Here is a 1,153,433-nt window from a genome sequence, read left to right as displayed (position 1 = left end):
CCCTTTTTACACCTCTATTCAACGCAGCTCTGTGGCGCTTACTGGAGGTACCTAGTGGGCTAGTTTGACCCTAGGAACCCTTAGGATTCAAGGGGACTTAATCTCTCAACTTAGAATGGCCATAGGGCGCATTTACATAGTGGTGAAGGGAGGGGACGGGGCCTGAGGTGACGTGTGCAAACACGCCCTGTGGCACGTTTTAAGTTGGGGAAATAATTCCCTTTCAATCCTGAGGGACCCTGGGGGCCAACTAGCCCACCAGGTGCTTCCAGTAAGCGCCACTGCTCTGCGTTGCAGAGAGGTGGTGCAGGCCGTGCCCCTTTTTACACCTCTCTGCAATGGCGCTTACTGGACGTACCTAGTGGGCTATTTTGCCCCTAGGGAGCCTCAGGATTCAAGGGGACTTAATCTCCCAACTTAAAAAACGGCCACAGGGCGTGTTTACGCAGTGGGGAAGGGAGGGGACGGGGCCTGATGTGACGTGTGCAAACACGCCCTATGGCGCGTTTTAAGTTGGGGAAATAATTCCCCTTCAATCCTGAGGGCCCCTGGGGGCTAACTAGCTCGCCAGGTGCTTCGAGTAAGCGCCACTGAGCTGCGTTGAAGAGAGGTGGTCCAGGCCGTGCCACTTTTTACACCTCTCTGCAACGCAGCTCTGTGGCGCTTACTGGAGGTACCTAGTTGGACCCTCAGGACCCTCAGGATTCAAATTAACTTAATCTCCCAACTAAAAACGGCCACAGGGCGTGTTTACACAGTGGTGAAGAGAGGGGACGGGGCCTGAGTTAACGTGTGCAAACAAGCCCTGTGGCGCGTTTTAAGTTGGGGAAATAATTCCCCTTCAATCCTCAGGGACCCTGGGGCCCAACTAGCCCACCAGGAGCTTCCAGTAAGCGCCACTGCGCTGCGTTGCAGAGAGGTGGTCTAGGCCGTGCCCCTTTTTACATCTCTCTGCAACGCAGCTCTGTGGCGCTTACTGGAGGTACCTAGTGGTCTTGTTGGACCCTAGGGACCCTCAGGATTCAAGGGGACTTAATCTGCCAACTTAAAACAGCCACAGGGCGTGTTTACACAGTGGGGAAGTGAGGGGATGGGGCCTGAGGTGACGTGTGCAAACACGCCTTGTGGCGAGTTTTAAGAGGTAGTTTTAATCCCCTGCCCTATTATATACTAGGGGCTTACAGAGGAGGTCATGCTGATCACAGGGGGACCCCAACGCATAGTATTCCCTAGTGTATGTAGGTGTTTTCACTGTATTCTGAGTGTCTTTTAATATAGCACTGACACTAGGACTGGTTAGTCAGACTCAGTTACCACCAGTATCCGTCTGAAAAAGTTGAGGGTACAGGATGATTTTGCAACAAGGCTTCTTTCTGCTCTTCTGTTTGTTCTTTCTGCATGTTATCCTTCTTCCTGCACTTTTCTTCGTCTTTGAGGACTTCTGTTGCTTCTTTCTGCGTTTCTTTTTTTTCTTTCTGTGCGTTTTTTCTTCTTTCTTCACGTCCTATCTCTGTAGGCATAGTTAGAAATTAGCATTTAAAAAACCTTTGAAATTCACTGAAAAAACCATAGGTTTCAGGCACGTTATAGTTAGGAATTAGCATTTAAAAAACCTTAGAAATTCACTGAAAAAACCATAGGTTTCAGGGGCATTATAGTTAGCTGGACTTTTCACTTGTACAAAACCATTGAAATTCCCTCGTTATAGTTAGTTCAGCTAACTATAACTCGCGCACCAGCAATGCACTGCTGATGACGTCACATATTACATCACTCATGACATCACTGATGACATCTCAAATGACATCACTGATGACATCATCCTTGTGATAGAGTGGCAGACCTCCTCTCCCCCTAATATAACCTTTGATACACACATTCAAAAATAGAAACTAAAATTTTCAAAACAATGGACATACCAATATCAGTTACAACAACCTATTCAATAATTCTAAGATCCACATACACATCCACTCATTCACCAACAGTCCTATATAGTCACTCATACATGTACTCACTCATCATATGTACTCATACATCTATACATCCTGTTACACAACGCCACTCATCCATAGAGTTACTCACACACATAGTCACTCATGCTAATAAAGAATCAAACATCCATTTACTTGCATATACAGTTATACACACACCACCACACTTACTTCTACAAAAACTTACACATACTTTGTCTTTTAAACAATCACTTATAGAAACACATACTTATCCATACAGGAACTCTTTTAATCTCTCACTCTCACATATACTCACTTATATACACCAATAGTCACATACTAGTTTAAAACATATGTAGTTACTCATAAAGACACTATTAAGACAGTCATTCACTCACTAAAACACCCATGCACACACTCATCCACTCATACAGTCCTGCACACATGCTGTCTTCAACACATACAAACAGTGAGTCACTCATTCATGCACCTATGCACTACGTAATACCCCCCACCGAACCATACAGACACTCAGACACTCATACTGATACTCAAAAAACCAACTAATAACCTATATAGACACTCATGTAGCTAGTCACCAACCCATGCAGCCACTTATACACAAAGTGAGAGACTGATACAGATATTTACATATTTAAACATTACTCACTAAGCCATGTATTCACTAAGATACACTTAATCAGTCAGTTATACAATCAATTTTTCAAAAACAAATCATCCGTTTAGAAGCTTATATACCCATTTATTCTTCCATCGACCTTGAGATATACATATATAAAACATATGTAATTTTCAGAAAAACACACATTCACTGGATGATGTCATCAGTGATGTCATCAGTGATGTCATTTGAGATGTCATCAGTGATGTCATCAGTGATGTCACTGACCATGTCATGAGTGATGTAATATGTGACGTCATCAGCAGTGCATTGCGGGCGCGCGAGTTATAGTTAGCTGAACTAACTATAACGGGGGAATTTCAATGGTTTTGTACGAGTGAAAAGTCCAGCTAACTATAATGCCCCTGAAACCTATCGTTTTTTCAGTGAATTTCTAAGGTTTTTTAAATGCTAATTCCTAACTATAACGTGCCTGAAACCTATGGTTTTTTCAGTGAATATATATATATATACCAACATTCCCCCTTTACCTTCGAAAGAAGCGCAATGACTCTGGTAATGTTGAGGCAAAGAGGCCCACTGTTCCCTACATTTCTGATCACTAGAGCCTTAATCACTGGAGGCAGTTTCTCTGACATTTGAATTGCCCACGTGGTGTTCCTTTTAAACACGCAGGCCGTATTCTATTTCAGAAAGCGCAGAGGAAAACTTTCACGACTTTCCATGCATGCAGAATACTGTTTTTAAACAAAGTCCTTGATTGAATATTCTGCATGCTTTTTACCTAATTGTTCTTTTCCTTTGCACAAAATAAATAAAGTGTCCCTCTAAGCACAGTCCATTTTTAACATATCCACTTTCTTTTTTAAAAGCAACAAAAACCAGCAGTCTTGGAAAATGTTCCTTCTGCTCCCTTACTTTCCACACTCCGAGAGTCATTTCTCAGGGGGGAAGCAGGTCAGGCTTCAACAATAAACATCACCAACTCCATTACCACGAAGGGAGCCCAAACCCTAGCAGGTCGGTCAGTGCTTCTGGTGCGAGGCTTCCAGATAACATACCAGCATTCCTCCTTTACCTTCGAAAGAAGCGCACTGACTCTGGTAATTTTGCTTTCAAATTCATTTAATTCATGGAATGATAGGGAGGCAAAGAGGCCCACTGTTCCCAACGTTTCTGCTCACCAGAACCTTGATCACGGGAGGCAGTCTCTCTGACATTTGAATTGCCCATGTGGTTTTCCTTTTAAACACACAGGCCGTATCTATTGCAGAAAGCGCAGATGAAAACTTTCACGACTTTCCATGCATTCAGAATACTTTTTTTAAACAAAGCCCTTGATTGAATATTCTGCACACATTTCACATAATTGGTCTTTTCCTTTGCACAAAATAAATAAAGTGTCCCTCTAAGCACAGTCCGTTTTTAACATATCCACTTTCTTTTTTAAAAGCAACAAAAACCTGCAGTCTTGGAAAATGTTCCTTCTTCTGGTGTGTTATCTGGAAGCCTCGCACCAGAAGCACTGACCATATATATATATATATATATATATATATATATATATATATATATATATATATATATATATATATATATATATATATATATATATATATATATATATATATATATCTTGCCTACTGGCGATTGCCAGTAGGTAGTTACAGTTAGGACCTATTTTCCATAGGAAAAGCGTTTTTTATTTTCCCAATAACTTTGGTGCCAGTTGATGAATCTTCGCGAAATTTTCAAAACCAGTGGCCCGCTCCGGTCAGCTCCTGTCTTGAAAGTTTTGGGGTGATTCGCCAAGTGGAGGCCGAGAAAAAAGGGGGCGCCAAAATGTGTTTTCTCCATGTTAATTACCATAGGAAACTTTAGACACGGCTACAGCCCGAACTGCTGAATGGAATTACACCAAATTTGGCAAAAAGGTAGCCCTTGGTTCAGAAATAGCCCTTTTTGCTAATTGGTGAAAATCTGTTCAGTAGTTCCTGAGAAATTCAAAAAATAGAGGTCAGAAAATCAATTTCCCATAGGAAACTTTAGCCAAGGCTACAGCCCGAACTGCTGAACGGAATTACACCAAATTTGACAAAAAGGTAGTGCTTGTTTCAGAAAGCGTCCTTTTTTTTAAATGGTGTAAATCCGTTCAGTAGTTGCTGAGAAATTCAAAAATAAAAGTTTCGATATATAGGGACGCGGTGGATTCACGACCCCTCCCGAGCACGAGCTTCACTGTGATTGGCTGCCAACACTCCAAACGAGGAAGTGTTGGCAGCCATGTTGTGACCCAGTAGGACAGAGTCACAAGAAAACAGTACAACAAAGGTGTAAAAAAAAGAAAAGAGGGCAGGGTAGAAACACCCTGACCCCCTAGGCCTGCTCAGGGGGCCCACAAGGACCCCAAGGGCCCAAAAAAAGCATTTTTTTTAAAAAACAAAATCGGCGAAATTCGTGCTGGGGTCGCTTCATTTTAATGAGGCCCCCGGGTGGGCCAGGTCCCAGGGGCATTGCCCAAAAATATTAGTGGGGGCCTGCAGGCCCCCCACCCAGCCCCGGGGACCGACACCCCCGGGCTTTTTAAAAAATATATATTAAACCTGTGTGGGGGGACTCGAGCCCTCCCACACGCCCCAGGGACTGCCACCTTCCTGGGGCACTAAAAATGTAAAATGGGTGGTCCATTATGGACCCCTGAGCTCCGGGGACCACCACGTCCCCGGGGCTTCAATGACATTGGGAGGGGGATGCGCGGCACCCCTCCAGGAGCCCTCGATGGCCCTGGGGACCTCCAACCCCCAGGGCCTGCTCCTGCAGTGTACCGGGGTGCCCACACCCGGGACACTGCTGTTTGCTATGACAGGGCGGGAGCCGTGTGGCTCCCGCCCTGTCATAGCAAAGATGCTTTGGATTTGGGAAGCGAGAGCAGGGAAACCTGCTCTCTCTTCCAAAATCCAAAGCAGATTGCTTTTCCACACGGGGAGCGGCATGTCAGCAGCTCCCCGTGTGTAAAAGCAATGCTGGCTCCCTCAGGATGCGGGGAGCCAGTGGGACCGTGGGGACATATGGGCTTTCCCCACCGTCCCCAACAGGTAGGGCCGGCCCCCGAGGATGGGGTCCCCAGGGCATGTAGTGGCCTGGGAGGGGGGCCACGCGGCCCCCCTCCCCAAAAAATAAACAAAAAAAATAAAGGCCGACCCCGGAGGATGGGATCCCCGGGGCCAATAGAGGCCTCAGGAGGGGGGCCACGCAGCCATCAGTGATGTCATCAGTGATGTCACTGACCATGCCATGAATTATGTAGTATGTGACGTCATCAGCAGTGCATTGCGGGGGCGCGTGTTATAGTTAGCTGAACTAACTATAACGGGGGAATTTCCCTGGTTTTGTACGAGTGATATGTCCAACTAACTATAACGTCCCTGAAACCTATGATTTTTTCAGTGAATTCCAAAGGTTTTTAAAATGCTAATTTCTAACTATAATGTGCCTGAAACCTATGGTTTTTTCAGTGAATTTCAATGTTTTTTAAAGGCTAATTTAGAATTATAATGTTCATTAAAGCTACGGTTTCTTCAGTAATTTTGAAAAAAAAGTTAGTGATATTTTGTAACTTTAATTTCCAAAAAATAGTTTTTCTATTTTTGTTTGTTTGTTATTAAAATAATATTTCTTCTGTTTCTTAAATATTAATATATTTAAAAAAAAAAAAAAATTTTAAGTGGAGTCGAGGACCCATTGTGTACCTATCTCGCTGGGTGTGCGGATTCAAACCACCATATTGGTAAAGTCGTGAAGGATGCGTGTTTCAGCCAGCCCACTCCGCTTATGCTTACAGCGAGGGAACTACAATGCTACATGTCCCAGGTCTTCCCTGTAGTGATCTGCTGATCACAGGTCTAGCTGTCAGCATGCCACAGCCACTCCCTCACGGCTGCTTTACTCCCACACCACACCCATGCAGCACAGGCATCACAGGACATGTGACCGTGCCAATAAAAAGGGGCGGTCGCACGTGCTCGACGCCATTTCCACTCTCTATCTGGGTGTATCCGTGTGCTTATTATGTTGGTGGCAGCTGAGGCACTTTGACCGACACGGGTCTACCGCAACGTCGCAATGAGTTGAGGTGCACGGAGATGGTGGCAGCCAAACCACTTTGCCGGACACTGGCCTCCTGCCACGTGATGATGACTTGAGGTGCACAGAGTTGGTGGCAGCCGAGGCATTTTGGCTGACACGGGCCTCCCGCCACATGGCAATGACTTGAGCTGCACTGAGTTAGTGCCACCAGAGCTGAGCGGGTGTGCTGCCTGCGATGATGCGTGGCCTCGATACGCTATCCTGGCAATCAAGACCCGATTTGAATTGTGAGTTCGGCTGGACCGAGTGTATGCCAAAGGCAGCTGGCTGTACAGACATGACTCCTTGGCGCGGTGCAGCAGGATGCGCTGGGGGCCTGTGCTGCAGAATCCAGTGACGGCTTAGGAGGTTGCTCCAGCACGTGGTGGGTGCTCTTGGAGACACGCCGGTGGGGGCAGGGGAGCATTGAGGTCTGGGTGTGTATGGTCGGGCAGTCTTAGCTGGGTGGCGGACTGGTCTGGGGACCAGTGCTGGGATGCTTGCGTAAGATGTAAGAATCATGCACACTTCCTGACAAGTTTGCGATGACATTAGTGTACAGGCCCCGGTGGTCCAGTTTTGCCTGCACATTGTTGGAATGCGAGTGGTTTCTGTTGCGGTGATTGGGTGCAGTGTCGGCAGGGGGCACAAAGAGTACATGTGTGCAGTCAGTTGCCCCCAACACATGCAGGAAGGCTGCTATGGCGTGGTTCCCTTGCTTGGTCTCCAGTTGTTTCTGTGCAGTTTAGGTGAAGTGAACATGCATGTGTATCAAGCTGAAATGAACCTTGATGCTTACAGGTGTGATAAATCCTGCATAATGAGACCGTAACAAAAGTTCGTGTGGTTGTAACGTTCCTTTTCTTTCCTACGAACGTTACGACCACACAAGCCTCTGTTATGGTCATTTTGTGCAGGATTGATCATACCTGTAAGCATTCCGGTTTGTCCAAGTGCAATACATTGTACCATATAACGTTTGTGACCATACTAACGCTTGACCATTATCTTCATTTATCCAACAGGTTTCTGAATACGGACTTTTGGGATTTGCAGGACGATCTACAGTTATTTCGATCCACAAGTTGATGTTCCCCGTTGGCAATGTCACTCGTTGTTTGATGTTTTTGTGTTGTTAATTTATGTTTTTCTAATAAAGTACTGTTTTTCCACTACTGTTGACTACTAGACTTCATGACCTGGCGCACCCCCATTTCAGTGACTACAATCTTGGATCTGGAGCACAGAGGCGTCAAGCAATGGCTGGGGTTGGGGTTGGTTGTGCAGGAATACTACGAATTGGGACGAGCGGGTGGTGCAGATGCAGGGGCCCTAAGTTGCTTTTGTAGACATGCATCCAAGACATGTGAGGAAGTTTAATAGGGCTGGCTGTGAGACTCCTCCGACTCTTGCAGTTGTTAGTTGGAAGATACCAGAGGCCAACAGGTGCAGCACAGCCAACAGCTTTGTCTGCGTAATGATGTTGATTGTCCGCTGTGTTGGTACCGTCAACCTGTGGGCAATGTGGCAGTGTGCACCAACTTGAGAATGGTGCGATAATTCCTTTGCCACTATTGCTGCGCTAAACTGCCAATAACGCGGTGATAAGTCCCAACTGTTGGGTTATAGGGTGACTCGAAAACAAGCCCTTGTATTTATTAGGACTTTGTTGTAGCTACATGCGAATCACAAGAAAAAAGATGAAAAAACAAGAAAATTGGCCAGCGTACAAACATCCTGACCCTCTAGGCCTGCTCAGGGGATCCCACAAAAAGCCCCAGGGCCAAAAAATTATTACTATTTTTTTTTTAAAAAGCGGCTGGGTGCACGAATCCGGACGAAAAAATTAAAAAAAAACGATGGGGTGTATTCTCAAGAACTTATCGCTGAGTTATCGGCACTTTACCGCAGCAAAAGAATTATCATCCCATTCTCAACCTGGTGAAAGCTGCCGATATTGCCAGTTTTCGAGCGATAGCTTCCTCATAAAAACATCGCCACCAATGTGAGCGACAACTAACGCTAATGATATGCACAATAGGCGTTCCCGTGCAAAAATAAAAACATGAAAACACCACTTCCCGATATTTTAAACAACCAGCGAAATCTGCAAAGCGATCCAAAAACAGACAATAAGCCACGTTAGCAGTAGGTATTAAACATTTACCTTTTACTGGTGTAAAGCAGGACAACTACCTACAGTATGAAAGGGAGCCCAGCCCAGAACCACATCTGAAGACCAACACATGTCATAGAACTACAGACCATGCAGCTCCGACACCCAAGAAGGCCACAACACCCACTGCCACCACCCTGAGGACCTCCCCCTCGGACAACCTCCCCTCTCCCTCCTACTACCACAAAGGCAGCGCAGAACAGAACAGCGGACCTTCCCAAAACAGCATGGCCCCTCAGCCACACAATAGCTGAATGTTGGGAGATGTGGGAACCAAGTATGTGTGAAGGAGGCAAGTCACCCATCAATAACAATGCACACAATGCCAAGTGTAGCGGTAATGTGCTGGACAGACCTCACTATGCAGAGCACAGACCTCTCCATGTGTACATATACTGCTGGTGCTTGTACTGTTGTGGACAGTGGACGCAACCATGTTACCTCAGGCAGTGGGGAAGATCTCGGTCATGTAGCTGTGTCGTCTCCCCCTGTAAGCGGAACCGGAAGTGGAGTGGGCTGGTCCAACGTACGCCACTCCAGCATAGAAGTGTGAATAAATAGGCTGGGGCTCTGGGCGTGGTTCACTTCTGGGAAGGACAATACACCTGCCAGAGCGGCGGCCCTCACCATGCCACGAGGCTGCCGCCATGACCGCCGGCCTCCTCGACACAGGCTCCCTGCGAACTCAGCGGCACAGCATCGCAGAGTTATGTCTGTACAGACTAAAGCCTTCGATGTACACTACGGACAGCAGGGCTCACAATTCAGATTGAGTCGCGATTGCAGATGACGCAGTCCAGTAGGCAAGAGACATTACTCCCAGTGTGGCCCGCCCGGACCACACATCATCTCAGGCTGCACACACGCTGAGTGCTTCAGGTGCCACTAACTCAGTGCACCACAAGTCATCACAACGTAGACTTAATAAGGCAGAATTAATTAGATAAAAGACATTGGTACCAGTGCGGCCCGCCCGGACTACACATCATCGCAGGCTGCGCACACGCTGAATGCTTCAGGTGCCACTAACTCAGTGTGCCACAAGTCATCACCAAGTAGCCTAATTAAGGCAGAATTCATTAGGCAAAATACATTGCTACGAGTGTGGCCCACCCGGACCACGCATCATCGCTGGCTGCGCACACGCTGAGTGCTTCAGGTATCACTAACTGTGCAGCTCAAGAGAACGCCAAGTGGCTGTTGGCCCTTGCTGACCGCTGCCTCCGGCCTACACTTCGGTTAGCAGGGCTGACAATTCAGATAGAGTTGCGATTGCAGATGACGCAGTCCAGTAAGCACCAGACATTGCATCCAGTGCGGCCCGCCCGGACCACGCATCATCCCCGGCTGCGCACACGCTGAGTGCTTCAGGTTCCACTATCTCAGTGCACCACAACTCAGCACCAAGTAGCTTTATTAAGGCAGAATTAATTAGGCAAAAGACATTGCTCCCAGTGTGGCCCGCCCAAACCACGTATCATCGCAGGATGCGCACACGCTGAGTGCTTCAGGTGCCACTAACTCAGTGCACTGCAAGTCACCGCCATGTGGTCTTATTGATGCAGAATTCATTAGGCAAAAGACATTGCTCCCAGTGCAGCCCGCCGGGACCACGCATCATCGCTGCTGCGCACAAACTGAGTGCTTCAGGTGCCACTATCTCAGACACCACAAGTCATTGCCACGTAGCCTTATTAAGGCAGAATTCAGTAGGCAAATGACATTGCTCCCTGTGTGGCCCGCCTGGACCACGCATCATCGCAGGCTGCAAACACGCTGAGTTCTTCAGGTGTCACTAACTCAGTGCTCTGCAAGTCTCCACCACGTGGCCTTATTGACACAGAATTCATTAGGCAAAAGACATTGCTCCCAGTGCAGCCCGCCCAGACCACGCATCATCGCTGGCTGCGCACACGCTGAGTGCTTCAGGTGCTACTAACTCAGTGCACCACAAGTCATCGCCACGTAGCCTTATTAAGGCAGAATTCATTAGACAAAGGACATTGCTACCAGTGCTGCCCGCCCGGACTATGCATCATCACAGCCTGCGCACACGCTGAATGCTTCAATTGCCACTAACTCAGTGCACCACAAGTCATCGCCAAGTAGCCTTATTAAGGCAGAATTCATTAGGCAAAAGACATTGCTACCAGTGCGGCCCACCCAGACCATGCATCATTGCTGGCTGCGCACACGCTGATTGCTTCAGGTACCACTAACTCTGTGCAGCTCAAATAAACGCCACGTGGCTGTTGGCCCTTCCTGACCGCTGCCGCCGGCCTACACTTCGGTTAGCAGGGCTGACAATTCAGATAGAGTCGCGATTGCAGATGACACAGTCCAGTAGGCAACAGACATTGCATCCAGTGTAGCCCGCCCGGACCACGCATCATCCCTGCTGCGCACACGTCGAGTGCTTCAGGTGCCACTATCTCAGTACACCACAAGTCATTGCCAAGTAGCCTTATTAAGACAGAATTAATTAGGCAAAAGACATTGCTCCCAGTGTTGCCCGCCCGGACCACGCATCATCCCAGACTGCGCACACGCTGAGTACTTCAGGTGCCACTATCTCATTGCACTGCAAGTCACTGCCACATGGCCTTATTGATGCAGAATTCATTAGGCAAAATACATTGCTCCCAGTGCAGCCCGCCCGGACCACGCATCATCATAGGCTGAGCACACGCTGAGTGCTTCAGGTACCGCTAACTCTGTGCAGCTCAAGTGAACGCCATGTGGCTGTTGCCCCTTCCTGTCTGCTGCCACCGGCCTATACTGCGGTTAGCAGAGCTGACAATTCAGATAGAGTTGCGATTGCAGATGACGCAGTCCAGTAGGCAACAGATATTGCATCCAGTGCGGCCCGCCCGGACCACGCATCATCGCTGCTGCGCACATGCCGAGTGCTTCAGGTGCCACTATCTCAGTGCACTACAAGTCATCGCCACGTAGCCTTATTAAGGCAGAATTCAATAGACAAAAGACATTGCTCCCAGTGTGGCCCGCCCGGAACACGCATCATCGCAGGCTGCGCACACGCTGAGTGCTTCAGGTGTCACTAACTCAGTGCACTGCAAGTCACCGCCACGTGGCCTTATTGATGCAGAATTCATGAGGCAAAAGACATTGCTCCCAGTGCAGCCCGCCAGGACCACGCTGAGTGCTTCAGGTACCACTAACTCTGTGCAGTTCAAGTGAACGCCACGCGGCTGTTGGCCCTTCCTGTCTGCTGCCTACGGCCTACACTGCGGTTAGCAGTGCTGAAAATTCAGATAGAGTCGCGATTGCAGATGGCGCAGTCCAGTAGGCAACAGACATTGCTTCACGTGCGGCCCGCCCGTACCACGCATCATCGCTGCTGCGCACAAGCCCAGTGCTTCAGGTGCCACTATCTCACTGCACCACAAGTCATCGCGACATAGCCTTATTAAGGCAGAATTCATTAGACAAAAGACATTGCTACCAGTGCGGCCCGCCCGGACTACGCATCATCGCAAGCTGCGCACACGCTGAATGCTTCAGGTGCCACTAACTCAGTGCTCCACAAGTCATCGCCAAGTAGCCTTATTAAGGCAGAATTCATTAGGCAAAAGACATTGCTACCAGTGTGGCCCGCCCAGACCACGCATCATCGCTGGCTGCGTACACGCTGAGTGCTTCAGGTACCACCAACTCTGTGCAGCTCAAGTGAATGTCACATGGCTGTTGGCCCTTGCTGACTGCTGCCTCCGGCCTACACTGTGGTTAGCAGAGCTGACAATTCAGATAGAGTCGCGATTGCAGATGACGCAGCCAAGTAGGCAACAGACATTGCATCCAGTGCGGCCCGCCCGGACCTCGCATCATCGCTGGCTGCGCACACGCTGAGTGCTTCAGGTGCCACTATCTCAGTGCACCACAAGTCATCGCCAAGTAGCCTTATTAAGAGAGAATTCATTAGGCAAACGACTTTGCTCCCAGTGTGGCCCGCCTGGACCACGCATCATCACAGGCTGCGCACACGCTGAGTGCTTCAGGTCCCACTAACTCAGTGCACTGCAAGTCACCGCCATGTGGCCTTATTGACGCAGAATTAATTAGGCAAAAGACATTGCTCCCAGTGCAGCCCGCCCGGACCACGCATCATCGCTGGCTGAGCACACGCTAAGTGCTTCAGGTGCCACTAACTCTGTGCAGCTCAAGTGAACGCCACATGGCTGTTGGCCCTTCCTGTCCGCTGCCTCCGGCCTACACTGCAGTTAGCAGAGCTAACAATTCAGATGCCACTATCTCAGTGCTCCACAAGTCATCACCGCGTAGCCTTATTAAGGCAGAATTCAATAGGCAAAAGACATTGCTCCTGGTGTGGGCCACCCGGACCACGCATCATCGCAGGCTGCGCACACGCTTAGTGCTTCAGGTGCCACTAACTCAGTGCACTGCAAGTCACCACCACGTGGCCTTATTGAAGCAGAATTCATAAGGCAAAAGACATTGCTCCCAGCTGGATCATTGACATACGGCGGATAGAATCTACAGAATTCTGTAAGTGTAAACGCCAAAGTTACACGCCAAGTGTAAACGCCAAAGTTATTAGCAAATCAAAAAATGCTTGGTTCTAACTATAACTACCTACTGGTGACCGCCTGTAGGTAATATATATATATATATATATATATATATTACCTACTGGCATTCGCCAGTAGGTAGTTATAGTTAGGACCTATTTTCCATAGGAAATCCGCAACATCTATTTGGAATAACGTTGGCGCCGATTGATGAATCTTCGCGAAATTTTCCAAACTTTTGGCCAGCTCCGGTCCGCTCCTATCCTGACAATTTCACGGTGAATCGTCAAGCGGGGGCCGAGAAAATAGGGGGTCCTAAAACGCATTTTCCCATAGGACCTGTTGACGCAGCTACAGCCCGAACTGCTGAACGGAATTACACCAAATTTGGCAAAGAGGTAGTCCTCAGTTCAGACTCGTGCCTTTTGCTTAAATGGTGTAAATCCGTTCAGTAGTTCCTGAGAAAATCAAAATCAAATTCACATATATATCTGGGCGGAGCCTAACCACACATCTCATCGTGAGATCTGATTGGCTGTCAGTACTTCATCCAAGAAGTGTTGGCAGCCATCGTGGGACCAATATATATGATAACACCTCATTAAAAAGCATTGCAGGTAATAGAAGGTTTTAAGACTTTAGTTACATTATAAATCATTTGTTGATGGTACCAAACTCATTTTAGGAATTCTGGTGTGTTCTAAGGTGATTTTACCTTATGAAAAAGCCTCCTGCTGTGATATCATGAATCATGTTTGAGAGAAAACTATTTTCTCATGCTTTTCCCACAGAGGTTTGGAAGGTGATCTATAAGCTAAACTGAGAGCATATTTTCTGTAAATTCACATTATCTTTCTCAGTCATGTGAGAATGAAGTCTGACATTCTCAGTAAAACATGTACATCCAACAAGGGCAGAGACTGTCAGTTGATTCCTTTATGTTCTACTGCAGCTTCCCAGAGTGTCCCAAAGAACAACTAGAGCGCTAACAGTCCTACTTATGACAAACATATGGCACACCTGAAGCCATCTTGATTGGAATAAAGTGGTAACTCTTAAAACATTTAATTTAAAAAGGAACAACATGAGGGGGTTCATTTTGCCATAGAAAGTATGGTTAGTGCTGCAGAAAGAAAAATTAGGGCACATTTTGAGTGGCTTCTCAAATCCTCTTCTCTTTCATTAAAAAATTCTGACATGCAGACTGAAACATGCACTTACAATACCAGCAGCAGACTTCCCTGGTGAGCAGTAGCTTTACTACAGTGATCTAATAAGCAACTGGAGTGCTAACATTCTGAATTTATGGCAAATGTGTGACACATCTGAATGCCTTCTTGATGGAATCAAAGTAAAAAACTGAAAGTATTTCCTACTGAGGAGACTGTAGTAAATGAGTAAATTAGGAAACTTCATAACAAATAAGTCTCCCAAAATGGCCACCAGAGACAAAAGAGCCCAAATGTAGCCCAAATATCACCCAGATGTAGCCCAAGTATAGCCCAATGACAGAATGTCCTAGAGTGTTCTAACGAACAACTAGAGCGCTAACAGTCTTACTTATGACAAAAGTATGGCACACCTGAAGCCATCTTGATTGGAATAAAGTGGTAACACTTAAAACATTTAATTTACAAAGGCAAAAAATGAGGGGGTTCATTTTGCCGTAGAAATTTTGATTAGTGCTGCAGAAAGAAAAATTAGGGCACAATTTGACTTCTCAAATCCTCTTCTATTTCATAAAAAATTCTGACATGCAGACTGAAACATGCACTTTGAATACCAGCAGCAGACTTCCCTGGTGAGCAGTAGCTTTACTACAGTGATCTAATGAGCAACTAGAGTGCTAACATTCAGAATTTATGGCAACTGTGTGACACATCTGAATGCCTTCTTGATGGAACCAAAGTAAAAAACTGAAAGTATTTCCTACTGAGAAGACTGCAGTAAATGAGGAAATTGGGAAACTTCATAACAAATAAATCTCCCAAGATGGCCACCAGAGAAAAAAGAGCCCAAATATAGCCCAAATATCACCCAGATGTAGCCTAAGTATAGCCCAATGACAGAATGTCCCAGAGTGTTCTTAAGAACAACTAGAGTGCTTACTGTCTTACTTATGACAAAAGTATGGCACACCTGAAGCCATCTTGATTGGAATAAACTGGTAACATTTAATTTAAAAAGGAACACAATGAGGGGGTTCATTTTGTCATAGAAATTATGATTAGTGCTGAAGAAAGAAAAATTAGGGCACATTTTGAGTGACTTCTCAAATCCTCTTCTATTTCATTAAAAAATTCTGATATGCAGACCGAAACATACACTTTTAATACCAGCAGCAGACTTCCGTGGTGAGCAGTAGCTTTACTACAGTGATCTAATGAGCAACTAGAATGCCAACATTCAGAATTTATGGCAAGTGTGTGACATATCTGAATACCTTCTTGATGGAATCAAAGTAAAAAATTTAAAGCATTTCCTACTGAGGAGACTGCAGTAAATGAGGAAATTAGGAAATTTCATAACAAATACATCTCCCAAGATGGCCACCAGAGACAAAAAAGCCCAAATGCAGCACAAATGTCACCCAGATGTAGCCCACATGTAGCCCAATGACAGAAGTGTGCAAAACACTTATTTTTTGTGGATTTGCAGTTTTATATAGTGCAGACTTGTCAGGTATTGGAGTGCTTTTCATGAGCATTGGTTACATCACACAAGATCAAATTCGTTTTGGTTGTAGACATGGGGAGATTAACCCCTTCGGTGCTCATGACGGAACGGTTCCGTCATGAGCCACGGTTGAGCTGTGCTCATGACGGAACCGTTCCGTCATGACCACGCCCGCGCAAGATTCCGTCAGCACAGCGGCGGAATCTGCGCAGCATGGAAGGGGTTAAGGGATTTGTTCCGAATCACAGAATGTTGAGCTGAAGCAGAAACTCCAACCTGGTTTCCCAGTTGCAAAGTCTGCAGCTCTGGAAGTAACACCACATCCTCTCCACTAAGTGCAACATTTAATCAAGTGGTCAACTGGATAAAAAACATAAAGATCACAAATAATTTAAAAGTTCTTTGTCACTATTTGAAACTCAGAAAATATGTCCTCATTTTAGTTTTCTAGAGCACTAACCATAATTTTGATGCAAATAAGACCCTCTCATATATGTAATTTCTAAAGGAAATGCTCTCGGTATTACAGTTTTGATTACATCAAGATGACGTCAGGCGTTCCACACTTTTGTAATAAATATAGAATGTTAGCAATCTAGTTGTTCATTGGGATAAGGTTGAGAGGCAGAGGCCAGGGGCGCGGACTCTGAAAATTGAAGGCAGGTAGGAGAGTGCAGAGGCAACAATTTGACCACACTGGGCAGGCAGGAAGGGCAGTGGCAGCACAACAGACTATGGAGGGCAGTGGAAAGGGGGGCAGGGGCAACAAACCAACAATACAGGACTGGCAAGAGAGGCTGTGGCAATATAATAGACCATTGTGGGCAGAAGGAAGAGGCAGTGGTAGTACAACCATATATGCCAACAGACCCGTTTCAGCCAGGAAACGTCCAATGTTTTTAAGCTCAAATGGGCTTTATTTGATCTGTCTCCTGTCTACAATCTCCTCTTTTTCAATGTAACTCAAAGGGGAAAATCAATACCCCATTTCTTTTTTTAAATCTCCCTCTTACCAAGTACAACATGTTCGCAAGTATGGTACATTGGATCATGGTAGGCAGGAGGAATTGGGGTAGGGACATGGACTCGGATAACAGAGGACAGGAGGGACATGGAGAGGTGCACCAAACTGACCCTACAGGGAAGGCGTCAGGGTTTGCAGCAGCACAATACACCACACAGGGCATGCGGGATGGGAGTGCAGCACAACAATCCATAGAAAGCAATAGGGAGGGGACAGGACCATGCACATGGACAACAGAGAATAGAGGGGAAAGAGGCAATGGTAGCTAGCTGACCATAATGGACAGACAGGAGAGAAAGCTGCAGCATAACAGACCATTAAGGGCAGGAAGGACGGATCAGGGGCATTACAATGGAACAGACAAGCCAGGAGGGAGGGAATAGGGGTCTGCACATGGAAACAGAGGGCTGGGGGCAAGGAGGCAGGGCAGGAGCAGCAAGATGACCATGGAGGTCAGGCAGGATGGGCACTAGAAACAAAACACACCATGGAGAGCAACAGTGAGACTATGATGGCATACACACATACCATGGAGGGAAGGTGGGAGGGGATCAGGGGCAGCTAGCTGACCACACAGGGAAGGTGGGAGGGACCTTGGCAGCACAGAAGACCATGCATGGCAAGCGGGAGGGTTAGTGGCAGCACAATGGCTATGATGGGCAAGAAGGAGGGTGCAGGGGCATGCACAAAGGACCATGGAGGATAGAAGGGAGGGTCAGGACCTGGGCACAGGCAAGAGAGTTCAGGGGAAGGGGCCTCACAACAGACCGCGTGGGGCAGGCAGGAGGAGCAGTTGCAGCACAACAGACCAGGGAGGGCAGATGGGTGTGGCAGTAAAATGTACCATGGAGGACAGGAGGAAGGGGATAGGGGCATGGCATGTGGACAGGCAGGGTAGAGGTGGCAGGGACAGGTTACAGTCATCTGACAATGCTAGGCAGGTGGGAGGGGAGTGACAGCTCAACAGAACACTCAGAGTAGATAGGAGTGGCAGGTCCATGGAAAATGGAGGGCCAAAAAGGATGGAGCAGGGGCATGCACAAAGACATCGGAGGGCAGGGGGAAGGAGAATATGGGCAGCAAGCTAAGCACAGAGGCTAAGCAGGAGGTCAATGATGGGCCATAGAATTGGGCAATGGAGTGCAGGAGGAGTGAACTGGTACATCATGCTAAATGGAGGGCAGTGGCAGCACATCAGACCATGCATGGCAGGAGGGAGGAGGCTAGTCCATGGATTCAGACAACAGAGGATAGGGTGGAGGTGGATGGGGCAGCAAGCTAACTGTTCAGAGAAGGTGGGTATTAGGAACTTTATTGTTTTTAAAATGTGTGTCTGTGTGAACTACTTAAAATATGAACAAGTATGCAGCATAATCTCACTTTCATTCAGGAAGAAGAGGACGTTTGTGACTGTGACTCCGGGCTCACATGGCAGAAACACCCCCTGACCCTCCACCCCCCATCGCAAAATGTAATGCCCCTGAAAAGGGTAGGTGGACGCAGTGTTATATAGAATATAGTCCTGAGAGCACGATTGAAAATGAAAACTAGATATAGTATATGGTATAAACTATGCACTAAAAAGTGTGATATGAGATGAACCGGGGCGTGAAATATAATATGCAATACATTGTGCGCAATGACAGATTCATTGGAGAGCGCGAGATAGCACAGGCACTAGCGCGTGCTATGCGATATGCGCCATGGAGTGTAATATGCACAGGGCAGTGTTGTGTAACCTAACTAGTCTCTAAAGTTGTAATATAAAATATGTGCTGGGGAGTGTAACGTTGCATATGGATCCCAGATTGTAATATGTATGGCATAGCGCAGTGCTTTATAACATAGGCATCGAGGAAGGCACGTTAGATGGGGCAATATAACCCGTGCGAAGGCAAGTGTGGCATGACATATTCCCGGGGTGGTGTTACAGTGCACATGGGCTAGAGAGTGTCATAGCATACGCACTAGCTGGTGGAATACAACACAGAGGTGTGAGGTGTGAGGCACTCGGCGGGCACTGGTGGGTGTAACACAGCATTGGGCTCAGCCAGGAGCACGCTGTGACTCTCAAGTGAGGTTCGTCTCCTTTCCAGAGAGTAAAATAAAAAGTATTACACATCCGGCGGTGGATCTGTGTTTTATTAACCGTGAGGGGGGTTTCTTGCATAGTTTGGTCGAATTTTTGTCGAATCCCCTTTGAATGGCTTGGTGTGCGTGTATATTAAATGTGCCCGTCAATAGCTAACCATGTTTGTATAAATAAACGACAAGGGTGTCTACTTGGAGAGTACCCACCGGCGGAGGCGCAGGGATTAGGCACGGTAGGGCGTCAGACACGTCAAAGCTTCAATAGCAGTGTAAATACATTCCATGTGGATTCATTCTATGCATAGTCGCCTTTTAATGAATATCACGCAAATCGTCATGGTGATAGGTACATACGGTTTGTCCAGCATGTCCTAAGTTTTTCTATAAATATATATTTTTTTAAAATAATAAAAAACAAAGGCCGGCCCCGGGGGATGGGGTCCCCGGGGCCATAAGTGGCCTGAGGAGGGGGGCAACACAGCCCCCTCCTAAAGATTTTTTTTTTAAAAAGGCCATGACCCGGGGTTTGGGGTCCCCGGGGCCGATTAAGGCCTTGGGAGTGCCAAATTTATTTTTTTCAACAAAAAATAATTAGGGTGCAGGCCCTGGGGGATGGGATCCCCAGGGCCAGTAAATTAGAAAAAGAAGGGGGGCACTCAGCCCTCCTTCTTAAAAAAATAAAATAAATAAAAGACCGGTATCGTGCCGGAGGCCACGCCTCCTCCTTGCAGCACTCTGGAAACGCGCTCCCTGGCCAGTTGTAAGTTGGGGAATTAATTCCCCTTCAATACTGAGGGTCCCTGAGGACCAAATAGCCCAACAGGTATCTCCAGTATGCGCCAGGGAGCTGCGTGGCAGACAGGTGTTCTGAGGCCATGCCCCTTTTTACACCTCTATGCAACGCAGCTCTGTGGCGCTTACTGGAGGTACCTAGTGGGCTAGTTTGACCCTAGGGACCCTTAGGATTCAAGGGGGCTTAATCTATCAACTTAGAACGGCCACAGGGCGCGTTTACACAGTGTGAAGGGAGGGGACGGGGCGTGAGGGGACGTGTGCAAACACGCCCTGTGGCGCGTTTTAAGTTGGGGAAATAATTCCCTTTCAATCCTGAGGCCCCCTGGGGGCCAACTAGCCCACCAGGTGCTTCCAGTAAGCGCCACTGCTCTGCTTTGCAGAGAGGTGGTGCAGGCCGTGCCCCTTCTTACACCTCTCTGCAATGGCGCTTACTGGACGTACCTAGTGGGCTATTTTGCCCCTAGGGATCCTCAGGATTCAAGGGGACTTAATCTCCCAACTTAAAAAACTGCCACAGGGCGTGTTTACACAGTGGGGAAGGGAGGGAACGGGGCCTGAGGTGACGTGTGCAAACATGCCCTATGGCACGTTTTAAGTTGGGGAAATAATTCCCCTTCAATCCTGAGGCCCCCTGTGGGCTAACTAGCCCACCAAGTGCTTCCAGTAAGCGTCACTGAGCTGCGTTGCAGAGAGGTGGTCCAGGCCGTGCCACTTTTTACACCTCTCTGCAACGCAGCTCTGTGGCGCTTACTGGGGGTACCTAGTGGGCTAGTTGGACCCTAGGGACCCTCAGGATTCAAATGAACTTAATCTCCCAACTAAAAACAGCCACAGGGCGTGTTTACACAGTGGTGAAGGGAGTGGACGGGGCCTGAGTTAACGTGTGCAAACAAGCCCTGTGGCGCGTTTTAAGTTGGGGAAATAATTCCCCTTCAGTCCTGAGGGACCCTGGGGGCCAACTAGCCCACCAGGTGCTTCCAGTAAGTGCCACTGCGCTGCGTTGCAGAGAGGTGGTCTAGGCCGTGCCCCTTTTTACATCTCTCTGCAACGCAGCTCTGTGGCGCTTACTGGAGGTACCTAGTGGTCTAGTTGGACCCTAGGGACCCTCAGGATTCAAGAGGACTTAATCTCCCAACTTAAAACGGCCCCTATTTTATACTAGGGGCTTACAGAGGAGGTCATGCTGATCACGCATAGTGTTCCCTAGTGTATGTAGGTGATTTCACTGTATTCTGAGTGTCTTTTAACATAGCACGGGCTCTAGGACTGGTTAGTCAGACGCAGTTACCACCAGTAAACGTCTGAAAAAGTTGGGGGTACAGGATGATTTTGCAACAAGGCTTCTTTCTGCTTTTCTGTTTGTTCTTTCTGCACGTTATCCTTCTTCCTGCACATTTCTTCTTCTTTGAGGACTGCTGTTGCTTCTTTCTGCATTTCTTTTTTTTCTTTCTGTGCGTTTTTTCTTCTTTCTTCACATGTCCTATCTCTGTAGGCATAGTTAGAAATTAGCATTTAAAAAACCTTTGAAATTCACTTAAAAAACCATAGGTTTCAGGCACGTTATTGTTAGGAATTAGCATTTAAAAAACCTTAGAAATTCACTGAAAAAAACATAGGTTTCAGGGGCGTTATAGTTAGCTGGACTTTTCACTCGTACAAAACCATTGAAATTCCCCCGTTATAGTTAGTTCAGCTAACTATAACTCGTGCGTGCACAATGCACTGCTGATGACGTCACATATTACATCACTCATGACATGGTCAGTGACATCACTCATGACATCACTGATGACATCTCAAATGACATCACTGATGACATCATCCTTGTGATAGAGTGGCAGACCTCCTCTCCCCCTAATATAACCTTTGATACACACACTCAAAAATAGAAACTAAAATTTTCAAAACAATGGACATACCAATATCAGTTACAACAACCTATTCAGTAATTCTAAGATCCACATACACATCCACTCATTCACCAACAGTCCTATACAGTCACTCATACATGTACTCACTCATCATATGTACTCATACACCTATACATCCTGTTACACAACACCACTCATCCATAGAGTTACTCACACACATAGTCACTCATGCTAATAAAGAATCAAACATCCATTTACTTGCATATACAGTTATACCCACACCACCACACTTACTTCTACAAAAACTTACACATACTTAGTCTTTTAAACAATCACTTATAGAAACACATACTTATTCATACAGGAACTCTTTCAATCTCTCACTCTCACATATGCTCACTTATATACACTGATAGTCACATATACTAGTTTAAAACATATGTAGTTACTCATAAAGACACTATTGAGACAGTCATTCACTCCCTAACACACCCATGCACACACTCATCCACCCATACAGTCCTGCACACATGCTGTCTTCAACACATACACACAGTGAGTCACTCATTCATGCACCTATGCACTACGTAATACCCCCCACCGAACCATACAGACACTCAGACACTCATACTGATACTCAAAAAACCAACTAATAACCTATATAGACACTCATTTAGCTACTCACCAACCCATGCAGCCACTTATACACAAAGTGAGAGACTGATACAGATATATACATATTTAAAAATTACTCACTAAGCCATGTATTCACTAAGATACACTTAATCAGTCAGTTATACAATCAATTTTTCAAAAACAAATCATCCATTTAGACACTTATATACCCATGTATTCTTCCATCGACCTTGAGATATACATATATAAAACATATGTAATTTTCAGAAAAACACACATTCACTGGATGATGTCATCAGTGATGTCATCAGTGATGTCATTTGAGATGCCATCAGTGATGTCATGAGTGATGTCACTGACCATGTCATGAGTGATGTAATATGTGACGTCATGAGCAGTGCATTGCGGGCGCGTGAGTTATAGTTAGCTGAACTAACTATAACGGGGGAATTTCGATGGTTTTGTACGAGTGAAAAGTCCAGCTAACTATAACGCCCCTGAAACCTATGGTTTTTTCAGTGAATATATATATATGTATATATATATATATATATATTTATATAGTGAGTGATTAAACAGGTCTTAGTGAATGCATGGGTGAATGACTAATCTGTGTGAATGTCTGTATCAGTCTGTCAGTTGGCATGTAAGTGGCTGCATGGGTTGTAGTGTAGGTACATGAGTGTCTATATGAGTTACTGATTAGTTGTCTGAGTGCCTGTATGAGTGCATGAGTGTCTGTGTGGGTGGGTGAGGGGATGTGTGACTCCCAGCATGGACAAATGAGTGGGTGGGTGAATCCTTGGGTATATGGGTTCATGAGTGCATCTGCGAGGGGCTGTATGGGGGAGTGAGCGTGCATATGTTTGTGTTGGTGAGTGAATGGATGTCTCAGTTGTATATGTGTGAGTAGCTAAATATGTGAAAGACAGTATATGTGAGTGTTGGAGTATATAAGTGACTATATGTGAGAGTGAGTTATTGTGAGCGAGGCTGTATGGATTTGTGTGTGCTTGTTTCAGTGATTGTAGAAGAGAGTAAGTATGTGTTAGTATCTATATGAATAAGTGGGGTGGCGTGTGCATAACTGTATAGGTGAGTAAATGGCATGATTCATTCTTTGGGTGACTGACTAGGTGTGTGAATAACTCTATGGGTGAGTGGTGGTGTGTGAGTGTCTGTATGGATGTAGGAGTGCATATATCAGTGGCTGTATTGATGAGTGACTGTGTGTACGAGTGACTGTAAGGGTTAGTGAGTGGATGTGTGTGTAGATCTATGAACCAGTGAGTGGGTATGTACTAACTGGTATTGGTGTGTCTATGGTTTCGGGAATGGTAGTCTGTATTTTTGAGTGGGTGAATGAAATTATATATTAGGGTGTGAGGAGGTACATCAGATATTAAGTGGATGATTTCATCAGTGATGTAATCAGTGATGCCATCAGTGATGTCACTGACTATGTCATGAGTGATGTAATATGTGATGTCATCAGCAGTGCATTCCTGGGGCGCGAGTTATAGTTAGCTCAGCTAACTATAACGGCTACATTTCTCTGGTTTTGTACAATTCTAACTATGGCATCCCTGAAACCTGTGTTTTTTCAGTGAATATCTAAAGTTTTTAAATGCTAATTCCTAACTATAGCGTCCCTGAAGCCTGTGGTTTTTCAGTGAATTTCTAAGGTTTTTTAAATGCTAATACTAATTATAACGTCCCTGAAACCTGTGGTTTTTTCAGTGAATTTCTAAGGTTTTTAAAATACTAATTTCTAACTATGCCTACCTAGGTAGGACATGTACAGAAAGAGGAAAAAAGGCGCAGAAAGAGGCAAGAGAAGTGCAGAAAGATGCAAGAGAGGCACAGACAGAGGAAAAATGGTGCTGAAAGAAGCAAGAAAAATGCAGAAAGAGGCAACAGAAGTCCAGAAAGAAGAAGAAAGCAGCAGAAAGAAGCAAGAGAAGTGCAGAAAAAAGAAACAGAGATGCAGAAAGAGGCCTACTTTGACTGTACCTTTCCACAGACTCATACAAAGTAGCCTAATCACTAATCCTTCTCCCGAGATGTCTTAAACCTCACTTTTCCTTGAAGGTTCACTATTCAGCGACTGCTCAGAATGTTAGGCCTACCAAATGTAAAACAGCAATCCTAACCATATCACTGTTGTAAGTCTGACCAAGTTTGTGAAGGTATGCATGCGTGTGTCTCTTCTTTTACCTGGTGACATGTTACATAAAAATAAACATACAAATTATTGAATACCTGTGTTTCAAACAGCATACTCTGTATATTTGTGTACAAAAAGGTGTATGTATTTCTTTCTGATCATAATACAGGGCACAAGGGTATTCAGTAGTATATTTGAGGGTCTCTATAACACCTCTATACATAAGACATGTCTGCCTGTGCAACCGAATGACAGAGTAGAACTGAGAAGATTTAACCACCTATAGGAGAAGCTACCCACTTTTTAACCTACCATCTTCAGATGCATAACACATGTGAGAATATATATACAAGTAGACAAATACCTCAGTCACGACAGCACGCAGATCTTTAAACTTGACAGCTTGCACTTCCCATTTGAGTACAGAAAGAGGCGAGAAAAGTATAGAAAGAAGAAAGAGAAGTGCAGAAAGAAACAGGAGAGGTGCAGAAAGAGAAACAAATGTGAAGAGGGGTGAAGAAAGAGGCAAGAGAAGTGCAGAAAGAAGCAAAAGAGGTGCAGAAAGAGGCAAGAGAACTGCAGAAAGAGGCAAGAGGGGTACAGAAAGCGGCAAGAGAGGTGCAAAAAAAGGGAAGACGGGTGCAGAAAGAGGCAAGAGGGGTGAAGAAAGAAGCAAGAGAAGTACAGAAAGAAGCAACAGAGGTGCAGAAAGAGGCAAGAGAGGTGCAGAAAGAGTCAAGAGACGTGCAGAAACAGGGAAGACTAGTGCAAAAAGAGGCAACAGGGGTTCAGAAAGAAGAGAGGTGCAGAAAGAAGCAAGAGAAGTGCAGAAAGAAGCAACAGAGGTGCAGAAAGAAGCAAGAGAAGTGCAGAAAGAAGCAACAGAGGTGCAAAAAGAGGCAAGAGAAGTGCAGAAAGAGGCAAGAGAGGTACAGAAAGAGGGAAGAGGGGTGCAGAAAGGGGCAAGAGGGGTACAGAAAGAAGCAAGAGAGGTGAAGAAAGAAGCAAGAGAAGTACAGAAAGAAGAAACAGAGGTGCAGAAAGAGGCCAGAGGGGTGCAGAAAGAGGCAAGAGACAATACAGGACTGGCAAGAGAGGCTGTGGCAATATAATAGACCATTGTGGGCAGAAGGAAGAGGCAGTGGTAGTACAACCATATATGCCAACAGACCCGTTTCAGCCAGGAAACGTCCAATGTTTTTAAGCTCAAATGGGCTTTATTTGATCTGTCTCCTGTCTACAATCTCCTCTTTTTCAATGTAACTCAAAGGGGAAAATCAATACCCCATTTCTTTTTTTAAATCTCCCTCTTACCAAGTACAACATGTTCGCAAGTATGGTACATTGGATCATGGTAGGCAGGAGGAATTGGGGTAGGGACATGGACTCGGATAACAGAGGACAGGAGGGACATGGAGAGGTGCACCAAACTGACCCTACAGGGAAGGCGTCAGGGTTTGCAGCAGCACAATACACCACACAGGGCATGCGGGATGGGAGTGCAGCACAACAATCCATAGAAAGCAATAGGGAGGGGACAGGACCATGCACATGGACAACAGAGAATAGAGGGGAAAGAGGCAATGGTAGCTAGCTGACCATAATGGACAGACAGGAGAGAAAGCTGCAGCATAACAGACCATTAAGGGCAGGAAGGACGGATCAGGGGCATTACAATGGAACAGACAAGCCAGGAGGGAGGGAATAGGGGTCTGCACATGGAAACAGAGGGCTGGGGGCAAGGAGGCAGGGCAGGAGCAGCAAGATGACCATGGAGGTCAGGCAGGATGGGCACTAGAAACAAAACACACCATGGAGAGCAACAGTGAGACTATGATGGCATACACACATACCATGGAGGGAAGGTGGGAGGGGATCAGGGGCAGCTAGCTGACCACACAGGGAAGGTGGGAGGGACCTTGGCAGCACAGAAGACCATGCATGGCAAGCGGGAGGGTTAGTGGCAGCACAATGGCTATGATGGGCAAGAAGGAGGGTGCAGGGGCATGCACAAAGGACCATGGAGGATAGAAGGGAGGGTCAGGACCTGGGCACAGGCAAGAGAGTTCAGGGGAAGGGGCCTCACAACAGACCGCGTGGGGCAGGCAGGAGGAGCAGTTGCAGCACAACAGACCAGGGAGGGCAGATGGGTGTGGCAGTAAAATGTACCATGGAGGACAGGAGGAAGGGGATAGGGGCATGGCATGTGGACAGGCAGGGTAGAGGTGGCAGGGACAGGTTACAGTCATCTGACAATGCTAGGCAGGTGGGAGGGGAGTGACAGCTCAACAGAACACTCAGAGTAGATAGGAGTGGCAGGTCCATGGAAAATGGAGGGCCAAAAAGGATGGAGCAGGGGCATGCACAAAGACATCGGAGGGCAGGGGGAAGGAGAATATGGGCAGCAAGCTAAGCACAGAGGCTAAGCAGGAGGTCAATGATGGGCCATAGAATTGGGCAATGGAGTGCAGGAGGAGTGAACTGGTACATCATGCTAAATGGAGGGCAGTGGCAGCACATCAGACCATGCATGGCAGGAGGGAGGAGGCTAGTCCATGGATTCAGACAACAGAGGATAGGGTGGAGGTGGATGGGGCAGCAAGCTAACTGTTCAGAGAAGGTGGGTATTAGGAACTTTATTGTTTTTAAAATGTGTGTCTGTGTGAACTACTTAAAATATGAACAAGTATGCAGCATAATCTCACTTTCATTCAGGAAGAAGAGGACGTTTGTGACTGTGACTCCGGGCTCACATGGCAGAAACACCCCCTGACCCTCCACCCCCCATCGCAAAATGTAATGCCCCTGAAAAGGGTAGGTGGACGCAGTGTTATATAGAATATAGTCCTGAGAGCACGATTGAAAATGAAAACTAGATATAGTATATGGTATAAACTATGCACTAAAAAGTGTGATATGAGATGAACCGGGGCGTGAAATATAATATGCAATACATTGTGCGCAATGACAGATTCATTGGAGAGCGCGAGATAGCACAGGCACTAGCGCGTGCTATGCGATATGCGCCATGGAGTGTAATATGCACAGGGCAGTGTTGTGTAACCTAACTAGTCTCTAAAGTTGTAATATAAAATATGTGCTGGGGAGTGTAACGTTGCATATGGATCCCAGATTGTAATATGTATGGCATAGCGCAGTGCTTTATAACATAGGCATCGAGGAAGGCACGTTAGATGGGGCAATATAACCCGTGCGAAGGCAAGTGTGGCATGACATATTCCCGGGGTGGTGTTACAGTGCACATGGGCTAGAGAGTGTCATAGCATACGCACTAGCTGGTGGAATACAACACAGAGGTGTGAGGTGTGAGGCACTCGGCGGGCACTGGTGGGTGTAACACAGCATTGGGCTCAGCCAGGAGCACGCTGTGACTCTCAAGTGAGGTTCGTCTCCTTTCCAGAGAGTAAAATAAAAAGTATTACACATCCGGCGGTGGATCTGTGTTTTATTAACCGTGAGGGGGGTTTCTTGCATAGTTTGGTCGAATTTTTGTCGAATCCCCTTTGAATGGCTTGGTGTGCGTGTATATTAAATGTGCCCGTCAATAGCTAACCATGTTTGTATAAATAAACGACAAGGGTGTCTACTTGGAGAGTACCCACCGGCGGAGGCGCAGGGATTAGGCACGGTAGGGCGTCAGACACGTCAAAGCTTCAATAGCAGTGTAAATACATTCCATGTGGATTCATTCTATGCATAGTCGCCTTTTAATGAATATCACGCAAATCGTCATGGTGATAGGTACATACGGTTTGTCCAGCATGTCCTAAGTTTTTCTATAAATATATATTTTTTTAAAATAATAAAAAACAAAGGCCGGCCCCGGGGGATGGGGTCCCCGGGGCCATAAGTGGCCTGAGGAGGGGGGCAACGCAGCCCCCTCCTAAAGATTTTTTTTTTAAAAAGGCCATGACCCGGGGTTTGGGGTCCCCGGGGCCGATTAAGGCCTTGGGAGTGCCAAATTTATTTTTTTCAACAAAAAATAATTAGGGTGCAGGCCCTGGGGGATGGGGTCCCCAGGGCCAGTAAATTAGAAAAAGAAGGGGGGCACTCAGCCCTCCTTCTTAAAAAAATAAAATAAATAAAAGACCGGTATCGTGCCGGAGGCCACGCCTCCTCCTTGCAGCACTCTGGAAACGCGCTCCCTGGCCAGTTGTAAGTTGGGGAATTAATTCCCCTTCAATACTGAGGGTCCCTGAGGACCAAATAGCCCAACAGGTATCTCCAGTATGCGCCAGGGAGCTGCGTGGCAGACAGGTGTTCTGAGGCCATGCCCCTTTTTACACCTCTATGCAACGCAGCTCTGTGGCGCTTACTGGAGGTACCTAGTGGGCTAGTTTGACCCTAGGGACCCTTAGGATTCAAGGGGGCTTAATCTATCAACTTAGAACGGCCACAGGGCGCGTTTACACAGTGTGAAGGGAGGGGACGGGGCGTGAGGGGACGTGTGCAAACACGCCCTGTGGCACGTTTTAAGTTGGGGAAATAATTCCCTTTCAATCCTGAGGCCCCCTGGGGGCCAACTAGCCCACCAGGTGCTTCCAGTAAGCGCCACTGCTCTGCTTTGCAGAGAGGTGGTGCAGGCCGTGCCCCTTCTTACACCTCTCTGCAATGGCGCTTACTGGACGTACCTAGTGGGCTATTTTGCCCCTAGGGATCCTCAGGATTCAAGGGGACTTAATCTCCCAACTTAAAAAACTGCCACAGGGCGTGTTTACACAGTGGGGAAGGGAGGGAACGGGGCCTGAGGTGACGTGTGCAAACATGCCCTATGGCACGTTTTAAGTTGGGGAAATAATTCCCCTTCAATCCTGAGGCCCCCTGTGGGCTAACTAGCCCACCAAGTGCTTCCAGTAAGCGTCACTGAGCTGCGTTGCAGAGAGGTGGTCCAGGCCGTGCCACTTTTTACACCTCTCTGCAACGCAGCTCTGTGGCGCTTACTGGGGGTACCTAGTGGGCTAGTTGGACCCTAGGGACCCTCAGGATTCAAATGAACTTAATCTCCCAACTAAAAACAGCCACAGGGCGTGTTTACACAGTGGTGAAGGGAGTGGACAGGGCCTGAGTTAACGTGTGCAAACAAGCCCTGTGGCGCGTTTTAAGTTGGGGAAATAATTCCCCTTCAGTCCTGAGGGACCCTGGGGGCCAACTAGCCCACCAGGTGCTTCCAGTAAGTGCCACTGCGCTGCGTTGCAGAGAGGTGGTCTAGGCCGTGCCCCTTTTTACATCTCTCTGCAACGCAGCTCTGTGGCGCTTACTGGAGGTACCTAGTGGTCTAGTTGGACCCTAGGGACCCTCAGGATTCAAGAGGACTTAATCTCCCAACTTAAAACGGCCCCTATTTTATACTAGGGGCTTACAGAGGAGGTCATGCTGATCACGCATAGTGTTCCCTAGTGTATGTAGGTGATTTCACTGTATTCTGAGTGTCTTTTAACATAGCACGGGCTCTAGGACTGGTTAGTCAGACGCAGTTACCACCAGTAAACGTCTGAAAAAGTTGGGGGTACAGGATGATTTTGCAACAAGGCTTCTTTCTGCTTTTCTGTTTGTTCTTTCTGCACGTTATCCTTCTTCCTGCACATTTCTTCTTCTTTGAGGACTGCTGTTGCTTCTTTCTGCATTTCTTTTTTTTCTTTCTGTGCGTTTTTTCTTCTTTCTTCACATGTCCTATCTCTGTAGGCATAGTTAGAAATTAGCATTTAAAAAACCTTTGAAATTCACTTAAAAAACCATAGGTTTCAGGCACGTTATTGTTAGGAATTAGCATTTAAAAAACCTTAGAAATTCACTGAAAAAAACATAGGTTTCAGGGGCGTTATAGTTAGCTGGACTTTTCACTCGTACAAAACCATTGAAATTCCCCCGTTATAGTTAGTTCAGCTAACTATAACTCGTGCGTGCACAATGCACTGCTGATGACGTCACATATTACATCACTCATGACATGGTCAGTGACATCACTCATGACATCACTGATGACATCTCAAATGACATCACTGATGACATCATCCTTGTGATAGAGTGGCAGACCTCCTCTCCCCCTAATATAACCTTTGATACACACACTCAAAAATAGAAACTAAAATTTTCAAAACAATGGACATACCAATATCAGTTACAACAACCTATTCAGTAATTCTAAGATCCACATACACATCCACTCATTCACCAACAGTCCTATACAGTCACTCATACATGTACTCACTCATCATATGTACTCATACACCTATACATCCTGTTACACAACACCACTCATCCATAGAGTTACTCACACACATAGTCACTCATGCTAATAAAGAATCAAACATCCATTTACTTGCATATACAGTTATACCCACACCACCACACTTACTTCTACAAAAACTTACACATACTTAGTCTTTTAAACAATCACTTATAGAAACACATACTTATTCATACAGGAACTCTTTCAATCTCTCACTCTCACATATGCTCACTTATATACACTGATAGTCACATATACTAGTTTAAAACATATGTAGTTACTCATAAAGACACTATTGAGACAGTCATTCACTCCCTAACACACCCATGCACACACTTATCCACCCATACAGTCCTGCACACATGCTGTCTTCAACACATACACACAGTGAGTCACTCATTCATGCACCTATGCACTACGTAATACCCCCCACCGAACCATACAGACACTCAGACACTCATACTGATACTCAAAAAACCAACTAATAACCTATATAGACACTCATTTAGCTACTCACCAACCCATGCAGCCACTTATACACAAAGTGAGAGACTGATACAGATATATACATATTTAAAAATTACTCACTAAGCCATGTATTCACTAAGATACACTTAATCAGTCAGTTATACAATCAATTTTTCAAAAACAAATCATCCATTTAGACACTTATATACCCATGTATTCTTCCATCGACCTTGAGATATACATATATAAAACATATGTAATTTTCAGAAAAACACACATTCACTGGATGATGTCATCAGTGATGTCATCAGTGATGTCATTTGAGATGCCATCAGTGATGTCATGAGTGATGTCACTGACCATGTCATGAGTGATGTAATATGTGACGTCATGAGCAGTGCATTGCGGGCGCGTGAGTTATAGTTAGCTGAACTAACTATAACGGGGGAATTTCGATGGTTTTGTACGAGTGAAAAGTCCAGCTAACTATAACGCCCCTGAAACCTATGGTTTTTTCAGTGAATATATATATATGTATATATATATATATATATATTTATATAGTGAGTGATTAAACAGGTCTTAGTGAATGCATGGGTGAATGACTAATCTGTGTGAATGTCTGTATCAGTCTGTCAGTTGGCATGTAAGTGGCTGCATGGGTTGTAGTGTAGGTACATGAGTGTCTATATGAGTTACTGATTAGTTGTCTGAGTGCCTGTATGAGTGCATGAGTGTCTGTGTGGGTGGGTGAGGGGATGTGTGACTCCCAGCATGGACAAATGAGTGGGTGGGTGAATCCTTGGGTATATGGGTTCATGAGTGCATCTGCGAGGGGCTGTATGGGGGAGTGAGCGTGCATATGTTTGTGTTGGTGAGTGAATGGATGTCTCAGTTGTATATGTGTGAGTAGCTAAATATGTGAAAGACAGTATATGTGAGTGTTGGAGTATATAAGTGACTATATGTGAGAGTGAGTTATTGTGAGCGAGGCTGTATGGATTTGTGTGTGCGTGTTTCAGTGATTGTAGAAGAGAGTAAGTATGTGTTAGTATCTATATGAATAAGTGGGGTGGCGTGTGCATAACTGTATAGGTGAGTAAATGGCATGATTCATTCTTTGGGTGACTGACTAGGTGTGTGAATAACTCTATGGGTGAGTGGTGGTGTGTGAGTGTCTGTATGGATGTAGGAGTGCATATATCAGTGGCTGTATTGATGAGTGACTGTGTGTACGAGTGACTGTAAGGGTTAGTGAGTGGATGTGTGTGTAGATCTATGAACCAGTGAGTGGGTATGTACTAACTGGTATTGGTGTGTCTATGGTTTCGGGAATGGTAGTCTGTATTTTTGAGTGGGTGAATGAAATTATATATTAGGGTGTGAGGAGGTACATCAGATATTAAGTGGATGATTTCATCAGTGATGTAATCAGTGATGCCATCAGTGATGTCACTGACTATGTCATGAGTGATGTAATATGTGATGTCATCAGCAGTGCATTCCTGGGGCGCGAGTTATAGTTAGCTCAGCTAACTATAACGGCTACATTTCTCTGGTTTTGTACAATTCTAACTATGGCATCCCTGAAACCTGTGTTTTTTCAGTGAATATCTAAAGTTTTTAAATGCTAATTCCTAACTATAGCGTCCCTGAAGCCTGTGGTTTTTCAGTGAATTTCTAAGGTTTTTTAAATGCTAATACTAATTATAACGTCCCTGAAACCTGTGGTTTTTTCAGTGAATTTCTAAGGTTTTTAAAATACTAATTTCTAACTATGCCTACCTAGGTAGGACATGTACAGAAAGAGGAAAAAAGGCGCAGAAAGAGGCAAGAGAAGTGCAGAAAGATGCAAGAGAGGCACAGACAGAGGAAAAATGGTGCTGAAAGAAGCAAGAAAAATGCAGAAAGAGGCAACAGAAGTCCAGAAAGAAGAAGAAAGCAGCAGAAAGAAGCAAGAGAAGTGCAGAAAAAAGAAACAGAGATGCAGAAAGAGGCCTACTTTGACTGTACCTTTCCACAGACTCATACAAAGTAGCCTAATCACTAATCCTTCTCCCGAGATGTCTTAAACCTCACTTTTCCTTGAAGGTTCACTATTCAGCGACTGCTCAGAATGTTAGGCCTACCAAATGTAAAACAGCAATCCTAACCATATCACTGTTGTAAGTCTGACCAAGTTTGTGAAGGTATGCATGCGTGTGTCTCTTCTTTTACCTGGTGACATGTTACATAAAAATAAACATACAAATTATTGAATACCTGTGTTTCAAACAGCATACTCTGTATATTTGTGTACAAAAAGGTGTATGTATTTCTTTCTGATCATAATACAGGGCACAAGGGTATTCAGTAGTATATTTGAGGGTCTCTATAACACCTCTATACATAAGACATGTCTGCCTGTGCAACCGAATGACAGAGTAGAACTGAGAAGATTTAACCACCTATAGGAGAAGCTACCCACTTTTTAACCTACCATCTTCAGATGCATAACACATGTGAGAATATATATACAAGTAGACAAATACCTCAGTCACGACAGCACGCAGATCTTTAAACTTGACAGCTTGCACTTCCCATTTGAGTACAGAAAGAGGCGAGAAAAGTATAGAAAGAAGAAAGAGAAGTGCAGAAAGAAACAGGAGAGGTGCAGAAAGAGAAACAAATGTGAAGAGGGGTGAAGAAAGAGGCAAGAGAAGTGCAGAAAGAAGCAAAAGAGGTGCAGAAAGAGGCAAGAGAACTGCAGAAAGAGGCAAGAGGGGTACAGAAAGCGGCAAGAGAGGTGCAAAAAAAGGGAAGACGGGTGCAGAAAGAGGCAAGAGGGGTGAAGAAAGAAGCAAGAGAAGTACAGAAAGAAGCAACAGAGGTGCAGAAAGAGGCAAGAGAGGTGCAGAAAGAGTCAAGAGACGTGCAGAAACAGGGAAGACTAGTGCAAAAAGAGGCAACAGGGGTTCAGAAAGAAGAGAGGTGCAGAAAGAAGCAAGAGAAGTGCAGAAAGAAGCAACAGAGGTGCAGAAAGAAGCAAGAGAAGTGCAGAAAGAAGCAACAGAGGTGCAGAAAGAGGCAAGAGAAGTGCAGAAAGAGGCAAGAGAGGTACAGAAAGAGGGAAGAGGGGTGCAGAAAGGGGCAAGAGGGGTACAGAAAGAAGCAAGAGAGGTGCAGAAAGAAGCAAGAGAAGTACAGAAAGAAGAAACAGAGGTGCAGAAAGAGGCCAGAGGGGTGCAGAAAGAGGCAAGAGACATGCAGAAACAGAGAAGACTAGTGCAAAAGGAGGCAACAGGGGTTCAGAAAGAAGAGAGGTGCAGAAAGAAGCAAGAGAAGTACAGAAAGAAGCAAGAGAAGTACAGAAAGAGGCAAGAGTAGTGCAGAAAGAGGCAAGAGAGGTGCAGAAAGAGAGAAGAGGGGTGCAGAAAGAGGCAAGAGAAGTGCTGAAAGAAGCAACAAGGGTGTGGAAAGAAGCAAGAGGAGTGATGAAAGAGACAAGAGGTTGCAGAAAGAAACAAGAGGGGTCAGAAAGAGGCAAGTAAGGTACGGAAAGAAGAAAGAGAAGTTCAGAAAGAGGTGAGAAGTGAAGAAAGAGGCAAGTGAGGTGCAGAAACAGGTGAGAGTGGTACAGAAAGAGACGAGAGAAGTACAGAAACGTGCAACAGAGGTACAGAAGAAGGCAAGAGTACTGCAGAAAGAGGCAAGAGAGTTGCAGAAACAGGCCAGAGAGGTGCAGAAAGAGGTGCAGAAAGAAGCAAGACAGATGTGGAAAAAAGCAAGAGAAGTGCAGAAAGAACCAACAAAGGTGTATAAAGAGGCAAGAGGGGTGCAGAAAGAAGCAAGAGAAGTGCAGAAAGAAGCAACAGAGGTGCAGAAAGAGGCAAGAGAACTACAGAAAGAGGCGAGAGGTACAGAAACAGGCAACAGAGGTGCAAAAACAGGGAAGAGGGTTACAGAAAGAGGGAAGAGGGCTGCAGAAAGAAGTGAGAGTGATGCAGAAAGAAGCAAGAGAAGTGCAAAAAGAGGCAAAAGGGGTGCTGAAAGAAGCAAGAAAGGTGCAAAAAGAGGCAAGGAATGTGCAGAAAGAAGCAAGTGAGGTGCAGAAAGCGGCAAGAGAAGTGCAGAAAGAGGCAAGAGAGGTGCAAAAAGAGGGTAGAAGGTACAGAAAGAGGTAAGAGAAGTGCAGAAAGAAGCAACAAAGATGCAGAAAGAAAGGAGGTGCAGAAGGTGGAAAAGATGTGCAGAAAGAGGCAGGAGAAGTGCAGAAAGAGGAAGAAAGGTGCACAAAGGAGCAAGAGAGCCGCAGAAAGAAGCAAGAGTGGTTGACACACCATTAATACCAATTTAACAACCACATTTAGCAATAAGTAACAGGTGACCATTTCAGCTTAGCAAAGAGCCTTCCACCACGCTGCAACTCTTGTCGCTGCATTTTTGGTAACGTTTGAGCCATTTGCGGTAGAAACAAGGTTTTTTTTTGTTCAAATCTGCAGATTATGCGGCAGATGATGAATTATGTGGCAAATGTATAATCATGCAAAAATCGCTGTGGCTGAACAGTCGCATGGTTCCAGTGGCCCTGCTCATACTTCTGATTAGATCCAGAAGTACTCCTCAGTGGTTCCTTCTTTTTTGTATCTCATTGAGTTTATAGTTTAGCTTCTATGGAAACGAGGAAGGCTAAACCTGAGGTTACCACTCCACAACACTCACTATCATACCACATAATTACTCACCATAACACATATTTCCTCTCTACATAATTACTATACACTAAATACCACACTTTCTATCCACATAATTTCACTGCACAACATACCACATAATTCCACTACACACAACGTACATCCACTCCACTCCCAATAACATTAGTAAAAATGTTTTGCATTCACAACGCCAATAACTCTAACTCTCACAAATGTGAAACCTATTGCATTGCAAAAGCTTCTTTAATTAGTAGTCACGTTTGCAGAGTGTTGGAGAAAGGGGGCTCGGCCTCCGATCAGTGCTCAGGAATTCTGCTGCATAGGACTTACATGAGCAGGAGGGCTTCTTGGCCCCCAAAGACCCCCAAAGTCCTTCAGGAGTAAAGTGGACTTTATCCCCAACCAGTAGTGTGCCAGGAGGAGCGTTTGCAGAGTGATGAACAAAGGGGGGCGAGGCCTCCAAAGACCTCTTAGCGATCCCACTGTGTAGGACTTACTGGAGGTAACAGATGGGGTTGTTGGCCAATCCGCCCTTAATTAATTGAAACCCCGTAGAGGTGTTGGTCCCCAGGGCAGCGTGAGGGGCAGGAGCCCCCCCACACATTTTTTTTTTTAAAAGCTCTGGGGAGGTGGCGGTCACCTGGGCAGCAGGGGCCCCTGTGGGCCCCACATCATAACTAAGCATTGCCCCCGGGACCTGGCTCACCCAGACCGCACTTCCTTTTTTCAAAAAAATTATTTGATGACTGGCGGACCCTACGCGACTCCCGCCGAAATCTTTTTTTGTGCCCTGAGGGTCCCTCTAGGACCCCTTGACCAGGCCTAGGGGGTCAGAATGTTTCTACCCTGCCCCTTTTCACATTTTTTCTTGTGACTAGGTTCAACCTAGTCACAAGATGGCTGCCAACACTTCCTGGTTGAAACTGTTGGCAGCCAATCAGATGGCAAGGCTCGAGATTGGGAGGGTCCGCGGATCCTTTGCGTCCATAGATACATATCTGTAAATATTTACATTTCTCAGGAACTACTAAAAGGATTTACACCATTTAACAAAAAGGACGTTTTCTGAACCAAGAGCTACCTTTTTGCCAAATTTGGTGTAATTCCGTTCAGCAGTTCGGGCTGAAGGCTTGTCTAAAGTTTCCTATGGAAATGAACATGGAGAAAACGCATTTTGGGACCCCTCTTTTTCTCTCGGCCCCTGCTTCATGAATCACCCCAAAACTTTCAAGACAGGAGCTGACCCTTTAGTTTTGAAAATTTAGCAAAATTCTTCAAACAGCGCCAAAGATATTGGCAAATCAAAAAACACTTTTCCTATGGTCACATGACCATAAAAGTATTTTTAGCACTTTAGTTTGACTCTCGGAAGTGTCTAGCTGTGCTATAGCTCTGGTCATTGTTGGTAATGGTCCTCCAGTGTTCTCAAAAATCTTTTCTGGACCCGAAAAGTGGTTGATCCAAGGTACCACTTATCACAAGGGCCTGTGATAACATAAACCACAAAGTCGGTTTTACACGTGATCAATTTAGGAATTTTGCAGTTTTTGTTAACTCTCTCAAGTTTGGTATCTGGCAAATTGTTGCTGTGTCTGCATGCTTTGCAGGCCCAATAGCGTTTAAAACCTTTTGTTTGTTCAAGCTTATTAGTGTTTTTAGGTCTCAAATGGCTTTGAACTAGCATGTCTTTGAGGGACACATTCCATTGGTATGTGATGCTGGGGGTTATCCCTATTTTACTCTTTAAAACTGTGTCCTGAGTTAGAATTCCCCATCTTTTCTTGAGAGTGACCCTTAGCTTGCCTACTTGGTTGGTGTATTGTGTAATAAAACACCCCCCTTCGCTTTTTTCTAGGTCTCTGTTGGGTGTGGGGCGAAATAAAGCCTGTGTTGTAGGGATACTATCTGCTCTCTTTCTGGAAAAATCCAGTTTATCTCGTGGGTAGTCCCTTGCATGAAATCGATCAATCCTCTTTGTTTCTCTCTTTTTAGTTCTCAAGTAGCTTAGGTCTGAGCTACAGTTTCTCTTAGCTCTGAGGAACTCACTGTACGGAATACTCCATCGAAACTAGGGGGATGGCAACTGGCAGAAAGCAGACAGAGTTTCCTGTGGTGGATTTCCTAAATAGCTCAGTTTCTAGGTTACCAACAATAAGGCTTACTCTTGTGCCTAGAAATTCAATTTTTTTCTGACTGTGATGCATAGTAAATTTCAAATTCACATCATTGATATTCAATTTCTGTACAAAAACAATCAAGTCTCTCTCGTTCCCTTCCCATACAAAAAAACACATCATCAATGTACCTCAGCCATATGCTGATCACTACCCCAGAGCACCTGCTCCTCCCACCAGCCCATCGCTATATTAGCGTAACTGGGTGTGAAGCATGTGCTTAGTGACCACCGTAGGAGTGGAGTTGTGGATTCTAGATTTACAGTTTATTTAGTTGTGTAGTGAAATGCTGTTTTATCTCCACCAAAATGTATGCTCTAAATCTGCTTACAGGTGGATGACCACCTGATATGTACCCATTAGTGTGCACACCCACATACCATAGTACTTAAATGAATATAGTAATTATCTTGATGTGAAATGTTTGTGGTATGGGCACGTCCTGTAAATGATATGGAGTGCAGCAGCATATTCAAAGACATAGTTCCCAGATTGCACTCCTGCAAAAGACAGACATTGCACGGGGGGAGGACATTCAACTATAAAAGTGCTAGCGAGGACAGTGTTATTGTGCTACATACTCAGGGTTTGCCCGGGGAGTCCTAGTCTGGGTCTTTCATGGAGGTCCCTTCCATAGTACAGCAGTAGAATTGGACCCAGAAGGTCGTTGTATACTAGTTGTGGGTCAATTAGATGGTAGACCGGTCCTGCTAGGGAGTATATATGCTTCGAATTTAGCTCAACCAGCCTTTTTCTCTAGCTTATCCACTACACTTACACGTTGAGCACACATGCCATAGATATTGGGTGAGGACTTTAATTGTATCATAGACATGCAGATGGACTGCTCCCACCCACCGTTACTAACCTCCCCAGTGGTGACAGCCACTGCCTACCTTTCCCAATGGCTTGCACATTGGTCTGTACTAGACTGCTGGTGCTCGCTGCACCCCAACAAGAAGGTGTAGTTTTATTTGCCCGCACATGATTTACATGTGAGACTGGACTACATACTCTGTGACCCGGACACTAGGCTGCAGTCACTGGGAGCGGAATATCTGGGAAAGACATTCTTTGAGCACAGCCCATTGCAGATACACTTGAACTAGGGTGCAAAAAACCATACGAGAGGGCCAGGTCTTCAGGGATCCCAATGGCGAGGCACTGCTTCAGTGTGTGACTGAGAACTGGAGCCCTTCTAAACTGATAGACTGAAAGGGCTCTAAAGTTGTATTCAGGGGGCATTGTACCCATGCAGTGGTGCAGGTCAGGGCAGACCTGCAGAAAGATTTGATACATATTGAAAACTTATTGTGTGTACTAGAAGCAGTGTCTCAGATTGACCGTGCGAAACAGGCACAATTAACAGTCGCAACATGCTCAACTGATAGAACAACTATGCTGCTTAGGCTAACCATGCGTTGGAAGATTGCGAGGGCACCAGCAGTGCTAGACTGGTACAATGAAGGGGTAAAGTGGGGCAAAGCTGAAAGTGCGGAATGTGATATTAGAAGACTTCATAGCAACAGAGTCTCAGACCTCGTAGACTTAACAGTGCACTCTTATTAATGTGAATGGCACAATGTAATGTTGGAGGATGCAGGGTGTTTTATTGCTAGAATGAATTGTAGGAATTATTTGTTAAAGTTGTGTATTCACTTTCAAATGTCATATACTGGACTGCTGACTGATACAAGTACATGCACGGGTACCTGAGTCTAAGGGCAGGGGGAGGGGGTTTAGGGTGTGTTGTGTTGTGAATTTTGATGGGAGGAATGGGTTGATTAGCTTATTATTGTAGTTACAGCTGGTTATGTGAGCAGAACCAATGCATATCGGAGACCACTGACATACATTACATTTAGGTGCCGATCACGATCCGGTTAAAACCGGGTACGAACCGTCGGACGGAGCATATTCTCCGTCCGACGCGTACCCGGTCAAAAAAATATACAAACATGGAAGTACGATTCGCACGGAAATCCCATTTCCGTACTAATCGTACAAAACCCCGACCGACGAAAATAAACATACAAATGTGATCCGGGAAAGCGCCGACGTGACGTCGGGACGCACGCAGCCTGCCATTCACAAACCAGGAATTACGATTCGCACCGACGTCATCCCGCACGGACAATATTTTCCGGCAGCCAAAAACTGCCGGGAAATCAGGACGACGCGAACAAGGAGTACCTGCACGCGACGGACAGACATGGACCCGAACCTACGTGTCATCCTGGCCCTCATAGCAGTCGACCTCCTCTACAGGTTACGACGCAGACGCCGCAGAAGAACAACAAAGGGAGGGGGGAAAGGGGGGGAGCGGGGGGGCAGGAGCAGGGGCAGGCCACAAAACCCCCACCAAAGTCACACAGCACACATGCCCTGGACGTACCTGACCCCCAGGCCCTGGTCACTACGAGGGGGTGGGGGCGTGTCCAGCAAAGCCAGCGTCCGCCACAACGGAAGTGCTTGACGACGCGAACCGGCAACACAACAATACAGGTACGTCCCGTACCCACGCCTTAAGAGCGTGGGTACAAGTCGTACCACGCCCACACCTACGTCACACCAACAATGGCGGGACGGCTGTACCCACGTGGCAAAGGCCTGGGTACGGCCCGCACAAGCATTCCACAGCGTGGGTACGGATATGTACGGACCGTACCCCCACCCCGTATGTATGGAGCGTACCCCCCACCCCAACAGTGTAAGTATGACCCGTACCCTCACCCGCGTACGTATGGAGCGTACCCCCATGCCAACAGTGTACGTACGGACCGTACCCCCACCCCGTATGCATGGAGCGTACCCCCCACCCCAACAGTGTAAGTACGACCCGTACCCTCACCCGCGTACGTATGGAGCGTACCCCCACCCCAACCGTGTATGTACGACCCGTACCCTCACCCGCGTACGTATGGAGCGTACCCCCCATGCCAACAGTGTACGTACGGACCGTACCCCCACCCCGTATGCATGGAGCGTACCCCCCACCCCAACAGTGTAAGTACGACCCGTACCCTCACCCACGTACGTATGGAGCGTACCCCCCACCCCAACAGTGTAAGTACGACCCGTACCCTCACCCGCGTATGCAAGGAGCGTACCCCCACCCCAACTGTGTATGTACGACCCGTACCCTCACACGCGTATATATGGAGCGTACCCCCCTCAACATTGTAAGTACGACCCGTACCCTCACCTGCGTACGTATGTAGCATACCCCCACCCCAACAGTGTACGTACGGACCGTACCCCCACCCCGTATGCATGGAGCGTACCCCCCACCCCAACAGAGTAAGTACGACCCGTAACCTCACCCGCGTACGTATGGAGCGTACCCCCACCCCAACCGTGTATGTACGACCCGTACCCTCACCCGCGTACGTATGGAGCGTTCCCCCCACCCCAACAGTGTACGTACGGACCGTACCCCCACCCCGTATGCATGGAGCGTACCCCCCAACCCAACAGTGTAAGTACGACCCGTACCCTCACCCGCATACGTATGGAGCGTACCCCCCACCCCAACCGTGTAAGTACGACCCGTACCCTCACCCGCGTACGTATGGAGCATACCCCCACCCCAACAGTGTAAGTACGACCCGTACCCTCACCCGCGTATGTATGGAGCGTACCCCCACCCCAACCGTGTATGTACGGACCGTACCCCCACCTCGTATGCATGGAGCGAACCCACACCTGTGTATGTTCTAAGCGTACATATCCTGAAATAGGAGGGGTGTGTGCAGAGTACTCCCAGCAGTGCCCCGAGACAGGAGGGGTGGGTGTAGAGTCCTCCCAGCAGTGCCCAGACACAGAAGGGGTGGGTGCAGAGTCCCCCCAGCAGTGCTCAGACACAGGAGGGGTGGGTGCAGAGTCCCCCCAGCAGTGCCCAGTCACAAGAGTGGTGTGTGCAGAGTCCTCCCAGCAGTGCCCAGACACAGGAGGGGTGGGTGCAGAGTCCTCCCAGCAGTGCCCAGAGACAGGAGGGGTGGGTGCAGAGTCCTCCCAGCAGTGCCCAGACACAGGAGGGGTGGGTGCAGAGTCCTCCCAGCAGTGCCCAGAGACAGGAGGGGTGTGTGCAGAGTACTCCCAGCAGTGCCCAGACACCGGAGGGGTGGGTGTAGAGTCCTCCCAGCAGTGCCCAGACACAGGAGGGGTGGGTGCCTATCACTCCCAGCAGTGCCCAGACACAGGAGGGGTGGGTGCAGAGTACTCCCAGCAGTGCCCAGAGACAGGAGGGGTGGGTGCAGAGTCCTCCCAGCAGTGCCCAGAGACAGGAGGGGTGTGTGCAGAGTCCTCCCAGCAGTGCCCAGAGACAGGAGGGGTGGGTGCAGAGTCCTCCCAGCAGTGCCCAGAGACAGGAGGGGTGTGTGCAGAGTCCTCCCAGCAGTGCCCAGAGACAGGAGGGGTGTGTGCAGAGTCCTCCCAGCAGTGCCCAGAGACAGGAGGGGTGGGTGCAGAGTCCTCCCAGCAGTGCCCAGAGACAGGAGGGGTGGGTGCAGAGTCCTCCCAGCAGTGCCCAGAGACAGGAGGGGTGTGTGCAGAGTCCTCCCAGCAGTGCCCTGAGACAGGAGGGGTGTGTGCAGAGTACTCCCAGCAGTGCCCAGAGACAGGAGGAGTGGGTGCAGAGTCCTCCCAGCAGTGCCCAGAGACAGGAGGGGTGTGTGCAGAGTCCTCCCAGCAGTGCCCAGAGACAGAAGGGGTGTGTGCAGAGTCCTCCCAGCAGTGCCCAGAGACAGGAGGGGTGGGTGTAGAGTCCTCCCAGCAGTGCCCAGAGACAGGAGGGGTGTGTTCAGAGTCCTCCCAGCAGTGCCCAGAGACAGGAGGGGTGGGTGCAGAGTCCTCCCAGCAGTGCCCAGACACAGGAGGGGTGGGTGCAGAGTCCTCCCAGCAGTGCCCAGACACAGGAGGGGTGGGTGCCTATCACTCCCAGCAGTGCCCCTGCAAAGAAAAGGGTGGAGTACCCACAGATCCAATGCCCACAAATGTCAGTCAGGTGCACAAAGATCCTGCAGTACATGTACCACATGTGTGCGAGGCTGGGAGTATACACATGCATAGCGCCAAAAAGAAAACATGTCCACATGAAGTCATGGCAACAGTCTACATACACAAGTACAGTGACCACCAAGGACGCCAGGAATGATACAGGTGGAGACATCGCTCAGCATGCATGGCCCAAGTCTAACGAGTCCGTCACACACCCAGCCAATGTAGACACAGCTCAGCACCACATATTGGAAAGACCCTGCAGGGAAGAAGTCAGGTTACACAGAGGAAGGAACACACCTTGGGACGATGTCACCATGCAGTAACTGCTTACATGAACAAAGTTATGTAGCCAACAGCTTGTGATGGCACACAGATACCAGGATCCACCCTATGACCAGCACAAGACGACAATTCCCACACAACCAACACATAATCACCACCCAAAATAATGGGGCAGGTCGACCAACAGCAATACCAGACAGACAGTAGTGTACTAAGGAAAAATAAATTGCTTTAATAAGCATCCAAAACATATGTTTGTCCCTTGAAAGTTCAAAATGTTCAATGCCCATAGGGCAATCCAAAGTTCAAATCCAGGTGGGGGACACAGTGGGACGCGTGTCCCCTAGCTTGCCTGCACAGTCAGACTCCTTCGTCTTCCAGAGCGGGGAGGGCATCATGTGGGGGGGAAGGACCAGGCACCGCAGGGACATGAGGGCGAAGGGTAGGCGTAGTGGGTGCAGGGATGGAGGACTCCACCACAGGGGGTGGGGCAGGGCCAAAGGCGGAGGCCAGAATGGCGCTGCACACCTTAGCAATGTCCTCCAGCGACTCCCCTGCACCCGAAGGAACCACAGGCCCCAAGGAGGGGGGGGGGGCGGAGGGATGGGTCGCAGCGCCACTGGGGGAGGGTGTGGACAGGGGGGGGGACTCAACCACCCTGACCGGGGACTCCCTTGACCGCTTGCGGGGTGGTGTCACTGTGGGGCTCAGGGACAGAGCAGCCATGAAGGAGTCTTTGCCGGATATGTGGCCAGGAGAGCTGAGGGGAGGGGATTTGGAGGGAGTGGATTTGGTGGAATGCGGACTCCCACTCTGGCTGCGTGTCTTACGTTTGCCCCCTGACCCAGTGGGTGTGCCTACTTCACCCTGTGTGTGCGTGCCAGGAGGTGTGCATTTGACCTTCCCTGCTGGTGTGGTGCCTGTGTCTGTTGTGGTGGGTGCATGCTGACGTCTGGGTGTACGGGGGACAGGCATGGGAGTGGGAAGTGTGGATGGGTCAGGGGTAGGGGGTTGGACGTAGCGCTGCAGGAGACCCACTGCTGCAGTCAGTGTCGAGTCAATGGACCTCAGCAAGTTGCGTTGGTCAGCCTGCGATGATAAAATGCCCTCCAAGTATGCCTCCATGTTGTTCAGCACTTGGCTGTGGCCATGGAGGACATTAAGCATCGCAGCCTGACCAACCTGCAACTGCCGCTGGATGTCCACAGACTCGGCATTGGCGGCAGCAGTGGAGACAGGGGCAGGGTGTGCGGTGCCTGGCAGGAAGGAGACATGTGGTGACCGGGCACGTTGGGAAGGGACACGAGCAAGTGGGAGGCGGCTGATGGCAATTGAGGGGGCGGGGAGAGATGTCGTGCCGCTGTCAGCTGCTGGTGCAGCCTCCGCCCACTCGGAGAGATCATCCTCGGACCCGTCAGCTTCATATTCTGTCGTGCCAGTGGACAGGTCCTCGGCCTCACTCTCCTCCGCCTCAGTTCCACTTGATGTGCCAGGCACGATGTCACCGCTGGCACTGGTGCTCGGTCCCTCCGCTCCGTCTGTGCTCATGTCTCCCTCCGTGTCCCCCGACGATGCTGTGGGCAAGGTGAAGAGACAGCAATTATTCAGACACCTGTATACATATGTCACATGAGTCCAATCTACATGGGTTAGAGTGCATAGCCTGAAAAGAAAGATCAGTAACATCTACAATACAAAGTACAGATGTAGGGCATGCAACACACAGTTGGTTGACCCCCCATGCCACAGAAAAACTATGGAGAGCATGACACAATAGCAAATGACATGAAATGGAGTCTGACAGAGGAGCCAGGCCCTGGGGACAATCCAGCACTGCATATGCACCACACAGCGTAGCAGAAAATAGGGATGAGCAGGGACCATATCCATGGACTTGAGGCACATGCTGCATAGGTAATACTGAAAACATGCCCACCATGACTGGCTCACTGCACCTTGAGTGTATGTGCAGACTAACATCACACACTGGCCAGACCTAGCAAGGAGATATCAGGTTTTGACATGTAGGCTTTGCCCGCACCAACCACCCCCTACATGAGACAATTTGTTGAGACACAGGAAGCACTTACATCTCTTAGTCTGGGTGAAATACACATGGGCTGGATAAATGCAAGATTGGACACAAAATACCCAAGGTGCGCCTGTCCAAATAATCATGTACAAATGGTCAACATCAGATGAATGTAACAAGACACACAGGCACTGGCCACCGTGAGTATGAACAAGGAAAATCAGGTCAGGCTGTACAGTGGACACTTGTACTACATTTTACGTCAATATACATGGTGCCAGGGGACAATGGCACAGAGCACAACCTATGCTGTAGACACTGAGAGTGTCCACGTTTTGTGATGACACACATGACACCTAGGAAAATATGCCCCAGGGGACAGTAGTGGCCACACAACTCCATGGTCCTGAATGGGAATGACTGCAACACACGCCACCATCCCTGCACTATGCGTATCACACACTCATGCACATCATGTCACAGGCCACAACATAGGACATGCGTGCTGTAAGGCATGATACTTGAGAGACTAACTCCCATGTCTGGACTCAGCATCAGTGCCAACTGACATGGAACCCACAAGTACTGAACTGGAGAGGGCACAGGCAAGGTCCCAAAACCTGTTACACACCACCCCCACACATGATGCTACAGGCATAGTTCACGTGGAGAAAGTCCCAGCCTACATAACCTTGTGAAGGAGTGACTACACACAGACCAGGGAACACATTGCAAGGAGGGGAAGGGAGGCAGGAGAGCACCGCTATACTGTGGGTAACTGGATCTGCACAGCACCTTTAAACCCTGGCAGTGTATCCATGCAACTGTGCACTTACAAATGCTGGTGACACACAACAAACACACATGTACCTACCCCCTTCCTGCTGCTGCTTCTCCTGTAAGCGCCTGTCCAAGTCTGGAAATACCACTGCCAGCACACGCTTGTGGATGTGGGTCAGACGGCGGCGCCCGCGGTTCTTATGGGTCTCAGGTGAGTCCCCCAGCAGGACCCGTGCGATCCTCCGCGTCCAGCACCGGATATCCTGCCAGCGTTTCTTCACCTGGGCCAGGCCCGCTTGCGACCCTCCGTCCTCCTCACAGCACTGACAGCGTTCATCCATATCTGCTTCTTGGCAGAGGCGCCTACCTGTGACACTACATCAATACACCTGGCACATGTCACAGAGACACATATTAGAACAAATTAGCTGTTTACAACAAGGCATAGTATGCAGCCAACGCATTGCACCTTTGTCATAGGGACATGATCCTCTGGGGAAGGGCAAAAGCAGTACGTGCCATTGAAAGTACACAGGTGGAATGAGGGCAACGACACAATCAATGATCCAGGCTCACACTGTGCATCACAAGCTACACCAGGATAATGTGCAGCACCTCTACGCAGTCACATGCCACAGGCCACTGACGCTACCGCAGCAGAGTACACAGACACACACAGGCACAGGACATTCACCTGCCATTGCCAAATGCAGCGACAAACCTCACTCTGCACATGTGCCACTAGAGGGGGGGGGGGCTCACAGGTGTGGGGCTGGCTCTGCACGTCAGACACACAGCACTGCTCCCTGCTCACATCACATGGTCCGAGTATGTCCATCCCTCATGCAACCCGTGTGCCACACTCCACATATGCACCCACCCACATGACAGGGGACTTACACACACACCGATGTCCAGGGTACGAACACATCATGTGGACACTCTCAGCACAGGTACACGGAACTAACAAACATCTGTGGGTACAGTCACCTGTCACACTGGGCTGACCACATAATCAAAGGAGGACTGTAGAGGCTACATTCCCAGGAGGACAAGACAGGCAGAATGTGGCATGCACCATGCAGTGATTGTCACAGTAAACACAATGCAAGTGAGGACGGCAGACATGCACCACAGCATGCACTGGCTGGGAGACATCAGGCATTCCCCCCCCTGGGACCCCCCCTACAGTACATAGCATGTGTGTCACACCTGGACACAATGCCAGAAGTCACAGTCACAAACAAGGGACACAGTCTGTGCTAGTAGACTCTGCACTCACCTGATACCCTGGTCGCCCATACAGCAGGGGGTACTGTGGGAGGATCACATCCAGCAAAGCCAGGTTATCCTCCAGGGTGAAAGGCTGTGCCCTCTCCACAGACTTTGGCATGGTTCCAGGGAATCAGTAGCAGCAGCTGGGTCCTAGAATCCAAAGATGTGCAGGCAAGTGCTCCCTCATGGGACCTGGCTGCCTTATATCTCCCTTGCTGGCCTGTTTCATGCACAGGAGTACAGAGTGATTGGTCAATCACATTTGCATCCTATGTTTCCTCCAATCCCTTCAAACCTAGCACAGTCAGTGGGTTCTTATTGTGTTTTTTTCTTGAGCATGATGCCAACTCCAGAACCACATTGCAACAAAGTAGATTCATTCAAACTGACTACTGCTGTGCACCTGCAGAAAAAACTTCAAACTTTAAACTTGGTCTCCATGACAACCAGCATGCATGTAGGCCTTTATACTTGTCCCTCATGTGTCCCCTATGTAATTTGGAGTTTCACACACAGGTACGGTGCGTACCGGGGCCCTAGGGCACCCCAAATGCATAGCAACGGCCCGTACAGGCGTGTGTACGGTCCGTATCACTATGGGTGTTGTCCCGTATGCGTACCCATAGTGATAGTGAGCGTACAGGCATGTGTACGGTCCATACCACTATGGGTACGCATACGCGAGAACACCCTTAGTGATAGTGAGCGTACGCACGCGTGTACGGTCCGTACACTATGGGTACGCATACGCGAGAACACCCATAGTGATAGTGAGCGTACGCACACATGTACGGTCCGTATCACTATGGGTACGCATACGCGAGAACACCCATAGTGATAGTGAGCGTACAGGCGTGTGTACGGTCCGTACCACTATGGGTGTTCTCGCGTATGCGTACCCATAGTGGTACGGACCGTACACATGCCTGTACGCTCACTATCACAATGGGTGTTCTCGCGTATGCGTACCCATAGTGGTAAGGACCGTACACACGCCTGTACGCTCACTATCACTATGGGTGTTCTCGCGTATGCGTACCCATAGTGGTACGGACCGTACACACGCCTGTACGCTCACTATCACTATGGGTACGCATACGCGACAACACCCATAGTGATACGGACCGTACACACGCGTGTACGCTCACTATCACTATGGGTACGCATACGCGAGAACACCCATAGTGATACGGACCGTACACACGCCTGTACGCTCACTATCACTATGGGTGTTCTCGCGTATGCGTACCCATAGTGGTACGGACCGTACACACGCCTGTACGCTCACTATCACTATGGGTGTTCTCGCGTATGCGTACCCATAGTGGTACGGACCGTACACACGCGTGTTAGCTCACTATCACTATGGGTACGCATACGCGAGAACACCCATAGTGACACGGACCGTACACACGCCTGTACGCTCACTATCACTATGGGTGTTCTCGCGTATGCGTACCCATAGTCGTACGGACCGTACACACGCCTGTACGCTCACTATCACTATGGGTGTTCTCGCGTATGCGTACCCATAGTGGTACAGACCGTACACACGCCTGTACGCTCACTATCACTATGGGTACGCATACGCGACAACACCCATAGTGATACGGACCGTACACACGCCTGTACGCTCACTATCACTATGGGTACGCATACGCGACAACACCCATAGTGATACGGACCGTACACACGCCTGTACGCTCACTATCACTATGGGTACGCATACGCGAGAACACCCATGGTGATACGGACCGTACACACGCCTGTACGCTCACTATCACTATGGGTGTTCTCGCGTATGCATACCCATAGTGATACGGACCGTACACGCGTGCGTACGCTCACTATCACTATGGGTACACATACGGCAGCACTCCCATAGTGATAGGGAACGTACACAGGCCCTCTGAGCGAATGTACGGTGCCTTTCACAGATCACAGTGGTGACAGGCAGCACACAGGAAGGAATAGGGCTGACATACTTGTCCATGGATGGACATCAAGGCATTGTCTGGGCAGTACTACATGTGTGGGGCACAGGTGTGAAAGGCTGTGATGTGGCACCACACTCCTGAGTCAAGAAGGCACCTGATGTATGATGAGATGTGTACAGATGTCATGTGTGACGGTGCAATGTGTGCCAGGCATGCCCTTAACTCCTTTGACATGTGTGCATGTCGTACTGCATACTTGGGATGAGCGTCACTGGCATGGCACAGTCAACAACACACGCAAGTGTCCCCTGATGCCCGCTACAGGGGTTACCACACCAGACATGTGACTACCCACGGTGCACGATGTGTCTATGTCATGTATGTGTGGGGTGTTCCCATTAGCTTGATGTTTGTGCTCCCTCAAAAGCATCAGCTGTTGCAGCAACCAACATGTGTCTGTGTATAGATGGACATGGCACACTGTTACGCACACCAGGCAACATGTGGTATCGGATGTGAGGTGCGTATGTATGCATGGGACACAGAGTAGCGTAACAAGGACATGTCTGCATCCTCTCAATGAATGTGTGGTGAGTCATTACATGTACACCTTATTGGCAAGGTGTGTGGGCTGTCCTAGTGTAATGTCATGTGACCTGTGGCTCTAGTGTTCCGCTACCAGTCTCTGAAATCGACACCCTACTTCTGCTGATGTGTTGATGTATGTCACACCTGTGTTGCGTCTGGCTGTTCACTCACACTGGGACACAGCTAATCCCATGCCGAAGCATGTGGAGGTTCACAATCTCCGTGTGTAGCTGGGTCTTGGTAGGAGTGTCACCTGGCAGCCATACGTGTCCAGGGCATATGGCACATACCTGACTCTGTATGTCGCATATGTGTATTGACAGATTAACATGTGCTCAGTACCAAAAAATTGTTGTTGTAGTGCACTCACTCTTCCTTGTCACTTCCAAATTACTGCAGAGCGCTGCCTCTTCCCCGAGCAATTCCGGACTTGGCTGACATGCGGGAGAATGACTGTATCCGGTGCTACCGCTTCCCCCAACCGTTGATTGTGGAGTTGACGGCGAGGCTGGCACCACACCTGCAACCACTTCACAGGTATCCTACGGCACTGACACCCAAGCTGAAGGTAATGGCAGCCCTACATTTTCTTGCCACGGGTACCTTTCAAAATACCATAGCTCATGTTGGTGGCATGTCCCAGAGCATGTTCAGCCGTGTGCTGCATGATTTCTTAGAGGCCATGTTGCTTCACCTGGATGAGTTCATCCATTTCCCAACCCCTGAAATGTTGACTGGGGTCAAGCGTGGATTCTATGCCCTGGGCGGGATGCCCCATGTCATTGGGTCCATAGATGGGACACATGTGGCTTTGGTACCACCACAGGCACAGGAGGTAGCGTACAGGAATCGCAAGCACTACCACTCCATCAATGCCCTTGTGGTGTGTCTGTCCAACATGGTGATTTCACATGTCTGTGCTCGTTTTCCAGGATCAGCACACGATGCCTACATCATGAGGCGTAGCAGGGTGCCTGAAATGAAGACGCAGCTGCGCAACGAACGAGCATGTGTTGTTGGTGGGTACACTCTGTCTGTCCTGTATTTTGCGTAGACTTCCAGCACGACCGCTTCTCCTGTCCTACTTATGTCCATGTGCTTTCCATGTAGGGGACGCTGGCTATCCCAACATGCCATGGCTGATCACACCTCTCCGCAACCCCATCAAGCCGGCCCAGCTCCGCTACAACACCGCCCATGGCCGGACAAGGCGAGTGATAGAGAGGACATTTGGCCTCCTGAAGAGCCGATTCAGATGCCTCCACAAGACCGGCGGCGCCCTCCCATATGCCCCGGCGAAGGTCTGCAAAATCTTCATGGTCTGCTGCATGCTGCACAACATGGCAGTTGAGAAAGCTGTGCCACTCATCCTGGATCAAGATGATCAGGACCATCCACCCGTGGAGGACCAAGGTCTTGGCAAGGGGGGTAGTGATGTGGAGGATGTGGTTCCGCAAGAGGACATCTGGAGTCGGCTCATACGCAACTTCTTTGCTTAGTGGTGAGTACCAGTGTCTGTGTGTGCACGCATTGGTCCCCGTGTGGCATGTGTTGCGATGTGTGTGTCCATCTGCATGTATGGCACGTGAGTCAGAGGTGTGTGTGGATGTGTCACTGGAGTGATGGTGCCAGTGATGAGTGTATTTCCCCAGTCACAATTGTGACCTAGCATGTTGTCATCCTTACATGTGTCGAGTACATGCACATGCAAGTGGCTGTGCTTTTTGTGGCTGACTTCTTGTGTGTCTCTCATCCCCAGGTACTTGCGCATGCCGTCTGCTGGTTGCATTGTTGTGGCACTGCTATTCCTCATGGACACGTCATTGTGTGCTGACTCAGCGTTACACGCACGGACAAGTTTGGAAGTCTCCTTAGGGCAAGGGATGCATCAGGGGTGTATTGGGTATGGCAGTTGTTTACGATGTGTGCACACTGCCCCTGTCGATGTTTGGTTCCTCTGCAGACATGTCGCATCACCATGGGACACATGACATGCAGCTGGGTACACCTGAATAGATGGTCAGACTTGTAGACAGTCATCTGTGATGGGATTGTGGATTGTGATGATGGCATCAATGTGTGTTACACTGCCCTCGGACACATACGGTTTGCATTGGCTTGACATGGTGTGGGACTTCCACATCAGAGGATCAATGGTGTATGGCAGCCTCTCTGTGAGCAGCAGGGGGTGTTTAGCTGTTAGCCGACACTTGTGTGCCAGTTCCATGGCTATCACGCATTTGTGCTGCAGAAGGGGGGTTCCAGTGTTGGACCCACGTTACTCCACATGACCCGTTCATGTGTACTCCGAGTTGCCTCTGCATTCCCAAATACATGAATAATAAAGGTGTCCCTATGCCTCCAAGGTGCCTCTTCTCAGTCAATGCTGGTGTGTTGCCACGGTGCATCCGGCATGTCTGGCATGGTTTTCCGTGATAGTGGCTATGTGTCTATGTGTAGAGTAGCAAGATGCAAGCTGTTTGTGTGGGATTAGACTGTGTATTGTGCATGATGTCCATGACTGTGTGGGTATTGTGACATGTGCCATCCCCATGCATCCAACGTTGGTCAGGCCACCATTCTCTGCATCCACCTGACTCAAGCTTGCAGGACATGGTTCTGCCACCTGTCCACACATACCTGGGTGCCCCCCAGGACACTCCACATGATCCCTGACCTCTGCGCATGGCTGTCGCTGTACTCAATATGTCTGTCGGCACGGTTGTGCGGCCACCCCCTCAGCTGGTTGAGCCCATCACGGGTGTGTATGGTGCTCCATGTCTGTCTTGCCTAATACAATGTGACCCATGTGTATCCTGTGCCAGACTCAGGCCCCAGGGTGTGGATGGTTGAAGTCAAATGAGAACTCAGGCATGGTTAGACTTTACAAGACACATGTAAGGTAATAATGCAAAATGTAGGCATCTTCTCTTTATGGTGTAACTTTTTATTTTGGTTGGGGTACGTGGGGGGGGGGTATGACATGAGGGGCTTTCCGGGTGTGTGGAATCCAAAGTTCACTAGGGGAGTTGGTGTCCTTGCCATTTGAAATCCTCAGAGTCCATGCCACAGTCTTTGTCAACATTGGTCAGACAGTGACCAGCAAGTCCATGTGGCAGAGAATGTCTTTTGCTGCTGTGCTGCTGTTGGTCCAGTGGGCCAGGTGCCAGGCCAGGTGTCCTGGGAGATGGTGCTGTTGCGCTGACCCTCACGGTCTTTTCCGTGGACGACCCGCCCTCCTGCGGGGACCCTCAGAAGCAGGCTGTGACGATGTTTGGGATGCTCCGTCGGATGTCTCCTCCTCCTCCTCATTCCTCCCTGTGGGTGGTGATGTTCTACGCCTGGTGGCACAGGGAGGGTTGCCCATGTTGTCGGCTATCCGACGGAGTGTACTGTGAATTCCCGTGAACACCGTCACGAGCTCAGCCTGTCTGTCCTCCATCCGCCCTTGGTGTCGCAGTAGACAGGCATGTTGCTCCGCATGTTGCTGGGCCTGCTGGGTCTTGATCTCCTCGAGGATGGACACAACCTGGGCCATGCCCGTGGTGTCCTGCCGGTATGTGTCCAGGATGTTTCTGACATGGGAATATACTGGTTCCGCAGCCAACCGGTCAGGCTCGTGCCTCCGCCGTCCTCCACTCCCACCACCCCTGCCCACTTGCACCTGGCCTGCCCTTGTGGGCACATCGGGTCTCCGGGACCCCTGAGGGGTGGCATTAGCGTTGTCGCCTGCCTCCTCCTGGGTGCCCGGTACACCGTGTCCCTCCTGGCCAGCCTGGCTGCATTGTGGTGGTGGGGCAGGGATCCTGGGTGTCTCCTGGGATGTGGCAGGAGTGGGGGTGGTGGTTGGCCCAGTTGTACCTGACGCAGGTGCTGCAGGTGGTTGGACACCAGAGGGGCCAGGTTGGTCGGGGTCGGGTTCGTCCACAGAGTGGTGAGAGTCGTCGCTGCCGGTGGGTCTGTCATCCCGCCGAGCCGGGTCCTGTGAGTCTTCCCCCCCAGTGTTGGGGGGTGATCCACGACGTTGACCTGTGTGTGAGAGAGACAATGTTAATTTTGTTCCATGCAACATCCATGTTTCATTTGTTTCTAAGTTGGCACATTTCCTCTGGGAATTTGGATATGTCTTGCATTCCACTCACAGTGCACTTGTGCATGGGTATGTCCCTTGGCCACAGCTTTTGCGACTTTACCTATGTGTGGCACAGTCTTATTTGCTGCGTCAATTGTGACACAAAAGGGGGTGGTGATGGACGGAGCATCAGAACCAATCAAACACTCACACTCAGTCAACAGATCTGGGTTTGATCCATCACCGTTCTTTAGCCCACTCTGCCACCCCAGTTCAGACATGGCCATATGCAAATCAGTCTGACCCTGTGCCTCATGGGAACAGTCCAGCCCGAACTGCCAAGCCATGCTTTCCCTGGACCGGAAACAAGCTTCCTAGGACCGGTTTCTGGCATTTCAGCCGTCTTCAGCCAGGCTTGCTTGAATCCAGTGGCAAAGTGAGCAAGGGACTCACGTCTGAGCATACCCTGCCAACTTATGGCGATCAAAGCGGTACAAAAGGGGGTGGTGATGGACGGAGCATCAGAACCAATCAAGCACTCACACCCCGTCAACAGATCTGGGTTTGATCCATCACCGTTCTTTAGCCCACTCTGCCACCCCAGTTCAGACATGGCCATATGCAAACCAGTCTGACCCTGTGCCTCATGGGAACAGTCCAGCCCGAACTGCCAAGCCATGCTTTCCCTGGACCGGAAACAAGCTTCCTACGACCGGTTTCTGGCATTTCAGCCGTCTTCAGCCAGGCTTGCTTGAATCCAGTGGCAAAGTGAGCAAGGAACTCATGTCTGAGCATACCCTGCCAACTTATGGCGATCAAAGCGGTACAAAAGGGGGTGGTGATGGACGGAGCATCAGAACCAATCAAACACTCACACCCAGTCAACAGATCTGGGTTTGATCCATCACCGTTCTTTAGCCCACTCTGCCACCCCAGTTCAGATATGGCCATATGCAAATCAGTCTGACCCTGTGCCTCATGGGAACAGTCCAGCCCGAACTGCCAAGCCATGCTTTCCCTGGACCGGAAACAAGCTTCCTAGGACCGGTTTCTGGCATTTCAGCCGTCTTCAGCCAGGCTTGCTTGAATCCAGTGGCAAAGTGAGCAAGGGACTCACGTCTGAGCATACCCTGCCAACTTATGGCGATCAAAGCGGTAAAAAAGGGGGTGGTGATGGACGGAGCATCAGAACCAATCAAACACTCACACCCAGTCAACAGATCTGACTGACGGCTGAAATGCCAGAAACCGGTCCTAGGAAGCTCGTTTCCGGTCCAGGGAAGGCATGGCTTGGCAGTTCGGGCTGGACTGTTCCCATGAGGCACAGGGTCAGACTGATTTGCATATGGCCATGTCTGAACTGGGGTGGCAGAGTGGGCTAAAGAACGATGATGGATCAAACCCAGATCTGTTGACTGGGTGTGAGTGTTTGATTGGTTCTGATGCTCCGTCCATCACCACCCCCTTTTGTACCACTTTGTTCGCCATAAGTTGGCAGGGTATGCTCAGACGTGAGTCCCTTGCTCACTTTGCCACTGGATTCAAGCAAGCCTGGCTGAAGACGGCTGAAATGCCAGAAACCGGTCCTAGGAAGCTCGTTTCCGGTCCAGGGAAGGCATGGCTTGGAAGTTCGGGCTGGACTGTTCCCATGAGGCACAGGGTCAGACTGATTTGCATATGGCCATGTCTGAACTGGGGTGGCAGAGTGGGCTAAAGAACGATGATGGATCAAACCCAGATCTGTTGACTGGGTGTGAGTGTTTGATTGGTTCTGATGCTCCGTCCATCACCACCCCCTTTTGTACCGCTTTGTTCGCCATAAGTTGGCAGGGTATGCTCAGACGTGAGTCCCTTGCTCACTTTGCCACTTGATTCAAGCAAGCCTGGCTGAAGACGGCTGAAATGCCAGAAACCGGTCCTAGGAAGCTCGTTTCCGGTCCAGGGAAGGCATGGCTTGGCAGTTCGGGCTGGACTGTTCCCATGAGGCACAGGGTCAGACTGATTTGCATATGGCCATGTCTGAACTGGGTTGGCAGAGTGGGCTAAAGAACGATGATGGATCAAACCCAGATCTGTTGACTGGGTGTGAGTGTTTGATTGGTTCTGATGCTCCGTCCATCACCACCCCCTTTTGTACCGCTTTGTTCGCCATAAGTTGGCAGGGTATGCTCAGACGTGAGTCCCTTGCTCACTTTGCCACTGGATTCAAGCAAGCCTGGCTGAAGACAGCTGAAATGCCAGAAACCGGTCCTAGGAAGCTCGTTTCCGGTCCAGGGAAGGCATGGCTTGGCAGTTCGGGCTGGACTGTTCCCATGAGGCACAGGGTCAGACTGATTTGCATATGGCCATGTCTGAACTGGGGTGGCAGAGTGGGCTAAAGAACGATGATGGATCAAACCCAGATCTGTTGACTGGGTGTGAGTGTTTGATTGGTTCTGATGCTCCGTCCATCACCACCCCCTTTTGTACCGCTTTGTTCGCCATAAGTTGGCAGGGTATGCTCAGACGTGAGTCCCTTGCTCACTTTGCCACTGGATTCAAGCAAGCCTGGCTGAAGACGGCTGAAATGCCAGAAACCGGTCCTAGGAAGCTCGTTTCCGGTCCAGGGAAGGCATGGCTTGGCAGTTCGGGCTGGACTGTTCCCATGAGGCACAGGGTCAGACTGATTTGCATATGGCCATGTCTGAACTGGGGTGGCAGAGTGGGCTAAAGAACGATGATGGATCAAACCCAGATCTGTTGACTGGGTGTGAGTGTTTGATTGGTTCTGATGCTCCGTCCATCACCACCCCCTTTTGTACCGCTTTGTTCGCCATAAGTTGGCAGGGTATGCTCAGACGTGAGTCCCTTGCTCACTTTGCCACTGGATTCAAGCAAGCCTGGCTGAAGACAGCTGAAATGCCAGAAACCGGTCCTAGGAAGCTCGTTTCCGGTCCAGGGAAGGCATGGCTTGGCAGTTCGGGCTGGACTGTTCCCATGAGGCACAGGGTCAGACTGATTTGCATATGGCCATGTCTGAACTGGGGTGGCAGAGTGGGCTAAAGAACGATGATGGATCAAACCCAGATCTGTTGACTGGGTGTGAGTGTTTGATTGGTTCTGATGCTCCGTCCATCACCACCCCCTTTTGTACCGCTTTGTTCGCCATAAGTTGGCAGGGTATGCTCAGACGTGAGTCCCTTGCTCACTTTGCCACTGGATTCAAGCAAGCCTGGCTGAAGACGGCTGAAATGCCGGAAACCGGTCCTAGGAAGCTTGTTTCCGCTCCAGGGAAGGCATGGCTTGGCAGTTCGGGCTGGACTGTTCCCATGAGGCACAGGGTCAGACTGATTTGCATATGGCCATGTCTGAACCGGGGTGGCAGAGTGGGCTAAAGAACGATGATGGATCAAACCCAGATCTGTTGACTGGGTGTGAGTGTTTGATTGGTTCTGATGCTCCGTCCATCACCACCCCCTTTTGTATCGCTTTGTTCGCCATAAGTTGGCAGGGTATGCTCAGACGTGAGTCCCTTGCTCACTTTGCCACTGGATTCAAGCAAGCCTGGCTGAAGACGGCTGAAATGCCAGAAACCGGTCCTAGGAAGCTTGTTTCCGGTCCAGGGAAGGCATGGCTTGGCAGTTCGGGCTGGACTGTTCCCATGAGGCATAGGGTCAGACTGATTTGCATATGGCCATGTCTGAACTGGGTTGGCAGAGTGGGCTAAAGAACGATGATGGATCAAACCCAGATCTGTTGACTGGGTGTGAGTGTTTGATTGGTTCTGATGCTCCGTCCATCACCACCCCCTTTTGTACCGCGTCAATTGTGACTGCAGTCAGCAGTGGAGTGAGCAGGTGTGGCGAGCCATGCAGTGGCGCCTTCCGTGTTGCACTGTACATTTGCACATGGAGTTGTTCCACACACTTAGATAATGCAGGTAGCTGGCGTTGTGCTCGTGCACAGGTTGAGACATGGCCCAGTGTTTTGCCATGGAGAAGAGGGGGGGTTCAGGCACTGGCCACCCTTGTCTACATGCACGCTGTCCACCTGCTGACAAGCAGACATTCCCACACCACCCAAGGCTGAATTGGTCTCCCTGTGTGTCCCTTTCTCACTCCCTCTCTGTCCCCCTCTCCCTCCCTCTGTGTGTCAGCCTCCTCCCTCTGTCCGTCTCCCTGTGTCTCCCTTCCTCTCTCTCCCCCTCTCCCTCCCTCTGTGTGTCACCCTCTGTCACCTCAGCCCAGCTTCCTAGGCACACACTTTTTGCAGATCTTTGAATGGCCCTTGGCTTGTTGATGTGAGTTTGTTTCTGATCTCCAGGAACCCATTGGGTGTAGTGTCTGTGTCTGCGCTGCTGCTGTGGTGGTGTGTGCTGCCACTCTTTCACAGTGTTGGCTGTTCATTAGCTGCTGTCATGTGCAAAAACGTGCCGTCACCCCCCTGTGTTAATGCAAGGCGTCCGCCATTTGCTGGCAAGTCTTTCCTGTGTGGGGACACACTGTTTGTCTGGCTGTGACCTAGGCCATATGGGCAGGGGGCATTGTTGTCTGCTTCTGAGTTGCACTATGTGATTTTTGGGGCCCACACTCCCGCCATCCGGCTTACCGTGTCTTGTGTTGGTGTTATCTGTGGCCTGTGACTTTGCATTGTCCAGCTGGGTGCATGGGGCATGGTGGCGCCAGTGGCATGTGCGTGTTCATGGAGTGTGGTTGAGTCATGCGATAGCTTGGGGTGGTTGCGTGCCTGTTTGTGAGTTTGGTTGTGGATGACTTTCCCCCCATGTGAGGTGAGTTGTTTGTGTACTCACCCGGGTCTCGGAGTCCTTCTAATCCGTCCACTGACACCACCGGCAGTATAGCCATCACCCTCTCCTCCCAGGGATGGTAGTGTACGGGTCTGCGGGGCGGCCCTCCTCCAGTGACGTTGGCCTGGTTGTGGTCGTCGGTCATTTTGGCTCGGACCCTCCTCCGCAGATCGTAACACCTGGCTTGGCATTCATGCCTGGTCCTTCTGGTGGCCGCAACAGCATTCACAGCATCGACAATCCTCTACCACATGGCTGTTTTTTTGGACATGCAGGTCTGTCTGACCAATGTTCCAAAGAGGTGTGGCTCGACTCTGAGGATTCCGTCGACAAGGACCTCCAACTCTCGGCTAGTGAACTTTGGATTCTTGTTAGTGGGCATGGTGAGGGGTGTGGGTGTGGATGGTGGGGGGGGTGTGGATGGTTGTGGGTGTGCGGGTGTGGTTGTGCAGGTGTGTGTGTGAATGTGATGAGGGGGTGTTTGTGAAGGTGTGTGTGTGTGTGAAGGTGTGCAAGTGTAAGGTGTAGTAATGGTTCAAGTATGGTGCTGTAGGTTGTCTGTGGGGTCTGGCAGCAGTGAGTCTGTTGCAAAGGCTCATGGTTTGTGTGTGTGGGCCCTTTTTATTGGTCCATTGGTGGGTGTGGCTGTGTTTGAAGTTTGGGTGGGTGTGTTATAAGGAGTGGTTGTGTTTTGGGCCTCTGTTTGGGATTTTGGCAGTTGCAGGTCAGTGAATGTGTTGTTTTTGTGCTTGTTGGACATGTTTTGTGGCTTTGTGCCATTCGAATGGTGTATTCTTGTGTTGTTTTGCTTTGTCCTGGTTATGTACGTGCGTTTTTAGCGTGTGTACGGTGTGTACTTCGGGAATTTTGTTGTACAGTGCTGTCCTTGTGTCTGGCTTGGTACGACTCGTACATGCGCGATGTTGTGTGAAGGTGCTGGTGTTGGGGCCTGGGGTGGGCTCCGTACTTAGAATGTTGGGGTGGGGGTACGCTCCATACGTACGCGGGTGAGGGTACGGGTCGTACATACACGGTTGGGGTGGGGGTACGGTCCGTACATACACGGTTGGGGTGGGGGTACACTCCATACGTACGCGGGTGAGGGTACGGGTCGTACATACACGGTTGGGGTGGGGGTACGCTCCATACGTACGCGGGTGAGGGTACGGGTCGTACATACATGGTTGGGGTGGGGGTGCGCTCCATACGTACGCGGGTGAGGGTACGGGTCATACATACACGGTTGGGGTGAGGGTACGGTCCGTAAATACATGGTTGGGGTGGGGGTGCGCTCCATACGTACGCGGGTGAGGGTACGTGTCGTACATACACGGTTGGGGTGGGGGTACGGTCCGTACATACACTGTTGGGTGGGGGTACGCTCCATACATACCCGGGTGAGGGTACGGGTCGTACATACACGGTTGGGGTGGGGGTACGGTCCGTAAATACACGGTTGGGGTGGGGGTGCGCTCCATACGTACGCGGGTGAGGGTACGTGTCGTACATACACAGTTGGGGTGGGGGTACGGTCCGTACATACACTGTTGGGTGGGGGTACGCTCCATACATACGCGGGTGAGGGTACGGGTCGTACATACACGGTTGGGGTGGGGGTGCGCTCCATACGTACGCGGGTGAGGGTACGGGTCGTACATACACGGTTGGGGTGGGGGTGCGCTCCATACGTACGCGGGTGAGGGTACGGGTCGTACATACACGGTTGGGGTGGGGGTACGGTCCGTACATCCACTGTTGGGGTGGGGGTACGCTCCATACGTACGCGGGTGAGGGTACGGGTCGTACATACACGGTTGAGGTGGGGGTACGGTTTGTACATACACGGTTGGGGTGGGGGTGCACTCCATACGTGCGTGGGTGAGGGTACGGGTCGTACATACATGGTTGGGGTGGGGGTACGGTCCGTACATACACGGTTGGGGTGGGGGTACGGTCCGTAAATACACGGTTGGGGTGGGGGTGCGCTCCATACGTACGCGGGTGAGGGTACGTGTCGTACATACACGGTTGGGGTGGGGGTACGCTCCATGCATACGCGGGTGATGGTACGGGTCGTACATGCACTGTTGGGGTGGGGGTACGCTCCATACGTACGCGGGTGAGGGTACGGGTCGTACATACACGGTTGGGGTGGGGGTACGCTCCATACATTCACGGGTGGGGGTACGTCTCGTGCATACACGGGTGTACATACATGGGTGGGGATTCGACTCATACATAGGAGGGCTGGGGGGAGTGTTGGGCGCGTATGCAGGCACATGTCTCCATGGTTGCTATGGAAGTTCGGTGCGGACGGTGTTTTTTCCATACGGTTGTAACATCGGACGCACGGGAAGGATCGTACTTGCGCGGTCGGACTTCACTTTTCACATTTGTACGGTAAATCGTCCGGAGACGTGTCGGGCACATTTTCCGACCCGAGGACGTGTGGGGAATTATTCCCAATGCGATTCGTACGGAGTTTTTCTCAGCAAAGGAGGATGCATTAACAACAAAATAATTATATATCACCCCCCCTGCTATAATGATAATAAACGATCAAATGCATGAAGATTGTAAAACATACAAATGACAGTAAAGGAGGATGCATAAAACAACTAAATTACAATACACATCACCCCCTTATAATGATCATAAAGAGCAAAGAATGCAAGTTAAAGAAATACATTCTTAAAAACGTAAATACAGTGGATACTATCACCATAACTCACACCCCAAACTGCAGCTACAATACCGTCACACCACACGGAGTACCCATTGCGCCACAAACTAGAGTACAAAACTGCGGCAGAGTAGGGATCTACAACCTTCTACCCATACTAAAGCAGGGTAATTATAACACAAAACACTCTTGGAACACTCTTGAAACTTAATATGGGTATATTTAAACCCAACGTGCACAGCCAAAATGCACAATCCAAACACCACCCATGAAGCAACAACCACTCACAGGGTACATCCAATACAAATAAATCAGAGAAGCTACACAAGAGGTAGACCTCTCATGTGCGCACCCGTAACGCACAGTCTAACACCTCACACGAGATAACAACCAAACAGAGGGCATAACCAAAACAGGTAAGTCAGAGAAGCTTCAAAAGAAGGAGTCTTCTCATGTGCGCACCCGTAACGCACAGTCCAACACCTCACACGAGGTAACAACCAATCAGAGGGGCGGACACTAACATAACCAGGGACACTACACTCTCTCTTGCCCTCTATTCATACAAATGTAAGACAAAGACACTACATAACTCCCCCTGCTGCACACACTTGCAGGACTAGGAAGACAACATACTTCCTCTACTGCATACACTTGCACAACTAAATACACATACACTCATTCGACAGTGTAATAAAATTGAACACGTTCACACAACAAAGCACAGCTTCATAGGCATGGGAAACAATCAAAGCAATTAAATAAATAGCGGCGTGCATTAGTACGGTATTAACAGACAAAATGACCGGTGAGCGAGTTCTCACGCGAGGGCAACAACAGTCCCACAGTGTCTTAGAAAAAACAGAGATGCTTGCTACAGTTAAGAGTCCATTCCATGACAAGCGAAGACGAAAAAGAAACTTCCATGTGTCACTGTTTGCTCACAGGTAACTGTGGTTAAAATCACCACCACTCTGACAGAGCCCTGAAACCAGTTCCTCCAATATCACCGCTGCTGAAGAATGCCACCGACAATTCCCAACAAGTTGTGCTTGAAGGAAACTGTATTCTAGCGAATACATCCAGGAAGCAGAAGACCTTGTCATACCCATGAGCTGTATCGAAAACTTTCTCCAGCGCCACCAAACCCACATCGGTGCAGGCACGTGGAGCGTGATTGGCAAAAGGAATTGAGAAGAAACACAGCCAACATCAAAATGGCGGCACGCTGTGACACGCCGTGCTGGGTGACTCACGGCTGCAGCGTGCTCCAAAGCGCCAGAAAGCATCACTGTGGATGAGAGGAGGAGTACGTCACACTGAAGATTCCGTGAGTGACGAGAAGACTGCACGCGATATAAACCTACTCACAGGTAAGCATGTGCATTGCTTGTAACGGACCTCTTTTGAATTGAAAAACAAAGGTGTCGGTTAGGTAACACTGCAGACACGAGGTTTCAGTGCAGTCCCTCAATAAAAGATCAAATAATGTCCCACCTGACGTGAGCTGTGCTCGTCTGTTTGCCTGCCAAAATTCACAAAAACGCTTGCATCTCTGTTTCTCCGCCAGAGACACACTCGCTGCCAGATAAAATCAATTTGACAGTGCTGATCTTCCACAGTAACACAAGTAAATTTCAGCTTCAGGAGGCATATTGTGGGTATAAGCAAGCTCCCTTCAGTTGCACTGCCAAATGATTAAATTACTAAACAATTGACAGCACACAAACACAGGTATAGCGCAAAAGTCTGAAGGCAGCAGTTTCCAATAAAAGTAGAGATCCCACACTCAGTTCAAATCAATAGTCTGTTCGCTAAACACCGGTTGGGAGCAGATGATGCTCTCCCAATGCAGGTTATATTAAGTTAATCAGGCCAATACAAGGACAATGTAGCAGGAACTGGCACCATGAGTTGTGGGTGACCGATGACAGGGTCACTGGTGGGGCTTGTGTGGGGGTGCCAGTTTGCTTGAGATACATAGCTTTCACTCATAAAAGAAATTATTTTACCTTAGAGTCCTTTAAGTCTTTAGTTCCTTTGGTCTTGATCACTCCACGCCTAAGGTTCATCCCATCCTCATCGCCCAGTGTTGTAAGGAAATGAATGGTACGTAGGCCAAGTGATGTAGAACAGGATCACAGCTTTATTCATAAGATCACTTCTTGGTTACAGCTTACAAGATGTTAGACAGGTCCTTTAAAGTGCCCCACCAAGAGCAGCCTCCTCCCTGCTCAGCCCTTCCACACCAACTGATTCTCTCTTCCAATACAAACACACTCAACATTCTATATGACCTCATCATAGGCTGAGCAGCAAGGCAGAGAACTTCTGTAGGGAGAGTTCATTGAGTAATTAGTACATTACAACACAAACCTAATGGACTAAGTCACTGGTTCATCACAATTATTGGCATGGATGTTTATTATATCTCTGTCACTGTACTGCTTGGATGATTGCTGAAGACTCACTGTATTGTATAATAATATATGTGTAAGTTGTATTGTAAAGAAAATTAATCAAAATATTTTAAAATACTACGCTGCTTAGGCTTTCGGACATACCAAGCCAAAATGCATGCAGAAGGTGACAAGTCAGGCCATTTATTAGCATGGCTCCTGCGGAGTGCTACGCCACCAACACCTATCTCTATGATCAGACACCCTGACACTAATGGCTACCAACCTAGTGAACATATATATTGCATTTACCACTCACCATCAAGCCTTATATGATCCTCCTTTTATTGACCGTCTGGCTGACATACGATTTCTTACCTTGGCTACATTAACCTCTATCGACCCCATGGATAGGGAGGAACTTACTGCAGCCATTACACTACAAGAAGTGAAATGGGCAATACAGAGTGCAGTCACTTTTTTTTTTTAGTTGCAATATTTCAAGCGAGACCAGGGAAAATAATTTCTCAAAAATCTATGCTACCCCGCAACCAGAGCTTGACCAATACGATTATGACCCCTTTACTACCATTGAGTTAACTATTTTTGAAGTAGAAGAGGCTATCCAACAGAGCATTGGGAACAAAGCACCTGGCCCAGATGGGTTACCAATTGATCTAATAAAATGGAAACCAGATTTCTGGGCCCCACTACTCTTAAATGTCTTTAATAGTTTAACTCACACTATGTTACCAGATACATGGGCCAAGAGTATTATAGTCCCAATTTCTAAAAAAGGAGATCGGTCACAGCCTAGTAACTATAGGCCGATCTCATTAATTGACAATTCCATAAAAATATTGGGAAGAGTCCTGTACAATAAAATCTTAACCTGGACAGAGGAAAATAGTATCTTAGAGCACTGTCAGCTAGGCTTCCATAGCAAGGTGGGTACCAACGAGCAATGTCTCAATCTCAATTTGGTTATTGGGAAATACACCATTGCACGGAAGTCCCCGGTCTATATGGCATTTATGGACTTGTCCTCAGCGTTCGACCTTGTTAATATGTCGAAGCTCTGGGCAATTCTTTTGGCATATGGTTTGGACGAACCTCTGGTACATTTCCTAGCGTACCTCCATTAAGACCTTCAGGCGCAGGTGCGGCTCGGAACAGGTGGCGAGGTCTCGGGGGCCATCATGGTAGGTAGTGGGGTCAGACAGGGTTGTATCTTGGCCCCCCTCCTTTTTATTATTCACATTATTGGGCTGAACAATCTGCTTAAAACCTCAACCCATGACGTCCCCATGATTAATGTTAAACTCTCCCCGTTCTATTATACGCAGATGATGCGGTCCTTATAGGCCACACGCCAAACTCTCTGCGTAATTTAATTCGGACTTTTGTTGAGTACATGGATAGCCTGGACCTATGTGTCAATTTTACTAAGTCATTTTTAATGTCCTGTGGTCCTGGGAAGCAACAGTTAAGTTCTATTGTAGTGGGTAGCCAGAAATTGACAAGTACACGTACATTTCCCTATCTTGGTTTGGTCTTTGCTGCGAACGGCTCCTGGACTGAGCATCTTGCTCACTCCAGGAGCAAGTTCTCAAAGGCCACCAGCTCAATCCTTAGTCTTCCCCGTCCAAAGACAACTGGTGCTATACCGGCCATTTTAAACATTTTTAAATTACAGTGCTGCCCTGTGGCCACCTACGGGGCTGAGATTTGGGGCATTGCAAATTGTTCCTGCATCCAGCAGGAAGAAAATAGATTCTGCAGGAAACTTTTGGGCATCCCAATCTCTACCCCACAATACATTTGCCACAGAGAACTCAATCTTAATTTTATATCGGATTTTATACGCGCCTGTCCTGCCCTTTTTTGGGTATTGGTATGGAAGAACCAGGCTGCCTCCCTCACTAGAGAGATTATTAATGACTGCCTTATGTGTGAGAAAGGGATGGAAATTCCTTGGCTGAGGGGAGTACATCAAAGCCTGTGTAGTGTTAATAAAGAAAGTATCTTCCAAAATCCAAATATAGCTGACACCGTGCCAAAAAAGGAGCTTAGAGATGCCCTTTACTTTTTATATAACACAGAAAAGATTGGCCTGGAATCCAAGAAGTCTTCCGTTCTTAGTTACATGTCAATAGAACAGCATTATTATTCTCTACCTATATATCTCACCCTACACATGAGCTACTGGGAAAGGAGTCTATTATTCGGCCTTAGAGCAGGAACTGTCAGATTTGCATTGTGTTTTCCTCTCGGCTATTACCATAATCTTGATCATGTACCATGCCCTTGTGACGGGGTAAGTGGCCAATCAATTTTACATTTTTTATTTTTTTGTAAGTATTACAGAAAATATACTAAGTGGTTTTTAAATCCATTTTTCAAAAAGAGAAGACCTATTAATTTGGATAATGCTTACACATGCTTAGTTTCCCTGGCTGATGAAGAGCTGATCCTTCGCATAAGCACCTTTTTGAGAATTGCCACCAGAGCACTTAAGACTATGGCTGATCCCTGAGTTTTTACCCGATTGACTATCTCTGTGCAATTGCTAGCTGATATAATGTTTTATTAACAGCAAATTATTTATTTATTACCAATGAAGTTCTTTTTTAATTTGTCATCAAACTTATCAAATGTTATAGTTATATTATTATAAAAGTTTGATGATTGTGTACTGCCAATCCTCCATTTTGCTATTTATTTTTTGTTATGATGGCACTGGTGTAGCTAGGGGGGGGCGAGGGGGGCGGTCCGCCCCAGGCGGCACAATTTTGTGGGTGGCCGCGCGGCACTGGTCACCTGTTGCGGCCGTGGCGGCCTTTATAATTTATTTGGGTACACTGTGTCCCCAAATAAATTATAACGGCTGCCGCGGCCGCAACCGGTCACCAGTGCCGCGCGCGCGCGGGCGCGGCCCAGTTTGAAAGTGTGCGCTGACTGAGCGCACTTCGCACTGACCAGCCTCCAGGGCCCAGGGCCGTCAATCACTCTTGTAGCGCGAGCGCTACCAATGACGGCCCTGGGCAACATTAAAAAAAAACATGAATTTATTTTGGCCAGCCCTGCCCTCGCGATGAGAACGACGTAGCAGTGATGCGTCACGCGCTTCACGCTACGCGCTCTCGCGCTCATTCTGGCCTGGGGGCAGTCAGTGCTGATATCTGGGTGATTTGATGGCTCTGGAGACAGGTCTGGCGGCTAAAGAAGTTCGAACCAACCTCGCCCCTGCCTGCCATAGAGACCCTGGAACGAGTCACAAGTGAGGTAAGAGAAGAGTTTTCCAACAGGGCTTTAAGTGGGATGAAAAAACTAGGAAGGGGGGGGGGTCTCTCAAAGGGGGGTGGCCGATTTAATTAAGGACGTGGCTTTAAAACACTTACCCGTAAAATATCTGTTTAGCATAGTGTGCCGCCTGACTTGTATTTTGCTGTTTCTGTCATTGCATCCAGCTATGTGATACAAGAAGTAACATCATACCTACGACCATATTGCCAGCACTCCCTTATTTGATAACCGTTGCTGGCATATTTTTCAGTTTTTTCCCCATGCATAGAGCGAAAGAAAAAAAACAGACTGGTAGTTTGCAAACTACTGGGGGTCTCTCTTGCCATCTCAATAGAGGACGCACTCTTACTACGTCATCACAAGGCCTTTCCCCCTCTACCTTTGCTTCTGCCTCCCTTAGGTGGGTGCTGCTTCTCTCTGCATAGTGGGCTGTTATCAGGACTTCCACAAAGCATGTGAACAGTGTGATCACCAATACAAAAGTCTTCACTGGCTATTTGCACAACAGCTGTTTTCTAAGTTTTGGTCGTAAACCTGGAGGACAACTAGATTTTTAAATATATATATATATATATATGTATATATATATATATATATTTATTTATTTATTTATTTATTTATTTATTTATTTATTTTCTTTTATTCCCAGTGATGCTTTGGATAAAGTAGCCCCAAGAGAAATCTTGTCATCTTCAGAACGAGCCATTTTGTGTTTTCAGACAGATACCGAGTTGTGAGAAATCTGGCATGGGAGGTGAGGTACAGGCAGCCACAGTCTCTTGTACCCAGAGGGAGCTTGTGCTGTGGATGCCTACATGTTGCCGCCCTTCAGATATTTACATGCTCCCCAGAGATCTGAAGCAGAGCACACTTCTTTCACTTATTCCAGAAATAGGGATGCTCTAGGTTGTATCATTGCTGCTTTCGGATCATCGCTGCAATTACTGCCCAAGCGATGAATAATGTAAATAAAACTGATTCATTTTTATTTTTTTGATACCTACGACCAGGCCCGGTTCTAGAGGGTGGGCCAGGCCCACCCAAGGATTGCCCTGGCCCACCCTAGGCCATTGTGAACTGGAAAATGAGCGTTTTTCATGATAATCCGATGATCCGAATGTCTCACAGTGTCTTGAAGCCCCATTGTGCCCTGCTGCTCTCTTTTTGAATTGCAAGCGCAGCAACATTGTGGTATTATCACCAGGACTTTAAGTGGAAGCTTTTTCAATATTCTATGTAACAGGCCATAGTTGCAGCTTAGTTATCTTATGCAACTAATAACCATTGACAAAGCCAATAGTCCTAACTTGTTGTAGGCTAGAATAGTAGTATAGAAGGTTAATATGCCTGCAAAGCACATCATGTAATATGCAGATGACAGATTTTTTTTTATGTAGTTGGGTAAGGTTACTGCTTTGAACACCGATCCTTTTGTTACTTGCAGTTCATACATAGTAAACCTTTTAATATAGCACAGTGAGCTATTTAGGATATGTGACTGCTACAACTTTTAACCCTCACTGACTCATGCAACACATCTTGTACACTGATTTACACGCTTGCATGATTTTTTTTCAATCTGTATGTTATGTAAATTGCTCTGACACTGCATAGGGATGTGTAGCATTATAAAAGAAAGTAAAATAGTGCTATTTAAATTGTGTGTAAATACTGGGACCGACCAACAAATCTGAGATACTTACAGTTCATGCACTTACATAAAGGGGCCTAACAAAGTCAAAAGCATGCCTCTCTTAAGTACCTGTGAAAAGATAACCAGCTGTGTGCTTTTGTTTCCCTCCGTTGTATTTACATTTAAATGTGAAGTTCCAGGCCACTGGATCAAAAGGAGGCCTAAAGGCCCCTTAACTTGCCCTTTATCGTTGTTCCAGCTGGAGATAAATATGAAAAAAAAACCTTGCTGCCTGCACGTTGCTGCTGGGAATGAAAAGCAGACAATGTGCAGGTGCTGCTGAACGTGTCCAGGAGTCTGAAAATGACACCTGGACAAGTTCAGCATATTTCTGTGGGGCCAACTTCTTGGCAGGGTAGACAGCGTTCACCCTGTGAAAATAATGGGTGGACGCTGTGCACCCCGGAATTGTGCCCTGGTTGGTGTCTTTCAGTGGCTGCATGGTTGTTTCAGTCCGAGTCCTGGCGATTCACAAATAGAAACTTACCTAGACTTTTACTTGCTCATCTACTAATGCAACAGACAGGCTAAAACCCTGAGTAGGAACCAAATGGCTATCTATACATCATCCTGAGCAGTAGTTAATGCAAAATTAATTCACACAACCTTTTGGATTTTGGAGTGTATTTTTATCCAAGGCGAGGGGTTAGTCGACCAGTGGCTCTGACAATTTCTTTTGGTCATAGAAGTCAAGGTGTTTGAAAGAATGACAAGCTGGGACGTGTGCAAGCCTTGCAGTTCCTTACTTGACACATTATTATCATTTTACTGTTCTTGTAGACTTTTAACACTGTTGGTTACCATGAAAGTAATGTGAAAACAAAATCGCAGAAAAATGTAATGTTTCTGGTTTCTTCTGAATATTCAAGGAGTGCCGCAGCGCTGGAGCAGTTTGTCCCGGGCCTTGGATAGAGTTGAACATGCTCCCATGGCTCCTACAGCTGTGTTTGAGGATTGTGATGATAATGCGTCGCCCCTCCCTGTTTTTTAGCTTTGGGCCCCCGGGCAGGCTGTGCACCATGTGTGTTCTGAGGCTGCTATGAAGGAGAGATGCACTATTAAAAGCTGTTTTTGGGTCCCAGGAGCACATGTTTTTTCATTCCCAGGAGTTGGTTGCTAGTGCTTTGAAGTAATGACAGGGCGCGACACCTGGTTGTTGCCTTTGGGCCACCAGAGTGGGCTTTGTATCTGGTCTGTGTTGGCAAGGTGGAGCTGACTGACCCCTTTGTGCTGCGTTTAGTTCTAAGGGCACACAGTGAGTCATTCCCTGTGAATAATTAATTTGCTGTTTTTGAAAGACAAAGAATCACAGGCTTTGACACTATTACATTGGTTTTGGGTCCCCAGACCACATCACGTTTGTGCAGGTCCCCACTGCTTTAATGGAGGGACCATGATGTATGGTCATTTAATGTAAATGTGATGTATTTGTATAGCGCGCAGCTACCCGGAGGCATCCTGGCGCTTGTACTCATACCGCTGTGGAACCCTTCCTGGTTTTTCCTATGAGATGTCCACTCCTGGGCACCCCAAGATGAAAGCCAGGCATCATTTGCGCTGTGGGGGCCGTTGTGGAGATTAAGCAAGCTATTGCCCAGAGTTGCAGAGTGGGACCCATGATTAGAATAGGCACCGAGGCGAGAATTAACAGGTCTGGGGAATTTAAGTCCAAGAGCCGCCGAGGCGGGAATTGAACCCTGGTCCAGGCCAGACCTCTGCATCAGGGTCTGCCGCTCTAACCATTGAGCCACACTTCTCCACTGTCAGCTGTAGATGATGGATCCCTGAACAGTGTCATGTATGTGCATGTTTGCATTGTGCTGAGGGGATTACCAGGTAATTGTTTACGCAGCTCTCTGAAGGATGGCACATGCGGTTTTTCTGAGTCCCCAGATGGATCATGCAGTCTGTGTATTCTCTTTTGTACTGCCAGTCACTGGTCTATTCAACTGTGTAGCCTTGGACCGCGTCATGTATGTGCATGTGATTTGCTTGATTGAGGTAACTATTAGCGGCAATACTATGTGTCTCTCGGACCTCTTTCAAGTGCTCGCCATCCTTTTTCCCCAGCACCCCTGAGGGATAGCCCCGGGCGCCACAAGCTCTAGCTACGCCTCTGTATGATGGTGTGCTTTTATGGGTATTAAGTTACCCGAATAAAGTTTATGAACTGAACTGAACTGAGTGCAGTCACTAATAAAACCCCCGGGCTAGTTGGGTTCTCCATCAAATTTTATAAGGCATACAAGCACCAAATGGCTCCCAAGTTGTTAGAACTATACCAAACCGCCCAATCAGTAGGCCATCTCCCACCATCACTCTGGGATTCACTTCCGGTGTCAATCCCGAAGCCAGGGAAGGTTCTCTTGGAGCTCTCATAATATTGAATGCTGTCCTTGCTTGGGTCAGACTACAAGATCTTGAGCAAGATTATAGCAAGCGAACTATAAAAACAGATGCCACGCTTGGGCCACTCAGACCAGGATGGTTTTGTGCCCATCAAGTCTACCACTCTTAACATCCATCACTTACACAGGGTAATGGAGCTCTCTTTCTCTACAGTGGCCTATGAAGCATGCATGGTACTGGATCTGGAGAAAGCATCCAACACATTGGACTGGAATTACTTATTCCCTACCCTAACCACTATAGGCATCTCGGGTAGGCTTACATAAACACATGTGCCTCCTGTACGTGAAGCCCATGGCAAGGTTGAGGATTGGTCACTGCTCTAACCTTCATTCCGGGTAAGCAGAGGAGCATGGCAGCACTGCCCTTTGGCTACTCTGCTTTTCACTCTGGCGTTGGAGCCTATCACACAGCGATTTCGGCAAAAAAGGCAGGATTGGGGCATTCCACTGAAATGCTGAGCTCCACGTAGTCTTGCTGTATGCGGACAACATCCTAATTTATATCCGTGACATCTGAGAGGGCATACCAGGCATATTGAGCATCCTGCAGGACTTTCAAGCTGCCCCTGGTTTGGGTGTGAATTGGGATAAATCGTGTCTCCACCCGTTTCACTCTAATTGTCCTCGACAACACATAGTTGTAGATACTCACCCCTTGCGGTGGGAGACTCGCACATTCCAGTACCTTGGCATTAATATCTATCATGAGACATAAGCTCTCATAGATAGCAATCTCCACTAAAGCTGTTGCCTCTCTACGACGACAAGTGGAGTTCTGGAGCACATTACCACTCACGGTGCAGGGTAGAGTATCGCTATTCAAGATGGTCATGATCCCCCACCTATTGTAATACTTTCACAATCTTCTAGTGCATTTAACACGTTACACTCAGCCCTAGGGAGCTTCATTTGGAACAGAGGTAGGTGGAGAGTTGCACTTCGCAAGTTACAAATCCCAGTGGACAAGGGGGGCCTAGGAGCCCCTAATTTTGAACACTTTTATCTGGCAGCACAGCTTCATTGGCCTGCACGCTGCCTGGCAGGACTTTTTTCGGAGGAACTAGAACACCCCACCGCTCACCCGGCACAGCGGTAGGTTCAGCAGGTGATGCTTACAAAAGCCAGAACACCACCAGATTCGAATGATCTACTAAAGGTAGCATGTGGTAGCTTTCACCGTGGTCTATGCCTTATGCCTTCCATCCCACAATATTCACCAAAAATCCCCTCGAGCTCCATCGCATTGTTCACTGACATGGTAGGACTGGAAGGCTTAGAGTTGTGGAAGTTGGCAAGAGTGGGCACACCGGGCGTCTTATTTCATGAAAAAGTGCTCCTGCCCTTCGATAGGCTGCAGGAGGAAGACGAGCTGCCAGTGGGTCACTTCCTGGCTTATGCTCACCTGTTAACTGAGATGGCCCGACTGTGGCACATCATGGATGTAGAGCCAGACCAGCATCTACTGGTTCACACACTCGACATTATAGGTGGGGGGCATTGACTAATCATGTGGTTTGTTTGAACATTAGCCCACACCGAGCACTAACCATTGCCCACAACCCGCAGGCATTGGGAGAGGGATGAGGGCAGGAAACTGATGAAAAGGGAGTGGGAGAGGGCACTACTGTGCTCAAGAAAAGTATCTCGAAACTCTATGGTTCAATATATACAGCATTACATCCTGCCTCAAGCCTACCTCACGCCAGCAGCACTACACCAAATGTTTGGGTTCGTCTTGAACTGTCCTAGATGTCAAAAACCAGGGGCGGATATGGCTCACATGTTTCGGAACTGCCCAGTGGTCGTCGATGGGGTGATGTTTCCAACGCATTGGGGGAAGTGACCAGTTTCACCAATATATGTACGATGGAGGGTGCCATACTGGGACTGTATAAGCGCTCAAAAACAGCAAAGGCCATAAAGTATTGCCATGCATCAGAAGGCTCACGCGAAGATGCTTGCGTAGGGGAAGGCTGAGTCTGTGGCAATACAAAATTACTACGCGAAGAAGCACGTGGTCTTCACAGCTTCCCATAGCAGCAGACTGGGAAGTATTACTGCAAGATTTACAGACCTACAAAGATGGGATGCTTTAATAAATTCCTGAAAATGATAGCTGCGTGGACCTCTACGTGTTAAAAGTGGAATGTGCAGGTTTCGTCCCTCCCTACTCTGCTTACCCCCTCCAGGCCCTTGCGGACACTGGCGCTTATGCCTCTGACGATGTGGTTTTGAAGTTGTGTGTGTTATTACCGAGAAGTATGCCTCCTGTTTAATGGTCACTGCCAGGACTTAGCGCACACTAGTCAAGCCTCAAAAGCTTGAGAAACACCTTAATTATTTAGAATAGATGCAGTCAAGATGTCACTACATTACCAATTGTTGATTATTACCTTATTGTTAGCTTGCAGAAACAAGAAAAAGGGAGCCAATACCTCCTGTCAGTCATATTGTATTTTAACATCACTACGGATCAAAGGATGGATATGTAGATCATGTAAATGTCACATTGATTCTAATGAGATACTTATGAAACTGTGATGTGATATTGTTAAAACTCAATAAAATTGGTTTAAAAAAGAGCTGTTCCAAAATACAAAATTAATCAACTGCCATTTCTCCAAAGCAATTCAGTAAAATGTATAAAAACAAGCATTGGCAAAGCCAAATATGTCTCACCTTTGCAAGAGCTATTGGCTGTGGAAATGTGTTATAGACATTATGTAAACCACTGTGGCTACTGCTCAGCATGGCTAAAAGTTAGTAGCATGGAGTGGGGTTTGGTGGGGTGGGGTAGACTGGAGTGGGGTAGATTGGGGTAGAACGAAATGGAGTAGATTGGGGTAAAGTGGAGTGGGGTAGATTGGCGTAGAGTGGGGTGAGGTTATAGTGGCGTAGAATGAAGTGGGGTGCATTAGGGTAGATTGGAGTGGAGTGGGGTCGATAGAGGTAGATTGGAGTGGGGCAGATTGAAGTGGAGTAGACTGGGGTAGATTTGAGTAGGGTAGGTAGGAGTAGGATAGATCAGGGTAGATAGGGATAGTGTAGTGGTTCACACTGCAGTGGAGTCAGGTATTTTGGAGTGGAGTGGGGTAGATTGGGTGAATTATAGTAGGGTAGAATGGGATGGAGTGGGAGTAAATTGGGTTAGTTTGGGGTGGGGTAGAGTGGAGTAGAGCAGAATGGAGTGAAGTGGAGCAGATTGGAGTCGAGTAGATTAGGATAGATTGGAGGGGGGAGTGGGGTAGATTGAATTGGGGTAGATTAGGGTGAAGTGGAGTAGATTGGGGTGGAGTAGATTGGGAGTGGAGTTACGCAGATTGGAGTGGGATACATTCGAGAGGAGTGGTAGACTGGAGTGGGGCAGATTGAAGCGGGTGGAGTGGAGTGGGATATATTGGGTATGATTGGAGTGGAGTGGGGTAGATTGGGGAAGGGTGGAGTGCAGTGTATTGGGGTAGATTGTAGTGGAGTGTGGTAGACTGGAGTGGAGTGGGGTAGACTAGAGTGGAGTAGGGTAGATATGAGTGGAGAGGAGTACATTGAGTGGGGTAGATTGTAGTGGAGTGGGGTAGATTGGGGTGGAGTAGATTGAAGTGGTGTTGGATAGAGTGGTGGTGGGTACATTGAGATGGGCTGTAGTAGAATTGAGTGCGGTAGATTGGGTTAGGTTCAGGTAGATTGGAGTGGAGTAGATTGGAGTAGTGTAGTTTGGGGTGCAGTGGGGTAGGGTAGATTGGAGTGGGATAGATTGGGGTGGACTGGGGTAGAGTGGGTTAGGTTCGACTGGAGTAGGGTAGATTTGGGTGGCATGTGGTAGATTGGAGCGAAGTGGAGTGGGGTAGATTGGTTAGAGTGGAATGCAGTGCGGGAGACTGGGGTAGAGTGGAGTGGGGTGGGTTGGGTGGATTTGAGTGGGTAGTTTGGAGTGGGGTAGATTTGGGTAGTGTGAGGTGGAGTGGGGTTAGATAGACTGGAGTGAAGTCAAGATTGGAGTGGAGTGAGATAGATTGGGGAGGAGTGGAGTGGAGTGAGGGTAGGTTGGTATGGAGTGGGGTAGATTGGAGTGGGGTAGATTGAAGAGAGAAGATTGGAGTGGGGTCCATTGGAATGGAGTGGGGGTAGAATAAAGAGGGATGATTGGAGTCTGGTAGTTTGGAGTGGGGTAGATAGGAGTGGGTTGGAGTGGAGTAGGATAGAGTGGGGTGTGATAGAGTGGGGTAGAATGGGGTAGAGAGGGGTAGATTGGAGTGGAATGGAGTGGAGTAGACTGGGGTGGGGTAGTTTGGGGTGGAGTAGATTGGAGTAGGGTTGAGTGGGGGGAGTGGATTGCAGTGAGGTGGAATGGGTTAGATTGGGTGGATTGGAGCATGGTAGATTGGAGTGGAGTGGGGTAGATAGGTGTGGGGTAGATTGTGCTGAAGAGAGGTAGATTAGAATGGAGAGGAGTTTGATAGATTGCAGTGGAGTTTGGAGTGGAGTGGGTTAAATTAGAATGGAGTGGGGTAGATTGGACGGGGCAGACTAGACTGGATTGAGTGGGTTTGATTGGGGTAGATTGGAATTGAGTGTGTTAGGGAAGACTGGATTGGAGTGGAGTGGGGTAGAATGGGCTAAACTGGAGCAGAGTGGGGTAAATTTGAGTGGAGCGCAGTAGATTGGGGTGGAGTGACAGACTGGAGTGGGGTGGGGTTGCTTGGATTAGATTGAGTGGAGTGGAGTGGGGTAGATTGGGGTGGAGTGGCGTAGACTGGAGTGGGGTGGGGTTGCTTGGTTAGATTGACTGGAGTGGAGTGAAGTATTGTGGAGTAGATTGGAGTGGTGTAGATTGGAGTGGGGTATATTGTAGTGGAGTGGAGTAGATTTGATCGTAGTGGAAAGGATTGGTGTATATTGGAGAGGAGTGGGGTAGATTGGGGTTGAGTGGCGTAGATTTAAGTGGAGTAGATTGGTGAGGTGAGTATATTGGGGTGGGGTAGATTGGAGTGGGGTGGGTAGATGGGTGGAGTGGAGTGGGGTCCATTGGAGTGAAGTAGATTGGGGTAGATTGTGGCATAGTGAGGTGGGGTAGATTGGGGTATATTGGAATGGAATGGGATAAATTGGAGTGGAGTGAGGTAGATTGGAGTGGGGTAGAGTGTAGTGGGCTAAGTGGTGTGGCGTGGAGGAGCGTAGAGTGGAGTGAGTGTCATAGATTGGAGTGGCATGAAGCAGAATGGCTTGGCCCAGAGTGGCTTGGCATGTCATAGAGTGTCTTAGAGTGGGGGGCGTAGAGTGGAATATCATGGAGTGGGGTGGCGTGGCATAAAGTGGAAGGGCGTGGAGTGGAGTTGAGTGGTGTAGGGTTAAGTATGCATGGTGTGGTAATGCACTGCTATTACAGACAACACATTTTCAATTGAAATGACCATGACATTTGCACTGAAATATGGTTTTACTGCACACAAACGATAATGTGTGCAAATGTAATTACCTATTTTATTGATGTATTTTGATCATATTCAAAAATGTATTCCCACCACACTTCAGAATTACAAAAAACATGTGCTTCATTCGTGCAAATTTTGATATATTCTGAAACATCAGCACAATTCATTTTTTTGTGCCAGAAAAAATACATCCTACACCCTCTCCTCTTGCATGGATACTCAGAATTGTCACATAAATTGTCTCACTTTGACACCAAGCTTCCTCAGAAGAGAGAGCTTGACATAATACCTCTGTCTATGAATGCACAGCAAATATGAAAATATAAGAACACTTTTTAAAAACCTGTTTACAGAAAGTGGGTTTGTGGAAGAATACAGTAAACAAAGTTTGGGCAACAGGAGAAATTAACTCAAGCTGGACAGCCTAAATCAAATAAAGCCAGAAAGTGTAAATTAATAGTAAGCAACGTGCAGAATGCGTTCCTAGGTCAGCTTTCTGAATGTCCCCAAGTTGTCTTCAGCTAACCAGACAGCAGTGCTATCTGGTAGGCCTTGACTTAAAACTCAATACATAAGAACTGCCATCAGTACAAACAATTGCAAATGGCTAACTGAAATAACAGCACAGATAAATAAACAGAGTCAGAAATATATGCCAGTCAGTCTTTTCCATCATGGTCTGCACATCATGTTAAGTTCGTAAATCTTCTGTGATGCTCAAAACTGAGCATCCACTGGCACTGCCATACAGCTCTGTATTTAAATTAACAAATCCCATTGTTTGCTGGAAGGGAATGCAATTTGGTAAGAAGTATAAATTGGCATCCTAATACCAGATTGCTCTATCTTCAACATCCCAGCTAGTGTACCCTGTGGCCGTGTTAAACAGCATCTCAAGATATCCTGTGAAACTAATTATTTGAACACTTCATAGGTCTGCCCCTAACCGCTCACCTAAATTGTACACTGGTGAAGAAAGACAATGACTCACCTAAATTTGGTAAAACAAGATTGGTCTGGGTGAGGTCCTGAATAACTATGTTCTTCCAAGTAACTGAAGAAAAGTTAATTGGACGTCTTGTTTTCCTGGGTGAGGAAGTTCACATTTCAGTGTGAAAACCCATGTCTGGAACTACGGGTCTTGCATTTGAGCACAGCCAGTCAGTTCATGGAGAAAGACTGTGAAAAGATTCTGTGAGCAGATGATACGTAATTTTGTTTGGCCACTGGATTGGATTGTCCTTGAAACACTCCCTTTCCACCCTTTGCCAAAATGTAGCATTACAAATATGGTCACACAAAGAGAGTTTATTCTTAATATTCTTTTCACAGTGTAGAGGAATTGAGGCTGTCTGATATTACACTTGCATCTAGAGGTTGACAAGCAAGAAAATTAATATGGAGAGTTGAGCCAGAGCTGAGCTATATGTCTGCTTGGCTCAACGAGCCAAAGCAAGAGCCGAGCCATCAACATCATGTGAGATATGTTAAAGATTCATTCATATTAATGTTAAAATGGGCTATTTATTGGACATGTATTTCAGTGTAGTACATCGTCACTTCTCTGCAGGGATTTTGTATGCAGGGCTGTCCTGCATCGAGAGTTTATTTGTCTTTTAGAGTACATTAGGGAGGTGAAAAGGCAGTGTATGAATGCTTGGCTTGGTTCTATTTTTGCTTTTCCATTCCCCACAGGACAAGACATTAATTTAGGCTCAAACCTTGCAGTGGGTGCTAACTTTTACTTTTATAAAGTTTTGTTCATTGCATGGCATTATTCCACGGACCACTGCCTTCTCCTATTTAAGTTTTTCAAAATAGAATGCATTTTTTTTAAAGCAGCCCCATTTCTTTGAAAAAAGATGGGTTGCTGTAAAAACCCTTGATAGCAAAGTTACAGAACTGACCGGCTTAATGTAAAGAAGATTTATAAAGCATTTAGAAGTACCAATGAAGACTAAAAAAATCAAAAACGTAACACTATAAAATCCCACTCCAATTTATAAAAATAGAGTAGCATCTAATCAAATGACACCAAAATGACAAAAATCCAATAAAGGGAACCAGAGATATGCATTTAAAAGATGTAAGATTAAAAGCGCCAAGAAAAGTAAAGTGCCAGTAGAAGGTACTGTTAGCGTTTAACCTGGCCCTAGAAACAATTTAAGGCTGACCACAATGGTGAGTGGGTCAGGTAAGCAGGTTCATCCTAGTGAAAGAATTTGCCTTCTGACTTTGTCTCTGAAATGCAAGTTGAAATCCTCTAGCAGGGCAAGGCTGCAGGCGATATCAGAGGAAGCCCACTTGAAGCTGTATAGCCATTGGATGAAGTCCCGCTGAAGTTGTTGGTTTAGGTGGAAATGCTCTAAATTAGACAATACAAGTTTCACACCCAGAGAAGTTCTCTGATCAGTCAGACTCTTTTTGCACCTTCTCCTGGTCAAAATCTCATTGTTTGGACTTGGGTTATTTGAAGGTCAGAATCCTCATATGGAGATAGCTGCAGGCTGTACCTAGGAAAGTTGCCGCAAGGTTCTGCTAAACATTTTTTTGAGCAGCAAAAAGCTCCAAGTAGAACCAACTTGATTTTCTTGCCTAGCCAGTTTGTGCCTTCGAAGGTTTGACTTGGGTGGTTGGCGAGAGTCCTTCATAGGTCAGGAGGTCCAAAACGTGTCTAACTTCCACATTTTCAGAGGTTGTTCAAGTCTAGTTGGACACAGGCAGTGGTCCTGGGACCTAAGGAACAGTACTTACAGGAATCAGAACTTAATCCACATAGCTCACAACAGGGTCCAGTCCCGGTCCAGTTGCAACTGGGCAGGTGGGCACTTCAGGAAAAAGCATCTTGCCATTTGTTGTGTAGCCACACAGGAGGTCAGCCAAATAACCCTGCGGGTTCACGTCTTTGTCCAGGGTAAAAGTTGGAGCAGGTTTGGGTATCCACAGATCTGAAACAACAGGTGCAGTCTTTCTTCTGTTCTTCCATAGACCACAAAAGTGTTCTGAGGGGCTGGTGTTGAGGCGCAGTTTTGTACAGTTTAGTAGCCAATTGATGGGAGTGACTGCTGGATGCTCCGTAACAATGGGGAAAATGTTCCTGGGAGCAACTCTACCCATTTTTCTAGTGCATCCTGTGTGTTTTACTGAAAATTGACCCCTATTCTCAGGGAATCCAAGTTGGCACATACCTTCGGCCTTTTGGAGGAGCTTATGTTCCAGGTAAGAGTGTGTTTAGGAAAATGAGGAGTCCCGTCCTCCTAAGCTACACAAAACTGGTTCTGGGACCAGCTCCACCTCCTACTGGGGTGGTGCCAAACCAGCTACCTTGGACCAAAAGAACAAAGAATTTTCCTTCCTGATACCTCCACTTACACTAAACTATGAATGGCAAGGCCTCACCTCTGTGCCTTTCAAAGTAATGAAGTCCATGGAACCTCCCCAGCAGTTTTTCCTGTGCTGATATGTATCACACTCTCCAGCCCCAGTCCATCCTGTCACCAAGCCTGAACCATTGTTTCTGCTCAAGGGGTAGTTTTCACACCTCAGTAAGGTCCCTGGCAAAGCAACTACTGTCATACTAATGAAAATCATACTCCAGGAGCTACTGGTAGGGAAACGATAACTTTCTAAAAGTTACTTTTCCTGAATGTCTATTAAAAATCTAACTTTAATTAGATTGGAATGTAATCCATTTTAAACAATAGCGCTTGAAGTTTTTTTTCTAGCTGATCCCAAATCAGAGGTATCAGAAATAATATTTTAATCTGTCCTCTAGGTTTATCATAGGACAGCCAGAGCCTTACACAGTGAGAATAGCTTTCAGGGGGGTTGTCACTGCAGGGACATGGTAACATTAAAATTCTATATGTCCCACTTTTAAATAATGTGGAGCGTACCTTGTGGGCTAAAACTCCGATATAGGGGTGACTTATTAATATTTAAAAGGAAGAGTTTTCCTCTGGAAAAAAGGCTATTTTTAGAGGTTGGGATGCAAATTTAAATTGTAGGAGTCAGGCTACTTTGGTAGGCTAGAAACCATTTTTTCTTTATCACACTTGTAGATGGCACAATAAGTGCTGCAGTGCACAGGTGAAATTTAGGTTTTAATGCCACGGCTGTAGCTTCTACACCATACTACAGTCTTACAGGAAAATTAAATATGCCAATCAGAGATTCATTTTTTACATGTTTTAGGGGTTAGAGCATATATACTGGGCACTGTATGTCAGCACCCCAGTGTGCAGAGTCTAAAAACAGCAATAAAGGTCAGCAGAAATTGGGGATTACAACACTAAAAGAGGCATTTTCTCACAGATTGCAAATAAGGAGCTATATTTACTAACCACCCAAAGGAAGAACAACTTAGGGGCGCATTATGATGGCGGGAGGATTGCCACCGCCGGGCCGGCGGTGGCGATCCTCCCGCCATCACAATGAGATTTACCCACCGCCAAATTAGGATGCGGTGGGTATCGCAGCGGGCGCAAAGTCCGTCTGCCACTTTTCCGCCGGTGGCAATCGTTACAATTGCCTGCTGGGCGCAGCAGGGCCACTAATATGGTTGCGGAGGCTAGCAGGCACCATCCGCCATATTAGGATCAGGGTATTGGACAGGCCTTTTCATGGCGGCGATGCCGCCATAGAAAGGCTGGTGAGGATTGGCTTTGGGGGCCCGTTGCGGGCCCCCTCTGTGTGGGGTGTGGGGGGGTGCACTGGGGGGGTACCCATGGTACCCCCCTGCAGTTCCATGCACCAAGTGGCAGCCACCGTGGTGTGCCTGCCACGTGGTGCAGTGAAATGCTGTGCATTCTCCTTTGCCATTTACCATGGCGGGCGCATCCTAATTGCACTGATGGGACCGCCACACGTCTGGCGGGCGGTCCCATCACCGTTATGATGGCGGGCGGACTGATGTCCGCCTGCCATCATAATGAGCCCCCTAGAAACTTCGTACCAGACAAAGAAGGATTTTATTCCATTTCGAGGTATATATATAATATTTGAGCATACTTCAGAAAAAAAAGTTCTACTTTAAACATGGCTGCTGACTAGCAAATTTGCTCTACAGTGCGAGTCTCCCCAGACTTCGATGTGTGACTTTCTGCTGAGTCAGAAGCCACAATGGAACACAGGGGACATATCTTCAGATTAGAAAAAACTAATAACGACAGTAGATTAGCTTGTCTGATGTGAAGCTTTATGAGCCTACCAAGAACTCTACATCTTCAAACACACTGCAGGATGTACCAGAGGCAGAAACTGTCCAACCGCCTGGCTGCTGAACCACACAGCAGTGACATTTACTTTCAACAAGAATATAAATGGCTGCATCTCATGGCAGGTCATGTTGGATGTTCTTCATGTAAACAGAATAAATTATCCTTGCTCAGTAGCTCCCAGGGTGGGCGCCTAAGCCTACAATGGGTAGATGGAAAGGTTTGTCCTCTTGCTGATGGGAGGTTTCAGACAAAAGCAGCTCAGAAAGGCGATTTTAGAGCACAATGAAAGTGCTGCCAGCATGGGTGTAGAAGTCATTCTCAAAAGAAACAAAACATTACATAAAAGCAGTACATCAAAGCAGCAGCAAACATCTGGAGACCCCATATAGGCTGTTTAAAACTGCCTACTACTTGAAAAAAAACAACAATAACCCTTCATTTAATTTAAAAGAATTACCCAGCAGTGAAATGGGCAAGCGCGGTACTCAAGCGCGTCACAGCAGCTGACGTAATCAGATGTGTTGCAAAAGAAAGCCTGTTTAATCACGGGAAAAGAACGAACATTGTTGTGCTCATTGATAAGAGCACAACTATCCGTAATTGTTCCACATGATTATTTGCATGGTATTTTATTGATTAAAATGAGCCAGTTTTGGTTTTCTTTAGCTGCAAGAAACAAATTCTCTTAACATGAAGACAGATCTCCCAAGCTATTGTGACTAGGTTGGTATCTCCAGGGGTAGTCATCCTGATATCTGAATCGAAGTCTGTTTGCGTGGAGCAGCGCAGTAAACATTTTGGAAGAATGGTGGAGTTGCCGCATTTCTGAAATACGACTTTCATAATCTTGAGCTGTTTTGGCACTGTTTGGCTGACAGGCATTGATTCCTGGAATGCTACACATATAAGGTTGCCGAAAAGTTAATAGGAGCTTGACCTGACTGCCATCAAATTGAGTGTGCAGCTGAAAAACATTGGAAACAAGCATTGGCAATGCAATAGGTCTTGCATTTGCAAGAGTTTAAGCTATTGACATCGTAAATGACAATGCCTTTTATTTATCTGTTTTGATAATTAACACATAAATAAAAGGCATTGTTATTTACAATGCCAATAGCTCAAACTCGTAATTTGCTAGACAAATTTAATTTCAAAGAAGCAGCAGCCATTGTCCTGGGCTGCTTTGAAAGTGAAAGCACACACGCATGGCGCGCTGAATGTTGCAGGAAAGCATGTTGTGCCTGCAGTAGGAGAAACTCACTAAAGAAAATAGTGCTTACAGACTAAATAGGACATACTGTGTAACAACAGAAGTAAAAGGGCCAGTCCTCATGGGAGGTTACAAATTAAGAGAAGGCGGCACTAAGAAGAGATTAACAAGCCTATTAACTAATCAGAAGCCACCATTTGCAAAGGACAATGACACAAGCCAATGAAAAATATGGGCGAAGAGTGGGCAGAGCTTCACGTCCTTACTCGAATAGAGCATGCCAGCAGAGCAGCGCATGTGCTGCAGAGGCTCGGCCTAAAAATGCTTGATACCAAATGGGGGTAATTAAGTTACAAATCTGTTAGATTTGTTTGGAGCTGCTTTCCTGGAGTCAAGCTATCCTGGCTGATGAGGGGTGAAACCCCGAAACCAGTCCTAGAATGCTTGGTTCCAGTCCAGGGAGGACCTGGCCTGGCAGTTCGGGCTGGACTGTTCCCATTGGGTGCAGGGTCAAGACTGGTTTGCATATGGCTGGGTTCAAACTGAAATAGCATGGGGAGCAAAAAACGATGGATTTAGGCCCAAATCTCTGTACTGGGGTGAATGTATGACATTGTTCTGCATTCTGTCCATCAACTGTTCTTTTTGTCCCTGCTTTTTGCAAGCATTTTGAAAATGCGTCTAGGGACAATCCAGGGGTTGTGAGAGACCATAATAAATACAAAGGTTTTTTTGAAGAAACTTGTATCCTGTCCTTTTGTTAAAGATTTGGGCTAATGTGGGATGCCTCCAGGATCGCAAAGACTTATCAAAGCCTCTAGATATGCTGGACATCACAATTGTATGTGCTCAGAGACTTTTTGTAAGACCAGCACATATAATCACAGCAATTAACAATTTGCCTGGTCTGTTTTCTTTGGCAGCACAGAGACCAGAGGATAGAGCAAGAGTCAAGAATGCCCCCCCAGTCCCGCTACCAGGGAAAGGGCACCTCTACTAAAAAGTAATTTTATCAAAGTATATCGATAAATATGGCCAAAAGAGTCACTCCAGATTCAGATAAAGGCCCCATAGCCGCCTTCAGTGTACTGGATGTTGAAATATGTCTTATGGTGATGAATGTGCTCTTCATAGAGAAACTGAAGTCCCTACAGGGTTATCAAACATTCAGAGTCCGGCAAGAGTGACTATCCAAGCTTTCAGACTGTATAAAGATTTTGATGGCAGGAAAATACCTGATTTTTTTTTTTTATCTGTTCTTTGCGCAGAAAAACTGCCAGCAAGCAATGTGGACTGTGAAAGGTGGTTCATCACAATGAACCTTATTGCTACCCCAGCAAGGGCCTCTCTTCATGTGGACAACATTGTATCATGCTTATTGCTTAAACTGAATGGTGTTCCCCTTCAGTGTTTGAACCAAAGACTTCTACAAATAGTTGGCTAGCAAAAGGAAGAGGCTCTGTAAAGTAAGGATGTATTTTCCGTGCCTAGAATGAATGTTAGTAATTTGCCCTTTGTTACTTACTTTTAAATGTATATTGTCAAGTGCTTTATTGCTTACGACCAACAAAAAGTTTGCTAAGTTGATCAGAGCACTTTTAATATTAGTGAATAATTGAGGAGCTTGCCCCCTGTGGTGATTAGGGACCTTCTGACACAGTCCATGGTTATTACAATCACTTGGTTTAGTATTCAGAGATCTGTTGAGGAAATCAGGGATGGAGGTGTATTGGTCAAGTCCTAAGGAGTTGCTTTCAATTCCGAAGACCAGGGTCAAAACCCTCTTTTGGGAGTCCACCCTGGTGAAAGATGTGACAAATCCGGCATGCCAGGGGAAAGTGGATAATCCCCTTGTGGAGGCTTATCGTTCCTGGCCACTACCTCGAAGGGCTGAAAATTCTTTCTACAAATACCTGTAGAGTAATAGTCTTTGGCTTAGATACATTTTTGTTAGCTCTATGGATCAAACATTCAAAATGTATCGTATGATACTTTTTATTGCATTTTTAACAGCATATATGGAATAGATGTTTTTTTTAATGGCTCTTATGTTGTTATGCATCTTTAACTTGTTTCTTTTTCAATGTACTTTTTAAGATCCTTGTGATCGAAATAAAGATATGATGATGATCAATGTATATATTTGTCAAAATATTTAAACATTTCAAACATTAAAAATTACTTTACTCATGAGGTTATTCTAGCTCCTGTAATCTTTCAAATGATGTTCCTAGCAATTGATTTATTATTTATAAAGCCCAAACTGGTGAACTGGTTTACAGCAAATTTGGCAGAAAGCTAGATCTTGGTCCAGAAAGAGTGTTTTTTTGGTAATTTGGAGTAAATCCATTCAGTAGTTTGTGAGAGATTAATGCTCAAAAACTTTATCCATCTAGAGTCGCAGAGAGTGAGCGGATCCAACAGATGTCTTGCTGAGATCTGATTGGCCGCCACCACATCAACAACATATGTAAAATGTAAATTGATACTTGTATAGCGCACTACTTACCCGCAAGGGTCTCAAGGCGCTTGTACGAATACCCCTGTGGAACCCATCCTGGTTTTCCCTGTGAAGCGTCCACTCCTGGGCACCCCCAAGGTGAAGGCCAGGCATCCTTAGCGTTGTGGGGGCCGTTGTGGAGATTAAGCAAGCTATTGCTCAGAGTTGCACTCCATGATTGGAATAGGCACCGAGGCAAGAATTATCAGGTCCGTGCAATTTTGAGCCCAAGAACCGCCAAGGCAGGGAATTGAACCCTGGTCCCGGGCTAGACCTCTGCATCAGAGTCTGACGCTCTAATCATTGAGCCACACTTCTCCACCTTTGTTGTGGATTTCTATCTGGCTGAATGAAGATGCTCCATTAACTAGGGCCATAATTAGCGATTGCCTGAAATGCGACAAAGGCATGTCAATCCCATGGTTGGCCTATGTGAAAGGTTCCCTCGATGAGATTGGTTTACCACATGCTTTTTCCGACCCACTTCATGCGCATACTTTACTAAAAAGGAAGTGTCAATAATGCTGTTAGCACAATTAAATAACAAGAGGGTCGTGGAGGAGTCGTTGAAAGTAATGAATGAGAAATATCTCTCCTGGAACTCAGAGGGTATACCAGTTAGTTACATACAGAAACCCATGAGGATCTGGGAGCGTTCCCTATTATTTAGGTTTAGGGCATACACAGTAAAATACCTACTCTATTTCCCAACAGGATATCAGCCCAATCTAGAAGCAATAGCATGCTATCTAGCTACGGTGCCACCCTGTCCATGATGCACTTCCTTTTCATTTGTAAATTTTACACGTTATATACTAAAGGTTTTTGGGCCCCACTAATTAGAGCAATAAACATAAGACGTAGTGCCCAAGCCATTCTCGTATTACAAGGTCTCTCAGATGATGAAATATGCGCTGCTTTAATTTGCTTTCTCTGCACTGCTGTCCGATCCCGCAGAACCATGAATTTTGTTTACAAGATGTGAGATCATGACTACTGGTAGGGACTACCATTAAAAAAGGTAATTTTATAATACTTATAAAGGATGAATTGTTCTTAATGGTTTTTTTTTAACCTTCATGGCTGTACCATCAAATTACTAGGTATGAAACACCCGGAATAACCAAATAAAGATATTTATATTTTGATTGATTGAGCAATTAATGCACAAAAACCTTGTCCATCTAGGACGCAGAGCCTCTGCAGATCCTACAGTACTCCTGCTGAGATCTGATTGGCTGCCACCACATTAACAAGGAAGGGGTGACAGCCATCTTAGAACTCAGGACTCGTGCAAGTCCTAAACAAAATGGAAAAAAAACATAAACGGGCAGGGTAGTGATACCCTGACACCCTAGGCCTGGTGGTGGGGCCAAATTATTATTATTATTTTTTAAATGTTGCTACAAATTCGCGGAAGATCCATAAATCCACCACAAAATGTCACAAAAAAAGACGTGGGCTCCCGCGTTTCTTTTTCAAAACCCCGAGGGTGGGTGGTGGGCTAGGGCCTGAGGAGTTGTCGCAGCTACATTTTTATTCAGGAGGTGGCGTATGGCCCCCTCTCCCCAGGCCATTTTTGGGGCCCACTGTATTTCTATGGGGGGGGGTGGCGTGCAGTCCCCATCCCCAGACTGCTTTCTGAGACCCCATCCCCACAGGGCCTACTGTAATTTGTAAGGCAGGGGGTCACGCGGCTTCCCTTCCCATCCCCTTAAAAGGTCCTAAGTACCCCTTCCCCCAGTACCTCGACTATTAAAATAGGGGAGGGGGGCCAAGCAGCCCATCCCCTGAGCCTTCTATTGCCCAAGGGACCCCATGCCCTGTGCCTGGCTCACTAGCTGTGTCTAAGGGACCCCACACTAGACACAACAGTTTCTCTGCCCACACCAGCCCGGGCAGGGAAACTAGGCATTGTTTGCTCCTGTCTGATGGGAGCATTTTTTAAACTCCTGCCAAATGGGAGCAAACACAAAGTCTGCTCCCAGTGGGCGGGAGCTTTATAAATGTTCCTGCGAGCTGGAAACAGATTTTAGATCTGTTTCCCATATTGCTCCCATCTGCAGGAAGCAGCATAAATAGCTGCTCCATGCAGGCAGGAGCAATGCTGGCTCCCACAGGATGTGAGGAACTGACTGGGACCATGGGGGCCCTAGGGCTCTCTCTGTGGCCCCCAACATGCATTTGGTGGGTGCCCTGTGTGCGGTCCCTGAGGCTGAATATGGCTTGGTTTGCAGTGTCACATTGCCCCCTCTCCTATTAATGTAATTGTATGGGCCTGGGGTCCCCAAGGCTATAATAGGCTCAGGGAGGGGGACCCTCTTAATAATGAAAAAAGTGCCCTTGGGTCTGGGGTCCCTGGGACCTAAAGAGGCTCGGGGAGAGGAACCACCCGGCCCCCTCCCCTTCAACAAAAAAATGCCCTGGGGAAGGGGTGAATTTGTTTGATTTTTAGAGCTAAAACATTGAGTTGTTACTCAACATTTCACCTAACTATAATGTAATTTTACCATTTTTTTATTGAATATGTATATGTAATCAGAAATTACTTCACACATACATACATAGAGCAGCAGTACAGCATTAAGGTTTGTAGATAAATACATTTGTAATAAGCAGCAGTTAGAGAAAGAGGAAAGGAGGATGTTGTGCTTAGTATACAAAGGAAATATAAAGTCCCTTGAACCTATATGTGGCAATAAGAATATGATATTGGGGGCCCTACTCACAAAGGTATATTTAGACACAAATGTAAGTATACCATCACTTTTACCTGTTTTGCACCTGCTAGGTACTCACTAAGTGATTCCTGCCAGGCATAAACCCATTTACTTCTCCATCTCCATCGTGCGTGCAGTGCACCCTTAAATTTGACCCAATGGGTGGGAAAATGGGCCTTCCAAGGCATTGTTAGCCTTGGACATTTGTAAATGCGAACAAACAAGTATGTGAATTAACTGATCTTATGTCTCTTACCACTTTGGATGATTTTTACTCCAGCCACAGTCTGGAGTAAATCCTTTATCAGGGGGTAAAAAAAAGTAATCACTGCGGGATTTGGGCGTGTGAGGTATTGAGGGGTGTCTCCATGGGGAAAAGTATATTCCCTGTGAGGAAAGAAGTGTCAGTTTACACAGGGCTTCCTATTTTTCCCTGTGTAGAGCAAGTACACTGTTAAAGTGTCCGGCACCCTCTGCCTGCCATTACATATCCCTTCTCTTTGGCGGCAGTTCACTACAACAGGTTGTAGACTCTTAATACACTGCTTATGTTTCTATTCAAGACAGTGTAGTAGTGTTCTTTCTATTTTAATAATCACTCTTGGCCGCTTCCATTCTTATATGTCTTCATTTATTCTTAGCAAGGGAGTTATTTCTATGTCCAACTAAGCTGGAGAACAGCCAACACGTGTTTCGCCCCTTAGGGCTGTCAAGCCTGGGGCTTTCTCAAGGCTTAATTATGCAGATCAATATCATCAAGTTCTATGTTAAATCAACATCACAATGCTGTGTGCATCTGTAACAGCAATGTACGCTTTCATTTCTTTACATGTCTTTTCTTTAATTTTCAAATGGTCAAATGGAACTGCAAGTGCACGGTTATCTACAAATATTATATAATAACTTGTTTTTATATAATCTTTCATTTATAATCAGCAACTTGTGAAGCACCCATTCACTGATTATAAATAAACAATGTCAGAACTCAACTGTAAAAAGTTATTATAGTTGGGTTCTAACATCACAATGCCTGTTACTTAAGCCAGTGGCCAAGGTGAATGGGACGGTAGGTCACATAGCAGCTGTTTAAAGCAAAAACACTGAAAGGTTGTGTTTCTTCTTTCTGCTCTGTTTTTCTAGCTTGCAGTGACTAGCAGAAAGAACATGCTTGTTTTTGGCATTTCTCAGATAATTATAGAAAAGTTAGAATCTTTCTGAATGTTTCTATCCACTCCGAAGTACTGCAGCTTTTTTTTTTAACTGACATGTATTGAAATGTTTCTAATATTTTCTTCAACAAATATCTAACTGGTTTTTAATGTGTTTAATTTTGCACTAGAGGTTCTATTTTTAATTTTCTTGGTTGCAAACATGCTACGCACCAAGGTTTTAAGTGGTTTGTGGGAATGATGATGGTGTGCCTATGTATTATATGGGATCAAGTACTCCATACCGTACAAGATAAGGATATTGCAAGTCACCTTCGAGTTCCATAACCTTATACATTTTTACCTTCAGTCTTTTTCCTTTATATGGTTATGGAACTCCTCTGTGACTTACAATATTCTTATAATGTATGGCAGGGGCATTTTATCCCTTATATTACAAATGTTATAGTTATCAAATTAATAACCTTTGGGTAGATGAAATACTTAGTAGGCCTTGTCTGGATTCAAACAGTTGATCTGATGAATACTGCTTTGTTTGAAATGGAAACTCTCAGCTCACTGAGCTATCCCTCCAGCAAATGGGTCTCTCTCACTATCAAAAATGTTGTTTCACAACCTATTTTAAACTAGCGTTCCTAAAACCCTCATCTTGTCTGATCCATTTTTAGAACAATGGGTCTTTTCCATATTTACCCTAAGTCTCCAGGGCACTTCCATCCCCTTCGTTGTTTAAAGTGGATTTATGATGGCATAAGTAATTTATAAATAAACAGTGACAACATGTGGGGTACTATGGCAAGCACACTAACATGGGGAACTCATACAGACACTGGAGTACCAATAATGATACAGAGGCCACCAACACTCACTGTCATACTGTCATTAGATTGCCAACACTGCCGTGGGGACATTGATGTGTGTAAAGTGACAAAGAGGCACTTACACTAGGACACTATAGCAGAGTGACACTGACACAGCAGCAATGGCAAATTGCCATTGACGCGAGGATACTGACGCAGGCAAGCCAATAGTAACATTAGAACACTGACATAGGGGACCCTAAAACAGGAGCACTAATACTGACACGGAGACAGTAACACTGGCATGGGGGACATACACGAATGCTGGCACACTGGCAGCGAAAACCTGGTGTGACAACATAATTTTCTATGCCCGCTATATAGATGACATCATCATGATTTGGAATGGTCAGATTGAGAGTCTGATTGCCTATCATACATATCTAAATGCAAATGCTTTTAACGTGAAATTGACTATTAAATATTCTACCAGTGAGATCGAATTTTTGGATCTAAGACTGTATGAGTATGAAGAGTATGAAGGATCATACATAGTGAAATTTACAAGAAAATCACTGCGTGCAATAGTGTTTTGCACGTGACTAGCTCACATCCTGGCCCCACCATTAAAGCAATTCCCTATGGAAAAATGGTGAGAGCCAGGAGGAACTGTAGTCGTGATACTGATTTTTTTAAGAACATTAATCAAATCAAAGCAACTTTGCAAAAAGGGGCTATGACAAAGACTGTCTTGACAAAGCTGAAGACAGGGCACTTGCCCTGGACAGAAAACAGATTATAAGACCTACTTTGAGACATAGAAAAAATACTGCACATGGCACTACAGAAGTGATATTCATTACTGAATATAACTCCTATAGCAGCCATATTTACAATGTGCTTAGAAAAAACTGGCACCTGTTGGGTTCTGACTTCATTCCAAAGGGTACTGTTTCAAAAAAACCTAAGGTGGTCTATAGAAGAGGACCAACTCTTAGAGATACGCTATGTCCCAGTTATGTCAAATCCAATTTATTGACGAAGACATGGTTGCCTGACAAACCCAAGGTTTTTTTTACATGTGGCTGCTGCATATGCAAATTTAGGAAGAATAGAACCACCAGATTCTCGTACATTTTCATCAACTGTAATACTACATTTGTCATATACGTAATCATATGTTTTTGTGGCAATACATATATTGGCTGTAGCATATGAAGTTTGAAAATACGTATTAAAGAACATGTTAGAGCTATAAAGAATGATGACCTTAAATATCCTGTTGTGAATCATATTCATGATGAACATCCGAATAATAAGATCATTGAATTCCATGCCATTGATCACGTGAAAGTGAAGGAAAGAGGTGGAAATAGACAGCTGTATTTAAGACAGTTTGAGGCAAAGTGGATCTGTCGCCTTCGCAGTGTGAAACTCGGGCTTAACCAAAATAATGAATTTCATTACTTTCTGTAACTTTCAAAGTCTCAATCATGTCACTATTGCTTTGCAAACAACAGTGCCCATGACTTTCTTTGCTACATATGAGATGTAACAACTACTGTTTAAGATTTTTGTAGTCTGGTAGCTTTTTAGGGAGTAAAATCTCGATGTTTATATGTGATGTTTTTTATCACAGTTACCAGTACATAGATTATAATGAGACATGTGCAATTATGCAATGCAAGTATTTTTGTGCAAATGTATATTAGAGGCGAGGAATTGAAATGTGCTTTTGTCTATTTGGGACAATGTGATACTCTGATAATATCCCGAGCAACAAATTTCATTGTGAGTAACCCACAAATAGCATGTCTAAACACCAATATTGCCATACATATTTTTATATAATTTTCTTTATCCGTGTCAAGCGTAACTGAATGAATAAGCTGTACCCATTTTGGATCTAACCAATGACAATATGGTCGCTGTTATTATTGTCGGTTTTCTAATATATTTGGAATTGTATTGACATATATGTCACATGGATTACTTGTAATTTTCTAAGCAAAAACACATTCGTAGACTGTTTGTAGCTACCTTTTCATCGTATCTCTTTCATACCCAATCTGGCCGCCGCAATTTTCTCTACTTTTGCTAACCCTTTGATAACAGAACATACAATTACTAAATATAGGGTCAATAATTAATTATGCCCTACCATATTATAACGGGCAATATGCCAAACAATATAATAATGTTTGGAATTCAATTACAATATATTTTGACTAAAAAAAATATTTTTATTTTTTTGGTTTGATATGATTATTTTTATCTTAGCATTGTTTATCATTTCAAAAAAATCTTTTTGATGATTATTGGTTTTGCGTCGACATACGATCATGAGTTCTTTGAATCAAATGTAAAAAGTAAACAACGTTTTGATATACTCAACCTTTAACAATATGGCCGACAGTGGTATTGTCAGTTGTTTGGAGTACTTGTATTTCACCAAAATGGCCGCCATTGCTATCGCGGTCAACCTGAAGTAGAGATATGGCCACAGACATTTATAGTTAGTTTCTTTATGGGTTTCCCATACCAATATGGCCGCCATAACTTTATTTAACAGACAATCATTGAATTGATTGTCCGTCTTTGGTTTTGAATAACATAGGTGAAGAAAATCAAACATGCCGAACCATATCAAAACGGGAGGGATCTTATTAGCCGGCTTACAACTTTCGAGCACAGACGTCTTTGATTGCTGCTGGCCACCCTGCCTATTCTTGGTATGTTGTAAATGAATTGAAATGTTATTTGGCCTTTTTCTCTTTTTTAGGAGGATTTATTATTTTTCCTCTAACTTACAATATTTGCTCTCTTTTTCTCTTTTTACCTATTTCTTCTAGGCACATGTAATTCAGGTATTTCTTGCTCTAAGGTCTACACTTAAAAAGTTACGAAAATATGGTATCAAGGCTACATTAATTGGATTTGATCATGTAACTAAGTAAAAAATGTTTGGCCGTAAATAGATAGGTCGATATAAGTGATAATCGCTTTAAAAATAGATTTTAGCGAAAAACAATGAGTAAAAGGTTACCTTTATGAGATATCTCAAATTCTGTGTGGGCTCCTAAATATCTCAGGTTCTGACATAATACCATGCAATAATATTACGTAAAAGTATACCTTTTTGAGATAATCACGAGTGTGCACGGGTTTCTTCACATCCTAAGTTTCCGACTGAATGCAAATTGTCAATAGCCTATGTGACATTCGATTTGCTCAGCCTTATGTTCTTGCTCACACTCCTGGATTCACCCTCCCTCTCTTGAACGCTCAGCTGTCCCGCAATTGATTCCTACGCTGACTTACCTTCTGGACCCCTTGCCTTTTCTGCACCTCTGAACGCCTAAATTGTTTGTCTCTTATGCGGCTTCCAGAACTATACTTGTAAATTACGTGACCATTTGTCCTGATGATGACCTGAAATCAATCAGGTTGAAACGCCTTCAACCCAGCACAGAACCTTGGCGCTGTAGTAGTCAATTTACTTTGCCCAATTTACGAACAAATTTGTACATACTTGTCTCTTTATTGACCACTATCTGTTATAATTTCCCACCGTTCACGCTGTTTTAGCACTTTGTGTCACTGCACCGTCGCTTGTCACTAGCACGCCCAGTGCCCACTTGTGTGTTATGGTCACCATACACTTCAATTGTACAGTAGTGCTGTTATAACTACCTGCAATTACTAAAAACCTTAATTTCATTCCTTCCTTGTTGTCTCCCTTTGTACTCTTTCCCTGGTTTCTATGATGTATGCTTTTTTTTTTCTAACTGTCCATGCTAAATGATCCCCAGTTGAGACATTGTTACATTGTTATACTAATTACCTGGTCTCACCTGGGTTAACGGGTTCCACTCCTGTTATCATTGCCCTCTCTACATTCCATTATAAACAAGTCCCCACATATCTTACCCCTTACATGGAATAATAATAATGAAAACATAAATAATACATACATTCCTACGAATTTGAACGTGCAGAAGAAACAAATCATGTAAAGTAATTAAGGAGCCTGGCATTTAGAAACATTTCCCGTACTCCAAGCAGATCCATCTGCCAAAATAAGGACATTTTTCTTAACACCCTTCACTTGTATAGGTTGTGTAAATTTACTCTCTCCTTTGATTACAATTCCTCCTCTTCTCACAGCGACCCAATCTCCTTCCTTTATGTCGAAATCCTTGACTCCTTTTGTTCTATTATAATAATTCACAGCAACCTTTTGCTGTTTCACCACACCATCCTCCACTGCTGCCCGATCAATTCCTTGTTTTTAAGCCATCCAGGAACTTCTTTCACTCCAGGCTCACGTCCCTTAAGAGAAACAAACGGAGAAACTCCAGTTATTGAATGTGGCGTTTCTCTATATGACCACACTAATTTAAATAGTCCCTCAGACCACGACAAACCATTAGTTAATGAAAGCTGAATATTTTCCATCAACAGGCGGTTAATTCTTTCGACTAAACCAGTAGCCTGGGGCCTGAACATAGCAACCCTCTCATGAACAACCCCCAATTTACTGAGGAAATCTCTCATTCTCTTGGAGACCAACTGGACTCCGTTATCTGACACAAGAGTTTTAGGTATTCCTTCATTTAAGAATGCTCTTTCCATGAATCTGATTACTTTTTCAGTTTCAATGCAATCAGTAGATTGCCTATTCTTGGTATGTTGTAAATGAATTGAAATGTTATTTGGCCTTTTTCTCTTTTTTAGGAGGATTTATTATTTTTCCTCTATCTTACAATATTTGCTCTCTTTTTCTCTTTTTAGCTATTTCTTCTAGGCACATGTAATTCAGGTATTTCTTGCTCTAAGGTCTACAATTAAAAAGTTACGAAAATATGGTATCAAGGTTACATTAATTGGATTTGATCATGTAACTAAGTAAAAAATGTTTGGCCGTCAATAGATGGGTCGATATAAGTGATAATCGCTTTAAAAATAGATTTTAGCGAAAAACAATTAGTAAAAGGTTACCTTTATGAGATATCTCAAATTCTGTGTGGGCTCCTAAATATCTCAGGTTCTGACATAATACCATGAAAAAATATTACGTAAAAGTATACCTTTTTGAGATAATCACGAGTGTGCGCGGGTTTCTTCACATCCTAAGTTTCAGACTGAATGCAAATTGTCAATAGCCTATGTGACATTCGATTTGCTCAGCCTTATGTTCTTGCTCACACTCCTGGATTCACCCTCCCTCTCTTGAACGCTCAGCTGTCCCGCAATTGATTCCTACGCTGACTTACCTTCTGGACCCTTTGCCTTTTCTGGACCTCTGAACGCCTAAATTGTTTGTCTCTTATGCGGCTTCCAGCACTATACTTGTAAATTACGTGACCATTTGTCCTGAGGATGACCTGAAATCAATCAGGTTGAAACGCCTTCGACTACCCAGCACAGAACCTTGGCGCTGTAGTAGTCAATTTACTTTACCCAATTTACAAACAAATTTGTACATACTTGTCTCTTTATTGACCACTATCTGTTATAATTTCCCACCGTTCACGCTGTTTTAGCACTTTGTGTCACTGCGCCGTCGCTTGTCACTAGCACGCCCAGTGCCCACTTGTGTATTATGGTCACCATACACTTCAATTGTACAGTAGTGCTGTTATAACTACCTGCAATTACTAAAAACCTTAATTTCATTCCTTCCTTGTGGTCTCCCTTTGTTCTCTTTCCCTGGTTTCTATGATGTATGCTTTTTTTTTCTAACTGGCCACGCTAAAGGATCCCCAGTTGAGACATTGATACATTGTTATACTAATTACCTGGTCTCACCTGGGTTAACGGGTTCCACTCCTGTTATCATTGCCCTCCCTACATTCCATTATAAACAAGTCCCCACATATCTTACCCCTTACATGGAATAATAATAATGAAAACATAAATAATACATACATTCCTACGAATTTGAACGTGCAGAAGAAACAAATCATGTAAAGTAATTTAAGAAGCTTGGCATTTAGAAACATTTCCCGTACTCCAAGCAGATCCATCTGCCAAAATAAGGACATTTTTCTTAACACCCTTCACTTATATAGGTTGTGTAAATTTACTCTCTCCTTTGATTACAATTCCTCCTCTTCTCACAGCGACCCAATCGCCTTCCTTTATGTCGAAATCCTTGACTCCTTTTGTTCTATTATAATAATTCACAGCAACCTTTTGCTGTTTCACCACACCATCCTCCACTGCTGCCCGATCAATTCCTTGTTTTTAAGCCATCCAGGAACTTCTTTCACTCCAGGCTCACGTCCCTTAAGAGAAACAAACAGAGAAACTCCAGTTATTGAGTGTGGCGTTACTCTATATGACCACACTAATTTAAATAGTCCCTCAGACCACGACAAACCATTAGTTAATGAAAGCTGAATATTTTCCATCAACAGGCGGTTAATTCTTTTGACTAAACCATTAGCCTGGGGCCTGAACATAGCAACCCTCTCATGAACAACCCCCAATTTACTGAGGAAATCTCTCATTCTCTTGGAGACCAACTGGACTCCGTTATCTGACACAAGAGTTTTAGGTATTCCTTCATTTAAGAATGCTCTTTCCATGAATCTGATTACTTTTTCAGTTTCAATGCAATCAGTAGATTCCACAATAAACCATTTAGAATGGTAATCCACAAGAACCATTAAAAACCTACTACGTAAACCAAGCTTGGAAATAGGACCAAGGAAATCAATTGCTACCCTCTCCCATGGACGCTTAGGAAATTCCATACAAGCAAGTGGAGGCTGTCTTACAACTTTTGTCTTATCGCTCCTTGCACATGCATACCACTCTTTAACAATTTCTTCTATATCATTATCCATCCCAGGCCACCAGAAGGACTTCCGAACACGCCTTTTAGTCATGTTTCTGCCTAAGTGTCCTTTATGAGCTATGCTCATTATCTTACTTCTAAGACTGGCCGGGGGCACTAATTTGTTCCTTCTCCACAATTTTCCTTCACTTACACTCAATTCAGCCTCAACATGGTAATAACTTCTAAAATGAACATCTTGGCTGATACTCTCTGTCCATCCTCCTGATACACAATTCATGATCTGCTGTAACATCTCATCATTCAAGATGGCAGTGTCCCACTCCTCTTTATCAAAAGCTTGTTGTTCATTACATCTAATCACATCCACTCCATCATCAAAATCCTCCTCACTAACATTCACCGGCATTCTGGATAAATAATCAGCTACCACATTCTTCAGACCTTTCATGTATTCCATCTCAAAGTTGTACTCAAGTACAGATAATATCCATCTAGAAATTCTTGGGGTTACATTGCCTTCCAGACCTTTACCTCCTTTAAACAATTGCACCAGAGGCTTGTGGTCAGTACGTACTTTAAAAGGTAAGCCCCATACAAAATTCCGAAAGTGCTTGATCCCCCAACAGCATGCCAGAGCCTCCTTCTTAATCACAGAATATGACGTCTCCGCTCCCTGAAGTCTTCTTGATGCAAATCCAATAATTCTCTCTACTCCATCATACATTTGAGATAAAACCGCTCCAATACCTACAGCACTAGCATCAGTAGTGATAAGAGTCTTGGCATTAACATTAAAATGTCCAAGAGTGGGTGCATGAATGATAGAACTTTTCACACATTTAAATGCTTTGTCACACCTGTCACTCCACTCAAACGCAACGCCATTCTTCATTAACAATCTCAATGGCTCCACTATTTCTGTAAATCCACTTACGAATTTAGAGCAGTACTCTGCTAACCCTAAGAAAGATTTCAGCTGATCCTTATTGAGAGGAGTACGAGCATCACTAATGGCCAAAACAATACTCTTCTTCGGTCTTATTCCTGCTTCAGATATCTCGTGGCCTAAATAAGTCATGCAAATTCTTTTTAGTTGACATTTTTCACCCCTAATAGTCAATCCATGATCTTCCATACGTTTTAAAACTTCGTTCAATACTTCGTCATGGTGTTCACTATCTTTTCCTACCACCAACACATCATCCTGAAAGCATAAACCACTTTTCATATTGACAAAAATCCGCTGCATAACACTCTGAAACACCGCTGAGGCAGACGCCAAACCAAATGGCATCCTGCGATAGCGAAATGCACCTAGTGGTGTTACAAATGTGGTAAGGTGCCTTGATTCTTCGCTAAGATCAATTTGGTGATAGGCCACAGACATATCGATCACACTGAAAACCATTCCTCCGCCCCTAGTAGTTAGCATCTCAGAAATATTAGGCAGGGGTTGCCTGTCGACCCAAATATTTCTATTTAAATCGCGCAAGTCAACACATAAACTAATCTTGGCTTCACCATCCTTGGGTGCGACCACGATGGGCGCCAACCATTCTGAGGCCTCAATAGGTTCAATAATGCCTTGCTGAAATAGTTTGTTAAGCTCTTCTTGAAGAGGACCTCTCATCAAATAAGGGACATTCCTCACCTTGTGGACAACTGGCACTGCATTCATTTTAAGAATAATCTTATGAGAAATATTTGCACGTTTTCCCAATTTCCCAGAAAACATTGGGAAATTTCTCCATCACATTTGTTTGAAAATTATTGACATTATGAACAGTTAAGGATTTAACTGGTTCAGAGGCATTGGAATTTAACATTATTCCCAAATCTTTTTGATGCCGCCAGCCTAATAGATTGGAACCTTGTTTTGTAAGATACACTCACCCATAGACTTTCTTTCCTGCAAAACTTATTACCATCCATTTTAGCCCTAAGATGTCAATTGTTTTGCCACCATAGCCTACAGCTTTAATGTCAGGCATATCCCAAGATTCCAGATCACACATACCACCCCAAATCTTAAGATACATATCTTTAGACAACAGTGTGTATAAACTTCCTGAATCAACTAGCATCCTAACATTATTTGTATCAAAAGTTATGATACAATGTGACTTTTCTAGCTTATCCGTACTTTTGGTAGAGATATCTACATCACAGACAGTCCTAGAACATGCCCCATCAGAAACAGAAGAACCTTCGATACATAACATGAGTTCTTGAATGTTTTCACAGGTATCGTCAATCTCATGCACATATTGAGTTTTGAAATTGCAAACTTTAGCAAGATGACCTTTCTTTCCATATGCTCTGGCCATACACTTAGTGCTAGAGGCAATATGTCCAAGATCACCACATCGGTACCATTTGAAAACATGTGTAGTAGTTCTTGGAGTTATATTGCCAGAACGGGGAACTTCCCTTGACCTGTTGAAAGACTTAGGTTTTAAATTCCCTATAGGGTTTACAACTTTGGTTTCATCGACACATGCATGGATTTCTGACCCTTTAGAATCTGAGTCTTTTGACTCTGCATTCTTTTGTACAATTGAATTAGTACATTTATCCATCTCCTTTATCCATAAATCGGTATGTTCAAGACCCTTAGATATTTGTAGTGCCTCTTCCAATGTGGATTCTTTAATAAGTAATTTTTCATGCACCCTTTTGTTGTTTGTACATCTAACTATCTGATCACGTATGAGTGAATCCCCCAAACCCTCAAAGCGACAAGTTAGAGACAGTCCTCTTAATGCAGCTACATAAGTTGCGATGTCTTCATCTACTTTTTGCACATGCCAGAAAAATGTATGTCTTTCTAGTACAGTATTTACTTTGGTAACAAACCTCTTTTCTAACATCTGCATGCTCATATCATATACATTGATTGGCTGTCCATCACCCACCCCAGAGAAATTTCCGGGAGATCTTCATATAAACGACGTCCCTCAACACACAAATGGTGGAGCAGGATAGCTTGTTTACGCACAGGGCCATATTTATCTGCTCCAGTTGCTAGAATGTAGGTTAGAAATAGCTTCGTCCATTCCAAGGTATAGAAGGGTCACCAGGGGTGGGGAGAAAAGAGGGGGGGGAGCCGCTAAACCTTGATCCCCCATAGAAGGTGATATGAGGAGCAAACAAACTGTGTAATGACAACAATGCTTAACAATTTGAATTAGAATTCGCCTGTAAACATTTTTTTTAGCGAAAATAAGAAACTAGTGTTAAATGTATTGAAAGTCTGATGGTCTTGACGTTGGAAACGTTGAAACGATGTCCTTGCTACTTCAAATGACTCATCCCTCGAAGCAACGACGTGAAGAAATGTCAGAAATCAACTCGATCTTAAGAACAACACTTTCCCAATTCGTTAAATTGGCCGCCGTGAGTGCTTTGCGTATTTTTCTAGAGGAAGTTGGGCACAATTATTAGAATCCATCCCAACTTCTTAAAATGGCCGCCACGTTTCCAGGATACTTGGGTAAGCGCACTAATCAGAGCCAAGTGCGTGCTAAGAAGACGTCAGCCGCTTGAAGAATGCAGTCTGAAAACTGGTACGTGCGTCACCTTCCCAACGGTAATTAAACTTTGTTTCCAACACTATTGTAATTTCACAATTTTCCTCGCAGAATTTACAACAGTTAATTAGTTGTAAATAGGAATGCAATGTCGATAGTGTCAATAGCAAAGTATTTATAGCTCCAATAGCGCAATGCTGGCAATCCTAGAAATACATTTCAGAGATCACAACAGCAGCGCAGAAGTTGTAATCAGTAGCGCAACGCGTAGAAAGCATGGAAAGTCATTAACGCAACATGAATAGCCTTAGTAATGTAACATGCAGAGAAAGTGCACTAGTAATATAGCGCTAGCTCAGTGGAGAGGAAATCTTAGATAGAAGCGCTAGTAACGTAGAAATCTTGGATTCTCATGAGACACAAACTACATACCAGTCAGTAAGTATCTTGATTCATCCATTGAAACGCTGGGTTCTTGTAAAGTTTGAAGTACATACCAGGAACTAGGTATGTTGATTTTTTTTTCCAGGGGTGGAGGTACTTGATATCCGCCCCCTGCGCAGACTGGTTCGCTCGTCGCCAATGTAAAGATCTCTCCAAACACAGAAGTAGGATTGGTAGTCTTTATTTGCAGTACATAGGCATGAGTACCTCCAGCTTCCTCTCCCAGCTCCCAGCATCAACTCTCTCCTTCAAAGCATAACATTCCATCCTAGCAACAAGCCTACATTCCATTATAAACAAGTCCCCCACATAAGGCCCTGACCGTTTTTCTATTGCTTAACTTTTTCTATTCACTCACTCACATGACATAGAAATGATGGTACTGGGACAAATACACAGACATTGATGTTGGGATGGTGGATCTGGGACCCCAACACAGGGGCACTAAAAATGTCAAAGGGACTCAGGTGGACATGGAAACACAGACACTGATAGGGCATTGTTAACATTTGTAGACCCCTATGGGGACGCTGGCAGATGGACATTGTTTCCAGCACTGAGATTTGGAAACTGACACAGCGACACTGACACTGAGACCCCGGGATACAGGGACACAGACTCACTAACATGGGCATTAAAACATACAGTAGGTTAAATGCACAGGGACACTAATGGTTGAAAATAAAGACTAGGTCAGGTCGCATACCGAAAAACCCCCAACACGCAGAACATGGGCATAAATGAGAACAGTCAAAACTGAACTTTTTTTTTAAAACCCTCATCAGCTAGAGGACCTAACATTGGAGACGCAGCTCATCAGCAATACTTCCTAACCTTTATTTTCGAGATAATGTGTTAAGTTATTTACTTCCACTCCCAATATCGCCTCTGCTCTCCCCAACATATCCACAACCCCTGCCTCAGCCAGTGTGGGCTCCCAGAATCCACCCTTTTAGTTTCCAGCTCTGGGAGAAGGCCACATGCTTTCTGCTGTCCCAGTTCAGAAAAGTTGGCTCCAATCAGGCCAGTCCTTCTGCATGGCAAGAGGGCTCTTCTTTAATTAATTGGCTGAGCTTTCTTCACCATGTTCTTAGAACTGCAGAATTTACTACATATTTTTCCAAAGTTGCCTCGCGTGAGAAAGCAAAACCTGTTGTAAAGCCGCATTCATGTTGTTTTCCCTTATCATCAATTTTACTGACCTACCATGCTCATAAAAGACCGTTTGACATATATTTCCTGAAGAATTCCCCATGCACCTGGCTCAATGTGCTGTGAAAGTCACAATATCCTGAAAATTATCACAAATAGTTGTAAAGTTAGAATAATACTAATACTTTAAACAATTCTGCAATATGTGTTGCATTCTTTAAAATGTCACAGTATTAGGTCTCGCCTACGCAGCGCACATGTGCTGCGTAGGAAAAGACCTTTAGAAATCGCTTCAGCTTTGCTGCCTAAAACGTGCACGCGTTGCATTGCTTTGAATGCACCGCGTGCACGTGTGGCGATTCCCTTGCGGGAGCGAGCTTTGAAACCATGTGTTTGTAAACAACATATGGTTCCTGCTCGCTCCCGCAAGGGAAACAGGCGCAGGCCCCCTCCTCGCTCCCCTCCTCATGCTGCCTCCTCCTCTCCCATCTCATTTTTTTTTAAACTTTCAGCGCGAAGCGTGCGCTCTTGTCTTTCTTGTCTCTATGCCTTTTGAGACACCACAGTAATTTTTGGCTGGCATGGCCTCTCATTTTCATTGCACAGAATAGAATTTTAAAAATACGACGTTCGAGCTGAGTAACAAAATTGGCAATTTTGTACCCCTAAAACAGCAGAACAGTTAGCCCGGTCGGAAGTACTTAATGCAGAATGTATATCTCTGCCATTGAGAGTTTTTTATCATGCACAGAACATGTCCGTGCCAGTGATTTAACAAAAAGAAAACACACAGAAGGCATTAGTTTTCGGCAGAAAACACAGGAGCGTTCATAACAACAAGTTCAGCAATACCACAGTTTGAATATTCAAAATGTAAAAACCTGCTGCGTACATTCTGCTAGTGTTCGGTTAAAAGGAGTGCGTAGAATTGTTTAAAACAGTTCTAGGATTTTGAGAAACGTTGGCTAGCATCCCCAAATTAGTAAGTGGTAAATCTACACCCCACGTTTTTAATGAAGCGCTGATAGCGGCTTGCAGTCTGTTGGGTGCTTTCGAATTTGAAGGTTAGAGAAATGACAAGAAGACGGGGTGATTAGTACAAGCTGTTGTCAGGGAGGTGTAGCCGTGCTAAGTGTGAGGTGTCTGCTCGCAGACTTCATGGTAAGCAGGTGGGAGGTTTTTTTGAGTGGCGGTGGCTTTCAATATTAACCCTCACTATCAAAACCTTGTAGTTATAAGAATGAAAAATAGAATCTCTTACGTGGCCTCAGACCGTTCCCTGCAGGGACTTCCACCACCCAGAGATGGTGTCCCAGATGGCGCATGCAAACATCTCGAGAACCATGCCATCTGCTAGTCAGATCCCTGCGTTCTTCTCCTGAGACACCATTAGATTGTGTTGGACTAGGTTCAGGAAGCAGCTCTTGCCCCCCTTCCCCTTGCAGTGCTCTGATGCTGTGTTACGCAAACCCTTCCTCTTCTTCCATATATTTGCATGGAGATGGGCTTGGCAAACGAGAAGAGCGGCCAGGAAATTTCTTACTCCACCACCTACCAGCCCGCCCCTGGAAGCAAGATGGTTACGTACCTGGGCAAATTTGCTTTTGACTCGCCTTCCAACTGGTGTCAGGACAACATCATCAGCTTGATGAGTGCTGGCATCCTGGGGGTGCTGCCTGCTTCAAGTACCATCACCACACAGACCAGCAAGACCAACATGGTGCAGGCCCAGGGTGACCTCGACCAAATGTATCATGGACTACCTCCTTACTCCAACTGCAGTGACCACTACCAGGAGCCAGATTCCTTCCACAACCCTCAGACCACCACTTCCCTTCCATACTCCCCTCAGGACTACCAGACAAGCAAACAAGCCATCGACTCGAACGTCTTCCCAATGATTCCAGACTATAACCTCTACCACCACAGCAGCGAGATCGGCTCCATCACTGAGCATAAGCCCTTCCCAAGCCTGGACCCCATCCAGGTGAACCCTCCGCCAATCACCCCTCTGGAGACCATCAAGGCCTTCAAGGACAAGCAGATTCACCCTAGCTTTGGGAGCCTCCAGCACCAGCCCTTGACCCTCAAGCCTATCCGACCTCGTAAGTACCCCAACCGGCCCAGCAAGACACCAGTGCATGAGAGGCCACATGCATGCCCTGACGAAGGTTGTGATCGCCGCTTCTCCAGATCAGACGAGCTGACCCGAACCCTACGCATTCACACTGGCCACAATCCCTTCCAGTGCCGCATCTGCATGCGTAGCTTCAGCCGCAGTGACCACCTCACCACCCACATCCGCACCCACACTGACGAGAAACCCTTTTCCTGTGAGTTCTGTGGGTGCAAGTTTGCATGCAGTGATGAGCACAAGAGGCACGCCAAGATACACCTGAAGCAGAAGGACAAGAAAGGTGAAGAGGGTTGTAGCTCGCCTACTGTGCCTCTGCCCACCGTGGTCACCACATGTGCCTGAGATGCTGGAAGCACAGCCCCAGTGGGATGGGAAGGAACCTACCATGACCTAAACAAGGGGAAGTGCCTCGTCGTCTGAGACCTTGTGTCCATGTTGATGCCGCTGTGGTTACAGGGAGGTAGACATGTAGGGCTCTGTTCTCCAGCCCTCTCCCTGGGCCATTGGCTGTCTCTGTGACCAGCACATGTGGAGACTGCTAGCTCAACTCCTGGGGTCTGCATTTGATGGTGCCTGACTCAAGGGGAGTGGATGACCCTTGCCACAGAGATCCTCGCTGCCATTCTTGAAGGTGGCCTTCCACATGTTGTAATGTTTCTTAAAGAAATGCAAATGCTTAGAACCTTATTGCTGGTTGTATGTGAAGCCCCATCTCAACAAACGCCTTCCCTGCTCTCGCTGTCCTCCTACTCCCCTCCCCTCCACTCCATCTCTCTGCGGTACTCCCTTCTGTCTCTTCACTCCCTCTCCCACCCAACTACCAGTGCCTATTAAAGGCAAGGCGCGTCCTCCCTGCCAACAAGTCCCCACACACCTTTCTGTTTTAATTAACGTTGAACCTCTGTTCGTCAGGGAGAGAAAAAGAAAACACTGGAATCATTCCCTGTGATGATTAAAAACAAAACCCTCCTTTCTGGTACAAACTGCAGATTTTGAGGACATTTCTGGCTGTGCAGCTGTACGTGTTTGTTTGTAAGAGAACGGGTGTCATGAGTTGCTGTATGTGGGGGCAACGCACCTGTCACGACAGAGCTTGTTTACAGAGTGGGGTCAGCTCAGCCTACACCTCTGTCTTCCTAACGATTCCAGGGGTTACCTGATGCACCAATGGGGATCCACAAGCAGACGTGCACATCACCCCACTATTGATGTCAAGGAGAGGCCTCCAGCGATATTTCTGCCCTAAATCAGACATTGTCACATGTCCATAGCAGATGTTTTCAGGTCGAATCGAGCAGGCAAATGTGAGCGCCACAGGCAAGTCCCATCTTTTCCACTGTTTCTGAGCGATGTGGGGAACATTGTGCACAAGTAAGTGTGCACCGTGGTCTCATTCTTTCAGCAGCTGCTAGTGAAATGGCAGTAAATCAGAAGGGCCAAGACAAAAATGGTTTGTAATTGTCACCAGAATCCTAGATGGCATTCTAAGACCATCGCACAAGTTACCCCATAATTAAATTACATTTAAAAAACGCTAATTGTTTAGGCTTCCCATTTGTTGAAAAAAGTATTTCTAAAATATGATGTTTCACATAATTGTGGGTTTTGAAACCACTGAGGATTTTTGCAATAACATAATTGTGATAACCAAATGCAAAAAAATAGCAGCAGAAATGCTCACTTTTTTTATATCAGGTCCAAAATAATAATCGCAATATTAGAGCCCCGTTTTACAAGGTGGTGTGTTATGAATCTCTTCACTTTCTTTTTCCCCACTGCCTGCTTAGATATATATATAAACACACACAAACTTATGGCTTGCAACTGAGGGTTGACTTAAAAGGCCTGCCATCTTACACATAACACCTTTTGATCAACATGCATCGGCAAAATATAAAAGTTATATGCAAAACCATTAATACATATACACGGTAGCTATCCTCAAAAGAGCATGCTTGTTGTTTAAAAAGGAAAGCTTTTAGCTGAGCTGAAACATGTAGTGTTTCTGACTATGGCCTCCTCCATACGAGCAGTAGTGTAATGTTAATAAGAGTCATTCACTAGCATGCTAATGAATAAATAGCGTTTACAGTCAAAGCCCCCAGCTTGGTGCTGCGATGCAAATGCTTCTGTTCGGAGGTACGCCTTTTATCAATCTCAGAAGGCTCGAGGGCTCAGTTGGCCCTGCAGGACATTAATCTGACATCGGCATGCTAAAAAGAGAGTTTGGCACAGCGGCTATGAACTCACTGCACTTGCCAGTCTGTTAAGGAATGGATCCCCCGGTTGTTCTTTCAGCAAGTGCTATGACATGTAAAATGGACTAAACCTGTGTATGTGTCATTATGTTTGCAGTTATCACACCTCACTTTGTTATTGAATATATAGCATGCCACTAAAATTGAAGCTGGACTAGTAAAACATACTAGTTCCAGCAAGTACACAAATAATAACACATTTACACATTTAAAAATGCAGCACACAGGTCAAATCCCCCCCAATACCTCAGTACCGCTTAACCTGATAAATCCCTTCCTTGTTGCCTCACACACTCCATCTTACCATCTCTTTCCAGGGTCAAATTATGCGGTTCATACTCCTGAGGACTGGTTAATGAGACTGTATCGCACAGCACTGATTTCACCCATTGCGCAACGGTTAGGGTGAAATACGTTTGTTTATCATTCTACTCATGAAAAAAACTGCAGGAGATGTAGATTCGACTAGTGTAATAACCTATTTATTACCCTTATTGTGGGAGAGGAATCTTGACCTCCATTCAGGTACTCCCCCCTTTCAAGAGTCATAGCCCATCCCTATACTCAACAATAATAATAATATATTGCATATGACACTCTACATATATGCACTGTAATTTACCTACAGATATAAGTGCAGCATGTATATGCTATTTATTATCATTGTTAAGTGTGGGAAGGGGACATTGCTCACCTCAAGTGCAATTTATTACCTGTCAGTTGAGGTAATAAATAGCACCTTGCCTTCTACACATCTGCATGCATGGTTTATGCCATGACGTTCTTTCCTGTACATTAGTTATAAACACAGCATCGAAGTACAACCAGAACCCCGGCCCAGTGCTAATGTTCTGAATTTGTATCTAATAATACATGTTCTCCACATGCTGTGTTTCTTTAGGCCACGTTTCTTTTCACTTGCATGCCATACCAATGTTTATGCAATGCAAGGGAAAATCATTATATAGCCCAATAACCCGTCACTTAGGCAACGGTACTAATAAATGCACATTTACACATTTATTATTATAACGCAAAGGTCAAATTATGTATTATTGCCATAATACAGCAACAAAACATGAACAATGTTTACTGCCTCAGACTGTAACTTGCAATGATTTTACACAGGGAAATAACTCTACTAATAGTCACGAGGCCTCTTCCACATGATTTTTCCTAAATGCACCAATGTAATCCCTAGCATTCTAGATTTGTTAAATAAATTTTCAATACAAATAGAACAAGCATTGGCATAGCCAATAGGTCTCACCTTTGGGACCTTGTAAGTGTTTAGTTATCCAGCACAATATCCTTGGTGCATCAACATCAACTGTTGCATGGCTAAACACTTATAAGGTCCCGAAGACGAGACCTATTGGCTATGCCAATGCTTGTTAAAAGATATTGTGGGGAGAACCACGGCCATAGGCCCTAACCCGGACCCTTTTGTTCTGCTGTATTTGTTGCTTGGGGACATCCCGCACATAACATCTACCTCTGCCAATGGCAGGCGGAGGCAAATATCTCCTCTCGTAATACCCTGCAACAGAGAGGTTTAAAAACGTGAGGTCTGCAGCAGTGCAATGGTTGTTTAACAGTGGCATCATCAATTTAGGATTATTTGAATGAGCAAACTGATCTGTGACAGGGCATGCCTAATAAAGGGATCCTGTAGTTTGGCTTTGAAGACTTGCATTGAGGACACATGATGCACTTTGACATTAATTTGCTATATTTTTCCATCCTGTCTTGCAACATATAGGTTACTTCTAGTCTACAGTGAACGTGATGATGTGCCATACAAGTTTGGCAGCCGAACCATTTCTTTTGCAAGGTTCAGGGTTCATGCTTATCTCTGATGCCTGGGATATGCTCCGGCCCCAATGCCTCGTTCACCCTAGAGAACCCTCAAATGTCAATCAATGTCAGATTGCAGGTGCAAGCTAAGCAGGGATGCTGACTGTCTCTGGTCTTCAGTCAATGCCATTATTGCCCCGTCCAAAGACGCTGGACAGAGTAACATGAATTAGGCCACATTTGCATGACATGTGCAGGATGTGGCAAAAGCTGGACACCACCTTGATCTTGTAAGAGACATCCTTCCTTATTCTTACTCATAAGGTTCCTATGTAGCCACCACACTGTAACAACACTTCATCACCGTAGACGGTCATCTCCAAATCTGAATGTCCAATTGTGCCAGTTTCCGTTACTACCATACCGTTGTGATGCATGTATGCAATCATGAAAGAAGTTGCTGTGCAATCATTTGCACCATGACATTGGAGATCATATTGGTGGCTGTAGTGATGGTTCTGGTGTTAGTGGTAATGGTGGTGGTATAGGTATTGGTAATCATAATGTTTACTGAGATGATGAAAATTATGGTAGTGTTGGTGATGATGGTAGAAGTGGTAGTGATAACAATGGTGGTGTATGTGGTGACTGGTGTTGGTGTTAACTGTAGTGGTACAAGTGTGATGGCAATAGTGGTTGTGATAATGGTGGTATGTTAATTGTAGTGGTGTGGTGATAATGGTGCTAGTGGTGGTTGTAGTAAGGGTGTTGGCGGTAGCGATATTGTTAGATTTGGTGTGGAGTCGTAATGATAGTGCTAATAGAAATGATGGTGATGGTGGTAATCATGGTAATGGTGGTGGTGGTGTTAGTAATATTGGTGGTAAAGAAGATGGAGGTAATAATGGTGGAGGTAATGTTGCTGGTTATGTTTTTGGAATGGTGCTAATGATGGAGGTAGCTGTGGTGGTTGTAACAGTGGGGGTGGGAATTGTGGTAGTGAACGTTGTGTTGTTGGTCCTGAAGCAATGGTCCTGCTAATACGGTAGTGGTGGTAGGGGTGGTAATGGAACTGGTGGTGGTTGTATTGATGAGGTAACAGTGGTAGTAACAGTGGTGTTAAAGGTTGTGGTATTAGTAATGGTGGTGGATGTAACAGTCTTAGTAGTGGTACTTGTGGAACCACTGATGGGGTGTGTGGTCCTGCATGGCACATGCATACAATCACCTGTCAAAGCAGCACTGGTTAGGAGTTATCCAAGAATGAGAGAAAGCAGGGGCTGTGGAGGCTGGCGTGAAATCCCTCCAATAAGAAACACATATAAAAAGAGGTGCCTGATTGGGGTGGCGGAGCAGAAGCTACGGTTCAAGTGAAGACGTGTGCCCGGAAGTTACGCTTTAGGGTTATTTATATACTTCTCTGTGTGTGCATGGATTACAATGTTGCAGCAAAGGGAGTGCTGCCAATTTCAATGAGGACCTTGTCAGGTTTTTATATATTTCTCTGTCCTTTACATATGCCATAAGCAGAAACAAGATTATTAGAAAAACCCTGACTCTGTAAAGCAGGGGTCTCCAATCTTTCCAGTAATATGAGCTACTTATGATCAGTGAAAATCACTCCAAGCTACTACTATTATTATTGGTGTACACGTCAGACAAGATTACATTAGTTGCCACCGTATACAAGATTATCACCTGTGATCACCTCAGTGTGGGGTTGTCAGCTCTAATCTATAAAAGGCTTTATCAATTTGGAATACCTTCACACGGGTAATACATTACAGCCACAGCTGCAGTGACCTTGGCACCAAGGTTATATTAGTACAAGGCTCCCAATGCTGCATGATTTATCATTCAAATACCTGCGTTAGATATATATTTGAAATTATAGAATCTTGAAATACACACATTTTCGTTTTGCCTACACACTTTACAATTTTGTATACATATATCAATTCATCCAAGCAAAATCTTCTAATTTGGTGGGCAGGGTTGCACACAGGAGTGTTACTCACAGGTAGCTGGAGAGCTACTGCGTAGAGAAGCCTTCTGTAACGAGTAATGTTATGTTAGCTGGTGCACGGCATTTAGCTCAAAAGCGTTTGATGGACCTAAGCACTGTTAGTTTGTTACCTTTCCTCAGCCGTAAGAACAGCTGGAATTCAAGAGAAGACTCATGCCAGGAGATTTCGCTTAGTGTTTATTTGTATTGTTCACTGTGCCCATTACTATGTAGCAATTATAAAGCTCTTTGCATCTATGCCCAGAAGACACTAAGCACTTTCTTAATCTTGCATCTCGAAATTGATTTTAATATTAGGCAATTGCCCAGCAGGATACATGAAATGAAATCAAATTTAAAAGTGGTTTACCTGTCTTTCAAATTCTTCAAAGAGTGACATCAGCTTCCATTAACAAATTTGGCTCAAGAGGAGTAGAGTGAGCTGCCCATGAGCAGAGTTTCCTGCTGGAGAGTGGGTGTGGCAATATGACATGAAGGGGTAGGCGCTGCATGAAAGCGGCATGGACAACATCAATGGGGAGGCTGTGTGAACACTGCTGGCTTTCCCCTCACATCAATAAAAAGCGAAGATGGACTGAAATGAGTGTCAGGCACTGTTGCTTTGCAAATTAGCACGCTGACAATAGTGAGGTAGCTTAGAGTCATACACCACCAGAATCGTGCAAAATGTGATACTAATAAGGCACTTGGCACAGTGTTAGGTAGTCGTATGAACACTGATGTTTGATATAGACCCCAAAAAACTGACCCCGTGCCGCCCCATTTTAGGCATGTGATTTCATAATATTAACTGGTAGTCGCAAGGGCCAGTAATTTATCATAAATGTAATACTAATCTTCCAGCACAAATTGTAATGATTTTTTAGCCAGAGTTTCAACGGAATTTCAATTTATTTGACTCATAGTGCACTATGATCAGTACATAGATATCCTGTAGATATACAGGGTGTTCCACATAACTTGCTCACCCCCCTTAACTTTTGTATGGTTAAAGATAGAAATTTCAAACAAAATCATGGTTCATCAAAACATGTCTAGTTTAAGTTGTTACTATTTTAGGAGCACTTGGACCCCATATACAGGGTGTACCAAAAGTCTATTGCAAAATTTTAAATGACACCCTGCATGTTTTTGCTATATTTTTTGTTATAATATAAAACACGGATTTTGTCACATTTAAACATTAAAACTTTTTTATGAAAAAAGAATGAAAATACAAATGATACTGCTATTCATGTTTATTGTTATTTTAGTCAAAACATTTTTAAAGGTTACAATTTGGTCAGTCATCTAAAACATGTCCTCCTGATTGTATTGTCCATCACAAACACAAAGACTAGTATATGGAAGAGACAATTGTTTACATTTATAAGCATGGGTATACTATGTTTTACATCTACACTTAACAGGCTCCTTGCAGTATTTTTAAGCATCAGGCAAAAGTGACCACAGAGGATCATAACCACAGTCTTCCCTCTGCCGTCCCCACTGGGCTGGATTAGGTATATCAGGATACACTTATCACAACTAAGACCACACATAACTCCCTTGGAAAATATCTCTCTTGCTATGCTTTAAAAGAGTAACCTCACTTGGTGGCACATTTTCTAGAGAGCAATTAAGTTTGGTCACCATCATTCTTCCACACTCATTAACAGAATCTGTCTCAATGTTCATATTGTATAATCTAATACCAAATCGCTGAAGCTGACTGAAACTGTTATTTGAAATATCTGGTGGGCAATGAGAGAGCTCAATAAATATTTCTGTGACAGCCTGAAAATGTTGCCACGTTTCCCAACCTGTTTACTTGCCACGACCTGCAAATGCAGATACAGTGTCACAACCTGTAACTGCATGGAAAATAAAATACCATCACAAACACTTTTGCCAAGTTTATTAGCATACTCATTGTTAGGCAGTAACCTTTGATGTTTCCCAACACTAAAATCAATCAACAAAATTGAAAGATTTAAGCTGCTAAATGCATAAAGAGCCATAACTGCTACATCAGAATCAACAGTATGTATTGTTATAGACTTCTGGCCACTTTCACTAGCATGATTTGCATTTGTTAGTATTCTGGAATCAGCTTCTTCTTGATAACATGGTCTAAACGCAGATACATTCAGATTTTTGGGAATATTCACCACATTATCATCCTTTGTCAGTACAACAATTTTAACCTCTGGTACTGAAGACTCAAAAAGTTAGAAGGCAAGAATTGGAACAAATTCATTTTTGTTATCTTCATTTTTTAGAAAAGTCATCCAGTTTTTTGGGTATATTTGTTGAACCTTTTACACAATAGCATTGACCAAAACTTCACCTATTTCTTTCTTCCTTTATCAGAGACCTCTCTATGTAACTGCTAAATACTATGTCTACTGGTTTTGCTTTGTTAAGCATGTCCATTACATAAGGCTGGAGTATATAGGTGCTGTAGTCTTGAAAATTGCATACGTTGTCAGTTTTTAAGAAATTGATTATTGTTGATCCATATAGAATAACACAACTTGCAGTGCCTGAAATGTTATTCATGTTATCTACAGCAACATTAATCTTTTCCTAACAAGAGATGATGGCAGACTTTGCCCCTTTTCTCAGCAATCCTCCCTCACAAAGTGATGGGGGATAATCAAGATACTCATGGGCAAAGAAATCCTTTAAATCGCCTTCTCTATCTTGACAAGCAATATACAGTCTAGTGAAAAGTGAGCAGTCACTTTTCAAGATGGATACTTTGTGGTTCATAGATTTTGGGACTACCTTATGAAATAAACATAGCTTGTTTCTAGGAATTGGTTCAAAAATAGATTTTTCGCAGCGTACCAAGCATTCTTGAACAAATGCTCCATATTGGGTTCTTCCCACGTCATCAGCAATGTACAAAGATTTATTTGCATTATTACTCATGATTAAATTGGATGCAATATTCATAAGATTTTCACCAATACCACAGGATTAAGAATTTCTGTTATAATGCAAAAACACTTGTGTAAGTTCCTTAACATCATTTACAAACTGAGTGTTGCAAGAGGTGTCTTCATGGTGAACTCAGTTATTTTTGTTTTCACTGAATCCCATTTCTTAATTGAATTGTCCCAGTAAGTTGGCAATTAGAGGTCCAGACTCCATGCATTTCATCAATGCACTAGGATTATCAAGAATACCAACTGCCCGTCATCTGATTTTATATCTTTGCTACACTGCTCATGCATCTGTTCATGAGATAAACAGGAATAAGGTCTACCACTTTTACCAGCAGCAAAAAATCAGGAATATGGTCTACCACTTTTACCAGCAGCAAAATATCCATTTGAAAATTCTTCATAAACATCTGGAATTCTTGTTTTCAGCTCAACAAGCATTTTAATCAACACTGGCATCCACCTGGCATAGTGGCTGTGGTCCATAGCAAACATCCATGGACAGATCATTTAAAGGGTCACAATAAACTTCTCAAAATTTGCTGATCAAATGGTATCAATAAATTGGAATAGCAGTAATTCGAGTTGAAATGTAATATACCAATATTTGAAATGAACAGACTCTGCAACTCTTCGTGTAATCTATTCTTTCATGGATATTTGCCCATCAGTAGATACATCATAAGCCTTCTTCAAAAGTATATACAGTGATGAAACACTAACTTCTTGTATGTAGCGGGATCATTTTAGATGAGACCCTTTTCGACATTGTCCAACTTTACCCTCACTGGTAACATTGGTTTCACCTAAAATATCAGTCCAGCCACTACCATCAAGCCAATCTCCTAAAACTGCAAGGAATGACATTTCAATGTGTAATGCTCTTCTCATGACTACCATTTTGTCTTCCCCTTACAATTCTGGAAGTAACCACTGTAATTGTTTAGCTGTTGCATAGACTGGCTGATCACATGTCACCACAGAAGACTGATTAGGGTTAATTGTGGCCACTGTATGCTTTAGTATAGCAAAGCAGTAGCGTATCATTGGAGAATTTAATGACTCATTTAATAAAGGTAGCAATGCACTATGGCTTTTTGTGATAGGGCCACTTCTGTTGGAATAGAAAGCAGCCCAACTGGTGTGGTTTATATTGGTTAGATAATGAAGATCAAGAGTTTGAATCACGTGCAGCCATTCGTCTGACATAGGTTCATTATAAATAGGAGGAGGCTGGAAGGCATTGATATGACTTACAGGTACGTTTGGCTGTTTTTTTGTCATTGTACATGGTAACTGCAAATACCACTCTGCTAGGGATGAGGTATATTTCCCTGTGCATCTGAGTTTTTCTGTATCAGAGATATGGCTGTTCCATGGAATGACTGAGTGGCTGAAGATGACGAGGGATTGTGATCAATATTGTCTATTGCAGCACAAGTGAAAGTGGAGAGTTGAAGGCCTGCTGGACATACAACCCTGTCACTGTAGAATTGCTTACGTTGTTTGTTAGTTATTGTTGTAGACACTTCTCTGACATGCGCATGTGACACGCATGCGCCCAATTTGTTGAGTTTGTCAACTAATTCCTGTTTTCAAGTTTTAGCATGCACCAATAATCCAATATAAAGAGGTAGTGGAGTTTCATTATCTTTTTTGTGGCGGATGTTTCCTTTAGGATTTGCCTTCTTACACTTACTGGTATGATACCAAACAAGCTGTGAGACTGACCAAGCTGCACTACTCTTATCATTTACTGCGCTGTCATTTGAAATGTTACTACCTTCCGTAATCATTTGGATTATATTTAACATAGCAGTCCCTACCGACTTTTCTTGGCAATTTTGCTCAAACTGTCATCTAAATCCATCTACTTCAAGTTGAAACATTTATTTTTGAATAATGGCAACTGCATTGGCCAGGCAGAGACCATCCTGAAGAGCATTTTGTTTACAGTTACTGAATATATTTTCTAATTTTTGCATATTATAAGAACATCTCTACCTTTTGGTTCAGCTGTAAATTCTGGTATGAACGCAATAATCTTTTTTTTTAATTGTGTGCTCTGTACATATTTGTCTGCATTTTCTACACCAAATTCTGTCATATGATGAACTATGAGTGATTTTATGTTTATTACCGATACTTCTGAATTTTGGAGTGTATCTCCGAGTTAGTTTAAAATTTCGCCTAATACCATGCAATAGATTTATGTCCATTTTTTGTCTTCCCTTTTTTCTTTGTTCTGTATTTGCAAAAGCTGGTTATAAAAACTAACAAGACACTTTTTGTGGTACTTCGCTTTGGTCACAACCATATAACCACCACTTAACATGTGGAGTACTTTTGAGTCCCATAATGCAACTGCAGCATCACAAACTCGATTACTCAATTAAAGAGTATGCACATTTATAAGCTCTTCCCCTGACTCCTCATCACAGAAGAAACACTTATCTTTCAATTCACCAACTATAAGTAAAGCATGTATACACCTTGAAGTACTCTCTTGAACACGATCTTTAACTAGATTAGGTTCTATTGAGAACCTTCCAAGTTTGTATTTGTCACATATTTTTTTACACGTTTTATGGCATTTTCCACTTTTACATCATGATTTTTTAACAATTTTGTCTTGATGATTGATTGAAGTCCTTTTAATTAATCAAAAGCTAGCAGATCATCAAGCAAACATTTGTATCCAATTCCTTTATCAGAAAGTTTACCATTAGCTGGACACACTAAAACTTCTGGTAAATCTTATTGACACAATACTCACAGATCCCAATCAATCTCAGTTCCAACATTGTGTGTACTAGATATAAACTTTTCATTAATAGTTACAAACTAACATCTTCTTTTGGTTACATTTTTACTCACTGAAAGTGGATAATCTTTTTTTACAATTTCAGAAACCTGTTACTAAAATAATAATTTTGTTACTTTACAAGGGCATTACAACATGCCTTTTTATTGACATCATAAGGTATTTACTTACTGGATCCATTAAAAATTTCTCATACTTCGTCAGGGGTCAATTAAAATGCAGAATTTGTACCACTTTTGGCATTCACAACCAGAAAAATGTGTGAAATGATGTAATGGATGCCTAACATTAGATTCATAATCGCTATAGAAATAGTAGCGGTGGCCATCTCCTTTTATGACATTATACGGATAAAGTAGCCATACGATTTTTGGGGTCTATATCATCACTCATTTTTCACCTTATTATTAAGACCTGTGCAATGTTTCATGCTGGTATCACATTTTGCACCATTCTAACGCTTAGCTGCCTCACTACAAGCAAGTCAGATGAACTGCTGGACACGAAAACATTCCAGCAGGAGGGGTGGGTTTTACTTAGATTAGGCCCTCAAGAAAAAAAAACATTGACAAAGCCAAAGAAATGTGAAAAGTACACATTAAATCACACATTGGTCCACTTTTCCTGACACTGAGGCGCAATACTTTTCAGGCATCTAAGGACACGTGAGAAGGCCTAATGCGTCACTCACAGTGAAAGACAGCCATAATCTCAAGCTTGCTGACCCTTTGCCCCATGCTTTATGCTGCAGTGGGCGGTAGTAAAATGTGAATGACACTTCAGCAGTCCAATGGATGAAGAGGGATGACCGAAAGCCCTATTTGTATGCATATTTATTTTTTATAATTTTTATTGAAAAACATGAGGGCGCCAAGACATCTAAAGTGTCTCTAATCCAGACCTGAAGACAGTTCACTTTCACTAGAAGGGACAGGCAACACTGCATGTACTGCTACTGGTGGCATTAAAATTGTTGCCACCAATCCAAAACAGAACACCCTTCTAAATCATGACACTACCGAGACTCATGGCTACTTACGCGGGCCCTATTCCGGAGCTCAATTTTCCACACCATTTCTAAAACATTTCCCCCAATCCCTCTATAACGTCATATTTAAGACACATCAGTTTTCACCAGTAACATCGGCCAATTGTGCTTTAGATTGTAGCATTATCCCAATATGCAAAAAGAAAAATTGTGGACAAGAGCCTAAAAGAAGGGCTTTAAGTGGGATGAAAAAATGGGGGCAGGGAGGATCTCTAAAAGCGGCGATGCCTGTGTAACGAGGGGCATGGCTTAAACACGAAAAACTACACTGAGTGAAACACACACAACATCCTGTAAATAGCTAACACTCTTAGGGAATGTAAGAGTAAATAAAAATGAAATATAAAGAGCAACTAAACTGCTAATGTGGATTACTGAAGCATTTTTACATTAATTTTTCAGAAATAAATCAGAGTTTTGATACTAAAGTTAATGACATGGATACAGTGCCCTATAGGGACGCGTTTCAGTGTCCTTTTTTTAAATACTACTGGGTCTGAGACCCAAAGGGACCCAGCCCACTTAAAACCTGCCAAAAGCTCCCCTGGAAGGCACTCTTGACACTATAAACAATTATGATCAATGTAACTGTATTTGTAAGCTTTATATTGCATCATGGGGTTCAAAATCATCACCATGCAGACGAACTCCAATGGCACCTCATCCCTCCGAAGCTCTTCGCGTCACCATCATTTAAAAGTTGACATGTGTGCTAGGCAGTTCCTTTAAAAGCACTATCATGACTGCTACAGCATTTCGGGAGGCCGGACATCAGCGTGCTCTGGATGGGCCGCCCTTGTCCCTCGGTAGTTACAGCCTGGTGCAGGGAGAACCCCCTCGCTTATCCGGTGCACTGCTTTGCACCAGAGGCTGGAGCCGGAGCTACACACATAATTCTCCATGTTTTTGTCCTCCGAGGAGGGCGAGATTGAGTGGTTTTGGAGGCTGAGGCCATTGCACTAAATTGAGGTTAAATAATGATGAGGCTAAGGTAGGTTTCCAGGGTAGGTTATCCAATTGAATCGCATGCGAGTCATTTTCTAGATTAGGGGCTTTAGACGAGTCCGAAGAGGATGGTGTAATGTTGTGGGTGCTAGGCCCACATGCTTGCAAACAAAGCACACGGACACAGTTGTAGGGTACTGTTAACTGGCCATGAGCACGTGCACCTGGGCCCTTCTATTGGCGGGGCTCACGTCACTCGTGACCAGAGGCGCAACTAGAGTCAAGGGGTGAAAGAAAAACAAAGCCTCGTTGTGAGAAGTTGGCCTGATGTATGATGTCACTAGTTCTAGTGTACACCTTATATCAGTCCAAATACCCTTATGGTGATTGGTTGTAAAGTCAACCTTATAGACCAGCTATCCTAGTGGTAGCATGGACAAGAGCAGTCTTAGGCTAAACTCTGAATGGCATGTGAAGCCAGCTGTGATACCATATGTAAGCCCTTGAATACCAAATGAAAGGACACCACAACAGATATATATATAAAATAAAGTGTATTTATTCTAGTCAAACCCTCAGCACTCTTTATGAGATTAGAGGTAAGTACAACACAGTCTTATTTAAGCATACATTAAGTCACACAGGTAAGTAATACAGTTAGGCCCTAGGGGCCACGCAAACCATATACTAAGTAAGTGGTATAAGAACCACTGTCACGGAAACAGAATAGGCCTAGGCCTAGGGAATCGCTGGGGCTACACTACACTAGCGTTAGTTAGGAAGTGGGAGGCCCACGGGATTCGTGTGCAGAGTGGAAACACTCACGCGTAATGCGTAAAAGTCAATAGCAATAGTACAGTTTAGAAAACGGTAGATTTAGGACACTTCCGGAGTAGCTAGGAAGTTGAGACTTGAAAACTAGACACTAGGATAGTCACTATCCTGATGAGCACCGGAGTACCCAAGTTACCTAGCCCACAGGCTGCGGGTGCATAGGGGTGAAGATGCGTCGTTTTCGTCGTCGACTCCTATGGATGCCTGAAGAAAGATGCTGACAGGCAGTCAGTGAAGAGTGCCCGGTGGATCCCAAGGCTGGGATCAAGAAGAGAGGAAACCTGCAAGCAGAAGGGACAGAGTCAAGGTCACTAGCCAGTGACCACGTGGAACCAGGAAGGAACCAGGCGATGTCGTGAAGATTGCAGGTGAAGGTGAAGCTTGTCGCTGCAGCCAGGAGGACCAGGAAGCGTCGAGGACGACCAGGACCAGGAGGCGAGCTGTCCCACGAAGGCTCTTGCTGTCGGCGGCATCGAAGTTGGACTAGGACTCACCAAGCCTTGGCAAGCGGGACCCACGAAGAATGAAGGACTTGCTTCTGGTGCAGACCAGGAAGGTCTGGGGTGCTTCTTCTTTGCAGAGAAGCGGGAGCCAGTCTGGAGGAGCCAAACCAGCGCAGAAGATTTCAGGGTGCGTCGTCACAAAGGCCACTAGCCAGCGGGCAAGCAACCGGACAGACGCGGCAAGCAGGAAAATGCTGAAGGGCCCCACGCAGGACTCGTGGAGTGTGGGGGGCTGATCTTCGGTGCAGATGGTGCTTGGGGTTGGGGCTTCTCAATCCCTGGTGCACAACTTCGAGGGTACCTCAGAAGCTGCGCTTTAAGTTACTAGCCACTTTTTCCAGGTAGCCGGTCCCACGTCGCTCGTCGCCTCCACGGATCTCAGCTCTGCTGTAGATGTGGATCAGGGTCGGAGAAGTCTGGAAGTCAAGGCTCTGGTCGGGCTCTGCAGTCGGTTCCTCGTAGAACGTGGGCAAAGCAAAGGGTAGTCTCTTGATGGTGCCTGTTTGCACAGGGTAGCCACTCCTTGGCTACAAGGGAGATTCTTCAGTCTTCTTCTTTCGTCGAATGTCGAAGGTCCAGAGTTTCTGTTCAGTTTTGCAGGTTCAGGATAATCCAAAGTCTTGAGGCCCAACTCCCACTCTTATACTAATCTGGGGGGCTGGGATACCTGCTAGGTCACGCCTTATGGGTGGGACCTGGGAGGGGGTGGTTACACCCACTTCCCTTTGTCCAGTTTCGCGCCAGAGCTGGGGCTGGAGTGCCCCAGCGCCGGTTTGAACTGGACTATGCAAGGAACACCTTGTGTGCCCCAGGCATGTCTCATTCCTTTCAGCCCACCCTGCCCCAATACACTAAAGGCTGTCTGGGGAGGTGCTAGCACCTCCCCAAGCAGGAAACCTATTGTCCAAGCCTCCCTTGCCAGGATCACTCCCAGCAGCAGGGGGTCAGACTCGTGTCTGTGGCAGCAGCATCCATTTTGTGATGCTGAGGCTTTGGTTAGAGTTAAACAGCAAAGTAGGATTTTAACATGTCTCTCCCTCTAGAAGGGAGGAATAATATCCTCATCACCAGAAATGGTATGGGGGTATTATTCCAAAGTGTTAGACACCTTACACGACATGTTTTGATAAAGCCAAACCATAGTTACCATAACCGTTTAAGATTATAAGGCACTTTAAGAGTATATGGTAGGCTATATCATAGAACAGCTATAAGGACATGGTTCCAAAAGCTGCAGACAGGCTCAGCTCATGCTAGAGCACCATCTCACATGTTACCAAGCACTCTGCCTCCAGGATTGTTAAGGCCTGCCATAGGAGTGACTGATAGGTACACATGTGTCTATATATAAGGGTAGATATAGGCATACTATATCTAAGCAAGGGGTGATTACACGACCTTGCCCCAGCTGAGTGATCAGCCAGTTGTGTCTGATTGGAAGGCCAGACCAGGGGTGGCATAATACATGCTGCAGCCCCTGGGAGGCCTAGGGTACACCTATGCCCTGGGTACCTAGGGTACACTGTACAGGGTCCAATAAGGTGATCCTTACCAATTGGTTATGTACCTAGGGTACATGGAGTCCATTTTAAAGAGAGAGCAGACAGCCTGAGACCCTGAATGGCAGGATCTCAGGCCAACTAAGTCGAAAAACCAGCTAGACACTAGGCAAAAAGTTGGGGGTAACCATAGTCAGATATCCACCTTCCTACACTCGTTAACATGTAAATGGTCTTTTAAAGACCTGTGAAATACTCTGATGTGGCTGCAGTAAGACGGACGCCAGACCACAACAGCTCAAAAACTGTCTGTGTGTGCCCAGGAAGCTGTCCCGCCCGGGCTGACACACATGAGGGGGGGGGGGGGGGGGGGGGGGGTGGAGGCTGCAGTCCTTTGAGCCCAATGGGCATTACGTGACGCCTGTGATGGATGGGTGTGGGGTGCATGTGCTTCCACTCCCACGAGTGGCTGACTAACTAAGTGTCTGCTGAGACACTAGAATGTGCCCAGCACGACACTACAGATGGCACCCTCCAAATAAAGGCGCGTAGAGACCTGCTTCGAACCAACGAAGACTGGAGGCACCAGTTCCTTGGGCCACCAGCCAGACCTTTTAGCCAAAGAGCAGGCAGAACAAGGTACCTCCCTAACATACGGGTATGCTAGAGGGCAGTGCATCACGTAATCCAGCTGCTGTCGACCGACTAGGTGAGTAAGAAGTACAGGAAACGGATCTGGCAGCGGGACACTGCACTTATCCAGGCTGCAATTTCCACCCAACAGTACGCGCTTCTTATTCGTTGACCCCCTTACAATATCATCGTTTTGGGCCGACTTCCGACTGTCTTTGGAAACTATTTAGAAAAGGTGCTAATAACACCGTTGCCACTAGATGGTAGTGTTGCATCAGTTTTACTTATGGTGAAGCGCAAGGGTTTTAAAGAAGTCAGAAAGTACTGAGCAAGTGTTCTGCGCTTTCTATATGCAGCTTTCAGTTGCTCATGTTTCAAGAATACAGAACTTTATACACTTGCCCTGAAATGTTTGGGTATGCATTAGCACGAGCAGATGTAAACCTGCATGAATGCTGTCCATCGTATGGGCATGCATTAGCACTCAAGGAAGCTAAGCTCTCAGCTGAATGTACAGTGTAAGTGCAGAGGCACACGCAGCGTCATTTTAATGTCTTATAGATCTTCAGGCAACTGACCAGTGAAATTCTGGTTTTCCTCCAGGGGCCTGACCTACTGCTGATGACCTTGTCTTATGTACTAGCCCTGAACAGCCCAAGTCACCCAGAGACGTTAAAGACGTCCTAAACCATGGCTAACCTTGAGCAAGAGACGCGTGCAGGCTGCTGACGATTTGGCTTCAATGGCAACTGGTGTTTCAGGAGGTCCACTGAGCTCCTCTGACCAGTAACTAGAGACATGGGGAGGATGCCTGGAAGACTCCCTGTTACATGTGTCGAAGTAGTTAAGACCAAATTCACAAAAGGGTCAAACAAATAGTTATTGGGTACTACAGAATGTCAAAAACAGTGTATAGGAGGCTGTTTTAGTATATGGTACTCACTTATGTAAGCGTAGCAACCTACACTAATCCAGACAACCCTTATGGTGATTTTAGTGGTCTTAGACAACCTTAGGGGCATATTAGCAAGGGCCAAATCGCCGCTTTAGTGGCACTTTTTGCCGCTCAAGCGGCGATATTTCTATCGCCTTATCAGCAAGCTGCCGCTAACAGGAGTTAGCGACAGCTTTTAGGCGATAGCGACCGGTTTGGGGCCCGTTTGCATGTCAGCGATATTTATAGCTAATGGCATGCAAAGTGGGTGTACCCAAACTGTTAGCGACTGAAAGCAGCCGCTAACACAGCTATCGCCCATTAGCAAGGCAGGCGAAGCGATGAAAAAAATTGCGATTATCGCTATAACCTAACACCTGCTAAAAACATGACTTACCTGTTTAGCCAATGGGTGGTGGATCTAAGCGAAGCAGAGTTTTTCAGAACTCCGCTAGCTCCGCATAACGCAGAGTGCAGAAAACTCCGCAAACTCCGCGAGCGGAGCAGAGTTCATCGCCCAGACTTACTCGTAAGGGTACACCAGTAGCCAATCTGGGGTGTACTTAAGTACTTACCATAGGCAATTTAGGGTAGAAAGCTTAGAGACTGGGGTCCTGATAAGCAGGATCCCTGTCAGACTAGTCAGAAGCAGCATAACACCAGGCAAAAAGTGGGGGATAACCATAAAAGCAGATCCTACTTTCCTACACAAGGCCCCCCGCCCCAGAACAAAGAAGATGAGACTAACCTTGCCCAGTTGGATCTTCATTTAAAAGTGACATTATCTGGAGAGACCAACTGCATTGGCATGGTTACTCCCAGGTCCATGATCCACTGTAAAGTCCATCCCCTGTAGGGAAATGGCCCACCTTAAACATTAGGGGTTTTCACCCTTCATCTGTTTAAGCCATAAGAGGGGCTTGTGGTCTGTCTGAACAATGAAGTGTGTGCCAAACAGGTATGGCATCAGCTTCTTTAAGGCCCAGACCATTTCAAAGGCCTCCTTCTCAATGGCTGACCAGTGTTTCTCCATGGGGGTCAACCTTCTGCTGATAAAAGCTACTGGTTGATCCTGGCCCTCTGCATTGAGTTGTGACAACACAGCCCCTACCCTTATCTCAGATGCATCTGTTTGAACAATGAAAGTTTTAGAGTAGCCAGAACTTTGCAGAATGGGAGCTGTGCACATGGCCTGCACATGGCCTGCTTCAGGTCAGCAAATGCCATTTGACAGCTAACTGTCCAATGAACTTTCTTTGCCATTTTCTTGGATGTGAGATCATTCAGGCAAATCACAATGGACCCATATCCCTTGACAAATCTTCAGTAGTACCCAGTCAGGCCTATAAAAGCACTGACCTGAGTCGGGGTAGTGGGAGCAATCCAGTCAATAATGGTCTGGATTTTGCTCTCCAATGGTTGAACCTGGCCCCTACCTACCAGGTGGCCCAAGTACACAACCTTGCTCTGCCCTATCTGACACTTGGTGGCCTTGATAGTGAGGGCTGCCTTTTTGCAGGGCCTCCAGATCATTCCTGAGGTGGACCAGGTGATCCTTCCAGGTGAGCTAAAGACAGCCATATCATCTAGATATGCTGCACTATAGTCTTCCAGGCCTGTGAGAACTTTGTTCACCTACCTCTGAAATGTGGCAGGTGCATTTTTCAGACCAAATGACAATTAACAATGAATTGATAATGGCCAGTAGGGGTTGAAATGCTGTTTTTGGCTTGGCATCCTAAACTAGTCTGATTTGCCAGTAGCCAGCAGTCAGGTCAAATGTACTCAGAAATGTGGCTGAGGTCAAAGTATCCATGAGTTCTTCTGCCCTGGGAACAGGATGGGCATCATGACTAGTGACTGCATTGAGGCCTCTGCAGTCCAAACAAAACCTCATCTCTCTATTTTTCTACCCTTGGTGTGAGGTTTTGGCAAAAAACTACCTGAATAGCCCAAGGGCTATCTGAAGGCTCAATGATCCCCAATTCCAGAATCCTTTGGACCTCTGTCCTGATGCAATCCCTGACATGGTCAGGCTGTCTGTAGATTTTACTCTTTACAGGCAGGCTGTCACCTGTGTCTACTTCATGGGTACACCAGGTGGTCTGACTAGGTGTCAGGGAGAACATATGTCTGTACTGATTGAGGACTTGCCTGCAATTAGCTTCCTGCTGGGCAGTGAGGCTGCCTGCCAAGGCTACTCCATCTTCTGACCTATCATCAAGGTTCTGAGAGAGGAGATCAGGGAGAGGGTCACTCTCTTCCTCCTGTCCCTCATTTGTGGCCATGAGCAAGCCCAGGTCAGCCCTGTCCACAAAAGGTTTCAGGCGGTTTACATAAACTACCCTGTGGGGACTTCTTGGAGTGCCTAGGTCCACCAAGTAGGTGACCTCACCTTTTTGTTCAAGGATAGTGTTGGGGCCACTCCACTTGTCCTGGGGAGCAGCTGGGGCCACAGGTTCCAACACCCACACTTTCTGCCCCGGGTGGTAAACAGTTAGGACAGCCTTTTGGTCATGCCAAGCTTTTTGGAGTTCTTGGCTGGCCTCAAGGTTTTTGATGGCCGTCTTCATGTACTCAGCCATACGTGAACGCGGGCCAAGGACATAGTCCACAATGTCCTGCTTAGGAGGTTTGAGAGGTTGGTCCCAGCCTTCCTTAACCAGACACGATGGACCTCTAACTGGATGTTCAAACATAAGTTCAAATGGACGGTAACCAACACCCTTCTGAGGAACCTCGCTGTAGGCAAAGAGAAGGCAGGGTAATAATACATCCCATTTTTGCCTAAGCTTTTCTGGGAGTCCCATAATCATACCATTTAGGGTCAGCCCATTGCACTATGGATGGTATGGTGTGGTAAACTTGTAGTTTAATCCACACTCTTTTCACATGGCAGTGATGTAACTATACTTGAAGTTTGCACTTCTGTCTGTTAAGACCTCCTTAGGGAAGCCCACCCTGAAAAAGATTCCCAGGAGAGCCCTGACCACTGCAGGAGCTTTAGTGGTTCTAAGGGGAATGGCCTCTGGTATGTAACTGTGTACAGATGCAGTTGGAGGGTTCAAGGAACCAACAATGTCAATCCCTACCCTTTCAAAGGGGACTCCAACCAGTGGAAGTGGAATTAAGGTGGCCTTTGTAGTGCCATCTGACTTACCACTGGCTTAGCAAGTGACGCAAAACTCCTTGGTGTCTTCAGACATGTGGGGTCAGTGAAAATGAGGGACAAGTCTGTCCAAGTCTTGCTTTGCCCTAAGTGTCCTGCCAGAGGAATATCATGTGCTAGGGAGAGGAGAAAACCTCCGAACGTCTGGGGTATTACCAAACACCAGGTGGCACCAGTTTTGGGGTCTCTACCTTCAGAATACAGAAGCCCATCTTACCAATAGATCCCATGGGACCCACTGATATTCCCTGCTTCCTCACCAGCAGCTTGCTGTCTGAGGGGTTCAAGAGAGGGGCAGGTCTGCTGCTCCAAAGTTAAGTCTGCCCTGGAAGGGCCCCTTTCCCCCAAGAGCATCGCCTGGTCAGGCCCAAGTTCCTCTGGGACAGTTCCTTTACAGGGACTCCCTCAGGAGGCTGATCTTCACTGGGAGTTTGAGAGGAGGATAAGGCCTTACCCTTCCCGCTCCTTCTCTTAGGAGTCACCTGGTCCATTTTTCCAGGATCCAGTGCTTCTTCAGTGTTGAGCTGTTTGGCCTGGGCCCAGGTGACAGCAAAGACACTGGCAGAGATGGCCATCATCTCTGCATTAGTCCTGAACTCTACTTCAGACCAAGCTGAAGTTTCTAGGTCATTGCCCAACAGACTATCTACAGGTAGGTCTGGAGATGCCACAACCCTCTTAGGTCCAGTTAACCCTCCCCAGCTGAGATTCACGACTGCCAAGGAATTGTCAGTCCTGACATTGCTAGCATTGGTGACTTGCCCAAGTATGACCTGTTCAGGTGACAAATGTTTCTCTGTCGCCATGGTGACACTGGCCCCTGTGTCCCTGTAAGCCATTGCTTCTTTACCATTGATCAAAGGCTGTTGTCTGTACTTGCACAAGGTAGTGGGACTTACTAGTAGGGTGGCAAGGTCCATGCCACCATCATAGACTAGAACAGCCTGAGCTGGAGTTCTGACTATGTCACAGCCCATCTCAGAACCTAAGGTTAACCCCACGAATCCCTTGGATGCTGTACTACCACTTGTACTTGTGCTAGGGGAGCAGGTGCCTTATGGACAGTGGTAGTAGAAGTTTCCTTGGCCTTTGGACAATCAGCATCCCTTGTCCAATGGGTCTTTACTTTACATGAAAAACACCAAGGTTTCTTTTTGCATTTCTTGGAATTTTGGGACTCATCCCCAGATGCAGTTTTTTGGGGTCCTTGTGAAAACTCTTTTTTATCTTTATACTTGTCCCCACCTTTATCCTAGGATTTAGAAGAATCTTGCTTCTTCTGGTCACCTCCATTACATGTTTTTTCTGCTTAACCCTGGTGCTGCCCATTTGTCAGCCTTCTTTCCCAATTCTTTGGGAGGGGTCAGATCAGGGTCCACCAGGTGCTGGTGCAAAAGTTAGTTCTGACAGTTATTAAGTATGTGCCCTCCTTGTTATCAAATTGTACAATCCTTCATAGTCCTGTACCTTGCTTCCATGAAGCCACCCTTCCAGAGCCTTAATACCACTTTCCACAAAGTCTGCCCCGTCCTGGGTGTGTGCCTTCTGGGTGTCTCTGAACTTAATCCTATACTGTTCAGTGTTTAAGCCAAACCCATCTATGAGGGCACTCTTCAGAACTGAGTAATTGTCAGTATCCACTTCTCTAACAGCTAGGAGCTTATCTCTACCTTTGTTAGCAAAGGAGAGCCACAGGATAGCTGTCCACTGATCTTGAGGGACCCTCTGAACTTTGCAGGCCCTCTCAAAAGCAATGATCCATTTATGGATGTCACCCCCCTCCTGGTAAGGAGGGACTAGCCTGCTCAGGTTCCTATTGTCAAAAGAAGTTTCTCTGATTCTAGGGACACTGTTGCTGCCACCATGGGACTCTAGTCCCAATTTCTTCCTAGTCTTCTGTACTTCCAGGGTCTCTTTGTCAAGGGTCAACTGATCTCGCCTGATCCTAAGTCTTGCTTTCTTAAGTTTGATCATTTGGTATTCCCTTTTTCAAGGAGTTGTCCCTCTTATTAGATATGGAGGTCCCCATGGAAGTGCCTGAAGCATTGGATTCTATAGAGGATGACCTAGACTTCTTTGGTCTGCTCTGGACCCTCCCAGGGCGAACAAAGGGAATGTCCTCTGTGCCATCTGCAATATTCCCTGAGGGATCAGATTCATTTGATTCCTCCTGCCCATACTCTGAATAAAGGTCACTGGGGGGGGGTGGTCCCTAGTGCTCCCTCTTCAAAAGTATCCGCACCCATATTGTCCTGTTCTTCTGCCACCCCAAGATTCTTGTCATCCTGGTGAAGCAAGCTTAATGGGGGGTTGCCACCTGTCTTTATCTTCTTAATGCTACACAGGGTCCTTAGTTCCTGGAAATTTAGACCACTGTACTTAGTAGACTGGGGTACACATGTATCCCCAACTAAAGACATGGCTCTAGGTGTAGTGAGGTGTTGCACCTACCTACCCTAGTGGAAACTAAACTCTCTAATGTTGGAGAAAGGGTTATGTTAGACCCTCAACTACCCAACCCTAAAGTCAGTAGAACTTACTTATTCTAAGCTGTATTATATGTGCCTAATGATAGTGATGGGATTTCAATTAATCCATACCAAGATTAGCTGGTAAAACAATGCAGGCTTGAATCCCAACTACTGCACACCGATATAGGAGGATGGCTTAGTATATGATACTCACTTATGTGAGTGTAGCACCCTGCACTAATCCAGACAACCGTTATGGTGATTTCAGTGTTCTTAGAGAACCATAGAAAGCTCTCTAAGAGGTAGCTGTGGAGAGCAGCCTTCAGGGTTAGTCCACAAGGAGTATAAAGCATCTTGATTTACCAAATCTTAATCTTATTGCTATAGGTTAAGTGAAAAAGAACCACACAGTGTATTTATAAAAATAGGTATTTATTATAAGACACTCACTAACTGTGAGAAAGTGCATTCTTTCTGCATGGTTGCCCCCACTTATTGCTGAACTGCTGATGTACTCTGACTGAGTGTGCCCTGGGCTCCTGCTAACCAGGTACCCAGGGCCTATGTTCTTTCCCTAAAACTGCAATAAAACCAAACCCAATTGGCACTCTCTGGCCACAGGTCGGTCCCTGGTAAATGGTACCACAGGTACCCAGGGCACTGTGAACAGGAAAGGCATCTAAGGGCTGCAGCACTTATTGTGCCACCCTTAGAGGTCCTGTACCTTTATACACACACACTGCCTTTGCAGGCTGTGTGTTTCGGTGCAGAACAAAGTGAAGAGTCGACATGGCACATATCCCTGTGTGCCATGCCTACAACCTACTGCCCTGGCATAGCTCAGCCACCCCTCTAGCTGGGTGCATTATACCAATGGTGAGTGTACAGGTGCATGAGCCCTGTACTCCTACAACATCTATGCCAATTCTTAGACATTGTAAGTGCAGTAATGCCATTAAGAGTATATGGTGCTGGGTGTTTGTCAATACGAACTCCCCAGTACCATAATGGCTTTACTGAAAACTGAGAAATTTGGTATCAAACTTCTCAGCACATTAAAACCACACTGATGCCAGTGTGGCATTTAATGAAAAATGCGCACAGAGGGCATCTTAGAGATGCCCCCTGAAAAACGATCTACCACTAGTTTCCAGGATGAGTGGTTGCTTTCAGCTGCCACCACCAGACATGTTTCTGTGCCCCTGGGTCGAGAGCCTGCTGCTGTTGGGGGCCTGAAACAATGCACATCCTGGGATGAGGTGCCACGCCTCCTCCCCCAGGATGGGAAGGGACCATGAAGGGGAAGCTTCAAAGGCTTGCCGCCTTTGTGAGCTTCCCCAGGCCTTTTGCTGCCTTCAGCAACTCGTCTCCACTGGTTCTGACCCCTACTTTGGGCGGCCACTCCACCACTCAGTTGGGGGAGGTGAGGTGAAGCACAACTCTCAGTCCCCACCATCTTGTAGATGGGGGAACCCAGCCAACAAGGGTGAGGCATATGCCCCCTCCCACTGGATGGTGGCAGAATAGGGGTTGTACCCACCCAAAGGGAAGGGACACATTTGTCCCAACCTTTTTACCTACCCGTAACACCCCTAATTCTAGTATTTAGGGGCACCCCTGAACCTTGCTTCCTTGGACAAAAAACCACAAGAAGAAAAAAAAAAGAAGGACCGAACAGCCATACCGAAGCTAAGAAGAGGAGGACGCCCACAGACTTGGCCCCTTCCCTACCAGCCTGTCCCCACCTCGAACCTGCAGAAGTGAAACTCTGGTGTGTCCTGCAGCCAGCAACCTCAAGAACCCCGAGGACCTGCCCTGCCTTCAAAAGAAAAGACTTGGGGGCAGATTTATGAGCCCCTTGCGCCACTTTTGCGTCACTTTTCCCATGTTAAAAGTGACGCAAAAGTGGCGCAAGGGGCTCATAAATCTGCCCCTTTGTCTCCCGTGAATACCAGATTTGTTCACCCACAGACTCCAACTCCGGCAAAGTCCACGAGTCTGCACCACTCTGCACCCGACGTCCACGGCCCGAGTTCAAGTGGCCCAACACCATGAGGAGGTCTCCCCGGCGATCCTGATCTGAGATCCAATGACCCCTGACCTTCTTCAAGCCTCCAGCCGACACCTGCAGCCTCAAACCGGAAGGTTCCCCCAACCGCGACCAGGAGCTGGTAAGAAGATCCGACCCTAAAAGGCACCCCTGCACCCGACGTCCCACGGCCGTGGGTGGCCCAACCGATGGTGCCTAACCAACCCCCAGCATTCCAACTTACCTCTTTACGTGGTAGTCACACCCAGAAGACCTTCGTCCCCGAGCCTGCAGTATGTTTGCAAACCGGAGACTCCCCATTGAAAGCTACAGGGCGAATGACGCCAAAACAACACTCTGCACCCAGCCACCCCAGTGCCGCTGAGGGTGCTTAAGTCCATGAGCTTTGCTCCCACAACCCATTGGCTTGCTCATAAGCAGTCACCAACCGAAGGCCCCCATCCCCCATTGGATAACATTGGGCCTTAGCACTCTGCACCTGGCCGCCCTACTGCCACCGAGGGTGTAACAAGAGTGCATCTGGGGACCCCTGAGTCTACCCCCAGAATACCAACTCCCACAACCGAGTACTTACCTTTGAACCGATAACCCTATTTTCCTCCACAGGATAAAATGTACTGTTTTTCTGTGAAAAGTTTCTAAGTGTGGAGTTGGAAAACTTATGAAAAACTTTAAAACTGAAACCAAATAACTAAAACGGTTTTACTTACCTGTTTACAGGAAATGTCCCAAGGTAGTATCCAGGTATCCTACACTGTGTAAGAAAAGTAATCTGAAAAGTAATTTGCATGACCTGCTAGTGAAAAGTCAATACAAAGTATATGTACAGTATTTCACAGTATTGTATTACCAGTAATTCAAACAGTAACCAAACCAAAGTATATATACAACTGCAATTCAAAACTGTATTATTACTGCTAAGTATTTATCACTTACCTGTGCCAGGCTTGCCTGGGAACTAGGAAAATAAAATAACAAAAAGAATGTTTTTATACAAACATCATTGGTCTGAGTTCAGTCTTTGAGTGTGTGACAGTCATTTGCTGATTGGCTGTGTACAACAAATGCTTAACATTACCCTCTGATAAAGCCTTTCTGCTCGCCCACACTACCACAAATAGAGAGTAAGGTGCTATCTATTTTTACCTCTGCCTACCTTTGCGGTTTCACTAGACTCTGTGCACACAATACCTCACATTGGTATAGTATATACAGAGCCAGCTTCCTACATTAACACATAACAATATCTCCTATCTGGAGATATAACACAATGCACACAATACACTAAAAACGGGTAAGTAGCACAAATACACAGTGGTCACCAGGGGGAGACCAAACCATATACTAAAACAGTGGAATGCGAACCACTACCTAAGTCGAGACTATACCCAGAAGACGTAGAAGGGCTAGGGAGCCAAGGAACCACCCGAGGTAAGTACCCAGGAACCCCATGGAGGCCGTGTGCAGAGTGGGAACACTACCGCGTGCTCAATTCAAGTCAGTGGGTACGTCGCTTTTGCACTTTTAAAAAGAAAGACCCTTCCCAGTGGACCTGGAAGAAACCCGTGGAAGACAGATGGTTGGAGAGCCACCCCACCCGTGGATACCCTAGGAACCAGGATACCTATCCCTGGGAAGCCGGGTGCTTATGTGCGAAGTGGCTTCGAAAACCACTGTCGAACTCAAAGGACCTCAGGAATATGCCGCTGGCGAAAGTGTCCAGTGGAACCCAAAGGTGGATTCCAGATGTGAAGTGGCTGCAAGCAGAGGGGACAGAGTCTATGCCACTCAGGAGTGACCAGGAGGCATGGAAAACGAATGCCCACCGATGTACGGTGATGCAGGAGAGTTGACGATGACCTTGGAGCTGCAACTGTGTGGACCAGGCAATGCTGAGGAAGACCAGGAGCCGTTCACAAGCTGTCCCACATCGGATATCGAGAGTTGAGGTGTCAGTGTCTGTCAGGAGCACCAACAAGCTTTGGCAACTGTAAATAACATGGCAATCGGTGCACAGGTAGGACCAGCAAGGTCCAAGTGACTCACCACAAGCAGGGGAGTTGGAGGAGTAGGCCCCTAGCAAACAGAGGAGCGCACTGGAGTCAAAGAAGACCCTTGAGAGGACCCACAGGCCAGAGGCACAGCAGTTGCAAGAGGACCTTGAGCAGCTCACCAAAGATGCAGGCCCACGGTGAAAGTGATACAGTGAGGACAAAGATCTTCGTATGAGATGCTTGAGGCTGGAGCTTCTTGGAGCTTGACGATCTCTGGTGAAGAGAGTCAACAAGCCTTGGCAACGGCAAGTCAACACAGTGCATAGGGCTTTGGTTCCGGCAGTTCTGACGAGGGATACTGGCCTCAAACCTGGTGAGAAGACAGTGCAGGCCTTGTGGGAGTTGCAGAACCATCCCCTGTGTTGAGCCTTTTTGGAGTCCGTGGGGGCCCAAGAGCAGCAGACCGGTCAGCTTTGTTGCGGTGCCTGCAGATGCAGGGAAGTGACTCCTTCACTTCAAGGGAGATTCCATCTGTTGTCTTGGATGTCCACAGGCCTTGGAAGGATCCTGTATGGAGCACAGGCACAGAAGTTGCAGCAGACAAGCAGAATGATGAGACCAGAAGCAGCAGGGGTCTTCCCAGTGGCGGTCTCAGTGCCCAGAGCAAAGTCCAGCGAAGTCCATAGTACCCAGACGGTCGAAGATGAAGTGGTGTCTTGATCTGAATCTTGTCCCATAACAAATCTAGGGACCCACCCACAGGGAAGCCCTTAAGTACCCAAAGGAAAGGGTTGGCATGCTTCAAGGGTCCCTCCCAGGGGAGGGATCGGGCAGTGGGGAGGATTCTCCCATGTCCTTTTTCCAGTTCCGTGCCAGAGTGGGAGCCAACGGCTCCCTGAGCTGGCTTGAACTGGAGTATGCAAGGAGGGCACCAAATGTGCTCTTCAAGCAGACTGAGTGGAGCTGGCAAACACCCCACCCTGTCCTAATACACAAAGTCCGGTCTGGGAGGTGGACACACCTCCCTGTGACAGGATACCTATTGTCCAGCCTTCCTCTGCTCGAGCTTAGCTCATCAGCAGGAGGGCAGAATCATGTCTCTGGTCGGCAGCAGCCATAGTTTGCAGTCCGGGTCTAGAAGAGTGGGACCGAGACACAATAGGGTTTGTTCCAGCGCAATTTAGAGATGGTTATTGTGTAATGACGCAAAAGAATGGACTCCAAAGGTTGTAGGAGTGTCCCAGTCATGCAAGGACACTCTCATACTTAGAACGAGCACCCTGCCTTCAGAATTGAAAGGCCTGCCTTAGGGGTGACTGTTAGGTTTTAAGTGTTTTAAGTGTAGTGACCTTAGATATAAGAAAACATATCTGTCGTAAGTGGGGCTAGCACCAGCTAACACAGGCTGCAATGGCAGGCCTGTAGGCACAGTTTGAGTGGTCTCCCTTGGGCGGCATAACACATGCTCCAGGCCATGGGAGATCCCTGGTGTACTTATGCCTTGGGTACCTGGGTACCATATACTAGGGACTTATAAGGGGAACACCAGTAGCCAATCTGGGATGTATTAAGTACTTACCATAGCCAATTTAGGGAAGAAAGCACAGAGACTGGAGTTCTGATTAGCAAGATCCCAGTCAGACTAGTCAGAAACAGCACAACACCAGACAAAAAGTGGGGGTAACAGTAAAAGCAGATCCTACTTTCCTACATTGTGCAAAATGAAAAAAGGCACGTTCTCATCCAGAGCTGTATTCAGTGGTCAAATATCATCAAAGGAGATATCATGCTTCATTCAAATATTGGGAAAAAGATAAAATGAAGAGGGATATATACTTGTGAGACAGCTTACTGCATACATGTAATCGAGTAGGAAGGCCTTCGTAGGGAATACGACACGGAAAGTAAAACTCAGATGAACGGAGAACACATGTAACATTTACAAACAGAACAAATGTTCACCAGTAGCTCTGCACATCATAAAAGAGGCCACATTCTAAATCAAATAAGACTTCAGATAATTCAAGATGTGACCACCAGACCAGATGTGAGGATAGGGAGATGTTATTGACAAAAAGAGAGAAGTAGTGGATTAAATTCCTACACACATTATAACCATCGCAATTAAAGGTGGTAAAATGGATTGTGAATTAATTTGGTAGATAAAAACTGTGTTGAAAACCAACAACTGACTGCAGCGATGAAAAGAAATGTGAAATGAAAAAATAGAGGATGGTCTGCAGATAGAAAGAGAAGAAAATGAAATCAGCATGCAGTATTGGTAAAGGATGCCGTCAGGGACAGCTCGCAGCAACAAAGCAACAGATCGCACAGCAGCAACAGGTCTCATTTCTCATCTTTTGAGGTGAGAAATGGGGCATATTAATTATGAACATTCTGAAATGTACTTTAAAAGGAAATAGTAAAGTTGATATTTCGACATTCTATCCAGCTTTATATTATTTTTGGACTAATGAAAAGCTGTGGTTACGTCTGAATTCCAATGAGTATCATAACATATATTACAAGGAGAAGCATTAATTATATAACGATATATGAATTCAAATAACTATTTGAAAAAGTCCAGAAATTTAGTCCAACTACTAACCGATCTTGTTGCTTCCTTTGGTAGGAAAAACTCTAAAAAGCTACATAAATAGACAACTTGCAGCTTTCCTGGAAGAACACAAGATCCTGGACCCCTCACAATTGGGTTTCAGAGCGATACATAGCACGGAGCCCGCACTAGTGGCAGTCACTTATACCATCAGACTGTCACTAGATGCAGGCATACCAGCTAGGCTGGTATTACTGGACCGGTCTGCGGCCTTTGACATGGTCTCTCACTCAATCTTGATCCACAGACTGCATGATGTAGCAATATATGGCAAAGCACTATACTGGCTCATCGACATCCTTGACAATCAAACTCAAACAATCTCTCTAGACTCCTTCAAGTCTCAAACTCTGTCAGTCAATAAAAGAGTTCCACAGGGTTCTTCCCTGAGCCCAATATTATTTATGTCCATGTAGCCTCCCTGGCACAAATTGTAAGGTCATGTGGATTTGAGAATGTGTCATATGCTGACGACACCCAACTACTTATCTCCTTAAGGCAAGATCCAGAAATAGTTACATCTCGGTTTGCAAGCTGTATGAGTAGATTTGCTGATTGGATGACTAAAAACTGCCTCCAATTGAATGGCGAGAAAACGGATATAGTGCTATTCAGTAAGGCTCAGGAGCTCTGGTCAGTAAACTGGTGGCCTGCTGAATTTGGTCTAGCCCCATACCCTCAACTGATGGTGAAAAAGATCGGCATCAAACTGGATCAAACCTTATCCACGAAAGACCAGGTCAGCATGACCTGTGGCACCTGTTTTATCACAATGCACCTCCTAAGAAAAGTCTTTCCCTGGCTCCCTTCCACTTCAAGAAAGACCCTACTCCAGGCACTAATTACACGTCACCTGGACTACGGGACTGGCAGCTAAATACACTCTGCTGTCTAAACTGCAAGTAGTGCAGATCACTGCAGCTTGGCTTATCTGGAACCTTCCCTCACGCTCCCTTTCCACACCCATTTTGAAAGCCTTGCACTGGCTACCCATTAGGAAACGTGCCACATTCAAACTATGCTGCTTGACCCCTATAGCACTCACTAAATCATTACCGACGTACCTGTACTCCACACTCCATCACTACCAACCTACCAGACAGCTTAGGTCCACAAATAAAGCTTTAATAATGATCCTTTGCATACACACCTCTAGATTCGGAGGCCGAGCCTTCTCCTACCTTGCTCCACTTCATTGGAACAAACTCCCTTTGTGTATTTGTACTCCTCCCGACCTCCCCAAATTCATAAAACTCTTAAAGACATGGATGTTTTAATTGTTCTGTATCGTCATTGAGTAACAAGCGCTGCGCGATAACAGGTAACAGTACCATACCATGCCAAGAACCGCAATCAAATAACAGTCTTAGCTATCATTTAAAGGGAAAAGGCATAAATGCCTCAAATATAACACGACCCTAACCGAAGAAGAATCCCCTATAATTATGCAGGCACTTTCATCTTCCTTTCGAACAAAAACATATATCCTGCTCTTTCAGATACCAAACCCTCTGCACACTCTGATGATCTTCACCAACTTCTACCGGGAAGGACCACTTTCAACCTGTGCTCCTGCACTACATCCGACTATTTTGACAAAATGGTGCCTTAAAAGCTGGCATTTAAAAAAAGCTATTTGTTGATCCAATTCTTGCAGAAAACTATCACTCCACTTCTGACCTTCCTTTTCTGACCATGGGTCATGGACAAATGTGTGGCTTCACAATAAAAAAAATATAAGAACACACCTGACTTGCTATACACTAAATCCGCTTTAGATTTGGACACAGCACAGAATCTGCAATAGTTATTGTGGGGGCAATATTTTGACACTTTCTCTGATTATTTTAGTAGAGCTTACTGCAGCATTTGACATTTTATACCATGACATAATCCTTAATATCCTGCAAAGGATGATGAGCATCGAGGGAACTATTTTGAAACAGTTCGACATCTACCCCAAAATGCACATAACATAAGAATTGGAAAGCCTTTTCCCAATCTATTACCCTTGTTATTTGGTGCCTAACATGGCTTCATACTGGCACCCATGCTCTTCCATGTTTCAAAACTATTCATTAAATTAGGTGTCTCATTCCATCAATAATCTAATGACACCCAGATCTATCTTAAAATTTACTATTTTAACCCTACTGGCGGTATAAAGACATGTGTGGGCCATATAGAGTTATGCGTAGGCAAGAAATACCCAAAGTCCTTGAAGAATAATTTCCTCCTTTTCATCCTAAAACACAGGAATGATTCAAAACAACCCTGGGCTAATGCCTTAAAGGTGGTTCATCATCCCCAAAACAGCTAGCTCAACTTGGGTTTCCTCTTAGATGTAAACCTTAACCTTAAACACTACACTGAAGCTACACACATTCTGTCTTCCTTGGCAAGATGTTGAAATGCTTGTCCAGCTTCCTGTAAGCAAGGATTCTGCTAGCCTCGCTGGTCTTCTTAAAAACTACTGAGGTTATATATGAACTGGTACATTTGTTGCAGCCTGATTTCTATCCCAAAATCAAGCAAATTGATCACTAATTCCCTCACTTCCATCCCTTAAACAGCTGCCCATTGATGCTTGAGGCACACTAGAAACATATTGGACCTGATTCACACTCGTGGCGGAGGCCCCACAGTCATGGGGGAGTCTCCACACTTGCGGCGGAATCTCCAAAATGAGAAATCTCAATGCAGAGATCTCGCCCCAAGTGCGAAGAATCCCCCACGACTGCGGGGCCTCCGCCATGAGTGCGGAGGCCCTTTGTGAATCAGGCCCATTGCCTAACTGGCAGAGCCCTAAACCTCACCTTCCTCAAATACCTTACTCAAAAACTGTAGGTATTCTGAGGCTCATATAATCTGAGACTCAATGGCAGATCTAGCTAGTTATTCCCTCATTCAAAATTCACTGGATTCTTTCCTGCCTTCATCCTAAGAATATGGAATGCTCCTTCCATCCACAAAGTGTAAAAGCTCTTGAACCTTTCAGTCTGATCTGATGTCTCCATCCTGGAGTAGATCTTCATGATTGTTCTCTTACCGCCGAATCCTTTTCGAGTTAACTACTAAACGCTGTGTGACGTTCTTAAGCACGGTGTGGTCCGCAGTTCTTGTGACTGCCAACGTCAGCTTCAGGATCTGGGTGCCAGGACCTTAACTCCCAGCAGCCAGCCAGGACACGCCTCCCATGCCATCTTAAGTGCGGTGTGGTCCCACGGTGTAGAACGTGCCCGGGCAAAGCCCGGGCCAAGGGCAGGACTGTCCACGCCCATCAGAACCCGAAGGAGGCTGGGCTTGGCTCTCCCTCTAATGTCTACTAATTGGGCATTAAAAGCAATATGGGGAAGAAGAAGGTGAGTCATTTGGCATCCGAAGAGGTAACATAAACATCCCTTGACTTTTACCTGGCAAATAGCGACCACAGCCATATCTAAGGAGATTTCCATTACGTAAAAGAGACTCTCTCTGGGTCCTGCGGGAAGCTAAAAAGGGGCACTATTTTCTTCTGGGTCCGATTATGCATAACATCAACTGGAGAGGTTGCCTGCAAAGATTCCGCCCCTGAGGTGCCTGCTCCCTCTCAGCCTACCTCAGGTCCCACTATTGACTCTTCTGGCAAAAGGAAAAGAGGTCCCTTAAAAGATCTTCCACCTAATACCATTAAACGGCCAAGAAAGGGCAAGACAAGCCCGCCCACACCAAGCACACAAGTATACTCGCAGGGTACCACGACGATGAATTAAATTGGGCTGAAGTACATGAAAAATTAACGCTGCTTTTCCAACCCCTTTTATCACGTTTAGATGCCATTGACTCTGCAAGTAAAGGTCTAATAGCTAACAACTCACTATCGGGAAGAGTAAGGGGACCTGACACCGACACAACTCACAATCTGCAATTAATGTAACCCACGCTGATAATGCTGGTGCACAAAATAATGGATCCCAAAGTAGTTCTAATCTACCCCCTCCTACACAAAGGCTACAAAATGGGTATCCATCACTCGCTTTAGTCTTGGACCCCCAGACAACAGTGCAAGTCTTAGAATGCGGGAGGAGGGGATCACAGAAAATAATCCCCCTGTGAGCGCTTCAACTAAGTATATACCGTCCCCAAACATTTATTCCCGAGAAGGAAAAAAGTCATGTCATTTGAACCTACCGCCGGCAGCTTGCCCGTTTCTTCTGGTAAATGTTCCAGTTTTAAGTATAAACCAACAAGAATTTAAGTGCCAATTGATGGACAAAGCCCGGCACTGGTTAATGACACATGCCAGAGCAGGTGGCTTTATACAAAACCATTTGAACGTGGTTAGACGAGTTCCTTGGGTTGGTCCAGCCCCTAACACAATTGATAATTATTGTATTGTTCTGAATTTTGATAATTCAAGATTAGTTGGGGACTTGCTATCACAATTTCAATTACCTCCCAAATATACGCTGTCCCATTGGGTTTCTTCTATAAACCTTCCTTTTTGAGTATAATTAATAATCAAGGGACTCTACACAGGAAAAAAAAGAAATATAAATTGTGCATCCAGGAGGGAAAATCTAGGTATACTCACCTTGAATAAGTTCTCTTTATTGGAGAATATGGATAGCTGTGATTGACTCTCTTCCCCTAGCAAGACATTGTACCCTTTAACAATATGGATGGCAGTTGTTATAATTTGGGAAATAACCTATCAGGGACAAATGTAGAAGAACCCACAACCCGGACTGCTGAATTGGCTGTCATTCAAACAAGGGGAAAGCTTACCGATGATAAGCGTCGATGAGCACACACCTATTTCATGGAATATAGCAGGCTATAAGGATAAAAAGAATAGTGCTGAATGGCATAGGGAGTTGTCAAACTATGAAATGATATGCATGCAAGAAACCTCGGCGGTGGGCCCCATTCACCTAAATGGCTACCGTTCCTTCTTTACCCCAGCACTTCATTTTAGAATGGGCAGAGCATGAGGAGAGATTTTAACATTATTAGCTAGTACTATTGTATTTGAGAAGGTATATTTTTTTAAATAATTCAGCCTACTTTCATATTTTAGTGGGAAAGGGACGTAACAGGGAAGATTTATTGATAGTAAATTATTATAGCAATAATTTCCTATAATCCAGTCTCGGTGGTAGAAGACCTAGGTAAAACCATAGAAGACTTGATACATCTCCATCCCAAACCTCTACATATTCTTTGGGTAGGTGATTTTAATACACATAGATGCGCAAGAACTGACACACGTGTATGTGGAGTAATGGATTGCAATGGTGACCAAATTGCTCATTTTAATCACTTATCTAATGGTAACGCTCTAAACACCTAATAGATGACTTGGGGTTTAGAAATTATTAATACAGTAAGGGCCATATGTAGGAAGCCCAATACCGGTCGGTAACGGACGATTTTCGGTAAAAATCCCGTTACCGACCGGTATTCAGGCTTTTGGTATGTAGGGGGCACATTTCAGGATTCGGTAATTTACCGAATCAGTAATACCGAATCCTGAAATGAGATGTAGGGGGAGTGTGTGGGTGTTGTGTGGATTCGTTATTCACCACCAACTAAAAGTTGGTGGTAAATGACGAATGGCTTTGAAAAAGCATTTTTTTGCACTTAGAAGTGTGCAATGTGGCATGTGCACACATGCAGGAATCAGGGGTGCAACAGGGTGTCACTGTGACACCCTGCCACCCTTGATTGTGCTCCCCCCATTACCGAATCGGTATTTACCGATTCGGTAATGGTAACTGGCTTCCCATTGATTCCTATGGGCCTCCTGGCCCATAGGAATCAATGGGAAGCCAGTTACCATTACCGAATCGGTAAATACCGATTCTAAAATACGGACCCATTCCGAATCGGTATATATTACCGATAGATTACCTACATAGCATTTACCACTTCATAAATACCGAATCCGAATCGGTAAAAATCGGTATTTATGAAGTGGTAAATGTTAGGCCACCTACATATGGCCCTAAATCCCTTAACTGGCCAACTGGAAGACACTTTTTACCGGCCAGGAACTTCCTTGACAATAGACTATATAACATCTGATAACATTACTAGCAGTCATAAGAGGATTAAGGTTAAGTTAACGGAGTTCAACGATCATGCCATAATTTTATATACATTCAAATGGAGTGCGCTTAAGAAAATTTGTGATAACTTTGCCCCCAAACCGATTTTAGCAAGGTAAAATGGTTATGCTTTAAAATGGGAGAAAGGCTACTCAAATACATTACTTACAAACATTGTCTTCCAATTATTCAGAGTTTTGCCTATGCTTAGATATACAAAATGATGATAATAAGGTAAGCAAGGCATTTGGGAAAATCTTATCTGATACAAGATCCCAACTAACTAGCCCACTATCAAAACCTAATCCCCATCCAGCTCGTTGGTTCAAGAGAAACTGTACCCAAGCCTCAGCGAACCTCCGCAAAGCATTATAAATGCAACCTAGAGACTTAGACCTCATTAGAAACCTTAGGGCTCGATACAAGTCAACCAGGGAACTTAGGAAAAGGCAGCTTTGAGCAGAGGCCTGGGGGAAACTCCGACAAGCCTCAATCAGTTGATAGTAAGGCCTTCTGGAAAGTGGTAAATTCTCCTTCCCTTCAGAATGAGGATGGTCCATCGTTGGAGCTTCATATAGATAAAGAGACATGGCTAACACATTTTCAGAACATATTTGTAATCCAGGGAAATACTACTTTAGTGGCTCTGGCAGCGATGCCTAACGACATCCCTGCATTGGTGTTTAATATTTATGAAATTGAGTGTGCTCTATCACAGTCTTCTATTCTGAAAGCAGCCGGCTCAGATGGTGTCCCACTAGACATTTTCCTTGCAAATAAGCCATTGTGGGTGCCTCTTCTGACTATAGTCTTTAATGTAATAGCTAAAGTAGGCCCTCTGTCACCTTGGAAGAAATCTTTAATAATTGCCATTTATAAAAAGGACGACGATTAAAATCATGCAAACTACAATCCAATTGCCCTAATAAACAGCACAGCCAAACTAATGGGTAGATTTTTACTTTATAGGATGGAGGAATGGGCGGTGGAACATAATATTCTTGCTGAGGCACAATATGGCTTCAGAAAGGGAAGGGGCACACTGGATCAATGTCCTAATTTAGCCCTAATAACATCCAAATATGCCATCGCCAAGAAAGGCCAATTTTACATGGCCTTTATGGACCTCTCAGCAGCCTTCGATTGTGTCTCCCACAGAAAACTGTGGTCCATCATGGAGACAATGGGCGTGGAGCCTGCCATATTTATATTTTATAAGACCGCTTTACTAAGAGGCAGGGGCGGTAATTTGGTATGGCAAACAAGGGGAATACTCCAAATCATTTTAAATTGAAACAGGCGTAAGACAGGGTTGTGTCCTTGCCCCTTTCTTATTTTAGCTATATAGCAACTAGTTCAATGAGGTTTTAACTGGGAAATGTACAGATGTACCATCTGCCGCCTCGTTACCTTTGCTTATTATGCTTTATGCAGATGACGTGGTCTAATTAGCCAGAACCCCTTTGGCCCCTCGGTCTTCTATAGGGACTTACTCATCCTATATGTCGGATTTAGCCCTTTATGTCAATAAGTCAAAGTCCTTTGTTATGGCTGTGGGTAGCGAGAAGAAAAAATCACTGAGATCCCTAATGGATAGAAGAAAGCTGGAAAGAGTAGATCATTTTATGTACCTAGGCATACTTTTTGACACTGAGTTAAATTGGAATGAGATGGTAAGAAACAGAGTAAATCATATGTCTAAAAGTATAGCTGCTATTTTTAAGTTGGCTAAAAACCTGGGAAATAAACCAATCCAAGAAATGCTCAAAATCTACCTAGCAAAAGCAAACCTTGTGGTTATTTATGGGGGAGCAATTTGGGCTTAGCACAAGTCGGGTCTCTGCAAATAATAGAAGATGCATTTGCTAAAAGATTACTATCTATTCCTGGATCATGCTCCAATTTTATTATTCATAAAGAACTGCCTTTGCCCTACATTACAGATACCATCAAAATGACACCTTTATTGTTATGGATATCTACAAGGAAAATAAATTCGGTCCCACTGAATCAGATTATTATAAAAGGTATTATGTCCGTTGACCGTGCCTCATCCATTCCCTGGCTAACTTATGTAAGACAGTCTTTTTGTGCTCTGGGCTTGGCGGATCTTTACGAAATGCCTACACAGTGTGCAACTTTTTCTAAATCTAAACTAAAAGATCTTTTTATAACTAAAGCTAGCCAAGAAAGATGGAAGAAAAATGAAGTAAAAGGCTCAGTAATAATGTATCAGGCGATCCCCCTCTCTCTGTCCTGGCACTCTTCTTATCTTTCCTTTGTAGATAATACTCACCACCGCTTTCTACTAATAAGCTTCTGTTTAAATGATATCCCCTTGATGTTGGGATACCCATCTAACGTTTATTCAATAAATCAGCTTTCTTATTGTCCATGTGACAATAATTAAAATCAATCTATTTCTCATATTTTGTATACAACAGAGAGGAAAAGGTTTATTATCCCAATTATGCAAAAATTGGCCTTATGCTCTCATAGATTAGCATTGTCAGTGCGACAACTATTGGAAACGCAGTTCATATGTTTTATGATAGCATCCTTTCTAAATGCTGCTTTAAAATCTAGAAGGACTGCTACTGACTCGCTAATTTAGTCAGGTAGTCTGGGGACGTCTGTATAGGTAATTTTGAACGCAATAGGGTCTTATCATGATGAAATTAGAGTGCTGCTAACGCTCTCGTAGCTACACCTTCTAGATAGCTTAACATTTTAGGATTTTAGAAGATTGTTATTGAATAATTGTAAATAATATTTATTTATATGTAACAGAATGTACATACTTTCATGCATTTTTAATGTGAAATAAACTTGATGATGATGACTGTCCAGTTATATTTCTCTTAACATCTATTCTCAAGCTAATAGGAAAATGTCTTATCTCGGATTTTCTACTTATATAATTTTTATGGGAAAAAACACTCATAATCCTGGTGAGGCCCAAACATATCTGATTTGATGGGGGTCAAGTCGTGGGAAAGGAAGGTATCTTGGTATCATATGATTAGCCAATAACATTAAGGGAAAGGCTAAAAACACTAATCTCAGTTCTGTTAATTTATTCAAATATCTAAATAATCATTATAGAAAGCAAAACAGTTAGTTAATCAATCAAGGGAATTAGTATAATCAAATTATAAGCATACTCTAGCCCTCTCTAACTGCTAGGAAGACTGACATAAGGTCTATCTCATTCAAAGTCCAAGGCAAAGGTCTTCTAAGCTCAAAACCTCGCTGCTCTAAAGATGAAAGCAAAATGCATAAAATCTTGTCTTTTCCCAAAATAGCAGGTCTTTCATAATCTTTTAGACAAAGAAAGCACGCAATTTTCATAGCATTCCATTACGGAAATGTGCAGCACTGAAATGTTATTTTTACAGCACCAATCTTATTATTATTTTTAAATAACACCTACTTGCGTTGGCTAACAGTTACATTTAATTTGTAATAACTGCAAAACATGAAAGAGAAACAATGAACTACTTTTATACACAAATGACATCGACTTGTTAACAGTGGCTTAGCTGAGTGGTCCTTCAATGTTGCAACATCAGAACATCTTTTCCCGGGGAAGCTAGTGAAAGATTATTTTGTTACATGCTCGTAGAGACCACGCTTTGCAGCTTTTTTTCTAGAAATACCTATATAATTCTGTATAAAATTGTTACAAATGCACTTTCTCTGGGCAAAAAGTCTGCGCAGTGCCCTAAAGCCATGCCTTTGACAAATGTGTGCTCTAAAAAACAAAACCAATAATGAGTAAACATAATAATGCCATCTTGTTTGCCATGATGTTATTCAAGACTTGACACAGGTTCCTAAAAGCCATACGTTATTATTCTGTTTCCAGCACTATCATATTTCTCAAAAACCAGCCCACTTTATACTAAAGCATGTGAGATTGTCCAGACAGCAAAAAAAATCTACTTCCAGTTTCTAAAAGTCCGGAATATTTCTCTGTAAAGGATAATTAACCTGTAGAACTACATGCGAAAAACACAACTGTTTACATTAGAGACCCACACTAATATCCTTGCAAATATGGAGGCCATAGTTCTACGCTATCCCTCTATGATATAATGGTCACATTATCTGCTCCTCGATCCCTATCAAGTAACGTTCTCAATCATTTGACCTTTCTATCTCTGTATAAGGGGTCATGTTCACACATATGCCTCATAATTAGGCCTGGGCGAAGCACAACGCTATGCTCGCGTAGTTTGCGAAGTTCGCGCTACTTCGCACTACGCGAACTGCACATAGCACAGTGCGAACACGCGTAGCGTAGTGTTGCGTAGTGCTGCGGTCATTTTTTGCTTGCTCGCGGTCCTCAACGTCAAGTTGGCGACCGCGAGCAAGCAAAATGACATCCCGGCGAGACTTTTTCCTTGTTCGCGATCAGCAACATCAAGTTGGCGATCGCGAGCATGGAAAATAAACCTCCCGGCGAGATTCCCAACGCGAGGAGGTCAGGTTTCTCATTGCGAGGGGTCGCGTATGCTCGCAACCGCTCGCGATGAGAAACTACCAGTTCGCGTTGAGAAAGCTTCCGCTCGAGTAAAAATCTACTCGAGCAGCAGAAAACTACAGCTCGCACTGTGCAAGATGCCATTTTCAATGATTGCACAGTGCCGGTTGCTTGTCCGCACTGTGCAATCATTGAAAACAACATCTTGCACAGTGCGAACATGTTACTACGCAGTTCGCGAAGTGCTACGCGTAGCTCGCGTAGTGCGAACTTCACTTTGCGTAGCTTCGCGAAGTGCTACTTCGCGAACTACGCCCACCCTTACTCATAATACTCATTGCCAGTTCCAGCTGCGATTGCACTGCTTATCATCTGTAACCTGTGAAACCATCCTCTCTGCCTGGCCCTTTCCTGATCTTATAACGAAAAGCATGGCTTAATTGACGTTTTTCCCTGGGCTATATTAATATTTCTCTCAGTTCTGTATTGATTGTGGGCAGGGGACTTTCAGTAGCTTTGTCTCATTGGGGCTAAGAGACAAAAGGTTTTCTCCTGCAAATCACAGGGTGCAAATGTCAAGAGCAGATACTATGGGTTCGACTGACCTTTTCTCTGCTTTCCTGGTTGCGTCATGTTATCTATGCATTTCTGGCTGTGTCTCTCCTTATCTGCGTTGCTGGGTGTGTTATGTTGCTAACAGGTCTTCACTGTGTTCCAAACTCATGTGAACATTACACTGATGTCCCTTTTACAAGATTTTGCTGTATGGCAGCACCGCAGGCCTTCCTGCAGTGCTGCTCTATGGCAAAAGAAAAAGGCAGCGCATTCCTGTCCATGCCCCAATGCAGGCACCTTTGCACCTTGGTGCAAGGATGCCTGCTTTGCAGGGGTGATTGTTTTTGTGCAGGAAGGGAAACTTTCCTGCACAAAAACAATAAAAATAGGATTTTTACTCTTTCTATTCTGCAGCACACATTAAAAGGACAAGCATTTACAATGCAATGGTCTCGGCATTGTTAAAGTTAGAGCTATTGGCATTGCTCATGACATTATTTTTGTTTATGTTTTTGCTTTTAAAACATTTAACCCCTTCGGTGCTCATGACGGAATGGTTCCGTCATGACCCACGGTTGAGCTGTGCTCATGACGGAACCATTCCGTCATGACCACGCCCGCGCAAGATTCCGTCAGCACAGCGGCGGAATCTGCGCAGCATCGAAGGGGTTAAAGAAACGGCATTGTTATTTACAATGTCAATAGCTTAATCACTGTCAAATGCGAGACCTATTGCATTTGCACCCATACACAGAGCCACACACACAAAGCCACCCACACACGCAGAGCCACTGTAGTAATCTAAATAGTAATCCCAAGGGCCACATTTACCAGTGGCCCGCAATATCAAGTCAAATAATAAGCAGTTGGCAACGTAGAAGGTTCAAGCGTTTATTGGCCACAACAGATCTCTACATAGAGGAGCCTCATCGATCTTCACCCATCAGGTGCGCCGAGGAAGACTGTTGGCCCCTTGACAAGATCACACTTATATACATAACAGACTCAGCATACAAAGCATTGTAAATGGAAAAACACCAGTTAGCCCTAGAGCTCCTAAATGAGCTCATACCATCTGCACACATAAGGTTACTATCTTCTTCAGAGAAGGTCGGCCGGGTGACTCCCTTTCGTCTCGGGCACAGAGGAATTTCGCTTAATACTCCCTACTGCAGATGTGACCTTGGGCCTCAGCCGTAAATACAATTCACCCTGTCTCTAGGCTGGTACGAGCTAAATCATACAGACGGTGTACAGAGAGAACCACGTGATCTGAGACACGACTGGTCATGATTCAAGATGGCCGCAGTATGGCTTTTCGGCCCTTTCTATCATACAAGACACAGAGACCAAATGGGTTGTCTTATAAAGTAGCTCTCGATGCATATGGCTCAAGATACTTTATGCTAACTTCACATACTGACTTGAATCCCACACCACCCACACACACAGAGCCACTCACATAGAGCAACCCACACACAAATAGAGCCCCCCACAGAGCCACCTACACACACACAGAGTGTGGTGTGCATACACAGGGAGGTGCGCCTATACACCTAGGGGGTCGATAGTGTGGCACCCTAATTAGTAATATATTTAAACATTGACATTATGGGAGAGCGCTGCGCTTGGCCCGTATCGTGAGTACTGTAAGGGATAGCGCAGAGTACTCACTGCCAGAGGCTGCCCGGGGCCTTGCGGAGCTCACCACTAAAAACATGTGGTATCAGTAGCTGGGCGAAGTGCGGGGGTGGAGGTAAATACAGCAAGCATCGGGGTTCAGTGCTGCGCTCTCTTGGCCGAGTCATGTAGCGCTAGGTGCTCATGGGGTGGCACATTGAAGATACACACAAAGGAAATATCGGGTTCAGCACCGTACTCACAGTGCTAAGTGCACACACGGTGCATGAAGTAAAGACTGGGGTACAGTACAGTACAGTACTCCCCGCCAGAGGTTACAATGGGTTCAATGAACTTGGCGCTGTGCACGTGAAGTGAGTGCTAGGCGTGCACATGGTGGTGCATACCAGGTGCACAGGTGGATACCAAGGATGATGATGTAAGTGCCAACATTAACACGACAACGGTCCAGCAGGAGGGGGGCGGGCACCGGCAATGTGCCCCGATGCCCCCTCTCACAACTAGGGACCAAGAGCCTTGCTCACCGGCTCTTCTCTTATGGGCACCCGGCCTCCCCACGATTTGGTCTCCAGCCCCACTCACCGGCTGGACCGCGGGGCTCTGACGCCTCCTCTCCGGTCTCTCCGCGACTCGGGCAGGACTGTTGGACTTCAGCGAGGAGCCTTCAAGGCTCCGTACATCCTGGGCTGCTCGCAGGACCCCACCCAACCACACGGGAGGGGCGCATGGGCTGACAGCGGCCGCCGGCTCTTCCTCTGCACTGGAGCGTGGGGTAGGCTCCCGTCCGCTCCCTCTCTCAGTACCGCAGGGCTCCCTCACGCTCACGGGAGCCATGCTTGAACCTCCGGGTTGCTGTCTCGCGCCCCGTCCCTAAGTGAGGCTTGCGCAGTTCGACTTCCAGGTCGCCACGGGCAGGGCGGCGGCTCTCAGGGTTTTCCGCGGCTCCTTCTCCTGGCAGCAGTACGGGGTAGGCTCCCGTTAATGGTCACAATTACGCGGGGTGGGCACCTGCGGTATTCACATTTCCAACAAGCGGCACAGATACGGGGTGGGCTCCCGTAGAAACACACGAGCAGTGGGGTGGGCACCCACTGCAAATTTCTGCATAAGTGCAGTGTGGGCACCCTCTCAGATACCAAGGAGGATGATGTAAGTGCCAACATTAACACGACGACGGTTCAGCATATTATGTGCAAAAAGGCATTGTATAGTTTGAAGCTATTTGTGTCAACCAACGGTATTTGCTTTTTGCTACATGCGTAACCATTTTATTCCTGCCAAGATGCTCTGTTTCCTGGGTGGGTGACCTCTTTAATTTCGTAGCTTCCCTCGTTCATTTGTTCTCGACGCCGATGACCAGGACGGTCCTGTTCGTCTACATTTCTTCTCAGGTGCCTCCCTGTGAGTGTGTCGGGCTGGGTGGGGATGGAGTCGGTCTCCTAGTCGTTCCCTGGACAGTTGCTCTCGCCTTTGTGTCCTGTTCGTCGAGTGCTTGTTTGTTTGCGGGAGGCGCTGATGGTAGCCACCAGTTGACCTCGTTCCCTGGGAAGACAGTGTGGAGAGGCGGGAAGTCCAAGGAAGGTGGGAGACTAAAGGAATCCTTGTCGATAAAGGAAGGCAAGGCAGTCCTCAGGCAGCGCAGACACCGACAGCGGCATGGCTGACACCGACCCCAGGACCCCACAGGAGCTCGCCGACTTTGTAACCATCTTTCTCCAAGGTCAAGCAGAAATGCCTCGGAGATACGCAGCCTCATTTTCGGATTCGGGGGCGTGTTTTTCTTTCTCTCCTCTTCCCATTGGCTGGAATGTTTACATTCCAGAGGAGAGAAAGAAACTAAAAAACACGCCTCCGAATACGAAAAAGATGGGGATTAAATGGACAGACGCCCCTCTCCTCCAATGGCTGGCCTCAGTTTAGGAAGCCAGCCAATGGAGAAGAGGTCGTGTTCAAGCCCCACTACTAAAAAACCTTAAATCTCGCCAAGCGAGACAGCGCAAGCGCAGCCCTCGCTAGCCGAGACCTAAAAAACGAGGAGAAATACATTTGTTTCTCCTCATAGCGCCTGAGGCGTACGTTTTTGGCACTTCCTCAGAGTCCTTGTGAATCTGGGTAGTGTCAAAAAGCCAGGGGAGTGGCTGGGAATGGCCACAGCAACACCCATTGCACGCCTCTTTAACTGCAGCCCTTCTTTGTTTTATGAGCATAAGGGAGCCTGGAGCCTTTTACTTCGCATGGCTCAGCTAGGCTACTTTTCTACGAGATTTCGTCAGCCCTAGCAATTCACGAGACTGCTCCAGACAAATCTGCTCATGACACAAGGCCCTGCAATTACCTCATTTTTCCACTGGGTGGAAACGTTACCCTGTAAACCTAATAATGGCACGTGTACGGCAAATCGCAAGTGAAAGCGTTTATGTCTGAGCCTGAATAAGAGTTGCTAATTTGTCTTTGCAGCTTGGAGTTGCAGGTACCCCGAGCCACCTCCTAATTCGAACATCAAATGATCAACCTTTCGGATAGACCAGGGTCGCTGGGAGTATGGGTGAAGGGGCTGCTGCAGCACCCCCAAGATAACCCCGCAGAAGGCCAGAAGGGAGAATGATCATTAAAGAGCCCTTTCACTTTAGTTTTTATTTTGTGGAGTTTGCTGTGAGTTCAAAGCCATGGATCTGGTATCACACAACATCTTCTGACAAACTGCTTCTTATTTTACATGAAGATTGGTGTTTAATGTTCCTTTCATTGAGTGATGTTTATGTTGACCGAGTGCCAATCTTGCTTGGGTACATGAAGGAGGATAGCAAAGGTTGCAGGATGTTAAAGGTTTTCACACACACAACAATATTTAAATACTTGCAAATTAACTTGACAATAATTCAAATGTTATCAGGAGCAAGAAACCCTTCAAACGAGGGACATTTTTTGTAAATCTGAGGTGTGATGGGAAGAAAGATTTTTCTAAGATGCAAACAAACCAAGACAGTTTATGTGTACAATGTGCAAATGATAAATATGCACAGAAATCCAATTTCTGCATGTTATTGATTGCACACTACATAGGTTTAACATTAAAGCTGCATGCACATTTCGCGGCCATGCCAATGGAAAGTGTGCTCTATGTAAAAAGAAGTACCCTAACACGTCATGCTTTATTCATTTATTTAGGGCAGTGTGCTCCAACATGCAGCACTGGACAAACACTGTTCGCTCACCATTCTTCTGCTGAATGGGCGTGGCTCATTTACTACACTTTGTGTTGCACTTGGATCGGTCACAAACAGGGCACAAGTCGTAAAAAAAGAAGTGGAGGGACTAACCTAGTTAATCAGTATGCAAGTGGCATCACAGCGCGTGGCATCGCAGCGCGTGACATCGCGGCCGTGTCATCACAGGAACTGGCATCACAAGAAGTGGCATCAGATCTTAAGCCCTCACATATATGTTTAGCAGGTCTATCATAAGTACATTTGAGCACATTGCGACCATACTTGCAAACCCTCCTGATTTAGGCAGAAGATTCACACTTTTGTATGCTACACATAAAACAATGTTACCTTTTGTCAGCATAAACTTCCTCTACCCATAGTGCTTTCAAAGAAATAGTGATATTTAAATTATTACAACGCATCGTCAGGGGTAGTAAGCGCTATATAAATGTTATTTATTTTGTGCAAATACTGGTAAACATCAACACATCTGCCATTCATACAGTGCATGCATATTTCCTAAACAGAGCCTGAACAAAGGGAAAAGCTGCCTCTCTTAAGTACATGTCAAGTGCTAACAAGATGTGAGCCTTTCTTTCCCCTGGGCTGCATTTGCTTCTAGGTGTGAGGCTCCTTACTGCTCTCAGCCAGGAGACTCCAACAAAAGGAGGCCTGATGACCCCTCAGATTCGGCCATTGTTATTGGCCCAGCAGGAGTCAGAAATAAGAGAGCCCCATCTCATCCCCTCCTGCACGTTGTTGCAGATCGAAAGCAGCTAACAATGTGCAGGCGCCGCTGAAAGTGCCCCGGTCTTTGGAAATTACACCAGGACGAATTCAGCCTCTTTTTCAGTGGGGCTCAACTTCTTGGCAAGGTGGACGGCGACCACCCTGTGAAAAAAGTGGGGGGACGCCGTCCACCCGCGTGTACTCCCCCAACTCGTGCACTGGTCACAACCCCTATGAGTTAATTGACATAACATTGATGGCAGCCCCACCCATACAACTATTCCAGCATCACTGCAATAGATTCTATCACACATTTGCCTCTCACTTGTCACTTTCTACATTTTCTCATTCAAACTGAATTTATTATAAATCTATGCTTTAAAGAAAAATCTTTTGGGTAGCATTTTTGTTTTACACGAAGGTACCGAGGGTAGAGTTTAGTATATATCTAAACTTCACTCTGACAGAAGCAAAGAACACATTAATATTCATGATAAAAAGGGAAGGAACGTGTGAACTGCTTCTTGCAATACACCAGGCCCTCTCCAGCCCTCACCTAACCTGGGGGGACGCCTATAGAAAGTCCCCGTTATGTCGGCCCTTCCCTTAGCTGCTACGGAAGTCCAGTAAGTTGGTTTCATTTTTGCAGTGTGTGTGCAGCATGCTGTAGGTTCATAAATGCTTGTTCTTCAGTGCTTGTCACTGTTGATTGGGGCTGATGGGCCTGTGTTAGAATCCCACGTCTGTTCGCTTGAGACTCTCGTATTTCAGGTCAGGGGGAGGGTCACTGGACGTGCATTGGACCCGGCACTGCTGACTAGTTTTCTGTCCTGAGCTGCCTCCTCAGGGCATCAAATTCTGCCATTCAAAAATGACTACTGTTCATCCCTTCCTAAAAATATTTGGGGACTTTATAACTTTCCTTAAAATATTCCAGAACTGGAGATAGAATAGCAAATTCGACCTTCCAGTGCCCACCACGCCCACTGCTGCCCTGAGGCTGCAGTTCAAGGCAAGAAACAGGAACGAGCTGCCCCACGGTGGGAAGAGCTGCCATCTTGTAAGGGCAGCGCACCAAACCTTCCCGCTGAGGCGGCTCGAAGGGGCTGGGTGTGCAGCGGGTGAGAGTGAGTGGTTCAATCCTTCGCATTATTGATATATTTCTTCTTTCCTGTTGAGCAACACTCCTGAATGAGCAGTGGCCCGGTTTCCTCAGGAGAGTCATATCTACAATAGATGAACATGCTCAGGGGACCTTAAGGCTTTTCTGGATGCCGGAAACTCCTAAACAATATTCTTTCTTTTTGATGGCAGTCAAACGTCTGACTGGCACCAGGACACTGTCGATAACCAATATTTATGTTAAACACCAAAATGTGAATATCGAAAAATGATGGCAGATGTCACGAAGAAAAAGGCACTTCAAAGGAAATGCACTCTTAAAAACATAAGGAAGTTATTCGAACTAAAGAAATGACCTACAAACAAATTACAAATATTTATTTGAAAAGGAATTTGGTGGGACAAGAGCTACTGTTAATGTGACTATTCCTGCCTGTAAGAGGCAAAGAAGGGATGCTATATCTTCTGTCTCCTCTGTCACCAGGGGTGATTTTCTTACTGACGTAAGTGGAGTATATGCAAAGTAGCGATACGCACTCCATCTACTTGCAAAATAATTGTCCTAAGCTTTGGTCATGTGTGCTTCTTTGAGCAGTGCTTTAATGATTTTGTGTCTGTTTAAGGAGTGTATGACGTGTCTTGCTTTACAAGGATCATTTAGCCCTCTAGCATGCCAGCAAAGGAGGTGTATGTCACATGCAGACCTGTTTCTGTTATATGTGATCATGTTATTGTAGTTGGCTCATGTATGTATTGATGAGTAAGACTATGGCATATGCCTTGACCGCATTAATATTCTCGGTATGGTCTACACAACAAGGGACTTTCGGCATGGGAGGCTCAGAGGCCAGGGCAGTGACACTCCTCTCACAGTTGGGGAGTAAATTAAGTTTACAGTGACTCCCAACTACGCCCATATAGTCTGGCGTGAGTCTATAAGGTGTAGTGGGGTAGGCACGGGTCTTGTTGGGATTGTTGTCAAATAATTATTTTGTCCCATATAGCTCTGGTGCCACTCTGGGACCAGAAGCATATATCTAGCCCCCAAGTGTGTCATCCTGTAGAAGGGTATCCTTCGGGCGAGGCACAATGCAGAGGACAGTCAGTTGTTAGAGACAGTTCAGGCATAGTGAGTGTTGATGCTAGCAATGTCAATTACACACCGAGCTGTACCATATATGCCTGTGCAGGCAGTGGCGTAACAAAACTTGAGGGGGTCCCCTCTGCAAGGTACATGGAGCCCCCCACCCCCTCTGGACGCAATCAGGAGCTCTCACACCAGGTTCTTGTGCTGAGGGGCCCCCCTGCAGCTCAGTATTACTGACGTATCTGTCAGCGCAAAAGTGGCGCATTGCTGGGGTGTGTCTGAAATAAGACGCAACTCCAACAATGTGTCCTTTCGCATGTGAAAGCTCCTGTGTCCCCCTTATGCCTGCCATGAGCCATTGGCGTCCTAGAAGTGGCGCAGTGAAATCTGATAGTAAGGCAGCGTCGTGATTGGCCAGGGGATTCTGGGAGGCTGTGTGCTTCCAGCTGCAGAGAGGACGGGGGAGAGGCAGCAGCAGGCGGTATTCAGGTAAGTGCCTTTTTAATTTTTTCATTTCGTCCCTTCTGCCTCCCCTTCTGTTCCCCGCCCGACCCCATCACCCCCGTTCTGTAGCAGCCACTACTGGAAACATAGTTCTGATGAAACTAGTGGGGAAAAGGATGAAGATGTACTTCAATCTACCCCTGATAATTTGGGAATTCATTTTAAAGAATCTACTAATATTGTTTTAGAGAGACATAAATTCTTTAATAGAGCACAAGGGAAGAATGAAAAAGATGTGACTTATGTTGCTGTGTTAAAAGCCCTTTCAGCTACTTGTGAATTTGATGCCCTGACAGACTCCCCAACCTCCCAAGGCATTTTTTTCTCAATGTAATGACGATCGTGCGCATGGCGCGCTGACTTTATTACATTGAAAATGAAAGCGAAATAGGCCGATCGGCTTGTTTCACTTTCACTGCCTACATGCTCGCGGGCTCTCAGCCCCCGAGCACGTAGGCAGATGAGAGAGGTATCATTGGAAAAGGGAGAATCTCCCCTTTTCAATAGTACCCTTGCCTAGTGGATCCTTGCTTGGGTATTCCCATTGGAGGGGGATCCCCAAGCAGGGATCTACACACTAGACACCAGGGAGGGGGAGCGGCCCCTTGAGCAAGGGCTTTTGCTACCCCCATATATTTTTGTAATGTTCTGTCTTTCTCCCCCCCCCTGGGGCAGTAGCCCCCTCTCTGCTCCCCAGTGTGGCAGAAAGCACACTAGACACCAGGGATTCTTTTCATTTGAATACTTAGCAGTGGGGCTGCCCTAAATGGGCATTATAATGCCCCCACCCTTCCCAAAAATTGCCACAGTTTCTGCCCCCCCTGGGGTGCAGATGGGGACAATAGCCCCCGATCTTCCCCAGGGAGAGGCAGGAAGCCCACTAGGCACCAGGGATTATAGTTTTTTTTTTTATAAAAGAGGGGTGGGGGCTGCACAGAATAGGCATGCCAATGCCCCCAATCCCCCAAAAAACCTAAAAGGACAGTCTTTCTACCCTCTCTGGGTTGGATGTTTCCCCCCGATCTGCCCCCGGGGGAGCAGAAAGGTCACTAGGCACCAGGGATTCTTTTTTTTTAATAGAGGGGTGGGGCGCCCACAATGGGCGTGCCAATGCCCCATACCCTAATATTTAACAGTAGTTCTCCCTTCCCTGGGAGGGAGAGGGGGTTATTACCCCTGATCAAGGCCCACTAGGAACCATGGATTTTTTTTAACGTGTAGTGGTGGGCCTGCCCAAAATGGGCATGCCAATACTCCCACCCAGCCAAACACAAAAGGGACAGTCTTTATACCCACTGGGGTATAGATGGGGTTATTATCCCCGGTCTACCCCCCCCCCCCCCCCCCCCGGGGAGGCAGAAAGCCCTCTGGACACCATGGATTTTTAAATATTTTTTTTATAAAAGAAGGGTGGAGGCTGCCCAGAATGGGCATGCCAATGCCCCCACCGCTCCATAAACAAACGGGCAGTCTTTCTGCCCCCCAGGGGCATATCATGGTAATAGTCCCAATATGCCTCCCCAGGGGGGCAGAAAGCCCACTAGGCACCAGGGACTTATTTTTCCCTGTGTAGAGGTGGGGCTGCTCTTAAGGGGCATGCCGATGCCCCCACCTGCCCAAAAAGAATGTGCACAGCCATTCAAATGGTGGTTATTACACCGGATCTGTTCCCCCCTGTGGGTGAGGACAGAAACGCCACTAGGTACCCGGGATATGTTTTTGGGAATGCAATGTAGCGGCCCCATAGTCAAGGTTTGCACCCCTTTTCTCAGGCCCACATTTTAGCCATTTCAGCGATACGTTTCGTCTCATCTGCCCTAAATGGGGGGCAGAAAACCACTAGATACCAGGGAACGTTTCTGTGTGTGTGTGATCTGGAGTTCGGCTGACGGTCTGCTTGTTCTTGCATTTGGCTGGCTGTGTGTGTACTGGTATTTTGCTGGCAGTTTGTGTAGATTCGCTCTTGGCTGGTGGTGTGTGTAGGCTATTGCTTGGTAGAGGTGTTTGGACTGGCACTTGGCCGGCGGTGTGCGTTGGATGATGCTTGGCTGGCAATGTACATGGCTGGCAGTGTGGGTGGACTATCGCTTGGTTGGCACTGTGGCTTCCGTGGATTCCCCAGCGTTTTCTTACCCAGAATCCACTGCAATCCTCAAATTTAGCTAAAAAGTCAAATTTTCCTCACATGGTGTAAAGATGACACTACAGGGTTTAAGTGGAAATAGTGGATTTATTCTGAAAGATGCATCTCTTCATGAAGGGGCACTGGAGCAACTGACAACAGAAAGAATGTACAGAGAGAATGCCATGCCCCAGTGACCTCATAACATTCTAAGCCTAGAGCTTAGACTTTGCACATTACCACACATCTCCCTTTTTTTAAAAAAACAAGAAATAGTACAGAGTAAATAACAATAGTACAATTTAAATGAAGACAAAAAGAAGTTTGAAAAAGATTTCAGTTCATCCCACACAAAATAACAACTAATACAACACCTTAACACCCCCCTTTAAAAAAAAAAAAAGTCATTAGCGAGAAACAAAATCATTGAATTTATTTGGTCTTATGGAAGTGCCACCACTTCTTCTAGTATTAGATAACAACAAATCACTTTTTGAACATTTCCTAATTTCTCAAGGGACAGAAAAATTGTAAGGAATCAAAGCCACACGAGTAATGTCACACCAATTTCCATCAGAAAGTTTCACAGAATTCTTTCTTATTTCACAAACCTGAACAGGATCTTTGAATTTTGACAAACCTTTTCCAAGAAGAACTGGGTTCTTAACACGTACCCAGTTGCCTACTTTTAATCTTCAGCTTTTCGTCGAACCAGAATTGCTTTTAACAAATTTCTTTAGACTGGTCAAGTTGGAATTGGATTCAGCAGATTTCGACCAACTGTCAACATTCCCAACCTTTGGTAACACTTTTGAAACCCAAAAAGGACAAAGTTCAGTGATAGCTTCTCTACCCCTCATCAATTCAAATGGAGATTTCCCAGTAACAGAATGCGGAGTGGTACGGTGGGATCAAACTAATTCTTGAATAGATTTGGCAACATTCATATTGCTTTTGATAGAAGCTTGAAGACATTCTACTAAAACTTTGTTAAAGCGTTCAACATTTCCATTGCTTTGAGGGTGGTAAAGAGGTGTTCTCAAATGTTTAATGGCACAATTTTTTAAAAATAAAGACCTTTCTGATGAATCAAACTGAACCCCATTGGCTGTGAGTAACTCCTCGGGGAGTCCTTCTCTACAAAAACTCTCTGAAAGCACTCAAGAACTTTCTTGGTGTTGGGTTCAGAAACAGGTTCAACCTCAACCCATCTGGAAAGATGATCCACCATAACAATGAAATACCTCATACTTTTAGGTAGAATTTGATAGGGACCCAAAAAGTGAACACCAACACGCTGCCAATCTTTCTTTGGATAAAGGCTAACTGACTCTACATGATGTTCTGTTGTTAAAACTTTGTCACTTTAATTTACATTTGACACAATTGGACACAAAATCTTCAATCCCAGAATCCATGCGTGGCCACCAGAATTTTTCTCTAATCGTTCTTTTTGTCAAGGTAGAACCTAAATACCCTGCAAGTCACCCGTGCTCTTCCTTTTTTCGGCAATTAAAGGGATAGCGCTCACGAGCCTCTAAAAGTCCTTAAAGTTTAAGGGGCATAGCTGGGCCCAGGGAGGCCAGCACAAAGGGCCCTCCAGCAGGGAGGCAAGCCCTCGTGGCGGTTCCTCCTGGGCCCCCAGCAACAGCAAGCCCCCAGCAAGTCCAGGAACAGCACAACTTAATGGGGTCACAGCCTTTATATTTATATGCCACATTCCTTTGTCTGCAGTACAGGGCTTGGGGGAACCAGCAAAAACTGGTTCAGGGGGGAATTGGAGCACTCTGTTTACAAGGCTCCTCTTCCCCTTTGTCAGATGGGGGCTCGGTGATCAGACACACCACAGGGGGCGGAGCCAGCATTGTACAGGGCAGGCACAATCCTATTCAGAAAAAAAGACAAGAGTGGTAGTAATGTATAGCGGATCGTACCTCAGAAAACATCGGACACGTACTGCAGAGCCTACGCCATTGGATTCCTGCGTGGAGTAAGGGGGGCCTACTATAGCCTGTCAGGATTTCAAATATGGCAGTTTCATTAAATATTCTTAAAGGCAATGTATACCTTTCTAAATTGAATTGTGGAATGAAGAGATTACAATAAGGTGCAGACACATTATGGATTCTGCTCTTTGGGCTCTGCTACAGTACGCAATATATTAAGAAACAGATACACAAACAGAGATCAATGTTAAATGCTTTTGGAAGTACCTGTGTGGATAGATTTCTGATATCTTAACTTGTGTAACAGGCGGACTTCGCTATTAGACTAGGAAAATATTGGTCGCTTTTGGACCATTTTGGGTTAATCACCTTGGAATAATAAGAACGTTCTAGCTACAGGAGAATATAAATACTTGTTGAAGGCCTTGAGGAAGTCACTTGGTGTGACGAAACATGTGTCGGCTGTTATGCATTCGGATCAAGACTGTAAAGCTGCAAATACCCTCTCCTTAATGTCATGCTTGTCTAGGGACATGGGTCTTTATGGTCTTTTTGGAAAGCAGTGATGTTTTACACAATGTCATCTTAAATAAAAAAGAAACATCTGTCGCATTGCACCACATCACGAGAAGCGTCTCGCAACGAAGAAGAAGCGTTCTCTGAAGGCAGAGAGGTCTTTGCCTAGTCCAAACCAGTTATGGTCAGTCCTGGAGCACTTTGTTTACATGACTCCTTCTTTCCTTTCAGAGAGCAGGGCAGAGAAATCAGACGCACCACAGGAGGTGGAGCCAGCATTGTGGAGGGAAGGCACAGCTCTATTCAGGTCCCAGGTGCAACTCCTCCCTCCCATCTAGATGCAGATCTCTCTATTCACCACTGGGATAACTCACCCTGTCTCCTGGAATCCCCCAGCCCCTGTCACTCAAACTCCAGACAAGGAATACACAGCCTAGCAGAGGCAGGTTTGGATGGTTAGACAAGAAAATACCTACTTTCTAAAAGTGGTATTTTCAAGCACAGAATATTAAAACCAACTTCACTAAAAGATGCATTTTATCATTCTGAGTTCAGGCATGCTAAATTTGAATTTCTACCATGTTCCCTGAGTCAGTTAGGATTATAGGATGTAATAATCAAACTGCCCATTCTGGCCTATGGAGAACAGGTAGCCTTGCAATAGTGGCTGTAATTCACTATTGGAACATGCCACACACACCAGGGCGTGTCCTACCTTATACTTACAATGCACCCTGCCCTTGGGCCTACCATAGGGGTGTCTGATATGAAGAAAAGGGAGGGTTTAGGGACTGGCAAGTGGGTGCACTTGCCCAGTCAGCATGACAGTAGCAGACTGCACGCAGGCTCTGCAATGGCAAGCCTTAGACACACTTTTACAGGCTGCTTCTGTGGGTGGCACAACCAGTGCTGCAAGCCCACTAGCAGCATTTGGATTACCAGCCCTGGACACTCCCGGTGCCCTGTACTAGGGTCTGACAAGTAAACCAAATCAGTCAATGATGGAATCACTAATCCATACATCAATTTACAATAGGGGGCACGTGCACTGTGGCACTGGACAGCAGTGGCACAGTGCCCAAAGCATCTAAAACCAGCAAAAACACATGAGGCATGTTGGACAGGCCACATGAAGGGCTCGCTCCCTCCCCGCATGACACGGCCCAAGCCCTGGACTCCTAGATGTTACCCACAAGAGCAACCCGCACCCGTCTCCCGACGGAACTCCTGCCCCCGGACATCCATGTATCATGGGGCCGAACCACTACCGGCTCCCCCGGCCGGATCAGCCGCCATCTTGGACACTGCGCCACGAGGCCGCGTGGCCTCAGCTCGACCCTAACCCTGGGCCTGGCCCGGCCCCGACAGCCCGGCACCACCATCCACCCAGGAGGTGAACGGACCACTTGGCAGGTCAATGGGAGAAAGAAGTGTCGATGGCTCTCCCCCGCCAGGGGCCGATCGCCCTCCAGCTCCCCCGGGCGCTGGCTCCACCCCCCTGCTGGGTGTCTGGACTCCCTCATCCCGGACCCCCCGACCTCCAAGTGCGAGGGTCCGGACATCAAAGGGCGCCAGACCTATAACTAGGGCAGCTCCAGAGCAGGAAGGCAATTGTATCCTGGAGTCGAGAGACACCGAGAAGAACTCAGCCTTGACGGACTACTGGCGCTGCCGTAGCCCTGCCTTGTGAATTATCGTCCTGCCTGCTGGCGCTGCCGCGGCCTTCTGCATCATCCATCCTCGTCGGGACCTGCTGGCGCTGCCGCGGACCGTTGTAACGACCACCTTCATCGGGACCTGCTGGCGCTGCCGCGGACCGTGTAACGACCACCTTCATCGGGACCTGCTGGCGCTGCCGCGGACCGTGTAACGACCACCTTCACCGGGTCCTGCTGGCGCTGCCGCGGCCCGTCCAAGCTAGAACACCGAGCTCGAGGATTGTGAGCTACCCACCATACCATCTCAGCTACCAGATTGGTAACCAGACTGTCCCGCTACCCCCTTTTCCCAAACCAAGAGACTAGAATCGAGGGGACCCCTGAGTCCAGACCTCCTTGTACCATTTCATCGTACCTCAAGAAATCGCCTATAAAGAACGTTAAATCCTATCCTTGTGTGGTGTGTATCTGTGGGGGGGAAGTGGGGAAGTGGGGGGGAAGTTACTCATCTGTACGATCGCTGGAGACGGCTCCCCCCGGAGACCTCTCCCCTTGTCCTCGTCCGACCCTCCCGGTCCGTCTAACATTGGTGGCCAGCGGCGCGATCCGAATCAACGCGTAATCGTACAGAGAGTAGCTCACCCCACGACAAAACCACGATGTCAACCAAAGAGAGCGGATCCACCGAGAAATTCCAGATGGATAAATTGGAAGAGTATAGCCATCGTGAACTGAAACAATTCTGCATGGAACTAGGCATTGCTACCACCGGCCTGAGTACCAAAGACGATTTTAAGCACGCCATTGAGTCGTGGGCAGAAACCGGGGTCGCCGGATCCCCAGACCAAAACGGTGCAGCATCGGAGAGGAACGCCACGGCTCCCGAGGAGCGAGGAACGGGCCTCTCGCAGGAAGAGATCCAAGAAAGAGAAAAAAACAGATTACATGAGTTGGAAATGGCACGACTCAAAATGGACGGTGAACTAAAATTAGCCGAGCAAAAACTGAACCTAGAACATCTGCGGCTCCGAGAAGAACGGGAAGAGAAACAGAGGCAGAGAGAGCTCGAAGAAAAAAGACTAACATTCGAACACGAGCGCAAACTGGCAGAAATAGAACTACGGAAGCAGAACAAAGAACCGGAGGTGCCCGAGCGACCGCGCACCCCGGGAGCGACAGAAAAGAAAGTCCACATCCCCAAGGATGTTGTCCGAGAGTATGTCCGAGAGGACGACATACAACAGTGGTTCAAGGCCTACGAGATCGCCATGACCTCCCACCGGATCGATCGGAGTGACTGGGGAGCCGGCCTATGGGGGAGGTTCGTCAACGAAGGCCGCGATGCCCTACTGCAGCTCCCAGACCATCAGATGTCATCCTATGACCACATGAAGGCTGCCCTCCTCACCCGATATGGGCTCACACCCGAAATGTACCGCCAGAGGTTTCGGGACTGCACCCGGATCCCGGGTACAACGTGGGTGGAATATGTCAACTATTTCAGTCGAGCCTTCGAGGGTTGGATCAAGGGAAGCCACGTAACGACCTACGAGCAACTTTTTAATCTCATGGTGTGGGAGCACCTGTCTAACAACTGCTTCGTCGAGCTCAGGCAGCACCTCCTCGACAGTAAATTGACTGACCCACGGCAACTCGCCGCCGAAGCTGACCGGTGGGAAAGCACCCGAGTGGGCCGGAGAGGGCCACACGAGCAAAACCGGAACAACCAAGGTCAGCACCGTCCCCGAGGAGGAGGAGGAGGCCAGGGGCGAGGGAGAGACACCATCCCGGCCACTCCCGCTGCCAGCACCCCGCCCCCGGCCGGCCGGGGCAACCCCCCGATGCGCCCGGGGTTCCGAGCCAACGTCACGTGTCACCGATGCCAGCGAGTCGGCCACTACGCCAATGACCCGAACTGCCCGCAGACCCAAACGCCAAAACACCGCCAGGTAGCTGCCGCCGCCCTGGGGGGAGAACAAATCTCCGAGGAACAAGAAGAATATGAGCAGGCACAACAAGAGTGGGAACCGGCCGCCATGGTTCTAGCGTGCCTAGGGGGAAAAGACATGGTCCCGCGGGCTCCCCTACCCGCCAACACCAGAAAATATAGCCAGTGGGTGAACATTAATGGGCACCGGGCCGAAGCCCTACGTGACACAGGGGCCAGTGTGACGGCCGTCCGCTGTCACCTGGTAAAACCAGAGCAGATCCTGCCGAACATTCTCTGCCCCGTCCGCTCAGCCGACAATTCCGAGAGTCTATGTCGGATGGCCTGCGTCCCCTTCGAATGGGGAGGGGTCTCCGGCATGTTGAAGGTGACGGTCCGGGATGATGCCCGCCGTCGAAAGAAGAGAGCACCTGGGGATGCTGGGCCTCCCGGACTGGGCGTGCGTAACCACCCGGTCCATGGCCGCCCGTGCCATCCCCCGACCAGAAGAACCAGAATGGCCTGCACCTCCTCCCCCGATCGCTCCAGTAGCGGACACCGACTATACCGACCCCCCAGAGCCAAGCCCCGAAGGGGTCGCCCAGCCCCAGGACCTTCCCGGCCTGGCTCAGTGGCGTCAAGAAGGGGGGCCCACCCAGGAACAGTTCCGCCAGGAGCAGAAGACCTGTCCCTCCCTCGAGGGACTCCGCCAGCAAGCCATCGCCCAGAGCGCAGGGGACTCCACCGGAACCCATTGGGTCTATTGGGATAACGACCTGTTATACAGTGAACAGAGAATCGCGGAGTTAGGGGCCAGTCGAGTGCTGGTGGTGCCCCTCCGTTTCAGAGACTTCCTGCTAAATTTGGCCCACGATGTCCCCCTGGCTGGACACCTGGGCCAGGACAAAACCTACAGTCGCCTGGTGACCCACTTTTTCTGGCCGAGGATGCGAAACGACGTCCTCAACCACTGCCGGTCCTGCCCCACGTGCCAGGCCAGCGGGAAGAGCGGCCGCAAGCTCAAAGCACCTCTGCAACCCTTCCCAATTGTCACCACCCCGTTCGAGAGGGTAGGAATAGACATTGTGGGGCCCCTGGACCCCCGCACAGCACAAGGACATCGGTTCATCCTGGTACTGGTGGACCACGCCACCCGCTACCCCGAGGCTGTGCCCCTGCGAACTGTAACAGCTCCGGTGGTCGGCCGGGCCTTAATGGGGATCTTCTCCCGGGTGGGCTTCCCCCGAGAAGTCGTCAGCGACCGAGGCACAAACTTTATCTCGAAATATATGAAGTCCCTCTGGCAACAGTGCGGGGTCACCTACCGATTCACGACCCCCTATCATCCTCAAGGGAACGGACTAGTTGAGCGATTCAACCGCACACTCAAGGGAATGATTGGGGGATTGGAAGAGCCCCTCCGTCGCCAGTGGGATGTACTACTTCCGTGCCTCCTCTTCGCCTATCGAGAAGTTCCCCAGAAGTCCCTCGGTTTTAGCCCTTTCGAACTCCTGTACGGGCACCCTGTGCGAGGGCCCCTCAGCCTAGTCAAAGAAGGTTGGGAGATGGCCCCCCTAAAGACCCCTCCAGACGTCTTCAAGTACCTCCTGGCACTACGCAATCAGACCCGGCGATTCAGGGAAATGGCAAAAGCGAATCTTGAGGCCAGTCAGGAGGACATGAAAAAATGGTACGATCAAAATGCCTCCTCCGTCGAATTCGAACCTGGTCAACAAGTGTGGGTGATGTCCCCCACCGAACCATGTGCCTTGCAGGACAAGTGGACGGGGCCCTTCAAAGTGGTCGAACGCAAGAGCCCCGTCACCTATCTCATCGATATGGAGTCTCCCCGGAACCCCCTCCGGGTCCTCCACACCAACAGACTCAAACCCCACTTTGTGCGCTCGGAACTCAGCCTCCTGATGGCTACAGACAGTGGGGCGGAAGAAGACTCCGAGCCTCTCCCTGATCTCCTGAAGACTCAGGAGAAAGACGGTTCCGTGGACGGGGTCCGGCTCTCCGATGCCCTCACCCCAGAGCAACGCCAAGGCTGCCGGGACCTCCTGCTGCAGTTTGCTACTCTGTTTTCCCTCACCCCAGGGGTCACCCCCTGGTGCTTGCACGACGTGGACACTGGGGACAGTCCCCCTATCCGACACCGGGCCTACCGCGTACCAGATCGGGTGCGGGCCTGCATCCAAGAGGAAGTGTCCAAGATGCTCACGCTCGGGGTCATCGAGCCCTCGGACAGCCCCTGGGCCAGCCCGGTCGTGCTGGTCCCCAAAGCCGCTGCCCCCGGCACCACTCCTGAACTCCGATTCTGCGTCGACTATCGGGGCTTGAATGCTGTCACCAGGACCGACGCTCATCCCATCCCCCGAGCGGATGAATTGATCGACCGCATGGGGGCTGCCCACTACCTCAGCATCTTCGACCTGACAGCGGGCTACTGGCAGATCGGTCTCACACCCCGGGCCCAAGAACGGTCCGCCTTTTCTACCCCCGATGGCCACTACCACTTCAAGGTCATGCCCTTCGGCATGAAGAATGCCCCAGCTACTTTTCAGCGACTAGTGAACCAGGTCTTGGCGGGGCTCGAAGAGTTCAGCGCCGCCTACCTGGACGATATCGCTGTGTACAGCCACCACTGGTCCGACCACCTCCACCACCTCCGAGAGGTCCTGCAAGCCCTCCAGCGGACCGGCCTCACAATCAAGGCCGGCAAGTGCCAAATTGGTCAGGGGTCCGTGACCTACCTCGGACACCAGGTGGGAAGCGGTCTGGTGGCCCCTCTGCAACTCAAAATCGCTGCCATCCAGTCCTGGCAACGCCCAGTCACGCAGACCGAGGTCCGAGCCTTCTTGAGACTCACCGGCTACTACCGGCGGTTCGTGAGGGACTATGGCAGCATTGTGGGGCCCCTCACGGGTCTCACGTCCAAAAACCAACCGAAGAAGATTAACTGGACCCCCGACTGTCAAGCGGCCTTCGAGAAGCTGAAAGCCGCCCTGTGCACCGCCCCTGTGCTCCAGGCCCCCGATTACAGTCGGGAATTCATTGTGCAAACGGATGCCTCCGACCACGGCATCGGGCGGTTCTCTCTCAGCTGAACCCCGAGGGTCTTGACCAGCCGGTGGCCTTCATCAGCAGACGCCTCCTGGCCCGAGAACAGCGCTGGAGCACAATCGAGAGGGAGGCCTTCGCAGTGGTGTGGGCCCTCAAAAAGCTCCGGCCCTATCTCTTCGGTACCCACTTCCGGGTGCAAACCGATCATCGACCCCTGCAGTGGCTAATGCAGATGCGGGGGGAAAACCCAAAACTATTGCGCTGGTCCATCTCCCTGCAGGGGATGGACTTCACTGTGGAACATCGACCGGGCCAAGACCACGCCACTTGGCAGGTCAATGGGAGAAAGAAGTGTCGATGGCTCTCCCCCGCTAGGGGCCGATCGCCCTCCAGCTCCCCCGGGCGCTGGCTCCACCCCCCTGCTGGGTGTCTGGACTCCCTCATCCCGGACCCCCCGACCTCCAAGTGCGAGGGTCCGGACATCAAAGGGCGCCAGACCTATAACTAGGGCAGCTCCAGAGCAGGAAGGCAGTTGTATCCTGGAGTCGAGAGACACCGAGAAGAACTCAGCCTTGACGGACTACTGGCGCTGCCGTAGCCCTGCCTTGTGAATTATCGTCCTGCCTGCTGGCGCTGCCGCGGCCTTCTGCATCATCCATCCTCGTCGGGACCTGCTGGCGCTGCCGCGGACCGTTGTAACGACCACCTTCATCGGGACCTGCTGGCGCTGCCACGGACCGTGTAACGACCACCTTCATCGGGACCTGCTGGCGCTGCCGCGGACCGTGTAACGACCACCTTCACCGGGACCTGCTGGCGCTGCCGCGGCCCGTCCAAGCTAGAACACCGAGCTCGAGGATTGTGAGCTACCCACCATACCATCTCAGCTACCAGATTGGTAACCAGACTGTCCCGCTACCCCCTTTTCCCAAACCAAGAGACTAGAATCGAGGGGACCCCTGAGTCCAGACCTCCTTGTACCATTTCATCGTACCTCAAGAAATCGCCTATAAAGAACGTTAAATCCTATCCTTGTGTGGTGTGTATCTGTGGGGGGGAAGTTACTCATCTGTACGATCGCTGGAGACGGCTCTCCCCGGAGACCTCTCCCCTTGTCCTCGGCCGACCCTCCCGGTCCGTCTAACAAGGCAACAGCAAAAAATGGAAGGGAGACCCACGCCAAGGTGCCAGGTCTAACAGCTCCCTACCTGGTGTTCCCTTAAAAAAAAACATCCAGTACTAGAGACTGAGGTTGAGGCTCAGAATACGGGCCAGTCTCACTTCTTCTCCTGCGAGACAGGATGTGAGGCCTTGCAACCTCCTCACTATAAGGGGACCTAGCTGGGCTACTCTGAACCACTTCCACCACTCTGGGTTGGAAGATACCTGAACCACTGCCCTCAGCGTCACTCCCCAATGCCTCTTCAGAACCTTTGGCAACCACCCAGAGATCTGCTTCCCGTGCAAGCTCCCTGGGATCAGAGAACTCACACTCCAACAGGTGTTGGCGCGACCCCGGAAAATAATTACTGAACATGTGCTCTCTGACAAACAGATTGAACAGCCCTTCAAAATCATTTGCGGTGCTAACCATTACCCAATCGTCCAGTGCATCACAACATTCATCCACAAACACCCCCCAAGACTAGTGAGACAGTTTCTTACTGCCCCTGAATCTCAACCTGTACCCCTCTAACTGGGAACTAGGTACCATACTCTGGGAACTGGGAATGGGACTTCCTGCACTGGACTCCATATTGCTGCCACCACTGGACCCCACCCTTACTGGTGAATCCAGACAACTAAATCTGCACTCAGGGGATAATCTATCCTCCAGAGCTAGCGTCTCCTTGCCAATTAAGTTACCACTGTAGGCCAACCCTAGAAATAGCAAACAGCACAGGGGCAGTCAAAAACTCCTTCAGCTTGTGCTGCAGGCCAACCCTAGAAATAGCAAACAGCACAAGGGCAGTCAAAACCTCCTGCAGATTCTCTGGTTTCTGTCCTTGGCAAGATACACAACCCATAGTGCAACAAGAGAACACATTTCAAAGAAATGATATGTTTAAGGAGAAAACAAAATCAGGAACAATAATCCCCAAACTTGTAATTATCTAAATGCAGAGTTTGTAGTACAACCAGTTGTCGCTGTGGTACTGCGCAAACGCAAGTCCTATCCTCACCGCTGACAACCAATGTTAGAAATGGGATTTCTGGTTGGCCAGGGCTTGCGCCTATCCCAGGCAGAAAGCACAACTCTAGTCAGGGCAAGGGAGTTACATGCTGAAGATAACCGCTGCTCACCCCCTTGGTAGCTTGGCACGAGCATAGTTATAATAAATCTGCGCACACCATTACGCAGCATTTATTATCACCATTCCAAATATATTAAACTTGACCACACTGCTCCTCTCATATCAGGAATTACTACTGAAACACTTATCAGGGAATCCCCAATGCATTCCAATGGGAGGGCAGCCCCACAGTAGTGAGAAACCAAAATGGCTGTTTGTCACTACCAGGACATGTCACACATTTATGTCCTATCTTTTACCTACAATGCACCCTGCCCATAGGGCTAGCTAGGGCCTACCTTACGGGTGACTGACATGCAGTAAAAGGGGGGTCACAGACATGGCACACACTTTAGGTGCCATGTCACAGCAGCAGTAACACTGCGCGCACAGGCCCTGCAATGGCAAAGGCCTGAGAAAGGTTTACAAGCCTACTTTGGTGGGTGGCGCAATTAGAGCTGAAAGCCCACCAGTAGCATTTAATTTATCAGCCCTGGGTATATGAGATACCACTTTACAAGGGACTGACAGGTAAATTTAATAGGCCAAACAGGTGTAGACCAATCTTATCATAAGTACCACAGAGAGCACACACACTTTACACTGGACAGCAGTGCTAAAGTGCGCAGAGTCCTAAAACCACCAACACCATGTCAGAGAAAAGGCTAGGAGAAAGGAAAAACGTTTAGGGATGACCCTGCAAAAAGTGCCAAGTCCAACAGATCCTAACAATGAGGAACAATTGCTGCTAGTAGATAAATCAGTAGTGGGTTTTGACATATTTGATGAATTCCCAGAGGTGTTTTCAGAAAGACTGGGCCTATTGAAAAGAATTATGCAAAACATTAAACTGAAAACTGCTGAAATACCAGTAGTACGCAAAACAAGGCCTGATCCTTTACTCATGAGATCTCTGTTAAAGAAGGATTTGGACAAGCTGTTGGGACATGGAGTCATAGAAATGATCGAGTGTTCAACATGATTGCCCCCAATTGTTCTTGCACCTAAAGGTGGGGGAAAAGAAATATGTTTATATATTGATTTAGGAGAGTTGAATGCCAATATTTGGGTAGACCATTATCCCCTTCACATAATTAATAAAATGTTAAGTCTCATACATGATGCTAAATACTTCAGTGTGCTTGACCTTTCCTCCGCATATCACCAGGTAGCACTACAACCTGAGTCACAGCTGTGAACATCGTTCACCCCTTCATTTGGCACATATATGTTTTTGAGGATACCATTTGGTTTGGCTTCAAAGGATAATGCGGTACAAAAGGGGGTGGTGATGGACGGAGCATCAGAACCAATCAAACACTCACACCCAGTCAACAGATCTGGGTTTGATCCATCACCGTTCTTTAGCCCACTCTGCCACCCCAGTTCAGACATGGCCATATGCAAATCAGTCTGACCCTGTGCCTCATGGGAACAGTCCAGCTCTAACTGCCAAGCCATGCCTTCCCTGGACCGGAAACAAGCTTCCTAGGACCGGTTTCTAGCATTTCAGCCGTCTTCAGCAAGGCTTGCTTGAATCCAGTGGCAAAGTGAGCAAGGAACTCACGTCTGAGCATACCCTGCCAACTTATGGCAAACAAAGCGGTACAAAATGGGGTGGTGATGGACGGCGCATCAGAACCAATCAAACACTCACACCCAGTCAACAGATCTGGGTTTGATCCATCACCGCTCTTTAGCCCACTCTGCCACCCCAGTTCAGACATGGCGATATGCAAATCAGTCTGACCCTGTGCCTCATGGGAACAGTCCAGCCCGAACTGCCAAGCCATGCCTTCCCTGGACCGGAAACAAGCTTCCTAGGACCGGTTTCTGGCATTTCAGCCGTCTTCAGCCAGGTTTGCTTGAATCCAGTGGCAAAGTGAGCAAGGGACTCACGTCTGAGCATACCCTGCCAACTTATGGCAAACAAAGCGGAACAAAAGGGGGTGGTGATGGACGGAGCATCAGAACCAATCAAACACTCACACCCAGTCAACAGATCTGGGTTTGATCCATCACCGTTCTTTAGCCCACTCTGCCACCCCAGTTCAGACATGGCCATATGCAAATCAGTCTGACCCTGTGCCTCATGGGAACAGTCCAGCCCGAACTGCCAAGCCATGCCTTCCCTGGACCGGAAACAAGCTTCCTAGGACCGGTTTCTGGCATTTCAGCCGTCTTCAGCCCGGTTTGCTTGAATCCAGTGGCAAAGTGAGCAAGGGACTCACGTCTGAGCATACCCTGCCAACTTATGGCGAACAAAGCGGAACAAAAGGGGGTGGTGATGGACGGAGCATCAGAACCAATCAAACACTCACACCCAGTCAACAGATCTGGGTTTGATCCATCACCGTTCTTTAGCCCACTCTGCCACCCCAGTTCAGACATGGCCATATGCAAATCAGTCTGACCCTGTGCCTCATGGGAACAGTCCAGCCCGAACTGCCAAGCCATGCCTTCCCTGGATCGGAAACAAGCTTCCTAGGACCGGTTTCTGGCATTTCAGCCGTCTTCAGCCAGGTTTGCTTGAATCCAGTGGCAAAGTGAGCAAGGGACTCATGTCTGAGCATACCCTGCCAACTTATGGCGAACAAAGCGGTACAAAAGGGGATGGTGATGGACTGAGCATCAGAACCAATCAAACACTCACACCCAGTCAACAGATCTGGGTTTGATCCATCACCGTTCTTTAGCCCACTCTGCCACCCCAGTTCAGACATGGCCATATGCAAATCAGTCTGACCCTGTGCCTCATGGGAACAGTCCAGCACGAACTGCCAAGCCATGCCTTCCCTGGACCAGAAATAAGCTTCCTAGGACCGGTTTCTAGCATTTCAGCCGTCTTCAGCCAGGCTTGCTTGAATCCAGTGGCAAAGTGAGCAAGGGACTCACGTCTGAGCATACCCTGCCAACTTATGGCGAACAAAGCGGTACAAAAGGGGATGGTGATGGACTGAGCATCAGAACCAATCAAACACTCACACCCAGTCAACAGATCTGGGTTTGATCCATCACCGTTCTTTAGCCCACTCTGCCACCCCAGTTCAGACATGGCCATATGCAAATCAGTCTGACCCTGTGCCTCATGGGAACAGTCCAGCCCGAACTGCCAAGCCATGCCTTCCCTGGACTGGAAACAAGCTTCCTAGGACCGGTTTCTGGCATTTCAGCCGTCTTCAGCCAGGCTTGCTTGAATCCAGTGGCAAAGTGAGCAAGGGACTCACGTCTGAGCATACCTTGCCATCTTATGGCGAACAAAGCTTCCCTGTTTCCGGTCCAGGGAAGGCATGGCTTGGCAGTTCGGGCTGGACTGTTCCAATGGGTGTGTGGAAAGTGCTGGATCGTCCCCTTCATACGCTTGATAGGAGTACGCCAGTATAGGGTTGCCATGAGAATTTGCAGGGTCAGAACCTCGTCCACCATTGTGTTCACGATTGCTAAGTCTTTAGAGAGAGTTTGGCTGATTCAGCACAAAGTTATCTCACTCTTACTCCTTACTGGCTAATATTAACTCTCTGTTGCTCAATCTTGTAGATTTGGGTATTGAATTAGTAGGTGCCATGTAAATCATTATGCATGTAATTGCTCATACAGACAGACGAATCTTGTGTTCTTACAGTCCATGCACATCTCATACTTAGGGGGTTTAAACAAAGTCAAAAACCTGTCTCCAAGTTATAGTTTCTCTAAATTAATTGTGAAGTGATAAGACATGTGCTTTTGTTTCCTTCCCTTACAGTGGAATCTAGGTGTAAGGGTCTAGATAGCTCCAAATCAGGATAATACTTCACGAAAAGAAGTCCTGGTCGTCTTTTAAATCAGACCTTTGTCTGTGCCTGGCTGGAAGTGAAAATAAGAAAGCTCCCTCACTTCCTGCAGGTTGCTGCACCAAACACAATGTAAACAATGTGCAAGCGCTGCTGAGTTGTGTCCCAGTGTCGTAATATGACACCAGGACAAATTGAGCATATTTCCTTGAAATAGCTTCCGGAACCTAAATCTATTGCAATTCCCCTGCTTTCCAGCACTGAATACTAGTAGTATATTGGTAGGTGCAAACAGTTGCGTTTATGTCTGTAAATAATTGGTATTCCCTAGCTTTAGAAACTACTAATCTGTACATAGGGCTCCTTCAAGCCATAGCCTCAGTAACCCAGGAGCCTATTTCAGTGACCTATGGCTATTGTAGCCTCTGTCCCTATTCCGCAAAGATTCTCATGCTTCTTTTAGACTCATCTCTGGTGTTAGACCTTTCAGCCTTTAGGGTGCTCCTCCCCTCAACTTTTTTGCTTATTCCTTCATTTTTTGACCTCGTTCTGCTGGTATTAGAACTCTGAGCACGTCACCACTACTTACCAGTGCTAAAGTGCATGTGCTCTCTCCTCTAAACATTAATATAGTGACTTATCCCCAATTGGCATATATAATTTGCATATAAGTCCCTAGTAAAGTGCTCTGCATGTGCCCGGGGCATGTAAATTAAATGCTACTGGTGGGCCTGCAGCACTGATTGTGCCACCCACCTAAGTAGCCCTTTAAACATGGTTCAGGCCTGCCATTGCAGAGCCTGTGTGCCGTTTTCAACTGCTATTCATCCTGACATAATAAATCTTTTGCCAGGCCCAAACCTTCCTTTTTAATACATATACATCACCCCTAGGGTAGTCCTTGGGCAGCCCAGAGGGCAGGGTGCAATGTATTAAAAAAGCAGGACATGTATTTTTAAGTTTTACATGCCCTGGTATTGAAACGCTCTTAAATTTGTTTTTCACTAAAAGCCTATATCTCCCATAGGATAACATTGGGATCGCCTTGTTACCTTTTATAAGTGTAATTTCCAAATCGTAAGAAATAACTGGTTCAAGTTTTGTGTCTCTGGACTCCTAATTTAAAATCTTAACTTATGGTAGAGTTGGATTTTAAATTACAATTCTAAAAATGCCCCGTTTAGAAAGTGTCATTTTCTTGCCTTAGTCATTTGGTGCCTGCAGCCTCTTTCTTCACCTGAATGGGTGTAGTTGGCAGTTGGGCTTTGTTTATTCCTCCTAGACAGCCACATACAATGGGGGCTTAGGTGTGTCTCAATGGGCCATCACTGGCAGGATGGAAGGGAGGACCTGGGCACAGTCTTACTTGCACCTAATAAGCTGTGTCCTGTCCCCACACAAAGAGCTGCATACCTCTTGTAGTTATTCTGGAGCCAGGGCAAAAGAGAGAGTACATCTGTCCACTTCAAAGGCATGTCTTTGAAAGTCTCACCCACTTCAAAGGCACCACTGGGTATAAATACTGAACCTCAGGCACCACCACTTCAGTGCACTTCTGGAACTGTGGATGCTCCGCGAGGAAGAAGAACTGCTGTGCTGCTGAAGGACTGCCACTCTGCTGGACTGCACTCTGCTGGACACCTGCTTTGCTGTGCTGATCTGCTGCCTACTACCCTTTTTCATGGGTGAGAAGGACCGGACCTAATCTTTTAAACCCAGTACCCAGAGTGACTCTAAGGGCTAGCTGCCTGGCCTACAGATCTGAAGCCTTAGGGGACATAACAGTCTTCCAACCCCTGAACCTGGACTCTGTCATCTGTGAGTCTACCCTGCAAAGTAGTGCCACCCCAGCCCTGGACCCTTGTAATTGGGCCTAAGGTGCTTGCCAGTGGAACTGACACATTTTCTCTGCTGAGCTATGCATCCCGAACACCACCGATGCATCTTCTCAGCTGAGCGGCGCATTCCTGAGTAGAACCAATGCATCGCGGCTGATGCGTGGATTTGAACTGCTGCAAAAGACTCACATCGCCCCTGCAACCCACATCTTGGGAACGATGCATTGCCTTCAGAACCACCACTGTGCGAAACATTCCCTGGTGAAAGTCCTCGCATCTCTCATCAACGGCAGCCGGGACGGCGATGACAAAATGCCCCATTCTAGCTTCACTGCTCATCGGAATCAACTCATTGCATCAGCTGCGCATCGCATCACCAACACTGGACTTTGCATTGCAAGCCCTGTCAATGGGGTCCTCTGTGTCAATGCAACACGACCTCGCACTGCAACCTCGTCAAATCTCAGAAGCAACGCATCGCCTTGGCTGGGTGATGCATTATTGACTTGCATCCTCACAATGCTCCGCAACCAGGATTTAAGGTACTCTGTTCTGGGGGCACAACTGTGCCCCTTTAGCCGGCCCATGTTCCATCGCAGGCAGCCTGAACTTGGGACTTTGTTCTGGTCCGGCGTGACCGGATATCCCCTAATAACTCCAGTTCTACTCTTTGCATTTTCGTCTTATTGGCCCTGTTTTATTTATTAAACAAAGTTCTATTTTTCTAACTAGGTGTGGGATCCTTTTGTGTGGTGTTTTCACTGTTTATTGTTTGAAGTGTTGCACAAATACACATTGCCCCTACGTTAAGTCTGACTGCCATGTGCCAAGCTACCAGACGGTGAGCACAGGTTAATTTAGGGTTTGCCTGTAACTTACCCTGACTAGGATTGTGGTTGCTGCTTGGCCAGGGTTCATACCCTAGTCAGCCAGTAACCCAATTTCTAACACCAGAGATTTTTGATTGTGAATTGTTTAACCCTTTGACAAACATGTCAGAAGTAGTGACGGGAGGAAAGAGGAGGGAATACAAGGAGGCGGAGTATTAACTGTGGAGATGTGATGCTATCATATGGATTCCTGAAAGCCTTTCAATGAAGTAGTGACTGTCAAAAAAGCCATGCCTCAAGTGTCCTGTCTGTATAACATCTGTACGTTAAGGATCAGCAAAATTATTATCTACTATACTATTGTGAGCAGAATAAGGTGTAACAGAAATATAGTGAAGGGAAGTATATATAGCGAAGTCTGGTTTTACTAAAATTATCTCCACATACATGTACCTTGATGATTTATGTCTTCAAGGGGGACAGACGCTCAATAATGAACAGTGAATCTATACAAACCATCGTAATATTTGGGCTCTTGATATTTAAACCACAGTAGTTTTCCCCCTCAATAGCCTGAGAAATAACTAGTAATATATGTCCCCAAGGCCACTGTTAAGTAATGTGACAAATATCACACCAGTGTTATAGTCATTGTAGTTTGTTAACCAGATATGCTATTTTTGGAATGCATGTATTTTTAACTCCTAGACTTTGAGGGTGCAAGAAGCTGAACCCTCTCTATTTTCATTTTTTAATAAAGATGGTTTCTACATCCTGTTAGGAGGAGGTATGTTAAAGACTTTGGGCCTGATTGTGAGTGCCACTTGTTGGGCGTGACAATCACCTTAACTGATAAAATCTGATACAGCACCATTCATAATTGTGATCTCAGCTTTTTGGCACCCTCCAGACTCGTGGTATTTGTAGCAGATGGAATATGAGACAATTCCAGTCGCGGCTCCTCGTGGGAGTGCTGCGGGGCGGGGGAGGGGCAGTGGGGGGGTAGTAAACTCCGGCATAAGGCCTAACGGAGTTCAGTTGATAAATAAATAAATAAAACAAATTTTATTGCCCGCGCTGCATTGCATCGTTGCATTGCAGCACGCGCAATGAAATTTGTTTTATTTATTTATTTATTAAATGAACTCCGCCGCCCCACAGCACTCCCACGAGGAGCCGCGCCTGGATTCTTCACATAAGATCTTGAGATGTGAGAGACACAGCAGTTCAACAGCACAAGATATCAACATAACAAAATTCCAAAAGCAGATACTAAAAGGAACAAGCTAGATTAGAATACCACTTCTGATGATAGGATGATGGAATCAGTCAGTGGCACAGCTGTGCAGCAGCAATAGCTGGTTCTGAAATATGTCAGTTGTGACATTCTGGAGCAGTGATCAGTTCCGATGGCAGAAGTGAGTAGGGTGCCGCCCATGGCAAAAGTCCTGAAAAAGACATGTGGAGAATAACCAAGTTAGGCAGTATGCAAGTGAATCATGGCATGTAACATCAGAGCACATGACATCCAGCATGTGACATCGCACATGGCGTCACAGCTTGAGAAATCACAGGAAGCGGCATCACAACCTGTGGCCTTACAGGAAGTGACATGACAAGAAGTAACATGAGATCTTAAGACCACACACATATGTTTAGCAGATCTCTTTATTAGTACATTTGAGCGCATTACAAGATTTAACGTCCGAGATTTTGCGTCGGAGTTGTGCCAAAAAAGTGATGCGACCCTGATGGAAAATCTGGGCCTCAACTTATTCATTTTTTTTTTTTAACTGCCACAAAGAAATTAGCAACAATGAGAAACGTGGTGGTAAACCTGTTCTGCTTATCTGATTGCAAAGTCTGATTTTAAAATATCTCATGGGCGTTAAGGTACCTGCTGCAAAGAGCGTTGTGTGGACAGTAAACTTCAGGGAGTAATAATAATGGTGAGATAACTCTGGAGGTTAATGCATTTGCTCAAGAGATCTGTATTTTGACTTGTTCCAGGTTTCAATCAAAGTAACATTGAGGGTTAATGTTTCTACAGCAAAAAAAAAATCATGTACCATTCAGATGACAGATTGTTTATTTTATGTAGTAAGCTAACTGGATTGCTGCTTTTAACAGAGATCCGATTCCTTTTGTTACTTGCAGTTCAGAAATTATAATCCATCTAATATAGCACAGTGAGCTATGATGGACATGTGACACCCTCACTGTTTTATGTAACACATCCTGTAGATTGATTTACACACTTTTATGATCTATGGTCAATGTATAATGTGTCGGTGTACCAGGATACTCAACAAAAGGAGGCCTGATGGCCCCTTAAATTCAGCCTTTGTTTTGGGCCAGCTGGATTTTAAAAAAAACAAAGCCCCCTCCAGCCTGCACATTGCTTTTGGGAACGAAAGCAGACAAAGTGCGGGCGCTGCTGACTGTGTCCCTGTGTCTGAAAACACACCGGGACGAGTTTAGCATATTCCAATGGGGCCCAACTTCCTGGCAGAGTGGAAGGCGAAGAGTGAGTGGATTCCGTCTAACCGTGTGTATCCCCGACTTCTGCCCTGGCCTGGTGCCGCCCCCGTAAAAGCTAGTTTTCGTGGTACATGTTGTAAGTGCTGGCACTGGCGTAACGAAACTCGAGGGGGCCTCCCTGCAAGGGACGTTGAGGGGCCCCCTCTGGTCTCAATCAGGAGCTCTGCAGCCGAGTGCTGTGCTGAGGGTGCCCCTTGAAGCTTGCGTCCCCTCCCCCCCCCCCCCCCCGCCCCTGTTACGCCCCTGAGTGTTGGATTTGTTGGTTGGTTCTTGTTTCTGTTGGTTCCTGTCAGAGTTCGTGGTACATGTTGTTGTTGTTGGTTGTTGGTTGGTTGGTTGGTTGGTTGGTTAGTTAGTTGTTGATTGGTTCCTGTCAGGTTCCTGTTGGTTCCTGTCATGTTTCCTGGTACTTGTTGTAAGTATTGGATTTGTTGCTGGTTGATCAACAACCACTGTACTGCTAGATAGAGTTCACATGCTTTTCATTTCAATTTATAAATATTATGACAGGCTTTTGCCATAACCCTTTTTGCTGAAATACTGTATTAAGAAAACGACTCACGGAGGGTCTTTTTTCAGTAGGTAATTTTCCCTCTGTTCTCTGATTTAATCATTTCCTCTGCAGAAGAACCTGTGACGAACTGAGATAAGAGTCATTTAATGGTCTTAGTGTTAAGAAGAGCTGGAGACGAAGAAACGACAGCGTGCAGTACTCAGCAGAGAGTAACTTTTATATCCACTTGCAGCACTTCAGATGAGGAAACAGGCAGATCTGACTGCTGATTACTTGGAAGTCTATCTCTTTCTTTGATCACTGACGCATATGTTTCCAGCTAAATGTTTTTGCTTCAGGGTTTTGCATGAGGGTATTACCCCTGCCACCGCCTCTGCTGAGAACTGAAGGCCTACAGAGGTATGGAGGTCTGGCTTCTCAGCAGTTGGGGAGAAAATGAAAGTATCTTACATACCACCCAATGTGAAATAAACAATAGACACAAAGATAGGCAGGCGTGGACCTGGACTGCTGACACCTGATGGTGGCCCGTTGGGAAGATGAGGTGGAAGAGTTGGAAAAGTATGCAACAAGAGCTTCTACGCCCTTGAGGCGCCATCACCACTGCACGGTAATTTGGCACCAGGAATTACTAATACCGCGAGTATTGAGAACTCTGCGATGCAAAATTACCATGAAATTATAATGGAATTTGCATGAAATGGCAAAGAGAAGCGGAAATTGATTTTTCCACACAGATTTCTTCATGTCATTCCCAAATTCCACGGCATAGGAAACTTGTCGCTGGGAATCACCCGCAGTAGTTCTCCCGCGGTATTAACATATGAATCATCACTGCCTTACATGTAATACTGATGTGCACAGAAACTCCTGTTTCCAGCCAAGTCGGCATTAGGAGACTACTCAGAATGCGGGCCCTATGGTGTGTATTCTAACAGTAGAAAAGTGAGTAAAGTGGCTTTCCAAACCATGTTTCACATCTAATAACAGTAGTTAACTTTTATGTATAAACTCTCCTATGCGGAAATAAGAGACTTTATTGGGGACTGTGCAAACGTGTACATAATAGATATATACAGATAGAAATATACATATAGAATATACAGTGCCAACCAAGTTGAACAGGATGTGTTTGCTCTTCCATTATCTAAGAGAGAGCCAAATCTTACTTAAAGTTTTTAGCTGAATACATTTTAATGAAATCGTAATTACATTATTTTGTCTATTTTCGGGGGGAAATCTTGATAGTTCTCTCACAGTGGAGGGGCACTGATGCGTTTTGTGATTCTGGGCATTTTTTGAAGTTGAGCTAGGATTCCTGGAATAATCGTGTGGCTTGAGTCTGGCCACTGGCTCTCTCAGAACTAGTTGGCAGACAGGGAGATATTTTCAACAGCAAAAAGTCAGCAATTGCATTCAAACTGAGGAAGTTGTCTGCAAAGTCCTCGTGACTGGTGAGTCTTGGAAGAGCCTGGGAGCTGCAGGACTCCCAAAGCGAAAGGGTTGGAGGGGCTTGCGCATTCACTCCTTAGCAGAGCGGGCATGAGATCTGGGGCCTTTGCTCATCTCTTTCCTCTCTCTTGAACCCAGAAAGCCTACTTGGCATCTTCATCCAGCACCTCCACTCTCTTGTGGTCCCACCCTGTGTCATCCTTTTTGCTATAATTTGGTGGTCTGCTAGCTGTACATTCACCCATACACCCAGACAATTTATTTCTTTATTTCATATTTTTATATAGCTCAACTGGACTGTGTGCTGTGAGCTTCACATTAAAAAGCAATCGAAATAAAGATAGGCAGACATGAGACTGAACTGCTGCTGCAGGGCTCTGGGCCTGTTCTCTTACCATTTATCTTCTTATGGGTCTTTTATTTTCCGACTTAGCGGTGATGGGAGTTAACATAAGATTTGCCAAATACTAATTAACAGAGTAACCCATTTAGCCACACAATAAGGACCAGGAGTCAGTGACAATATTTAAGAAGATGTATTACAAGTTAGCAGTCAAGTTAAGGTCCACGAATCTCAGCACCATGCTATAAAGATGCAGTATAACAACTAGGAAAGCCAACTTCTTAGAGAAGTTAAGGTGTACCAGTATTAAACAAACAAGAAGTTCAGTGACAGCAACACAAAACGTTAGCAGTAGTATATGGTGCTGGTGCTTACTCTCTCCTATACATGAGTACAAACTAGAATCATCTAGCCTAGAGGATGGTTTTGAAACCTAAAGGAATCTCAAAAACCAAGGAACTACAGAAAATTTGGGAATGGGGAAAAAGTTAACGAAGTAGAGGGAAGGTGTCATAATTACAGAAGCTTAGTCAAGAGTCTTCTTGGGTCAAGAAAGGAAGTGTTAGCCTAGCCTAACTCTCAAAGTCCAAAGAAAAGTGTGGTTAAAGGGTCTGGGAAGGTTCTGAAGACGTTCTGAGTGAATACTAGGTTATAACACAAGAGCCACAAGAGTCTCTTGAGCAACACTCATCTGTGCGCACCATCAGGGGTGCCATTGTCCTTTTCCACTCTCATGTTGTAATCTGCAACATTTGCAAAAGATCCCACCCTGGACATGAGAATGACATCGTCCTGGCTCCCCCAGGCTATTTTGCGTAAATGCTGAATAGACCTTTCAGTTAACGCTCTGGCTCTCCATGTTTTCTCATCGAGGTCTTCTTCTCAGGCTCTCTCATTCTATCAATAGTACAGTAATGCATCTATTCTTCAACTAACAGCATGAGAATTACACCTGCAAGGGAAAGTCATGTAAGCAGAAAATTGAAAACAGTATTTTATGCAGCATGGAAAACAAGCCTAGTTATGTAAATTTAAAATGTTAACTCAATAGCGCACATTTGCAATGAGTTCGCACATTTAAACACAAATAAATGTAAATTGTCAGTACATCTCATATGTGGCATACAATTACATCTTAAATGTATCCGTGTTAGTATTGGTGCCGGCTACATTTGAATGCGTTATATGAAACACTACTACACACATTACATAAATCGATTTTGATTCTATATTGAGTACACGTCTACTGAGTAAGAATGGTTTATTCATCAAGACTTCAAAGAATATATCATTTAATACGATTAAGGCACACAGTAAATTCTCTAATCCTACAGTGAATGCACTTTAAAAATAATATCAAGTGCAACACTTTCCATTAGTCGTTAAACCACACAATAAACTTGTGCTAAGTGCACATTTCCAGTATGTACTTGTGACATGTAAGGGGTGGGTCGTATTTATGCTGCACCACTACTAAAACATGATGGTACAGGATGCCTCATAAGGAAGAAGAGGGGGACAATTTGGGGAATCAGTCAACATACATAAGAACAAGTTCAACACACTTAAGACCTCATTGCGACTGCATTAGTAATTCCAAGCGGTAATTATAAAATCACTCACTACTAACTACCTTTTGGAATATGCTTTCCACTGATTTCCACAAAGTGTCACATGGACTGGAATATTCAATTCTGCTCAGCTCCACAGTTCTGGCTGTAACGGGGGGGGGGGGTTAGCCAATCCCCTCATAGCATCCTGGGTCTACACTTTCGATTGCTACAATACTAATCCAATAATTGCATTAGCAAGTATAATATAATTTCCATGAAAAATAGGATAGATCCTATTTTTACTCTGATTAACAAATATTACAAGCTCCTTTTACAGAAACATCTGCCTTATTATGAAAGAAACTCTGTGCATTTAACCTGTATGGGCTTGATTACAAGACGTCCATGATACTGGGATTCCTGCGCACCTGTTCATTCCAGGATCCCAATTACATGTGATGCTATATTTATTGCGATAAAGAAAACCTCCTGGAATTTAATGAGGGGAAAATACCTGGTTTATTTTGAATGTTTTCATGGAAAATTTAGGTAATGGTCCACAAACCTAAAATTATGCCAAAATGTAATGTCCTTATCATCCATAGTGTCAACTTCTCATGTGTCCTTCTTTTTGTTTTCAGTTATAGTTTTTAGGTTTTGCCTGAGACAGCGCTTGTGCTGTCACTTGCAGGACATTTGGTCTACTAAAAAGGGTTTAGAGCCCGCCCATTGCTTACCAGTTGTTAGCTTAATTGTCACTCATATTTGCTGGTTCCTGATTGGTTAGTGTATGCCGGTTTTGTTAATTTATCCTTTCTGTTGAGCATGCCCAAGCACTGGCTGCTTCTTTTTGATTAGAGTCCTTCCTCTGCTAGCGCTGGGATTGAGGTGCTCTTCCAGCACTCTGCTAGCGCTGTGATTGAGGTTTTCTTTTTTCCTCCCCTGCTTGTTCCACTGTCCCCTCTCTCATATCTGTATGTGTACCATCACCATCCTACCACCACTCTACCACCACTCCCTACCACCACCAACCTACAATCTCAACCCTACTAGTACAACACCACATTGCACTACCACCCTTCCACCACCACCCTACTTTTACGGATAAGAATCACACACGTGGACAATTCGTAAGATTTCATGATAATATCTGAAAAGGCCCCTGGGAGCTCACCAACGCAGTTGCCAGCTGTGCCCTGGACTCTTCTCTGTCTGAGTAGTTACATTCCAGAACAGAGTCTCGAGCTCTACTATATCATAGCACAGCAACAGTGACCAGGAGACCAGTGGTGAACAGATTATACATCGCATGTAATGAACACATTATACATAGCAAGTAAGGATATAACATATCTCCTTTTTTTACACAAGGAAATCTTGAATTAACACAGAAAGATAAATTCAAACAATAGAACAACACAAAGAAACAATATCAAGAAAATAGAACAAGTTCCAAAATAATCTTAGTGGTAATTCAAGTACAAACAAAGTATTTAAGCCACACAGGTTTTTGTTTCAACCTTACACTAGACCCTCTTACCTCTGGAGCCATAGTTCCATCACCCACTCTGACATCTATTCTTCTCTTCCACTCCCGCATTTCCACACCAGAGCATTCCACAAGCCTTCTAGTATTCCACCAATTGCCATCTGAGAGTAAAACACGATCACCATGAACCTCCAAAGCTTTTTTTGGCTCTGACCACTTATAAGCACCTTTCAACACAATGTTATCAGTACACACTCTCACCCACATACCAGCCGTGAAAACTTTCCTTGGCTTAATTAATTTGTTGTTATGTTTCTGGGTGTACAATGTTGAGTGTTGTATATAAGTTGCTATTGCTCTTATGTTATTAGGTATTTGCTTGTATCAATAATGTTATATATAATTCAATGGTGAGGTAATAAGAATGTATTAGTTCATTGTATTCTCTGTCCTGGAACTATGGTTGTGGATGATTCATTCTTTGCTTTTCTTTTAACTGGAGATGTCGTGGGTCTCTGCAATGGAAATAAACGTACCTGAACTTTTGATGCTTTCCTGCAGTCTCATTTTACTGATTCCTTGAGACACTCTCTACATTTATTGGCGACGATTTCGACTTGAACAGAGGACCCACCAACCATCTATTTCATTATTCTCTATTTGTTTCATTGGAATATTACTGTGTGTGTCATGAGCACCGTTCTACCGTCTACAAATTCTTCTACTTTATTTATGAATCATTTACAAGAGAAATTACACTGATACCATCAATCCCACTTCTAGCGATCGCACGACAAAGCTGATTTCATGCCGCAATACAAAGGTACTTTTATTTAAAAGGGTTGCGTGTGTGATGTGGATAATTGTTCTTTGGCACCCTAAAGAGATATTATTTTGTTTCAAAAACAAACATTTGCTGTTTCTACCTTCAACTGCCGTATCCTTCTGTTGCTGCCCTGTTTTGCATTGAACGCATCTTGCATTCCATGACGTCCAACTCCAGCTCTTCGGAGTTCTCTTGTGTGGATCTTCGTGTCAGCTGTGTTCTGTTGTTGCTAGTGTCGACTGTGTTTTTCGGGGGACATTCCACACTCTGCTTTCCCACATCAGCTGTGATCTTTAGACGACGTTCTTCACGCTGCTTTCGCACGCCAACTGTATTCGTCTGAGGACGTTCCACACTCTTTTTTATCATCACGTTCAGACGCACAGCACGCCTCTTACTCATCGTGTCAGTCATGTACTTGGCAGCCATTTTAACTCTATAATTTCTTCCGTGACTGGCACACATTACAACAAGTATTTTCCTGTGCTTGTTTTCCATAATAAGCACACAAAGGTTATCTGATGCTGTTTATTCCTCACTCTGCTGCCTCTCATCATTTATCCTGGTGACATTTACTTAATTTCAGGTTATTTATTTTTGTTTTACTAGTTCAGGATTAATTTTATTTGTTATTGTCATTGATTAGTACTATCATTATATGGTAAGATGTCTTCTTCCAATAATGTTATGCAACCACCTCCCTTTTTTCAAAATCCTGGTAAACCTCTTACTCCTTGGCACAAGTGGTATAGGATTTTTGATAATTACACGGAAGCTATTGATGCTACCAAATATTCTGCTTCCAGGAAAAGAGCGCTTTTGTTTAATCATTTAGGTAGCACCGGTCAAGACGTATTTGACAATTTGCCTGTTGTTCCAGCCCCATCTCGTTGTGAAATATGGAATGTATTTTCTGAAGTGTTGGCACAATTAGGTAAACATTATGTCAATGAACCATCTGTAATGGTTGAACGACATATGTTCTTTAAACGCAAACAAATGCAAGAAGAATCTATTGAGGTTTATTTAGCAGTTGTGCGTGTTTTAGCGTCTAAGTGTCAATTTGGTACTAATTTAGATATTTCCTTACATGGCCAACTAGTTTTTAATTGATATATCAAAAAGATACAAGAGCGTATGTTAACATGTAAGAATTCTTCTCTTGATGAAGTGATGGATATTGCATGCAGCATTGAATGTTCTGTGGTATCTTCAAATATTTTAACTCAAGATGCTGATAGTAAATCTACAGAGAGTCCTAAAGTTATGCATGTTAATTTAAACGTTGTTTCTACCAAACCTAAAGCACATATAAATGTTGAGAGAATAGGTACTTGCTACAGATTTGGATCTAAGTATCATATGGGCAACAATGTGAATTGTCCTGCACAAGGTAAGAAATGTAACACTTGTAAAAAAATCGGACATTTTTACACTGTGTGTAGATCAGCTAAACAAAAGGGCAAGGTTAATTTTCTAAATGTTGATGAGGATGCTCTTTGTGAGGCTATGAGCAATACGTTGTCCACTATTGAAATTAATACATTACGCAATGATACCAAAAGGTGTAAAGGGCCTATGCGTAATGTATCTATAGGACCAATTACCATCGATGTTATGGCTGACTCTGGCTCTCCTATCACGATATTAAATGAAAAGACCTTTAAAAAAGTTTGGTCAAAGGTTGTTCTCAAACCTACGGATGTCAATCCCAAAGCGTTTGGGGAGTATGATATTATCATGTCTGGTTATTTTTTGGATTCCATCAGGTAGAGAGATTTATACCAAAATTTATGTAGCCCTCGATGGTCGTGATATTCTGGGGTGGCAAGACCAAGCGAATTTAGGAATCATTTTGAGACCTGGTAATACTGAAACCTGTGGTGTTAGGAGACTTACTCATTTTATCTGTTGAACAAGAACTGGCAAGTAGTCTCCAACCTTGCACTGATTCTAATTTGGGTAATTTATTCACCAAATATTCTGGTGTATTTAACGACAAAGTAGGCTTAGTCAAAGGCTTCCAACATACCATTAGACTCAAAAAGAATGCCAATCCAGTGGTTCAGAAATGTAGACCTGTTCCTTTGTCTGCCAGGGATGATTTAGAAAAGATGTTAGATGACATGTGCTTACAGGACATTATAACACCTGTAGAATCTGCTGAATGGGTTTCTGCTGCTGTTGTCACATGTAAGAGTTCAGGTGATATTCGTCTGTGTGCGGATTTGAGAGTGCTTAATCGTAATATAGTGGTAGACTGCCTCCCCTACCCTGGATTCAAGAAATGCTTGCCAACCTTGGAGGTAGCAAGTATTTTACCACTATTGATCTACGATCAGCATATCATCAGATTCTCCTCTCCAAAGATTCTCAGCCTCTCACCACGTTTGTTACTCCCTTTGGAGTCTACATGTATAAGCGGATGTATTTTTGTTTAGCATCCGCTGCAAGTGTTTTTCAAAGGTTAATGGACCAATTGTTTACACATGTCAATGGGATCCAAGCATTCCAGAACGACATTTTAATACACATAGCTACATTAGAATCACATTATATACTCCTTGAAAAAGTTTTGCAGAAACTGGAAGCTGTTGGCATGACTGTGAATAAGAATAAGTGCAAGTTCATCACTCAATATGATGACTATTTAGGCCACAACATTTCTGTCAAAGGTATAAAACCTAAGTTGTCTTTACTTAATGCTATCAAGGATGCACCTAAACCGCAAGACAAAGATTTGTTAAGGGCATTCTTAGGTCTTAGCGAATATTATGCTTGCTTTGTACAAAGTTATGCCATTATAGTGCAACCACTCAGAGATTTATTTTTTAAAAAAATGCAAAGTACATTTGGACTCATGAAATACAACAGTCATTTGATTTTGTTAAAAAATTAATTCTGGAAGCACCAGCTATTAGAGCTTTTACGCATGGATAGATAAGCATTGTAACTGTGGACGCAAGTTCCAAAGGTTTAGGTGCTGTGGTAAGTCAAATGATTGATGGTCAGGAGTATACCGTGGCTTTCGCTTCTAGAACATTAATTAGTGCTGAAGTTAACTACAGCACTATCGAGAAGGAGGCTTTAGCGTGTTCATGGGCGGTTGAGAAATTTAAGATGTATATTTGGGGCTCTAGATTCCAACATTTTACTGACCACAAACCGCTAATGTACATGCTTGGTGACAGTTGTTCAAACAAAGCTTGATCTAGACTTATCAGACTTTTGGCGAGGTTACAGGAATTTAACTTTGATATCAAAAATATCTCTGGTGGTAAGAATGTCAGGGCTGACTGTTTGTCACGTATGCCTCTGGAGTGTAGTGGAGTGGATGATTCTTGTAAGAATAATGATTGTGATGTAGTCTTCACTGTGAGTGACGTTATGCGAGATGTTAAATTGTCTCAAAATGAATGGTTTAAAAGTTGTGGAAAAGATCTTTGTCTTGAAAGGGTGAAAAGATTTTTAGTCCATGAATGGCCACGTGACAGAAGCATGTCTATCAAGATAGATGTTTTTCACAAGTTGCTTCAGAATTATCCATTGTTAATGATATTTTGGTTCGGAGGACAAATTTGTTCCACCTGAGGGTTTGAGACGTAAAACTATTTCTCTTGCTCATGAGGGACATTTAAGAATTTCTAGCACTGTTTGCAAGATTAAAGAAACATACTGGTGGCCTGGTATTTATGGTCAAGTTAAATCCTTTGTGGACAAATGTCCGGAGTGATTATGTTCTGATAAACATTGGCATACATCCACTACTCCATTATGCCCAGTTGAATGGCCTCAAGGTCCCTGGCAGAAGTTAGATTGGATTTTTCAGGTCCTTTTAACCTGCTTGGCAGTGATATTAGATTTCTGATTGTAATTATTGACTAAGTTTCTAAGTTGCTCTACTTTTCTTTTGTTAGGAGTTCAGATTCTACATCGGTCATTTCATTTTTACAGCGTGTGTTTTTAATTGAAGGTCTGCCTAAAGAGATTGTTACTGACAACGGCACACATTTTACTTCTAATGAATTTGAACATTTTCTGGGAGAAGTCTCTGTTAGACACATTTTGGTACCTTTATATAGTCCGGCTTCCAATGGCCTTGTTGAAAGAGCAAACAAGTGGTTGAAAGAAGGGGTACAAACAGCCATGGCTAATAAATTGGATGTGTTCAAGTATGTGAGTCAAAAAATCTGGAGTTATAATACCACACCTCATTCCACCACCGATGTTTCCCCTTATGTATTATTGAGAGGTGGGAAACCCATTTCTCTACTTAATCCCTCTTGGTTGAGGGATAAAGTTGATTATGCACAATCTATTGATTTGCATAAAGTAAGAGAACATGTGAAACAAAAACAAGCAGTGTAGAAGGAGAACTATGATAAAAGAAAACATGTTAAAGTAACTTCTTTGTCTCCAGGTGACTGGGTTCTGATTAAAAAAACTATTAAGGTTGGCAAGGGACAATCTAGGTTTACTGAACCAGTTAAGATCATTAAAGTTTCTAAAATGGCTGTTTTATTACAAGATCTTGGATGGTGGAATCGGAATGCTTTAATAAAACTATCTAATGAACAAGCCAGGATAAGCTATAATCGAGTTAAAATTCAATCTGATACTGATTGGTTTGATCTCGGTGATCTCACTCTTGTGTGCAACTTAGGTGAGAACACAGTTTGTTCTTCTCGTTTGTTAGGGGACAGAGGTGATGGCGGTGTTGCTTCTTGTCCCAGTAACATGGATGAAAATGCTCATCTTAAAACCAATTGTGGATCTGGTGATAGCAGACAATTGAGGAGTAGTTCTCGTATCAGACTAGCTCCTTTTCGTTCTAATGATTTTGTGTATTATTAATTGTTGTTTTTGCTTTTGTGTTTTTTGTGTGTTTTCTTTTGGTTTTCATTATTATAGATGGGGGTGTAGAGTGTTGTATATAAGTTGCTATTGCTCTTATGTTATTAGGTATTTGCTTGTATCAATAAAGTTGCATGTAATTCAATGGTGAGGTCATAAGAATGTATTAGTTCATTGCATTCTCTGTTCTGGAACTATGGTTGTAGATGATTTATTCTTTGCTTTTCTTTTAACCGGAGATGTCGTGGGTCTCTGCAACGGAAATAAACTTACCTGAACTTTTCATGCTTTCCTGCAGGCTCATTTTACTTATTCATTGAGACACTATCTACATACAGCTGTTGGTATTTTCTCATTTTGTCATTCAACACATCCTGCTGAATTTTCTACTTATCATACCTCATCATCCATGCCGGAACAGCCACTGTACAGTGCACACTACCTTTTAACAAATTAAAAGGAGTTTCTCCTGTGGCCGAATAGGAAGTTGTTCTATAATTCCATAACATGTCTTTGGATTGTTTTTTCCAGCAAATCTAATTGGAAATGGCTAATTGCACACTATCACCTAACCGACAGTTGAAGCGCTCGATAAGACTGTTCCCGCTTGGAGGATATACAGGGGTTCTAGTATGCTTAATACCCCAATTATTGAGAAAGTTTTGGAATTCAAGTGAAATAAATTGGGAACCATTATCTGTCACCATTTCAGCAAGACACCCTTCTCTGCGGGAAATATCTTCACAAAAGGACATCAGGTTTGTGGTTTTTACCTCATGCATAAATGCCACTTCAGGCATTTTAAGTGATAATCCATCATCACCACAGCAAACTTGTCATTAATTGCCAAACATCCAAAAGGTCCACATTTGTCTATAGCCCCCTTCTCCCACGTCTTCTGAGGCCATTCCACAGGACTAATCGAAGTCTCCTGTGCAGCGTGTGATTTATGACTACAGTTACATAAAATACAGTCTCACACACTGGCTTCTATCTGTTTGTCCATACCCGGCCACCAAAAATTAATACTGATTTTCCTTTTCATAGCAGAAATGCAACAGTGTCCCTTAGGCATTATGTTTATAAGCCTACTGTGCAACCCCTCAGGCACAACCTATTTGTCACATCTGCTTGTGATCCCATTCATTTCTGATAACTCCTCCCATACATTCTTATAAAAACTTAAATCCTCATCCAATTTCCAACCGTAAATTACAGGTAGACAGCTTATCACTTTCATCAAAACAGAATCAGATTTGATAGCATCCATCCATTCATTTTGCTCAATTGCTCGGCAAACTTCTGAAATTTCTTCTACCATTCAACCATCATCATCGTCAACAACATCACTGTCCAAGGGTAATCTAAACATGCAATCCGCATTGACATTTTCAACACTGGGAACATACTTTAAATCAAAATCATATTCTTGTAAGCGATGTAACCACTTAGCGATACAAGGTGTGGCTTTTGCTGCACCAGCAGTTGAAAATAAATCTATAAGCGGTTTGTGATCTGTACGTAACTTGAATCTTGTGCCCCAGATAAAGATGCGGAAATACTGCACCCCCCCCCCCCACAAACACACCAGTGCCTCCTTTTCAATGAAAGAGTATAACTTTGCTGTACCTTTTAAGGTCCTTGAGGCAAATGCAACTACTCTGTTTTTTCCAAGGTGCATTTGCATTAGTATAGTTCCCAAACCATAACTGCTACCGTCAGTCACAATGGTAGTTTGGTCATTAGGATTACACGGTTTTAATACCACAGCCATGGCAATTTCCTTTTTAATAGACTCAAAAGTCTTTGACATTTTTCAGTCCAAACAAATTTCACACCCTTCTTCATGAGCTCACGTAGCACATATATTTTGTCTGCAAAATGATGCACATATTTGGCTAATATTCAGCCAACCCCAAAAATGATCTAAGTTGTTCTTTGTCTTAAGGGGCAGGAGCTTTCTCCATAGCTTCTACTAATTTAAGTTTAAGTTTGACAACCTTGAAAGATAAAGTATGCCCTAAATATTCAACTTCAGTTTGGCCGAATTTACATTTTTCCAACCCAATACTTACACCTGCCTTCTCAAGTTTAGTACATTTCTGAGGATATCATCATGCTGTGTCATGTCTTTTCCGCACACAAAAATGTTGTCTTGGAATACGAATACATTTGTCATATTTCCAACAATGCTCTGCAGCACCCTCTAAAATACCGCAGAAGCAGATGACAAACCAAATGGAGGAGGATAAAACGAAAAGCACCTTCAGGAGTGATGAATGATGTTAAATACTTAGATTCCTCATGCAATTTGACCTGATGGTAGGCATTGGATATGTCTAAAGTTGTAAAATATTTTCCCCTAGAAACACCAGACAACATTTCATTAATTCGAGGCAGGGGGTGACGATACAACCATATGCATTTGTTCAAGTCTTTTAGGTTCACATACATGCGGATTTTGTTATTGGTTTTCAATGCGATTACAATGGCACTAAGCCACTCTGAGGCTTCAATCGGCTCAATGACCTCATTGTCACATAATCTTCGTAATTCCATTTTTAGAGGATCATTCATGGACAGTGGTACATTTCATAGTTTATGTACAACTGGTGTTGCATCGTGTTTGAGTATGATTTTGTGTTCGAACTTTATAAGACATCCCAATTTACCACTAAATAATTTGGGAAATTCAGTTACCCACTTGCAGTTATACTGAATCAACAAGACTTGACTCGGATGATTGGGATCCAAGATCATACTTGAAGCACGTTGTTCTCTCCATCCTGATAAGGATTTTCCCTTCTCAACTACATAAACTTTGCCGCAGGCTTGTCTATCTTCAGCGCCAGGACACTCCTCGGAGTAGCCGTACGCTCTATAAATCCCCCATAACATTAACACTAGCATTAACATCTTTAAATTTTAAGTCAGCCATGAAATAACCTAAAACAGGTAATTTGTTACCACAGTCACTCTCTGGTTCTACATCCTTGGAAACCAAATCCAAGTTATTTAACTTTTCCCATAATATTCTGTCAATGATGGTGAAAGATGAACAATAGTCAGCCCAAACTTGTATAGGATATCGTTCACCCTGACTTCACACTTCGGAGGATGATAATTCTCCCCAGATGCTACTTACATGGTACAAGAATTGTTATCAATACCCTCTTCAACCATCGATTTCATCATCATCTGAATTGACAACATTTTCAGTATAAACCTCTGCATGCCTAGTGTTAACTAAATTAACTGATTTTCTCTATTTACCATATTCTTTCATCTAACACACTCTAGCAAAATGTCCCACTTTGTTAAACTTAAAACATTTGTTAGCTGTAGCAGGACAAATTTTAGCATCAGCGGTGTGCCTATCCCTTCCACACCTGAAGCAGTACCTCTTCTTGGATACATGTTGTTTTGTAATGATATCTACTGGACGTTTTTGTTTATACATTTGATTGTTGTTGGCAGATATTTCACAAACATTTTCAGTCAGTGCTTTTTGTTTGACAGAACCCCCCAATTATTTTACGTAAGAAGACGTATTTTCCATACGTTTAGCCACTTCAATGGTTTTGTCCAAAGTAGGATCCTTCAGATCAAGTAATTTTTCTTGAATTTTAAGATTGGAAAGTCTGTTGATCATTTGAGCTCTTATGATATCATCTCTGAGATCTTTGAACTTACAAGTCACGGCTAACCTTCTTAGTATGGCAACATACTGGGCAACTGATTCTCCTGGTTGTTATGCACATGAAAAAAATGTGTGTCTTTCCACTACTACGCTTAGCTTTTTGCCATAATTCTCTTCAAGAGCTGATAAGGCTTCCTCATACACATCAATATCATCACCAGATGCACCAGTATCACCATTCACAGGTTTAGGTAATGTCTTTAATACTTTCCTGCCTTCGACAACCAAACAATTCTTTAAAATGGCCAGCTTTCTTTTAGCAATATATACATCGCCTCCAATGGCATCCAAGACTGTTATGAAAGACTCTTTCCAATCATCCCAATCCATGAGGGGTGTTCCAGGTTCTTGTAGAAAACATGGAGGTGGAACAATATTCTGTAGTGCCATTTTTTGTTTATAACTTGGATAATAATGTCAAATGCCAATTAAAAATATATCCTTTATGTGCTAAAATAGTGAAAATCACAGCAATATTTAAGGAAATATAACGATGTCAGTTTAATCATGCTCCCATTGGTTAATGCAAAAGGCCCATCATTTGCATTTAATGAACTGAATATCAACTTAGAAATTGTTGCAAAATATAAAATATAGCCAAACTCCTCACTTACTTTATATGGCAAGATTAAGAAAACAGCACAAGTACAGTCACGATGCACAGTTATGTGGAGTATTACTCCGATGCTGAGGTGAGACCGCAAATCTTGAAAGTGACGATAGAGTCACTATTCATTAGGTACTAGACTGCAAAGGAGAGCCGAAATGTCCACTCAAGATGGCGGCAGGTTGCGTCAAACGGAATGACGTCACGTTCCCAAAATGCACCTTGACTGCCTCACATTCCCAAGATGTTTCTTCAACCACGTCAGCAGAGGTCAAACAGGAGCGTCATATGAAATGCAACACTCAATCAGCACGAGCGCAACAGCATAACCAAGTTGCCATGGTTGCCCTCACTGGCGCTCGCGGCCAGACAGAAGCTCTGGGACACCGTTAAGGTATTTGAAAATATTATTGATAAAAATAAAGTACCTTGACAAATCTGATGTAAGTTTCACGCACCCACCTCACAGATGCCGTACAAAGTCAAAAATGCTTTACAGTAATTAAATACTGTACTCAAGAGGCCACGCTTTTCACCTTTGTCACGGGGTGGAGAAAAAAATTTGTAGCCAGCTCATATCCATCGGTTGACATCCCAACTCGTCACTATTTTTACGAATAAGATTCACACATGTGGACAATTTGTAGGCTTTAATGATAGTATCTGAAAAGGCCACTGGGAGCTCACCAACATAGCTGCCAGCTGTGCCCTGGACTCTTTTCTCTGTCTGAGTAGTTACATTCCAGAACAGAGTCTAGAGCTCTACTATATCATAGCACAGGAACAGTGACCAGGAGACCAATGGTGAACACATTATACATAGCATGTAATGAACACAATATACATAGCAAGTAAGGATATAACACCCACCACCTCCATCACCATACCCCCACCACCCTATCACCAATACCTTACCACCATGTTAAGTACAACCATCACCCTAACCACCACCACCCCACCAAACCACCATCAATCCCACCACCCTACCACCATCCCCACCACCACCCTACCACCACCACCCTAACCATCACCACCCTAACCCCCAACCACCACAACCCTACACTAACCACCACCAACCTATCTGCCACAACCCTCACCACCACACTACCCTAATCACCACCACTCTACCCTAACTACCACAACCACCTTACCATAACCCCCACCACCCTATCCCCCACTGCATCCTAAGCACCACCAGCTACCTAAACACCAACACCTTAACCACCATGCTAACCACCACTATCCCTCCACCACCCTACCACCCCCATTTCACCACCACCACACCACCAATACCACCACCACCACCCTAAGAGCCACCACCACCATACTAAGCACCACCACCTTACTAACGACCAGCCCCACCCTACCCTAACCACCACCACCCTACAACCATACCACCCCACCACCCCTTCCACTACTCTAACCACTTCACTACCATAACCACCACATCCTACCCTCACCCTCACCACCTGACCCCAATAACCTCCACCCTAACCACAACCACCAACCTAATCACCACCAACTTGACCACCCTCTCCCCGACCATCACGATCCTAAGAATCACCACCACCCAAACCAAGAGCCTAACAACTACCATCCTAACCATGACTCTAACCACCACCTGAACCATTACCACTACCCTAACCACTTGCATAGATTCCTGAACCAGACTCCATTTTCAAATACACATAGCATTAGTTTGACTGAGTTATTTTCCATTGTGAACCTCAAACAGGCTGCACATTTCTCGACACAAAGGTGTATTCAGTTTGTACAACAACATCTTCTTATTGATTATCATCAGAGTAGGAGAGGTGAGTCTGGCCAAGATGCACTGAATATCTGCTTCTCAGGCTTGCCTGGTAAATGCACCAAGATATAGAGATGATATGTGTGCAACGGGTGCCGCATGTTATGAACCCTGGTTTCGGCTGGATTTTTCCACCACGTTTCTGCCTTGCTTTTCACTCACAATCAGCTAGAGTCAGATTCCAGACTACTGGTTGTTGTCCCCGTCAGGCTGTAATTGGACATCCAGACAGAAGTCAAGTTGGTGGGACTTAAGTATGTCAGTGACAGAGACTGCTCAGTCTCCGGTATGTTGGTGGTTTGGAGGTTTGGCCGTTCGACTGCCCGCCTGATTTAGAGGGGGTGGTTGAATGATCAGTTTTGACTCTCCCTTAAACAGCAACAACTTTTAAGTGATCCCCACTCCATGGTACCTATACTGAGAGTAAGCCTCCTCTGTGTCAACTAGTTAGTGCTAAAACTGATCGATTACTTGACCTTCTTCCCTGACCTCAAAGTTAGTTGTATCATTTTAGGATTGTGCAATGAACACACAACAAGAGGATACATTGTAAAAAGTGGAGTTACCATACCCACGGAGACAATTGTTCATGTCGGACTACATTCCTGACTACTTTGTGTCATGCTTTTTTAAATTTGCCTAAAATGTAGAGTGTCATTATATGTTTTTGCACCCAGAGCTGAAGTTGAATAGAATATGATCAATAAAGGCTGCCTTTGATGTCTTGTTTTAACCCAAATTCCTTCTACTTAGCTCCCATCTTTTTAAGTAAGCATTAGATTTGAAAGGCGAAATAAAGCAAATTTAAGTTTTTTCAGCTGGGCTTACGGCATAATAGGCATTTCCTCACCCAGCAGTGTTATGGAGGTGAAAACACCGCACGGAAATAATCACAAAGACCATTTCTGCAAATTATTCCTAAGTACACTGTGTGCAATTTGGAGCTGGTTTCAAAATTGACCTCATGTTCTTCAACAATCGTATTTCCTCATGGGGTTTTGTGCACTACAAATATGGCCAAATAATGTATGTCCTTATAATCAATGCTGCTGTAGTCTCTGTTTTCGGGCTCTGTTGAGAGCTTTGGGGCCATATCATGAACGTATGCAAGCGCAGATCACACCACTGTTCCAGTTTTTATGTAACTGCATTGTCTAAAGTGTACACATTTACCTTGGAAATTCTCCCAGTTAGTATATTAGCTGCCAACAGGACAGTTCCGGAAATTCGGAGTTAAATGTATGCACTTTTTTACACTGTGCACTTGCATAAAAACAGGCTGACAGCTGTGCACCCATTCATGGTATCACCTCTGACGCCAGAAACCCAAACCACTTCTCTATGTGTAGAATAGATTTATAAATACGTACATGCCACCTTTCCATCGGTTTCCACTGGTTTCTGTCTTGGTGTTTTTACCATCTGAATACAAAGAGAAGTAAATAACCACAGTTTATCATCAACAAGTGTTCTGTGATGCAGCATCCCTTGTCAGATGGCAAAGTGGTTGAGTTTTAATTCAACTTCCTCTTACGCTGCCACACTTTTAGTTTTGCTCTGTTTGATCTACACATTCAACCACGGACCTTGTTTTCGTACAACCTAGTTGTAATTAATGAAAAAAGAAAAGCAGGTTTTGACAAAACCCACAATAGCCACAGAGTACGCTACAGAAAGCACTGAAAAAGAATAAAGCCAAGCAATACCGAAATGCAACATGAAGTGTGCAGCATGCACACGAGGCCACAGACACAGCCACGAGTTCCATTATGTGGTTACTCAGCCTGCTGCATTGAACCTGAGGGCGGAAATTCTAATTCAAGTGGGTGAAACTAAAAATATGCTACCATGGAAGCCAGACACGTTAGAAATCCACCTAAAACAGCCCTCTGAAACAAGTCATAAAACTCCTGTGAATGGTAGAAAAAAAGCACGATGACAACATTGATGCAGCCATATTGAGGCGTTGGGTTTATTTTCATTACTTTGCTGTAGCGTTAGCGTGCTGAACCCATTTGTGTATCAAGAATTTGACTATCATATTCTTTATCTCATTTTACCCTTTGCTACCTGCCGAACATGCTTGGTCTTCCGACGAATCTTGTTCTGTGCTGAAAGGGACTGGAATACTCGGAGGATAGGCAATTATCGAATGAGGACCAGGAATAAGATAATTGCTACATATCATTTTATACTCATATTACTCAGGAAACCCACATTTATAATCGAGAAATGAACATTAGTCAAATGAATTTACCCACAAGTAAATAATGAGTCAGACTCCGGAGAGTTTAGTTTAAATCTTGAAGTTTTAGTATTTCATAAGAAACTTTAAATGAATGGCATACAATCTTAAATGAAGTTGATTCAGGTTTTTTTTTAAAACATCTTTTTTATTTTATTAAATCCACTCAGTACATCATTCACATATCAGAATTACAATAAATTCAACACATTTTGGGGAAGAAAGAAAAATAAATGGAAAAAGAACGTAAACATACCGTTATGTTCGTATATGCACACTCAATATCTTATGATGCTGTTACCCACTTACCGAATAACCTTCTTCCCTTTATTTATACATTCAACACCCAGGGTACTTCCTCCATACAATTTTCTCTTCAGTTATAGTCCTCTGTACAAATTCCATCGTCCCCATATCTTTACCCACTTCCGCGGGCAACCTCTGGCCTTGTATGTTACCTTTTCTGCCCCTGAGCACCAGTCTAAGGTACGGCGGTCTGGCTGCCCCCCACCCCCTGGCTATATTCCTTTTTGCAACTATTGCTGCGATTTTAAGCCATATCGCTATATATTTGGGCCACCTTATTTCACCTGTCACACACAGTATTAGCCACCGTGGTTCCAGTGGGATCTCTTCTTCAGAGACCTCCGCCATAATTTCTGTTACTTCCTTCCAGTAATTATAAATGTACCTGCACTCCCACAGAATGTGAAAGAAGGAGTCCATTTCCCCACACCCTCTTGCACAGTATGGAGATACCCCACCTGTGTATAATCTCCTGGCAGCATAGGACCTGTGGAGGAATCGCAGCTGAATAAAACGGAACCTGGCTCTCACCGCCACTTCACGTGGACTCTGAACTACCTCCTCCCAGTCGTCATCCTCCAACAGTCCCAAATCTAGTTCCCACACTTGTCTCAGCGATGATTCAATCGGATTGGGTGAGTTATATACAAGTTTCATATACATTAACGAGGTGGCTTTGGTTACCAAATGGTCGACTAACAATTTGTGTTCCAGTGAGGCCTATTCTGCTAATATCTCCCCTTCTTTTATATGCTTACACAATACGTGACTCAACTGCAAGTATCTATACAGTACTGTGTCAGCCAGTTCGTATTCAGTTTGCAGATTCTCAAATGTCTTGAGGGCCTGCCCCCTTCAGATATGACCCAGGCTCTCAATCCCCAGTAATTTCCATTTTTGGAATCCTGCTAGTCCTCCCACCTCCCACACCTGGTCACTGTCCCACAATGGAGTCTTCTCTGTCAACTTCCCCTCCCATCCTAAGTGTTTGACGGCCTCTCGCAAAGCCCGCACCACTGTCTGCGTATGCGGTGGGAGTACTCTTTCCTTGCTTCTACAGTATAGTGACGCAGGATAATCTCTCTCCTCCATCGCCCAGGGGTCTCCCCGGAATGCCGGGTCGTTACAATCTGCGAATGCCCAGTCATTTACCACTATTAATTGTGAGGCCCAATAATATTTCCGGATATCTGGGGCAGCCAGCCCCCCTTCATACACCCCCCTTTTAGCTTACATAACGCTATCCTGGCACAGCCTCCATACCACAGGAGTTTACGTAGTTTGCTGTAATTATTCTGGAACACCTTTTGGGGTATTTTATATGGGGTATTTTGCATGATGCAGCCATCTCCAACATTCTACATCACTCCTCAGGGTCTGTATTTGAGGTTATAGATTATGAGCCAGGAAATCCTCTTGTGTCGTGGATATATTAATACCCAGGTAGGTAAACTTTTGTTTTACCACCAGTGGCACAGTGTACCTCAGCCTCTGTGGGATATCTCCTTCAAGGGGAAAATCAGGGATTTCTCCCAATTTATCATATATCCTGAGTAAATGCCGAACAACTGAAAAATGTGCAGAACCCGATGGACTGATCTATATGGGTTCATCAAATATAGGAGCACATCGTCAGCATACAGGGAGATTCTGTCCTCCCAATCCCTTCACTTTCAATGCTGCTATTATCATATCATTGTGGACCCAAACCACCAGTGGCTCCAATGCCAATGCAAATATCATGGGGGAGAGAGGACAGCCCTGCCTCGTGCCCTTCCTCAAAGGGAAGGAGCGAGACACCACTCCATTCACTTTTACTCAAGCCTGTGGATCCTGGTAAAGGAGTTTTACCCATGCACAGAACTTTGGACCAAAGTCCAGCCTATTTAATGTTGCAAACATATTGCCACTCAATACTGTCGAATGCCATTTGTGCATCAAGGGAAAGAAACACTGCATTTTCCCTACAAGCTAATTCAAGTTTGATGAAGAATTGCCAAACTCTGCAAGATTTCAAGGCTGTAGAGATTGATCTTCCTCAGCCGAGGGATATTAATTCTTTAAACAAAATTAGATGAACAGGAAATCAGTTGTGCCTCATACAAACCCTTAGGAGAGTTCAATGAGCTCCAAATGACCAGTTCCAGTTCATTTAAGACAGGAAATCTGTCTCTGTCCATTGCTGTAACATTAATGTCACAGTAGTATGATTCAAACCCTTTCAGCCGAAAAGGTTCCACTACGCTAACATACCAGCCGGCAGCAGATCGCAGTATTAAGTCACATTTCATGTTGTTCTTGGAAGTCCAAACTAACAGTCTCTGTGCTGCCAAATGGGGAGTAAGTCTCTCCAAATCAGTTCCAAAATCTGTGCTATTATACTTTATTAGTTACAGGGGGACACCCCTTGACATCACTGAATTTGGCAGACCAATCTGTCCCATTAGTCATCTTCAATAAGATGACATGATGTTGTAAGTAAAAAGTATACAACTCTGAAGAATTAAATGATTCAGGTTACGTAGCTTCCTTAAACTATGACAAGTTTATTCATATAAACAATGTGACACTCAGTAAATAGATACGTTTTTGCTCTCATATTTTGTCTTCTAGTTCTCAAGCATTTGTTCTAGCATGTATCTGTTTTTGTTTCCAGTTCTGTCAAACTGTGCTACAAATGTCAATGGAACAATTGATAGTTAGAACACAAGTGGCAACTTTACGAAAAGTTTCCATAAGCTTCAGACTACTCAGTTCATAAGTTCATATTAAAAGAGAAGCTAAATTTGAGGCCTCCATGAAATACAGCTTGTGCACTATGAACTTATGCTAAAATATGAATCTCACATTGCATAGCATGAACTATTAATCTTACACATCGTTTCAATCATATCATAATTAATTCATGTTAGTATAGGGTACACTTACATTTTGGAGAATGTCACTGTTACACACATATAGATCATATGAGTTTTTTGTTGCACATATGTTATAAAGGCACACATGTTTAAAGGCACATCAAAATAAAGATTTATGAGATAAAATGTTAGCTAAACTCGTGCAGCACTTACTTTTCTTTTGCCATTTTCAGTGCACTCGTTACACATTTTAATGTACTATTTATCTCCAATGTGTGAAACATAAAATTTTTACATATGAATTTCTTGGTTACCACTATCAAATTCTCTAATCACAATATCACATCATTAAAGTTTTAAACTTCACATCTATTCAGTAAATGCAACATAAACTCGTTCTAACATTCTGCATAATTTTACAATGCAGTATATAAATCAAAACTACCTTTTGTCATTTGTAGAAACCTGGAGCTTAACACATGTTGTCTTTTCCATGTAATGTAGTGTCACAAATATTTTTTCTTTGTAAATTGTCATAAATTAGTGTGAGGAAAACCTCTGTTCTATCACCTTAATTCATTGTGTCTGTTGGTGATCATACACAGTGATAGGCACACATTAACAAGCAGGGAAAGTTCACTGTGTCTAAATCCATGCCTTTTTGATTTTGCCTGTCTTGGAATGATCGCAACGATAGGCACACCACAGAAGAAATGTAGCACGCTCAGTAGGACAAGTGACTGGAAACTAACACAGTGATAGGCACACCATATATAGCTGTACCTGGTGGAGTTTTGCATAGGAAGTTTTACCTGTGGCAACGTCAGACTGTGTTAGGAGTCTAAATTGTGCCTTTTGGAGAAGAAATTAGTAGCTCAAGCTTTTGGAGGACTTGCTATTTACTGGTATTGGTTGTATTGGTTAAATTGGCTTAAGTTTTTGTTTGTTTGCATTGTTATAAAAATGCAGAATGTTATAGAACCCCCATTTTTCTTGCTGTCACCTGTTGAACCCAATATAAAATTGACTAAATGGAGGAAAGTATTTGAGAGACATACTAGGGTATGTGGGTCATCTTTAAGTTTTGAACACAAAACAGCTTTGTTATTACATTGTTTGAGTCCCGAAGGGCAAGAAGTGTTGGATCATCTCTCTTTTTCTGACAGCGATGAGTATGAATTATATGTTAGAAAATTGGACAACCATTACTTGCTGAAAGTTATTACTGTACTAGAAAGGAACTACTTTGCTAGAATGGTACAAAGAAGTGGGGAATCTGTGGAGGACTTATTACAGACCCGAGGAAACCTGCATCATCATGTAAATTTATGGAAATGGTGGAAGAAGGAATAAGGGACCAATTCATGCTGGGTTGTAACATAGACAAGGTCAGGGATGAGTTGTGGCAAAAGGATAATCCTACACTGGATGAGGTATGAGTCACTGCCAAGAAAACCGAACACTCTATGAAATCTGTAGATGTCATTAAGAAGGACTTTGTACTAGATGTTAGTGTGGTGAAACAGAAATACAATCCACACAAAAGGAAACCTACTGATCAGAGGAGGTGTTTTAGATGTGGAAGCAAAAACCACTTATTTTTTCACAAAGAGTGTCCAGCGATAAAAGCTGTATGTAGATATTGTGGATAGAAAGTTCATTTCCAAAGTGAGTGTAAAAGCAAAAGAAGCAAAACAAATATCAAAGAGGTGGATGTAAGGCATGACGAAAGTGAGTGTGAGATTTAATGTGGACAAATTGTTCTACAGATTGAGAATGGTGATAGAAAGAGACCGGTTGATAAAATCTAGTTAGAAGGGGAGAACACAAGAATGTTGTTTGATTCTGAGGCGAAAATAACTTTTGTGTCCAACACATTCTATAATCAAACACTTGAGGAAAAGTTGCAGTTGCAGAAACCTGACATCAGGCCATATGCTTCTGTTGGGGAGCCAATAAAATTAGAAGGTTACTTTGTAGGTGTGACTGAATACAAAGGAGTGTGCATGTCGGGAATAATATGTTTCATCAAGAGGGATAGCATCCTTAGTTGGTTTCACCAGAAGGATATAGGTCTCATGCTGGACCCTAATATTGATCCCCCAATAATTGTGAAAGAATAGTGACAGTCAGTGAGGCCCATGGAGGATGAAGTGTTAGATGAGAAATTTGCACTGAAATTGACTCAAAAGTTTCCTTCAGTGTTCTGGAAATTAAATTAAATTAAATTTTAATTTATAACGCGCACGAATACCCAGAGGTGTCTAGGCGCAGCTTCTCGATTGGGAGAAGGAAAGAAGACAGAAGTGCGGACTTTAAAGAAACCATTACCTATTATACAACCATGTTTTTAAAAGTTTATGGAAGGAGAGGAGGTCAGATTCTTTCTTAAGAGCCAGAGGCAAAGAGTTCCACAGCCTGGCTATGCCAGCTACAAAACTTCAACCCCACCGCAAGGCTGATTAAAAGCCAATGAAGAGCAGAGCTGCCTGTTCGGGACATGCCAAAGGAATCTTTGCTTAAAATAGTCCGGACCGAGCCCATGCAGTTCTTTAAAGGCAATGCAGAGGAACTTAAATGTTATCCGTCTGCTAACAGGAAGCCAATGCAATAATGGCAAGGCGTGAGATACCAATTGATATTTTGGAACTGAAAGCAAAAGGCGTGCCGCGGCATTTTGGGGAACCTGCAGTTTGTTTAAAAATCTTGATTGCATGTGTGCACTACAGTAGTCAATCTTTGTCAATATGAGTGCCGAAATTGCTGATTTCTGCCGGTCAGAAGGGATAAAGGGTAAAACTCTCCTAAAAGAAAGCAAGAGGAAGTTATGGCGTGTACATGATCTTCAAAGGAGAGTTTGTCATCAAAATAAACTCCTAATTTTTTTACCTTTGTGACTGGGGTAGGAAGATCTCCCATTTCCTGCGGCCACCAATTGGATGTCCAGAAAAAGGAGTCCCATCCAAATAGTAAAACCTCAGTCTTTCCTGATTTCAACTCAAGACAATTACTGGACATCCACTTTCCAATTTCATGCACACAAACATTGAATCTGGATGCTGTGTCATCAGGATTACCGGCTAGTGATGCCACGATTTGCGTGTCATCGGCATATGACACCACTGTAAAGCCAAATTACTTTATTAGGGTGGCAAGAGGGGTGACATAAAGATTGAAAAGTGTTGAGCTTAACGATGAGCCCTGGGGTACCCCACATGGAAGAAAAAAGAGGGTAGACTTAAACTCATCTAGCTCCAGGAGTTAGATTGTTTGAAAGGGTATTTGCACAAGATCAAGTTAAGGGTAGGCGTGCAACCGGTGTGTGGAAAGGTGGATAATGTGCCATTTTCAGTGAGAGCAGATATGCAAGCTGAGCTGGACAAGTTGGAAAAGGAAGGTGTGATAGAGGAAGTAGAGGGTACAGAATGGTTGGCCCCAGTGGTTGTAGCAAGAAAGAGTAATGGTTAATAAAGGCTGTGTATAGACCTGGGAAAAGCTGAATAAAGGTGTCATTGTTGAAAAATATCCAATTCCCAGGATAGTTGGCATGCTGACGTGGTTTGCGAGGTGCCAAAATATTTTCCTCTGTAGACCTACAGTCAGCATATCACCAGATAGAGCTAGATAAAGAATCCAAAGATGCAATTGCTTTTGTTATACCTTTTGCCACTTTTAGATATAGAAGGATGCCAATTGGACTGCTGTCTGTGGCTTCAGTCTTTTAGCGGGCAATAAAAAGAGTTTTGAAAGGGTTGAGGGGAGTCAAAGTATACCAAGTTGATGTGCTGATTTTTGGTTCTAATGTAGAAGAACATGATGAACAAGTAAGAGATGTCCTCAGGAGGTTGGAGTAGGTGAATTTGACAATCAAAGGTGAAAAATGTAAATTCAGGCAATCTCACATTGATTATCTAGGGCATGAGATTTCAGCTGATGGCGTAAAACCAAACACCAGCTTGACTGGAGCCATCAATGGACTGTCCTCGCTTCACAGTAAGGAGGAACTTCTTAAGTTCTTAGGTATGGCTGAGTATTAGAGCAAATTTGTGCTGAATTTTGCCATGAAAAGTGTGAGGATGAGGGGACTTCTGAAGAAGAGTTTTGAGTTTTTGTGGGACCAGGAGGGTGAGCAAGAGTTTAAGTTGATAAAATTAGGGCTAGCTGTGGCTGTGGTTCTCTATCTGAAGAGTTTTGATCAGAGCATAAAGTCCACCTTGATACCTGATGCTAATGTGAAATGGTTGGGGGCAGTGTTGGTACATGGAGATGGAATAAATGTGGAAACTTATCAAGCATATGTTTTAAAACTTCCTATGTCCTAAAAACACGCTTCATCTTAAAATTACAATAAAATGTTTTGTGACAGTAAAAAAGACCTATGTTCAGTTATCCCATCATAGCTTTTCTTGCCCGGGTAGACTATTTCAGAAAGGCACAAACACAATAACAAATTTCAGGCAACCTTAAAAACTGTAGGGAAAGCAAATCTACTAAACACCATCGGAATCAAAATTTACATAACAAGGGTTTCAAAAAGTGCTTACGTGACAGACTGTCTAAATTACACAAAAATATAAGGTGCAATAGTGTTTGCTCAGATTGATTGTAACAAGGGCACGATTACACTATATTGCCCTCGAAATCTGGAACACTTTTAACTCATAATGACCAATAAACTGTGCCCGCCCTGAAACAGAAACGAAGTGAACGCAACCATTGTGTAAGATTAAGAGACAGATACATAGTGGGCTCTCCAGTAACTAAATGTCTATAGTAGTTCAGGGCTGAGTATATGACAAGTTCGTTTTTCATTCTTCGATCTTCAGAATATTCCAAGTATGTTGCTTTCACCTTTATCCTGTCTGCTTTAGAAATGCTTCTAGGCTTGGTGAACAGAGAAGACAATCCCAGGGTAACTAAAGTGTCCCGGATATAACTCAGCCATGGAATAGAAAACACCTTTTCAAGACAGAAGTGGTAGAGAATAATATCCCAGTATAATGAAGCTGCCGGGTTTGACCAAATACTGACAACCAATGTCCTTTTTCCAAGGTATTGGTAGTAGGCGGGAATGGAATCATAATGAAAGATCCATTGTAAATGAATCACAATTCAATTAAATCTTAGCCAAGGAATTACCTGTAACATAGGTAAACTATTGAATGGAATTATCCAAATAATCCATTGAACTAAGAGGAGACTCTAGACAAGACTCTTCATCTGAATCCTCTGAACCATATGCTTCCAGGATGCTTGTTTGCGGTCCAGGGAGGCCCTGGCTTGGCAATTCGGTCTGGAGTGTTCCCATGAGGCACAGGGTCAAGACTGATTTGCATATGGCTGGGTCTAAACTGGGGTGGATGGTGAGCAAAAGAACAATAAATTTAACTCAGATCTCTTGACTGGGGGTGAATGTATGATTTATTCAGCATTCCATCCATCATTTTTTTGCATATCAACTTTCTAAAAGTGGCAATTTCAAAACTGTGACTTAAATTCTGACTTTACCATTAGACGTAGTTTAAATTACAACTTCTTGGACACCATACATTAATTTCCTACCTGCTCGTAATCAAAGGTTGGCACATATTAAATGTAATAAAGCAGCCCAATGTTATTGTATGGGTGAGGTACGTCTACCAGTAGTGAAAAAGTAATTTAGAGGTTTTTCACTATGAGGACATGTAAAATGTAAACGTAATGCACCTTGCCCTCTGGGGTGCCTTTGGCCTGCTTTAGGGGTTACCTATATGTAATGAAAGGGAAGTTTAAGGATTGGCAAAGGGGGTTATTTTACCAAGTCAAAATGGCAGTTTAAAACTGCTTTCAGACTGCAATGGCACACCTGAGACATGTTTTAAGAGGCAACTTAAGTAAGTGGCACAATAAGTGCTGCAGGCGCTCAATCGTGTTTCAGGCCCTGAACTGTGGCCTCATGGCAGCAGAGCTTGTGGCGGACACTGCAATGTCAAAATCACTATCCTAACCTCAGTCCTAAAATATCAGGGGAAAGAGCAACTTTTCCCTAAATATTCCAGGGGGCGTATTTACTACTCCACTCCTGGATTATTTCTGGGAAAGTTGTACAAACCCCAAGTATTTTAGGAATAGTTGAAAAGTAGTATTTTTTAACAGCAGAAAGAGCTGCCCTAAGGGTGCAGCTCAGGGCAAAAAACTAGGAATACTGATGCAGGCCTACTAGTAGCATTTAATTTACAAGCCCTGGGTATATGGTATACCACTTTACTAGGGACGTATAAGTAAACTAAAGATGCCAATCTGGTGTAAGCCAATTTTGCCATGTCTTAGGTAACCCCGGGCGTAGTACTACGCTTCACCCACGTAGTGTACGTAGCACTGCCTGCTTCGCAGTTTTCAAAGTAGGCGTAGCAGGCAGCGCTACGCACACGCCAGGGCGAAGCGGAGCTGCCTGCTGCCTGCTGCCCGCCACCCGCCCGCCCTCCTTTTAAAATAATGTCATGTATGATAAAAAAATTAAATATAAAGACTTACCTGCAGCGCGGCGTCTCCGGGGCTCCCTCTTCCTCGTTCACAACTTCTTGTCACAAATGCGCATGATGTGACGGGACGATGCCTCTTAACTGTGACAATACAGACAAAGACATTGTCTAATGTCTTCAAGGTTGCTAAAATATCCTTAAAATATTAGATGCTATATTTTGCACCATTGGCAGCAGTGCTGAATTCGATCAACAATGAACTCTGGACGCTGACCCAGGAAACAACATGTTGATTTTCAAAAAATAGTGAAGACCCTTAAATATATTTAACTATTGTCCCATGCAGCCGAATTTATTCTTTCTGGTTATGTAAAAATGGCGATTTGCATTACCGGTAAAGATGGTAAAAGGACTAAGAATCAAAGAGAAGCTCAGATTTTGGCAAATGGTCTAGAGATACTTTATTGTGCAAATTATCAGGTAACTTAAGAAATTCTAAACATTTCCGTTAACAACAAATCCAATTGCTCAAAATTCCAGTTATTGTTAAATTCTCTTCCAGTTGAGAAAGCTGCTACTGTTGTCAGCATGTGAAAAATTAGCAAGATCTTTACTTGTTAGCTCATGAGATAAAGTAGGACTGTGCGCATAACCCACATTCAATCTGGAGTAAGTGCACTGTTGCCCCATGTAAAGGCAAACCTATCTTGACTTTAGTCATCAATAGCTATAGAAAATAGAGCATTTGCCAATCAGTAACTTCATGCCACTCTACCACTTCTCTAGTCAGTGCTTTTACCATAGTTATAACGTTAGACACTATAGTTTTCAGCTCCATTTAGCACATGCAGATCTCGAGCACTGCTCTACCAAGTCACCCTTATAATGTGTCTTGCTTTTGTTATATTCGGCATTGTGTCCTTTCCTCTCACATAACCCTCATAATATCTACCCACATAATATCCTGATTGGCAGACTCTCAAAAAATGAGATTGTTAGCATGATTTTCTACATGTAACACCAGTGGCGGCAAGTGACTATTGAAAGTAGTAAGGCGTAAAAGTTATATTCGACTTTTACTGAGTGACCAGAGCGAGTGACACATGCTGACTCAAGGGGTTTCTTATGCTTCCACATTCACCAGGCAGGCAGATGTATGCCACGGGCCATGGCATAACCCACAACATAATTCTGAAGAAGACAACTTAATTGAGTAAATGTTGGAGCCCATTTAGCCTTTTGTCCTAATTCGCTCAGTTACTAAATGAATAGGGTACTGTCTATCCTTTCACTTGCACATTCATTGCATACCAGTTTGGCTGCAGAAATCCTGCTGTACTCTGGTACAGACGTTGCAAAAGGCATTTTTTTACGAGCAGAAACCTAGTTCATGGCTTCTAGGCAGCAGTGGTTCAGACAACTTAAAATAGAAAAGGACATTGCATTGGCATTCACCGGGTAGGCAAATGTATCCATACAGCCTTTGTGTGGCAATAGCAAGATCACATTTTAATGTTTTGTATTTTTATACATGATGTTGGAATTTAGTTTTGTACCCATATTAAGGTGGCTAGTGCCAGGGGCTACCAAATGAAATGATGTATGGGCTGCTATGACACAATTATGCCAGGAACCTTGTGGGATCAGTTTGTCCACACTGAATACACCAAGTCACCTTTTAAATCATAAGCAAAAGGAGCAAGGCCTTCTGTAATCAGAAAAATTCACCCTGATTGAACTGTGAAAAGCCTGTACTTACCTACGTTAGTTATGCTTCATCTCGCCTCTGCTGTAGTGTTTCACAATAAACTTGTGTCCCTCATGGCGTATGTTTTTCTGGCCCTTGGCATGAGGTAAAGAAACCAATCCTGAATTTAGCCATCATTTGTAAAGGAGTTGGTGAAAACATGTGAACACGTTGATGTGAAAGGCATTTCTCAAAGTGTCTGTTTCACACACTGTTTTGTAATTAGGGCAGTCAGACTCAGCTCCTGCTTTGCAATGAATTTCCACCTCCACCCCAGGGTAACTTTCTCTGCCTCAGAAATCCACACCAGATGAGCACTGGCGGCTGCAGGTGCGCTACCCAGCTATGCACTGTCGCAGCTGTCAGCACTGACCTGAGCCTGCGTCTTCGCGCACATAACTGAAGAGCGCCCCAGGAGAGGATCATCAAAAACATAGCCAATCGCTGTGCCCTTTAAAGTAAAGGCGCGCAGTAATTGGTGGTGTGTGCATCTCTCACTCCCGCCCTGCATGGCTCCTCTGTGAGTGAGCTAGTGAGTGAAAAATTGTCTAGCAATCGCGACAAAGAATTTTCAATTCTATTAAGGACACGGAGGCGAGGACCATGCTTCCCAATCTTTACTGACAAAATACAGCAGCCAATAAAAACTTTAAACTTACATGACCCCCGGAAGGTCAACCCCCTCCAGTGTCTGCACCAATCACCATCTAGTCCTTCACATAAGTGCCTGTGTAAACGCCGTGACGTTCTCTTTCTTTGCGATCAATTTCAACAGTCCAACCATAACTGGAAACACAACGTGACGTAGAATCTTGTCACAACTGAAGCTGTCCGCAACATCCAGTGAACTCCGCACTACAGGTATATTACTCTCTCAGGTTCAGGTCTGCTTGCTCTGGTCACCTGAAATGGAAACCAACACCGTAAATTCCATCCCAAACCGATGGACATACCGTAATCATGGATTAGCTCTAGGGTGGGTATACTGCATTATAATATACACAATATTGTCACTGCACTGTAGCCTGGATAATAAAATGCAAAGTAATCAACATAATATAGTCACTGACATTGTGGCCTGGGTGGGATAATCCTCGCCTCCGTATCCTTAATAGAATTGAAAATTCTTTGTCGCGATTGCTAGACAATTTTTCATTCTATGTCAGTCCACGGAGGCTCAGATTATGCTAGTTTAAAGTTGTTCCACCACCACCGAAGCCACATCCACAATAGGTTTATGATAAAAAGTCTTAAACGTAGAATCAGTAGACCAATCCGCCACAGTCATGATATCCTGCAGCCGAGAACCGGCACCAAATGACTTGGAGGCCATAGCCCCTCTAACTGAATGAGCTACAAATTTAGAGGTATCCACACCTGCTAGACCCAGTAACCAAATGACCCACCTGGCCAGAGTCGCAGACGTGACCGGGCGAAAAGGTCTCTGAAAAGCAATCAACAATTGCCCCAACACATCATTTCTAAATTCTCTAGTACAATCCTCATAAACCTTTAAGCATTTGACCACACATAATTTGCTGTGATGAGGAAAAGCAGGGTAAGAAATACAATGCAAATGTGTCTGTGTACGCTTTGAAATCGTGAATGAAACTCCCAAGAGAGTAAATACTCTACCTGCCAAATCCAAGGCCCGTATGTCAGACACTCGTCTGCATGAGATCAGGCACAACAAAATCGTCAATTTAGCCGATAGCTGCTTCCTTGACAGACCTTCGTTACTTGGCCAGTTCATCAGAAAACGTAGGACCACAGTAACATCCCAAAGAGTCGTATACTTAGGCTGGGGAGGATTCACCAACCGAATACCTCGCACCACCTTGCAAACAAGTGGATGTTCCCCCACCGCTTTGCCCTCGACATGCGGATGTCCCGCTGAAATCGCTGACCTGAAATTGTTCACAGTCCTATACGCTAGCCCCGATCTGACGAGCTCCGACAAGAAATTTACAATCATATGTATGTCGAATCCCATAGGATCGCTCTGTCGTTCATTACACCAACTAACCCATCGTCTCCAAGCAGATTCGTACCGCTTGTGTGTGGAGGGTGCCCAGGCCTGGGATAGAAAGAAGAGAGTGTCCTGTGAAACTCCCGGCACTTGCCAACGACGCCTGAAAGTCTCCAGGCCATGAGGACGCCAGCTGTAAAACAGGGGAACCTGACGATTGAGTCTGGACGCGAACAGGTCCATCGTACAAGGACCCCACTTGAGGTTCAAGGCCCTGAAAATTCTGGGATGGAGTCTCCAATCACTGGCGTCCCTCAAATATCGAGAATTCCAGTCGGCTACCACATTGGTCGACCCGGGAATATACTCCGCTGTCACCACAATGTGATGGTCGAGGCAATAATGCCAGAAGTCCTTTGCTATTTCCGCCAAAAGACGAGATCTGGTGCCTCCCGGGCGATTTATATAACGGACCGCGGACACATTGTCCATGCGGAGAAGAATGCAGCAAGAGACCCTTTGAGGAGCCAGCGTGCGAATCGCAAATGAGCCTGCTAAAAGCTCCAAGCAATTGATATGCAGATTCAACTCCTCCCGGGACCATCGACCCGCTGTCTCTAGAGTCCCACAACGTGCTCCCCAGCCCCAATGACTGGCGTCCGACTCTATCACCACGTCCGGACTGGTTGAGAAAATGGCCCTGCCATTCCAGGCGTCCTTATGTTCTAACCACCAAGTCATCTCCGTACGTGCCTCTGATGACAGTACAATCTGTTGCGCGTACGAAAAACCCTTGCGCAGATGTAATATCTTCAGTCTCTGTAGGGCCCTGTAATGTAATGGACTAGGAAATATTGCTTAAATGGAAGATGCCAATAGTCCAACCAGTCGAGCCAAAGTCCTCAATGATATTGTCGGAGAGACAAGCGCTCTCCTCAACTCCTTCCTGATCGCTACTCTCTTCTTGAGAGGTAGAAGTACCTGCGTCGTAAAGTTGATCTGGAAACCCAGAAAATCCATTACCTGTGCTGGTACCAGAATGGACTTGTCCAGATCCAGATTCAGAATGAATCCTAATTCCTGCAGGAGTTGTATCGTCCATGACAGGTGGACTAACAGAAGGTCTCTCGACTGCGCCATGATCAAAATGTCGTTGAGGTAAATGATCAGACGTACTCCCCTTTCTCTTAACCACTGAACTACAGGTTTCATCAACTTGGTGAAACACCAAGGGGCGGACGAAAGGCCGAACGGCATGGCGGAAAACTCGAACCATTTGGTCTCGCCAAAGAAACTGAAGGAAACGCCTGTGCGGAGGGATTATAGGAACTGCAAGATAGGCATCTTTTAGGTCCATCGAACCAGCCAATCGCCCTCTAGGAGGATGTCCCGCAGGAGGTGTATGCCTTCCATTTTGAAGTGTCGATACACGACCCATGCGTTGAACTCCTTGAGATTTAGCACCAGGCGAAATCCCTGATCCTTTTTGGGGACCACGAAGATGGTACTTACAAAACCCCGCGTGTGAGGTACGGTCTCCACTATTGCCCCTTTCTGGAGCAACGCCTCCACCTCTCTGTCGATGAAACTCTGCTCTAGTAGGGAAAAATGTGGAGGGCTGGGCACGTGTGTCTGCTCTGGAGAGGCATAAAATTCTATGTGAAATCCCTGCACAGTCTGTAAAATCCAGGGGTCAGTTGTGATACTCTGCCATCTGTGGAAAAATAAAGTTATCCGACCACCCACCATGCACTCCTTGGGACCTAGGACTCGTACCTGAATAGGAGGCATCTCCTGCCGTGTTCTGGTGTCCTCGATAGACTCCTCTTTGGCCTCTGCCTCTTCCTCCCCTATTACGGGAGGGGTAGAATTGTGGTCTCTGATTACCTCTGCCTCGTTGCTCCGCTCCTCGTGAGGGCTGACTAAAACCTCGGCCGAACCCTCGACCTCGTGAGCGGCCGGCCCTGTCAAAAACACCCGTGTGAAACACTTTTTTAATGTTCACTTGGGCCTTGTCCAACGCTGAAAAAGTGGCCACATACTTCCCCATCTCCTTAATGAACTTGTCTCCAAAAAGCATGCCATTGGCGAGGGAACCCGGTTCTGTAGTGGCCATCTCCGCCAATTGGGAGTCAATACGCATTAAAAAGGATCGTCGCCTCTCCGTAGAGAGAGCCACATTGGCATTTCCCAGAAAGCACAAAGCCCTTTGGGCCCATTCCATGACATCCGATGTATTCATGGGGACGTTCTGATCCTTCGCATTAACTGCAGCCTCGAGGATTTTCGTGAGGGGTCCAGAGACATCCAATAATTTGTCCTGGCACCCCCGCCAAGCCCTATCTAAACCCTTCTTAGGGTCTTTCGCAAACTTCCTCATGAACGTCGCCATATTTGGATCTAGTTCCGGCGTACCCGCCACCTTCCCTATCAAGGAAGGCCTCGAGCATTCCGAACGTAAGTTGGCCCGTACTTCTTTTTCAAAACCTTTGCGCAAATTATTAGCCACATAATGTGCCACTTCGGGACAGGGAACCCACTCGGTGGACCTAGGATGAATCAAACTTTGAGGGTCAAATAAGAGGTTTTTGGGCGCCTGGCTGTCATCTGCTTTGTAAGCTGTATGTTTAGTTTTTATTGATTTCTTTTAAGGCAACACCGATTCAACCTCTGAATCTGAGGTAGTCGGAGAAGACTGGGAAGACTCCTCAGTAGTATAATTAGCCATGAAGCCATGGTCCTTCATAACATTCTTGGCCATGCGCGCTAAAACCTGGGCCGGTGACTGTGAGGGCCCCGCGCTGGTATGAGAAGATTTCATCTTCCTTTTGCCATAACTATGAAGGGTTTTAGTAAAAGGCTTTAAAGCCTTGATCAGGGCTTTATTTACCGAACCCTGGACGTGGGTGTCCAAAGCTTCTACCAGATTTTCCTCCAACACATCTTCGTCAGGCTCCTGATATTCTTCAAACTGGTTGCACTCAACCCACTGGTCTTCCTCTTCAGCGTAGTACGCCATTGCCACAAAGCAGAGAGGATTGGAGGAACTTTCACAAAAAGGGAGGGGAGCAACCCTGGGGTGCCTCAGACCTTTCACCAGTTACACACTCTGAAAAAATAGCAATGTACTGCCACACAAAGAGGGTCTTATGAGGCGAAATATATATATATAGGTGGAAGGAGACCCCTACACTCCCCTAGAGCAAAGCTCTTTATCCGGATACTGCTCCGGTTAGCGTTCAATAAGGCCAGGGATTTATACAGTCCTGTCAGCGCTTACACGCGAAGAGACGATCTCCCTCGAATCGAGAAAAAACGGCTCCTCGCGTTCGCGCGCAGTGTTTGGGGCACCAATTTGACTGCTCCCTGAGCGCGAGATCCTCGCGTCTGCCTCCTCCTTCTCCACCGGCAACACGCGCACGCCGCTGGACCCGATACCCAACGAAACACCCGACTCTCGTCAACAATCCTGAGCGAGTCGGCGCTAATATACAATCACTCTTCACAGAATAAATAACGTTTAGCCAACCTCCCCCAACATATATCTCATGAAAGAGAATGAAAGGAAAGGCACTTATCTGCTGCTGCAGCAGCAAAGAAAGAGGACGTCACGGCGTTTACACAGGCACTTATATGAAGGACTAGATGGTGATTGGTGCAGACACTGGAGGGGGTTGACCTTCCGGGGGTCATGCAAGTTTAAAGTTTTTATTGGCTGCTATATTTTGTCAGTAAAGATTGAGAAGCATAATCTGAGCCTCCGTGGACTGACATAGAATTAATGTGTGTCAAATAGCCAATCCCAAAGCAAATCTTTTGAAGTTTGCTGTATTAAATAACATGAGAGCAGCATTTGGATTGGCTGGGCAAGGGAGCACAGCACCCCAGTTAAGATGTGGAGGGCTGTGTTTGCTACCCCCAGCACCTGCCCTTAAAACAGAGTGGATTCCTACTCTGGGGCCTTAAGTATATATGTCTGGCTGATCAAATTGAGAGACCGATCAGTCGCACATATGCACTTTAATTACACAGCGCAGCAGCCCTCCAGGGCTATAGCCGTGCTTCTTCCCTATGTAATGGCCGGTGACAGTGCAAGTAATTCCAGCGCACCCCTGCTGCGGTAATGAGCCAGACAAATGTAAATTGAAATATGCACTAAAAAATAATTTACAAAATTAAAACTGCTTTATTTTCAAGGGGGGGTGACTGAAAGTAACGGGGCAACGCTCTAATGCCCCTATGGATGAGCCGTCCCTATGTATCACAACCGTTCCCACCACAAGATCCATAAAACTGTCTCATCATTTCTTTCACACTTCCAGATCTAACATTAATCCGATTACCACTGCCTTTCAAAAAGCTTTATGTGCACTACCTCGTGCACTTCTACACTCTTTCCTTTCAAACCCAGTACCCACCCTAAACTCATGCACCCAGATTGCAGTGGGTCCACCTGTCACAATACCCAACAACCCATGAACGTATTCATCTCTCCAGAGCCAAAACCACAGTTCAAGGGACATCTTTACCCGCAGTTAGAATCACTACTGCATTCCATTACCTCCTCGTCAGCCCTCCCCGTCCCAGTCCTAACTACATGAGCATAGCTCCTCCCACCAGAAACTCCCAAGCAACTAAAAACCCATCCCTTACCTCCAGGCCACACCCACACCGTAAGGCATATAACCATGTGACCCGCCCATCCACATCCTGTTTGTTTTTGCTGCGGACTGACTTCCTGACAACTTTGTCGTGGGGTGTGCCGGTCCTGGCCTCCTTTCGGGTAAGTGCGCTTTAGCGGGACCATGGGGTTGGGGGGTCCGGACTGCCAGGTGTGGGGTGGTGACTCCCTGCTGCGGCCTCCCCGCTTCCGGGTACTTTCCCTGCCCCAGTGGGAACGCCCGGGGAGGGAGGAGAGGTGTGTTGGGCGCGGCTGGCTTCTCTGCGCGCCAGTGGCGTGGCTGTTTGGCTCCTCCTTGGAGGTGTATTTGGCAGCTCGGGGCTCATCTCGGGCCCGGGTTTCCCTTTTTTGTTTTATTTCCTGATTTCAGATCTTGGTTTCTGAGTTCGAATTTTGAAGGTGATGGTCTGCTCCTTGTTACACTTGCCCGGGGCCGGTGCTTTGGAAGGACGGGTCTCTGTATGCCGTGGCTGCGTAGCCTTGGTTTCCCCCTGGCCTCTTTCACCTGCCACGGGTCGCTCCCTGCCCCTTTTACAGGGGATTGCTTTTGTTTATGGCAGTGAGCCGTTGTGGTAGCACAAGATACGGTGCATGTATGCTAACAATAGAAAGACCGGGAGTTTGTGTCTCTTCATGTACTGGTGGACACTTCTCTCTCTTTAAATCGTGTTGAGGGCTGCCTGTACTTTCGAAGGTGCGTTCCGTTTGTCATTATGTGTGGGGCGCCCTGGTGGTTTTTTTTTCCCCGGTCATTTGATTCTGTTTCTCTGACGTATCCCTCCTGGACATTGAGTCTCTACAGCCTTGTGGTTATGATCCCTGACTCTTCCTCCACGGTTTATGGGTTCGGATTCCGGTGCAACGCTGTTTGTGAGTTTCTGTCACTAGTGTATGCACTCTTTTTTTAAACCCTGGTGTTTATTTTTGGTGGTTTCTGAGCTTCATTGGTATATATGTTGTATGGCCGTGCTCTGCGTGGGCAGGTTCCTGTGACTGGGGCTTCTGGGCTCCTTCGGGTTCCTTCCGGTTGGGGCTTTTTTGTTTCTTTTGTGTTTGGGTCCCGGGTGGGCTGGCCTACTGTCCTGTTGGGTTTGGCATTCCATGATTGGCCCTTATGGATCTTGCATTGCATGGTCTGGGGAAAGTTGTTGGGCACTGATTTCTCTGTTCTGTTCACATCATGAAGATGTGTGGTTTGGGCGTGAGTGGGCTCTGCTGTAAAGGGGAGGTGGTGGTCGCTGGGTCTTCCGCTGCTCCTTCCCTAGTGCAGGGCCAGGACCTCTGCCGCATGGATCCAGACTTGGTTTTGGTTGAGACTGGGGGCAGACCTTCACGGTGTTCTGCTCCGATGTTCGGGACAATTTTGGGTTCCATAGGCCCTTGGTGGGTGGACGGTCAGTAGACTTTTTCGCCAATCACCAGTTGATGGGGCTTGTAGGCCTCCCTTTTTCTAACACTCTGTGAGTGCTGTGCTGGTGGGGGTGTGGAGGGATGTTGTCAGACATGCCTTTCCCCGGTTTCTGGCGGTGGGATTTCCTTTACAGTGGTTCGCTGGGGGTATCCTGGCTGTGGTGCTGGTGGATCCCTGCTGGCTGGTGTGGCATCTTGGAGCCGTGGTTGCAGTTCCTTCTTCTCCTGTGGTTGTACGGGATAGGGGGCCTTGAAGCGGGCTTTTACTGCCTCTGGTCTTGCAGTTCGGGCTGCGACTTGCCCCGGCTTTCGGGTTCAGTTGCTTCATGTGACTGTCCGGTTATTTATGTGCAGTCTTGCTGGATTTGGATCCCTCCGACTCTTTTTTTGTGTTGGGACTGCAGTTGCGTTTTCTTGTGGATTTGTCCTTCGATTCCCTTAGCACGGCGGCGTCGGCAGCTGGAGCCTCTGTGGCTGCTCGGTGGCAGTTGTGGCTTTTGCCTTGGAAGGCGGTGCTGCTCCGAAGGCTACCGTGTTGGAGCTTCACTTCGCGGGCTCTATACTGTTTGGGGGATCCGTTGGATTGTATGCGGGCTTTTGGGCGGCATTTCATTCTAGTTTGGCGGCCCAGCCCTTTCGTGGTGTAGATCAGGGCCTGGGTTTCCCTTCCTTCCTGTTGTCCTGGGGCCGACAGGGTGCTTCCTCTTCTTCTTGTCCCTCCTTGTCAGGCTAGGCTACTGGCTGTGTTCTGTGCTGCCCCTTTCCAGGTTCTCAGACTCTGTATCGGGTTCTATTGCACTGAGTTTGGGGTTTTTTTCCGATGGGGCTATGTTGTGGGTACCTGTGAGTTGGCACGGTCCGGGGGGTTTACTCGTTCCTGTTTCTGTTCCGGGGACCGTATGGGGAATCCCGTCCTGCCCTGGTTATGACGGCTGTACACTTGTGTCTACGTCATCGGTTCTTCATGATGGTGTCTCTTCGGTGGTTTCTTCCCTTCCTGTGTGGGGGGGGGGGGTCCTGGCTTCTCTGGTTCTCCGGGACGTCTACTTTCATGTGCCGGTACACGCGGCTACGCGGTGGTTCCTGCGTTTCGGTGTGGGTTGTGTTCAATTGTTTTCAGTATTGCCTTTTGGGCGGTCTGCATCTACTGGGGTGTTTGCTGACGTTTTGGCGCCTTTGGTGGTTTGGTTGCCTGCTCAGTGGATCCAGGTGTTCCATTTCTTGAACGGTTGGTGGATTCTTCCTCTTCTTTCCTTCCGGCTCAGGCCCTTTCACTGCATGTTTGCTGGCTCCTGCGTCGGTTTGGTCGGTTCTGCACTTGGAGTATTCCAATCTTTGCACCACTCAGGAACTACTGTTCATTGGGGGGGTTGGGCGCCTCAGTGGGTAATGTATTCCTGTCGGTGCCCCGCAGACTGGCTCTGTTGCATGCACTGCGGTGGTTGTTGGGGACTCGGTCTTCCCCTACTCCCCGGCGGCTCCTTGTTTAGCGGCTGTTGTCTGCTGCTGTGGTGTTTGTTCCTTGGGCCCATTGGCGCTTGTTCCCTCTGGTGTGTCTTGCTCTGGGGCTTTGGGTTCTGGCATCTCTGGGTTGTCTGTTGTTTCCGGGGGGTGTGGCCATTGGCCGCAGGTTGTCCTGATGGCTGGTGGTTCAAGCCTCATGCTGGGCTGTCCTTTTGTGTCCATGGAGCGGTTGGTTCTGAGGCTGTCTTGGGACTGATGTGAGTTGATTGTCCTGGGAGCTATCTCTCGGTGGTGTGTCGTGGGCCTCTGCCGGCACAGTCTCACGCGGGACAAGGGTTTGTCTCCTGCCTCTGCTTTCATTGTATCCCATGGTGGTATAGGTTCCTGCGGTGCTTTGCTTTAGTCCACGGAGCTATTGCTCGATGGTTAGTCTTGTGCCTCTGGTGGTGCAGTCTCGCACTGGTCATGGGTTTGGATCCCGCCTATGCTCTCTACGTGTCCCGTGGTCGGTTCGGTTGGCCTGGCCTCTTTTCTGCCTTGGGTCCTCCTGCGGTTCGTGATGGTCCGGTCGGACTGTGCGGTGGTGGTGTGTTATGTCATCTACCATTGGCGTGCGGGGTTGGCTTCCCTTGGCGGCTCTGCTGTTATGCCGGGGGGGGGGTGGAATCTTCCTTGTGGTCCCTTTGGGCTTTACGTCTGCCGGGGGTTTTGTTCTCCGTGGCGGCTCGCCTGCACAGGGTGTACCCTCCCTATCCGTGTTGCGCCTGTCACTGACCTGGTTCGGGGTCCCACTTTTGCATCTCCTGGGTTTGCCTTGGGGTGAGGTTGTTCTCTGGTTCGGTCGGGCGCTGTCTGTAGGGTGGTTGCCGTGTCCTTCTGTTGTACAGGGGCCTGGTGGGTGCTTTTCCCCCCAATTGCGCTTGATCCGCGGGTCCTGCTGCAAGTCGGACTGGGTCGGGTCTCGTTTGTCCTGGGGCTGTGGTGTCTGGCCCTCATGGCCTTGGGGTGTTCTCCTTCTGTGGTTGAGTTTTTTCCTTGGACCGGGCGCCCTTTGACTCTCCTGTCATATGCCAGTCGAGGGGTTTCTTTACTGGTTTGCTGTGCGACGCAGGGTGGTTTTGCGTTGGATTTCGGTGCGTGTCTTGGATTCTTGGAGGTTGGCTATGACTTGGGTCTGGCTGCGTCCTCTCTGTGAGCTCTATGGGTGGCTGTGTGGGCCTTTCGGGGTTCGGGCTTTGTGCCGGTGGGCTCTTTGGGGTCCAGGTGGTTGTGGAGTTGTTTTCTCCTGAGTCCGGTCTTTCGTTCCTTTGCTCCTTGTTGGAGTTTCTGGTTTTGACTGTTTTCTGTCCTGATCCTCTTTCTGGGGTTTCGGTGCGGCTGCTCTGGCCATTGTGCAGGCTCTGGAGGTGTGCTTCCTTCCTGCTGTGCCTTTTCATAGGGTGGTTTCCCTTTTTGTTTCCTTTGGGCTGGCTGTTCTTGGTCCAGGGTCATCTGTGGCGGCTCTCAGTCAGTGGCTGTGTTGGCTGTGGGGCCGGCGTTTGGGCTTGTGGTGTGTTGGCTCCTGGGTCGATTCGAGGTAGCTCGACTCGGGGGTGGCTGCACACTGGGCTTGCTTCCGGGGGGCTTCCCTGGCCGTGTTCTGCATGGAAGCTGCTTGGTGTTCTCCTCGCTCTTTTATGTCCCATGATCGTTAGGAGGTGAGTGGGACTGTGTCTCCTCGGTTTGAGGACGTGGTGCTGTGTCCTGCTCAGGTTGTGTGACTTTCGGCTTGTGCTGTTTAAGTCTGTTTTTGCTACTGGGTGAAGTTGATTATTGCTTTGGTATCTGCTCATGTAGTTAGGACGGGGAGGGCTGACGAAGGGGTAATGACCGGTTACTCACCGGTAATATTTATTACTCCGAGTCGTAGCTCTCCCCGTCCCAGTCCAGGTTCCCATCCCTCCCTCCCTGTTCGGCTTCTTGTGCCTGGTGGTACAGGATGTGGATGGGGGGGTCACATGGTTATATGCCATAGGGTGTGGGTGTGGCCTGGAGGTAAGGGATGGGTTTTTAGTTGCTTGGGAGTTTCTGGTGGGAAGAGCTATGCTCATGTAGTTAGGACTGGGATGGGGAGGGCTACGACTCGGAGTAATGAATATTACCGGTGAGTAACCGGTCATTAACTGAGCTATCGTTCTTTCATCCACCTGCATTAAAATTGTAACTGTATTCAGCCAACCTGCGGTGGCATCTGATATGACTAGGTATGTATTAGGTCTTATTTGAAGGATAGGAGCCCACTGGAGGTCCACGTGATGGCAGTACGCCTGACAGTGTCACAGTGAGCTCCATGTTAAAGACTGACCCGTTGACAGAGCCTCTTATGCTCATATGTGCTGTGCTGTACATGTTGTTGTTGGGGGTGAGAGTCTGTCTTTGGTGCATGTGTCTGAGGAACACATTAATAGTGTTGATGCACATTGCCTTGCATTGCAGTCTGTTCCTTCTTTCCTTTGATGCATGGGGGAGAACAATTGCACTTAATATAGCCTTAGAACAAAGATGGACAAGGTGCTAGAGGCCTAGTTCACGTCCACCAGTTCCTGTATTCATAGACCTCTGTACCTGAATTGTGTTCTTGCTTGGTTTGATATGACCATTATATAGCCTATCATATAGAGTAAATATGCGTTTAAGAGAAGCAGGTTGGGAAAAGGTTTCCTATCCTGTTTCCAATTGAACTCTGTTGCGTACATGTTTTTGCACACCGTGCAATAAATGCAGTCAAGCGCGTTCTAGATCAAGGCACATAAGCCCCCTATTGCTCTACCCCACCCTTCCCTTTTGTAGAATTTATATGATAGCTGTGATAACCTGGGAGAGCAGGCTAATTGCAACACAAGAATTTTTGAATGCGGAAATCATTCTTTGCTTAAATAAAAAAAAAGGAGCAGGAATCAGCGTCTGTGAGTAGTTTTGAGAGGCCTGTGTCATTCCAGGAGAGCAAAGCGAGCACTTGATTCTTAACATCACGGGGACTAGTGATCAACATGGACCATCCCAAATGGGCTCCCTGTTCACAAAGTACTTCATTGCTACATTGAGTGGCCTTGATTAAGGGATGTTGTGTGCCAGCTCCAATCCTCTCACTTATATTGGGATCCGCTTGTGTTTTGGTGAGAATGCACAAGTCTCCCTGTGCTCAGAGAGCATTTCATGGTAGATCATGTCTTGGAGGACATGCAGGGGCAGCGCCTTGGCAGCCTTTAAGGATCCAAGGAGAAGTGGGCTTGGCATTCGAGGACTCATAGCACTGTATTTGAAATGTTCGGGCAGCTGGCTCGAATTGGCTTGGACATAATGATCCCCCATGAGCGGAATATTTTCTTGTTTTTTCAAAACAAGATTGAAAACTTTTCTACTTCTCCAAGTGACTCTGTCCGGAAGAACGACTCTGTCTATGAACTCAGTTCTCTCAATGTCCTCAGTATGTAACCAATTTAACTCAGGGAGGTGTTTGAGAATGCTCCCTCTATTTAACATATCCTATTGCCCTCTTGTCTTGTGCTCTGGTGTCGGAAGCAGTGCACCCCTAGCTACAGGAGCAGAACCTGTTTCCTCTTTACAATTACCTGGAGAGCCCGGTGATTCAGGTTCCTTAGAAAGGGTTTTGGAGAGACGAAGGGCTGGGAGGGTGAGCCTCTAACAGTGGGGGAGCTCTCGGGAAAGGCAGGTGAAGCATGGTGCCGCCAGATTGACTGAGTAAAGTGGATGCGGCATGTTGTGTATGGTCAGATTTCTCAGTGCCCACGATATATTTGATTGGAAGAACATCCACCCTTCTAGAGTTCACCTTTCACGGGCCTTGCATTAAAGTAGAGTCAGCCGGCTCAAATTAACTTGGTTGTTCACCAGGAACTCCAAGGCTAGCTGTCGGTTGGCTGGAGAGAATGGCAATTGAATACTATGTTGTAACAGTGGCCTCTTGTTTTACCTGAGCCAGAATTGAAAGAGTGAGACTCTTTGTCTTGTGAGGTTGAATGGGGTTCCGGTAAATCCGGTGAGGCTAAAGTTAGAGAATTAAGGCTATTTTTATTTTCAATTGAAACTGAGATGTTTGGGGCTTCCTGCTGAGGTTTAGGCTAGAAGGAGAGGCCAATAAACTCTTTAGTGCAGGTATAAGAGATGGTACCCAATCTGCAGCTAGTGAAAATTGGGTATATTTTAAGACTTGTCAAAGGGTTTGTAAGAACGCTTGGAAGGGCTTTCGAGCGCATAATGTTTGTGTTCTTACTGAGCTTTTTTTTGCTTAGTGATTTAAACGTCTAAGTGATTTCTGATGAGAGCGTGGTGGTGTAAAGCATACCGCTAGCTACCGTAGTTGGCCTCAGTAATAGGATGGCCAATTGAGAAATTGGTGGAGGGTCACAACTTAACTTAGATTGTTCCTTTGAAATGACAGCCAGTTGGTTGTCAGGCTGCTCCACTACTTTTGAAAGCATTCGGTGAGCGAAGATTGAGAGGGGCTGATGTTTCTCACATGCTTTATCAAGGAGCTAAATAGAGAGGGCAAGCCCAACTTATCAATGATGGGACAGCAGTTGCACAACTGATGCGTGGACCTTGATTCTGCAAAAATTGAAGAAAAAAGTCAACTCATATTGGAAATTCTGCTGTATTTAAAAGCAAAACTGTTAGCTGTTATACCTGTCAGCCTTAGAGTGGTCGTACCCCAAAGTTTTTGCTTACCCCACTCATGTTTGCTGAAATTCGTTTTTGTTGGCTTTATGGCTGTGTGTACTTTACCACTGCTGATAGTGCTAAAGTAATTCTGCTTACTCCTTAAAACAGGACCTGTAAATTAAATGCTACTAGTGGGTCTGCAGAACTTATTGTGCCACCCAGTTAAGAAGCCTTGTAAAGCACGTCTCGAGCCTTTCATTGCAGCCTGTGTGCAGTTTTAAACTGCCAATTTAACCTGGAAAAATACACATAAGTCACCTCTAAGGTATTCCCTACCCAGTCCAGAGGACAGGGTGCATTGTATTTAGAAAGTTGGACATGTACTTTTCAGTTTTATGTCTCCTGGTAGTGAAAATCTCTTAAATTCGCTTTTCACTCCTGTGAGACCTACCTCTCCATAGGATAACATTGGGTTACCTTGTTACAGTAAATAAGAGATCATTTTTATTTTGCAACAGGCAGAAATGTTATGTTTAGCTTTCAAAGAATTGTAATTACTCTTTATTGGTAATGTCTGATTTTATGTCAAAATTCTGAAAATGCCACTTTTAGAAAGTTGGCATTTACTTGTCCTAACCATTTGATGCCTGCAGCCTGTGCACCTAGGTCCCATAACTGTGATTAGCATGGCAGTTGGCCTTTGTGTATTCCTCCCACACAATGACGCAAAGGGGGACTAAATAGTGTCAGGATAGGCCATCCTACCAGGATGTATAGGGCGGAGCTGTTCTCTGCCCCACCTATATGTCAAAGGTGCTGCCTCAGCACACTTACAAATATTTTCACACTAGCCAATAGTTACCCCGTACCTCTTGGAGTCTGGGCAGGGAGGAAGGCAATTCCAGAATCATCTGTGTGGGGGGACTCGAGACATTTCATCCACTTCAAAGCTGGCACCCGGTATAAGAACAGGACCCTCAGACCCACTCTTCAGCTCAATCCTAGAGGACAGTCAGAAGACCTGCCATGCAATGCATTTCAGAGCACTGCCCTTCAGCGTGAGACCTGCTTTGTACTTCACAGGACTGTCCTAATGCTGGAAGCCTGCATTGAACCCTCAGAGGACTGCCCTGCTGCTGAAGGACTGCCTTGCTGCTTAAACCCAGGCTACCAGAGGGACTCCAATGGCTAGTTCTCTGGCCTCCTGTTCTGTTCTATGCTGCATTGACACAAAAAGCTGTAACAACTTTAACCCTGCACCTGGACCCTGCCTGAAGTGAGTCCTGCCCTTGAAGTGGAGCCCACCCACTCCTGGATTCTTGGAAGACGTGCTAAATGTGCCCAAACAACCTAAAACTAAAACTTGAGATTTAAAACATGTTTAGCCAAAACGTGCCCTGAGAACAGAGAGGAGACCGAGACGTACCTGCTCACAAATCTGCCGAAGGGGCATTGCTGGTCAGTCTGACTTCGCACTAGCTCCCAATACCTTCTGCACCCACCGCAGCAAATCTTGTTCAGCAGCTCCTCACAGAAAGGGTATCCAGCCTTGTAGAGCTCTCGTCGGCTACAGCCTGCAGCTTCGTCGCGCTGGAGATTTTCTACTTTCAAAAAAGAGACTAAATCTGAATGTAGAAATCTTACCGCAACTTTTTCTTTGACTTTACCCAATCTTTTAGGCCCATTTGTTGTGCTCTTTCTCCTCTTTTTTTGCCCGTAATTATGCTCCCTGCTTTTCCCCTCACTTCTGGGTCTCCACCCTCATCCCCTCTCCCACGCTCTTCCCACCTTTCTCCTCTCCCTTTCCTTACCTTCTTCTCCTGCCTGCCTTCTCCTGCTGCTTTACTGCCCCTCCCTAGCCCCGCCTCCCCTGCACTCCTCCTCTCCCAGGACCTACTTAATGGCAGCTGCTGCACAACCCTATTGGCACCAGCCCCCTCTTACCTTGGGCTTGTCCTCCAACCAGTCTAAAGCCATTCCTTGAGGCCCTACCTCACTGTGCATCTCCACTCCGTCTGCTTTCACTCCCTCACACTTTCACTTCAATCCTGTGTTCTGCCTCTTGTGCATGAATTTTGTGCCTGTTTGAGTCTGTGCTTTGGCTTTTGTGCCCTTTGTCTTGTGTGCCTGTTCAGTTCATTTGTACTTTTTTTGCCCATTTTTGTTTTGCTTTGCCCAATCTTTCTGCCTTGACTTTTGTGCCTGTTTGCACCTGCATGTTCGCTTTTGTGCCTGTTGTCTTGTGTACCCACTCTGTCTTATGTACTTTTTCGCCCGTTTTTGTTTAGCTCTGCCCAGTCTTTCTTTCTTGACTTTTATGCCTGTTTGTCTTTTGTGTCCATTTTGTCTTTTTTGCTTTTGTGCCTGTTCTTTCTTTTGGCCAGTCTTTCATACCAGCTTTTTGTCCACTTTCTCCTCTTATTGTGAACATAATTGTGCTCGCCGCTTCTTCCCTAACTCCTGGGTCTTCCCCTCCTTCCCCCTCCTTTGCTCTTCCTGCCTCCCGCCTCCCCCTCTCCTCACTATCTTCTCCTGAGTGCCTTCTCCTACTGCTTTCCCGTGCTTCCCTAGCCCCCCTTACCTCTTCCCCTCCTAAGACGTACTTAATTGTGGATGCTAGCATGCCAAAGGCAAGGCTGACTGCGCTCGTCCGTGCATGGACCACACCCAGCGCCACGGATCCTGGTCCGTCCGATCGCCACCGCTACACTTCAGCCTACCAGCTAGCTCTGAACACCGGCTGCCAAAACTGCTGCTGCCCCTGCCCCACACCACATCGCACGGTAGGACCCTTCACATGCACTCACTGCCGCTTCTCTTGCAGTGTCCCTCCCACTCCACTCACCATACACACCACACCCCACAGTCCACATCAACTGCATGCTCCTCAACACAATAACTATTTCCAAACACGCCATCAAGGTCTTGGACCTCATCGTCACAATCTTCTCGGACATCCTCTTTCTCACTGGAACTTGGTCCAACCCGTCATCCTCCCCTGGCAGCACTGTAGCCAGCCCCTCATGGGCAACAAGATCATCCACCGTGACAGTCTCCACAAACCTGGAGTAGGCCTCGTAATCATCTACAAAGACACCATCACCTGCTCTATTTTAAAGGATGAACCAACTACGCTCATGGAACACTTGTATTTCCAACTGCATCTCAACCACTCCATGACCGTCCCAGGCACCCTCACCTACTGCCTGCCCGGACCCTGCACCACTTTCAGCAGCCTCCTCACTTCATCACTCCTATTGCATTCAGATTCAATGACTTCCTCCTGCTCTGCGACCTCACCATCCATTCTAATGACTCTACGGACCGCAACACCACTGACCTCCTAGAAAGCCCTAACATCTAACTCATGCAGCTCGTACAAGGTCCAACTCACATCGCCGGACTCCACACTCAACCCAGTCTTCACAGCCAGCAACAAGATCACCTTCAGCCACTTCATCCCGCTCATATGGACCGACCACTCCATCATAAACTTCTACATCAATGCGCCCCACCCCAGAAAACCAAAACCAACCACTATGCTTACCCACTACTGGAACAACATAACAGAAGGAGAATGGACACACACCCTCAGAGCCAATCAGCCTATCCTCACAGGTGAGTTACAGAACAACCTATCCGCATTCAACAGCTGGATCTCAAACTGCGCCAACACACTGGGCCCCCTTGAAGAATATCTGGCATACCAGAACTCGCACTCAAGCCTGCTGGTACACAGAAGACGTAAGAGACCCCAAGCGCTATTGCAAACAACTAGCAAGAAGATGGAGAACCAGTCATGACAGCACCTCAAGAGACTCCTACAAATCCGCACTCAGAAGGTATCATGCTCAGCTCAAAGAAGCCAGAAAAGTGGCCATTATGCTCAGACTCGAATCCTACTCCAGCTCCGACAAAGAACTCTTCAACATCATCAACAAGGTCATCAACCCAACAGCAGCACCCATCACCATCATCACCTCACAGATCCTCTGCGATTACCTTTCTGACTTATTCCACAACAAAATACTCAAGATCTATACCAACTTCGTATCCCAACTTAGCATAGAGAACATCATCACACAACCTCCCACCACCTCCAGGAGCTCCCACCTTCAAACAAACTGGAACCCCCTCACCAGAGAGGACAATGCCAGAACCATGCAGACCATCCACTTAGGTTACCCAACAGATCTCTGCCCACATCACATGTACAACCTGAGAAGCACACTGACCAGCACCAGCCTCACCACCATCATCAACTCATCCATCCTCAGTGGAAACTTCTGGGACAGCTGGAAATAGGCGGAGGTCACAGCTCTCCTGAAGAAATCCTCAGTCAACCCGAATGACCTCAACAAGTTCAAGCCCATCTCGCTCCTCCCCTTCCCGCCAAAGTCCTGGAGAAAAAGATCAACAAGCAACTCTCCATCCAACTCAAACAGCATAACCTCATGTACTCCACCCAGTCAGGGTTCCGCAGCAACCACAGCGTGGCAACTGCCCTCCTAGCCGCAACAGTTGACATTCGATCCATCATGGACAGAAGTAAAACTGCCGCTCTCATTCTGCTCGAGCTCTTGGTGGTGTTTAACACTGTCTCCTGTGGCATCCTCATAGCCAGACTCCAGGACATAGGTATCCAAGGGCTTACACTGAGCTGGATCATCTCCTTCCGCTCCAACAGAACATAAAGAGTCAGACTCTCAACCTTTACCTCCAAACACAAGAAGCTAGTCTGTGAGGTTTCCTCAGGGCTCTCCCTTAACCCAACCCTGCTCAACAAATACATGACACCCCTCGCATACATCATAAGAACCCATGGCATCAACACTATCACCTACACCATTGACACTCAGCTCACCCTGTCCCTCACTTACATGAACAACACCACCAGGACCAACTTCATCACCTGCATATCCAACGTGACCATCTGGATGTGAGAGAACTGCCTCAAACTCAACACGGAAAAAACAAGCTCCTGATGTTCGGAAATAGTAACTCGCCCTGGAACTCCTTCTGGTGGCCACCTGACCTGGGTCCCACCCCCACAGGCCATGCCAGAAACTTTGGCATCGTCCTGGATGACAAACTGACGATGAACAAACAAGTCAATGCCATGACCTGTTGCCACAATCTTAGAATACACAGCAAGATCTTCAAATGGCTACCCGCGCACACAAGACACAGTGACCCAAGCGCTCATGACCAGCAGACTTGACTACAGCTACATACTCTACGTCGGCATCTCCAACCATCTGACACAAGGACTCCAGGCTATCGAAAACACCACCACCAGACTCAACCTAGATATTCCCAGAAACACCCACATCACTCCCTACCTCACGGAACTCCACTAGTTACCCGTCCACAAACGCTGCAAGTTTAAGCTGCTCATCCACGCCTACAAGCCCCTCCACAATACCGGCCCAGCTTACCACAATGACTGACTCCAACTCTACCATCCCACCAGACAACTACACTCCACTTCTCTCTCCCTCGCATGAATCCTGTACATCCACAGAAACAAGACAGCAGGGCGCACTTTCTCCTTCATTGCCGCCAAAAGCTGGAATTAACTTCCTCTACACATCACCACTCCTCAAATTTCATAAGAAGCTGAAGCCCTGGCTGTTCAACTAGGAGCACTGCCAGGCCCATGCTCCTGCCCCTGCCAGTGGCTCCCTGCTGATGACACTTCCTCCACAGACACCGCCAGCTCCCTTACCCTGCTGAGCTTTACCTTCTCAGACATTCTTCTTCTAAAATTCTTCTAAGTCCGACTCATAGTAACAATGGTCATCTCTACAGGCAATTTGCATGAATCTTGAAAAGAGATTTCAGGAGAGCACAATAGATTAATCCCTTAACAAGTCCCAAAGACCGTGGGTGAAGAGTCTGGAAGTTCTGACATAGATGGAGTCTCTTGGGGTATAGCTGTTAGGATATTTAAGTTAAATCTATGAAGTTCATAGAGTGATCTCTGTACATTTACCATGGGAATAAGATTGTGTAGCTGATCCATGCATGTTTAAATGAGTAAATGACATTTGAAGGGGATATGTACCATTGCCTGAACCGCAACACAGTTGTATTAGCTGGAGGAGCCCTTGCATCTAGCCCTTTATTCTGTTCTTTATCATCTCATTCCTTTGATACAGAAGCCTCCGGTGTGTGATCCAGAGCAGTTGACTGCAAAGAAGCAGCCTTTGGTCCAGCACCTGAGGACTGAGGGAGAAGTATTCATTGAGGCAGTATTTGAGAAAAATTATGTAATGAGGGCATTTTTACTTCGAGAAAAGCCAAGAATCATTGGTGAAATTTAAAGTCTTGCTTCTGGTTGTAATCTTTTTGCAATGTGCAGGCTTCAATGATCTTGTATTTTTGGCATGGGTCATGATGATATGTAGAATCAGGTACACAAACCGTTCAGAAGGTTTTTGACGTACCGATTGACTATAGGGGTATGTCAGCAGTAAAAAAAACTCCATAAGTACTACAAGCAGAGATTGTGGGAATCAAGAGAACCTACATAGAAATTCAGTGGTTACAAATCATACAAATAGGCAACTCGGGTTCTTCAAAAACGTTTTTGCAGTTTATAAATAAATTGGATGCACAACACATATTCAACTAGGGTAACGCCATTTCAAATTCAACTTGGTTTACCCAGATTGAGACATTATATACTGACCAGTCCAAAGGCTGGGTCTGCCCATTCCACCCACCTACATCGCTGCTATCGTGGAGTATGGTTAGGTGCAGACCGAAATTACACTCTCAAAGCCCAGAGGGGCACCCAAACCAAATATTCTCCCAAACACTTTATTTAAACACAACTCTTACAACTGGGGTTCGGCTCTCACTAGCCTATCCACTTATCCGTTTGAAATGCAGATTGTTCCTGTATCATGGCAGGGGTATATCCTTCATCCAATCGTTAAGAAAGGTAACCCTTCCATACTGTTGAATTACAGGCTGATTGCACTACTTGACATAGAAGCCAACTATTAAGTCAAAATCCTCTTGAGCCTAATCCAACAACTGAATGTTGCCCACACACAAACAGGCTTCAGGGGAGTTAGTAATTCTACACATACCAAACCTTAGTCTCTCATTGTTAAAATATGCATCACCACTAAAGGTAAAAAGGTGTTGCCTGTTTGCCTACTTTATAGTTCTCCAACCATTTTGGCAATAAGAGCTACTTATGTTCAATGAAAATCATCCAGAGCTACTAGTATTTAGTCTGGTGACCACATTGAACCACATTACATTAGTGGCTACCCTATGCAATGTTTACCAGCAGTTATAATAAATGTTCATGCATCAAGCAGAGTTGCCAGCAATAATGTAAAAAAGGCTTTTCCAATTTGGAATGCCTTGTCATGTGTAATACATCGCAGCCACGGCTGCAGTACCCATGACTCCAAGATTATAATGTTAGTAATAAGTCTCCCCAAATCAATGAGAGATTTCATTTCATAAAAACACTCTTTTCAGTTTTGGCAGACCTATTTGGTCCAGGCAAAAGCTTCTTATTTATTGGACTTGACTGCACACGGGAGAGCTACTTACAGGTAGCTGGAGAGCTACCAGTAGCTCACGAGCTACTGATTGGAGAAGCCTGTTATTGTTATTGTTATTGTTTGAAGGAGTGGACTCAATTCTTTGGTCCAGACTTCCAAGATGGGAAATTTACTCCACCCCACTCCTCCACCCCCGCCCCACTGTTGAGAGCCATTCAGTCTCTACACTGGAACAAATGGGTCCAAATTACACTCGTACACAATGGGCATATTTCCGACAAAATAAAAATCAATAGAGGTATCAAACAGGGCTGTGTTCTGGGACCCCTGCTTTTTAATTTATACACTGTGGATTTGCCTGATGCTATTAAGGCCCAAAGGTCCCATACCCCCAATCGTGCTTCTTTGTCCCTTCAGTGTCTGCTATATCTTAGATGATATGACTGCAGAACTCCAGAAACCTCTTAATGCTTTGAATATTTATAATTCCATCAGTAAATTAAGAATTCATTCCAAACAATCTGCTGTGTTCGTTTTCAGTAACAAGCACTGTATGTTGAGTAGGTGGTGAATTGGGGAAACTACAGAAGAGAGACAAAGAAAGTATTGTTATCTGGTTTGACGATAAAGGTTCCCCTAGAGAACATTAGGCACACTTAAAGTCTAAAGCTGCCTCGGGCATCTACACCATGAAATAACGTTATAATAATCTAGAATCTCGTTTGCTAGCACCTTCTGCCTTACATTGAGTATGGTCTGGAGGCGTTTCTAGGGAAGTTGGCATTGTGGCTTAATAGATCTTACTCTACATTATGTAGGCATATTTTTCATCTTACTACAGCAGCCATCGTTAAAGCTGATGCTTCAGTTATTAGTAAATTGCCACAGGCTGAGGAACGTCAGGGACATCTCTTCAAGCTGCGATCTGGTCTGCCCCATCAATAATCTCAACTAATTTTGACCCCTGGATGGATTATTTTTCCATCGCAAAAAATATGCTGCAGCTGGAAAACCTTTGGATCTCACCTCTGTCAGATGAGCACCTCAAGAAGACGGCTAAAAAGCAACTGAAAATTGGGTCCTTCACAATGGATTGGGAACGTTTTAATTCCAATAAATACTCATATACAGCCGCTACAATCTCTGAAAATGTTCCACCAAGCTACCTTTTTGCCTCAATGTCTGAGGCCGTCAGACATCTTTTATTCGCCTATGTTTATCATCAGTTCCATTCTTGGATTTTAGACATGCATGGACAGTGTATAAAAATCTGACAAGAAGCTACCTGTTATGTGGTTTTATGTCTGAATCACTTACTCACATCATGTGCACATGCCCCTATTTATTAATAGAAAGAAGAAAATGATTGAGACCACTCTTTCTGAATAGTAGGTGCCATCATACGAAGTCGGCTGTGAGTTATGCATTAAAGGGCGAAAATGTGCAAATATCAAACTGCTTGGGTAAGTATAGGAATGTGACGATACACCTGCCACATACTAAGGTGGAAGGGCTCACTAAGACGATCTCTCCACGTGAACTTCTCTTTTATATGGTGAGATAGTGTTTAATGCCATATCAGCAAATTCTTTACTTTGAGAACATTTTCAAACCGAAATTGATTTGAACTGGAAATAATACATTCTCACTAAATAACTATTGTATATATGAATTCAATGGACACATTGCTGTTTTAATCAATATACTGATGTTTTGATGTTCAAATATTTTATTGATTTTTGATCATAAATACCATACAAAAAAAGCATCGGAAAAAGGTACTAATAAATTACAGTTTAATAACCAGTGAAATATCTAACAATTATAGGACGGCTTAATACAAGATAAGCAATCTTAAGTACCAATAAATATAAAAATACATGTAGTAAAAGAAAAGATAGAAAAGAAAAGGTAGAAAATCCTTTTAAAAGAAAGAAATAGTACAGATTGTCAGGACCAAAATAAAACTTGAGTAGAGCTACCTATCTATAACTAAAATAGTTATATAATTACGAAATCATCAATAGACTAGGAGTAGTCATGACTGTAAAGCTATATCATCAATTGGTTTCCAAAATAAATGTGCTATGGACCTCCAAGAGATAAATTGGCTCCTCTTCTGGAAAAAAATATCCATGCCCACCATGTATGTACTAACAGTAATGAAGCATTTTTCCAATTAGCAATAATGGATTTCAACGCAGTTGTTATTAAAAAATCTAAATGTTTGCCCTCAAGATCTGTCAATTTTGTTATAATAAACACTGATTTACAAATAATACAGCATAAGACAATTTATCTGTGATAGTCAATATTTTCGTTTCAATATTCCAAACATCCCTCCAAAACTTACCAATGTTAGGACGGTCAAAGAGCATATGTCTCAACAGTCCTTCTTGTTGAGAGCACTTCCATCATAATCATTAATTCAATAATTGTGCCTTATGTAACCTAAAAGTAGTCCACAAGCAATTGAACAAAATTAATGGATTAGTTTGATAAAGTGAAACGGTTACCATCCTGAGATGTTAGTCAGCCGGATTTTCCACCAAATATCAAGGGGAAATGAGATATCTAACTCTTTATTCCAAAAAGAAGTGAGAAAGCTAATATTATCACCTGCCCTTCCATTCAAATTTATAAAAAAACAAGAGATACATCATGAGGTGAGAAGGCCATAGTTTGGATAAACACAGCCAAGTCAGCGATCATGTTCTGAGGAAAAATATTAGGGTAAGAGTCTAGTATTGAATTACACAATAGTTCATATTTATGCCTATCTGCAGATTTTAACTTGAACAATTGTTGCAAGTCATCAAAAGATAAAAAAGTATTGTTAAGGTATATCTTTCAAATGAGCAATACCAGCTTGAATCCAGAAATTCAAAATGTTGGGGTTCTATTTAATTTAAGTCTAGAATTGTACCATAATGATGAGTGTAATGCAAGTGCCATAGGGCATTGAAAAATTGAATCAAGATCATCTAATATTAATTTTGTAGATTTCGCAATTGCTGATTTCTGAAGCAAATTCATTGAGTTAAACATAGTGACTAATGCAGGCAATGAAAAAGGGCAACCAAATTTGTTCAATACTAAGCCAAGTAGGAGTATTGTTAGGTGTCGTAGATTGAAACCATAACGTACTTTGCTTTATAATGAACGCTTTATTATACTTTAAAAAATCAGGTAAACCAAAACCACAATTTGTCTTAATGGATTTCAATTTCTTATAGCTTATACAAGGAGGTTTGTTATTCCAAATAAATCTGGAAATTATGTTATCCACATATATAGAATTTAAGAGGAATCTGTGTAGGCATCATAGAGAGAAAGTAAAAGATTTTTCGGAGCAATAACAATTTTAATAGAATCTATCTTCCCCCACCATGTTAAATGAAGTGCAGACCATTTTTAAAAATTGTCTTTGATATAGTCTAAAATGCATTCACAATTTAATGAAATTGATTGTTTTATGTTATGTGAAAATAATATACCCAGGTATTTGATTTTATTCTTGACCCAAATGATATCTTTGTTTGGGACAACAACAGGCAAACAGTAAAAATTTAAAGGAAAAAATTAAAAAATGTTAGTACTTAGCGAATATCATGAAAATTGAGAATAAGTGTTAATTAAAATTAGTAATGAAGGAATAGACGAAGACGGATTACCAATATAGGGAAGTACGTCATCAGCATATGCAGAGGTTTTAATAGTAATGTTATTAAAAGTAAGACCTTCAATTTCCATAGAATTTCTGATCGCAAGTAACAAAGGTTCTATTGCAAGTAAAAAAAGTAAAGGTAATAATGGGCACCCTTGCCTAATACCTCTGTAAAGTAAAAATGTATTAGATATCTGACCATTAATAAAAAGTTGAGCAGACGGACCCCAATATGAAGCTAAAATCATACGAATAAATGTGTTATATTCCATATAGGTACCCTGATATAGGCCCAGGTAATTCCATAACCCTTCACCTATATTCTTCCCTACATTACACTTATAACGGTTTACAGGGACTGACCTTTTACCTAGATACGACACTGCATTCAGAATGCGGGTTTTCCCTAGTTTGAAATCTCATACAATATGCATGAGGATTCTTGGAAGCACAGCAGGACTACCATCTCCTGTATAATATCTATGTATAAAGTTCATGCCCGGCGTCATCCTTAGTCTGACACAGTAATACCGCGAGGTAGGACCCCAGGGGAGACCTATGGGTATATATACAGCACATCTTGCTAAGATAGACAGAGGAGACCAGGCCTTCCCGGCCGATATACTGACCAGAGACGCTGAGGTTCCTGCATTCAGCCACTCCAGCTCGCAGTGGTTTAAAAACATCCCACGAGGGGTGTCCAACTCAAGACCAGGACGGGGTCCAACAGTCTCCCACTTCAGGTAATGGGATTCTTGGCTTAACGCCTACACACATGCTAGGCACACTTAGGTACATCTAGTTAGGGAGGCATCGTAGGAATAGGCATCTTTTTATTGTCATGTATTTTATATACTCATATGTATTCATTATTATCGCAATATGGTAGAACTCTATCATCCTTTTACTTTCATGGTGCTTCTAATCATTTATATCCGTTACTGTCTAACGGTTGTTGCAGCTCATCTATTTTACACCAGAATAACAATTGTTCAATAAATACTTATTGAAAACACCCAGACTGTTTATTCTGTGTATCTCTCAGAGACAGACTAAGTAAGCACAAGTGACTGAGGAAAAGGTAGTTTCCACGGTCCTGAAGGATCAGGGTTGTCATGTTGTTTGGTTGCCAAGAACTATTCTCTCCTTGGTAAGAGGAGATTCTAGTGGCACTGTGAGCCAGCTGCTACAAAAGGCCAACATACCCGTTGGGGGTGTACAGAATGAGTGTGACTCCAATCCTACAGAGTATGCTGTCTGAACACGCAGATTCTGTATAGTTTTACAGGAACTACATGCCAAATGAGAAACCCAGATTAAATGCAGTCAAGGTATGAAAGAGAAATTGCCAATGTACTTTTTCAAAATCATTTTCTGCATCTAAAGCTAGGAAGCCAGCAGGTTGAGTTAAAGATGCACCACTTTCAATTGCATGAAATAATAATTTCACATTGTTTACTGACTGTTTTTCAGGAAATCAGATAGATCAATATGCACAATGGAATGAAGTACAGAAGCCAATCTAGTTGCAAGAATCTTTGCGTAAAGTTTACAATCCTGGTTAATCAAGGCGATAGGACGATAATTTGAAGCCATAGAGGGGGTCTTTATCTGTTTTTTTTAAGACTATAATCAAAGCTTCCGTAAAAGGCCCTGACATTGTTCCTGTTAGACTAAAATGAGTAAATAATTTGAATAAATGTGGTGACAGAAAAGTAGCAAATTCTTTATAAAATTCTGCTAGAATACCATCCGGACATGGAGATTTATGCAACTTAAGTGATTTAATACCTGAATGTACTTCATCAATAGAAAATAGCATATCTAATTTATCTTTAGCTGATTGGGAAATTTGAGGCAAACCACACTTCTCTAAAAAATTATCAATAGGTGATAAATCATTAGAAGGAGGTTTATTATATAACTTTTAATAATAATTCATAAATTCATTCACTATTGCTGTATGCGATATAGCTGTTTGCCCATCAGATTTGCAGATAGCACTAATTTGAGTTATATCTTTATTAATACGAAGATAATTGGCTAAAACTGTCCAGATCTATTAGAATTAAAACAAAATTTAGCTTTAGAATTAGAGATTTGTATGCCTGCTCTACTGCTTAAAATAGAGTTCAATTCATAACAAAGTTTTCACAGGTGTATTTTGTGTTTAATGTGATTAGATGTAATGAAAGGACGTTCGTAATAGGTAATTTGTTTGTCTAATTCTTGAATTAGTGCATTAAATGTCTTATTTTTATTTGCCATAATTGAAATTGTGACCCCCCTGATCTATGCCTTAAAGGTATCCCATCTGTTTACAATTGATGCAGAATCCTCTGGATTAAAAGTAAAATATTCATGAATTAATGGTAACATTTTTGGTTTGTTGTCGTTATTAAGACCATTATTTGTGTTCACGCGCCTTCTTCCTCGAGACTGTTGAGAGACTGTAGGATGTAAAATGCATGAGACCACAGCATGATCCGAAATATCTATATTTTGGATAATAGGTTCAGAAATAGAGGGAATGAATTGACAACAGGATATTAATAAAAAATCTAATCGAGAATATGAATTGTGAGGATTAGAAAAAAAAGTACATTGTTTATATGTTGGGGATGTAAACGTCAGATATCCACTAAAATCTCCTATCTTCCGGCACTCTTAGATTTCGCTTTACAGGCATCTTTCCGCTATGCCAATTTCACCCTTTTGGGTGATTTTAATCTGCACGCTGACAACATCAATGAACCCAATGCCTCCAACTTTTTGTCAACCTTATCTGATGGTGGCCTAAAGCAAATTGTCTTTGGCCCCACACATAAGGGCGGACACACTCTGGACTTGATCTGTACCAATCTTACTGATACTACTTTACGTAAGCCCACCCCTGTCGTCTGGTCGGACCATTTTTTAATCCCTTTCTCCATTTCCTCCCGCATGGTGGATCGCTCTAGACCTCAGCCCAACACCAAGGGGCGGAATTGGAGGAGAATCTCTCTTGAGAGTCTAGGCCCTCTTCTCTCCATGACCTCCCCAGGGGAGGCCTACGATCTGGACTCTCGCGTGGCCAGTTTCAATCATTGGGTCACTTCGGCTCTGGATCTTTTAGCACCTATGAGACCCATTAAATCCCTTCGTACCTCTCCCTCGGCACACTGGTATTCTGAGGAATTGCGGCTACACAAATCAATCTGCAAGAGGCTGGAGAGAAATTGGAGGCGATCTTATTCACCTGATAGTAGATCCAAATACAAAACCTCCCTTAAGGAGTACAGAAGGAAAATCATTGATCATAAAAGATCACACCTTGAGGAGAAAATCACCCGGGCTAAGGGTTCATCTAGAGTCATTTTTGACACGGTCAGAGCCTTTACCGACCCCATGGCCCTTAAGCGCCAACCACTGGTCTCCCAGGCCCTCTGCGACAATCTTTCGAGCTATTTTGAAGACAAGATCGCTCTCATTCAGAACTCCTTTCCCAGTAACATCACCCCTCCTCAACTGACAGCAGATTTAACCAGCTCCAATCCGGACAAGGTTTTTTCCAAATTTGAGGCGATCTCTTTAGAGCAGTCTCTGGCAGAATTACTCAAGTGCAAATCTGGCTCCCCCCTCGACCCGTGGCCAGCGAAGCAGTATAAATCCCTTGCTCCTCTGCTCAATCCTTTACTGAACGAAATCTGGAATGATTCTCTTCTGTCAGGTATCTTTCCAGACTCTTGGAAACATGCTAGACTGGTTCCAATCATCAAAAAGGCAACCGCAGACCCCTCTGAACCAGCGAATTATCGCCCCATCTCCTTGCTTCCTGCCCCGGCCAAAGTGCTGGAGAAACTTGTATATGGCCAATTGGCTGGTTTCTTTGAGAGGAGCTGCGCCTTCCACATCTCCCAGCATGGTTTCAGGTCGGGTCACAGCACCGAATCTGCCCTCCTGGAGATGGCGGACGCTATCAGGTGGAAAGTTGACGAGGGCTCTAGAGCGGTGTTGGTGCTGCTAGACTTGTCTGCAGCATTCGACACCGTCTCTCACCCTATCCTCCTCGACCGACTTCAGGCAAAAGGTGTTCAGGGCAAGGCCTTGGAATGGCTTGCCTCCTTTTTGTCCAATCGGACTCAGGCTGTATTCACTCCCCCCTTCACTTCATGCAGTCGTCCCCTTAAGTGGGGCGTCCCTCAGGGCTCTTCATTAAGCCCTCTTTTGTTTAACGTATATTTTTCCCCGCTGGCCGAGATCATCTCCCAATCTGGTATACAGGCCACATCTTATGCGGATGATATACAGCTTCTTTTCCCGTATGATTCCCCGTCTGAGTCTACCTTTGACCCACTAAAAAATTGCCTTCGGAACATTGCCACCTGGATGGATAACAACTGCCTCCGGCTTAATGCTGGCAAAACCGAAGTAATATTTTTTCACCAGCCCTCTCCACTGGATTCTACTCTGTGGTGGCCTCTAGACTTGAGTGCCCCTCCTTTGCCTAAGGACTCCGTTAAAAACTTAGGAGTCATTTGGGATAGTGATCTCTCTTTCAAGAAGCAGATTCAATCTGTATCTGCGGCCTGCTTTTCTAAAATGAGGATGATGAAAAAATTCATCAACTTCATCCCTAACCAAACCAGAAAAACAATTGTGCAGGCGCTAATCACCTCCCATCTCGACTATGCCAATGGCCTCTATCTGGGACTATCCAAAGGTCTCCAGAGGCGTTTGCAAACAGTTCAAAATGCTGCAGTCCGTCTGGTTTGTGGTCTCCCCCTTAGAGAACACATTACCCCCGACCGCCTCAGGCTGCATTGGCTCCCAGTACATAAAAGGTCGGAATTTAAGGCCCTCACCCTTGCCCACCGTGCTATCAACGGGAAGGGTTCTGCTCATCTGTCCTCATGTCTCCGCCCTTACAGTAACGCTCGCTCACTCCGATCGAGCTCTCAACATCTTCTTTTTACCCCGAGGGCTAAAAAGGCTCGATCTGGGGGGAAAACGTTCCAAGTTTGCACTGCCTCCCACTGGAACAACTTACCCTTGTACATTAGGAGCATTCGAGACGAACCTCCCTTTCGGAGAGCCCTGAAAACTTTTCTATTCTGCTAAATCTTCACTTCACAGCTAGCATTGTTCATGTTCTCACACAAGCGCCGGGACACCCCGTTGGGGTATCTGTGCGCTATACAAGCTAAATAAATAAATAAATAAATAAATAAATTTAGTTGATCTAAAAAGGGTTTAAGAGCAAAATATGCTTTTAGAGGGCGATGTTTGGTTTGAGAGCATCTATCCAATAAAGGATCACTTATAAGATTAAAATCACCTCCAATAATAAGTGGAACATTACCTAATTTTAAAACTTCTGATGTAAAAAGAAACCAAAACTCCGGTTCATCCTTCGTGGGACCATATATATTAATCAAGTGTAGGACCATGTCATTAACTTTAATTTTAGTTATAAGAAAACGACCATTAGAATCGGAATACTTATGTAATATTTGAAGATTTAGTTTTTTTGCAATTAAAATAGCAACTCAATTTTTCTTATTAAGAGCAGGTGAAGAGATAATATTACCCACCGATTTTTTGTTAATGTGCGCTAGAATAGCACCATCAAAATGAGTCTCCTGTTATAAACAAATATCACCCTTATACATAGCCAAATAATCCAAAACTTTAGTGCGTTTAACAGGATGCCGTAAGCCTTTAACATTAAAAGAATCAAGTTTAATACCATTAATATTAGACATCATTGAAAGAAACTGGGAAGAGAGAAAAGTGAGGAATTAAAACAAGTAACAAAACATACGTAGCTATGTTGGAAAAAGGAAAGAAAAGAAGAAAAATAGACCAACATATGACAGGGACAACATATAGACAGAAATAGAATTCTTGAATCGCACACAAGCATTACAAGAATAACCGATCCAAACGTGCTGATTAAAGAATGACATCAATTTAGGCTTACTATAAGAGAGTAACAAGCTTATATCTCAAGTGACATTTTCATTAGTTTACATGGAAAACTGTGAGTGCTGATGTAAGTATAGACAAAGGTTATCTGGATGTTGGAAGGACTTCGAGAAGCCATCTTTCCATATTCGCATGTTAGACGGGTCGAACAGGCCATATTTGAAGCCACAACTTCTCAGTTTTGGACGAAGATCAGCAAATTCTTTGCGAGTTTTTACAGTCTCCTTGGCAAAGTCTTGATGAATAAAAATGTTATCACCGTTGACCATTAAAGATAACATTTCCCTTGACGCTTTCCGTATTAACACAAGACGGTGAAAACACAACACCTTGAACATCATTTGAAGAGGTTTAGATTGATCTGGGCTTCTGTGGGAAGGAATTCTATGAGCCTTGTCAATCTCAAATTTTTTAGGACATTTTAGACGTACAAGGCCAGGCAATAGGTTTTCTAAATACACCCTGCAGGCACTACCTTCCACATCTTCTGGCAAATTAAAAAAAATTAAATTGTGCATGCAGATTACGATTTTCCAACCCCAGCAATAATTTGTTCATTAGTTCTATTTTCACTGCAACAGGAATAAGAGCATCTAATTTGGTTTTGTTGTCTTGAATTTTAATTGTATTGTCAGAAACTTTCATTGAAATACTTGCCATGTCTTTGCGCAATTTTTTTATTTCTGATGCAATAGTGTCTGTGTTAAAACGAATAGGCTGCATTTCATCAAACAAACAAGCTAAGGAAGGTTCACGAGAGTCTACAATTTAAGACTTGACTAGTGGAGGTGAAGTAGTATTTTTTTGCGTTTGCTGAATATCAAAGGACTATTTTTACATTCCATAATAAAGAGTTAAATATTTAAGGAATTAATCTATTCCGATTATAATTTTTTATCACTTAGATATGGAACAGTATAATTTAATCCTGTGCAGCAGCTAAAACCAGCTGTGGGAGTAAGCAGGCCACAGCCGCGCCCTTTCCTGCTTGTGTCTCCACCCTCCTGACTGAGAAAATCGGCAGTACCTGAATGGAAGCACTGCTGAGAAGTGCCTTTCCACAAACCTCACTCAACCTCGCCAAAAAGCCAGAAACAACGCCTCACAACGGAAGTTGCCGCTAGCAGAAGTCACCAGGAGCCATGGGCGTCCGCAGGGAGGGGCAAGGAGGGGCGCTTGCCCCCCCCTGGAGCACCCCTCCTTGCCCCCCCCCATGTGTGTCAGCCCAGGCTGAGACAGCTTCCCGCAGCCGCACCCGAGTACTTCACAGGTCTTTAAAAGACCAATTACGTGTTAACGAGGCTTTTTGTGAGGCTTTGTTGTTTTTCACCCCTCCATCTCCACTCTGCCTACTGCTGGAAGAATTAGCCCCCCCCCCCTACACCCCCCTCAAAATTTGGGCTCTAGTTACGCCTCTGGTCTGAGAATAAATATATTTTCACCACCTCTTCTGCTGTGTTTCGAATCCGATCCGAAACTGATGCTAATTTTGATGGTTCTTCCAGGCCAGAGAGTGGCGTGCGTTGCACACCACGGATCACTGGAATTTTTATGTGAGGCTAACCGGCAATGAGTATGACTGTGATTACAAGTGCAAGTAACATAACTTGAGAGGCCGAGTGGATGTACTCAGACATTTCACGATGATCTGAGACTAACTAACTATCTTGTGTACTGCTTACTATTGCCAATGATTTCATACCGAAGCTTTCTGATGGAGTGGGTGTTCTCTTTTTGTTGAATCCACTGCTCTGAGTGCTGACATAAGGGCCAAAAAACTACAGCTGCTGTCTGATTGTGAGGAAGGGGTGTCTACTTTCCAGATTATTCGGGGGTACTTTTCTCAGTCCTTGCACTGGATCTGGCTTAATTACTGTACAGTATGCACAAACTACATAAAACCAGGATGAATATGTTTCTATTCGACCCCCCCACTCTTCATTTCTCTTTTGGTCTTAGTACCGTTTCCAGTACTATTTCCAGAACTTAATTTGTAAAAAAGTAAATAAATAGGTTTAGCGACCCAATTTTTTTTTTTGAAGCTGCCAGCAGCATTGCTGAACACCAGGGTGGCCATATACCAAGGCTGCTTACTCTTGATTCCAGCTCACGCCTCTTCTGTTCACCACCTTATACTTCTCTCTTTTTCTCTGAGTCTTTCCCATTCTTTTTCATCCCTGCTTCATGAACCCAGTTCATAAGTGGAGCCTCTTATTTTGGTATCCGGGCCTTTTCTACTCCAGCCTGACACTGACTGAGTCTCCCAACACTTCTCCCTCTCCTTAGAACTCAGAGAGGGATCTCCCCTCAACTCTTACACTTCCAATAAGTTTTGGGTTGTGTCTCTCCCTTGTCAGTCGAAAAATTAGATCTGTTCTCTGTTACTACAGATGATTCGAGTCCTGCAGTTATGGTAAGTTGACACTCACTTGGGCCATGTGCCACAAAGTCCACTGTAGAACTACATGCTGTATGCCACTAGTCACGCTAGTTGCAGAGGCAGCAGTAGATGGGCTTGCTAAACAGATTTTTGTAGCATCAGCAAGTCAAAATCTATATATAGATGTAAAATCACGCAAACAACCACTATATGGTGGCAGATACTGGAGGTGCCTGCATTCTCTTTCCTCAAGGACAATTTATTAACTTACAAACAGGTGCTTCTGAGTCACCTCTGTCGCTCATGGTCCAGGTGATGCTGTCTTCCTGAGAATGTTTCTAAAAGGCAGAGCAACACCCTGATCATCAGACAAAAAGGAACCATTAACTGAAAACAAGTTGAACAAAATAGGGTGCTATGGGATCTTACATACAGCATATTTGCGCTGTGGAAATGTTGATGACCTAGGGGCATATTTACAAGGAGGCGATAATGAATCATCACCGCTTTAGCGGCTGTTTTCGGCCGAAAAGCGGCGATAATTTTATCGCTATATCAGCAAGGTCACGCTAACGCGTGAAACCTTGCTTTAGCATGGGGATTCCTAACGCCCAGCTTTGCATCTCTAATGAGATGCAAAGTGGGCGTTCCTGACCTGACATGACAGGAGAAATGTCGCTAAGCGACATTTCTCCTATCATCAAGCCCCACGCTATGAAGCATAGCGGCAGGAAAAGTAGCGATAACCCCTGTTATCGCTACTTTCCTTACGCCTTCTTCAGGACTGACTTAGCCATGATATCCTATGGAAGGTGGATATCATGGCTAAGTTTGTGTGTCCCTATCAACAAGCTAATGTGAGATTATCGCTGGGTTTCCAACGATAATCTCACGTTAGGCAGTTAGCGTTAGGATTTTTTTCACTTTTGATATAAGCGTTGCTAATAGCACACTATCTCAACGATAAATATCCACGCTAGCCGGCGATAATTATTCTAGCGCTAAGTGCGCTTAGGGATAATTATCGCCGGTTGTTGTTGATATGCCCCCTAGTGTCCTTGCACTTTGCTATCAAGAGGCCCCAGTTGAGAGTCTCATCTCTGGGAGTCCTGGTGTTTTAGCCAACCGCAGTTTGGATTCTGCAAATCTGCTGTGATGCAGACAATTTCAGAGTCTTAGGCAACATTACAAGGCAAATTTAGACCACTTGTTGTAGTTTTTCAAGGCAAATTTACACCACTTGTTGTAGTTTTTCACTTCCTCCTGTTCATTTGTGATAGTGCTGTCAAGTAACTGCCTGCAACAAGGTAAGAGGGGTGGGGGTGGTGGGGGATTTCGATGGACAATGCAGAGTGAAAATTAATTATTTATTTAATTTTCTCTCGTCATCGTCGGTCGAAATACACCCGTCCCACCCGGCCCCACCGCTTTTATCTGCACGGACTGCGGCTACATCCGGCCCATTAAACCCTGATAATCCCAGTTTTAGCCCAGAAGGCCATTTTTATTGCTTGCACCAGAGCCCAAAGCATCTATACTGCTTTAGTGGCCGAGGACCAGAACCAAATAGGTAGCAGGCAGGGTGACCGATCTTAATTAAGACCGCCCATTCTGACTTTTTGGTCCTGTGAGATACAGTCAACCTCCCCGAATTGGATGGAGCCTGGCAGTTGACACACACCCACTTTTACGAAATATCACGTGGAGCAGCTACTCTGCCCCCACCATACTGACAGGATAGGGACATCCCATGCCAGTAATTTCACTCACATAGGGGAGTTACATCCTTGCCCTGAAGAAAGTCCTGGACCATTTTTTGGCCCTTTTATGGACTGAAACATGTCTGCACTAGGGTCCTAGGACCATAACACTCCTACAAAGACCCAATTTTATTTATTTATTTTAATTACCCAGACAGACCCAAAAATAAAGGGAAACTGGGGATCTGCCTGAGGTATTTTATCTAGTTAACCCCCTCTGTCTTTAACATATTAAAAGCACTCCCGACACTGTGGTCGAGCCCACCCGGACTTTTAGGGGTCTGGGTGACCCGATGATGAAGCATGACACCACTAGGGTGTGTGAGGGTAACTTAAAGAAATACTTTTCTCCCCCACGATCATGGTTGGGTTAGGTACAACCTTATTTCAGAATCTTCCACTTTCCTCTTTCCCTCAGTTTATTGGATCCTTTTTTAGGTCCATTAGAGTATTTTTTGTGAATATAGTTACTTGTAGGGAGGATATACTCTACACATTATCACCTCTCATACCCTTTAGGTCACTGGAACTTCCCAGCGCCTTGTTGTGTTATAGTCTTCAGAGCAAAGACCTTGCCCAGAGAATGATGTGGTTGCCAAGTCTGCCAACATTCTGATTATTTGCTGGATCGGGCTGCACAGTACTAGATGGGGTCCTGAAAGTTGGGGTTGCATCCACTGACCTTGTGGCAGTTTTTACTCAAAAGAAAGTTTCCCGTCAAATGGTGTTGCATGAGTTCTGTGATTTTTGGCCAGATTTACCACTCACAAATTTTACATTTACAAAACACTGATAATGTTGTTGTGAAATTGTGAAAAATAGTTGTCAGATAACACTTCGGGGTAAAAATGGTTGACAACGATGCTAAATCCCAACTTCCAGAAATGTAAGTGATTGGGGGGGCCTCCACTCCTAAAAAATATTGTCAGGGGGGACTTTGCCTAAAAAAGTTTGAAGACCTCTGATCTACACAGTGAGACCTTCGGGAGGGGCTGGATGCCAGGAAGACAGTGCTGTTGATCAGCCCGACTCCTCTGAATAGTATCAGAAGAGCAGGCAGCAGTTTTTAAGTAAGTTCCAGTAACTTTAATGCATTCTACAGCATCAGCATTACCTACTGGCTGCACATCTAGGTTTCTCTAAGTGAACGGTGTTCTAGACTTACATGCATGGAAATATCAAGGAGGACAGTCCCCTCCGAATATGCAAATGTAGTGTAAGCTTGTAGTGTTCAGCTTTTGGGGTACCAGGGGGTAACTTTAGGTTTCAGGTTGGGTGTGGGTTTTAGGGTGCCAGGGAGTAAATTTATGGTTCAGGGTGGGTTAGTGATTGGGGTGCCAGGGGGTAATTTTAGGGTTCCGGGTGGGTATGGGTTTTGGGGTACCAGCTGCCAGGGGGTAATTTTAGGGTTCCAGGTGGGTATGGGTGTTGGGATGCCAGGGGGATAATTGTAGGGTTAGGATAGGATAGGATATATGCTTTTATAACGCTCGAATGCCATGGTGTCTTGGGCACTGGTGTATGTGAAAATGGTACAGTCTGTATTACCAGGGAGCTAGATCGAACTGAACAGCCACGTTTTCAAGTCCTTCCTGAAGGACTGTCGATTTGGTTGGAATCTCATGGCTATTGGCATTTTGTTCCATAACTTTGCCGCACAGTTTGAAAAAGTTCTGCCGCCCCATCTTACCCGCCTAGTCCTATCAATCTGGAGGAGGCCTAAATTACTGGACCTAAGAGCATGAGCGGGGGTATAGGGTAAAAACATTTTTTGGATGTCCCTGGCCCCTCCCCCATAAAGTGCTTTATGAACCAGGCCTAAGGCCTTGAATTCCGCGCGCTGCTGTACAGGGAGCCAATGCAATGCTTTGATTCCTGCCGAGGTTGATTGACCTCCAGGTATATTAGAAGCCGCCTTGCTGCGGCATTCTGTAGGGACTGCAGTTTTCTCATCTTGGTTTTATCAATGCCCAAAAACAGGGCATTGCAGTAATCAAGTTTGGATAACAAGAGAGCCACCACCACAGTCTTTTGTAGTTCCAGTGATATGAAAGGAAATAGCTTTCTCAAGGTTTTTATTAGAAAGAAGCAGGAAGAGGTGAGGCTGTTTACCTACACAGAAACACTTAATTGGTCATCGAAGATGACTCCGAGGTTTCTAACCTTAGGCAAGGGGCAGGGCCATTCCCCCGCTCCCACCAGCCACCAGGAGTCATTCCACAGGGATCGGCCCTGACCAAACTCTATGACCTCGATCTTATCTGTGTTAATTTTCAGGAAGCTGTGGTTCATCCAGGTCATAATCTCGGTAAGGCATGCATGAAACTTAATAGCTGTATCTTCAGTAGGATACCAGGGCGAATCCATGCTTCCTGATGAGTCTGGCCAGGGGAATGACATAGATGTTAAACATCGTCTGGGATAAGGCCGATCCCTGTGGAACCCCACAGGGAAGATGGAAACTGTCTGATTGCAGACCCTCCCAGTACAGGCTCTGCTCCCTCCCCTCCAACAACGATGTGAGGTGGGTCAGGGCAGTACCCTCGATCCCCACTTCCTTCAGCCGCTGCACTAACACTGTGTGGTTCACGGTGCCAAAGCTGCTGACAGGTCTAAAAGTACAAGGACTGCTCTACCCCCTCCGTCGACTATTCTACGGACCTCCTCCGTTACTACTATCAAGGCTGATTCGGTAGAGTGGTGCGACCAAAAACCATGCTGAGTAGAATCCAGCAGGTTATTGATGTCTAGATAATCAGTCAGCACCTTGTTCACTGATTTCTCCAGGATTTTAGCTGCTATTGGTTTGCCAGCAATTGGACGATAGTGCTTGGGTTCCGAGGGGTCTAGGGTGGACTTTTTCAGAATCAGCCTGATCATTGCTTTTTTCCAACATACTGGGTAACTACCTGATTCCAAGACTTGATTGACTAGAGGGGTGAGTTTGTCACAAATTCTCCTAGCAGCCAAATGCATAATCGCGGGAGGACAGGGGTCTTTGGGTGAACCAGATTTTATGGAAACGAGAAGTTTGTGTACCTCATCGTTTGTAACTGTCTGAAAACATGTTAATCTGCAATGTATTGATACAGCCTCATCAGATGATTGACATGACTTATCCGGAACCATTTGAGTGTTCAAAAGGTCATTATAAATCACTTGAACCTTGTTCTGGAAATATAGGGCCAGTTTATTGCACATAGCTTGGTCTGGTTGAAAAGCATTAGCCTGCTGCCGTTTAGACAGCAGTGTGTCAGTTTTAAAAAGTTCCTTAGTGGAATTTCCGGCTTCCTCTATCTTAGTTGTGTAAAATAGTCTTTTTGCGGTAATGATTGCGTCCTTGTATTGTTGGAGAGCAAGATTAAAGCTAGTTTTCTTATCTTTACTATAGTCTTGTCTCCAAAGACGTTCCGCTCTCCTGCAGTTTACTTTTAAACATTTCAGCTCAGAGCTGTACCAAGGTGACGAGGTCTTTAATCTCTTGACCGTCACTAATTTTTCAGGGTGGGTATGGATTTTGGGGTACCAGGGGGGTAATTTTAGGGTTCAGGGCGGGTATGGGTTCTAAGGGGCCAGGGAGGTAATTTTAGGGTTCAGGGTGGGTATGAGTTTTGGGGGGCTGGGGTAATTTTAGGGTTCAGGGTGGGTATGGGTTTTGGGGTGCCAGGGGGACAATGTTAGGGGTCAGGGCGGGTATGGGTTATGGGGTTTGGGGTGCCAGGGGGCTAATTTTAGGGATCAGGGAATGTATGAGTTTTAAGGGGCCAGGGGGGTAATTTTAGGGTTCATGTGTGCTCTAATTGTTGTCCAGTTTCAAATGCAGAATTCACCACTTTTTTTTCTCAGCTTGGCCTGAGCATTACCCGATCCTGATTGTCTGCCATTTTAGCCCCGCCCGTATTGATTAACATTAGCCACGCCCCTTCATTTGCCAGGTTCGCCCCTCCCTGGAAAAATGTCTGCGGACGCCCATGCCAGGAGCCATTTTCAAGTAAAATATAGCCTTATTAGAGCAGTAAATCGGGAAAAACGGGCCGACATCGTGGAGCTCACTCTGAGGATGCCATCTTGATTTGCGTACTCGCGCAACTCCAATATACTTGTGTTTTAAGGATACCGTGTTTTATTGATATGCGCTAGGAGAGGGCTTTAAGCTGTGTAATGGCCTCAGTTCATTAGGTACTGTTGGAACATCTGCACTTAATTCTGTTTTTTCTTTTACCCACTGCACTGATGAACTTGTCTTTTATGGTTTTATTTAACCGAAATAATTGCTAATAATAATCATAATCAGTATATAACCAAAGGGGGTGCATGTAGTTCGTTGTAATTCAAAAGCATTTTCTTTTTAATGGACACCATAAGGTAGGGTGAAAGTTCAACCCCATAGAGTAGGGACTGTGACATGAAATTAGGATTTAGTGTTAAAAACGTAGTAAACATTCTCTCACTGGTAACCTAGCCATTAGAATAACATTGCTAAACACTTAATAATATTTGCCATAAAAGTACAGAGTTACTGGCCCGGACGTTTCTAATTCTCTCATCTTGGAAGATTTTGGTGCAGGATGAAGCTGAAAGTTATATGTATTTACTTAAAAAGATTGCATAGTTTAGGATCCCATCATATTTAGAACAGGTGGGAATATATTCTGGACCTTTGGACAGTAGATGCGTTTAGTTCCACGTTTTTCACAGGGTTTTAGAAAGGTCTATCTAGGATGAGATCAATCCCATATCATAGAAAGTTAGCACTACAAGTGCTAAATATGGTGAGTTACTAGTTGTGAAGGATGGGGGTCATTCACAAGTAATAAGTCCACAACCTTCCATCTACTGTCAAACAAGTACCCCATTGTAGCGCTTGATTATTTCAGGTTATCGAGGCACAGCAGTCCAAGGCCTACTCAGGGGAGGTGGTGTGGCCTAGTATTCTAGTCGGCAAGCATGCAACAAACAATACCCAATAAAGCATTGTCCAGCCAGTCGGTGCTTTTACTTACAAAAAGGAAAAGTACTTTAGTACACACACTACTTAATTCTAAGCATTAATTTACAAATATGTACAAAGGGCAGGTGACACTCTCCTAACAGTGCTCCCCCTAGCAAGCCCTGAACTCTAAACCCACAGTTTCCCTACATTTACGAAACATAATCTAAAAGTGCGTAGTTATGAAAGCAGCCCTACTGGCCGTGTCAGGGTGTCACTACATTAGTAAGAGCTGAAATATGCCATAATAACTAAAAGAAATACCAATATAATCACTTTGGATGGTGCCATCTTACAGTGAAATTCATGATAGCACTTAATTATTCACTGTTAACTCTGTGATAAGCATTTGAAACACTTTAATGACCTTCATTAAATCATGTAATGATTGACTGTTGATGGAGCAAGGACTCATAGAAAAGAGACTTGTTCTGAAGCAATCCTCTCATATAACTCAGAACCTTGTATTAATCATGTATTGTGAAAATTAATATGAACCACACACAATATAAGAAAGAAGAAGCTTGCCTATGTGTCTTACAAATAAGTAACCAGAGTGAAAGCTAAAATGGCTGCTAACACGGGAATCTGTATTGCGCATGCGTCAACTGCATCTATGCAGTATGACGAGCTATCGCTTGCAGGGAATTTCCTGCACCTGCGCAGATGCTCTTTAAATGGTCGCTTGGAAGCTCACATGCTAAGCATCTGCTTTGCTGAAACTAAAACAAGTTATTTACTAAATACTAATGCTGGTAGAGCATTTATAAGTAGATGGGATTAGAGTAGAGATAGGTGTTATACAGTGAAACCGTTTTATTCTGAAATTAATATGTGTTCTTTTTGATTTTCTTAGTACGAATTTGGGCCTCATATGGGATGCTGGAGTCTATAACCCATGTGACCGCTACACATGCACAGTATAAGGGAGCTGAAGGAAGTGGTGTGACACTTGAACACCGTCCAAGGACAAAACCGATACATACCCTGGGAACCAGCCCAATGTCCTGAGAAATGGATGTGAACCTGCGAAGCCTATAATATTGTTTCTAAATTGATGTGAATGCGGGTGGGAATAAAGAAATATGAATACAAATTAAAGGGAGGAATCATTGAACAAAGAAGTCAAAGAATAATTGAGAAAGTAAGCATGGTGTGAGGATCATTCCCCCTTGCTTGTCCAATCGGAGTTAGAACATGATATTGAAACATTAATGGGTGGTACATGAGCATAGAAGGGTATAATTGAGGTAGCTTTAGTTAGTTAGTTAGTTAGACGGAGAATTGCTGATTGCTGCAGAGCTCGGGATGCTGTCGGAGTGACGAGCGAATGCTGATGAAGAATATTGCAGAAAATCATCTTAGACTAAATTAAAATAGAAGAAGTTTGCGGAAGAATCTCAAGGAGGAAGAGAGTGTCAGAGAGGGGTGCGACCCCAGTGTCTGTACTAGAGAGGTCATCTATCCTGTCCTGAATCCTGTCCTGAAGCCTTTGTCGCCTCATCTTTCCCGGTAATTATAATTTCATGAAAGTGCAGATGTACTTTTCTCTCTATCTTCTCCTTTCAAGCACCGTCATTACAAATTATGATATTGTCTGAATAATTGACCAATCGAATCTTCCTTCCTTTGAGTAATGGAGACTGCACTGTACTTTGAACTGTTTCACATGAATTTAATTTAGATAAAGCCTTAAAAACTTCCCCGAGTCTGTGGTTATTTTCATTACAAAGAAAATTGATTTGTGTCATTTTACCATCAACTAGTTCAACTAATGGTCCATTGACCAGAGGAAAGAACTTTTTGATCAGTGAAAGATTGGTTAGGTATGACAGGTAACTAATCTTGCAATAGGAAACAACATAAACTTTGACCTCAGCGGTTTAACTAGTCAGTGTGTATGTGTGTTTATGGGCCCAGGTGAGTACATGGTGTTGGATTATCTGTGGCTGGTTCACCGCTGGATCAGTTTTCTGGCAGCAGAGCTATGGGTATTATTGACTAGTTTAGTGATAAGTATTGATCATTGAATTATTGATTTATGTTTTAACAAATCTGTTTGTATTTTGTTTTGTGTTGTCTGGAATTTCCCGGGTAATGAATAGCGGGTGGTAAATGGGAACCACACTGCAGTAAGGTTACTCGTCTGTTAGAATAAGCGCTGAGAAGCTATGCAGGGCTAGCAGTGCAAATTTAGGGACTTTTTCCGTATAAGAGTGAGAGTGATTGACAGCAAAGGAGTTCGCAGTTGAAACTTTGGTCTTATATCACCTAGTAAGGGTCTTCCGAACTTGAATGAAGGGTAAGCGGAAGGTTTTACTCGCAGTATATGAAGATTAAGCAGAAGGTTTTACTCGCAACAAAAGAAATAATCTATCCTTTGGTTTTAGTGGAACAGACAGAGAAGCAAATGTTTTTATGTTGTTATTAATGAAAATGGTAAGAAAATAAGTTTTCGTGTTACCTTGTGAAGGGAGGGTCAGTCGCCGGAGTTGCACTGACGTCACAGAAAGCCGCACTGGGATAGGTTGAAACAGCGGGTGTGTGACTGACGCGAATATGTAAAAGAGGGGTCAATAGTAAGGAGTGATACTGACATCACAAAAAGACTGCGCTAGTATTGGTTAAACGAACAGCGTGAGCCCAAATTTAATTGGTCGAAAGAATAGAAGCCGGGCTAGGATTGGTTGCCGAAAATTTGTATGACTGATTCTCATTTGCCTTTCAGTGTGAGTCGCCCTGATAGAAAAGCTTGAGGATTTGCAGATTATTGTTTTATATATTCACAGTATAGAATGTATGATGAAAAGAGAAAAATGTCACTAGTAAAGAAAATCTAAAATTTCCTTAAGAAAGATAAACCTGTATTGACTAGGGAGGGAATTCCTATACCTCCACCAAAAACACCTGCTTCATTTATGATGATGGAGAGAGAATATCATACGTGTGTATAGATGGAGAATTGGATAGAGTACACGAAGGATGATGGTGTTTTGGCTTTTCCAGAACATGGTACGTTTAATGGAAGAATTTTGCAGAATTTGAAAATGCAGATGAATGATTTAGATCCAAGACCCAGGATGACACAATATGAGGCATTAGAAGAATGGGAGACTGCATCATATGAACGAGAGAAGAACAGGCGTGGGAGATAAATGGGTCATTTCCCTAGATATTTGAGAGAATCACACGACGGTCAGATGAAACAATGGAGAAAAGCGATGGTGTCAGAGGGACTATATCCAATATTGATGGCTGAGGAACAATCAGGGGGCAAGTGTAAAGAGAAAAGTAAACATCTGACAATGACAGGTTTTGGTGAATCGGAAGATGAATTCATGGAGGACATTTTAACTAAAAAACCCTCCACCATATCAGGAAGGACCAAATAGAATTATTCCGAGTGCCCCTGTCATGGGAACGCCTTTGATTCCACAGGTTATACATGATTCAAAAGTTACTACAGGATAAGGAAAGAGAAGCAATAAATAAAAATAGAGAAGAACTAATTCAGAAAATAACTCAACTGAATACACTCCCCGAAGCATTGACAATTCCCGTAACCATAGGTCCAGTTGTTCCATTATATGGAGACATGGTAAATTGTCCAAAGTCACAAGCTATGACAACTCCTATAAGTGACCCTAGAAAAGAAATTGTAATAACTGATGATCAAGTCAGTGAGTGCGATTCAGTAATTTCATTAATGGATCTGCCAATAAGGGAACAGGTAAATGAAACCCCGAGAAAAGTTACACCAAGCTGTTCAAAAGAAGGAAGGTCAGTGACATCCTCAGGAGTCAGAAGTGCAACAGTGGTAACTCCAGAAGATCTAGAAAGATGAGCATAGGGGATAGAGAAACCAAACTCACCTCCAAAGATTTTAGATATTTAACAAATTGAAAGTGGAATTGGAAGATATGATAGCTGGAAATGTGGGATTAGATAGATGAAATACTTACAGTGAAGAAGAGTTTTTGTTCATTTGCAGGAGCATAACTAGAAATGCAAAGATATTTCATGAGAAATTGACAGATCTTGCATCTGAAATGGGGATAGAAATAGGGAGATCAAAGGTATTAGAGAAACCATATAGAGCAGAATTTACTGATAAAGACCTGGAAAATATGAATGTGTCTGGAAGAAAAGTACAGATTAGAGAGCTGATGACTATTTTGCAAAAGTGGGTAGACTTAGACCGGTGGAAAACTAGGTGGGTGAGGAAAAAAGAGGAAGCACAAGCAAGTCGGACAACATCTGAATTTTTATTAAAGGAATCAGGAAAGGCAGAGAGATTGTGTCCAATGAGAGAAGTTCCAGGAGGAGGATATGTTCATGTTCCATTGAGTCGACAAGATATTTTGTCATTTACAAATGATTTCCCTAAATTGAGAGAGAAACCAGTTGAATGGTACAAACAGGTCGAGGGGTTTGTGAAGGTTTCGAAGATTTTGTTGAAAGAGTTGGATGATCTGTTTGACATAGTGGTACCTGCTGATTTATGGACAGAATGTAAGATCACAGTTGATTGGCCTAGTGATGAGTATCCAAGAGACCCAAAGACAGGTGCACCGTCAGATGATGTGATGAAGAAATATCACCAAGTAATTACTTTCTTAAAAGGGAAAATTCCTCCTAAAGAAACAGATTGGGTAAAAATAGATAGAACAACCCAAGAGCTGAATGAGTCTGTTCATGCATATTATGAACGATTGTTCCAAGTGTTTAAACAGTATAGTGATTTTGAAAACATTGGAGACAGGGACATGGGTCATTTTTAATATCGATTTGTGTATGGTTTAAAACCAGAGATTAGTCAGATGATACAGCAACATATGTTGTGTTGGCAGGGAAAGCCCATAGATGATAAAATGTTGTGGGGATGATATTGAGGCAAAGCATAAAAAGTTAAAGGAGAAGATGATGTGGGCACAAGTAAAATTGGCAGAACAGCAGGAACTTAAATTGAACAATCAGACTGATGGTCAAATAATAGAACAGGGCCAGAATGATAATGCCATGAGTGGTGGTAAAATGAGAGGACGAATGAGCAGAGGAAGCAAAGAAAAAGTTTCCTTGTCATGGGTGCGGAAAGTTAGGACATTGGAAAAACAAGCGTAAGAATATTCAGAATAATAATGGCCCAAATCAAAATTTAAATCCACAGACGCAGAATGAGGTGCTTATGAATCAACCGCAGCAGGTTGTTAATCAGCAAAGTCAGGTACCACCTGCCCCTATGCCAAATTTTGTGGGCAAGACAAAGTACAGTGCGGACGCCGGATTTCAAGGAGGAAGTGGTAAGAAAAATTCTGTGATTTCACAATATTTTTTGCAAAATGACAACAACACTGAGTTCAAACAATGACGGTGCCTGAGGGGGGAGGAAGAAGAATGCGTACTTGGCGCATCCTTACTGGTAGATCAGTCAGGTCCATTTATTGATGGGAAAGTAGAAAGTAACGATATCACTTCTCTGTTGGACACTGGTGCTACCCGTTCTACTGTGAGAACAGCAGACATCCCAAACCTACCCCTCTCGGGAGAAGCTATCCAAGTTATAGGTGTATCTAATAAGCAGATTAGAACCCCAATTACAGAGCCCATGGAGGTGTAAATTGACAACTTTAAAGATATGCACAAATTTGTGGTGTGCGACTCCAGTCCAGTGAATTTACTCGGAAGAGATTTATTGTGCAAAATGAACTGCACAATTTATTGCACACCTGGATGGTGTTGCAATTCAGACCCCTGATGAGTACATTGTCTACAAGATAATGCTTGCAAAGCAAGGCACAGAGGCAGATGAAATGTATTCATTAATCTCAAGAGATGACTTACCAGAAGAATTGAAACAACTGCGAATCGAGAAGTATGGGATTTCACAGGAAAAGAGAGAGGGCTAATGGCAAATGTAGACCCAGTGAAAGTGACTGTGAAAGAAGGTGCAGTATACCCTAACACCTGACAATATAAAATGAGTCCTGAAGTCAAAGCAGGAGTAACTTCTGAAATTGATCGAATGATTAAACAAGGCAAGGAAATAATGAGCAGCAGCCCTTGTAATTCACCTGTAATTGGTCTTAAAAAGCCTAATAGAAAATACCGGATAGTGCAGGATTTAAGAAAGATTAATAAGATTGTTGTGCCTTGTTGTCCTGCAGTGCCAAATCCAGCAGTGATTTTGTATCAGATAAACTGGAATGCAGGATGGTTTACTGTAATTGATTTATGTCAGGCATTCTTCTCCGTTACTTTACACCCAGACAGCCAATATCTTTTTTCTTTTAAATTTGAAGATCGTATTTTGGCATGGAACCGAGTTCCTCAAGGGTATACAGAAAGTCCTTCAATTTTCAATCAAATTTTGAAAAAGTGTCTTGTGAAATTGGTTATGCCCAGAAATTCAGTTCAGGTGCAATATATTGATGACCTACTCGTAGCATCGAAATCTCGAGATGACTGTGTATCTGATTCAATTGCATTATTAAATCATTTGGCTGATGGAGGACACAAAGAATCCCCAGACAAATTACAATTTTGTCGAACTGGAGTCAAATATTTGGGTCATCAAATAGAAAGGGGAGTGAGGAAGGTGACCCCAGAAATAATTAAGATAATAAAACAGATGCAGTTACCCCAAACTCAGAGAGAGATGAGAATGTTTCTTGGAGTAGTCGGATACTGTAGGCAGTGGATTGTAGGTTTTTCCTTATTAGCAAAACCACTAATTCAGATGACACCAAAAGAGTGAAAGATCCAATCGTTTGGGATGATGAAAGTGTTGAAGCATTTGTAAAATTATGAACTTGTTTGTGTTAGGCCCCTGCCTTAGGTATGCCTGACTATACAAAATAATTTGCATTATTCTGTTGTGAGAGAGAAGGTTGTGCACTTTCAGTCTTAAGACAGAGACATGAATTAAGCCGACGTCCAGTAGCATATTTCTCTGCTACTTTGGATCCTGTGGCTTCAGCATTACCTGGTTGCTTGAAAGCAGTAGCTGTTACCTGTATGAGTTTGAAGCAAAGTGAGTCAATTGTGATGGGATATCCAGTAAAGGTGTATGTTCCACATTCAGTCGAGATTCTTTTAACAAGAACTCGAACACAGCACCTTACATCTAGTCGGATGACTAAGTACGAGAGAATAATTTTGGGAACAGAAAATGTGACAGTGATCAGGTGCACAATGGTAGATCCAGCAACTTTATTGCCAGACTCACGTTGTGAAGAAGTTAAAGATGAAATAGACCATGACTGCTTCGATGTGACAGTTATGCACTAAGCCCCGCCCTGATATACAAGAGAACCACTAAAGGAATCTGACTGTGAGCTTTGTGTTGATTGCTCCTATATGAGGCTTGAGGAAGGAGGATTGAGAGCAGTCTATGCTGTATGTAGAATTTCAGAAGTCATTGAAGCATCCTGTTTACCGGGAGTCAAGTCTGTACAAGTAGCCGAATTGATAGCTTTAATTAAAGCATGCAAAATTGGGAAAAATTGGAGAGTGACCATATTTACTGACAGTCAATATGGCTACGGGGTTCAGCATGACTTTGGACAGCTTTTGATGCTAAGAGGATTCATGACTTCTTCAGGATCCCCTATAAGAAACGTGAAATTTGTTGAAGAACTGTTGGAAGCAATAAAATTGCCAAAAGAACTAGCAGTGGTCTAGTGTACTGTGAACCAGTCAGGAAATGACTATGTGACAGCTGGTAATCGATACGCTGACCAGATTGCTCAATATTGTGCAAGAAATAATATGGCAATAAACAAGAAAATTGAAACAAGTGGACTCAGCTGCCAACTTATGCTATTCTTAGCTTTTGAAACATGGGATGTGGTGAGACAGTTGCTGGACGAGGTGGAAGTGAGTGAAAAGGAAGGTTGGATAAAATTAGGTTGTGTAAGGAGGGCAGAAGATGATGTATGGGTTTATCCTGATGGACGACCAGTCATGACAGACTGTTTGCTTTCACAAATGGCCAGAATGTACCATGGAGACACTCATGTAGGCAGGGATGCTATGATCAGACTTTTCAAACAAAATTGGTACAATCCAAGATTTAGGGCAGTCGCAGAGAGTCTTTGCCAGCGGTGTCTAATTTGTCAACAAATAAACCCAGGAAGGAAGACAGTGGTCAGTTGTGGAAAAATCGGAAAGGCAGAAGGACCATTTGTAAGGTTACAGTTAGACTTCATACAATTGCCACCATGCAGAGGAATGAAGTACGTCCTTGTTATGGTATGTTTGTTTTCACGATGGGTGGAGGCATATCCTACTAGGAGAAATGACGGTATAACAGTTGCGAAATTAATGTTGAGAGAACTGATTCCGCGGTTTGGTTTCCCAGTAACTTTGGAGTCAGATAGAGAATCTAATTTTATTAATTAAATAATTCGGTTAATCTGTGAAGCATTCAAAATGGAACAGACACTGCACTGTGCATAACACCCAGAGGCTTCTGGAGTGGTTGAGCAAATGAATGGCACAATCAAGTCAAGATTGGAAAAAGTGTAAGCATTCCTGACAGAAACACAGGACTGAGTCCCCATGAAATTCTCATGGGAAGAGCAATGAGACAAGCATTTATACCAGGACATAAATTGTTGAATATAACTGGTGATCTGGTATTAGACTATTGTAAAGGATTGGCTGACCTAGTGCATTCCGTCTCTCACCAGGTTGGAGAAGACGCAGTTGCCAGGCAGCCGGATCAAGCACATGATCTGAATCGTGGAGATTGGGTAGTGGTGACGAATCACACCAGAGAGTTGTGTTTAACACCCAGGTGGGATGAACCAAAACAGGTTATACTGGTTACTACAACATCAGTAAAGTGTGCAGGATTACCTAATTGGATTCATGCCAGTCACACACAAAGGGATCCAGCCCCTGATGAAGAGAGACCACAACTGACTCAAGCAGTTGAGGCCGCCGAAGGTTGTGCAGGCGAAGAATCTGAAGTAGTAGATTGTGAAGAGGCTGAAAAGGAACAACCATACACAGCTCAGGAGGACTGGATCACAGTGGTTGACATACCTGTAGTGATTATCAAGACAAAAAACAGAGCCAAATTAGAAAGACAAGAAGCTAGAGAGGACAAGATAGGTGTAGAAGAACACGCTCAGGAAAGGGTAAATGAAGATGTTGGAGACACTGAGCAGGACCAGATAAGGAGAGAAGAACATACTCAGGCAGAGGTTAAGCAACACAGTCACAGACCTGAAGAGGGATAGACAGGCCTAGAAGAACACGTTCAGGCTGCAGAAGAACAGATTGCAGTAAGACCTGACCAGGACCAGTTAGGAGAAGAAGAACAAGTTCAGGTGGAAGAGGAACAGTACAAGATAATACCTGAACAGGAACAGATAGAGGAAGAAGAACATGTTCAGTCTGAGAAAGATGCAATAAAGGGAACTGAACAAGAACAGACAGAGAGGGAATCTGATGACGAGGAAAATCAAGTTGTGCCACAACATAACGAAAATAAACGAGTTCTCTAAAGAGACAAAGAAAGTGCAGTACAAGCTAAACAGGTCAGAAAAGGTTTTAATTGGCCAGGTGATGTCAAAAGATTAAAATATCACATAAGGAAAACAAGTGAAAACACTGAACAAGTAAATGAAGTATCTAGCCAGTCAGGACTGTTGACTGTGAAAGCTAGGCGAAGAAGCCAAAGATTGAGAATTTTGAACAATAAGTTCAAGGGTCCTGAGTGGACTTATGTGATTCTTGAAGAACTCGAGAATCTAGAGTTAAATGAAGAAAGTGATGAGGAAGTAAATACAGAACAGATTGACGAAGGAGAAGTGACACCTCCTTGAAAAATAAAAGAAACATAAATTCAGAAAGCAAAGTAAATAAAAGAAGAGAAATCTTCTTCGACTAAAATGGCTGAAGACAGGGTTGTTGTGAAATCAAAACAAAATTGTGCAAAGAAGTGCTGTAGGATTTGTATATGTAGCATTTTATTAGTGGTCAAGGTTTAGCTATTTCTAACAGTAGCAATTCCTTACCTTATGTTAGCAGATAAAAGGAATGACACAGATACTAATGGAAATATAGCTAATTTGAAAGGAGACAGAATAGAATTAGAAGCATCAGATGAGTTCAGTTTGCATCACACTGTGATAGATAATGACACTACATTAAATGTATTCACAAAGTTGTTGTTTCAATATGTAGATACTATGGAGATTGGTGATTGGTATGTTTGTATGAAATTACCTGCCTCAGTAGCAGAGGGGGTCACTTACCATCATTTACCATTAACATATGGAATTTCATGGAGTATACTGACAAGTCTATTTTATAGAACTGGAAAGCTTCAATATTATTATTCAAACTTAGATATTGTATTTTCAGAAATACCTATTTGAAAGAATATGAATTCAGTGCTTAGTAGTTTAGATTCACAGTTTATGGGAAAATTCTTCTTAACTATGAAAACAATAGATATAGCAAAGGCACATAAAAATAATTCAACATGCTTATTACGTTAAGAAGAGAAGGTGTTTTTGAATTTAGTTGAAGAAAGGAGACAGGACTTCCAGAAAAAGGCTTCCGAACAGAAAACCCATATTCCACCATGGGCTGAGAAGGAGGGAATTTATGAAGCTGGAAAGACACATGCTGTGATGTCCCTAGATTTTGAAAAGACAGGGAAGACCTGCCTCCATAGATTGAAAACAGACTATAACAATGTATTTATTGGTTCCAGTGAATGTGAACATAATTTCTTAATTCTTGGAGGTTGAGGACTAAAAGGGGGAACAGATCTAGTATTTCCTGGTGTTTACTACGTGTGTGGAAATAATGTCTATAATAAGCTGCCAGCACGGTGGTACGAGGGTTGTTACTTCGGAATAGTATTTCCGAAAGTCTACCATGTAAAAAGAATCACTGGAAGCAATGAAAACACTAAAGAACTAACACGTAGAAAGAGAGCTAGTTTTTCAGAAATATTAGGTGACATATTTGGTGCATTAATACCTTCAGTGGGAGCCATTCTGAATTCACGTAGGATCTGTCAATTGTCTACAGTAGTTGACCGTCTATCTACTGATACTGCTTGTGGTTTCTTGATGATACATAAATACAGAAATGGTTGCAATTAGGTTTATGGTTTTACAAAATCGACTTGCACTGGATATATTGTTACCAAAAGAAGGCGGAGTCTGTAAAATGTTAAAAGTGCAACATTGTTGCACGTATATACCAGATAAAAGCACAGAAATTAGGAGATATATTAAAAATATTACGAAACTTGAAGAAGAATTGAAACAACTGGAGGTTAACAGTGTATGGGAAAGACTAACAAAGAGTATTTCTTCAATAGGGACCTGGTTTACTAATATAGGGAAAGGCAGTTTAGGTCAAATAGTAATTCCGTTGGTTGGTGTAACCATGATCGTCTTAATAATAACGATATGGTGCAAATGTTATAGAAAGAGATGGAGGTACGAAGTAAATGGAAAGGGAAAGAAAAGAAAGTATGAAGGGATACAGTTGGAAGAAATGAAAGGAGAATTATATAAGAGAATGAAGAACTTGAAAGCTGAAGATGGAAATAAAAGTGAAAAGACAGAAAAGGGAATTTAGATGTGCTAAAAATTGGCATCTGGGTTTGATGGGTATTTTGTGATGGCTTAAAATGCCATCAGAGAGGGGATTGATGGAGCAAGGACTTGTAGAAAAGAGACTTGTTCGGAAGCAATCCTCTCATAAAACTCATAACCTTGTATTAATCATGTATTGTGAAAATTAATATGCATCACACACAATATAATAGAAAGAAGAAGCTTGCCTATGTGTCTTACTAAAGAGTAACCCGAGTGAAAGCTAAAATGGCTGCTAACGCAGGAATCTGTATTGCGCATGCATCAACTGCATCTACGCAGTATGACGAGCTATCGCTTGGAGGGAATTTCCTGCACCTGCGCAAATGCTCCTAAAATGGCCGCTTGGAAGCTCACATGCTAAGCATCTGCTTTGCTGAAACTAAAACAAGTTATTTACTAAATACTAATGCGGGAAGAGCATTTATAAGTAAATGAGATTAGAGTAGATATAGGTGGTATACATTGAAACCATTTTGATTTTTAAATTAATATGTGTTCTTTTTGATTTTCTTATTAGTACGAATTTGGGCCTCTTATGGGATGCTGGAGACTATAACCCATGTGACCGCTACACATACGCAGTATAAGGGAGCAGAAGGAAGTGGTGCGACACTTGAACACCGTTCAAGGACAAAACCGATAAATACCCTGGGAACCAGCCCAATGTCCTGAGAAACGGATGTGAACCTGCGAAGCCTATAATATTGGTTCTAAATTGATGTGAATGCGGGTGGGAATAACGAAATATGAATAAAAATTAAAGGGTGGGATCATTGAACAAAGAAGTCAAAGAATAATTGAGAAAGAAAGCATGGTGTGAGGATCATTCCCCCTTGCCTGTCCAATCAGAGTTAGAAGTTTCATTATATTGAAACATTAATGGGTGGTACATGAGCATAGAAGGGTATAATTGAGGTAGCTTTAGTTAGTTAGTTAGATGGAGAATTGCTTATTGCTGCAGAGCTCGGGATGCTGTCGGAGTGACAAGCGAATGCTGATGAAGAATATTGCAGAACATCATCTTAGACTAAATTAAAATAGACGAAGATCGCAGAAGAATCTTGAGGAGGAAGAGAGTGTCAGAGAGGGGTGCGAGCCAGCGTCGGTGCTAGAGAGGTCATCTATCCTGTCCTGAATCCTGTCCTGAAGCTTTTGTCGCCTGATCTTTCCCGGGGGACCCTTCCCAGCTCCTTGGCCAGGGATTGGTTTTCACACCATCCTAGGTAATTATAATTTCATGAAAGTGCAGATGTACTTTTCTCTCTATCTTCTCCTTTCAAGCACCGTCATTACAAATATCTTTCTTCCTTTGAGTAACGGAGACTGTACTGTACTTTCAATTGTTTCACATGAATTTAATTTAGATAAAACCTTAAAACTTTCCCGAGTCTGTGGTTATTTTCATTACAAAGAAAATTGATTTGTGTCATTTCACCATCAACTACTTCAACTAATGGTCCATTGACCAGAGGAAAGAACTTTTTGATCAGTGAAAGATTGGTTATGTATGACAGGTAACTAATCTTAAAATAAGAAACAACATAAACTTTGACCCCAGTGGTTTAACCCCTTCAGTGCCCATGACGAGATAGTCTCGTCATGGAGCACGGTTGCGCTGTGCCCATGACGAGACTATCTCGTCATGAACTCCGTCCGCTAATTCAACGCCCGGCACAGGTCGGGGAAAGGGCGGGGCACACAAGGGGTTAACTAGTCATTGTGTATATGTGTTTATGGGCCCAGGTGAGAATATGGTGTTGGATTATCTGTGGCTGGTTCACCGCTGGATCACTGTTAACTTTGCAATTCTCATTAAAGTATTTCAAAGCATTTAAGAGACCTTTATTATAGCATGTAATAATATATTGTTAACTTTGTCAGTACTTAAATAATGTTGAAACCTCTCTTGGGGTCACCATTTATAACTCAACCCGAAGATACTTAGGGTGAGTGTTGCAAAACTAATAAGGGTGCTCCCTTGGAGCTGCAACGCTTTTGGTAGGCCTCAGAAATGCTTAACATCAAGTTTGTGGTCTCTGGGGCACCACTGAAAGAAAATAAGCAAATTGTTCAGTGGCGATCCGTCCATTGGGGGCGTTTGGGTGTTGCCCCCCCCCTGCCCGCGCCCGCAGCTTCCTCGGCATGACGTCTCTGAACTTAAGTTCAGAGACGCTGAGGCCGGGAGAACTGTCAGTCAGTATGACGTTTGACCGCCCACCCCCTTCAGAGTCTGAAGGGGGTGGGCGGTCTGGCGTCATGTTGACTGACAGGCAGCCAGCAGCACACAAGTGCGCATGAGTGGGGACGGAGGGCGATTTTTGAACCGTGCCCAGTCATGCGCACTAGTGTTTCCAAGGCTGGCGCATGCCCATTAGGAGAGCGAGGGTTGAGCCAAGGCTCACACCTCGGTCTCCTAATGGGTAGGCGGGCGGTGCATAAGCCTGCTCTAAGCCAATCCTGGTGCTGCTCCAGCACCAGGATTGGCTGAGAAGGTCGCCAGCACTGATGGGCTGTTGAGTGAGTGTGTAGGCGGTGGCGCCAGAAGTAACGGACACGAGGCGGCGCGGACCCGGACCTGCTCTCAGGACAGGTAAGATCCAGGCTCAAAGTTTATGATGTCACTTGACACTTCCTGTGATGCTAAGGGGGCAAAGTGTATGATGTCACTTCTGCTGCTCCTGACATTTATTGGTGAATTAACGTCCATGCGGGCAATGCTGTATCTATTCTGTGTTTCCGACAACCATGGGTTGCTATTTGCTCATGCCAAGGACTCCTCTCTCTACGTGTGACACTGACAGAAGTAGCTGTCCGTACTGTATCTGATGTTTGTGTGGTAAGTCTACAGACTAGTATTACTGTTACTCTTGTGAGTGAATCTTTCACTGCAGCCATTTGTGTCATACGTGACACGTGTGCTGAAAGACTGCACCTGTTCTGTGCATGTGAAGGATGCTTGCTGTTGGACATATTGCAACCGTTTTCTGGGTGTAAGTGAAGCATGATACACGCTTGTGATGTTATCTACGCTGTATCTGTTCACGGTTGTTTTTGGGAGGCCAACTGGCTATTGCAATTCTGTATATGGCCGCATTTTAGGGAAGCCTATGTGTTAGTGAAGCTTCGGATAGTGTTTTTTTCACTATACATAAACCCCGAACTACCTGTATTTTTAATGACTTTATATGTAGTTATGTTGTGTTCGAAATGTAATCTAAATGTGACATAATTCAGGTTCTGCACTCTGCAGGCTCGTAGCATGAAAACGTCATTTCCAGTTCCGCTTTAGTGCTTGTGAGACACGTCTCCCGTGTGTATTTCTCGTTGTCATACACTGTGGACCGATTATGATCAGCGCTCCCGTCAGAGACACAGAAGTTTATGAATCTGTTAAATCAAATGTAGGAGTGATTTAAGGGATCCGACGTGCTCCTTTTCATTCACGTCAGCGCGTGAGCTTTGGACATTGGGTGTCAGACTGATAAGTGCAGAAGCGCGCCTAGAAGTTTGAAGACAAATAGCACATTAACGCTAAAGTCTGTGAAAAAGCTGTTGAATCTGAAGGCAGAGGACAGAGAGGACTTTTAGGAATCAGAGTACTTTAGTAATGAGGTGCCAACGGAAAACTGAGAACAAGGGGACAGTTGTACTTTATTGGTAAGAAAAGAGCACCGGTTAAGAAAAACACACACATCAGTTCATGTTGATTTCTAAGTTTAACAGTGCAATAAGTAGCTTAATGAATCTTTCCAGGATGTGATTGTATTAATTACTCAAAGTTACTTTAAGATAACTTCACATGTGCGATTAAACTTTGCTCTAATTATGCTGACAGTCCTGAAATAGAAAGATTGCAGCATCAATCGTTTGTAAGGTTGAACCACAGAATTAGTTTCTACTGCGTCTCTCTTGCTCAAACTCATACCCCTATACCCGTGGTTGAATGTCTCCTTTATCCCTGCTCATACCTGGAATAGGAGCAGACCCATCAGCCCACCCCCCCTTCCCGGGTTTCCCAGTGCTTAGCATTTCTACTTATATGAAATTTAGAAAGTCAATGTTTCAAAGAGCCCAAAAGAGAAGCTGAAAGGTTGCTCATGAAGCAAAACTTTTCCATCTGCATGCCTTATCAACACACCATTCATTTTGATGAGCCTTGATGTTTACTTTTGTTAATGTTAAAATAGAGGCGTTTTTATTAAAAAAACTACCAGAAGCGCCATAATATGCAAAGTAATATCAGTCTGTGTCACGCGTTACAGGCTTAAATTCTCTTGTGCCCTAATGATAGCCTAACTATAATTACTTTATTAACTTTCTTGCTTTATCAAACTTGCTTGAAAATGCACCATTGCCCACTCTTTAAAAAATATAACTGCCGGGGTGGGGGCAACTCCCCCTTATGACAATCAGGCACATTTGCTACACTCGCACGCCGCAGGGGACTCATCCTAAACATTTACGCTCACCACTTTCAAATGTCACCAGCCGCCACTGAAATTGTTGGGTGTCATAGAGGTATCTAGGCAGTTTTTTTTCCAGCAGACGTGGCCATGGAGGCTTTTAAGACAATCCACTTCCCACGGCCATGCTCTTTTCATTTCCTTTGTGTTTTTTCAACATACGGTCTTGTGCTGGGCTTCTTTTCCAAAAGCCAGTTGCTAGCTCCCAATTTGGCACCCATTGCTACTTTTGGCAGGGACTGCAGGGGAGACTCCACAGCCCCCATGGTCCCAGCCTGCTCCTCATGAGCTCGACAAACTTCCTGGGAGTCGCCCAGAAGTTGCTGTCTGATCTTCTTCACCACCTGATTTTGTCCACTACGGTGGTAGCAGAGAAGGGCTCTCAATCCTGCTGCAGCAGCGTGAGTGACATTGTTCGTGCTAGGTGTCCCTTGGTCCCACAAACACAAGGAGCAGGGAACAGCACCCAGCGATGCATGGAAGCTTGGCTGCACTTGCAGGTCCGTTCTCTTTTTTGGTTCCCAGGACACTAGGGGAACTCAGGGACCAGGTTAATATTGAGCGCAACTACGTTTATTGTCAATTTGAGCCTTTCACTTTTGTCGGTCTCTGTACAGAGGGGGCTCCCTGAGGACAAAATGAAGGACTATGCACCCCCTGGCTATTTTTCTCCCAGGGTCCTTGACCCTCCCCGGGGAATTCAGGAGCTCGCAGGCTTCCTATTTTGTTTTCTCTGGCCCCGTGGGACAATTAGATGGGGCAGGTCTTGTTTTGCTCCTGGTGGCAAGCTCAAGCCATGAGGAGGGGTTTCTTCAGTCTCCTGGCATTCAAACGAGTGTATTCCGCAGAGAGCAGCATTTCTCTTTGTTATTGTTCTCTCCCATAGGACCTCTCCTCTGTCTAGTTGCCTGTCACCACTCCTTGGCCCAGGGTCTTCCTCAGCAACATCCCCAAGCCCTAAGGCAGAATGACCTCATTTGGCTACTTGTAGAGCCCCTGGGAGGAGTCAGGGTCACTCTCCTTCTGGAGGTCACACTCCTGCAGGACCAGTCCACAGAAGATCCCAGTGGTGCCCTCCAGGTCCCCTCCGGGAGGTTCATCTGTACACTGCCCCTCAGAGGGTGCAGGAGGAGCCAGCACCACTGGCCCTGTGGAAACAAATCAAGTCCTTAGGTGACGACTGAAATTTGCTTTCTCTAACCCAGCTGTCTCAGGCAGCTGGGTTAGAGAAAGCAAAAGCCTTCAGTGGTCTTGTGAGCGCTGATAGTGGCTGCACCCTCCAATCTTGTCACTGCTCTCATGCTGGTTAACAGCACGACAGCAGCACCAGGATTGCTTAAGGGAGTTGGCTCGGGCCCTGGACCTCATGAGAGAAGAAAAAGACCGAAGTGAGGAGGAAGCAGCAAGCACGGTAAGTAGTGTTTTATTTTATTAGGTCTCGCCTGACCCAGCGCATGCGCTGGTCTGGCGAGATTTATTGAGAGGGCTCCAAAAAGTGCTACCAGGCCAGCCTAGAGCTACAGTGCATGTGCGCGGGCGTGCGCGCCGCGCTTTACCGCGATTACTTTCACTTTCGATGTTTGATCGTGATCGCGATCACTTTCGCTTTCGCGGCCGCACAGCCGCTTTGCATAGCCAATAGGTCTCGCTTTTGGGATCTTATAAGTATTTGGTTATGTAACTGTTGCATGGCTAAACACTTATAAGGTCCCAAAGGTGAGACCTATTGGCTATGCCAATGCTTTTTAGGTCTCGCTGAGCCCCAGCGCTTGCGCTTGCGCTGGCTCGGAGAGACATTTTATAGTTGGGATTTTCAAAGTGCTGCCGTGGCCTAAAGCTTCAGTGCACGTGAACGTGCACGCGCGCAGCGCCATGTGTCTTTCCTCGGCAGCACGCGATCGCAATCGCGATCACTTTCACTTTCGCGGCGATCGCAATCGCGATCACTTTCACTTTCGCGGCCGCGGCCGCGTGGCGAAAGCTTGTTATTTTCATCTTGGCGTCCACTTCACGGGACGCCAGGCACATAAGTGAAACATAAACAGGCGACGCCCTTTATATTTTAGTACGGCCCCTGCTTTCATCGTTATTCTTTTTATAACCATGGCACCTGAGCCCCCGTGCCGCCCGGCAGGTCCCGTGGTGGGACATGGATCAGGGGCCAATTGTAGCCCGTAGCTTCTGCTTGTTGTTGATCTGCTCCATTCTGTGCTGGTGGTGTGGCCCCAAAAGCAGCAACGGAAGCAGGAGGCTCGGGCAGAGTGGCTCTTCATGGCCCCCGCCATTGGTGGGCAGAGCAGGCACCCAAAAGCAGCAAACGGAAGCAGAAGGCTCACCCCTGCTTTCATTACATTTTTTTATATAATTACAGGCTCGTAGTTTCTGCTAGCCGTTGATCTGCTCGTTTTTGCGTTGGTGCTGTGGCCCCAAAAGCAGCAACGGAAGCAGGAGGCTCAGGCGGAGTTGCTCTCCGCTGCCCCCGCCATCAATGGGCTGAGACGTCACCCGACAGCAACAACGGAAGCAGAGGCTTGGGCTGAGCTGCTCTCTGCGGCCCCCGCCATTGACGGGCAAAGCAGTCACCCGAGGCGCCGCGTCCTGAGCAGGTGTGGGACCCATGGGCTTGGGGAGCGAACAAGTGTTTGCCCCCGTATTGGACTTATATTTGTATTAAATATCTGTACCTACCCTTGGCCTCTTGCCGCTAAACACAATATGTATGATCACAGGAGACTTAACTTTTAGAGGTACACTCACTGCTATAAATGGAAATCAGTTACAAGGCAAAAGGGGGCACTCTATTCTAGTATTCTAGAGTGTTTCAAACAACCGAGATGTTTATAAGAAAGCAATAATGCTTGAAGTTACCAACAATTATTAGCGCACATCACCACTTCATGAAAAACGTCTTTTTTATTTAGATAGTCAAAATCGAAACGTTATTGTTAAAAACACCCCCCAAAAATGTAACGGGTGGTCAAGGGCAGCTTCCCTGTTGTTAATATCCCAAGAAAATAATAAAATTGGTTTATCCAAAGGCGGCACCTTGAAATCCTGTGCTCTGCATGAAACAGTCAACTCTAGTTGCATAAGCAGTCTTTAAACAGCTTGCCTGCTCTCGTGAGCTGTTATTGTCACTCAGTTGCTGCACGTTGATGACAGTCCCACTAATCATGTTCACTGTTGCATTGTCAAGGTGCGACAAGCAAAACAAAGTTCCTTAAAATAATAAGACTTTGAAGAAGTAAAACTGTTGGTCAATAGACTAATTCACAAGTGCGATAAAAAACTACAGAATGTAAACTAAAACCAAATTGAAATAAACCATTAAAAGAACCCAATTAGCCAGAAAAAAAATAAATGCTATCTGTTGCTCTCTATTCATTAATGTCTTATACTTATGTACATTAATGTCTCATGCTTGTTATTGAAATGCCTTATCTCCAAGCATTTCATAGTGCTTACTTTAAGGAACCTACAACCCATATTAACTTTATAAATAATATTTGGTGCTAGAGGGCACTATATAGGTTTACCAAAAGGGAGAGAGTAAAAATCCCAATCAGTATACCATCCCAAATATGGAACATGAGCTGGTTTTAAATGGATTTTTTAGCTTGTGTTAACAGAACTTAAAGTAAAGGGCAAAACTAAATGTGCCATGCAAGGAGGCCTTATGACGTTCTAGCCATAGTTGATAAGTGGTATACCTCTGCATGGTGATTTTATCGTAGCGGCCCCTTTAAAATCTTACTTGTTATCAGATCAAACATATTGTACATAAAAATAAAATGCTGTTTCTTTATTTTCGCATATTCTTTCTGTCACTTGTATCTAATAACATTCGTTTTTACAGGAAAGTTTTAATATATATAAGGTATGTCTTTCATCAGGCAACTCAATAGGTCTTGCATTTGTGAGAGTTTGAGCTATTGGCATTGTAAATAACAATGCCTTTATTTGTGTTTTACAAACCTGCAAGTGGTGCACATAAATAAAAGGCATTGTCATTTACAATGCCAATAGCTCAAACTTGCGTAAATGCGAGACCTATTGCATTGCAAATGCTTGTTTACTTTATTTTGATAATATATTTATTTTATGTACCCACCCATTTGCCCTCACCTCCACTTGGCATAGTTGAAAGCCGCCACTGGTTAACCCTCAGCCCCCGGTCGTCCTCCGCACACGCCCATTATGACGTCGGACTGCTAGGGGCCGGCCGAAACACACAAGGGGTTATTGGCCCTATTGTGTGGGGAGACTTTTGATCCTTCAGCTAGCCAGCATAGTAATTTACTTGGCATAGCAGGACAAAGTCCTTACTAGGAGTCAGAAAAATAGGATAAATTCTTAAGCGCCAGAAGTGCAGATATTGCAAAAGTGACATTGGCTCTCTGCTTGAGGAGTTAATGTTTACGATATGATCACCCACTCACGCCATAAAGCTTACACCAGTTCAGCACCAATCCTTGAGGGTCCCTTCTCCATCAGGCTACCTGTGCACAGATAATGGGCTGAGCTAGATGGTAGACTCACGTGATTAACCAGCACAAGTGTGCACACGCATGTACATACATGTTCATGTGCAACCAGCCCGAGCTACGCAGCAGACCTTATCTTAAAAGGCGGACACCAGTGGTGAACACTTCCAAACCATTTCAATGAAGCTTACAGTGAGTGAGACTCCCTCGCATCATAAATCCATAAATCAAGTGATCTAAAAAGCGAAATATCCAGGGGTATTAAATGGGCGGAACCCTTTCTCGCGCATGTCCACAGATTCTTGTCACACGTAACCACTGACACGACCTGCTTTCATTATGAAGTGGTAAAAGATGCCTGCACCAAGCAATGCCTTACTAACCACAAAGCACACGCACGCGTGTCAATCAAAAATGTTTGTTGATCAGGCACCCTGATGTGTTCTTGGCTTGCGCCTTTGCAGCCACTGAACACACTCTCCTCATAGTCGCTACACGTGACTTCCTGACAATCTGAGAAGATGCTGGAAAATAGATAGCAGTTTCTTTGACGAAGCTCGTGCGAGCTGGGGTGTCCTCTAGGGGTAGGAGGATGGGGCATCAGACAGCCATCAATGGGACGAACTCACTTGAAGGAGTTTAGGTATCGTTCGGTTGAAGGGGAGGGGTCACTCGTTGTAGGGGAGCGCTCAATATATGCAGCCGCAACCCCGCACTGCGTGGGCTCTCAGTGCATTGCCCAGAAACCTCCTCGCCGCCTGCGGGAGAGCCCCTGAGAAGGAGCTTCCGCTACGCACAGGGGTCCCTTATCACTGCGGGGGGGGTGCACATTGAGCTGTGCGGGGAGGCTACTGTAATAAAGAGCATTATCCCGGATGCACGAGTCGCTGCTGCCCAGCACCGCGAGAGCAACAGGACCACAGTGAGTACACTCGAGGACGAGCGGGGAAGGGACGCCTGGGGCACGCAATGAGCTTAACACAGGGGGGCAGATATACAAGCCCCTTGCGCCACTTTTGCGTCACTTTTCCCATGTTAATAGTGGCGCAAGGGCCTTGTAAATCTGCCCCTGGGTATCTATCGCTGAACGAACAACCATGAACGCCAACGAAATCTCTGTGGAAAATGCACGTATTTATGTATGTTATGTACGTTGATGTATTTAAGTAGCATGCAGGCAACCTTACCATGCATTGGAAAGGATTTATTAGCATTTTATTTTCCTATAGACAACATCCTTGCGCCTGTAAACAATCCAATCCTGAAGGTAAAATAATACAAATATTTCGGACATTTTCATAAAGTACATAGTGTTCAAGTTAGAAAATGGGGCTGAGGAAGAAGGCGTTTCAGGTTGGATGTGAAATAATGAAATACTGAGCGGTTAATACTGGTAGATGTTTGAGTGGAGGAACAAGGGCTCACATAGAACACTGAATACAGTAATTACATGAGATTCATTTACATATTTACAATTCTCTGTATGATGCCAACTAAAATACGTGCTGGTCTATCCTACAAGGCTTGTGACATGTCTGCAATGTAGTCCATCGTCTCATCATAGATAGCAAGAGTCTCACGCAAGGTGGACGCTCGGGCAGTCCTGTGTGTTTTTAGTTATCCAGCTACCCTCTCGTCTGAGGCATATAAACTCGTTTTTGGAATGCGGAAGAATAAACTACACGTCACAGGATGCAAAATGATGGCCATGAACAGCGCGGGTGAAAGGTGTTACGTATGATGGATGAACCCAATAGTCTGCGAACGGCATGTGGCACATTAAATAGAGTCATGCGTGTCAGCCAAGGTCACTTTCCATTCTGGCACTTCCCGGTTTGTTATCCTCATTTTTAGTGCGAGCTTACAAGGCCCTCCTTGCTGAGCCTGATTGGATAAAGACAGGTCAAGGTGACAGTATCATTGCTTAGGCCATTCCGTGATTGGTTGGCATCCATAACCGTAAACGTAATATCTGACGCTCTTTTGCATTTGAAGAGCTCAACATAACTGATTCCATGACCCGTTTCAGAATGTGAAAGCGTAAGACTTTTATGCAAGTGATTTGGGGTTACCAGAGAGGCAAAGATAACGCATCGTGCATTGCCCATCCTCCTTGGGTTTTCTTTGTAATGTCGGAAAGACCACATCACACGTCGCCTTCGCGCCCGCACTGCGCGTGCAACGACACCAGGAAACTTAACAGAACACGCGGCTGGCTCGCGCTTTTGCAAAGGGATGCCAGGGTTAAAACCCAAGGGGCCGGACTGTCGCACTCACAGCAAGCACTGTGAGGGAAACTTTACCATTCTCACACAGATGACTTTGTGTCAGCGCCATCGGGTGGCTCTTCGGATCCTCTCTTGTGCTAAGCGCCCAAAGAAACGCAGGCCCTGGTTGTGTGTCGTAAGGGGAGATGCCGGCACTTTTCAGAGTCGGATTGTGATCACAATTAGACCCAGGAACACCCCCAAAATGTGGCCCACATTCCCGGACCGTGCCCTTTCATGAAACTCCATTCAGCAAGTCTCCTTGGACTCATTTTTAGAGAAATGTTTGCTAATGTAGACATTTAAAGCCTACGTTCACATTGGTGAACACAGGAAGCTCTGCTTGTTGGCCAGGCCGGTGAGGTCACATAGGAGGCCCAAGGGCCACCACCCCTGACCTGGCTAGCGCCGCCACCTGGCCATTGTTTCACTGGGAAGACCAGTCTTTTAATGTCCTGGCGGGTACGAAAAGGACGAAAATCACCCAAAGCCAGTATTTTTTCCTCTGAAGAGTATGCACTTTGAGCAGTAACCGTAAGCCAAAAACACTTTAAAATGTGATCTAACGCTGCTTTATAGTTTGACTGACATTTAAACTAAACAAAGGCAGAAAAGCCGTGTTAAAGGAGAACATGAACGTTTTTAAATAAATAGTCCTCTTTAGTTACCATGCTCCGGCTTTTGAGGAATCTTAAACACGAACAAATGGAGAGTTATTTGTTTAAATTTTTTTTTTTGTAGATTTATATTTGGTGAACTCCCCCTAGGGTATTGGGGCTATTTACATGAACACCAGTTACACTGCACAAAAACACATTAATTTTTATTTCAGGCCTTGGGAGATCAGACCAGAATCACAGGATGTTGAGCCGATGCCGGGACAAAAACGTAGTTCCCCAATTCAAAGGCGGCAGCTCTGGCCTTAACTCTACATCCTTTCTATTTTTGTTTCCTCTGTGCAAGGTGGCCTCTTGGTGAGGCCTATGCAAATACATACACACCCTCCAGCATGGCCTGAAAAATATTGGGGCCGAGGTGACAACATCTGGCTCCCGTGAGGCTGAGACATCTTCTCTTACTCAGTCACTCTCCAGCCAACCATAGGGAGGGGGGGGAGGGGGAGGGTAGCCTGGCCGGGGAGAGGCCAAGAAAATGACACAGCAGCTGCTGCTCCAGCAAAGTGGGGGCTGAGGTGAAGGGGACCCCAGCAACCACAAAATCGCCTGGCCCTCCAGCGAAGTTGCTGCAAACGCCCACCCTCCCTCTCCCACTATGGCCCGAAGGTGATAGCCTGGGAAGGGGTCAAGGGAAAGACAATGCTTCTGGGCCAGGTCAGGCCCAGCGGGGCCAGAGATGAGAATGGCCCAACGGCTAGAGCAACACCTGGCCTGCAGTGAGACTGATTCTCAGACTCAGCCTTCCCCCGCCCAGCACAGCCTGAAGTCGATGGCCTGTCAGGGGAGGAATGAAGCAAAGACAGAACACAGCTGCTGGACCAGCCATGGGAGGGAGGATGGGTCTGAGGAGAAGATGGCCCAAGGGCCTCAACACCTGCCTTCCCACCAAGGGTACTGTACTCTCCCCGTCCCCCTCCTCGGTTTGACAGCAAGGCAGGGGTGGGGACACTGCTTCTGGGTGTCTGCGCTGACCCCTCCGGTCAGGGGCGTAGCTTGAGGGGGGTTTAGGGTGTTTCACCCACTCCAATAAATGTATTCTCTAGTAAATAGTTGGGTACAGGTGCTTTCAGTTGGGTATGGTGAGGTGGCTGTCGAATTCCACCTAGGATTTTTACATGAACACACACACACACAAACACACACACACACACACACACACACACACACACTCCCATCTGTTTTGAAGTTCTTAAAACTGCTGGTTATTTTACAACATATTGTCTTTTAAGCAACCCTGACACTCTGCACTGCTCTCCCGTCCCACTGCCCCTTGAGCTCCCTCTTGCTCTGCTTCTCAAATAATGTATTTTACCATTAAATACCAGTGTGATTGTTGGGAAATTTGAAGATCACCCCCCCAATCTTACTGACCAGGCCACGCCCCTGCCACTGGGGCCATGCTGAAGACTGCCGCGACCAGCACCGCCCAGGCCTAGCAACGCCACTGCAAGTCCCTCCCCTCTGAGATCCTGCCTGCCCATGATGCTGGCCCCAAGTTACAGTGGCCTGGACGACACAGTAAGGCTCTGTGGGCTGGTTGACAGAGTCCTTAAAAAACAGCATACCCTTAGACAACGGCCCGTTGCCCAGTACCAGACTTCCTGCCTTCCCAATCCAGCCCTGCTATTTATTACACCAGATACATTTCAACCACCCAGGAGTCAGATTTTATCTGGTACGATAAATAGCACGTATTCTGAGTTTTGGAGAACACATGCTTAGAGTGGTACCAACTCTGCATGTTACATTAAACGTTGTACTGTTTTCCCTTGTTAAATTCTGTCAGGCTTGACCTGCCAAAATGTAATAAAGGATGCAGTACTTAATACACCCGGTAATTACTGGGCACAGTAAATACCACACACGTCTGAATCCAGAACTCTTTACAAAAACAGGTTTATGCAGGAGTCAGAAAACACCCAGCAAAGCATAATCGAGGCATTTGTTGATTGGAAATGTATCTACTGAGTAAAAATTTTAAGGCTGCCCTAAGGCGCAAGGTCTGCCTATAAACACATCTCAGAGAAAATATATAGGGGCAGATTTATGACGTCTGGCGCATCTCTGCTAATCAGCAGAGATGCGCCAGAAGAGTTGCGACGCATCTGCCCACCCGTGCGCCACCATTGATGCGCCGCATTTACAATGCGGCGCACCGTGGCACTCGGATGGGCAGATGCGTGACGCATCTCCTGTCGGAAAGGCGGCGCATTGCTGGAGTTGCGTTGCAAGCGCGACGCAGCTCCAGCAAGGCTCGGGGGTGCCCTATCATTACAATGCTGCATCAATCCTTATGCCTGCTTCAAGCAGGCGCAGGGTTTTGACGCAGCATGGGCACAAAAGTGACTGAGTGAAATCTTGTAGATGTCACTCAGCCACTTTTAGGAGGCGTTCCTGCGACGGAACGCCCCCCCCCTGCACAGGTACGCCTACTGCTGCCGCAGGGCTTTACAACGTGACGCATCTCCCAGATGCGTCATGTTGTAAATACCCCACAGCATGGCGCAGGAATTGGGCCGCCGTTGCTTCACAAAAGTGACGCAACGGCGGCGTAAATGAGGCACAAGGGGCTCATAAATCTGCCCCATAGTATTTGATATTACTACCCGCACACTGGCTTCAACAGGAAGGTTAATCTCGATTGTCTTTCATGTGATAGAGGCTTAAAAACTCCCTTGTTTCATTACAACAAGAGAGAAAGTTCTAATTTGTGGAGGCCGTAACTTTTCTCTAATCCCTCTGCCATGTTTAGTCCTGACCTAGTCTGGGTCAAGAAGTCTTTTAAAGCCTGGAATTACCTTCATAGCGAGGAAACCGAGATCTCAAAGACTGCTGTAGGGGATTATGTGAAGCTTCAGACTCCCCGTATAATGGAGCCGTACCTAGCATGGGTTGACAGTACTTGGGACAGAGTACTTTTATCTAGATTCAGACACAGCTTCACGGGGTAGCATTTGGGTTTCCCTGTTGGCCAATTTGACCCATGCAAATCGGTAATTTCCCCGTGTGACGAGTCTTCTCCGACGGGGGTGTTTTCCTGGAGTCCTGCTATGTACTTACCTGTCGACCCGTTGCCAGTTGGTCCGTTCACCTTGCCGCTCCTGGGCTCCTCACGCTGTTGGTCTCCCCTGACACCGCCTGACTACATTGCGGCCGCGACAGAGGGAGACTACAGCTCCCAGGCTGCTTAGCGGCTACTTCCTGCAGTCTTCGCGCCCGGAGGCGCTCATAAGGTCGAGGCTCCCTGGGTGGAGCGGGGTTTTTTTCCTGGAGTCCTGCTGCGTACTTACCTGCCGACCTGTTGCCAGTTGGTCCGTTCACCTTGCCGCTCCTGGGCTCTTCACGCTGTTGGTCTCCCCTGACGCCGCCTGACTCCATCGCGGCCGCGACAGGGGGAGACTACAGCTCCCTGGCTGCTTAGCGGCTACTTCCTGCAGTCTTCGCGCCTGGAGGCGCTCATAAGGTCGAGGCTTCCTCCGCATCGCGAGACGCGCGCGGGCGGCGCCGGGCTAAGCCCGGGCAAAGGGCGGGCCGTCCGGGGCCGGAGGAGGCCGGGCAGGGCCCTATCCTTTGGTTCTGGCACCTTATTTCTCTTAATGAAACATTTCACTTGGACTTTGCCCATTGTATTTATCACTTGTGTATTTCCGGTGCTATAATTGTATACTGTATATGGTCACTATTAAGGTAGATATTGCTGTATTTGACCGATATTAGATATGGGGAAGCATAAGGTTGTTCAGGGCCATAACGACCCGAGGCCAAACAATACTTCATTACCAACTCTGACAGCCATTGATCGTATGCTCCAAAAAACAATTGGGGTGGTTGTATCTGCCATTGAAAGTACTGAAAGGCGCCTTTCACTCCCAGCAGGCTTGCCCCCCCCTTTGCCTGTTAATAACGCATCGATCTTTACTACAAATTCTCAGGATTCTCTAATAGTACCATCTTTTATTGGTCTCCCAGAGGTTAGAACACTACAAGAAATAGGGAATACTGTAACTCGCCAGCAGCAGTCAGTTGGAGACTCTTTGCCTATACATTCTAGGCTCTCTTTGTCCCCGGCCATTTTTTCCACTAATGATCTGCTTGAGTTCCCACTTCTGCATGAGAACCCCATAGTACAGGTGGGATTGGATTCACCTTTAAGTCCAATCTCAATCACTGGTTCAGTGCAAAGTATCAATAGTGACACACTGCAAATGACAACTAGAGGCCAGAAGGCGAGATGTTAGCAAAAACATAGTAACAAGGAAGGGCCGCAACTATTAAATGTTAAAAGAAAGAGATCCCATAAACCTTGTAAAACTGCTAGTAAATCTAATGTGGAACAAGGGAAAAAGGATAATAACAAATCTTTAGCTGCCCCTCCTAACATCTGTACGAGTGACTTGTTATTAGGGGAGAGCTTTTGGGGGAAAATGGAGGACATGCTAACTGTTCTTATCACACCTATTATGACAAAATTAACAAATATTGAATTTAGGGTCAACAACATGGAAAAACAAGTGGTGGGAAATTCACAAGGTTCACAGGATAATGTACCCCTTACTCTACCCCCTGCTGTACCTCGAATAATTTTGCCTGACACACATAGCAATCCAACAAAAGTATCAGAGGTGTCTGGCTGTTGTGCGCAGCAGGAGCCAACTGGCTCAAGTGGTACTAATCCTGTTGGAATACATGTTTTAGGACCTTCTAATCCAACTCACAATATAGATTTAACTACCACAAGAACTGTTGCAGACACCAGGGAGGTAATTACTACATTTAGTTTACCTACGTTGAATTTACCCCCGAGGCTCTACCTTATACTGTGGTGCTAGCAAATGTCCCACCTCTTCCTCCAAATGCTTTTGAACATTGGTCAACTTTGAGGAATAAGGCCCTTCATTTTTTGTCTACCAAATTTGGATTGAATACTGCTCTCTTCTAAAATTTTAAGATGGTTAGAAGAGTTCGCTGGCTTGGTTCGTCAGCTAAATCACTGAGAGGGGACTGTGTGATTGTATCTTTCCGGTCTCCCTTATTGGTTAACCATATACTTGAAAAATGCTATACCGGCCACTTAGCTACTGACTATGTCAACATTGTTCCCCTTGATTTCTTTTATCCCCCCTTACGACGGGAAAGGTTGTGGGGTCATCGTTCCCAATTGTATAACCAGGGGCATTTCGAAGGCGAAAGATACAGTATACCAACATTTAATCATTTTGACATTTTAAGTGGCTTAGATAACAATGATTGACAGCAAATTCATCCTCCCCTAAATACTTTAACCATTGTTGCAGAGCCTATGAGTGATCCTATGGATAATAACAAGGGAGGAACGGGGGCAGCCCGTTGTTTACCAGAGTTTGAGGGCAATGTAGGGGGGCTGGCAGCACTGGAAGTGGGACCAGTGGAGAAGAATGAGACCAGACCAATGTCTTTGTCGGTAGATTCCACTTTAGTTCCTCCTGTTTGTCCCCCACTCGGTTCTCTACCTTGTAGCGTATGTTCATGGAACATTGCTGGTATTAAATCCAAAATTGGCAATCCACTCTGGCAAGACTTTATTCAAATGCAAGATCTTATTTGTTTACAAGAAACATGGAGTAAGGACCCGGTCCATCTAAATGGGTTCAAAACGTTCCATACTCCAGCCGTGGATACCTTCCATGGAAGGGCCAAAGGGGGTTTGACGACTTATATATCTAATAAATTACATCTCATAAAGATAATGGAGCCAGTTAAAGAGTCCTATTTTCAAATTTTGATAATAGTTTTGGATTTATCCACCCCGATTGCCTTACTCAATTTATATAATAACATCCCCCCTGGGGAAGTTTCTACTGTTTTTAAGAAGTTGGCCAAAGTAGTGCTCTCACAGGAAAAAATCTTTGGATTTAACATGCTAACACTCCTCCTGGGAGATTTCAATTGCACTCTATGCAATATGATGGCAGATAATAGATGTAGTATAGGAAGAGAAGATGGTCTGAGTCAGTCTCACTTTAATCATTCTACTTTGGGAGAACAATTGAATGAATTAATTGGCCAATTTGACTTGGGCTTTATAAATGAGGTTTGCCCAACACCACTTCCTCTCCCTCCAACTTTTAATGGGCGAGGTTGTACTTCTACTATTGATTTTGCACTAATTACAAATAGGCATGCTCGAAGTATTGTCACTTTTAACGTATCTGACATTGCTCTAAGCGATCATTTTCCACTCTGCTTTGCCATGTTTATCCCAAAGAGGTCTGCCCCAAAAATAGTACAGATAGAGACAGACTGTGGGAAAATCTTGCCATTGGTAGTATCAATGGCTATACGCTTAAATCGGACAAGGTGGATCAAATTAACATGCTTAATAGGGTATTTACCAACTGTGCTCTTGATTTCTCAACGTGCCTAACGGTGGATGCTACTTCAGAAAATATACTTGCATCCTTTCTGTCAATTTGTAATGAGATTAAAACTTCTTTAACGAGACAACGTAGACACAACAAAGCACAGAGGGGTAGCTGGTTTAATTCCAGATGCACCAAAGCGTATTCTCTTTTAAAGAAAGCACTGCATAATCAACCTAGGTGTGTAGAAGAAGTACGTAAATCTAGGAAAGAGTACAAACTCGCTGTTAATGATAGAAAAGCTGAGTTAAGGAAAGAATCTTGGGAAGCGTTGCATCAGGCGTCGGTATGCAACGATTGTGCAAGTTTTTGGAAGATCATCAGAAATCCTCTATTTAGAGAAGAGTCCTGTCCCACCCTAGAAATAGCTATTTCTGAGGCCGAGTGGATTGACCACTTTTCAAAAGTGTACGAGGGAGATAGAACGCCTTCCCCCTCTTGCAAACCCTCTGACTATCCATCTCTGAGAGATATGCAGTTTTCTTTGCCAGAGGTTGAAAAGGCGATACATGCAAGTAAGGGTGGGAAGGCCCCTGGCCCAGACGGTGTACCCATAGATGTATTTAAGGCAATTATGCCTCTGTGGGACCCCCTTCTGGTCCAGGTGCTAAATGCCTGTTGTGCGTCGAAATTCTTGCCCACTTGGGTGGAGTCCATAATCGTCCCAATATACAAAAAAGTGGATAGACATGACCCGGGCTGTTATAGGCCCATTTCCCTTTTAGATTCGTTCACAAAAGTAGCTGGACGAATAATCCTGGACCGACTACTCTTATGGGCTGAGGATAATTCTATTTTATCCGACTTACAATATGGCTTCCGCACTGGCCTAGGAACAGTGGAACAAGGCCTAAACTTTCTGATGCTGACTGGGAAATACACTAGGGCTAAGAGGGAGAATTTGTTTGTGGCTTTTGTTGACCTCTCAGCCGCTTTTGATTGTGTGATTCATTCCAAACTATGGATGTTATTGGAACAAATTGGGGTTGAAGAAAACATTATTTATTTTCTTAAATGTTTTTATAGTGAAGCATTTGCGTCCGTACGCTATGGTCATAAAGGGGAATGCACTGGTAAAATCCCAATTAGGAGTGGGGATAGGCAAGGCTGTGTCCTGGCCCCATTCCTTATTAATTTGTATATAAATGGTCTGGAGAAAGCCTTGTGCAATAACAGTTTTGATCCCCCACACGTAGCTGGCCGCCCAATTCCGTTATTAATGTACGCGGACGATGCAGTATTGATGTCCCGTACTCAAATGGGACTACAGCGCGTGGTCGCTAGTTTTGCCCTCTATATGAAAGAATTGGGCTTAAAAGTTAACATTGCAAAAACTTTCAACATGCACTGTGGCAGAAATGTAAAAACAAAGAAGCCCATTTTTATTGAAGGCCAGCGGTTGGTTCTAACGAAACAATTCTCCTACCTAGGCATTCTGTTTACTCAGAAGGACGTATGGGGTGAGGCATTGGTAGCAAAAAAACAGGCGATGATTCGCTCGACCGCTGCCCTTAGGTCCTTCTCAGGGAAATTAGGCACCAGACCACCCGCAGAGTTAATTAAAATTTATAAAGCTAAATGCGTATCCGGTGCTATGTATGTTAGCGGGATATGGGGGTTTGTGGATCCTATTCCGCTCCAGGTAGTTGAGAACTCTTTCCTGAAGTTTATCCTCACGGTCCCTAAGAGTTCCTCTAACTATAATTGTCATACAGAATTGGGACTCCCTTTTATATCGGACCTTATTAAGCTTGAACCTGTGCTATTATGGCACAGGGTGTGGTCAAAAGAAGAACCTAAGCTTAATAGAGATATATTGTCAGATGTCTTAAAGTTAGATGGACATATGAGGATACCATGGCTGAGTTATGTACGAAAGTTTTTAACCGACATGGGCAAGTTGGATTATTTTCTAAATCCTCTTACTATCTCAGCAATTTCACGGAAAGATCTTAAAAAAGAGGGCTTGGCATTTTTAGAATCAACAAGATGTGCTGTGGAGGTCTTAAAACCCACTGTTTTACAACATCAATTAATTTTAACATCTTTTAATATTCAACCTTACTTGATCCACGTCCCGGGTAATTATGATAGATTTTTATTATCCCGTTTCAGATTCGGACTTTTCCATAGATTGGTCAGTTTCCCAACAATCAATGATTGGTCTCATGAATTGTCTCCCTGCCCTTGTGATGAAATCTCTCCCTAAAGTACTATGCATGTTGTATTGTTTTGTACATTTTATTATCAAGTTAGGCGAACCATTTTATTGTCGTTTTTAAGGGTGATTGGGCATCGGCAATGTCGCCGTGCAATGTATGATATACAACGCCTGGATAACCATCTTTGTGTTGCAACACTTACCCTGTATTTGAAAAAAGTGATATTCATCAGGAAAAGTATGATTTTATAATGTATTTTTCTGCAAATCCTTGGGTACTATGTAATTTTTAATTGAAGTTTTATGATTTAATGTATTCATGTTTTTCTATGTATACTTTTATGATTGTTTCTTACAATCGAATAAAGTTTTTCTGAATCTGAGTCTTCCCCCCCAGAGTCTTCTTTATCTGAGGTTTTTCTGTCAGTTTTTTGTTGTTTATTCTAAGAGGTTTTTAATTCCTATAATAAGAAAGAGTGGAATTACAAGATGTGGCGATGCTCTGGCTTATTTGCACCAGCTAAGTGCTCCCACTCTTTGTGTTAGCATTTGTTCTTTTTTAAATGTGCCACTATCAAAAGAAAATTGATGTTGTTTTAGTTACAAGCATTCTTAAATGTGCCCGGTATTTTATGAGATGCCCGCCCTGGACCAGATCTTCAGAAGAGTTTGTCTAAACTTTTGAATTTCATCCTTATAGGTTGTTAACTTTGGTCCTTCTACAAATTAGGTTCTCTTATTCATTTAATATTTATTGTGTGGATGTTATTTTTCTGTCTAAGATTTTCGTATTTATTTTTGCTCCATGTAAGCATTTTATGTTGTGATAATATTTGAGATACTAATGTGGTGTGCCGTTTTGACGGCTTTTGTAGCCGAAATAATTTTTTTTGATACGATGATACAATATTACTACCTTTAATGCCCTCTCATGTGTGACACCTTCAGGCACCCTTAGTGTTTTAGCCAAAAACAAATACATCCTGGGACTAAGTTTCCCACTTGAAGTATAATAACTTACATCTCAGAATGTAAAGTGTAGTAGGCTAGCGTGAGTCCATTTCCTGCAGTTCAGTTCATACTTTATTAATGTTTAGACACCGTCTTTAAAACATACATTCCTTAAAAACAATACAATTTTATATATAATGACACCGTATAAATACAAATTCATCATACTTCAGCTAAAATCCCCAAACCCCTACTTTCTAACACTATAAGACACCAATCCAAATTTAAACAAAAATTTAGCCAGTGCACAAGCCTCATCAAAGAATTCCATCCTTAACAAAAGTGCTAGTGCGTCATTTCGACAATATGTATTATATTGTTTAAAAAGAGGTTTTAAAATCAAACAACGGAACCTATAAAAATGACGACAATCAATTAAAACATGAACATTGAAATTATGAGACGGCAGTCCGCATGTGCAATTATTCTCTTGATCTAGAAGGGCTTCAAATTTCTCAGCTCTTACATAACGCACATTAAGTTCAACCTGGAACTTTAGTAGTAATAATCGTAACTGGGCATCTGAGAATGCAGATACGTAAGGAAATACATTCATATTTTTCCATGAATCTACTATGTATTTTGCGTAGGGTTTATTCCTTACATATTTCAAGTCTGCCAACCTAGATTCTTTTTTACAGGCTGTTTTTAATTCTGCCTTAGAGAGTGAGGCTTCAGCTATTTTTAATTCTAATTTTAATGTTCCTGCAATGTCTTCCAATCTTTTCTTTCTATTTCAGTGGCACAACAGGCTGATATCTTCTGAGTATTCTGGTCTAAACGTTTATCCCAGAAACCCACAGTTGATTTAGAGGCTAGGAAGTTCCAGGTTTGCAATTTTACTTCTAATCATATTGCCTGGGAGATTGCACCTTTGGGGAGGGCCAACAATTTTTTCAGACACTTGCTTTCACACCTTTCCCCACTTCCCTCCGTACTAATGGCTAACAACTCGTCCCCATAGAGGCATTGCGTGGGGACCATTGCGTTATAAGCAACTAAAAGGGGAGACCAAGAGGGGCCACCATAAGTCTTTTAAAGTCTTTAAAGCGAACAAGTCCCCCTATCGTGGTTAATGCCCTCGACTCCACCAATTCGTTATGCAAGGTCAAACTCAGTTGACTTGTAAATATCATGCCTAGATACTTGTAGGAGGGCACACCCTCTACCCTGCTATTGCCTAACTTCCAGTCATACAGTTTACTTTTTTTCCCAAACATGATTATCTTTGTTTTTCCCATGTTTATCTTCAATTTATTAGCCTCACAATAATGATTAAACTTTGTTAACTTCCTCTGCAGGTTTACTTGGGTCACATCCAGAATTGCCAAGTCATCTGCAAATAGTAGACACAACACATGTCTTCCTCCCATTTTCGGAGAAAACAAATGAGTCGCTACCAGCTCTCCCGCAAGGTCAGCTAAAAATAGAGAGAACAATGTGGGAGCCAGGACACAGCCCTGCCGCAATCCATTTCCCGAGGGAATTCTCCTGGAGAGGGTCCCTTCTAAGTCAAATTCTACTTGGGCCCAATTCCTGGTAAGCAATTCCTGCAGAATTGCTATTAACCTATTAGGAATACCCTGACATATTAGTTTCGCCCAAAGTATACTACAATCGACCAAATTGAATGCTGAGCTGAAATCAACAAAGCAACAGAATACGTTCCCTGTTGTTTCTTTTGCCTTCTTCCCCAAAGTCCATAAATTGAAACAATGGTCTATTGTAGAGTGCCCAGCTTTAAAGCCTCCCTGATCCATTGGAATAATTATGTTTCCTTCTCTCCAGTTCTTTAACACCCTTAATATTACTTTGGAGTACAGCTCTGCACCTACATCCAACAGACTTACCAACCGGTAATTCCCTGGGATGTCCTTAGCACCTTTTTTATGTTCGGGTTTAATTATTGCACCCTTCCAACTCGGAGGGATTATCCCGGTCTTAGTTATGTGAATAAAAACTTTGGAGAAGAATCCTGCCCACCACAAGTGATTAGATTTAATTCCAATTGATGGCAGGTTATCTGGTCCCTCTGCCTTCGTTAAATTTAAGGAAGTTATCAGCTTGTCTATGGATTGAATAGAGAATGACTCCAAAGCCTCCGCACCGACAATTGGCCAGCACTTCTTCACCACTGTCTCACTTGACTTATAAATATTAGTTAAGAAGGGTACCCAATTTAATTCTGACACCATGCATCTTGCTGGAGGGACAACCATACCACATCCCTTCTGGACCAATTTCCAGGATTTTCTCATATCATTTTCCTGAAGTGTCCTAATCATCACATCCAAATCAACCCAGATAAAACCGTCTCCTTTCTCATCACCAGAGCTACATATTCCCTTTTCTTACAGCGGTAGATATCATCTAGCTTTGCCTGACCTTCTGATCACCTTGCCCTTCCTATTTTCCTTAGCTCCCTCCTAGCAACTGCACACTCCTTATTGAACCATTGTTGGTTTGAACTTTGGCGTAGCTGGTCCCTCTCTGTTGTTTCCCATATAAAAACGTTTGGTCTGCTGGGTGGTCCTCTTTGAAACGGCCATTTAGGAATACAAATCCTAATTCTGCCAAAAACGTCACCATAATCCTATCAGACTTCGACTGGACACATTTTGGAAAATTTGCAATAGGAATACTGTAACACTCTAGCATATCTGACATTACAGAGTCAGCCTTCCTTGGATCTAATTGAAGATTAAAGTCCCCTAGTAACAAAATAGGATATTCCCCCGGGAGCTCTATTAGTTTTACCAGGTCTCTCTGGAACATTTCCCATGCTTCTACCTTAGAGTTCTTCTGATTATTATCTAAACATTCACAACTAACAGCTTATTTTGTTGCAGTCCGCCCTCAATGAGATCCAGTAGGCAAGCTAAGACCCAATCACTACTTGTTTAAATTTTTTTTGCCCCCTTACTGGATTTAGGAGATATCAACATCATTAGTCCTCCTTTCACCTGACCCGTATCCGATTTGGTTCCATCTTTCCTAAAATGCATGAAACCATTTTGATGAAAATCCTCACCTGCCAACCATGTCTCCTGGAAGCAAATTATCTTGTTCCCCTCCCATATCGCTACAAGCTCTGTTCTTATTAAATTCTTTAATCCAGGTACATTCCAGGAGACAACCCTCAAGCCGGCGGGTGTGTCGGTTCCCTAATCTATCTCTTCCTCCCATGAGAAAGTTGACTCCCCATCAACGCTTAGATACACAAACCTATTGCGTACTGGGATCAGACCTGACAAACACTCTCTTTCCTGGGATGAGATAGTAGTTCTGGGACAGTCAGTGAATGAGCAGTATGCTGAATGGGTGCTGGTGCTTATGACTGTTATTGAATAGCCACGTTATTCCCTCTGGTCACTTGTCTTACTAGGGGTGGCAAAGTCAGTTAGTAACTCTAGGAGGTGGTAGGGGCTGGAAACAGGGATGCAGCATCAGACAACAAATAAGCCTAAAAAAGCTCAATATTTAGCCAGTGCTGCAACATCTATCTAAGGACTAAAGTGCTGCACAAGCTGCATGTGCAGCTGGTGTCCCCACACTGTTCCATTATTCCCAGAACGTTTCCTATTCTTTTGCATTTTATGTATTGACAACAGTTTGCAATGGTTCTAATCTCTCGGGATTTGTAAATTGTAAGTTGGTACTATCAAGGTCCCACTGAGCCTCCTTGGAGGTAGGTGTGTTTGTCTCCATTAAAGTTGGCTACTAGTCTCCACTTCTAATTGAAGTCTAGGGACTCTGGAAAATGGACGCCTTTTGTGTACATATATGTTTGTGTGTGTGTGTGTATATATATATATATAAAATTAATTTTGTGAGACTCACATATTATCTTCACAAACATTTGTGTGTGTGGGTAATGTATGTTGATGCAAAGAGTGTAATGTGTTATTTATTACAAATGGTAGAGGAGAGATGCCATAATTTATGAGAGGTAAAGCCTCAAGTCAGTCATAAATTACATGTTACACTCAGTAAATGTGCATGTATGTATAGCTAATTCAAACTGTTTTTTTTACACGCAGCACTAATGAAATACATATATTGACCCATTTCCAGGAAACAAAGGGTTACATCTGGTAAAGTAAGATTGAATCACCATAACTAGACCTTGTGACTGAGACCCCATTTGTTTTTTTGTAAAGTGATTCTAGAATGTGATTTGTGAAGCTTTATGCATAGAACTCTGAAATCAGTTAAATTACAGTTTGTTAATAACATAGAATTAAGCCGTTAGACTGTACTAATAATTAGGTGAATAAGCATTTATAATATATAGAACTCTGCAATCCAAATATAAAAACCAGTCTTAAATTTCCTTAATACAGTTAAGCTCTTATGTCTCTAGTCACTAGTATTAAGTAAATTACATATGGGCTGATCTCGGTCAACACGCCTCATTTAGACACAAGAGGACTGTAAGCTTTTCATCAGCAGAGCCACCATAAGCCCTGTTGACCAAAAGCTTTCTGCAGGGCCTTTGGAGTACAGCTCTCATTCCACCTGCTCTATTTAGAGCAGACAGAGTGATATATTTTTTTAGGTCGATCCTGGGCAGCGCATGAGCTGCTGTGAGGCATGCTATTTTGAGGTATGGCATACAAGCTCCTCCCATTTCCCCACCCATCTTTTTATTTGGCTCCTGTTACTGTCCTTCCTAAATTATAGCTTTTCATTTGTGAATAAGCTTGTTAGTATCTCCATGGTACCGCCTTGTCTGCAATTGTAACTTCCCATAACGACAATACCTTTTATTTGTCATGTTACACAGTCCGCTTTTTAAGTCGGTGAGCACTATTTTGTTTAATGAATAATTGGGACAATGGCTGGCTGCTTCTTGTATTTGCAGTGTGCCCACAGCACTCGCGAAAAATGGCGGCTGCTTCTTGTTGGAGCGCTATGTGCTCTTTCACTTCAAAAGTGACCGCCCCCACCCTACCCCCTACACAGACCTCACGGGACAAAGACAGCCGCTTATTGTGTTTAAATCTTTGAAGCTGAGCGTGGCGCCTGCTTCAGGGACACCGCGCTTTTTTTTCCAGTTTTTTAAAAATGTTTTACTTTATTGCTGAACGCGGTGCCCCACTTCAGGGACACTGTGCTCTGTTTGAGCTTTTTTTTTACTTTTAACATTAATGCTGAGTGCGGACCTAAAGTTTAAAGTAAAAATAAAAACACTGAAACAGAGCGCAGTGTCCCTGAAGTGGGACACCGTGCTCTCAGCAATGCAATAGGTTTCGCATTTTCCAAACTTTGACCTATTAGTATTGTAAAAGACAATGCCTTTTATTATTCCAGGTTTTTTAAACCCATAAATAACAAGCATTGTCATTTACAATGCCAATAGATCAAACTCTCGCAATTGCGAGACCTATTGCATTGCAAATGCTTGTTTCTGTCTGTCACAACCATGAAAAGCCTGGTGCTGAGAAACAGAGAAAAGCAATAATGTCCCCTCCCCCCACACACAATTGGGTGTCGTGGTCATTCGTTTTTTGTTCCTCAGAAACAAACTCTCCATTTGACAGTTTGTTTCTGGAAAAAAACAGGTTAAAAGTTTGGTGAACTTGAACTGTTCTACCCACCATACCTTTTATACCTTGAAAGGAGCCACTGTGAAGGCAGTGCCTTTCAAGGTACTGAGATGATCACTGGAGTGGCAGTCCTCTCTAAATTTGATGGGCAGAGTACAAATGTGATGGTGAACTTAATATCCTCTGTCATCTCAACAGATGCTACTCCATCCATTAAATAAAAAAATCAGGCCTATAGCGCTTCAGCTTGTAATAACTTTTTGCGGCTAAGTTGTAACCTGATAATGCCTGCTCCAAAGCAAACAGTCAGGTTGAAAGGCACAATTGCAGCTGCACTTTAAACACTTCTCATTCTTATGATCTTCTTTTCTAAACTTAGTAGGATGGTGAGATTTATGGCACTAGGTGTTTATTTTTCCATACAGAAAAGAATCGATCTCTTTGCACATTACTACTCATTCTGAACCGCTGCCTTTTTGATCTAATTTGCATTAAACTACTTCAAATGTGTTTTTATAACAAATTGCTAACTTTGTGTTTAATTTTTCATTACAGATCCTGTTTTTATTAATCATGTCTGCAACCATACTATCTCTTTCATGATATGAGAAAGAGACAAGGAATTTAAATGGTTTATGGGATAGGTGACGTTGTGATCATGTATTATACGGAATAAAATACCCTCAGCTGTAGGCGAAAATAATATTACATGCCACCACGAACTTCCATGCCCTCATAAAAGAACTCAGCCTACAAAGACAGAGAAGAAGAGCGAGAGAGACTGGAAAAAATCTTAAATACGAGTAAGGTATGGTTTTTTCTGCTTATAACACTTTTCCAAATGTTTAAAAAGCCTCAGAAATATCCTTCAAAAATTACATATAATGTAATGCAAACCATACCAGGTGTGCCTGATGCTGTGTAAGGGGCCATGCTTAGGTGCATTTTAGTAGGAGGCCCGACACATCAAGGACGGCTGGGACCATGGCCTGACCCCATCCCTCCAGAGATGGTTGAATTGTGTGTTCACGATCCCCTCTCCAGAATCCCTGTGATATATCCTTTGTACACCAAGGGGCATATTCTCAAGAAGCTATCGCCGAGTTAACGACACTTTATCGCAGTCAAAGTCGCGATAAATGTATCACCCCATTCATAACCTGGTGCTAACAGCCCATAGCACCAGTTTACCTGCGATAGCAGCTGCAAAAAACATCGCCACAGATAACCCCCGCAACTATCGCTAATGAGATGCAGAGTAGGCGTTCCCATGCAAAAAGCCACAAAAACACCACTACGCAACATTCTCAACGACCAGCCAGATCGGCGATAAGATCACAAAACAGGCGATAAGGCGTGTTAGCTGCAGGAAATGAACACCTGCTCTGACCTGGTGCAAAGTCGGTCCACAGCCTGCACCACAAAATGGAGCCCAGCCCAGAGCCACACCAGAAGGGCAACATATGCCATGGAGCCACTGATCATGCAGCAACAGGGCCACAACACCCACCACTACCACCCCCAGGACCCCCCCTCCCCGGGTCGCCCTCCCCCAGCCAAAGACATGCCACATCAACTACACGGAATCATGTACCAAATAATCCGCCTGATGTCGCAAAATCACATTTGGTGACATGCATGTGTCGTCACAAAAATGAGCATCACACATTCACCTTCGATGTAACAAATGAAAATGTATTCAAAGAAACACAGAACAGAAATGAAGACACATGGCGGCTCCCCTCGGGACAATCCGTAGGTCGCAGCTTGCAAGACAAAAATCATGATGAGAAGGTGTGTCTTGCACACATCAAAGGACAGAGATAGAGCGATGGAGAGAGAGAGAGAGAGAGAGAAAGACGGACAGAGAGGGGGAGCGAGAGAAAGACGGATAGAGAGTGGGAGCGAGAGAAAGACAGACAGAGACGGGGAGCGAGAGAAAGACGCACAGAGTAGGGGAGAGAGACACAGATAACAGAAGAGATGGACAGGAAGAGAGAGTGCCGACAATGCTCACCTAGGCCACACTGCTCACCTGCTGCCACCGGTGTGTCTCCAAGCACGTGCAGGTATGTAGCGCAGTTCACCAGGTCACACATCTGAGACAGATCCTTCATCTGAAACAGAGTCCAGATACATGAATGGCAAAGTACATACAATTGCACAAGACATCATCGCCTGTTCGCCACTGCGCACCTAGGCAGATGCACCCCAGCCCCTCCCGCCACCCAGCGTTGCATGCCCGCCCCTGCGCACCCAGGCAGATGCACCCCAGCCCCTCCCGCCACCCAGTGGCGCATGCCCGCCTCTGTGCACCCAGGCCTCACTGCTCACCTTCCGCCCTTGGCGTGTAGCAATGAGGGCCCACCACTTGCCACTGCAAGCCACATGCCCGGGGCCCGCGGACATGGCAACCTCCACATCATGCAGCCCCGCTCTGCAGGCCACCAGATTCTGGGTCTTGATTTCGCCATGGCAGAGGACAAACCAGTGCACCCGGCATCATCGCAGGCTGCACACCCGCTCAGCACTTCAGGTCCCCCTACCTAAGTGCACCGAAAATCACCGTCCCATGGCGGTGTGCCTGTGCCGGCCGCAGTGTATCCGGTGCCACCAAGTCTGTGCCCCACAAGTCATGGACCCTCTAAGATTGGATAACGTGGTGTGGATGCCATCCTGTCATGCCGGGGCCGGTGGAATGTGATGTTGCAGGCTCCTGGGACCCCATGTCTACATGTAAACCACACGGATACAACCAGAGAGAGGCTGGAAATGGCGTCGAGCATGTGAACCCAGCCCGTTTATTGGCAGGGTCACATGTCCTGTGACGCATGTGCTAGATGGGTGTGGTGTGGGTGTCTGCCAGCCATGAGGGAGTGGCTGTGGCATGCTGACAACTAGACCTGTGATCAGCAGATTACTACAGGGCAGAACTGGGACATGTTGCGTTTCCGGTCCCCCTCGTAAGCGTAAGTGGAGTGGGCTGGCCTGGCATATGCTATTCCAGCATGAGGGTTTGAACAATGACCCCAGGGCTCTCTGCGTGGTTCCGTACAGGGCTGGACAAGGAAGTAACAAATGCGTGTGTCCCTGTTGTTGCATCGGCGCCACCCGGGCAAAATTCATCAATGTGTCACCCTGTGACCCAAGTCCAACGACATTAGCCAAATGGACGTAAGAGGAATTCACTGACCCTACATTCATCCATACCCCCACACTTGAAAGACCATAGACACAACGCACCTGTGTGATTATGAATGTTTAATGCAAATTCAGTGGAGTGTTGCATCTGGAGCAGTACAGGGCCGTGCAAACCCCACATGACGATGTTGGCCCGTGGAGGGCCAGCCAGAGTCCTTCAGGGAATGACAAGTCCAAAGGAAGAGGAAGTGTTCAGTCCACAGTCTGATTGCTGTGTCATTGGCAATCAAACAGTATATGGCAGTCCATGTCGAGGTCCAAGGTGAGTGTCGCAGAGTGTATCGGGGGACAGTGGAAGGTGATGATGCAGAGGGCAGAGCCAAGCAGAAACAGGCCCTATGGCGGAGGTGAATGCTACTGCGTCCTTCTTACCACGAAGCCAGAGTCATCCGCATCTTCATCCTCTGCTGTTTCATATGCCTCACATGTGGGTGGTGGTGCCCTTTCTCCAGCACAATGTGTGAGTGACACATCAGGGGCCGGAGGTGGAATGTCTGCCGCACTGTGTGGCACTGACACTTCAGGGGGCGGAGATGTGGATGTAGTGGTAGCAGCAGCATGCATCAGCGCCAGGCCTTGTGGCAGCAATGCCATAAAAATGGTCTTGAGGTCATTGAGGAACCGAGCTACCATTCTCTGGTGTGCAGCCATGGCAGCCGCTCTTTCCGCATTCACCCGCTCCATGCTCTCCATTAACCTCCGCATGTTTCCCAACTCCCGTGTGACATCGCTAGAGCCACTCTGACTGGACAGTTGTTCTATTCTCTGAGTCAGGGCTCCAGCGATGTCAGCCATGGTTCGTTGGAGAGCATGGAGCGGACTGTGGGTGTCCGTCAGGGACCATGAGTGGTCCCTGATGGGACTTTGACACCCACGTATGGCATCTAGTTTGTCTGCCATGCGGTCGAAGCCCACCCGCACCTTTTCAGCCAGCTGCTCCAGGCACCCCAACACACGGCGTTGGAAGGCCAAGTGTTCTTCGTGGGGGCCCTGGGAGGCAGCCGTGGTGGTGGGTGCTGCATGCTGTGTGGTCTGTGCAGGGGGTCGGGTCTCCTCGTAGCAGCTGGGCTCCCCAGCTCCTGGAAGTGGGCTGCGGAGGCTCTCCAAGAGCAGTTGGAGGGTGTCCGAGTCGAAGCTGTGGTGGTCCTCTTCGTCATCAGAGAAGAGTGGTTTGGGCTGCTCTGCAGGAGGTGTTGGTTCTCCCTCTGTGATGCAGTTTAACAATGTGTTCACATGTATGTTGTCGCATTGTACATGTTTACATACAGACTGCATGACTGTGTACATCGTGGCTGTTTGGGAGGAGCTGCCTATTTGATGGGAGACAGTGGACATTTCGACAACAGACGTGTGTGTGTGTTTGTACTTGTACGTTAGCAACTCACAATTCCCTGCAATGCCAATTGTGATTGGCCAGGGTCTACACCCAGTCGGCACCAGTTGTGTTCTGTGTTCTGTTGTGGACGTGTTGCGGTTTGTGCCACATCCTTGTCAATGTTGATGTGCTCTGCATGTTCTGTGTGTGTGCTGCATTTTGGGAGAGTCGCCCCTGCAGCTCTGATTTTTCTGCCCCTTATCCCTTTGATGCAGTGTGCCTTTGACTTCTGTGCTCATACAGTGCTGAGATGTTGCATACTTGTGTGTATTGGTCTCTTGGTGGGAGTTGGGGGCTGGGGCATGGTTTGTCCGCAGATGTGCTCAGCTCAATTGTGCATGTGTGCCATTGTGCCCATCTCCCCCGTCTCCCTAGTCTCTGGTTGTTACTCACCCTGTTGCTGTTGTGTCCGGTCATGTTGAGCAGTATCCGGGCCCCCAACTTCTGCCACCGTTTCCCCACTGATGACTGTGGACACCATTTCCTTCATCTCGTCCAGCTTCTCCTGTAGCGCAGGACTCCCACCTCCAGTCTGCATTGCTGCCTTCCGGTTGTTGGTGAGTTTCAGCTTGGTTTTGCACTTGACATCATTCCAGTACCTCTTGACCTCTTCCATTGTCCTCTTCAGCACTCCGACTGCATTCACCTTGTCCACGATGGACTGCCATAGTCCATTTTTGGTTGCCAATGACACAGTGGAGGTGGCGAACAGTTGTTGATGGTGTTCTACCACCTCCGTTATCAGGATCCTGTTATCCTGTGGACTCAACCGCTTCTTCCTACACTTCTGCTCCTTGGCCTTCCCTGACCCCAAGGTCCCAGGCAGGTTCTCCGGGGGGCTTGTGGTTCTGCTTCTCCTCTGTTCTTGCTCCGGCGACATCCATTGTGCTTCGCTGCTGTTTGGCATTTGTTTGTCTGTTTCTTTCCTGCTTTTATGGTGATTTTCCAGCCTGACGCGTGTGAATTGCAGGCTTGTCGCTGTTTTTTGCTGATTTTTGCATCGCGATTGGCCTCATCGCAGATTTTTTAGCGTTCGTGTTTCGCATTTTTGCGGCGTGGCGTTGATTTTAACGTGGCCATTTCACGCATTATCTGGTGACTATCGCATGGTACTGCCATGTTGTGAATACTTAGTTAACACAGCATATTTTTCCTGTGATAGACTGCGATGTTGAGAGTTGCGTTAAGTTACGTTTGCAATGGTTATCATGAGAATATGTCCCCAAGTCTCCCGCTATCTAAAACCCAAGCCGAGGCAGCTGAGGGGACATAAGGCATCAGCTCATGTTCCAGGTACATCGATTAATACTTATCGAGCTATTACATTGACTGTCATCACTTTTTTACAACTGTGTTAATGTTGCCAGGTATGTTAGTTGTTAGTTGGAAGTGCCCACTGTTTCTTCTACCTTTGATCTACAGCATATTTTCTCTTGTAGAAGATGCTATTAAACTTTATCAAAATCCCCCACATTTTTAAAAGTAACAATCCACTCTGTCCCTTGAAGATTCCGTGGACTCCATTGTGGGATAGTGGCACATTCTTGGGGCCACACGAACACTTGATTTTCTCCCACTTGGAAATGTAACTGTTGGCGTGGATATATTTGGCAACATTGTTATTGGCATGCGAGCATTCCTCTTTTAGTCTTGGAAGTGTATGTTTTCATTAATGGCATAGTACTATTCTGGAAGAATTACAGGCATACATGTATGCTATAACCACATGCTTGTCTTGCACGGAAGAACAACCTATTTAAGGGTGTCTTTTTCTAAATGAGCATAGGGTGAGTAGTGGGGGACAATCAATTACATTTAAAGTTGTCTGTCAATGCAACATTAATATCGTTTTGACTTCATTGCATTCGTGAACAAAACTTCATATTTGTATCCATAATTTGTATATGTCTGCTTAAACATTTTGATTTGAAAAAGTGTGTGTGCGTGCGAGTGTGTGTGGGTGTGTGTGTGTGTGTGTGTGTGTGTTATAGTCTTTTAAACTCTAATTGGACGTCTGATTTTTGTCCAATGTTAGCATTCATGGTAAAATGTTACCTTTAGGATTCATTATTAAAATACTCAGTGCTGAAAAGCCATTGCCTTAGTACGAAATTGCATTTGACAAACAATGCATATGCAGTTTTTAAGTGCAATGAAATCAATTGCATGGGCTCATTACTAACGTGTAATCGTAGTTTCTCCGAGTCTAGGGTTCCTCATCACACTTATCACGCTATGAGGGTGAGTCGATACATTAGACGGAGGCTATTCATTTGCCACCTGCCAGGACCCTCTCTTTTATTTTTGTAACTCTGGCTCCCATTATTTTTTCTGTTTTTCTTTTTTTCAGTATATTTATTCTGCCCCCAGACCTCATCTTGTTAATACCAAGCTCTGCTATTCTCTGCGAGAGGCAACCATGCGCAGGTGGGAGGCACCAAAGTGCTGCAACTCTACTAATGCTGTAAAAAGTGTCTAATTCCAGTCATGCAGTGGCTGTTTTCAGAAGTCCAGATCCAAAAGCACTAATCAGCCCACTTAAGTGCTGTTATTTGAATGATGAAGTGTGGTATCGCAGGGATTGGGGCAAATACTGGGGATTTGGACAAAGCTCCTGTTCACTGTGACATGTAGGCAATGACTCTATAAAGAATTTTGTGAACAGTTTCCCCACAGCACTGTGCCTAACTCCCCCAAGCTCATGACAGAGGTATTGGGTACAAGGAACATCGCCTTTGCTAACAAATGGCATGGCAGTTGAGCTGAACTATTCCCATTGGAGCAGAGCCAGTGCTTAATTCTCAACATTGGCACTTATTACAGTCCACCCACGGGATTGCAGTTTGTCTGTTCTTGAGGTTAGCACCTCAGCAGAGAGTTTACCAATCCAATATACATTCAAAATGAATAACACCAGCATGTCAGTGCCACTCTGACAGATGTGGGTGGCCTGGAATAGTCCAGATTGTTAGACTTGTAGGAGTGTGCTGGTTAGTAGTTCTGTTGGTTCTGACATTTGGCAGTGCTGGCGGGGCAGAGGATGGTGCAAGCTGCAGTGGTGTCCTGAAAAATATGGTGGGCCTTGTTACTTGCTTTTTGCAAGTTAAGCACTGAGCAGAACCTATACCGCTCTGTAAATGATTGCCCCACTGCCAAAAACACAATGGACCCAGTGCGGTCCTAGTGCTTAATAGTGGCTGAAACCTTTACATGCATTCGACCCATCACCTTATGTTGTTGTAAAACAACTGTAGGAATGTTTGCAGAATTTAATTGTTATCGCTTCATGAGCTCACACGAGCGGTGTAGGGCGCCTTCAAATAGACAATGCTGGACCTTCTCGTGGCTCGTCAGAACCTGAACCTGTACAGGTTCCAACGAGCCACGAGAAGGTACTTCCTTTGGTGATCGCGCTCCTTCCAGCATTGTCTATTTGAAGGCGCCCTACACCGCTCGTGTGAGCTCATGGAGCGATAATGATTAAATTCTAAAGTTCTTAAGATATACAAGTGGTATATTTTTTTACTCCCGTAACAGGGAACAAAGGACATTGTTTGTGACTATCAGGCATATGTACATTTATTCTATCACCCATTGAGGTGTAACAGGGATCGTTTTTTGTGGTCCTGAGGAAGAAAGCCAAGGGGATGGTTTCTGAAACATGTCGACCTTGTAGGAGGTGACTCATTATAGTACACCATCTACACCTCCCCACTTTTACTATTCTCAGCCAGGGAACACAATAAAGTATTTTCGTTCCACTAGCCAGAGAATTTTTAACCATCTCACATTTTCTTTTCACGATCCCACGCACTACACATACTCACCAATCACTGAATAAAGTGCTCATGCGTCTATGTAAGTCGTAGCACACCCCGTCCCGTAGATGGGCGGGAAGACCCCAATGATGAAGCATGACACTGAATCAGGTTTCAGTGTGTGAGGGGTATTTTAGAATTTTTTGAAACATTGCCCTTCCCACAAATTGAGAGAAGAAGCTCTGATCCTTTTGCACAATTTTTCACGTATGACTAAACACTTCAAAAAAAAATAGCAGCACACACATGGGTGCATATATATTCACATAATACATGGTAGAATCCCTATGTTGGATAACAGTATCAAGAGGAGGACGATTCTATCCTTTTCCTCTTCACTCCCTCCTTTGAATTTTTGATGATGAAAGTGCAGTAGCCTTCCTGTCCCATTGATATCCCCTGGTCAAGCATGGGAGGCCACCTATGAAGCCTCAGCTTTACTGGTCCATTGTGTCACAATAAAAGGGCATGCCAATAAAAAGTCCAACAGGTGCATTGAGGCATAGCTGTCCTTTAATATAAAATTACTTTTATCCCTGCAGATTCCGACTAACACCCCCTCAAAACCAAGTGTAGAAGCCCACAAATTATCAAAACATGTCTCTGCACATACTGCTGTTGCTGCAACAATGTGAAATGGAAATAGCTATCAATACAAAGGCGAGTGAGTGTGCACTCATCTCTAGATTCAGGCACCTACTTGAAGAAATGTATTCATATCTTTCCACCACAGTGGAAATAAGTCCAACCACCATTAGGTACCACAGTCTAGACTGGTATAACAAAGATTGCTTGAACAAGAAAAGGGAGCTAAGTAAATCTCTAAAAAGGAGATATACTAGCCCTTAGGGAAGGAACTCCTGAAAGATGTAAGTACGAATATGTAAGCCTGCTAAACGCCAGGAAAAGGGAAGCAGCACTGACATCATTGAGAAGAGCGGCACATGATAAAGACACTGAAAGGTTCTGGCAACGGGTAACCAGGGGTTTAAAAGGAAGCACAAATATAGTTGGTCCCAAGGAACTGAACAGCTGCTATGGCAATTTCTATGCAGCCAGTGAAGAAGGAATTTCTATTGCCTCTCCCCAAGCAATGGCACCTTGATGTGAATAGCCCCAGAAATGACCACTGCAGAAGTATTAACTGCAATTGACAGCCAAAAGCACAGCACAGCACCAGGACCAAACATGGCCCCGATAGACCTCTACTTCGTGGATTGACAAGCCTGAGAATCTATCTTGTGCAATGTTGTCAATGTGGTAATAAAAAAAACACAATATTCCAAGATCCTGACGGTCAGCCATAATTGTTCCATTTTCAAAAGGTAAACCATAGAGTCTCCGCAAACTATCCCCCAATTTCACTTTTGGATGACGTAGGGAAGATATACAGCAACGTTTTACTGGACCGCATTCAAGTCTTAGTCGGCCACATCAGTGTATTAAGTAACATCCAAGCAAACCTCAGAAAGTGCTAGGACATAATCAATCAATGAGGAATGTAATCTGTCCCACATACATCTAACTAAAGAAGGTATCACTTTATATGACATGTATTGATTTGAAAACAGCACTCAACTCAAGTGGACAGGAAGCTATTTATTATTGGAGGCCCTGCAGACATGAGGATGAGAATGCATGGTTGGGGCCTTCAGATCACGCCATTCGAGCACGTGCATGAACCATCCAGTTTCCAGTCAGTACTGGCGTTCGCCGGGGATTCGTGGTAGCGCCCCTCTTGTCAAAACTATTTGCAAATGAAGTGGGAACATACCTAGAAGCTTTGCACCTAGATACACGGAAAATAGAAGAGGTAAACCACATTATATCTTAATTTTTGCAAACTTGAGCCTATGACTCTATTCCTCAGAACAGATGCACCAACTATACATTGTGCAGTGGCTTCATACATTTGGGCAGCGCTAAGGGTCATGGAGGAAACAACCTAGGAGCCTAAGCATGTTTTAAGTATTCTCTACATATGTGTTTATTATTATTTGGTATTGTAACGGATAGTGACAATCTTTTACCCTGTTTACACAATGTGTATTGTATTTCTTTTTGTATGACTTTTAGTCGAATCATAGAGCACTATATAAAATATACTGGTTGGCACACACATACACACTTGGATACTTTATTGATTGAAAAATAGCACAATACTTCAGCTAAAAATGTGGAAATAATACATCTGTCAAGAAAAAGCTTTGCATCTATAAGCATAGTGCCTCAGTGTTTCTATTTTTTCATGATTTATGCTTATTTTAGATTTGTCTGGCGATTTATTCAGTCCAGGGTGAATGCTGACTAAAATTAATCAGGGTGAACATTTACTAATTATCAAAGTAATTTCAGTCTGAACAAATGTCACAATAAATAACCTTATGCTCTATTTTTAAGGGGGAAGATGAAGCTGATCCAGTCTCTCCTGTTAATGACCTGGCTAAAAGGAGGTACTGTGAATACTGGAATACACTTTAGTTTTTCTTCATTTTTACCATATCATTATCAATTGAAGTCAAATTATTGATCCGTTAAGTTTTACTTCTATTTATGTGGTTATAATGTTTCTTTCAAAAATGATAATTCATCACATCTGAGGTCATAATTTCAGAGGGCCATGAAATACATATGCACGTAAGATTCTATAGGCCTTTTCCTGAAAAGTAAAAGGTGAGCTTTACAAAATGTTCATTTTCTGGCCTGTCTTTGACATTGATGTTTCTATTCCCTTCTCGGCAGGCAGTGTATCTGGTGTCTCTAGCTGCAGTGATACAGGTGATGGTTAAAGGCTAGTCCCTGTAGATTGGCAGTACCCTACACTCCATGGCAAGCTTCAATGACCAGCAGATACAAGCTGGGACTGTCAGCCATACCTGATTCCCAGTACAAGCAATTTCGTTAGTGCTTAATGTGTAAAAAAAGGAAAGTGCCAGGGCCCAGCAAGAGGCCACCCCTGCCTGCACCAATGACAGCGCTGGCAGGGGCTGTGGGTGGTGCAGGCTGGGGTACCTGCTCCACTCTGCCTCAGAGCAAGACTACACTAACAGTAGGAATGGACTATAAAATGACAAGTGGTATTAAGAAATATTTGGCTACCTGGGCTCAAGGTAAATTGTTTTTCTTCATTTTGGAATGGAAAAACAAAGGGGTCCATTCACAAACTGCATTTTGCAATACATGAATCATTTCTATGGTAGCACTACTGATGTACTACTAAATGCTACTCACTAATGTATGGGTGGGGATCTCTGCCTCCTCCTTGACTGTCTGTTCTATGGGGAGATCTCCGCCAATGTGGCAGAGATTTCCACACATGCATTTGTAGTAAATGTGAGATAGACAAGAGGGAGTGTTTGGAAAATGGTGAATACCTACTACAAATAGGAAGGGTTTAAGGGGAAGTCAGAAGGGGTTTAAGGAGTCTGGTAGGGAGGGACATGTGAATTCAAACAGCCACCCAAAAAAGAGCATGCCCATAGCTATTCACAAACTACACATCTTAAGTTACAACGGCCCAGAAGACCACAAAACGGATGTATGACGTTACAACGCACACTTTTACAACGCATGCACTTACAACGCATTTTTTACAACGCATAATCCATTACAACGCATGACATTACAACGCAGGACACTACAACGCATTTTTAAAAAATACCTTTACAACGCATTACCATTACAACGCATACTACCTTTACAACGCATACCTTTACAACGCATAATATTAAATTACATTTAAGGTAAGTATTAGATAGTATAGGGGTAAAAATTACTATTCTAACTCCAGGGGGTGCAACAGTAGGGTAAGTGTTGGATAGTGTAGGGGTAAAAATTACTATTCTAACTCCAGGGGGTGCAACAGTAGGGTAAGTGTTGGATAGTGTAGGGGTAAAAATTACTATTCTAACTCCAGGGGGTGCATCAGTAGGGTAAGTGTTGGATAGTATAGGGGTGAAAATTACTATTCTAACTCCAGGGGGTGCATCAGTAGGGTAAGTGTTGGATAGTATAGGGGTAAAAATTACTATTCTCACTCCAGGGGGTGCATCAGTAGGGTAAGTGTGGGATAGTATAGGGGTAAAAATTACTATTCTAACTCCAGGGGGTGCATCAGTAGGGTAAGTGTTGGATAGTATAGGGGTAAAAATTACTATTCTAACTCCAGGGGGTGCATCAGTAGGGTAAGTGTTGGATAGTATAGGGGTAAAAATTACTATTCTAACTCCAGGGGGTGCATCAGTAGGGTAAGTGTTGGATAGTATAGGGGTAAAAATTACTATTCTAACTCCAGGGGGTGCATCAGTAGGGTAAGTGTTGGATAGTATAGGGGTAAAAATTACTATTCTAACTCCAGGGGGTGCAACAGTAGGGTAAGTGTTGGATAGTGTAGGGGTAAAAATTACTATTCTAACTCCAGGGGGTGCAACAGTAGGGTAAGTGTTGGATAGTGTAGGGGTAAAAATTACTATTCTAACTCCAGGGGGTGCAACAGTAGGGTAAGTGTTGGATAGTGTAGGGGTAAAAATTACTATTCTAACTCCAGGGGGTGCAACAGTAGGGTAAGTGTTGGATAGTATAGTGTAATATTATGCGTTGTAATGGTATGCGTTGTAATGGTAGTATGCGTTGTAATGGAATGCGTTGTAAAGGTAGTTTTTAAAAATGCGTTGTAGTGTCATGCGTTGTAATGTCATGCGTTGTAATGGATTATGCGTTGTAAAAAATGCGTTGTAATGGTAGTGCGTTGTAAAAGTTGCGTTGTAAAGGTTGTTCCCCCCACAAAACAGCTGCAAATGTACTTCCTCAAGTATAATGGGGTTACCCAGTGACTTTCAGAACCTGTGTATCTGAAATCTAAGGTAAGGTAGGTTCTGTCGGGAATGGAATAATTACTTTAACTGTATCTTAAACATTTATACATGAAAAGAAAAAAGGGAAACACACCTAGATTGATGTAATCAAGAGGAATTTTATTAGCAAATTAATTAATTTTTCTTTTTACAATTTGCTCTGGTTGTGACGTAGTCAAGCTGTCACAGAAAACAAAACCTTATTAAAAACCACGCAACATAAACTAATCTGTGATAAGGTGATCTATAAGTGACAAAGTACTTTGGGTGAATAAGATATATACAGTGCTGTACAAAACATATATAAAATGTTCATTCGATAGACATCAATCCCTATACACCTGAATCTCCAATCCATATACACAGTTCTGCAATTACGTGGAGTGGAGAGAGTAGGAAAAAGATTGTGTAGGCATGTCAACGCTTCGACCCAGAGGGTGCGTGATTCAAGTGAAGTCACAGCGGGTCTTCTTCCGGACAAGGCGGGACAGCCTATGAGAGAAATGAACCATGAGTCTGGTGTGTTACATAATGTGAAACAATTGACCGGTGGTTGAGGAAACCTACCAGTTCAGGTAACAATCAAAGGCCTGATGAGTGTTTCAATTGATCGATGCACTAGGGATTGGATTCTGGAGAAATAACGATAGGTCAAGAATGAGATTAGGCTCCAAGGAATGGAAAGAAAATGACCAGACCGAAGAACTGAGTGATTACCTAGTCAAGGATGTCTAAATGTTTAAGACATGGTTAAAGTAATTATTTCATTCCAGACAGAACCTACCATACCTTAGTAAATGTACTGCAGCCCTGCCTTGGAGTAACTCTAGCACCACACATGGCGACTCATAGAACATAATGGAGGTAAGGCCTTAAAATAAAACCAATGGAAAATTCAATTCAATTAATTCAATGATTTTGACTTTAATGTTAAATATCTATATGGTTTTTGTTTTTTAGTATTAAAAGGATAAATTATTTAAAAAATTAAATAACTTACTATTTTGAAAAATATTAAATAGCCCTTTTAAATCATAACATAAAAATGCAAACTTTTGTTTAAAAATATTTTACATTAATTAGGCAAATAACATTTAATTATATTTAGTAAATAGTAATTATTAATATGCTAGTGCAGTGAAATTTTTAACATTTCATTCAAACCACTATATTGAAATAATATATTTTAATTATTTGAATATTCAATACAAATTTAATTTGAGTAGCAAATGTGCAGTTACGTGTTATTGTAAGTTGTTTATGTCTTTAAATAAACCAAACAACACACACTAAAATCATCTTTTAAAACAATATTGCTCACAGTAATGCCGCCTTTTAAGTTCATTTGAGAACTCCTGTCATATAAATCAAAACATTTCTCCTCGAGCGACAACCAGCCCTCATAATATAAATGAAAGTTCTGCTTCCAAAGTTTGAATTTTACTCACAAAGGCAGCAGGAAAAAATGTATGAACTTCAAGTCCAGTGGCGGTATGGCCCACTCCCATACTCAGTGCTGGAATCCCATGACCCCAACAGTCGGCCAATGCCATCCGCAGTACCCAGCTCCAAAACAAGGGTGGTATTCCTAGGGTGAGGTAAAGTCAATCGTGGAAGAAATCCAGTCACCGCCAAGGGAGCCCAGGGTCGAACCTTCACCTCCGCTAATGCCATTTCCTCTCCTAGAGACTGCTTCTCCAAACATATCTGCTCTGGGGAGCAGACTCTGCTGAATAGGAGCCATAAGGACAAAACATTCAAGAACCATGAAAGAACCATCCATGGACAAACATGACACGTGCTGCACTTTCATCTTCTGGTAGCATGTGCATGTGTGCTGTGGAGTATGGAGAGACCACTCCCACAGACCCACCTCTGTTGCAAACTCCATGCCCGACTGGAAGTACCCAAACCCCTTGGAACATGCAGCAGGCAGCGGCAGTTTCTTTATAGGGGCGTGGGGGCATCGCCCCCCTGTTTGTTTTGTTGCCCCAGGGCGGTCAAGTGGGCTCCAAAAATCCTATTTACTGCATTACTTTCTTTAAATGGCAATTTCATTTTAGCTTCAGTGCGTGGCATGGTCTGGGAAAAGTTCAAAGTGACTGAGGCGGTGGGGTCGGGGGTGGAGCCTGCTTGAATATCTGCCAGGCGTACTTTTGGTAAAGTGGGCATGTCAGGTTGGACGGGAGCCTTGCTCCGACAAGCCTGCCATGCGCACTTGAACGCTTGCCTATCTCCACAATGTAGGAGCCCGGGGAATTGCTACCACAGCCCCCAAGGCTCCTATGGAGCGCTGTCAGCGCCTGCCCTGGCCAATCTTTGTGCTGCGCTCTTGTTGTTTTCTAACAGAAAGAGCAAAGAAGCAGTGTCTAGATTGGCGCGGGAGGAACGGGGCGGGGCAGGGCCTGAGGGAGGTTACTGGTTCCGTGCTCGCGGCACGCCTGGAGGCAAAGTCACGAGTGTTCAGAGTCAGACGGTGAGTGTTTTAACTTTTAGTCACACAGGGTGAAGTAGGGCCTTTAAATCAATTTCAGGCCTTCTGACAGCAGAGCACAGTAACTAGTTGGGATTATAGAAGAGTGTCTGTTGTGACTGACTCTGCCACAGGCCTACTGGCAGTTTGGAACTGGAACACGATCCACCTTTCAAAAGCACCACTCAGATACATGCTGCAGAAATTCTTAGCTCCCACTGGTCTTACAAGGGCAGAGATGTCCGCAATGGGGCTGCCTGTTACACCGCCACAGCAGCATTTGTTAAATGGTGCATGCCTGCATGTATCTGGCCTCTTCCCAGCCCAGCCCATCTTTCAGATGTAAAGGCCTGCGTCACGTGATTCCACTCCTGCTGTAACCTGTCTTGAAGTACGTGACTGTGTCTCAGCCCTCCCGCTAAGAGGCACCCTCATAGGGTGTGGCTGATTTTCTCCAGCCCTACCGCCCTGCTAGGTGAGATGCAAGCCGTGCCTGCCTGCCCGCTGGGGCTTCAGTTGTCACCGCTGTCTATTCGAGCCCAAGTTCTGCACATCACACAGCAAAGCCTTTCATCAGGAACTGTACCCACTGGGCTATCCCTCGGCTGCTGTGTGTTCAATGGCACGGCCTCTCCTCGGCCCCCAAGCTGGCTCCCTTCTGAGGTAGATGACAGGACTACTGTCCGGTCTGTCCGTACTCGTAACATGGCGTCTTCTTGTTTGAAATCGGCACAGGCACCAGTTGTAAATCTGGTGTGAAGTCGGACTCGAGGGGTGCACATTTTACTGCGCCAGTGTTTTTTTTTTGGCAGTGTTATTGATCGACATTGAACATTTGAAGAATGAAAGGCTAAACTAGCTCTTCCTTCATTCGATCCCGTGGCCCAAACATTAGCGCATGTCTCAGTCGCAAATGCTTAACCTTCTGAGCTATCTTGCTTGTTTGCCAAAAATATTTTATGTGAGAGCCCTCGTCTTCTGTTTTCTTTCCCCTCTTCCACCTATAGCTCCCATATCATGGCACAGCCGACTGCCATGGTTCGGACATGCTCATGGATGGTGGTCCTCGTCCGCCTGCGGCCTGGCACCCAGCGGACGGGGGTACCCCTATTGTTTAAAGTTCCAGACTGCTGATGGGCAAGATGTGTTGGGGTGCTAGGGCACGCCCTGGGCGTGGGTCTTGAGGCGCATTTAGTGGGGGAGCCACTAGAGATTTATGGAGCACAGCTGAAATGGACAGTGACCTGGCACCTTAAACCTGGCACCTCACACCCACGCTTCACCCTAGCACTGCCTTCCTACCTACCTATTCATGTTACCAGAGTCCAGAGAGGTCGCCTTACCTCACTGACACGAGTCCTTCATTCCCACACCCTAGGTTAATTAGTAAATCTGTTTATTGGCATTTCTTAGTGATAAACAAAATACACAATACATTTGAAGATTTAGATGATTTACAATTGCAATAGCCGCAATAGCGTGTCTCTGGTCGTGTATGCATCACTTAATGGGAGCGGGCTCATCATTTGATCTTTAATAAAGAATAACGTTGCAGGCCTCACTACTAAAATACTAACACAGCGCCCCCTTGGAAATCATGCCACTGAGGGGCAACATCAAGGTAAGCCTCTAATATTTCACCTGCTCACCTTCTACGTGTTCGCACACCCTAGGTTAATAGCAGCCCTTCTTCCACCCCGTCTGGTCACTCTCCTCCTGGTCCTTATTGCTCAAATTCTCAAATCATTTACACATCAGGCGTCCACATAGCTTTCCCAGTCCTATTTTATTACATTCTTTGCATTGTGAAATACGTACATTTGCTTTTCAAAGTACATGCATGACTAGACATGTGAATAAAAAGTAAACGAGCAGTGATGACAACTGGAGGCCTCTGGCTCCGAGTTTCTGACAAATACCCCAGACCTTCTGGTTCATCATAAGTGAAACTTGCATGCGAATGACTCTTTCAGAGCTTTCAAGATATCTAGTTTTGTGGGTGAGAAGCTCTGTTTTTTTATCACTGCCTGGGATTTTTAGTTCTGTTTAATCAATTATAGAACCAGAAGTTTGGGTCCCAGAATGCCTGACTGTGTGAGCGACTCACGCTTGGAACTGGTAAACGAGAGAGCTCTGCATTTTCAAAGCCCTGCTGTTCTTTCAGATGCGACAGACACCTACTGTCCTCCTGGGTTTACAGAAAAACGTGCCAGTTATGTGACTGACTCTACACCAAGCCCAACTTGAAGGAATTCACATTATTGACTAATCAAACTGACTCCACTCAGAGCCGTCTGGCATTTCAACTGCACAAGCCTGTGACTTACTTTTTCAAGTCGCTGCCAGCCTTTCAAAGTCCAGCCTCTACCACCTTACAGTAAGAGGAACTGACCTAGCTGACTATATCCAGCCCTGCCACCCTTTCTGAAGTACCAACCTGCTGCACAATCGTCTTTTCCCTATGAGCAGATGGCGTCCTGCCCTGGAGGGTTTTGGGCGCGAGGCTGGTAGCACCTGTCTGCACAGAAAGCCTTAGAAGGAAGCAGGACTTAAATGTACCTGATCTAATGATCCTATCTATAGCTCACGGGGTTAAGTCTCTTGCTGCAGTGAGCTGTGTAGAAAACAAGCTCTAAATCGGTAGAGCTGTCCCAGTCTTTCATCTTCCCAAGGCAGATAAAATGTATACAGCACTGTGCACATTTTATCCATATTTTATATTGTGCATCACCAGGTTATAGAAAGTGGTTCTGAGCTGTGTCCTTCAGCATAGAAATCAACTTATTCAAGCACATAATAAACCAATTTCTGCTGTTCACTGTGTTGCTTTCCACTGTCCTTGAACTGCATTTTTCATTTTTATTCCACTGAGTAATATAGTTCAGCATTTAGCGTGTCCCTTTAAAGTTGAAGCATTTAAGTTGTGAGTCCGCCTTTCATCTTTATGAAGTCAACAGACTAACAGTGAGTTAGGAAATATTAACTCCATCTGTTGAAATGTGTTAAAATGATGCTATATTATGTTATCTAGGATTCCTATAGAACATAGCTGTCACCAGTGGGGCATCATGGGACTTGAACTCTCTGGGGGTGTGGGGAGGTCATTACAGGCGGACATGTATGTGCGGTTGGAGAGGCCTGGTGTTTTAATAATTTGTATGTGGGCAGATTTTGGTGTCACGAGTATGGTCGTAAACACTGGCCTAGCTTGTTGTGGCAGACTTGTGGCTGCCTGCATCTGTGTCCATTTTTTATAGAAATGTATTGGAAAAGCTTCGATCTGGGACATAAACAAATAGCCAACCATTTCACATGCACCGTAGCTTTTGTTATTTTTGCATGTGTGCAGTGTGTTTGATATTTGGTTTTTTGTCACACAGAATATTGCAAACTATACTCGAGCCCAGGCAAGCATGCCACAAACTGATTTAACTCAAGGTTTGCTGTGTTTACATAATAAGGAACAGAGGAAATATTTTTGCCACTATTAAAAAGGAAAAGAATTAGACTGTGTTTGAGGCAATTTTTTATTTTTCTTGAATGAGCAGTTGAAAATAGTACAAAATATGTTTGGTAAAAAGAGTAATTGTGAGTTAGGGTTTATTTGCTAACATCTGTTACTCATGCAACTTATTACTAGCCACGGATGTGGTAATTGTGTTTCAGAATCGGTTTCCTCGATGGTTTTGCTTGTGTAGTGTTTTTCTGTGTTGTAAACCGGAGCCAACTTTGTTCATATTCTGTTTGGACCAGCATCAAAATGTGTGCAAATGTATTTGACCTGTGTGTTTTTTTCTTTTTGCAACTTCCTAGAGTTTCTGTAATACTGCCTTATGGTGTTAGTTGATTTATTGGAGATTATGTTGCACCCACAGTCACTCTGTCTATCACAACCATTTAAAACGTCCTCTAGAACTGAAATGTCATTAACTGCCCATGTTCTGTCTCAACGGGCACTGCCAGCTATGGAAGTGCAGTGTAATCCAGCTCCCACGTCCCCTCTCAAACCCACTAGAACGGGAATGTATTTTACTGCTTGCAATACTTGGCCTGTGTCTATGTCTAATCTACCTGGACTGAGATGCAACTAAACTGTAGTGACCTGCCAGAACGGCCCATGTCCTCTGGTCACAGACTCATTCCCAGATTACAATAGCAAAGAGTAGGTATATGATGACCCATGCGTGACATATTGCACTTTCACAATTGCTTTATTAACCTTCTTGCTTTCTCAAAAATGCTTGAAAATGCACCATTAGCGCACTCTTTCTAAAAAAAAATCGCCCCCCCCTCCCCCTTATGATGGTCGGGCTTGCTCGCTACACTCGCTCCTCACCACCCACTCATCACAAACATTTTACGGCGCACCGCTTTCAAATGGCACCAGCCGCCACTGGCAGCAGGAGAAGCTGACACAATTCCGATAAAATACATGATGGGCCAAAGTATTTTTAAATGCAGATAATTAAGTCACCAGAATAACAAATCTCTATATGATTAATGATTTGATATTAAAAACAGAACTTAGAAAGCACTTAGCTAGCTGACCAGGAAATAAAGAGGGCTTGCTTGCTATTGCCTGGAACTTTATGAACTGGGTTGCACAGGGAATGATTGCTAACGAATACATTGTAGTCTATTTCCAGGGTTTCTTGGTATTGTAATTTATTCTTACTTTCAAAGTTTAAAACTCCACAGTTGCTGGATGTGGGGGTATGCATCCGAAGAGTTACAACTCTATTGAGATTAATCAGTAAAACATTGTTATTTTATATTTATTTCGAGTTACTGCCTGTTTGTGTTCTTTGTTGCTTGCAGTTGGTGGGCTTTGGATAACACTGCAATATTACAATTCCTCAGATTTTGAAAGCTTGTGACTTTGTAGGCAACCACTGAAAATCTTCTCATAACTGTTACACTGTCTATTATTTTGATACCCTGTCTCAATATGTTACGATTTGTCACATCGAACATCCACGTTTTTGAGCACCTCAGTTCAATTTAAGGGGACAAAGAAAATCATTAGCCTTGGGAATTTCAAATCCTTTTACAAAATCATAGTTTGTTGAATTTCACTCTTACAGATGTCATGTGACCATGCAGACATTCCACGAGAATGGTGAATTTTGTACATACTCAGGAGTCGGGGTGGGCTTGGGACTTTCCTGTGTGGGAGAACCTGCAAAAGTAGGTGAACCCACAAAGAAGTGTAGGCTTGTGCATTAACATGCCTACCCCTTGCATGTAGTTGCATGCCATCTCTGCCCATATCTTCTGATCAAGGACAGTATTTTTCCAGATTGGGAGTGGGAAGAGAAACCCACATATTTAGGCCCAAATTTACTATGGCTTTGTTTAAGTTTGTGTTATGTTTGTAACACAGGCCGTGCATAGTGTTGTCATGGTTTTTTACTTTGTAACGCAAATCAGGATTTGTGCAGGAAAGCTTGTCAAAGTCATGCAAAGTTTATGCTACTTTGCACCAAAAGAGCTTTCCCGGGGTGGTACATGGACATTCTCATGCAGCCGCCCATGGGTTTGGTGCAAATCCCTACCTACTAAAAGGTGTGCCAAAACCTAATGTCACCTCAAAGCAGGCGTAATGAAGGAGAAATGTTTGAATTTCTATAAACTTTTCAAACGTTGTTTGTGTGATGCATTGTACAGTACACAAAGTAGCAAAAGTATTAAGTCTTATTTATTGCTTCACAGATGCACACTCCCTTGCGCTATAGTGCACGTTTATGTGTGCTAGTGCTAGGCAGCAGCGACGGCCCGTATAGGGCGTGTTACCGGGGCGGTGACGTGGTGCAGAGGAGGGCCAGGGTGGAGGGTTGCAAAATGCGGCATACGGCCGATTGCAGTTAAGTTACGAAACAAATAAAGAGAACGAATTTTGTTGCGCGCGCTGCATCGTATTTGGCAATGCTGCGCGCGCAACGAAAATCGTTTTATTAATTTTTTTCGTAACTTACCTGCAATCGGCCGTATGCCGCATTTTGCAACCCCCCACCCTGCCCCTCCTCTGCACCACGTCACCGCCCCGGTAACACGCCCTATACGGGCCGTCACTGCTAGGCAGACTAAAGAGCCCCAGCACTGGGGGAGAGAAACAGCGCCATACATTAATAGATGTTGTTTTGCACTCTCCCTTTGGCGCAACACTGCAGAGCAACTTTGGTTGCTATGGGGGATTGCGCCACATTTTAGTATATTTCCTCCTTAGTGTCACTATAGGAAATAGGAAAGTAAAATGTACTAAAGACTAGTTGCATCATATGCCCATAGGCGCTGGAAGTAGGGTGCGGGAGTGCTGCAGCACCCCCAAAATAACTATGCTAGAATGCTGAGGGTGAAATAGTAATAAAGATCCCTGTACATTTTGGTTTTATCTTCTCACATTTGCTGTGCTTCAAAAGCAGGTCAAATCACTGCTTAATTTGAGCTGGTGGTTTCTGCTGCTCAGTACCGGCACTTAATTGTCAACACCAGTGCATGTGACAGTCTGCCACAAGTTGGCGCTGTCTCGCTAATTTAGAAATGACCATAACAACAGTTAATTATGAATTCAATATACATAAAAATGACTCTTACCTGCCACCCAAGCCATTCTTATAGCTTTGGGGGCCTGGAATAGTCCAAATTGTCCTACTTATAGAAATGCCATGGTTAGTAGTTTTGTTGTAACTATCAGTGGCAGTGCTGGTAGGGGCAATGTGTGATGCAAGCCGCAGTGGCCTCCTGACAAGAGCCCTGTTACTTATGTTATTTTACTAATCAAGCACTGGGTCAAATAGGCTATGTCTTCTGATAAATTGCTGCTTATTCTTTTAAAGATGAAATTTGTGTCTCCTTTCACTCTCTGAGTGCAAAGTGAGAGGGTTTTGTAGAATGAACTATGTGACAGTCTTGCTGGTATAAAAGAAAAGGGTACAGGTTGTCATTTTTTCAAACAAACAATACAATTCAAATACCTACAAATGATCTGTAGGATTATTTCAAAATATCTGAGCAGTTAGGAAGGCACAAATTAAGCAATTTTTTTATAATTCGGAAATGTGTTGAAACAAAGATTTCAGTAGGATCAAAACAAATCAAGATACTTTAATCTGTGATGCGCAAATGACAAACACTTGCTTGAACCCCAATATTTACACATTATCCTATGTGTGCTACATAGTAATATTAGTAAAACTGTATGCATTTGCAAATTAAGTGGCCTTTTCAATGGAGAATGTGCTGACTGTAAATGACAGTGCACTACCAATCCATGCTTTGGTAATATGTTTATGAATGTGTGCTCTAAAATGCACCAGGGCTCCAAATACTCCCTTACGACTCTATTGTCAAATGGGCAAGGCTCATTTGCTAGACTTGTTCTTTGTGTGACGCTTGGATTTTTCACAGTCCGTATGAGTTCAATGGTGAAACCTTGACGGCAGCACCCGCTCTCTAAAATTGTTCCAGCCAGTGCACAATTTGAAAAAAAAGAAGTGCCAGGGCCCTCGCTAAGAGGCCACTGCAGCTTGCACCACCCATTGCCACTGCCAGCGCAGCCAATGACAGTACCTATGCAACTACCAGCCATCACGCTTCTACAAGTGTTACAATACAGACTGTTTGAGGCCCACAAAGCTATAAGAATGGCCTGGACGGCAGGCATTGATTGTTTCTAATGTATATTGAATTACTAAACAACCAATGTTTTGCTCATCTTTAAGTTACACAAACAGCGCCACCATGTGCCAGCTGTCATAAGTGCTGGTGTTGACAATTAAGTGCCGATGACGAGCACCGGCTCAAATTAAGCACTGGTTCCAGCAGTACTGCGTATGCCTGATTGGAGAGTTGCCTGTATGTGTAAATTCAGCATCTGCAGGTTTTATGCATGCTTCATTCCTGAAAATCTATGAATGGCAAAAATTATCAGGTGTATGTCTGAGATTTTTGATGAAGACCATGAAAGTACGAGATGTTATACAAACTTAGCTGTAGTCTGGTAAGAGACCACTTTCTAACTTTCAGAACTGGGCTTTTGTGCATTGGGCCAGCAGCGGGGTGGGAGCAGGGGGTCGACAGACGACAGAATAGGGACAATTAAATAAATAAATCCTATTCTGTCATCAATCGATGTCCCCACCGCCTGACCTGCTCCATCACACTTACCTTCACCGGCCGGTGCTGCTTTCGGCAGAAAGTATGTAACATTAATGCAATGGGAACTTTTTTCTGAAGTACAACCAGTCAGTGAATGCCAATTTTACATGAATAAAACCTTAATGTACGCCTTCTTTTCTTGACCACAGGTTCTTTGGCTTGCTCAGAGTGTGATCTTCAAGCATGCAAGCAAGACCCAGGTAAATTGCGCTTTTTTCTTCATTTCACATTGCCATGGCTGCTATTTGACCTCTCACGTTGGATCTAAACATAGTATGTCCTATTAAAGGAAATAAGTTATACCATCTTTTCATACCTTTTATATCAGTGACACCAATAATACAAAAATGGTAATTGTTTAGTATTATCTACATTGATTTCTCTATCTAACCGTATTTCATTGGCTACCAAATTCTTTTTTAGGACTCGCCTTGGCAGCGCATGCGCTGCATGCGCTGTCTCAGTGAGCCCTAAAGTAATCTCTATATGTTGGCAAGCAGCCGGTAGTTTCTCCTGCCGCTTGCCATTTACTAAATGTTGTTATCACTTTTCTTACCATTGTTTTCAGTGGCTGTTGATGTCCAACTGACTTCCGTGTAGTCCAGAAGCAGCGGCCACAAACTACAGTTTTGGTCCGCACTGTTCGGACTTTTTGTTTGTCTTGCGCATCTCTGCCTGACCTAAACATGGCAGCGGTGCATGCGCACGTCACAGGATACAAGAGCAGATGGGTATGCTCGGAGCTGTTCCATCAAATTACTGTTATGGAATAATTTAGCCCTTTTGATTCTCACAGATTACTGCCCCACTGATCATGCTGTCAGAAATCCAAGTGAGCACTTCATTCTGCTTTTATTCATGCCAGATCTGTTTTGCTTTCATAATGAGGCGATATTACCACTGCACAAAGCGGATAAAGACATTCACGGTGATAGATAGGCGCGAGATTAAATGGGATCTTTATGACTTCTGCAGCCATCAGTTTTGACTGCGCGATAAAACGAGCGGAGTTGGGTGCTGATTTGTTCTTTATAGGAACCTGTATTATCACGAGCTTACCAGCGTGCGCTCCGATAAAATCCATTTAAGGTGGAATCTCAATTAAGATGCCGCACGCTGAAGGGGTGCTGCTTGAGGGGTGCCCGATGAACAATATGCAAAGGCACAGTGCATGCATAACGCTGCGACAGTAATTACATTTGAAGCTACGTTATATCTTTTTGTGCTACATCGGCTGCTGTAACAACAACAAATACCGTCTATTTTCAAGATGCACACAGCCATGGATCAATACTTCTTGCTTTGGGAACATAAGATCGTTTTTACATTAGCTACAAATTCTTAGCTGGCGCCACATTTTTTATTTCCCTCTACACATGTGGAAGCATCTGACCGTACAATAGAGTTACATAAATGAACTGCATGCTTAGAATATTAATGTTAATTCAGCTACAGCGGTATACGGGTCTGTTAATGACAGTGAAGATTTAATGGTAACATATGTGTTGTAGAAGTTTTAAGTGACCGATTTGACTGTAAAAAGAACGTCCAGTATCCAAGATGGCTGACAGAGTTGTGCTCACGGAGACAAATAAGGACTGGCACAGCATGAACATGCAGGCTTGTCCTGCGTTTAGATTTATTGTTTTGGATACTGTTCCCAGCTAGGGCATCTGAGCGGCATCAGCAGCAGGCTCTTCCTTGCAGCAGGTGTTGCAGTAAGTAGTACAGCTATCAGCGCGTGTGCCAGTGTAAGGTAAGATATGTGCATTCACAGAGCAGCACAAACGCGTTTCTGCATTCTTCATCCAATGCAAGTTACTTCCCTGAAGTTTGCATTCAGTCTGGTCTGTGCTGCAACCATGTATAGTTGGACAGTGACGCACAAAGTCACTGTGCACTTATATCACTAAAATGTACCTGCTTTAAGTGCACCTGTCTATTACTTATCATGAACACACAATTTTGCTCTGACGGCAGTTTCCTATCAAGCTCCGCAGTAAAGATCGTGTCGTGGATCACCCCGGTGTGTCTCAGTATCACTGACTGGTTTTTTTTAGCCGATAGAGACACTGGCGATGGACGCAGCTCCGGGGCATCTAGCTTGGATATAAAGTTTTTGGTGGAATGTGTGAGGTGTACTTGTGTGCTACGTTCTTAAAAATGTAGCAGCAGATATTATTGTAGCCGTGACAAAATGTCATAGTGCACAGAGAGGGAGTAATTACAGTGACGAGCTTTACTGTAAGATTCAGGCTCTGAGCTCCAGGACTTCTCGATCTCCCATGGTTGCTTTGTCCATTATTTAGGAACATCAGTAATAGGATAGTGTTTCTAAGTTGTCTGTGATGGGTTATTTGAGTTCTGAACTGTATGCACAAAAGTGATAAAATGTAATTTCTGAATTTGTTTAAATAAGTCACGGAAAAGTAGATGTACAGTCTCATGATCTGTGTAATGTTCATGTTTTTTTCATTTTTTGCATGTAATATGTTTTCTGGTGTTTAATTTTTATGCTGCAACGTTTTCGTGATAATATATTTTGATGATACATGTAATTATATGTTTTGATGAAACAGGGTGGTTGTGTGCATGAATTTTGTGACATACTTTGGGAGGAAAGAATCTTTTGTATATGACTACAAAATAGGAAAAGACAAAATTCAATGCAAAAATAAGTTTAATCACTAATATTAAATACAGTGCTCATTAGTAATATGTGTGTTGAGTGATAATCGGTTTCAGCATTCTTTAGGGCAATAATTTATGGTGGCCCAGCCATACTGATTTAAGGGGCCCATCCCCTCTGGTGTGTTCAGTATTCAGGATATGGGCATAAAGCTGTGCAAAAAATGTGCATTTATTTTCTATTTCTCTACTTTTTAAGCAATCACAGCACCCACGCTTTACCTTAAGCTGTTGAAAGCTAAAGCACAGGTGCCGCCATTGTAACAAAAGTAAATACATGGAAAGACAGCATGCAGCCGCCATTTTTTGTATTTCTTCACTTTTGACGCAATTGCGGCACCTGGGCTTTATCTTAAGATGTTTGAAGCTAAAGCGTGAGTGCCACGATTGATTCAATAGCTCTTGCATTACTAAAAGTTTGAGCTATTGTGCTGCATTATTATTAGCAACGCCGATAGCTCAAACTTTCACTAATGCGAGACCTATTGCATTGCCAATGCTTGTTTACTAAGGCTTCTATTCTAGGTGAAGCATATTTTTGTCCTTTTGACTATTACAGAACTGGATACTACACAGGGTTAACATCTCGCCACCTTTCTGGATGAGAAAGAAGGTGGTTTTCCCTTATATTTCATCCTACTTTCTTACATATATATCTTCAACTCCAATGCTCTCTCGCAAAGAACCTGGGTGGCAGAGTGCTTTACAAAGGAGCGCAATCACACAAAAAGAGGAAAATAAAATAGTATATCCTGCAATACAGTAGCGATCCGTGGAGGGAGTTCTGTGGGGCGGTGAGGTGGGGCGGGGGAGGGGCAGGGTGGGGGAATGTAAACACCGGAATATGGATGAACGGAGGTAAGTACACATTTAAATAAATAAAACGAATTCCTTTGCGCGGGCTGCATTGCAAAATGCGATGCAGCGCGCGCAACGAAATTCGTTTTATTTATTTAAATGTGTACTTACCTCCGTTCATCCATATTCCGGTGTTACCATTACCCCACCCTGCCCCTTCCCCGCCCCGCCTCACCGCCCCACGGAACGCCCTCCACGGGCCGCTACTGCTGCAATACTTAATATAATACAGTACAGTGGTTAACAAAATGCAGTTATATTGGGCGGGAGTAGCAAACAGTACGACAGGATATTCTTATGTAAATTACAGCAAGAACAAGAAAATTGTCTTTCAACGTTGGAAGCGAAATTGCCTTCAGTTCTTTAAAGGCAAACGTTTAACTATCAACTATCACAACCTTCCTCCCCATTAAAAAAACAACACACACATGCACGCGCACACGCACACACACACACACACACACACACACACTTACTTCCTTGTTTTGCAGAGAACCAGGGAATGGCGCCTGTATAGTTATGGCTAGGTCTGACTTTCCATTGAAAAGGCGTTTTTTGTTTTTTTAATAACTTTGATGCCATTAAATCTGCACAAAACCTTCCCCAAAAAATGTTTTTTTCTAATTTGTGTTCGGCATGGCAGGTTTCTTGCAGATCCATCAAGTTGGGGGCCAATTACCAGGATGGGCCCAAAAAAAACAAAAGGGCGAGGCAAAAAAAAAGCATTTGCCATATCAATTGCTTTAGGATTCTTCGCTCTCCTAAACTGGAAAAATGGCTGCATCGAATCACACCCAACCTGACATGAGCTTCACTCGCGGAAGTTCATTTGCCAGGGTTGGTGTAATTGCATTCAGTAGTTTGGGAAAATTCGCGTTTAAATGTTTTTGGGTGGACTTGAAAGCGTTACAAGGTAGTGAAGTGAACCTGGTCAGTTCATGTGAGGATCCTAAATAGATTTGCGTATCCTACAGCGGCGGCTGGCACAGGTAAATGCGGTGAGGCGGGCGGGGTAGGAGCAGGGGAAGTCGACAGGCGAAGGAATAGGTATAATTAATTGAATAAATAAATAATATCTATTCTGTCAGATTCCCCCCCTGCCGCGCATTGCCCCGCCACACCACGTTTACTTGTGCCTGCCGCCGCTGGTATCCAAATAGGATTTGCAATCCAGTTAAAAGAATAAAGGCACGCCAGTCGACAAGGGAACTTTTTCTCTTGCTGTCATTTTGGGATTCACAAATCTGACTGCAGGTTTGCTTATCTGCTGTGCTCTGATTGGCTGACAGTCACAGAAGGATTTCTATTGTGGCCGCCAGTATCTTACACAGTGCACCGAACACAGTAATGAGAAAAATGAGTATGAGCCACCCCTGACCCCACACGCCCCTGGTATTAAAATAAATGTTACAAAATTGACTTATTTTTATTGCAAAATGCAGACTTCCTGTGCCAGATTTGCAAATCCCAGATCCTGTTAACTTCCGACAGACCCTATTGGGGTCAAGAAAAAAACTTAGAAAATAATTCATTTAGTAGACTACAGTTTCGCTTCAGCAGTTGCCCTATGTGAGGGTTGGCCATAAGATCAAGTTAGGCACAAGGCCTTTCCTGCAGCTGAGTGCAGTGATGGTAAGCCTCCACCAGCTAGTTGGCCCTTAGGTGGAGCCCTGTGACTGTGCGCAGTGGGATTAGCCACCTGCAGCAGTTTGGGGAAGGGTTTTGTTCTGTACTTTTATATATCTAGGTGGGGAGGGTCGATTGACTAGAGGTTGGTGTGTGCGGGTGTCAGTAAACACCAGGTTCTTATTCTAATGTGGGTGTGGAAGGGTGGTAATTGCAGAGGGTGGTAAGGGTGGGGGACAGGACATTAGGCACTTTTTATATATTGGATGAAATGCTGAGGGTGGTGTGTGAGTGGGCATGATGCCAAGTAGCCTTCTTGGGGAAGAGGGGCATGATGGTCAAAGAGTTCCGCTGGTGTGTGGCAGGACAGCAGGCATAACATGGGGAAGGGGGCTGAAGACTTTGGTGAGTCCCTCGTGAGTCCTGAAGACTTTGGTGGGCCATAACTAATATATAATTATATGTGGGTAACAGTGAATAGTGGTTATGCTTTCCCTTGGGGTTCTGAGTGACATCATAGACAACGGGAGCTTGCTCTCATAGTGTATTTGCCTCTTCTGTAAAGGGAAATAATGGATTTCTCTGATCCATCTGATCTAACGTCACCCTGTAAGTTAGTAAATTTGATGTGATATATGACTTGAAGTTGCTGGGAAAAGATGTGGAATGACCTGCCAAAGGCCGGCATGAAATTCCTTATCGTTATCTTTTTTAACACTAGGTTGAGGGCTTATCTGCATTCAAAATAGAATTAATTCAATGATTTTGAGTTTGGTGGATGCCTGTTGAAAGGTAGCGGATATCCCATCTGCCCTACTACAATTGCCATAGGCTACAATGCACTTCTAATACAGTGGACGGGACTTGCTTTGTATTTGTGATTGTGTATCCTATCGGCTAAACATTAAATAAGGCCCTGAGATTTCTGTTGTGGACAGTTTGCTAGTTAGTTAGCTCTAATCTACCTTGTATTTTTAAATTATTTTATTCTATTGATGTTTTAGATTTGTTTTTGTTTTTTGTATAGTTGTATTTATCGTATTATTTTTTATGTATGTATGTTATTGTTGTAGTTTTGTTATTTAAAACACCTTGTATTTTGCGGGCTTTGGCTGAACAACATAGTGGAGCAGACGTGTGTTTCTAGAGATCTCGCTACTGCTCTGTAATCCTGCAGAATCCTGGTGAGGGAGGCCCAATCTGGCACTGTTGAATGCCACTGGGGGTGTTTCATAATGGATATGACTCCTGCGGAACTGTCCTATGCGCAGAGCATGGTACGCCGCGGGTTATGACATTGGGCCAGTTGCAGAGCCTGCATTCTCGAGGGAAGCCGGCAACTGAAGTGACAGCTTGCCAAGTCAGTGGAGGTGCAGAGGAGGTGGATGTGTGGTGACTCAGAGGCATTGCAAGGAGCTGTGCTGGTACTGACGTAAGATCTGCTGGGGAGACTGTAGACTGGAGGGCAGCGGAACATTGTGCTACCCCCAACACATTTCTGGAGGTGGTGGGCAGTAGCAGCTGCTACCAGACAAGGGTGGTGAGGCAGGGGAGGGGTAAATCGAATGGAGATTTTTTTTTAACTTGCCTGAAATGGACGACAGCCGCCTCTCCTCCATCCTCTTCATCTTCCGGTCCCAGTACCGCCCAGCAGCTGCAGAAGGAAGCACCCGGGTAGCAGGATTTCCTGAGCCAATCACAACGTTGCAATGCAGAATTGTGATTGGCTCCCTGTAGCAAATCGCAATGCTGCAATATAGCTTTGTGATTGGTATGAGCACCGTGGTTCGGCGCTCAGCTGGGTACAGGGAGGCTTTACATGTTCCTCACCAGGCTGTGCAATGTAGCCTGGTGGGGAACATGCAAAGTGCTCAGGACTGCTTGGCCAGTCCAAGAGGGCCGGCCAAGCAGTCATGCTCACTTAGGGAGTGCAAACCACTCCTCCCCCTGTGCTGTCCAGACTCCCCACGAACCACTGACTTACATAGGAAAAATACAATTATTACGATATGTTATTATCATTGTATATTTTCTTTGGAGCAGTGGAATGACGCTCCTCCACCTTAGCGGAGGAGCCACCACTGCTGGTGGGGGCTGATGATGGTGCTCCTGCTGCTGCCCCAAGATTGAATACTGTGTAGCCATAGAGATACTAGAGGCAGAGGAGCAAATGAATGGTAAGAAAGGGTGGACGTCAATGGACCTCCCTCCAATGCATGAAGAGGACCCACAGCAAAGCTATGCGGGAAATGGTGAGCTGCTATTTGTGGCCGATGGTGTCACCTGGGTTCCACCTGCTGGAACGGACATCTCAATACTCCTGAAAGTGGCTTCCTGGAGAGTGTTTAGAGACACCCTTGAACAGTGCAGAAAATAGGATGGTTAAATGGGGTACGGTGGCCCCGCATAGTGAAGGTGAGCAATACACTGTATCTGTGGAGAAAATACTAGTAGAGGGCTGACCTACTGTCCCCATTGAACTTGGCAATTCACTACTGTTGCGAGTGGCTAACTGGGGAGTATGTGACTTTAAGTAGCACACTGGCACGGTCCCTCTCTGACACTTGCAGTTGCGCAAAGTGGCACTACCAATGGGGGGCAGTGTCATTTGAGGGACATTAGGACTGCCATCAACCTGAGCTTGCTGTTTTTGGCCCTTGCCCTTCACTCCCTCAGAAGGAGTGACAATGGGTAAGCCTAGGCGGGTACCCATGTCTACCACCTAGGGACGATTCAGACCACCCAAAACCTTGTAAGTCAACATAGAGCAGGTGGGACATGAACCTCCATCTGCACACAAATTGGATCCAATTGTGGCCATGATTAGGGAAAAAACAGAGACCCTGGAATTGAAAATCGACTTAGTGACCACTGATCTCGGTTTCCTGGGGATGGACTAATGCAAAATAGCTAAAAGAGTGGTGGACACAGAGTCATCACTGGCCACAATGCTACCCTCAATGCAAGAACTCTGTGAGCATGTCGTAACACGGCAGTATAGGGTGAAGTGTATTGAATATAAGGTAGAGGACAGGTCCAAAAGAAATAGCATGTGTATAGATGGGCTCCTCAAGAAGACAGACATAGAGTTTTACCTGGTGGTAGGAGTGGCTATCCACGGTCAATCAAGCAATCAATCAATCAAGGAATTGTAATCACGCTACTCACCCGTGAGGGTCTCAAGGCACTGAGGGGGGGGGGGTCCGCAGATCTGTTTAGACGAAGAGCCAGGTCTTGAGGGTCTTCCTGAAGGTGTTCAGGGATTGGGCACATCTGATGTCTGCCGGTAGCTCATTCCAGGTCTTGGCTGCAATGTGAGAGAAGGATCTTCCGCCTGCTGTGGCTCTGTGAATGCGCGGGGTTTCGGCCAGTGTGAGGTTGGAAGATCGGAGGTTTCTGTTGGGTATGTGGAAGTTGAGGTATTTGGGTCCCTTGTTGTGTAGGCATTTGTAGGCGTGAGTGAGGATTTTGAACGTGACTCTTTTCTCCACTGGGAGCCATGGAGACTTCGTAGGTGTTGGCTGATGTGTTTGTGTTGGGGGATGCTGAGGACGAGTCTGGTGGCGGTGTTCTGTATTGTCTGGAGTTTGCGGAGTAGGGACTTGTTGATGCCGGCATAGAGTGCATTTCCATAGTACAGTCTGCTGGTGATGAGTGCATGGGTGACTGTCTTCCTTGACTCAGGGGGGATCCACTTGAAGGTCTTGCTGAGGGTGTTGAGGCAGCGGAAGGTTACGGCGTTGACCTGTCGGTTCATGGTGAGTGATGAGTCGAGTACGATGCTGAGGTTCTTGGCGTGGTCTTAGGGGGTAGGTGGGCTTCCAAGGATGGTCGGCCAGCAGGTGCTGTCCCATGCAGAAGGGGTGGTACCGAGGACGAGGACGTCTGTCTTCTCAGCGTTGAGCTTCAGGCAGCTGTTGGTCATCAAGACTGCGGCATCTTGCATTCCTTTCGGGAAGTTGAATTTGGCAGTGGTGGGGTCTTTGGTGAGGGAGAGGATGAGCTGGGTGTCGTTGACGTAGGATACGATGTTGAGGCCGTGTTGCGGACGATGGCTGCAAGGGGGGCTTTGTAGATGTTGAAGAGGGTGGGGCTCAGTGATGAACACTGTGGGACTCCGCAGGTGATTTTCGTGGGGCCGAAGAGGAAGGGTGGGAGTCTGATCCTTTGGCTTCTTCAGGTGAGAAATGATCGGATCCAGTCCAGGGCTGTTCCTTGTATGCCTGCGTCGTGTCGCCAGAGACTAGTGTGCGGTGGGAGACGGTGTCAAAGGCCGCTGATAGGTCGAGTAGGATGAGGGCTGTGGAGTGGCCTTGGTCCAGGAGGGTGCAGATGTCATCTGTGGGTGCTTTGGAATCCGGATTGGGACGGGTCGAGGACATCGTTCTCTTCAATTAATCATGTCAGTTTCCTGTTGACTGTTTTCTCTGCAACTTTGGCTGCGAAGGGGAGGAGCGAGATTGGCCTATAGGTCTTTAGGTCGGTGGGGTCAGTTATGGGCTTCTTGAGAAGGGGTCTGACTTCTGCCCGCTTCCAGTCGTCTGAGAAGGTGCCTGTTTTGAAGGTGGTGTTGATGGTGCGTTATAGTTCGGGTGCAATGGCGGCCACGGCTCTGTGGTAGATGTGAGGGTGGCAGGGGTCGGTGGGGGCCCCTAAGTGGATTCTTTTCATGGTTGAGGTGGTGTCTTCGGCCGTGATCGGTGTCCAGCTGGAGATGGTGGTCTGGCTGGTGTTTCTGGGGGGTGGGGGGCCGTCTGTGGCGCCGGGTGGATGGTTGATGAAGTTGACGTAGAGGATTTTGATCTTGAGGTGGAAATAGGTTCCAAGCTTGTCGCAGAGGTCTTGGGATGGGGCGATGTCTGTGTCAGAGGGCATCTTAGTGATGCCCCTTAAAAACGACCAGCCTCTAGTTGGTTCCCTGACTGGTAAACACCAGCCTGCCACCACAAGACATGTTTCTGGACCCCTGTGGTGGGAGCCTTTGCTATTTGGGCCCAGAAACAAAGCCTTTCCTGGATGAAGGTGTTCACACCACCCCCAGGTCAGGTAGAGCCATCTGTGACAGAGGAGCTTCAAAAGCCCTGCTGACTTTGTAACACGACGCCAAGCCTCTCCTGCTATTAGGAGCAGGCCCCCTTCCTGTCTCACCCCCTTTTCGATGGGAAGACAGGCGGTAAAAATTAGAGCAGTCCAGAAGGTGAGGGAGGCGAGGTGAAGCACACTCTTCAGTTGCCACCACCTTGTAGATTACAGGCACTCTCCGATCAGGATTAGAGATTGTCCACATGGTGGAACCAGAAGGGTTGTGCAAATTCCTTCCTATATAGAGAGAGCCCCCACAGTTCCTGCAAAATGTCCACGTCTCCCTTTCTCCTGGTGGTGACAAGACTACAGGGATAAGAACAATCTAAAACAGCTTCCTGGCATGATTACCCAGATGTGGTGCGTGATATTAAGGAATTCCTTTTCCTGGATTTCACTACCAATGTGTAGCAACAGAGACCTACATCTGGGGAGGTCATGCAAGTCTTCTGTTCCCTTGAGCTGAAATACATGCTGCTGTTCCCTGCTGTTTTTCCCTGTGAAATGGAGAATGTTAGATAGAACAGCATAACATTCTTCATGCATCTGTCCATAGTGCACACATGAGTGGAAAAGTGGGCTATCAAACACAACAGAAACATTGAAAAGAACCTATCATGGAGTAGCATATGGAGAAACACATTACTGAGATAGAGATTTGGGTGCAATCCATGGGAGGAGCAGGTCATGGAGGAACAGGTGATGGTGGTGGAATTCTATCAGTGGATGTTGTCCTTTCAGGTGGCAGCAGAAGTGCTGACATACTAAGATGCCATGACACCAGGTACTACCACAGAGGTTGAAGACAATGATTTGGGCACTGAGCTACCTCTGTGAGTCACACCAGTATCATCAGAGAACATGTTATGTAGCTAGTTGTTGGTTTTCTGTGTTATTGGAGCAAATTTGTCCCACCCTATATTTTCTTTCAATTGCTATACACACAGTCTCATTGGCACTAGTCCCAATGGGGGTTAACGCACCTGTTGTTCTTATGACAGAGGCATTCCATAATACACTGACTGAGTGCCCAGTACTCAATGAAACCTTGACTTACCAGATCAGGTGGTAAGGTAAGATGCCTCTCAAATAAATGGGTAACTCCCACATGCATGTAGTGTTCCTCAGGGCACTGCAGAGGACTATAATGTTTTCTGGGCAGCGGTTTTCTTTTGGATTGTTGTTTTGATTGTTGTGCTAGCTTGGATTGTGGTGAAAGTATGTTGAGAGAGGGGCATTGGCAGAGGGTGAAGCATTCGCTCCTATAGGCTTCCAAAACCTGTAGGATAAATTCATAGTATTTTGTGGGACCAGTGGTCTTGAGCTGAATTGTTCCAAAACCAAATATATGTTTTTCTGCAAGAGATTATCTAGAACTAACTTTGTAAAAGCTGGAGCTGATCAATTGACAGGGTATTTAGCTTTGATAATTTTTGTGAGTTACTCTATCAGACAAATTTAAATGGAAGCCCCAAATACAAAGCCTCCCTTATAATCTCACATAGATCCAAAACCACGCTCCATTTTTACAAGAGGACATATTCTCGTTCAATCTCACCAGCCTTAGAGGCCTATAGTGCCAAGACTCAAAGTCCTGCATTCTTTGGAGCCGAAATGTGTTGGTTTAATGACACTCATAATTTGGTAGTCAGCTGAGAATAATTTCATACGGGTATTGGTTGCAGTGCTAACTAGTGCTAATTCCACTCTGTTATGACCTAGGTATAACACAAGTTTCCAATTTGGCCCAACTTAAGCCACTTTTATTTTGGGTACGTATTTGTTCGACTCCGGAGTTATCTGATTATAAAGACTTCTTACGAAGTTTAATAAGACTGGACACTACCACAAAGGTTTTTTGGTTGAGGTCCATTCATAGTTGGTGCAAGAAGTTATCTAATATTAGAGATGCCCCTGAACAAATCCATAAGGCGGATAAGCAGGTCTTAAAATCAGTATATCGGTGTCATGTATATGAACAACAAACGAGAAAGGGGAATTTGGGACAATTGACTGAATGGTGTCGGGAGGTTAGACCAGTCCCGGCTATAGAACACTTCCTAGATACAATTACCCCACCCCTTGCCAGAATCCTTTATCTAAGGTTCGGATTTGGCTGTTTACCCTTAAGAACATTTAGCAGCAATTGGAACAGGCTTCTGTCATCTGCCCTGCTTGTGGTTTGGATCCAGATAAAGTGGAATATATTATGTTTGCTTGCCCTGGGTACCGTGGTTCGCACCAAAAATGGCTACGGCCATTCTATCTGAATATGGGGCTTACCCATTGTCATGTAACACAGCGAATATTGCAAACTGATACATCTGGCCCCATTGTGTTCTCAGCCAGTCGTTCCTACTTAATGTTTGTTTTAAATGTGAGAAGTTTTTAAAGCAGATTTTAACTACAGGAGTATGACTTGAAGTATGCCGCTCTGTTAGCTACATTCCCTGTATTATGCATCTTGCTTCTTGAAATGAAATCAAAGCATTGAAGCAAATGCTCTTCCATTGGAATTAAACAGTATGCATTAGAGTTTATACGTTAAAATTTTATCTTTCGCAAACAAGACGTTTCCATTAATGTTGCCATAGTGAGTATTAAGCCTATACATTTTTGGAAATAAACGTGTCAAACTTTTTATCTGCTGTAAGACGCAGGATAATTTATATGCATTAGTTGAGTCGTTTTCAAACGCAAAAAGTCTGTGGCATCTACTGGACTATAGCAAAAATGTTAGCAGTTAATGACTCTGTTTTTTAAGTAGTATGGTGTAATATTATTTTTTCCGAATGTTTTATTTCTGTACTTTGATGGTGTAATATACCGAATAAAGTATTCTTGATGTTGAACCGTTCCACACTGAACCTTTGTTGTACATGTATTTTCATGTCCCTGGTTCCGGTGGTATTGGGCCGCTCCTATGCATTTCATTATTTGTTTTATTCGGCACAGTCTGTGCTTGATGCAGGCAGTATGACAATAAGAAGGGTACAATACACAAACCTATATTAGGACGGATCCCTAGTTAGGTTAGGGGGCCGAGAGGAACTCTATGAGGGAGTACACCCTCCCGTGGATAAACACTCAATCATTATAAGTACTCCCGTAATGGACCAATCAGCAATAGAAAACTCTGCTGCCAGCTCAGGTGTTGGTATGCCCTATTTGAAGTAAATAACACCACCTAGGCGTGGGGAAGGAGGCAAGTCCTTTTGTTGTTATTTTCCCTCACACACCCTAGTGGTGTCATGCTTCATCATTGGGACACCCCGGCGCCTAAAGGTCAGGGTGGGCTCGACCAGTATTTCAGGGAGTCCTAGGACCATAATAACCCTAGCAACCCTTTTCTTTATATTTTAACATCAGTGCCAAACCCAAGAATAAAGGGAAACTGGGGTTTGACGCCGATTTTTAATCTTTATACCCCCTGGCCAAAAATCATCTCATCAAGTGCTCCCTGAAATACTGGTCGAGCCCACCCTGACCTTTAGGCGCCGGGGTGTCCCAATGATGAAGCATGACACCACTAGGGTGTGTGAGGTAAAATAACAACAAAAGGACTTGCCTCCTTCCCCACGCCTAGGTGGTGTTATTTACTTCAAATAGGGCATACCAACACCTGAGCTGGCAGCAGAGTTTTCTATTGCTGATTGGTCCATTACGGGAGTACTTATAGTGATTGAATAAGAAGGGTACTACATTCCAACCTTATCACTCAAAGTCTGCCTAATCTTTCAAGAGATGTGGAACTAATCCTTATTCATGAAGCAGCTAAAGGCAGCTAACATGCCTCACTGCAATAAATTGAGGGCACCCTTCCATTACATGCCTCACTCAAAGCATTGTGGACAATCTTCCGTTACATGCCGCACTCAAAGCATTGAGGACACCCTTCCGTTACATGCCGCACTCCAAGCATTGAGGACACCCTTCTGATACATACCTAAGTACAAAGCATTGAGGGCACCCTTCCGTTACATGCATCACTGCAAATCATTGCGGGCACCCTTCCGTTACATGCCTCACTCCAAGCATTAAGGACACCCTTCTGATACATGCCTAAGTACAATGCATTGAGGGCACCCTTCCGTTACATGCCACACTGAAAGCATTAAGGGCACCCTTCCGTTACATGCCTCACTCCAAGCATTGAGGACACCCTTCTGATACATGCCTCACTCCAAGCATTGAGGGCACCCTTCCATTACATGCCTCACTCCAAGCATTGAGGACACCCTTCTGATACATGCCTCACTCCAAGCATTGAGGGCGCCCTTCCGTTACATGCCTCACTCCAAGCATTGAGGACACCCTTCTGATACATGCATCACTCCAAGCATTGAGGACACCCTTCTGATACATGCCTCACTCCAAGCATTGAGAGCACCCTTCCGTGACATGCCTCACTGCAAAGCATTGAGGGCACCCTTCCGTTTCATTGCTTCACTCCAAGCAGTGAGGGCACCCTTCCGTTACATGCCGCACTCAAAGCATTGAGGGCACCCTTCCGTTACATGCCTCACTTCAAGCATTGAGGGCACCCTTCTGATACATGCCTAAGTACAAAGCATTGAGGACACCCTTCTGATACATGCCTCACTCCAAGCAGTGAGGGCACCCTTCTGATACATGCCTAAGTACAAAGCATTGAGGACACCCTTCTGATACATGCCTAAGTACAAAGCATTGAGGGTACCATTCCATTGCATGCCTCACTCCAAGCATTGAGGTCACCCTTCTGTTACACGCCTCACTCCAAAGCATTGTGGACACCCTTCTGATACATGCCTAAGTACAATGCATTGAGGGCACACTTTCATTACATGCCTCACTCCAAGCATTGAGGTCACCCTTCTGTTACACGCCTCACTCCAAAGCATTGTGGACACCCTTCTGATACATGCCTAAGTACAAAGCATTGAGGACACCCTTCTGATACATGCCTAACTGCAAAGCATTGAGGGCACCCTTCCGTTTCACGCCTCACTCCAAAGCATTGAGGACACCCTTCTGATACATGCCGCACTCAAAGCATTGAGGACACCCTTCCGTTACATGCCTCACTCCAAGCATTGAGGGCACCCTTCCGTTACATGCCTCACTGCAAAGCATTGTGGGCATCCTTCCGTTACATGCCTCACTCCAAGCATTGAGGACACCCTTCTGATACATGCCTCACTCCAAGCATTGAGGACACCCTTCTGATACATGCCTCACTCCAAGCATTGAGGGCACCCTTCCGTTACATGCCTCACTGCAAAGCATTGTGGGCATCCTTCCGTTACATGCCTCACTGCAAAGCATTGAGGGGCACCCTTCCGTACATGCCTCACTCCAAGCAGTGAGGACACCCTTCTCATACATGCCTAAGTACAAAGCATTGAGGGCACCCTTCCATTACATGCTTCACTTCAAGCATTGAGGGCACCCTTCCGCTACATGCCTCACTCCAAGCATTGAGATCATCCTTCCGTTACATGCCGCACTCAAAGCATTGAGGGCACCCTTCCATTACATGCCTCACTCCAAGCATTGAGGGCACCCTTCCGTTACATGCCTCACTACAAATATTGAGGGCACCCTTCCGTTACATGCCTCACTGCAAAGCATTGAGGGCACCCTTCCGTTACATGCCTCACTGCAAAGTATTGAGAGCACCCTTCTGTTACATGCCTCACTCCAAGCATTGAAGACACCCTTCTGATACATGCCTAAGTACAAAGCATTGAGGGCACACTTCCATTACATGCCTCACTCCAAGCACTGAGGACACCCTTCTGATACATGCCTAAGTACAAAGCATTGAGGACACCCTTCCATTACATGCCTCACTCCAAGCACTGAGGACACCCTTCTGATACATGCCTAAGTACAAAGCATTGAGGGCACCCTTCCATGACATGCCTCACTCCAAGTATTAAGGACACCCTTCTGATACATACCTAAGTACAAAGCATTGAGGACACCCTTCCATTACATGCCTCACTCCAAGCATTAAGGACACCCTTCTGATACATACCTAAGTACAAAGCATTGAGGGCACCCTTCCGTTACATGCCTCACTGCAAAGCATTGAGAGCACCCTTCTGTTACATGCCTCACTCCAAGCATTGAGGACACCCTTCTGATACATGCCTAAGTACAAAGCATTGAGGGCACCCTTCCATTACATGCCTCACTCCAAGCACTGAGGACACCCTTCTGATACATGCCTAAGTACAAAGCATTGAGGGCACCCTTCCATTACATGCCTCACTCCAAGTATTAAGGACACCCTTCTGATACATACCTAAGTACAAAGCATTGAGGGCACCCTTCTGTTACATGCCTCACTCCAAGCATTGAGGACACCCTTCTGATACATGCCTAAGTACAAAGCATTGATGGCACCCTTCCATTACATGCCTCACTCCAAGCATTGAGGGCACTCTTCCATTAGATGTCTCACTCCAAGCATTGAGGGCACCCTTCCGTTACACGCCTCACTCCAAAGCATTGAGGGTACCATTCCATTACATGCCTCACTCCAAGCATTGGTGGCACCCTTTTGTTACATGCCTAAGTACAAAGCATTAAGGGCACCCTTCCGTTACACGCCTCACTCCAAAGCATTAAGGGCACCCTTCTGTTACATGTCTCAATAGAAAGCATTGAGAGCACCCTTCCGTTACATGTCTCACTGCAAAGCATTGAGGGCACCCTTTCATTACATGCCTCAATAGAAAGCATTGATAGCACCCTTCCGTTACATGTCTCACTGCAAAGCATTGAGGGCACCCTTCCGTTACATGCCTCACTACAAAGCATTGAGGGCACTCTTCCATTACATGCCTAAATATAAAGCATTGAGGGCACCCATCCATAACACGCCTCACTACAATGCATTGAGTGCACCCTTCCGTTACATGCCTCTCTCCAAACATTGGGGAACCCTTCCATCATATGCCTCACTACAAAGCATTGAGGGCACCCTTCTGTTACATACCTCACTGCAAAGCATTGAGGGCACCCTTCTGTTACATACCTCACTGCAGAGCATTGAGGGCACCCTTCCGTTACATGCCTTACTGCAGAGCATTGAGGGCACCCTTCTGTTACATGCCTAACTGCAAAGCATTGAGGGCACGCTTCCGTTACATGATTCAGTACAAAGCATTGAGGGCATCCTTCTATTACATGTCTCACTGCAAAGCATTGAGGGCACCCTTCCGTTACATGCCTCCCAACAAAGCATTGAGAGCACTCTTTCATTACACGCCTCACTCCAAAGCATTGAGGGCACCCTTCCATTACATGCCTCCCTACAAAGCATTAGGAGCACCCTTCCATTACATGTCTCACTCTAAGCATTGAGGGCACCCTTCCGTTACATGCCTAACTGTAAAGCATTGAGGGCACCCTTCCATTACATGCCTCACTCCAAGCATTGAGGGCACTCTTCCATTAGATGTCTCACTCCAAGCATTGAGGGCACCCTTCCGTTACACGCCTCACTCCAAAGCATTGAGGGTACCATTCCATTACATGCCTCACTCCAAGCATTGGGGGCACCCTTTTGTTACATGCCTAAGTACAAAGCATTAAGGGCACCCTTCCGTTACTTGCCTAACTGCAAAGCATTGAGGGCACCCTTCCGTTACACGCCTCACTCCAAAGCATTAAGGGCACCTTCTGTTACATGTCTCAATAGAAAGCATTGAGAGCACCCTTCCGTTACATGTCTCACTGCAAAGCATTGAGGGCACCCTTCCATTACATGCCTCAATAGAAAGCATTGAGAGCACCCTTCCGTTACATGTCTCGCTGCAAAGCATTGAGGGCACCCTTCCGTTACATGCCTCACTACAAAGCATTGAGGGCACTCTTCCATTACATGCCTAAATATAAAGCATTGAGGGCACCCTTCCATAACACGCCTCACTACAATGCATTGAGTGCACCCTTCCGTTACATGCCTCTCTCCAAACATTGGGGGCACCCTTCCATCATATGCATCACTACAAAGCATTGAGGGCACCCTTCTGTTACATACCTCACTGCAAAGCATTGAGGGCACCCTTCTGTTACATACCTCACTGCAGAGCATTGAGGGCACCCTTCCGTTACATGCCTTATTGCAGAGCATTGAGGGCACCCTTCTGTTACATGCCTAACTGCAAAGCATTGAGGGCACCCTTCCGTTACATGATTCACTACAAAGCATTGAGGGCATCCTTCTATTACATGTCTCACTGCAAAGCATTGAGGGCACCCTTCCGTTACATGCCTCCCAACAAAGCATTGAGAGCACTCTTTTATTACACGCCTCACTCCAAAGCATTGAGGGCACCCTTCCATTACATGCCTCCCTACAAAGCATTGAGAGCACCCTTCCATTACATGTCTCACTCTAAGCATTGAGGGCATCCTTCTGTTACATGCCTAACTGTAAAGCATTGAGGGCACCCTTCCATTACATGCCTCACTACAAAGCATTGAGGGCACCCTTCGGTTACATGTCTCACTACAAAGCATTGAGAGCACCCTCCGTTACATGCCTAACTACAAAGCATTGAGGGCACCCTTCCGTTACATGCCTAACTGCAAAGCATTGAGAGCACCCTTCCGTTACACGCCTCACTCCAAAGCATTGAAGGCACCCTTCCGTTACATGCCTCACTCTAAGCATTGAGGGCACACTTCCGTTACATGCCTCACTGCAATGCATTGAGGTCACCATTCCATGACATGCCTCACTCTAAGCATTGAGGGCACTCTTCCGTTACATGCCTCACTACAAATATTGAGAGCACCCTTCCGCTACATGCCTCACTGCAAAGCATTGAGGGCACCGTTCTGTTACATGCCTCACTGCAAAGCATTGAGGGCACCCTTCCATTATACGCCTAACTATAAAGCATTGATGGCACCCTTCCGTTACATGCCTCACTCTAAGCATTGAGGGCACACTTCCATTACATGACTCACTGCAATGCATTGAGAGCACCCTTCCGTTACATGCCTAGCTATAAAGCATTGAAGACACCCTTCGATGACACACATCACTCCAAAGCATTGAGGGCACCCTTCTGTTACATGCCTCACTCCAAAGCATTGAGGGCACCCTTCCGTTACATGCCTCACTGCAATGCATTGAGGTCACCATTCCATGACATGCCTCACTCTAAGCATTGAGGGCACTCTTCCGTTACATGCCTCACTACAAATATTGAGGGCACCCTTCCGCTACATGCCTCACTGCAAAGCATTGAGGGCACCGGTCTGTTACATGCCTCACTGCAAAGCATTGAGGGCACCCTTCCATTATACGCCTATCTATAAAGCATTGATGGCACCCTTCCGTTACATGCCTCACTCTAAGCATTGAGGGCACACTTCCATTACATGACTCACTGCAATGCATTGAGAGCACCCTTCTGTTACATGCCTAGCTATAAAGCATTGAAGACACCCTTCGATGACACACATCACTCCAAAGCATTGAGGGCACCCTTCTGTTACATGCCTCACTCCAAAGCATTGAGGGCACCCTTCCGTTACATGCCTCACTGCAATGCATTGAGGTCACCATTCCATGACATGCCTCACTCTAAGCATTGAGGGCACTCTTCCGTTACATGCCTCACTACAAATATTGAGGGCACCCTTCCGCTACATACCTCACTGCAAAGCATTGAGGGCACCGTTCTGTTACATGCCTCACTGCAAAGCATTGAGGGCACCCTTCCATTACATGCCTCACTCCAAGCATTGAGGACACCCTTCTGATACATGCCTAAGTACAAAGCATTGAGGGCACCCTTCCATTATATGCCTCTCTCCTAGCATTGAGGTCACCCTTCCATTACATGCCTCACTCCAAGCATTGAGGGCACCCTTCCGTTACACGCCTCACTCCAAAGCATTGAGGGCACCCTTCTGTTACACACCTCACTCCAAAGCATTAAGGGCACCATTCCATTACATGCCTCACTCCAAGCATTGAGGGCACCCTTCTATTACATGCCTAACTGCAAAGCATTGAGGGCACCCTTCCGTTACACGCCTCACTCCAAAGCATTGAGGGCACACTTCTGATACATACCTACGTGCAAAGCATTGAGGGCACCCTTCCGTTACATGCCTTATTGCAGAGCATTGAGGGCACCCTTCTGTTACATGCCTAACTGCAAAGCATTGAGGGCACCCTTCCGTTACATGATTCACTACAAAGCATTGAGGGCATCCTTCTATTACATGTCTCACTGCAAAGCATTGAGGGCACCCTTCCGTTACATGCCTCCCAACAAAGCATTGAGAGCACTCTTTCATTACACGCCTCACTCCAAAGCATTGAGGGCACCCTTCCATTACATGCCTCCCTACAAAGCATTGAGAGCACCCTTCCATTACATGTCTCACTCTAAGCATTGAGGGCATCCTTCTGTTACATGCCTAACTGTAAAGCATTGAGGGCACCCTTCCATTACATGCCTCACTACAAAGCATTGAGGGCACCCTTCGGTTACATGTCTCACTACAAAGCATTGAGAGCACCCTCCGTTACATGCCTAACTACAAAGCATTGAGGGCACCCTTCCGTTACATGCCTAACTGCAAAGCATTGAGAGCACCCTTCCGTTACACGCCTCACTCCAAAGCATTGAAGGCACCCTTCCGTTACATGCCTCACTCTAAGCATTGAGGGCACACTTCCGTTACATGCCTCACTGCAATGCATTGAGGTCACCATTCCATGATATGCCTCACTCTAAGCATTGAGGGCACTCTTCCGTTACATGCCTCACTACAAATATTGAGGGCACCCTTCCGCTACATGCCTCACTGCAAAGCATTGAGGGCACCGTTCTGTTACATGCCTCACTGCAAAGCATTGAGGGCACCCTTCCATTATACGCCTAACTATAAAGCATTGATGGCACCCTTCCGTTACATGCCTCACTCTAAGCATTGAGGGCACACTTCCATTACATGACTCACTGCAATGCATTGAGAGCACCCTTCTGTTACATGCCTAGCTATAAAGCATTGAAGACACCCGTCGATGACACACATCACTCCAAAGCATTGAGGGCACCCTTCTGTTACATGCCTCACTCCAAAGCATTGAGGGCACCCTTCCGTTACATGCCTCACTGCAATGCATTGAGGTCACCATTCCATGACATGCCTCACTCTAAGCATTGAGGGCACTCTTCCGTTACATGCCTCACTACAAATATTGAGGGCACCCTTCCGCTACATGCCTCACTGCAAAGCATTGAGGGCACCGGTCTGTTACATGCCTCACTGCAAAGCATTGAGGGCACCCTTCCATTATACGCCTATCTATAAAGCATTGATGGCACCCTTCCATTACATGCCTCACTCTAAGCATTGAGGGCACACTTCCATTACATGACTCACTGCAATGCATTGAGAGCACCCTTCTGTTACATGCCTAGCTATAAAGCATTGAAGACACCCTTCGATGACACACATCACTCCAAAGCATTGAGGGCACCCTTCTGTTACATGCCTCACTCCAAAGCATTGAGGGCACCCTTCCGTTACATGCCTCACTGCAATGCATTGAGGTCACCATTCCATGACATGCCTCACTCTAAGCATTGAGGGCACTCTTCCGTTACATGCCTCACTACAAATATTGAGGGCACCCTTCCGCTACATACCTCACTGCAAAGCATTGAGGGCACCGTTCTGTTACATGCCTCACTGCAAAGCATTGAGGGCACCCTTCCATTACATGCCTCACTCCAAGCATTGAGGACACCCTTCTGATACATGCCTAAGTACAAAGCATTGAGGGCACCCTTCCATTATATGCCTCTCTCCTAGCATTGAGGTCACCCTTCCATTACATGCCTCACTCCAAGCATTGAGGGCACCCTTCCGTTACACGCCTCACTCCAAAGCATTGAGGGCACCCTTCTGTTACACACCTCACTCCAAAGCATTAAGGGCACCATTCCATTACATGCCTCACTCCAAGCATTGAGGGCACCCTTCTATTACATGCCTAACTGCAAAGCATTGAGGGCACCCTTCCGTTACACGCCTCACTCCAAAGCATTGAGGGCACACTTCTGATACATACCTACGTGCAAAGCATTGAGGGCACCCTTCCGTTACACGCCTCACTCCAAAGCATTGAGGGCCCCATTCCATTACATGCCTCACTCCAAGCATTGAGGGCACCCTTCTGTTACATGTCTAAGTACAAAGCATTGAGGGCACCCATCTGTTAAATGCCTAACTACAAAGCATTGAGGGCACCCTTCCATTACATGCCTCACTGCAATGCATTCAGGGCACCCTTCCGTTACACGCCTCACTCCAAAGCATTGAGGGCACCCTTCTGTTGCATGCCTAAGTACAAAGCATTAAGGGCACCCTTCCGTTACATGTTTACCTGCAAAGCATTGAGGGCACCCTTCCGTTACACGCCTCACTCCAAAGCATTGTGGGCCCCATTCCATTACATGCCTCACTGCAAGCGTTGAGGGCACCCTTCTGTTACATGCCTAAGTACAAAGCATTGAGGGCACCCTTCTGTTAAATGCCTAACTACAAAGCATTGAGGGTACCCTATCGTTACATACCTCACTCCAAGCATTGAGGGCACCCTTCCATTACACGCCTCACTTCAAGCATTGAGGGCACCCATCTGCTACATGTCTCATAAGAAAGCATTGAGAGCACCCTTCAGTTACATGCCTCACTACAAAGCATTGAGAGCACCCTTCCGTTACATGCCTCACTACAATGCATTGAGGGCACCCTTCCGTGACATGCCTCACTCCAAACATTGGGGGCACCTTTCCATTATATGCCTCACTACAAAGCATTGGGGGCACCCTTCTGTTGCATACCTCACTGCAAAGCATTGAGGGCACCCTTCTGTTACACGCCTCACTTCAGAGCATTGGGGGCACCCTTCCGTTACAGGTCTCACTCCAGAGCATTGAGGTCACCCTTCTGTTACACGCCTCACTCCAGAGCATTGAGGGCACCCTTCCGTTACTTGCCTCACTACAAAGCATTGAGGGCACACTTCTGTTACATGCCTCACTCCAAAGCATTGAGGGCACACTTTCATTACATGCCTCACGCCAAAGCATTGAGGGCACCCTTTCGTTACATGCATCAATCCAAAGCATTGAGGACACCCTTCCGTTTCACGCCTCACTCCAAAGCATTGAGAGCACCCTTCCGTTATACGCCTCACTCCAAAGCATTGAGGGCACCCTTTCGTTACATGCGTCAATCCAAAGCATTGAGGGCACACTTCTGTTACATGCCTCACTCAAAAGCATGGAGAGCACCCTTCCGTTTCACGCCTCACTCCAAAGCATTGAGGGCACCCTTTCGTTACATGCCTCACTCATATCAATTGCTTTAGGATTCTTCGCTCTCCTAAACTGGAAAAATGGCTGCATCGAATCACACCCAACCTGACATGAGCTTCACTCGTGGAAGTTCATTTGCCTGGGTTGGTGTAATTGCATTCAGTAGTTTGGGAAAATTCGCGTTTAAATGTTTTTGGGTGGACTTGAAAGCGTTACAAGGTAGTGAAGTGAACCTGGTCAGTTCATGTGAGGATCCTTAATAGATTTGCGTATCCAACAGCGGCGGCTGGCACAGGTAAATGCGGTGAGGCGGGCGGGGTAGGAGCAGGGGAAGTCGACAGGCGAAGGAATAGGTATAATTAATTAAATAAATAAATAATATCTATTCTGTCAGCTTCCCCCCCTGCCGCGCATTGCCCCGCCACACCACGTTTACTTGTGCCTGCCGCCGCTGGTATCCAAATAGGATTTGCAATCCAGTTAAAAGAATAAAGGCACGCCAGTCGACAAGGGAACTTTTTCTCTTGCTGTCATTTTGGGATTCACAAATCTGACTGCAGGTTTGCTTATCTGCTGTGCTCTGATTGGCTGACAGTCACAGAAGGATTTCTATTGTGGCCGCATTATCTTACACAGTGCACCGAACACAGTAATGAGAAAAATGAGTGTGAGCCTCCCCTGACCCCACACGCCCCTGGTATTAAAATAAATGTTACAAAATTGACTTATTTTTATTGCAAAATGCAGACTTCCTGTGCCAGATTTGCAAATCCCAGATCCTGTTAACTTCCGACAGTCCCTGTTGGGGTCAATAAAAAAACGTAGAAAATAATTAATTTAGTAGACTACAGTTTCGCTTCAGCAGTTGCCTATGTGAGGGTTGGCCATAAGATCAAGTTAGGCACAAGGCCTTTCCTTCAGCTGAGTGCAGTGATGGTAAGCCTCCACCAGCTAGTTGGCCCTTAGGTGGAGCCCTGTGACTGTGCGCAGTGGGATTAGCCACCTGCAGCAGTTTGGGGAAGGGTTTTGTTCTGTACTTTTATATATCTAGGTGGGGAGGGTCGATTGACTAGAGGTCGGTGTGTGCGGGTGTCAGTAAACACCAGGTTCTTATTCTAATGTGGGTGTGGAAGGATGGTAATTGCAGAGGGTGGTAAGGGTGGGGGGCAGGACATTAGGCACTTTTTATATATTGGATGAAATGCTGAGGGTGGTGTGTGAGTGGGCATGATGCCAAGTAGCCTTCTTGGGGAAGAGGGGCATGATGGTCAAAGAGTTCCGCTTGTGTGTGTCACCTGGGTTCCACCTGCTGGAACGGACATCTCAATACTCCTGAAAGTGGCTTCCTGGAGAGTGTTTAGAGACACCCTTGAACAGTGCAGAAAATAGGATGGTTAAATGGGGTACGGTGGCCCCGCATAGTGAAGGTGAGCAATACACTGTATCTGTGGAGAAAATACTAGTAGAGGGCTGACCTACTGTCCCCATTGAACTTGGCAATTCACTACTGTTGCGAGTGGCTAACTGGGGAGTATGTGACTTTAAGTAGCACACTGGCACGGTCCCTCTCTGACACTTGCAGTTGCGCAAAGTGGCACTACCAATGGGGGGCAGTGTCATTTGAGGGACATTAGGACTGCCATCAACCTGAGCTTGCTGTTTTTGGCCCTTGCCCTTCACTCCCTCAGAAGGAGTGACAATGGGTAAGCCTAGGCGGGTACTCATGTCTACCACCTAGGGACGATTCATACCACCCAAAACCTTGTAAGTCAACATAGAGCAGGTGGGACATGAACCTCCATCTGCACACAAATTGGATCCAATTGTGGCCATGATTAGGGAAAAAACAGAGACCCTGGAATTGAAAATCGACTTAGTGACCACTGATCTCGGTTTCCTGGGGATGGACTAATGCAAAATAGCTAAAAGAGTGGTGGACACAGAGTCATCACTGGCCACAATGCTACCCTCAATGCAAGAACTCTGTGAGCATGTCGTAAAACGGCAGTATAGGGTGAAGTGTATTGAATATAAGGTAGAGGACAGGTCCAAAAGAAATAGCATGTGCATAGATGGGCTCCTCAAGAAGACAGACATAGAGTTTTACCTGGTGGTAGGAGTGGCTATCCACGGTCAATCAAGCAATCAATCAATCAAGGAATTGTAATCACGCTACTCACCCGTGAGGGTCTCAAGGCACTGAGGGGGGGGGGTCCGCAGATCTGTTTAGACGAAGAGCCAGGTCTTGAGGGTCTTCCTGAAGGTGTTCAGGGATTGGGCACATCTGATGTCTGCCGGTAGCTCATTCCAGGTCTTGGCTGCAATGTGAGAGAAGGATCTTCCGCCTGCTGTGGCTCTGTGAATGCGCGGGGTTTCGGCCAGTGTGAGGTTGGAAGATCGGAGGTTTCTGTTGGGTATGTGGAAGTTGAGGTATTTGGGTCCCTTGTTGTGTAGGCATTTGTAGGCGTGAGTGAGGATTTTGAACGTGACTCTTTTCTCCACTGGGAGCCATGGAGACTTCGTAGGTGTTGGCTGATGTGTTTGTGTTGGGGGATGCTGAGGACGAGTCTGGTGGCGGTGTTCTGTATTGTCTGGAGTTTGCGGAGTAGGGACTTGTTGATGCCGGCATAGAGTGCATTTCCATAGTACAGTCTGCTGGTGATGAGTGCATGGGTGACTGTCTTCCTTGACTCAGGGGGGATCCACTTGAAGGTCTTGCTGAGGGTGTTGAGGCAGCGGAAGGTTACGGCGTTGACCTGTCGGTTCATGGTGAGTGATGAGTCGAGTACGATGCTGAGGTTCTTGGCGTGGTCTTAGGGGGTAGGTGGGCTTCCAAGGATGGTCGGCCAGCAGGTGCTGTCCCATGCAGAAGGGGTGGTACCGAGGACGAGGACTTCTGTCTTCTCAGCGTTGAGCTTCAGGCAGCTGTTGGTCATCAAGACTGCGGCATCTTGCATTCCTTTCGGGAAGTTGAATTTGGCAGTGGTGGGGTCTTTGGTGAGGGAGAGGATGAGCTGGGTGTCGTTGACGTAGGATACGATGTTGAGGCCATGTTGCGGACGATGGCTGCAAGGGGGGCTTTGTAGATGTTGAAGAGGGTGGGGCTCAGTGATGAACACTGTGGGACTCCGCAGGTGATTTTCGTGGGGCCGAAGAGGAAGGGTGGGAGTCTGATCCTTTGGCTTCTTCAGGTGAGAAATGATCGGATCCAGTCCAGGGCTGTTCCTTGTATGCCTGCGTCGTGTCGCCAGAGACTAGTGTGCGGTGGGAGACGGTGTCAAAGGCCGCTGATAGGTCGAGTAGGATGAGGGCTGTGGAGTGGCCTTGGTCCAGGAGGGTGCGGATGTCATCTGTGGGTGCTTTGGAATCCGGATTGGGACGGGTCGAGGACATCGTTCTCTTCAATTAATCATGTCAGTTTCCTGTTGACTGTTTTCTCTGCAACTTTGGCTGCGAAGGGGAGGAGCGAGATTGGCCTATAGGTCTTTAGGTCGGTGGGGTCAGTTATGGGCTTCTTGAGAAGGGGTCTGACTTCTGCCCGCTTCCAGTCGTCTGAGAAGGTGCCTGTTTTGAAGGTGGTGTTGATGGTGCGTTATAGTTCGGGTGCAATGGCGGCCACGGCTCTGTGGTAGATGTGAGGGTGGCAGGGGTCGGTGGGGGCCCCTAAGTGGATTCTTTTCATGGTTGAGGTGGTGTCTTCGGCCGTGATCGGTGTCCAGCTGGAGATGGTGGTCTGGCTGGTGTTTCTGGGGGGTGGGGGGCCGTCTGTGGCGCCGGGTGGATGGTTGATGAAGTTGACGTAGAGGATTTTGATCTTGAGGTGGAAATAGGTTCCAAGCTTGTCGCAGAGGTCTTGGGATGGGGCGATGACTGTGTCAGAGGGCATCTTAGTGATGCCCCTTAAAAAACGACCAGCCTCTAGTTGGTTCCCTGACTGGTAAACACCAGCCTGCCACCACAAGACATGTTTCTGGACCCCTGTGGTGGGAGCCTTTGCTATTTGGGCCCAGAAACAAAGCCTTTCCTGGATGAAGGTGTTCACACCACCCCCAGGTCAGGTAGAGCCATCTGTGACAGAGGAGCTTCAAAAGCCCTGCTGACTTTGTAACACGACGCCAAGCCTCTCCTGCTATTAGGAGCAGGCCCCCTTCCTGTCTCACCCCCTTTTCGATGGGAAGACAGGCGGTAAAAATTAGAGCAGTCCAGAAGGTGAGGGAGGCGAGGTGAAGCACACTCTTCAGTTGCCACCACCTTGTAGATTACAGGCACTCTCCGATCAGGATTAGAGATTGTCCACATGGTGGAACCAGAAGGGTTGTGCAAATTCCTTCCTATATAGAGAGAGCCCCCACAGTTCCTGCAAAATGTCCACGTCTCCCTTTCTCCTGGTGGTGACAAGACTACAGGGATAAGAACAATCTAAAACAGCTTCCTGGCATGATTACCCAGATGTGGTGCGCGATATTAAGGAATTCCTTTTCCTGGATTTCACTACCAATGTGTAGCAACAGAGACCTACATCTGGGGAGGTCATGCAAGTCTTCTGTTCCCTTGAGCTGAAATACATGCTGCTGTTCCCTGCTGTTTTTCCCTGTGAAATGGAGAATGTTAGATAGAACAGCATAACATTCTTCATGCATCTGTCCATAGTGCACACATGAGTGGAAAAGTGGGCTATCAAACACAAGAGAAACATTGAAAAGAACCTATCATGGAGTAGCATATGGAGAAACACATTACTGAGATAGAGATTTGGGTGCAATCCATGGGAGGAGCAGGTCATGGAGGAACAGGTGATGGTGGTGGAATTCTATCAGTGGATGTTGTCCTTTCAGGTGGCAGCAGAAGTGCTGACATACTAAGATGCCATGACACCAGGTACTACCACAGAGGTTGAAGACAATGATTTGGGCACTGAGCTACCTCTGTGAGTCACACCAGTATCATCAGAGAACATGTTATGTAGCTAGTTGTTGGTTTTCTGTGTTATTGGAGCAAATTTGTCCCACCCTATATTTTCTTTCAATTGCTATACACACAGTCTCATTGGCACTAGTCCCAATGGGGGTTAACGCACCTGTTGTTCTTATGACAGAGGCATTCTATAATACACTGACTGAGTGCCCAGTACTCAATGAAACCTTGACTTACCAGATCAGGTGGTAAGGTAAGATGCCTCTCAAATAAATGGGTAACTCCCACATGCATGTAGTGTTCCTCAGGGCACTGCAGAGGACTATAATGTTTTCTGGGCAGCGGTTTTCTTTTGGATTGTTGTTTTGATTGTTGTGCTAGCTTGGATTGTGGTGAAAGTATGTTGAGAGAGGGGCATTGGCAGAGGGTGAAGCATTCGCTCCTATAGGCTTCCAAAACCTGTAGGATAAATTCATAGTATTTTGTGGGACCAGTGGTCTTGAGCTGAATTGTTCCAAAACCAAATATATGTTTTTCTGCAAGAGATTATCTAGAACTAACTTTGTAAAAGCTGGAGCTGATCAATTGACAGGGTATTTAGCTTTGATAATTTTTGTGAGTTACTCTATCAGACAAATTTAAATGGAAGCCCCAAATACAAAGCCTCCCTTATAATCTCACATAGATCCAAAACCACGCTCCATTTTTACAAGAGGACATATTCTCGTTCAATCTCACCAGCCTTAGAGGCCTATAGTGCCAAGACTCAAAGTCCTGCATTCTTTGGAGCCGAAATTTGTTGGTTTAATGACACTCATAATTTGGTAGTCAGCTGAGAATAATTTCATACGGGTATTGGTTGCAGTGCTAACTAGTGCTAATTCCACTCTGTTATGACCTAGGTATAACACAAGTTTCCAATTTGGCCCAACTTAAGCCACTTTTATTTTGGGTACGTATTTGTTCGACTCCGGAGTTATCTGATTATGGAGACTTCTTACGAAGTTTAATAAGACTGGACACTACCACAAAGGTTTTTTGGTTGAGGTCCATTCATAGTTGGTGCAAGAAGTTATCTAATATTAGAGATGCCCCTGAACAAATCCATAAGGCGGATAAGCAGGTCTTAAAATCAGTATATCGGTGTCATGTATATGAACAACAAACGAGAAAGGGGAATTTGGGACAATTGACTGAATGGTGTCGGGAGGTTAGACCAGTCCCGGCTATAGAACACTTCCTAGATACAATTACCCCACCCCTTGCCAGAATCCTTTATCTAAGGTTCGGATTTGGCTGTTTACCCTTAAGAACATTTAGCAGCAATTGGAACAGGCTTCTGTCATCTGCCCTGCTTGTGGTTTGGATCCAGATAAAGTGGAATATATTATGTTTGCTTGCCCTGGGTACCGTGGTTCGCACCAAAAATGGCTACGGCCATTCTATCTGAATATGGGGCTTACCCATTGTCATGTAACACAGCGAATATTGCAAACTGATACATCTGGCCCCATTGTGTTCTCAGCCAGTCGTTCCTACTTAATGTTTGTTTTAAATGTGAGAAGTTTTTAAAGCAGATTTTAACTACAGGAGTATGACTTGAAGTATGCCGCTCTGTTAGCTACATTCCCTGTATTATGCATCTTGCTTCTTGAAATGAAATCAAAGCATTGAAGCAAATGCTCTTCCATTGGAATTAAACAGTATGCATTAGAGTTTATACGTTAAAATTTTATCTTTCGCAAACAAGACGTTTCCATTAATGTTGCCATAGTGAGTATTAAGCCTATACATTTTTGGAAATAAACGTGTCAAACTTTTTATCTGCTGTAAGACGCAGGATAATTTATATGCATTAGTTGAGTCGTTTTCAAACGCAAAAAGTCTGTGGCATCTACTGGACTATAGCAAAAATGTTAGCAGTTAATGACTCTGTTTTTTAAGTAGTATGGTGTAATATTATTTTTTCCGAATGTTTTATTTCTGTACTTTGATGGTGTAATATACCGAATAAAGTATTCTTGATGTTGAACCGTTCCACACTGAACCTTTGTTGTACATGTATTTTCATGTCCCTGGTTCCGGTGGTATTGGGCCGCTCCTATGCATTTCATTATTTGTTTTATTCGGCACAGTCTGTGCTTGATGCAGGCAGTATGACAATAAGAAGGGTACAATACACAAACCTATATTAGGACGGATCCCTAGTTAGGTTAGGGGGCCGAGAGGAACTCTATGAGGGAGTACACCCTCCCGTGGATAAACACTCAATCATTATAAGTACTCCCGTAATGGACCAATCAGCAATAGAAAACTCTGCTGCCAGCTCAGGTGTTGGTATGCCCTATTTGAAGTAAATAACACCACCTAGGCGTGGGGAAGGAGGCAAGTCCTTTTGTTGTTATTTTCCCTCACACACCCTAGTGGTGTCATGCTTCATCATTGGGACACCCCGGCGCCTAAAGGTCAGGGTGGGCTCGACCAGTATTTCAGGGAGTCCTAGGACCATAATAACCCTAGCAACCCTTTTCTTTATATTTTAACATCAGTGCCAAACCCAAGAATAAAGGGAAACTGGGGTTTGACGCCGATTTTTAATCTTTATACCCCCTGGCCAAAAATCATCTCATCAAGTGCTCCCTGAAATACTGGTCGAGCCCACCCTGACCTTTAGGCGCCGGGGTGTCCCAATGATGAAGCATGACACCACTAGGGTGTGTGAGGTAAAATAACAACAAAAGGACTTGCCTCCTTCCCCACGCCTAGGTGGTGTTATTTACTTCAAATAGGGCATACCAACAACTGAGCTGGCAGCAGAGTTTTCTATTGCTGATTGGTCCATTACGGGAGTACTTATAGTGATTGAATAAGAAGGGTACTACATTCCAACCATATCACTCAAAGTCTGCCTAATCTTTCAAGAGATGTGGAACTAATCCTTATTCATGAAGGAGCTAAAGGCAGCTAACATGCCTCACTGCAATAAATTGAGGGCACCCTTCCATTACATGCCTCACTCAAAGCATTGTGGACAATCTTCCGTTACATGCCGCACTCAAAGCATTGAGGACACCCTTCCGTTACATGCCGCACTCCAAGCATTGAGGACACCCTTCTGATACATACCTAAGTACAAAGCATTGAGGGCACCCTTCCGTTACATGCATCACTGCAAATCATTGCGGGCACCCTTCCGTTACATGCCTCACTCCAAGCATTAAGGACACCCTTCTGATACATGCCTAAGTACAATGCATTGAGGGCACCCTTCCGTTACATGCCACACTGAAAGCATTAAGGGCACCCTTCCGTTACATGCCTCACTCCAAGCATTGAGGACACCCTTCTGATACATGCCTCACTCCAAGCATTGAGGGCACCCTTCCATTACATGCCTCACTCCAAGCATTGAGGACACCCTTCTGATACATGCCTCACTCCAAGCATTGAGGGCACCCTTCCGTTACATGCCTCACTCCAAGCATTGAGGACACCCTTCTGATACATGCCTCACTCCAAGCATTGAGGACACCCTTCTGATACATGCCTCACTCCAAGCATTGAGAGCACCCTTCCGTGACATGCCTCACTGCAAAGCATTGAGGGCACCCTTCCTTTTCATTGCTTCACTCCAAGCAGTGAGGGCACCCTTCCGTTACATGCCTCACTTCAAGCATTGAGGGCACCCTTCTGATACATGCCTAAGTACAAAGCATTGAGGACACCCTTCTGATACATGCCTCACTCCAAGCAGTAAGGGCACCCTTCTGATACATGCCTAAGTACAAAGCATTGAGGACACCCTTCTGATACATGCCTAAGTACAAAGCATTGAGGGTACCATTCCATTGCATGCCTCACTCCAAGCATTGAGGTCACCCTTCTGTTACACGCCTCACTCCAAAGCATTGTGGACACCCTTCTGATACATGCCTAAGTACAATGCATTGAGGGCACACTTTCATTACATGCCTCACTCCAAGCATTGAGGTCACCCTTCTGTTACACGCCTCACTCCAAAGCATTGTGGACACCCTTCTGATACATGCCTAAGTACAAAGCATTGAGGACACCCTTCTCATACATGCCTAACTGCAAAGCATTGAGGGCACCCTTCCGTTTCACGCCTCACTCCAAAGCATTGAGGACACCCTTCTGATACATGCCGCACTCAAAGCATTGAGGACACCCTTCCGTTACATGCCTCACTCCAAGCATTGAGGACACCCTTCTGATACATGCCTCACTCCAAGCATTGAGGACACCCTTCTGATACATCCCTCACTCCAAGCATTGAGGGCACCCTTCCGTTACATGCCTCACTGCAAAGCATTGTGGGCATCCTTCCGTTACATGCCTCACTGCAAAGCATTGAGGGGCACCCTTCCGTACATGCCTCACTCCAAGCAGTGAGGGCACCCTTCTCATACATGCCTAAGTACAAAGCATTGAGGGCACCCTTCCATTACATGCTTCACTTCAAGCATTGAGGGCACCCTTCCGCTACATGCCTCACTCCAAGCATTGAGATCATCCTTCCGTTACATGCCGCACTCAAAGCATTGAGGGCACCCTTCCATTACATGCCTCACTCCAAGCATTGAGGGCACCCTTCCGTTACATGCCTCACTACAAATATTGAGGGCACCCTTCCGTTACATGCCTCACTGCAAAGCATTGAGGGCACCCTTCCGTTACATGCCTCACTGCAAAGCATTGAGAGCACCCTTCTGTTACATGCCTCACTCCAAGCATTGAAGACACCCTTCTGATACATGCCTAAGTACAAAGCATTGAGGGCACACTTCCATTACATGCCTCACTCCAAGCACTGAGGACACCCTTCTGATACATGCCTAAGTACAAAGCATTGAGGACACCCTTCCAGTACATGCCTCACTCCAAGCACTGAGGACACCCTTCTGATACATGCCTAAGTACAAAGCATTGAGGGCACCCTTCCGTTACATGCCTCACTCCAAGTATTAAGGACACCCTTCTGATACATACCTAAGTACAAAGCATTGAGGACACCCTTCCATTACATGCCTCACTCCAAGCATTAAGGACACCCTTCTGATACATACCTAAGTACAAAGCATTGAGGGCACCCTTCCGTTACATGCCTCACTGCAAAGCATTGAGAGCACCCTTCTGTTACATGCCTCACTCCAAGCATTGAGGACACCCTTCTGATACATGCCTAAGTACAAAGCATTGAGGGCACCCTTCCATTACATGCCTCACTCCAAGCACTGAGGACACCCTTCTGATACATGCCTAAGTACAAAGCATTGAGGGCACCCTTCCATTACATGCCTCACTCCAAGTATTAAGGACACCCTTCTGATACATACCTAAGTACAAAGCATTGAGGGCACCCTTCTGTTACATGCCTCACTCCAAGCATTGAGGACACCCTTCTGATACATGCCTAAGTACAAAGCATTGATGGCACCCTTCCATTACATGCCTCACTCCAAGCATTGAGGGCACTCTTCCATTAGATGTCTCACTCCAAGCATTGAGGGCACCCTTCCGTTACACGCCTCACTCCAAAGCATTGAGGGTACCATTCCATTACATGCCTCACTCCAAGCATTGGTGGCACCCTTTTGTTACATGCCTAAGTACAAAGCATTAAGGGCACCCTTCCGTTACACGCCTCACTCCAAAGCATTAAGGGCACCCTTCTGTTACATGTCTCAATAGAAAGCATTGAGAGCACCATTCCGTTACATGTCTCACTGCAAAGCATTGAGGGCACCCTTTCATTACATGCCTCAATAGAAAGCATTGAGAGCACCCTTCCGTTACATGTCTCACTGCAAAGCATTGAGGGCACCCTTCCGTTACATGCCTCACTACAAAGCATTGAGGGCACTCTTCCATTACATGCCTAAATATAAAGCATTGAGGGCACCCTTCCATAACACGCCTCACTACAATGCATTGAGTACACCCTTCCGTTACATGCCTCTCTCCAAACATTGGGGAACCCTTCCATCATATGCCTCACTACAAAGCATTGAGGGCACCCTTCTGTTACATACCTCACTGCAAAGCATTGAGGGCACCCTTCTGTTACATACCTCACTGCAGAGCATTGAGGGCACCCTTCCGTTACATGCCTTACTGCAGAGCATTGAGGGCACCCTTCTGTTACATGCCTAACTGCAAAGCATTGAGGGCACCCTTCCGTTACATGATTCAGTACAAAGCATTGAGGGCATCCTTCTATTACATGTCTCACTGCAAAGCATTGAGGGCACCCTTCCGTTACATGCCTCCCAACAAAGCATTGAGAGCACTCTTTCATTACACGCCTCACTCCAAAGCATTGAGGGCACCCTTCCATTACATGCCTCCCTACAAAGCATTAGGAGCACCCTTCCATTACATGTCTCACTCTAAGCATTGAGGGCACCCTTCCGTTACATGCCTAACTGTAAAGCATTGAGGGCACCCTTCCATTACATGCCTCACTCCAAGCATTGAGGGCACTCTTCCATTAGATGTCTCACTCCAAGCATTGAGGGCACCCTTCCGTTACACGCCTCACTCCAAAGCATTGAGGGTACCATTCCATTACATGCCTCACTCCAAGCATTGGGGGCACCCTTTTGTTACATGCCTAAGTACAAAGCATTAAGGGCACCCTTCCGTTACTTGCCTAACTGCAAAGCATTGAGGGCACCCTTCCGTTACACGCCTCACTCCAAAGCATTAAGGGCACCCTTCTGTTACATGTCTCAATAGAAAGCATTGAGAGCACCCTTCCGTTACATGTCTCACTGCAAAGCATTGAGGGCACCCTTCCATTACATGCCTCAATAGAAAGCATTGAGAGCACCCTTCCGTTACATGTCTCGCTGCAAAGCATTGAGGGCACCCTTCCGTTACATGCCTCACTACAAAGCATTGAGGGCACTCTTCCATTACATGCCTAAATATAAAGCATTGAGGGCACCCTTCCATAACACGCCTCACTACAATGCATTGAGTGCACCCTTCCGTTACATGCCTCTCTCCAAACATTGGGGGCACCCTTCCATCATATGCATCACTACAAAGCATTGAGGGCACCCTTCTGTTACATACCTCACTGCAAAGCATTGAGGGCACCCTTCAGTTACATACCTCACTGCAGAGCATTGAGGGCACCCTTCCGTTACATGCCTTATTGCAGAGCATTGAGGGCACCCTTCTGTTACATGCCTAACTGCAAAGCATTGAGGGCACCCTTCCGTTACATGATTCACTACAAAGCATTGAGGGCATCCTTCTATTACATGTCTCACTGCAAAGCATTGAGGGCACCCTTCCGTTACATGCCTCCCAACAAAGCATTGAGAGCACTCTTTCATTACACGCCTCACTCCAAAGCATTGAGGGCACCCTTCCATTACATGCCTCCCTACAAAGCATTGAGAGCACCCTTCCATTACATGTCTAACTCTAAGCATTGAGGGCATCCTTCTGTTACATGCCTAACTGTAAAGCATTGACGGCACCCTTCCATTACATGCCTCACTACAAAGCATTGAGGGCACCCTTCGGTTACATGTCTCACTACAAAGCATTGAGAGCACCCTCCGTTACATGCCTAACTACAAAGCATTGAGGGCACCCTTCCGTTACATGCCTAACTGCAAAGCATTGAGAGCACCCTTCCGTTACACGCCTCACTCCAAAGCATTGAAGGCACCCTTCTGTTACATGCCTCACTCCAAGCATTGAGGACACCCTTCTGATACATGCCTAAGTACAAAGCATTGAGGGCACCCTTCCATTACATGCCTCACTCCAAGCACTGAGGACACCCTTCTGATACATGCCTAAGTACAAAGCATTGAGGGCACCCTTCCATTACATGCCTCACTCCAAGTATTAAGGACACCCTTCTGATACATACCTAAGTACAAAGCATTGAGGGCACCCTTCTGTTACATGCCTCACTCCAAGCATTGAGGACACCCTTCTGATACATGCCTAAGTACAAAGCATTGATGGCACCCTTCCATTACATGCCTCACTCCAAGCATTGAGGGCACTCTTCCATTAGATGTCTCACTCCAAGCATTGAGGGCACCCTTCCGTTACACGCCTCACTCCAAAGCATTGAGGGTACCATTCCATTACATGCCTCACTCCAAGCATTGGTGGCACCCTTTTGTTACATGCCTAAGTACAAAGCATTAAGGGCACCCTTCCGTTACACGCCTCACTCCAAAGCATTAAGGGCACCCTTCTGTTACATGTCTCAATAGAAAGCATTGAGAGCACCATTCCGTTACATGTCTCACTGCAAAGCATTGAGGGCACCCTTTCATTACATGCCTCAATAGAAAGCATTGAGAGCACCCTTCCGTTACATGTCTCACTGCAAAGCATTGAGGGCACCCTTCCGTTACATGCCTCACTACAAAGCATTGAGGGCACTCTTCCATTACATGCCTAAATATAAAGCATTGAGGGCACCCTTCCATAACACGCCTCACTACAATGCATTGAGTGCACCCTTCCGTTACATGCCTCTCTCCAAACATTGGGGAACCCTTCCATCATATGCCTCACTACAAAGCATTGAGGGCACCCTTCTGTTACATACCTCACTGCAAAGCATTGAGGGCACCCTTCTGTTACATACCTCACTGCAGAGCATTGAGGGCACCCTTCCGTTACATGCCTTACTGCAGAGCATTGAGGGCACCCTTCTGTTACATGCCTAACTGCAAAGCATTGAGGGCACCCTTCCGTTACATGATTCAGTACAAAGCATTGAGGGCATCCTTCTATTACATGTCTCACTGCAAAGCATTGAGGGCACCCTTCCGTTACATGCCTCCCAACAAAGCATTGAGAGCACTCTTTCATTACACGCCTCACTCCAAAGCATTGAGGGCACCCTTCCATTACATGCCTCCCTACAAAGCATTAGGAGCACCCTTCCATTACATGTCTCACTCTAAGCATTGAGGGCACCCTTCCGTTACATGCCTAACTGTAAAGCATTGAGGGCACCCTTCCATTACATGCCTCACTCCAAGCATTGAGGGCACTCTTCCATTAGATGTCTCACTCCAAGCATTGAGGGCACCCTTCCGTTACACGCCTCACTCCAAAGCATTGAGGGTACCATTCCATTACATGCCTCACTCCAAGCATTGGGGGCACCCTTTTGTTACATGCCTAAGTACAAAGCATTAAGGGCACCCTTCCGTTACTTGCCTAACTGCAAAGCATTGAGGGCACCCTTCCGTTACACGCCTCACTCCAAAGCATTAAGGGCACCCTTCTGTTACATGTCTCAATAGAAAGCATTGAGAGCACCCTTCCGTTACATGTCTCACTGCAAAGCATTGAGGGCACCCTTCCATTACATGCCTCAATAGAAAGCATTGAGAGCACCCTTCCGTTACATGTCTCGCTGCAAAGCATTGAGGGCACCCTTCCGTTACATGCCTCACTACAAAGCATTGAGGGCACTCTTCCATTACATGCCTAAATATAAAGCATTGAGGGCACCCTTCCATAACACGCCTCACTACAATGCATTGAGTGCACCCTTCCGTTACATGCCTCTCTCCAAACATTGGGGGCACCCTTCCATCATATGCATCACTACAAAGCATTGAGGGCACCCTTCTGTTACATACCTCACTGCAAAGCATTGAGGGCACCCTTCTGTTACATACCTCACTGCAGAGCATTGAGGGCACCCTTCCGTTACATGCCTTATTGCAGAGCATTGAGGGCACCCTTCTGTTACATGCCTAACTGCAAAGCATTGAGGGCACCCTTCCGTTACATGATTCACTACAAAGCATTGAGGGCATCCTTCTATTACATGTCTCACTGCAAAGCATTGAGGGCACCCTTCCGTTACATGCCTCCCAACAAAGCATTGAGAGCACTCTTTCATTACACGCCTCACTCCAAAGCATTGAGGGCACCCTTCCATTACATGCCTCCCTACAAAGCATTGAGAGCACCCTTCCATTACATGTCTAACTCTAAGCATTGAGGGCATCCTTCTGTTACATGCCTAACTGTAAAGCATTGACGGCACCCTTCCATTAAATGCCTCACTACAAAGCATTGAGGGCACCCTTCGGTTACATGTCTCACTACAAAGCATTGAGAGCACCCTCCGTTACATGCCTAACTACAAAGCATTGAGGGCACCCTTCCGTTACATGCCTAACTGCAAAGCATTGAGAGCACCCTTCCGTTACACGCCTCACTCCAAAGCATTGAAGGCACCCTTCCGTTACATGCCTCACTCTAAGCATTGAGGGCACACTTCCGTTACATGCCTCACTGCAATGCATTGAGGTCACCATTCCATGACATGCCTCACTCTAAGCATTGAGGGCACTCTTCCGTTACATGCCTCACTACAAATATTGAGGGCACCCTTCCGCTACATGCCTCACTGCAAAGCATTGAGGGCACCGTTCTGTTACATGCCTCACTGCAAAGCATTGAGGGCACCCTTCCATTATACGCCTAACTATAAAGCATTGATGGCACCCTTCCGTTACATGCCTCACTCTAAGCATTGAGGGCACACTTCCATTACATGACTCACTGCAATGCATTGAGAGCACCCTTCCGTTACATGCCTAGCTATAAAGCATTGAAGACACCCTTCGATGACACACATCACTCCAAAGCATTGAGGGCACCCTTCTGTTACATGCCTCACTCCAAAGCATTGAGGGCACCCTTCCGTTACATGCCTCACTGCAATGCATTGAGGTCACCATTCCATGACATGCCTCACTCTAAGCATTGAGGGCACCCTTCCGTTACATGCCTCACTACAAATATTGAGGGCACCCTTCCGCTACATGCCTCACTGCAAAGCATTGAGGGCACCGTTCTGTTACATGCCTCACTGCAAAGCATTGAGGGCACCCTTCCATTATACGCCTAACTATAAAGCATTGATGGCACCCTTCCGTTACATGCCTCACTCTAAGCATTGAGGGCACACTTCCATTACATGACTCACTGCAATGCATTGAGAGCACCCTTCCGTTACATGCCTAGCTATAAAGCATTGAAGACACCCTTCGATGACACACATCACTCCAAAGCATTGAGGGCACCCTTCTGTTACATGCCTCACTCCAAAGCATTGAGGGCACCCTTCCGTTACATGCCTCACTGCAATGCATTGAGGTCACCATTCCATGACATGCCTCACTCTAAGCATTGAGGGCACTCTTCCGTTACATGCCTCACTACAAATATTGAGGGCACCCTTCCGCTACATACCTCACTGCAAAGCATTGAGGGCACCGTTCTGTTACATGCCTCACTGCAAAGCATTGAGGGCACCCTTCCATTACATGCCTCACTCCAAGCATTGAGGACACCCTTCTGATACATGCCTAAGTACAAAGCATTGAGGGCACCCTTCCATTATATGCCTCTCTCCTAGCATTGAGGTCACCCTTCCATTACATGCCTCACTCCAAGCATTGAGGGCACCCTTCCGTTACACGCCTCACTCAAAAGCATTGAGGGCACCCTTCTGTTACACACCTCACTCCAAAGCATTAAGGGCACCATTCCATTACATGCCTCACTCCAAGCATTGAGGGCACCCTTCTATTACATGCCTAACTGCAAAGCATTGAGGGCACCCTTCCATTACACGCCTCACTCCAAAGCATTGAGGGCCCCATTCCATTACATGCCTCACTCCAAGCATTGAGGGCACCCTTCTGTTACATGTCTAAGTACAAAGCATTGAGGGCACCCATCTGTTAAATGCCTAACTACAAAGCATTGAGGGCACCCTTCCATTACATGCCTCACTGCAATGCATTCAGGGCACCCTTCCGTTACACGCCTCACTCCAAAGCATTGAGGGCACCCTTCTGTTGCATGCCTAAGTACAAAGCATTAAGGGCACCCTTCCGTTACATGTTTACCTGCAAAGCATTGAGGGCACCCTTCCGTTACACGCCTCACTCCAAAGCATTGTGGGCCCCATTCCATTACATGCCTCACTGCAAGCGTTGAGGGCACCCTTCTGTTACATGCCTAAGTACAAAGCATTGAGGGCACCCTTCTGTTAAATGCCTAACTACAAAGCATTGAGGGTACCCTATCGTTACATACCTCACTCCAAGCATTGAGGGCACCCTTCCATTACACGCCTCACTTCAAGCATTGAGGGCACCCATCTGCTACATGTCTCATAAGAAAGCATTGAGAGCACCCTTCAGTTACATGCCTCACTACAAAGCATTGAGAGCACCCTTCCGTTACATGCCTCACTACAATGCATTGAGGGCACCCTTCCGTTACATGCCTCACTCCAAACATTGGGGGAACCTTTCCATTATATGCCTCACTACAAAGCATTGAGGGCACCCTTCTGTTGCATACCTCACTGCAAAGCATTGAGGGCACCCTTCTGTTACACGCCTCACTTCAGAGCATTGGGGGCACCCTTCCGTTACAGGTCTCACTCCAGAGCATTGAGGTCACCCTTCTGTTACACGCCTCACTCCAGAGCATTGAGGGCACCCTTCCGTTACTTGCCTCACTACAAAGCATTGAGGGCACACTTCTGTTACATGCCTCACGCCAAAGCATTGAGGGCACCCTTTCGTTACATGCATCAATCCAAAGCATTGAGGACACCCTTCCGTTATACGCCTCACTCCAAAGCATTGAGGACACCCTTTCGTTACATGCGTCAATCCAAAGCATTGAGGGCACCCTTCCGTTTCACGCCTCACTCCAAAGCATTGAGGGCACCCTTTCGTTACATGCCTCACTCATATCAATTGCTTTAGGATTCTTCGCTCTCCTAAACTGGAAAAATGGCTGCATCGAATCACACCCAACCTGACATGAGCTTCACTCGTGGAAGTTCATTTGCCAGGGTTGGTGTAATTGCATTCAGTAGTTTGGGAAAATTCGCGTTTAAATGTTTTTGGGTGGACTTGAAAGCGTTACAAGGTAGTGAAGTGAACCTGGTCAGTTCATGTGAGGATCCTTAATAGATTTGCGTATCCAACAGCGGCGGCTGGCACAGGTAAATGCGGTGAGGCGGGCGGGGTAGGAGCAGGGGAAGTCGACAGGCGAAGGAATAGGTATAATTAATTAAATAAATAAATAATATCTATTCTGTCAGCTTCCCCCCCTGCCGCGCATTGCCCCGCCACACCACGTTTACTTGTGCCTGCCGCCGCTGGTATCCAAATAGGATTTGCAATCCAGTTAAAAGAATAAAGGCACGCCAGTCGACAAGGGAACATTTTCTCTTGCTATCATTTTGGGATTCACAAATCTGACTGCAGGTTTGCTTATCTGCTGTGCTCTGATTGGCTGACAGTCACAGAAGGATTTCTATTGTGGCCGCATTATCTTACACAGTGCACCGAACACAGTAATGAGAAAAATGAGTGTGAGCCTCCCCTGACCCCACACGCCCCTGGTATTAAAATAAATGTTACAAAATTGACTTATTTTTATTGCAAAATGCAGACTTCCTGTGCCAGATTTGCAAATCCCAGATCCTGTTAACTTCCGACAGTCCCTGTTGGGGTCAAGAAAAAAACGTAGAAAATAATTAATTTAGTAGACTACAGTTTCGCTTCAGCAGTTGCCCTATGTGAGGGTTGGCCATAAGATCAAGTTAGGCACAAGGCCTTTCCTTCAGCTGAGTGCAGTGATGGTAAGCCTCCACCAGCTAGTTGGCCCTTAGGTGGAGCCCTGTGACTGTGCGCAGTGGGATTAGCCACCTGCAGCAGTTTGGGGAAGGGTTTTGTTCTGTACTTTTATATATCTAGGTGGGGAGGGTCGATTGACTAGAGGTCGGTGTGTGCGGGTGTCAGTAAACACCAGGTTCTTATTCTAATGTGGGTGTGGAAGGATGGTAATTGCAGAGGGTGGTAAGGGTGGGGGGCAGGACATTAGGCACTTTTTATATATTGGATGAAAGGCTGAGGGTGGTGTGTGAGTGGGCATGATGCCAAGTAGCCTTCTTGGGGAAGAGGGGCATGATGGTCAAAGAGTTCAGCTTGTGTGTGTCACCTGGGTTCCACCTGCTGGAACGGACATCTCAATACTCCTGAAAGTGGCTTCCTGGAGAGTGTTTAGAGACACCCTTGAACAGTGCAGAAAATAGGATGGTTAAATGGGGTACGGTGGCCCCGCATAGTGAAGGTGAGCAATACACTGTATCTGTGGAGAAAATACTAGTAGAGGGCTGACCTACTGTCCCCATTGAACTTGGCAATTCACTACTGTTGCGAGTGGCTAACTGGGGAGTATGTGACTTTAAGTAGCACACTGGCACGGTCCCTCTCTGACACTTGCAGTTGCGCAAAGTGGCACTACCAATGGGGGGCAGTGTCATTTGAGGGACATTAGGACTGCCATCAACATGAGCTTGCTGTTTTTGGCCCTTGCCCTTCACTCCCTCAGAAGGAGTGACAATGGGTAAGCCTAGGCGGGTACCCATGTCTACCACCTAGGGACGATTCAGACCACCCAAAACCTTGTAAGTCAACATAGAGCAGGTGGGACATGAACCTCCATCTGCACACAAATTGGATCCAATTGTGGCCATGATTAGGGAAAAAACAGAGACCCTGGAATTGAAAATCGACTTAGTGACCACTGATCTCGGTTTCCTGGGGATGGACTAATGCAAAATAGCTAAAAGAGTGGTGGACACAGAGTCATCACTGGCCACAATGCTACCCTCAATGCAAGAACTCTGTGAGCATGTCGTAAAACGGCAGTATAGGGTGAAGTGTATTGAATATAAGGTAGAGGACAGGTCCAAAAGAAATAGCATGTGCATAGATGGGCTCCTCAAGAAGACAGACATAGAGTTTTACCTGGTGGTAGGAGTGGCTATCCACGGTCAATCAAGCAATCAATCAATCAAGGAATTGTAATCACGCTACTCACCCGTGAGGGTCTCAAGGCACTGAGGGGGGGGGGGGGGGTCCGCAGATCTGTTTAGACGAAGAGCCAGGTCTTGAGGGTCTTCCTGAAGGTGTTCAGGGATTGGGCACATCTGATGTCTGCCGGTAGCTCATTCCAGGTCTTGGCTGCAATGTGAGAGAAGGATCTTCCGCCTGCTGTGGCTCTGTGAATGCGCGGGGTTTCGGCCAGTGTGAGGTTGGAAGATCGGAGGTTTCTGTTGGGTATGTGGAAGTTGAGGTATTTGGGTCCCTTGTTGTGTAGGCATTTGTAGGCGTGAGTGAGGATTTTGAACGTGACTCTTTTCTCCACTGGGAGCCATGGAGACTTCGTAGGTGTTGGCTGATGTGTTTGTGTTGGGGGATGCTGAGGACGAGTCTGGTGGCGGTGTTCTGTATTGTCTGGAGTTTGCGGAGTAGGGACTTGTTGATGCCGGCATAGAGTGCATTTCCATAGTACAGTCTGCTGGTGATGAGTGCATGGGTGACTATCTTCCTTGACTCAGGGGGGATCCACTTGAAGGTCTTGCTGAGGGTGTTGAGGCAGCGGAAGGTTACGGCGTTGACCTGTCGGGTCATGGTGAGTGATGAGTCGAGTACGATGCTGAGGTTCTTGGCGTGGTCTTAGGGGGTAGGTGGGCTTCCAAGGATGGTCGGCCAGCAGGTGCTGTCCCATGCAGAAGGGGTGGTACCGAGGACGAGGACTTCTGTCTTCTCAGCGTTGAGCTTCAGGCAGCTGTTGGTCATCAAGACTGCGGCATCTTGCATTCCTTTCGGGAAGTTGAATTTGGCAGTGGTGGGGTCTTTGGTGAGGGAGAGGATGAGCTGGGTGTCGTTGATGTAGGATACGATGTTGAGGCCGTGTTGCGGATGATGGCTGCAAGGGGGGCTTTGTAGATGTTGAAGAGGGTGGGGCTCAGTGATGAACACTGTGGGACTCCGCAGGTGATTTTCGTGGGGCCGAAGAGGAAGGGTGGGAGTCTGATCCTTTGGCTTCTTCAGGTGAGAAATGATCGGATCCAGTCCAGGGCTGTTCCTTGTATGCCTGCGTCGTGTCGCCAGAGACTAGTGTGCGGTGGGAGACGGTGTCAAAGGCCGCTGATAGGTCGAGTAGGATGAGGGCTGTGAAGTGGCCTTGGTCCAGGAGGGTGCGGATGTCATCTGTGGGTGCTTTGGAATCCGGATTGGGACGGGTCGAGGACATCGTTCTCTTCAATTAATCATGTCAGTTTCCTGTTGACTGTTTTCTCTGCAACTTTGGCTGCGAAGGGGAGGAGCGAGATTGGCCTATAGGTCTTTAGGTCGGTGGGGTCAGTTATGGGCTTCTTGAGAAGGGGTCTGACTTCTGCCCGCTTCCAGTCGTCTGAGAAGGTGCCTGTTTTGAAGGTGGTGTTGATGGTGCGTTATAGTTCGGGTGCAATGGCGGCCACGGCTCTGTGGTAGATGTGAGGGTGGCAGGGGTCGGTGGGGGCCCCTAAGTGGATTCTTTTCATGGTTGAGGTGGTGTCTTCGGCCGTGATCGGTGTCCAGCTGGAGATGGTGGTCTGGCTGGTGTTTCTGGGGGGTGGGGGGCCGTCTGTGGCGCCGGGTGGATGGTTGATGAAGTTGACGTAGAGGATTTTGATCTTGAGGTGGAAATAGGTTCCAAGCTTGTCGCAGAGGTCTTGGGATGGGGCGATGTCTGTGTCAGAGGGCATCTTAGTGATGCCCCTTAAAAACGACCAGCCTCTAGTTGGTTCCCTGACTGGTAAACACCAGCCTGCCACCACAAGACATGTTTCTGGACCCCTGTGGTGGGAGCCTTTGCTATTTGGGCCCAGAAACAAAGCCTTTCCTGGATGAAGGTGTTCACACCACCCCCAGGTCAGGTAGAGCCATCTGTGACAGAGGAGCTTCAAAAGCCCTGCTGACTTTGTAACACGACGCCAAGCCTCTCCTGCTATTAGGAGCAGGCCCCCTTCCTGTCTCACCCCCTTTTCGATGGGAAGACAGGCGGTAAAAATTAGAGCAGTCCAGAAGGTGAGGGAGGCGAGGTGAAGCACACTCTTCAGTTGCCACCACCTTGTAGATTACAGGCACTCTCCGATCAGGATTAGAGATTGTCCACATGGTGGAACCAGAAGGGTTGTGCAAATTCCTTCCTATATAGAGAGAGCCCCCACAGTTCCTGCAAAATGTCCACGTCTCCCTTTCTCCTGGTGGTGACAAGACTACAGGGATAAGAACAATCTAAAACAGCTTCCTGGCATGATTACCCAGATGTGGTGCGTGATATTAAGGAATTCCTTTTCCTGGATTTCACTACCAATGTGTAGCAACAGAGACCTACATCTGGGGAGGTCATGCAAGTCTTCTGTTCCCTTGAGCTGAAATACATGCTGCTGTTCCCTGCTGTTTTTCCCTGTGAAATGGAGAATGTTAGATAGAACAGCATAACATTCTTCATGCATCTGTCCATAGTGCACACATGAGTGGAAAAGTGGGCTATCAAACACAACAGAAACATTGAAAAGAACCTATCATGGAGTAGCATATGGAGAAACACATTACTGAGATAGAGATTTGGGTGCAATCCATGGGAGGAGCAGGTCATGGAGGAACAGGTGATGGTGGTGGAATTCTATCAGTGGATGTTGTCCTTTCAGGTGGCAGCAGAAGTGCTGACATACTAAGATGCCATGACACCAGGTACTACCACAGAGGTTGAAGACAATGATTTGGGCACTGAGCTACCTCTGTGAGTCACACCAGTATCATCAGAGAACATGTTATGTAGCTAGTTGTTGGTTTTCTGTGTTATTGGAGCAAATTTGTCCCACCCTATATTTTCTTTCAATTTCTATACACACAGTCTCATTGGCACTAGTCCCAATGGGGGTTAACGCACCTGTTGTTCTTATGACAGAGGCATTCTATAATACACTGACTGAGTGCCCAGTACTCAATGAAACCTTGACTTACCAGATCAGGTGGTAAGGTAAGATGCCTCTCAAATAAATGGGTAACTCCCACATGCATGTAGTGTTCCTCAGGGCACTGCAGAGGACTATAATGTTTTCTGGGCAGCGGTTTTCTTTTGGATTGTTGTTTTGATTGTTGTGCTAGCTTGGATTGTGGTGAAAGTATGTTGAGAGAGGGGCATTGGCAGAGGGTGAAGCATTCGCTCCTATAGGCTTCCAAAACCTGTAGGATAAATTCATAGTATTTTGTGGGACCAGTGGTCTTGAGCTGAATTGTTCCAAAACCAAATATATGTTTTTCTGCAAGAGATTATCTAGAACTAACTTTGTAAAAGCTGGAGCTGATCAATTGACAGGGTATTTAGCTTTGATAATTTTTGTGAGTTACTCTATCAGACAAATTTAAATGGAAGCCCCAAATACAAAGCCTCCCTTATAATCTCACATAGATCCAAAAACACGCTCCATTTTTACAAGAGGACATATTCTCGTTCAATCTCACCAGCCTTAGAGGCCTATAGTGCCAAGACTCAAAGTCCTGCATTCTTTGGAGCCGAAATTTGTTGGTTTAATGACACTCATAATTTGGTAGTCAGCTGAGAATAATTTCATACGGGTATTGGTTGCAGTGCTAACTAGTGCTAATTCCACTCTGTTATGACCTAGGTATAACACAAGTTTCCAATTTGGCCCAACTTAAGTCACTTTTATTTTGGGTACGTATTTGTTCGACTCCGGAGTTATCTGATTATAGAGACTTCTTACGAAGTTTAATAAGACTGGACACTACCACAAAGGTTTTTTGGTTGAGGTCCATTCATAGTTGGTGCAAGAAGTTATCTAATATTAGAGATGCCCCTGAACAAATCCATAAGGCGGATAAGCAGGTCTTAAAATCAGTATATCGGTGTCATGTATATGAACAACAAACGAGAAAGGGGAATTTGGGACAATTGACTGAATGGTGTCGGGAGGTTAGACCAGTCCCGGCTATAGAACACTTCCTAGATACAATTACCCCACCCCTTGCCAGAATCCTTTATCTAAGGTTTGGATTTGGCTGTTTACCCTTAAGAACATTTAGCAGCAATTGGAACAGGCTTCTGTCATCTGCCCTGCTTGTGGTTTGGATCCAGATGAAGTGGAATATATTATGTTTGCTTGCCCTGGGTACCGTGGTTCGCACCAAAAATGGCTACGGCCATTCTATCTGAATATGGGGCTTACCCATTGTCATGTAACACAGCGAATATTGCAAACTGATACATCTGGCCCCATTGTGTTCTCAGCCAGTCGTTCCTACTTAATGTTTGTTTTAAATGTGAGAAGTTTTTAAAGCAGATTTTAACTACAGGAGTATGACTTGAAGTATGCCGCTCTGTTAGCTACATTCCCTGTATTATGCATCTTGCTTCTTGAAATGAAATCAAAGCATTGAAGCAAATGCTCTTCCATTGGAATTAAACAGTATGCATTAGAGTTTATACGTTAAAATTTTATCTTTCGCAAACAAGACGTTTCCATTAATGTTGCCATAGTGAGTATTAAGCCTATACATTTTTGGAAATAAACGTGTCAAACTTTTTATCTGCTGTAAGACGCAGGATAATTTATATGCATTAGTTGAGTCGTTTTCAAACGCAAAAAGTCTGTGGCATCTACTGGACTATAGCAAAAATGTTAGCAGTTAATGACTCTGTTTTTTAAGTAGTATGGTGTAATATTATTTTTTCCGAATGTTTTATTTCTGTACTTTGATGGTGTAATATACCGAATAAAGTATTCTTGATGTTGAACCGTTCCACACTGAACCTTTGTTGTACATGTATTTTCATGTCCCTGGTTCCGGTGGTATTGGGCCGCTCCTATGCATTTCATTATTTGTTTTATTCGGCACAGTCTGTGCTTGATGCAGGCAGTATGACAATAAGAAGGGTACAATACACAAACCTATATTAGGACGGATCCCTAGTTAGGTTAGGGGGCCGAGAGGAACTCTATGAGGGAGTACACCCTCCCGTGGATAAACACTCAATCATTATAAGTACTCCCGTAATGGACCAATCAGCAATAGAAAACTCTGCTGCCAGCTCAGGTGTTGGTATGCCCTATTTGAAGTAAATAACACCACCTAGGCGTGGGGAAGGAGGCAAGTCCTTTTGTTGTTATTTTCCCTCACACACCCTAGTGGTGTCATGCTTCATCATTGGGACACCCCGGCGCCTAAAGGTCAGGGTGGGCTCGACCAGTATTTCAGGGAGTCCTAGGACCATAATAACCCTAGCAACCCTTTTCTTTATATTTTAACATCAGTGCCAAACCCAAGAATAAAGGGAAACTGGGGTTTGACGCCGATTTTTAATCTTTATGCCCCCTGGCCAAAAATCATCTCATCAAGTGCTCCCTGAAATACTGGTCGAGCCCACCCTGACCTTTAGGCGCCGGGGTGTCCCAATGATGAAGCATGACACCACTAGGGTGTGTGAGGTAAAATAACAACAAAAGGACTTGCCTCCTTCCCCACGCCTAGGTGGTGTTATTTACTTTAAATAGGGCATACCAACACCTGAGCTGGCAGCAGAGTTTTCTATTGCTGATTGGTCCATTACGGGAGTACTTATAGTGATTGAATAAGAAGGGTACTACATTCCAACCTTATCACTCAAAGTCTGCCTAATCTTTCAAGAGATGTGGAACTAATCCTTATTCATGAAGCAGCTAAAGGCAGCTAACATGCCTCACTGCAATAAATTGAGGGCACCCTTCCATTACATGCCTCACTCAAAGCATTGTGGACAATCTTCCGTTACATGCCGCACTCAAAGCATTGAGGACACCCTTCCGTTACATGCCGCACTCCAAGCATTGAGGACACCCTTCTGATACATACCTAAGTACAAAGCATTGAGGGCACCCTTCCGTTACATGCATCACTGCAAATCATTGCGGGCACCCTTCCGTTACATGCCTCACTCCAAGCATTAAGGACAACCTTCTGATACATGCCTAAGTACAATGCATTGAGGGCACCCTTCCGTTACATGCCACACTGAAAGCATTAAGGGCACCCTTCCGTTACATGCCTCACTCCAAGCATTGAGGACACCCTTCTGATACATGCCTCACTCCAAGCATTGAGGGCACCCTTCCATTACATGCCTCACTCCAAGCATTGAGGACACCCTTCTGATACATGCCTCACTCCAAGCATTGAGGGCACCCTTCCGTTACATGCCTCACTCCAAGCATTGAGGACACCCTTCTGATACATGCCTCACTCCAAGCATTGAGAGCACCCTTCCATGACATGCCTCACTGCAAAGCATTGAGGGCACCCTTCCGTTTCATTGCTTCACTCCAAGCAGTGAGGGCACCCTTCCGTTACATGCCGCACTCAAAGCATTGAGGGCACCCTTCCGTTACATGCCTCACTTCAAGCATTGAGGGCACCCTTCTGATACATGCCTAAGTACAAAGCATTGAGGACACCCTTCTGATACATGCCTCACTCCAAGCAGTGAGGGCACCCTTCTGATACATGCCTAAGTACAAAGCATTGAGGACACCCTTCTGATACATGCCTAAGTACAAAGCATTGAGGGTACCATTCCATTGCATGCCTCACTCCAAGCATTGAGGTCACCCTTCTGTTACACGCCTCACTCCAAAGCATTGTGGACACCCTTCTGATACATGCCTAAGTACAATGCATTGAGGGCACACTTTCATTACATGCCTCACTCCAAGCATTGAGGTCACCCTTCTGTTACACGCCTCACTCCAAAGCATTGTGGACACCCTTCTGATACATGCCTAAGTACAAAGCATTGAGGACACCCTTCTGATACATGCCTAACTGCAAAGCATTGAGGGCACCCTTCCGTTTCATGCCTCACTCCAAAGCATTGAGGACACCCTTCTGATACATGCCGCACTCAAAGCATTGAGGACACCCTTCCGTTACATGCCTCACTCCAAGCATTGAGGACACCCTTCTGATACATGCCTCACTCCAAGCATTGAGGACACCCTTCTGATACATGCCTCACTCCAAGCATTGAGGACACCCTTCTGATACATGCCTCACTCCAAGCATTGAGGGCACCCTTCCGTTACATGCCTCACTGCAAAGCATTGTGGGCATCCTTCCGTTACATGCCTCACTGCAAAGCATTGAGGGGCACCCTTCCGTACATGCCTCACTCCAAGCAGTGAGGGCACCCTTCTCATACATGCCTAAGTACAAAGCATTGAGGGCACCCTTCCATTACATGCCTCACTTCAAGCATTGAGGGCACCCTTCCGCTACATGCCTCACTCCAAGCATTGAGATCATCCTTCCGTTACATGCCGCACTCAAAGCATTGAGGGCACCCTTCCATTACATGCCTCACTCCAAGCATTGAGGGCACCCTTCCGTTACATGCCTCACTACAAATATTGAGGGCACCCTTCCGTTACATGCCTCACTGCAAAGCATTGAGGGCACCCTTCCGTTACATGCCTCACTGCAAAGCATTGAGAGCACCCTTCTGTTACATGCCTCACTCCAAGCATTGAAGACACCCTTCTGATACATGCCTAAGTACAAAGCATTGAGGGCACACTTCCATTACATGCCTCACTCCAAGCACTGAGGACACCCTTCTGATACATGCCTAAGTACAAAGCATTGAGGACACCCTTCCATTACATGCCTCACTCCAAGCACTGAGGACACCCTTCTGATACATGCCTAAGTACAAAGCATTGAGGACACCCTTCCATTACATGCCTCACTCCAAGCATTAAGGACACCCTTCTGATACATACCTAAGTATAAAGCATTGAGGGCACCCTTCCGTTACATGCCTCACTGCAAAGCATTGTGGGCATCCTTCCGTTACATGCCTCACTGCAAAGCATTGAGGGGCACCCTTCCGTACATGCCTCACTCCAAGCAGTGAGGGCACCCTTCTCATACATGCCTAAGTACAAAGCATTGAGGGCACCCTTCCATTACATGCTTCACTTCAAGCATTGAGGGCACCCTTCCGCTACATGCCTCACTCCAAGCATTGAGATCATCCTTCCGTTACATGCCGCACTCAAAGCATTGAGGGCACCCTTCCATTACATGCCTCACTCCAAGCATTGAGGGCACCCTTCCGTTACATGCCTCACTACAAATATTGAGGGCACCCTTCCGTTACATGCCTCACTGCAAAGCATTGAGGGCACCCTTCCGTTACATGCCTCACTGCAAAGCATTGAGAGCACCCTTCTGTTACATGCCTCACTCCAAGCATTGAAGACACCCTTCTGATACATGCCTAAGTACAAAGCATTGAGGGCACACTTCCATTACATGCCTCACTCCAAGCACTGAGGACACCCTTCTGATACATGCCTAAGTACAAAGCATTGAGGACACCCTTCCATTACATGCCTCACTCCAAGCACTGAGGACACCCTTCTGATACATGCCTAAGTACAAAGCATTGAGGGCACCCTTACGTTACATGCCTCACTCCAAGTATTAAGGACACCCTTCTGATACATACCTAAGTACAAAGCATTGAGGACACCCTTCCATTACATGCCTCACTCCAAGCATTAAGGACACCCTTCTGATACATACCTAAGTACAAAGCATTGAGGGCACCCTTCCGTTACATGCCTCACTGCAAAGCATTGAGAGCACCCTTCTGTTACATGCCTCACTCCAAGCATTGAGGACACCCTTCTGATACATGCCTAAGTACAAAGCATTGAGGGCACCCTTCCATTACATGCCTCACTCCAAGCACTGAGGACACCCTTCTGATACATGCCTAAGTACAAAGCATTGAGGGCACCCTTCCATTACATGCCTCACTCCAAGTATTAAGGACACCCTTCTGATACATACCTAAGTACAAAGCATTGAGGGCACCCTTCTGTTACATGCCTCACTCCAAGCATTGAGGACACCCTTCTGATACATGCCTAAGTACAAAGCATTGATGGCACCCTTCCATTACATGCCTCACTCCAAGCATTGAGGGCACTCTTCCATTAGATGTCTCACTCCAAGCATTGAGGGCACCCTTCCGTTACACGCCTCACTCCAAAGCATTGAGGGTACCATTCCATTACATGCCTCACTCCAAGCATTGGTGGCACCCTTTTGTTACATGCCTAAGTACAAAGCATTAAGGGCACCCTTCCGTTACACGCCTCACTCCAAAGCATTAAGGGCACCCTTCTGTTACATGTCTCAATAGAAAGCATTGAGAGCACCCTTCCGTTACATGTCTCACTGCAAAGCATTGAGGGCACCCTTTCATTACATGCCTCAATAGAAAGCATTGAGAGCACCCTTCCGTTACATGTCTCACTGCAAAGCATTGAGGGCACCCTTCCGTTACATGCCTCACTACAAAGCATTGAGGGCACTCTTCCATTACATGCCTAAATATAAAGCATTGAGGGCACCCTTCCATAACACGCCTCACTACAATGCATTGAGTGCACCCTTCCGTTACATGCCTCTCTCCAAACATTGGGGAACCCTTCCATCATATGCCTCACTACAAAGCATTGAGGGCACCCTTCTGTTACATACCTCACTGCAAAGCATTGAGGGCACCCTTCTGTTACATACCTCACTGCAGAGCATTGAGGGCACCCTTCCGTTACATGCCTTACTGCAGAGCATTGAGGGCACCCTTCTGTTACATGCCTAACTGCAAAGCATTGAGGGCACCCTTCCGTTACATGATTCAGTACAAAGCATTGAGGGCATCCTTCTATTACATGTCTCACTGCAAAGCATTGAGGGCACCCTTCCGTTACATGCCTCCCAACAAAGCATTGAGAGCACTCTTTCATTACACGCCTCACTCCAAAGCATTGAGGGCACCCTTCCATTACATGCCTCCCTACAAAGCATTAGGAGCACCCTTCCATTACATGTCTCACTCTAAGCATTGAGGGCACCCTTCCGTTACATGCCTAACTGTAAAGCATTGAGGGCACCCTTCCATTACATGCCTCACTCCAAGCATTGAGGGCACTCTTCCATTAGATGTCTCACTCCAAGCATTGAGGGCACCCTTCCGTTACACGCCACACTCCAAAGCATTGAGGGTACCATTCCATTACATGCCTCACTCCAAGCATTGGGGGCACCCTTTTGTTACATGCCTAAGTACAAAGCATTAAGGGCACCCTTCCGTTACTTGCCTAACTGCAAAGCATTGAGGGCACCCTTCCGTTACACGCCTCACTCCAAAGCATTAAGGGCACCCTTCTGTTACATGTCTCAATAGAAAGCATTGAGAGCACCCTTCCGTTACATGTCTCACTGCAAAGCATTGAGGGCACCCTTCCATTACATGCCTCAATAGAAAGCATTGAGAGCACCCTTCCGTTACATGTCTCTCTGCAAAGCATTGAGGGCACCCTTCCGTTACATGCCTCACTACAAAGCATTGAGGGCACTCTTCCATTACATGCCTAAATATAAAGCATTGAGGGCACCCTTCCATAACACGCCTCACTACAATGCATTGAGTGCACCCTTCCGTTACATGCCTCTCTCCAAACATTGGGGGCACCCTTCCATCATATGCATCACTACAAAGCATTGAGGGCACCCTTCTGTTACATACCTCACTGCAAAGCATTGAGGGCACCCTTCTGTTACATACCTCACTGCAGAGCATTGAGGGCACCCTTCCGTTACATGCCTTATTGCAGAGCATTGAGGGCACCCTTCTGTTACATGCCTAACTGCAAAGCATTGAGGGCACCCTTCCGTTACATGATTCACTACAAAGCATTGAGGGCATCCTTCTATTACATGTCTCACTGCAAAGCATTGAGGGCACCCTTCCATTACATGCCTCCCAACAAAGCATTGAGAGCACTCTTTCATTACACGCCTCACTCCAAAGCATTGAGGGCACCCTTCCATTACATGCCTCCATACAAAGCATTGAGAGCACCCTTCCATTACATGTCTCACTCTAAGCATTGAGGGCATCCTTCTGTTACATGCCTAACTGTAAAGCATTGAGGGCACCCTTCCATTACATGCCTCACTACAAAGCATTGAGGGCACCCTTCGGTTACATGTCTCACTACAAAGCATTGAGAGCACCCTCCGTTACATGCCTAACTACAAAGCATTGAGGGCACCCTTCCGTTACATGCCTAACTGCAAAGCATTGAGAGCACCCTTCCGTTACACGCCTCACTCCAAAGCATTGAAGGCACCCTTCCGTTACATGCCTCACTCTAAGCATTGAGGGCACACTTCCGTTACATGCCTCACTGCAATGCATTGAGGTCACCATTCCATGACATGCCTCACTCTAAGCATTGAGGGCACTCTTCCATTACATGCCTCACTACAAATATTGAGGGCACCCTTCCGCTACATGCCTCACTGCAAAGCATTGAGGGCACCGTTCTGTTACATGCCTCACTGCAGAGCATTGAGGGCACCCTTCCATTATACGCCTAACTATAAAGCATTGATGGCACCCTTCCGTTACATGCCTTACTCTAAGCATTGAGGGCACACTTCCATTACATGACTCACTGCAATGCATTGAGAGCACCCTTCCGTTACATGCCTAGCTATAAAGCATTGAAGACACCCTTCGATGACACACATCACTCCAAAGCATTGAGGGCACCCTTCTGTTACATGCCTCACTCCAAAGCATTGAGGGCACCCTTCCGTTACATGCCTCACTGCAATGCATTGAGGTCACCATTCCATGACATGCCTCACTCTAAGCATTGAGGGCACTCTTCCGTTACATGCCTCACTACAAATATTGAGGGCACCCTTCCGCTACATGCCTCACTGCAAAGCATTGAGGGCACCGTTCTGTTACATGCCTCACTGCAAAGCATTGAGGGCACCCTTCCATTATACGCCTAACTATAAAGCATTGATGGCACCCTTCCGTTACATGCCTCACTCTAAGCATTGAGGGCACACTTCCATTACATGACTCACTGCAATGCATTGAGAGCCCCCTTCCGTTACATGCCTAGCTATAAAGCATTGAAGACACCCTTCGATGACACACATCACTCCAAAGCATTGAGGGCACCCTTCTGTTACATGCCTCACTCCAAAGCATTGAGGGCACCCTTCCGTTACATGCCTCACTGCAATGCATTGAGGTCACCATTCCATGACATGCCTCACTCTAAGCATTGAGGGCACTCTTCCGTTACATGCCTCACTACAAATATTGAGGGCACCCTTCCGCTACATACCTCACTGCAAAGCATTGAGGGCACCGTTCTGTTACATGCCTCACTGCAAAGCATTGAGGGCACCCTTCCATTACATGCCTCACTCCAAGCATTGAGGACACCCTTCTGATACATGCCTAAGTACAAAGCATTGAGGGCACCCTTCCATTATATGCCTCTCTCCTAGCATTGAGGTCACCCTTCCATTACATGCCTCACTCCAAGCATTGAGGGCACCCTTCCGTTACACGCCTCACTCCAAAGCATTGAGGGCACCCTTCTGTTACACACCTCACTCCAAAGCATTAAGGGCACCATTCCATTACATGCCTCACTCCAAGCATTGAGGGCACCCTTCTATTACATGCCTAACTGCAAAGCATTGAGGGCACCCTTCCGTTACACGCCTCACTCCAAAGCATTGAGGGCACACTTCTGATACATACCTACGTGCAAAGCATTGAGGGCACCCTTCCGTTACACGCCTCACTCCAAAGCATTGAGGGCCCCATTCCATTACATGCCTCACTCCAAGCATTGAGGGCACCCTTCTGTTACATGTCTAAGTACAAAGCATTGAGGGCACCCATCTGTTAAATGCCTAACTACGAAGCATTGAGGGCACCCTTCCATTACATGCCTCACTGCAATGCATTCAGGGCACCCTTCCGTTACACGCCTCACTCCAAAGCATTGAGGGCACCCTTCTGTTGCATGCCTAAGTACAAAGCATTAAGGGCACCCTTCCGTTACATGTTTACCTGCAAAGCATTGAGGGCACCCTTCCGTTACACGCCTCACTCCAAAGCATTGTGGGCCCCATTCCATTACATGCCTCACTGCAAGCGTTGAGGGCACCCTTCTGTTACATGCCTCACTGCAAAGCATTGAGGGCACCCTTCCATTATACGCCTAACTATAAAGCATTGATGGCACCCTTCCGTTACATGCCTCACTCTAAGCATTGAGGGCACACTTCCATTACATGACTCACTGCAATGCATTGAGAGCACCCTTCCGTTACATGCCTAGCTATAAAGCATTGAAGACACCCTTCGATGACACACATCACTCCAAAGCATTGAGGGCACCCTTCTGTTACATGCCTCACTCCAAAGCATTGAGGGCACCCTTCCGTTACATGCCTCACTGCAATGCATTGAGGTCACCATTCCATGACATGCCTCACTCTAAGCATTGAGGGCACTCTTCCGTTACATGCCTCACTACAAATATTGAGGACACCCTTCTGATACATGCCTAAGTACAAAGCATTGAGGGCACCCTTCCATTATATGCCTCTCTCCTAGCATTGAGGTCACCCTTCCATTACATGCCTCACTCCAAGCATTGAGGGCACCCTTCCGTTACACGCCTCACTCCAAAGCATTGAGGGCACCCTTCTGTTACACACCTCACTCCAAAGCATTAAGGGCACCATTCCATTACATGCCTCACTCCAAGCATTGAGGGCACCCTTCTATTACATGCCTAACTGCAAAGCATTGAGGGCACCCTTCCGTTACACGCCTCACTCCAAAGCATTGAGGGCACACTTCTGATACATACCTACGTGCAAAGCATTGAGGGCACCCTTCCGTTACACGCCTCACTCCAAAGCATTGAGGGCCCCATTCCATTACATGCCTCACTCCAAGCATTGAGGGCACCCTTCTGTTACATGTCTAAGTACAAAGCATTGAGGGCACCCATCTGTTAAATGCCTAACTACGAAGCATTGAGGGCACCCTTCCATTACATGCCTCACTGCAATGCATTCAGGGCACCCTTCCGTTACACGCCTCACTCCAAAGCATTGAGGGCACCCTTCTGTTGCATGCCTAAGTACAAAGCATTAAGGGCACCCTTCCGTTACATGTTTACCTGCAAAGCATTGAGGGCACCCTTCCGTTACACGCCTCACTCCAAAGCATTGTGGGCCCCATTCCATTACATGCCTCACTGCAAGCGTTGAGGGCACCCTTCTGTTACATGCCTCACTGCAAAGCATTGAGGGCACCCTTCCATTATACGCCTAACTATAAAGCATTGATGGCACCCTTCCGTTACATGCCTCACTCTAAGCATTGAGGGCACACTTCCATTACATGACTCACTGCAATGCATTGAGAGCACCCTTCCGTTACATGCCTAGCTATAAAGCATTGAAGACACCCTTCGATGACACACATCACTCCAAAGCATTGAGGGCACCCTTCTGTTACATGCCTCACTCCAAAGCATTGAGGGCACCCTTCCGTTACATGCCTCACTGCAATGCATTGAGGTCACCATTCCATGACATGCCTCACTCTAAGCATTGAGGGCACTCTTCCGTTACATGCCTCACTACAAATATTGAGGGCACCCTTCCGCTACATGCCTCACTGCAAAGCATTGAGGGCACCGTTCTGTTACATGCCTCACTGCAAAGCATTGAGGGCACCCTTCCATTATACGCCTAACTATAAAGCATTGATGGCACCCTTCCGTTACATGCCTCACTCTAAGCATTGAGGGCACACTTCCATTACATGACTCACTGCAATGCATTGAGAGCACCCTTCCGTTACATGCCTAGCTATAAAGCATTGAAGACACCCTTCGATGACACACATCACTCCAAAGCATTGAGGGCACCCTTCTGTTACATGCCTCACTCCAAAGCATTGAGGGCACCCTTCCGTTACATGCCTCACTGCAATGCATTGAGGTCACCATTCCATGACATGCCTCACTCTAAGCATTGAGGGCACTCTTCCGTTACATGCCTCACTACAAATATTGAGGGCACCCTTCCGCTACATACCTCACTACAAAGCATTGAGGGCACCCTTCCATTATATGCCTCTCTCCTAGCATTGAGGTCACCCTTCCATTACATGCCTCACTCCAAGCATTGAGGGCACCCTTCCGTTACACGCCTCACTCAAAAGCATTGAGGGCACCCTTCTGTTACACACCTCACTCCAAAGCATTAAGGGCACCATTCCATTACATGCCTCACTCCAAGCATTGAGGGCACCCTTCTATTACATGCCTAACTGCAAAGCATTGAGGGCACCCTTCCATTACACGCCTCACTCCAAAGCATTGAGGGCCCCATTCCATTACATGCCTCACTCCAAGCATTGAGGGCACCCTTCCGTTACATGCCTCACTCCAAAGCATTGAGGGCCCCATTCCATTACATGCCTCACTCCAAGCATTGAGGGCACCCTTCTGTTAAATGCCTAACTACAAAGCATTGAGGGCACCCTTCCATTACATGCCTCACTGCAATGCATTCAGGGCACCCTTCCGTTACACGCCTCACTCCAAAGCATTGAGGGCACCCTTCTGTTGCATGCCTAAGTACAAAGCATTAAGGGCACCCTTCCGTTACATGTTTACCTGCAAAGCATTGAGGGCACCCTTCCGTTACACGCCTCACTCCAAAGCATTGTGGGCCCCATTCCATTACATGCCTCACTGCAAGCGTTGAGGGCACCCTTCTGTTACATGCCTAAGTACAAAGCATTGAGGGCACCCTTCTGTTAAATGCCTAACTACAAAGCATTGAGGGTACCCTATCGTTACATACCTCACTCCAAGCATTGAGGGCACCCTTCCATTACACGCCTCACTTCAAGCATTGAGGGCACCCATCTGCTACATGTCTCATAAGAAAGCATTGAGAGCACCCTTCAGTTACATGCCTCACTACAAAGCATTGAGAGCACCCTTCCGTTACATGCCTCACTACAATGCATTGAGGGCACCCTTCCGTTACATGCCTCACTCCAAACATTGGGGGAACCTTTCCATTATATGCCTCACTACAAAGCATTGAGGGCACCCTTCTGTTGCATACCTCACTGCAAAGCATTGAGGGCACCCTTCTGTTACACGCCTCACTTCAGAGCATTGGGGGCACCCTTCCGTTACAGGTCTCACTCCAGAGCATTGAGGTCACCCTTCTGTTACACGCCTCACTCCAGAGCATTGAGGGCACCCTTCCGTTACTTGCCTCACTACAAAGCATTGAGGGCACACTTCTGTTACATGCCTCACTCCAAAGCATTGAGGGCACACTTTCATTACATGCCTCACGCCAAAGCATTGAGGGCACCCTTTCGTTACATGCATCAATCCAAAGCATTGAGGGCACACTTCCGTTACATGCCTCACTCAAAAGCATTAGGAGCACCCTTCCATTACATGTCTCACTCTAAGCATTGAGGGCACCCTTCCGTTACATGCCTAACTGTAAAGCATTGAGGGCACCCTTCCATTACATGCCTCACTCCAAGCACTGAGGACACCCTTCTGATACATGCCTAAGTACAAAGCATTGAGGGCACCCTTCCATTACATGCTTCACTTCAAGCATTGAGGGCACCCTTCCGCTACATGCCTCACTCCAAGCATTGAGATCATCCTTCCGTTACATGCCGCACTCAAAAGCATTGAGAGCGGAGGCCCCGTGAACGGGTCACATCCTATAGGCCGATTTCGCTTTTGAACGCGGAGCCCAAAATCCTTGCCAAGGTGTTGGCCAACAGGTTGGTTGGCGTGGTGGGCGATTTGGTCCACCAAGACCAATCTGGCTTTATACCGCACCGCAACACGGCGCTCAACCTGCGGCGCTTGCACGGGGTGCTCGCGCGTGTCCCATTTGTGCGGGAGCCGGCCATCTTGGCGTCCTTGGACGCCACCATGGCGTTTGATACGCTTGAATGGCCATACATCTGGGCGATGCTGGCAAAATTCGGGTTTGGCCCGGGTTTCATTAGCTGGGTCAAATTGCTATATTCGGGCCCATTGGCGCAGGTGGTAGTGAATGGGCGAGTCTCGGCCCCATTCGCGCTGGGGAGGGGTACGCGACAGGGCTGCCCCCTGTCGCCTCTCCTGTTTGCCCTGGCCCTGGAGCCCCTGGCGGAGTGGCTGCGGTGGCACCCTTCTATCCGTGGTCTCCGCTGGACCCCCGAGCATGAGGACCGTGTGTCCCTCTATGCTGACGATATCCTTCTGTATCTCGCCTCCCCGCGTAAATCACTGATCGTCCTGGTTGATGTTTTGCGTTCATTCGGTCGCAACTCAGGCCTGGTCATCAACTGGGCGAAATCCTGTGTATATGTGCTTTCCGGGGAGGCTCCGGCCCTACCACGGGACTGTCCGATCCAGATTGCCTCCCAAGGTTTTCGGTACCTGGGTATCTATATCACTCTTGACCCGGAGGCCCGCTACGAGCGGAATTTGTTACCCCCCCTTCGGCGTTTGAGGGAGGACGTGGTGCGCTGGCGGCGTCTGCCGCTCTCGCCGCTCGGCCGAGCGGCCTTGTTTAAAATGATGTCCCTGCCACGCTTCCTCTACGCCCTCCAGAATACTATGGACTTGGTCCCGGCACGCTATTTCCGTGAGGTGGAGGGCCTCCAGCGGCGCCTGTTCTGGGACGGGAGGCCGCGCATTGCTCTGGCTAAATTGACGCTCCCGTGGTACGATGGGGGGGTCGCCCTCCCTGACATTAAACGGTATTACTGGGCCTCCCAACTAGCTGCAATTAATCATGGCCTTTACGGGCCCGCCTTGAACCCGGCATTCGAGATGGATAAGATGCTCCTGCCCGGTGGCGATTACAATCGAGCGCTCTACGCTGGCGCGCCCGACTCCCGTTTGACGGGACCGACGCGTGTCATGGTGCGTGTCTGGCACGCGGCTAATGCAGCTATGGGGTGGAAGGACCGTTTGACCCGGGCGTCACCGCTGTATGCGTCTGAGAGGTTGGGCTCCCTGTGGACGTCGAAGGGCTTCGAGAAGTGGGACACGATCGGAATCAGCACGGTGGGAGATCTCTGGACGAGGGGGGGATTCAAAACTTTTGAGACGCTGCAGGCGGAGTTCCAGCTGCAGGGCAGTGAGTACTTTCGGTACCTACAGGTCCGCCATGCGCTGGGCTCCGTCTTCCCGGATGTCGCATCCATTCCGGAGTCTTCCCCCCTGGAGGACAGAGTCCTAGATGGCCATGTCCCGGACAGCACGATCTCCCTCATATACAAAAAACTGATCAACGATAGATCGTGCCTGCTGACTAGTCTCCGCGAGGCTTGGGTTGCCGACGGGCTGGAGCTGGACGATGAGGATTGGATTTCCGCGGTGGCCTCTCCGAAAGAGGTGGCCATCCCGGCTCGCCTTCGTTTCGTCCAGCTCAAGATCCTTCACCGGGTTTACGTGACGGGGCCAAGGCTTCTACGTATGGGCTTTGTTGGTGACGGATTGTGTAAGCGTGGCTGTGGTGCCTTAGCAACTTTCATGCATATTCTGTGGGAATGCCCACAGGTGGAGCGATTCTGGCGTGGTGTGCATGAGGTCCTGCGTGTGGTGACGCGTGTTGCGCTGCTGCCTGAAGCGAGGAGATGCTTGCTGAATGTATGGGAACCGAATGACTATTCGGTCCCGCAGACGCGGTGGGTGACTCTGGGATACATGATAGCCAAGCGCGACATTGCTCAATTGTGGGGATCCCAGAGGCCCCCTGCGGTGTTGGCTTGGAAAGAGCATATGGATTGGTGTATGTTTCGTGAAAAGGTGGTGTATGTGGCGAGAGGTAAGCCTGGGGCGTGGGTGAAAATCTGGGGCCCCTGGAACGCCTACCGCGGGGGTATTTGCGAGCCACCACTGCTACAGGCGGCCTCGCCTGCTCCGTCTCCCTAGACGGCCCCCCTCCCTCAGCCGCGGGCGCGCGGTCCCCCAGTCCCTGATCTATTCCCATTCCCCTCTCCAGAGTTCTGCTGCTGGTTTGGATCCCCCACTTATGGAGCACGTGCTGTTATTTTGGATCGCGGGTTGCCTTGCGGGTGTGGTTTTTTGGTGTTGTTTTGTTTCAAGAAAAGGGAACCGTACTGTGGGCTTGGAGCTGTGTGGCCTGCACCATTGATTACTCCTGTTTCACTGCTCTACACTGCCTAGAGACTTTTACTGAATGTGTGCAATATGTTTTTTGTCATTCTAGCGGCCGGCCGGATGGTTGTAGGCCCATACCTGTAACTTTTACGAACTGCAATAAACGGTTTCAAAAAAAAAAAAAAAAAAAAAAAAAAAGCATTGAGAGCACCCTTCCGTTATACGCCTCACTCCAAAGCATTGAGGGCACCCTTTCGTTACATGCGTCAATCCAAAGCATTGAGGGCACACTTCTGTTACATGCCTCACTCAAAAGCATGGAGAGCACCCTTCCGTTTCACGCCTCACTCCAAAGCATTGAGGGCACCCTTTCGTTACATGCCTCACTCCAAAGCATTAAGGGCACCCTTCCATTATACGACTCACTACAAAGCATTGAGGGCACCCTTCCGTTACATGCCTCACTCCAAGCATTGAGGACACCCTTCTGATACATGCCTCACTCCAAGCATTGAGGGCACCCTTCCGTTACATGCCTCACTCCAAGCATTGAGGACACCCTTCTGATACATGCCTCACTACAAAGCATTGAGGGCACCCTTCCATGACACGCCTCACTCCAAAGCATTGCGGGCCCCATTCCATTACACGACTCACTACAAAGCATTGAGGTCACCCTTCCGTTACACGCCTCACTACAAAGCTTTGAGGGCACCCTTCCGTTACATGCCTCACTCCAAGCATTGAGGACACCCTTCTGATACATGCCTCACTCCAAGCATTGAGGACACCCCTCCGTTACATGCCTCACTCCAAGCATTGAAGGCACCCTTCTGATACATGCCTCACTCCAAGCATTGAGGGTACCCTTCTGATACATGCCTCACTCCAAGCATTGAGGGCACCCTTCCGTTACACGACTCACTACAATGCATTAAGGGCACCCTTCTATCACATGCCTCACTCCAAAGCATTAAGGGCACCTGTAGGAGAGTAGGGTCTGCTATCCTATGGTCACCCCAAATTTTTGCTTTTTGCTTCACTGGTTTTTGACATATTGAGGCTGTGGGCCTGCCAATCAGACCCCCAGCCTGCTGTTCTCTCTACTAAATTTACACTATGCACCCTAGGTGCATAACCAATTGGAAGTGGATCACCCTGTGAGCCCCTGTACCAGTGTACACTAGGTACCCAGGGCATTGGTGTATCTAAGGCCTGCCAGGGGCTGAAGCATGTATTATGCCACCCCAGGCTTGGCCTAACAAATTTGACACAACTGGCTGATCACTCAGCTGGGGTAAGTTGGTGTAACCACCTCTTACTTAGGTGTAGTATACCTATACCTAACTTTAGATGGGACACATGTTAACCTATAAGTCACTCCTATGGCAGGCCTTAACAATCCTGAAGGCAGAGTGCTTGGTTCCATGTGAGATGGTGCTCTGGCATGAGCTGAGCCTGTCTGCAGTGGTCGGAACCACTTCCTTCTACTGTTTCCAGATATCGTCATACCATATACTCTTAAGTGCATTATGAACCTCGCGGTTAAATGCTATCTTCGGTTTGGCTTTATCAAAACATGTCGAGTAAGGTGTCATACGAATTGGAATACTAACCCCTCGCCAATTCTGGCGACGGGGTTAGCATTTCACCCTTCTAGAGGGACACGACATGTACAGTACCTGAAACCCAGGTAAAATCAGACATAGCCTCAGCTCCACAAAATGGATGCTGCCACCACAGACACAAGTCTGCCCTCCTGCTGCTGGGAGTCCTTCCAGCTTGGGAGGTGTGGACAAAGGGTTTCCTGCCAGGGGAGGTGCGTGCACCACCCCAGACAGGATTTTGTGTATTGGTCAGGTAGGGCTTGAAAGAAACCAGACATGCCTGAGGCTCACAAGGAGCCTCGGTGCATATGCAAGGTCAATCCGGTCCTGGGGCACACCAGTCCCGGGCCTGGGGCGAGCTGGACAAAGGATTAGGGGTGTAACCACCCCCCTTCCTGGTCCCACCCTTAGGGAGGGACCTAGCAGGTAGTCCGGCCCCTAGAATCCGCTTAAAGGTAGGAGCTGTGTCCTAAGACTTCAGACATCCTGGAATCAACTTAACTACAAGAAGAAGACGGGAACTTCGATGCTCTGCCGCACAGAGGACTGAAGCCAATCTCCCCTGTGGTCAGGGCGTGACCACCTTGCTAACGCAAGCACCATCCAGCGAATCAACTTCTGCTTTGCCGCCGCCTCCCGCCGGAGCCTGAGCCCAGAGACTGACAAGACCTGGACCTCCAGACCTCTCACTGCCCGATCCACAGTCCCTGAAAAGAAGGAACCCGTGGAGGCACCGAGACACGTGGAGCCAGCCATCTTGAAAAGACCACGACAAGCTGCAAGCGCAACAACCGAGGCTCCCTCCACGTTGTGCTTTGGGATCTGAGAAGCCCAACACCCGGCAGCATCTGCACCAAAGGTGAGCCCTCCAGCATCTCCACGATCTGCGTGGGGCCCTTCTGCATTTTGCCACTCGACGCGCATAACCGGTTGCTGGCCCGCTGGCTAGTGGCCATCTTGGCGACGAACTTCAAGAACTACACTGCTGCTCTGATTGCTCCAGACTGGCCTTTGCTCCCCTCCAAAGGAGCAGCCCCTCTGACCTTGCTGGTCAGAACCATCAGCTTATTTCGTTTTCCACAACAATTGCTTTTGCCAAGGCTTGTTTGCTTCGATCAAGTCGCCAACACCGCCGATAGCGAGAACCTGCGCGGGACAGCTCGTAAATCGACTCCTGGACGTCGTCGACCTTCAGGGACCACGTGGCTGCAGAGACAAGCTGCACCTTTCTTCCTGTTTGCACCCGACATCGCCTGGTACCCACCTGGTGCCACGCTGGTCACTGGCTAGTGACTGTGAACACTGTCCCCTCTGCTTACAGGTCTTCTACAACTCCGATCCACTCTTGGATCCACCGCATCTCTTCCGGACCGGTCGCCTGCAGCATCTTTGACTACAGGCTCCATTGAACAGATAGAAGAAACCCGACGCACTTCGAGACCTATGCACCCGCTTCCTGTGGGTGAGGTAAAGCTGGCACTCCAGTGCCCAAGTGTAGAGTATCATCTCTAGTGTCTGTGTTTCCAATCTTGAGTTCATAGTCCATCCGGAAGATCCTTTTTGCAGTAACTTTGTAACTTTTACGCACCCATTGAAAACCTATGGGAGCTCGCGTGTGACTATTTGCTCTGCACACGCAACCCGTGGACCTCCTGGTCACTAACTGAAGTTAGCTCCTTGTAGGCCCAGCGATTCTAGAGGCCCTAGGCCTTTTCCCTTTTCTGTTCGTGGTACTTATACCACTATTTTAGTATATGGTTTGAGCGGCCACCAGGGCCTATCCATATAAAGTGCAACTTCTGTGTATTCTAACGTATTCTTGTTTAACGATTTGTGCTCCTGTGCTCATAAAGAGTCTAGGGGATACTTTGAGAAATAAATACATATATATTTTCAATATATATCTGTGTGGTGTCCTTTCATTGGTATAAAAGGGGGTTGCATTTGGTAAAACAGCTTGCTTAACACGCTTCACGAGTTTAGCCTCAAAGACTGCTTAGCCTACGCTACCACTAGGGCAGCTAGTCCGAAAAGGTTGACTTACAACCACACCATAAGGGTTGCTTGGCATAGTACAAGGTGGTCACTTTAACTAGTGAACATCATATACCAGGCCAACTTCTCACATTGGTGAGCAGCGGTTGGATTTGAGCTTGCTGTGTTTTACCATTGTAATCTCTTGGTTACCAATTGAAAGATCACATAGGTACCTGTAGGTACATATAAAACAAGATTAGATATACTTAAGTTCTACTGAACTTAGTGTTGTAGAGCAAAGGGAGTAGCACACCCTGACTACAACTACTAGATAGGTTTAGTAGGTAAACCCAAGTGTAGGTAGATTGCAACACATCCACCCACACTTAAGAGCAATGGCTGGGGCAGAGGGGTCCAATGTACCCATCTCTGTTGAGAGTGACCCCCAGAGGGCACCATCCATCTTTGCTACCCTAAACCAAAATGAGCTCAGGCAGTTGGCAAATATCAGGGGCCTTAAACAGCCCAAGAATCCTACTTCTGCTGAACTCAGAGAGCTTTTACAGGCTGATGAAGATCAGAAAGCTCTCAGGAAAGCCTCCCAGTTAGGCCCCTTAGGGACAGGAACAGGAGGCCCCCCTTCTGAAGATGCTACTGAAGTACCCCTTTCCAATAGTCATTCCTTAGATGAGAATCATACTACAGAGGAGGAAAGTGATGGGGATACAGGAGGTAGTGAGGATGAAGGGAGAACTAGCCCAGTGCCAAGTGTTATACGTGGCCCAGCTAACTTAAGGCTATTGGGGACTGACAATGGGATCACCCCATTGGATCTCCCCAGTGGACTTAACCAGGGGTCTGGGAGGCAAAGGAATCACTCAGGTGAATCTACTGCTTCTCATACCTCTAGAGGCTCTCAAGGTCACTCCAGGAGAAGGATGACCACCCCTCAGAGGAGGGAGCATGAGGCCAGAATGCAAGAAGCCCAGCTGAGGATCAGGAAGCAGGAGCTAGAAGTAGCTCTGATGGAAGAGAAACTGAGCAAGGCTAGGCAGCATAAAGAGAGTGGGTCTATGCCCACTGGTGGCAGCATTGTCCCTAAGGACAAAGATAGGGTCTTTGATAATAGGAACCTGTCCAAGGTTGTGCCCCCCTACAAAAGTGGGGATGACATCCACAAATGGATGACTGCTCTTGAGAGAGCCTGCAAAGTGCAGCAGGTTCTTGAAGACCAGTGGGCAGCAATCTTATGGCTCTCCTTTGAGGGGAGAGGCAGAGATAGACTCCTCACCGTTAGAGAAGAGGATGTCAGAAAATACAGAGTCCTGAAGAGTGTCCTAGTTGATGGGTCAGGCTTAACCACTGAACAGTACAGGTTAATGTTCAGAGACACCCAGAAGACACACTCAGGACTGGTCTGAATACATAGAATGTGCCACTAAGGCTTTGGAGGGTTGGTTGCTGGGAAGTAAGGTATCTGATTATACAGGATTGTACAATTTGATGATGAGAGAACAGATTTTAAATAACTGTCAAAACCAGCAACTGCATCAACACTTGGTTGACTCTGATCTGACCTCTCCCCAAGAATTGGGAAAGAAGGCAGACAAATGGGTCAGAACCAGGGTTAAGCAAAAGAACCAGAACCAGGGCCAAGGGGGTGATCAGAAGAAAACAGACCAAAAGGGTGGAGATCAGAAATCTAAAGACCAGAAGTCTTCAACAGGGCCCCAAACTAGTACTAAAGAGGGTGGGTCCCAGCCTAAAGGGAAGAAGAAAGAAGGTCAAAAGAAACCCTGGTGCAACTCTTGCAGGAATACAACTCACTGGACTAGTGATTGTAGAAAGGGTGGAGCCCCCAACACTGTTGCCCCTAAGGCACCTGCTCCCAGTACTACTGTTAGCAGTGTTGGTCCCCAGACAAAGGGTGTAGTGGGAATCACTATGGGAACTGAAGGAGATTCTGACTTAGACAGAACCCTGGCACAGGCAGTCCTGATCTGTGATGGGGACATAGATTTGTCCCTGACTGTGAGCCCCAGTAACCTGGGCAAGTACAGACAGACTCCTTTAATTAATGAAAAAGTGGCTCAAGCCTACAGGGACACATGTGCCAGTGTCACTATGGTGACACCAGGCTTTGTGGATCCTGGACAGTACATACCAGGTGAGAATTACCTGGTGACCAATGCCAGCAATGCCACTACTTCACATAGTGTGGCAGTTGTTAACTTCTCATGGGGAGGGGTAACTGGCCTCAAAAGTGTTGTGGTTAGTGCAGCCCTCCCAGTAGAATGTTTGTTGGGCAATGACCTAGAGAGTTCTCTATGGTCTGAAGTGGAGTACAGGACACATGCAGAGATGTTAGGTATATCACCACATGTCCTTGCTGTGACCAGGTCACAGGCCAAAAAGTGCCTTACTGAACCACAGGTCTTGGATCCTGGAACAATGGACCAAGCACCTACCAAGAAGAAGAACAGGAGGGTCAAGGCTGTGCCTTCCCCCCTGCCTCAGAGTGATGATCAACCATCCCAGGAAGCTGATCTAGAGAACCCTGAAGGAACTGTCCCTGAAGAGCTTGAACCTGATCAGGTTGAGTTTCTGGGGACAGGGGGACCTTCAAGGGCTGACTTGAGGCAGGCTCAGTTATCCTGTCCCTCTCTTGAACCCCTCAGACAGCTGGCTGCTGCTGAGGCTGCTGGGACTGCTCAAGGTACCCATAAAGTGTATTGGGATGATGGGCTCCTTTATTCAGAGGCTAGAGACCCCAAGCCTGGTGCAACCAGGAGGTTGGTTATACCTCTGCAATTTAGGGGCTTCCTTCTTACCTTGGCCCATGATATTCCTTTAGCAGGACACTTAGGCCAGAACAAGACTTGGGACAGGCTTGTCCCTCACTTTCACTGGCCTCACATGAATGAAGATACGAAGGAGTTTTGTCGCTCCTGTGTGACCTGCCAAGCCAGTGGCAAATCAGGTGGCACAACAAAGGCCCCCCTAATACCACTACCGGTGGTGGGGGTCCCCTTTGAGAGAGTGGGAATAGATATAGTGGGTCCCATGGATCCTCCCACTGCATCTGGGCACAGATTTATACTGGTGGTAGTGGATCATGCCACCAGGTATCCAGAGGCAATTCCCCTTAGGACCACTACAGCACCTGTTGTGGCCAGGGCCCTGCTGGGAGTATTCTCCAGAGTGGGGTTTCCTAAGGAGGTAGTTTCTGACAGAGGTACCAACTTCATGTCAGGATACTTGACAGCTATGTGGAAGGAATGTGGTGTCAACTACAAGTTCACCACCCCTTATCACCCACAATGCAATGGGCTTGTTGAGAGATTCAACAAGACCCTAAAGGGTATGATCAAGGATTACCTGAAAAGCTCAGGCGAAGATGGGACATCCTTCTACCCTACCTTCTGTTTGCTTACAGAGAGGTCCCACAAAAAGGAGTTGGTTACAGCCCATTTGAATTGTTGTTTGGGCACCCTGTAAGAGGCCCACTGTGTTTAGTGAAGGAAGGATGGGAGTTACCTCTCAAAAAGCCTAAACAAGACATAGTGGACTATGTACTTGGTTTCCGCTCCAGGATGGCTGAGTATATGGAGAAGGCATCCAAAAACCTTGAGGCAAGCCAGGCCTTACAGAAAGCTTGGCATGACCAAAAGGCTGTCTTGGTTGAGTTTCAGCCAGGACAGAAGGTATGGGTGTTGGAGCCAGTGGCCCCAGCAGCACTCCAAGACAAATGGTCTGGACCCCATACAATCCTGGAAAAGAAGGGAGAGGTCACCTACTTGGTGGACCTAGGAACTCCCAGGAGTCCCCACAGGGTACTCCATGTTAACAGGTTAAAAGCATATGTTGACAGGGCAGACATGGGCTTGCTCATGGCTACAGATGAGGGACAGGAGGAAGAGAGTGACCCTCTCCCAGACCTGTTGTCTCAGAACCCTGAAGATGGCTCAGTTGAAGGAGTGACCCTTGGAGGCAACCTCACTGATCATCAGCAGCTGGAATGTAGACAGGTTCTACAATCATTTCAACACATGTTTTCCTTGATACCTAGCCAAACTGACTGGTGTACCCATGTGGTGGACACTGGTGACAGTCTGCCTGTAAAGAACAAGCTTTACAGACAACCTGACCACGTCAGGGACTGTATAAAGGCTGAGGTACATAAAATGCTGGAATTAGGTGTCATTGAACCCTCAGAGAGCCCCTGGGCTAGCCCAGTGGTTCTGGTCCCCAAACCTCACACCAAAGATGGCAAGAGAGAGATGAGGTTCTGTGTGGACTACAGGGGTCTCAATGCTGTCACCAGGACAGATGCACACCCTATTCCAAGGGCAGATGAGCTCATAGACAAACTAGCTTCTGCTAAGTTTTTGAGCACATTTGACTTGACAGCTGGCTATTGGCAAATCAGATTAGCTGAGGAGTCTAAGGCCAAAACAGCATTCTCAACCCCAGGTGGGCACTACCAATTTGTGGTGATGCCCTTTGGTCTGAAGAATGCACCTGCCACCTTCCAAAGGCTGGTGAACCAAGTCCTTACTGGGTTGGATGACTTTTGTGCAGCATATCTTGATGACATTGCTGTCTTAAGCTCCACCTGGGAGGATCACCTGATCCACCTGAAGAAGGCTCTTGAGGCTCTGAAAAGGGCAGGCCTCACTATCAAGGCTACTAAGTGCCAGATAGGGCAGAGTAAGGTTGTGTATTTGTGCCACCTTGTAGGTGGAGGCCAAGTTCAACCACTGGAGAGTAAGATACAATCCATCAAGGACTGGTCCCCTCCAACCACCCAGACTCAAGTTCGAGCTTTCTTGGGCTTGACTGGGTACTACAGGAAGTTTGTTAAGAACTATGGGTCCATTGTGACTCCTCTTAATGATCTGACATCCAAGAAGATGCCCAAAAAGGTTCAGTGGACAGTAAGCTGTCAAAAGGCATTTGATGACCTGAAGGAGGCCATGTGCTCTGCACCTATCCTGAAAAGTCCTGACTACTCCAAAGAGTTTATTGTCCAAACAGATGCTTCTGAGTTGGGTGTGGGAGCTGTGCTGTCACAACTTAATGTAGATGGTCCAGACCAACCCATTGCTTTTATTAGCAGAAGGTTGACCCTCCGAGAGAAGAATTGGTCAGCTATTGAGAGGGAGGCCTTTGCTGTGGTGTGGGCCCTGGAGAAGCTGAGGCCATACTTGTTTGGCACTCACTTCAAGATTCAGACCGACCATAAGCCCCTCTTGTGGCTAAATCAGATGAAGGGTGAAAACCCCAAACTGCTTAGGTGGTCCATTTCCCTACAGGGTATGGACTTTACAGTGGAGCACCGGCCAGGTACTGACCATGGGAATGCAGATGGTCTCTCCAGGTACTTCCACTTAGGACATGAAGACGAGACTGGTCAAGGCTAGTTTAATGTCCCTGCGTTTGGGGGGGGTTGTGTAGGAGAGTAGGGTCTGCTATCCTATGGTCACCCCAAATTTTTGCTTTTTGCTTCACTGGTTTTTGACATATTGAGGCTGTGGGCCTGCCAATCAGACCCCCAGCCTGCTGTTCTCTCTACTAAATTTACACTATGCACCCTAGGTGCATAACCAATTGGAAGTGGATCACCCTGTGAGCCCCTGTACCAGTGTACACTAGGTACCCAGGGCATTGGTGTATCTAAGGCCTGCCAGGGGCTGAAGCATGTATTATGCCACCCCAGGCTTGGCCTAACAAATTTGACACAACTGGCTGATCACTCAGCTGGGGTAAGTTGGTGTAACCACCTCTTACTTAGGTGTAGTATACCTATACCTAACTTTAAATGGGACACATGTTAACCTATAAGTCACTCCTATGGCAGGCCTTAACAATCCTGAAGGCAGAGTGCTTGGTTCCATGTGAGATGGTGCTCTGGCATGAGCTGAGCCTGTCTGCAGTGGTCGGAACCACTTCCTTCTACTGTTTCCAGATATCGTCATACCATATACTCTTAAGTGCATTATGAACCTCGCGGTTAAATGCTATCTTCGGTTTGGCTTTATCAAAACATGTCAAGTAAGGTGTCATACGAATTGGAATACTAACCCCTCGCCAATTCTGGCGACGGGTTTAGCATTCCACCCTTCTAGAGGGACACGACATGTACAGTACCTGAAACCCGGGTAAAATCAGACATAGCCTCAGCTCCACAAAATGGATGCTGCCACCACAGACACAAGTCTGCTCTCCTGCTGCTGGGAGTCCTTCCAGCTTGGGAGGTGTGGACAAAGGGTTTCCTGCCAGGGGAGGTGCGTGCACCACCCCAGACAGGATTTTGTGTATTGGTCAGGTAGGGCTTGAAAGAAACCAGACATGCCTGAGGCTCACAAGGAGCCTCGGTGCATATGCCAGTTCAATCCGGTCCTGGGGCACACCAGTCTGGGGCGAGCTGGACAAAGGATTGGGGGTGTAACCACCCCCCTTCCTGGTCCCACCCTTAGGGAGGGACCTAGCAGGTAGTCCGGCCCCTAGAATCCGCTTAAAGGTAGGAGCTGTGTCCTAAGACTTCAGACATCCTGGAATCAACTTAACTACAAGAAGAAGACGGGAACTTCGACGCTCTGTCGCACAGAGGACTGAAGCCAATCTCCCCTGTGGTCAGGGAGTGACCACCTTGCTAACGCAACCACCATCCAGCGAATCAACGTCTGCTTTGCCGCCGCCTCCCGCCGGAGCCCGAGCCCAGAGACTGACAAGACCTGGACCTCCAGACCTCTCACCGCCCGATCCACAGTCCCTGAAAAGAAGGAACCCGTGGAGGCACCGAGACACGTGGAGCCAGCCATCTTATAAAGACCACGACAAGCTGCAAGCGCAACAACCGAGGCTCCCTCCACGTTGTGCTTTGGGATCTGAGAAGCCCAACACCCGAGCAGCATCTGCACCAAAGGTGAGCCCTCCAGCATCTCCACGATCTGCGTGGGGCCCTTCTGCATTTTGCCACTCGACGCGCCTAACCGGTTGCTGGCCCGCTGGCTAGTGGCCATCTTGGTGATGAACTTCAAGAACTACACCGCTGGTCTGGTTGCTCCAGACTGGCCCTTGCTCCCCTCCAAAGGAGCAGCCCCTCTGACCTTGCTGGTCAGAACCATCAGCTTATTTCATTTTCCACAACAATTGCTTTTGCCAAGGCTTGTTTGATTCGATCAAGTCGCCGACACCGCCGACAGCGAGAGCCTGCGTGGGACAGCTCGTGAACCGACTCCTGGACGTCGTCGACCTTCAGGGACCACGTGGCTGCAGAGACAAGCTGCACCTTTCTTCCTGTTTGCACCCGACATCGCCTGGTACCCACCTGGTGCCACGCTGGTCACTGGCTAGTGACTGTGAACACTGTCTCCTCTGCTTACAGGTCTTCTACAACTCCAATCCACTCTTGGATCCACCGCATCTCTTCCGGACCGGTCGCCTGCAGCATCTTTGACTACAGGCTCCATTGAACAGATAGAAGAAACCCGACGCACTTCGAGACCTATGCACCCGCTTCCTGTGGGTGAGGTAAAGCTGGCCCTCCGGTGCCCAAGTGTAGAGTATCATCTCTAGTGTCTGTGTTTCCAATCTTGAGTTCATAGTCCATCCGGAAGATCCTTTTTGCAGTAACTTTGTAACTTTTACGCACCCATTGAAAACCTATGGGAGCTCGCGTGTGACTATTTGCTCTGCACACGCAACCCGTGGACCTCCTGGTCACTAACTGAAGTAGGCCCAGCGATTCTAGAGGCCCTAGGCCTTTTCCCTTTTCTGTTCGTGGTACTTATACCACTATTTTAGTATATGGTTTGAGCAGCCACCAGGGCCTATCCATATAAAGTGCAACTTCTGTGTATTCTAACGTATTCTTGTTTAACGATTTGTGCTCCTGTGCTCATAAAGAGTCTAGGGGATACTTTGAGAAATAAATACATATATATTTTCAATATATATCTGTGTGGTGTCCTTTCATTGGTATAAAAGGGGGTTGCATTTGGTAAAACAGCTTGCTTAACACGCTTCACGAGTTTAGCCTCAAAGACTGCTTAGCCTACGCTACCACTAGGGCAGCTAGTCCGAAAAGGTTGACTTACAACCACACCATAAGGGTTGCTTGGCATGGTACAAGGTGGTCACTTTAACTAGTGAACATCATATACCAGGCCAACTTCTCACAGCACCCTTCCGTTACACGACTCACTACAAAGCATTGAGGGCACCCTTCTGATACATGCCTCACTCCAAGCATTGAGGGCACCCTTCCATTAATCCATAGCGGCTCGCTGTGCAGTGGTGAATTGAAAAAGGTATGGTAAACGAGGGGTGCATTCAAAAGAAATGATAACAAACACATCAAGACACTGCTTGGGCAGTTCACTCCCATCTCCCAGACTAATGTTCGAAAAATAACAAATGGTGCCCTTTATTTGTGGCTGCACGTGCGTCTTCCTGTGCCCACTTTAAACGTCGTTATTGACACTTCTTGGATTGTGATTGTTTCACTGTGCGCATCAGTAAGTCGCGTTTCTTCTTCCCACTTTATGATGGGGACTTGTGCCCTCTCTGCAGTGGTGAACACATTCTTAACCCAGCAACCATAGGTGTGGTATCTAAAAACCAAGAAAAACGGAAACCCACAGCAGCCAGTGGTCACCGAAGACAGAAACAGAACCATTGTGGTGCGAGGAACTCCCGCCTGCTCTGTCTTCGAGAGCTGTTTTATGTCAAAGCAATAGGCAAACCGCCGCAACCGTCATGCTCCGCCCTGAGCCCAGATGTCGGGTCTCGGAAACTCGCCTTTGTAATCAGTGCACTTTTTCAGTAGTGTACTGTCTGTAACGTCGTGAAATTAGGTCAAAAAGCACTACATGTGTGCCTAAGAATTATGTGATTAAGTCACACGTGCGGGTGATCGTGTGCATCCAAAACAGATTGAATCCTTTGGCTGTGCCAATGAAGCCGATGTCCGTTCGTCTTGTTTTAGACCTGCCCTGTACAAGGAGGCATCTGTGTCTCTGTAGGAAAACAATCATGAAAGAAAAGAAACAAGTGGGTGAGGGAGGGCTCACAATACATTAGTGGAGGCAGAAGAGCACACAGTACATTAGTGGAGGCGGGAAGGCATAGTACACTAGTTGAGGCGGTAGGTGCACACAATACATTAGTGGTTGCGGGAGGGCACACACTACATTAGTGGAGGCGCGAAGGCATAGTATATTAGTTGAGGCGGTAGGTGCACACAGTACATTATTGGAGGCAGTAGGGGCACACAGTGCATTAGTGGAGGCAGTAGGGGCACAGAGTGCCTTAGTAGAAGCAGTAGGGGCATACAGTACATTAGTGGAGGCAGTAGATGCACACAGTACATTAGTGTAGGTGGTAGGGGCAGACAGTACATTAGTGGTTGCCGGAGGGCACTCAGTACATTAGTGGTTGAGGGAGGGCACACAGTACATTAGTGGAAGCAGGAGGGCACACAGTACATCAGTGGATGCGATAGGGGCACACAGTACCTTAGTGGAGGCGGGAGGGCACACAGGTCATTAGTGGAGGTGGTAGGGGCACACAGGTCATTAGTGGAGGTGGTAGGGGCACACAGTACATTAGTGGAGGCAGAAGGGCACAGTACATTAGTGGGTGCAGAAGGGTACAGTACATTAGTGGAGGCAGTAGGTGCACACAGTACATTAGTGGAGGCAGTAGGAGCACACAGAGCATCAGTGGAGGTGGTAGGTTCACACAGTACATTAGTAGAGGTGGTAGGGGAACACAGTACAGTAGTAGTTGCGGGAGGCCACACAGTACAATAGTGATTGCGGGAGGACACACAGTACATTAATTGAAACAGGAGGGCACACAGTACATTAGTGGAGGCGGTAGGGGCACACACTACATTAGTGGAGGTGTGAGGGCACACAGTACATTAGTGGAGGTGGTAGGGGCACACATTACATTAGTGGAGGCGGTAGGTACAGAGTAGATTAGTGGAGGCAGGAGGGCACAGTACATTAGTGGGTGCGGGGGCCACAGTACATTAGTGGAGGTGGTAGGGGCACACAGTACCTTAGTGGAGGTGGGAGGGCACACAGTACATTAGTGGAGGCGGTAGGGGCACACATTACATTAGTGGAGGTGGGAGGGCACACATTACATTAGTGGAGGTGGTAGGTACAGAGTAGATTAGTGGAGGCAGGAGGGCACAGTACATTAGTGGGTGCGGGGGGCACAGTACATTAGTGGAGGTGGTAGGGGCACACAGTACATTAATGGTTGTGGGGGCGCACAGTACATTATTGGTTGCGGGAGGGCACACAGTACAATAGTGGAGGCGAGAGAGCACACATTACTTTAGTAGAGGCAGGAGAGCACACAGTACATTAGTGAAGGCAGGAGGGCACACAGTACATTAGTGGAGGCAGTAGGGGCACACAATACATTAGTGGTTGCAGGAGGGCACACAGTACATTAGTGAAGGTAGGAGGGTACACAGTACATTAGCGGTGGCGGAAGGGCACAGTACATTAGTGGAGGTGGGAGGGCACACAGTACATTAGTGGAGGCAGGAGGTCACACAGTACCTTAGTGGTTGCGGGAGGGCACACAGTACATTAGTGGAGGTGGTAGGGGCGCACAGTGCATTAGTGGAGGCAGGAGGGCCCACAGTACATTAGTGGAGGAGGTAGGGGCACACAGTACATTAGTGGAGGCGGTAGGGGCACATAGTACATTTGTGGAGGTGGGAGGGCACACAGTACGTTAGTGGAGGCGGTAAGGGCGGTAGGGGCACACAGTACATTAGTGGTTGCGGAAGGGCACACAGTACATTAGTGGAAGCGATAGGGGCACACAGTACATTAGTGGAGGCAGCAGGGCACACAGTACATTAGTGGAAGCGATAGGGGCACACAGTACATTAGCATTTGTGGAAGGGCACACAGTACATTAGCGGAGACGGGAGGACACACAGTACATTAGTGGAGACGGGAGGACACACAGTACATTAGTGGAGGCCAGAGGGCACACAGTACCTTAGTGGAGGCGGGAGGGCACACAGTACATTAATGGTTGCAGGAGGGCACACAGTACATTAGTGGTTGCAGGAGGATACACTGTACATTAGTGGTTGCAGAAGGATACACAGTACATTAGTGGTTGCGGGTGGGCACACAGTACATTAGGGGAGGCGGGAGGGTACACAGTACATTTGTGGTGTTGGGAGAGCACAGTACATTAGTGGTTGCAGGAGGATACACAGTACATAAGTGGAGGCAGGAGGGCACACAGTACATTAGTGGTTGTGGGTGGGCACAAAGTACATTAGGGGAGGCAGGAGGGCACACAGTACATTAGTGGAGGCGGGAGGGCACACAATACATGAGTGGAGTCGGTAGGGGCACACAGCACATTAGTTAAGGTGGTAGGGGCACACAGTTCATTAGTGGTTGCAGGAGGGTACACAGTACATTCGTAGAGGTGGAAAGGTATACAGTACATTAGTGGAGGTGGTAAGGGCACACAGTACATTAATGAAGGTGGTAGGGGCACACAGTACATTAATGGTTGCGGGAGGGCACACATCACATTAGTGGAGGCATAAGGGTACATAGTACATTAGTGTAGGTGGGAGGGCACACAGTACATTAGTGGAGGTGAAAGAGGCACACAGTACATTAGCAGGTTGCGGAAGGGCACACAGTACATTAGCGGAGGCGGGAGGACGCATTGTACATTAGTGGAGATGGGAGGGCACACAGTACATCAGTGGAGGCGGAAGGGCACACAGTACCTTAGTAGTTGCGGGAGGGCACACAGTACCTTAGTGGTTGCGGGAGGGCACACAGTACATTAATGGTTGTGGGAGGGCACACAGTACATTAGTGGTTGTGGGAGAATGCACAGTACATTTTTCATTGCGGGAGGATACACAGTACATTAGTGGAGGCAGAAGGGCACACAGTACATTTGTGTTTGTGGGAGGGCACAGTACATTACTGGAGGTGGGAGGGGACACAGTATATTAGTGGAGGCGAGAGGGCACACAGTACATGAGTGGAGTAGGTAGGGGCACACAGTACATTAGTGGAGGCGGTAGGGGCACACAGTACATTAGTGGTTGCGGGAGGGTACACAGTACATTAGTGGTTGCGGGAGGGCACACAGTAAATTAGTGGAGGCGGGAGGGTACACAGTACATTAGTGGAGACGGGAGGGCACACAGTACATTAGTGGAGGCGGGAGGAGCACACAGTACATTAGTGGAGGCGGGAGGGTACACAGTACATTAGTGGAGGCAGGAAGGCACACAGTACGTTAGTCGAGGTGGTAGGGCCCACAGTACATTTCAGAATTGTGTCACTGATTGAGAAAACAAACAGCTAGAAATACATTCATAAGCAAGTCAAAGAAAGGCGTAAAGGAACAGCAGCAGGCGCACAACGCCTATAGGGCTAAAAGGGCTTCAGCTGTCTCCCAATGTGCCGTCTGTGACATCAAAATAATGAGCTAGCAACCCTAATCATAAGACTGGATATTTGTTGCATGATCAGCACATTATTTATTTTCTCCAACCTCGATCCCTGATTAATGCCATAATAGCAATAGTTTAACTTATATCTGAAACCCTACGCCACCGTCAATAACATGCTGAGTTACTTCGTGTCTGGGAATGCACCCTGAATTCAGACAACTCACTCCTCATTCCCGCCCTTCACTTTCACGCTGACCCTGCACTCACAGCGATCACAATGCACTCACACTGATCAGCATGCACTCACAGTGATCACTCTGCACTCATAATACACTTGCGCTGTTCACCCTGTACCTCACCCTGCAGTCACACGAGCACACTACTCACCCTGCACTCATGTGACACTTCACTCACCTGTCCCCCTCACTGCTCAATCTGCAATACCACTCAAACAATCCCATCACTAACCATGTATTAATTCGTCCCACTCTGCACTTACATCCGCACCCAAATTCATATGGTCACCTCACTCAACCTGCAGTCACTCCTCTTACCCTACTCTTACACTGTTGCATCGCTCACCGTGCACTCGCATGGGCACTCCTGTCACCCACACAGCGCAGAGGGTTAATGTGCCCACAGAGAACGTCGTGGACCATGCAGATCACAGAACTAAGTGTGAATAAACTGTGAGTAGCGCTATAAAAAAAATGAACTGTTTGTCAGAAAGGTCCTATTGAGAGATGAAGTGTATTGTTGGTGAGTGGTAGTGAGGCAATTCATGGAGAAGGAGGAAATGGGGGGGGGGTGCCAAAAAGACTGTTGCACCGTGTGCAACCAGTGCTAGAGCTAGCCCTGGCAGGGAGTGTTAGCCCCCCTCCCCCCAGAAGTTCGGGTCTAGTTGCGCCCCTGAACATCAGTAACCACCCTGTCCGTGGCATGGCTGGGTGGCATTAAATGATTAGTGGGCACTCACAATGTACCCCCCTGTTAGCATTACATGTCCATTTAACAGCGGACATCTGCCAGGCGGGGCAATCCGGCCACCCTCCTCCATGACGTCATAGTGGCACCTCCCATGGCGCTGTGCGCTCATCACCTGGTGCTACTTTCTGCAAGTTTACCGACCTCTGAAAGATGGACTGCTCGGGCGCACTCGCTAGGATTTTAACTCGTGACCTGCAGCTCAACGCACGTGTAGGGCAGGCAGCAAGTGCTTAACGTACAGTGCCAGTCTGCCTGCTATTGCTTGTTGCAGGGCAGCAGGGGTCGGATGGACATGTTCCTCGGCCGCAACCTTCCTCATCTCGCCTCTTTCTTATGAGACTATGACAAGGAGGAACATGGGAAGGCCGATCTGTCGGGAGCTGTTGTCACGCGCAGTGTACAATCTGAGTCTGCTTGCAGGAGCGAAGATATAGTGAGTGCAGGAGGTGCAGTGGCACAAATGCCCCTGTTTGTAAGGCACCCACTGTACTTGAATAGGGCCACGTTCTACTTCCCACCACAGGAAAGCAAAGGCACATCTTCCTTGCTTGTATTAGGGCCTACGTCACCCTTGGTATTCCATCAGCTTCCTGGTTATTTTTAAGGAATCTTAGAACTGCGAGAGAAGATGGTTGCCAGGGCCGGCTTTAGCGCTGGTGGCGCTCCCCAATTGCCACCGCCGCCACTGATTCCCTCACTACTACCACCCTTTAACATTGCGCCCCGAGTCTCCATAACCACTCTCTCTCTCTCAGATGCATTTAATACGTTTTATAGTGCCGCCGCCACTCAGACCAATGTAGGGTGCGTGTCAGAGCACTTTCCATCACACACACTACACAAAGACAATCAATCATAGGTGTCTAAATCAGTGTATAGGTAATGTTACATAAGACAGAGGAAAACAGGGTGTAGGAGTCACATGTCTTCCATACTGGTAGGCAGGGTAGTTTAGGAGTGCTTGGTCTGGAGAACAACACATTTAGGGGCATATTACCAAGCACGGCTTTAAAATTATCGCCGCTTTAGCGGCAGAAAACTGCCGCTAAAGCGGCGATAATGGGCTTGATAATATACCCTGGAGAATTCCAATAGAAGCCCAACTTCACACCAGAACCTGGGCTTCTATGGGAATTCTCTGCGGCATATTATCAAGCCAATTATCGCTGCTTTAGCGGCAGTTAATTTTAACGCCGTTTCTTGATAATATGCCCCTAAGAATTTAAAACATAACACCTTGGTTGGGGCTTGTCTTTAATAATCAAAATTGATTTCTATCCAAATAAACCCTTTTTCCAACATAGGATAACGAAAGACGGAAAATATCATAACGCTCTGATCTATTCCTTGCAGTTTGCATGCAGCTCTTCGATAACAGTTAATAGCTCACTCTTCTGTGTTAGGATTATAATTTATTAACTGCAAGTAACAAAGGATCTCTCCGACAAAAGCAGCAACCCACTGACCTATTTACATTTATATGCACTTTGTGTTCTGAATGATACACATTCTTTGCAGCAGGCATATTAACCCTCTGCGCTACCTTACCAGGAGTCAAAACTTCCACTAGACAAACCACCAATCTCTCTCTAGGAAGAACATTAATTACCAGAGTTATCTTGACATTTTTATTGTTGCCTGAAAATTGCTGGAGACCAGGAATGCGGCAGCAGGTGCTTTTAAAACCATAATATACTTCAAACAGGGTGCCCCTCCCTGAAGTCAGCGCCCGGTGCGGTCGAACTGGAAGCACCACCCTACAGCCGGCCCTGATGGTTGCACCTAGCATTTAATAAACATTATGTGGACTTGTTTTCCTGCTCAAGTGTAATCATCTTGCCCTGATTTCTGTTCTGCCTCAATTGGCAAACGTGTGATTTTAACTGGGAAAAAAGCATGAATTATCCTAGCAATGGTGAGACTGCAGCTTACACCTCCCCGAAGAGGCCAGATTGACACTGTGCCTTTTTGTAGGTTCTGTGTTTCCTTATGGCGATATTGTTTTATCTTTAACATGTAGTGTGATCCTAAAAGAAGTCATCAAGATTGAAAAGTGGTAGATCTGTGTCCACACCCTCTATGTGCACAATTGATCTGGGTGAGTGGGGGGAGGTGTGCCTGCTAACTACGCTCCGAGGTGTGTAAGAACTCTGGAAATGAAGGATCTTTGTACACAATATGTGCATCCTACATATCCATCCCTGCCTTCACTGTGATGGGGCAGAGTGCTCTCTCCACATGACACTCGGCCCCCTTGATTCTGCTAAGAACAAAGCCATTTCTGTGCACATTTTCCTCCAGGTGAAAGTGCGGAAAGGGGAACAGAATTGTGGACCCAATAATTTCGGGTCTCGCATGCTTTCCGCAATTCCTGGCCAGATAACTCATTATGGCCGGTACCTGGGATGGAAAAATGCCGTCCAGAATTGGTGACTCAAGGCTATACCACCTCCAGTTAATGGCCAACTCTCTGGAAAAATGCTTTGCTTGTGAGCAAGACTGGTGTGGCGTGGCCAAGGACCATGGGGGTTATTCCTGTAGCCCAGGGTGCCAGTTTCCCAGGCCGGAGGTGGGCAAGGACGGCCTCTTTCCCCTTCCTGGGGATTGAGGACCCAGAAAGGTGGACGAGGGGAGGGGGTGCAGACCGGTCTCGGGCCTTAATCTGTGCAGCTGGGATCCGGGATGTGGGATTAAGTGTCTAGAGGCTGAGACCCCATCAGTTAGGACCAGCCTGGGTCATTGTGGGAGGCGAGTCCCCTCCCCATGGTCGCCCCGGAGAACATTTTTGCTTGGGGTCCCCAAATATTCTTGTTGTCCCCAAGTTGGAGACAAGACTCTTTGAGCTTTTCTTCCTTCTGGGTGTGAGTGGCCACAATAGAGCAGAACTACCCTCCCCCCTTGATTCTGGAACCAGGCGAGGGGGCGTCCGAGCAACAACAGAAGGGAGTGATCACTGGTGGTGGCAGGGGAGAGCACAGAGCCCTCCCCTAAGTGGAGGAGCCCATCATTGAATCCACCAATGCAAGTGTGACCTACGCAGAGTTGCACCGACCTGTGGGCACCTACGTAGTCTTTCCTTTGTCTCTACTGGTGGGCACTGGAGGAGCCCCCTCAGGAAATCCTGGTGGGGGCTCGCTACATAAGACACTGAATCCCACTCTGATCTGCATGGGATGCCTGGTGGTTCATCCTCAAGGCCCCTTTGGCCTGGCTTACTAAAAAATCTCATGTGATAAAAGGAACAGGTGCTTGCCGGCGGCTCGTGCCAACCCCCTCCATTAAACTGTATGGTGCCTACGGGGGGCAATCGGGTGACTGTCAGGCCCAGACTATAAGTCACCTGTTCAACAGGGGCCCTCATTAGACACATCTCATTCATCTGGTAGATTGGCCACAGAGATGACATGCCCACTTTGACATCAACTATGAAGATCAAGCTGCGGTTGCGGGGACAGGCACACTCTGGGCTGGTGCATTCCCATGCAATCGCTGAATATGATCCTCAAAATGGGCAGAAGTTGGACCCTGTGGCGTCTTGTTGTGATACGCTTAAGAAGATCATGGCCTTGGAGGGTTCTTCTAGGGACACCACTCTATCCTACCAACCCACGTGCTCCTTTGGGTAGACCCCAGACAAACTGAATCTTATTCTTGCAGCAATAAGGGACATGTGATCCGCTCTGGAACTAAACAATAATACTGTGGCTCTTGGATAGAGAGTGCTGAGGGAGTACAAGTGTAAGCTATGGGAAAAGGTACAACATAATGATTCAGCATTGAAAAAACTCACCCCAATTGCCAAGAAACATATGACTCAACTAGCTGAATGGACCAACTGAGTCAGTTTCCTGGAGGAACGAGCCGAGAATGCGGAGGAAAGGGCTCAGACAAACAATCAAAGCATCATTTGCCTGCCTCAGAGCAAGGAAGAGGGTGACGCGACTACCTTCATTGAGGCTTGGCAAGGAGGGTTTATCAACAATGTTGGTAGTGGAACTTGCCCACCATTTCCGGTATTCTCATGACTAAAAGTAGCCAGACTCTTGACCTTCCATGATTATAATCTGCAAAAAGCAAGAGAGAGAAGCCTCCTCACTGGTGATGATATTACCGGATTTTACCCGTGTGGTCCAACGGCTCAGAGTGTCTTTATCAGCACGAAGAAAGCACTCCGAGATGTTGGTTTCAAATATGCCTTGCTCTTTCCTGAAAAACTGCAAGTAGTGGCAGATGAACAAACTCATTTCTTTGAGGATCCCACGGACACATGGATATGGCTTGATCAACACCATCATCTGACGAGGTCATCAATGTTGTGGGTCCCTTCTGGAGCTACTTGGCGTCGCGAATGCCTCGGCCGGCACTGCTGGGGCCTGCAGAGGTGAGTGGCAATTTGGGCCCCTACTTCTCATCAGGCGAGGTGGCTGCCCTGCAAGATCTGTCAGTCTCTCCCTCTGCAGGGCATCCTGGGCCATTACATCAGATTCTGATTTTGGATCCCCTCCCACCCCCTTACCCAGGAAGATCCACTGATGATACATCAAACGTCAGATAAATTCCTCTACCTTCTCTTTAGGGATCTCCCCTCTCACATTTTGTACTGCTACTTCCCGTCCTTCTGGTGTTAAACCCTGAGCGCATTTAATCGAGGATTGTGATTTGTCGTACTTGGGTTGCAATACCCTGGGGCACTCCTCATGCTGGCTCTGCTCACAATGTGCTGCCCTAAGTAGCAACGTTGGGCACTGCATTTTCCCTCATCTGATCCTTAATACCTTTGCTAACCTCCTATAAATGTGGTGTTTCCCCTACAGAGGCGGTCCTAAATCCTCTTGACAATTGCAGGGTTGGCCTGGTGCTGTGGCCACAGCCCCCTGAACTAGTTACAGCCTTCCCTCCTGGCAACTGATCCAGTGGTGAACCAGCCACAAATACTCCAATACCATATACTCACCTGGGCCCATAAACTCACAAATTTCACACACACACTGACCAGTTATAATACTGCAGTCTAAGTTTATGTTGTTTCTTATTGCAAGATTAGTTTCCTGCATTCCTAACTAATCTTTCACTGATCAAAAAGTTTTTTTCTCTGGTCAATGGACCATTCGTTGAACTAGTTGATAGTGAAATGACATACATTTAATTCTCTTTGTAATGAAATACCCACAGACTCGGGAAAGTTTTAAGGCTTTATCTAAATTAAATGCATGTGAAACATTTCAAAGTACAGTACAGTCTCCGTTACTCAAAAGAAGGAAGATTCGATTAGTCAATTAGACAATCAAATTTATCATTACTTTGCAATGACGTTGCATAGAGAGGAGAGGAGAGAGAGAGAAAAGTACATTTGCACATTCACGAAAACATAATTACCTATGATGGTGGGAGAACCAACCCCCTGGCCAAGGAGCTGGGAAAGGTCCCCCGGGAAAGATCAGGCGACAAAGGCTTTAGGACAGGATTCGGGACAGGATAGATGACTTCTCTAACACCGACGCTGGCATCGCACCCCTCTCTTCTAATTTAAGTTAGTCTAAGGTGATGTTCTGTAATATTCTTCATCAGCATTCGCTCGTTACTCTGACAGCATCGCGAGCTCTGCAGAATTCAGCATCTCTGGTGCTAACTAACTAACTACGGCTACCTCAATTATACCTTTCTATGCTCATGTACCACCCATTAATGTTTCAATATCATGTAATTTCTAACTCTGATTGGACAGGCAAGGGGGGATGATCATCACACCATGCTTATTTTCCAAATTTGTCTTTCACTTCATTGTTCAATGATCCCACCCCTTAATTTTTATTCATAATTCTTTATTCCCACCCGAATTCACATCATATTAGAAACAATAGTAGGGGGCGTGGCTTGGCCGGCTGCAAGATGGCCGCACTTTGAGTGGGCTCTGCCGGCCAAGACTGTTATCCGCCACGATCCTGCAGATTACTTCGGAGCTTTCACCTCGCTCTGTGTGATCCTGTTCCTGCGCATCTTGGGCCATCAACCGCTGTCTTTCTGGCCCTCGGAGCCCACCGCTACACCGCTCTCCCCCCGCTCGTGGCTTCCCAGGCCTATTGGGCCTAGCGGAAGATGTGCGGCCGGATCCCGTGCATCACTACTGTGGAGCTGCTGCCATCTCTCCTTGCACCGGCCGCCCCGCTGACACCGCATCGCCTCGCTGAGCCTACCTGTTGCCTGACCCCTGCTGGTCCCAGTGAGTGCCACTGCTGTGGGGGCTCCCACGGCGGGGTTGGGCGCGTGTACGCCGCACCGCAGGGCCTGGGCCTACCTTTTTCGCTGCTGGGGCTCCACTGCTACGCCTCTCCCAGTTGGACTCCCTGCACCGGCCCCGCATCGTGGGCTGCACGCCCCGCGCCTCCCCGCTGCCATTGCCCCGCAGCTCTGCCATCTTCCGCAGCGCTCACGGCGGGAGCCGACGACATTGCAACCGCTCCTTACCTGGCATTCTCCAGCTCTGCTGGCTCCTCACGCCACCTCTTTACTCTCCTCACTGGAGATTCGCCAATCTGCCGATAGCCCGCTTTACTCACCATGCCTGGACCCGTAACTCCTCTGCTACACCACCCACTCACTGCCTCTCCTCCTCACGGACTTGCTGGGTCCTGCCTGCCACCTGGTCCCTGCTGTATCCTAGTGAGTGGAGCCTCTATGGGGGCGCTCTCTCTTCGTTGGCCCCGCAATGAGGGCGGCGCACCCTCCATGTTTCCCTGCTGCCTCTGCCCCCACGGCCCCAACTCCCTCTTCTGCTTCTGCTGTGGGGCCAGTACTGGCGCGGCCATGATATTGCCCACACATCGCCGGCTCGGCTGCCTTACCAAGTCGCCATCCCCGCTTTTTCTCTCCCGGGCCCGTGGGCCAGACGGGTGCCTGATATGGCCTGCCATCACGAGGGGTGACACCAGTGGCTTTCTCCTCAACCTTTTCCTCCGGCCTGGCCGCCGCCTGCTTCGTGAGTGCCTGGACTCTTGCCATTGGGCCCAGATCGCCTGTTCCATTTTCTCCCACCGTGGCGCGCTCCACACATCCCAGGGCTCTGCGGACTTGACTTTCAGTTGCAGACCCTCTCCTGCTCTTCATCGGCCTTTCTCACCTGCTCCTGTCCGGCCATGGGGATGAACGACCCTAAACATCCCAAGATCGCCTTCGGTCAGCGCCAGCAAACTCGACAGGACTGTGCGGTCGCCGATGGAGGTAACCCAGCCGCCCAAACGGATGTGGCCCTAACACGGGAGAACGATCTGAAGACCATTATGCTAGACGTTAAATCCACAGTTACCAGCATTGCGGCCCAACTCGACCAGCTGTCGACCCGTCTTGACACTGTCAAGGCCCTGTTTGACTTGCACGACGCCCATCTGCTGCACGTTGAAAGGGGGGTCTCTGATGCTGAGGACGCCGCCACTCAGGATCGTCACAGGCTCCTTCAAATGGACAAGATTCTTGAGCTGATTCGGAGCAAGAATGAGGATTTGGAGGCGTGTTCCCGCAAGGAGCAACCTCCTCATCACGGGTGTGCCCGAATCCACTAATATCTAAAAAATGGAGGACTTTGTGGAGCAGCTCATTCGCAGACCTTTTGGTGATGTCCTATCCTCCGTTTTCATCGTCGAGCGGGCCCACCGCTCCCTCGGCCCTCGCCCTTTGCCTGGCCTGCCGGCTCACGCCATGATGACCAAACTCCTGAACTTTAGAGACAGCAATTCCATTCTTCAAGCGGCCAGGGAGAGGGGCGAGATTCGTCATCAGGGCAACTCCTTGTCATTCTACCCATTACACTATGGTGGTGCAGGCTGCTCACCGTGAGTTTCTCCCCTTCAAAAACATGAAGTCTCCTATTCCCTGGCATATCCTGCCAAACTACGAGTCAGGCAGGGCTCCAAGATGCTCGTCTTTCCAGATCCCAAAGACGCTTTGGCCTTCGCAAAGAAACTGGACCAGACACAACGTTCTTCTCCTGCTAACACTCAGGCCACCGCTGATGGCAAATTAAGTGATAATGTCTGAACCTTATTGGTCTCTTGACACTATCGCTGACTGCACTCCTTATTGCTCAGTTACCTGTTTGGATCTCGCCGATTTCAATTTTTTTTCTCCACAGGGCTCTCTATACTATGACCACGCTTCGGGCTCGTTGCCCCTAATTCCCTGGTGACAATCCTTTTTGTTGTCTGCTACGACCTGTGGTTTGGCAACCCTGTCTCTCTGGCAGGGGAGTATGCTGGGCGACGCCATGCCTCCATGGGATGATTCCCTTTTTGGACATAGACTTTTCCCTTCCCAGTTGTGGGTCCCCGGGGTGGGTATGAGTGGAATCTCAGCCTGATTTGGGGGTTGGTGTGGGTGTTGGGGTGGGGGTTCTTGGGGTTTGTTGCCTCCCTCTAAGGCCCTATTGTTTGTATTGATGTATGCCTTTTTTTTTTGTTCACTTCATGCTATGTAATCTTAACCGCACCGCTTTTTACATTGCACTCCTCTCTTCCACTGCATTGTGTCCCCGTAGTACATCTGCCTCCACTCGCTATTCTGCGGGTTTTGGGATATTGGGACTGTCGTCTCAAAATGTGGCTTTTGTTTTAATCTTGATTTTGGCGCTTTCCTGCACTTCAAATGTCATTGCACTGTGCTTCTTATGTTCCTTATTGCATTCCTCCTCCAGACTGCACAAGGTTCTCTCTGCACTTTTAACCTTCCTTGACATTCACTGCTCTGGCAAGGCACTATGACAGATACCACGCTCTGGACCTGGAACGTCCGCGGTCTCAATGACCACTGTAAGGCTCGCCTGGTCCATGCCCACCTCTCCCGGCATAAGGTAGACATTTGTTTAATACAGGAGATCCACCTGCTACCCGCTACCTCCTCCAGACTCCTCTCTAGGCACTGGGGCAAAATACATTCTTCCTTCTACTCTAACTACTCCCGTGGGGTGTCTATCCTGCTGCGCAGAGGGCTTCCATGGCAGACCTCCCAGGTAATCATTGACCCCAAACGGCGCTTTGTGGTACTGCATGGCACCCTCCAGGCCCAACCATTGACCCTGGCTGCGCTCTACCGTCCCAACATTGATGACCCGGATTTCTTTGCGCAGGTTTGGCACCACATCTCTTCCCTGGGCCCCGCTGCGCTCCTCTGGGGGGGTGACTTTAACGTTATGCTGTCTACCACGCTAGATCGCTCCGGTCCAAATGCTTCCCATCCGCACGCAGCTTCACTATTGAGCTCTATTCTCACTGATAACTCCTTATATGACGCGTGGTGCCACACTTGACCTGCGGCACGTGAGGGCATTTGTGTAACGGGCTCCCATGGCTGCTGGTCCCGTTTGGACCTCTGGATTACTACTCCGGATGCCTTTGCTTGGCTCACCTCTGTTGAGCATATGGCGCGCACCCTCTCAGATCACGCTCCTGTGCGCCTCTGTCTGTGCCTCCCTCACTCCCCACGTCGTGCGTTCTCTTGGCGGCCTCCCCCTAACGCACTACGGGACTCGGTCTTCTGCAATGAGATACAAACCGCAATTACGAGTTATTTTGAGCTTAACGAGGGCACTGTTGACTCCCCTTCCACACTTCGGAAGGATTTAAGGCAGTCATCCGTGGGGAAGGCATTTCCAAGCATTCCGGTGTCTTACCATCTATTCGCAGCACTCTTGATAAATTAGAGACGGAGATTAAGGCTCTGGACTCCTCCCACTCCCTCTCCCGGGACCCTGACACGCTTCTCAGATCCGGGGGAAGCTTACCGACTTTGCTGACGAGGCCAACAGAGAGATCGCCAGCTTCCATTTATAAGGCCTTCGTGCCCCTCCTGGTCCTGCACTTAGCTGCCATGTATAACAAATCTTTTGAGAACGATCAGTTCCCCCCTTCGCTCTGTGAGGCATTACTCAAACTAACTTACAAAACCGGACAAACCCCCAGAGCTCCGCGATTCATATCGTCCCCTCTCGTTAATTAATATGGATAACAAGATCTTTGCCAAATTCCTCGCCTCCCGCCTTCTTCCCCTAATGACGCTCATCGCTCGCCCGGACCAGTCTGGATTCATTCCTGTCCGTGCGACCTCCCATAAACTCTGGACTATATTCTCCAGCCTACATCAAATTAACCCCAAGCTCCCGGCAGTGGCTGCCCTGCTGGACACCACCAAAGCCTTTGACACCCTAGAGTGGCCCTTTCTCTTTTATCTCCTCCCGCACTTGGGCTTTAGCCCGGTCTTCATACGCAAAATACAACTTCTGTACACCCTTCCCACTGCCCGCCTCCGGATTAACGGTCAAATATCGGAGCCGATCTCTATTGCAAGGCGCACCGGGCAGGGGTGTCCGCTGTCACCCATGCTCTTCGCCATCGTCATGGAACCCCTCGCCTCTAGACTCCGACAGCACCACACCCAGAGAGGTCTTGGCTTTGTGGCTGGCGCTCTTGTCGTCTCCATGTATGCGGACAATGTTACACTCTGTCCGCAACCCTCAGGAGAATCTCAGTCCTCTGGTTCGCGAGGCGATACAGTTCGGGGGCTACTCTGGCATCCAGGTTAACTGGAATAAGTCTGTACTTCTTCCCCTCACTGATGCCATGGTCCCCTTTACTCTGGACTACTCCTTTGTGTGGGTGTCGGGTTCAACAAGATACTTAGGTATCTGGCTGAGTAGGGACGTAGACGAACTTTGGAGGGCTAACTTTGGCCATGCTGTGGTTTGGTTTGAGTCCAAGATTCCCCTCTGGCATAGGTTACCCTTGTCACTGGCGGGTCACATAGCCATTGCCAAGATGGTGGTGCTTCCGAAGTTTTTGTATTTATTTGTCAATATTCCCATCCCTCTCACTGCCCACTGTTTTAGCAAATTACGCTCATTGCTCATCACTCTGGGCTGGTCGACAGCCCAGAATTGCTTATAATATCCTCACCCTCCCACTGTTGCTTGGTGGTCTTGGTGCCCCCGGTTTTAAACTTTATGCCTTCAGCACTCAGGCCAATTTTCTCCATTTCTGGCTCCACCCAACTCCTTTTCAGCCGCATGTCGTGGTGGAGGTCGACCTTGCTGCCCCATGGCCGCTCACGACTGCCTTATTTGCCCTGGCGAAATTCCCACGCACCGAGATTGACATGGTGGAGACTCTGCGCTGGACCTGGGACGGGCTCCGTAAACTCTCCGGCTACAGCATGCTCTCCGCGAATGCCATGCCTATTGCTCATCACCCGGCTTTTCCCTCCCTTCAGTCAACTGGGATGATTAAGCATGCAACCCGCTTGGGGCTCTCCACAGTGTCGGACCTCTACCCCGGGGACATATTCTTCACCCTGGCTGCCGACTCTGGCCCCAAAGACACTCTGCTCTACTATCAACTAAGGGCTATTTGCAGGGAGCTTCACCCCTCGTTTCCCCAGCCTCCTTCCTCGACGGCCACTCTTAACCTCCTTTACACATTCCCCTCCCCAGTAAGCTGGTCACCAAGATTTACGCCCTTGCACTTGCAGCATCTCCCATTTCTACAGACCGGGTGCGGGTGGCGTGGTGTGAGGACCTGGGTTTCGAATTCTCTCAAGAGGACTGGCTTTATTGTTGCAGTCAGATTAAACTCCTCTCCCCAAATTACTGCATGCCCCTCATCCACTTTAAGTATTTACATAGGCTTTACCGAACTCCTGCTCAGCTGCACAAGATGGGTCTTATCCCCAGTGATCGATGTCTGCGATGTTCCGCTCCTGCGGAAGACTTTTCCCACCTAGCATGGCTGTGCCCTCAGATCTCCGCATACTGGTGCGATGTGTGTGCCGCTTTTTCTGAGATCACATCGTCGCCGGTCCAGCCTGACCCTCTGCTTTGCCTTTTAGGCTTTGTGAAATTTTGCCCAGATGCTACGCGCCGCCTGACTGCGATGCTTCTTGTTCCTGCGAGGAGTAGGGTCTCCATGTGCTGGGGTCGCAGTCTTGCACCTAAGGTTGACACTTGGCTTGAGGATGCTTCTCGGTGTCAGACACTCCTGTCCGAATGCTGGGACTTAATGCCGGCCAAATTCCGCCCAATTGACATATGGGGTCCACTTGTATCTTACCTCTCCAGTCGTAACTCTCAGCATCCTGCGACCTCCCCCGTGCTCCCTGCCGGCGCTCCGCCGGTGATGGTTAGAGAGTTGTTGCCTCCCCGCTCACTCTCCCCTCTGCCCCCCTAGCTTCCCTCCCTTAATCGTTGGGCCTCTCCCCATGGCTCACACTACTCCCCCAGTGCTGCCACCGAATTTTCTTCTCTGTATCAATATCATGTGTTACGTGTTTGAGGTAACCTCTGCTGCATAATACTGAACGGGGCCTCCCCTCCTGTTTAGGGTCCCTCTGCTCATGTATAATGTCTTGATGTAGAGCAATCTTGTAACCTTGCTGTGCATCTTTGTTTAATAAAGGTTTTGAAAATTGTAAAAAGAAACAATAGTATAAAGTATATAGGTTCCCCTCCATTTCTCCTGGTTCTCAGGGTATGTATCGTTTTCGTCCTTGGACTGTTTTCAAGAGTCACATCATCTCTTCCGGCTCACTCATACCATGCATGTGCAGAGGCCATGTGGGTTATAGACTCCAGAATCTCACAAAGGGCCCAAATGCATCCTAATAAGAAAGTCAAAAAGACATATTAATTTAAAAATAAAATGGTTTCACTGTATACCACCTATCTCTACTCTAATCTCATTTAATTATAAATGCTCTCCCCGCGTTAGCATTAGTAAATTAGCTGGTTTTAGTTTCAGCAAATCAGATGCTTTGCATGTGAGCTTTCAAGCAGCCATTTTAAGAGCATCTGCGCATGGTGCAAGAAATTCCCTCATTCTGCATAGATGCATTTGACGCATGCGCAATTACGTTTCCCGCGTTAGCAGCCATTTTAGATCTCACTCGAGTTACTGGTTAGTAAGACACAGAGGATACTCTTTTCCGAAGGCGTCACCGGCAGCCATCCTTAGCCTGGTCCTACTTGAAGCCTCCTTTTATCAGATAAGTCCTTTACTGTGTATGCTTATTGAGCTACATATTTGGAACACTATCACATATCCAGTGCTTGTTCCAGTTTCTTCGTTGAATTTCTTCTATTGCAAGAGGCTTTCCAGAATATCATTTCACTGATTTTAACATTAAGTAGGACCAGACCGCTTTTCCAATATACCTATACGAAGCTTGTTTGACAACCAGCCATTTATTAGAATTAAAGACATCCACCAACTATGGAGTTGCAAGTTTTAATCACTAGGAACTCATCACCTTGAAACAGGATCTATAATTGTGTGGCTTTCCTGAAGAAGGTGTTGTATACGCCGAAACACCCGTCGAGTTAATAAAGATATTGCCACTTTTTACTTTTTATTTATACATATTGATTAAATGTAATGTGTTAAATATTGTTTCATTTTTTAGATGTTTTGTATAAATATAATTTGTTTAAATAATATGAGAAGAAATTATTAAATTTAGTAACAAATTTGAACATATTTTTTCGTCTTCCTTGGTCTTCTTATTGTCATGGATATTGTGTAATTTGTTTACTTTATTGATATTGCCTAGGAGTTTTTGTCATTACTAGTAAGACACATAGGCACGCTTCTTCTCTCCATTATATCGAGTGTGGTGCGTATTATCAGTATACACAATACACAGTTAATACAAGGTTATAAGTTATAGGAGGGTTTTGCTTCAGAGCAAGTCTCTTTTCTACGAGTCCTTGCTCCATAAATCCCCTCTCTGATGGCATTTTGAGCCATCACAAAATTACCCATCCAATCCAGATGCCAACTTTAACACATCTCAATTCCTTTTTCAGTCTTTTCGTTATCTTCATCTTTAATTTTTAGATTTTTCATCTTTTTGTACAACTCTTTTTTCATTTCTCCTAACTGTATCTCCTCATACTTTCTTTTCTTTCCCTTTCCATTCACTTCATATTTCCTGCTCTTTTGACAGCATTTGCACCATATTATTATCATTGAGACTATTATTGTTATACCAACTAATGGTAGTATTATTTGACCTATAATTATTTTCCCTATATTAGTAAACCAAGTCCCCTATTGAAGAAATACTCTTTGCTAGTCTTTCCCATACACTGTCAATCTCCAGTGACTTCATTTCTTCTTCAAGTTTTGTAGTATTCTTAATATATCCTCTAATTTCTGTGCTTTTATCCGGTATATAAGTGCAGCAATGTTGTACCTTCAACATTTTACAGACTCCGCCCTCTTTTGCTAATACTATATCAAGCGCAAGTCAATTTTGTAAAACCATAGACCTAATTGCAACCATTTCTATTAATCATTAAGAAACCTCCAGCAGTATTAGTCGATAGACGATCAACTACTGTAGATAATTGACAGATTCTGTGTGAATTCAGAATGACTTTCCACTGAAGGTATCAATGCACCAAATATGTCACCTATTATTTCTGAAAAACTAGCTCTCCTTCTTCGTGTTAGTTCTTTAGTGTTTTCATTGCTTCCAGTGATTCTTTTTACGTGGTAAACTTTCGGAAAGACTATTCCAAAGTAACAACTCCCGTACCACCGTGCAAGCAGCTTGTAATAAGCATTATTCCCACACACGTAGTAAACACCAGGAAATACTGGATCTGTTCCCCCTTTTAACCTCCAAGAATTAAGAAATTATGTTCACACTCACTGGAACCAATAAATACATTGTTATAGTCCGTTTTTAATCTATGGAGGCATGTCTTTCCTGTCTTTACAAAATCTAGGGACATCGCAGCATGTGTCTTGCCAGCTGTATAAATTCCCTCTTTCTCAGCCCATGGTGGAATATGGGTTTTCTGTTCAGAAGCCTTTCTTTGGAAGTCCTGTCTCCTTTCTTCAACTAAATTCAAAAACACCTTTTCTTCTTCACGTAATAAGCACGTTAAATTATTTTTATGTGCTTTTGCTATATCTATTGTTTTCATAGCCAAGAAAAATTCTCCCATAAACTGTGCATCTGAACTACTAAGCACTGGATTCATATTCTTTCAAATAGGAATTTCCGAAAATACTACATCTAAATTGGAATAATAATATTGAAGTTTTCCTGTTCTGTAAAATAAACTTGTCAATATACTACATGAAATGCCATAAGTCAAAGGTAAGTGATGGTAGGTTACTCCGTCTGCTACTGAAGCTGGTAATTTCATACAAACATAACAATCACTAATCTCCATGGTATCTACATATTGAAATAATAACTTTGTGAATACGTTTAAAGTTTTGTCATTATCTGTCACAGTGTGATGTAAATCTAACTCATCTGATGTTTCTAATTTCACTCTATCTCCTTTCATGTTTGCTATCTTCCCATTACTGTCCGTATCATTCTTCTTATCGGATATCATAAGATAAGGAATTGCTACTGTTAGAAATAGCCAAACTATGACCAGTAATAAAATACTACATATACAAATTCTATAACATTTCTTTGCATAACTTCGTTTTGGTCTCACCGCAACCCTATCTTCAGCCATTTTAGTCTAAGAAGATTTCTCTACCTTTCCTTAATTTGCCTCATAATTTTATTTTATTTTGTTTTTCAAGGAGGTCTCACTTCTTCTTTGTCAATCTGCTCTGCATTTATTTCTTCATCACTTTCTTCATTTAAATCTAGATTCTCGAGTTCTTCAAGAATCTCATAGGTCCATTCAGGACCCTTTAACTTATTGTTCAATATTCTCGGTCTTTGGCTTCTTCGACTAGCTTTCACAGTCGACTGCCCGGACTGGCTAGTAACTTCATTCACTTGTTCAGGGTTTTCACTTGTTTTTCTTAAATGATATTTTAATCTTTTGACTCCACCTGGCCAATTATCTCCTTTTCTGACCCGTTTAGCTTGTACTGCACTTTCTTCGTCCCTTTCGAGAACTCATTTACTTTCGTTAAGTTGTGGCACAATCTGATTTTCTTCGTCTTCAGAGTCCCTCTCTATCTGTCCTTGTTCAGGTCTTTTTAGTGCATCTTCCTCTGATGATCCAGCTGCCTGGCAACTGCATCTTCTCTAACCTGGTGAGAGACCGAACGCACTAGGTCAGCCAATCCTTTGCAATAATCCAATACCAGATCATCAGATATATTCAGAAATGTATGTCCTGGTATAAAGGCTTGTCTCATTGCTCTTCCCATGAGAATCTAATGGGGACTTAGTCATGTGTTTCTGTCAGGAATACTTCTGAGTCCCATCAGAACAAGAGGTAATGCATCTGGCCAATTCAGTGATGTGGATGCACACACTTTTGCCAGTCTTAACTTTATTGTGCCATTCATTTGTTCCACCACTCCAGAAGCCTCTGGGCGGTATGCACAGTGCAGTTTCTGCTCAGTTTTAAATGCTTCACAGATTAACCGAATTATTTAATTATTAAAATGAGATCCTCTATCTGACTCCAAAGTTACTGGAAAAGCAAAACGCAGAATCAGTTCTCTCAACAATAATTTAGCAACTGTTATGCTGTCATTTCTCCTAGTAGGATATGCCTCCACCCACCGTGAAAACAAACATACTATTACAAGGACGTACTTCAATCCCTGCATGATGACAATTGTATGAAATCTAACTGCAACCTTACAAATGGTCCTTCTGCCTTTCCGATTTTTCCTCAACTGACCACTGTCTTTCTGCCTGGATTTATTTGTTGACAGGTTAAACATCGCTGGCAAAGACTTTCTGCGACTACCCTAAATCTTGGATTATACCAATTTTGTCTGAAATGTCTGATCATAACGTCACTGCCTACATGTGTGTCTCCAGGGTACATTCTGGCCATTTGTGGAAAAAAAGCAGTCTGACATGACTGGTCTGCCATCTGGACGTATCCATACGTCATCTTCTGCCCTTTTCTCACAACCTGATTTTATCCAATTTTGTTTTTCACGTACTTCTACCTCATCCTGTAACTGTCTCACCTCATCCAGGTTTCAAAGGCTGAGAATAGCATAAGTTGGCAGCTGATTCCACTTGTTTAAATTTTCTTATTTATTGCCATATATTTCTTGCACAGTATTGAGCAATCTGGTCAGCATATCGATTACCAGCTGTCACACAGTCATTTCCTGACTGGTGAGCAGCACACTTTACCACTGCTAATTATTTTGGCAATTGTATTGCTTCCAATAATTCTTTTACAAATTTGCCATTCCTTATAGGGGATCCTGAAGAAGTCATAAATCCCCTTTGCATCCAAAGCAGGCCAAAGTCATGCACAACCCCGTAACCATATGGGCTATCAGTAAATATGGTTACTTTCCAATTTTTCCCAATTTTGCATGCTTTTATTAAAGCTATCAATTCGGCTACTTGTGCAGACTTGACTCCCGGTAAACAGGACGCTTCAATGACTTCAGAAATTTTGCATACAGCATAGGCTGCTCTCAATCCCCCTTCCGTTAGCCTCAAACAGGAGCCATCAACAAAAAGTTCATGGTCGGGTTCTTTCAGTGGCTCTTCCTGTATATCAAGGCGGGGTTTAGTGCACAATTCTGTCACATCTAAGCAATCATGGTCTATTTCATCCTTGACTTCTTCACAATGTGCATCTGGTCATAGAGTTGCTGGATTTACCATTGTGCACCTGATCACTGTCACATTTTCTGCTCACAAAATTATTCTTTCGTACTTAGTCATCCGACTAGGTGTAAGATGCTGTGTTCGAGTTCTTGTTAAGAGAATCTCGACTGTCGGTCAGCTAAGGGATGGGATCTACCCCAAATGAACATTCAGGTGAGGACAAGACTCGTCGTTACAGAGGCGAGCCCGCACCCACATTAGGTGGGCCCGTTCCAGTGGTCGGGTCATCTTGCATTAATTTATGAGGCCTCCGATCCTACTCTTTTGAGGTGGAGTCACTCTACAAGAACACTGATTTAGGGTCTTTTGTTCATTTGGGGTAGATCCCATCCCTTAGCTGACGGATAGTGGTCACTACATATATAGATCTACCTCCTGAAGAAGTGCCGCTCTATCTCGGAGCAGTGAAGGCACGAAACATGTTGACCCCAGTCAACCATAGGCTACCCAGATACCTTGACTCATTGCAGTAGCCCCACTAGTTTTACTTAGTCCCAGCCCCGACACCCCAATTAAAGAATCAACAGGGCCAGGGCCTATTTTAATCACTTTTGTCTACACCAACTAGGAGCCATTGACTTGCTTCACTCACACACACCCTTCACATACGGCGTTATCAGATCAGAAGATCTCCGCTAAAGATGCCACCAGGCCCGTTGGACATTGCCGCGCCGGTCCGACAAGGAGCGCCCAATGATGAAGCATGACACCCTAACAGGTGTGTGAGGGCATTAAGATCTGAAATACAGATCTCCCCCAGAGACTACAAAATTGTAGGCAGTTAGTGATCCTCATCACCTCGGCCTTAAGAGAGGAACTGTTTCCTTTTTGGTATATCAAGTACACTCCAAGGAGCACAGGAATAGGACCTCTATAAATAACCAGCTCTTTCGGCCCCCCCTTGATTAAACGTACATTTCGTCTACTTCGGTGCCTTGCTTTGCAAGCATTATTTTGTAGACAATATCTTTATCAGGGGTCTGAATTGCAACACCATCCGGTGTGCAATAAATTGTGCAATTCATTTTTTACAATAAGTCTCTTCCTAGTAAATTTACTGGACTGGAGTCGCACACCATGAATTTGTGCATATCTTTAAAGTTGCCAATGCGAACCTCCATTGGCTCTGTAATTGGGGTTCTTATCTGCTTATTAGATATGTCTACTACTTGGATGGCTTCCCCCGTGAGGGGTAGATTTGGGATGCCTGCTGTTCTCATAGTAGAACGGGTAGCACCAGTGTCCAAAAGAAAAGTGATGTCATTACCTTCCGATCAATAAATGGACCTGATTGATCTACCGGCAAGGATGCGCCAAGTACACATTCCCCTTCCTCCCCCTCAGTCACCGTCATTACAAATGACTAATTTCATCAACATTATTCTGTAAAAGGTATTGTGAAATCACAGAATTTTCTTACCACTTCCTCCTTGAAATCCGGTGTCCGCACTGTACTTTGGCTTATTCACAAAATTTGGCTTAGGGGCAGGTGGCACCTGACACTGCTTATTTACAACCTGCTGCGGTTGATTTATAAGCACCCCATTCTGCGTCTGTGGATTTAAATTTTGGTTTGGGCCATTAATATTCTGAACATTCTTACACTCGTTCTTCCAATGTCCTAACTTTCCGCACCCATGAAAAGGAAATTTCTTCTTCGCTTCCTCTCTGCTCATTCGTCCTTTCGATTTGCCACCACTCACAGCAATATCACTCTGACCCTGTTCTTTCATTTGACCATCATTCTGACTGTTTAATTTAAGTTCCTGCTGTTCTGCCAATTTCACTTGTGCCCACATAATTTTTTCCTTTAACTTTTTATGCCTTGCCTTAATACCATCCCCACAGTATTTCACATATTTTAAAATGTCATCTATGGGCTTTCCCACCCAACACAACATGTGTTGTTGAATCATCTGACTAATTTCTGGTTTCAGACCATAGACAAATCGATATACAAAATGTCCCATATCTATATCTCCAATGTTTTCAAAACCACTATACTGTTTAAACACCTGCAACAGTCGTTCATCATATGCATGAATGGACTCATTCGGCTCCTGGGTTGTTCTATCTATTTTTACCCAATCTGTTTCTTTAGGAGGAATTTTCCATTTTAAGTAAGTAATTACTTGGTGATATTTCTTCATTACATCATCTGAGGGTGCACCTGTTTTCGGGTCCCTTTGATACTCATCACTAGGCCAATCCACTGTGATTTTCCATTCTGTCCATAAGTCAGCATGTACCACTATGTCAAACAGACCATCCAAATCTTTCAACAAAACCTTCGAAACCTTCACAAACCTCCGAACCTGTTTGTACCATTCAACTGGTTTCTCTCTCAATTTGTGAAAATCATTCGTAAATGACAAAATATCTTGTCGACTCCATGGAACATGAACAATCCACCACCAGTTACTTCTCTCATGGGACACAATCTTTCTACTTTCCCTGACTCTTTCAACATATATGCATTAGACGCCTCTTTTGCCTGTGCTTCTTCCTTTTTCTCCACTTATTAGTGTCTCCCCATTTTTGCAAAATACTCATCAACTCTTTTACTTGCAATTTCTTTGCAGACACATTCATATTTTCTAAATCTTTGTCAGTGAATTCCACCCGATAGGGTTTCTGTAATACTTTTGATCTCCCTATGTCTATTCTCATTTCTGAAGCAAGTTCTGTCAACTTTTCATGAAATAATCTTGCATTTCTAGTTATGCCCCTACATATAAACAACAACTCTTCTTCGCTGTAAGTATTTAATCTATTTATTCCCACATTTCCATCTATCATTTCTTCCAATTCCACTTTCAGTTTGTAAATGTCTAAAATCTTTGAAGGTGAGCTTTGAGTTTCTATTCCCTGTGCCCATCTCTCCAGATCTTCTGGAGTTACCACTGTTGCACTTCTGTCTCCTGAGGATGTCACTGACCTTCCTTCTTTTGAACAGCTCGGTGTAACTTTTCTCGGGGTTTCATTTACCTGTTCTCTTATTGGCAGATCCATTAATGAAATTACTGAATCGCACTCACCGGCTTGATCACCAATTATCACAATTTCTTTTCTAGGATTATTCAAAGGAGTTGGTGGTTTTGGACAATTTACCTTGTCTCCATATAATGAAACAACGGGACCTATAGTTACAGGTATTGTCAGTGCTTCAGGATTTATATTCATTTGGGTTATTTTCTGTATTAGTTCCTCTCTATTTTTATCCAACGCTTCTTTTTCTTTATCCTGAAGTACCCTATTCGCTGTTGGATCATGTATAATCTGTGGAATCAAAGGTGTTCCTAGAACTGGCGCACTTGGAGTGACTCTACTGGGTCCTTCCTGATACGGTGGAGGGTTTTTAGTTAAAACGTCCTCCATATATTCATCTTCTGATTCACCAAATCCTGTCATTGTCAGGTGTTTTGTTTTCTCTTTACACTTGCCCCCTGATTGTTCTACTGCCATCAATACTGGATTTAATCCTTCTGACACCGTCGCTTTTCTCCATTATTTTATCTGACCTTTGCGTGGTTCTCTCAAATATCTAGGGAAATGACCCATGTATCTCCTACTCCTGTTTTTCTCTCGTTCATATGATTCAGTATCCCATTCTTCTAATGCCTCATATTGTGTCATCCTGGGTCTTGGATCTAAATCATTCATCCGCATTCTCAAATTCTGCAAAATTCTTCCATTAAACGTACCACGTTCTGGAAAAGCCAAAACACCATCACCCTTCATGTATTCTATCCAATTCTCCATCCATGCATACGTATGATATCCTCTCTCCATCATCATAAATGAAGCAGGCGTTTTTGGTGGAGGTATAGGGATTCCCTCCCTAGTCAATACAGGTTTATCTTTCTTAAAGAAATTCTTGAATCTCTTTACTAGTGACCATTTTCTCTTTTCATCATACATTCTATGCTTTGAATACATAAAACAATAATTCGCAAACCCTCAAGCTTTTCTGTCAGGGCGACTTACACTAAATGGCAAATGAAAATCAAGCATACAATTCTCCTTCAACCAATCCTAACACAGCTTATATTCCTTCGACCAATCAAACTTAGGCTCACACTGTTCGTTTAACCAATGCTAGCGCAGCCTTTTTGTGACGTCAGTATCACTCCTTACTACTGACCCCTCCTTTACAAATTCGCGTCAGTCACACGCCCGCTGTTTCAACCTATCCCAGCGCGGCTCACTGTGACATTGGTGCAACTCCGGCAACTGACCCTCTCTTCACAAGGTGATACGCAAACTTATTTTCTTACAATTTTGCATTACATTTTCGTTAATAACAACATAAAAACATTCGCTACTCTGTCTGTTCCACTAAACCAAAGGATAGATTATTTCTTTTTGCTGCAAGTAAAACCTTCCACTTACTCTTCATACACTGTGAGTAAAACCTTCCGCTAACCCTTAATTCAAGCTCAGAAGAACCTGCTACTCCTTCGGTGTTACCCTTACTAGGTGATATAAAACCAAAGTTTCACCAGCAAACTTTTTTGTTGTCAATCACTCTCACTTTTATATACGAAAATAGTCCCTAATACAACACTGTCAGCCCTGCGTAGCTTCTCAGTGCTATTCCAACAGACGAGTAACCTCACTGCAGTGTGGCTTCCATTTACCACCCGCTATTAATTTCCCGGGAATTTCCAGACCACATAAAACAAGAGACAAACGGGTTTGTTAAAACATAAATCAACTCAATAATCAATACTCATCACCAAACTAGTCAATAATAACCATAGCTCTGCTACCAGAAAACTGATCCAGCCATGAACCAGCCACAAATACTCCAATACCATATACTCACCTGGGCCCATAAACTCACAAATTTCACACACAGACCTGTTAAACCGCTGGAGTCTAAGTTTATGTTGTTTCTCATTGCAAGATTAGTTTCCTGTCATTCCTAACTAATCTTTCACTGATCAAAAAGTTCTTTCCTCTGGTCAATGGACCATTAGTTGAACTAGTTGATGATGAAATGAAATAAATTTAATTCTCTTTGTAATGAAATAACCACAGACTCTGGAACGTTTTAAGGCTTTATCTAAATTAAATGCATGTGAAACATTTCAAAGTACAGTACAGTCTCCGTTACTCAAAAGAAGGAAGATTCGATTAGTCAATTAAACAATCAAATTTATCATTACTTTGCAATGACGTTGCATAGAGAGGAGAGAGAGAGAGAGAGAAAAGTACATTTGCACATTCACGAAAATATAATTACCTAGGATGGTGTTAGAACCAACCCCCTGGCCAAGGAGCTGGTAAAGGTCCCCTGGGAAAGATCAGGTGAAAAAAGGCTTCAGGACAGGATTCAGGACAGGATAGATGACCTCTCTAACACCGACGCTGGCGTCGCACCCCTCTCTGACACTCTCTTCCTCCTCGAGATTCTTCCGCGATCTTCTTCTAATTTAAGTTAGTCTAAGGTGATGTTCTGCAATATTCTTCATCAGCATTCGCTGGTTACTCCGACAGTTAGCGCGAGAGATGCAAAAAGTTGCAGAGCTCGGGATGCTAACTAACTAAGGCTACCTCATTTATACCTTTCTATGCTCATGTACCACCAAATAATGTTTCAATATCATGTAATTTCTAACTCTTATTGGACAGGCAAGGGGGGATGATCATCACACCATGCTTATTTTCCAAATTTGTCTTTCACTTTATTGTTCAATGATCCCACCCCTTAATTTGTATTCATAATTCTTTATTCCTACCCGTATTCACATCCTATTAGAAACAATAGTATAAAGATTATAGGTTCTCATCCATTTCTCCGGGCTTCAGGGCTGGTTCCCAGGGTATGTATCGTTTTCGTCATTGGACTGTTTTCAAGAGTCACATCCTCTCTTCCGGCTCGCTCATACCACGCATGTGCAGAACCACGTGGCTTATAGACTCCAGAATCTCACAAAAGGCCCAAATGCGTACTAATAAGAAAGTCAAAAAGACATTTATTAATTTCAAAATAAAATGGTTTCACTGTATACCACATATCTCTACTCTAATCCCATTTAATTATAAATGCTCTCCCCGCGTTAGCATTAGTAAATTAGCTGGTTTTAGTTTCAGTAAAGCAGATGCTTAGCATGTGAGCTTTCAAGCAGCCATTTTAAGAACATCTGCGCAGGTGCAAGACATTCCCTCCAAATGACAGCTCGTTATACTGCGTAGGTGCAGTTGACGCCTGCGCCATTTTAGATCTCACTCGAGTTACTGGTTAGTAAGACACATAGGGCCTCATGTAGGAAGCCCAATACCGGTCGGCAACGGCCGATTTTAGGTAAATTTACCGTTACCGACCGGTATTTAGGCTTTTGAGATGTAGGGGGATCATTTCATGATTCGGTATTTACCGAATCGGTAAAATTACCGAATCGGTAAAATTACCGAATCGGTAATTTTACCGATTCGGTAAATACCGAATCATGAAATGAGATGTAGGGGGAGTGTGGGGATTCGTTATTTACCACCAACTAAAGGTTGGTGGTAAATGACGAAAAGGTGAAAAAAAGCATTTTTGTGCACGTTTAAGTGTGCAATGCGGCAGACATACATGCCCTTAGGGCATGTATGTGGGCCACATGTGCACACATGGCCGAATCAGGGGTGCAACAGGGTGTCAATGTGACACCCTGCCACCCTTGCATGTGCTCCCCCATTACCGAATCGGTATTTACCGATTCGGTAATGAGGCATACCTTCCCATCAATGGGAAGGTATGCCTCATTACCGAATCGGTAAATACCGATTCGGTAATTACCGAATTTTTCCGAATCGGTAATATTTACCGACTCATTACCTACATTGCATTTACCACTTCATAAATACCGAATCGGTATGATTCGGTATTTATGAAGTGGTAAATGCCAGCCCACCTACATAAGGCCCATAGACAAGCTTCTTCTCTCTATTATATCGAGCGTGGTGCGTATTATTAGTATACACAATACACAGTTAATACAAGGTTATGAGTTATATGAGGGTTTTGCTTCCGAGCAAGTCTCTTTTCTACGAGTCCTTGCTCCATCCCAACTGCCACACACACACGTTCATCACCTTTGCTGCCAGCGGTTGTAATACTGCATGATACTGTGTTTGATTGCGGAAAAAAAAATGTCCTGCCTCTTCCCAATCTCCTTTACCATGCTCCACATACTACCTGGATCTAAAAAGGGCATGACTGAAGAACTGAGCTTATCTCCTCATCCTCTATGGATCACTTCTGCTCTACTTTACCCTGAAACTTCAACCTACTTTTATGACTAAAATATAAAGACATATTCCTCAATACATTGGAGATCAGTCAACTCATTTGCAACCTGCCCATTCCAAAGGCTTTGCTCTCTACCCCATCCTATCATCTTTACCCCTAATACACTGCTGGAAACCAATACCTGTGGACTAGGTGGACCACTTTGCAATTCCATTTTCCAATATGTTCTCCTCTGCCCAAGGTCAACCAAAAGGAAAAAAGCAAACTCTCCTCTCTATAAAAGATTCCCAGTGGACCCCTTCCAAGAAGACTTCATTAACAGGGCAAAAACAAGGCCAGACTACTGATGCGAATACACTTTTCGACATCTACAACACAACATTGAAAAACATAGAAATCAATACACCCATGAAAATATGAAACCAATAGCGTTAGCACTTTTGTTCACCCAAGAACTCTCATAAACCACACAATTAAAGATAGGATAAAAAGTAGATATTGATCAAGGTCTCTGACAACCTAACCCAGCTTAAACATTTTGCTCTGCATGCAGACTTCTTTTCACCTTAGCCGAAGCAACCTACTACAAGAATATTAATGAAGGAACCAAGTGAAGCTAAGCTCTCTTCGAGACCATCAACCATTGCTTCAATCCTCTCCTATATCCTCTAATGCCTAACCATTGTGGATAGTCTTAAACACAATGAAAGGGTTTGTTGTATTGTGCCCCTTAGCTAAACGGTGATCAGCTTTCTTCGTTTTCATGAAGAGTTTTTGGTTGGGTTGACACACTATACACCAGTAAAATATAATTTCCCTTGACTACTGACTTTCTAGCATCGCTAATCATTGGTTCTCCCAAAAGCCAACATTGGCCATCCTGCTCTAAGCACTCACCTGGTTTCTTACCTCTGTACTACATCTTTTAAATGAGTTTCATTCGACCTGCATTTGTTTTTCTGCAATCATAATCACTGGTGCTTGGTGAGACACTATTGTACTTTCTATCATTTAACTCATTACATCTTTATCTTAAGCAGCGTTTATCAGAATGTATTCTACCCAATTTGTTGACCAGTATAGTTAGTGAGAGAAAAATCACAAATTGCTGTGAGTGGGATAAGATTGTCCCAGAAGTCCACAAGAAGGCTCTTTAGAAGCCTATGCTTGTCACATGGCAATCACCATTTTGGATAAATGGTGAGTAGGTAGTAGGTATACTTTATTTAGATATAACAAAATATCTTTAAAAGATCACCTCAAAGTTACACAGCAAAACATTTTAAAAACAGAACCTTAGCATAAAAACGGTAGTTAATAGAAACTTCAAAATACAATAAAAAACTTCACCAATCTATCAATGGAAAAGGACTTAATGTGCAAAGTGCAATGTCCAGTTTAACATTTAAAGTGCATTTAGATACAAGTCTTTGACAAGGACCATGAGTACAGACAATGGACCGTAAAGTGACAGCCAATTGTGCAAAGCAACAGTTCAATAAAGAGGTATATGCAGCGATTGAGAAATCATAAAATAAAAAGAAATAGCTCTTAAAAAAGCATAAAAGCGAACCAGCCCGTAACTACTTAAGAGAGCGGTAAGCATTTCGTAAGAAAATTGTAAAAGCAATGTTTAGACCTGTGTTTTCTGGCATTAATGCTGCAATAATTGCTTGTCTGCACGTTCGGATTCCCAGCCTGTTCCACTCAGTTTTCAGTTCACGTCTACGTTGTGACATAAAAGATGGACAAAGACAGACTATATGCTCCATGGTTTCGGGAGACATGCCGCACCCCCTGCAGATTACGGCCTCTGACAAACGGCGCCAGACGGGAAGATCTTTTAAAAATTGCCATTCGCCCAGTCTGGCGGCCATAAAGCTGGTTTTTAGGTACAGGGAGTAAGTGCAGGATAAATAAGATGCGGGGGCTAACCGACCATATGAAGACATTGTTGCCCAAGCATGTCTGCGTTTGGCAAATTGGGCTTTATCAATGATCAGGGACCTCATTCGAATACAGTTCTTAATGCTAGTTTTAAATGCTGCTTTACTAGGGTTGAGGTCCCATAATGCACCAGCAGACATTTCTCGGATCGAATCCTTAAAAAGGCGGCTGTAAGGGCCGCTTGGATTTGTCTGGGAAATACCCAACCAGGTTAAGGACTCCAAAGATCCTGGCTTTGCCTGTCTCAGTTTGTGGCACAGGTTTAGATACAGACCAGTGGCTGAAATTTCATAGTTTAATAGACCGAATTCTAGTCTGATCTGAGCAGCAGAAGCTGATTTGGGCAAGTGGAGGATTTTTTTGTAAAGTTTCGTCACGTGTTGATTAAAAGAGGAATTTAATTTCCCCCTAAAAATCTCAGCACCATAAGTCAAAGTGGGCCCAATTTTTGCTCTCATAACTTCCAGTAATGGGGACAGGCTTGGGCCAGACAGATTTCTTGAGAGCTTACAGAAGCTTACCTGTAGGTTCATGGCTTTTACTGAGATAACCTTACGTTGTTGGTTAAAGTTACCCCTGGAGTCAAAAGTGACCCCAAGATATTTGTAGGTATTTCCTATTCTGAGGCTAGAGTTGTTAAACAGCCAACCGCCCCCACGGTATAGCTTTCTACCAAAAGTGACGACCTGGGTTTTCTTTAGATTGACCTCCAACCCATTCATGGATGTATAGACTTCCAGTCTGTTTAATAGCCTCTGCAGCCCTACCCGTGTCAAACTAAAAAGGACCAAGTCGTCGGCATATAAAAGATTGCTTATCGGGACACCTCCCATCTTGGGCGGATGACTGTTCGTTTCTTCAAGGGAGGATGGCAGATCTGCAATAAACAGATTGAAGAGGAGGGGGGCCAGCACACATCCCTGTTTGACTCCTCTAGTTGTCATAATTTTCCGAGAGAGATGTGTGCCGGTCCCCAACTTCACTTGTACCCACGTGCCCGAATGAAGTTGGATGATCGCGTCCAGGAGCTTATCTGGGATCCCCCATTTTTTTAGCTTCTCCCATAGAGCTGCCCTTGGTACCCGATCAAATGCAGCTTTAAAATCTATAAAACAACGAAAAACCATACTGGATGTGACTAATGCATTGTTGACAATGATAGACAGTGATAGTAAGTTGGTCATGGTGCCGGAGGAGGCAGTGAAGCCAGTTTGGTTCAATGGAATCAGATTATTCTGCTCTACCCAATGTCTCAGTTCCCCCAATAATGTTCCTGCAAAGAACTTGGCTTCGATGTCTAACAAAGCTATTAGTCTATAATTGTTTGGGGATGCATGAGAACCGGACTTGTATATCGGGTGGATTATTGCCCCTCGCCATGAGTCCGGGATGGTTGAACTTGTCAGTGCATAGTTGAAAAGATTGGATAAATATCTTGACCATAAAACAATGTTTGGTTTGAACAAGGACTGTGGTAGGCCGTTTGGACCGGGAGCGCCGTCAGATCTTGCTTTTACAAGAACTTTGGTGACCATTACTTGAGTGACTTGCAGATCTTCACTTCGTATATCAGAACGGACCATCGAGCTGCTCCTGATCGATTGTGGAAGGAGTGACAGTTGTTTAGGAACAGATAAGACTGTAGACACAGAGACCTCTGAGGCCCTAAAATGGTCAGTCAGATAGGCAGACCAAGTCGCTTCTGAGGTGTTTGCTGATCCTGATCTAGAGGAGCTACCGTTTTGTCGGTTGATTAGGGCCCAGAATCTTTTAGAGTTACAGCTTTTGCTCTCCCATAGAAGTTTGCACCAAAATTGGGCTAGATGGCGTCGTTTATCAGATTGTATTGCGACCCTGAGTAATTTTTCGATTGCTTTAAACCCATTCGAAAGCTCATTATTTCCTGGGGATGTCTTAAGAGATCGCAGAGCTTTGTCTCTAGATTTCTTCAGTGCCCTTGTATGACTGGAGATTTGGAACTGGCGGCTAACGAGAGCCTTGTGAGCGTGTTGGCTAGAAGGAAAGCAAGTTGTCAGTTGGGAGCAGAAAGATGACCACGCACCCGTGGAAAAGACCGCTGCGGCGGTGCTTCCTGTGATAAATACCAAACAAGCTTCCATAATGTTAGGGCTGATATCGTCAGTCCATTTTAGCCGTTTTAGGTTTTCTGTGTAAATTCCTGGGCATGTCGTTGATGGCAGGTTTATGAAAGTCTGGTTGAATATTAAGGATAACGACTTGGGGACGGTGATCACTTCCTGATCGAGGAAGAATACTGTAGTTGGTCAAATGATGGAACAGCGCTGAATTGCAGATGGTGTAATCTAAATAGGAGCATTTGCGGCCATTTGACCAGGACCAGTTGGGGGGAGTATCATTCGTGGATCTGCCATTCATTACCAAAAAACCAATACTTAAAAATTGCAGCACACAGAGCTCACCGAGGCCACAGTAGGCTTGGTGTAGGGGTTTGGACTGGGCCTTAAATTCCGGGGTTGTTAATGGAAAAAGCCCTTCGTAATCGGTGGAATTACCCTGGAAAAGGTTGGTGTTAAAATCTCCAGTAATTAGGTAGTCAAAGTTGGGATAATCCGCCACCAGGTCACACACAATTTTCATTAGACGCGTTAAGTGGGCCTTCTTTGAACGGGTGTTAGGGTTGATATAAACATTAAGAAGAAAAAGAGAACGCTGATTATTCCATGCACTGATTTTAACACCAAGTAACCAGTCTTCGTCAAAGGTCAGTGTCTCAATCGGGCCTTTTAGGTTATTTGAAACATATATCGACAGACCACCTTTAGGATGGCCGTAAAGACAGGTTCTAATTGCCGGTTTCCAGAATTCCATGAAACCTATAACCGGGCTAGATTGAGAAGCCCAGGTTTCTGGAAGTGCAATTAAGTCATGACCAAAGATGAAAGAATGGATCTCTGAGTTAGTAAGTTTCTGAGAAAGACCACTAATATTCCATGAACATAGGGAGAGCAAAGACTGTGGCTGGGGGAACGGAGTGATTGAGGAGGGATGTAGAGGGGATCCTGATTGAGCCTGGGCTACCGGATGCTCATCACGTGGTCAATCTAATGTATTGCGAGACAAAGTAGCTGGAAGCCAGCCCCAATCAGAAGTTTTATCAAAGTTCAGGGGATTAGACCGTCCATCTTCGGTCAATTGAAGTGATCCTAAGGCATTTTTAAGGATTGAATATGGCCTATTTTTCTCCCCACTTAACAAAGTAGGGGGTTGTTGAGTTAACACTGTGGGGTATCCAGGCGTGGAATAGGGGTAGATTTTGATGCCCCATTTCCGAAATAGGGGTTTTTGGTCTAAGAATAGTTGTACCCAAGTGATGGACTTAAGGGACACCACGGTTACCTCAGAAGGTTGAGAACCCCTTGGGGGGAGAAATTCGATTGACTCGATATCGTCCGAAGACAAGGCCTCAAAACCCGGAACGCTATTGACTAATTTAATTATATTTGATCTGTTGAGAATATCCTGCCGACCTTTTGATTTGTATTCGGGGGCAAGGAGAATTTTTAGAGAATGTGTATCTCTAAAATCAGTGTCGGAAGTCCGGGGTGAGTTAGACTGTAAGAGATTAACACTTGGAGTATCTGGGTGTGGTCTCTGATGGGGCCGGTGAAGGGCCCGTGTGCCTTGCCCGGATGACCGAGAATCTTTTAGTAAAGTTGATATATTATTGAAGATTGTTTTATGAATTATAGGACTACGTCGAGATGCAGTTGTCAACGCAGCCACTTGAGGTTGAAATGATGTAGTTAATGGCCTCATTGTGGTTATCTCAGAGGAACTGCCTCTTGGTTCGTTTGTGGCCGGCTGAGATTCTGAAGGCCCATTTTCCGGTGGAGCAGGACTTAGCTCAAGACTGCTCAGAGGAATCTGTTGGTTAGTGGTTATAATTATGTCAGCCTTGTACGGGCTTCGAGACGGACTTACTGGAGTTGCTAAAGGTAGTGAAGTGCTAGGAATGTTTTTATTGGTAGCGATTGAAAACAACGGAAATAATTTAGGAAGGTCAGCTTTGGTGTTAAGTCTTGATTTATTCCGTTGTTTTCGTTGACGCTTGCGCTCTCTCTTACTACAGGGTGGCATGGGGGGGTGAAGCGTTTCCGGGATGGAGGGAGCCACGACCGCTGAGATGAAACTTGACCCTGCCTTATTACTTACGGAGCCATTAGGAAGCCCATTTATTGTCTGAGGGCTTATAGCAACTTGTACCGATGGTACCGTCAGACATACAGAGCCTTGGGCTGGGTGAGTGTCGTCTTGATGATCCGACTGTGTTGTAGAGCTTTTTTGTTCCTCACTCGTCTGGACCCCAGAAGCCGTTGATGTTGGGGTAATCGCCTTATCTGATTCGTGGGTTGGGAGAGATCGAGAGGGTTGATCAAGCCGAGACAGAGCGGCACCGCCCTTCAGCAGTTTTACTTCATTTAGGACACTGGTTAAAAAGTCTGGGAGCGAGGAGAGGGAATCAATAATAGGTGAACAGCAACAGATTGACTGAACCAATTTTTCAGATGCTTGCGCACTCATTATTAGATTGTTAAGTTTGTCCAACTTGCTGTCGATCCCTGCTGTGAACAGAGCTAAAGTGTTCAGTAGGTCCACCTGAGTGTCCAATTTGTCCGAATGATAATTTAGGGCAGTGACTGTAGATTGAAAAGTCTGAAGTAATTGGGGCCAAACGGTCGGGGTTGTGACGGGATCATGGTGAGGCTCCTTTTCTGATCTTGAGTGGGGCGAGTTATTAGGTGGAGAAAAGGTGTTCATGAAAGAAAAGGACAGATCTACTAGCCGTTGATCTTTTAATTCTGAGTTTTGTAAAACCTTTGAAGAGGTTGAAGTAACTGCTTGGGGTGAGAGTAGACGCTGTTGCGGTTTAACTTGGTCAGGGCTCCCCTCCAGAAAGTTTAGGACCTGCGGTGAACCAGGGTTAAGTGTGTCAGAAATGGGAGTTAAGTCATTGTGACTATGAATTTGTGGAAAAATTAAATGAGAATGAGGCACAATGGGAGTCGTCTCAAGCGCCTGAGGATTATGTGGAGATATAACCAAAAGGTTCTCTGATTGCGAAATATACGGAGCTGGAAGACTTAGATTGTAGATTTGACTCACAAACGGTTGCTGATTGGAGCAATGCTCTTGAATAACAGGTGCAGGTACATGGGGGAGGGAGGGCTGACTTGGTAAGGGTTGATGATGGCTTGAGGCCGGTAAATGAGAATTAGTCAAAGCAGATTCTGAAACAGTATCAGGAGCTGACCCAAAGATGAAAACGTCCGGATCATGAGCCAGGGTGATGGATAATCTGGGGAGAAAATTTGGCTCAGAGGTTTGAATTGGGTTGCTAGGTTTGGTTGCGCCCGGGGCTTTTTTAAATTAGTCCAGTAGCGAATAGGATTTTATGGGGCACACGGGGGATATATGAAGTGGTTGCATGTCGCTTTTGTTAATATGTTGCCGTCCCTTTGGAATAGGAGACCTCGATGGATCCGTGGACTCTGGAGCAGTCTCCGAAATGACAAGAGCAGACTCCGCGGCTGCGGCCAACCGTTTTAATTTCTTCCGTTTTAAGGCTGGAGGGGCTTTTCTCGTATTCCCGGATCTCATCTCTTCCGTTGTTATGGAGGGCTTGTTAAACCTGTGAGTTGATAGACTGGGTTGTTCAGCCCTTAGTCAAAATACCCTTAATTGCCGGGAGGCCAACCAAACTGGAGTGTGTTTACTGGAACACAAGGGGGCGTAGGGAACCGGGTTGACTCCCGGACAGGCCAGGCTTACTAGGATTGTCCGAGCTCGGCCGCGACGGAAAGAATGGACTCAGCTGATTTTAACAGCTTGGACAAGGGCACCACCCCGCTTCTTAGACCCCACCCGACCACTTGCTAGTCCCTTGCCCTTGGTCACGGCCTCCCAACAGTTGCACCCAGCGGCTATGGGGGTAGACCCTTGTGACTAAGCACCTCGCCAAGCTCCCAGTACCCCACCCCCCCCAAACCTTCACGCCCGCGACCGGCCGGTTCAAAAAACCGGTAAAGTCGCAAGGCGGCTACAAGGGGGGGGGGGGGGGGAAAGGGGACTGGGCCAGCGGAAGGGGCCAAATTCCCCCTGGGCCGTGGGAGCAGTGCTGGGAGCTGGTAGCAACGGGCTGGGGCGGTTGAGGGGCGCGGGGGGAGCTGAACTGTGGCTGGAGAGCTCGGTCACTGGCGAGGTGACAGGCGACCAGAACGGCTGACTAACTGCCCGATGGGCTGACCGAGGCAGAGGAGGGGTAGAGGTGGAACTGAGCGACGCGGAGCGGTGAGCGGCGGACTAGGAGCCCAGAGCTGGGAAAGGCCAGACGATGAGAAAAGCCGGAGCCGGGGGCAGTCAGGAAAGGGAGCCCAAAGGCTTAAGATACCACAAGCAGAGGGGGGGTGGAGTGTGAGGGGGGGGGGCAATGCGACGTGTGAAGGAACTTGGTGCATAGGGCTTAGCGACCACACACCCCCAAGACCCCAGTCGACTTACTTGGTGCTAATTTTGAAGCTGCTCCGCCACCACGTCTTCCACGAGGCTAACTGGCCTCTACCCCCCCGCTCTCCGCCGCTGCTGCCGCCGCTACCGGTCACGCCCGCAGGACCGCAGATATCAACTGATATCACCGGGTCTCGGCGGGCTCTCACGGACCTCTCCGTACCGCTCGATCGCTCGATCGCAACGCGACGTTCAGCGCAACACGGCTCCGCCCACAAGCTTCGGCCGCGGTCACGATCAGCTGACGCTCGACGCTCATCACACTCGTCACGTTGACACTCCTCCTTCCAAAGAGCGCGGCCGCTTGTCACTACCATCCATGTATTTTCACACAGCATATGACCTATCCAGGGCCACTGGAATTATGCGATAAATGGTGAGGCTCTCTAAGGGGCATATGTATCAAAATCCGTTATTGCGATTCTCAAATAGCGATTTTTTGAGAATCGCAAAACGGGATGTATTTAAAAATTCGCAAATATTTGGCGATTTCTTGTTATTCCTTAATTGCGATTAGCAAATTGCAAAATCGCAATTAAGGAATACCTTAATTGCCCATAGGAATGAATGGGAAGTCATTCTCAATTTGCGATTCGCAATTAGAGAATCGCAAATTAAGAATAATTTCAAGGGTGTCATAAGGACACCCTGATGCACCCCTGAAATGAGCATGTGTGTGCACAATGGCACACATAAATGCCCTAAGGAAATGTATGTGCGCCACATGGCACTTTGAAAAATGCCAAAAAGTGCATTTTTCAAAGAAATCGCAAATTACCACCAACTTGTAGTTGGTGGTAATTTGCGATTTCTTAAGGAAAAATCGCACAACTTGGGTGCTTGTCACATAGCATTTAAGGAATCGCAATTTGCGATTCCTTAAATGCTTACGCAAAATTAGCGATTCCTTAATAATGCGATGCGAAAATGGCTCATACATCGCGTTTTGCGATTTTGTATTCGCAAACGCTGTTTTTTTGCGAATCACAGTGTTTGCGAATACAAAATCGTTTGATACATATGCCCCTAGTTACTGTCAAAATGAGATCTTGCACTATATGTTTTTTAAACAAGTGCTGTCTCCATCAAGAATTTTTATTAACAGCATAAACCATTCCTACTCTAACAGTGATCATATCTTGCATTATTTCATCAGTACACGGCTCGTTTTGTAGGGAAAATGTCCATTTAGATGTATTGCTTTCCCTAACTTTTTAGAATAAAAAAGGAGAAAGAAATCTACTGATCATAGCACTAACACCAGTTGTCCAGTTACACTCTAATAGCCATTTATTAAAGCAACGCATATAGCAACTTCTTCAAACACCTTTGGATTATCTTGTGTTTGATTTCTTTGCCTAAACCCCTTATTAAAGTCCTTCATTAATTAAAAATTGAGGGCAACAATTTACTAGCCACTTCCAGGACTTTGGTTATGGTGGAGAGACTCTTGGGATTCCATGAAATCCCTGCTGTGGAACATCTGAGCCTCATAATCATTCATTTTACAACTCAGGCAAACTCAATAGAAATACAGCACTGTGAATGAAGAGGGCCACAGCCCCAGGAAAGAACGCGAAATAAATTGTTAGCCTCACCTTGTTGTATGTCTTTAGAAACAGTCTAAGAACTACAACTCTATCTGCAGGATTCATATTATTAGACTTACTAAACATTGATAAGATTGTACAGTTCACGAACTTTCAAAGTCACAGGTACATTATGTTCAAATGGGTAATTTCACTGAGCAGCACGCTGCTTGACACATCCTGTTCTAAATTCTGGAAGGGTGATTCCAACAATGTTTGTTAAGTTGTATGTGTCTAATTGGGACAGATCCCCTCGAGAAACTGTTCTACTGAAACATGTCAGGCTCATAAGACCCAAAAATATGACTTGTGTATATCAGTCAGTCAGTCAGTCAGTCAGTTACTTTTATTCGATCAATTAAAGATCAAAAAAAGAGACAATACAAACAGATAGTCACATTACATAAGATACAGGGCAAGAATTCATCAATTACAAAAATAGGTAAAAATAACATTGTCAGAATTTAAAAAGTTTGAAGAGAACATATTTCATAGGTTCAATTCTATGTTAAAAAGAATAAATAAGATATAAGAAATAAAATTGTGATTTAAAAGATCTAACAGGAATAGAATACTCCATGACTAAAGACCACCATCCATCACACCACGTCAGTTATGTTAAGACTAGGCCGTACTCTGGCACGCTTCTTGCTGATGCGAACAGCTGCCACTAAGAAGTTTGCTTGTGTATATGTTTTTGAGCCAACACAGTGAAAATTGATTCCCAGCACTCTGGGTGGATCTGTTCTGCATTCTACCTGCCAACTCATCAAACAATTGCCTTTTTTCAGTGGCTGTCAAGGCTGGTGTTAGATCTGGCCCTTTTGACAGGTTCATCCCTAAACTTTTTGCCTTTTGCCTCCTATATTTCTGACCGTGTTTTCATTGATTTTTGGATTCTGGGCACTTTACCACTGCTGATCAGTGCTAAAGTGCATATGATCACTGTGTAAATTGTGAATATGATTGGTTATCCATGATTGGCATATTTGATGCACAGTGTGTGCCAGGGCATGCTGATCAATTACTACTGGTGGGCTTGCAGCACTGGTTGTCCACCCACATGAGAATCCCTGAAAATGTGTCGCAGGCTTACCACTGCAGTGTCTGCATGTGCAGTTGTTAACTGCCATGTTGACATGGCAAGTGCACCCACTTGCCAGGCCCTAACCTTCACACTCCTTACATGTAAGGCAGCCCTAAGGTAGGCCCAAGGTACCTCCATGGGCAGAGTGCAGTGTATGTGAAAGGTAGGACATGTTCTGGTGTGTGTGACATGTACTGATAGTGAAATATTGTGTATTTCGGTTTTCACTGTTGAAAGGCTATCATTGGGGCTGCACTGTAACATTTTACATCTGTAACTTTCAATGCAGACAAAATAGAAAAATTGAGTTTAGGCTCTCTGAACTCCGAAATTATTAACGCACCTTTTAGTAAAGATGGTTTTTAAATTGTGTGTTTGAAAATGCTACTTTTAGAAAGTGGCCATCTTCTTGCTTTACCATTCAGTGTGCCTCTGACTGTTTGTGTATTCAGCGTCTGGTTTTGAAATGACATGAGCTGGGGGGGGGGGGTGCATTCACTCTAGACAGTCACTGGGGGTGTTGAGGTGTGCTCTGCATTGCCTGGGTGACTCATAGCTAGGCTGAATAGACCGGGTATGCATTTAGAGTGGTGGCAGGAGTTTTGCTAGCACCTGAATAGGTTGTGTCTCTTGTGCACAATGTAGTCTCCACCCCCTGTGGTCATGCTGCACCAAGGAGGACAGGACTGGTTTGAGAGACCCTTGTCACAAAAAGAACAATGACAAAATGGGGTATAAGTATGAGACCTAAAACCCCAGGACTTTAGATTATGTCAAGAAACAAGAGGACCCTGCCAAGGAGAAGAGTGGAAGAGCTGGGTGAGGGGTGCTGCCTTTTCAGTGTGAGGGGTGGGTTGGCCTGCAGTTGCTGCTTCGGTCTGTTGTGGTGGAAAAGGACTGACTCTTTTTGATCTGCTGTGGTATCCTGCTTATAGAACCTCTCCAAGGGCTTGTGTCTGCTGGCCATGGCCAGAATGGCCGTAGTGGGAACCGGGAGTTTTCCTGGTGGGCCGGATGGGTGGGGGATGGTTTTGGGGGGGGGATGTTTGTTTGTTACTGAGGGCCAGTTTTGCAGCAGTCCTGCAATATCGGCCCCCTGTAATAAAAGAAGCAGCATTGTTTACCACCAGCAACCCAGCTCCTGCCCTCCCCCCACCCCGGGCCGGTCCAACTTAATTTCCAGGGCCAGTTTGCGTTTTCAGTCCAACATATGGTGCTGGCCTCCTGTTTTGGAAGACTCAGGGATATCAAAGTCTTCCTCCCCTGTGCTATACATTTACTGGAAGTTCCTGGTGATTATTGGAACTTCCCTGTGCTTTTACCTTACTAGAAGTTCCTGCTGCTTATTGGAACTTCCTGAGCTTCACATTCTCCCTGGGAACTTCCTAAGTGCTGTTCCCGTGTGCTGTGCTGGGCTAGGTGCTCTGTGTGTTTTCACCACTGGAGAGGCTCTCTTGCGCTACTTTGATTACACTGCTGTGTTGCATCATCCCGAGAGAAAGGAGAAACCAAGTGTGGCCGCTCGTCAGCTGAACGAGTGCCGCAGGAGTCCAGGCGTTGCCTGGTAACCGCCTAAGCCAAAGAAGAGGCCAGAAGGAGGACTGCACGTCGCAGCCCCGCTTCCTCTGCGAAGGCCGACTACGGCGGGATGCTCCCTGAAGGAAGGGGATCCGGAACCTTGCAGCCATGCCAGGCCTATGAGCTGCAGCCCTGCTTGCCCCAGGAGAGGCTGCTTGGGACCCGAGGAAGTCTCCACCATCAATGCCCTCAGGCGCTGGGAGCCAACAAGCACCTGGTGACAGGAGCTGCAATGGATGTTAGCGGGCAACCCCCTTTGGTGAGTCCTGCCTGCAAGGGACCCTGCGAGGTCTCCCCGCCAACTGCAGCAGGGCGTGTCTGCCTCCCCCGCATCCTAGCCTGTATCTTGGGATCAGGATTGGTTGGCAGCTGCATCTCATGGCGGCGGGCAGCTGCCGTGGAGTGATTCCACCAGTTGTGGACCCAACTAGGTCTCCCTACAAACAGAGGCATTATTTTGAATAAAGTACCACATTGTGATTGCTGGCCTTATGGGGCATGGCTGGCCCCATTGGCCTGAGCAGAGTGGCCGGGCCCCTGCAGCATTTGTCTCGGTGGCTGTGCCACGTGTCTGTGGGCAACTGCCTCTCACTGTTGGTGGCATTTATTCAGATGACCGCATTCGTGTTTTAGCTCTGCCTACAATCACTGCATATGTTTTAAATCCTGATGTCAGGATTATGTCAAGTTATGCCCAAATGTTAATAGAGTAAGCTGGAATTGGTGATCTGGGCACAATAATATGTGGTGATTTATGTGAACCTAATGGTCGTTGGATACCCAAATGGTATGAGTTATGCCAGTTGCACTTGGTAAGGATAGCATAACATGTCCCCTTCTCAGAAACTGCATGGTATATACAGTGATGGTCTGAGGTGTTATTTTCATAATGTTTTATGGAAAGTGCAACTTATAAGTATTTGCCTAGTGCACAAGTGATGTTTATAACAATTGCCTTATGGCAAAGTGATTTATGATCTATGTATTGTAATGACAATTGCCTAGTGGCAAAGCGGTTCTTGTGATTGTGGTCTAATATGTTTTATGTATAATACAAAGGATATTTTCATATAACTTTGTTTGGAGTCTCTTTTTGTGGTGTGCCTAGTTTGTCACTGGTGGGTGTGTGTGTATGTGTGTTGAGCAAACACTTTACACATTGCGTCTGGGATAAGCCTGACTGCTCTGTCAAGCTACCAGTGGGGTGAGTAGGGGTTATCTTAGGTGTGTAACTTCCTTACCCTGAGTAGAGTGTTGGGTTCTGCCTGGCATAGGTGCATACCCTAGCCATCCAGAAACACTATTTCTAACAACAGGTCACTGAAAAGGTCTGTTGAGCACCCTTCTAGATTGCGTGAGGAAATGTCGACTCCTCCCAATAGACAGGGTGCCCCCATGCACAGGTATTATATCTAAAGTGTCTCCTTTAGAGTGTCACTGTAAGACCTGGCATCATTGGCGTGGGTCCCCCTTCCCCTCTCCTCTTCCTATTTTTTATGTTGGCTGGATTTAAGATGCTCTGGGCGCCGTGCCACTGCTAATCAGTGCCACAGCGCGAATGCTCCCTGTATATAAATGACTGTATGGCTTAGGATAACCAGATCTGTGTAGCATCTCCGATAGTGAGTTACCTTCCATTTCACTGTCGCTACTGTGACACGATCCGTTCTCATAGGCCATACTGGGCCGGTTGAGGATTACTTTCTATCATCCTATCTGGCCCCAGGAACCTGATAGGAACTTAGAGTTTGATATGTTTGTGCTCAGGGCATTGAGAGACACCTTTTAGTAAGGACCGTTTTTTATATCTGGTTCTGACTGGAGTCTGTGATTTGCGACCTTAGAGAGCAAAGACTTTTTAGGTATAAAATGCTGCGCTGGAACTTTGTCCGGTGTGTTCCTTCTGGATGTCAAGACGAAACTCTGTCCGAGTGAACAGAGGAAAGGACTTTGAAATGTTCACCAAGCTTGCTGAAGAAACTACCCGAGGGCCTGAATCAAGAGCGCCTCCTGCAGATGTCTCAGGGACATTAGACTTCACCCCGTCAGGCCGTCGGAATTCCTGTGCGAGGAATTCTGCATGCAGGTGATCCATCGAGTAATCCGGAGCCTCTAGTTCTACTGTGAGGACCGCGGACTCTGCACCTTTGAAACTTTCGCTGAACCTGTGCAGGCCGCTGCAGCTAAGAGAGAGCTGCTGCCGCTGAGAGCCTGCCTGAATCTGGACCCTTGAACCTTTCGCTGGATCCGTGTGGGCCGCCGCAGCTATGAGAGCCTCCGCCGCTGAGAGCCCGCCTGAATCTGAACCCTTGAACCTTTCGCTGGATTCGTGTGGGCCGCTGCAGCAAAGAGAGAGCAGCCGCCGCTGAGAGCCTGCCTGAATCCGAACCCTTAAACCTTTCGCTGGATCCGTGTGGGCCGCTGCAGCTAAGAGAGAGCTGCCGTCGCTAAGAGCCCGCCTGAATCCGGACCCTTGAACCTACCGCTGGATCCGTGTGGGCCGCTGCAGCTAAGAGAAGGCTGCCGCCGCTTGCCAATGTTTGCATCATCGTGGTTTGTCCTGTGGGCCGCCGCAGCTAAAGAGAGAGCTGCTGACGATGAGTGCCCGCACCCTTTGCCACTGGGCATCATCGTGATTCATCCTGTGGGCCGACGCAGCTAAGAGAGAGCTGCGTGCTGTGTCCCCTTTCACCGACAGGTATCTGGTGTGCAACGGGTCGTGTATGCCCCGGCCTTGAACTCAGTCAGTGTCACGTTCTGGTGAATACGTATTGCCTTTTGGAGTCCCTACAGGTTGACGTGAATTGTAGTTGTTGAAACACTTTGAGAATTTCGAGTTAAACTGTTAGATAAAGATATTATTTTATTATACCTACCTGAGTTGTGTCCTTTTGTGGTGTTGTTACTGCCGTGTTGTATGTGGTCATAAATGCTTCACACACTGCTTTTGAGATAGGCCTAACTGCTCGTGCTACGTTACCACAGGGTTGAGCAGGGGTGGTCTAAGGGGATAGCCCACTTGCCCTGACTTGGGAAGAAGGCTCCCTATTTGGACATTGGTGGGTGCCATTGCCAACTAGAGACCCCCATTTCTAACAGTCACCATTAGGAGGAACCCCCCACAAAGGACAAAAACCTCCTGTGGCAATTTGGTAATTCTTAATTGAAGATGGAGGTAGAGGAAGAGAAATCAGCAATGGCCAAAACTATGCCTGTCATCAGGTATGGGGAGAGTGGAAAGAGCTGGGCTATGCCAAGAGAAGATTCCAGAAAGAAAACGATCATACTTGCTTAAAACAAAAATTAAGAACAAAAGTGGTAGCATGGGGCGAAGATTTTGACGAAAGATAATGAAAGGAAATGCATTGTGACGCATCTTCCTCTCATAAATACGTTTTAACACGTACTTTATGCAGAAACTGGCACCACAGGCAAAGACTCTGTCACATCTTAGTTTGGGAGACTCAGACACCCTCCAATAAACTGACCGCCATTTTAGGAAGGTATATTTTTAAGGTTTGTTTCCACCCTTTCCCAGGAGCTCATGGAATTCTTTCAACGCTGAAGAAGAAGCCCAGGTTTGACATCCTGCACATTGTGCAGATATCTAGAGTCTCACTGCCACCCTTCATACCTCTCTCTCTCTACGGTCACCCTCACCACTGACGTGCTGGACCATACCAGGAGCTGGCCAGCGCGATGTCTGACAGCACACCGATGGGGAGCGCTTTCAATTGATAAGATGCATTGCAAGCGCTCTCCATCATCTGAATGCCGGGATTCACTGGAGAGCTCTCTGGACTGCCGTCTGCATGGATCCGGGCAGGAGTCCAACAGGGACCACCATTACTCCTAATATGGGCATTTTGTCTCCCACAAGACATACTTTCAATGCCTCTCACCAAGGTTGGAGTCCATCCACATTGGAATAACCGGTCCTGCGGTGCATTGCAGAGTGATGAGCTCCCATGCAAAAGATGCCAAGAGGTTCTTGGAATTCACGCTGCCCAGCTCTTAAATACTCGGCATGTGAAACCCCCACAGCAGAGGGTGCCTGTCCCTCTGCCAGTATCTGTTGCTCGGAGGAGGGTCTGCCAAGGTTTGCCCAAAGATTAGACGAAGCCACCTGAACCACATAGCCTTCAAGCAGGCTACTGGACAGAACCTCTGTTTGCCTGGACATGTCCTAGTTTAAAAGTTGCCCTCAGTGTTTAGTCAATGTAGGACTTTAATGATGGGTCTAGGCAAATAAATCAAACACCAGATAATCCAGAGGTGTTTGAAGAGGTTGCTATATTCGTTGCTTTAATAAATGGCTATCAGAGTGCAACTGAACAAACCCTTGGAAGTGCTGCGGTCAGCAGACTTCTCCCTCTTTGCAATTCTAAAACTTGATGGGTAATTAATGGGTAAATAACTAAAGTGGTGTTTTATGAAAACTTATTACGACCTTTTAAAAACGAACTGATCCCTGAGGCTTTTTTTGGCCGGGTTCCGGGTAAACCAGTCTTTAATGTATGCAGCCGCTAGTTTTCCGCGGTTTGCCACTACACCATCATGGGCCTCAAATACTTCACGTGCCCTGTTAAAGTCTTTCGGCGCGCGGTATACGGTCTTTCGAAGTAATTTGCATGCCAAATCGTGGGGTTGCTCATCGGCAAAAATATTCTTTTTTTTCATATTTCACAGGAACCGCAGAGAGCTGGAGGGAGGAAACCGGTGTTTCCCCTCTCACCCCCTGCCACAGCCACCAGCCTTTCGCGGTGCCTCAGATATTCAAATAAGCCACCACAAGCAAACTTAGAATGCACCCTGATGAACCGGAAGCACTGTGATCTCTTGAAGTCAGAATGCTCCAGCGGTTAGACACGATCAGCTCTAACGTAACTGCCCTGCATCATAACACAAGGATGCATCATGGGGGCATTCTTAACCTTAGATGACAAAATAACAAAGTGAATAGAGGAAAACCCCTCAGCTTGTTTTTTATTTGACAAATCTCCCACACATATTTTGTTTTCAACATCTGATAAAATAAAAAAAATCAAGTTTTTTCCACTTTTCTATTCGAAAAGTACCAGAAGCACATGCTTTTATGTCACATAAGAAACACCACCCTTGCCTTTAGCTCTTTTGCACAGTGCGACAGTCTTTACCACTTCGTTCCCTATATTTCTCATCACGGTCCTTAACTGACCAGAGTGAGTCTGTCATGTCCTGGAAACAGAAAACTGCGTTTTCTCTTTAAATAGTGTAGCTCTTGTTACTGCTACAATCACATGAATATATGATATTTCACCCGAAATGCCTGTTTGTTTTCTTTTTTCTTTTAGTTTTTATATAGAGCGAACTCGACCCCAAGGTATCAAAGCGCTTTACATGAGCGCCAGTTGCGTTACAGACGGACACATTCATCTTATTAGGCACGGGGAGATTAAGTGATTTGCCCAGAATCACAGAGACCATATTATAGAGACCATAGGGGCATATCAACAACAATCGGCGATAATTATCGCTGAGCGCACTTAGCGCTCGGATAATTATCGCCGGCTAGCGCCGATTTTTATCGCTGTGATAGCGTGCTATTAGCAACGCTTATCTCAATAGCGATAAAAATCCTGGTGCTAAGTGGCTAACGTGAGATTATCGCTGGAAACCCAGTGATAATCTCACGTTAGCTTGTTGATAGGGACAGACAAACTTAGCCATGATCAGTGGCGTAACGAACGTTGAGGGGGCCCCCCTGCAAAGTACACAGAGGGGGCCCCCTCCCCGGGCCACCACCTACCATTTTTGCAGAAGAGGCCCCCTGGAGCTTGAGGGCCCACCCTGCACCGAGGGGGCTGCGGGGGCTTATCTTACGCCACTGTGAAGATGCCAGACATGCCTCTTATTTCAGTTATGGACCTATCTCAGTAGAAAAACAACAGACCTACAACTTCGGGCCATAAGACATCCACTTTAACACCAGGTACAAAACAGAACAAATTCATTTTGCACTGACATAGCAACAATAATTAGCCCATAGTAAGATTATTCTATTTTGGCCACAGCCCAAAAATAGAAAAACGTTCTCATATGCCCCGGCACTGAGGTCTGTGGGACTAGCAGGTTTCTGTGCCCGGGGAGGTCTGTGGGGACTGGCAGGTTTCTCTGCCCGGGAAGGTCTTTGGGACTGGCAGGTTTCTGTGCCCAGAGAGGTCTGTGAGACTGGCATGTTTCTGTGCCCGGGGAGGTTTGTGGGACTGGCAGGTATCTGTGCCCAGAGAGGTCTGTGGAACTGGCAGGTTTCTGTGCCCGGAGAGGTCTGTGGGACTGGCAGGTTTCTCTGCCTGGGGAGGTCTGTGGGTCTAGCAGGTTTCTCTGCCTGGGGAGGTCTATGGGGCTGGCAGGTTTCTCTGCCTGGGGAGGTCTGTGGGACTGGCAGGTTTCTGTGCTTGGGAGGTCTGTGGGGCTGGCAGGTTTCTGTGCCCCGGGAGGTCTGTGTGGCTGGCAGGTTTCTGTGCTTGGGGAGGTCTGTGGGACTGGCCGGATTCTGTGCCTGGGGAGGTCTGTGTGGCTGGCAGGTTTCTCTGCCTGTGGAGGTCTGTGGGACTGGCAGGTTTCTCTGCCTGGGGAGGTCTGTGGGGCTGGCAAGATTCTGTGCTTGTGGAGGTCTCTGGGGCTGGCAGGTTTCTGTGCCCGGGGAGGTCTGTGGGACTGGCAGGCTTCTGTACCCTGGGAGGTCTGTGGGGCTAACAGGTTTCTGTGCCTGGGGATGTCTGTGGGGCTGGCAGGATTCTGTGCTTGGGGAGGTCTGTGGGGCTGGCAGGTTTCTCTGCCTGGAGAGGTCTGTGGGGCTGGCAGGTTTCTGTGCTAGGTGAGGTCTGTGGGGCTGCAGGTTTCTGTGCCTGGGGAGGTCTGTGGGGCTGGCAGGTTTCTCTGCCTGGAGTGGTCTGTGGAGATGGCAGATTCTGTGCCTGTGGAGGTCTGTGGGACTGGCAGGTTTCTGTGCTCGGGGAGGTCTCTGGGGCTGGCAGATTCTGTGCCTGTGGAGGTCTGTGGGACTGGCAGGCGTCAGTGCTTGGGGATGTCTGTGGGGCTGGCAGGTTTTTCTGCTTGGTGTGGTCTGTGGGGCTGGTAGGTTTCTGTGCCCGGGGAGGTCTGTGGGACTGGCAGGTTTCTGTGCCCTGGGAGGCCTGTGGGGCTAACAGGTTTCTGTGCCTGGGGAGGTCAGTGGGACTGGCAGGTTTCTGTGCCCTGGGAGGTCTGTGGGGCTAACAGGTTTCTCTGCCTGGAGAGGTCAGTGGGACTGGCAGGATTCTGTGCTTGGGGAGGTCAGTGGGACTGGCTGGTTTCTGTGCCCGGGGAGGTCTGTGGGGACTGGCAGGTTTCTCTGCCTGGGGAGGTCTTTGGGACTGGCAGGTTTCTGTGCCCAAAGAGGTCTGTGAGACTGGCATGTTTCTGTGCCCGGGGAGGTTTGTGGGACTGGCAGGTATCTGTGCCCAGAGAGGTCTGTGGGACTGGCAGGCTTCTGTGCCCGGAGAGGTTTGTGGGACTGGCAGGTTCCTCTGCCTGGGGAGGTCTGTGGGTCTAGCAGGTTTCTCTGCCTGGGGAGGTCTGTGGGGCTGGCAGGTTTCTCTGCCTGGGGAGGTCTGTGGGACTGGCAGGTTTCTGTGCTTGGGGAGGTCTGTGGGGCTGGCAGGTTTCTGTGCCCGGGGAGGTCTGTGGGGCTGGCAGGTTTCTGTGCCCGGGGAGGTCAATGGAACGGGCAGGTTTCTGTGCTTAGAGAGGTCTGTGGGACTGGCAGGATTCTGTGCCTGGGGAGGTCTGTGTGGCTGGCAGGTTTCTCTGCCTGTGGAGGTCTGTGGGACTGGCAGGTTTCTCTGCCTGGGGAGGTCTGTGGGACGGGCAGGTTTCTGTGCTTTGGGGGGTCTGTGGGGCTGGCAGGTTTCTGTGCCCGGGGAGGTCTGTGGGGCTGGCAGGTTTCTGTGCCCGGGGAGGTCAATGGAACTGGCAGGTTTCTGTGCCTGTGGAGGTCTGTGGGACTGGCAGGTGTCTGTGCTTGGGGATGTCTGAGGGGCTGGCAGGTTTTTCTGCTTGGTGAGGTCTGTGGGGCTGGTAGGTTTCTGTGCCCGGGGAGGTCTGTGGGACTGGCAGGTTTCTGTGCCCTGGGAGGTCTGTGGGGCTAACAGGTTTCTGTGCCTGGGGAGGTCAGTGGGACTGGCAGGTTTCTGTGCCCTGGGAGGTCTGTGGGGCTAACAGGTTTCTCTGCCTGAAGAGGTCAGTGGGACTGGCTAGTTTCTGTGCCCGGGGAGGTCTGTTGGACTGGCAGGTTTCTGTGCCCAGAGAGGTCTGTGGGACTAGCAGGTTTCTCTGCCTGGGGAGGTCTGTGGGACTGGCAGGATTCTCTGCCTGGAGAGGTCTGTGGGGCTGGCAGGTTTCTCTATCTGGGGAGGTCTGTGGGGATGGCAGGTTTCTCTGCCTGTTTAGGTCTGTGAGACTGGCTGGTTTCTGTGCTTGGGGAGGTCTGTGGGGCTGGCAGGTTTCTATGCCCGGGGAGGTCTGTGAGACTGGCAGGTTTCTGTGCCCGGGGAGGTCTGTGGGTCTAGCAAGTTTCTGTGCCTGGGGAGATCTGTGGGACTGGCTGGATTCTGTCTCCGGGGAGGTCTGTGGTGCTGGCAGGTTTCTCTGCCTGGAGTGGTCTGTGGGGATGGCAGATTCTGTGCCTGGAGAGGTCAGTGGGGCTGGCAGGTTTCTCTGCCCGGGGAGGTTTTTTGGGTCTGGCAGGATTCTATGCCTGTAGAGGTATGTGGGACTGCCAGGATTCTCTGCCTGGGGAGGTCTGTGGGACTGGCAGGTCTCTGTGCCTGGGGAGGTCTGTGGGGCTGGCTGGTTGCTCTGCTTGGGGAGGTCTGTGAGTCTGGCAGGTTTCTGTGCCCGGAGAGGTCTGTGGGACTGGCAGGTCTCTGTGCCTGGGGAGGTCTGTGGGGCTGGCTGGTTGCTCTGCTTGGGGAGGTCTGTGAGTCTGGCAGGTTTCTGTGCCCGGAGAGGTCTGTGGGGCTGGCAGGTTTCTGTGCCCGGAGAGGTCTGTGGGGCTGGCAGGTTTCTGTGGCCGGAGAGGTCTGTGGGGCTGGCAGGTTTCTCTGCCTGGAGAGCTCTGTGGGGCTGGCAGGTGTTTGGGGCAGGATGCTGGGTGATCTTGTCACACCCACAGAGTCTGGGATTTGGAGCCATTTATGGACCAGAAACATTGATCCTTTTACTGCTACTGAGTGGAGTACGACGGCTTCAGGGCGGGAAAGTGCATGGAGCGCCCCACAGTTCAAAGGTCGCAAGGGAGGTAGGTTGTGCTGGTGTTAAAAAAAAAGTCCAGAAAGAGAAGAGAGTTACACACGCTGGTGCCTGTTTCCACGAAAGTCACGTGCAACCTCTGGTTGAACATGCTTCGTAACATAGAAAGGCTGTAAATGTTATTTTTTTCCTTTCATATCAATGAGGTAGGATTGGTGGCTGTTTGCGACAGCAGTAAACAGAGGGGAAGTACATGGTATGCAGTGCCATGAGAATTATGCTGCAGGTACTCAATTATGCAGCAGGAAAAGGCAAATTATGCGGTCTAATGCCGCACATTTTGTGATACTTATACTTAATTTTTTGTAATTTTTGCACCTTTTAAGACTGTTCTGGCAAATGTTTCACCTCAGTCTCAGTTTAACAACCAAACAACAAAGAGTAACTGAAAGATGGCCTGTCAATTTTAGCGAAGGGCATTCGACTGTGCAGCAATGCATGTTGCTGTATTTTAGTAACTTTTAACTGTTTCAGCTAGAAACCATTTTATCTGCAAGCTGCAATTTATGTAGCACCACTGCCACCACAGCCCCAATCCTCCCCCTCTCTGCCCCACTCACACCCTGATGTCCAGTTCAGCTGGACCTGCCCCTTCACAACCGACATCACTTGACAACTAGAAATCAGCGACAAGAAATCGGGTCAGTTTTGGGGGGAAATGGGTATCACTTTGCCTTGACAAAGTCGGGCGAAACGGGGAAACTTCTCCCAAAGTCACAGACTAAGGTGTAAATTCATAGGTGAAGGGTATATTTTCTTGCGCCCACAAACTTCAATGACGATTTTTGTGTTTTCTGTAAAATCCGCAAATCAATATAAATCGCAGGTGAAACTGATGACACGCACTTTTAATCTTTAATGTGTAATATAACCCCCCCCATATTTTTCAAACAACCTTCATGTACCAAACGTGCCTTTCTTTTACTAAATGCCTTCACACTAAACTGGAGACCTTACGCACACAAGTGGTCGTCGCAATTAATTTTGGGTGGGGTGCACTTGTCTGCGGGGGGGTGGCATAGACTGGGCGAACAGACAGACTCACCTGCGCGAGCCGCAGAAGACAGGGCAAACAAGGCTAGCCAGAGAAATAATTAAATTATGGCAGGTAGTCGCCTCTCAATTGTCTCCACTCTGGCCTCTGGGATGCCTCCTCGCTTCACCAGTCAGGAATGCGCATGACAATTGGTCACCAGCCCCACCCTAAGGGTGAAGAGTAAGACCGCGCAGACGCGGCAACGGATACATCTGCACGCTGCGCAGTGTGCACCATTACCATTTTTTAAATGTTACCATTTAATTTATAAAGAAAATTAGAACATTGGAATGTTGGGAGCTCCATTGAAGACAATGGAGCGCTCCGGGCTAATACTGGCCGGTATAAGCCCGGAGCACCAACATTCCAATGTGTCTTTGTTCACAGCTCTGGCTGTGAACAAAGACTTCAGGGAGCCTGAGGGGATTTCAATCCCCTCGCACTCCCTGAAGGGCTTTGTTTTGGTAGAACATTCTGCCCCCTAGTGGCAGAATGTTCTAATAGCCTTATAGCCCTTCGTAGCAGGGCTATACCGCTGTTAATGGCCCGCTGCTGTTGTTAAAGTCCCTTGCCTTCGGCTCGGGCCTTTAACGCTGCAGCGGGCCATTAACAGCCGGTATAGCCCACTACGGCGGGCTATAAGGCTATAGCCTAGAGCAAGCGTAAGTTACATAACCTACCTATATTAATTAATTACCTATCCCAGACAGTCACGGATTTGTGGTGCTTGCTGGCACCGCTGAGGGGACCTCTGGAGCGCTGGGGCCCCCCCCCGCAACACGGGAGCTGTGGGGGCCTGTGTTACACCCCTGGGGCCTGTGTTACGCCCCTGCTTATAAATCCACACTGCACAATTCAACTATAAATAATTTAACCCTACAACATTCCATACCACATAATTACAATCCAAAAAATACACATATTTCCACTTCACTCCATACCACATAATTCCACCTCACAGAATCACATTCCACACAACTTAATACCACTCCCAACCACATAATTACACTCCACACAACATATTTACACTCAACTCTAAAACACATAATTACCCTCCACAAAATACAAATCTGCAACATGTTGCATAATTCCACTGCGCATAATTATACACCACACCATGCCACATAATTCCACACGTCACACAATTCCACAATTCATCCCCACACAATTTATCACACAGCATAATAACACTCCACATAATACCACTCAGCTCCACATAATTAACCTCCACATAATTATGCTCTACTCCATACTGCATACATACACTCCACATAAATCCAGTCTATGCCACGTAGCAACACTCCACATAGCTACACTTCACACCATGCCTCATAATACCACTCAACATAATTTCACTCAACACCGCAACTTCCACGTCACACAATTCAACTCTACACATTCCCATTCCACACCACATAATTCACAACAAACTACATAATTCAGACTAACACCACAAATGCACAACACACCACATACATCCAATCTACATCACAAATTCCACATCATTCTATAATATTTAACAGCACACCACATAAGGAAACTCCACTACATACCACTCCACAACACAAAATACCATTCCAGATAATCCCACTCCAAGAAAACACAATCCCACTCCACTCAATACCACATAATTGCACTGCACACCATGCCACATTATTTCACTACACAGATCCAATCCACGCAACACAATTCCACAACCAACAATTCCAATCCAAACCATATATGTCCAATTGACACCACACACATTCCCTCCACTCCAAACAGAAAACGCATAGGTAAAATACATTGTCCATTACAACATCAATAGCTCTAACTCTCACCTTCTGATGTGTCCCAGCAGATCCTGTTTCTGGAGCTGCAAACTTGCTGGCTGAAGTCAGCTCTGTGCTGCCTCAGAGGAGCAGTGCCCTGTGGTGAATGCTGTCTCTGGGGCCCCCACCCCCATCCATTCCCCTGTCAGCTCTCCTCTGTGCAGCCTCCTGCCTGCTGTCTCTGGGGCCCCCACCCCCATCCTTGTCCTCTCCCTTCTCAGAGGCAGTGCCCTGTGGGGAATGCTGTGCTGCCTCCTGCTCTCTCTGGGGCCCCCACCCCCATCCTTGTTCCGGGTCTGGCTGGTGGCTCTGACTGAAGAGAAACAATGTAACTTCTTACATTGTTTCTCTTCAGTCCTGGGTCAGCGCAGGAGCTCTGTGCAGGCTGCTTTAGTTAGAGAGAGAGGCTTGATTTAGAGCAAGCCTCTCTCTCACCAGGAGCTCTCTACCGAAGAGCTGAGGGGGCCCCCTTCATTTACTGAAGAGTGGGGGCCCCCCCGCACCGCGGGGGCTGCGGGGGTGTTTGTTACGCCCCTGGCCATGATAACCTCCTTCCATAGGATATCATGGCTAAGTCAGAAAAATATCAGACGTAAAAAAGCAGTGTTAACCGCGGTTAGCGCTGCTTTTCTTGTCTCTAACAGGGTTAGCGATATTCTTGATAATAGGAGAAATGTCGCTTAGCGACATTTCTCCTACTATTTTACTCTGGAACGCCCCCTTTGCATCTCATTAGAGATGCAAGGGGAAGCGTAGAGTAAAAGGGTGCTAACATGCCAATTTGCATGTTAGCACCCTGTTGTTGATAGGGTGCAGGTTTTATCTATGCTTTTTTGGCTTTTAAAGCCGATAAAGCCCTTGTTGATATGCCCCATAGAGCGCACAGACGTCGAAGTCATTTGACGTTTGTTCGGGGATGTCAAAAAACTCCCCGGGCCGCCGTATGCGTGCGCTTTGGCATGTTTCTCTTTCGTGGGCAGATGCAAAGGCCTCTTTGGCAAAACAATCGTGTCCGGCCCCAAAAGTGACATAAATGTTTAACTGCAAATGTTTCCACAGACTGCATTAGAAGACAAGGAGTATTTGTGGCTAACCCAGAGCTTAATTTGTAAAGGATCCCACTGCCCGTGCTCAAAGTATTTCCTCAGAAGCCCGCGGCCGGCGCTCCCGAAGGTCGGGTGCCGAGTACCATAATTATGTTCTCTGATTCCACCTCATGCCTCCACAAGCAGGCACTCCTTTTTCGTGTCATCATTGCAGATTTTTTTCATCCCTGCTTTACCCCTTTTGTCACCTCTTCTCTCTTTTTCTTCCTCTTTATGTTTTATATCTTTCTCGACCAAAGTATGTTGAGGAAACGTGCCTGTGGGCCTGCTCAAATTAAGCACTGGGCTATACCTTGAGGTATCATAACAAATATGTTTTCCGGGGGTGCATGTAGCCCTCAAATAATTTAATGTAAAATGTGTCCAACGGTATATACAGCAACTGGCTGCAATTCAAGCTTCCCTCACACATATACGTACACACACGCATTGTCACAACTATTAGTGCAGCAGGTGAAATGGCACGGGGCCCACTTCCTCTTATTATCGCTCTCCTTTACGATACAAGTGGGGGTCATGAGCCCCTTATACAGATTCTAACACCAGTGGGGTAGCTCAGTGCATTCATGCAGTTGCTTCAGAGATCCTTGTGATTCAACTGGTCTCAAGTTTCAGTCTTGGGAAACAGTTCAGTAGATTATGCACATGAGGCAAACATCTGCATGTGACCAGCTTGGTACAGGTTCCAATCCTTATTGATTTAATTAAAAATCATAGACGTTGATAAGGTTAATATCAATGAGTAGGTTAGTAATAATATTAAATACCAAAAATAACAGTTTGTAGTATGTACTTTACAAACAATCACATTTGAATTATGGAAAGACGCTCATACTCTTCTTTGGGGTATGACACTTCTTTTAAAGCGCTATGACATTACCGCAGCTCACGTAGCGCTCACATTTATTCAAACCCTCCGGCTGATACAAACACATATATGACAAATAGTTGTTATCTTCCAGGAAAATTGCATCATTTTGGAAGTCATCGGTTATGATTCAGGCAGATCCTCTAACTGCCAGACATTTTGACACAATATATGCTGAGTTTAACTCAACCTCTCACCCTAGTTCTTTATCTAGGTTGGATTATAACCTCCCAGATTTACGGTACATATGAAACTGGTCCTGTTGTACTGGACATCCTTGGCATGGTTTTCCCCTTCTTTTTGCTTTCAGTCCTCCTGTTTTTGCTGACTTTGTTTTTTGTTGGCTTAAGGACTCTGCACACTTTGCCACTGCTAACCAGTTTTAAAGTGCTCGTGCCCTCTTTCTAAAACATGGTAACAATTGCCACATTTAATTTACTTTAAGTCCCCAGTAAAGTGGCACTACAGGACCATATTTAAATTAAATGCTACCTATTGGTCTGCAACCCTTATTCTGCCACTCACTTAGTTAGCCAGTTAAACATGTCTCAAGCCTGCAGTTGCAGCCTGTATGCACACTTCAACTGCCATTTCGACCTGGCAGAATAATTCAACTGCCATTTCTACTTGGCAGAATAAACCTTTTGCCAGGCCTAAACCTTCCTTTTTAATACATATAAGTTGCCCATGGGGTAGGCCCTAAACAGCCCATAGAGCAGGGTGTAGTGTATTTAAAAAGTTGGACATGTATTTTTAACTTTTACATGTCTTGGTTGCGAAAAACTCTTGCATTTGTTTTCACTACTGCAAGGCCTACATCTCCCCTAGATAATATTGTGTTAACTTTTTACATTTCATAAGTGTTAACTTTCAAATGGAAGTAGGTAGGAATATCGAGTTTGGTGTCTAAATAATTCTAATTTAAAACCCTCTTTAATGAAAAATTGGATTTAAGTCACAATTCTAAAACTGCCACCTTTAGAACATTGGTATTTATTTGTCCTAACCATTTGGTGCCTTCAGTCTATATCCTGGGTCACATGCCTAGGTGTCGCTGGCAGTTGGGCTTTGTGTATTTCTCCCTGACAGTGGGAAAAAGGGGGAATAGGTATTGTCATGATGGGCCACCTCTGACTTGATGGGGGGTGGAGCTGTCATCTAGCACGCTTGCACATAGGCCCACCTGACCACACTCACAAAGGGTTTTACAATAGTCTTTTGTGGCCCCAGACAAGCTAGGGGCAGGGAGGTAGGAAACATCAGAAACCTCTAGTGGTGGAACGCTCTAGAAACTGCAAATACTTATAAGCTGGCACCAAGGATAAATAGCGGACCCTCAGACCCAACTCCCCAGTTCACATCTAGACCTGTGGAATGCTCAAAAGAAGGACTGCTGTGCTGCATGAAGGACTGCTATTCTGTTGCCGTGTTGCCTGAGTGAGAAAGACTGGACCTGCATCTTGAATCCAGGAACACCAGAGTGACTCCAAGGGCTAGTTGGCTGGTGTTCTGATCAGAGCCCCCAGAACAGAAAATGCTTCAACCAACTCGAACCCTGCACCTGGACTCAGTCTTCTGTGAGTGTTGTGCCCGAATTGGTGCCACCCCAGTACTGGACCCTTGGCAGTAGGCCTAAAGGTGCTCTGCCAACCCAGTTGTAGTCTTTTGGGCAGAATTGTCTCAGTGCAGCACATCTCCTCACAGCTCTGCATCAGAAACGCCACTACGCAATGCATCCCCTGATGCAGGACCCCACAGCTCTTCAGAATCGCCACTGCGTGACCCCTTCTCGATGCTGGACCTCGCATCACAGGTCTGCAGCTCCTCGGAACTACTGCTGCATGACGCATCCTCGATGCAGGGCCATGCATCACTGCCCCCGCAGCTCCACAGACTCACCGTTGCACTGCGCATCCTTGATGCGGGGACTCGTATCACAGGCACAAAACGTTTCAGAACCACCACAGCACAATGCATCCTCGAAGCAGGACCTCGCATCACAGTCCTGCAGCTCCCCGAAATCGCCACTGCATGACGCATCCTTGTCACATTGCTTCGCATCATAGCATGCAGCTCATCGGAACAGAGGAATCTCACAACACTTCTCAAGCAGGATTTAAGGCACTTTGTTCAGCTGACTTGACTAGGTTGCTCTGTGTATCCACCCCACGCTCCATCGCAGTCAACCTGAACATGTTATTTCTTTCCAGTCCAGCGTGACCAGATGACCACAGTTGGTACTTTGTGCTTTTAAGTACTATTTTTAAGTAAATCTTTAAAATTGCATATCTCCGGTTTAACTAATTGGATTTTTGTCATTTGGTGACAAATAATTTATTACATTTTACTGTTGTTTTCTAGATTGATGTGGGATTTTTCTTATGTTGTGTCTGAGTAAATACTTTGCACATTGCCTCTCAGTTAAGCCTAACTGCTTTTGTGCAAAGCTGCCAGCATGTTAAACACAGGTTAATTTGGGGTTTGCTTGTGTTTCACCCTGTCAGGAATTTTGGTTGCTACTTGAGTAGGGAGGGTTTCACCCCCTCAACTAGTAACCCCATTTCCTCCGGTCCCTCTCTGTGCTTTCTGGCATGTCTGAGAGTTGTATATTCTCCCTGAGTAAAACTGCAAAATGTGGTTCCCCCACTTGATCCCTGCCACATCAAAATGTTCCATGGATTCCATTGCGCCTATACTGGCATCACTAATCAGTGCTTTCTTACATCATCAGTCGCTTCATCCAGCGTGAAGAAACTCCAATAATTCCTTTATTTAAAAAAGCGTCTCTGGATTCAACCATACAAAAGAACTGTAGATCTATGTCGATACTTCCATTTATGCAGAAAAAATGGTGAATGTGCGGTTAACAATATCTATTCAAGCTAATAACATCTTGGAAAATGAGCGAATTTAGAGCTCCTGATCTCTCAGCTGCATTTGACACAGTGTCGCACACCGTGATGTTTACCCGTGTAACCAAGGCAGATATCAAGGGAACAGCACATGGCAGGTTTATCCCTTATATACAAAATCGTAGTTGTAATTACTCTGCCGTCCACATCTCATTTTAAGGAGTTGCCTCACAGAGCTCCTCAACGTTCAGAGCTCCTCAGGGTTCATCACTCAGCCCTACCTTATTTAGTATCTACCTGGCTCCACTTATGAAGCAAATACATTCTTGTAGTATGGAACTCACGTCGGATGCTGATTGCATCCAAAGCATACTCCGGTTGGATGGAACATGCAATCTAAAAACAGGCAACATTAAAGCATGCATGACTGCTGATGCATGTTGTATGCCGGATTAATATTTAATACTTAACTCGGAGACAACAGGGGTCTTGATTATTGACGGGTCTGTGGTGCCCCTCCCTTTGCACCTCTAGAATTCCGCTTCAAAGTTATACGAGGTTCAGTTGGCTGCGTCTGCAATGCTCTGAACACCTTTATCTGACCATTTTAGAATGCTACACTGGCTGCCTATTGAGGAAACAGTCAAATTTAAATGTCTCTGTATTCGTCACAAGGCTATGTATGGATAAGCATTTGCAATGCAATAGGTCTCGCATTTAAGAGACTTTGAGCTATTGGCATTGTAAATAACAATGTCTTTTTTTATGTGTTGTTTTTAAAACAGATAAAGAAAAGGCATTGTCATTTACAATGTCAATAGCTTAAACTCTCGCAAATGCAAGACCTATTGCATTGCAAATGCGTTAGTGCTATAATTAAAAAAAAAAAGCGTTAGAAGAGAGCGTGTCCTGGGCAGGACAAAGCTATTTGAGAAAATAGTGCTCTGAGGATGTAATTAAAGCTTACGAGTAACAACACACGTAACAGTGGTGTCGCCATGGGAGGTTACAAAATGAGACAAGGCGGTACTAAGGAGGGACTACTAAGCCTATTGACCAATGAACAGCCACAGTTTACAGTGGACAATGGCACAAGCCAATGAAAAGTACGGGTGGACCTTCAAGTTCCTACCTGAATACAGCATGCCTCGCAGACCAGCGCACGTGCTGCCCAGGCTCGTTCTAAAAAAAGCACCCAGTTCATGTACAGGACATTTACGACATAAAATCCTTGATGCACTTTACGTTGGCTCCTATGGGACTTATGTCTTTTTCAAAATTGCTTTATCCAGAAGCAATAGCTGTGTGTTCTCATATGTGGCTGTCAGACTCTGGAATTCACTTTCTCAATCTGTTCACCTCCGTGAGATTTATTTCAGCTTCAGTTTTATAGTGGGTCTGTCTCTCTGTGTGAAATTGCAAGTGATACAGATGCAGGAGTGAAAAGATTCTAAGGGTGCTTCTTGAATAATGTCTCTGGTCCAGATTCCAAGTTGGTCAGAGGAGTGGGTTTTGTTTACTGCACTGAATACTATCCGACTGCCCGGGTTTCAGAATTTATACGATCCAATAAATGGCATCTATTTTGAGTTTTTGGGTAAAACATGCAGATTTTGCATAACACACCAAAATACGTATGTCATGATAATAATGATATTGTTTTCCCTGTTAAATTCTGGCAGGTTTGGCTTGCAGAATTTAACAAAGGGTGAGGTATTTAACATATCTGGTAATTACCAGTGTGGTACATATCGCCCAACTCAGAATTCCAATGCCTGCACAAATTGGTTTGCACCAGGGTCATAAAAATCTGACAAGTTCACAATCAAATCCACAGTGTTTTGTATGTGCCTCACGGTGATAGAGATGTCCTGTGAGGATATTTGCATGTGCTGGGAATTCTTTTTATTCAATGGTCTGTGCAAGTTCCTCGTTATATCTGGTGCCTTACAAGATAATTGATGTCCAACCACCCAATGCAGTCATATGGAATGAGGGTCATTCGAGCAGGTGCAGTGTGTCAGAAGAGAAGAAGCAGAGTCTGTACCGCTACTGCAGGAGCATGCAGTGTGCCCGGATGTCTTTTTTTTCTGTAAGTGCAGCAAATCCACTTCCCCAGGGGGCTCTTTTTAAGGGGCATATCATCAAGGACCGGCGATAAGTATCGCTAACCGCACTTAGCGCTAGGATAATTATCGCCGGGTAACGTGGAATTTTATCGCTGAGATAGCGTGCTATTAGCAACGCTTACCTCAAAAGCGATAAAATTCCAAGCGCTAACTGCCAAATGAGAAATTATCGCTGGAAATTCAGCGATAATCTCACAAAGTTTGGCGATAGTTTGCTGATGGGGCAAGGCATACCTAGCCAAGATATCCACCTTACATAGGATATCATGGCTAAGTCAGTCTTAAGTGCAAAAACAACAGTTGATGGGCAGAATGCAGAACAATGTCATACATTCACCCCAGTACAGAGATCTGGGCCTAAATCCATAGTTTTGTTGCTCACCATGCCGTTCCAGTTTGAACCCAGCCATATACAAATCAGTCCTGACCCTGTGTCTCATGGGAACAGTCCAGCCCGAACTGCCAAGCCAGGTCCTCCCGGGACTGGAAACAAGCATCCTAGGATCGGTTTCAGGGTTTCACCCCTCTTCAGCCACGATAGCCTGATTCCAGTGGCATGGAGAGCACGGGACCCACGTCTGGGCATACCCTTCCCACTTGGGGTAACAAATGCAAAAACAACAGTTGATGGACAGAATGCAGAACAATGTCATACATTCACCCCAGTACAGAGATTTGGGCCTACATCCATCGTTTTTTTGCTCACCATGCCATTCCAGTTTGGACCCAGCCATATGCAAATCAGTCTTGACCCTGTGCCTCATGGTAACAGTTCAGCCCAAACTGCCAGGCAGGCCCTCTCTGGACTGGAAACAAGCATCCTAGGACCGGTTTCAGGGTTTCACCCCTCATCAGCCAGGATAGCTTGACTCCAGTGGCATGGAGAGCACGGGACCAGCGTCTGGGCATACCCGTGCCACTCGTGGTGACAAATGCAAAAAGAAAAATTGATGGACAGAATGCAGAACAATGTCAGACATTCACCCCAGTACAGAGATCTGGGCCTAAATCCATCTTTTTGCTCACCATGCCGTTCCAGTTTGAACCCAGCCATATGCAAATCAGTCTTGACCCTGTGCCTCATGGTAACAGTCCAGCCCGAACTGCCAAGCCAGGTCCTCCCTGGACTGGAAACAAGCATCCTAGGACCGGTTTCGGGGTTTCACCCCTCTTCAGCCAGGATAGCTTGATTCTAGTGGCATGGAGAGCACAGGACCAGCGTCTGGGCATACCCGTGCCACTCGTGGTGACAAATGCAAAAAGAAAAATTGATGGACAGAATGCAGAACAATGTCATACATTCACCCCAGTACAGAGATCTGGGCCTAAAGCCATCGTTTTTATGCTCACCATGCCGTTCCAGTTTGAACCCAGCCATATGCAAATCAGTCTTGACCCTGTGCCTCATGGGAACAGTCCAGCCCGAACTGCCAAGCCAGGTCCTCCCTGGACCGGAAACAAGCATCCTAGGACCGGTTTCGGTCCAGGGAAGACATGGCTTGGCAGTTCGGGCTGGACTGTTCCCATGAGGCACAGGGTCAGACTGATTTGCATATGGCCATGTCTGAACTGGGGTGGTGGAGTGAGCTAAAGATTGATGATGGATTAAACCCAGATCAGTTGACTGGGGGGGAGTGTTTGATTTGCTCAAGCTCTCAGTCCATCATCCCCTTTGGTATCGCTTTGTTCGCCCTAAGTTGGCAGGGTATGCCCAGACGTGGGTCCCTTGCTCACTTTGCTACTGGATTCAAAATAGCCTGGCTAATGAGGGTTATGAACCCGAAACCGGTCCCAGGATGCCTGTTTCCGGTCCAGGGAAGACATGGCTTGGCCGTTCGGGCTGGACTGTTCCCATGAGGCACAGGGTCAGACAGATTTGCATATGGCCATGTCTGAACTGGGGTGGTGGAGTGAGCTAAAGAATGATGATGGATTAAACCCAGATCAGTTGACTGGAGGTGAGTGTTTGATTTGCTCAAGCGCTCCGTCCATCATCCCCTTTGGTATCGCTTAAGTCAGTCTTGAAGCAGGCGTAAGGAAAGTAGCGATAATAGAGGTTATCGCTACTTTGCTTGTCGCTATGCAGGTTAGCGTGCCCATTGATAATTGGAGAAATGTTGCTTAGCGACATTTCTCCAGTTATGTCAGTTATGTTATGCCCACTTTGCATCTCATTAGAGATGCAAAGATGGGCATTGGGGGATAGGGCGATAATGCAAGGATTCACGTGATAGCGTGACTTTGCTGATTAGGCGATAAAATTATCGACGCTTTTCGTCCGAAAAAGGCCAGAATAGTGGCGATAATTTTTTATCGCCGCCTTGATGATATGCCCCTAAGTTTGAAGACCATTGCATTATGGGAATGCTTTCCTCATACTTGAGATCAGAACAGATTGTTGTGAGCTTTTTGTTCTTTTCTCATGTTTCAGGTGTTTTAGGTAGTTTGCACTGAATCTGACTCGATTTGAATTTTCAAAAGTTTGCACTCTTTCCTCCATTTATGTTACTTCTTGAAGTCCAGCATGGTCCAATCGCTGGGAAGTTTGCTAATCTTTTGTATCATCAGTGTGGCTTGATACTATACAGTCCAATTTAAACATATCTCCTTGGTTTGCTGTTAAACGTCACTATTGTTGTCTAACCCTTTATTCCAAAAGGAAGTCAACTTATCACAGGCAGAGGAGCCAGGAGCACCAGCGGCAGCATGTGTCAAAAGAGCACCTTCATGATCATGGAGCCCGATGGATAGGCATTTGAAGTCATGGGGCAGATAAACATTTGCAGCCTAAGGAGGCAGAGGCACATGGAAAGGCTGCCATGAGCATTGATTCACCAAGATGCCAGGTGTAGCAGAAGGTATATCCGGCACACTTTAATATCGATAACTTTATAGGAAGTGAAGTCAAATGGCTGAGATGTCTTCCCAGGACTTCATGCCATGTTTTATCTGGCCCAGATGATATCAGAGATGTAAGAAGTTGGGTTACTGGTTGAGGGGGGTGGAAGCTATAACTACAATCCTTGTCAGGGTGAACCACAAAAGGCACTAAATTAATCTGTGCTTAACCCTCTGGTAGCTTGGCTACAAAACAGTCAAGCTTGAATTAGAGGCACTGTGTAAAGTATTTATGCATCAAACAGCCTGTAATAAAGTGAACACACAACACAAGAAAATTCCCAAACCAATTTAGAAGAATAGAGAAAAATTTAATAAATATAATGACACCAAAACAATTGACATCCAATCATTATTATAGGGGTTATGATTTTTAAGGTTTTTAGTGTAAAAATTGCACCCACTATAAAATACATATCCTCCTCCGGGGCATCTTGGACCATTTGTCAGTGCTCATGATCCTGGGTGACCCAGCTACCGCTCTCCGCCCAATGTGGAGAATGAAAGCCTGGTTTCTCCAGGATAGGGAATTTAAGGAAACACTTAAAGCTGAAGTCAAACAGTACTTCCTCACGAACCAAGACTCCGTCTCATCCCCAGGCACTCTGTGGGAGACAGGTAAACCCATGATTTGTGGACTCACCAAGAGCCACCTCAAAGTCCAACGAGCAGTGCAAGACAGAAGGTTCGTCCTTCTTGAATCCCAGGCATCCCAGCTTGAGAGAGATGCAGCCGGAACAACAGATAAAACCCAACTGTGCCACCTGACACTCGTGCAAGATGAATTGAGGCAGATGTCTCATGACTCTGCAAAAATCCTATGGCAGTCCTCAATTGAACGAGTGTACGGCTGGGGCGACAAGAACTGGAAAATGCTGCATAGATTGGTATCCTACCCCTTAACGAATTGGATAATCCCTGAGATCCTTGACCCAGAAGGTAACAATCACCACTCTCCTCAAGCGCTGGCCCAAACTTTCACAGACTACTATTCAAAACTATACTCTGCCCGGAAACCTGAGCTTTCACTGACAGCGATGATCGCTCTGGAAGACCTTCACCTTCCTAAGCTCACGGTAACTGAGTCGGATGGAATGGAAAGTCTGATCACATGCGAAGAGATACAGGGCGCCCTGTCGCTGCTGGTAAAACTCCTGGCCCAGATGGCTTCCCACAGGAATATTACTCTGCCTACCGCGACATACTTGTTCCTCATCTTAAGGCCCTTTATGAAGAGGCCATAGGGAAGGGCTCTTTTCTTCCAGAGACCGACACAGCCACAATAGTTATTATTCTCAAAACACAACCACCTTCGCCAGCTTGTACCGACTATCGACCCATTTCCCTGATCAACACTGAAGTAAAAATATACGCCACAGTTCTGGCTCAACGCCTTAGGCCACACCTTAGCATATTAGTCCATCCTGACTAGTGTGGCTTCATGCCTTCACGAAGTACCAGACATTGTCTGAGGCATCTGCACCTGGCCCTAGCCAGCCGTCAATCTCTGACCCCTTACTTGGCGCTCCTCCTGGTCTACATTGAGAAAGCATTTGAATCAGTAGACTGGGGTTACCTGGAGGATGTCTTGCTGACTATGGGTATGGGCCCTAAATTCTGCCGTATGGTTCACATCCTATACTCCAAGCCAACTGCAGGGGTGCTTGTCAACGTAACTCTCTCGAGAGCACCTTTCCAGTCAGAAGGGGAACGAGACAAGGTTGCATCTCTCGCCCCTCCTTTTTGCTTTAGTGATGGAGCCTCTGGCCAATCTCACCTGGTCAGATAACCGGGTCCAGGGCTGTAACTGCATAGGATCGCACGAGGACAAAATTGCCCTCTACGCAGATGACGTTCTGCTGTATGTAGCCCTATCCGGTCCGAGATGCCTACTTATATTGCAGTCCTTTGAACGGGTCTCAGGCCTACGCCTGAACTCGGCCAAGTCGACCTTAGTCTCCTTGCATCTCTCACAAGAATGTTTCGATTGGCAATCCACTATCTCTATCAGAAGGCAATCCTTTAAATATTTAGGTATATGGATTGCCCTACTCCCTGACCTTGCCTGGGCACTCAAAGTGACCCCGCTATTCGCTAAAACCAAACTGGACTTGCAGAAATGGCAAAAACTACTGCTTAATACGCTATGGAGGATAGCACTATTTAAAATGATGATCCTCCCTCGATTCCTTTACGTCATTCAGAACACTCTGATCCAGTTCCCTCGAAATTCAGGGGTTCAGGGGACTAGACAGCCTAATCACAAAGTTTCTCTGGAATGGCCTACGGCCACGTTAGGTGCTTCCGTACTGACAGATCCCACCCTTTGACGGAGGAATGGGTCTAACAAACCTGTACCTATATTATCTGCAACCTGCCTCCTGGTATTACACGATTGGTTCAATGGGGGTTGGTCTGACCCTGCTTACAGGACCGAACTTAAGGACTTAGGCTTCTTACACGTTCAGGCTATGATGTATGGATTTCCCCATTCCCCGGGATCTCCCCACAGTGACCAATGCAATCTTGTTAGCCTGGAACACCTCCCTACGACACACCCTCTGGAAGGACAAACTGACTCAGCAAACACCTCCATGGCAGGGCACTTGGTTGTGGGAGGGGTGAGGCCTAGAAGGATTTAAGAGCTGGGATCTCATTGATATCTCATAGCTTGGAGACGTGTGGATCAGCAACCATATCCGCTCCTTTGCGGATCTGCAAATCAGACATACGCTTCACCCATCCCAGTTTTATAGATACTTGCAACTCTGCCATGCCTTGGAAATACACATAAAAGCCGGCACACCACTGCCAGATTACAGCTCCCTTGCAGCTCAGATCACAATGGGTAACCTTGGGAGAGGAGGAGTTTCACGTAACAACGGACCTACTTTCCTTGACCCATTGAGAGCCAAATGGTAGACATGGTTGGGTCCCTGGAGAGGTAGACTGGAGAGACGCTCTGATGACCTCCAGGACTATCACTGTCTCAGCTAGGCTTCGCCTGGTTCAGCTTTACTATTTCCCACCTCCTACCTCACTCCAGCCCGCCTACACAGAGCAGGCCTCATCTCACGACCAACCTGCACAAGATGCGGGATTGAACCTGCAGATTTCTTACACATGGTGTGGTCCTGCCCACTTATAACCTCATACTGGACTACCCGGAAGCAGAACTCACAGGGGTGTTGAGGTGCAAGATCCCACACAACCCACTTCATATATTATTGGGTGTCCCAGATGTGTTAGACGGATCAAGAATAGAAAAAACATTTCTTGGGACCGACCCGTGTAGTGGCCAAACGCGACATAGCAATGACATGGAAGAATCCCTCCCCACCCACTATAACTAAATGGTGCAGAGGGGTAGACTGGTGTGACGTGCAAGAGCTCCCACTATACGAGGCCAGGGGTTGTCCGGACAAAATCGAAGGGTGTGTGGTAAATGGTTGAGTGTGTTGAACTAATTATCCTCCTTGTCTTTCCAAATCTCATGCTAGAGGCACACTGAGGATGGAGAATTAACAATGTATAATGTCACAAGATTGTTTGCTTATGGGATGTCACATGTTGTGGTGCTGATGACCATGCTGTACTGTTTGGACTTATGTTTTTACCATTGTCTCTTTCTAAAATCAATAGAATTGACTATAAATAAAATAGCACCCACCATGGGTTTCTGGTCGCTCAAGTCTGGAGCCAAGTCAAAGGTTAAGGCTGACCACGATGGAGCGAGGGTCCGATACAAGGGGTGTATCGGGCCTGGTCTCGGCTTACCTTTGGATTTAAAAAATGTCTTTAGGGAATGTCCAAGAGAAGATAGAGTTCAGTGGGGCAAGGCAGAAGGCTGTGTTCGAGGAGGAGTCCTAGTCACTGGGGAGCCACTGGATAAAGTCTTGGTGAAGCCATAGATGATGGTGGGAAAACGCTACAAAAGGGAAAAGCTCGATTTCCAAGCCAAGGAGGTCTTCGCTGATGGGGAGCTGTTTGCCATGAGCTCAGTGAATATTTTTACTTTTGTACTTAAACAAAGTTTTGGAATTCAGAAACCTCCAGGGGGGGGCGAAGCTGCAGGCTGTAGCAGAAGAGGGCTTCACGAGGCTGGATATCGTCGCCGAGAGTCCACGCTGAAAAGGATTTACTGTTGCAGAGAACGTAGCAGGAGCTACCATAAAGTCAAGCCGACAAGTGATGCACTTTGAGCGGATTGGCTAGCAGATTGGTCCCGTTCTTTCAACAGTCTCGTTCTTCTGTTGGTTCTCCTGGAAGATTGTGGTGAACATTTTTTTAAGACCCAAGTTTTAGGATTAGGCAGGAACAGCACCTCTAACACCACTTCCAAAGTCCAGGACATGATCTCCAGATCTTATGACCCTATAGTTCACACAGGTGCCCAGGCAACTAGCTCTTGGAGTCACTTCTGGTGGTTCTGGGTTCAAGGAGTTGATCCAGTTCTTCAAGCAGCACAGTAGTCCTTCAAGTAGCAGGGTAGTCCTCTGGTTGCAGAAGCCTGTCCTCTGGGGCTCAAAGCAGTCCTTCTGAAGTCTGCCACAGATCCAGGGGTCTACTGAAGATGTGGCCTGAGGGTCTAACATTTATATGTGGTGCCAGCCTTTGAAGTGAGGTGATTTCCTATACTTTCCTCCACATCTGATTATGGAAAGTTCTTCCCTTTCCCTACTAAGGCTCCAGGAAGTATGGGTTGACAAAAGGCTGTGTTAGGGTCTTTGTGTGTGCTGGAGGCAAGTCCTTTAAAGTGTAGGTGAGGCAGCGAATAACTCCAACCCCATCTATCCTGGCAGGATTGCCCATCCTGCCCACACCTAGTCCCTTATTGTCTCACTGTCTGAGAGGAATACATAAATCCCAACAGCAGAGCCATTCACAGTGATATGACCTAGGACACCGACAAAGGCACAAATGGTTAGGGCAAGAAAATGACAACTTTCTAAAAGTTTAAATTTTACAATTGTTATTTAAAATTTGAATTTACCATTAAAGATGATTTTGCCTGCCCCCAATCAAATGTTATTACTTATTAAGTGTAAGTCTATAGAAAAGGTAGGGGTTACAGTATTGAAAACGAATTTAGTCGATTTTTTCTACTTGGACATGTATTAAAAAAGCAGGACATGCAGGTTTGAGTTTTACAATGCAACCTGCCTTGTGGGCTTTTAGATCCTATGTGAGGGGGTGCTATATATATGTATTAAAAAGGAAGGTTTAGGCCTGTCAAAAAATTTATTTTTCCAGGTCGAAATGCCTACCATCTGCAATGGAAATCTGAGACCTATTCTAATGTGCTACTTTAGTGGGTGGCACAATGAGTGTTGCAGGCTCACTAGTAGCATTTAAGTTAGAGGCCCTGGGAACATGTACTATATACTTAGTGGCGTAACAAAACTTGAGGCCCCCCCCCGCAAAGTGCATGGAGGGGCTCCCTTCCGGACTTACTCGGGAGCTCTCAGGCCAGGGTACTTCCTTGAGGGGGCCCCATGGAGCTCGGGGGCCCCACCACACTGTTGGGGGCCTTTGTTACGCCACTGCATATATTAAGTACTCAGAGGTAAATTAATTGTGCCTATCAGGTGTAGACCAATTTAACCAGGTTTTAGGGAGAGAGAACAAGCACTTTCACACTGGTTAACAGTGCTAAAGTGCAGAGAGTCCTAATACCAACAACAATGTATTAAATCAGGAGGGGTGAAGACAAGACGTTTGGGGGAATATCACACCAAGGATGTTAAGTCTAATAACAAAAAGTACATATCAATATTTAAGAATCCTTCAATTAGTCCCAAATTAATAAAATACCACAACAGTTACTAAAGCAAATATGCTTCTAATGCCAAGAATATTGAAACAACTGTGGTGGCTTGATAAGTAAGGACTGCATCTGTCACCTGCAAACTTTCTTTTCCAGTTAGCCTCACCCTCATTCATGCACCTTTATCTCTAGTTGTCGCTCGTTCAGCTCCATCTCTCCACTTTCCCTCTCACCTTCACCTCTTATTCTCACATACATATTCCATATTCCTGTCACCCGCAGATCTTGAATTCTCTCGGCCCAGTCCTATTTCATATTAATCCCTATCTTTGACCACTAATTACCGCTCTCTCCTCCTTTTCCCTCTCACTTCCACTTTTAACCCCTTCATGCTATAACCTTTATTGTGAAAGTCTATTTCGCCTTTGTATTTATCCCTCTAATCATCTCACCTCTAGATCTCTCAGTTTCTCAGTAAACTCACCTCCATTTCATACATCTCTCACATCAATTTTCCAGATTCCATCCTCCCTATTACAATGCTAGTTTATTGTCTGCCCTCTTACCTCCACCTTTCCCATTGTTGTCTCAGCTCACTAAAGCCCTGCTCTTTCGGTCCCTACGTTCCCTTTCATTTGCACACTTCCCACCTGTCTCTATTACTCTGTCACTCCCTGTGCATCACTCCACTAACTGCTTACTACTTCTCTGTTCACCCCTCATATCTCCTTATCCACATTGCACCGGATAGCTCTCCCCTTTTCTCGGTAGGTCTACACTCTCTAGGCATCCCTTTCTTGGTCTCAATCTCTTCTGGGTTTGTGCCCCTCAGAATGAGGTAAAGGGAATTATTTGCATATTACCCGAGGCTCAAACCTCAGAATGGTATGGTAATTGCACAATCATACTAAATTGGTAAAAGGAAAACAACAAGCCCCTGAATTATCCAAATATATGTTTGTTTACAAGCTAGGGCTACCTGAAACTGTAACATATAACACAGGCCCATTAGACGACTTGCTATGTCCATGCAACATCTCTGAACAATATCAGACAGCAATCCTTAAAAGAGATAATTAAAGAATGACTCACTGCAGTTACGCTCAGAGTGGCATCAAATATTTCAATTCCGATTTTCAGATTTTTAAAATGCACTTTGAGGCCAGTAGGGGATCTTTGAAAGCTTGTACTATGAAAGGTCTCGAAATTAACTCCAGCAAAACTAAATACATGTCTATAAATCCTCATAGATCGTTTAAAAAGAATTTAGTGCTTAATAATCAAAAATTTGAATATGTGCAAAGCTTTAATTATTTAGGCATCTCATTGGATACTAAATTATCCTGGAAGCCGCAATTGGAAAAAAACAAGTTAATTCTGCTTCAAAACTCACTTCCTATTTTAAAGAAACATGGGGACAAAATTTCAAAGGCAGTATCCCCTGTCTTAGAAGTATTCAAATATAAAGCACAATCTGCCTCCCTTTATGAAGCTGAAATATGGGGACCCTACTGCAAAAAGAATTTTGAATTGGGAGAAAACAAGTTTTTAAGGAAATTATTAAGCCTCCCCATTAGAACTCCCCTAATTCCGATTCCTATTGATTGAAACATTAAACGCACTGACCAACATGCTTTATTAAGACCACTTTTATTTTGGGTGAGGATATGGTCAACCCCAGAGTTGTTACATTATAAGGAAGGCCTAGAAGAGATTATGGGAAACGATAAGAGTAGGGACATCCCATGGCTTAAACATGTTGCTTTGTGGATGTCGAAGTTGGGCTTATCTCACTACTGGGAAGAACCAGCCCAGTTGACACTAGCTTACGGGAAACTATTAAAGTCCACCTTTTGGGTCTACATCAATAATAGCGTGCTCCATAGCCCCTTATTGGGTCATTAACATCTAATTTTCTTTTGTTTAGAGATGTAGCACAGTTTGAACCCTTTCTGGAAGAGGTATGGCCACAATTAGCGTAATCTTTGTTCATGAAGTTTAGATATGGGGTGCTTCAAGCAAATAGAAAAACAATGAGAGAGAAAGGGTATTCTGCATGGGGGTACTCCTGGTCCCCTTAATCAAACTACATAAACATTAGAAGGAGTACACCCTCGGAGGTACCTCAGTGCCTCCGAACTGGGGAGAGGTGCACTGAAAGGACAAAATCGTCTTTTTTAGAAGACCCCTCACTCACCAACCTAGTTGGTGACATGCTTCATCATCGGGGTCCCACCCGGATAGCCGAATGCCATCCGAGTGTGCTGCGACACCTGATTACAGTGGAGCTGGTATTTTCTTTTTTTGTGGTGTGCTAGTGAAAAAAGTGATTTAAAACTTGGTCAGATTTAACTCTCTATAAAAAATCTTTTTAATTCTGGAGCAACTGAACAATATTAAAAAGATCAGGAGATACCATGTGAGGTTAAATTGACCTGAGGTATCATAAAAGTGAAGTGAAGTAAAAAAGTGAGAGTGGTCTACATGTTTCAACCTTGTGGAAAAGTATCCAGGATTTTGTCAGGACCGATGTTAATAACCAGGGCGGTCTACACACGCTAAGGTGTACCCTACCCTTGGTTAGAATAAAATCACCTCATGTACTCACAGTGGGGAAAATCCTTACTTGAATTCCTAGGAAGGAAAATTACCTGTGAAGATAAAAAAGGACAATATACACAAAACATAATCAGTTCTGTAAGCAACAATCGTATCAGGCTCCTCTCAGTCATCATCCAATGTTTGCTAGGGACTAAAAATTCAGTCATACTAATAATGCCACCTAAAGTGTATTGGTACAAGCGTGCTCCATTGTGAGTCAAAAACTTGTATAATCCACGGGGCTTTAATTCAGCCATGATCCCTAGATCCAACCCACTCAAACAGACGTGTGATTATGTGCACTCCCACAGAAAATACTGGGGTGCACACTTCAAGTGACGAGTGGTCAAGTGTCTAGCACGAGTCACATTCGCCCCACAGCAAATACACACTGACTGTTAATGATTTGTTCAAACGTGGGTGTCTGTGTTCTCACTCAACTTAGTGAGTCAAATATAATCAACATAAAAGAGCATGCTCTAAAACGATAATGTGGTACACAAGCGAAGAATAGAGGGATAAGAAGGTAAAGCCGTAAGGGCGAGCCTTACTAGCGGCGCTATATTAGCGTGCCTCAAGGGTGCCAAGGTCATGGAGCTTGTCCCTACCATGATCTACGGAAGAAAGTAATGAGGTAGCGGTTTCGTTAAAAGGTGTTGGACCAGGGGACAGACTTTGCGGTGCCCACCCGCATCGAGTCTGTAAACTTACTGCGTGTGAAACAGTCTCTGCTGTTAAGCTTATCCCATGACCCGCATCGGCGTCCCGTATGGTAATGAGGCAATGTCGGTGCGGAGGTAGTTCCTAAGTATATCCGGGTTGGTGACGTAGGGAGGAGGGGGGGGCTTGGCCTTGTGAATGGCATGGATCTCATGATAAAGAAACCAATCAGAAACGCTCGCCTGAGGAGGGGCGTGATGGGGGGTGTGTCCCAGAGTAAACCATTGTATCTAATGGAAAGGCGCCCGGGTGAAAGCAGCGCGCTAGGTATCTAAGGACGCTCCTGGCTCGATACCGCTGTAAATAGGGGTGGAAAATTAATAAAAAGTTACACATAAAGGAAGAAGAGGAAAGAAGGGAGATCAAACGATCTCAAGCTCAGAAAGACTGCAGGTTATAGAGAGGAGGGCATAATATCCCAGAAACCAAACAAAGCACGAAAGGACTGATAATGGAAGGGAAGCATCCAAATAGGATTATCGTTCATGGTGATGATCAGCCATAGAATTCTGCTAAGCAACAGATGTTAGTAGTTACTTCTGACAAAATGGAGGACAGTCTATTTGGAAAGGACAGAGTTCCATGGAATGTTATCATTCAATCCACTTTTGTGAGTGGATAATCTATAAACCAAGCGTTGTTCCTTTTCGAATAAACGTTGTTGCAACCTATCTCCGGTCTTTATTTGCTCAATGATGGTCCACCTCATATCGTTGGTTGTATGGCCCATCACGAGAAAGTGTTCAGTGAGTTTGGTCATTGATTTTTTGCGCCTAATAGTGCTGCGATGTTCACAGATTCTCTGTTTGATTTTTCTACTCGTAAACTACATTGGTACTATTACAGTTGGTGTGTGTTCTCAAGGTCCACACTTTTCCTGGTTCAAGTTCCAATGTTTTCGCGTTGTCTGTAAGATGGCAGACACTGCAATTGCCACATTTGTAGTGTCCAGTGATGTACGGGAGACCCCATGCATTCAGGACAGTGGTTTCTTTGTCTTGAACTGTTACCTTTGGGCGCGTGTTTACTAAAGAGTCATTTAGGCTTCTGGATTTTTTGAAGGAGAACAATGGTTTTTCCCATTTTAGGTTACCAGTGTTCAGAATAGTCCAAAGTTTATTGATCGATTTTGTGACCAAATTTGATGCCGTACTATATGTAGTTACGCAGGTCAACGGTAACTTGTCCTCTGTTATAACTCTGTTTTCTAGGAGTGCTGCTCTGGGTTGGTTTTGTGCTCTTTTCTGGCACTTGGTGAGAATACTTTCAGGATAGCCCCTTTCTGATACTTTTTTGTGAGATCAATCGCTTGTTTCTGGTAATCAGTGGTCTTGCTGCAATTACGGCGTAATCTCAAGTATTGGCCGTAGGGAAGGTTCTCTCTCAATGGCCTGGGATGAAAGCTTTCAAACCTTAGCAGGTTATTCTTCGCTGTTGGTTTGTAATGGGTTCTTGTTTCAAGACGATCGTTTTCCTTGGTGATCACAACATCCAAAAAGACCATAGTATTATGATCTTTAGTGTGGGTGAACCTCAGATTCTGATCGCAAGTGTTGATCCACTGGCAGAATTCAGAGAGGGTGTCTTCCGGTCCTTGCCAAACGGCAAGGACATCATCAATATATCGTTTCCAGAAGCTAATGTAGATGGAGAACGGGTTCTGCTCATGGAGTGTGAATTTTTTCTCGAAATCAAAAACATAGAGTCCAGCCACACTCGGCGCGAATGTGCTACCCATAGAAGTACCCCCCGTTTGGCGGTAGAGGGTACCCTCGAATTCGAAAAAGTTCTCCTTCAAAGCCAATCTGGCACATTCCAGAATGAAGTCCTTAGGTGTCCGATAGGTCCAATTTGTTGCATCAAGGGTACTCTTGAGAACTTCAAGGGTATCATCCTGGGGAATGCTTGTATATAGGCTTTCAATATCAAAGCTCACCAGTATTGTGGTGTCATTAACTTTAATATCTTCCAGGAGTTGTAGCAGGCTCTTAGTATCTTGTAAATATGTCGTAGTGTTTTGTACAATGGGCTTAAGGAAGACATCGCAAAAGCGCGACAATGGTTCCAATAAGGAGACAATACCCGATACTATGGGTCTACCAGGAGGAGGGAGTTTATTTTTATGCATTTTGGGTAAGGTATAAAAATAAGGGATTTTACCTTCACTGTTGCACAAAAAGTCAGCCTCCTGTTTAGAAATATACCCCTGGGTTTCAGCATGGTTAATCAGAGATCTTATCTCTTGTTGAAGGTCCGAGGTGGGATTAGTACTCAGTTTACGATAGTTCCTGTCGTCCGACAGTAGTCTTAGGCATTCGTCTCGATAGGCTTCTTTGTCTTGGATCACCACTCCACCCCCTTTGTCGGCTTGTTTGATGACAATGTTCTCACAATTTTTCAGACTTTCTATCGCAGCGTTTTCCTCCTTACTCATTTTCTGAAAAGGTCGCTTGAGTTCTAGATTTTCTATATCATGAAAAACCACCTGTTCAAAGGCTGATACTTCTACTGGGTTAGTATGAGGTGGTGGTACGAATGTGGACTATGGTTGTAGTCCCGTTTCATTCTGATCTTGATCATGTGATCTCTCTTCTTGTTTCTCAAAAAAAGCTTTGAGTTTAAGTTTTTCGAAAAAAAACGGAAAGTTCACAATGAAGTTGGGATTTGTCAAGCCTTGAGGTTGGGACGAAGCCTAATCCTTTGTTAAGTACTTTTTCTTCAATGGTTGTCAATGGTCTAGTTGCAAGATTGGTTACTAGATGCGGCTGTTGCTTGTCCCTGCTTGGGGTTCCCATGTCTTGCTCCGTGTATTGAGGCCCACTGGGTCCTCTTCTTCCCAATGTACCTGATTCGTGCCTTTTCTTCGGCATCTTCCCCTTCTACCCCTGCCTAAAAAAGGCGGCCTGTATAAATTCGGGGGAAACAGAGGTTGTGGAAAAGGTGGTTGCCATCCATACATCGGATAGTGCTGTGCCTGATTAAAGGGACCCTGGAAATTTGGCATCATTTGGGTGTTGAAAGTGGGCCAATTGCCCTTGGTCCTATTCCTTCCTCTTTGTTTTTGTCGGTAACTACTTGTGCTTGAATTACTACTGGCCGTAGAATCATTACTGGAGACGTCTGAATCCAGGTCTTATTTGTTTGAATGTGTGTATTCAGGATCCGAGTATGGATAAATCTTGACGTACCAAAAGCATTTTTAAATCTTTTTGAAATTTTTGTACTTTTTGTTGGGTGAGATTGTCCTTGTATTCGTTAATCTCTTTGTTAATTTCATCAAGTCTTTTCTTATATCCTGTAATTGTAGTTTTTATATGGCTCTCAGTAAGTTGGATCTCAATTAGCATTGTCTCTGAGAGTCGTAAGGCGGTCTTAATGATCAGCACAATCCAGTCACGTGTGCAGTGCCACGCAATTTGTGCCCAGTCCTTTCTAAAGGTGGGGTCATCTAGAAAAATGCGTGGTGCATTCGTGACTAGGAGACCTTTCGGTGCCATGTTGTTTCTTAGATATTCTTTGAGTATTGGTTCCATGCAGTATGGTTCTTATTCTGTTCCTTTTCATTTCAGTTAGTTTTTCCCAACCCGTGGTTTGTGAAATGGTTTCTGCTATGCTAGCATCTGCAAATAGGGAAGGATCTGCCAGAATGGCATCTACTTCCTCAGTGGAATATGAAAGTCCCTGATTCTCGCCCTTGGTCGTACAATATCCAAGAGTGCTCAGTATGGAAAAAGAAGACAAAATACTCTCACAGCTGTGCGCTGCCTAAACTAGAAAAACAATGAGAGAGAAAGGGTATTCTGCATGGGGGTACTACAGCCGAGACTGTTCCACACGCAGTAAGTTTACAGACTCGATGCGGGTGGGCATCGCGAAGTCTGTCCCCTGGTCCAACGCCTTTTAACGAAACCGCTACCTCATTACTTTCTTCCGTAGATCGTGGTAGGAACCAGCTCCATGACCTCGGCACCCTTGAGGCACGCTAATATAGCGCCGCTAGTAAGGCTCGCCCTTACGGCTTTACCTTCTTATCCCTCTATTCTTCGCTTGTGTACCACATTATCGTTTTAGACCATGCTCTTTTATGTTGATTATATTTGACTCACTAAGTTGAGTGAGAACACAGACACCCACGTTTGAACGAATCATTAACAGTCAGTGTGTATTTGTTGTGGGACGAATGTGACTCGTGCTAGACACTTGACCACTCGTCACTTGAAGTGTGCACCCCAGTATTTTCTGTGGGAGTGCACATAATCACACGTCTGTTTGAGTGGGTTGGATCTAGGGATCACGGGTGAATTAAAGCCCCGTGGATTATACAAGTTTTTGACTCACAATGGAGCACGCTTGTACCAATACACTTTAGGTGGCATTATTAGTATGACTGAATTTTTAGTCACTAGCAACCACTTAAAAACATTGGATGATGACTGAGAGGAGCCTGATACGATTGTTGCTTACAGAACTGATTATGTTTTGTGTATATTGTCCTTTTTTATCTTCACAGGTAATTTTCCTTCCTAGGAATTCAAGTAAGGATTTTCCCCACTGTGAGTACATGAGGGGATTTTACTCTAACCAAGGGTAGGGTACACCTTAGCGTGTGTAGACCGCCCTGGTTATTAACAACGGTCCTGACGAAAACCTGGATACTTTTCCACAAGGTTGAAACATGTAGACCACTCTCACTTTTTTACTTCACTTCACTTTTATGATACCTCGGGTCAATTTAACCTCACATGGTATCTCCTGATCTTTTTAATATTGTTCAGTTGCTCCAGAATTAAAAAGATTTATAGAGAGTTAAATCTGACCAATTTTTAAATCACTTTTTTCACTAGCACACCAAAAAAAAAGAAAATACCAGCTCCACTGTAATCAGGTGTCGCAGCACACACGGATGGCATTCGGCTATCCGGGTGGGACCCCGATGATGAAGCATGTCACCAACTAGGTTGGTGAGTGAGGGGTCTTCTAAAAAAGACGATTTTGTCCTTTCAGTTCACCTCTCCCCAGTTCGGAGGCACTGAGGTACCTCCGAGGGTGTACTCCTTCTAATGTTTATGTGCTTCAAACAAATGCTAATAAATCAAGATGGAGCAACATTCATGATGGCAAAAGTAGTGAACTATGCGTATTATGTTCAAATAACAATAAAGAAAATGATTTAAATATATTATTCTTTTGTCCCACATATGATAGACCTAGGAAAAGGTGGATAAAGCCAGTTTGCAAAAACCTGAAGTTATAACAGGTTAGGATTATGTACATTTTTGTAAATGCTTTACGATCTATGGGTGTTTATGGGAAATTATGATTCTGAAATGATCAAACCGATAAAGAAAAATTTGTAATTAGAAACCTTCACCCAAATAGAAATTGATGTATATACAGAAGAAAAAGTATGGTTTTTAAAACCATGTTGCCTTTGTTAATTTTGTCTAGCTTTTATTGTATTAATTGTAATATATAAGTTTTAATGGCGATAGATGAAATAGGTAATCCAACTGCCATTTTATTAAAATGCTCCTACTACTGCATCCTTTATGGTCGAAACTGACCTAAATAAAGATTTTTGAATTGAATTGAATTGAATTGAAAGCTTCAACAGATACGCTTCTCAACCAACTTCAGGGCTGAATTTCAAATATTTTTTTTAATTATTTTATTTATCTTTGCAGTAGGCATTGCTGAGAGTCTGGACTACAAACAAGGAATGTTCAGCCCAGACAGGATTATTCCACTATAGAAAATTAAACATTTACAGTGAGCAGAAAGCCCTGTGGTATAGAGAAACAGTTCAGCAATTTGGCCTCACTGTAGAAGAGACACAGAACACCAGACAGCAGGGGGAAACAGCATTTACAACGCGGCATGAACCACACGCTGTTACAACGCGGATGTTACAAGAAATACGTTTTTACCACTACACATTCCTTTACCATGATTTTCGTTACTTTAAAGCCCAACGCTTTCCCTACTGCTGCTCAGACTGGAGTTGGAAGAGTAAATTATACCGGTCCAAAGTCCAGCGCTTTCCCTAATGCATGGCGTTGTAACGATATGCATGGTAAAAGAATGCGTGTTAAAGATGCATTCGTTGTAAAGATTGTGGAGTAACGGCATGCGTGGTAAAGGCATGCGTTGTTCCGCCGTTCAGCCGGCAGCAGGACGTAGATTCACCATCACGTCATGCCAGACCCACTCCTATTTCCAGGCAAGTCACAGATCTAGAGATCAGTTGTCTGCAGGGCTTGCTTTTCTCCTCCTCTCCTGGGGGCCTTGCTTTGCAAGGGCAGGTGTGACCTACACCAGCAAAGAAAGTTAAATAAATTGAGCAGCTGTTTTTTATGCCCCTACAAGAAAACTACATTGTAATATATTTGATAGTTCATGCATTCGCTTCAGAATGTATTTGTCTTGCATCCTTGAGTGATGCACGCTCCGATTAATTACAATTCCCTAGTTCTAGTGGAGCAACAGAAAGTTACCCGGGCTTTTGAGACCCTGTTTTGATCATGTTCCGGTCACATCCTTTGTGATCTGAGGTCAGAGGTTGCAAGGGCAGTGGCAGGAGTTGCACGGGGCACACCAGGAGTCCCGACCCTTTTTCAACTCCCCAATGATGCCCTTAGGGGCTGTGGAGGCAGGTCTCCATTTTCCACAGATAGGAGCAAACTGGCACTCGACACTGTTATGCAGTAGAGCGGTACGTATCTAGAGGGAGCAGTGTGACAGTGAGCATCGGGTTAAAAAACAGTCTTTTAAATTCCCTGATGTATCAAGCACTTTTAGAATCACACTGTGTTCAGTAAGTAATTATAGTCAGAAATAGCAGTTGTTAAGCTGAGAATTACAGGCAGAGGCTCCACTTGTCAGAGAGTAAGGCTCGAATTATGAGTAGGTCTGGGTGGTACTTGCTGAATTTCACATAAGAACTCTGCAAGATTCTGCAGAGTTCTGCCAACTGGCATAAAACGCGGGTCACGTTACTCGTGCTGCAATTTTATTGCCAGTAGAGAGTTCTGCACTGAAAAATCAGTGCAAATGGCACCATGCGATTTTCAAGTTGATTTTGCTGCTGTTGAGTAGAAAATCTACTTGGGTAGCAGCCACGGCCGCTCACGTATGTAAAATCTCACTAGAAGTCCTCCTAGTGACTGAAAATCGCACTAGGAGATGCCAAATCTCACTCACCAGCTAGCATTCCGAAGCCTCGCGTTTTTGCCATTGTCATAAAGTTGCTTAAATGGGATGCAAATTCCGCCATACGGCGATTGATGGAATTTGGCGGGAACTCCGCATTACAAGAGTAACACATAGCTGGCAAAATTCTCCAATTACACTCACGGAATTAAAATTCCATCTGGGCCTAATTAGGAGTTGAGTCAGATTTTTTGTGTGGAATGTGGCCCGATTACAAGCCTTCCTGACCTTTCAATTCATAGTTACTGCGCTTAGCAAGTAGGAGGGCAAGGTCCGGGAAACAGGTTGTTACTATATTCTTCTTGGAGTGCTTGAGGAGACCCTGCTGTCCAAATCAGTTTGACCTGTGATCGCAGTTAGCTGGTTGATGATGTCAGTTCAGAAGCGCATTAGAGGTCTATAGTGCCAGAGGGTGCTGAGCGGCGAGGGCAGGAGGCATTAGTGCCAGGAAACATTCTGTCAGTTTTGTGGGGAATAAATAAGCTCTGTGTAATACATTACATTGAATGTATTTGAAACGTGCCTTGTAGGAGATGACTTGGGGGTGTCTTCTTCTACTCCTTATCACAAAGCAATCTCCCCAGTTTGGCTTCCCTCATGTCACATAGAGCCTGCAGAGATATTTGTGTATTAGCACGCAAAGTCCTGCATATTCACCTAATGTGCCTTCTACCCTTGACCTTTGTGGATAAGACTTGTGCCAGTGTGTGGCATAGCGAAGTTGATGAGCTGTCTGTTATGAAACAGAGCCCACACTGATGTGAGCACGGCCTCCAGTGTCTCAAGTTGCCCGCCAGGTGTAAGATGTCCCCGGAGTTTGGGAAGGGCAAGTAAGGGATAGTGAAAGTATAGGGTGTAATGTGTCTGGTAATCAATAAGCTTCTGAAGAAGGTGTTCAGGGGTCTGGGTAGTAGTCGGGATTGTCCTGGCTGGGGTAAGAAGAAGGGCTCGAAGGGGTCCAGTGCCGAGGAAGTGTCCCCTAGGGAGGGGCCCAAAAACCAACGACACATCCACTGCAGTTAAGCCTCTAGATAATAATGTTCAAAATTCAGGGTTTCCAGCACACCCTTCTCTGCCTGGAGGTATAGCTTAAATAATGCCAACCTGCCATTGCACCATGCTAGTTGGCCAAGCATTGGGTCCAAATCCCAGAAACTAGTTGCCCTAGCATTGGGTCCAAATCCCAGTAGAATTTCCTTGGGAGGAGCAATGGAAATTTGGCAAAGTAGTAGAGTAGATGGGGCAGCATTACGAATGCCATCTTTAAAGTACAGAGTTGTGAAGAGGGATACAAAGTGGTGGGAGTGGCATATGTATTAGGAAGTTGAATGAGTGCATTCATAACCGTTGTCTTAAGCAGGTTATATTTGTGAATGAACGAGGAAGGCAAACCATATGATTGGCTGAGTATGTCAAAAGTTGCGTCTGAATTAAGAAACAGCTGATGAATCCATATTAACCCCCTCTGTCTCCATGTCTTCCAATAACAAGGTTTACCCCAAATGGTTACATTTCTGTTATGCCAAATCGGTGAGCCAAGGAAAGAGTCCCTAGTGAGATGAGTAGGAGGGGATATAGAGTACAGAAGTTTGGAGGTTTGTTTTATTATAGGCGTAGATAGGGATTGTGGCTTGTGTGAAAAGGAAAGGTATTCATGAAAGAAAAAGGGGGATGTTCAATAGAGGCCCATAAAGGATATTTGTCTGTAGAATCATGCAACCAAAGTGAAGCTTGGCGCAGAAGAAAAGCTGTCTGATAGGCCTTGAAATCAGGATAATTAACTCCTCCTTCCATCTTAGGACGTGATAGTTTAAAAATAGACATTCTAGGTTTCTTATTACTCCATAAGAAGGAGGAGAGAATGGAGTTAACCTTCTTAATAAGTTTAGCGGCAACTGGAATTGGAATATTGGAAATTGTATACAATATGATAGGTGTTAGCATCATCTTTATAGTGTCTAACCGACCCCACCAAGATAAGTATAAGGGGTGCCATTTAGCGGTTAAATCCGAGAGTTTTTGAATACACTTATTCATGCACAGTGTTACTGTATCAGACAATGAGGAGGTGAAATATAGACCTAGATATTTAATATGATGGGAACGCCATGTGAATCTAGAAGCGCTAAATTGTGTTTTAAAAGTGTATTTGGTCAAGGGAAGAATTTTGCATTTCTCTTAATTCAATTTGTAGCCAGATATGAGAGAATAAGATTGCACTGTTGCTAAAAAAAGCAGGAATGGAGTTATCTCGTCTCGGCATGAAAAGTAAAATATCATCAGCGTATGCTGCAAGTTTAATACGGGCATTTGAAGTTTGAAATCCATATATGCTAGGGTTTTGACGCAATTTAGATTAAAAGGTTCCAATGCCAAATTAAACAAAAAAGGAGAAAGGGGGCAGCCTTGGCGTATACCTCCGCCCAATTTGAAAAAGGGGGAAGTCAAACCATTAGCACAAACAGAAGCACAAGGGCTAGAGTAAAGGAGAGACACTAAAGTAATAAAATTCGGGCCAAAACCAAACCATCTAAGAGTATAAAATAAATACTTCCATTCAACTCTATCAAAAGCATTTTCTGCATCCAGTGCTATAGCTGCTAGAGAATATTTTAAATGGGAGGATTTTGATAAGACGTTAAAGAACAAACGTGTATTGTCTGTTATAACCCGCCCCTTAACAAAACCAGACTGCTCCCCTCCCAACAAAGATGGTAAATGGGAGTCTAGGCGTATAGCTAGTGCTTTTGAAAAGATTTTGTAATCAATATTAACCAGGGAGATGGGTCTATAATTTTTACAGTGGTTAGGATCCTTTCCACCCTTGGGAATAAGACAAATGTATGCTTCTGAGAAGGAGCCTATGGACTCATTCGCTGACTGAAAATGGCGTAATAAGGTGTGTAATTTAGGTTAGAGAAGCTTAGAAAAATGAAGATAGAACTCAACAGTGAAGCCATCTGGGCCAGGTGCTTTGTCTTTTTTAAGGGTTTGGAGAGCATTTAGAAGTTCCTGTTGTGTTAATTCTGCTTCTAAAGAGGAAAAATCCGATGGGTCAAGATGAGGTTTGTGAATGTTTGAGAAAAACTGTGACAGTAAGTGGTCAGAAGTTTGTGTTTCAGAGGTATATAAGGACTGGTAAAAGAGAGAAAGTTCATTTAAAATTTCAGAGTCCTTAAATTTTAAAACAGACTGATTATCATAAACAGAGTCGATATTCAATTTGTTTTGTCTGACCTTTAAATAGTTAGCTAATATTTTCCCTGCTTTATTTTTGCCACCATAAACTTTTGCACTAGACTTTAAAAGATACAAAGAAGCATCATCAGTTGAACTTTTGTTAAATTGTAATGTAGCTTTTATAAGAGCTTCAAGACTTTCCTGCGAATGTGAAGTATAGTAGGAGTGCTCCAGTTTCTTAATGTCATTAAGGAGGTCATTAGTATGTTTACACGCAATTCTCCGTTTCCTTGCAACAAAGCTAATGATAAAGTCCCTAGCTGAGGCTTTGAAGGCATCCCATATAGTGGAGAGAGATAAAGACTCATTTTGGTTTATTGCAAAGTAATCATCAAAAAAGGCTGCAAAGGAGGAGGTAAATTTTGGTTCTAAGAGGAGAGCATTATTAAATTGCCCCCTCTTAGGAGTATTAGCCTTGGGTAATATATCCAGACCAATTGAAACGGAAGCATGATCAGATAAAAGAATAGGGCCAATGTCAGCATATGAGAGGGACTGTGAAATATTGTGTGAGACAAATATATAATCAATCCTTGATTGAGTTTGATGGACTGGAGAATAAAAAGTATATTCCCTGGTAATCGGGTTACAAAGACGCCAAGTATCTACAAGTTTATGTTGGGTTATAGCGAGAAAAAAGGATTTGTGGGATTTGTTTGGGACAAAAGACACTTTAGAGTTCCTGTCTATAAAAGGGTCAAACACTTGATTGCAATCGCCTGCAAGTATAAAATTATCCTCAATGCATTGAGACATCTGTTTAGCTAAAGTAGGCCATAAAGAAGCATTACCTCCAGTAGGGGCATAGACATTAAGCAAAGAAACTGGAGCACCCCTCAACAACAATTTAACATTTAACCATCTGCCATCCGCGTCTGAATTCTGCGAAATAAGCGTGACTGGAAGAGATTTACGGCATAATATCATAACACCATTCCGTTTGCTATCCCCCTGAGAAAAAGAGATCTCCCCTACCCACCCCTTTTTTAACTTCAAAGATTCAGCGTCTATAAAATGTGTTTCTTGAAGAAAAACAATATCAGCATTCAATTTAGTAAGGTGAGTCAAGACTGTCTCTTTATAGGAGAATTTAATCCCCTCACGCTCCAAGAGATTAATTTTAATGCCATGGAAATTCAACCACGAATTGATAGAGGCAGCCTAGACAGAAGACCGATTCAATGAGAGTAAGAATAAAAATGCATAAGTGGAGGAGGAGAGAATAGATGATTGGATAAATCCCAAACCAGATAGTAGTAGGAAATACCGATGATTGGAACCAAGAATGAGACAAAGGCATAGCAGTGCAAGGAAAGAAAAAGTCCGCAGGTAAATAGTAGAGAAAAATCAATGAAGGAGAGAAGAGAAAACAGACATTTAAAAGAGAGAAATAGGAACATAAAATGCAAAACAAAGGACCACGAACAAAACAAATAACGTACCTACATAAAGGGAATACGAATGTGGGGGTGGGAGGAACCACATGGATTAGACAACCGTCCGTGAAGAACTGGACAAAACAAGGGAAGCAGTACGTCAAACCGTAAACATATCTATAAGAGGAAAAAGGAATACCATATTAATAGTATAGTGAAAAAAAAAGAACGAGGAACAGATAAAAACAGAACTCGAGCAACAAAGGTCATAACGGCATAAACCGCCATAAACTTTAAAACTTGTTTAGATGCAAACTACCAAAACATAGACATTAATCAAGTGGCAGAGGAAAATCTACATTGTAAGGAAAAATGACATTTCAGAAGCATGTTTCAGAAAAGTCATGGAATACTTAAGGAAGAAGAGCCAGAAGAAACCATATGAACCGTCTTGTGTGCGTTAATGAAGCTTTGTAGGCGAATTGGATCCTCATAAGAAGTAGTTTTATTATTGTAAGTGACTTTGAATAAACATGGATGAAAAAGACCATATCTGGTGCCCATAGATCGAAGGTCAGGTCTCATATCCAAGAAGGCCTTTCGTCTGGCAGCTGTAACCTTGGAATAATCTTGTGCGAAGAATAATGTGGAACCAGACCATGAAATACGCTGAATGGACTTAGCAGCAGACAGTACCTTCAGTAAATCTGTGTACTCGAGAAAGTACAGGATGACTCCTCTTGGTCACTGAGAAGGAGAGTTATTAATGGAAAGACGACCCAGCCTATGAGCGCGTTGTATGTTTAGCACGACATCCTCTGGCATTTGAAGAATTTTGGGGATAAAGGATTTGAAAAAAGCAATGGGGTCTGACCCCTCTGCACCTTCCACCAGACCATATATACGTATGTTATTCCTCCTATTACGATTTTCAAGATCCTCGACCTGCTTTTGTAATGAGGATACTTGGGATTGCAACAAGGTCACAAATTTGGAAGTTTCAGTAAAGGAGGAGATATTTTGTTCCACCGTTGTGAGTCTAGTATCAGGCAAAGACCAATTATCAGAAAGAATTTGCAATTTGGAATTTGTTTCTTCAACAAAAGGTCGAAGGGCCCTTATCTCCTGCAACAATAATTCCATGGAGACTGAAGGCGGTGGTTTTGGTGGTGAGGGAGGATCTTTCTTTAGACGCTTTAAGTTCGATTTACCCGATGGAACTGGCAATGAATCCATTGTTAAAGTATTGTCCTCTATTTGAAGTACACCTGAATCTTCAAGTCTAGACAATTCTGTAAATAGCTTTGAGTTCTTAATGAAAGAACGCTTGGACTTAGAAATATTGCAGAGGTTACTTTTTATTCTTCCCATAAATACGTGCAATGGAGGAGGAGCATACGTAGGTTATCCAACCCAAAACACACAAGAAATGAGTAAGATATCATGCAACGAGGAATACAATGACACACAATCACTTCTCAGGATGTCGAAGGACGCAAAAAATTGAGAAATCCTCGTGGTTACTGTCTGCACACAATTCCACATAAAAGGTAATAATTTGTCGAGTAAAAGTTATATGACCACGCAAAAATGTAAAGTATTTGCAACTATAGCCATCTTTGATAAAGCGATGCGGCCCATGACAGAGAGTGAAATGGTCCTACAGATTGTTATCTGCACTTGCAGCGCAGACAGTGCTCTGCAAAAGTTCCTGTCAAGCATATCCCATTCAGCTTAATAAATCCTGATCTCCAGATATCAGATAGGTTTGCCCTCCCATTAAAGAGTACCACCCCCATATCTATCCATACTACAGTAGCTTTTGGATTAAGCGTGAACAATCATGAATTGGACCAGTTGACTTTGTGTCCGGATACCGTAACAAATTTCTAAGGTTGGGTGCTAGCATGATCTGCGTCAAGGTTTCTGACATAGATAAACATAATGTCAGTATATAATTATATCAAATGGGTTCTCTCTGCTAGAGGAATACCCCAAGTTTCCTCATCTATGCACAATCTGGTGTCTATTTGCACCATGCCCAGGGGATGAAGGGCATCCCTGTCAAGTCCCTCTTAGATTTTGGATGGGGACAGACATAAGGTTGATGACTCAGACTCTGTCCACCTGCTGGTTTAAAGCAATTTGGTCATTCAGATTATGCGCTCTAAGTCTCAATTTTATTACCACTTGAAACAAATAGTTCCATTCGAAGGTTTCAAATGTCTTCTTCTCAGGTCATGGACCTGAAAGGCTGAACAGGCCATACAGTGGGGGCCGCCTCCATAATTTTATGGATCCTCCTTATATTTAGGGAGGTGTTCATCCATGGAACAGAATCATTCTTTTCCGGTACATGATATTAGGTTTTTTCTGCAACATTCAGCCCACAATGAACTTGCTAAATATTTTATAGTCAGTATTAGCAATCACCAATGGCCTGTATAAAGAGGGGTCTGTAGAACTGTGTCCTGGTTTAGGCATAGATATTAAATAAGGAAAAGTTACCTAACTGACATAGGGAAGCTTCAGTGGATACCTGCATCTGTGGGAGAATTGTACTTGCTCACAAAGATACTCACTAAAAAGTCACTGCCGCAATAATAGGGTAAATGTGTGGGGCAGTGCGATCAGTTATTCCTTGTCTGAATTAACGACAACTTCAATACCAAAAGCAGGGAGCAAACAGCCAACTGCGCAGGCATTCCAATGAGTCTAGACAACATCTTAAGGGCTGGGTTATGTTGCTGGCCTCTTCCATTGCCCCTGCTAAGGAGCTCCAACACAGTTTCTGCAGTTAAAGCGGAGTTTGTCAGCCAGACTAGTCAGAGCCAGGGCATGAGGTGGGAAGCAAAGAAAGCAAGGCGTTCAAAACATGCGTGACTGCCGTAGGGCCACAGGAGTCAGACATCTTATGATAGAGGTATATTTTAGTTTGAAGGGCAGATGTTGATAGTAAAAATCTATAATGTGGCTCTTTCAGAGGCATTTAGTCCTGTAACAACTTTAGCCCTGGCCTCAGGTGGCAAGGGCAGCAATCCTTTTATAAGATTGTCATCAGTCTTTGTAAGAAATCGGGTTTCTGGTTGAGGGAGGTAAACAATCTGTTTCAAGGTGAAGTCGAAAGCAAACTCCAAGTTAACCTGTGATCAACCCTCCGTACGATTGGCACACAGATTGGCAAAGAGTAGTCAGGCTTAACTCAGAGGCAATGTGTAAAGTATTTGTGCAACCCTACAAACAGTAACACAGTGAAAACACACCACAAAAGGATCACACACCATGTGCAGAAAAATTGATTTAACTTTAATGAATAAAACAAGACCAAACTAAAAAAATCCAATCAGTAGAACAGAAGATATGCAATTTTAAAGATTACAGTGAAAATAGCACCAAGATCACAAAGCGCCAACTGTGGATATATGGTTGCACCATACAAGACAAAGTCACAAGTTCAGGCTAACTGCGATGGAATGTGGGCTGGTTACAGCGACCCAGTTAGGTCTGCTGAACAATCGTACTGTAAATCCTGGTTGCGGAGAGTTGCGATGTCCCTCGTTGAGGATGCATCGCGCAGCCGAGGCGATGCATCGGTTTCAAGGGACTGCAAAGCTGCGATCCGAGAACCTGCTTACTCAAGGATGCCATCGGTGAAAGATCTGCAATTCAAGAGCCTGTGTCGAGGAAGCTTCGCACATCTGCGGTTCCGAGACGGGTGACGAGAACGATGCACTGAGCGAAACCGGGCAGCAGAGGCGATGTTTCAGATCTGCTCAGGATTGCGCCGTGCAGCAGAGGCAATGCATTAGTTCTGCTGGGTCCACAGACGGGCTGGCAGAGCACCAGTCTGCCCACTTCTGAGGGTCCAGGACTAGGGTGGCACCACTTGGCAGGGTGGGACTCACGGATGTCAGAGTCCAGATACTGGGTTCAATGTTGTTGGACCCTTCTGTCCCTGAGGCTCTAATCAGGAGGTCAGCCAAATCGCCCTTGGAGTCACTCTGACATCCTGGATTCCACAGATGCAGGTCCAGTCCTTCTCACCCAGGCACGAGGGCAGCAGGGCAGCACAGCAAGGCAGCAGGTCAGCACAGCAGGGCAACAGTCATTCAGAGCAGCAGTCCAGCAAAGTAACAATCCTTTCAGCAGCACATCAGTCTTTCTTCCAGTGTATCCACAGGTCCACTGGGCCTTCCTTTGAAGTGGAAGAAGCTGCTACAGGCTTCCCATTGAAGTCCACAGGCTTCCTGCTTACCCTGCAAACTGCACACACAGGCTGCAGTGGTAGACTTGAGACCTGTTTGGGGCTACATAAGTGTGTGGCACAATAAGTGCTGCAGGCCAACTAGTAGGATTTAATTTAAAGGCCCAGGGTACATGTAGTGCTACTTTACAAGAGACTAGATTAAATATGCACATTAAGGATATGCTAATGTTAACAAATTTTAAGGAGCGAGCTCATACACTTTAGCACTGGTTGGCAGTGGTAAAGTTCACAGAGTTCTAAGGCCAGCAAAAACGGGATCAGCAAAAATAGGAGGGATGAATGCAAAAGGTTTGGGGGAAGACCACCCTAAGGCTGACAGGTCTAACACTGAGGAATGAATTTAGGAAGCGTTTCAGAGCCCCATGGAGATGTCGGCGATGAAGAGCTGGTGGTGTCAGATTGAGTAGTGAAAGAAGCCTGTTTAAGGTCAATTATAATCAAAGCCACCGCCATGAACCGCTAACTTAGGCTGTCTTGAGCCAGTTTTTCCGATGAAACCCTGAATTGAATTAGAAGCGACTCTGGCCTCTGTTTGACTTTTTTACATCTAAACTTGTTTGTCTGCTGCTTCCATTTTCATGCTGTGTCTGTCTGTGACTATGTCTCTTGTTGATCGACTCAGTGCTTGGCTGTTACTGGCTCACGAATGGAAAAGGTGTTTTGGTTTGTTGCAACCTTAAATATGGGAAGAGTAAGGAGTACGTTAATCCCATCTCCTTAAGTTTGTGCTTCGCTACCATGAAGGAGGCTGGTTGGTGCTAGACAGCTAAGGTGCAGTCGGTAAGACAAGGAGCTGATGGTTATATGTTTCAAATCAAGCCACTTGGCTGACCTTCTGGAAGATCTTGTCCCAGTCTTTGCAGTGCAGCAGATTTACAGTGATCAGTCTGAATAGAGCACTTGAATAGGGCACTCGGGGTTGCCACTGCCCTAGAACCTGGTGGGTTTTCTTGATAGAGAAGAAAGAGGAGAGCTTGTCGGGAGGCAAAAAGGTTTTTATCCAACTTTCTAGAAGGTCTATCATGTCTTGTCCGTCAGAGCCTTCATGCATGTCACCAATTCTAATATTTTTGTTGATGCGGCCTTCAGCATCCTCTACCATCCCCTATAAGAAATGCATGCAGTCAGTTAGGTCTTGATGCTGTTGTTGTATCTCAGACACCTGTGGCTCCTGCTTCAAACATTCCCAGTGGATCACTGTCTCAGCCACTTTCTTCTAGTATTTTCTCAAAAGACCAACATCAGTGGCTGCAGTGTCAAAGTTTGCCATGAGAGATGCACTGACCATTCCATTTGCCTCCAAGATTGCACAAAGTTAGTCAGGCTGCAGCTGCACTCCTTTGTTGGAGGACTGAGGGGTACAGTCATTTATTGATCGGGACATCCACGGTCTTCAGGTCCGACTTGCTGTTGAGGATACGGAGGATAGTTAGTCTGTTTTTAGTCTCCCCATTCCAGCTAGGTGCCTAAGTGTAGAGAACTCAAGACTTGTAGTGCTTAATAATAGGTATCAGTAGCATGCGAGATTGAAACCAGTCTCGAGATTTGTAGTTAGTTACTATCAAATTTGCTTACCATTACAAGCCAGCCCACCAGGAAGTGACTGGTGACCGCAGGATGAGCACCCTGATCGTACAAAAGTAGACTATCTTCGAGGTCAGTGAGTCATTGTTTATTGCAGAAGGGGACCCTCCCATCAGGTATTTCTCCCCCGCCCCTTTATTAAGGCTGGTGGGTTTTGGTACTTTAGCGCTATGAATTACCCTGCAACTTGGCATCTGCAGCAACAACCACCTACATCAGCCAGTGCCTCAAAGCTGTAACAAAGGAGTGGGTTGTGAGTGAGTCAGGGGGATCTACAATCCAAAGCAGCATCACTTCCAAAAGAAGGTAACTGCAATAAGGCCAAAAGTTAGTAACTATCCATCATCAGCTAGCGACCAGTGGATAATCAAGGGCCCCTTTATTCCTACTTCAGCTGGATGAATGTCAGGGGTCCACAAGGCTCTGCAGCTGTCAATGTCTGCTATTAACTTCAGCTTGCATAGATTGGTGCGGAGGAGGCGAGTATGGGGGCGACAGGACGGAGGCTTGATTAGCATGGAGAAAGTCCAGCTACATGCACTTGTACCATGCAGATGCCTTCCTCACTGACCCCTCTCTCTCTGGGCCCCACTTCTTTTCGCCCGGGGCATCTGCTGCAGTTGCACCTGCTGTGGAGGTTGTGGAGGGCCCTTTGGTCAGACCCAGATCGGGAATGCCACGAGGGGTGAATGGGTGACATTGCATTGGTCAAGCTGTCGCTCTCCATGACACAGGCCTTGCCGAGGCACCCTCCTCTGAAGGGCCTTGCAAGATGTCCTTTTTGCTGCATTTTCAGATTTTGAGCAGGCCAGCTACTATCCAAGTCTTTGTCCAGTGGTGGAATCTCACCTCACACCTCTGGCAGTCAGCAGACAGCTGTCCCTCCTGCCGGCTGATTCCTAGGTTGCCTCCTCTCACTGAGGTCCCAGATGCTGGCACCAAGGGATCTAGTTCATAGGGTTCCTGATGGGAAGCCCACTTCTGCCAGGTCTTGAGAGACGTGCTCGCCCCTGTCGCCTCAGGCCTCAACTGGAAACACGTTGCTTTACAGACTATTTCCTTGCCTGCGCCCAGCAACAGCCTTGATACTCAGAGGTAACTATTTTGTTGCAAAGGAACGTCCATTCATTGCCATACTACTCCGAAACACAAGCTATGTTATTGAATCAAAAACAATGCATGAGTGTGGACCTCCCTCCCTCTTCTGAGGACTAGGGCTTTGACGTGCACTGCTGCTCTGTATACAGCGCACACTACTGCCCTGTATACAGCGCACATTAAATAGAGTGCAGGCCTGGTAGGGGTGGCAGGATGTATACATTTACATGTTGTACTCTTTCTTTATCCTCCACAGCTTGAGGAAGTGTTAATAATGGCACCCAGTGGAAGAAGATTTTATGCAGTAAATCCTGCATTCATATTTTTTCAAACACTTCTAGGGACCTTACAGTGATAGGACAGCGTAAGATCCTGTTAGGACCCTACCAGAGCCTGAGTTCAGTATCCAGCACTCTGCAGTGGTTAGTATAAGATGGCTAAGACAAAAAGACCTGTGACTGTTGCCCAGCACAATATGTGTTGCTCTGAGAGCCAATGTGTGTGGTGTGACCACCACCCTGTATCGTGTCACTGCACCCCATGCATCATTTTGAGAAGCAGCTCTGCACGACCGTGATTTGCATGAAGGCCCTTGGGACTCTGCGTCCTTCATATCGCCCTGAGAAGTGTATATGTGCAACCACAACCCTGAGCGAAGGACTGTATGCCTCTATATTTGTCATCTTCATGACACTGCATGAGGGCTTGTGTGGCTCCGCATCAGTTGCATCTTTCCCTGAGGAAGTGTCCATGTACCTGTGAGGGTGAGTGTGGGCCCCCTGAGATCCTGCATGTCAGCCAATGGGGCCTCTCCTTCCTTGCTTTGTCCCTGGGACACCAATGAGCCGCTCTAACCGACATCCTAACATGAAGGCCAGCCCTGCCAAGTGTCATGCATTTTAATGCTAGTGTCCGCATCGCTGCATTAAAATGCATTATCATGCATAATAATGAAAAGTTCCTCTGAACAAGGTGCTGTAACGCTAGCCCAAGGGCGCCCACTGCCCCTCTGTGTGTTCTGCCCAGGACTGTCAGGGCAGGCCCCAGGTCTAGCAGAAGGTGAGTGGCTGCTGTGGATACCACCTCTCTGCCTGGGCCCAGCTTGTTTACTAAGTGTGGCACTCGGTTACTGTAACAAGATTACTGGCAGAGGAGAGGGGCTGCCTCTGGCCCTCTCCTCGTGTGTCAACCTGATCTGGCCCATTGTGCTCTTGCGCCTTGTAGTGCCCCAAATAGAGACATAAATGTCTCTTCCTGTCACCCCACTGGCCCCGGGATCATCCATGGAAACAGCAGGCATTCCTGAAACTGTTTGAGGGGCTAGGAAATCTCAAGGGCAAACAGTTTAGACTACATATCGACCTGACTGTGAGGCCAACAGCCCTGAGGCACAGGAGAGTGCCATTCCACCCACACCCACAAGTAGAGGCAAAGCTGAAGAAATTGGAAGATCTCTATGTCATCGAGAAAGTATCCGGACCCACCCCGTGGGTGTCGCCGCTAGTCATCCCACCGAAGACCAAACAACCCGGAGCTATCCGGCTGTGCGTAGATATGCGGCTCCCTAATAAAGCAGTCAAGCATTAACGACACCTGACGTCCACGATGGATGACATAGTGGCGGGCCTCAATGGAGCCACTTTGTTCTCGAAGCTCGATCTGAACGCTGTATACCATCAGCTAGAGCTGGAGCAGGTGAGCCATTACATCACCACGTTCTACACCCATGTGGGCCTCCAGAGATACAAGAGGTTGAGTTTTGGGGTGTCCTCGGCTGCTGAAGTTTTTCAAAACGCCATCAAGGAAACTGTCCAGATAGCAAGGCGTCATCAATCTCAGTGACAACATTCTGGTGTTCTCAAACACCCTGGAGGACCATCACACACACCTGTGAGCCACGCTCCAATGTTTGGAAGACTGCGGTCTAACCATCCACAGGGCCAAATGCTCCTTTTATCAGGAATCTATAAACTTCTTTGGGTGCATCTTTTCGAGAGAAGGGCTGAGAGTGGATCCCAAGAAGACAACAGCCATCGGGTCGGCCAGAACTCCCACTACGCCCACTGAAGTTTGGAGTTTTTTGGGTATGGCCCTCTATTGAGACAGATTCATTCCAAATCTAGCGTAACCGTCCAAGCCTCTACAAGCTCTCACGCACAGTGGGCGCACCTGGGAATGGTCCACTGCAGCTAACACTGCATTCTATGCCATCAAAACAGCACTAATGGACAAGACAGTAATGGCCTACTTTCACCCGGGGTGGCGTACCGAATTGGTAGTAGATGCCAGCCCTGTTGGCCTTGGGGCAGTCCCCCTCCAAGAAAGCAACCGTGACACTTGGGCACCAGTTGCATATGCAGGTTGGGCCCTGTTGGACACGTAAACGAGATATGCCCAGATCGAAAGAGAAGCCCTGGCCATTAAGTGGGCATGCCATCACTTTCACTTGTACCTCTATAGGCAAGAGTTCCAGGTGGTAATGGACCATAAGCTGAATCTTCTTATATTCGCAGGCACATCGAGACTGGCACCCCCCAGGATCGAAAGGTGGGCGGTACAGCTGCAAGCGTACAGATTCAAGGTAATCTTTTGCCCAGGAGCACACAATCCAGCATATTATCTGTCAAGGCACCCAGAAATAGTAGATGCATGGCACATGCCCCAGGATGAAGAACACACGAAGCATTCATCCGAATGATCACTCAGGAAGCTTGCCCCACGCTGTGACTCGAGAAGAGATTGGATTAGCCACAGCCACGAATAAAACGCTGACAAGAGTCAATGAAGCACTGCGGACCAACGGCTGGGCCCATTTCTTGGATGGTGTTCAGACACTCACTGCTGAGGGCAATCATGCGTGACAGTAACTGTGAAGAGTCCACAATGAACTGAGCGAAGGAGAACACTGAGTGGTGCTGAGAGGCCATGTCATTGTAGTCCCGAGAAAACTGTAAGATCGAATCGTGGGACTAGCACACGTCGGGCACCAGGGGATGGCAAAAAACCAAGGCACGCCTACAAGGCAAAGTGTGGTTTCCCAGCATGGACACAATGGTAGAAGAGAAGATAATACAATGCCACTCGTGTACCATAACAGGGGGTTATCCTACACCTGCACCCGTCATTACAGAGGAGCCGAGCAAAATGCCTTGGTCCAAAGTTAGCAACGACTTTGGCAGTTTTCCAGACGGCCGCAGTACCTTGGTACTAATGGACTCATATTCAAAGTTCCTGATAGTGGAGATGGTTGTGTTCACTGCATTCGCACAAGTACAGAAGGTTCTGGACAAAACTTTCGCATTCATGGGTCTCCCCAAGGAGATCAGGTCCGACAACAGACCTTCCTTTCAAGGCCGAGAGTTTGAAGAGTACTTAGAAAAGAAAGCCATTCGACATCTGAAAATTACCCCGCAGTGGCCGCAAGCCAATGGCGAGGTTGAGCGCTTCATGCCAAAGCTTAACCGGGTGTTGTGTATCGGAGTGGAGCAAGGAGAAGGCAGAGAGGGCCCTGCACCAATTTCTAGATGTCTATAGACAGACCCCTCACATCACCACTCAATGTGCACCCTCCAATCTACTCTTCAAGTGAGCCTCGCGAGACAGCATCCCGACTGATCCTACCTGGAGACCTCCAGGGAGGGATGAAATGGCAGTAACAGCATGGAGGGAAGTGACAAATCAAAAGGCAAGTCTCGCCAGGGGAGCCAAGACACCATCGGTGAAAGTGGGAGACCACGTTGTGGTCAAAGACAGACACCCCGGCTGGAAGTTTCGAACTCCGTATGAGCCGGAGGAATGGGAAGTCATTCGCGTCCAGGGGACGATGGTCTCCGCAAAGAGAGGTCGACAAGTAGTCACCAGAAATGTGGCATGGTTCAAGAAAATGCCTAAATGTCGCTCGGACGAAGAAGAGCTCGCCGAATCAGAAGAGGCTGAAGGCTACCTCTCCAAATGTCCACCGGGGTCTCTAGATCCCGATCAGGGCTCTGAAGGGGATGGGGTAATCGTGGCTGTGCCAGGCCTCGAGGTCTTCAACCAAAACATCCTGACCATGCAGACACAAGGCAGCCAGGCTGAAGCAGGGAACAATTCCAACTCCAGGAGTCAGAAGTATGATCTCCGGACAAACCCTTTGCCAATCCAACGGTTCAGAGACTTTGTATGTATATCACCTTAAATATGTAACCTGTGTTATATATATATAATATATATATATATATATATATATATATATATATATATATATATATATATATATATGTGCTAAAGAAAAGGAGGGATGTAGAGAGCTATCCGGGCTCTCTCATACAATGTTGCAAGTGCATGCTCGCCTTGGGCGGGCTCGTACCGATGTGTTAAATAAAGGAAAGGAGACCACACAGGGTCTTCCCGCCGCACCATACTTGCGGAGTGGTGTGCATATTATTGATACTGTGCTAGGCACCTGTTCATCCTAGCCACACAGTGCAACAAGTAGTTGTTTTGTTACTGTCATTGGCAGCATAGCAGAAGTAACAGGTGGTGCTAGCTGAAGTGGCCTCTAGATGAGAGCCCTGGCACTTATTTTTTTTTTTTACAAATTAAGCACTGCAGGTACTTGACAGTTTAGTGAGCTCACAGTAGTGCCTGGCTCCTGTCAGGAGCATTGTCTCATTGCCCATGAGTGCTTAAAGCCCTGGTCACGAGAAAAGTTTACATAAACAAGTTATACAACGTAACATGGAAGGAAGGGGTGTGCTTGGCGGGGGGCGGGGGTGGGGGACGGGACAGTGGTGTGAGCACTAGTGTCTCATAACAGACCCAAGTGTGGTCTCTTGTAAGTTCACGGCTCAACAGTTTTCCAGTAGCTGCAATGGGTGTATGTGTGATTTTGTGAATTCACAGCCCAGCGGGTTTCCACTATCTTGTAAACACACTACTGCCGATGTGAAAGCGTGCTCTTGTTTTTTGTGATCATCGGCACTTTCACTCCCATTTTAGGTGTTTGTCTTCAAGGAAACGTATAAATGTTCTAAAAAAAGGTGTACAAATTTGCATCAAAGATTACTTTCATAAGAGCACATGCCAAGAATAGCACCACTGAGTTTGTGAAGGGAAAGAGAAACTGACACTGTGCAGAAGGGATATTCTGCTGACAAAGTAGACATCAGTCCAGGCCTGCCTGAGGCAACACTAATGAGGGGACCCTCCCCAGTCTGATACTGAGTAGCAGTCATTTTTACTGCGCTGTCTTTTGCTTGAATGTACTTCTAAAATTAATTGTTCTGAAGTTGTATCCTTTTAACTTTTTTTGTAAACAAGGAAGGAACCCACCATGGTCCCACAAGGTCTATGGGGGTGTAGGACAGTTCTGCGGTGCCACGCCAGCGCAGTGGTCAGAGAGAGTTTAGTCTTGGGTCATCCAGCAGCCAGCACTCACCACCCTTAATCAGAGAGAGTGTCATCGATGTTGCCTGTGTCCCCCTGTAGGTCGGTCATAAGTGTCTCCCAAGCTCGTGTGGATTCCATATCCCTGCTGCCTGGCGCTCTTCCAGCATCAATGCACCTCCCTCCCAGTCCGCCCACTGCAGGAGGTCTGCCCTCCAATTTTACGCTTAGCCAAAACTAGGGTCAAATTTATGAACCATGTGTTTAGCCGGTCGGGGGTAGCGGTCTTGTAGGCAGAATTTAGGCAAGGGGGTCAGGGAGCGGTCTGTCACCTCAGCTAGCATGCGCACCACTTCTGTCCAGTAAGGGTTTAAACAAGGGATTAAACAAGTACAACTGCATAACATGTAAAACAGATCCCCAATACCAAAATGGCAACAAGGGCATTCAGGGGAAGCCGTCTGGAAATAGACGCTTAGCTTCTGGGGTGTGAGGTAAGTTTGTGCAATATATAATAGTGGATAAGCTTGAAACGGTCATTGCGGGATATTTTGGGTGCTGCCTCTCATATTTAAGCCCAATCTCTACCTGTTATGGGAGAGCTTATGTCCTCCTCCCAACGTTCTCGCAGTAGTGTGAGGGATGACTGCACATCTTAACGTATCACACTGTGTTAGCCCGAAACCTGCCTGCGGGTGTTAGTAGTATTGAAAAGAAATTGCCAACTATGGAGCGGCTGCGTTTCTTCCTCGTGCCTCCCCCATAATTCACACGCCATTGTTGCAGCGCGGAATGCAAAATCCCTCCCTTCGTCACAGATCATAGATCGCACAGACACACTCAATCACTACATTCGCTGGTGGGGCCCATAACACCAACATTCATCCTCTATTAACCTGTTTCCAAGGAGGTGATTGTTCCATTCGCTGTGATGAAAGGAAGTACCCACTTATCCCTAATGAACAATAGATTTCCCTACCTTTCTCTATTTATTAAGGCCTAAGCTTCACCTTTTAGTACTCCTCCCATGGATAGGCCATGAATCAGCTAGCCGCTGGTTGAAGTGATAACTAAATCTATAATTTATTTACATAAATACACTTTTCATAATAACGACCCAACACAGTTCTTGTATTAAATCTTAAATCTTTATCTAAATAATTGAAAATCGAATCATTTGTTTAATCAAGCAGTAGACCATCATATTTACCTATTCTGGCTAAAAGTCGTCCTCTAAGTCAAAATCTTGGTCATCAGTTCAAACTGTCAGAGTCTGTGGAAACAGCTGTCCTGCAGTGTCACCGCCCTCTCCGTCAGCATAACGTCAGGAAATTCAAATCAGGCTCTTGAGCTAGCAACCTCTCTATTCTGTCATAATTTATAGTAAAATTACATTCCAAAAGTAACGAATAATATTTTTCAATGCTCCGGATTGGTTGATGAAATCCGTTCCCCACAGTTCCCACATATTAAATGTTTCTTTAGATGTAGTCCATAATTTCCACGGTCAAATGTATCTTTTAATTGTTCTTTCAGGGAAGCTGGTTTGCTGCCTGGTATGTCCTTGGTAGGCACAGTCAGGTTAGGGTCACAGTAAGGCCACTGCTGCTGTTTGTGACGCATGCGCACTTCACCCAGAGACCTTCACAATAGAGTTGGTTCGTCAAATAGGGATGTCGGCCATTTTGTGGCCACTCCAAATGGTCAACTTAGGCAAAGAAACACAAAAACGTAATTAATACATGGAAATGACTAATAGAATGTTATCCCCTTACTAATACCCATATGTGTGTGTATTTATCTAGCAGAAGCAACACTTAATGCAGATTATATTCACATTAATAAAGCAAAAATCACAAATACACCATGAAAGCAACATATATTCATGCAAAATTCTAATTATCTATGATCAATATGCATATACAATTTAGTTTACGTATTAGTTAGGCCATGCAAATGCAATTCCCATGTGTATTCTTATTAGTAAAGTTGATTAAATTCCACAGCAATCCAATTAATACAATTACGATTAGTTAATTATTCTTATTAATAGGAACATGCAAAATGGAGAGGGTATACAATTTTTTTTAAATAAAACCCGCTCCAGCTCCATCACCGTAGTTTGGGTACCATACAAAAGGGACTGCCCTGCTGGGAAGCCAAACTCCTTGCGCAGATCATCAAATGGGAGCAGGATGCCATCTGCTAAAAGTGCACAAACTGTATACAGGCCTGCCTCGGCCCAGTCCATCAGTCGACCACTCTCAACTCCTTCGACTCATGCAAGGAGGATCGGAAGTGGGAGGTTCTGGGTTATGCATTTGTGCCCTTCGAAGTACCCTGAACTAGCAGGACCAAAGTGCCAGCAGGTCTTGCTTTCCCAGAGAGGGGGCCCGCTTGGTATTAAGTATGGGGGTCTGTAACCGAGTTTCATCGGGAGGATACGGCAGTTCTAGCTGCCCCGGGTTTCTCTGTTCACTAAGCCATCCCATGCCCCACTGAAGCTGCACAGCCAGGTAATAAGCCTCAAAATCTGGGGCATTCATCCCCCTGTACAAGGAAGGTCTTTGTAACTTAGCAAAAGCTACGCGCCGTCAGCCCTTGTTCCAAATGAAATGAAGCAGGATTGTCTCAAAACATACTCTGCGGTGCTATAATAGAGAAGACAGCAAAGAAATAGAGGAGGCGAGGCAGCGCTATCATCTTAGCTATTGCTTTCCTGCCCACAAACGATAAGGACAGCATCTTCTAGAAACTTAAACTTTCCCGGAAAGTCACCATTGCCGACCCCACATTGCCCTCCAAGTCCTTTCATGCCACACAAAGCCGGAGGCTCAGTGCTACCCTGTGAGCAAGGAATAGGTTGGTCTACAGCCAACTAACGCGGAGGCCGGAAACGTCCCCAAAGGATGTGAGAAGGCGTACGGTCCTATCAGGTTTTGTGCGCAGACCGCCCAGGTAAAGCACCATGTAATCAGCATAGAGAGATATATGTGGTGTGGGAGGCCGCCAGATGTTATTCCCATGTACGGGTTCCCGCCCAGGGGCCCTGCATGCCAGGGGCTTCACTGCAAGGACAAAGAATAGGGACGACAGCGTGCAACCCTGGCTGGTGCCCTTTTCTACTGCACATTGGACAGAGATCACTTGTCCTTTCCTGATCCGTGCTACTTGGTGCGCATATAGCAGGAAAGTCCACTCAATAAAGCAGTGCCCCAGTCCCATATGGAGCATAACAGCATAGAGAAAATCCCATGTGAGGCTGTCGAAGGCTTTCTCTATGTCGACAAACACGAGGCCGGCCCAGTCGGTAATAAGGAGCTATTTCCAAGAACTGCCAGTAAACCCCAAATGTTGATTGCCATGCTGCGACCTGGAATAAATCCAGATTGATCTGAGTAGACCAAATCCCACATGTGGGATAGTAGGCGCTGTGCTAGTGTTCCACTGAGGAGTTTATAATCAACATTTAACATTGACAGCAGGCGGTAAGCCATAACGTCAGTAGCAGGCCTCCCGAGTTTAGGCAGGGGGACATTAAGACCCTCCCTTAGTGTGGGGGCAGGGCATGATTCACTAATGCTTCACTATATAGTGCCACTAGTCATGGAGCCAACAGGTCAATGTAGGTGGCATAAGATTCTACCGGAAGGCCATCTGTCCCCTGAACCTTTCCATGGGCCATATGGCGCACCTCACCTCGGATTACTTCCTCCGTTATGTCTCCCCTGAGCTTCCACCACTTCCGACAGCAGTCAGTTAACATGGAGGTCTCTGAACCACTCATGGATGGCACGATCCTGTGCCACAGGCCCCCTAGTGTACAGTCTGACATAATAGTCGGCAAACGATCGATTAATTTCGGCCAGTGTATGGAGCCTGGTCCCCGTAGGGTCCACTAGCTTTAGGATTGGGGAGCCCCACTGAGCGGGGTTAGCCAACCATGCCAGCAGGGGTCCTGTCTTGTCCCGTTTGTTGTTTGCATGGATCATATACTTTTTGTAATCGAAGCAGTGGAGACACTCTACATGTTCCACCACCCTTTATGTCACTTCCAATATGGTCTGGTGAAGATCTAGTCTCTCGGTCCGTACCTGTTCTAGTTCCTGAAGGGTCCACACATGCAGAACACCTTCTCTCAAGAGAGTTTGACGCACCCCCACTGATTCTGATATGCACATCCCTCAGAGGACTACCTTGAATGCCTCCCATTCAGTTATGATTGTGGAGGCAGTGCCCTAGATTTTGACAAAGAAGTGCTGAATACCCAAATCAAGGTCCCTCTAGCAAAGGCAGAGTATGTGGTGTAGACCCCATGGCCTCTCCATCGTTCACACAATGTCTCTTCCTGAATCTTGAATAATGTCTCCTCCTTCTTGGCAGTTAAGTGGGTCTCTTGCAATGGCACTATGTGAACACCTCTGTGCCGGCCACAGATAAGCCTTCACTTTATAAGGCTTAACCACATTAGTCAGGTAGTTTCTCCCAGCAACAGTCCCTGCTTGGCACACAAAGGCAAACGACAGCCCCTCCACCATAGCCAGTCATGGACAGAGAGAGAACAGACTCAGTGCAACCCATACTCTAAGAACAAGAGAAACTCCCTCTTCCCAATGCCCTCTCCCCAGGACGGCAAGATAACGTCCCCCATCCAAACAAGAATACTCAAGCAAACAAGCCAGCAGGCTAGAAAGTCATCTACACTTCAGTACCTGGGGTGATAGGAACAAGTCGGAACCCTCAAAGAGAAATAAGCCCCAGTGGGGTGGACCTACAGCCGGTCCTGTAATCAAAGGAGAACCCACCCCTTCACCTCAGGGGCCGCCGTGGACAAACAAAAAGGGCAGATGACACAAGGAAGGAAATCAGGCTTCCCCCAAACAAGTTGTTGTGATAAAGTCAAAGCTATTTCAGTGAATGATATCAGCTGTCTGTGCCCACTCTGGGCAGTGGTAAGCGTTGAGTCGGTGTTGGGGCCGGAATCCCAACCATACGCCCTGTCCCCAACAGATGGCGAACACTGCTCCGAGACTGAATCTGTGAGCTCGTCCTTGCCTCCACCACTCTCCTCTGGGCCGCAGCATCTGGCCAGCTGTCGGGGCACCCCCCTGCCCACATCTCTGTCAATGTCTGGGTCGTGGGCGCCTGGCAGCCTTTCTTTCTTCTGGGCTCAGCGTAAGCCGGTCCCACACCTCCTGAGGCTCAGAGAAGAACACAGTACCATGACCAGTAATAACCCACAAGCGCGCGAGGTATAGCATGGCATTTTTAATGTTCAGCTCCCTGAGATTCCAATTGGTTGCCTGAAATGAGGCCCTTTACCTCTGTACTGCAAAGATGAGCTTGGGGAAGAACATCACCTTGCTATTGTCAACATTTATCTCCTTCAAGTCACTGCCGCATTTCAGGATGCGGTTGCATTCCTGAAATGCTAAAGGTGGGCTACAATAAGGCGAGGTGGCCGACCACGTGGTGGAGATAATGCTTGTACCCTGTGTGCCCGCTCCAGGGCAAAGAAAGAGGAGAGGCCATCCGGGGCCACAACACAGTGGAGTTAATCCAGAAGAAATGTGACCAAGTCTGTGCCCTCTGCTTTCTCAGGGATCCTCACCACTCGAATGTTGGTTCTGCAGGCCTGGCCTTCTGAGTCCTCAGTCTGCTCTTCCATTATCTGGACCCTACTTGTTACATCCTCCAATCTGGCTTGAAATTCTCTCGCCGTCTGTACTATTTCCTGCAGGGTTGATTCTGTAGTTGCAACGCAGTCAGCTAGTTTACAATGGTCGGCTCTGAGCAGGCCTTGGTCCTTCACCACTGTATCAACCTTGAGCTCCAAAGTCTCCTTTGAATCCCTGTTGACTGGAAGGATAGACCCCAGCTTGTCTTGCGTGACTTCTACAGCCCTCCTGGAAGGATAAGCTCATGTCCAACTGTGGCGGTATCCTTCGCAGTCGGAGTTTTCTTCTGGTGGAGTTGGCGCCACATATTTACAGAGAGGGTAGGACAGCAGGGCAGCACAGTGGTCTGGGCGCTAAGTATGGAGGCCAGAGAGGCTCCACCGGGGAAACCCCAAGTGCCTCAACCAGGAGAGATCGCCAGTAGTGTTGTACAGTGATGGGTGGAAATATAGGGGGAGCTGCACACAGTGCAGGAGGAGTCACACAGAGTGGTCCCAGGAAAGTAGGCAGGGCATGCAGGAAAAAAGGAAGGTCCAATATCAAGGGCAGCCAGCAGGATGTCACACCAGCGACAATGCTCCCAGTGTTCCCAAAAGTGCCCCCCAATTCAATGCAGGGGGAAGGATGGAGTAGGACTCTGACAAAGGGCCGAGAAGGAGCTTATACTGTTCAGGGAGGATAATCACCTACTGCTCCATTGGCACAAGTGGGATGGGGGAGAAGGCCCCCTTCAGGGATCGTACACTTGCATGTAGGCCTCCAGGGCCCGTTCAAACCCAAGAACAGCAGTTGCACCTGCAGGCTCTCCAGGTCCTAATCCCTCGTATGAAGACAGGAGAGTGGAGGGGCTCACCAAGCAGTCCACCCCCCTGATGCCCACCTCTGTAGTCTCACCTCTGGGATTAATGATGTAGTCCCAGTCCCAGCATTGTCTCACAGTCACACAAGCAATGGGTTAGTGTGCAGCCAACATACTCTTCGATGTCGACAGTCGTCTCTGGCAGTGGATGTGGCAATCAGAGAGGCAACCCAGCTCCCGGATCTCGCCATATGCTTCCCCCTGTTACAGACGCCCCTTTGCAGGGCTGCTCAGAGGCCCCTTTCCCAAACCTCATGCAACTCCTTTTTGAGGGCCCACAGTGGTGCAAGCATCGGGGGCTGACCCCAAGTGGAAGTCGCTGCCCAAGAGTTTTTTTTCTGGAGGGCAGTGCAGCAACCCTGCCAGACAGATTGTGTCTCTGGATGCATCTCGCACGGAGGGCCGAAACCCCCAGACCAGCACACAGACCCGGATCATTGCACCCAGGGCCCTCGCAGTGCCTGCAGGTAGCAGGACCCTCCTTGATCAAGCTGCCGGAGCATCCGCTTTGTAGCCCGTAGCAATCAACCCTTCACCGGGGAGGGGCAGGGCCCAGCCATCCACGGCACGTAGAGGGCTCACCGCAGGATGTGTTCATGTTCACCTTTCTCCATGGCCCGCAGTAGTATCCTATACCATGGTGTCCACTCACCTTAACGGTCGAGGCCCGAGAGCACTCACCACCTCAGCGTTCGTGTGTTGGCCTTTCCAGGGGCCACCATCTTAACATCGTCTCGTGTACTGGCCGAAGTTGGGTCACCTAGTGGGTTAAAGAGATGCCCCTGCTCACCTCTCAATCAAACAGGGAGTGCCCAAGGCGATGTTGTTCAGCGCAGGGGGTCCCACTGTGGGTAGGCACAGCAAACTACAGCAGGGTGGGGGATACCTGCCAGGATCTCCGGAGATCAGCTTCTCATCCCATCTGTGTCAAGTCGCACCACTTTTGTTTTTTACTTTTTAGTGTCATATTTTTACAAGTATGCTTTGGCAGTGGAAATATATTGTGTGAGAACGACCCCTCTTTTCACATCGAGGCCAAACACGACACCTTAATTGTTTTGCTTGAATTCACACAAGCGCAATAGTTTGAAAAGATAATCGTCATCCCTATCTGTGACATTTGATGTTCTAACACCTTGTGGCCTTTCTTAAACTGTAAGGTTTTTTCGATTGCCAGAAGTATAACCCTGGGCCTGCACATACACTTCAGGGGCTTTATTGATGTGGCAAATGTCTTGGTTCCGGTGGCACAAATGAGGAAGGGGTATCCCAAGGCATCCTTTTGGCTTCACTGCTGAGCTGTTCATTGGCTGCCTTTGGCTTTGGGTGGGAGATGAAGCTCAATCAGTGGTCTATAAATGGCATAACAGTTTGTCTGTATGTTGAGGGTCGGTGTGCTTGTTGTCAGCCGGCACTCTCTCTTGTGGAGGGTGCTAGAGGACAAAGAATTTGCCAAGAGCTCTCTGTAGACTCCTAAACTGCAGTGAATTCCACCCTCCACTGCCAAGGAATGACAGCAGTGAGGTGATGATCCAAGACTTATCATAGAAGGTCCTATGTACTAATCTGCATTAAACTGGATTGGACCTGCCTCAGAGAAGCAACTTGACCCTCTGGTCTTCTCTGTACTGCATCTATTCTGCCTGCCACCCCGGGGCATCCTGATTAAATCAGTGCTCTGGCCTGCAGCCTGATGTCTCTTAATAAGAGAGTAGAACCCAAGAGCCTATAAGATCATAAGATCACAGCATCACAGCAATCAATTACACCCAATATCATGTCCATCTGGCAAAACCAGTGGCGTCACTTGGTGGGTGCGGGGGTGCGGACCGCACCGGGTGACACCATCACATGGGGTGACACCATCGGGGGCTGGGGGCGTGCTTTCGAAATGGAGGCACTGACTTCCTTTAGGCCATCCACCTGACGCATATACAAAACCACTTTAAGTGGGGTTACCAAATGACTCCATGTGCCAGAACTCAACTTTCCCTGACGCATGCTTCCCGGTGTGTTGGTACTGTGCACTCAACATCACGAACCGATACCACTGCTCCCAAAGGCACTGAGTTGTATACTACGCATCACAGGGGCATGGAGCTATCAGGTAGATCCACCCTTAAGGTGTGGCCTCCTTTGTGGCAGGGGGCCCCGCTTTACACACACTCGGCCCCTTTCATGCCCAACACGCGTTTTAGAAAAGCGTAACTCCAGCCTGTCAAGGCCTAGGCACTCTGAGGTAGCGGGGGAGGGGTGGGGGGAGTGCTCAAGGCCAAGTGGCATCACTAGGGGGTTGCGGGGGGTGCGGACCGCATGGGTGACACCATGAGTTACTGCACTGGGTGACACCAACCCTAGTGACGCCACTGGGCAAAACACTTGCTGTGCCACATCTACGAATGACCAAATTATATTTTGCACTTAGCCAGTGGGAGAAGCTACATGCAGAGACACTCTACAATGCTGAGAGTCATTTAGGGGCAAGTATAATTTTGGTTTTTCTTGCATTCAGGAGCCTACCTCTTTCTTTACCTGCCTTGTGTCAGACAGGCTTACCTACATCAGAGGGTTTTCATTGACTGTATTTACACTTTGCCTTATCACAAATTCCACTTCATGTATTCTATGAAAATTCTGGCAGTCAGTCCTGTTTAAGATCATGACCAGCCAGCCTAAACCTTGATTCGTACCAAAAAAGAAGGCGTTCCTCAGTTGCAAATATCTCATGAAATGAGACCTCTGAAGTTAAAGGTCTTCTTGTAAATCTGAAAAAGTAAGCATCTGAGTTTGGAATACCACATCTTTTACCTGTGAAACACCAATAGAGTCCCACCCGGAAAAAACGTGGAGAGTTGTTATCTGAGGAAGACATGTTCCTACCCACAGTGGGGTCTCATCCGTTAGCTTGTGATCCCATTGATTGGCACAACAAGTTTGGGTGCCTGAGGCACGCACCCAAGAAGCTTCCCACCATATAAGTAATGCAGGGTAGTGGTCTCCCCCACTGCTGATTTCAAAGTTCTACAGGCTGGGTCTGACTGAGAGCCAAAGAGCTACTCCTTAAAGACAAGGAGGAGAGAGGCACTGCAATGCCTCCAGAGGTCCATCATACAGAGACAGCAATCATGTGGAGATTTACAAAATATGGCCATTGTGACTCATATGACCCTGCCCCTTCTCCCCACAGTAAACTTTTAAGAAGTGCTACAATCTTCAAGAATATACATGGTGTATGTAATGAGCGTAACTTTGCAAAACACATTGAAGTTTTTGAAAATAAACCATTTTACCTCTCCAGTGCAATCCATGATCAATAAGGGAAGGGATAGATTTCCTTTGCCACAAATATTTCCACTTATCTAAACCTGTAATGTCCGGCGCGCGATAAGGCGTTCTAGCCTACAGCGCTGCCGGAGTGCGCTAGCACTGACGCGTGATGTCAGATGCTAGCAGGTATAAAATAAAGAGGCGTGACCTCGGCGGGCAGTCGGAGCCGCGTGTATAAACTAGACTACCGGCTCCTGTGTTTCTTAAGCACGAGCGCGCTAATATGCAAACGAGCATTTATTGAAACGCTACACTGGCGACGAGGGAGTGTTTCTGGACCCTGCATTGGATGCCTGTGGCCTCACAGGGCTGAGTGTCTGCCCTCCATGTATTTTGCCAAGAGATCGGTGTTCTCTCCTGGGAGGCCCTGAGGAGGCGGCTGGTGCTGCATATGGGACACGCGGTGAGAGGCCCATCCCAGTGGCCCGGGAGCATTACCCCATGCATGTTGGGTGGCAGGGTAGGCACGACCATTAGCCAGCCGATGCCCGTCCTGTACCCTGGAGCAGGCCCGTGCCCTGTGGGAGCGTCCAGGCCCCGAGGACCCTGAAGCTGGATCCCTGAGTGATGTGACCCCACGTGATAGTGAGGAGGAACGGGGGCCACACCGGACGCGCAGTGGGCATTCCCCACTACTTGCGATCGCCGAGGGAAGAGAAGCTAACGGCCTCCGCAGCACGCTGAGCACGTGCCAAGATGGCGTTCATTCCCGCCCTAGAGCCTTTCGTCGTTGATGGGGCCCCGTCGTCCCTTGCCCCGGCCCTGGAGGGATTGGACAGACCGCCTACAAATATATTTTGAGGGGGCAGGCATAGCCAGGGAAAGACGCAGAGCCTTACTGCTCCACCTTGGCGGCAAAGACATCCACCGCATCTACAAGACCATCGTGGAGGCAACGCCAAAGACATACATCACGCTGCTGAACGCCCTAAATGCCCATTTCGAACCCATGGCAAACAGAGACTATGAACGGTTTATCTTTCGTCAAGCCAAGCAGGAGGCCGACGAGTCTCTAGATGCGTTCCATGGCAGACTGAAGGAGCTTGCCAGCACGTGTGGGTTCCGAGATGAGCAGGAGGAGATCCGAGGACAGATCATACAAGGGTGTTACTCATCCAAACTCCGAGTCACCATCCTCCAGGAAGGCGGCAAGCCCCTGGCGGACATCCTCACATTAGGCCAGTCAAAGGAGCTGTTGCAGGCGAGGGCCTCGCACATGGAAGCAGCTCTACATCGCCCCGTAAAGACAGAACAAGTCCAGGTGGCAGAAAAGGTGAATGTGGTACGGCCCAAGGTGAGACCAGCAGGAGGAAAGAGACAACCGGACACAAAAAGGAAAGACTGCGGGTATTGTGGAGGCCAGCCCCACCGCATACAAGAGTGCCCGGCAAGAGGGAAGAAATGCAGCGCATGCGGATGGATGAACCACTTCGCAGCGGTGTGCAGGTCCACCAGAGTCAAGAAAGAAGCTGCACACGCGGTGCGGGAAGAGGCGGATAGCGAAGACATGGATGATGACACCGAGGAGTACCCAGTCCACTACGTATTCACGATCAACCAGCCACAAAGGAAGAAGCGCAGACTTCCAAAATGTCGCATCTGGATCCACCAACAGGAAGTAAAAGCGACCATTGACACAGGGGCGTCCATTGAGTTGATGGCCGCCAACGTCTATCACCAACTACGCACCAAACCCCCGCTACGAGAAGCAAGGATCCGTGTATTTGCACACGGCCAAAAGACGCCCATCCCACTCATCGGGTGCTTCAAGACGGAATTGCAACACGGGGAGGTGAAGATAGGCACCACCATCTATGTCACAGAAGAGGGCAGTGGTATGCTGTTGAGCGGGCAATCGGCCGAAGAGCTGAGACTGATGAACAAGTTACTTACCTTCGGTAACGATGTATCTGTAAGAAACATTAGTTAGTTAGATTCCTCACCTTAGAATATCCCCAGGCGTCAGACTGGATCCGGAAGATTTTTCGTCAGCAATACCCCTTGCGCGTCGCTAGGCGTCGTCTGCGGCTCCGCGTCCGTCGTCGGCGTCGTGCGCCGGAATGACGCCGTCGGAGTACTTAGACGCCGCCCTCGCGCGCTGACGTCAGTTCTTGTACATAGCTTTCCGCGCCAGGAACGCAGAGCCATGCAAAGACCGACACTGGTGCAAAAAATAAAATCTAGGGGCCTGAAAAGGATAACCTTAACCCTAGATGTCAGTTCGCAGAACGGGGAGGATGGGTGGGTCGGTGAGGAATCTAACTAACTAATGTTTCTTAAAGATACATCGTTACCGAAGGTAAGTAACTTGTTCATCTGAAAGAAACACGTTAGTTAGATCCCTCACCTTAGAATAGATACCCAAGCAATACCATCCCCGGTGGTGGGTCTGCGAACCAAGATCACACCAGAAAGTCCTGGAGGACAGAACGGCCAAAGAAGCCATCCCTCCGGACTTGGCTGTCAAAGCAATAATGCCTGGCAAACGTGTGTACCGAAGCCCACGTCGCCGCCTGACAGATGTCCTGCAAAGGGACACCCCGTCCCAAAGCAGTAGTAGCTGTGGCCCGAGTAGAATGGGCTCGCAGCCCAACAGGAGGGTCCTTTTTTGCCAAGGAATAACAAATTTTGATGCACAAAACGACCCACGAGAGATGGTCCGTTTGTGCACAGCTTTCCCCTTCTTAGCACCCACGTATCCAACGAAAAGTTGGTCGTCCACCCGGAACTGCTGTGTGCGGTCCAGATAAAAGGAGAGCGCACGTTTTGGGTCCAGACGGTGGAGCCTCTCTTCCTCTTTGGAAGGATGCGGAGGCGGAAAGAAGGTGGGCAAGGTGACAGACTGCCCAAGATGAAATGGAGTCACCACTTTCGGAAGAAAGGAGGGACGAGGCCGAAGGACAACCTTGTCCGGATGAACAGAGAGAAAAGGAGGCTTTGATGATAAAGCCTGGAGCTCACTCACCCGTCTAGCCGAGGTGATGGCTACCAGAAAAGCAGTCTTAAGCGTCAGCAGACGAAGAGGACAATTATGAAGAGGCTCAAAGGGAGCACACATGAGAAATGTGAGAACAAGATTCAAGTCCCACTGAGGCATTACAAAAGTGACAGGAGGGAAACGTGTGAGTAATGCCTTAGAGAAAGTGTGTAACCACAGGGGACATGAAAAGAGAAGGCTGATCAGGAAGCCGCAAGAAGGCAGAGATGGCAGCAAGATAACCTTTCAAGGTGCCCAGGGCAGAGCCCTGTCGGGCCAAAGAAAGAAGAAAGAGGAGAACCTCAGAAAGAGGGGCGGAGAGGGGATCCACAGCCTTTGCTGTGCACCATGCCACAAATTTGTTCCACCGGCAGGCGTATACCATCTTTGTGGAGGGAGGCCTGGCTGCCAGAATGATATCACAGACTTCAGGAGGCAAGTCAAATGGCATCAACTGCCGCCGCTCAATCTCCACGCATGGAGGTGGAGGCTGGACAGGTTCGGGTGGAGGACCGTCCCCTGCTGCTGCGACAGAAGATCCTCCCGAAAGGGCAGACGTATCGGAGGATCGGTCAACATACTGAGTAGCTCGGGATACCAGTACCTTCGTGCCCAATCCGGAGCCACCAAGATGACTTGGGCCCGGTCGTGCCTGATCTTCTTCAGCACTCTGGGCAGAAGTGGTATAGGCGGAAAGGCGTACAACAGACCGCAACTCCACTCGTGACGAAAAGCGTCGCCGAGCGAGTGCCGCCTTGGAAATTCCAACGCGCAGAACTGCTGACATTGCGCGTTCTCTTCGGTGGCGAATAGATCTAACCAAGGCTCTCCCCACTGCTGAAAGAGACCTTGCGCCACTTCGGAGTTCAGACGCCATTCGTGATCCATCATGCACCGGCGGCTGAGATCGTCTGCTCTGGCGTTCAGAGAGCCCGTCAGATGTTGAACCACTAGGGTGATGCCCTGGTGTTCCAGCCACGTCCAGAGGCGCAGAGCCTCCTGACAAAGGGTCCACGACCCCACCCCGCCCTGTTTGTTGCAATACCACATGGCGGTGGTGTTGTCCGTGAACACCTGCACGACACTTCCCCTGACAGAGGGAAGGAAGGCTTTCAGTGCAAGTCGGATCGCTCTCAACTCCAACAGGTTGATGTGGAGACGAGACTCCGCCGGAGACCAGAGGCCTCTGATCTCTGCCTCTCCCATATGGCCACCCCATCCCAGGAGGGACGCATCCGTCACTACGACATGCTCCAGTTGGGGAAGGGAGAGGCTCTTGCCCTTGACCCAATCGCGGTCCGTGAGCCACCACTGCAACTGCTGTGCAGTGCCCTCCGAGATCAAGACATGGTCGGACAGGTTGCCGTGATGCTGGGCCCACTGAAACTTCAGGTCCCACTGCAGAGCCCGCATGCGCCGCCTGGCGTGATGCACTAGTAGGATGCAGGAGGCCATCAGCCCCAGAAGCCGCAACACTAGCCTGACCGAAACCCAGGATAGAGGCCGAAAGATGGGAATCAGGGCCTGAATATCCCGGACCCGCTGTTCCGGCGGATAGACCCGGAACTGCGCGGAATCGAGAACCGCTCCGATGAAGAGGAGCTTCTGAGAGGGACTCAAGTGTGACTTCGGCACGTTGATGGAAAATCCCAGCAAATGCAGGAGATCCGCCGTAGTCTGGAGGTGGGAGACGACTGTCTGGGGCGAGCCCGCCTTCAACAACCAGTCGTCGAGATAGGGGAAGACTGGAACCCCTGATCTGTGCAGATGAGCTGCGACCACCGCCATCACTTTCGTGAACACCCGAGGGGCACTGGTGAGGCCGAAGGGGAGCACGGTAAACTGAAAGTGCTCTTGGCCCACCGTGAACCGCAGGTAACGCCGGTGGGCGGGCAGGACGGGGATGTGGAAAAATGCGTCCTGCAAGTCCAATGCTACCATCCAGTCTCCAGGGTCTAGGGCAGCTAGAACCTGAGCCAAAGTTAACATCTTGAACCTTTCCTTCCGGAGGAAGGCATTGACGTTCCGGAGGTCCAAGATAGGGCGTAGGCCCCCTTTGCCCTTCTTGGGAACCAGAAAGTAGTGGGAATAACAACCATGACCTACTTCTGGGCTCGGAACGCGCTCGACGACCCCCTTGGCCAAGAGGGCCGAAACTTCCTCGTGGAGAAGATTCCCCCGAGATACGGTGGTGCTGCGGTGGCATGGCTGGAGGGGTCGTCTCGAAGGGGAGGGAGTAGCCCCTTCGGATGATTTGCAGCACCCACCTGTCCAATGTGATGGACCGCCAGTGGAGCAGGTGATGGCGAACTCTGCTGCCCACTGGCGTGGAATGGGCCTGAAAGCTCGGACTAGGAAGGCTTTGAGGCGGATGCTGCCGGGGTGGATGTGGGCTGACCGCGTCGTCCTCCAGAACCGCCTTGGCTGAAACCACGTCCGCGCGCAGGTTGGTTCTGCGGCTGCTGGCTAGGCGCACGTGAGGAGGCACCCCTTCCTTGGCCATGAAAGGGGCGAAAGGCGGACGTTTGCGACCGCGGGCCGAGAGGCCCAAGGACTTGGCCGTAGCCCGGGAGTCCTTAAAGCGATTCAGCGCACTGTCCGCTTTCTCGCCGAAAAGGCGAGTGCCATCAAAGGGCATGTCCATGAGGGTGCTCTGGACATCGCCCGAAAAGGACGTGGACCGCAGCCAGGCGTGACGTCTAAGCGCCACTGAGGTAGAAATCGCCCTACCCAGCGAGTCCGTAGTGTCAAGCCCACATCGGATAGCATGTCGCGCTGCATCCCTCCCATCGGCCAGAGCCTGGGTAAGTCGTGTCTGGACCTCCTCCGGACACAGGGGCAGCACGTCCTCCACCGTATCCCACAGAGAGTGGGAATAACGGTCCAAGAGAACTGTTCCAGCCTCTTGGAATCCCGGTCCGGCGGAGCGGTCGGGAAGGAGGATTGGGAGGTAGAGGCCTGGATAACCAGGCTCTCGGGGGTAGGGTGTTGGGACAGAAAACTGGGGTCGCCCGGAGCAGGGCGGTGGCGCCTGGCGACGTTCCTGTCCACAGGAGGAACTGTGGAGGGCTTGGACCAGGTGCCCTGCAGAACGTCAGTGAGGGCCTCATTGAATGGCAGCAGAGGCTCAGTGGAGCTTGCTGCAGACTGAAGCACCTCAGTGAGGACGTTAGTCCTCACAGCCACGGCAGGTAGCTCGAGCCCAAGTGCTGCGGCCGCCTTGCGCAGCACCACAGAGAAAGCAGCACCCTCCTCCGAAGCCACAGTCGGAGGAGAGATGAATCCAGTGTCCGGAGAGGTATCCAGACCACTGGCCTCCCCCAGTTCATCTGCCCAGTCCTGTGACAGTTGAGCCTGAGCAGCCATAGGATCCTCGGATCCCTCCCATTCGCCCCCATCATCCGATTCCTGGTATGCAGGAGGAAGTATTAGAGCCGGGCGATAGACAAATTGTGTCTCCAGCGGCGCCGAACGCGGCGTCCATTGACGCCGTATCGGCGCCGGGCCGGGAGCGGGGCTGAACTGGGGCTCGACGCCGAGCGGAGTCGGCGTCGGAGGTGGTACCGGTGTCGACGCCGGCGGAGGAGGCGTGACGAGCTCGACCGGCGTCAGCGGGGACTCGGGAACAGGTCCCTCGGGCGCTTGCGGCATCGAGGCCGGAGCCGTCGACGGCGCCGGGGCCGGAGCCGTCGGCAGGCAAGGTTGCCCAGTCGGGTCCGCGGGGCCCGAAGGCGCGCCAGCGGGCGTCGACGGCGGAGCCAGGTTCCTCATGGCCGAGAGGAAGGCACTGACTTCCGCCGGCGTCGCGTCAGTCCCAGGGACCGGTGGGTATGGGGACTTGCGCGGCGCCTGCGGCTCAGCCGGAGCCGCGGGGGTGGAACCACCCTGACCCTCGGCCGAGTCGCGCGACCGGCGAGGGGAGTCCGAAGAGCGGTGTCGCCTCTTGGACTTCTTGGAGTGCTTCGACTTACCCGAAGACTTGGATCCCGACGACCGATGATGACGTCGGCTGCGGCTCTGCGACCGATCCTTGGATCTCCTCCTGGACCGGGTTTGAGAGGGGCGCGGAGCCGAGTGGTGAAGCTCGAGAAGCTTACGGGACCGCTCCCGTTTAGCCTTCGAGGTCAGGGCCTTGCAGTCCGAACACGACGCCGCGTCGTGGTCGAGGCCCAAGCAGTAAAGGCACCGGCGGTGATGGTCCGTAACCGACATCAAGCGGCTACAGTCAGCACAGGTTTTAAAACCAGGCATCCTATCTAACTAACGTGTTTCTTTCAGATATCGTTTGCCATGGCGGTCCTGAAGGAGGAGTTGGATACCTTCATGGAGGAGTTCGGGGAAGTGTTCAAAGGAATCGGGTGCCTGAAGGGGAAAGAAGTGTCCTTACATATCGATCCATCTGTCCAACCGGTGGCACTGAGGCACAGGCGAATTGCGTTCCATCTGAGGCAAAAGGTCGAAGAGGAGTTGGAGGCTCTCGAAAAACAAGGCATCATAGAGAAGGTCAGTGGACCAACCCCATGGGTGTCCCCGATCGTCATTGCCAGGAAGCCAAAACAGCCCGGACAGGTCCGCATCTATGTGGATATCGCCTCCCCAACGCCGCCGTAAAACGGGAACGACACCTGACGCCCACCATTGATGACATCTTGGGGGAGTTGAATGGGGCCAGGTGGTTCTCAAAAATGGACCTCCGATCAGGCTATCACCAGCTGCCACTCCATCCAGACTCGAGGTACATAACTACCTTCTTTACACACGTGGGCCTCAGACGGTATCGGCGCCTGAACTCTGGTATCTCGAGTGCCGCCGAGGTATTCCAGAATACCATTAGAGAAGTCCTCAGCGGACTCCCTGGAGTGCTGAATGTGAGCGATGATCTGCTGATCTACGCGTCAACCGTTGAGGAACATCACCAGAGGTTGAGGGGAGTCCTCAAGAGAATCCAGGAGTCAGGCCTGACTCTGCACCGGGAGAAATGCCAATTTTTACAGAACAAAATTAGTTTCTTCAGGTACACATTCTCGGATCAAGGAGTGGCCCCAGACCCAGACAAGGTGAAAGACGCTCAAGAAGCCCCAGCCCCAACAAACATCTCAGAAGCAAGGAGTTTCTTGGGCATGGTAAACTTCTGCGGACGCTTCATCCCCGATCTCTCCAACCTCACCAAGCCTCTCAGGGGATGGTAAAAGTCCACGACCACGTGGCAATGGGGCCCCGATCAAGAGCAAGCCTTCCAAGCAACGAAAGCAGCTCTGTCGGCGGACACCACCTGTTGGACTTGGCCCTTCTGGCCGGTTCACCCCGAAACTTTTTGCTTAATATTGTGACTTGGTTTAGTGATTTTATTGACTTCGACGCACTTTACCGCTGTGTCCCAGGGTAAAGTGCGTGCGTGTGGTGAGGGTGGCCTGCCCTCCCATAGGAATGCATGGGGGAATGTATGTGTCCCGGCAGTTCCTGATGCGTGGGGTGTGCAGGCCCGTGTTTGGTATGTGCGGACTCGTGGGAGTGAATGCTGCGCGTTGATGTGTGCGGCGTGCATGTACCTGGTGTGGAAGTGCCACTTCTGGAAGTGGGCACTTCAGTGTGCAGTCTGAAATGTGTGGCTTGTCTGGTGATTGGCTGGTGAGGTCAGGTGACGGACTAGGGAATTCCCCAGAGTCAGGAGGAGTCACCCAGTGGTGAATGGGGAGTTAGCATGTTGATGGCTGGGGAGGAGTGTACCTGGGTCCTGAATAGGACAGGGATTCCCCCACACAATGCTGGCGCCGGCCCCTGTGGTGCGTCTAATGACCCTAGCCCTGCCAGTGAATAGGGAGAGGGGCTGAGCAAAACAAAGTGCTCAGGAACCTGCTGGAACTGGTTCGCCCCTTCCCTGCACCGTAGACAAAGCCTTGTAATGTATAAAAAGGGGCTGTGTCCCCACAGAAGTTGTTCTCTTGCAGGATCCACTTGAGGGGGGGCCTGCTGCTGCTGGGCGCCAGGAGAGACCGCCACTGGGGACTGCCTCCCTGCTGGAGGGCCCTGTGAGCTGGCTCTGGGCCCAGCCTTTGCCCCCTGCTCTCTGAAGGACCTTTTTGGTGGCTGGACATTGCTTGTAGCGCCTGGGAGCGCTTTCTGGACTTTATAGCGCTGGGCGCGCTGTCTTCCTGAACTTAGCCACCTTTATAGCGCTGGGAGCGCTGGTTTACTTTATAGCGCTAGGAGCGCTGTGATTCTGGTAGCGGGTGCCCACCCCGCGATTCTGCCGTGTTTGAGTCCGCTTGCGGGTGCCCACCCCGCTTATTTGCGTGTATTGCGAGGGAGCCTACCCCTCTTATCGCCGGGAAAATCACCGCTGCAGTCCGGGCTGAAACCGGAAGTCAGGCGGGTTGAGGGCGGGCCTCCGGGACACCCAGAACAGGAAGCAGGAGGGCGGGAGCCTACCCCGCCTCCTGCCAAGCACCGCGGTCGCAGCCCGGTCGAAGAAGTTAGGATCCAGGCGGGAGCCTACCCCGCGCTGGACTGAGAGGAGAAGTGCGGCCGGAGCTGATGCGGAGGGGGCGCGAGGCACATTGTCGGTGCCTGCCCCTCCGCGTTGCAGAGAAGCCTTGGAGCCTTCCCCGGAGAGCGGAGACGACGCGGGAGTCCCCCGAGCAGCCGGTGAGTGCCTAGAGGGCTGGGGGACTCCGCGCATCTGCTGGGGGGTGCAGGGGGGCTGTGCTCACGAGCCCCGTGAGGCTCCAACGACGGGGGCATTTCTTGTTTAGAGCCTGCGAGGCTCTTGGAGGCATTTCCGGCTGTCTTGGGCCCACGAGGCTCCCAACGAAGGGGAGCACGATTGTTTCTCGAGCCCAGTGAGGCTCCAACGTTGTGCTGAGCCACGAAGGCTCTAGGGGGCATATTTTACCTGGTCAGAGCCCAGAGAGGGCTCCAGAGGCACGCAGAGTGCCTGAAGTTCGTTTTCCAGCTGCCCAGCACTTAGTGGGCAGCTGCCACGTTTAGGTGGGGGACCATTCTTGTTCTAGTCTGCGCAGCTGGCGCAGCTTAACTTTGTTGAACACAGGGCGTCCTAGCCCCTTCCAGGCCAGTTGGCCCAGGGACTGCCACAGGTGGTGGCATAGGAGTTTTGCGCATGTGTGTTCCTTCCTTGCACCTCTGAATGTGTTTTGATGCATCATGTGCCATTACTTTTACACCTCTGAATGTTTTATGCATCATGTGTGTTCTTTACTTGCACCTCTGAATGTGTGTTGATGCATCATGTGCCATTGCTTTTACACCTCTGAATGTTTTTAGGCATCATGTGTTTTCCTTCCATACACCTCTGAATGTGATGCATCATGTGTAACGTTCTATTACCCCTACAGGTGTTGTGATACGTAGGTGGTTGTTGCTTTCTCCTAGTACAGGTGGTGCTAGTGAGGTTCTAGTTCCCTGCGTGACAGTCTCCTAAAGTAGTTAGGGTTACGTAGGTGGTACTTCCCCGATACCAGTAAGTACTGGTTGTGTGCTATACAGTTTATTTTTGTGCTACAGTGATTTTATATATTTATGTGCTAAATAGCTAAAAGTGCCAATTCCTGACAGTGGTCCAGGTGGCCCTGTCTTGTACATAATCCCTTGTAAATTCTGCCCGTGCCTGTTGGCACATTGTAAAGTGTGTGTTTTTATCTAATGTGTTGTGTATAATACAAAGGCTATTTTTATAGAATACCTTGTGTGGAGTTTCCTTTGTGGTGGGCCTTGGGTGTTGTTGCTGGGTGCGCGCGCAAACGCTTTACACATCGCCTCAGAGATAAGCCTGACTGCTCGTGCCAAGCTACCAAGGGGGTGAGCAGGGGTTATCTTTGGCGTGTAACTTCCTTGCCCTGACTAGACTGGTGGTTTCTGCCTGACTTTGGCGCAAGCTTTAGCCAACCGGAAATCGCCAGGTCTAACATTGGTGGCAGCGGTGGGATTTGGACTTGCGTTTGCGCTGTACCGCAGCAGCGACTGGCTACACCACAAAACTCTGCATTAGATAACCACATTTTAGGGATTATTGTTTTGAAGTTCCTTTATTTCCCCTGAAGGTATCATTGTGTTATTGTGTCCAGTACATTTGTCCCCCGCCCTGCGCCCAGAGTTTGGTACCTGTGTCACGTGGTGGTCAGGTTGAGGGATCAGGGGTGGTAGAAACTGCCTTACCAGTCCGAGGGGAGGGTTGTGTGTGGATGGTGTGTGGGGCACTAAACAGTGAGTGTGAGTTCTCCAGGATAGAGAGCTCACTGAAACCTTTTGTGAATTGTGTACTCCTGTGTAGCTCCAACCCCCAGGTTCCTTGTGTTGAACTCTTCTCAGGAACGTCCGCCAAAATGGAGCCTGCTTTTAACTTCTGTAGTCTGTTTAGGTACAGTAGGTTGGAGCTGGTAGGGTTCTGTGAGGAGAGGGACATAGAGGTGGGTGAATCAGATACCCAGTCCAAACTGAGGGACAACCTGATCCTTTGGCAAAAGGAGGAGTGGGAGCGAGAGCGCAGCGAGGAAGATAGGGCCCGGGCCGCACGCCGAGAGGGTGGTGGGTCTGAGGGGAGCCCTGAGGAATCTGAGGAGGAGGAAGGTTACCTGACAGGGACGTCAGTAGAGAGTGGAGACCCCATAGATAGGGAGTCCCTTGCTGGGTCCAGTGTCAGGAGCAGCACCCCATCCCTTTCCCTGTCCCCAGAGGAATGGGTAGATAGGAGGGAAGAGAGGGAGCATCAGCTGGCCATGGAGAAGCTCAGGTTAGAGCATGCCTGGGGGATGGCGCAGCTGACGATGGCAGAGAAAAAGCTGGAGACCGAGAGGGTCTTAGCGCAGGAGAGGATGGCGGAGGCTGAGAGGGCCTTCGCCAGGGAGAGATTAGCTCTAGAGGGTAAGTTGTCCCCAGAGCGCAGTGGTAGTTTTCTGGGCTCCCCAGGGAGGGTTGAGTCCAGTGGTGGCAGCGAAATAGAGTCCCGTGCGACAAGTCCCACGCCCAGTTCCCCGAGTCTGGTACCTGTTTCCCAAGAGGAGGAGTATAGGTTGAAGTTCAGGGGCAGTAGAAAACCGTCTCACCAGCCGTGGGGGTTGTTTGTGGATGACTGTCATGAGGCACTGTGGGACTGGCTGGAGGTCAACACGGAAGAGGATTTGGATATAGTGCTCAAAATGATTGTCAAAGAGCAGATGCTCAGGAGTTGTTCTCCAGGGTTGCGCCAGCACCTGGTGAGGTATGACTACTTTTGTCCTTGGGCGCTGGCAGAGGAAGCGGAGCGCTGGGAAAGCGCTAAAGGTTCTCTGGAGTCATTAGGGAGTGACTCAAGTTGTGGTTCAGGTACCTTCCAGCCCAGCGTGGTGGAAGAGGCTCCGTGTAGCCCAGCTAGGTCCCAGTATAGCGAGGAGGGTGTAGGGGCTTACGGCCTGGCTCGGTGGAGCGGGAGTAAGTGGGTGACTGAGGGTCCCCAGACGTACGAAACCCTGCCTCAGGACTTGGGTGGTTTCAGGAGGGAACACCAAGTTGGGGACCTAGGCTGTCCTGTTAGCCCATTTGAGGAGGATCACCTAGTGAGTCGAGGACCGGGAGCGCCTGTAAACAGGGCTCCTGTGGTTCTAGTGTCTGGCAGTACCGCTCCAGTAGGGAGGGTACAGAAGTCCAGCGGGAGGAGTGGCATGGGGCTGTGTTCCCCGGTGGAGGAGCCAGTGGGTCAGAGACCAGCCGGGAGGGCTGAGTCTCCTAGAAGTGACCATGGCGACTACACGTCTGGCCTGGGGGATCTTTGCGCACTGTCAGGTGGACAGGGGACGGGAGATCTGCGCCAGGCAGACGGTCATGCAACATATGAGGCATATGTTACTCTCGGGGGGATGGTGTGTAAATCCCCAGAAGTCCTGGAGTGCCAGGCAATTATTCCACCGAAGGTTTTAGACCGGAGGTTGGAAGGGCAGGTTCAGGAACAGCCTGACCTGAAGGGTCTGACTACTGTAACCAGTGTCCTGACCGGTTCTTCTTCCAGAGGGACCGCCCCAGTTGGTAGGGAGCAGGACTCTGGAAGGGGGTGCAGAGGGTGGGAGAGCCCACCTCTGACCCCGGTGCAACCTGAGGGGTTAAACCCTAGGTTGGTAGACCAGTTCTCAGGGAGGGGTCCTGAGCTGGTTGATGAGTTATGTGACGGGGTCGCCTCTCAGAGGAAGAGAGGGCGGAACCCCAGGAGAAGAGGTAGGGGGAGGAGAGCCTCACCCGGGACTTTTGGTCAGCCTGAGGGTACGGACCCTAGGCTGGAAGATCAGTGGCAGTTTAGAACTGCCCTGATGAAGGGTAGAGTGGAGAATGGCTGCTATGTGCCAGGGGTTACTACCCCCCACTCTGTGGTTAGGCAAGGACCAGTGGCACCTGGGTGGCCTAGGGCCTGGTCTTGGCCGCGGACAGCTTGGGAGTACCAGTGGGGTAGCCCAGTTGGTCCGGAGAATGGTTTGAGGAGAAACCACATGGGTTCACCGTGGCGTAGAACAGGCGGGTGTCCCGGCAGTGGCGGGCCCGCGTCCGTGTTCTATCGCCCCAAGCAGGGAAGTCCATCACGGTGGTGATTGGTCTACCCTGCGTTTTGGCTGGAAGGGGGTTGTGTTGGACTTGGCCCTTCTGGCCGGTTCACCCCGAAACTTTTTGCTTAATATTGTGACTTGGTTTAGTGATTTTATTGACTTCGACGCACTTTACCGCTGTGTCCCAGGGTAAAGTGCGTGCGTGTGGTGAGGGTGGCCTGCCCTCCCATAGGAATGCATGGGGGAATGTATGTGTCCCGGCAGTTCCTGATGCGTGGGGTGTGCAGGCCCGTGTTTGGTATGTGCGGACTCGTGGGAGTGAATGCTGCGCGTTGATGTGTGCGGCGTGCATGTACCTGGTGTGGAAGTGCCACTTCTGGAAGTGGGCACTTCAGTGTGCAGTCTGAAATGTGTGGCTTGTCTGGTGATTGGCTGGTGAGGTCAGGTGACGGACTAGGGAATTCCCCAGAGTCAGGAGGAGTCACCCAGTGGTGAATGGGGAGTTAGCATGTTGATGGCTGGGGAGGAGTGTACCTGGGTCCTGAATAGGACAGGGATTCCCCCACACAATGCTGGCGCCGGCCCCTGTGGTGCGTCTAATGACCCTAGCCCTGCCAGTGAATAGGGAGAGGGGCTGAGCAAAACAAAGTGCTCAGGAACCTGCTGGAACTGGTTCGCCCCTTCCCTGCACCGTAGACAAAGCCTTGTAATGTATAAAAAGGGGCTGTGTCCCCACAGAAGTTGTTCTCTTGCAGGATCCACTTGAGGGGGGGCCTGCTGCTGCTGGGCGCCAGGAGAGACCGCCACTGGGGACTGCCTCCCTGCTGGAGGGCCCTGTGAGCTGGCTCTGGGCCCAGCCTTTGCCCCCTGCTCTCTGAAGGACCTTTTTGGTGGCTGGACATTGCTTGTAGCGCCTGGGAGCGCTTTCTGGACTTTATAGCGCTGGGCGCGCTGTCTTCCTGAACTTAGCCACCTTTATAGCGCTGGGAGCGCTGGTTTACTTTATAGCGCTAGGAGCGCTGTGATTCTGGTAGCGGGTGCCCACCCCGCGATTCTGCCGTGTTTGAGTCCGCTTGCGGGTGCCCACCCCGCTTATTTGCGTGTATTGCGAGGGAGCCTACCCCTCTTATCGCCGGGAAAATCACCGCTGCAGTCCGGGCTGAAACCGGAAGTCAGGCGGGTTGAGGGCGGGCCTCCGGGACACCCAGAACAGGAAGCAGGAGGGCGGGAGCCTACCCCGCCTCCTGCCAAGCACCGCGGTCGCAGCCCGGTCGAAGAAGTTAGGATCCAGGCGGGAGCCTACCCCGCGCTGGACTGAGAGGAGAAGTGCGGCCGGAGCTGATGCGGAGGGGGCGCGAGGCACATTGTCGGTGCCTGCCCCTCCGCGTTGCAGAGAAGCCTTGGAGCCTTCCCCGGAGAGCGGAGACGACGCGGGAGTCCCCCGAGCAGCCGGTGAGTGCCTAGAGGGCTGGGGGACTCCGCGCATCTGCTGGGGGGTGCAGGGGGGCTGTGCTCACGAGCCCCGTGAGGCTCCAACGACGGGGGCATTTCTTGTTTAGAGCCTGCGAGGCTCTTGGAGGCATTTCCGGCTGTCTTGGGCCCACGAGGCTCCCAACGAAGGGGAGCACGATTGTTTCTCGAGCCCAGTGAGGCTCCAACGTTGTGCTGAGCCACGAAGGCTCTAGGGGGCATATTTTACCTGGTCAGAGCCCAGAGAGGGCTCCAGAGGCACGCAGAGTGCCTGAAGTTCGTTTTCCAGCTGCCCAGCACTTAGTGGGCAGCTGCCACGTTTAGGTGGGGGACCATTCTTGTTCTAGTCTGCGCAGCTGGCGCAGCTTAACTTTGTTGAACACAGGGCGTCCTAGCCCCTTCCAGGCCAGTTGGCCCAGGGACTGCCACAGGTGGTGGCATAGGAGTTTTGCGCATGTGTGTTCCTTCCTTGCACCTCTGAATGTGTTTTGATGCATCATGTGCCATTACTTTTACACCTCTGAATGTTTTATGCATCATGTGTGTTCTTTACTTGCACCTCTGAATGTGTGTTGATGCATCATGTGCCATTGCTTTTACACCTCTGAATGTTTTTAGGCATCATGTGTTTTCCTTCCATACACCTCTGAATGTGATGCATCATGTGTAACGTTCTATTACCCCTACAGGTGTTGTGATACGTAGGTGGTTGTTGCTTTCTCCTAGTACAGGTGGTGCTAGTGAGGTTCTAGTTCCCTGCGTGACAGTCTCCTAAAGTAGTTAGGGTTACGTAGGTGGTACTTCCCCGATACCAGTAAGTACTGGTTGTGTGCTATACAGTTTATTTTTGTGCTACAGTGATTTTATATATTTATGTGCTAAATAGCTAAAAGTGCCAATTCCTGACAGTGGTCCAGGTGGCCCTGTCTTGTACATAATCCCTTGTAAATTCTGCCCGTGCCTGTTGGCACATTGTAAAGTGTGTGTTTTTATCTAATGTGTTGTGTATAATACAAAGGCTATTTTTATAGAATACCTTGTGTGGAGTTTCCTTTGTGGTGGGCCTTGGGTGTTGTTGCTGGGTGCGCGCGCAAACGCTTTACACATCGCCTCAGAGATAAGCCTGACTGCTCGTGCCAAGCTACCAAGGGGGTGAGCAGGGGTTATCTTTGGCGTGTAACTTCCTTGCCCTGACTAGACTGGTGGTTTCTGCCTGACTTTGGCGCAAGCTTTAGCCAACCGGAAATCGCCAGGTCTAACACCACCTTATCGTACTTTGACCCTGCGAAGCTCACCAATGTGGCGGTGGACGCCAGCCCCTATGGTCTGGGAGCAGTGTTGGCGCAACTTCAGAGCAATGGAGAGTGGGCCCCCATCGCCTACGCCAGAAGGTCTTTGACCGAGATGGAACAACGATACTCGCAGATCGAGCGAGAGGCCATCGCCATCCATTGGGCCTGTAGACATTTTCACGTATACGTGTATGGCCATCACTTCACGGTGGCGACTGACCACAAGCCACTCATACCTCTCTTCCAAGGGTCAGCTTCAAAACCTCCACCCAGGATCGAGAAGTGGATACTCCAACTGCAAGGGTACGATTACCGGGTGGAGTACAAACCGGGAGCCACAAATCCGGCGGATTACCTGTCTAGGCACCCGCGTAAAGCCACCAAGGAAGAAAGGGACGAGGCGGAGGACACAGAAGAATATGTCCGGTTAGTGACTGAACGATCACGACCCCTTCCTATGAGTCTAGACGCAATAATTGACGCGTCAAGAAGAGACGAATGTATGCAAATAGTGGCGGCTGCAGTCAAGTCAGGGGACTGGAGGGCCATCCAAGAGTCGCTAAATAGGAGGACACCCCATGCCAAAATGACACTGGAGTCCATCCTGAGGATAAAGGGGGAACTGTCCATTGACAGCCAAGGATGTCTGCTACGAGGCCCCAGACTGCTCATGCCGGCCAGCCTCGCCCAGTAGGCGGTAGACCTAGCCCACAGAGGACACCAAGGAATGGTAAAGACCAAGGGCAGGCTCAGAGCCAAGGTATGGTTCCCTGGCATGAACGCAATGGTAGAGCAAACGGTGAGAACCTGCAATTGGTGCCAAGCAGCAGGACAGCAAGATCGCCCTCACCCAGTGGTGACAGAAGAAAACCCCCAGAGGCCGTGGGAACGTGTGAGTGCCGACTTCGGGCACCTCCCAGATGGACGTCATGCACTAGTCATCATCGACGATTTCACCAAGTTTCCAGAGGTCGAAATAGTGGGGAGCCAAACTGCCACAAAGGTGATTGCAAAGTTTGAGAAAACCATCGCCACTCATGGCATATTTGAGGTGGTCAAGACTGAAAATGGGCCCCCTTTTCAGGGGCAAGAATTTGCAGAGTACCTCAGGAGCTGGGGGATCCATCACCGCAAGGTGACACCACGCTGGCCCCAAGCCAACGGCGAGGTGGAACGCTTTATGCGCACCCTAAATAAGACAACACGCATAGCCATGGTGGATGGATCTCCTTTGGAAAGGGCGATTTATAGTTTTCTGAGGGAATACAGGATGACCCCCCACATCACAACCGAGGCAGCGCCAGGAACGGCCACCATGGGCCGAATACTGAGTGACACGCTTCCCCACCACCCGACTTAGGTTCCGGCACAGGCCAGCAACGAGAAGACTCTGGCCAATCGGACTCGCTCGAATGCTCAAGCCAGCCGGCGGAGAGGAGCTAAGGAGTCACCGATTCAGATACAAGATCGAGTGTATGTTAAGGACCGATACCCTGGAAGCAAATTTTGACTTCCTTTTGAACCACGACCATAGACTGTCACCTGCCGGACCGGCACGACGGTGACCGCCCAGAGAGGAGCCGAAACTGTCACCAGGGATGTGTCCTTTTTCAAGAAAGCCCATCCTGGAACACCTCCGTGTCCCGGGTTCGAGCCAGAGGGACGGAGCCCGAGCCAACTGTGCGGAGACCAGGAGGGGGAGGAAGCTCCGGAGGATGATTACGATCCCAGGGACCGTGACCCCCAGTCCCTGCCAGCCACGCCCGGGGGTAACCTGCCCAGCTGCTCCTCGCCCCAGGATGAGCACAACACCCCAAGGTGCAGGACCCCGGAGGTGACCCGGTATAGAGGAGGCCAATCCCACTATGGTTTGCTGAGGAATCAGCACCATCCTCCCAGCTGGCTGACTATCTGGTGTAACCCGCAAGGACTGGCGGACTGGTAACAGATCCATCGTTTATTTGCATATCGTGTTTATTGTTTGCTGTTTTGATAAAGTTGGGAAGGAGTGTAATGTCCGGCGCGCGATGAGGCGTTCTAGCCTACAGCGCTGCCGGAGTGCGCTAGCGCTGACGCGTGACGTCAGACACTAGCAGGTATAAAATAAAGAGGCGTGGCCTCGGCGGGCAGTCGGATCCGCATGTATAAACCAGACTACCGGCTTCTGTGTTTCTAAAGCACAAGCGTGCTAATATGCAAACAAGCATTTATTGAAACGCTGCAAAACCCTATTCTCCACTCACAGTTCAGTGACCCAGCTGATATCAGTGGGTGATCCCTGTATTAGACAGACAACACATTTACAACAGATAGCATGAAAACCACTGTATTGGACGAACATAACGTTTTCAACTAACAAAACCAGTGAAAGCAAGCAACAATAACTTGTGCCCTAAAGTTACTATAATTCACATTCAGCCGCACACAGTGTTGTTATCAATTTAGAATTTCAGATGTCATTAGGGATTTTATCAATGCAGTCATTTAACATGTCATGAGTGTTGTAATAAGCGAGGGTACAAGCAATACATGCGAAGGGCGTGAGCTATAGTTACTTTAGGACATGAGTTATTGCTGCTTGATATAACTAAACTGGTGAATTTCAGTGGTTTAATTAGATTAAAATGTTATGTATTGACAGGAATTTTCACTTAACTATAACACTACTTTAACGTATGATTGTTTCAGTGATTTTCTATGTTCTTTTCTTTTTTAACTTAAAGTAAGATGCCCATCGCCATACGCAGCATGGGGTTGGTGCCCAATCCTCTGTCCCCCACGGAATGTGGCCATGTGAAGAGGGGGATCGGGAACATGACCAGGCCCTGTTCTAACTCTCACGGGCAGCCAACCCGTGCTGTGCATTACTTGGTGTTAAGCATCAAACCCCCTCCACCCCCCGCAGCCAAGCCCCACAGGAGAATAACGTCCCCCCTTTTTAAAATCTTTTTTTGCTGCTGTTTGACAAATCTTCACAAAACTTTAAAGAAAAAAGTTTACTCAGCTCCTTCTTGGCAAGCTTCTGAGTGATCTCTCAAGTGGGGGCCAAGAAAACAAATGTCATTTTCTCTTAATGTGCATAGGAAATTTTAGGAAGGGATATAGGAAAAATGGCTGAACAGAATTAAACTAAATTTGGCAGGAAGTTAAGACAGCCACGGCCCGTGCACCTAAGAGCGGTGAGGCCGGGATGGGGGGGAGAATTCGACTGACGACCACAAGGGAAAATGTAATAAATAATTAATTTTCCCTCATTGTCGTCTTTTGAAATCCCTCCCCCCCCCCCCCCAACCTGGCCCCACCGTCCCGCTGCTGTTACCTGCACAGGCCGTAGCTGAGTTAGAATTATACACAGTAGGCATACTTTTTGTTATTTCATGTAAATATGTTAAGCTGCTTTTGAGAACTTGGTGTGTAAAGAGGTGCTTAGCTGGTCAGGAAAAGGTTAAGGTATATGTATATCTGGACAGTTGCCCCCCAGCGTGTGTGGCAGGTTGTTGGTCACCCGCGAGAGGTTGGACACAGGGACTATGGCCACCCCCACGCAGTGCATGACCAAAGGTTGTGTATAGCTGGGAAGTTGTCGGACTGAAGGCCATCCCTGGTGGGTGTTTGGATGCCTGCTGGGGATTGGTGCAGAGCCTGGCCGCAAAGCAAGCCCAGAACCCAACTTACTGGTGCTCACATTTAAATAGAGTCTGCCTCGAAAGAAAGTACAAATACCTCCAAGTATAAATCAAGTGACAGGCCAGAGTCTGCACAGTTAGTAAGGGAAATAAAGTCTGGCACATATCCTAAAACATGGTTTTAGGCAAATAAACGTACACACGTTTAGTTACTTCTAATGAGATGAGATAATAGGGCTGGATTAACAAGGATACATTCATTTAAACCAATCACTGTTCAAATACATAAGATACATCTAGTAAACACCTACCTTGCTGCATATTAAGATGTGAGCATAGAAAATGAAGGAGCTGACAGTAAGTGTATGAAACTTAACAAACAAAACAATAGCCCATTCAGTTTAGGAAAGGCTTTTTCGTTCAAACCTAGGAAAGGGGCTTTAAATGTTATGAAGACAAAAACATCATGGAAATGGCTCTCTAAGGTGAAGACACATTAATACAATTGCTTTTTATAAAATGAACATCACCAGGAACAAAGTTTCTGTTTTTCTGATGTTTCTTAAATGAAAAAGCACACAGAGAAACTCATGCATGTGGAGAATGACGTTTCCTTTCTTTCTACAACTGTGAAATTATTTCATTGTTCGCTGTTTGAGGCCTAGCCAGGCTAACTGAAAAACGTCTAGATTAAGTATTGTTATCAAATTGATTAAAAATGCTTTCAGAGCATTAACTTGCGCCCCATCATGCACTGCTTATGACCTCACATATTAACTAGAATTTGCAGTAATTTTAAGACTACGCTCTTTAAATCTAATGAGTCATATCATCAATCATGTCATATCATGAGTGATGTTAAGTGAGGTCATAAGCAGGTCCTAATGAGGGAGCAAATGATTGTTAATTGACTTAACTGATACCTGGCTTATTTCAGTGTTTTGGGGTTTGTAACGTTAGTTTATGTCTTATTTCAACATCGAAATATAACATCACTTTATTTTTAGGTTTTTTGTTGTTATCTTTTTGCATTTTTATTATCATATTGTAAGTTGCCCACTGAGCGCTGAACCAAAGAGCGCCAAACATGTGTAAGGCCATAAGCCGTACCCTGTGGGGGCTGGCTACAGGGTCTGTGCCAAACCCATGCTGCAAACAGCCGTGGCCATGTGCAGTGGTGGGTGCCACTGAGCCTATGCTCAATCCTCCACAGGCATCCAACCACCACTGCACACTAAGTGCATTAGGAGGGTAGCCCACAGACCCTATGGCCAACTCTGTACAGGCAGCCAACACCCACTGTACACACATTTTCTCTACAAACATTCTTATTATTTTACAATTAGGGAGCCGTTAAGGGACTGAAAACATTGTCTAAGCTGATTAAAAAAAGATTTGGAAAGGGAATGATGTACTCATGCAGATGTCTATTTGTATCCCCTTTAAATACATTATGTATTAAATTACTAAAAACCAATACCTCCCATCACATTTTAACCCTCTGATTCCACACCTGCAGTAATATCTCAATGCTCATGTACACCAGTCTGCTCCTCAGGAAAGACTTTAAACTCAGCAGCTCTTTTTACAACAAAATAGCATTCAAGAGTATCTCACATTTGTTGTGAGTAGAAAATGTTCACCGTCTAGTTGGTCTTTAGAACCTTGTGGTGAAGCTGCAGTTGATCACTACAAGTTGACTGACAGATTGCTTGTGGTGTTGGAAGTGCATGTTTCATTCTGTATGTCAGAATGTTGTACTGACATGGATGAGGAAGATAATTACTCTGATGGCGATGACACCGGAGTAGTTATAGTTCGGTCACACTTCCCATAGAAAAGCCATTGTTTGTGTTCTTAATAACTTTGGCGCAGCTCAACAAATCTGCACGAAACTTACAACACAAAGTTCATCCACTTCCTGGAAAGTTTTGTGTCCATTATGTTATATTATTTAGTTTCCTCTGAGATTTTCTGACCCCAGTCCAAGTAAGTGGAGCTGATTATTTCAACAGGTGGTAAGTCCATGTTCATCAATGGAAGACGTGTCTGAAAAATGTATCTAATATGAATAGAATGGAAGAGGTGTGGCGCAGCGGCCAGGGTGCTGGACTCTGGACCACAAGGTTCACGGTTTGATCCCTGGCGGCAGGTTAGCCCAGCACCATGTGACTCTGGGCAATAGCTTGCTTAATCTGCCCCACGGCCCCCAGCACCGGGACATCTGTCTGGAGGTAGCTGTGTGCTTTACAAATACTGGCATTTCCAATAGCGACTTATTTTTTGATAATTCATAGTGCCTTGTTTATTTTGAATGAGGGCTCACCACTTTGAGAGAAAGGATATTAGAAACCAGCAACAAGTAACAGTCTTTCATATAGCATTAACTTTTCATATTTCACTCAGCCACATAGATATTTCACTCCCAACACTAGTTGGGCACAGAGATTGATTGGCCAAAAATCTATATTGTGGAGGTGAACTAGAATAAGACTCAGAAGTACACATGAGGATCTGTACATAACCTTTAAGAGATTTATATACAGCATTTCTGTGTAGGGAATACTTTGTCACAATAGTTCTTAGTTTTAGGAGTAGTAAATGTTTAAAACTTTAGATGGCAAATATGACTTTGCTGAAACCTAATAATTTGCCCTAAAGATCCAGATGAGGAGGCAAGACGATAGTTCTAAAGGTTGAAACATTCATGTAGCCAAAGTAATCTTTGGCTACATTCAAAATATGGATGACTATTTTTGTAGATGAAGCAGATGGCAGTTATTTCAAAGTGCTAGGTTCTTTATTTGAAATGTCTGGCTGTCAACATTGATTTGAATGGTGTAAAAAATGTCTGTAGTAATCCTTACCAAGTATTACTTTTGGTGGGGGCGTGGCTTGGCTGCGAGGCGGAATGGCTGCCTGAAACCGCAGCTCCGCCGATCGAGCGAATTAATCCGGTGAATATCCGTCGAAATTGTGCCTAGTCTCGGTCCTCTCGCCCCCGCTTGAACCCCCTGGTGTGGGGGCCCGGCCGGAGAGGATCCCTGCCGCGGCGTGAGTGGCGGCGGCGACTATCGGCCTGCCGAGCGGAGCACCGGAGGCGGGGCCTACGACCTTCCTAGAAGCCGGGGACTGGCGTGGGACTGGTGCCCGGAGCGGCGCGGTGCTGCTCGCGGGCGTGAGGCTGCTCTTCCCAGGCCTGATCACTGACTTTGCCCTCTCGGGGGACGCTGGGACTCGAAGGCGGTTCGCTGGAGCTGGAGATCGGGGCACTCTGGGTCCCCGCGCTCGGAAGCCATTACGGAGGTCGTGGCGCGAGCGCCTGGCCTGTTGACCTGAGAGAGGCCCTGTGGGAGACCGCGAGCTGGGCGCGAACTGCTAATCCGCCTGGCAGGGTAACCCGTGCTGTGATCGTGGGTCGCTTCTGCTCCCCTTTGACTTTTGGGTCCGCACTGTGCCCTGGGATCAGGGACGAAGATCGATCGCCGCGCCTGGATCGGCGACGACGCGGGGGCCTGCGAGGGGGCACCCGGTGGCGTGGGTCTCCCTGCGGCTGTGAGACGGTGAGGAGTGCCTACTGCTGGGGCCCTAAGAACAAGAGATAGCGGGCCGGCACCCCCCGGAGTCCGGGGCCTGTGCCTGTGGTGGCGCATGGGCCTTGCCGACACTGACTGCGACGCCATTTTGCCGGGCTGGAGCGATGCTGACGCTGTGAGGTGCTGCTGCGAAGCCCTGACCTGGGAGCCCCGCAGTGAGGAGGTCGCGCTGGGGGCAGCCGGCGGATGGTGATCTGTGCCGCAACTGATCAGACGAAGCGTGCTACCCCGTGGAAGGACATACTCCGCGGCGCGGGCCTGCGGTTGGATTGCGATTTGGGGACAGTGTAGGCCCCGTTCTACAGTTGGCGCTGCGAGGTAACAATGGGCAAGCCTGATACCCGCCAACCGCGCCTGACATTTGACAAATCCAAGCAAAAAGCGCCGGATCCGAACACTCGAGACCCCGATGCGGTGCAGGATGCCCAGGGAGGCTCTCAAGACGTGGACATTAAATCAATGTTTCTGGACCTAAAAACAAGCCTGCAGGGAATAGATGGCAAGATGGACGCACTAGCGGCGCGCATGGATGGCATTACGACGCGAATGGACAAGCAGGAGGGCAGAGTGGAAGGGCTGGAGGCTCGTGTTGCGGAGACGGAGGAGAGCCAGACGGCGCTGGCCACGCAAATGAAGGGCATGGAAAAAGTCTTGGCACTCATACAGCAAAAGAATGAGGATTTGGAGGCTCGCTCAAGGCGTAACAACATCCGCATCACAGGGGTGGCGGAGTCGACCGACATCACCAGCATGGAGCAGTATGTCGAGCAGATGATGAAGGACTTGTTTGGGTCCGGCCTTTCGCAGATGTTCCTTGTTGAAAGGGCGCATAGGACACTGGGACCTAGACCTAGGCCGGGTGCACCATCCAGACCCATTATTGCACGCATCCTAAATTACAGGGATCGGGACACGATACTGCGAATGGCACGCGACATGAAGGACGTACAATACAAGGGAAACAACATCGCGCTGTACCCGGACTTCACGCTACAGGTACAGATGGCCCGCAGGGAATTCATGCCGGCGAAGAAAATTTTTCAACAAACGGGCACGAAATACTCTTTGATCTACCCTGCCAAGCTCCGGGTGCATGGCCCCGGGAAACCTTCATTCTTCGTGGATGCGAAGGCAGCCATGCAGTACGCGAAGCAGTTAGCCAGAGACCAAAAGAACCGCCCGCCTGCGGAGGGACCAGAACTTCCGGACAGGCTAAGTGATGTGGAATGAGTGTGACCGCAGGGGGGTTTTTTCTGGTGTTTCCCTATGACCTGCCTGTATGGGCTCGACCGGACACTGGTGTCTGCTGTGGGCATTGGGGAATTCCTCCAGATGGCTGGGCTGCTATTAATCTGACCTCTTGATTCTGGGGGTGGGGGTCCTCGAGCTGGCACAACCCACTGGCGCTCGATCGCCCTGTCAAAAGTACAGGGTTAGTAGGTGGCCAACCTGCGCGCCTCAGGGGATGATTCCCATTTACGGGCTGCTATCGATGGCCTTAGCGACTGTTTGTGGGGTGGGGTGGGTAATTGGGGGGGCAGTTGCACAACCTGATTGGGGGGTTGGAGCGGGTGGGGTTTCTGGTTTTGGGAGTTGGGAGGATGTTCAGGGTAGTTGGGGGGTTTGTGGCGACGACCGAGAAGAAGCACATCGCTGTGATTTATCTTTTACTGTACAGTACACACTGCAATGTTTTCCATCATGGTGCACGCTGTCCCGCGCTCCTTTTTGTGCCAGACTACTAGCCGTGCGACAGGTGTTTGACCCTAGTGTCTGTAGGTGGGGCGAGAGTGGCGAGCTGAGCGATCATGGCCTGCGGTTGGCTTCTAATCTTCTGAGGTACCTGGCGCAGTGCAGAGAGTGAGGTGCCTGACTTGGAATGTGCGCGGTATGAATGACGGCCGCAAGGCCCGGCTAGTGCAGGCCTACCTACTTAGGAAAGACATAGACATCTGCCTCCTGCAGGAAACCCATCTAACTGCTACCGCGACACAGCTCCTCAGGCGGCATCGTTGGGCAGAGCCAGTGCATGCGGCATACTCCAATTACTCCAGAGGGGTGGCGATCTTAATAAAGAGAGGGCTCCCATGGACCACCCATGAGACGATTAGAGATGCAGATGGCAGGTATATCATATTGGTGGGGGCGCTGCATGGTATGAGGGTGGTGCTGGTGAATGTATACGGCCCCAATGATGACAACCCTGACTTTTATGAAGAACTATGGCATAAGGTACAGACCCGGGGGCCGGCGGCAGTGTTGTGGGGGGGGGACTACAACGTTGTGCTCTCTGACACGATGGATAGGCAGGGCGCGGCCAGGGACCATCATCCTAGAGCGGCGGAAACGCTCGGTGATATTATACAAGATGCGGGGCTTGTGGATTCCTGGAGGGTGCTGCACCCCGGAGATCGGGCGGGTACGTGCATCACTGCGCATAGGGCTGCTTGGTCCCGGCTGGACTACTGGCTGTTATCCAGGGACCTGCACACCTCGGTATTGGAGGTGGAGCACCTACCGAGGTCACTCTCTGATCACGCCCCGGTGTTGTTGTCACTGGCTACCCCCTCCACATATGCTACGCCCTTTAGCTGGCGGTTCCCCTCCCGAGCGCTGCGCGACCAGGTATTCCAGCAAGGTCTCCGCGAGAGGCTCGAGGAGTACTTTGAGCTTAATGAGGGGTCCGTAGAGTCCCCGGGAATACTGTGGGAGGCCTGCAAGGTAGTCACCAGGGGGTACTGCATGTCACTAAAATCGGGAGTTTTGAGAACCATACGGCGCTCGCTTGAGTCCTTGGAGGCGGAACTTGCGCGGCTTGAGTCCACGTTACTCGCGGCGCCCTCTGATGGCGCGAGGGCTATGTTCCGATCGACACTGACTAAATATCAGGAGGAAGCTGACCGTGAGGTCGCGTACCTATCTAAAGACTGTCAAGCCAGACGGTATGGAGAGGGTGACCGCGCGGGCCGCACGCTGGCGAACCTGCTGCGGGCACCGCGTGGGGCGGATCATATCCTGGAATTACGGAGGGAGGATGGCGAGGTGGTGCGGGAGCCGCCGGATATACTTGCTACTATGACAGACTTTTACACAGAATTATATACCTCCAAGGTGGATCCGGACGACACTGCTCTCCGCGAGTACTTGGACACTATAGCGCTTGCGTGGTTCAATGATAGAGCCAGACAATACATGGATCTCCCATTTACGCCGGATGACATAAGGGCGGTGATCGCTGGCTTACCCCTCTGTAAGGCACCGGGCCCTGACGGGCTTACGGCGGCCTTCTATAAGGAATATGCTGCCATCCTGGTCCCGCGCTTACACAGAGTGTTTGAGGAGGCGGTAGAAACGGGGATCCTTCCCCAGTCAATGCGTGAGGCGCTGATCATCACGCTGCTGAAGCCAGGAAAGGACCCCGCTAGCCCGGATTCCTACCGCCCACTTTCCCTGATAAACCTTGACGCTAAAATATATGCGAAACTGCTCTCTGACCGCCTCAAATTCATGCTGCCACAGATAGCGCTGTCGGATCAGTCGGGCTTTGTCATGGGGAGGTCCACCTCTCAAAACTTGAGGGTGCTCTTTGGGCTCCTACACTACCTGGACCCCAGGGTGCAGGCGACGGCGGCGTTGCTGGACGCGACCAAAGCGTTTGACTCCCTGGAGTGGAAATTCTTGCGGACATTGTTTACTCGAATGGGCTTTAGCCTGCCCTTTGCTAGGCGTATCGGTGTTCTATATAATGGCCCGACGGCAAGGGTGCGGGTGAATGGTCAAACGTCTGCGCCCATACGCATAACCAGAGGGACTCGGCAGGGCTGCCCGCTTTCGCCGTTGCTTTTTGCCATCGCCACGGAGCCCCTGGCGGCTCGATTGAGGCAGCACCACACCCAGCGCAGCATAGGCTTCACGTCCCGTGGCCTATTAATCTCGCTGTACGCTGATGATCTTACTATATATATGATGAACCCGGCAGAGAATTTTGATCCGCTGATGAGAGAGGTGATACGCTATAGCGGCCTAACCGGCATAAATATTAACTGGTCGAAGTCAGTGATGCTGCCGCTGACGGACGGCACGGCTGTGTGTCACACGGAATTCCCGATTGAGTGGGCCACCGACGAGGTCAAGTATCTGGGCATTCAGATCAGCCGCTCAATTCAGGAAGTGTGGCTGTCTAACTTTGGGGTGGCCATGGAATGGCTGGAGACCAAGGTGAAGAGATGGAAGGCGCTGCCGCTGTCCATGCTGGGCCGCATCGCCATCGCGAAAATGGTCGTGGTGCCCAAGTTTCTCTACCTATTTGTAAACATCCCTTTACCGCTAACAAAGGCGTTCTTCCGTCGCCTCCGCTCAGCCGTGATCGAACTGGTCTGGGCGGGCAGGCAGCCTCGAGTGGCTTGGAACCTCCTCACACTTCCCTTCAGTCAGGGGGGCCTGGCAGCCCCGGACTTTGAGCTGTATGCGTACAGCGCGCAGGCACAATACTTACACTACTGGCACCACCCGATTCCTTACCAGCCACACGTTGCGATAGAACTGGACGTGGCGGCGCCCTGCCCGATACGGACGGCGGTGTACCAGAAATATAAACGACCCAGGGAAGATATCAACACCGTGGAAATGGTGCGTTGGGCCTGGGCGGGCATTGCCAGACGCGCGGGCGTCTCTGATCTCTACGCCCCGAGCATGCCCCTGGAGGGAAATCCCCTGTTGGGTCCGTTGACGGACGCGGCGGTGGCGCGCCGGGCCGGTGCGTGTGGGTTGACGGTGGCAGGTGACCTGTATCCGGACGATACTTTCATCACACTGCCTGACATGGCCGCGACCCCTGAACCGACGGCATCGGAGCTGCTGCTATACTATCAATTACGGTCGGCATGCAGGAAGAGATATCCTACGTTCCCGGAGGCCCCGCCATCACTGGCGGCCTTGGAGGACGTGCTGTCCAACTCCTCCTCGCGGAAATTAATAACACGCATATACAGGTCTACACAGCGTGCGACGCCGGTCGCGCATATGGACTCCAGGACATTGTGGGAGGAGGAGGCGGGCGTGCGCATCACGGAACAACAATGGGAATTCTGCTGTGCCCAGCTTGAGCAATTGTCGCCCAATTACCGGCTGCGGCTGGTACACTTCAACTACCTACACAGGACGTACCGTACACCTATGCAGCTCTTCAAGATGGGCCTGCAGGCCGATACGAGGTGCTGGAGATGTGGTGTGAGGGACGCTACGTTCTTCCATCTGGTGTGGACATGCGGTCCCATTGACGGCTTCTGGGATGCCATATTTAAAGCTGTCAGTGAAATTGTGGGCATGCGCATTGTTCCGGACCCTTTGGTGGCCCTCCTGGGCTTCGTCAAGAATATACCCCCGGCGTTGCGTCGCCTTGTGGCCCTTCTCCTACTACTCGCTAAGCGCCAACTGGCAGTACACTGGAAGAAGCAGGCTCCGCCGGCTGTTGCGGGATGGGTTAGGTCTGCGATATACTGCAAGGACCAACTCACTGCCTATTGGGATCAGATGCCGCAGCGTTCACGACCAGTGGATATATGGCAGCCGCTAGTAGAATGGCTGGCGAGTAGAGATGAGGCTGGCGGGGATTGAGGCCGTGGGCGAGTGGACTGGTGGTTTGATATGGGCGCACTTTGGGTCTGCATGTGGAGGCTGATTGGCGTTGGGGCTGCGCTGCCCAGGCCGCTGCTGCTCTGGTGGCTGGGCTGTGATATGACTGGATGGGACGCCTAGGGTTCCCGAGGCTGCGGCATTGCACAGGTGCGCGTTAGTAACTGCAGGAGTACTGATGACTGGAATGTGCTACTGTTCTTCGTCTGTCGCTTTTTGGTTGTTTGTTACTGTAAATTGTGTATATTCATATTTTGGATATATCGCTCAGATGTACAAGGTGGATAATCTTTGGCGGTGTGCCGCCACGTCACTTTGCTGCCTGCCTCCGGGTTGTTGGCTACATAGCGGTGTACAGTTTGAAATGATAATAAAGGTTTTTAAAACACAAAAAAAAAAAAAAAAAAAAAAAAGTATTACTTTTGGTTGTCACATTACAAACGTTTTCAAGTGTTAAATACCTTAGAGGCTTTTAGTAAATGGTCATAGAATTTGGTAAATCTTTAAGAAAGAAATGAAAGTAATCTGCATATAATCTAATCTTCATGGACTTCATGGCCGCGTAGACGTGCTCTGAAGGAGCTCTGGGTGGTGGCCGTGGCCTGAAGAAACTAAATATCCTGCGGTATCCTGGTCCATGACGGCGGATGAATCTGTCTCATGGGACCCGCGAGACCTCCTACCATTCTCCGATCGATAAAGACAGCGTGTGACCCCGTGAGTGTCGGAACGGGGCCCCAGTACTGCAGTGAGGCTGACGCCATATTGAACGAGGCGGTGCGGACGGGCTGGAAAGGTAAGCCCGTGACCTTGTTGGATCCTTAGTGAAAGGTGAGATTGGCCCACAGGCCCGGCGGGGTATGGATCCCGCCCACGAACAATTAATGAAGGAAAGCAGAGCGGGCACGCGCCACACACCACAGAGTCCGGTGGGTAGCGTTGCGGCCCGAACAGAGAGAATCGCAGTGGAGGACCTGTACGACCTTGGTCCTCCGCTGCTTGAAACTTTAGCAGTTGGTGCCAAAGGAGCCTAGGGAGCTTGGGAGTACAAATGGCAAGGTCCTCCCCCTTTTGACATCTGGGGAGGACCAGCAGTGTTGAAAATCGTCAGGGTTACTGAGGCACATAAGAAGAGGCTGGATTACAGAAAAGGCCTGCTTGGGGGCCGCCCAGACCGAGGCGCGATCCTGTCTGGCTGATGGTGCTGGCCGGCGAAGACAGTGTGCCATAGTTGAGCGGGGCATGCTTGGCCCCGGGTTAAATGCGGCGAGAGTGGGAGGACCTGGTTAGGGTACCCCCTGGTGATCTGTCCTGGGAGATCACGAACAGGATCACCAGATTCGAGGAGGAGGGGTGCCACTGCTGTGTGGACGGCTTGTACCCCGGAGGCCCTGAGAGATCCTTGAGCAGAGTGGACCGGACCACAGTTGAGCTCTCTCACACATGCGAAACCAGGGGAGGCCACCACTAACCGGGGTCGGAGCAAGGACCGAGCCAGGAACATTGGGGCACGGTGCCTGGGGGATGGCGACACGTTGAAGGGCTTTGTGGCGCTGATCCCCTTGCGGAACACCTGGTGGAGAGACCATAGCGTAGAAAGAGCAGCGTAATCCAAGTGTGATAGTCCAAACATTGGTGAGGTGAAGACTTTGCGTGTGGCGCCCTGGAGGCCCATTTGCTAAGAAAGGCTCTATAAGATACTGTACAACACCATTAACTAGTTGAGCTGGGGAAAGAAAGCGACGAAGGAGCAATTGAATAAAATATCTAATTATGCACTACCCATTTCGCACGGCCCAGATGCCAGAAAGGAGGATCCCAAACGGGGTGGAGGTGAATCGGGGGGAGCTGCCGAGGACCCACCAACGCTAATGATGTTGTCCGGGCTATCCAGACAACCAGGGTGACATGGTTTTGAAGATAGACGCTGTGGCCATAGACGTTAATTTACTGAGGTGTGATCTTCGGAAAGTTTCAGACAGGGTGACAGTCACTGAAAAAGACATGGATGCCCTTAAGGAGGAAGTAAAAATCCTCAGTGCCATGGTGGTGGAATTAAAGAGACAAGTGATAAAACTTGATGATAGGGGGAAGGACTCGTAAGGAAGGTCAAGGAGAGGGAGCCTGAGATTTGTTGGGTTTCCCGAACAATTGGAGGGCCCCTCGATGGTACTATTCCTGGAAGATTGGATTGCTCACAAAATGGCTCCCAAACAGTTGTTGAAGTTTTTAAGTATCGAACGTGCGCATAAAGCGTTGGTGGTCCCCCATAGACCCAGCGGGCCCCCCAAGCAATTATTGCAAAGTTATTTAATTACAGGGACAGGGATCTGATCCTCCAGCACTCTTGCAGTGGACGGCGGTTATTCTTTGAAGGCCACTCCATAACGGTGTACCCGGATTACACCCAAAGGGTCCAGGAACAAAGAAAGACGTTTGTAGCAGTCAAACGAAGACAGAGAGCTAAACTTAAGATACGGTCTTATGTTCGGGGCAAAACTACATGTGGAGAGTGAGGGACGCGCCCTGTTTTTCTTTTCAGCGGAGGAGGCGAGAGACAGGTTGGACACCAGGGCCCCGGAGGGGAGACGTCTGGTTCCCTCCACTGTGGCGGCTTTGCCGGGGTCTGCCCGGAGGCGCCACAGATTGTCCTTGCAAAAAAGGACATCGAGCCCGGGCCGCATCACAGTTCTCCTGGATAGCATGCTGAATGCCTCAGATTCAGAGATCGTGCCGGACTTGATGGAACCATCACCTGAGAATGAGGTTGGTGCCGGCGGCTCAGGCAGTGGTAAAAAATGAGCACGGCACACTGAATACCATAACTGGAACTGTACATATAAGTCCTTATGTATACCTGGTCGGTAGGGGACCTTGAGAGACTGAGCCACAAACTATTGTTGAGGTTCCTAGTAGACTTGCAATTTGAGGTCATATGGGTGGCCTCCTGGCCTCTCTCCATATTTTATCCTACTATATTTAGTTAGTCTGTACAGACCAAGGGCCAGGTTGATCGTTAGTCATGATATTGACATGGGCTGCCGCAGGAGTAGCGACGCCCTCCACCAGAGTTCAGGCCCGTCGGGGAAGTTTGAGAACAATTTCACACCCCGGCGTAGCTGGTTCTCTTGCACAGCACCGGTTTGACATTACAAGGGCCCGTGCCCTATGAACAGTCAAGCTGAAGTTGAAATGTGTACAAGGAAAGGGGGGGAGGTATGTAGCAGTGTGTGTGGGTTTTCCTATGGATCGTTAGATGTACATTGAAATTCATAACACTGCCCACGGGGAGGGAGGGGAATGCGATTGTTTATCTTTCAGAAGTTTGTTTGCTTGTTGGGAAACCTTGAGGGTCGCACAGGATTACACTTTGTCACACAGTCTACTGGGTCAACGAGACAAACTCTCCGGAACAGGGGGACATTCTTGGGACACTCATCACCGAAATATTATGGTAGTGCAAACATTGAAGGTTCCTAATTGGAATGTTCGGGGGATGGCAGGCCTTGATAAACGTCATAGAATACATGCCTTCCTAAAGAGGTACAAGATAGCTATAGCAGGCCACCAAGAAACATATCGGGGAACCAAATAGCGAGCTTACGGAAAAGATGGCAGGGTCAGATATATGAATATCAAAAAATGAGGGACCCCTGAAAACTCTAGGAGTTCCTAGGACAGGGCAACAACTTTAACTGAAATAACTTTCCTAGCAACTCAGGATCAACTGAAAATTAGGTCTTATACATGAGCAAATGATAACCACATAAGTTCAGTGTACCACACAAAATCAATAAGTTCAGTGTACCACACAAAATCAATTAAAAATATTTCATTTTATTCTTATTAAAGTTAAAATTATGACATGAATAAACATAATTGAAAATATACATAACATCCAGAAAATGTATTGACTGACTAGCCAAAACATCAAACAATATTTAATCACAAACCAAAGGGAAATAATCAGTTCTAGTGGAAAAGACCACAAATGGCTGAGATGTAATTTAGTTTATAAGTTCTTCTACACGCGTTTCGGCATTTAGAACGCCTTCTTCAGGAAGAGCCACAATAGATTCTCTACAAAAAAGCACATATATAAATAACTTATCAAACATAACAGTATACTGAAACTTATGCGGGGATAAGGGCTGTACAATAAATAACAAAAAAGGTGCTCATGAGAGAAAAAATAAGAATTGTAATTTGTGTGCAAAGAATATAACGTAGAAATCAGTTAGATTCAGAGTATAGAAAAAGTAGTAACCAGTAACCACCTATATACATCCCAAATTTGTGACATGCAGATAATACATTTGTGGTACAGAGATCCCTAATTAGAGGGTATTCATGCAGGATAGTGTGTTGAAACTTACCCGAATGGTAATAGAATAAGTATCAGGTATAAGAAATGGATGGATGCAGATGCGCATTACTGTAATAGAGAACAACCAATAAGAAGCATGAATGAAATATATTCTTTAAGTTCTATTTATGTTTAACCAGGAAGTAAAAGATAGTTACCTGTGTAACCATAATGTACTGTGATCTAGTGGATATACTTTATGAAGAATCGATTTAATTAAAATTTGCGGGTTAAGGATGAGGCCACCAGACGAATGGTTCAGGTAATCACGCCTGTATTGAGTAATGGGTGGTGGATTTCCGCTAACTAGACTGCGCAGTGCAGTTTAAAAGCACGATAATCTAGAAAAGATGTCAAAATGCAGTGACGTGAAAATCCATGCTTAATCCGATGTTTCTTAGGTGCGAGCAAGAGCATAGAGTTCTAATAGATAGAATGTATCTAAATGATAGAGCTCAAAGACTGGGTGGAAATTCTCGAAATCGACAAAGGACAAAAATGATAAAAATCTAGAGCGCTGCCTTTAACTAAGACTGAACAAAACCTAATGTAAAGTAAATACAAGAAACTACACACAATGAGCATATGGACACTGTCAAGAATGAAATGGAAGGTTAAAGGATATAAACCACCTTGATATTACCGTGCACAAAAGCACAGCGAGCATAAAAATTGTAGAAATTATTGAGTGAAAAACAGCATTGATATAAACGTACAAGAAGGCACAATGGGGCTAAAACTATTATAGTAATCACTAAATAGAACAAGCATTGGCATAGCCAATAGGTCTCGCCTTTGGGACCTTATAAGTGTTTATCCATGCATCAGTTGCATAACTAAACACTTATAAGATCCCAAAAGCGAGACCTATTGGCTATGCCAATGCTTGTTTTAACTGCTGCAATCTATTGAAGCCTCACGGAGAAAGTGATTGCGATCAAACATCAAAGCGGCCGTGAAAGTGAAAGTAATAGCGGTAAAGCGCGACGCTCGCGCCCGCGCACATGCACTGTAGTTCTAGGCTGGCCTGGTAGCACTTTTTGGAGCCCTCACAAAATGTCTCGCCAGACCAGCGCATTCGCTGGGTCAGGCGAGACCTAAAAAGGGAACCTAGAAAACAGAAAATCTCACAAGGAATTAAGTGCAATTATACCTAATTGCGTTTTCCCACGGAATCTCGTTGTCTAATCCTTGTGTGAGGAGAGAGTAAAAATCCAAAAAACTTTGCGTTTTTTGCGAATTTCATCGGTTTTAGTATCCCGAATATCGTCAAGATTCTCAATTATGTACCAGCGGATGTCAGATGGTTTGTGCGGATGGTCTTGTTTTACCAAAGGAGCATTTATTTTCAAGGTATTAATAATGTTCCGTAAACCTGGTGCAGAAGAGTCGAGAAGTTTCTCCTACATATCCCAAAAGGCATGGGCATATGAGGAGATAGATCACGTTTTTCGTCTTACAGTGAGAATTTTTTGGGGTTTGATGGTATAACTTTGATATGTAAAAGAAGGTCCTTCTATAGCAGTATCACATGCTTTACATTCGAAGCACTTGTATGTGCCTGTCACTGGAAGGGAGTTATCTTGTTTTACCCCTTCAGCTAATAATTTCTCCCGTTTTGACAACTGCTGCCTCTCAGCCGGTCTTTCCACCACAACGGTGGCCATTTCCTACTTACCCCGATATTTGTTCGATCATGCACCACTACTGTTGACCTTGACTAGCGGACCGGGTCGACTGGAATGGAAAAGGGTGCACGAGGAGGTCAAGCAAATTCGCTTGTATGACAGATTTAGGCTTACCCAATATAACATTGTCCATCAGACTTACATGACTCCGCGAGTCCTACATAACATTTTATCGGACCGCCCCGGTCACTGTCCCAGATGCGGCTACGGGGATGCCCATTTCATACATATGACATGGGACTGTCCGGAACTTGTGGTAGTGTGGAGGTCGGTGCTAGATAGCCTAAAAAAGATTACTGGGTGGACGCTGTTGTACTCCGTAAAGGAGATATTTCTAGGACTTCTAGGACTCCTCCCTAGACCTAAAGGGAAAAAACTTACAAGGAGGTTTGCCTAGTTGGGATTGGTATTAGCCTAACGGAGAAATGCAATCAAATGGATGAGCTCGGTGCCCCCCATGACGGAGAGTTGGGCTAAAGATCTGCGGGAATGGGCTACAGCGGAGCTAATCCACATGAGGCGAGTTAGGAGGAATGAAAAGTTGGAAGATGATGCGAGGTCCTGGTATAGCATGATCACAGAAATTCCTATGAGAAAAGTCCCCACCTCACAAGAGATAGCAGAGACTCAAGGTGACCTGGCTGACTGGGGAGCGGCTGCATTGTCTGGGGGCAACCGCAGTCTGAGAATGTAGTCGACATATATATTTAGTAAGACATACTCTGACCTGGGTTGTATGGTATGAGGGGGAGTTTTCTTTATGCGAATCTGGGGGGGAAGAGGGGGTTTGTAAAGATGTTAACTGTTAAGTTATATTTTCGTGGGATAATTATGTTTTTTCCAGACACGATGATCTGTTACAATAATGCTTGAAATTATTTATGTACAGGTCTTAACGTTGAATATTTTATGATAATCAGCGATGTGTAATTGTTGATACAACTATACTGTGATTCTGGATGACTAATACAATTAAAATAAAATTAAAACTTAAAAATAGTCCAATCTTCATGCCCCATAAATTAGAATTATTATATATTTACTCACCTGTATTGGCACTCATAAGAGCCAACCAGAATAATGAATGATAAAGATCATCCATGCTTTTATCATGCCTTGCCCTTAACCTGTAGTGGGAGGATATCATTGTATTTAGCAAACTCAAAATAAATTAGGAGCACTTTGTCATATTACTATACAGGCTAACCATTGTACAACTTATCTCAAGCTCACGAAAGATGAAATATGGCAGATATTATACAACAGTGAAATAACAGGTCCTCTTAAACACCTGTGAACAATATCTTGGTACAGTACATTTCAACAGACTTCTAAATGGCTTACAATACACATTATATGATATTCATACATACTGTTATATTATTTATTCCTTTTGCAGATTGGCAAGATCAGTTGAAGTGCTATTCTGAGCAAATACATACTTCTATTCGCTACATGAATTGTTCTTGGCAGCCTTATCTTTTCAACAAAGAAAACACTACATATAAACTACACATAAACTGGTAAGTATTAAAGACGTTAATATAAATCAAGTCAAGCACTATCACTGAAATCTGGTGTGGTCTGCAGGTCACAGGTTGCAATGCAGCTTAGGTTTGCACAGCTTTTCACCCTTTCAAGTGTTCTAAATAAGTACTTGTATTGAGTGATTAATAATAGCTGCAACTTCCACACTTTGTTATCTGCTAGTCTATCTCTCTTCCTGATGCTATGAAAAAACAGCTATAATGTATTAGTTTGTGCTGTCCCATCAATAGATGTAAGGTTCTGGCTTGGGACTGCAAGACAGCTTTGCACTAAATTAACTTCTACCTTGTCTTATTTGCAGATACATATGTTCATATTCTGAGAATATAAAGCACATTTGTCTGGTGTTTATTCACATTTTATTATTCTGTCTGTTGAGATCAATCATATTTTAGATATCCAAGGCATAATGGTGTAATATGCATTGTTTTCGTGTTATATGTTGTCAGTTTCAATGTTTACTTGGTTTAGTCTTCCACGAAACACCAATGATTCAATAGAAAATTACTGCTCATTACTGCAAAGAATGCAGCATCATGTAAATGTAGTCTGATGGGATCCCAGTGTTCCTTCAAAGAATGCCTGGAGGAGCACTGATCAAAGAACCAATCCCAGCGTCCTAGTACTTTGAACAGTTATCAATGGCAGCTTATCATTTTGTTTTTAATAAATGTTAGTTAATGTGCTTCCTGACCACTGATTCTCAGCTTGAACCTGAAAAACAGAAATAGAAATTCTACCGAAGTACAATTAGGTCATATCTTTAAGGCTATGCTGAGGTATTTCCTTTGTCAACCAGTAAATGAGATGTGGCCTACCAAAGAATGGTATACAGGGTGGGAAACGGCCACTTCAATGCGGCCGTTTCCATGCATATCATTAACCACGCATGCATTAGAACGCATGCGTGTTTACCACGAATAGCCTTTACCACGCATACCTTTATTACGAGATACGTAGTAAAGACATGTGTGGTAAAGGTAAGGGGGTTTGGGAGGGTCTTTAACCCCCCCCCCCAAAAAAACGGACAAAAAAAAAAGGGGGCCCCTCCCAAAAAAAACTCACCAGTTGAAGTCGCGATGTGGAGGCAATCGGCGTCGTTAGAGGGACCGGAAAGATACTTCCAGTTCCACTTTACGACATGACATCGGAAGAGCTTGGAGAGGTAAGGGGAATATTAGTATTTAAAAAAAAAAATAAGGGATAAGGGGGTGTGTAGAGAAGGGGTAAAATATTAGGGTTAAAGGGAGGCGTATTTAATAAAAAGGGTTAATGGGTGGGAATCGGAGCAGTATATGGAAATGGGGAAGGGATCGGAGATCAACAGCGAATAACGTTGTAAAAGCATGCGTGGTAAAGGCATTTTTGTGGTAAAGGTTACGCGTACTATTGGCATTCTCGTTGTAGCGCATGCGTGGTAATGGCATGCATTGCAACGGAATGCGTTGTAACATCATACAACCATACAGGGTGGGTAAGCATTTATTGGTAGAGTTTTTCAAATTGGTCCAGTAGTTCTGGGCACAATGTACAATAGATTTCAGAAGGTCTACAGGTAGTAACATCATTTGGATCTTTTACAATTGCACACCTCAAGTCAGATTGTCGAATGCTGCTTTCATTTGGAACATAAGAATTACATTTGATTATATGAATGGATACGTTTTCTTACTAGTCAAACCAAGAAAAGATCAAGCGTTATAGGAGGCTGAAGGTAGACATTTAGGATTTGGGAAAGTAGGCTATGTTACTGGGCACATTTATCTACTATTTCAGAAATATGTAATGGGCATATTGCAAGTAGTTTAGGAGGGATACCAATTTGATATTTTCTAAGTTGCTCATATCACCATAACTTATATAGGAATCATACAACTGCCCTTTCAACAATGCATTTGCAAGGCATTTATTGTGCAACAAAGTTAGAAAGTTCTACCATCCCCCAGATTACAATCTTCAGTAATGAAATAGCTACATCAATAAAAGCGGAACAGTTTTTATGAATATAGACATTTCATCAAAATAAATTGTATGTTAAAAAGCAACCAGCATTACTATTACAATGGTTGCGTTTAAAAACCCACAAAAGTTAAATCATATAAAGTGCAACAGTGCTAAAACAGTATGCTAAGATCATAAATATTATCTTATTAAATTTGCGTTGCATAGCTCAGGATAACATAATTACACTGACTCAGGGCCCAGAATCGCTACTGCAACGGCAACTTGGACCTGTATCTAATGGCCCCAGTTAAAAAACTTGCCACCCCGAAGCAAACTCTGGGTGAGGCTAGCATTTGGTGATAGAGCAAGGCTGACCTCACCTGTACAAATTGACAATCTCTGAGTAGGGGAGAATGTACTTCCTGTGCAGAGGATCGTAATAGGCGCAGAGTATATGGAGGGTCTCCTGCTCCGAGAAATTGTCACAAGGGCAGGGTTTTAACCCCTTCAGTGCCACGCCATTTTCCCCTCCTGTGCCGGGCGTTGTATTAGTGGGTGGGGTTCATGACGAGATAGTCTCGTCATGGGCACAGCGCAACCGTGCTCCATGACGAGACTATCTCGTCATGGGCACAGAAGAGGTTAATAAATCAGGTTTCGAATAATCTTTGGGGAATGTCAGTAACCAGGGAACCATATTCAATCGAAATCTCGTCAAAACAAAGCGATGGTATGGTTTTCTTACATAAGATAAGTATGGTTGCACCTGGAGACCCAAGCTCAGTGTAACGAGCCTTCTCAATGAGGGTTGGCTAGTTCAGTGTCCTCCCTAAGTCCTTGCCGCCTGTCTATGAACTGCTGCTTAAAAGCTCTAATGGCGGTCTTGCATAGGGGCATGGGAGACAGGAACAATTTGGGACATCCTAGACATTTTGTCTGTTCCTTTATGTATTTCATCCAGGGAATACGTAGAGCCCTCTCCAGCACAATACAATCCAAAATTATGAGTTGATTTAAATTTGGGTTCATGAGGGAGAGGTGGGTGCCACCAGGGTTCACAATCAACTTGACAAGACCCAAATATTTTAATTGGCACACCCTAATCGGGAGGCCACCAGAAAAAGACAAATGTTCATGAAGTGAAAGGGTTTTGTGCCTTTGGAATTCACTCTAATCTCAGGGTTGATGCAATCCCAGATTTACAGTTGGTAGTATATATAACGAGACCAAAAGTTATTAAGTTCATATATTTTATTCATCCTCTATAGTGTGGATGAGGACTACGAATAAAACACAGCCGACACGTGTTTCGCTACAAGGCCTGCTGGCCAAGGCGTTTTCAAGGCTGATTATAAACATGAAAGTAAGCGTAAAAACAGGCGGAAAAAAGAAAAGGGAAAGGCATGAAGGAAGGTGGGAGGCCCGTGAGAGGTAGGTGGTTCAGAGATTAAAGGATCAGGGTACCAAAAAGTGCAAGATAAACATTGTGTGAGTGGAGATCCATCGTACACAGTCTGTTTCTACGGCCGATGACTTTGAATTTCGCCTTTATTCCTTTTATATCTGCAAATAGCTCATGTCAACTTACACGACGCCTGTATGCGTGCCCTAGGATGTTTTTCTACTTATTACTCACTTCGGACATGGTTATGACCTATGCTATGTTGTTTCTTGATTCCTTTAGGTCTTTCAATACAATTGTGCTTTGTGTGTGACCAATGTTGATAATGCCCCATGTTGTGTTCAATTCTTAGGTCTGTTTAGGTTTTTCTACAGAGTTGTGCCCTGTATGTAACTTATGCTGATTGTCTATTTTTTTACCCCTTTTTGTTCCCTTGCATTCTTCTTTTATTTTCTTCCTGGTGTGTGAGAATTGTTGCCTGTCACTACACACGGTGCTGGTACATATTTGATCTCCACTCACACGATGTTTGTCTTGCACTTTTTGGTAACCTGATCCTTTAATCCCTGAACCACCTACCTCTCACGGGCCTCCCACCTTCCTATAAATCTGGGATTGCATCAACCCTGAGATTAGAGTGAATTCCAAAGGCACGAAATCCTTTCACCTCATGAACATTTGATTTAAATTTGGGGTCAGTTGAGACCAGATTCTCAACCAGCTTAGCAGCGGGGCGTTCCTCATGTAGATTAAAAGTCGGGGTAGCAACAGGGACCGCAAGGAGTTTATGCATAAAATTCTCAGTCCCTTGGATTCCCTTCACATCCTTGTATCCCCAGATGTCGCTACCATAAGTAGCCATGGGGATACATTTCGCATTATAAGTCTTCAAGAGTGCTGGAAGGGGCTTTGATCCAAATCTCTTTGCAAAGTTCAGGTTGGCCCTGCGGCTCTGGCTAAAACATTTTTTAGTGTGCGTTGTGCACACCAAGTGCCTTGGTCATCCAAAAAGTACCCCTAGGTATGGGAATGTGGAATGTGGACACTTTACTGAGCTCGACTCCCTTACAATAAAATTTGGCCTTGGCCGCCTTTCGTGAACCAATGTTCATGGCATGTGACTTGTTAAAATTTGTAATTAAAACTAAAGAATCCATAAAATCTATAAAACAATTTAAAAGTTGTTGCAACCCCCTTTCAGTTCTGGACAATAAAACTGCATCACCAGTGTACAGAAGTGTGGGAATCATCTTGGTGCCAGCCCTGGGTATATCTTTGCAGCAAGATATCAAAAAATCCCCAGTTTGTTGATATACAACGTAAACAGCAGGGGAGCCAAATGCATCCCTGCCGGACCTCCCTTCCCACAACCAAGGAGTCTGTCAGGCTCCTGTCTTCATTATAACGTACCGCAGCCGTTGTGTTTACATGGGCAGTGTGCAGGAAAGAGATCAGTTCAGCATCTAGCCCCATATCATGCAGGATCAACCACAGCTTGGATCTATTGACCAGATCAAAAGCTGAGGTAAGGTCCATGAAGGCCAGGTGTAAGACCCCCTCTCTTAGTAACGGTGTAATTTACGATCACCAAATGGAGGTTGAGGCATTGATCAAGTGTCCCTTTCCCCTGCCTGAATCTATATTGGGGATCAGAATTGATATTCGTGTGATCAAGCCAGGCTGTTAGGCGATCCAGGACTACTTTTCCCATGATTTTTGCTGCAGACTCCAGGAGCGAAATCTGTCTGCAACATGCTGGGTCTTCCCGGACACCCTTTTTAAAAATGGGGATGAAGACCGCCTTTGCCCATGATGAGATAAAACCATAGACACATGCTGCATTAAATGCTGCATTAAAGACATGTGTTAAAAGTTTGGCCCAGACTTTGGAATCTGCCTTGTAAAGGTCTGCTGGTACCCCATCAGGGCCAGGAGCCTTTCTACCTGAGGTTAAAGTAATGACTTTGTAAACCTCATCTGTATTAAAATGGAGGGAGGAACTTGCTAATCCGGGAACTGTTTGTCCCACGGCTTCGGCTAAGTTGGCGTCACTGTAGATGTTACCAAAATGCCGGACCCATTTCTCTGCAGGGACTATGCAGTCTCTGCTGGAGTTCGGCGTTTCAGAAAAGAGAGGACAATTGACCACAGACCAAAATTTAGAGCTATTAGTCAGCACGCTGGATTGGCTAAGCTCCTCCCAGGCTTGCTCCATTAACATTTTTTTCCTCATGAACTGCGAGTTTATAGGCCTTCCTGCTGCTCTCTTAGTATTGCGTTCCTAGGTTTTTGCTTAAGGGCCTGCATTAGCTCCTTGTGAGCAGCCGAACATGTGTTGTCAAACCACATTTTAAGTTTTGGACACTTCACTCAGGTTATGATGTATAAGTTAGAGGCAACCTGCTTAGTGGTTGTATCAAAGGCAGCTATAATGGCTCTATCATGAGTTGACTGGTCCATACAAACTTGAAACTCTGAGGCGCAGGTAGTATACAAGTTATCTAGGATGCTCTCTGGGGTAATCCTTTCCCACCTTTGTCTGCGTGCTTGGTCTCTAGTGCTGATGTTTGTATTAGTAACTAAGCTTGTGACCCCCCTTTTAAGAGCAGCTGGAAGGAGGAGAACCAATATTAAAGGGTTGTGGTCGCTAAGTCAGTTCCAGATGGCACTTAAGTTCTTTACGGCCATTGTTAATAGAGTGGATAGCAGAATGTGGTCAATTATACATGGACTACCATAGCCTGCATAAGTAGGAACCAGAGCTGACGTAACGGATTGCTGTAAACAATTCAGGTTATGGGCCGAAAGAAAGCCTTCTAAAAAGGTGCCTGATGGTGTATGTTAAAAATGGTTTTGCTCCTGCGAGCCATCTTCCTCCTCCAGCATTGAAAAGCAATTGAGGGAGCATTTGCAGGTAATAAAATCCCCTAGGACTAACGTGTCATAATAGGCTTATCTTCTTTCCCCATAACTTTCCAAAAGATCCTTAAGGGCCAGGAGATGTTCCGTCTCATGGATCCTGGAGAATAAGGTATATATATTTGTCACTAGCAGAATAGGGAGACTATTTCCTGACAATTCAACAGCTAACACGCGAAGTGAACGAGAGTCAATCAGATTGGCTTGATAGGAAAATTTAAGGCTAAACTTTGAGAAGGCCCGTCTGGCTCTACCCATGTTTGACGGGATTGCAAATTTGCTGAACGAAATAAAGCCATCCAAATAAAAGCAATCATTTGACTTCCACGTTTCTTGAAGGGAAATAATATGATGTGTAGCAAGGAAGTGTTTCCAATAGATATCGCCCTTTGACCTAAAGCCAGCTATGTTCCAAGACAATTCCTTCGTCATGACATCGTCAGTGATAGTTGAGGTAGGGGAGGAATTTAGTGAAATAACCAGCGGAGGTTGGGGTATGGGAGCAGATACAGTTGGCTCATTCGGGTCCGTGATTGGCACCTTCTTAGCCTCTGTTATCCCTGCTGTCATCACTAGTCAGTCAATCTCATCAAGGCCCTGGGGGTTAGTTAGCGGTAAACATCGATTTGTTAAAGGCAATATACTATTCACGTTTCTGACTTGGGGGTCTTGACCGGCTTAAATGGCAACTGCCAGTCATGGTTCCCTGGCGGGTGTTTAAAAGGATAAAAAGTTTGTAGGGAGGCTATTCCAATTTTTGTTTTGGTGCCATTTTTATATTGGCAACCTACTAAAGCTTTAGCTTGCGCGGAATGACTACAATTAATAATTATGCAGTCCCCCTCCACGTTTTTACTGGTCCCATGGCCAATCCAGCCCACTCTTCTGGCCATGATGATATCAGAAGAGATATTAGGGCCGTTGATCACATTATTTTTGCACCAATGAATGGTCTTATGGATTAGGTCCAGCGAAGTTTCCTTAACACCCAGTGTGAGTGGTGGAACCCCCAGTAGCACAGCTACTAGAGGCGCTGATTGGGGAGGGAGATCAAGTATGCATTTATTTCCATTCATGGGCATTTTATGGTGGGGTGTGTGTGTAGGGAGTGAACCCCACATAACAATATTCTTTATTTTATTTATTATTTATTTTGAAGGTTTTATATAGCGCTGGCTAGACCCAGAGGTATCAGAGCGCTTTACAAGATAAGGATAGTATAAGGCACATAGGGTATAAAAGCATATGAAAGGTAGTGCAACAGAAATTTGAAATATACAAAGTGCAAACAACATGAGCATTATACAAAACCAGATAAATAAACTGGGGCAGGAGCTATACATTTAAGTAATTAGGTAAATGGTGAACAGGAGAACAGGGTAGATAATTACTGAACAAATATAGTATGATAGATAAGAAATCATGAGTAGGACACAGGTTAGGAACCCCAATAATAATTGAGGAGGTGGGTTTTGAGGTCTTTTTTGAAACTAGAATAGGAGGGATTACAGCGCAGGTTTTTTGGGAGGGCATTCCAGATAATAGGGACATTGCCAGAGAAGGAGCGAGACTGTGTAGATTTCTTTTTATGCAGAGGTGGGATTAGGAGTAGGGTGTTGGTGCTTCTCAGAGGTCGAGTGGAGCCCGCAGTGTGGAGTTTTTTGAGAGGTAATGCGGAGTGTTTTGGTGGAGGACTTTATGAGTAATGCAGGCGGTTTTGTAGGCAGATCTTCCTTCGATAGGGAACCATTTAAGAGATTTGAGAGCCGGGGATATATAATCGAAGCGTTTGCAGTCCGTGATGAGCCTGGCAGCAAGGTTGAGCACAGCTTTGATTGGAGCTAGGTGTACCTTGGGGAGTCCATTAAGGATGGCATTACCATAATCAATACGTGACAGAATAAGCGACTGAACTACGAGTTTGAAATCATCGGTGGGTATGAATGGTTTGATTTTCTTGAGGTGACGGAGAGTGAAGAGGGCTCCTTTGGCAGAGTTTTTGATGTGAACATTAAGGGTTAGGGTGTTGTCGATAGTGATGCCAAGAGATTTGACGGAGTTGGACAGGGTGAGTGAGCAATTGAGTGCATTGAGGTCAGGGATCCATTATTGAATGGGTAGAGGGTTATTTTGGGGGGAGAAGAGAATGATTTCGTTTTTTTTAGGGTTGAGTTTGAGATGATTGGAATGGAACCAGGTTTGGATCTTGGTAAGGGTGTTGTTCAGGTGTAAGATGTCAGCATGAGTTTTAATCTTGTAATAGATTTGGGTGTCATCGGCGTAGAGGTGGTAATTTTTGCCTGCTTGGTTGAGAATGAGGGTGAGGGGTTCCATAAAGAGATTAAAGAGGGAGGGAGAGAGAATAGATCCTTGGGGGACTGCAAGGGAGACAGGAGTGGGGTTAGAGAGACAGTTTTGAATTTTGATTTGCTGAGTACAGTGTTGTAGATAAGAGATGAACCATTTGTAGGCGGTGCCATTAAGGCCGAAACGGGTCCTAAGCACATTAAGTGGGGCTGAATGGTTGACTGTATCGAATGCTGCGGAGAGATCAAGGAGTATAAGAAGGCAGGTCTCGCCATTGTCAAGTGATTGATGGATGTCATCTATGACATTGAGCATTGCCGTTTCGGTGCTGCAGCCTTTTCTGAAGCTAGATTGAAAGGGGTCGAGAAGGTTGAAATTTTCTATGTGTTTGTCTAGTTGTAGGCGGACACATTTTTCAAGTACCTTTGAGAGAAGGGGGAGGTTAGTGGTGGGGCGGAGATTATTTAGGTCATTGGGGTCAGCCTTGGGGTTTTTGAATATGGGCGAGATTTGACCAAGCTGAAGGGAGGAGGGGACACAGCCGGTGGAGAGAGAGGTGATGATTTTGGTCCAGAATGGGGTGATGATGTGCTTAAGGGCAGGGACAAGGTTGGAGGGTATTGGGCTTGTGTGGGAGGACGGTTTTATATTGCCAATTAAATTGAGGACTTGAAGCTCAGTGACGGGGAGAAAGTTGAGCAAGGAGGCATTGTTCTTAGGTTGAGATTTAGGGGAGTTGGTTACTGGAGATGTGGAAGGTGAGAGGTCTGTCGAGTGTTTGGGGGGAATGGAAATGGGTGGGTGAGGAGGCTCGCTGGGGAGTGGTAGGATAGAGGGCAGAGGAGAGAGAGTGTCGTCTGGAAGGGGGGGGGATGTGGAGTAGGCAATAGAGGTGAGGACAAGATTGGATTGGAAGTTGGAGGATAGTTGTGTGGGAAGGAAGGATTGGTCAATTCTGGCAATTTTTTCCGAGAAGTGGGCAATTTCTTCACATCTGTCTGATGAGGCTGTCATATTAGGCGGTGCGGGGGAAGTTTGGTTTCGGATGATTTTGAAGAGTTCCCTGGGTCTGTTTTTGGCACGGTCAAGTTGAGTGCGGAAGAAGGATGCCTTTTCCTTGAGGATGTGTTTTTTATAAGTGGATCTAGCATGTCTGAGAAGTGCAAGATAGGAGGGTGAGGGATGGTGTCTCCAGTTCTTTCCGACAGTCTGAGTGCCCGTCTCTCATTATATCTCAGTATTAAACCAAGAGTTTGAGGGGGTGTTTCTTTGGTTTTTGAGTTTAGGCGGGGCTAGTTGGTCAAGAATATCAGTAACAGTATTGTTAAATAGTTCAGTGGGCTCATTCGCATTTTGGGAGGGGGGGAATGAGAAGACGTTGAGCTTGGAGTTTCGATTGTAGAACAGTATAAGGTGATGGTCGGACCAGTCAGTGGGGATGATATTGGTAACGGAGGTCAGATCATCGTTGGACAGAATGACGTCAAGTATGGATCCTTCAGTGTGAGTTGGAGATTGGCAGAGTTGTTTGAGTTCGATGATTTCAAGAAGTGTAGTGAGGAGGGAGATGGTGGGGTCGTTGGTATCATTCCAATGGAGGTTGAGATCCCCAAGAAAGATTTTTTGAGTTGGATAATGCTGATTGCGCCAGTATATCAGGTAAGTCCTCAATGAAGGGCTGTGGTGATCCCGGGGAGCGATAGATGTTGTGTAGACAAATTGGGAGGGAGTTTTGAGTTAACAGTTCTGCCTCCAGGTATTCACATGAGGAGTAGCCTGGGTTAGTGATAAGGGAAATCTGAAGTTCCTTTTTGAAGAGAATGGCTAGCCCTCCCCAACTCTGATAGGTCTGTCTTTTCTAAGAATTGAGTATCCCGGGGGGGGAGAGAAGGTCAAGTATGCTTGTTGAGTGGTCATTTAGCCATGTTTCAGTGAGGAATGCAATATCAATGGATTCACTCAGGATGGTTTCCGAGATTTCCGTGGCGTGTAGGACCGCGGAGCGACAGTTAACTAGCATACATATCAGTGGTGTGGGGTTGGGTATGGAGGGTGGGCAAGATTGGATCAGCGAAAGTTGGCGTGGTGGTCTGGGGGAAGCGGGGGAGGAGGGGCTTCTATTCGTCCCTATGATAACAGGGATGGGGCATAAGGGAGTGGAGGGTTGATGGTTGGCAGATTAGGAAGGTAGGAGTTACAAAGGTCGGCGAGGTCGGACAGGGAGAGATGGTTCGAGGTGCGGAGAGGTCTATGCTTACGGCATCGGAGAGGGAGTGATCTCCAAAGGTTGTGTTTGTTATTGGGGATGTTTGAGGGAGGGAGGATGGTGGTTTTATGGTGAGGGAGGGATCTGGTGCTGTGTACGAAGAAGTCTTTTCTGAGTCGGGCAAATTCAGTAGTTAGATTAGATAGGTCACATTCTATTTTGTGTAGGATCTGGGCAACTGAGGAGAGGGGAGGTGTTGGGGGGAGGTGTTGGGAGTGCGTGGTTTGAGTTATTTGAAGAGGGTGGACTAATGTGTGAGGGGGGAGATGTGGTAGATGGTGTGGGGTGAGCGGTGACGGGGCTGGGAGGAGTGAGGGGTTCGGAAGTTAAAGTAGGTAGGACGAGTACAGTGTTGTGTATGCTCGGGGTATTCCGGGTACAGGGAAGGAATGACGGGGAGTAGGAGGTGGGAGGAGAGTGGTCTGGGGATAGGGAGTGGTCGGGATTAGTTGCGGATGGAGGCCTACTGTGTGAGGGGGGGAGATAGGGTAGTAGGTATGGAGTGAGGGCTGGCGAAGCTGTTAAGTGAGAGTGGAGGGTTTAGGTTATACAGGGGGCAGAAATCTTCAGATGATGTGGTCAGAGAGGATAAAAGGGCATGAAGCGAGTGAGAAACGAATATATTGGTGTGATGGGGATGTATAATTGAGGGTTGGGGTGAGGGGGTGTGAGGGAGATGGGTGTTTATTAGGGGTTGAGGTGCGGGGTTAGGGGGTTGGGTAGAGAGGAAGGGGAGGAGCAGAGAGTGTATGGGATTGGTAGGAGTAAGGGGGTGAGGAGTTGTGATAGGTGGTTGCGGGGAAAAGACGGTGGGGTAAGTGAGTGGTTGGGTCAGGGAGAGGTAGATTTGGGGGACAGGGGGAGGGCGGGTCATGGGAAGGGAATGATAAGTAGGTGACAGGAGTTTGGGGATACCGTTATTCAAAGAGGGGCAGAGGAGTAAGGGTTACAAGGGTTAGGGGGAGAGAGGGAGATAAGTGGGGGATGAGAAGTAGGTAATTGGGGATGGGGTAGTTATCAATAGGGGGGTCCAGGAAGGGAGATGGTGAGGACAATTTTTGGAGGTTGAGAGTGGATGTAGAGTGGAGGGGAGGGGGGAGGAAGAGGTTTGAGGGGCTCTGTTCGTTTGGGGAGGAGGAGTGTTAGGCGCTGTGTGGTTAAGGAGGAGAGACATAGTGCTAAAGTGGTGTTCAAAGATAGAAAGGTGGGATGGCGAGGCTTGTATGAGGATATTACCTGTTTTGAAGATGGAGATATCAATATCACCATGAAAGGCTGGGGAGGGAGCGGTGGATATTTTAAATCCATATGGTATATTGGTTGATTTAGAGATAGGGAGGTGTTGGAGGAAGATGCTCTTCCATTTGGAAGGGCGTTTGGAGTAGAAGATGTAGTTGGTAATAATGGGGGAGGCGAGGCTGAGGTAGTTATCAACAATGAGTGTTTCAGGATTGCGGATGAGGAGTTTGTTTGAAATTTTTCCTTGCGTGTTTGGAGAGATTTGGGGGGTAGAGAATGGTCCAGGAGTTGGGGCCGTGTTTAGAGAGGGTGTGTCCTGAGGGTGATGGTCAGTGCTGTGTAGGGGCAAGTTGGGTGGACGTGAGAGAGTAAAGAGAAGGAAGTTAAAGGATATGGGGGGGAGGAGAGGAGAGGGGGGTGCTGGGAGAGTGTGGGGGTCGGAAAAAAAATCAGGGGCAAGATAAGGAGGTAGTGTTAAGCAAGAGAGGAATAAAATCAGGAGCAGATTCGATAGCAAAACAGATTACATCACTGATATTCAGTAGGGTAGAAAAGGTAAAACAAGCACGGTAGATATGATGAATCAAGCAAGGGGGAAAATAAGCGAGGAAATACAGTCAGGCGCAGATAAGATAATAAAAGCAGATTACAGTGCTAATTTGGATCACATTAAATAGGTAAACAAACACGATAAGATAATGGAGTAGGATAAACAAGGGAGGAATTAAAAATCAAGAGCAGATTAGGTAGCAAAACAGATTACATCGTAAAATTGGAGCAAATAGGTGAACAAACAAACCTCAAAAAGCAAAAGATAAAATCCAAAAACAATAGTCTGTGGGGGAGCAATTATATTATATTATAATATTATATCATATTTTAGCAATATGAAGCAATTAGCTTGGTTTGATAGGCCCGATTTCCAGGGTTTACTCAGGATTTGCGCTGATGTCGATCCCAAACCTTCGGGGCCCAACCATTCAATAAACATAGAAAAACAGGATGAGGAAGAAAACAATGGCTGATGTCCAGTCGGCCCCTCTTTTGTGGACCACACAGGGCGTCAACCTGAAATCGCCTGACCGGCGCCATTTTGAAGATAGGCAACGTCAACCAGTAGGGACAGAAATATCAGTGTCCACTTCATCTTTGTGCCGGGTGAGTCTTTCATGCTCAAAGGTGAGTTTAACTTGTTTCGTATCATGATGTCGCAATCAGACTTAGAGGCCCTGCAGACACAGCTGGGCGCACCAGGCGCAACCATGTTTTAATCCGAATCAGAACTCAATCCTGAGTAGGTATAGCACTCAACGTTCACTCCGAAGCACAGTAGGGTCACCAGACAGCCAGCAAGGGCCCAAGGGTGCACACCGCTAGGGCTGGCTTGATCTGGTGTGACCTACGGTGCGCCGGTGCCAGTGGTCATGGTGGTGTTTTCTTTTGCCAGAAGGGCTCTCACTCATTTGTCAGGAGGGAGCACTAGGGTTAGCGCCCTTCCATTTCTGGTGCTCTGCAGCAGTTTCATGAACTTCTTGGAGTTTCTTATTGCTCAAATGGCTGTAATTTCTGATGTTAAGAAGTTTCCCTCGTCTTCATTGCATGATTTTTGCTCGCGAGAAAGTGTCATTCATAGTCGCTGAAATGTCACTCAGAATTTCAGTGAAATTATGGAAATGTCACAAATGGCAATCTGAAACCTTGGCAGCTATGCACTGGTGTTAAGTATAGTATCAACAATTCGTGCACTTACTGACTTTGCTGACGTGTTCCTGTTCTATAGCCAAAGGCTTCTCAGCCGTGAGCCAGAATCGGGGAGTTAGAAGAAGTTATGTCTGCATACAGTGGCACAGGCAGCCTAAGTCTTTTGGGGACGAATGGGACATGCAAGGTGGGATCGCGTTGCGCATTCAAGGCCTTGCTAGATTTTATATGTCCTTCTGGTGATGAACAAGATTGCAAGTTCTCTCCCGGGTCCTGGTTAGTGTCAATACGCGGCGTCTGCGTGTCATCCAGGTTTCGTTTTCGGCCATAGCCGATCATGGGTTCACACATCAATACCATATGCAGAGTTGAAATTTACGATGAATGTCCGAGGTGGTCATGTCTCTCCAGTAACAGCGGTGTGTTGTACACCGTTAATCCCACTTTACTGTTTAAGCGTTTTGATTTAGTCGGATGCTCGTTCGGTTCACTATGGCAACCCCCAGTCCCCTCCGCTGTCTTTCCTTGCGGTATATCTTTATATAATGTATTGGGGCTGCATGAAGTGTCACAGTTGTTTCTCCTCAAGGGGATTCCCGGGGGCGATCCCGCTCACGGTCTCGTCCAGGCCATGGCCATCTTGAGGCCAAGATCCTCCACCCGCTCCGTACCTCACGGCCTCAGCGTCCAGCCTCAGTTTCTTACAGGCCAGAAGCCCACAGCTCGTCACTCCTTTCACCGGCTCTGATGAAATTCTGAGATCTATTCAAAGATGTAATTCATTCCACAAACACTCGCCAGGCTCAGATCACGCCTGAAGGACACGAACATTAAAACAAAAGGTTCAATACCTGCAGGTCTGCTCCAGAAAGATGAGCCCGGCATCCCTGAAGTGCACGCCGCTTACAGCTGCAATTCACTGGGGGTCCACAAAGGTCACCGCAGTGCACATTGTAGCTGCCATGGTTTTCTTGATGTAGATACTTCTTGCACCTCCTTGTGTGACACTTGTGTACAGGACTGTTGTGGTGCCCAGGCTGTCTGCTCTCCTGTCAGCGGTCTGTGTCTCTCCTTCCCTCCGCAGCATCGAGGGCAGCCGCCTCCAGAGCAGCCAAACATCAGACAGTGCGAGCAGCGCACGGGGCTGAGCCAGGACTGCAGCCGGGAGCCGCCGGAGATCAGACTGTGAGCAGCACACGGGGCTGAGCCGGGAGTTGTCCCAGTTGTCCCTTTGCTCCTTCTCAGGTCTTCGCACAATGTCATGGGGTCAACCATTCAATAATACACGATCAAGGCGCCAAGAACAGAGACAATAGGGGGGAGGACCATCTGCTTAAAGTCTAGGATTACCTAAATTGGGAGGGGGGGGGGGGTAAATGTACGCACAGTTAAATTCAGAAGTCCTTGTACGCCTAAGCAGTCTGCCAAATTTGGGGAAGGAGGGGTTTGCGGCGTCACGGGGGCATTGTATGATGGCAGGTAACTAACTTGCTGTGTGCCCCTTCACTCACCACATCTAAAGAGAAGAGCCGGGTGATTCCTCCAGGGATGCACAGGGGAAGGAAGGAAGTCGTGGCTGCTTCAACGCTTGGTCTGTTCGCTTCAAAGCACAGCCAGATCGCTCCACACAGTGTTGCACACAGTAGAGCGGGGTCACAGCCGGGAATTCACCAGCGTGCCGGAACGCCACAGGCTCCCTCGGTCATGCTTGAAGGTAGTCAGGTAGGGTAGTCACACAATGCTTTCATGTGTCCCAGTCCTCACTGTCACACTTGCCAGTCACTTCCATTAGTGACGGGGTCGCCGTGTTCACGATCCACTCGGTTCCACTCTGCCGCAGCGTTAGTGGGTGCGCGTCCCCCAGCAGCGCTCGACCTTTTTGTTGTTGTAGTTTTTTTATCTAGCGCAAAATTGACCCGGAGCACTTTAAACCCGTACCAGGCTCTGTGGGCATCAGCTGCCGACCTCTGCCCTCATGGCACTGGCCCCTGGTTCCTGCCAGACCTCCTCCCGGCACGAAGTGCTGTCAGGCAGTTCCCCTGCTCCACTCCGGACCCCATGTCCGTGGTGGGTGATTTGCGACTGGCAGCCTACCGCCAGTGTCCGCACGGCCCGGCTCCAGGCCCCCTCTTGCTACGCCTCCTCTCAGCTCTACGACGTTAACCCGAAGGACTTCCCGGGTACCGGGCCGCCTCACTGCTCACCTCGGTGGGGGCGATCCAGCGAAGGGTGATTAGGGCCGAGATGTGGCAAGAGTCAAGGATGCGCACTTGCGCAGACCTAAACGTTGCAGCTGGCACTAAGTGCTGCGCAGCTGTGAAGGGAAGGGGCAAAGGTGCATCTCACTCCTAACTCGATCAGACCTGCCCCCAAGGATTAAAAGGCCTAAACGGTGCAGCTGGCACTACTTGCTGCGTAGCTGTAAATAAGCGAAAGGCCCAGGCACTCAATGTGCCCTTTGAATAGATATGTAGAAACGTTGCAGTTGCCTGCGCTGGTGCAGCGCCGCTGGGAATAGAACAAATGGGCCCCGGCATAATGACTGACCTTAATTGCTGGAGAGTCGTTGTCGGCACCGGTGTTCCGTGGCTCACTTATTTACTAGGAGACATTCGTAATGGCAGTTTCAGTTTCAAGGCGCCATCTTGTGGTCCGCCTCAGATCCTTAAAAGGTTAGGATTTTGCTCGCTCTATCCGTGGTTTAGTGCAGATCGGCAGCCGCCATCTTGTCTCGGCTTGTCTCAGTTGTGGTTTCAGTTTCGATTTTCTTGTCCTCCGGCTGAGCTAGCCCGGATGTTGCTATTCTGCATCTAGCCGCTTTCGCTCTTATCATGTTCCTCTCCGTTCCTCTGTGCTCAGCCGACCTCCTGCCCGCAACTGCGTGTATTGCGGCTCTCCTCACTGATGCGACTGCAGGGCGATATCCCCCCTCCAGCATCTGCACGTGTTGCGCATGTTGTGGGTATGAATTGTTTCTCTCTATGAGGTTGTGTAACTGCCCCCTCACTTTGCTGTGTTGTACTCTGGTGGCAGAGCGCTCACCACCTTCCCATGGATTTGCGCCGGCTGGTGGTCGCCATCTTGTCTCAGGGGGTCAGGAGTATAGAGCTGTGGATTCGGTTTCGCTTTTCGGATTATCCTCCTGTTTTATTTTGTTAAAACCGGGATGAAGTACTGAAGCGCGGCTGAGCTAGGGCACAGTAGCGCTATTCTGCATTTAACCGTTCAGCCCCACTCGCTCGCGGCAGACCTCCTTCCAACAGCTGTGCATATTGCGGCTCTCTTCACTGTAGTCCGATCAGCAACGGGATCAGCGTTGCAGCCTTGTTGCATGCTCTCTATCACCCTTCCCTCGCACTTGCCTCTTGTCTGTTCCCTGGTAGCTCTCTAAGAACCGCACAGGCCTTGAGGCCCTCACCATGTTCGGGGCTCCGCGGATTGAAAGGATTCAATTCTATGGCTCAGATTACAGGCACAGACCTCTGCAGTCTGCAGTCAGATATTCTGCCCATCCCTAACGGCTGCCTGGGGAACTTGCGCTTCCCGATGTGCCATCTGTGATAGAGTGACCCCCCCCCCAGGTTGTGGTTGGTATCAGAATTAATAAGATGAGACACACCCACTAAGACCCGACTACTGGTTGCCTGATGAAATTAGGAGCGGTTAGCCTGAGGGACATGGGCTGGGCTAGATGTCTGACAGGAGTCCCCCCTCCCCCCCCCTCCCTCCAACTGCTAATTCATGCCCTGAGGGACAAATATTATTTCTGGAGACAAGCTAGTTACATTTTAACTCAATGCCTTCCAGCTTAAAAATTGCAGGTGCTAACAAAGCTTTGGTCATCGTCTCTAGCCTTTCAAAGAGGCTGCCCAGTAGTAGATCCAGGTTGAATTCAGTTGGTGACAGGATTACTTTTGTCCGTGGTGACTTTCTCGGGGCTCTGCTTCCACCAGCTCGTTTTCTCTTAGTTGGAGGGCCATCTAGATCATCCCCTGCTATTAAGGTGGCTGTGGCAGAACAAATAGGAGGGTCCATAACACCCGTTGGGCCTTCCATCAGTGTGGGTGGAGGTATAGTAGGACACATTTCACTTGAGACCCCGATTTCCTCCTAAATTAAACCATGACCAATAGCGCCCAGTTGTAGTTTCTCAGATTCCATGGATAGCCTTTTCGGTCAGGGCTATCTCCTTCGTTATGAGGTTAGCTGCTGTGGTTAAAAAGGAGTCCATCGTTCCAACTGGACCTGCGACGTTTGTCCCTGCAGGGCCCCCACCAGCTAATTTCCCATTGCCCATCACTAGTTAGACAAAAGTCGCTTTGTCTTAAATAGACCAGTAGTAAGCCTGCAAAGCAAGATTTGCACACTCAACTTCAAAAATAGGGAAAACAGGCAGGACTTATTTGATTTGGTCTTGGGTCTTAGGACTTAGGGGCTGAATACAGTAAAAAAGGAAACGGTTGACAAACACCATAGCATATAAGTAATGCATGTACCTTGTTCCCGTCCTTGGGGGCTTTAGTCCAGCAAGCTGTGTACTAAGAAAACAGGGTTCTGATGACATGGAACCTAGACAAACGAGCCAAGAGACCTGGCCCAGCCTAACCTCTTCCGGACTCGGACGTGCGCAGGGAGCCATAGCTGCCTTAAAAAAACACCTCCCGGCGCGAAATGGGAACATTTGCGGTGTCCTAGCCGCAAGGCAGCCTGGGGGATGTAGTTTCCTCCCCAGGGCAATGCGCAAGTGCTGGCGGTTCCTACAATGTTAGCGAAGTCGGACCGGTGGCGGGTTCGTCTGCACACAGTCTTTCCGCTTGGTGCAGGTAACAATCAAGTATAGCTATATAATCTGTTCTAACAAAATTAAAACACATGAAATTAAGCACAATCTAAGTAATTGTGAGAAAGGGCAAACTTGAGAAATGCTGCTCCTATTCCTCCAAACTGATTAGTTATAAATTGCGTCAACTTTGCTTGACTAGCTGTTTTTTAAAGGAGGTAGGTGAAAGATCCATAACTTCTGTAGTATCCACACATTTTTGCCCAGTTCTTCTAAAGTTTTTTGTTTGTAAAATATCTTTGCAATGACAACCCTGATTTTCCAATAAAGAAAAAACTTTTTTTTGCCATGGTCAGCTCTCCTCTAGTTGGTCTTTCTTTGTGACATTAGCTTCTCTTCTGTTGCAGTCTACATCAAACTGTGTTTCACACAAAGTTCAAACATTGCATTATAAAATTAGCACACAAGCCTTCTTAACACTTCTGGGTTGCGTTTTAATAAAGATCTCAGTCTCATGCCTTTTAGTAGTGATGATCATGAGGCAGCTGTAGAAACGTGGAGAAGCTGAGCAAATTAGCAAATTCACTGACTTTCCTGAAACGTCCATACATCAATCATAATACAGCAAATACTTTACATCACAGTTGCACAAAGCAAAACATGGGTCAAAAGCAATAAGATCACCTAGCACATGTCCATTTATAAAACAAGGCAAGTAAAGTACAGTTAATAAACTGCATAGATTCAGGGTCTTTCCTGTCAAATCTCTAGCCTCTAAACTGTAGTAGAGAAATATTTTCCCTACTAGTTTTCTTGAATCCAGCACACCGTAATAATCTTCAAGTAGGGTTTCTTATCAATTGTCCATTGCAATTGAGTTTAAAGAACTAATCTTCATGTCACACCATTCCCAACATGAAGTGGTATGAAAGGAAGGCAATTGTACAACATATTTAGCCTACACTTCAACCCTAGACCCGCGGGCTCTTGTGTGTAAAGAATTGCCTCAGCAGTGAATACCTCTCAGGATGTGTAGCAGCAGGAGCCATCAATGTGGTATCAACCTCCACAGCCTCATCGTACTTTTGCGGGTGTAGAGTTGTGGTCCTTCTGAAGCCTTGGCTGCATTCTGGATTGAAGTAATGCAAAGGATTTGCTCTATCTATCTAGATAATATAAACGCTAAAAAGTCGTTTCATCAAAAAATCATTCAGGCTAGACCATAAGAAAAACATAAGAGAGATAGACAAACAACTTATATTGACAATATTTATTTTTGTCTTTAATATATACAGAGAAATAATTAAATATCAAAATGCATTGGTGTAATGTAATGAAAAATGTGCAAAATCAATAATGACTTCATCAAGATGATCATTTAAGTGGACAGCCTAACATATCTCATTCATACAACACACGCATACGATAAATCCATTCACAACCTAATTCTATGTAACACATTCATCTCCAAAGCATTCAATCGATATCAAAGGAATCGTCCCAACCGGAGGTTGGTATACGTTAGGATCGATCCAGTGACGGCCCGTGTAGGGCGTTTTACCGGGGAGGTGACGTGGCGCAGAGGAGGGGCAGGGTGGGGGGTTGCAAAATGCAGCAAACTGCCGATTTCAGGTAAGTTACGAAAAAAATTAATAAAACGAATTTCGTTGCGGGCGCTGCATCGCGATGCGATTGCCTACCGACTTCACAGCAAACAATTTTGTTCAGGATCAAAAACAAAAAATAGGTAGTGAATAAATTCACAAAATATCACAAATCCAGTAAAAGCTCAGAGAATATATCTGTGAGGAACAAAAAGATAAATAAAAAGATAAAAGAGAAACAAGAAATAAAGAATAATAAAATTAAAATTGAGGATGAAAATAAATGAATAAACAATAATGACATAGAAAGAATTTTGATAAGAAATCAGAAAAAAACACAGTGGGATTGGGAAAAGAATGAATAATGAGCACAAGAAAATCACAATATGTAGTTTTTAATAGAAAGTGAACAATGATTGATGGTTATGAACCCTATGGGATGAAGGTGAACATACTTGCGCTAATACGCTAATACATGTAGAAGGAGATGTATCCTGAACTCACCTAGGCTTGATCGAAGTTTTAGACCGATGAAAATGTACCAGATAACGTGTAATCAATAATATATGAATCCGCTGTGTCTATAGGGAAAACACAATACATATAAGGATGTCCCAGGGTTCAAAGAAAGACAATACATAATGACATACCAATTCAAAACAGATAAAACAAAACTTCTAATGAACAAAAACTTGCCTGAAATGGAATAACATGACGGGTCAAATGAAGAGTTGAAGATGTTCGTAAAAGCAGACTGGAAATGGAAAAGGTTCCACGCTGTGCGTTAATGGACTCTAATGTGTAATCAATCTACAAATAAACACAACAGGCCAAAGAATAAAAATGAGCGGTACCCTTGATTTGCAAAGCAGATAACAGTTTGAAGATGAATTAAGTCACACGAGATAGAATGAATCAAACAGAGCCTGAAGTTCTGTAATGATTCCTGAAATGTTCTACAGCGAACGATGAATTTGAGACTAATGCTCCAGTGCTAACACTAAGTGGCCTCGCAAAAATGGATCAGATTAATGTCCCGCATATTTTTGAATAAAAGTGTTTGAGTCCCAGCCAATTAGGAATTAACTGAATCAAAATCGCAGTGACTTAGAACATGAAAAATAACAAATAAGGGTAATAATAAAATAAGAATGATAAGTTAGGGAATAAATGAACATAATACTAATATTCCAAAGAATGAATAATGATGAGAATCTGGAGAGATAATAAAGAACAACCGAGGCTGAAAAGATAATAGGTGTAATAATCAGCCGATCAGTACTGGGTCTTCAAGAAGAGAGACAAAAGAGAACCAGAAATAAATAAATAAGGAAAAATATGGATGAGTGGCCAGAAATTACTTTAGCTCATATGTGTACAGTCAAAGATCAATGCTGAATTCTAGACTTCAAGATGGAAGACAGAAGGAACCTGGGAAAAAAAGAAAAGATGACCTGGTGCTAATTATAAAATAGCGTTTTCCCAGGGAAGGGATTCATTCAGGCCATTGTTTTTCGCATCCAGAAGAAAAATCCAGAATACCTCCCGTTTTTTCCGAATGTTGCTATTGTTAACGCCCTTGTGGCTGTGTATTTTTTCCAAGATGGTATAGCGTAAATCACTTTCATTATGATTTGCCTCTTTCCAATGAGATACCAATGGGGCTGAGAGGTTGCCGCGTCTGATGTTCGACTTGTGTTCTCCTATGCGGACTCTACACTCCCTAGCTGTTTCTCCAACATAGGGCAACTCACAGGGGCACAGAATGTCATAAACAAAATTGGAAGTATGGCAATTGGTCATCTCTCGCAACTCAACAGAGCGGTTACGGATTTTAATGCTTTCACTTACGATGGCATTGTGACAGGCATGGAATATTCCGCATTTGTGATGACCACGGATAGGTTGGTTGCCAGTGATAGACTTCTGTACAAAAGTCTTGTTTGGTTTTGTAAATTTAGCCTTGACTAGCAGGTTCCTGAGGTTCTTGTTACGCCTAAATGCAAATAGCGGTTTGGGAATCCTAGATGTTTGATTGTCAAGATTAAGAAGGTGCCACTGGGAGTTAACAATATGGCGAATTTTGTGATTAATCGAAGAATGTTTCGTGACACACACAAGCTGTTCTGTGTGTTTTTTCTCTTTGGGGACAAATAGAGTATCTCGGTTGTAATACAAAGCTCTTTTGAGAGCATTTCAAACTAGCCTCCTGGGATATCTTCTCTGGATGAACTTCTGTTTCATAAGCTCAGAATGGTGGAGATAATCTTTAATGTGCAGTTTCTACGAAGTCGTAGAAACTGCCCAAATGGAATGCTGTACGTCTGGCCGAGAGGATGGAGCCTATCGAAGTGGAGGAGCGTATTTATGGATGTGGGTTTCGTAAAGTGTGATACTTTCAATTGAGAATCCTGGTGTTCAACGATAACATCCAGGAATTCCAAACTTTGACCACTCATCTGAGCCGTGAACCTTAGACTAGGATCCGCTAGATTAATCCACAATATGAATTAATTGAGCGTCTCCTTATCGCCCTGCCATATGAAAAAGATATCGTCAATAAAGCGCGCCCAATGGCGGATATTCTCATAGAAGGGGCCAATTCATTATAGATGTTCCTTTTTTCAAAGTGGCTCATGTATAAACAGGCAACACTTGGGGCACATGCTGCCCCCATACTAACTCCTTGAATTTAATGGTAGATGTTTCCATCAAACTCAAAGAAGTTCTCTTCCAATACAATCTCTAGACATTCAATCAGAAATTTGTTGTTGCAAAGAGTCGTCTCTGTTTCAATTATCTCCTTGACAACCTTGCAGGCCTCTTTTTGTGGGATATTTGAGTACAGGGACTCAATATCCATTGAGACCAGGATTTCCTGGTTGTGGTTGTATTGAAGTCCTTCAATTTCTGATATTAAATGTCCAGTATCCTTAACATATGACTGGAGAGTGGTGACCAAAGGTTGTAAAAATGTATCGATGTATTTTGAAAGGGGTTCAGTAGCTGATCCAATTGTCGGGACAATAGGTCTCATGGGAGGATCTTTTTGGTTCTTGTGTGTCTTAGGGACCCCATAAATAATGGGGAACCTAGTAAAGGTTGCTGCAAGATACTCTGCCTCTTGATGGCAAATTTCTCCTCTCTCAATAGCTGTCTCCACCATGCGCAGAATTCTAAGTTTGAGTTTAGGTTCGGGATTGTTGGTAATTTTGGTGTAATGTATGGAGGACTCCAGCAACGTATCCATCCTATGTTTATAATTATTGGTATTGAAAATGACAATTCCTCCACCTTTATCGCATGGTTTTATTGTCACATCTGTGTTTTCCTTAAGTGTTGCCAGGGCGGTCTTTTCTTCTCTGGATATGTTGTAAGAAAGATAAGGGACAAATTTAAGGATTTGTTGGATTTTGTTAAGAACTGCCTTTTAAAATAGTTCTACTTCTTTGCCCACCTGTTCAATACTGGGTGTAAAGTTAGATGGCGGTTTAAGTCCAGACATATCAGCAGCAGATACAAATGAATACATAAAGACAGCGTAATTTCTAAGCGGACATTGAGGATGCCTCACTAACAGACATCACTACACCCCCACTTGGCCATAGTGGAATTTCATGCTGCATTATTACGAAATCGGTCAAACTAAAGTCATGACTTGGGCAAGGCTTCTTGTAACACGATCATAGAGTACTGGAAACTAAAGTTAATCTAAATGAGAGTCATCTGAATATCTTCTAAACCCTATATTATTTTACAAGAGGAAAGTTAGATTGGTCAATTCTTGATGTAAGCCATATCTTGAGTATCCCCTGGATTGCAAACTAAACAAACAATGTAGGGAAGTTAAATAACACTAGTTTTCTTGAATCCAGCACACCGTAATAATCTTCAAGTAGGGTTTCTTATCAATTGTCCATTGCAATTGAGTTTAAAGAACTAATCTTCATGTCACACCATTCCCAACATGAAGTGGTATGAAAGGAAGGCAATTGTACAACATATTTAGCCTACACTTCAACCCTAGACCCGCGGGCTCTTGTGTGTAAAGAATTGCCTCAGCAGTGAATACCTCTCAGGATGTGTAGCAGCAGGAGCCATCAATGTGGTATCAACCTCCACAGCCTCATCGTACTTTTGCGGGTGTAGAGTTGTGGTCCTTCTGAAGCCTTGGCTGCATTCTGGATTGAAGTAATGCAAAGGATTTGCTCTACCTATCTAGATAATATAAACGCTAAAAAGTCGTTTCATCAAAAAATCATTCAGGCTAGACCATAAGAAAAACATAAGAGAGATAGACAAACAACTTATATTGACAATATTTATTTTTGTCTTTAATATATACAGAGAAATAATTAAATATCAAAATGCATTGGTGTAATGTAATGAAAAATGTGCAAAATCAATAATGACTTCATCAAGATGATCATTTAAGTGGACAGCCTAACATATCTCATTCATACAACACACGCATACGATAAATCCATTCACAACCTAATTCTATGTAACACATTCATCTCCAAAGCATTCAATCTATATCAAAGGAATCGTCCCAACCAGAGGTTGGTATACGTTAGGATCGTCCAGTGACGGCCCGTGTAGGGCGTTTTACCGGGGAGGTGACGTGGCGCAGAGGAGGGGCAGGGTGGGGGGTTGCAAAATGCAACAAACTGCCGATTTCAGGTAAGTTACGAAAAAAATTAATAAAACGAATTTCGTTGCGGGCGCTGCATCGCGATGCGATTGCCTACCGACTTCACAGCAAACAATTTTGTTCAGGATCAAAAACAAAAAATAGGTAGTGAATAAATTCACAAAATATCACAAATCCAGTAAAAGCTCAGAGAATATATCTGTGAGGAACAAAAAGATAAATAAAAAGATAAAAGAGAAACAAGAAATAAAGAATAATAAAATTAAAATTGAGGATGAAAATAAATGAATAAACAATAATGACATAGAAAGAATTTTGATAAGAAATCAGAAAAAAACACAGTGGGATTGGGAAAAGAATGAATAATGAGCACAAGAAAATCACAATATGTAGTTTTTAATAGAAAGTGAACAATGATTGATGGTTATGAACCCTATGGGATGAAGGTGAACATACTTGCGCTAATACGCTAATACATGTAGAAGGAGATGTATCCTGAACTCACCTAGGCTTGATCGAAGTTTTAGACCGATGAAAATGTACCAGATAACGTGTAATCAATAATATATGAATCCGCTGTGTCTATAGGGAAAACACAATACATATAAGGATGTCCCAGGGTTCAAAGAAAGACAATACATAATGACATACCAATTCAAAACAGATAAAACAAAACTTCTAATGAACAAAAACTTGCCTGAAATGGAATAACATGACGGGTCAAATGAAGAGTTGAAGATGTTCGTAAAAGCAGACTGGAAATGGAAAAGGTTCCACGCTGTGCGTTAATGGACTCTAATGTGTAATCAATCTACAAATAAACACAACAGGCCAAAGAATAAAAATGAGCGGTACCCTTGATTTGCAAAGCAGATAACAGTTTGAAGATGAATTAAGTCACACGAGATAGAATGAATCAAACAGAGCCTGAAGTTCTGTAATGATTCCTGAAATGTTCTACAGCGAACGATGAATTTGAGACTAATGCTCCAGTGCTAACACTAAGTGGCCTCGCAAAAATGGATCAGATTAATGTCCCGCATATTTTTGAATAAAAGTGTTTGAGTCCCAGCCAATTAGGAATTAACTGAATCAAAATCGCAGTGACTTAGAACATGAAAAATAACAAATAAGGGTAATAATAAAATAAGAATGATAAGTTAGGGAATAAATGAACATAATACTAATATTCCAAAGAATGAATAATGATGAGAATCTGGAGAGATAATAAAGAACAACCGAGGCTGAAAAGATAATAGGTGTAATAATCAGCCGATCAGTACTGGGTCTTCAAGAAGAGAGACAAAAGAGAACCAGAAATAAATAAATAAGGAAAAATATGGATGAGTGGCCAGAAATTACTTTAGCTCATATGTGTACAGTCAAAGATCAATGCTGAATTCTAGACTTCAAGATGGAAGACAGAAGGAACCTGGGAAAAAAAGAAAAGATGACCTGGTGCTAATTATAAAATAGCGTTTTCCCAGGGAAGGGATTCATTCAGGCCATTGTTTTTCGCATCCAGAAGAAAAATCCAGAATACCTCCCGTTTTTTCCGAATGTTGCTATTGTTAACGCCCTTGTGGCTGTGTATTTTTTCCAAGATGGTATAGCGTAAATCACTTTCATTATGATTTGCCTCTTTCCAATGAGATACCAATGGGGCTGAGAGGTTGCCGCGTCTGATGTTCGACTTGTGTTCTCCTATGCGGACTCTACACTCCCTAGCTGTTTCTCCATCATAGGGCAACTCACAGGGGCACAGAATGTCATAAACAAAATTGGAAGTATGGCAATTGGTCATCTCTCGCAACTCAACAGAGCGGTTACGGATTTTAATGCTTTCACTTACGATGGCATTGTGACAGGCATGGAATATTCCGCATTTGTGATGACCACGGATAGGTTGGTTGCCAGTGATAGACTTCTGTACAAAAGTCTTGTTTGGTTTTGTAAATTTAGCCTTGACTAGCAGGTTCCTGAGGTTCTTGTTACGCCTAAATGCAAATAGCGGTTTGGGAATCCTAGATGTTTGATTGTCAAGATTAAGAAGGTGCCACTGGGAGTTAACAATATGGCGAATTTTGTGATTAATCGAAGAATGTTTCGTGACACACACAAGCTGTTCTGTGTGTTTTTTCTCTTTGGGGACAAATAGAGTATCTCGGTTGTAATACAAAGCTCTTTTGAGAGCATTTCAAAATAGCCTCCTGGGATATCTTCTCTGGATGAACTTCTGTTTCATAAGCTCAGAATGGTGGAGATAATCTTTAATGTGCAGTTTCTACGAAGTCGTAGAAACTGCCCAAATGGAATGCTGTACGTCTGGCCGAGAGGATGGAACCTATCGAAGTGGAGGAGCGTATTTATGGATGTGGGTTTCGTAAAGTGTGATACTTTCAATTGAGAATCCTGGTGTTCAACGATAACATCCAGGAATTCCAAACTTTGACCACTTATCTGAGCCGTGAACCTTAGACTAGGATCCGCTAGATTAATCCACAATATGAATTAATTGAGCGTCTCCTTATCGCCCTGCCATATGAAAAAGATATCGTCAATAAAGCGCGCCCAATGGCGGATATTCTCATAGAAGGGGGCCAATTCATTATAGATGTTCCTTTTTTCAAAGTGGCTCATGTATAAACAGGCAACACTTGGGGCACATGCTGCCCCCATACTAACTCCTTGAATTTAATGGTAGATGTTTCCATCAAACTCAAAGAAGTTCTCTTACAATACAATCTCTAGACATTCAATCAGAAATTTGTTGTTGCAAAGAGTCGTCTCTGTTTCAATTATCTCCTTGACAACCTTGCGGGCCTCTTTTTGTGGGATATTTGAGTACAGGGACTCAATATCCATTGAGACCAGGATTTCCTGGTTGTGGTTGTATTGAAGTCCTTCAATTTCTGATATTAAATGTCCAGTATCCTTAACATATGACTGGAGAGTGGTGACCAAAGGTTGTAAAAATGTATCGATGTATTTTGAAAGGGGTTCAGTAGCTGATCCAATTGTCGGGACAATAGGTCTCATGGGAGGATCTTTTTGGTTCTTGTGTGTCTTAGGGACCCCATAAATAATGGGGAACCTAGTAAAGGTTGCTGCAAGATACTCTGCCTCTTGATGGCAAATTTCTCCTCTCTCAATAGCTGTCTCCACCATGCGCAGAATTCTAAGTTTGAGTTTAGGTTCGGGATTGTTGGTAATTTTGGTGTAATGTATGGAGGACTCCAGCAACGTATCCATCCTATGTTTATAATTATTGGTATTGAAAATGACAATTCCTCCACCTTTATCGCATGGTTTTATTGTCACATCTGTGTTTTCCTTAAGTGTTGCCAGGGCGGTCTTTTCTTCTCTGGATATGTTGTAAGAAAGATAAGGGACAAATTTAAGGATTTGTTGGATTTTGTTAAGAACTGCCTTTTAAAATAGTTCTACTTCTTTGCCCACCTGTTCAATACTGGGTGTAAAGTTAGATGGCGGTTTAAGTCCAGACATATCAGCAGCAGATACAAATGAATACATAAAGACAGCGTAATTTCTAAGCGGACATTGAGGATGCCTCACTAACAGACATCACTACACCCCCACTTGGCCATAGTGGAATTTCATGCTGCATTATTACGAAATCGGTCAAACTAAAGTCATGACTTGGGCAAGGCTTCTTGTAACACTATCATAGAGTACTGGAAACTAAAGTTAATCTAAATGAGAGTCATCTGAATATCTTCTAAACCCTATATTATTTTACAAGAGGAAAGTTAGATTGGTCAATTCATGATGTAAGCCATATCTTGAGTATCCCCTGGATTGCAAACTAAACAAACAATGTAGGGAAGTTAAATAACACTAGTTTTCTTGAATCCAGCACACCGTAATAATCTTCAAGTAGGGTTTCTTATCAATTGTCCATTGCAATTGAGTTTAAAGAACTAATCTTCATGTCACACCATTCCCAACATGAAGTGGTATGAAAGGAAGGCAATTGTACAACATATTTAGCCTACACTTCAACCCTAGACCCGCGGGCTCTTGTGTGTAAAGAATTGCCTCAGCAGTGAATACCTCTCAGGATGTGTAGCAGCAGGAGCCATCAATGTGGTATCAACCTCCACAGCCTCATCGTACTTTTGCGGGTGTAGAGTTGTGGTCCTTCTGAAGCCTTGGCTGCATTCTGGATTGAAGTAATGCAAAGGATTTGCTCTACCTATCTAGATAATATAAACGCTAAAAAGTCGTTTCATCAAAAAATCATTCAGGCTAGACCATAAGAAAAACATAAGAGAGATAGACAAACAACTTGTATTGACAATATTTATTTTTGTCTTTAATATATACAGAGAAATAATTAAATATCAAAATGCATTGGTGTAATGTAATGAAAAATGTGCAAAATCAATAATGACTTCATCAAGATGATCATTTAAGTGGACAGCCTAACATATCTCATTCATACAACACACGCATACGATAAATCCATTCACAACCTAATTCTATGTAACACATTCATCTCCAAAGCATTCAATCTATATCAAAGGAATCGTCCCAACCAGAGGTTGGTATACGTTAGGATCGATCCAGTGACGGCCCGTGTAGGGCGTTTTACCGGGGAGGTGACGTGGCGCAGAGGAGGGGCAGGGTGGGGGGTTGCAAAATGCAGCAAACTGCCGATTTCAGGTAAGTTACGAAAAAAATTAATAAAACGAATTTCGTTGCGGGCGCTGCATCGCGATGCGATTGCCTACCGACTTCACAGCAAACAATTTTGTTCAGGATCAAAAACAAAAAATAGGTAGTGAATAAATTCACAAAATATCACAAATCCAGTAAAAGCTCAGAGAATATATCTGTGAGGAACAAAAAGATAAATAAAAAGATAAAAGAGAAACAAGAAATAAAGAATAATAAAATTAAAATTGAGGATGAAAATAAATGAATAAACAATAATGACATAGAAAGAATTTTGATAAGAAATCAGAAAAAAACACAGTGGGATTGGGAAAAGAATGAATAATGAGCACAAGAAAATCACAATATGTAGTTTTTAATAGAAAGTGAACAATGATTGATGGTTATGAACCCTATGGGATGAAGGTGAACATACTTGCGCTAATACGCTAATACATGTAGAAGGAGATGTATCCTGAACTCACCTAGGCTTGATCGAAGTTTTAGACCGATGAAAATGTACCAGATAACGTGTAATCAATAATATATGAATCCGCTGTGTCTATAGGGAAAACACAATACATATAAGGATGTCCCAGGGTTCAAAGAAAGACAATACATAATGACATACCAATTCAAAACAGATAAAACAAAACTTCTAATGAACAAAAACTTGCCTGAAATGGAATAACATGACGGGTCAAATGAAGAGTTGAAGATGTTCGTAAAAGCAGACTGGAAATGGAAAAGGTTCCACGCTGTGCGTTAATGGACTCTAATGTGTAATCAATCTACAAATAAACACAACAGGCCAAAGAATAAAAATGAGCGGTACCCTTGATTTGCAAAGCAGATAACAGTTTGAAGATGAATTAAGTCACACGAGATAGAATGAATCAAACAGAGCCTGAAGTTCTGTAATGATTCCTGAAATGTTCTACAGCGAACGATGAATTTGAGACTAATGCTCCAGTGCTAACACTAAGTGGCCTCGCAAAAATGGATCAGATTAATGTCCCGCATATTTTTGAATAAAAGTGTTTGAGTCCCAGCCAATTAGGAATTAACTGAATCAAAATCGCAGTGACTTAGAACATGAAAAATAACAAATAAGGGTAATAATAAAATAAGAATGATAAGTTAGGGAATAAATGAACATAATACTAATATTCCAAAGAATGAATAATGATGAGAATCTGGAGAGATAATAAAGAACAACCGAGGCTGAAAAGATAATAGGTGTAATAATCAGCCGATCAGTACTGGGTCTTCAAGAAGAGAGACAAAAGAGAACCAGAAATAAATAAATAAGGAAAAATATGGATGAGTGGCCAGAAATTACTTTAGCTCATATGTGTACAGTCAAAGATCAATGCTGAATTCTAGACTTCAAGATGGAAGACAGAAGGAACCTGGGAAAAAAAGAAAAGATGACCTGGTGCTAATTATAAAATAGCGTTTTCCCAGGGAAGGGATTCATTCAGGCCATTGTTTTTCGCATCCAGAAGAAAAATCCAGAATACCTCCCGTTTTTTCCGAATGTTGCTATTGTTAACGCCCTTGTGGCTGTGTATTTTTTCCAAGATGGTATAGCGTAAATCACTTTCATTATGATTTGCCTCTTTCCAATGAGATACCAATGGGGCTGAGAGGTTGCCGCGTCTGATGTTCGACTTGTGTTCTCCTATGCGGACTCTACACTCCCTAGCTGTTTCTCCATCATAGGGCAACTCACAGGGGCACAGAATGTCATAAACAAAATTGGAAGTATGGCAATTGGTCATCTCTCGCAACTCAACAGAGCGGTTACGGATTTTAATGCTTTCACTTACGATGGCATTGTGACAGGCATGGAATATTCCGCATTTGTGATGACCACGGATAGGTTGGTTGCCAGTGATAGACTTCTGTACAAAAGTCTTGTTTGGTTTTGTAAATTTAGCCTTGACTAGCAGGTTCCTGAGGTTCTTGTTACGCCTAAATGCAAATAGCGGTTTGGGAATCCTAGATGTTTGATTGTCAAGATTAAGAAGGTGCCACTGGGAGTTAACAATATGGCGAATTTTGTGATTAATCGAAGAATGTTTCGTGACACACACAAGCTGTTCTGTGTGTTTTTTCTCTTTGGGGACAAATAGAGTATCTCGGTTGTAATACAAAGCTCTTTTGAGAGCATTTCAAAATAGCCTCCTGGGATATCTTCTCTGGATGAACTTCTGTTTCATAAGCTCAGAATGGTGGAGATAATCTTTAATGTGCAGTTTCTACGAAGTCGTAGAAACTGCCCAAATGGAATGCTGTACGTCTGGCCGAGAGGATGGAACCTATCGAAGTGGAGGAGCGTATTTATGGATGTGGGTTTCGTAAAGTGTGATACTTTCAATTGAGAATCCTGGTGTTCAACGATAACATCCAGGAATTCCAAACTTTGACCACTTATCTGAGCCGTGAACCTTAGACTAGGATCCGCTAGATTAATCCACAATATGAATTAATTGAGCGTCTCCTTATCGCCCTGCCATATGAAAAAGATATCGTCAATAAAGCGCGCCCAATGGCGGATATTCTCATAGAAGGGGGCCAATTCATTATAGATGTTCCTTTTTTCAAAGTGGCTCATGTATAAACAGGCAACACTTGGGGCACATGCTGCCCCCATACTAACTCCTTGAATTTAATGGTAGATGTTTCCATCAAACTCAAAGAAGTTCTCTTACAATACAATCTCTAGACATTCAATCAGAAATTTGTTGTTGCAAAGAGTCGTCTCTGTTTCAATTATCTCCTTGACAACCTTGCGGGCCTCTTTTTGTGGGATATTTGAGTACAGGGACTCAATATCCATTGAGACCAGGATTTCCTGGTTGTGGTTGTATTGAAGTCCTTCAATTTCTGATATTAAATGTCCAGTATCCTTAACATATGACTGGAGAGTGGTGACCAAAGGTTGTAAAAATGTATCGATGTATTTTGAAAGGGGTTCAGTAGCTGATCCAATTGTCGGGACAATAGGTCTCATGGGAGGATCTTTTTGGTTCTTGTGTGTCTTAGGGACCCCATAAATAATGGGGAACCTAGTAAAGGTTGCTGCAAGATACTCTGCCTCTTGATGGCAAATTTCTCCTCTCTCAATAGCTGTCTCCACCATGCGCAGAATTCTAAGTTTGAGTTTAGGTTCGGGATTGTTGGTAATTTTGGTGTAATGTATGGAGGACTCCAGCAACGTATCCATCCTATGTTTATAATTATTGGTATTGAAAATGACAATTCCTCCACCTTTATCGCATGGTTTTATTGTCACATCTGTGTTTTCCTTAAGTGTTGCCAGGGCGGTCTTTTCTTCTCTGGATATGTTGTAAGAAAGATAAGGGACAAATTTAAGGATTTGTTGGATTTTGTTAAGAACTGCCTTTTAAAATAGTTCTACTTCTTTGCCCACCTGTTCAATACTGGGTGTAAAGTTAGATGGCGGTTTAAGTCCAGACATATCAGCAGCAGATACAAATGAATACATAAAGACAGCGTAATTTCTAAGCGGACATTGAGGATGCCTCACTAACAGACATCACTACACCCCCACTTGGCCATAGTGGAATTTCATGCTGCATTATTACGAAATCGGTCAAACTAAAGTCATGACTTGGGCAAGGCTTCTTGTAACACTATCATAGAGTACTGGAAACTAAAGTTAATCTAAATGAGAGTCATCTGAATATCTTCTAAACCCTATATTATTTTACAAGAGGAAAGTTAGATTGGTCAATTCATGATGTAAGCCATATCTTGAGTATCCCCTGGATTGCAAACTAAACAAACAATGTAGGGAAGTTAAATAACACTAGTTTTCTTGAATCCAGCACACCGTAATAATCTTCAAGTAGGGTTTCTTATCAATTGTCCATTGCAATTGAGTTTAAAGAACTAATCTTCATGTCACACCATTCCCAACATGAAGTGGTATGAAAGGAAGGCAATTGTACAACATATTTAGCCTACACTTCAACCCTAGACCCGCGGGCTCTTGTGTGTAAAGAATTGCCTCAGCAGTGAATACCTCTCAGGATGTGTAGCAGCAGGAGCCATCAATGTGGTATCAACCTCCACAGCCTCATCGTACTTTTGCGGGTGTAGAGTTGTGGTCCTTCTGAAGCCTTGGCTGCATTCTGGATTGAAGTAATGCAAAGGATTTGCTCTACCTATCTAGATAATATAAACGCTAAAAAGTCGTTTCATCAAAAAATCATTCAGGCTAGACCATAAGAAAAACATAAGAGAGATAGACAAACAACTTGTATTGACAATATTTATTTTTGTCTTTAATATATACAGAGAAATAATTAAATATCAAAATGCATTGGTGTAATGTAATGAAAAATGTGCAAAATCAATAATGACTTCATCAAGATGATCATTTAAGTGGACAGCCTAACATATCTCATTCATACAACACACGCATACGATAAATCCATTCACAACCTAATTCTATGTAACACATTCATCTCCAAAGCATTCAATCTATATCAAAGGAATCGTCCCAACCAGAGGTTGGTATACGTTAGGATCGATCCAGTGACGGCCCGTGTAGGGCGTTTTACCGGGGAGGTGACGTGGCGCAGAGGAGGGGCAGGGTGGGGGGTTGCAAAATGCAGCAAACTGCCGATTTCAGGTAAGTTACGAAAAAAATTAATAAAACGAATTTCGTTGCGGGCGCTGCATCGCGATGCGATTGCCTACCGACTTCACAGCAAACAATTTTGTTCAGGATCAAAAACAAAAAATAGGTAGTGAATAAATTCACAAAATATCACAAATCCAGTAAAAGCTCAGAGAATATATCTGTGAGGAACAAAAAGATAAATAAAAAGATAAAAGAGAAACAAGAAATAAAGAATAATAAAATTAAAATTGAGGATGAAAATAAATGAATAAACAATAATGACATAGAAAGAATTTTGATAAGAAATCAGAAAAAAACACAGTGGGATTGGGAAAAGAATGAATAATGAGCACAAAAAAATCACAATATGTAGTTTTTAATAGAAAGTGAACAATGATTGATGGTTATGAACCCTATGGGATGAAGGTGAACATACTTGCGCTAATACGCTAATACATGTAGAAGGAGATGTATCCTGAACTCACCTAGGCTTGATCGAAGTTTTAGACCGATGAAAATGTACCAGATAACGTGTAATCAATAATATATGAATCCGCTGTGTCTATAGGGAAAACACAATACATATAAGGATGTCCCAGGGTTCAAAGAAAGACAATACATAATGACATACCAATTCAAAACAGATAAAACAAAACTTCTAATGAACAAAAACTTGCCTGAAATGGAATAACATGACGGGTCAAATGAAGAGTTGAAGATGTTCGTAAAAGCAGACTGGAAATGGAAAAGGTTCCACGCTGTGCGTTAATGGACTCTAATGTGTAATCAATCTACAAATAAACACAACAGGCCAAAGAATAAAAATGAGCGGTACCCTTGATTTGCAAAGCAGATAACAGTTTGAAGATGAATTAAGTCACACGAGATAGAATGAATCAAACAGAGCCTGAAGTTCTGTAATGATTCCTGAAATGTTCTACAGCGAACGATGAATTTGAGACTAATGCTCCAGTGCTAACACTAAGTGGCCTCGCAAAAATGGATCAGATTAATGTCCCGCATATTTTTGAATAAAAGTGTTTGAGTCCCAGCCAATTAGGAATTAACTGAATCAAAATCGCAGTGACTTAGAACATGAAAAATAACAAATAAGGGTAATAATAAAATAAGAATGATAAGTTAGGGAATAAATGAACATAATACTAATATTCCAAAGAATGAATAATGATGAGAATCTGGAGAGATAATAAAGAACAACCGAGGCTGAAAAGATAATAGGTGTAATAATCAGCCGATCAGTACTGGGTCTTCAAGAAGAGAGACAAAAGAGAACCATAAATAAATAAATAAGGAAAAATATGGATGAGTGGCCAGAAATTACTTTAGCTCATATGTGTACAGTCAAAGATCAATGCTGAATTCTAGACTTCAAGATGGAAGACAGAAGGAACCTGGGAAAAAAAGAAAAGATGACCTGGTGCTAATTATAAAATAGCGTTTTCCCAGGGAAGGGATTCATTCAGGCCATTGTTTTTCGCATCCAGAAGAAAAATCCAGAATACCTCCCGTTTTTTCCGAATGTTGCTATTGTTAACGCCCTTGTGGCTGTGTATTTTTTCCAAGATGGTATAGCGTAAATCACTTTCATTATGATTTGCCTCTTTCCAATGAGATACCAATGGGGCTGAGAGGTTGCCGCGTCTGATGTTCGACTTGTGTTCTCCTATGCGGACTCTACACTCCCTAGCTGTTTCTCCAACATAGGGCAACTCACAGGGGCACAGAATGTCATAAACAAAATTGGAAGTATGGCAATTGGTCATCTCTCGCAACTCAACAGAGCGGTTACGGATTTTAATGCTTTCACTTACGATGGCATTGTGACAGGCATGGAATATTCCGCATTTGTGATGACCACGGATAGGTTGGTTGCCAGTGATAGACTTCTGTACAAAAGTCTTGTTTGGTTTTGTAAATTTAGCCCTGACTAGCAGGTTCCTGAGGTTCTTGTTACGCCTAAATGCAAATAGCGGTTTGGGAATCCTAGATGTTTGATTGTCAAGATTAAGAAGGTGCCACTGGGAGTTAACAATATGGCGAATTTTGTGATTAATCGAAGGATGTTTCGTGACACACACAAGCTGTTCTGTGTGTTTTTTCTCTTTGGGGACAAATAGAGTATCTCGGTTGTAATACAAAGCTCTTTTGAGAGCATTTCAAACTAGCCTCCTGGGATATCTTCCCTGGATGAACTTCTGTTTCATAAGCTCAGAATGGTGGAGATAATCTTTAATGTGCAGTTTCTACGAAGTCGTAGAAACTGCCCAAATGGAATGCTGTTTGTCTGGCCGAGAGGATGGAACCTATCGAAGTGGAGGAGCGTATTTATGGATGTGGGTTTCGTAAAGAGTGATACTTTCAATTGAGAATCCTGGTGTTCAACGATAACATCCAGGAATTCCAAACTTTGACCACTCATCTGAGCCGTGAACCTTAGACTAGGATCCGCTAGATTAATCCACAATATGAATTAATTGAGCGTCTCCTTATCGCCCTGCCATATGAAAAAGATATCGTCAATAAAGCGCGCCCAATGGCGGATATTCTCATAGAAGGGGGCCAATTCATTATAGATGTTCCTTTTTTCAAAGTGGCTCATGTATAAACAGGCAACACTTGGGGCACATGCTGCCCCCATACTAACTCCTTGAATTTAATGGTAGATGTTTCCATCAAACTCAAAGAAGTTCTCTTCCAATACAATCTCTAGACATTCAATCAGAAATTTGATGTTGCAAATAGTCGTCTCTGTTTCAATTATCTCCTTGACAACCTTGCGGGCCTCTTTTTGTGGGATATTTGAGTACAGGGACTCAATATCCATTGAGACCAGGATTTCCTGGTTGTGGTTGTATTGAAGTCCTTCAATTTCTGATATTAAATGTCCAGTATCCTTAACATATGACTGGAGAGTGGTGACCAAAGGTTGTAAAAATGTATCGATGTATTTTGAAAGGGGTTCAGTAGCTGATCCAATTGTCGGGACAATAGGTCTCATGGGAGGATCTTTTTGGTTCTTGTGTGTCTTAGGGACCCCATAAATAATGGGGAACCTAGTAAAGGTTGCTGCAAGATACTCTGCCTCTTGATGGCAAATTTCTCCTCTCTCAATAGCTGTCTCCACCATGCGCAGAATTCTAAGTTTGAGTTTAGGTTCGGGATTGTTGGTAATTTTGGTGTAATGTATGGAGGACTCCAGCAACGTATCCATCCTATGTTTATAATTATTGGTATTGAAAATGACAATTCCTCCACCTTTATCGCATGGTTTTATTGTCACATCTGTGTTTTCCTTAAGTGTTGCCAGGGCGGTCTTTTCTTCTCTGGATATGTTGTAAGAAAGATAAGGGACAAATTTAAGGATTTGTTGGATTTTGTTAAGAACTGCCTTTTAAAATAGTTCTACTTCTTTGCCCACCTGTTCAATACTGGGTGTAAAGTTAGATGGCGGTTTAAGTCCAGACATATTATCGTTAGAATCAGTTTCAGAGGTGTATTGAAAGAATTTTTGAGTCTAACTGTACGGAAGAACGCATGTAGGTCCTTCATGAGTTCGAATTTGTTAAGATTAGTGGATGGTACAAACGAAAGCCCTTTGGTTAGAAGTGTTTCGGTAGAGTCATCCATTTGATGGGATGATAAGTTAAATACCGGAATTTTGGTTATGTTATGCATTCTGGATTGCTCCTATGGGCTGACATGCTGTGACTGTAATGGATGTAATTTAGATTGCTCTTTCAAAAGACACTGGCGCAATGGTGTCCTGAAAAAGGTTGAAGCGTGTTCAGACTGGTGGTAAAAAGGCGCACAGTGGAAAAAACATTGCCCACTCGGCCTTTGTTTCCCATAGCTGAGAATGAAAGAGGTTTTATGGGATGGCAAGAGGGCATACGAGACTGTGCCAAACTAAAGGGAACGCCAGTAAATGTCAAAATGGGCTGGGCGACAGATATGAATAGGAACAGGACGGTCATGCGTATCTGTGATGCAAGAGGAATCAATCAATCAATCAATCAGGGAATTGTAAGCGCGCTACTCACCCGTGAGGGTCTCAAGGCGCTGAGGGGGGGTCAGCAGATCTGTTTAGTCAAAGAGCCAGGTCTTGAGGGTCTTCCTTAAGGTGTTCAGGGAGGGGGTGTGTCTGATGTCTGCCAGTAGCTCGTTCCAGGTCTTGGCTACAATGTGAAAGAAGGATCTTCTGCCTGCTCTGGCTCTGTGGATGAGCGGGGTTTCGACCTGTGCGAGGTTGGAAGATCGGAGGTTTCTTTTGGGTACGTGGAAGTTGATTCTGTCGTTGAGGTATTTGGGTCCGTTGTTGTGTAGGCATTTGTAGGCATGAGTGAGGATTTTGAAAGTGACTCTTTTCTCCACGGTGAGCCATTGGAGACTTTGTAGGTGTTGGCTGATGTGTTTGTGTCTGGGGATGCCGAGGACGAGTCTGGCGGCGGTGTTGTGTATTGTATGGAGTTTGCGGAGTAGGGACTTGTTGATGCCGGCGTAGAGTGCATTTCCATAGTCCAGTCTGCTGGTGATGAGTGCGTGAGTGATTGTCCTACTTGACTCAGGGTGGATCCACTTGAAGGTCTTGCGGAGGATGCGAGGGTTTTGAAGCAGCTGGAGGTGACGGCGTTGACCTGTCGGTTCATGGTGATTAATGAGTCGAGTACGATGCCGAGGTTCTTTCCGTGGTATGAGGGGGTAGGTGGGCTTCTGAGGGCGGTCGGCCACCATGTGCTGTCCCATGCAGAGGGGGTGGTACTGAGGACGTGGACTTCTGTCTTCTCGGTGTTGAGCTTCAGGCAGCTGTTGGTCATCAAGACTGCGGCATCTTGCATTCCTTTCAGGAAGTTGAGTTTGGCAGTGGTGGGGTCTTTGGTGAGGGAGAGGATGAGCTGGGTGTCGTTGACATAGGATACAATATTGAGGCCCTGTTGTCGGACGATGGCTGCGAGGGTGGCCATGTAGATGTTGAAGAAGGTGGGGCTCAGTGATGAACCCTGTGGGACTCCACAGGTGATTTTCGTGAGTTCTGAGGTGAAGGGTGGGAGTCTGATCCTTTGGCTTCTTCCGGTGAGGAATGATCAGATCCAGCCTAGGGCTGTTCCTTGTATGCCTGCGTCGTGTAGTCTGGCGACTAGTGTGTGGTGGGAGATGTGTGTAAATGTAAATGTGGGTGTACTTGTAAAGCGCACTGTGACTCCATGGAGTATCCTGGCGCTGAAGACCGCTGGGGAACCCGTCCTGGTTTTCCCTGTGAGATGGTCCCTGTCTGGGTATCTCCAAGGTGAAACCAGGCATCCCCGGCGTCTGTGGGGGGCCGTTGTAGAGATGAAGCAAGCTTAATGCCCAGAGTTGCCGAGTGTGTTCCTGGTTAGAGTAGGTACCGAGGCGAGAATTATCGAGTCAGTTTTGACCCTGGCCCACGACCCTGCCGCGTCGGGAATTGAACCCTGGTCCCTGGCCGATTCTCTACTTACGGGTCTGCCACCTCTAACCAGTGAGCCACACCTCTCCACAATGGTGATGAAGGCCGCTGATAGGTTGAGTAGGATGAGGGCTGTGGAGTGGCCTTGGTCCAGGAGGGTGCGGATGTCATCTGTGCCGGCGAGTAGGGCAGTCTCTGTGCTGTGGTTGCTTTGGAATCCGGATTGGGATGGGTCGAGGACGGTGTTCTCTTCAATGAATCGTGTCAGTTTCCTGTTGACTGTTTTCTCTGCAACTTTGGCTGCCAAGGGGAGGAGCGAGATGGGCGATAGTTCTTGAGGTCGGTGGGGTCAGCTGTAGGGTTCTTGAGCAGGGGTCTGACTTCTGCACGCTTCCAGTCGTCTGGGAAGGTGCCTGTTTTGAAAGTGGTGTTGATGGTGCATTGTAGTTCGGGTGCGATGGCTTCCCTGGCTCTGTGGTAGATATGAGGGGGGCGGGGAGCAGTGGGGGCCCCCAAATGGATGCTTTTCATGGTCGAGGCGGTGCCTTCGGCCGTGATCGGTGTCCAGTTGGAGATGGTGGACTGGCTGGTGTTTCTGGGGGTCGGGGCCGTCTGTGGAGCCTCGTGGATGGTCGATGAAGTTGTCGTAGAGGTTTTTGATCTTGAGGTGGAAATAGGTTCCAAGCTTGTCGCAGAGGTCTTGGGATGGGGTGATGTCTGTGGCTTCGCTGTGTGGTAATACCACAATCTACCATGTCTTTCAAAGTTCACAACCAAATAGGGCACACATCGCACTGTGTTCTGTTGCAGACCTGTATGTCGCTGCATTCATTTGTTCATGCATTTGTTTCTTGCATCTTTTATGCTACCAAAGTTGCTACTTTACATTTACACCTGACTCTGTTTTTTTTCAACTTAGGCTAAAAGTTGATGAAACACAAAATAACTGTACTCAATTTACTACTAATAAAACATTTCAGAAAATTGATAGAAGCCAACTTCGAGTGAGTAAAAATGCGACGGTCTGGGTATCAACATGTCACTCTAAAAATGCATGTTCAAGAACTATGAATATCTACATTATACCTGGAAAAATAGGTAAAGTTATTTTTATTTAGTATATCGCTTGAAAACTGCCTGTTCCAGAGTGAAAGATATTTTGTTTAGAAAGTGTTTCATTGTTGGCTTCTTATTAAAGTAAAAGGCTTTGTTTTAAGTTTTGCATGTTTCTACTATGCACTTGTGTGTGTGTTACATTAGGTGGTTTCCAGAAAGTGGCTCTCACCCATTCCATTCAGCCTCATAAGTGTAGCTTGATTGTTACAATCAAGGATTTTCTTTTTTAAATGTAATGCAAAGTTATGTTGTTATGTAATGGTAATTTATAGAGCTCATTTACACCAAACAGCTTCTTGGCACTGAACTAAACAACTGTGAGGGAGTTGACTGAAAAAAGCCTCATAAAACAGCCATATTTCAAGAAAGCATCTAAATGCATGGAGGTTAGGTTCCATGTGAAGTTTGGAGAGAAGATTCCACTAGCACGAGGAACCGATGGAGAAGCTGCTACCACCACTGATGGTTTTACAAAATGTAGGGACAACCAGATAGTTGTCCGAAGAGGAGCGGACAGTAAGGCTCGGAGCGCACTTCGCCAATCAAACGGAAATGAAAGCAGCGGCAGTCCCATGAATTGCTTTCAAAATAATGCAGAGAGATTTAAACTGAAACCTGTGTCATAAGTAGGAAATACATCGTTTGACGTAGAGGGCGGGCTTTAGCAAACCTAGGATCATTTAATATCAGCCTTGTAACAGCATTTTGTACCATTGGAAATCTGTTAAGGAACATGGTAGGGGGCCCCACCTTCTCGTACCTGGCCCCAAAACCCTGAATGAGCCCTCACAACAAATCAAAGCCTCCTCGTTTCTTGACATTTGCAAGAAGCTGAAGACCTGGCTTTTAAAGTAAGCCCCTCGGGCAAGTCTCACACACCTGTGACAGAGCGCCTGGAAGTCCTCACGGGTGATTAGCACTCTATAAAAACACCAATAACTTAACATAACATAGGGAAGCGGAGATAGAGCGAGTTTGCATAATATAATCAAGAGAACATAACCACTGGAGCTATAGCTTTCTTCCCATCTTCCATTAAAAAAGGAAGTCATTTCTCAGAGCCTTGAGATCCAAATCTCAGGAGGAGACCACTTAAAAGACCTGGGGCATATTATCAAGAAACGGCGTTAAAATTATCGCCTCTTTAGCGGCAGAAAACTTCCACTAAAGCTTTGATAATGGTCTTGATAATATGCCCTTGAGAATTCCCATAGAAGCCCATGTTCTGGTGTCAACATGGGCTTCTATTGGAATTCTCTGTGGCATATTATCAAGCCCATTATCGCCACTTTAGCAGCAGTTTTCTCCCGCTAAAGCGGCGATAAGTTTAACGCCGTGCTTGTTAATATGCCCCCTGGTTAGATAATCGACAGGGAGCTGTCGATCTTCACACCAACATTTTTCACTGCAGTAGATGGAGACATCAAAGTTCCCATGTGCACTGGCTACAAGGTGTCAAACCAGAGATCTGATTTGCCATTCCTTACTAAAACCTCGGGTTTTCTCTGCATTCAACCATAAACTGTTACTTCCTATTCAAGCTCAGGGGAATATGTAGTATTCTGCTCATGTTAATGTTCTGCCATTTTCACCACCTGCTCAGCCAGTGTGAATGTGCTGTGTGCTGCATGGAATGTTGGAGTGATGATGCGTATTGGAATGTTGGGTGCCTATGAGGTGAAGTCTGACAGTTGAGAATTTGCTGAGCAGCAGGCAGGCTGCTCCTGGTGGGGCTGCTTCACAAGATCTTATCTATATGTAACTTACTTGTAGCTCCTTACCCTTATGTCTGGGGGTAGGTTATGGGTGTCAGTCCCATCTACTTTAGCTTCCCACCCTTATCTCAATTGTAGGTCATGGGTTTTAATCCCATTTACATTAGCTTTCCCCCCCTACGGCTGGGGATAGGTCATGGGTGTCAGTCCCATTTACAGTAGCTACCACCCTCATGTCAGGGGTAGGTCAGAGGTTTCAGTCCTATTTACATTATTTATCCACCCCTATGTCAGAGGTAGGTCATGGGTCTTAGTCCCATCTTCATGCTGTAGTGGTACATTATTACCCTCTCCTAGGTTGTGTTTTAGGGGGTGTTAGTCCCATTTCTGCTAGTGGTTACCCTCACTCAAGGGCTGTCGCTTAAGAGTGTCATTCCCATCTTCTACATTGTCTATCCCCTGTTGGGGTAAAGTTTATTTTTAGTCCACTCTTAGACTTTGCTGTTATTCATACCCTTCTTTATGCTGATATCATATTACATTGTCAACTTTGATAACGCAATGTTATGCTTATGGACTTTGCTGTTAGGTACTTGCAACGTTATGCTTATATTTTATTGCATTGTCAATTTGAAAATGGTGGAGGATGAGTGATACTTCTTCTTCTCATCTCTGTTTTTCTGCTTGTTCAGTTCTCCTCGTGATGTCTTATCAGAGACGTTTTAATGCATGGGCAAAGTGGGCTCTGGCCCAGGGCCCCAGCCTTTCAGGGGGCCCCCTGACAGAGTCAGCTCCATTCTCCAGAGTTTTGCCATAATGACCTTGAATATTTCTTAAACAGATTGTTTAAAATACTGTTTTCCTTTAATTTATTTTTTTATGTACCTTATTTGTGAGTCTAGTATAGCCATTTTGAAGAGAAATGTTGTGTTTATGTTTCATGCAATATACATAAAAAAGTTTCTTTTAGATCAAAACAAGGCCTTACATATAAGAAATGGGAGGGCGTTACAAAGATTATTTGCAGTAATATTGCTGAGCTGCTGCTGTGTTACAATATTGAAAACACACATAACTATCCCTGAATATTGGATATAAACACATTTAGGGCCTTATTTATGAGAAGTGATGCATGGCTGTGTGAAAACAGGGATGCGTCACTTCTTAGTGCACCCTCCTTGCTACATGATGGATGCGTCATATTTACTGTATGACGCATCATGTCGCATCATGTTACAGATATGTCAGTATTTCTGACGTATCTGTAGGCGCAAAAGTGATGCATTTCTGGGGTGTGTCTGAAAATAGACGCAACTCCAGCAATGTGTCCTTTCACATGGGGCTTGCCTGCGTCAGTCTTACGCCTGCTGTGAGGCAGGTGTAAGATATTGAGGCAATGGCGTCCTAAAAGTGGCGCACTGAGTTCTCATAGATTTCAATGCGCCACTTCTACGAGGCTTTTTGCGGGGCAACACCCACCCTGCATACATTATACCTGGTGCAGGTATAATGTGGTGCAGGAGTTTCAAAGTGATGCATCAGCCTAGATGCGTCACTTTGCAAATATAGAACAAAATCGCACATTTTTTACGCTGCCGGTGCGTCAAAAAAATTGACGCACTTGCGGCATAAAAGTGAAGCAAGGCCTCATAAATAAGGCCCTTAGAATTTGAACGAGTGTTCCTTTGCACTGTCAGGGAACTAATTAAATGAAATAGTGTATTTAATAAAGTGCACAACTACTCAGACTAGAATGTCCTGGCGCGTGACAGCGGGAGGAAAACGTGTGTAAAAGACCCATCAGTTAGTAAAATCCAGGTTTTTAAGTTCTTCCTGAAAGAGAGTAGGTCTGTGGTTAGTCTCAGAGACTCAGGGAGGCTATATTCCACAATTTTGCGCCTAGAAAGCCGAGGGATCTGCCACCAGTGCGGGCACAGCATTTGTTAGGCACGAGAGCTAGATTGGCATTGGAAGATCTTAGGGGTCTAGCTGTTGTATAGCGATAAACACGCTTATTTAGGTAGACAGCTCCTAAGCCGTGGAAAGCTTAAAGAAGATGGTCCTCGCTTTGAAGTCGATACATTCTTTTATGTGGAGCCAGTGTAGAGACTTGAGAATAGGGGTCATACTGGATCTGGGTTTAGGTCTCAGGATGGCCCTGGCCGCCGTGTTTTGTACCACTTGTATGTGCTGAATAAGGGATTTGGGAAGACCAAGGTACAAGCTGTTGACATAGTCAAGCTTTGATGTCACCAGAGCCTGCACCACGATCTTTCTGCTCTCAAGCAGCAACAGTGGCAGGAATATTTTTAGCATCCGGAGTATGCCAAAGCAAGCGCCAGTTAGATTTTGGATTTGAAAGCGCATGGAGATTGTCTTTTCTATGACAATTGCTAAGTTTTTGACTTTCTCCGTTTCCGCGGGTGGGGATGGCAGATCTTTTGGCCACCAAGAGCTTCAGTCAGAAGTTTCTGAATTACCAAAGAAAACAACTTCACTTTTGTCAGGATTGCTCTTCAACTGATTGATCTTAAGCCAGTTAAAAACCTTTGTGAGGCAAGACCTAATCATTGCCCCGTCAAAGTTGGTTCCTTTTTCACACATAAAAATCAGCTGAGTGTCATCAGCATAGAAAACAGTTTTGGCGCCCTCTTCCTCTACTAGAAATGCAAGGGGGGATAGATATAGATTAAGAAGGGTAGGACTAAGAATGGAGCCCTGAGGGACACCTACATTCATGGCTGGAACCGGGGATGAGAAAGGGGGAGCCAGAAGTCCTGAGATCCATTTGCCAAGAAGGATGACATCCATGTTATGGCTCCTGGATGTTAGCAAGTCTCTCCAGGAGCCTCTTAATTGGGACCATATTGAAGGCCGCCGACAGATCGAACAGTATCTGAACAGCCTTGCCTCCCTGGTCCAGCTTACCCTTGAGATATTGAGTCAATTCCAGCAGAGCGGACTCTGTACTGTAGTTAGCCCTAAAGCCGGAATGGGACACATGAAGGAGCTCCTCATCTTCAATGTGTTTTTGGAGGGCCTTGTTTACATGCTTCTCTAATACTTTGGAGAGGGCCAAAAGAAGGGAGATTGGCCTGTAGTTAGCAGGGTCCGTCGGTTTGGAGTTAGCCTTTTTTATCAGTGGAAGAATCTTAGCATTCTTCCAAAATTTCGGCGTGTTGCCTGAGGAGAGGGAAGCGTTAAAGAGCTGGTTTACAGTGGGGTTTATGGTGGAAGCTAATAGGTTCAGGATATTCGCTGGACATGGGTCGGTAGGAGAGCCAGACTTAATGCTTTGGAGAAGGGTCAGTGACTCTTCAAGCTGAAACTCAGGGAAAGCTAGTAAAGATGGAGGATCCAAGAGGTGAAATTTGCTATTAGAACTAAGGTAGAAGGTCAGTTCTTCCTCTGAGATGTTAGTGAAGGCTTGTTCGATCACGGGGACCTTTTTGTGAAAGAATTGAGCTATTTGCTTAGACCATTCTTGCGTGCATGGCCCTTCCTTTGTGCCAGCTTTCGGGGCGTTAAAGGATTTAACTATGCTAAAGATTACCTTATTCTTATTTTGGGCATTTTCTATCTTGGTTTAAAAGGAGTTATTCTTGACTGCCTTCACGAGAATCTAATGAGCTTTTAAGTTGTCTTTATACACCTTCCTGTCCACAGGTAGATATTTTTAACGCCATTTACATTACATTTTTCTACAATTTCTTTTGCTAGATCTGAGGGAATCGTTAAACCATGGTGCTGGTGGGGGCGAACTCCTTAAGGAGCAGGAAAAAAACGGTACAGGTGCATCAATGTTAGTTCGGAGCCATGAATCTATTGAGAGGGCATCCGAGTCGGGGCAGCCAGACAGCTCCAGTGAGGAACGACCGAGGGCGTCTGCTAACATCGGGATGGATATTTTATGGAACGTCCTGTAATTAGGGACCCTCTTTACCCATAGTCTTAATAGTCTTCACAGAAGTTAGGATTTTGTCTTAAGTTTGTCTTAAGACAAACTTAAGACAGACTTAAGACAGTCTTAAGACAGACTTAAGACAGTCTTAAGACAGACTTAAGACAGTCTTAAGACAGACTTAAGACAGCCTTAAGACAGACTTAAGACACACTTAAGACAGACTTAAGACAGACTTAAGACAGACTTAAGTTAGGATTTTGTCTTAAGTTTGTCTTAAGTCTGTCTTAAGTCTGTCTTAAGTCTGTCTTAAGACTGTCTTAAGTCTGTCTTAAGACTGTCTTAAGTCTGTCTTAAGTTTGTCTTAAGACAAACGTAAGACAAAATCCTAACTTCTGTGAATACCAAAAGTTTAGGATTTTGTCTTAAGTTAGTTCTGTGAATCGGCCCGATGTGTTTTGGAATGTTTGGTGCCTGTGAGGTGAAGTCTGACAGTTGTGAATGGGTTGAGCAGCAGGCATGCTGCTCCTGGTGGGGTTGCTTCACAAGATCTTATCTACGTGTAACTTACTTCAATAAAACTTCATAACCTACATCCTACCTGCATGGACCTCATTACTACAGAATACATTGATATTGAACAAATGAGGAGAAAACCCGAAGCATTGAGGCTATCGAAACAGTACTTGAGTATTGCTAATATTGAAATAGGCAATTTTTATTTACTGCTTGAAAGCGTTCCAATAAAAAGACCTAAAACCATTTAAAGCCACTGCTCTGGAGACCTCCTGCAACTGAACAGTTGAATAAGATGCTGCGATCAGATAATACGATCTGATGACGATTAGCGCTTGGCATGCCATGGTCAAGATCTAGTTTTAAATTGTCCACGATTGACAAAAGCACAGATTCAGTGCTATGGGCTGGCTGAAAGCTGGCTTGAAAACTTGACTCTTGGAGATGGTTTGTAACAGGGTTTTGCCCACAGGTTTGTTGATGATTTTTGTGCTGATGGGACTAAAGGAATCAGATGATAAATTTTAGGATTGGGCTTTTTTTTCGGCAATGGAAGCAACGCTGCCACTTTAAATGAGCTTGGAACTAATCCTTGTTCGAAAATAAAATGTTTAAGAGCGGAGAATAGGTGCAAAGATGGTGGCTGCAAATTGTTTAATAATCTTGAACATACGAGGCACAAATGGGAGCCAGACTTAAGCATGACAATGGCTGAAAGCAGGTAATCTTTTTTACATTTGGTTTTAAGGAAAACTAGATTGCAGAGTCAATGGTAGCTGGTGGAAAATGTCCCTTATCAGTTTCTTACCCAATTTGAAAGATCTTATCCACACACTACATAGTCAGCTGACCACGTGAAAAGATTGAATGAGCATCATTCCTGGGGAAATATTGACCATGTCTGTTAGCCCCTTCACTATGGCAAATGCCTCCTTCTCTATATTTGAAGAAAAGTTAGTTTTATTAGCGTAATGGGCTTCTGTGCCATTAAAGACACTTTTGTGTAGCTAGTCATCCTTTTGTTGAACTCTATTTTAGTGAGTCACCATCGTTTTCCAGCCAGTTTAGTAACCCAGTTAAGATCACGGGGGCGTGACTATGTGCTGTCTCAGTCACCACAGGGAAAAGGCACTATGGGACTTCATTACCCATAAAATACACTAGTGTCCTTAAAGATTTACACAGAGCTGGAAAGTTGCCTTTGCCCCACTCCCAACACCAGAGCAAGTCTATTAGAGGGTGCCTTGTGTTCCAATAAGCATATAAAAATATGTGATAATGTAATGCTGCAACCAAGGGCAGGGATGTCATGTCAGACTACATAAGGGCAAATTATGAGACCATACCTGGTACAAGACATGGCTGTTGACCTTTGTTAGTTGGTGAATAATTTGCAGAAAATTAAATTAGAACATTACTCAGACAAGTCCATGTCTTTGGCTGCATCATAGAGATTCTCCTCTCAATAATTAGAATCTCCAACAATCAACAATCGGTAATTATCAATCAAAATAATTCTTAAATTTCTAAAGGAAACGATGGGCATTTAATGAGGATGTGAATAAACAAGTAGCATTAAAGGACCCAAAGTACCCGAAGTAAAGCACCATGTCAACGCTAATGAAATTAATTCCATGTCCTTATTGGGCACACGGTTGTAACGTCACAGAGAAGCCCTTTCACACAATTATGGCCCCTTCCCATGTAATGTGCAGGCTTGTAGGTTTCTTATATAAACAACTTGCACGTATTGATAAGATGTGCGAGTATCTGTCATACAACCAACATCACACCAACATCGAAGCGTATACACTTCCATGACATATTTCTGGCTCATCAAAGAGATGTTGCCACTCTTTCTAACTAGCAACAAGAACAGGGCATTAAAGAGGCATTTCCTCCTCTATGAAGCCAGAAAGCAATATATCAGTTGTATAGCACCGCAAATGTGGTCGGAGATCATCAACAGTTGCCGACTCTGGGGCAGATTTACAAGAAAGTGACGCATCTGTCAGATGCGTCACTTTCCCTGCGCCACCCTTAGAAACCCTTGCGCCACCATAGATGCGCCGTATTTACAATACGGCGCACTATGGCGCAAGGATTGGCAGATGCATCAGAAATTCTGACGCATCTGTTGGTGGAAAAGTCACGCATTGCTGGAGTCGTGTCGCAAGCACGGCGCAACTCCAGCAATGCGTGTAGAGGCCTATTCCCACTACACTACATCACTACTTACGCCTGCTTGAAGCAGGCGTAAGGTTTTGACGCAGTGGCGTCCTAAAAGTGGCGCAGTGAAATTTTGTAGATTTCACGGAGTCACTTTTACGAGGCATTCCTGCGTGGGAACGCCCACCCTGCATACATTATACCTGACGCAGGTATAATGTGACGCAGGGCTTTACAACGTGACGCATCTCCCTAGATGCGTCACGTTGTAAATATGCTGCATTGTTTGCGCCGCTGTTGCGTCAAAAAAGTGACGCAACTGCAGCGCAAAAGTAACGCAAGGGGCTTGTAAATCTGCCCCTCTGTGCTTTGGTGGTGACTGATTGACGATGGGACAAAAATACAATTCCCACTCAGGAAATGAGAACACTGTGATGAAGGTCTGCTGTCCTTCCTAGGCCTTCATAATTTCACAGCCATTCAAAGGTGGATTAAAAATTTATTCTGCCTCATTTACTTCCAAGATAAAAATAAATTTTGCAATGCAACTGATTAGTTAGTACATCAGTCGCATTGCAAAATGCTGGGTAGATCGCAAAAAGTTCTTGTAGTTTTTGCACCCACTGTTTGCGCCATTCCCAATTGTACAGGAGGCCCGAAAATTCTAACTTTTTTTCTCACATGTCTGTAAATCAGACACATGTTTTTAACTCCATACAGTTAATTAAAATAGTTCACAATGTACATTGCAGATCTTCTTAAGAAATTTACATTGCAACATATCATGTGTAATGGCATAAGTGTCTTCTTTTCAACAACTTTTTGGCATGTGTTATCCCAAACATGTAGTTATCCCTAAGTTGCTCATTGAGTGTTTGGAACATTATACTTGCCAGTGTGCCAGCTAGCCTAACCAGGTAGAATAATATGGATCTTAATGAAATACTTCTGAAAGTATGCTATTCTATGCCACTTACACTCTGCTGGAAATGTTCCTTTCTGAAGCTACGTAAGGTACTAATGTGCCCCTCATTAACCAAAAAATGGGAAAGTGGGATGCTGGGTCAGCCCCAACCCCGTAACAACAAAAATACAAAAACAGCAGAGAAGGATGGAGCCATGGGTTTCACCTCCCATTTAAGAAAGGAAGGTGGAAGGAAACAGGAAGGTGGTCTCTTGAACCAAACATCGCTTCATATCTGCGCTGAGGCCTGCCTCCATCTTAGCATGGCCTACCCCACTAAAACACGGGGGTGAAGAGAAAAAAATACGAGTATGTGGGATGGGGGCAATTTTTAAAGAGTAACACGTGTGTATGTGAGGTTATTGAAGAGAAAAGTCCTAGAACAACATCTGCTAATTCTACATCTCCTATTAATTGGCACATTACATTTTTGGCTTGCTACTGTAAAGCTAGCCCATGTTCTTCCATATGCCACCCATAATTTTTCAGAGTGAACCATTGTAAGACATTAATGTTTTAGGTTATCAATTTTGGTCTGTAACACATTTGGTTATTAATTTAGAGGTTAAGTACCCACCTCGTGTAATAATCCCAACCCTTGCCAGAGTGAGCCCTCGAAGGCACTAAATTAACCTGAGCTCAACCCCCTGGTAGCTATGGCATAGAGCAGACAGGTTTAACTTGGCAGCAACGTGTATAGTATACATGTAGTATTAGAACATTGGAACGTTGGCAGCTCCATTGAAAACAATGCAGTAGCTCCGTGTTTATAATGGCTGGTATAAGCCCGGAGCTCCAACATTCCAAAGTTTCTTTGTTCACAGCTGTGGCTGTGAACAAAGGCTTCAGGGAGCCTGAGGGGATTTCAATCCCCTCGCGCTCCCTGAAGCCTTTGTTTTATTTGTCAGAACATTTTGCCCTCTAGTGGCAGAATGTTCTAATAGCCTTATAACCCTTCGTAGCTGGGCTATACCGGCTATTAAAATTCCGTTTCCGTGTTAAAGGCCCGAGCCGAAATGCTGGACCAGGCCTTTAATAGTTGGTATAGCCCGCTATGGCGGGCTATAAGGCTATATAAGAACATTGGAATGTTGGCAGCTCCATTGAAAACAATGGAGTAGCTCCGGGCTTATTTATACTGGCTGGCATAAGCCCCGAGCTCCAACATTCCAATGTTTCTTTGTTCACAGGTGTGGCTGTGAACAAAGGCTTCAGGGAGCCTGAGGAGATTTCAATCCCATTGCGCTCCCTGAAGCCTTTGTTTTATTTGTTAGAACATTCTGCCCTCTAGTGGCAGAATGTTCTAATCGCCTTCGGCTCGGGCCTTTAACGCTAGAGCCAATGGTTGTGGTAGAAAAGAATATTGGCCTGATTTGACACCGACCGCGATGGAACCTGTGTCGATACACTAGCCAGGTTCATTCTGGTCAAAGATCTTACCTTCTGACTTTAGTCCTTTAAAATCTAAAACCACCACTGCAATACACTTCTAAAGCCCCCAGGACCAGTTCATGTCCATTTTCCACTGATCAACTGGGTAGTTGCAGGAAAAGGCCTCTTGTAGATTGTTGTATCCCTGTAGATGGAACAGGAGGCCAGCCTTGTCACCCTTGGAGTACACATCTTTCTCTTGGGTACAAGTGAGAAAGCAGGTCCAGTGCTTTCGGGCTCTTCTCAGATTACAGACAGCAGATTAATTCCTCATCTGATCTTCCTCAGGTCCATCAGTGTTCTGAAGAGAGTGCCTGGAGATGCCACATTTGTAACTCAATAATATGATAAAGTGATGGATGGAATGCTTGAATTGATCTTAGCCACTAGTAATTACTTGGGGCCATATCCCAGTCCATTGTTAATTTCCACACCATGCTAACTCAGTTTGGACCCAGCCATATACAAAACAATATTGACCCTCTTCCAATGCGAACAGCCCAACCCAAACTGCCAGGCCTGAACCAGAAGACAAGCAGCCCAGGTCCGGGTTTGTCATTGTTAGTGCTCATCTGCCAGGTATAGCTTGGTTCCAATGGCACAGTGCGCACGAGACCCACGTCTGGGCATACATGTCCCACTAAAGTGACACACTAAAAAACACAAAAAAGTGACAGGATGAATATTTCTCAATAATTAATATTTTACTGAAATATACTTGTAATGCATTATTACACTTAGAAAACTCAACACTGATTACAAAAACGAAACAATCCATAGTGTGGCAATCTTTAACAGCATAAATCATTGCAAAAAATAACTTAATCTTCGTAATGGGGGATGAAGAATTACGAGCATTCGGTTAAGTCTATGAATTTCCCATGCCTAGCTCACAATAAGTCACACGCCTTTTAAAGTAAAACAATGTTCCTTGCAAAAATATCTTTTGTTACTTTTAAAATGGTTCAGTTGGGCCATGGCTTCAAGTTTGTGCTGACTATATGTGTGTTTGTTGTATTATATGTTTTATTTTATTTGGTGTCTATGTAAAACACTACAAGCTCTGGATACCTTTAAGCAGACGGTCCAAAGGTGGTGTTGGCCTGTATATTCCTTGGCAGATCAGCACAAGAGAGCTCCAGCATTGAAACAGGTCCACGAAGGGCTGGATACCATTCTCTCTGAATCTTCCAGCAGGCCACCTGGTAGAAGGTAGCAACATATGAAAACCTATGTGGAAATAGTCATAGGGTGTATTGCCGTAGACAAAGCATTGGCAGATACTGTGAAGTAGTTTAATGTATCTAGCCAATGTTGATGCATTTAAAGCTGGTGCAATGTATTGATTATATGTATTTTGGCGCCCTGACCTAGATTTGTTTCTAATTCATGTGTTTTAGTGAAATGTGACCCGCCTGCCATATCTGGCCACCAATCTTCAAATAAACTGATATTTACATGGAATCCAAGTAAAACATTACATGAATTACGTTACAAGGAAATATCATCCTTCTCCTGGAATTATGTAAGTAGATATACTGATATACAATTTTGTTTTACAGCAATGTATTTATCCAAAGCAATTGTACAGTTATTCAAAAGTAAGATAAATAGAAATGTAAGTAATTATAACTACCTTTTTCAGCTAATTATGATTTGAACCTAAGGGTCCCTTTTTAGTGTCTACCCTGATGACATTCAAGTGATTATTTGGCTCACCGGTACACTGACTTACTCTACATTGACCTTCAATCCTGTCTAGTCTCCATTGCTGACTGGATGGCTGCGAATAAATTGAAACTCTAATCTTATAAAACTGAGTTGGTGTATTTAGTATCCGCTCTCCATCTGGATGACTGTTTGGTGGCTGGCATGGCTTGGCTCTCTCCAGCTGTATGAATGCTTGGTGGATAGCAACTCAGTTCCTACTACTCGCAGTCTTTGAATATTGTTGAGGACACTCAAACACAGCAAGAGTGACAAGTATGTCCCTTGTGAGTTTTGTCTGTTATTGATGCTGGTACTTGTAATGAGCCTTCAAGCTCACCTCATTAAGCTGCATCACTTATTATTCCAAAAGTATGCAGACAATACCTATTGCCACCTCAAACCAGGCTACATAATTCTAGGAATCAATTAACAGGCATATTCACTAGACCGCTTCAGTAACTGTTTCACTTGAAGACTTTTATTTTGCTAGGAGAATGTATAGGGATGTTGCAACATGGTGCCTCTTAAACTTCATCATCTGTAATTGATTATCACCAACCTAAACTGCACATTGGTGGAGTATATGATATGGCATGTATTTTTTAATGTCAGTCTCCTGCTCCCAAACACAGAGATTTATGTACTCCAGTTGCACATGATACGTCAATGGCAAGACACTCTGAGAAGTGTAGCGTGGCATTATCTTAACTTCATATGTAACATTTCTCATGTAATTATTGGGAACAGAATTTATACTATATTTTGTTGCTTGATTTCCCAGCATTCATTTAGAATTTAGAATGTGGTTCAGCTTGATGACTAAACAAATTGACTTTTACTTTTATTGCTAGTGTTTCTTCTACTGTCATGCAATTGTAACAAGACTTTTTGTTGTATGATGAAAAAACAATAAATTATTTTGTATAATATTGATTTTCTTGGTTAATTTCAATATTGGTTAGAAAGTAGAATTTCAACACAGGGGTCAATTACGATGCCATCCTGAAAGACTCTGAACAAGATTCGGATTTGGCAAATCCGATTTGAAACCTACGTTTCTGACCGAATCCGACACCTTTCTGGACGACCGGTTACAATCCAAGGAAACTGTTCAGGCTGTCGAATCAGATCCGAACTGCATTTGACAGCCCGAAATTGTACAGCTCTAGGGACACGGTTTGCGAACGAGCGATTACGAGGACCGATTCGGACAGCCATTCCGATTCAATCTGACCGAGATGAAACAGCTGTGGGCATCTGACTTTGGGGCCTTTAGCAGGCCCCACTTCACCCAGAGGCCTCCGGTTGGGGCCTTTGGGGGTACATATGAGACTCCCTCTTTAACACCATGCAGAGTGTGGCAGGCACCGTGGGGTGTCTATCACAGAGTGTATGGTTTTCCCCAACAACCCCTTTTTAGGTCTAGCGTAAGAGTACGACCTCTTGTATACTTTAGTATGCATATATCCCTGTGGGCCAAATGCCATTCCTTGCACATCACCATCTCAGCATTAGCACAGCACAATCTCTGGATCAGTGCACCACTACCAGAGCAGCACCACCTCAGCAGCAACTCAGGACCCATGCAGCACCACTTCAGCACCAGCACAGCACCAACTCAGCATCACTTGGCACCTCCTCAGCTCCAGCGCAGCACCACCATCTCAGCATAACTCAACACCACTCATCATCACTCAGCACCACCACAGCATCACTCAGCACCACCTCAATATCACTCAGCACCACCTCAATTTTACTCAGCACCAACTCAGCATTAGCACAGCACCACCTCTGCATTAGCATAGCACCACCTCTGCATTAGCACAGCATCACCTCTGTATTTGCATAGCACCATATCCACATCACTGCACCACCACTTCAGCACAAAACCACATCAGTATCATTTAGAACCAACTGAGCACCAGCTCAGCACCACCCGCTCACCAGCATAGCAGCACCACCTCAGCATGACTCAGCACCACCTCAGCACCAGCACAGCACCACATTACCATTAGCACAGCACTATCTCTGCATCAGTGCATCACCACCAGCTCAGCACCAAAGCAGCCCCACCTTAGCAGCAACTCAGCACCAATGAAGCACAACTTCAACATCAGCGCAGCATTACCTCAGCACAGCACCAACTCATCACCCAGCACCACCTGAGAACCAGCTCAGCACCATCCCAGACCCAGCGCAGCACTACCACCTCAGCGTCATTCAGCACCACCTCAGTATCACTCAGCACCACCTCAGTATCATTCAGCACCACCTCAGCATCACCTCCTCATCAGTTCACCCCCAACTCAGCACCAGCACAGCACAACATAAACATCAGCACAGCACCATTTCTGCATCAGTGCACCACCACCACCTCAGCAGCAACTCAGCACCCATGCAGCACCATCTCAACATCAGCAGAGCATCACCTCAACACAGCACCAGCGCTGGACCACCACCTCAGCATGACTCAGTGCCACAGCATCACTCAGCCCCCACCTCAGCATCACTGAGCACCACCTCAGTAACTTTCAGTATCACCTCCACACCAGCACACAACTACCTCAGCCTCACTTAGCAATACACAAGTTTAATTCAGCATCACCTGAGCATCACATCTCTACCAGCACACCACTACCTCAGCACCACTTCAGCATTACTCAGAACCACCTCAGTGTGCCCTCAGAATCTGGCATCTGTTGATTCTCTCCTAGTATCCGTCCACTGCTCATGTTGTAATTCAGGTAGTATTTTTCAATCTCCACCCTCCTATTGTTTATGTCCCTGCATAATAAACAAAAGCTATAACAAACAAGCATTACAACAGGCAGGAGGAGATTGCCAGCATTGCAAGGACAAAAAAAACAAGAAGACATTTTTTGATAATTCTTTTTTTAAAAGAGTTATTCATTTGTACACAATGTCTTCTTTAAACTCCACTACATAACACTCCACAACACAAAATACCACTCCCCATACTTACACTCCATTACACAGTCTCACACCATATAATTCCAATACACTCAAAAATACATCATTACGATCCACATAATACAACTGCACACAATACCACATAATTCCACAACACAAATCCACACCACACAGTTTCACACCACACAATACCACCCAATCCAACCCACATAATTGGTTCACACCACATACATCCAATCCATAACACATAGGTAAGAGAAATTTACATTTACAATGCCAATAGCTCCAACTCTTTTCTTTTGTTTTAAACTCATAGATCTGATGCTTAGATCCTACCTATTTGTTCTTTTCCGTCACCAAAAACGCAGATATACACAAAGTTCCATGCCACACAATTCAGCTCCACACATTTCCAACCCACACCACATAATTTAACACAAAACCACATAATACAACTCAACAACACAATGACACAACACCACATACATCCAATCAACACCACACAATTCAACATTGTGCCGCAAAGTTCAACTGCACACCACATAATTAAACTATACAAGTTACTACTCCATACAATTCCACTACACTGAATGCCACTACACTGAATGCCACAAAATTGCCAACCATATATTTCCACGGCACACCATGCCACATAATGCCACTACACAAATCCACTCCTCACCACACAACTACACTCCACACAATTACACAACTAACTAATCCAATCCAACCCACATAGTTCCACTACACACCACATACATACACTCCATAACACATAAGTAAAATACATTGCCATTTATAATGGCAATAGCTTCAACATCAACAAATGCGAGACTGATTGCATTTCCAATGCTTGTTTCAATGGGAGCCTGTGTTTTCATTCAACACAGGCTCACATTGAAGTCAATGGGAGTCCAACCGAAAGATATACGGATGCATTGTAGTTGGTTGGTCGGACTCACAGAACCCGATTTGTTCGGAAACGATTCTGAAACCGATTCAGTCGAGTTTCCTAACGAGATCGTAATCGCTCCCATAGTCTTTAAGGATAATCAATATGGAAGTCTGTTGTTCTTTTCTATACTTACTTGTACATTTATTTCTATAAAACGATGGGCACATTGTTCTGTCTCTAAAAAAGCTTGGAGAATCCAAGGCATATCGACCTGCGCCTTTAAACACGATGAGAACTGAATTTTAGGTGCTCCTCTTCATTTCTATATGAAGCTAGTGGTAATATATAGATGTAGTTATAATTAGGTCTGCGTTTCCATAGGAAATACCTTTTTTGGCTTGCTAATAACCTTGCCACCTTAGACCTTGTGAGGGGGTCCCAAAATACATTTGAAAAAATGTGAAAGCTGCCAATCCGCAGGACTCCTGCAGGATCGCGGTTTTAATAAAAAAGTAATGTATGCTATGTACGTCCACATCAATTAGATTGAGGGCAGATGGTGCAGAACTCCTACAAGATGCTAGCCTTCCCATATTAGCATTGGAGGACTGGTAGAAGCTGGACAAAGATGTCACCGTAGAGGAAATGAGCCGGGCCATTAGAGCCCTGCATTCGGGCAAGGCTGCCGGACCTAATGGTCTGCCGGCTGAACTATACAAGGGAGTAGCAACGTTGGTGGCTCCACATATGCTTGGTATGTTCCGGGAGCCGTTGGAGCTGTGCAGTTTACTGGTAACCCAGCGGCTAGCCAAGGTGGTGGTCATCCCAAAGCAGTGCAAACCCCTGGCAGAATGTACTTCCTATAGACCAATATCACTGCTAAACACCGAAGCAAAGGTGCTGGCCAAGGCTTTAGCGACCAGACTCAACAGAGTGATAACTTCCATAATTCACCCGACCAATTGGACTTTATACCCCATAGAAGCACTAGACTTAACTAGAGACGCCTGTATTTGGTATTGCACAATACCAAGTGTAAGCTGGAAGAGGATGCAGTGCTCCTGTCATTAGATGCCCACATGGCGTTTGATAGTATCGACTGGCCATACCTGTTTGCTGTATTGGAGCATTTTGGCTTAGGTCCTAGGTTTTGTGCTTGGGTTGGGCCCCTTTAAATGAACTCTGTGGCCACGGTGAGGGTGAACCGAGTGGTGTCTAGGCAGGTGGTGCTCTACAAGGGTACAAGACAGGGGTGCCTGCTCTCCCCCATGCGCTTTTCTATCGCATTGGAGCCTCTGGCAGCGTGGGTCAGAGGAGACCTACTGATAAGAGGAATCTTTGTATGGGGATGGGAGGAAAAAATATCATTGTATGCTGACGACATACTATTATATGCCACGAACCCCCAGTCCTCAATAAATCGCATACTCTATATACTCCAGTTGTTCAGCAGTTACTCTGCCTATCAAATAAATTGGGATAAGTCTCTTGTATTTGTATTGGCCAGAGATAAGCCAACCTGGTCAGCCTGTGGGAGAGCCCTCTCAGTCAAACACAAGTTTAAATATCTAGGCCTGATGGTCTCCCGGTCCATTGCTGAACTTTTTGACATAGGGACGCTTTGCATTGGAGAACGTTACCACTCTCATTGATGGGGAGAGTGGCCCTTTAAAAAAAACTATGGTCCTTCCACACCTACTATAGGTCCTTCAGAACACCTCATGTAAGATACCGTTAGACTTTTTTCATAGGGTCGACACTGAAATAAGGCAGCTCTTGTGGGATGGAGGAAACTCAAGGATAGCTCTCCACAAGCTACCCCGGGGAGTGTTCGATGGAGGACTGGCAATTCCCGCTATTCGGAAATATTACTGAGCAGCGCAGTTGGTTACACTTAGTGATTGGGTATTTGCGGGAAGGGAGGAGCCTGCATATCCGGCTGACCACTATTTGATGGGCGGAGAGGATACCCAGAGGCACTATACTGTAGAAAGACAGAGATCAGACTACCAATGCATACACAAACAACAGTACGAGTATGGAGGGAGGCAACTAAGGTTCTGGGCTGGGAGGGCAGACTGACAGAATGGACCCCCCCCTGTGGGACAGTGTCCTCTTACGAGATGTGGTCGGACTGCAGGGTTTCCTCCTGTGGACGCTGCTGGGTATTGATCATTTAGGGGACGTCTGGGGAGGACAAGCAGTCGTTGACTTCATGGATATACAGAAGGAGTACCAAATGCCAGATTCGGAATGGTTCTGATACATACAATTAAAACATGCACTAAAGACCCTCATTCTGCTGGGCGACCAGTTACCTGAGTATGCGCCACTTGAGGACAGGGTGCTGTTGGACTCGATCCTGGAAAAGGCCACTTCCCTCACATACAAAAAGATCATGAATAAAACCCCTGACCTATGGGGGCCCTCTGGGAGGCCTGAGAGACAAAGATTGGGATCCTGGAAAATTATGACTGGTTGGAGACCATACTGAGCCCCGAGATGTGGCCATTAGAGCACGGTTTTGCCTCATACAACTCTGAATCTTACATAGATCTTACACCACCTGGACCATGCTCCACCGTATGACCCGCTGCAATACTGAAAGCTATGTGAGGGGGTGTGGTGGGGTGGGTACCTTTTTTCACACATTGTGGAACTGCCCCCTGCTTCAGCAATACTGGAGTGAGATTGCCTGGGTGATGTCCAATGTTTCGGGACAAGAGGTCCCACTAGACGCCCGATGGCACATACTGACAGGGGACACCACATGGCCCGAAATATACCATGATATGGTTAAGGCTAGCAGATATAGTAGCGAAAAGGAACATTGCGATGAGGTGGGGGCGGCGCAAGGGTCACAGAATGGGAGGCGGGCCTTGACTGGTGATGTGCAACTGAAAAAGTAGTTTAGCAAAGCTGAGGATGCCCGAGGAAGTGGGGCAAAGTGTGAAAAGAGAGATTTGAACATCATAATAGTGTGAAGTGCTGTGGGTAGGGAGTATATGAATAATTGTGTACATTATAATTATATGCCATTGTACTCGGGACTCTTAAGACTTAGCTGTTTTGGAAGGACCAAGTTACCCATAAGTGATAAACCTGTCAACATTGCTGCACAAGTTGATGTTTCTGTGTACCTATGATGTTTTGCTGAGCACTTGTTTGTTTAATAAAAATATTTTTTTTAAAACCACTGTCTGTCATTTAAAATAAATTCAATTATTAGACCCCCGGTGTGGGCAAGGCCCGTGGTCTTTATTTTATACTAATTGGAGAGGGGGGCATGAGTAGGGCCAAACTCCCTGAGCCATTCCTGGCCCAGTGAACCCCATCCATCCCTCTGGGCCAAATGTATATTAGAGGGCATGGGGGCATGCAGCCCCCTTCCCTGTGCCTCTATTGGGCCCCATGGGCCCCATCCCCCAGGGCCCATTGCCCAAAAAGTTGGGGGGGGCATGCAGCCCCCCTACTGAGCCACAATTGGGCCCAGGGATCCCCTTCTACGAGGCCAATTTCTTTAAAAAGGGGATGGGGCCTCATTACTTTAATCAGGAGAAGAGGACACACCCACCCCTCCCATGCTGGGATCAGCCCCGGGGACCCCATCCTCTGGTGCATGATACTTTGCAGTGTCCAAGGGAGCCCACCCCTTGGTTCCCTTCCCAGTCGCGGCCGCTGCAGGTAACAGCGGTCGGACGGTGGGGCTGGCTGAGGGGGATTCCGAGAGACGACCTTGAGGGAAAATGTATTACTTGTTTAATTTTCCCTTGTGGTCGTCTCTTGAAATCCCCCCAACCGGCCCCACTACTCTTACCTGCAGTGGCCACGGCTGTCCCTGCCAGGGAGAGTGCGGGCATGCCCTCCCCAAAAACTCCAGGTCAGGGAATTCCACTGTGCTCCCGTTCAGCAGTAGCAGTAGAAAAATGCTGCTTCTGCTGGGGTGAGAGCACAGTAAAGGTGCCAGCTTCTGCAGCACCCACCTGCCTGGGGAGCTGGCAGGGCTGAGTGGGTCCCATTGTTCTCCCCAATACCCCGATCTACTGTTTTGTTGTTACCCCAGTTGGGCACTGGGGCTTCCACATGAGATCATGGAGGATGGTCGGGTCTCCAGGGTCCGTAGTGGCTCGGAGAAGGAGGCAGTGCAGCCCTTCCCCTTAATTTAAAAAAAATACAGCCCGCGGATGAGATTCCAGGGGCCTGTAAAGGCTCGGGGAGGCAGGCTGCATGTCCCCCTTCTTTATTTAAAAAATACGTCTCCATGGGATAGGATCCTGCAAAAGTTCCGAGAAGTAGGCTGCATGACCCCTCCCCTTATTGAAGAAAACCTGCTCTTGGGGATGGGGTCCTTGAGGCCTGCAAAGGCTCAGAGAGGGGGGGGGCTCACACCCTCCTCACCTTTAAAAAAAAGCTGACATATGGGTATCCCAGGTAGGAACTGGGGCACCCAAACTAAATGTTTTTAAAAAAATGGAATAATAAATGAGTGGCAGGACTTACTCACTGCTCCTAGAAGAGAGGGGCCCAATAATGCCCTATGGCATTATAATGTCATATATGTTGCTTGAGGTGCCCTTAGAAGCAGAAGGGGTACCACCACGCATTTATTTTCATCTTGTTGGGGGGGCTTGACCGCAGGCCAGCCCTTTGCCGCACACGGTCAAAGAGCTCAGCTGTACATGGTAATAAAATATGATTTGACATTTACAAAATCCCTGATATTTACTAATAAAAAGGAAGGCTACAGTAATGTTATATTTGGTAATTGTAATAATATATTTCTTTAGCTTTTAAAATAAACTAAGAAATTCACTGAAAAAACAAAAGATGATGTGACGTTATAGTTAGGTGAAAATCTAAGTGACACCATAACATTTCAAACTCCCAAATAAAACCTGAAATTCCCCAGTTCTAGTTATTTCAAGTAACTGTGACTCATGCCCTTAGGTAACTATAACTCATGCTTTCGTCATGCACAGCTAATAATCCCACATAAAATATCACTCATGACATGTTCTATAAATAACATCATTGATAACATCACTTTACTTGATCATTTGAAATGATATCATTGATGACAAGACCGTGCATGGCGGAAATGGGAGCTATGGTTACCTTAGGGTACAAGTCACTTGAGATAACTATAACTGGTGAAATATATATGTATATATATATATATATCAAAGAAACTTCCCTGATGTGCAGTCTCGCACAACGAAAGGAACGGACAACTTCAATCGCCAGTGCTCAAAAAATGGTGTTTATTCAAAAAGTTACGTGCCTAGTCCATGACGCGTTTCGAGCCACTCGGCCCTTGCTCACATGACCGCGTTACGTGCATCACAGTACATTTAAAGTGAAATCACCCACTAGCACCTGTGAACAATCTGAAAGCATAACTAAGGAAATAGAAAAAACACTATTGCGTGTAAATTCATTGAATTGACGACACGATATCACATTGATTAAAAAGGTCACAACAAATACTTCTGCAACGTAGTAAATTTGAACTTAAACACTGTCAACAAAATATGAATGAGTTTCTGCTGACACGTTATCTGTGTGGACCATATATATGATAAGCATTGTCAGCTGTACGCAAAGATTCAATCTGTCAGGAAAAGGAGTTATTTTTATAGGCAGTTAGTCTGTAAACCTGAAAAACTACCAAACTTAAAAAAATGCATGAAATATACATAACAATTCAATGCTATTTGTTGTATATAATTGGCAGTTGTTGTTACTGAGTACAAATACTCATCTTTAAACAGGTCTTGTAACTCCACAGGTTAAATAATCATATGGTATTTGAGAGTAGGTATGCTGATAAACTGAAGATGGTCATCAAAGATAACATCCTTGGAACCTTTGATATAAGTGGTCAAATCCAAATTTTAAGGTATGTGCACAAAAGTGCCACAGTTAGTATGCTAAAGTAATAACCAGTGCTCAGTGCTAAAGTGCCAATGTAATAAAGTGTAAAGTGCTAGTGGTTAAAAAATTGGGTTAAGTACAGCCGAAAAATCACAGACTCCAAAGTGGAGAGGGATTAACGGGCACTGTGTTAACATAGAAGGTAAGAATACCTGATGCTGACAAAAGGGATCCCCCTTAAAAAACAACCCTGTATGTTGTGTGGATCAATTGGAACTCCAAATGGAAGTGCACAACTATTTAAATGATTAGACATTGTCAAAGTAGAGGATTGTATGGTCATAGATTAATACCCAAACACATCGTCGGAGGTTATTGGCATGTATGGTAGTGACGGATTCACCATGGGCATGTAAAAGGAATGCATCAGTAGTTAACAGTAATTGACACTCTGGGACCTGGATTGAACAGCTGGGATGGAATAGCCCAAAAACTAACTGGTGCCCGAATCTAATGGATTGGCCAGGCATAGCTTACAGAAAATGGTGCATGTCCTCCCCAATATTGAGACCATGGGGGCTTTTGGTGTCAAGCTCAATGATGTAGCGAGACTCCAATTGTCGCAATTGCTTTTCACGATTACCTCCTCTTTTTAGAATGGGTACGGAGTCTAGAACGCAATATTGTAGACAATTGAGATTGTTGGCATGTGTCATTTTAAAGTGTCTGGCCACTGGATATGCGGGGTCTGAATTGACAATTGCTCGCAAATGTTGGAGAATGCGAGCATGCACCGGTAACTTGGTGCTGCCGATATATTTCAGTCCGCAAGTGCATTGTAACATGTAGACGGCATACTCCGTTCTACAGGAGTAGTGCCCTTTGATGGGAATACTTTCCGACGAAAAAGCCGAGGTGTAGCTGTTTGTATTTATTCCAAATTTGCAAGCGCGGCAGGAACTGCACCTGTAAAATCCAGACTTGGGAGATAACCAACTGGCTTTGGATGTTACTTCAGGACTAGATCTCACTAAGTCGTTGTGCATAGAATATGCCTTCCGGAAAGTAATGGTAGGCCTCATCGGGAGTACTTGTTTGAGCGTGGAATCTGTCAAAACAATAGGCCATTGTTTGTTAATAATGGACTTGATTTGTTTAGCCTGTCTGCTGTATGTGGTGATGAGCCTGCATGTCACTTGATTGCACTGGGAATCGTCTGTAGGATTTGCTGAGGATGTGTTGGATGTATGCGATGTGTTGCTGAGTAATGATAATCTGTCTGTGCTGTTAGCCTTGTCTCTGGCTGATTTGAGTTTGTGGGGATTATATCCTCTCTCTAAGAACCTCTGTGTAGCCTCATGTTGATGTCGGTTCAACTCATTGGGGTCGCTGCATGCTCGGCGAATACGGAGATATTCGCCGTATGGGAGACTAGTGATGGTGTGGGCCGGATGGAAACTTTTGGCATGTAAAATGCTGTTACCTGCTGATGGTTTACGATACAAACATGTTTCTATGTGATCGTTCTCAATGTACACTTTGATGTCTAGAAAGTTGCAGACTGAATTGTCTATATATATATATATATATATATATATATATATATTCACTGAAAAAACCATAGGTTTCACACATGTTATAGTTAGCTGGACATTTTACTGATAAAAAAACAATGAAATTCCCCCGTTATAGTTAGTGCAGGCAACTATAACTCACGCGACCGCAATCCTCTGCTGATGACATATGTGTCTTTATGAAAAAAAAATATTTGTAATATATGTATAGCTAAAATGTAATGGAAGAAGACATGGGCAAATAAGTGTCTAAATACAGTATTAGCATCAGCAGAAGATTGCGGTCGCGTGAGTTATAGTTGCCTGCACTAACTATAACGGGGGAATTTCATTGGTTTTTTATCAGTAAAATGTCCAGCTAACTATAACATGTGTGAAACCTATGGTTTTTTCAGTGAATTTGCAAGGTTTTTTAAATGCTAATTCCTAACTATAACGTGTGTGAAACCTATGGTTTTTTCAGTGAATTTGTACGGTTTTTTAAATGCTAAGTTACTTTACGCCATTCGTGGCGTGCGCGCCCACGTAACGCAGTTCGTTCCGTGCGTGCACGGTGCGCTTTGCGCACCGTGCGCGCACAGTGAGCACGCGGTGCGCTTCGCGCACCACGCGCCCACTTTACGCAGTTAGTGCCGTGCACGCAGGGTGGGCACGCGGTGCGCTACGCGCACCGCGTGCCCACGTTACGCTGGATGGGCCATGTACGCACGATGCGCTTCGCGCACCGTGCGCACATGGAGGACATATTATGCGCTTCGTTGTGAAAGTTAATGTTTGCTTTTTTATAGTGCAATGCTATAATGATATGCCATGCACAAATATAGATAGATAGATAGATAGATAGATAGATAGATAGATAGATAGATAGATAGATAGATAGATAGATAGATAGATAGATAGATAGATAGATAGATAGATAGATAGATAGATAGATAGATAGATAGATAGATAGATAGATAGATATATTTTACCCCAGTGGCAGTTAATAATGTGCAGTTTGGTTAGGACCATGTTTCTGTCGGAAGAGCATTTTTTTGTTTTGCTAATAACTTTGGTGCCAAGTTGATGAATCTTCACTAAAGGTTCCAAAAACAAAAAGTTCAGAAGGGTGCAATATATTAATGAGCAAGGGTGAGTGAGGCCAAATTATAGCTGATTGTAAGGTTCTCTTGCCCGATAATATTGGAGATTTATGAACTAGTGTGCAATACAGGTGAGATATTTGGCAACCATTGCACATTATGAAGTTATGTGCAATAGTGATAACGGTTTATGTGATAAATTGTTACGGACCTGTTAGTTATGACAACACCTTGAAGGAGTGTTACTGTCTTGGTTTTATACTGTATATTATACTCAGGCTAGGAAAAATGATGCTCTGATAAATTTTAAATTGTTTTAAAAATGTATATTTTACTTATTTAAAGGTGTATGTGTACTTTTATGGTCGTTTTAAATGTACCAAAAAAAGGAACTGAAATGAAATGAAAAAGTCCATTCACTTCTTCCTGGCAAGTTTCGAGGTGATCCGTCAAGCAGCGTCCAAGAAAAGGGAGTCTAAAAACACGTTTTCCCCATTCATGGTGATACCGCAAAAACTACTGAATGGAATTAGACCAAATTTGGCAGACAGATCTTGGTCTGGAAAGTGGGCTTGTGTGATTTGGTATAAATTTGAATAGTAGTTTTAGAGAAATTAAAGTTCAAAATAGTTTCATTTTTCATGCCACGGAAGATCCATGGAGCTGTCAGATGTAGAGAGAAGATCTGATTGGCTGCCACCACATCACGAAAGATGTGGCAACAGCCATTTTAGGACACAGGGACTCAGTCCCATGTCCTGAAAATAAGTATAAAAAATCATATATGGGCAGGATAGGGATACCCTGCCCCCCTAGGCCTGGTGGAGGGGTCCCAAAAACGATGTAAAAAATGTTACTGCAGATTCACGGTGGATTTGCGCTTTGAAATAAAACCGTTTGATGGGTCCAGAGACGGGGGAGTAGCGCATTGTATTTTATACATGTATATAAATTCAGTGAATTCTTACGGGATTTTACCCTGTGGAAACTGAAGAACCCTGCAGTGATTTGATGAACCATGTAAGAGAGAAAACTGTTTTCTTTCATGATTTTCTCATAGAGATTATGGAAGTTGCTCCAGAAGGAAAAATGAGATCACATTTTCTATAAATTCACACTATTTATTTTCAGCCATGTGAGAACAAAGTCTGATGCTCTAACATAATTCTTTCAATAGTAGCAGTCTTTCAGTTGATTCCCCGTTGTACAACAGCAGCTCCACCACAGTGTTCTAATGACAACTACAGTGCTACAATTCTGCAAGTAGGATAAAGTAGTGTGACACACCTGAACACCATCTTGATGGTCCAAGATGGTGTTCAGGTGCTTCACACTTTTGTCAGCTGTAAAAGTTAAAGTATTTCCTTAAGAAATGATCAAAGAATAGAATAACGTCAGAAAATAGCCAAGAGTGGACTTACCTTAATTTTTTGCCCCAGAACCCCTGACAAGGTCTTACCAGCATCATGGCAGTTGCCCTGAATCCGAGAACACTGCCGAAACATGTGCAGATCGTCCACATTTCTCAGACCACACTTCAAACAGGACTTCATGCCTTCACCTCCCAGCTTTGCCAATCTCTTAGGGGTCCAGTAGGCCAGGCCCTGTGGAGTGTAAACAAATGATTTCTTCTAAAGAGAGCAGCTTTGACAACACTCCATAACGTACGCATCGAAACTTGCCATAAAGATGCTATGTCGGTCGAGGGCAGGCCTCTTCTCCGGGGCTCCTCCATTAGCATTTGTGGGGGCTCCCTTTTCACTAGCAACCAGTACCATTTGGAAACTTCTTTATGTTGATGGAGCAGACCTAAGAGGACATTTTCATGTTCTTCATCTCCATCCCCGTCCTTTCCCAGTTTAGCAGCCCGGCTAGATAGTTGTTAGAATTTGAATCTGGATAACCTCCGAGATAGCCGCCGAGATGTTATTTAGGAAGTCCCAAGAGAATAGCTCATTGTTTTGCAAGAGTTGACCTAATTTCTTAATGCCTCCTTCCAGTAATGGGGCCGACAGACTGTCTTTAAGACACACAGGTATACCCGGAGAATTCCAGATAGGGGCGCCAGCACTGTAGTTCAGAATCTTAAGAATTTTCCTAACCTAATACCAGAGCTCACAGGCTGATCTCATTACCTTCAGTGTGACTTTTTTTAAATATTTGGGATGGCCAAACTTGAAAAGAAACCCATCTCCACGCGAGGGGATATTTCTGGACATAGTCTGAAAGAAGGGAGAAAAACAAGACGATTCAAACAGGAGGGATCTTAAATTTTTTAGTTGAAAGGCCCAGCAGTAGAGACGAAAATCGGAGCTTGCTATACCCCCATCTAACTTTGCGCTTCGCAATTTCCTCCAAGAGATCCTCACCGCCTCACCCATTATACCAGAGAAAGTTGGATATGTCACTCAGTAGGGCTTTTAAAGTTTTGTGGCTAGAGGATAAAGGGATCACATCAAGAATAAAAGTAAACTTTGGCAGGATTGACATTTTAACCAAATTGGAACGGCCCAAGATGGAAAGTGGAAGGCTACTCGAAGATCTTAATAGTGTTCCTGTATCTTTTATTTTTGAATCAAGGTTTACCTGAGCTAACCTGGTGATGCCATGTGTTATCTGTATACCTAGGTATCTAATTTGTTTGACCAGTAGGGCATTTGACTGTGAATTCCAAGACATAATTTCAGTTTTTGGAGATTGATTAAGTAGCCTGAAACCCTCTCAAACTCCATTAGCAACTGCTCTAGTCTCGGTAAGATGCTGGAACTCTCCCTCGTAAAAATCATCAAATCATCCACATAGAGGGCTAGTTTTTTTACCCACCCATTCCATTCAAATGGAGCGAAGATCGGACTGGCCCTAATACTACATATCAAGGGTTTGATATAGAGGTCAAAAAGTAGCGGGGAGAGTGGACAACCTGTCTAGTTCCGCGCTCCAACTTGATTGAGCTGGTTAGATTCCCATTAACCACTATCCTCCCTGTGTGGGGTTTATAGACTTTACTAATGGCCCTGGCAAATGTATCCCCTAGACCATAGATGTGAATCATATGGTGAAGAAAAGGCCAGTTCACCCTGTCAAAGGCTTTAGCCGCGTCAAACGCAAAGATGGTAAGAGGTAGTTTTTGTGATGAGGGTATATCAATTGCGCCGATCAACTCGTGAGTTAGATCATGAAGTTGGTGACCCCTAATGAACCCCTTCTGATCAGACTGAATCAGGGAACCCATTACATAATTTAATCTCCCTGCTAAAATTTGCTCGTAGATTTTATAGTCGCAATTCAGCAAGGAGATAGGCCTATAGGACTCACATTTTTTTGCCTCCTTACTAGGCTTCAAAATTAAGCTGATAGCAGCCTCATCCCAGGACTTAGGAATTGGAAGACCATCAGAAAAGATACTGTCAAACAGTTTCCCCAAAACCGGGGTAATTTCCTCAGCAAGCGAGATATAAAGCTCATTAGGTAAACCATATAATCCTGCAGCACTACCTCTTCTTAGGCGTTTCATGGTGGCTTCTAATTCTTCTAAAGTGATATTTTGATTAAGCCCTAAAACTTGCTCATCCACCGGCGATGGTATTGTTATCCTATTAGTATAATCTTTTCCCTGGGTGTCATAAACTACCTGGTCCTCTGTGTATAGGTCTTGAAAGAAGGACTCAAAAGCTAATTCTATTTTGGAATTCTCTGACCAGACCTCCCCTGAAAGTTTCAACTGGTTGAATTTCAAACCAGAGTAGTGAACCACATATCTTTATGATCACCTGTGCTTACTGAAAACAATTTCTAAGATGATAGTCAGGCCTCCAAGATCACCAGTTCTCGAGCCAAGGGACAGCATTCATCCAGTGCCACAGGCAATATCCTGAGTGAAAGGGCAGTAAAGGGAGATGTCAAGATTACTATAACTGGTACATAGGCAGTATGGAAAGGCTGGTTACAAATATCTGAAAAACAGGATTGATCTATACCTGTCGGGCAAGTTCCTGTGTTCCTCGTCGATACTACCAGATTACAACTCAGGAACATCACATCCTATTTTTTTTACTCCATTTTCCATATGTAGCGTCTCTTTTTTTATTTATTTTAAATAAGCAGTTGTTGGTGCAAAAAATAAAAATTTACACACAGAAGGGATTACACAAAATATTCATATGAATACCAAACCCAGTTAAAGTAATAAATCAAATAGGTAGGTTACCTCAAATAAATGTACCTAATTACAAATGTATACTGGTATCTAAAATTACCATGAAAGATCCCCAAACTCTTGCAAGCTATTTCTCATATTTTTTACCTTAGATATAGCCTGCTCCTACTATACAAGTTGTTTTATAATTGACGATCTTCCCTTGCCAGGATGATTGAATTATATTTCTAATGTGTTGATAATAAATACTTTGCCACAGTAGAAGCAACAAAGACGGAACCAAAGAAACTAAATAGTTTTGCCTAGTCTCTTTCATTACCATTAAAATTAAGCAGATTACCTTCAGTCCCAAATCCATTCTGATCTGATATTTTGTATTGAATTATTTTTATATGTTTTCGCTGACCTGAGAAAACATATATAAAAAGAAGTCCAAAATATTTCCGTAACTGACTGCCTCATCCAATTCACCTAATTTTGCTAACCATTTCTGATTAACACAACTGCTGTCAAAACTGTGTAACTCCCACAAACTCTTGGGATACTCTGAATTGTGCTTATTTTTTCCCCCTATGCCTCCCAAATGAATTCACAAGATGCACAAATGTAACATTGCTACATTTTATCTTACCTTTATATTTCACAAACAAAATCGTATTTCCCTCCAACTCCACTAGAAACACTCCTAAAGATTTGATGTAACTGTCTGAAAGTGCATGATAAATCCATAAATAAGCCTGGAAGAGTCTCATTATACCAAACAAGGACAAGGATTGTGTGCAAAACTGGGTTGTTGGTTGACTGGGCTGTGAGACCTGGTGAAACATTAAAGTCACTAAATTAACCTGTGCCTACACCTGGGTAGCTTGCCAGAAAAATCAGTCAGTCTTAACTTTGAGGCAATGTGTAAAGTATTTTCGCAGCACACAAACAATAAAAAAGTGAAAACACAGGAGGCCAGCAAACTCGCCTTTGGAGTCACTCTTTTAGTACTGGGTGCAGGTGAAGATGTAGAGCTCAACAGCAGGGCTGCCTTCTGATGGTTCAATGCAGGTTCCAGGCAGCAAAACAGTCTTTCCAAGCACAGCAGCGGTCTGGAAGAGTGCACAGCAAGTCACAGCAGCAGGCATTCCTCTGGTCCAGTAGTGAACTGAAGAGTGGGTCTGAAGGTCCTATTTTTATATTCTAGTACCATTCTTCTGGGAGGTGGGAGAAGCTTCTATAAAGGTTCTTTAAAGTGCATGGAGTTTCCTGACTCCCCTGCCCTGGCTCCACGCTGGCTTCAGTGGCAGTACAGGGTCAGTAGGCCCTTTGTGTGAAGGCAGAGCACAGCCTTTTCAGTTGTAAGTGGGGCTGTGCCCAGCTTCGTGCCCCCCTCCTGCCAGCAGGTGGACCATTGAGGCACACCTAATCCCTCAATTGTGTGACTGTTTGGGAAGGATTCACAAAATCTAACTGTCAGCTACATCCAGTCATGTGACCCAAAACAGTCTTCTGGCACAAAGAGCTTAGGGCAGGAAATGTTAACTTTCTAAAAGTATACAAAGAGTGATGGATGGATTGCCTGAATTAATCGCAGTCACTGATAATTACTCTGTGCAGCATCTCAGTCCATCGTTATCTTGCACACCTTGCCACCTCAGTTTGGACCCACCTATATGCAAATCAGTCTTGACCCTGCTCCAGTGGGAACAGTCCCACCCAAACTGTCAAGCCAGGTCCTCCCTGAACCGGAACAGAAGCAACAAAGAACCCAGAAGTGGTCCTGCACACTGTGTGTTCCATGCACACTGTGTCACTGAAACCAAGCTATACCTGGCTGATGAACCCATAATAAGGGTGAAATTAGTCCTGCATTGCTTGTGTTCTGGTTCAGGGAGGACCTGGCTTGCCAGTTTGGGTTGGGCTGTTCAGTTTGAAGCAGGGTCATGGCTGATTTGCATATGGCTGGGTCCAAACTAAGGTGGCATGGTGGGCAAAAAAGGATGGATTGGGATGCGGCCCAAGCAATTGCAAATGGTTGAGATTAATTCAAGCATTTCATCCATCACCTTGTTGTGGTTGCAGGTGCCACCCTAAGGGCAACAATATGCCCAAACGCGGTCCTGTGCTCACTGTGCCACTGGAATCAAGCTATACGCAGCTGATGAGTGCATAGCAAGGGCAAAACTGGTACTTGGTTGCTTGTTTTCTGGTTTAGGGAGGACCTGGCCAGGCAATTCGGGTTGGACTGTTCCGATTGGACCAGAGTCAAGGCTGATTTGCCTATGGCTGGGCTCAAACTGACGTGGCATGGTAGGTAAACAATGATGGATTGGGATGTGGCCCAAGCAGTTGTCAGTGGCTGACATAAATTCAAGCATTCCCTCCGTCACCCTGTTGTTGCAGTTGCAGCCCTAAGTGCGACAGATTTGCCAAGACATGGGTTCCGTGCTCACTGTGCCACTAGAATCAAGCTATACCTAGCTGATGAACCCATTATAAGGGCAAAACCGGCCGTAGGTTGTTTGTTTTCTGGTTCAGGGAGAACCCAGCCTGGCAGTTTGGGTTTATTTGTATGTGGCTGGGCCCAAACTGAGCAAGCATGGTGGGTGAAATATAATGGATTAGGATGCGGCCTGAGTGATTGCCAGTGGCTGACTTTAATTCAAGCATTCCATCCATCACCTTGTTGTTGTTGAACTTTCCAAAATTGGCATTTTTAATCCTAGGTAACAAACATGACATAGTTACCAGCACCAAATTGGAAATTACAGATTATTAAATGTAATAAGGAATCCCCAATGCTATCCTATGAGAGGGGTAGGCCTCACAGTAGTGAAAACCACATTTGGGAGTTTTTCACTACCAAGACATGTAAAACTTAAAAGTACATGCCCAACCTTTTAACTACACAGCGCCTTGCCCTATGGCTACATGAGGCCTACCTTTGGGGGGTCTTATATGTAATAGAATGGCAGTTTAAAGCTTGACAAGGGGGTTTTAATGCCAAATCAGCATGGCAATGTAAAACTACATTCAGGCTGCATGTTTTGAGATGCTACTTAAGTGGGTGGCACAATAAGTGCTGCATGACCCCCACAGAACTTAACAATCCTTGCGCTCTGCTAGACTGCTGTTGAACTTGGGAGGACTGCTGTGCTGCCTGGAGCCTGTCTTGAACCCTCAGAAGCCAGCCCTTCTGTTGAGCCCTGCATCTGCATCTGCATCTGCATCTGCAATGAGGATTACCAGAAGTGACTCCTAGGGCTACTCTGATGGCCTCCGGTTCAGAACCACAGGGACACAATAAGCTCCCACTGTTTTGAATCCACACCTGGACCCAGTATGTGTGCGTCCTGAACCCCCAAGAGGTTTCCCATCAGTCCTGGACCGTTGGTAATGATTCCGGAGGTGCCCAGATTGCCATTTTCCAAAACTGAGGACTTGGGACAAAATTAGATGTCTATAGTTGGTGCTTTGTTCTTTTAGCTACTATTTTGAACCTTAAACTTAAACAATTCATCTCGCCTGATCAACTGATTTGATGGTTGTCGTTTTGGTGTCAAATAATTTATTAAAGTTGAATCCATTTTTCTAGCTTAAAATTAAAAATGTTGGTATGGAATGTTTCTTGTGTTGTTTAATCACTTCATCAGTGTTTAAGTGCTGCATACATACTTTACACATTGCCCCTAAGTTAAGCCTGACTGCTTTTTTTGTGCCAAGCTACCCAGGGTTAAGTTAAGGTTGATTTAGTGACTTTGTGTGGGTCACCCTACAGGTGAGTTTGGCTGTTGCTTGACCAGGGCACACACACCAGACAACCAACAATACAATTTCTCACAGATTCCATAGATCTTCAAAACATAATAAGATTAAAGGAACATACTTCCAAATCACCTCAAACGTAAAAAAAAGAACCAAAAGTTTAAACTACAGGATTACCAAAGTTATGACTGAACCTACTTATAACTTCCGTAAAGCCAACACAATTTTTAAACTGATGCTAAGGAGAACCAAAAGTACATATTCAACCAGCAACAGAGTGATTTAAGTGTGCAGGTCTTCGACAAACTTCACTCTCTGGAGCAGCCTGGGAATCCATGTTGCTCCACAGTCCTGTTATTGTTGAACTCTCAAGGTCCCCAACACCACATCCATTTCCAACTTCTTCAGCATTCTTCCTCAGAGAAACTCTACTCAGTTTCCAAATTCTTTCATCATAATTGTTTATTGAATTTTTAGGTCTCGGTCTGACGTAGGCAACGCATGCGTTGCCTCGTCATATGAGGCTTCTTGGAATCGATACGATTCCAGACGCCTCGTCCCAGCTCCGCCTTAACTTTTGATTCGTGCGCGTTGTTTTGCATCACGAATTATGCCAAAGGCAGTGCAATGATTGCACTGAAGGCATGTAACTCCCTTAGTTTTGCAACCCTGTCTCTTTTTATCTACGCCCTGCTGGATTGGATCTTTTACCCGCGGCGTTACACTGGTGCCTTTATTTACTGGGGAAGCACTATTTGTTTCCCCTTCTGTCTGTCTCTCTGAGACGCAGCTGCTTGTTGAACCCAGCTCTCAGCGCGACTTCAATTGTATTTGATGAATGTGTAACTTTATTTGCGAGAGTAGTCGAGCACTGGCTACTTACAAAGCTTAGATTGGTTAGACGGTGAGACTCGGTTACTACTCACGACGACTAAGCTTTAGACAGTTGATGTAGCCACTTGACTTTAGCTGTGAAACTTCTACTATTGGCTACTGAGACTTCGCTTCACCACTGTTCAGGAAAGTATAAAACGTTCTGGCTGAGCGTTCTTTTATTTTTGAGTGAGGACTGTTCGGGGTTGCCTCTTTTAATACACCTTTATACTCCCATGCTGTCTCCCTGCCCGCACAACGCCCCTTCTCGCAGCTGCTGGCGCCTGCAAAAGCAGCAGCTTCCCCCAGGAGCATCCCTTTCATCTCGCCGCTGCTGGCGCCTGCAAACAGCCTCACTCCGTCTGCAGGCATTCCCCAGAAGCCCCCTGCCGCCGCCCGACTGCCCTCCCGCCCTCCCTCCAGCTACAGAGACGCATACCTCAAGTCGCAGCCCAACTGGGCTCAGAAACGCAAACTCTCAGGGGCTAGGTTCTCACCCTCTGACGAGAGTGATTGTAGCGGGGACGGGGCATTATTATTTTTACTTTTAGCTCGAGGCACACGCCCTAATTGCAACGTGGCCACAATTGCCTGTCTTCTCCTTTTACAAATATTGAAGCTCCTTAAACAGGTCTGCGACGGAATGTTGCCATTGGTAAATCTATTTAGCATTTTTGAGGATATTTTGTACGCAGGTTGTCTACGTTTTCCATATTTCGCTTTTTTGATTCTTATGAACTGGGGGATAGCGTTTTTTCCAGGCTGTAAAGCATGGGGTGATTTGTGGCTTGTGTCTTCCAGCACACAATAAATTGGTGTTGAGATCGCCTCTGCATGGGATGAGGTGCTATGTCTATTCCCAAAATGTTACTGAAGGCTGCCTCTACTTCAACGGCTCATGATTCACACAAAAAAAATCAACAAACTAAAAAGACAGAAGCACCATAAAATTAGGCTGCCACAAATCCAAGCATGCCCCTTTACCTTCCACTTATCCCTAACCCATTAAACAGAATTCCAAGTCAAACACTCAGACAGGAACCAAATACTCGCTCTCTACTACTCTCTCTACTACTGTCTCTCTACTACTGTCTCTCTACTACTCACTCTCTACTACTCACTCACTACTACTCTCTATTGCTCACTCTCTACTACTCTATTACTCACTCTCTTCTACTCTAATACTCAATCTCTACTACTCTCTCTCTACTACTACTCTCTCCACTACTCACTCTCTGCTACTCTCTAATACTCACTCTCTACTACTTACTACTCACTCTACTACTCACTCTACTACTCAGTCTCTACTACTCTGTACTACTCTCTACTCTACTACTCACTCTGTACTACTCTCTATTACTCACTCTCTACTACTCTACTACTCACTCCCTACTGCTCACTCTCTACTACTCTCTCTCTACTACTCACTCTCTAATACTCTCTACTACTCACTCTCTACTACTCGACTACTACTCATTCTCTACTACTCATTCTCTACTACTCACTCTCTACTACTCACTCTCTACTACTCTCTACTACTCGCTCTCACTACTCTCTACTACTCTACTACTCGCTCTCTACTACTCTCTCTACTACTGTCTCTCTACTACTGTCTCTCCACTACTCATTCTCTACTACTCACTCACTACTACTGTCTATTACTCACTCTCTACTACTCTATTACTCACTCTCTACTACTCTACTACTCAATCTCTACTACTCTCCCTCTACTACTCTCTACTCTACTACTCAATTTGTACTACTCTCTATTACTCACTCTCTACTACTCTACTATTCACTCCCAACTACTCTACTACTCACTCTCTACTACTCTCTCTCTACTACTCACTCTCTAATACTCACTCTCCAATACTCTCTACTACTCACACTCTACTACTCTACTACTCTCTACTACTCATTCTCTACTACTCACTCTCTACTACTCACTCTCTACTACTCACTCTCTACTACTCTCTACTACTCACTCTCACTACTCTCTACTACTCTACTACTCACTCTCTACTACTCTATTACTCACTCTCTTCTACTCTAATACTCAATCTCTACTACTCTCTCTCTACTACTACTCTCTCCACTACTCACTCTCTGCTACTCTCTAATACTCACTCTCTACTACTCTACTACTCATTCTACTACTCAGTCTCTACTACTCTGTACTACTCTCTACTCTACTACTCACTCTCTACTACTCACTCTACTCACTCTCTACAACTCACTACTACTCACTCTCTACTACTCTCTCTACTACTCACTCTCTACTACTCACTCTCTACTCTCTACTACTCACTCTCTACTACTCTCTACTACTCTCTACTACTTATTCTCTACTACTCACTCTCTACTACTCACTCTCTACTACTCACTCTCTACTACTCACTCTACTACTCACTCTCTACTACTCTCCACTACTCACTCTCACTACTCTCTACTACTCTATTACTCACTCTCTACTACTCTACTACTCAATCTCTACTACTCTCCCTCTACTACTCTCTACTCTACTACTCACTTTGTACTACTCTCTATTACTCACTCTCTACTACTCTACTATTCACTCCCAACTACTCTACTACTCACTCTCTACTACTCTCTCTCTACTACTCTCTCTCTACTACTCACTCTCTAATACTCACTCTCCAATACTCTCTACTACTCACACTCTACTACTCTACTACTCTCTACTACTCATTCTCTACTACTCACTCTCTACTACTCACTCTCTACTACTCACTCTCTACTACTCTCTACTACTCACTCTCACTACTCTCTACTACTCTACTACTCACTCTCTACTACTCTATTACTCACTCTCTTCTACTCTAATACTCAATCTCTACTACTCTCTCTCTACTACTACTCTCTCCACTACTCACTCTCTGCTACTCTCTAATACTCACTCTCTACTACTCTACTACTCATTCTACTACTCAGTCTCTACTACTCTGTACTACTCTCTACTCTACTACTCACTCTCTACTACTCACTCTACTCACTCTCTACAACTCACTCTACTACTCACTCTCTACTACTCTCTCTACTACTCACTCTCTACTACTCACTCTCTACTCTCTACTACTCACTCTCTACTACTCTCTATTACTCTCTACTACTTATTCTCTACTACTCACTCTCTACTACTCACTCTCTACTACTCACTCTCTACTACTCACTCTACTACTCACTCTCTACTACTCTCCACTACTCACTCTCACTACTCTCTACTACTCTACTACTCACTCTCTACTACTCATTCTCTACTACTCAATCTCTACTACTCACTCTACTCACTCTCTACTACTCACTCTCTACTCACTCTCTGCTACTCACTCTCTACTACTCTCTCTACTACTCACTCTCTACTACTCACTCTCTACGCTCTCTACTACTCACTCTCTTCTTTCTACTACTCTCTCTCTACTACTCTCTACCTCTCTACCTCTCTCTCTACTACTCTCTACCTCTCTCTACGTGCACACATATGCATATATATATACATATATATATGCATATGCATTTATATATATGTATGTATATATATATTCACTTAAAAAACCATAGGTTTCACACAGGTTATAGTTAGGTGGACATTTCACTCATAAAAAACCAATGAAATTCCCCCGTTATAGTTAGTTCAGATAACTATAACTCGCACGCCCGCAATCCACTGCTCATGACGTCACACATTACATCACTCATGACATGGTCAATGGCATCACTCATGACATCATCCTTGTGATAGAGTGGCGGTCGCACGAGTTATAGTTATCTGAACTAACTATAACGGGGGAATTTCATTGGTTTTTAAGAGTGAAATGTCCACCTAACTATAACCTGCGTGAAACCTATGGTTTTTTAAGTGAATTTGCAAGTTTTTTTAAATGCTAATTCCTAACTATAACGTGTGTGAAACCCCATGAACAGAGGGTTTTGGCAGATAATCGAGCAGAGGAACCATGTGTGCGGGGTTGGGGGCAGTTGTAGCTCTGGGACCCTGTGCAGCCAGAGTCATTTTAAGGCATGGGCAAAGTAGGCTCTGGTCCAGGGATTCAGCCTTTCACAGGGCCCCTGATAGAGCCAGCTCTGCTCTGTAGAGAGTCTTGCCTGGGTGATTTTTAAAAATTCTTAAAAAGATTTTTTTAAATAAGCTTTCCTTTCATTATTTTTAATGTGTGTGATGTGTGAGAGTATTACAGACATTTTGCAGAGAAATTGTGTGTTAATGTTTCATGTAACATCCATAAAAAAGCTTCTTTTATTTAGATTGAAAAAGGACCTCACATATTAAAAATAAGAGGGTGTCACAGAGATGACCTGACCAAAAAGGGCACGAAAGTGCTTAAAATGGATCATAAATTCAAAGCTGTTCTGAAAAGGGGCCACTAAAATACGTTTGGCCCAGGGCCCCCAAAATCCTTAAGATGTCCCTGTGTGCAGCGGTGGGGTAGAGGGGAAACTGAATATCCACGTGGATTCGGGGCTTAAGGCAAAGTGGGGGCTCTCTGGCCTGGCTGGTGCGAGGGACAGGCCAGGGGGTTTGTCGGCAGTGAGGGCTCTGACGGGGTAGATACCTTGTAACAAAACGAATATTTCCCAAGGGAAAGTCTAAGTCAGAGGTCATAGATTCATGCACGAGACACATTAACCAAGTGAGTTACAACACCAAGTGACTTGCCCTTTTGGAAAGTCAAGCGGGAATATCACCCACATTATCTTTGACTGCCAACGGACACCAAAAATTTTAAAAAAGCTTTTCACAACGTTCTGCAGGACCAGCTTTTCTCGGGTACACGTAAAGAGAATAAGAGGAAAACGTGCACTCTGCAAAACATATTTTAAGAATGCCACATTCACCTTGCACCAGTATTGATTATTGCGATCATTTTAACTTATTCATGCCAAGTTCGAATCGACTGATCGATTAATAAAAATTCGTGAAAATGACGCAACCCACTTTCTTGCAACTAATTGTTGTGCGAAACATTTACTAGAGGCCCAAATGATATTTCCACGGATGACGTTACATACGGACTTCACTCCCCCACCCCAACACAGCTTGCAGACGACACAGAAAATGCGAGAAGTCTGCATTTTTAACATCTGAATAGGTGTATCCAGAGAGTTTGGAGTTCTTAGACACCGTTCATCGTGGTGGCATGCCTGTGAAAAGGCCTGGAGGAGGAGGGGACATAAGGGGGTGTGTTGACTGTACCCAGAATCTCCCTGTACGACGTCAAGTTGGTATGAACACCCCTGAAACTCTCAGGTAAATGAAGCAGCCTTCGACTCGACCACCCGGAGGCTCTTTGGTGCCTCGTAAGTGGTATGGGCAGTAAAAAAAAAGATCCCCCCTCCTGCAATCCCACCCACGTGCTCAGTTATTTGCTATTTAGACACGCCTCGCTCCTCGCTTCTAATACACCCCTTTGTTACCACATCCCTCAGTTCATACGACAGACGGTGTAAACTGACGTTGATGCGGAAGTTAAGTGTGCGGGAACTTTATGGCACGGTGTATCGGCTTGCTAGAGTTATTGTGGAAAAAAATCAAGGTCATTTAGCTGGGTGGGAAGGGGACGATGCGTCCACGGAGTGTGGATTCCTTTCCTTCCAAACCAACAACTCCCCGTAAGGTATGGCCGCACTCTGATGCTCAGGACCACCCGTCAGGGTCATGCAGTACCCACAACACAGGTCCATGCACTCCAGCCCGCCCAGCCCCGGACTCGCCTTGATTTTGACGCCTGCTTGCCGTCCTCCGTGCCGCCTGCCCTGCCAGAAGTGTGGGACGATGTCTTCTGCATGAGGAGTCTCGGAGTCTCTGGAGTCCCGGGGTGGGGGGGGGGATGCCAACTGTCGGGGCTCACTTTCGGGGGCTCTCTCGCGTAAACAGCCACCGTCTGCTCTCCGACTGGGCTGCGCTGCTTTCCACCCACACAGCCTCTTTGCTGCGTAATCGCGGCGATGGCTGGCAACTTGTGTAGGAGGCCGGTGTGGGAGGAACAGAGCTCTTACTCCGAGGACAGCGAGGGGAGTTGTAATCTCCGGACCGAGGCAGACCCGTGGGCGGACGAGAGCAAAGCAGAGTGTGGGACGCGAGAAGTGCCACCAAACGAACTGGAAAGGAAACGCAACCCAAGTAAAGGATACATATATATATATATATATTACCTACTGGCGGTCGCCAGTAGGTAGTTATAGTTAGGACCCTGTTTCCATAGGAAATCCGCAACATTCTATTTGGAATAACTTTGGCGCCGGTCGACGAATCCTCGCGAAATTTTCAAAATAGGTGGGGCGCTACGCTCCGCTCCTACCCTGAAAGTCTCGGGGGGATTCGTCAAGCAGGGGCCGAGAAAAAAGGGGGGTCCCAAAACGCGTTTTCCCCATGCATTTTTCCATAGGACCTTTAGACACAGCTACAGCCCGAACGGCTGAACAGAATTACTTGAAATTTGGCAGAGAGGTAGCCATAAGGTCAAGGAAGTGCCTTTTGCAGGTCTGGTGTAAATCTGTTCAGTATTTCCTGAGAAAATAGCATTTAAAAGCATATATATATGTGGGCGGAGCCTAACCACACATCTCATCCTGAGATCTGATTGGCTGTCAGCACTTCATCCAAGAAGTGTTGGCAGCCATCTTGGGACCAATATACATGATAGCACCTCATTAAAAAGCATTGCAGTTAATAGAAGGTTTTAAGACTTTAGTTACATTATAAATCATTTGTTGATGGTACCATACTCATTTTAGGAATTGTGGTATGTTCTAAGGTGATTTCACCATGTGAAAAAGCCTTCTGCTGGGATATCATGATTGAGAGAAAAATATTTTCTCATGCTTTTACCACAGAGGTTTGGAAGGTGATCTATAGGCTAAACTGAGAGCTTATTTTCTGTAAATTCACATTATCTTTCTCAGTCATGTGAGAATGAAGTCTGACATTCTCAGTAAAACATGTACATCCAACAAGGGCAGAGACTGTCAGTTGATTCCTTTGTGTTCTACTGCAGCTTCCCAGAGTGTTCCAAAGAACTACTAGAGCGCTAACAGTCCTACTTATGATAAACGTATGGCACACCTGAAGCCATCTTGCTTGGATTAAAGTGGTAACTCTTAAAACATTTAATTTAAAAAGGAACAAAATGAGGGGGTTCATTTTTCCATAAAAAGTATGATTAGTGCTGCAGAAAGAAAAATTAGGGCACATTTTGAGTGACTTCTCAAATCCTCTTCTATTTCATTAAAAGATTCTGACATGCAGACTGAAACATGCACTTTCAATACCAGCAGCAGTTTTCCCTGGTGAGCAGTAGCTTTACTACAGTGATCTAATGAGCAAAAAGAGTGCTAACATTCTGAATTTATGGCAAATGTGTGACACATCTGAATGCCTTCTTGATGGAATCAAAGTAAAAAACTGAAAGTATTTCCTACTGAGGAGACTGCAGTAAATGAGGAAATTAGGAAACTTCATAACAAATAAGTCTCCCAAGATGGCCACCAGAGACAAAAGAGCCCAAATGTAGCCCAAATATCACCCAGATGTAGCCCAAGTATAGCCCAATGACAGAATGTCCCAGAATGTTCTTAAAAACAACTAGAGCGCTTACTGTCTTCATTATGACAAAAGTATGGCACACCTGAAGCCATCTTGATTGGAATAAACTGGTAACACTTAAAACATTTAATTTAAAAAGGAACACAATGAGGAGGTTCATTTTGCCATAGAAATTATGATTAATGCTGAAGAAAGAAAATGAGGGCACATTTTGAGTGACTTCTCAAATCCTCTTCTATTTCATTAAAAAATTCTGACATGCAGACTGAAACATGCACTTTTAATACCAGGAGCAGACTTCCATGGTGCAGTAGTTTTACTACAGTGATCTAATGAGCAACTAGAGTGCTAACATTCAGAATTTATGGCAAATGTGTGACATATCTGAATACCTTCATGATGGAATCAAAGTAAAAAACTGAAAGCATTTCCTACTGAGGAGACTGCAGTACATGAGGAAATTAGGAAACTTCATAACAAATAAATCTCCCAAGATGGCCACCGGAGACAAAAGAGCCCAAATGTAGCCCAAAATCACCCAGATGTAGCCCAAATATAGCCCAATGACAGAAGTGTGCAAAACACTTATTATTTTGTGTTTTTGCAGTGTTATATAGTGCAGACTTGTCAGGTATTGGAGTGCTTTACATGAGCATTGGTTACATCACACAAGAACAAATTCATTTTGGTTGTAGACATGGGGAGACTAAGTGATTTGACCAGAATCACAGAATGTCGAGCTGAAGCAGAAACTTCAACCTGGTTCCCCAGTTGCAAAGTCTGCAGTTCTGGAAGTAACACCACATCCTCTCCCCTAAGTGCAACATTTAATCAAGTGGTCAACTGGATAAAAAAACATAAAGATAACAAATAATTTAAAAGTGTTGTCGCTATTTGAAAACTCAGAAAATATGTCCTTATTTTAGTCTTTTAGAGCACTAACCATAATTTTGATGCCAATAAGACCCTCTCATATATGTAATTTCTAAAGGAAATGCTCTAGGTATTACAGTTTTGATTACATCAAGATGATGTCAGGCGTTCCACACTTTTGTAATAAATATAGAATGTTACCAATCTAGTTGTTCATTAGGATACTGTTGAGAGGCAGGGGCCAGGGGCACGGACTCTGAAAATTGAAGGCAGGTAGGAGGGTGCAAAGGCAACAATTTAACCACACTGAGCAGGCAGGAAGGGCCGTGGAAGCACAACAGACTATGGAGGGCAGTGGAAAGGGGGGCAGGGGCAACAAACCAACAATACAGGACTTGCAAGAGAGGCTGTTGGAGGGAAGATCTATTACGGGTCAAGGAAGCTAGGGGCGGTCCCCAGATCCCCGGGAGCCACCACAGAACTGAGCAGGAGAGTGAGTCAGGGACAAAAGGGGCACCTTAATTTGAGCCGGGGTGCCTAGGAACGCTTGCTCCAAAAATGAAGAAAACAGACATATGAGACATGGAATTGGAGGCAGAATACAATGGCAGTTTAATGAGAAGATGCAACTTCAAAGAAACCGCAGAATAGAGACATAAAGTACAAAATACAGAATCCAGATAATCATACAGCTGTCATAATATTCTCTGTATCTCAATTAATGTACTGACAGAGAGAGAGAGAAAACACATCTATAAATGCATCATGAGAAACAAGTTACACCAAGGAAAATGTTACCTAGGAACACTCACGTTTACTCTTAGAGCAAGCATTCCTGCAATTACAATACAAAATCTTTTAAATGCAAAAGTAAAGAGAACAATGGTTAAACATAACATGACATTTCATATAGGTAAAATAGAATAAGATACTTCAAGCAAAGCAGAGCAAGACATTTTAAGCAAAGGAAGACAAGAGCTCCCAGCTCTTGGGGAAAACCTGCACTGCCTGTTAACCTACATACAGACGGCGAGGTAGTCCGTCGATATCTGTGGGTGCTCACTTTTTATATCATTTTGTGGGCTCCTTTGCACGCTACATCTACCTACGTATGCTACCCAAAAGCTTCGTCTGCAGATTTTACCAGACATTTCGTCATTTACCCACTTAATGCTGACAATGGACTGGGTGAAAAGGTCAGTCTCTCAGGCCAATCGCTTATCGTAAGTTCCATAGAGCAAGCAGAAAATAATGGGTATTGTACGGGAATTCAATATATTCATGTATAAAATCTCCTCAGTTCTCCTAACTTGACGCTCTGCGGTTGCCACTTCCTTAAAAGCGGGAAACCTGCCCAGGAAGCAAGTACCAGTCCAGGATGCAGCCTACTGTATGTCGACAGCTTCAGGGGGATGTTGAACTTTGATACCGAGCACGGAGCACTCGGGTAGGGTGGGGGCTACTAGTTTGGATCAGAAGGCCTCGCAGACCTGCCTTCAGACTGCTATACACTAAAATTGCAGAGCTATGGTCAATTTAACAAAGAGGCCTACATATTGAACAGAAGGGCCTACACAGGGGTTTTATGCTGGCTGAGTGGTAAGGATGTCTCAGGATAATTATATAGCAACACAGGACCCGCTGGTCAATTTAATACGGCCTACAAATGCAGCTGGCAGGGCAAGGACAAGGGTCTCATACTTCAGGTGTGGACAGAACGGGTCAGGGGCCCCCTGTGATACAAAATCTACCCTCCTTCAAGGCTGTGGCAATGTAATAGACCATTGTGGGCAGAAGGAAGAGGCAATGGTAGTACAACCATACATGCCAACAGACCCGATTCAGCCAGGAAACGTCCAATGTTTTTAAGCTCAAATGGGCTTTATTTGATCTGTCTCCTGTCTACAATATCCTCTTTTTCAATGTAACTCAAAGGGGAAAATCAATACCCCAGTTTTTTTTCAAAATCTCCCTCTTACCAAGTTCAAAATGTTCGCAAGTATGGTACATTGGATCATGGAAGGAAATGGGATAGGGACATGGACTTGGATAACAGAGGACAGGAGGGACATGGAGAGGTGCACCAAACTGACCCTGCAGGGCAGGCATCAGGGTTTGCAGCAGCACAATACACCACACAGGGCATGCAGGACGGGAGTGCAGCACAACAATCCATAGAAAGCAAGAGGGAGGGGACAGGACCATGCACATGGACAACAGAGAACAGAGGGGCAAGAGGCAATGGTAGCTAGCTGACCATAATAGACAGACAGGAGAGAAAGCTGCAGCATAACAGACCATAAAGGGCAGGAGGGACGGATCAGGGGCATTACAATGGAACAGACAAGCCAGGAGGGAGGGAGTAGGGCTGGGGGCAAGGGGGCAGGGCAGGAGCAGCAAGATAGCCATGGAGGTCAGGCAGGATGGGCACTAGAAGCAAGACACACCATGAAGAGCAACAGTGAGACTGTGATGGCATACACACAGACCATGGAGGGAAGGTGGGAGTGGGTCAGGGGCAGCTAACTGACCACACAGGGAAGGTGGGAGGGGCCATGGCAGCACAGAAGACCATGCATGGCAAGTGGGAGGGCTAGTGGCAGCACAATGGCTATAATGGGCAAGAAGGAGGGTGGAGGGGCATGCACAAAGGACGATGGAGGATAGAAGGGAGGGTCAGGACCTGTGCACAGACAAGAAAGTTCAGGGGAAGGGACCTCACAACAGACCACACGGGGCAGGCAGGAGGAGCAGTTGCAGCACAACAGACCAGGGAGGGCAGAAGGGTGTGGCAGTACAATGGACCATGTAGGACAGGAGGAAGAGGATAGGGGCATGGCATGTGGACAGGCAGGGTGGAGGTGGCAGGGACAGGTTACAGTCATCTGACAATGCTAGGCAGGTGGGAGGGGAGTGGCAGCTCAACAGAACACTCAGAGTAGATAGGAGTGGCAGGTCCATGGGACATGGTGGGCAAAAAGGATGGAGCAGGGGCATGCACAAAGACATCGGAGGGCAGGGGGAAGGAGAATAGGGGCAGCAAGCTAAGCACAGAGTTTAAGCAGGAGGTCAATGATGGGGCATAGAATTGGGCAATGGAGGGCAGGAGGAGTGGACTGGTACATCATAATAAATTGAGGGCAGTGGCAGCACATCAGACCATGCATGGCAGGAGGGAGGAGGCTAGTCCATGGATTCACACAACAGAGGATAGGGAGGAAGGGGATGGAGCAGCAAGCTAACTGTTCAGAGAAGGCGGGTATTAGGAACTTTATTGTTTTTAAAACATTGTGTCTGTGCGAACTACTTAAAATATGAACAAGTATGCAGCATAATCTCACTTTTATTCAGGAAGAAGAGGACGTTTGTGACTGTGACTCCGGGCTCACTTGGCAGAAACACCCCCTGACCCTCCACCCCCTATCGCAAAATGTAATGCCCGTGAAAAGGGTAGGTGAACACAGTGTTATATAGAACATAGTCCTGAGAGCACGATTGAAAATGAAAACTAGATATAGTGTATGGTATAAACTATGCACCAAAAAGTGTGATATAAGATGAACCGGGCGTGAAATATAATATGCAATACATTGTGCGCAATGACAGATTCATTGGAGAGCGCGAGATAGCACAGGCACTAGCGCGTGCTATGCGATATGCGCCTTGGAGCGTAATATGCACAGGGCAGTGTTGTGTAACCTAACTAGTCTCTAAAGTTGTAATATAAAATATGTGCTGGGGAGTGTAACGTTGCATATGCACTGTGACAAAGATATGGATCCCAGATTGTAATATGTATGGCATAGCACTGTGCGTTATAACATAGGCATCGAGAAAGGCACGTTAGATGGGGCAATATAACCCGTGCGAAGACAAGTGTGGCATGACATATTCACGTGGTGGTGTTACAGTGCACATGGGCTAGAGAGTGTCATAGCATATGCACTAGCTAGTGGAATACAACACAGAGGTGTGTGGCACTCGGCAGGCAATGGTGGGTGGAACACAGCATTGGGCTCTGTCAGGAGCACGCTGTGACTCTCAAGTGATGTTCGTCCCCTTTCCAGAGAGTAAAATAAAAATATTACACATCCGGCAGTGGATGTGTGTTTTATTAACCGTGAGGGGGGTTTCTTGCATAGTTTTGGTCGAATTTTTGTTGAATCCCCTTTGAATGGCTTGGTGTGCATGTGTATTAAATGTGCCCGTCAATAGCTACCCATGTTTGTATAAATAAACGACAATGGTGTCTACCAGGATTAGGCACGGTAGGGCATCAGACATGTCAGAGCTTCACTAGTGGTGTAAATACATTCCACGTGGATTCATTGCATGCATAGTCGCCTTTTAATGAATATCACGCAAATCGTCATGGTGATAGGTACGTACGGTTTGTCCAGCATGTCCTAGGTGTGTCTATAAATATATATTTTTTAAAAATAATAAAAAACAGTGGCCGGCCCTGGGGATTGGGGTCAAAAAAATATAATTAGGAGACTGGCCCTGGGGGATGGGGTCATCAGGGCCAATAAATTAGAATAAGAAGGGGAACCAAACAGCCCCCCTTCTTAAAAAACTAAAATAAATAAAAGACTGGCATCGTGCCGGAGGCCATGCCCCCTCCGTGCAGCACTCTGCAAACGCGCCCCCAACAGGCATCTCCAGTATGCGCCAGGGAGCTGCGCTGCAGCCAGGTGTTCTGAGGCCAAGCCCCTTTTTACACCTCTCTGCAACGCAGCTCTGTGGCGCTTACTGGAGGTACCTAGTGGTCTAGTTTGACCCTAGGGACCCTTAGGATTCAGGGGGACTTAATCTCTCAACTTAGAACAGCCACAGGGCGCGTTTACACAGTGGTGAAGGGAGGGGACGGGGCCTGAGGTGACGTGTGCAAACACGCACTATGGCACGTTTTAAATTGGGGATATAATTTCCCTTCAATACTGTGGGCCCCTGGGGGCTAACTAGCCCACCAAGTGCTTCCAGTAAGCGCCACTGAGCTGCATTGCAGAGAGGTGGTCCAGGCCGTGCCATTTTTTACACCTCTCTGCAACGCAGCTCTGTGGCACTTACTGGAGGTACCTAGTGGGCTAGTTGGACCCTAGGGACCCTCAGGATTCAAATGAACTTAATCTCCCAACTAAAAATGGACACAGGGCGTGTTTACACAGTGGTGAAGGGAGGGGACGGGGCCTGAGTTAACGTGTGCAAAAACGCCCTGTGGCCTGTTTTAAGAGGTAGTTTTAATCCCCATGCCCTATTATACACTAGGGGCTTACAGAGGAGGTCATGCTAATCACAGGGGGACCCCAACGCATAATGTTCCCTAGTGTATGTAGGTGTTTTCACTGTATTCTAAGTGTCTTTTAACATAGCACCGGCTCTAGGACTGGTTAGTCAGACTCAGTTACCACCAGTATCCGTCTGAAAAAGTTGAGGGTACAGGATGATTTTGCAACAAGGCTTCTTTCTGCTCTTCTTTTTGTTCTTTCTGCACGTTATCCTTCTTCCTGCACTTATCTTCGTATTTGAGGACTTCTGTTGCTTCTTTCTGCACTCCTTTTGTTTCTTTCTGTGCATTTTTTCTTCTTTCTTCACATGTCCTATCTCTGTAGGCATAGTTAGAAATTAGCATTTAAAAAACCTTTGAAATTCACAGAAAAAAACCATAGGTTTCAGGCACGTTATAGTTAGGAATTAGCATTTAAAAAACCTCAGAAATTCACTGAAAAAACCATAGGTTTCAGGGGTGTTATAGTTAGCTGGACTTTTCACTTGTACAAAACCATTGAAATTCCCCCGTTATAGTTAGTTCAGCTAACTATAACTCGCGCGCCCGCAATGCACTGCTGATGACGTCACATATTACATCACTCATGACATGGTCAGTGACATCACTCATGACATCACTGATGACATCTCAAATGACATCACTGATGACATCACTGATGACATCATCCTTGTGATAGAGTGGCAGACCTCCTCTCACCCTAATATAACCTTTGATACACACATTCAAAAATAGAGACTAAAATTTTCAAAACAATGGACATACCAATACCAGTTACAACAACCTCTTCAGTAATTCTAAGATCCACATACACATCCACTCATTCACCAACAGTCCTATACAGTCACTCATACATGTACTCACTCATCATATGTACTCATACACCTATACATCCTGTTACACAATGCCACTCATCCATAGAGTTACTCACACACATAGTCACTCATGCTAATAAAGAATCAAACATACATTTACTTGCATATACAGTTATACACACACCACCATACTTACTTCTACGGAAACTTACACATACTTAGTCTTTTAAACAATCACTTATAGAAACACATACTTATTCATACAGGAACTCTTTCAATCTCTCACTCTCACATATACTCACATATATACACCAATAGTCACATATACTAGTTTAAAACATATGTAGTTACTCATAAAGACACTATTGAGACAGTCATTCACTCACTAACACACCCATACACACACTCATCCACCCATACAGTCCTGCACACATGCTGTGTTCAACACATACAAACAGTGAGTCACTCATTCATGCACCTATGCACTACGTAATACCCCCCACCGAACCATGCAGACACTCAGACTGATACTCAAAAAACCAACTAATAACCTATATAGACACCCATGTAGCTACTCACCAACCCATGCAGCCACTTATACACAAAGTGAGAGACTGATACAGATATTTACATATTTAAACATTACTCACTAAGCCATGTATTCACTATGATACACTTAATCAGTCAGTTACACAATCAATTTTTCAAAAACAAATCATCCATTTAGACACTTATATACCCATTTATTCTTCCATCGACCTTGAGATATACATATATAAAACATATTTAATTTTCAGAAAAACACACATTCACTGGATGATGTCATCAGTGATGTCATCAGTGATGTCATTTGAGATGTCATCAGTGATGTCATGAGTGATGTCACTGACCATGTCATGAGTGATGTAATATGTGACGTCATCAGCAGTGCATTGCGGGCGCGCGAGTTATAGTTAGCTGAACTAACTATAACGGGGGAATTTCAATGGTTTTGTACAAGTGAAAAGTCCAGCTAACTATAACACCCCTGAAACCTATGGTTTTTTCAGTGAATTTCTGAGGTTTTTTAAATGCTAATTCCTAACTATAACGTGCCTGAAACCTATGGTTTTTTCTGTGATATATATATATATATATAACTAAAGTCTTAAAACCTTCTATTAACTGCAATGCTTTTTAATGAGGTGCTATCATGTATATTGGTCCCAAGATGGCTGCCAACACTTCTTGGATGAAGTGCTGACAGCCAATCAGATCTCAGGATGAGATGTGTGGTTAGGCTCCGCCCAGATATATATATGATTTTACTTTTGATTTTCTCAGGAACTACTGAACAGATTGACTCCATATATGCAAAAGGCACATCCCTGAGCTGAGGACTACCTCTTTGCCAAATTTCAAGTAATTCTGTTCAGCCGTTCGGGCTGTACCTTGGACTAAAGGTCCCTATGGAAAATTGCAGGGGGAAAATGCGTTTTGGGACCCCCCTTTTTTCTCAGCCCCCACTTGACGAATCCCCTCGAGACTTTCAAGGTAGGAGCGGAGTGGAGCGCCCCACCTATTTTGAAAATTTCGCGAGGATTCGTCAACCAGCGCCAAAGTTATTCCAAATAGAATGTTGCGGATTTCCTATGGAAACACGGTCCTAACTATAACTATCTACTGGCGACCGCCAGTAGATAATACATACGTATATAAACATATATATATCTGCATATCTATATAAATCCAAATATAAATTCATGCAAACATATACATATACATATATGCATACATATGCATGTTATGTACATGATAGTTTGAAAAACACTAATAAAAACAAAGCTAAAAAGCCACCTAATTACAAACAGAATTGCTTTAACTTAAACGAGGGCGAGACCTATTGCATTTTCAATGCTTGTTAAAGACTGCCTTCACTTTTCTGGTCTCAGTATGCTTTGACCACAGACTCGTACCATTAGGTGCTTTCACCTTTACTCAGTCACTTACAGTGATGCAAGGTTCTTGACAGCATTTCATTTTTCAAAATAGAAATTTCTCTTTTCTCAGCCTGCAACCATCACTCAGTGACACTATAGTCCAACAATTATTCCATCTCACCCACTCATGGTCCAACCTTGCATTGAGTTTAAAAACCCTAAAAAATTCAAAAGGAGTTTTTCTGGTGTTTAGACAGACTATTTGAAACAGATATATCATGGGACAAAATATTGTGTCCAGAATATCGAGGAAAAAAACATTGTGAAGGTAAGTTTCTGTTGGTAAGCAAAGTGTTACTATATATAACTCTACATATATGTAGCTAGACGATATACATATGTTCAAGGTACATAGATGTGGCATTAAGAATAGTAAAAACTATACTTACCTATTTGCACTTACCTTCTCGATATTTTGATCCTTAATATTTTTGACACAATATAATGTCCACACACTATTTGTGATTCTGATATTCTGTCTGTAATCTGTTTTTCCTGTTGTCAAGTATGAAGATAGTTAATATTTAATCAACCTACCCTGCATCTCCTTCTTCCAATCTAATCCACTAACTTTAACCAGTGGAATGCTTTCTTTGACTAGTTTGTTAAAACACTCAACCCTACTGTTGGTTTCTGGATTCTGAAATATCCTACAGGTCTTAACGATGCCAGTACAGTCCATGGAGCAAAACTGAATCCCAATATCCTATAGAGTGGACTTAGGAAAACACTCTCTCCTAAACAACCCCTCCTTGAACCTAATCACAGTTGCTGACGTTAAGTCTCTCATACACAACACTTCAAGTCACATTGAAAACAGATCAATAACAGCCAACAATTATGGCATGTCACTTTTCTAATGCTGTGATAAATCCTAATGCAAAAAGAAACAAATGATGGACGGAATGTTGGACCATGCAAACATTCACCCCCAGTCACAAGGATTTGGGTTTAATCCGTTGTTCTTTTGCTCACCACGCCAGCCCAGTTTGAACCCAGCCATATGCAAATCAGTCTTGACCCTGTTCCTCATGGGAATAGTCCAGCCCGAAATGCCAAGCCAGGTCCTCCCTGGACCAGAAACAAGCATCCTGGGACCGGTTTTGATACATCACCCCACATCAGCCAGGCTAGCTTGAATCCAGTGGCACAGTGAGCACGGGACCCACGTCTGGGCATACCCTTTCCACTTAGGGTGACAAATGCAAAAAGAAACAAATGATGAATGGAATGCTGAACAATGGATTTAGGCCCAGATCTCTGTACTGTGGTGAATGCATGACATTGTTCAGCATTCTGTTCATCAATTGTTCTTTTTGCATTTGTCACCCTAATGGGACTGGTATACCCAGACGTGGGTCCCTGCTCTCCATGCTACTGGAGTCAAGCTAGCCTGGTTGATGAGGGGTGATACCCCGAAATCGGTCCTAGGATACTTGTTTCCCGTTCAGGGAGGACCTGGCCCACCAGTTCGGGCTGGACAGTACCCATGGGGAACAGGGTCAAGACTGATTTGCATATGGCTGGGTTTAAACAGGAATGGCATGGGGAGCTAAAAAATGATGGCTTTAGGCCCAAATCTCTGAAACTGGGTGAATGCATGACATTGTTCACCATTCTGTCAATCAATTTCTTTTTGCATTTGTCACCCTGACTGGGACGTGTATTCCCAGACATGGGTTCCGTGCTCCCCATGCCACTGGAGTCAAGCTAGCCTGGCTGATATGGGGTGATACCCTGAAACCTGTCCTAGGATGCTTGTTTTCTGTCCAGGGAGGACCTGACCTGGCATATCCGTATGGACTGTTCCCATAGGGAACAGGGTCAAAACTGATTCGCATATGGCTGGGTCTAAACTGGAACGGCATCGGAAGCAAAAAAATGATGGATGTAGGCCCCTGAACTGGGGTGCATGCATAACATTGTGGGATGGGTATGCCCAGACATGGGTCTTGTGCTCCCCATGCCACTGGAGTCAAGCTAGCCTGGCTGAAGAGGGGTGATTAAGAGAAATCAGTCCTAGGATGCTTGTTTCCTGTCCCGGTGGGACCTGGCTTGGCAGTTCAGGCTGGACTGTTACCATGGGGTACAGGGTCAAAACTGATTTGCATATGACTAAGTCTAAACTGGAATGGCATGGGTAGCAAAAAACGATGGATTTATGCCCAGATCTCTGAACTGGGGTGAATGCATGACATTGTTCAGCATTATGCCCATCAATTGTTCTTTTTGCATTTGTCAGCCCGAGTTGGACTGGTATGCCTAGATGAAGGTCCCTTGCTTTCCATGTCACAGTCAAGTTAGCCTGGCTGATGAAGGGTGATACCCCAAAACTGGTCATAGGATGATTGTTTCCAGTCCAGGAAGAACCTGGCCTGTCAGTTCAGGCTGGACTTTTCCCATGGGGAACAGGGTGGAATGGTATGGGGAGCAGAAAAACTATGGATTTAGGCCCAGATCTCTGAACTGGGGTGAATGCATGACATTCTTCGGCATTCTGCACACAAATTGTTTTTTTGCACTATAAATCCTAATGTTGCTCCTTTCCAATGGCCTTTTGTTAACTCTCTGCACACCACTGGCGATTTTTTATTCTTGCATAATTTGTAGCTTGCTTAACAATCAGCACAGTTGAAGATGTCCTCTCCAGGTCCAACACCAGCCCCAGAAATTATCATATGTGCCTTATTACAAGTACGGCGGTCATGGGACTGCTGCACTCATGGAGGTGGTCTGACCACCACCACCCCGGCAGTCTGACCATATTACATTGGTGATGGTGGAACTGCCACAAGACCACCCCCTCCACCAGGATCCAACAGCGGTGGTGGTGTGGAAAGGGATATAAAATGGTGGCAGAGGCGATCAGATTCTGACCTGCATTTCCATTGCCCATTTCATGGCGAGGATCCCGCCATGAAAAGGTTGGCAGAAATGCAGGTAATGGGGCCCTAACAGGGCCCCTCTGTGAATCTGCCCATGGGGGTGCATTCAGGGGGGCACATGTTGCGCCCCCCTAGAATTGCACCTTTGTGCATGCGCTGTGTGACATGGTGCATGCCACGCAGTGCATGAACGTTCTATAGGCTCTGTCATGGCAGCAGTATGCTGTTTAGGCTCTCCTATGAGCCTAACATACCGGCCTCCATGACGCCGCTGCTGCACCGCCATCCTGCTCTTGATTCAACTCGTAATCCGACAGGTGGGTTAACCACTGGCTTGGCGGACTCACTCGGACCACTGCGGTAGCGGTTCTACAGGAATATCGTCAAACTCGTAATAAGGCCCTAAATGTTTCTTTTGTCTTTATTACATGCAAGTGACCTTGGTGGGCTACACTAGCTTGCAAACATTTAGGGAATACCAACTTTGTGCCTATAATCAGTGGACCATCTTTCTTCCCTAATTCATCCTTAACTGCCTAAAATGATTTAAGTGCTTCATCCACCTACTTTTTCTGGCCATCCTTGTTTGACCAATTTCAACATTGTGATGAAATGACATCAACTGACCTCAGATCTTCAGTTCTTTCAGAAACACATATACTGTCTTCCATCCAATAATCTTCATGTTCTACATCTTTACTGTTAGGCTTACCATTCACCAGTGTAGAGACACAGCCCACTGTATGATTTTTAATTCCGGGAATGTACTTACCTACAAAAGTGGATTCCTGCAATTCCACCACCCATCTTCTGATCCTTGCTGACACTGAATCCAAACCCTTCTTTTCAAAAAATTCTCTCAGTGGTCATATTGCACTGTGAATATATTTTCACATTTAAAAAAATCCTGGATGTTTTTATCATCCAATTAACTGCTATCACTCTATCAATTGGAGGAGGATGCGGAAAGCACACACACTATGGTTTCCTCAGCCCCCTCTGCTTGCAAAAGGATTTTGCCTAAGAATTTAAAGTTTCCATGCATGACAATAATATTTTAATGGCCTGTTATATATGCCTTAAAGCAAGGTGAATTGAACAGATCCTCTATATTCCTTTTAAATTCCACTCCACACTCCTAAGACCTTATGAACTCAGCAATCCTCCTAAGCATCTCCCTCATAGCACAAGTTTCCGCTGACGAATCTTTCACAAACCTACTAAGGAATTCCATCATTCCCAATCATTAAAGTAACTCATCTTAGTTGTTAGGCACTTCCAGTTTTGCAAATCACATCATTTAAATCCTCTTTGACTCACTTTGCTGACATATCATGCTCCTCTTCTTAAAACTACACTTTTCCACCCTTAATATCAAACCACTTCTTCTAAGCCTTTCCTTCAATGCAGGCATCCCTCTATTGTATCCCTTCAATGATTCTCCAAAGAGCAATAGATCATCCTGGAAACACGTCAAACCATGTAAACCTCTGAATATCGCTCCTTGGAAGACAGATGCAGCTGAAATCAGTCTGAATGGCATCCTCTGAGATTCGAACACCCTCTTAAGTGTATGAGGGTTCCTGGTAAACCTTATGCAATCTGACTTAACGATGGACGAGGTTTAATGTAATGTTGTGAAATATATTGCCTCTGTCAAGGTGAAAGCATTTTCCTAAACTTCTGTTGAGAGTCCTGAGATCAACACAGAGGCATATTTCCACACTGCCATTCAATTGCCTGCACAGGTAAAATCAGATCCAGCTCACACATTCTATCCTGCTGTTGGCTCAAAACCTCCTGAACATTGACCGTGTTCATTCTACCTTGCCTGTGACAGGAAAAGCCTCCCTGTTAAGTTTTATATTCTGTACAAAGTTTCAGACGCAATCCACAACCGATTTAAAAATATCATAACATTTGTCCTCAAAATTCTCACAGCACTCCTCCACTTGATGTATTTGCTCCTGCGGCTGAGTGTGTGAGTCCACAAAAATACCCAGATCGTTTTGGTGAAGCTAACCAATTATGTTAACCCATTTTCACCAACACTTACACTTTCTACAATCCAGTCTATTCCTGTATTGAAGGAGAGCTTGAGAAAACTTTGCTCATATGAATGGCTTGAACTCTATAACCTCTTAGCCTGGTGTCCATTTTGTACAGCTTCACTTGTTCTGCAAAATAATGATTGAACATATCTTTCAAGATAATGGTTAACCTTGAGCATGAGTTATGTATATTGTTAAAGGGTGTTCCATCCACTTTCATGTTATCCGAAGTACCTCTCCTACCACTCACCAGCAACACAATTTCATCACACACTTAACTTGCTTTCTTGTTTTTTTTTTTACTTTTCCTCTTACTACACCATTTCCCATAATGACCTTGCTTCTCACATTTGATACACACCAATTGGAATACTGGGCATTATGTTAATAGCCATGTGCCACGCAAGGCCACACTGTCAACACAGATCTCTGAATTCCCTTCACTGCTCATATTCTTCTCACCTAGTTTTGCTCCCATTGTATTGACCTCGACTTTCTCCTTATGCAACTCATCCACAATCACCATGATGGGTTCCGCCCTTTTAACAGTGGAAATGAAAGAGGTTTCCTCTTTCACCCATGAATGCTCCCTGAATAGGGATTAATCTCTTACATGCTCATCAGTTAATACACCAAATGTGCAAGTTGAAGCCAGTTTCTGACAGCTGTTATGTACTTCTCCACAGTTTCATCCTCACTTGGTTACCTCGGTGCAAAATGGTAACTGTTCTGAATTGTACTAATATGTGATAACAAGTGTAAATCTAATTTTCTATTGCAGGCAACATACTTAGTTAAGCCTCCACCTTCCTCCTGACTCTGCTCTAGCAAATTCTCCAAATTCCTCTTAACCTTCAGTCCCTCGACAATGAATCAGACGTGCCGGTTTCATTTCAGCACCGAGAATAGCTCCACAAACTGGCCATTCATTTTGAAATACTTTCTTCTTCTTTGCAAGTGGGGGTTCACCTGGACATGTCAGAAAGAAAACTAAGGTGTTATTTTCTGCACTTCACAGGTTAGGTTATCAATTGCCCAGATTGACTTCCCAGATAAGTGGGTAGCACCTGGTTTTAGCCAGGGATTGAACCCCCCCCTGATAATCCTCTGAGCCTTTGCCAAGCCAGTGAATAGATTTAGTACATCCTGGACAATGTGATACTGGCACAGTGCTAATATGTTGACATGCAACTTCATTTATATTTAAGGAGCACCACCCTGGTTCAAGGTGAATAGTCATTTTATTGCCCAGCATAATGCAAGGGTTCTGGACAGTGGCGTAACAAAACTTGAGGGGGCCCCTCTGAAAAGTACTTGAAGGGGCTCCCTCCGGACTCGCTTAGGAACTCTCAGGCCAGGGTGTTGTGTTGAGGGGGTCCCCTGGAGCTTGCTGCTCCCCGCACGGTGGGGGGTGCGGGGGTCATTGTTACGCCACTGGTTCTGACAATGGTATGCATAAACTAGTCATACGGTCCTATATTTCCTTGGCATTTTTAAAAACAATTGGTACAATTTCGCTAGTCTCCAGTAACAGTTGTACAGCCATGCTGCGATGACCGCTTTCAATTCTGCAGCCCAACCCACTGGCCAAGGCAGACAGAAAACACTACCTGTTAGCAGCTTGTTTTGTGGCTGTTCTGCATCTTATCATCAGCCTTTTATGATGTCATGCTCACCCTACTTTGGAGTGCAACGCTGTGTTTCACCCTTACAGCTTGAGTCCTGGAGGACATCTCAGCGTTCTTCCTCTCCCATCACTGGAATACAGGGCACTTCTTCACAACAGACGCCGGTCACCAAAGCCCAGCATTCATGATTTTCTATTTTTTTTTTTTTACATTGTTTTTTGGTGTCTGCAACACCTGCCCCACATTGCAGAGTTTCAGGTGTACGGGGGGGGTGGGACACCCAACAGAGCCATCTTCTTGATTCAGAGGACAGGTGTCGTACTTTCAAATTTGGGACCGCGTAGGAGGCAGGGCCCTACCCCTGTCTATCCCGGTATTAGCGAACCGCGAATGGTCAATGCGGTATGTACAAGTGCTCTGTATAACGTTTTAGCTATAAATGCACTATGTATACGATATTATACATCACTACGTGGGTTCCATCTTAGAGCGGTGGCCATCTTATGGTTGCCCTCACATAGGCTACATATTATGAAGCAAATACGGGCCTTCCTTTGACTTCTCTGTGACCTGGGCAGCTTGGCTCCGCTGCCGCAGGTCAGTCCGGTCCCACGAGCTCCCGTCCTACGGCCACCTGTGATTGGCATCAGGGCTTGACACACCATAAAGCCTTTTCATCCCACACGAGCCTCCAGCTAATCTCTTTCACACCTGACTGTTCCTGCTTTATGGCTTGTTTTCCAAACAGGAGATGCTCATGTTTATTGGGGCCTGTTGATATCTGATGTGGGATCTGAGCCTCGCTGGGTAAATAACTGTGGGCTGGCTTAACTGGAATGTGGGATGGTCATCATGACTCTGCCTTTTCGTTTGCAATGTATACATTTATATGGCCATATCATAAAACAAGGAATGTATGCCTGAAGCAGGATATTTTGTATTTAAGGAGAAGCCCGTTTCTGTAATTTTAAGCAGTCTCCTGAGAACATACACGCTGTTGTACTTCTAGGATACCTGTAATTGGTCTGCAGCCAATAAACTGATCTTTGACTTCACCCAGAAGACTCTGTGTTTCTGTAGGTCTGAAACAGGAAGAACCCGAAGTCACAGGGTGTGTTCCCCTGCACCGCTGGGCTTAAAATTCCCAGTACTTCAGTTGGCGCCCAACTCGGGGCGATTTCAGCGGTACCGGTCCAAGCCAGAGGTTCGTGAGGAGCTTCGTGTGGAAATTCTGGAGGAAGGCCGCCACTTCATCGACCCCTGCATGTCGACGTGGTCCAAAAGTCTTTTCTGCGAGGTTCTCCGCGTCCCGACGGCTACGAAGGACTGCTGCCCTGATTAATTGCCCTGTTTTGGACCCTTGACGATTTTGGTAGAGCGAAACAATCGAGAGAGTCTTCTGGTGATGCCATCGATCATCGATATTCAGTTAAGTATATGTGGAGCGTCTCCCAGTTTGAATTTGGTATCCTTCGGGATCAATTTGATTTGGAGTTTGCAAACGCCAAAGCCAGAGGACTCGTGTATTCACGAGACTATCGTAATCGATAATCCTTTGAAGTTTGGAACTAGACTAGTGAGCGAAGATGCCTGGTGCTAGTGTATTTGGAAGATTGTTTTGTTTGGGTTGTGGAAGGGATTTCCAGTTAGAGGATTCATGTCCGGTTCCTCCAATTGGAACTCCAACTTATGAGCTTTATGTAAAACATGGCGTGGGCCCCATTGCATATAATGAAGTATGGATCCGATACACCAGAAAGGACGGTGTTTTAAAATGGCCCCAAAATGGTAGTTTCGATACAGATATCTTAGATAATTTGGAAGTGAAACTGTTTAAAAAGAAAGCCCGGCCGGCGATGTTTGATTCTTTCCGCCTATGGCGAAAGGAAGCCAAACAGAAGGAAATTAAGCTAGCGAAAAGGAATAAGAGAGAAAGAGGTATGTCAGTGATGCAAGCAGCTGTGCAATTTAAAGATAATGAGGAGGAACAAATGAATGAACAGTTACATACACAGCGCAAACTAGGGATCGATAAATGTTACCCTGTTTTGTCACCCCTTGTGCAACCTGAAGCAAAAGAGAAAGAAAAAGATTCCCTAATGTCCCATTTACTAAGTTCGCCACCCCCGTATGCGCAAAATGCCACCGCACCTCCACAGCTTGTAAATGTGCAGCCCCCAGTAAATATGCCGCAAGCCTTCCCACAGCCGCCAGCTCCTCCTCAGCTGGCTCCTATCCCTGCAGTGCAGCCCTCTCAAGGGTCGCCAGTTTTGCTACCTATTGCCCCTGCGCTTCCTACGACTTTGCCTAGCACGCCAGCGGCCTCCTCTGGCGCTCCTTCTTGCACTACCCCGGTACCTGTATCTGAGTCCGTTTTTCTTCCCTCTGTCTATCCCCCCGTTTTTGCCTCAACTTCTCCTTCAGCACGACAACGACTAGCTAATGTAGTTACTAGTTTAATGTCGCCTCTGTTTGGGTCATCGAGTGCGACCCCTGGTTTACAACGTAAGCAATTGCATAGTCAGCTGCCTGGTCCTGACGAGAAAGAGGTGTTAGATCATCTGGCGCGTAGGTGGATTGGTTTCCCTTCACTCTATGATGTGGAATCAGTTGTTAACGTTTTTCACCAATGGGATGCCCCAAAACAGAGGTATGTCTTTGATAAAATGTGTGAATTCCTCTGTGAGGAATTGGAGGATAATGGTTCAAACCCAAACCCACAGGAATTGTGTCGAGTGCGATTTGATTTTGAAACAGGTATAATTGTGGGTCTCAATGTAGATAAAGCAGTTGAGACTTTACTGTCCCTCAGAAATGGTGATTGTCAGCAATCATTGTTCGAACAGGAACTCCCTGTGGGAAAAAAAGGTAAAAGCGCGCCAATATCCGATGCGTGAGGTTCCTCCAGTGTGGAGACCTGCTGATCTAAATGCTAATCCAGCTGTCCCAGCTCATTTTCAGCGTGTTTGGGTACATGTTCCATGGAAGCGTTCTGAGGTCTTAGCGCTTAAACAGACATTGCCTGACCCCCGTAAAAACCCTACAGGTTATTATAAGGAGTTATCACAAACTGCAGAATCATGTGTCATGAATCTGGCTGACATAGACATGTTATTTGGGAATGTGGTTCCACAGCCTTTATGGGGATCCATTCGTAATGTAGATCACGCTGCAGAATTGGGTAACACATGGGCTAATATTATTGCTGCAGATGCTGGACAAGTTGGTGGCGCGAAGCCTGACCCTTTGGTAGCAGACCTCCCTGGTAGAATTATTACCTACATGAAAACCATAATGCCCGCGATGCACGTAAATTGGGATAAACTATCCGCATGTAAGCAGAAGAAAGATGAGACAGTGTCCGATTTCTTTACCAGGTTTGAAGAAACGTTTATCGACCACAGTGGTCAAGACATGAGCACTGAAGGTGGCCAACGAATTTGTTGATAAATTTGTACAGATTCTACTTCCCGAGTTGTGTAAGAAATTAAAAGATTCAGAAAGTTCTTGGGCTGTTTCCTCTTCAGCGCAAATACTGGCTACTGCACAGTATTATGAAAATAGAGATAAAGACGAGAAAGATAGAACAGATAAAGAAAACGAAAGAACTGAAAACAAAGGTCCTCTTACAGCAGGCTTATCCGCCACGTGGAGGACAGAATAATTATAGGCAAAGCCAAGGTATCTATCAGCAGCCCCAACAGTTTCAGAATAATCAGCAAATGAATGGGTATTATCAACCACGCATCCCTGTAGGTCCCAACCAATGTTCATATTGCAAAGAGGAAGGTCATTTTAAATATAGTTGCCCTAAATAATGCAGCGTAACAGTAATGCGTATGGCGCAAGAGGTAGAGGTGGTCAGCAAGCTCCTAGAGGCAGAGGGCGTGGAAATGTTCCCCAGAACGCGCGTCCTCTTCCGCCTCAAAATACCATAAATAGCTTTGATCAGCAAGCCAACGTGACTGGTAATACAGCTCAGTACTACAATAATGATTATTATGCCGTAGACAGAGAGAGGGAGTTGTTGCAGTGCCAGTGGATCAGAGCGGACCTTATGTTAAAGTAACTACAGCAAATATAACGGAGCCCTTTCTGCTGGATACTGGTGCTGCAAAGAGTTCAATCATGCATTCAAAACTCCCTGGCGCGCCTTTGTCTGGCGAAATGAATGTTTCAGTAGGTTTTTCTGGCGCCCCAGTTAGGAACCCGATTTCTAGTCCTATGTCACTTTCTGTTGGACCTTGTGAGCTAAAAGCACCCCTTATCCTAACGACAGGTTGTGGTGAAAATTTGCTAGGATTAGATTTGCTAAAAAGATTGCATGCAACACTATATTGTTCTCCCTCAGGAGTACAACTCACATTAGGTAAGAAAGTGATTTCCCCAATGTATTTGTCTAAAAATGCAATGCCACCTGAATTGTCATCCCTTCCGGATGGCCTTTGGGCTACTGCTCCCAATGATGTGGGTCTTCTGGAAATACCGCCATATTTAAAAGCCAATGTCAGATTGCCACGCATTCCCCAGTACAAGATCTCCAATGAAGGTCAGAAAGCGTTGTTAGCAATTGTCAGCGATTTGGTTAAAAAGGGTGTAATTGAAGAGACAAGAGGCAACGTTTGCAATAGTCCTGTTTTACCTATCTTAAAACGAACGGACCCTTCACAGCCACCTGTTTACAGATTTGTGATTGATCTTAGAGAGGTTAATAAGATTGTTGTGCCACAGTTTCCAGTTGTCCCTGATATAACTGCCTTGTTAACCATGATTCCAGCCTCCGCTGCATGGTTCTCAGTGATCAATTTAAAGAATGCTTTCTTTAGCATCCCAATTGCAGATGAGAGTAGAGACATTTTTGGCTTCAGTTTAGGAGGTTGCAGCTTTCGCTTTAAACGCGCTCCCCAGGGCTACTGTGAAAGTCCATCAATATAAAGTCAGGATTTAAAAGCGCAGCTTGATGCACTGGTTCTACCCAGTGGCGCTATCCTCATTCAGTATGTTGACGATTTGCTAATCGCCGCGGATACTGAAAAGATTTGCAAAGAAGCTACATTGTCATTGTTGCGTCATTTGTCTGCCTTCCATCACAAAGTGTCTCTCTCAAAGATGCAATATTGTCGACAAGAAGTGACCTACTTAGGTCATCTCTTATCGAAGGAGGGAAGGAAACTGACCCCAGAAAGAATTCAAGCCATTGCACAGTTAAGTGTGCCAAGAACACAGAGAGAAGTGCGTGCTTTCTTGGGCATTACTTCATACTGTAGGCATTGGATTCCCAATTTTTCCTTGTTGGCAAAACCTTTGTTAGCATTAACATGCAAAGACACACCGAATCCTATTCCATGGTCTGAAGAGTGTCAGAAAAGTTTTTTGGAATTGCGCAATGCATTATGTTCAGCTCCTGTGTTGGGTACCCCTGACTATAGCAAGCCTTTTACATTGTATGTTCACGAAAAGAACGGTTGAGCATTATCAGTGTTAACACAGCCTTTTGGCGACAGACCGCGTCCATGTGCATTTTTTTCGTCAACCTTGGACCCGGTAGCGAGGGCATTGCCAAGTTGTCTGAGAGCTACAGCCGCCGCAGCTATGTCTATACGACAGTCTGCTGGACTAGTAATGGATAATACATTGATTGTTATGGTTCCACATGCTGTGGACACATTGTTAAACAGGACCAAGACACAACACTTAACTAGTGCGCGATTATCCGGATATGAGCTGACACTGTTAGCAAATCATATACACATAAAGAGATGCAACACGTTGAATCCAGCTACACTATTACCAATTCCAGCAGACCTAGATGAGATTGATCAACATGATTGTCTGTTCAGAACAGAAGAAGAGACAAAAGGGAGAGTAGATCTTAAAGATACTCCCCTGACTGAGTGTGATGGTACCTTATGGGTGGATGGTTCGTGTTTCAAGCTTCCAAATGGTGATACGACTGCTGCATATGCTATCACGACTTTGCACACGATTGTTGAAACTGCACGTGTGCCACAAAATTCGGCTCAAGCAGCAGAATTGATTGCCCTTACGAGAGCATGCGTGTTGTCTGAAGGAATGAAAGTGAACATATATACGGATAGCCAGTACGCCTTTGGCGTGGCTCATAGTTTTGGGCGATTGTGGAAAGAACGTGGGTTCCTGACTTCGCATGGAGCTAAGATTCAGAATGGCAAGTTGGTGAATGATCTCCTTGAGTCACTGACCCTACCGTTGCAAGTTGCGATTATGAAATGCAGTGCGCACAAGAAAATCACTGATGATGTTGGTCGTGGTAATGCGTTTGCTGATGAAGTCGCGAAAGAAACAGCAAAAGATGTAAACACTCGAATGTATGTTGCAGGCCCTGCAAGATGGATTGGTGATGTTGGAATGTGTGAAAACACAATAGAGAGTGTAAAGTCCCTTCAAGCTGAAGCCACAGAGAAAGAGTTGAGCAAGTGGAGAGAAAGTACGGGTAAGTTGGATGAGAATGGTTGTTGGATTGATTTGTCAGAACATAGGCGATGGTTGTTACCTGATGCATATGTGCTTCCGGTGGTTACTATGGCACATGGAATGGCACATATCAGTATGAAAGGAATCTGTAAGTTGTTGGCTCCAGTATGGCAGAATGCTGGAATTCCCAAGTGTGCAGAGAATGTGGTCAAGAATTGTATGGTATGCTTGAAATACAACCCTGGTAGGGGAACCCCAACTCCAGCTGGTCATTTTGTGCCTCCATCATATCCATTCGAAGTTTTGCAGCTAGATTTTATCCACATGGAAAGGTGCAACAACCTGAAATATGTATTGGTGGTTGTTTGCGCTTTTTCAAAATGGATAGAAGCGTATCCCCTAAAAGACAACACTGCTCTATCCACAGCCACAGCCCTTGTGAAGTAATTTTTCCCTAGGTTTGGAATGTCAAGAATGGTGTGGAGTGATAATGGGAGTGAATTTGTGGGTCAAGTGATGAAGAATGTGTGTGAGGGATTAGGGATCAAGCAGAAGTTCCACGCTGCAAATCACCCCCAATCAGCTGGATTAGTAGAGCGCTACAATGGCGCTCTAAAACTCAAGCTGGCCAAGATCCAGGCGAGCACCGGTCTTAAATGGCCTGACGCTCTGCCTCTAGCACTCCTGTCCACCAGAATGACCGTACACTCACGAGTGGGACTTAGCCCATATGAAACAGTTTTTGGCCGCCCGGCCAATGTATGGGGTGTGCCAAGACCGACGAAATTCAGCGAAATCGAACATCCAGTACTGCTTGATTACTTGTACGAATTGACGGCTAAATTGCGTGTTTTACACCAACAGGTGCATGATACTCTTCCCCAGGCCTCTGAGGCTCCAGGACACCCTATCGACCCTGGCACGTGGGTTCTGGTGAAGAATTTCCAGCGCAAAAGCAACGATGAGCCCCGTTGGATTGGCCCTCATCTCGTACTTCTGTCTACAAGATCAGCTGTTCGAGTAAAGGGGAAGAAGAACTGGATCCACGGCGCCCACATCAAGAGGATCCCTTTGCCTCTACCATATGACCAGTGGGTCCAGGAGGGTATCGCTGACTCTGAAACAGACACTGTGCCTCGTTTTGTGCCGTTCAGTGATGCACGCGTAAGAGGCACAACTTCAGCACAACAGAGTGACGATATTCTGCAAGAAGCTGTGCCACTGTCAAATCGATTGGACACTACAGAGCCTGAACTCTTGTTTCAAGATCAGACAGTACCTGGCCGTTTCCGCTATAACTTAAGACCAAGGCCTATGGACAAATAAATATTCTTTTTCCTTACCTTTTTGTTTTTGATACCATAGCTCTCCCATCTGAAAGACTTTCTTGATTTTTGTTTTTCGAACCACCATCCGGGTTCAGCCGCAGGGTCGCGGTGCCAAGACTTTGGGGTACAGGCCGAAGACGTTAGGTCAACGGTTCTGGTTGGTCTAGGGCGTTCCCTGGACCAACAGGCGTACTCCTTAGCAGAAGATACTCACCCGCCGCGAGCGGCACGATTAGAGGATGGAGTTTTTGAAGATGGAGAGACTCGCTGAGGAAATGAACTTTAAAGCAAGAATGTGTAAAATAATGAAGAGCAAACGTTTTGTATTTTTATGTCTGTTTATATTATGTAGTACGGTAGTGTTTACTGTAGGATTTGTATTCTTCTCCTCTCAAGAGCCCAGTGCACCCACTGTACAGCCTATACCTCCTCCTGCTGTCTCCTCACACTCTTTTCACCCTCTGCCTGAACACGAACAAGCCAGACGATCAGAGTTTGTAAACAACTCGTTTATTCAGCTCCTGCACCAGCACCAACTAGTCATGAATACAACCAATTGCTGGGTGTGTGGTTTAATGCCACATACCATTAATAAGGGTATTCCTTATCTAGTGCTGCCGTATAGTTACAATGGATCGTCATGGGCATTCCAGACCATGTTTCTCTTTGCTCTAGATGCGTACTCCCCGCAACAACCGCGTTCCATCAGACCTAGCACAAATAATAAAGCTTTAATGAAAGGAGTTGCCGATATGAGCAGAGATATCCATGCATACTCATCTATACCCAAGGATGAATTGAGAGCTTATGTAGGGTGGAACGCAACGGGGTATAGTATTAGTCTGGGTGAAAGACAGCGAAAAATTTCATCCCCAATTTGGGTCGTACCCCACATAGGTCGGTCCTGTTTACAAGGTAATGGTCAGAATCCTAGAGCTCACCTGGGGAGAAGTGACTGTACTGAAACGTACACTTTCCTATCACAGTTTTCCCCTGCGTTTTTGGCTGCCAAGGGTACATATTTTGTCTGCAATGACCGAGCATATACATGGTTGCCCCTTGATTTCTCGGGCACATGTTATATTGCAAATTTGCTACCGCCAACATTTACTGCAGCCTCTGACTATCACAAGACCAGAGTTGTGAGAGGCGTGATTAGTAAGGAGGATACTGCCGGTCAGGAAGCGGGAGACTTCTTTTTGGGTTTCCTGCCATTTTGGGGACCTATGGTCAATAGTAGGAACCTGAGACAACTGACTCGTTATACTTGCAGACCGCGGTGGGGTATGTAAGGTCATCCAATCCAGTTGTTGCATTTTCATACCAGATAACGCTCCAACAGTTTATCAAGCCATCTCCAAACTGCATAAAATATCTGAATCCATACACGTGGATAAAGGAGATTGGTCACTGGTGGAGTGGTTCTGGGAACTGATATCTGCCTGGGGTTGGAAGATTCTGATGGTCATTGGAATGATCTTAGCCATCCTTTTCCTGTTCTGTCTGTGCATCCAGTGTGCTCCTGCAATCTGTGGCCTCTGTGCTACATTATGTGTAAGGAAACCTGTATCGAGGGACGAGCTAAGTAATAGGATGATGCTACAGCAACATCTCCATGACTTCGTGAATATTGACCTAGACTCGGATTGAAATGAGTATAGTTATTGCCTATGTAAGGGCAAAAGGAGGGTCTGTCGTACTTTCAAATTTGGGACCGCGTAGGAGGCAGGGCCCTACCCCTGTCTATCCCGGTATTAGCGAACCGCGAATGGTCAATGCGGTATGTACAAGTGCTCTGTATAACGTTTTAGCTATAAATGCACTATGTATACGATATTATACATCACTACGTGGGTTCCATCTTAGAGCGGTGGCCATCTTATGGTTGCCCTCACATAGGCTACATATTATGAAGCAAATACGGGCCTTTAAGAGCACATGTGCCTTCCTTTGATTTCTCTGTGACCTGGGCAGCTTGGCTCCGCTGCCGCAGGTCAGTCCGGTCCCACGAGCTCCCGTCCTACGGCCACCTGTGATTGGCATCAGGGCTTGACACACCATAAAGCCTTTTCATCCCACACGAGCCTCCAGCTAATCTCTTTCACACCTGACTGTTCCTGCTTTATGGCTTGTTTTCCAAACAGGAGATGCTCGTGTTTATTGGGGCCTGTTGATATCTGATGTGGGATCTGAGCCTCGCTGGGTAAATAACTGTGGGCTGGCTTAACTGGAATGTGGGATGGTCATCATGACTCTGCCTTTTCGTTTGCAATGTATACATTTATATGGCTATATCATAAAACAAGGAATGTATGCCTGAAGCAGGATATTTTGTATTTAAGGAGAAGCCCGTTTCTGTAATTTTAAGCAGTCTCCTGAGAACATACACGCTGTTGTACTTCTAGGATACCTGTAATTGGTCTGCAGCCAATAAACTGATCTTTGACTTCACCCAGAAGACTCTGTGTTTCTGTAGGTCTGAAACAGGAAGAACCCGAAGTCATAGGGTGTGTTCCCCTGCACCGCTGGGCTTAAAATTCCCAGTACTTCACAGGTTCCAGTCCACAGATAAGTTCAGTAGAACTCTACAACCTTGTTTTAGAAATAGTAGTCTTATAACCATTCAAAGCTCAAACATTTGTTAATGATCCATATGAACGTATGTCTTCTTTCTATAATCCTTACAGAAAAATAAGGAACATCTGCATTTAATAATAGTGTTCCCATATTATCTCCTTTGATATTTATTTCACTTCTGATGCCTCTTTTGTCCTAATTGTGAGGGGGTAGTGTAGAAGGAGAACATCAGGCAGTACAGGAGGCATACTTGCTTTCATTCCTTCCTCATGTCAAAATCGCCTGACATCTCTTATTCTAAAATTCTTCTTCATGGCCTTCAGTACATTACCAACATGATTGCAATACACAAATGAGGCAATCCAAACCTGGCAAAGATACCCACAAATACTGCTAGGCTACACATTTACATGCCTTCTGAACATTAATGCTTACTGTTATTTCCTGTTGCCTCCTAGTTCCTTGCTGCTCTACCTGTGATAATGTGATGTAATAGAATGTTCATGAGTGCATGGTTTGTATGAGTGGTCAGGTGGAATGAATAGGGCGGACCAGCAGGCTACTGCTCCCGGTGGGGCAACTTTCTTACCATCATACTTGTAACTGACTAAACCTACTTATTTAATCCACGCTACTGGACTGATTACGTACGAGGGCCTTACTTTGTTTACAAAACGTACTACATTCAAGAGTAACTTTTGTTGATTAACTTTGTCATTAATTGATACCGGTATGTAGGACTGACCTGTTTGAACCCAAACAGGCACAAACGTGGTTGAGCCAAACCATTTATTTTATGTCTTAACTCAGCCAGCCTATTTTGTAAGAAATAAAAAAGCATTAGATGGTTACTGTTCAACATATTTTCAATTTTAAAATTGGTATATAAAAGAACTTAAATTGTCACTACACTGCCATTAGTCCACAGTATCAACTTCATACATATATATATATCGATATATATATTCACTGAAAAAACCATAGATTTCACACACGTTATAGTTAGGAATTAGCATTTAAAAACCTTGCAAATTCACTGAAAAAACCATAGGTTTCACACACGTTATAGTTAGGAATTAGCATTTAAAAAACCTTGCAAATTCACTGAAAAAACCATAGGTTTCACACATGTTATAGTTAGCTGGACATGTCACTCGTACAAAACCATTGAAATTCCCCCGTTATAGTTAGTTCAGCTAACTATAACTCGCGCGCCCGCAATCCACTGCTGATGACGTCACATATTACATCACTCATGACATGGTCAGTGACATTACTCATGACATCACTGATGACATCTCAAATGACATCACTGATGACATCACTGATGACATCATCCAGTGAATGTGTGTCTTTCTGAAAAATATCTTTTTTTTATATATGTATATCTAAAGGTTAATGGAAGAAAAAAATGGGTAAATAAGTGTCTAAATGGATGTTTTTTTTTTTGTAAAATTAATTGTATAACTGACTTATTAACAGTATCTTATTGAATACAAGTATTAGTGAGTAATGTTTAAATATTTAAATATCTGTATCAGCGTCTTGCTTTGTGTATAAGTGGCTGCATGGGTTGGTGAGTAGCTACATGAGTGTGTATATGGGTTATTAGTTCGTTTTTAGAGTATCATTATGAGTGTCTGTATGGTTCATTGGGGGATGTTACTTAGCGTATGGATGCATGAATGAGTGACTCACTGTTTGTATGTATTTTGAAGACAGTATGTGAGCAGGACAGTATGGGTGGATGAGTGTGTGTATGGGTGAGTAAGAGAGTGAATGACTGTCTCAATAGTGTCTTTATGAGTAAGTCCATATGTTTTGAACTAGTATATGTGAGTATTGATGTATATAAGTGAGGATATATGAGAGTGAGAGATTGGAAGAGTTTCTGTATAAATAAGTATGTGTTTCTATAAGTGATTGTTTTAGAGAGTAAGTATGTGTACGTTTCTGTAGAAGTAAGTGTACTGGTGTGTGTATAGATGTACATGCAAGTAAATGGATGTTTATTTGCATGTGTGTGAGTAACTCTATGTATGAGTGTAGGTGTGTAACAGGATGTATAGGTGTATGAGTACATATGATGACTGAGTACATGTATGAGTGACTATATAGAAGTGTTGATGAACGAGTGGATGCGCATGTAGATTTTGGAATTACTGAATAGGTTGTTCTAACTGGTATTGGTATCTCTATAGTATTCAAAACCTTAGTTTGTATTTTTCAATGTGTGTATCAAAGTTTATATTCGGATAAGAGGAGGTCTGCCACTCTTACACAAGGATGATGTCATCAGTGATGTCATTTGAGATGTCATCAGTGATGTCATGAGTGATGTCACTGACCATGTCATGAGTGATGTAATATGTGACATCATCAGCAGTGGATTGCGGGCGCGCGAGTTATAGTTAGCTGAACTAACTATAACGGGGGAATTTCAATGGTTTTGTACAAGTGCGCTGTCCAGCTAACTATAACATGTGTGAAACCTATGGTTTTTTCAGTGAATTTGCAAGGTTTTTTAAATGCTAATTCCTAACTAGAACGTGTGTGAAACCTATGGTTTTTTCAGTGAATTTGCAAGGTTTTTTAAATGCTAATTCCCAACTATAACGTGTGTGAAACCTATGGTTTTTTCAGTGAATTTGCAAGGCTTTTTAAATGCTAATTCCTAACTATAACGTGTGTGAAACCTATGGTTTTTTAAGTGAATTTGCAAGGTTTTTGAAATGCTAATTTCTGAATGTATTATTATATTTTTTAAATATTTATTTTACAATAAGCTACCTATGTATATAGTTATAGATTGACTGTATCCTGTAATATGGAATGGCTCAGCTCTTTTTTTTTTTATATGGATAAAGTTGAACAGCATAGTTAATATCTTCTATAAACGTAATAAACACTTAAAATTTTTTTTTTTTTTAAGGGTTTTTGAACATGCGCGCATGGTGCGCGCATGCCTACGTGCTCTGTGTGCGCATGCGTACGCGCTCCACGTGCGCATGCGTACGTCATGCATGCTCCGTACGCGCGTGCTCCGTACGCGCATGCGCGCGTGCTTCTTACGCGCGGGCTCCCTACACGCATACGCACGTGCTCCGTACGCGCGTGCTCCGTACGCGCATGCACGCGTGCTCCGTACGCGCATGCGTGCGTGGTCCGTGCGCGCACGGTGCACGCACGGCAAGTCATGTGATTAAGAAACAACACTTTTCATTGGTTTATATTAGTTTCAGGTCATGTGATCAGAAACAACACTTTTCATTGGTTTATAGTAGTTTCAGTTCCAGAAACTTCCAACACCACACCCACTCCCCTCATTATTTCTTCTGATTCCCTGGGAGAAGGAGCTGAGCAGCTTTTCCAGTGCCCCAGTACTTGAGAATGGCAGAGCAGCAGTCATCTTCTGGGAGTGAGCAGGAGACCCTTGTGCTACAGAGGCAGAGGAAACAGAAAGACTCTTTTATATGGCAATTTTTTACATTTCCAGAGGGGCAGAAGAAGGTGAATGCTCCAAAAGTCACCTGCACTATTTGTGGTGTTGTCTTATCAAGAGGAGATCCTAAAAAGAAATACTCTTTTAGTATTTTCACTATGATCAGGCACATTAAAGGAGTACATCCTGTGGCTTTTGCTCGAGCTGCTAGAGACAACCCTCCAGCAGCTCAGCCGAGCACATCCGCAGCAGCTCAGCCAAGCACATCATCGGCAGCTCAGCCGAACACTTCATCTGCGGCGGCAGCTTCACCTGCTTCTGTTTCTCTGGATATACACCCTCTGTTCAAGAGGGTGCATATACGGTGCAATGCGTGCAATGCTCTTCTCTCTTATGGTGACACCAGCATTCCCCTAATAGAGAGCAAGATACAGCAGCACACATGCGGCACCCCATAATTTTTTTAATTTTTTTGTTCCCCTGTTCCTCAATTAACACAACGGCTCTTTTTAGAGCCACCTAACATCTAAACACTTAAATTTGATTTTTAATTCTATTTTTTTAATGATTTTTTTCCGCCGTGTGCTCACCGTGCGCACACCTCGCGACGGTGCCCGCACGGTGCGCGCACCTCGCTATTTAAAAAAAATTTAAAATAATGTTTTTTGTCACCCTTCGGGGTACTTCAGGGTCCCCCTGACAAAGGCTAGGGGGTCAGGAACTCTGTACCCTGCCCCCTTTTCACGTTCTCCACCTTTCTTTTTCACTGTCACACACAAAATGGCGGACGACACTTCCTGATTTCGACCGATTCGATTGTTGACTGACATGTAACCACCAATCAGAATTACGCTCGCGCACGTTATGGTGCGCGCACGGTGCGCGCTTATAGATATTTATGTACTTTTAACTGCAATTTTCTCAGGAACTACTGAACAGATTGACACCATATATGCAAAAGGCACATCCCTGACCTGAGGAGCACCTCTTTGCCAAATTTCTAGTAATTCTGTTCAGCCGTTTCGGGCTGTACCTTCGACTAAAGGTCCTATGGGAAAATGCATGGGGAAAACGCGTTTTGGGACCCCCCTTTTTTCTCAGCCCCTGCATGAGGAATCACCCCGAGACTTTCAGGGTAGGTGCTGAGTGGAGTGCCCCATTAGTTTTGAAAATTTCGCGAGGATCCGCCAACCGGCGCCAAAGTTATTCAAAATAGAATTTTCAGATTTCCTATGGAAACACAGTCCTAACGATAACTATCTACTGGCGACCGCCAGTAGATAATGTATAAGTATATATATTATATATTGATTAAACACGTCCTTCCACCTGTGATCAAGGCCTGTAGAGGCAGAAACGTTGGGTTTAAGAAGGATTCTGCAGTGTTTAAGACGTGAATAAACACAGATTTTGCCGGTATTGAGCCTCTTGTGTTCAGTGATGTTAAGAAGATGGGCTGCTCCGTGCCCATTGTGAAGAGGCTGCCATGAAGGGTCGGAGGCTCCGGTAACAGGAGGCTTTGTTTGTGATATATATATTTCTAATCACATGGTGTTGCAAAAAGAAAAAAATCACTAATTAAATTCGTGCAATGTACCCTTTAAAAGGGATGTTCTTTCATTTGCCTGACGATCTGTGACCAAGGGCGGACGCCCGAAACGCGTCAGATTTGGTGAACTTGCCTTTTTAAATAAACTTGCCGAAAGAAGACTGGGACTTGCGTGGTTTTTCCTCGTTGCTGCCTGCCTGGTGGTTCTGTGGTGAAAGACTTCTGTTTGCGCATATATATATATATATATATATATATATATATATATATATATATGTATATAAAATATATAATGACAGGAGACCAGAAGGATGACTCCAGAGTCTCAGATGGATTAAAAATATATTCATATTTTCACAAATCTTAATTATCAGGTCCTTAAACTCTACCATGCTGTGATGTGACGAGCCACAGAGTTAAACTTTAAATTCATGCTGTTTAAATTAACTTTGGCCACAGAGTCACCAAATGTGTCTGTTGTTGAGCTTCAAACCAGTAAAAAGATTATCTAGATGCAAAATCTACAAATTTACAACTGGCATTCAGGCATCTAAGTCTTCAGCCCAGGCATATGTCTGTTCAGAATTAAGAAAATGACCCATCATAAGATTTGCAAAGAGATGACTGTGCTTGGACCACATCGCTACAGTTAGATTTGATCAAGACAAAGTGCCTCATTTAGACTTTGGCGGACAGAATACTTGTCCACAAATGTTTCAGTGTGCCCTGTCTGTCAAACTGGCTGTTCTTTTTATAATCATACGGGCATTATGTTTCCACCAGGAAGAAAAGATCTCTTAATAGGGCAGGCCGTAGTCCTCCAAGGCAGCAGTGGTCAGCAAGACACCCACCAAGCTCTAAAAGAGGGCCTTAAATAGTGTCTACTGTGGGTGATGCTATCTGTAGAAGTATGTTGGGTTTCTACAAAATGGGCAAAACAAATAGGAGGCAGAAAGTAAAAAAGACTGACACTCAAAATAACTATATGCTCATTAAAGATATATAATCATACTGAATTCATGGTTAATAACAACCAGTCTTGTTCAGTGGGTAATCCCTCCAGTTTCATAATTATATCTGGTGTCCCTACCACAGGAACTGAGAAAAAATTAAAACAGCAGGACCGTGTTTAAATAATTGGCTATGTTCTCTGTCAAAGAACCAATGGAGCTGATGATGAGTCTCCGGGTGATGTCTGAAGATTGCATATTTTACGTAAAAATACTTGCATATTTTACGTAAAAATACTTGCATATTTTACGTAAAAATACAGTACAGGTATAAAAGAGTGAGTAACTTTGAAAAATTTGTATTCCATAGTCTCTCATAAAGCTGAATGTGCTAATATTCCAAGGTTTATCCAATTTCACTATTAAGTGGATGATGAGATCATTATAAAGGGCCTTATTACGTGTTTGGCGGTCCGTGAACTGCCATACACGCAGTCACGGTCTGACTGCTGCGAGCTCAGTAGTCCGACCTCCGTATTACAAGATAGGCGGATTGCTATTGCAAAGACTGTAGCTGAACCTCTGACACCGCCGGCACACCGCAGACCGCTAGGGTTGAGGTCGGGGAAAAACAACTGCCACAGGGTGGTACAGAGGAGTTTCACCACCGTCTGTATTATGAGTTGGCGTTCTGATGAGCCGACCCTGGCGGTGGAACTGCCAGCTTCAAGTCGGCAGAAATGAAGGATTTGGGTTGCATACTCACCCCTTTCCTGTTATTTCAGTCAAAGTTGATGTGGATCCCTTTCTTCAGGTCCCCCTTTCACAGCAGCATTTTCACCCTAAGGATTACGGCCCTCTTTGCTGCAATATACAGGTGAGTCTTTTTGTACCACATACCCATTGCCGAGACTGTCCACATATGGAACAGACTCCGACAATTGGTAGGTGGTATTTTTCCACATGTATAATGCTTATGTGTGCATTCAACACAGATGAAGTCAAAATGTTCACACTAGCATCGATACGTGTGGAAAACTAATCTCCTCTGCCGCAAGATCTCCACAGCCACACCTTCGGCATCGTGGTAAGCGCGTAATTCAGCTGTCAGTATGCCTCCAGAGCGGTGGTCTTCTGGCAGATGCTACGTTCAGGCGATCAGACTTCCAAACTCTTAATCAGGACATATGTCTACTCTAACATGTAGTCTCCCTGTTGTTAGTCTGCTTTATTCAGGTACACCTCCAAGATTATCATCTCATTTACCTCATTGTCGAAGGGGTTGAGTATGATGGTCCAGTCTGAATTCTGGTTCTCATTGGCATTAAACTGAGGTTTAGTTGTTAGGACTTCCTTTAGAACCTATAGTAAACATGTATCTACAACCTTCACCTACTTTTTTTTTCAAAAAGTACTGCTCAGTTAATTATGAACTTAAAGACAAAATGTGGATTGAATTTAATGTCACTCTCTAGATATTTTTTAATAATGCTTTACTGTTCAAAGGCACCCGTGTTAGTCCCAAATTCTAATTCTGTAGGAGATACTAGAGTCTCTAAAACTTATCTTTAGGATCAATGGCAGGATGTGTTATTCATAGGCTTCTTCTGAGCTAAATATTTGTATAACCTTAGCTTCCTGGTAAAGTTTAAGAGATCGGACTTTAAATCTGTCAAATTGATTTTCCAACTAGGGCAAACGTTTTAGGGCTAAACGAAACACCACATATTAGTATATATAGCTCATGTTAATTTAATTATCTAGAGGAGAGGTTTGAAGTACATCATATCCATCACCTATTTGTTTCTGGTCTAAGAAGAGCGATCACCAATATGGTGTGGCACAGCAGTTTATTGAATCCACAAGAAGCACAGGTAGGCGACCGCCAGCGTTCTCACCCCGAACTAACTGCCATCTGCAAAACCTGCATAGAATACATGTATTGCACGTTCTTTGCAGCACCAACCCCAACACTCTAGAGTACAGGTTGAAAATTTGAATTTTGTCATGTCAATTACTTATTTGTTTCTGGTCTCTCTCTTGAAGTAACTCATCACTTGATTACCTCTTTTTTTACATTCCTTCTTTCTCATCCTCTTTTTTGTTGTTCACAAGATGGCTAAGTTGACCAGCTAGGCCCAATTGTATAACCAACACAGACCTATTCAAGTGCACTTAAACTGTCAATCATCATGCATATACTTATACAATGACAAATATGTGAAAAAATAGTTTGTAGAACAATATATAAGCTCTCTCAATAAAGCCTAACAAGAATGATCACAGTGAAAACCTCCACAGATTATCAGAATGGGTGGCCAGAACCAAAACCCTTGCATACTATGGAAATGTGAGTTTACATGTAACAAAATACCTGTCCGTGGCCTGTAACACAATGTGATAACAACCCACTGTTAAAGGCTTGTTGGCTTTAAAACATGATTTTTGCAAAACTAGCCTAGACCTACTGTCTTTGTCATAAATTTCCATAAGTAGATCACACCTATGGTATTGGACATAACTTTTCCCAGTGTACCAATCAGGCCTATGGCTCGTCACCACAACCAACTCAGGCCCCCTACTTTGAGTATAAGCTTTTAGTAAGGTAACTACCAAACAGTCATAAAATTACAAAGGTATACAACATGACAGTGGTCTAAGGAAAATATTAGCTCTCCTAAGGATGCCTAACAAGGATTCTCACAGGATAAATCTTCTATATCCACAGTTTGTCACAGGCGGAAATAAACACCAAAACCCTTGTCTACTTTGGACATCTGTGAGATTCTGTGTAACTAAATCCTCTGTAGGCTTTCGTACAGAGTAATAGCAATCCACCCTTAACTGGATTGACGTTCACATCTGTTTTTCTGATTAAAAATGTCATGCTGTCTGACTTTATTGTAAATTTTAATAATATACATATCTGGCCAATAGCCATTATCATTGGTTTGCCACCATTACCAACTTAGTCCTGCTGCATTGAGCATAATCTTCCCATGAGCCAAAAAGAGCAATATAAGCACTCTTTTCAGTGGACGCACACAGTTAAAACCTGTATTCCGGAAAGCCGGCATGTGGGTGGAGCCTAAGCCCCTCTCTGAGTAGTAGACTAAAGCTATTTTCTTTTGATCGCATAAGGTTATGAAACTGCTGTGCTGCCAGCCAGAACTAAAGAGTAACAGGTTGGTTGCTGCTTAATAGACCTTAGACTTAAAAATTGGTGGATACACAGCTAACACTTAAATTGTTAACACACCACCATTAGTCCAAAATATCTAGCCCCACAACAAGCAATGTTCAGTTCAAGCACACTTACCACCCTGAGACAATCCAACTGACATCTGTAATGTGACAGTGCTACGTCGATATCGTAATGCCCCACTGTTATAAAGACCCGACAGAAGCAGCAAGATGCCCCCAGGTTATCCATCCCTCCATCTCCTACAATGACCCCAGCAGCGTTTCCTAAGACCTCTCTCTCTAAATGCTGCATTCCGGTGCCCCCTCTCAGTTGCAATCACCCATGCAGCTTCGGCTCAGGACCGTCATAGAGGATACATACCACTGGCAAACCCAGTTGTGCACACATCACATTCTTCAAGCAATACAAGTCCTTACAAATGGTAGAGGTGTGCTATACAAATGTTAATAACTTATCATGTTACAGCAGAAGGTATGCACCTTTTAATGTAGCAATTTCGGCTTTTTTTTTAAACCTACCTCTAGAGTCCAGTTCACTCAACAGCAATTTACATGCTTAGACTTTTAAGACATACCTTTAATAATCTAAAAACAAATACAAGTCCCAGAACTCATAGGGCCTTGTTATCTCCGCAGGAAGATACCGGGCTGGATTTAAGGAGACCAGACGGTGTCTTCCTGTGATATAATGGGGATTCGAACGTTTTTCCCCAAGAATGGGAAATATGTGTGGAACCGACAATACCGGGTACAGTTCTACATGTTTTCCCCCTTCCAGGAGAAATAACTAGACCCTATCGACAGACATGTAACCACCTCCTTGGAGTAGGTAGTAAATGTTTCGGGGTTCTGCTCTAGGTTGGGGGTGGCCTTGCTTTGGCGGCAGCAGGAGTGTAGAGATCCTGGCACTTCAGCTTGGGAAAGCTTTTTATGCTCCCCTTTTTTGAAATATAAGGGTGGATGGGGGCCGGTCAGAGGAGCTTCTCTAAGCCCCTGAGAGGTCTCTGGCTCTGGTGTGTCGTGCCTGGAATTATCTGGTCCAAAGTTTGAGGACTCAATAATTTCAGCCCTGAGGCACTCGAAAACTTGTTGTTGCCTAGAACAGAATGCTCACAGAGGTAGGCTACAAGCCCTCTTGATCACATCCTGAAGACGCCACTGGGATATTTTGGTCCGGGGATACTGTAATCCCATTTAGGGACTGGTGATTTGCTCAGTGTGTTTCAGTCACAAGTCACAAGTAGATGTGATTCTGATATTATTTGTATTTTGATGCTGCGTTCTTGGTTAGATGCACCTATTTAAGATATAAGATTACATTCCTCTTGCTAGACTATAATTCTCTGTTTCCCCCATTGCTTGATAATACTCTACTGACAACTCTTCATTGCATTGCTCTTTAGGTGACTATAACAAAGTCCGAAGTAGAAGTCACGATCCCACCGTCCAGCATGTCTTCATCATTCAGTGCTCAAGTGAAATGCATCCCAGACGAGTCATGCTATCACTGTGATTGGGGAACCGAAACTGTAATTATTCATAGTAAGTTCTTAGTTATATTTTCACTCCGAGAACCTCTTTAAAACAATTATTCGTTCTTTTTTTTGCCTACTATTTTAATTTCTTAACCAGAGCTCACAGAAATGCCAAATGTGACCAAGCCAGTCATCGAACCTCTGTCACCAGGTAGAAGGGCAGTCTCCGTCAGCTGGGAGGTAATTATGAACTTACTTGAACTTTTATGAGCATAAGATATTTTATTGCTCGTGCAGTGTTTTCCTGATTCAATAACCTCTCCTTCACAGCTATTCTTTTATTTGAAATGTTTTATTTTTAAATTTATATGTGATCTTATACACAGGAATGACTAATGATGCACCACCTATGAGGCAATGTGTTCTTATATGACTAGGAGCTGTTCTGGTGCCTGATTGGCTGACCACATATGTTTGAGCAGCTGTAAGTAGAAGAGTTTGTTGCTTTAATTATCTGAGAGGTGGTCTTAGGAGACAGCAGACTGGCGCTTGCGGGTGCTGACCGTGTGGCAGCACTACAGGGCACCTGTCATGCCATGCAGTGACCTGCCATCGTCCCTGAAAAGGGATGGCCCTGACTGACTGAAACGCCAAGTCTGACATGAAGGAACAGACTCTATGAGACCAAATGGCTGAACAGGCCGGCTCTGGGTCGCCCTCAGCCACCGATGCGCACATTTCCCAAGACTCTTCGTGCTCTAGCGCCTGCCCTTCACAGGTTTGGAGGCACAGAAAATGGAGCCAGTTGCTGGATTCTGACCCACAGTTTGGGTATTAAATCAGTGATGTGCACTGAGTCACCCCAATGTGCTACTAACCTACGGGTCAGTTACTGGGCACCAGGTGGGTAGGGGGCATGACACAAAGGATGTTCTTCTCTCAAAGGCTTTGACCAACAGCCAGTCACCGCCATGCCTTTGTTTTCTAAGCGAAGGAGCATTGGTAAAGCTCGATATTCAGGTGGAACCAGAGATTGATGGTAAAAGGAAGAGTCCTACCTTTATTCAAATGAGGAGTTGTTCTTCACTCCACTTGCAGTTCACTAACTAAAGTGGGAATATGGTGGGAAAGATAACTGCCACTCATGAGGGTCGAGGTGGGCCTACCCGAGAGGGAGCGGTGAGAGAGAAGTTACCGTTCTAGAGACAGTGAGTCACTAGTGCTGGTTACGAGTGAGGGACCATGTGGTGGTCGTAGGTATAGTTATAGTGCGCCCAGCATTCTGGAGACCCGATCTTACAACAATGTCCCAAAGGTCGTCATTTTGAAATAAACTATTTTGTCATCCATACAATACTCCAGACTAATGTATTGAAAATATAAATAAATTACAAGAAAAGATATGGCCAATAATAATCCAAACACAGCTATTTTATATTCTTACACTCAATTAATAGCAGTACCAAATATCACTTGATGGAAAAGTGCTCACTGTGCAAAGTGAACACACAGTGCTCGTGAAGTGCATGTGGACAGCGCGAGGTGATACGCATAAAGTAAAATAATGGCGAAAAGTTTTAATAATCCTGTGCCTGAGTAAAAATATGGATTAAACGTTGTCCTATGTGTCATTCCTTAATAATTATCATTTTCAGCCGGAAATCTGTTGAGGGCTCTTCAACCTTCCGCAATTTATCTGGTCATTATCAGGACAAAGCGGAGCGCTGTGGGTTTGATTGCCGCCTGTTTGAGCTCCGAAGGATAAGAGAGGTCAGAGATGTCCGCTCAATGAAGGGCCGAGACCAGAGAGCGTCCGTAAACCAAGCAGCTGTGAATGAAGCTGTAGATAAGAAATCCACTGACAGCATAAGCAACTCCCGAAAACCGTAGCACAAGCATTCGTGTCAGCTCTGACGTCTTCACTAACTTCAACTTGAAGTGCAAAGCCCAGATGACTTGTTCCCATTCTATTGAAAACTCAACACTATTGTCAAGGTGATACCTACCAGTTACTTAACTTAATGCACTCAGCCATCTCTCCCCCTACTGGACTGCTGTAGATAATTCATCACTTGTACAGTAGATGTTAACATCCTGCTGTAAAATAACACAGATCTCTACATTTCAGTGATGCCAGTAACTCCAACTACGTCTTCCCTGTGTCAGGAGTACCTTTGACTGGGAAGCTGATTGAAGGAGGTGCAGCTACTCAGCTATTTCATCATATACTTCTGACTAATTCCTAGCCCGTTTTCTATTAGGCATGGCAAAATCTCTTCTACAGGTTGTAGATTATGCGGTATGGTTTCTGGCATACTTCTCTTATTAACATCCTTAAAGATTGAACCTCGTACTTATCAACCTAATCTCACTCGTTTAATACCAGTAATTCTTTATCCAGTCATTTCAGTCTGCAAAACGTGGGATCCTCAAGACTCACACAGTCTCCTGCCCTTTTCAATGTATATATGGAGTGACTTTTGGCTACTCTTAATATATCAGGGATCCTTTATTGTCTGTATACTGATGGTATACAGTTTACCTCGTGGTATCTTCTCTCACTGATATGGCAGTCCTCTCTAACTCCCTGGAGATCCTTCCATGATGGCTGATTCTTCATCGCTCAAAATTCAATGCTTTGAAAGCAGGATTGTTGATAATCTTTACTAAAAAAACCAAGCTACCTGTTCAATGATGGAATGACTCTTTAATATCTTAGACTGCCAATCTGCTATTCTTGATAACACAAAATCGGTGTCTCTACATTAATAATTGACATAACCTAAAATCTAAAAAAAAATGCTATGTGCCAGGGAACGCAGGATTCGTCCTTAAGTTATTATGGATTATGGATTTGTACAAGCTCTTGTTCTTTTCAAACTGAATTAAGATAACTCAGCCCTCACTTGCCTACCAAAATTACTTCTCACACCCTTAAGGTACTTTTCGACATAGAAGCTTCCATTGTATCTGGATGCAAAACAAAGCTAGAGCTCAGTTTAAGACCGTATGTATTATCCATAAAGCAATTCCCATCTACTCCTATTTAGTTGACTACAATTTGAAAATTCTGGATGTCAAAGGATCTTATGGAATGCAGATACTCTTCTCATAGAGCCACCAGCCTCCAAACAAAAATGTCCAAGGACGCAATGGTTTGTAGGCAGCACAATTAAAGTTTGGAACCCCTTCCATGCATTGTGCACTCTCCATGTATATTGAAATTCACAATGGAGCTGGAAATCCTCATGTGACAAACGCACATTTTGGTCATGAATAATCACTAGCCCTCAAAACTCTACCTCTCAGCTGCCCCATTCCTCTGCACATAACATTCTATTCATGCAATCTGCTAAACTTACCTTCCTGTATCTGCTCTGAATCACTGCTGTCTTAGCAGTCTTAGCTTCTATAAGTAGACGTTATATGGTAATCTAATAACGTTCCACCCATTGACTTTTCTTGCTTCTAGTGTCTGGCTTTATTGCAAACTGATTAGTACTTCTGTTTATTGTTGCTATATGACATACCCATGTGTCCTACACTTTACTGGTCTTGTTCTTTTGTTTTTGTTAAGTTATACTTTAAACCTTGAAAGTTTCAGTTGGGCAGTGCACTAGCACTCTTGGGCCATGTGTGCGCTATAGAAAAAATCATGAATCAATAAATACATTTTGGTCTGCTGAGGCAGGGGTTATAAACGTATTCAGTTTATTAAAATGTTATTGAACAATACAGCATGATACTTAAAGGCTTGATTATGAGATCAAAAAATTATCCAAGTAGAAGGTAGATTATACAAGTATAAAAGAAAAAATAAATGGGTCTGAGAATACTCTAATAATAAGTCTTCACCGCATTGAAGAATGAAAGTAGAGATTTATTAGTGGTTATCCAGATCCAGCATCAACGGTCCAGTCTGCAGCTCAGCTCCTGAACTAATGTCCAGCCCTCTCCCCAACATTCCATGACATCGTAAAGTTCCGCTGAGCAACATTCCTAACCAGATTACAACACATCTCCTGCCCATGAAACCAAAAGGAATAACAATGACAACAGAATAATATAAGAATTGACAAAAAGTAAAATTAATTAATATGAACTTACAATATAAAACAAGCTGGTATATTTCACAAATCAAATATTACGAACACAACTACAATACAAAGTTCATTGCATAACATAATCTTTGAATTTGACAGGAAGATTCCTATCTCTTTGAGTAGTATTCCTGGAAGCAGGATCTCTACTCACAATTTGTTCCTCTTCACGAGTATGAGTACAATCATCAAAATTATCACCAACTTCACACTCATTATCTATAGAATGGCGCACACGTGTGGATTTCTTTAAACACTTCACCAATCTAGACATGCTCCATACACAACCAGTGTTGACTCTCACAACATTTTTCCTAATATAAACTATTGTGAAAGGACCAATGAAAGAAGATTTGCCTTTCAATGTATGCTTAGGATTTTTCACCATCACCCTGTCACCGATATTCCACTTCTTACTCTTCACTCGCATCCTTGAGTCATAGTCTGCTTTATACTTATTTTGATATTCCAAAATGTTCCTATGTTTCTCTTCCTCAGGAACTATCACCCCAGAGCTCACAGGCAGCCAGGATGGATTTAACTTAGAGATAGCTTTCCTACCCCTTAAAGCCTCAAAAGGCAATAATTGAGTGACCGCATTATGCATCGTACGATGCGCCCACCATGTGTCCCTCAAAACACTACTGAATGAAACCCTAGAATTAAGAGAACGCTGTGCACAGTCCTTAACAACACGATTCATTCTCTCAGACAAACCATTCGCTTGAGGTGTATACAATGCTGTTTTCTGATGCATAATGTTGTAATCCTCGAGAAACTTGTGCATCTCATGAGATACAAATTGCACTCCATTATCTGTGATCAAAAACTTAGGTATGCCTTCTGAGACAAAAACATCCCTAAGAAAATCAATTACAATCCCAGTGTTCACAGAGGAGACACATTTCGTAACCACCCACTTAGAGGTGTAATCGACCAGAAGGATGACAAACCGCTCATATGACGACAACAACTCAAAGGGGCCCACAATGTCCAGTCCTAATTTTGACCAAACAGCATCAGGAACTTCAACAGGAGACAATGGTGCTCGACTGACAACATGAGACTTATCACTAGAAGGACAGGACACACATTCTCTGACAACATCTTCAGCCATGCGATCCATGCCAGTCCACCAGTATCTCTCTCTCACTTGAGCCTTGGTAAGACTCCTCCCCAAGTGACCTTCATGGGCTGTGTTAATAATCTTGCTCCTAAACTCCACTGGCGGAACAACTCTTTCACCTCTCATAAGATTCCCACCAACATATGAAAGTTCATCCCTGACAGACCAATATGCTCTCATCTCATGTTCCAAAGTTTTATAATCCAGCCAGCCCTGACTAGTCCACAACCTTAACAATCCCAACTCTCTATCTCTGTCCACACCGTCAGTCCATGCTTCACGCGTCAAAGAAGACTCAGTAACCCAACACACATTTTCAACATCATTGTCATCACCTGCTTCCACTAAAGGTAACCGAGAGAGACAATCTGCAGACAAGTTACTGGACCCAGGTATATACTGTACCTGAAAATTATACTCCTGCAAACCTTCACTCCAGCGTTTAATCCTGGGTGTGATATGTTCACTATGTCTGCAAGAAAATATTTGGATGAGGGGACGATGATCTGTCCTAACTAGAAAAGGAATTCCCCACAAATAAAACTTAAAATGTTGTACAGCCCAGAAAATACTCAAAGCCTCTCTTTCGATGCAAGAATAATTAATTTCAGCTCCCCTAAGAGCCCTGGATGCAAACGCTACTGTCTTTTATTCTCCATCCACCACTTGGGAGAGCACTGCACCCAACCCCTTGAGACTAGCATCAGTAGTCAATACTGTTTTCTTGTTGACATCAAAATGCCCGAGAGTAGGCATCTTTCCAATTTCAACTTTGATCACATTGAAAGCCTTCTGGCAATTACTAGACCACATGAAATGCAACCTTTTCTTCAACAGCGCTCTAATAGGCTCAGTTACACAAGCAAATCCTTGAACAAATTTAGAATAAAACTCGGCAAGACCCAAAAATGACCTTACTTCCTCCTTGTCCTTTGGTGTGGGGGCATCTACAACACTCTGTGCCAGCTCCAATTTTGGTTGAATACCATCACCCGAGATCACATGACCTAAGTAAGAAACTGTTTCTACTCCAATGCGACATTTTTCGTTTTTTACAGTCAGACCCTTTGCCCTCAGTCTTTCTAAAACCTCCACTAACATACGACTATGTTCCACTTCTCCCTTCCCTCGTCGCCAGTGTAATAATAAGTCTTCACCACATTGAAGAATTAAAGTAGAGATTTATTAGTGGTTATCCAGATCCAGCATCAACGGTCCAGTCTGCAGCAAAGCTCCTGAACTAATGTCCAACCCTCTCCCCAACATTCCATGACATCGTAAAGTTCCGCTGTGCAACATTCCTAACCAGATTACAACAAATACATATAGATTTGAAGCACTATAAAAGAATCAAATATAATCAAGTATTCATAATAACTAGAGTAAGGAATGCCAAGGAGGCTGTGAACCTTCTTGCTGTAGGGTAGTACGCTTAAAGGAACATTTTGCATTATCATCAATAAACTTTGTGACAGAGGACCATAAAAGTAAAGAGATAGGATACACATATTGTTTTATCTAATCTGTGGTTATGACAAACTGCGTACTACCAAGTTTGGAAGAATAATTTAGTTAAATCCTTCCAATGTTTAGTAACTTGTTGAAATGCAACTGCTATAAGTAAGTCCAAAATTCGTACATTTGAAAGACAATTATCCCAGTCATCTGATAAACTTCCTAAAAAACAATTAGTAATAGAAAAAGAAGCTGTAAAATTAAATATTGAGTTAGTCTGAGCCCAAACACATTTCCAAACATCATGAACGAAAGGAGAAGTAAAAAGTAAATGCTTTAAATCAGCGTACATTGAGGAGCATGTCAAGCAAGTTTCGGAAAAACTAATATTCATCTTGTGTAAATTAGTAGGGAAAAGAAAAAGTCTATTATATATGAAGAAGTGTCTGTGTTGCGTTTGCCGCTCTAGAGGCTTTTCTAATTTTGGTCTGTATTTTATTCCATATGTGAATAGACCATTCCCCACCTAAATCCTGTTCCCAGATTAACTCTACAGTAGTTTTGTCTCTAGTAATACTGGGCACGCACAAATGAGAATATATAGTGGAAGCCTTCTGGCTGGTATTAAGAAGATTGCATAACTGACTATGTGCTGGAGTAGTGAGGGGATGTGAATGAAATTGGGCATATTCGAGATATAAGGCATTTTGTAATAGTTGTTATTTATTCCAAAAAGAGGAGGGGAGGTCAAATAAAAGGTGGGCATGAGATAACGATAGAACAGCATTATTATGGGTGAATAAAATAATTGATTCACCCAAATTAGACCTCTTTGTCTCCAAGCTTTCCAGTAAAAAGGTTTACCATTAATCAATATGAATTTATTGTGCCATAGAGTAAAGAAAGGTTTCAGAAACTGCAGGCAGATATGGCAAAACAGATTCTAGTAACTTACTCGAGCACTTAAGAATGGGAGTAGATAAGTGTTGTGGTTTACGAGTAAACAATAAATATTCTTGAAAAGAGAAAGGAGAAAGATAACATTGTTCAAGCTCAAGCCAAAGTGGATAATCTAATGAGGAGTCTTAAATCCATTTAGACGAATGATGTAACAAAAACACTTTATGATAGTTAGGGAAATCAGGAACGATTACCCCTCATTCTGATTTTGGACGCATGTGTTTTGATAATGACATGTAAGACTTTTTACTACTCCATAGGAAGGAAGATAATATAGAATATATTTTCTTAAAAAACTTAAAAGGTATAGCTATTGGTATGTTAGAAATTGGAGGCATGGCCTGACGTTGATGGAGTAGGGAGCTTTAGCCCGAGCTCCCGTCGACGAACCTCCATCCATTGCCATTTTGACACAATCGCGGGGCCCTGAGACGAGCAAAAAGAGGGACCAGACCCCCACTAATGTGAGGACACCTATAAACTGGCAGCGGGGACTATTAGAGTCAAGAAAGCCATTTGCCGGTACTGAAAGCGGAGCTGCGCGGAGAGACAAGATGGCGCCCGTGACGGCTGACTAACACGATCTAGAAGACCCCGGGGTGTAGCGGACCACTGATTGGAAACCGACGGAGAGAGGCAACGGGCGTTCCGGAGCCCCTGGAAGACTGAGCTGGGGCGAGCTTCAAAGCCCGGCTTCTCCACTCCTGAGTAAGACTACCGAAGGAAAATGGCAGCCACGTACTGAATCTAAGCCACAAGTGAGATCAGCACCCCACTGCTGTACACAAAGAGCCTGACCGGAGGGACTGGGGGACCTGCCGTGGGAGATACACCATTGCGCACCCTCCTGAGAATTGCAGTGACACCGCAGGAATGCACAAAGGAAGACAAAGTGATACGGTGATGCTGGCACAGGTGCCTCCAGCAGACACGGACTCGACGACCCTACTCCCCGGACCTTCCAATGACCCTGATCTGAGCGCTACCACATGGGGGTCAGTGGAGTGGTCTAGAGGACTGGATGCAGGCAGGGGCTATAAAAGTAGGAGACTTATACAAGGACGGGGCACTGATCCCATTTAGGAAGGAGTGGGGTATCTCCCAAGGCTAGTTTTTACTACATAGAGCGATCATTGGGGCTATACAAAGGCATTGGGGGTGGGCAACTTAGAGTCAGACCATAACTCCATGTGTGGATACATAGGAACGGCAGGGGGCACCATAAATACACTTTATAGAGCAATAGGCAGTTACTTCATCAGGCCTCTGGTAGCGCTGAGAGACTGCTGGACAGAAGACCTACGCAGGCCTTTAGAGGACAAGGATTGGGAGACCATAATGGATAGGACATTCAAGGTCTCAAGAAATGCCCGCTTTAGGCTGATCAGCTTCTATATTCTACAGCGGGCATACGTCACCCCAAATGGTAGTAACCACTACTTCCACCGGAGTAGTTCACTGCGAGTTTCCTGTGATGTGGAGAGGTGGGAGCGGACCTCCTACATATGTTATGGCGCTGCCAGGATATAACAGTCACGTATATAAGTTATTTTGAAATCCTAATGGAGCATTTCTGATCCGTCTTTAAAAGGAGAAATATCTCTGTTTCTACTCACATATTGAATATTGGAGTGATGATAAACTTGTCATTTTCACCACTACGGTACACAAGAGCCCTGACCAAATTCAATATAGTGAACGAAACGCATTGGCTGGATGTGTTTTATGTGCATGGATTACGTATGAAGATTATATAAGAAAGAAGATGGAAAGAAATAAAAAGAAAATCTACCAAAGTTGTCTGATTGACTTCTGTGAAGAGAACCTTTGCTCATTGCACCATTCCATTTTGAATTTTAAGCTTCTGTGAACACTTTTCTAAGTTGAAATAAATTGAGGTTCTAATTGATGAGGAAAAGTATACAACGAAATACTTTATATGTTGGAGATTCCACACAAAATTGGATTTAGTAAAATCATCTTTGAAGGTAAATTTAGTTATTTCACACTTATCATTATTTCATTTATAACCAGCTAAAAATGAGTATGAAGTTACATCTTGTAAAAAGGCAGGGAGGGAAGAATGGGGTTGTGAAAGAAATAATAAGATGTCCTCAGCGTATGCTGCTAATTTAATTTGAAAATTATTGGACTCATAGCCATGAAGAACAGAATTCCGACGTATTTTAGATAAAAAATGTTCCAATGCTAATTTTAAGAGAAAGGGGGAGTGAGGGCATCCTTCTTGGACACCTCTGCCTAAAGAAAAATATGAAGAGCTGAGGCTATTAGCAAAAATTGCCGCTTTAGGATTTGAGTAAAGAAGAGAAATCAAAGTTATAATTTTTGGAGCAAAACCAAACCAGTTAAAAGTTAGAAAAATAGAAGGCGAATATGAAAATACCCTGCCAAACGCTTTTTCTGGGTCCAGGGCAATTGCAGCTATAGAATCAGATTTATGGGAAGTTTTGGACAGAATATAGAAAAATAAACAAGATTATGTGTAATGAAACATCCTTTTACAAAACCAGATTGCTCCTTACTAAGTAGCTCAGGGAGATATGACTCCAGCCTCAAAGCTAAAGCTTTGGAAAAAATCTTATAATCAATATTTACTAGAGGTATGGGCCTATAATTTCTGCAATAATGTAGACCAATTCCTTCTTTGGGGATGAGGAAAATTAAAGCATCCAAAAAAGAGCCAGAAGATTCACAAGAATGTGAAAAGGAAGTTATGAGAGCATGCAATTTTGAAAGATGCTACTAAGAAAAGTGTATGAAAAATACCACAGTAAACCCATCCGGGCCTGGTGTTTTATCTTTTTTGAGTGTATGCAGTGCAGTGCGTAATTCTTCTTGTGAGTCATCAGATTCCAATGGTGCAAAATCAAGTTGTGTACCAAGGGATTTTTGAATAGTATAGAGGTAGCGTATAACGTCAGTATCTGAAGGTAAGGCCTCCGGCATATATAAGGACTTATAAATTTGAAGAAATTTCTATAAGATTCCTGTATCTTTATATTTGGATGTTTGTTCAGCATCTATAATTGATTTAATATTAAGTTTATTGTGTTTGACCTTAAGATGATTCACCAGCAATTTGCCTGATTTATTCTGACTGCCATAGAATTTTGCACTAGATTTTAATAAATATAATGAAGCATTGTCAGTAGATTCCTTGTTAAACTGAAACTTAGTGGCTATAAATTCAAACAGACATTCTTTTGATTTGGTGGAAAAATAGGAATGTTCCAGTGTCTTCATTTTTGCAGAAAATTCTGTGTCGTGCTTGCAGGCAGTGTTTCGATTTTTAGAGACGTAATTAATAATAAAACCACAAGCAGCTGCTCAGAAAGCGTCCCAAATAATATGAAAAGATACGTTTTCAGTTTGATTAAAATAAAAATATTCACTGAAAAAAGAAGTAAAAGACGAGGTAAATACAGGATCCAAAAATTGGGAATTATTGAAATGCCAGTGTTTAGGTAGATTAGGCTTATTAACTATATCTAATTGAAAGGAAATGGGAGCGTGATCAAATATTAGTATACAACTTATATCAGCGGACTGCAAGGACTGAGTAATATTGTGTGATACAAAAAAATAATCGATTTGTGATTGAGTCTGATGTTAGAGGAAAAGTAAGTAAATTGTCTCAGGGTGGGATTACACAATCTCCAGGCATCTTTGTACAAATAGTTTACGATCAATAAAAGGATCACTAATCTAATTGCAATCACCCGCTAGTATAAGGTTGTCATCAGAACACTGTAAAGGTTTCTTGGTGAGGTTATACAAAAAAAAAATCCCGAGTAGTAGGGGCATATATATAAAAAAAGAGACTGGAATCCTTCCATTCAACATCTCAGTAAACAACCAGCGACCTGCATCATCAGAATTGTGAGAAATTAACTTAACACAAAGAGATTTATGACAAAGAGTAGCAACTCCATTTCTTTTAGTATCCCCAGGAGAAAAGAAAACTGCACCTATCCAATGTCTTTTTAATTTTAAAGATTCTTTTTCCTTAAGATTAGATTCCTGGATTATAGCTATATCAGCTACTAATTAAGATCAGTGCCCCAAAACACGGTGTCTCTTAATAGGAGATTTCAAGCCTTTGACATTCAACGAAATCATATTTAATGACGTAAAAATATTACCATAGAGAAGAGATACGTTAAGCCAGACATATTATGAAAGTAATACACTGTAAACCATGCAACCACTAATATAAACGTGAATGTATCAGGGAACATTAGGAACAAAATGAGAATTAGATAAGGATAAGGAAAATATACTGAGATAGGAAATGCAACAAGAAAAGAGGGGAAAGGGTGAGTCCAAAAAGAGATAGAGGGAAGAACAAAAAGGGACGAATAAAAAGGGGATAGCGTATACCTATAATATTCCAAAAAAGATAGGAGAATGTAGCCACATGAACAGATGATATGACTCCAAGGAAGGGACACACGGATGATCACAGTCTCTGAGACATGAGAAAAGGACGAGCACAAACAATAGGATGCCTAAAAAGGAGGAGGAAAAAAAACAATTAGTAAGGGTTAACAACAATAGGAAATCTGAAAAGTCAAAACATTATGTGAGTAAATAATAGCATAATGATATATGAAATGCAAACAAATAGTCATGGACATCAAAGGGAATCCAAACTTTCAATAGATTGAGATGTCGAAGCTCTTGAATTGTCCATGTTTTGTATCTTGCAAGAGTTTATGAAACTTCAATTTAACATGATCCTAATTAGTGATCGTCTTATTCTTATATGTGACTTTCAAGAGGCAAGGACGAAAAAGACCATAACAAGCACCAAGAGAACGAAGGTCTATTCTCATCCTCAAGAATTCTCTGCATCTGTCAGCCGTTCTTTTGGCGTAGACTTTAGAGAAGAACAATGCATTACCTGACCAGGAAATATGCTTTGCTGAAAAGAAAATCACGGGCATTGGTTAAAATATCGTCTGAGTGTCATCTATTTAAAACCAGAGCGTAATAGAACCCTAAGACTGGTAAAGAAGTACCCAGACAATCGAATCCATGGTGAAAAACTTAAAAAGATTAAATACAGAAGTAAGGAAATAGACCTGGAAGGAAAAAACGCAAGCAAAACAAGAGCTATGGGAAAAAGCTCTATATACATGTAAAAGGAGCAATGCAAGAGAATTCTGGGTACTAGTCAATAACTTAAACAGAGCTAGTAGGAAATCCACCTCTTCGACAGTCGCTGAAGCAGATTGGGTTACGTTTTTACACTTGCCTCTGAATCGCGATCTAGGCACGGTTTTGAGCCTCATCATTGAGAGTACATAAGGAACCGAGGAAAATAAGAATACCGAAATAACTATAAGGGAAAGTCAAGTCTGTAAACTTATTAAGAAAGAGAGATCCAATGGTGCCCCCAGTCCAAATGGGATGGGTCAATACGTAAAGACATGGAAACAAATAATCCAATGTGCTGTCTGCTATGGCAAGAGATACAATGGAATCAAAAGTTGTCTTTTTTTAAATACCTTGATATGGCTCTCAAAAAACTTTCAATTCACGAGATTTGGGAAATTCCTTTAACCCCACAAGCTTTTAAGAAAATAATTAACAAATCAGTAAAACATTTATCTCTTCTGAAAGATAAAGAATTGTATATTAAGCGGTCGCATGCATGGATGATAGTCAATGAATATACAATGTTTAAAGTTCAGCCGTACTTAGAAATACCTTGGACAGTACAAACCAAAAATATATTTATGAAAGCAAGATTTGGTAACCTGCCAGGCTTAAAGCATGCGATGGCTTGGCTGAGACCAGCTACATCAACTCCCTGCCGACTATGCAATTTATGGGAAGAAAATATCACACATTTGGTTTGCATTTGTGCAGCAATGACAGCTGAAAGAAAGCAATATCTGAAAAACGTCTTCATCAAAAACGGTGTTCGCACATGTAGACATGCTATGGTAGTTTGTTTTAGTCCAACGGACATTATAATGAATGCTAATTTTACCACATTTTTGATGCTTGCAAAAAAGAAATTGGATGTCAGAGAATTGAGTCTAGTAAATCTGGAAATTTTGGATAGCTAGGGATGAATTCTGTATGATATAAGTAAATTTGCTCATTAGAAATGACATTATTATTGCTATTATCTATATCAAGTCTTTCCTATATGTCTTAAAGATGATGGATTGAATTAATAATGTTGTGGTATTATCTGGAGAAAAACAATCTGATTAAGATTATTAAGAATTTTAGATTTATTTGAAATGTTTTATTGGGTGTGTATTAAAAATTGTTCTAATTGTAAGATTTTAATTAATCATACAATAAAATTTTACTTACTACTTACTACTACCATAGTGTTGTGTGCAAGGGAGAGACAGTATGATGCATCTGGCTTTTCAGTGAGTTATATGTTTTTTATAGTTACTCCACTGTTGAGTTTAGATCTTTATTTCCACTTTGGTTAGATCTTCCAATGCCTCAAGGCAACACTGCCTTTCCATGCAGTTCCTAGGCCCTATTAATGAGAAATCAGTGTTTGCAGTTCAATATTTTTCTGTAAAAATACTTTGCAAGAAGAGCTCTTTGGATGCTAACAAAATGTGATATATAGTAGTTGATCCTAAAACTATCACATATTTATGAAGCAACTATAATTCGGGACAGTGCAGGTTTGTATATATGGTATATATACATGTGTGCATGTATTTATGCATGTATGTGGTATTTGTATAACTGGAGTGCAGCAGAGTGCTGTACAGGATCACAGGCAAGGATGCACTCAGGGAGTGATTGGACGAAAACTGGGTGCTGAGTGTGGAGGTGAACTGCTCTTTCCTAAAGCCCTGATGTATATGGGATGTCACTCCAGACCCCAGGCAAATAAATGGAGAATGCCTTTTACAACATTTCTTTCTTTCTTGCACTTCTGACGATGTCCTGGCTGTGGGTATCCTTCATACGTGGTGACCTTGCCAGCCAAAATGCATGGGTGCCATTTATGGTGGCTTTGTGGCTGGTGTGGCACGTTTTACAGATGTTGTGGGCAGTAAAGAGAGCCATTGGAGTTCCATCAGGAAAGGAAGAAACAAGCATATTTCTAATCGAAGTATATTTTTTTATTTAGTCTGAATTTAGTACGCATTTGTAAAGCACTAACCAAAGGAGAACACCAATGTTATTGAAGTGCCTGATAAATGATGGTGAATTACCATAGCTAGAATAGATGTCACTTTGAGCTGTGAAATGAATAAAAACATAGTATTGTTGTCATAATATTCTGGCCAGGTTGGGCCTATTTGCAGGAGATATGCATACATGAATACTGTGCGTACTTTCTCCCCTGATCTGGCGAACTGAACTCAATTTCATACTTCTAAATTTTGTGTTAGGTCAAATGTCAGTATTAAAGTGAAAGTCTATTTCAGGGCAATGAAAAGAGAATGGGCTAATGCAAATATCTCATAGGTATCTTGTGCCTTTTAGGGTTTCATTTTTATAGCTGGTGCACACACATTTCGAGACAAAATGGATAAACAAATCTAGAAAGGTTACCACAAGTAACTCACTTCAGGTTCACATATTTAGGAAGCAATAGATTTTGATTCACTTTCAGAATCGTAATCTATCATTGTATTTCAACCTCTTGTTTTTCTTTACAGTTTTGTGATCTAGGTTTAAAGAGGAGGGGGCACGTGCCCCCTAACCCAGAGCCAATATTGGCCCTGGGGACCCAATCCTCTAGGGCCTTTTTTATTTTAATGGGAGGGTGGTGCGTGTCCCCCCTCCCCAAAACAATATTGGCCCAGGGGACCCCATCCCTGAGTGGTCACGCAGCCCCCCTCCTCGTGCCTCATTGAGGCCCCTGGGGACCCTTCCCCCAGGGCCAAAATTAAATAAATGGGAAGGGGGCGCCTGGAGTGGGCCAGGACCCAGAGAGTGAGCCATTTAAATATATAGGCTGTCATGATCAGGAAGAGCAGAATTCCATATGATAAATCCACTCACCCTGACTCATAATCAGGGTCTCAGAGTTGATTGTGCTTTGGACTGCTTAACAGGATTTTGATGGTTTATGAACCTTCAAAGTCGCTTTTGCCAAATGCCAATGAGCCCCGAAAACAAAAAAGACTCGTTATAACAGTCTACTTTGATGCTATGAATTCAACAATATGCCCCAAGCCCTGCCATTGTTGACTGTGGATGTCAAATTCTTGTTTTTCAAGGGGGCTTTTCTGGTGGCCATTACTTTGGCCCAGTGGTTAGGGGAACTTTCTGTTTTGCGTTGTTCTCTCCCTTATTTGCGGTTTATGGAGGATGCTGTGGTTTTACGTTTGGATTCTTGTTTTCTTCCTAAAATTCGTTCTAAGTTTCTTACCTCTCAGGAATTGGTGTTGCCTTATTTCTACCCTTTCCCTTCTTCTCCTGAGGAAGACTGGTTTCACTCTCTGGATGTGAAGCATGCTTTGTCTGTGTATGTGGGCAGGTCTGCTACCTTTCGTGCTTCTGACAGTCTGTTTGTTAATTTTAGGCTGGTGGGCCATGGGAAGGGTGCCTCTCAGCTGACCCTCAGTTGGTGGATCATGTCCGCTATTTCTTTGGTTTACAAGGGCTCTGGTTCGCCGTGTCCTTCGGAGGCCCAGGCCCAGTCCCCTCGGGTTGTCTCGTGCTGGGACTTGAGCTTCTGAGACCTACCTTTATTCAACACTACAGGAAACCGCTTGAACTTTGGGTGTGGTGTTTTGCTTGCTGTGGAGCCTGTTGCTCCTCCTTGAGTCAATTGTCATGCCATTAAAGTTCACTGTGGTGCGCTTCTTTCCTGTGAGTTGTCTGGGTTTTCTGCCTTCACTTTGGAGGGGTCTGCTTTGGTATGCCTCACGTGTTATGACTGGGTCATGGACGAGGGACTTAGAGGTAATGTCCGGATTACTTACCAGTAATCCACATTAATCTTAGTCCTACTTGTCCTTGACCCAGTCCTCTTTCCCACCCACCCTCCCTGGTTCAGGACTTTGTTGTGCTTGGTATGTCAGGGAGTGCTTTACACTGGCTATGTTATTATAGCCCCTGGCAGGAGGGAGGATGGAGTTAGCAACCGTTTCCTGCCAGTGAATATTACCTCATGTGTAGTAACTGGGTCGAGGACGAGTAGGACTAAGAGTAATGAGGATTACTGGTAAGTAATCTTGACATCAGCCACCATGCCTTTATTTTGCCCATCAAACTTCTCCAAATGGCCCCAACCCCATGGTAGTTTCCTTCCATGGTGTGGGGGTCGTTTTTTTCCTTGTCCGTCACCATCTGGTTTTACTTGGTGGTGAGAGACGAAAAAAATGCAATACTGCCATCCACCATAAAAAAAGGTAGATGATGTTATGTGCTTCCTCGAGGCGCCCACACCATTGATGGATGGCTATGCTGATGGAGTAAATTGTATTCTGTCTGTGTAAACCTGGCAATCTTCCTGATTCAAAATCGGATGGAGGATTGGGAGTTTGACAGATAGCGTACAATGGAGTACCCTCTCTGCCAAACTCTAAATCGAGCCCTACATTTTGTTTACTATGTTATAGCATCCTGCTTATATTATAACTTCTGCTCAATGCAGGTACTACAAGTGAAAGAGGCTGTATGGATTATATGATCATTGAATATATATCGTTTAACAGGTTTCTCAAAGAAGGCATGTTGAAAAATACTGCATCACTGCTGGCAGACTGGCTAAGACAACGCGGTTACAGCCAATAAAAGTCAACGTAACAGAACCTCAACTGCAATTGCATCTTTCCATGGGATATTATAGGATCACGGTCAGAGCCTACAACAAAGCCGGATACTCCCCAACAGCCAGTGTCATTGTCCCAGGCACACCCCTAAGAGGTGTAGTACTTTTAACTTATTTATGAATTCTAGCCTCAGATACAAACTCAGTTAACATGCAAACTATAGCCACCAAATCCAAGCCTTCCATGAACACATCTGGAAAACATGTATTTGCTTGCACCAACATGGAAGGCTCTTAGATAAATCTTAATAGGGAGCAGTCTAAACAGTTTGCATACGTAATATGAACATGTTAATGCAGTAATCTTTTGACAATAGCAATAGGTACTGTATACATACTTTTCACCTGAGTTCAGTAAGTTCTCCTTAAAAAAATGCTAACATTTTGCAAAGTACATAACAGGATAAAAGCATAATATTAAACAGTTGAACCAACAGTAGTCATATATTGTTTATTGGTTGTGTTTTACCACCATTTGTTATGCATTTTATATTACATATGAATGTGTGTGTTTATGACGAGTGCTCATTTCTAACATTTTCTTTGCTGAAATTTTCTTTCCACATTTGACATTTATTCTCGATGTTTTGTCTACACAGTGGAAATAAAAAAAGTAAAGGCTGGACATGTTTCAATTAATATTAATTTCTCTGGGGAACATTCCATGTCATCTTTTTTTTTTTTTGCACACTGCACCGTTAATGATCTAGACATTTTAGTCAAACTCAAAATGATATGCCTCGTCTATCCTGAATGGGAACCAAATCAAACCTAGACATGCATACTACGTGAGCAATTAGTGGTTTGAATATTTATTTAAGTTATTATGTGTCTTACTTTGCATGGTTGCACTTTTAATTTGCATCACAGAACAGAGCCTATTTTGGCATTTGTTAATGGCGATGGGTTTGTAAGATACTACAGTATTCGTCAGATATTCACTTGCTTACCAACCTTGTAGAAAAATCCACTAGCCGGCTAAATATGGGAGACTCCAGTCTTGATGTGAGCTATAGCTGAGCTGTTATACTACCAAATACTTAGAGTCACATCAAGTTTAAGTAAATAAAATGAAACTAAGACAAGGGGTTCAAAATGTATACACAAAGAGAAAGACGTCTCACTGAAAACGAAAAAAAAGTATTGTTAAAAATAGTATTCGGTATCAAATATGGCCCACCCACAAGTGCACTGGGTCAGATCAAAAGTTTGCCTAAGATTTCAATTATGAGGAAATAACTTTTAGTTTAGAGTCCATTGCAAGATGGAGGGTTGGAGGGTACTTGGGAGGGAAGGGTGTTCCTGGAAGTCCAGGTTCCTATATGTTGTCAATCTTATGGAACATAATGCCATGAAAAGATTTGTGTGATGGTGGTTTACGGTACTTAGTTGATTTGATGATGGATACCAAAACATTTTCTTTCCTAGAAGGTTAATGCAATGGGTAGTAAGATAAAGAGAATGGTTGTTACCTGCTGAGAAGTGTATAGGGGAGAAATTACTCATTTAACAGATTTCAATTTATAAGACCATAACTCTGAAGAATCACTGACTCCGAATTCCAAGTTAGTGGATTTACTACAAAGCTAAAAACAACTGGATATACAAGCCCCTCATTACGAGGTTGTAGAAATACATGGGAACTAATACAAATCCAAACCTACGAGACACTTTTATGTGATGGATCATAAACAGAATAACGATTTCCAGAAGCAGAACGCAGGCAATGACTACCCACAAGTCAAAATGCTTCTTCATCTGCGGGTAATTAACAAAGAGCATTAGTATATCCCTACATTAAAACTATCGTGACATCCCTACTTAGCATTCCCCAGGCAAGATCAGGAAAAAGGTGTCAGCTCGTGAAGACTTCCTAAGAAGTACACTCACGTTGTATGGGTCAAGTAGCCAAAGCTACGGAGCTCATTCTAGGATGCTCCTTCTTTCTCCTTCGATCTCCTCACCTAATCTCCTAACTCCACCACGGGGCACTGTCCCTAATACAAAAAAACTAAACGTAAGATGACTACTGATCACCTCATTCTACTGGACATTTCTCATAGGTGATATTCTACACAGTGTCGGACTCCCAGCTCCTGGCTCGATGACCTTGATTCCCAGGCCTCCGTCAATGAGAAAGAACACTGTTTCCCAATTATCAGCATGCCTTCCACATTTGTATCGCATCCTCCCAAGCCTAACTCTTCTAAACAAAAGATGTTATTCTAACTAACAAAGACAACTTTCTCAACCTGCAACCGAAACGTGAGAACAGAATACACATGAATGTCACTACCAAGGCTTACTAGAGAGCCTCCAGGGAAAATACTTGTCAGGCCTACAGAAATCGGCTAACATAAGAGTGAGACGCATAGGCCTTTCAAATACACACATAAGTAAATATTTAATTCAGGCCTTTCTACATCATAACATCACACGAATACATCAAATTCATATTTCATTGCAAACGACTTATGAAATCCTATGCGTCAAGGTAGTTAGTCATATCTATGTGCAACTTTAACATGGTGCACATTTACATCAAATGCGTTACATCACATGTGAGCAATTTCATTAAGCAAATGGCATCAAATGCTATAAACTACCACATTAAAACACAAATGCCATATTGTTTCTTTGCATGGCATGATACTTTTCCTACTATGACACTTTCACATGTTATTATTTGACACAACCTAAATGACAAATTGTTATCACGACAAATGAGTATATATGTGGATGCGGACTATCTGTGATTATAATGCACCCCTACAATAAAAGAACATCATCGCGCTCCATCAGCCCTCCCCTCTGCTGAGAAGTGTCATCAAAACAATTCACAATTCCCTGGAGAAAGGACCTGCCTAAACAGAAGTTGTAGCCAGTCTTCCCTGTCGGAACGTCTCTAGACTTTTGAGATTCTCATAATGACTGTCCTGCAGTCTCTCCATTCTCCTTTCTCGCTCCCTAAGAGACCTCTCAGCCTGACCTGCCTTATGCCAATTGTAGGCTTTCACCAGTGCCAAGATGATCACACAAACCACAACTATGATGATGGGCTTCAAGATGAAACCAAGTATTCCCTTTCCAGGGTTCGAAAACCAACTTCCAACCTTTCCAAAGCCCTTTCCAACCTTGTCCCAAACACCCTCTATGGCCAAATCATGCACTTTATGATGAATCTCTGTGATGTTACTTATATACTTCCTCAGATCTTTGCTGTTATCAGGTATATAAGTACAGCACTGTTGAATCCCCAATACAGACTCCTCCCTCTTTTGCTAGCAAGACATCTAAAGCAAGGCGGTTCTGCCTCACCGTAGCTCTTATCAACACCATCTCTCCATCTGCAAGCAACAAAGACTGAGCTGTATTCGCTGACAACTTATCCACAATTGATGACAACCAGCTAATCTTAATGTCGTTCAGAACTTCTCCCAGACTTGGTATCATTGATCCAAATACATCTCCAACTATCTCTCCTACGCTTGTAGCTCATCTCTCTCTATGATGGACTCCACCATAGCCACATAATGTGTACCATACCAATTCAGTCGCAATCGCACATAGGCTTTTTCCCCACACACGAAATACACATTCGGTACAACTCGCACCGTCTCTTGCAAGAACTTCTTCGCAGTTGCTCGATCGTGAAAATGTGATCAAACACACTTTGTCCTACATAAACGTTATTATAATATGTCTGTACCTGTCTAATACAAAGCTTTCCTCTCTGTTCAAAATCTTTAGTTATTGAACAAGAACTCCCTCTCGCCATGTGTGCTAGTTCCTCCTTGGTCCAAGCAATTTTCCGCTCTCTACTAATAGGTTTTAAGAATAATTGCCTGTGTCTATCTTCTACCTGGTCTACAAATTTCTTTTCTATGTCCCTTAACATACATGTCAAATTGTGACAATGTGCATAATCTGTATCTAAGGTGACGATAGGTATGAAATACTTTTCCACTCTATCTTTCTGCTTGTAGTAATCATGCTTATTCATGTGCTTATAAGGTGGAACGTCTGAAAGCACCACATCATAGTTTGAAAGTAATATTCGTAATGACCCTTACCGTAAAACATAATAAGCAACAGACTACACATAAGTCAAAGGAAGATGGTGATAGCAAATACCTTCCTCCGCAGATGCAGGCAATTGCATGCACACATAACAATCGCTCACATCCATCGTGTTCACATATTCATATAGCAGCTTGGCATAAACGTTAAGCGTATAATCACCTTTAGACAGATCTACGTGTAGTATACGACTAGTTTGATCTAGCATAGCTTTTTCATCTCCTACGATACCCTCTTTTGTACTAGAAGTAACAGGTGTGGTCGTCCCCTTCACTTCCACCCCTTCAACGTCTGCATCATGTGAAATTTTTAGAGACACAATAATAACTACTGCTCTTACTATTATCACTCCTACTATGAGTGTACCTATTAAACACTTAAACCTACGATTCGAATTTCCTGACTCCATTTTCAATTGTCGGGTTACCACAGCAAGAGGATTAGCACAAAGTCTCTTTTTCTGCCTCTGATTGCTGTTAACCAATTCAACTGCAGTTCGTTGAAGTTCTGGAAATATTCCCACAGTTCGTTCTTCTTTTCGTTTACACAGTTCAAAGACTTTCATAGCCCTCTTTCTTCATCCACGAAAGATCCCTAAATGTATTCTTCCACTCGGGCCTAGGTTATCTTCTTTAAAACAAGCTATTTACAGTTCACAATTCAATCAACAGTTTCTTATAAGCTCTGAACCAATTTCAACTATAACTCATTGCAAAATCTCAAGACGAACAGCTGCAACTTCCTGAGCTGGTATTCAAAAGTTAGAAAAGACAAATCTTGCAAAATCAAAACTCGCACTTTGCTCAAGATTGCAGGCCTTGGTACCGTTACCGTCAGCATTCTCTCTATTTCTAAACCAGGAACTATCAGCTCGATATCAATTTTCAGTTCAGGGTTACTGCTGACCACTCGTGAAGACCTTAGCCTCCCGGTCCCGACTGCTCCCGGCATCGGTAGCCAGATAAGTCCACTCTAAGGCAGCATATCTCTGACAAGGCACCCTTGCTCTTCTCGACCTTCTCGGACCTTCGTGCACTTGTTCTGTGTCACTTAGCTCTCATTCAGATGTTTCAGACACAGGAGCAAGATCTCTCTCAGGTGCCCATCTCAGATTTAACCTCCTTTGCCTCTGAGGCCACAATTCCTCTGCAAGTTCTGCCCTTCTTCTCTGCGCCCAACCACCTTCCACACCAGTTTTGACAATAACAATTGACAATAACATTTGAACTTTATTGTTTGATTACTTAAAACCATAATACGTTTTTAAAAACATATATTTCATGTATACAAAAGGTTAAAAGGACAAATTGTTGGTACAAAAAAGTGTTAGTGTAAAATGTTCCAGAGTTGATTAATAGCCGTTAGTGACCGGAACCTAGGATGTCAAAAGACCGTAGCCTCATTTTTAGAGTCAGGGAAGGGACAAGCCAGGTGTAAATGTTCTAAAAAGTTCTAAGGTGAGAGCTTGTGAATAATTAAAATTGGGGAAAAAGTTATTCAGGTAAACAGCACAGTATGATCAAGAGTTCTTAAATCGATCAAAGGGTGTTATGACAGTGCTGCACAGGAATTTGCATCCCTGTTTTTCCCAAGTTTTTTGGCCGCTCTGGTTACAAATGTAGTGAACCTGATGTTGAGCATCGTATTTTCTGGGTTCATAGCAGCTATTATAACCTGTCGACATGTTCGAACTTCAAGTTTGTTCCATTCACCCCGCAGCAAGGCACTTCTGTCCTTAAGCAATGCGGGACATGCACAGACTATATGCTCCATTGCTTCAGAATGATAGCCGCACTCCCTACATTCTATGTTAACACTGGGGCGATGCCATTCGGGTAAGTGCTTTAAGAAAGGCCATTCTCTCATCCTTAGTGCCATAAACTTTAACTTCCATAAAGGTGCATATGTGCTTGATATGTAAGGTGACTCGACCCCCGGTTTGAAGTCGGAAATAACCACTCAGGCATGTTTCCTTCTGGACAGTTTTGCCCTATCAGAATGAAAAGATCAGAGCAGACACTTCTCTTGATGACAGATTGGAATGCCTGCTGGGATGGATTTGTTCCCCAATATTCCTTGATACCAAGTAACTGCACGGAGTGTTCCAGGTGGAGCTGATGTTTTTGGCAGGTTTGTCTGATTGATATTTCTTTCCAGAGTCTTGCTTCCAGGCTGCCTTCCCGCAAGTTACGCAGTCTGTTGCAGAGCTTAATGAACGCACCGGCCTCGATGCCATGGTGATCTAATTGGCCAAATTCAAGCCTGACTTGATATGGCGATGAAGATCTTGGCAAGCGCCATGCTCGTTTGAAGATTTTGGTTGTTAATTTTTTCAATGTGGTGCTGTTAGTCCCCAACATGATCTTGTGCCCGTATGATACGGAATTAGTAATCTTTGCCTTCATTACCGTTAACAGTGCGGTTAGGCTTGGGCTGAGTAGCTGTTTCGCCAGCTTCGCTGAGGCAGCCTCGAGGGACAGGGCTTTGGCCCTGACCGCTTCTTTCTGCTCTAAAAAAGATCCTCTATAGTCCAGAAAAATCCCTAAGTATTTGTAAGAAGATACTGTTTCAATATTTTTGTTGTTAAAAAACCACATGCCTCTCTGCGGCTTCCCAAAATTGATTGGTTTTGATAGATTTAATTCGAGGGAGTTATTTGTTGTGTAGGGGAGCAGCTGGTCAATTAGTCTCTGTAGTCTGACCCTTGTGTGGCTAGGTTGCACAAGGTCGTCAGCGTATAGCAGATTACTGGTACGGGTTCCGTCTATTTGAGGGGGGTGGGAGTTAATGTTGTGCAGTAAATGAGATAGATCCGAAATGAAGAGGTTAAAAAGAAGAGGGGCCAGCGCGCAACCTTGTTTGACTCCACTTGTGGTCTGTATTTTCCTCGAAACATGGGCGCCCTCTCTCAGCTTTATTCAAATCCAGGTGTTTGAGTGGATTTGAATTATGGCTTTTAAAACGGCCAGCGGTATTTGCAAGTTCTGTAGTTTTTACCATAGGTGGCCCCGCGGCACCCAATCAAAGGCAGCTTTGAAGTCGACGAAGCAGAAGTGAAGTTGCATACTTTGGACTGCTGCTTTTCCCATCAACACGGATGATGCAAGTAGGTTGCTTGTGGTTCCCGACTTGGCCACGAAGACGTTCTGGTTAAAGGGGAGGCGCACCAGTTCCTTCAGCTGAGTCTGACTCTATATCACTCGCAACGTTACCGTCTGCCTCAGAGTCAATACCTGGGCCTTGTGTAGCGTGACCCCCCTCAGCTTGGTCTGGTGGGCAACCAGCTTGTCAGTAACCCTCACAGCTTGGTTTGTCCCCTACTGTGGCCTCACAACCACAGCTGGAGTTTCTTCTTGGAGAGGAGCTGTTTCTTCCAAGGGTCCTGAAACTCTGCGGGTGTGGGAGGCGTGTATCCAGTAAGGCAAGCCCCCGCACTTCACAGCTGTATTTGTCACTAAGATCACTTGATATGGACCTTTCCAGCGGGTGTCAAGGCAACTCTTCCACACATGCTTGCGAACGAGCACCTAGTCACCCGGACACAAATCATGGCACAGGTCCTTCGAGGTCGGGGCAGTCCCAGCTTCAACCTGGTGGCACACAGAATGGACTACGTCAGCCAGTCCTTTGCGATAATCAAGGATCAAATCATCTGTGATGTTTATCAAGGCTCCAGACGGCACTACAGGCAAGCACATCGCCCTCCCCATCAAGACCTGTCCTCCTGTCGGGAATACTACGGATACTCATCAACACCAAGGGCAATGTATCAGGCCATTTCAAATACGTGGATGAACACACTTTTGCCACTCTCATCTTGGGAGTTCCATTGATTTGCTCCACACTTCCCAGATGCCTCTGGCCTGTAGCTGCAATGCAGTCTCTGATCAACTTGTAAGGCAGTATAAAGCATCCTCATGACCTCACTATGGAAATGTGTTCCTCTATCCGACTCCAATGAGGTTGGAAATCCGAAACGTGGTATAAGATTCCTAAGCAATAACTTTGCTACTGTGGATAAGCTTCCAACCACCGTGAGAAGAACCACACCACAACCAAGATGCACCTCAATGCATTGCACCTAGGCATTTAAATGAAACCAAGCTGAATCCTATTAGAGGGTCCCCCTGATCTTCAAATGTGACTCAATGCAACCACAGTCTTTTTTCCAGCATTCATTTGCTGACACGTAACACATCTGTGACAGACTGCTTCAGCAAACACACAAACCGCAGATTAAACAACGTCTGCCTGAACACTCGCACCATGGCATCCCTTCCAATGAGAACTGCTCCATGAATCTGCCATGCCATGGGGCTCAGTAAATCATCTGGCAACACCGCTCGACCGTCAGTTGAAACCCAAATTTTGCCATCATTCCTTTCTCACAACCTGCCTTGATCCAACCGGCTTCTTCCTGTCCTGACACTTCTCCCTTCAGGCGCATGTCCCAAGTGTCTGCAATGGCTAACATCATGCTGAGCTCTGTTCTCTCTGGGCTCTCTCCAGTATATACTCCCGTGAAAATACACCCTTGTTCAGCACAGAAACGTGAAACTTCATCTGCATAACTGTTTCCAGGCATGATTAAGTCTTCTCCACCACCCGTGAGCGGCACATTTAACCACTGCAATTTCTTTTGGATGCTGCAAAGCTTCCAACAACTGCCTCACATACTACCCATTTCTGATTGGAGATCCTGATGATGTTAAGAATCCCCTCTGTGACCATAGCTGTCCAAAGTCATGAACCACACCAAAACCGTACTGGCTATCAGTGTAGATGGTGACTCGGATTTGCTCAGCAACCAAGCAGGCATGTGTCAAAGTGATGATCTCAGCCACTAGTGTGGAGTATACTCCCTGTAAACAAGCAGCTTCCACAACTCTCTCATCGGATTGGGGTAGAGGTTCATCGAAAATGTCAGGTCTCGGTTTGATGCAAAGTTCAGTCACATCAAGACAGTCATAGTCCTCACAATCTTCGTCATCAACACTTGTCAAAGGGATCAAAGTAGCAGGATTCAATACAAAACATCTTTTCAGAGTCACATTCTCTGAGGCAAGTAGGACCTGCTCATAGCGTGTGAGTTTGTTATTTGTCAAATGCTGCATTTGGTTCTCGTCATCAAAAACACAACTGAATGTGGAATGTAAACTGTAAGTGGGTGACCCTTCACAATGCTTTCACAGCTTTCAATGCAGACAACTGTTGCAGCAACAGATTTGAGACATCCAGGCAGGCCTGAAGCTACCGGGTCTAAGGTAGCTGAGAAATAGGCAACTGGTCTACGCACACCTCCATGAGTCTGTGTGAGTACTGACAGTGCGCAACCCTCTCTCTTACAGCAAAATAGTGAGAAGGGCTTATTGTAATCAGGCATTCCCAAAGCCGTAGCGCGCCAAAGACTCTCCCTCAGCTCCAAGAAGGCAATCAAACAATCAATAGCCCATGGTACCGGATCACTTACATCCTTGTATGTCAATCTCTGCAAAGGCTTTGCCTTTAATGAGAAGTTGGGAATCCACTGACGGCAATACCCAACCATTCCCAGAAACATCCTGACTTCCTTTTGTGATGTAGGCGTAGTCATGTTCATGATTGCCTCAACACGGTCTGGTGACACCTTCCTCTTGCTTTTCTCACTTCGGTGACCCAAATACTGAACCTCAGTCAAACAATACCTTAGCTTGATTGGGGACGCCTTGTGTCCATTCTCTGCTAGGTGATTTAACAATGCGACAGTATCGGGAGCTCTCCAACCACCCAAAATAGAAATATGGAAGGAAGATCTAGACTGATGCATGTTTAGGGAGAAGTCAGTCTATATAGCCAGAGGGTATACCAAGAAATTGGACAGGGTCTGGGGGCCTTGGAACTTGTACAGGGGATATATCTGTACCCCACCGGCACTCTTGGATGAAGAGGAGAATCTTACACCCCCCTGATTGTTACATATTGCGCACTGTGACTTGAATCTCTGTAACCCAGAACTAAAGTACTTGAAATGTATGCTGTCTCCTAAACATGTTTCAATGTGGTATGTCATGTCGATCATATTTAATACAAAGAAATTTAAAAAAACAATGCAACGGTATCAATCCTACAAGCGTCCTCTGTTTCAAATGCGACCAAGAAGTCGTCAATGTACTGCACAAGAACCGAATTCTGTGGCAGTAAGACTCTCATGGTTCATCTTTAATATCTGATTGAAAATTGATGGACTCTCGGTATACCCTTGTGGGATATGACACCATGTTAACACACAATTTTCCAGACGGAAATCAAATAAAAATTGTCTTTCCTCATGCAAAGGTATCGACAAAAATGGTTGGCATAAATCAATCACTGTGAACAACTCAGCTTCACATGGTATCTGAAATAGGATCACTGATGGATTTGGTACCACAAGACAACATAGAACTGCAATCAAGTTGACCTTTTGCAGGTCCTGCATTATTCTAAACTTCCCACTCAGCTTCTGTAGTCCCATTCTAGGGGAATTACTTGGGCTCCTCGTTATCTCTTTCAAAATTCCCTGCTCGATCTTGGACTCAATTACAGGCTTAATTCCTGCCACCGTTTCCGGCGTCCGGTTGTACTGAGGCATTCTTGGGAATTCAGCTTTTGGCTTGACCTGAATCTTAACTGGCTCAACCTTTGATCAATCCTATCTCTTCCTCTGTGAAATCCCATACTTCCAAAGAGACAGAATCTCTCAAATCAAGTGGTAAGTCCTCGACTGTCATCATAGGGAACATCTCTATGCAGAGATTCTGGTTCGCCAATTTGAATGCAATGTCATCATCATTAGTCTGCAACTCCACTCCTTTGGGCGTGCAATAGATGGTTCAATTCATTTACAGAAAAGATCACGACCCAACAAACAGATTGGACTTGAATCACACATCACAAATTGGTGTTGATCGTGAAATGTTCCTACTCCCCCAGGTATCTCATCCGTCAATGGATTGGTCATTCTCTTATTTGCAACTCCTACAACTTGGATTGATTGTCCCGAGAGGGGTAGGTTTGGAACTACTGCAGATCTTACAGTAGAACAGGTAGCACCAGTATCAATCAAGAGGGTAATGGGGTGACCGTCAACATCTGCTTCTACATACGGTCCTCTCTGGTCTACCTCCAAGACTGCTCCAAGGGTACAGTCTTCCTCCCCACTCAGGCACAGTCATTGCAACGGGTCTGAAGCAAACTCATAGAAAGTCTCGATGAGGGGCATCTGCTGATACGTACGGTTTGCTTGTGGGATGCTTGGTGGTTGGGGAACTTGCACTTGTGGTCCTAAGCTTCCCCCTTGTGCAGACCTGGGCCCTACTGCTGTATTTACCCTCTCAGGTACCTGCACTATCTCCTCATCTTGGGTATGATTAGCTGGATTTAACCTGCACTTGCGCTTCCTTTTTTAAAAAAATTTTTATTTTATTTTTGCTTTTTAAATTTATTTTCCCCCCATGGTGGTGGGAGAGAGATTAGCAATAGACAAAAATCATACAGACATATGTACATAGAAAATTGTACAGCTGAAATACATTGTTGATTAGACACAAAGATCAAAATCATACAAGAATATATACATAGAAAACAATACATGAACTAAGGTACATTATTAATTAATTAATTTGCCAGGCACTCTTCAAAAGGAGCCCAATTCTTAGAAGCAATTAGACGTCGTGTCTTTCCTCTGAACTTTTGTACAGCGGTCTCTAATTTGAACCAGGCCAACATCCTGGCCTGCCAGTGGCAAAAAGTACGCGGTTCAGGATTTATCCAGAGGGATGTAATACAGAGTCTAACCATTGACTTTGAAATAAACAAGAAAGCGTGCATATATCTTGGTCTCTCAATAGCCGTGGAATATTGGTAGCCAGTAATTACCATTTCTGCAGAAATTTTAATTGAGGACTGAGTAATCTGTATGAGAAAAGTTTCAATTTGAGTAATAAAAAGTGACAGCTCAGGGCAGTCATAGAACATGTGAAGGGAATCTGCAGATGGAAATTTGCATCTTGCACAGAATGAGCTTTTACCCCCACTGAGAGTCCCCCATCTGACCAATTTTGCAGGGGTGTAATAAAGATTAAACATGGCCATATAGCTTTGAGTGCGAAGAGTACCAGAAACCAAAACAGTCCTAGCTAGCATCAATGGAAATTTTAAATCTATACAGGGTACTCCGAATTTAGTCGCCCATTTATTATTATAATCGAATAAGTCATCTGGGAGTTGAGAAAGGAGAGATTGATATAGAATCCCAATTTTTGCTTTCCTTCTTACTAATTCCACAATTGCAATTTTATCAAACAAGGTTGGATTCGACAAGAATTTTTTATCAAGGAAACTTCTAATTTGTAAATATTTAAAAAAATGATTGGGCTGTAATTGAAACTTATCTTTTAAAAAAAGAAGAGAGGCCATCAGACCGGAATCAGCCAGATCTCCAATATCCCTCAGACCCTGAGAAGCCCAAGTAGAGACTACACCCTCTTGAAATATTACTGGGAGTAATCCAGAAGCCTTTAATGGCGTGTAACAATTAAGCTTAGGAATACAAAAATGACGCCGCACTTTTTGCCAAATCGTAAATAATGCCCACGCCACCTTGAATCTGTTTTTTTTAAAATAGCTTGGCTCAAGAATGCGTGTTAATATTCCTTTTGTGGCATCTCCTAATGCAATTGAATATACTGATGGCGCCAAATGCAGCGATATCTCGGCAGTCTCCCCTAATAACGAAGGAGCAAAATGCTGAATCATGGCTGCCCAATAGTAATATACTAAATTCGGGACTGACCAGCCCCCACGGTCCTGCGGGAGACAGGTCCATTTGGTGGCTCTTCTTGGCTTACGATATGCCCATAAAAACCTTTGACAGATCGTCTGAGCTCTTGTTAAAGTAGAATTAGAAATTAAAAGTGGAATAGATCTAAATAAATATAAAAATTTAGGAAGGACGAACATTTTAAGAACATTGCAACGCCCAAATAAAGAAAGATGGAGATGATCTAGTCTTTCTAACTTGTTGTGGAGCAGATCAATAACAGGAGAATAATTCAGATCCGGGATCTGCTCGACTTCGGCCGAAATCTGAATACCCAGCTATGTTGCCTGTGCACTAATAGGGACCTGAGATATTGACATAGCCGATGTTTGTAGGATACACGTCTTTGCAATATTTAGCTTATAGCCCGAAATTGAGCCAAATTGGACTGCCAGAGTCTCCAATGCCGCAAAAGAGCCAGCGACATTGTCTGTTAGAACCACTATGTCGTCAGCATATGCCAATGCCTTATATTTAATTCCATGAACAATGATTGGAGAAATATTTTGGGATTTTTCTATCGAAGACAAAAAAGGACCAATGAATAGAGCAAAAAGGAGAGGAGAGCAGGGGCATCCTTGTCTGGTGCCCCTGCTAATAGAAAAATAACATGATTCATTCCCTGAGACACGTATTTTGGCTATTGGGGATATATATAAGGTTTGTAAAGCCTGAATAAATTCCGGCGCCAGGCCCTTCCAATGCAGGACAGCCCATAAATACCCCCAGGAGACCCTGTCGAACGCCTTCTCGGCGTCCAACAGGATCACCCCGAGGGGGGAATTTGTCACCTTAGTCCAATCTAGGAGGGCAATGACCCGCCTGATGTGGTCAGTCGTATCCCTGCCAGGAATGAACCCATGCTGACGAATGGAGACTAAGGGAGAAATTATTTGCGCTAATCGAAACGCTAAAATCCTTGAATAAATTTTACTGTCAGTGTTTATTAGTGCTATAGGCCGATATGATGCAGGGTTTAATTCATCCTTACCCTTCTTCTTGAACAGAACAATAGTCGACTGCCGCCAAGAATCAGGGATAACCCCCGTCTGGGCAAGTTGAAAAACCTCTAGCAGCTGTCGCTTAAATAAGTGCGAAAAAGTCTTATAGAATTCGAGATGAATAAGGTCCGGCCCGGCTGCTTTACCGTTAGAAAGAGATTTTATAGAAGCCGCAATTTCTACCCAACTGATAGGTTCTGCAAGAATTGAGTTCTGATCAGCGGTGACCTTCTGAGTATCAAAAGGTTCAAGAAATTGCGCCAGTCGAGTTTGTTGCTGCTCGATTATATTTGACTCCTCGGCGTATAAAATCGAATAAAAATCAACAAAAGTATTTACAACACCCCTAGGTGAGTCTTGAATTATACCGAACTGATCCTTGACCCTAAGAATTTGGCTGGCTACTGCCCTTTGCTGTATACGTTTTGCTAGAACCTTCCCAGCCCTTTCACCCACCTCATACATTGAGGATCGAAATTGAAAATACTTGGCTGCTATGTTCTCATAGAGAGGCTCCAAAAGATTAGCTTTTGCTAGGGCAACGGCTTTCTGACTTGTTGTTACATCCTCACCCCTACGAATATTAGTACTTAAATCCAGCTTTGCTTGTTGAAGTGCTGCTATTCTAATTTTGACAGTCTGTTGTTCTGTTTGCCAGCGATAGGACGCAATTCTCTTAGTTTCGCCGCGCAAGGCGGCTTTAAAAGTATCCCAGACAATGCAAACCGATGCAGTGGAACTATTAATTTTAAAAAACTCTGGGATCCAAACCGACAACCGTTACTGATATGATTTATCAAATAATAGCTTCCTATCAAAAGTCCATGGTCTAATTTGATTAACTGAACGATCCCATGGAAAACTAAAAATAATAGGATTGTGATCAGATATGGTCCGGGGACTAGTTTGAATCTTGGTAGACCCCAGAACTTCAGTAGACATGAAAACAAAATCAACGTGGACCATCTTTTTGTGGGGTACTGAATAAAAAGTAAACCCATCTTGACTCGGATAATTATAATGCCATAGGTCTACCAACCCATGTTCAGAAAGTAGAATACGGAGCGCCTTAAAAACTTGGGGCTTCCGTCCGACATATGCACTGTGCTTTGTAATGTCTAACTGACTGGGGATGTTAATGTTGAAATCCCCACAGAAAATCAATGGGTGTGGCCATATAGCTAATTCTAAATTTAGATCCATCAGGACCTGCGGGTCATCTAGATTAGATGCATATATCGAACAAACAGAGAGTAAACAATTGTTGACCAGCAATTCTGCAATTAGCCATCTGCCTGAATTATCCTGCTTGACCCTATTGACCCTCCCAACCCCAGTTTTAAGAATAATAGCAACACCTCTAATAGTAGAAGTTTGTCGGGTGGAAGCCACTAGATCATAGCCCGGAAATCTGAGATAGCGACGGCTACCCCAGGGAATATGAGTTTCCTGCAGACAGATTAGGTCCACTTGCATCACCTGTAGCATTTTATGAAAAATCCTACGCTTCTTAGGGTCATTTAGTCCACAAATATTCCAAGTTGCACACGTCAATCTAAGACCTGTCGTTGATTATAATAAAGAGCAATGCGTCTAATAAACAATTTGGACTTTTTATGAAATATATTCCTACAGTTCATCCTGGAAAATAAACAAATTAATAACATCTTAAATACACTTGAGAAACTCCTTATGAGATCTATATCAGTAGGTCTAGCCATCTCTACTACCCACCACCACATCACCACCCAGTGACCCAACCCTACCACCCTCCCCACCCCCTGCTGAACCCACCCACCCACCCATTGCCCCCCCTTACCCCTCTCCCCCCATTCGGAGCACAGGACCGAGGTCCTTGTGATGGTTGAGTAAGCGTCACCCCACACTCCGCTGGACCGACAATTTCTCCCTTACAAGAGAAAAAAAAAAAAAGGGGGGATGATCCTAAGTGACATTAACAAAGAAAAAGATTCAAAAGTTCATACCTACAATTTAGGTCACCCCCTGAGACCTAAGACCTAAAAAGAACCAGGATAGAAAATAAGTTGCCCCACAGTTGTAAATAAAAAGAAAGTAAGAGGAAAACAAAGCCTTAGAAAATTCGGTTACATTGAATCCAAAAATTCCTTGGCAGATATCTCTGACAAAAAAAACTTTGTCTGACCGTTGAAGATCACTTTCAATTTTGCCGGAAAAAGCAAAAACACATGGGCCCCCTTCGCCTGAAACAGAGAGATTAGCTGACGCAAATGCCAGCGGCGGTCAACTGTCTCTGCACAAAAGTCGGGACGGACAAAGAATTGACAACCCTTGGCAGACCGCTTTTTGTTGGGTCTAGCTAAGTCAAATATGCATTCTCGGGCAAGAAAGTTGTTAAAGGACACCAGGATAGCTCGAGGATAGGAATTATTAACGGTAGAAGAAGACTGTTTTTTCTTGAGAAATGGAAATCGATGCGCTCTCTGAATCTGAAGATTCCAGTCCCATTGAGTGACCTCTGGAAAGGCATCTGTGAAAAGTTCGACCATGAATTTTCAGGCATCATCGCCCTCCTTGTTTTCCTCTGTCCCCAAGACGCGCAGGTTATTCCTTCTGGCCCGGTTCTCAAGATCAGAGAGTTTCCATAAGATATCCTTACGTTGTTCTTTGACCTCCATGACTAAATCTTTCTGTACGGCCGCGGCATCCTCAAGAGCTGAGATTCGTTCTTCGGCTTCTGCAACCCTTGCAGTGGTCTCAACGGAGGACTTGATGACACGGCGCAGAGAATTTAGCATTTTGCGGCAAACCCCTTGAGTGCGGATGTTTTCTTGCCTTGTAGCTTCTCTATGCATCATTATAGTGCGATATATTGCTACCAGAGAGACCTCCTCCGGAATATCAAAGGAGTCTTCTCCAGTATTGCCTGGAACATCTTGCAAGTTAAGTTGAGGCTGATTCTCTCGACAATCACCCTGTAGTTTTTGCTCAGTATACTGAAAGGATGCCTTAAACCCAGGGACTTTACGCACCGTATCTGCTGTCGTATCCCTTGCAGCCTTACTGGGTCGCCAATCAGCTGCATCACTATCGTTATCCGACCACTGAAAGTCAGGATCGTCCTCCCCCCGGACCCAGAATGATCGGACACGGAGTAGAACTTATCTGTGGACTCGCTGACCTCGGACCCCCTAGCATTATAAGGTTGATCAGTGGGCAGCTCCAAAGTAGCGGACATAGGTATGTTGGGAGATTGAACTGCATTACCCAGAATGCACTGAGGTGGATACGACGTTAGAAGGACCGGGTGTCCGCAATGCTTTCTCTTGAGTGGCATTTATTTTCATGAGTCCAGGTGAATCCTCAGAAGCATTCATACGACTAGGACTTATCACACTTGTCGCAATATGAGGAAACGGTGAGTCATTAGATACTTGCAGATTCCCCCCCTCCTTACCGGCCAAGCCGTTGGAAGTCAAAGCAGAATCCCCCGAAGTAACAGCAGGCAAACCAGCAGCTTCATTCAGGGTCAGAGCCCTCTCTCTAGCTCCAAGCTTGTGAAACATATCAGGCAGCGTCTGCCCCTTAACGGGCATCTGAGTTATGGGGGCTGTAGCTGCTGAATTCAAAGAAGACTTATCCATGTTTGGTGCTCGACCTTTCAGATGTGCAGTTCCAGAGCCTCTCGTGTCAATGTCCTGTGCGTTACGAGCAGAGCTGCGAGACTTCAAAGCAGCGGCCGCTTTAGAGAGAGCTTTCGGTGGCATCCTCGAGATCAAGGGGAAAGCTGAAGGAGAAACGCCAGGCTTAGAGGGGAGGAGCTGCACCTGAAACGCCGACCGCGGTGTACGAAAGCTTGAGCACTGAGCAGTCCGCCAGAACCAGTGCAGCTTCGAGGCTAAAGCAGACCTGATAATAGCCAGGTGAGAAACGGGGGCCATAAGGTCTTATCGTTTTTCTTTGGGTTTTGTCTTCAATTCGCCATATACTGACACTGCAGGGCAAAGCCTTGATTCAGGGGTCCGTTGTAGTCCAGCAGAGCAAAAACGCTGCCTCACTCGGCCGAGGTCACGGCCGCCATCTTGCCCCCAGATCAGAGTCTCTGCACTTGCGCTTCCAATGCCAGATTTTGTGACAAGCATGGCATGCAGTAGTCTTCTTCAGATTACCAACATCCACTCCTGTCTTGGGGTGTACAGGTTTCCCCCTCCCTTGACCTGACGAGTTTTGGGCCCCACTGTGACCCTTTCCTGCCTTCGTTCCAATGTTCCTGCGCTCGACTGCACCTGATCCACCCTTTCTGCATTCCTCATCTGGACCAGCATCAACTTATCCTTAAGCTTTTAGTGTTTTGAGTCTTCTTCATCACTACAGTACCTGGCATACCGTAGGATCATTAAGCTTATTTCTGGTCTCAACCCTAAGACAAATTTGGAGACGAACTGTGCCATGTATTTTGAATCTAGGGTGTCTAATCCACTGTACTGCTTAAAGGCCTGAAAGATCCTTTCGTAGTAAGCATGAACTGATTCCTTGGGTAGTCTGATCTATCTTAACCCATCAATATCTTGTGGCGGAATTTCAGACTGTAACCATGTGATTCCCTGCTCGAACTTTTTCATCACCACAGGCGAAGGACCATGCATAACAGGGTCTCGTTCTGGCTCTGACGTTGGCCATTCAACCGCAATTTTACAAGCTGACCACAAATCACTTGATACTACGATGTCAAACAATTTATTCGGATCAATCCACAATACCTTTGAAATCTTTACAAGTCGATCGACTTGCTTGTACCACTCAACAGTTTTTTCCCTCAGCCGAAGAAAATCATTTGTGAATGCTGCCAAATCACCCCTGCTCCAAGGCACATGCCCTCCGCTCGGTACCTCTCCCACTGGGTAAGCATCTACTCCTACTATTCCTCCTCCTGTGAGGTGGCATATCGCCTATACCCTTCTTGACACTTTTCTCCTTGGACCACCTCTCCTCCCACTTATCAAGCATACTCCATGCACGTATTCCTACAATCATATCTCAAATGTGTGTTTTTAACCCTATAACTCTTTTCTCTTCCAATTCCTGATCACTGTAAATTAGCCTATGACTTCCCAGCAACATCTTTGTTTTGGAAAAATCTACATCATACCTCTGTGCTAATTCTGTCACTTTCTCATGAGCCTTCTTCGCCTTACGGGTCACATCCTTCGCCACAAATAACAGCTCATCTTCTTCATAAAGTTCCATCCTTTTCAAAGGTAAATTTCCACTTATGATTTCATCCACTTCTGCCTTCAGTCTCACCACATCTAGCACTTTGGCCCATATAGCAGCCTTAATTGTTCCCTGACTCAATGTACTCCCTTCAACTATAGCCCATGAGACATTTTGACTCTCCGAAATTCCTTGGTCCATTCGTCCTCCTGCCACTCTCCCCATGGGAACTCTGACTGGAGGTTCCCACATCCTCAAATCAGAGCGAGAGTCTGCTAACAACACTGATCTTACCGCCCTAGACTCAGAGTGCCCTCTGGAAGAGTCTGCAGTGGCTGGCAATGGAGTACTAGCCTCTTCAGGTCGCAGAAGTGGACCAATTCTGCTCACTGTACCATTCAATGGTATTTACCCTCCACCTCTTCGCCAATGTATCCCATTGTGCATATTATGCCCTTATCAACTTTTTCAGTCTTTCTTGACTTTGGTTCCTCTTCCTCGCATGTGTTGCTCTTATCCATGCATCCAATGCCTCAAACTGTGTTGGTCTAGGTGGGGGTCGCTATCACTGCCCTCAACTGTTACAATATGTCTAATCTGAATGAACCATAACGTGAAAAAGCCAAATCTCCCTCCTTCTCTGTAACCTTATGCCAATTTTGAAGCCAAACTATGGTATGGAGTCCTACATTCGCGGCCATAGAATGTGCTGGTGTGTCCACGGGTGGTGCCTCTTCACCCACTCCAGTTATTACTCCTCTATCTCCCCTACAAAGGTCCTGTAACACCCTAAAGCATTGCATGTTTGAACCAACTCCTTTCCCCCACAAGATGTTTTCGTTCTTACTTCCTGATGTTAATCCACCAGTCACAGTGTGGCTTTTACCCAAACCGACCTATCACAGCGCGGCACACTCCGTCACTTACTCAGCTCAGCAGTTCACCCTCCTTTACAATCTTTTCCTTACACATTCACACACCTCATTCATAGAAACAAGTAACTGTCTGTCCACCAAACGACCGGACAGTCACATTCGACTGACTGTCCAGGAAACGACCGGACAGTCTCACAAGTAATTGTCTTTCTCAACTCTAGCAACTGTCTGTCCACAAAACGACCAGACAGTGGCCTCAGACCATCTCCCACGAATGGCCGGACAGTCATATAAACTAATCGATAGGATTGAATCGCTCAAAGTCATTCACACACAGTGACCCACGACCTGCGTCAGCCACTTGAATCGCTGTGGTCCGCCCTTGTGCACTAACTTCCCACACAACTCTCTCACTCATGTTCCCTATCTTCCATGGGTCTGTCGATGATGCCACACGACTCCCACAATCACTGGTCAGAAAATTACAGCTCTGGTGTTTTCTACACCACAAATCTGTCCCGGGATCGTAGGCAACTCGTTGAGCCTGGCATCAAACAAAACAAATCGTTTTACATAGACTGCTCGTGTTCGGCCCAAAACCACAATCACTCGACTCTCAACCCAACTCCGCAAGACATCACACAATCAAATCATCACCGCAATCTAACACACGCATGCCTATTCATACTCACTCCACCGTGAACTGCTGTTCCTGCCACACCGTCACTCTCCGTCGGTTTCCGCCAAAGTTCGTCGTCCTCCACCTTCAATCCTCTGGGCTTTCATCCTTTGGACTTTTTGGGGCTGTATGACTAAACTTTCCCTAATATTCCTAGTTTCTCCCCTCACTGCAGAGGTAACCGTCCTTCTGCTACCAACTGATGGGGCCGAGTTCCTTCCTACCAATTTACTGTGCAACTCTTGGCCGATGGACCTTTGTTACCTGCTGAGAAGTGTAGAGGGGAGAAATTACTCATTTAAACAGACTACAATTTATAAGACCATTACTCTGAACAATCACTGACTCGGAATTCTAAGTTAGTGGGTTTATTACAAAGCCAAAAACAACTGGATATACAATCACCTCATTACGAGGTTGTAGACCTACATGATAACTAATACAAACCTACAAGCCAATTTTATGCAAAGGATCATAAACAGAATAACGATTTCCAGAAGCAGAATGCAGGCAATGACTGCCCCCACGTCAAAATCCTTCATCTGCGGGGAATGAACAAAGAACATTAGTCTATCCCTACACTAATTATATCGTGACATCCCTACTTAGAATTCCCCCGGCAAGATCAGGAAAAAGGTGTCAGCTCATGAAGACTTCTTAAGAAGTACACTCACGTTGTATGGGGCAAGTAGCCAAAGCTACAGAGCTCGTTCTCAGATGCTTCTTCTTTTTCCTTCGATCTCCTCACCTCATCTACTAACACTACCCCGGGGCATCATCCTAATACAAAAACACAAAACGTAAAACAATCCCACAGATAACCTCATTCCGCTGGACATTTCTCATAGGTGATTTTCCACACGGTGTCGGACTCCCAGCTCCTGGCTCGATGACCTTGAGTCCCAGGCCTCCCTCAATGAGAAAGAACAACGTCTCCCAATTATCAGCGTTCCTTCCACATTTGTATCGCATCCTTCCAAGCCTAACTCTCCTAAACAAAAGATGCTATTCTAACTAACAAAGACGACTTTCTCCACCTGCAAATGAAACGTGAGAACAGCATACACATGAACTTCAGTACCAAGGCTTACTAGAGAGCCACCAGGGAAAATACATTTCAGGCCTACAGAAATCGGCTAACCTAAGAGTGAGGCGCATAGGCCTTTCAAATACACACATAAGTGAACATTTCATTTAGGCCTTTCTACATCATTACATTACAAGAATACATCGAATTCATATTTCATTGCAAACGACTTATGAAATCCTATGCGTTAAGGTAATTAGTCACATCTATGTGCAAATTTAATATGGTGCACGTTTAAATCAAATGTGTTACATCACATGTGAGTAATTTCATTAAGCAAATTACATCAAATACTATAAACAACAAATTAAAAACACAAATGCCACATTGTTTCTTTGCATGGCACAATACTTTTCCTACTATTACACTTTCACATGTTATTACTTGACACAACCTAAATGACAAATTGTTATCAGGATTAATGTGTATATATGTGGATGCGGACTATCCGTGATCATAATGCCCCCTACAATAAAAGAGCACCATCATGCTCCATCAAAGTCATGATACAGATTTTGTGCTATTAAAGGAGACACACTTGAGCAGTACTGATGTCAATCACTACACATGAACCAAGGTGATTAGGATGACACCTTTTATGCCATGTGACACATGTATAGGTAAATAAGGTTGCTTTACAGCGTAGGGCACATAGGATAGTGAAACCTTGGTGATAGTATCTGTTTACTTGCACCACAAACTAGAGAGAGAACAACTTTGGTCCTGGTAATAGGTGGGATGTTAACCTACTAATGGAGAATGGTTGGACCATTATACAACAGCTAGGACAGGGACATCATATTCAAGTGAAGCTTCAAAAAAGCCCCGGGAGTGGCTGATTTATGGAGGGAACTCATGAAACAGAACAGCAGTTCAAATACTACTCAATTTCACTCATTTCCCTCTCAGGATTTGACTGCTTCTTTATAACCTGTAAAGATCATGGTAGGTTTGAGGACCTCTCACTATTAGCTAGGTGGTTTCAGACCACTCACTAGGTGCCACTACCTTTGAATCTTTGAGATTCGTATGGAGCATCTGTCTTTGAATTCAAACACAAGAGAACTGCCTAGAGTGTGTCAGTGTGTTAAAGGGTAGGAGTCATACTCAACTCTGGTCTCCAAATGTCATCTCAGGACCTTCCAGTTGTTTCATCTTCTTCAATTCAGACACATGGCATCCATTGTATTTTTTAACGGCTTCCTTTGGATAGGTCAAGGTTAGACTACTGTAATTCTGTTAAGATGGATATAAAGTTCTCTTTACTGCACTAACTCATAATTCTTCAGAAACAAGCTGCTTGCTTAGTCATCGCTTCCCGAGAAGAAGCAATTCCATCTCTTTGCTTCATACTCTGCATGGACTTCCTATTTACCAATGTGTTACTTTCAAAATGATGTGCCTATTACATAAATCAAGGTATGATAATCTAACTTTTTTTTAAGTTGTATAATTGTAGCTAAGTAAACTCCCAATGAATGATGAATGATCAAACGTCTTCTGCAGATTACTCACTTTATGGTTTACATCTTTTTATTGAGATTTGTCAAACAGGAACATTACAGTTCTCCCAAAGCATGTAAAACAGCATGGGTAGTTAAAGCCCCCAGTGAGTAGAGTACCACGGTGGGGATGCTCAGTAGATCCACAATATAGAAAACACAAAATTGAAACTAACGCTATCCCCTCCCATCCCCTGTCCATCCTGATGTTGAGAATTCTAGAGCCTGTAAGTGAGTGTCCTTTAAGTTGCTGCCTGTTGTTGGCCGTAGAAGTCTAAGATACCTGGGGCAAGTTACTTCCCAGAACTCTGAGGCAAGGAGGGACAGAAATGGCTGCCAGAGGTCTCTGAATGCAGTGCCTTTCCCTGCTAGTGTGAGAGTCATTTTCTCCATCCCTAGGACCTGCCATATTCACCGTAGTCCACCCGTGAATGAAGGGGTCTGAGGTGTGCGCCAGTGGGTCAGGATGTTCTGTATCGCTGAGCCTAGCACGATTGCAATTAGGCGGCCTCTTCGGGATTTGAGAGGGTATGTCAGGGGATTCGGGAGACCTAGTAAAACATAGGCTGGAAACCTCGGTATTTGTGTTTCCAGGTGTTTGTCCACCTCGTCAAGAACCTGAGGCCAGTAGGGTTGTAAGAGTTCACAGTCCCAAATGATATGCACCAGGGTGCCGGTTTTCCCACAGTCCCACCAGCAGTCTGCACTCTGTACTCTGTCATGAGTCCACTAAGTGTAGGCACTCAGGAGTGTAGTACCAGTAAGTAGCTATTTTCGTCATCGTCTCGGTCAGTCCTGTGTGGTAGGTCAAGTGACAGGCTCTGTAATGCACCGCTTCCCATTCTTTGTGACTGAGTGACCTACCTAGATCTCGCTCCCAGCGAGCTCGGCTGACGCTGTATGTATGTGTGTTTCTGGCTAGGAGCATTTTATATAAGTCTGAGATGAGCTTCTTGTCGGATGTGCGTGTGAGGAGCCATTTTTCATATGCAGAAAGAGGGCGATGAGCATGTGGTTTAATATCCGGGTGTGGTGCCCAGTATCGGACCTGGAGATATCGTAGTCGCTCGGTTTCAGGGATCCCGTATTCCGACTTAACCTGTTGAAATGAGATGATCCCATCTAGGTCGAATAGTTGACCCAGGGACCGACATACGGTGGAGCGCCAGCGTGCACCTGTCGCCTCTTCCATACCCAGCTGGAATTCCGGGTTATCGAAGATGGGTGTAAGCGGGGAAGGAAACGTAGTTAGATTATGTTTAGTGCTAGTGTTATCCCAAGCCTTCAAGGACACCCTTGTGATGTATGACGCGTAGAGGTTAGGGAGTCTGTGTGCCTTTCGAAGGAAGGGAACCTTCTGAAGGGACGTGGCAGCTACCGCCCGGTCTTGAAAGAGCCAGTGTTTTTCGGATTCCAACCGGTTCCATTCGACCAGGTAGCACAGTTGTGTTGCTTGGAAATAAAGTTGGAGATTAGGGATGCCGAGGCCGCCGTCCTCGGGAGGGAGGGCTGCTAGAGTATGTTTCAGCCGGGGCTTGCGGCCGTGCCATATAAATTGTGCCAGCTCCGATTGGGTCTGTTGGATCCACCCAGTGGGCGGGCAGAGCGGTAGAGTTTGGAATACGTATAGGATCTGGGGCAAGATGGTCATTTTGGTGGCCGCCAATCTACCCAGCCAGGAGAGTGGGTAGTGTTTCCATTGACTTAGTTCCGAGCGGATGCGGACCCGGAGCCGGGCATAGTTGATGGCGGCCGTTGCCGGGATAGAGGGGGCCAGTTGGATCCCCAGATAAGGGATTGAGTCTTCGGACCATTGTACAGGATGCTGCCCCTGGAGACATGTATGAGTGGAGGATGACAGGGAGAGGTCTAGTGCAACAGATTTGTCTAAATTAACTTTAAACTCGGAGGCCTGTGCAAAACGTTCCAGCTAAGAAAAACAGTCTCTCAGTGCTGGGACCGGGTTTGAGAGGGAAATCAGGACGTCGTCCGAATATAAGCTGATGGTGTGTGTTAGACCTGTCAGCCCTAAGGTGGTCTTCCCCTACATTTTTTCCGCTTTTTGCCTCATATTGACCGTCATTTTTGTTGGACATAGGACTCTGGGTGCCTTACCGCTGCGAAACAGTGCTGAGGTGCAGGTGCTCTCTCCTAAAAACATGGGGGCAGATTTACAAGCCCCTTGCATCACTTTTAACATGGGAAAAGTGACGCAAAAGTGGCGCAAGGGGCTTGTAAATATGCCCCCAAAAAAAGCACCGCTGCTGCCTGGGGAACACAGCGGGACTGTACAGCGCTGTGAGCTGAAAGCGCTGTGAGCCTGAAAGCACCGCTGCTGCCTGGGGACCCCTGAAATATTGTAGAGTGCTATGAGCCGGAAGCGCTGCAAGTCTGGAATCCCTGACGCCACCCCATCCCCCCCCCCCCCCCCCCCCCCCGGGACAGGAATGCGCTGAGCAGCACTGTGCAGGGACTAAAGCGCTGCTGAGGGAAGGTGCTGAGTTGCCCAAGATCACCGCCGCGGCCCCTGAGGGGAGAGAGGGAGAGCCGCTGGACACTGGAAACTCACCGCCGCTGTCCGCGGTCTGTATCTGGCCGGGAGCTCTACTGAGAGCGCTGGGCGTAGGAGTGCTGCTGGGCCCACGATCACCGCCGCAGCCCCTGGGGCCAGGGAGCGCCGCGCTGGGATTGGGCGCGAGAGTGAAGGAGTCGCCTAGAAACGCCGGCTGCTGGGGGAAGGCGAAGTGCTCTCCCCCTCCCGCACACCGGAAGCCTGCAGCGTCGGGGGAAGCCCTTGAGAGCCGGGGAGGCAGCCAGAAGAGGCCCCGGACTGAGGATCGCGCTGGAGAGTCCTGCCAGCCCCCCCAGGTAACGTCCGACTAACAGCAACAGCTGCTGGGTTGCCTGGGCAGGCGCAAGAACAGCGGGGACTGCCTCCCAGAACCGCGTCACGGGGGGAATTGGCAGATTGCGCCACTGGGTCTGCCCACAGGGTGCCTAGCTCCGTGTGAGACTGAACTGGTGAGTCGGGGAGATCTGGGGCCTACGACAACACTGGGACTCAGTCATATTTGCAGCAGGGATAGCCTGAGTACCTTGTCAAGATAGCCAGACATGAGTCATAACTGTCTAGGAAATGCCCCCCCCCCCGGGCTGAAATGTCTTCTTCGACCCTAGATTGAACCTCTGCGTAAGAACTGCGTAAGAACTGTGACTTATATTGAATCCCTGCCTAAGAACTGTTACCTGTATTGAATATCTGAATAAGAACTGTTACCTGTATTGAATATCTGCCTAAGAATTGTTTCCTCTATTGAACTGAGGCTACAAAAACCGTTACCTTGCATACTGTGAGAACTTTGCCATTTCCAACCCTGACAAGAAGTTAGATAAAGATAGTTGTTCTTCTGAATGAAATTGGAGTGGTGTCTCCTTATTGTGTGTGCTTTTCTGTGTCAGTGTGGGTGTGTGCTGCGCAACTACTTTACACATAGCCGTGTGCGTGCCTACCTGCCTCGCGCCAAGCTACCTTGTAGGAATCGGTGGTCCCTACTTGGACTAGGGTGCAGACTCTGGCCAAATGGAGACCCCGGTTCTAACAGTGTGGATATCGTTCCCTAATTTAATCTCTGTTATGGAAGGATACGCCGATCTCGTTGAGCTGAAAGCTCCATATAAAGTGCAAAAAGAAGGGGCGAGAGGGGATACCCCTGTTGCGTACCTCTACCTATAGGGAATCGGGAAGATGTGTGGCCGTTTACTCGAATTGTGGCTGGGGGAAACCTGTGTCTGGGAGGCCTTCTCTATGAGGTGGAGAGCTCGTTTGGTGTTATCGCTCATCTGGCGTTGAGGGATAAAGCCCGCCTGATCGGGATCTTTTAACCCCGGCATGTAGGGTGCCAGGCGATTCGCTAAGATTCCAGTGTATAATTTAATGTTGATGTTGAGGAGAGATATAGGATGGTACGCTCCACAGACGGCTTTCTCGCACCCTGGTTTCGGTATAACCACTATGGAAGCTTCAAGCATGTCCTGGGGAATCGCCCCTGGTTGGGCAAAAGAATTGATGAGCTCGGTCAGGAGTGGGGCCACCTGTGCGCAGAATGTTTTATAGAAGGCGGCTGAGTAGCCATCAGGCCCCAGCGATTTCCCTACTTTGAGGCACGAGATGGCCGCAACAACCTCTTCTATTCTGATGTCTCTTTCTAGGTGATCTTCCTGTGCTTTAGTTAGGGTGGGGAGGTCGGCTTCCGCAAGGTTAGCATCGCCATAGGCATCATCCCGTGACATTCCTATATAGAGTTGGGCGTAGAAGTCACGGAAGGTCTCAGCAATCTCAGGGTCCTCTGTGACCCTCTTGCCTTCCCCCTGGTGAAGTTCCTGAACCCCTTGTTTCTGTCTGGCCTCTCATAGTTTGTGGGCGAGGAGGCACCCACATCTGTCCCCCCGGTGTAGTAAGCATGATGCAACCTGAGGGCTGCGAACTAAGCCCTGTCCTGGTCCAGCATGGCAAGTTACTGTCACATGGCTTTTAGCTGTCTCCACACCCTGGGGGCCCCTGTCCTCTGGTGCATCTGCTCTAGTTCTTTCGTCTTTTGCGTAAGCTCATCCCTCTTCCGCCTGCGTTCCATGTTATCTGCCATAGAGATGGCAACAAATTCCCCTCGTATGACTGCTTTTAATGCTGCCCATTGAGTCGAGAGATAAGTGTCCTGATTAGAGTTGTGTGAGAGGTAATCTTTGATAGCGCGCTGTATCTGCTCTACAACATCTGCTCGGTGTAAGAGAGTGTCGCAGAGGTGTCAATGAAGTGTAGGGCATTGGAGAGGGGGAAGAGTGCAGGTGGCTGTCACTGGTGCATGGTCTGAGAGAGAAGCTACTCCTATGGCGACTGTAGTCATGAGTGTGTGCAGGGACGAGGTGCCTAGGAAGTAGTCAAGCCTAGCGTATGTCTTATGCGCACTGGAGTAAAAAGAGTATTCGCGGCTGTGGGGGTGGGAACAGCGCCATAGGTCTTTCAGGTCCAGATCTTGTCTAGCTAACCCTGTCACAGAGAGTGCGCCTGCCTGGCCCGTGCGCTGACACGATCTGTCCGCTATGTTATCGAAAACAAGATTCAAGTCCCCGCCCAATAGTATCCGGTGCTCAGAGGTGGCTATGGCCTTGGTGAGTGCAGTACGTATGAATTTTTCTTGCCCTTCATTGGGAGCATATATAGATCCACTAGTGAATGTCAGGCCACCCAATGTGAATAGGTAGGTGAGGAGCCTCCCCTTTATTTCGGCTTCTCTCTGGAGGACTTTTCCCTGAAATGCGCTTGAGACCAAGATAGTGACCCCAGCCGATTTAGTTGGGCCGCAGGAGAACATTTGAATCGGGAACATGTGGGATCTAAGGTGGTGGCAATCTTTAGGCAAGAGATGCGTCTCCTGCAAGAAGCATATGTCAGCTTTGGTAGTGTCAAGATAAGAAAGGACCGCTCTGCGTTTGACTGGGTTGTTGAGGCCCTGCACGTTCAGGGTAAGAATTTTAAGAGTGGTGGGTGGCATCTATGTGGGTGTGAGGTTAGAAGCTGTGGTATTGAGGGTCACAATTGACCACCTATGTTGAAGTGAACTGGCCAATGAAGTCGAGGGGAGACCAAGGTAGATGTCCAAGCAACAGGACGGATGGATGGACGAGGGAACCCCAAACCAAAATATAAAAACCCAAAACAGAAAAACAAATACAAAACTGCAGCAGTGCATTAAGGTCAAGAAAAATAGTCCGTCATCGCGGGATGACCGGTAAAGGGTCAGTGTGGGGTCCATGTTGTGGCCAAGTGTCCGAGCTCCCATCCCGCCTGCCGCCCACCCCGGAAGCAGCGATAGAGAGCAAAATCATCTGATCTTCTCACATGGCCTCTGTCGTGTACTGCGTAGACGTCTCCGACATGAACTCAAGGACCGCCTGTTGGCCCTTAGCAATCTCAGACCAATCATGCCGTCGGTTTTGCCATCGGCTGCCTTGTCGTCGCCAGCTGAAGGGGGAGACCTCCGGCTCTGCGGCGGAGCTGAGATGATCCTCTTCCTCGGGAGGAAGTGGGAGTCCTAGTAACTGGCAGGCTTTGGTGAGGGTGCGCAGCTGTGTTACCTTTCTGGTGTGCCTAAAGATGAGTCTGAAGGGGTGGCCCCATGAGTAGGAGACACCTTGCTGCCGAAGGTGGTCTGTGATGGGTTTAAACTGACGTCTCCTGTGTAGGGTGAGGAGAGCTAGGTCCTGGAACAGTACTGGGTTCTGTCCCTGAAATGAGATTGGATGCATGGCTCTGGCTTTATTTATGATTTCCTCCTTTGTCTTGAAATCGTGCACACAGACAAGGATGTCAGCAGGTGGGGCGTTACTCGCTCGGGGGGGGGGCCCAACTCTATGGGCGCGATCCAGTTTGATGGGGCATCAGGCGAGACACCAAGAATGTGGTTGAAGAGCATCTTGGAGAAGGCAAACAAGTCCTCAGTGTCAGTTGTGGTTTTGACTCCCCGGATACGGATATTGTGTCTCCGGGAGCGGTTCTCCAGGTCCTCCAGGTGGAGCTGCAGATCGAGGTGTTGATCCTGGAGTCACAGGACCTCCTGTTGAAGGGAAGCCAGTTCCACGTCCCTATTGTCTCCTTTGTCTTCCAAGGTGGTGACCCGTTCTCTGATACCATCCATATCCCTGCAAATGTCCTTTATTTGAGAGGTGAGGTTGTTTTTCACCGTCTGCAAGTCCTCCCTAAGGGCTGCAAAGAGGGACTCCAAGAAAGCCCGAGTGATGGGCTCCTCTCCCGCACCCCCGGTGCCCTCAGAGGTCGATCTTTCGGGTGTAGCCTGCGCCATGGTGGGTGCATTCTGCGGGCAAGCAAACAGGTCTTTTAGAGATTTTTCCCTTTCCGCCCTTGTGGTGGACATAGTCCGGGGCTCCAGTGGTTCCTGGGAGGTTGCAAGGCGAAGCTGGGGTAGGGTCCAGTGGTGGCCAGATCGTTAGGTGGCAAGAGCTGGGTATGGGCCCCTATGGGGCGTCACTTATTTAGCTCGGGCCCGTGCACGTCAAGAGAAGGTTCTCCGCTGCAACACCCTGCCAATCTCTCGTTCAAACCAGTCCAGGCCGTGTAGCTGCCGCGGCCTCCGCTGGGGTGCAGCTGCACGGGTGTGTCGTAGGGTCTTCCACGAGGTCTGCCCCGGGTGATGGAGTTAGAGTCAGGGAGTTTTGGTGTAGTCCCGTAGGCCCAAGGCTGTGGTATGTCTGGCTGGTGATTCCTGTCAGGAATTGTTGGGGTTGCCACCCACTAGTGGGAAGTAGGATACAGGGAGGCAGGGACCTCCATAATGCTGGTGCTGATGCCTCTGGCGAGCGTACTGTAAAGGCTCTAGCAGGTGTGTCTCCATCCCGGGCCTCCACACACCCCACACCCGCTGGCATCAGGGTTGTCATGGCCACCTTCTGGTGGTTCTCCGATCGTCGGGCAGGGTCAGTGTGAATGTTGCCCTCTTGCGCAGAATATGCAAGTGTGCTGGTCTGGGGGGAAACAGGTCAGCCCAGCTTGTACCCGACCAGCGCACTCCTTCTCAGTTAGTCACCCCCATGGGCCCCTGGAGTCCTCCCCCCTGAGCGTCCGCTCTCCTTACCCTGCGCTGGTGGTCGAGGAAGAAGTGCTAACTCTTCTCTCGGCAAGTACCCGTTGCCGGGCACTGGGCTTTGTCATGGTGATGGACTGTGCAGCTCAAGGGTCCGGACACCTGGTCTCATCATCAAAGGCTGCTTCACAGGTGTCCCAGGGGCTCTGGAGTCGCCGCGCCACGTGGTGTGCTCTGGGGCGACCGGCCGTGCCTCTCTTGGTTGACGACCCCTCAGGAGTCTCGGGGCCCCGGGGATACCCAGGGCCAGTCAGGCGGGATCTCGTGGGTGAGGGGTTAAGTGGTTCAGGGGTGGAGTGGTGGACCGAGATAATGTGAGCGCGAGGTAGGCCGCAACTCCAGGCCGGGGCTTTGCGCTGCTGCCGGGAATCTTGCTTGCTGGGGGGATTGAAGGGCCTGGCCGGCGTGTGCTGCCCCCACTGCACCGTGTCGCCGCAGGAGACCCCGCCGAGTTACAGGTGCTGAAGGCCGGGACCTCGGGGCATGCGCCCCCGCTCCGTCCGGCAAATCCGCTCTCCACGCGGCTTCTCTGGTGGGCTGGGAGCGATCTGCAGGCCCCGTCCGGGAAACTGCTTGCGGCACCTGGGGCGCGGATCTCCGGACCCACCACGCGTCAGCTGGTTCCCCTTCTGTTCCGGACAGCAATGCGGTGCTTGGCGGGGCTTATGATGATGGGAATGCCCGCGTTAACTCACATCAGGGCAGACAGCAGGCAGGAGCTCGATCGCAACACGTCCTTTTGTGCCGTTATCTTGGCCACACCCCAGATTACTCACTTTGAAAAAGATAAATTTGGTGGAGAAACGTTTTTCCCTTCCCCTTTGAATTATACACCATAGGTTCTCATTTACACTTCTGGAAAAAACTCAAAACTCATCTATTCACATTTATTGTAATAGCTGGTTTATTCTTCCCCTGCAACTTCAGTACAAGGAGGCCTTGTGAGGTGAGAGAGCACTTTATACATGTTCCTATTGCATAACATTTCAGGTATCAAAAGAGCTGGGTAAAGTTAGATGCTTGAGAGATGGTTGGGAGTGTGAAATCCATAAACGTTAGCCTGCTTGTCACGAACCTTGGCTAATTACTTCCAAGAGAATGTGGGACCTGTAGATTCACATATAACAATATGGGAATCATACAAGACACTGGTTAGGCGACACACAATATTGAATATGTCAGAACTAAGAAAAGCCCAGTATGAGTAGCCAGGTGAAATGCAGGTAATGAGAGACTTAAGTGTTAAAGAGCATTAATAAAGAACAATGGCAAGGAATTATATCTACGTAACAGAGACATTTGTATGAAAATGAGAACAAGGTGAGTAATGTCATGACATGGGACAACAAAAATGACAAGGCTGTGAAATTGATTCATAAGCTTAGAAACACTGAGAGGGTTGATAACAATAAGGGATAGGGCAATAGCAGACACTTTAAATACCTCTATGGAACAAGACCATCATATGATAAGACTTAGGCCAAACAGTTTGACAGACCTGAGTACCCCTAGACAAAGGGCCTTATTACGAGTTTGGTGGTCTTCGGCTGGGACCTCCACAGTCCCAGAAAGACTGCCAAGCCTGTGGTGCCTAATTATGAGTTTAATCCACGGTGGGTGGGCAGTGCTGCAGCGGTCTCATGAGTCAGTATGTTAGGCTCATAGGAGAACCTTTAAGCATACGCCCACTGTGAGAGAGCCTGCAGCACGTTCCTGCACGGTGTGGCATGCACCATGTCCCGCATACCACACCGTGCAGGAACGAAGATGCAGTTCCAGGGGGGGGGCACAATATGTACGCACCCCCATGGCCAGCTTTGGCCGGGGCCCTGTTAGGCCCCCCTTACTTCTATTTTCGCTATCCTTTTCATGGCGGGATCCCCGCCATGAGATGGGTGATGAAAATGCAGGTCGTAATATGCTCGGCAGCGCCAGCATTGGCACCGTCAGCATATTCAAGCCCTTTGAATACTGCCGCTGCAGCAGAATCCTTAATCCCTGCGAAGGTGGTGGTCTTGTGGCGGTCCCACCGCCACTCTCATAATAGGGCAGACGGGTGGTGGTGGTCGGACTGCCAATGTGAGTACGGCGGTCCTAGGATCACCGTACTCATAATAAGGCCCTGAGCCTTGCTTGATAGTATCAAATGTGACTGGAATTTTTAGGAAGATGTAACTTACAGAAACGTGAAACGACTCTCTGTCTCAATTGTTCTTCATTCTGCGATTAATTGTCAAATGCAAGTGGTCAAAGTCTAGAAGGCATTGGGCGAGCATTAAAGATTTATTTAGACAAAATTCTATCTTTTACTCCGAAATCTTGTTCAGGTGCTATCTTTTAGACTATTCTCTTCCCTTCATAATCTGTAGTTTTATTGCTGCTGCCTTTCTACAGCACCTAGTTCCATGATGACAAAGTATGTGTTTAAAAATAGCACTATCATATAATATAATACACGATAACATGAAATAATATGAAAAGCATGTATAATTTTCTTCTTTAAACGTATGCTTAATTGTAACATTTATGTTTTCTGACACATATGTATTGCACTCCATCATTACTGTGAATTTCGGGCAACGAGCCCTTAAAATACATATACACTTAGTATTCAGTGCACATGCCCACCAAGTAGTAAAGGGTCATTCTTTCTTTGAGGCACATAGGACGATATGTATGTAGCACTGGTCGCAAAATACTGGTCACAATTTGCGACCAGTCTTCTTGGGACCAGTGTGGTATTTTGCTAACCAACCTATCTACTAATAGGTCAGTTTGCAAAATACTGATTCATAATGGGTTACAGTTCGACCTACCTCATGAATTTTTATGAGCTAGGTCATAGATTATGACCCACTAGGAACTGCAGACATCACAGGGATAGTGGCCTGCAGAAGTCAGCAGGCCACCATGTCTGTAATTGCTTTTAAATAAAGTAAAACGTGATGCATTTGGAAAAAATGTTAAACATTTTACCAACAGCTTTTAAGAGGAGGCAGTGTCCATGAGACCACTGCCTACTCTTATAAATACTTTTTTGAACATTCACAAAGGGGAAGGGTTTCTTTCAGTAGTCGGTAAAGTATTAATATTTTAGCACCGGGTTTTGGTCCAAAACATTAACCTCTTCGCTGCGGCGCAAATTCCGCCGCAGCGCTGCCGCAGTGCTGGACATTCCAATCTCGGGCGTGGTCATGACGTCTCCCGGCCGTCGTCCGCACACGCCCATCGTGACTCATGACGGCCGGGAGACGTCATGAGCATTGAAGAGGTTAATACATACCAATCCGATTCAGTATTTGGAAGGCCCTAAACATTCCCCTTCCAAATACCAAATCAGCATTTGATCACAAATCCAAAATGCAATTTGGTAACATATTACCAGATCTCGATTCGGGTTTCACATGTAATAAAAGCCTTTTTGGTGGTTGCAAACGGCCCGATTCTGTGAATCAAGCTATATGTAAATGCGGGTCCTGTAGTCTTTCATGGTTAATCCTGGTACTCAAGATTACTCTTTTACAGCCATTTCTCAAGTTCATCATATTTTTATTGCAACACTATATGCTGTTAGATATTTATGTATTATTTGGTTAGTTTGCAGTCTCTGGAAGGACATTGTTTTATTAATCCAGAAAATGGACTAGATCTATCTGAACATTAGACCAAGTCGGTAGGAACAGCTGTGGAACTTTACGCAATGGGGATACTAAAGCCTCTTGCTTTTTTTGTATGTCACTTGGGGTAGCTGGAGTGGAATGCAGAGCAAAGTGATGCCCTTAACCTCCATCAGTCACAGGTATACTATGACATTTGCACGGTATCTGAGGAGTGCAGGGTTAGGGTGAGACATGGGGTGGCATGGCATCATCATTGTCACATCCTCCATACCATCGCAAGGACTAGCAGGCGTGTTGTGCTATTGACTTATATGCAAAATTCTGTCACTCGTCACTTGAAATTGTGGATCAAAATGGCTTCACTGGTTTAAAGAGTATCAGAAAAACACACTGCCCTGGCTGACAGGTATTGCTCAGTTAAGACACCAGTGCCCTAACAATTCTCACAAAAACGTGTTTGGATGCAACAATGATGACTTGAAAGAAGTTGGTGCCAATCTCTCTTACAGCGCAGTGCGCTGCACAGTGTGCGCGTAGGGGAACTCAAGCTGGTCTGTCACTGATAATTTCTTTCAAGCACACTGCCTGTCTCCTAGTCCTTGCATATTGTGATAGAACCCTAAATGCATCATTCGAGCTGAAGTGGCGGACTGTGGCCAGGAACACTTCAGAGGGTGCGCGTGCTTCCCGGCAAATTCATTGTAGGAACCACTCCATCTTGCTCACACAGTCCAATTGGACACTGTACATAACAGCAGAGCTCTGAAACTGAAACTGAAACTGAAACAGGTTCCTTCAATTCATAAACAGTGTAATAATAATAAACATTGTTCTTAATGGGCATGTATTTATGTGACGTATAAGCACCATCCTAGCTACAAACCAAGAAAGCACGATGCACAAGGGGAAATTTACATTAACTAGCGCAGGTGACGGGAGACAGGCGGTAGAAACAGGGATATAGTATCAAGGGATATAGTATCAAGGGGCTTTATAGTGGGGAGCAGAAGAGGGTTGAATAGGTTGTGCTACAATAGTCAGTATGGGCAGTTTGCAGAGATGCGAGAGGAAGAAGGAGGAGGAAGGGAGTGAGTTGGAATGACTAGCAGTGGAATTTTGTTGTGGGTGGCCTACCATTTAGGTGGTGAAGTTGCACAAGGGGCTACTTAAAAAAATATGTTTTTGTTTCCACACAGACGTGGAGAAGTGGTAGAGCCTGGCAAATATAGGCTAAGATGGCATTCTAGGTCCTATTGATGGTCACTAGTTATGGAAGTACTCCAGCACTGACTGACTTGTAGACGACAGCGGATCTTCCAGGCAGTGCAAGCAGCCTCTGGGCGTTCTCTGAGAGTTGTTTACTCACAAAGACCTTCGCGCAATTACTACACTCCAAGCTGTTTCTTGAAGCGTAAAACGTCATTTTATTAGGACAAGGTTCCAACAGTTAAACTTTATTAACAATACATAACTGCAAATATATAAATATATCATAACGACACAGCCCATTCTCCCCAGGCATTCTCAACCCATCTCACTTGTTTCACCTCTCCCTTTTCACTCTGCGACCTCCTTCATATCCCTGTTTTCACCTTCACTTGCACTCCACACAACCTCTCTTGAACTTCTTCTATGCTCATTGCATCCCGTGTCCCCGCCATCAGTCACCTGTGTACCCTTCCCCCCTGAGGGTGTATCCGCCTGTATGTGACTCACTACCCCTCCAATGTACCGCCATTCACCGAACCCCCGTAGGGTGGTTACCTGCCCCCCCACGATCCTGTGCACCTTTCGCCATCCCTCAGTATTCCCTGCGACACCAGATGGACTCATTCCATAACTTACTAATCGCATCCCGCATTGCCATCAAATAATATACGTTCCCCATCCGCAAAAGGTGTACTCCGTCATCCCTGAACAGTACTGGCTCTTCCACCTTAAGTCCCACATGGGCAATCACTTTTATACCTCTTGCCTGGCAGAAAACCCTCATCGCCCAATTCAGCTTCCTGCAGGCTTTTACAATGGCTGCCTGCTTCACAGCCCCCCTCCATACTCTGTTCACCAGCTCCACCACTGTCATTTTATCGGCATGGAAAAGCACCGTCCTATTTTCCAGTTCTGCCCCCGACAACTAACGCCACCAACAGTGGAAAAATCTCCAGGAATGCAATGCTTCGTCCCTGCCTCAATCAGTGTGCCGAACATTTCTCAGCATACCATCGTCCATCCCAAAAGAGTCCAAAACCCAAAGCTCCTGCCGCATCTGAAAAACTTTGTACCTGCCATACTGTGTTCTCTTCAACAAAATCCAATGACCCAACATTGAAATCAACCCAAAACTTCTGTCACAAACCCAAATCTGCCCAGACCCCCATCATACTTCTCGCCCTGTGGTGTGACAGTACCGTGCCTGACATAGCCATGCCTAGGCACCGGCAAAAAGTTCATCTCGCTTTCACCACCCTGCATGCAAAGTTCAGAAAACCCAGCAACTTCTGCACTTCACTCAGTGCTATCTTCCTCTCACCCACCACCCGCAGCAGAAAGGCCTGTATGTCCTCCACCTTTTATTTAGGCAGCCTCGCCACCCAGTGTACTGTGGCCAGTTCAATCCCCAGAAAAGTCAGTTTGCAACTGGGCCTAGCCCTCTTCTCTGGCACCAAAGGCACCCCACAAGCCTGTGTCATTCCCTCAAAGTGCTGTAATGCCCTTGCACACTCCCCGGAAGCTCCCTTCCCTACGAACACAAAATCGTCCAGGTAATGACACCCCTGGGTGACCGCTGCTCTTCATGAAAACCCACTGCAAAAATGTACTAAACATTTCATAAAGGGCACAAGATATTGCACAGCCCATTGAAAGGACTTTGTCCACATATATGGCTCCCTCAAATTGCATCCCTAGTAGCGGAACATCCACTGGGTGTATGGGCAGCAAACAAAAAGCAAATTTGACATCACATTTTGCCATTTCCGCTCCCTCCTGTCCACACACTCGCACGAGGCGAATGGCGTCATCCACCAAGACATACAGCACTCTAGAATCTTCTTCTGCAATGAAGTCATTCACTGACTCCCCTTCTGGCCAAGATAAGTGGTGAATCATCCTGAACTTCCCCGGCTCTTTTTTGGGAACCACCCCCAAAGGTGAGATGATCAAGTTCTCCAAGGGCCACTCTATGAATGGAGCCACAATCCTACCTTGTTCACCTTCTTTTTAAATTTCGCTGCTACCACCTGTGGCAATTCTTTAGCTGATTTCAAGTTGTCCGCCCATCTACACCCCCTAGGACTCTGGTATCCTACTCGCAATGCCTCAATGAATCCAGCTGTATCCGCAGCGCTGCCTCCTTGTCAGGATGAATCGAGAGCCATAGGCCCATGGCCTCGATCTTTACTGGGTTAGGGGCCCTTTGGCCCAGACTTTCCCTGTCCCTTGGTGGCCCTCCACTGTTTTGCTGGTGTGGCTAGTGTTAAACACTGTGTGAGTGGATGTCTCCCTCCGCATTTGGAACATTTGTGCTTAAACTTATAAGGGTGCCTGGAACAAAATCCTTTATTAAAGTTCCAACATGCCCCTGTGGTGGCCCCTGTCTGCTTTGGTGTACAACCTGCTCCTCCTGCCCCAAAATGTGCCCCTCCCACTCCTTGATGAGCGGGACACGCTTGAAAGGACCGGTATGTCACTGGCAGGCTGCTAGATGTATGTGTGGATGCCGACGATTGTGTAGAGGACATCCACTGATTCTATTGCTCCTGATGTACCTTCCCCAAGGTTTATCTGGGTTGATGCTCACCCTGGCCCTACATTCTTCATCATAGCTCAGCCAGGCAAAACCCCCAAAATGCATCTGTGCCTTGAGAATAATTAATATCCATGTACTTTAGCAAGGCAATTGCGCTCTCTAAGTGCTTCTCGCAATAAATGCTGGCATATATTAAAAATGCTGATGTCCAATTTTCCATTTTAGTGGGCACCCTCTGCCTTCTTGTCAACTGCCACTCCTCTTCCCTTGAGCCCTCCTTTGCCTGTATCTCCCTGTGTAGTAGTTTGAAAAAGTCAACATATTCGTGCTTCCATATTCTGTTTTTTATGCAACCGCAATGGCATCGCAAGCCCCATGTATGGCAACATTTTGCGGTGTTTATCATCCGATTTATCATCCTTTCCTTTTTTCCCTTTCACTTTGTCTATCTGGACACTCGCGCCTACCAAACATTTGGCACCTTTTGTTCCCTTGTCCAATGCAGGCGCCGCAGCTGCACCTGTTTTGTCGCCAGATACCTCACCGTCCCATCACCCACACCCACACCCACCGACCGGCAGGGCTTCCCTTTTGTACCCTTGTCCCCATCTTCCCATGCTGTCCACTAATGCCCATTACCTGAGAGTTCGCCTTGGACCTCCATGTCCTTGCCCCGGCTGCTGTTCATTTTCTGCCCCATGGGCTTTGACTTGCATGTGGCTGCACTTGCCTCCTGTAAAACACCAATCTTCCTGGTTGCCTTCACTGCTACCCCAGAGCCTCCCGCAGCCACTTCTTCACCATCACGCACTTCCCCTTCCTGCCATTCATCACTCTCATCCCCATAATCGAACACCTTTTCCGCTTCCCTCTTCCTTGCTACCTACACATCATCATACGCCCCTTGTCTGTCCTTCCGCACTAGTGACACTATTTCTGGTGCAATCCTTTGCCGCAGTAATCGCTGCGTGATCCCTCACTGGAGGCAGGCTGCCGTGGCCCTCCTTGCTGCTTCCGACCAGCATCCCAGGGCAGTTGTGCGCCCCACAGGCATCCCACCCTTCCTACCGGCCTCGCCTGCCGGTCTCGATTCCCACCCGCCAGGCTGCTCCAACCTGGGGGGCTTGAGCACCCCCGGGCCTCACCGCAGTGCTGGTGGTTCCTCTCCCTTTCCCGGGGGTCCAACTATCAGTTAACCAGACCCACGAACCCCCACTGCCCCCCCAATAGTACACCACCTCCCAGGAGTCGCTGGCTGTGGGGTCCCGAATCCCTCTTCCTGGGGCTACTGCCGTCGCGCCACTCCCTGGCCTCACACATATTTGCACACCGCTCCTCAGTCTTCTGAATTATGGGGCGCTGCTCTTTGATGCGCGCCTCCAAATCCATGCAATCCCATCTGGGCAAGAAAAAGGGGTGTGGGGGAATCCCCTTCTCCCCCACCACTTTTGCTGTGGTCCTCTGTTAATGTACCTCTGTCCGTACAGTGGTCCTTACTGTGTTTGACATGACTTGGGCCCCAGCCCACCTGGATATTTTTACCAAGGGGCCCAGGCTGCCTGATGCCTGCCCTCCATTGCTCTCAGAGGCAGGCCCTCTAGAGAGGTCCAGGGGGAGCTCCATCTCACCTGCCCCCATGCCGGCACCTGCATTCTGCAGCACCGGCTCATAATTGGGCAGCCCAGCCCCCGCTCATTGTTAAATTTTTCTGCTCGTCAGGGAGCCGCGCGGGGAGGCTCTTCCTCCTGCCTCCACGCTTGGCTCCGGCGTTCTTTTTCTGGCCCTGCCCTCTGCCTCCGGACGCCTTCACAGCGTGTGGTGGCTCCGGCATACAGGCTGCCACAGCTGAAGCTACTCCGCTCGATGCGGACTGCATGGGGCGTACCATGCCGACCCATGCCTGTTCGAGGACCCCAGGCTGCAACAGGTCCGCACGGCCTGCCTGGCCCACGACCAGCAACGCTGCCCTAATCACCTCATTATTGGGCGACGCCATCACAGGCAAATCGGCTCTCCTGGTAGGCCACCTAATCTGCTGCAATGACATGGGACGAAGATCAGCCCTAACTAATTCCCCCGGGGAGCAGTGCTAGGCCCCAAACTAGGAAATGTTAAATCCCCACTACAAAATGACTCCTACCCTCCCGGTGATGCCAGGTGTCAGGAAGAGGCTTACTCCCTCCTTCCTGACACCTTAATAGCCCACCCTAACTCCCGCCCCTTCCCCTACTCCTCTAAACCCCCTCCCCACCCTGTCCTTCCGGCCTTGTGCGAAGTGCCCGGGGGAAGACTGGTCCTCGACCCTCACTCCCCCCGGGGGCCAGCATTAACGAGGTGTGCTGCTGCATATTTCTTTCAGGACAACCGTCTCCATACTTGCCTAATTTTTTGGGCTTCTGCAATTTTTGCCGCTTTCTGGATCAGTTGCTAAGTATTTCACTTACTGAGGATCCGAGAGTGTCTCGGTTATTAGGCTAAACAAACTGTTATCTATATTTTCTTCACTAATATGCTCTGTAAATCTTGCACCCTCACACAGATCTACCCGGACAACTTTATGCCACATCCAAAAATGGAAACGTCTTCCTGACTTGGAACCCACCGACTTCTTTCAAGTGTTTTGTGATTGAATATGGCTCGAACGTTTCCAATATTAAAATGAAGTCAGGGAGGAAAAGCAGCCATTATACACTTAAAGGTAACTTATCTATCTTTCATGAGTACAGCATTGGTTAAAAATTCAAAGGTAAAAATACAGTTTAATGTCATTTTTCAATAACTGAAAGGTACCTATGATGAAATAGTAACTTAACTTGTAGTCAGTAAGAGCAGCCATTCAGGCGCCAGTAACATCGACTATATATTTTTATGTCTACGTGAACAGTATCAATTATTATAGTTAGAATATAATATTGTTTTACATAAAGCATGTCATTGTCATATTTAAATACTTGCATTATTCTTAATAAAATTATAGAAAATGCTGACTTGAAAAAGTGTTATGATACGTTTACAGCTACGTCTGTTGTTGCATTTTTAAGGCAGAGCAAGTGATGCAGCGCAGCTCTTACAGGTCAACATAATGACGTAGGAGGCCGGGTCCTGTACCCGACAGTCTTTGAGCTTAGCTCCAGGGCTTCTCCCTGGCTCAGCAGTGGGTACAGCGATGGGGCTGGGACTGCTGGCTTTGTGCATTCCTCATTTCCTGCCTTGCTAGCTCTCATCTGCATACAGCTTCAGCTATGTGGTCGAAGTCTGCACTAAAATCGATAAAACAGAGGTGGACGTGGAGGGGTGGCTTGGAGGACTTCACCAGATCTATAAGTAGTGACATGGCCAGAATGTCTGTTGTACCTGTTGCTTTTTAGATCTCCTCTACATACAGCTGCAGCAATCGGTCGAGAGCTATTGTCATTACACAGCACAAAACACACAACATACATACACACAGACGTACAGCTTCACAGAGACAGGGACTTTTGCACAATTCCTTTGAGTGATTGGTGGCTGTGGTTCAACTGGCCTTAGATTGATGGTTAACAAAGATTCCCTTAGCACTCGTGTCAGCCCAAGCAATTGTGTGGCTGTGAACATTGTAAAAAAATAATTGCACAAACATACACTTTTATTTTCACCTCTGTTTTTCCACAAACCCCGCCCACCACACCACCTCCATTGCTCCACGGGTGGCTTCTAGACGCTCCCTGTTTTTTAATGTTTTTTTTCTTCAAGCACAGCAACTGCATAGTGCAACAGGACTCCTCCCTACTAGTTTTGCAATTCTTTGCCTTTATTCTTTTTGTTTTTACTTTACCATTCTAAAATCGGCAATGTTTGAACTGTGAAGTAAAAGAACTAAAATGGCCAAAAGTGCATCAGGGCGTTCATCCTGAAATGGATAAAAGCATTCCAAGTTGGCTACTGTGTGCGGCAATGTGTGCATATGCATCGCAACACATGCACATGCCTAAATCATGAAGCGCCTGCGGCCATTATGTTCCAGTACAGTTGATGGCCAGTTTAGAATGTTAAAATAAAAATAAGTAAAACTTGTTCAAAGCTACCATGTGGGCACTCATGTCCTAAAGGTGAGACCTACTGTCTTTGCCAGTGCTTGTCTGAAGATCTATTTACTGGCAACTGAGATTTTAGTTATTCTCTGCTTATTGATTATGTGAACTCCGAGATGAATCGATGAACACTTTGTGAGATAGAAAACATTAAAAACGTTTGGAAGCTTGGTTTACTATGAATCGGCCACTGAAATTTCTTTGGCAATTTAGATAGCCCCTGTTTGCAGTTTGCTTTCTACCTCACAATGGTTAAGATGGACACATACTTGTCGGTAAATTTAATGTGATGTAAGACAGAATGTACAACACTCTGGGGCATATTTACAATGTCTGGCACATCTCTGCAAATCAGCAGTGAACCGTGGCGCAAGGATAGGCAGATGCGTGTCGCATCATGTAGCGTAAGGGCGGCGCATTGCTGGAATCGTGTTGCAAGCGTGACGCAACTCCAGCAATGCACAGGGGCCGCCCATACTTAACGTGGTGTGTCACTCCTTATGCCTGCTCAAGCAGGTGTAAGGGGTTTGACGCAGCAGCGTCGTAAAACTGACTCAGTGAAATCTTGTAGATTTCACTGCGTCAGTTTTACGAGGCTTTCCTGCGACAGAACACCCATCGTGCGTCAGAATGCCCATATGAAACCTGACGCAGGTTTCATGTGGCACAGTGCTTTACAACGTAACGTATCTGCCTAGATGTGTCACGTTGTAAATAAGTCGCAAATTGGCGCATGGTTTAAGCCGCCGCTGCATCACAGAAGTGACGCAACGGCGGCGCAAATTTGTCGCGAGGGGCTTGTAAATCTGCCCCTCTGTATTTAAAAATGGTTTGTTTTTCAGTAACCTTCCTTTCTTCATAATGTCCAAAATTCACGCATATCCTTTCGTGAGCCTTAGTGAATTTGAATGAGCAGTACTCTGCGCTCCCTGTACTGTGTTTAGTTCACTGGTCATGTGACTGAAGCTGTCATACGTGGTGCAATCTGTAATTTCATGGTTGCACATCCTACCATAACTGGCATGTTTTTGTAGTTGCTTAGGTTTTGAAAGTTATTTCGATTGTCAGTAAGATTTCTGTATAATCTGAGTAGAGAAACATAACATCCCTGTATCAGATTATAACTTTAACATGCTCTAAAGCTTTGATCTATTCTTCAATTATAATTGGTTTTCTACCAAATTTTTCCTAAAGGGCCCTTTGAAGAGGGGAGTCAGTACTTTATACTACTGCACACCTTTGAAAATTGCAACACAAAGAAAAATGAAAGTACATTTGGAATAACCTATATATATCCAGTTGAAGGTGGTATGTATAAACCTCATTGAAGATGCTTTTAATCTAATGCTGTTTTTCTGGCGTGTGTTCACAAGAAACCTATTTCAAACAAACTAATTTTTATGAGGTAATCGCGATTTGTTTATGTGTTCAGTTCCTGCTAATTACTTGAGTTAAAGCCTCATTTTAAAACACTTCTTACTGAGGGTGAATTTTGACTTTGTTCCTTTTTAATGAAGTTCAATTCATATTTTTTATTGCTTCCCAGCCTTTTGTAGGCAGTTTAAATGGTGTTAAGGATTAATCCTCCTCAGTTTAAAAGAAAACCCTATCTTTGTCTGGAGGTTGTTCAAGCTTGAACGTCTAAAAGGATCCCTCCTCTATAGTATTTTCCTTTCGTTGAATTCCATGCATTAATTATGGTGCTATTTATATTTGAAATACATTTCTTTATATATATGAGAGTTGGTGATTGAGTACCGAAAGCAAAAGACTTGTGGCTATTGTCCAATGTAGTTACATAAGATTACGTCTGCCTTAATGTATACCAAGTTTTTAGGTTTTGCATGAACAGCACGCATGCGCTGTCACTTTAAAACGTCCTTAGGAACCCTCCTATTACTTACCATTGGTTGGCTGCCACGTCGCTCTTGCTCCTTCCTGCTTCCTCCAGGTGCTTCCAGTATCAGTCACTGCCATGGACCTAGTACAGCTTCCTGTGAGGGGCTAGTGCCCTTCCACAGGTCACTCACCGCTGCAGGTCCTTTTTAGGTCTCGCCTGAACCAGCGCATGCGCTGGTCTGGCGAGACTTATTGAGAGGGCTCCAAAAGTGCTACCAGGCGAGCCTAGAGCTACAGTGCATGTGTGCGGGAGCGTGCGCCACGCTTTACCGCGATTACTTTCACTTTCACGGCCTCTTTGATGTTTGATCTTGATCGCGATCAATTTCACTTTCGCGGCCGCATGGCCGCTTTGCATAGCCAATAGGTCTCGCTTTTGGGACCTTATAAGTATTTAGTAATGCAACTGTTGCATGGCTAAACACTTATAAGGTCCCAAAGTCGAGACCTTTTGGCTATGCCAATGCTTGCTTTTTGTTGTCATGCACTATCGAAGAGTACATGTCTGCAGTTTTTTTGGTTGCATATTTATAAAGCGCAAACTCGAGCCGAAGGTATTGGAGCGCTTTACACGAGCACCGTATTTACATTATACATTCAGGCATGGAGAGATTAAGTGATTTGCCGAGAATCACAGGATGTGGACGCGACCCCGAGGCTCGAACCCTGGTTTCCAGCACCAAGGTCGGCAGTCTAGCCGACAGACCACATCCCCTCCCCCTCCGTCTCCTGCAACTCTACCTCATGTTGCTTGTCCTCACCACCTTTTTCTCACTGTGCTTTGTTTGCTGCTCCCTTCTTCTCCGCGTTGCCTCCCCCTCACTGTCCATTGTTGCTGCTCATTCCCCTTCACTTCTCTTGTGTTGCTTTTGTTTTGTTTGTGTTTGCTTTAGTTTTGTTTGTTTCTGCAGTTTTATGTAGGGTGAGCTCGACCTGGGGGTATTAGAGATCTTTACCGGAGCAACAGTTACATTACACAAGGAGACCTTCATGTTTTAGGCACGGGGAGATTAAGAGAGCCGACCCTCCCATTGTGGCTGCTCCCACTCTCTCCTCCCTGCTGTGCAGCGTGGCTTAAAGTGAAAAAAAGAAAAGTTTTATGCTACATCTACGCTGGTCATGTCATATCACTATTTTCCTTTACTTTAAGTCATGTTGCACAGCAATCCGCGTGGCTTTGCAGCATAGCTTGAAGTAAATTATAAAAAGACCAATGACGCAGCAACGCTGACAGCGTCATAGCGCTTTTTTCTATTTACTTTAAGCGATGCTGCACAGCAGCAAGAGCACTGCCGTAAAACATGTCTAAAAAAAAAACATTGACAAAGCCACTAGACCTCACATAGGCGAGCGAAACGTATTGGGTCTGCCACTGCTTATTTCTTTAATGGGAACACTAGGTTTTGAACCTCCACTTTGGGTTTAGGCCTGCTAAAGAGGGCCCCAACCACTGTCTACTCTATTTAAAAAGGCACTCCAGCTTCATGTAGCCATACTACTGTGTAAATACCGTGACGTCAAGTCAGACTTCTAGGCGGAGGGAATATTGATAGCCATCATGCTGTCAGCTCACTGTAGACTTACAGCTTTTCCCCTAAGCTACATATATGCATGGCTTCTTAGTGTGGGGACTATGCTTTTAATATTCAGTATACGAAAATGTTTCTCTGTGACCTAAAATGTTAAAATACATGCTGACTCCCAGCAGCAGCGTCCTTCCAAGTCACACGAGCTACATGAAGCTGTAAATTCATCATTTCAACGTGTGGAAGTGATTATTTTGTTTTGTGAGTGCATGGGTACTTTTGCCCAAAGCAACAAATCACAAGACAGATTTTCAACGTTTCCATATATACGAATGTAATTGCAGGGATAATTGCCTCTCTCAGGCTGGTGATACTATTAATTCCAGCAATGCCAGTTGCCCTTCTCCGAACCAGGCTTGTGCCAGAGTGCAGAGGTTTCCAGTTCCACCGAGGACCAGGATGAGGGGCTGAAGCGAATGAGGATTAGTCTGCTTCTACCAGAGACCTTTGAATGGAACCCTTGTTCAGGTCATTTTCGGTGTGAGACCTTCCAAGCTACACAGGTACATCTATTCCTACCAGGAGTTTTACAGCTTGGTGTGGATTGCCTTAGTTCTCTTGGATAGCAGGGTTGGCGGCTCTCAGTGGAGCGAGGGCGAGATTACGCTTAGAGATCTTTCCATCATCTTTGTCATTTGTATTTCCCCAGATTCCATCTGGGAACCAGCCTACTATGAAATCTAATCTTATACGACTTTATTGACAGGCTATTGTGAAGCAAGCGGGAGTGTTGAGTGTGGAAGATAATGGATGGTTTTGTAAGATACTACTTCACTTACCCTGCTGATCCCCCGTTCTCTAATTGAGAGACATAACTAGGATCGTGCGTAATTCTTAATTAATTAAAGAATAACGGTGGTAAATTATTTCAACTCTTGCTTGCATTCCAGCACCAAGGCCATGGACTAAAACTGTGGATCCTAGTTTCCTGATTTGGTCTCCAAGGTTAGTGAGGTCTGTGCTTGTGTGGATACTCTGATCATGCCTACTGGAGAGCTTGCACCTGAACTCTGGGCGCTTTGGCGAAGCCGTGGGCATAGAAAAGCTGATGGCCTGTAAAGTATTCACCGTTGGCAGTACTGAGAATTCGGGGTGAGTTAGTAGTGTGGGACAGTGACGTGGTTTTGGATTGTTGGTTCTTGCTGTAGAATCGATTGTGGTATGAAAATAACCAGAAATTGAGTAGGTCCTAGAATGGAGGAAACCAGAGATGCTGGAATGATATCCGACCAGTGGTCGGTCCTACCTAGTCAACCTTCTGTTGAGTACTCAATCACTAAACAACATTGTAGCTGCAAACAGTAACAACAGTTCTCCTCTTTCTACTGACGCGTAAATGGTTAGAGGATTGCATTTTAAAGACTGTTCTTAGTGTGGATTTTGAACATGTTTGATTTATAATAAAATTGTCTGCTATTGTTAAGTAATATTGATCTCAGTGTTAACATCTTAACAGTTTTTCTTCATGTCTACTTAACTTTTCTTATTTAGATTTTTTAAATTAAAAGCGGTGTGTGCATTGCTGTTTTTTTTTGTACGATTTTGATTTGGTTGGGTTATTGAACATAATGCCTTTGCATATTTTCTCTGAGGATTACCTTGGTATTCAAACCCAGATGCCAAAGGTGAGCTAGGACTTATTTGCTTTTGAGTGTCCACTTGTATGGCTAGTGTTGGAATTTAGCGCAAACCATATTAAGATTGCAGCCTTTGTGCCACTCAGAACTTGCCATATTGATTCCCTTCTGTAACAATCTATTTGCATGAAAAAAACCTGAACAAGTTTGCGAAGTCAACATAGTTAGTTGTTTTTTGTGTTTAAACCGCTAGAGCTGCACAGGGGGTAATTACTTTCATTGAATAATAAAGTGGTTGTTCTGGTCAATGCACTTGGGTAACCATATTTCAACTTCATTTGAGGCTGAATTGATTATTCAGGATTCACACATAAAAAAAAGTGTCTTTATTTGCAAGAGTTCGCATCTAGCAGACTTAAAGTTTTTTTGGGCAAGGAAAATAGATTTTCGAGGGCCATACCTTTTACTTTCTTGAAATTAGTCCTAGGCAAAAATTACATTAAAATGGCATAATCATATATACTTTCAGCACTTTCATGTTATTCCTGTTACGTGAAATTCCCAAAGATCAGGGACTTAAAATCTTTGAGGCCGTCAGTGCTCACCCTGTGCCTTCTCACTGTAATTTCACGCTCTCACCTCTAGATGGTATCTCCCCGATGAAGCCATAATGTTTTAGACTTGTCTGGTGCACCTGGCCACCTTTTCCTTGAAACTGTGGGTCAAGCTGGAGGCGGAAGAGGACTGGGAGGCCACCACCTAAAAAGGTAGCCAGCTTCCTGGAGGTCCGGGTGCCTGGGACATTGGCTATGGAGCACAGAGGGTCTGGGTCCCAGAAAGGAGCTGCTGGAGAGGCTAGGGTATGTTTCAGTCCGTGGTTGGTGAGGCCAGAGGCAATCCCACTGGGCTACTAGGTGGTGCTGGAGCTCCTGTCTGGGCATTATTGGACTTGCTCTTAAGGTAGGCCCAGTCTGTATTTGCCCAACACATTGAGGGGTAGTCTCACTTCATGGACTTAACAGTAGGAGATAAAGCTAATCCTCTGTGGGTGAGCTGTGGCACAGAGGGGCCAGCTTCCTGAATGGGAGTCTTTAATGGCCACCCAGCTCTCTCATATCTCTGTAGGTGGCGCACCCACAAAGAGAGGTATGGGAGACACTCTGCCTACCCCACTCCTGCACCAGGGAGCATTTTAGTGGTGGACTTCACCTGGGCTCTCCAGGCTGACTGCTAGCCTATGCAGCAGATGGTCTGGAGGGGCGGTTGGACTTTTTTGGTGTCCGGGCACACGCACGCCTGGGAAGGACTGGGTCTTACATGAACTGAGGTCTTATGAGGCGACTTCCACGGCCAATCAAGAAGCTGGAACTACGTAAAATCTATAAGTTACTTTGACCACAGCCTGCAGGCCCAGGACCAGATTTACTAAAAACTCACCAAACACAATGCAGCAAGACAACTTGCTGAGCTGTGCTGTGTGACAGAGAGAGAGAGCAGGAATGCGCCATATGTACTAAGATATGACAAATTCCTGCTCTCTCCCTGAGCTGGCTCACTCTGTGCTGCCTTGCACCAACGCAGGCATCCTTGCACCATGGTGCATGGATGCCTGCATTACAGGCATGATTGCTTTGTGTAGAAAGGGACACCTTCCTGCACAAAAACAATCCCCAGTAGCATTTTCCTCTTTCTACGTGTGCTGCATGATGCAGCACACATAGAAAGAGGAAATAACAATGAGTAGTAAACATATTTCTTCTTGTTATGCCTCTGTTAGGAAGGTTTACTAATCCTAGTAAATCTGGGAATGCACAAAAACTATGGGTGGATGTATAGTGACACCCACACTGCACCAATGGAATGCCTACACAACGCAAGGCAATTACTTGTGTTCTCATGAGTTACACCAGATTTACTAAGCCACACAGAGCCACACAAGATTGAAATTTTATTTATGTAGTACTTAGTCCGCCTGACGAGGCATTGAATTGCTTTTCAGCGAGTAGCACGCTACTCCGGAACCCACAGGATTATTGGTAGATTAGTATAGGGAACTATAACTTGGTAATTTGAGCAGTGCACATGTGAGTCTGTTAGTTTGATTGAATAGGATAAAGGAGGGATAGAGGAGGGAAGAGTCCAGATAGTGTTATTTGGGAGATCATATTAGTTAAAAGAGGTTTGGGATGAGTCATAGGAGGAAAGAGTCTAGGCGGTGTTATTTTGGAAATGTTAGTAGTAGGATGAGGTTTTGGGTGAATCAAGGAGAGAAGAGTGAAGAAAGGGAGATCATAGTAGTGGAATGAGGTTTGGGGTGAGTCAGCTAGAGAGGTATAGGATCAGACATAGAGTAGTGCATCTGGGAGAGTTAAGGGTTTTTTAGGGTCTTCTTTTTCTTCTTTGTAGTGTAGGAGTAAAGTAATAAATACATTGATATATAACTACATAGAAAGGGTATAAATGTATAAGGAAAATAATAACCAGTTATAAAATTGTGTTGTATAAAGTTCCACAGGTGCAAGTATGGATAGATAGTTAAAAAGGCCGACTTTCAGGTATTGCTGCACGGAAATCTAATGTATTCTGGTGGTTTAAAAAAACAAAATATATATTCATTTTTATATTTTCCTCAATATTTCAGTAGGGAATCATTCATAGATACAATTGTTGTGAGCATATTTACATATTGTAATAAATAAACAAATAAAACAGAGACCCATAAGCATCTAATCAAATATCTTATCTGAAAACTGTGCAGTGGCCTATATACATGTTAAGCATAAAATAATGTATGAATATATATTTATGTATGTATATTTTTTAACCATAAGTAATATATACATTTGTTAAGCAGACCTAAAGAATATCTACATATTTTTAAACCATAAGTAGTATATATGTATATTTGTACAAAGAAACGCACATATATAAATACCCACATATCATCAAATTATACTTGTTTACATGCACAGGCATATGCTGTACATTTGTATTTGAGTGTTGTGGTCATAGAGGAAAGAGCTAGCTCTTGAGTAGTCTTCTGAAGTCTTTGCATTATAATGTCATGGTCAACTGTGTTGAAGGCAACTAAAAGGTCCAAGAGAAGTAGTGCAGTGACCACGTTCCAGTCTACTGTGTTTTTAAGGTCATCCCAGATGGCGAAAAGGGCAGATTCTGTGCCTCTTCCTGGATGGAATCTTGTTTGGAAGTTGAAAAGCATTGGAGATATATTCAATGAATTGTGACATCTGGGTGAAGGCTGCTCGTTCTGTCATTTTGCCCGGCAAAACTCCATTTGTAATCGGTCTGTAGTTGTTTGAGTCATGCAGGTCCAGGTTTATTTTATTCAATTAATGCAGGTAGGTATGCCTTTCTAAAGTCTTCTGGAAAGATTCTTGTAGTTAAATAATTATTCATGATTTTTAGGTCTCGCCTGCGAACGCAGCGCGAAGCGCTGCTTTCGGCGAGATCTATTGTTGCTGACTTGCCTCGGAAGTGGGACAGGAGATGTGCACGCGCAGGCTTGTGGCGGATTTGAGTTGGTGTACGCGCTTACAGCCACGCGGCGTGCACATCTCCTGTCCCCCTTCCCTCGCAAGCCAGCATGCAGTTTCGCTTTCGATTGCCATTAACCCCATGGTCCCCTCCACAGGCCCGTGATTTCCGCTTCAAGAACAAGAACGTCTGGATACCTGCCCCCACAAACCAGCCCTCCCGCGGACGGAGCTCAGGCAAGAGCGCAGCTTCTGCCCCCCACCCCCATTCCTCGCCGCCTCACCTCTGGGGGCAGACTGGTCGCGGTGCTCTGCCGGTTGTTGTTGGTTCTCCGGCGGCGCTGCTCTCCAGGCCCGAGCAGAAGAGCTCGGCCATACGGACCTCCATGGCGTGGCTCCGACCCCCGGACTCCCCGCCCCCCACCCGGCAGCAGCGGCTCAGTTCCGCAGGCCCGGCAGCAGCGGCTCAGTTCCGCAGGCCCTCTCCTTCCCGGGTGGCACCCCCCTGCCCAGTGACCCCTGCACCACGCCCACGTGACCCAGACTCTGCTCGGGCCCTGCCTCCCTCCCCTGCAGGGTATAGAGCGCCCCTGCCCGTGGTAAAGACGAGGCTCGCTTGACGCATAGCTCCTGCTGCCGCCGCCTATGGGCGCCATGAACCCGTCCGCTTCATCCGTCGAGGTGTTAATCCGTTCAGCGAGCTGCTAATGAGCAAGGGGCGAGGTGTAATGTGCCAGGAAGCGGGCCTGCCTGACCCCAGCGTGCAGTTAATGCCTGTAATGAAATAAGTGGCGGGAGGGGCCCGGGTGCGCTCAAATGATGCCCATTTGTTACAGGAGCCAGGGTCCCTCCGTGAAATGTCACCTCAGGTCTGCGCACCCGGCCTCCCGGGTCCGAGGCGCTCTCTACGAGTCAGTAGCGCCTGGATGTAAGCGCCTCCGGCGGCCGGCGAGGCTTCTGGGCGCAGAACGCTGCCTTCATTGAACCACCGCAATCTCAGAGGCGCTAAACCTGCCCGTGCATGTGCCGAGCCGGGAACGCGTTGGACATGTGTGGAGATTGCTTTTTGTCATATGTGCGTAAAGTGCCGGCTGGAGGCTCACTTTTGGCTTTTACAAGGAGGTCCCCCCTGGAAACCGGAGCCGATAAATAAAGGCATTTTAGAATGAAAGCACAGGCGGGGGGCGTTGTGCTCGATATGTCACATCAGGGGCGGGGCTGGTGCAGGGGCCTGTAGACCATGGTCGAGGGGGCCTGCTGCACCCCAAGATTAGCTGTGTTCCAACACCAAGGGGTCCGGGGCCTGCTGGCAATAAAACCCCATGGCGCGCTTGCTGGGGACTGAATGTGCACTGGGTTCCGGCTAATCATGTTCCCAGTGCCTGTGTTCATTCCCAAAACATCAAAGGATACTTGTTTTTCTTTTTTTTTTTTTTACTTTAATGAGCACAGCGCTATACAAAGCAATAGGTGTTGCTTTTGGTATAGTAAATAACAATGGCAAAAGGCATTGCCGTTTACAATGCCAATAGCTCCAAAACTCGCAGTTGCGAGACCTATTGCATTGTAAATGCTTGTTCTTACTGGTGTGGCAGCACAGTAAGTTAAAAGAATGTTCTCCAATATTTGTGGTGGACAAGGGTCAGAAGGGCAGCCAGCTGGCCTGCTTGTTTTGACCAGATGGCTCTGTGTGGCTTAGTGAATCTGACTTAAGCTTAAGGGTTTGCGTTACCTTGTGTGACACAAGGGCAACACAAGCTTTTGATAAATCTGGGCCCCAGTCATTGGCTCGGTAGCCTCTTCTATGGATGTTGCCCTAACAAAGAAGGACATGGAGATGTGCCTTGCAGAATTAAAGATGGAATTTGAGAGGGCCTTGCCCATCTGATGAATTGCAACCAACTAAAAAGAAACACCCTTCACAATTTCCATGCTAAGAAATATAAACAGCCTCGAACACCAGCTTTCAAAGCCAACCAAGGCTTTCATGCCAGATATCAGCCTCTAAAATGTTTGCTTCCGCTAGCATCCATCGCATCCCACTGTGTAAAGCATGGCAGCTAAGATGAGCCCACAATGCCCTTGTATGCGAAGCACCACTTCTAGGCCGGTTTTCACAATACCCCAGTATGCAAATAAATAAATGAAAAGACTGACCATCGCCCTACCTCCGCTGTCACCAATCCTGCCGCAACAATCAATGCTGGCAGCGAAAGAATGGGGGCTCTGATTCTTAGCAGTGTTATGCTACAGTGCCTGACATCCCATGATGACTACTGGCTAATGGGGCTATGCTATGACGGACCAAAATGATGCTATGTGCCACATTGTATAATTAAGAACCGATTCTGGAAAAAGTTCTGTACAAACAGAGAAATAATTCAAATGACCAGAACGCGAGCTGCTGCTCTTTGAGATGCTTATGTCTTTTGTGCTATTTTGTTTAGCGCTAAATGTGTCCTGCATTCGGAATGGATGCAAGGACGCCTTTAGTACAAAAAACATATTGCATGATTACACACACTTTCTCCGAAATTATGCAAAAACAAATGTCACACTAACCTACTTTAAGCAAGGTGCTCGGGTTACATATGCGTGGGGAGTTTTGGGTCCAAAGAGGATACTTGCTTTGATGATAAACGTGTCCATTTGTGAATCTGAATGGGCATGCATATTTGTAACAACTCTAAAATATTTGAGTGGTCTCAAGATAATGCGGCTTCATTTTCATAGAATCTTTTTTATCCCCTAGAAATCGTCTTGCTAAGCTATGTAAGCAAACATCTAATGATAAGTCACACCTTGGTTATTTCGTAAGCTCCATAACTTGTGTGAGCAATTTTATTCAGTTTTCACTTCCTTGCAAATGGCCCAACAATCATTATCATTCCAAATTTGGCAAGACTCACTTTTGGTAGAACTGACAGAATTCCCTATTACATCTTTTTGAATACACAATTCTTCCACACGTTTCAAAGAGGAGTCTTTGGGATCAGAAATGTCATATATTCATATAACTATGTTCCAAACCTATCTCCACTGCTCATTAGAACATTCTGTCCTCTCTCCTTACACTTATTTGTGGCATTCAACAATACTGATTACCCATCACAACTCCCAATTCTCATCCCACTTGAAATTATCTATAAAGCAGTAAACTGGCTTTCCCCTCCATCTCTGACAATTCCTTGTCTGTGTCCAGGGCCTCCCCTATCTCGCCATCAATATCACCTACATTATTGTGCTCCTAAAAGGCAGTCCTGTAAATGTTCTCTGGGTATAATGTCCTTATTCCGTTTCTATCTCCATAGCAAAGACTCTATTTTCGAAGTTCATCCTACCACCTCCAGTTCTGTAGCTCAGGCTGCCGAGCAGCTTTAAGCAACTACAGTGTTTCCACTCACTTATGTTAAGATCATTCAAAACTCAAATACGTACTTTCCTAGCTGCATTTTACCTTGCTGTCAATTTGGTTTCAGCCACTCTTCCGGAAGCATCTGAGCATCACTCAAAAGAAGTGTTGCCTGGACTATGATACTTTGTTCTCTATGACTGCTACTGCAGCTAGGGAGCAAGTGCCGAACATAATCAAAATATGTTTGGGGGATGGCCAGATATCTTGCAAGTGTCCAGGAAGTCCAGGCCCTGGGGAGTGCAGGCAGGGCATGTACCTTTTTAGAAGGCCACGGGGTGCTGCTATCAGAAGACCCTATGCCAGGAGACTACCAGAGCTGGGGCAGGAGGACAGGGCCGGAAACCTCTTTGGGAAAAAATCACCAAAGAGAGCCCTAAGACGTCTGAGGCCAGAAGGCCATAAAGTAGCCCCCTGCTGGCTGGAGCTCGCGTCCAGGAGCAGTAAACAGAACACATGTGAGGATTTGCCCACTAGAGCCAGATAGACTTGTTTTTAAAGGGTCCAATCACGCTGCCTAGCAGTTCCCTGGAGGCCACCAAACACAGAACATCGTGGCCTTCAGTTTAATTGATTTCTTTCAGGAGCTCATGAGCTGTAGGTGCCCGGTCATGCTTTGCTTAGTGTTTCCTACCATATGTGGGAGACCATGCACTCCAGTTTCCCCGGGGAATCCACTATCAGTGGCAAGAGGCCATGCAGCAAGAGGGTCCCTCAGGTGGCAGGAGCTCCAACACGTTCCGTCAACACACTCCACTCCTCTCACTTTTCCCAGCTGAGTAGGAGAGTGGGAGCATTGCAACAACCCGTCTGGTGCCCCGAAGTGATGTGCTGGGCAGAGGGGGACTTTAAGACTGAGCGGCTCGGGAGCCCGCTACACTGTTCAGTGGGGCAAGCAACACATGTGGATGTCCGGGTGGCATGGGCCACCGTGGAAGGGTCTCACCATCTGGCAAGCACTTTAAAAAATAAGGAGAAACTCATAAAAGAATAAGAAAACATCCTGTGGCCCCATTAAAGGAATCTCCACTGGATGTAAGGGTTACAACACTATTTGCATATCAGGGTCTGTGGTGCCAGAAGCGCAAGGGTACCAGACAGAAATCGGCATGTTGTGGACTGCGAGGTGAGTGGTAGACCCCCACAAGAGTGCACGTCTTTTCATTTGTATTTGTGCCACTCCAAGTCTTCTGAGGTTGGGAAAGAGTGATCCCAGGAGAGGGGAGGTTACATTTCAAGCCCTCTTGGAGCCTGGGATTTAATTGCTGGGATGTTTCCTGATTGAAAGGCTGGTGTTCTGCCAATTGATTGTGTGGTTACATCAATACAAAACCAGGAGTCTAGATATCTCATTTTACCCACTGCTAAGCACCTAATCAATGTATTGTCATCCTCCCAAGATGTATATGAACATCCTACGATCAGCCATAAATAGTTTTTTTATACACTGGATGTCTTTTGTAATCCTGATCTCTTTTCAGTGCCCAGCAAAGGTCCCACAAATGTTACCGCACGAAATGTGACAAAGCACTCAACTGTGGTAGAATGGTCTGAAATTCCAGAAAAAGAGCGCCTTGGATTTATCCACGGGTACAGAATATACTACACAGAAATTGGAAGAAACATGACTAAAGGTAGGTGTTATAATAAGTTAAGTGGCACCATAACTTGATGGCTGTACTAACCCATTCATATTTCTGGTTACTTTAGAACCGGCAACAAAATTGTAACTTGGAATCATTTTCTAGTACCTCAACTTAAAGGTCCCTTCTCCTTTCTGTGACAACCTAAAATGTTAATTAACATAATGTTTTTAATATAATGTGTAAAACAATTGCTACAAGGCTCACACACACATCTGCTCACCTAGGTCAAAAGCAGTCTAGGACATATAACATTTTCACAAGACATCAGGGGTCGTATTATGAAAAGGGTGCACTGCTCTGTTCTGCACCATTGCACACCTTCAGCAAGGGCTGCTGGCACACACTGAGCCAGTGCTCCCTATTACCATCAATACGCGACTTGCGGAACAGCCGCAAACTTGCTCCTGCCCTGGGGGGGCAGCACGTTAGTGAATGATGGAGCGGTTGCTTGAAGCAGGCAGTCCGTCTTTCAGTGTGCAGGCTGCACCTGCCTGCACTTCAAACTGGTGTCAGAGATTCTCCTGCAGGCCATTACAGTGAGTGACTGCACCCCCCTGCAAGGGGATGTGTGGGGTCCATGGGAATCCCTTTATACTCTCAAGAGGGATTATTTTAGGGGGTGCACTGACTGTGCACCTCATTTTTGTGGTACACAGTCATTACACCCCCTGCCGGCCTCCCTGCCTCTGCACTTTCATCCATAATATGACTGGGGCACAGAGGCACAGTGTTTCCCTTATTTGCATGAGTCCACGCACTATGCAAATGAGGAACACCCTCTGCCACTATGTGTGGACCAGCACTGTTTGTATTACAGAAGGCGCTGTACTAGTGTCTGCAGCCGATTCTGTAGTACATCATTGCCCCGGGGTGCAGAAAACAAGCGCACATGCTGCTCTTTAAACCCCAGAGGTACTGTCTGCAATGCAGCCCCAGTTGTGTGTTTGCAACCAGTTTCCACATAAGTGGTAAGAATGGACACCCCAAAGCGCAAATGGCTTTTTGCTTAGTTTTTTTGCATTAATACATCTTTTTGCAATTTGTTAGGGAGCAGTTACCATCATTTCAACCTGGTGATAAGTGCCTGTTCAAAATGGAAGTGTCTATTGCATTCATCCAAATAGGACCAATGTTAAAAGGGCTCAAATTCTGTTTGTGCACATTTTAATATAAGTGTATTAATGTAAATGATCCCATTGCGCTGCCTAATCCTGGGAATTAAAGAGTGTCATGAAAAATATACTGTTTTTGGTAAAATGAAAAGCATTGTGTACCACTTTTCAATACCCATCACGACCAGTTGCACACAATGGAATCTTTTAGCTCCATGGAGATTGCACACCCTTTAGCCTGTATTTCTTTCAAACTCTCTTTAACGTCAGTTATAATTTCTGATACCCAGCTGTTGTCCCAGATGCTGCCCTCTCTTCCCTTCTTCACTGCATTGTAGCAGAACATGGAAAGCTACTTGGATTATTTTATTTCGGTCTTTACCAGTTTAAATTCATCCTCATGGTTTTCAGGATGGCCAGCGTGCACCCAGCTGGAGGGCACAGCTATTTGCTGCTTTCACAGCGAGGAAATGCAGAGGGAAGAACATGAATTTTCAGTGTAAAACCAACATTTCTACACAGTGGTGAGCCTCTACTATACTCTGTATAGCATCCCCACCGCGAGGGCCGGTCGTTGCCAGAGGGTACAAATAAAGGGCAGAGTGGTCACCTGACTGACCTATGCCACTCTGTGAGAGCTGCTAGTATACCTGTGTTTGTGCCTCAAGGTATTCACTTGGCACCGCTGTAGCTTAAGCAACACACATTACACCGGACGCCACACTGGCGATGAGGATGGTGGCAGGCCTTACATGCTGGGCCCACTGCATCCTGCTCCACTGTGCAGCACCATCACGCCACAGCTGAGGCAGCCGAGTCGCTGGCTGCCAGAGACGCCAGGAGGCAGCGCAACTCAGCCGGCGCATGTGCAGGGCCCACACTTGAGGAGGGAAGCGGCGCTCCTGGCCGGTGGGCCATTCAGGTCCCACGAGGCACACCTCACCCTGCTGCAGGATTCTGTGGTGGGCGCTCTCCAGCCGAACCGCAGGGCCTGCTGGTGAACAGCCGGGCGCTAAGATCGGAGTGCCACCTAGCACTGTACAAACTCACTGCATTTTTCCTATGGCTGACATCAGAGACTAACGGTGGGTGGAGACAGAGTGTCCATAAGGAGGTCGCTGTTGAAATCAGTCATTAACAGGTACCACACACCCCTGGACACAATAACTTCACAGCCTTTACAGTGGGGCACAGGTGGCACGTTCAAACCTGGCACAGTACAGTAGGTATATAGGAAAAGAAAATTGAATGAAGCTGTAATGATTAAGCACTACTTGAGTGTTTCACTGTTAGTAAAATACAGGATAGTAAAAAGTTAATTGAGCAGTGTGACCTGGACAGTAATAAAGCGAATGGCAAGAGGTGGGGGGTAACAAATACACCCGATGACGATGTGAAAAGTGTGGCCATTGCCAGTGCAGCCCTCATAGATTGCAGAAACTAGGAACAGGGGAACACACAAACACCCCCTAACCTGCCCCAAGGCAGAGCCCACACTGAAGGCTACATAAGGGAGAATAAGAAGCCATGCACAAGGTCCCAATAACAACAGCCGGACCCTACAATGGCGGCCACAGGACACTGGCGATGCTGCCATTCTGCCAGCTGGTAGACACTATCACGGCCGCCCCGCGATTGCACCAATGGATCAGGTGTCTGCAGTACTACTTTCATGCCACACGTGAAACCGATGGGACAGTGAATGGCGGTGCGAACTATATGACCTGTTCAGACACCTCCCCAACACAGGTGAGGATGATGATTTTGACGCTGCGGTACTGAACCGCCATTTTGATCCCCAGCTCAACCCCGACTATGAGAGATTCAAACTGAGGTACGCCCAGCAAGCGGAAGATTAGTCTGTGGACGTATTCAATGTACAACTTTGAAAGTTGGCAAGCACCTGCACCGATATCAACCATCCGGATGAAATCTGAGCCAGCTGATTCAAGGCTGCCAGTCGTCAGTCCTTAGGAAGCTCATACTGCGACAGCCAGGCATTACTAGACAACATACTGATACTAGTGAGGTCACATGAGCTGGGGAACAGCAGGGCTGAAGACATGGAGGTGGCATTGGCGAGATGCATGACCCCGGCTAGCCCCGCCTCTTCAGAAAATGTGAAAGCGGAGCTGGTGGATGTCATCTAGAGACGTCCTCGATATTCTGCCGCAAATGCACCCAAGCTGCCAGAGAAGGGGTGCGGGGTAATTGCAGTCTCACGCACCAGACATCCAACATATGCCCGGGGCAGGAAAAAGAATGCTTGAGGTGTGTACGCATGAGTCACTTCACCAAGGTGTTCCAGAGCAGTGGGCAGGGTGCAGGCATGGGGTACAGAGGATGAGGAAGATTAACCCTGTGACAGCTGTCACTTCAAGAGGAGGAAGCTGAAAGTCACGCAAATCATCCCACACTGATGTGCACAGTTTACATCAGAGGCACCCAGGTCAAAGTGTCAATGTTATGGACTCAGCCCAATTTGTCAGGATCATTCCACTGCGGGGGCTAGCACAACCAAAGCACAAATCTACACCTATGGGGGCAGCGAGCCACTGCCATTTAAAGGAGTCCTAGAGGTGGTGGTAAAGAGTGGAGGTTTGTCAGCACATGCCCAATTTCATGTAACCAGAGGTAACACTGGCACTCTCCTTGGATGCCACACTACCGAAGACCTGGTCTAGTTTTCTTTGCACAGCAGGTACATGAATCTCATGCTCCAGACATCCTGTAAGAACTCTCCGGGACTCACCTCTGGTGATAGCTCCCAAGCCCAAACACCCTGGGGCCATCAGACTGTATGTGGACATGCGACTCCCAAACAAAGCCATCAACAGGGAGCAACACATAACCCCTACAGTTGAAGACATAGTGCCGGACCTCAATGGTGCCAGGTAGTTCTCAAAGCTAGACCTCAATGTGGGCTACCACCAACTTGACCTTGACCCATCTAGCCACTAAATAACCACTTACTCAATGCACAAGGGGCTCTGCAGATACAAGCAGTTGAATTTTGGAATATCATCAGCAGTAGAGGTGTTTCAGAACACCATCTGTGAGACCCTCTGGTTTGGTCGGCGTGCTAAACATTAACAACGACATTCTGATATTCTCCCACATGCTTGAAGACCACAGTTTTCGATTGAGGGCGACCCTCAAGCGGTTATAGAACTGTGGGATAACCCTTCACAAACAAAAGTGCTTGTTTTACTCAAACTTCATTGTGTTTTTTGGGTACCTTTTCCAAAGTGGAGGACTACAAGTAGACCCAAAGAAAGTAGAAGCTATCTGGAACGCAGTTGTCCCGCAGAATGCATCAGAGGTGAGAAATTTCCTCAGAATGGCCACTTACTGTGGACGTTTTATTTCAAGGCTGGCCACCATATCGGAGCCATTGAGAGCCCTGATGAAGAATGGCGCTTAATGTGACTCGAACTCCTGACCCATCCGAGATGTCATTCCTGCAGGGTCCAACTGGAGCCCAGCCACCATTGACATACAGGCTGCCCAGGAGAAGAGAGAGGCCACGAATGACCATGCAAGCCCACAAGGCATTGGTCCGTGATCTGGCAGTGGGAGACAAGGTGGTCATGCGTAACTGACACCCAGGGTGGAAGTCCCGCACTCCATTTGAGAATGAGATGTGGGAAATTGTCAACATCCAAGAACCGCCTAGCGGGGCTAATACACTGTAGCCAAGAATGTTTCCTGGCTCAAGCAAATTGGATCCCAGGCAAGAGATCAGGGTGACGGCCCAGGAGTGATAGGAGAAACCGCAGAGGTAGACACCGGGATGCCCAGTCCTCTGCAGGGCTAGATGCCAGAGGAGCAATAGGGTGTGCAGCGAGCCCCATGAATGCTGCTGGTGTGTGGAACATGGGCCCCTGCACTCATGCAACCAGTGCGGACACAGACACTCTTCGGAGTCAGGAGTCAGGCAGCTGAAGCCAGAAGTATGGACTCCGACCCAACCCTGAGAGACTATGTTGTGTACCAGAAAAGAAGTTCTAGATTGTCCTGTTTTAATAAAAGTTGGAAGGGATGTAGACTGCCACCCGGCCTCTACTATACTTTATAGAGCATTCACACCCGAGGGATTGGCACAGCCCAAGGGTGCAAATAAAGGGCAGAATGGCCGCTCGAGGCCACTCTACGAGAGCTGCTAGCATACCCGTGTGTGTACCTCATGTTATTCACTTGGCGCCAATGTGACCTGGGCAACACAAATTACAGCGGTGCCACAGTGCCCATAATCCCAGTGATTGTGAGTGGGACACAAGAGAAGTTGTCGCACTGCAGGGTAGATCTACACTTTGTTTATTGGCTGTGTAGACTAGTGCAAAACTAGTTGGATTGAAGGATACATAGGAGGAAGGAGGATGGACATACCTTACAAGGTCACCTAATTACCTGGGTCTGCTCGCAGGCTGTCAGAAGGAAGGTAGGACAGAGGAGTCATTATTCCAGACTCAGTACTTTTTTGTGGGATGCGCAAGCTAAAATATACAAACGTGATGGATGGAATGCTTGACTTTTTATCAACCACTGGTAATTACTTAGGCCACATCCCAGTCCACCGTTATTTTGCACACCATGCCACCTCAGTTTGGACCCAGCAATATGCAAGACAGTCTTGACCCTGCTCCAATAGAGTCCAGTACAAACTGCCAAGCCAGGTCCTCCCTGAATGGTAACCCAAGCAATCCAGGACCAGTTTGCCCTTGCTATGTGTTCCCCTATTTGGCTGGTAGTTCTGCGGAGTCTCGGTAGCCTGCAGGACACATTATGAAGAAACTGGAGGTGAAACAAATAGTTACAGGCAACTTCTGTATTAGACACTTGTGTTTATCTGTCATATTTGCCTTAAGGCAAATCATTTGTGACTACTGCTGTCACCTACGCATGGGGGGTTACTTGTCTTTCAAAAAGTGTGAATTTACTTTTATAAGCTCACTTGTTTTTCTACGTTAGTCTGTATCTTTCTCATATTTTTCCATATACATTCATGAAATAGCAGCCTATTTTGTCAATCATTGAATCGCACTGAAGTTTGAGAACGGTTGCTCACAATTTTAAATATAGCATTTGTAATAGTCAATACACATGTTTAAGTCTACAGAACTCACAAATGCATTCCTTATTACTATCTAGAATATTTTTATCTCTACCATGCAACAAAATTCGTTTTCTTTATTTTTTTCGTAACTTACCTGCAATCGGCCGTATGCCGCATTTTGCAACCCCCCACCCTGCCCCTCCTCTGCACCACGTCACCGCCCTGGTAACACGCCCTATACGGGCCGTCGCTGTTCCTCAGCCCAGTAAAGTTCAGCTTAGGCAGCCAGAAGCCTGCCCATTTAGCACATGTCTGGCTCCTGGCTGCCTGACCTGAAAATGAACAGTGTCTGTCAGGCTTACCTTTGTTCAGCCTGACAGACACTGTTCGTGAGGGACAAAAGGTGGGGGGCGTGGACCCTCAGCCCCAATGGACCGGCTGTGGCTGCCTTGGTACCAATGCTGTCCAACCACCCAAGTCGTGATGGGGTGGTCGGACCGCCAGTGCAGTGGTGCCAACACCGCCACCATGGCTACGGCTGTTCAGTGGACTGCCGTAGTCATATTAAGGCCCTATGTCATGGTTTGGCTTGAAAGTTTCAGAACTGCTACAAATTCACGAGCTTGTGGGCATTCACAAACTGCTCTCTGATCCCTTTTCTACACTGGAAATGGTTGGAGATTTGGTGCTGGAAAAGCGCTTCAGTAAATTGACTTCAATGGTGGGAAAGGAAATGGAATGGAAGGGGTTTCTCCACTGGTAAAAACGTTTTCCCCTCGGAGAAAAAAGATGAAAAGAAAATATGCGCAATGGTGACTTAGAAGCTTGTAAATAGATGCCTGATCTTGCCAGGAGTAAACATAATAAGCTACATCTGGCACAGCTTTGTAAGCATACTATTGGCAAAGTTTGTGAATACAAAACAGTAGTAAATCTACAGCAGCTCTTACTAGTATTACTGAGAGTGCATATTTACAAACGTTTTTCATGAATCATGCCCATTAGGGGTAAATTTGAGACTGTCTGTCCTGTAGTAATACTCCAGTAGTTCGTCTGGGGTGTATCTTTCATGAACAGCCTGGCCTACAGATTTGTAGGTTTGTCTGTAGATTTGCATTGCTTTCTCTTTGTACCTCCTTTAACTTCTCCTTGCTACATACCCATTTTTTCAGGTTCACCCCCCTGTGTGCACCCACATATAAACCATGCTAGTATGTTTTTGTTCCATAATTTTCCATACTTCTGGTGCACTGCCACCAAGTGACATTTTACGCATGGGTTCACAAATGGATTTTAGTGAATTGCAAATTGGCATATGCCATATACATATACCAGGCTAATATATGGAACTGAAGGATCAAGGAAAAAGCTTAACAAAGTTGATGGCAAAGGTTTTCAATATAAACAAAAGGTAATGGTTAACGGTTAAATAGATGTACAGAAAAGTAAACAATATGTTGGATCTTTATAGCACATGAACCTCCTACAGCAGAGGTACACAAGTTTAAAATTATGTGAACAATTAGGTGTGTTGTTACTAACAAATCCAGTTTTCTATCAAACCATGTAAGTAAGTGTTTGTCTGCTAGGCAAACATTGATTGTTTATGATATTGATAATCTGAATTTAGACATATTTCAGATGTGTGATTTTCATTGGTCTCAATTTTGGCCCACAACTTATATATTACATGGTAGAGATAAAAATATTCTAGATAGTAATAAGGAATACATTTGTGAGTTCTGTAGACTTAAACATGTGTATTGACTATTACAAATGCTATATTTAAAATTGTGAGCAACCGTTCTCATCTGCTGAACTTAAAGTTTCATTCTGTTTATTTGTTTTTATTGCAGCAATTTATGTGAATTCTTCATCTGCCAATAGCTGTTTACTAACAGGACTTTCAAAAAATGCTGTGTATAAAGTCCAAATTGCGGGAATCACAAATGCAGGAGAAGGAGCACGAAGTCCTGAACATTTATTTCACACAGGGATAGATGGTAATAATTTTGAATTCTGATTTAGTTTTTCTTTTCACTCCTGTAGTAATGATGAACCCATGGACAGGGGAGGATTACAGGGGAGGGTTGGAGGGGAGGATTGGAGGGGCGGGCACAAATGTTTCTCATTGAATTAAACCCCTCATTCTATGATATTTTGTTTAAACTTTGCTTTTGGAAATTGTAGGCTCGCACTTGGAAAATCTGAAACATGTATCATCCAGTATAAAACAGAAACTTACAGGAAACAAAGAAAAGAGAAAGACTAAAAAAGTCAGGAGTGACAGTCTTAGTATAAGTGTGCAATAGAATAGTCTGATCAGGAACTCCGCTGAGCAGGGTTTCCAGGGATTAGATGTGGGGTATTGAAGGTCTCCTAAACATTGAGGAATTACCAGGAATTCAGTAATTGCTGTCCTTACTCCATGGTTATTCCTCATTTCCAAGAGAATTCCACCTACTGCTGTTACTGGCCCTATTGGTATTACAGGGCAATTTGTAATGAGCCCCTGAGACCAGATTGTGATGTATTTTCTAATTGTATTCTTTTTTCACATGAGATGTGGCTTTCTCCACATGTTGCAGGGTATTTTGTACCAGGCACCCTTTTAAAAATTTGAGGGTTTCCATTGCCATATAATCTATGAGCTAATTTCTTCACACCTTATCGAAAAGTATATAAGAAGCAGCCATTTTTATGACATATTCTTCAAGTATTTAGGTTCCAGTTCCAGTTCTGTTCCGCAGCGAATATGCAGTCTGAGTGTGAGTAATTCAATGGAAATCAATTCAAGTCTTTTGATGGCATATTAGCTGTTCAAGATTTGTTTTTTAACCTAAACCTGACTACCTGGAGCTCTCAAAAGCCTAAGATAATTTAGGGCTTAGATGGAAAAGTACCCTGGGACCAGTCCTGCTTTGCATAAATTGGCAAATGTAAAGACTATATTTGTGGATTTCCATATCATTCCTATTCCTTGGAGATTTTCAGTTTAATGTCACATTACCAAAACAATTGTTAACCTCTGCATGACTCTTTTATTTTTCTCGAAATTTTGCTACAAAAAGCTGGGGCAGTGCTTATATCAAGTCCACTCTCTAAGCCGTCTGCAATTTACAGAAGCACATAATTTTATTTGGCTCCTGAAACATATCTTGTTTAAATGCATATATTTAGTCAGCAGATGAATGCGGTTACTTGATTCTAAATGAAAGAAGCTCATCTGATACCAAAGTGTCTTTGAGATGGTGGGAGGCGGTGGTAAGGCCCTCACTTCAGGGCCTTACCACCGCCTCCCAGGTTGATACTATAGATCAGTGGCTCTCTCATAGCCGCGACTCCGTTGCCCCGCTCAAGCGCATTTCCTCTAAACGCGACAAAGACGCTAATCGGTGGTTTAATAAAGAGCTCAAAACCACCAAATTAACAGTCCGTCGCGCGGAGCGGGCCTGGAGGAGAAACTATTGCCCCACCTTGAAACTGGAATACTCTAACATTCTGAGCCAGTACAAGAAAGCCATCGTGGAGGCTAAAACATCTTATTTCTCCTCCAAGATTTTAGCAGCAGAGAATCAGTCTAAGGAAATTTTTACCATCGTTCACAGCCTGGCGTTCTCTGACCGAACTACTCTTAGACCAGTCCCATCTGAAGACCTTTGTTTCTCTCTCAATGATTATTTCATCCAAAAAATTTTAACCATTAAGGCCAACATTCCTCCCCCTTCCCCCTCTTTTGATGTTCCTCGATGTCCTCCCCCCAAGGGCGCACTGACCACCTTTCCTCCCATCACTAAGGAAAACTTTACCTCTTTGATCCCTTTGATCAAATCTGGCTCCCCGCACGATCCCTGTCCTGCCCATATTCTCCGCCACATCTTTGCCTCTTGCCCAGACCCTCCCCTTCATCTCCTAAATAGCTCCCTCTCTCAAGGCATAGTTCCCAGCTCCCTGAAATCTGCGGTTATTGTGCCCATTTTGAAAAAACCAGGGGCAGACCCCTCTGACCCGGCCAACTTCCGCCCCATCTCCCTTTTGCCATTTTTGGCTAAAGTGCTCGAGCGCCATGTCACTCGCGCTCTGAGTTCCTTTGTGGAGAAGCACGGAGCCCTTGCCTCTCGCCAAGCTGGCTTCCGCCCCGCACACTCAACGGAGTCCGTTGTTATGTCGGTTCTAGACACCCTCAGGGAGGGCATGGACACTAATCAGTACCAGGCCCTCGTGCTCCTCGATCTCTCAGCCGCCTTTGATACAGTGGACCATAACATTCTACTTTCCCGTATCGGGGCGGCGGGGATCGGGGGGACTGCCCTGGTCTGGTTATCCTCCTTCCTGAGTAACCGCACCCAGGCTGTCCGCCTGGGTGAATTCACAGCGGACGTCTGGAAAGTTCAGTGCGGGGTCCCCCAAGGTTCCTCTCTCTCTCCCCTGCTGTTTAATTTGTATATTGCCCCTTTAATTTTTTCTCTTCAACAGATGGAGGTCACCGTTTTCAATTATGCGGATGACCTCCAGCTGGTCTTTAATCTTTCTTCTCCTTCTGCTGTTCTTAACTTCCAAACTGTCATGCTTCATATCAGGGACTGGATGAACCACAACCACCTGAAACTCAACCCTGATAAAACCGAGTTGGTGCTGACGGGCGGTTCATCCAGTCCCTGGTCCCCTCTCTTTTGGCCCCCCTCCCTCGGTCCCTCTCCTGCTCCCTCTTCCTCAGTCAAAACTTTAGGCATAAAACTTAATTCTCAACTCACCCTTCACTCCCAGGTCAGCTCTGTGGTTTCCTCTTCTTTCCTCTCACTGCGCACTATACGCAGGGTGTCCCGTTTCTTCACTTTTTCTGCCCTCAAACTCATTATCCTGGCCATGGTGATGTCCCGCCTGGACTATGGGAACGCACTGTATGCCGGTATCCCCGCATACAGCCTGCGCCGCCTACAACAAATACAAAACCAGGCGGCTCGCCTGGTCTTCAATCTCCCTAAATTTCACCACTCCACCCCACTTTTGTATTCACTACATTGGCTCCCTGTGCGAGCTAGAATTCAATTCAAGCTCGCATCCATTACCTTTTTGGCCCGATCGGGCTTGGCACCTGCTTTCATTTCTTCTGAAATTGCCTCATATATCCCCACCAGGTCTTTGCGTTCCTCCTCCCAGTTCCTCCTCACCATCCCACGCTTTCGGAGAAAGAAGTGGGGAGGATCTAAATTTGCTATCCTTGCCCCTACCCTCTGGAATTCCCTCCCCCTCGAACTTCGTTCCATCACCCTCTATTCACAGTTCCGCAAATGCCTTAAAACCCACTTATTCACAAAATCCCTTGTATAAACGCTTCCCCTTCCCTCCCTGTTTCTAACCTCAGTTTCCGTCAGCCACAGCGCCAAGAAACCGCTGGTATACGTGCGCTCTATAAATACTTTCAAATTCAAATTCAAATTCAAATTATACCTGCAAGTTTTCAGTTTAACCATTGTATTGTTTTGCAATCTTTTTCAAAGTTCGGCAGCAAGGGTTTATTTGTCTGAAACCTCCAACCAATTTATCTTGCAAGAAATGCCAATTGATAATTCTTGAAGTGAGATAAGTTAAGCCTACCATCTTCTTTGGAAGCAGATAATGTGGTTTGGCTTATATTGGGGTTTTGGGTTTATTTCTGCTCTGAAGTAAATTTGAGGCACATATGTTTGAGAGTTTGGAAGAAGTCAAGAAACTAAAGTGGAAACACTTGCTGTGGTGTTTACTAGTGAGACAATGGTCAAAGTCGACTCAAAATTATGGTTGACTACAATATTGTGGTCAATATCGTGTGACTACAAAATATACTACAGACAAAAATCAAAGGTACATGTATCTTATTTTAAACTTTTTGTCAATATTATTTAAGTTTAAAATATAGGTTACTATATCATTTTAATATTATGTTGTTTTATGTTTCATTTCATAATGTATATTATTATTAAATATATTTGTAATGTTTTTTAAATAATATAATATTTTATATTTTCTTCGGGTTGTTGGGTTTACTTTAGGTTTGTGTGGGTAGTGGTTTTCTAAATCATTTATTAATGCTAATTGATTATTTTGTTAAATTGTTTGGATTTGTTTACTTGTTAAATACACTTTAAAGTTATTTAATCAATTTTAATTTCAGGTTTTGGAGTGTATTGGGGATTGGATGGGCCGTTTTAAGTTAAAATATATTCAAATTTATCATCATTAATGTATTGATTGTGCTTCGTTTATAATGTAACATTTTTATGTATGTATTCAAATATTTTTTTGCTGAGCATTTTGTTTTTACTGTATAATAATTGTTGGTTTTTGTGTGATCTTTTAACATTTTAATGTTTGATATTTGTATATTTAGATATTTTTGCAATCTGGGGTACATTGGAGAATGATTGTTTAATTTTTTTTTGTTTTATGTTTTTTAAATGGAAATGTAGTTGAATAAACCCAAGACAGGTTTCTCACTGATTAGGGCTTATCAGTCGGGTGTAGCTTGGTTCCTGTGGCACAGTGAGTATGGGTCCAGCGTCAGGATGAAACCAGTCTTGGGTTGCTGGTGTTCCAGTTCATGGAAGACCTGGCCTGACAGTTCAGGCTGGACTGTTTCTATTCGAGCAGGGTCAAGACTGATTTGCATGTGGCTGGGTCCAAACTGAGGTAGCATGGGGAGCAAAATAATAATGGTTTTAAATGTTACCCCGAGCAATTGCTAGTAGTTAGACAAATTGTAAGTATTCCTCTCATCACCTTTGTGTGTTTGATTTACCTAACAGTAGTCATACTTGCTCCTGTGTCTCTCAGAGCCTCCGCAGTGTGCCCATTAATGGTGACCCACTGGCTATAATTTTTAGTAATGTCAAACATGTGAGTCTTAGATACCTTCTCCTTGTCCCCCAGGGGCAATAGGGTAACCTCTGCACTACTTTGAGGTGTCATCTCGTGTATTCAAAGCAGGTAGTCCCTAAGGTAGTCCATTAGGTTGTGACAGCTGAAAACCAGATGAACCACTATCTAGTGGCTCTAGTTCCCTTTGAATGGGGTGGGCTCAGGTTCCTTAAATTAGCTGTGAGTCTCGCCATGCCTGTTGACTGTCTGTTAGGGAATGACCTAGAGCACACCATCTGGAAAGAGAACCTGGAGATGTTGGAATTGCCTGAGTGGGTGTGTCTGACCACACGGTTCATTGCACTCCTTCAGGGAAGTAAGCGGTATCTGGAAGCTGAAAAAGTGGCCCATATGGCTTTTAAGGACAGGCAGGGTCCAGGAAGAGGCAGATCCTGAGGGTAAAAACTGAAATAAATTAAAATGATATAATGTAAGTATTGTATAATCAAAATTATATTCAAACACATTATTAAAATGTATAATACTCACAAAAATTCCTAAATAAAATACAAATATTAAATTAGAATAGAAATATATTGTAAAATAAAATCCCCAAAAATCTAAACATAGCTAAAAATAATACAGTTAAACTAATAAACTACAACAGGCAATAAAAATAGATATATATTCAACAAAAAGGAACATATATTTTACACTCTACATACACTTTATTAACAAACATTTAAACACCATTAAAATAATAATGAAACCAAAAACAAAAAGTAAAACAAAATTACATTTGGAGGAATAAAACTCCTGCTATAACCAAAAAACAGTAAGGAAAGTGCTGCATCTTAAAAGGTTATCATTTTCCATTCCCACTTCAACCTAAGCTACAGAAGAGAAAGTGTTGTACTTTGGAGGGGTTAGATTTACTATTGCCAGAGACCTAAGCAACAGTAGGGAAAGCATTAGACTTTGGGGGGCAGTCAGATTTAATATTGCCCCTCCAGTCTAAACGACACTGTCACTGTTGCTCCCTTGTGTCTGAACAGCACTATGGGCCTAATTACGATTATGGTGGTCTACAGGACCGCAGTACTTGTGGTGGGTGTCTGACACGAGACTGCCGGCTCCGCTGGGATCAAGGTTCACGCTCGGAAGGGGGTCTGCAATCAGCATGAATATGCTTGTGGGCGCCGCTGCCGGCACCGTCAAGTGTATTCTGAGTTGCCTTTTTACTGGTCTTTTCATAGTGGTGAGCCTGCTATGAAAAAAGTGGTGGAGAGGAAAGGCCTCCTGCCAGATCTGGGCTTGGAGGTGCATGTGGGGGGCACATGTTGTGCCTCCCTGTAATCGCACCCGCGTTCACGCACAGTGTGGCATGCATTCCACACCATGCAGGAACAAGCCGCAGGCGCTGTCACGGTGGTGGGCTGCATGTTAGGCTCTACTATGAGCATTTCAGTCCACTGCTGTGACACGGCGACAGCACCATCCGCCCGACCTGGATTACAATCGAAATGAGTCAGGCAGGCACACCACGGCTTTGGTGGTCCTCCGGCAGACGGCGTGGTGGTCGCACCACTGGAGGACTGCCAAACTCGTAATGAGGCCCTATGTCTCTCTGATGAGCTCTCGTAAGAGCAAAACATGTGTTAAGGGCTGCTTTTATTCATTTCATGTTAGCTTGGATGGTAATGGTATTGATATGGCTGTTGTAGAGTGTTGGCCCCACCACAAGAAATGGAAGGACAGCCTTCTGCTTTACCCTTGACTTCTCACTTGCCTGGAAGGATACAAGGGACCTGCAGAATACAACTGACTGCATCCTCATCTGAGGCATATACAAATGGGTGACCAGTCAGTCAAAGGTTTTGGCCTGCCCCAAATGCCCTTCCAGGGGGATATCATAAGTCAACTCCAATTGGAAGGTTGGGTAGTAATATGAAACCACCAACACATGGGTTGCTTCCTGCTCAGGGATCTTAGGCTTGCTATACAGCAGACAATTCTGTCAGTAAATGAGATGATCACGAGAGGTGTTGCCAGCTGCCTGGGCTGCAGCCGGCCACCGTAGGCCTTCAAAACTACAGCACTCCCAATGCGCATTGCCAAACTCTGCCTGGGATGGCTCTCCTTCAGTTAACCACCAAGTTAACTCAGGTACATTTCCCAGGGTGGCAATGTATTATAAATGTACATTACGTATATGTATTGTTTTTTAAATTGTTTAATTATTAATATTTTTTAATTTTTACAAAACATACTTTTATGTAATTATAGTTTGTTAATTATATATTTATATCCTTAAGTTAATTTTGAAGTATTATAGTTTAAAAAAATATATTCCCTTTATCTTTATATTTCTTTACATATATAGATAATAAGTTAAATGTTTGCTTAAAAGCTAATATAATTTTAAATTCTTTAAAATATATCTATACCTATATAATTTCAATATTCAGTACCACAATATTTTGTAGAAAATATTTTTTCTAATTTATATTGTAAGTATGTCAACTCAATATTTAGGACCACAATATTTTTGCTGTGATATTTGTGTACAGAAATATTGTTGATGTCACTACTATGTCATAGATGCAGTATTACTGCAGAAGGAAAAATAAAAGTGGAATCAGTAGTGGGAAATTAAACACACCTAAAACCAGCTTGTTTAGAATCACTATAATGAAAGGCTGTGGGCAGGAGCGAGTAGTAATATGCAGAGAGATTCTTTTTTTTCTGTAATGAACTATAGCATACAGAATATAAACATTTTGCCATAAATCTTTCCTTCTTTCTGACTACTGTTCATTTTAGAAATGAAAATCAGAAGTGTCAGAATGTAGATTATTAATTGGGGAGGATATGAGTCCCCATGAGTCCCCAACAAATAATGTCACAATTTCATACCAGGTCCAGTTAGGTCTCAATAATTTAAACCTTAACTTAGCCCTAGGTAGCTCTAGCACAGCGCACACAGGCTTAACTTGGGAGAAATGTGTAAAGCATTTGTCAGTACCAAAAGACTTAAAAGCAGACCACTCAACACAATCAAAATCCCACTCCAATTTATAAAAATAGACATTATTTTAACGAACAAAATGAGATAAAACAGACAATAAATTCAGTAAGTGGAATCAGAGATATGAGCTTTTTAAGTTTGAATTAACTTTTAGCACAAAAAAGCACTCAGTGCCACTGGCGGGCAACTGATCGCGCTAGACCAAGTCAAAGTCAAAGGTTAAGACTAACCACAATGGAGCGCTGGTTGAATACAAAGACCAGGTTAGACCTGGTCAGAAGTTTTAACTTCCGACATAGAGCCTGTGTACAATGTCGGGCAGAAAGCCATCCGACAGCTAGTCTGAGGCTTTCCGCCCGACATCAATGGTTTCCATACGACCACCGTATTACAATACTGGCGGTCAGAGGAAAACCCATGGGGGATCCTCTCCACTTCCGACGGGTGGCGTGTGGAATGAGAATCCCATAATGACGGCAGAGCCAGCCCTGTGTCTCCTGTTGGGTTCACGATGTCACTTTCTAGACAGAAAGTGACTTTGGTGGCCTTTAGCAGGGCCCACTTACCGCTGGCCCTCTGTTATGGGGCATGAGGGGCACCTGTGGTGCCCCCTAAACAACCCTGCACCGTGTAGTGCCTGCCACGTGGAGCAGGGATTTTTGAAAGCATCCATTTTTCAATTGTAGCTTGTGCTGCGGCCCTTTTCCGCCTGCCGCCCAAGTTGCAATTGAAATATGGATGTTTCCAACTGCCCATAGGGCAGTCGCATCCAAATAAGGCGAGTGGAACCGCTGACCTATGGTCGGGCGGTTCCATTCCGCAATGATGCCGGTCAGTCCCTCGTCCCTTCGACATCGTAATTAGGCCCATCATCTCTGAAATGGAAGTCAAAAATCCTCAGCGGGGTAAGAAAGCAGACTGTGGCCGATATGGGTACTACGAGCCTGGATAGCCGCTGGACAAAATCCCATTGAAGCCGTTGAGTTTTGGCAGGAATGATCCAAGCAGAAGAAGGTCCTAATTTGTGCCTAGAAAAAGGTCGCTCGCAGGCTGAATACTTTTGGCGCCTTTGCTCGATGAAAATTTCTACTTTTGGACTTAGTGGGTTTCACAAAGCCGGATAACCTCTCTGCGACGTCTTGCTGAAATGGATTTGCTGCTATGGAAAAGCTCTGAATGGAGCAACCTGTATCTTTGGCCCAATGGCATCGCACATTTGGCGCATTGACTTGGCACTTGGTCCCAGTCTTTTGTTGGTTCTCCAGGCAAAAATGATTTCACATTTTTTTTAAGTCCCAGTATTTAGGTTTAAGCTGGATGAGTACACTCTTGCACTCATCCCAGGGCCCCTGGAAATGAAAGACATAATTTGGGAGTTAGGACTCATTCCAAGGGAAGCCACCAGCAGGGTCCAAGACAGGTCTCATTGGAAATGGTTAGCTGGGCTCTTCGGGAAGGTGGGCTTCATGCAGCATTTGTGTCCCTGTAGCTTAACAGGAGGTTGGCCAACTGACCGTTAAGTCCTCTTTTCAATTTCGGGTTTAAGTGGAAGCAGGTCCAGCCCATGGGTTCCCTTTCCTCAGGTTTAACAGCAGGTGTAGTGTTTCTTTTGTCTTCCACAGGTCCAGATGTGTTCTGGAGAGGGTTCTGTGGGTGCCTCATTTGTTCCCAGTGCTAGCATGTTGGTTAGGGAAGCTCCTCGCCACTTCCTAACCAATGGTGTTATAGTTCCCAGGGTTGCCCCTACCCACCTCTGTAGCACTTCGTAGGTGTTTTACTATAAACTATCCCACGGTGCCCCTCACTTCCTGAACTAACATCGCAGAACCTTTCTTCCCTTCAACATAGCTCTCTGTGCCCACCCAGAGATGTGGCTGTGATAATGGATAAACCCATTCTTGTGGTCATACAAAACAAGTTCTGACGCAGGCCCTGGCGCCAGAACCTATACAGCATGCTTCTAGGTTTCCGTCACAAAAGGCTTTCTATCTCTAATTAAATTGGTATTAAAACAGTATGATGACAGCACATTCGAGACATATTACATTTTGGGAATAAACACTTTACTAGTCCAATGACCTTTGCACTGCATCATTTGCCATCAGTTTTACCAGAATGTCCCACAGGGAAAATCTGTCCTGCTCCCCATACTGCCACGGGGCAAATTTCTCCCAGGTACCCGTGATGTCACGACCCAAGTGTTCTTCATATCATTGGCATTTCCCGGCATATTCTCATTATCTACAGGCTCTTTAAAGAGGGAAGGGAGTAACCTTTGAAATCATTTCAAAAGCTATCTACAAATTCAGAAATGCCCACAAAAAGCACTATTAATTTATTTTCTATATTTTGTTGTGAAAGTAAAAATTAGCTTGTGTTGTACTCCTTATATATAAAAACATGATTGATTACAATTTTGATTCTTTCAAAATGTTAAATTGTGTTTTACTTCCACATATGGTCATTTTATCTTCTATTTCATGAATATACCACACAGTGCATTCTATTAGTCAAAACTGTCTTCTTTTTAACCGTTGAAATGCTGAGCATCTTGGTTTAGAATATAACGCAGGTGGGGAAAATTGGCAGATTGGGAAGAAAGCTTACTTATGTGACTTTACCTTTTCCATGTACCCACTCTTAGATAGACTCTTTAATTAAACCATTCCTGTAACGTGAAGCAAAATGTCAGACATTTACCTGGCATTGGAAATACCAATAGTTCTGGCTATAGTGTGGAAATCAATGCAAATACAGTCATGAACAGACTATTTGAGCTTTGTCTCTGCACAACCCACAGTTTCTACACCTTCTATGTCTGTGTCCTGTATTCCTTAAGCATGTTCTTCTGCACGGCACCATCCCTACAAGCGTGGGAATAAAAAAAACAGGGCACAGACATAAGCAGAAAAATAGGCAAGTTGCACAGAGACTAGGATAAAGAGATCTGAATGCATGTGTTTGTGCATTGAAACAATGCCTATTGGTTTTCCCAAGGCTTGGTAACATGCGATCTGAGAGGTGGCAGTGGTAGAATTCTATAGGATCTGTAGTAATAACTTATAGTATTGCCGCCTGCTACAGCAGGCATTAGTGTCTGACTCAAGGGACATCTAGTAATAGATTATGGTACTGTAGCCTGCAACAAGGGTCCTCTAGTAATGGCTTAAGGTACTACAACATGTTACAGCAAATACTTCTATGTCTGACTGGAGGGACCTCTAGTAGTGGCTTAATATACTGCAGCCTGGCTCAGGAAAGTGCTAAGTGCAGCTTTTCAAGGACATATGATTGTGTTTTAGAACAACTATTTGCTTTACCAATGATTGTCTACACTGTAAACACCTTACAATGAACGCAGCTTTAAAGATCTGTATTTGTATAGGTGCACTGTTAAAGAGGTCTAAACCTAACACAAAAATTAATTGATTAATGTTACAGAAATGCCCAACAACTAAGCTGATTGATCATTTGCCCTGTACTAAACAAGTCCTCCAATAACAGTAAGTCTGAGGACATGCTGATTGTCCATAGTGGACAATCTAGTTGCAAATCTCTGCCTTCCTGTAGGAGAGCTGTTACAGCACAGAACTATATAACTGATATAGCATACACATGCAGTAATATTTTTGCATGGAAAATAATTCTTTTTCATTTGCCGTCTAAGAAATGCTAAGAAATTATATAACTGCTCTATCTAAAGAGAAGCTGCTTTTGATTGTTATTTTGTAAATTATGGTCAATAATCACTGCCTTGCACAAATCAATTTTATGAGTAACACAAAGAAATGCTATCATACATGATAGTTTATATCAAATATCCATTGACTGTTAATCTGCACACGCTCACTAAGCACTAGACTGCAAAAGACATTTAAACTGCAAACGCTTGAAGGTGGTTCACCAAGGCTATGATGTCACCCATAGGTGGGTGAAGAAGCATTGGTATTTGTGACAGTTTTGGTTGGGGCATTTTATGAGAAGGTACTTTATTTGAATATGAATTTCAGCATTTGGTTTTGTCTTCTATTTTTGCAATAGATCCTGGTGAAAATATAAGTATTAAAACAGGACTTGGTGTTGGAGTCGGCATTGTTCTTAGCATCATTGGATGTGGCGGTACCTGTTTTTTTGTGGTGAAGAGGTAAGAACATACGTTTTCAGTTCCATACGTAACACATTCTGATCACCCCAGGAATGAAATCCAAAGTGGCCCAGTTTAGGTGTAGACAGATGGATAAGGAAAGACAATTGGCCAAACAAGCTATAACACAATCCTTTTTTCACCCACACCAAAAACTCTACATGGCCCTCAGTGTGGAGCAGCGAGAGCATCTTACCTTGCAAACAAGTTTATAAAAAGTACTTCTCTCCTCACTTTCTGCTACTCAGTCGGTTGACACCCTTTTCGACTAAAAAAGATCTGAAAACTAACGTTCATTCTAAGTTAAACTGCTGCCTGGCTGACACCAGCAACTACACTGGGAAGCCCCCTTAGAAACACAAGACATAGTAGTCCTTTGTTTATTTCAAAGATCAACTCAGAACACCTCCTGATAACCAGTAGCGGCTGCTACCCAAAAGGGGTGGTGGGCCGGGGGGATCAAGGGAGGGGGGGAATAAATAACATTTTAAAATACCACTTACCTTCATACCGCCGACTATTGCCTCTCCTCCGTCCTCTTTGGAGCACCCTGGAACCAGGAAACGAAGCACCCAGCCTCCCAGAATTCCCTGGCCAATCATAACGCTGCCTTAGCAGATTTGTGATTGGTCCGAGCGCCGTGGTTCGACACTCAGACAGGGGCTGGCAGGCTGGGCATGTTCTCCACTCAGTCTGTAATGCAGCCTGGGTGGAGAACATGCAGTGCGCATGATGATTTGGCCGGCCAGAGACGGCCGGCCAAAGCGTCATGCGCACTTTTGGTGCAGCCACCACTCCTCCTCCCTGTGAGGCGCAAGGAGCCCATGCCAGCCCACCCCTACAACTGCAAGCTGAATACAAAAAGCAAAATGATAACGGAATTTTATTATCATTTTGTTTTTTGTATTTAGCTTGCAGGTGAAGCAGTGGGGCGATGCTCCTCTGCCTTAGCGGAGGATCCACCACTGCTGATTACCCAGCTTCACGAGCCCTCACCTACATTTCACTATCTCCCTCCTTTCTCTGACCTCAGAGAGGGCTCATGCTGCACAATTCTGTGTTTAGAAAGATTGGACAACTATAGATATTCTCTTTCGTTTAATTGAATGAATATGAATTCCACTGCTCATTAACTTGCTTTGTAAGTATAGATGTTTATCTTCCTCTACACCTCTTATGTAAAATGTTATGGAACATCCATGGGATTATGTTTTTGTAGGGTATCCCCCCAAAAATTACAAATAAAAGCTAGGTGTGTACTAGGCATTGCAGCCATATTAAGCTGATCAGAAATGCTTCAACCCAGGTGCCTCTAAAATACCAAACATTATGCAAGTTCTTAATTAAAGTGTACAAAGTTTAAGACCCTCCACCCCCTTTAGCATCTATTCAGAAAACATTCAGACTACATCTGCCAATTTAGATTCTTCTTCTGCATAAATTACTTTTTCATGGGGTAGTGGCATAAGGGAACCTTAGGGGCGGCCCCCTGCAAGGAATGGTGAGGGGGCCCCTCACAATGCCTATACCCTCAAGCTGACAAGCTGAGGGGGCACCCTTTCCGTCTAGATAAGTCCCCCCCTCACCGTGGGGGATGCAGTGGTGTCCGTTATTCCCCTTCATGGGGTGAAACTTCCTCCAACTTACACCTACATGAACATTCTCAAATTGTGAAACTTGTGCTGCCTTTTGACGCACCTACTCATTGGATTATATTCTTTACACTAGATACTCCCTCCATGCTTTCACTCTGCCCTTGGCCATCTGAAATATTCATGGAAGATCCTTCCTGAAATTAGGACATAAACCCGAATACATCATAGCTTGGAATACAGCTCTGCACCCAAGTCACAGCACCAACATGGAAACTTTCTAGACACTGGCAAACATGAAACTCTCTTGCGAATAGTTTAATCGGATGATCCTGAATGACAGTGAAGAGGAGATTTCCTGCACAGTTACTAAAAAACATGAATATTTTTGTAATATATGCCTTTTCTATTCATTTGTTATTTGCACTAAACATAGTTGCCAAACAATGTACATAGTCCCCCAACTTATAAGGCTTAGAACTCAATTTTAAATTTAAGTTCTCCAATTTTCTCTGCCATTCATTGATTGATTTAAATGTGTACACTGCATGAAAGCATGGAGAAGGAAAAGTTAAATGGAAGAAAAAAGCGATTTTTGGGGCTTATGGAAAAGTAATAGTGAGTTGATTGAAGAAAGGTGTAACAGTAGGGGATTCTGTTTTTTATCTGCTCTGCAGCCCTTCCCAGCCTCACAGATTTTAGGGACCTTAACAAAAAAGGAAGCAGACCAGGGAGACCCATAAGGGCAGTATATCTGAAAGTAGAGTTGAAGATAGCAAGGAGCTGCGGAGTGAATGATCCAGAAGCAGAGGAGGCGGCCTTAAAAAGACAATCAGTTTTCATAGGAAGTCAGTGAAGGGAGCACTGATACGTAGAAACTAAGATAGTTTACTTAAGCCTAGAATCAACTGGGCAGCAGTGTTTTGAATGATCTGTAGGCGTCAAATCAAGTTCTGAGGTAGTCCCAGGTAGAGCGGCCTACTGTGGTCTTACCTTAAGAGCATAAGGGACTGTACACTCTTTCTCTAATAAGAAGGAATTAGGGGAAGAATCTATGGCCTAGATTTATCAAGTACACGTGTTGCCCTTTGGGTCATGTAAGGCTGCGCAAGGCAATACAAACCCTATAGGCAGATTTATTATGACAAGCAGATGGCTCCGCATGACATAGTAAATCTGGAGTAACGCAAAGCTACGCAAGTCGCTGCTTTGTGTTACTCTGTATGGAGAAGGCGTTGCATGGGTGGAGCGTGGGTGTTCCCTTGCATCCACCCATGGTTTTTGGCGCATTCACTGATTTACTAAGACTAGTAAACATGGGAATGCATCAAAATGCCTATGCCTTCCAAGATGTGATGTAACAAGGAGAAATATGTTTATTTATTCTTGTTATTTCCTCTTTCTACGTGTGCTGCATTCTGCAGCACAACGTAGAAAGAGGCAAATACCTCTGGGGAATGTTTTGGTGCAGTACAAAACCAATCCTGGCTGTAACGGAGGCACCCTTGTATCATGGTGCAAGGGTGCCTGCGTTGGTGCTTGGCAGTAACAAGTGCACCAGCTCAGAGAGAGAGCAGGAATGTGCTATATCATAGCAATTATGGCGCATTCCTCCGCTGTTTTGTTGTTGTATTGTGCCAAATTATAATAAATCGGGCCCTAAGTGTACTAACAAGTAAGAAGCTCGAAAAGGCAACTTTCTGAATTCGATTGACAAAGGAAAGTTGGAGTCAACAACTATAACTAGTTTCTGCACTGTCAAAATTGTTTGGAGCAAGGTCCAGTTCAGATGTCTACAAACTAGAGCTCCATGAAGTAGAAGAACCAAACTGAAATATTTCAGTTTTCACTGAATTCAAACAGAGAGCATTCAAGTCTATCCATGGAGAAAGCGCCACCATACAGTTGTTACATTTGCTTTAAAGCAGAATTTAGCTTCCTTCCAGCCTAAGAATTAATTGTGTGTCATCAAGCAAAAAAGTAAAATCCAAATTATAAAGGGTGGGACTGAGGGAGGAGCCTTGAGTGATTCCATGTATGGGCCTTTTAAAAGCAGAATTCTATTTCAGCAGAATAAGTGCTTGGGATCTGTTGTCAAAAAAGGAGCCTAGCAAGTGCAAAGTACAATTCTCCACTCTCACCATCTGCAATCTTTGTAGACAAGTGGATTGGGAGACCATGTCAAAAGCTGCAGAGAAGTCAAGCAAGACAAGTGCCACAGAGGAAGTGAGGAATCCTTGTCTAGGGATATATGGAGTTTGTTAAATACTTCTGCGAGGACAGTTTCTGTCCCATAGCCAGATCTGTTTGGGGTACATTGGTACATTGGTGCCCCTTCCTTTCCATAGCCAGATCTGACATCAGATAGATAATGATCAAAACAAAAGACATCTAAATAAACAGAATGGTGAGTACTAACCCAGCCTTCAACAATCTTCACAGTGAAAGGAAGTAAGGCAATAGACCTATAATCAGATAGAACGACAAAGTTCCCAGACAATTGGTTTAGAAATGCAACGACTATAACCTATTTCCATATTTCTGGAACTCGACCACTAAGGAAATAGAGAACGGTATACAAGTGTTGAATGTGGAAAGGTTTTTAGCATTTGCATAATGTGAGTTGGACAAGTGTGAAAGGAGAAACAGGAAATATAAGACATATTTGAAGTAATGTTGTCAAGAGTGAAAAGAGTACAGCTTCGCAATGCGGATTTAGTCAGATTAGCTTCTATTGGGAAAGAGGCAAGATGCATTGCCTTTTGAGTGGAGAAGTCAAGTCAAGTCAGAGAATCTTATATAGCACGCATATCACCAGTAGGTCTCGTGGCGCTTGCGGAGATTCCAAAGACTGGAGGTCATATCCAGTTGCATTATTTCTGGTCAAACAGCCACGTTTTCAATTCTTTGCGGAAACGCTGGTTGTCCGCGATAGAAACAAGATAAAACAGCAGCCTGTTCCAGAGATGGGAGTCGAGAAAAGAAAAGGATCAACCCCCATTACGTGCGGTGCGGACGCGCAATGGGGTAAGAAGAGAGTTTGAACTGGACCTTAATGTTCTTTCTGGCTGATATCTTTTAATTTTTTTTGCTAAATAACCAGGTCCGGTACCATAAATACTTTTACGAGTTAGGCACAGGATTTTAAAGTGACCTCTTTTCTGACTGGAAGCCAGTGGAGGGACCTCAGACTTGGGACTGAGGGGGATCTTGGGGGTAAATTTAAGATCAGTCTGGCCGCAGTATTCTGCAGAATTTGCAGTTCAGAAATGAGGTCTTCATTTATGGATGCTAGTAAAGCATTCCCATAATCCATGCGGCTTACAACTAAGCCCTGGACCAGAGGCTTCCTGGCTTCGATAGGTAACCATTTAAAGATTTTGCGTAGCTTCTGCAAAATCCCGTAACATATCACGAGTGGGACGGGTATGCCCAGACATGGGTCCCGTCCTCTCCATGCCACTGGAATCAAGCTATCCTGGCTGAAGAGGGGTGAAACCCTGAAACCGGTCCTAGGATGCTTGTTTCCAGTCCAGGGAGGACCTGGCTTTGCAGGTCGGGCTGGACTGTGCTCCCATGAGGCACAGGATCAAGACTGATTTGCATATGGCTGGGTTCAAACTGGAATGGCATGGTGAGCAAAAAAATGATGGATTTAGGCCCAGATCTCTGTACTTGGGTGAATGTATGACATTGTTCTGCATTCTGTCCATCAATTTTTGTTTTTGCATTTGTCACCCCGAGTGGGACGGGTATGCTCAGACGTGGGTCCCATGCTCTCCATGCCACTGGAATCAAGCTATCCTGGCTGATGAGGGGTGAAACCCCGAAACCGGTCCTAGGATGCTTATTTCCAGTCCAGGGAGGACCTGCCTTGGCAGTTCGGGCTGGACTGTTCCCATGAGGCACAGGGTCAAGACTGATTTGCATATGGCTGGGTTCAAACTGGAATGGCATGGTGAGCAAAAAAACAATGAATTTAGGCTCAGATCTCTGTATTGGGGTGAATGTATGACATTGTTCTGCATTCTGTCCATCAATTGTTGTTTTTGCATGTAACATGTACCCAGCACAAGATTGACATGATTTTTCATGGATAACTTGTTGTCAATCATTATTCCAAGGTTGCAGACTGCTTGTTTAGGGGACAGGCATTAGCCCAATGCCTGAGGCCACCAGCTGTTAGACCAGTACTCTTCGCCCCTACCGAATAGAATGATCTCGGTTTTACTGCCGTTTAGCTGTAATTTATTGTTGCCCATCCAGTTGTTGATGTGGGTCAGACTGTTTTTAAACTGGATCATTGTGACTGTTGGGTCAGGACCAAATGTGATCAACAGCTGGGTGTCATCAGCATATGACACAACCTCAAACCCATGAGACCTGATTATCCTGGCCAGCGGTGTTACATAAAGATTAGAAAGCATAGGGCTCAGGATTGACCTCTGAGGAACTCCAATGCTTAGTGGTCTGCTGCATGAGGCTAGGGTATCTATATGCACAGTAGTGGATCCTTTAGATAGTTTTTAAACCAGTCCAGAGCTTTCCCCCGGACCCCCATCTCTCAGAGCCGTTGTTCTAGAATGTCATGGGAGATGGTGTTGAAAGCGGCAGACAGGTCCAAAAGAACCAGCATAGCTGATTCTCTTTTATCCAAAGCCAGCCTGATGTTGTCAACCATCTCTACTACTGCGGTTTCGGTGCTATGCGCCGACCGGAATCCTGATTGCGATGGATCAAGAAGTCCATGACTTTCCAGATGGACAGTAAGTTGTTTCTTTACCAAGGATTCGAGTGCCTTCCCGAAATAGGGCAGTAGCGAGATGGGACAGTAATTGCCTGGTTCTCTGGGATCTAGTCCAAAGAAAGATTCCCCTTTTTGGCACGTATAAGAACCTCACACACTCATACAGGTATCAAAACCAATCAATCACCAGAACAAGACACCAAAGTCTAAACCCAGTCCAAAATTATTGTGGATAGAATTCCTGTATTTTATTAAAAATATTGACACAATAACAGAAATGTGTGACAGAATTAAAAACGTTAAAACACATCTTGATATTATATTTACTACACAGTAAACAAGCAATAGAAAAGACAATAAAAAAACAGTTCAAAACATAGGGAGAACACAAGTAAGAAAGATGTTTTCTTATCCAAAATGAAAAGGAAGACATAAGACCCGGATCAACTATTCTCCTCAGTGAAGATACAGATATTTAATTATTCAGAGAACAGATGTCACTCCAATCTATAGTCTGCCTTCTATGACGTGCGTCGACGCGTTTCGGTGGAAGTCTATGGATAGAAGACCACCTTCGTCAGGACAATTTATTATAATCTCCCGAGGTACAATCAATCTAAATTAAATCATAAAAATTCAACATTAAAAACATTGGCATTTGTACATTGTATATACATATCTAAAAAACACATGATATCACCTCTCACAAATTTTAACAAAATTAATCATTATAAGGACAGTTCTATCTAAGTCAATTGGTTCCACCCGAGGATCTATCAAACACCAAAAACCATTGGAAGATACAGCAGTGTGGTTATTCTGGTGATTCATCATACACACCATTCATGCCCAACAATTCCCTTGGACACCCGTTCTAGTCAAACCATACTCACACAATTCTTATTGTAGTTTATTGAAGACTAAACTAAGCTTAATAAGGGTTTTTACCTTATGGGTTTCCCAGTACATCCAAGAGGTAGGTACTAATGGAATCCTTGCCCTTTATTTATATAGGAATGCGCTTCATTCAATGGGAACATATAGGAGTTGGCCTCTTGTTCTAGAGAGATTGGAGCAGTCATAGTTAGTGAACCGTCTTACTCTCCACTATAAAAATGATATAATATACCACTCTCTATGTTCAAATTACCTGCCGTCCAGCGATTCCGTGTTTGGATGCGATCAGGATACGAAAAATATAGACAAATCTTATATTGAAAGAAAAGTCCATGCATGAGTATCATATAAACACACTCACAAGCCAAATGGTGGTAATTACAAGTCACCAACTCACTTAAAACTAGGATCATTCCCAGATGCAGATCGCCTATGTAGTGAAAGTGATGCTGTATTCTTTTTAGGTGACGCACTGCTGGGGAACCGTTACTTCAATCCACAATTTGTTCAAAAGATCTCGGTTTTGCATTAATTCTCGAGATTCTTAAATTTCTATGAAGCATGGAAGATCAAATATCAGAAATTCATGTAGTAATTATCTATTACTATATGCCAATATACCTAATTATCCTTCTTTCAATTACTAGAGTGGAAACTCTGTAACTAGATAGTTGACCTCAGTAGAAATAAGAGAAAAGAAACTGATATCGAAATTCTTTTTCACAACTAATCCGAAGGCAGAAAAAGGAAGAGAGCCCCTTATTCAAACCTCGAGCGTTAGAGCAAGCTATAATCAAAGGGGAACCTCAACCCTCAAGATCTATTTCTTTTTGGACACAGCTACAAAAAATGCCCACAATAATCAATATTTTTCAATGTACTAACCTCCTGCTAAGGCTACCAACTAATCAGACACAGCTATGAAGCTCTGGAAACATATTCACAGAGGCTAAAACAAGGGCTAAACCGACCAGAGTCTAAGTTCAACTCACCCCGTTCACGAGCGTGGAAACCTCGAACCGGTCCCAGGAACCAAGCGTATCGACATCTAATGCAAAATGACCCGCTTTATATACCTTGCTACTCGCGGGTTGAGCACTCAACACACCACAGCTGTGAAGCGTATGAGCTTAGATCACGTGGGGGTACGAGAATGGCGGCCATCTTGAACTTCCCTAGATTGGCTGCAAACTAATGAGAGTTTAGGCTGATACATCTTGTTTCTGTGCCGATAAAGTTTGCACAAATTCATACTGCGCCATACCAAAAAATGAGGGTTCATTGAAACTTTACCAAAGGCTATAATCCCGGTAAAGCCTTCAACACAAGAAAATAGAGATAACGCGGCCATATTGGACAACCCTGAGATTACCTCAAGAGGGTAAAGATGTCGAACAAACACGGCGGCCATAATTAAGTGCCAAAACCGGCAAGCGACAGATTACACAAAGGTAACGAGTACCCTTACAGCAAAACACCTCCACAGGCAAGTAAAAAATGTCGAGCTCATGCGGCAGACATTAGTAAATGCCAAAACCAGAGACCGGCCAATTACAACGAAATACAAAATAGTGGGTGTGACTGCTCCAGAACAACCCATGTGAGATATGGCATAAATAGATATTTATTAAGGAATCACTCCAACTCTCTAATTAAAGATGGAGGTATGTGGGGAGAAAAGAGATCTCATCCAAAAAACTGCATCCACAAAAGTACCTAGTATTTATAGAAGGTGGAAAAACAAAAAGCAAAACCCAGACACGCCTAATCTATGCAAGCGAGGACCTGAGTTCACTAAAACAGAACAGTCAAATCTACCCTGAAGACCACGTCCTAGTGATAAATACTGGCTTTATTACGGATAATCCTATTATCTAATCAGGCGATCCCATTCCTCCCTAGAGTTAAGGCCATTCCGAACTGTGTTAAAGAGCGAGATATACCATTGCTCTCTAAGTTTCCTTTTTTGTTCCATGTTCCCTCCGCGGGGCCCTATCCAAATCTTCTCCAGTATAAACCACTGTATGTCAGAATCATTATGACCCATTTTGATAAATTGGGTTACTAAGGGGGCATTGGCTTTCCTGGTTCGAATGGCAGAGCGATGTTCTTGGAGTCTAATTCTAAGCTCCCTGCCAGTTTCACCCACATAGCCTTTACCACAAGGGCAGCGGAGAAAATACACAATATTTTTGCTCCTAGAATTGTTCAGAGATCTCGAAGAGACCATGCGTCCGTTGTGTTCCAATGTGTCCGATTCGACACATAGAGAACAAACATTGCATGTACCACACTTCACATTTCCCAATGCAGGGGCTCTATCCAAAGTACTTTGTACTTTGCCCAGGCTCTCTCTATAAGTATGGACTAGCTCGTTCCTCAAGTTCTTATTTCTCTTAAAAGCAAAAATAGGTCTCTCTAATTTTCTTTCTTCCTCATTGTTGATGATGTGCCAATTGCTATTAATTACGTTTTTGATGCGATTGCTAATATGAGGTAAGTTACTAACAAAGACCACTTTCTCAGACTCCTCATTCTTTTTAACTGTCTTATTAAACATAGCTTCTCTATTGTAGAATCTAGCACGCTTAAACGAATGGGTGATGAGTTTTTTCGGGTAACCTCTTTCCTTAAATTTCTTTTTAATAGTCTCCGCATGTCTGTAAAAATCGTTGATATCAGAACAATTTCTCCGCAAGCGGAGGAACTGACTGAACGGTATATTGTCACGCTGAGATTTTGGGTGGAAACTAGAATAGTGCAACAGAGTTTTTTTGGCCATCGGTTTTGTAAAAAGTTCCACCGCTAAAAAGCCATCAACATCTTTAATGGAGATATCTAAGAAATCTACCCTCGATCTGCTGGACTGAGATGTAAACTTTAAGTTGGGATCCCCCAAATTAAGCCAAAGTAGAAATTCATCCAGACGATCGGGCGCGCCATCCCAAATAAAAAAGATGTCGTCTATATAGCGGCACCAACCAACCACATTTTCAAAGAAGGGAGCAAGTTCGTTAAAAATATGTTTGTTCTCAAATTCTCCAACATAGAGGCAGGCTAGGCTCGGCGCACAGGTCGCCCCCATGCTCGTACCTTTCCTTTGTTTAAAGAGATGATCTTTAAATAGAAAAATATTGTTCATAAGTACCATCCTGGCACAGTCAACCACAAAGTTCTTCTCCACTCCTTCTAGGTCAATACCCTCAATAGCTCTACGAACCACCTCTACAGTTTCATTTTGGGGAATATTGGTGTAGAGAGACTCAATGTCCAGGGTAACTAGACATTGAGTCTCCCCACAAAACGCCTTACCCTCAAGGAGAGAGATCATATGTGAAGAATCCCTCACATATGATTTAAGATCTATAACTATGGGTCGCAGAAAATGATCTACATACTTGCTTAGAGGCTCGGTCAGTGAGTTGATACTGCTGACAATAGGACTCATGGGTGGGTTATCACGATTTTTGTGAATTTTAGGGAGACCATACAGAGCGGGAATCCTCGGTTCTTCATTATTAAGGAATTTAAATTCCTCTTCACAAATCCATTGACTTTCCTTAGCTTCAGTCAGACGTTTGCAACAATCACTAGTCAGCTTCGCCAGTTGATTTCTGGAAATGGGTTCATAGTGTTCTATCACCGCAAGCATTTCAAGCATCCTCTGTTCATAATCAGAGGTATTGAACACCACAACTCCTCCACCTTTATCTGCAGATTTTATTGTTAACCTCTATTCCTCTTTCAAAGATTTAAGGGACTGCTTTTCTTCTCTGGTCATATTCTAGTCAAATTGTCTGGGGTTCTCAGATGAAATGGATTGTATACCACTTTCAACAGCCTTTTCAAAAATCTCATGATTTTTGCTCACCATAGCTAGGGTAGGGGTAAAAGAGGACCTAGGTTTAAAGCCAGAAACATTGTTACTAACCCTAACAGGGCGATCCTCAAAGAATCTTTTGAGTCTGATTTTCCTAAAAAAAGCTAGTAAATCTTTTTCCAATTGGTATTTATTGATCCCTGTAGATGGAACAAAACTAAACCCTTTACTCAATACTCTAGTCTCTATTTCTGTGAGGTTTCTGTTAGATAAATTAATCACTGGTGTTCCGTCTGACGCCAATAGCGTTGGTTTCCCGTTCTCAAATATTCTTGTTGTGGGGGGGGAGGGTCCCGGAATTGTTGTCCCCTCCCCTGATTCGAATTGAATCTTTGTCCCCGCCTTGGTCTCTGATCTAAAAAAGACGGTGGACCTGATTCAACAAAATTACTCCTGTTGCTGTTATCATCTTTATGGGCCATCTCCTCCTCGCTGCTGGAACCTGATGTGTCAGAAAAGGTGACTTGTTTTCTTCCCCCTCTCCTATATATGGGTCTGTTGTACGGTCTCTCTCAACCTTGCTCCTGTTTTTGTTGATAGTATTTTTCATTGAGGTATGGGTAGGCTCCTTCTGCACTAAATCTTTCTATGTCTTTTTTGAGTTTATTGGTCTTTTTATTTATAAGGTAATCTCTATAACCTTCGATGTCTCTATTAATCTCCTCTAATTTTCTTTTAGCATCTTCCACTCCTGTGCTATCTTTCAGTTCCAGCTCCAACTTTTCTATAGATTCTTTTTCAATAATAATAAGCTCCTGCGCTGTCTCGATGATAAGGAGCATCCAATCCCTACTGCACCTATTGGAGATCTGCATCCATACTTCTAAGAATCTCTTGTTCTCTATAAAGAGACCAGGTTCATTGCGAACCTGTAGGCCCATGGGGATTGTACCAGACTTCACATATTCTATAAGGAAATCTGCATGTGCTTCTGTGCGAATCAACTTCTTTTTTAGACTAACCAGTTTGCCCCAGTTCTCTCCTCTGCCGGACATAACTGTGATTTTATTACCATTCTTAGTATTAATGATCTTATTAAATTGATCGTCACTAAAGCCAAACGTCTTAAAGTGATCCATGGCCTTTAAGCTCATGTGAAACACCTCCAAAAGGAGACTCTCCAGCCAAAGGCTGTACTACGATAATACAAAGTGGAAGAGAGGGGCCCTATACCACAAAAAGGGTAGAGCACCAAAAGACTATAGTCCAAAGAAAGATTCCCCTTTTTGGCACAAATAAGAACCTCACACACTCATACAGGTATCAAAACCAATCAATCACCAGAACAAGACACCAAAGTCTAAACCCAGTCCAAAATTATTGTGGATCTCTGGGATCTAGGGCTGGCTTTTTCAGGATAGGTATGACTTGAGCTGTTTTCCATCTTATCGGCACCGTAGCTTGGTCTAATGACAAATTAAAGATCTCTGATAACTTTATCAACAGGGTTGCTAGTTGCATAAAAAAGCGAGGAGGAAGAGGATCTGCTGGGGAGTCTGGTTTGATCTTAGCTTCTGATACCTGTTCGCCGGTCACAGTTTTAAATTCAACCAGCAGTGGCAACAACGGTTGGCTATTCACAGCTGAGTGCAAGTCAATGTTGTTGACATTGTCTTGGGGGAAGGATCTGTAAATAGCAGAGAAGAGATTGTCAAAAGGTTTTGAATTGGAAGTCAGAAAGGGGTATGCATAGGTCCAGAGATGGCTGGAGAGGAGAGCTGCGACAGATAGAGAAGATAAAGAGTTGAGCATTCTATAGAACGTTCAAGTAGGATTTGAAGATTCAGTTAATTGTTTTTGATGGCAGGGTGCATAGGCATTTAAAACACAATTCTTGTAAGACTCGAAAAGCTTATGATAGGTGGTTCACTGTGCAATGTCACAGGAAAGCTGCGTTTATCTTTCCAGATGTTTACATTCTTTTTTATCTCGTTAAGGTCAGAGGAGAAAGGTGGCACAGAGATTATGCCTCAGTAAATTAAAGACTGCGTTTCATTGTGAATGATGAGAAACCACATTGCCAGTAACACCTGAGAGTGAGGATAGGAAGAACTGGAAACCATAGGTATTGAACGGTTTGACCAAGCTCTTTCAAAGGAAAGGAGAGGTGGTTTTGCAGAGGCTTTAAAAATGGCAGAGGTAAAAGAAACAGAATAGCAGAATGGTTAGTCCAAATCAGCTTAATTTTAGAAAACTTCTCGTGCCCTAGTTTCATGATTAACAGAACATTGTCCCTTCTTGTTGAAATAATTTCTGTCTGTTCGGAGGGACTATTTGGCCCCTGGGTTCCTGTCTTGTAGCCAAACCCTCCTTCCCCTCGCACCGGTGAGAAGGGCTGGGGCAGTCCCCTCTTGACTGTCCCTCGGTATACTCACATAATCACTATTTGAGCAATTCTGTCTCTAGTTTGTATTATCAAATCAGCGTCTCAACTGTTCAGTAAGATAACCTCAATCTCACCTTGAATGTCTGAATCAATCACACCTCACAGCACTCGAACGCCTTAGAGAGCCGACCCAGATTGAGGGGTGATCAATCTAAAGTGCTCCCATGGAATCTGGACTCCCACTCCTGTCTCAATGAGTGCTACATCTCTTGGTTTAAGTCTGTACAGTTTCAAAGAATGCAAATCAAGACCTGCAGCCTCTGGTGTCGCCCAGTATGGAGCCATGGCTCCAATAGTTGTCTACCAATACAGAATAGTATTAGTGGCCACATGAGGCTGAATCTGCAAAGCTGGGGTTAGCATCCGCATCAAAGGGGTCTCTGCTTTTGCCAAGGGTCCATTGTTCAATATCTGTAAAGCTTCATTGAAATGTTCTCTCCAATTTTTTAATGACCTTTCAGATAACTTTCTCATATGATCTTTCAACAATCCGTTCATGCGTTCTATCAAACCCGCAGTCTAAGGGTAGGATGGAATGCGAAAAACCCACTCGATGTTGTGTTGTGCACAATAATCTTGCTCCAATTTACCTTTAAAATGAGACCTGTTATCTCTTTGGATCTGCAGTGGAATTCTATAGTACAAAATCAACAAGTCTAACATTTTCAGTATGTTCAACTGAGTAGCACATTTACATGTAAATGCTATCAAGTATCCAGAGTATGTGCCAATCTCCATGCACACATATTGACATCCTCAACTAGTTGGCCTGAGCCCAATGTAGTCAATATGCCAGATCTGTGCTGGTAATTTTCCTCTGCCTAGCTGACCTGTCACTATCTGTGGGACTGGTCTGTGTTGGGTATGCTGACTAAATCTAGGGGAATATGCATCCCTCTATTCTCTGCCTACCTGTTAGTGGCTTCTCTCCTAGGTGTCCACATTTTACATGTGCCCACTGAGCAATTTCCACCAAACCAGAATCCTGCGTTGCCACCTCATCCTCTGAGATTTAAGCTTTGTCATCTGTAAGGGAATTAAACCAATGGTGAAGTGAATTGGTGGGACATTGAGCTTCTACATGATACACAGTAACTGTGCTTTGTGGTAGCATTTCTCAGATCTCTTACCACAACTCTTTACCCCACACTTCTTTCAAAGGTATCAGCCAGTTATGGGGCATGCCATGTGGGAAGCCAAGTGGCTAACCCATTGGCGGTGGACCAAAAGTCAGTGTATATATGACACTTAACTGGCAGTTCTTGATTCAAGGCTTGATACACAGCATATAGTTCTGCAAACTGGCTACTCTTTCCCTCTCCAGTGGTGGTCAACAATTTCTTTGTCACAAGATTGTATGACACCGCTTTCCAGTAGCTCTTAGCCCTACATACCTCGCTGAGCCATCAGTGAACCACACATGCCTCCTGTCTTCTGAAGACAATTCTGCAAACGGCTCACCCTACTTCACAGGGGACTCATGTATCTGAGGCACATCATGCAACAACTCTGTATCTCCCATTGGGGCTTGCGCCACCTGCTTATTCAACACTGCAGTGCTTATGGGATCTTCTCGGTCCTGTCCTGTATGTACTATTTCAACTTGATTATGCTGGCTTTTTGTGCATGCCCTATTCTGTTGCTCTTGGGGAACATATCACCCATTGAATTATAGTAATTTCAGGTCTCAAAATCACATTGTGCACTAGGGTCAACTGCCTAGTATCCACTGGGGCCCAATAACATGCCAGCAACTGTTTTTCAAAGGGAGTGTACCGCTCTCCAGCATATGGTAATTTCTTTGTCCAAAATCCTAAAGGCACCCTTGTCTTTCCTTGCTTTTTGCCATAGGCTCCAATTAGCATACGGCCCTTGTACTGTCACATTCATCTCAAGATACCCCTCTCGCACTGGCCACAAATCCAAATCGCTCTGTATGCTCTGTATAGCATATTTTGCTGATTCAAATGCATTTTGTTGCTGCTCTCCCCATTCAAACTCGTTTTTCTTTCGCGTAACCTTGTACAAAGGTGCCAAAATCTGACTCAAGTGAGGGATGTGCTGTCTACAAAAACCAAACAATCCAATGAAACTGAGCTTCCTTCCTATTTCGTGGCACAGCAAATTCTTTGATCTTTTGTCTCACTTGTGGCACCATCTCTCTGTGTCCCTGATGCCATTGGATACCAAAAACATCACATTTTGAGAGGGTCCCTGAACTTTTGTGGGATTTATCTCCCACCCTTTACTCTGCAAATGTTCCATAATCCTGTCCAGCTGAATCTGCTAGTACAATGCAAATACCCTTGAGGTAGCTTTTGAAACATGTTATGCCTACCAGCCCATGAAAAAGCAAATCACTCCTGGGTCTTGGGGGCTATTGGTATAGAAAAAAAAGCACAGGCAATATCTAGTTGCATACCAGGTCCCAGGATGCTGCTGTAGTTTCTCAATTAAGGTAATCGTATCTAGGACATCGGCAGTCAAAGGAGGCGTGTGCTTGTTCAATACACGATAATCAACTGCCATGCGTCAACTATTGTCACTTTTTCGCACAAGCCTCATGGAGTCATTCCAGGCAGTAATTATTAGGCCTGGGTGAAAATATCCGTTCCGCTCGTGGAAGTTGCGAAGTTTTGGCATTTCCGCGTTCTGCGGAGAACGTGGAGATGTCGCAACTTCCGCAATCTGCTGCGAAAGTGGAAGTATTTTCTTGTTGCGCTTTAAAAATGTGTTCTCGTGCGCGCGGTAGCGACCTACGGGATCCCTGCGTTCGTCGACAAGTTTTCCTATCCGTTCGCGTGCACCACGAGATGTTGGATTGTTGATAGCCGGTCGCACTATCCCGCGAGAGTTTGCGATCGCGAACACGTCATTCGACCTGGAACAGGAAATAAGCACCACGAGCAAGATGGCCGCGCCCATTAGCGACCGCATGGACAAGTTAGAGATATATTTCCCCGCAAGCGCGCAAAAACACATCGCGAACGGGCGGGAAAAGCAATCTTCGCGTCTTCGCGAAAGTTCCGCGTGCTTGCAGAGATTTAGAGCAATTTCGCGATAATTTGCATTAGGCAACAACGCAAATTCCGCCCACCCCTAGTAATTATTGGAATCACCACCCCTGCCTCTATCAAGTCTTGTATAGTCACACTGATCTCCTCATGCCCTCCTGGAATTCTGTACTATTTCAAATGAATGACTTTAGTAGCCTGGGGCTACTTCACTGGAGGAATCTTCAAGTAACCCACCCTTATGGCGGCCATTGAAATATACCTTTTTTATCCAAATTGATAGCACCCAAATACAGAGTCATTCCGTTCAAAATATAAATTCCAATAATATATTCAGCGAGGGGCACTATCAATACAGTGTACTCTCTTTTGGTATTCTCCCTGTTTTCATTTGGACCTTTGTTTGCACAGCGGTGTCCTTTTTCTGCCCAAACCTGTGATGGTGAAATACTGTACTTTAAACGTTTTTGGATTTCCATATATCAAAGCGACCTCCTCTCTGGTGTCTACTAGGGCTCGGGCCTTCTGAACATTACAATCTTTCCATTAAATTTCTATGTCAACATAGGGTCTGTTATCCTTATAAGCCCATCCCTGTACTGGAGCTTGGCCTACTCCCTAATCTGCTTTCAATTTGAATTCAATCATCCTTTGCCCAAGTCAAATCTGGGTACAACCTGTCATCCTCTCGGTGGAACTCCTCCTTCCTCCTGTTCTCACTAAGCCATTCATAGTTTAAGTCTCTCTCCCCCTTCACCTTCAGATAGTTAGTTCTTTCTCGCTATTTTTCCACTTCCTCCAGCTCTGGCTTTCATTGACTCACTTGCTTTTTATCCTGTTTATTCACATTCCTACTTCCTTCTTTTTTGTCCAACCCTTTCTTCCGATACATCTCCCACAGACCCTCGGTTTCTATTTCATCTAACATAGAATTAGTGGTATACAATAGGTGAGCGGCGCTCTCAGGTTAATCACATATATCCGGTGATTATATCTAAATCTGGCACGATGCAACGGGTGGGGGAGACCACTGCATCCCCAAATGCGTGGTCAACAGACCACTTAAGATACTAAAGACAGAACCTCTGCACACGTTTTGACTTTTAAGCATAAATTAGCATCTGTATATCACAATCCAACATGTTCTATGTTATCGTGGTCATTTATTCTGGTTCATCTGTAAGCGAAGTGGTTTTTGTACTTCACTCAGTTCATTTCTTAGCCGACACGTATTTTGTCGCTGTTACATGGGATTACCCCGCGACTTCTTCAGGGCTAAGGAAATACATAAACAAGTGCTTGTTCCTGTGTACATTGATGGGTTTACATTTGTTGTTTGAAAATATACAAATTATTTTTGAAATTTTTCTTTCAGGGTGACTGTAGTGATATGTGTGAATTCTTTTGATTTAGACGAGATCCATGCGGTGACTGTTGCCGTACAAAACCGACAGTGCAAAAGTCTTTAGTGCAATGCTACATGGTGCAGACTGTATATGTGATGTGTGTGTGGGGTTAACTAGAAAGGAAAGGTACCCAGCTACTATACTTCAACATTGTTGCCTTTATGAAATACATTTGTTATTGGAAACTCTTTCATTGAGGGTTCTCCTCTGTGATCATGGTGCGCTTTTGTACATGCAATCAACATATATTTATTCCTAATAGAATCAAATAGTGCCTCCTCTTATTGTACCAGTTATATATGCGCATGCCGACTGCAATGTAAGCTAACACAGTGAAAGTATCCGGAATACGATACCTAATGTCCGTGTCCTGAGTTCTCTATGTATTGGGAAGTAACATGAGAAAAATAAAAAAAGCATGTCAGCAGCTATAATGTTGTACACTCCTTAAGGCTTGTTAGGAATACGAAGCCATTAGCCATTTGTTTTCGGTGATATTTCCAATCCAAAAGGGTGTCTGTAAGTGAAGTACCACAATGGAGAAGTCTTCTCCGTGGTTAGACTTATTCTTCTTTATGTCTACCTTTCCAGTACAGCGCGTAGGTTGAAAATAACAACCAGCTGCCAAATCTTTCAATTGAAATAAAGCCACAATCACTATCAGCTCACTGGGTATAATTATAAGTAATATCTCTAGGCACTCTTTTCAATGGTCATCGACCCTATTCATTGTGAAATTGTTCAGTATTCCAAATCAGCACAGTTGTTCGGTTTAAGCAACACAGCCCTGGCATGTGTAATGTCGCGATACTGACGCGACACGCACAGGCGTGCGCGTCAGATCACGTGTTTGTAAAGGGCAATAAATATGACGTCATGCGTGCACGTAGGCAGAACGGCCACGGCAGCAGAGACGGAATAACACCACCACACGTGTCCCGAGTAGTGATTGCCAAGTGCGGGGACCGGGGTTCAAGAGACCCGACAGCGTTACCCCCCCCCAAACACAACAAAGTGGCGACGAGGGTGGGATTGCCCTCGTTCGTGTTTTCGCGTCCCGTAGGTGTGGCGGCCGGTGAGCGCGTCTCGCTCTCGGTGCTCGTGCCCCTGCGGCGAGTACACCGCGTCTGTTCGCCCCCCTCCTGAAGCGAGGTGAAGTGGTGAGGAGCGCGAGCGCAGTCACGCGCTCCCGACTATCGGCAGAGAAGTGTGGGGATGAAATCTGCCTCGGCGCCCCCAGCGCGCTGATTGCCACGTGCGTGTTGCCTCCCTGGAATGCCCATAGCGCGCTGAGCGCTTTGTGTCACCTGCCTCCCGGCTGAAGCCTGTCTCCGGGAGTGGCGCTGCCACGTGGTTGCCGGGCACGGTGCTGAACCCACCACCTCCTTGCCAGTGAGTACTGTGGATGGCCCCGTGTGTGTGCTGCCTGAGGGGGAGTCACGAGGGACATGACTGAAGAGCGCTGAAGGTCCCCAGATACCTGTAACACCCGGGGGAGCACAGGAGGGAAGATCTGACCCAGCCTGAGAGGAAGGCCCCCACCTGCCACGTGGGAGAGGGGAAAGGATATTGAAAGCAATCACAGTCAAGGGCAGGAAAAGGTCTCGCCTAGCGCAAGCAGCGCACGTGCAACATGGCAAATATTCCACCAATCGAGCCGTTCTCAGTAGAGGGGTCCCCATCAGCAGTGGCAGCCCGATGGAGAGACTGGGAAGATAGAGTGCGCATTTTCTTTGAGGCCACGAAGGTTCAGAGAGACCAAAAACGTGCGATGATAATCCACCTCGGAGGGAAGGAGATCCACAATATAGTTTAGACGCTCGCGGAGAACACTCCCAAAACGCACACGACGTTGATAGCGGCGCTCAACGAGCACTTTGAACCGATGGCGAACCGCGATTATGAACGATTCATATTCCGCCAAGCACGCCAACTGCCCGAGGAGTCGCTTGACAAGTTCCACGCTCGTCTAAAAAATCTGGCGGCCACCTGCGGATTTCGAGATGAGACGGAGGAAATAAGAGGCCAGATAATACAGGGGTGCGCATCAGTCAAGCTGAGGGAAAGGATCTTGGAGGAATCCGGCAAGCCCCTAACAGACATATTGACAATGGGTCGGACGAAAGAATTGTCAAAAGCGCGTGCTGCGCACATGGAAGCAGCCCTAAAGGTGCCTGTGAAGACAGAGCCAGTTAATACAGTGGCAGTCAAACCAAAACAGAGATGGCCCAAAAGGGGAACAGGTCCGGCCGTTCAAGACCAACCCAAATCCTGCGGGTACTGTGGTGGTTCGCCACACACCGCGGCAGAGTGTCCAGCACGAGGGAGGAAATGCATGGGGTGTGGGCGTTTCAACCACTTCGAGAAAGTGTGCCGATCGAAAAAACTCCGAAAACCCCGCCAAGCAGTGAACACGGTAGAATAAGGAGGCCCGGTGGCCAGCGATATGGATGATGATGAGGAGGAAGAGAAGGTGATACACCGAGTACACATGATAGGCACGGCGGTACGCAGGACTAGACGATTACCGCAATGCAGCGTCCGGGTAGGGTCGCAAGAAGTCACCACGGTAGTAGATACAGGGGCTAGAATTAATATCATGGCCGCTGCGATGCACAGTTCCATGCACCCAAAGCCTATACTACACCCGTCAACGATAACGGTGTTCGCATATGGACAGGAGGAACCGTTAAAAGTGTGGGGACAATTCAGGACTACGATATCCCACGGAACGCGGTCAATCACGTCAAATATCTACGTTACAGAAGACGGACAAGGTATGCTCCTAGGCTGCAGAGCTGCAGAAGATCTGGGAGTGGTAACGTTCGCATTTGGAGTACACCAAGAGTCAATACACCACATACTGGACGAAGCATCCCGGAACATCACCACGTTCTCAACGCATGTAGGACTAAGGCGTTACACGCGTTTGAGTTTTGGAGTGTCGAGCGCTGCCGAAGTGTTCCAGAACGTGATACAAGAGCTCATCGCTGGAATCCCCGGAGCGATTAATGTCAGCGATGACATTATGGTGCATGCCACGACAATTGCGGAACACAATGAGAGACTGGTGCAAGTACTACGACGCATAAGAGACGCAGGCCTTACACTGCATCGTGAGAAGTGCGAATTTCTGTGTAAGAAGCTCCAATTTTTTGGATACACCTTCTCGGCAGAAGGCGTAAACCCGGATCCGGACAAGGTGAAGGATATCAAAGAAGCGGCTGCTCCCACGAACATTACGGAGGTACGAAGCTTCTTAGGGATGGTGAACTACTGCGGCAGGTTCATCAAGGACCTGGCGAACCTAACGGCGCCCCTGAGAGAGCTTACTAAAGAATCCACCCCCTGGACATGGAGCAGCGAACAAGATCAAGCGTTCGAGGAAATCAAACAGGCACTTTCAGAAGCCACGACACTGGCGTTCTTCGATCCAGCCAAATTGACACTAATTGCCGTAGACGCCGGTCCGGTCGGATTAGGCGCAGTCCTGCTACAAAGGAAAACGAGCGCAGAGGAATGGGCTCCGGTGGCCTTCGCCAGCAGGTCACTCACAGAGACTGAGCAAAGATATTCACAAATAGAAAAGGAAGCAATCGCCATTCACTGGGGTTGTCACCATTTCCACTTGTACGTGGACGGCAAGCCATTCGTTGTAGCCACGGACCACAAGCCGCTGGTATCCCTGTTTGCGGGCACATCCACGAAGCCGCCACCGAGAATCGAAAAGTGGATGTTGCAACTGCAAAATTATAACTGCAAGATCGAGTACCAGCCGGGCGCACAGAACCCGGCGGACTACTTATCTCGCCACCCTCGCAAGGCAACCCCACAAGAGATGAATGAGGCGGCGGAAACAGAAGAGTACGTAAGATGTATCACTGCGCGATCGTGTCCCAGGCCAGTGTCCATGGCCAGCTTGTCGCGGGCTACCAGTGAAGATGAATGCCTGCAAAGGGCTAGAGTGGCTGTCCAACACAACAGCTGGAACAGAGCCAGAGACGAGTGGAAGAGTTTGACACCTCGAGCGAAGCAAATAATGGATAGTCTGTACAACGTAAGAGAAGAACTGACTGAAGATGACACCGGATGCTTGTTGAGGGGCCACAGACTGGTCATTCCAACGTCCCTAACCCAGAGAGTGGTGGATCTGGCCCACATTGGTCACCAAGGTATGGTCAAGACTAAGTCAAGGCTCCGCACTAAAGTGTGGTTCCCTCTCATGGACGAGTTAGTAGAAGTCACCGTTCGAGCATGCCATGCCTGTCAGGTAACTGGAGAAGCACCCCGGCCAGCCCCTGTCGTTATGGAACCTCGACCCAGAAGGCCGTGGTCCAAGATAAGCGTAGATTTTGGCAGCCTGCCGGACGGAAGGCACACTCTTGTTGCCATAGATGACCACTCGAAGTATCCCGAAGTAGAGATACTAGCCGTTTTGAGTGCCAGGGAAGTGATCCCGAAAATAGAGAAAATCATGGCGACACATGGCATAGTGAAGGAAATCAGAACAGATAATGGGTCACCGTTCCAGAGTCAAGAATTTGCAGCGTACCTGCAGGCCTTAGGCATTCATCACCGGCGAATTACCCCCCGTTGGCCTCAAGCAAACGGAGAAGCTGAACGTTTCATGAGGACACTCAACAAAGTAATAAGAATTGCTCACGAGAAAAGCCAGTCTGTGGAGCTCGCAATCTTTACATTTCTCCGAAGCTATCGCCAGACGCCCCACTCTACCACGGGAGTAGCCCCTGCACATCTGCTAATGGGACGGGTCGTCACCGACACAATACCGCACCACGCAGAGTGGAGGCCTGAAACTCCTGATGACAGTGCTATTGATGATCACCGACGTGGAGTTTTTGCTCATGTTGATGCCCGACGACGGGCTGTTACCCCAAACATGGCCCCAGGTGACAGGGTGCTGATCCGAAATCGGATGCCAGGTAGCAAGTTTCGGTTGAATTTTGAGCCACAACCGTGGACTGTGGAAAAGGTCACGGGCACGTGCGTGACAGCAAGGAAAGGCGGAGAGAGGATAACGAGGAACATTTCATACTTCAAGAAAATTCCAGTGCCCCTTGGAACGGGAGACAGACATCAAGACATTCCCCAGAGGCGCACGCCACGAGTAGAGAGGTTCTTAGAACATGCTGAGCATATGGACTATGCGAGCGGAGGAGCTGATTCCCCGGATCATGGAGTTGTCGCACCGCAGCAAGGCCACCCGCCAGAGGTGGTGCCACCAGAGGAAGCTGGCGTGCCAGAGGTTGGAGGTGATGGCGTAAATGGTGACTCTGTGAGTAGGGGCATGGGTGTTGGGCCGGACCGTGGGGAATCGCGATATGATCTGAGGCCGCACCCTGAGCCCTCCCGTCGCTTAAAGGACTACGTCAAGTAAGACTGTTTTTGTTTCATTTGAGTTGGTTAGTGTTGCAAATGTCTAGGGCGGAGCCGACAACTACTAAGGTATCTGTAGTTCATGATTGAAATGCATTGATATGTTTGGTTGTTGTTTTAGTTTTTGCGTGTTGGGGAGGAATGTAATGTCGCGATACTGACGCGACACGCACAGGCGTGCGCGTCAGATCACGTGTTTGTAAAGGGCAATAAATATGACGTCATGCGTGCACGTAGGCAGAAAGGCCACGGCAGCAGAGACGGAATAACACCACCACACGTGTCCCGAGTAGTGATTGCCAAGTGCGGGGACCGGGGTGCAAGAGACCCGACAGCGTTACCCCCCCCCCCAAACACAACAGGCATGTACGCTGTTCGTGTTCGTACTGCTTTACGGTTAAGCAACCTATTAATCTTAGTGTTAATATAAATGGACCAAGCCAGAACAGCTCCCTGAACGGCCGCCATTACGGAGTGGTAAACACCAGACCCTGGGGGTCTTAGACTATGTTAATGCGACCCTATTTAGTAGAATCAGATTACGTGAAAAAAGAGAGTGAGACCATAACTCAAATCTTATGTGTAAAATGTACTATTCCAAAACAGCTCTCTCAATAGTTGACATTACGGACTGGTATGTACCGTAACTCGGAGGCCTTAAACTACATCATTATGACCCAAAATAGTGGAATAGATAAAAGAGGAAGCCCCAAACTAGAATCCTATGTGTATTAACAAGTAGGGTTATCTTATAAACGCTAGCTGCCAGAACCTGCAAATCAGTAAAATCACACTCAACTTGGGGTGAGCTCCCTCAGTGTGGTTAAATTAACATCTTTAAGCACTCTGTCTGGTAATCATAAACCGTAGTCATTGTTAATCCGTTCAATGTTCCTTACTAGCAACGTTATGGAGGTTAAGTCTCACAGCTCCAGCGTGTTCGCCGTTTGTTTTTGTTCTGCTCTAAAGTAACGGCGTCTCCAGTGTTATTATTATAACCTGTAATAGAAAGTGGAATAAGCACTGAATGGTCGCAATTAAGGAGTGATGTTGCTAATATTGCCGGAAATAGAAAATGGACTAAATGGACTAAGCCACAAACCACTCTCCAAATGGCCGACATTTTAGGTTGGAGTAAATTGGAATCGGGGGCTCTGGAGTAGTGAATTACAATTAAGTAAAGGAGTAAGCATTGGACTAAAATCTCGTGGGTATTACAGGTAGTTTGAGTTGGCATGGCGGTGCGCATACGTGATTATGAGACACATGTGCATAAGTGATTACAGTGTTTTTTGGCATGACATTGTCATAGAGTACATCATTCTTTTGTTCAGCCAGGTAAACGTATTTACAAATCTTGATTTACACCAAAATGTTATCCAAACAAAACAGAGAGCACGACAAATAAGAGCATTTATATTTGGTCCAAATTCTTAGGTGTTTAGACTCTATGGAAGACATTAATTCATTTTGGTTCTTAGTTGCTAATTTATTAGCTGGCATCATTTAGTCCATTCATAGTGTATTTTTTTTGCAAAATATACAGATACATTTACTAGGTTTTACTAAGAGGGCATTGATGGCACCCGTGGGTGCATTTATATGGTGTCAACCTGTTCGTACATATAGCTCTATCCATAGTGTGAACTGATGTCAATGTTTGTTATGAGGTTACATCCCTATTCCCAGATGGACCCCAATGTTCGTCAGAAATTACAGCGGCTCGCTAATCTCCCAGAAAGTATTGGAGCTCATGGTCGGTGTTAAGTCATGTTCTACACTTTTCAGTCTCATAATCCACATGGCCTCATTCCTCCTAAGTGATAGTTCCCTACTGCCTCCCCTCGGGTCCCCAGGAGTGACATCAAATCCGAAAAAGGAGAAAGTCCTGTGTGTGTTTTTGGATTTACATTCTGCTATGTGTGTAGCTATGGAGTATCTACAGTCCCCCTACTTTACAGCCCACATGTGTTCCCCAATCCGTTCCTTGAGGCTTCTGATAGTACTCCCTTTGTATCTGAGATTACATTTGCACTCTATGGCATATACCACATATTTGATGTGGCATGAGATGTTAGTGGTAATTTTGTAGAGCTTGTTGTTTGGTCCCGTAAATAGTTTTTTCTTCTCTGCTGCCCATCTGCACATAGAGCAGTGGCCACATTTATGAAATCCCAGTGTGTTTTGGGTGAGCCAATTCAGTGTGTGTATAACTCTCGGGTAACTGAGACTAAGAATATTTCTCAAGCAGAGGCCCCTACGGAAGGTTATCTCAGGCCTGGAAGTTGTAAAGTCCTGTAGTATCTTGTCTGCCGCGAATAGGTACCAGTGTCTCTGTATGCTACGTTTCAGCGTTTGGGCGTGTTTGCTGAAGTCTGTGAACAAACATACCGTATTTGAATCTCTCTTCTCCAATTTGTGTTGGGCCTGCTGACCTTGGAGATTCTTTCTATAGCACTATCTACAGTTTTTTTGGCATATCCTCTACATGAGAATCTGGTAGCCATGCTTTTATACAGTTCCTAAAATCCGATTCTGTGCTACAGTTACGTCTGGCGTGTGTGAATCAGTGGCGGCTGGCGAAATGTGTAATTGGTGAGGTGAAAACTTCTCTCTGAAATTGCAAGGAGTAGGCGAGCAAGGAAACCAGCCCAAAGGATTGTGAACTGATACATGTATATAATATTGATGGCTCTTTTGAAAGGCACCATGTCAGCTATAGAGACTGCAATAAGAAAATGCCTTGATCTCCCCATCCTCCTGCATATGTGAGCCTTCTTCGAAGGGGAAGGGTCTTCATAGTGGCTTAATCACTTGTTAAGTTTACTTTGTATTAGACACGTATGCCCTTTTTTCCTCTATACATTTCTTCCTTCAGAATATCTCACATCTTGTCCCTTTACTCTTCAGCACCTTCTTTCATTCTCTCCTGAAATGCACTTCCTCCCATCTCCTACACTTTACCCCAACACACAGCGCGCTTACTCAACTATAAGCACTGCATTTTCGTTTTGTTCATTTTTTGACAAATATCTATTTTCTTCACACACATTTGAACAATTGCAACTGGAATACGTGACCATTGCTCTGTGCGCTCTGCGGAGAGGTCAACGATTAGATGACCATGTACTATGAACAGCATTTTGACACAGTGGCATGCACTGTATGAAACTTGTGCAGCCTTTACCGTCAATTGCAGAGCTCTCAATCGTGGCCAGTTACAAACACCTGGAAAGGACTCACTTCAAAGTAAGCACTAAACAAGTGTAACAGGACTCATAAAAAATATAAAGAAACACAGCATCCTGCACATAGTGGACACTTTTAGGGAATGCAAGATTAAGTAAAAAGTGAACTATAAATAGAAATTAAATAGCTCACATAGATTACCTAAAACGTTTTGCATTCAGTGTTTATAAAGTGAACCGTACTTTGCCATTAAAACTAAGAACATTAACAAAGGGCCCTTAAGGGACCCGTTTCAATGTCCGTTTTACAGTATTACTGAGTATAACCGGCCCTCTTAAAGCCCTGACCTCACCTGAAAAGTATGGTCATAAACCAGAGCACATGATATGCTGTGACTAGATGCACAGAGCCACATGGCAAACGTTTTTTTTTCACATTTTAAGGCACTGTAGCTCTGTGCTGCAGAAGAATAAAAGTGACAAAGTGAGCCCGAGATGTTTGAGCAAATCTGACTTAATGCATGATACCGAAAAAATAACACTCACTGCAAACCCTGGAAAGATTGAACAAGAATATGCCCTGCATAGGCCGGCACTGTATTAACAACCTTTTGCGAAGGTGAAGAGATCCACATTTGAAACTTCGTGCACCTAGGGTGTTTTTCACGGCCCAGATGCCTTTTGCTATTTGGGGTCTTTGCAAGATGTCAAAATTATTTAAAGTCAAGCACGATTCTATCTATCATTATTAACTTCGTTCCACACATCTCTCTGTTCCGAAGCAGCACTTTAAAGACGGTCAGACTTGTGAGGCCTACAAATCGCCTTTATGTTTCAAACATTACCTCGTAGAAGCGCTAATAACCAGTCATTCTAAAGGGGAAGGCAGTGAGTTCCAGGAGAGTGGCGTGCACTGCTAAGGCTAATGACGGCGATGACGCAATGCAAATATCCGGAGCCTCTCTTGAACCCTGCCCCTTTCGCATTTCGTCACAGGGAGAGGTGGGATCTGTACATCTAGCTGTTCACACCCTGCCCTGTGACAAGTTGGAAAAGGCAGTTTGCATCTTCGCTGATTGACAGGTAACCTCGGGAAGCACAGGGCTTGAGCCTAACACGCCCGGGCTGTATTTAATTAGCAAGGCTGCACCATCGTACAAGGGTGTGTGGTCTTGAAGCCTAGCAGGCTTTAGAGGGCCAGGGCTGAAGCAAAGTAAGCCCGGCAAAAAACGCGACAGCAGGCACATGTGCACCAGAGTAGGCGTTCTGTAAAAAAAAAAGGGCCCGATTGCTTCAATGAGTTAGCATTTCAGGGGGTATATAACAAATAAAACAAGCATCGGCATAGTCAATAGGTCTCGCCTTTGGGACTTTATAAGTGTTTAGCCATGCAACAGTTGCATAACTAAATACTTATAAGGTCCCAAAAGCGAGACCTATTGGCTATGCAAAGCGGCCGCGAAAGTGAAAGTGATCGCGATTGCGATCACGATCAAACATCAAAGCGGCCGCGAAACCGAAAGTAATGGCGGTAAAGCGCGGCGCGCGCGCCCGCGCACATGCACTGTGGCTCTAGGCTGGCCTGGTAGCACTTTTTGGAGCCCTCTCAATAAGTCTCGCCAGACCAGCGCATGCGTGGGTCAGGCGAGACCTAAAAAGACAGCAGGAAATCAGAAGGGGCAGAGCCCCTTGGCTCACTGAAAGGAACCGCCACTGGTGTGAATTCACCATAAGGGATGTCATTGATCTGATGATTAGGATGGGCACTTGAGGCGTGCAGCGTTGCAAGCTGTAGTTTTTCTAAACAATTTGCTTTGTATCTTGTTATCCAGAATAAATAGCTCCACATCTGAGAATGTGATGCTATTTTGGCTGTATTGAAAAGTGAATCTAATGTTTTGTTCATTATTGTTCAAGTGTGTGATACATTTGAGCAGCTTTTGCGTGGAACCAGTCCAGACCATAAGGCAGTCATCTATAAATCTGCCCCAAATAAAACTCGAAACATTCCAGTTATTTCCTACTGTACTCCAAATCCATTGCTCTGTCAGTCTGCCCATAAATAAGTTAGCATAGGATGGCAAATATTTGAGCCCATAGCCACCCCCTGTTTCTGTTTATACCAACCTTCCTTGAAGAGGAAGAAGTTATTGTCTAGAATGAGTTTTGTCATCTCAAGTAACATCTCCGTGTGTTCCCAAAGACTGGCGGACCTGCGGCTTAGTATATGGCATAGGGCCTGTAGTCCCAGATCGTGCCTAATACTGGTGTACAGTGCTGTAACGTCTAACGTTACTAGTGTCATGCCATCCTCCCATGTAATGTCTGCGAGTATACTGAGAATATGCTTCATGTCTTTGATATGTGATGGTAAATTGTGGACTAGTGGTTGTGAAAACGTGTCCACAAAGTCTGAGATTCTCTCCGTGGGTCCCCCTATACCTGATATTATAGGTATATACGCATATATAACTGGTACAATAAGAGGAGGCACTATTTGATTCTATTAGGAATAAATATAAGTTGATTGCATGTACATTAGCGCACAGTGCTCACAGAGGAGAACCCTCAATGAAAGAGTTTCCAATAACAAATGTATTTCATAAAGGCAACAATGTTGAAGAATAGTAGCTGGGTGCCTTTCCTTTCTAGTTAACCCCACACACACATCACATATACAGTCTGCACCATGTAGCATTGCACTAAAGACTTTGGCACTGTCGGTTTTGTACGGCAACAGTCACCGCATGGATCTCCACGTAGTAATCACGTCTAAATCAAAATAATTCACACGTCACTACAGTCACCCTGAAAGTAAAATTTCAAAAATAATTTGTATATTTTAAAACAAAAAATGTAAACCCATCAATGTACACAGGAACAAGCACTTGTTTATGTATTTCCTTAGCCCTGAAGAAGTCGCAGGGTAATCCCATGAAACAGCGATGAAACATGTGTCGGCTAAGAAACGAACCGAGTGAAGTACAGAAACCACTTCACTTAGAGATGAACCAGAATAAATGGCCACCATAATATAAAACATGTTGTACTGTGATATACAGATACTAATTTATGCTTAAAAATCAAAATGTGTGCAGAGGTTCTCTATTTCACCTATCTGTTCTTTTTTTCACTCCATCCTTCAAGAAGGCCATAAACATATCTCTTCTGGACATCCTGTTATTGTCAGACCAGGTCTCAGACCTGGGGCCTCTTTCAGTCTTTATCCTAACTCTCCCGGCTCATGGACTGCCTCAATCGCCTATGCCAAATTATTACCAGTCTGGTCAACAGCCCATCGACCAACTTATGTGCATTAGCCAGTAAAATAGCAGTTTTTCCTAAGCCTCTGCATAGCATCTCTCAATGTATACCAAGGTTTATCATTCACTGGCCAGTCCGACTCTGTTGGGTATTTATGACTACATCCAGCAACTGCTAATTGTAAAAGGCTGATTTGATTATTGTCTCTATAATTCCTAAACTGGCCCTGAACAGTATCACCAGTACTGAGCGTTCAAAATTTCACTGCGTCTCCATGATCCCCCATTACCCAGAGGCTCCCATGGTGTTGCCATAGTCCAGCTGGCTGGTGATGAGGGCCTGCATCACAGTTTTCCCTGTGCTGATGGGGAGCCACTTGAAGACTATGCGGAGCATGCAGAGAATGTTGAAACAGGCCGAGGAGATAGCGTTGACCTGACGTTTTATGGAGAGTTCACTGTCGAGGATGATGCCGAGGTTGCAGGTGTGGTCTTTCCGAGAGGGGGTGGGTCCGAGTTCCGATGGCCACCAGGAGTTGTTTCAGAGGGAGTTGTGTCTGCTGAAGATCAGTACTTCCATTTCCTCTGTGTTGAGCTTCAGGCAGTTGTTCTTCATCCAGGCGGAGACATTCTTTAAACAGTTGTCAAAGTTGGTCTTCGTTGTGGTGGGGCCTGGTTGAGAGCAAGAGGACGAGCTTGGTGTCATCAGCTTAGGAGACGATGTTGATGTTGTGGGTTCTGACAATATCCACAAGTGGTGTAATGCAGATGTTGAAGAGGTTTGGACTAAGAGACGATCCTTGAGGGACGCCGCAGATGATGCACTTGGGTTGAGTGGTGAAGGGAGGGAGACGGATTCCCTGGGTACGCCGAATTAGAAAGTATGCCATCCATTTTAGTGCGTTGTCTGTGGTTCCGAACTGGTGCACTCGGTCAATCAGTGTGTGGTGGGGGACGGTGTCAAAGGCTGCGGAGAGGTTGAGCAGGATCAGGGCGGCTGATTCTCCTCTGTTGAATAGGTTGCGGATGTCATCTGTTGCAGTTATCAGGGCCGTCTCGATGCTGTGATTGGCTCTGAATCCTGATTGGGAAGAGTCCTGCAGGTTGTTTCTCTCCAGGTGTTTGGTGCATTGGAGGTTGATGGCCTTCTCCACGACTTTGGCGGGAAACGGGAGCAGTGAGATGGGACGGCAGTTCTGGAGCTAGCTGGGGTCTGCAGAGGGTTTCTTGAGGAGGAGTCTGACCTCTGCATGTTATCAGGCATCGAGAAAGGTGGTTGTAGCAATGGAAGTGTTGAGGATGGTGGTGAACTGGCAGCTGATTTTGTCTCTCCCGAGGTTGGAAAGTCAGTGGGCGCATAGTTTGGTGGGTGCTTCCAAATGGATGGAGTTCATTAGAGTATTTGGTGTACTGAGCTGGTCCAATGTGGTGAGCGGGTGGTCGGCTGCAGTGGTTGATGGGATGCTGAGGAGGTCGGTGGGTTGGGGATTGAAGTTTCTGTAGATGATTGCTGCCTTGTTGTGAAAGTGGGTGGCAAGAGAGTCGCAGAGTTCCTGTGAGGAGGGGATCGAGTTCTCGGTGACTGAACTCTGTTACTTCGTTTTATTAGCCCAGGTCTCATTCTGGTGTGTCAGGACCTCCCTTTTTGCGGCTTGCAGATGACATTGGTAGTTGTTGAGGGCCGACTTGAAGGTGGCTGGGTCCATGTTGTTCCTGCATCTCCGCCACTTTCTTTCTGGTTGTTTATATCTACGTCTCAATGTGCTAAGTTTTGGGGTGTACCAGCTGGCTTATTTGGCGGATCTGTGCCTTCTGGCCTGTTTGGTGGAAGCGCCTCGGTTGGCAGTGCTTGTGATCCAGGCGTTGAAGTTCTCTACTGTCTGGTTCAGGTCTGTGGTGATGTTGGACTGGGTGCTGCCGAGGGTGTCGGTCCATTGGTGCTGATTGACCCTGGTGAAGCTGCAGAAGAGGGTGCTGTGGCTGTTGGGGTTGGCCGGGAGAAGTCTAGCAATAGTGAAGTGTATCATGGAGTGGTCCGACCAGGTGAGTTCCATGGGGTGGTTGTATCTGATTCTGTTACTTGACGTGAAGATGGGGTCCAGCATGTTATTTTTATTATTTGTTAAGTGCGACAAATCATCCCCAGGGGGATCTCTCAGCGCCCCAATAAACAGGCAACGGAAGCTGAACTAGGTCTAGTTAGTGATTGAATAACCAAGTCTTGAGTAACCCCGGGCGTAGTGTGCATAGCGGAGTTACGCGGAGGTCCACAAAGTTGCAAACAAACTCCATGGAACTCTGCTCCGCTACCCACCTTCACCCCCCCTATTAACAAGTCATTTAAATTTAAAACCATTTACCTGTACTGCGGCGTCCCTGGGCTGCCCTCCTCCTCTTCCTCGCCGTCTCGCTAATCCCTGAGTACACTGCGCATGCGCGCAAGCCCAGCGATGAATAGGAGGAGGGCAGCCCGGGGATGCCGCAGTACAGGTAAGAGATTTTAAATTAATTTTTAATTATTGTTTAATTACCTGTTAATAGGGGGGGTGGAGGCAGGGGCTGGCCATCTCTGCTCCGCTGCAGAGTTTGCAAAGATTTGCCTTTTCTGTATTCTCCACGGAACACGGAGAAGGCAAATCAACGCACACTCCGCAAGCGGAGCGGAGTTCTCCGTTCGGGGTTAGTCTTGAGGAGTTTTCTGAACTGAGTGAGGTTAGCGCAGAAGCGGATGTGAGGCCGCAGTTTGTTCCAATGATGGGGAGCCAGGTAAGAGAACGAGCGGCTACCCACTCTGGTTTTATTCATCCTTTTGGGGCATAGTAACCGCTGGTCGCTATATCTAAGTTGCCAGGTGGAGATATAAGGTTTTAGCTTCTTTTTTAAGTAGACTGGACCCTTCCCCTGTAGTGTTTTAAAGACCATACGCAGGAGCTTAAACTGCCCATTTTTATGGGCATCCAGCGGAGCAGTCACAGGAGGGGTTCAGATGGTTTCCGAGGGGGCTGATTTAGGGCTAGGCGAGCTGCTGGGTTTTGCTCTACCTGCAGCCTAGAGAGTAGACCTTCCCTTATCCCAACCAGTAGGGAATTCCCATAGTCCAATCTACTAATAGTGCCTGAATTAGAGATTTTCTGGCTGAGAGAGCTATTCACTGGAATTCCTTTTTGAGCAGCTGCATCAGGCCAAAACACGTGCCTGAGATGCTTTTCACATGTCCATCCATGGATAGCTTGCCATCCAATATGACACCCAGATTTGTCACCCTTTTTTGGGGGGGTTGGAGGCTCACCCAGCTCAGGAGGCCACCAGTCAGCAGACCAAATCTCGTAAGCCTTTCCGAATAAGAGAATCTCAGTTTTGTTTGTGTTGAGCTGCAAAAAGTTTGCATTCATCCACGCTACCGTTTTTAGCATGCAGTTTTTAAATGTTTCTTTAGAAATAGCGGGGTCAGGGTCTATAGTTATTATCAATTGTGTGTCATCCGCATACGAAATGGTTTCAAAACCACATGAACTGATAATCGTAGCCAAGGAGGACATATAGATGTTAAAAAGAGTGTGACTTAGAATAGATCCCTGGGGTACCCCTTTGTCCACAATCGTGGTCTGAGATGTAAACGAGTCTAGCTGCACTACATGTGTTCTGTCCGAGAGAAAACTTTCAAACAATTTTAGCGCTATTCCACTGACACCAATCTCACTTAATCTGTGAACTAGGATTCGATGGGAGATGGTGTCAAATGCTGCTGGCAAATCTAGGAGGATCAACATGGTTGGAGTCCCCTTATCTAAGGCCAGTTTTATTGTGTCCGTAACTTCCATTAGATCTGATTCTGTGCTATGTGACGTGCAGAAACCTGACTGGGAGGGGTCCAGTAAATTATTCAATTCTAAATATTCTGTTAATTGCTTATTGACTAATGCTTCCATAATTTTAGAAAAAAAGGAAGTAGTGATATCGGTCTGTAATTCTGCAAGTTCTGTGGGTCGGCCGGGTTTTTTTTCAGTATGGGCCTGATTCGGGCCTTCTTCCGCTTCTGAGGGAAAGAGGCTGTAGTTAATGATAGGTTGCAGACATCAGTAATGGGTGCTGTTAGGGCCGGGGCTAGAGATGAGAGAATGTATGGGGGTGCCTGGCCAAGAGGGGAGCCTGATTTTATTTTTACTAGTAGGGCCTGAAAGAGTGATAGCATTAAAAGCTTCCAATGGGGGTGAGATTAAATCTGGAACGTCTATATTAAGGGAGACCGCACTCAGTTCCTCCTTGTTGCTGAAAGAGCTGTAGATTTTGTCGAGCTTTTGATGGAAATAAATTGCAAGATCGTCACAGAGCTTTTGGGTTAAGGGAGTAGATTTACTATTTACCCCTGGGTTGGTGAAATCTTTAAGAAACTTAAACAGCTCTTTGAGGAGTTTTTTGCTTCACTGATTCTGACCCCCAGATGGGATCTTCTAGCAGTGTTGCACTTTAAGTATGCTCTGAAGGCCATTTTATAGACTAATTTATATTCCTCCCGTTGCAATTTCCTCCATTTCCTTTCCCATTTTCTATGGTATTAAGGAGCGAAGGGGGCGTTGCCCTACCAGCATCGGGGAAAAGGGAGAGAATGATGAACACCATTGAGCAGCTTTGAAAGACGTGCTCACTGCTTGGTGCTCCACTGCTCCCCTATTTAAAATATGTTTTGTGTGCAAAGTGTGAGAAAGTGGCTCTGCATATACTGTTCCCAAATAGGTACAGTGTGTACAGAGTCCACAGTCCCCAGAGGTTTGGCAGAGGCTAAAGTTAGATATAACCTTACTCTCTAAAGTGGTCGCTTGGTCGAGCAGTAAGGCAGAATCAGAGGACAGTGTAAAGCATTAGTTGTACACACTCAGTCAGCAAATGGTCTCACACACTCAATAACTGAACTCTAGGCCAATGGTTTATATAACAAATATATGGTTGTTTTATTTTAGAACCAACAATAGGTATTAAAACATACTTTCTCAGAATGAGATGCTTTAGTTAAATACTTTTGCAATATGCAATTGACTTTTGTAGATAGTAGTTACAGGTGAGTATTTTCGTTTTCGTTACTCAGTTGATTTTAGGTGAATATTTTAAGTTTTAGAAACTCCACACTTAGAAGAAATTTCAGAAGAAATCAGTCAATGTTACCCTATGGAAGAAAATTGGGTTATCGGCTTTTGGGTAAGTACTCGACTGGCAGAGTTAAGGTTCTGGGCAGAGACTCAGGGGTCTCCCAGGGTCAGGTAAGTACAGTTGTTACACCCTCAGCGGCACAGGGGCAGCCGGGTGCAGAGTGAGTTAGGGCCAATGTTATCCTATGAGAGGCAGGGGCGCCTTGGTTGGTGGCTGCTGACTAGCAGGCCACGCGGCTGTGGGAGCTGGGCTCCTAGTCATTTGCTCAGGGAAAATGGGGAAGTAGGTAGGAATAGAAGTTACACTGCCAGGGCCACTCGGGCGGCTGGGTGCAGGGTGCTTTTCAGCCTTCGGACGCTCAATGGGTTTCAATGGGAAAGCTTCTGGATGAACAAAGGCTGCAAGCTCGGGGACGAAGATTCTTCAGGGGCCACCACCACTTCGAGAGGTAAGTTGGGTAGTTTGAGGATAGGTAGGTACCCAGGAGTTGGGCACAGGGGGCCGCAGGGCGCCGGGTGGAGGGGTGCTTTTTGATGTCGGGAAATCTTACACTCTGTTGATCGCGGTTGGGGAGAACGAGGTCCTGAGGCTGCAGGCGTCATCAGGAGCATCGAGGTGAGTCCTTGGGAGCCGGATTCGGGGTCACAGTCGCCGGGGGGACTTCCTCGGGGTCTTTGTTCACTCCGGCATAGGCCAGGCTTGGTGGGTGCAGAGTGTGCAGGGTTCGCGGTTCCAGGCTGATGCCAGGGGTTAGAAACTTGCTTTGAGCAGAGCCACTGCTCATGGGTGTCCCAGGTGTTCAGAGTCACAAGGTAGCCAGGTCCTCTGGGGTTTGTGAGGTTGCTGGCCACAAGAGGTGCCGGGATTCAGCAGGTTCGAGGGTCGACAGGCCGGTAGGGCTGGGGCCAAAGCAGTTGGTGTCTTCCTCTTCTTAGCAGCTGCACGGCAGGTATTCTTTCTTCTTGCTCGTCTTTGCTTTTTCAGAATCTGGAATCTAAGGAAGGAAGGTTCAGGGTGCCCCTAAATACTAAAGTTAGGGGCGTTACAGGTAGGTAAGGGGCAGGGACCAATGGGTCCCTGCCCTGGGGTGGGTACACCCCGTATACTGCCACTCTCCTGTGGGAGGGGGCAGTAGCCTAGTCCTGATTGGGCAGGGCTTCCCATCTTCAAAATGGCGAGAGCCTGGAGATGTGCTTCACCTCGCCTCCCCCACCTGAGGGGTGGGGTTGGCAGAGGCTGGCAAATCCCCTGTCCTTACTTGGGGTTTCCGGCCAGTCTTTCCGCCAGAGTGGGGGTCAGAACCGGTGGGGCCAGTTGCTGAGTACAGCAAGTGTCCTGGAGAAGCTCACAAAGGCGGCATGCCTTTGAAGCTTCCCCCGCCCATCCTGGGGAAGGAGACCTAGCACCTCGCCCAGGATGTGCATTGTTGCAGGCCCAGGAGAGCGGGGGGCTCTCCATCCAGGGGTCCAGCAACATGTCTGCTGTGTGGCAGCCTAGGCAGCCTCTCAGACCTAGATGCCCTCTGTAGTGCTTTGTACATTAAATGCCACACTGGCATCAGTGCGGGTTTAATGCGCTGAGAAGTTTGATACCAAACTTCTCAGTCTTCAGTGTTGTCATTATGGTGCTGTGGAGTTCGTGTTTGATGAGCTCTCAGCACCATATACTTTTAAATGGCAGCACTGCACTTACAGTGCCCAGGAATGGACCTGGGTACTGTAGGGGCACAGGGCTCATTCTCCTGTGCCCACACCACTGGCATAGGGCACCCAGCTAGAGGGGTGGCTGATGTATGCCATGGCAGTGTAGGTTGTGGGCATGGCACACAGGGATGTGTGCCATGTCAACTCTTTGTTTTGTCTTGTACCCAGACACTCAGCCTGCAAGGGCAGTGTGTTTGTGTTAGGGTACAGGGCCTCTTAAGGGTGGCACAATAAGTGCTGCAGCCCTGAGAGGCCTTCCCTGGTCACAAGGCCCTGGGTACCCTTTACCAGGGGCAGACATGTGGCCAGGGTTTGCGAATTTGGGTTTTAGGTTTTAGGGAAGGAACATAGGCCCCGGGCACCTGATTGGCAGGTGTCCAGGGCACACTCAGTCAAAGTACATGCAGCAATTCAGCAAACAGTGGGGGCATACCATGAAAGAAAGATGGCACTTTCTCACACAAAGCCTTCCTGCGCATGTGCTAGCTGGGCGAAGCGCTGGGCGAGGAATATTCCTCGAGGCACAAGTGAAGAGGCGGGAACATCAGCTTTGTGGGAGTGTCTGCATAAAGCTGCAGTGCATGGATTTAAAATGAGGCGCTTAGGAAATGGCCCAGGGAGCAGTCAGTAAATCTTCATTCACAATAATGGGAATGGGCAGGGCTGGGGTACAGTGCAGGGGGTGGTAACAATTGTGGCACTCCTTTCGAAGTTTTGCCTCCGTAAATTAAGCTTCCTAATTGGGTAAGGCAAGCTTGGGGGCGTGGCCTATGCAGGAGCTTGGCAGCTCCTATTTCCAGGACACAACACATATCAGTTGTTGGGAAAAGAAAGGCGCCTGCAGCCGTGAAATCAAACGAGCGCACACTAGGTTTGTTTTCTAGTTACCAAGACCTGAATTGGGGCTCGGGGGCTGCCATTAATTACGACAAATGTGCTGAGTCTTTCCTGCTTGCCATATTCTATGGTACTTATAAACCTCAGCCGTGCCCGCATTGCACAGTGACACACACCACTGTCCCGGCCTCAGTACGTCATCTCGTTACCAGAGACTAGCAGCGGCAAGTTGCCTGTGCTTCTCTTAAAATCTACACAGTAACTCTCACTTTTACATCGGCTTTCAGTGCCTGATCCTAAAGCCGATGTAAAAGCGAGATTTACTGTGTAGATTTGAAGAGAAGCTACTAGTACCTAAAAGATTACCGAGGCTGGGACAGTGGTGGGTGATGTCACTCCGCAACTGAACCCTGTACATGGCCAGGCGTGGACAAAAATCACGCAGTGAAACCTCCCCTCCCCCAATACAAGTGGCAGTGAAGAGGGCTCACGTTCCGCTCACCACCTCCTTAATCCAGCGCCTTCCACTCACCGTCTCCTCCGGAGGACATGTTCAGAGAGTGAAGTAAATCCAAAGAAAAAACATTTATTATTTTAGACCATCGCTACTTGTTTTATGTGCAGCCAATGTAACATTAACTTCCTTTAAAAATGTTCTCTTCACGTACAGCATTTCTATTTAATTCGAACAGTACTGAATGTGAATGACCATGACTAAGTAAGATTCGGTTTCTCACATCAAAGAATTATCCACTTTGACAACATAATATTTACGCAACTGTGTTTGGCTGGCCATATCTATATTATCGATAACAAATGTGCATTGTTAGAAGTGTACGTTTGTTTGAATGAAAATTGATTGGCCGCCAATGTACATTAGTTTATATTGCACTGCACGGGTCTTGGCATGGTAATGAAGTTTGCTTCTCGTCAGCTTTTTTGACTATTGAATAGTATCTGAACATGCGGTTGTAAGGGCTTCATGATTTAGTTAGTATTACTTTTTTCGATACACACCGAATAGGACTGTTTGTTCTGCCTGACCAAATATTCACAAAGCAGGGCCTTTTTTAAACTTCGCAAGCAGCTGCATAATTTTCCCCACTTGCAAATCCTACAAGGTACACCTAACTTTCTTTGGTTAAATAAAGATAAAATCTGACTTGAGTTCTTCCTCAAAGTGCATATGCTCGGAACTGTTTCCATACTGTAAACAAAAGATACTGTCAATAGTAAGGTGCACTTATCTACTGAGATATTTAACTAACCCATATTATAAAAATATATATACATAATTTTATAAATACTAATTTGAATGGACGTTGATATGCTGTTAAAACTTATAAACCACTGATGTTTGTCAGCTTTGGTTAGCTGCCCAGCCACCAGTCACACCCCATGCTCTGTTCATGACCACAAAACATCGGAAATAATCTATGACAATAGTGGACAGATTGCACATCATATCCACACTGACATCAAAGATGTCATTAATGCTTTAATTTCCAATGTATGGATTGAGTGCTACCTTCACCAACCAGAAGCCCTTGTGAAAACTAAATAGAGAACAAGTGTTGTTGCAGCAGCACTTACTAGTAATATATATCATAAGACATATGGTAATGGTTAGGCAGCCTGCAATACACTGTTAACATACAAATGCCGCCATGGAGGAAACATATAGAAACAATGTAGTATTTGCACTGTCAGAAAAAAACATTTATAAATAGGCAGCCGTCTGCTGTTCCATGAATGATTTTGATGTGGTATATGATATTATCAGTGACATCATGTCTGATATACATGTGGGGTTGGTGTGTGGTATATGATATTATCAGTGAGGTCATGTCCGATGTCACATGTGGGGTTGGTATGTGGTATATGATATTATCAGTGAGGTCATGTCTGATGTCACATCTGCATTATCTCAAAGTCTGTTATGAAGTTCTGTGGTTATACTGACTAAGCAGCTACTACGTTATTATCATATGAAATCTCTTTTTTGATGTCGTAACTACACTTTCACAATTGCTTTATCAACCTTCTTGCTTTCTCATATTTACTTGGAAATGCACTGTTTGTGCACTATTTTTTCAAAAATGTCTCGGGGGAGAACCCCTCGGCCCTTCTTATCATGGTCAGGCTCGCTCACTACGCTTGCTCGCCACATGACTGTCATCCCGAACATTTACGCCTCACCACTTTCAAATATCACCAGCCGCCACTGCAGGTGGCTTTTTCCTTCTTAAGACTATTGTCATTTGCAAACCGATTACCAAGAGTAACAAAATCCTTTCCCTGTCCATGAGCAGCACATTTTACAACTGCTAGTTCTTTAGGCAGCTGTATCGCCTCAAGCAACTTCCCAATCACTTCAGCATTCTTTATAGGAGTTCCACTCGAAGTCAAGAAACCTCTCTGTAGCCAAAGCTGGCCAAAATCATGAACCACTCCAAATCCGTACTGACTATCAGTCATTACAGTCACTCTCACATTCTTCCCAATCTTACAAGCTTTTGTCAGTGCCACCAATTCAGCTACTTGAGCAGATTTAACTCCTTTCAAAGGTGAAGCTTCCATAACTTCCGAAACTTTACACACCGCATATGCTGCATTCAGCACACCTTCTTCTGTTCTCAGACATGATCCATCAATCAATCAATCAATCAAAGCATTTATATAGCGCACTACTCACCCAGAGGGTCTCAAGGCGCTAGGGGAGGGGGGTCCGCTACTGCTCGAACAGCCAGGTCTTGAGTTGCTTCCTGAAGGCGAGGTGGTCCTGGGTCAGGCGGAGGTGGGTCGGGAGGGAGTTCCACGTCCTGGCGGCGAGGAAGGAGAAGGACCGTCCCCCTGTGGTGGCTCTTCGGATGCGGGGGACGGTGGCGAGGGCGTGGCCGGTCGATCGAAGCTGGCGTTTGGGAGCGTAGAAGTTGAGGCGGCTGTTGAGGTATCCTGGGCCTTGGTTGTGTAGGGCTTTGTGTGCGTGGGTGAGGAGATGGAAGGTGATTCTCTTGGTGACCGGGAGCCAGTGCAGGTCTCTCAGGTGTCCGGAGATGTGGCTGCGACGGGGGATGTCCAGGATGAGTCGTGCTGAGGCGTTCTGGATCCGCTGAAGTCTTTTCTGGAGTTTGACGGTGGTTCCGGCGTAGAGGGAGTTGCCGTAGTCCAGACGGCTGGTGACGAGGGCCTGGGTGACCGTCTTCCTGGTCTCGGTGGGGATCCACCGGAAGATCTTTCGTAGCATGCGCAGGATGTTGAAGCACGACGAGGAGACGGCGTTGACTTGTCTGGTCATGGAGAGGGTGGAGTCCAGGATGAAGCCCAGGTTGCGTGCGTGGTCTGTTGGTTTGGGTGCGCTGCCTAGGGCGGGGGGCCACCAGGAGTCGTCCCAGGCGGAGGGTGAGGATCCCAGGATGAGGACTTCCGTCTTGTCCGAGTTCAGTTTCAGGCGGCTGTTCTTCATCCATTCGGCTACCTCTTTCATCCCTTCGTGGAGGTTGGCTCTGGCGGTGGCGGGGTCGTTTGTGAGGGAGAGAATCAGCTGGGTGTCGTCGGCGTAGGAGATGATGTTGAGGTTGTGCTGGCGTGCGATGTCTTCGAGGGGGCTCATGTACACGTTGAAGAGGGTTGGACTGAGCGAGGAGCCTTGAGGAACGCCGCAGATGACTTCGGTGGCTTCAGATCTGAACGGGGGGAGGCGGACTCTCTGTGTCCTTCCGGCGAGGAAGGAGATGATCCACTCCAGTGCCTTCTCCTGGATTCCGACGTTGCTGAGACGCTGCACTAGTGTACGGTGGCAGACAGTGTTGAAGGCCGCGGAGAGGTCTAGGAGGATGAGGGCCGCTGTTTCTCCGTTGTCAAGCAGAGCTCGGATGTCATCGGTGGCTGCGATCAGGGCGGTCTCGGTGCTGTGGTTGGCCCGGAAGCCAGACTGCGAAAGGTCGAGGGATCCGTTCGTCTCGAGGAAGGCGGCCAGCTGCTTGTTGACGGTCTTCTCGATGACTTTTGCAGGAAACGGGAGCAGCGAGATGGGGCGGTAGTTCTTGAGGTCGGTGGGGTCGGCTGATGGCTTCTTTAGTAGAGCGCTGAGTTCGGCGTGCTTCCAGCTCTCCGGGAAGGTAGCGGTGTCGAAGGAGGTGTTGATGATGTCCCGCAGGTGGGGTGCGATGACAGCGTCGGCCTTGTTGAAGACGTGGTAAGGGCAGGGGTCGGTAGGAGATCCGGAGTGGATGGAGTTCATCGTGCGGACGGTGTCTTCGGTGCTGATCGGGGTCCAGGCGCGGAGGGTGGTGGTGGGGGGCGGTGGTTCGGTCGTGGCGTGCGTCGGTTGAGTGCTGAAGCTGTTGTGTATGTCCGCGATCTTGTTGTGGAAGTAGGAGGCGAGGGAGTTGCAGAGGTCTTGTGAAGTGGTGATGTCGTTGTTACCGGCGTTGGGGTTGGAGAGCTCTTTGACGATGTTGAAGAGTTCCTTGCTGTTGTGTGCGTTGTTGTCCAGTCGTTCCTTGAATGCGGTTTTCTTGGTGGCGTGGATGAGTTGGTGGTGTTTTCGGGTGGCGAGCTTGAGGGCAGTCATGTTGTCCGGTGTTGGGTCTCTGCGCCAGGTTCTCTCGAGGGCTCGGCAGTTCTTCTTGGAGCTCTTGAGTTCGTCGGTGAACCATGGGGCTTTCTTGCTACCGGGTCTGATAGTCGGGGTCTTCAGAGGGGCGTGGTCGTCTGCGCAGTCGCTGATCCACTTCGTGAGGTTGGTGGCCGCTTGGCTGGGGTTCGTTGCGCTGGTGGGTGGGTTCTTGCTCAGGGCGGTCGCGAGCTGGTCGGCTGTGATCTTGTTCCAGCTTCTGCGTGCAACCTGTTGCTGGTGGTGGTGGATCGTGGTCCTGCTGAAGCTGAAGTGGACGCAGCTGTGGTCCCTCCAGTGGAGTCCGGTGGCGTGGCTGAAGGCGATGTCCTTGCTGGATGAGAAGACGGGGTCGAGTGTGTGACCGGCGTAGTGGGTGGGGGTGGTGACCAGCTGCTTGAGTCCGAGGTTGGCGAGGTTGTCCAGCAGGGTGGTGGTGTTGCGGTCGTTGTTGTTCTCCAGGTGGAAGTTGAGGTCCCCGAGGAGGATGTAGTCAGCGGAGGGGAGGGCGTGCGGGCTGATGAAGTCGGCGATGTCTTCGCTGAATTGTGTGCGTGGTCCCGGGGGTCTGTAGATGAGGGTGCCTCTGAGGGTGGTCTTGGGGTTGATGTGGACCTGGAAGTGCAGGTGCTCGGCGGGTGCGAGGGTGTCGTCGGTGTTGGTCGTGATGCGGATGGTGTTCCTGTGGATGATGGCGATGCCTCCTCTGGTGTGGTTGATGCGGTCCCTTCGGATGATCTTGTAGCCGTCTGGGATGGCGATGGCAATGTCGGGCGTTGAGGAGGCGTTCATCCAGGTTTCCGTGAGGAAGGCGACGTCTGGGGCTGTGGTGTCGGGCAGGTTCCAGAGCTCGACGGCGTGTCTGTGGACGGAGCGGGTGTTGAGCAGGATGCATTTCAGGTGGCTGCTGCTGTTGCTCGTCTTGGTCTTGGTTGGTGCTGGAGTAGTGCAGGTCCGGATGCAGGTGAACTTGCAGGAGTTGCAGCAGAAGGGTCCGTGGGTGCGTCTCGGGGTGGCTCGGTAGCATCCTGGGCTTCGGCCGGCGTTGAGTGCGTTGAGGGTGGCGGCGTCGTACGTCCGGTGGGTGGGCTGGGGTCTGCGGGGGCCAGGGGTCCTGGCGCTGGGCGCGGTCCAGGCGCGGACGGGCGTAGACGGGCTTACCTTTGGCGCACGTTCGGTGCTCAATCGGTGCTCCCGCTGCGCGCGTCCGCTGCGCGGTCGCTCTGGGCACGTCATAAGAAGGGAGCCGGTCGGGAGGGTCTGCGGGGAGGCGGGAGCGCGAGCCAATCAGCTGGCGGGTGGCGGGGCCACGGGCTGGGGCGGCGGGAAAGCTGGAGCGGGATTGGTGGCCCTCGGGTGGCTGGGGCTGCGGGAGGCTGGTGTGGGCTCGGCGGCCCTTGGCAGTGGCAGATCTCTTATGTCTGGTCTTGGTTTTGTACAGTAATCAAGCACATCCAGGCAATCATGATCAACATCATCTCTCACACTCACATTTTCAGCATCTGGCAACAGTGTCGCTGGATTCACATTCACACATCTCTCAAGAGTCACATTTGATGCTCCCAGAATGATTTTCTCATATTTAGTCAGCCGACTATGTGACATGTATTGAGTTCTGCTTCTTGTCAAAAGAATTGCCACATCATGAGGTACGAATACCCGTACAGGATATCCCATTATTATACCCTCACTGTGTTCCAAGCTTCTACATGTAGCAGCTACTGCTTTCAGGCAACCTGGTAAACCCACAGCTACTGGGTCAAGTGTTGATGAGAAGTACGCAATTGGCCTCCTCAGACGTCCATGTTTCTGGATTAACACTGAAAGTGCACATCCATTCCTCTCACTACAGTACAGTTCAAACTCCTTCTCATAGTCTGGGATCCCTAGAGCAGGAGCTTCACACAATCTGCTCTTTAATTCTTCGAAAGCTGCCATTTGTTCTGCATTCAATTCCAATGGGTCTTTTACTTCACTTTTAGTCAATTTAATCAGTGGTTTTGCTATCAGGGAAAAATTACTTATCCACTGACGACAATAACCCACCATTCCCAGGAACATTCTTACTTCTCTCTGGGTCATTGGGGCTCTCATTCCTCTGATAATTTTTATCCTGTCATTGGTAACGTTCCTCAGACCCTTTTCAATATTGTGTCCAAGATAATGTACTTCTTTCTTGCAAAATTGCAATTTGGCTGGAGATACCTTTAATCCTCCATCTGCCAGATGATTCAGTAAAGCTATGGTATCTACTTCACAAGCTTCACGTGTCTTTGATGCCACAAGTAGGTCATCGATATATTGTACTAGTACTGAGCTTTCAGGCATGATCAGACTTTCCAATGATTTCTTCAGCAACTGATTGAATATTGAAGGACTCTCTGTATACCCCTGTGGGATACGGCACCATGCAAAAATACGCTGTCCAAACCGAAATGCAAAAATCGGCTGGCTGTCGTGATGCAATGGGATTGAAAAGAAAGCATGACACAAATCAATGACTGTGTACCATTCAGCATCATGAGGAATCTGATACAAAATCACTGACGGATTTGGCACAATGGGACAGCATGATACCACAATTTTGTTAACTTTTCTCAAATCTTGCACTATTCTGAACTTCCCATTAGGTTTCTTCAGTCCCATTATTGGTGAATTACATGGGCTACTCAGTAATTCTCTCAAAACACCTTGCTGAATCATTTTGTCAATTATAGGTGTTATTCCTTCAATTATCTCTGGTGTCAATCTGTATTGTGGGATATTAGGATAAGAGATTCCCTCTTTCACTGTAATCTTTACTGGATCTACATTATTCATCAATCCCACATCTTCTCCAGTAAAATCCCAGACTACTGCTTTTACTGTGTTTCTCAACTCTTGAGGCAAGTCATCTGGATTAAATACAGCATATGTTCCAACAACCTCACTCTCTCTATTATCTAGAGTCATCCTGTATAAGACATCCTCTACGGTGTCTCAAAAGCTATTCCATCCAGAGTACAAAAAATTGTGTAATTCATTTTACACAATAAGTCCCTACCTAACAAGTTCACTGGACTAGTGTCGCACACTACAAATCTGTGCATGTCTGAAAATTTCCCTATCCTTACCCTTACTGGTTCAGTAAGACGAGTCTTAATCTGTGTATTAGACACACCAACCACTTGGATTGCTTTGTCCGAGAGAGGAAGATTTCTTATATCTGCTGACCTGACAGTTGATCTCGTCGCTCCTGTGTCTACCAAAAAAGTAACACTTTCTCCATTTATTTTCCCATCTACAAATGGTCCTGCCTGGTCTATTTCTAGAGTTGCTCCAAGTATGCACTCTTCCTCCTCTCTTCGGCACCGTCAGTAGTCCCCTTCGGACTCACTCACTTCATTCTTTGGCCAGTATTGTTGTACTGGATTCGTACGTCTCGGTTTGTTTACCTGTTCATCATTGTAGAATCCCGAGTCTTGATTATATTTCTGGGACCCTCTGTTCTGCGGCAAGGGCGGTTTTGACTCTTGATTCTGCTGCTTGACAACCTTCTGCTGTTGCTGTTGGTGATTACACCCCTCGTTCTGCACCTGTTGATTCAAGGATTTATTCTCATTACTTACTAATGGTGGATTCGTACACTCGGATCTCCAATGCCCCAATTGTCCGCAGTTGTGGCACGGAAATTGTTTCTTCGACTCTTCTAGGTTCCCCTTTCCTTTTCCTGTACCATATCTGGGCCTATTTCTTTGATTATTTGCTTGTTCAACCAGCTGTGCTTCTTGTCTTTCTGCAACCTTCACCTGTGCCCACATTGCTTTCTCTTTCAGCTTTCTTTGTTTCGCCTCAATTTCATCACTGAAGTACTTCGCATGTCTCAAGATCTCATCAATCTTCTTGCTCTGCCAATCAACTGTGTGCTCACGTATCATCTCACTGATTTCAGGTCTCAAGCCATATACAAATCTGTATACAAAATGACTCAAATCCTTATCACCCAGATGTTCATCTCCACTGAACTGTTTAAAAGCCAGTATCAACCTTTCATAAAAAGCATGAACTGATTCTTTCGCTTCCTGATGTGTTCGATCTATCTTAACCCAGTCTGTCTCTTTAGGGGGTACCTTATTCTTCAGGAACACAATAACCTGCTCATACTTCTTCATAACCTCCGGTTCTGGAGCTCCTGCTCTTTGATCTCTCGGATATTCTTTAGCAGGCCAATCTACAACTATTTTACACTCTGCCCACAAGTCTGCTGGAACAATTATATCAAACAGACTATTCAGGCCAATCCACAGCACTTTTGACAATTTCACAAACCTATCTACCTGCCTATACCACTTGACAGGCTTTTCTCTCAGTCGAGGGAAATCATTTGTAAATGACAAAATATCCTGTCTAGTCCATGGAACATGTACATATCCTCCTCCAGGAATCTCTCTCATAGGATAAGCATCCACTGTTTTTTCCTTTTCTCTCATGGGAAATGCTGAGTAAGTCCTGTCCACTGAATCTTCTCTTTTCTTGTACCATCTATCCTTCCATTTTTCCACATCACCCCATTTTCGCAATAAGGAAATCATTTCCTTAATCTGCCCTGTTCTGCCAACATCATTTAGATTTTCAATGTCCTTGTCAGAAAAATCCACTCGGTAAGGCTTCTGCAAAGCTTTCACCTTATCCATGTCAACTCCCATTTCACTCGCTATTCCTTTTAACCTGTCATGTGTACTCTTAGCCCTCCAGGTGATACTCTTACACATGAATAACAACTCTCCATCATGATGATTTTTTAACATTTCTGTAGGAATTGTTCCCGCTATAAGCTCCTCCAGTTCTATGCGCAACCTGGCTACATCAATTGCCTGAGAATCTTTATCCTTCTTTTGGAGAACTTTCAACCAATCATTCAAATCCTCAGCCGTTATTTCTGTAGACCTTTTCACTGTACTCACTTGTTCTGCCATCCTCTGTGGTTCCAAAATTAATCCTCCCACACAACCAGTATTCATTCCTGAATTAGGCTGTACATCTAACTCTCTACCACATGTGTCATGTCTCAACTGTCTCAAATGATTCTCTTCCGTCCTCATTCCTTACCCTGAACTAACTTGTCCATTTCCCACATATGGAACTGTCAAACCACTTTCACCCATTCTTTGCTTATCAAAAATAGGCATAACCGGAACTATGGTTACAGGCACTGTAACAGCTTCTAGATTCTTGGTTAATTCCCTAATCTTCTCTGTCAACTCAGATGTGGTTCTTGCTAATTCTCTTGTTTTCTCATCCCAGATTGCACTCCCTCTCTCTCGCTCTCTCTTTCCCTTTCCGTGAAAGAGCTACCACTTTTCAAATCAGGGGTCACAACTTCCGTTTTAATGATCTGCAAAGTATCTCTTATTGGAGTAGCAACTGGTATTCTCTCTTCTGGTTCTGGTCTATATGGAGGTGGTCTTTTATAAATCATGTCATCCAAGACTTCATCCTCATAATCATTAGCCCCATACCTTCTCAATTCTGCATCATGTACCTTTTCCGTACCTTTCCTCCCTTCCGTTTCTTCAACAGTTCTCATAGGATATAGTCCCTCTGACATACTAGCATCTCGCCATCTCCTCATTCGATCATGATGAGTTTCACGATTATATTTTCTCCCAAAAATATACCTATAGTTACCTCCACTCCTCTGCTTTTCTCGCTCATGTACCTCATCTTCCCATTCTACCAATGCCTCGAACTGTGTCGGCCTTGGTCTAGGCTCTAGACACATCATCCTCTCCCGTAAATTTCTTAACACGGCCAGATTAAATGAACCATGTTCTGGAAATGCTAGTACACCATCTTCTTTAGTATACCTAGTCCAATTGTCTAACCAAATACAGGTATGATACCCATATTTCGCAACCATGAAGGATGCAGGGGTTCTTGTCGGAGGTAGTAACTCACCTTCTCTAGTTATTATATCCTTATCCTTGTCAAACCACTTTTTAATTTTACTGAACAAGGATTTCTTCTTCTTTTCCTCTGTTTGGTAATACATTTTAACGTTTATCACAACCCTCTAGTTCTTTCCCGCAACTGTAAGATCTTTGTCAAATAACAGCGCGACTTACACCAACGCACCAATCCCGGAGCGTCTACGTCACCCTGTACTTCTTCCAATCCTTGCGCGGCTCACACCAACGCACCAATCACAGCGCTTTCGCTGTTCTAACCCACTGTCCAATCACAGGGCGGTCTTTCTGACGTCAGTAGTCGCTGCAGTCGCTTCTACTCCTGTCTCCTGTCACTCGTCTACCCCTACTTTACAAAACCTTCTCAGTAGACTCTGTTTCAGATTCCACAAAACTATTAGTTACAACATATAAACATCTCCATTGCCTGCTCCGCTAACCACAGAATAGTAAAGACCTTTCTCACAAGAATCCCGCTTCTCTCTAGAACAGCGCTTACCTCTGCTCTACGACGGAATTATTACTTTCGTTGACACAGTAGCACATCCCTCTACTCTGCCCTTCTAACATGCATCCATTAACTGTTTCCTCCCGGAATGTTCCTAAGAGTTTCACAATCAACTAAATGCCCACACATTCACGCACTTTCACACCAGAAAAGGTAGTACATTTACACAGAATCCTGCCTTTCCCGAGAACAGCAAACAATCTGCCCTACTACAGAATTATAACATACGTTAACAAAGCAGCGCTTACCTCTGCTCTGTCCTTCAAACAAGCTCAGAGAATACCTATTACTTCTCCAGCGGTAAACTTTAACGGCGAACCTTACGGATCCCTGGGACTTAAGACCAGAGTTTCACAGATATCTTTCGCTACCATACACACTTCTCTTATACAGGAAATATGTCTCTAGTAGTAACACACGACGATGTCACTGAATCGAACCCAGACAATGCGACGCGCAACTTCAATTGTCACACGCTTTTCCCTGCATTCGTACAGGGCCAACAATCCCGTCTTTCCCGAGAGCAGCACTCACTTCCCTCTGCCCTACTACGGAACCGTCACCGACTCCCTACGTTCCAGAAGCCGTACACACTACATATAACTCAATACGACGACTTCAACATTTAGTGTTAGTACATGTATCAACATCAATCAATAAATCAATAAATCCAAAAGCCTATGTACAAGCAATCTATCAGATCAAGACAATAATCAAAACCATCATACTGCTACCAGGAAACTGCTGCAGATCAGAGCATATAAATTCTCCCTACTTCCACGGGTAGAGTAATTTTACAGTCATACGCACATACACTCACCATACGCTAGGGCCCATCACACCGACATTCAGTCTATTACTCTATCCACACTGAATATACGAGAGAACTCCTTAATCAATCTGCATCTAATTTTGAGGTCAATGTAACCTAATTGAATTGTCTCGAGTCATGATTTAAACAATAATATCACTTTTGAGATCTCAATAAAAATGACAAAGAAATAACCACCCAACACTGAAATTCAAACAAGGAATTACTTTATCTAAATTAATTCATGAAGGAAGTTAATCAATTGCAAAATCATTATTCTCATATTGACCTATTCTAGCTAAATGTCGTATTTTAGGTCAGGACAGGTCTCTCGGTAAAGAATCAAAGTCTCTAGAGTCGCCGTCCTCTCAATCAGCATCGATCCTCTTGAGCATAAGTTCAGGAAGAAGTGGCCCTAGACCCTCTCTAGTCTAACAATATTTATACCAAAACTTACACATTAAAAGTTACAAACAAGCTCTAAACGTCCGTTGAGCAGAGCGAGCAGGAAAGGATGTTAGCTCGTAACATTTAGAAAAATCTTCACTCTCGGATATCTCAAAAATAAAAAAACACGGAAAAAGGAAGCACAAACTAAATTTGCAACATCCATGGATGCTCTTCTCCGGAATTATAGTGAAGCCACCGCAAGTTTATAAAAATGTTCATTTGTGACAATTGTTCTCCTCCAAGGATATCCGGCGACCAGCCCAGAGCTGCTGTTCTTTCGTAACTTTTAGCTCAGACAGAGGCCGAGGTCATTTTCAACCATATTCAGCGAGGCCTCTCTTCATATTTCATCTACTCAAATGCAGGCTGTAGATGTCGGCCATTTCACAACAGGCCAAAATGGACAACTTAATTAAAAAGAAACACAAAACAACGTTACTACATCGTAATGATTATACAGTGTTAATTCCCACTAATACCCTTATGTGTATGTATTTATCTAGCCTTTTGCAACATAAAGAAGCGTTAAAGCATATTATTTTAAAGCGCAAACACATAACAAATAGCACTTTAGTCACACTTATTTAATTAATTTGCTCACCAACTTAGTTCACTTATTAATTAAGCCATGCAATTGCATTCCCACATGTAATTCTTTCATTAGTAAGGTTGATTAATTAAAACGCTCGACAAAAATTAATACTAAATAATTAATCGTTAATAATTTTAATTATGACATATAGAAATATAAACTGAAGTTTGAGTTTAAATAGAAAACCCTGCTCCAGCAATGGCAGGCGGTTCTAGGGTGGAGGTGAACCCCGGCAGCCGACACTGGAGAAACAACCTATTGTGGAGTGAGGAGATGCGAGACAGCAGTTGTTGTTGCATCCAGGGTTCAAAGTACGGAGATTTGCGGTGGAGTATCTGTGAGAATGTGGGAACCAGGGTTCCTGGCGCAGGGCACAGTCCAGGTGCAGACTGGCACAGACGGGCTTCCCTTTAGCATAACTTCAGCACGCTGGTGGCACGGCTTCCATAAGAAGTTCTGGGAGGTGGGAGAGGCTGTCCAGGAGGTGAGAGGGCGTGGAGCGGGAAAACATCAGGCGGGAAAGGTAACGTACTACAAAAAGCAGAAAATTGAACAAGAAATAAAGTAAAATCACCAAAGTAACAAAAAACAGAAAACAAAAGTCTTTTACCGCACTAGAGTGTAAAATAGACTGGGGCCTGAGAGAATATGGCAGAAAGCAGTAACCCAACAGTGGGGACCAAACCGGAGTCCTCGAGGGCTGGGGGTGAAGTCCTTCCTCTTTTAGCTAGGCAGCAGCGTGGGGGGAGCGCCACACAGGACTAGGAGTCAAGGGCTAGTCACTGGAGCCACGCAGCGGCATCTATAAGTAGTCCTGAGAGGTGGGAGGGGCTGTATGGGAGGCAGGAGGGCAGAGAGCGCTAAAACAGCTGGGGCAAGTGAGGGGTGTAAAGTACAACAAGCAGGCAATAAAACAAGAAATAAATGAAAGTCACCAAAGTAACACAAGCATTGGCATAGCCAATAGGTCTCACTTTTGGGACCTTATAAGTGTTTAGTTATGCAACTGTTGCATGGCTTAACACTTATAAGGCCCCAAAGGCGAGACCTATTGGCTATGCCAATGCTTGTTAAACTTGTTAACACTAGTTGCTCCTCATTAGTATCCATTCATCACCCAAATATAGCAATACGCAACAGAATGCTGACCAGTCAAGTTTTGAAAGGGCCTTCCACCACGCTGCTGCATTTTTAGTATTGTTGGAACCGTTTGAGCTAGAATCAAAAAATATTTTTGTTAAAATCTGCAGATAATGCTGCAAATGATGGTTTATGTGGCAAATGCGGCAAATCTATAATTATGCCAAAATAACGCGTCGCACTATCGCATAATTCCAGTAGCCTTGCTTTTAGCCCACATGTATCATTAGGACAAGTTCAGCGGACTTTGGGACACATAATTCCCCATAAATATTCTAGGACTCGTGCTGGCAACAAAAACATAACAGAAATATTTAAGGAATACTCAGTATATTATATTATAGAATACTAATTATAATGGTAATACCACATGAACAGGGGAACAGTAATGGAATTAGTAATACGAATAATGACAATAATAAAACAGTACACACAACAGTAATACGATACACACCAATGGCGGCACGGCGCTGTAAACATCTCAACATATAACACAATTGTAACTTTGATAGTAACAGTGACAACAGCAATAATGCTGGCACTCTCGATAATCACATGAATAGTTATAATTAGGGCTCCCGGTTTTATGGTATTTATTTTCTTAACATTTCCGTCTGTATTTATCCATATTTAGCAAAAGCAAAAGAAGACGCTGCAGCTAGTATTTTTCCACATTTATTTAATTAGACAATGCACACTTGAACTCGGTTTTTATAGGTGTATATATATATATATATATATATATATATATATATATATATATGTCAAATTAAATAAACATAATACATTCACTTGAAAACTTTGCCATTGTAGGACAAGAACATGTGTATTTCAAGAGACTTTGACGACATTGAGGCTCTTTCTGGTTGTTTTTTGCCTTTATGCCGTCTGGTCCCTGGACATTAGTACAAACTATTCAGAGTACAGACTGAGGGAGTCCCTAAGTCCTAGTTATCCATATGGTCTGTACAGTTTAACCCCGGTTAGGACTTCTGATTTACAACTTTATCAACTGTAAACACTCTTCACTTCATAGCAAAAGTAGTCCAGGGAACAGCGTGCAAGTGGCCTCTTGCTGCTTGTACCCGTTACATGAGCCGGCATTTCACTTTAAGTGATTTGCCCAGAATCACGGGATGGGTAAGTAAACACCAAGACTCAAATTGTACTTTAATTCCTCCCATTTCTTCATGTTTATCATGCTCATCTTGAATGGTTACCCTGTGCTTGGGGGGGGGGGGGGGAGGGGTCTCAAAGAAAATAAAGTTTTTGTTTTACATCGTTGTGCATTTTTGCCTGTTTTGTATAGTGTGCACCAGAGTCATTGAAGCGCTTGACATGAGCGCCAGTCTGATTACACAAGATCACTCTAATTTCTACAGGCACTGGTAAATCAAGTTATTTGCCCAGGATCACAGGATGGTGAGCAGACGCCGAGATTTGGGCCTGGTTACTCACTTCAAGATAAATAAAAGTGCTCCCCGTGAAGGCCCAGTCTAAAGGGCTTAACCAAATGAGAGAGCCCTACTTGCCTATGCCCTTAAGCTGTCCCTTATTGGCAACAGTTTGAAGTTATTAAGAACTCCAGTAGAGGAACGACACTGTGTAGGACTCGAAGCCAGAGGGGATTTTTTTGTGGTGATGCTAGAGAGGTGTTGCAGATAAACCCTATTGCTTAAACAATTTTTGAGTGGGTCGGGACAGCACCCTGCGTTATGAATGTTGGCACAGGCACTTGAGGTGATATAATGACCTTTGCCCTCCTGGTATCGCTCCGTGCTCCCTGCACTCGACTTTGCGAATTGTCCAGGTTGAAAGTTTCCTTAGTGTCCTTTACTTGGCCGTAACATCACTAAGCCAAACACTGTGATGGCCCACGCCCACGCTGTGATTTTAGAGTGTCCTGGGGTCCCCTCCCCACTTACCCATGGTGCTCCCTCCTTTTCCTTTCTAGCGATCCACACAGGCACCATGTCCAGAGAAAGAGCCAGCTAATTCCAGCCTAAACAGCCGAGAGTGTGCATTCAAAAAAGCTGATAAGTGCTCCTGGCCTGCTGCTGTCAGGGCGGTAGAGGCTCCCTGGAAACAAATCAGTCTCACTCAGCAGGGGAGTGCTTAGGGTGACTTAGATGGAAGAATAGTGTGCAGGAGAATCTGGCAACGGTTTCAAATTTCTTCATGCAGCCCCTGTGAACCTCAGACACCGATTGACACATCGCCGGTTTGTCAGTATTTTTCCGTGTCTATTTATAAATACAGACAAAGGAAAAAATGTTTTCCGCCTGTATTTATGTGTATAAATCCGTTTAAACGGAAAACCGGGAGCCCTAGTTATAATACTGTTTGTAGTGATGCGGTGCATACATTCAATAGCTAGTTTAGTTCGAGCCGTGGTCATATGTTCTGTGCAAGGGAGTTATTTGGAGAGGGGGGGGGGCAGGAGACAAACTGAGAGGAGAGAGGCAAGATAACGGACAGAGCCCGACTGTTGCGCCCAATAATAACACGGAACTTGAAAAACGGGTTTGTGGGAAAGGAGGAAAAGTAGAATGGAAAACAAAATGCAAGGGGGAGATGAAAAAAGTAACAAAATGGAAGAAAGTGTGGAGAGCAGAAGAGTACATATAGGAGGGAGGGAAGGAAAACCTCCAGGACTTTGGATAAAAGGTGAACGACCGAGACGAAAGGAGGTGAGGAAATGCACAGGTAGGGAAGGAAACGGTGGGAGGAAGGTGAGAAAAGAGAACGAGGCGACAAGACAACGAGTGAGAGAATAATCTAGAAATAAGGAAACAACCCCAGCATGAGAGAAGGAAGGGGTTGAGTAGAGTGGGGAGAAGGGCAATAAGGACTGGGGTGAATGGGCAGCGAGAAAGGGGGGAGGGAGAGATGAATGAAGGGCGCGGAGAACAGAGGGTGGTGGAAGGAATTTTGAAGAGAAAAAGAAATTGAGGAATGAAAGAAGGTGAGAGAAAGGAGACCTTCGTAGAAGGAGGGAATACGGGAAAGAGGAGCTCAATGGAATTTGAGGAGATGAGGGTAGATTGGGGGAGGTACAACTGTGGAAACGACGAGGAAGAATGAGGGAAAGGGGGACGAGGGATGAGAATGTGAATGAAAGAAGAGTGTGAGTGATGGAAGTGAATCAGAACCAGTTATGCAACCAATAGCAAACTTGAATCGATTAAGTTAAAGCTTATAGTGCTGGGGTGTCTAGTGCCTTGATGCCCAGAAATGGGCTTGAACTATTTACAAGTGAAATAGACAGCTTGAGATAATCGAAAGGAGAGGCAAGGGGGAGGACGCGTGTGACATGCTGTAAAGTGAAAGCAAATTTGTGTGCGCGCTTGGCGGGGGCGGGGAAGGGAGCGCATTCCAGGCGACGGGGGGGAACCCTTTGGAAGTACGATAACAAATGGATTGCATGGCGGCACGATGCACGTGATTGTGCGCGTGCTCACCATGCAATCCTCTTTTGGGAGCACTTTTGGGAGCCCCTTACTATAGTCTCGCTGAGCGATCGCTTACGCGATAGCTAGGCGAGACCTAAAAAACCAGAAAACAAAAGTCTTTTACCGCACTAGAGGGTAAAATAGACTGGGGCCTGAGGGAATGCGGCAGCAAGTGGTCACTTGACAGCGGGGACCGAACAGGAGGCCTCGAAGGCTCGGGGTAAAGTCCTTCCTCGTCAAGCTATGGGGGAGCGGCGCACAGGTCAAGGGGCAAGGTCTGCACCAGGTTAAAACAGGCAGTCACTCGAACATCTCCTACAACTTACCTGGAGGTAATGCACATTGGACAGTCAGATCCTGTTAGGAACATCATTATATTTCTAGTATGCTGCTGGTGCTCTTATATCCAAAAGATGGTCACACACAAGAAAACCAAACTGTTATTTTTAAAATATTAAAGCCCAGTTTCAGTTAAGAATATATGTAAGAACGTAATTGCAGATATAAAACTTGTGACAGATAAATTACATTAATATAAAGACACAACGTGATTGATATGAAAACGGATAGCATATTATGTAACACTCTTTAATGGAATCTCTTCTTTCAGGACCCCTAGCTAATGTGCTGCTAAAGATAGGAGCTTCCTAAATGATACACACACATACTTGTTCACTGCTCATATTTTGCCAGTCATTCTGCTGCTGGTTCTTGTCACTGTCCTGAAAAGAACAAGATAGTAAGCTAGAAAGTTTAACAATGATGCAGGTTGTTTTGAATATCTGAAGTTCCTCTTTCCTCAAGAGGCTTGTGGACATGCTTCATACAATAATTACCAATTTTATTTTGAGGAAATATAACCCTGTTATGCATGAGCCAATGTAAGAAAAGAAGAGTGCATATTCATCCAATCCCATTGTGACTTTCTTCAAATGTCACGCATAATGAATATATAACATGAGTTAGAAATACTCTATCAAAGAATAATGAAGCTTTGTCATACTGTAAATGCAAATAAATGAAATGGCACATAACAACTATACATTATGTAATGTACGTGAAGCCACAAGTATTGATGAGTCTAACAAGAAAATGTACATTAGGATGAGGACTCAGAGGCAGAAATAAGGCAAAACACACAACAGGAGGCAGCACATGCACGGACCAAGAAAGAGGTGTACAATGTTCTTTCTAGTTTTTGTGTACTTTCAATCAATCAATCAATCATAGCATTTGTATAGCGCGCTACTCACCCGGAAGGGTCTCAAGGCGCTGGGGGAGAGGGGTCCGTTACTGCTCGAAGAGCCAGGTCTTGAGTAGCTTCCTGAAGGAGAGATGGCCCTGGGTCAGCCGAAGGTGGATGGGGAGGGAGCTCCAAGTCTTGGCTGCCAGGTAGGAGAAGGATCTTCCTCCGGCGGTGGCTCTGCGGATGCGTGGTACGGCGGCGAGGGCGAGGCTGGTCGATCGTAGCTGGCGGGTGGGCGTGTAGAAGGTCAGGCGGTTGTTGAGGTACATGGAGCCCAGGTCGTGGAGAGCCTTGTGTGCGTGGGTGAGGAGCCTGAACGTGATCCTCTTGCTGACAGGGAGCCAGTGCAGGTCTCTCAGGTGGCCGGAGATGTGGCTGTGTCGGGGGATGTCCAGGACGAGTCGTGCGGAGGCGTTCTGGATGCGTTGGAGTCTTTTCTGAAGTTTGGCTGTGGTTCCGGCGTAGAGGGTGTTCCCGTAGTCCAGTCGGCTGGTGACGAGTGCCTGGGTGACCGTCCTCCTGGTTTCGGTGGGGATCCATCGGAAGATCTTACGGAGCATGCGCAGGGTGTTGAAGCATGATGAGACGGCGTTGTACTTTCTTTTCACCCCTACTTACTATGGCAGATTCAAGAACCTTGGAAAATGTTAGCTTAAATTCAAGCATAAGGCAAACAAACTCACCTCTAGATGGAACTGCAATCCTTTCTTGTCCTTCAACTTTTGGAATGCACTAGTCACTATCCTGATACAGCATCAGTGTTGTTTTTCTTTCTTGTTGAGCTTTTTCTGACTCTTCAAACATTGGCTCCTAGCAACGCGACTGCAATAACACAAGAGTCGGAAGCTTGCAGGCTGCTAAGGTCAAGTTCCTCCTAAATACGTGACTCCAGCGCTACATATTAATACGCCGAGACAAACAAGTGTTTAATGATTACACTCAGTCCCGATTATCTCATATTACATATGAAGGGTACCCCTTCAGTTCTGAGCAATACTTGCCACCTGCACATGCATTGTACTAGCTGTAGAATATTTTTATAAAAACAATATACACACTAATATACTCAAAGAAACGTATGCTCGCTCGAAAACCAGGGCTTCCAGTGACACGGCTACCCCTGCCCTTCCTGCCCTTCAGCACATTCTCACATGACTCCACAATAACAACCAAAAGTAAACAATAATGGCAGTGCTTGATCTAGCCCATGTCTTATTCAAAGGAAATAAAGTCCGCCTCTACCAAGACCTGTCCAACATCACGCTACAGAGACGACGTGCAATGAAACCTGCAACGGGATTCTTGAGAGACAAAGGAGTGAGGTATAAATGGGGTCATCTATTCAGCCTGTTCTTCACGTGCCAGGGTGAGACTCAGGCGGTCCGCATGCTCCCAGAAGGAGCAGAGATCTTGGGTATAGAACTCGATCAAGGGCCCTCGCCCCAAACTCACCCAGTTGCCTCCCCGAGAGTCACGTCGTAGAAGGCACTCCAGAAACCGTTCAGAAAAACAGCTACGCAAGCCAAACTAAGGCTGAAAGCATCAAAGAACGCTCTGCTTTGCTGCAACAATTTACAGAGCAACATCAATCCCGGAGAGAGACGCCGATTAATTGGGATTGAGCCGAGTCGTCCGATGAGAATGGGACATGATGATAAACACCCTTGTTGCAGACGCAGAGAAACTAGTGCCTTGCGGTGCCCGTTGGGGCCTATAGCGGGGGGCTGCACGCCCATATTTCAACTGACAGCCGGTGGAAGCTGGGGACCTCTTGAGTACTGGCACAGGCGACAAACGACATGGGCCCTCACTACAGAACTGCAAGTTCTGCACCTGTTTGTGCTAATCTTTTATTCCCCTTTAATGTTAGTACGTTAGTTGTATTTAATCTTGCTCAACTGCCAGTTATGTTGTCACACTTCATTCCCTTCTCAGGGTATGAGGCTATTACCCGCAGCGCGCAGGTAGCTCTGTCACTCTCCCTCAGGCATGGTGAGCGTAATTAGCTTGAATGTGAGGGGCCTAAACTCACCAGCCATTAGAATAGCTCTATTAACACAGCTTAGGGAGGTGAATTGCTACATAAGTCTGCTGCGGAAGACTCACCTCTGGAAAAAGGACTGCAGTAGAATTCGCTCTAAATGGTTCGACCGACAGTTCTGGTCTTCCGGCCATGGGGGGAAAGCAGGGGTCGCGATTCTAGTGGCCACACACTTTTAAGGGAAAATCCTCCAAGTGCACTCTGAGATCGCAGACCGCATGATAGCCCTACGTGTGTCCCTCTCCAATCAAACACTCACAATAGTCTGCATTTATTTCCCTAACGATCACCAGGAGCCACTTGTATGCCAGGCAATTGCCACCATTCCCACTATGCCCGATTACAACCTAGTGATAGGGGTTGACTATAACTTGGTACTTGACACCTCTATTGATAGGCGCCTCCCAGAGACTAGGGCCTACAGGAATGTTTACCCCACAGGGAGCACGTTGGCTAGCAGAGGCGGAGTTTATGGATATATGGAGGTCACTTCACCCAACCACACGGTCATACTCCTTTTTTTCAGCCGCACACTAATCATATGCCAGGATTGATTACTTCCTCATCTCCGTCCAGATGCTCCCTAAGGTAATTCTGGCGGACATTGGTGTGGCGTCCTTATCAGACCATACCCCTATTCAGCTTAACCTGCACTTCCCGATCACAGGTCAGGGCTATAAAATGCGGCGTTTCAACTTTAAATTGCTATCCTATGATGCTGCAATCCAAGAGGTGGAGAAAGCCATAGTAGACTATCTCGCATATAAAGATGCCCCACACACCACAGTAGCGACACTCTGGGAGACCCTCAAAGCATTTGTCAGGGGCAGGTATATAGCCATAGCAGCTCGACTCAACAAAGAACGTGCAATGAAACACGCTGACCTGGAGAAACCTGTGAAATACCTAGAAGAGGCTCACCAGCGCATAGGCTCGTATAGATGCAGATGCCAGATGACCATAGCGCGAAAACAGCTTAGAGCACTTGATATGGATGCTGCGGAGTACACATTGTTGCACACGTGACAGAAGTGCTACGCGGGGGGTAATAAAGCAGAGAAATTACTGGCTCATAGATTGCGAGCACAGGTACACTCCCGGCAGGTGCATGGGCTGATAGACAGAGGCCAGAGACATATCACTTGAGACGATGATATTGTGACTGAGTCTGGCCGATTTTATGAACAGCTGTATGGGGCGGATGGGCACTCCTCGGTAGGCTGCACCCCTAACATTGCACAAACCCCACTACCAGAACTCACTGCAGCACCCTTAGAGAGCGATATAACCGAGCAGGAAGTCCTAGATGCGATAGGGAGACTCAAGCTAGAAAAGGCGCCAGTGCAGGATGGGTACAGGGCTGCCTTTTAAAAGCAGTATGCATCATTGCTGTCCTCGGTGCTCGTCCGGCTGTATAACTCTTTTAGTGCCACTGGGGCGCTTATTGAATCAATGCGTACGGCAATAATAATGGTACTGCCAAAGCTGGGGAAGGACCCGCAGCACTGTGCGTGCCACCGCCCCATATCCCTCCTTAATGTGGATGCCAAAATATTTACAGGGATATTGGCATGCAGATTCAATAGGTATATGTTGAGGCTGATTGAGCCTGACCAGTCTGGTTTCATACCCAGCCGTACATGTGGGGACAACACCAAGCGGCTCTTCCATCTGCTGAATAAAAACCCAGCGTTCCCAAACACCGACATTATTCCTGTCAATCGACGCCGAAAAGGCCTTCGATTGAGGTCATTGGCCATTCTTGCAGGCGGTGCTGGAGGCTGTCGGCCTCAGCTCTCAATTCCGACGGTGGATTAGGGCTGGCTATGCAGAGCCGAGAGCGCTGGTCAGAGTAAACAATGCACAGTCCCCGACTTTCTCTATTTCGAGGGGGACATCCAGGGATGTCCGCTCTTGCCGCTTTTATTCGCGCTCTATATGGAGCTTTTGGCGGAGCGCATCCAGAGGCACCTCCACATTGAGGGAGTTTGGATGGGGGTCAATCCCATAAAATAGTTCTCTACGCAGATGACGTGCTGTTGACCATCAAAAAATCGCGACAGTCACTGGCCCCACTCCTTGAGGAACTCACTGCATTCGGTGAGGTTTCTGGCTTTAAGGTGAACACTGCTACGTTCTAAGCACTCAACATCACTATCCCTCATGATGAACAATAACCGTTAGCAATGGACTTTCCCTTCACATGGGTACAACGGGGAATTCCGTACCTGGGTATTCACATACTCCCCACTTTAGAAGGTTCGTGACTTATAATTATTCTGAATTAAAAAAAACATTACGATCCCTCATACAGTCCTGGCACGGTGGTCCCATCTCCTGGCCTGGTACGCATAGTGGCGGTAAAAATGACTCTGTTGCTTAAGATCCTTTACCTTATGCAGGTACTACAATTGGTGCCACCTGCACCTATGTTAAAGAAGCTACAAGCTACCCTCGAGGCCCTCATATGGTGCGGCAAGTGGGCTAGGATGGCGAAGGAGCAGGCCTACCTCCCAGTGGCCAGAGGAGGGGTAGGTATACCCAATCTCACACAATATTATCAAGCCGCGCAGCTGTGCTTTAGGGTGGAGTGGCAGCGCCCACTGACAGAGAAGCACTGGTGTTTCTTTGCAGGCGGTGGCTGGGATCCACATCTTGAAAATACCATGGTTCCCGAATAGGCACCGCCCACCGGGTGTTCATATCTCCCCTGTGGTCAGAGCTACAATAGGGGTCTGGGATAAGGTATACTTCTCTAAACAACTTTCGACACCGATTTCCCCACTCACGCCAAATATTGGTAATCTGGACTTTCCGCAGGCCACGCAGGAGAGGACCTTCTTGTGTTGGCAGGAGGCCAACTGTAAAAGAATTGGTGACTTGTTTGATGTGCGGGGCCTGTTAGACTTCAAATTGGTCCAACAAGACTTTGGGCTCCCAGAATCCGAATACGGGCATTACTTGGCAGTTTGCCATTGGGTGACTCTCCCCACCGTTCGGCCCCATGCAAACAGCCAGTTGACTCTGAGCGTTGGCTTCTGTCTAGGAAGGATGGCTCCCGCATTTGGTTGATATATATTTGTTTTTAAACACTCGGGTCACCCCCTTACAAACGCCTGCTAGGAGGAGGTGGGAGATAGAATGTGAGTGCAAGTTCCCTGATAAAGAATGGACCAACATTCTGCACCGCGCGCGTGCAACAGCCACCAGCGCCTCAGGCAAGGAAACACTTTTAAAGTTAGCCGTTAGTCCATTATTGGTACAACACCCCAGCACGCCTAACTCAATGGCAGAAAGGAAAGGATGACACACGCTGGCGTCCCTGCACCCACTCAGGTACACTCTCACTTGCTATGGCACTGCCCCAAGGTCCACCGATACTGGAAGGTGGTTCTGGCGGACATTGACAAGATGATTGTTACAGAATAACCCCGCTTCCCTAGCTACATCTTGTTGGGTCTGCCCAATATACAAACCATCCCACTGCACTCTAACAAGGGGAAGGCTATTACCCTGGCACTATGTGTGGTGAAGCAAGTCCTGCTATCAAAAGGGGGCACTGATACTATCCCAACTCACAGAGACTAGCTGCACAAACTCTGGGATTTATTACAAATGAAAAAGTTGACAGCAGTTATCAGTCATACTATACATAAATTTGAGAAAATGTGGGGAACATGTATAAAACATCTCTCTGGCGTGTATCATGAACTCACGTGCCCAATATACTTGCGGATTACGCCCTCTACCCCCTACTGATGATTCAGATAAATAAGAAGTGCGATGACCCACCCATAAAATTGTGAAATGACCATGGACTGTTCTTCATTATTGTTCATTGATGCTGTTTGACCCTGCTCTCCCCTCCCTCCCCTTTTCCCTTCCCATTCTTGATATCCCCCCTCCTCACAACTTCTCCGGCCAGAGGATGTAGGCGAAGGAAGTTGTAAACTAAACTTAATAAAATGTTACAATCCTAAAATTCTACTTCAAAGGGGGATCAACCTGTTCTAGAATGTGCTGTAGTTCTAGTTGACAAAATGGGAGAGCATCTGGCCATTTCAACCCTGTTGTCTCTTGAATTTTTGTCAAATTCAGTTTGAGTGTATCATTGTACTTCTCAACAAGACCTGCTGACTGCGGGTGATTGGCAGCTTGAAATTTCTGTTTGATGTGCAAGCCTTCACATACTAATCGAATTACTTTCCCATTAAAATAAGATCTGTTATCACTCCAGATAATGCGGGGCATACCGAAACAAGGAAAATACTCTTTAAGGAGTACCTTCGCCGTTGTGGTGGCTGTATTGTCTTTAGTGGGGTACGCCTCAACTCATTTACTGAACGTCCATATAACCACGAGAACATACTTGAGATTATTACAACGTTCCAACTCAAAGTCCATTCGGAGGACTTCGAATGGGAATATAGGTGGTGCAAAATTGCCAGATGATGAAGGGGTACCCTTCTCTGGATTGTGGATCATGCAAATCATACAATATTTTATTAACGTGTAGCTGTCCTGAAAGTATTATCATTGCACCAAACCAGAGCCAATAATTTACATATGCCTTTTGCACTAAAATGAGCTGGACCATGAGCCATAGTAACCACAGGTAGTACATATGCATCAGGTAACATACATTTCGGTTCTCCGGACTTGTCAGTACAACACCCTTCTTCATTTAATTGTGCCATACTTTCCTGCCATATCACTGATTCTTCTACCGTTGCCTCACTTTGTATCTCTTTCACACTCTCAACTGTACTTTCAAACATGGCGTTCTCAGGAACCCATCTAGTTGGACCTGCAACAAACATTCTCTTCATCTTGCTTGGAGCAGTTTCCTTGGCTGTCTGATCTGCAAACACATTCCCTCTACCTACATCATCTGTTACTTTTCTATGTGCGTTGCACTTGATAATCGCCATCTTCTTGGGGAGTGTTAAAGCAGATAATAACCGCAGTATAAGATGTCTGTGTTGTATCTTAGTGCCATGGGAAGAAAGGAACTCTCTTGCTGCCCATAATCGCCCAAAATTATGTGCGACCCCAAATGTGTATTGGCTGTCTGTGTAGATATTGACAACCAAACCCTCTCTCAATTTTCAAGCTCGTATAAAAGCCACGAGTTCTGTCACCTGGGCGGACTGATAAGGGACTCGTTAAGTTTCCATCAAGGTGTGCGAAGTAGTAATAGCATAAGCTGCAGTAGTTTTGCCATCTGGTAATTTAAAACAAGAGCCATCAACATATAGTTCTCCTTGAGAGTCAGATAAGGGAACATCAGTCAGGTCTACCAGTCCCTTCTGAAATGTGTATGGTAAAGTGTCAAAAGGCAGGTCTTGTGATTAAATAGACAAAATGGGAGGGTGATATAAGGAGGAATGATTACACTGTTACATGCCGGTAAGGCAATCATAATTCTGCTTATTTGCACAGGGAAACAGGGGAAGAGAAAAACCATATTTTTTTAATACATTGGTGCTTTTGGTGTTGTTCATTCGAAATAATTGTTTTAAAAACGATCTGTTTTTAGTGTGTCAGCGCTACGAAATTTTGAAACTGAAACTGCTTGACCGCCATCATTGCTGTACTAGTGGTGATTAGTTGAGTGTTTTATGGGCTCAGAGGAGGGGGGTGCTATAAAACAAGAACGCTGGCGCGACCGTGCAGCGGATGCACACAGCTGGCGTGCCAAAGGCAAGCCTCTCTGCACCGGTCCTCGCTTCGACCACGCACAACGCCAGCCATGCTGCCTATTTAGATGGAAATGGCGGGCCGAAACTTTAGAAACTCTCCTACTTGAGGAAGGAGCTAAGGGATCTTAGGCCAAATAGAAATGCATCACAAGAAGTGGAAATAAGTAGGATAGGGATCAAGGAACACAAAGATGATAAAAATATCATGCTAACTAATCCGATAGCACAAGATCAGCTCAGATGTGGCCTATTGAGTGCACGTTCCCTTGTGAAACGTACTTTGTTTAAATACTGTCCTTGAATCTAATGAATGGGACATTATTTTTGTAACTGAGACCTAGATCCCTGCAGAATCAGACGTGGACCTGGGATTGGCTTGTCCTCAGGGTTTTAATGCAATTCACCATCCAAGATTAGGAAAAAGAGGAGGAGGAATAGCAATAATTTTTTTAAAAACAATATGAGATAGTGCCCATACAAACTGATCAAATAAAGGGAGGGGAATTGTTTAGTCTCTTCCTAAAAGTAAAAAATGGGACAGCCTTCTCTGGAGCCTTATGTTATAGACCGCCAGGATTAATAAATGATTGTATTCACCTATTTCTAGAACTAATCACTAACTAACCTGGCACTCACTCATTCCAATCTCTTTATGATTGGGTATTTTAATATATGGGGGGAGAATAGATGACTCACCCAGTGTAGAGAACTCCTTGGCCTATGTGATACTATAGGATGTGAATAGCTGATAAATGGGCCTACACACAAAGGTGGACATACCCTTGATCTGATTTTCGCCCATGCAAACCAGAAAATGGTAGAAGATCTAATTCCATTAAGCTGGTCTGATCACATGCTAGTTGTCTTTGATATACAGAGACTCATGATAGCAAGGAAAGAAAACATGGGTAAGAAGAAAATCCAAGAAATTAAGGAAGTCCAAGGGATTAATATTGTTTGACGCCGAGAATAGTTATTAAAATTATACAACAGTGGATGTGAATTATGGTTGGTCAAAGGCACATTAGATAACATGATACCGATAAAAAATCTAGCATAGCGACATGAGACATCCAGCACCTTGGAGAGGCAATGGCGAAAGGCATATTTAAAACCGGATAAAATTGTACTACAAAATGCACTGAATGAATGAATGAATTTATTGTATCAATTAATTAAAATTGTTACAAAAGAAACTGGGCACACACTTTCTTCAATCTTAGATAAAAAAGGATCATTTTATTTAACAAATCTATTAATCATGGCTAAAACATAATCATTGCATTAAACAACTCTAATAGTCACAACCCTTGACCATGAGCAACAAGTAAAAGGTTTAAACGCTAGTTTGAAGCTGTAATCTGCACTGAATAACAATAAAAACGAAGTAAGATAGCTAAAGCAAACTATTATACAAAAACAATCATAAAAGGTACAAATAAAATGAGGAAAATATAGGAACTATGGAAGAGGAGGAGTTTAAACCACTGGCCCCGACTTTCTCATCAGGATCCCTACTTGATCCAATCCCACAAAATATGTGGAAGGAAAGAGCGGGTTAATTATATCCAAACCTAGGGGCATATCAGCAACAACCGGCGATAATTATCGCTAAGCACACTTAGAGCTAGGATAATTATCGCCGGCTAGCGTGGATTTTTATCGCTGAGCTATTAGCAACGCTTATCTCAAAAGCGATAAAAATCCTCACGCTAACTGCCTAATGTGAGATTATCGCTGGAAACCCAGCGATAATCTCACGCAATGTGGCGTTAGCTTGATGATAGAGACTCACAAACATAGCCATGATATCCACCTTCCATAGGATATCATGGCTAAGTCAGTCCTGAAGTAGGCGTAAGGAAAGTAGCGATAACAGGAATTATCGCTACTTCTCCTGCCACTATGCTTCATAGCGTGGGGCTTGATGATGGGAGAAATGTCGCTTAGCGACATTTCTCCGGTCAGGTCAGGTCAGGAACGCCCACTTTGCATCTCATTAGAGATGCAAAGCTGGGTGTTAGGAATTCCTACGCTAACGCAAGATTTCACGCGTTAGCTTGCTAATTAGGCGATAAAATTATCGCCGCTTTTCGGCCGAAAACGGCCGCAAAAGTGGCGATAATTCTATCGCCTCGCCTTGCTGATATGCCCCCTAGTAAAGATCTGCAATCAATTCCTGTCAATGGGAGAAGTACCACATATGTGGACGAAAGCCCTACTTACCCCACTACCAAAGGGGCATATTAACAAGGAACAGGGAAAATTAATGCTAAGGGCGCTTAGCGTAAATTTTTTTAACGCCCGCTATCGCTGGATAATATCGCCTGGTTATCGCGTTATTAACAACGCTAACCACCTAGGCGATAAAAAATCCAGCATTTGGAAGGTTATCGCTGGTAATGCAGCGATAAAACTACAAGGATAGGGATATCCTTGTTGATAGCCCATGGTGGATTTAGCCATGTAATCCACCTCCCATTGTATTACATGGCTAAATCTGAAAATTAGCAGACGTAAAAAAGCAGCGTTAACCGTAGTTAGCGCTGCTTTTTTTGTCTCTAACAGGGTTAGCGTGAAGCTTGATAATATTTTGCTCTGGAACGCCCACTTTGCATCTCATTAGAGATGCAAAGGGAAGTGTAGTGAAAAGGGGTGCTAACATGCGATTTTGCATGTTAGCACCCTGTTGTTGATAGGGCGATATTTTTATCTCCGCTTCTTTGGCTTTTAAAGCCAAAAAAGCGGAGATAAAGCCCTTGTTAATATGCCCCAAAGAATCCAACATCTGACCTAAATGATCCCAGTTACTATCAACTAATTTCTCAACTTTCCTATCCAGTTAAAATCTTGGAAAAATTTGTTATCGAATAATTGGCAAGTAGGGGGCGGAGCTTGCCTGGCTGCAAGATGGCTGCAGAGTAACGAAGCTCTGACGACCCAACCTCATCCTCCCGCAGAATTCTTCTGTAAAATGCTGCAAATTACAGCACACACTCCCGGCATCGGCCTGATGCAATAAGTAGAGGCCTCCTCCTGCAAACCAGACCTTAACTGAGGCCTTAATCGAAGAAACAGCTGATTAGCGGGGCAGACCTCAAGGGAAGCGAAGAGCGGCCTACCTGCAAGGCCGTGGCGACGTGATGATGCTTCCAGTTGGAAGAGGCCCTCTACACTGCGGCGGCCCGACTGGTGGTGGCTGTGGATGCCGTGTTAACTGTGCAGGCCTCCTGACTGGCGGAGAAGTGGGATTCTGAACCGAAGAGCTGCGATTGAGCCCCCCACTCCCCATGGTGGTGGTGCCGCACCGACGATCTGGGTTGCCACGGTGAGCTGCATAGCTGAGGTGAGAGGCACGAAACTGGGGCAACAGAGCGCGGCAGATGATACTTCCGGGGGAGACTGGACCTCCTGCACTCATCTTGCATGGTGCAGCGGCTCGCAGGACAACAGGAACAGCGTGCTGCGTAGTGGCTGAAATGGCCTCCACATGAACGAAAACACTGACAAGGGAAGCGCCTAATGTGTTTCTACAACGCTTTAGGTAAAATGACGGCGCAGGATATTAAGGGAATACATGGGGCCAGAGGCACACGTAGGGGGGATTACGCACACAGAGAGCCGCATAAAACCAGGACTGATCATGAAAATTATTGCAACCCTGATTGTATAAGATAGAGGACACTATGTAGAATAAACACAACCACCGAGGTGAGAACATATCCCAAGAAAAGTATCAGAGCTGTGACAGAGCATGATGGGGGGGGGCACATCTCGGAGGTACTGGTATACATTAAAACACATTCACTGGATTGCCTGGGCTCCCCGCTCACCTTCTTGAATCAAAGTCAGACTGCAGTAGAAAAACTCAATTCCGGGCTAAAAGAAATGGACTGTTTGCTGAAAACAATCTTTTTAAAGTTTAATGGTGGGAAAACTGATTTATTTGTGTTGCTCCCCACAAAAGAAACGTACCCATTACCAATGGACTTTTGGCCATGGTCCAGCACAGATAATCTAAAGGGATCACCGGTAGTGCGAAATCTGGGAGTATTTGTGGATGAGAAGCTCTGTGGAACCCCACACTAACAAAATGGTAGCCACATGTTTTGGATAGATACTTAACCTAAAAGTCCCTTTTCTCCTGCAGACACAGCCAGAAAGCTAGTGGTCCAATGCACTGTGTTGAGCAGAATTGACTAGCGCAATGCTCTGTTGCTAGGGGCACCGGATTATCTCATCAAGAGACTGTACTGGGTGTTGGGCCTTCCGGGGAGAAGATAACGGGCATGTATAAATAATCACTACGGACACTTGGGCTACAGGTACGGACCGGAAGTCCTGAGTGACTCCGGCCCCTTTATTTAAAGCCTTCTGGCCAGAAGGTGATACATTATGTGTATCGGGTTCCGGGTTGGGGTCTGCGTGTTGTAAGATGGTCAACGACTAGACCACTACATCCCATCCCAAATCAGTTCAAAATGACAAACAAGGATAACTTTAACACACATAGTCAATGAGCTTTTGATTGGGCATCGGATGGGGTCTCAGATTGTAACAATACCGTTGACTGTCATCTCTCGGGTTCACTGGCCCTTCTATCCCCGACTGTCCTGATGGCCTGAGCTCTCTTGGGCTTTCCGGAGCCGCTACGTTCATACTCGGGCCAACTGTAACACTCTGACTTGCATCGGGCTGTTCATTACTTCCGCTAGGGACTATTGGTCTCTCCACTTCCGAGTTAGGCACCCTCTTGAACCAGGATATGTTTTGTGTGATGACTTCTCCATCTTTTTCGGCTGTCACAGCAGTGCCTCTCACGACTTTGACTAGCCACAGCCCTGGTTCATAGGGTGTGCGGAACTTTCCTCCGCTGCGAATATTTCTCACAAGGATCACACACCCTGGTGCCATCGGTCGGACCTGTGCTCTTCTCCGCCTACTCTCTCTGTCATTGTTGGCTGTCCTCCTTGCCTGCGTACTTACGGTTCAGGTTTCCAGTTCTCTGCTACGGGAATGTTGTCTCGCCTTTGCCCAGCTAGCATCAGTGACCACGGGGACCTTTGAGTGGTGCAGTGTGGAGTGCTACGATATTCCCTTAGGAATCTCTGGAGTGCGACTTCCGGATCGGACTGTTCGGCCACGGATATGCGTAAAACTTTGTACAGCGTCCGCTTGAATCTCTCCACCTCTCTGTTCACTTGCGGCCACTGCGGCGTAATGCGATGTTTGATGCCTAGTCGCTCCAGAAAATCCTTAAATTCGTGCCCTTGTAAACGGGGGACCATTGTCTGTTTTGACAACATGAGGTAGTCCGAACAGTGCGAATGTCTTATCCAACATCGGTAGTAGGTGATTGAACGCAGTCGATGGTAGTACTTCCACCTTCCACTTAGCTCTTCATGGACTCGCCACATCTTCCCAAGGCGAGCTTGGTCTATTTTGGTCCATCCACTGATGTCATGGAGAAACCCAGTCCACGAGCCTTTCCGTATTGCTCCCAGTACTTTCTTTAAAACCATTGGAGGAGTGTGGCTCAATGGTTAGAGCGGCAGACCCTGAAGCAGAGTTCTGGCCAGAGACAAGGGTTCGATTCCCGCCTCGGCGGGGCTCGGGCTCAATTTCCTCGGACCTGTCTATTCTCGCCTCGGTGCCTATTCTAATCATGGGCCCCACGCTGCAACTCTGGGCAATAGCTTGCTTAGCCTCCACACCGGCCCCAACAGCGCTAAGGATGCCTGGCTTCACCCTGGGGGTGCCCAGGAGTGGACACTTCACAGGGAAAGCCAGGAGGGGTTCCACAGCGGTATGAGTATCAGCGCCAGGAAACCGCAAAGGCGACACCGCAAGGTGGCCGTCTGGTGACAGTGCGCTCTATAAGTACCTTGACATGTCCGACTGGGTATGGGTATGGGTCTCAATTTCTGACAATGTTAGGGCTTTTGGGCACGCCCACTGTGTGACCATGCTGACAAACTCCTCCGTCAGTTGCTCTTGGTTGCCCATTTCTGCTGGGGCGGCAGCTGGATGCCGTGATAGGAAATCCGCTGGATTTTTGGCACCAGGCTTGTAGACTAGGTCAAACTGATAGTGCTGGAGCTGAATTGCCCATCTTTTGATCCGTGGCGGTGGGTGAGGCGCAGTTCCTCTGAATAGTGGAACAAGCGGCTGGTGATCCGTTACTACCCGGAACGGGTGTCCACTCAGATATAAATGAAAATGGTTGCAGGCCCACTTGATGGCCAACGCTTCCCGTTCAATTTGGGAATATCTTGTTTCTGTTGCCGTCCGTGATTTGCTGGCGAACGCTAGCGGGACCCATGTTCCTGGGTTTGTTTCTTGGGACAGCAGAGCTCCGAGGCCTACAGGGCTAGCGTCCACTACTAGCTCAGTTGGTCGCTTGGTGTCGAAGTATGCCATTGTCGTTTTTTCTAACAAAGTGGACTTCACCTTGCAGAACGCTTCCTGTTCCTCTGGGCCCCACTTCCACACGCTGTCTTTCTTGGTGAGGTTTCTCAATGGCTCTGCTACTGTTGCGAGGTTGGGTATAAATCTCCCGCAGTATGTTGCCATACCTAGAAAACTTCGAACTTCTGACGCTGTCCTGGGAGCTGGAGCTAGTTGGATTGCCTGCGATTTCCGGGGATCCACCTTGAAGACCTCCTGGCTGAAAACGGATCCAAAGAATTCAATGGTCTTTTTGAAAAATTGGCACTTGTCTTTATAGAGAGTCACTCCGTGCTCCGCGAGCCGTTGGAGGGTGGCCCTGAGCTACCGGTGATGATCTTCTAGAGTCGCTGAGTGGATTAAGATGTCATCACTGACATTTAATACCCCTTGCAGCCCAGACAGGACTTTCCGTACGGCGTTTTGGAAAATTTTGGCTGCTGCTGATATCCCAAAATTTAGTCTTTTCTTTCGTCTGAGCCCCAAGTGTGTTGAAAAGGTAGGTTTATACCTGCTTTCCTCTGCCAATCTCAGCTGGTGATATCCTGCATTGAGGTCTAGTTTAGAAAACCACCTGGACCCATTTAGATCAGCAAGGATATCATCCACGGTGGGGGTCAAGTGTCTTTCCCGTCTTATTGCCTGGTTAGGCATGTGCATGTCTATGCAAAGCCTGATTTGTCCAGGCTGTTTCGGCTTCTCAGCAATTACCATGGGTGACACCCAGGATGTTGGTCCGGTTACTTTCTCTATCACCCCTTGTTGTTCAAGTTTGATTAGCTCCTGTTCAACCAGCGGCCGTAGATGGAATGGGATGCGTCTGTGTCTTAAGGCCACGGGTTTTACTGACGTGTCGATGTGCAGTCGCCCCGGAGGTCGTTTCATTCTTCCTAGCCCTCTGAACAACTGTGGGAACAGCTCCAGGATGTCTTCTGTTTGTAGTACTCTTACCGCATTTGCAAACGTTACTAGGCTTAGATCTTCAGCGGTGTGGCTCCCCACCAGGATATCTGCTTCTTTGTCGACCACATGGAATGTGGTTGTTATCTCGTGACTGTCTGACTTTACTTGCACAGTCATTTTTCCTTTCAGCGGCAGGGGCTTCTGACTCCCATATGTGAGAATTCTTACCTTGGACGGTGTGAGCGGGGGTCTGGAACTTAGCTTTTTGTAATGTTGGCTCCCTATCACATTGACCGATGCTCCGGTGTCAATGAAGGCCGTCACGGGGGACCCTGCAATCTCAATCTCACAAGTCGGTTGAGGGCGTCGCCTCCGTTTTAGGTCACTTACGAATTATATGAGGAGGCACTCTTTTTCGTCAGTGGACGGGCCTTCGAGGTAGGTTCTGTGTTGTGGGGACAACTTCCGCGTCCGTGCCATGTCAGATTCTTCAAGTGAGAGTTGCCTCACTGCGTTCGCCCGTCGTCCCGTGCTTCCTCTGCTTCGCATACCCCCTCGGCACACGCTGGAGAAGTGATTGGGAATCCCGCACTTCAAGCAAGTCTTCCCTCGTGCATGGCACTCGTTCGGGGTGTGTTCTTCTTTGCCGCAGTATCCACACTGCGCTTGACGAGGCGTTCTCGTGGGCCATCGCCCTCTGCTGCCACGCCCTGGGGTGTAGGCTGCTTCCACTCATTCTGTTTTCACGGCCACTCGTTGCGGGCATGAGCGCCGCCTCCATCGCTGTGGATCGGACCTCGGACAGGTCGTGTGACCATGCTAGGACGAGCATGTCTTCCAGGGAGATCCTGGGTTGTCAAAGAATGAGCGTCCTCAACATTTTGTTTCAGCAGCCTTGGATGAGTTGCGCGCGTGCCTCTTTGACCTGATCATCTTCCGTGCACGTGTTAGCCAACTCTCTCAGGCGTTTGTGGAATGCATCCATTGACTCTCCTCCTCTCTGACGGGCTTGTCGCAATTTAAATCGTTCATAATAGGGGTTTAGTTGAGGGTCAAAATGGGCATTGAGAGCCCTCACCACTGCGTCATAATATGTGGGGGCCCCAGTGTTTGGTAGGTGTGTGAATAGTTTGTATATCTCATCCCCTGCGAAATGCAGTAGCAACGATCTCTTGACGGCGCCATCTGTTTCTCTGGTGGCAATTAAATAGTTGTCCAGCCGGCCAACCCACACGTTCCACCTTGGTGACGCAGTGGCAGGATCAATTAGCTCTCTAAACGGTGGTAACACGATAACTTGAGAGTGTATGGGCTTTGCTGGGGCTGGCGCTGCTGCTTGCTGTGGGGCTGCTGCCCCTGCTTGGTCTGTCATGGCTGTGCGTTGTTGCACCACCTACCGGCTTCCTGGCAGCCTCTGCGATGTGTGTCCTGACGTGCCTTCCCTTTGTCCGTAGCCGCTGTTGCTGGTACTCATTTCCCGGTTTCTGCTTGCCTGTACCTTTTTTCCTTTGTGGGCATGCAAAGTGTCTTTGTGTTTATCGGCCGTGTAATTTCAGGCAGTACTTTGGCACCACACTCTGCCAATGCTTAGTGTCTGTGTGAGCTGGACATTTCTAGAGCTTGTTACCTCCTTGATATTTCCTTTGTGGGTCCTGGCAGCTTAATTCCCCTTATTTTGCCAATGCTTGATGGAAAACGTGTGTGCTGCACTTGCCAGTGCATATTGGGTATGTCTTGCGTGCTCAGATGCTGCCAGGGGCCGCCAGGCGCTCCTGCAATGTTAATTATAGTTGTCCGCTTGAGCCACAATGAGGGGTCTTCTGCGCATGCGCGCTTCTCCCGCTGCAGCGCAGGCCCTCCACACGCGTCTTCAGTTACCGTGCGGGCCTCAGGGAGAGCGCTGCTCGGGCGTCCCCGCGATGTAGCGGAATGAGTGGTGGCGGTTTGGTGGTACCTTGTTACACCGACGGGTGGGGTGTCGCGATGCGAGCCGCTCCACGGTTGGCCACACACGGGAGGTCCGCAGGAGGGCGGCCGGAGCAGATGCAGCAGACGGGGAAAACGAGCAGCTGCTGAGGTGAGGGATTTACACTCACACCCTCGTCACCATTGTTGGGCCTTCCGGGGAGCAGATAACGAGCATGTATAAATAATCACTACGGACACTTGGGCTACAGGTACGGACCGGAAGTCCCGAGCGTCTCCGGCCCCTTTATTTAAAGCCTTCTGGCCACGCCTGGCCAGAAGGTGATACATTGTGTGTATCGGGTTCCGGGTTGGGGTCTGTGTGTTGTAATACGGTCAACGACTAGACCGCTACACTGGGTACAAACTGCAGCTGCAAAACTGACACTGAATGAATCGCGGTATAACTCTTCCTCAAATGCCTTAAGAGAGCTACACTGGCTTTCAGTAAAGGAGAAAATAATCTTTAAATCTATGTGCATGGTATATAATGCAGTTAATAGAACAGGACCAGTGCTACTTCAAAAGAAATTCAAACAATACAACCCACAGAAAACGCAACGGTCATCCTTGGCCAATCTGATTTCTGTCCCGAATATTAAGAAAGTAAGGTCGGGTGGAAGGACTTTCCAAGTAAGGATACACTTCCTGTCTCTCCTAAGGCCAGCACAAATTTAACCTGTTTTAGGAAAAAACTTAAAGACCTGGCTTTTTTTAAAAAAGGTCGAATTTGGTCTTGGGCCTAGAAAACTGTTGCACGAGTAGGGTTATCATTTTGTTTTAATTTCATTTACTGGTACAAGACAGCACCAAGATACCTGTCAGGTGAACATTGCAGTTTATAAGTGTATGTTGTTATATATTATTATTATAATGTTAAGCCAGAGTTAACACAAGTAGAATTAATTTCTTTTAACAGTGATAATAAGCAATCAGTGCCAGAGAACCCCAGTCGTTTAGTTGGTATAGAGCAAAACGAACGTACTAAACAAGCACAGGATCATGAGAAGGCAGCATAAAAAAGAATCATTATTCAACTATGATGCCAATCTGAAATAATAGTAATTATCACTCTTTGGCAAAACTATTGCAGGAAGAGGAAACCAGACATGAGTAGTGGAGAAAGTGTACCATGATCAATGATCTAAACTAACTGTGATGCATCTAAGCATAAAGCCAGTCACGATGCTAGCTCACAAAACTTTAGCAGCGGGGGAGGTTGGATGTTGACAAGGGTGTCTTGGAATGTTGGGGGCTGGCATTGAAAATACATTTTTGTGCTCCACTGCCAGTATAATGCCATAAGGGATTTATCCCACAGATGCCAATATGTCAAATCAGTAGTAACCAATACTGCAAAGGGTAGTCCTTGAAGGAGCATGCGCTCTGACTGAAGAGCTCTATGGCAGAGGAAGCTCTGATCTGTGATAGCCTGGCATATCTGGTTAAAGAGACCAAAAGCTCGCAAGATATTGTTCATGTATGAAACTGTTTTAAACAAGTTACTCTATAAGATCACCATGCTTTTTAACAATACCCAATAAATGCCCCTCGTTGGAGGAAATGCCCAACCCACAGTACTTGCATAAAAAGTCACATGAGAACCTGATCGGGCTGGGTACCGTGGTGTATCTGAGCCACATGGTGGGCAGGGGTAAGGTGCAGCCCACCAGGCAAAGATTGAGATCATCCTGGCTTGGCAACCCCCAAAAACACAGACTGAGGTGAGGGCCTTCCTGTGTCTTACTGTCTATTACAGGAGATTTGTTAAGGGTTTTGGCACCATTGTAGGGAGTCTGATGCTAATATACGGATCGCATCTCTGCGAGTCAGGCTGCTGTAGGAGGAGTTTTTAACCACTTTGTAGAGTTTTAACTTGCTTGTATTTGTATTTTTAGCCTAATTATTTCTGTGCCTAATTGAATTTGAATCTGTTTGCCTTACTCACACGCACTCTGCACTTTTTGAACACTCCCTATTAATTATTCAGAGCGCTGCTAATACAGGAAGTGGGTGCGGACTTCTTGAATTCCTGCCACAAACTGTGGACATAGAGCGCCACCATTTTGGTGAGGTGGGCGCTCTAGTCCTTTCATAAATAAAAACCGAGACGCTCCGTGACCGTGCCAAAGGCAAGCCCGTCTGCGCCCGTCAGCATCCTTGAGGCGGCCGGCGCCGGATATGCTGCCCGCAGAACCACCGACACAACGCGCATTGTACAGTATGGGCGGAAGACACTGCTTCATCTACACTCTGCTGTAACATGTAGTGACACTGCGGCTCTAAATAACAGTGGGATCTTTTTACATTGCTCCCACTGTAACTGGTTCCTGCGGCTAACCGATAATGTTACACACATGGGTCTAACCTCCAGTAGGAAAAAAGTCATGGCCAGGGAAAGCAGTTTAAAGCAATACTGCTTACCACCCGCTCGCTGCAAAAACACAAAGCGCAAGTACATGACTTACTAGTTGATGAGAATCAGGACTTCCTCTTTCTTACGGAAACATGGCTGTCGGATGCCTCTAATCCCACCATAGCATCTGACATTGCGGCAAATTATAGGATTATTAGAAAGGATCACGAGGAGGTATAAGGTGGTGGTGTCACTGTCATTTTCAAAGAGGAAATTGAATGTGCTGCCTTAGCAATAGATGTAGTGGCAGGTGCAGAATGTCTGGGTTTTCGCTGCATTCTGTCATCTCAACACTGTATCGCTGGGATGCTGATCTACAGACCACCGGGCACATCCTGTAGTTTCATAAGGTCCCTCCATGAATGCATTACATCGCTAGCTTTTAAATATAAAAATCGTCTGATACTGGGGGACCTAAACTTACATATGGACAAACCCTCTGATCCTCAGGTGGTTGCTTTGCTGGAAACAATGTCTGCCTGCAAGCTAATGCCCCTCATTAAGGATCCCGCACATTAGGTGGGTCATGTATTGGATCACGTCTTTTGCAACATGAAGTTAGACACTGATTCCCTGATCCCTATTATTTGGTTGGATAACTTCTTAGTCCCATTTCGGATATCCACAATAGGGAAGAGTGAGATTTCAGAGACTAAAGCCACTGATTATTACTTTAGAGCTCTTAATAAGATATCGCTGGCATCCCTACAGATGGCTCTTGCTTCATCTGTCCCCTTACTCTGTCCCCTTACTGTCATACTGTCAGAGAATCCTGTAAAGGATGCCTCTGCCATAGATTCCTGGTTAAAGTCGAACATTGACACGGTCACGCTGTTAACCGTGCGTACCTCTAGAGGCACATGCCACTCAGCTCCCTGGTTCAATGAATCACTAAAAATTATTAAAAGTAAATGTAACAAGCTTGAAAGGAAGTGGCATAACCTCTATCTTCTGGAAGATTGGAATACCTAGAGGGTTGCCTTAAAAGTACACTATAAAATGGTGAGAGGCCAAGATGAACTGCTGGCAGGGTAAAATTATGGCTTCAAAAAATAAGAGCAAAGAGATCTTTGGGATGGTGAAGTCCTTTACGGCTCCAAAGGCAAGCAGCAAAGCAACCCCACTGTCAGCAGACTGGACGCACTTGTTAGCCCAGTCCATTCATGCCAAAATAGTGACAATCCAGCAGTCCTTCTCAGTGTCATCCACGGATAACATGTCGTCGCCGAATACGAAAGGTGATTCAATTAGGCCCCCTCCATCCCTGGAGCCCCCACAAGGCCCTCAGTTATTACACCTCCCGGCTATTGAAATTGGGGATTCTCTCTCTTATCTGATGAGCCTAAAATATGGTTCCCCAGTGGATGCATGCCCCGCGAAGCTATTACCAGCCCTTGCTCCCACCATAAATCAACAAATCTATAAGGTTTTGAATTCCTCTTTGGCAGCTGGCATTATGCCGCCTCTCTGGAAACAGGCGAAATTCCTGCCTCTCCAAAAGAAACCGAGTGCTGACCCCCATATACCCACAAATGACAGGCCTATCCCTCTCCTCCCGGCTTTCTCCAAAGTGCTGGAGAAGAACGTAAACAAAATAATGATGGAGTTTGCTGAAAAACATAATCTTTTGCACCCCACTCAGTCAGGCTTCAGGGCTAATTATAGCACTGAAACGGATCTGTTGAAGGTGACGGAGCATCTAAAGGAGAAGCTGGATCAGGAGGGCAGATCAATTCTCATATTGTTGGACCTGTCGGTAGCTCCTCGATAGATTGGAAGAAATGGGTTTCGGCGGTAGGGCTTTAGCCTAGCTAGTATCCTACCTGGAGGACAGAGAACAGGTGATTTGGACTCCCCCTTTTTCCTCTCCCATGCCCAGTTTACAGGTGGAAGTAAAACGGGGCTCCTGCCTCAGCCCAACACTTTTTAACCTGTATATGTCCTGCTTAGCAACACTGGTGGAGACCTATGGTGCGAAGATAATTTCTTATGCTGATGATACTCAGCTGATTTTCTCTTGCAACAGAGGCAATGAGTTTGGGAGCGTGATTAGATCTTGCCTCACAGAGGTCTGCGGGTGGCTGGAGAAGAACCAGCTTAAGTGCAACTCTGACAAGTCAGAAATTGGTTTTTTCAGCCTGCCCCCAGTGCACAATTGGAGTCAATGGTGGCCTGAAGAATTCTCCTCTCCCAGTGTGGCTCAATCCACAGATAGGAATCTTGGAATCCAGATTGATAATGCTCTGTCTATGCGTCCCCAAGTTCAGGCCCTGGTGGGGACCTGTGTTGGACTTCTTCGGATGGTGAGAAAGTTCCTTCCGCTTCTCCCGTTGGACTGCAGTGATCCGGGCGCTGATCACATCCAGACTAGACTATGGCAACATCCTCTACCTGGTCTTGCTGGATTTTCTCCTACAATGCCTTCAGGTGGTGCAGAACGCTGCAGCCAGGGCTATTCTCCATCCAAAACCCAGGTCCTACATGGCACCCCATCTGAAAGCCCTTCATTGGCTTCCGGTGAGGGAGCGGATAAAGTTTAAGGCCATAGTAACTTTCTTTATAGCTCTTCATGGCAAGGGGGCCAGCTATCTCAGAAGGCGTGTAGGTTGGAATACTCCGACAAGAGCACTTAGATCAACTTCGGCGGCGTATGCATGTGTCCCTAAGGTTCGCCTGGCACGTAGGGGCAGTAAATCCTTCAGCCTCCTGGGGGCACAGGCATGGAACAAACTCCAGCTGCCCCTTAGACTTTCTACGGACCTGACAAATGTTAAAAGCTGTTGCAAACTTGGCTCTTTGGGAGTTAAACCATCTCTATGACAGTATTGTGTGATTCGGTAGGGCCGGGACACTGCTTTTGGAGTAGCTGAGCGCTTTATAAACTCCTGTCATTCTTTCATTCATTCAACTGAGCTGACTTCAAAGAAGCAGCCAAAGAAGGTGATCTGGACAGTGCGTGTCAGAATGCCTTTGACCTCCTCAAGGATGCTATGTGTGCAGCACCAGTACTCCCCCCAAGGCAGTTTATTGTGCAGACGGACACTTCAGAGCATGGCTTGGGACTGTCTTAGCACAGGTAAATGAGGAGGGCCTAGACCAACCTGTAGCCTTCATTTGCAGGATATTACTTCCCCGTGAACAGAGGTGGAGTGCTATTGAGAGGGATGCCTTTGATGTGTTCTGGGCACTGAAGATTATACCTGGTTGCACTTACTTCCAGGTTCTGACAGACCTCAGGCTCCTCAGATAGCTCATGCAAATGAAGGGTGAGAATCCCACCGCGGCCACCAATGTTGGAAATGATGTTACAGGCTGAGAGGGGTGAATCTTATTCATGCAGCAACTGCAATTTCTGTCAGGGTGACACACAAGCAAACCCACATAAACCTGTGCTTAACCATCTGATAGCTTGTCACAAAGTCAGTCAGGCTTATCTTTGAGGCAATGTGTAAAATATCTATTTAGCACTTCAAACAGTAATAATGGGAGAACAGGACACAAGAAAAATCCCACACCAATTAAAAAAATAGAGTAAAATGTAATAAATGATTTGACACTAAAACAACAAAAGTCCAATCAATAGAACTGGAGATATACAGTTTTAAAAATGTAAGTGAAAATAATGCCTAAAAGCACTAAGTGCCAGCTGTGGTTTTCTGATCGCGCTGGACCAAGACAAAGTCACAAGTTTAGGCCGACCACAATGGAACATTGGCCAGATGCAGTAACCAGGTTAGGCCCTGCTGAACAAAGTAGCTTAAATAATGGTTGCAGAGCATTACGAGATGTTGCGTCTAGGATGCGTCATGCAGCTGCGGTTCAAAGAAGCTGCAAGGTCGGGAAGCGAGGTCCTGAGTCATCATCAAGCATGCAATCGAAGGGGGGGGCTTGCAACGCAAAGGCCTGAATCAAATGTGCCGTGCAGTAGCGGTTCCAAAGCAGAGCTGCAAGGAGATTTTTCATGCTGCACCGGTTTTGCCAACAGGACCACAGCTGGGCTGGCAGAGCACCTTCAGGCCCACTTCCAAGGGTCTAGGACTGGGGTGGCACCACCTGGAGGGCAGGACTCGTAACAGACTATGTCCAGGTACTGGTGCACCATATTTGAAGCCTTTTCTGTCCCTGAGGATCTGATCAGAAGGCCAGCCAACTAACCTTTGGAGTCACTCTGGTAGTATTGGGTTCAAGATGTAGGTCCAGTCCTTCTTACTTTTAGAGAGAGCCACAGAGTAGCTGTCCTTCTTGCAAAGCAGCACAATAGTTGTTCTAAATCTTCCACAGGTCCAGTGATGTACTGGAGAGTTGGGTCTGAGGATCCAATATTTGTACCTGGTGCCCACTTTGGAATGGGAGAAGGTTCTGGAGGTTTCCAACCTCAGACGTGCTTAAAATTTCCTGCCATGACCCTGGTTTGTCTGGGCTCACAGTAGATTACTGTCAAGCCCTTTGTGAGTGTGCTCGGGCAGAGCCTATAGGAAGTGTGGTAGGTGACAGCTCCCCCCCCTCATTAAGTCAAAGATGGCCCCTCCTATGCGCCTTTGTCTCACCGTCTGGGAACAATACAGAGACCAACTGTCAGCTATACCTAGTCATGTGACCAAGGAAACAGGCTGCAGGCACCAAATGGTTGGGACAAGAAAATGCCAACTTTCTAAAAGTGGCATTTTCTGAATTGTGACTTAAAATCCAACTTTACCATTAACAAGTGCCTCAAATTACAATTCTTTAGACTCCAAGCTCTACATTCCTACCTGCTCCTATTATAAAGTTATCATTTATTAAATGTAATAAATGAATCTAGTGTTATCATATGGAGAGGTAGGCCTTGCAGTAGTGAACAACTAATGTAAACGTTTTCACTACCAGGACATGTAAAAGTTGAAAGTGCATGTTTAACTTTAAAAGTACACGGCACCTTGTCCTATGGGCTGTTTAGGGCCTACCCTAGGGGGTGACAAATGTATTAAAAAGAAACTTTAGCTCAGGCGGAAGGTTTATTTTGGCAGGTTGAAATGGCAGTTTAAAACTGCACTCACAGGCTGCAATGACAGGCCTGAGACATGTGTAAAGGGTTCTTTAAGTGGGTGGCACAATCAGTGCTAAAGGCCCACTCGTGGCATCAAATCTACAGGCCCTGAATATATGTAATGCCACTTTCAAGTGACTTTCAAGTAAATTAAACATGCCAAATTGGGTGCAGGAGATTGTTACCACGTTTAACGGAGAGAGCACACGCATTTTAGCACTGTTTAGCAGTGGTAAAGGGCACAGAGCCCTAAGGCCAACAAAAAAGAAATCGGCAAAAATCGAGGAGTAAGGCAAAAAGGTTGAGGGAAGATCACCCTAAGACTGACCGGTCTAACGGGTTACCTTGGAGCTAACCTTTGCCTGAATGATAATAATGATAGCTTGTTTTTCTATGTATAAATTGCTTTGTACTCCACTACTGCTTTCAAGCACTATAAAATAACATGTTTGCATTCCTCAATTTAACGGTACTTAATGTATACACCCCTTAAGGCGAGACGGCTGAGGGAGAGAAGATTTATCAACCAGCACATCCGAAGTTAGGGGGGCTACTGAGAGTGGAATGTGCTATTTATTAAATAGAGAGACACAAAGACAAACACTGGAACATTGAAGCAGCAGGCACCAGCCATTATTGGCTCTGATCCACTCCATTGTCTTCATTGATGCACTCATCAGTCCAGTGTTCTGAATCTTTGTGATGCCTCATCTGTGCACATGTACAGTGCGAGTGTAATATCTTGGGTTGTTATGTCAGCGAGTCAATACATAACCATATAATATATGTAAAAAGGTAAAGTGCTGACTCCTAATGTATCGTATCTTTTTCTTGAGCCGAGTTCCTACCCCCTCTTGGAACCACTTTCTATGGAAAACTCACAAAAATATAAGCATATTCGCCTGTAGTGAGTGTTAGAAGAAATATCTAACAAAATAGTTTACGTTTACACACAAACATCCATCTCTATGAATTTGTAAAGTGAACAATGTGGGATTTTCCCATTGAGTTGTTGGTCAAAATGTAAATTTTTCTTTTTGAACTTCATTTTGTGTTGAAATGCTGACCTTTCCCTGATACCTAGTCTTGAGGAACATGAAGTGCACTCCACTGATTAATACACCATCCTACCAGACTTTGGCTTTTAAGTTAATGGCCGTCAGATTTAACAACATGAAGTGAGCAGCTGGTAATGTTTGATGTATATTCACAAATGCTTTCTGTGTGTATTTTGTAGGAAACTAAGAAGTTTGTTAAAAGACACTCCCACTCCAGAAGACAGCAACGTAATTAAAAACTTACAAATAAGAGTTCCACAGGTATGAACAGTGATTTTGCATTACACTTCTGTAATTGAAGGTTACATGTCAACTCTTCCATTAGTCACCTAGCGATATTTTGCTCTATAAAAACGTATCTCATTACTGAGATTTCCCTGTTATTTTGCTACAACTTTGTGTACAGTAATAAAACAATCCAAATGACCATTGTTATTGGTCTGTAGTATGCGATTATTTATAACATCCACTTAAGTGCATGCTTAGGTCACCCCCATCTGAGATGTTTGTTGCTCAAAGACTATTTACTCATACCTTGTCTGAGGCAAATTATTACCACATTTAGCAAGATTTATCAACACTTTGCAAAGTCCCTAACAGTGATGCAAACCAGTGCAAAGTGTTCATTTGTTATTACATTCCAGTGCAAAACATGTTTTGCAAAGGAAAGTTGCCAAAAAGTAAAACAAATCAGAGCTTTGGGTGCAATTGCTTTACTTTTAATCAAGGGACATCTAATAGGTGGAACATGGCAGTTCCAATGCAACCACCCATTTTGGCCAAGCTCTGTCTACTGACATTTATAGACAGGGTTTTTCGCCAAAAGATTATGCATTCTTGAGGCATTTCTTTAAACATTTCTGACTTTGCATGTGTGCTGTATTCTACAACACTGTAAAGACATGGTATTTGCGGCATTGTATTGTCCACTGAAAGGAACTTTCTTCCAGGCCCTATGGAAAAAGCTCCAGAGTCTAGTAAAATATACTACACACATTCTTGAGATGGGCATAATGGCATACAACCTTACAGTCATGATTACAACATAAGTATGAGATATACCACCTCTAAGTAGGACATCCCATCATTCTACATTAGTCAATATTCTGCAAGGCCTCAAAATCTTCAATGAAGTTTTGGAAATAAACATCCACACTTAATATATGTCCGCACTACATACATTTTTTATATAGTACTGCATTTCAATTATTTAATATAGGCACATGCTCACACATACATGGGTGAATTATCTTTTGTCAACAGAAGGTTTGGTGTTTCTCACATATTTTGTGGAACAGGCAATGGATTTGAGACTCGATAATTTATAACATACCTCTGCAACCCACATTAGATGTACTCAACCTTTATATTGTTTAACAGGGAGTAATACTCCTACCTCAAACTTGTTTTGTAAACAAAGCACCACATAACTTTCAACATGCACAATCGTGCTTGCCTCTAGTGCTTATGCTATTTCCATGTAAACCAGTACCTCTATGCTGTACATGACTATTGTGTTATCAGTGATGTCATAAAGGATGTAATTTGAAATGTCATCAGTGATGTCATCAATGATGTCATTTAACATTTCATGAGTGATGTAATATTTGATTTCTTAAGCAGTGCATAGAAGGGACATAAATTATAGTTCAGTAAACTAACTGGTGAATTTCAGTAGATTATTTGTTTTATTGATTTAAAACTATAGTTTTTATAATATTACAAGACCTAACTATAACATCATATGTGTGTATATATATATATATATATGTATGTGTGTGTATTTATATGTGTATATATATAATTATTTATTTATAAAACATCTTAACTTATATTGAAAGCTGTGCATTTGGTGTCTGTATGTGCTTGTTATGGTTTGTGTAAGTAATATAACTAGCCAATCTCAGAGTGGTTATGGATTTATTCTATAATCATTGCTGCATTTTAAAAGTAGTTTTTAAGGGAATATCTAGGACTGGGGAAAGAAGGCAGGGGTTAAGTGTATGTTAGGTGTTATGAGCTGAACAAATCATCTCTTCTGTTTATCACATATATTTCAATGTATTTATTTTTTATAATATAATATAAGAATCCTCTATAAAAGCAATTCCACTGTTCATTGTCTTCAGCTGTGCAAAACATGAGATGGTGGCAGTTCCTGGGAACAGCCAACAACCGCTATGCACAGAGGGTTTTGGCACAGGAACTGGCCTATGGCAAGTCCTTCCACACTGGGTGTCAAATCCATGCTGCATGTGTCCAACCCATGCTGTACTTGACCTTCAGCCTTGCTCAATATTTCAAAGAAACAAGAGCGACCCATACGTCCATGCAAACTGGGTATTGGCTACTAGCTAGCAACAATTGTTCACATGGAACTCATTTTCAAGAATAATCTTTTTTGTCACAAATTCTCACTTTGTGTTGGTTTAGTCAGAAAAAAGGTTAAAATAACCAAAGGGAGAGTCTATCTGACACAAATCAATTGCAGTTATACTATACAGTTATTTGCTTTAGGAAGAAAGTAGCCAAATGGATATGTTAAATTATACTCGATTCAGCCGAAATTAGTAATATGTTTATTCATTAGTTAATAGATATCATATGACATGTTTATTTTAAATACAATGCACAAAAAGCAGTGATTAGTAGTTTTTTTTTTTTTAAAGAAAGAAAGTGATAGATGCGACTCCAGTGAAGTGACCATAACCAACCATAAATTTAAAAGGACATATCCTGACTTAAAATCAAAAAACAGGTTATTGGTATGTCCTAGGATGTCTATGTAGTTTTGTTTCGATATTGCAGAAGAAGAACCAGATTGTTCTCTCGTGCTTTATTAGACTATCCTTAGGTGTTGCAGATGACGTTTCGACTCTACTTGAAATGGGAGGGTCTCTTCAGCACGAGTATCCTGGGGGGTGGTGTCATAAAGAAGATATGTGGGGGGACGACTATTAGTACACTTGTTAGGCTTACCTATGGAGCACCTGTGCTCCCCGGTGGCAAGCAAAGAGCCAAGTTATTGGACTAAAACTGGTTCAAGTTCTCCTGTATTATAATCCTGGGATAACCTAAGGTAGGGAAGAGGAATGATATTATAATTTGACCAAACACCGAACTTTAGAGTGTGTGCAGTCTGACTCTGTTGTCATGAAAACTCACCGTATGGTGAAGAATGTTCATCACAAACCATGTTCTGAGTATGCTCACACAAGGCTATATGATAATCTCTCCTTAGTGAGGAAGAACCCCTGTCGATCGTTATGCCTAAAAAATGAATAAGTAATAACAGGATGTTCATGTGTTTGCATCATACCAATAACAGCCTGTTGCAAGCTGCTTAAAATTAACACATGACTCACTGTTATATTACATTTTCAAATGGCTCGTTGTTGGGGTATTATGCGAAAGATTGGGATGTCTGGGGAGGAGTAAGTATTGGGGTTAGTTGGGCTGCTGCAAAATAATTTGCCAGATTTTTAGAGTTGTGATTAAAAATGTACTCACTTTGATAAAAAAGCTGTAGTTCTTTATTTACATGATCGGCAATCCAGAGATGCAGCACGGTGCTCAATAGCGTTCCGTACATTAGTAACCTTGCCTTCTGGATTCCGGAATCAAGGTATGTGTAGAACCATGAGGCAGCGTATCTTGCGTCGCGATCACATGCAGGTTTTTGTATACTGCTGCTAGAATGTAAACCTATTGTTTATCCTGCAGCAGAGGTTCGTGCCGGATGGAATGTCAATTTTAGCGCCAGATAGATGTAGAGTCCAATAGGGCAGCTGGCTCATTTTTCTTTAAAAAAGAGAAAACCAGGACACAGAATTCACTTAAGAGATAATTTATAAAATATTTTGTACACAATCTCGGGTGACAATAGTGTGGTAATTGTTGTTGGTCTGTATTGCGGATCACCCTATTGTGTCAAACGGGACCATAAATGAAATTTTACATAATCTAGAGTGACAATCATGTGGTAGTTGTTGTGTGTCAGTATTGTTGCTCACCATATTATGTTAAAGGCGACCGTCAATATACAACATACAATTGCAATAACAATACTCAGTAGGGTTTGGTTTCTTTTAAGGAGGCTGCTTCGTAGGTGGTCACTGTTGTTGATCACCATATTGTATCAGTTAGGACAGACCATATTATTGACCATCCTTATTAGTCATAAGTGTTGAGTAACCATATTTAGTGTACATATCCCAAATAGTGAAATATTACAGAAAACATACATAATGGTACTGATGAAGGTCATGGGTTAGATACCATACTAATTGGTAATAAGGTTTATTTGCACTTGTTAATACCTACAACGATTTACCGTACTCATTCCAATGTCAGTTAACAACATATGTTAGAATATCATAACATTATCCTAAATACCATAACAGTACCAAGAATACCTCACAATGGTGACATAGTCATTGTCAGAATTCAAGCAAAAAAGTAAGCATATACACACGTTTCCATCTCTTCATCTTGCACATATATGATTCTTTGACTTATCATTGTCAAGGTATTCTTATAATGACATAATCGTATAAAGAATTAGAACATGACATTGAATATATAAACACATGTTTACATTTGTTTATCTTATATGTACATAATTCCTGTTTTTCGATCGCTGTGCAAATCACGTGGGCATGGTACATTCTTAAATACAATTACAGATGGAATGAGATATACATAAGAGGCCCTATCTTTTGGATGGATCGTGGGCGTGTGCCAACACTGATTTGGTTGATGAATCATGTTAGTAGTTCAGCGTGATAAACTTGTTCCATTCCTCTCGGCTGTCAAGGCCATGTCTCATAGAGTTGCACTTGTCTATCCATTTGCACTCTAGGCTCTGTAAGATAAATAACAGATTTCCACCTCTTTGGGGGGTCCTTTCCGTTTTTCAATGATCTGCCAGCATAAGTCATCAGGTGAGTGATTTTTTTCTGCTTTAATGTTGTACCATCAGGGCATTTTCCGTTAAACACCGGATTCGGCTTCTGCGTTGTCCAATCCGTGCCTTAACTGGTTGAGATGTCTGAGCAATGTATATTAAGTTTCATGGGCACCAATTGCAATAAATTACTTTGGAAGAAGCACAATTAGTGTGCTGTTATAGAGATATCTGTAGATCTAAATGAATGAATTACTTGGTGATGGTAGTGTATTGACAACCAATATATCCTCCCCAATTGTAATGACCCTTGACAGGCGGTAGTTCCCACATACCCTGGATAGTGTTGTCTTGTTTGGTGATACTGGTTTCTGAATGTACTAGATGGTCTCTAATGTTTTTTCCTTTTCTGTATGAAAAAAGTGGAAGTTCCTTGAATATACTCATAGTGTTAAAGGTTGGCCAGTGTCACTTGATCATCTTAACAATTTTGGTACTGTGTGGACAAAATGTAGTAACACAGATGGTTTATTACAAGGCGTCTTTTGTTTTAGTTTCAGTATTTCCTCTCGCGGGCTGTACCACAATCTTTTCATAGAGGTTTTGACTAGTCTCTTAGGGCACCCTCTTTCTCTTAGTTTGCCCCTCAGAATAGAGTTTTTTGGGGCTGGAAGCTTCCATATTGTAATAGTGTGTTCCATTCTGTGGGATTCCTGTATAAGCTCACAATAAGCTGGATGTCTTTGTTCTTTTTTTTTTTTTAAACTTCTTTTTATTAAACCAGTGTCAGCATTTCAAAACTGTTACATATGCACATTTTGAGGTACATGTTTCCCCGATGATTTACACAATCTGCGACTCGTAAACATGTTATAGTAGTCATGATACCGACGGAGTCCATCTGTAGCTTCGGTCCCATCCCAGCCCCCCGCCACTTAACTATTCAGTACCCCCCCTATAGTCTACCCACATCTGCCAAATCTTCTCCCATTTCTTGGGGCATCCCCTGCTTTCAGAAATTGTCCTTTCAGCCGCACAACAACAGTCCATGTCCCTTTTCCATTGAGATACTTTAGGCAATTGAGTGGCCCCCACCCCATGCCCCCGCCACTTTCCGTTTGGCGACCATTGCCACCACTTGTAACCATATTTTTTAATATTGGGGACAGTTTTGCTCCCCAGACACACACAATATATGCCACCTAGCATCCAGGGGGACTTCTTGTTCTAGCACTTCCGACATTACCCGAATCACCTTCTTCCAGTAAACTTGTATAATCGGACAGTCCCATAGGATATGGAAAAATGTTCCCCTCTGAGTGCAGCCCCTCTGACATTCCTCCGTGGAAATGCGCCCTATCTTAAACATTAGTGTGCTGGTGTAATAGGACCTGTGCAGTATCCTCAGCTGGACCAACCTAAATCGTGCCCGTATTGCCATCTCTCTAGGGCTTTGCACTACCTCTGCCCAGTCATCATCCTCTAGTAATCCCACCTCGGATTCCCACGCCTCTCACAATTTTATTAGTAAGTTTGGCGAGTTATTTATTATTTTTTTTATATGTATAGGACAGTGCCTTCTCTGGAATCGGGTCCAGTAACAACCTGTCTTCTAATGGGCTGTATTCGGGAATCTGGTCCCCGTCTTTAAGGTGCCTGCTTAACGCGTGTTTCATTTGCAAATATCTATAGTACTCCGTGGGTGCCAATTGAAAGTCCTCCTGTAGTTCTGCAAATGTCATCAGTGCCTGTTGCCACCGCACATCACCCAATCGTGTAATGTCTATTAGTTTCCACTTCGAGAAGCCCTGTAGACGACCCACCTCCCTGAGTGTCATGCTGGTCCACAAAGGCATCTGGTCCGTCAGACGGCCTGCCCAACCCAGGAACCTATTGGCCTTGGTCCATACTGTTAGCACCGTCTGGGTATGCTGGGGCAGTCCGCTCTGTTTCTCGTGGCCATACAGTGCCCCCAGGTATCCGTCAGCCCCCATTGCCCATTGGACAACCCTGTATGCCGGGTCATTCCGATCTGCAAAAGCCCAATCATTGATGACCATTAAGTGCGATGCCCAGTAATACTTTAAAAGGTCAGGGATAGCCAGACCTCCCTCGTACACCCCCCTCTGTAACTTGGCCAATACAATCTGCGCGCCCCCCCATCCCATAGCAACGTCCTCAACTCACTATTTACGCCACTGAAAAATGTGTCTGGTATCTGACATGGGGTGTTCTGTATGACATACAGTAATCGGGGTAGGGACATCATCTTGAAGAGGACCGCCCTTCCCATCAGGGAGATTGGTAATGTCATCCAATGGGCGACATCACTCCTCAAGCAGTCTAGTTGCGGCTTTAGATTCCTCACCAGAAAAGCTGTGTCAGTTCTTTCAATCTGTATGCCCAGGTATTTAAAACTGTCTTTGATCTGGAGCTTAGAGTTGGCACCCAGCTGTGGCGGTGGCCCACTCGATAGCATATACAGGAGGGACTTATCCCAGTTGATTTGATATCCAGAGTACCCCTATAAGAGTTTGAAGATCTGGAGCAACCGATTGATTGTGAACAGTGGTCTTGTTGCATACAAGAGGGGACATCGTTGGCATATAACGATATCCTTTCGTCCCACTCATCACCCCCCGGGATCCCCGATATTATCGGGTCCCCTCTGACCCACACCACCAGTGGCTCAATAGCCAACGCAAATAAGATCGGCAATATGGGGCACCCCTGTCTCCTGCCCTTCTGTAGGGTGATTGAGCGAGACACCGAACCATTGACTCGGACTCTGGCCAGAGGCCGCGTATATAAGAGCTTAATCCATGAGAGTAACTGGGGGCCGAAACCAAACCTCCCCAGGACTTCAAACAAATAGTTCCATTCAGTACTATTGAATGCCATGTGGGCGTCGAGTGACAACAGCGCTGCCTCCATCCCGGGGTTAGTCTTTACTAGATGCATTACCCCATATAGGCGTCGTAGGTTAAGCCTGGTGCTACGGCGGGCATGAAGCCCGATTGATCCAGATGGATCAGAGTGGTATTGGGCACCAACAGTCTGTTCACCAAGACCTTAGCCAATATTTTAACTTCAAGGTTTAACAATGAGGTCGACCGGTACGAGCTGCACTGGTCCGGCGATTTACCAGCTTTGGGATTACAATTGTCGCCGTTCACTGGTCAATCGGTAGACATCCTTTGTCTCTTGCCTCGTTGAACATAGCTAACATAGATGGGGCCACGGTATTAGCTGTGCACTTAAAAAGTTCCACCGGCAGCCCATTAGGCCCCGGCGCCTTCCCCACTTGCAGATCTTGTATGGCAGCCACTATTTCTTCCTCAGTTATCTCTCTGTCAATAGCGGATGTCTTTGATCTTGATTTCCAGATCTAGAAATGGGATGTTTTCTTTGTTAGTATCGTAGGTGAATTTCAGAAATGATTGACACATGTTCAGATATGATATGAACTGTAAGAGCAGCTCTTCTATCTTTTTGCCATCACCAACCTTCGAATGCAAATGTGACATACCTTTAGGCTTCATCTTCCAACTCATCATCCCCATTACCCTGCAGAGCGTTCAAATATCACACCAAGGTCAACCTACAAAAGATCAACAAACATTCACATCCCCATAGACAACCTAAAACTTAAACTCGTCTCTCGCCCTACCCCTTTCACATCTAGTGTCCCCAGCCTTCTAAACAACATCACTGTATATCAGTAAAACAACATGAGCGGGGCGTGTCTAACATGGCGCCCATGTAGAAGCGTTTCATAGGAGCTCTGCTGCGCCACATCGCTAGGCAGCAGATTTCCAGTGCCCTGGCAGGCTCCAAGCATGGGCAATGAACCGCTGTGACCGTGAGTTGCCTGTCGGCCCCCCGCTGCCCAATGGTGAGGTAAGACGGGCGCTATACCGAAGAACATCGGCTGTGGACATGTGAGGCAAGATGGCGACTGCGGAGAACGGAGGCCCCGCTGATACCCGGAGCCCGTTGCGGTGTGCAGCTTCTACCTGCGGGGTTCCTGAGGTGTTGAGCCGCATCGGAAGCGGGAGCTCGCCGGAGGATTTGCGGACCGGGGGGGGCTCTTCCTGGTGCCGCGCTAACACTGCGGGTTTGCGGCCTATGCAATTCCTGAGGCCGGAATAGGGCCGCGACCTGGGACCCCCTCAGCGCTTGCCACTTGCTAACCGCTGGGACCTGTTGAGACCCGCGAAGCCGAAGTGCGGAGTGACCCGCTGAGGGAGGGGGGCATAGTCCCACCTGCTGATTGTAACGCCGCAGGGGCTCCTTGGTGACTCTATTGGCTGTATTCATCAGGAGAGGTACGCCAAGAGGGGGAGCTCTGTTGGGGGGGAGCTAAGGGTCTCCACAGCCCGGGCATGACACGCAGCTCGCCTGGGCACCCTCACGGGTTCTTGAGAGTGCCTGCTCCAGGGGGGCCCAGGAACAGTTGCGGTGGAGGAAGGCCCCAGCCTAAAAAGATTATTTTTTGATTTCAAAAGTTTTTATTGTTTGTTTCCAGAAAATCAAAACACAAATATGCCACATACAATAAGGACGTAATCCAGTTTGAGGTGGTAATATGACCATCTATACATTGTAGTTCGTGTTACATGTAATGCGCTATGATAACTAAGTCGTAGGTCTATAGGACCCACCTTAGACACGCCTTTGTTATACAATAAAGTAAAGTACAAAACTACAAAATACAACATATATCCTGAAAAGGAGAAAGAATAAGAATACCGTAACAGCAGAAATGTAATTACATGTATGCATCTATTGGGCTAAAGTGTATAGTGACATTATTGCCTACTAGTATAGTGTATCGAACTAGTGTAAAAGTCATCTCTCTATGGCGGTTTATGTGAATTGAAGTACAGGTCAAGGCTGTCCCACATGTGTCTGATGGGAGGCTGCCACGGTGAGTTCTGGAGAGCAGTGTTGTCAGCACCCTTTAGGTTAAAGACCCAGTTTAACCAGCCCTTGTAGGATGCCTTACACGTGTCTTTCCAGTTAATCAGTACGATCTTAACCGCTTCTGTCAGAAGTAGGTCTAGGAGTGCCCTATCCTTGTAGTTTAGCGAGTCTACCTTGAGGAAACCAAATGTCAGTGTACATTGTTCCCTTTTGAGGGAGCATGAGAATAATTCAGAGATGAAAATTGAAAGCACTGTCCCAAAAAGGTTTTACAACTTTGCAAAATAGTAAAAGATGGGCTAGGTCACCATTCTCCTCTTTGCAATTCCAGCAATTAGGGTCATCCCGAATCTTGTGTGAGTGTAACCGGGCTGGTGTCCAGTAAGCTTTATTTAGGAGCCAGAATTTTGTCTGTGAAAGGGCTGGAGAATTTTTGTTCCTCGAGACAGAGCACCATGTTTTGGACCAGTCGTCTTCTGTTAACAGGGAAGAGGAGTGTGATTTCCAAAATGATATGAGCTTCTTATTGAGGGCAGTTTATTTGGGACAAATTAGTTTGTAGATACAAGAGACCTGGTGTCCCAACCTATTAATCCTCGCCATGTATTGTGGTAGGGAAGGGGTTAAGGACTGTAGTTTAGCTTTTGTTAGTACTGCCTTTATTTTTAAAAAGTTGTAAAACTCCAGGGGGTCTAGTTTGTGTTAAGTCTGTATTTCTTTAGAAGTTAATGGGTAAGCTGTGTCGAACAGTTGGTATGGGAAAAAGATACCACTATCGATCCAGGACTTAAAATGTAGTGAGTTCCCTTTATATACAATATTATGGTTATCCCAAAGGGATTCGAGATTGGATCGACGGATGCTGGTTACCAGTTTTTTATCCACTTTTAATAGCGCAGACTTTGCGTTTTTATAAAATGGGTTTTTGAACATGTGACTTTGGTAAAATTTGAGGTGAGAAGGGCTGCTAGGGCAAGGTTATTAAGTAATAATTTTTCAATTGTAAGCCAAACTGGGGTGTACTCCTCCGGAGGCACAAGCCAATATGATCCCTGTTTAGCTAGGAATGCTGTTTAGTAAAGTTTAAAGTCCGCTAGGTTGACCCCCCCCCCCATAGATTTATCTAATCTGAGTTTTTTAACGCCAGTTCTAGCCCTTTTACCTTGCCATAAAAAAATTGGATATTAGGGTGTCCAACTTGCGGTGGAAGTCCTCAGATAGTATTAAGGGGAGCATGGTGATTAGATACTTTACTAATGGCGTGATCATCTTGATGGTCTCAATTTTGCCCCACCACGTGATGAACCTTGGGGACCATGCTTCGAAGAGGCCTTTGATTTTCTCAAGGGTGCTTGATTCATTTTGTTGTAGTGACTCTAAAATATTGCTGCCGAATTCCATCCCGAGATATTTGATAAATCCCGGTTGCCATGTCAGGCCTGAGTTACCCAATACCTCTCGGAGGCAGTGAATTTTCAAGGGCTTAACTTCAGATTTGTCTCGGTTTATCTTATAACCTGAATGGGATGAGTAAATTTCTATTGTACTCATAAGGCCCTCAATTGAGGAGCACGGGTCCTCCGTGACTATGAGGATATCATCCGCATATGCGGCTAATTTTACCTGAGACTCACCAAATTTTACTCCTTTGATTTCGTTGTTACGCTTAATATCTTGTATTAGTGGCTCCAGTGCTAGGAGAAACAGGGCGGGGGAGAGAGGGCAACCCTGTCTTGTTCCTTGCTCCAGTGTGAAGGCATCCAATAGGGTTCCATTGATCGCTATGCGGGCTGTAGGGTCTGAGTACATAGTCATGACCATGTTTATGTATGAATTACCTAGATTGAAGGACTCCATGCAGTGTCTCAAGAATTACCATGACACCCTGTCAAACGCTTTTTCTGCATCCAGGGTGATGGCTGTGGATGGATCAGGCTTTATCTTCGCCTGCTCAAGTATGTGGCATAGCAGTCGCATATTGTCATTAGACATTCGATATTTGAGGAAGCCAACCTGGGAATTGCTAATTAATTTAGGGAGCACCTCATTCAGCCTCATGGCTAATATATTTGCATATAATTTGCAGTCTATGTTGATCAATGAGATTGGCCTATAATTTTTTGGCAAGAGAGGGTCCTTTCCTTCCTTTGGTATGACGATAATGTTGGCTTCCCTCATTGTTTTCGCAGTACGTCCCTCTCTGGCTATGGCATTGAATACTTTTAATAATATAGGTTGAAGGGAACCATCGAATGCCTTATAAAAAGGAAGCGGAGAAGCCGTCTGGACCCGGGGATTTATTACTTTTAAGAGATTTAATAGAGGTAGCTAGTTCTTTAAGGTGGGCTTCCCTAGCGTTGCATTGTCTGTTTCTGATAGTCTCGGTAGTTTCAGTGACTCTAAGTATCTGGTGCATTCTTCTGAGTTTAATGTTTGATTACTTTTATATAGATTCTCATAGAAGGATTGGAAGGCTTGCAGGATCTCTTTTTGTTTAGTTTGGGTATTATCTTAATCCTTTATCGAGGAGATAGTGAACTGTCTCTGTTTATGTTTGAGGTAAGAGGCTAGTAACTTGCCCGCTCCGTTTCCCTCGCAGAGTTTGAGTGCCTTGAATTTGTTGATCCCCACTCCCGCTCTCTTACTTACAATTTTGTTATATTGATATTTTTTCTTAACTAGTTGATCTAAGATATCTTTGTTATCTATCGCCTCGGCATGTGAGGATTCTAGGAGTTTAATTTCTTTTTCCAGTGTGTCTAGTTCTAAATTTAGGTTTTTATTTATTTTCGCCTTGATACCAATGAGTACCCCCCTGATAGTCGCCTTTAGTGCGTCCCACAATGTGAAGTTGTCTGTGTCTGGCAGATCGTTATGTTTGATGTAGTCCTGAATTGCTTTTTCAATCGCATCTTTGTCTACTGGGTTCGAGAGTACCTCATCATTAAACCGCCATCTTTTCTGAGGGATTATGGAATGGGTACCTGCTAGTTTGGTGTTAATGCAGGAATGGTCTGATACTAGTTTAGGGGCTATATCCATTTGGTCTTGAGGTGTGTATATGCACCAGAGATTAAAATGTAGTCAATCCTAGTGTAGGAATTGTGCAGGGCTGAGTAGAGTGTATAGTCCCTTGTGTCAGGGTGTTGAAGGCACCATGAATCCTTCAGATTGAACTTTGAGCAAAGTTCATGGAGCACTTCATGTGAACTGGTACCTACATTTTGACGGTCAATAAGGGGGTCTAAAGGTAGGTTAAAGTCACCGCCTACTATGATGAGGGAAAGCTCCCTATTGTAGATGAGATCTTTTCCCAGAAGTCGGGCTCATCGGAGTTAGGGCCATATACGTTGAGGCTATGTTTTGAATCATATCCTTTTTTCAAGTGCGTAACTAACATCCCCCCTTCGTTATCATGTGTGTGAGACAGTGGTGATGCTGGATTTTCTGGCTATAAGGGTAATGACACCTCTTTTCTTATGGTCTGCGGGCGAGCAGGAGATATGGGATATCCAGTTGTGTTTAATAAAACCAGCATCTTCCTCTGATAGTTTCGTTTCCTGAAGGAGTATAATGTCACCTTTTGGCTTTTGCTAAGTAATCAAATATTTTCCTACGCTTAACAGGATGGTTAACTCCCTTCACATTCAGGGAGACAATATTTAGGTCTTCTGCAATAACTTTGGCTTGAGACATCAGGCCACTCGTATTCATTAAATGAAACAATCCGTCTGAGTAGTCTATTGAGTGGATGTATTGCATCGGCCTCGGAGTCTGCATATTGGTATTTTAGGATACTGTTGAGGGTCAACTGGTAAGGCTGTCTTAATTTATTGTTCATAAGGGCCCTGTCTCTAATCAAGTATCGGGAGTAGAGCATACCTGTCGAAGCAACATAATTTAAAAAATATTTAAAACTAACATACAACAAGGAAAAAACAACCACAAATATTTTACCCCTCTGTCCCCCTCCATCCCTCCTTCCCCCCACCCCCTGAAAAATTCGGATACAGGAGCTGCGACGGCAGGTCAGTCTACCGGCAACTAGGAGGGTATTGAGCTGGATCTAGTTTCATCTGGGATAATTCAGATTGAAGAGGCGCCAAGTCAGTATCAGTATAGTAATGGAGCATTTGACTAAGTTTAAACAGCCGCCAATGGTAAATATAGTTAGTTATATATCATGCTAACTTGTTAACCAGCAGAACACATGTGATATAGTGAGTGATATATCGAAAATGGACTACGCTACTCTCCCCAAATTCCAAGTGTCAATCTAGAAAAATGGAGTTGTAACATCTAACTTTACATAGAACCTTGAATAAAACCTATTAATATAACTCTGCAACAAAGATTCCGTCAGTTTAGCAGTTTGCTGCATCTGGTCATTACAGCCAAGGATTGTACAAGTACAAAAACATTAAAGGAATGAAACGGTAACATTCACTCAAAGGATATCAAGGCTTCCGTTTGTTTGAGGTCCCTGTGTATAGTACAATTTCTTGTGTTGGAGCTGCTTCCAAGTGATTCATTAGGTCTTTGGGGTTAGTGGAGAAGTACGGTTTGCCGTTTTCAAAGATCTTGATTTTGGATAGGCCTGCGAATGAGAATTGAATGTTCTTGTCTCTCAGTTCATCTCGCAGCATAAGGAATCCCTTTCTTGTGTCTACGGTCTCCTTGGAGTAGTCTTGTGTAAAGTTGATTCGATGGCCTTCCCAAGATACTTGGTTTTTTTTCCTGGAGAAGGTTAGGATAGCTTCTGTATGTTGGTAGCGTAACGGTTTACATATTATTGGGCGAGTTCCTTTTCTGTTTGAGGAATTGAATGTTGGAATCCTATGAGCCCTGTTCATTTCTAAGCCATGTTGAAATTTTATTCCAGTGACCATGGGTATCCAGGATTCCAAAAAAGCCACACATGATCCCGCTGCATCCTCTGAGTCCTCCGGAATACCAAAGATACGTATGTTCCTCTTCCTGTTTCGGTCCTCCAACTCAGCTGCGTGTCTTTTAAGTTCACTTTTAGTTTCTCAGAGGTGTTTTATTTCTTCGCTTGTTTGGGTTGACACATCTTCAACATCACTTATTCTTTGCTCTGCGTCGGTAATTTTGGAGTTCATTATATTCATGTCCGCACGGATGGCGGTGAGTTCTAGCTGCTTAGAGACATCATTTTGTTTCGTCGATTTCACAAGGTCATGTACTTCGGCTAATTTCCTTAGAATCATGTACATTGTGCTATTTAGGTCTGGTTTGGCTTTGATTGGAGAGTCTGAGATGATGGGTTCTGCTTTTGACTTTTTAAATGAAGCTCTAGATTCTTTGTCAGCCATTTTGACGTGGTCACTTGTCAGACCAATTTGAAGGGGTTGATATGCGCCGAGGTGTAAGTATTTGTCAGACCGGGGTCTGCGATCTGCATCCGCTTGAGGATAGCGACAGTTTTGAATTAGAGGTTGTCTCAGAGTTGTCTCAGAGTTTAGTCTCTGTGTGTGCTGTTTGTGGAAGTTGTTGTAGTATAGCTGGTATTATTGGCACTGCTGACTGTGTTGGAGCTTGTCGTGGGTTGGCGCCCTCTGGTCTGGTCTGGCTTGAGTTCTGTTATGCCTCCCAACCTCAAGGGGATATCTCACGATTACGAGGAGGCTGCCTGCAGTCAGGGATTGTTGGTGAGTTTCCACAGTAGCTCAATTTAATCAGTGGTCCATTCATAGTGGCCTAGTGCACTCTTCCTCGCTCCCGTGCCGCCAGTGGTGCAGGTACGAAGGTACGAGGTGGCTCTGAAAATGTGATGTGGTGCGCAAGAGTTTTGGCGCGTGTAGATCCAGTGACCCGTGTAGAGAACCCCAGGATCTGACTGTTGCATGCCCTTATTTACCGTACCTTCGCAATTGGCACTCGGAGGGTCTCAGCGAAGGCAGTGCTGAGGTAGCATAAGGTAGTGTGAGGGACCTCAGCGGTTCAGGTGCCCGCAGTGGTTTGGCTGTGGCGCAATATTTTATTGCCTGTTGTGCCCGTTTCCCTTATTCATTGTTCATTATTCAGCCCTCAGCAGAAACGCTCAGTGGACTGTCAATGGACCTCAAAAGACCCACAGGGGGCAGTTACGGCATGTGGCAGTATGGGATAAGGCCTCAGAATGCCATTGCAGAGACAACAGGCAGCATGATGTATAGAGTGGGTTGGTGCGTGCTACTTTCCCTCAGACACTTATCATTCGGCTGCCATTTTAGATCAGGCTTTGTTAAGTGAGCCTACGATATTATCCCTAGTGTCGGGAGATGCTGGGTACTGGTAAATGCTAGAAGACTTTAATATTTGTGCCCAGATATGCGCAGGACAATACTGGAATCGCTTGCCTTAGCAGCGCTGTGGGTGTGAGATAGCGCTGATCGCGGCCGTCAGGAAAGCCATAGCAGGGTCAGGCAGAACGTACGGCGGCCGGTTAACGTGGATCTCCCCACTTCATAGGGGTTGTATTGCTAGTAATCGGCACCCACCTTCATGGCTCAGGGAGTTCTACCGGGTGAGGTAGTGTGTAGCCTCAGTCTAGTCACTTCGTGTCTCTCACGGACGTTCCGGTAGTCTCGGTCGTTTTCGCCATTTTGTGAAGCCCGAGTCGGGCGGGACACGCTCACAACACCTCGGGTTTTGCTGATCGAACGAGCGTTTGGTGAGAGGTCCTCTCATCACAACACGTGCCGCTTGCAGTTAGAGGCAGAAAACTGGCGTCCTTTTTAATATTCGCTCGCTCTTGTCCCAGAAAGGCACCTAAATCGCTCCTCCAGATGCCAAGCGAAGGAGTTAGGCAGCCATTACCGCTGCCGTCCAAGCCACGCCCCCTAAAGAGATTCTTATTCCTTAAGCACCTCCTGGCGTGGGTAAAGGGTCGCTGGTGCTGGCGGCTCCTGCCGCAATGGGAATTGGGGTCCCCCAACGAAAGTGCCTCTGCTGGTCCCGCTGCGATGACGGGCTCGAGCCATCTCTATGCCAAGAATGTGTCAAGGAGTTAGTACTTGGAGATGACATCTAAACAAAGCACACTGAAGTGTTCTAATCATATCTTGGGGTGCACTCAGATCCAGCTCTTCTCCTTAAGATATACTTTGATGCAAAAAGTGACCCAACAGTCCCTTTCATCCCAGAAAAAGGCCATGGTGTCCTTTTCTTTTTCCTGTGATATTGATTCCTTCCCCCAAAGTTCACTGTGGTGTAGAACTGTTATTGCCAAAAATGATGAAGAAAAAAAATCTAGATGGGTAAGGGCCGGAGGGACGACTGACCGATTTATTGCCTTCGCCATTCTGCTGACAAGGCTCAATATAGCGATGAATTGGAAGGCAGCAACGCTCCCCAGGGCCCCACATTGGCAAACGATGCTGAGTATGTGGGCAGGGGTGGAATCGCTGGCACTTTGGCGGGAGGAGGCCTGTAGCCTACGCAAGCGCCCCACAGCCGCAGCATGGGACAATCTAGTGCACAAGGCCATTAACTTACTTGTGGAGGGACCCAGCAAGAGACCCAGCAAGGGAAGGAATAAAAGGCCAGCAACCTAACAGCACATTCACCATGGCATGCACACCCTATCCCCTGTACAATATCCCTAACACAGTTCTCAGACACACAACATCAGCAACATAGGCTCATAGTTCAAATTGTTGGTTTATTTTCATCTTCTGTTGGTGTTCTAAAGATGTCTATACCATTCTACACAAACCTGCCATATTATCGGCACTGAATACTGTATATTGTTACTACAATTTAATGTAATTGCGTCTGAAAAATAAATGTGTGCCGTCTGTGATATACTGCTATAAATTCCGGTAAAGATAGTTTAAAACAAAAAGAATAAGGTAAATCCTAATTCGAACACCAGCTCCCATGTGGTCATTGGCACCCAGAGTCTAAGACTACTCTCTGAGTTCAAAAAAAGGCCCAGATGTACTACATTTTGATGCAACGTAACCAGGGCCGGACTGGAAAAGCAAACCAGCCCTGGCAAGTAAGTCCAACCGGCCGCAAAGGGAGTTTGGGGGGGCAGGTGAGAAACAGTGCTGCTGCTTTTGTTACAGGAGGCCGATATTGCAGCTCTCCTGCAAAACCGGCTCCCTGTACCAAAAACAGCCCCAACCGGTCCAAAACTCGCTCCTGCCCTTCTGGCCCACCGGGAAAACGTCTGGTGCCCGCTGCGGTCTGTATAGCCCTGAGCGCAACACAACAAGGGACGTTGCAGCTCCGAAGTAGCCAAAGGAAGAGAACAGAAATCTGCCACACTAAGATATGGCACAGTTATGCTCTCTTGCTGTGCTGTCAAACTTATAGCTGCCTAGCGAAAATGCAGGCACCCTTACGGCACGAGACAAGAGTGCCTCTATTGTGGTCAGAATAATTTTTATGCAGGAAGGCATAACTTCCTGCACAAAATCTATACTAAGAGGCGTATTGCTATCTGAATGTGTGCTACATAATGCATCATATGTACAAAGAAAAAGTAACAAAGAGAAAGCCTCAGGTTGGTGCACCATTTTGGCGCAAACCCATTTTTACTAACTTTAGTAAATATGGGTTTGCTTCAAAATATCAATCCATGAATGAATCAATCAGTATTTGTTAAGCCCGACTACTAACCCGTAAGGGTCTTAAGGTGCTGGGGAGAAGGGGGGCAGCAGGTCCTACTGGGTGCTGAGGTTCAGTCGAAGAGCCAGGTCTTGAGATCCTTACTGAATAGTTGGAGAGGCAGGGTGTTCAAGGTTTTGGAAACGAGGTAGGAAAAGGATCTTCCTCTGGTCCTGGTCTTGCGGATCCAAGGGATGGTGGCAAGGGCCAGTTCGGCAGAGTGGAGGCATCTGGTGGGTATGTGGATTGAGAGGCGGTGGTTCAGGTATGCTGGTCCGGCATTGTGGAGGGCTTTGTAGGCGTGTGTGAGGAGCTTGGACGTGACTCTTATGTTGACTGGGAGCCAGTGGATTTCTCGCAGGTGTTCGGAGATGTGGCTGCAGCGGGGATGTTGAGAACCAGTCTGGCTGCTGCGTTCTGTACGCTCTGTAGTTTCCTGAGGAGTTTTTGGGTGACGCCTGCATAGAGTGCGTTCCTGTAGTCGAGTCTGCTGATGATGAGTGCGTGGGTGACCATCTTTTTGGCCTCAGTGGGATCCATCTGAAGGTATTTTAAAGCAGGAGAAGTGTATGAAAGCATGATGAGGAGACGTCATTGGTCTGGCGGTTCATCGTGAGCAAGGAGTACAGTATGATGGTGAGGTTTCGTGCAGGGTCCATGGGTGTGGGGGGGGGTTCCTAACGTGGTGGGCCACCAGGACTTTTCCCAAGCTGAGGTATTGGGTCCCAGGATGAGGACTTCGGTCTTGTCCAAGTTGAGCTTCAGGCAGCTGTCTCTCATCCAGATAGCGACAGCTCTTGTTTCTGGCAATTATGGGTTTGTTGGTGAGGGAGAGGGTCAGCTGGGTGTCATCGGCATAGGAGATGATGTTGAGTCCGTGGTTCCTAGCTGTGAGCAGGGTCATTTTGACGTTGAAGAGGGTGGGGTTCAAGGAGGACTCCACAGTTGATCTCCGTGGGTTCTGAGAGGAATGCTGGTAGTCTGTCTCGCTGTGTTCTAAAGGTGAGGAAGGAACAGATCTATTCCAGGGCTTTGTCACGGATGTCGGCGTCGTTGAGTCTTGTGCTTAGGGTGCAGTGGGAGACGGTGTCAAAGGTGGCTGAGAGGTCCAGGAGGAGGGCAGCTGTTTCTCCCCAGTCGAGGAGGGAGCAGATGTCATTGGTGGCGGCGAGGAGGGCGGTCTCGGTGCTGTGGTTGCTTCATAAGGCATATTGAGAGGAGTCCAGGACTTCATTGGCTTCGATGAACTCTGAGAGTTGGGCGTTGATGGCCTTCTTGATGACCTTGGCTGGGAAGGGGAGCAGGGAGATGGGTCTTAAATTCTTTAGGTCTGTCGGGTCAGTGGATGGTTTCTACAGCAGGGGGTTGATCTCGGCATGTTTCCAGTCATCAGGAAAGGTGGCGGTCTTGATGGAGCGGTTGATGGTGTGGGGTAATTTGGATGCAATGGAGATGGAGGCTCTGTGAAAGATGTAGTATGGGCAGGGTTCCGAGGGGGCTCCTGAGTGAATGCTCTTCATGGTCTTGCGAGTGTCTTCCGTGGTGAGTGGAGTTCAGTTTAGCAGGATCTGTTGGAGGGCGTTGGCGTCGCATGTGGTGGCGGCGGGAGTGATGGGCGGGTTTTGGACGGCGAAGCTGTTGTAGATCTGCTTGATCTTGTGGTGGAAGTAGGTGCCGAGTTTGTTGCAGAGGTCTTGGGAGGGGGGGCTTCTGTGGTCTCGCTGTTGGGTTTGACTAACTCCTTGATAATGGCGAAGAGTTATTTGCTGTTGTGTGCATCAGCGTTGATTCTGTTTTGGAGGGCCATTTTATTGATAGTTTTGAGGAGGATGTGGTGTGCTTTGACAGCGGCTTTGAAAGCTGCGTGGGCTTCCGGGGTTTTTGTGTTCCCCATCTCTTCTTGAGCCATCTACAGGTGCGTTTGGACTCGTGAAGGGCGGCAGTGAACCTACTGGCCTTCTTGGAGTGTTGCTTGCCGGGTGTTTTCTTGACGAATGCCAGCGTGTTGGAACAGTTGGAGATCAATCGGTGAGGTTGCGTGCTGTGGTATTGGTGTCTGTGGATGTCGGCGGTGTGGTTGTGCTGAGGGAGGCGGTGGAATGTTCTTCGGTGACCTTGTTCCAGTTACAGCAGTGGGGCAGTGGGTACCGTGGTGTACACCCAATCTCCACCTGTATAACGACTCCTAAGACAAGGTGACGCAAGGCAGTGATATATGCTTTTTTTACAAATCAACGCTAATCAGAATTTGCTTTGCTTTTTAAATCCCAAAATAGATTTTGCATTTGGCAGCACCAAAAAAATGACACAACGCTTTTGCAAAATCTTAGTAAATTACAGCCAAAGGGTTTGCTCCATGTGATATTCACAGGCAGGGATGACTTGAAAGCCCTGCCATTCCTACACCTTTTATGTGAGCTTTCTTTGGAATAGCAACAGTTGTGCCACTGTGTGGATTAGTTGTATACAACAGCAGACCAATCATGAAAATGAATGGCTGACTCTAGTAAACTGCAATTGAGACTAGACAGACTATATTTAAGAAACCAAACATAGATAAACTGTCAGAGGTAATTAAAATCTGATCATTCGATTGATCTCATAATGAATTTCCTTAAGTTTGCAAATTTGTTTTGGTTGCATTTTCTATTAACAATAAAATGTAGTCCTTTTTAGGTCTCGCCTAGGCAGCGCGCATGCGCTGCTCTAGGAGGGCTTTTAGTCAACGGTCTTCACTTTTGAAGCACTGCACTTGTGCTTGTGGCAGCATCCACCTTGCGGAAGCGAGCAGCGGCGCGGCCACGTTAATTACAAACATAGGGCCTCTGCTCACTCCCGCAAGGTGGATGCTGCCACAAGCATGAGTGCAGTGCTTTGAAAGTGAAGACTTCCGATCGCGATGCTGCTTGCGGTGGCATCACTTGTTTTTATCTTCCCCGCATCTGCTGCCGGTCTGGGTCGAATAACCGTGCCTCTCTCCTGATAACCTCTCTGCAACTTTCTTTCCAGTTTTACCCCACTCCGCAGGTCTCTCTTCTGTCCCTTCCCTAAACTCTCAGTAACTTTCTTGCCAGTAAGCCCTTCTCTCCATGTCCCTCTTCGCTCATCCTCTGCCTACTCGAACTTGCCCACCTCTCGGTCTCGCCTATCTATCAGACCTTAGTAAGCCAATCTCTCCCCTCAAAATCTCCCACGGTCTGTGCTTCTTAGTACGTCTCTAACCTGTTGCCATCTCCGATCAGCCCCCTTCACAGCCTTTCTCTTCTCTCAAATCCGCTAGTCAGGTTGTCTCCCTCTCCCCCGCCTCTCTTACCTTGGATGCCCCTTGCCTTTCGTGAGCCTGTCTCTCTCCTATAGGCACATCCTGCCAGCTTCTCCCTACTCGTCCGGTCCTCTTCTGCCTGTCTCTCTCCTGCCGCCCACTACTCAGTATGTCCATCTCGCCTCACCCTCTCTATTGATGGTCTCCATCTTGACCACTCTCTCCCCTAAGGCCTCTGTTGTGGGTGTCTTACGTTCCACTCTCTGTTCCTTCATTGATCCGTCTCCTTCTCCCACCCGTGTCTCGTTTCCCTTTTTGAACTCTTTCCATCCACTACGTCTTTCTCTTTTCTCAGCCTCTTTCCCTGCTCGTGTGTCACTCTTTTCGGTATTTGCTTCCCCTCTTCTCTTTTGTGTCCCTCGCGCTCTCTTTTATCCGGCTACCTGCGCCAGTCTCGCCTCCGAACCTTTCTTTGTGGCTGTCCGTTGCCATGGAAGCCAGGTGCGGCCACCGTACAAAAGAGGCGAGGAGTGTAAAAACTTACAGCCTGGACCCTCTTTGCTACACCGGTCCATGGTCCGTTGAGGATTCCATTCCCCACGTGTACAACCTGCTTGGGATAATACCCGTCTATCCACAAAAGGGCAGGGATTTGTGGTGTGTTTAAATCTATCATGTATTTTCCGCTCTCACCACACAGACACATTGTTTTATGATTTGCAGAAGGGATTAGGGCTACATCACTTATACACTGTGTTATATTTGTAGTATGTTCCGTATGAAGATACTTTGTATTTACATAAACCATATCCAAGCGCTTATTTGTGCATGGCGCACTTTTCTGCTGCGTGGTGAAATACGAGTCCAGTATGGATGAATGGTTTATTAAAGTTTATTAAAGTGTAGCGCATCTCTGGACTCTTTGAGCGTTTGTCTTTTATGAGTCAAACAGGATAAAGGTATTTGCTCAGGGTCACACACGTTGGTTCAGTGGGTAAGCAGGTTTTGAAATTAAGAGTGAGGTCTGTTTTCTTGGACAACTCTCTGTGTGGACTGCAAGGGTGTGTGACGTGAACAATCCAGTAATATGCAGTATTTTTTGTGCAGTGCAGTGCTGGCTGCGGGGATAGTCCACTTCTAAGCACTCTATTCATTGCTGGCCCGGGCTGGTTCTCATTTGGAAAACTCGCTTTGCAGTTGACAATAAGAGCCAGTTCCTCTATTGGTAGATTTGCATTTCCTAAAAATAGAATGTCAGGTTTATATTGTGCAGACATCGGTTTTATCCGTAGGAGGCGCAGGGGGAGGGAATACATGTTCTGAAAGAAACAGTTATGCCTCTCTTGGGACACTGCTCTACAACATAGCTTAAACATATTGGCAAAGCCAATAGGTCTGGCAAAACACTTATAAGGTCCCAAAGGCGAGACCTATTGGCTATGCCAATGCTTGTTTTCATTTACAGCAGGATTTGCATCATGACTGTATGAAACATGCACCGTTTAAAATATGTTTTTTAATATTGGTACCTCCAAGTGCGAAAAGCATTCCTTAACTCCTGATCCCGATATCTAGACTATGTACAACTGCACAAAACCTTTGAACATAAATACATTCACCAAAGTGTTAAGTATAGCAATGTGAGATTGAAAATGATGGTTCTTTTAGACTAAAGCACAAATATGTGATGCATGGGTCGCAGTCCTCAGCTGTTTCAGAAGTAAAAAATACTAAATGCCTAAAGCAAAACATTAGTGTACAAACATTGCAAACATATGTATTTGTTATATCTAATAATCTAAGACATCTTCATTTGTCAAAGACAACAGGTCCAAACAATATGTACTTTTAATACACATTAAAAGAACGCATGTAGGGTACCTCAATGATCATTACATTGCCTCAAGTGTCCAACATATAGCTGTGATCCTAGAACCTCGGAAACCCTAGGTGCAGAAGTACCCACGTAATACTCAGCAACACCTAATACTCTGGAGAATCAAGTAAACAAATATGTCCTGTGTGGTATTTGTTTGAGAGAAAGAGAGTTTGCATTGTCTAAGTTAGAAATGGAACAAACATAAAATTAAACATATTGATAAAAGTACTATCTTTACGACTGCCATCTCTTCTCAAAAAAGATAGGACTGTCTTATCTTTTTATGTGAGAGACTCCACACTCTTAAAGTTGCTACTTGTAAAATACTTTTGTGAATAGCAAACAATCATAAACTTACAGAAAACTGTAAGTTTACCTTTATGAATCAGGCCCACAATGAGTGAAAGATCGTCCATCTTCTCCCAATGGACTCGCAAGCTGATCTGCTCAGGGCCCTGGTTTTTCCATGATTGGACTATTGTATTATCACTGCACAGAGTAGTCAGCCTTAACTTAGAGGCAATGTATAAAGTAAAACCACAGCACAAGAAACATTCCAAACCAATTAGAAAAATAGAGTACATTTTAATAGTTAAAATGATACCAAAATGGCAAACATCCAATCAGTAGAAAGGGAGATAATCAATTTTAAAGTTTTAAATAAAAATATCTCCAAAAGCACAAAGCTCTAGCTGTGGTTGTCTCATCATGCTGGACTGGAACAAATTCACGATGGGGCATAGACCGGATAGAGGGACCAGGTTAGTCCCGCTGAGAGTCGTTCCTTATGTCCTTGATGTGCAGCTTCGGTGTCAGTCCTAATCATGAGCTGTGCGGTGCTGCAGTGCAAAGTCCTGCATCCAGTTGTGCCATGCTGTGTCAGTCCTGATCCAGAGCTGCAAGGGCTGTGATGCGAGGTCTTGCATAGAGGTGTGTCGCGCTGCATCAGTCCCGATCAGAATCTGTGATGGGCTGCGATGTGAGGTCATGCCTTCAAGTTGCATGGCACTGCATCGGTCCCGAAGAGGCTGCCAATCAGGTGCTGTGAGGGGCTAAAATGTGAGTTGCTGAATCAAGCTGCATCACACTGCATCGAATTTGATGGGAGTCTCAGTTAGGCAGGGAGGAGTACACTCTGATGCCAGGCAAAGGTCAGAGGCAGGGCTCAGGCAGGTCCAGTTGCAGGGCCAGGCTGGTCTGCCGCAGCAGGTCACTGGGCAGTTGCATGGATGCCTCTGAAGCTTGATGTATCTATGTAGCTCAACAGGAGGTCAGCCAACTGACCCTTGTAGTCACTCTGGTTAGCATGGGAGGAAGGCATGCATGTCCAGTCTTTCTTCTGAGACTGTAAGGCAGCCCTTCAAGCAGCAGGTAGTCCTCTGGCAACAGAGCAGGCATTCTGTAACTTCCACAGGTCCAAAAGGGTTTTTAAGAGTGCCTCTGGAGGTCTGATATTTATACCTGGTGCCAGCCTGTCTGTGGTGGTACTGTTTGTGCTTCCCCCTCATCTGGTTCTGTAAAGGTCTTCGCCTTCTCCTGTCAAAGCTCCCAACTGTCTGGGGGGTGACACAAGGTAGGCAGGCCTGCTGTTGCATTCCTTTGCGTGTGCAGGAGGCAAAGCCCTTTGAGGTGTAAGTGGGGCTGGATACGATCCCTCCCAGTCATCCTGCCAGGAGGGTCCATCCTGTCCTCATCCAAGCCCCTTTTGTGTCACCGACTATGAATAGCCCAGCTGTTGGGGTTTGTGATTGCTTCCAGTCATGTAACCCAGGAGACTGGCAGAAGGCACAAATTGTTGGCAGAAGAAAATGCCAACTTTTTAAAAGCGTTGTTTTCAGATTTGTGATTTGAAATCCAACTTTAGCACTGACGAGGACTTTACACTTTAATTTATTTGAGTGTAAACACCATATCCCCATCTGCCCCCAATCCAAGGTTATCACTTATTAACTCTAATGAGGTAACTCAGTGTTAGTCAATGTGAGAGTTAGGCCTTCCAGCTGCGAAAAACAACTTTAACAGTTTTTCACTGCCAGGGCTTGTAAACTTAAGTACATAAGGCCTATTTTTTAAATACAATGCATCCTGCCCTAGGAGGCTTTAGGAACTACCTTAGAGGTACTTATATTTATTAAAAAGGAAGGCTTAGGCCTCGCTAAAGGTTTATTTTGTCAGGTGGAAATGGCAGTTTAAAACCACACACAGGCTGCAGTAGCAGGCCTGGGACATGTTTTAAAAGGTTACCTTAGTGGATGTCACAGTGAGTGTTGTAAACCCGCTAGTACTTTATTACATGCCCCGGGTACTACCACTTACTAGGGACTTATAAGTAAGGTAAACGTGCCAATTAGGAGTAGTTCGTTTTTACCATGTTTGAAGGAGAGGGAACAAGCAATTTAGCACTGGTTAGCCGTGGTAAAGTGCACACAGTCCTAATGCCAACAAAAATTAATTCAGCATAACAGAAGGAGTGAAGGCAAAATGTTTGGAGGAATACCACGCCAGCAAGGTTGTCAAGGCTAAAAATCATCTATGCAGGTCTTTTTAAGAACACATTTATGACACTCCATGTAATGCAACACCTGCTCTGAAATGTATCCACTGGAACTCCTTAAAACAAAAAAATCAATATTCAGGATTTGTGCACCAAAGCCTTCTTTTCAGGAACGGAACTCAATTACATGGCACCACACTATGTCCTGACCAGGGCCCACAGATTCAGCCATTCCACATTGTTCCTCGCAGACACAACTAAGGGAATGAGAAGGAAAGACTTAAATGTTGTCACCCTCTATGGGGACCTTTTATATGGTTTAAAAATGCCCTCACCCACTAATAGTGGCATGCTTCATCGTAGGGCATGCTACAACACCCCCTGCTCAGCCAACGCTAGGGGTGGAGCAATGTTTGTTTTGGTCGTTACAATCAACGGTATCTTATTAAAACTACCTTAGGAGTGTCCCTTTCTATTTTATTTTGGCCCCCCTAGGCAGGGTTAAAAACATATCATGAGATGAACTTGGGGTGTTATTACCCTCTCATCTCTTATGCTGTCAACATGTTTCGGCCAATCACCTATCATCACTCAGAGTTTTTGGCCTTTACCGGGATTAAGATCCCTATAGTCACAATCACCAATCCTCGTTACCATTAGTATGTAAGATATGCTGTGATTTAATATCATGAAGTGACCGTAATTGTCACTTCTGTTCATAAAGCCAGGAGTTTCCTATAAAACAAATGACAACAACATAAATCAAATTCCACAAGAGGGTGAATGTATGTGGTCCTCGTATCCAAACCGTGTAAATTACGGTCAAGTGCTCATGTAGTAGAGCACACTCATACCTTCTGTGCTTAATATTACTTTTTCAATGTGAAGCACCAATCACCACACGTACATTAACGTAGGTGGGGTTAAAGCATATATATCTTTTCAATGGAATCAAGACTATTGTTTCTTACATTGGTAATTATTTCATCTCTCAAAAACCGGAGAAGGAGTGGGAGCGTCACCCTGTATTCACACACTGTGTAAAAGCAAAGTTTATCATCCCCACTGTCGTTGTTTGTCCCATTAAGTGTGTTCATTGTTGGTATATTTAAGGTATTTTTATCTTTGAGTCAAAAGGTCATCCTAAACGGGGAACTAATTCTTATTAAATGATCATTACGTCCGATGTGGGCAAAACTGGCTCTAATCAGTGTAACTTCCCTTTTTGTTTCTTGGGATACAACCCTTCAAGCATGATGCTTTCCCCCACTTTTTGACTTTGCGGTCTTTTATGGTAGTGCAGTTGTGGTTGCCCCAGTGTAAGCAATCAGGTTGGGTGCCCCGAGTACTACGCAGCCGAAGTTTAAAGATTGGGTCCATTACCTCTAAAGTCAGTAGCCGTGGAACAACCCCTCAAGAATAGTACCTTGCCCTCACTTTCTGACAGCCCTATTAATTGTAGTAGTGCTGCCGTGGTCATATCACAGAAAAAAGATTGATAGAGAGCCCCATGTAGGGTGGAGCGCACGTTCTTTAAGATAATGCCTTTTATCTTTTAAGAAAATATGAGCCTCCTGCCTTGAATCTCAGTTCCACAGCGCTTTCTTCTTCAAGGGACTGACGCCGGCAGAGTTCGCTGCTCACCATCGTCCGTAGATGGGTGTTACCGTGTAGGCATGCCCCTTTAGTAGCAGACAATTCGGCGGTCCTCTGTTACACTTCGTGATCTCGCCTATGCATGCTTCTGGTCTAGGAGCTAGACCACTAACCTATTTGACTATCTGCATGTACCTCTGGCCATGTTTGTTAGGATCGCAGCATTCCCTGATCAAAAACTTGTGTTGCATGTTGTACCTTAGTGAATTGGAGAGGCTTACAAATTGCCAGCCTCTATTTTTTCGCTTTTTTAGTGTCTCCCTACTTCTTGTGTATACTATGGGACAATAGGTCATCAAGTAAAAATGCAAAGTCATTTCAATATTAATGGACCATGACGTGTTATTTCTACAGTCACTTCTGTTATTAATGATCAAAACAACTAGCACTAGTATGGTATACCTCCCCACATACGTAAGTACATATGTTTGCAGGCTCAGAACCTGCCTGAGGCTATCTTTAATTATACACATCTTAGATCTCATCTCGGCAGCGTATTTACAAATCTCTAGTGGATCTATATGTATATGCGATGTCGCAGTGGAATCTGGTCAACCCTGTATGGGGTGTACCCTATGAAGCCTAGGGAAGGATGTTACCACATTCAAGTATCACAGTTGTAACTCGTGTAAGTGTGCTGGGTAGCCCCTACAATATATGTCTCATAACCAATTGAGTTGGTGCCTGGGGTGTCATCGTGCAATCCCTTCTCGTGGCTCCGTATTCTGTAAATCCACCCCCGTTCTCGTTGAAAAAAAAACTCTTGATGTCTATCACATTATAAGGGACTTTGGGTTTGTCTAGGACTGTCCGCATGAGATCATTCACCGAATGGTTCGTCTCTAGGAAGTGTGTGGTTAGTTTTGTCATGGTTTTCTTACACTTCATATTGCTCTTATGTTCCATGATCTTTATCTTGACCTTCCTTCCTGTCATAGCCACTTTTAATAGGTTGCAAGAGTAGGGGATGGGGTAAATGACGTTCTCGGAGTTACAAGTACCCACATCAACAGTTTTTGTTGTCCCTGTGAGGGGCATGCTTTGCATGAGCCACATTAATTCTGACCCACTACTGGGGGAAGATCTCAGACTCTTGGTTCCACCTTGGACCTATTCTCCTGTGGTCTAGTGTGAATCAGCATGTTCCTAAGACTGGCACTGTTCTTGAATGAGAACATTGGAGGTTGTAAACCCAAGCCATTGGAGTTCAAGATGCACCAGTTTCTAGTGACAATCCTCTTAATGTGATTAGAGGCTGTGCTGAAAGTCATTACAGAGATATTTCTATTTGTGGTCTCTCATTGGTCTCTAAGAGAGTGTCTCTGCTGTTGTTTCCCGCTCTCTTGCGTGTTCTGGCAGCCACCTGATTAGGATAGCATCTCTCCCGTAATTTGTTGCTGAGTCGGTCTACCTCTTGGTCAAAATTGTTAATATCTGAACAATTCCTGTGAAGATGCAGAAATTGGTCATAAGGCAGATTCTGTCTCAAAGTTCTTGGGTGGAACCTTTGATATGACAGTAGATTATTCCTGTCAGTGGGCTTGTGTAATCGATTTCCCATTTTGAGCCATGATTTTTAGGTCAAGGAAGGAATTTCTGCTATTCTGCCAGTCCAAAAACATTTGTACTGATTGCATGGCATGATAAGACTGAAAATATATGAACAGCGGATAATTATCAGTGGTGTTCATTCCAGTTTCAAACAAACAGCCTGAGGTTCCGAAAATATTTGAAGTGTGTACAATTCAGGAAATATTTAAGGAATTATTGTGAGTTGTAATCACACCTTTCTCCCTCTTTGCCCCCTCAACTGGACTGGACTCTCGGTGTAAGCGAGAGCCTGGGTGACCAATCAGCCCATTCTTCAACTGACCCTCTTCCACTTTCATCACATGCATTCAGACAACATTGCATGAATGTGTGAACCAACTCAACGCAGAACATGGTCCTGAAGCTCAACCAAACCATTAGCTAGGCAGCATCCTTGAGGGATGTTGCACAGCATGCAGTGGATCTGATGATCCAGACACCATTTTACAAAAACCCTGAACCCTCCATATGATCCAGCAATATGGGGCGTGAGCTATAAAATCTGAGTCACTTTTTCAATAGCTCAGTAGCTCTTTATTATAATCAAGTTTGACATCTTGCAGTTATGAAGCCACATGTGCTTTATGTCTGAGGACTTGTAAACATTCTTTGGATCTGGCCATAGTTGAAGGCTTCTTCCAAATAGTCTACAACAATCTTCTTCCACCATTCGAGTCAGTTGCTGTTTAGCTGCTGCTGACTTTGTTTTTATATTTTTTATTTTCCTTTTCTTGTGTTTTTGACCTTACTATTAATAAAAATGTGTTGTAGTGTGATAATTTAACAGTGGATCGAATTATTGGTAAGCTCCAATCGCCAATGCTGAACATCACCCTGGAGCTCTTTTTTGGTGGGATGTTTCTTCCACTAAACAAATTGAGGTAATTAATTGTCAAGTCACCTACATAAGTGTCACTGGGGAGGGTAAAATCTATACATTCAACCAAACAAATTGGGATCCTTTTACACAATAAACACTCTACCCAACAGCATTTGACAGCTTTATTCATTCTGTTTGTCATTCTCCAATTCAGATAACTAAGCTCCAAAAGTTTAGTGACACATGCCACTATTCATCTTGAAACGTAATAGAGGAATTAGCACTCTAGAGTTCCCTATAGTTTGTTCCCTTCATCTGGCTTATTCTTTTAGCTAGGGGCTCTCAGAAAATAAGGTCACAAATCACTTCAGCAGGAAAACGTGTTTGGGGAGCTTTTTGCAATGGTTGGACCTGGCCAGCTTCCTAGTGTATCTAATCTGTGGATAAAGGTCCAAATCCTATCCATCTATCAGGTAATTCTAAAAAGAACAAAACATTGCATGTATGCTGCACTGCACAGAACAGAACACATCCAATGCTTGGGACCCTTCTGAGGGGCAGATTTGCAAGGAAAGGACGTATCTGGATAGATGCATCAGTTTCCTTGCGCCAGAGTCAAATATCCTTGCGCCACCATGGATGCGCTGTATTTACAATACAGTGCTCCATGGCGCAAGGATTAACAGTTGCATCAGAAATTCTGACGCATCTGTTGGCCCAAAACTGACGTATTGCTGGAGTTGTGTCGCAAGCACGACGCAACTCCAGCAATGTATTTTTAGGCCTATACTTACTGTACTGCGTCACTCCTTATGCCTACTTCAAGCAGGTGTAAGGTTTTGCCACAGTGGCGTCCTAAAAGTGTCACAGTGAAATCTGCGTCACTTTTACGAGGCCTTCCCGCGTGGGAACACCCAGCCTGCATACATTATACCAGACGCAGGTATAATGTGACGCAGGGCTCTCCCTAGATGCGTCACGTTGTAAATAGGCCGCAATGTTTGCGCCGCTGTTACGTCAAAAAAAGTGACGCAATGGCACCGCAAGAAGGCGCAAGGGGCTTGTAAATCTGCTATAACAACCAATGGCCTGCTCTACAACACATCAATTCATATATTAACTGATCAATGGGATTTCAAATCTTTTATGATTCCCTAGTGTATGTTTCCTATCACACTTCATATGTTTGTGTTGTGTCAATTAAAAGTGTCAGAAAAACCATCAAAGCATCTGACACTTTTAATTGACACAACACAAACATATGAGGTGTGATAGGAAACATACACTAGGGAATCATAAAAGATTTGAAATCCCATTGATCAGTTAATATATGAATTGATGTGTTGTAGAGCAGGCCATTGGTTGTTATAGTAGATTGAGTGGGGGGCGGCCGTGCTTGTTTTCTTCCCCCTTTTGCTCCTATTGTATTAGTGGCTTGTAAATCTGCCCCTGAGTTTTTTTACTCACAACCAGAAGGGACAAGTAACTACGCCTTCTCTCAATCTCCTGAGAGGTCTATATTACACACACACCGAAAAGGACACAAACCTAAAATGAAATCAGACTAAACATAGAGAGGGGAGAGAAACAGAAAAGAGGGAAAAACAAACGACTGGACAACTTAATTCCTGGCCATAACTACTCAAACTGATACGCACAAAAGCGAGTCACTTTGGGAAAACCCTGTGAGTTTTTTAAATTGCCCCCACCCACTAAATAGTGTCATGCTTCATCATAAGGCCGCTGGCATACTCTGGCCCAAGCCAACACTCAGGGTGGATCGATATTATTTTGTATTTTTATAACATATTTGATTGGGTTTTCATGGTATGTTCCATGGCCCTATATATACGTTTTGAAGACAAAATAAATCAAAAGTACCTATACATGAATAAGATTGTAACTCCAGCACAACCTGATGATAAAACAACAAAAGCGTAGCACAGATAGACTCAGATCCCATTGTCTTGAGGTCTAATTGATTATAGGGACAGACGGTTTCATGTTGTAGTTCAGGTTGCTCAGTGGCTAATAATATGTGTGAGTAAGTCTTACCGAGGGTCCAGAGATGGAAGGGGAGGTAAGTCTATGCCTCGATAAGTTGCCCAGCGGGACCATATTTTCCTGTGCTTCGGGGGACAGCCTCGGGCCTGGAACACCGCAATCTCTGCACTTATGCATTGGTCCATTGCCTTTTTCCATCCACCCATACTAGGAGGGGACACCCTCTTGCACAGCTGGGCAAAATCACGCGTAGCCATAATGAGGGCCAGAAATAGTAAGTGCTGCTTGTACCTATTCCCACCTATCCCATCAGTGCTATGGAGGAGGAACAGTTTTGGATCAAATGGGAGCGTGATGACACTGCCGTACCCTGGGGGCTAGCCAGGGCCTCAGTCCAATCATCGTCAGTCAGGTCCGGTATGTCCTCTAGCCATGCCCTTTTAGTCTTGTGTAATGTCGTACGGTTGTATGTAGTCAGTGTGTGGTAAATCTGACAGATCTTATGTGTGCCTAGGTCTCCCATTAACAGACGACCTTCAAGGGGGTGGAACTCGGGCAGGGTCTCAATTGAGTGAATCAGGGTAGCTAGTGCATGCCGTAACTGGAGATATTTATATAATTGCTGACTATGCAGATGCAACTCTTTCTGTAGTTGTTGGAATGACTTTAGGGTAGTACCTTTCATTACGTCTCCCAAAGTGGATATGCCCACTAGGTCCCATTTACGAAATCCTTCTAGGGCGGTCACAGGGCGTTGATGTGTACCATACAATAGTGGAGTCGCCTGTGTGAGGCGGCCACGCCACCCCATCTGTCAGACTATGTATCTCCAGAGCCAGACAACTGTCCGGCTGGCGGGAGGTAGGGAATCCAGGTGCTATATAGGAGCTGAAGGAGGGAGACACCCCCCATTGCCATATGCTCGAGTGCAAACACTGGGTCTGTGGGGAAGTTATACCACTATTCATTTCTAATGAGCAAGTGGACTGTTGCGTATCAGGCGACTATAGCATGTTACATTGCATGCTATTACATTGCGTTCCTCTACAACGTGGTCGTTACAACAATCGCGCTTTTAGAACGCGATACCTTTACGTCATTAGATCGACTTGCTGTAGGGGGCGCGCTGAACTTAGGAATAGTATAATTTACTATTCCAACTCCAGCCTGCGCAACAGTAGGGAAGGTGTTGGAATAGAAAATTATACTATTCCTTATGTTAGAGCACCCCCTACAGCAAGTCGATGTAATGACTTGCGTTGTAAAGGCATTGCGTTCTAACAACGCGGTCGTTGTACGACTGCGTTGTAAAGGAACTGCTATGTAATGACTGCTTTGTAAACGCTTTCTCCCGTAATAGGCATACACGTCTGCCGCCGCTATGCCTCCCCAGTACGTTGACTGTGTGCATGTATTTAGTGCCACCCGGACCACCCCACCATTCCACAGGAATTTATTATGTATAGCATTAATTTGCGCGAACGAGGCTTGTGGTATGGTATAGGGGAAGTTCTGCAACCTGTATAATATTCTGTTTGGTAAAACCATTCTAAAAATCGCGGAACAACTGTACAGTGAGAGCGGGAGGGGAGACCAAATTGCCATCTCGTCCCTAAGACTAGCGATAAGCGGGTTGATGTTATGAGCCCATGATGTCTTTGGGCAGGGCGACATGAAAATGCCCAGATTTTTAAAGTCTGCGGTCACTTGAGACCGCTTCATCGCCTAGGCACCATGCCCCTGATCCACACATAGCGGGAATAACACCGATTTGGAGGGGTTAGTATGGAGCCCAGTGGTCTGGCCAAACACTCGTCTGATTTGTGGTCCCGAAAACCACGGGTATGTCATAAAGAAAAGCACATCGTCCGCGTATAGCACGATGGGGATTGAGACCGTTCGAAGCCTCTGAGCACCGGGTCGCTGCGCACCCATCCCGCGAAGGGTTCCTGGGCGAGGGCAAATAATAGCAGAGGCAGGGGGCAGCCCTGTCTCGTACTGCGGCAAATATGGAAGGGGGTTGACCCGTGTCCCGCGAGGCTGTCAGGTCCGTATATAGTAGGCGTACGTATGGTAGAAAGCGGGGACCGAAATTGATGGCTTCAAGGAGTTGGAAGAGGTACGACAAGCTGAGGGAGTCGAACGCCTTGTCTACATAGGCTAGCAAAATTGCCGCAGGGCACCCTAGCTCTGGGGCCTTCGCCATGGCATTATGGAGCCGACTAATATTGTGGTGGGTGGCATGATGTGGCATGAAGCCAGACTGATCCGGATGAATCAAGTCCTGCATGCAGGTCTGAAGGCGGTCAGCGAGGATTTTGCCCAGGAGTTTGGGCTCAAAATTAATAAGGGAGATGGGGCGATATGAAGAAGAATCCTCCGGTGGGCGGCCTGGCTTCAGAAAAAAGGACGATCTCTGCATGTTGCCAATACTGAGGCAGCACGCATTGATCAAGTGCTTCATGTAGTACCTCGAGTAGGTATGGCCCTAATGTGTTCATGTGTGGTCCAAGGAACTACATAGGAAATCCATTGGGGCCTGGGGCCCGCCCTGGACGTATAGCAGTCAGTGCTGCACTGAGATCATCTGTTGTGATGGGGACGTCAAGCTGGTCCCGCACTTGATCTGTGAGCCTTCAGGGGGAATATCTCTTAGGAATTCAGCTATTAAGGCCTCGGAAATTTGTTTGTGGCGCGCATAGAAAGAAGAGGAATAGTGTGCAAACTCCCCGGCAACCGCCCCATGGGACGAGTGCAGGATGCCATCTGCGCCACACAGCACTGAGACGTTCGTGGGGAACTTCTCTACCTGGCATAGCCTATGGAGCATTTTGCTTGATTTGTCCCCCCACTGGTAGATCCGGTGTTGTGACACCAGCCACATTTCCTTTGCCTCACCAATGAGATGTTACTGTATATGTTGTTGTGTCTGAAGCATGTTACGTTGGAGGAGTGGGCTGGGGTCAAGGACAAACTGCACTTCCAGGTCCCTATGGTGGGTTTCCAATTCGGCCAATTGCGCCGAGCATTTACATTTTTCATTGGCACAATAACTGATATCAACCCCGCAGATGGTGGGATTTAGGGCTTCCCACAGGATATTCGAGATAGTCCGAGACTGCTTTGGTTAACATCTCCTGATAGTCAAGGTCTCGAAGGTGCCATGGGGACCTGCGCCACCTAAAGGGTTTTTTTTGGGAATGAATACGGAGTTTAAGAGAGACCGGAGAATTATCTGAAAGCCCTATGGAAAGATGGGATACATGGAAGAACTGGTGAATGTAGCGATGTGGTAAAAATACATAGTCCAGTCGGGTCAAAGAGCCATGGACAGTGAACATGTATGTGTAGCTCAGTTCAGTGGGATGATACACGCGCCATACATCCGACCATCCCAATGTAGTGCAGTTTGGATTTGTCTGTTTGGGGTTCTCGGCCTGGTCCACGTCTTCCAGTGGTGACATGACATCGTTCCAGTCCCCGCCTAGGAGTGTCAAACACTCTGGAAGTTCTCCCCATAGTCAAGTTATCCTATCTATAAAAAAAAATTCCAGTGGAGGAGGGGCATATATACTGCTCATGTTGATGTGCTCTCCATCTAGTGTGCCCAATAGTAGAACCTATCGTCCCCAAGGTTCTAGCCAGTGCTTAGTATGGATAAATGGGACGCAGCTGTGTATAAGAATGGTGGTCCCCGAGATCCCCTGGTAAACCCTGCATGATAGTTCGGATGATATCCGAATCTGGCCAGGCAGGGGGCCTTGGTGCCTAAGCGGTGAGTCTCCTGTAGGAGAAGGATGTCAACCTTGTATCGCTTGGCATGGCGAAGAATAGCGCCCCGTTTAATTTTGTTGAGCAACACCCTTATATTCCAGGATACCACAGTCAAGTCCCCAAGCGGGGGAGTATGTGCCTGTGTAGCAGTCGTGGTCCGTGCAGGTAACAGCGGTGGGGTGGTGAGGCCGCATGAGGGGGGATTTAGAGGGAAAATGCTGAGGAAAAATAAAATAATTTTCTCTCTGCATCGTCCCTCAAAATACCCCCTCCCACGGCCCCACTGCTGCTACCTGCACGGACCGCGCCTGCTGTGAAGTCATCTACAGTCTGTATTTGTGATCTTCAAGACTAATATGGAGGAATCAGAGTTTAACTTCTGCGCACATGTAAAAACTGAAACTGTTCTAATATGGAACCCTTTGACCCCCCCCCCCCCAAACCTCCCCCCGATGCTGCCATAAACAAGGAGCATCTTTTGCGGTGGAGGAAACCCCGGGGACCCAACAGGGGGGCCAAGAGCACCCCGTCCAATGGTACCCAAACTCCCCATGTAACAGTAACATAAGATATGAATTTCTGGGGCAAGATGGTCCTGTGGCTAGGTGTCCACACCAACTCAGTGTTCAATGTGGAGTAGGATTTCCTCTGGTGAATGACAGACAGCAGCAAGTTGAGGCCAGGGAGATAGTGACAACTATTCATTTTTAGGATGCCTACCCTGGGCTTGAGGAGCTCTGTTCGGAGCCAGATCTGTGTCTTCTGTTTGATTTGTTCCTCTTTGGTCTGTTCCGCTGCGAGCTTCGGGAGGAGTCCAATTCCAGCGGCGGCGGGTGTGTGGCTTCAAATGAGATCGTTCATCCGTCCAAGCGAAGACAGCCTCTGGCGTATCAAAGAAGTAGGATTTGGAATTATAAATAACACCCATTTGGGCCGGGTATAGGAGCATATATTGTATGTTAAGGTCCAGCAGTCCAGTACAGTAACCTACGTTTCGCTGCTGTTGGCGCTGCTGTTGTACCAATTGGGTATGGTCTGGGAACATCATTATAGGTCGCAAACCAAACAGGAGTTTGTCCCCATGCGATCTGGCGAATTGCAATATGGCGTCTCGGTCAGCGTAGTTCAGCAACCTGGCAATTACTGGCCTTGGGCTTTCTCCTGGGGGTGGTTTCTTCGTTAATGCCTGGTGGGCTCTCTCTCCAACAAAGCAGGTGTACAGTTACTCGTCGGGCAGGAGACCTGTCAGCCATTGAGTTATGAAATGGTTCATGGAAGAGCCCTCACAGCCCTCCGGGAAACCAATGAAGTGTAGATTATTACGCCTGGAGCGGCCTTCTGCATCTTCGACCCTGGACGCCAGCTCCTGTGACACCACCGTAAGCTTATGTACTTTCTTCTGTAACGTAGTTATGGTATCTTCAATGGTCGAAACATGTGTCTCTGCTTCGGTAATGCGGTCTACAGCCTTTCCACCTGGGGTCATAGTGTAATGGTCGAGGGTTCTCTGCTTGGTACCCGCACCTCCCGGCTTGTCCTTACCCATGATGCTAGGTAGGAGAGATACTGATCCGGCAGCTTTGAGGATCCTATGGTTAGGGAGTGCTCCATGTTTGAAGAATCACTGCAGGCCACGGGGTACCACCACGGCACGCCCTTGGTCACAAGCCTCACCGAGCCTAACCCAGCCGCCTCTGCAGCCCACGACAACCGTCCAAGTAGGCCCCCTAATGGTACTAAACTCGCCGGACCTCCAGCCCGCAGCACGCCCCCACCTATCCTCGGATCACCAGGTGCAGCGCTCAAACGGAGTACTGTAAATGGAGTACTCCCTCTTCTGGCGGTGTAGAGATGCCTTTGACCGCCAAGCTCTTCGTATTTGGACCAAAGACAGAATCACAGCACTCGGAGTCCCCTGGAGCCCCCAGCCCGGGTCGATAAATCTGGGGCAACAATACCAGGCGTCAGTTTGGGCGACACCCCCCCTTGCCGTGGGGCCTAGTCACGACCACTGGCCGTGTGCATTTGGAAGAAGGGGGAGGCCCAGGGTGCACAGATTGCTTCAGGCGCAAGGGCCCCATCTAGGCAGAGCGCCGAACTGTCACGGCTCCTCTTCTGCTGTAGCCCCCTTGAACGCCCACCGTGTTCGGGCGCAGATGTGTCTAAGGGCTCCGCACCGCGTGGAAAATCACAGGCCGGGTAGGGAGGCACAAACACCCAAGGATCGGTCCGGGAGTACCCCCGCTGCCGAGCGGATTCACTCCTGTCACGGGCCAGCTTTCGTCCCAAGATCGCAGCAGCCGCTGCTGCCCGTCACTTCAGCGCTGGACATTGGGTGTCCCCTCCTCACTTCCAGGACCTCGATCTGGTCTCTTACACTCCCAGACGCTTGTTGGATCAGGGGTTAGGCCGCCAGATGAGTAATGGCTTCCAACAGGCCCAGGTCTGCGCCGCACCTCCGGATGCGCGATGCTCCGGCAGGATGTCGCCACTCCAAGGCCGAAAAAAGTTGCTCCAGCCGTCGGCCAATGTATTCCACAGAACAGGATTCGGACGGATTAATAAACTTATTTGGCATGGACGCACTAAGCCTTTTCAAGATACATCCGCCATGTTAGCTGTCCAAACCACGCCCACAATATTATTTTTGAACAATGATTAGGAAACAGATGTATTTCAAACTAGAGATCCCAAGTGCAGAGAACAAATAAGAATAAAACTGTCTAAGTTGGTACACGCTTAGACAGTTGTGGACTTTTCTCACTCCAGACTAGGCTAAATTAGGGAAAGTGTTAGTCTTCGGAGGGGTCAGATTTATTACTCCCTCACGATCCTAAGCAATAGTAGGTAAAGTGTTGGTTTGGGGCAGGGTTTATTAATCCCACTACAATCTGAGTAACAGTAGGGTAAGTGTTGGACGGGGGTCAGATTTACTATTTCCATCGCTAAATTGTTTTAAACATTTAAATATAGACCCAAAAAATGTAAACATATTTAAAAGAATAACCATATTCAATCAACAGAAATTTTTTACATTAAAAACACAATTTGCATATTACAATTTAAAAAAGAAATTTTTAAACAAATATTAAAAATATTTTAAATTAAAACACTTCTGTGCCTACAATGAACACAACGGTCAATAAAAATAAAATTATAAAAATGAAAACCTATAAATAGTATGAAAATATATAAAATATAAACGTATCCTAAATAAATTATTAAATAAAACAAATACAAATAAAATATTAATTATCAAATTAAGTTACCAAATTTTAATAATTAAATGCACTGATCAACGAATCATCAATTATTTAAAACATAATGGTAATATAACAATTAATACATTAATACATTTTCATAAAATCAATACAGTTAAATTACATAAAACATTTTTATAAATTAAAAACAATAATTTACATTTTAGAAAACTTCCAACCCTACTCCCCTACAAACTCGACTAACTGCAACTAATTTAACAATTTCTAATTACATTTAAAACAATCCTATAAAAACTTAAAACCATAATAAAATTAATCAAGCACAAATATTATTATAAAACTAATAACTTAAAATACTCCTCTCTGAAGAACCTTCCCTGAGTATATACAGATATCTTGTCTCTAGTATGTCTTCAACCTAATTACAAGACTATGGAAATCACCCACATGTCCAGAAGAGTTTGTGAAAATCTAGTGTCTCTAAATAATATAATATAAGGTAAAAGGTACAGCCACATCACTCCAGATCTGAAGGCACTAAACTGGCTCCTTTATGAGGCAAGGATTCAGATGCAAATTGCTTGCATGTCCCACAAAGCCCTACACTTCAATACACCGAGTACCTAGCTGACAAACTGGAACTGTCCGGCGGTGGCAGATCTAGAAGCACCAGCACTTTACTGTTGAAACCTCAAAACTTAAAAAAAAAAAAAAAGAAAACCTACAACCTAGCGTTCTCCGGATTGGCCCCTAGAATCTGGAACTCCCTGCCCCCTGAAATCAGACTGATCCCTTCTATCATTTCATACAAAAAAGAAGTCAAACTGCTTTTAATTAACAAATCTGTACCCTGAACCCACAAACTCATTCTCTGGATACTGATCTGATCAGCTGTTCTCCAACCAGGGCTTGCACGCCGTCTAAGTACTTATTTATAACTCACTGTCCCACTCCTGATTGCAACGGACATCGTCATTGTTTCTGTTTCTTGGTTATCTATTTTCTACTTATTTAACTAATCTGTAAAGCGCTCTGATACCCTCTAGGGTAAAGTTTGCGCTATATAAAAATTTATAAATAAATAAAATAAATAAATAACTATAGAATCTCTAACTGTGGTCCTTCCTTTGCTAGAATAAATTCTACAAATTCTTTCACCCTGGAACGGAAATCATCTGGTAGCTTAGGTCCACGTGGTGTGTCCCTAGTGAGGCAATTCCCCTATACCTTCACAGTAAATGAAATCCTTTATCTAACATCTCTAGGAAAACTTCTCTACATGAATAAACAACAGATACCAGCATGCTTTGCGAATCGGGCCCTAGAGCTCTAGGTATAGTGCATTAAAACCCAATTACATGCGACTCTAGAACTGCTTTGTAGTATAATATATCTCTGAACACATGCAGCCCACCCTGTCTGTGGGAGTTTATAGCCTTTTAAATTCTGAAGAAATGGGCTGTGTACGAAAGTAAATGAAAGTGAAGTTCAGACTTGTGTTACATCAGAATAGGCACATCGAAAATGTGGATTGCCACATAGAACAAAGTTCTAATATACCATCATATGAGTTACAACACAACTGCCTTGGTAGGCTAGCCTATTCAGTTAGTAGACAACATGACAATGGGTGTGGCCGGCTGAGGGATCCTCTATTTCCTGCTTGATGCAAATTTAAAATGGGTCATCATGACATTCTAAATCGATAGTCCGCAATATAGATTTTGTTCTTTTATTTCTAATACCCATTAAGGGCTAATTTTAAAGTTTATTTCTTTCATTAATCCACAACACAATCAGACCAAATTAATTGCCATTGCCTTTCTCACAGTAAGGAGTTGGGCAAATTCTGTTGTGGGTCAAAGGTTAACAAACAAAATAAGAAGCTTTAGACTAGTGATGGTTAGGAACAGGGGGGCAGATTTACAAGCCCCTTGCAACACTTTTGCGCCACCGTCGCGTCACTTTTGTGTCGCAGCGGTGGCGTAAAAAATGCAACCAATTTACAACGTGACGCATCTAGGGAGATGCGTCACGTTGTAAAGCCCTGCATCACATTATACTTGAGTCAGGTATAATGTATGCAAGGTGGGTGTTCCCACGCAGGAAAGCCTCAGAGAAGTGACGCAGTGAAATCTACAAGATTTCACTGCGTCACTTCTAGGACGCCACTGCGTCAAAACCTTACGCCTGCTTGTAGCAGGCATAAGGAGTGACGCAGTGTAGTGGGAATAGGCCTCAAACTGCATTGAGGGAGTTGCTTCATGCTTGCGACATGACTTCAGCAATGCGCGACTTTTGCCCCAACATATGCGTCAGAATTTCTGACGCATCTGTTAATCCTTGCACCTTATTGTAAATACAGGGCATCCATGATGGCGCAAGGGTCTCTACAGATGCATCACTTTCTTGTAAATTTCCCCCCGACGTGTTAGTGGTTTCTCTAAATTATAAAAGAATGTACCAAGGTATCTTAAGCCTGAAATTTGCTTTCAAGGGTATGAAGCCGAACATTATATCAACCTTTGGCTACTACACAGCTTCCCATCCAACTCTTTTGACCAACTTCTACTGCGGAGGGGGCCGATTACCCTAGACTGGCTAAAAACGTGTCTCGCATTCTAGTTCTGGATACATTTTTCATGTGAACTTCAACTTGACTGTAATCTACAGATATGCAGTCAAGAACTGGTGATCTCCAGAACTCAGACAATGCTATAGAATAAACACACTAGTGCTATTGAAGATATATTTATTACCTGCATCCGCAATCATGTTCATTGACGGGGCCTTTTTCTTTAACTGACCACTTTCCACTGAAGACGACAGTATAATACAGGAACTTGATAATTATCTATGATACTTTACTAATTACCCACATTAACACAACTACAAGAATGGGGATTTCAGGTAACATGACGGCGACCAGCTAGCATGTCAGATAAATATGAATATATTACATAATGAATACCGTTGAGAATCAGAATGGAGTTTCTGTACACCAAATGAATATCATATTAACATGCAAACATTTTGAATAAGTCTTATATTAGAAGCCAAATGTAAAAATGATGATATCCTCAAAGTAACTCTCATATTGCCCACTATGCAATTGTTAGATTGCCCTTAAAAAATATGTTTGTTTGCCACTATAGCTCCACATCCAACCACATAAATAAGTAGATGATCGCTTAAAAAAAGTAGTTATCAGTTTTCACAAAAGGCTTCCTCCAAAGTAATGAGCAAAATAAAAGAGCTCCGTTATTATTTGTGCCACGGTAGAGCAGGAGCGATGAGAGAAGCTCCTGCGTTTGGACCAGCCGTGGAAGGATGCTTAATCTGACCCAAAGATGATATGTGCTTTTGCAAGCTTGGTTGTGTGATTGTGGTTGTCCCACACAAGGGCACTTTTTGCTCCACCCCTAAATCATCTCATGCATAATAGAGGAAGGAGGACAGAGGAAGACCGGGCCCGTTCACCAACCTGATAGCTCATTTAAATGCAGCAAGCATGGAAAGGTCATGCAGTCTCCTCCCTGTAGAGCAGCGAGGGCCTGTGAATGTTTGCATGCAGAGGGCTTCCCTGTGGGGTGAAGACACACTCATTCCTTCAATGGATTCCATCCCCATAAAGAGAATGTAGAGCCTGATGGGCACAGCCGGCCATGACTGTATCATAATGGCACATGTTCCTATTATACTGTACTGATACTCAAAGCTTAGTTGGCTTTGAGTATACACCTGACATATTAGCATTGTATCCCTCCCACAGTGTGCACTATATATGAAACTTCAAGGGAGATACCCCACCAGTTATCACATTAGAAAGCTTCTTCTGGTAAATATGTCTCTAACCTATGATGCATTCTGAAGGCTCTGTCCCATCATAGGAACAGTAGCATTCTTAAAATCCATACATAGAGGGTACAACTAACTGGATGGTCGCTTGGTGGCAAAGTAATATCTGTTACCGAAGATCAAAAGTTAGGTCACGGATCATGGATTAGTACTTGTTGGGGCACATATTATTCTTCCATGTATCTGTAATGTTTCTGTTTATTCACTCTCTCTCGTTTACAGGCTGAAGAGGTGTATGCGTCTAGTCGGATGCTTCTGGAAGAATCAGATGGCCGTCATAGCCTTTGCATTGTTGAAGAGGATTCAGATGTATCCAGGTTGTTGAACTCGCCAATTCAGGACGCTACTGAAAAGGAGACAGAATTAATTTGCCCTAAAATGATCAATTGCAAGAGAAAAATGCTTGATGACTCTTATGTCCCCGATACGACAATCCTGAGTGAGGGTCAGGCAGCAGAGAGTATCATTAGATCACCCAGTGCTGTGCTCAAGTATGACTACTCAACCTTGGACTTCATGCAGCTGCTCACACAGACTCTTCCACCCCATTCCTCAGAGGACTGCCAGGTTGGCTTTGAGATGGCTTTAAGCCCAAAACTAGCAGAAGAGAATCAGCTAGGGCCCCCACAAATTAATGACTATGTAAAACAAAGCCAAATACAGAATATTGTGTTCACAAATACCCCAAGATGCGTAGGACAGAGTTTTAATGTGTCTCAAAGCAAAGATACTTTTTTGGACCACACTTTTTCTTGGTTGACAACAGATAAAAGAACTGTCCCAAAGTTTTAATGTATATTTTTTAAATATTCAAATATGAACATATAGTGAAGCCGCGCAAAGAAATTATGTACAAATGATGTAATGTAAACTTTTTTATGTAGTTTTATTTTTGTACATGCACAACTTGACTTTTGTTTTTGCAGTTACAACTTGCTTAGACCTCCAAAAGCCCTAAGACAACAGTGCAAGGCATCCAAAGTGTTTTTTATGAAAGTAAATGTGCTGAAATATTTTGGTGAGGTCATAACTATCACATTATTTTCTTTATACCTGTAAAAGAGCTATACACAGTAGTTATGAATATACAATGAACTCATACTAGAAGAACCAAGTAAAGTTGGCTGAACGTTAAGCATAGTTAACTATCGTGAGAGAAAATAGATTTCGGCAAAGATTATAGAATCATAAAAAATAAACTTCATTTTTAGAAAATGCCTACAAAGTTATAGAAAAATACATGTCACGTCTGCCATGTTATTAAAGCATAACTCTTCTTACAAACTGAATACTTTTCCCCAGGACATGATTTTTTGAGTCCTGATGTAGTTTGTTGTTGAGCTTTTGTTCTGTTTTGTTGAGTTGTTTTGTGCACAATGTTGTGCTGTTGAGTGCGTTATGGTGTAATTTTGTGGCTTGTCATCATTTTGTTTTGCGCTACATTGTTGAGCTGTTTTTTTGTTTGGTTGCTGTGTTTTGCATTTTGTTGTTATAATAGTGATGTTTTTTTTAGCATTGCATTTTGTGGTGTTGCATCCTGTTTTGATAGTTAAATTGTGTTGTTTCTTGTTGTATTTGTGTAGTGTTGGTATTTTACTTTTGTTATGTTGTTCTGTTGCAGTTTTTAGTTACAGCTTTCTTTTTAAAGTTTGTTAGAGCATGAACCTGGCCAGAGGGCATTAAAGTACTTTACATATAGAACCTTTTTCTTTTTTATGCACAGGAAGACTATGGGCCAAATGCATAAATATTAAGAATAGCGATCTCCAAATAGCGATTTTTAGCGAATAGCTATTATGGAATCACTATTCTTAATGTTCAAAACTTTAAATTTTAAAATAGCGATTCCTAGTGGGTCGCAAATTGACCTACCTAATGAATATTAAAGAGGTAGGTCACTGTTTATGACGCATAAGGAATGAAAGCCATCACAGGGATGGTTCCCTGCTGGGGTAAGCAGACCACCACATCTGTGATTGCCTTTAAATAAAGCGTTCATTTTTTCTTAGAAAGACATCCTGTTTCCTTAAAGAAAAGTCCAGATTTTTTATATTCTCAAAAGGGTAGAGGTCCCCTGTGGAACCTTTCACATTTGCGAATGGTTACCACTACCTTTTAATAGTCAGTAACAAATTAATGTTTTGTAACCATAATTTAGACGGAAAACATTAAAACATACCTCTATGATTTGGTATTTGGCAGGGATGCTCTAAACATGCCCCTTCCAAATACCGATTCGCAAACCCAAATTTCGATTATCTAGAATCACAGTTTGATGTTTGTACATCAAAAAAATCTTTTTTGCCGTCACAAATTGACCGATTCTGCGAATCTTGTCATTTGTGATCTCAAAAAAACTTTGCACATGTGGCCCTACGTGATTTGAACCCATGTTCCAGGGTCAGCAGCTTTTGCCATAAGGCCATGTCTCCTCTCTTTTAAAGATGTTTAGAAATGGTGCTATCGTTTCAGGTATAAGCTGCATAGTTTTTTAATTTGCCAGTGACAAACAGCAATTTACGACTACTTAACAGTGGTAAGATACCGTTGCTCCAACTACTCAAATAATGAATACACCAGTTAATCCAAAATGTTGGCAGAGACCATGCCTTAAATTCACACTTTGAGCACACAAGTTGCAAGTGTTTTCGACAATTGATACTATGGCTCATAACTAATCTTTCAATAGATGCCATCATTTCACTTTCTTTGTCTATGCCACCAGTTTCAGCATTTACTTGGCCAATGCTTCTGAAGGCAGGACCCTTAAGGTACCTCTCGAGCTTATTCGTACTTGTTTCAACCTTTGATGACAGCCATGTTTCTGGGTTCAAAATTCTATAGCAACTTGTACATTTGCTGGTTTTACAGCAATAGAACAAGCACTCAATTACAAGCAAAGAATATTGAAAAAGGAAAGAAAGCTGAGCCTTAGTCTCAAATTGAACAGTATATATTTTAGAATATTTTCCGAAATTCTTCTGAGTACAAATCTGAGAAGGAGAGAACATCAAAAATGGTTATGTAAAGTCGCCTAGGCATTGGAACTCAGTTTTGGATCAGTCTTTCAACTTTTTAATATTTGTACCACACATTTGAACCAAATGATTTGTCCAAATTCCAGTCACTATCGTAAATGCACAAAGCATCAGAGGCTGAGAGGGGAAAAATCCAGAATAAAATCCAACGATGTTCAATCAGAGAGCATCCGTGGTGGGGAAAGGGACAGTGAGTGAGAAGCATATATCGTCAACGCCAAAGGACTGCTGCAAGGTATTACTTAAATCTCTACTCGACAGAAACAGAGAGGAAAACGTAGCTGATTGCTTGACCCCATTGTCTTTGCAATTGCAAATCAATGTGCATCCTATATAGGGGTTTTGTAGGGAAATATTTCCCGTCAACGGCATGGGAGAGGCTTGAAGGTAGCTTCTTTGTTTTACTCTTATCTGCTGGACAACTCTGAGGTGTCCAAACAGGGGCCCAAGAATATGTATCATAGCCCCTGGTGGCAGGTAGGGTAGGTGGGATGGCCTCATTATGGCCCCAAGGCATTCCTTGCAGAGCTTCTGGGGCATTACTTCTGATGCCAGTGGGATGTGTGTTTTCTAGCTCCATCATCCAGATAAAGTCCCCTAGGCTGGGCACTGGTACTCTACCACACGGTCAGAGATCAGCAAAATCCAGGGGAAGGTTTTGGAGAATACTGTGGTGCTGCTGCCATTCACCTTCATGGGTGACCGCCTCCCTTTCTGGTATTCACTGTCACACTGGCCCTCTTTCCCCATTCCTACCATTGTGGTGCACCACAGGGTAAGCCAGGAGGTTCTATCTAAATGTTGCAGTTATTCTGGTCATAATTATATTGAGTGAGTGGTAAATGTTGCAATATAGCAACCAAGATAAGTTATATGTTTCAAAGACTAAACAAATGATGCTGTATATCAGGCAACCAAAGCACGGAAAACGTAGCCCTGGAGGGATGTAAAAGAAGTCTCACACATGCACACAAAACGGGAAGTAAAGAAGATGCAGAAACGTGAATAAAATGAATAATCACTGCTTGCACTCAACTTTCCGTTACCTGGAGAATCACTTTGTGAGCTATGTGTGCTTGGCATGCAGCAGTAGCCACCTGCCTCGGCACACTGGGGCCTCCGCACATGGGAGTCTAATTAAGCAATCTGACAGGCAGCCAGTATGTTGCTAGATGTCATCAGTTGCTGCTTTTTCATGCTTCTGTCCTAGGGCAGGTGATGTACCTTCCTGTGAGGGTGAGCTGACTGCCAAACACCAAGACTGCCACAGCACGAGGACCTCGAGCAATGTTTCGGAATTCCACGCACATGGATGACATTGAAAGCTGTTACAGACCGTAGCATACGTCAACACTACTCCTACAGCCATCTTTGTACCGGCCCTCTGACCATGACATACTTCTCCATTTAAGCCAATTTCAACAGCAGCAACCACTACGGTACAACACAAACAAAACATAAAACACAACACATTGGATAGATCAGCGCACTTACATACAATGCATTTCAGATGTGCAATACAGTTGGGTATTACTCTGTTAACAACAACACTAACCTTCATGACATGTCAACAAACTAGACAGAGCCGCTAACACTGATCCAACATTATTAATCTGCTCTGTGGAACCCAACTGCCTCACTCAAATAACAACAGGGCAATGTGCATGGCCTTATAACTTAAAGTTAGATGCAAGCTTAGGCCCACTGTGCCACAGGACTGGAGCTATAACTCACCAATGAGGCCTAAGTAGGCTGAAAAATAGTCTTTGGGTTGCTTGTGTTACCCTCTGCAGTGGACCAGGTCCGGCAGTTCAGGCTGGACTGTTTCTATTGGAACAAGACCAAAACTAATTTGCACATTACTGGTTTCTCCTTACAGTGGGTGAAAAACAATGGACTGGGATGTGGCCCTGAGCATTCGCCAGTGGCAGAGATTAATACAAGATTAATGGGCATGTAGGAGGGATTCTGAAACTATGGCCATTATTACGAGTACAGACGTCCTGGAACCGCTGCACTCGCGGTGGCGGTCCAACTGCCAACACCGCGGCAGTCCGGACTGCTGTATTGCGATGGTGGCAGTGGGACCGCCAGCAGCCCGACAGAAGACCAGATCTCAACGGGGCGGCGGTGGGGAAGGCAGCAGTCTGCCACAGCGGTGCCGATCTCAGCACCGCCGTGCAGATTACGACCTGCCTTACCTCCGAGCATTTCATGGCGGTAACCCCACCATGAAATGCTTGGCGAATCTCCCCATGAGGATGCATGGGGTGGCACATGATGAGCCCCCCCCAAAAGTCCACGGCTGTGCGTGCACTGTGTGGCATGCACAACATGGTGCATTGCACACCGTGCACAGACGACCTGGAGGCCCTGTCACAACGGCGGTATGGTTTCAAGGCTCTCCTATTGGCCAAACATACCTCCGCCGTGACACCATTGCCGCTGCACCGCCAGCCCTGGATTACACTCGGAATCCGGCGGGCGAGAGACCGCAGGCTTGTTGGTCTTCCTGGGACGTCGGCGTTCTGACGGGAAGACCTACAAACTCGTAATTGGGTCCTATGGTTCTTGTTTTACTGTAACTACTTTTTCCTGTTTGTATTGCAAGAAATGTCTTTCAAAATCCAGATGCTTGGATTTTGTGCAACTTTCTTAAATTTTAAGTGAAGAAACTATTTGGTCACCATTTGTAGCAGGAACAACCACCCATTAGGAGTTGTGGTTGGCTTCAGAAATGTCATTCTCAACAGGAGGACCTATCCAGAGACGTGAGATTTGCATTGTTAATGCCGCTTGAGGTCTGTCGGATCCTACTTGTGATAGTGACTTATTCTTCATGGCGAATTACGTTTACTTTCTCAATATTATCACAATCCTTCATGGGAGAAAGCAGTCCTGAAAAATAGTAAGTGACTAAGCCACCCCTTCTCTAAACTGTGGGTTGGAAGGGCCAGTCGGTAAAGGTCAGAGGTCCACCCAATCCTAGCATCAAATTCAGACACCTTTTGTATTTTTTGTCTACTGGAGGAATGAATGTGAAAGGATCACTCTCCATGGATGTAAATGTGAGAGCTTAAGACGTTTATTGTAAGAGTGCCTGAAGCCTGACAGTGCAGACTGCAGACACAACATATATTCCCAAGCTAGCAATTGTGTGGTTATATTAACTAAGATTTTGCACTGTTTTCATCACAAAAGTGTTGCAAATTGACGGAAAACATTTTTTCCAATGTACTTTCCAGCCCAAAAGTTGTTTTGTGCAGGAAATTCTCTCAATGGTCCCACAAAGCAGTGCCTAGCAATGCTTTACATTACTTAGCTCCAAGGGGCATTCCATGGGTGGTGCATTGGCGCTCCCATGCAACCACCCAAGGTTTTTGACACAAAACCCTATCTACTAAAAAAAAGTAGACAGGGTTTTGCATAAAAAAAATAACACCCTTTTGAAATAGGCGCTATCAAGAAAAAAGCTTTTATTTCTCTTTTCTTTTCCGAAATTGATTGTGTGCGGCACTGTACAGCACACATGCAAAGTAGGAAAGGTTTTTAAGTTACTGTAAGCCTAGTATTTTGTACTGGAAGGATATCCTACCAGTCCCAAACCTATACTAGACTTACATGTGTGCATGGTGCTCATCAGCCGAATTGTGGGCTGGTGGTTGGGGAGAGAGAAGGAGAGTACCACATCTCTGTACATATGGTGCTGTCCTGCTCTCTCCTCATTCAGCACAGCATATTTGGCTGCTGCGTTGCATTGCATGAGATACTAGTAAATAGACCCCATCCACCAGCCCCTGCCGTCCAAATTCCAGAATCCCATATAGATAGAACTCTCAGTTTAACAACTTGTGCTGTACACAGTTTTTTTTCATCTTCAGAGAGGCTAAATCTTTCTCACCACAGTGAAACATTAAAGTCAATGACCAAAATGCTTAGGCAGTTGTATGTAGGTTTTTTACCTGTTGCTGCTCATGAAGTCCACTACTTATCCTCAAACAGGCAAAATCCTTCTTGTGTAGAGCCTTTAAAGTGCAGCATGTGAATTCCTTCTGAGTGAAGTCCTCTGGTGTGCAGTCCAAGGACCCAGCAGGACAGTCCTACTTCAGATGTTTCAGGCAGGAATCTCCGGTTGTCTTGCAGCTTATCCATATTTATTCCCCATCCTCAGCTGGCAAGGTGGAGGGACACCCCAACCAGTGGGGTTTAAGTTGCCACCCTCTGCTATGACAACTTCCTGGGAAGTGTGGCATATTTTTGTCCCAAAATGCACATTTCTCCAAAAATCTAAATAGAGTAAAATTCTCCTTGGAGTTCAGGTCTGGCTAACTTTTCTCTACAGTCCCCTTCCAGCCCCTCTCTTAATCTAATTTGAGGGGCTCTCATCTGGCTGGAAATCAAGGAAGTGGGGGCTGGCCTGGGTCCTGTGACATCTGTGCTTCTACCTTTTAAGTCCAGTGTATGTCCCCAGCCCCCTTCGTGTCCGTGGCTTCTCCAGGAAGCTAATCTTCTTCCACCAAATGGCTGTATTGTTTCAGCCTCCGGCCTCTCCACACCTAATCGGGTAGCAACTTGTCTCAAGCTGTCCGAGACTGGCTAATCAGAAGTCGCTGCTACAGGGCCGTTTTAGGTAACTTCAGGAAAGTAAGTTCTAAAACTACTTTCTTGCGATAGCTATAATAAATCCAACCTTGGCAATGTTTCGGATTTATTGTAACTAATATTTTGATACTTTGAATTAAGTTGCAAGCTAAATCCTGTCAAAAGTTAGACTTTACTAAAGTTTAATAAAGCCTTCCCATGTTAGCTCATGGAGCTAGCAGCAGTACAATGGGGAGAATTACTTTGGATGTTTTTCCCTCACCAGGGCATATAAAACATACTTTATAATGTCCCTGCTTTTTATTACAATGCACCATACCATTGGGACACCTAGGGCAGACCTACGGGGTGACTTATGTGTACTAAAAAAAGGTAGTTTTGGACTTTGGAAGTACTTTTAATTCTAAAGTTGAATTAGGACACAGTTGTATTTTAAACCCATCCTGCAAGGCAGTGCTGGCTTTCAAATTATACCAGATACAACAGCAGTGCACAGTTAAGTGCATTAAATCAGCTGGGGTCTCTAAACCTACATGCCCACATGTACTAGGGACTTCGAAGTAGGTTGTCTGAACCAATTGTAATTACACCAATTACCAAACATATTTTAAGGACAGAGCACTGGCCCTGTGCTTGGGTAGAAGAACCCAGGGCACTTTCAAAGTCAGTAACCACCAGTATCAGTCAAGAAATGGGGATGATCAGGGCAAAATGGATAGCTTTCCTACAGTAGAAAACTCATTCTTCAAACAGGAATAGTTTTGTTTTTAAGATACATGAACATAAAAGTTTCTCATTTTCCAAAATGTAGTTATTGTGAGTGACTTCTTGGATAGTCACGCTTGGTTTTGCATCCTTTTGGGAAATGTGATATCTTGCCTCATAACGACCTCTGTCCCAGTTTTTTTTATGTAAATGTACTTTATTCAGGTTAAAAAATATATAAAACCATAAAAGTACAATGAATAGAATCACAGAACAAGTCCCGAGCACATCATCATTGGGCATGTCTGTCGAGTGTCCAACACTTGTACATAGTGACATATGCTGCAGTTGCACAAAGACTAGTTTTGTGACGCAAATTCAATCTAACCTAAAATATCGAAATGCTACATGGCTAAAAAGTGATACAAACATAATTAGAGTACAAGAGTCAAAAGTATTAAAACTGAGCAAGAGCTGTATTCAGGTTCTGCCCGAGCCCTGTTACGCAATGCAGTCGAAGACATTCTAAAGTGAGGAGTGCCGCAGCCTGGCAATGTGCCATCCAAATGCTTGCATAAGTACATTAAAACGTTAACATTACTTGTCAGAATAAAACAATACACTACACAATTTCTTTTGTATTTGAAAAAGTAACTGGCCACAGTAATATTGGGGGTGCAAATAGGGCTTTTTGTTATTATCACCCACTGCACAACCAAAGCACCTGCCGGCTAGTTTAAAGGAGAACCCTGTCTCATCTAATGCTCCAAGCCCACAATAGGAATCCGGAAATGGCGAGCACAATATGCTCCTTTGTGTCGCACCTAAATATCCTGGAGGCACCCCAATAGTGAAACGTGCCCGTTAACTTGCACCCTGGAATGGTCCATTTTTTACGAGGCAGGGCGTAGAATGGGCAGAAAAAGGAAATGGTCTACTGACTCTTCCAACTGCAAGTAAAATGGACAGTGAGAAGAGACCGAGCCACTCTCCGACCTAGTTTTCTGGCTGAAGGAATCACGCACCTTGATTGACAAACCCTTTTGGGGATTTGTGGTTTCAGAAGTGCCTGTTCTTAGCTATTATTTAGATCCTTCGGTTGATTGTGAGGGATGTCCTGGTCATGCCCTGTACTATTCCCTCCCCTAACTGAAGAGTTTTGCGGATGCCGTGGTTGTCAATTATTGGGTCCTTGTTTACTCTGCTGATTGTTTCAATTGTCTGGTTCGAGGGGGACTTTTGAGCGTTTTTTGATATTGACTTTTGTGGATGTGATGAGGCTTGTAACACGTGGGAGAGCTGCCTCTTGGCTGCAGCTGAAGGGAGTACCTTCCTTCCAAAGAAAGACCGGCAATGCTAGCTTCAACAGTGACCCATGTCGGAGAAAATGGTTTCTCTTTTAATAAAGTGTATTTTTCTATCCTAAAGTTATGTTTTTTCTCCTCCACCACAAAAGCCTGCAAAACAGCAGAAAGTGTTTGTTATTTACTTTCCAGGTCAAAACTTGTTTTGCTTTGGAAAGTTGTCCAAAAGAGAGGTTGGTAAGTTGGCTAGAAGTAATGCAAAGTAGCGCCAAGTGCTGCTTTGTGTTACTTTGCATCAGGAGGGTGTTCCCTAGGTGGGACTTGGGTGTTCCCCTACTACCACCCATGTTTTTTTAATGCAAAACCCTATATAATAACAATGATAATCAGGGCATTGTGCCACAAAACTACCCCTTTTGACAGTAAGCACAAACTTTTAAACATTGCACTTGTGCTACTCTGGACAGCACACCAACCAAGTAGGAAAAGTTTTGAAGTTAGTCTAAACCTACCAAAATGTACTGGAAAGTTACCCTTCGAGCACAAAACCTATGCTAGAGTCAATCACCTAATGGTGCAAAGGTGTGTGCATTGTACAGGCAGCCTGATTGTGTGCCAGCATTTAGGAAGAGCGCAGCACCACCATATCTTTGTAGATATGGTGCTGTCCTATTTCTATTTCACACATCTTTGGCTGCTCCGCTGCATTGTGGGAAATATTAGTAAACTTGCCACTACATCACAGCTCAGAAACATGGAAGTTTCAACTTTCTCAACTTCGTATATAACGGCATGGTTTCACTTGCATTAATTAAGCTTTCTCCTGTTACAGTAGGTTATAAGGGCCAAAGTGACTAACAAGTCCAGTGAAACGGTACGGGTGTGTGTATGTATGTATGTATGTATGCGGTGTTTGTAAAGTACAACCTAGACCATTACATTGGAGTGCTGTACAGGGTCAAAAACAAGGTCAAGAAGTGACTTGAAAAGTAGCTGACTTGTGCATTGTCACTACGTCATGATGTAGTGTTCTTTAAAGAGGTGTATCGTCCACTCTTTCCTGAATTGGAGTAAGGTATTGACGGCTATGGGGATGTTGTTTTACACCCTGGGTATACAGATGTAAAAGGTCTGTTTCCGTCTTTACACTTTGTTTCCATTGTGATGGTATTCTGGCCATTGTGTGCTGAAAGCCACCAGAGATGTTGAGACTGTTTGCCAGAAAGGCGAGGAATGCAGGTCATGATGGCTTTGTAAATGATGACGCTGGTTTGACGATGGTGTGGGCCCGCAAGTTGAGCAAGTGGAATTCCATCAAGATTGGGTGATGTGAACATAATTCTTCAGGGCCGGTGTAAGACATTATACCGCATGTAGGATTTACTTAAGTGGGAGGCAATGTGGAGTCTAGGAGACCATGGAGCAGAATGTTCCCACCATCCTGATATACGAAGGATGAGGATTTGTACAGCAGTTCTGAAGTCACTTTCTAGGAGAAATGGTTTCCTGTCCTTAGTAGTGAGAGGCGGCACTAGACCATCTTTGTTTTCTTGGCTATGTGTTCCTTGAGGGTGAGGTTGGTGTACAGGATGATCCAGGCGACTTGAATTTGGGTGATTAGTGGGATGTGTGGGGGCGTGGCTAACCGCCAACGGGAATGGCCGCTCCTTAGTTTCTCTCCGGAGCGCCACTCCCGAACAATCCTGAATTAAATCGCTCCAGCCGGCCCGATTCCCGCCCTAGCTCCGGGGAAGTGTTCCTGTAGTGTCCGGTGGTCACTGGCGCAACTTTGGCGACAATTAGTGGTACTGCTACGTGAGTGCTCCGGAGCCCGAGACCCTGCGGCTGCCCCTGCCGGCGAAGGAGTGAGGCCGTGCCGCCCCGGCACTACGTGAGGCCGTGGCCTAAACTGACGGGGCCTCTTGCGTGTGCCTGAACGACACCCATAGCCGGGACTGTAAAACCGGAGCTCCGGCTGAGGCTGTGTGGGCCGCCCCTGATAATCTGGTGAGTGACGGGGGCCCATTGGATGGTGCGTGGGCCCCCGTGGTGCGCGGTGGGGCGCAACTAGGCCGCCGCATGCGTGTGAGCCCCGGGCCTGAGTCAGCAATACGGCTGCAGTTGGACAGCAAGGGCGGCGGCCCCAACGGGGGGGGGGGTGTGCACTGGGGCCCCTGAGCCAACTTTATGGCCTGGAATGAGACCCCTTCCTGGAGGCGATTCACGGGGTAGTGGAATATAGACACCTGGGCCCCTCCATCTGGATGAAGAGGTGCATGGAGTGGCCGCCTTCTCCATTGCAACAGTGGACAGTACTGGTCTGGGAGTCAAAGACTGATGGGGGCCCGTGATCTCCATTGTGGTAAGTCTCTCTGCGGTCCCGCGCTCTGGGGGCCTGCCAATTAAAGGTTTCCAGGCCTACAACGGAGGTACTTTTAGGCCCTGCACTCAACACACCCCATAGTCTTCGCACCTGAACTGGAGCTTAGTGGAAGGAGCCTGGTGGGGTGGTGTGAAGCGAACCGATTGCAGCCAGGGCCTTGTGACCTCGTGGTTGTGGCTGTGTGGCCCTGAAATACTGCAACCAGGCTTGGCAGTTGTGGGACGCGCTGGCTCGGCCATCGTAGACCTGGACATTGCTGAGGCGCTGAAGTTCCGGCGAGCCCGCGGAACCTAACATAGCCACTCCTCATCCGGGAGGCCCCTGGCCAGTGGGACCTGCACGTCTATCTGAACAAGTCCGGAGTACTGCTTCTACTAAGGGATTCCCGCAGCTGTGGGAGATGCGCCTCTGCTCTTCAGCGGACCACTCATAGCCCGGGAACAGACACGTGTGGAGCCTCCTACGGCGGCCCTTGCAGGATGATCCTGACTAGATACCCCTCTGTGTGGGGTGCTTCCTGCGAAAGCTGACAGGCCGGGTGAAGTATTTCACCGCAGGGAGTAGCGGCAGCACCCTGATCGGCGGTGGTGTCCCCGCAGTAATACAAAATGGCGTCCGGCCGGTCGAACCGGGGGACGACTCAGACCAAGCTGGAGCAGTTCGCCTGGCAGAAACAACAAACAGAAGACCCACGAGGCAATGGTCTTGCAACTGGATGATTACGAGAGCCGCATGCGGCGGAACAATGTTCGCATTATTGGCGTGCCAGAGCACGCAGAGGGGCAGGCAGCAGACCTCTTTGTGGAGGAACTGGTCATCAAACATCTCCAACCCAGAGGACCAGAGGACTTTCTAAAGGCTTCACGATCGAAAGAGCTCACCGAGTGCCTGGGGGTCGCCCGAAGCCCCCCAAAGACCACTACTGACGGGGGTCTTAAATTTTCGAGACCGTGATGTCATTCTGCAGACAGCAAGAGCAGCCCCGCCACTCATCTTGAAAAACAGCAAAATCATGTTCTTCCCAGACTTCACGATGAGAGTTCAGAAACAACGACGGAGTTTCCTGGAGGTGAAACGGGCCCTACGTGACCAGGAAGTTAAGTACGCAATGATGTTTCCCGCCAAGCTCCGTGTGGAAGCAAATGGTAAATCCTGGTTTTTCACACGCCCTGAGGACGCTTGGGAATGGCTTGATGGTTGGCGCACGGTGGAAAAGAAAGGCAAAAAGCCTCTCTCTGCAGCGGATGACAATACTGACTGGCGTCAGCAGAGACGATCACCTCCGCATTCTGACTCTGACCCACAGGGTCATACAGGAGGACGCTGACTCTGTGATTGGTAAGATGGTGTAAGATTGGCAAGGTTTCTCCTGCAGACTCATGGTCCTGGTGCCACAACCTCCTGAATGTGACTCTGTACATATAACAGTAAGGGGGGGATGCAAGGGCAGATGCCTGATACCCGGGCCGTTGAGGCTACTGGCCTCGGGGTATCACCCTAGTGCTTGCATATAATGCCTACGCTGTTGTTGTATATGTTCTTTTGGCATCTTGGTCAGTTCGAGACCAGGAAAAAACGGTTATTACACTGTTATTGGTGAGGTGGGTGCTGCGGGGCACTTCGCGGGGGTTGATATGGGCCTATGTGTGTGTAACTCAATGTTTTAAAGGGTGGGATAGGGCAGGGAAGCGACGAAATGTCATATAACGTAATGCAAACCGGGAGTGGGGTTACCCGCGTTCCCTGAAATTGTTCATGGATGGGCGACAGGCACTCTGCATGTTGGGGGTGGCGGGCGGTTTTAGTCCCGCTGAGCAGGGAGGCAGGGAGGGGGGTGGAGTTAGTTGTTCTTAGGGTATTTTTGAGTTCACGTTGTTTGGAACAGCTACTAGAAGTCACTTTGCAGCAGGATAAAGCACATACTTTCACATTTACAGCTTTGTACAAAATTGTATCTTATATCTGAGCATTCTGGTCAATACTCACGCTCAGCTCGTTGATTTCACACTCCATGTCGTCACTGAGCGCCTTAACGCAATTGTAGCAGCATGGGGGATCGTTGCTGAGGATCTCACTCACCAGGTACACTCTGTGCACCCCATCAATCTACGATCAGAATCTTATGGTGAGAGGTCAAGGACTTAGACTCATAACATCGAATGTCAATGGGCTAGGAGACAAAATTAAGCGTGGGATAGTGCTACAATATATTCATCGTCAGGGGCTAGATATGGTTTTGTTCCAGGAAACCCATCTAATCGGTAACTCCTGCAAGGCCCTGGATAGGAAGGGTTATCATATGGTCATGCACGCAGGTTTTACGTCAGGGTCCAGGGGGGTGGGGATTCTTCTTCATAAGGGTTGTACCTACATGATACAAGACACGTGGACTGATCCACAGGGCAGATATGTAGCTTTTACTGGTATCTGGGAGGGCAGAATTCTTAATGTTATCTCAGTGTATGCCCCACCGGGCCTCCAACGCATGACACTTACAGATGTGGGTGCGATGCTATTGAACTTACCCATGGGCATTTTGGTGATGGGAGGAGATTTTAACCTAGTAATGAATGGCCAAATAGAAGGGTCCCCTCCTAGACGTGACTCAGCACACAATTCGCAACTACATGACTTTACTAATGCCCTGGGGATGGTGGACATCTGGAGATGGTCTCACCCCCAAGACGCATTCTACACGTTCCAATCAGGGGTGCATGGCAGCCAATCACGACTTGATTACTTGTTTACCCAAGCACAACACATACAGGACTTCACCAATTTAGCCTGCCTGGCAAGAGGTGTATCTGATCACTCCCCGGTCACTGCAGTTTTCGGAGAGCACCGTACAGTGCAACCAGGCCCCATCATGATTCAGCCCTGGGCGCTAACGATCCCACATGTTAGGGACAGCTTGCGGAAAGACACTGACTTCTATTTTGAGGAGAACACAGGATCTGTCCAGTCGGCAATAACGCTCTGGTGTGCATTCGGGACAGTTTTAAAGGGGAGAGCACTGTCCTTGATGGTAGGTCACAGGGCGGAGCGCAACCGGCGTGTGACTGAGCTGGAAAAAGAGATCTTGACTCTTGAACACACCACCTCACAGAGCCCCGATCAAGATCTTCTACACTACCTTAATGTCAAGAGACAAGATTATAAACAACTGCTGTTAGAGGACGCCAATAGGCGCACTCTCACCTCCCGTCATAGAATATATGAACAAGGTGAGTGAACGGGAAAACTTCTGGCATGGCTGGAGCGCAAACAACAGGCGGCCAGATGGGTGCGCGCAATCAAGGGGCCAGATGACGTCTTGATCTCTGACCCTCAGGGCATCGCAGAGACGTTTGCCAAATACTATGAACAAACTTACAAAATGCCACGAGACTCGCAGGCACCATGGGCGGCGGAGCTCCTGGCTACTATGGAGGTATCAACTGTCCCTCAAGAAGATAGGGAGGCATTGGAGGTCGATCTCTCCATTGAAGTATGAGATTCAATGGGTTTCCGATCGAACTCATGAAACCCATGGCAACGAAGCTCGCTCCTCACTTATTGAATTTGTGCAATGAATGCTATGAAACTGGCCTCTTCCTGGCAGACATCCGTGAGGCCACCATTGTGGTTATCCGCAAACCGGAGGACGAGTGCACATCCTATCGGCCTATCTCACTGATAACGGTAGAGGCCAAAATCTTGGTCAAACTGTTGGCTAACCGACTACTTCCATACCTCGCTTGGTTAATTCACCCGGACCAGTCGGGGTTTATGCCTGGCCGTAATACAGCACGTAACTTACGGCGCATCCATGGCGCGTGGCGACTATAGAGGAGGAAGCGATCTTGCTCGCGCTTGACGCAAAAATGGCATTCAACACCGTGGCATGGGATTATTTATTCGCGGTCTTGGCTCACATTCGTCTAGGGCCTAAGTTGATGGGGTGGATCAGATTACTATACAACCTTCCCATTGCCCACGTCTCAGTGAACAACCATCGTTCGGGCTCCTTCCCCTTGTGTCGGGGCACGAGACAGGGCTGTTCTTTGTCGCCACTTCTCTTTGCCCTGGCCCTCGAGCCTTTAGCGGTTTGGATTAGGGGGGACCCCGATATCCGCGGTTTTAAATGGACGGACGAACACGAAGACCGCATATCACTATAAGCGGACAATATCTTACTTTATCTCACTTCGGCAGCCCGCTCCCTTCGCCGCGTCCTTCACATTTTCCATATTTTTGGAGCCCACTCCGGCTACCAGATAAACTGGTCCAAATCCCAGATGTATTCCCTTTGGGGTGATCCGCCGCAGAGCCCTCGAGGATATACCATCCCTGTGGCGGCCCAGGGCTTTCACTACCTCGGCATCTTTATAACAACTGACGAGACTGCGTTCTGTGAACGGAATCTGCTGGGTCCGTTGCAAAGGTTTAAATCTGATGTCACCCACTGGAAGACGCTACCCCTCACCCTTCTGGGCAGGGCGTCTCTATTCAAGATGCTCGCCCTGCCACACTTTCTTTATGCCCTGCAAAACACCCCCTACCCGGTCCCCGATTCCTACTTGTCGCAGATAGACTCAACAGTCAGAAATTTATTATGGGATAATGGGCCGCCTCAGATAGCCATACACAAGCTCTCTATGGGTTGGTACGATGGAGGTATCGGGTTACCGGACATGCGCCTGTATTACCAGGCGTCTCAATTAGTTGCAATTAACCGATGGGCGTTTGGATCCCATTCCGACCCAAGCTTCCGCACTGATCTGTGGTTAATGGGGAAGGGTGGCTACAATAGAGCGCTATATTAAAACCCCAAGAAACTAGGTTTGACCGGCCCTATGGCCCGTACAGTAGAAGTGTGGCATGGGGTCCAACGGCGTATGGAATGGCGGGGGCACCTGACAAAAGCGACCTCCCTGTGGGAGCCCGACATCCTGGGACGCCTCAGTGCTTGTGCAGGATTCGATAAGTGGGACATGATTGGCATCTCCAAGGTGGGGGATATGTGGATTAAGGGCAAGAAGGCCTCATTTGCATAACTCCAACTTTAATATCAGCTGGCACCATCAGAACACTTCCGGTATCTTCAGAGTAGCTATGCCATAGACTGCGCCCTTCCTACAGCCCCTCCCTCCCAGAATCCTCTCCTTTGGAGGACAGGTTGTTGCTGTACCCCATGGACAGCAAGGCTGTCTCCCTAATGTATAAGAAACTCATCAACAACCAGCCCGATCCAATGCTGCAATTGCGTGCCAATTGGGAGATAGATCTGGGTGCTATCACTGATGAGAACTGGCGTGAAGCGCTAGCTTCCCCCCACGAAGTGGCCATCCCAATGCGACTCCGGCTGGTCCAGCTTAAGATCCTACACTGTGTATATTTTGATGCTAAACTACTATTTAGATTGGGTAGGAGACCAGACACAAACTGTCTTAAACACTGCAATCAATTAGGCACATTCATACACATCATATGGGAATGCCCCCACATACAGCGATACTGGGTAGATGTTACCCGACAAATGACTAGATCTTGTGATAAACCCATACATCCAACTCCCCGCCTATGCCTCCTTAACATCTGGGAGGCAACGGACCTCACCCAAACCGGACAATCATGGGCCACCATGGGATGGAGCATAGCGAAAATAAATATTGCCCAGAAGTGGGGTGTGGATACTTTACCACAGTTACCGGATTGGGCTAAGGACATGGACCATGCTATGGTGGTGGAGAAAACTGTATAAAGGTAGAGGCTGCCCTCGAAAATGGAACCAAAATGTGGGGGCGTTGGAATAAATACAGGGGGGATATTTGTATCTCTTCCACGGTGGAACTTAGACGCGAGAGAAACACAATTCTGGAGGAAGCGGACAAAGACGTGACGACATAATTCCCCGTGCCGGCAAAACATGTGCAGAATGCGGTGACTCTCAGACTTGTGGACACAAATGTAACTCTGTATACTGACTATTATAATGTTTGTTGCTATTGTTGATGCTCTTGTAAGATAATGCACACTTTACTCGTACTTGAATGTATGTACTAACAGCTGAACTGCTTATGTACTGTCTTTGCTGTTTTTTTTCTCTAATAAAAATTGTTATAAAAAAAAAAGAAAATTGGGATGTGTAGCCATCAGGGTTCATGTAATTGATGCAGGTTTTATTTACTGCTTGATGTTCTTGCAAATACCAGGAATTATTATGTCTTGGTGGGGTTGAGCTTCAGGAAGGTGCTGAACATCCAGGTAGGTGCTGAACATCCAGGTCTGTTGGAGTGTTTGAAGCATTGGATTTCTGGAGCAGAGAAGATTTCCAAATACCCTTGTGTATCATAAGCATATTGGTGAATTTTGATGTGGTTATCAGTGACTAGAGCCCAAGGGGCTCCATATATGTGAACGAACAGATCTCGGTAGGAATGCTAGGAGGAGAACCACTGATGGAGGTTGCCAGTGAATCCCATTTGACACTTTAGGGTCTGGATGAGGGTGGAATGGTCACTGGTGTCAAAGCCAGCAGAGATGTAATAAGGCAGGGCTCATTTTCAGTGGTCAGGAGATTGTCTCTTATTGTATTTGTGCTGCGACTGCAGTTGTTCAGGAGATTTTTGGCTATGTGTGCAAGAGATAGTTGGCATTAATGTAATCTTGTAGTTGTGTTTAGACTGCTTGTTTGATGGTCCTGCTGATAAAAGGGTAAGTGAGTGATAGGTCAGTAGTAAGTCATGTCATTAGGATCTAGTGAAGTTTTCTTTTGGGGGTGGCAAGGTGTGACCAGTCTCAAGAACATCTGGTAAGATGCCTTAATGAGGAAGGTGAGTAGGGGTGAGATGCCTTTTGCTTGAAGTGCTTTGATACAGAAAGAGGGTAAGATATCATCATTGTTACTAAGACCTACATCCATTCTAGCTGAAACAGTGGTGGCACAAACCATTAAGACCTCTGATGAATGGGAAGCACTATCAGCGAAAAAGAAAGAACAGATCCGTACAGCCCTTCATGGGGCTTTTATGAAAAAATATCTGAGAAAAAACGTGGCACCACGAGGACTTGTGGTCACTAATGAGCCCAGGCTATTCCTAAATAACAAGGAATTCAGGATCAATTGATCAAGCATAGCTTGGAAGTACACTAAAGACTGTCTGGTGCTAATTATCAACACAGCCAGACAATTAGCAGATGCCCTGATGGTTGAGATACGACAAAGCGAGAGCAGACTGAAAACTTCAAATAAATAATGACCACTCGGCATACAGGGAATATTTTACACAATCTAAGATTACCAAAGATTACCAAATTACAGAAAGATGTTCAGAAATTCACATGGGAAACAGTGTATCCCTACACAACTGATGAGTTTTATGATAGACCCCCACAACAATCAGCCCAAAGACGTCAACAACGCTTCAGACCTACCTCCCAGAACTGGACTTACAGCTCAGGTGAAGAAAGGAGTGACAGCAGCAGTGATGAGAGCACAGGGTGACAACAAATCAGGAGACATCAGAACCCCCGACAACCGATGTTCACACCACCGATACACCCCTTTGGGTTTTGGTCACAACAGTACTATCCACCTGGATTTGGATTCCAACAAGGGCCTCGGCCTTTTCTAGCCAGGGGCCAAGGGAGGGGAAGAGGCAGACAAAAAACAAGAAAAACCCCCAGAGTACAATGGGAGGACAAAGCAACCACCAGCGGAGCAGTCACACGGTGCAGGGGCAGAGGCAGCACCACAACAATGAGCAAGGATTGACGAACGTGGTGAATCTGAGCGATCATATGCTCAGCACGGATGAAGAAGCCCTACTGGCAAAAGGTCTAGGTTTCGTCCCCACTCCTAATAATGATCCTTTTTTCCTTAATAAAGAACTGGCACAGTTCTTCAGAAAAATCAAGCTGAAGGACTTCTTTGGTGAGACACGAGGTACTGATGATGGTAAATCCAACACTGGCCTACGGAAGAAATCCACTTTCACCCCACCAACCCAAAACATCTTGTGCAATGTTGTCGCCTTTGAACAATCAGTACTAAAAGAGGTTGAAGAAATTGACTTTAACAACTCAAAGGGATTCCACAACATGACAAGGGGTGAAAGAACGGCCCTCCAGCAACTTAAAAATAACCGGGAGCTAGTAATTAAACCAGCTGACAAAGGTGGGGCAATAGTTCTTGTGAACTAAAGCATGTACAGGGAAGAGTGCCTACGCCTCTTATCAGATACAACAAGCTATGAGATACACCATGAAGACCCCACAACCCGGATCATGAACAAAATCAGGAGCCTGGTCCATGAAGCAGAGACCTGTGATTGGATTACCAAACATGAGGCTGAATTCCTGACCAACACGGAGCCTAGGACACCGAGATTCTATACCCTCCCCCAAATCCACAAAAACAGGATGCCACCACCGGGGAGACCGATAGTCTCGGGGATTGGCTCTGCACTAGAACCTTTGTCACAGTTTTGCGACTGGTTCTTAAAACCAATAGTACAAAAATCCCAGTCTTCCCTGAAGGACACAAACGATGTTCTGTGCCATCTGAGGGACCTGGAGACCAACATCGACGAAGACCTGTTCATAGCTTTGGACATTGAAGCGCTCTATATGAGCATCCCCCAGAGACGCATGCTAGAAGTAGTGGAACAAATCCTCCTGGATCAAGAATGGACATACATAACACCAACACACTTCATCATGGAGTGCACAGAACTGGCCCTCACTGAAAACGTTTTTGAATTTGAGGATACACTATGTCACCAGGTGAGAGGCACGTCCATGGGCAGTACTTTCGCGCCGAGCATGGCGTGCCTGAACGTCCATCAGTTTGAGAAGGACTACATCTTAAACCCATGTCAACCCATTTACAGCTCACGTGAAAACATGGAAGCGCTATATAGATGATATCCTCATCGTATGGCAGGGGACTACAGAGGAAGCCATGAATTTTGGGGAATGGGTCAACAGCAAAGACCCCCATCTGAAATGTACCCACACCATCGAGAAGAACCATGCTGTCATCCTCAACCTCGACATTAACCAGACGAGCGAAGGGATTTCTACGAAAGCGCACATGAAACCTACAGACAGAAACAGTCTCCTGCTCTATGATAGCCACCACCCGAGGGCTCTTCGTGAGAATTTGCCAGTGGGACAATTTCTCAGGGTTTGGAGAAATTGCTCTGAGTTGGAAACATTCCAAGCACAGGCGGAACAACTAGAGAGCAAACTCCTGGAGAGACACTATCCAAGAAGAATGATCAAAAGGGCCAAGAAAAGGGCTAAAAATAATAACCGGGAAGCCCTTTTGGACACCACACCAAAAGAACAAGCTGATCGCCTGGTTTGTGTAACTACGTACATCCCAGTGTCAAACAAAATTCAAAGCATCATAAAGAAGAAATGGGCAATTCTGAACAGTGGACAACGACAGTGGCAACCCCCACTGTTCGCATTCAAGCGAAGCAGGAATCTGAGGGACGACCTGGTACACTCCAAAATCACACATGAAGACAACAACAGTTAGATCACCCTCTGGAGCCAACCAAAACCAACAGGCCACTTTCCATGTGGGAACTGTGTGTGCTGCCGCCTGACCATCAGTACCAAGGAAGTCGACATTGGCACGGACAACCCATGGAAACTGAAAGACTTCAGCAATTGTAACACGGAAAACGTGATCTACCTCCTGACCTGCCCATGCAACCTGAAGTACGTCGGGGTGACAACAAGGAAGGTTAAAACACGGATCAGCGAACATCGCAGTACAATCCGGTGCAGAAAGACCAACACCAAACTGACTAAACATTTCACTGAAAAAACCCACAATGAGTCAGAACTACACTGGGTGGTTTTGGAGGTGATGAGAAAACAAAAAAAACAGACATTAGCAGGCAATTGCATATCCGGGAACAGCGCTGGGTATACCGGTTGCGCACATGAGGAAGAGGTCTGAATGACGAAATCCCTTGGCTACAGCTGACGAGGTAACCCTATCCAGTATTATGAACTAAGTACGAGGACGTCATCAAACCGCAGTGGTTTTGCCCACCAATGGCACGTTATATAAATTAACACTTTAAGGAACTCACTACCTTCTGTCCCAGCTAATACAGACATCGAACCCCCGGGCATATTAGCCTAATAACATTATAGTGGACCATGGTGATTTTTTCAAATTTTTTTCCATTTAAAATCCGTTGCCAAGTAACAGTGGTGACCGACTCCAGTGCCAGTCCAATGGAACATATCAGTTACCCCACTACGGAGTTGCCTTTATAATAATTATATGACTATGAGTCATTAGTTACACATGTCCCTCGGCAGGCGTAATTGCACACAGTAATTTTTCCCACGTTGTGGCCACACAAGCAGGTCCCTGTACCAAAAAGTAGTAGCTCTACTTCATGCGGGACTCTTTCTTTGTTTAAACCTGCACATGCGCAATGACACTGTAAACATAGGCGCAAGCTCGCAACTAGACACTCAGGTCACAAAGCGCATGCGCACGCAGTAGGAGACCACTGCAGCGCGTGGAGAATGACACTGCGAGTATCGGCACCACTCGAGAAGCAAACTCACAACTGATACTCTGGTCACATAACGCATGCGCACGCATTAGAACACTATATCGGTGTACAAAGAGCGGCCCAGACGGGCAGATCCTCAACCAAACCAATGAGGGAGCAAATAAATGAAGGCATGTCCCGCACCAGGTGGTCAGGCATGTTCTCAGCGGTACACAGGATACGCAGCAGGTGTTTCCAATTACTAACTAATCAGCGAGTAATCAGCCATTTGACCACAGTATATAAACCTGCTCCTCACTCATCACAATCCAACGGCGGGGAGGCGAAGCGGACAATCGTAGATGGGACTGCTGGAAGCGCTGAAGTAGACAGTAAGAGTGCAATTGACATGGATGATTGAGAAGGTGCAACCTTGGTTCACTTTCTGATGCGTGTATACGCACTGCCGACATAGGGAAGGCATTTTTTTTAACAGGACACTTGTATGTGTTTATGTATGTCATAGACCTGTATCCACAACAAAAGGCTTTGACTTAGTGTACCTCTCCATTGCAGAATGTCACAGTAGGCCCTTCCACCCTCGACCTCCCATGGAGTAAGTAGGATAGTTATCCATGGTAAGAAGCGTACTTAAGTCATCTTCACTCATTTGTCTTTGACGACACGTATGAATGCCACGTGTCTCACATAGTCCCCACCACGCGCGCAGTAAGTGTGGTGATGTATGAAAGACAACTATGCTACCAGTATATATTTACACTTTCTGTATGTATATCCTTTTTTTGTCTCCTTTTCTTTTCCTACAGAAAAGCTCACACTAGTACTTCACTGACCGGGGAGTTTGATTTTTACTACCCCCGACCCTTTAGTGGTAGCTTCTTTTTAGACTATGTGTGGAAAGGTTGAACCCATGTTTAGAAATCCTTTGGTCCTGACAAATGCTATGCACCCTATGGGGACACGTAAGCAGAAACATGTTGACCTCACTTAGCACGGTGAAGGGACAATAAAATCTCATATCACCGCTCACTTCTTTTAATACCGTGCATTCGCTCCTTGAATAAAATTAGTTTATTGACGAATGCAAATGGTTTTTAGATCACCTCTCACTTAATCACTGGCCATCACTTAGCTTTAGAAGTGCATCCCTGTCTCCAGGTATATGCCCGCCCTCTATCAAACTTAGGGACACATTTACAATAACTGGCGCATCCCTGCATATCAGCAGGGATGCGCCAGTTATTGTGCGCCACAGCTCCGCCACCATGGATGCGCTGCATTTACAATGCGGCGCACCATGGGGCAAAAACGGCACAGATGTGCCGTAAAAGTGGCGCATTGCTGGAGTTGAGTCGCAAGCGCGACGCAGCTCCAGCAATGCTCTGGGGGGCCCTATCTTGTTAATGCTGCATCAATCCTTACGCCTGCTTCAGGCAGGCGCAGGGTTTTGACGCAGCATGGACCTAAAAGTGACTGAGTGAAATCTTGTAGATTTCACTCAGCCACTTTTAGGAGGCGTTCCTGCGCCGGAACACCCCCCCCTGCGCAGGAATGCCTACATGTGGCGCAGGGCTTTACAACGTGATGCATCTCCCACATGCGTCACGTTGTAAGTACCCCACACCATGGCGCAGAATTTGCGCCACTGCTGCATCACAAAAGTGACGCAACGGCGGAGTAAATGAGGCGCAAGGGGCTTGTACATCTGCCCCATAGTTTTTAGAGGGTGAGGACAGCCTATGATGAAGCATGACACCAGGCGGTGTGTGAAGCCAGTCAGTTACTTTTTATGAGATGCCCCCACCGGTGATACATCTCGAGGAAACTCTGTAGGAATCGGTAGGAGTCCGTACTAGGGACAGTCCCATTTTGTGTATACATAAGATATCATCTTCACAGGAAATGGCTTTGAGGGAGATGAGTATGTTAGAGAGATCATGAGAAATACAGCTTTGAAAAATGATGATTGCAGAATGCTTCGAGTAGTGGTGGGTCTAAGAAGTGAAGCAGGCAAAGTGTTGCTGTGCTGTCAAATTTCGTGCATTTTTCACTGAAAAAGAGGTTGATGGCATTGCACTGGTGGAGTGTGGAATAGGAGGGTTAAGCATGGGGTTGATGCAGTCCTTTATTATCGTGAAAAATGTAATGCTTCTGTTTTGATGAGTTGTCTATGCATTACGTGGACTGTACAAGTATGAGGATATCGGCACCAAGGAGACGAAGGTTCAAGCTGGCACTTATGTATTTTAGTTGGAGTATGGGTGTTACATGATGTTCCAGAAAAGTGTTAAAGTCATTTACAAGGGGTGTTGATGTCAAATGTGGAGTTGGCAGGGCAAGCAATGAGTTCAAGCTTTAGGTTGTCGCTGGACAAATCTTTGAGTGTATCAAAAGGTTTGGTGTTTTCTTTTGGGTTGACTCAGTTTGTTGCTTGGATGAGCAGGGAGAGAGAGTTGGCGAGGTGGTTTATTCATTCCTGGGAAATGGATGGTTAGCATTGAATTGTTGCTTATGTTTCTAAGACAAAGTAGAGGATGTGACTTTGAAGTGTGTTGGTTAGTTGATGGGCTGAACCATGTTGAGTGTATTGATTAGGTTGATGAAGGTGTCTCTTGTATTTTTTGAGTTTGTATTGTCTGGAGGTTGACATCACCTAGGAAGGTATTTTATGCATGTCAGATGAATGGGATGAGATGGTGAGGAGATATGAGGATTTGTCAATGAATTCCTGGTTCTGCCCGGAGATATGAGGATTTGTCAACATTCTGCCCGGGAGGCCTGTAGATGAGATGGAAGATGGTGAGATGAGCTGAAGAGGCAGGAAATTGGCATGTGAGGAGCTCCATGGATTTGACTCTCACTTGCCTAATGTGTGAGACCTAAAGGACTCATGAATGACAGTAAGACCTCTTCCCTTCTTATGTGCATCGGTAGAGCAATGATTTCACTTTCTATGAAGATGAATGATGGAGAATGAAGTGCGCTTGTCCGGATTCTTCTTTCAAAGATGGTTTTGGCAGGAAACCAGTGATGTCAACTTTTGATGAGGCGCATGCTGAGAAATGCATTGATGTCTCTTCCTGTGGAGATATATGATAGAAAAAGAAGTCCATTTGTCTGGCTTCTTCATTCAAAGTTGTTGTTTTTTTTGTTTCCTGACAGGGTAAATACGATCATTAAAAACAGCATACACCTAACAGTACATCAAATTACAGTCAAAAAGATGGAAAAGAAATGTAAGAATACTTAGCATAGCCGATGAGCAGCAAAGAAGAGGAAGTTTTTAAGCATAGGACGGTTTGTAGTGATACCATCCTTGTGATTGGTGGATAGTGTTTCTTGTTGATACGTGTTAGACTTGGCATCCTTGGCGTGGTTTCCCCTAATTCTTTTGCCTCTACCTCTTGCATTTTTGACTGTGTGCTAGATTTCACTTTTGTTGGCTTAGATGCTTTGGGCACTTTGCCACTGCTGATCGGTGTCAAAGTGCAAGTGCTTCTTGTGTAAATTGTGATTATGATTGGTTATCCATGATTGGCAGATTTGATTTACTGGGAAGTCCCTAGTATAGTGCACTGTGTGCGCCCAGGGCCTCTAAATTAAATGCTATTAGTGGGCCTGCAGAACTGATTGTGCCACCCACACAAGTAGTCTTTCAAATGTGTTTCTGACCGTCCACTGCAGTGTCTGCACACAGTTTTAACTTCCATGTCGAGGTGGCAAGGGCGCCCCTAAGATAGGCCCAAGATAACCCCATGGGCTGGGTGTAGTGTATGTTAAAGGTAGGACATGTACTGGTGTGTTTTGCATGTCCGAGTTGTGAAATGCTGTGTATTTCGTTTTTCACTAATGGAAGGACTAGCTCTCTTATAGGCTGTCATTGGAGCTGCCTTGTAACCTCTTTACAAGTGTAACTTTCAATTGTCTGTCAGTCAGTCAGTATTCTTTATTCGATGAATAAAACATCATAAAAGCACATAAATACATGGTTAAAATACAATTAAATCATGTCGAGATCCTGACTGTTACAACACATTTAAAAGAGTAAAACAACTCGTCAATATATTTCATTAACAATAATAAAATCGAATATATAATATCATAATACACAACTTGTAATAAAAAGCGGATATGCTAGATAAGTGGTAGGATCATACTACCCACTTTCCGATTTGTCTAATGCCAATGGTGTCAAATCTATATTGTTGAAAGCCCTCTATCCTGTTGTGTAAGTTGGGATTTAAGTCTCTTTATTCGTATCAACCAGGCTCTTCCAATGAATTTGGCTATGCCACATACCATCAAGGTGGAAGACGTATCAGTACAAAGGACCCTCAGCGCCATTACATGGCACCTGAGGCCCAATTGTTTACACAAAGGTTTTAACCAAATCCTCCTCGGCACCCTATAAGCTGGACAAGCAAACATAAGGTGTGCTACAGATTCTAAAGGTGCTGCACAGCACGGACAAGCCTTAGAGGAGCCACATAGGTTGTTCCACCTAGAGGTGAATGCATTTACTGGGAGGATCCCAAACCTAACTTTTAAATACAGTGATCTATCCAAGGGCTTCTCAATAAAATCAAGAAGTGGTTCAAATATCCTAGACCATTTGAACTCTAGGAATCGCTCAGTAAGAGCACCCCCTGTGCCTCTTCTAGAAGTCTCACACTGCACCCAATCCCAATACAGCTGGATGTATGACGTTACAACGCACACTTTTACAACGCATGCACTTACAACGCATTTTTTACAACGCATAATCCATTACAACGCATGACATTACAACGCAGGACACTACAACGCATTTTTAAAAAATACCTTTACAACGCATTACCATTACAACGCATACTACCTTTACAACGCATACCATTACAACGCATAATATTAAATTACATTTAAGGTAAGTATTAGATAGTATAGGGGTAAAAATTACTATTCTAACTCCAGGGGGTGCAACAGTAGGGTAAGTGTTGGATAGTGTAGGGGTAAAAATTACTATTCTAACTCCAGGGGGTGCAACAGTAGGGTAAGTGTTGGATAGTGTAGGGGTAAAAATTACTATTCTAACTCCAGGGGGTGCAACAGTAGGGTAAGTGTTGGATAGTGTAGGGGTAAAAATTACTATTCTAACTCCAGGGGGTGCATCAGTAGGGTAAGTGTTGGATAGTATAGGGGTAAAAATTACTATTCTAACTCCAGGGGGTGCATCAGTAGGGTAAGTGTTGGATAGTATAGGGGTAAAAATTACTATTCTAACTCCAGGGGGTGCATCAGTAGGGTAAGTGTTGGATAGTATAGGGGTAAAAATTACTATTCTAACTCCAGGGGGTGCATCAGTAGGGTAAGTGTTGGATAGTATAGGGGTAAAAATTACTATTCTAACTCCAGGGGGTGCATCAGTAGGGTAAGTGTTGGATAGTATAGGGGTAAAAATTACTATTCTAACTCCAGGGGGTGCATCAGTAGGGTAAGTGTTGGATAGTATAGGGGTAAAAATTACTATTCTAACTCCAGGGGGTGCAACAGTAGGGTAAGTGTTGGATAGTGTAGGGGTAAAAATTACTATTCTAACTCCAGGGGGTGCAACAGTAGGGTAAGTGTTGGATAGTGTAGGGGTAAAAATTACTATTCTAACTCCAGGGGGTGCATCAGTAGGGTAAGTGTTGGATAGTATAGTGTAATATTATGCGTTGTAATGGTATGCGTTGTAATGGTAGTATGCGTTGTAATGGAATGCATTGTAAAGGTAGTTTTTAAAAATGCGTTGTAGTGTCATGCGTTGTAATGTCATGCGTTGTAATGGATTATGCGTTGTAAAAAATGCGTTGTAATGGTAGTGCGTTGTAAAAGTTGCGTTGTAAAGGTTGTTCCCCAATACAGCTTCTTAATAACTAGCTTGGGTGGGGGGGATTGACTCCTCCATAGATCGCTCAGACCCAACAAGCCAACCATCTGTCTCAGGTTACACAGCCACTTAATCCTATTACCTCTATCGAGTAGGATAAGATCATCTAGAGCGGCTGCATAGTTTTGGAGCTCTTCAGTTCTTCTCAGACGCACCCAAAAAAGTAAAGGGCGAAGGCGCACTAATTCTTTAAGGGGGCGCCTGCCCATATCAAGACGTAAAGGGATTAATGGAGTGGAGACTGGTAATGCTACAAGATCCCTCAGGAACTTGTTTTCTGAAGTGGTTATCTCCGGGATGTTCTCAAACCCCCATAATTCAGAGCCATAGAGTGCCGATGGCAAAACCTGTCCTTCATAAATTGCGAGGATAGGTGCCACTGGTTTGCTCAATGACGCCCTATGTTCTCGCAAAACCGCCCCAGCTACTCTTTTAAAGTTTAATAGCATTTTAGCCAGATGGTCTTTCCAGGTCATCCGGCTATTCACCCTAACCCCCAAATAATCAAAACTATCCACCATCTCCAGGAGTTCACCATTTAACATGAGGGAGTTCTTAAATCTTTTGGGTGGTGCGAAGGCCATTAGCTTCGTTTTGGAAGTGTTGATTGTGAGACCCCTATCCTTACAGAATGTCCGAGTTGTGAAATGCTGTGTATTTCGTTTTTCACTAATGGAAGGACTAGCTCTCTTATAGGCTGTCATTGGAGCTGCCTTGTAACCTCTTTACAAGTGTAACTTTCAATTGAGAACAGCTAGAGGTTTGGAGTTGAGGCTCTCTAAACTCAGAACCTTTTAGTGAGGGGGCGTTTTAAAGTGTGTGTTTGAAAATGCCACTTTTAGAAAGTGGGCCTTTTCTTGTTTAACCATCCTGTGTACCTCTGCCTGTTTGTGTATTCAACATCTGGTTTTGGAGTGATTGGAGCTGGGGATGTGCATTCACTCTAGATAGTCCCAAGGGGGGGTTGAGGTGTGTCCTGCCTTTCCTGGGTGACTCCTAACCAGGCTGAATAGACCTTTCTGCATTTAGAGTGGTGGGAGGAGTTTTCACTAGAGCCTGAATAGGCTATGTCTGCTCTGCACAATGGTATCTCCACCTTCTGTAGTAAAGCTGGACCAGTGAGGACACAACTGGTTTTTACTGAGCTTTAAAGCACTTCTGGAACTAGGAGGATCCTGCCAAGAAGAAGAGCTGAAGAGCTGCCCGGAGACGTACTGCTCCTTTGCTGTGGGTTGCTTCGTTGGGTTGGCTTGCAGTTGCTGCTTCTGTCTGTGGGCAGAGGAAAGGACTGAAACTTTGCCCTGCTGTGGTATCCTGCTTACAGAAGATCTCCAAGGGCTTGATGTAGAGCTTGCCTCCTGCTCTGAAGTCTCAGGGACACAGAGACTTCACCTGCAGCATCCTTGAACTCCATTGCAACTTCGAATTTGAACCAGAAAGTAGACATTAAGAGAGACAGTTATCATTCTAGTCCTGATGAAGGTGGTTTCTGAATAATATATTGCCACCGAAATGCGTCGACGCCCCTCTTTGTTCATTTAGGTTATATTAACAGAACTCTCCATATCCAATCATAATATCTATTGTTGGATTTCTCTGAAATGGACTGATTCTTATGAAATAACCATTATATGATGATTTGAATGTCCTTCACATACGTTACTGTCTTCTATCTATTCTTATGTTTCTCGAAATAATCTTTTTAATAAAATTGTATTTTTATATACTTATTGAGTTGTTAACCAATGTGCTTGTAATTGTTTGTTGGGGCCCATATTTTGGGTTTATGTGAGATCCTTGAAGACTTGTTTGGTTCCATAAGACTTGAGTGGAAATGAATGACATATGGTAATCCTATCAGGTCCAAGAGAGTCTCTCTTTAACTGTACTTACTGTACCCTGTCTCTTGGTTAGTGGGGTCACTCCCTTTTCTTACATACATGCATATGTACAAGCCCCTATTGCCACTACAACATCACTTATATCGACGTTGTGGTGGCTATAGGAGCTGCACCTTATTTACAAGGCAGGATTAAGCCACTTAACGTGGCTTACGCTGCCTTGTATATAAGGCCCCCTTTCACGCTGTGGTTTGCGTGAAAGGGTGGGCAGTGGATGTTGAGGTGGGCATCCTTCTGCAACACCCATTGATTTTGATGCTGCCCACTATGTATAAGGGTGGCATACATAGGAGGCACCGCCAAAATTAAGACCAGGTAAAACCTGGTCTTAAGTTGGAAAAGCGAGGAGCAATGCATTATTTATCCTCGTTTTTGCCTTGTGCAGCACACATGGAAAAAGCAAAATGCCATGGATTTTTTAGGTACGGGAAGGTGTCCCTTCTTGTTGTTAACAATCCTTTTTAAAAAATGCCATTTGGCGACTTTCATGTGTGATGCATGAAGCAGCACACATGACAGTGGCAGAATGGCATTTTAGGATTGTTAATGTGCAGGAAGGGACACCTTCCTACACATCAATAATCCTCCCTTGCACGCAGGCACCCTTGCACTATGGTGCTAGGGGAAAACTCAAGGCTGCACAAAATTTTTGTGAATATTGTGCAGTCTTGAGTTTCAGAAGTGGCGGAGAGAGGCATTAAGCCAGGAAGGCTAACGCCTCTCTCCGCCACTTCCTTGTACATATCCCGCATAGTCCCTCCAGCAATGTCTAGAACAAAATTTCAAGTAACCAAGGAGTTCCATGATCATATAGAGAAACAAAGCCAAAAGCCAGGTCCCTTGATAAGGTCGTGCAACTTAGAGGACTTTACGAGTCGACTCCCCCAATTTACTTATCTTGAAAATTCTTTAGATGGATGTACCACTGGGTGAAGCTAACTAGAATCCCAGCAGGCGTAGGGTGATACCAACTGACTTGAAGCTTACAAATAAATGTCGAAGACTCAGGCACTGGAGAATAAGTTAAACCATTTGGCTGTCCCAATGGGCAGCTCGGTGGCCATCCGCGCACAATTTGTCTGAAACTGGCCAAAAGGTTTCACAAAGTCAAGAGGAACTATTTTATAATTTGTTCCTTGTGTCACCACACCGTTATACCTTGCCTGTTTGATGCAGGTGGTCAGTAAAGGCCTCCAGGGTATGCTACTGATAGTTTCCAGGCCACACTTGGGGAATCATTATATTACAGGATTTATATCAGGAGTCATTACTTCACAAACCAATATTAATGCCTTTACTTTGCAGGTAAGTTTTGACAATGATTTATGACATGATACGATGTGACAGGATATGATGTCGCACACACGCAAATCTAGTGTGTGCACGAAGGCCTAGGCTTACCCTTGATTAACCATGGGTTCTGGAATAGTCTTGGAGGGCGCAACAAGCAAGCCTTCATACGGAGAGCAGGATTACTGTCATGGATTTCACACGTGTAGCACGGTGGTGGCAACATACCATGTTTGCTAGTAATTAGTCGGACCAGGCCTTTTCAACCTGTATCATGCAAATGGCAGCCTACTGGTCCATTTACCCAAAGTTCTGCTGGGAATTGGGAACCAGTGGCATCGCTGATCTGCAGATTGTTTTAATACATTTTTTTTTCACTACTACCTGACACGCTAATTTTTGCAAAAGCTACTGAACAGATTTGCACAGGATGTGTATTTGTATTGATGTGTGAAGATGGCTGTGTGGCTGCATGATTGTGTCTGTGCGTGTATATGTAGGATAGTCACTGTCAGTTATTTATGGTGGTTGTGTGGCCATACCAACTATCAAGGTGTGTATCTGGCAATCAATAGCTTGTTTGGTCATTGATTGGAGTGAGTCTATGAATGTGTGATCATGGCTGTGCGACCGTTGTTTTGAACATTTGACAGTTTGAGTGTGTGATTGTTGGTAACTAAACACTTGTAGACGATAGAGGCTGAGTAGCCATATAATTGTGAGTACGTGGATGTTTGAGATAGGCCTATGCCCTATATTGGTAGGTGTATTGGTGTACAATAACAAGCATGTGAGGTTTTTTTTGTGGCTATGTGGACTTATGGTGAGTGCGCCTATGATAGAAGATGTGGGCCCATCTGAAAGTAGGTGCATAGGTCTATGTTAATGACTGTTTGGTGACATATAATGTTGAGTATGTAATGGTCTTTGCTTGATCATTTGATAATTGGAGTGTTGTTGTATGTTACTTGTGTGGTGTGCAGAAGTGAGGACTATGATGATGCAAATTATATTGCTAGTCTGCATCCATTGCTGCCCAATGACCGGAGGAATGGCCACCTATCCAGGCGACCGTCCTGGTTCCTGGTCTACTCCCACTTCCTGTAGTAGAAAAAGAATGATTATTCCCGCCAGAAATACTTCCCCGTCCCCTAGCCTTCTTTCACCATTTGTTTCAAACCCAATCCTAAAACCCCTTTTTCAGTACCTTTTTCTGACTCTTAACTCCCCCATCCTTCAACTTCCGTCCTCCCTCCCCCAAGGTCCCCCTTGACGCCACCTCTGCTGCAGTCCCAAGGCACAGGAATCATATGTCTCCGTAGGTTGGCCCCGCCACTTTTACATGGCCCTTGTATGAGACCCTATAATGGCAGGCAAAATTGCTCTTTGTTGTATTCTATTTCCATGGTTACTGAATGTGGTATTGGAATGTACTGGGGGATTCCAGCTGATCATTCGAGGTCCGGCAGTTATGCACCCTTCTCCCTTCCAATTTGGAAAACAAATTCCCCCAGCCAGAAATCTTCCCTTCCGTGACCCCAATAACCACTGCTCCATGCCATCTCCTTGCCTCCCTCTGCTCTGTTGACACACGCTCCACTTTCCCCGGCCGCTGCCTCCAACATCACCAACTCAACCATCCCAACTCGCCTTCGCTCCAGGCACACTATCCCATCCTCACATACGCTCCAAAGAGCCGACTCCGCTCTGCCTGAACCTTTTACCACGTATTCCACCTCAAACACACCTGGCACTAAACAAACCTGGCATCTCAGCCAAGGCCCCCTTGCCCGCTCTCTACATTGAACCATATCATCCAGTCTTCATGTTTTTTACCTACAGACCCCCGTTCCACCAACCCTTGCAGAATTTACCATATGGTCATACTTCTTTCCGAGTCGACCACTGTGTGATGGCCCCCTTTCATACATTCTCAACCAACTCCGCACATACCCTTCTTCAGCCGCACTTGCTACACCCTTTTGCACCCATCAAAACAACATCCCCCTCCCAACACCCACTGGCATCCTCGTACTCTGCCTCACTTCTTCCACACCCCAACTGTTCTCCCCCACCTGAACCACCCTCTATCGTACCGCAAACCCACCCCGGCCATGTCTTGGCGTCAGCACTGTGTCTCCCTGGTACCTCCTCCCCGCCTACCCTTTTGTAACTCCCACCCAAGCCCTGTAACCGCTGCCGTATACCCTCCCGTATATCCTGCCCCTGGCTCAAGTGTCCTAACGCCCCTATGGAGAAACTTTGTCACGCCACCACGCTCCCCCAAATTAATCACCGACTACTGAGGAAATATGAATTTTGTGATCAGTTATGTCCCCTATCGTAGACCCCAACGGCTCCATGTACATGCTACACGTACATGTATGTTCCCTCCTGCTCCAGTTTTGAAGACGCAAATATATGTGCGTCCACCGTCAACATGTCCTCTTTCAGATCCGCCATGAATGGGTCAGATATTCCTTTCCTAAGTATGAAAGGCCACCGACTTTATGTGGTTCACTTTCCACATTTTACAGATTCAGGCGAGTAGGCCCGAATTCTGTCATCAAGCCTTTTCCTGCCTTCTGCCTCTGAAAGCTCCAGTCTGAGCCTGCATCTGTGACAATGAACTTTGTCTCACTCCCTGCGCGGCTCACGGTACCTGATCCAGCCCGTAGCCTGCCAAAAAACTGTATTTCACCTTCAAGATTATCTCCTCCGCCCCTCATCCGATGCATTCCTGTCTAGTAGTTTAGGTAAACATTCCTCCAGCTACTGTGCAAAGGGGCCAGGCCTCGCTGTCCTCATGCAAGTAATTCATAACCCTGTTACCATGGAATATTCCTACCCCCTCGCATTTAGTGTAGACACTTAGACGCTTGTACACGCACTAGTCAGTATAGTCAGTATAGAATAAGATTCTATCCTAAGAGACCTCTCTTTTTGGATAACACAGTTCTTTAAACATAGGATATTAGATATGATTTGGGATTAGGTTGACATAACCCCAGACTTTTGTCTCCACATGTAGAGCTAAATGTCAAGTCCCTTTCTCCCTCTAGTTGCACGTCAATCACACGTCATGCGGCTGCACACGCATCTCTGCCCAATATTTCTGCTGACATTGCAGGATTCTCTTATGGATACACCCACTTATGACATCATGTATGATAATGTTGTCTAGTTACGCCTATTCTAGTTACGCATGCATAGTTTATTTTTCTTATCAGTTGATACGCCTACTGCATCTGTTTCATTGTAATGTATTTTCTATAAAACTGCTTACCTGTCAATAATATATGTTCCTTCCTTCCTGAACTTTCGTGGTGATGGAATAGAAGGCCCACAATTCGAATTGTGTTCCTTTGTATAGGAATAAAGCCTTTTTAAACCCTCTAATACCACGGATTCTGCCTCTCATTTTACTGAGTTATTTCTAATAGATTTTACCGCATAAAAAATAGTACCGGTAACGAAATATTTACCACATAAATTGGCGCCCGAACAGGGACACTTTCTCATCTCACGCGCCGGCGGTGCGTTGCAGGCCCGGTCTCCTGCCACAGCTGAACGGACAACAAAAACGCGTACCCGCAGGATTTCCTGTATCTCCCTCCGGCCAAGCGGGGACGACTGAGGCTGCGATCAACACCCAGACGAGGCGGTGAGAAGTGCAAAGTATCCCGACCAGAGCCTAGCTGAGAGAGCAAGATCCGAGGTATACAGAGACCCGCCAGGTTCCGAAGTTCCGAGTCCAGTCCGGTCCAGTCCAGTTTCAGTTCCGTTCCGAGGCCTTCCGTTCCGAGCTACCCGGTGAGTACCATTACCGGGGAGGCATTTAACGTGCACATAGTCTGTGCCGGTCAAGACGGGTTTGGGTACACAAATCCGGTCTGCACTGTTTTAGCAGTGTATCTGTACTGTTTAGCAGTATATATAGTATGTTGTGCATATAAATAAATATAAATAAGTATTATCTAGTGTCAGTATTATGTCAGTAACTAGTTTTCTATTAGTTATCATTGTTCGTAAAACTGTTAAGTGTTAAATGTTTTAAATACGTTCTATATACTGTGGTGTGAATGACTGTTCATTATTGTGGTTTTTTTGTATAAAGTGTGTTCTAGTAATAAGGTCTAAAAATGCCGCTCTTTTCGAAACTAAGACAGATCAAAACTAGAAAAGGTGTACTCGAAGAAGCTGTTCCCATCCCACCGAGGGACACTCCAGGGTACTTTATGTATCATAAACATGGCCTAGATGCCGTATTATTTCTTGATTTATGGGTAGACTACACCAAAGAATTACCAGAGAGTCAGAGATGGCCCGCAGCGGGGACCTGGGATGCAGATTGCATCATGAGAGTAGAAGAAGAATTATGGAAAAAGAAAGCCAGACAGTCACAGAAAGATGCCATTGAATTATGGCGTAAAGAATCATATAGACGTACAGAAAAAGCGCTCAGACAGGAAGAGAAAGGCAGAGAGAATTCAAATAAAACCCGAGAAAATCTATTACTTGAGGAAGGTACCCGAGTAAAATCAGAACAAACAGACAGACAAAGAAATGCCCTTATGAATGGTATGTATCCACTTCTGGCCGAAGGGTTACCTAAGGCTACTCCGGAAATACCAAAAGACTTGCCACCTCCATTGTTTCCGATAAAAGCACACCCCAAGGGGCATCCCAGAACTGCAGAAGATGTTTTCCTTTCCCGCTATTTAGATGACGCAGCTCCCGAGTATGCTAATACCGCACCACATAGACCGCTTGCCGATGATGCTCATCGCCAAGATTCTTCGTCTGTACCTCCACAACAACAAGCTTCGACACACATTCCGACAAGCACATCTGTTTCTACAGCTTTTCCCGCAACGACTGTTGCTGTCTCACCTTCAACAAATCCTTTCACGTCCAGCACCCCAGATGGTGCTATAGGAGGTACGACAGACATTTTTTCTACGCCACCCAGAGGAGATAAATTTTCCCTTAGAGAATTAGCACACCAACGTACGCCCAAACTAGCAACCCCCGACATGCTCAAGGAACTTCTAGTAGATTGTAGATATGATCCTGTGCCCGGTAAACGGGATGAAATGCTGCTGTCATCATTACGTATCAGACGAGCTGCAATATATTTAACGAAGCTACCAGGAATGGCTACACATTTAGAAAATATATATCACTTTGTCCAGTCAGGACGAGGTCCTGAAAGTATTAGCAGAGCCATGGAGTACCAGAAAGTGGAGGTACAGGGACAACTGTTACGTTTCCTCATAAACTGTGTAATCAGAAATCAAGACCGGCCAGGGGTAAATCCGGAAGAAATGCAAAACCTCGTCACTTGGGGTAAGAATATATCAGAAGGAAGACATGATAAACTGTTATGTATAGTAGCTATGTACCGAAAGATCCGTAAAGAAATAGAACGAATACACGAAGAAAGATTAGAGGTAGACCCCACTGACCTAAACAGAGAGGAGGGGGAGCAAGAATCAGACCAAGTAGATACAATAGCTTATGTAGGTAGAGGAAGATCCCATAATAATACCAGAGGTTTTAACGACCCAATACGTCCAATACGTCCAGAATGTAATAGACATCTTCCAAACCCTATGCTAAATACAAAATCCCCTGAACACTTATTCCAAGCCGCTGATAAATTACTCCGAGATCGAAGGGGGTACCACGTGCTCGATTCCATGGACGAACAAGAATTAGCCAGGTCAGCAGTACAATGGGCAGACAGTCCCGGCGAATACAATGATGATGTACTTGCACACACGTTTCTGAATCTAGACCCCTATGAACAACGTTTAGCTAGTATATACATGATTCAACACCTCCTTATATTATATAAAAACCAACACTCCGATCCAGGACCCTTACCTGACATATTGACAGAACTACTCACGAATATATGGAGAGGGTCAGGTACTGATTTGATTAAGGAAATTCTAGAATCCCGAAACCAATATTTAAATTTCGTATGCCCAGAACACGTTCCAGTTCCCATTATGGGAAGGAAAATGTATCACATAGATAGACAGAATCCGTTACGCGAAGTACACCCAATTAGAGGTGCCGATGATAATTTTACACGCGTGTTTGTATACACGCCTATAACTAAACTGGAATTATTAGAAATGAAGAAAGTAGTACCCAGCCATGACAAGGACCCAGCAGGTTTCCACCGTGAGATAAAGGACATGTTACTCATGGGAGAGTATACCTACCCCGACATTATGAAAATATTGAAAGTACTATTACCTGCCGGTGTTTATGAGAAACTCAAAGAAAAGGAATGGGAGGTGGGAGACCAAAAGATAGATTGGACAGCATTAGAAAACGAAGAAAAGGCCCGAGCTGCAGGAGCAGGGCTTGGGGATAAGACTACAGCATTAGCAGGATTACTAATACAGGTACTGCCACGTTTATTAACTACGAAAAAGGAAGACTGGGGTGCAATCTCAGCCTGTAAACAAAAACCAGATGAAGACACTAGTGATTTCTATTCCCGATTTGAAAAATGTTTTAGTATAAATAGTGGCATAAAAGCCAGTAGTGAGTCATATCCACATCTGTTTGTGACAAAATTAGTTGAAAATTCTCTGCTACAAGTCAAGAATAGAGTATTAAAATTCGAAAGTACCTGGCAAAGTAATACCCCATCACAGATGCTACAGATGTTACAATATCACCACAATAGAATTAGAGAAGAACAAGAACACGAACAAAGACGTATGAAAGATACAAAGATGAAAATGCTTGTTGCACAGTCAGTTCCAGCCGATAGTCATCAAAAGGGTGATTCCGCAGGTCCTGCGAAAGGGACATGCAACTATTGTAAACAACCAGGTCATTATATACACGATTGTCCAGTCCTGAAACATAATATTGCCACAGGTAGAACACATGAGAGACCACGTCCACCTAGACAGGATCAGAATCAACAGCAACTGCCTCAGCAGGCACAACTTAGGTTAGCTCCGCAACAATTAGCTCCGCAACAGGCAGCTCCACAACAGATCGTAGCACCACCACAAGCGCAGCCTGTCGCTGCAACTCAAGCAACAACACAACAAATGTATCAGTATGCACAAACAGATTATCCCGATTATCAACGATACTCATGAGATAGCCTAGAGAGGGAAGTTGGCTTACCCCTTATAGAGGTTCCTGTAGACCAAGAGGGACCTTATGTACATAGTGAACTATTAGGGGAAGACAGAAAGTTTTTACTTGATACAGGGGCAAGCAGAACAACTATAAGACGCAGTGAAGTTCCAGGGGCACCCCTCTCAGGCTCACAAAATATTTCCCTTGGATTCTCAGGAAAACCTATAATTAATGACGTAACACAACCTCTTCCACTTACAGTCGGTCCATTAACACGTACTACAGATTTATTGCTTACTAAATCATGTCCAGAAAACTTGTTAGGTATAAAAACATTGAAAGCTCTAGGAGCCATAATATGTTGCTCTCCGGAAGGAGTACGACTATTTTTACGTGACTTTAAAGGTCACTACGTATCCAGAGACATGGATCACCGACTGCAGAATTTACCTACACATTTATGGGCACAAGGCCCCACTGATGTTGGTTGCATGAACATTACACCATATCGAGTCACACTAAAGGCAGGAGTGGTACTACCACGAATGCGACAATACAAGTTACCACCAGATGCTGTAGTGGCTTTACTGCAAATCATTGACGAGCTTATTGCCCAAGGAGTGGTTGTCGAAACTGACTCCAATGTATGTAATTCCCCGATAATTCCGATTCTTAAAAGAACGGATCCAAAAGCTCCGCCAGTATATCGATTGGTTATTGATCTGCGCGAATTAAATAAATGTATTGTACCACAATACCCTGTGGTCCCAGATATCTCCTCATTACTCACAGCTATTGACTCAGAAGCAACGTTTTTCACTGTAATTGATCTCAAGAATGCTTTCTTTAGTGTCCCAATTGATCCAGAAAGTCAATACTTATTCGGTTTTAGTTTAAATGGACGAAGTTTTAAATTCACACGCGCACCTCAAGGATTTACAGAAAGCCCCAGCATCTATAGCCAAGCACTGAAACGAGAACTTGACAGTATCCACATGCCAGTTAACACTGCCTTGCTTCAATATGTCGATGATCTGCTGATCACCGCCCGAAGCGAACGTGAATGTGAAGAAGCGTCACTGACGGTTTTAAAATTTCTGGCTGACAAGGGGCACAAGGTGTCCCCTTCCAAGCTGCAATTCTGTGTCCAGCGAGTTGTTTATCTTGGGCACTCGCTGTCCAAGGAGGGAAGGCAGCTTACACCCGATCGCATTCAGTTAATTGCTAACATGCCACCACCCAAGACACAAAAGGAGGTGCGGGCTTTTATAGGCCTCACTTCGTACTGTAGGCAGTGGATCCCTCAATATGCATTCCTAGCAAAACCACTCATCCAGTTGACAACACAGGAGGCAGCCACATCGACTGTCCTCCCTTGGACTCCAGAACATACACATGCCTTTGAAAGCTTAAAGAAAGCTTTATGCCAAGCACCTGTTCTAGCAACACCATGTTACAGTAAACAGTTTACACTCTTTGTTACAGAACGCGAAGGTACTGCTTTGTCAGTACTCACTCAGGAACAAGCAGGATCACACAAGCCATGTGCTTATTTCTCTAGTACATTAGATCCAGTAGCCTAAAATCAGTGGCAGCAACAGCTTTAGCAATCCGACAAAGCGATGCCATAGTGTTAGGACATCAATTGACAGTACAAGTACCACATGCAGTAGAGGTTCTCTTGAACCGCACACAAACACAACACTTGACTATAGCAAGACTCACCGGTTACGAATTAACATTGTTTCAGCCACACATAGAAATCAGACGTTGTAATACGTTAAATCCTGCCACACTGTTACTAGTAGGCGGAACAGATCCATTGGCACATGATTGTGTCGAAGTCATTACTATCACGACGAAACCCAGACAAGACTTGACAGATATCCCTTTGACAGGTCCAGACTTGACATTGTATGTAGATGGGTCATGTATGAGAACAAGTACAGGAGAGTTAGTGGCCGCTTACGCAGTCACAACAGACACTGAAGTCATTGAAACAAATTGTATTAACACGTTGTCAGCTCAAGCAGCAGAGCTCACCGCTCTGACACAAGCCTGTATTCAAGCCACAAATAAAAAGGTCAACATATACACAGATTCACGTTATGCATTCGGAGTCGTCCATGACTTCGGCGTACTGTGGCGAGAGAGAGGTTATTTAACTTCTCACGGTGCCCACATCCAACACGGACCCCTCATTCAAGCCCTATTAGACGCGATTCATCTACCTACTGCAATATCGATTATGAAATGCAAAGCCCACACAAAGGTTACCGATATCATTTCTCAGGGTAATGACCTAGCTGACAGAACAGCTAAACAGACTGCTCAGAATCAGACTCACACAACTGACATGACAAAGACAATAGTCCCGACACCAACATATTGCATGACAGTTAAGGATCCCGCCCTTGATGTAATTGACATACAGACACATGCTACACCAGAAGAAATAAAGAAATGGACTGAATTAGGAGGGATCCAAACAGATCAAGGATGGATGACGAAGGAAAAATCTATATGGTTTCTTCCCGACTCAATGGTCCAAGTCATCATTAACACAATACATAGTCCAGCGCACCTAGGAGAAAAAGCTATGCTAGACAGCATTCAACACATTTGGTTCAACAAACACTTGCGAGCCGCAGCGAAACAAAAAGTTCGTACCTGTATGATATGTTGTCAGTTTAATCCAGGTAAAAGCATCCCCGTAGAACAGGGTGGATTTCAAACTCCCGATCATGCTTTTGAAGTCCTCCAGATGGATTATATCCAGATGGAACGATGTCGAGGATTCAAATATGTTCTCGTAGTTGTCTGTGCTCTTTCCCGTTGGACAGAGGCATACCCGGTTTCAGATTACACTGCCCCGACTACTGCCAAACAGTTAGTTCGAGAATTCTTCCCACGGTACGGTTTACCACGTGTTGTCTACTCAGATAACGGCCAGCCGTTCTCATCCGAACTAATGAAACACGTTTCCCTTCTATTAGGATATCAATGGAAATTTCACTGTGTCCGACATCCCGAGGCAGCAGGTCTCGTGGAACGTCATAATCAAACTCTGAAAATCAGATTGTCCAAAATATGTAGAGAGAAAGGTGTCGACTGGATAGTAGCTTTACCAGTTGCGCTCTTTTACATGAGAATGGTAGCACATTCTCGAACAGGGCTATCCCCGTATGAGGTGATCTTCGGTAGACCACCAAATATGTGGGGGACGCCTATACCTCGTAAAATAACTGACGTTGACTGTAATATGCTGACAGATTACCTGGCTTCCTTGATGTCTGCACTACAATCTTGTCGTTCACAGGTATCCGCAGCTTTTCCCGACAATACTGAGGTGAAACCCCATGACGTGGTTCCTGGGGATCTGGTTTTAGTCAGGAATTTCGACCGGAAGACCCAACTGGATCCTAGGTGGAAGTCACCGAAGTTAGTTTTACTCACCACAAGGACAGCCGTGAAAATCGAAGGAAGAAAAGGGTGGTTGCACTCGAGTCATATCAAGAAATTTTATGGACTACCATCCAATGTAGAGACTCAACCCTGTATTCCCTCACAAACAGACTCAAAGCTCCCCTTTGTTGAGCAATCGAACTCAGAACTATATAAACTAAAATTGAGGTCCAGTAAGTCAGACAATTTGATTGTTTAAGTCCTCTCCAAGGTGAATCGGTTGAATTTGTCTCTGACATGTATCCTCTGGACCGGAATAGAGAAAGAAATAATCAAATGCTGCTCAAGAAGCATGCGTATTGTAAATCATTTCGTAGTCATTGTACAGTAACATTATTAATTTTGTTTTTTCTAAGTCTTTTGATCATCATTGTCAGCATCCTATTGCATATGTATTACCCTATTCCAAAGCATGCTTATAATATAACTGCAGAACATTCTTTTAGTGAATTACCTCCACATTAATTGTCCTATAGATTTGCGCTGCGCAATAACACTTTCATTAGTATGCTACATCATTCTCATCAAACCAGCAATGCCACAAATTGTTGGATATGTGGCCGACTCCCTCCCTATCAGAACTATAAGGGAGTTTTGCCCCTCTTTCCCTACCCGTTCACACACAATGGCTCCTGTGGAGCATGGTTTAGTTTGATCAATTCCCTAGATTCGAATTCCGCAGTTTATCAAGACAACTGGGTATGGGGAAACCTGAACTTAGTTTTGCTTAAAGTCTGCTACCCTAACAAGGAGGGACTTCCCAAAAGAACAGGAACTGATCTAGAAAATGAAGTATATGGATTAGGTAATTTTACGCTTAACCTCATGATCCTGAACGTTGAATCTGAAGCTACACCAATCTTGCCCGCCATGTCAGTATTCCCAGTAAAAGGGGAACTATGTATAAGAAAGAATGGCTCCATACACATGGGCCATAGTAAATGCACCACTGTAATAAAATTCAGTGATCAAGGCAACTCTACATTTAGAGCTTCTCGTCATTCCTACTTTATATGTGGCCAGACCGCATATATACGCCTACCTTTAGATTGGGATGGTACCTGTTACATAGCATTCCTCCTACCACCTGTTTTCCTAGCTCCTCCTGATTATCACAGAAATACTCATTTAGTACACAATAGACAGCAGAGAGATCTCCCAATTGTTGATTACACTGAAACAGCATGGGAAAAATACACAGATTTCAATAAAGGTTTCTTTCCCTATATAGGTACAGTCACTAATAGCAAACTGATACGTAGATTAACCAGAACCCTTGAAGCAGTAGTGAACAAAACTATTTCCGCCTTAGGCAATTTAACAGAAGAGCAGTCTGCTATGCGGATTGTTGTGCTTCAAAATCGTCTTGTCCTTGACGTCATCCTAGCTGATAGGGGCGGAGCTTGTAGGGTCATCGGATCAAGTTGTTGCATTTTCATACCAGAAAATTCGCCGTCAGTATATAAAGCTATAACCCGCCTTCATAAGATTGTAAGCCAGATACACCAGAGTCCAGGCACCTGGACTTGGTCCGGTTGGTTCTGGGGCGTGTTGTCAGCCTGGGGATGGAGAATGCTCTCCTTCCTAGGTATTGGCTTTCTCATACTATTCAGTTGCTGCTTATGTTTACAATGTGGGCCAGCGATTTGTGGTCTGTGTGCCACCTCGTGTATCCCACATCCAAGTTTTCGTTCGAGATCCCGGAAGAAGAAAGAAGAACAAATGATGCTATATGAACAGATCGATGGATTGATGAAGATCGATATCTCCTAAGGGTCCGAAGGGGACAAGGAGGGAATGAGGAAATATGAATTTTGTGATCAGTTATGTCCCCTATCGTAGACCCCAACGGCTCCATGTACATGCTACACGTACATGTATGTTCCCTCCTGCTCCAGTTTTGAATACGCAAATATATGTGCGTCCACCGTCAACATGTCCTCTTTCAGATCCGCCATGAATGGGTCAGATATTCCTTTCCTAAGTATGAAAGGCCACCGACTTTATGTGGTTCACTTTCCACATTTTACAGATTCAGGCGAGTAGGCCCGAATTCTGTCATCAAGCCTTTTCCTGCCTTCTGCCTCTGAAAGCTCCAGTCTGAGCCTGCATCTGTGACCATGAACTTTGTCTCACTCCCTGCGCGGCTCACGGTACCTGATCCAGCCCGTAGCCTGCCAAAAAACTGTATTTCACCTTCAAGATTATCTCCTCCGCCCCTCATCCGATGCATTCCTGTCTAGTAGTTTAGGTAAACATTCCTCCAGCTACTGTGCAAAGGGGCCAGGCCTCGCTGTCCTCATGCAAGTAATTCATAACCCTGTTACCATGGAATATTCCTACCCCCTCGCATTTAGTGTAGACACTTAGACGCTTGTACACGCACTAGTCAGTATAGTCAGTATAGAATAAGATTCTATCCTAAGAGACCTCTCTTTTTGGATAACACAGTTCTTTAAACATAGGATATTAGATATGATTTGGGATTAGGTTGACATAACCCCAGACTTTTGTCTCCACATGTAGAGCTAAATGTCAAGTCCCTTTCTCCCTCTAGTTGCACGTCAATCACACGTCATGCGGCTGCGCACGCATCTCTGCCCAATATTTCTGCTGACATTGCAGGATTCTCTTATGGATACACCCACTTATGACATCATGTATGATAATGTTGTCTAGTTACGCCTATTCTAGTTACGCATGCATAGTTTATTTTTCTTATCAGTTGATACGCCTACTGCATCTGTTTCATTGTAATGTATTTTCTATAAAACTGCTTACCTGTCAATAATATATGTTCCTTCCTTCCTGAACTTTCGTGGTGATGGAATAGAAGGCCCACAATTCGAATTGTGTTCCTTTGTATAGGAATAAAGCCTTTTTAAACCCTCTAATACCACGGATTCTGCCTCTCATTTTACTGAGTTATTTCTAATAGATTTTACCGCATAAAAAATAGTACCGGTAACGAAATATTTACCACAGTACCGCAAACCCACCCCGGCCATGTCTTGGCGTCAGCACTGTGTCTCCCTGGTACCTCCTCCACGCCTACCCTTTTGTAACTCCCACCCAAGCCCTGTAACCGCTGCCGCATACCCTCCCATATATCCTGCACCTGGCTCAAGTGTCCTAACGCCCCTATGGAGAAACTTTGTCACGCCACCACGCTCCCCCAAATTAAGATGTCACCGACTACGACCCCATAGACCACCCTCTGCCCAACCGTTTCGCGCGGCGCCAAAGCCCCACCACCTGTTTAGTTCCCCCAAAGCATTGTCCTGTCTCTCCCCCTGAACCATAGGCTCCTCGTCTTTCACACCCTCCTGCACTCAGTTACTGCAACGCCCCAGAGCCCCCACCGCACCTTCTGACACAAAAACATCCCCTCGAGTATCCTACCCAGTTCTCGACAAGGAAAATGTACGTATCCAGCCCCCCAGGCATGTCCTCCCCTATACATAAAGTTGCGCCTATCATGCTGCATAAACGATCGTGCCCACTTACTGAGCCCCCCGGAGCCCCACCATTCTGTGTGACCCAAACCCCCCACCAAGTGTGCCAAACGCATCAGTCAAGCCCTACCCGTGCATTGTTAAGCATTGTCGTAAAACCATCTTGCGTACCACCATTTCACTCTTCAACTGCACAGTCGTCCCTTCTGACAGACGTCCCCAACCGCCGAGACACACCGCCCCCCAGGGGTCCTCTACTACTCCCAATCCTGAACTTCCCCCTTTCAGATAAACTCGACCAATTTCTCCCTTAAAGGGGTGGGGCGGTCTTTACAGGACAGCAACGTCCCTCTCATTGTCCCCAATCCGCCAGCCCTTGCCGTAGTCAACCCATTTCAGATTGCCTGCCTCTCAAGGCCTTCATAGTCTCGTTCTCAATCCCCGAACCACCTCAGCCCACACCATCTTTTTGCCGTAGCACCGGCTTCCTCTTGGGAGTCGTCGCAAGCCATGGACCCATGGCCTCCAGCTAACCGGGAAGGACCTCCTGGCCCCTGACTAACCCCCCCCCTCCCATGGCCTTCCCCCCCTTTCTTCCACAGTGGCCCAGCTTGACCTTGTGAGTGTATGACTCTCCTGCCTGTGTACCGTCCCTCTTAACTTCGTTGGCTATCTGACACGGGAGCCTTCACCAGTCTCCCTCGTCCCCGAAGTGAACTGTCTGTTTGATGATGTTCCCAGGAAACCCGCTCCCCTACCCCCAGGTCATCTTCTCTGCTCCTGGTTTAGTGACCCTTAATGGAAGGGCCTGTAAAGTCGCTAGCCCGCACCAGCTGTGGGTAGCGTCTAAGTACTGCGTTGAAGCCACCCCCTAGTTGAGCCAAGAATGGACTGACCTTATCCCTTCACCCACAGTTCCGAGCCCAGCGACACCCCCATCCCTTGTGCCACTCAGCTGCTATCCCTGGCTTTCTGCAGTGCAACTGCCCTGCCCCCGAGCCCCACACTTTAATATGCTGTCCCACTTTCTCGAGACAGATGTCCTCATTTTGGCAGCCCCGGCCCATTTGTCACACTGCTCCAACACAGCAAATAGTGATAAATGACCCATTGCTTGCCCTTTTTCCTTCCACTTGGTACCACATCGTCCGTTTGGACCCAACCCTACTCATCGCTTGGCCCCAAATTGCCCCTTTTCTTGAAGCATTCCGCATCTGCGCGTGTATCTCCACCAAAATCCCCCACAGCCCCCAGCCAACCAGCTGGGTTTCATTTGTGCCCTGTGCTCCCTAGACCCCTGGCATTTCCCTTATTCTTTTACCTGAGTGTCCTTCCGGGACCTCTCCATCCTGACTGGAGTCACTGTCCCCCTTTGGGCTTGTCGCCCCCAGCTCCGTCTTAGGCCGCACTTGCCTCCTGCAACAAACAACAAAACAATCTGGTTACCTGAACTCCCCCCCCACCCCCCGGCAACCCCCACTCAGCATCATCCCCTTTCCCTCTTCATCTACCATACCACATTCTCATCCCCAGCACACACAGTCACAGTCCTCGTCTTTACCCCCTCAACATCCATGCCATCCGTCACAAAATGCACTCATGACTTTGTAGCATTCATAACGTTGCAGTGTGATGCGCGATCCCTCGTCGGAGGGTAGGCTGCTGCAGACCCCCCTACTGCTTCCGGCCAGCATCCCGAGGCCATCGTACGCCCCGCCGGCATCACCCCCTTTCTGCCGGCCTCAATCATTGGTCCTGGTTCCCCCCCACCCGGTCGCTCCAACCAGGTGGGTCCCAGGCACCACCGGGCCTCGTGACGTGCTGGCAGTCCTTTGCCCTAACTCTGAATACCCAGGCAACTGCTGCCTGCAGCTCCCTGACAGCCCTCCCAAGGCCTCCCGCCCACCACCACCTTCCCGAGCAGCCACTCTTGTACAAAGCCCTGCCTCGCCCTCTCCCACACAGCCTCCCCCTCTGGGCCCCCCCAGCACCCCTGCCACCAAAAACCGGTGCTGAGGAAAAAACCCACCCACAACCTGCCCCCGGGCCTCCCCCCCTTAGGGTGCATGTCCGCAAGTAAGGAGGCCCCCCTCCCCGCAAGATCTGGGTAAGCCCCATCCCAAGGCTCCATGACAGGCCCAATGGCGGAGCTGTTGCTATGCGCAAAGACCAGAAACCTCCCCCTGTCCTACTCGGCCTGCCCGCTCCCTCCCACTACTGGGCATGTGCAAAACCACCCCCACACTCCCCCAGGCCCACTCCATGCACTGCTGGTCCCGGCGCCCGGCCGGGCCAACACACTATTGCCCCTCCCCGCCGCATACCTACTCCGGGCCTCCCTCTGTGAAGGGGCGCTGCCGTGCGTGCAGTCCTCCCGCCCATCCCCCCTCCCACATGAATGATTGCGGCATGCTCGCGTCAGCAGGCAGACGTGCAAGCAGGCTCTGCCGCCTGCCCCCACGCCTCCCGGACACCAATTTTGTCTGCCCCCGCCCCCTACCTAAAACGGCCGTCTATTCTCGGTGGTGGCTCTTTCTTCCAAGCCACCACCGCAGCAGAAACTCCCGCGTTGATCCTCCTGGGCACGCGGGTCATCCTGGTCCATGCCTGTTGCCATGCACCAAAAGACACACAATTGATGGACGGAATGCAGAACAAATCAAAACATTCATTCCCAGTCAAGAGATCTGGATTAAATCCATCATTCTTTTGCTCACCATGCCACCCCAGTTTAGACCTGGCCATATGCAAATCAGTCTTGACCCTGTGCCTCATGGGAACAGGCCAGCCCGTACTGCCAAGCCAGGTCCTCCCTGGACCGGAAACAAGCATCCTAGGACCAGTTTCGGGGTTTCACCCCTCTTCAGCCAGGATAGCTTGATTTCAGTAGCACAGTGAGGCAAGGACCCACGTCTGGGCATACCTGGTGTACTTAGGGTGAGAAAGCAAAAGACACACAATTGATGGACGGAATGCAGAACAAATCAAAACATGCACCAGGCCGTAGGAGGTCCACTTGACCGGGCTAGCCAAGGCCTATGTGCGACGCAGACGGCTTCCACGTCGGATGTCGCCGTCAAGCACAGCAAACGTCGAGGAAATCTTCCCTATCCTACCCTGCCTAAATGCCACTAACAATCCCCTGCTCCCCTGCTGATCGTCCAATCGGCTAATTGCCCAACGACAAACTTTTCCTCCTCCCTCCTCCCCCAAAGCCCCCCCCCCCCTAGTGCAGAGGTGTCATGAGGATGCCGGATCCTCCTTTCCTGACACCTTATATATCCACCCAACTCCCGCCCCTTCCCTTAATCCTCTAATCCCACCCCCACCTTGTCCTTCCGGACATTGCGCGAATAGCCCGGGGGAAGACTGGTCTGCGTCCTTCACTTCCTCCGGGGGCCGTCAATCACAACAAGGCTGAGGTGGTATTTGTTTCTTGCTGGCGAGGTTAAGTAATTGTCACGGGATAGGGAAAGCAGGCAGTGAGGGGTCGGTGGGTACTAGAGACTCCTTTTCTAGATTTAGGTGTCGACCTACATTTCTCACTATAACTTCTAAGAACTTAAAAACATGATGTATTTGTACAACACGTGCCAGTGAATTCGATGCGTGGTCTGCACAGTTGATTGGACCCTTCGGCAGCCACCCTTATCAGAACATTATTCAGGAAGCTTAGCTGATTTCAGAGAGTAACCCAAGCGCTCCGAGTGCGGGTGACCTTACCCCCAGTGTACCTTCTTTAAATCTGACGCTGTCCGGCTTGAAATCGAACACGTGAGTGACAACTGCACTGCCGAACCGCGAGCGTTTAACTCTCAGTCATTTTAGCGCCTTCGACATTATAGCTCCAATACGTATTTTATGAGATATGTTCCCTCTTACTTGGTTGTAAACTGGAGACAGCTATGTTTCTAATTCCAATTTCGTAAAAGTGTACTTTAGAGAAATCATTTTGGGGGTAAACATCATCATGAACGCTATATGCGTTTTTAATTCTAGTAATGGTACGCTTTTTTATACCAATAATGCATCATAATAATGTCGCTCTTGCATGCGTTCCTCATTTCTTTGAACATAAAGATGCAATGCAAATAAAAGATCGTAGGTGCTACAATTCTTTAGAATACCGTTCGATTTTTATTTCAGAAGGAACACCTTTTTGCTTCCTGGGGACAGTGGTCACCAAAGCACAGCTGAATATGAAAGAGTTGGAGTCGACCTTGTGGCAGCGGGCAGGGAGGGGGCAGGCCGAGGGGGTACTTTGGGGGCCTTACCTGCAGTCAACATCTTCTCCCCTCTCTGCAGTAGTTACGTGCCAGCCAGCTTAGAAACAGTGGGCTTGTTACAAAGGCATCTAAAATAAAGTTTAATTTGCATTAACAATAACAAGGACGTGCTGTCGTGTACTAACCAGAAGCCTGCAGCATCATTCCGCTTTGTTCTTGGCTAGTCCTTTGTCACCTGAAATAACTGATTGGGCCATGAATTCAGCTTCATTCCAAATACACATTCAAGCCCCCTCGAGCAGGAGTTTTGTTTTCCTGGTGAGTTCCGCCCGAGAGGGGCCGCTATTACTTCCGAAACAGACTCAATTTGCCCATGGCTGCCCCGACTGTGGCTCATGTCCGACAGGTGATGGGGGTGTCCAGACACCCTAATGAGATTTGGATGCTGACGAGCTTGTGTGTGTGGATACGGTATAACGGCGCAATGGCCTAGCCTGGTGTTTTATGCAGACTCCATGTGTGCTAGGCATTTAATTTGAGCAAGCTAGTGCCAACAGTTCGGCGCTGCGAAATAACGCCAGGACTGTGCGTGCCCACCTGACTGCAGCCAGGCATGCTGAAATGATTTTGAAGCGCGCGCTCCCGCGTTCCCAGGGAAGCCTCTGGAGTGAAGAAGCGGGTGGGGTTCGGGGACAAGGAGCGGCATTCAAAGTATGAAACCTGACCCAAAACAGATGGCAGCCTGCATACCTCTGCTGGCTCCCGAGAGCAAAACGCTCTGGGAGTAAACATTTCCCAAAAAGCTGGGACATCCACATATCTTTGGCCAATTGTGTGCTTTCAATTTTGAAAGCCAGACGCAAAGGCCAATAGTGTGTGAGCACAACACTCACAAGCTTGAAGAAAAGCTGAAGTGTTTCCAAAAGGCCTTTTCCTAGGGCAACGCATGCGCGCTGCGCTAGGCTCAACCTAATGAGACCGAAACGTTTCATTTTTCTTTTTAAAACAGATCCCATTTTCCTTTAAGGAAAACGGATTGCATTGAAAAACAATTGCTTTATTAAAAAACAAGGACAGACCGCTTGGTCTGTTGTCCTCAGCAGGCCACTATCCCTGTGTTATTGCCCATTCCCAATGGGTTGTGATGGAGGGTCTCGAGCCACCATTTATTAACTTAAATACCATTCCCTAACCTACCCTGACAAAATAAAGTGTTGATGTCAGGCTTCTGCTCCCCGACACAAAACCTGCTAACATGCTAAGTTACCATATTCCCACTGAGCATAGTAAGACACATAGAAGTCCATAGCACCTGTAGAACCCAACGTACATAAGCCCAAATAGGAGGCCCAAGGCCCAAAGGCCACCACCCCATGATATCAGTATGCAACATTCAGAAGTTACTAGGCCCAGGGTTTCCAGAGTTGCATTTCAGTTGCACCAGAAAACACGAGGAAGCCCAAGCCACTAGAAAAACACAGTAACTTTCCACCGTTACAAGGCCATTGCACACCCACACGTAGACAGAAACCCAGCTGGTACAAGTTGACATTGTTTATCATCGCTGAAACCCTATTTTTGGAAGTTAAGTTGTCTCAAACATATTTTCAAGGTCTTAGCCGTAGCAAATGTAGTCACTTTGAAATGTTTTAGCCACCTAGATCTTTATTCACAGACATAGCTGTATTTCAAATGATTATCTGCAAAAAGAATGCATTACATGAGCATCTAAACCTACCGAGGGTTTAAATACGCCGTGTCATTAAATCATTAAGGGATCTTCAACCGATCCATCTTATCATCTATCTTTTGTCAGTATATTGCTTAAAAGTATGTGCTTATAACATTTAAATGCTTTCTCTGGCAGAGTGAAGCCAGGCTTTTGCTGAAGGTTTAGCCTGTGTACCGTGAATCCTCTTCCATATATTTAGCATGCTTGTGTTAATTAAATAAAATGTGCCACTCCAAAATAAATGCCACTGCGTCATCTCACTACTTTGTTCCTCATTTCAGTAACTGTCGAGCTGGTGCCTGTGATCACCCACGGAAGGTATTTCGCATTCTTGAAGGGCAGTGACCACGCCCTTGGGGCTCTGATCAAAGATCTCCCTTTCTCAGTTGCAAATTGCAACCTGCCTCATGAATATTGATGAGGCAGGTCCCTTGCGACCCATTTGGGAATCTCTAATGTGTCTGAGACACATTAGTAAATTGTATTTTGCAAGTCTCTAATTGGGAGTTGCAAAAAAAATCGCAATTAGAGACTCCCAAAATGATATGTACGTACATGTAGCCCCTAACCATTTAATTGATGACAAATTAGCACATCAGTGATGTCATGGGTTATGTGATGTTAACAGTGATGTGATCAATGGTGAGATTTGACATGTCACCAGTGATTTAATGTGAGATATCATCAATGATTTAAAAAAATCTTTGTATTGGCAATTTGAAATTTACAGTGGTTTTAAACAGTTTATAAAGCATAATGCTCAATATGTACACATCCGGTGGAATAACACATAACTGTACCATGCAGCAATATTAACAACTGAGTATTATAAACAAAATTAATTTTAGACAGCTGGTTTCGAGGATGCATAAGTGAGCACGCCTAGACATAGGCAAAGTTTACATGTGCCATAAACTAACTATAAAAAAAAGTAACTTGCCTGCACCCACCACATGTGACAGGATTAACAATGTGACAACTGAGCCCAGACAAGGATATGCTCAGGACTACATGTATGAGATGTGATGATCAACTATGGGTCACAGGCCACAGCCGGGGTTGCTATGCCACTGGGGGACGACAAGTAATGTGCACCAACTGGGTTATCCATCGGCCTGCAGGTACTCAAGGAGGGTGTCTCAGCTTTCAGAAATGGGGTATTTTTGTAAGTCTCTTGTTTTCTCTCTATGTAAGGGTGTACTTTCCGTCTGCGCCCAGGCGGACGGTGTAAAGGGGGTCGCTGACTTCCAATTATGAGTGATCAGGCGTTTAGCTAGGATAATGGCCAGGTCTGTGAAACGTGCTACAGCTTTATTTATCTGCTCTAATAAGGCAAAATAACTTCCCAGATGCACAGTGGCAAGGCCCATGCATCGTATCAAGTGCGCCGTGAATCTCTGCCAGTACCAGGTAAGCGAAGGGCATGCCCAAAACATGTGCCAACAATCTGCATCGGGATGAAGCACTCGGGGGAGGCAGCATGAATTGATTTTTTGGGGGGTTAAGTAAGCTCCATGTAGTATATGAAATTGCCTTAATGTGAAGCGAACCACCCTTTATCAGCACAAGGATGGCCCAAGTATTATCCCAGTGCTATAGCAGTGTGGCAAGGGGAATTGCTGCATGAGTATGCATGTGAGTTGACCATCCATCATGTCAGGTGACAACTCCTTCCCATTATATGTAGGTACTGGATTGTGATAGGTGGTTCCTGCTGCATGTCTTCCCATCAGATTCCCAGTGACCAGATGAGGGAAGCGTGCAATAGAAACAGCCCCGCAGGGGGATCAGTATCCGCGACAAGCTCTTCTATAGATATGAGGGCCCCATCCTGATACAAGTCACCCACGCTCTGGAGCCCAGAATCGTGCCATTATTTATGAGAGGCTTGGTCACCAGAGCGTCACTTTTCTTGATGCTCTGGCGGCACAAGCCTCTCAATCATATCTATGAGGCAACGCAAAGCCACTCTGCGTGGCTTTGCGTGGCATCATAGAAATGGAGTAAGACAAAGCAGCGCAAGTCACTGCCTTGCCTTACGCTTTGTCAAAGAGGCATTCCATGGGTGTTGCAGGGGTTTTTCCCCCACAACACCCATGGATTTTGACGCTGCCCAGATTTACTTAATCACGTAAACCTGGGGCAGCGCCTAAACCTTACGCCTCCCCAAAGTAGGCGTAACAAGAAGAAATATTTGTATTTCCCCCCACACTGTTTCCTCCTTCCATGTGTGCTGCAGAATGCAGCACACATGGAAAGAGAAAAACCCCTTTTGGGATTGTTTTTGTGCAGGCAGGTGCCCCTTCCTGCATAATAACAATCCTGCCTGCAACAGAGGCACCCTTACACCATGGTGCAAGGGTGTTTACAGTCACGCTAGGCAGGATATTGTGTGCCAGCGTAGGGGGAAAGGACAGGAATGCACCGTATTTCATGAATACAGTGCATTCCTGCCCTTTTACATTGGTGTAGGGCAGCACAGCAAGAAGACTTGCGGGCGCTGCCCCACAACAATTCCTCATATTGAGGTAATGAGTGGTATCTAGGGGATGTGCCAGATAAGGTTCAAGTAGCATTGCAGTGGCAAACCAATTGTGTTTTTGTAGTACATTTCTTAGGCATTTTTCAATAGAGAAGTAAACGTGTGTGCACTACATCTGTTGCAGGTATTCTGCTGAGGACAGAGCTACGCTTGGGACCATAGAACATCAGCATGTAGGGACTGCGTCACCATACCACATCGGTATCTGACTAGCTTATAGTGCCTCACTTGCCCTCCTAACCTTTCAGGAGAGACAAGTGATGTGGCACCCTAGAACACAACAATTCTGACCCTCTCAGGGATTATGGTAGAAGGTCACCCCATTCGTTCTTTCATTCGTACTTGCCCACAATAAATAGAAAAGAGACACAAATATAGTTTACAATATGTATTTCAATGATTGTGCTCTAACATGCAATAATTGTTTCACAACTAGAAAACAGATACAGGTCAGTAATGTCATTAGCATGATTAGCAGACCATGTACAGTAAAAGTCCTGTCATATTATCTGACAGGTTTGCCTAAACCCATACTCACTATAAAAGCTTTGTGATTATAGATTATAGGTCTCTGGGCTTAGTGGCAGACCCCATAACTTATCATACATAGATAGCTGCTTTTCATCCCAGCTGACGCGGCCCTTTAGTCTCAGAACCTTTGCTCATCCTGCAAGTCTCTGCGGTGTGCTTTTAGGACGACACGTCCCGTGTTAAATGACAAAATGAATGAGTACAAAAACAGTAGCTGTGTTTCTCTATTATGTCTTGGTGCTAGTGTCTGACCACAGAGAATAACAAGGAGCAATGTTGTTTAACCTTGCCTAAGTTGTACCATTTAAATTCCAGGAAAACAACAAAATACAAAAACACGTGCCATGTGTGAAAATGCAACGTGGCAAAAAAACCAAGCATGATGTCTGGTAACGTGTGCAAAGCAATAGCAGCCTACAACGTGCAGAATTAGGCTAAAAGAGGGAAAATGACAATGGCTATATAGGAAAAACACAACACCCTCCCTTTGGTTAGGGCAATAGCACGACAAAGAACTAAATAATATGGATACCATCACAAGATAAGCAAACTCAAAGCATGTCTACCAAGCATGTTTACTCTATAAATTAGAAATAGAGAAAAAACGAATATGACAACTTAGAAAAAAGTAATCAAATGATGGTGCGTCTGAGGAATCCATGCTGTCACTCGCAAATTCAAAGGCCAGGGACTCCAAAAAAAAGACCGTTTCCACAGAAGGTAATGGGTCGACAGCCCAGTTCCAGAGAACAGACATGATCCTCGGTCTCAGCCGATGCTGAGATAGTTACCAAGTAACCTGCATCCATGTTAGTAGGCCCAATATTTAGTGATCCATGTGCCGTTGCACACATCTCCTGAAAAAGAGTGGCTCATACCTCCCATTGTGGAGAAGCCACAAACCCAAGGGATAACTCTGAAATGGGTCCATAAAGGACTCAGCCGCAGTTTGATGTCCATGGGAGCAGGCATCTCGAAAGCCAGGCAAATATTTAGTGTCCATTCGAAGGGGCACCAGAGGCAGACGTGCTGGAGCAGGGTTTTAAATTTTAAACCAAATACCTGTTTCATTTTCGTATGTCATTATTAAAAGCACTACTGATTAATTAGTATTTACTAAAGATTTGTCGAGTCTTGTCTAACCAACCTTATTAACAGAAGAGTTACACGTGGGAATGCAATTGCATGGCTAAAATAATAAGTGAATTAAGTTGGTGAGCAAATTGACAGTAATAGATGTTGCTTATGTGATGTTTTTGTGTTTTGCGCTTATAATAAATATGCATTAATGGCTTTTTATGTCGCAAATGGCTAGATAAATACATACACATAAGGGTATTAGCAGGGGAATAACACTGTATAATCATTTCCATGTAGTAATTATGATTTTGTGTTTTCTTCGCTTAAGTTGACCATTGTGGCCTGCTGTAAAATGGCCACCACCCGCAGCCTGCATTCGAGTAGATGAAAATATGAAAAGAGGCTTTGCGCTGACTGCGACCCTGTCCTCTGATTGAACTGAAAAGCCATGAACATGACGACAGATCTGGGAGTGTTGCCAGATGCCCCTGAACGTGAAGAAATGTTGCAACCCAAAATCCGACCTGATGAACTTATAATGGTCCCATGGATGAGATACATTTATCCTGAGGAGACATCCGTAGAAGTAACGAATTAGCTATGGACTTCTAATTTCTATTCAGAATTTGAAACTATCAATACATGAGAAAATTTAATGGTGTAGCTTAATGTACCAAGACAACATATTTTTCCGCCAATCGAATGTTTTGAAAGTTATGTTTGCAACATTTGGAATGTAAATTTCGGTATAAATATTAATAGACTAGAGAGGTCTAGCGCCACTTCTTCTCGAACCAATGATCAGAGGTCCCGACGCTGACGGAGAGGACGGTGACTCTACATGACGGCTAGAAATCTTTAACTTTTTGCTGAGGACCAGTTCTGACTTAGAAAACGACTTTTAGCCAGAATAGGTAAATATGGAGAAAAATGATTTTGCATTTAATTGGTTTTTCTTCCAATTTGATTTAGATAAACAATATTCTGTTTGAATTACTGTGTCGGGTGGTTATTTTATTGATATGTTTATTGAATATTTAGAGTGTTAAGTTGTATCACCAAACCTATAGCAACTAGTTGATCTCATTGACCTCAGGGTACATGCAGATTGGTTGGGTATAGAAAAGTGTTTCCCTTTTACATGGCACGGATAGAGTGGTAGGATGAATGTTGGTGTTATGGGCCCCACCAGCGTATGATGTGTGTGTGTGACTGTGAAATCACCCCGTCCGTGGAAGTAGAGGGGATTCGGAAGCTCCGATCTGCACCAGTTTCTTGGTAGCAGAATGATGGTTAACTATTGTCTTGATTTGGTGAATTTGCATGTATATAAGCTTATTGATTATTGATTGGTATTGATATATGTACTAACACTATATGTTGAAATTGTATTGAGTTTTATGTAGTGTGTACGGCTTCTGGGACGTAGGAAGTCGGTGACAGTTCCGTAGTAGGGCAGAGGGAAGCGCTGCTCTCGGAAGAGGCGGGATTGTTGGCCCTGTATGTAGACAGGGGAAAACGGGTGACAATTGAAGTTGCGCGTCACATTGTCTGGGTTCGATGAGGTAGCATCGCCGCGTGTTGCCATTAGAGACGTATTTTCTGTGTGAGAGAAGTGTATATGATAGCGAAGGTTACCTGTGAAGTTCTGGTCTTAGGTATCAGGGATCCTTAGGGCATTCCGATAACGCTTATCACTAGAAAGGTAATAGGTATTCTCTGAGCTTGTTAGAAGGACAGAGTAGAGGTAAGCGCTGCTTTGTTAACGTGTGATATAATTCTGTAGTAGGACAGACTGTTCGCTGTTCTCGGGAAAGACAGGATTCTGTGTGAATGTACTACATTTTCTGGTGTGAAAGTGCGTGGATGAGAAGGCATTCTGGTTAATTGTCAAACTCTTAGGAGCATTCCGGAGAAAACAGTAAATTGGTGCTTGCTAGAAGGATAGAGTAGAGGGATGTGCTACTTTATCAACGGAAGTAACGATTCCGTAGTAGGGCAGAGGTAAGCGCTGCTCTCGGGAAAGGCGGAATTCTCGTGGGAAAGGTCTTTTGCTGTTCTGTGGTTAGCGAAGCAGACAATGGAGATGTTTGTATGTTGTAACTAACAGACTCGTAGAAGTTAAAACAAAGTCTACCGAGTAGTTTTGTAAAGGAGGGGTAGACGAGAGACAGGAGACAGGAGCAGGAGCTGCTGCAGCGATTGCTGACGTCAGGAAGACCGCGCTGTGATTGGACAGTGGGTTAGAACGGTGGAAGCACGGTGATTGGTGTGCTGGTGTACGCTGCGCAAGGATTGGGAGACATACAGGGTGACGTAGACGCTCCAGGATTGGTGCGTTAGTGTGAGTCGCGCTGGGATTCGTGGACTGATTCAGTGACGCAAACGCTCTGGATTGGTGCGTTAGTGTGAGTCGCGCTGCAATTGCACAGGAGATCGTACAGTTGTAGAAAAGACTAAAGGGTTGCGGAAAACAAGAAAATGTATTACCACGCTGAGGAAAAGAAAAAGAAATCCTTGTTTAGTAAGGTTAAGACCTGGTTTGACAAGGATAAGGATATTGTGACTAGGGAAGGACAGTTACTTCCTCCGATAAGAACACCCGCATCCTTCATGGTTGCAAAATATGGGTATCATCCCTGTATTTGGTTAGACAATTGGGCAAAGTACACCAAAGAAGATGGAGTTTTAGCTTTCCCGGAACATGGCTCATTTAATCTGGCCATATTGAGAAACTTACGGGAGAGGATGATGAATCTAGAGCCTCGGCCTAGGCCGACGCAGTTTGAGGCGTTGACTGAATGGGAAGATGAAATGCATGAGCGAGAAAAGCAGAGGAGTGGAGGAAACTACCGGTACATGTTCGGGCGAAAGTATGATCGTGAAACTCATCATGATCGGATGAGAAGATGGCGAGATGCCAGTATGACTGAGGGATTATATCCTGTAAGAACTACAGGGGAGACGGAAGGGAGAAAGTGTACAGAGAAAGAACATAATGTAGAAACAAGGAGGTATGGGGCGAATGAGTCTGAAGACGATGTCTTAGATGACATGTTCTACAAAAGACCACCTCCGTATAGACGAGAACCAGAAGTAGGGACACCAGTTACCCCAATGAGAGACACCCTGTGGATTATAAAGACAGAGGTTACGACCCCTGAGTTGAAAAGCAGTAGTTCTCTTGCGGAGAGAGAGAGAGAAAGGGAAAATGAAATTGAGGATGAAAAGACAAGAGAACTAGCAAGAACCACATTTGAATTGACAGAGAAAATCAGAGAACTGACTAAAAATCTTGAAGCAGTTACGGTACCTGTAACAATAGGTCCGGTTATGCCTATTTTTGAGAAGCAGAGGACTGGTGAAGGTGGTTTAACAGTTCCATATGTAGGCAACAGACTGGTTGTTCCTCCAGAACAGACAGAAATGAGATCGGGAGAAAATCAGTGGAGATCAGGAGAAAATCAGTGAAGACATACCATATGTGGAGGAGAGTTGAATGTGCAGACTAACTCGGTTTTGAATTCCGGTTGTGTGGAAGGGAACAGAATGACTGGAGGATCGATCTTAGAACCACAAAGAGTGACAGAACCAGTGGGTGCAGAAAAATCTATGGGGATAACTGCTGAAGATTTGAATGATTGGCTAAGAGTTTTGCAGGGGAAAGAGAAGGAATCCCAGGCAATTGATGTAGCTAGACTACGTATGGAATTGGAGTATCTAATAGTAGGAACAATTCCTACAGAAACGCTGAAAAACTATCAGGATGGGGAATTACTATTTTTGTGCAAAAGCATCACATGGAGAGCAAAGAACACACATGACGGGTTGAAAGGAATAGCCAGTGAAATGGGAATTGACATGGACAAGGTAAAAGCTTTACAAAAGCCTTACCGAGTGGATTTTACAGATAAGGACATCGAGAATCTGAATAATGCAGGCCGAGCAGGGCAGATTAAGGAGATGATTGCTTTGCTGCGAAAATGGGGAGATGTGGAGAAATGGAAAGATAGATGGTATAAAAAACGAGAAGATACAGCCGACAGAACTTACTCAACATTCCCTATGAGAGAAAAAGAGAAAACAGTGACAGCTTATCCCATGAGGGAGATTCCAGGAGGAGGGTATGTACATGTCCCATGGATCAGACAAGATATTTTGTCATTTATAAATGATTTCCCTCAACTGAGAGAGAAGCCCGTCGAGTGGGATAGACAGGTTGACAGATTTGTGAAGTTGTCAAAAGTGCTGTGGATCGACCTGAATAGTCTGTTTGATATAATTGTACCAGCAGACTTGTGGGCAGAATGCAAGATAGTTATAGACTGGCCAACAAAGGAATACCCCAGAGATCCCAAAACGGGAGCACCCGATCCCGAGGTAATGAAAAAGTATGAGCAGGTTATGGCTTTCCTGAAAAATAAGGTACCTCCCAAAGAAACAGACTGGGTTAAGATAGATCGAACACATCAAGAAGTGAAAGAATCAGTCCATTCTTACTATGAAAGACTAATACTAGCTTTCAAACAGTTCAGTGGAGATGAACATCTGGGTGACAAGGATCTGAGCCATTTTGTATATAGGTTTGTGTATGGCTTGCGACCTGAAATCAGTGAAATGATAAGGCAGCATACCGTAGACTGGCAGAGCAAAAAGATTGATGAGATCCTGAGACATGCAAAATACTTCAGTGATGAGATTGAGGCAAAGCAAAGAAAACTGAAAGAAAAGGCAATGTGGGCACAAGTGAAAGTTGCAGAAAGACAGGAAGCACAGTTGGTTGAACAAGCAAATAACCCAGGAAATAAACCTAGATTTGGCCCAGGAAAAGGGAAAGGCAATATTGAGGAAGCAAAGAAAAAGTTTCCCTGCCACAACTGTGGAAAATTAGGGCACTGGAAATCCGAGTGTAAGAATCCACCGTCTGCTAACAATGACAATCCATCATTGAATTCACAGGTGCAGAGTGAGGGGTGTGGTCAGCAACAGCAGAAGGCTGCTAAGCAGCAGAATCAGGTGCCAAAACCGCCCTTGCCACAAAACAGAGGATCCCAGAAGTACAGCCAGGATTCGGGGTTCTACAATGACGAACAGGTAAACAAGCCACAACGCGCAAGCACTGTGTCACAATATTGGCTAAGGAATGAGGGAAGTGATTCTGAGGGAGACTTCTGATGGTGCCGAAGAGAGGAGGAAGAGTGCGTGCTTGGCGCAACTCTAGAAATAGACCAGGCAGGACCTTTTGTAGATGGAAAAATCAATGGTTAAAGTGTTACTTTTCTAGTTGACACAGGAGCTACGAGATCGACTGTCAGGTCAGCTGATATAAAGAATCTTCCTCTCTCGGATGAAACAATCCAAGTGGTTGGTGTGTCCAACACACAGATCAAAACTCATCTTACTGAACCAGTAAGGGTTAGAATAGGGAAATTCACAGACATGCACCTTCGTGGTGTGTGACACCAGTCCTGTGAACTTGTTAGGCAGGGATTTGCTGTGCAAGATGAATTGCACTATTTTTTGTACCCCAGATGGAATAGCCTTTGAGACACCAGATGAGGATGTCCTATACAGAATGACCCTAGATAACAGGGAAAGTGAGGCTATTGAAACATATGCTGTGTTCAATCCGGACGGATTACCCCCAGAATTAAAACAGAGAGTAAAGGCAGCAGTTTGGGATTTTACTGGAGAAGATGTGGGCCTGATGAGAAATGTAGATCCAGTAAATATTTCTGTAGAAGATGGAATAGTTTACCCAAACATCCCACAATACAGACTGACACCTTAAATAATTGAAGGAATAACACCTATAATTGAGAAAATGATCCAGCAGGGGGTGTTAAGGGAAATATTGAGCAGCCCATGTAATTCACCTATAATGGGACTGAAGAAACCCAATGGGAAGTTCAGAATAGTACAGGATTTGAGAAAAATCAACAAGATTGTTGTGTCATGCTGTCCCATTGTGCCAAATCCATCAGTGATTTTGTATCAGATTCCCCGTGATGCAGAATGGTACACAGTAATTGATTTGTGCCATGCTTTCTTTTCAATCCCGTTGCATCATGACAGCCAGCCGATTTTTGCGTTTCGGTTTGGAGAGCGAATTTTGGCATGGTGCCGAATTCCACAGGGGTATACAGAGAGTCCTTCGATATTTAATCAATTGCTGAAGAAATCTCTGGAGAGTTTAACAATGCCTGAAAATTCAGTTTTGGTCCAGTACATTGATGACCTGCTAGTGGCATCAAAAACACGTGAAGCTTGTGAAGTAGACACCATTGCTTTACTGAATCACTTGGCAGATGGAGGATTAAAAGTATCTCCAGCCAAATTGCAATTCTGCAAGAGAGAAGTCCAATATCTGGGACATAATATTGAGAAAGGCCTGAGGAAAGTGACCATTGACAGGATCAAAATCATCAGAGGGATGAGAGCCCCAATGACACAAAGAGAAGTGAGAATGTTCCTGGGAATGGTTGGTTATTGTCGTCAGTGGATAAGTAACTTTTCCTTAATTGCCAAGCCACTGATTAAATTGACTAAAAGTGAGGTGAAAGACCCATTGGAATTGAACCCAGAAGAAATGGCAGCATTCAAAGAATTAAAGAACAGGCTATGTGAAGCTCCTGCCCTAGCAATGCCAGATTACGAAAAAGAATTTGAGCTGTACTGTAGTGAGAGGAATGGATGTGCACTTTCAGTGTTAATCCAGAAACATGGACGACTGAGGAGGCCAATTGCGTACTTCTCATCAACACTTGACCCAGTAGCTGTGGGTTTACCAGGTTGCCTGAAAGCAGTAGCTGCTACATGCAGAAGTCTGGAACAAAGTGAGGGAATTATAATGGGATATCCTGTACGGGTATTCGTACCTCATGATGTGGCAATCCTTTTAACAAGGAGCCGGACACAGTTTATGTCTCATAGTCGGCTGACTAAATATGAGAAAGTCATTCTTGGTGCATCAAATGTGAGTCTTGAGAGATGCGTGAATGTGAATCCAGCAACGCTGTTGCCAGATGCTGAAAGTGTGGGGGTAAGAGATGATGTTGATCATGATTGCCTGGATGTGCTTGATTACTGTACAAAACCAAGACCAGACATAAGAGATCTGCCACTGCCTGAAAGTGATCATGTGTTGTTTGTGGATGGATCCTGTCTGAGAACTGATGAAGGAATGCTGAGTGCCGCATATGCTGTGTGTACAGTTTCAGGAGTTGTGGAAGCATCACCTTTGAAAGGAGTTAAATCCGCTCAAGTGGCAGAATTGGTGGCACTAACGAAGGCTTGCAAGATTGGAAGGAATGTGAGAGTGACTGTGATGACTGATAGCCAGTATGGCTTCGGAGTTGTCCATGATTTCGGCCAGTTATGGCTACAAAGAGGTTTCCTGACCTCAAGTGGAACTCCCATAAAGAATGCTGAAGTGGTTGGAAAATTGCTTGAGGTGATACAGCTGCCTAAAGAACTAGAAGTTGTAAGGGATGCTATGATAAGAGCCTTTAAGCAGACCTGGTACAATGCAAAATTCAGGCTTATAGCAGAAAGTCTCTGTCAGAGATGCCTGATATGTCAGCAATACAATCCTGGAAAGAGAACAGTGGTGAGCATAGGTACAATAGGCAGGGAGGGAGGACCCTTCACCAGAATGCAGATAGACTTCATCGAAATGCCCCAAGTCAATAGATTAAGGTATGTCCTGGTGGTAGTCTGTTTGTTCTCCAGGTGGGTGGAGGCATTTCCAACAAGAAGAAATGATGGGATAACAGTGGCCAAGCTACTGTTAAGAGAATTCATCCCAAGGTATGGGTTCCCAGTGACAATTGAATCAGACAGAGGAGGACACTTTTATAATGAAATCATGGGTTTGATCTGTGAAGCATTGAGTGTACAGCAGAAGCTACATTGTGCTTACCGACCAGAGGCTTCTGGTGTGGTTGAACAAATGAATGGTACCATCAAAAACAGAATTGGCAAAATGTGCCTGGCACAGGAATGAAATGGCCTGATGTCTTGCCTCTAGTCCTGATGACAATTAGGTCTACTCCAGACAGAACAACAGGTTTGAGTCCACATGAAATCATCATGGGACGTGCTATGAGACATGCGTTTGTACCAGTCAACAAGCTGATGACTATAACTGATTACATGATTTTGGATTACTGTAAAGGCCTGGCTGACGCAGTTCATTCTGTGTTTCACCAGTTTGGAGAAGACGCCACCACACTTGAAAGAAAACCAGCCCATGATCTGAGCCCAGGGGACTGGGTAAGAATAAAAGTCCACAGAAGAAGAAATTGCCTGGTTCCAAGGTGGGGAAGGCCAAGGCAAGTCGTTCTGACCACAACAACTGCTGTGAAGTGTGTTGGAGTGAAAAATTGGATACATGCAAGTCACACTCTGAGAGTTCCAAATCCAAGTGACGGCATTGGAAAAGAATACTTTGAGGAATCAGATTCCAGTGATGATGCAGACAGTGAGGCAGTAAAAAGAAAAAGGAATCCTAAAAGGGGGAAAAGTGGGTCAGGAGCAACTTTTGTCCCACCAGAAGGAATTCTGAAAAGAACATTACAAACTTCAGAGACAAGTCCAGATTCTGAAGAAGTGCCTGAAGTCCCAACTATCAGTGACGAACACAAAAAGAAAGAAAGAAAAGAACATTCCAACAGAGGTGACACCTGAATCAAATGGGAAAATTGGAAAAGTTCCACCTGAGATAATTCTTGAAGAGGAAGGGACAGAAAAAGAAAGAGAGGGACAGGTTGCGGAAAACCCCCGAGGAGGTGTAGGGAACATCGACGACAAGCTAGGTGAAGGGACAAGTAGACAGCAAGAAGATTGCGTGTCGGAGACCCGAGGAGGGACAGAAGTAGGGAAATCTCAATCGGTGGAAAAAGAGACTGTTGGAGAAAAGAAAGTTGTTGGAGAAGGGAAAATTGTTGATGAACAAGAGGCAACTGAGACAGAATCTGATGAAAGTGGAAATGAGATACATGAAGGACGAGTTCTGAGAAAGAGAACTTGGATTGGAGAGAGAAACAGTAAAGAGGGAAAACAAAAAAGAAATGCTAAAGGAGATCTTTGGCCCAACAAGATAAAGAGACTGAGATATCGACTGACACGAGTTAACTCTTCGAAAGCTGAACAGGTGAACGAAGTGTCAAGTCAAAACCAAATGAAAGGAGAGGAAACAAAGATATCTGAAGAAACTAAAAGAATCAGAAAACCAAACCAGAAGTATAAGTCGCCAGAATGGACGTATGTGGCACTGCCTGAACAAGGTGAAGAGGCAGACAGTCAAGGAAATCCAGAGGAGGCTTTACTGAAAGTGGTTGAAGAAGAAGAAGCAGTTGGAATCCTGAGAGTTATCTTGTCCGACATTGGAGAAGAAACGGATGTTCAGGACCTAATACAGTTTGATGATGATGAGGAAAGAGTGAAGAGTGATGAAAACCCAAATTGAGTAAATCCAAAGAAGTCACTTGAAGAAGAAAGTGAAGAAGTAAAATAAAAATTAATAGATTGTAATAATCTGTTGGGTACTTGCTGCCCTAAAAGTTCGGTAGTGGAGTAGAAGAGGCTAAGTCAAAAGACACGGTCAAGTTAACAAGATGGCTAACACTGAAAATAATCAAAGTAGATGTACCTTCATGAAAAGATGGTGCAAGATGTGCTGCTGCTGTACAGGATTATTAATGCTACTTTGGAGCGTGCTTGCTCTACTGATCTCTTTTAGAGTAACAATAGACACTTTAGAAGGACATACTGAGAACATGACTAACATAGGGAAGAGTTCACAGAAGATAGTTCCAACTAGAACTAGCAATGTATATGTACATAAGGATAGGTCTATTAATGATTTTTCTAGCAATGTGTTTTCAAAATTATTGTACGAATATGTAAAGACAATGGATGTAAGGGATTGCTACGTCTGTATGCAATTACCTGCCTCTGTTTCAGAAGGAGTGACTTATCATCACCTTCCGGCTACGTATGGAATTTCATGTAGTGTGTTGATTAGTATATTTTATCAATTAGGGAAATTAGATTATAACATGTCTAATGTAGATAATATTCTTGGGCAACTGCCTAGGAATAAAGAACTGAATCCTGCTAAAGAAGCTAACACTTTAGGTGAAATTTTTATCGAAACTAGAGAATTAACATTAGAATATGTTTAATTTAACCTGCAGTTTGAAGGAAGAAGAGAACACTAGACATGGTTGAGAGAAGAAGGTTGAACATGCATAAGAAAGCAGAAGGACATAAGGTGAGTGAAACAGTGTGGGATATTGAGAAAGAAAAAGAGTTGAAAAATGGAGCCAGTCCAACTATGGCTATAGATGCACCACAGAAAGGCAAACTATGCATTACCAGGAAGAAATCCCAGTATGATTATTATTTCATAGGGACTAGTGAGTGCCATGATACATACTTTATTGCAACCGGATGGGGATTTAGAGGTGGAGAAGATCCAGTCTTTCCGGGAGTGTATTATATTTGTGGGAAAAAGGCTTATTACAGGTTGCCTGACCATTGGTATGGCACATGTTATGTTGGCCTGGTCTTTCCATAGATTTTTCACATGGATAGAGTAGAAAATGCTGAACAAACTAATCCATTAACACGCTATAGAAGAGAAACATGGACAGAAATTGTAGGAGATATTTTTGGAGCTTTAATACCAGCAGTGGGAATTTCATTGAATGCATATGGCATTCGGAAGCTGTCAACAGTGGTGGATCACTTGCCAACAAGCACCGCTGGAGGCTTTCTTTTGGTAAATACTGAAATGGTTGCTTTACGCGCTATGGCGATGCAAAATCGACTTGCCCTTGATATTCTATTGGCAAAAGAGGGTGGAGTCTGTGGAATGCTGAAAGTTCAACATTGTTGCACTTACATTCCTGACGAAAGCAAAGATCTAAAGGTCTATATCAAAAATATTACTGATTTGCATGAAGAATTAGTACCACTGGAAGCTGTTAGTATCTGGACTAAAATGGCGAATAAGATGATTGCTATTAAGAATTTTATAGCTAAAATAGGTAGTACCATATTTGGTAAGGTATTATTTCCATTAACCTGTGTAATTATTGCATTATTAATTCTTAGATTAGGGTGTATGTGTTGTAGATACAGAAGAAATAAAAAGAAAATAACACGAGAAAATGTTAAAAAGAGAGAAAAGAAACCAGAAAGAGATCCACAAGAAATAGAATTAGAAGAATTGAGGGAAAGTATGTATATAGAAACAAAAAGAGAAGATGATAAAGAAACAAGAGTTTAAAAATGAACAAGAAGACATTTTGAATTTCTTCAAAAAGGGGAAATTAAATTGATTTTTGGGTTTTGAGTTTTGTGGTGATAAAATGTCACCAAAGAGGGGATTGCTGGAGCTGGTTTTTTTAATTTTAAACCAAATACCTGTTTCATTTTCGTATGTCATTATTAAAAGCACTACTGATTAATTAGTAATTACTAAAGATTTGTCGAGTCTTGTCTAACCATCCTTATTAACAGAAGAATTACACGTGGGAATGCAATTGCATAGCTAAAATAATAAGTGAATTAAGTTGGTGAGCAAATTGACAGTAATAGATGTTGCTTATGTGATGTTTTTGTGTTTTGCGCTTATAATAAATATGCATTAATGGCTTTTTATGTCGCAAATGGCTAGATAAATACATACACATAAGGGTATTAGCAGGGGAATAACACTGTATAATCATTTCCATGTAGTAATTATGATTTTGTGTTTTCTTCGCTTAAGTTGACCATTGTGGCCTGCTGTAAAATGGCCACCACCCGCAGCCTGCATTCGAGTAGATGAAAAGAGGCTTTGCGCTGACTGCGACCCTGTCCTCTGATTGAACTGAAAAGCCATGAACATGACGACCGATCTGGGAGTGTTGCCAGATGCCCCTGAACGTGAAGAAATGTTGCAACCCAAAATCCGACCTGATGAACTTATAATGGTCCCATGGATGAGATACATTTATCTTGAGGAGACATCCGTAGAAGTAACGAATTAGCTATGGACTTCTAATTTCTATTCAGAATTTGAAACTATCAATACATGAGAAAATTTAATGGTGTAGCTTAATGTACCAAGACAACATATTTTTCCGCCAATCGAATGTTTTGAAAGTTATGTTTGCAACATTTGGAATGTAAATTTCGGTATAAATATTAATAGACTAGAGAGGTCTAGCGCCACTTCTTCTCGAACCAATGATCAGAGGTCCCGACGCTGACGGAGAGGACGGTGACTCTACATGACGGCTAGAAATCTTTAACTTTTTGCTGAGGACCAGTTCTGACTTAGAAAATGACTTTTAGCCAGAATAGGTAAATATGGAGAAAAATGATTTTGCATTTAATTGGTTTTTCTTCCAATTTGATTTAGATAAACAATATTCTGTTTGAATTACTGTGTCGGGTGGTTATTTTATTGATATGTTTATTGAATATTTAGAGTGTTAAGTTATATCACCAAACCTATAGCAACTAGTTGATCTCATTGACCTCAGGGTACATGCAGATTGGTTGGGTATAGAAAAGTGTTTCCCTTTTACATGGCACGGATAGAGTGGTAGGATGAATGTTGGTGTTATGGGCCCCACCAGCGTATGATATGTGTGTGTGTCTGTGACTGTGAAATCACCCCGTCCGTGGAAGTAGAGGGGATTCGGCAGCTCCGATCTGCACCAGACGAACACAGGTTGCAAGCATTAATTCATTCGCCAAAATATAGTGGGAGGTTTGTGTTCAACAGTGGCTGTATTGCACTGGATGTTCTGGCAATATGTAGTTCAAAAGTCTCACAGGCAGTTGTAAGAGCTACTTCTTTTTGAAACAATAGTGCTTTGAGTCTGCTTAGCTTATTAAAATCTGTATTCAAAGTTGGAGTGGATGGCCACAGCGGGCTCTCGACAACTCCTTGTTTGGGGTGAAACAGTACATTATTAAAACATGTGAAAGTTTGAGAAACCGATAAAATATATGGAATTCCCGCATGCAAGCCACAACAATCTTGATAGCATTACATAACTTCCTTTTGAAAGGACAGGAATAAGTGGAAGTATTGCAGGGGTTGGTATTCCTTTTAAAAAACACGCAAAATTCACTACTGAAGCATTACAATTGCGCCGTGCAAAGTAACGTGTTTGCAAACGAGTGAGTGCCCGAGCGAAGAGTCGCATTCTTTTCCAGTAAGAAATACTTTCATGTTGGCACATTCACAACGATAGGAAAATGGATGTGACCATAATCATTGAATAAAGCTGCCTCTTAGGGGTTCATATCTACAGACAGGGAAATGTTTAATGCGAGCTGTGAAATGAAATGTCGAAATGGGTAATGATATTACACCGTGTATTACCCATACAGCTGAAAATGTTTCAGCTATGGTAAATGGGAGTTGTTCTAACTTCTCCAAATGCAGCAATGTATAGGTTGCTTCTTTCATTGCCATCAGATGTTGTTTGCGTGTTAAATTGAAAGGCAAAAATATGGTTAAGGAATTCAGATAATGCCATGGTATGCACTCATTCTTAAGGGTTTGAAGTGCCCAGCTAAGCTGCATTATAGATCTAAGCTGACTTTGCCCATGATACAATGTTGACATGTCACTTTGCATAATATCAATAACAGATGACACAATGTTATTAAAATTATAAATGCAAGAAGACAGCGTATTAATACTATTATCAACAACAGCAAGCACTTATTCCAAATTGTCCTGTTCAGTCAGTCAAATAATCTTTATTCAGTTTTCTTGCAACCATAAAAGAGAGCAATCAAGATTTTAAAACATTTAAAATAGAATACCGACAATATATAATAAAGGTCATAACAATAGAAATTCATAATCAGTAATGTAACAGTGAGATATTGAATTGATATTTCATCAAATAGCAGCATGTCACTAGTTAACATATGAAGATAAAGATAAACATTATCGGACAACGACCATAGGTCAACATACAAACAACATTTATTGATCTTTAAAACAACACTGTGTCCCCAAAAACCATGATACTCAAAAACAGATCTATAAAAATCAGATTAGAATTTAAAAAGTAATTTCCCAACCAAATTCCGTAAATGGACAGCTGTGGGAATATATCTGGAAAACATTATACGTATATTCGTCATTTAAAAGCTGGAGGGGGTATAGGGTTGGCCAACACTTCCTGATATTTAGAGGGCCCCAAGTTGTTTATGTAGCGCCTCCTGGCACGCTGACGGGTTACATAGGCGGCGTGGCAGGCCGCAAGATAGGTTGGGAGTTTTAGAGTCAGCTTTCCCCTGGCAGGAACGACAAGAGCGGGCTTCCATTGTCCTGATCAATTTCTCTTAAATGTGCAGAAGCTTCCATTTGGGACAATTCCAAATTTCATTGTAGATCGCATAAATAAATCTTTTAGAACATAGAGATTTAGGGCCTAATAAAAATCTGATAAGTCAATGTCTTTGGACAGGAGAGAAAGATGTTATTTCGCTGCAGACAGTGTGGAATGTTCTAACCATTGTTGACACAATTTCCCCATAGACTGGGTGGTAACAATACCTGAATGCTGTGAGTGAGAATATCAGGGGCAGGTCTGCTTGATTTAAACCCATGAGTAAAATTAAGAAAACAACGAGGGCCGGACTGGGCGAAGCGGCAATTGGGCATTTACCTGAATGGCTGGAAGAGTGGGGGATGGTTTTGGAATGGTTGGGGGCGGTTTTGTTACTAGGGGCGGTTTTGTTACTGGGGGCTGGTTTTGCAGCAGTGCTATATTATCTGCCCCAAGTGACAAAAGCAGCAGTGCTGGGGACCGGTTTAGTTAAGTAGCAGTGCTTCACACTTGCACCCTTGCCCAAACCCGCTCTGCCCCCCTCCCCTGGGGGATTGGGAAGTCCGATAAAATTGCCAGGGCTGCTTTGTGTTCTCAGTCCCGGAGTATGACAACCATTTGTGTCTACTGACCACAATAACCACCCAGGTGGACCTGAAAGTGTGGAATTAAATGTACCATTCTTCACCATATTATTGAGCTGGTCTTCAGTCTAATTTGCCAAACGTAGTCAATTATCGAAGTGGGCAGTGAAGGGAATATACAGGCATTCATTACTTTAATATTTTCCGGTCCCAGACATGTAGTCTGCGGGACGGTGTTATTCAAAAACTCATTTGTATTGGCTTTAAACATGTTCGAAACAAGGTATCCATCCCCCGAACTTGCCAAGATTTGGTTCCCTAAATAGATTTCAGTTCAATCATGTCCTGTCCTTCCAATAATCAGCCTTTAAGGGATAACTGGGTGACAAACTAAGCTGTATATTTTAGCTCAGTCTATCTAACCATATATTTTTTCGCTGCGGTACGGGCTAATTTGAAATATTATGATGTAGGATGTGTCGTGTCTTATCCTGAAAAATACATGAATTTGTCTTTGTAAGTTTTGGAACTTCCTTGTGGGGGAGTCGGACAATATTTCCACTGTGTATAATTTTAAAGTGCACGCTGAATACTAGCCCCATGTAGGAAATGATGGCCGTAATGGTGATAACAGAACATAACAAAATAATTAGCAAAATTAAGGTACAAGTCCTCTGATTTGAAAACAGTATAATATTCCAACTCCAAGAGCATAGAATTTGCAGTTTCAACATTACAATCATCTAAATGTAACCCAGGTGCCATTACATCACCCATAGAAACTTTAAACACATATGGTATCTGCAGGATCTCCGTAGGACCAAATATGTAGAAAGGAACTTTATCCCAAACAATTTCATCTGTTACTGGAACGGCTGAAATGTTCATGAGAGACAAGTCTCTTTTCAATTTATGAGATGCAGAATGGGTGGCCAACTACCAGTTCCGTAGCAGAACAGTCTCAAAGGTAGTGGCTATTATTCAAAAGGAAAAAAACGATCACAAATCCAATTAACATGAAAAGAAAAACCAAGGAAAGTGTAATTCAAACATATATCCAAGACGGGTCCAGATAGATGTGTTTCAACCATGAAATGAGCCACAGATCCATATTGGAGGAGTGTTTAAAGCGGAAGAACTGTCTGAAGAAAAATCATATTGATCCATATAATACCCAGAAGCACTTAGTTGAAAAACAGGAGGCTACGATTCTGTAACAGGACTCGAAAAATCCAACTGTGGTGGATCCATCGATGGTGGATCAGTGTAAACGACATCAGCTGCAGAAGATGCAGTAGTAGGGAACACGACTCACATCGGTCGTGTTGCCGATTGTGGACTCATCCTCCCTCCCCCCAGCCAGGGAGTTACAGCTTTGGTGATGCTCAATAGCTGCAGAGGAACATCCTGTGTAGCAGCACAGACACCCCATGGTGGCCTATACACTATTCAGAATCGGACACATGGTGCAGTTGACATGTTCAATGCAGACAAAGAGTTTGTCTTTAGAACCAGGAAGCAGTGGGAGGATTACAGTTCTTGTGCCTTGGACGCCAAGGACAGGCATCGGTGCTCAGTATGATGGCTCAAATTCCTTTTTAATCAAAACCTTTTCATGAACGAGATTTCCAATTTTTAGAATTCAGCCGGAGAGTTCGGGTTCCACAACCGTACTTGAAGAGGGAGATGTGTTCAATTGTTTACTTGAGTGGGTGCAACAGAACTTTTTTAGATCCTGTAAGACAGCACAATAATTATCTACATGAAAGATTGCAGCAGCTGCCACAATGCTTGGACCATCAAGGTCTGGAACATACAATTTGATGCCGAAAAGTACTTCGTATGGGGTCCACCCACCCACTTTTAGGGAGGTTATTTAGAACTCTTTGAACCCCGTAGAGGGGATGGATCCAACTACACCCTGTGCATACTACTCCAGCTGTTAAGGACTGCTTTAAGTCACGGTTCATTCTTTCCACAACAGAGTTGCCCTTGGGCCTATATGGAGAAAAATAATGCATCCGTACACCCAGGGATGCCATAGAATCCAGGTACACTTTTGATGCGAAAGCCGGGCCCAGGTCAAAGTGGAATGGACTGCATGCATATGTCCTGATAAAGACTTGCAAGTATTTAAAAACAGTTGGAGCATCAGCCCGTGCACTGTGGCCAAACCCTGAGGAAACTAGAGCAGGAATCAACTGCACCCAAAATAAATTTGAACCCAGTGTCCTAAATCAGTGGACCACAGTGATCCAAATAAATGCTGCGGAAAGGCTTGTTGGAGATCAACAGGTGTGTCTGTGGTGGATGAGGCACGGTGAAAGCTTTTATTTGTTGGCAAATGTCCCAACATAGGACATATTTCTTTGCTTGTTGATATAAGACATGCCACCAATAATGTTGCTGTAGCAGAGAAATTGTGGCCGCCACCCCAGCATGTGCCAAAGCAACACCTTTGTGTGCCGCTATCACTAAAGCAAGTCTGCGGTCTAGGTTGGGAATCAAACAATCTCCAACCCCTGGAATTGTTACAAAAGGGATTTTTTGTTCATTAAAGTGATAAGAATATTTAGAAGGAAAGCCCTTAAGTAAAGGGGTGCTTCTTTATTTGCAATAACGGCAGCCAATATATCACTATCTATTTTAGTTTTATAATGAGTAATGACCGCTACTGTAGCTGTTAGGACTGTAGATTTGGCTGCTTCATCAGCCAAGGAATCCCCTACAGCGTGTACAGCTGATGACTCAACGTATGTATTACATGAGTCATTGGCAACCTGTCTTGGAGGTCTGCCCCCTTAACCCAAAGTGTCTTATGCTTGATTGTGTTACCTTTAGAATCTTTGATTCCATTTTGTTACCAATAATTTAGATTAAACATTAAAGGACTGTACACAGTAATACAAATCACACACTAAGGTGCCGATTCCGATCCGTTAAAAATATTCCCCGTACGAATCGTATCCGGATTTTTTTACGTACGAATCGTACAAGTCCCGTACAAACTGGCAAGTACGATTCGTATGTTAAAAAATCCATACGAATCGCATTGGGAAAATTCCCCGACACGTCCTCGGGTCGGAAAAAGTGTTCGACACGTCCCCGGACAGTTTTACGTACGAATCAGTAAACTGAAGTCCGAGCGCGCAAGTACGATCCGTCCTGTCCGTCCGAATGCACAACCGTATGGAAAAAATACCGTACGGAGCGAACTCCCATAGCAACCATGGAGACGTCCAACCATGTGCCCGCATACGTGCCGAACACTCCCCCAGCCCACCCCCCAAGTACGCGCCGTACCCCCAGCCCCCCCATGTACGCGCTGTACCCCCCACCCCACCCCCATAGGCACGGAGCGTACCCCCACCCCGTAGGTACGGAGCGTACCTCCACCCCGTGTAGGTACAGAGCATACCCCCACCCCCGTAGGTACAGAGCGTACCTCCACCCCGTGTAGGTATGGAGCATACCCCCACCCCCGTAGGTACAGAGCGTACCCCCACCCTGTGCAGGTACGGAGCGTACCCCCACCCTGTGCAGGTACGGAGCGTACCCCCACCGCCGTAGGTACGGAGCGTACCCCCACCGCCGTAGGTACGGAGCGTACCCCCACCCCGTGTAGGTACGGAGCGTACCCCCCCAGGTACGGAGCGTACCCCCACCCCATAGGTACGGAGCGTACCCCCACCCCATAGGTACGGTGCGGACCCCCAGCGCGTAGCGCTGGGGTCCGCACCATACCTATGGGGGTGGGGGTACGCTCCATACCTACGGGGTGGGGGTACGCACCGTCCATAGGGGGGGTGGGGGTACGCACCGTCCATACGGGGGTGGGGTACGCACCGTCCATACGGGGGTGGGGGTACACACCGTACCCCCAGCACCCCGTATGTACGCGCCGTACCCCCAGCCCCCCGTATGTACGCGCCGTACCCTCGGTTCCCGTATGTACGGCATGTACCCCCAGGCCCCTACACCCTGCCCGTGCCTGTACGCACCCTACCCCAGGCCCCTACACCAGCACCCTCACCCAGCATTGCGCATGTACGAGTCATACCAAGCCATAGCAAATGTGAGCACTGTACAACAACATGGCCGATGTACGCACCTTACAGACGCGAAAAACACATGTACTTAACCAGGACACTGCAAAACACCACAAGGAGAGTCAATTCGAATTGCACAACACCACAAAACACGTCCAACAAGCCCAAATACATCCAATACACTGACCTGCAACAGCCAAACAGGTAAACAGAGGCCCAAAACATAACCACTCCTTATAACACACCCACCCAAAGTTCAAACACAGCCTCACCCACAAATGGACCAATAAAAAGGGCCCACACACACAAACCATGAGCCTTTGCAACAGACCCACTGCTGCCAGACCCCACAGACAACCCACAGCACCATACTTGAACCTTGACTACACCTTACACTTGCACACCTTCACACAACCACCTTCACAAACACCCCCTCATCACATTCACACACACACCTTCACAACCACACACACACCCACAACCATCCACACCCACACCCCACACCATGCCCACAGACAAGAATCCAAAGTTCACAGCAGCGGATCTGGAGATCCTTGTCAACGAAATCATCAGAGTCGAGCCACAGCTCTTTGGAACATTGGTCAGACAGACCAGTGTAGCAGCAAAATCAGCCATGTGGCAGAGGATCGTCGAGAGGGTGAATGCTGTTGCGCCCATCAGAAGGACCAGGCATGAATGCCAAGCCAGGTGGTACGATCTGCGGAGGACGGTCCGCCGCAAAATGACTGATGAATATAACCAGGGGAACATCACTGGAGGTGGCCCGCCCCTCAGACCGGTACACTACCATCCCTGGGAGGAGAAGGTGATGCGCACGCTGGCGCCGGTGGGAGTACATGGAGTAGAAGGAGTCGCCGAGTCTGGTGAGTACACAAACAACTCACCTCACATGGGGGGAACCGCATCAACAACCCAACTCCCAATAATGCACGCAACTACCCCAAAGCCATCACCGGACACAACCACACTCCAAAAACACGCACATGCCACTAGCGGCTCCATGCCCCATGCACCAAGCAAGGCCATGCCAAGTCACAGGCCACACAAAACACCAACACAAGACAGGATGTCCGTGATGCCGGGAGGGTGGGCCTCCAAAAAAACATTGTGCAACTCAGAAGCAGACACCAATGCCCTCAGCCCATATGGCCTAGGGCAGAGCTATACAAACAGTGTTTCCCGACACTGTACTGTGTCACCTGCAAATGGTGGCCGCGTCGCAGGATGACATGGGTATGAAGGCCCAATTTGCACATAACAGCAGCTAATGAAGAGGCATCACTGTGAAAGAGTGTCAGCACACACCACCGCAGCAGCGCAGACTCAGAGACACTCTGCCCAATGGGGGCCGGGAGATTCTAAGCAAAGCCACATGAACAAGCCAATGGCCTTTGAAAGACCTGCAAAGTGTGTGTGCCCAGGAAGCTGGGCTGAGGTGACAGAGGGTGACAGACAGACGAAGGGAGAGGGAGAGAGAGGGAGGGAGACAGAGGGCGACAGAGGGCGACAGAGGGAGACAGACAGAGGGAGGAGGGTGACAGAGGGAGACAAAATCACCCTTGGGTGGTGTGGGCATGTCCGCTCGTCAGCAGGTGGACTGTGTGCATGTTGACAAGGTCTGGCAGTGCGTGAAACACCCCTTTTACGTTTGGAAATCACTGGGCCATGTGTCAAACTGTGCACGAGTAGATCCTTGCTGCAGGCACAAACCTAACCTTACACCCAGTATACCCACTCACTGTGTTTGTTAGAACCCAGTCACAAATGCATAAGTTACCTACCTGCATTCTCCTATAGATATGAAAAAGCACCATTTGGCCACGTACAGTGCAACACGTAAGCCGGTTCTGCATCGCTCGCTACGCACGCTCGCTACACTGCGTTAAAAAATGATGCAACAACAAAGAGTGTGTCACACATAGGAAAAGTGTTGAAAGCTGTGGCCAAGGGACATACCCATGCACAATGCACAGGGACTTGCCAAGTACAGACAAGGTAGATGACACTTGGCCCTGCTGTAGACAGCACAAGGCAATCCTGTGACCACTGTACACTCAAACACCAACTCCACATACCACCTACCTACCACAGGAACTCACATTCACTGTCATGCCAGCATGCACCATGAGGGGATAGACACATCACCTGGTAGACCCAATGACAAATCACACCACACCCAACAGCATGCCCGGTCACACACACCCCCCCCCCCCCTTACACAAGCACACACCCCCGGGGCAGCCAACGCAAATTGGCACTCCCACAATGGATATGTGACACAACAAGAACAATCCATAGCCAAATAAGCATCCCAACACTCATTAGACAGGCCAAATAACCAGAAGTACATATCAATCTGTCCCCCGCAACATACCCATCCACAAGTGCACTGTGAGAGGAATGCTAGACATATCCAACTACCCAGAGGAACTGTGCCAACTTGAATATGTATGAATGGATGTCGCATGAAACACCATTAACATTGTCTCTCTCTCACACACAGGGCAACGTCGTCGATCTCCCCCCCAACACTGGGGGGGGAAGAGTCACAGGACCAGGCTCGGCGTGACGATGATCCCACCAGCACCGACGACTCTCACCACTCCGTGGATGACCCCGACCAACCTGGCCCCTCTGGTGCCCAAGCACCTGCAGCACCTGCGTCAGGTACAACTGTGCCAACCACCACCCCCATTCCTGCCACATCCCAGGATACACACAGGAGCCCTGCTCGCACACAACAACGCAGCCAGTCTGACCAGGAGGGACAAGGTACTCCGGGCACCCAGGAGGAGGCAGGCGACCCCGCAAATGCCATCCCTCAGGGGTCCCGGAGACCCGATGTGCCCACAACGGCAGGCCAGGCTCAAGTGGGCAGGGGTGGTGGGAGTGGAGGACGGCGGAGGCGCGAACCTGACCAGACAGCTGAGGAACCCGTTATGTCACACGTCCGCAACATCCTGGACACATACCGGCGTGACACCGGTAGTGGAGACCCTCAATTAGATTAAGAACCTTCAGGCCGAGCAATATGCCAGTCAACAGCAACACCAAGGATGGATGGAGGCAAGACTGGATGAGCTCGTGGCGGTGCAAACGGACATGAGCCGTTCACTCCGTCGGATTGCCGAAAACATGGGCAACCCTCCCTGTGCCACCAGGCAAAGATCACCACCAGCCACAGGGAGGGATCAGGAGGAGGAGGATTCGTCCGACAGAGCATCACAGACATCGTCACGGCCTGCTTCTGAGGGTCCCCGGAGGAAGGTGGGTCGTCCACGCAAAAGACCGTGAGAGTCAGCGGACCATCACCATCTCCCAAGTCACCTGGCCTGGCACCTGGCCCTCTGGCGCAAATGCAGCACCTCATCCAATGACATTCTCTGCCACATGGACTTGCTGGTCACTGTCTGACCAATGTTGACAAAGACTGTGGCATGGACTCTGATAACTTCCAATGGCAAGGATCCCAACTCCCCCTGTGAACTTTGGATTACAGACACCCGGCGAGCAACTATTTACATCCCCCCAAACACGTACCCCACCACTAATAAAAATCACGAGATGATGCCATCATTTTGCATTATTCCATAACATGTGTGTGTTGGAAAGTCAAACCATGCCTGAGTTTTGAAGTAACTCCAACCATGCATACCCTGGGGTCTAAGTCTGGCACAGGACACACATGGGTCACAATGTATCATCCAATACAGACATGGAGCACCATACTCATCCGTGATGGGCCCAACCAGCTGAGTGGGTGCCTTCACAACTGTGCGGACAGACCTATTTCGAAGAGCAACAGTCATGCGTAGAGGTCAGGGATCATGTGGAGTGTCCTGGGGTGGGAGTTCCAGGTATGTGTAGCCAGGTGGGAGAACTATGTCCTGCATACTGGAGTCAGGTGGATGTGGAGAATGGTGGCCAGGCCAAGGTTGGATGCATGGAGATGGCACAATGGGGTCTTGGATGACAGTGCCACAAGGTTGTGTTGGGGTCGTGGTCGTGGGCTGCATCCTGAGTGTGGGCGTGGATTGTGAAGGTCATCCTGCAGCTGACAGTGATCCATTGCAGCTATCCCTGTTGTACGGTGATGTGGCTGGGTCGCCGGATGTTGAAGCAGAGCTGTGCAGATGCACCCTGGATGTGGACAAGTATCATGGGAGTTGTAACGTACGTCTCCGTAGAGTGCAGGGTAGGATTAGACACGGATGTTGTAGTTGACCTGGGGGATGGTCTGTCTTGCCTTGAGGTGGATCGAGCTGTGGATCTTGTGCATAATGCAGAGTGTGCTGAAGCCTGAGGTACAGATGCTGATGATCAGCATAGCACATGTGAACAAGCAATCCATGATGCACACCAGCTCGTGTGTGTGGACACTGTGTGCCTGTGCAGGGCCCTTGCGGGTGGGACGCAAGCAGTTGACCCAGCTGTAAGGGGACAATCCGCAGATGAACACCTCAGTCGTGTACAAGTCCAGCAACAGGTGGCCGATGTTCAGCCATCTGCCAATGGATACCATGCATTATTCAATACGAGAACTGGCAAGGACTGCGTCTTTGGGGAGGGTGAGGAGCACCTGGCTGGCAATGGGACAACAGATGATGATGAGATGCAGTGCGCATGTCATGGTGTAGAGGGGGATCCTGGACACATTGTAGACTGACATGCTGAGACATGATACCAGTGCCATGTGTCCCACAACGACACCATACTACATGCAGAGGCCTGGAGTACCACTCCCATGGCCTTGTTGGGGTACAGAGCCGGTGGGGAGTAGGAGGGACATAACCTGGTTGGTGTGACAGGGCCTGGAAGGCGTGCCAGCGCTGTGTAGGCAGTTGGAGTTGTACACTCATTATGCAAAGGTGTTGTGTGGGCGATGAGTGCATGCCTGAGTGCATGCAACAGATGTATTGGATGGACTTTGCTTGGTGGGTGGCCTCAACATCATGGTGTAGCGTGATGTGGCACCTGCAAGGGCAATGTGCACGTAGCATGTGCAGACCGTCCAGCCTTTGCCACCGCAACTGTGTCACACACAAGCAGATTACACCAAAATGAATAGGGGGAGGGAGGAAGGGGGGTGCGTCTTAGAGGCGAGTGTGTGAGGGCAAATATAGAAACTCTGTGTGCCCTTGCTGCAGGGCCTGCAGCAGCAGGCGCCATGTCCTGGAAACCATGCCACAAGTTGCACACAAACACAAGCATGTCAGAAAGGACTACTGCAAAAGGTGTATGATAAGGAAGGAGTGTCTGGTTCAACATGGCACACACACAGACAATGGATGCACATGCAGCAAAGTGGCCGTTGTGGGGACTGAGATGCCAAAATACCTACACAGCCATGTACATCATGCACAATACATATCATAATCCCTGACAAACAGCTTGCATCTTGCTACTCTACACATAGACTCGTATGCACAATCTGTGATAACTATGCCAGACATGCCGCATGCACAGTGGCAAGAGACCTGCATTGACCGAGATGAGGCACCTTGGAGGCTGAGGGACACCTTTATTAGTCATGTTTGCCGGAAGGCAAATGCATCTATATTTACAGATGCACAGGTCATGTGGATGAACATGTGGGACCTACACTGGCACCCCTCTTTGCACCACAGATGCAGGAAATCCATAGAACGGGCACACAAGTGACGGGTTTGAAGCAAACACCCCATGCTGCTCACGGAGAGGCTGCTATTCAACATTGAGCCTCTAATGGGGATGTCCCACACTATGTCAACCCGGTGCATCCCGTATGTTTCCGAGGGCAGTGTTACACACATTGATGCCTTCATTACAATCCACAATCCCATTACAGATGACTGTCACCAAGTGTGACTATCAATTCATGTGAATCCAGCTCCATGTCATGTGCCCCATGGTGATTCCACATGTATGCAAAGTAACCAAACATGAACAGGAGCAGTGCACACACATTCAAAACAAATACCACACCCAAAAAGCCGTGCTGCATCCCTTACCCTAAGGAGAATTTACAACATGTCCGTGCATGTAACGCTGATTCAGCACACGTTGCTGTATTCATGAGGAATAGCAGAAGCACAACGATGCCACCAGCAGACAGCATGCGCAAATACCTGGGGATGAGAGACACACAAGAAGTCAGCCAAAAGAAGCACATCCGCATGCATGGGCATGTACTCGACACGTATAAGGTTGTCAACATGCTAGGTCAAAATAGTGTTTCAGGAAAAACATTCTTTTATTACACCATCACTCCAGTGACACATCCAAACACACCTCTGAGTCACTTAGCATACATGCAGATGGACCCACACATTGCAACACATGCCACACAAGGCTCAATGCGTGCACACTCAGAAACTGGAACTCACCACTAAGCAAAGAAGTTGCGTATGAGCCGACTCCGGATGTCCTCTTCCTCCTCCTCCTCCACATCACTTGCCTCGTCACCAAGCCCTTCATCCTCCACGGGTGGATGTTCCTGCTCATTCGGATCCAGGATGAGTGGCACAGCTTTCTCCACTGCCATGTTGTGCAGCATGCAGCACACGAGGAAGATTTTGCAGACCTTCACCGGTGCATATGGGAGGGACCCACCGGTCTTGTGGAGGCACCGGAATCGGCTCTTCAGGAGGCCAAAAGTCCTCTCTATCACTCGCCTGGTCTGCCCATGGGCGTTGTTGTACCGGTGATCGGCAGCCGTTCTGGGGTTGCGGAGAGGCGTGATCAGCCATGGCATGTTGGGATAGCCAGAGTCCCCTACATGGAAACATCATGGACAGAAGTGGGTCAGGAGAAGCAGTAAGACATGAAGTTGACGCGAAATACAGGACTAACAGAGTATACCCACCAACAAGACATGCTCGTTCGTTGCGCAGCTGCAGCATCATTTCAGGCACCCTGCTACGCCTCATGATGTAGGCATCGTGTGCTGATCCTGGAAAACGAGCACAGACATGGGAAATCACCATGTTAGTAAGACACACCACAAGGGCATTAATGGAGTGGTAATGTTTACGGTTGCGATAGGCTACCTCCTGTGCCTGTGGTGGTACCAAAGCCACATGTGTCCCCATCAATAGACCCAATGACATGGGGCATCCCTCCCAGGGCATAGAACTCACCCTTGACACCTGTCAACTGCTCATGAGTTGGGAAATAAATAAACTCATCCAGGTGAACCAACATGGCCTCTAAAACATCATGCAGGACACGGCTGAACATGGTCTGGGACATGCCACCAACATCAGCTATGGTCAATTGAAACGTACCCGTGGCAAAGAAATGTAGGGCTGCCATCACCTTCATCTTGAGTGTCAGTGCAGTAGGATACCTGTGTAGCGGTTGGAGGTGTGGTGCCAGCCTTGCGGTCAAGTTCTCAATCAACGGTTGGGAGAAGCGGTAGCGACGTATACAGTCACGTTCCCTCAGGGCAGCCAAGTCTGGCATTGGTCGGGGGAGAGGCGGAGCCCTGCAGTAATTTGGAAGGGATAACGAAGAGTGAGTACAGTACAACAACAATGTCAATGTACTGAGCACATGTTCAACAGCCAATACACATATGCTACATACAGTCAGGTCTGTGTAATATACCCTGGACACGTATGCCAGGCAGGTGACACTCCTACCAAGAGCCAGCTACAAACGTGGATTCTCAAGGTCAACATGACATGGCATGAAACTAGCTGTGGGCCAGTGTAAGTGAACAGGCAGACGCATTACAGGAGTGACAGACATCCGCATATGTGCAGAATAATGATGTTTATCATACAGACAGGTTGCGGAACACTAGAGGCACAGGTCACATCCTTGAAAAAAGGACAGACCACACACCTTGCCATGAAGGGGTACATGTCAAGACAGATCACACATACATTGAGACTACGCAGATATGTCCTTGTCTCGCAAGTCCATGTTCGATGCATACATACACACGTTACGTCTGATTCCACATGTGTCCTGGTGTGCATAATGGTGTGCCATGCCCATCTACACACAGACACATCTTGGATGCAGCAACTGCAGATGCATTTGACGGAACACCAACAGCAAGCTTATGGGAACACATGACACACACATGACATAGTCACATCGTGCCACGCCGGTAGTTACATGTCAGGTGTAATTATCCGTGTACCTGGCATCAGGGGACAGTTGCGGGTGTTGGTGACTGTGCCATGCCAGTGATGCATTGCTCAACAAGTCTGTACTACATGCACACATGTCAAAGGTGTGTAGGGGATGTGTGGCACATAGTACACCATCACACATGACATGTGTAGACAGCTCATCACACATCTATTGGGTTCAAACATGAGGCGATATGTGCCACATCACAGCCTGACACACTTAGTCCCGAGACATGTAGGACTGCACTGACAATGACTTGATGTCCAGCCTTGGCCAAGTATGACAGCTCAATTCCTTTCTGTGTGCCGCCTGTCACCAGTGTCAGCTGTGAAACGCACTGTATACACGCTCTGAGGGCGCGTGTAGGGTCCGTATCACTATGGTAGTGTAGTCGTACGCGTACGCCATAGTGATACGGTCCGTACACGCGTGTGTAGGGTCCGTATCACTATGGTAGTGTAGCCGTACGCGTACGCCATAGTGATACGGCCCCTACACACGTGTGTACGGACCGGATCCCTATGGCGTACGCGTACGGCAACACTACCATAGTGATACGGGCCATACACACGCGTGTATGGCCCGTATCCCTATGGCGTACGCCTACGGCAACACTACCATGGTGATACGGACCCTACACACGCGTGTACGGACTGTATCCCTATGGCGTACGCCTACGGCAACACTACCATAGTGATACGAACCCTACACACGCGTGTACGAACCGTATCCCTATGTCGTACGCCTACGGCAACACTACCATAGTGATACGGACCCTACAAACGCGTGTACGGACCGTATCACTGTAGTAGTGGTGCCCTAGGGGCGTGGAACGCACCGTACCTGTGTGTGTATAGTGAAATTACATAGGGGACACATGAGGGACAAGTATAAGGGCCTAAATGCATGCTGGTTGTCATGGAGACCGAGTTTCCAGTTCAAATTATTCATCAGATGGCCAGCAAAAGTCGGTTGGAGACAATATACAATGTTGCCAAGTGATTGTTGACTTGACATCATGCTCAATTTTTGAATCATGCAAAGGCCCTCACTGGGGAAGGTTTAAAGGGATTGGAGGAAACGTACGATGCACATGAGACTGACCAATCACTCTGTACTCCTGTAAATGAAACAGGCCAGCAAGGCCAATATAAGGCAGCCAGGTCCCATGAGAGAGCACTTGCCTGCACAACCTTTCATTCCACACCACTGCGGCTGCTTGTGATTCCTCTGGCACCATGTCCAGGTCTGTGGAGAGGGCCCAGCCATTCACCCTGGAGGAGAATGTGGCATTGCTGGATGTCATGCTCCCACAGTACCCCAGCCTGTATGGGAGACCAGGGGAGCAGGTGAGTGCTGACTCCACTAGCTTAGACTGTGCCCCTTTTTTGTGACGGTCACTTCTGGCATTGTGTCCAGGTGTGACAGACATGCAATGTTCTTTAGAGTGGGTCCCAGGGGGGGGAATGGCTCATGTCTCCCATGCAGGGCATGCTGTAGTGCATGTCTGCACTCCTCACTTGCATAGTGCTTACTGTGACAATCACGGCATGGTGCATGCCAGATTCAGCCTGGCTAATCCTCTTGGGAATGTTGTTTCTACAGTCCTGATGTGATTCTGTGTTCCCCCAGTGTGACAGGTGACTGTACCCACAGATGTGTGTGAGTTGAGTGTACCTGTGGTGAGAGTGTCCAAATGATGTGTTCGTCCCCTGGACATTGGTGTGTGTGTGTAAGTCCCCTGTCATGTGGGTGAGTGTTCATGTGGAGTGTTAACGCCCAGATGCATTAGGGATGCATATACCCTACCCATGTGATGTGAGCAGGGAGCAGTGCTGTGTGTCTGACGTGCTGGGCTAGCCCAACACCTGTGGCACCCCCAGTCAAGTGGCACATGTGCAGAGTGAGGTTTGTACCCGCAGTTGCCAAAGGCAGGTGATTGGCCTGTGTGTGTGTGTGTGTCTGTGTACTCTGCTGAGGTTGCGTCAGTGGCCAGGGGCATGTGACTGCTTTGAGGTGCTGCACATAATCCTGGTGTAGCTTGTGATGCACAGTGTGAGCCAGGATCATAGATTGTGTGGCACCCCTCATTCCACCTGTGTACTTTTAATGCCACGTAGTGCATTTGGCCTTCCCCAGAGGACAATGTCCCTATGACAAAGGTGCAATGAGTTGGCTGCATACTATGCCCTGTTCACACCAGCCAAATTGTTCAAATGTGTGTCTCTGTGACATGTAGAAGGTGTATTGATGTTGTCTCACTTTGTCATCCTCACAGGTAGGCGCCTATGCCAAGGGGGAGATCTGGAAGGAGGCCGTCAGGGCCGTGAGGTCGGTGGAGGAACGAAAGCGGCGCCTGGCCCAGGTGAGGAAACGCTGGCAGGATTTCCGGTGCTGGACCAGGAGGATTGCCCGGGTCCTGCTGGGGGACTCACCAGAAGGTCATAAGAACCGTGGGCGCCGCCGCCTCAGCCACATAATGAAGCGTGTCCTGGCGGTGGTCTTCCCAGAGATGGATAGGCGCTTACGGGAGAAGCAGCAGCAGGAAGGGGGTAGGTACATGTGTGTTTGTTGTGTGTCACCAGCTTTTGGAAGTGCCCAGTCGCATGGATACACAGCCAGGGTTTATATGTGCAGTGCATATCCTGTTCCCCCAAGTCAACCCGTGATGTTCTTCCTCCCTTCCCCTCCTTGACATCTGTACCCTGGTCTGTGTGTAGTCACTCTTGCACAAGGTAATCTAGGCTGCCAGTCCAAGTGCCCAATGCTTGCAGCATCATGTGTGGGGGTGGTGTGTGACATGTGTTGGGACCTTGCCTGTGCCCTGGCCAGTTCAGTCATTGCGGGGTCCATGTTAGTTGCCACTGATGCTGAGTCCCGACATAGGAGTGTGTCTTACAAGTGTACTGCCTTACAGCATGCATGACCAATGTTGTGCCCTCAGACATGATGTGTGGGAGATGTGCATAGTGCAGGGACGGTCGCTTCTGTTGCTGTCATATCCATACAGGACCATGGAGGAGTGTGGCCACTACAGTCCCCTGGGGCACCTTTTCCTAGGTATCATGTGTGTCATCCAACAATGTGGACATTCCCCCGTGCAGGTTGCTCATTTGCTGGCTGTATTGAGTTTCCTTTTTGCATACTAGCGGCCGGCCTCGGAGGTTGTAGGCCCGTGACTGTACATAACTGCTGTGTCAAATAAAGGTTTAAAAAAAAAAAAAAAAAAAAAAAACAATGTGGACATTCTCTGTGTCTTCAGCATAGGTTGGGCTCTGTGGCATTGTACCCTGGCCTAATTTGTATTTACGTAAAGTGTGCTACATGTGTCCACTGTACAGGGTGACCCAATTTGGCTTGTGCATACTCACAGTGGCCAGTGCCTGTGTGTCTTGGTACAACTATCTGATGATGATTGTTTGTCAATTATATGTGGGGACAGGCTCACGAGGGGTACTTTGTGTACACTCAGGATTTATTGAAGGGCATGTTTGTAATCCCCGAGTAGGAGGTGTAAGTACTTCCTCTGTCTCAATCACATTGTCTCAGGTAGGGGGGGGGGTTGTGCGGGAAAGGCCTACATGTCCAAACCTTAGGTCTCCTTGCCAGGTCTGGCCTGTGTGTGATGATTGTCTGAACATACACTCAACATGCAGTGACCCAGTCATGTTGGGCATGGTTTAATGCATTTGCTAAGCAGCATGTGCCAAAAGTTAGGAGACATGGTTCCTGCTCATCCCTTTTTTGGCAACGGTGTGTGGTCCAGATGCTGTTCTCGACTGTCCGCAGAGACTGGCTCCTCTGTCTAATTTGATATCAAGTTATTTGCTGTTGTGTCATGCTCTCCATTGTTTCCCAGTGGCATGGTGGGTCAACCACCTGTGTGGTACAGGGCCTACATATGTGCGTAGTATTGTAGATGTTACTCGTGTTGTTTTTCATGCTATGCACTGTGACCTATGTAGTTTTGAATCATGTGTCATATGTATATAGGTGTCTGATTTTTCCTGTCTCTTCACCTTGCCCACAGCATCGTCGGGGAAAAACCGAGGGAGACACTGGCACGGACCTTGAGGAGGGATCCAGCACCGGTGCCACCAGTGCTGGGGAGTCTGGCGCAGCGAGTGGCACGGAGGCCGAGGGGAGTGAGGCGGAGGACCTGTCCAGTCTCACCACCGACTATGACGCTGACGGGTCCGAGGCTGAGCTCCCAGAGGGGGCGGAGGCTGTTCCCAGAGCTGAAAGCAGCACTCCATCTCTCGCCGCCCCCTCCATTCCCATCACCGGCCTCCCACTTGCTCGGGTCCCTTCCGTTCGTGCTAGGCGCCAACATGTCTCCTTCGTGCCAGGCACCGCATCCCCTGCCTCCCCTGCTGCCGTCAATGCGGAGTCTGTGGACATTCTGCGGCAGTTGCAGGTTGGTCAGACATCGCAGCTTAATGGCCACACCAGACTGATGACACAGATGGTGTCGTACATGGAGGGCATGTCAGCAGCGATGTCTGACCAACGGAGGTTGCTGAGGTCCATAGACTCGTCACTGACTGCAGCAGTGGGTCTCCTGCAGCACTCCGTCCCCCCCTACCCCTGCACCATCCACACTTCCCACTCTCATGCCTGTCCCAAGCACACCCAGACGTCCCCATGCACGCACCCCACCAGACACAGGCAGCACACCACCAGGGAAGGGCAAGCGCACACCTCCTGTCACGCACACACAGGGGGAAGTAGGCACACCCACTGGGTCGGGGGGCAAACGGCAGACACGCAGTCCTCACGACCCACTTCCTCCAAAACCACTCCCCTTAGCTCTCCTGCCCAACAGTCGGACAAAGAGTCATTCACTGCCAGTGTGTCCCTCAGCCCCAGTGTGACACCAACCCGCAAGCGGTGGAGACAGTACCCGGCCAGGGTAGTTGAGTCCCCCCCCCCCTGTCCACACCCTCCCCCAGTAGCGCTGCAACCCATCCCTCCGACCCCCCCCCCCTCCTTGGGGCCTGTGGTTCCTTCGGGTGCAGGGGAGAAGCTGGAAGAGCTTGCGACCGTGTGCAGCGCCATCCTAACCACAACCTTTGGCGCTACCCCACCCCCTGTGGTGGAGTCGTCCGTCCCTGCACCCACAACACCTACCCTTGCCCCTCCTGTCCCTGCGGTGCCTGGTCCTTCCCCCCCACATGATGCCCCTCCTTCTGTGGATGATATGGAACAGTGAACTGTGCAGGCTAGCTAGGGAATACGCGTCCCAAAGTGTTCCCCACCAGGACTTCGCCCATGGCCTGGCCTATGGGCCCTGTTTATAGTGGACATTTATTTTGCAATAATGTTTTATGCTGAATAAAGCATTTTATTTTCCATTTGCACACTAATGCTTTTCTGGTCTTGCTGTTGGTGGTGCTGCTCCATGATTTGGGGTGGTGATAATGTGTTAGGTGTCTGGGAAATGTTGTAGTGTGCTGCTCATGGGGTGGACCCTGGTATCTGCGCGCCATCACAAGGTCTCTGCAAATAATCTTTGGTCATGTAAGCTCTTACTGTATGGTGACATTGTCCCAAGGTGTGTCCCTTCCTCTGTGGACCCTGACATCTTCCCTGCAGGGTGTTGCCCAATTGTTGTGCTGAGCTGTGTCTACATTTCCTGGGTGTGTGACGGATCCCTTCAACTTTGGCCATGCATGCTCAGCAATGTCTCCACCTGCATCATTTGTGGCATCCTTGGTGGTCACTGTATTTGTGTATGGAGTATATTGACCTGACTTCATGTGGACATGTTCCCTTTTCAGCACTATGCATGTGTGTACTCCCAGCCTCGCACACATGTGTTACATGTTCTGCAGGGTATTTGGCCACCTGACTGACAATTGTGGGCATTGTATCTGTGGGTACTCCACCCTTAACCTTCCATGGGAGGCAATAACTTGTTGGCTGCCCCAGCACCTGTACATTCCTATCAGTCCTGGAATGTGCGTGACAGTGTGTGTTCCCTTTGGGTCTCTTAGTTTAGTATGGTGGCACATGAATATACAGTCTTGTTGCATGCTCTCAGTGTGTGTATTGTGCTGCCAGCGCCAGGGGTGGGTATGCATGGGTCATTTGTCATCACACCCACATGTGGTGTGTCATGCAGTGGGGGATGGACATCCACCCTCATGGGAGTAGGACACTGCTGTCATTGATGTGTTGGCATGCCACTCTCAAAATAGTCACACTTTGTGTATGCCTTCATGCACCCATGGAGTTTTGCTAATTGTAGGATGGTGTACACACCACCATGTCTCTGTCCACTGCTGGGAGGACTCTGCACCCACCCCTCCTATGTCTGGGCACTGCTGGGAGTGTTAGGCACCCACCCCTCCTATGTCTGGGCACTGCTGGGAGGACTCTGCACCCACCCCTCCTATGTCTGGGCACTGCTGGGAGTGAAAGGCACCCACCCCTCCTATGTCTGGGCACTGCTGGGAGTGTTAGGCACCCACCCCTCCTATGTCTGGGCACTGCTGGGAGTGTTAGGCACCCACCCCTCCTATGTCTGGGCACTGCTGGGAGGACTCTGCACCCACCCCTCCTATGTCTGGGCACTGCTGGGAGTGATAGGCACCCACCCCTCCTATGTCTGGGCACTGCTGGGAGTGATAGGCACCCACCCCTCCTATGTCTGGGCACTGCTGGGAGTGTTAGGCACCCACCCCTCCTATGTCTGGCCAATGCTGGGAGTGATAGGCACCCACCCCTCCTATGTCTGGGCACTGCTGGGAGGACTCTGCACCCACCCCTCCTATGTCTGGGCACTGCTGGGAGTGTTAGGCACCAACCCCTCCTATGTCTGGGCACTGCTGGGAGGACTCTGCACCCACCCCTCCTATGTCTGGGCACTGCTGGGAGGACTCTGCACCCACCCCTCCTATGTCTGGGCACTGCTGGGAGTGATCAGCACCCACCCCTCCTATGTCTGGGCACTGCTGGGAGTGTTAGGCACCCACCCCTCCTATGTCTGGCCACTGCTGGGAGGGCTCTGCACCCACCCCTCCTATGTCTGGGCACTGCTGGGAGGACTCTGCACCCACCCCTCCTATGTCTGGGCACTGCTGGGAGTGTTAGGCATCCACCCCTCCTATGTCTGGGCACTGCTGGGAGGACTCTGCACCCACCCCTCCTATGTCTGGGCACTGCTGGGAGTGATAGGCACCCACCCCTCCTATGTCTGGGCACTGCTGGGAGTGTTAGGCACCCACCCCTCCTATGTCTGGGCAATGCTGGGAGGACTCTGCACTCACCCCTCCTATGTCTGGGCACTGCTGGGAGTGATAGGCACCCACCCCTCCTATGTCTGGGCACTACTGGGAGTGATAGGCACCCACACCTCCTATGTCTGGGCACTGCTGGGAGTGTTAGGCACCCACCCCTCCTATGTCTGGGCACTGCTGGGAGGACTCTGCACCCACCCCTCCTATGTCTGGGCACTGCTGGGAGTGTTAGGCACCCGCCCCTCCTATGTCTGGGCAATGCTGGGAGGACTCTGCACTCACCCCTCCTATGTCTGGGCACTGCTGGGAGGACTCTGCACCCACCCCTCCTATGTCTGGGCACTGCTGGGAGTGTTAGGCACCCACCCCTCCTATGTCTGGGCACTGCTGGGAGGACTCTGCACCCACCCCTCCTATGTCTGGGCACTGCTGGGAGGACTCTGCATCCACCCCTCCTATGTCTGGGCACTGCTGGGAGTGATAGGCACCCACCCCTCCTATGTCTGGGCACTGCTGGGAGTGTTAGGCACCCACCCCTCCTATGTCTGGGCACTGCTGGGAGGACTCTGCACCCACCCCTCCTATGTCTGGGCACTGCTGGGAGGACTCTGCACCCAGCCCTCCTATGTCTGCGCACTGCTGGGAGGACTCTGCACCCACCCCTCCTATGTCTGGGCACTGCTGGGAGTGATAGGCACCCACCCCTCCTATGTCTGGGCACTGCTGGGAGTGTTAGGCACCCACCCCTCCTATGTCTGGGCACTGCTGGGAGTGATAGGCACCCACCCCTCCTATGTCTGGGCACTGCTGGGAGTGTTAGGCACCCACCCCTCCTATGTCTGGGCACTGCTGGGGCTGATGGCCACACACCCCTATGTGTCTGTCCACTGGCGTGGTACGACCCGTACCCACGTCCTAAGGCCTGGGTATGGGCCGTACCCCTACGGCACCCCAACAATGGGGTTACGGCCCGTACCCACGTCCCAAAGGCATTGGTACGGTACGTACCCCTACGGCACCCCAACAATGGGGGTACGGCCCGTACCCACGTCCCAAAGGCATGGGTACGGGCCGCACCGCCATTGTAGGGGTGACGTAGGTGTAGGCGTGGTACGACCCGAACCCACGTCCTAATGGCATGGGTACGGTACGTACCCCTACGTCACCACAACAATGGGGGTACGACCCGTACCCACGTCCCAAAGGCCTGGGTACGGGCCGTAATGCCATTGTTGGGGTGACGTAGGGGTGGGCGTGGTACGACCCGTACCCACGCTCTTAAGGCGTGGGTACGGTGCGTACCACAATTGTTGTGTTGACGGTTCGCGTCCATGTCCACTTCCATTGTGGCGGACGCAGGCCTTGGTGGACACGCCCCCACCCCCGAAGTGACCAGGCCCTGGGGGTCAGGTATGTACAGGGCATGTATGATTTTGAACTTGGGTGGGGGTTATGTTTCCTGCCCCTGCCCCCCCCCCCTTTGCCCCTGGGTGTTGTTCTGACCTTCTACGGCGTCTGCGTCGGTTCCTGTACACCAGGTCGACTGCTATGAGGGCCGGGATGACACGTAGGTTGGGGTCCATGGCTGTCCGTCGCGTACAGGTGCTCCTTCTGCGCGTCGTCCTGTTTTCCCGGCAGTTTTTGGCTGCCGTAAAATATTGTCCGTGCGGAGTGACGTGGGCACGAATCGTACTTGCTGGTTCGGAAAACGCTGCCTGACTCCGTCCGGACGTCACGTCCGCGGTGTCCCAGATCAGAATTGTGGGTATTTTTTTGTCGGTCGGTGGTTTTTACGAATCGTACGGAAATGGTGTTTCCGTACGAATCGTACTTGCATGTTTGTATGGTGTTTTTCCAGGGTACGAGTCGGACGGAGAAAACGCTCCGTCCGACGGTTCGTACCCGGGTTTTAACGGATTGGAATCGACACCTAAGTGTAGGGGAAGTCAGGATCCTAATGTTTAAGTGCAAGAAGCAACGTTTTCAGTTCAGGCAACTGCGCAGTGCAGGCATCTAAAGACTGTCTGCAAGTTGTTTGAGGTTAGAATTCACCGTCCAACATAACACCAATAATAGCACGTGCCCTGAGTATTGCTGCTTAGAACCTTTGGCAGGTTGTGCAGAACCATCAGTGTAAATAATATATTTATACTGATCAAGAGGAAAAACAGCGTCTGTAAAGAGGGGTCGAAGATAAAGTCTACATCAACAACTGTTAAGGGTGTGGCCTATTGTATCCATCTAAGATGGAGGGCTTTAGCATTTGGAACACTAGCTTTAGAGACAGCCTCTGAGGCCGGCACGGGAGTCACAACAATAATGCGTTTCCCTTGTGCAAGTGGCCGTTCTTTAAGAATAGCCATTTGCAACAAAGTCAGTATTTTCTCAGTGGAATCAAAACACATTTCCACATTGCAATAAAAATGTGATTTATATGCTATAGGCACTATTTCACCTCCATTAAAAGTGATGTAAATTAATCCAATTGCACCTGGCAAAATCCGAATGACCAGGTTTGTGGAATTGACACGTGTATGTAAGTGGTGTGTTTCAAGCAAGTTAGATTGAAATGATCCAAGTGTATGTGTGTGTCCTGATATCCAGCATTCAGTTGAAAAATTAGGGCATATTAATTCATAAATAGGTTTAATGAGTTGTGCATAATCAGGTATGTATATATATTTTTGAAATCCTAGCAGGGAATGCAATTATTTTGGAGCATGTTTGGAGGTTGCGGATGTGCATATTTTCCCCCAAAATGAGGGGCAAGGCTCTTTCATTCATGCCTAATTTCATATCCTAGCAAAGGGACACTCAAAAAAGCTAGATTAGATTTTTGGAATTCGTACTTATAGCCAAGTTCAGGAAATCCCAATATTATGTGATCTGCTCTGGCCCGGTGGGGATTTAATTAACCGTCCATTAAGTAGATGTCATCTATGTAGGACAGTGTGTAAGGGTCAATATCTTAAAGAATCAACATAATGCATGTACCAAAGACACCTGGGCTATTCTCATAGTCCATTGGAAGTCATACATATTGCTTTTGAAAACCAAGTGCTCTATAAGCGGCCCAATCTTGACTTTCCAGGGCAAGCTAGATTGTGGCTGACAAAACCATTAGAAATGTCCAACGTGCTTTTATATTTGTTATGGACTACATTGTCAATCAGTGCCATACTATGTGTGTTTTGCGCAGCCAGTGTGCATGTATGACTGTTTAAATGCCTGCAGTCGAAGACAATGCGATAGGAATGATCCAGGTTTAACACTGGAAAAAGAGGATTATTCACCTGAGAGAGACAGAGTTGCACTTGCAGGCTGGACCGTAAAGGCATTGCATGATAAGTAGAATCCTCATCCCAGCTAACGTGATTGCAATAAAGCGCAGGGGCTAAGGGGCTAGTGCAAGGGCTCACTCTGCTGCATAAGCTTGTTTGATCTCTTTAGGAACAAGAGCAGAAAAAGAAGGAAGGATAACATCCTCTCCTTGGGGGGGATGTGCGTACAAATGTTGGGGGCCAATCGAATTCTGCCAACAGGATGTCATAAGACGAAGTCAAATTTTCCCAGAATATTGCTTTAATGGTGCGTTGTACATCACCTTCTATTTGAATACCTATATGATACAATCTATCTGGAGGAGCTACCCGTCTGTCTGTGGTCTCAACTGAAACAAAGGTAAAAGTTGCTCTCACTACCAGAAACTCCTGGAGATTCCGGCACACTATGGTGACTTCTGTCACACTGTCAAGGAGAGTCATCACCCAACTCCTGTTCAGGAGGAGAGTTTTCAATGTCTGTGGCATATTTAGCGGTTAAAGCCGCAATTTTCTTTTTCTGAAACATGTCTCTATATTGAGGAGGTCAGTCCTCCTTCTTCACCTTCATGTCAGACAAGCTTGGTGTCTCCCTTTTTTGGTTTCACATACTTTTCTTGTCTGCTTTTCAGATCGCCCTCCTCCGTCGTACTGCTGGTCAGATGATTCCTGAAAGGAACGGGGAGAACGTGCATCAGGAATACCTGTCTGAAGTTTTGATTTTAGTGTGATCACATATATTGTACTGCCTCTCAGAGGACTTCAGGGGTGGAGAACCTCCACGAAGTTTACCTTTCTGTCGTTGTTTAGATTTATCCAATGTGTTTTTAACAAACTCACCAGTCGGCTCAGGTTCCTTGTCTGTACTAGGTTTGCCAAGAGGTGGTTTGGTAGGTCTGGTTTCGAAATTTTTGTGTCCTAATGATGTCTACACATAAGCAATAATTATAGGCGACTCATGTGTACGGTCGGCTGGTGCAACTGCTGTGAGCAGCTGGCATACAACCAGAAATGTTGCTTCACCTTTAACATTATACAGAATCATTGAGGACTCCAGGGCAAAATTCCTCATTAGTTTCATCCCCAAATCCAGGGCAGCACCTGACCCATGTTGGTTCTGTATCTGTTTGAGTACATCTTGTAAGATGGACATGGAAAGAGTGCCGTGGCAGATAGTATAGACAGACACAAAATTTGTCCCCCAGGTGTTACAGTCTCCAATGCAATATCGGGAACCACCGCATTAGGGAAGCACATAGTCAAAATTGCTTGGCCGGCCCCCCGGGGCGTTGTGGATGCAGCCGAGCTATTTGCCACAGCCGGTTTCGGCCGAATTCGTTACAGCGGCCAATATTCTAGCTATGCTTCAAAAATGGCCCTGTTACATATTCGTCCCCCAGGGGCCCAAAACCAGCACCTAACCCTGGCGGCCCACCGGGGAAATGCCCGCTGCCCACTACGGCCAGTCTGGCCCTGCTTTTAACAATTACAGGACTAATGGTAGGTGCTGCAGGCAAATGGGCTTGCTTTTGGAGGCTAATTCTAGCTGGCCCTATTAACAACGTACATGAAACAAACTGAGTCAAAAGTCTATATAAGGCAACTAAACCATTGTATAAAGTTTGCGATTGTACAAGATTTTATTGGCCATATTAGGAGAGGGTGAAAATACAGATAATACTGGCCAAGTCGCCCACTCATTACTGAGGGGACCCAAGCAGACAGGTGTAGCTACATGGGGTAGGGTGCCAAGAAACCAATTTTGGTGTTCCCAGTGGGTGAGAGGAATCTCGGGAAGCACATGAGGTCTGTAATGAGCATGCACTGCAAGTGTAGTGTATGTTTGAAATGTATTAGTGTTGCTATCAACAGCTGGAAATGTGACCCAAGAATAACAATTTCAAAGGGGTATGCTGCATCCACTTCTACTACAAAGACAAGAGGACCACTCGCATTAGGAAGCCCATGTTGCGCTAAATATGCGTAAACTGCCGGCCTGCATTAAACCAGAATGACTACAGGCTGCGCCATCAGAAAAACAGAAATGGATTCAAAGTGAAACACAAACTGGGTTTGAACCTTTTAACATTCAAACTTGAAAAACCAACACAGGTGCTTCTTAAACACCGCAGAGGTTAAATCTCCAACACCACAAACGTTTCTGGTAAAAGTTGCAAGGCTATTGTGGACATGCACAAGCACTACTGTAAATGTAGGTGGCGCAATGTTGCAACGATTCCGCCCAGGAACAGAACTATGCTTGGGACCATAGAACATCAGCATGCAGTCACCATATCACATCAGTGTTGATGGGCCTGAATCCGACATGCTTGTAGTGCCTTACTTGCCCTCCCAACCTTTCCAGAAAGACAAGTGATTTGGCACCCTAGAAGACAACACTCCCGACCCTCTCAAGGATCGCAGGAAGTAGGTCACCCCCTTTCATTCTCTCCCTCGTACTTGTCCACAGTAAATAGAAAAGAGACACAAAGGAAGTTTACAATATTTATTCAAACCATCATGCTCTACTATGCAATAATTGCATCACAACTAGAAACCAGATAGAGGTCAGCAATGTCATTAGCATGATTAGCAGACCATATACAATAAAAAGCTTGTCATAATATCTGATAGATTTGCCTAAACCCACCCTCACTACAAAAGCTATGAGATAATAGATTATAGATCTCTGGCCTTAGTGGCGGATCCCATACCTCAGCATACATAGATAGTTACTCTACATCCCAGCTGACGCACCCCTCTCATCTCAGGACCGGTGCTCAGTCTGCAAGTCTCTGCACTGTCTTTTTAGAACGACACATCCCGCGTTATATGACAAAATATGTATGTACAAAAACAGCAGCTGCGTTCCTCTATTATGTCTAGGTGCTAGTTTCTGATGACAGAGAATAGCAATGAGCAATGTTGCTTGACCTTGCTTAGGCTGTTCGGACTATAGCTCAGGAAAAGAACAAAATATGTTATGTTATTAGGACTTGTAAACGTGCATTTTTACCCGTAGTTGTCTTGACGCAACCTCCTGGTTGCTTAGAACTGACTCTTGGAGAGACTATACCAGAAGTCTTAAATCTGTGAGGCGCGAGCCCCAGGGGGGCTGTGGAGTCATGGGAAGGGGGTCACGCATTCCACAGCCTCACTTCTGCCTGGAATCTGGAAAAAGACAACTGTTTCCAAATGGATAGTTAAAATGCTTCAGCTGCAGTGTCATTCTGGGAATGTTCTGTGCTGTGACACAGGAGCAGGTAAGACAACTAAACAAGGTTCACTACCAGGGTGCCTGCTTGCCTGAAAGAAATGCAAATGTGCACTATGAGTAAATCTGCAAATGTAAAATATGGTTATGAGCCGGTCCTGGCTTTAATTGATCGAATCACTGTATGCTTTGTGTTGACAAAGATTTATTCTTTCTGTGTGGTAGTGCAAAGAGTTAACAACTGAGCTCTGAAGTGCGTGCTTTTAATTGTAATTGTATATACATACTGCTTACTATCACTGAGGAGGTGTTGAAGGTGAGTAACTAGCAGGAAACAGACTAGGCCCGGGATAGGGGGGCAGAAGGGAAACCAAACTGTGGTGAAATGTGTTGGAAGAATAGAAGAGTTTTATTTATAAACTTTTGGGGGTTTTGATGTTAAAGAAAAGAGGGAGGCTAGCCTGTTGTGGAGTGCAATATTAGGCATGGTTAGAGTCAAGTGTTAGTACAATTGTAAAGAACCAGTATGTGCGGCTCGACCGAAGGTTCTTGTTTCTTGCGAGCTCTGCATGCTTCCAAATAACGCAACCTTTTCCACAAAACTTAAGCAAGAATCAAGAGTCAGTCATTTCCGTAGGTGGTACATTTTTTTTCTAAATTATCAAAGTTAAGAGTTTTATAGGAAGCCACTTAGGAGTACAAGAGACACAAACACATACCCAGAGAAGTGCCCAAACACCTGGTAATATGAATTACATATTCACAATGCTTTCTGTCACTGGCTGTCACCTCATAGCACTAAAATATACACAAATCACTATTCTCCACTGCACCAGCCAAGAATAAAGGTTGTGTTTCTGTAGTTACACACAGACCTTTCCAGTGCATTAACCAATAGAGGTTTCATAATGTACTATAGCGCATTTACCACTGAGTAACAAGTTATTTTATTTATTAATTTTACATTTAAGCTGCCCATTGTTTTATATGTAGCTACCTGATGGTTTAAGACCTAAAATATGTACAGAACAGTAGCGACTGCTACCGGACAGAGGTGGTGGGTGTTGGGGGGGGGGGGGGGGGGGGTGGTTGGAGGGCTTTCTTCAATGACGGAAAAAAAAAAAAAGAATTTACCTGAAACGAACGATGGCTGCCTCTCCTGTGTAATGCATCCTTGTGGGGAACAGGAAAGTGCGCAGGACTGCTTGGCCGGCCACAAAGGGCAGGCCAAGCAGTCCTGCACACTTATGGAGTGTGAACCACTCCTCCCCCTGTGCTACCCAGCCCCAGGAGCCACTGACTACCACAGAAAAAATACAATGCTTATAATGATACATTATCATTGTATTTTTCCTTTGGAACAGTGGTGCGACACTCCTCTGACTTGGCGGAGGTGCCGCCACTGGTACAGATTATTTTCTTTTTAGCTGCATCTTTGATCCCGCCCACATGCTCACACTCTCAAGACCCAATAAACATGACTGAAGTTAAAAACAGCAGGAACTAATAGACTAGGAGTCTGTTTTTGCTAAAATAGAAAAAAAGAAAAAACCTTTTTGTTTTTTAAAACAGCGTGAAATAAGATTAAGGGATCACTAGCTCCCCTGAATTAAAGAAAGTATCCTACTTAGACCTTACAGTCCATCATTAATGATTGTAAATGGTTTGTTGGAATTATGATGAATAATGTTCAGCAATTTCCAGTTCCATGCAGCTGTAAAAGTCAAGTTGTGAGCACCCCATGAAATTTAGTATGGTTCTCCTCGGAGGCCGTGCACTAAAGTTGCAGCTCATGCATTACAGCCATTACACCCAGCGCCACTGAAATTATGCGATTGTGCGGTTGCAGCGATTTTTGCATAGTTATCGATTTGCCGCATTTGCCACATAATCCATCACCTGTCGCATAAGCTGCTGATCGTAACAACAAAAACATATGTTTATAGCTCAACCGGTTCATAAGTAACTAAAAAGCAGAGACATATTGCTGCGCAGTAAAAGGCCATTTGCAAAGCTGGACTGGTCACCCTTATGTTGCTTATATCTATATTTAGGTGTTAAATTGGTACCAATAAGGTGCAACCACAGATTTCATAGTCTCTAGAGGGAAAACAAGCATACCCATCACATTAGTTCAGAAAGGTGTTATCATCCAACTACGTTTTGTCAAATTATGTTTTATATGTGAAAAATAAAGTACCATTGTGCATTTTTGGGTACTTCTTTTTGGAGACTTTTTGCTTGAACTGTGTGGTAAGCCTTTGACACCAAACCACAGTCACCCACAATCCTTTGGTTTGCTAAACACAGTTTGAGATTATTTCCCCACCCTAAAAATGATTTGCAGTGGGAATTGGGGACGTTTATAGTTGTCAGTGGTTGTCAATGATGAGGGGGTACCGGGTTCTAGAAATTTTGTCAGGAGGGGGTCCATACACCTAAAAAGATTTGACAGGGGGGTGTCAGCTTTAAAAAGTTTGAAGACTCTGGACTATGCTGACCTTTATTGATTAAAAAGCCAGGGTTTAGTGCTTTATGGAAAGGAAGGATAACAGGAATTGTTTTGTTGCGAGACAGTAGTGAGTTCCAATGCTTAGAAGCATTGTGATAAACTCCTTTCACACCAGGTGGTACCTCTGAAATTGAGGACTATAACATTGTTTGCCTGGGCAGGTCAAAGGTGTCTGCTAGGAGGATATCATATGAAACTCCTCTGGAGCCTCTTAGGGATAGTGCTGTGAAGAGCTTTGTGAGTGATGCACATCGCCTTAAAAATAATTATCTGGCGAACCAGAAGCGCTGCGCTGTTTTTTCAGATTGGCATTTGTGGATGCCCATGAGCATGCGAGCAGCAGTGTTCTGGAGAACCTGAAGCTTTGTAGGGAATAACTTTTGGAAATTGAGAAAGAGATCATTGCAGTAATCTAGCCTATCCATAACAAGTGTCGTCATGACTGTTTTCTTTGATGTCTCTGTGAGATAGGGAAGGATTTTCAGAACTGTTTTAATGGTGAAAAGACCGGCGATGTAATAGCTTTAATTGGTCGTCATATGACAGCTTATTGTCAACACGCATTGGCATGGCCAATAGGTCTCGCTTTTGGGACCACCTAAGTAAATAGTTTTGCAGCACAATATCCTTGGTGCAACAACATCAGCTGTTGCATGGCTAAACCTTGTACCTTATAAGTGTTTAGCCATGCAACAGTTGATGTTCTTGCAGCAAGGATATTGTGCTGCAAAACTAAATACTTATAAGGTCCCAAAAGTGAGACCTATTGGCTATGCCAATGCTTGTTTTCAATATACCTTTGGTTCACAGGACCGTGTAGACAGCAGGGCAAGTCAATATTATGATTATTTGGTCTCATCTTATTTCCTGAAAACTGAAAGTGACAGCAAAAAACACAGGACGAAGTATAAAGGGGATATATTTTGACCAAATAGCAATGAAATGGAAAGGGGGAAAAATTTGCCAACCAGTTTACCCTAGCAATAACCAACATTGTTTCCCAGTAACCAGCACTTTGGCAGATGTATAGTACCACGTAATGGTCTCTTGTGGAGATTTGGTTGACCGCAGAATGTACCATGCTCTTCTACAACCGATTCCTCTAAATATGAATTGTACAGGATATTAATGTTCTCAAGAAAGCCACGTTTCTCATGCAGGCAATGTGTTCACCTTCGAGTACACCTTGCATATTTGAGCTGTGATCAGCTTTTAGTTCTCTTTACCTTCTTGATGAAAACAGCAGGTTCTTCCTCTACACCTCCCCTGAACTAGGCATTTATTATGCAGACTTAATAGAAGGTCTGTTTCTAGGTGCTGAGCTGCAGAAACCACTCTATCACTCAGCAGATGCAAGCCAAGTAAAAAACACCGGGCTCTAAATTGATAAAATGTGAGGTTTCAACAATGCTCTGGATTTGGAGTAGAGGGTTCCAGTCCAGTCTAGTATGGTAAAGAGATGCACAGTGTCTCACCCCAGGTTGTGAATCACGATTTCTTTGACTCAGAGGCCAGCTGCCAGAACAGGTGAGTACATCTACGTAATTGGATCATACATGTTTCCTTGATGAAGATCGGGTGACCTTCTTGAGAAGACAGACTGTCTCTAGACACATGATACACTTATGCAATAGAAAGATGCACTTAAAGTAGATTCTATTCTCCACATCCGACCAGTGTAAGCACCATTCCGCTGCTGACTCATTATCAGACTTTTTAAATGAAAGCCGAGCCATTTCCAGCTCCTGAGCCTTATTAACTGACTTTTTTTTGTAAGTAACTCTGTATACAGGATAATTAATGCTGCAATTGAGCTGAAAATTTCTAGCCGACCGATATGAAACAAAGACTGACAAGAAAATTAAAAATAGAAGTACATTTTTCCTTCTGGATCCAATTATGAATCCTTAGGTATCCTTCAGAAAAGCCTGGCGATCCACCTGCCTTTCAGTAGATGGTCTACACAACCTGGCACAGACTTCCTTAACTAATCAAACACGACAGCCTTGAGAAAATGGAAGCAACAGTCCGACACCCGATGCCCAATGTGACGCCATCTTAGAAGAGTTTAGTAGCCCCCCGTGATAAAGTGCCTTGTTGCCCAACAGGTACTTTAGCTACATTATGGGCACTTATAAAGCACTTTTCTAACAAGTGGTAATACTGTTTTAGGAATCTGGGCGCCATTATTGTTCTGAGATTCTCAGTGACCAGAGTCAAGTGGTCTGTGGACACTATTGGTATGTAAAACTAAAGCATATGGTACCTCATGACAAGCAGTGCAGTGCGATGAGAGCTCTTTGAGTGCATCGTCACGGACCTCCTCGTTAGAACTGTTATCCTATTTTGCCGCTATACCCAGGTAAGGCTTTGTTTGCCAAGTTAAATGCTAATGTTGAAAGTCCTGGTTTTAAAATAACCCAGAATTATCTACAATTGTTCTGAGATTATGTATAATTAGCTCTCTTTATTCGTGAGGATGTCTCTTTCACAGCATCTGCGCGTCACTGAGGTGTCAAAGGCAGCCTTGCAGGGCCCGTAGAAAAAGCGTTCGATAATGCAGGGAGCTGAGGCAGGCGCGCCTCTTCACGTTAAAAATGCAAAATTGCTTAAATCACTTTCCTCCTTAGAATCCATCTCTTCCTCAACCTGTTCCGCACGGCGCCGAGACGTTCAAGAGGTGCGTAAAGTGGTTCCACGTACGGCATCCGGAACTGAGTTTCTACAACATGGTGCTTCGCTCTGAGGGGGCACTCTGGTGGCTGCTTGGATATCTCAGTGCCTTGAAAGACAGATTGAACAGCAGGAGGAAGCAAGGGCGCACTCTTAAAATATAAAAATAGATGTCAGCAGCGCTATGGAAAATCGTCTTTTTTCCAACCTCGGGTTGTCAAATGTGCAAGTGAAACACATGAATAAAATTATAAAATACCTAGAAATGTTTGTGAATTACATAATGTGCTTTTTGACTGCTTCACAGCACTTTATAACATTGTAAGAACAGGGGATACAAAAATAACAGCGAAACAGTATTTAAAGTGGCTAAAGTGAAAGCACTTACACACTGACAATCCCTCATCGCGATCACTCTAAAAGCGAAAGTGATCACGATGACGCACGCTAGGGATGCGCGCGCAGCAGCGGGGGGGAGGGGTATGGTGCTGAAGGCTGGCGCAGGAAAGGCAGATGGCTGGGCGAGAAGGGAGGGGGGAATGCGGGGAGCAGCTGTGCGCGTGCACACCATTGTGCACTGTAGCTTGTCGCCAGCACAAAAATGTGGGTAGCATTTCTAAACCCACCTACTAAATGTCTCGCAGAGCATCGCTTACGCAATAGCTCAGGCGAGACCTAAAAAGCATTCCCAGGTTTTTAGCTTTCTTTGCCGGCTCAAGAAGAGCCCCTAGTTTTGAGGCCACCATATTGGGGACCAGAAGGAGGTGGGCCTGCCAAATATAATGACTTCCGTTTCACCCGAATTAAGTTTGAGACAATTTGAGCTCATCCATTCGCATACAGCCAACATGCAATTACTGAACAGAGTATGGACGCTCTCATTACTAGCTAAGGAGATGACACTTTGTGTGTCATTGTAATATCTGTGCTTCCAACTAAGTTTGGTTGCATCCCCCTTAGGGCACTCTCTTTGTACCTCTGTTGAGGTTGGAAAATTAATCGAATCCAAATCAAAAATATTTTCTTAAATCAGTTCCTTTTAATTTGAAATTATTTTCATTTCAGTTTTCCTTCTCGTACATTGTTAATTCATTCATATATTCATTAGTCTCCAATGCATTTCGAGCGTTACTCGCTCTTCATCATGGAGCAATTCTACAATAAAGACATTATGCACTGTTTATGTCACTTTGTACTTACATTCAATCAAACTGTGTACTGTGTACATTTAGTGAGTGAAAAATTGCCCTCGTGTTTATAAACTTATGTGCCCATTATTTATTGTGCTTAGTGTGCACGCAGTGAATACGACGTGTGTGTACCCAACTCGTCCGTCTTGTAAAATTGGGCTACAAATTTAAACTTTATACTCACGAGTGTGTTGCGTGTTTGTTTGAATATTCTCGGCTAAAAGTTATCTGTATAAATGAACAAAAAACATGATCCTCATTAGAAGGATATCGGCGTTCAAAACATTGTCGCGTCCGATTTTTAAATAAAGTTCTAATCGTGATCTACTACTTGCGCTAATACACGTTGCAAGATACACTTACTCGGGAATTGATCTTCGACAGCTGTGGGCAGTCTCCAGCAGCATGTTCGTACAGCTCTGATTATTATTCACCAAATGCTATGTTTTTCCTTTTGTTGTGTTTGGCCTCCAAGAAATGGGTAGCAATCGTCGACTTCATATTGGCTGTTCTAATATTGGACTTGTGTTCGTTAATCCTTATCTTGAATTTTCTTTCAGTTTTCCCCATGTATAACTTGCCGCAGGAGCATTTCAACATGTAAATTAAATTTTCAGTATCGCAGGTGGCGGTCACGTAGATTTTAATAGCGTGTCCTTTCATGGGGTGATTTATTTTAACTCCTCGTATGATGCCATTACAGTTATTGCAGTTCAAACAGGGTATGGTGCCCCTGGGGTTAGTTATTGTTCTGGGCTGCTGTTTCAGTATTTCACCTAAATTTCTACACCGTTCTGGTGTTTCCCGGTTTTTGTGTAGTTTTCAGTAAATCATCCCTTGTTTTAGATTCACATTTTTTGGGCATTTTCCAAAATTGTGGGGGGGGTACCCTCTTTGTCTGAACCTTTCTTCCATTTCTATGATTCTCTGTTGTGATGTCATCGGGTTTGAAACAATCGTTTTCACTCTCATTTGTGATGTGGGTAAATGTGTTTTTAATGATAGTTGGTGATAACTGCTGTAATGTAACATGTTGTTTTTTTTCCGGTAGATGTCTTACTAATCCTTTTTCAGTTCTAGTGATTAGCACATCCAAAAATGTTATGTGGGTTTCCGAGATCTCACTGGTAAAGTGAATTCGCCCATCTATCGAATTCCATCTTGATAAGGCCATTTTTGCTTCTTCATGGCTGCCTGTCCACAGCATGAATATATCGTCGATATATCTAAAATACGCTTTTAGGTGTGGCTTCCATTGGGGGTTGGACAATATGTGTTCCTCTTCAAATCTCTGCATTACTAGATTAGCATATGCCAGCGCGGTACAATTGCCCATGGATGTTTCGGTGAGCTAAAGATACCATTCATTTTGCCACTGAAAATAACTCTGATAGAGGGTGAAATAGACTAATTCCATGAGAAAAACCTGCATTGGTATTTCAAGTTCTGTGTGTGTCAGCGCATGTTCAATGGCTTCCAAACCCATTGAATGTGGGATGGAAGTGTATAATAATTTTATGTCCGCTGTACATAATAATACTGTTTCATGTTACATCAAGGTTATGTTTTGTATTTTGCACAAAAAGTCGGTGGTATCCTTAATGTAGGAATTCTTTTTTTTCACACTGGGTTGAAGGTATTTGTCAATAAAATGACCTATAGGTTCATGTATGCTGCCGCAGGTGGACACAATAGGTCTAAAGAACGGATCTTTTTGGTCCTTGTGGATTTTTGGAACCATGTACAATACAGGGCTCCTGGGGTTTTGTTTGATCAAAAATGTCATGGTTTTTTTCTTTTATGACTTCAGAATCAAAAGATTTGTTAACTATGTCTTTAAGTAAATTTGCAAACTCTCTTGTGGGATTCCTCTCCAGTTTCATGTAGGAGGTATGGTCTGATATATGTTCTTGTACTCGACTTTCATAATGTGCTTTGTTGATAATTACTAGTGCGCCTCCTTTCTCAGCTTTCTGACAGATGACGTTAGGGTTGTTAGCTAGTTTTTTCAGGGTGTCCAAATCCTTTTGTGTAAGATTGTTAGTGGTTCTTCTGTTGTAATTTATTTTTGATAAATCCTTTTTTATTAAATTTTCGAATAGATCCAATGTTTCATGGCTAACAAGAGCCATAAAAGTACTCTCACATTTTAAGCCTCGTAATTCATCTGGTTCTTGTGGTCTTTGATCTTGTAGAACGTTGTTGAAAAAATTCCTCAATCGTAATTTTCTCATTAGTTTGAACAAACTTACTTCCAACTCCAAAGGGTTTATTGTTGTGGTAGGAACAAATGATGTCCCTTTTTGCAATAATTTTGATTCTAGTGGTGATAATTTATAATCAGAAATGTTGATGACTAAGTTTCCTTTGGAGTCTTCTTTTTGTCCTTCTTGGTCATGGTTGTGCTCCTTGTGTTTGGGTGTTCTTTTTCCCCTCCTGGGTCTCCTTTTTCTGATTGGCCTGTTTCTAAAAAAGGTTGTGCTAAGGACGATTGGTGTACTGTTTCGTCTCTTTGGACTTGTAACGATCCACTTGGTGTTGGTGTTTTTTTATGGAAAGTTTGTTGTGGTGTTCTATCAGTGCTTTCACTCCCGGATGAAGATGTGTCTGACTGCTGCGTATAAGGGCGATTTCGTCATCTCTGTGCGTATACCTCAGCCCATGTATACACCTCCCCTAATTTATAGTCCAGGGTGCCTCTCCTGAATTTTCTAATTTTACGTTTGTTAATTTCTTGCGAGTGTTTGGAAATTTGTATGTTGATATCCTCCAGAATTTTTTACCAATCTTCGGCTGACATCATATTAGTCAATTCGTTTGTCACTTCCACAATCTCTTTAGATAACTCTTCCAATATGTCTGATAATTACTCCACAATAAGTAATATTAAATCAAGCGAGCACTTGTTCAAGATGGCATACCAACGTTCTTGGAACTTTTGTGCATTTTTGCAGAGGGATGGTTTTAGTGCTATCCTCAATCCACGGGGCATGTGTTGCGCCCTATGATATTTTATCAGCGTGCTTGCGTGCAATCGTTGGTTGATCTCTCTTTTTGATAAGTATATCAGTTGTTTAATGCTCTGTTCCTTGGTTCGATTAGTGGTTGCCTGAGACGTTTCTTCATGTATCAGTGCATAAATCCTAGAAGCCTCATCATTTGAGAATGCAAATGTTTCCGCTCTTTGGTCTGTAGTTTTAGTAATTTCGTCATATGACATTTTTTGTTTGTATTGTGGTGTGCTGCAGGCTAATGGACGGAAATGTATTGATCAATGAATATAATAGCTGTGCGTACAACCTGTGGTAATTGGATCTTTAAGTGAGTTTACTCTTTTCTGAGGTGCTCCTGGGCGATGTAATAGCTTTAATTGGTCGCCATATGACAGCTTATTCTCAAAAAGCATTCCCAGCTTTTTAGCTTTCTTTGCAGGCTCAAGAAGAGCCCCTAGGTTTTGAGGCCACCATATTGGGGACCAGAAGGAGGTGTGCCTGCCAAATATAATGACTTCCGTTTTACCCGAATTAAGTTTGAGACAATTTGAGCTCATCCATTCGCATACAGCCAACATGCAATTACTGAACCAAGTATGGACGCCCTCATTACTAGCTAAGGAGATGGCACTTTGTGTGTCATTGGCATAAGAAGTCAGCGAGAGGCCAAAGGATTTGACTAGTACTGCCAGAGGTGTCACACAGATATTAAACAAGGTGGGACTAAGTGCTGACCCCTGCGGAACTTCACAAGGGAGGGGAAAAGGATTGGATTCAAAACCTCCTAATGGAAGGATTTCAGGAAAGTCAGGGCTTTTCCTTTACAATACAATATAAAAACATGGGGTTACTATCTGTGAAAATGCAATGTTGCACAAAAACCAGTGTGATGTTTGGTACCGTGTACAAAGCAAAAGCGGCCTACAATATGCAGAATTAGGCTAAAATAGGGAAAACGACAATGCTACATAGGAAACACTTCGACCTTAAATTACGTTTACTATTTTTCAGTGAAGGCATATTTTTCATGAGTTTCCAACACTTTGCTGATGAATGCATGCATGCATATGGTAAGTGTTGTGATGAATGGTAATGCCGCTGTATGATGTTACAGCCAATACTCTGTTGTGCATGGTCTTCGGCAGGGTGCCGCTGACGTTGACTGTAGCACCTGACCACTGGCTAGGCCCTGCACCAAACAGACTTTGTGGCTCACCCTTGCCCCACATAGCCTCTGGCTATATGCAGAAGTTTGTCACAAGCAACCAAAGTTCCATGCAGAAAAACGCTGTGACCAAACCCCTAATAACTATGCAGTTTGCAGGCTAAGCCGAATTCTGGTACCTCAGCTTTCATGCAAATCTATCAAATGGCACCCAAATAATTAGCACCTCAAATCTTTAACCCCCTTTAACTTTGCCCCATAATTGATCTGCCGAAAACTTAACACACCAAGAGAAAATTAAACATGGTAATGTCTGTCAAATGTTGTAGTGATTTTGCAAAGGAATCCATCGTTACTAGCAAATTAACACTTTACTGTCCCATGCCCTTTCATAGTTCTGCAGGGAAATCAACTTATTAAGAGTAAACTAAATATACTAATTATCCACCAAATTCCATGCAGATTGTGTGGGAATGGAGGGTATTATATGGTGTGGTTGTGCAATCCCATCGTGCAATATACTTACCAACCCATTTAGGACCAGTAGGTTCACAAACGAATACATGTAAAGCATTTAAACAGCACCAAAACAATTGTGGAAAGAAATACATGAGACACTCAAGAAATCCAGCACTAGTTTGTAAAGATAGATTATACTTTAATGAAAATGTAGACATCAAAATTAAAAAGATCCACTGCAGGGTTCCGGAGATACAGAATTTGCAAGATATAGTACATCAACAGTTTTACTTAAGCACAAACATTCATTGGCATATTCAAAAAAATTGGTTCTGAGAAACATTTTCAGGGAAAGCTTTGGTAAGTATCAATGTGGTTACTTAGAGTTACTTTGGGCAACCAACTCCAGCAGGGAGCCACTCAAGGGACCAGCAAGATCTAAAGAAACAGTTACAGCTCCAAGAAAAGCAGTCTTCAGCTCGGTTCCAGCAACTGTGGTTCCATGCCATTGACTTCTTTGGAGTGGTCCTGGTGAAAAAGATACAGGATGCTCAAGATGCTCAAGGATGCTCAGGCAACTCCTCAGGCCACAGGCTTGGTAAGGCGATTATGGCCACAGGAGTCGACATCCCTCAAAGTCCTCTCAAGCTTGGCAGAAGTTCAGTCGCCAATGGGCTCGGTATAGCGGTTTCAATGGGTCCCTTGTCTTGGAAATAAGTTGCCTTCTGGGTGATCTAGTTGCATTTCGACAGCCCTCCTGGGTCCAGCTGATTTGGGAGCAACTTTTGAACATAGGTTCTTAGTTCCTTGGGCCACACAGTGGGTAGGAGAGTGATTTGGGAATATGGGGTACCAACTTGCCCCAGCAGATTTCTTCAGCTGTTGTAGTCCTGTGCTGAGAACAGTAAATCAGCCAACTGACCTTTGGAGTGTCTTGCTTTGGCTGGGCTCAGGAGTTAACTTCTTCACAAGCACAGCAGGCACTGTCCCTTATCCTTTGCTAGCCACCTGGTACAGCAGTTGCAGTCCACGTTGGTGCAGCCTTTCTTCGTCTGGTCCTTTGTGCAGCAGGGCAGTCCATCTTTGGTCCTCTTCTCCAGTCTAACAAGATTCAAGTTCTGGGTGGCAGGGGTACCCCTTTTGTGCTCAGAAATGGCACTTATGGGAAATCTGGGCACTAGCCAATGGCCTACCAGGTTCCCTCGCAACTGATGACAACTTGATGTGAAGTGTGGCATCTAGCTATCCCAGAAGGCCCTTTTTTGCGCACATGGCAGAACCACTCTCTCAGTCTCAAGAGTTTGGTAGCCCACCCCTTGGGTGTAACTACCTGTGAGCATCACGCCCATGGAAAAACTGGTTTAGCGACTGGTTTCCTACCCACTGTCCCTGCTGCCAGCCTGCCTACCTACACAATAGGGCAGCCCTTCCCACGTGTGCTTGCTACTTGTCCTTCAAAGTCAGCTTCCCCTTTGAAGCTCGCCTTTTGGCCAACACTCCACATAGCTTCCTGCCTGGAGGAGGTATCACCTCCTCCAGTGGCAGGCCTCTATTGTTACCTTTACTGAGAGTCGTTCACACTTCTCCCTCATGATAAGCCTCAGCAAATGCCCACTGGAAAACATGGGCAACAGATTGGCAACTTTTTTAAAGTTGCATGTGGCAACAAGTTACATTAATTTCGACTTGAGCATCAAGTTGGGCTAATGTAACTAGTTGTTTGATACCTTCAAGTACCAACTTTGGTAATCCCATTCAGAAGTTAGCACAGCTGACATGTCAGCGTGTAACTCTGTGCTTGCCAATGGGTCTAGCAATCTCTCCTACAGTAAAAACGATTGTTGGTTTTACTGCTAGAATATGTTAAACATGTGTTCTACTTTACTAATATGTTGCTGTCTGCCATATGACTCGATAGGCCTGCTGTAGGGATGACACACATTAGAAAAGGAGTTTGGGCTTTGCCATTGCATTAAATGGCAAAGTCGTGTGGCAGACTGGGAGTCATATTTTACCTTATCCCACTCAGGGTGGCACAAACAGGTGTTGCAGTCCCTGAGGGAATGCTATGACTTACAGGCCCTAGATACCCCCTAGTACCATATACGAGGGAGCTACAAGCAAGTTAAGCCATGCCCATTGGGTATAAGCCAATCAACCATGTACCTTTTTGCCAGGCAAGAGCACATGCACTGAGTCCGGACTAGCAGGTCTCAGGGAATTTAAGTGCCTTCCACCAGTGCCTAGTAGACACAATGGGGCAAACAGTGGGAGTGAAATCTCCAAAAACCCTGTTTCCTCACACAGATGCAGAAAACTGCACAAAAGATTTCTTTACTCTCACAAACGCTTTTTGGGATCTCGTTGAAACCTGTGATTATTGCACTGTGCTTAACGGCCTGAGAGCCTGCCAAATTTCTTGCAAATTCATGAAACAGCACCAAGGTTATTAGCAATTTAACATTTTGGAACCCACCACTTTAACTGTGAAGGATGATTCTGAATGAAACTCAAGATATCAAGAGTAAGATGAACATGCTAGGTGTCTACCAACCTTTGTGTACGACTGTGAAACTGTGCTGAAGTTATTAGCAAATCAAATATGCCCCTTTAACCTTGCCCACCCCGTCCCTTTACTACTGCATGAATGCAGAGATTTCGGCAATAGTCTTCACTTGCTAACAGGCTGCCAAATTTCATGTAGATATGTAAACAGTGTCACAATTATTAGCAAATTAATAAATGTGTTACTCCCCTTTTTACTGGGCCTCCTCACAGATCTGCATAAATGTCATAATGCCCAGAGTAAATCTAAACATTTAAAGTCTGTCACATTTGTAGCACATACATCAAAGTTGCAAAAGTTAAGGGCAACAAATAAACAACTGTCAAGATAGCTAGATTTTAACCATCCAAAGACCACCCCACACATGTTTCAAACACAAATATCTAAAAAACTACTGATTGAAGATGCACAAAACCACAAATATAAAGCATTCTGGCTGAAGTTCTAATATGACGCAAAGTTCAGTGTAAATTTGTTTAACGTTTTTTGCTACAGCGCAGAGCGAAATTTTCTATGAAAACAAAAATGTTAAAAAAAATTCTTTACCCCACCCTTAACTCTTTTTTTCCTACACGGATCAGCATGAAACTTACCAAGTTAAACCAGGGATGTGAAGACTTTGTGCTAAAAGGTACTAGTTGAAAAATAAAAGGTCTTCTGAAAGACATCTTGTGCTCAAACCGGTCTTCCACCATCTCTCGTCTCACCATATCCTAGATCCCTGACTGACGAGCATTTTCAACTGTTCGCTGTGCGTGAGACGTCGTCGGCAGTACCATTAAGAGAAGAGAACATACTATTGTGAGATTGAGAAATTACAATCATTATAGTTGTTCTCAGTGCACGGGGAATGGTTATAACGATTAGAGTGAGGTCGCACTGGTCGAGATTTCACTTAGAGTGAATGTTAGGAAACTTAGTTTGAAGTATTGTTGATTCTATTGAATGAGTGAAATCTATATCTACTAAAGTAGAACAGACAGGGTTTTGAGATGCTTGCAATTTTGTGAAATGTTGATGGAAGAAAACACACTCATGAGAATTGTGAAGGAGGGAAAGTTGCTGCATGAAGTGAGGTGAAATCACAGAGGTGCCATGCTGGTATTGGTTGGTTGGTGTAACGCTGTGCTGGGATAGGTTGACAACGTCATAGAAGTGCCACACTAGTATTGGTTAATTGGAAATAAAAGAGGAAGTGAATATCTGAATTTACAAAGTGACTCATTTGTAAAAGACAATATTATCAGGTTGGGAAAAATGAAATTTTTAAAAGCATTAAAGAATTTGAAACAGGGTGATACGTCTGTGCCCATGACAAAAGGGGTACCGTTACCATCTGAGGGTACACCAGCTTTATACATGACCCAGGAAAAAAGGCTATCTCACATGGACATGGCATGAGAATTGCATGAAATAAACTGAAAAGGTTGTGCCTTTAGCTTTTCCACAGTACAAGACATTTAATTTTCGGATTCTCAAAAACTTGCATAGGTAAATTAATGATATTAAACCGCCCGAGACCTATGCATATTGAAGCCCCTAGTGAATGGGAACATGTAGCGCTTCAGAAAGAGGAACAGAAGTTTCAAGGAAGGTACAAAAACACATTAAATCGAAATGTCGAGGCTAGATGGGATGCTCAGCAGAAAGATTGGAGGACAGATATAGCAAAGAGAACTTGTATGTACCCTGTACTAGTTGCAGAGAAGGAAGAAGAAAAGAAATGTAAATAAAAGAAAAAACATATTGAGGATGAGCAAACAGTGACACATGTTGGTGATGGTGAGTATGAGGCTTATGACAAATTTTTAAATGAATGACTCGTAAATCGACCGCCACTCTATAATGAGGAACAGTCCCACAGTTAAAAAAAATTCATGTGGTGAGCAAATTCCAAATGCACCTACCATGCCGATAAGTCCAAATCTACATAATCCTTTCTTACATATTGATGGCATTGCAGAGAGATCAGAGACAAATAATCAAACAGTGCTAAATGCTCCTGAGGCTTTGACGGTTCCAGTAACAATTGGTCCTGTAGTTCCGTTATATCAATCTGGGAACAGGGGACAGAATGTACATATGCTGCCTCTCCCTAATGAGATGAGTAGTTTTGTTCCTGTCTCTACAAATTCGAGAACAGGACAGACTAGACAAAAACCATTAATCCCTACTTCAGCAAATGTTTCTAGAACCATGAATGTCATTTTCAATATAAATTCAGCACAACAAGCCACTTCTAGTGGAATGGCTGGACAAGCTATATTTACATGCATTCTTGGAGATGGCTTAGAAACCCCACAACCGCAAACTCAGAATATGACTGGAAGAGCTCTTCAGTTAGGTTCCACAGATTCTGGTTTATCACTTTAGCCGTCCACACCTTTTTTAGGTGAAGAAGGACGAACTCAAAGTAACTTGAAAGGACTCCTGACAGTCAAAAAAAAGGCCCTACACCTAGAGAACTTGACGATTGGATCAGAGAGATAGCTCCTTCTTTCCATGATAGGAGTGCAGAAACTGAAGGAAAAGTCACTGCTTCAAAAATGTATTTGGATAAAATTTTAGATGTGGTGAGACTCAAAGTAGAATTGGAAGAGATGATGAAAGGAACTATCAGCCCTGCTAGAATAGCTATTTATTCTGATTATGAACTACTGTTTGTATGTAAAGACATTACCAGATGTGCCCGAAACACACATGAAAAAGTGTCTGAATTGGCACAAAAATATAACGTGGGCATACAAAAGTCTAACACATTACAGAAATCACATAGATTAGGTTTTCGTTACAAGGACATTAAGAACATGAGATCTACAAAATAAATGAGACTACAAAATAAAGAATTAATGACAACCCTTAGGAAATGGGGATAGTTGGAAAAGTGGGAAGGAAGATGGGCTAAAAAGAATGGATTTGCCAAAATGAGACTACAAAATAAAGAATTACTGACAACCCTTAGGAAATGGGGATAATTGGAAAAGTGGGAAAGAAGATTGGCTAAAAAGAATGGATCCGCCTAGATCCAAATGCCAAGGTTTTCAGCTTTTGAGGATGATGGAGTTGAGGAAGTAAGGATGCTTCCAATGAGAGAGGTACCTAGAGGAGGGTTTTTGCATGTTCCATGGACACAATCAGATATACTGTCTTTCACAAATGATTTACTAAAATTGAGAGAAAATCCAGTTGAATGGTACAAACAAGTTGAAAGGTTTGTGCAGGTTTTAAAGATCTTGCTGATCTGAAGGATTTGGAACTATTTGACATTGTTGTTCCAAGTGACCTGTGGGTAGAGTGTAAAATTGCTATTGATTGGCCAGAAACTGAAACATCTAGACATCCACATACATGTGAACCATCTCCTAAGGTAATGAAAAAATATAATCAGGCCATTACTTATTTAAGGGGAAAAGTCTCTCCTAAAGAGATCAATTGGGTAAAGATTGACAGGACAACTCAGGAATTGAGGTAGACAGTGCATGCCTACTATGAGCGGCTGTTGCAAGCATTTCAGCAATATAGTGCAATGGAGAACATGGCAGTAAAGGATATGGGACATTTTGTCTATTGATTTGTATATGGATTAAGATCTGAAATTTCCAATATGATACAACAACACTTGATATGCTGGCAAGCCCTAGACGAAATTCTCCAATATGTGAAGTATTGTGGAGATAAACTTGAGTCTAAGCACAAGAGACTGAAGGAAAAAATTATGATAGCCAATACGAGAGCATCCGAGAAAGGTTGTAGTGGTGATTTTACTAATGTGGTACAGGGAAACAGTCAGTCGAATTCTGGAATGAGAGGAGTAAGTGAAGGACAACAATAAGGAATGCAACCACAGGGTCGAGGTAGAGGTTTTGCCATTAAGGTGATGAAAAAGACTAATCTGTATCACATTTGGGGCAAATTTGGGTATTGGAAGCGTAAATGTTGATTTAATCCTCTTAATCAAATGAATGGACAGGTTCAAGAAGTTGAGAAGGCACAGTCACAGGGTAGAAACATGGTAGAGAATCAGAATCCAAACATGCCTCAAGCCCCGATGCCACAAATGAATGGTCCGGTTGAGAAATACAATGCAAATCGAGGATTCCAGACCAATGCTCAAAGTGATCAGGGTCAAAACATAGCACTGCAATATTTGATTCAAATGAATGACACAGACTCAGACATATCACAATGACGGTGCCTGCGGGGGTAGGAGGAATGCGTGTTTGGCAATCCAATGCCTGTTCAGATCGGGCCTTTTGCAGATTTACATACATTTGTGGTAAGTGATTCAAGCCCTGTAAACCTGCAAGGACGACACTTACTATGTAAGCTCAATTGCTCAATATACTGTGAACCAAATGGGACAGAATTCCATACCACTGATGAAGACATTGTTTTAAAATTGGTAAAAAGAAATCTGAGGTTGAAGGATTATTTCCTTTTTTTTTTTTTTAATTTTTTTATTTCCATGACAGTTCCACTATTATAAACATACATGACTTCCATACAAAGAAAGAAAAGAAGAACAGAAAGAAAAAAAAAAAAAAAGAACAGAAAACCAAAAACCAGATCACAGATACTACGATGTACTTGTACTATCAGAGAGAAAATTCGTAAGGGCTCCCCAAATTAACATTCCTAAACATTTCTTCCTAGTTCTTTTTAGCGCATACAGATTCATTTCAATTTCATAAATACGATACAGCTTGGCTCTCCAAAATTCGAAAGTCGGGGGCTCGGATGATAGCCATTCTGTTGCGATACATAGGCGGGCAACCGTCATTGCAAGAAATAAAAAATACCCATGTTCTTTTAAGACCTGATGACTGTATGTTTTTTGACAGCTTCCCAATATCATGAGTGAAGAGGAGATCTTCAAAGGACAAGCTAATACCAATGACATGAATCTTTCGACATTAGCAAGAAAATGCGACAGTTTTGTACAATTATAAAAAATATGCAACATATCAGCTTCCTGATCTCCACACCGAAAACATTTACCATTGTATTTATCTCCCCAAGTTGCCATACGTTTAGGAGTGTAATATAACCTAAAAATCGTTTTATAAACTTGAGCTTTTAGATTAGATGCCAGACAGATTTTTTTAGCGAGACATAAAGATTCCACTATATCAATTTGAGGGTCTCCCAGTTGGTTGATGCAATACTGGTTATATTTTTTAATATCATCGTTCCTATATTCCATTAAGATCGTATATAGTGGGCCGATCCTTTTTTGAAGACGGATCCCCTCAATTAAGTTATTGGGAAGAGCGTCAATCTGATTTTTCAAGCAAAAGTCGCGAACTTGAAGATATTAAAAAAAAACGTCTGTGGAAGCTGATATTTGTCCACTAATTCTGCGTATGTTACGAATGTTGCATTTTTATCATATAAGTCACCAATTCTTGAGATCCCTTTTCTAATCCATGTCTTAGCGTTATCGTCCCAGAACACAGAGGGAAGTATTTTATAGGCATCAAAAGGAGTGTAATATATGATTTTACCTAATTTAGTCATTTTCTTAACATTTCTCCACACTTTAAATGCTGAAGCAAGTACCTGAAATCGGGTGTGTTTGTAATAGTTGCCCTCTAATTTCGTTAATAAGCAGCCTTTTGCCTGTTCTCATAGAAGTAAAAAAAAGATGGATGGGGCATCCGCCTCGTTTTTTGGAGGTTCCCCTGTCAATACATAGCCCATTTTTTGTAAAAAACAAATATAGTAATAGCAAAGAAAATCAGGCAAACCACGGCCTCCTCTTTCTTCCGGTAGCGTGAGCCATTTCATGGCTCTACGAGATTTACCAGGAGCCCACACGAATTTCCCACATATATTTTGTAATTGCTGTATATGCTTAAATGAAAATTCCAAAGGTATACTTCGAAATAAATACAGGATCTTGGCTAAGATATTCATCTTGATTATATTTCCCCTTCCGATTATTGATAATTGAAGTCTGCTCCATCTGTCTAATGAATATTTGATTTGAGCTATAGTCACCTCCCAATTACTTTCAACAATCTCTTGCATTTGGGTTTTGATCTGAATGCCTAAGTAAGTAACCTCGTTTGTAACCCGAAAATCATTAAATTGTATGTTCTTTGTACAAAGAATTTGGGTTTTTTCGGCATTTAACTTGTACCCAGACATTATTCCAAAATTTTTAGCTAATGATTCGATCTCCGCCATTGCCTCCCTAGGGTCAGTAGTCACTATAGCGATATCATCTGCATATGCAAATACTGTATATAGAATGCCTGTAACTGAAAAAGGTTTGATACGAGGAGAATTCTGTAAGCTTATAATAAAAGGATGAATATATAATGCGAAAAGTAAGGGAGAACAGGGACACCCTTGTCGTGTTCCTCTAGTAATGTTAATCTTTTCAGATTTTAGACCCATAGCTGTGATTCTGGCAATTGGTGAATTATATAATACCTGAATTGCCGTTAAAAAAGCTTTCCCAAAACCCATCCTTCTCATCACTTCCCATAAATAAACCCACTCTACACGATCAAAGGCTTTTTCAGCATCAAGCAGTATCAAAGCTAAGTCCCTCTTTTCAACATCTGCAAAATCAAATAAAGTAATAACTTTATTAATATGAGAAACCGTTCCTCTTTTTGGTATAAAACCATGCTGATTTGTGGTTACTAATGAAGATATGACTTTAGATATACGGTTAGCTATCATTTTGGAGTATAACTTACTATCGCAGATAAGCAAGGATATTGGACGATAGGATCCAGGTAGTTCAGGAGGTTTCCCTTCTTTACTGAAAATGACTATGGAAACGTCGTTCCATGTAGCTGGTGCTGTTCCAGTTTGTGCCATCCTGAACATTGCTAACAGTACATTCTTCAGTGGCTCAAAGAAGCATTTATAAACTTCCCCGGGAATAAAGTCAGGGCCAGCTGCTTTCCCATTTGGTATTTGCCTAACCGCCTCCTCTAATTCCACCATAGTAAAGGGGCTGTCTAAAATATCTGCCTCTACATCATTTAATTGATTTGCAACGGCGGCATCAGGAATCTGAGCCATAGTAAAGTTTGATTGCCGGGTGTAGAGTTCCGAATAAAATTGATGAAATACTTCTAGAATTTCCGACAGAGCTTCCCGAACCACCCCGAATTGGTCCTGTAATCTCGGAATCAATCGAGAAGTAGACTTCATTTTTAGTCTCAAGGCTAAGGACCGGCCGATGGATTGGCCATATTCGTAAATGTGTCTTCTATTTGCCAAATATTTACGAGCAATCTCTTCGGCCCAGACTCCTGTTATAGTCGCTTTACATTGTGCAATTTTTTCTTCCATAAGCGATATCTGAGTTAAATTATCTTTTTTTGTCAAAGCTTTAGCAAGACCAACTTCCGCTACCTCTAGTTGCTCATAGAGCACCCTCATTTGTGATCGTAATTTATTTTGATGGTATAATCCGAATTTTATCGCTTCACCTCTAAAGCAGGCCTTAAATGTGTCCCAGACTGTTGCAATATTAGCCGATCCTAAATTGATACTAAAGAATTCTGTCATCCATTCCGTCATATAACTTCTGTATTGTTCATTAAGACAGAGCTTCCTATCAAATGAAAAGCTTCTTAAAGTGTTTATCTCAGCCAAAATTGAACAATCAATCATGAGGGGGGAGTGATCCGATGTAACTCTGGGAAAAGTCTGTATCCTTATCTGAGTATGAATAGTTGAAGATGTAAAAAAATAATCAAGTCGGACAAGTTTCTTGTGTGGTGCGGAATAGTAAGTATATCCTGGAAGGGTAGGGTAATTTTTACTCCATATGTCGACCAAGCCATGATCGTTAACTAAATTATATAAGGCTTTAAAAACCCGTGGTTTCCGTCCCTGATAGTATGCTAAACCTCTCATTAGTTCCGTAGTGCTTAAATTAATATTCAGATCTCCACATAGGATTAACGGAACTCTCCAATTAGCTAACTCTATATTTAATAATTCCAAAACTTCAGCCTCGTCCATATTAGATCCATATATTGAACAAATTGTGAAAACCCTACCACGTACTCAGCTATAGCCCATCTGCCCCATTTATCAGCTAATTTACGGCCCACTGTGCAATATCCGGGTCTAGAAAGGATCATAACCCCTCTAGTGTTATTAATTTGTTGGGAAGCTACATTCAACATATAGCCTAAATCAGCTATAAGAAACCTATTATCCCAGGAGAGATGTGTTTCTTGCAGGCAGAGAATATCTGGTTGGATAAAGCGGATTTCTGCAGCTATTCTCCGTCTTTTATTGCTAGAGTTGAGCCCAGATACATTAAAAGAACAGATTTTTATACTTCGAGACATTGAGCATTATTCTCAAAATCAATATCCAAAATACAATATTAATCCAGTCAAACTGAAAATTGTACAAGATTAAATTCTTGACATACGTACATCGTTCAAAAATATCCGTTTCCTGACTGTCATTTAGAACCGCCAAGGAATTTTTTCCTTTATTCCCAACCCAACCCCGAACCCACCACCTTCCCCTCCCCCTCTTTCCCCTCCCCAACCCCAATATCCCCTTCCCCCCTCCCATAATCGAGGCTTTAGGACACAGTCCTATGGATGGAAATGAGCGTCAACCCCTCTGTCGATTCCGGCAGCTCTATCTACTCTATTGCAAAGAAAAAAAAGAAAACAAAAGGCCATGGGGGAAACCCCTTCCTGCTATGTGTCACCTGAATTTATCTAAATCAATAATCTTTAACCCTCAATCCTAATCAGAGGATGACCCCCAAGACATAACTGAACATGTATTATAAATAAACTATCACATCCATAAATTAATATAAGAGTACTTCATATCAGTAATAGAAAGAAGAAAAGAATCCATTTAAAGGTCCTTCAGAGAGTGTAGATACTCTTTAGCAAGAGCGACATTAGTGAAAAATCTCGATTTTTCTTTGTAAATCACTTTGAGTTTTGCAGGGTTCATGATATAAGCCTGCGCGCCCTTTTTTTGAAATAGATCCACCAATTGTCGCAATTGCCAGCGAATATCCATTGTGTATTTAGAGTAATCGGGTACCGTAAAAAAAGTAAATCCTTCCGCCATAGATTTGCTGTTTGAGCAAGTTTGCAGGTAAACATCTTCTCTAGCTCGGAAACTATTGAAAGCTACAAGAATCGGCCTCGGTCTTGATCTTGTGTTTTGCCTGGAGCGAGACTGAGTATTAAAAGGGAATCTATGAGCCCTTTCAATTTCTCGATCCCAATCCCATTTACTTAGGCTAGGAAACGCTTTCTGAAAGCGATCCACTACAAATTTTCGTGGATCTTGTCCTTCGTCGCCTTCAGAAATCTACATTACTCTTAAGTTATTGCGCCGAGATAGATTTTCCATGTCAGCCATTCGCCAGAGCACATCTTCTCTATTGCTACTCAAGATCTCAGTAGCCATTTTTTGCTTAGACAGTTCATCCTCGATGTTGGATATTCGCATTTCGACTTCCGTAAATCGTTCTCCAAAATCTGATTGTGCTTTGACCAGCCTTCTAATCGACCCCTGTAGCTTCCGACAAGAGTTTTGAATTTTCTGACTGTCTAATGCAGTTTTATCCATGTGACTCAAGATGGTTTGATATATTGTGGTGAGAGTGATATCCGCCGCTTGACCATCTTGAGAGTCAACAGCGCCCTCAGCCAGAGATGCATCGCGACCTCTTACAGTGGTGGGGGTGTTCTCCTCCCCAAGCTCACCGCTAGCATTCACCTCGTCTTCAAAGGAGTCAGCTTCCCCCTCAATAGACATCTGTCTCGTATATTGCGCAACCAAATCCTCACACGAGGAGGCAGAGTTCTCTGAGACAGAATAGAAATCCCCGGATTCAAACTCTGACGGCATGACCCTAGCAGGCTCTTCGGGGATTAGACTTTCATTCACAGTTAAAGCCTCAGAGGGTGATAAACACCTGGGCTCTTTTTCTTTTAATTCGTTATGAATCGCCGTTTTTGATACATTATCGTCTCCTACATCCTTTGATACATCCTCTACAACAGAAACATCAGACCGAGGTGTAGAGAGAGTATTGTCTGATTGAAACTCGTTAGTCGACATCACTTGGCGTTTTTGCTCGGTATTAGAAAACAAAGTCATTATAGTTTGTTTAACTTTCCCTGCCGGTGGATGTATACCAGTATCTCTCTCAACTTTTTTAGTTGCAAGGAGAGAAGTTTTGGCTTCCTGACCACGGGCCTTCCGAGCTTGTTTTGGGGCCATTACAGCTTTCTTCGGCCGATCCGACTCTGTACTGGCAAAGTATTCGCCGCGAAGCCAAGTCGAAACACCTGTGACGGTCACCGCCCACCACGCTCTTCGCAGCCTCCACAACGCGGCTACAGCGGCTGCCGCCTCCAGCATCGGCACTTAAATTGATATCGGCGTTTTGCAGACTCTCAGCATACCCGTGTGACAGGATTCAGGAGGTGAAGCAAAGCAGTGGCTTTTCTTGAAAGAAACGCTTTTTCAGAGAAAGATGGTCCGCTCTCAAAAAAAAACCGCAGGTAGCACACAGCATGTTGTAGAGCTGCGGGACAGAGGAGGATCAGCTCAAGCAGCCGGCACGAAAGCTCGTGCAGGCGCCATCTTGCCTCCTTCCCCTGAAAGATTATTTCCAATGTTAACCAAAGATGACTTACCTGTTGAGTTGAGGGATACTGTATCTCCAGAAGTGTGGGATTTCACAGGAAAAGACATTGGTTTGAGCAAGGGAGTGGTTCCGGTAAATATTATGGTGAAGCCAAATGCTGAATTTCCTCGAATACCCCAGTACAATATGAGTCCTGAAACAATTGCAGGAATTACACCACTTATCGAGTCTTTGATCGAACAGGGAATCCTGATAGAAATCATGGCAGTCCGTGCAACTCCCCTATTATGGGTATTCAAAAAACCCTATGGGAAGTACCAGATAATTCAGGACCTGCATTTGATTAATCAGATTGTAATACCATGTTGCTCGATTGTGCCAAATCTAACTGTGATTCTTTTCCAGATTCCGTGTGAAGCAGAATGGTTTGTGCCAAGCATTCTATGGTATTGTGGGTTTTACCTCTGCTTAGTGTGTGTATTCTTAAGTAGCTCCATGGAGATGGGACCTTGTCAAAGGAAATGTTGGTAGTCACAGTCAGTTACCTTTACTGAGCCTGGTTGGATGGATGGGGCTTTTCTTACTTGGATTAAACTCTCATTTCTGCTTAAAACTGGACTCTTCATTACTTGGATTTGACCATTTTACACTGGCAACGAGTGAGGTTCTACGACCCCATCACGTAATTCTGAATTTGATCCAAAAGTCTGAACATCATCTACAAATTTCTTCAAATCAAATAATAAATACAAGACATTAACAAAAGGAAGTTTCTACAACTTCCATGAAGCATGTTTTCTTCAACCACTACAACTTCTAAGGCATACGTGAGTTCTATTTGTACTTTTTACTCTTCTTTTCCAATTAATATTTGAGACAATAATAATAACTTTTCCCCGTCTTCCTTAAGATGTAAAGCGACCAGGTACTCTATCACTTTAAGCCTGGGATTGGGAGCCCCTATGCCATGTTTACTTGCCCTATTAGGGGTTGAGAGGAGCCGACGCGGGCTCATCTCTACATTGTATTTTAAAAATAAATACCTTCCCCATGAGGCTACACTAGCACGTGTCAAACCTAGGCAACGTCTTACCTCATAAGACACTTCCAGCGCATTTCATGACGGAGCTTCACGAGAATCCTTTATTGTTCTTTACATCTTCAGCGCCAGTTCTGTTGTGACGTCCTTGCTGCTGCAACCCATTAATCCTCTGATTCCTGCACGTCTCGTCACACCACGCCTGTTACGTTACTTATGCTGCCTGGTGGCCATCTTGGTTTGGTTTGAAGGCTTTTCCTTTATTTTCCAGTCTTCGGTGACACGCTCACCCTGCGTGTTCAACTTAATGCAATTGGGAAAACTGTGACATTTAATTTTCAAAACTTCTGCTTGCCCACACTAGTCTTTGTCACCTGCGGAGACACGCACACCTTGCGTGTTCTTTACATGAACTTTACTCAAATATTTTTTTACTTGTCAATGATTACATCACAGTGATGCGCACACTTACTATTTCGATGCACATGCTACATGGTTAATCTATGACATCTATACAGTGATGTGCATGTGTTTTCTAATTTTGTGCAAACAGTGTTTCCTTTTATTTTGTATACTTTACAAAGCATTTTCTTTTATTTTGTTCATCTCGTATGTACTTTAGATGTTCATGCTTATATATGCTTCTTGTGTTTTACATTAATAATGTTTCTTTAGTACATCAATGACAAAGCTTATTCTAGCTAAACCCTGTCATTCATTTTCTTATTTATGTTAACACCTTGAATCACATTAATTCTGTGTGTTTAGCTTGTTTTTTTTTTTTAGTTACTTTACCATGTAGAATGTAACAGCACCTCCATTTTTCCTGACATCTCCAGGAGATCCTCCAATCAGATGGCAGAAATGGAAGAAAGTTTGTGAGCGGTATGCTAAGGTTTGTGGTACTAATCTCAGTGCTGAAAGGAAAACTGCTCTTCTTTTACATTGTCTAGATCTGGAATGCCAAGTAGTATTCGATCATTTACCTGAGATTGTTTATAATTTAAATGAATTTGAAATATGCATGTTAAAGCTTGATAGACATTATTTACCCAAAGTAAGCACCATTTTAGAGCGATACCCATTTAGCCATAGAACTCAAAAGGAAGGGGAGTCTGTCGAGAACTATGTTACTGCCTTTAGAAAATTAGGTGTTTCCTGCCAATTTGGTGCATTAATTGAAGAGAGGATAAGAGATCAATTTATGCTGGGCTGTAATGTTGAAAAGGTGAGAGATGATCTATGGCAAAAAGACGATCCCTCATTAGATGAAGTTCTTATTATGGCCAAACAAATTGAACACTTACTGAAATGTGTTGAGATTATTACAAAGCATGAATCTAAGAGTGATGCTATTCAATCGGTAAAGAATTTCCCTCGAGAGAAAAACCAGAAGAGAATTGACTACGTTAAGCCTGAAAAGAAGAATAGCTTCACCCCAAATGCTTTAGATGTGGGAAGATTGGTCATATTGCCAATGACAAAAAGTGCCCTGCATTAAGAACCATGTGTTCGAATTGTAAGAAAGTAGGACATTATAAGGCAGTTTGTAAAGCCAAAACTTTTAAAGGGAAGGTCAATATAATCTCTGATGAGCCCTATTATTGTGAGAGGGAAGAAAATTCTGATGTGGATTGTGGGCAAAATATTTCACAAGTGACCTCCACCAACAAGAAATGTCCTTTAGATGAGATTAGTGTTGAAGGGCATTGGACAAAAGTATTGTTTGATTCTGGAGCAAAGATTACTATTGTTTCAAAACAGTTTTACTTATCCTCTCTCAAAGACAATATTAAGATTTTGAAATCTAACATCAAACCATGTGCTTATGGTGGAGAGCCTGTAAAACATTTAGGTTATTTTTGGGGCCTTTTGGAATATAAGGGAAGATACCTTTCTGGTAAGATCTATGTTTCACAAAAAGGTGACAGTATCTCAAGCTGGTTCCACCAGAGGGATCTTGGTGTGGTACTTGACACCCATAAAGATCCTCCCATAATTTTGAAGGAGAATTTTCAAGTGAAAGAGGTGAAAGTTGAAGAGGATTTGGATGAGTGTTACACTTTAACTTTAAAAAAAGAGTTTCCCAAAGTATTTAGAAATTAACTTGGATGTCTTCATGGTTATACTCACAACATAAAACTAATTAGAGGTGCCATTCCCATCTCACAGAAGGTTTGTGGTGTACCTTTTGCTGTGAGAGAAGAGATGAAGTTAGAGTTAGAGAAACTCAAAGCAGAAGGCATCATTGAAGAAGTGGAAGGAACTCAATGGTTGCCTCTGGTAGTAGCTGCCAAGAAAGCGACTGGAAGTCTCCGTCTTTGCATTGACTTGAGAGAGTTGAATAAACAGTTGTGGTTGATAGGTACCCTCTCCCAAAGATTTTACATGCTCATGTTACTAAAGGGGGCAAAGGTTTTTTCTACGGTGGATCTTAAGTCTGCGTACCACCAGATTATGCTTGAAGAGAGGTCTAGAGATCTCACCTCATTCATAAATACCCCTTGGGACATTCAAGTTCATCGGGTTACCATTTGGGTTGGTGTCTGCAGCCTCGGTTTTTCAAAGAGCTCTAGAGAAAGTTTTGAAGGGTCAAGCAGGTTAAAGATTTATCAGGATGAGTGTTAATTTTCGGAATAGAGTAAGGCAGGTTTTGCAAAGGTTTGACCAATATAATCCTACTGTCAGATTGGACAAGTGCAAATTTAAAAGATCTTCAATTGATTATCTAAGCCACACGATTTCTTGTGAAGGCGTAGCACCCAAAAAAGATTTAGTGGATGTGATACAGAATTTAGCTTCTCCTACAAGTAAAGAAGAACTTATGAAATTCCTTGGTATTGCAGAATATTACAGTAAGTTTGTAGAAGGGTTTGCGGAGAGGTGTGTTAACATGAGATCGTTGTTGTGTAAAAGTGTTGAATTTGCATGGTCTGAAAAGTGTGAAATTGAATTTAGAGATGTAAAGGAAATGTTAAAGAAAACTCCCAAGTTAAGGGGTTTTGACCCCTCTACGAATTCAGTTCTTATCACTGATACCAGCATGAAGGGCTTAGGTGCTGTATTACAACAAGGAAATGGAGGTTCTGAAAACATAATTTTATTTCTTTCACGCAGTCTCTGAGGAGCAGAACTTTGTTTTTTTTGTAATTGAAAGAGAGGCTCTTGCAGTACACTGGGCTATTAAAAAACGTAAGAATTTACTTTGGGGATCGAAGTTCGAAGTACGTACAGATCACATGTCTCTTTGTGAGATATTCAATAAGAAAGGCATTAATGCGGTTTCAGGCAGAATATATACGATTTTCAGGTAAAATACTTCCCTGGTGCCAAGAATAAAGTAGCGGATACACTCTCCATATTAGTAGAAAGGTCTGAAGGAGAAGAAGATCATGTCAATGATGAGCACGATGAATGGGTGTGTAATATTGAGAGTGATTGTCTCAAGGAAAGTAGATGGCGTGAGAAATGTGTCAAAGATGAAGAGTTACAGGAGCTTGTCATGTTACTCAGGAAGGGTTGGCATTCCAAAGTCAAGGGTGTTGGAAAAAAATTTTGGAATGTAAGAAATGAACTTTCTGAAGGTAATGGGCTTTTATTTAGAGGCACTAGGCTTATTCCCCTGGTTTCTCTCCGAGAAGAGTTATTGAATTTGCCTCATTTAGGACACCAAGAGATGTCCAAGGCTTAAGAGGGACTCAGATTGACATATTGGTGACCCGGTATGGACTTACAGGTTGAACGTTTGGTGAGAGAATGTGTACTGTGTGTTTTGAGTGAGAAGAGTGTGAAGCATAAGGTACAGCCCATGGTTGTCAGAGATCGTCCTAAGAAGCCGTGGGAGGAAGTAGCGTTTGACATATTAGGCCCCATTCAAGGGAATGGTATTGAGCCATATGTCTTAGTCCTCGTTGATAGGTTTTCGAGGTGGCCTAAACTTAAGATATCGAGAGGGATAGAAACTAGACATGTAATTTCATTTTTGAGAGAAGTTTTTGGAAGAGAGGGTTAACCTGGTGCTTTTCTTACAGATAATGGGGTCCAACTGGTCTCTAAAGAGATGGAGGATTTTTGGGATAAATGTTCTATTAAATATAAAAAATGTTCTTTATATCATTCTGTGACAATAGGTATAATAGAACGTTTTAACCGTGTCTTAAAAGAAACCATTGCCATGGCTAAACAGAATAACCTTGACTGGAAAGAAGAAATAAATAAGAAAGTGGAGGTGTATAGAGTTTCTCCACATTCCATCACAAGAAAGACACCGTTTGAATTGTTTAGAGGTAGATATCCTAACAGCTTGGTTGCTCCTAATTGGGTTAATGATGCTGAATCTGAGAAAGGTTTGGTATTCTCTGATGGAGGATGAAGAGTTGAAGAAGCTGAGAAGATTAATGTCAGGAAAACTAATTTTGATTGCAGAAAATCTGTAAAAGTTACTCCTGTGCAAGTTGGAGATTGGGTCATGATTAGGGCTCCTTTTGGGAGAAAAGCTTCTGGCATTTTTAAGACACCACACAAAGTAATTAAGTCTTGACTAATGCTGTCAAAACTGAAGATTCACGCATTTGGAATCTTAACAGAGTGATCATAGTAAAAGAACACTTGTTGGGGCACATTAAGCATGGTTCTTTGTCTAGGATTTCTTCCTCACAGGATCAAAATTAAGTTGTGGAGCTGTCTTTGGATTCTTTACCAGCAAGCTCTTCTCAACATGGAAAAGTAAAGGATGTAAGTTGTTCTCGACAAAGACTAAGAAGGGAAGTGATACAGCCGTCGCGCTTCAAGAACGATATCCTGAGTTAATGTTGAACACATGGAGGCTTTGTTTTTATCGCTTTACCTTTTATCTAATGGTTTTGCATTCTCAAATTTAGTTTTTGTATCTTACTTGTGTTGTAAGGGGTGAAGGTGTGTGGTATTGTGGGGTTTACCTCTGCTTAGAGTGTGTATTCTTAAGTAGCTCCATGGAGATGGAACCTTGTCCAAGGGAATGTTGGTAGTCTCACTCAGTTAGCATTACTGAGCCTGGGTAGATGGATGGGACTTTTCTTACTTGGATTAAACTCTCATTTCTACTTAAAACTTGACTCTTCATTACTTGGATTTGACCATTTTACACATTCTTTTCTATCCCATTGCATAAGAACAGTCATTTTCTAATAGCTTTCTGGTTCTGCAATTGTGTCTTGTCATGGTGACAAGTCCCCCGAGGGTATACAGAAAGCCCTTCTATCTTCAACCAGATGTTGAAAAAGAATCTGGAGTCACTAGTGATGCCTGATCACTCTGCCAAGTACACAAGAAGCTTGCATTTGTGACACCATCGCATTACTGAATCATTTGGCAGAGAACTGACAAAGTGTCACCATCAAAATTGCAATTTTGCAAAAGGGATGTTCTATATCTGGGACATTACATTGAGAAAGGAGCCAGAAAAGTATCACAAGACAGAATCACTGTGATTCTGCAAATGCAGTCACCCAGTATATAAACAGAAGTCTGCATGTTTTTGGGATGGTTGACTATTGTGGACAACTGAGTCCTAATTTTCTCCGACAGCAAAACCTCTCCAAGGGTTTACCCATACAGACGGGACAGATCCTGTGCCTTGGACTGATGAATGCATGCATGCTTTTACTGAACAGTCTTTTTCGAGCTCCAGCATTGGGAATGCCTGATTACAACAAATGTTTTACTCTGTTCTGCACATTTGTTTTGTGAGTGACAGCATTGATATTTAAGCTGTGGTTTGTGCTTTCTTTGTTTTCTTGTGTGGTAAGTAATGACTTCAAAACTGAAAAAGCATATATCCCTGTGGAACAAGTTACTCAACTTCAGTACCGATCTTTCTGGTGGACACTCCAACTGTATATTCCACACCTTGTAAATAATCCCCAGGTTTCAGACCAGATACAGAAAACTTTCAGAGCGGTTAGCTTGTGCATCGCAAGGTGGTGTTGTGCGTTTTCACTCCTATGTCATTCTATTCCGGAATGACAGAACCACATATAATTTCCACCCATTCCCAATGATGTCAGTTGTTTTCTAGGCTGTCTGTGCCCTCAGATCCAGAGCCCATTGGCTCATTGGTCTGACCAGTGTTCAGATCTCTGTATTGGGACTTTGTTTGATGAAAGAAAGAGTCTAGTTCCAAGAACAGGGAGGCAGGCTGGTCGGTGAGGAATCTATGATTAGAGAAGAGTATCCACTAGAAAGATTGCTACCAAAGGCAAGTAACTTGTTCTTCTGAGTAATAATTTTAACTGCAGGTGCCTCACCATGTGATTAGATCCCATAGCATCACCTCCCAAGGTGGTGGATCTGTGAATTGGCTTAGACAAAAAAGTCATTGTTAGACCTAGCATATCTCGGCGTGATTACCCCTGACTTTTTGCCTCTGCCTCCTTTGCAATTTAGATGCTTGGGGTACTTTGCCACTGCTGATCAGTGTCAAAGTATAAGTGTTCCCAATGTAAAATGTAATGGTGTTTGGTTGACCATGATTGGTTATGTTTGCCTTACTAGTAAAGTCCCTAGTTATGTGCACTGTGTGTGCCAGGGCTAGTAATGCAAAGCCGCGCAGAGAAGGAAACTCAGCCCTGCAGTGTAGGGCACGTGCGCAGAGTGCTAAGTTACCATGTTGTCCTGACAAGTGCAACCACTTGTCAGGCTTACTTTCCCTTTTACATACACATTGGGCACCCCTGTGGTAGGTCCCAGGTAACCACTGGAAAGGGTGCAGTGTAGGTAAAAGGCAGAACATATACTAAGGTGTGTGCTATGTTCTGACAGTAAAAAACACTCCATTTCGTTTTTCACTGCTGAAAGGCCATCCTGCCCATAGGACAGAATAGGGGAGGCTGGGTGTTGTGTTTGTTAGCCTAGTTTCCTGTCAGTTTATAATGGAGAGGTGAAGTTTAGTATGAATGAACTCACAGTGTCATAACACATCTTTCTGTGAAGGTGGTCACTGTGTGTTCAGAAACCACTCTTTTAGAAAGTGGCTGAGTTTTGTTCTCTAGGCATTTCTGTGTATCTCTGCTGAAATGTGGATTGTCTCTCTGGAACCGAAAGGTGAGAGGAGCTGGGAGAGGTCTTGACCCAGGGAGGGGGTTGAGATGGCACCAGGCTGTCCTGCATCTGGATAGTAGGGGGAGGAGAAGCCCGGGAGGTGAAAAGGCCTGGGCTGGGGCTATAAACCAATTGACCCATCTCCTGCTGAGTGATTAAGGATCCAGACCCCCAGTATCAAAGGGAGAGAGGTGACACTGGGAGGGAGACACCCAGAACTGATTTAGGGAGGGGTCAGGGACCCGTGAGCACAACCGAACTTCAAAGACATTAAAGGGTATAACTATGAGAGCTGAAACCCCTGAAAGTTGGTATGAAACAGATATGGATTGAGACTGAAAAGGATTGGACCCAGTCTGTGGTCAAGAGGAACCTCTGCTAAAGAAGGAGCAACTGAAGAGACTGCTGTGGAAAGACCAATCCTTGCTTTGTGATCTGGGGCTGGTCTGCAGCTTGCTGTTCTAACTAAGGGAAAGGCTGTTGGGACTGTGCTTGGAGGCGCTGGGTCCCCCTGCTTGAAGAAGACTGTGCTTTGTGCTGTGTCTTGTAACTAAGGGCCCGAGGTGAGCTGGCTCCCTGTTTGGAAGTACAGGATCATAAAAGTTTCTGGAGAAGTCCCAAGCAACGCGGTGTGCGCTTGCTTTTGCAGCTTGAGACCCTTAGAAGTTGTGCCTTGTGATCGTGGGCACGCAGGAGTAAGCGAAGTCTCGGATGCGCTGGGTGCGTGTCGTGGTGCAGGCCAAGGCGTTGGTGAGGAGCACCTGGTCATGCTGTGCACGGGGAGACAAAGTGAGACTCAGACGCGCAGAGTGCGTGTCGTGGTGCAGCCAGGGCGTTGGTGAAGAGCGCCTAAGCATCGTGTGCACCAAAAGAAGAAGTGAGTCTCAGACGTGCAGAGTGCGTGTCGCGGTGCAGCCAGGGCATTGGTGAAGAGCGCCTGGACATCGTGTGCACCTGGAGAAGAGGTGAGTCTTGGACGCGCGGAGTCCGTGTCGGGGTGCAGCCAGGGCATTGGTGAAGAGTGCCTCGGCATCGTGTGCACCAAAAGAAGAAGTGAGTCTCGGACGCGCGGTGTGCAAGTCGAAGTGCAACCTGAGGTGCTGGTGAGGAGTGCCTGGGTAGGGTGCACCGAATTTGAAGTAAAGTCTTCACAGTGCTGAGGGCGGATCTCTGTGTTGACTGAGACCACCGGAAGGAGGGCCAAGTCATTGGGCCCTCGGAGTAAACCAGCAGCGTCCCGGACCGGCAGCCCCGGAAGAGCTGAGCCACCGGCCAGAGTCCTCCGCACCCCGTGACGGAGTTCTGGCTCAAAGCCCAAGTCGCTGATGTTGGAGAGGAGAGTGGGGTTGCGCCCCCCCAGGTAACGTCGATCAACACCTGGGGGGGGGGTACGGGCCCGGAGGGATACTCTCTCGGCCTCCAGCTGCGCGAGCTGTTGCTTCGGCTCGGCTCTCGGCCCGTGCTGACCCAAGAAGGGGCAGTACTGGGGCCGGAGTGGGAAGCAGTACTTTTGTGTCATCATTTGATCCATAACGGGGGCACTGTTAACGGAGTACTTAAAACTGTCGTATTACACTTTGCATTATTGCTGCTAACGAACTATCGAACTGTCATATGACGCCTGACCTCATTTGGGCCTGACAAACTAAATGCTTGGTGCGCTACGCACTGCGTTATTTTTCCCTTACAGATTATCTGATTGTAACGTGGCGCATTGCATTATTTCTTCTGTGCACAGTATCTGATTATAACATGGCCCGGTGTATTATTTCTTCAATGCACCATACAGGATTGTAGCGTGACGCATTGCTTTGTTTCTTCCTGGTACAGGGCATGCTGGTGGTGATACACATTGCATTATTCCTTTAATTGCAAAGTACATGACTGTGGCGCAATGTAGGGCATTGTTTCTCTGTTGCACTGTATAAGAGAATATCGTTACGCATTGCAGTATTTGTTTCCTTTTGCAATGTGTGTGATTCTAGCAATACGACTTGCCTAACCTTTTGGAAATGGTTAGAAGTGAGCTTAACTGTTGGTTAGAAGGAGGGGACGCTAGAGAGCCCGGAGCAAGATGGCTGCACTTTAGTGCTGCTCAGCTGGTCGAGATCACCATCCGCCTAGTATCCTGACTGATTGGCGCCATTGAAGGCTCTAACGCATATATTTGACACCCCTGCCTCTCACGGAATGCTTTGATGCTGCTCATCTACAGTTTACAAGCCTGCAACCGCTTGTTGTCGTTTCACTCGTACCTAGCGCAAAATGGTGGCCTCGGAGTAAGATCTACTACTAACCTCCCTGTGTGAGCCCGCTTCCGATTGTGTTGCTGTGCCTGGCCCCTACGGCGGAGATCCGGAGCTGTGGTGGTGCGGGTATGTTGGATCATCGCTGCCGAGCTGACTGCTGCTGAGGTCGGCACTGGCTCCTCCCACACTGGGTACTCCTCTGGTGTTGCGGGCCCGGAGTGCGAGGGTGAGTCATCTTTGCGGGGCCTCTCAGCGCGGCCCGCTGCTGTGTGACGGAGTGGCCTGGGAGCGGAGGAGTTGACTGCTGCGGCGTTCTATCGGCTGGGCGGCCCGCTCTCAGTGGCTCCGCTGTCGGTCTTTGACTGCCTGCTTGCAAAGGCCCCGGCCGCCGCTCCCGCTCTCTGGGCCTGCCGCATGGTGACGGGTGAATGATTGCAGTAACCAACCTCCCCTCAATTTCATGTGCCACGCGCCGCATTTTCCAAACCCTGCCTTCTCTGTGGCCTACCTGCGATGCCCTGGAGCTTTGTCTGGTGCTGCCTGAAGTGAGCCTCCAGACCCCCTGTTCCGCATATCCCTGCCCTCGTGGAGCATACATTTCTGCTATGGAGGCCCCTGCTTAATAAGGCTGCCCTGCCTGGCTGGAGCTCCTTTGCCTGTATTGCAATGGACATCTCCCAGTGGTGCCTCACGCGAATCTCTGCATAGCTGTTGGCGCTGCGCTGTTCACTGCACGCAAGCTTCCATATCACTCTGCCTCCATCTGAGCTGAAGTGGAGGATAGCTGTGGGACAGTGTATGTAGATCCTGTGTGGCAAGGGCACATTGCATATTCTTATGGGTGCGTTGCCTGTGTCTCTCTAAAGCCGTCTTTCACCTGTGTGCACACAAACACACCAACAGTGCTGTGGCTGTGTGGACGATGCTGGGGCATTTTTTCGGCAGTATAGCGTTCTGATCTGCGCAGTTGACACTAGAGTACTATATGCTGAGAAGCTGATGTGCTGCACAGGTGCCCATCATACCAAGTAGACGCATCACACGTCCTCTTCTGCTTCCTCTCCCACGCGTGGCTGATGATTGTTGGAACCGAGTCCTTGAGCGCTCCCTCTGGCCACTGTTCATACTTACGCTCCCATTGTGGGTACCCGCTCCAAGACTCGCTTCAATATGGGACGAACGGATAAACAGCAGGGCAAATTGAACTTTGAACCCAAAAAGAACACTAAATCTCAAACCCCAAATGCCTCCGACACTGAGCTGGATTCTGAAGCCAGTTCAAGCAATAAGCTGGAGCGTCTGATGATGACCATGCAACAGAGTCTTCACACTATAGATGCCAAAATAGACCATTTGAACCTGCGCATGGACAATAAGGTAACACAGCTGGAAAAGCAGGGCACCCAGCTTGCGGAGGCTGAGCAGCGCATCTCTACCACTGAGGATCGGGTTGAGGTGGTCAGTACATCTTGTGCCAGCATAGAGAAGCTGTTGGAAGTGATAAGAGCCAGGAACGAGGATAGTGAGGCCCATTATCGAAGAAACAATTTGCGAATTACTGGCATTTCGGAAACGACCAACACTGGGCCCATGGAAGCCTACGTTGAAACGCTGCTCACCACCCTTTTGGGAGTGGAACATTTTTCAAAGGTGTTAATTGTTGAGAGAGCCCACCATTCACTAGCTGCCCGACCTGTACCTGGAGCACCGCCCCGTCCCATTATAGCCAGGCTGCTGAACTATGGTGATCGGGACACTGCACTTCGTTTGGCTAGAGAGAAAGGCAGCCTGACTTATCAAGGAATGAAGGTGGAACTTTTTCCCGACTTCACAGTGGCGGTGCAACAGGCGCGCATGGAGTTTCAATCTGTTAAAAAAAAGTTGCAATCTCTGCACATCCAATACGCAATGCTGTACCCAGCCCGTCTGCGGATTCAGCATGACGGGAAAGCTCGTATTTTCTCGATGCCTAAGGAAGCGCTGCAATACATTTGCCAGATTGAGCGGCGGGTGCCGCAACGGGAGGGAGGAGGGGCCTCTGATTCAGACGGTTGATACGTAAGATGGGCACTATTATGCATTCATTACTGTTATGTTAATCACTGTTGACAGCTATAGTCTCAATGCGCTCTATTTGGTTTTTACTTGACTCCTTGAGTTGGGCAACTCCTGCATCATAGTAAATCCCACTGCAGTTTTCCTACATGTTCAGTATATTACATGAACCTATCCACTGTCTTGTGTTTTAAGAGCATTGGGCTATTCGGTATGCTGCAGGGACATTCAAGGACACTCATGGTTTAGAGCCACAGCACTGTATCTTTGTTTAAGGTTGATTGGCCCAGCAATTTGTATCTTGACCCGCCCTGTCTTTACTGGGGGCCAATGGCTACTAGCGCTTCACTGAATGGGAATTCCCCACAAAGTTCTTCCTATTGTTAGTGCACTGTTGAATGTCTTGGTTGCACTGGTGTCTATGTTTCAAATTTGAATGCATGCTTATTCAGCCATGCATCGATCAAACTGTTTTTCTGTTGTACCGGGGGGCGTCACAGCAGGTTTCCACTGCTGGAGTGGGCAGGAGGGGTTGTTGGGGAAAAATGTTTTATGGATAGTACATTGACTATATGGCACTGGTTGGGCATGGCCACTACAGAGACATTGTTCAGGCGTTAGCACAGACAAATACAATTGAGGACAGGATATGACTGAACCCAAGTTGGAATGTTAGGGGGCTCAACAATCCTAAGAAAGTGCGTCAGGTGCTGTCCTATCTGGACCGTCATCACATCCAGATAGCCCTTTTACAAGAAACTCACCTCACTAAGCGGGCAGTATCCACCGTAGCCACTAGGTGGGCAGGGGTGCGGCTGGCTGCATCCTATTCCTCCTACGTGCGGGGTGTAATGATTCTAATTAAGAAGGGAATCCCATTTATACCGATCTCTGTGGATGAGGATGAAGGTGGCAGATATGTAATAGCACAGGGTACTTTATACGGTATGTTGATGGTGATCATAAATGTGTATGCACCTAATGTTGATGATCCTGCCTTCTACAATGCATTATGGTGTAAGCTTTACAATCTGCCCCCTTCTGCTATTATTTGTGGGGGGGGATTTCAATGTGGCTCTGGACCCTGTCATGGACAGGGTGTCTTTGGCGGACCCCACTCCTAAAAGGGCTGCTGCCTCGATACATGATGGAATGCTAACCTTGGGGCTTAAGGATGTTTGGAGGTTACGCCACCCCGATACTAAAGAAGGCACATGTCACTCCTGCGCACGGCAGGTCTGGTCCCATATAGATTATTGGTTAGTCACGCAAGACGTAAATGCTTGGATTGTCCACATAAAGCATCTTCCTAGGACGCTGTCAGACCACTCCCCCGTATATCTTAGCATGGCGTTACCATCTTATACTCCCTCTCAATTCCAATGGCGGTTACTGTCATCTTCTCTATTGGATATAGTGTTCTGTGAGGGAATCCGTGAGGCCATCACTGACTATTTCTTACATAACACCGGCTCGGTCAAATCAGTGGGAACGTTATGGGAGGCTTTTAAAGTGGGACCTGTATAAGTTTACAAGCTGGTGTATTGAAGGCATTGCGTAACACCTTGAACGTGAACTCAAAGAGCTAGAAAGACAATATGCACTCGTGGCAGACCCTCCCACACCGGCACTTATAAAAGAAAAAATTACAGAATACAACAACGTTGCGGACCAGGAGATGCGACATATGTCCCATAGGAGCAAAGCTAGATATTACGGGGAAGGGGGTAGACCTGGCAAAGCGCTGGCCTCCGTAAAACGGAACCCCGGGACAAAGCATATATTGTAAACGCAGTCCTTGATGATGATGTAATGCATTATGACACACCCAATATACTAAGCACTTTTGCAAAGTACTATGCTGGAATGTATGCTCATCGACCAAATGCAGAGGAAACTGAGATCCAACAGTATCTAGACGATATAGCGCTGGTGTGGCTCTCTAAACGGCAACAAGAGTTTTTAATGCATCCTATTACCTTAGATGAAATACGGGACGCCATTAATGCGCTTCCTAATGGTAAGTCGGCTGGCACCGATGGTCTGCCGGCAGAATTCTATAAGGCGTATATAGACTTCCTCGCCCCCTGTCTTTGCCAAGTTTACGAAGAAGCATATGAGACTCAGTGCTTACCTTCGACTCTGAGGAAGGCCCTTGTGGTCACACTGCTCAAGCCTGAAAAACCGTCACACAGGTGCGACTCCTATCGACCACTCTCCTTAATTAATACTGATGTAAAGATCTTAGCAAAAGTTCTAGCGACCAGATTGAAGCTTCTCATTCCTGTAATGGTACTACCAGATCAATCTGGTTTTGTCCCCACTCGCTCAACCTCCCATAATCTGCGGACACTCTTGCAGTGATGCATGTCCTGGAGACCACACTGCCGGCGGTGGCGGTGCTCCTTGATGCCGCTAAGGCATTTGATTCTATATCCTGGTCTTATATGTTTGCAATTCTGCATCGCATGGGGGTCCCCTTTATTTTCACCAATTGGATAAAATTGCTCTATACACGTCCCACTGCACGGGTGAGGGTAAATGGTCGCTTGTCAGAGGTGATTGATATTCACCGTGGCACACGACAGGGATGTCCTCTGTCCCCCTTACTATTTACACTCATACTTGAACCGTTGGCCTGTATACTACAGCAGCGCTCTGCTTGTGCGGTGCTGCGCTTTCACCAACGTCCTCTGGCAGTCTCCATGTATGCAGACGACATGGTGCTGTATGTCCGGGAGCCTGGTCTGCACCTGGCGCCCCCCATCAGGGAGTGCATCCGATTTGAGTTGTTCTCAGGCCTTGGTATAAACTGGACCAAGTCGGTGATCCTGCCCCTCACGGATTCAACATCCCCACTTGATCTGGACTACCCCTTGGTATGGTGTACTGATACTGTCAAATATTTGGGTATATGGCTCCATAGAGATCCGCAAGTGGTGATAAAATCCAATTACGGCACAGCTATCACTCGACTTGAAGGGCAAATAGCCCACTGGATCAAGCTGCCCCTGTCCTTTGCAGATCACGATTTCTATATCTCTTTTTAAACATTCCTGTCCCACTGAAGCATCATTTTTTTTTAACACACTCTGTTCTCTTCTGGTGACGCTGGCGTGGGGGGGTAAGAAGCCTCGCCTTAAATGGGAAACGCTCACGCTCCCTTACGAGCAGGGAGGTTTTACGGCACCCGACTTTCATCTATATTATCTATGTGCACAGGCTCACTACGCCTACTACTGGTAGCAAGATCCGGCTTACATCCCCCATGTTGCAGTGGAGGCCGGGGCCATTCACCCGATACCACTCAAAGCAATTGGTAGTGAATACACACACAGTTTTTGAGATAGGGGAGTTCGACACAGTTCAAACCACGGCTAAGGCATGTCAGGACTTGGGAAAGCGAGCGCAGAAAATGCCACTCTATGCACCCAATATGCCACTCCTATACCACACACAACTTTCTGTCACTGCTGAGCCTGGTGCCCTAAAGACCCCTTAAAGATATGAATATGGTGAAAATGGAGGATGTGTTTCCTGGGGGCCAATTTATAGCCTCAGCGTCTGTGGCTGCAGGCAGTGGAGTCACTGCGATGCAACTCTTTATCTATACTAGAAAGGTGGTTGTGCTAGGTACATCTGCATTCAATAAATGGAACTCAAGTCTGCCGAATCCCATATCTGAGGATGAATCGTTTGAATGCTGCCGCCTGTCGGGGCGCTTATCAGCGAACGGTAACTTGAGGTTGGTCCACTTTAAGTATCTACATCAATTATACTATACACCTGCACAGCTGTATGCTTACGGTCTGCGGGAATTGGATGGCTGTAAGCGATGTGGAGCGCCTAAGGAAGATTTTTATCACTTAGCCTGGGAATGCCCAAGGGTGTACTCATATTGGGAGTCTATCGTACGGATTATACACTTGATGATTGATCGGCCTTTAACCTGCACCCCCCAACTATGTCTTTTGGGGCTGGTTACCAACATTAATGTCTCAACAGGGGAATTAAATGAGAGGACCAATCAATACACAATTCAATCAAAGACTTGGAGGGACATGTGTAAATTATTCATTGTATATATCTCTCCTCGACCTTGAATTTATTTGAATTATTTTGCCGTACCTTGTTGTCATTCTCACACTTATGTCACTGCGCCGTTCACTTTTTCACTTCACTGTCAGTGCACATAGGTTTGTTATGGTTATTTTGAATTGTATATACCAATTGTGTATCTAATTATAAAATCTGTTTCCTTTTCTACCCCTTGGTCTCTCTTGTCCCTCCTCGTCTTTGATTGAATTGTGTATTGATTGGTCCTCTCATTTAATTCCCCTGTTGAGACATTGTTTTTTGTTACTGCATTTACCCGGTCTCAGCTGGGCTAACGGGCTTGCTCCTGTTTTTCTTGTATATAGGTTACCAACATTAAGGCCTCACATAGGAGGTTTGTGGCTATAGCATTACTAATGGCTAAGCGAAGAGTCTCTATGTGCTGGGGGGGTAGACCCGTGCCTACCATAAAACTATGGCTGCAAGACCTGAGTTACTGTCTTGATCAGTTCACATGCTATGCAGATGAATTGCCTATGTCGTCAAGACCACGGGACATTTGGGCTCCCCTCACAACTTATTTGCTGTCCGCAGACACTATCTGATGTACTGTATTTACGAGAGGGTGTAACCCACACAGGGGAGGAACAAAAATATAAGTAGGCTCTAACTCCACTGTCATGAATTGTATCCCTTCTGTTTTTCTCTTCTGAGTATAATGTCATGTGATGCCTTTTCCTTTCAGGTACAATATTCTTATTGTGATTGTAGGTGATGCCTTGCCGGGTATTATTCCGAACTACCAGTTTCTTGTATTTTTTCAATGCCAAACGGCTGCCATGTACTGTATACATTTATGCTGTTTTTCGTTACTTTTTGAAAATGAGTAAATAAAATAAAAAATAAAAAACTGTTGGTTAGAAGTGATGGTTGGGATTAGAACCTACCAAACCACCGGAAAGAATAATACCCATTCTTATCCGTTAATTTTGTATCGTGTGGTCGTATTGTATAATTTCTTATATAAAGATTGAACTCATTTTATCAAAACAACCCACGAGGAGATGCTCCGTTTTTGTACTGCTTTACCCTTCTTTGCTCCAGAAAACCCTACTGAAAACTGATTGCCTGCTCTTGGTACCATCAATATAAAAAATTAATGCTCTTTTAGGGTCGAAATAATGGGTTTCTCTTCCTCCTTAGAAGGGTGAGATGGAGCAAAAAAATGATGGAAGGGTAATAGCCTGGCCAATATGAAAATGAGATACCACTTTAAATAGAAGGGAGCATCCTGGGACCCCTTTGTTTTTTCTTTGTTCGCCCTAAGTTGGCAGGGTATGCCCAGACGTGGGTCCCTTGCTCACTTTGCCACTGGATTCAAGATAGCCTGGCTGATGAGGGTTATTAACCCGAAACCGGTCCCAGGATGCTTGATTCCGGTCCAGGGAAGACATGGCTTGGCAGTTCGGGCTGGACTGTTCCCATGAGGCACAGGGTCAGACTGATTTGCATATGGCCATGTCTGCACTGGGGTGGCGGAGTAAGCTAAAGAATGATGATGGATTAAACCTAGATCAGTTGACTGGGGGTGAGTGCTTGCAATGTTCAACACTCCGTCCATCATCCCCTTTGGTTTTGCTTTAGTCTCTTATATATGGTCATTATTATCTAGTGTTTTTTATTATGAATGCACTACGTTACCACGCTTCACCTTATCGCAGAGTTTCTCCGATGCTCAATCTTCTGTGTCTTGGTTCTCTCAGGTTTGTAAAGAGGTCTCCGACCGTGCTGGTGAGTGGCTCAGCGAACTCTGCTGCCTACGTAGCCTCTCCTTCTCTGAGATGAATCGCAACACAGCCTTAGGTTCTGTGAATAGGTGTACCTTGCCGTCGGTTTTGACCCTCAGTTTCGCAAGGTATAGCATACTATATTCCAGGTTGGGTCCTGAAGTTTCTTTTTTGCTGGCGTGAAAAGTTGAGGCGCCTCCTGTTCCTGCATTGTAAAGTCAGGAAGCAATGCTATTTCCATTCCTTCGTGCCGCAGTTCCCCCAGCTTTCTGGCCTTATGCAGTGCTGCATCGCGATCTCTGTAATTAAGGAGCCTGGCTATTATCGGTCGGAGGTCCTCGCCTGGTATTGGTGTTGGCGCTAGTGATCGGTGTGCTCACTCCACCACTAGTAGTTCAGAGAAGGTGTCTCTCCCCATGAGTTGTACCAGCAGCTTTTCTATGTATTGCTCTATGTTGCCTATATTTGTGGATTCTGGCACAACTAAAATGTGAATGTTATTGTGTCTGGATCTTGCTTCAAGATCTTCGGCCTTTGCTTGCAGAGTCCGTAGTATCTGGTCCCTCTCCTTATCAGTCTCCGCCTCCGCTCTGGTGATGTCCTCTATGTCTGGTATTTGTTGTTCCGCTACGTCTAGCCTGCTGCCATGCTTGCCAAGTCTTTCGGACATCCTATCCATACGGAACAACAGCGCGTCGATTTTGGATAGGCTCTGCTGAATAGTGCGAAAAGCATGCTTCAGGTCTACCTCAGATCCAGAGTCTGCTTCATCTGGGATTGAGTCTTGCTCCTGGGTTGCGGTTTCCTTGGTTCTGGGGGTTTTCCGCAATTCGAATTGCAGTTTGGGCTGTAGTTTGTCCGTTTTACCCATGCTGTCCGCTTATGCACCCATTTAGCGCTGTGGTGCCTTATGTGAGAGAATATTAGCAGGGCGTCTAATTTCCACTTACTTCATGGTCTTGCACAACTCACAAGCCTACAATCAGTCCTCACTTATCAACCCTGTCTCTCAATCAGCATGGAGCAGGGGGGGCTCAAAAATCACCTGTGGTCGCTTGGTTGATGTCCTTGAACTGTTACGCTATACTTGAGTAGTGTGTGTGTCTTTCTTGATGGCTGGCTTCTCTTCGGGTTTACAAGCAGGCTTCACTCATCAACCCCTTCCCGCAGGCAGCATGCGGTCAAGGGGGCTCCCGAAGCTCTCTTGGCCCCTTAATTGATGCCTTTAAGCTGTTGCGCAGCCCTCCAGTAATGTGCGTGTGCCTTTCTTTGTTGTTGATTTCCCTTAATCGCCCCTCTGAGGGGCGCAATCAGGAGTGCCGGTATGCTCCCCTCCGCGTCAACTCAACACATTGCAAATGACCCGCTGCGGATTTTCTTCTCGGTCCACGCACCCCCTCGCCTTCTCTCGCAGTGTGGAACACCACGTGACACAACAGCATGCGGGATCAGGGTGCTAGCCAGACAGCTGAGGCCTCACTTCGTTGTCGCCTCCCAGCGCCATCTGGTCTTCGGCAGTTGCAGGTCTCCCAGATTGGCCATCTTTCTCTTGATGCAGCCGTATGGAGTGCTAGGGATGTTTCGCCGTCCTGTACTAGGGCCGTCGCTCACCCCAGCTCTCTGAATCAGCCCTGCTTCTCTCTGTGCCCCACTCCGCTTAAAAGTTACACCGAGGCCCGGTGAAGGATCACAGAGCTCAGTGGCGCCTCGCCCCGCTCACCATTCGCGTCGAGCTGTTCTCCCACACCAATCTCGGCCGAGATTGTCTTTCTATGCATACATACATATGCCGTCATCGGAGGTTCTATTTCAGGTGTTTCTGGAGGATAATGCCGGATATTTAGTGGCGTTAGGGAGAGCTACCCTAAAGAGCTGCCATCTTTGAATCAGGCAAGCTCCACCCCCCCAAGATTACTGCTGGTTGACGGTGCCTGGTTGGGTAAGTCAAACCTGGGTGGGGACTGTGCAATTTCAGAATTAAACCAGCCGATCACCACTGTGGCGGCCCCCTGCTGATCGCAGACCGGACGCAGGACCCAACGACTCATTAGCCCGTCGCCCGGCCCGGCTAGCTCCACGACACTGTGGGTGAACGTATCCGGCGGCTCCTCTCCACTCCTCCAGCCTGTAAACAGTGGATCGGGGCTACAACCCTGTTTATACACTCTCTGAACACCAGGCACACGCCTCCTGATTAATTCCATGGCAGGCCCTGCTCCGGCTTCCTTCAGTACCGGATGCACAGTCCCCACCCAGGTTGGAGTTACCCAACCAGGCACCATCAAACAGCAGTAACCTTTAGCCCAGATGTTATTTACACATACTTCACCATTGGGCCTCCCCACCTTGATTCACATCCCTCCCAATGGGACAAGCCTCACTGCCCTACATGCCTCCCGGACATCACACCACAGCACCTTCAAATGGTAACCTGGTCCTGATGATAATCCCAAATAACTAGTAACAAAATGCCTTCGACATTCCAGCGCTATCTCCGATGCCTCTTTTACTATGTTTCAACAACAAATGTCTGAAATATATGATAAATCTATGTAAATAATCCTTTTTGAAACATACGTCATTTATGTATATACCAGTCACTTTCTCACATTGCGCCCTCGCTGTTTTTTTTGCCACTTGTCACCTGAGCCGTTCACCTTTGAGTGTCAGGAGCACTTGCGTGCAGAAAGTCTTCAGGTTGCATATACAATAATTGCTTACAGTGCTGATACAACTGTTCCCAATTGTCCTCTACAACCATTGTTCTTTCTTATACCCATCCAAATATGATGCCTTGAGCACATTTAAACCAAATTATGAGTCTTCCTACTTTCTTTTTCTTGTAATGTCGTGTACATTCTTGATAATTAGTTCTCTCAAATAATACCGGTTGAGAGATTGTTTTTCTATACCTCCTTACCCAGATCTCAAACTGGTCTATGGGTTTACTCCTGTTGTTTGTTTCTATACAGTATCCCAAAGAGCATAGGAATAATGGCCAAGGAGATAGCTGGCATTGATTGACTACAGATTAAGGGTATTAGAGGAGAACATTCTCTTGTCAAAAGTCTCTATTCTTTTGGACTCAAAATCAGGAAAAGTGGTACGAAAAACATTAGGTAGACCCTGCTGGTGGACGTCTACCCACTAGACATTCCGAATTGGATATTGTGTTAAGAAGGCAGGGTTGCCAGGTGCAGGGCAATGGCGATAGGCAACCTGTCTGTTGAAAGGCAGCCCTGAGCAGGACTTAGTCCAGGTACCCAGAATGGTGTGAGTAAATGTGTCTTTGAATGTCATCAGAGGCTCAGCAAGAGCCTGGCCATTAACACATTTGTTTTTACTTCCATGGTCAGTAATTGTAAGTGTATCACCTCAGCCATTCTTTAAATCACTAATGTTCCACTTTGGTAGTGATAGAGATCAGGGTGTATATAATATCCCTACTTCCACGGATAGAGTAATCTCACAGTTACACGCACATACATTCTTCATACACTAGGGCCCATTTCACTAACATACGCTCAAATACTCTACCAGCAATAACCTGTGGAAGGAAAACTCCTAAACACCCCGCATCTATATCAGGTCGATAAGATCTGGTTATTGAGACTGCCCTTAAACATAATCTAAACAATCTATACAATGATAATCAAAATAGGATACTCAATAATTGACAAGAAATAATAACCAACACCATATTCAAAATGATATTGCTTTATCTAAAATTAGTCAAAGGAAATCAATCAGAATAAATCATTTTTCTCATAGTTACCTATTCTAGCTAAATGTCAGAACGGGTCAGGACAAGTCTCTCGGTAAAGTCTCTCAAGACGAAGTCCTCTCAGCAACGATCCTCACCAACGCAGATTCGGAACGCGGCAAAGGCAAATGGCAAGTGGCAAAGCCCTCTCTAGGCTAACAATTCTTATAGCAAGTCGAACAAAGGAAAATATAATTTGTATTAACTTCTTCCGTCAAACCTCTGAGCAAAGCGAGAAGGAAAGGATGTAGCATCGCTACATTTGAAAATCTCTGCTCAGGAAAAATCACAAAATAAACATAACGGAACAGGAACCAAAAAATACATTTGTATCTTGTGACTTCCACGTCTCCTCGGCAATGAGATCACAGTTCAGAGTCTTTCTTTAAAGCTCCTTTGTTTCCCAAAGCTGCCAAGGACGCTTCATTCATTTGGAGATCGCCCAAAACTGCTGCTGTCCTCACGGAAAATTTCAACCAGGCAAAGCAAGGACTGTGGTCAGCTGACTTCAGGACCATATTCAGCAAGGCTCTCTCTCGTCACAGATTTCTACTCGAAGCCAGGTTTTACATATCGGCCATCTTTGTTTAGGCCACAATAGGCCACAACAGACCATCTTAATTAAAAGAAACAAAAACAACGTTACCACAGCATAGTGATTGAACAGTGTTAACCCCACTAATACCCTTATGTGTATGCAATTATCTAGCTCTTGCAACATAGAAAAGCATTAATTCGAAAAGCGTTTTGTGCTTAAAAAATAAACAGCACTCAGCAACGTTTAAACATGAAAACATGCACATTATTGTTAAACAGCACACTTATGCATTCCCACGTGTAATTCTCTCTTGTTAAAACAAACGAGTTGATTAGTATAAACACTTACACAAGACAAATAATTAATAATTTAATGATTAATAAATTAATATAACAAATAGACATGCCAGAGCTTCAAAACTCAGTTGATTTTCAAACTGAAAACTCTGCTCTAGCAATCCCCCCTTTGGTGATTTTATCACCAAATAAACCCCAAAAAAAAAAATTTAGTCCCATTTTAGGAGAAATCGGAAATGTCTTTTTCTCCTTACACAACACTACACACCAGTCACTCTTTCATCATCCCTCTTTGTTTCCAAATAAACACTCTCCCTCAATTCTTCTAATTCAATTTCTTGTGGTTCTCTTTTCAACCTTTTGTTTTTCTTCTCTTTATTCAATTTCTTCTTCCCTCCCCTGTTTTTACAACACACACACACTAATCTCAGTATCAATAAAGCAATAATTATGCAAGTTAAAGGAAACAATATTCTACCTATAATAGTACTACCTATTTTTGCAATAAAATATTTAACAGCTATCACCTTATTAGCTATTTTAGTCCATAAACTCTCAGCTTCAAGTGGTACTAATTCTTCATGCAAATCAGTAATATTTTTGATATAGACCTTCAGGTCTTTGCTTTCGTCTGGAATGTAAGTGCAACAATGTTGAACTTTCAGCATTCCACAAACTCCACCCTCCTTGGCCAATAAAATATCAAGGGCAAGTCGATTTTGCATTGACATGGCACGTATGGCACTTAATTCCGTATTCACTAAAAGAAACCCTCCAGCGGTATTTGTCGATAAGCGATCCACCACTGTTGACAGTTTCCAAATTCCATAAGCATTTAAAGAAATTCCCACTGCTGGAATTAAAACCCCAAAAATATCACCCACTATTTCAGACCAAGTTTCTCTCTTGAAACGCATTAGTAAATTAATATGTTCTACATCACTTATTTTATCTATATGAAAAATCTTTGGAAAGACCAGACCCACATAACACGTGCCATACCAATGGTCAGGCAACTTGTAATAAGCCTTGTTCCCACACACATAATACACTCCTGGAAAAACTGTATCTTCTCCACCTCTGAAACCCCAACCTGTTGCAATGAAGTATGTATCATGGCACTCACTAGTCCCAACAAAATATGTATCATACTGGGATTTCCTCCTTGTAATGCAAAGTTTACCCTTCTGTGGTACATCTAAAGCTAAAGTTGGACTAGCCCCATTTCTCAATTCTTTTCCCATCTCAATGTCCCAAATTGTCTCACTCACTTCATATTTCCCTGCTTTCACATGCATGTTCAATCTCCTTTCCTCTACCATATCCAGGAAAGCTTTCTCCTCTTCTTTCAGACTGCAAGTTAAATTATTCTTAAAAATGTAATCTAATGTTAATCCTTTCTCTTCAATAAAAATTTCACCAAAAGTGTTAGCTTCTTTAGCTGGATTCAGCTCTTTGTTCATTGGCAAATGCCCAAAAATACTATCTCTGTTAGACATCTTATAATCTATTTTCCCTAACAAATAGAAAACACTACTTAATATACTACATGAAATACCATATGTAGCTGGCAAATGATGATAAGTAACACCCTCTGAAACGGATGCAGGTAATTGCATACAAACGTAGCGATCCCTTACTTCCATTGTTTTCACATATTCATACAACAACTTCGAAAAAACATTACTAGAAAAATTATTAATTGACCTATCTTTGTGTATGTAAGTATTACTAATTCTATTCAAAACTACTTTTTGCGAATTCTTCTCTATATCTGTCATATTCTCTGTATGCATCTCAAATGTAACTTTAAAAGTAACTAATAAAACTAAAACTCCCCACAATAGCATTAATAATCCAGTACAGCAGCAGCACATTCTACACCATCTTTTAAAGAAGGCACATCTACTTTGATTATCCTCTATGTTAGCCATTTTACTACTTTGACCTTGTCGTCTGACTTAGCCTCTACTACTCCACTACTATTATTTCTTTGGATTACTTCAGACAACTGAATTTCAGACTTTCTCTTTTCACTTTTCCTCCAAGTTATTTCTCAGTTCACTCAATTTGGATATTCATCAGTTTTCACTCCTTCTTCAGAAACATCAAATTGTATCAGATCATCAACAACATCTTGTGCATCTGACTCTTCTCCAATGTCAGTCAGGATAACTTTTAAGATTCCTTCTTTTTCCTCAACCACTTTTCTCAAGATCCCCTCCGGATTATCTCGAGTCACTGTTTCTTCTTCTCCTTCTTCAGACAGTGCCACATAAGACCATTCCGGTGATCTGTACTTTTGGTTGGGTCTTCTTATTCTTTTTATTTCCTCAGGTTCTCTTGATTCTTCTTGCTCCTTTCTTTTTACTTCATTTTGACTCGATACTTCATTCACTTGTTCAGCTTTTGATGTATTTGTTCTTATCACTCTGTATCTCAATCTCTTTACTCTGTTGTTAGGCCAACGATCTCCTTTTATCACCTTTTTCGGCCTAATTTCTTTATTATTTCTTTCTCCAATCCAAGTTCTCTTTCTCAGAACTCGACCCTCTGTTTGTTCATTCTCACTCTCATCCAATTCTGTTTCAAGTGCCTTCTGTTTTCTTTTTCTAGCAGTTTTCTTTTCCTCCACAGTTTCTTTCACCACTATTTGAGACTTCCCTACTCCTGTCCCTCCTCGGGTCTCCGACACGCAATCTTCTTGCTGTCTACTTGTCCCTTCACCTAGCTCATCAAGAATGTTCCCTACACCTCCTCTGGGGTCTTCCGCAATCTGTCCCTCTCTATCTTCTTCTGACCCTGCTTCTTCAGGTATAATCTCAAGTGGTTCTTCAGTCTCCTCCTCTTCTGATTCAGGAGTAATCTCTGTGGAATTGCTCTTTTCTTTTCTTTTTTCTTCACTGCTTTTTGAAATTTCAGGCTCTCTTACAGAATCTGATCTCCTTTCTGAGACTCTCAATGGTTCTCTTGGAGTTTTTTCTGCTTCTTTTGTCACTGGTTCTGGGTCTTCATCATCACTGGAATCTGATTCTTCAAAATACTCTTTACCAGTTCCATCTTTTGGGTTTGGAACTCTCAGAGTATGACTCGCATGCACCCAGTTTTTCACACCAGCACATTTCACTGCAGTTGTCGTTGTTAGAATGACTTGTCTCGGCCTTCCCCACCTTGGAACTAAGCAATTTCTTCTTCTGTGCACCTTAATCCTCACCCAGTCTCCTGGACTCAGATCATGGGCTTGCTTCTTCTCAAGTGTGGTAGCTTCTTCTCCAACCTGGTGAAACACAGAATGAACTGCGTCAGCCAGGCCTTTACAGTAATCCAAAATCATGTCATCAGTTATTGTCATCAACTTATTGACAGGTACAAATGCATGGCGCATTGCACGTCCCATGATTATCTCGTGCGGACTTAAACCAGTAGTTCTATCTGGAGTAGATCTAATAGTCATTAGCACTAGAGGCAAGACGTCCGGCCATTTCATGCCAGTGGCTAAGCACATCTTACCAATCCTGTTTTTGATTGTGCCGTTTATCTGCTCAACCACACCAGAAGCCTCTGGTCTGTATGCACAATGTAGCTTCTGCTGTATGCTTAATGCTTCACAAATCAAACTCATGAGTTCATTATAGAAGTGTCCACCTCTATCAGACTCAATCGTCACTGGAAACCCGTACCTAGGAATCAACGACCTGGGGAAAGACACTAGACCACAATCCGTTATGTTAGGATAACGAACACAGCTTGCTTAAACAGCCAGGCCTTTCAAAATCTTCATAAACCTCAAGAAGTTAGGTTCCAGACTGATCGAGGAAGGGCAAGAGTTCCATACGATGGAGGACAGGGCAGAGAAGCTCCTGCCCACTACTTTCAGTCCCTTGAACCGAGGGATCCTCAGCTGGTTGGCAAGAGAGGATTTGAGAAGTCGAGGAGGAACATACGTCTTACATCTAGTTGCTATAAAGTCTGGAGTCTGGTCATGAATGGATTTGTTAATAATACAAGACATTTTTATAAAGAGATATCGGTTTGACAGGGAGTCAGTGAAGCTTCATTTAGGCAGGGAGATATGCATGGCTATGCAATTTACAATGTTGCATTTTGAAGAATTTGTAATTTGTGTAAAGAGGTTGCAGGAAGACTCGAACACAGGGAGTATGCACAGTCCCTGAGGTACACAATTACCAGTGAAATAGCCACTTTCAAAGCCTCAGGCAACAGAAGAGGAGTAACCTTCCTAATGGCTTTCAATAGGCAGTTCATTGACTATCACAATGCCCAGGCGTTTGGCAGAGGCCCCTGGAACAGGATGCAAAAGACACACAAAAAATGGACAGAATGCAGAACAAATCAAACCATTCACCCCCAGTCAAGAGATCTGGGTTAAATCCATTTTTCTTTTGCTCACCATGCCACCCCAATTTAGACCCAGCCATATGCAAATCAGTCTTGACCCTGTGCCTCATGGGAACAATCCAGCTCGAACTGCCAAGCCAGGTCCTCCATGGACCGGAAACAAGCATCCTAGGACCGGTTTCAGGTTTCATCCCTCATCAGCCAGGCTAGCTTGAATCCAAAGGCACAGTGAGCCCAGGACCACATCTGGGCATACCCAGCGCACTTAGGGCGAGAAAGCAAGAGACACACAAATGATGGACGGAATGCAGGACAAATCAAAACGTTCACCCCCAGTCAAGAGATCTGGGTTAAATCCATCGTTCTTTTGCTCAATCCACCCCAGTTTAGACACAGCCATATGCAAATCAGTCTTCACCCGGTGCCTCATTGAACAGTCCAGCTTGAACTACCAAGCCTGGTCCTCCCTGGACTGGAAACAAGCATCCTAGGACCGGTTTCAAGGTTTCACCCCTCATCAGCCAGGCTATCTTGAATCCAGTAGCACAGTGAGACCGGGCCCCACGTCTGGGCATACCCAGTGCACTTAGGGCGAGAAAGCAAAAGACATGCAAATGATGGACGGAATGCAGAACTAATCAAACTATTACCCTCCCCCCGTTAAAAGATCTGGGTTAAATCCATTATTCTTTTTGTCAACATGCCACCCCACTTTAGACCCAGCCATATGCAAATCAGTCTTGACCAAGTGCCTCATGGGAACAATCCAGGCCCAACTGCCAAGCCAGGTCCTCCATGGACCGGAAACAAGCATCCTAGGACCGGTGTCAGTGTTTCATCCCTCATCAGCCAAGCTAGCTTGAATCCAATGGCACAGTGAGACCGGGCCCCACGTCTGGGCATACCCAGTGCACATTAGGGCGAGAAAGCAAAAGACATGCAATAGATGGACGGAATGCAGAACAAATCAAACCATTCCCCCCCCCCCCCAGTTAAAAGATCTGGGTTAAATCCATTGTTCTTTTCCTCAACATGCCACCCCAGGACCGGAAACCAGCATTTTAGGACCGGTTTCGGGGTTTCACCCCACATCAGCCAAGCTAGTTTGAATCCAGTGGCACAGTGAGCCCAGCCCACATCTGGGCATACCCAGCGCACTTAGCGGAAGAAAGCAAAAGACACACAAATGATGGATGGAATGCAGAATAAATCAAAACATTCCATCCCCCAGTTAACAGATCCGGGTTAAATCCATAATTTGTTGCTCACCGTGCCGCCCCAGTTTAGACCCAGCCATATGCAAATCAGTCTTGACCCTGTATTTCATGGGAACAGTCCAGCCCGAAAGTCTGGGCCATTGCTTCCCTGGACCAGAAACAAGCATCCTAGGACCGGTTTCAGGGTTTCACCCCTAATCAGCCAGGCTAACTTCAATCCAGCGGCACAGTGAGCTCAGGATCTACGTTGGGGCATACCAGGCACACCTAGGGCAAGAAAGCAAAAGACACACAAAAGATTAACAGAATGCAGAACAAATCAAAACGTTCAACCCCAGTCAAGAGATCTGGGTTAAAGCCATTGTTCATTTGCTCACCATGCCACCCTAGTTTAGACCCAGCCATATGCAAGTCAGTCTTGAAACTGCGCCTCATGGGAACAGACCAGCCGGAACTGCCAAACCAGGTCCTCCGTGGACCAGAAACAAGCATCCTAGGACCCGTTTCAGGTTTTCACCCCTCATCAGACAGGTTAGCTTGAATCCAGTGGCACAAACTGCCCAGGACCCACATCTGGGTATGCTCGGTGCACTTAGGGCGAGAAAGCAAAAGACATACAAATGATGAACAGAATGCAGAACAAATCAAAACGTTCACCCCCAGTCAAGAGATCTGGGTTAAATCCACTGTTTGTTTGCTCACCATGCCACCCAGTTTAGACCCAGACATATGCAAATCAGTCTTGACACTATGTCTCATGGGAACAGTCCACTCCGAACTGCCAAGCCGAACAGGAGGGGCATCGAGCTCAGAGGGCCAGTAGGGGTTGGCCTCGAAATAGGTCCTGTGATTGCGAATAAACAGCTCAGTCTTATCGGCGTTTAGCATGAGGATATTAGTACCCATCCAGTTCCAAATGAACTTCAAGGTATATTGAAATACCTGGTGGGGTTGGGCAGTACCCTCAAGCCGGAAAAAGAGACGATGATCATCATCTTATCTACAAGCACGACCAGCCAGGGCTAAGATCAAAGGGCAGATGTAAACATTAAACAGTAAAGGGGATAATTCTGAGTATCTGAGTACTGGGGGACCATGCAAACGATATGGGTCTTAGAAGAAGAAAACAGATCAAATTGCACTTCCTGTGTGCAGCTTCCTAGAGTAGAGATTATCCAACTTAGAGCCTGACCTGATAGACCAGCCACATTGAGACGATTCAGCAGAATCGTGTGGTCGACAGTATAGAAGGCTGACAATAAATCTGGGGGAACTAGCATGGACACATGTCCCGAATCCAAATTCCATTGGGGATCTCCAAGGACAGAAAGCATAATTTCTTCTGTACAGTGGGCTGGACAGAAACTAGCCTGCAATGAATGAAGAAGGTTGGATTAATAGAGGTTGCTGAGGGAGGACCTGCCAGCAGACATCTGACTGGATGACTCTGCTGTTCTTTTGGGCCCAAAGGGGCACCAGAGGAAGCCAGTAAAGTGACAAAGATCTACAGTATAGCCTCTTTGAAGCCTTTTACTTGCTCTGACAGTGCCAACGGACCTGCAAACTCAGTGTGTATGTGGACCAGACTCTTAAACAGCTCCAATGGAGATCAGGAGCAAGACTGTGAGGCACATTGACACCTTTGCACCCTCTCTTGAGTTTGAGAATCGAGGGATGGGGCTGTTTCCTACTTGGAATTCTTATGGTTTTTTTCTTCATCTTACCCGAAGACTTCAACTATGACGAAGACTTGCGGCAGGAACAACTTTGGGAGTAGGAACGGTGCCTTACTTTTGAGTTCATCCTCTTATATTTGGCGACATAGAGTTTGAATGTGCACTCCCAGATGGCCTTCGGATTTATCTGGGTACAGTCATCACAGGCCTTGCGGTCATGGTCTGACTCTGGGCACCACAGAGTTTGTGAGGGTCCATCACAGGCAATTGTTTGTAGCAGACTCTGTACAGCTTGAACCCCTTTACGTGGCGGCATTTCCTATGCACACTAGATCAATTGAATGAAAAGTCTGGTCAAAGACCAAGGAGAAGCTCCCGAACCATGACTGAAAGAGCGAGAAGAAAAAAGGAATGGACGTCAGGCCACATGGGTTTCACCTAAATTCAGCTCCGGCTCGTCACTGCTAGAGCAGAATGATGCTGGCACAAAGCTGGGCAAAAGAAATTTTGAAAGGGACGCACACACCAAAGGGACAGGTAACAGTAGATTCACAAGATTCCCCTCAGGACCGAAACATGAACCAAATACGACGCTACACTTTCATCTAACATGCACACTGCATTGAAAAAACAAATCGTTCATCACCACAAAGACGCACACAGCCACCAACCAGTGCACAGTGAAAGTTTCCCGATCAAGTCTGACACCTGGTATTATTCACAAGGTGAGGAATCTACCATTAGAAGTATCCAGAAAATCATGTATCCAGGAAGGTAGAGACACTGTCAACAACGGGACACTTATCAGGGTTGAGCCATCTCAAAGTGGAACAGGGCAGCTGACAGAAAAAAAAGAACAACCTCTACACTTTTGATTTTTCGATCCCAAATAGGATCAGCTCCTGTTCATTCCCATAATACTGGAGTCTCCTCACCAGCACCCCAGAACTGAACCCAATGTGAGTTTGAGGGGCACAGACGGTGCTCAGGGCAGACCCACTGGCAGAAGTCTGAGCGGAGGACTCTGCGGATCCTTGGGGCCCCAAAGGTGCACTAGAGGGAGCCAGTTAAGTAAAGAAGAGCCACAGTGTAGCCTCTTTGAAGCCTTTTACTTGCTGTGACATTGCCAATGAACCTGGAAATTCAGGGTGCACAGGACCAGACTCTGAAACGGCTCTAATGGCGATGGGGTGCGAGACCGGGAGGCACATGGACACACTTGCACCCTCCTAGGAGTTTGAGAATCAAGGGAAATCTCCTCAGGTCTAGGAATGTTTATTCCTAGAACTGAGGAGACTACACCTAAAGAAGGCAGTGCTGGAAGAAAGAAGACTCACTACTACTGGAAGAGATTTACTCAAGGACTTCTGCTGGCAAAGAAGGACTGGAACTCCTCTCCAACAATCAAGTTGTTGGTCTTCTGTTTGTCTGCTCAAGGGTCACAAAAAGCAGGACTTCTGAATTCAAGAAAGTATCATACAGTTCCTACTAATCAAGTAAGACTGTGTGATTGGACAACATATGCGTCACACTATGGGAACTGAGCCTATGCATATCATCAGAATATGTTGGCGCAATTCCTGGCTAGCTCACAATGCACCATCTAGACTCCTAAACCTGACAGGGTACCAGATGGAGTCTGAAACCTTAGAACATGACCACTGACTCCCCCAGGGAAATCATGGAAACAGATCTACCTTTTCATGGTTACCTTGAGCATTCGCAAAGAGGCACACAAGAAATACACAAATTGGCCTTTCAAACATTTATTGAAGTAACTGGATTCTTGTATAAAAGACAAGAGCTGCAATTATCAGTAGAAGGAAACAAAGCATTCTTACCAGCTTTACAAGAATGGTGAAGAAGATGAATAATTCAACCATTATAACTGCAGTGATTGTATGAATATATACATATATCATAAGGTAAATCCTACCTATCACTAAGTATACCATAGAGAGCATAGTAAGAAGTGCATTCTGGTAGATCTCTTGGAGCAGCTTAACTCCCCATTTACCTGTATGTGTGACATATCAGGAAGTCAGTCTGGTTTAGATCAGGCCACAGTCCTTTTCAGGATAATGACGGCAGTTAGGAGGGCTGCCAATCAGGTATCCAGGATGATCCATGAAAGTGCTCCTCTGATGAGCCAAAGTTCATAAGAAGTTTATATAATCAAAACCGGTTCTGTTTGCACTGCATCTGAGTTCCTTTGTCAATGTTATTTGTCTTTCAGATTCAGAGCAGTCTCCAAACGGACAACAAAATACAAGGGCAGCGTGCACCATGTACTTTATCTTTGAACAGGATGCACAGTGTTGTGATAACATTTTTACGAAGAAATGTGAATTGCAAGCAGAACACTTTCCAAGTACGTTATCGCGTACATGCAAAGTATGTTAAAAGTCACCATCCAAAAAGATGTCAAGTTTAAACGTGAACTTGCAAAGGAAACATTTGTGTGCACGTGCCCTGTTGAAACCCACAACATCCACTCCTTGGCTAGAGGGAGACAAACACTTTAAACTAAAATTAAAGGCATGTCCTAAAATTAAACTTAATATGTACATAAGCCTCAAATCATAAAACTGTATAATAATGCATTTTCATACTAAAGCATAATGAGAGCCAATGTAAAAACATGCAATGTAAAAAAATAATTGAATGCAATTTTTTAAAAAAATGCTGAATTAAAATTAAAAAAACTCCAGGAACGTTTCATATGTCCCAGGAATCATTAGAAACCATGATGGAACCAGATTCAGCAGACGATTGAGGCCCGACCCACAAGTTCCAAAGAACAAACATGGTTGTATCCAACCCAATCAGCAGCCGCTGATAGTGTCCCAGCCGGTAGTGTATTCATTTCCAAACTTTATTTGGTTCATGTCTAATAAGCCATAAAAGCAAAGCATCAATACATAATAGAATTCTATAAAATCATCCATCTCACAGTATAACACCAATTAATATAATCACATATAATTTGAAAATAAAACTGTTAAAATGTGTCTAGTAAAGCACTTATCCTAATTCATTATGGGCGGCAGGCTCTAGATCATATGGTAAGCTCATAGGACACTTATGAAATGAATTAGCCTAAGTCACTTAATGAGTCTCCTATACAGAGCACCTGGGAAAGGAACATAGCAACCCTGTAACAAACTGTCACATCCCCTTAGGTCACACAAGTAATTAAAAGCCTCATGATGGTAAATAATTCTTTCTTTTAAAAAGAGAGATTTAAGATAAAATTTCCTGAAAATTAAGTAGAACCTACAAAAAAGTGCCATGTGCTGAGTTGACTGCATCGACTGATCATCGCAGGGGCATTTCCGAGTAATGGTTCCCCACTCTTCTTTCCTTGTGAATACGGTTATGCAATGAAAGTTAAGAAGGCGAAAGCGAGTTGAAAGGTACCTGTGATAAGTATTGTGGATTAACGGAAGATAGAGTTTACGACCAAACTGATCATTCAGTGCGGTATTACGACCCACTGACACCTTGTGGAGATCTGAATGGACCCTTTCCTCTCAACAGACATCAAATTCAAATTCCTTTAGATCCCTTTTAGACTAGCCAGTGATGTCCTCCAGGTATGCCCAGAGGTCCCTCTTTGTCTGCCCCAGGCCCAGAAAAGAACTGTTCTATATGCCATAGCCAAGGGATTTTGTTAGCCTGGTCTAGGCCCATACAGTTCTTAATGATCGATATAATGAAATGGGTCTCTAATTTAGACCATACAGATCGCTATAACAAAAGCGGTTTGCTTTCTAGGAAGTCTGATAGAAAGTCAGCTCCCAGTTCCCAATGAACAACAGATTCTGGCATTGAGTGGGCTACAGCTAAAAGACTCCTAAAAAAAAGTATTTTCTTCCTTTTCTAGAATTCCATTGTCCCTGTACCCCAGATTTGTGCACCATTTGTCACAGCACTATTTTTTAAGAGGGTTATAAAGGGTGAACAGGTCTACAATTGGTTTAGTACCCAACTTGGAGGTAAACATGGCCACACCTTCATTGTTTCTGATCATGTTGAATGCACAGGTTCTCCTATGGTGCTTCTAATCCAATTTGGAGGATATCTGAATCCGTAGATAACTAAAGATATTGGTACTTTCTAATGTTCTCCCCTTAATATGGAAATTGTTAGGTTTCCCTCTTGCTCGCCCACAGCTCACAGTATAGGTTTTTGCTATGTTAATTTACATAACCCTCCCTTCCATAAAATCTGAGGAGTTGATCAAAACATGCAGGCTATTTGGGGTAAGCACCAAAACAGCTGCGTCATCGACATACACAAGTATTGGTATGTGCCGCCTCCCAATCCTGGGGGTATCTGCGCCAACTGTCTGGAGTGTTTCTTCCACTCCATTTATGTACAGAGGGAAGAGGAAGGGTGCCAATATGCACCCCTGCCGAACCCCTCTCCTTAAACCAAAGGATGGCATTAGTTTGCCTTTTGTTCCAAAGCGGGCTTTGGCCGTTAAATTACTATACTTGTTTGATTCTCTTCTGGCCTTATTGGGATATACCAAACCATTTCCACTGGGGCTCCGTTCCTTTACAGTTATAGCTTCACTTTTAGCCAAGAGGCAAGTTTCCGTACATAGGGGCATTCACACCCTCCTAAGATAGCAGCTTGGCTGAAAGACTTGTCTTACTGTGACACTACTTCCGAGCTATACGTTTCACTTCATCCAATTGCGTCAAGGCCCCACGACATTTGGAAAGCGTCGCGAAGCTATTTGTTATCCAAGGCGGACTCTGCCAATAAGGCATTAACGGATTTATTATAGTCCTCTGCCATCTGTTGTAATTATCAGCTATCTGCATCATCATATGAATGTTGAGATGCCTTTATTCTCCTTTCTGGTATGACATGCTATTTCATTTATATATCCCCCTCTGCATGTGTCTCTCTGCTGTGGATGTTTTATTATTCTCTTTCTTGGGTAAACAGTTGTACCTCATGTAAGTCACCCATTTATTTACTGCAATTACAGTAATTGGCTTCATTATCTGTATTCATTGAGGAATAATAAATACAGTTTAAAAAAACCAAATTACTATACTTGTAGGCCACAAGCGAGATTATATCCTTTGGTGCCCACAGTTTGTCCATACATTCCCAAAGTCTGCTGTGATTGACCAAGTCGAGTGCACAGCTTAGGTCGATGAAATATATATGTAGTGTCCCTTCTTTGGACAAGATGTACTTCCCCATCAGAAAGTTCAGGTTGAGGGTTTGCTCAACCGTCCCCAGACCTTTCCTGAACCCATATTGGGCATTTGAAAGGATTTCATTTTGTTCTGCCCACAGTTCTAGTCTCTCTAGCAAGACTCTCCCCAATAATTTGTTGGAGGAGTAGAGTAGAGAGATGGGACTATAACACTTAGTATCGTTCCTTGGTCCCATCTTAAACATGGGTATGATGAGAGGGGCAGACCAGGATGCAGCTAGTTACCACCTGTAGGTCCAAGATGTTAACTCTATAGCTATCTGAAGTAAGAAAATGGTCAATATTGCTACTACAGTCTCTACCTATGAATATGGGTAACTCAGGGTCACTGCTAAAAAATGTAGTGTTCGAGGAGTTTCAATTTCATTTCATTATCAGATCACTGAGAGCTAAACCATATGAACTATGTTTAAAATGGGCCAGAGTATGTCCGCCATGATTTGAACATAATAGGATATACCCTATACCCTAATGTTAAAATCACCAGCCCACATTATATAGAAATCCTTGCTTGACCGGTCTATAAAATGATCCAAATCTATTTCTAATCTTTTGTCCATGTCCACCATTGTTAGGTCAAAAAGATTATTATAGAAATTTATAACAATTATGACTTGATTGTTTCCTAGGGTAAATAACATAAATTGATAGTAAGGTGAAGTTAAAAACCTTTCTTGGCTTTTGGGGTGAGATTTGTGGAAATAAACATTTCCATTCTGTAACCAGACCCCCCCTTAGCCCTATCTATGTTAGATGGGATTGCAGCAGAATTAAAAGACGCAAATCCATCCAGATCTATTGGATTGGACAGCCAACTTTCTTGTATGCATACAATGTGTGTAATTTTAACATATATGTTGCCTAAACCTCTGTATCTGTTTTTTGGCAAGGCCAGCAATGTTCCATGAAGTAACAATTGTTACACTGTTCTGGTTTACTGGGGCTAGGCATGACATTTCCGTTATGTTGCCACAATCTGCAAACTGGAATTGACTGGAGGAGGGAATTTGATCCAGATGATCCAGTTGTGCAAGAGAGGAAAAACTATTTGAAGTGGGCACCGGGTGAAAGGAGGGCAAAGGGCCAAGAGGACTTTGCCTCTGAGGTCTATAGAAGAAGCCTAGCGGTAACACTTTCATTAATGAGGCTAGCCTCCCGGAAAAGTGGATCCTTGTCAGGATATCCTTTGTGACTGCCTTGTCTTGAATGTTAATGACAATGCAGTCATTATTATCCAGTTTCATGGAATAGCCCAACCACTCAACCCTTCGAACAAGAATAATCTGCTAATGCAAAAGCGGTTGACCCTCTATTCTACCATTTATCCAGTGCACTGTTTTGTTCAGACTCTGATCGTGATCTTCCCTCATTTCCTGCCTTGGGGGGGGGGGGGGGGGGGGGGGAGGGGAGGGGGGAGGGGCACTTTTTAACACCAACACGTAGGGAGTAGCTTCTGATAGACGTTGAAGTGTTGGGAGCGTCAGGGTCTCTAAGGAGCTAATAAACATGTTATTTGATGGACCACAAAGTTCCTTTGTATGGGCCATATAATGGTCTTTGGGAGCAATTTTTATGAGTGCTCTGTACTCCACCTATGGGGTTGGATTACCCTCCCATGGGCACTGTCAGCAGCTGCCGGGAGATTGTGACCTCCTTGATAGTGACAGATTTAGAGCCCCCTCTCCTTGAGGATATATCCTTTTCGAAGAAGGCAAACCCAGAGCAGTCTCTACCCTGTGCTTATGCAGTTGGCCCACATGCTTTCCCTCCCCAAGTAAAAGGTTCAATTTCAAAGGGGCTTCTTCAATTTTTTGTTCGGTGTGCTAATAGGGGGCTCAAAGCAGTGGAGAACGATGTAAGAATACCCTTAGAGATCTCTTCCACCAAGAAAGTATAGTGCTCCCCGCCAGGCTGTGGGTTGACATTATTTATGTTTTGTCCTGGGCTGTGCTCAAATAAAGGTAAGCCAGGGCATGGTCTTTTAGATTTTGATCCTCCCTCAGCTCTTTTCCTTTTCCCTCCTTGGGATTTTATCGTGTTCCCTTTGCCTGGAGCTTGATTCGAGAATTGCATACCTCCCCCCAGTCACCAAGGACGAAGACAGGAGTGGTACCTGGATCTACGAGTACAGCCACAGCATCCTGGGTCTCACCAGTTGAGCTACTAAGATGCCAGATCATCATTTAAATCAGTTGGGGCACAGGGAGCCAGGGGGGATGACAAGGATAAGTGCCTTTCGGCCAACTCAATTTCTTTGTTAATAACACTCACTGCTTGCTGTACAAAGCTGTCCATGGTCGTTACAGATGTGGGGGCTGGCGGATTCACTTTACATTTTCCCATAGCAAAGCTGCTAATGTTTCCCCTAATAGATGTAAAATGAATTACCTTAAAACATAAATGTTAGGGGGGTGGCCCAGCCCAGCCTCTGTAAGCCATTGGCGGGCCTGCCCTTGGCCTGGGGTTTGCATGTCCTGCACTGCAGGGGAGCCTAGAGTGTGCTTTGAGTGTGTTGGTAGAGGGTAGCCCCTGCCCCTTGCTGTTGCGATGCAGCACCTCTGGGCACGGTTGCTTGTTGAGGTGGAGTAATGCTCCATGAAAGCAAGTTGGTTCACTGCTGCCCTCCATGGGTCCAGACGTACCTGTAGACGGCTTGAGACGAGATGGAGGAACAAAAAAAACCTGGAAGCCCATGCAGCCTTAAAAGCTGCAGTCACCACACACCACATCCTCCTCAAAACCAAAAAGAAAATAGCCCTTCAAGACAGAATCAATGCCAAAACACACAACATCAAAGAACTCTTCACCATAGTCAAGGAGATCGCCAAGCCCAACAATGAGACCACAGAAGTCCCACCCTCCGAAGACCACTGCAACAAACTCAGCACCTACTTTCACCACAAGATCAAGCAGATCTACGACAGCTTTGACACCCAAGACCCGCCCATCACCCCCACCACCACCCAGGACAATGCCCCCCAACAGATCCTGTTCACTCGCCATGTACAACACTCTCAAGACCATGAAAATCATTCACTCCAGAGCCCTGTTGAACCCATGCCTGCTCCACATCATCCACAGAGCCGCCACTGCCATTGCCCCTGAACTATGCTGCACCATCAACTGCTCCAGATAGACCGCCACCTTCCCAGACAGCTGGAAACATGCCGAGATCAACCCCCTGCTGAAGAACCAGTCTGCCGACTCAACAGACCTCAAGAATTTCAGACCCATCTCCCTGCTCCCCTTTCCAGCCAACGTCATCGAGAAGGCCATCAACGCCCAACTCTCCCAGTTTATCAAAGCCAAACATGTCCTGGACTCCTCTCAATCTGCCTTCCGCAGAAACAATAGCACCAAGACAGCCCTCCTCACTGCCACTGATGACATCTGCTCTCTCCTCGACCGGGGAGGAACAGCAGCCCTCATCCTCCTGGATTTCGCAGATGTCTTCAACACCAACTCCCACTGCACCCTAAGCATAAGACTCCGTGACGCCGGCATCTGCGACAAAGCCCTAGACTGGATCAGTTCCTTCCTCACCAGTAGAAAACAGTAAGTCAGACTACCACCGTCCCTCTCAGAACATACAAAGATCAACTGCAGAGTCCCCCCAGTGCTCTTCCCTGAGCCCCACCCTATTCACCGTTTACATGGCCCATCTCGCAGCCATAGTCAGGAACCATGGACTCAACATCATCTTCTATGCGGATGACACCCAACTGATCCTCTCCTTCACCAACGAACCCACAATCACCAGAAACAATTGCACGACTGGATGGAGGCTGTTGCCACCTCGATGAGAGACAGCTGCCTCAAGCTCAACTCAGACAAGACCAATTTCCTCATCCTGGGGCCCAACTCCTCTGCTTGGGAAGACTCCTGGTGACCTGCCGTGTTAGAACCCCCCAACACACACACCCATGGACCACACACGAAACGTAAGCATCATACTGGACTCCTCAATTACTATGAACCTCCAGATCAATGCCGTCTCTTTATCATGCTTCCACAGTCTTTGCCTGCTTTGAAAGACCTTCAGATGGATCCCCACTGAGGCCAGAAAGATGGTCGCCCATGCACTCATCAGCAGGAGACACGACTACAGTAATGCACTCTACACAGGTGTCACCCAGAAACTCCTCTGGTAACAACAGACACCTCCGCTCAGCCCAACTGGCCCTTGCCACTGTCTCTCAGATCCGCAAGACCAGGACTGGAGGAACATCCTTTTGCACCTTTGCTGCCAAAACCTGGAACCTCAAGCTATACTCACCGCTGACCCAATTCAGGAAGGATCTGAAGACCTTGCTCTTCGACTGAACCGCAGCGCCTAGTCGGACCAGCAGCCCCCCTCCCCCAGTGCCTTGAGATCCTCAAGGGTGAGTAGTCGCGCTTAACAAGTACTGATTGATTGATTAGGGTCTCCTGCTAGGAATTATGCAGTTCAGACAGGGGTCTGGTCCTCCTCACAGTGTCCCTGTAGTCCCGTGCTGCTGGAGAGCCTGGGCGTGCCTGGAGTACATTGGTGGGTAGCCCAACCCCCTTGCAGTTGCAATGCAGCACCTTTAGGCGCTGTGGCTTGTGGAGGTTGGGGACCCTTTCCGGGGAGAATACAGCTTAGACGAGGGTCTGTTCTCCCTCACAGTGTCCCTGTAGTCCCGTGCGGTGGGGGAGCCTGGGGCATACTTTGAGTGTGTTGGTAGAGGGTGCCCCGCCCCCTTGCTGTTGCAGTGCAGCACCTCTAGGCTTGTGCAGGTTGAGGTCGCCTTTCCAGGGAGAATGCAGTTCAGACAGAGGTCTAGTTTCCCTCACAGTGTCCATGTAGTCCCGGTAGTGTAGCCGCAAAGGATGACCTGGGATTCATGAATCCAGGAGCCAAAGCATCCAGTGAAGGCTCATAATATGCATTCTGTAGCAACGGCAATCGCATAGGACAACACTGAAAATGAATTCTTAGTGGACACATCAGCAAATCCAAATCCATAGATTAAACCGGTTGCATCCCAAGGCATATATCCAGAGCACACTCAAAAGTGCACAGTAGACAGCAGAACCCGGCTGAATGCAATGTAACCATATAGGTCGAAAGGACAAAGACCAGTTGTCATTTAGTTCTTGAAGCAAAGACGCGCCAAAACACTGCATCATAAATTCATGACACAGCAGCACTTATGGCAGTTCCATTTCCATTTTCCGCGAGGTGGAACATCCATTGCGGAACAGCAAGAATAGGACCAAAATACCTACAATCAGAAAAAATACCATTGGTGTACCTCCAAAAACACTGGAGACTAGATCATGAAAGATGGAATCACTCTGAAGACAGTCTGGAACATACTAATAAAGCCAGACCCAATTGCTTTAAAAAAGTGTACTACTCTTGCAGTATTAGATGCATTAAATATGCGGTGCAACAGTTCTCCAAAATGTTGAGGCACGTTAGTGCGTAGTAGCGATTGTATGTCAGAGGAAGACCTTGCAACTTAGAGATCAAAAGTCTCTCTAGCAAAGTTAAAGAAACCTCCTTCTGGAACAATAAGGCTTTCAGTGCTCAACTTATCAAAGTTCCCATTAAAAATAGCTATTGAAGGACAAACCGTCACCTCTACGACTGTACCTGCAGGTGTGAATAACATGTAATTACAGCAAATCACGATGCTGGAAACTAACACTACATATGGTATTCCCTGTTTGATCACACAACAACATTGGTCATTCAGCATCAAATAACTTCCATTTGAAAGCAATCTGAATGCCAGCTGAATCAAAGCAGCTGTGGCACCTTTCAGATAACTGGTTAAGTTTGCCACAGACACTACAAACGCCACAAAGCATGACCTTGCAAACGAGAGAATGGGCAAATGAAGTTTCACATTCATTTCTGCTGAGAAATACTTTGGTTTCTCCATTACTACATCGGACATCAAAAGGTAGGATCCATGTCTCATGTACAGATCTTTCCCCTAACACCTTATATCTGCCTACTTAAACATGTTTCAGGCAAGACGTGAAATGAAATGTAGAAATTGGTAGTGAGACAAACCCATCTATTAGCCATTCGGTAGATGGTGTCGCAGCCACTCTAAACAATAATTTCTCTAAATGCTATATATTTAACATTGTGTATGTCACAACCTTTTTTCCATATTTTTTGTTAAAGTGTTAAATTATAAGGAGAAAATAAATCACTCACATTTAGGTGTTTCCATGGCACGTTTCCAGCTTTAAAGTCTGTAATGTCCAGCTTAATTGCATAATTGATCTAAGCTGACTCTGCCCGAGTTGTAAGTGGGAAACGTCACTTTGAATGAAGCCAATTGCTGAAGACACGTTACTCAGAGAATAAATCCTAGTTGACAACAGTCATTCAATTATCAACAACAGGTAATGCCTTTTCTAAATTAGCTCTGTCAATTTCATGTATGAGTTCAGCAGCTTCTTGCTGGGAAACTTTCCAAAGTTCATTATATGTAATGGCATATAAAAAATCCTGTAAGTCCATATCATCAGATAGGAGAGACAAGTGTTCTTTCGCCTCATCTAAAGTGGAATGTTGTTACCAATGTTGGCATAACTTTCCCACACTGTATGTAGTGACAAATTCTGAATGTTGTACATAACATGGGTCTGTTCTATTTGTTTTGAAACCCTTTGCGTTGTTTAAAAAGTGTGCATGACAACCATTAGTATCTAATGGCCACACTAGCCACCCATTTGAACCAGAATGTGAAGAATTGTACGTACCATTCTGTATCATTTGGGTGACGACCCTTCTATTTTAAAGAATTACCACCCAATCTCCCTCCCTCTTCCCCTACCTAGCCAAGATACTGGAAGCTCATATTACTCATCATCTCTGCTCCTTCATTGAAGGCTCATCATTTTTAGACTCACATCAGTCGAGCTTCCAGCCCTTTCACTCCACAGAATCTGTAATTCCCTCTATAGTAGACAACATAAGAGAGGAGGCGGACAAAGGTCAGCCCCAGGCGTTAGTAATCTGGATTTTCTGCCGGCCTTTGATACAGTGGATTATGACATTCTTTTTATGATTAACTCTGTTTTTATTAGTTTGCAAACAGACAAAATCGGCAATGTACATTTGAGACAGTCCCCTATTGTATTCCTTAGATTATCTCTCCCCCTCATCCCACCCGAACCTCTGTGTCCAGTGGTGACCGAGTAGGCCGAGTAGGGGGGTATCAGCTCAGAGGGAGACCCTTGGGCCTGATACAAGTAAGCATGCCTAGAAATTAAAAACCAATAGAAGACAAAAACACCCAGGAACCCCACCCCCTTTGCCTCCACTCCCCCCCTCCCTGAACCGGTGTGCTAAATGTAGGCCTCTTAAAAGTTTTACTAATGGGTTGTCGTTTAAGAAGCGGATCCAGGGGCGTCATCCTCAAATTGTGTGTCAGTGAGCCGGAGAAGGCGAAGATATTTGGGGCACGTCGCCTTGTTCATTTCCAGGCCAGTAGGGACAGCAAGGGGCGCCAAATTTTCGTAAAAGATTCCGTGGAGTTCGTTAGGGTAGCTTGGATACATTCCATGCCTATAATGTACCATAATTTATGTAACCACCCTGTGTGGGTCGGTCGTGTCTGTGTGCCCCATAGTGAAAGGATATGTTGAACGGCCACCCCCAGAGCTAAGCCCATCTGTTTTCCTATGATCGATTTCAGGGGATAAGTGAGTGGATTAGGGAGCCCTAATACTGTATAGGCAGGAAATCAGGGAATTTCTGTCTCGAATTGCCTGTCTATGTCATTTAGAATAGTACCTCAATAATCCATCAGTTCCTTACACTCCCACAATAGATGAGTCAATGTACCTTCTATGTCACAGCCTCGCCAACAGGTCGGGCTTCGCTCTGGATTTCCTCTATTCAGCCGAGCTGGAGTCAAATACCAATACGTGGCCACTTTGACCGCTGCCTCTCTACTAGCTGTGTTGCGAGCTGTGTGGTTAGCACGAAAATATATATCTCTCCATTCCTTCTCTGAGAGCTCCCTCCCGAGTTCTCGCGCCCAGCGTCTCTGCCCCGCTGAGGGTGAGGAAGGAGGTGGTGGACGCTGCATGCTATAGAGTTCCGAAATCATCTTTTTATCTGAACTTTTAGTTATGAGCCATTTCTCGTACGTGGTGAGTTTCTGTTGGACCGACGGCCGTACCTTCGGGTGTGGGAGACAGTGACAGATTTGGAAATACTGATAACGCCGCGGCGCGGTGATGGAGTAGGATTGTTGCACTTCTGCAAGCGGGAGGAACCCCTCTATGTCGAAGAGGTGCCCCGACGATTTGCAGTCCGTTTCCCTCCATTGTGGGACTGCCCGCACATCGAGGCCCAGTCGGACGTCAGGATTATCAAACAGAGGTGTCAGGGGAGAGGGGAAGGACGTAAGTCCCCGGGAAAGTGCTACCGAGTCCCAAACCGTGAGCATCGTCCTTGTGACCGGGGATCTCCCGAGGCTTGGTGGTCTGTCTGGCCACTTTAGAAAGGGCACTTTCCACATGGAGAGACCCACGATCGACCGGTCCTGAAATAGCCACCGTTTTTCAGACTCGGGTCTGCTCCACTCCACCAAGTGTCGGAGCTGAGCTGCTCTTAAGTATTCCAGAAAGTTCGGGATGCCCAGTCCTCCCTCGTTTGGGGGTTTGAGGGACAGGTCCCTGAGCATACGGGGGAGTGCCCCAGCCCAAATGAAGTGGTGTACTACCCTCTGAATCTTCTGAAGAATCCCAGGTGGGGGCCAAGCCTGTATAGTTTGAAAGATGTACAAGGCTTTGGGTAGAGTGTTCATTTTAATGGCTGCAATGCGACCTGGAAGAGACAAGGAGTGTTTTTGCCATGGCTCCGCTACCCAAATGTAAGACAATGGATTTCCCGACGTTTACTTTGAACCCGGAAACCTGCCCAAAGGCGGTCAGCTCCTGTAGAAAAGCCGGCACCGATCGCTCTGGGTACTCCAGAGTAGCCAGGATATCGTCGGCATATAGGCTCACGGTGTGGCGTTCCCCCCCGAATGCTAGGGGTTCCACATATAGTGCGAAGAGAAGGGGTAACAAAGGGCACCCCTGTCTCGTGCCCCTTTGTATCTCAAAGGGCCGGGAGGCCACCCCGTTTACCCTGATGACTGCTGTGGGTCTGTCATAACAGGTCGCTACCCAAGCTCTGAATCTTTCTCCCACACCGAAGTGGAAGAGGGTTTTATCTAGAAAATGCCAGCTAACTCTGTTGAAAGCCTTTTCGGTGTCGACCGACAGGAATAGAGCATTCATGTTGGAGCCTTGTCTATCAAATGTAGTATGCGCTTAGTGTTGTCGGAGCCTTGACGGTTAGATATGAAGCCGGATTGATCTGGTTCAATGATCCCGGGGAGACGTGGGCCCAGTCTTGTCGCTAGGATTCCCATGAACAGTTTGAGGTCAATGTTAAGAAGAGAAATCGGGCGATATGCTCCGCATTGGGTCACATCTTTCCTCGGCTTAGGTATGACTACGAGATCGGCGGCCAACATGTCCGGGGGGATGGTTCCCGGTCCCTGAAAAGAGTTGAAGAGTCGTGTTAGAATCGGAGCTAAGAGTGGGCAGAAGGCCTAATAGAAGCCTGCCAAAAAGCCGTCAGGGCCCGGCGACTTCAGGGACTTAAGACGAGAGACCGCTCCAATGACTTCTTCAATTCTAATGAGGGCGTCCAGGGTGTCAGCTCCCCAAGTGTTCAGCGCTGTCGTAGCTGCCCCTTTAAGATATATTTCTCCGTCGTCACCGGTCTGCGTGGCTTTGCTGTATGTTGCGGCATAGAAGTCCCGAAGGACCTCAGCGATCTCTTCGTCACCCTCAACCTTCTCCCCCCTGACATTCTGTAGGGCCTGTATTTGGGCTCACTGGGTACGGGCTCTAAGTTTGCTAGCTAGGAGACATCCCGTTTTATCACACCCTACATAGTCAGTGTGTTTCAGCCTGAGGGCTGCATATTCAGCCCTGTCCAGGTCGATTGCCGCTAATTGTGCTCTAGCTGCTTGTAGTTGACGCCATATCCGGGGCGCGCAAATGCGCTGGTGTATTCCTTCCAATTCTAGCACCTGGGTGGTGAGGAGGTCTATTTTTTCTTTACAGTCTTTGGCTTCAGCCGCAGAGATGGTAATAAGTTTGCCTCTCACCACAGCCTTTAGTGCCCCCCAAAGTGCTGACAGAGGTGTGTCTGGGCAGACGTTAGTTGCAAGGTAGTCAGTGATGCATTTCTGTAGTTGTTGGGTCACCCCTGGCTTAGAGAGTAATTTTTCTCTAAGTCTCCACTTCCCGGGGGGTCTAAGTTTTGGGCATAGACAGAGTCAGCGTCACTGCGTCATGGTCTGATAGGGCGGCTGGGATAATGTTCACCGTGTCCACCAATGTGCCCATCTCTCTGGACCCCAGAAAGAGATCTAATCTGGCGTATGTGTTGTGTGCGTGAGAATAAAAGGAAAATTGCGTGAGCTGAGGGTGAGCCACCCTCCACAGGTCTAACAGGCCACTATCTCCCAACCATTCCCGTCCTGCCTTGGAGAGTGCCCCTGTTTGACCATAGCGTTTCCCTGAACGGTCTATCTCCGCGTTCATGACCAAATTTAGATCTGCTCCACCACTATTCTTCGTTCGTGAGCTCCCAGGATCTCTGACATTGCCGTCTTCAGAAATTGTTCCTGTCCCGAGTTCGGAGCGTAGATGGAGCCCACCACCAAGGGAATGCCCCCCACCCAAATTGTGTGGGCCAGTAGCCGGCCTTTTATTTCTGCTATTTTACTCCCCACCTTACCCTGAAACGATTTAACTATGAGGATGGCCACCCCTGCCTTCTTATCTGGCGTGGAGGAGTAAAATTGGTGTGGGAAGGTGCAAGACTTCATACTGTGCCAGTCTTTAGGAAGGAGATGAGTCTCCTGTAGTAGACATATGGACGCCCCTGAGGTCTCCAATTAGGACAGAATGGTCCTCCGTTTAATAGGGTTGTTCAATCCCTTCACATTAAGGGTAAGTATCTGCAGTGTGGGCTCTACCATGGTGTTAGCAGCGAAAACCACCGGCTAAGTTGGAAGGGTAGGCCCTCCTGTCCCCTGACACCCCCCATAGGGTCTCAACGTTCGTCGAGTGAGAGTGTGAGCCCCCACAGGGACCCCACCGTTTTTAGCACACCGGTAGTCCCAGGAGCAAGCCGCAACCGGGGGCCCGCTCAACAGCCTCTCGGACCAGCCTCAGTTGCGGCAGGGAAACAGCATAGGTTGAGCTTGTTGCCGGTGCCCCACGCTGCCCCGGTGTCTACCTCGTGTTCAGGCGCTTTCGGTCTTTGCACTCCCCTAATGGCGAGCCGAGGACGCCCCCTGTGTCCACCCTTTTGTGCAGTTGTGGGCGATGGGGGCTCACCACTCCTCCCTTCTCTTCGCAGTAGGCCGCCCACGCCGGGCCCCCGCAGCGCGTCCCCCGGAGACTCCCCACTGGCTGTTCCGCCCTTGCAGGTGGGTCGCCAGCTCTGCTCCCCGCCGTCTTCCGGCTAGTTCCGAACTGGGAGCGTCGTGTCAGTTTCGGATGGCCAGAACTTGTCTCTGCCTCCTCGTGGGCTCTCAGGGCGCCAACTCCGCTGGCCGGGTAGTCTCAGCGCGGTCCGGGCGCCATTTTCTCTCTCTGTCGTCCGCTTGCTCCAGGCCGCCCAAAGGCGCAGAACGGGACCGGAGCTCTCGAGATTCTCCGGTGCTGGTTCACTTCTGCATTGGCCCCCTCTTTTCGCCACTGTTGGCGATCGTGCTGGGGTTATAGGCTGCGAAATGATCAGGCGGGAAGGCGAGGAGAGAGGAGCCCCGGAGACGTGCGACCTACCAGATCGCCATCTTGGCCACGCCCCTTGACATTCTTTTTGACTGTGGCGAGGATGTCGGGCTTAGAGGTTGGGCCCTGGATTGCATAAAGTCCTATTTATCAGACTGCTCACGGTCGGTTCGCCTCTCCCCCTTCTGCTCCTCCAAGGTCAAGCTCAGTTGTGGAGTGCCTCAGGGATCATCATTATCCTCCATCCTCTTTAACCTCTATATTCGCCAGTTGGTAAATGCCCTACAAAGGAAGAACGTATAAGTATACAACTATGCTGAAGATTTGCAGCTGGTTTTTAACTTCATGGATACTCCTGAGTCATTAGCATTCTTCCAGAGCACCATGATCTTAATTCGGGACTGGATGCACAGTCACCAACTAAAGCTGAACTCGGATAAAACACAGTTGATGATGGTCAAAAACAAACTGCACTGCTGGAGTCCTTACTTTCAGCCCTGGGAGTTAGGCTCCCTTTCCACTCCTAAAAGGTCAGTCAAGAGCCCCTGTCAATGAAACCCCAGATTGCAGAAGGGACTTCTTCCTATTTTTTTTCAACATCGTAAAATTAAAAAAAATCAGAAACTTTTTCTCAATTAAAGCCATGATCCAGATTATACTTGCACTAGTGATGTCCCGCATCAACTATGATAATGCCCTGTACCTAGGTCTCCCAAAGGGTCTGAGCTAAAATTGCAGCTGGTCCAGAATCATGTAGCAAAATTTGTCTATCAACAACCTAGATACTGTCATAACACAACCCTACTAAAGAAACTGAACAGGCTCCTAATTGCACAAAGAACTTTGTTCAAAACAGGCTGAACAATCTTCAAAATCCGTCAGAGTAAAAAGGCCCATTTGTGTCTCTTTTAGAACACAGAATTATACTCCTAGGTGCAACCTCAGATCGGCTCATCTCAATCTTAAAGGTTCCCAAATATCTACAGGAAGAGACTAGGATGAACCACGTTTGCTGTGTTGGCTCCCGGCACTTGGAACTCTTTTCCAGCCAACATTAGAGCAGCAACCTCCTATGAGCAATTAAGAACTCTGCAAAAAACATGTCTCTTCAGTTGTTACACGGTGTGAGAAAGCGCCCTCTTTCTGCATGGTAGCCCCCACTTTTTGCTGAACTGCTGATGTGCTTTGATTGAGTGTGCCCTGTGCTCCTGCCAATCAGGTACCCAGGGCTTATGTTCTTTCCCTAAAAAACTTCATTGAAAAGAGAACCCAAATGGTATCTCTAGACACAGGTCAGCCCCTGGTAAATGGTACCAGAGATACCCAGTGCACTGTGACCAGGGAAAGCCTCTAAGGGCTGCAGCACTTATTGTGCCAACTTTAGAGGTCCTGTACCTTTACACTCACACACTACCTTTGCAGGCTTCATGTCTTGGAACAGAACAGGCCACATGGCACACATCCCTGTGTGCCATGCCTACAACCCACTGCTCTGGCATAGATCAGTTACCCCTCTAGCTGGGTGCCCTGTACCAGTGGTGAGGGTACAGGTGCATGAGCACTGTACCCCTACAGTGTCAACGTCGATTCTTAGACGTAAGTGCTGTGCTGCCATTAAGAGTATATGCTGCTGGGAGTTCTTTCATTACGAACTCCACAGCACCATAATGGCTACACTGAAAACTTAGAAGTTTGATATCAAACTTTTCAGCACATAAACACACACTGATGGCAGTGTGGGATTTAATGAAAAATGTACACAGAGGGCATCTTAGAGTTGCCCCCTGAAAAACGACATACCACTAGTGACCAGGCTGAGTGGCTGCTTTCGCCGCCGCCACCAGACATGTTTCTGTTCCCCTGGGTCGAGAGCCTGCTGCTCTTGGGGGCCTGAAACAATGCACATCCTGGGACGAGGTGCCTAACCTACTCCCCCAGGATCAGCAGGGTCCACGAAGGGGAAGCTTCAAAGGCTTGCCACCTTTGCGAGCTTCTCCAGGCCACTTGCTGCTTTCACCAACTGTACCCCTCTGGTTCTGACCCCCACTTTGGGCAGAAGAACCAGCGGGAAAAGCAAGTGAGGAAGAGAGGTGTGCCCACCTCTGCCAACTCCACCCCTCAGTTGGGGGAGGCGAGGTGAAGCACAACTCTCAGTCCCTGCCATCTTGCAGATGGGGGGATCCAGCCAACCAGGGAAAGGCTTATGCCCACCCCCCCCCCCCACTGGAGGATGGCATAATATGGGGTGTACCCACACCAGGGAAGGGACCCATTGGTCCCTACCTTTTACCTACTTGTAACACTCCTAAAGCTAGTATTTAGGGGCACCCCTGAACCTTGCTTCCTCAGACAAGATACCAGAAGAAGAAAAGAAGAAGGACCGAACAGCCGTCCCAAAGCTAACAAGAGGAGGACGCCCACTGACTTGGCCCCAGCCCTACCAGCCTGTTCCCACCTCAAACCTGCTCCAGCGAAATCCCGGTGTGTCCTGCAGCCAGGAACCTCGAGAAACCCAGAGGACCTGCCTGCCCTCAATCCCAAAGACTCTGTCTCCCGTGAACACCGGATTTGTTCAACAACAGACTCCAGCTCCGCAAGGATCAGCGGGTCTGCCCCACTCTGCACCCGACACCCACGGTCCGAGTTCGAGTGGCCCAACACTAAGAGGAGGTCTGCTCGGCGCTCCTGGCACAAGATCCGGTGATCCCTGACCTGCCTCAAGCCGACGCCTGCAGCCTCAAACCGGAAGGTCCCCCCAACCGTGACCAGGAGCCGGTAAGAAGATGCGACCCTAAAAGGTACCCCTGCACCCGACACCCCATGGCCTTGGGTGGCCCAACCAACAGAGTCTAACCAACCCCCCAGCATCCCAACGTACCTCTCCAAGTGGTGGTCGCACCCAGAAGACATTTGTCCCCGTGCCTGCAGTGTGTTTGTAAACCGGAGACTCCCCATGGAAAGCTACAGGGCACCTGACGCAAAAACAGGACTCTGCACCTGGCCGCCCCAGGTCTGCTGAGGGTGCCTCTTTTGTGCTGGCCTAAACCCCCATTTGCCCTGAGCTTAAGTCTAGGAGCTTTGCTCCCACAACCCAGTTGCCTGCTCGTCAGCTGCCACCAACAGGAGGCCCCCCTACCCCCTATTGAATAACATTTGGGCCTCAGCACTCTGCATCCGGCCGCACTAGTGCCGCTGAGGGTGTAACACAAATGCATCCTTGACCCCGGGGGATCCCTGAGTCTAACCCCAGAATACCAACTCCCACAACAAAGTACTTACTTTTGAACTGATAACACTATTTTCCTCCATAGGATAAAATGTACTGTTTTTCTATGAAAAGTTTCTAAGTGTAGAGTTGGAAAATCTATGAAACTTTTTTACAACTGTACTAAATAACAAAAACGCTTTTACTTACCGGTTTACAGGAAATGTCCCAGTGTAGTATCCAGATATACTACACTGTGTAAGAAAAATAATCTGAAAGTTATGTACTGGTCATTTTACTAAAAAGCTCATTCAAAGTACATGTACTGTATTTCCAAAGCATTGCATTTCCCAGTAACCGTACTGTAAATCAAAACAAAGCACATTTACAATTGCAATCAAAACTGTGTTACAACTGCATTACTACTGTAAAGTATTCATTGCTTACCTGTGCCAGACTTGCGTGGTTCTAGAAAATAAAATAATTTAAAAAAACTTGTATACAAAAACAATTGGTCTGAAGTTCAGTCTTTCAGTGTGTAAATTCAATTGTGTGTATAACAAATGCTTAACACTGTCCTCTAATAAAGCCTTACTGCTCCACCACACTACCACAAATAGAGAGTGATGTGCTATCTACTTTACCTCTGCCTACCTTTTGGGTTCCACTGGACTCTGAGCACACTATACCTCACTGTGGTATAGTATATACAGAGCCAGCATCCTACATTGGTGGTTCAGTGGTGGGATATACAACTTTGCATTTGTTGGACTACTTGGTTACCACCTGATCACACAACAGAACTCTTAAATTGTCTTTAGAATTCTGATTTCTCTAAATTGGCATTTTTGCAAAATTACTAAAAGTCTTGTTAGGGCCTTGGTTCAGTCCCTTTAGAATTTCAGAAAAATAAAAAGTCACTTTAGCTAGGGATAAGAGAGGTTGGAACATTTTTAACAAGGTCTATTAACAAGAACCCAGCTGTTAGTGAAGATAACCATATTGAGAGGGGACCAGGTTGAGGAGCTCGACCTCACCCCTTACCTTCATTTGTCTTTCAAGGAGGGAAGGTCCCTATGTAAAATTAAAAACATAACCATAGAGTCCCATCCCACCAAACAAAAGCTCCAGGAGCTGTTGGCTTGGTACGGCTAAGGACCACCCTTCTGGAAATGGTGAAGACCAATCAGATGAGGAAGAAGAGGGAGGGGATGAGGATACAGTTCAACCCGCCACACACTTCATAGGGAGAGAAGGACCCCAGTGGCCCTGAATCCAAAAATCAACCTCTCAGTACCTAGATCCCACACAGGTGGGTCAGGCACTACTGAGGACATTGAGGACAGCCTCAATGAGGAGGACAGCCTTTTCCCAAGGTTGACCTAAAGACTGGATGTAGAGACCAGGTTGCTGGCTCTACAGAGAGCGAGAGAGCAGAGATGGGCCTAGCACCCATTAACGGTGACAGCAATTTATTCAATAAGGATAAAGAGCAATCTTATGATCCTAAAATCCCCAAAGGGATTGTCCCTAAATATGAAGAGAGTGATGATATCACAAAATGGTTCACAGCCTTTGCGAGGGCGAGTGAAATGAGAAAAGTGAAGAAGTCACACTGGGGGGCACTCCTGTGGGAACTGTTCTCTGGTAACTACAGAGACTGACTCCTGACCCTTTCTGGGGCAGATGCTGGGTCTTATGACCTCATGAAGAGAACTCTGATTGAGGGATTTGGACTCACAACTAAAGAATATAGAATTAGATTCAGGGGGGCTCACAAAACCCAAAATCAATCCTGGATTGACTATGTAGACTACTCAGTTAAAACACTAGATGGTTGGTTAACCGGACACAATTTTGCATGATTGCAATGGACTTTACAATTTGTTTATGAAAGAACATATTTTAAGCAAATTGCACTAATGAAAAGTTACATCAGCATTTGGTAGACCTAGGTCTAATTTCTCCCCAAGAATTGGGAAAGAAGACAGACCACTGGGTCAAGACAAGGGTGACAAAAATAACCACTGTGGGTGACCAAAAGAAAGGGGTTACAAAACCTCCCCAGGGAAAAGGTGCTGAGAATCCCCAAGATACAAAGCCAGAGTCTTCAAAAGGGCCCTAAAAACCCACACAGGGGGGTGGGTCCCAAAACTCTTCCCAACCTACTAACAAGTACAGGGGAAAGAACTGTGATCCTGCAAAGGCCTGGTGTAACAACTGTAGAAAGTTGGGACACTTAACTGAAGATACTACTTGTCCTAACAAGAAGCCCCCTCGTCCTAGTGCAGCTACTCCTGGTGTAGCAAGCCTCCAGATGGGATAAACTGTGTGCCAAGAGCAAATCGGGTTGCACAATGAAGCAGTTCTAGTTTCAGAAGGGGACATTGAGTTTGTCACTGTAGCAGTGTGGCCACCCAACTTAAAGAAATACTTACAATACCCTTGGATCATTTGAACTAGGATAGAAGCCCTGAGGGATACAGCTGCCAGTGTCACTATGGTGAGAGAAACAGTGGTTTCCCTAGAACAATACTTGCTTGGGAGACCCGACCCAGTCACAGATGCTGACAGTGTTACCACTAACCATGCAATGGCTATGGTGTCATTAGACTGGGGGGGGGGCACAGGCCTGAAACAGGTAGTGGTCTCTCCAAAGCTTCCATCTGCATGTCTGCTTGGCAATGACCTGAAAACCTCAGCATAGGCTGAGGTAGAATTAAAAACCCATGCAGCAATGCTGAATATCCCTGAGATAGTGTGTGTGAAAACAAGAGCACAGAGCAGAAAACAGGATGAAAAATAAGTGTTGAAGCCTGAAAGTAAGGCCCAACCTTCCAAGAGAAAAGGTAAGCAAAAGGATCCGGACCCCTCTCCTCCGGGAGAGGACTTGGACACCCATGAGGGAACTGAGCCCATGGAGCTTGATCCTTACCAGGTTGAACTCTTAGGCCCATGGGGACCCACTAGGGAAGAGCTGTGCTTTGGACAGCAGGACTGTCCAACTCCTGAAAGCTTGAGGCAGCAAGCTGCTGCACAGGAAAAGGGAGATGTCAGTGGTACCCACTGAGTTTATTGGGAAGTGGGACTACTGTACACTGAGGCCAGGAACCCCAACCCTGGAGCCACTAGGAGAGTGGTAGTGCCTCAGAAGTACAGCGAGTTCCTCCTAACTTTAGCTCATGACATCCTCCTAGCTGGGCATCTGGGCCAAACCAAAACCTGGGAAAGGCTTGTTAGCCACTTTTACTGGCCCCAGATGTCTCAGAAAGTAAAGGAGTTTGTCAGCGCCTGTGTAACCTGCCAAGCCAGTGGCAAAACAGGTGGACACCCAAAGGTCCCCTTGATACCACTACCTGTAGTTGATGTTCCCTTTGAAAGGGTAGGTGTGGACATAGTAGGTCCACTTGAACCTCCCACAGCATAAGGAAACAAGTTTATTCCAGTGGTAGTAGATCATGCCACTAGGTATCCTGTGGCAATTCCCCTTAGGACTACTACAGCTCCTGTAGTAGCCAAGGCCCTCATTAGTGTCTTCATCAGGGTAGGGTTTCCTAAGGAGATGGTTTCAGACAGAGGTTCCAACTTCATGTCTGCTTACCTCAAACACATGTGGAAAGAATGTGGAGTCCAGTACAAGTTTACTACACCCTATCACCCACAAACCAAAGGCTTTGTTGAGAGATTCAACAACACATTGAAAGGCATGATGATGGGGCTCCCTGAAAAACTCTAAAAGGAGATGGGATGCTTGATTTTCGCTTACAGAGAGGTGCCTCAGAAGGTAGTAGGGTTTTCCCCCTTTGAACTTCTGTTTGGCCATTCTGTGAGGGGACCACTCTGTTTTGTAAAAGAGGGTTTGGGAAAATAATTAAAAAAATTACGATGAACTAACTCAAGATTACGATAATTAAATTACGTAATTCTGTGTCCTTGGTATGTGATTTTTTGTTGAAAATAAGGAACATGAATCGATGACAGGACTATGTACTGTTAATAGGGTAATATGAAGTTCCCTATGTAAGTAGATATATATATATATATATATATCTCCTTTCCTCCTTGCCACTTTTCCTTCTTCATCTCTCCAAGAACCCAAGCAAGATATTGTGGACTATGTACTTGGCCTAAGGTCCAGAATGGCTGAGTGCATGGAAAAAGCATCCAAGAATCTTGTGGCCATCCAGGCGCTTCAGAAGCACTGGTATGAGCAAAAAGCCACACTGATTGAATTTCAACCAGGGCAAAATATGTGGGTTTTGGAGCCAGTGGCACCAAGGGCTCTCCATGACAGATGGAGTGGCCCTTACCCCATCTTATAAAAGAAAAGTGAGGTCACCTACTTGGTTAACATGGGCACAAGCAGAACACCCAAAAGGGTGATCCATGTGAACCGCCTTAATCTTTTCCATGATAGGGCTGACATCACCATGCTGATGACTGATGAAAATTAAGAGACAGAGAGTGTATCTCTCCCTGACCTCCTCCCATACAGCCTCAAAGATGGGTCAGTGGATAGAGTTGTCTTTTCAGACACCCTCACTGCCAAACAGCAGACTGATTGCAAGCAAGTCTTGGTAAAGCTCTTTTCCTTGACCCCTGGTCAGACAAACCGGTGTACCCATGATGTGGACACTGGTGACAGTTCACCAGTCAAAAACAAAATCTAACACCAGGCTGATCAAGTCAAGGAAAGCATCAGAGCTGAAGTCAGCAAGATGCTAGCGTTAGGGGTTATTGAACCCTATGAGAGCCCCTGGGCCAGTCCAGTGGTTCTAGTCCCCAAACCTCATCAACAGGGCGGAAACAGTGAAATGAGGTTCTGTGTGGACTATAGAGGGCTCAACTCTGTCACCAAGACAGATGCTCACCCGATCCCAATAGCAGATGAACTCATAGAAATTTGGCTGCACCCAGTTTGGCCAAGTACCTTTGACTTAACTGCAGGGTACTGGCAGATTGGCATGGCACCATGAGCAAAAGAAAAGACAGCATTCTCCACACCTGATGGGCATTATCAGTTAACTGTTACGCCCTTTGGTTTAAAGACTGCCCATGCCACTTTCCAGAGGTTGGGGAATCATGTCCTTGCTGGATTGGAATCCTTCAGTGCAGCTTATCTAGGTGATATTGCTGTCTTTAGTTCCACCTGGCAGGATCACCTGATCTACCTTGGGAAGGTTTTAAATGCCCTGCAAACAGCAGGCCTAACTATCAAGGCATTCAAACGCCAGATAGGGCAGGGATCTGTGGTGTACTTTGGCCACCTTGTTGGTGGAGGCCAAGTACAACCCTTACAGCCCAAGATCCAGGCCATCCTGGACTGGGCAGCTCCAACAACCCAGACCCAAGTCAGGGAATTCCTTGGCTTGACTGGGTACTACAGGAGGTTTGTGAAGGGATATGGGCCCATTGTGGCTCCCCTCACAGAAAGTAACTCCAAGAAGATGCCCAAAAAGGTAAACTGGACAGTTAGCTGTCAAAAGGCTTTTGACACCCTGAAAGAGGCAATGTGCTCAGCACCAATTCTCAAAGCTCCAGACTATGCCAAGCAGTTCATTGTGCAGGCTGATGCCTCTGACCTAGGAATAGGAGCTGTCCTATCTGAGAACAATGATGAAGGCAAAGACCAACCTGCTACTTTTATAAGCAGAAGGCTTCTCCCCAGGGAGCAGCGTTAGGGTGCCATTGAGAGGGAGGCCTTTGCTGTGGTTTGGTCCCTGAAGAAGCTGAGACCATACTTGTTTGGTACTCACTTCCTAGTTCAAACTGATCACGGACCTCTCAGATGGCTAATGTCGATGAAAGGTGAACATCCTAAACTTTTGAGGTGGCCCATCTCTCTACAGGGAATGGACTGACTTTGTAGTGGTACACAGACCTGGGTCTGCCAATGCCAATGCAGATGGACTTTCCAGGTTCTTCCACCTAGGGAAAGGTTGGTCTCATCCGCTTTCATTTGGGGGGGTGAGAAAGTGCCCTCTTTCAGTGTGGTAGCCCTCACTTTTTTGCTGAACTGCTGATGTGCTTTGACTGAGTGTGCCCTGGGCTCCTGCCAATCAGGTACCCAGGGTCTATGTTCTTTCCCTAAAATTGCTTTGAAAACAAAACCCAATTGGAATTCCTGGCCACAGGTCAGCCCCTGGTAAATGGTACCATAGGTATCCAGGGCACTGTGACCAGGGAAGGCCTCTAAGGGTCGAAACACTTGTTGTGCCACCCTTCGAGGTCCTGTACCTTTACACTCACACACTGCCTTTGCAGGCTGTGTGCTTGGTGCAGAACAAAGTGAAGAGTTGGCATGGCACACATCCCTGTGTGCCATGCCTACAACCCCCTGCCCTTGCATAGATCAGTCACCCCTCTATCTGGGCGCCCTATACCAGTGGTGAGGGTACAGGTGCATGAGCCCTGTACCCCTACAGTGTCTAAGTCCATTCTTAGACATTGTAAGTGCAGTGCTGCCATTAAGAGTATATGGTGCTGGGAGATTGTCATCATGAACTCCATGGCACCATAATGGCTACACTGAAAACTGAGAAGTTTGGTATCAAACGTTTCAGCACGTTAAACCCACAATGATGCCAGTGTGGGATTTAATGAAAAATGCATACAGAGGGCATCTTAGAGATGCCCCCTGAAAAACGACCTACCACTAGTGTCCAGGCTGAGTGGCTGCTTTCAGCTGCCACTACCAGACAGGGGCACTGAATTTGTATTTTAGACCGCTATTTATTAAGCATCACTGCCTCTTTGCACACTTAGGAGATTGTTCTCACGGGCATTCTCGGAGCTCCTAGCAATTATATATATATATTATTAACCTTTGTACTTCTGACTTAACTTTGTGTGAGTTCTATTCTTACCTCAACTGCTGTATTTCCTCCCTGTGCCTACTTCCGCATCTCTCCTCGGTCCACCACGGGTTTTCCCGATTGAGTGGAAGGAGATTGCGTGAAGAAGGAAGTCGCACTTTGCACTTCCGGGGGAATGGCGCGGAGGTCAGCGTTCTAGCAGCTGACCTCCCCTACTTCATTGGCATGCCAGGCATGACGCGCAGCTGACGCGCCTAAGTTAAGCCGGTCTGCGCCCGCCCGCGCCCGGCCGTCGCCAGAACCCTTGCATGTTCTATGTTAGAATCTGGCACTCATCTTAAAGGTATTTGCGTTCATACTACATAGAAACTACTAGAAATCAGACAAGATAACCTAAACAAATGCCTTAATCTGGCTAAGGCCACTCCCTGTACCCCTGTGGTACTGGAGGGGCCCTTTGCATGCAGCCCCTGCAGATTTCAGAGCATGCAAACTACACAGCCCCTCCTAGATAATACCACACCTGATATCAACAAAAAACTGCCCAGTTCTCAAGCATTGCCAGATTCTTTTTCTCAGCATCTTTTGGGGAACCAAAACTGGAATTGCATGCTTGGGAATGTAAGATCACTGCCTAAACATGTGGTGGAAATATGGGATATCGGTTTCCTGACGGAAACGTGACTAAAACCAAGCTCCACCCCTGCCATAGCAATAGCACTATCAGAGGGACACCGCATCCTAAGGTTGGATAGGCCTACTAAGGTAGGAGGGAGTATAGCTATAGTACATAAGGACTCCATTAAAATAACTATATTGGAGCAACTAAGTAATGACAGCATGGAAGTGCAAGTTTTTAGAATTGACTTACACCCGCAATACTGGCACTTTATAAATCCTAAATCAAATCAATAAATTCAAATCAGACATGTTTCTGGACCCCTGGGCCGAGAGCCTGCTGCTCTTGGGGGCCTGAAACAATGCACATCCTGGGACGAGGTGCTAAGCCTCCTCTCCCAGGACAGGCAGGGTCCACGAAGGGGAAGCTTCAAAGGCTTGCTGCCTTTGTGAGCTTCCCCAGGCCACTTGCAGCTTTCAGCAACTGGTCCCCACTGGTTCTGACCCCCACTTTGGGCTGGATAACCGGTGGGAATAACAAATGTGGAAGAGAGGTGTGCCCACCTCTGCCAACTCCACCCCTCAGGTGGGGGAGGTGAGGTGAAGCACAACTCTCAGTCCTCACCATCTTGCAGATGGGGGGGGATACAGCCAACCAAGGAAAGGCTTATGCCCCCCTCTCACTGGAGGGTAGCATAATAGGGGGTGTAACCACTCCAGAAAAGGGACCTATTGGTCCCCACCTTTTGCCTACCTGTAACGCCCCTAAATCTAGTCTTTAGGGGCACCCCTGAACCTTGCTTCCTCAGATAAGAAACCAGAAGAAGAAAAGAAGTAGTACCACCAAAGAGCCATGCCGAAGCTAAGAGGAGAACGCCCACTGCCTTGGCCTATAGTCCTACCAACCTGTCCCCACATTGAACCTGCTCCAGCGAAATCCCGATGTGTCCTGCTGCCAGCAACCTCGAGAAACCCGGAGGACCTGCCTGCCTTCAATCACAAAGACTCTGTCTCCTGTGAACACCGTATTTGTTCAACAACAGTCTCCAGCTCCGCAGGTCTGCACTCACGGCCCGAGTTCGAGTGGCCTAACACCAAGAGGAGGTCTCCCTGGCCATCCTGACCCGAGATCCGGTGATCGCTGACCTGCCTCAAGCCTCCAGCCGACGCCTATAGCCTCAAACCAAAAGGTCCCCCAACAGCGACCAGGAGCTGGTAAGAAGATCCGACCGTAAAAGGCACCCCTGCCCCCAGCATCCCACGGCCTTGAATGGCCCAACCGATGGTACCTAACCAACCCCCAGCATCCCAACTTACCTTTCCAAGTGGTGGTCGCACCCAGAAGACCATCGTCCCGAGCCTGCAGTGTGCGTGCAAGCCGGAGACTCCCCGTTGAAAGCTACAGGGCACCCGATGCCAAAACAGCTCTCTGCCCCCGGCCGCCCAATGCCGCGGAGGGTGCTGGCCCAAACCCACATTGCCCTGAGCTTAAGTCCAGGAGCTTCGCTCCCACAACCCAGTGGCCTGCTTGTCAGCAGCCACCAACGGAGGCCCCCATTGCATAACATTGGGCAACAGCACTCTGCACCAGGCCGCCCTAGTGCCGCTGAGGGTGTAACAAGAGTGCATCATTGACCCTGGGGAACCCTGACTCTAACCCCAGAATACCAACTCCCACAACAAAGTACTTACCTTTGAACCAATAACACTATTTTCCTCCATAGGATGACATTGACTGTTTTTCTAAGAAAAGTTTCTAAGTGTGGAGTTAAAATCTATGAAACCCTTTGACAACTGTACTAAATAACAAAAACATTTTTACTTACCTATTTACAGGAAATGTCCCAGTGTAGTATCCAGGTATACTTCACTGTAAGAAAAACAATCTGAAAGTAATGTACTGGTCATTTTATTAAAATGCCCATTCAAATAATATGTACTGTATTTCCAAAGCATTGCATTTCTCAGTAAAGGTACTGTAAATCAAAACAAAGTGGATATACAATTGCAATCCAAACTGTGTTACAACTGCATAACTTCTGTAAAGTATTCATTGCTTACCTGCGCCAGGCTTGCTTGGTTCTAGAAAATAAAATAACTAAAAGAAAATGTTTATACAAAAACAATTGGTCTGAAGTTTAGTCTTTGAGTGTGTGAATTCCTTTGCTGACTGAGTGTGTACAACAAATGCTTAACACTGTCCTCTGATAAAGCCTTACTGCTCGACCACACTACCACAAATAGATAGTGAGGTGCTATCTACTTAACCTCTGCCTACCTTTTGGGTTCCACTGGACTCTGTGCACACTATACCTCACTTTGGTATAGTATATACAGAGACAGCCTCTTACACACTGGACCCGTTTACTGCAGGCCAGACATGCGCTGCTTCAGCTGAAACTGACTGTGTTTTTTAAGCAGCACGGCTGGCCCGTAACAAGGGCGCCCCCTTTCAATCACTTTAACCCGGCATTATCTTGTGTCTGTTTCACCCCCCATTCCAAGTAAAATGGATTTAGAAATGATTATCAAATTAAGTCAAGTGAATTCCAGGTAGCACATAATCCTTTGCTAATGGGTTGAAGCTGACAACAGCACATCTGTGTTACATGTCATCTGTACTAAAGCCACCTGACAGGTTGTTTTCAAATGCCTGTTTTATTAACACCACCACCGCCAATACCACCAACATCAATATCACTACCACCACCAATACCACCACCACCACCAGTACCAATACCACCACCACCAATACCAGTACCACCACCAATGTCAGTACCACCACCAATGTCAGTACCACCACCAATGGCCAAGGCAGGAACAACTCATGCGCCTCTCTCAATGCAAGGAAGGTACCATTTAGGTACCAATCACCAGCTGTGGTGCAGCCCCCATCATACCATTGCATCAGATCCATCACTGACTTTATCTGTCTGAAGCATAGCAATCACTTTAGTGGCAGGAACCTGGTGTATGGATCTCTATGCAACATGTGTGTGACTTCCTGCTCCCAGATCTCTGCTACCTGCCAGACAATAAATGACCAGCCTTCCGGGACTCTTGCCCTTGCATTGGGCACCCATGGAGGTCTGTTCTGGCACCCTACTCCTACAGCAATACCTTTTCCTCATTCTGGCTTTCTGCGCACCACTGTGCTGCGTACTGTAATAATCTGGCAAAATAGTACATCTGCAGATCCGACAGACCCAGTCCTCCCAACTTTGTGTCTAACTTCAGCACCTACAACTTCACCCTACTCCTCTTGCCGGCCCACACCAGGGATACCAGAAGGATGTTCAACCTGGCAAAGGTGGATCTTGGCATACGACATAGGGAGTTCTGCAGAATGTTTATGCAACACAGTAGTAACACCATCTTGCTCAGAGCTAACCTTCCCATCGCAGACAGAAGCAGGCGGTTCCAAAAACAGATAGACGCCTCCAGGTTGTCGAATACCCTACCCATGTTGAGGCCATAATTAGCCTCCAAAGTATGGGCCACTTGCATTCCCAGGTAACGGAAGTGATCACGCTCCCACTGAAGCCCCATCACTAGGAGAGCAGCATGGTCCACCCGTACCAGCCGGGCCTTAGGGAAAACCACTGACTTCTGTTCATTGATCCACAAACCCGATACCTCCCCAAATTCAGTCATGATCGCTAACAAAATCATTGATCAATCGCTCTGGGTGGATAACAGAAATCAATGCATCATCTGCGTATATGGAAACCACATGGGTGCGTCCTCCCACCTTACCACCACATCGGGTCATGTTGCGGTTCAACCAAACGCCAAGGTGAAGAGTGGCGACAGGGGGCACCCCTACCTCATGGCCCGTTCAATGGGCAGACACTCAGACACCACATTCTCAGTCCAAACAGGCGCCAGAGGTCGGGTAATAGCAACCGCACCCACGACATAAATACCGGTCCCAGTCCCATCCTCCACAGCACCTCCCAGAGATATGCCCAGCTGAGTGTATCAAAGGCTTTTTTGATATCTAATGCCATCACCGCAGCCTTCAAATCCATGTCTGCCACCATGTGAAACATGTGGGACAGCCTCTGCAGCTTTATTTGCAACCCCCTACCCGGCATAAACTTGCACTGGTCTTCGTGTACCAAATGCGTCACCACCCCGCCTAATCACGTCACCAGGGCCTTCGCCAGGACCTCGGTGTTGACTCCCAGCTGGGACAGAAGTCGAAACGAACTCAAGTCATTCAGGTCCTTACCATGTTTTGGTAGCATGACAATTTGAGCCTCCAGCATGGATTGCAGGAGCAAATCGTTGTGCCTGGACTCCTGAAGAGACTCCAGTAGGCGGGGCACCAACAGCCCTGTAAATATCTTGTAGCACTTTACTATAAGCCGACTGGGCCCAGAGCCTTGAATCGTACCATGTCACGGACTGCCTCCTGCAGCTCCTCCACCGCGAACTTCTCCTCCAGTCCCTTCCCCTCTGAGACAAGGGAGTTCCAAGTCATCCAGGAATTGCCTGGCTTCTACCAGGCAATCCTGTGTCCCCGCACTGTAAACCGTCAGGTTGTCCAGCAGGAGCGAATTGATGCCTGCCTGTGTTCCGACCACGGTGCTGCCCTGTCACTTCAGTAATAGGATCAGCGGGTTGGGCGTACCCTTATCAGCAACCATGCCAGCATCCTTTTTTATTTATTTATTTTATTTGTATTTAATGCATTTTTATATAGTGCGGACTTTACCCAAAGGTGTCAAAGCACTTTACAATAGAACCAAGTACTTTACATGAGGAGAATATTACATATTTACACGTTACAGAAACAGACAAAAATAAAACAATAGATGGCAGTCACACAAAAACACAATAGGATGAAGATTGTACAGGCATAGATTACAAATTTACAATAATGAAAGAACTTCCTTGAGGGACATGAAAAGGGGTGTATTAGTTCTGAAGTGTCTTTGGAAGAGAAGAGATTTGAGGTCAGATTTGAAGGTCCGGGTAGAGGTGGTGGTACGGAGTAGTGGAGGAAGCGAGTTCCAGATTCTCACCGCATTGCCTGAGAAGGATTGATCCATCGATCTTTCCCTTTTGAAGGTGGGGGGCTCAAACAGTAAATTTTCCGCATTACAAGACGGTCTAGAGCCTCCAGAAATTTTCAGTTTATTAACCAGGTATCGAGGGGGGGAAGTGTGCAAGGCTTTGTGGGTGATACAGGCAGTCTTGTAGATTGATCTTGTCTCGATGGGAAGCCATCGAAGAGAAGACAGAATGGGTGTGATGTAGTCACTTCTTTTGGCCCCAAATATAAAACGAGCCGCTGAATGGAGAAAGGATTTAAGAGGGAAAAGGTGGAATTTGGGGAGGCCAGCAAGAAGAGAATTGCAATATTCCAATCTAGAGAGAACCAGAGATTGGACCAAGGTTTTTAGGTCTTGCTCCGGAAAGAAACGTTGAATCCCCCAGAGAAGGCGCAGTTCGTATCGTGCATTCTTTGCAATGGAATTGATGTGGGAGAGTAGATTTAGCCTTTTGTCAAGTATGACACCAAGTGATGTTGCGCTGTCGACAACGATAGGTTTATTGTTGAGTAAATTCAGCTGATCCATCCAAGATTAAACAGGATGAGGAGAGAGTGAGGTAGAGAGGAGGAGGAATTCAGTTTTGGATGGATTCAGAATGAGTTGATGAGCTAACATACAGTTTTAAATAGAGTTGAGGATTGAGATATCGTGTGCGGAAGACACCTCTAGGTAGATTTGAGTGTCATCCGCATAGAGATGGTAAAGGATCCCAGATTTACTTAGGAGATTTCCCAATGGTTCTATATAGAGATTGAATAAAGTGGATGCAAGGATAGAACCTTGAGGGACGCCTTGACCTACCGCCAATGAAGCCGAAAGACTGTTCGCTATTTTGATCATTTGGGATCTGTCCAAGAGGAATGAGGCAAACCATTTAAGCACTGTGCCTTCCAAAGCCATTCTCTGTTGAAGAGTGTTAAGGAGAGTGTTGTGATTAACAGTGTCAAAGGATGCAGAGAGGTCTAGAAGAATCAGAAGACAAGACTCCCCTGAATCGAGTATACGCAGCGCATCGTTAATCACTTGCAGCAGGGCTGTTTCAGTGCTGCAGTTTTGAATGAAACCAGACTGGAAATTGTCAAGAAGATTATTATCCTTATTATGTAGGGAAAGTTGTTTCGCTACCCATCTTTCTGTGATTTTCTCAAGAAAAGGAAGGTAAGTGATGGGGCGTAAGTTGTTGAGTTCATTCACATCAGTGGAGGGTTTTTTAAGAAGTGGGGTAACCTGTCCTGTTTTAAGGGCAACAGGAAGGAAGCCTTGGCTGAGGAAGAGGTTAACCAGACAGGTCCAGTAGGAAAGAGTATGGGTGTAGAAGAACAAGTTACTTACCTTCGATAACGATGTATCTGTAAGAAACATTAGTTAGTTAGATTCCTCACCTTAGAATATCCCCAGGGGTCAGACTGGATCCGGAAAGATTCTTGTAGCAATACCCGTTGCGCGACGCTAGGCGTCGTCTGCGGCTCCGCGTCCGTCGTTGGCGTCGTGCGCCGGAATGACGTCGGAGTACTTAGACGCCGCCCTCGCGCACTGACGTCAGTTCTTGTACATAGCTTTCCGCGCCAGGGACGCTGAGCCATACAAGAGACCGACACTGGTGCCAAAAAATCTAGGTCCCTGAAAGGGAGAACCTTAACCCTAGATGTCGGTTCGCAGAACGGGGAGGCTGGGTGGGTCGGTGAGGAATCTAACTAACTAATGTTTCTTACAGATACATCGTTACCGAAGGTAAGTAACTTGTTCATCTTAAAGAAACACTTTAGTTAGATTCCTCACCTTAGAATAGATACCCCAGCAATACCAACCCCGGAGGTGGGCCTGCGAACCAAGATCACACCAGAAAGTCCTGGAGAACAGAACGGCCAAAGTGGCCATCTCTCCGGACTTGGGTGTTCAGGCAATAGTGCTTGGCGAACGTGTGCAGTGAAGCCCACGTCGCCGCCTGACAGATGTCCTGCAAGGGGACTCCCCGTCCCAGGGCAGTTGTCGCCGCTGTGGCCCGGGTGGAATGGGCTCGCAGCCCAACAGGAGGGTCCTTTTTCGCCAAAGAATAGCAGAGTTTAATACACAACACGACCCATCGCGAGATGGTCCGCTTGTGCACAGCTTTACCCTTCTTCGCACCTACATATCCAACAAAATGTTGGTCGTCCACCCGGAACTGGTTTGTGCGGGCCAAATAAAATGACAGCGCACGTTTTGGGCCCAGACGGTGGAACCTCTCTTCATCTTTTGAAGGATGCGGAGGCGGAAAGAAGGTGGGCAGCGTGACAGATTGCCCGATGTGAAAGGGAGTCAGGACTTTAGGAAGGAAAGAAGGACGGGTCCAGAGTACAACCTTATCCGGATGAACCGAAAGGAAGGGAGGCTTAGCTGACAGAGCCTGGAGCTCACTCACCCGCCTAGCGGAGGTGATAGCCACCAGGAAAGCAGTTTTCAGAGTCAGTAGACAAAGTGGACAGTTGTGAAGGGGCTCAAAGGGAGCGCACATCAGAAAAGTAAGAACAAGGTTCAAGTCCCACTAAGGCATTACGAATGGAACAGGAGGGAACATATGAGTAATGCCCTTGAGAAAACGAGAGACAACAGGGGACTTGAAAAGAGAAGGCTGATCAGGAAGCCTTAAGAAAGCCGAGATTGCAGCAAGATAACCCTTCAGAGCAGAGCCCTGCTGGGCCAGAGAAAGAAGAAAGAGGAGAACCTCAGAAAGAGGGGCAGAAAGGGGATCCACAGCCTTTGCTGTGCACCATGCCACAAATTTGTTCCACCGGCAGGCGTATACCGTCTTTGTGGAGGGACGCCTGGCTGCCAGAATAACATCACAGACTTCAGGAGGCAAGTCAAATGGCATCAACTGCCGCCGCTCAATCTCCACGCATGGAGGTGGAGGCTGGACAGGTTCGGGTGGAGGACCGTCCCCTGCTGCTGCGACAGAAGGTCCTCCTGAAGAGGCAGTCGTATCGGGGGATCGATGGACATACTGAGTAGCTCGGGATACCAGTACCTTCGTGCCCAATCCGGAGCCACCAAGATGACTTGGGCCCGGTCGCGCCTGATCTTCTTCAGCACTCTGGGCAGAAGTGGTATAGGCGGAAAGGCGTACAACAGACCGCAACTCCACTCGCGACGAAAAGCGTCTCCGAGCGAGTGCCGCCTTGGAAATTTCAACGCGCAGAACTGCTGACATTGCGCGTTCTCTTTGGTGGCGAATAGATCTAACCAAGGCTCTCCCCACTGCAGAAAGAGACCTTGCACCACGTCCGAGTTTAGACGACATTCGTGATCCATCATGCACCGGCGGCTGAGTACGTCTGCTCTGGCGTTCAGAGAGCCCGCCAGATGTTGAATCAACATGGGTGATGCCCTGATGTTCCAGCCATGTCCAGAGGCGCAGAGCCTCCTGACAAAGGGTCCACAACCCCACCCCGCCCTGTTTGTTGCAATACCACATGGCGGTGGTGTTGTCCGTGAACACCTGCACGACACTTCCCCGGACAGAGGGAAGGAAGGCTTTCAGTGCAAGTCGGATCGCCCTCAGCTCCAAGAGGTTGATATGGAGCAGAGTCTCCGCCAGAGACCAGAGTCCTCTGATCTCCGCCTCTCCCATATGGCACCCCATCCCAGGAGGGACGCATCCGTCACTACGACATGCTCCGGTTGGGGTAGGGAGAGGGATCTGCCGCTGACCCAATCGTGATTCGTGAGCCACCACTGCAGCTGGTTCGCAGTGCCCTCCGAGATCAGGACATGGTCGGACAGGTTGCCTCGATGCTGGGCCCACTTAAACTTCAGGTCCCACTGCAGAGCCCGCATCCGCCACCTGGCGTGAGGTACTAACAGGATGCAGGAGGCCATCAGCCCCAGAAGCCGCAGCACCAACCTGACTGAAACCCAGGACAAAGGCCGGAAGATAGAAATCAGGGCCTGAATGTCCCGGACCCGCTGTTACAGTGGATAGACCCGGAACTGCGCCGAATCGAGAACCGCTCCGATGAAAAGGAGCTTCTGGGAGGGACTCAGGTGTGACTTGAAACATTGATGGAGAACCCCAGCGAGTGCAGGAGGTCGGCCGTAGTCTGGAGGTGGGAGACGACTTGCTGGGGAGAGCCCGCCTTCAACAGCCAGTCGTCGAGATAGGGGAAGACTGGAACCCCCGATCTGCGCAGATGAGCTGCGACCACCGCCATCACTTTCGTGAACACCCGAGGGGCACTGGTGAGGCCGAAGGGGAGCACGGTGAACTGAAAGTGCTCCGGACCCACCGTGAACCGCAGGTAACGCCGGTGGGCCGGCAGGACGGGGATGTGAAAATAAGCGTCCTGCAAGTCCAACGCTACCATCCAGTCTCCAGGGTCTAGGACAGCCAGAACCTGAGCTAAAGTGAGCATCTTGAACCGGTCCTTCCGGAGGAAGGTGTTGACGCTCCTGAGGTCCAAGATTGGGCGTAGGGAGGAGGAGCCTAGCGCGCAACCAAGATGGCCGCGTAGGTGCGAGGCTCCCGAGGACATCCGCGACCTCCTGCATAAATCCTGACCATATCCTGTCCTAGACGAGGGGACTGTGTTCGTGAGACCGAGCTGAGGTGCCACCCGTTCTCCGTTTCCAAATCGGACCTCGGACACCGGCGGGAGCATCGATTGAGGTTTGCGGCCTTCTCCACGCCGGCCCCCCTGATTGGAGTTGTGGGGCGATCCGGAGATAAAGTGAACAACAGCGGCGGGCGAGGCTGGGCGATTCGCGTACCCCGCACTTTCGCTTTCGCGCCCTCCTTGCTGCCGAGCGAGGTAGGGTCGAGAGGCGGCGTGCGGTGGTGTGGCTTCACCGGGGTGCCCTGCCGGCCCGCCAGCGGTTATCCGCCCTTCGGAGCTGTGGTCGCCCTCCCCCGGAGCCCGTGAACGGGTCTGTCAGCCCCTTTCAAGGAGATTGGCACGATTTGGGGACTGGAGCCATGTCCACGAAACAAGATGGCGACCGGGCAAAGGTGAAATCGACCCGCCGTGGCGCAGCCCCTCAGTCTAACAGCATGGATCGCTACACCCTCCAGAAGGGATCTCCAGAGGCGCCGCGTAGGTCCCCTGTTGGCCCGACTGATGCTCCTGCTTTGCCCGCGGATCTGACCCTCCGGGACGTCATGGGCGCCATCGCCGAGTTGAAGGCCTCAGTGGACCAGCGCTTTGACACTCTGGCGCAAAAGATTGACTCGGTCCTCGTGGATGTGGGCCTGGTGAGGGCCGATCTGTCCAAGACGAATGACCGGGTCGACTCTTTGGCCCACACCACCTCGGGCCTCACAACGGACGTGGCGGCCCTCCAAAAGGAGGTGCGCCGACTGGGCCAGGCGAGCGCCCTGATGGATCGTCGACTGGAAGATTCCGAGGGTCGGGCCCGGAGGAACAATGTTCGCATTGTCGGGGTGCCGGAGGGACGTGAGGAGGAGGCGGCGGATCTGTTTGTGGAGGACCTGATCCTCACCCGTCTCCAGCCCCGGGGGCTGAGTAAACTCTTCGCAGTGGAACGTGCCCACAGGGTCCCCGGTGGGAGACCTAAGATCGGAGCCCCTCCGAGGCCTCTCATTGCCCGGATCTTCAATTTTCGGGACAGAGACGCTATCCTGCAGACTTCTAGGCAACAAGGACCGGTCAGACTCGACAATATGGACGTAAACTTCTATCCTGATTTTACTCCGGCGGTCCAGAAGCAGAGACTGAGTTTTCTCGGAGTCAAACGTCGCCTACGGGACCTGAACCTCAAGTATGCGATGCTTTTTCCAGCGAAGTTGAGGGTAGAGGTGGATGGCCGCACGCACTTTTTTGATCGTCCCGAGGCGGCCGGGGACTGGTTGGACACTTTGCCCGGGGATCGGGGCCGGGGGGGTGGGGGGGGCGCGGTTGGTGGGGAGGGCTTGCCGGATCAGGACTGAGGGACTAATAGTAGGCCTTGCTCTGGACAACATTATTGTCATCATTGACTGATTGTGTAGGTTCCCCTCCCGTGGAGGTCGTACGGGGTCTCTTGGGGGCTTTCCCTCCTCCTCTGGGGGACTAGTTAGTGCTTTCATCTATGGGGCGACAGGCACACTGCACTTTGGGGGGGCTGTTTGGGCTCATGCAGGGGTGCAGGGAGGGGGGAGTTCTGTTGGGACGGGTGGGTTGGGGCGGGGTGTTGTTTGTTTTTACCGCAAGGCAAACCCTTTACTGTATTGGTGTTTTTGAGGTGCTCTCGGGGGGACGAATGATGGCTTCCGTAGGTGATGGGGGGTAGGGACTTGACTTTGTTGTCTTGGAACGTTAACGGACTGGGGGATAGGATTAAGCGAGGTGTGGTCCTGCAGTATCTGAAACGAATTTCGCCAGATGTGGTCTTTCTGCAGGAGACACACCTTATTGGTAATTCCTTTTGTGCCATGAACCGGCGTGGCTATCGTTTGGTGGCCCACTCGGGCTTCACGTCTGGCTCGCGGGGGGTGGGCATCATGGTTAAGAACTCGCTCCCGCTTGAAATAGATGAGGTGCGCCATGATGAGAGGGGACGCTACACTGCCTTCGTGGGGAGAATGGAGGGCAAAGTGGTTGTCTTTGTTTCAGTGTATGTCCCACCGGGGCTACAGTCTACCACTTTTGCGGACCTGGGGCGCCTCCTCCTTGACCTTCCGGGGGGGCTTCTGGTGGTTGGGGGGGATTTCAATGCTGTGGTTTCTGGGACAATGGATCGTCACCCCCCTAGGGACCTCCCCCGGGCGCAGGCGTGGCTGTCCGGCCTCTTAGATACATTGGGATTGGTGGACTGCTGGCGCTTAAAACATCCCACGCAGCTGCAATACACCTTCCATTCGGGTGCCCATGGTAGCCTCTCGCGGCTTGATCATATCCTTGTCCCTGCGGCCTATGCTGGGAGGGTGGGAGAGGTGCGCCATCTGGCGCGGGGTATTTCAGATCACTCCCCGCTCCTGTTGCACTTTGGTGTCCTCCCGAGGGGGGAGGGCAGGGTAGCTCCAATCAATGCCTGGTACCTGCGCGACCCCACTATTCGTGCTGACCTGATTAAATCCTTGCAGCGGTATTTCGAGGAGAATGTGGGGTCTGTCCCTTCGGCTATCTCCCTTTGGGAGGCCTTCAAGACAGTCATTAGGGGGGAGGCCCTCTCCTTCATATCCCATGCCCGGAGGCGCGAGCAGGAGGAGGTGACCCGAGTGGAGGCCGAAATTACTGAACTAGAGGGTGATTTGGGGAGTGGGGTGACGGATGCTGCACTGCATGTTCTACACCTTAAGCAAGCGGCCTATAGGGCCCTCGTCACGGAGGCAGCCAGGGGCCTCAGTAGAGAGCAACAGGGGCGACTGTATGATGTGGGTGATAAGGCTGGTAAATTGATTGCGTGGTTGGATAAAAAGGAGAGAGCGAGTCGTGTGGTTCCGCTGATTGAGAGGATGGATGGTGTACGTGTCACCGAGCCAGAAGACATCGTCTCTTGCTTCGCGGATTATTTCCGCGAGGTGTATTCCCCGGTCTCTCCCTGCTCGGAGGCGGATTCCCATGCCCTGCTTCGAGATATCGCGCTGCCCTCCCTTTCGGTGGAGGACAGGGAGTCGTTGGATGCTGCTCCGACCTCGGACGAAATTGCCCTCGCCATACGCTCGGTCGCATCTGGCAAGGCCATGGGCCCGAACGGCATCCCTATCGAGTTGTATAAGCTGCGACCGGACGTACTGGCACCCCACCTCCGCGCGATGTTCCTGGCGGCCCACTCGCGGGGCTCCCTCCCGCCGGACCAACGTCTGGCTACAATCGTGGTGATTCACAAGGAGGGGAAACCCCGAGACCGGGTTAACTCCTATCGGCCTATCTCGCTCTTGAATGCGGAGCCCAAAATCCTTGCCAAAGTGCTTGCCAACCGGCTGGTCGGCGTGGTGGGCGATTTGGTCCACCAAGACCAGTCTGGCTTTATCCCCCATCGCAACACGGCCCTCAATCTGCGGCGCTTGCACGGGGTGCTCGCGCGTGTTCCGTTTGTGCGGGAGCCGGCCATCTTGGCGTCCTTAGACGCCACCATGGCGTTTGACACGCTCGAATGGCCATACATTTGGGCGATGCTGGCGAAATTTGGATTTGGACCGGGATTCATCAGCTGGGTCAAATTGTTGTACTCGGGCCCGTTAGCGCAGGTGGTAGTGAATGGGCGAGTCTCGGCCCAGTTCGCGCTGGGACGGGGCACGCGACAGGGTTGCCCCTTGTCGCCGCTCCTGTTTGCATTGGCCTTGGAGCCCCTGGCGGAGTGGCTGCGGTGGCACCCTTCCATCCGTGGTCTCCGTTGGACCCCCGAGTATGAGGACCGCGTGTCCCTCTACGCTGACGATATCCTTTTGTACCTAACCTCCCCGCGCAAATCACTGATTGTCCTGGTTGATGTCCTGCGCTCCTTTGGCCGTAACTCAGGCCTTGTCATCAACTGGGCTAAATCATGTGTCTATGTGCTTTCCGGGGAGGCTCCCGTCCTCCCGCGGGGATGTCCGATCCAGATTGCCTCGCAGGGGTTTCGGTACCTGGGTGTCTATATCACGCTGGACCCGGAGGCCCGCTACGAGCGAAACTTGCTTCCCCCCCCTCCAGCGCTTGAAGGAGGACGTCGCGCGCTGGCGGCGCCTGCCGCTTTCGCCGCTCGGCCGGGCGGCATTGTTTAAGATGATGTCGTTGCCGCGCTTCCTGTACGCTCTCCAGAACACTATGGACCTAGTCCCGGCGCGCTACTTCCGTGAGGTGGAGAGTCTACAGCGCCGCCTGTTCTGGGACGGGAGGCCGCGTATAGCCCTGGCGAAGTTGACGCTCCCGTGGTATGACGGGGGGATTGCCCTCCCGGACATTAAGCGGTATTACTGGGCCTCCCAGCTAGCTGCAATTAATCACGGCCTCTATGGGCCCGCCTTGAACCCGGCATTTGAAATGGACAAGATGCTCCTGCCCGGTGGCGACTACAATCGAGCACTCTACTCTGGCGCGCCGGATCCCCACTTGACGGGGCCCACACGTGTCATGGTGCGGGTGTGGCACGCGGCCAATGCAGCTATGGGGTGGAAGGACCGTTTGACCCGGGCGTCGCCGTTGTATGCGCCTCAGCGGTTGGGCTCCCTGTGGACCTCGAAGGGCTTCGAGAAGTGGGACACGATTGGCATCAGTAAAGTGGGGGACCTCTGGACGAGAGGGGGATTTAAAACATTTGAGACGCTGCAGACGGAGTTTCAGCTGCAGGGCAGTGAATACTTTCGGTACTTGCAGGTCCGTCATGCGCTGGGCTCCGTCTTCCCAGACGTCGCCTCCATCCCGGAGTCTTCCCCCCTGGAGGATAGAGTGGTGGATGGCCACGTTCCGGATAGCACGATCTCCCTCATTTACAAAAAATTGATTAATGACCGCTCGGGCCTGCTGACCGGCCTCCGGGAGGCCTGGGTGGCCGACGGGCTGGAGTTGGACGACGAAGACTGGATTTCCGCGGTGGCCTCTCCGAAGGAGGTGGCCATACCGGCTCGCCTTCGCTTCGTCCAGCTTAAGATACTCCACCGGGTTTACATGACGGGGCCAAGGCTTCTGCGTATGGGTTATGCTGAGGATGGGTTGTGCAAGCGTGGGTGTGGTGCTGTGGCGACTTTTTTGCATATTTTGTGGGAATGCCCGAAGGTGGAGCGATTCTGGCGTGGTGTGCATGAGGTCCTGCGTCTGGTTACGCATGTCGCACTGTTGCCTGAAGCGAGGAGATGCTTGCTGAATGTGTGGGAACCAACTGATTACTCGGTTCCGCAGACGCGATGGGTGACTCTGGGATATATGATAGCTAAGCGTGACATCGCCCAACTGTGGGGATCCCAGCGGCCCCCGGCGGTGTCGGCCTGGAAAGAACATATGGATTGGTTCATGTTCCGAGAAAAGGTGGTGTACGTGGCGAGGGGCAAGCCTGGGGCGTGGGTGAAAATATGGGGCCCCTGGAACGCCTACCGCGGGGGTATCTGCGAGCCACCACTGCTGCCTGCTGCCTCACCGGCTCCGTCCCCTTAGTTGACCCCCTCCCCCAGCCCCGGGCACAGAGTTCCCCCAGTCCTGGACTTGTTTCCCTTCCCCCTCTTTCAGATTCCTGTGGATGGTCGGGGTCCCTCATTTGAGGAGCACATGTGGTTACCTTCGATTGCGGGTTGCCTTGCGGGTGTGGTTTTTCTATGTTGTTGTGTGTGTATAAAACGAAACCGTATTGTGGGCTTAAAGTCAGGTGGCCCACGTCGTTGATGCCTCCTGATTTACTTCTCTGCAACGCCAAGTGCCCTTTGGTAAGTTTGTCAGTTGCTCCTGTCACTCTAGCGGCCGGCCGGAAGGTTGTAGGCCCGTACTTGTATATACTTGAGATTGCAATAAACGGTTTCAACAAAAAAAAAAAAAAAAAAGATTGGGCGTAGGCCCCCTTTGCCCTTCTTGGGAACCAGAAAGTAGTGGGAATAACAACCACGACCTACTTCTGGACCAGGAACGCTCTCGACGGCCTCTTTGGCCAAGAGGGCCGAAACTTCCTCTTGTAGAAGATGCAAATGATCCCCCGACATACGGTGGTTCAGCGGTGGCATGGCTGGAGGGGTCGTCTCGAAGGGGAGGGAGTAGCCCCTTCGGACGATTTGCAGCACCCACCTGTCCGACGTGATGGAGCGCCAGTCGAGCAGGTAATGGCAAACTCTGCCTCCCACTGGCGTTGAATGGGCCTGAAAGCTCGGACTAGGAGGGCTTTGAGGCGGATGCTGCCGGGGTGGATCAGGACTGACCGGCACGTTGACCTCCAGTACCGCCTCGGCGGAATCCACGTCCGCGACCGCGTGCAGGTTGGTTCTGCGGCCGGTGGCTGGGCGGACATGAGGAGGCGCCCCTTCCTTGGCCACGAAAGGGACAAAAGGCGGAAGTTTGCGGCCGCTGCCAAGGACTTGGCCGTGGCCCGGGAGTCCTTGAACCGAGCCAGCGCACTGTCCGCCTTCTCACCAAAAAGGCGAGTGCCATCAAAGGGCATGTCCATGAGGGAACTCTGGACATCCCCCGAAAATGACGTGGACCTCTGCCAGGCGTGACGCCGAAGCACCACCGTGGTGGAAATCGCCCGCCCCAGCGAGTCCGTGGTGTCAAGTCCACACCGTATGGCATGCCGTGCTGCATCTCGACTGTCAGCAAGAGCTTGAGGGAGCCATGTCCGGGCCTCCACCGGGCACAAGGGCAGCATGTCCTCCACCGCATCCCACAGAAAGTGGGAATAATGGTCCAACAGGCAAGCGGTATTTAAAGACCGCAGTCCCAAACTCAAGGACGAGAACAGTTTCTTGCCAAACTGCTCTAACCTCTTGGATTCCTGATCCAGAGGAGCGGACGGGAAGGAGAATTGGGAGGATGAGACCTGGATAACTAGGGGTGGGGTGTTGGGAGAGGAAACTGGGGTCGCCCGGAGCAGGGCGGTGGCGCCGGGCAACGTTCCGGTTCACAGGAGGGACTGTGGAGGGCTTGGACCAAGTGCCCTGTAGAACGTCAATGAGGGCCTCATTAAACTGCAGCAGAGGCTCAGTGGAGCTTGCTGTCGGTTGAAGGACCTCAGTGAGGACGTTAGTCCTCACAGCCACAGCAGGCAACTCGAGCCCTATGGCTTCGGCCGCCTTGCGCAGCACGACTGAGAAGGCTGCACCCTCCTCCGAGGCCACAGTCGGAGGAGAGATGAAACCAGCGTCCGGGGAGGTATCCAGACTGCTGGCATCACCCAATTCCTCTGCCCAGTCCTGAGAAAGTTGGGCCTGAGCGGCCATAGGGTCATCATACCCCTCCCAGTCGCCCTCGTCATCCGATTCCCGATAAACAGGAGGAACGATCGGAGCCGGGCAGTAGATGAAACGTTCACCAGTCGGCGCCGGCAGCGGCGCCGCGCCGGCGTCGGGCCCGGACCGGGGCTAAACTGGGGAACGACGTCGTCCGGGGACGGCGTCGGAGGTGGAACCGGTGTCGGCACCGGCGGAGGAGGCATTGTGAGGTCGACCGGCGCCGACCGAGATCCAGGCCTGGATCCTTCGGGGACCTGCGGCGTCGGGGCCGGAGCCGTTGACGGCGCCGGATCCACCAGCACACAAGGTCACCCAGTCGAACCTGCGGGGCCCGAAGGCGCGCCGACAGGCGTCGACGGCGGAGCCAGGACCCTCATGGCCGAGAGGAAGGCATTGACTTTCACCGGAGTCGCGTCAGTCCCAGGGACCGGCGGGTATGGGGACGGACGCGGCTCCTGCGGCTCCGATGGAGCCGCGGGGGTGGGACCACCCTGACCCTCGGCCGAGTCGCGCGAGGGGAGTCCGAAGAGCGATGTTGTCTCTTGGACTTCTTGGAGTGCTTCGACTTACCCGAAGACCCGACGAGCGATGACGATGGCTGTGGCTCCGCGATCGGTCCTTGGACCTCCTCCTGGACCGGGACAGAGAGCGGCGCGGAGCCGAGTGCCGAAGCTCGAGAAGCTTACGGGACCGCTCCCGCCTAGCTTTCGATGTCAAGGCCTGACAGTCGGGGCACGACTCCGCGTCGTGGTCGGCCCCCAGGCAGTAAAGGCACCGGCGATGGTGATCCGTCACCGACATCAGGTGATGACAGGTGTCACAGGCTTTAAAACCAGGCATCCTACCGGCACCAGAGTCTAGTCGATAGACCAAAAAGAGTCAAAAAGTTAGTCAAAAAATGACTAGCGGTAAGCTCTTCCCGGATCGGCGCTTACTGGCGCGGAAAAAACAAGAACTGACGTCAGAGCGAGAGGGCGGCGTCTAAGTACTCTGACGTCATTGCGGCGCACGACGCCAACGACGGACGCGGAGCCGCAGACGACGCCTAGCGACGCGCAAGGGGTATTGCTACAAAAATCTTTCCGGATCCAGTCTGACGCCTGGGGATATTCTAAGGTGAGGAATCTAACTAACGTGTTTCTTTCAGATATCAGTGGCAATGTCACTAGGGATTGGGTCAAAAGAATGGTTAGAGGGTTTTGTTTCGAGGATGCATTTGAGGAGGGCATCTTCAGAGATGACGTCAAAGTTCTGCCAAATGACTAAGGATTTGTGCTCCTCTAGGGGGGGGTAGGATAAATGACCTGAACCACGAGTGATTTCACTTTTTCAATAAAAGAATATGGCGAATTATGCTGCTTTCTTTGGAGAATCTTCAGGCTTGATGGTTGGGGGGGGGAGCAGTCTGACTTATCCCCCTTTCAATGTAGCCACTGTCGGTAGGCACCCCGGACCAGACAGTCCAGCCTACCCCATATTTCCCCAATTCATCACTGCATTGTCAGTAAAGCCCCCTGCTACTCCCCATCCACACGTGCATTCCATTGAAGATCCGCCAGAACCCTCTCATTCCCAGTCAACTCTGTCTCAAAGCAGAGTTGCGTACCGCTAATGCGAGACATACATTCCCCACATGTCACTAACTTTGGCGTGTCCCACTCCACCCCTTTCCTACCTATTGACAACCAGTTAGTCTCGAAGTAGCAGCTGGTCACATCCCAAAGTTCCTCACGAAAAAGTGTGTCTCCCAACACTTCTGGGCAGAGGCGCCACAATGGGACCCTCAGTCTAGTTACACTCATGTCCCACTCCAACAATAGCGATGTGTGGCCCGAAAGCACTCTACCCAGGATATTAAATTCAGTGTGGCAGCCGCCAGGTATCCCGACACCAGATATCTGTTAAGACAACTACACATCTCATGTGTTGGTGTGTATCGTGTGTATTCCTGTATCCATGGGTGGGTCGCTCACCCTATATTTGTACACTGTAGTCATTCCATCACGGCTCGCAAGGTGGTCAACATATTCGGTTTTGTGCAAGGCCACAGCGGATGCTAATCTAACTGCCCATCTAACACGCAAATGAAATCCACAGCAGAGTGATTCAGACATAAGCAAGCTGTTCTCTTTCCAATTCCAGGTAGAATCCTACGTCATCGATATTTAGTGCATACACATTCAACAGATATTGTTCCACGTCATCCAGTAGAACACATAACAAGAGATACCTCCCGTCGATGTCTGCCTTGAAGCAACGAATGTGAAAGGTAACCTGTGGGACCACCCACGTCATAACCCCACTGGCATAGTTGGAACACTTGGCAGAGTACAGCTGCCTCCTCCATTTCTGAAGCATCTTGTAACCTTCACTCTCCATCAAATGTGTTTCTTGTAGCAGTGCAAAATGTATATCCTGTCTGTGCAGATAAGTCTGTATCCCATAACGTTTCACATACAAACTGAGCCCACGGACATTCCTGATCACCAAATTAAAGTTTGTCATCATCCTACAGCAGTACGCTTCCCTCACCCCATCCTCCCGCAACACCACTATCCCCTGCATTTACCACAACAGTTCGACCTCGCTGCCACTGCTGTCCAATCCCAATTGTAACAATACACTTCATAACATCGACCGGGTAAACAGACAAAAAAACAACCCGTGCCTCCCCAAACATCTCCATCCCCATTAGACCCACCCTGTTGACAAAGCCTCACTCACCCACTTCACATCAAAGAAGCCAACAAATAAACTCAACTATCTCACTCAAACACACCAGAAACACACAGTTTCAATATGTATCTGGGGGGTGTGCACCTGGAGCTGGCCACAGCCGCTCCCCAGTGCTTCACTTTCACACCCACACTTGCCCGCTCACACAACACTCACCTACCCAAATACCAACTCCACTACAAACACGTAACACTACCACAACTAATCACTTAAAACACATACCCAGTAATCCCCGACAGGTAAAACTCCAGTGGGGGAGTGGCTATGCCTGTTTATTAAGCATCCACTGCTCACATTGGAATGCCAGCACTGTTTCCATGAAATGTATAGTTCAGAAAAACGGGCTATGTGTGGGAATCCAGCTCAGATCTGCCGGCTCTATGGCTCACAAGAAAGGCCATTCCAGTCACACCTCCAGGTAATGTCCCCTCAGCATTCAGTGCATGGCATTGCAGCATCGGGACGCCCTGTGGCCGGAGTCTACTCTACCATGTCTGCCACGCTTTTGTCCAAATTGGTGGCAGTCATCGCCTCCATGAGCTCCCTTGCCTCCTATCTCTCTCTCTCTCTGACCCTCTAGGTCCAGCATACCATTGCGGTGGGCCACCACCCAGGTGGAGGACTGGAAGGTCACCCCACCACGTCATCTGCATTTCCTCTCTGACCTCGAGTGGCATGTGTCCTGGGCTCAGTCCCTGGAGCCTCGGGCATGGAATTTGACCCTCTCCCCGTACCTCCGGCCAGTCTCAAACTGCTTTGGGAGTGTCAAAGAAATGCGTACGGTCAGCATGGAGCACCTTAATCTTCGCTGGGTAGAGAAGCATGTAGCGCAGGCCCATCTCTTCAGTTTTTGTTTTACCCCTAAAGCACATCCGCAACAGCTGCACCTGACATGTATTGTTAGGAAAAATTGCAGCTCACATGGTTCTCGAAAGTCGGATCTTCAGCCTGTTGGACCACCAGCAGAATGACATCCATGTCCCTAAAGTTGAGTATTTTCACAATTATCTTGCGTGGGGGTGCCCTCACGGGTGGCCTCGGCACCAGGGAATATGAACTCGTTCGATCACAAACAGAGAGGACAATATGGCAGATGGGATGGTCTCTGTAATCCAGCGCTGGAGAAAGAGTTCAAGGGTCTGCCCCTCCACACCCTTCGGAAAGCCAACAAACAAGAGACTACAATGTCTGGAGTGACCCTCCACGTCCTTGGCTGTGTGTTGCAGCGTGGCCATCTTTGCCGAAAGGTCAGTCAGTGCAGTCTTCAAGGTGGAGACTTCCTCCTGGAGTTTGGTCACATCCTGTTCTTTGGCCAGTTAACCTTTCTGCCACTTTATGCAGATCTACTCGCAGCAGGGCAATGTCCAGAGAAACGGCATCTATCTTGGCTTGCACCGCTCAACTGGATGCCTCAATTGCATCCAGGATTTGAGCTATGTTGGGAACCTGCGGCTCTCCTCGGTCTTCTGCATGATCCTCCTGTAAAGGTTCTCCACTCATACTCGTCCCAGGGGCCATGAATTGGTCCATCTTGGTCTGCTCCACCCCTCACTGCTGCCTGTCCTTTTGCACTGCAGTAACTCAAGGTTAGAGGGAGCGAGCCAGACCATAACACCCTGCATCCCCTGCCGCTCAACCACGATCACGCTTAGCTGGCCACTAGTAAGTGTCTCTGCAGGCAACGCTGCACTCACCGATCTCACACGAAGCAACTGAGGCCGATAAGTGCCCCCAGCACCAGTCTCCAGCTCCACCAGGATAGGGTAGGTCAGGCCTCGGCTTTCCCAACCCTTAGGCTATTCCAACAGGCAATGCACCCCTAGGGGATTCGGCAGCAGTCTCCCTGTTGCCACTGGGCATCCACCTCACCTTCAACATCCAGTGAGGGACAGAAAAAAGCACATTCCTCAGCCTGCCCCTGCCTCACCAGACCCAGTCCACATCCGACAATAATGCAGAAAGAAGGGGGAAAGGGGTAGTTTTCCACAACCATGGCATGACCACTATTCTCAGGAGGGGATGGGAGGAATGGACACAGCCCTCTCCCGGCCCAGTTGTAGCCCTCTGTCCGCCAGGTAGCCTCCTAGAAAAATGCTTAAAAAAAAGCAAAAAGAACAGATGACGGACAAATCAAACATTCACCCCCAGTCACAGATCTGGGTTTAATCAGTTGTTTTTTCACCATGCCATCCCAGGTTGGACCCCTCCATATGCAAATCAGTCTTGATCCTGTGCTTCATGGGGACAGTCCACTCCGAATTGGCAAGCGGAACAGGAGGGGCGTCGAGCTTAGATGTCAACAGTTCAGCCTGAGCTACCAGGCCAGGTCCTTCCTGCATCAGACACAAGCACCCTGGGACTGGTTGTGGGGTATCAACCCTCATCAGCCAGGCTAGCTTAAATCCAGGGGCACAGTCAGCACGGGAGCCATGTCTGGGCATACCCTTCCCACTTAGGGTGACAAAAGCAAAAAGAACAGAAGACTGACAGAATGATGAAATGTGGCGGGCTTCCCCGACTCACAACATCTGACTCTGAGGGACCACTTCAGTGTCCCCCAAATGCTCCCTGGCAGTTTGCCAGTCATCTTGGGGAGACGATATGGGGCATCCCCCAGTCTGCATCACTAGGGAAGCCGGGGTTATCCCTCGCTGGTGCTGCACCTCCCACCAAGAGCCGCCAGCAGAAGAGTCAATTGTGCCCTGCAGTGGACCTACCTCAAAGCTCGCAGGGCAGGATGGGCACTCCTCACAGAGCCAATGATCCAGGGTCTTCCAGCTGCAACCTGTAGCTCACGTTGCTGCCCTCCGCAAGCAGTGGCACAATAGCCCGCAGCAGGCAGCATTTAGAGGGCTCCGTACTGCAGGGACAAGATTCTTCAAGGGTCCCGCACAGGAGGGTGAGTGGGGAAAAGATGGGCCAATCACCAACCACCGGAAAACAAAACTTGGGCCTCGCAGGGTGGGCACTTACCAGATTGCCACAGGCTCCCATCTGCATTTATCAGCAGTCCCGGGTCCTCCTCTTCTGCTTCTGGGGATCATGAGCCACCTCACCCTGTTCTGGGGTGCCTCCTCAGCACTCGTTCGTAGTGCCTCACGCTCAGTGCTGAGCTGTGTGCATTTTGTAATGCGAATGTGCATGTATGACTGCTTAAATGTCTGTAGTCTAAGACTAAGCTATATGAATGATCTGGTTTTGCTACTGGAAACAATGGATTGTTCATTGGTGAGGTGCAAGGCTTAATTATGCCTTGTTATTCAAGTTCTGTTAGAATTTCTCTAACATGTCATTTAGCTTCATGATTAATAGGATATTGTGTTTGCACTTGCGGGCCAGACCTTATTGGTTAATCATAAGGGGAATCTTGATCCCAGCCTACATGGTTGCGGTATAATGTTGGGGCTTGTGCAAGGACCCACTCTGTGGCATATGCATGTTTAACTCCATCAGGAATGAGGACAGAGGACAACAGTATTTTATTCTCCATGTGGGACTTCTCTAACAAACTCAGGTGGTCGATTCCTTTCAGCCAAGAATATCATATGTCAGAGTAAAATTTTCCAAAAAAGGAATTTAATGGTGAAGGATACATCACCTTCAATTTGGATGTCCTAACCATATAATCTACCTGGAGAGTTAACTCTCTGATCTGGTGTTTCCACCTGAACAAAATCAATAGTTGCTCTCATTCTCATCATAAAAATCTTTACTCGGTTGACCAAAGCAACCATAAAAGAGCCCAATGAATAATACATGAATCTGATTAAAACACCCATAGAATACAAGATGAAAGAGTCCAATGAATCACGCTAAAATACCATATACATTGAATCAGTAATCAGTCACATCTTGAACGCCTGAACATTCAGGCAGCCAGTAAAAAACTGACCACTGCAAATAAAGCATGATCATTAGCGAAGTATCTGCAAGTACACGACGGATGGGAGTACCTGAGTAAAATGTAAAGTTTTTAACAGAGGAACTAAAAACTGCTTCCTAGTCCTGCTGAAATAATCACAGACTATAACAAAATTCAAGGTGTACTGCGGAGACAAATTGTCGCAGTCGCAAGGCAACTTGCATCCGGATTGAACCCAACCATACGGTGAAGCCAGGAGATTAGGTAATTGACTGAATTGAAACCTGGCCAGTTAAAATCTGTCTTGCCTGTTGGTGACCTGAACTAGATAGTGCTCCAAACCATGTGGTCTCTCACTGAGGTTTCATTAATTCAGCCTCTTCACAGGTTAAGCAGGCCCGCTGTAGGAGAGTGGCATCGACTGCATAGTTGCCCCCAACTTTTTGCTGATGTTTTTGCTGTTTTATGACTCTAGCCAGGCTGTGGCCCTGCTATCCAGGACCCCAGCCTATCTGCTTCCTCTGTTAAACGATGTGAGTACCCTAGGTACAACCCAATTGGATGCTGAGGATGCCCTGACAGTCCCTTGTAGATGGTACCCTAGGTACCCAGGGCATGGGTCCCTCAGTAGGCCTACCAGGGCTGCAGCACTTATTGTGCCACCCTGGGACAGCCATACAAACTGACACCACAAGACCACTACTGTAGTCTGGGTAAGGTGGTGCTAGCACCCCTTACAGGGATTATAGGTTCCCTATATCCCACCCCATTACAACACATATACTCTCATAGGTCACCCCTATAGCAGGCCTTGGTAATCCTACAAGGCAGGGTGCTGAGGTATGTGTGAGGGGGGACCCCTACATGAGTAGGGCCTCTCTGCAACCTTCGTAAAATCGTTGCTGGGTTGTTTGTAGTGTAGCCATACCATATACTCTAAACCGCATTATAAGTCTATCGCGATAACGCGATAACTTGAGAATGGCTACACAGAACCATATCGTGTTTGGTGTCAAACATGTAGGAATCATACCCCCAGTCCAGCCATGGGCATGAGGGTACGATTCCCCCCTGCTAGAGGGGCAATATGGGAAAAGCGGTAGATTTTGGACACCAATTTAAAAGTGCACAAGTAACACAAAATGGCTACTGCCCGCCACCTACACGACCCTGGCTGGCTGTTGCTGGGGAAAACCCCAGCCTCGCCAGCTGGACAATAGGGCTCCTGTGGCAGGGAGGTGCTAGCATCTCCCCAAACAGGATAATGTGGATTGGAACAGGGTGGGTGCACCAAATGTCCTTTCAGAGTTGCACGTAGGCAGCTGCAGAGCCCTCATTCTGCATACACCGCTTGGAACCGGTTCAGGGGCATCCTGCCCCTCGCCCAGGTGGGAAACACACAAAGGGGAGAGAGTGTAGCCACCCTTTCCCGCCTCACCTCTCATTGGTGGACAATACTCTGGACACTCCCCTAATCTTGGGGATAAAGGTGAATAACGTGGCCCCAGAGCCTCAGATTAATCTTGAACTTTACAGTCTTGACCTTCGACTTGCTGCTGCCCAGCTGACGGAAGAAATCTCCCTTGGGATAAAGGAGTTATCCCCCTGCTTGGCAGGCACCTGAAACACTGCAAGTGACCCAGTTGGAACCTTGCTGCTCCTACGAACTTCGACAACTTCCAGCACCCTCGAGGTGGGTTTCCAGCACATCCCAGAGGCTAGTGAGTGTGCTCAATGAGTTTGGGCACCGTGGACCACGTGGGTGCCGAGATCCCCAATACCCCAGGACACCGGCCACCTCTTGCGTAGCACACGACCCTGACCAGTGGGGAAGTTGTGCTTTGGCCCGTTTACGAGCCAACCACTCTACAGCAATTGTGCCAAAGACCAGCGCTCTAGCCCCCTCCGGTGGCCCGTGGGTGCCCTTTTACGCACTCCAAATTGCCGCCTCCCGCGGTCCCTTGTCTCTCGACTTGTGGGCCCCAGCGGAGGTCTATTTCAACAATCAAGAGTTCCCCTGGTTGCTCCAGGCCTGCTCTACAGTCTCTCCAAAGGAGACCTCTCCCAAACCTCGTGGGTCGGTACTGTAGCAGATTTTTTCATCTTGCGTGGGTTGCGGTTGCCAAGGCTTAGTGAATCCAATCCGGACACTAACACCGCAGCGACCCTCATCCAATGTGGGACAGTTGCCCTCCAGAAGCTGGCCTTCCTTGAAGCCTCCCGGAGCATGTGGCTGCAGATCAAGCTAAACCACTTTCCACCTGAAGCACCCGACATCGAAGGGCTCCTTGCTTTGAGCCTCCTGGTCACTTTACCGTGACCCAAACTCTGTCCCCTCTGCTTTCAGGTTCTTCTCTACAATCTTCACATCTTTGATCTTCACGGCATCATCAACGCTTTTGGCTAGCAGCACTTTTGAACATTTTCCTATAGAAAATCAGCCCGCGACCCGACATCGAAAACGACCTATGCACCCGGCTTCCCTGGGGCAGGTAACAGTGGTACCTCGGTACTCTCGTGGTAGTGGGCTCCTCAAAAGATTAAGTCTAAAGTTTTAACTTTGTACTCCTGCTAGAAGTGACTTTAATCTGTGTAATTTCAACCGCGACATTCTCCATAGGCTATAATAGAGATCCCGATAGCAGCTATTTCCACTGCACGCGCCTCCCGTGGGTCCCCTTCATCATAACCTGGGGTGGATTCTTAAGGGGCCAGCGATCCTAAATGCCCTAGGCATTGTCTGTAGAATTGTCGTGGTTCTTATACCACTTTTTTGATATATGGTTTGGTCCCCCCCTGGGGCCCTGTGATTCCTGTGCTATTTATTGTGTTTATAAATGCTTGTTTGAATTGTAACTTTGCCACAGCTTCATAAAGAGACTGTGGGATTCAGTCTAGAATAAATACATATATTTTATATATATACCTGTGTGGGCTACTCTTTCATTTGGTTATTCAAGAGGTTATCTATGGTAAAACAATAAGCTTAACACTCCTTCAAGACTTAGCCTGAAGGCTGCTCCCCACAGCTACCACTAGGATAGCTTTCTTTAAAGGTTGTCTTAAACCTATCATCAATAAGAGTCAAATTGGACTGGTGCAAGGTGTCCCTATAACTAGGAGACCGCATATGCCAGGCCAACTTCTCACACCCACTCAAGAAGCAACTCTTTTACTGCCTTTAATTCTCAAAATGACAATAAATGAGGGTTTAAAAATATTTCCACTTGGGGGTGTGTGGCTAGCGCCCAGAGAAGATGGCGGCGTCTCCGTGAGCCGCTCGGTGTCGGAAGAGAAACCGGGAGGTTTTCTTCCTTTTATTTGAAACAGAATCTGCCCAAATTGAGGGGACAGCCGTCGGAACCTTCAGAGATGCTTTTGATGTAAGCTTTATCAGCAATTAAACGGTCTCCGTCGACTGGCTCTCATTTATCTTCCCGTGACGGGAATGGCGCCCGCCATTTTGTATTTTCTCGGCGTGATGAGGAGAACGGCATTTCCTGAATAACTTGGCCCACGCTTGCAAATAATTACGGCGCATCTTATTCATTGTCTGAAAGGTGCAGATTTGCAGTACAGAGGCACTATGTAATGCCGATTTATCCTCTCTCTTCTCAACGATATATCTGACAGAATCTCCATTTTACTGTGCATTTGAATAAAGCGCGACTCTTGGCTTATAACATCACATTCCATTTCTTGAGGTGGATTTCTTACCGCACGATTGCCAGATATGGGAGTTCACGATATATACACCTCTTTCTTTGTTCTCGGAGGAACATTATGTTTTTATATCTGCTTAATACATTGCAAAGCAGCATTTCTCCTCCGGATTTTTCTTCTCGTTTTGCCCAAACTCATGAACTTTTTGTGACTTTTCTTTTTAGAGCATAATATATGTGCTCTGACTCTCCATCCAGCGAATTTTCCATTGTTATCACCGGACAGGCTTTAACACTTTTAACAAGGTTAATATTGTATAGACAAGGCATTTGTTCTCTTGAAATTCTATGCAATTTTGAAAGCATCCATATTTGCCACAGTGTTATATGGGCAGACTGAAGAAAGCAAAACCGGTGTTCGCTTCTACCAGTCGCACTTTCATTATTCGTTCAAAGCTGCGCACTCCTCTCATTCAAATGGAAGAATCTGCGACTCAACCACCTCCTAAATCGGCTTCTTCATCTTTTGCATCTTCCATAAGTGTTTCTTCTGCAGCTACTAAAGCAACATCTAAAGTGCTGAAAAAAGATCCTCCTTCCCCACCAAAACAAGCCTCTTCTGTGTCCATGGATCTGCTCTTAGAAGAAATTCGGGTTCCACCCCATTTGTTGAAGAAACAAATTCTAAATTGCAAATCTTGACGGAAGGTTGGTCAAAGATGGAAGAGCGAATATCCAATGTAGAACATGATGTGGAAGCTCTGGGCCCATCCTTAACCAAAGTTGAGACACTTCACTCACAGATCACTTCTTTACAGAAACAAGTTGGAAACCTTGAAAATAGGAACCGACAAAATAACCTTTGTATTTATGGTTTACTGGAGGGTTCGGAAGGTTCTGACCCTATTACTTTCTTCAAGAAGTTCTTGCCAACAGTCTTGCACTTACCTGAGGATACCCCTCTCAATATTCAACGTGCGCACCGATTAGGTCCTCAGCATCCATCGACTTCAAGTATGAGGAAACCAAGAGGAATTATATTATACTTCCTTGAATACACAGACCTCCTCAAGGTGTTATCAGCGGTCAGATCCATCAAGCGCATCTCCTCTTTGGGAACTCAGCTCTTCTTCTCACAAGACTATGCGCAATCCATGGCAGACAGGCGTAAAGAGTTCTTAGCACTGAGACCCGTGCTACAATCAATTGGAGCTCGGTTTGGCTTATTCCACCCTTGCCTTTTCAAAGTCACTTTTAACAACAACACCATTACGTATGAGGATCCAGTGAAGCTACGAAGCTTTCTCAACGTGCACTGCCCGGAAAAGATGGATGTTTCCAGTTCACGTTTCAAATGACTTTATCCTAGTTTCGTTGACTGAATATATCCCTTTTCTTGACTTTAGATATTTACTATAATGATTTAGCTTAAGCATTAGCATAATATATTCGTTCACTTGCCTTGATGAATCTTAACTTTTCTTTTTTTAGGTTACGTCTCTTTAGCATCTATTTCAAGGATTTAACGACTGTTCTTGTTCAGCAATGTTTTTGGAAGATTACTAACACATTTTTTCTTCTACAGGTCCCCATCCCTGTTTGTTTGATGTATCCGTATATTATGTTGTCTCCTCTTGGAATCTCTCTACCCGACCCCACGGAGTCTGGACGTGTCATCCTTCCATGTGGCCTCCTCCCTCCCCCCTTCTTACATGTTTTGGAATTTATGTAAGTATAGTTTTTCTTTTTCTATTGCTTCTCATACTATGTTGTCTCTCCTTTGCCATTCTCTTGTTTCTTTTCTCTGACTATATCTTCTATCTTGCCTTCTTTTATCATCTCTCTCTTCCTTTATCTTTTCAATTCATTTCACATAGTTTTGATATTTCTTATCTTCGTACTTAATATAAAGATTGTCCGATTGGTTTTACTGGTTGCTATAATTCTTCTTTTTGTAGTTATTCCAAAATGTCTTCTAATGGCTTATACAACGCATATTTTTATGTTTATCATACATTTTATTTGTTACTCATATTAATCGATTGTCTTTAGTATCTAATAGATGTTTTATCTCTGAAATTATTCAGGTTATGATTTGATCACCTGAATTTTCATTCTATTTGATTTATATATGTTCCTAAAAATTGTCACTTGGGACGTCACAGGCTTAAATTCCCCTATTAAAAGACAGCGAGTCCTCTTCCACTTATCTAAATTGGATGTCAACATAGCATTGATACAGGAGTCCCGTCTCACTGAAAGCGAATCATTAAAGCTTAAAAGGAATTGGGTAGGTGAAATCTTTTTCTTACCGGGAAACGTTAAAAGAAATGGTGTCTTAATCTTATATCATAAAGCACTGAAAGTTAAACTTGTCTCACAAGAATCAGACAACGAGGGCAGATGGTTGCTTACCAATCTTTTGATAGGGAAAACTCCCATATCCTTATTTAACATATATGCCCCTACCACTGGTGATGTCCCATTTTGGACCCGCATATCCCAGCTACTCTTACAATATCCCGCAAAAAACCTAATTTTTGCATGTGACTGTAACCAAGTAATGGATCTTTTCCTTGACCGGAATTCCAAGGTTTCCTTCATCTCAAATAAACCACACAAAGATTTTCTGCGCACTATTGAACAGAGAAATGTAGTTGACGCTTGGAGATTTTGCAACCCGGACTTGAGAGAATATTCCTTTTATTCTCCACCTCATCAGACGCAATCCAGAATTGACCATATTTTCATCACACGTAACATTTTCCAATCTCTGCTTCCAGCAGACATAGGACCCATACTCATTTCTGATCATGCCCCTGTTATGATTCACCTGGATATCCTGCAACAATCCTGATCCTCCAAAAGATGCCGTTTTAACTACTCCTTACTTCTTGATTCCAACTTTAATACTTCTTTCATTACTTTTATTCACGAATACTTCCAAATCAATCAAACTGACGCCCTTCCCTTTATTTCAATCTGGGACGCTTTTAAAGCTGCCACCCGAGATTTTAATATTAGATATTCGTCAAACAAATGCAAATCTTTTAACACAATACACTTCTTACTAAAATTAAAACATTAGAACACCTCTAAAAGAAAAGCCAGTTTGCACGATCTCATAAATGCAAAGCTAGCTTTTAATAGATCCTTGACTGAGAGTGCCTCCTTATTTTTATTAAAGACTAGCACGAAATTCTACGGTGGTCAAAATAAATCAGGCAAATTGTTAGCCAACTACCTTAAGATTAAGCAAAATAGGCTTCACATTGATTCTATTATAGCTGATAATCAAATTCCAAAATATAAAGATCCCAAAATTCTTCAGGAATTTGTACACTTATGAATTTCTCTACACACCAGAAATTATTCCTCCAGACAACACTCTATCTCAGTATTTTTCTAATATCCAGAAGCATGATCTCCCCCTCTCTAACCTTGATATTCTGGAGTCAGATATTACGCAAGACGAACTATTAGCTGTACTCAAGATTCTAGAGAAAGATAAGGCTCCGAGTCCTGATGGATTCACAGTTGAATTTTTCTTACACTTTGCCCAGTTCCTTATTCCGCAATTATACCTTCTCATCTCTTCCTTTAGTTCTTCCTGTAACTCATCAGGTTCGTTTTTAGAGGCATTGATTTGTTTAATACCAAAAGATGGCAAGGACTCTAGATATTGCAAAAATTATAGACCCATTTCGTTAGTTAACGTGGACTATAAAAAAAACATTCAAAAGCTTTAGCCATACGTTTAGAACCGCATCTTCCCATGTTGCTCGGCAAGGAGCAATTAGGCTTTGTCAAAAATCTTAATATTACAGATAATACAGGTTGTTCTTCAGTATCTTATCTGAGATGTCTCACCATTCGGACTCATTAACTGCATTTGCCCTTGATGCGGAGAAAGCCTTCGATAGAGTCTCATGGCCATTTATTTTTCATGCCCTTAAATGGTTTGGCTTTGGTCCAAATATAATTTCCTTGATTGCTCTGCTCTTCTCAGAACCCAGGGCAGCCATTTCTGCCAATGGTCTCGTATCCCCTTACTTCACTCTGCAGATGGGGGTCTGTCAAGGATGTCCTTTATCCCCTTTTCTTTTTAATTTAGTGTTAGAACCTTTTCTTTCTCAAATTCGACAAAATCACTCCATTACGGGTTTTAAGTCCGATTCCCAACATATCAAACTAGCTGCCTACGCAGATGACATATTGGTCTTCCTCTCTCAGCCACAATTCTCACTCCCTGCTTTCCTACAGGAGGTCAAAACTTACGGTCTAGTATCGGGGTATAAATTAAATACGGACAAATGCAAGATTTTGCCTGTAACCAAATACACATTCAAAGAAGATTTTCAGATCTCCAAGTTTACTTGGAACTCTAAACATATAAAATATCTAGGACTTTGGGTCTCTCCATCCATAACCACATCCATATCTCTCAACTTAGATAAATGTATAGATAAATTACAAACGCTTACTGCGAGGTGGCATCCGCTTCATCTCTTTGGTGGGGTCGCTTAGACACCATCAAAATGATGCTCACCCCTATAATTCTCTACATTATCTCTAATATATATACAACAACCTATACCAGTTAAATACTTTCACAAGATTAACTCTATTGGCAGTTCGGGCTGGACTGTTCCCATGAAGCACAGGGTCAGACTGATTTGCATATGGCCATGTCTGAACTGGGGTGGCAGAGTGGGCTAAAGAATGGTGATGGATCAAACCCAGATCTGTTGACTGGGTGTGAGTGTTTGATTGGTTCTGATGCTCCGTCCATCACCACCCCCCTTTTGTACCGCTTTGTTCGCCATAAGTTGGCAGGGTATGCTCAGACGTTGAGTCCCTTGCTCACTTTGCCACTGGATTCAAGCAGGCCTGGCTGAAGACCGCTTAAATGCCAGAAACCGGTCCTAGGAAGCTTGTTTCCGGTCCAGGGAAGGCATGGCTTGGCAGTTCGGGCTGGACTGTTCCCATGAGGCACAGGGTCAGACTGATTTGCATATGGCCATGTCTGAACTGTGGTGGCAGAGTGGGCTAAAGAATGGTGATGGATCAAACCCAGAGCTGTTGACTGGGTGTGAGTGTTTGATTGGTTCTGATGCTCCGTCCATCACCACCCCCCTTTTGTACCGCTTTGTTCGCCATAAGTTGGCAGGGTATGCTCAGACGTTGAGTCCCTTGCTCACTTTTCCACTGGATTAAAGCAAGCCTGGCTCAAGACGGCTGAAATGCCAGAAACCGGTCCTAGGAAGCTTGTTTCCGGTCCAGGGAAGGCATGGCTTGGCAGTTCGGGCTGGACTGTTCCCATGAGGCACAGGGTCAGACTGATTTGCATATGGCCATGTCTGAACTGTGGTGGCAGAGTGGGCTAAAGAACGGTGATGGATCAAACCCAGATCTGTTGACTGGGTGTGAGTGTTTGATTGGTTCTGATGCTCCTTCCATCACCACCCCCCTTTTGTACCGCATAACTCTATATTGGCAGCATATTTATGGAATAACAAAAAACTAAGAATGGCACTACAAACATTAACACGTCCAAAATCAGAAGGAGGTGTTAATTTCCCCCACTTTCCTAGCTATCGTAAAGCATTTCAACTAAAACATCTCTCACATTGGATTTCTTCTCACTCATCCAACAGCCCACTATGGCTACATTTGTAGCATCTTTTTCATTTCAAAAATATCTTTATTTTACTCGCAAACCACATAAAAGCTGCACACCAGTAATTAAATATTCATGTAAATTACTACAAACCACTCTTTCTCTGATCCCACATGATCTTGAAACTTTTCTCCATTCCACAATTTGGCATAACAGACTTGTATTAATTAAAAATAAACCTATATACTGGAAAGTATGGAGAAATAAAGGTTTAATCTGGGTACATCAACTATTTTATCAAGGCTTACCTCTTCAATTTTCGCAAGCACAAGACCTATACCATTTACCGACTTCTTTGAAGCATACATTTTTCACTCTACAAAATGCAATCTCTGACTCATATGCTAAGTTCTCACATTCTCCCTCCTCATCCTCCTTGCCTAATAACATTTGGAATAGTCTCCTATGTGTACACCCTAAGGCCTCTACTATTTATTCTCGTTTAACACAACCTCTTACAAATAGAGATAACTCTAAAATAGAACTTTCTTGGGAGACTGACTTGGAAGTTGACTGGCCCATTTCTTTATGGAATAAAATATGGCTAAAAATAAGGAAATCCTCCAAAGCGGCAAGCACTACCCAAACAATCTTTTTTATCTATAACAGACTGCTTTTTACACCTGCACACTTACACAGGATACACGTTGCTACTCCCAGTACATGTTGGAGTTGCTCCCATGACAATGCTGACTTAAAACACATGCTATTTACATGCTCCTCTGTCTTCAAGTTTTGGGAACAGGTTTGGTCTCAAATTAATACCATCTTTAATACCACAGCGCGCTTGTCCTTTACTAATATTTTCTTAGGTAGCTTATCCCCTGATTGGCAAAAAAGCCCTTCACAATTCCGAATCATTGATTTACTACCAGCAGTTGCCTTTCAACAGGTAAAGAATTGGAAGGATGCCTCCACGTTGTCATACCTCGCCTGGTGGTTTGCTATTTGCCACAATCACAGATTAGACAACTCTTGTCCATCCAATCTCACGCGCCACAAAGCGATTACACCTATGGTCTCCTGTCACACAATTTTTAGATAGTGCGAAAAGATCCTTTATTCCCCACCCTTCATTACAAGAAGTTGCTAAGCCTCCTTGACTTCCTTTATTATGTATTATCATACGTTATATATCTTTTTATTACTATATACATGATTATATATTCAAATGACATTACAGTTTTCTTTTTGTCCTATACGTTATTTAACATGAACCAGTCTTTCCTTGCCTATAGTTTTGTTTATCTCAATGTACTTTTCTTTCATATTTAATATAACCATGCATTATTAATATCCTTTATTTCTTTATATATTCTTGTACTTATTTTTTCTTCCCTTCTATTGATTATATGTACGAAATATTGTTGATTAATTATTATTCTTAAATAAACTCACTTTTTGAACTTAAAAATGTGTCCACTTTCCCTATGGAGGCAAAAGCTGCCTTCACATAGGCTAACCAAAGGATTCTATTTGCGGAGTCAAGGGACAAGCAATCCGATAAAATCAGTCTATTGAGCTGTAAATCCACCCTTGTCCAGATCTTTTTCACGCAAAGTAGAGGACTGAGAGTGACTGAAGTCAACTATACGATAGAAGCCAGGTTCTAAAAGGACTGAGAAAGAATATATTTTGGCAAGAACCTCTTAGACATCCGTCCTTTACGTTGGAAATCATATTAATTGGACATACGGAAGTTTTATCGGTATATATAATTTTGATTTAAACTTACTCTTTCAGTATATACTTTTGAAAAAAATAGAGTAATTTCTCTAAAAAAGATTTATCATCATTCTAACCCTAGACTGCCCTGACTACTTTGGATGTTAATTTACTGTTGGTCTAACTACATTTTAGGTTAGTAATAGTCTTTCATATGATTTCCTTCCACTTCACTTTTTAACACGGTTTGTTGGTGTTTCTAAAAGGCACACCCATTTCTAGGCAAACCTTCACTTTAGGGACTTTGATATCTTTTTACTCACATCCCTTCTTTTCAAAATCCCTCCCCCTTCCTTTGGGTGTTCCTTGTGTTTCCATGGTCTCAGTCCTCACCCTATAACCACGTACCGAATTTGAAAGATTCTTTCTTTGTCTTGGGATATTTTAATTCAGTAATTTTCACTACATGAAAAACATGTAATGAATAATGTTATGTAACATTGACAGTAAAAACTATCTTTGTATTGTATACATTTACAGCACTGAAGAAGTCACCTCACAGTGACGAAACACGTGTTGGCTGTTTCTATGTTGAATATATGCTACAGAACAATAAATCTTGCTGAATCCTGTCCTTCATTTGAACCTACATTGTTCAAGAGAAGCCAGTCTATATAACTCAATTTTCTTTATTTGCACCTCTTTCTGAGAAGTTGGCCTGATATATGATGTCACTAATTCTAGTGTACACCTTGTATCAGTCCAAACAACCCTTATGGTGATTGGTTGTAAAGTCAACCTTATAGACCAGCTATCCTAGTGGTAGCATGGACAAGAGCAGTCTTAGGCTAAACTCTGAATGGCATGTGAAGCCAGCTGTTATACCATATGCAATCCCTTGAATACCAAATGAAAGGACACCACAACAGATATATATATATATAAAATAAAGTGTATTTATTCTAGTCAAACCCTCAGCACTCTTTATGAGATTCGAGGTAAGTACAACACAGTCTTATTCAAGCATACATTAAGTCACACAGGTAAGTAATACAGTTAGGCCCTAGGGGCCACGCAAACCATATACTAAGTAAGTGGTATAAGGACCACTGTCACGGAAATAGGATAGGCCTAGGCCATCGCTGGGGCTACACTATACTACCCAAGGTTAGGAAGTGGGAGTCCCACGGGATTCAGGTGCAGAGTGGAAACACTCACGCGTAATGCGTATAATCGATAGAAATAGTACAGTTTAGAATGAATAAGATTTAGGACACTTCTGGAGTAGCTAGGAAGTCGAGACTTGAGAACTAGACACTAGGATAGTCAATACCCTGATGAGCACCGGAGTACCCAAGTTACCTAGCCCACGGGCTGCGGGTGCATAGGTGTGAACTTGCGTCAGGTTTTGTCGTCGACTCCTATGGATGCCTGAAGGAAAGATGCTGACAGGCAGTCAGTGAAGAGTGTCCGGTGGATCCCAAGGCTGGGATCAAGAAGGAGGGATACCTGCAAGCAGAAGGGACAGAGTCTGGGTCACTAGCCAGTGACCACGTGGAACCAGGAAGGAAGCAGGCGATGTCGGGAGATTGCAGGTGAAGAGGTGAAGCTTGTCGCAGCAGCCGTGGGTACCAGGAGACGTCGAGGACGACCAGGACCAGGAGGCGAGCTGTTCCACGAGGCCTCGTGCTGTCGGCGGCGTCGAAGTCGAACTAGGACTCACCAAGCCTTGGCAAGCGGAACCCACGAAGAATGGAGGACTTGCTTCTGGTGCAGACCAGGAAGGTCTGGGATGCTTCTCTTTTACAGAGGAGCAGGAGCCAGTCTGGAGGAGCCAAACCAGCAGTGGAAAATTGAAGGTGTGTCGTCGCAAAGGTTACTAGCCCACGGGCAAGCAACCGGACAGACGCGGCAAGCAGGAAAATGCAGAAGGGCCCCACGCAGGACTCGTGGAGTGTGGGGGGCTGATCTTCGGTGCAGATGGTGCTTGGGTTGGGGCTTCTCAATCCCCAGTGCACAACCTCGAGGGTGCCTCAGAAGCTGCGCTGGAAGATACTCGCCACTTTTCCCAGGTAGCCGGTCCCACGTCTCTCGTCGCCTCCACGGATCTCAGCTCGGCTGTGGATGTGGATCATTGTCGGAGAAGTCTGGAAGTCAAGGCTCTGGTCAGGCTCTGCAGTCGGTCCCTCGTAGAACTTCAGCAAAGCAAAGGGTAAGTCTCTTGATGGTGCCTGTTCGCACAGGGTGACCACTCCTTGGCCACAAGGGAGATTCTTCAGTCTTCCTCTTTCGTCGAATGTCGAAGGTCCAGAGTTTCTGTTCAAGTTGCAGGTTCAGGATAATCTAATTTAGCAGGGCCCAACTAGCTACTAATATACTGGGCTAGTGGGCTGGGCTACCTGCAAGGTCCCTCCTATGGGTGGGATCAGGAAGGGGAGTGGCTACACCCCCTTTTCTTTGTCCAGTTTCGCGCCAGAGCTGGGGCTGAAGTGCCCCAGCACCGGTTTGAACTGGACTATGCATGGAGCACCTTGTGTGCCCCAGGCATGTCTCATTCCTTTCAGCCCTCCCTGCCCCAATACACTAAAGTCTGTCTGGAGAGGTGCTAGCACCTCCCCAAGCAGGAAACCTATTGTCCAGGCCTCCCTGGCTGGGAGGCCTCCCAGCAGCAGGAGGTCAGACTCGTGTCTGTGGCAGCAGCATCCATTTTGTGATGCTGAGGCTTTGGTGAGAGTTAAACAGCAAAGTAGGATTTTAACATGTCTCTCCCTCTAGAAGGGAGGAATAATATCCTCATCACCAGAAATGGTATGGGGGTATTATTCCAAAGTGTTAGACACCTTACACGACATGTTTTGATAAAGCCAAACCATAGTTACCATAACCGTTTAAGATTATAAGGCACTTTAAGAGTATATGGTAGGCTATATCATAGAACAGCTATAAGGACATGGTTCTGAAAGCTGCAGACAGGCTCAGCTCATGCTAGAGCACCATCTCACATGTTAGCAAGCACTCTGCCTCCAGGATTGTTAAGGCCTGCCATAGGAGTGACTGATAGGTACACATGTGTCTATATATAAGGGTAGATATAGGTATACTATATCTAAGCGAGGAGTGATTACACGACCTTGTCCCAGCTGAGTGATCAGCCAGTTGTGTCTGATTGGAAGGCCAGACCAGGGGTGACATAATACATGCTGCAGCCCCTGGGAGGCCTAGGGTACACCTATGCCCTGGGTACCTAGGGTACACTGTACAGGGTCCAATAAGGTGATCCTTACCAATTGGGTATGTACCTAGGGTACATGGAGTCCATTTTAAAGAGAGAGCAGACAGCCTGAGACCCTGAATGGCAGGATCTCAGGCCAACTAAGTCGAAAAACCAGCTAGACACCCGGCAAAAAGTTGGGGGTAACCATAGTCAGATATTCACCTTCCTACACTTGGGTACTAAGTTTTCTACTTGCAGAACTGGCCACAGCCCCACTGGTTTTAATAATATCAGCACGCTTTCCCTCCAGCATGGGATTCCACCTAATCTTGACATAAAAAAGCACCCCTCGATAGGGAAATAACTAAACTTTGCCTAGAGTGTGTGGGCCCAAGTTAAAGGTCTTAGAATTAGTGGATCATCAGCCTAAGGTCATGGGATTTGGGGAAGTTCGCCGTCAGGTCCAGACTGACCATGAAGGCCACAAATTTCTCCAGAAGTAGCTGCAGCTCCCTAAGGTACAGGCCATGAGGACAGCATCATCAGCATATAACAATATTGTCAGTGATCTAGTGCCTACTCATTGGCAATTAGCCTTAACCGAGAGAAGGGCTTTTTGAACCCCATTAACATAGAAGGTGGACAGGAATGGGGCATAGCTGCATCCCTGCCCCACTCCCCTGCTGATCGGGAAGGATCAGGTACGTGCAGCACAATTTGAAAAGCATACTGAAGCAGAGGTGTCATAATGAAGATCTGCCAATAAAGCCAGTCTACTCGGGTCTACCCCTAGCTCAATTAATAGGGACCATAATTTCTCACGATTCACCCTGTCAAATGCGGATGCAAGGTTAATAAATGCCAGGTGGAGGGATTCGGACTACTGTTTACTTGTAAATAACTAGATAAATATTCATACACTGGTCAGAGGTGGACCTACCCGTCCTAAAACCATATTGAACATCTGACAATATGTCGTTATCCTCAACCCATGCCAACAACCTATTAAGAGGTGGCGGCGGCGCTAGAGCGGCGGACGGACAGCTGTCCAGAGGGGAGAAGGGCCCTGGGGAGTGTCGCCCAGGCCTCGGGGGCACCTGCAAAGAGGGGGCACCCGCAGACACGTCCAGGAAGATTGAGAAAGCAGGAGACCGGGGAGCCCATCTGGTGTCACAGCATCGACACCAAAGCAGTGATCTCATAGTGGTGAGGTCCACGCCTGGAGCGCTCCCGGGACTGCAAAACTGGGTGAGAGGCGGTGAGGAGTCGGGGCGGCCCGTCGGGCCCAGCTCGGAACTGTGGGCACTACGTATCATTCTGAACAGAGAGAGGAGCAGTCGTGGTACTATCTGTTGCGCCCGCTGAGCCGGAGTGAGCGGGGGCCATCCGACACTTAATGTGCGGCCTGGCACCTTGGAGCTAATTCCTGAAGGAGGAGGCTGAACTGCCGGAGAACAATGATTGCGGCCTAAGACTGGGCCCGAAGAGGTACTGTGGTATGAGAGAGGCACCCCGAGCGCAGTGAATGCTTCTGGAGGTTTGATCGGTACTAGGATCGCGACCGGTAGCGGTACAATAACTTTACAATGTACAATGACCTTAGCCTTGCGATGATCAGTAACTAAAGTGGCCTGACCCTAAGATGGTGGCTGAAATGCACGGGAGCGCTTTTCCTTTCCCTACGGAGATGCGCTGCAAAAGATTGGCAACTCGTGAAAGTATTAATAGTAAGGCTGTGTTCGTTACCTATAAAGAACATTTCTGCACACAATCATTTCCACCAGCACAGCGATCATCCTCAGAGCGGGGCCTGGCCCTAAGATGGTGCCCGGCCCTAAGATGGTGCCCATGGTCTAATATCGACAAAATCAATCGGAATTATATCCATCTGAGTTTGCTGCGACGTTGAGCTCATTTCAACCCTGCCTTGCTGCACCAGGCCAGGGGACACTCTACCAATATTACCAGCCGGTTACCAGCTTGTCCCACAATCTGCCGGTACCCTTGACATCTTTCATGGAACTCAGCTTTTAAGATCTCAGCTCTCATCTTTGGAAGTAATTAGACAGGCATAGGACAGCTTTCCAAACACCTATGTGATTACACTGCTTGACATCGGATCATACACAGCTCTGTATGCTTTGCGGCCGATACGCATGCGATTAGTCAAACATTCTGTGTGGTGAGCTTCACTCCCGCCAAGACGGTTGAAGGCAAGAACGATGGGTTGTCACACAATCTGCAGACTTTGGAATCTGTCCCTTCCAACTCTCCTCTCACCACTCTTGACCTGGGGCGAGCTGGCGGACGAAGCAGATGGCGTTTCCCAGCAACGCCAAGACCGGTGTTTTTCGATGGAACTACGACGATGCCCCCTGGGCAGATACCATAACTGTCTGATCTTACCGCAGAGCCCGAGCAACCTTGGCCGATGCCCGGTGGAGCTGTCCTATGCAGGTATAGAGGAGTTTGGCCCTGGTTCACCCCCTCAGCCGGCACTTACTCAGCCAGACATCTGACATTGTTTTCCTCGTCTCCCCGTTGTGTTTCCTTCCCTCTACCTTTCATTCCCCATAAGACTTGTGTCTTGGCTATGCTACGCTCTAATAACTCATATTATTCTGTAATATGTTTTTCTCCTATGTCTATACTTGGAACCTGTAATTGAAGTAATTATGTAACGTGCAACTTGCTGATCCTCATGTAAAGCGCTCTGATACCTCCGGGTCTAGCCAGCGCTATATAAAACTTTGCAAATAAATAAATAAAATAGGAGTTGCCCTCTCAAGGGCCTTTACCACCTCATCAATCGGGGAGATAGAGCAATGGCACTGGGGGTTGTCCATATCACCTTCCTAAACACAAGCCTAATAACAGCCATTCATCAGGAGGGCAACACCCCTCCACGCGCTGCTGCATTCAGAGCCTGTGTCAGAAGGGAACCCCAAAAATCAGTATTATCCCAAAGTAAGTCCGGGAGAATGCTGTCAGGACCTGGGGCATTGCTTTTTGTAAGCGAACTAGTGCCTGCCGTTACTTCATCCATGGAAAAGAAAAAAGGGATCCTTACCTTCACGGTGTATAGGCTAGCATCTCCCTCCGCTGTCTCCCCTAAAGTTATAGACTCCAACAAATAGGTCAACCTATTGGGGTTTGAAGATATGAGAGCATATTGCTGGGCCCGACCCTTACCTAAAGCAAGGCCTATGTACAACCCCCCCAAATTAGAGAGCTGTGTCCACTCTCGGTTGCTTGGGTGAGGTCTTCCCATGCTAGTTCCTGAAGGGCTGGTTTTCACTTGCCTATCGCCCGCCGATATGCCAGCCTGCAGGCTGCTAGAAAGCACCTATCTCATGGGACCTGCTTCAGCTACCGAAGACTCCTAGAGCAGTCCCACCTGTATGGGTTTGAGGTACTGATAGTAGAGCCAAAACTTTGTGAGCAATACCCTCAGACACTGTCAGGATATCTTTATCAGGGGCATCTATTTCCAAACAGGTGGCAGTCTTCTGACCACAACCAGAGAATAAGGACTCTAAATTTAAAGTGCATCGGGTCTGTCTGGGACCAGTTAAGCTTCCTGCCTTGATCAACAAGAGAAAACTTATTATGAACCCCTGCACTTGAGTTAGCAGCAATCATAACCCAATCTAATACTAAGGACAAGGGATTTGTTTTATTTTGCATTGCTTTATATAGCGCGAACTTGACCGAATCCAATCAGGTAGCACCAGTTACGTTACATGAGGACACACATTCATTTTTTGCTAGGCACGGGGAGACTAAGTGATTTGCCCAGAATCACAGGATGTTCAGCGTCATTACCGAGACTCGAACCCAGGTCCGAGGTGGAGCGCCATAGCCGTTAGGCCAACTCCTCTCCCCAAAGGGATCACAAAATGGGATGTGGATGATAATGAATTCAGAAATATACAACAAGAGGGGAGCAGAGACAAAGATAAAATCGATAATTGAGGTACATCCCCTTCCCTTGAAAGTTGGGGCAATACAAGGATTTGGCGAGTTGACCAATTATCCAGCGCAAACACAAGGTTGTTATATTTAAGAATCGGACTAAGCTCCAAGCCAACTTTCAAGTGAACAAAATAAAGCCCTCCAGACTACATACATTTTTATGTAGAAGCGTCAGACAATAAGGGGCTTTCATACAGATGGCAACTAACATAATCAACTCACTCCGTTTACCAGCCACAATATCTATTCTGGATGTTAATTTCATATTTAAACCTTGGAGGCTGGAGGCCTTATCAGTACCAACTTTATTATTATACAAATAAGCTAAGTCCAAGGAAGAGGCTGAGCCAGACTGCAAGGTACTGCCAGAATAAAAAAAAAGTACAATTTCAGAAACTCAGGACTCGACATTAAGTGGACCCTCTGCACCCCCATCTCTCCTCCACTTACAGCTAGGGCTGATTGGGCAAGGAGAGATTAAGACCTGATCTGTGTACCACTGGCCCCTAGGGGTAGGCCACTATTCGCAAGGAGCCTACGCCCCCCCCCCCCCTTCCCCGTCAATGCACACAGATCACTCAGCCTCTCCGCCCTTGGATCAATTGAGAGAAAGGTGGGCGAAGGGTGGCAGCACGAAAGCAGAGGGGAAATGCCTCTTGGCAATGACATCCTTCTTTCAGCTAGCTTGATTGCCGTGGATACCACCGGCACTACTCGTTTTAAAATACCCTCAACTGTGGAAACACGGGCTGCAGTGGGCAGGGTAGATTTCTTAGGTGCGGGACCTTTTCTCGTCCCCATAATGATGCCTCCTCAGCTATACAGAACACCTTAAGTCAGAAGCCCCAAGAGCTAATATAACCACAGGGATGCCCATTTTAACAAGCTGGGACAAACAAAACCTTCCCCCTTGTTGGTCAGTTACCAAGGCCACAAATATCAAGGCAGTGAGTCAATCGTGTGCAGACCCCCTAAAGTATAAAAACAAATGACGGCGAAAATGCTATAGTTGTACCCAGCTCCATACGATAAAGCTTAGCAGCAAACTACCAGGTGCACTAAACCGTCGAGGGTCATGGATCAAAAAGGGCGCTCAGCTTGCCTCAAGAATCCAGAGGAACTCCAGGGCAGGGAACAGCTAGCACATTTGTGATTAACAATTTATGCCGGAGGCTGCCGGCTATAGTAGAGATCAACAACAAAAGAGTGTGTCCATCAGATGTGAACAAGTGCAGAGCGATTTAGAAAAGTGAATCACTAGGTTTTTAAAAGAACCCTCACTCACCAACCTAGTTGGTGACATGCTTCATCATTGGGTTCCCACCGGAGAGACCGAATGTCTCCCCGGTGTGCTGCGACGCCTGAATTACAGCGGAGCTGGTTTTTTGTGTGTGGATGCAGTGCAAAGGGTGATAGTGTAAGTTTAAAATATGCCACAGTTTCAACCAATAAGGAATTTTAATAGTGGTAAACCGGACACAATTAAAATGGTGTGGCGGACGATAGGAACTGGTGATAATTAGACCAACTACGTCCTAAATCAAGTGCAAAGTGATAAAAGTGGTCAACATGTTTCTGCTTCTTGCGTCAATGCACGAAGCATTCGTCAGGACCTAATGTGAGACCACCACGGCGGTATACGCGCGCTAAGGCGTACCCTAACCTGTGGGGTCAGATACCGCTTAAGACTTACGGTCGAGTTTACCCTTCAGCAATTTCTGAGAGGTTCAGTTGTGATGTTCAATTCAGTTTCACTACTTGAGTCCGGGTGGGAGGCGGGACTTATAGTCACACTTACTCCAAAGTCACCAGCCCTCTGCAACACCTATTTGGCCCTCCTGCGGACTCGGATGCCGGCTCCCAGTACCCCGTGCCTCTGGTTCCCTTATCCCAGACCTCCTCTGGGTCTTGTGGTTACAACATCTAGCCCACACCAAGTCAACTTCACGGTGGAATCCCTCCAGTGCCCCAACACAAGTCTTGGAAGACCAGCCAAAGGGCGGTGGCCCGCTCTGCCTTTTCCTGGCTCTGACTGCGCAGGATGGGCCCCGGACATTGCCCAGGCTCATCCCGCGCTGTCGGGAAGAAGGAAGTGAGTGTATGAAGGATTAACACAAAGTGTCTGAAGCTCACTCCTGCTGTGCTGGGTTGACGGCAATGAGGATCACATACTTGATAGCAAGGAGCCGTAAAGGTGAGCTACACATCAGAAACGACAGGACTAGATGAAGGTCACATTGAGGCATGACAAAAGGGAGAACGGAGAAACGTGTTGCAGCCCTTTTAAAAAAAAAATGCATCACAACCGATGACAAACAACGAGGGCTGATCTGGCAACCACAAGAAGGCCGAAAAGGATGAAAAATAACCCTTAACTGTGCCCAAAGTAAAGCTTTGCTGGGAATGAGGCAGACCAAATAACAGCACATCATAACTTGGCATGAGGCGGTCAATCTGGCATGTGCCCTATAAAGCCACAAATTTGTTCCAACAATAGGGGTGAACAGTTTTCTTTGAAGGCCTCCTGGCTGCCAAGATGACATCAACCACCTATGGAGGGAGGTGTTCAGCTGCTGCTGCGCAATCACCAAGCATGAAGGTGGCAATTGAGATGGACAGGGTGCAGGACCCTGCCCTGTTGCTGTGATAGCAGGTCCTCCCGGACAGCCTGATCGGAGGACTTATGCTCAAGGTCAGGAGTTCTGAATACCATACTCTCGGTGCCCAAATCAGAGCCACTAGTATGGCTCAGTCTGCCCTGATCTTCAAGAGAACTCAGGGAAGGAGTGGCATAGGCTGAAAGGCATACGGGAGCCCGGAGTTCCAGCCGAGGCGGAAAGTGTCTCTGAACGAGAAACAAATTGTAAACTCAAACAGTGATGACAGTGCATTTCTCGGCGGTGGAGTACAGATCGAGCGAAATTTTTCCCCATTCGCTGAAGAGACCTGCATCATATCTAGATGTAGCTGCGATTTGTGATCCGCTCAATGTCGACTGCTAAGTTCGTCCACCCTGGTATTCAATGATCATGCCTGGTGGTTCACCACCAGGAAAATTCCTTGATAATCCAGCCATGTCCAGAGGAGCAAGGCCTCATGGCACAGGGTCCATGACTCCACTCCACCTTCCTTTTTTTTGTCGTACTACATGACGGTGGTTCCTTTCAAAGCCAATCAGACGTCCCGCAGTTCCAGGAGGTTCATATGGAGCCGGGCCTCTGCTAGAGGCAAGAGAACTCTGATCTCCACCTCCCCCAGGAAGCCACTCCACCCCAGAAGCAATGCATTGGTCACCACTGTCAGCTCTGGGAGGAGAAGTGGAGGGATCTGCCACAGACCCAATCGTGGCCCATTAACCACCACTGTAACACTTTCAACGTCTACACTGAATTATGTGGTCGGGGAGGTCCTCTTGAAGTTGGGCCCACTAGGAATTTATATCCCACTGCAAAGTCCACATACGCCACCTGGCGTGCTTGACCAGCAGAAGGCCATACATCCCAGCAGCCTCACAGGCTACCTCACTATTCAGGACAAAGGATGAAAAATCAGGATCAAAGCCTGAATGTACTGGACCTCCTTTCCCGGGGAAAAGGCATGAAACTGAACCAGAATGGCTACGCTAAAGGGGAGTGCTTAAGGAGTAGGGTGTGACTTTTGCACATTGATAGTGAACCCCAAAGATGACAGGAAGTTGGCTGTAGTCTGGAGGAGGTTGCTTGTTGAAGGCAGGCTCGCCCCAGAAAATTGTCAGTCATTAAGATAGGGTAAGACTCGAAGTTCCGCACGGACTGGTGGTTTATGGAACGGAGGGGGAATACAACAGGACACGCTACACGAACCCCCGGAAGTTAAACCTCACGGGGCCCACTGCGCGTATAGACATATGGCACATGGCAAACAGGCAATTGGGCTGGCATAATAAACTTACACAAACCACACCACTTTGGGAACCAGACCTCTTGGGTCATCTCAGCACCTGTCCTGGGTTCGATAAATGGGACATTATTGGCATCTCAACGGTGGGAGATATGTAGGTCTGGGGGAGGTTGGCCAACTTTGCAGATTGATTGATTGATGTACTTACAGAGCGCAGCTATCACCCTACGGGCATCTTGGCGCTTGCATTGGGAACCCGTCCTGGTTTTTCCCTGTAAGATAACCCGTACTGGCCATCCCCAAGGTGAAAGCCAGGCATCCCGCCGCGGGGGGCCGTTGTGGAGATTAAGCAGGCTTGTTGCCCAGAGCTGCATAGTGTGAACTCGTGCTTAGAGTGGGCAACGAAGCGAGAATTATCGAGTCCGTGGACGATTGGGCTCTGGACCCTGCCGCGTCGGGAATCGAACCCAGGTCCCGGGTCTGATCTCTGCTTCAGGGTATGCCTCCTCTAACCAGTGAGCTACACTTCTCCACCAAAAATACCAACTCGCACAGACTGAAACATTTCGATATTTACAAATGAGTCATGCAATCAAAGCGGTGCTGCCCAGGGTTGACCCACTGCCTGAGGCCTCTCCACTGGAAGACAGGTTGTTACTTAACCCTATGAATAAAAAAAGCCATTTCCCTCACGTATAAAAAGTTACTAAATAACTGCCCGGACCCCTTGGCACGCCTGCAGCAATATTGGGAGACGGATCTGGGCGAACTTGATGATGATGATTGGCGAGACGCACGGGCCTCTCCCAGGGAAGTGGCTATCCCCATGAGATTACGCCTGGTCCAATTGAAGATACTTCACCGCGTTTACCTAAATGCGGGGGTCTCAGCCAAAATGGGTAGAAGGATTGACCCTCTGTGCCTTAGACAATGTCACCAAAAGGGAACCTTTTTCCACATCATCTGGGATTGCCTGGCTGTGCAAACATATTGGGATGATGTCACCAAACAAATGGAAAGGGTGGGAGACAAGACTCTGAAGGCCTTCCTACACCTCAGCCTATTAAACATCTGGGATGCTACTGATCTTACGCAAACTGAGAAAACATGGGCCTCATTGGGATGGGCCATTGCAAAACGGAATATTGCACAGAAGTGGGGGTAATCCCTACTGTACGCGACTGGGCAGTTGATATGGATAGAGCTATAGTAGATGAAAGACATCTTCAAATACAGGGGATGCCCCAGAAAATGGGATCATAAATGGGGTGGGTGGAACAGATACAGAGGAGACATGTGCTTATCTCCGACAGTTGAATTGCGACGTGAACGTTTCAAATTGGTTGACATATCTGATATTGATAATGTGATCCTAAGTGGGGATGAGTAAAGTGATTACCTGTATACCGACCAACACATGACATGTATATGTGTACCGTGACCTTGGTACAATGCTGTATTCAAAATAGTGGATATACCGGATACCGATAATGAGATTTTATATGGGGTTGTGTAATGTGATTGCCTGAATACAGACCTACCTATGACATGTATATATACATCATGACCTTGATATACTGCTATATTGCTGCTTTGTGTTTTCTGTTGAACAATAAAAAGCTTACCAAAAAAAAAAAAAAAAAAAGAAGATATGGGAAGACTAGGACCCTGACCACCAAACGTGTGCTGCTACCACCTCCATCACTTTCGTGAACACCCAAGGGGTGCTCATGAGACCAAACAAGAGCAAAGCGAACTGAAAATGCTGCTATTCCACACTGAACTGCAGATAGCGCAGATAGGCCTGCAGGACGGGTATATGGAAATAGGTGTCCTGCAGATCCAACACAACCATACAGTCTCCAGGGTCGAAGGCAAAAAGACCTGGGACTGTATGAACAATTTGAATTTTTCCTTTCTCCTTTTGCACCAGAACACAGTGGGAATAACAACCACGACCTACTTCTGGTGCAGCCACCCTCTCGATAGCCCCTTTTGAACAAAGGGCCTTGCACTTCTCCGGGTCAGAAAAGTATTTGGGTTTATCCGACTAGTAGATGCCTGTACCACTAAACATTCGGGCATAGGGTGCTTGGACAAAAATGTGGGGTCGCCTGGAACAGGGCACTGGCATCTCATAATTTGGCGATTTACTGGGTGCCCAAAGGAGGCTTGGCTCAGGGGGTCCTACAAGAGTATCCATGAGTGCCTCACTAAAAGGGAGCAAGGACTCAGTGGTGGTTTGCCTCAGCTAGAGGACTTCAGTTAAGGCATTCATTTTGACCTTTGAAAGTGGAATGCTGGAGGTTGAGAACTTCAGCCACCCTCCAAAGGATGCACTCTCTTCAGTAGCAGGACCTGGAGTGGTTGTTAGAGCAGAATCCGGTGAGGTGTCAAAGTCACCAGCCTCTTGGAGGCCATGAAACCAATTCTCCTCATGGTAGGGCAGGTCAATTTCATCACCTGCATCATAACTGTTGTCTAAATCGGAATCAAACAAGGAATGTAGTGTATGGAATATCAAGGGGTGCAGGTTGAAGTTCAATGAAAACAGAGAGCGGCCTCAGTCAAAATCGTAGCAGTGCAAATCGGAAAGCAAAATGGGTATCTCGTCTTCCGGTATTGATGGAGCTGGCATCGATGCTCTGGGAACGGGCATGGACCGTGGAGCCCTACAATGTTTAAACTCTGTACTCTTGGAAGGCGACATTTCCCTTTCACACTAAAATAAAAACTTCTGAGGAAAAGTCTGGAGGAGACAAGAAAAAGGCTCTAAAACAAAGTGTGATGACATAGATGGATAAAAATAGAGGTCAGAGTGTGGGAGTGGCGCCTATATAGGCTCCGCATGTCACGTCTGGAGCAGAACAGTGTCAGTGTGACGGTACTGCTAACGAAAGATACTCTGAAAAACATTTCCAAATCCAGCCTGAAACCTGGAGGGGAAAAATCAGAAAACATGAATTCTGCAGTTAGAAGTCTGTTTCAGAAATAACCGCAGCTGCAGAAAAGTGGGACTCAGTCATTTTTTCCACCTCCAGAGGACAAGGACAAGGAACTGAGGATTGCCAGGCAGGTTGCTCCCAAGGTGGGCAAGAAAACCAGGTCTATACCAGACAGAGCTATTTGCTTCAGTAAAACCTCACTGTTAAGGTGTCTACCCTTGTGTAGCCTAGCCAGGCTACAACTTCCAGCATTGTCCACTGAAGCTTTTGAGAACCAAAGAAGTGACTAGGTTTGAAGGTAAAACCTTGGACAGGGGTGAGGCGGCAAATCTATCCCAGTGACAAAGCAACTTTGGCAGGTATGAAAATCAGCTCACTATGCTGATAGCTTTTGGTGCCAAAACTAACAGAATCAGCAGGAACTCAATGATGACATATTATACTTCAAGGAACCCCTGCCGGATCGGACCCTGTCGGACTGAAGGATTTTGACTTATTTCAGAGGGAAATTTCTGGTTGGCCTGGAAGACATGTGTATCCGATTTCTGCTCCATGCATGGTTGGGTCTGAAATCGCACCTACGTCCCAGGTACCTACTACCTCTTTTTCAAAAGCTCTAGTTTTTCTAGACACTTTTTGCCTTAAAAACTTTGAAATTTCTATTTCTGGTTCTCCTTATCCAATTTTTATGATCTTGCCTTTGAAATTGCTGGTAGTGCTTAAACTAACTTCTCTGGGGATTGCCTGCTGCTTGATACAAGGAATTGAGCAAAAAGTGTCTATGAACTATGTTTTGGCGTGATCAGATTGTGATTATTAAGTTGGTAGGGGCCACTTCTACCAAGTTAATAACTCAATGTGTGCCACATAATTTAGCATGTGCACTAGAATTAATTGGTAGTTTGCTAGTAGTAGAAGTTTTGCAACTTGAAGAGTTTTATGCATTCACATGCTGTGCATCTATTCCGCCATGTAGTGATGGAGTACGGAATAGGGTTTCTTCTCTTCCATCTTTTTAGGTCTCGCTGAGTCAGCACGCATGCGCTTCTCAGACAGACTTTAGTAAGGGCTTTAAAAAATGCTACCGCCGGCTACAGCATGCAGTGCATGTGCGCGGGCTTCAGCAGAGGCACCATATGGCGTGATTACTGCTGCGCGCGCACCACTCGCGCACATGCACTGCAAGCTGTGGCCGGAGGTAGCATTTTTAGCTTGCTAATCACGGCACCAGTGCTTTACTTTTAACATTAAAAGTAAAGCACGGGTGCCGCGATTATAGCAAAAGTAAAGAAATAGATGTTTGTTTCTATTTCTTTACTTTTGCTATAATCGCGGCAACCGCGCTTTACTTTTAATGTTAAAAGTAAAGCGCCGGTGCCGCGATTATAGCAAAAGTAAAGAAATAGAAACACACATCTATTTCTTTACTTTTGCTATAATCGCGGCACCCGTGCTTTACTTTTAAAGTTAAAAGTAAAGCACCGGTGCCGCGATTAGAAAGAAACAAGCATTGGAATAGCCAATAGGTCTCGCTTTTGGGACCTTATAAGTGTTTAGCCATGCAACAGTTGCATAACTAAATACTTATAAGGTCCCAAAAGAGAGACCTATTGGCTATGCCAATGCTTGTTTTTATTTTGAGTGTCATCAGCCACCATTTGGTGGTAAGTCCATCCCCTGTGTGATGTCACACATGTGTCCCAGAAGTTCCTGTGTGTGGTCGTCATCTTCAGATTATTTTTACCCGTAACAACTTTAGTATTTGAAACCTACCTTTGTCTTGATACGATGTTGACCTCCTCTGTTTGCCGCCACACACTTCTGTTCCAGAGAGACAGATGGGTCGCATGTGAATCCAGAAAACTTCAAAATGTATTCAATCCTAATTTTGTATAGCGCAGCTAATCACCCGAGAGGGTAACCAGGCTCTGATGGTACTGATGTAGGGCACTCCGTTGACCATCCAGGTCTCGAGTCTTTTTCCAAATTCTAGCAGAGATGATAATGTCTGTAGGTGAAGCGGGAGGTTGTTCCAGGCCTTCACATGGAGGTAGGAGAAAGAAAATCCTCTACTGTTACTGCGTGGGTGTGAGCGAGGTGGATGGGAGGTGGAGCGAAGGTGTCTGGAGGGAAGGTGGAAGTTCAGTCGGTGCTTGATGTATGCTGGTCCCGGATTGTGGAGGGCTTTTCAGGTGTGGATCAACATCTTGAACTGGAATCTCTTCTGTATAGGTAACCAGTGGAGCTTCTTGAGGTGGGGGGTGATGTGGGTTCTTTCGGGGTGATGTGGGTTCTTTCAGGGAGAGCTAGGACGAGTCTGGCTGCTGCATCCTGAATCGTCTGAAGTCTATTGAGGAGGTGCGAGGTGATTCCTACGTAGAGTGCATTGCCATAGTCCAGTCGGCTGGTTACCAGGGCTGGAGTGACTGTGCGTCATACACCTGTAGAAGTTGGTCAGAGTGGCGGTGGGGTCTGATAGTGAGAGGATGAACTGGGTATTGTTGGCATAGGATATGATGTTCAGTCCATGCGATCTGATGACATTGGCCAAGGGAAATCAAGTAGGTTTTGAATAGGGTGGGGCTGAGGGACGAACCTTGATGGACACCGCAGATGGTGTACCTGGGTTCAAAGGTAAAGGGCGGAAGGTGGATCCTCTGGATTCTGCCGGTGAAGAAGGTGGTGATCCACTTGAGGGCGTCTCCTTGGATTCTAATGTTGTGCAGCCTTTTGATCAGGGTTTGGTGTGATACTGTGTCGAACGCTGATGAGAGTTTGAGAAGCATAACGGGGGGAATTTTTCCTTGGTCATGCAGGGATCTAATGTAGTCTGTGGATGCAATTAAGGCAGTTTCGGTGCTGTGGTTGATGTAGAATCCGGATTGGAAAGTGTCCAGTAAATTGTTGTTCTCTAGGTGTTCTGTGAGTGGGCGGTTGATGGACTTCAAGGACTTTGGCGGGAAAGGGGAGCAGAGAGATGGGGCAGTAGTTCTGAAATTCATTGGGGGCCGGCAGAAGGTTTCTTGAAAAGGCGTTTGTCTTCTGCATGTTTCCATTGTTCGGGGAAAGTGGCCGTGGTGATAATGTGTTGAGGATGGTGGTTAGCTCACTGCTGATGGTGATCTTGCTTCCGAGGTTGAAAATGTGGTGGGGGCAGGGGTCTGAGGGTGCTCTTGAGTGGACAGAGATCTTGAAGGCTGTAATGTCTTGAGTGGTGAGCTGGTCCCAGGTGGTGAGCGGGTGGTTGTGTTACTCATCCGTGGGCTCGAGGTGGCTTAGGGGGTCAGAGAGGTTTGAAGTTTCCGTAGAAGATGGAGATCTTGTCGTGGAAGAAATCTGCCAGGGAGTCGCAGAGTTCCTGTGAAGGGGTGATTGTGTTTTCAGTGGCTGTGGGCGTGCAGACCTTTTGCATGTTTAAGAAGTTGGAGGTACTTGTTGAGGGCAGTTTAGAAGGTTGTTCGATCCATTTGCTCCCTACTGGTGCACTACCTCCTTTCGATTCATTTGCAGGTGTGCTTCATGGTTCTTAGTTCCATTGTGTATCAACTGGCTTGCTTGGAGGACTTTTTTAGCCTGGTGGGTTTGCTGGAGCAACTCTGTCGGTGCAGTCAGTGATCAAGGCAGAGAAGTTCTTGATCACCTGTTCCAAGTTGGCTGTAGTGTGAGGGTGGGATGTGTTGTGGGCCTCGGTCCATTGGCTCTCTGACTCGAGGCAGTGCCAGGGGGTCCTGAGATGGTGAAGTGGATGATGGGTCGTCGGTCCAGGTGAGCTCGGTGACATAGCTGTACTGGACTGTGAAGGTTGGGTAGAGTGTGTCCTGCCATGTGCATGGGATTGGTGACCAGTTGAGTGAGGTAGATGTTACTGATACTTTTGAGGAGGTTGGCAGTAATGGCATCGTTGGGGTCGTCGGGGTAAAAGTTGAAGTCGCAGAGGAAAATGCAATTTTCAGAGTTGATGGCGAGGGGAGTGATAAAATCGGGAATGGCATTTCAGAACTTGGGGAGAGGTCCAGGCGGTCTTTAGGCGAGGGTGCCTCTGATTGTAGTTTTGCAACTAAGACTACTGCTGCTTGTAAGTAACCATTTCGTTTACCAGCATGAATACATTTCTGGATTCACATGCTGTGCATGATTTCGTACCTGTATTTGCCTCCTTTGGAAAGTCGGGCTGAAACTTACTTGAGTTTGCAAACAGATGCTGTGGTATTCCTTGTCCCAGCTTTTTTGCTAATCTGGATGTCCACACAGCAGTGTTTTGAGAAGGTGTTTGTGGATGACAACGTCACAGCCATGCTCAGATGTCATGGCTCTGTCATCATTTGAGTGAGAACAATGTTCAAGTTCCACATTTGTGTGGTGCAGCTCTTGGTGGTGCTGCTTTTTTTGATCCTCTGGGAATCTTTTTACCACTGGTAGGGTGTAGAGCTATACCTTGTAATTCTCGAAAGTGTTTGCAACTGGTCTGCTTTGGGTGACATAGCCTTCCATTCTGCATTATTAACAACTCTTGTGATGCCCTTAGGTATCATCAGCCCTCTGTAAGTCTCTAGTAGGTCAGAGTATCAAATTCATCTGGCCCATTATCGGATGACCGCTTGAATTCGTCCACCACTCTTGGAATCAAGGAAAGTTGAAAGAAAGGCATATTCAAGTCTCCCTGACCAGTTTATCGACAGGGCATTTCTACTGGTCTGGTGGTGTGGATACTTGGACACAGTCTTGGCATTTTGTGTTCTGTGGGCTTGCAAACAGGTCTTTGCTTGTTGAGCACCGGCTCCCGAAAATGTCACAGTGCACCTCTGGTTTTAGTTCCTACTTGTGGGAAGTGTTTGCTTGTCTGATTAGTCTGTCCTCTTCAGTGTTATTTTATCCTGGGAAGTGTATTGCCACCAAAGTTATGTTTCACTGGAGTGCACACTTCTCTCCTGTACTATTTTGCTCTCCCTTGTTTGCTGCGGCAGAACGTTGTTCTCATGTTGTCCATCTAAATCAGCACTGACTGACCCTTTATGTGCGCCTGTAAGGCTTGGAAGCCTTTGAGTTTCAGCAGGTTTGTGTCTTTCACTGTGTCCACTGGGGTCCAAACCGCTGACCTTTTGGTTGTCCATGTGCGCTACCCGTCCCTTATGGGATGTGTGCCCTGTTACGGTCACAGTGAGAGTTGGTAGCTTGAATAGTCTCCCTATCGTTACATTCCCTGTACTCCACCCTTTTAGTTCTTTGAGCCTTTGCAGTGACAACCATTAGTTATCTCCTCCCACCTTGCTGTGGCTTGTGATAATTTATTCTAGAGCTATTCCTGTATAGGTTGCGTGCATTGTCTTGCTATAAGTAAGTGGGATGTATCATGCTCATTAGTTTCATACCTGCTCTCACTGTCAGATTGACCCCTCCAGTAGAGGGTGCTTGCTCGAATTCTGCCTTCGCACTCTTGGGCACTGGATAGGTGTGTTGCTCCCAGGAATACTTACTGCTGCTCTGGGTATGATTTCTCGTGGTTTATAGTGAATTCCAGCTGTTGTAGCGCGGAGATGACCGTTTGTATGTCTTGTTGGTACTTCTGTCTCAAACTTGCCTTTACTAGCCAGTCATCCAGGTGAGGAAATATGAATTTTGTGATCAGTTATGTCCCCTATCGTAGACCCCAACGGCTCCATGTACATGCTATACGTACATGTATGTTCCCTCCTGCTCCAGTTTTGAAGACGCAAATATATGTGCGTCCACCGTCAACATGTCCTCTTTCAGATCCGCCATGAATGGGTCAGATATTCCTTTCCTAAGTATGAAAGGCCACCGACTTTATGTGGTTCACTTTCCACATTTCTACAGATTCAGGCGAGTAGGCCCGAATTCTGTCATCAAGCCTTTTCTGCCTTTTGCCTCTGAAAGCTCCAGTCTGAGCTTGCATCTGTGACAATGAACTTTGTCTCACTCCCTGCGCGGCTAACGGTGCCTGATCCAGCCCGTCGCCTGCCAAAAACTGTATTTCACCTTCAAGATTATCTTCTCCGCCCCTCATCCGATGCATTCCTGTCTAGTAGTTTAGGTAAACATTCCTCCAGCTACTGTGCAAAGGGGCCAGGCCTCGCTGTCCTCATGCAAGTAATTCATAGCCCTGTTACCATGGAATATTCCTACCCCCTCGCATCTAGTGTAGACACTTAGACGCTTGTACACGCACTAGTCAGTATAGTCAGTATAGAATAAGATTCTATCCTAAGAGACCTCTCTTTTTGGATAACACAGTTCTTTAAACATAGGATATTAGATATGATTTGGGATTAGGTTGACATAACCCCAGACTTTTGTCTCCACATGTAGAGCTAAATGTCAAGTCCCTTTCTCCCTCTAGTTGCACGTCAATCACACGTCATGCGGCTGCGCACGCATCTCTGCCAAATATTTCTGCTGACATTGCAGGATTCTCTTATGGATCCACCCACGTATGACATCATGTATGATGACGTTGTCTAGTTACGCCTATTCTAGTTACGCATGCATAGTTTATTTTTCTTATCAGTTGATACGCCTACTGCATTTGTTTCATTGTAATGTATTTTCTATAAAACTGCTTACCTGTCAATAATATATGTTCCTTCCTTCCTGAACTTTCGTGGTGATGGAATAGAAGGCCCACAATTCGAATTGTGTTCCTTTGTATAGGAATAAAGCCTTTTTAAACCCTCTAATACCACGGATTCTGCCTCTCATTTTACTGAGTTATTTTTAATAGACTTTACCGCATAAAAAATAGTACCGGTAACAAAATATTTACCACATAATTTGGCGCCCGAATAGGGACACTTTCTCATCTCACGCGCCGGCGGTGCGTTGCAGGCCCGGTCTCCTGCCACAGCTGAACGGACAAAAACGCGTACCCGCAGGATTTCCTGTATCTCCCTCCGGCCAAGCGGGGACGACTGAGGCTGCGATCAACACCCAGACGAGGCGGTGAGAAGTGCGAAGTATCCCGACCAGAGCCTAGCTGAGAGAGCAAGATCCGAGGTATACAGAGACCCGCCAGGTTCCGAAGTTCCGAGTCCAGTCCGGTCCAGTCCAGTTTCCGTTCCGTTCCGAGGCCTTCCGTTCCGAGCTACCCGGTGAGTACCATTACCGGGGAGGCATTTAACGTGCACATAGTCTGTGCCGGTCAAGACGGGTTTGGGTACACAAATCCGGTCTGCACTGTTTTAGCAGTGTATCTGTACTGTTTAGCAGTATATATAGTATATTTTGCATATAAATAAGTATTATCTAGTGTCAGTATTATGTCAGTAACTAGTTTTCTATTAGTTATCATTGTTCGTAAAACTGTTAAGCGTTAAATGTTTTAAATACGTTCTATATACTGTGGTGTGAATGACTGTTCATTATTGTGTTTTTTTGTATAAAGTGGGTTCTAGTAATAAGGTCTAAAAATGCCGCTCTTTTCGAAACTAAGACAGATCAAAACTAGAAAAGGTGTACTCGAAGAAGCTGTTCCCATCCCACCGAGGGACACTCCAGGGTACTTTATGTATCATAAGCATGGCCTAGATGCCGTATTATTTCTTGATTTATGGGTGGACTACACCAAAGAATTACCAGAGAGTCAAAGATGGCCCGCAGCGGGGACCTGGGATGCAGATTGCATCATGAGAGTAGAAGAAGAATTATGGAAAAAGAAAGCCAGACAGTCGCAGAAAGATGCCATTGAATTATGGCGTAAAGAATCATATAGACGCACGGAAAAAGCACTCAGACAGGAAGATAAGAGTAAGGAGAATTCAAATAAAGTCCGAGAAAATCTATTACTTGAGGAAGGTACCCGAGCAAGAATCAGATCAAGTAGACACAATAGCTTATGTAGGTAGAGGAAGATCCCATAATAATACCAGAGGTTTTAACGACCCAATACGTCCAATACGTCCAGAATGTAATAGACATCTTCCAAACCCCATGCTAAATACGAAATCCCCTGAACACTTATTCCAAGCCGCTGATAAATTACTCCGAGATCGAAGGGGGTACCACGTGCTCGATTCCATGGACGAACAAGAATTAGCCAGGTCAGCAGTACAATGGGCTGACAGTCCCGGCGAATACAATGACGATGTACTTGCACACACGTTTCTGAATCTAGACCCATATGAACAGCGTTTAGCTAGTATATACATGATTCAACACCTCCTTATATTATATAAAAACCAACACTCCGATCCAGGACCCTTACCTGACATATTGACAGAACTACTCACGAATATATGGAGAGGGTCAGGTACTGATTTGATTAAGGAAATTCTAGTATCTCGAAATCAATATTTAAATTTCGTATGCCCAGAACACGTTCCAGTTCCCATCATGGGAAGAAAAATGTATCACATAGATAGACAGAATCCGTTACGCGAAGTACACCCAATTAGAGGTGCCGGTGATAATTTTACACGCGTGTTTGTGTACACGCCTATAACTAAACTAGAAGTATTAGAAATGAAGAAAGTAGTACCCAGCCATGACAAGGATCCAGCAGGTTTCCACCGTGAGATAAAAGACATGTTACTCATGGGAGAGTATACCTACCCCGACATTATGAAAATATTGAAAGTCCTATTACCCGCCGGTGTTTATGAGAAACTCAAAGAAAAGGAATGGGAGGTGGGAGACCAAAAGATAGATTGGACAGCATTAGAAAACGAAGAAAAGGCCCGAGCTGCAGGAGCAGGGCTTGGGGATAAGACTACAGCATTAGCAGGATTACTAATACAGGTACTGCCACGTTTATTGACTACGAAAAAGGAAGACTGGGGTGCAATCTCAGCCTGTAAACAAAAACCAGATGAAGACACTAGTGATTTCTATTCCCGATTTGAAAAATGTTTTAGTATAAATAGTGGCATAAAAGCCAGTAGTGAGTCATATCCACATCTGTTTGTGACAAAATTAGTTGAAAATTCTCTGCTACAAGTAAAGAATAGAGTATTGAAATTCGAAAGTACCTGGCAAGGTAATACCCCATCACAGATGCTACAGATGTTACAATATCACCACAATAGAATTAGAGAAGAACAAGAACACGAACAAAGACGTATGAAAGATACAAAGATGAAAATGCTTGTTGCACAGTCAGTTCCAGCCGATAGTCATCAAAAGGGTGATTCCGCAGGTCCTGCGAAAGGGACATGCAACTATTGTAAACAACCAGGTCATTATATACACGATTGTCCAGTCCTGAAACATAATATTGCCACAGGTAGAACACATGAGAGACCACGTCCACCTAGACAGGATCAGAATCAACAGCAAATGCCTCAGCAGGCACAACTTAGGTTGGCTCCGCAACAATTAGCTCCGCAACAGGCAGCTCCACAACAGATCGTAGCACCACCACAAGCGCAGCCTGTCGCTGCAACTCAAGCAACAACACAACAAATGTATCAGTATGCACAAACAGATTATCCCGATTATCAACGATACTCATGAGATAGCCTAGAGAGGGAAGTTGGCTTACCCCTTATAGAGGTTCCTGTAGACCAAGAGGGACCTTATGTACATAGTGAACTATTAGGGGAAGACAGAAAGTTTTTACTTGATACAGGGGCAAGCAGAACAACTATAAGACGCAGTGAAGTTCCAGGGGCACCCCTCTCAGGCTCACAAAATATTTCCCTTGGATTCTCAGGAAAACCTATAATTAATGACGTAACACAACCTCTTCCACTTACAGTCGGTCCATTAACACGTACTACAGATTTATTGCTTACTAAATCATGTCCAGAAAACTTGTTAGGCATAAAAACCTTGAAAGCTCTAGGAGCCATAATATGTTGCTCTCCGGAAGGAGTACGACTATTTTTACGTGACTTTAAAGGTCACTACGTATCCAGAGACATGGATCACCGACTGCAGAATTTACCTACACATTTATGGGCACAAGGCCCCACTGATGTTGGTTGCATGAACATTACACCATATCGAGTCACACTAAAGGCAGGAGTGGTACTACCACGAATGCGACAATACAAGTTACCACCAGATGCTGTAACGGCTTTACTGCAAATCATTGACGAACTCATTACACAAGGAGTGGTTGTCGAAACTGACTCCAATGTATGTAATTCCCCGATAATTCCGATTCTTAAAAGAACGGATCCAAAAGCTCCACCAGTATACCGATTAGTTATTGATCTGCGCGAATTAAATAAATGCATTGTACCACAATACCCTGTGGTCCCAGATATCTCTTCATTACTCACAGCTATTGACTCAGAAGCAACGTTCTTCACTGTAATTGATCTCAAGAATGCTTTCTTTAGTGTCCCAATTGATCCAGAAAGTCAATACTTATTCGGTTTTAGTTTAAATGGACGAAGTTTTAAATTCACACGCGCACCTCAAGGATTTACAGAAAGCCCCAGCATCTATAGTCAAGCACTGAAACGAGAACTTGACAGTATACACATGCCAGTTAACACTGCCTTGCTTCAATATGTCGATGATCTGCTGATCACCGCCCGAAGCGAACGTGAATGTGAAACAGCGTCACTGACGGTTTTGAAATTTCTGGCTGACAAGGGGCACAAGGTGTCCCCTTCCAAGCTGCAATTCTGTGTCCAGCGAGTTGTTTATCTTGGGCACTCGCTGTCCAAGGAGGGAAGGCAGCTTACACCCGACCGCATTCAGTTAATTGCTAACATGCCACCACCCAAGACACAAAAGGAGGTGCGGGCTTTTATAGGCCTCACTTCGTACTGTAGGCAGTGGATCCCTCAATATGCATTTCTAGCAAAACCACTCATCCAGTTGACAACACAGGAGGCAGCCACATCGACTGTCCTCCCTTGGACTCCAGAACATACACATGCCTTTGAAAGCTTAAAGAAAGCTTTATGTCAAGCACCTGTCCTAGCAACACCATGTTACAGTAAACAGTTTACACTCTTTGTTACAGAACGCGAAGGTACTGCTTTGTCAGTACTCACTCAGGAACAAGCAGGATCACACAAACCATGTGCTTATTTCTCTAGTACATTAGATCCAGTAGCGCAGGCACTTCCAGCGTGCCTGAAATCAGTGGCAGCAACAGCTTTAGCAATCCGACAAAGCGATGCCATAGTGTTAGGACATCAATTGACAGTACAAGTACCACACGCAGTAGAGGTTCTCTTGAACCGCACACAAACACAACACTTGACTATCGCAAGACTCACCGGTTATGAATTAACATTGTTTCAGCCACACATAGAAATCAGACGTTGTAATACGTTAAATCCTGCCTCACTGTTACCAGTAGGCGGAACAGATCCATTGGCACATGATTGTGTCGAAGTCATTACTATCACGACGAAACCCAGACAAGACTTGACAGATATCCCTTTGACAGATCCAGACTTGACATTGTATGTAGATGGGTCATGTATGAGAACAAGTACAGGAGAGTTCGTGGCCGCTTACGCAGTCACAACAGACACTGAAGTCATTGAAACAAATTGTATTAACACTTTGTCAGCTCAAGCAGCAGAGCTCACCGCTCTGACACAAGCCTGTATTCAAGCCACAAATAAAAAAGTCAACATATACACAGATTCACGTTATGCATTCGGAGTCGTCCATGACTTCGGCGTACTGTGGCGAGAGAGAGGTTATTTAACTTCTCACGGTGCCCACATCCAACACGGACCCCTCATTCAAGCCCTATTAGACGCGATTCATCTACCTACTGCAATATCGATTATGAAATGCAAAGCCCACACAAAGGTTACCGATATCATTTCTCAGGGTAATGACCTAGCTGACAGAACAGCTAAACAGACTGCTCAGAATCAGACTCACACAACTGACATGACAAAGACAATAGTCCTGACACCAACACATTGCATGACAGTTAAGGATCCCGCCCTTGATGTAATTGACATACAGACACATGCTACACCAGAAGAAATAAAGAAATGGACTGAATTAGGAGGGATCCAAACAGATCAAGGATGGATGACGAAGGAAAAATCTATATGGTTTCTTCCCGACTCAATGGTCCAAGTCATCATTAACACTATACATAGTCCAGCGCACCTAGGAGAAAAAGCTATGCTAGACAGCATTCAACACATTTGGTTCAACAAACATTTACGAGCCGCAGCTAAACAAAAAGTTCGTACCTGTATGATATGTTGTCAGTTTAATCCAGGTAAAAGCATCCCCGTGGAACAGGGTGGATTTCAAACTCCCGATCATGCTTTTGAAGTCCTCCAGATGGATTATATCCAGATGGAACGATGTCGAGGATTCAAATATGTTCTCGTAGTTGTCTGTGCTCTTTCCCGTTGGACAGAAGCATACCCGGTTTCAGATTACACTGCCCCGACTACTGCCAAACAGTTAGTTCGAGAATTCTTCCCACGGTACGGTTTACCACGTGTTGTCTACTCAGATAACGGCCAGCCGTTCTCATCCGAACTAATGAAACACGTTTCCCTTCTATTAGGATACCAATGGAGATTTCACTGTGTCCGACATCCCGAGGCGGCAGGTCTCGTGGAACGTCATAATCAAACTCTGAAAATCAGATTGTCCAAAATATGTAGAGAGAAAGGTGTCGACTGGATAGTAGCTTTACCAGTTGCGCTCTTTTACATGAGAATGGTAGCACATTCTCGAACAGGGCTATCCCCGTATGAGGTGATCTTCGGTAGACCACCAAATATGTGGGGGACGCCTATACCTCGTAAAATAACTGACGTTGACTGTAATATGCTGACAGATTACCTGGCTTCCTTGATGTCTGCACTACAATCTTGTCGTTCACAGGTATCCGCAGCTTTTCCCGACAATACTGAGGCGAAGCCCCATGACGTGGTTCCTGGTGACCTGGTGCTGGTCAGGAACTTTGACCGGAAGACCCAACTGGATCCTAGGTGGAAGTCACCGAAGTTAGTTTTACTCACCACAAGGACAGCTGTGAAAATCGAAGGAAGAAAAGGGTGGTTGCACTCGAGTCATATCAAGAAATTTTATGGACTACCATCCAATGTAGAGACTCAACCCTGTATTCCCTCACAGACAGACTCAAAGCTCCCCTTTGTTGAGCAATCGAACTCAGAACTATATAAACTAAAATTGAGGTCCAGTAAGTCAGACAATTTGATTGTTTAAGTCCTCTCCAAGGTGAATCGGTTGAATTTGTCTCTGACATGTATCCTCTGGACCGGAATAGAGAAAGAAATAATCAAATGCTGCTCAAGAAGCATGCGTATTGTAAATCATTTCGTAGTCATTGTACAGTAACATTATTAATTTTGTTTTTTCTAAGTCTTTTGATCATCATTGTCAGCATCCTATTGCATATGTATTACCCTATTCCAAAGCATGCTTATAATATAACTGCAGAACATTCTTTTAGTGAATTACCTCCACATGAATTGTCCTATAGATTTGCGCTGCGCAATAACACTTTCATTAGTATGCTACATCATTCTCATCAAACCAGCAATGCCACAAATTGTTGGATATGTGGCCGACTCCCTCCCTATCAGAACTATAAGGGAGTTTTGCCCCTCTTTCCCTATCCGTTCACACACAATGGCTCCTGTGGAGCATGGTTTAGTTTGATTGATTCCCTAGATTCGAATTCCGCAGTTTATCAAGACAACTGGGTATGGGGAAACCTGAACTTAGTTTTGCTTAAAGTCTGCTACCCTAACAAGGAGGGACTTCCCAAAAGAACAGGAACTGATCTAGAAAATGAAGTATATGGATTAGGTAATTTTACGCTTAACCTCATGATCCTGAACGTTGAATCTGAAGCTACACCAATCTTGCCCGCCATGTCAGTATTCCCAGTAAAAGGGGAACTATGTATAAGAAAGAATGGCTCCATACACATGGGCCATAGTAAATGCACCACTGTAATAAAATTCAGTGATCAAGGCAAGTCTACATTTAGAGCTTCTCGTCATTCCTACTTTATATGTGGCCAGACCGCATATATACGCCTACCTTTAGATTGGGATGGTACCTGTTACATAGCATTCCTCCTACCACCTGTTTTCCTAGCTCCTCCTGATTATCACAGAAATACCCATTTAGTACACAATAGACAGCAGAGAGATCTCCCAATTGTTGATTACACTGAAACAGCATGGGAAAAATACACAGATTTCAATAAAGGTTTCTTTCCCTATATAGGTACAGTCACTAATAGCAAACTGATACGTAGATTAACCAGAACCCTTGAAGCAGTAGTGAACGAAACTATTTCCGCCTTAGGCAATTTAACAGAAGAGCAGTCTGCTATGCGGATTGTTGTGCTTCAAAATCGTCTTGTCCTTGACGTCATCCTAGCTGATAGGGGCGGAGCTTGTAGGGTCATCGGATCAAGTTGTTGCATTTTCATACCAGAAAATTCGCCGTCAGTATATAAAGCCATAACCCGCCTTCATAAGATTGTAAGCCAGATACACCAGAGTCCAGGCACCTGGACTTGGTCCGGTTGGTTCTGGGGCGTGTTGTCAGCCTGGGGATGGAGAATGCTCTCCTTCCTAGGTATTGGCTTTCTCATACTATTCAGTTGCTGCTTATGTCTACAATGTGGGCCAGCGATTTGTGGTCTGTGTGCCACCTCGTGTATCCCACATCCAAGTTTTCGTTCGAGATCCCGGAAGAAGAAAGAAGAACAAATGATGCTATATGAACAGATCGATGGATTGATGAAGATCGATATCTCCCAAGGGTCCGAAGGGGACAAGGAGGGAATGAGGAAATATGAATTTTGTGATCAGTTATGTCCCCTATCGTAGACCCCAACGGCTCCATGTACATGCTATACGTACATGTATGTTCCCTCCTGCTCCAGTTTTGAAGACGCAAATATATGTGCGTCCACCGTCAACATGTCCTCTTTCAGATCCGCCATGAATGGGTCAGATATTCCTTTCCTAAGTATGAAAGGCCACCGACTTTATGTGGTTCACTTTCCACATTTCTACAGATTCAGGCGAGTAGGCCCGAATTCTGTCATCAAGCCTTTTCTGCCTTTTGCCTCTGAAAGCTCCAGTCTGAGCTTGCATCTGTGACCATGAACTTTGTCTCACTCCCTGCGCGGCTAACGGTGCCTGATCCAGCCCGTCGCCTGCCAAAAACTGTATTTCACCTTCAAGATTATCTTCTCCGCCCCTCATCCGATGCATTCCTGTCTAGTAGTTTAGGTAAACATTCCTCCAGCTACTGTGCAAAGGGGCCAGGCCTCGCTGTCCTCATGCAAGTAATTCATAGCCCTGTTACCATGGAATATTCCTACCCCCTCGCATCTAGTGTAGACACTTAGACGCTTGTACACGCACTAGTCAGTATAGTCAGTATAGAATAAGATTCTATCCTAAGAGACCTCTCTTTTTGGATAACACAGTTCTTTAAACATAGGATATTAGATATGATTTGGGATTAGGTTGACATAACCCCAGACTTTTGTCTCCACATGTAGAGCTAAATGTCAAGTCCCTTTCTCCCTCTAGTTGCACGTCAATCACACGTCATGCGGCTGCGCACGCATCTCTGCCAAATATTTCTGCTGACATTGCAGGATTCTCTTATGGATCCACCCACGTATGACATCATGTATGATGCCGTTGTCTAGTTACGCCTATTCTAGTTACGCATGCATAGTTTATTTTTCTTATCAGTTGATACGCCTACTGCATTTGTTTCATTGTAATGTATTTTCTATAAAACTGCTTACCTGTCAATAATATATGTTCCTTCCTTCCTGAACTTTCGTGGTGATGGAATAGAAGGCCCACAATTCGAATTGTGTTCCTTTGTATAGGAATAAAGCCTTTTTAAACCCTCTAATACCACGGATTCTGCCTCTCATTTTACTGAGTTATTTTTAATAGACTTTACCGGATAAAAAATAGTACCGGTAACGAAATATTTACCACACAGGTATGGGTAGACATGTATATCTTGGCTCCTCTGATGTGGGGCTAGTGCCGGCAGGCATTTCGTGAAGACCCTTGGTGCCAATTTTATGTCAAAGGGTATCACCCTGAACTGATAGTGTACCTTGTCCAAAACAAACCTGAGGTACCCCACCTGTTCCCTTGGTTTATTGGTATGTGTAGTTTGGCATCCTTTTAGGCCTATGATGGCCATGTAGTCTCCCTTCCTCATGAGTGGGATTACTTCTTGCAGTGTTGTGTTAGTATGAATTTGTTTAAATATCCATGATCTAGTATTGGTCTCATTGTTAGGTCCTGTTTTGGTACTATGAGGTATGCCGAGTAGATGCCTCGTCACAGCTCAAGACTTTCTAGGGCTCTTTTTTGATGAGCCCTTTGCTTCTTGCCGCAGTTGAATGAGTTTGTGCTACCTTAATGATCTTCTCTTTAGGGGGATGGTGGGTAGTCTCTTCATGAGTTCTATGCAGTTACAGTGCGTTATTGTGTGTGTATACAATTGTCTGTGGTGATTGACCCCCACACCTGGAGAAATCCTCCTATTCTTCCGAACCCAATGGTGTTCTGTGCTGGGGTTGTGGGCAAATATTCACGTGCTTGCTGGACCCTACTGTGGGCTGGGCTCTCCCTCTCGGCTTTCCACAAAAGGGCTGGCTTGCCAGGTGCTGCCACTGCTGGCGGGTGGCCTGGTGCTCAGTCTGCTGACTGAAGACTAGCTGTCTGCCCGTTGATGTCCTGATGGGCATTCCTCCTTTCTTCAATGACTGCAAAGCGTCCAGTGCTTTTGTTGTCTTTTTTGACCTGTTGCAGTGCCTCAGCTACAGCCGGTCCGAAGAGGGCTTCATCGTGTAAAGGGCATGTTGATTACTGATGCTTGTACTGTTGCCTCGCATCTTGAGGCTCTTAGCCAGGCATGCCTCCCGAGGATTATGCCCGTGACCATCTGCGTGCTGGCCAGGTTCACCGCATCCAGTGCTGACTCAAGGCAGGACTCTGTAATGCTCCTTCCCTCTTGCGTGCCTGTCTTAGCTCCACCTCTCTCACTTCCCATTTCACCACAGAAAAATATGAAAGCCACTTCGGCAGCATGGGGTTGGAACATGTGACGGAGGTAAACGATAATAATTTAGCATGTCCCTCTACCCCGGAAGATATTTAGTTGCCGACACACACCATTAAAATAGTCTCCTTTTCCCACAAATTGCGATCCGCTGTCACGATAGATAACTAGGCAAACACTAGAGTGTTTCTGAGTGTAACATTGGCCATGCGGAAGCGCTTTTCTGGCCGTGGCATGTGTGAGGTCCAATAAGGGATGGTGTCAGTTACGCTCGTCAGTTATCTAGAACAATAAAGGCTAGGGCTGTATGAATATGAGGGTAACAGCCAGAAATATAAAAGAAATCGGTTTGAACAACGGGAGGCACACTGTCACAATAAAAACACTATGGGGTCCAGTTACACCCAAGATATCAGGCCCAGACGTATTATGTGAGAGGTGACACTTTGACCTTTTATACCAATTAGGTTATTAACACCAGATCGGAAAGAATTCCCTCCCAAATAAAATCCTCAACTCTGGATAATCCTTAATCCACTGATTTAACCAGGTATGTCCGTCTCTTTATTTTGTCTAAAAGTATTTTACTGTTACAAAGTCTTCCAACAAAGAAAAAAATAAAAACATTTATCAGAAGTATCCTTTCCTCTTATATCTAGGATCACATGTCGAATCCATACACAACATGGACTAATACAAGAAATAGAATGTTTGTCTCAATTGCAGCAGTAGGAAGCTCCTGTATTAACGGTATATCCCAACAAAAAATACTACCTTGTGGGAAAATCTCCCATTTTCAAATAGATTTAGGAAATACAGGGATATTTAACACACACTATTTGTTTCATTTGATATTTCACACAGTTTCCTTCAAAAAGTCCCCCAGCACTGAAGAAGACCTTCATTGACTATCATTCCAGGCCCAACACTAAGGTCGAAACGCGTCAGCGCACCTAAGGGTGTGGCCAGGAGCTATCATCAACTTAAAAGATTACATATTGAGCCGTGCAATATCAGTGAAACAGTAAACAGATAAAGTGCTCCGACCACCACTAGAAAGGGCCAAACAGTACGCTTTGGACTGTAGAGTAGAGGGTTGAAACATATTACAACCCCATAGATTCGAACTTGATGTTGTCTTGATATTTTATCCCCTTGGGTGCCAGGCCTTTTCCCCCTCCTGTGCCTGGCGCTTCCCTAGTGGGTGGGTGTCATGACGAGATAGTCTCGTCATGGGCACAGCGCGACTGTGCTCCATGACGAGACCATCTCGTCATGGGCACAGAAGAGGTTAATCACGTTTAAATATTGTTTTGATGTAACATTCCATTTTATGTTTGTTTTTGATGGACTTGTTTACATTGTATACATATATGTATGGGCAACGATGTTACATGCACACCTTTGTCCCATTTAAATGTATGGTATTTGAAAAAAATATCTATCGACAAACATAATCCCTTGTTGTTTTCCTTGAGAATATGGTTAATTATGCAGACGTGAGATTCGATGTACGTCAGTTGAAATGGTTTAATTCATCAGTTGTCATTCAATTGACGGTCAGAGAAACAATGGCAACGTTTTCTATGTGAGATGATGTAAGATCGATGTTGTAGGGGGTACCCCTTGAGATAAAGTATCCTGGAGGAGGAGGCATGACACCTCTGCCCAGGATGTGCCTTGTTTTCAGACCCAGAGCGGAGGGCTCTCTACCCAGAGGTCCAGAAACCCGTCTGGTGGCAGCAGATGGCTAAGAGCCAGTCAGAAACATTTCAAAATGGCTTCACTTCACTTACAAGGTCTGTGAATGTCAGACACTGTAGGGGCATATTGCTCTCGCAGCTATGCCCTCACCTGGGTACGATGCACCCTGCCTTTAGGGCTGCAAAGCCTGCTAGTGGGGCGACTTACCCATGCCATAGGCAGTGTTGGTGTGCATGGCACACAAGAATGTGTGCCACGTTGACTCTTTAGTTAGGTCTGCACGAAAACACCAAGTCTACAATGGCAGGGTGAGGGTGTTTAGGTGAGGGGTCTCTGAAGGTGGCACAATACATGCTGCAGTCCTCAGAGGTCCTCTCTGGCCACCAGGCCCTTGTACCAGGGGTACCTGTTACAAGGGACTTAGATGTGGCCCAAAGGTGTGCCAATTTTGGGTACAAAGGTACAGTTTTAGGAAAGAACACAAGAGCCGAGGCCTGGTTAGCAGGATCACAGCACACACTCAGTCAAGTTTGCATCAGGTATCTGTGAAAAAGTTAGGGGGTAACCGTGAAGGGGCACTTTCCTACAGATAGTTGCAGACACATTCCTCAGAAGGTTCTGCATCAAGATCCTGCCGCATATCAAGTTGGCCCAGGCCCTCAAGTGCAGTTGATTTATATCGTCACGCATTTCCTGCATGGCCCATTGTAGTTCTTCCTATGTTAACCTAACTGTGTGACACATTGTACTTTCACATGGAACCTGCATCTGTTTTCTCGTTCTGCTCTTTTCCTGGGATTTAGTCTGAACACCACCGAGAAGGTCAAACAACAATGTCCCTTGGTATTCTTTCTGGCCAGGCACTGACATCTAGATATTACACAAGAATGCAGCTGTTTATGTGCAAACAAGTCTTGTCAAATAGATGAGCACAAGACCAAAAAAACACATGGAATGAGTTCTGAGACAAGAGTACTTCATCTGCTGAGATGTAGACCGTCCATCTGTGTATGCTAAGGTAGGGGGTCCGCCAGTATTCCCAGAGATCATTGATTTTTAGTCATTTAGTTTCAATGGAAAGGGGGAAGGGTTTAGGTTACTCTGTCCGATAAAGTGACAAGGCTTTTCATGGTATACAGATTATTAACCATGCAAACAGTATTTTTAGTATGCTTTTGTTTTCCAATTGTGGCACGTAACTGCATTTCAGAGCACAATAGTTTAACTAGTCTAAACGTCCTTTATATCTCCTGGTCATCTTATTGGGGACAAGTAGGAGTGAAAGGGTGTGTTCTGTTACCACGATCCCTGAGAGGGTGAAGAGTGTTGTGTTCTGCGGTGCCAATCCACTTGTTTCCCTGGTAAGGTTAGGAGGGCATGTGAGGCACTATAGCAAGTTGGACACAGACTCATAGATACTGAGGTGGTATGGTGACTCGGTCCCTGCAGACTGTTATTTGGTTGAAAGCAGAGTTCTGCTCCAGAGCAAGAATCCCTGTAACAATATTAATCCTAATCTAATAATTCTTCCTGCTCCTCCACAAGTGGTTAAGACTGTCTTGCTATCCGGCTGATCAGTCGCCGACTCCCTCTGCTACAAGGGTTTCTGTGGGATGCAAAATCCTTTAAGTAGTAAAACTCCTTTCTTTGTAAGAGTGCTGCTACTTTGGCTTGAAGCCAACATTTCTTTTGCTTGACCTCGAACACTAGTTGTTCGGCTTCAGCTGTCGAAGACACCTTCTTTTGAGGTGGTCTGCTGGGGATTAGCTTTGATCTCCTTGGCTTTGTCCTCCACTCTTTCGTGAGCCTCCTGGCATCAAGGGTTGGCTAGAAGGCTTGTTCCCATCGGGCTCTTTTGTTGGGACCCTGTAGAGCTCTTTTTGTTTATGTCAAACTTCGGCCATTGAGAGTTTGACGCCGAGCTGGCCATCGAGGACTTGAGACAGCGTGTTACGGCATTTTGATTACCTTTTGCTACTTTTTTTTGGGCGTCTCTCACCGTCCTCCTCGCAGCCTCCAGCTTTTGAACATCGATGACATTTCCCCAGCAGCCAACTTTCTTCCATCTGCCGACTTGGCCACCAATGTTTTCTTCATCCTAACTGGAGAGGTCCCGTTTTTTCAAGGACTCCTGTGTCCTCTGGGTGCTGGCCATGGTAGAAGTTGTTTGAGTCCTGCTTTCAGTGGCTTTGAGACGGATTCTGCGCAGGCCTTAGTCTTCTGCGCTGTGATCCTTCAGGAGATATATTTTGCAAACCTTGTAGGGATATCTCAGCACAAACTTGTGTTGCCAGTTGGGGCAGAATTTAAAAAGGGTGTTCTCCATGCCTTTGCATTCTCCGACCATGCGGGACGCACTGGCAGGGTCCCCCATCAGAGTTAAAAAAGCTTCCATTCTCTATTGCTCAATCTTTCGTGTCGTCCAGTGATCTTTAGTGGGGAAACTTTCAGTGCTTTTAGTCGTCTTTAAGAATTCTTCAAAGCTCCTCGGTTCTGCTTCCAGACCCAACGATAGAAAAAAAGAACCTGAAGATAGAGACCACGCACAGGAACGTCCGGGGTGCAAATCTAACATCACACAGGGGTCGGGCTTACCATTGAATAGTGGTTGATGATGCCCCCAAAAAATAAGAGGAAAGAAGAAAACACTGTTCCAAACCAAACTATTAGATATCGGAATAGATACACAGCATGTGAATCCAGAAAGGGATTCAAGCGACAAAACTTCTCATTTTGCCTTACAGTTCAAAAAAGGATTTTCACCCAGTGAAGAAAAAGCACAGAATGACTGGGAAAAAACCTTCCTGCCATAAACCCAGCTGCCGACGCGATCATCCGTGCAACTATGGATGCAATTCACTAATAAGTCCCTCTCAACCTCTTCCAAAGTTGCAAGCACCAACCGGATACACGCCGAATCCACCATCCAACTCAATTGTCCAGGAAACCGGCAACGAGCCAGACTTGTGCTCCTGTACCCCTCCTAAATTTACTTGCAGACGGAGCCTGGCAGCCTTCACCAATTATCAACCATGACTTGCCAGTAGATTCAGTCCACATCCCCGCTTCCAGCAGCCTCATCGACTGAAGCTCTCTATTGCATGCCTCAAGCACCCCCCGCTCATCTGCCATTGATTGACCTGGCTTCTCAGCACTGTATCCCAAATTGTAACCTGGTCCTGATGATGGCCTAATATTATTTAAAGGCCGAAACGCAGTCGACCCCCACAGCGTAATTCACAGCACCCACCTTGTGATTGCCCAGAAGAATTCATTTGTCCATAATTTATTGAATGTACGGGCATCACGAATGACCACATTGTATATATAACCTTGTTTGCGCCTCCTTCCCGCTGTATATATTTCTTCACGTGTCACCAGCGCCGTTCACCTTTCACAAGCACTTGTGCACAGTATCACAGGTTACATGACATTTAATGTAATACAGTTCATTTATGATTCTTTATTTATTTTCTCATGTCTTGACTGTATAATCAAAGACGGCATTAGCTGCAAAAATAATATGAACTTTGTGTGAAAAACAACTACAACTACCAAGACGCTATGGGGGTAATGGCGCTGTTACATGCAAGCAGTGTACTCCTATCCACTTTCACTGATAAAAGGCTCTCGTGAGCTGCCCCAAAGCTGACGAGCTTTGGAACGTCTGCACGCTATGAGTAGGATTATACCTGAGAAAATTGGCAGCATGTCCAGCAACCTGTAAATATTCTCTGCTGATGAGGGAGGAATCCCGAAACATTGGTGTCTAGAGATAAGATTTCAAAAGACAGCATTAGCTGAAAAATAATAAGAACTTTGTGTGAAAAACTGAAAACCACAAATACCAAGACGCTATGAGGTAATGGCGCTGTTACATGCAAGCAGTGCGCTCCTACCCACTTTCTAGTATAATCAAATATATGTGGAAAGCAATTTCTTAATTTTTTCGCTTCACTGTCTTCTGTTTCCCTGCTCCCCTTCCCACGTTCTTGGCAATTCATTGTGCTTCTTATGAATTTCCCTACCAAACAATACCACTTGAGAGACTCTTATGCTATATAAATATTTGGTAATCATTCGCTCTGCGATTTCAAAGTTATACAAGTAGAAAGATCTCCCATGGGAAATCCTGGAAGTGAAAAACTATTTTGTGATTCTCCATTCCTATAACTTATGAACTGTTTTCCTATCAGTGTCAAATTTGGCAATATCATTTATGTCCCCCTATGTACTCTCTTGTGCAATTTCATAAGGAGTTCTCAACCTTAACTATGTCACTGCGCTCCCATAAAGTATATACCAATGTGTAAGCGCGCACACACAAATATGCAGACCATCTACATAAAGAACAAGTTACTTACCCTATGGTAATGCCTTATTGGTAGAGATTATCTAGCCGCTGAATACTAACCTTAGACTTTTCCCCAGGCGTTAGACAGGATCCGGAAGCTTTCGAACAATACCCCTGCACGATGGTAGTTGGTAGCACACGGGCCGGAAATTACGTGTGCGGTACCTATACAAGTGCCACCATGGTGTGCTGACATCAGTTATTTGTGACTTTCAATGCCAGGAGATCAGAGCTACGATGAAGACTGACAACTGATGTAAAATTCGAAGGCCCTTACAAGAGTGATCCTTACACCGAAATCAGCTCAGAGCGGGGAGGATCGGTAAGGAATCTGCAGCTAGATAGAGAGTCTACCAGGTAAGGTGCTCCCAGAGGTAACTTGTTCATCTGAAAGCGGCTTATAGCCATAGATTCCTTACTAAACAATACCAAGCACTGGCTCCTCGGAGGTAGCCTGCGAGGCCGATTTAAACCAGAAAGTCCTGCAGAACTGAATGGGCTAAGTGCCCGTCACAACAGATCTGATTGTCCAGGCAATAGTGCTAGGTAAATGTGTGCAAAGATGCTCATGTGCCGTCTGACAGCAGGACAGGGATTCCGCGGGCTAACGCAGTGGGCGCAGCCTCAGCTCTGGTGTAATGAGCACGCAAGCCCTCAGGAGATTGGTTCCTGGTCAATGTGTAGCAGATCTTGATGCAGAGTACTATCCATCTTGAGAGGGTGCGTTCCGGCACAGGCTTTCCTTTCTTGGCCCATATACCCCACAAAGAGTTGATTGTCCACCCACAACTCTTTTGATCGATCAAGGTAAAATGACAACCACCTTTTCAGTTGAGATGGAGTCTCTCTTCCTTGGAGATGAGGTGAAGCAAATAAGGTAGGCAGGGTGATGTTCTGGCCTACATGGAAAGGAGTCACAATCTTTGGAAGGAAGGAGGCATGTGTCTGGAATACTAACTTGTCCAGAAAGAATGTGGTGTAGGGAGTGTGTCGAAAGTGCTTGCAATTCGTAGACCCTCCTAGCCGATACAATGGCCACTGTAATAGCAGTCTTGATTGTCCATTACCAAAGAGGACAATTCTCAGAGGTCAAAAGGCACACACATTAAAAAGTCAGGACAAGGTTTAAGTCCCACTGGGGCATGATGAATGGCCTGGGAGGAAACATATTGCAAACCTTTGAGGAACCTAGCCATATCAGGTGGCTTGAACAAAGCAGCAATCGAAAAAATGCAGAAATAGGCATTAAATAACCTTTAACCTTACCCAGAGCAGATCCCTGCTGGACAAGACAGAACCAGAAGAACCTGAGAAAGAGATGCAGAAAGAGGATCAATGTTCCTAGATGCACACCATGCCACAAATGTATACCAGCGGTAGGCGTAAATTTACTTGGTGTAGGGCTGGCTGCCAAAATAACCTCATAGACTTCGGGAGGAAGGTCGAAAACAATCAACTGTCGCCACTTAGGTGCCGATTCCAATCCGGTAAAAAAAAATACCGTACGACTCATATCAGTATTTTGTTACGTACGAGTCGTACAAGGGCCAAGTACGATCCGTACGTGAAAAATATCTACGAATAGCGTCGGGAAAAGTCTACGAGAGTGCGCCGGAAATTTTTTACGTCCAAATATCGTCGGGTAAAGTGTACGAGAGTGAGCCGGACATTTGTACGTGCAAATCGTAAAACACAAGTCCGAGCGCGCAAGTACGATCCCGACCGTCCGTCCGAATACACAATCGCACGGAAAAAGGACCGTACGGAGCTAATGCAGTAGCACACATGTACACGGGTTAACCTATGCCTGTGTACGAGCCGTACAGCCCCCCCCACCCCCAATTCTGTCAGCACCGTACACCACCCTGTCCGCACTGTACCCCAGCCCCGTAACTGTACGCGCCGTCCCCCCCATGTACGCGCATCACCCCCGCATGTACGCTCTGTACCTCCGCATGTACGCACCGTACCCCTGCCCCCCAACGCATGTACGCACCGGACCCGAGCACCGCCTGTATGCACCTTACCCCCTGCCTCCCCCACCGCATGTACGCACCGTACCCCCTGCCCCCCCACCGCATGTACGCAATGTACCCCGTGCCCCTCACCGCATGTACGCACCGTACCCCAGCACCGCATGTACGCACCGTACCCCAGCACCACATGTACGGACTGTACACCAGCACCGCATGTACGCACCGAACCCCCTGCCCCCCACCGCATGTACACACCCGACCCGAGCACCGCCTGTACGCACCTTACCCCCTGCCTCCCCCACCGCATGTACGCACCGTACCCCCTGCCCCCCCACCGCATGTACGCACCATACCCCCTGCCCCTCACCGCATGTACGCACCGTACCCCAGCACCGCATGTACGCACCGTACCCCAGCACCGCATGTACGGACCGTACACCAGCACCGCATGTACACACCGTACCCCCTGCCCCTCACCGCATGTACGCACCGTACCCCAGCACCGCATGTACGCACCGTACCCCAGCACCGCATGTATGGACCGTACACCAGCACCGCATGTACGCACCGAACCCCCTGCCCCCACCGCATGTACGCACCGTACCCCCTGCCCCCCACCGCATGTACGCACCTTCCCCAGCACCGCATGTACACACCGTACTCCCTGTCTCCCCCACCGCATGTACGCACCGCACCCCCCCATGTACGCGCCGCCCCCACCCCTGTACGCGCAGTACCTCCGCATGTACGCGCCGTACCCCAGGGCCGCCCGTGTACGCACCGTACCCCCACCGCATGTACGCGCCGCACTCCAACACCGTACCCCAGCACCCACACCCAGCATCGCATATGTACGGATCGCACCTACGCGAAAAAGACTCATACAGAACCAGGACACTGTAAAACAGCACAAGGAGGGTCAATTCGACTCGCACTACACCACCAAACACATCCACACGACAAAATACATCTCAATGACTGACCTGGCACATCCAAACAGCCAAACAGAGGCCCCAAATCACAACCACCTCTTATAACACACCCACCAAAATTCAAACACAGCCACACCCAAAAATGGACCAATAAAAAGGGCCCACACACACAACCCATGAGCCTTTGCAACAGACCCACTGCTGCCAGACCCCACACACAAACAACTCCACATTACTCATACCTTCACTACACCTTCACTCACACACCTTCACACAACCACCACCACAAACATCCCCCTCTTCACATTCACATACACACACTCACATACACACCCACACCCCACACCATGCCCATAGACAAGAATCCAAAGTTCACTACGGCGGAGCTGGACCTCCTTGTCAACGAAGTCATCAGAGTCGAGCCACAGCTGTTTGGAACATTGGTCAGACAGACCAGCATAGCTGAAAAATCTGCCATGGGGCAGAGGATTGTCGACAAGGTGAATGCTGTTGCGCCCGTCTGAAGGACCAGGCATGAATGCCAAGCCAGGTGGTACGATCTGCGCCGGGCGGTCAAGAGGAAAATGAATGAAGAATATGCCCAGAGTAACATCACTGGAGGTGGGCCGCCCCGCAGACCCGTACACTACCATCCCTGGGAGGAGAAGGTGATGGCCCTGCTTCCGCCGGTGGGAGTACACAGAGTTGAAGGAGTCGCAGAGCCTGGTGAGTACACAAACAACTTACGTAACATGGGGGCAATGGGGTCCACACAACATATACAGCAAATGCACGCCACTTCCCCCAAGCACTCACTGCACACAACCACACTCACAAACCACGCTCATGCCACTAACGTCTCCATGCACCCTTCACAAATCAAGGCAAGGCCATGTCCAAGGCTACAACAACCACAAACACAAGACTGGATGTCCGGGAGGGTGGGCCCCACACAACACATTGTGGAAATGAGACGCAGACCACAATGCCCTCAGCCCATATGGCATATGTATATACCAATGCACAGGGACTGGCAAACTACTGACAAGGTAGCTGACACTGGGCCCTGCTGTATGCAGCACAAGGCCCTCCTGGGACCACTGTACACTCAAACTCCAACTCCACAAGCACAGGTATCTAGCACAGGAACTCACACTCATACTCCCTGTCAAGCCAGCATGCACCATGAGGGGACAGACATCACCTGGGAGACCCAATGACGACTCACACAACACACAACAGCACGCCCGGTCACCCCCCCCCCCCCCCCTAACACAAGCACACACCCCCGGGGCAGGCAACGGATTTACACACTCCCACAATGGACATGTGACACAACTACACCAATCCAGAGCCAAATAAGCATCAGAGCCAACAATCTACAGGTCACACACTCAGGAGAACATCCCAATATGTCCCCCACAACATACCCATACCCAAGTGGACATTGAGAGGAATGCTAGGGACAACCAACTACCTGGAGGAACTGTGTCAACTTGAATATGTATGAAACATAGATGTGGCAGGAAACACCATTGACATTGTCTCTCTCTTACACACAGGGCAACGTCGTCTATCTCCCCCCAACACTGGGGGGGAAGAATCACTGTCCCAGGCTCCGCGTGAAGACGATCCCACCGGCAGCGACGACTCTCACCACTCCGTGGATGACCCCGACCAACCTGGCCCCTCTGGTGCCCAAGCACCTGCGTCAGGTACATCTGTGCCAACCACCACCCCCATTCCTGCCACATCCCAGGACACACCCAGGAGCACTGCTCGCACTGAACAACAGAGCCAGTCTGACCAGGAGGGACAAGGTTCTCCGGGCACCCAGGAGGAGGCAGGCAACCCTGCAAATGCCATCCCTCAGCGGTCCCGTAGACCCGATGTGCCCACAAGGGCAGGCCATGCTCAAGTGGGCAGGGGTGGTGGGAGTGGAGGCAGGCGGAGGCGCGAACCTGACCAGCCAGCTCAGGACACCGGTATGTCACACATACGCAACATCCTGGACTCATACCAGCGTGACACCAGAGGCATCGACCAGGTCGTGTCCAGACTTTCCGGGATGCAGGGGACCCTCGATGAGATTAAGAACCTGCAGGTCGAGCATCATGCCAGTCATCAACAACACCAAGGACGGATGGAGCCAAGACTGGCTGAGCTCCTGGCGGTGCACAGGGACATGAGCCAATCACTCCGTCAGATCGCCCAAAGCCTGGAAAACCCTCCCTGTACCACCAAGCGTAGACCAGCACCAGACACAACAGGGAGGGATGAAGAGGAGGAGGATTCGTCTGACGGAGCGTCCCTAACATCGTCAAGGCCTGCATCTGAGGGTCCCCGGAGGAAGGTGGGTCGTCCACGTAAAAGACCGTGAGAGTCAGCGGACCATCCCCATCTCCCAGGTCACCTGGCCTGGCACCTGGCCCTCTGGCGCAACAGCTGCCCCTCACCCAATGACATTGTCTGCCACATGGACTTGCTGGTCACAGTCTGACCAATGATGACCAACACTGTGGTCTGGACTCTGATGACTCCAACTGACAAGGATGCCATCTCCCCCTGTGAACTTTGGATTCTATTCCCCCGGTAGTGCACCTTAGCACATCTACCAAAAGACTCACCAAACCAAAAATAAAATCTTATTTTTATGCACATGAGATGTTGCTGTCATTTGGCATTATTCAACGACATATGTGTGTGGAAATGTCTAACTATGCCTGAGTGTTGAACTAACTCTAGCCATCTATACCCTGAGATCAGAGTCTGGTACAGGACACACATGGGTCACAAGGTGTCATACAATGTAGGCATGGAGCACAACATTCACCTGTGATGGCCTCTGGCTGCTGAGGGGGTGCTTGCTAAACTGTGCGGAGAGACCTATTTGGGAGATTATCATCAAGGCGTAGAGGTCATGGCTCATGTGGAGGTACCCGGGGAGGGAGTCCCAGGTATGTGTGGCCAGGTGGGAGGACAATGTCCTGTATGATGGAGTACGGTGGATGTGAAGAACGGTGGCCAGGGCAAGGTTGGATGCACGGAGATGGCCCAACGGGATCTAGGATGACAGACGTACAAGGCTGGTGTGGGGTCGGGTTTGTGGACTGCCTCCTGAGTGTGGGTGGAGAGTGTGGAGGTCATCCTGCAGCAGAGAGTGATCCATTGCAGCTATCTATGCTGGACGGTGAGGTGGCTGGGGCGCATGGTGTTGAAGCTAAGGTGTGCAGATGCCCCCTGGAAGTGGACCAGTTTCCTGGGAGTTTGGATGTACTTGCTCCGTAGAGGGCAGGGCAGTATTTGACACAGATGTTGCCATGGACTTGAGGGATGGTATGTCTTTACTTGGAGTGGATCTATCTGTGGATCAAGTGCATAATGCAGAGGGCGTTGCAGCAAGAGGTAGAGATGCTGTGGGCTAGCATGGCATATGTGAGCGAGCCAAACATGATGCACACCATCGTGTGTGTGTGGCCACTGGGTGCTTGAGCAGGGGCTGCAGCAGCAGGCGCCATCTCCCTGCAATATGCCACATTTTGCACACAAAGACTAGGATGTCAGAAGGACAACTGCATCAGGCGCGGGTGTAAAGTAAGGAGTGTCCAGTGTCACATGGCACACCCAGTGACAATGCATGCACAATCAACAAAGAGCCATTACACCGGATCAGGAAACTGAAGGCCGACCTGCGCACAGGAGACACACCCTCAGCAGCTGTTGATGGCCCATTGTGTGATCGACCTAGCAAAAAAGCATACACAACCATGTACTACATGCCCAATCGGGAGCCTAATCCATGAGCAACTGCATGCATGTTGCTAAACTACACATGGACTCCTATGCATTATCTACAATAAGTATGCCAGATATGCCGCATGCTAAGTGGCAAGAGACCTGCATTGACAGAGATGAGGCACCGTGGAGTGTGACGAACACCTTTATTACTCAGCCTCACACTAATGGAAATGCAACCATTGGAACAGACTCACAGGTAATTTGGCTGAACATGTGTGACCTACACTGGACACCCCCTTCAACACACAGATGTGGTAAATCCTACTGAGCTGGCACACAAGTGAAGGGGTTAAGCCTAACACCCCTTGCTGCACACGGAGAGTCTGCAATTCCCCATTGAGGCTGTCATGGGGATGTCCCACACCATGTCCACCATTAGCATCCCGTATGTTCCTGAGGGACGTTATACACACATTGATGCCTTCATCAGAATCCACAATCCATGACAGATGACTGTCAGGAAGGGTGACTATCAATTCATGGGAGCCAAGCAACACGTCATGTGGCCCATGGTGAGTCGACATGTATGCATGGTAACACAACAAGCACAGGAGCAGTCCCCACAAATCACAAACACGTACCACCCACAAAATGCCTTGCTGCACTCCTTACCCAAAATTACTGTTCACCATGTCTGTGCATGTAACTCAGATCCGGCACACATTGCAATACTCATGAGGAATAGCAGGACGGCAATGATGACATGAGCAGACGACAGCCGCAGGAACCTGGGGAGGACAGACACACAACAAGTCAGCGAAGAGCTAGTAATCCGCAGACATGTACATGTACTCTACAGGAATGATGTCGTCACCATGCTATTAATGAAATTTGTGTTCCCGCAAAAATGTGTGGAGTGACATCACTTGAATGACACATCAGAACACACCTCCAAGTCACTCAGCACACAGTCAGCTCGACACACACATTGCAACACATGCCACACAAGGCTCTAAGCGTGCACACTCACAGGGACTCACCATCATTGGAAGAAGTTGCGGATAAGCTGACTCCGGATGTCCTCATCCTCACTTGCCCCGTGCCCAAGCCCCTCATCCTCCACGGGTGGATGATCTTGCTCATCGGGATCCAGAATGAGTGGCACGGCCTTCTCCACTGCCATGTTGCGCAGCATGCAGCACACAAGGAAGATTTTGCAGACCTTCACCGGGGCATATGGGAGGGCGCCGCCGGTCTTGTGGAGGCACCGGAATCTGCTCTTCAGGAGGCCAAATGTCCTCTCAATAACGCGCCTCGTCTGCCCATGGGTGTCGTTGTATCGGTGTTCTGCGGCAGTTCTGGAGTTGCGGAGAGGCGTCATCAGCCATGGCATGTTGGGATAGCCAGAGTCCCCTACATGGAAACATCATGGGCAGAAGTGGGTCAGGAGAAGCAGTAAGATATTGAGATACCGCAAAACACTGGACTAACAGAGTATACCCACCAACAAGACATGCACGTTCGTTGCGCAGCTGCAGCATCATTTCAGGCACCCTGCTACGCCTCATGATGTAGGCATCGTGTGCTGATCCTGGAAAACGGGCACAGACATGGGATTTCAGCATGTTAGCAAGACTTACCACAAGGGCAGTGATGGAGTGGCAATGCTTACGGTTACGAAAGGCTACCTCCTGTGCCTGTGGTGGTACCAAAGCCACATGTGTCCCATCAATGGCCCCAATGACATGGGGCATCCCTCCCAGGGCATAGAACTCACCCTTGACACCTGTCAACTGCTCACGAGTTGGAAAATGTATAAATTCATCCAGGTGTAACAACATGGCCTCTAACACATCATGCAGGACACGGCTGAACATGGTCTGGGACATGCCACCTACATCAGCTATGGTCAATTGAAACATACCCGTGGCAAAGAAATGTAGGGCTGCCATCACCTTCATCTTGGGTGTCCGTGCAGTAGGATACCTGTGTAGCGGTTGGAGGTGTAGTTCCAGCCTTGCGGTCAAGTTGTCAATCAACGGTTGGGAGAAGCGGTAGCGGCGTATACAGTCACGTTCCCTCATGGTAGCCAAGTCTGGCATTGGTCGGGGGAGAGGCAGTGCCCTGCAGAAATTTGGAAGGAATAACGAAGATTGAGTACATCACTACACCAATGTCAATGAACAGAGCATATGTTCAACAGCTAATACACATATGCTACATATAGAGTCTGTTCTGTGCAATAAATCCAGGTGATACTCCTACCAAGAGTCAGCTACACACGTGGGTGCTCAAGGTCAACACGACATGCCATGAAACTAGCTGTGGGCCAGTGTAAGTGAAAAGGCAGACGCATTACAGGAGTGACAGACATCCACATATCCGCATTTGAAGGATGTCATCTCATACAGACAGCTGGCGGGAGTCTAGACGCACAGGTCACATGTAATCTTGAAAAGGACAGATAACACACATTACCATGAAGGGGTACATGTCAAAAACTGATGAAAACAGACATTGAGCGAATGCAGATATTGCCTCATGTCAGGGAGTCATCTTCAAACCATCATTACACATGTAACGTGTGAGTCCACATGTGGCATGGTGTGCGTATATGTGTGTCATGCACATATGCACACAGACACATGTTGGATGCTGCAACAGCAGATGGATTTGACGGAACACCAATGGAAAGCTCATGGGAACACATGACACACACTTGACAGTCACATCGTAGCACGCTGGGAGTCACATGTCAGGTGTAATTATCCGTGTACCTGGTATCAGGGGACAGTTGCGGGTGTTGCTGACTGTGCCATACCAGTGATGCAGTGCTTGACACGTGTGTCCTACATGCTACATGTGCAAGGTGTGAATGGGAAGTGTGCCACGTAGTACCCCATCACACATGACATGTGTAAACAGCTCATCACACATCTATTGTGCCACAACATGAGGAGACATGTGCCACATCACTGCCTGACACACCTAGGCCCTGCACATGAAGGACTGCACTGACAATGACTTGATGTACAGCCTTGTGCGAGTCTGACGCCTCCATTCCTTACGTGTGCGCCTCCTATCACTAGTGTAAGCTGTGAAAGGCAGTCCACACGCTCTGAGGGCGTGTGTAGGGCCCGTACTCATGCGTGTACGGGCCGTACACACGTGAGTACGTGCCTATCACTAGGACCTACTGTAACCCCAACTATAGTGATACGGGCCGTACACGCGCGAGTACGGCCCGTATATCACTTGGACCTACGGTACCCCCAACTATAGTGATATGGCCCGTACTCACGCGTGTACGGGCTGTACACGCGTGAGTACGTGTCTATCACTAGGACTTACGGTACCCCCAACTATAGTGATACAGGCTGTACACGCGTGAGTATGTGTCTATCTCTAGGACCTACGGTACCCCCAACTATAGTGATACGGGCCGTACACGCGCAAGTACGGCCCGAATCACTATAGTTGGGGTACCGTAGGTCCCAGTGATACGGGCCGTACTCACGCGTGTACGGCCCGTACATGCGTGAGTACGATCCGTATCACTATAGTTGGGGGTACCGTAGGTCCTAGTGATACACGTACTCACGCGTGTACAGCCCGTACACGCGTGAGTACGGGGCGTATCACTATAGTTGGGGTTACCGTAGGTCCTAGTGATAGACACGTACTCACGCGTGTACGGCCCGTACACGCGTGAGTGCGGCCCGTATCACTGTAGTGATGGTGCCCTAGGGGTACGTGTGAAACGCGCCGTACCTGCGTGGGGAGCTAAGAATTACAATGGGGACACATGAGGGACAAGTATTAGGGCCTAAATGCATGATGGTTGTCATGGATACAGAGTTTCACATTCAAAATTGAACATCATGTGGTCTGGAAAAATCAGTTGGCCACATTTAACAATATTGCAATGTGGTTGTTGACTTGACATCATGCTGCTAAATCGAAAGATGCAAAGGCTGTCACTGGTGTCTGTTTAAAGGGATTGGAGGAAACGTAGGATGCAAATGAGTCTGACCAATCACTCTGTCCTCCTGTAAATGAAATAGGCCAGCAAGGCAGATATAAGGCAGCCAGAACCCATGAGAGGGCACTTGCCTGCACAACATGTCAGTCGATACCACTGCTGCTGTATTGTCTCCCTCTGGCACCATGTCAAGGACTGTGGAGAGGGCCCAGCCTTTCACCCAGGAGGAGAACCAGGCCCGGCTGGATGTGATCCTCCCACAGTACCCCATGCTGTATGGTCGACCAGGGGAGCAGGTGAGTGCTGACTCCACTACCTTTGCCTGTGCACCTTTCTTGTGTCTGTCACTTCTGGCATTGTGGCCAGGTGCGACAGACATGCAATGTTGGTTGGAGTGGGTCCCAGGGAGGGGGGGGGCTTATGTCTCTCATGCAGGGCTTGATGTAGTTCATGTGTGCACTCCTCACTTGCATTGTGCTTACTGTGACATTCACTGCATAGTGCATGGCACATTCCGCCAGCCTAATCCTCTTGGGCATTCTTGTGCTATTGTCCTGCGGTGATTCAGTGGTCACCCCGGTGTGACAGGTGACTGCACCCACAGATGTGTGTGAGAGTTGAGTGGAGCTGTGGTGAGAGTGTCCAAATGATGTGTACGCCCCCTGGACATTGATGTGTGTGAATGTTTCTTGTCATGTGGGTGAGTGTCCATGTGGAGTGTTGCACCACGGCTGCATGGAGGAGGCAACTGCTCAATCCATCTGATGTGTGAAGTAAGCCGTGCTGTGTGTCTGACTTGCTGAGCTAGCCCCACACCTGTGACCCCCCCTGGCAAGTGGCACATGTGCAGAGTGAGGTGTGCATCCGCAGTTGGCAATGGCAGGTGATTGATGTGTGCCAGTGTGTGTCTGTGTACTCTGCTGAGGTTTTGTCAGTGGCCTTGGGCATGTGACTGATTTTCAGTGCTGTCCATCAGCCTTCTGTTGCTTGGGATGCACAGTGTGTGCCATGATCAGGGATTGTTTTGCACCCCTCATGCCACCTGTGCACTTACTATGCCATGTTGTGCATTGGTGCGCCCACAGTGGAAAAAGTCCCTATGACCAAGGTGCTATTACTTGCCAGCATACTATGCCCTGTTCAACAGATCAAAGATGTTCAAATGTGTGTCTCTGTGACATGGTGCAGGTGTAGTGATGTTGTGCCACTTTGTCATACACACAGGTATCCCCCTACCACAAGGGGAAGATCTGGAAGGATGCCGTCAAGGCTGTGCAATTGGTGGAGGGTCGCAGGCGGCGCCTGCCACAAGTGAGGAAGAGATGGCAGGACATCCGGTGCTGGACCCGGAGGATCGCCCGGGTCATGCTGAAGGAGGAGGAGCCTCGCAAGCATGGCGGGTGCCGGCGCCTGACCCACCAGAAGCGGCGTGTCCTGGCGGTGGTCTTCCCTGACCTGGATAGGCAGATACAGGAGTTACAGCAGCAGGAAGGGGGTAGGTACATGTGTGTCTGTTGTGTGTCGCCAGCTTTTGGATCTGCTCAGTCGCCTGGATACACTGCCAGGCTATATGTGTGCAGTGCATATCCAGTTCCCCAAAGTCAACCTGTGCTGTTCTTCCTCCCTTCCCCTCCTTGACATGTGTTACCTGGTCTGTGTGCCATCACTATTGCACATGGTCATCTAGGCTGCCAGTTTATCAAGGTGCACACTGCTTTCAGCATCATGTGTGGGGTTGGTCTGCCTGTGCCCTGTCCTGTTCTGTCATTTGGGGGTGCTTAATTGTTGGCACTGATGCTGAGTCTCAACATAGGAGTGTGAGGGTTCAAATGAACGGACTTGTAGCATGCATTACCAATGTTGTGGCCTCAGACATGATGTGCATGAGTGGGACATATGCTTAGTGCCGGGACGGTTGTTCCTGTAACAGTCAGCTCATTCCAGGACCATGGAGCAGTGTGCACACTACAGTCCCCTGACACAGCCTGCCCTCCTACTCATGTGTGTCATCCAACACTGTGCAAATTCACTGTGGGTACTTCATGGCTCTGCCTCTGTGGCATTGTTCCCTGGCCTAGGTAGTATTTTTCACATGTGTGATACATTTGTCCAATGGACAGGGATACACCAGTTTGCTTGTGCATACTCACACTGGGCAGTGCCTGTGTGGCTATTCACAACAATCTGTTGATGTTTGTTTCTGACCAATATGTTTTGGCAGCCCTACAAGGTGATGTTGTGTTAATGAAGCTAGTTTTCAAGCACAGTTATTGTAACCCTGAATAAGAGGTGTCACTTCTTGATCGGTATCAGTCACATTGACTCGGGTATGGGTGGGTGTGTGCGGGAGGGGCGTACATGTTCAAGCCTGATGTTTCATTGCCAGTTCTGACTTGTGTGTGATGAGTCGTAGTACAGACAGTCATCGTGCAGTGCCCCCGTGATGTTGGCCAGTGCTTAATGTTCGTGCGTCATTGCCAGTTTTTGACAATCATGTATCCTGGTTGTACATTTTTGCCACCTGTGTGTGGTTCAGATGCTACACAGTTGTGACATTGTGTGCTGACATCTGTGGGTACATTCTGGCTTGCCATGAGGGGGAACCCACAGTACATCTAGGCTTTTTTGCTAAACAATTGCAGGCCCATTAGCTTATGCATTGTCCTGGGTGTGGACATGTGTGCCACTCCAGATGACAGTCAGTAGGTCATGTGTGTAGCCAAGTGTATGATCAGGTGATGGATAGCCATGTGACAAATGACATGATTCAAGTTGTTACTCAGCGAAAATGTCCATGGGCACTCACTACACCTGTCAACATGTCTCAATGTTTCATATGCGTGACCTTGCGGTTTTGTTGTGAAGGACAATGATGTGCCTGCATCCCAGATGTCTCCCAAGGAAGTGCACAAGACACCACCTTTACACCTTCCAGGGACACGCTGGCACATTTTAAAGTAAGGCACAGTTTGAACAAAACTTGTTTGGAGTTCATACATATACATCTTCCCACAGTGTGCTAGCAATTGGGTTAGTCGTTGGTTGTTGCGGATACCAACTTACGAGTGTCAAGTCATCCAGACCACCCTGGTGCCATGTATATGTACTTACTGATACGCCATTTCTGCCCAACAGTGGCTGATGTGAAGGAGTCTGGCAGCTCAGACAATGACTGTGTACATGTAGTTTGATGTGCACCTCCTTGTGTGACTTCTGCTATACAGACACATGTGTGTTGTGTTCACAGAGTGCCACATTCACACATGCTAGACATGTCCATTATGTAAAGGGTTGTGAATCTCCAGGAGTCACAATGTATTGCTTTGGGGTGTCAAAAGTACTCACAGGTCTCTGAGTGTGGGGACACCTTCTGCATTGGCATGTGGTATTTTGCCTTGGTTGCGACAATACTGTTTGTTTCACAGTGAACAAGAGGTGGCATGCCTTCATAGTCTCGCTGTGCTCAACTGATCCCAGACACTAGCTTCTCATGATCTTGTGATTTCAAGTTATATGCTGTTGTGTCCTAATTTTCTTTTTATCCAAGTGGAATGGTGGGTCAACCGACTGGTGAGTGCAGGGCTTACATATGTGGGGAGTATTCTAGATGTTACTCATGATGCTTTTCCTGATATGCACTGTTGCCTATTTTGTTTGGACTCATGTGTCAGATGTATACAGGTGACTGATTTTTTCCTGTCTCTTCACCTTGCCCACAGCATCCTCAGAGGACACCAAGGGAGACACCGGCACGGATGTCGAGGAGGGATCGAGCAGTGGTGCCACCACTGCTGAGGAGTTGGTGGAATCCAGTGGCACGGAGGGTGAGGGGAGTGAGGCGGAGGACCTGCCCAGTACCAACACAGACTACGAGGCAGACGGGTCCGAGGCTGAGCACCCAGATGAGGCTGAAAGCAGCACTCCACCCGTCACCGCCCCCTCCATTCCCATCACCGCCCTCCCACTTGCTCGGGTCCCTTCTGTCCGTGCTAGGCGACCACATGTCTCCTTCGTCCCAGGCACCGCACCCCCTACCCCTGTCCCCCCTACTGCCCTCGCTGCCGAGTCTGTGGACATTCAGCGGCAGTTGCAAGTTGGGCAGACATCGATCCTGACTGTCCTCCATGGCCACACCAGACTGCTGACCCAGATGGTGTCGTACATGGAGGGCATGTCATCAGCGATGTCTGACCAATGGAGGTTGCTGAGGTCCATGGACTCAACACTGACGGCAGTAGCAAATCACCTGCAGCACTGCGTCCCCCCCTACCCCTGCCCCATCCACAAGTCCCACAACCATGCCTGTCCCAGGAACACCAAGACATCCACACACACGCACCCCACCAGACAGTAGCAGCACACTACCACATAAGGGCAAGCGCACACCTCCTGACACGCACACTCAGGGGGAAGCAGGCACACCCACTGGGTCTGGGGCACACAGGCAGGCACGCAGCCACAGTCCTCGTCCACATGACTCACTCCCCAGTCCCTCCGATGTCACTCCCGTTGGCTCCCCTGCCCCAGATTCGGAGGAGGCCTGCTGGGCTGGGCCTCAGCCCCACTAGTTCACCTGGGCGGAAACGGTCAAGGCACTCCACGGGTAGGGGAGTTAAGTCCCCCAGCCTGTCCACCACCTCTCCCAGTAGCGCTGCAACCCATCCCTCCGACCCCCCCCCCCCCCCCTTGGGGCCTGTTTCTCCGGGTGCAGGGGAGACGCTTGAAGAACTGGCAGAAGTGTGCAGCGCTGAGCTCGCCTCCACCTTTGCCGCTGCCCCACCCCCTGTGGTGGAGTCGTCCGTCCCTGCACCCACCACACCTACCCTTCCCCCTCCTGTCCCTGCGGTGCCTGGTCCTTCCCCACATGATGGACCCCCCCCCCCCCCCCCAGTCGACGACACAGTCTTGTGATGTGCAGGCAAGCTAGGGGAGACGCATGGCCATGTGCCTCCCCCCCCCCCCCCCCCAAGGACTGATGTAATGGACTGGCCATCTGGCCATTAGCCTTTGTGAATAGTCTCGTTTACACAAACTTATTTTGCTGCTGAATAAAGCCTTTTCTTTTTCGTTTGTAAAGTCTTGCATTTCAGGTATTGATGTTGAGGCTGATGCTACTGGAGTTGGGGTTGTGGGCATGTGTTCTGTTTCAGGGACATGTTGTACTCTGCTGCTCATGGGGTGGAACCTGGTATCTGCGTGCCATCACAAGGTCTCTGCAAAGATTCTTTGTCGTGTCTGCTCTTTGTGTTTGGAGACATTGTCCCAAGGAGTGTTATTTCCTGACATCTCCCCTGCAGAGAGTTGCACAATTGTTGTGTCAACATATCCTTGGCTGGTGATGGATCCCTTCAACTCTGGCCATGCCTGCTCAGAAATGTGTCCGGCTGCATAGTCTGTGCCATCCTTGGTACTCACTGTACTTGTGTATAGAGTGTTTTGCCATGCCTTCATGGAGACATTGTCCCTTTTCCGCACTATGCATGTGTGTAATCCCAGCCTAGTACACATATGGTACTTGTCCTGCTGGGTATTTGTACACCTGACTCACAATTGTGGCCTTTGTATCTGTGAGAACTCCACCCGATTCCTTCCGTGACAGACAACATCTTGGTGGCTAGGCCAGCACCTGGACATTCCTATCAGTCCTGGGATGTGCGTGTCAGTGTGTGTTCTCTTTGGCTCTCTTAGTTTATTAGGCAGTGGCATGACTATATAGTCTTGTGGCATGATCTCAGTGTGTGCATTGTGCTGCATCTGCCAGGGGTGGTTATGCATGTGTTATTGTCCTCACACCCACATGTGGTGTGTCATGCAGTGGGGGAATGACATCCATCCTCCAGGGAGTGGGACACTGCTGTCAGTGATGTGTTGTTATGGCACTATCATCATTGTCCTAAGTTATGGATACGTACATTGACCCATGGAGCTGTGGTCATCTGATAATGATGTACACCCCCCCCCCATATCTCTGTCCACTGCTGGGAGTCCTCTGCACCCACCCCCATGGCTCTGTCCACTGCTGGGAGTCCTCTGCACCCACCCCTCATATGGCTGGGCACTGCTGGGAGTGATATGCACCCACCCCTCATATGTCTGGGCACTGCTGGGAGTCATAGGCACCCACCCCTCATATGCCTGGGCACTGCTGGGAGTCCTCTGCACCCACCCCTCATATGTCTGGGCACTGCTGGGAGTGATAGGCACCCACCCCTCATATGTCTGGGCACTGCTGGGAGTGATAGGCACCCACCCCTCATATGTCTGGGCACTGCTGGGAGTCCTCTGCACCCACCCCTCATATGTCTGGGCACTGCTGGGAGTGATAAGCACCCACCCCTCATATGTCTGGGCACTGCTGGGAGTTCTCTGCACCCACCCCTCATATGTCTGGGCACTGCTGGGAGTCATAGGCACCCACCCCTCATATGTCTGGGCACTGCTGGGAGTCCTCTGCACCCACCCCTCATATGTCTGGGCACTGCTGGGAGTCATAGGCACCCACCCCTCATATGTCTGGGCACTGCTGGGAGTCCTCTGCACCCACCCCTCATATGTCTGGGCACTGCTGGGAGTCCTCTGCACCCACCCCTCATATGTCTGGGCACTGCTGGGAGTGATAGGCACCCACCCCTCATATGTCTGGGCACTGCTGGGAGTGATAGGCACCCACCCCTCATGTCTGGGCACTGCTGGGAGTCCTCTGCACCCACCCCTCATATGTCTGGGCACTGCTGGGAGTGATAGGCACCCACCCCTCATGTCTGGGCACTGCTGGGAGTGATCAGCACCCACCCCTCATGTCTGGGCACTGCTGGGAGTGATCAGCACCCACCCCTCATATGTCTGGGCACTGCTGGGAGTCCTCTGCACCCACCCCTCATATGTCTGGGCACTGCTGGGAGTCATAGGCACCCACCCCTCATATGTCTGGGCACTGCTGGGAGTCATAGGCACTCACCCCTCATATGTCTGGGCACTGCTGGGAGTGATAGGCACCCACCCCTCATATGTCTGGGCACTGCTGGGAGTGATAGGCACCCACCGCTCATGTCTGGGCACTGCTGGGAGTCCTCTGCACCCACCCCTCATATGTCTGGGCACTGCTGGGAGTCATAGGTACCCACCCCTCATATGTCTGGGCACTGCTGGGAGTGATAGGCACCCACCCCTCATATGTCTGGGCACTGCTGGGGGTCCTCTGCACCCACCCCTCATATGTCTGGGCACTGCTGGGAGTGATAGGCACCCACCCCTCATATGTCTGGGCACTGCTGGGAGTGATAGGCACCCACCCCTCATGTCTGGGCACTGCTGGGAGTCCTCTGCACCCACCCCTCATATGTCTGGGCACTGCTGGGAGTCCTCTGCACCCACCCCTCATATGTCTGGGCACTGCTGGGAGTGATAGGCACCCACCCCTCATATGTCTGGGCACTGCTGGGAGTCCTCTGCACCCACCCCTCATATGTCTGGGCACTGCTGGGAGTCCTCTGCACCCACCCACCCACTTGCGCCCTTGCTGTGGTACACTGCTGTCCTGGCCATACACCACCCCCAATTTACAGCTGATGTGCTGCACCAAGCCGTACGCCTGCATCCGTGGCGTATGTACGCCTTGTGTCCATCATGTAATGGGGCTGTAGGGGTACGCGTGTACGGACCGTACCCACGCTCTGGGGGCGTGGGTACGGTCCATACCACCATAGTAGTGGTGAGGTAGGGGTATGCGTGTACGGACCGTACCCACGCTCTGGGGGCGTGGGTACGGTCCGTACACGCGTACCCCTGCATCACCACTACTATGGTGGTACGGACCGTACCGACGCTCTGGGGGCGTGGGTACGGTCCGTACCACCATAGTAGTGGTGATGCAGGGGTACGCGTGTACGGACCGTACCCACGCCCCCAGAGCGTCGGTACGGTCCGTACCACCATAGTAGTGGTGAGGTAGGGGTATGCGTGTACGGACCGTACCCACGCTCTGGGGGCGTGGGTACGGTCCGTACACGCGTACCCCTGCATCACCACTACTATGGTGGTACGGACCGTACCGACGCTCTGGGGGCGTGGGTACGGTCTGTACACGCGTACCTCTGCATCACCACTACTATGGTGGTATGGACCGTACCCACGCTCTGGGGGCGTGGGTACGGGCCGTACCACCATTGTAGTGGTGATGTAGGGGTACGCGTGTACGGACCATACCCACGCTCTGGGGGCGTGGGTACGCCCCGTAACACCATTATGGTGGGTACACGTCCACTTCCGTTGTGGCGGGACGTGGGATTGGTTGACACGACCCCGAAGTGACCAGACCATGGAGGTAATTAATGTGCAGGTTGTATTTGTATTTTGTGGGGTGTGGGTTATGTTTTCTGCCCCTTGCACCCCCCCCCCCCCCCCTTTGCCCCTGGGGGTTGTTCTGACCTTCTGCGGCATCTGCGTCGGTTTCTGAAATCGAGGTCGTAGGCTATGAGGGCCGGGATGACGCGTAGGTTGGGGTCCATCGCTGTCCGTCGCGTACCGGTGCTCCTTGTTCGCGTCGTCCTCAATTTCCCGGCAGTTTTTGGCTCCCGTAAAAAATGCTACGTGCGGAGTGACGTAGGCACGCATCGTACTTGCTGGTCCGTGAAACACTGCCTGACTCCGTCCGGACGTCGCGTCTGCAGACTCAGATTTGTATGTATTTTTTTGCCGGTCAGTGTTTTTTGCGACTTGTACAGAAATGGTGTTTCTGTACGATTCGTACTTGCGATTTTGTAATGTGTTTTTCCTGGGTACGAGTCAGACGGAGAAAACGCTCTGTACGACCATTTGTACCCGGGTTTTACCGGATCGGAATCGGCACCTTAATCTCCACTTATGAAGGTGAAGAGTCCGCAGGTTCGGGTGCAGGACCCTCCCCTATTGCTGCAACAGAAGATCCTCTCAAAGAGGCAGCCTGATCAGGGAACGCTCAAGCTCAACAGTTCAGGATACCCGATTCTCTGTGCCCAATCCAGAGTCACAAGAATAACTTATCCCTGGTTGTTCCTGATCTTCTAAAGAAATCTGCACAGGAGTAGTATTAGTGAAAAGACGCACAGGAGGTCAGAGCTCCAATTGAGACATAACTGTCTATAAACAGCTTCTTTGGAAACTCCAGCACGCAGAATTGCGGCCAATGCACGTTCTCAGCGGTGGCAAACATATCTATCCAAGGCTCTCCTCATTCTTGAAGTAAAGGAATATGCTACTTACCAGTATGCATCTGTTCTTGGCATGTAGAGCTGCAGATCTACACACTTTTGCATAGATCGCCATCTGGTGTTGGGCCCGGATGTTTGCAGTTTGTTTTTCCTCTTGGAAAGTCTTTGGAAGTCACAAGGTCGGTGACTCCTTTGGATCGTATTGCGCATGGGCTTCGGCTCCATCCTCAGATTATTTTTCGCCAGCAGAGAAAGATGGAGCGTAGTAACAACAGTGAAGAAACCCATGTGTGTTGTATCTGAATAAGATAAACTGGAACAGATACAGGTAGCCGGGGAGGCGTGTGTAGATCTGCAGCTCTACATGCCAAGAACAGATGCATACTGGTAAGTAGCATATTCCGTTTGAGGCATATGAGCTGCAGATTACACACTTTTGCATAGACTATATAGCAGTTCCCAACCTTAGCGGCAACCACCGGTATCTGTTGCAGTGGTTTGAAATAGTGTTTTTAGTACAGCCTGGCCCACACTAGCTTGTTTTGCATCTACACAATAGTGTTTAATGAAAGTGTGCGGTGTTGACCATGTAGCTGCTTTGCAGATTTCATCTAATGGGATGTTCCCTAGAAAAGCCATAGAAGCCCCTATCTTCTGTGTAGAATGGGCTTTAGGGGGAACGGATAGCGTTCGTTTTGCTTTGTGGGAGCAAATCTGGATGCATTTTACAATCCACCTAGCTATCCCTGATTTTGAGATGGGGTTGCCCTTGTGTGGTGGAGAGAAAGAGACAAACAGTTGTTTGGTCTTTCTGAAAGGTTGTGTTCTTTGGATATAGTAAAGTAAGGCTCATTTGACATCTAGCGTGTGTAGAGCCCTTTCTGCAACCGTCTGAGGTTGCAAGAAAAATACTGGTAATTCTACAGATTGGTTTAGGTGAAAAGGGGAAATGACTTTAGGTAGGAATTTTGGGTTGGTACGGAGAACAACCTTGTTCTGGTGCATATGAAGAAAAGGTTCTTGTATGGTAAGTGCTTGTATCTCACTGACCCTTCTAAGGGAAGTGATGGCTACAAGGAAAGCTGTTTTCCATGTGAGAAGTTGCAGTTCGCATTTATGCAAAGGTTCGAAGGGAGGCCCCATCAGCCTTGTGAGACCGATATTTAAGTTCCACACAGGTGAGGGTGGTACTCTGGGGGGAATTATTCTTTTTAGGCCTTCCATAAAGGCTTTAATGGCAGGTACTCTGAAAAATGATAGGTGCTGCCTGTTTTGTAGGTAAGCTGTAATTGCTGCGAGGTGTAGCCGAATGGAGGTATATGCTTTAGGTATCCGAATTCTAGGATTTCAGGAGCCAGATCGCAAGGTTGAGCTGAGCTGGGTCCGGGTGCCTGATCTCTCCATGGTTCTGGGTTAGGAGGCATGGTGAGAGGTGTAGCTTTGGTGTGGTACTACCGAGAGTTCCAGCAGCGTGGTGTACCACGGTTGTCTGGCCCATGTTGGAGCTACTAGGATCAGCGTGAGGGAATGCTGTTGTAGCTTTCGCACCACTAATGGAATGAGTGGGAGAGGTGGAAAAGCGTACGCAAATTTGCCTGACCAGTTCATCCATATCGCATTTCCTTTGGACAATGGGTGTGGGTATCTGGCGGCGAAGCTTGGGCATTTTTTGTTTTCGTGGGTGGCGAATAGGTCTATCTGTGGATGCCCCCACATTTGAAAGAACGGGTGAAGAACCTGCGGGTGAAGTTCCCACTCGTGTATCTGTTGCGTCTGTCTGCTGAGCAGATCTGCCATGGTGTTTTGGACTCCTGGGACATGTTGGGCTAGGAGAAAGATTTTGTGTGGAATTGCCCATCTCCATACGCTCTGTGCTAATTGAGAGAGCTGTGGAGAGTGTGTGCCAACTTGTTTTTTAATATAATACATGGCCGTCATGTTGTCTGTGCGAATGAGGACTGCCTTGCCTGAAATCTGTGGCTGAAAAGATTTTAGGGCTAGAAAGATTGCTAGTAACTCCAGATGGTTGATATGGAGTAACTTTTGTTGAGGCGTCCATGTGCCCTGCACTGTGAGGTGTAATAGTTAAGCTCCCCAGCCGGAGAGCGATGCGTCTGTTGTTAGTATTATTTGTGGAACCGGGACCAGGAACGGTCGACCATTGGAAAGGTTTGTGGTGTTCCACCACTGCAGAGAGCGATGGGCACGACCATCTACCAACACCAGATCTGCCAGTTGCCCCTGGGCCTGGTTCCATTGGCGCGCTAAGCACTCTTGGAGTGGACGCATCTGGAGTCTTGCATGAGGCACTATGAAAATGCAAGAGGCCATCATCCCAATCAGTTGCATAAACACTCTTGCTGGAAGGGAGTGTTGAAGTACAAATTTTTGTCGCAAAGCCTGAATGCTTGCAATCCTGGCCGGATTGGGGTAGGCTATTGCTTTTGAGGTGTCTATGGTGGCACCGAGGTATTGTTTTATGTGGGATGGTGTTAGCTGGGACTTTTGGTGGTTCACCGTGAAGCCTAGTTGGTGAAGTAGTTGGATTGTAGTGGCGGTGTGGTGTACACATTGGTGTATGGGAAGACGTGAATGTGCTGTCTTCTGATGTGTGCCGCCACTACCGCTAAGCACTTGGTGAATACCCGTGGTGCTGTTGTAACTCCGAATGGGAGCACCTTGAACTGGTAGTGTTGTCCGTCCACTACAAATCTGAGGTACATTCTGTAAGCATGGTGTACTGGAATGTGGAAGTATGCGTCTTTCAAGTCCAGTGTGGTAAGTTGTTCTGGGAGAGGAGAGGAAGCACCTGCTGAAGCGTTACCATGTGAAAATGGTCTGTGTGTATGTATGTGTTTAGGGGCCGGAGATCTAGAATAGGTCGTAGAGTCTCGTCCCTTTTTGGTATTAGAAAATATAGGGAGTAGACCCCTAAATTTTGCTGATTGACGGGAACTTGTTCTATTGCCTGTTTTTGTAGGAGGGAGATTACCTCCTGCTTTAGTAATGTGGAATGTTCTTGTGACATTGGCCATTGCCTGGGTGGAATGTTTGGGGTGTTAGATGTTAATTCCAGGCAGTACCCTGACCGAATAATTTGGGTGACCCATTTGTCTGAGGTGATGGTCTCCCAGACATGAAGGAAATTTTGCAGTCTGCCCCCGACCGGAGTGGGATGGTCTGGAGGGAGCGGGGGGAAGTCATTGGGTAGGCAGTGTGGCAGAGCGGGCGGTATTTGTTTTGCCTCTGCCTTTATTATTGTTGCCCCTATAGCCGCCTCTTTGATAGCCCCTTCTGAAGGTGGACTGAGTAGGGGATTTGTAGGAAGTGGACGCGTTATCTGAGGAGTAGCCTCTAGATGTACTCCGAAAGGAAGAGCGGCGAAAAGAGCACCTAGGAGGGTGTGACTGTAGGGCTCCCATGGACTTCGCTGTATCGGTGTCCTTCATTTTTTCGAGGGCCTCATCTACCTTTGGGCCGAATAGGTGTTCCTGGTCAAAGGGATGATTAAGGATGGAGGCTTGTACCTCTGGTTTAAATCCTGATATTCTTAGCCAAGCATGGCGACGGAGAAGGACGCTAGTATTAATGGCCCTGGAGGCTGTGTCTGCTGCATCTAAGGCACAGCGTATAGAGGTGTTAGTGAATGTCTTACCCTCTTGGATTAATTAATTGGCCCTAGTTTTATATTTTTCAGGGAGGTGGTGCATTATGTTTTCCAATTCATCATAATGTGCCCTATCGTATCTGGCCAATAGCGCTTGGGTGTTGGCGATACGCCATATATTGGCTGCCTGTGACGCAGTGCGCTTTCCTGATGCGTCCAGTAGCTTTGACTCTTTGTCAGGTGGTGGTGCTTCGCCTGACGCCTGGTGTGAGAAGTTGGCCTGGTATATGATGTTCACTAGTTAAAGTGACCACCTTGTACCATGCCAAGCAACCCTTATGGTGTGGTTGTAAGTCAACCTTTTCGGACTAGCTGCCCTAGTGATAGCGTAGGCTAAGCAGTCTTTGAGGCTAAACTCGTTAAAGCATGTTAAGCAAGCTGTTTTACCATATGTAACCCCCCTTTATACCAATGAAAGGGCACCACACAGATATATATTCAAAATATATATGTATTTATTACTCAAAGTATCCCCTAGACTCTTTATGAGCACAGGAGCACAAATCGTTAAACAAGAAAGTATTACAATATACAGAAGTTGCACTTTATATGGATGGGCCCTGGTGGCCACTCAAACCATATACTAAAATAGTGGTATAAGTACCACGACTAGGAAAGGGAAAAGGCCTAGGGCCTCTAGAATCGCTGGGCCTACAAGGAGCTAACGTTAGTTAGTGACCAGGAGGTCCACGGGTCGCGTGTGCAGTGAGGAAAGTTACACGCGGGCTCCCATAGGTTTTCAATGGGTGCGTAAAAGTTCAAAAGTTACTGCTAGAAGGGTCTTCTGGATGGACTATGAACTTAAGACTTAAGACACAGACACTAGAGATGTTTCTCTACACTTGGGCACCGGAGTGCCAGCTTTACCTCACCCACAGGAAGCGGGTGCATAGGTCTCGAAGTGCGTCGGGTTTCGTCTATCTGTTCAATGGAGCCTGATGACAAAGATGCTGCAGGCGGTCGGTCCAGAAGAGATGCGGTGGATCCAAGAGTGGATCGGAGTTGTAGAAGACCTGAAAGCAGAGGGGACAGTGTTCACAGTCACTAACCAGTGACCGGCGTGGCACCAGGTAGGTACCAGGCGATGTCGGGTGCAAACAGGTGATGAGGTGTAGCTTGTCTCCGCAGCCACGTGGTCCCTTAAGGTCGACGTCCAGGAGTCGGTTCACGAGCTGTCCCACGCAGGCTCTCGCTGTCGGCGACTCGAAGGAAGCAAACAAGCATTGGCAAAGGCAGGAGTCATGGAAAGTGAAGAAAGCGGATTGTTCTGACCAGCAAGGTCAGAGGGGCTGCTCCTTTGGAGGGCAGCAGGGGCCAGTCTGGAGCAACCAGACCAGCGTCGTAGTTTTCAAGGTTCGTCGCCAAAATGGCCACTAGCCAATGGGCCAGGGACCGGACAGGCGCATCGAGATGCAAAGTGCAGAGGGGCCCCACGCAGATCGTGGAGATGCTGGAGGGCTCACCTTTGGTGCAGATGCTGCTCGGATGTTGGGCTTCTCAGGACCCAAAGCACAACTTGGAGGGAGCCTCTGTTGTCGCGCTTGCAGCTTGTCGTGGGTCTTTCAAGATGGCTGGCTCCACGTGTCTCGGTGCCTCCACGGGTTCCTTCTTTTCAGGGACTGTGGATCGGGCGGTGAGAGGTCTGGAGGTCCAGGTCTTGTCGGGCTCTGGGCTCGGGCTCCGGCAGGAGGCGGCGGCAAAGCAGACATCGAGTAGCTGGTTGGTGCTTGTATTAGCAAGATGGTCACTCCCTGACCATAGGGGATATTTCCTTCTGTCCTCTGTGCAGCAGAGCGTCGAAGTTCCCGTCTTCTTCTTTGTTTCAAGTTGATTCCAGGATGTCTGAAGTCTTAGGACACAGCTCCTACCTTTAAGCGGATTCTAGGGGCCGGACTACCTGCTAGGTCCCTCCCTAAGGGTGGGACCAGGAAGGGGGGTGGTTACACCCCCAATCCTTTGTCCAGCTCGCCCCAGGTCCGGGGCTGGTGTGCCCCAGGACCGGTTTGAACTGGCATATGCACCGAGGCTCCTTGTGAGCCTCAGGCATGTCTGATTCCATTCAAGCCCTACCTGACCAATACACAAAATCCTGTCTGGGGTGGTGCACGCACCTCCCCTGGCAGGAAACCCTTTGTCCACGTCTCCCAAGCTGGAAGGACTCCCAGCAGCAGGAGGGTAGACTTGTGTCTGTGGTGGCAGCATCCATTTTGTGGAGCTGAGGCTATGTCTGATTTTACCCGGGTTTCAGGCACTGTACATGTCGTGTCCCTCTAGAAGGGTGGAATGCTAACCCCGTCGCCAGAATTGGCGAGGGGTTAGTATTCCAATTCGTATGACACCTTACTCGACATGTTTTGATAAAGCCAAACCAAAGTTAGCATTTAACCGCGAGGTTCATAATACACTTAAGAGTATATGTTATGGCGATATCTGGAAACGGTAGAAGGAAGTAGTTCCGACCACTGCAGACAGGCTCAGCTCATGCCAGAGCACCATCTCACATGGAACCAAGCACTCAGCCTTCAGGATTGTTAAGGCCTGCCATAGGAGTGACTTATAGGTTAACATGTGTCCCATTTAAGGTTAGGTATAGGTATACTACACCTAAGTAAGAGGTGGTTACACCAACTTACCGCAGCTGAGTGATCAGCCAGTTGTGTCAAATTTGTTAGGCCAGGCCAGGGGTGGCACAATACATGCTTCAGCCCCTGGTAGGCCTTAGATGCACCAATGCCCTGGGTACCTAGTGTACACTGGTACAGGGGCTCACAGGGTGATCCACTTCCAATTGGTTATGCACCTATAGTGCATAGTGTCAATTTAGTAGAGAGAACAGCAGGCTGGGGGTCTGATTAGCAGGCCCACAGCCTCAATATGTCAAAAACCAGTGAAGCAAAAAGCAAACATTTGGGGTGACCATAGGATAGCAGACCCTACTCTCCTACACCTGGGAATTTGTTCTTTTTCGTGCAGTGGAAACCACTAGGGAATCTAGTGGCGCTGGCCCTTTGATATAGGCGGGATCTGTGGGGGCAGCTTTGTATTTCTTTTCTATGCGTGGGTTAATGACCCTGGCCCTGACTGGGTCTTTAAAAATCTCTGGCGCATGCTTTACCACTCCCTTAAGCATAGGTAGTATGGAGGTAGACCTATGTGTGGTATCAAATGTGTTGAGGAGGAAATCCTCCTCCAATGGGTCAGTGTGCAACTCTACCCCGTGATAGTGTGTCGCCCTTTGAAGTATATGGTGGAAACCTAATGAGTCTTCCGGTGGAGATGGCCTGGAAGGGTAAAGGTCATCTTGTGGGACGTCGGGAACATCTGGGTTATAGTAGTCGTCTCATGGGTCTGGAGATCCTGTAGGGGTGGGGTCTTGGGGCACATCCCCTGTATTGTGATATGGGTCCCCCTGATCATCATCGTCTGGAGACGGGGTCGGGGAGCGATGAGGTGGGGGAGGAGAAGGCGGAGGTGGAGAGGGTGGAGGAGGTGGGGAAGGTATTCTGAAAGGGGAGGTAGCAGAGTTCTCCTCTTTGGAGGTGGAGGCAGAGCTGGTTTCTCCAAATGTCTCTTTTTGGAAGAGAGTGCCAAATGTCCAGTTTTTGGATCCCTGGTGAGAGTTTTTTTTAAGGGAACTGGTGTAAATAGTTCCTGTGACAGTGATTGGTCCGTCGGCGCCGAAGTCTTCGGGGCCGATGACTTTTTAGGCTTGTCCATGCCAGTTTACTTAGCACTGGGCTTGGGAACCTCCGATTTCTTGGTCGGCGCTGAGGTGGGCTTCGGCTTGGAAGTGTCAGTGCCGAGGGCCTTATGGGGTTTGGTCGGTACCGAAGATGGCGTTGGTACGGAAGCGCTGGGTTTCGACCCAGAGGGCTTCGGTGCGGAGCTCGGTGTCGAGGTAGAGGCCGGTTTCATTTTCGGTGCCGAAGTGTGTTTCTCGGCACCGCTGGCAGGCTGGCTCGAGCCCAAGCCGCCGGAAGGCTTACTTGGCTTCTTCACCGGGCCCGAAAGTGGGGTGTGTGAAGCAGTGTCTCTGGTCTTGCTGTTGAGTCATCGGCCTCGGAAGCACTGACGAGGTCCTCTTCGGTGCGCTGCTGTCCCGGATCTTCGATGTCGTCTCCGAAGATATCGACTGGAACGGAGGTCGAGGAGTGTGCCATGTTTCTTCTGGCTCTTCGGTCCCAAATAGTCTTTTTCGATCTGAAAGACTTACAGGTCGGACAGTCTCGAGCCTCGTGTTCAGGGGAGAGGCAGAGGTTGCACACCTCATGAAGATCGGTGTGGGGGAATTTGAACCCACATCGAGGGCACTTCTTGAATGGAGTTCTTTCCATCAGCCGGGACCGGAGCTTGGGTAGGCCCGAAGGCCGCCGTCGACGACTGGAACCGAAGACTTGTCGATGAAAAGGTGCGTTGATTGAGGAGATCGCGATCGAAACAATACCGCGATGTGAGGTTAGGATTCCGCTTCGATCGTCGAACTGGAAAATGTTCGGAACCGGAGCGCGAATATTACATCCAAGCCTGATGGCGGAAAAAAACAATCAGAGGATGGAGCCGAAGCCCATGTGCAATACGATCCAAAGGATGAGCCACCGACCTTGTGACTTCCAAAGACTTTCTAAGAGGAAAATCAAACTTCAAACATCCGGGCCCAACACCAGATGGCGATCTATGCAAAAGTGTGTAAACTGCAGCTCATATGCCTCGAACAGTTACTTACCTTCGGTAACGATGTATCTGTAATAGACATAGGTTAGTTATAGATTCCTTACCTTAGAACTACCCCTAGGCAATGGACTGGATCCAGAGACTTTCTTAGCAGTACCCATGCACGTCAGTAGGTGGCATCAGTCGACTCCGCATCCGTCGTCAGCTTCGTTGTCGCCGGGATGACATTGCGGTGCCTACTTAGACGCCACCCCTGCACGCTGACGTTAGTTCCGACACGATTTTCCACATCAGAAGCGGAGAGCCATGAAAGACACTGACCACTGGTGCGCCACAACAAGGGCCCTGTAAGGGAGTCCCTATCCCTAGAAGTCAGTTCGCAGAGCGGGGAGGATGGGTGGAGTGGTAAGGAATCTATAACTAACCTATGTTTCTTACATAGTTACTGAAGGTAAGTAACTTTTACATCACAAGGATACAGTTGTATATTCCTTACCTTAGAAAAGATACCCTAGCAATACCATCCCCAGAGCAGGGTCTGTGAGCAAGTTCACACCAGAAAGTCGTGGAGGACAGAACAAATAACCATCCCTCCAGACTTGACTGTCCAGACAGTAATGTCTGGTGAACGTGTACACGTTGCTGCCTGGCAGATGTCAAGGTGTGGGACTCTGCTTGACAATGCAGTAGTTGCTGCCGTTGCCCTAGTAGAATGAGCATGCAGCTCCACTGGAGGCTCCTTTTTAACTAAAGCGTAACAAATTTTTATACAAAGGACAACCCATCGGGAGATGGTACGCTTTTGGACAGTCCAGCCTTTGATCGTTCACCCGGAAATCTTTAGTGCAGTTGGGATAGAAGGAAGGCACACGTTTAGTGTCCAGAGAGTGGAGTCTCTCCTCCTCCTCCTTGGAAGGGTGCGGAGGAGGGAAAAAGGTGGGCAGAGTAATAGTTTGTCCTATGTGAAAAGGTGTAACTACTTTAGGAAGGAACGAGGGTCTTGTCCTAAGCACCACTTTGTCCGGATGCACAGAGAAGAAAGGAGGCTCAGAAGAAAGAGCCTGAAGCTCACTCCCTCTGCGAGCAGAGATGATGGCAACAAGAAAGGCAGTTTTCAGAGTTTGGAGCCTGAGAGGACATTTGTGAAGAGGTTCTAAAGTAGCGTGCATAAAGTAAGTCAAGACAAGATTCAAGTCTCATTGGTGAATTATTAAAGATGGGGGAAAAAGATGAATAATGCCCTTAAAGAATCTATTCACAATAGGGGACTTAAATAAAGAGGGCTGATCTGGCAGCCGAAGGAAAGCAGAAGTGGCTGCTAGATAGCCTTTCAGAGTGCCCAGAGCAGAGCCCTGCTGAGTCAAAGAAAGAATGAAACAAGAGAACCTCAGAAAGATGGGCAGAGAGGGGATCCGCAACCTTTGCTGCGCACCATACCACAAACTTGTTCCATCGACAGGCATATACCCTCGTAGTAGAGGGACGCCTGGGTGCCAAGATGACATTACAGACTTCGGGCGGAAGGTCAAAAGCTGTCAACTGTCGCCTCTCAATCTCCACGCAAGGAGGTGGAGACTGGACAGGTTCGGGTGAAGAACCGTCCCCTGCGGCTGTGACAGAAGTTTCTTCCAAAGGGGCAGTCTGATCGAAGGATCGATGGCCATGCTCAGAAGCTCGGGGTATCAGACATTTCGTGTCCAGTCCGGAGCCACCAGAATTACTTGGGCCCGTCGCGCTTGATCTTCAGCACTCGGGGCAGAAGTGGTACAGGCGGAAAGATGTACAGGAGGCCGCAAGTCCATTTGCAACGAAAAGCGTTGGTGAGGAAGTGCCGCCTTGGAAACGCCAACGTGCAAAACGGCTGACGTTACGTGTTCTCTTCGGTGGCGACCAGATCTAACCAAGGCTCTCCCCACTTCCGAAATAAACCTTGCACCACCTCTGAGTGAAGACACCATTCGTGATCCACCAGGCACCGATGGCTGAGTTTGTCTGCCCTGGTGTTCAGAGAACCCAGGTGTTGAATCACTAGGGTCATGCCCTGATGTTCCAGCCATGTCCAAAGCTGAAGAGCCTCCTGACATAGGGCCCACGACTCCCACCCGGTTTGTTGCAGTACCACATGGCGGTAGTGTGGTCTGTGAACACCTGCACTACTTTCCCCTTGAGGGAGGGAAGGAATGCCTCAAGTGCCAGACGGATTGCCCGAAGCTCCAACACGTTGATATGGAGCCTGGAATCCAGACTCCTCTGATGTCCGCCTCTCCCAGATGGCCGCCACATCCCAGAAGTGATGCATTGGTCACCACCATTAGTTATGGTTGGGGAAGGGAGAGGGATCTGCCTCTGACCCAATCCTGGCCTGTTAACTACCACTGCAGCTGCTGTGCAGTTCCCTTAGAGATCTAGACGTAGTCGGAAAGAATCTCCTGATGCTGCGCCCACTAGAACTCCGGGTCCCACTGCAGAGCCCACATATGCCACCTGCCATGATCCACCAGCAGGATGCAGGAGGGTTTGAGGCCCAGTAGCCTCAGGGTGGATCTCACCGAAATCCAGGATAGAGGCTGAAACATCAGTATCATAGCCCGAATATCACACTCAGGAGGATAGGCCAGAATCTGCACCATGTCCACAACTGCTCCAATGAAAGGGAGCGACTGAGAGGGGGTCAGGTGTGACTTTGAACCCCAGTGAGTGCAGTAGGTCCGCCGGAGTCTGGAGGTGGAAGACAACAGCCTGGGGCGAGCCCGCCTTCAACAGCCAGTCGTCGAGATAGGGGAAGACTGGAACCCCCTAATCTGCGCAGATGAGCTGTGTCCACCACCATCACCTTTGTGAACACCCGAGGGGCACTGGTAAGGCCAAAGGGGAACAGAGTGAACTAAAAATGCTCATGGCCTACTGTGAACCGTAGGTAGCGTCTGTGGGCTGGCAGGACAGGGATATGGAAATAGGCGACCTGCAAGTCCAACGCCACCATCCAGTCTCCAGGATTAAGGGCAGACAGGACCTGAGCCATCATTAGCATTTTGAACTTCTCCTCCTGAAGGAGGCGGTTGAGGGCCCTGAGGTCTAGATTAGGGCGCAGCTTCTTGGATTCCCTGTCTGGGGGGGGCAGAAGGGAATGAGCCCTTGGAGGAAGAGGCTTGGACCTCCAATGCCTCGGCTGCCCTTCACACCACGACAGCGTAGGACGCTCCCTCCTCTGTAGCCACGGTAGGGGGAAAAAGCATGCCAAGTTCTGAAGGAGTGTTGAAATCACTGGCATCACCCAGATCCTCTCTCCAGTCCGGCTCTTCAAGCTGGTCTGCTAAAGGGTCCCTCATCACCCCTCTCTGGGTGATAGGGAACACCAGGGATGAACATGGGAACAAAAGAACCCTCTGGTATTGGGTTCAACGTCGGCTGACGTCAGTCTGGCTCCGGGTCCATCTCAGAGAGGAGGATGGGTACGGCGTCGGCCGGGGGCTTCATCGCCAGGATCAGTGCTGGGGGAAGGTCGAGTAAGATTGACCGGCGTCGATCTGGATCAAAGAGCCCTGGTGCTTCTTCGCCTTCTTGTGCTTCGACTTACCCAAGGATTTCGAAGATTTGGAATGGGACGAGGTGTGGGGGCTCTGCGACTGGTCTCAAGACCTTCCCCTCGAACGAGACTGGGAGCGACGCAGTGCCGACCGCTGGGCCTCCAAGAGCTTTCGCGACCGCTTACACAAATACTTAGGATTCATAGCCTGGCAGTCGAAGCACAACTTCGGGTCGTGGTCGCAGTCCAGGCACCAAAGGCACACAGGGTGCAGGTGCGTCACCGACATCAGCCTGTGACAGCCGGTTCGACAATTTGACATCCCTAGCGCACCAGGAGTTGAAGACTCGAAAAAGAAGTTGACAAAACTTCCAAAAAGTAACTAAAGGGGTAGCTCCGGATCTGCGCTAGACTGGTGCAGAAAAAGAAAGATTGACGTCAGCGCACAAGGGAGGCGTCCAAGTAGATACTGCAACATCATCCCGGCGACCACGACAGACGCTGAGTCGACAGACGGCACCTACCGACACGCAGGGGTACTGCTAAGAAAAATTCTCCTGATGCAGTCTGACGCCTGGGGGCAATTCTAAGGTAAGGAATCTATAACTAACGGTCTCTGAGATAGAGACCTAGCACTACCTCCGGAAGATGCCATTTGTGATCCACTAGGCATCTTAAACTGCGTTTGTCTGTGTTAAACGACTAGGGAAATTACTTGGCGTTCCAGCTATGTCCAGAGACGCAGAGTATTTTGACAAAGGTTCCACAACCCCACCCTGCTTGTTGCAGTACCACATGGTGGTGGCGTTGCCAGTGAACACCTTCACCAGCCTTCCTTTGATCGAAGGAAGAAAGGCTTTCAATGCCAAGCAGATCGCTTGAAGTTTCAAAAGGTTGATGTGAAGTCCAGACTCCACCGGAGATCCTCTGTTCTCCACCTCTCCAGATGGCCACCCCATCCCAGAAGTGAGAGCATCTGTCACTACAGTTAGCCATGGTTGCGGAAGGGAGGGGAGTCTGTCACTGGCCCAATCATGATTTGTCAGCCACCACAGAGATCTTTCGCAGTTCCCTCCGAGATCTAGACCATGTAGGAGAGATTCCCCTGATGCTGTACCCACTGGGGCTACAGGTCTCATTGCAGACCTTGCATATGCCAAAGGGCATGTCTTGCAATCAGGATGTAGGAGGCCATGAGGCACGACAGCATCAGGGTCATCCTCAACGAAATCCAGAACATCCTGGATGCGCTTCGGGAGGATAGACCCAAAACTGCACTGTGTGCAGAAAAGCCCCAATGAAAGGGAGTCCAAGAGGGAATCAGGTGTGACTTTGGCATGTTGATAGTGAACCCCAACCAGTGCAGGAGGTTCACCGTAGTCTGGGAGAAGACTGCCTGTGGTGAGCCCGCCTTGAACAGCAAATCGTCAAGGTAGGAGAAGACGAACTCCTGAACTCTGCAGATGAGCTGCAACCACCGCCATCACCCTGATGAACACCTGAGGGGGCGTTGAGAAGATAGAAGGGGAGCAGGGAAAACTTAAAGTGCTCTTGGCCTACCGTGAACTGCAGGTAATGTCTGTGGGCAGGCAGGACGGAGATGTGGAAATAGGCATCCTAAAAGTCCAACGTTACCATCCAGTCCCCCAGGTTCACGGCAGACCGGACTTGGGCAAGAATGAGCCTTTTGAATTTTTCCTTTTTCAGGAAGAGCTTGAGAAGGCCCAGGTCTAGGATAGGACGAAGGCATTCGTATTTTTGGGGCACCAGGAAGTAGCAAGAATAGCAACCATGACCTAGTTCTGATGTTGGCACCCTCTCGATGGTTCCCTTGGCCTAAAGAGTCCGCATTGCCTGACGGAGCAAGGAGAGGTGGTCCTCTGTCAGCCAGTCGTACGGTGCTGGCATCGGTGTAGGGGATGGAGTAGCTCCTTTGGATGATCTTTAAAACCCTTAGGTCTGAAGTTACTGACCTCCAGTGGTGCAGGTGATGACGTATCATACCCCTGCCACTGGATGCCCATGATTATTGGCGGGCAAACTAAACCGATTTGGAGGGTGTGGCTGCCGGGTGGGATGGGGACTGCCCGACCTCTGGCTACGTGTCCCATGTGGTCTATGGGAACCACACACTCAGTCACGAAAAGGCTGTGAAGTCGGTTTTCCATGGCGGCTGGTAGGGTATGGAAGCAACTGGAAGCCCCTTTCATAGCCATAAAAGGGGCGGAAGGCGGACTGGGATTGATGATGGGCCATAGAGAAGACAATGGGCCACAGAGAAGACCAGGGACCTAGCCGTAGCACTGCTGTCCTTAAAGCACTCCGGCGCTGAGTCCGCTTTCTCTCAAAAAAGATGAGCTAACAAAGAGCATGTCCATAAGTGAGGTTTGGACATTTCCTGAAAAGCCAGTGGTTCTCAGCCAGGCGTGGCGCCAAAGGGTCCCCAATGCTGAAATGCTCTACCCAGCGAGTAGGTCATGTCAGTCCACATCGTATGGTTACATTCGCTGCGTCTCTCGACAGCAATAGCTTGGGAGAGTAAGGTTCAGGCCTCCAACGACCATAGGCAGCACTTGTGCAACTTAACTCCAGATTGTATGGGAATATTGGCCCAAAAGTGTTCACTGACTTCAATGCAAGGCTGGTAGAAGAGAACATCCTCTTGCCAAAAGGTATCCAGCCTCTTGGATTCCCTATCCTCTAAAGTAGAAGGGAACACGCCAGTGTTGACCGTAGAGATATAGGCTTGGATTACCATGCTCTCCGGGTGGGGTGCTGGGTAAGGAAGCTGGGGTCCCCAAGCGGGGCTATGGTGGCAGGCAATTGTGGTATGCCCGGACTGCCTGTGCAGGGCTTGTACCAGGCCTGAGTAGGACATCAGTAAGGGCTTCATTAAAGGGACGTAAGAGTTTAGATGAGGCAATTCCCAGCTGAGGGAACTCCATCAATATGTTCTTATCTTGACTGCAACTGATGGTAAATGAAGGTCCAAGACCTCAGCTGCCCTACGCACCATCATAGCGAATGAGGCATCCTCCTCCGTAGCCAGGGTAGGGGGAGAAACCAAGCGAGCGTCTGGTGAGGTGTTGAACCCACTGGCCTTCGCCAGTTCCTCATACCTGTTGTCCACATTAACATCTAAGGGATGCTAGTATTCATAAGGTTACTTACAACCCTCCCATTAGTCTCCCTCTCCAGGCCTGTTGAGTGAAAAAGGTGATGGCTCTGACCTGGAACCAGCGTCAGGCGACGCACATACAGCTCCGTGTCGGATGACGATGAGGACGGCGCCGCCAGGTGCATTGGAGCGAGCGTAGAGGAAGGTCTCGGTCTTGCAGGAGGTTCCACTATGGATCCAACACTTGATTCATGAGGCCTGATTAGTGCAGAGTGAGACCCGGCGAGTGAGGTAGGATCCATGGGGGCCCCAAGATGCTCTGGGGAGTGGGCCTCTCAAATACGAGACATCTGACTCCGACAGGCACCACATGCTTTGAAACCAGCAGGATTCTTTGTGGACTTCTTTTCAAAAGATCGAAAAAAGTCAAAAAGTGACTGAGGATAGCACTTCACATATGCAAAAAGGAGAGAACGGACATCAGCATGTCATGTCAGGGTGGCGCCTATATAGGTACTGTGCATGCCATTTCTGGTGCAGACAATGCCGTCCCAAGCAATGTCTTTAAGGAGCGCGGGGGTACTGTTTGAAAACCTCTGGATCCAGTCTAGCTCCTGGGGAATATTCTAAGGTAAGGTAATCTGCAGCCAAAGGTCTATCAGATAATCCCATCACCCACTGGCCATATGCCCGGACAAATGTGAATGACCAAATAAGCATTGATGAAATATGCTGGCCTTATAGAGGTTTTAGAAAAACACGGTATTATTCATTTAGCATGAGGGGTACAGACATACATGGGAGTTCAGCTACATACAATATTAGAATACATGTAATTAGTGTTACTGTGAAAAGTTATGATGGATAATGTTGTAGAAGAGTTGAGCCTTGTACAACCTTGTGTAGGAAGGAGCATTCATTTGGGGACATTGGCACCCTTTAAGATTCTAGCAGTTAGACACTACAATACAGAACCATATGCAAGCCGCTGGGTCATTTGTTATCCACTCTACCAAATGCAGGAGGGGCAATCCAACAACTGGATGATTGTCAGTAAATATTTGAAAGACATTTGATTATATGTTCAATTGCCTATCCATTTATCTATTCTAGGACTAAGGTTCCCCCAGAACTAACAGAATTTCCTGAGATTCTCAACCTCAGGCCAATTTCTTCTTTGGCTCCTCGGCCTCAGTAGATGAAACAGTCAGTGAGTAGCAACGTCTACACATAAGTTCTCTCTCTATGAAGTCAAGATACCCTGGTGGTGGGACACTGTTCGGTCCCAATTCCTCTCACAGGCACTACCCCCCAAATACCCTTCAGTTCTAACTTCCACACTCTTTCAATCTCTACTTCTTCAATCTCCTACCTTAAGGTCACAACAAACGAAAACCCTAAAGTGAGTTACACATAATGCACTACTGACCAGCCAGTCAGTTTGGTAAAAGTGTTTTGTGGGGATCATTGGGTTCTCAAGGCTCTCCCTCACCCTTCAGCTCCAACACTCCCACAGCTTTGAGAAGGCCTTTGAGCTGCATTAACAGATTTAAAAGAACCCCTAATACACTGAAGATAACACTAATACCCTAGGAAATAAAAGACTCCTTTAAAATACTTATGTTTTTATTAGTGAAATGGTACCAAATGTAACAAGATATACAATGTTTGCACTCCATTCTACTTACATGTAATAAGATCACTGCAGATGTTTAAAGCCAAAATCTGTCACAGTATGTCTGAAGGTGCGCATTCAAACAATGTTT

At 45.9% G+C, this 1,153,433-nt stretch overlaps 1 protein-coding gene and 1 pseudogene across 2 annotated transcripts; both read left to right on the top strand.

Annotated features, from left to right (window-relative positions):
• The first annotated feature begins 104,016 nt into the window (after nucleotides 1-104,016).
• LOC146865408 (early growth response protein 3 pseudogene) lies at nucleotides 104,017-105,000 on the top strand (annotated as a pseudogene).
• A 164,434-nt stretch (nucleotides 105,001-269,434) lies between these two features.
• On the top strand, nucleotides 269,435-867,913 carry LOC146865407 (interleukin-12 receptor subunit beta-2-like). 2 transcript variants are annotated; one of them, XM_085631968.1, is made up of 17 exons: nucleotides 269,435-269,863; nucleotides 287,560-287,812; nucleotides 297,799-297,851; nucleotides 311,031-311,081; nucleotides 529,790-529,913; nucleotides 570,454-570,632; nucleotides 582,747-582,871; nucleotides 648,195-648,333; nucleotides 648,424-648,506; nucleotides 665,591-665,801; nucleotides 706,525-706,683; nucleotides 709,250-709,363; nucleotides 721,505-721,657; nucleotides 729,694-729,840; nucleotides 741,744-741,846; nucleotides 823,801-823,882; nucleotides 866,850-867,913. In XM_085631968.1, exons 3-17 carry the CDS (start codon nucleotides 297,806-297,808, stop codon nucleotides 867,417-867,419), a joined length of 2,286 nt encoding a protein of 761 aa, XP_085488094.1. In that variant the 5' UTR covers nucleotides 269,435-269,863; nucleotides 287,560-287,812; nucleotides 297,799-297,805; the 3' UTR covers nucleotides 867,420-867,913. The 2 variants fall into 2 exon arrangements, with proteins under 2 accessions (XP_085488094.1, XP_085488083.1); XM_085631957.1 differs by lacking the exon at nucleotides 287,560-287,812 and having other exon boundaries at nucleotides 269,690-269,863; nucleotides 866,850-867,541.
• The last annotated feature ends 285,520 nt before the right edge of the window (nucleotides 867,914-1,153,433 follow it).

Source organism: Triturus cristatus, chromosome 2_1, assembly GCF_964204655.1.
Source record: "Triturus cristatus chromosome 2_1, aTriCri1.1, whole genome shotgun sequence".
Classification (NCBI taxonomy): domain Eukaryota; kingdom Metazoa; phylum Chordata; class Amphibia; order Caudata; family Salamandridae; genus Triturus; species Triturus cristatus.
Note: the sequence above shows the minus strand (reverse complement) of the source record. Positions and strands in the feature narration are given on the sequence as shown.

Coding starts and splice junctions, on each gene's coding strand:
- LOC146865407 (XM_085631957.1), top strand. CDS start 269,817: ATGCACGAGTCGCTGCTGCCCAGCACCGCGAGAGCAACAGGACCACA. Junction 706,684..709,249: donor CAGCCATTATACACTTAAAG/GTAACTTATCTA, acceptor TTTTTCCTAAAG/GGCCCTTTGAAGAGGGGAGT. Junction 823,883..866,849: donor TACAAATAAGAGTTCCACAG/GTATGAACAGTG, acceptor TCTCGTTTACAG/GCTGAAGAGGTGTATGCGTC.